The sequence below is a fragment of the Chlorocebus sabaeus genome, chromosome 17, assembly GCF_047675955.1.
Source record: "Chlorocebus sabaeus isolate Y175 chromosome 17, mChlSab1.0.hap1, whole genome shotgun sequence".
NCBI lineage: Eukaryota > Metazoa > Chordata > Mammalia > Primates > Cercopithecidae > Chlorocebus > Chlorocebus sabaeus.
In genome coordinates this window covers 44,751,181-45,824,495 of record NC_132920.1, presented here as the reverse complement: position 1 = coordinate 45,824,495, position 1,073,315 = coordinate 44,751,181, and the positions used below count along the sequence as shown (strand labels likewise).

General features: G+C 39.5%; 2 protein-coding genes, 1 non-coding gene and 1 pseudogene across 8 annotated transcripts; 1 reads left to right on the top strand and 3 right to left on the bottom strand.

Annotated features, from left to right (window-relative positions):
* Positions 1–2,380: 2,380 nt before the first annotated feature.
* On the bottom strand, positions 2,381–2,487 carry LOC119623272 (U6 spliceosomal RNA). Its single transcript, XR_005239616.1, has one exon. It is a non-coding gene; the product is annotated as a U6 spliceosomal RNA (small nuclear RNA).
* Positions 2,488–98,766: 96,279 nt separating this feature from the next.
* On the bottom strand, positions 98,767–320,242 carry RUNX2 (RUNX family transcription factor 2). Of its 2 annotated transcripts, XM_007972361.3 has the most exons (9): positions 319,784–320,242; positions 319,460–319,583; positions 226,837–227,204; positions 217,870–218,026; positions 211,811–211,915; positions 157,545–157,718; positions 137,021–137,182; positions 104,584–104,649; positions 98,767–103,041 (listed from the first exon to the last, which is right to left on the bottom strand). In XM_007972361.3, exons 1-9 carry the CDS (start codon positions 319,919–319,921, stop codon positions 102,563–102,565), a joined length of 1,773 nt encoding a protein of 590 aa, XP_007970552.2. In that variant the 5' UTR covers positions 319,922–320,242; the 3' UTR covers positions 98,767–102,562. The 2 variants fall into 2 exon arrangements, with proteins under 2 accessions (XP_007970552.2, XP_007970554.1); XM_007972363.3 differs by lacking the exons at positions 104,584–104,649; positions 319,460–319,583; positions 319,784–320,242 and having other exon boundaries at positions 226,837–227,692.
* Positions 269,743–822,414, top strand: SUPT3H (SPT3 homolog, SAGA and STAGA complex component). 5 transcript variants are annotated; one of them, XR_012089179.1, is made up of 12 exons: positions 269,743–269,912; positions 282,370–282,470; positions 526,000–526,084; positions 611,236–611,322; positions 614,771–614,861; positions 624,168–624,307; positions 673,425–673,500; positions 680,366–680,478; positions 681,555–681,662; positions 708,387–708,497; positions 787,497–787,590; positions 821,027–822,414. XR_012089179.1 is itself a non-coding variant. In XM_073006040.1 (12 exons), exons 3-12 carry the CDS (start codon positions 282,370–282,372, stop codon positions 787,536–787,538), a joined length of 954 nt encoding a protein of 317 aa, XP_072862141.1. In that variant the 5' UTR covers positions 271,176–271,581; positions 275,895–275,988; the 3' UTR covers positions 787,539–790,254. The 5 variants fall into 5 exon arrangements, 3 of the variants coding, with proteins under 3 accessions (XP_072862140.1, XP_072862141.1, XP_072862142.1); XR_012089180.1 differs by lacking the exon at positions 821,027–822,414 and adding an exon at positions 791,455–792,121; XM_073006040.1 differs by lacking the exons at positions 269,743–269,912; positions 821,027–822,414 and adding exons at positions 271,176–271,581; positions 275,895–275,988 and having other exon boundaries at positions 787,497–790,254.
* Positions 532,883–539,161, bottom strand: LOC119626732 (pre-mRNA-splicing factor RBM22 pseudogene; annotated as a pseudogene).
* Positions 822,415–1,073,315: the final 250,901 nt, after the last annotated feature.

Here is a 1,073,315-nt window from a genome sequence, read left to right as displayed (position 1 = left end):
GTTAAAAATGTTTATTACACATTATATTTTATTATATATTTTTATTATTTCTTTATTTGTGCATTTGCTTCTTTATTTGTTGTAAGCCAGCAGAGCCTTTCCTTTTCCGAGCCGACCATTTTCTACCATCTGCTGTCTGCCTATTGAGGTGCAAGCCGCTGGGAGAGGCTTCCCCGGAGCAGAAGCTCCCTGGATGCACGCAGTTGGCGCCCAGGCTTTCTGAGAGACCCAGACCCAGGCCACTTTCATTGGCGGGCTCTGGAAACATTTCCTTTCAAAAGCTCTGGGCTGTAGCTCACTTATACATAAAATGAGCAAAACAACACTCTTTCCCACAGCTATGCTATGAGGTTTAATTGTTGCAAATTTGTGAAGTGTTTTAAGATCCTTGGATTAAAGAAGTTATATGAGAAAAAATATTATTATAGAGTGGAATTCTGCTTAGTTGTCATATGTTTCCTGTAACTCTTCCCCTGTGTCTTATATAACTTGGAACAAGTACTATGAGCTATGAGGCCTTCAGAAAGCCTTTAAGTAATTTCTTGGCCTGCTTTCTTTACCGTTTAAAAAAAAATCCTTCTTCTACTTCTCCTTTTTTTTTCTTTCTAATGCAGCCAAAACTTGTTCTCCCCTAATCCGTATGATGAGAAAGGAAGTTGCTTGGTTGGGGTGGCCCCTTGTCCACCTGGGGTACTTCCTCGTCTCTCCTCCCTTCCTCTCCTTGCCTTTGCTCCCCACCTACACCTTTTCTTTTTACCCTCATATACACGTTCATAAATTGAAATAAATTTGACTTTGAGCCCCAGCTCTAAAATTTGCTCTACTTCTTGGACCAACTGCCAAAACGCATTACTGAGTGAGGCTCCCTGAAGCCGAACCTGATGTGGGTCGAGGCCTGGTGATGGTGACAGAACAGAGCCTGGCTGATCAAGGAGCACAGGAGGCCCTGAGTGGCTCTTCCCCACTAGGACCTCCCAACATCAGCGTCACACCCGAAATGCGGGAAAACAGCCAGGCAGCTGCTACTGTGGCCATGCAGCAGCAGCCAAGAATGCCCCTTGTCCTGGCTGCAGCTGTGTCCCTAAACAGGTGCTGCCTGGAGGCCGGGCATGCCTGCATGTGTCACATCCTTCCCTGGGCACACAGAAACGCATCCCAGATCAGGGATGCACACTGGCCCTCACACGTGGCACTCTCGGGCCCCAGGCCTGTCCTGAGGCCGTGGAGATCGTGAGCATAAGATAGGCCCCGGGTGATGAATTCTTTGTAACCCAGTATCTCAGCCTCAAGATGCATTTAAACATTTTTTTCCCTTCTTGCTTTCAGCCTTGAGGCAGACTTTGAAACTCTTAGCGTCTTCCTTTCCCACCAGGCACTTCCGTGAACCACGCACGCTTGTCTAAGTATGAGCTTGCTTAGAAATTCCAGGGACCGACTTTGAAACAAACCAGGCAGAAAGACCCAGCTGCAGGATCCTCCCACTCAAGAAGAGTTAGGAACAGTGAGGCCCCCACTGCCGGGCTGAAGTCAGTATGATGCAAATCAGACCTCCCCCCAAGTCATTACTGAGATGGTCACACAGCAGACACACGGACCTGCTTTCCACTACTCCTGCCTATTTCCCACACCTTTTTCTTCCTAAAACCCTTCCCTCAGCCTAAAAAGTTGGAATGATCTTCCAAAGGCATGAGTCTGGCCATACCCTAACCACCAGTATTTTAATAAAGTTGCTTTCCTTTCTCCACACCTCTCTTCTTCTGTTTTCTACCTCTGAGCGGTGAGCTGTCAGACTTCAGCCAGTTACAAAATGGGACCCAGAGTCGCATTCCCTCTGCCCTCTGCCCTCAGCTAATGGACCTGGACAGATTAGAGGAACCCCCTTCCACTGACCCTGCACCTCCCTGGCATCACTGCAAGGGAGGGAGTGCCCCCAGAGGAGGAAGGAGCACTGACTCTTGGCTGTCTGGCCCCTCACAGGGACCAGAGAGCTGCTGCCACCCCCACACCACCCTCACCCGATAATTGTCAGTCAGGGCCCTACTTCTCTGCTCCCCACAGACCAGAGGAACCCAGTGAGGGAGGGCTAAAGTGGGCCTGAGCCTGGGACAGGACAGAACCAGGCAGCCTTCTTCCTGCACCTGGGCTCTTTTTTTTTTTTTTAATTTGTAATATTTCATTTTTGTGTGCACATAGTAGGTAGATATATTTATGGGTTACATAAAATACTTTGGTAGAGGAATGTGATGCATAATAACCATATCATGGAAAAGGAGGTATCCCTCCCCTCAAGCATCAAATACTAGGTCTTGTTCACTTTTTCTATTTTTCCTTTTGGTACCCATTAACCATCCTCACTTTCCCCACCCCCCGCCTCTCCCTAAAAATTATGGAAGGCTTCACAAATTTGCATGTCATCCTCACACAGGGGCCATGCTAATCTTTTCTGTATCCTTCCAATGTTAGTATATGTGCTGCAGAAGCAAGCACCCTGGGCCCTCTTTGTCTCTCATTCCTTCCTTACTCTACCTCACCTGCTTCTCCCCAACCCCAACATTCACTCTTTTTCCCTCTTCTCCTACTGGTCTCCACTCCCACCCTCAGCCTGCCCTAGCTCCTTACCCCCAGCAACCTACTATCTTCTTTCTTAAATTTAATTCTATTTTTAATTGCTACATAATAATTACATATATTCATGGGATACATGATGATGTTTTGATAAGTATAATGTATATTGACCAGATCAGGGTAATTAGCATATCCACCTTCCCAAACATTTACCATTTCTGTGTGTTGGGAATATTCAATATCCTCCTCCTAGCTATTTGAAACTATATGATCGTTAACTACTGGTACAGAACACTAGAACTCATTTCTCTTATCTAGCTGTAATTTTGGATCCTTTAACAAATCTCTCCCCATACCTTCCTCTGAAGGCTGGTTGGTTATCTGGGGGTTTGAGGCGCTGTGTGTTGCCTCTTCAACAAAAGGAGAGTAGGGACTGTGTCTCATACAGTGATACAGTCCCCTCCCTAAGTGTTTTACTCACCCCTGTGGAAACAAAAACCAAACCAGAGAAGTATTTCACTTTTAAAAGGGGGTTTCCTGGGGGCTGTTTCCTAGGGTCTATGTAAATTCGGTCCCATGATAGACTAATGCTAGAACATGCTGAGCTGAACACAATTAAATGGTTTCCTTCCCCTAGGAATTCTGAGGACCTTAACATGATAAAGAGCATGACAAACATCCGAGAGAGAGGCAGAATGTAGAGTTTTCCAAATTTATTTGAAACTCCCCTTTCCTAAGGAATATTTTGAGAGGCAAGGCAAACATCCCCTTGACCAATGCTGCAGGAGATGCCAGCTCCTCCAGGCTGGCTCCACTCTGGAATTACGGACAGTGCCCAGCAGAGGATCCTGGATAGACCACCCCTTCACAGAGACCAGCACCTCTGCCCTCCTTCAAGCCAGAAAAGCAGAATTGGCCTCATCTTCCAGAATCTTCCACTGCCACTTTGACAAGTGGAGGACTTGCTTTACTCTGAGACTCTACTCTGGGGTGTTTCAGCCACGGACTAACGAAGAGATATCCAGAGCTACTCCTCTCACAATAAGGTCCCCCTCATAAAAAGCCACACCCCTCAGTTGTTCACCCCCAGCAGCACCTGCATTAGCACAACAGAAGTATTTCAAAGCCTAAAAACTACAGACTCAGCACCTTGGCTTGTGGTTACTTAATTACAGCCCTTCCCCTCCTGCTCCCTGCTTTCTTGGACCTGCTCTCACTTCTTTCAAGCCCCTCAGTAATTGACTCTCATCTCCTGGCTCCCTGGGGGTTCAGCTTGGTGGTCCATGTGACAGGGCCCTTATCAAGAAGTCTCCAAACTGCCATATGGCATGGACCAATTTTGTTTCCTTCAAATCAGGGGAAGGAAAGGGGAGTCTTCTCGCTTCCTGAGAGTGGTGGCGATGCCTGAGAGCATGAGGAGAGGAGAAGGGAGACTGTCCGGGTCAAGCCAAGGACAGGGTGGGGTATTCCCACAGGGCACCATCAGCATGGAAGCTTCCAGAAACAGAGCACACCCTGTGCAAAGGATGTTTAAGCCTACAGCCATTTGCAGAAGCCCTGCCGCGGCCAGAGTGTATACTCCCATCATTTCCTCCCATTTCCCATTGACATTGTCCCTACAAAGAGGAGTAAGAATTATGTGAGATTTGGGCAGGTGATATCCCCTAGGCAACCATCAGGGCTGCTAAGAATCACAACCAGCACTGCAGGCCCACCCACGTTTCTTCCTCTGCAAAGGCGTGAGTACCTGGGGTGGAAGAAGCAGCTGGGAAAGCACGGCTTGGGGGCCACCAACACTCTGAAGGTGCAAGTCATGCTGCAACTGGGAGCCTCAGTGTGTTCATCTGCAGCATGAGCACAAGGGCTCCCCATCCCACCCACAGCGTGTCTGCCAGGGGCCTCAGGGCGCTCTGGGGGCAGGAGTGTGAGAGAGCTGAGTACTAGTCCCTCTACCATTTCCTAAAACTTCCCATTCCTGCCACTCAGCATCTCTTCCCTATGAAGATCAAACCCACACTCTCCCTGTCTGCCAACATATGCAGGGACAGGAGACCCAAAGGTCCCACCTCATTCGATTCCAGCTGCAGATGTCGTGGTGAGAGCCCCGTGAGCTGCCTCACCTTGGACGATGAACAGTGTGAATCACAGCAAAGACAACCTAAGCCCCTCTCCTGCCACAAACCCTGTCCTGACTACGCCTGAGAGTCTCCTCACCACTCACCTCTGCAAAGAGTTTCTCGAGAAGCTCTGGAAGACTGTGGCAGAGCAAGTGTTACTTTTAACCCGTCAAGATTCTAGCCCAGGTGACCATACCTCTATCTTCCTTACAGGGTCTTCTAGAGTAAAACAGCAGAACAAGGGTCGGGGGACTGGGGAGCGGGGGGAAGGCGAGGAAGGAGGAGGGAACAGAATGGGGACACTCCTGCCTCTTCACCCCTTTCTGAGTCAATGGCCATGGCCAGTGCTGCTGCTTACAGGCACTCTGAAGCTGGTTCCCAGCATAATCAAATTGAAGCCAAAGGTGAGGAGATGCCTTTGCCAGGAAGGAGAGGCCTCCAGAGGACCCAGCACTGCCAAAATGCTCAGAATACACACTTCTGGTTACTATGCTGCTGCCCTTTGTCTTCCTGGCTGTCCCTCACGTCTTCACCAGCCTAATCTCGAGCTTCAGGAATCCTAGACAGAGTCCCAGCCCTTCACATGCCGCTCTGTCTGGAGGGACCTGACTGATCTCTACTCCCCAGCCTGATGCTGCCTGCTTCCTTTCCCTGAAGTCCCAGGAAAACTGTCATAGCTCAGTGCTTGAGGCAGCACAAGGAAGAAGACTCTGGGAGAACCCCAGTCTGTGATGTGGGAGAGAAAGGACACAATATCCAAGGACAACAGAGAAGGGCAGATACAGAGAAGGGGAGGGAAAGGAGGACAAGGGAAGAGAGGGAGGAGAGGAGGGGAGAGGAAAGGAGAGGAGAAGAGGGCAGAGTAGGGGAGAGGAGAGGAGAGGAAGGGAGGGGACAGGAGGGGAAGGGAGAGGAAGGGAGGGGAGGGGAGAGGAAGGGAGGGGAGGGGAGAGGAAGGGAGGGGAGAGGAGAGGAAGGGAGAGGAGAGGAAGGGAGAGGAGAGGAAGGGAGAGGAGAGGAAGGGAGGGGGGAGGGTAAAGAAGGGAAAAGGAGAGGAGGGAAGGGGAGAGGAGGAGAGGGGAGAGGAAGGGAGGGGAGAGGAGAGGAAGGGAGAGGGGGAGGGGAAAGAAGGGAAAAGGAGAGGAGGGGAGAGGGGGAGAGGAAGGGAGAGGAGAGGAGGGGAGGGAAGGGGAGAGAAAGGAAAGGGAGGGGAGGAAGGAGGGGAGAGAGGAAGGGAGGGGTGGGAGAAGGGGAGGGAAGGGGAGAGAGGAGTGGAAGGCAGAGGAGGAAAGAGAGGAGGGGAGGGGAGGGAGAAGGGGAGGGAAGGGAAGACAGGAGAGGAGAATGGAGGGGAGGGGAGGAGAAGGAAGAGAAAAGGGGAGGGGAGGAGAGAGGAAAGAAGAGGGGAGAGAGAAGGGAAGGGAAGGGAAGAGAGGAGAGGAGAATGGAGAGGAGGGGAGGAGAAGGAAGAGAAAAGGGGAGGGGAGGAGGGGAGAGAGAAGGGGAAGGGAGGGAAGGGGAGGGGGGAGAGGAAGGGGGAGGGGAGCAGAAGGGAGAGAGGAGGTGAGGGGAGAGAGGAGGTGAGGGGAGGAAGAAGGGGAGAGAAGGGGAGAGAGGAGGAGAAGGGGAGAGAGGAGGGGAAGGGGAGAGAGGAGGGGAAGGGGGGAGAGGAAGGGGGAGGGGAGCAGAGGGGAGAGAGGAGGGGAGGGGAGGGAGAAGGGGAGAGAAGGGGAAGGGAGGGGAGGAGAAGGGAGGAGAGGGGAGGGAAGGGGAATGGAGGGGAGGGAGGAGGGGAAAGGAAGGGAGAGGAGAGGAGGGGAGACAGAAGGGAAGGAGAGAGGAGAGGAGAGATGAGGGGATAGAAAGGAGAAGAGGAGGAGAGGGCAGGGGAGAGGAGAAGGGGAGGAGAGGGGAGATGAGAGAGGAAGGGAGGGAAGGGGAGAGAGGAGGGGAGACAGGAGAGAGAAAAGGGGAGGGGGGAGAGGAGAGGAGGAGAAACGAGCAGAGGGGAAAAAAAGAAAAGAAAGGGAAGAACGTGAGGTCATAAAATCTTTAAAAATGAACTTTCCCTTCCCAGAGGGATATGAATGGGAGAGAAATGCCACAAAAAAAGAGCCCATACAAGTCAATATAAATATGGTTATTTTAGGACTCGGTGGAGAATGGCTGCTGGTGGTCTCCCCCTTCTTCCTGGTGGGTCGGCGTTCATCCCAGGGAAGAAAACTGGGTCATCACAAGTCTGGCCCTGCGGCCCGACCAGGCGGCCAGCGTGGAAGCGAAGTGGGCGGCCACGCGGGCGGCGGCCCGGGCCGCACCTTGAGGCGGTCAATCTGTATGTGTGAGCAGCACTTTGATATCTGGCCACGAAAGGACAAGTTCTCAAAGCCCCCATTCATGGACCCTACACACAGGAGCAGCAAACAGAAAAAAAATTGTTTCCCCATCGGTCTAGAAAGGTGGGTTCCTGTTTATTAATCGAAGACCACATAAAGAATGCATGGTTACGAATGTTCCTTCTGAGGAGCACAGAAGCTGGTTTAAAAAAAAAAAAAAAAAAAAAAATATCCATCCGGTGATTACTTGGGACAAAAAGCTGCTGCTGCGGCCCCCATGTTAGTTTTAGAAGGAAAATTCTACAAAAGCACGGGGGACCTATTTTCACCAGGCATCACTGAGGGCTTTCCACGGTGCCTGCTGAGGCTGGCCCCCTGCTAGAAGCTCTCAGACGGTGGGTCACCAGTGCCGCGGCCGGCCGCAGCTCCTCCTCCCCACCACCCCTTCTTCCTGCACTGACAAACACCCAAGAGGATTATTTTTTTTAAAAAAAAGAAGGTCATTGGCAATTAGCTCCCTGTGGAAATCAGAGAACATTCGAAAAGAGTTCCCTTGGAGGAAGTTCAGAGAAACTCATTCTCAAGGCAAGGCTCACCCAGACCGTGAGGGTCCCACCCTCCATCTGACCACAGGCTCCATTTCCCACCTACAGCAGGGACCGTGGAAAAGGAATTAAGGAGCAAACAGGAGATAAGATGGAGGCTTGGGTTCTCTTTTGAAGCTTAATTAAAGCAAACTGATCAGCGGCGAACATAATCACTAACAGGGAGCCCTGTCCTCGGCAGCAGGCGGGTGGCAACGAAGCCGGTTCAGGCTCCCAGCGCAGGAGAGAAAGCCCAACTGTGATCATTCAGTACAAATCGCACCTGGAGGCCAAAAAAACGCTGATCTCTCCAGATAAAGGGGGGAAAGGGACGGGCAGAGGAAATGGATTCCGAGCCATCTTCATTTAATTTATTTCTGTGACAGATCCTAACCTATTTCTAGGTGAAGGGATCAAACAGGCCTGTCACCAAATCACAGTCATCTCAAATATGCACAGACTGTACCCCATCCAGCTCCCGGACCACCAGCACGTTTTATGATTTCTTTACACTACAAATATTTGGTCGTGCTGAAATCACCCAATAAAGTCAATCCGGGGCTTCATCTGCAGTTCTGAGGCGCTCTCCAAGTGCTTGCTGGAGACTGGCCCAAAATAACCACTGCTCATCTTATTCAATATCGCAGGAAAATGTGTCCTCCTTCCCGTATCTGCCTCCCACCACCTGGGAGCACAGGGACCGTCCCGTTTGGTGTGTGCTTGTTGTTTTTGCTGTTATAAAGCGACTGCTGTTGTTTTCCACACACAGTCGCAGACGCGGTCAGGATGAATTGCCTGTGGGTGACAGCCAGGTCCTATGAACAGACTACAGGGCCAGTCCTGACCCTCTGCCGACAAAGTGAGTCCAGGCCGGCCACTAAGGCGGAGGCCGCGCCTGTCACTTTGGGCAGCCACAGAGGTAGCCTCAGGGCCTGAGTCAGAAGACCAAGACTCAGAGACCTTCCATCCTGGGCCCTTCTGCCTCCTACCCTTCACCTTTCTCCTGGGAGAATGAGGCCAGGGCAAATTTAGGGGTAGATGCCACAGGAACAGGGAGAAAAAGAGGCGTGTCTGAGACAGGAGGAAGCCACAGTTCAGGGGTATCATCCTGAAGGGTTGTCATTCAGGGTAAGCAAAGGGAGGGAAGAAAAGTAAGCGGCAGCCACCATTGTAACTCCACAAGGACGTCAGGCAGGCAGGTGCCATCGTCAGTGCAGCCACTGTGTGTTTCTGTCCACGGAATAAGAGCTCACCCCACATTAAGACTCATACATTTCTGCATCCTCTTTCTCTTTGAACTCAGACGTTCTTGGAGAACATAATCTGGGTTGCCCCCGAAGCCATCCTGCCTTTACTTAGAGAAGTTGATATGATTTTCCTCTATTCATAGGAGAGAAAACAGAGATATAGAGAAAATGAAGTGAATCAGAGGAAGTCAGGCAGGTTTCCTGAGGAGTTTCCCAGCCTCTGTACAGCAGGGGTGGGGCTCGAACACCTATCAGGAGGCCTGGAGGCATCCTCAGTTGGTTTGATGGGCATCTGTCCCCAGAAACCTCTATGTCAGTGGGTACAGGACCTGCCCTGCAGAACCTGATGAGCAGTTTTCTCCTCACTCCACAGGCTTCCAATGCCTGACAACACCATGAAGGATGAAGTCCTGGGCAGCAGCCAAAGCTCCATGCATTCCACACTGACCCTTCCCAGCCAGGACTGTAGACGCCGCAGCCTCCATCACCCTCACCACCACTAACCACGTCTCCAGCAATGACAGCTAGCCCTGGGCCCCAGGGAGGAAAAACAAAAATCAGCCCGCTGGTCATCAGAAACATCCCTGAAAGACTTGACAGGGCCTGAGGCAAGGCCAACAAAAATCAGTGTTTCTCCCAAAGCCACACCATGCTGCAAAGTGACTAACAATTCTCCTTCTTTTTAGAGGTTGCCTTGCCCATGACTTCTCCAGCTTTGTCTCTTTCCTCCTGCCTCAGAAGTTGCTGAGATACCTTACCGTCATTCAGCATGAGTTCAAAACTTATAAAATGCCCCTCCCCATTCCATCCTCCTGAGATGGGTCCTTGGGGTATGTTCTCCCTTGCTGCAGGAAGTTAACAAGCCTAACTTTACTTGACAATAAGTACCCTCTTGGTAGTTATCCGTTGGAAAGCAAAAATATGAGCAATCCTTCTGATCACAGGGGCCTCTGCAAGCTTAGTTTCCACAAGGATAGTGCTAATGCTCTGAGATATCCACCTGGTAACCAACAACTGGGTTTCCAGAAAGACGTCACAACCCCAGCCGTGGCATCAGGGATCCATGTCTTACATCCTCTTGTATTTCTCCTGGAGGCCACATTTCCAGTATGCAGCCGGGCTTCATGGGGAGAGAGGAGGAGAGACACCCTGAGCTCTGAAATGCAGGGAGTTGTCTTTGTGGTATTTTGCTTTTTTTTATTTTTGCATTGAAAGTAGCTTCATTGTTTTCTGATTTTTAAAATAATAAACACTGTAAAAAATTCAAACTGCAGAAAATAGTTTTTAAAATGAAAGCTAACCTAAAGCCCACTAACCTGCTAATCATCACCAACATTTTGATAACCATCCTTTCATCCATCTCCTTATAGATGTGAACATAGATACATTTTCTATATCAATGGGATATCACACATATTGTCTTTTAATACAGTGCACACATTTCTCTCTTCCATGATCTTTTTTTCTCATATCCCACCTTCCCTTCTTCAACGCTCCTGCTCCAGGTAACCAGTGTTCCCTGAGGTGCTTCCTTCCACACTTAGCTCCTTTCTGCTCTCTCCGCATGCAGTAGAGCCCAGTGAAAGCCCTGCTCCCATTGAAGTCATTGATTTTAGACAACGGACCCTGGTAGAGACAAGGATGGAGATCCACACATGTAATGAAGGAGTCAGAAGACCTCTAACCCATAGACACTGATGTGCTGCTGTAATTATAAAGATTGTTGGTTGGTTGCTGGGCCATACCTGAGTTGCACTCAAAATATACTTGCGGGACAGAGTCTCCTCCTCCTCCTCCTGCTCCTCCTCCTCCCCAGACTAAGTTGGATAATAAGGTGGCAGGGGTCTGTGTGGATTTTGACACATCCCATTGCCCCATTGCCCTATTGTCTGTGTGTGGCAGTGATTTGGACAGGATGGTACAAAACCAGGTTTCCAGCCTTCTCGATGGCTTCTCCTCAACACTACTGAACAGAACTCTTCTCCGCTTCCACAGAGCGACTGTTTCCTTCCTAACTTTCTCTCATCAAATTATTTGAGATCTTGATCTTCCTGACCTTCACCTGAGTAGGTTTGCTGCGCTCTGCATTGAACTTTTCGTGCCCGTCCATGCATGCCAGTTGTTCACCATCCTGAATGACATCTTCAAGACACCAGATATGATAAATGTCCACTTTGTAATATGCTGCACTCTAGAGCATGTGATGAAAATGGATGTTATGTTAATCAAATCTATCTTTTGAAAATTCCAAAGAACACTAAAAATGAATTAGATGGTAATTTTTTGTTTCTACAGTTCCTAGCATAAGAAAGAAATAGCCTATTCATATTTGGGGCTACAAAAATACGTGATTTGTACTCAACATTTCAGGAACATATTTATTGTATTAAAGCGACAGGGGGCACATCTGGGTCCCTGTTTGCATGTGTATTTCTGCATCCAGGAGCCTGGGCCTCTGGTCTCTGGCCTTTTAAAATCTGTACCAGGTTGCCTGCCACATACGCCTCCCCTCCCTGTCACTCACCACGAGCAGCCCCTCACAGGCCAGAGCTCTGCTGTGCAAACAGGTGCCTCAGAGTTCACCCAAAAGATTTAAAAAAAAAAAAGACAAAAACTTTCCACTCAGAGCAGGCAAGCTTTACTTTTTTAAAGTAAGTGTTACTTAACAGAAGGCCTCGTAAAGCTCATAAAACACTGGAACATCTGGTAAACGGTGTCAACTTTACACGTTCTCCAGCACAGGGTACATGACTCTTGTTTCCACTGGCGTAACTCAGGGATGCAGAGCCCTGCGCTGGTGCGTCTCTGGGCTCCCTGCCTGTCCTGATTTTCATAGGATGGTCTCAAGCCAGCAGGTCTGTCTCTACTTTCAACCAGCCCAGCAACAGACAACCAACAACCTCAGAGTCCAGATACAAGAGGCAGCAAGGGAGGTGAGGAGAGCGAAACAACCTGAGGACCCAAGGACATGACCCTGCTGTGATTGGCATACACTGTGTTTGGCGTACACTGCGTGCTGGGAGCTGGGGGGAGCAGACTAGGATGTCACATGTGATTGGCAGCCTGCCTCTTTTGGGTGCCTTCAGAATAACACGAGAATCTGTGGTTGAAATGTTCATTCATTTATCCTAGATGTTAAACACACTGCTTTTTGCCCAGGTGGGGTGCCAGGGGATGGGGAGGGTTACTCAAAAACATTTAAAATCAACATTTCCAAAGGCCTCTGGAAATGAGGTCATCGTTCCATCAGCAGGCACGATTTTCTATACCTGTTTTTATATCCTGGCAAGTAAGGACCCCAAAGGCTCCACTGTGAGATTCTGACTTCACCATGAGAAGAAGGCTTCTTTCTTCCCAGCTGGTCTCCTTCTTACCATGTGACTTTGAATCCCAGGGAGAGCCACAGGAAAACATCAGAGAGACACTATCAACATTTCGAGACTCTAAGCAAACATCTCAGTGAGCAAACCCTCACGTCCCCTTAGGAATCTACAGCATTTAGGGCTCAGGATCATCCCACTCTCCCAAAGCCAGCAGAGACCTGGTGATGCAAGCACCCAAGGGTGAGACGAGGACCTCTAGCTGGAGGAGGACTGACCACGTGTTTCTGGGCAAGTCCCTTGACTGAGCTCCAATGCTTTCATCTGAAAAATTGCTCTGTCTCTCTCCCAGGATTGATGTAAGAATCAGCAGACTTAATATACACAAGTGTGGCTTATAAGGCCTTCCACAAATATTACTTGTCATTATACACATATCATCGCTGACTAGTTTGTCTTTTCTGTAGTATTCATTAAAAAAAAATACTCAGTTCTGGCTAACAAAATGTAGCAGAAAGTCTGCTGAAAGGTTTCTGGGAAAGAAATGTTGCTGCTGATGATACACCATTATGTTAGAGAAAAGAGTTCTCTAGTATACCTCCTTCCTTGTGCTTCCAGTCTTTGAAAGTGGAGCTGCTGCAGCTATTCTGTAACCATGAGGCTATACAAGCCTATGGGTGGAAATTCATTATGTTGAGGATGGCAGGGAAGAGGCAAGAAAGGACCTGGAGACTTGATATCACTGAACCAATGCCAGCAAATGCCTGCTTCTGGACTTCTTATTATGTGAAAAAAACAAACCCTACTTAGGCAAGCCACTATTGATTGCATTTTCTGTTATTTGCAGCTGAATGCATTGTAAAGGACTGAGTCCTTCCTTTATCTGTTCTCACAGGACCTTGTATTTTCCTCTAAAGAACTTATCGCAGTCATAATTATTTAAGTATCAGTGTGATTATCTGCTTAATGACTCTATCCTCAACTAGATTTTAAGTTCTGCGAGGGTAGAAACCACATCTGTCTGGTTCACCATTGAATCCCCAGCTCCTTATCTCAGTGCCCAGCATATAGTAGATGCTCAGTAAATACTGGTTGAATGAATGAATGACTGAATAAATGAATAGTACTTATTCTGAATAGACACTTGTCAGTTCACTTCCTGTTCTCAGTAGGGCTAGTGTGGTAATCTCTCAAATTAGTGTGGAAGTTTTGGCAGCATGGAGGGACCTCCCTCTACCATTTTCTCTCCAACACTAACTTGAGTCAGATTTTCCATGCCGGTCAAGCCACTTTCCCTTATGGAGAATAATGCCCAATACAGACCTCCCAGTAAATTCCAGCTGAACAGATTTTGCAGCCCCCAAGAGTCGTTTTCCATAAGGTAAGTGCATCCTTCCTTCTAAACGCAATTTGAGTCTCTCCCTCTAAACATTAAGCCCTGACCCCAGCTTCAACAGCAGGAAGATACCTCAGTAAGCAATATCCCCCATAGCGTTACCTGATTTTTCTTCAGGAAGAAGGAAGAAAAGTTTCTTAGTGAAAACCCTTCTTTCCTCTACTGCCGCTCCCTGGGCTGTGTGTTACCACTTCTAGTCTCAGCTGGAACTAGCAACCCAAAAGCAGCCCCAGAAAAGAGAAGGAAAAAGAATTAAATCGCACCACCCACGAGGGATCAGGAGTTTACAAAACACTTTCCCCATGGTTGGCTGCAAACGCCGTGCGGAGGGTGGTCTCTTCCCCTCCATTGCCTGTCCCTTGTCCTCCCTGTGCCAGAGGGGTATATATTACCTTTTGCCTTCTGCTAAATGCCAACACACAAACTCCTGGAAACAATCCATCAGCAATTCAGAGACAGGATCTCCCACGTAAAGCAGGAGGATCCTGAGTTTCAACTTCCTGTCTCCATTCACACTGTACCTTCCAAAAGGAGGGAGACTGGCTCCCTGGAAGCCATAAAGCATAATGGTCAAGAACCAAGATTCCAGACCTGGGAACCCTGCCACTTCCTCGTTATATAATCCTGGGCATTTTATCCAATCTCTATAAAAACTCATTCTCTGTTTTGGTAAAATGGGGAAATAAATGAGATAATACATGTAAAGTGTAAGCTTGCCACATAGCAAGCCTCCAAAAACTTCACATATTTTTATCCAGGTTTAACTCAAGTCACACTTACCTATGAAACCATACTCTGGGAGGTTGTTAAATGTCCTCCACGGCATTTTCTCCTGATTGGCCGGTTTCCACCAGCCTTCTGTGTCCTGCCTCTGTCTTCTCTGAGTCCATCCGCCTTTCCTACGCTCATTCCCTCTAAAAGAGCTGCTCCAATTTGAGAGATGCCTCCCAAAAGATTGTGGAGCCCATCGTGGGGCTATCTCAGTTATTGCCTTAGTTACCCGAATTTTGCTGTCCTGTTCTTTGCCAGGCAAGTTACCTCCCCTCGGTCTGTTTTCATCATCTAAAAATCAAGAATAACCATTTCTACTTTGCAGGATTGTTATAAGGTTTAAAAATTAAGTATTTGTAAAATGCCAGGCACATACCAGGCACTCAAATCAGGCTTAATGTTCCTATTCATATTATTATTATTCAAGATCCAAGTTAGCATATGCCTAAGTTACACAGAAAAAAGAAGAAAGAAAAAGCAAGAGCAAAAACATTTTTTTCTTTTCTTCAAGCTGAGATGCAAGTTGGCAATCAGCTGGGGTCTGGAAAGGGAGCTGGCCAACCACCCAGCGCGCTGCTGCTTCCCAGGAAGATCCTGCTTTAAAGCTGAAGCCCCACTGGTCAGGGTCCAGCGACACTTGGCACATGACTGGCACCACCACACAAATACAGAAAAATGTCTGGTTGCAAATGCATTTACAGATTTGGATTAAAAATAAAGTCCCTGGATGGACCCAGCAAGCTTATATTTTAGAAGGATTTCTTTCTCTCTCTCTGGAAATGTTCTGGACTCCTGAAAATAGAGGTTTATTATGGAAATGCTGACAGACCCTTAAATAGAGCACTGTGTTTGCAACACTGTAATTAGGCCTCCATTGAAAAGCTCCAAAGAAAACATGATTTCCCTGTGCAAATAAATCATGCATGGCTTTAAAGGCCCAGATTTGTATCATTCAAACCATAAGGAACCATCGTCTTCCATATGTAAATGAATTATAAATAATAATGGCTTTAAAAAAGGCCCATCCCAGGGAAATATGGACCCACTACTATGGCATTTATAAAACTGGACCCACATCTCACTATTGTCTTACTGCATGAGTAGGCACCAGATTAGCCTTATTACAGCATTGATTTGATTGACCTAAAAATTGTCCCTGAATAAATAAGACATTCATATCTTCTTCCATTTATGCCCTGCACAGAACTTTCTCCCACACTCTCTCTCTTTCTCTCTTCCACTCTAACATATTTGCTCTGTGCCATTCCTCAGCAAGATGATCTGAGGTTAGACCCTGCAAATAACCACTTCAAGGTGATGCAGTGGCTCAGATGTGTCCAGTGACTGCAGATCTGTTTGCACCCACCATGTAAGGTGCCACATGCACTTCTCTATGCTCTTGACACATCTCGTGGAGGGTGTGGGGCCACCAGTACTTTAGAACTGTATCTTGACAACCACTGTATGTTTGACATACAACATGTATCTGCAGCCTCTGCAAAATGTGCTCCAGATTTCATAGCCACTGCCCCGAGCACTGGAGAAGGGGCCATTATGTGAATCTGTAGCAGCTCCAAGCAGTAATCAGAGAAGCAGACCACGGTCCTGGAGGACAGGCTTTATTCTCCCATCCAGATTGTGGTTTGCTTATTTTCAAACAGTTATTGATACTTCCAAATTGCAGTCACTAAATGACAGGTTTCATTTAGATGATCATCAAAAATGAAACTAGCAGAGTTGAGGCTATAATTCTTTTTTTCTTAATAGCAAAAGAAAATCTGCATTATAACTATATAGAGCTACATGTGGTTATAGATACTTGATTATACCTACAAAAAATGTGTTACATGACGTTTGTGTTTTTCAACAACAAAACTGTAGCTGGATTTTTTTCATAGATATAATTTTCATATTTGGGGATGAGTAAACTCCTAAGAGGTCTTTTGAATTACAAATGAGAGATTAAATTAGGTTCCTTCTGAGTTCCTTATCAAGTCTACTTTATTACATTCTAATTAGTTGAAATTGGGTAACAGACAGTTGCCTGAATCTGCATGTAGCACATATAAACCCAGAGGCCTGTGACCAGGCTTGGTGAAGTGCTGTGTTAAAAGCAATTCAACAGAAAAGATAGATAAATGTAATTGAAAGCTATTTAAATCCTTTCTCGTTCTTTTTAGAAAACACCAAATCAGGGGAGGACATACGTTCCATATAATAAAATAGTTTTAAAACTCTTGTTATGGACTGAATTGTGTCCCCCTAAAATCCATTTGTTGAAGCCCTAATCCCCAATGTGACTGTATTTAGAACTACGACCTTTAAAGAGGTAATCAAGGTTAAATGAGGTCATTAGGGTCATTAGAGAGGGGGTCCTAATCCAATATGACTGTAGTCCTTGTAAGAAGAAGTGACATCAGGGAGGCATGCGTGAAGAGTGAAGGCCGTGTTGGGAGAGAGCCATCTGCAAGCCAAGGAGAGAGGCCTCAGGAGAAACCAGTCCTCTTGATCTTGGACTTCCAGCCTCCGGAAGTGTGAGAAAGTAAGTTTCTGCTGTTTAAGCTACCTGCTCTGCAGCATTTTGTTATGACAATCCCAGCAGACTAATCCAACTCTCTTTAGATATCCTTCGTGGTTATTCTCTTACACCTGTCAGTGGCTCCCCTAAAAACTACTTACTCCTTCCCTCTCCATGGCTCTCACACTCTCCTGAAAGCCCACTTCATGTCTGCTTTCATTTTTCTCTCCCTGCTCCCCTCTTTGGCTCAGCTCTTTATTACATGTGTCAACTGGGCCTTTCTAGTAATTTGAAATATTTTTCTTCCTCTTTTCTTCTTTTCATCTTATCTTAACCAATATAAGAGAGACTGAAAAATTAAAGGCCTTCCTCCAAAGGGGAAGTGGGGAGAGAGGCTATAAGTACGTATTACAACCTGTTGTCCTTATTACACACTTCAAAATTATAATACAGAAGCAACCGGGACAAGAAAGAAATGAATGAAGGTTCAGAAAGACATGAGATACAAAGCCAGGTGTGGTGGCTCACACCTGTAACCTCAGCACTTTGGGAGGCTGAGGCAGGGGGGTCACTTAAGGTCAGGAGCTTGAGACCAGCCTGGCCAACATGGTGAAACACCATCTCTACTAAAAAATAGAAAAATTAGCCATGCGTGGTGGTGCATGCCTGTAATCAGCTACTTGGGAGGCTGAGGCAGGAGAATCACTTGAACCCAGGAGGTGGAGATTGCAGTGAGCCAAGATGGTGCCACTGCACTCCAGCCTGGGCAAAAGAGTGAGACTCCATCTCAAAAAAGAGGACAGGGATACAAACAGCAGCGGCCCACATGATGCCAGAAGTGCAGTAGGAAAGGCCAATTCTCTAGTTATTTAAAAAAAAAAAAAAGGGAATCTAAATGTTTGACTACAGTAATGCATTGCTTAACAGGATAAGTTCTGAGAAATGTGTCCTTAGGCAATTTTGTCATTGTGTGAACATCGTAGAATATACTTACACAGCCTACATGGGCAAGCCTACTATATGCCTAAGCTATATGGTATAACCTATGTTCCCAGGCTACAGACCTGTGCAGCATGTTACTGTACTGAATACTGTAGGCAATTACAACACAATGGTAAGCACTTGTGCATCTAAACAAATCTAAACATAGAAAAGGCACAGTAGAAATATAGTATAATAGAGAAAAAAAAATAGTACACCTGTATAGAGCAGCTCTATTATAACCTTAGGGAACCACCACTATCTATGTGGTCCACCGCTGATGGTAATTTATAACAATGCATGTCTGTAATATGTTTGCCACCCTGAAAAGCTTTGACATCCTGTCCACCTGGTCAGAAATGAATGTGAAGGTAAACAAGAAATGGTGTGTTCAATTCTCAGCAGGCTTTCCTCTAGGGGAAAGTGGACAGCTAAGTAAACCTCATTTGGCCTAACAGAAAAGAAAGGAGGGAGAAAGAGGGAAACCGGAAATCCTCCACAGAACAAGTACAATTTTATAAGCATCAATAGAAGGTCTGATTTTTGTTTTGGAATGGGCTTGTTTATAGTTGACAAGCAAAATATTTAGATATGTAATGGGAAGAAAAGGTCACCACCAACTCCAACAAATTCTACCATTAGTCAGCAAAATGCCACCAGTCTGGATTCAGGCATCTGTGTACAATTATAACAGCATTCACAATGCACTCTTCACCTTCAAAGCCCTTTCCACAGCATTAACGAATGAATTCTCACAACAGCCTTCTCAAGGAGGTGTGATTATATCTGTGTGGGAGAGAGAAGCTGGGGTGGCCCAAAGAGGTTCTCCTTTCCCTAAGCCTGAGAGAGACACATCTTGGAGATGTCAATTCTTGGCAGTCTCTGGTCAGCTAGGGCCCTCCCAGGTCTCCAAGGACTATAGATCTCCTGGCTTCCCTTGAGTGCAGGAACCATCCAGAGAGGAGGCCACCAGCTTTACTGCTGCCAATCACCAAGAACTGAAAGACACAACTCCCTCTCTCAGGGGTGATGAAAGCTCATTTCTGTATCCAAACAGGCATCTCTCCTCCAATCATTAGTTTTCTGAGCTCTCTTGCAACATGTGCTGGCTTTGTCCTGGGTTGACTTAGCTAAACTGTAACTAGAATTCTCAGAATTCTCTTGCTTGTATAATTCTAAGTTAGGGTTGGCTACAAGAGACGTTAGAGTGGGATCTGGGAGGTGAAGGTGAAGTAGCCTCCATTATGCTGGTAAGGAGGTATGGGGCTCCAAGTATATTTTTAGCTTAAATTGCTGCTACTCGTCCACTGCCCATCTGTTGGAAGACAGCAGAGCTGGGCCTGTGGCTCTTTCAGATCTTACAAGATTTCTTCCTTCAGCTCCTCTGGGTCCTGAACCAGGCATGTGCTCAGTTCTATGGAGAAGGACACCTGCTTCTGCAAACCAATTGCTTTGTCAAGATGGTGAGTGCTATGGTCTGAATGTTGGTGTCTCCTGACAAATTTACAGGTTGAAAGTTAATCTTCGATGTGATGGTGGAAAGAGGAGAGGCCTGTGGGGAAGTCCTTATGTCCTCACAAATGTAATGAGTGCCCTTATTAAAAAGATTAAAAGGAGCACATGAGGACACAACTAGAAGGCACTACCCATGAAGCACAACACGAGCCCTCACCAGACACCAAACCTACTGGTGCCTTGAGTGTCCCAGCCTCCAGACCTGAAAGAAATACATTTCTATTGTTTATAAATTACCCAACATAAGATGTTTTGTTAGAGCAGCTTGAATGGACTAAGGCAATGAGTGACACACATGGGTTCCAGTTTGTCTTTAAGGCTTCGTGCTGGTGCATTCCAGTTTATCCTTGGCCATTCCCACTTCATATCCAAACTTTTCTTTCCAATTGATGATCCTAGGGACCTGCAATGGCCACAGGCCCATCACCAGATGAGGCAATAGCCTTCTATAGACTTCCTCACCAGCTTCTATAACTGTGTAAAACATAATCCCTGTAGAAAAGACCTCATTCACCTTGTGTCTCATAGTGGTTCAGCTTCCTTGATCAAACTCTAACATTTGACTACTTATGTGATCACAGGATCTCCAAACGGAATGGGTCCCCAACCAGGAGTCTACCCCCTGGAAGCCTAGAAGGCATGTAAAATGGCATCTGTGGTTTTGGTGGGCCTCTCAGTTTCCCCTATTTCTCTCTTGTAGATCTGCTTGGCTTCATTTCCTGTGAACTAGGACTTAGCAGACCTGTGAATCTGAATTCTAACCCAACAGCACATGTCCAGTCCTCTCTAATCCCTCCTGCTGACCTCCATTCCACTGGTGAGGGCAAATGAAGAAGCAAGGACTGGACAAACAAAGTGCACCCAGCCTGTCCCCTTACTGGTCAAGTGTTTATTTAATGAGGAGCTACCTAAAAGGTGTTCCATTCATGTACGTTTCAGTCTCAAGTGTGAGGCTAGTTTGGGGATTTAGTGGCTTCAGTAAGAAATCTAAATATTTTCCAAGAAAGGCCAAATATGGAAGAAAGAGGAGAATAGTTCAGAATAACCTTCCCAAGGGGCCACCATTTATCCAAGCAGAGTGCACCCATGTTCCCTCAAGTTCACACCATACAGGAGAGTCAGCAGGAGTGTTGGGGATGGATGGATGGATGCTGTGCTGGACATCTGCAAACAAGCTCTAAGATCCAGACTCTGCCATTTCCCAGCTCTTCTCTATATTCAAAGAAGGATGGCCTCTATAAACTACCAATGTTCCCCACTGCTTCCTGCTTGGTTTGGCCAATGAGAAACATGGGCAGCATATTTGAGAATGGGCAGAAAAGAGAAGCCAGGTTTTCACACCCCAGCCCTACTAGGGGCTGAGACTTCTCTATCCAAGACACCACCAGTCGGATTCCCCCCAGAACCAGCTTTCAGCAGGTAGCTCAGGCTCTTGGGCTTAGGTAATACCTTTGTTCCTCCAGCCCTAGGGAAAATAGGAGTTTTCAGCAATTGCTAATCTTGGGGTTGCCTTGCCTTACCCTGCTTGCTCTTTCAACTCTTCTAAAAACCTTTGTAACTAATTTCCCATATTAAATTTCCTCTATTAAATTATTCTGCATGGGTTTTGTTTTTTCTGGAGTGACACTGGCTGATACATATGCTTTCAACTCTAGGGATTAGAATTTGCCAAAACTGACGCCCTTCCAAGATTTTTAAGTTCCCTAGGCTAGCATCATTTTTTTCCATTTCTTGTAGACAACAATACAAAAAGTGTTGCCGAAGAGGAAAATTGAATGGTAACTCTGCACCCAGTCTTTATGTGGAGGGTGGGAGCAGAAGACAAGGAAAATTGACTCAGGTTTTCCCCCTAACTCAGTAAAAGTAGATATATACTAGAGTGGTCTCTCATGTCATAGTCATGGGTTTCTACTTATCCTTTCCACACTGTCTTACCCAAACTTCACTTCTTTTATGTATTCGCCAGCATATTTTGAGCATCTGCTAGGCCCTGGGGATACAAAATGGACAAGATGCTACTGACCTCAAGGAACTTCTAGTCTAGTGGACAAGTGTGATCATGTGCATGTCCTTTCTAGGATTAGCCCTTACCATTAGAACATGTAGTACTGATGTAGAATTATCCATTCCAATCAAAACAGCCAGATAAGTTCCTCATAGACCAGAGTCTTTCCAGCAACTTCAGTAGAGATGTTCACAAACAAAATCACATCCCTTCAAAGTCATCCTCACAGCAACCCTCATCACTAGGGTCCTTCATATAGGAAGGCAGCAACACGCACTCCCACAAAGGAGACCATATTCTCCCGGGACTTCAAGTTCAGATCCCAGACTCTTCCAGATTTGGACATTCTGATCATTCATGTCATTGCCGCATGTGCTCTGACCACATATTAGTTCAATCTGCTAAATCTTCAAGGGTTTTTTTGGCCTACATGTTCAGAAGATCTCCTTATCTTCCCTTTCCCTACTCCAAGCAAGACACTGACCCTACCAGTCTTCAAGATTTCTTCAGACCACGCTTCCACCTCTTCCTTCTTAATCAGTTTTATATCTTTCCTCAGCACTTGGTAGGTTCTGGCAAGTAGAAGGCATTCAGTGTTTGTTGAATGAATGAAAGTATAGATGCATGGATGATGAGTTTGGAGTGAGAAGCAATCAATGATGTGTTAACTAAGGGTTGTCTACAAAGTACTGGTTTGGAAATCTTGCTTTAAGTGCAATACCATGCTTATCCGTGATCATCATTGGAGTCATAAGCCAAAAATAAGACTTTCAAAGAATAATACTGAAGCTTCATCCCCAGGCACAGACCAGCACCCGTGTATACAGAGGAAGGCTGGCTGCTATACCTGGACCTGCAAGGGTAGTTTTGCCCCAAGATTCAGCCAGTATTAGAAAATCAAGATTTCTAAGGAAATGTTTGAGCCATCCATTTCCCAGAGTCCCCCCACGATGTTGGCTCAGTATGGATCCAATTTTTTAAAATCCTCCACTGGCATTTCCAGTTGCAGAAAATGTGGATCATAACAAACTGCAGCAGACAGCTTCTTAATTTTCCTTTGCAGGAGCGGCCTGCAAACCCAACACCCACAGGCAAAGCCCTATGCAGTGTCAGTTGGAGACCACAGGAGAGTGTCTGTTAGCAGCTGTAAGACTTTCCCTCTTCCCAGACCTCAAACCTTAGAATCTGGCTCATTAAAGATAGACAGTAGGCTTCCCTGAGAACCAGACCTTTCCCCAGCCTACTAGAAATAATCAAGAAGCCAGAGGTGACGCAGCTCCTACTTAGACCCAGACTGACTTTTCTACCAGCCAGTGCTGTTGTTTCAAGGTCCAGTCTTGACGGGAGCCACCCACACCCCAACCTGTGAGTAGCTCTTCCCCAGGAAAAAAAACAAAACAAAACATAAACCAATAGAAACCCTGAAGTTTAGGTAGCAGATTTGCAATGACTTGGGCACCATGTAGAATTAACACAGAATGCCTCATGCCATAAGATGAAATCACAGTACCCAAAGATGAGCCAAAGGATGGCCTCCATGTCTCCCTACATTGCTGAGGCGAGTGGCAAAGGCCTGCCCTCTCTCTGCCTTCTGGGCAGGAAGTCTTACATGGCTCTTGCATTCCATCCAAAAGACAAAAGAGGGGGTGGATTTCTCTGAACCCTCGCCAGGTCACACTGAGGTGGGTGTTGGGTCTTTTGAAACTGTCAGAATGAGTATGCTTCTGATTATGGGGTTCCCAAGACTCTGAGCCAGCTTTTTTTTTTTTTTTTTTTTTTTTTTTGTAAGCACATACATTTTCTTTCTGGACCACAGCCACGTTGCTCTGGCTATGTTAATCCCCACAAGTAGTCACAGTGCTTCCCAGGGCATCCAGGGAGTTGCTTGTTTTAGGGAAATCCTGTTAGTTTGAACTCTGTTCAAGAATGTGCCCAGTGTGCTTCAGCCCAGGAGCAAAGTAGATTCAGCCTAGAGAGTTAAAAGCACTTGGGTCCTTGGGGGTAGGGGACAGAAATGATCTGAGAGCATATAAGCCTGGAGGAAGAGTATGCAGATCGAAGGGTCACTTAACTCAGCCCTGCAATGTTCTGACCTACAAACTTGAAGATTAACTGGCTACTGGAAAATTCTCTGCATACCCCGATTAGTGAAGGGTCAGTTTACGTTGATGTGAGGAGGGCATTTGCAAAGTGGGATTGTCCTGGTCACTCCACCTCTTGTTTTAGGGCCTTCCTCTTCCAGTAGGTTCTCTGGGCTCTTATCTGTCTAAAAGACCCATGACTTTTCAACACAGTGCCTTTGCTGATAAGGAAATATGCTGCTCTTCCCAGACGTTTACCTCTACCTGCTCTTTCCAGACGCTTTCCCTACTCATCAAAGCTTGCCTATCCTGTGTGTCTGCACTGATAATAGGAGATGATAATTACTCTCTGTTAATGTGTTTTCCAGTATAATCCTTAAAAATAACTGGAGCAGGCCATTTTCTATATGCTGGGAATTTAAAAGAGTCTCTTACATCCCAAAAACTCTCCACCTCTGACTCAAGGCCACTTAGAGGTTTACCATCAAGAGTGACTCATTTGGCTTAAAGTTTTTGTTGTATGTCAAAAAGCAAATCAAAGAGGCAGTATAATCTAGAGGACAGAACATGAGACTGAGAATCAGGGGCCTCAGTCCTCCTATTGGCTCTATCATAGCTGGCTGTGTGACCTCAGGCAGTCACTTCACCTCTCTGGTCCCTAATGTGCTAGGCATCCCCAAAGGTCGGAGCAATGGCAATTTACTGAATCAATCAAGTTACACAGCCCCAAGGCCTGCCTGTAGGGGGTAGTTCTAAATAGTCAACGACCAGATATGTTCCCGCCATAGACTAGCCTGCTTGCGAGTTGCGACCTTATGATCACTCATATGTGTGCACTCATCAGATTCCCTGCTGAGATTGGGTTTTATTTTGTTGGCAGAAGAAGAGAGAAAAAAAGAGAAAGGGAGGGAGGGACAGAGAGAAAATGAGCCAGAACATAAAAGGTACCATCCAGAAAAGGGAAAGAAAGTAGAAAGGGAAGGCAAAGGCAGTGGCGCTGAGGAGAAAATGGGCGTCCTTGCTAAACATGCTTCCTTTCTTACAACCCAGCTAAGATCTACACAGCGCCCATGGCCCAGTGGTTAATCAAGCTAACGGAGAATGTTTTGAATTTAAATCCTGACTCTACCTCTCATTCTAAGAAAGTTATCTAGCCTTTCTAGACCTTGGTTTCCTACTCTATAAAAGGAAGTTAATATTAGAACCCACCTCAGTGGGTTACTTGGAGGACTAAAAGGAATAAAGCATGTTAAGCTCTGCCCTAATAATGCAGAACTTTTACCCACCAAAGACTCACTCTATGTAGGCTATTTTTATTATTAGGGAGGAACACAGATCACCTGAACTCCAGGAGGCATCTATAGGAGGAAGTATTCTTCAAATAGGAAGACAAGGATGGTGCGGGTTGCAAGGCTTCTGAAGTCACACCATGTAAAATGGGAAAATTAGCTCTGCTAAATGAGCTACACTAGGGAAATGCCTAAGACCTTCTTATGAACCTGAATAATCCATAAACACCAAGCTATTAGTGCTTGGGGTGCATCCCCCACTAAACGCCTGGTCAAACATCATATTTGGTTGGTGCAAAAATAATTGCGGTTGCCATTGGCAAAAACCGCAATTACTTTTGCACCAGCCTAATAGCATGGGACTGAACTTACATGTGTGATATGTTCCCTATGATGCATTTTAAAATTTGATGGTTCATGACCAATGAGTAATTTTTAGTTAAGAATGGATAGGCCAGGCATGGTGGCTTACGCCTATATTCCCAACACTTTGAGAGGCCAAGGTGGGTGCATCAGTTGAGGTCAGGAGTTCGAGATCAGCCTGGCCAACATGGTGAAACCCCATCTCTACTAAAAATACAAAAATTAGCCAGGTGACGTGGTGAGCACCTTTAATCCCAGCTACTGGGCAGGCTGAGGCAGGAGAACCGCTTGCACCAGGGAGGCGGAGGTTGCAGTGAGCCAGATGGCGCCACTGCACTCCAGCCTGAGTGACAGAGCAAGACCCCATCTCAAAAAAAGAACACGAACAGATAGATCAAAGATCAAAGTTAAAGTATCATCTACAATAAGGTCAGCTGTAGCCTGAGGATACAGCTATTCTCAGAGGGAATGAATGAAGATGGAGGATGGGTTGAGTGGGTGGGTTTTCTTAAGCCACAACTTGAGATTCTTATCACAATGATAATGATGGAGGCTCTCAGCTAGGGCAACTTACTAAACTACTAGGGCTTAAAGAAGTTTGTGTGAAAGAATAATGATCTAGCAAAACATGTTTTTTGAATTATTCCATAGAGTTCCTTTCTGAAGAACTAATTTTAAAAAAATCCGAAGTCCTTACAATGGCTTCAATGTTCTATATGATCTAACCCCTTTTGTGACCTCATCTCCCAACACTCTTCCCCTGCTCCTCCTCAATCACTGCCAAGCTCACTCTCTCTTTAACATGCCTTATCCTGTTTCCAGAAAATTCTCCCCAGATATCCACATGGCTTGCCCTTTCACTTCATTTAGGTCTCTGCCCAAATGTCACCTCATCTGAGAACCCTTCCTGACAAGAAAACCCTAAAAATACTTTCCTCTTACCCTGTTTTATTTTCTTTATAGCACACAGTACCATCTGAAACTCTAATAATAGCACTTACGTGCTAATAATGACACTTTAGTACCACCTTACATCCTGATGCACTTAGTACCACATAGCACTTAGTACCACCTTACATGTTAATAATAGCACTTAGTACCACCTTACTTGTTGATGCACCTGGTACCACATAGCATTTAGTACCACGTGCTGATTGGAGACATTTTAAATTTTCTTATGTCCATCTTAGTATCCATATACAGTGCCTGGTACATGGTAGACACCCAAAAACTATTTCTTGAATTAATGAATGAATGAAATTGTTGAGTGGATGCATGAATGAATGAGTGGGGATGCAGTTAAGTGGCACAACCATTAAGCTAATGTTGGCTCCGGAATGTGACTCTCTTAGAGAAAGCTGTGTGGTACTAATCTTATGTGTTTTGTTTTATGAAAGAAAGCATAAAATAGAAGATTTACCCATGACTTTAATCCTTTTTGAATTCTTATTTGGTCCTAAAAACATAAATTCCCCTTTCAACTCATTGTTTTGTGTAGAAGAGCTCTGGATCCAGTTGAGGGAAGCTGGATTCAATCCTGATTCAGTTATTTCCAGGTACACAATCTTGGATGAGACATGTGACTGGCCTGAATCTGAACTTCCTTACTGGTAAAATGAAGCTAGAATAACTTCTTTCTCAAAGGCTGTTGAGAATTAAATGAGACGCTATACACAAAGGCACTTGGAATTGTAAAATATTATGTAAATGGGGGTGGTAGATGGTAACGTTTTCTTATAAAGCATAGAAAGTGTTCTCCTTTTGAAAAGTAGATACTTGATGAATTAGAAGGAAGTAGAGACTGCAGTCAGGACTATCTCTAGAGCATTATTTTTTGAAACTGTGGGACTTTGCCTCCTAGTGGGTTATAAAATCAATTTGATTTAAAACCAATTATTTTTGGCTGGGTGCGGTGGCTCACGCCTGTAATCCCAGCACTTTGGGAGGCTGAGGCAGGTGGAACACAAGTTCAGGAGATCGAGACCATCCTGGCCAACATGGTGAAACCCCGTCTCTACGAAAATACAAAAAAACTAGCCAGGCATGATGACGGGCACCTGTAATCCCAGCTACTCGGGAGGCTGAGGCAGGGGAATTGCTTGAACCCAAGAGGTGGAGGTTTCAGTGAGCTGAGATCGCACCACTGCACTCCAGCCTGGGCAACAGAGCAAGACTCCATCTGAAAAAAATCAAAACAAAACAAAAACGAAAATCAAACAAAACAAAACAAAAAAAACTGTTTTTTGCAATAAGTGAGAAAATAATAGAAAACATCAAGATATTTCATAAAATCTTTAATTTTGTGTATGTGTTTCTAACGTCATAATTTAGTAATGAAGTAAATTTGTCACTGTGGGTCATGGTTGAAAGGATTGAAAACTGCTAGTTTAAAAGAATCTATTATTACAGTGTTAATTTGGGTCACCAAAGCCTGAACTAGATTGGAAGTATGAGTGAGTAGAAAATAAACCATTTTTCCACTGCTCTCACTCCACAGTGATCAACACAGAAGACTTCTGTGACCAAATGCATGAGAATTTTTCTTCACATACCAAGCAAGCAATCAGTTTTGCAGTGGACAGTGGCTGGGTGTCCTCTGATTTAATTCAATTCTGACACTATCTACCTGGAAATAGCATCAGATCCCATAGGTTGAGAACTCAGTCCCCTAAGATTTTCCACCTTTCAGATGCCAGTTGCAAATTCAGGCCTCTGGAACTTCTGATGGACTGACTTCAAGTTGGAGTTCCCATGACTCCCAGTTTAGCAAATTTGATTAATTTTGTAGAGTGGCTCACAGAACTCAGTGAAACACTTACATTTACTGGTTTATTATAAAAAATATTACAAAGGATACAGATGAAGAAATGTGTAGTGTAAGGTATAGGGGACATGGAGCTTCCATGCCCTCCCTGGGCACGTCACCCTTCAGGAACTTCCACATGTTTCAATATCCAGAAGCTCCCCAAACCTTGTCCTTTTGGGTTTTTATAAAGGCTTCATTGCACAGGCATGATTGATCAAACCATTGGCCATTCACCTTCAACCTCTCTCCCTGGAGGTGTGGGGGTGGGGCTCGTCACCAGAAAGACCAAGGGTCCCAACCCTCTAATCATGCCTTGGTCTTTCAGGTGACCAGCCCCATCTTGAAGCTACCTACGGGCTGCCAGTCATTGGTCAATCATTGATGTACAAAAATATATAGCTTTAGAGATTCTAAGGATTTTAGGAGTTTTATGCCAGGAAACAGTAGAAGACTAAATATATATTTCACAATATCACAATGAAAGAAAGAAGAACAATAATAACTATTATTATTACCTCATATCATTATTATTATATAATCATCATAATAAGTCTATGTGGTAAGTTGTGTCTTACCCTAATTTTTAAGAGGGTTAAAACAGGTCCAAGCTCACACAGCAAATAAGTAGCAGAGTCTGGTTCCAAGCCAATTTTATTTTTTGTTTCTCTCTCTACTTCAGATCCTAGTCCTATCACTAGACTATCTGCTTCACCTCTGAGAGAATTGAAGAAGATGGGAAACCAAGGAAAGAAAAGGTCAATATTGACATCAAGGCTTCAGTGATGAGTAACTGAAAGAATCCCTGTACAAATGTCCAAAATGGGCACATCAGCAGAGTGAGTTGGTATGAGCAGGGGAATGGGAAAAACCTAAATTTAAAATGATGGAATGACACCCAACTATCTAATTTTCAGGTCATAAGAGAACTTCAAGTCCTTGGTAGACATCACTGGAATTTCAGAAGACCGAAAACCCCTGTGGGTTTGTGTATCTTGGGATCAGAACCAGCACTTGTGTAAAGGAGCACTTCCTACACCCCAGAGTGGCTGCAAGTGCTTGTGAACTGTGGTGCCCACCTCATTATGGTGCCAACATCCTAGTAACACATTTGGTTTGTGAAGGCCATCAGCCTTTCCCTGTTTGCACACCTTCTCGCCGCCTCCAAATTTTAGTCCTCCACTCAGAGGTCAAAGAACATGCTAAAAAGTCATTTCCTGTTTTGCAGCTGCAGTCTCTGAAGGCCTCTCAAATCTCCTCCAACCCTGTCCCTTGCCAGGTTGAAAAGAATGCACTGAACCCATTGCTTGCCTTTATGATCAGATCTTCTACATAGCTCACCCAAATTTCTCTCGTGACAACGTGAGCCCCAGTGCTTTCAGAAGATGCGGGCACCAGATGGGCTGTGGCCTTCTGAGTAAACACTGACCAAGGACAACCACAGGCTAACCATCTGAACTGAAAGTTAATCTTTTGAGGACAGTGAACATTAAGGCTCATATGTCAATGAGGAGTTAACAACATGGCACAAACACGTTACAAATTATTACACCATCACTGGTGTGAAGTGACTTAAGCTGTGGGATCTGGAGTCAGAAAAATAAACAACAAGAACAAAATATGTAAATGGCTAAGCTGTCAACCTAGCCTGCTCTGTAACATTCATGATTAGTCTGTATGGTAGGTCGATTCACAGTGCCTGCAAAGATATCCATGCCCTGGTTCCAAGAATCTGTGGATGTTACCTTAAATGGTAAAAATATAACTGCAAATGTTAAGGATTCTTGAGATGGGGAGATTATCCTGTATTACCTGGGTGGGCCCTGCATGTATTCACAGATCCCTAAGTATAATCACACATGTCCCATAAGAGAGAGGCCGAAGAGATTTGACACACGAAGAAGAGGAGAAGGCGATGTGATCGCAGAGGCAGAGACTGGAGTGATGTGGTCAAAGCCAAAGAATGACAGCAGCCACCCGGAGTTGGAAGAGACAAGGAACAGATTCTCCCCGAGAGCCCGGAGAGTGTGTGGTTCTGCTGACACCTGGATTTCAGCACAGGGATGCTGATGTCAGACTTCTGGCCTCCAAAACTATGAGGAATACATTTCTACTGTTCAAGCCACTGTTTGTGTAATTTGTTATGGCAGCCATAGGAAACTAATACAGTCTGGAACATAGAGATGTGAAAATGCCAAGCACAATAATGGTATTAGCAGATACAAATAAACAAACGGTGCTGGTAATCAAGCCCAATGTTCTTCTCTGCAGGCATTTACCCCAGAGGGCATCTGAGATGAAGAAATGTTTGTTTCTTCCCTGCATGCCTTTCTTCATCTCTTTTCTCCTTCATATCCTTCTATTTTCTCATCCCCCTTTAAAAAAAAATCTAGTCTGTAAAGCATAGGAAAAGGAGCACCACTTTTGGAGCCTCACTTCAAATTCCACTACTGCCTATTCACTGAGAAAACTTAGGCTAGTCCTGTGACCTCTCTCAGTTTTCCCATCTGCAAATGGGGACAATACTACCTACTTTTTAGGGTTTTTGTGAAAAGCAAAGGAGATAAACCATGTAAATCTTGATATATTCGGTTTACATCATGCACTCATTTACCTTGCAAACTGAACTTTCCATATTTGGTGGGGGCATTGGAGAGAAAATTAGAGAAAAATAGAATTAGCAAAATAAATAAGCAGTGCTGGTAATTAAGTCCAGTGTTTGTCTCTATAGGCATTTACCCCAGAGGACATATGAGATGAAGAATATAATCTACTGTTTTGTCTGTGGCTTCAGGCTTCAGGTGCTTCTGCTGAGTGCAAGGCCAACATTCAAAGATGTATTTCTCATACAGCATCGTTTCTAAACACAGGACAACTTTTTCATCTGATACTTAACATGGTGCCTTCTACAGTATTTTGCCAATAATTTAAGCATACATGGTGTGCACTGTACAGCTGACTGCAGAATGTGGACCCAGGCACGATGCAGCTCCACAGTAGTGCCTGGTCATTATCCTTCTGCACAGGTATGCCCTGAGCTTACCCAAACCCTTCATTCCCCCACCGAGCCAGCTCTTATCAAGCTCCCACAAGCACCAAAGGCTACTGGCCTGCTGGTCTTTCAGCAGCCATGGAGTTCTGGAACAATTATCCTACTTGTATCTTATCTTCATTCCATAAATTTAATGCAAGCTGCAAAGGTGCCACCAAGGGTCCTAATGATCCCCAAAAGTTTGGGAAATGTAGAAAGCACTAAAAATTCATGAGATCCATCAAATACCAAGTTATCTGAATAACTTTCTTGCCCTCAGCAATTTCCTCAAAATAAAAATATATATATAATTGACCTACATATTTAGAGAACAGTGGTCTTCCTACAGTGTTCTCCCACCACTTCAAAAGTGATTTTAAAAATTGTGGCAGAACTTATGGCTAAACAGCCACATCCACATCCAACAGCTTTTGGGGAGGTTATAAAACAAATAGGCAGCTCTTTCGGAGTCATAACATAGCAAAAACCTAGTCATACCACTGAAAAGAGGAAACCTGAAATTTGCCCTACCCATCTTAAAATGGGAATCTCTCAGGGAAAAGAAAAAGGGGAGGGGGAAGCTTTCTGGCTTCTTTAAATATCTTCCTGTATTTAATTTCACTGAAAACCACACTTCTGGCCCTACCATGCCTTCAGCCTTCTCATTACCTCCAGCAATTTACATTGCATCTTTTTTGAACTCTGAGTTCCCGGACAGAGTTGAATGTGGTGTGGCAAATTAGTGAATCATAAAAATTAGAGCTGGAAAAGGCTTCTGGGGTCATAGGGTTATCCTCTGCCAATTCTAGATGGTTCTCTGTGGTTTATTCCTGAGTGCTTTGTTCAAACTGGTTTTAAGTCAACAATACATCTCATAGGGAGGGGAGAAAGAGAATAACAACAAAAAAGTCTTTTGCCTTCCGTTTCCCTAGCCAGCCCAATCCAGGAGAGGGAAGCCTAGGGCCGCTGACTGGAGAAACAGGGATGAATCATGGGATATGAGGGCTGGAAGGGACTTCAGAAGGTATCTAGTCCTACATTAAATTTTACAAAGAAGGAAGGGAGGTTCAGGGAGTTTAATGCACAGTCCCACAAGGATTACATGAGACCCGTGTCGATGAAAGCGGGGCCTGGAACATCAAAGAAACTTGACGAATATTGGTTCCATTTCCCTCATCAGATCATCTTCCGCCTTTGTATTGGAGTTTGTTGTTTACACACATGAAATGATACCTTGTGAATTCTTTGAGGGTGGGGACTCTATTTTATTTATGTCTCCCACAGCACCTAGATCTGGGCCTTGCATAGAAAGAATGGCTCAGGAGATGCTAGTTATGTTGAATTACATTTCAGCAAAAATGGTCTCTCTTCCTTATACAGATTTCACTAGCTTATATCCATGTTTGTGTTTGCCCTCATCTCCCAGATCTTGGAATAATGGCTGTACATTACAGGAAGTGGGGTTTAGGGTCAACGTGAGCAGGACTTTCTACGGACTATGCCTGAAAGGAATTGGGCTGCCACAGCATGTATCAGGCAGAGCTGAACACTTGGGCAGAGACAAAAAGGAGAGGACTCGGGCATCCAAATTAGGTTTAGAGTATTGACCTCTGAGGTCCCATTCCACCTTCAAGTTTTTAGACTTTTTGATATAAAAGAGCTTTATTTCCAAATGCACATAAGGTTTCAACTAGTTGAATCCTTTAAAAGTCAAAGCCCTCTCAAGACAGATCCCCATAGTCTCTCACCCTTATAAATCAAAGACTTCAAAATATGACTCTAACTGTGGGCAAGGGAAAGACGGGTCCCCAAAGTTTTCTCCCAAATGCACCTCTTGATCTAGCTTAGAGACTTCAAAAGTTATCCTCTTAATACACTTTTTAAAACCTCATTTAACATAGTCTAAAGTGGAATTAGTTCTGTGAGTAAGTCTGGCAGAAAGATGAAATCACATCAAATCCATATTCATTATAGACATCCCATATGTCATCTATGAGGATGGATGGGAGTTCTCGTGTAGGAGGAAGAGTAGCTCAAGAGAAACATTCCAGGGTTTACAGAGACCTGCCTTTTGCCTTCCTGTTTCACCTCCTTTTAATTGATTCATCCCCAAACACTGGGAGACTCATCCATTCCAGCTGAAACTCTTTCATTCTTAATACCTCTCTTCCTACTTTTAGCATTAGCTAGTTATGTCTAAATGGGCCCTTGAAGACATTTGAAAATTCTTACGTGTTGTTTTAAATTTTAACTTATTTAAAACTGGGAATGTTATTATAGAAAAAATAGAAAATGCAGGTAAGCAAAAGAAAACCCTCACTTCCTGGAGAGAATTCTATGAATATTTAACATGTAAGTTTTCAAGCCTTCTTTCTCCTCCTATCCTCTAGAACAATGGGAAAGAGGGTAGTTAGAGAAAAACTGTATAATCTAGACCAGTGGTCCCCAACCTTTTTGTCCCAGGGATCAGTTTCATGGACAACAATTTTTCCACAGACAGAGTTGGGTGGGGAGCATGAGATTATCATAAAGAGCACACAACCCACATCCCTCACATGGGCAGTTCACAATAGGGTTCAGGCTCCTGTGAGAATCTAATGCTGACAGTAATCCAACAGGAGGCGGAGCTCAGGCAGTGATGCTCACTCACCTCCTGCTGTGCAGCCTGTTTCCTAACAGGCCACGGACCAGTACTGGTCCGCAGCCCAGGGATTGGGGATCCATGACCTAGACCACACTGAGAGTTGGCCGTACCTGCTGGGTCTTGACTTCACTCTTGAACTCTGAACGTGGAAAAGTCCAGAGTAGAGGCGAATGGAAAAAATACCTACAGGAACAATGCAGGCTGTTTCACACAAAAGCATCCTCTTGTGAGTGGGGGAAGGGAAAAGGGACAGGGATGGGATTTATTCAGACTTTCAATCACTATAATCATAACAACCACTTATTCAACATTTATAATATGTCAGGCATCCCTCATCTCAATGAGTTCACACTTCCTGGAGCTCTCCCAGGGGTGTGCTGGTGAAGGATTAGCCTCTGGCAAATCTTGGAGGAAAGCCCTGGCTTGTAGCATTTGCCATTTCCTGTGGTGTAAATACTCCTACCAATTTCAAGCTATGACACCACGTCAGGAAGAGATACTCAGGAGTACGAAATCATATAGTATTTCCACCATTCAGATGGAATAGCCATCAATAACCTCAAAAGCATAGATAATAGTGAAATGCAGTAACAGAATTTTGATATAGTGAGTTTTGTATATTCTGTATGTTTTCAATATAATTTGTTCAGTGGAAAGTTTGTATAACTTAATTTTTATTAACAGCTGTATTTAACAACTTGCTTGCAAAATTCCTGAAAAGCGTAAGCTCTTGTGGGGCCAGCATCAGCCAGCTCCGTTGTACCACTGAGCCTTCCTCATCACCTCTTCTTCATCTTGCTGTGTAAATACAACCTGACTCATGAGCTTTTGTTTTACCTGGACTTAGGTTTTGTTTTTTTGTTTTTGTTTTGTTTTCCTTTTTGTGGAGAACAGGATCTCACTATATTGCCCAGGCAGGTCTCAAACTCCTGGGCTCAAGCTATCCTTCTGCCTCTGCCTCCCTAAGAGCTGGGATTATAGGCCTGAGCCACCATGCCCAGCAGATTTTGTTTTAATTTTTTCCATCTTCAAGATGTTTTGCTTCTCCTCCCCCTCCTCTGATTTTGGCTTTTTGCAACAGGAAAGGTTAGGGTGGAGAAGAAAAGCTGATGTCCAGAGGGAAGGACTTTCCCATTCAATAAAGATTTCAAGAAAGGGGAAGTGTTAAAGCAAGATTGTGATGCGTGATTAAAAGTGGTGCTCTCCAATATGGCAGCCACTAGCCACATGTTGTTGCTGAGCACTTAAAGTGTGGGTAGTTTCAACTGAGATGTGCTATAACTATAAACCACACACCAGATTTTTGAAGGCTTAGTTCTAAAATATATAAAATATCTAGGCCGGGTGCAGTGGCTCACGTCTATAATCCCAGCACTTTGGGAGGCCGAGGCAGACGGATCACGAGGTCATGAGATCGAGATAATCCCGGCTAACATGGTGAAACCCCATCTCTACTAAAAATACAAAAAATTAGCTGGGCATGGTGGCGGGCGCCTGTAGTCCCAGCTACTCGGGAGGCTGAAGCAGGAGAATGGCGTAAACCCAGGAGGCAGAGGTTGCAGTGAGCCAAGACTGTGCCACTGCACTCCAGCCTGGGCAACAGAGCAAGACTCGGTCTAAAAAAAATATATATATATATATATAATGAATAATTTTATATCAACTAATTATGAAGATGATAATATTTTATATATGATGTTTAAAAATATGTTATAAAATTAATTTCACCTGCTTATTTTTACTTTTTAAAATACATTGGCTGGGTGAGGTGGCTCACATCTGTAATCCCAGCACTTTGGGAGTCCAATGCAGAAGGATCATTTGAGCACAGGAGTTCAGCCTGGGCAACAGACAGAGACCCTGTCTCTAGAAAAAATAAAAAATTAGCCAGGCATGGTAGTGCACGCCTGTGGTCCCAGTTACTTGGGAGGCTGAGGTGGGAGGATCACTTGAGCCCAGGAGGTCAAGGCTACAGTGAACCATAATTATGCAGCTGCATTCCAGCCTAAGCAACAGAGTGAAACCCTGTCTCAAAAAACCAAGTAAATAAAAAATAAAATACATCTTCCAGAAAATTTTATATTATGTATATGGCTTACATTCGCTTTCTACTGAACAGCACTGCTATGGAGAGTTAACAGAGATCAAGGAACTTTTGCTAGGGATGGCATTTTGGATTATTTAATCCCAGGTTTCTCAAGCTAGAGGCATGGTTTCTGAAACTTGCTGGCTTGGTGGGAAGGTTTATTCCCATAGAGTCTTTCAGGAACTCAGGCTGACCCTGATTTATTTAGTGCTGACGATTGGGTGCACTGTGAACAAGAACCAGCATGTGCTGGCGCAGCATTAACAGAACACTGCTGCTCCTTCACGCCATCTGACTTCCTCACTGCATTACTGTCCCTAAAATCAGCAGCATTAAACTGCATTTAATGAGAAACTCCTGAAAACAGCTGGAGTCAAGCTATATCCCTGAGCTGTTATTAAACACATGCTATGTGCTAGCCCTGAGCTGGGGCTATGACAGAGTAGGGTTCAAGCTTACAGAAGAAATAGCCCCACAAATACATGGCCAATTGAATTCTGAAATAGGTACAAAAGCTTTTTAGAGGAGAAAGGAAATTCTTCCCAACAAATGTTGCTGGAATAATTAGATGCTCACATGCCAAAAAGTGGAATTCCATCCATTCTTCAAACCATACACAAAAATTAACTCAAAATGGCTCATAGACCTAAAACTATAAAACTTTTGAAGAAAAAAAATGGGAAAAATATTTGTGACTTTGTGGTTAGGCAAAGATTTCTTAGATATGATACCAAAAGCACATCCATACAAGAAGAAAAATTATAAATTGGACTTTATCAAAATTAAGAAATTTTGCTCTTCAAAAGATACCATTACAAAAATGGATAAAACAAGCCACAGACTAGACGGAAATATCTGTAAGTCACATAACTGATTTTGAAAAAAAGACTTGTTTCTAGGATATACAAAGAACTCTCAGAACTAAATGATAACAAAGCAAACAACCCAATATGAAATTGGGCAAATGATTTGAAAAGACATTTCACCAAAGAAGATACACAGAAGGAAAGGTGCCCGTCATTATTAGGAAAATGTACATTAAGGACACAATGCAAATTAAAATCACAATCAGATACCACTAACTATTAGATACTTATTTGCATGTCTAAAATTAAACAGACTGACCATAACAAGTGTTGGCAAGGATATGGAGCAACTGAAGCTCTCATACAATGCTGGGTGGGAAGGTACAATAGTACAACCACTTTGAAAAGTAGTTTGACACTTTCTTAAAAAGTTAAATACATGACTACCACATAATTCATTCCACTTGTAGGTATTTACCTAAGAAAGATGCAAGTGTATGTCCACAGAAAGACTTGTACATGAATGCTTACTGCAGCTTCATTTGTAATAGCCCAAAACTGAAAACAACCAAAATGTTCATCAATGGGTGAATGAATAAACAGGTGTCTAATATCTGTCCAGTGGAATAATACTCAGCAATAAAGAGGAATGAACTATATAGATGTAACAACATAGTTGAATCTCTGAATAATTACAGTGAGTGAAAGAAACCAGACCAAAAAATAATACATATTGTATGATTCCATTTATATAAAATCCTAGAAAAGGCAAACTAATCTATAGTGACAGAAAGCAGATCAGTGATTGTTCAGGGATGAAGGGGGAATCAGGGATATCCAGGAGGGAGAGATTATAAAAGGCCACAAGGAACCCTTTTGGGGTGACGTATACGTTCATTAGCTTGATTGTGGTGATGGTTTCAAGGGTAGATATACATGTCAAAACTTATTAAATTGTACACATTAAAAATGTGTAGTTTATTGTAAATTATACTTCAAAAAAACTATAAAGCATGGCCCCTCTCTTGGGCAGTTTTCAATAGACAGTGTATAATCAAGATTCACCATGGCTTCCCCTGTATTTATGGAGATTATGGGAGGGAGTCTCATGCATGCCTCTCCCCCACCACCCTCATTAAGCTCTGCTGCTGCAGTGAAGGCTCTGCTAAGAATCCTAACAAGTAAACAAGAGTGATTCCATTTAGAATCTGGTCCACAGATTCTAAATGTCAGGGCCAAGTCAGGGCTAGCCCCCAATAACCTTCCCACCTCTCATGGCCCATTCTCATATGGACTCCATCTTGCTTCCTTGTCCGAGTGCCCGGTGAGGAACTCTGTTCTCAGCTACTCACGTTGAAAAATTCGTGTTTGAAAAATACTTGTGCTATTTCTCTCAATGAGACCTGCATTTTTTAATAGACTGGCAGAATAAAAAAACTCAAAAGGCTTCATGTCTAGAAAGGACATTTCAGGCTCTGTTGAAGCTGGGGGGACCTTACCACCACATGGGCAATCTCCTGCAATCACTTACCTTCTGCGTGTGCATGGCACATGTTCAAAGTTGGAGACCTTTACCCTCTAGTTATTGGCCTGCTGGTAGAGGGAAGCCAAGCTAATCTCTCACCTCCCTTCCAATTCAACACTCAGAAAGAGCAGGTAGTAGAAGAGTCCTGGAGTCATTGCTGCCTGTTGAAAGCTCAGTCATGCTGGTCACCACTGAAATTGCACCTGCAATGGTGAGTTCCAGGCTGAGAAATGGGGGACAAACTCAGTGTCCTATGAAAACACATTTCAATGAGACTACACCTGCCAACAGGTGGCTTGAGGTCTCCTTGCCGCAGAGTCCCTCTTCCCTCCAGGTGATAATACCTGGACCAGGTTAGCGTTAGGTGGGGTTAGAGGACAACCTGGACCTTGTCTCAGAGCCGCCTGCTTTCTGAGATGGCACAGGTGGGCCCAGCAAGAAGGCCTCTTTAAAGTCCCCCTCACCCAGTGCTGGCTGAGCCCCAGGTCAGAATCCAGTCAGATAAACAAAGCAACAGTACTGTTTCTAGACAGGTTTTAATTCTTCTGTGATTCTTTGGAAAACTCAACATAGGATCAAGAAATCTCAGTTGGAGGAAAAGTAGAAATATTCTAGTCTGACTGCATCACTGACACATAAATCTCCACTCTGTCATACCTGAGAAGTGGCTATCTATTCCTCACCTGAATGCTTCCTCTGACAGAGTTTTATTTTAAAACAAGCTTTAATTGTTAGAAACTTCTTCCTTATATGTGCAGCTGTGAAAAAGAATGAGGAAGTTCTCTTTGTACTGATGTGGAAAAATCTCCAAGATATACTATCAAGTTAAAAAAGAAAAAAAAAAAGGCCAGGTGCTGAACAATATGTATAATATACTAGCTTTGGAACTCAAAATAAGAAAAATAACAATTTATGTTCACATTTGCATATATAATAAATGCATTTTAAAACTCTGAAAAAATATAGAGGAAACATAAAAATAATGGTTGAATACTGGAGAAAGGGGAGAACTAAGCAGAGAAAAATGAGAGCTAACACATTTGTGAAATTGACTACATGCCAGAAACTGTTCTAAGTACTCTATGTGGATGTACTCATTTAATTGTCACAACAACCCTATTAGATAAGTACCATTATTATCCCCATTTTTCAGATGAGGAAGATACGGTAAGTTGCTAAAGGCCACATAGCTAGGAAGTAGCAGGACTGGGACAAACTGAGGCAGCACAGCTTTCAGAGACTCCACTCTTAAGGACCATGGCAAACTGTCCCTACCAGAGTACAAGAGTGGGAGGGAGGCTTTTTCCTGTATTCGCCTTTATGCTTTTTGTTAGTGAAGTTGGTTGGTTGGTTAGTTAGTTGGTTCATTTATTTATTTGGTGGGTTAGTTGGTGGGTTGGTTTGGTTGGTTGGTTGGGTTTTGAACCACGTGAATGTATGATATATTTGATAAGAATTTCTCTGGCTGCTGTCAGGAGGCAAGGTTAAAAGCTGGGGGACCAGTCTGAACAACAACAAAAAACTGCTTTTCTGCTTTTTTGACGTAGGCTGGTTCTCTGGGCAGCGATCAGGTCCTGCTAAATGAACTCTTTCTAGGCATGAAAAGAACATTTTCAAGTCTGTCTGCTGATCCCCAGATGCCCCAGGCATTCACACTTGTCACCATGCTGGTTAGTCTTCCCCAGATACACCCAGGGACCTCACTGCCCTCTTAAGATGAGGCCCCAAACCCAGCCCAGTTCTTCAGCACTGGTCTGGCCAATGTGACTATTACCTCCTTGTTTTGAGAACTGCGTTTCTACTAATACAGCCTGTTTGCACTTGGAGTTTCCAGAGTCCTCATTTCTGTGTTGCCATTAACTGCAACGTCCAACACTCACCCTCATGTGCTCCTGCCTAGTCAGCTCTTCCCCATTCCTGACTGGTACAGTTGTTTCTCAGCCCATGACTGGGACATTAAATCTCTCCCCATTAAACTTTATCTTGTTAGCCCTTTTGATCTATTGTTCCAGCCTGGCCCGGTTGGATCCTGACTCCGTTTCCCAAAATAGTCAAGATCCTTCCCAGCCTCATGTAAGACAAGTATAATTATTCGCATTTGGCTGTTAAGGACACTTAGCCCCAGAGAGGTGACTTGCCTAACATCTCACAAATTGTGCCAGGGGAGGAACGGACCAAGGGCCCTTGACCTCCACTCAGTGCCTGTTCCAGGAAGTCCTGGTATTGTACTAGGTCCACAGCCTGGGCCTGCTGGAAGAATTCCATCCTGCAGGCCGTATGTAGGCCCAGGCTCAGGACTGCCTCCCAGGGTCCAGCCTTAGCACCTTCAATAGGAGCTGGACAAAGGGAGTGCACTAAGGCAGACTCACGCTCAAGCTTCACAGGCAAGAAGGAGGGCTGCCATGTGCATGGCACATGTTCAAATTTGGCTGGTGATTATAGCAGCTTAAAACATCATGTTCTAGATGAGTTGCTGGGGGTTTTCTGAAGCGTGTGCCGAAATCAGAGATGCCGTGGGGATGACATCTTCCTTATCTGTGAAGTGATGTGATGTGGAGTTACTCAACGAGCAATCCCCAGAGACCACAAACCAAGAAACTGATCCAGGAATTCCACTCTCGTCCGCCCGCCAGATGTGCAGGTTGAAGTGCGTTTCCACGCTCCACATGTCTTCTCTCCCAGAGACGAGATCAGACAGCTATTTCAAAGATGGGTAAAAATAAAAAAAAAAGCGAGGGTGTTGCCTACCTAATCCACAGGCTGGTCACATGTCTGATTTGGCAAAATGGGTGAACAAAGTGAAAACAGGGCAATTTCCCAGGACCCATTAATTTGTGGTCATGAAGACACCAGAAAACATGGCGGGGGAGACAGAGAACCACGACTGGGCTGACCCGCGTGCTCCGGGACCACCATCTATGGGAAAAGCCAGGAAAGCAAAGCACAAGGAGCAGCAGGCGCCTCCTGGAGAACTGAAAATGCCTTTGGGATGAGGTGATGCTGGGTTGAGGAGAAGTGAGCCAATCAGATTCGTTGAAAGCCAGCCCTCAGTAAAGGTCATGGCGGGACACGCCTCAACATCTCAAATTAAGTCTCAGATGCCATCAGGAACTCCGGCTTGACTAAATGGGAGTGGAATTTAAAATGAAAGCTTTCTAACCCGGAAACCAAAACGTGGTCTCTAATTCTGACCCTGCCTTATTGTAGTGGCTTTTGAACATCCTATGACCAATGGGTGCCTCAGTAACCCCGTTTTCAAGGTGACTTGTTGGGAGGGTAAGAGGCAGAATAAAAGAGATGATGAAATCCACCCTGCCAGCCTCACTGGTGTCCTATAAATTCAGAGACGATAACATCAGGACATTCTTCTGAATTACTTAAAGAATGACAGAGAATAAATAGGATTCTTTATTACTGCTATTATGATGAAATTCATAAAATTGCCTGTGGGGGTGTTTTCTGAAATCCTGAAACACAATTTCATTCTCAGCTATGTAACAGTTTTCACCTTGTCAAAGTTCTTAACAGAAAGTCCTCAGGACCCCGTCATGGGAAATTAAACCCCTGGCCAAGTAGAAAAGCTACTAGAATATGTCCTTCTGACCCCAAACCAGGAGTAGGTTAGTGCAGGAAGATGTTTCGAGTATGTTCAGTTGTGAACTGGGTGCAGCTGGCACCCCTTAACGGATAAAACTGGTTCCAAGAATGAGTCATACTGATTATACCCTTGGGACATCATTCATAAATATCATCTGTCCCCAAAGACTTCCAAAACACAGGAGTCATGGCAAAACACACACATATATACATATAAGCAAGACTTCTAACAATCAGGCCATTGTTCACAGCAGAAAAACCAGGCACACCCTTTATCTAAGATAAAAAAGAAAATGCAAAAAGCAATCAAATGAAACCTATCTTGCTTAACCTGAAAAACAACAGTTGGATTAAAACATGTCTATGATCCATTTTCAGCAAACCACTTTCCTGGGAGCATTTCAGTGAGCAGGAAGCTTTTTGGGGCCAGCCCTCCCCTAAACAATGAAGTGCTCCTTGCCACCTGTACTCGTGTCCCTTTTGTGGCCACCTTCCCAATCAGTCCCATCCTCACTCAAGGGGCACAGCATCTGGTTAATTAAACCTTCTTCTTTCCTGTAAAAATATGTTATCAGAAAATAGTTTTTGTTTTGTTTTATTTTATTAGGGAATACAACTTAAGAAACAAAAGTTAATTTCAACATTTCCGGCATCTACAGGCTCCTGGAGAGGGGGTGAGATAAGGTGAAGGGGTTATGTATAATTTTCTCCCTAATTCCACAAGGGAAAACCTGGATTCAGCACCTCACGGGATTCCCTCCCACCTTCCCCTTCATCCCTGCACAGAGCAGAAAGTCTCTAAAGGGCCAGCCATACACATGGCCATTTGGTTCGACTGTGGCATCTTACTCTAAACAAAACTCTCCCAAGTACGCCTTTCTACAGAAAATCACTGGCCTGAGAAAAGCTGGCCAGCCACATAGTGTGAGGCCAGGTGCAGAATATGTTCATCCTTGCTGAGCCTGCAACAGTGGGTAGAAGTTGAGAGGTTTCAGACTCTGTCCCCAACCTGTTGGTGTCTTTGCCTTCTTGTGCACACCTCAAAGGTACACATAAAACTCCATCCCACGGCCCCTCCCCACTGCTCTTCCCTCGACTACATTTCAGGAGCTAGGAACTAGCAGGAGCTCTGCCTGCCTCATATGAAAACTTCAGTGAGGCCATCACTCCCACACCCACACCCTTCAATAGCACCAGTCCTGAAAGAAACCCCCCCAACACCCAACCGCCTGCTCTTTCGAGGGCATTAGACGTAACACTTCCCACTGAACACACATCTCATTTGCCCACCCAGAGATAGTCACTCCAAGTAGAAACTATTCTAGCGTTGATTCTGTATGTTCAAAACACTCACTCAAAGAGAGAGGGAGACAAAGAGAGAGAGAGACAGAAGGAGGGAGACAGAGAGTCGGAGACAGGCAGAGAGGTGGAAGAAGGGAGGGACAGAGAAAGCAAGAGAGGAAAGGAAGTTTTCATAGACCACTAGGGCTAGAAGAGACCTCTTCTTAATTTTTTCAATAGTTACAGGTCAATTGGGGTTTTGTATTTTTTCTGAGTCAATTTTGGTAATATGCTGTAATAGGAAATTGTACACTTAAAATTTCAACTTTATGATATAAGGTTATTTACATTATCCCAATACTTTTAAACTCCTACGTTTATAGTTATGTCCTTTTTTTCATGGTTTGTTCATGCTTGATTTTTCTGCAGGTATCCAGTAGTCTTTAAAGAACAAGCTTTTGGCTTTCAACAGTCCTCAGTCAAATCCTTGTTTCTGTTTCATTAATCCCTTCTCATACTATTACTTCTCCCCTCTTTCTACTTTCTTTATCTTTACTCTTCTATTTCACCTACTTCCTAAGTTGGGGATTTAGCTCATTGATATAAATATTTAGTTTCCTTTCTAATTGTAATGACCACTCTCAGACAATTACACAATCACAGCAAACCTCCCTTGAATCTGCTTCACTTAGAAGAATATGAGCAAGAAACACAGCATGCCTGCAGGCCAGGATCACACACTGCTCTTCATAGCAGTCCTCATGGTAGTTCAAGGACTAGTGTCTTGTTTTTAAAATGAGGAAATTGAGACCTAGAGAAAGAAACAGTTTGATAAAAATCAACAGCAAGCTGGACCTAGACCCTAGGTCCTCTGTCTCTTCTCCATGTTGTACTAATTGGAAAACTAAGATAACCATTTAAGTAGTAGCTGTACCTCCCACAGTGTCATAATATCTTTGACTCTCTACTTCAGTTTCTTTATCTGTCAACTAGAAATATGATCCTTCTCGGCCGGTCACGGTGGCTCACACCTGTAATCCCAGCGCTTGGGAGGCCAAGGTGGGAGGATCACCTGAGGTTGGGAGTTCGAGACCAGACTGACCAACATGGAGAAACCCCATCTCTACTAAAAAAAAAAAAAAAAAAGTACAAAATTAGCCAGTCGTGGTGGTGCATGCCTGTAATCCCAGCTGCTCGGGAGGCTGAGGCAGGAGAATCGCTTGAAGCTGGGAGGCAGAGGTTGCGGTGAGCCGAGATCATGCCATTGCACTCCAGCCTGGGCAACAAGAGCGAAACTCTGTCGAGAGAGAGAGGGAGAGAGAGAGAGAGAGAAGGAAGGAAGGAGGAAGGAAGGAAGGAAGGAAGGAAGGAAGGAAGGAAGGAAGGAAGGAAGGAAGGAAGGAAGGAAGGAAGGAAAGACGATCCTTCTCTTGTCCCTCCCAGATCACAATCTTTGGGGGGAAAAGTCGCCCATGTTTAAGAGTTTCTGTTTGGTTGTTTGGTTGTGTTGTTGGGGGTGTGTGGGGCTGGATGTGTGTTGAGTCGGCTGGTGGGGGGTGCGGGGGTGGTGGTTATTGTGAGTAAGTATCATTAAAAACTCACCCTGCTCATGATGGAGTCTGGTTGAGGTCAAGATGTCTTGGTTTGTATGATCCATGATCTTAGCATTTATCATTTAAAATTAGCACCAAAGTGAGTTCCCTGCAGATAAGTAACTTTCAGTTCTTCAAATTACATCAGTGGGTACAGCAGGTCCCCACAGAATTCAACAGAGGAGAGATGTTTTACTCAGGGCTTTGATACCTCATTGTCTGGAAGGGCCAGAGGGAATGGACTCACATTTATTTGGAGCCAACCCTATGCCAAAGACTTTGATAGGCATCTTCCCTACCATATTTCTTTTTGGAAGAGTGTTAATTACAAATTTAATTTCTTGTTATAGATCTGTTCAGATTTTCTATTTCTTCTCTAAAGAGGTTGGTTTTGGCCCTGGCATGGTGGCTCACGCCTGTTCCTAGCAGTTTGGAAGGACTAAGAGGGTGGATCACCTGAGGCCAGGAGTTCAAGACCAGGCCTAGCCAACATGGTGAAACCCCATCTCTACTAAAAATACAAAATTAGTGCAAATGCACTCCAGCCTGGACAACAAGAGGGAAACTGCATCTCAAGAAAAAAAAAAAAAAAAAAAAAAAAAAAAAAAAAAAGTTGGTTTTGGTATCATTTCTCTCTAAGATTTTCTCCATTTCAACTAAATTGTCTAATTTGTTCACATAAAGTTGTTCATAGTATCTCCTTAATCCTTTTACTTTCTGTGGGGTCATTACTAAATTTGGTAATTTGCACTTTCTCTCTTCATTCTTCAGCCAGTCTAGCTACCGTTTTGTCAGTTTGGCTGATCTTTCCAAAGAATTAACTTTTGGTTTCCTTAAATTTCTCTGTTGTTTTTCTGTTTTCTGCTTCATTCATTTCCACTCGAATCTGCATTGTTTCCTTTCCTCTGCTTTGGGCTTAGTTTTCTCTTCTTTTCTCTAGTATCTTAAGATATGAAGTAAGATTATTAATCTGAGATCTTTCTTCTTCTCAAAGATAGATGCATAAAGTTATAAATTTCCCTCTTATGAAATGGACCCTCTTAAGAAAGGATGTTTGAAAGTCAATTCCTCTATAAAGCCAATAACATTGGCAAAAATGTCAAAATGAATTTTTTTCAGAACTCTAAATTAACTAAAGGCTTACAATAATCCAAGGAACACTTAAGGATCAGCTTTTCCATTTCTGCAAGAAAGGCAGTTGGAATTTTGATAGAGACAGCCTTGAATCTACAGATAAATTTGGGGAGTACAGCCATCTGATATGGTTTGGCTGGGTCCCCACCCAATTCTCATCTTGAGTTGTAGCTCCCATAATGCCTACATTCATGGGAGGGACCCAGTGGGAGATAATTGAATCATGGGGGTGGGTTTTTCCTGTGCTGTTCTCGTGATAGTAAATAAGTCTCACAAGATCTGATCTGCCTTTTATAAAGTGCAGTTCTCCTGCCACACACTCTCTTGCCTGCCGCCATGTAAGACATGCCTTTGCTCCCCCTTTGCCTTCCACCATGATTGTGAAGCCTCCCCAGCTATGTGGAATTGTGAGTCCATCAAATCTCTTTTTCTTTATAAATTACCCAGTTTGGGGTATGTCTTTATTAGCAGCATGAGAACAGACTAATACACCATCTTAGCAATATTAAGTTTTCTAATCCATGAACATGAAATGCCTTTCCATTTTTTTAGGTCTTCTTTAATTTCCTTCATTCATGTTTTGTAGTTTTTACTATATAAGTTTTATACTCTGTTGGTTAAATTTATTCCTAAGTACTTTCTTCTTTTTATTCTATTATAAATAGAATTATTTTCTTAATTTTATTTTGGATTACTCATGGCTAGTGTATAGAATTACAACTGATTTTTATACATTGATATTGTATCCTGCAAACTTACTGGACTAGTTCCATTGTTCTAAAAGTTCTTTTCTGTAGAATCCCGAGGATTTTCTATATACAACATAACTTCATCTGCAAGTGGAGATAGTTTTATTTCCTCCTTTCCAATCTGCTTGTTACCTTTTTATTTCTTGTTCTCATCTAATTTCCCTGGTTAAAACTTCCAGCACAATACTGAATAGAAGTGATGAGAACATCCTTCTCTTGTTTCTTACTTTAGGAAGTTTTTCACCATTAAGTCTGATTTTGGTTCTGGGATTTTCATAGATGTCCTTTATGGCTGGTGGGTATGTAAAATGGTACAGTCACTTTGGAAAACTTTTTGACAGTTCCTCAAAATGTTAAGCATAGAGCTCCCACATGACCTAGCAATTTCACTAGTAGGTTTATGCCCCAAATAATTGAAAACATATATCCACATAAAAACCTGTACATGAATGTGCTTGGCAGCATTATTCATAATAGCCAAAAAGCAGAAACATCGCAAATGTTAATCAGCTAAAGAATGGATAAACAAAATGTGGTGTATCTATACAATGCATTATTAAGCCATAAAAAGGATTGATACACTGATACATGCTACAACATGGATGAACTTTGAAAACATTATGCTAAGTGAAAGGAAGCAGACACAAAAAGGCCACACGTTGGATGATTCAATTTATATGAGATGTCCAAAATAAGCAATGCATAGCAATAAAAATTAGATTCATATTTGCAAAGGAATGGGGGAAGGAGGCAATAGGCAGTGACTCATAATGGGTATAGGGTTTCTTTTGAAATAATGAAAATGTTCTGAAATGACTGAGGATAGTTGCAAAACTTGGTGAATATAGTAAAAGCTGTTGAACTGTGCACTTTAAAAGAATGAATTATATGGTATGTGATGTATATATCAATAAAACTGTTATTTAAAAATTCATTCTAAGCACTTTAGCCGCATCATATATATTTTGATGATGTGTTTTTGTTTTCATTCAGTTAAAAATTTTTATTATTTGTGATGTGTTGTTCAATTTCCAAACACTTGGAGGTCTCCCACATTTACTTCTCTTGTTAATTTCTAATGTAATGCCATTGCGTTCAGTGAAATACCTTGTATTATTTAAATGATTTTAAATTTATTGACACTTTGCTTTATGACCTAGGATATAGTCTGTTCTGAAGAAGTTTCCATATATGCTTGAAGAAAATGTGTATTTTGCTGTTATTGGGTGAACTTCTATATATCTATAGAAACAGATGTCGGTTAGGTCAAGTTGGTTGATAGTGTATTCAAGTCTTCTTAAATTCTTACTGATTTTCTGTCTAGTTATTCTATCAGTTATTGAGAGTGGGATGTTAAATGCTCCAACCATTTTCAAATTATCTGTTTCTCCTTTCAATTCTTTCCATTTTTGCTTCATATATTTTGGGACTGTGTTCTTAAGTATACATAAGTTTATAACTTTTTTTATCTTGCTGGTGAATTGATCTAATTATCATTACAAAATGTCCTTCATTGTTTCTAATAATACTTTTTGTCTAAAAGTATATTTCACCTGACATTAATAGATCCAATTCTAGCTCTCTAATGGTTTCTGTTTATACAGTGTATCTTTTTCCATTTTAAAAAATCTATTTGTGTCTTTGAATCTAAATTGTGTCTCTTGAAGATAACACATAGCTACATCTTGTGTTTTTTTCCAGCCTAATAATCACTGCCTTTTGATTGAAGTGTTTAAACCATTTGCCTTGAATGCAACTACTGATATGCTTGGATTTGCATCTTCCATGTTCTATTTGTTTTCTATAAATCCCATTGCTTTTTAAATTCATCTGTTGCTTCTTTACTACATTCTTTTGTGTCAAATAGGTATTTTCTAATATGACATTTTGATTCCTTTATTGGCTTTCAAAACTATTTTTTAAATAATTTTCATATGGTTACTCTAGGAATTACAATATGTATCTTAATTTACCAAAATCCCCTTTAGATTAATACTAACTGAATTCCAGTACAATATTGAAAACTTGTTCCCATATAGCTCCATTTTATCTCATTTCCTTTGTCCTATTATTATATACATTAAATCTTTATATGTTATAAGCCCAACAATACAGTTTTATAAATATTGTTTTACACAATGATCTTTTAAATCTGACATGAGAAGAAAAGAGAAAAATATATAATACAGTTCTTATAGTACCTAGTTACCTTTTCCAGTGTCCTTTGTTACTTCACGTGGATTCAAGTTATTCTCTGGTGTCATTTCCTTTCAGCCTAAAGGATTTCTTTTAATATTTCCTGTAAGGCAGGTCTGTTAGCAATGAACTCTCTTAATATTTGTTTTTCTAGGTAAGTGTTTAATTAACCTTCATTTTTTAAGGACAATTTTGTGGATATAATAACCTCAGTTTACTTTTTTCTTTCAGGATTTGAATATGTTATCCATTGCCTTCTAACTTCCAATGTTTGTGGTAGAAATTCAACTTTAATCACATTGTTATTCTTGTGTACTTAATGTGTTGCTATTCTCTTGCTGCTTTCAAGTTTTTCTCTGTCTTTTAATAGTTTGACTGTGACGTGTTTAGCTATAGCACTTTTTTTTCTCATACTACTTGTTTGTTGAGCTTCTTTGATATTTCAATTCATTTTTAAAATCAAATTTTGGAGCTATAAAACTATTATTTCCTTAAATATTTTTTTTCTGCCTCTTCTGTCTTGCTTCTACTTCTGGAACACATATTACACATATGGCATAGCTTGATAAAGTCTCACAAATCTCTGAAACTCTGTTTACTTTTTGTCATGCTATTTTCTTTCTATTCTTCAGTTTAGATTATTCCTATTCATTTATCTTCATGTTTGCCAATTCTTTCTATTGCTATTTCAAATCTGCTGTTAAGGGATTCTAGAGAATTTTTCATCTCACTTACTGTTCTTTTCAACTCCAGAATTTCATTCTTTTATACGTTTCTCCCCTCATTTATATTCTCTATTTGATATGTCATCACCATACTTTCCTTTAATTCTTTAAATATGATTTTTTAAGTTCTTCGAGCATGTTTATTATATCTTCTTTGAGGTCTTTCTCTGCTAAGTCCAAAATCTGGGTTTTCTCAAAGACAGGTTTTTTTTTTTTTTTTCCTGCTTATGGATCATTCTTTTCTGTTTTTTTTTTTTTAATATGTCTTACAATTTTTTTGTTGCAAACTGAACATTTCAGTTAATGTATTGCAGCCACTCTCGATTCTGATTCTTCCTCCTCAAAAGTTGTTGCTACTGCACTGGTTGGTGGGTGACATTCTTGGACTAATTCTGTAGAGTTTAAAAAATTTTTCTTTTTTAATCCTAACTTCCTACACCTCATGTTTAGCCAGAGATGTGTGGATATTTAGGGTCCTCTCTGGACACTACTGAGTGTGTGCACAGCCTTGCATCTGTGTGCAGCCTTCCAGAATTCCAGAAATGTTACCAATGGCCACAGTGGCTATCTCACTCCTTAGATCTTCCTGTTCTTTTTGGGCAAGTTGCCTTTTCTGTTGCTTGCCTGAACCAGAATTACATACTCAGGATGGCTGCAGTACTGACCTTTCTTATTTATTTGCCACCAAGATGGTTACTGCTTTAACAGGGTTTTCCTGCACTTCACTCCAAAGCAAGTTAACCCCCTCCAGCAGCAAACCTGCTGGGTTTTATGGCTTATCCTGCCCTGTTAGGAACTATAGTGCTGATGGAGCTAGAGTGAGAGTTGGGGAGGTGGGAGCAGTCCCAGTTTACCTTGGCACAGACTCCCTTTGTTCTTAATTAAGGTTCAGCAGTTTGTAATAAGTAAATACTTCTCAATTTGTTGTATATATTTAGTTAATTTTTCATTGTTCCAAAATGGTTGTTTTTTACAATTTTGTCCAGTTTCATTGTTGTATTTGGGGAGTGTTGGACAGGCTTCTCATTCTACCATTCCAGAAGTGCCACAAGTCTCCATTCTGTATTTCATTTAATCTTCATAAATACTATGAGGTAATTTTATTATTACCAATATATGATGAGGAAACAAACTTCAGAGTGATTAAGTAATCTGCTGGAAGTCATGACTCATATTTCTCAAAGGTAGTACAGTGTTTTGTGGATTCTACACCAGGATCTGAATTGTTCCTGATTCTTTGAAGACACCCCCCATTATAGAGATGCCATCTTGAAGAATTTCGTATATCTTGACAAGGTTAGGAGTCAACACTATTGTCTTGATAGTTCCGGTAACTCTGTTTTGGTGTTGATGATGCAGATAAAAATTGTTTTTATGATGTACAACCCATGTTCCAGATGCCAAGCAATGTGCTACTGTATTTCAGATGTAGTCCTCATAGCAATGGTAGCAGGGAGTGAGACATAGTCATGCCCACTATGAAAATATGGAAGCTGAGACACAGGAACATCTTGTGTTTTAAGTACTAGAGATAGCATTCAAACACAGACTTCAGATTCTAAGGCCTAGTGTGGGACATGGTTCAATAGTCTCCCTCAATTGGAATGTCATCCTGCTAAAAATAAAGTGAGAAACATGGAAAGAGCCCTGAGAAAATTAATAAAAATAATGAAAGATTTAGAAATTTAAATCAGTGGAGAAAGCTAACATGAGGGACAATTTGGTCTAGAGAGGAGTTAAAAATAGCAATCTTTACATGAAGTGATACTAACACTTGCTGATAAGCACTAAATTTTTATTTCATTGAAGGAAAAAAAGCAAAGCAATAGAAGTATATTTCTATTTCATCAGGAAAATCTCGCTTCTTTCAAGGATTCAGGAGATGCTTTAAAGTTTGCTACTCAAAAGATTATGTAATCTTCTTTAACAACTAATTGTTCTTCAATTCTCCTTATAGTATGGCTTAGGTAAGAGCAGGGGGTGACTTATAAGACTCTTTCAGCCCTACCTCCCCTTCCCAAATTAGAAGAGCAGACTTCCCATCCAACCCCCCTGGTGCCTAAGCTCCTTCCATATTCTGCTTATCTCTGTGTTTCCATACCTCTCTCGCTGGTTCACGTAGCCAATTAAAAAAAAACTCTTGCAAGATACATCCCCTTCAGGCAGGCCAAATCTGCTTATCAGAAATCAACAACTACTATGCGAGTTCTAATACAGAGTGTGTAAAAGCCCCACTTGCTCGAGCACTTCTTCCTGACTACCAGTAAAATCCCCACTTAATACTTTGGGTTAAGGTATAGTCTCCAGAATGTGACTGGTAAAACACATGCATCATGGTGGCCACATCTATTTCAGTAGATGCACACATCAACTTGGCTAGGCATCCCTTTGGAAGAAGGAGTGGCTCTAAGATAACATCAATTTACATTCAGGGGAAATGTGATTTATGGACAAGAAAGGTAGAAAGGTTGAGATTTTGCCTTGGTGGATAAATGAGTCCATGGGTACTGAGACAAGAAAAGTGAATGAGAGGGCAAGCTCACTTTCAGAAAAGTGGCATGACACATTTGTTCTTCACAATTGTCCTTCAGTCTAGTCTTGACTCAGATCATCCAAAATTTATTCCTTGGGGCCAAAAGTCAGAAATGGGGACCTAAATCCTGTGCAAACTTGACTACATCTCTGCCAGCCAGCTGGAACTATAGCATATGTTTTTACATTCACTTTTATATGAACTTCATTTTGCTAGCGATTTCATTAAAACCCACTTCCAGAGCTGATATGTACAACTTGAAATCCTCCAGATGAACAAGTTCTGTAGATGGTGACAACACTCCTGCCACACTCCATGGATCAAATTGCTCTTTATCCACTTGACTTGGCTGGAATGTAAAGGCAAACGCTGAGCAAATGCTATGAAATCAATAGCTACAGAGTGTTGGTTTTGGGTTTTTTCCCCATGTAGACTCCAAAGGAGACTGACACGCAGATTAGACAAATCACTTTTCATAATCCTGAGGACTGCTGCATGAGGTATCCAGAGTATTAATCAAAGGCTGAGACTGAGTAAAATGTGAATTAAATTTCTTAATGGAGAGAGACATGAACTCTCTGTCCTTAGATCTCTGGCTGTGGACATCTGTAAGGCAATGAAAAATTCTGCTACCCAGTTTATAATATTCTGAGAGATATATCACCAAAGTGACATAGCTTATCATGGTTACAGTTTCCGTTTAGAGAGCTCAGTTTCTGATGCGGTCAAAGGGAACTTAGGGGCGGCTGGCAGAGAATTTAGGGTAGCCCATGAAAACCAGAGTCCTGTATGTTTGGAGTCATTTGAAGATCCTTTCCACCACTGGGGGCTGGCCTGAGTCTCAACCAAACACCAGCATCTTAACTTTTTTTATTTAGTCCATCAAATTGCAATGAAGTGAAATCGTTTGCTTTCTATGCCCGCAAAGCCAAGATGAGCCTAAAAGAAATTAGACTAAAAGCAAATAAGATTTCTTGCTAAAATTGAAAACAACCCTGTATCATGGCCACATGTGAAGATCAAACTCACATGACCTAAAGTCACTGCTGTGACACTGGTCAAGTTAGGGATGAATGGCAAGAAAAAAATGAAAAGTTAGTAAAAGTGTTTGTAAACAGAGCTTTTTCTTCTTGCTCTCTGCAAAGATCTTTTTGGGTGCCATGGCACTGCAGAGTCAAGCCAGTACAACTGTCTACCCCAGAAGGAATGAACCAAGCAGCAGCTGGAGATGATTTCACTTCATCTAAGACTGTCTCTGGTTCTTTGAGGATGGATGGGGCTATGAACCCACGTAGAAACATTATAGGATACAGTATTTGTATGTGGGCCACTTTTTCCTAAGGGGTTAAAAGCCTTTTATGGGCATTATCTGACTTATTCCTACAACCTTCAGGTAGATGGTAGGATGGGAGGGGAAGCCAGCAGTATAGATGGGAACACAAATCAGAAATCCGTAAAGCCTGTGTTAGGAGTTATCAATGACTTCCCTAGGATAAAGCAAGCTGGTGGAAAGGAATTTGAGGCATTCAGCTTTTCCAAGGAGTTGGAGGCTACAGGATTTCATGCCTCCTCCAACATACATACCCACATGCAAATACACAAGTCTGAACCTCTCTGCGACTCAGTTTTCTTCATTTCTAAAGTTGAGATTACAGTGTATACCTCACAGCATTTTGCTGAGGATCCAAGGAGATGAGCTAAGTAAAAAATAATAATAATGATCCACAATAAAAAGGCAGTTCCTTGTTAATCCCTTTCCTTTCTCCTCCTCACTGCCACCATCCATCCAGAAAACGGGCCAGCCACAGAAGGAGGCAGAACACACGAGTTGGGCAGCAGCAGGAGCAGTGCTTCTAACAGCCACTCAAACAATCTGAGTATACTACATATTCTAGAGTGTACATGGTATGGGTTAAAGCAACATGTTAAATGTATTTTGCATTTCATCAGGCTGTTAAGTGTGCACTGAATCACTGGCTGAAACTTCAGCCCCTTCCGCCATGCCCATCTGCTTCTCTGTACCTCTACTGGCATTCTTAGTAATTGGGAGGAGGCAAATTTCCCCCGAGTTGAGAGACCCCATGAGATTATCAGCAATTGTGCTGTAAATCTTAAAGATCTATCCCCCCTCGAATGCAGTATGCTGTGGCACACCAGGTTACAAGATGCATAATTAGAGCTCATTCGGCTGACAGATTAATGGGGTTGTAGCAAAGGCCAGATAGCAGTAAATTAGGCAGCTAAACACTGCAATCTCTGGCATAACATTGGTACTAAATAGCACATCTTTTGTAGCATGTTGGGCACTTCTCACAAATTCTTAGAAGTGTATCTGTTTTATGAAGTGTTTTCTTTTTAAGGAACCTCAGCATAAATACTTTTGTGGGCAACTTGGCCTACTGGTATCAGCACTTTCATTGCCCCAACTATTTCAGAATCACCTCCTTAATATCTATATAATATATTGTCACAGTCTATTATTGGAAGAACAGCTAAAAATAACAACAATGACTTCTTAGTAGCAGTTACACTCTTGCTAACTAGCTTAAAAAAAGACTAACAAGTTCATGATTACTGTACATATGTTTTTATGACGCTGGTAAAAAAAAGGAAAGTAAATTTCAGAGTGTTCGGATGGATGAAACAAATGAACCTGAGTGATTTGGGTATTTTCATTCCAGATAGGACAGCTCACCAAGATGACACAATGTCAGACAAATTCACGCCCATAGTGCTGACAGTGGGATCTTCCCTCTCAGGGTCTCTTAATTCCTTTCCACCTCTTTCAGATTTCTACAATTTTGAGAGCATTTTTCCAATCCCACAGCTCCTTTCTGCCTACTAATGAGTTTCCTCCTTGCCTATGTCTCTAACCCTTCTCTAAATGAGAGGTCTTTGAATGATTTGTTTGTGTACACTGTAAAATAATTTTTTAACTGCGTTTTTAAGATAACACCTAAATTTCATCAACATACGTTTAGGTTGTTATGAAGGATGTACCACCTGACAGCCTGTGCACTCTGCTTATGCATTAGCTATATTTTCATCAAAACTTTCTTGCAAAAGATTTAGGTGATTCTGTTTATGTCTGCCATATGACCTAAATGGTAAAGCAGTCCTCACTGTCAATCCAATTAGCCAAATCATACTCACTTTCTCATGGAGGAATTCTAACTTCATTTTCCAATTCAAATGAGTGTGTCAATACGTCTCCCCAGGGCAACTAATTCATTTCTGAAATGTCATCCTGATAGACAGATCGACGAGTGGGTAGGTGGATAGTTATGACGCTGCATACATGCATGGAGGCTTGCCAGGAGTTTGCCATGGTACAAAATGGTGCTCTGTCCCCTTTCAATATTTCCCCCAACACACTTTTCTTGCTTTTTTTTTGAGATGGAGTCTCACTCTGTCACCTGGGCTGGAGTGCAGTGGCGCAATCTCCGCTCACTGCAACCTCTGCCTCCCGGGTTCAAGTGATTCTCCTGCCTCAGTCTCCCAAGCAGCTGCGACTACAGGCGCCAGCCATGACATCCAGCTAATTTTTTTTTATTTTCAGTAGAGAGGGGGTTTCACCACGTTGGCCAGGCTGGTCTTGAACTCCTGACCTCATGATTCACCCGCCTCAGCCTCCCAAAGTGCTGGGATTACAGGTGTGAGCCACCATGCCAGGCCCGTGTCCCCATTGTTTAGAGAACCAGAGGATATTTAGACCCTGAGGAAATGCTCTATAGTGGGAGGGGGATGGGTGAAAGGATGCCTTTTATTTTAAAAGTGTTAGAAGGGCAACTATGAATGGATGGTGGGAAAGAGTGGTGAGAGGTGTGTTCTCAGGCTGGTGAGTTTCAGGAAAGGGTGCACATGAAAGTTGAGCATCTAAAAATCAACGGCATTAAAGCCACCAGCATCTGCATGACCCCTGAAAAATCTTCAGTCTCTCCCCAGAAGGATGCACACCACAGCGTGAAGGTGGTTGTTCTTGATCAAACACACAAGCTGGGGGTCATCTGGGGCAAGCAGTGATAAACACCTGCTATACCAATATCTGCCTCTGCTCCTCTAGCCGCTGCAAGCAAGAGGCCTCACCAAGGGTGCCTCACTCATTTATTCACTCAACAAACATCCTCTTTGTGTGAGGCTTAGTGCTATGTGTACTCCCTTGGCCTTGCATTCTAGGGGTCATCTTGGATAATCACTGCCATCAAAATATGGAGACTCCTATCAGCCCTCACTTGTGACAACTTCATATCATAGCAAAACCTGGGTGTGTACAGACAGCAACTGGTGACTTGGTTAGAAAAACCTATGTAGGGTATTTCCAGATGCTTGAGCCATCTAGATTCCAGAACCAAAATAAAAGAAAATAAAAAAGTTAGGAGGGGAGCCCGAGGGAAGAGGTCATATCCTAAACTCATCATTAAATTGCCGGGAAGTGTGAGTGATGAAAATGGCCAGGAAATATGATCCTTTGGTGAATTGGGATCTCGCTAATATTTAATTGGGTCTCCTGTGAGACATTTAAATCTATGGGCAGCTATCAAGGGTGAGAATTCTACTCTAGTGGCCCCCAAATGATTTCACCTTCACTTTCATTTTAGTGGTGGAGGAAAGCCAGGACATTTGCTAAAATATTTGAACTGTGGGTATGTGTTTTAAGGCTTGTACGTGTGTGGTAGTCACCATTGAGGAAATTCAGAGCTTGATGATCTCTTTCAGCACATCGGTTACTAAAAACCAGGGCAGCCACACTGGAGGTCTCGTCACCCTTGTACAAGCCCTGGATTAGTCAGTTTCCTAAAACAGATTTTTTTCCAAGAAGGATGGCTAGGGAATGACCATCTTCAATTTTTCTACAAGTATTTACAAACCTCCTTAAGGTTGAAATCTAGGTGCTTTCAAATAAACAAAAATAGTTTGCAAAGCACTCCATAGCCTCTGCACTCCATGCCCCTTCAAAATAAACGAAAAGGTAAAATGTTGTGTGTGTGTGGTGTTGTTGTTGTTGTTGTGCTAGTTGTTTTTCTAAATTCCACCACATCATCACAGGCTTGAGGACCAGAGACAGATAGGAAAATCACTGGACCAGGTGGAAGGAGACAAAAGTTTTAATCTCAGGTTTATGATAGGACCAAGAGAGTTCTGAAAAGAGTTGTGAACCTCAGCCCCACACTTCCTTGCTGTATAATCTTAGACAAGTTACTTAACTGCCCTTTGCCTCAGTTTTCTCATCTGTTGAAGAATGAGCCTACCTTTCAGTGAGTTGTGAAGAATTGAATGACATTAGGATTGGGAAGTGCTAAGCCTCACACCCAGCACACACGACAAGCCCAATCATATTTGCTATTACTGTTTGTGGCATGGGACAAGTAAGTCTGCTCCGTTTCTCCAGACCCCTATTTCTCCCTCTTCTCTGTCCATGTAGAAAAAACAAAGGCACATTTTATTGTTTTTAAAGTGTAGGTTTTACTAAAAGGCAAATGGATCAAAGTCCAATTTCCTCCTCCATTAAATTGCAAATATCTTGAAGTCTGGGACCAGAATCTTGCTTTTGTTTTCCACCCCCAGCCACCGACTCTGATCCCCTGCATTGCCTAACAATGCCTTACACATGGTAGGCATCAATAAATATTTATTGACTTGAATTACCTCTACATTTAACTTTGTGATAAGGGAGTAAATGAGTGAGACAGTTTTTGTGGGGGCGTTAGGTGAGTCTGGGAGTCTGTTTGAGTGAGAGTAGGTGTGTTTATTAGTGATTTAGTGAGGGGAAAGGGGATGACTGGGATATAAACATTTCTGTAATTACTGAGACTGCTTTAACTGACCCAAGACTTCACAGGAACATAAATCTCTGTCTAGCAGACAGAAATGCTGTTATTTAAAAAAAAAAAAAAAAGGCAAAAAAAAAATAATCTTATTCAACCCTCAAATGAATCAGATTTTGAAACTGATCTTCCGAAGATAAGTTTGTGTGAGGAGAAAATGAGTTGCATGTTTTCCATCTTTGCCCTTTCTTGCCTTTGTTTATCAAAAATATCACCTAGAAGAGGACTTTTTTCACTTCAGAAAACAGCTAAAATCAACCTCTTCTTTTCCGTGGGGGCTCCACTCATCTCCTCTGTGAATAACACCAAGTACAGATAAAGCCCTTTGAGACAAGCATGGATATCCGACACTGTACTTCAGAAACCTAAAATTAAAAACTAATTTAAACAGTGGATATTAATTGTTTTATATATATACATACATGTATATATTTTTAGATAAAGGAAAGAAAAAATAAAAACACCAAGTATTTTGCCTGGCCTGTGGATTTGTGATGACTCACTTCAAGAAAATTCTAGGGGAGAAAACTCACCTCACTTCTACCTCTAGGAAATTCCCTTTTCATGGGAATGAAAATCTCAACTTCCATGCTCTCAGATCTGGGGACCCATGGTGTGGGGAAGTGGGTCTGTCACCCCACCTTGAAGCTGCAAGCCCTAAGGCAGGCCAGTGCTTTCTTTCTAACCAGATCATATTTTTCGATCTGAACAATTTTATGGTGGGCGCTTAAGCAACTTCCTACATTCCTGTTGTTGCTCTTAATTTCTTCTACTTGGACTGAAACCCCTACAGGGAAGCTGTAAAGAAAATAGAATAAATAAAGAAGGAAGAAAATGTTTCTCTTCTCTTTCCTCCCTAAACCCCCCTCATAAACATCCCACCCCAGGTCACAAAATGTATGGCGAGCGTGAAGCCTTGGCAGTATTTTGACACGGTGCACAGTCCTTTTCTCCTCCCTTTTCCTTTGAGGTTCGTCTTGCAGCCCAGGGCTCTGTTCCGCTGCCAACTTGGTGGGAGTGTTTAGTGACTGGAAGGCTGTGGCCTGCTCTCCCCAGAACTTCACACTTCATTTTTCCATATCCCTAGGAGCAGCAGCAAATATTTCACCAGCCTGGTTTGCCGGCTACTGCCATAAATCAGACTTAGGCCTCAAAAAAATATCCAGGCCTGTCAAGGCATTAAGCTTTTATTTTCTGACTCGATCCAGTGGTAAATGAGAGCTTGTATTTTCCTTTAAAACTGTAAAGGGATTTTTAAGGATTGTCACTGGACGGCTGCCAGCTACGAAAGATACAATACAGAGTGTAACTGGTTAGGAGAGATTTGAAAAAGTCTTAAGTATGAAAAATGTCTTTTCTTAAAGGTTTTTCAATGAAATGGGAAACAGGGCTTAAATTTCATAAAGACTTTAAAAAAAAAAAAAAGACCCAAACTATTCATGAGAAAAGCATTAGGAAATGGAAGAGTGGCGCTCTTTGAGAAATATGAGTTATACTTGTTCTGCGTGCTCTCTGCCGCTGGCCCCCTTTCTTCCTCTCTCTTTCTCAGTGTACATAGATACTCAGGCCGGTTCATTAGTCAGTTCCTGCCATCATTACTGACGATATGACAGCAAGAACAAACAGACTGGACAGTTTTATGTGCTGTATATTAATTGCTTCATAATTTAGGCCTGCAAACAGGACAGTGAGGCAAGTCTACTTGGAAAACCCCTTGCTTAAAATTCTAAGCAAACTTGCAAGGTGCGAATCATGCCTATGAGATCACTTCTGAATATTTCCCCTGGATGAGTAATCAAATCTTAAACTCCAAATGCTGTAAGTCAAAGCCTTCTTGCAGTTGGAAGAGAGATGGAGTTAAAATAGGTAGGTATTGCACCAAAACACCATGTCCAGGAAATCTGGAAAAAGGTGCAAGAAACCAGGTTAAGATCAGGTACTAGGTGTAGAAAAACACTCTGCTTAGATTTTGTGATGTGTCATGTTTCACTGAGGTACACATCTAATTTCAGTAAAATGTAATTAAGTGAGAGTAAACATAATCTTTCCTCTGCCCAGTCCAGGTTGTTGCATACACTTGCAGCCTGGGGTCACAAGGAGGTGTGGGAAGTAGGGGACGAAATAACTAAGGAAATAGTGAACCTCTATTTACAAAGCTTTCAAGGTAGCATTTAAATCAGGATGAGACCCATCAAGACAGTAGCAGGCCCTTTAGACAAGGTGATCTGATCCTGCACTCAGGAGAGCTGGGGATGAGGTAAGTGGGAGTGATGGGAACACAGCACCAATGGGATATGGGAAGTGGAGAACAAAAATGAGTAGACAGGAATATCATTATAAGGAGGGTAGGGGGAGGAATAGGCTGCCACAGCTGACTTTGCAAGGACGCCATAGACCATCCACCCTATTGGTGAAGTTATTTCTGTAAACCTCTCACACTCCAACCTCAAGCTGGTTATTTGTGTTAAATCTTGGGTGTTCTCAAGGTGGGGCGTTGTTTTCCTGTGTGTTGCACTTTCTTGAAGGAGTTCAGAAGAACCTGAAACCAGAATTTCTGGCCTAACATAGTTTGAGCAGTGGTTTGAATGTTGGTACAATCCCAGAATGGATCCGCTTCTGAAGTCCATTCCAGCTGATCTCCCTCCACCACTTCCAACCTTTCAGTGGCACATGGAGCTGAGCTCTGGGTGTCTGAGGCCTCTCCAGGAGCATGCCTCACCTCCAGCCTCCCACTCAATGATCTAGTACACTTTCCATTAGCTCTTCAACTTGCCAAGATTTCTCTTGCCTCTGGCGTTTTCCTTCCTGTGACATTATCCCCAAAAGTCTGTAAATGGTGGTCCGTGGACCAAATCTAGCCTGCCACCTGTTTTTGTATGGTCCACATGCTAAGAACTTTATATATATATATATATATGTAAAATTGAAAGAAGACTACTTTGTGACATGTAAAAATTATAGGAAATTTAAATTTCAATGCCCATAAGTTTTATTGGAATACAGCCATGCTCACTCGTTTACGTATTGCCTCTGGTTGCTTTCACAGTATAACAGCACAGTAGAACAGTTGTAACAGAGATCACAGGACCTGCAAATATTAACTATCTGGCTATTTACAGAAAGTTTGCCAACATCCTGTTGTGCCTCCCCTGATCAACCACATCACATTGAGTCTGACTGACCCCTCTTCTTCCTGGACATCACCTTTCGGACTCCCTCCCAGGCTAGCTGCTCCTGCCTTGCACACACTACACTTCACGCATAGTGAATATTTTGTACACTGAATTCATTTCAAAATGGTTTGTATTCAAACTACAAACTGGCAAAACTGCTGGATGAAAACATAGTAAAAGTCATCAATCAATCATAAAAAATACCCTAATTGAAATCTGGAATAATAAATCTAGAAATGTTCATGGGGGTTATCCATAAGGAGTGGTATCATGGGTGAGTTTAACATACTTTTGATTATCAATGTTTTATAAATTTTCATAATGTGTATTTTCTAGATTTTCTCTATAGTGTACATGTTCTGAATTTTCTATAATATACATTCTATAATGTATAAATATTATATAAATATTATTTTTAATGGAACTTTTACAAAAATGTGTATTGAGCACCTTTTTCATGCAAGGCACTGAGCTAAGCACCATGGAAAATACACACATTTTGCCTATTTGGGTTGAGTATTCAAGAAAGCAACTATTATTTGCTGAGGAAATGTGTTTAGGTATCATTAGATAATATATATGTGTCTACGTGTATGAGCCCCTAGTTTATTCCCTCTTCCCAGAGTTATCCACTTACTTACTGTAAGTCCTTGAATATGTCTATATCCTTTTAAAAAATGGAGCATACATGTTTTACTTTACATTGAAGGTATTCTGCTATAATATCATCCTTTTATTTTTACACTCTTTAAAATAGTTTTTTTTGTTAATTTCCCAAAAACATGTTGGGGGATCTTCTGTGAGGTCAACTCCTGGGTATGTTGTGGGTTTAGTTGTCATTGTGAGTAGTATTTCATGTTCTATCATCATTTCTCAATGGTAGCTGCTGGTGGATAATGAATCTTGAACCAGGCAATCTTGTTGGGGAAGGGAAAATATAAATAACCCAATGAAGGAGCCTCTTACTGATTGGTGTTGCAAACTCTGGAGTTGGGTCTGCACCTGTGGTCTAAGAGGCTGGGGTAGGGTGCGGCAGGGTGAGAGTGGGAGGGAGGGGCGTCTCCATCTGTCGCTGATGGTGTGTTCCACGCTTTTCATAACTGAGACTTCTGCAGGCCTGCTACATGTGCACCTGGCATGTCCTGACACCACACCACTGCCCCACTGACTATCCAGCACACAGGCACTGCCCACCAAGTAAGCTATCGTTTCCTTAAAAATCCCCAAACTTCCTCATATCTTTCTACAGATCTTTCTTACAGCCTCACTGAGGCTCTAAGCCCATAATCTCTCCTGTAAATATATTGGCAAGAAGCAACCCTGGCTCTGTCCTCTCTCTCCTTAAGTGGCATTTGTGCCCTCCACGCTATCCTGGTAGGTTTAAGATGGCCTCCAGGATCTGGCAGATGGTATTGGATGGAATTCATTATTCTAGGGCACACTATTGGATCAATAGCCTCTGAAGAACTGTGGAATGATCTGAGCATCAAAGGTTTCAGGTCTTGACTGGTCCCTCTTACCACCACCACCATCATCTCCGCTAAGTCATTCCATTGTTGTCATAACTTCTGAGGTTCCCAGTGATTTGCTAAGTATGTCATTTTGGCAGGTATAAAATAAGCTAGACAATATATACTCTTTGTCCACATCCATGCAGTGTTGGGAATACGTTTTTGAGAGCCTTGTCAAAAGATTGTAGGTAGTCAAATCCTCCTTAGCCAATGTTTGTGCAGGAAGAAGAAATGCTAACTCTTACTAGCTTACTAGCTAACTTTTTCCCCATTGACTTGCCTTCTAAGTGCAGTGAGTTATCCAGTACCTTCAATAACTAGAGCAGTGGTTCTCGATCACCTGGGAGCTTAGAGCAAATACCTACACCTGGACCTCACCCCAGAGAAACCGAATCAGAATTTCCCTATCTACTGTGCCAAGACTGTCGTGTTCTGCTCTCTGAGACCAAGTAGAACACTTGGGTGGGGGGTGAAGGAGTGGGGTGGAGAACCTGTCCTCTGACCCCACCTTTCTCTAACCACATCTAAGTGAAAAACCACAAAACCAAGTAAACAGGCAACTGAGGGTTGATACAGTGATTGGAAGGGGGCGGGGGCGTGGGGTGGGGAGGATGGATGAGGACAAGATACCACATCTCATTAACAGAGGTTTTCTCAAATTCAGACCTCACACTCCACAGTGGAAGGGATCTTTGGGTGCCAGGGTCAAGGAGCTGACACTGCCCTGGGAAGGACTGTACCCTGCCAGTGTCCAGGCTGGAGGGCTGAGCTCAGCTAACTAGAGGCCTCAGCACCCTTTCCTCCCTGCAGCCTCCAGGTGGCCCTCCCGCCCCGCCCTGGTGCCCCCCACAGGCTCGCACACACACTTCATTATCACCGCTGCTGCCTGTGCTTCTTGGGTGTTCCACCCAGCTCTGGTCTCCGCCCCGAGTGAGGGGATTAACTTCCTGCAATGCCACAGCTGTAGCAGGCTGTTTCCACAACGGGCAGCAGGGGGGCCACGTGGCCCAGGAGGATGTGTATCCAACAACTAGGGGTGCTGAATACTCATTCTGGGGGAACTTGGGGTGGGAGAATTTGCTCTCTGGGGCATTTCTGAGAAAGGGGGAAATTGGTACTTGGAGGCCTTGTCTGACACCTTCACCAAAGTTACCAAGAAACAGAAAGAACGTTGCTTCCATCTCTAATTTCCTCCTGAAACGACTTCTCTTTCCCCATGCAGTTCCTTGTTGCTTCCTCCACATAATAAGAAATGCCTTTTATTGAATGCTGGCCATGTACCAAGTGCATTTCATATGCTCTCTTCTGGAATATTCTGTTTGTAGATGAAGAAACTGGGGCCGAGGGAAATGAGACTCAGCTTGTTAGTAAAGTCAGAGGTGGTGCTCAAAGGGCCTGACCATCATTAACCAAATCCGTCAGAACTCAGAGCCATGTCAGCAACTCTGATGGCAGCAGCATAAGCTAGAGTTCGGAGCACTCACAGGCTTTGGATCAAACAGTTACTTAGCTCTCCAGCCTCCAACCTCATCTGTAAAAGAGGACAACAGCACCTACTTCATAGGGTTGTTTGAGGAAATAACACAGGAGGGACATTTAAGACCAAGTCGGGTGTAGCATAGGAGCTTCATAAAGTAGCCATTTTATTATTAATCTCATTGTTAGTTTTAGAAATATAACTGCCAAACATTTACTCACTCATTCAGTGAATATTGATAGAGAGCCCTGTACCCGTCACTAAGGTACATCTGTAAACCAAAAATCAAGCTCTGCTATCAGTTGATGGGTTCATTCTCACCCCAGTTGGAAAGCCCACTGTGGAAAGCAGGTCACCATTGGAAGGTTGCCTGGAAATTGCAGGATTGTCAGAGGACAAGGATGAGTGTTTTGAGTTGAAGTGGCCACCTCTCTTCAAGCATCTTTGAATACTGAACCAAGGCTCAGGACGATCTGTCCCATGGACAGGAGGGTTGTGGGGAGGACAAGAGACCAATCCTTATTAAGCACCTTCAGGTAAGATTCCTGAAACTCATGATACAGAAAATCCTCGTAGGAGGCACTTGAGATGCTCTCAGGGGGCATGAAGTCAAAGCATTCAACAGCACAGACTGACATGTAAGAGAAGATAATAGTCCTGTGCTGAAGAACTCCATCTCTGGAGTCAAATTTCTTTGCTTCCCATTGTTTACACCCCTAACTAGCTGTGTGTTCTGAGCAAGTGGTTTATTCTCTCAGACTTGATGTCCCCAGCTAGAAAATGAATGGAAATGATAGGAGCACTGGTCTCATAAGATCTGGAGGTGTCAACGGGAGGATATGTAAAAAGAGACTCAACAAATTTTACCCATTACTATGATCTGTCAGTCTTTCTTACTGCTCCAAGAAGAAAGTCTGGGTGTGCTGGTGAGTCTAACACTTTCTAATCTTCCCTTTAACAGGAAAGGAGCAATTCTCAGGCCGACAGTCTTCTACAGGTAAGAGAACCTCGTTAGGACTTGACATTGCTTTATTTTCATGGTGTGCGGGGGAAGAGAGGATGATTGTCTCCTAATTATGGCAAGTGATACTGGTTTCTTTTTTCTGATAATGATAGAAAGCTTTCTTTTAAAATAAACATTTCAATAAAAAGAAATCAACTTCAAAACAAAAATTAAAGAAATAATAGGGCAGGTGGATATGGCAAACATCTTAACTGTGGCATCCAAATGACTGAAGTTTGGGAAACAATAGCAGAACAGCCCCCATGCTACTGCTTTTGGCCTCCTAGAGATGAGAGGCTCCAAAAGCCATGCTTTGAGCCTCATTCTAACTACCTTAACATCGCTGTCCTTTCTAGTATGTCCCATCAACAGAAATATGCCTTTGCTTCCAAGCCACTCCAAAGAGACCACTGCACATCAGCCATCTCCTCCTTCGTGTACCAATGCTGTACCTTTCACCCCTTGCACTCCAGGCTGAGGGATATGGCCCAGTCCCCTGACAGGATCAAGTCTTTTCTTGAGTCTTCTTAGAAACACAACTATACCCTGTTTCTAGGTGTGGTCTACATTTGCACATAGCTAACCCCACTCACAGGGTATCAATTCCAACTACTTCCTTCCTCAGGCAGAAATTTTGGCACCTTTTTGTACCCCCTCATGTCCCAACCACACGTCCGAGATGAATGAGCATCTCATCAAGCTGGGGAGGCCAAAGCCACTGAAGGATTCTGTTTCTATTGTGGCGCTTACTACTGTTTCTCACATTAGAGCACATGTCACTCTGGGCAGGCATCACTGGATTAAAGAGTATTCTTTCACAAACTCATAATTGTGGGTCCTAGAAGTCAGTGAACTAGGGAGTCCAGGGGATATGGATGAGAATAAAAGATAAGAATCATAGATTTTAGATGTACAAGTTCCCTAAAACTACACAGTCCTACTCTTCTGCTTTACCCGTGAGGGAAATGAAACTGGGAGAGGTTAGTTGACCTGCCCAAGGTCACATGCCTCCCAGTGAGAAAACTACCATGTTCCCCTTTGGGCTTCTGAACCCAATTTGACCCTGGACCTCACTAAAAATTCTTTCCATGTCTTCTTTCTTCAATGGATAATTTAAAATAGAAATAATAATAAATATAACACCTCGTTGTATATGTGTAGCACCTTTCTTCCAATAAATGGTGTTCTTTCAGCTTGCCCACCCATGCTGCACAGAACGAAAGTGTTTCCACTATGGACTCTGGTGTTGGTTACTGACTGGAGCCCAACTTCTAGCCCACACACATGCCACTATCAAAAGTATAGCTCAGAGGTATAACAGGCCCATGTCTGTTATTATTAACCACTCAAGGAGTAGTGTTTAAAAACAAAAGACCCTCCCCAACATAATACATATGAAGAATATGTTTGGAAAGTTTAAATCTTAACTATTTTTAAAATTAACTTTTTGTTTTAATTGGATAGTTATTTGATTCTCCATGGAAGAATAGACTCTTTTGTGTTGTTGGTAATAGGTTGTACTAATATTGATAGTATTAGTAGAATAGAAATGTCTACATGGAAGGCATTTATATCCAGTCTTTTAATCCTCACAAAAATCTTAATGATATGTGTTTTTTCACCTTACTGAGGAAATAAATGAAAGCTCAGAGACATAATTTGCCCAATATGCAAAAAAAGTGAGGTCTTACCTTTTTGACAATAGAGTAGACATGATTTTAAGAAAATCCCTCACTATACTAGGTAAAATATATAAAAAATAAATTTAAATGTATGACAGATCTAGCTAGAAAGTAATTCCTTGGGCCCCATGAATGATCAGAATGCTCAAATCCAGAGTCATCATCAAGTGATGGAATCAGCATTTCCTACACATAAGAGGCAAAATCTGAAACCCAAAGTGAGTGAAATATCAGAATGGAGACCCACAAATAAGCCAATATCATGGAAAGGCAACACTCCATTGAGGGAGCTAGAAAAACATCTATCCCACAGAACAAGATGGAGATACATGACTGGCTTAGTCTTGACTCTGAGTAGAGAAAAAAAAAAGAAAGAAAGAAAAAGAAAGTTCCCTCTCCCTATTTCTAACCCTATTTCTAATGACAGATGTGTAGGTTTATGACTTTGGGCCTGAATATATACAACAAATGTGGCTAAAATAAAACTCTAAAAAGTTAAATTGATTCCAAGTTGGTGATACCTTCAAGCACCTGGTGATACACTCTGGAAGAAAATACTTTTAAATGGAGCCTCAAAGAGTTACTACATATTATTAAGTTACAAAGAAAATGAGCTGTATAGAAAAAAAATCAGTAATAAAAAGTAAATGAACAACTCTGAGTGAAAGTCAGCAGAAACAATAAACTCTACAATCAGACCTTCAAATACCAGAGATACTGGAATTATTCAAATATAGAATATATAATTAGTATGTTTAATAGGTTTATAAATATGAGAGGAGATTGAAACTATGTCAAAGGCAAAAGAGACTATCATAATTAGCCACATTTGAAAAGTACCAAACAGAAATTTAGAAATTGAAAATGTAATAAATGAAATAATTTCAATAAATAGGGTAAACATTAAAATAAATGAACTGGAATACTGGAGAGATTACACAGAATCTAGCAGTAAAAAAGCAATGGGAAATGTGAAAAATGGTGAGAAAACATAAATAATAGTGTGAGAATGTTTTATAGGAAGCAATAAAGAGAATGGTGAGAAGAAATATTAAAAGAGATAATGGCTAAGAATTCTCCAGTTAATGAAAGATGCCAGTGCACAAATTGAGAAAGCCTAGAGAATCCTGAAGAGATCCCTTCCTAGATATACCACAGTGAAGCTGCAGAACAGCAAAGACAAAGAGATTTTAAAAGCAATCAGAGAGAACAGGCAGATTGTCTAAAAAAGAATGATAAGGTCATAGCTGAGCTCTCAAGACCAGCAGGGAAAATTGAATGAATTCAGATCAACCAACTAATGTCAAATAACTATCTAGAATTCTAAACAAAGAAAGATATCTTTCCTTAAAAAAAAAAAAAAAAAAGGAGGGGTGGTCAAAGAAACACAATTTCAAACTATCACAAATTGAGAGACTTTATTATCAGAATACTGTCATTGTAGAAACATCTAAAGGACATTCATTTTAGAAAGAAAGAAATCATCCCAGAAGGTAGATCTGCGTTGCAAGTGAGTCAATGACAAAGATAAAAGTAAACATGTGGATAAATCTAAACAAACACGTATATGTACCAAACAACAATGTCTAATTTATGAATCTTTAAAAACCAAGAGATAATTAAAATCTGGACAGCTTCATGTAAAATTTAGAGACGAATAATTAGATTTCAAGAGTTCTTTGTTTCTTGTATTGTTCAGAAAAAAGCTTACATTAATTAGCTTTCAACTAAATTATGTTAAATTAAAAATTTAACTGCATATTAAAAATTTTTAGGGTGGAATAGAGGGGAAAGATGGAATTCAGAGTTCAGTGAATAAAACCAATCAATCCAAAACAAGGAAACAAAGGAGAAAAAAGAAAAAAATATATAGAAACAGAAGGTAAATATTATTGTAAAGTACTAAATAAGATGGTAGAAATGAATCTTAGCAGTTTGGCTATTACAAGTGATATAAACGGGCTAAACTCTCCACTTAAAAGACAATGACAATCAGACAAGAGCCTGACCTGGAGAAAGTTGTTAGTTCAAGTTGAGAAGTGGGAAAAAGGTTCAAAAAGTAACCCAAGCAGCACCAATTCACATAGTGCTTTCAAAGTTTAGTTGAAGCCTTTGACTTCAAAGCTGTGCTATTGAAGCATGGAGCAGAAGATTGTTGCTTTTCATTATAAGACTTCTTATTATTGTTTGAATGAACTTTTATTTAGCATATTGATGAATTACAAGAATAAAATATTTAAAGTTAACAAAGAAGAAGAAACAGAGAACAATTCTTTGGTTTGAATATATATATGTTTATACATGCACACACACACGCACACACACACATACTGTTATGCATTATTTAACAATGTGGCTATGTTCTAAGAAATGCATCATTAGGTGATTTCCTCATTGTGTGAACATCATAGAGTGTACTCACACAAACCTAGATGGACTAGCCTACTACACATCTAAGCTACATGGCATAGCCTATTGCTCCTAGTCTACAGACATATATGGCATGTTATTGTACTAAATACTATGGGAAATTATAACATAAAGGTAAGTATTTGTGTGTCTAAACATAGAAAAGATAATGTGTTGCATTATGATGTTAGGATGGCTAGGATCTCACTAGGTGATAGAAATTCTTTAGCTCCATTGTAACCTTAGGCGACCACTGTTGTTCACGCAGTTCTTCACTGACTGAAACATCATTTTGCAGTGCATGACTCTGTGTGTGTGTGTGTGTGTGTGTGTGTTCATATGTCTGTATACGTATATATGAGATAGTTTCCTTTATATATTTATGTATTATTTGAATTGGGGACAATAAGTAAGTTTATTCTTTTACAATTAACAAAAAATAAAATAAAATAAATAAACTCAGGTTGGGCGTGGTAACTCATGCCTATAATCTCAACACTGGTGAGAGGATTGCTTGAAGCCAGGAGTTCAAAACCATCCTTGACAACATAGCAAAACCTATTGGTGTGGTAGTGCATCCCCATAATCTCAGCTTCTTAGGAGGCTAAGGCAGGAGGATCCCTTGAGCCCAGGAGTTTAAGTCTGCAGTGAGCTATAATCACACCAATGTACTGCAGCCTAAGACAGAGTGAGACCCTGTCCTTAAAAAAAAAAAAAAAAAATCTTAAACACAGGCAATGGGATACTGTAGATGTTTTTAGTCAGGAAGGGCTTGAGAATAAAATATTATGTGGAAAGTAGAGAACAAGATGGATTTAGAGATCAAGAGACAAAAACTGGAATCAGAGAAACAAATCAAAACAACTAAAATAATTGTCTGGGCCAGTGTGATAAATGCAAGATAGAAGGAATGGATAAATCTAAAAGAAGCAACATAACTTCTTCACTATTCTTGTTCTTGCAGGTCAGTGACAGGAAGAGCAATTGAGTGAAACTGAACGAAGAGGCAAAAATGACTTAATGATGATAACAATGCCTGCTCTACTCTGCTCCTGCAGAAGGCTCACTTACTGGACATTCTGGAGCATTCCTACAGAATAGTGAGCCCCTCCCCGATATCTTCCCTTGTTAGGCATAACAGAGGATGAAGCACCACTATGGTCTTGAGAGCCTCCTAAACCACAAGTAAATTTGATTGGAATGAAAAAAATAAATCCTCATTTGCATGTTCTCCAAGTACCCTCCCTAATTCCAGTCCATAGCATTAGAGGCTCTGGACATTCAGATAAATTGTTGGAAGGGATGGGGAAGTACCCCAACCATGCCATGGGTTCTTGAATGGGGCTGGTTAAGTGCACCGTCTGTGCCCTAGACCAGGAACTTCCTGGAGTCACATCGTCCAGTGGTTAGATACTAGATCTTAAGCAACCAAAAAGCAAGGAATCAGTTACCTGGAAATGGAGGCAACTTCATCATCATTTTCAAAGCCTCTAGAATGGTATCCAAACTGGCCATTCCCTAGGCCTTCTAGAGCTCCACCTGTGTGGCCTACATAAGTCACTTAGCCTCTCTGAGATTTAGTTTCCTCATCTGTAAAATGGGGATGGCAATAACAGACTTCTAAAGGTTTGTTGGGAGGCTTAAATGGGATGATAATATAGAAATTACCTGGCACAGTGATTGGCCAATCTAATAACTCAATACTTCTTTTTAAATATTAATATTGTAAAAAGTGAAGATAAGGAAAACCCTTCCATTTCTGTAGAAATGCTAGTGGAAATGTAAAGGAAAGAAGAAAGAGAAAAAATAGAGGAGAAGTAGAATCAATAGGACTGAAGAGGGGGGATGAAAGAAACGGAATCTTCATGAATTAGAATGTTAAAGCCTGGCCTATTATGGAAATTACTTTATCAGTGATCAAAATAAAGATGTCAACAAGGGAAAGATTTGTCTCTGAAGTGAAGCTGTAAGATCTTTAAGGCAAGAAGCTGGCTCCCTTGTGCTCATAGCATTGAGCATAGGTCAAACATTTTAGTTCTCAAAAACAAAATATTTGCTGCATAAATAATGAATAATGAATATGTGCTGCATAAATCATTGAAGAGTGAATGAACAAGTGGGAGAAATGGGAAAGGAGAAAGAAAAAGAGATGGGAGCGGAAGGGAAGGAAAGGAAGAGAAGAAACCATAATGTGAGCTGGGAAAGCAGCTCCTCCGTATGGAGGAGGCCGCCACTGTGGCGTCTTCAACCCATTTGGTCTCTTCTAAAGCATGATGGGATTCTGAGCCTTGAGGCCACCTGCATATTATCAACGAGAATCCTTTACAAGTAGCCAGCATTGTTCTTGAGCTGCTTCTGTGCTCCTTCATAGCATTTTCCAAGGTCTGAGCTCTGAGAGACAACCAAAGAGCTAGAAGTGTGCCTAAAGAAATGCGGCCTTCACTGGCTTTGCTGGTTACAGACACTCAGATGCAGCCAGCCCTGAAGCTTTTGTGCCTACGCTGCTCCAGACTCAGCTTTCACAAGAAGCCTGTCCACTCCCATGGCATTAGCTGACTTCCACCCGGCTCTCTCACTGGTAAGGACAGTGGTAGTTGAAAACCTTGTATACAGAGTCAGGAAATGGAAGGAGTTATTTGTTTTCCCTGAAGACAGCTTGTTCTTTTGATAAACTACAGTTTCATTTAATTTTATTAATGCCAATGGTAAATTGTGTTTTCTCATGACTAAGCTTCTTCCTCCCACCCTCCCAACCCCCTTTAGACTTTGGCTATAAATAGGAACCTCTTTGTTCTGTCTCCTCTGGGCAATAATTAAAAACATAAACTGGGGAGAAGCCCTCACATCTTTCCACGTCTCTTGGTTATTTCTCCACAAGTAGGCAGTCACACAGACAAACAGCCTGCTCTGTTTGTGTTTTCTCTGCAGTCACAATTCTTCCACTGAATGTTTATGCATTCCAGCATCTCGAGAACTTCAGGACCAAGAGAGATGGTATCTCAATATGCGTTTGAACATGTGCACTTAATGTACTTGGTTAATTGGAGTAATTAGTAGTCTTTTCATTCCAAGGCCGTTGCTGAAAATAAAACGGGGCTGTTAGTTCTTTTAATGGACTAACTGAAAGATTATTATTTTGGAAGTGAATCAAGACTGAAGGATGCGAAGTTCTGTGCTCCAAAAGAGGAGCAAGGGACAGGAATTCTAAGGATCTGAACATCTTTGGGGAAAGTTCCCAGCCTCATTTACTCCCTCCAGATATCACAATACCCAGGGTGATATAATTTATTACCTAACCCAGGACACTTTTGAGAATGAAATGGGGTCTGTTTACTGATTTCGTGGGGATAAGAGTCCTAAACAGAGTGTTCCAGCAAACCAGCGTATGAGCACTCTACCAACACTTCACGTGGGTATAGCTGTATACACAGGGGACTAGCCATTTGATACCATCTGTTTCTCACACACGTCCACGAGGGAGGAATCATTGCCATTTAACAGACAATGTAACTGGGGCTGAATATAGCTCAGCAACTTGCCCCAGGCCCACCAGGCAGTGGATACAGCCATGCTCAACCCAGCACCTCTCCAGAGCTTTATTCTTTGTCTGCCGCACTGACCCACACTGATTCCTTCTGGTCAGCCAGGAATGGCACAGGGGCAGGCTGGTAACATGTGAGCATGTGCAGCTGAACTGGAAGGTGGTCAGGAGCTGAAGTAGCAGAGGGCCGAGCTGCATTTCAAGAGGAGGCAGCAGAGCATCCTGGCCAGGAAGGCTCACAGGCAGGCAGGTGGGTTGCCAAAAGAGGCTGCTGCCTTGGTGTTCTGGACCGGCTTCTGTCCCTTAGGTGTGGAAGTGTCTCAAATGAGCTCCAGGGGTCCTGTGTGGCCAAAGGAGCTTAATTGCAAAGGCATCAGCTGTTGTGACAGAATTTTCCAGAAGATAACTTTCAACAAGTTCCTGGACTGAGAGGGCTGGCCATAAAGTGGCCGTGGTCTGTGGGCTGTCATGGTTACCCTCTTCTGTGACGTGTCCAAAGGGCATTTCTATCGGTTGCTTCTCCCCACCTTCCACCACTCCTGCCCTCTCATCTTCCCTCCTTGGTGAAGGCATGTGTACTCTGCTCTGCTTAACTAATTTCCCGCAGATATTGGCATTTCTATCTTTACAATTTGGCATCCCAGTGAGGTTTCCCTTTGTACATTTTCCGGTTCCTGTATTCCCATTATTCAGGTATCATCACTCAATAACCATTCGACAGCAGTAATGCTTTTCACATGGAAAGAATTGGGTTTTTATTGATGGCAAATGTTGTGATGAACTTTCATGCCCACTTGGAGCCAGAGCAACTTTTTTATAGGATGAACCACAATGAGAAGTGGTTCCAAGAAATGTCTTTGGAGTGTGGACTGAAATGTACTTTTAGGAACAGGTCCTGTGGTCAGAGTGGGGAGAGAATGGCCTTCCCATTGTCAAAATCTCATCAATCAAAATGTGTAATAGCAACATTATTAATAACCCTATAGTTGCACTGCACTTGGTACTCTTCCAGGCACTTCCCTAGAATCCTAAAATGAAGGCAGGGCAGATATTATACCATGTTACAGGTTAAACAACATTGTAACAGGACTGACTAACCCCATGAGTGAGAAGTCATTTGATCAATGGGTAAGTGTCCCATGAGAAGGAGACTTTTAGCAGGCCTGAAAGCTGTCTTTGGGGGTCATAGATGCTCTCTGTAAGAGTCCTTCCAAGGCTAAACCCTTATCAAGATCCCTTTTGTCCAGTCCAAATATAAAAGCATGGCCACCATGTCCAGGCATGGTGCTCTACCTGCAATGCAATTAAGCATCCTGACACCTAATCCAGATACAGTGGGGAACCAAGAATTATTTCACAGCATATGCCATTGGCACATGGTATGGCAAACACAGTGCTAATGCCATGTATCGACTTCCCAGGCTAGGCTGGAAACACTATGGACAAAAGATACAGGGCATACTGCACTGGATCTAACAGAAGAATGGCAAATGCTGGGTGATGGAGGTGGTGATGCTAATGAATCACATCCGCATTACCCAATAGGCTAGTTTGGGTCATAGGCCACCCCTGTACTCCTCATAAGCCAGTCTTGACACTTGCCTTGGTGAAAAACAGAATTAAGCAATTAGACAGGAACTTGAAAACCAGCTAGGGCTACCACCATCACCATTTTGTTAATATGGAAGATAAAGCGTCAAGACTGTGAAAAGACTTGCCCTAGTAGCAGGGTTAGCCAGGGCAGAGTGGTGCTAAGAATACAGGCCCCTAGCAGATAATTCCACCCAGCCTCCCACATTGAGTCAGGAGGTTTTCTAATTCATCATGATGTCTCTTCTTCATCCTTAACCTGGACTTACCCTTATTGGTGGTCTGCAGCTGATACTCAGGGACTCAGCAGTCTCAGTTAAGAAGAGGATGCCTTTCCTACATATTTGGCTTCTCCATGATCCCCCCACCCTCACTACTATTGCATAGTGCAGCAGGTGTCCATGTTCTTCATTGCAAGGACCCACCCACCTCTAGAGCAAAGCTCCCTGAACAGCAGGTTGTGCAAGGAGCACTGGGAGGCTGGTATGAACCCACAGGATGTTGTAACTCAATAGGGGAATGTACGTTCCATGTGTACCTGGCGCACCCCAGCTGGCTCACCATGGCCTATATTCTGATAGCTCAGTTTCAGGCTCATCCTAGTTCCAAACACACCAGATTACCCAGGAGTGTGCCTAGAGGAAAGGGTGTTTTTTTTTCTAAGCCACCTGCTTCCATTGTCCATGGATGTCCTTCCCTGGGTCCATAGCCTCATGACTTCTGTCAGGAATTGGTTCAGAATGTACTACTTGGACTCTCTGGAGCTCAGATCTTTTGTCATTTCAAACCTAACCCTCCCTGGCTCGTGTTTCAAGGGATGTTTTCCCTGTCCTGCTTGGTTTTCCTGTCTGCTTTTTGCATTTTGCTTGGCTTATGAAATGTCCTATTTCATTCTAAACCAACACGCTGCTCCCATATCAATTCAATTTCAGTCAAAGAATATTAAATAGAGGGCTCACCTAGACCATCATTAGCTTCTATCCATCCTAAGATTGTAGAAAATTCCATCCAATGGGTCTACAGCTAACAGCCCATGCTTCATGCAGCTTCTTAATTTATATTTTGCTTGGCAAACAAAATAACCCAGGGGACTTTCCTCTTCCTCCTTACTTCCCCTCAGAACTCAACCTGTTCAAGACTCCAACCTGTTCAAGACTCATGCTCCTACTACCATGGTTGACGAGGAAGCTGAAGCCACCAACCAGAGCAGCGGTGACCTCCAGAGCCCTGCTTTCATGACCATATGGCCTCTCAGCTGCGAGACTTGCCACACTGTCCCATCCAATCCTCTATCTTTTTAGTATCTGTCACTTCCAGGTCTTCTTCACACCAGCTTGTGAGAAAAAATTGTGTGTATCACTTCTAACCCTGGTTTTAGTGATATCATATTGATAGCTTGAACTTTGCCATATTTACATTGCAGAAATCAGTAAACAACATTAAAAAGTCATTTGTTTTCTTCCTTTTTTTTCCTCAGAGAGCCATTTATTAAACATTTACCAACATGTGCAAGAATGGGCTTCAAGGCCAAGGTGGGCAGATCACAAGGTCAGGACTTCGAGACCAGCCTGGCCAATATGGTGAAACCCCGTTTCTACTAAAAATATAAAAAAATTAGCCGGGCGTGGTGGTGCATTCAGGAGAATTGCTTGAACCCAGGAGGCGGAGGTTACAGTGAGCCAAGATTGCGCCACTGCACTCCAACCTGATGACAGAGTGAGACTCTTCTCAAACAAAACAAAACAAAACAAAAAAGAATGGGTTTCATAGTGAGAAACAGCAGAGGAGCCAGCTACCTGGTGGGCCTTGAGTGGCCCCTACAAAATCCAACCTGTTCAAGACTCATTTGCCATGTTGTCCCCTCCAGCCAGGGCAATCACCCCAGCCTGAGCTACTTCCCAGACCAGACCACAGAAGCAAGGCCATGCTCACCAAGAACCCCACTTGTGGACCAGACTTCGATCCTGCTCTGGCCTCAAAGGCAGTAGCCAGGGCCCCATAAGGAAACTGCCATCCGAAGCATGGGTGTGCCTGGCGGGGACACAGGACGACCACGGTCCTCCATGCTGATGAGAATGGCAGCTAAGTCTGAAGCTTTCTATGCTCTAGATTCCTGGTTGTGGGAGGGAGCCTATAGGAATGGCGAGAAGAGTGAGAACTTTGCAGAGGCAGCAAGGTGATTTTAAACTGGAAACTACAAAGTTCTGGGGTTGGGGCTTTCACTTTTTCCCCTCAAGGTTCCAGGATAGGACTGTTCTAACTCAAGAAAACCCAGGCCAGGTGGACTCCACTGTTTTTCCGTCAGTTCCCCTGACAAAGACCCCAACTTCTCTCTCACTCAGCTTCCCAATTTAGGTGAAGGATCTCAAAGGAAGAGTGGCGGGGGGCATGTCAGACAGAAAGAAGGAAGAGGATGAGAAACAGAGGATGGAGGACAACACAGCCAGAAGCAGAGGAGGAAGGCATTGGAAATAACACCTTTGCTCTGGTAACCAGAAGGAAGGAAGAGTTGGGTGGGGCTGGGGAGAGGACAAGGGCAGAGGCAAATGCCACCATGTCACACATTTCCACCATGAAGGCTTTCTTAGCTCGAATCCACTCTGCACCCGGCAGTCAGATGAATGCTGCTTTCCCTGGGCCACTGACAAAAACCTTCAGTGGCTTCCTAGGGCCCGGGTCATTCGCTTCATACCTAAAATCCCCCTTATCTGGCCCCAGTCTCCCTTCTCCAACCAGGCTCCTCTTCTCTTCTCTGGGCCTCTCCTAAAGGGGTCCTTTTCTCAGACATCCAAGCCTTTGCACTCACTGAGCCGGGTTTTCTTGAGTTAGAACAGTCCTTTCCTGGAATTTTGAGGGGAAAAAGTGAAATACATGAATGAATGAAGGAATGAATGAATGAATGACTTACTCTTTATATATTAATTTGACTGCAGAGGTCTATTACAAATTAAGAGATGAAAGAGACATGACAGCTAATGCAATATGGGATCCTTGATCAAATCATGGAATTTTTGTTAAAGAGCTATGAAGAATATTCTTGAACTAATTTGAAAAATTTAACATATTGCTATTTAGTATATTTAATATTATTTTATGTATCAACATATTTTAGTATTTAAATAATAGATAATATTAATAATAGATAATATTATTTTATTAAAGTTTCCTGGGTGTGATGTCATGTTTTGGAGATATATATATATGATATATATAACATATGTATTACATACATATTACACACACATATATATGTAATGAGTATTTATGCCTGAAGTGTCATGATATCTGCAACTTACTTTAAAGTGGTTGAGGGGGGAAAATAGGGAAAGAAAAGAGAGAGAGCTGCAGTGAGATATTAATTGGTGAATAATCTAGGTAGAGTATTTATTGTAAAATTCTTTCAACTTCTCTGAAAGCTTAAAAGTATTCTAAATAAAAATTTAGATTGAAGGTAATCTAACAGGCTGGGCTTGGTGATTCATGTCTATAATCCTAGCATTTTGGGAGGCCAGTGTGGGAGGATCACTTGAAGTTAGGAGTTTGAGATCAGCCTGGGCAACAAAGCAAGACCCTATCTGTACAAAAAATAATTTTAAATTATTTAAAATTAGCTGAGTGTTGTGGCGTGTACCTATCATCCTAGCTACTTGGGAGGTTGAAGAAAGAGGATCACTTGAACCCAGGAGTTAGAGGCCACAGTGAGCCAGCGTCCCGCCTCTGTGCTCACTCCAGCCTGGGCAACGAAGCGAGACCATGTCTCTAAATAAATAATAATAATAATAAAACAAATAAAGCCTAAGATAGCTCATGCCCTCCATCCACTACCACCACAGCTTCCCCAGTCATTTCAGAAGAAAGCCTGAAGTCCTTTGCAGCCTGCTGGTCCTTCATGTTTCGGCCCTGTCTCCTGACTTCTCCAACCGCTCCCCACTCTCTCACTACATTCCAGGCACATAAGCCTTCTGATTGTTTCTAGAGCCAAGTGTGGGCATTACACCCAGGGAAAGAGACAATAAATATATAATCAGATAAAGAACATAAGATTTGTTAGTGCAAGAAGAAAAACAGAGCATGTGCCTGCCCCAGGGCCCTCATGCTTATGGCTCCTGTGGCTTGGCCCTGTTTCCCCTAAAGTTATAGCTCACTCTCTCACTTTCTTCAGGTTCCCATTAAGTGTGCCCACTTCAGAAAGCTCTTTCCTAACAGCCCTATCTAAAACAACATCGCCACCCACTCCTTGCCCTTTCTTTGCTTTTTGTTTATGCAAAGCACTTATCACAAGTTGATGTGATGTTGTTTATTTCATTATGAATTTACTGTTTATCTGCCTTTGTTACTGTCTCTAGCGTCTAGAACAGTGGATGGGACATATTTCACATGAAATACAAGAATGAATGAATGACTTACTCTTTATATATTAATTTGACACATATTATGCCTGACTAGGTATTGTTGATTACGTTTCCATGTACTGGATATTTATCCTCCATCACACCTAGCTATGGTAAATTACTTTTGATTTAGGCCAGGTATGTTGGCTTACTGTCTGTAATCCTATTATTTTGGGAGGCTGAGGCGGGTGGATCATTTGAGGTCAGGAGTTTGAAACATGCCTGGCCAATGTGGTGAAACCCCATCTCTAACAAAAATACAAAAATTAGCTGGGCATGGTTGCACACGCCTGTAATCCCAGCTACTCAGAAGACTGAGGCATGAGACTCGCTTGATCCTGGGAGGCAGAGGTTGCAGTGAGCTGAGATCGCACCACTGCACTCCAGCCTGGGTGACAGAGTGACACTCCATCTCAAAAAAAAAAAAAAAATTACTTTTGATTTAATAATTTTGCCTGAGAATAGTTTCAGGCATCATATACACAAGTTCTCTTTCGGAGAGTACAGTGAGAGACTCTGCACTGAAACCCCAGTTCTACCGTTTACTGTTTGTAGAACCTTGGTCAAGCTGCTTAACCTCTTAGAACCTTTGTTACTTCACTCATAACCTCATCCCTACTCTACTTTGCAAGCCTATGGCATTAAATGAGATCAAGTCTGTGAATGAAGTTTGTAAACTATGGAGTAGTGTAAAAAAAAGTCTATTATTTTACCTCTAAGAAAGACTCGGAATAAATAAGAACTTCAAGTACCATTAAAAGTATTAATTAAACTAACAGTAGAACTAGTTATGAAAATGTAATTATTTCTCGACTTACTCTCTGAAGCAGCACTGTCCAATAATACATTGCATGTGGCTAAAGAGCCCTACTGTGACCAGGGAACTGCATTTTAAATTTAATTTTGTTTGTTTTATTTAGAGCTGTGCTGCCACATGTGGACAGAGGCTATCTCATTGGACAGCACAGCTCTAGGTCATCCTTTCTTCAAATATGTTTTTTGCAGAAAACTCCTTGACCCTCACTATGAAGGGATTAGGTTTTGCAGACATCAAGAAGTCTAGTGATGGAAATAGTATAGTTTAAGGAAAAAAGTGTGGAACAGAATGAAGACAGGAAAAGGAGAGCAGACGGTGGTGGTGTCCTTGTTCCGTGACAATGCTGAATTTGGAACGGCAAATGAAATCTGCCTCTCTGGAATTCCAGCCTCCCCTCTTACTGCTCTGTGGCCTTAAAAAAGATACTTAAGGTCTCTGAGCCTCAGTTTCTTAACTGTAAATCAGGAATCATAATGCCTGCCTCGTAGGATTACTGTGAGGATTCAATGAGACTGGCTAATGACACAGTGAGTAACGCAGTGTCCGACACAAAGCAAGCTCTCAGTCCTCAAATTCTCCTCTCCCCACACACTTTTGCTACTCTGGGAACACAGGGAGGTCGGGAGCGGCATGGTGACTTGTGTTTCTTGCCCTAGACCACTTGTTCTGGGGTTGCCTAGCTGTGAGGGGAGCATCCCTCAAGCCGCATGCAGCCTCGAAGCGGCCTGGGCTGGTGCACACCCAGTCTCCCTCCCTCCATCCAGGCCTCCTGAATGCCCTGACCTCACCCAGCACTTTGCTCTAAAGATCTCTGAGGGCTTCAAAGGCTCCTCTTTGGATTCAATACAAATGATGTTCCTTCTGGGTATGTACACAGGTGGGGGGACGGCTAGTGGGTGGGGCCCAACCACCTCCTCCTAATGAAGCCACTGCTCCCTCTTCTCGGCTCTTAGGGAGAGTTCCTTGCACTGCCATTTCCTTTGCTGTTGGTAGAAAAAAATTGCAAAGTCTAATTCATGCCCACACAGGCTTATGGGCGAAAGCTTCCCTTGGTGTCGCCCGGGCAGTCCTACTCCAGTTAAAAAGTAGATGGTGGTGGATCCACTTCTCAGATGTGGCAAATGAAAATCTTAAGCAAACTGCTTAAAACTCTTACCTCCCTCCCAGGATTATCCAGGATAGTCTCATTTTTAATTATTCTGTCTCTAAACCTTCAAAAATGCCCCAAAGATCCAATACACCAATGTCCAAGTCTCATCTCTTAGACTGTCTCTTTTCCCTGGAAGCAGCATCAATTCGGTCAGGCACTGGGTTCTCAGTGTTCAAACACTCGATGACCATGTGTGACCATTTAACATCATGACTGCAAATCTTTGGCACTCCCACCTTGAGAGATGGGGTCCCCTTTCCTTGAATGTGAGCAGGCTTGTGACTGCTTAGATCCGTGGAGTATGGCGAAAGTAACAGACACCATATGACCTCTGAGGCTATGTCATAAAAGGTCACACAGCTCCAGCCAAGTTGGCTGGGACATTTGTTCTCAGTGCCCAAGTTACCATGGAAGAAATCTAATTACCCTGAGACGGCTATCCTGGAGAGGCCACGGAGAGTGTCTCAGCTAACATCGTCCTTTGACCAGCCCAGTCAGGCACCCAGCGAGTGAGTGAAGAAGCCTCAGAAGATTCTAGGCCCCAGGCTTTCAGGTCACCCCCTGCCTTTCAAGGTGACCAGCTGAGACCACAACTATTTAGAGTGGAGATAAGCCATTCCTAGTGTGCCTGCTCCAATTCCTGATCCACAGAGTCTGTGAGCGTAATAAAATGTTGTTCTCTGATACCACTGAGTTTTGAGGTGATTTGTGGTGCAGTAAAGCATAACAGGACCCTGGTATAATGTCTCATGGAATCCAGGCCTCCTGACTCTCAACTCATCTGGAAAACTAATTTCCATCGACTGAAATGCCCTGCCTCCTTGTCAATGGACCACGAAGTTCCCAGTGCTACTTGTTGATAAGAGGGAGGCCAATTTGGACTTGCATAAAAGTTGTCTGGTATAGAAGTGGCAGGCAAGGGTGGAGTGGGGCACAGCCTGGAAGAAGACATATTCTTCTTTAAAAAATAATTCTGGCTGGGTGCAGTGGCTCATGCCTGCAATCTCAGAACTTGCCAAGGTGGGATGATTGCTTGAGGCTAGGAGTTAGAGACCAGCCTGGGCAACACAGTGAGACCCCATCTCTACAGAAATTTTTAGCCAGGTGTGATGGCACGCACTTGTAGTCCTAGCTACTCAGGAGGCTGAGGTAGGAGGATTGCTGGAACCTAGGAGGTCAAGGCTGCAGTGAGCCATGATCCTGCCACTGCACTCCACCTTGAGCAACAGAGCAAGAACCTGTCTCTTAAATAATAAGAATTCTGAACTCTGATCTTTAAAATAAGTTTTTTTTTAACTAAAATAGAAATGAATACAAAGAGAGGAGTAAGGACTTAACTAATGTGATTTAAGTAGATGGCGATGGCTTTATTCAAAAACTTTAATGTTGAAATTTGTTGGTGTTTTAATTGGTTTCATTTGGTTGTTTGTTTTTTAATGTTTTGCTTTGTTTTTTTAAGCTAGGATTTTCTCTTTTGGTCACCCCGTGTTCTTTGGGGGTCATATAAAATACTCTACTCAAGAACAGAGGCAAAAAGTGACCATTCTGAGTTGCAGTGTGGCTATGATGAAAATGCGTTGACAGAGGGGCTTCAGTGTCTATGGAACAGAAACAAGAGCCCTGGGCCAAGAGGAGAAAACGTGGATTCACCAACTTATTGAAAATCATTTTAACATCTCCAGGCCTCAGCGTGGTCATTCATAGACAGAATTCAACAATTTCTAAGGCAACTTTTCTAACACTTTGGAGATAAAAAATGTAATGTTTAGTAAGCACTTACCCTGTGGTAAGCACCATGCAAGACCCTTTAATTTGTTAATTCTTTAAAAAAAATCCTGAGAAGCACCACTGTGCATTTCTCATATCACCAATGTGCGTATGAGAAAACGGAGGCCCAGTGAGATAGAGAGTCTCATAGCTGGGAAGTAGAGGGGCAGAATTCTAGAATCAACATTGCCATCCCCAAGAAACGCTGGCTCCCCTCTGCCTCCGCAGTATTTCCCACACCTTGTGCCCAGAGGCTTCTGCAGTCTGGTTCTTCAGTCTCTTATCCTTCAGAGTTAGAAGGGAGGGTCCTAACTGCATTCCTTTGTACTGTCATCAGCTACTTAAAGTGGCAAGAAACAATAGCCTCTTTCTCTGGAGAGTCCCAGCTCTGCTTTCCTGGAAGGGTGGCTCTTTGGACCCTGCTGGATCTCTGAGTGATGGCCAGGGCATTCCCCAGGTGCACGGGGAAGTTCAGAGGACTCCTGCCACCCAGCACTTCCCTTCAGATCTTGAAACTGGTAAAGTGATGTGAGCCCCCATTTCCCCCTTACCAAGGCTCCCTCAACTGCCGGTTATTTGACATATACTCAGTCTATTACAGCACTCAAGAAAGCATATAATGACTCCTTTCACAAAACACTAGGGATTCATCTTTTCCTGCCAAACACTCACTTTCTTTATCACCATGATGCCTCTTATCCTTGTGTATTGATGAAGAGGTGTCTGCCTGTGCAGGGATGCCTCATGTCCGAAATCTCTTCTCCTTGTACACCTGTTACTGATGCTGGAACCCTGAAATAATCACCAGATGTTCACTAAGTCCCACTGCAGTCAGCACTGAGAGGGATCATTGAGAACCGTGATATCTAAGAGGAATCATTGCAAAGTGATTAAGATCATGGGCTTCCAAGTCAGTCACGATGGGTTTCAACTATTAATGCATGTAGTAGTTTAATGATAACTCTAAATTTGTTGCCTCTCCACTTATTCCTCTCTCCTTGATTCTGGGCAGGTCCCTGTAACTAGCTTTGACAAAGAGAACACAGTGGAAGTGACCCTGCCCACCCCTCTTCCAAGGTAGACCTTAAAAGACCTAGGCATTATTGTGCCTCCTAGAAGCCTGTGCCATGTAAGAATTCTAACTACCATGGGAACATCATGCTATGAGGAAGCCCAAGCTAGCCACTTGGGAGAGAGAAAGGCCACATAGAGAAGCACCAAGAAACTAGACACGTACATACGTGAAGCCTACTTGAACTTTCCAGCCCAACCCCAGTTGAATGCATCCAAGTGAATGGCCCCCGCTGATCCCCTGTGGAGCAGAACCACCCTGCTGACTCTTGCCTGAATCCCTGATCCACAGAATTGTGAGCAATAATATGACTGTTGCTCTAAATCACAAAATTGTGGCATAAATTGTTAATCAGCAATACATAAGTGAAACAGAGTGTGAGAGGATTAGAGGACCAAACTCACAGTGCGGGCTACATATACTATTACTGAGCAATTGGGTCAGAATGGCAAGGAGATCTTCATGGAGGAGGTGGGAAATGGCTTGCAGGAAGGGATGGAGTTGGATGGGTGAAAGGACAAGGTATGCAGGAGAAAATTCTACAAGAGCCAACCACTCCGTAGACCTCTGGGGACATGCTCTGAACACTGATAGGACTTCACAATTATTTCTATCACAGCCACCTAACTGCCTCAATACTGGGGAGTCTGCCTGGGTTTGGCCCAAAGTAGATTTCGCCGAAGTCCTGCTTTATCTTTAGAACTCCTGTGAATTTTATACTGCATTTCATAATTCAGTCATCTACATTTTAATTTTAAAAATGGTTGAAATTACTTACCAATTAAATTGCTTAACTTCACCCCACACATCCCAATCTGTTCAGTAAAATGGATGCCCCATGAAGAAGGGTCATCATGAGACCTGGACACTGTGTGCCCCAGAATATGTGACCTCAAGGGTGTCAGAGACTTGGGTTTTTCCTTTCAGGATCTACGTACACATCTTCAACAGCCAGAACTGGCCTCTGGGTTCCCCACTCCTGTCTCAGTCCCAACTTTAAGCTACCCTTAGATTCACAAGGAACCTGACTCAGGAGAGACCACCTGCTGACCCTGCCCAGAGGCAGCTTAAAAACAACCTAGTTCTTCAGTCTTTGGACCATGCTCCTGGCCTCCTCCCACAGAACATTTGGAAGGCAACCCGAGGCAATGTCAGTCTTCCCTGAACATACTTGAATCTCCCTCAAACTTCTTTTTTTCTTAAACATGCAACTCGCATATGCATCTATAACCTGTGTAGATATGTTGACACTTGGAAGCAAAATAGAGGAAAGCTTTCATTATCGTTTGCCATTTGAAAATGATTATATGGGAGGATGATGGGTATTGAAGGAGACAGCTTGCAGTTAGCATCCCCGGGAGACCTCCCTCTCAAGACCTGGGTGAGACTATACTACCTCCGGCTTCCAGAGTAGGGACTGCCTGGTGCCAGAACTGGATGCCTACCAACATAAATTAAAGGAATAAGACACCTCCTAGATGGGAAGGCAGGACACCCAAGAGTGAGAATGGTGAGAATTTTAAAGGGATCATCACCTCTGCAGGAGACCAAAAATCTGCCCCAGAAAAAGCAGCTACCCCAACAGATGGTTCCCTCGCATTCAGAAAGTCTTTGATTCTGTGTTACCATGAGATTCCAGACTCTGTCTCTCCTGCATCCCACCCCAATCGCAGCCCAGGACCTCTGCTGCTTCCTGTGAGAAATACTCCCTCTATCCGAGTCCCATCCAGAAATATAGCCATGCCTTATTTAAAGTTGTGAATCCCTAACTGGACACTCTGTGGAAAGCAAGCTAATCAGGTCAACTTGTACTCAAAAATGGATCTGGAGGTGAGAACAGGAAGCAACCACTTAATGGGCACAAGGTTTTCTTGTAGGGTGATAAAAATGTTTTGGAACTAGTCAGAGGTGGTGGTTGAACAACACTGAGAGTGTACTAAATGCCACTGAATCATGCACTTAAAAATGATTAATTTTATGTTATGTGAATTTCAACTCAATTTTTTTTTTAAATCTTCCAATAAAGAGTCAATCCTTCTAGAATCCTATAAACCAACACACATTTAGCTCTGGAGCTTCATCTCCTCATTCGTTAATGGGAGCTTGTGGGAGAAGAAAGAGTTCTGACCCCTACGATTGTTCTAATTCCTAGCAGGACAAGGACTCCAGATGATCCCAGGACAGGACAGAGAGAAAATAAGACCAGCAAGCTGCCAGTAGGCTAAAGTTAACTGACACTCCACGGTCTGGACTTGGCAAGTGACTGAACTTCTCTTATGTTCCTTCTCTGTGAGCTCAAACATAGCATATGAAACTCTTGAGAGCAGCCCATAAAAATGATTCTAAAACTCAGGCCAAATCTGGAGAGCTATATATTTGAATCCTATAACTTCATTTCTCTCTCAACCATGAGCTCGCAGTCTACAATAAGTCCCAACATTAGGCGACGCAGGATTTTTCTTAATACATGATCATAATCTTCAAAAGCCCTTGCCAATTCAAAATAAAGAGAAAAGAAGATGCCGCGAGCAGGCACCCTACACATTTTAAAAGAAAATGAAAGGGGTCCCATCTGGTACTTTAACAAGTTGATTTGATACTTAGAAAATGATCCTTTTGGCCAAAGAATATTTTTACTTCTTGTATCTATATAAATACACTTTTTTTATATATATATAGAAAGTACATCACTAGTCTCTAAAACCAAACGTGGTTTTGATTGAACCAGACTTACATTTATATCTGAAGCTCGTTTGCTAACAATAGAACTGGCTTTCCCATTTGCCAAGATCAATGTTGACCTGTTTTCACCTAAATTTTATAGATGTCAGAAAAAGAAACTGTTCACTATTCAGTGGCATACCCTGGCCTTTCTCAGCCACACTTGCTTGCATTTTTGCAGCTCCTTTAAATTCCCCTTGTCACAAAAACTAACAATAAGGTCAAGCATTTCAGTAAGAAATATTGAATTATTATCCAATGTTGTCAAGCAGCCAAGAAGCTACGAAAGCTAACCACGAACTGTAGAAGAGAGCAGCTTAACCTCAGGCCTCCCAGACCTGCCTCCATTGCACGGTGAAGGATTTTTGGCAGTGGGGGGCACCAGAAGGGTTGGGGAGGAAGGGGGGAGGGTGGATGGGTGGAATGAGAACTGGACGGCTCACAATCACGTCCAGGCTCTCGTCCCTCAGGAGTGTCTTGTTGCACTCATTTGCTGTTGCAAAGAGCCAGCTTTGATTTTTCTTGGAGAGGGCTCCAGGCACCCTAACATCTCAGCTATGCCAACACCATGAAGCTGCCGAGCTCTCCTGATTTCCTGGCCATATCCCTGTCCATCAAGGCTAATTTCTGTGACAACATAAACTTCACTGTGTAGCCAATAAACTCAAACCCGATGGAACTTGATGTGGCCAGGAAGGAGAATGACAAACGGGCAAGATGTCAGGGCTAGAAATATAACTCATTTCGCCAGTCAGTGGTTTGGGACGGGTAGAGATGAATTAATGTGTGTGTGCATGCGTGTGTTTCATTTGTTCTAATAACTCTAATAAAGATTCCATGAATCAATAAAATGACTCTCACAGAGACAGAAATCAATGCAAGCTCCCAAAATGGGCCTCTGATAGAATCAGAACTCTCTCTCATTTTCACCCTAACCCACAGTGGCTACGGGCTCAGATCCTCTCTTACTTCAAGGGATCTGGGCTGGATGCTTGGGCGAGAGAGAGAAGAATGGCTTTCAGCTGGGTGGGGAAGAGTAGCCCACAAGGAGGCAGTGGCTCCAGGATGGGAAGTAAGGATGCCAGAAAAGCATCCCTAGGAAGGTTCCTGCCTTTCCATGAGGCTATGGGGCTTTGAAGGTGAAGTTTTCATGGTTCCAGAAAACTTCCCTGGAAATGCAAATTCACTCCTCAAGGCTAAGATCCAGGACAGGTTCGTTTTATAAAAGGGGAGGTCCACAGGAAAGGATTAGTTGATGTGGGCTTAGAGAGAGGGGAGTCCATGTGAAGTCCTCTAGGGGCATGGCAGGCCTCCAAAGGAGAGCTTTGGAGGTGTGGGTAGAGAAGACCCCAAGATCCTGCTTTAAAATTTTACATAAGATCAGTCACAAGCATAGCTCTTGTCAAGCTCTTCGAATGTGTGACCATGCAGAGTGGTCTTACCCCAACCATTTATGCTTGCCAACCTCTCCTATTGAAGGCTGAAGGGTCCTTTGTGCCGAAATTATCCCTCACTGCTCCATCAAGACTCCAGTTCACTTGGTAGTAGGTACAGAGTTAGCAATCAGATAACATATATCCCTGTTCTGTACTGAAAATTTTACATTTTATGCTGTCATCTCAACATTTTTATATCTGTGCCCTCTTTTGTTAAACATTAAAATCTCACATTTTTTTCATGTTATCTATTTTAACAACAGAGGTGTTTCTCTCGGTGTTTAATTATTAAATTCTACTATTGAATATGGTTTTCCCAAGTATGACTCCTACCCCACAGAGATTCTGATACTGCCTACCCTACCCCACCACTCCACCCCCTTTGAGAATGCCCCGTGCTCATCCTATCTGTGGATGTGTAGTCTGGCATGCTAAAGAATGCCACAGAGCCTGGGGTCATTGTCTCTCTCTCTCTCTCTCTCTCTTTTTCTTTTTATCTTTCTGAAGAGCTACACATGGGAGCTCTATGCTGGCAGTATGTGTCCACTCCCAGGTGCTGCACTGCAGGGATGATGTGAGCTGACACTAGCTCAGCTTCAGACCCTGAGTGGCAAGGAATTCCTGAGGCTTCCAGACCCAGCCCAGATGTCATCTTCCTGCCTTTCCCAAGACTTGCTGCCTCCTTGGGGTCCCCTCTGCCCTTGGTTCATATGGCGCCTGCTGCACTGTACAAGTTTTCCTTCCTTCCTTCCTTCCTTCCTTCCTTCCTTCCTTCCTTCCTTCCTTCCTTCCTTCCTTCCTTCCTTCCTTCCTTCCTTTCTTTCTTTCTTTCTTTCTTTCTTTCTTTCTTTCTTTCTTTCTTTCTTTCTCTCTCTCTTTCTTTCTCTCTCTCTCTCTTTCTTTCTTTCCCTTCCTTCCTTCCTTCCTTCCTTCCTTCCTTCCTTCCTTGAGAAGGAGTCTCGCTCTGTCACCCAGGCTAGAGTGCAGTGGCACAATTTGGCTCACTGCAACCTCTGCCTTCCAGGTTCAACTGATTCTCCTGCCTCAGCCTCCTAAGTAGCTGGGACTACAGGTGTGCACCACCACACCCAGCTAATTTTTGTATTTTAGGTAGAGACAGGGTTTCACCATGTTGGCCAGGCTGGCCTTGAACTCCTGACCTCAGGTGATCCACCTGCCTCAGCTTCCCAAACTGCTGGAATTACAGGCGTGAGCCACAGCACCTGGCTCTGAAGTTTATATTTCTGTCTCTCTGAGCAGATGGTGAGCTTCATGAGGATGGAGATGTATCTCATTCATTTTCATTTTCATCATTTCTAGTAAGTGTTTAATCAATATTTTTGAATGAATACAAATGTAACCCCTCCCTTAAGATCAGACTAGAGTTGGGGACTGAAGCAAACCAATGACAATTATTTTCTCAAGCAAGGGATGGGGTGAAGCCACAAATTCCTCCTCCTCTCAGCTTTCCACCTTCCTCGGCCCTGTAAATGGCTTGGCACTTATGTCTGATAATCACTTGGCACAATAATGGCTGTGTCTGTCATTAAACAGGGATCAGATGAACTATAAGTCTTATAACACTATACTTAATATCTGTGTGCTCTATGGTTGCCCCATTAGAATGGTTTTCCCCTTCTACTTTTTAAATTGAAGGGTGAAATGGCTTGGCTGTATCTCCACCCAAATTGAATCTTGAATGCCCACATGTTGTGGGAGGGACCTGGTGGAAGGGAATTGAATCATGGGGGCAAATATTTCCCGTGCTGTGCTTATGATAGTAAATAAGTCTCATGAGATCTGATAGTTTTAAAAAGAGGAGTTTCCCTGCACAAGTTCTCTCTCTTTGCCTGCCGCCATCTGTGTGAGATGTGATTTGCTCCTCCTTGCCTTCCACCATGATTGTGAGGCCTCCCCAACCACGTGGAACTGTGAGTCCAATTAGACCTCTTTCTTTTGTAGACTGCCCAGTCTTGAGTATGTCTTTATCAGCAGTGTGAAAATGGACTAATACAAAGGGATATGGATTACAGGTAACTTAGATAGCAAGCAGATGAAAGGTACAATTGAGATGATAAGCCCTTTTTCAAGAATAGCTGTTATGCTTTGATTTGTTTGGGTGGCTAGGACATCATGTTAATGAAGTCAAGACTATAGCCCCATCTCTAGAGGCCAAAGCTTGAAACAGCAAATAGAAAGACCTTTCCATAGCAAGGCCATTGCATCTACCGTTAGCATTGATGGCAAGGGTCTGGGTGAGAAAATCCCTCTTGTGCACTAAAGGGAAATAAACTTGAAGCATGTTGCCAACAGATACATCAACTTTCTCCAGGAAGAAATGGCACTGATGCTCCTAGACTGGATTTCTCATCCACTAAATCAGGCCTGGTATGCTAACTTCATCTATGTTTTAAATAAAGTAACATAACAAGTCTTTAATTAATAAGGTTAGCTGGAGCATGGTATGGGATCAGCCTGTTGGAAATTAATTTATATAAGAAAGTTTAATAAATCAGTGTGCCTAAATTTATAACAAATGAAAATACGTTCATGAAAACTAGGAAATTAAATAAGTAGTTAATGAAAATATAATGCAGAAGGTGCTACTATTATGAAGAAAGGAAATATCTCTTATGGTGAGTGAGTATAGAAACTGCTTGAAACAGATGTCCTGACCCTTGACTTCCAATCATCTATCTTTGGGGTGATCTTACAAAAGTGATTTGACATCTCTGGGATTCCATCTTCCCATCCTCTACAAAATGAGCATTTTGCCGGTTCTGCAGTAAACAATGGACCCCATTCTCTTTCTTAATGTTAGACAGACTCTAGTCTTTTAAAACTCCCCATAATTTCTCCATTCTAAAAGCCATTCCAAATCTATAGGTAAGAGCCCCACAGTCCTTCAGCAGACCATCTGGCTGGCAATATATTATCGTTCAGATTTAAAGAGAAGGTCAAGAGAGGTTAAGTGACTTGTTCAAGGTCATGCATCTAGTTAGTAGGGGTTAAGGATCTGGAACCCAGAACTTTTTGCCACTTTCTGATGCCCCCCTTTTAATACACAGCTCAACCTCTTCATGGAGAGTTGGCTCCATGGCTGCTACAATAGGGTGGGGAAAATGGAAGAACAGATTCTCCCTCTTTGACTGTATGAAAATCACCCACTTTTAGAACACCAAACCACCCATATATGTGGTGGGAATGAAAGTCTTGTAGGACTAAATATAGATGCCAAGTACCTTACAAATATTTGAGTGTTTGCCTTAGGAAATGAGAAATGGAAAATGAAACTGGCTATAAACAGAAATCAAAACTGTCTAAATTCTCTCTACAAAATAATTACTAACTTTTAATCTCTGTTTTTTGCAACCTGAAGAATTCATGAATTTGCTTAAAATAAAGAATGGCATGACAAAAACCTCTTTTACTGAAATGGATTAAGTTGAACAGACATGCTTTCCAATATGCTTCTTAATGATGGCAAGCTTTCCAACATATTGGTCTGCCTATGGTACCTGTTCAATAAGTATTTTCAAAGAGAAGAAAGAAAAGAAGGTAGAGAGTGTGAGAGGGAGAGAGGTCATTTCTATTACCTGGACTTTCAGTAAAATATAATATTTTTTTCATATAGATTTAAGAAAATAGTCTGCAAGGTACTTTAAGATACTTGGAGACAAGCCTACCTATTCATTCAAAGTGATTTAAATAATTTAGGGCAAGAAACAGTCATGCCCCACCCCTGGGCTCCTCCAGGCTTCTGCACACCAACACAAAACCTTGTCCACATCAGGGGTTCCAATTCAGATATGAGAGAACTGGGTACTGCCCCTTTGTCAGTTTGCAAGGAAGACCCCAGAGCCATTCATAGAAAGGTAAGGGTTGAAGGTGACAGGAATTTCTTGGCTTGGGTCTCTTTCTAGTTAGATGAAGCCAATGCTGCCAAATTAAGTGCAATAATAACTTTTTCAGTGACAATGTTCACACAAAACTCAACATACCTACATGGAAAACCCTGGAAGAGACTACAGATTGAGGATTGGGATGGGGGTAAAGTCAACATTCTTGTTCTGAAGGTGTTGATGTATTCCATTCATGGTTTACGTGATATGAAGTCAATTGCCAAACTTAGCCGTAATATTCAGTAGAAAAGTAGTTTATAAAATATATAGAAAAAAAAAAACCTCTGTCAAAGAGCAACATTTTAAAAAATGTTAAAATAGTATTTTTTAAAGATCTTCCACTTCTGACTTCGGCTCTATTGTGATCCAAACTAATTGAAAATTTTATTTATGCTTTTTAAAACAACCTTAATTATTATCAACAATAATAATACGTGCCATCTAGTTTACATCTATTATGTGCCAGACACTGTGCTTGGCATTTTTAGATCTCATTAATTCATTTGCTTCTCATAACCTCCATTACACAGATGATAAAGAGATTGTGCCCAAAGTTTGAGCTTAGGAACATAGTCTGGTATCAAGGAGATCTAGACTTGAGTCTTAATAGCTGTATAACTTTGGACAAATCTGAACCTCAGTTTTCCTATCAGTAAAATGGGGATAAACACAGTACTAACTTCTTCATAGGTTGCTGGGAAGATTAAGATAAGGAACGTGAAACATTAAGAAAAGTGCCAGGTACGTATGTGATCATGCTACTGGTACCAAATTTGACTTTTCCTCAAAAGGAAATTAAAACAATGGGGTTCAGTGCCATCCTAAGTGGGAAAGGAGGAAAATCATCTTTGGCTCCCATTCCTTTCCCCCCAGGATGTTCATACTAGTGAGATCAGGGCCAAGCGAACTTCAAGGACAGCTAGGGAGGAAAAAATAGAAAGGATATTGTGCCCTTTCTGCATTTCGGGGAAGGATGTGGCAGTTGGAGACATAAAGTATGAGGGTTTAGGAGGAGGATGTGAAGAGCAAAGGTAATGAGAGGGGTCTTTGGGGAACTTATTTTTGGGGCGAGCCTCTCAACCTGCTCCTAACATCCCCTTCTTCTCTCGCTCACTTTCCTGCAGGCCTTGGAAGGAAAGCCCCCAGGAATGACTGGAAGACAATATTCTGCAGACCCCTCCCACAGGGCACCCCCAGGAAGGGCCTTCAGAGTAGCATTTGGAGGTGGTATGAGCTAGCAGCGGCGTGCAGCCCAGTCACTGTCTGATCTGCAGCGGCGTGCAGCCTGGTCACTGGCTGATCTGCAGCCGCGTGCAGCCCGGTCACTGGCTGATCTACAGCGGCGTGCAGCCTGGTCACTGTCTGATCTGGTCAGTCCAGCCGCACAGAGCCCCACACAGGCTCTGGCAGCTCCCTGGCAAAGAAGAAAGCAGCATCTTGCATGTGTGGCTTATTCCGAAAGGAATAATATCTGAGGGATTTGATGGACTCTGACAGGGGGAAGAAGGTAGTGAAAAAGATGGAACAAAGATGCCATTTAAAAATATTGGCTCGTGTTCAGGATTTCGCTATTTTTTACGGCAAGGAGCAAGTAAAAAGAAAATCCTCCTATTGATGAGTATTTTTCTACAGTCATTACAAGTCAAAGGGCTCAGGGCTTCCGACTTTCCCTCTTGGGAAACCTGTGAGCTCGTCTTCTGGATAGCTTAGAATAGGGCTGGATGGCGAAGGCGAGAGGCTCAAAGGCCCCCAGCAAGCAGCTCTGCCGAGGAACGGGTGCAGGGGACACACTGTGTTTTCGGTTCAGATTCTGTGATCTTTCTGCCAAACAGGGGTTTACAAAGCAAAAACCTCCAGAGAATTCTCATACTTTCTGGCTTATTCTCCTGGTGTTCGTCTTAACAGGAATCAGCTGTTTGCCTTCTCACTTATACAGCATGTTGCTGAGGAGAATTTAGCATCTGGCCTGGCTATTATTAAAAACAAGAACATCCTGCTCTGTTGGGAGAACAGCACCACTGGCAATAAAAGGACAGAGATCATTTGCATTCAGGATTCCAGAGATGTATTTCAGTTCAATATCTGTGCTCCCTCTTCCACCCCTGCTTTCATTTTAAAATTTCCTGATGCATCCATCGTTTGCAGCTTGGTCTACTTTTTTTTCTGAAACAGGCACACAGAGACAGAGCATGTTTTTTCCTTTCACTGGGAGGCAGGAATGACTAGAGTTGTTCAAACATGGTCCGTTCCTGCAGTTCCTATGATAAAGTTGAACTACCAGAGGAATTTTTTTTTTTTTTTTTTTTTTTACAACTGCGGAAATGAAAAAGTAAACAAGACTGGGACTGCCTTGGTATTTAGGCTCCAGCTTTTTGTTGTTGTTTTTGTCTTTCCCTTTTTTTAAGCCACTGGGCTAGGAGCCTGAAGGGACCATATAATATGAAAAACCCTGAGAGGTTTTATTAGCCAATAAAAAAAAAAAAAAAACTGAGCTCCTATTAACCACTTAACTCCTTGCTGAAGTTCAAACTTGCTTTCTCCTTGGATCCCTCTCTCCCTCTCATGCCCACGAGGAATGACGGTTGGTTCACCAGTCTTTCCCTGCACAACCTGAGCTCACAGTTTGTGCTCCAGAAGGTGTGGTTGAGAACCGTATGCAATAATAATCTCTGTATTTCTCAGCTGTGAAGCCATAAATAAGATTTCTGCAAGGAGCCAAACGTTCTATGCCCCCAAATCTACACACACAAAGGCTCTTTAAGTACTCTACTAAAAAAGAGTAAAGTCATTGTGATTTCTATGATTTAAATACTAAACGATGGTTAGGGAGAACAAAAGTATTTCTAAAATACTAAAGTATTTCTGGGATAAATAATGATCCCACGAAAGGCTCCTCTCATTTGGGGGCAGAAGAATGAAGGGAAACTCACAGAGAAACAGAAAGTGAAACTGGTCCAACTATTTCACTGCTGTAGATGGATGGAGTTAGGATACACAGGTGACTTGCTTTGGGAAAGAAAGAATGTCAAAGGACATTTAATTCCTAACGCTTTTATTAATTGTGCCACAATGCTATGTGTCATGTGGTTTTGTTGTCTGCTTTTTGCTGCTTTTAAATAAATTTGTACCTTTTTATCAATCCATCATCCAATTGTGTTTTGGGTGTTCTTGGTATTCCCATCTCTCAAAAACACCCTTAATTTCTGCCATTATATACTGTACCTCTAATTCCACGGAGCCTACTCTTTCCTATTTCCATTTTCCACATTCGGGTTAACTCTAGAACGTTTGGTCCTCCCAGAGAAATTTCCTAAGGCCACATGAGCCTGTGCGTTTTTGTGTTCTGGTCCCATTTAATGTTACTGCTGCAAGAGCTACTCCTTGAAGGGCTTATATGGAAGAATTTTGCCTTTTTGTTAAAAGCATTTTGCTCTATGTCCTTGATTTCTTTATACGAATAGCAGGTGGGGGAAATTCTTCCCTTTTTATTGGCTATGGAGTGGGACGGAATGACCTGGAAAGAACAGATAGCAATCAAGAACTGAGCTACGTTTGCAATGCTAAAACACGAAGCAAGTTTTGCAGAAAACCCCACTAAGTGGCCTGACATCAATGCAACAAGATAATACGAAATGAATTAAAATACATTTTGGTAAAAGTTAAATGTGTTTCCAGAGATTTGATCCCTCTGCTTCCCAAATGGCTGAGCATGTCTGAATAGCAGGGCTGGATTGAGTCACAAGCTTTTGAATAAAAGCTTTACAAAAATTACTAAAACCTCCTTAAATGTTAGCTTCTCCCTGCTCCCTTAACTGACATATCAAGGAGTATCCAGTGTCCGTTGTCCCAATAACCTATTTGAAGACAAGTAATTGTTTCTTCATCACTTGTGGGATAAAGGCAGTGCTTTTTTTTTTGAAGAATTTGCAGAAATAAACTGAGGCCAAGAAACACTGTGTCTCCTGAGCACGTGACTTTCCCTGAGTGGGTGGCTGTTCAGGTATCCATTCCAAACTTCACCCTCCTTCTTCCCTCCCTTCAGGCATGCACATACCTGTGTGCGCATACACATACACACACACACACCACACACATACACACACATAGACATACATACACATGCACACACCACACACACACCACACACACACACCACACACATATACACATACATACACATGCACATACACACCACACACCACACACACACATACACATATACACACATACACATACATACACATGCACACACCACACACACACCACACACATATACACATACATACACATGCACACACACACCACACACCACACACACACATACACATATACACACATACACATACACATGCACACACCACACACACACCACACACATATACCACACACATATACACATGCATACACATGCACATACACACCACACACACATCACATACACACATATACCACACACATATACACACATAAACATACATACACATGCACACACCACACACATATACACATACATACACATGCACACACACACCACACACACACATATACCACACACATATACACATACACACACACCACACACACATACACACACACCACACACGTATACATATGCCACACACGCATACACACCACACACATACACACATGCACCACACACATATGCACCACACACACAAATACACGTACACATATGCGCCACACATATACGCACACATACATACACAACACACACACATACACCACACACACACACACCACATACACACACATCCCTGGTGTATTACCCTTTGCATCTACAGTGGATCCTTTTCCTTGATAAGTTTTGATTCATAACTTTTTAAAATTTCATTTCCAAAGCCACCTGATTGAATAGCTACCACTGAGAAGCCCCTAGGAAGACACAAAGAGGCTTCTCAGGGTCCACAGCAATGGTGGTGAGGAAGAAAAGACTCCCTTGCCTTTGCTCAGAAGCCACAGTTTCAATCAAGAGTATCAGCTCTCCACATACTGGTTCCTACCTGGCCTTTCTTAAGCACCTTTTCTGGGCTGGAGGAGAGAGACAATGGAAGAGCCGAGATGGGTTGGGAGCAATTTGGAGTATACCTGGGGTACATCGGCCTAGGGTGCAAGCCTGATTCCCAGTACCAATATCTGGACAGCTCAGGTGTTACGAACTCTTGCATGAAGACGTCCTCTCCAGCCCCACAAAAACTGACTAAGGAGTGAATGCATGAGGGGTTGCTTGGGATTTCACAGGTGAGCTGGCCCACACTTGCTACAACTGGAGCATTCAGTTGAGTTGTCCTCTGCTTCCCCAGAAGAAGAGATGATGACAGTGTTATCATAAGCATCCTACCTTTTTAGATACCTTCAAATTGTTGCTTCCTAGGACTGGTCTCTAAAATAATTTTCAAATAGGACTGTGAGGCCAATTGATAGGATTGTTATTGTTAACCGGGTAATCTAGGTACAGGTGGTTGCTTATTAAATCAGGCAAGCCAGTACCTCCATTTCTGCAGTGGCTCTTGGCTAGGTCATTATTGTTTACCAACCATTTCCAGAGGGAATGAAAAATTAACTAATGAAGAGCTGTAGGACCTGCTCTCACTGACTGCCAGTGAGGGCTTCTGACATCCTCCCTTGCCTTTCAGACTGTTTTCAAGTCCCATAAATATAAACATGTGGCTCTTCCACTGCGTCTGTAGATAATAACTTCAGGGGGCTTCCTGTTTACATGGCAATACCCATTTCCCAGCCAAATAAACTCTGTGACAGAGACCTGAGGTGTTTATTGGGCCAGTCCCGGCTGGGATTGAGTTAACAGGAAACACCCACTCTTGCAGAAATGCCTGATGATTAAATATTTGGGGGATAGGGGACACCAGGGGTCAAAAACACTGCAGAAATTGCTTTCTTCTTCCGCCTGTCGTTTCAGTGAGAAACAGGCCATGATAAATCTGGCCAACCAATCCAGGCTTAACAAAGACCCACAGCTGGGCTGTTCACTGGCTGTACAGCCCATGTTGCAGAGAGCAGTGAAGAAGTGCAGACGAAAAAGCCAACAGCAGCCCTCACAATACATCCAAATCTTGGGGTGCCGTTAGGTGAAGGGATGGAAAAGGTTGATGTGTAGCAATCACTGGGAAGTCCCTCAGCCTCTGCCTGGCTACTCTAATTTAATAAACAATGTATTCTCACATCAGTTCTGTCAATAAAGCCTCTAGCTCAGTGGTTCTCAATCGCTGGTGAACTTGCCACCCAGGGAACATTTGGCAACATCTGGAGACATTTTTGATTGTCATAACTAGGGAAGTGCTACTAACATTTAGTGGGTAGAGGCTAGGAATACTGCTAACCATCCTACAATGCACGGGGCAGCATCCCTGACACACACACACAAAGAATTATCCAGTCTGAAATGTCAATAGTGCCAAGATCTAGCCCAACGCCTTTTCATAAACCAAGAAACTGAGACACAAAGGAGTAAAGGGATTTGCCCTAGACCATCCTGCTGGAGAAAACTGGAAACAGAAAGAACACCACTGTGACCACTTCCCTTGTGAATACCCTTTAAAGTCACACAGATGTTTAATTTTTTTTTTTAAATAAATAAATCTACATCCTCAGAGTTGCAGACAAGTTCCCTGGCTTAAGCTCACCCAAATGCTTTCAGGACATTTCCTATTCTTGCAATTTAACTATTTCCAAGATTTCTTAGAAAATAGTGCCAAAGGGTTAAGAATGAGCAGATCTTCAAGGTCTCTAACTCTCCCTATGATGTGGGTCAGCTTGGCCACTGGCTGACCTTCTCTGCACCATGATTTCCTGGGTCCTTATTTTAGAATTGTGGTGAGCCCAAGCATTCAGAAAGCACAGGACACAGAGAAAGCAACTTTTCTACCCGAGGCCTTCAACCTTATCGCAAGTGGGGGAACTTACCAAAAATAAACAATGGCCAAGGGGAGAAAAAATCTCCAAACTATAGTTTTGTTCACTAGGAGAATTCTTCTGAGGCTATAGCCCGCCAGGCCAAGGTCCATTTTTACTCATCCTTGGGCTTTGGGTGACTTTATTTTTAAGAACCCAAAAGAGATGTGGAAAAGAAAACAGACTAGCCTACGTCTGGGCTGCCTGAGATCTTCTGCTGAGAGCCAGAGGTTCACTTGTGGGGCCGTGTTCATGTTCCCAGAGATGAGAATCATGAAGCCATCAAGACTGCATCTATACCCCGATAGGTCCCACAGTTGGAATAAATGGCCTTACTCAAGGTGAGCACTCCTTCCTTCAGACACAAGCTGGTAAGGAAGTGAGTTCACTGCTAGATTCTTTGCCCACCCCTCTCTAGGAATAGGACAAAACAAGACACCGTTTACCAAGATTTTTTTCTTCTCCCCAGTAATATAGCATCTCTTCTCTTAACAAGCCCTGGCAAGTGCCCAGGTGTAAGCAGGAGTAGACATCAGACTAGGGAGAAACCGTGAACAAGAAAAGACCCAAGGTACACACATAACAAAACCAAAAAAGCCATTTTATTGAAAATTAAATTCAAACTTCAAATTAATATTACAATCATGAGAAAAATGCCAAATAATTCAATTTACAGTTGCAACATACAATACAAATAGTCCCTTTGAAGTTAAGAGTAAACTCATCCACAATCATGACCTGTGGCACAAAGCAGAATTTTTACAATATGTGCATGGAAAGCAATTCTTGGGCAATAGCAATTGGAAAAAATAAAAAGGAAAGCTTGTATTTACACAAAATGCTACAAATATTTTTGTTCCACAGAAACCTAAGAATGGTAAAGCATATCCAAAAGAAATGGAATTTTATTCAGAATACCTAAGAAATTATTGTAAGTTATGGTTTTGGCTGATATATTTCAAAGTACTGCATTAAAAAGCAAACAGTTATTTGTAAACATGAAGTAAACAAACATCTAAAAAATTCTCACACAGAAAATATTTTTAAAATGCATTCGTTTTCTAAAAACAACAAATTCAAGGTTTGGAAGAATTATCTTTTATTATTGTTCTTTCAAATACCATAGGTATAATGGTTACTTTTGCTAATGCTTCGTGTTTCCATGTATTAACCTGGAGTCTGGGCAAGTCCCTTTCCTTGGAATGGAGGGAATCCTTAAAGCCGTACACATATCTCCTCCCTTCTGAATTTATCACAGATGGTCCCTAATGGTGTGGACTTCTCTGCTCATTTTGAAAGGGCCCTGGCAGGGGAGAGGCGGTGAGACCATCTAAAGAGCAAACGATAGTTAATCTGTTGAGTTTCTCAGTTCCAGGCTGAATGTTATTCCACTAATCTAAAACCAAAGCTGTGGTACCTGTTCTGGAACTCTGACATGGGTTAAAATTTGTGAGACAACTGAAATGGATAAAAATGTGGCTGCGTTGATCACACTATACATTCCAGCAATGTTTGTGCTACATAGAGAAGCACGCTATTTTAATTCCCAGGCACTAGCACATGGTTCCACAGTAGTAGTAAGACTTTGCTTGGGTCTTGAAATCACAAATCAAACACATGACCCAGTGCAAATTAAGGGTTCAGTTAAAAAAAAAAAAAAAAAAAAAAAGAAGAAGAAGAAAAACAAAATTTTAATCCCTAGACCGAAAAAGGGCAGAATTTGTTCTAAGAAATGTGAATTACCCCCATTGGGGTGGTTGGAGTGAGGGTGGAGGGAAGAAGTGCTTGAATTTTTCCCAAGGAAAAAAAGCTTCTAAAGTGTTTCTGGGTTGCTGCCTGCAGCCACTATAGTAACATTTCAACACAAAAGCGTCCCTAAAGTCACTCGGTATGTGTACTGTAAACTTAAAAAAGCCCTTTTAACATTACAAAATAATGTACAAATATAGTACCTTTTTAATTAAATAGGATGCAGCTGGCACTGGTGGTAACATTTTTATGTCAATTAATTAAAATTGAAATGTGTAACCAGACACTGGCTTTTTTAAGTGCTGCTGAAACAAACACATATTTTACACTTACAAATAAATGGACAGTGGTGTGCTTCAAGCTACCACACACAAACAATAAATAGTATCAATTACTACTTCCATCTTACTTAAGTAATAGAAAAGTGGCTTATTTATCTAAGCATACTTGGTATACAGCCTTTAGAAGGCAAAGTGTTTTGTTTTCCCATCCATTTTTATTAGAAGGAGTCAGGATGAATTCCAAGGGAGACTCCCAGGCAGGAAGCACAGGTCCAGCTGCCCCACACGCTGTCCTGCAATGCTGGGTGGCCTAAAAAGGTGGGTTTGAGAAGGACCAGAGAACAAGGGGGCCGTTAGGGGTTGAACGCAAATCTCTGCTAAATTCTGCTTGGGTGGGTGGAGGATTCCAATGAAGGGACCCTGACTTTTCGGGGAGGACAGCAGGGATTGGCCTGGTGGTATCATTAGACGATCCTTGTTTGGATTAAGGATTTGCACTTGGAAATCTGCCATGTGACTGCCAGGAGTGGTCAAAGTGCATGCCACAGAAGGGCTCTAGCTCAAATTCGTACACAGTACTAGACACCAAACTCCACACACCCTTGCCCTCCTTGGCCCTCCATTGTAAGAAATACAAATGTCAAAGGCTGTCTGTAGGTCCCCACGGGCCATATGTCCTCTCAGCTCAGCTACCTGCTGGAACTGGCTGCCTCTTCAGAGGACCTCCTCCCAAAAGACAGTGATGTCATTCTGCTCCTCTAAATGCAAATTCTGTGGAAAGTTGCCAGTGGGGCCTTGGGTAAGGCAGATTGGGCTTCCCCTGATATGTTGTTTGGTAAGGCTGGTTAGTTAAGAGTCCCTGGTGCAATTTTGCTCTCCTGTACTAGGTGTCTCATACTTGATCTTCTATCCACATGTGTGGCTTTAAGCTGACTATGTCTTTGCTATGAAGCCTGGCGATTTAGAGTTTTGCTTAACTATGAAACCACAGAACATTTTTCTGTAGTTCAATGATTTACTTGTGCTTGTCTTTTTAATATGACAAGAGTCATAATTACCCCAAAGAAATTAGAAAACCACATCACTCCAGCATTTCATGCTGATAAAGGGCTAAAGGTTGTTTTATAAATCCCTAATTATTGCTTTAAAAGGCAAAGCTGTGTTAGAGGCATTCAAAGATCTGAAAGAACTAAACATAACATTTCCTTCATACATCACAAAAACAATCTATATCTAAAATGTTTGGAGATGGAAGTATTTTTTAAAATCACATTGTGTCTGGATGAACTGAAATTGCTTAGCAATATTTCAGATATGGCTCTAGACCACTGAAGAAATTTGTTATTTAATAAAGAGCACTTTTAGAGACCGAAGTCAACATATCAATACACTAAGAAATGTTTCAAGGGTCCAAATGTCATTAAATAATTATAAATATATCTTTAAAGTTATATGACCATTCACGTTAGCAAGTTACCTCAGATTTTACACATATTCATAATTTAAAAAAAAAAGAAAACAAATAACACATAGCCAAACGCAAACACTATCTATACCAGTATGGCTATAATAATGTATTGCCATTTTCAGTTTTGCATAAAAGGAAAAGGCAGGTTTTAGGGATGGGATTTATTTTTGGTTCAGCGGGGAAAGGGGAGGAGGAGTGTTAAAAAAAAAAAAGTAAAATAAAATAATCTATCCTGATCAGTTATTTTTGAAGTCACTTTCTTAGAGCATGGAAAAAAAAAAAACAAAAAAAAAACGAACCCAACAGTTCAGATGAGGACCTGCAGCATGTCTGAAAGCAGAATTGGAAGAGTTATTCTGAATGATGGTACTGTGATGGAAGCGTCCATTCTACCTCATGTCCCTTTAGTGCACCTCAACTGGTTTTGTAAGCTGTCTGCGGAGGGCACTGGTCCATACACAGCTGCCACTGTGAGGGTGTGAGGTTTCAGAGCACAGAGAGGAAGCGGCTTTGCTCTTCTCCCTCCTGAACCTGGAGTCCACCTCTCTGAATTGGCATATGAACAGGTTATTGATGATAACAGACCAAACAACAAAAACAAAAATACCTTTTCCCTTCTTTGTTCCTTTGTAAAAGTACATCTTAAATAGTAAACAATCTGAAGCTCAATTGCGATTGTCTCTCTTGAGCCTTCTGCTTCTCAATATCTACCCTCTTATGGCTGCAAGATCATGACTGAGTGAATGAAAAATCTTCTAAAAAATAGGCACTTTGTAGAGAGCTAATCGATATACATATATATGCACTCTCTCTATATATGTATATATTGATACGTGTGGGATGTGGCCCCCAGATACCACTGGGCCACTGCTGAGGAATTTCAATATGGTCGCCAAACAGATTCATCCATTCTGCCACTAGAATTCAAAACAGTTGGGGAACTGCTGTGGCTTCCATCAGCGTCAACACCATCATTCTGGTTAGGCAAATTTGGATTTAATAGCGTGCTGCCATTCGAGGTGGTGGTGCATGGCGGAAGCATTCTGGAAGGAGACCGGTCTCCCCCCGGCACCATGGGAAACTGATAGGATCCTGACGAAGTGCCATAGTAGAGATATGGAGTGCTGCTGGTCTGGAAGGGTCCGCTCTGGCTTTGGGAAGAGCCGGGGTAGGGTGGTGGCAGGTAGGTGTGGTAGTGGGTGGTGGCGGACATACCGAGGGACATGCCTGAGGTGACTGGCGGGGTGTAAGTAAAGGTGGCTGGATAGTGCATTCGTGGGTTGGAGAAGCGGCTCTCAGTGAGGGATGAAATGCTTGGGAACTGCCTGGGGTCTGAAAAAGGGCCCAGTTCTGAAGCACCTAAAAATTATAACAGAAGATGGAGGGAAAAATCTGTAAATATCAATTAAAATAATGATAGAATTGTTACAAGAAAAAAAAAAAAAGAAAACTTTAGCTTTCCCAAAAAGGAACAGCAAGTCACAAACAGACCTTCAAATGCACCAGTCACTTTACAGTCTTTTTTCCCCCACTTTGTAGTCTTAACAGCATTGATCCTTAAATTTTTCACCCCAGAGAATCCCAGAGGGCTTGAAAAACCCACATGTGTGCCAGGTCAGTGTGTAAACCAACCCAACACTCTGATCACGTAGGTTCACTCACCAGACTTTAAGACCAAATCCTCATGGATTTTTTTTCTCTTTTTGTTTCTCGTTGCACTTTAGATATTTGAAGTGAAATTTTTACTAAGTCAGACAAGTTTATTTTCCTCAACTCAATATAAAGAAATTCCAAAATAATGTCTTATTGTTATTTACTCTTGGCAGGCTCCTTCATCATGAAGGAACATCAAAAAGATAGCCTATCATGTTCCTATCATTTCCTTTAACGCCTTAAAGGAATTTAAAATCTTGTCAGAAGTCTCATCTTAGCAACAGTGAAATCAAACCAGAAACTCGTAACTTCTCTGGGGGTGGACAGGGAGGGTCATAAGCTACTAGATCAGTCGGTTTTGAAAGTGGGAGTTAGGAGGCACAAGGGGGCTTGGTACCTTAGGAATCACTGCATTTCAAGTCTTGATGGGAGACTTGTGACCTCATTTAGGCCAGGTGCTGACAGTAGTGGTTGTGAGAGGCTCGCTGCCTAGGGGAGATTAAGAGGAGGGCACTCCCCACCCGTCTCCCAGGCCTTAGCACCACATCCAACAGAACGAGCTTCAAGTCAACTTGAAGCAGTAACCTGAAGGCAAAGATGGTTTTCCCCTAAAATGTGAAGCCCTTCATGTCTAAAGCTAACGGTAGGCCTCCTTAATAGATGTTTCTGGTGCCGAACTTATGAAACCACCGTTATACACCATTTCATGTGGAAATCAGTTTTCTGAAATGCTACAATCTTGTAGTTGTGAGCTTTAAAGACTGGGTTTATTATTTTTCTAGAATTGACAGAATTGTGACAAGCCCTTTTCTAATACCAGTACTCTTGTTAAGATATTGATCCCTTCTAAAATATTTTGATTATTCGGATCTCATATATTTGTTTTCCCTACAGCTTTTAGCTATAAAGGAAAGCACTAAACAATTCTTGAGGACTTTAATGAATGGGTATTTCTTCACCTCATTTTTATTCAGACCTTGTTCTCGGATATTACAATGTTTATTAAGGGAATAATCCGAACACTTTTCTTTTAGGGTGCCGACTGAAGGTTGTTAATTTTTGTTAAAATGCACACTGCTTATAATCTTCATAAAATGCAAGGGTTAAGTGCCATGATGTGCATTTGTAATATAAAGTGACTCTTTAAAAGCAACATATAGTTAACAAAATTTACAAATCGGACAGTAACAACCAGACAGCCCAACCCAGCCCAGCCCTGCCCAGCCCAGCAATTGTTAAAAGTCTCACCTGCCTGGCTCTTCTTACTGAGAGTGGAAGGCCAGAGGCAGAAGTCAGAGGTGGCAGTGTCATCATCTGTAAAATGAGGGGGATGAGCTCTAAGTTCCCTTCCAGCTCTAATGTTCTATGACCATGAATTCCAAGAGAGAAGGAGAAGCAACAGCCTTAGGGGAGGGGTAGACAGAGAGGTTCCCATGCCTCATTAGTATTTTTCCAGAATCCGCAGGCCCATAAGCAGAGGGTAAAAGCTAGGGAGCAGCTTCTAAGGCCAGAAGCAAACACTTTCAAGATGAAGAACCAAAACTGACATAGCCCAGGCAGTCACTCTCTGCTTTTTTATAAATTCTTCCATCCTCAACTAGCCTCTACCTATTCCTCCCCAAAACGAAATTTTGACAAGCTTAAGTTTAAAAATGTGGAAGCAGTGATTACGACAGAATCAGAAATGGGAGCAGATGCACCATAGCTTCTCCCCCGCCCAATGTTTGTGCCCTGCCTCGTACAATACAGAGGCCAAATGGAGGCCACAGCTGTTCCTCAGGCAGCCTCTGCATTGCAGGGCATCCAGGTGACCTTGAGCCGGCAGAACTAATAGCGATGGGCAGGTCACTTCTGTATGCATTAAGTTCAATAGTTAGATCATATAAGAAAAACCAGAATAATGTGAACAGTGTGTATCAGAAAGAAGTCACACTTAAAACCCCAACGTGTGCCCCCTGCAGAAGCATGGAGTTCACACAGATAGATATGTTAATGTAAAAACTGCTTCTCAGGTGTATTTGTACTTAAAATACACTGTAGTAATAATTACAATTCCGTATGGTTTCACTTATTTTGATGCAGAAACCTCATTAAAACTCTTTATGTGGGGCCCTGGCAATAAACTCCAATATGGTTTTGAATTTACTCCTCCCCCCTCCTTCCTCTCAATTTTACCTGATACATTTTGCTGATGTTTTTATTGCCCATCACACGCCAGGATCACTGTACCTTTTTGGTTTATAGATGGTAGCTAACACAAATTGACATTCGTTTTTCAATTAATGAGCTCTGGTTATGGTTTATAGAAAACAATGCAACAAATTTCCGCTAGGTTTACAGTATTTTAACCAATCATTTCTAGGCATTTGAGTCTCAATGTCTTGAGAATGGACTCTTTCTTGACAAAGATCGCTAATGTTGACTTGAAAGGGATTATAGGATGATTTTTCAACTTACAAACAATAGAATTTTCTGGAATTTGTTTAGTCATTTTATGTTACCAAGAAATGTTCCTGAAACATGTTGCAACATGTTCTGTAGGAAGAAATAGCAGCAATTTGCTCTAGTACGACATGAGATCCCTTATAAAATAATCACAATAGGGTGGTGGCAGAAACATTAAACTTAAAGACTATAAACTCCTTCCTAATCTTCAATTTTTTAAATAATAATTGTTACAGAAGCAAATAATACCATTAAATTTTCTTCCATTGAATACAGTTGTATCTTTGCTTCTAATCTCTGTTTTGTACATGAACTCAGGTTTTCTTCTAGAACTCCTTCTTGGGCTCTTTTGACATTGTATCCTAAACTAGTCATATCTTGTGTCACCAACCACATTGAAGCCACAAACTTACAAACACAGAACTGGATATTACATCAACTAAAGTAAGCAAAATGTAAATTTGACTTATTAAGAGTCCACATTATGAAAGCCTAGAGTTCTAAAAGTAGTGCAACCCCGATCTGATTTTATAAATATAAAACCAAAGCTCAGCCACTCCCCCAGTGATACGCCTGGTACCCTCAGAGCTCCCAAGAGCCCGTTTAAAACTCCTGACTACAACTTACTGGATAAAGGTGGTTTGGAGACATTTTTAAAATAGCAAGGAATAACTTGCACAAATCCATTCTTTTTGCTGTTATCCATATTATCTCCTCCATATACAAAGTACATTCGGCTATGAGGCTTTGCTGAACAGTGGAGAAGTTGAGAGTGCTATAGCCAACACTAGATCACTTGGTGCTAAGAGTTTTAAAATGGTATGTGCCTACATCTGGGGGTTCCTGGGGGACTGCCAGGAGTTACTAGAAGCCCAAGATAATCATTGTGCATTTTCCCAATGGGCTGGCTTTACTCAACTTGGGGAAAACAATACACTATACAATAAACACGAATATGATGTGGAAGAGAATGCAACATTTACGTGAATTTTTAGTCAAAGTCAAATAAAAAATCACCTCAACAAAAATTTTGCACTCGTACAGCTTTAGGCTATGCTCCCAGATCCCCTAAGCTACTCAAATATTCCATTATGCTAGTTGAGGAACTCTGATGGAAAAGTCTAAACTCCTAATTTACTGCTTAGGTAATGCAAATCTAACCCCTGTTTGACAAATAGGAAGGGTGATACCTAGAGAAAGGAAGCCATTTACTCAATATCACAAAATCACAGCCACAGCTAGACAGCCTCTTTGACTTCTAACAAAGGATATGTGATCTAAGTTACCCTTAAGGAATCTGGTTAACATGATCACAGATCTATACACACACACACACACACACACACACACACACACACACACACCCCTCTGCTATCTTAGAGGTTGGTTTGCCTAAATGAAAAACACTTAAAATATCTCAAAATACTTACATTGACTCTTCTGCTGCCTAAGTGCTGCCCCAGTGAGAGTTCCTATCTTTGGGATATTATTAACAACTCTTTCAGGCCTTGTTGATCTAATCTGCTAAATAATGGGCGATTAGTTTAGTTGCTCAGGGCAACATGTGAATGAGACCAAGGTCAAGGGTATGATCCCCTTAGGACCTGCTGGCTTCCTACAGATGCATTTCATTCCAAAACTGCTGTCTACACCCCTAGCCAAAGCCAAACAGCTTGCAAACAAATGTAGCTGTCATAAAGAGAGCTGCAAGAACTTTGCTCATTAAAATAGTAACGGCAGTGGCAGCAGCAATTTTTCACAACCTAATATACACAGGGAAGAATATATTAATAAAATTTCCATGGAGTGCAAATAAAAATAAAATCACTAATAAAAGTAAAAACATCTTTCTCCTCCTCCCAAGGTCTATGAGGGAAAAGGAAATAGCCTCTCTTTACCCAACTAGGTTTCTTGGTCTTCAAGTGGAAAGTGTGTGAAACCAAGATAAGGGGGAATTCAAAGAGAATTTCTTGGTCTGATCTCCAATTTTCAGGGCCTGCAATCCTCCACGTGGCATCTTTCACACGCTGCTTTCCAATGCTGCTTATCCTGCGTCACGTTTGGCTCCCACTGAGAGTAGCTGTGGAGGGTAGAGATGTGTCTGATACTTTTTTGCCTCCCCTTCAGAACTTCGTAACAGTCACACCTGTGTTTGACATTTGTAGGCCTTTACCAAGGCCTTTACTTTAACATACATTTTCTCATTGACTAGGCCCCCAATAAATAATGGTTGGTTGATGGAAAATGGGTAAGGTGATCTCTAGAACAAAAAGAAATTGGAATTTGAGCAAAATAACATACTAGGTACTTGCCATTGGGGCTGTCAGCTGGGAAACCCCATGCCCCATGTCCTCTTGGCCTCTGTGCGGTACATTCACACATCCCTGTGGAGCAGGCAGGTCGGGGCAGAAAAAAGGAAGGGGAGCCTTGAGTCCAGACTGAACATATGTTGGCATATTCAGAGTCCTCTGCCCACTTTATGTGAGGGGATAAAGGTACAGAATGAAAAGCCATCATACTTCTCAGCAATGAGGTGTTAACTTCAAAGCTTCATTGGGGCCTTTTAAATGGTAGGAGTTATTGCTTCAACAAATCTCAAATAAATCCCAAGAACGTTTTATTAACCCCCTCTCAGAGTTCTTTCTACTGGAACATGTAATACACAAGACCTACGTGGTGAAGCTGCTCTCCCCTGGTAACCAAGAATCTTCTCCCACTTTTAAACGTTTTGGCTGCCCCCTTACCAACAGCTCTATTATTTAATTTCCTATTTTACTTCTGTTCCAATAGCATTTATTTTCTGTATCACTCTTTTGCACCCTTACTCACTCTCTTACTGAATTATTAGCTGTTTATTAGTCTGTTTTCTCCAACTATAAAGTCAGCTTTGGATGGCAAAGAACATGTTTTCCTCTCATAGCCCTCTCAGAACCTAGTACATTGTAAGAGGTTAAAATGAAAAAAAAAAAAAAATGTGGGTGCATGGTTGGATGGATAAATGAATACATAAATTAGTCTAAGGATTGGGAACTCCGTACAATAACTCTGTACAGTTTTAACACAAAAGAAAAAGATATGAAAAGCATTGAGCAATGCTGACATCAAACCTAAAATGTAACTCAAATACACTCCATACTTATAAAACCTCGTAAAACTCTCCTTAAAGAGCATTCAGAGCTATTCCCAAGCATTATTGCATCACTTGACCTCACATTGCAGACAGGAGCCCCCAAAACAGCAGTTGACACTAGTAAACGGATGCCTCTGGTTTGTTACCACTGTTATTTCCTCTTCAGTCCCAGCACCTGCCTTGCCTCCCAGCCAGTATCTGGGTGTAGATCCACACTAGGGAGCCCCGGGGAGACTAGATGAAGGGGAAAGAGGGCCAGGTCAGAAACGCATGGCCTGCTGTTAGGTAAGCATACTCGTCCTTCCTCATGATCCTGGGTTAATTGCTGCCACTAAGATCATAATCTTTGAGTGAGTAGCTTAAAGGAACAGAGAGTGAAACTAGCATCTTGTTTGAATCTTTAGACTAGTATGCAGAAGCAGAAGTCAGAGTCATCAAGAATCATAGATGAGTTCCATAGATGAATTTTATAGACACGGAAGCCTGCAGGCATGGTAGATCTGAGCGGCAACACGAGACTCCGACATGATTCTCTGTCCCAGCTCCAGCATTCTATTCTACCTCTGCACCCTGACAGAGCATGCAGGGTGCAGAGGAAAACACGGAGGGTCTGCCTTGAGCTTCTTGAGATCTGCATTCTATGAAAACACACACAAAAAGGGAAATTTTTCCACTTACTGCCTTTTTAAGTCACACAGGCAGTGGGGCCTTAAAACAAGAGTGTATTACCCCTTACTCAAGCATAGGCCAGCCACCTTTCAAAAGGCCTATCTGAGCAATTCTGTAATGAAGGAGTGAAAAGGAAGCTATGTGCATATTCAGAGTCCTCTACCCTATTTCAAAGTCATATCCCACTGCTCCTCAGCATGGCCCCTCTTTCTGGTGGAGTGATATATACTCAGGACACTCAAGGGAGCTTTGCCCATGCTCTCCACAGCACCCATGGCTTTCTCCCTTCTCTCTGTCAGACCAAGGTAAGCAAGCACTGTCTTCAAATCTCACCACTACACAAGGATTTCCTGGGCATACAAATTCTTACCATAATATTTCATTTATCAAACAAACCTTGGACATTTATGTAGAGAAATCTTACTGCTGCACACATTCCTAAGTATCATCATTGGTTTTAAATAAGAATTTTCATTTTCCAACTAAAGAGGAAGCAAATTAAGAGTAAGAATGACATATTCTTCCAGATCCCAGCTAATACATAGTATGGTGCTGAGAAGACAGATGCTTCAAAAAATTTTGCTAAGCAGATGAATTACTACCAAAGTCTCAAGCGGCAAGCATGACAGAGGTAGAAATGCTATATAAACATTATCCAAAAGTCAAATGTAGACTATATGCAAAATATTACTTTGCATTTTCCACACTGAGGTTCTAAGAGACCAATTTTCTAAATTTCCCGGAATTTCTCCCCTCACACTAAAAAATGATCAACTATCCATCACTAACTTAGTTTTACTTTTCATTTCATTAGATGATAATTAGGAAAATGTACCATATATGGAAGACATGCAATGGATCATCCTGATGGAGAAGAAAGCAGCAAAATGAGATTGTGAAATCATTTTAAGATAATGAAATGACCAGCAAACTCCATTCTTTTGCAAAAGAGAGGGAAAGTGCCTCAACTATCCAGTCTAAATATTTGTTTTCTGTGTTGTAATGAATTGTACTTTTCCACTGCACGCTCAGAAATTCTGAAAGAACTAGCTGATCCTAAGGCTAAGAAAGTATGTTATGCTGAAGGAAAAAGAGAGAGAGAGAAAAAAAAAAAACTGGCAATTTTCAGAAAATTCAGCCATTCCTTAAACCCACCCAAATTTTGAGGATATTGTTGGAAGAATATATTTCCTTTTGTAAAGGGAAAGGGGGCAGGCAGTAGAAGTGTGAGTGAGTGTGTATGCATACAGGGAGGGAGAGCAAGGGAAGGAAGGAGCCAAAGATGGAGGGGGAGAGAAAAGGGAGGAAAAATGAGAGAGATCTTCCTGCTAGGCCTTGATTAAGAACTTTTTAAATCCTAGGAAGGGTGGATAGTCTTTGAAACCAGATCCGCTGCAGGAAGGAGGCCAGCACCCAGGACACCGTGTCTTTCAGAAGGGGCCACCCACGGTGCCGTGGCAGTCATATGACTGCCCTGTCACATCCTGAAGCCATTTCCAGCCCATGCACACGTCTGTGCTCCCATTTAGAGAGGATGGGATATATTGGGAACACATATGGAAACACTTTTAGAGAATCAGTTTCCATGAAATTCATAATGAGCCAAGTGGCTTCAGATGTGGTTGCGTTCCTCCGATTAGCCAGCAAAAAAAAAAAAAAAAAAAAGGAAAAAAGGAGGAAAAAAAAGGGACAAATCCACCCTTTCAGACCTTATTTCAGTTTCAGAAAAATTAAAAACCACTAATGACTTATGGCTACCAAAACATGGAAAGAAGGAACTAGGAAAAACGAGGGAGAGAGGTTTAAAAGTGATAGCCTTTCCCTTCTAAAAACAACAGTTTCAATATCGGTAATCTTACCTTAAATCAGAGAGAGGCTTTCCTGCGATGATATCCGCCTAGAGTGGCATAATTAATTTTCTGACATCTTGGCAGGAGGTTGTGCGCATGTGCAAACGAAGGGGTGGGAGGTGGCGGGGAGATGGCGAGCGAGGCAGAGGCTGCAAGACCAACCCTTATTTGATAACATATGTGGTCAATTAAGATTATTTTAAAAATTGCAAACTAAATGATAAATTGTTCCTAAGTAAATCTTTCAAAAAAAAGCCAGAATTCAGACAGGACAGCCTGGTATTTTCCTGTGGCCTGCGCTAGTGGTAACTTGGGCTATATTAAAAGCAGAAATTTATGAACTGGTTGAGATGTTATATATTAGACACCAAAGCCTAACTGATAGGAAGGCATGAAATATAAGAAGTGGACAAATGGAGAAGGGTTTTTAAAGAGGGACGTTTAACTGATATTAGTAAGTTAAAACATTATTTTTGTATTAAAACAAAAACATACATATTCTAAAATAAAATTCACATACATTCTCAGATAAAACAAGAGACATGAAAATATTCTCCTTAGGGGACTTGGGGTTGTTTTGGGTTATGCCAGAAGATTGGGGAGAGCAGGGGTAGTGAAGGAGCCCTTGAGTTTCCTCTGCCCTTTGAGGCGCTCCCGTGGAAAAATCTGCGCGGCATTTCTTTCAGGCTTGGTAGCAAGCCTGAAGCCCTGGTGCAGGAATGTTCTGACTTGAAGCTGCTTGATGATGGGCTGGGAACCAGAACCGTCTATTGCTTAACAGACGAGTTAGTTGCTTAGTTCCCTAACCATATGAGTCCTATAAGTGATGGAACAGCCACAGCATCCCATCGTGTTAGCAAAAATTGACTAAAAGAGTGGCTAACCAAACAACTGGGATTCCTTGGCTCAGATCTGCAGAAGCACTCGATTGAAGCACTCCCACTGCCATTTTGTCATTAAATCCTCTGTGAGGTAGCAAAGTCACTGGCTGTACTTTATGAATGGCAAACTTAAACTCAAAAAACAGTGATTTCATCGAAGTTACAGATCAGTACATGGTGGCCCACGACCCGGCCCCAGACTTGTGGGGGCTTTGCTGCCACTGTCTCCCCTAGGATGCAGGAATTTGGAGTCATTTTCATGTGAACTCTAGCAGCCTGGCCATGGCTACCAGGAAGGCGATGATGAAAAGCGTTCTGACCAATTATCACTGACAGCCCTGCGGATGGAGGTGGAATGGGAGGCAGATGCATTCACTTATTTGCCATGCTTGACCCAGCCCCAGAATTCTGATATTGTCTTTACCACTGGCATTCTGAATGATATGAAGCAAATCACGTTTTATATTCCTTAGTGTCACTGCATGAGACACTTGTAAGCAGGAATTGGTAACAGTACACAGCAAATAGCCAACATTTCCGTCCTAAAAGGGCATTCCTCCCTACCCGTACTATTTGAACTAGTAGAGCCAGAGAAGAAGGAAACCGAAAAGATTGGGTCTCCAAGCTAGAAAATACATAAATTGAGAATCAAAATCCTGAAATTCGCGATCAACCCCACACACCTAACTGCAGATCCAGTCAAACTCTTCTGGGGGAAAAAAAAAAAAAAAAAAAAAAACCCATAAGTGAGAAGAGAGATGCTGGTTGAGGTAGGAAAAGACTATGAAATGAATAATCACCACAAAGTCCACTGTTTTCAGATAGAGTTTGAAGAGTTCTAGTCGGACTCTGCTTCTTAAAGTAGGACTCAAGCTGCTCCTTTAAATCTAAAACCTACCCAATCTAAGACTACACCTGTAACTGAGACTAGCACTGGTCCAGGAGAGACGCCAGGGAAAAGGAAGAGTCCACTGCAGGCAGCGGCTGCTTTCAAGTCCAAATCACACAAAACCTGACAAGCTGGGGGCGCTATTTAAAAAAAAAAAAAAAAAAAATACAATTTCCCAAAATAGATCTCAAAAGGCTTGGTGCCCAGGTGTGGTCCAACAGCCCTGAGGCCATCCTAGGCCTTAAAGCACGTGGCTCAAATTGCCTAATGCCCCTAGACCTAGGACTTGAACCAGATTACTAAGTGCTGTTCAATCTCTATAATTCAGCTCTAAAAGATACAGCTACCCCAGGCCTAACACAATCCATATTAATCTAGGATCAAAGCCACAGGCTTCAGTCTCAAACTGTACGGTGCAAGGACCTATGCTTATTTTTGCCCTTTCTCCCTCTACAGTCAGATGCAGCCACTTACCTGTGCCCCAGTGGAGGCCTGGGCTGACCATGCCCTGGGAGGGGTTCCTGCCCCAGGAGGAAATACATAAGGGGCTTCCAGGTTGTGACAGACGCTGCCTTTACATTCGAGGTTCACTTTGTGTGTTGCATCTTCTGCTTGGGTGGTTTATCTGGGTTCCTGAATCTTTATCTTGTTTGACTTTCTGGTTCCTTGGGATTTCCTTGTTCATGTCTGCCTACCTGTTCCGTGACTTCACGTCAGGTTTTTTCGCTCAGGTGTGTGTGTGTTTCTAGACTCTGTGTTAAGTGCACACAAACATTTGCAAGAGCAACAATCTTGTCCCAACTTACCTTTCCAGTCTTATGTCTCATTTTCCTCTCATGAACTCTACAATCCAGACATACCGGACCCTCTTCCATCTTCTGTGCTACCCTGCCTTTTCCCACCTTCCTGCCTGGGTTTACATTAGCCCCTTGGCCCTTAGTATCCCCCTAGCCCCCTACCCTATCTCAACTCCTTAAAATTCTAAACAGCCTTTAAAATTGACCTCACAGTCCCCAATTGCTGTGAAGCTTCTTCACATATTCTTGCTTTAGCCCACAGTAACCTCCCCTTTCTCTCTGCAGGCAATTAGTTCTTCATTTGTATCTTTCTTATAAGTTTGCTGGGGGAGCAACAATTGCATGGTCACCTCTACTAGCCTTTTTTTTTTTTTAATTTAACTTTTAAGTTTAAGGGTACATGTGCAGGTTTGTTACACAGATAAACTTGTGACTCGGGGGTTTGTCGTACAGATTATTTCATCATCCAGGTATTAAGCCTAGTACTCGTTAGTTATTTATCCTGATCCTCTCCATCCTCCCAGCCTCCACCGTCCATATGTGTCCCTGTGTTCTCAACATTCAAGCTCCCACATATATGTGAGAACATGCAGCAGTATTTGCTTTTCTGTTCCTGCATTAGTTTGCTAAGGATAATGGCCTCCAGCTCCATCTGTCTTCCTGCAAAGGACATGATCTCGTTCTTTTTTACGGCTGCATTCAACTAGCCTTTAAAAAATGGGAATGCTGTCCTATTTATCTTTAAACACACCATCGCCTCTCTCAGAGTTACATACAAAAAGTATTTAAATGTGTGTCTAAGGGAAAAATGATGGCAATAGCAGATTTGACCTAAACCTGCTAACTGCCTACTTACTCTACCTGTGTGTACCTGAAAGGGTTCAGGTTAGTTGTGGAGCCACAGCTCCGCCCTGACTACCAGTTAGTTCTGCAGCGAGTCTCTTGCTCACCTCTGTCCCCTGGCTTGCCCCCTTTACCCTATGAACAAAAACTGTTTGTGATGTTTTCAGTCCCAGCAAATCATCAGGTCCCACATCAACCTACCTCTCAAAACTCATCATGAAATGATAAGCTAACATCTCAGATTTTGCTTTTTAAGTTTTCACTGTTTTTACATACTTTTAGTTTTACCTTCACCAAGAGCCTGAGAGGTAGGCAGGATAGGCACCAAGTGATAAAGAGGCTTCATCAGAGAAAGAAGGCACCGTCTGGAGGACACAGCTCATTAGTGCAGAGCTGAAATGAACGCATTGGGTTTCCAATTTGTGTCCTTTTTTTCCCCCAGTAGAGGTGCCTCATTAGCATCTACTACTTTTCATCCAAAGTCTCGACAGGAGGGCTGGGTGTGGTGGCTCGGGCCTGTAATCCCAGTACTTTGGGAGGCCGACGCAGGGGATCACTTGAGGCCAGGAGTTTGAGACCAGCCTGACCAATATGGTGAAACCCCATCTCTACTAAAAATACAAAAATTAGCCAGGCGTGGTGGAATGCACCTGTAGTCCCAGCTAATCGCGAGGCTGAGGCATGAGAATCGCTTGAACCAGGGAGGTGGAGGTTGCAGTGAGCCGAGATTGAGCCACTATACTCTAGCCTGGATGACAGAGTGAGACTGTGTCTCAAAAAAAAAAAAAAAAAAAAAAAAAGATGGTATTTCTTTAAAAACAGGGCACATTTCAATTTATATTTTTAAAGTGATGACTGGTATGCCTTCTCGCATTGGATGTTTATATCCAGTGACATCAGGAACCAAACTACTACCTTTTATTTAACTGAAAAACTGACTTTGCAAAGAATTTCTTTCTCTTTGTTGCTAGGAATTAGCCTAAAACCATGTACAAGAGTCTTCCTGCTATCCTGAGACAATGCTCCTTATGTAACTTCCGAATCCAAATGCAGTGTTGTAGTAACTCGTTCCTCTGACAGTCGCAGCGTTTTTCCACTCAAGCCCTGCACACAGAATTAACTCAAAACTTCTGCAAGGAAAACGTCCCTTTTAGAGTTTGATTTGGCATCAGTTTCAAAGAGCTGTTTGTATATTTTAGAATATTTAGAATTTTCCTTTGATTGAAAACTCTCTTTTAACAATGGACAAGAGATGATTTCTCTTCTGAGTGATTTAAACAAAAACAAACACATCTTAGTTACATAGAGCCTTGTTCTCAAAGTGGTCTTTCTGAAAGAAATCAAACCCTACAGATTGTTAAGCATTTGGCAAAAGCCTTCAAAGAGCCAAAGCCAAATAGCGAAATTTTCCTTGTTGTAGGAGATAAACAAATACTAGAGCAAATTTTTTAAAAAATAGAACCTCCTTTCACTTTCTACTCTGCTCGATAACATTCCCCTCTCAACACACACACACACACACACACACACACACACACACACCCCTTCAGAGGGGTTTCATCTTCAATGTTTATTCCTGGTGCTATAGTAATAAACTTGCCACAAATGGACATTTTCAACATCTGTTTGTGGCTGTTCCCAGACGTCTTGTATTTCTTTGGGACATGAAGCCCTCTGTCTCCCAAGTGTAAACAGACACACCTAATTATGTATTAAGGTGTCTGAGAGGAGCTACTTGTTTTGATGACCGTAAAAAAAAAAAAAAAGAAGAAGAAGAAGAAGAAGAGCCCGGTCTGCTTAGCTCGCTGTGGGATGTGGGATAAACACACAGTAGTCCAGTAGTAGCTCCTCAAACAGTGGAAGTTCTCTGCCTGCCAAGGACAAAATCCAAGTCCTATTTTTCTCAGCCTGAGAATCATGTCCACTGAGTCCACTCCAGATGTGGACCAAAGGAGTCAATGACTGGGCAGGAGAGACAGTGCTGCCACAGATGCAGGGCCACATCTATTTACTCTTTTCATAAGGACTTAATTTTCGGGTGAAAAGAGGAAAGGTGCAGAGGAGGAAGAGGTCATTGGGGGTTCATTGTTTTTCTTCTTCTTCAGGTCACAGTGGCCATGGATAGCAATTTTAATACAATATCAGTAGCCTATGAGAAATGTAGCCGGGAGAAAATAATTCTAGAGTGTTGAACTAGCAACTGGAGATGTGGGTTCTGGTCACAGTGCTGTCCTTGCCTTGCAGGGTGATCACGGTGGAGTCCCTTTCCCTCCCTGACCCACACATTCTTCTTCAGTAAAATGAGGGGTGGGGACGAAATCATCTCTGTGGGTTTCCCGGCTCCAAAATTCTGATCCTGCTACATATTGGACAAGTCTGAGAATTCCAAAAATACCTTCAAAAATTCTACTAGAAATACTGTTTCTGTGAAGAATGGTTCCCATTCATTAAAAAGCAGTACTAGTTTTCAAAATGAGGTAATAAATCTATACATTCAATGTGAAAAAAAAATATCCAGGTTTGCTATGTACAAAATGTCAATTCAAAAATTTAGGATCTTTTCTAAAAATTAAAAAAATGTAATTGTTAACAACCGTTCCCAACACAGGCCAAAAGAAAATGGAAACATTACTAGCTTTTTAAGAAAGTCTTTCATCCTTAAATTTAGCAGTAAAGGAGGTTAAAACGAACACTTCAGGCTCACATATTCGATGGGAGATATCATGTGAGTTATTTCTCTTTCTTTTCTGTTCTAGATTATTTAAGCAAACTCTTTGATCTGAATTATCTCAAGTTAAAATTAATGATTTTTTGTATCAACCTTTCCAGCTCTCACAGGGTAGAATATATTGAGCATAATTTAAGTGGCTTTAAATTTCCTTGCCCCACATATAAAAGCATATATTTTGAGGCTTTTTTTTTTTTTTTTAAGACGGAATCGCACTCTGTTGCCAGACTGGAGTGCAATGGCACCATCTTGGCTCACCACAACCTCTGTCTCCTGGGTTCCAGCGATTCTCCTGCCTCAGCCTTCCGAGTAGCTGGGACTGCAGACGCGTACCACCACACCTGGCTAATTTTTGTATTTTTAGTAGAGACGCAGTTTCACCATGTTGGCCAGGATGGTCTCGATCTCTTGACCTCGTGATCTGCCTGCTTTGGCCTCCCAAAGTGCTGGGATTACAGGCATGAGCCACCGCACCCAGCCTCTTTTGAGGTTTTAAGATTTCATTAATGTGTACATTTTAAATTTCTAGAATAAAATTTATGTTTTTACAAAATTGGGAGGTAGATTTTTCCGCTATTATTTCTGGTTAGGGATTTGGTCCACTTTACTTTATTTTGGGTTCTCTGATCTGCATCAAACCATGAATTTTGGCTACTTAGTAAGGATTAATGGTGTTATCCAGGTGTGGGCTGGAAAGACTAGTGATACAAATATTCCTCTTAGGATGATATCCAACAAGCCTTTGTAGCAAAGTCTGATTCTGATATGGAGACTCCTACAGCAATGCAGAGTAGGGAAAAGCACATTATGTGGAGCTAAAAGACCTGGAATTGAGTTTTCACCCTCAATCCCTTTCAATTGATGACCCTGAACAAATCTCTGAATGTCTCTGAGCCCCAATTTCCTACTGGCAAACTACTGAGTGTAACAGTATTGATACTCCAATGCATTGTGACGATTAAATGAAATAATGTCTGTGAAAGTGCTTTCTATAGATGTAAAGCACTATCTAAGTATTATTAATACTAAGTCTTACTACGCATTTATTTTTACTCTCACCTTTGGACTTAGTTGTAAAATTCTTCCCATTTTCCCCTTCACTTAATTTGTCTTAGGTTCTAACATGATGTTCTTTATCTGTGAGCTTTAAGTACTTTCTGCCATCAGAAAAGCGCTATTACAGAGGACCCGATCATCCTGCTTATTTTTAATTCCCTAACTCTCTGGAATTCCTTAAGGAGAGCAGTGGAAGACTTCCAGGTGCCCTCCTAAGATGCCTCCTCCTTCCTGGGAGTCCTCAGTTTGTCTGTATATATTCTGTTGCACCTGCCCGAGTCTCCACTTCTCCTGGATGACCAGCAGCATCCTCTGGAGACAGCAGCTTGATAGGCTGCCAGAGTCCACTTGTCATCTAACTGCACTGGGCCATGGGCCTCTTCATATGCAATATGATACGATGGGGGAATGCAATCACCCTAACTCACAGATTGTACTTGTGCCTATCTCTTTGTTCTTCCTGTTTCTCTCAAGGTTAACCTGTTTGTTACACTTGTTGGAACTTACTTGCCACATTTTTAGATAACTGAAGGGATTTACCTCCAATTCGCCTTCTATATAACCTAAAGTGGTACTGCTTATTTGATTTTAATGAATTTTTACAAAGATTATTTTCAAACTTCTAACTAGACATTCTATAATTTGCAGTTTGAGATTTAACCTTTTCATTAAAATGGTGGTAGGAAGACCCCTGGGAGAGGTTCACTTTGGTGAAATAGTTTTTCTCTCTTAGGTACCAGGGAATGTGGTAAAGTGCAGGAGGAAGGCAACTTAGCCATCTGTAGAAGCCATGGCTTTGCAAGTCCGAAGCTGACACCTCAAATACTAGCTTGCAAAGTCTGCAAATGGGCTGAAAGATAACCACATCTCCAGTTCCCTCATTTTAAGGCACCTAAGTGTCTAGTTACCTATCTCCTAACCCACCTGTGCAGTGATTTTCACTATTATACCACAGTGGTGTTGTAGTGAAAAAAGATCAGTACCAACGCCTTGAGACTGGAGCGGGAGGGCATGAGTACAAGCAAGTCCAGCCACTCATCTGAAGAGGAGGGAAATTCATTATACACATGTGTATTGTCAGGACTCAGACCTCTTGGCTCAAGGGAAGAAAGCGCGCCTCTTTCCAATAAAGCACCCTACCAATTTTATTCCTTTTTAAAGTGACTGTTTTTTTTCCAGTGGCTGTTATCTGTTATCTGCTGCTTCTCACTCTAGTGAGAAAATTCACATTACATTTTTTCGCCTCCATTCTCTTTTACTATACCCTGCTAAATGAAAAGGCCATGGAGAAAGGTTAAAAACTAGGTTTGACAGCCAAAGAAACAGCCAACCCATGACCCGAAGCTCCAATCTATGAAGTTTTTGGAGCTCTGAGAATTATTCTGGATTCCCTATGATGACACTCTTTGAATTGTATCTTCTATTGAGTCCTTGAGCTTCCAAAACTCAAAATAAATCCATCAAATACATTTTAGGTAGGTTTGGTCACTGGGAAATGTGCTCTCCAGGTCCTGATTTTATGATTCTCCTTTCCTTTAAAACAAACTAACAAATGGCTTTAATGGTTTTCAGTACATACACTTCCTCACTTCGGGATTCCAGAAAGAAAAGAAAGCCATGTCCATGAAGAAATGGAATTTCATTACATTTTAAACAGGAAATATAAGAAAAGCTGTTCATATCTGCATAAGATCTTGAAGCTAACTTCCAGAGCCCCAAATTTAGAGTTTCTTGAGGAGGAATCTCCTTTTAGGGCACGGTTGAAGGATCTGAGAATGGAGCAATAGCTTACTACAACTGTTATGCCAACAGACTTACCTGTTTAAAGCCTTCTCCTTTAAGCTTGGCTTGTGGTTATGAGATTCTGCTTGGAACATTTTCCTCAACCCTTATCAATTCAAATTCCTTGCTATTTAAGATAAGCCCCAATTTCTCAGTCCTCTGAAGAAGCTGTTCTGGGTACTGATTCCACAGGGAGGACAAGTGCTTGTGTCTCACCTGGACTGATTTTTCTCAATTGCTGGATATTAGCTCACCAGCCTGAAGGAACTGCTAGCTCCTTGCCTAGGTGTTTCTTCACTTCAGAGTTGTTGCCACACACTGCCCAGTGTGATCATCAAATGACTGCCTGCAAAGCTGGCCTGGTCACACCTGCACGCACAATGGTTTCCATTGAAGTGCATCTTTTTTTTTTCCGAGACAGAAGTCTCCCTCTGTCACCCAGGCTGGAGTGCAGTGGCACGAGCTAGGCTCACTGCAACCTCTGCCTCCCAGGTTCACACAGTTCTCCTGCCTCAGCTTCCCCAGTAGCTGGGATTACAAGTGCGTGCCACCACACCTAATTTTTGTATTATTAGTAGAGATGGTGTTTTGCTATATTGGCTGGGCTAGTCTTGAACTCCTGACCTCAAATGATTCGCCTGCCTAGGTCTCCCAAAGTGCTGGGATTACAAGCTGGAGCCACCGTGCCCAACCTAAAGTGCATCTTAGAAGCAGAAGAAAGAACTGGTGTGTATGAAAGATACAGAAGATACATTTTGAGGATGAGAAGAACGTTGATATGGTTCGGCTGTGTCCCCATCCAAATTTCCTCTTGCATTATAGCTCTCATAATCCCCACGTGCCATAGGAGGGACCTGGTGGAAGGTAACTGAATCATGGGGGCAGGTCTTTTCCACACTGTTCTCAGGATAGTGAATAAGTCTCATGAGATCTGATGGTTTTATAAAGGAAAGTTCCCCTGCCCCTGTACACATTCTCTTGCCTGCCACCATATAAGATGTGACTTTCTCCTCTTTTGCCTTCTGCCATGATTGAGGCTTCCCCAGCTATGTGGAACTATGAATCCATTAAACCCATCTTTCTTTAAAAATTACCCAGTTCTTGGGTATATATTTATTAGCAGCATGAGAAGAGACTAATACAAACATATAATATTGTTTCAGTCCCCAAAATACATCTCATCATTGTACATCATTGTACTAAAATCTGGGTTTGCATGGTGCCAAGGAAGGAAAGCTACTGGAAATCAGAAGATTAACAAAATGTGATTACAGAAAATTAATAATTTTCAGTCAAACAAAACATTTCAGATCTCAAAAATGGATTTCTGGCCTGAAATTTCCAAGTTGGTCATTCTGTATTCATTTAATAAATCAAGTAACTCCTGAATTACCACTTCACTTAGGGTGTATGAATAGTGTCTAAACATTAATTAAACTTGTATAAGATGCAATATTATTCCTTTTAAAGTCAACTAACAATTGGGAGAAAACATTAGTAAAGCATTTTGATGATACCAGCAAAATTCTCTCTCTACTCCAGTGTCTCTATCTCCACCACTTGCAGGTAAGCCTAAGCCACCGTCCTCTCACTAGGGTGACTGCCACAGCCTGCTAACCACACTCCTTCCCTCCTCCCTACCCCTGTTACAATTCTCCACCCAACAGCCAGAGTGAGCTTTGAAAAATATAAATCAGTGTATATCAAGACCCTGCTTAAAATCTGCCAAATGGCTTAACACTGCACATAACAGCAAATTCAAACCTCTGATCTTGACCTGTAGTGGTCCTGCATGACTTGGACCCAGCCTATCTCTCTAACTTCATTCATCTACACACTCCAGCCACTGAGCACTCTGCTGAAACACCCCACAGTCTTCCCACCACTGGGCCCTTGCACTAGCTTTTCCCACTGCCTAGAATGTCCTCCCTTCCTCCTGATCTTGACAGGGCTAACTCTTTTTTGTTATTTATATCTCAGCTTAAATACTGACTCCTCATCATATCACCCTATTTTACTTTTTTCATCGTACATACCCCTAGATAATATTTTATTATTTTCAATTGCCCACCCTTTGGTAGTAACAGCTAACATTTCTTGAGTGTCAGGCATTATTCTAAGGACTTTACATATACTAAACTTTACATATATTAAACTATCCTTTAGTCCTTGTGACAACCTATTAAAGCAAGTATTATTATTATTATATGGTCATTTAACTGATGTGGAAATTGAGGTTCAAACAAGCTGAGTTACCTCCCCACAGGCACAAACCTAGTAAGTAAAGAAGCCTGAATTTAGACCGGACTCCAAAGACTGTTTAATCATTATGCCATATGCCAATAGAAAAGTTCCAAGAGCCTTTCTGTCTTGTTCATCAGAGTATCTCCAGTGGGTAGAACAGTGCTTAATAAATGAGTAAATTTAATGTTGGCAATAACTTGTGTTAATGAATATTTTTATCATGTGGTCATAAAACACTATGACGGCAATGTTTCATTAAGAGAAAGCTCATTATGATTCAGATCATATTTTCTTTAAATAGACCTAATTTCTTTAATATAGAAAGCCTGGTCCTGTGATTACATTTATTCTATTATTAACAGAATTCATCCGTTTTAGTAACCCTTAGCTTATAAGGTTCTCATTTCTCCAGTAAGATAAATTACCACTTATAATGTACCATTCTCATGTAAAGAGAGTTAACAAATAAATTACATAAAACCACGCAAGGGTATGAGAGATGTCAGTAACATTCCTTAATTTTACATTAAATCTGGGATTTCAAAAACTGTCTGTGGATTCTGACACACATGCACATATATAAGGCTTCACCTCAAAGACAGGTTCAGCTGTGGTCAGGTACCAAGATCTAAATGTACAGTTTTTTGGTATTAAATAACCTGATCTTACGTTGCTTCTCATCAGAATCTCTTAACTGAAATATAAAACAAAACTTTTCCTGACATCTATCAGAGTTGCCCCTGTTAATTTAGCTCTTCAATCAAATGCTATATTAGCCTTTAGTGTTATTATTGATGGTGGTATTTAGTTTTCCTTTTTTTGGAGACAGAGTCTCACTCTGTCACCCAGGCTAGGGTGCAGTGGTCACAGCTTACTGCAGGCTCAGCCTCCCTGGCTCAAGCAATCCTCCCACCTCAGTCTCCCAAGCAGCTGGGACTACAGACACGCACCACCGCCCTGGCTAATTTTTGAATTTTCTGTAGAGACGGGGTTTTGCCATGTTGCTGAGGCTGGTCTCCAACTCCTGGACTCAAGCAAACAGCCCGCCTCAGTGTCCCAAAGCTAGGATTACAAACATGAGCCACAGCACCCAGCCAGTATTTGGTTTTCTGATGTGATGATTACTAAATCTCTCCTGTAAGAAAACCTGCCCTTTCAGGCCTTAATTTAGAATCACAGATATCAAAAGCTTTATGATGTACCTTGGGGAAAAACTAGCCCAACTAACTCAGTTTACGCTTGAAGAAACTAAGACCTAAAGTTAGTGACCTGCTCAAGAACTCAAAGGCACATCCGAAATTCAAAAGACAGGCTCCTCAATTCCCAGCCAAGCCCTATTTCCAAAACACTGTCAACGATGCTATGAATGTTTAATCACCACTCTAGATGCTTGAGTCATTTTCTTCCCGATAAACCAAATCAATTCAACACAATTTTATTGAGCAACTGCTATTTTATTAGTGTTGAACTCAATTCTTCTTTGGGAGGCAAGACCCAATTCAAAAGTTTCAACCACCTGCTAGATTAAAGAGGTTGTGTGAGGTTTTATTAACCCTTCAAAGAGTATCTGTGGCACCTGCCAACTTTTAAGGTTAGAGAACAACTTTAACTTTCTTTGTTAACTGCCTTGGGGGCCAAACTCTTTCCTTTTAGGTCAGTTCCTTTTCTTTTCTTTTAGGTCAGTTCTCTACTATATCTTTTGAGACTGAGTTTCACTCTGTCACCCAGGCTGGAGTACAATTACACAATCTTGGCTCACTGTAACCTCCGCCTCCCAGGTTCAAGCAATTCTCCTGCCTCAGCTTCCCTACTAGCTGGGACTACAGGTGTGCACCACCACACCCAGCTAATTTTTGTATTTTTAGTAGAGACGGGGTTTCACCATTTTGGCCAGGATGGTCTCAATCTCTTGACCTCGTGATCCACCTACCTCGGCCTCTCAAAGTGCTGGAATTACAAATGTGAGCCACCATGCCCGGCCTCTACCATATCTTTAAGCCACACTGAGAATGTACTGTTTTCCTAAGGTGTAGTTTGGGAGCTTACAAGTTTGTTTTCTTTAATGATGATACCATAACGCTATTATCAGACTTTTTCCTCTTTTCCAAACCTGTTTTTATTTCCTTTGTAGTTTTTATTTAGAAAAGGTTCTTCTTAATTATGTATGGATTTATTGTGACCACATCAATGGGTTTATTTATTGATTTTTCATGAATCACTGCTCTCCTTGGCACAGGTCAGCGTGTGTTTGTAACCATCATTATATGTGTTATTTTTATTCCATCAACTATAGCATTGTTACTAATTACCACAGAGAACTGGAATGGTGACCATTTTGGATACAGCATGAAACAGCGATAAGCTTTAGATACAAAAGCACGGGGCTTCTCCTAGTCTCCCATGCTTGGCTGCATAGTTACGGGTTGATCACTTAAGGTCACAGTCTGCAAAATACATGACATGTTTCTACTTAAAAAAATCATTTGCGTTATTTAGGAACAATGTTGCCTGTGCAGCATTTTATTTTTATTTACATTACTTTCGTGGATTTGAAATTCATTAATTTATTGAGTCACATCAAAAAAAATTTAGACAGTATAGTCAAATGGGGTCCTAGATTTGCCTCAGACCAAGTTACTTAAATTCTGACCCAGTCCCATAAAATATGCCTTCCTGTTTGCATTTCAGGAAGACAAAAAAGAAATCTGAAAATGACTTTGAACTATCTGAAACAAAGTGTTGTCCACAAATGACTTTGAACAATTCAAATTAAAGTTCTGTCATTTGCATTTTATCATATATTTTAATTAGAAAAAAAGCTTTTTACTTGTTTAATTTTTTTTTTTTTTTTGATGGAGTCTTGCTCTGTTGCCCAGGCTGGAGTGCAGTGGCATGATCTCGGCTCACTGCAACCTCCGACTCCTGGGTTCAAGGGATTCCCATGCCTCAGCCTCCTGAGGAGCTGGGACTACAGGCGTGTGCTACCACGCCCAGCTAATTTTTGTAGTTTTAGTAGAGACGGAGTTTCACCATGTTGGCCAGGATGGTCTCGATCTCCTGACCTCATGATCCGCCTGCCTCGGCCTCCCAAAGTGCTGGGATTACAGGTATGAGCCACCATGCCCAGCCTAGTTATATCTTTTCTAAGATTCCCCTTATAACTATTTCTACATGTTAACAAACCTAAGAGCTAATTTAAAATAATCATGCAGGCCAGGCACAGTGGCTCACATCTGTAATCCCAGCACTTCGGGAGGCCGAGACAGGTAGATCACCTGAGGTCGAGTTTGGGACCAGCCTGGCCAACATGGTGAAACCCCGTCTCTATTAATAATACAACAATTAGCCAGGCGTTGTGGCAGGTGTCTATAATCCCAGCTACTAGGAAGGCTGAGTCAGGGGAATAACTTGAACTCAGGAGGCGGAGGTTGCAGTGAGCTGAGATCACACCACTACACTCCAGCCTGGGCAACAAGAGCAAAACTCTGTCTCAAAAAGATGATAAAATAATAATAATCATGCAGTTCCTCTGTCGCCTTTCTATCTTTTCTACCAACCATGATCAGTTAATGTTTCCTGAGAAATCAATGCTCAATGAAGTAACCAAACAATATTAAGACATAGGGATGTCAGTGATCCTATTTTTCCTGAAAAAAGTATTACCTTGGCTGATGTTTATTAATATCACAAATAATAGACCTGTCAAGACTATTTGTATATTCATTCTAAATGTAATCAGTTGGTGAATTCATGCATATGGGGATGTATATGCTAAAGCAGAGCTAACGAGGTTGTTTTATTTTATCAGAGTTGCTGGCGTATTACATAAGATATTGCATGGTGAGACCATATATGCATTTATGAAATACGAAATAAAGGTAAACGGAAATTGTCTTAGTCTCCTATAGAATCTTACTTCTAGATCTATTAGCCAATTTCTAATAATAGTCACATCATAAGAACCCTGAAGCATGCAGCACTGATTCCTGGGTAGACTTTTCTACTGAATGCTACTACTTCCCACGACATTATGCATGCAGAGCATTGGAGTATGAGTTAGAGATAGAAAGGGATTAGAAGGCCCGGCCCTGAGCCAATGGGAGCCTTCAATCTAGCAGGAGCTCTGCAGAGATAGCAAAGGATTAGAAGACTAGGCCCCTGACTTAGGGGAGCTTTCAGTCTAGCTGGGAAAAGACAAGATCCTCCACGTCCTTGTTACATCTTAAGGAACATGAAGCCACACACATCAAACATACATCATTTTTAAAAGTTGAAAATGTAATTTTTGAAGCAATTCAGAGTGAAAGTATAATCTGAGCTGAATGGGATTTTTTTTTTTTAATTTCCTAAAGGAGATGGCTTTAAGTTGGTTATGGATGTGAATTATTATAATAGAGCAAAGGAACAAAAGAGATCTCCTTTCCTAAAATCCTGAGCATTCTTTGCATATTTTTGGCATCTACATGGGCTAGTACCATAATGTAACCATCACATTTACTTTATGTTGTATCCTAAATGAGACTGAAAGCTTCTTGAAGGCAGAGACTATGTCTTCTATTTCTTTTTTTACTCCTCACCTGTGTAAGCACATTTTAAGTATTCGCCAAATATTTGTTGAGCTGACTTGAAATGACTGAAATGAATGAAAGAAAAGCATTCCAAACAGGAGGGAATGCCAGGGACTACTAATATATTGGATGACATTATTAAAATCTAAAATGTGCTAGACAGGCAGAAATTATTACCTGAATTAAATAAGGTAAAACCTAACAGGGATAACTATAAAGTATCATATTTGGATCTACAAAAAAAAAAAAGCTCTAAAAATAAATAATTGGAGAAATGCAGATTGACAAAAGTGGCAAATAGGAGAAAACAGTGTAATGTGGTCACCAAAAGAACAAAGGCCACTTGAGCCTGCACTACCAGAGGCTGAGAAGAGAAGAATAGTTTGGTTCTGGGTAGGAGGCATTAAGATGGACACTAATGAACGGTGCCCGAGACCGCTGACCAGATCAGTAGGATGACCTGCAATCATACTTTACAGAAAGGGTTAAAAAAATGGCAGAGATGGGGAACACAGGAAAAATTCAGCCTGAAGAAGATAAGACTATGAGAAATGATAGTTGTCAAAACCCTATCTTTTGCTTTGTTCTAGAGGAATAGCTGCGCTTCAGTTTACAGATTAGTGAATGTAATTTCTATCATTTTCTCAGAAAAGAGCTCTGACACTTTATTACATGATGGCTATAATTAATGTCAGACTCTAAAGTAGAAATCAAAAATTCTATTTGATCATTTGGTTTCAAGCTGGACCTAAAATATGTTTTGGCATTGTTACTAACTGTTAGCAGCAAGTTCTGGAAACAGATACAGTCTTGATATGTGTTCTAAATATGAAACACATTGCAAAAAGACTTGGAGATAAAAATATATACTGCTTATGCACACTCTTACTGTGCTGTTTCCTGTCCTTATCAGCAATGAAAGTTTCTCTTGTTTTGCCCTTTCTTTGTTGTTCCAGGTGAACAAAATCTTTTTTCTTCCTTTTTTTCTCCTACATATCTATCTTCCTCTTTTTTTTATCTTCTTTGCCACTAATACTTGTTTCATTAAACATTCCTAAGCACCTACCATGTGCCAAAAACTGTGCTAAGTTATAAGGATTCAAGAATATGCAAAACATAGCCACTATCCTTAAGAAGCTTATAAAAGGAGAATGGCTTGCAATTAAATTTTTATGCTAAAGGACAATGTGGGCCGGACATGTGGGCTCACACCTGTAATCCCAGCACTTTGGGAGGCCGAGGCGGGTAGATCACCTGAGGCCAGGAGTTCAAGATCAGCCTGGCCAACATAGAGAAATTCGTCTCTGCTAACACTACAAAAATTAGCTGAGTGTGGTGGTGCATGCCTGTAATCCCAGCTACTTGGGAGGCTAAGGCAGGAGAATCCTGTGAACCTGGGAGGCGGAGGCTGTAGTGAGCTGAGATCACACCACTGCACTCCAGCCTGGGCAACAGAGTGAGACTCTGTCTCACATAAAAAGAAAAAAAAAGATATGTACACATTAGAGGTGTGTCCAAAGTACAGAAATGACATACAAATGAGTGTAGATGAGACAGCGATTCACTTTGAAGAAAGTGGTGTTTGGGAAAGGGATGCCCAAGAGGGACCAACAGGGCCCTGCCCACCAGTGCAAAGAAATGGCTGACATGGAAGTGGGAAACGGTGCAGCACACTTAAGGAATGCCAGGCATTTTTAAGAGAAAAGGCCCCCCTTTACCTAGGAGAGTCAAATATTTTGGGAGGCAACTAAGCGGTCACATAACTGGATTGTTATTTTTAACTAGGTATGTTCTGTATTTGAACTGGTATGCATGACCACCAAAAAGTAGATGCTCAGGAATTTATCTATGGGCAAGATTAGGAAAAAAAGATTTAATTAAAAAATGCACCCAAGATATGGAAAACCATTTGGTGACAACTGCTGTAACAGAAACATGCTTCTCCAGCAAGAAATGTGTGAAATGCTTTCTAATAAGAAAGATCACTGACAGGCAGCAACAAAAGGAAAATGGAAGATAGGATAGTATCCTCAGGTTCAGGCAGAGAACCCTTGATGATTTTAAAAATATAATAGCATCCGGTCGGGTGCAGTGGCTCACATCTGTAATCCCAGCACTTTGGGAGGCCGAGGCAGGTGGATCGCCTGAGGTCAGGAGTTCAAGACCAGTCTGGCCAACATGGTGAAACCCCGTCACTACTAAAAATACAAAAAATTAGCTGGACATGGTGGTGGGTGCCTGTAATCCCAGCCTGTAATCAGGAGGGTGAGGCAAGAGAATCACTTGAATCCAGGAGGCGGAGGTTGCCATGAGCCGAGATCATGCCATTGCACTCCAGTCGGGGCAACAAGAGCAAAACTCCATCGCAAAACAAAAAAAAAAAACACACATATATATATAATGGCATTCTTCCAGTGGAATGCAATTCAGGGGTAGAATGAAATGCATTATTACTAAGCCATAAAAAGACATGGAGGAACCTTAAATGCATACTACCAAGTGAAAGAAGCCAGTCTATAAAAGCTACTTACTTATTGTATGATTTCAACTATATGACACTGGAAAAGGCAAAACTATAGAGATAGTAAAAAAAAAATCTGTGGTTGCCAGGTGCTAAGGAAAAGAGAAGGGAAAGAGAGGTGAACAGGTGGTGTACAGGGGATTTTTAGGGTAATGAAACTACTCCTTATGATTCTGTAATGGTGGATACATGGCATTATGATAAAACCCACAGAACTGCACAACACAAAGAGTGAGCCCTGTGTAAATTATGGATGTTATTTCATAGCAATGTATCAATATTGGTTTATCAATTACATCAAACATCACACAAATGCAAGACGTAAATAATAGGAGAAAGTGGGAGATGGTGGGAGGAGAATATAAGAAACTATATATTCTGCTCAATTTTTCTGTAAACTTAAAATCGCTCAAAATAATAAAGTATTAATTTTAAGACATACACATAAAAGTAATAATGTTGCATGCATTTCCACTCTTTTGAAGATAATTATGTGACCTTCTTTTCCACTAGCATTTATCTGGTAAGGCAAACTTTCTTTACTGAAAGTCCTAAGAACATCAAATCCCTAAACAGATAGCATCTTACTCCCTGCAGAGCCTCTGAGATGTGTGATTCAGCAATTTCTAGTAATTCATTAACAAAGGGCCACTGAGGCACAATAAATTAACTGTATCTGAGAATGATACAGACTCTTTAGTGACAATGAAATAAAAACTCAGGTGTCCTAAGTTAAACTGCACCCCACCTTCTCAGACCCCAGTGCACTACAGAAGCCATTGTATCTATCGTTAGAAAATTAATACTTTGGGTGAAATGAGGTTCATACACTCAAGTTTTCTTTGATTGAAAGGAGATTTCAGCAAATATTTCAATAAAATGTACAACCACATGTTTGCCATCCCTGCAAAAGCATGACTCCTTTCATTACTAAATCTTTTCCCTGTGTGTGGTTGGTTGTACGTGTGTCAGAAATAAATCCCCACAAAAACAACTGAGAAAAACCATGTATAAAATCAGAGTCAAACCATGTACACAGGTTTAATTCTGAGCTTTAGTATCTCAGATACTAAAATATCTGAGTGTAGCTACAAATAACAGTAATTAGTCATACAACCAAACTTAGTCAACTTTGTGAGTTGGACCAACTATTATCTCCAACTGATCCAGCAGGAATGAAAACCACTTCTTTGGGCCTCAGCAGCAGTAAATCAAAACTTAGAGTAAATGGAGGTCCAGGTAAGATTAGAACACCATCTGCTATGTCAAAAGATAGGCTATTTTTAGGGAAAGCAAGATGAATTTCAACTTATGGAATGCACAAGTAATCCATTCAATCAGTGGTGATATAATGAAGAATACTGAACATTCAATTGTTGACACAGGGCTTGCCTTTGTTTAGGGTCCATAAAATTTAATAACTTCCCCACTCTGTGGCTTTAAACAGAGAACTTCTTCAAAATAAGAGTTACTCCTATTAAACTTAATTATTTGCCCATGGCTGCTGTGGCAGAGTATGTCTATCAAACAGGTGGCTCTTAATAAAGGAATGGTTCCGTAGTAAAAAGTAGATGCTCTAGTGTTTTATTATGGTTGCTTTAACTTTCTGGTTTATTAGTATTAATTGCTGAAGTTTTCCTTTTAACCTTTCTTAAGGCATTCCTCCCTCCTGTGAGTTAAGAGCTGCTCTGCTAAAATAAATGTTCACATATAATTGGCACATTACGAAGCTGCTGGTTTCGAGAACTTGACTCGGGGAACTTGATAGAAACTTGGTTATAAGGGACATTTTAAAATGAACTACATCAAACTCTACTGGGTTTGAACCCTCCTGACAGACCTTGAGTAATCAAATGGGGTTTTTCCACTGGCAATTTCTAGATTTTGTAGTAGTGATAAAATAATTTTTAATAATTTTGTTATTAAACTAATGCTTATTCTCCTGACCTTGGAATATTATAGTTTAGCAACTGAAAGTCATAAAATTGGAGACATCTTCAATAGTCCTGTGCAGTTGAGTAAGTGGAAAGTGTTAATATTTACATATTTTGAAATAAGAGATTCAAGACTATTTTCCCAAGCAGAAGAAAAAAATAATCTTACAGAAAGATTAGCTCTGTCCTATCTTAACAACAACGACAAACAAAAACCCCATAAATGCGGAGAAAAGTCTTTCATACAATCTATAGTGGCAAGCAGGGAGAGGTGGCTCATGTCTGTAATCCCAGCACTTTGGGAGGCCAAGGCAAGAGGATCACTTGAGGCCAGGAGTTCAAGACTAGCCCGGGCAACATAGTGAGATCCTGTCCCTACAAAAAATATTGACCTGGCAAGGTGGTGCATGCCTTTAGTCCCAGCTACTCAGGAGGCTAAGATGGGGGAATTGTTTAGGCTCAGGAATTCAAGGCTGCAGTGAGCTATGATCATGCCTCTCCATCCCATCCTGGGCAATAGAGCAAGATCCTGTCTCTTAAAAAAAAAAATCTGTAGTGACCTCTTTCAGAGTAACTGAGGCAGCCAACATCTATGAATAAGATGCATCTTACCTGTGCATCTTTAACTAACATATCCTAAGTCTCTAAAACAACCTCCAGAAAGCATCAGAAAGCTATAAATCCCTTCTACCTCCTGCATGCCAAAGAGTGGTACAGACTTAGGTTAATCTAAGCTACTTCACTCAGATGAGTGGGATAGTGGAGGAGTTATTTGCAGTGAAGAAAAAAAGCCTGTGTAGGCTCTCTAGGAGACTCATACTCTGACCCACGAGTCCAACAATCAACCTCAATAAAGAGTTGTGCTTCTTTCCACAGCAGGATAATTGTATAAAATACATTTTGAAAGTCAGCAATTATTTATTTACATAGTGTTTTGTAATGACTTCCAGAAATGTAATTATAATCTTTGTGTCAAGCCTCATAAGTGCTTTGAAGATCAAAACTGCCATGGGTGATAAGACTGCAATTATAAAGACATGCGGTGGTTCAGGCCATGTAAGGCATGCTGGTCCCTGCCTTGTCACACCTTGCCCTGGACTAGAATCAATGAGAAATAACTTTGGCCACCTCTGTGTAGTGAATAATCTTTTAGAAACATGTAGGATACAGTGAGATAATGTATAAAATCACCTGGGGATAGAAGTGCCACTTAAATACAGATTATTATATGATGAGGCCATACTTATCAAAGTAAGTATGGTAGGGAAGGAGGTGGCTTCTGCACTGTAACATTACTAGACTGATTTCTGAGACTAGTGCTGACTTTTATAATTCAACTGAATATGATTCAAACTCATTACCATAATGTACACCTGTTAGTCGATTACATGGCAATAACTTCTCATTCAATTATAAACTTATACGTGCTCCTGTTGTTCCATTACAATATTTAAGGCTACCTAATGTTAAGGAAATATTTCCTGAATCATTGTATTGTACCTCTGAACTTGAAGGCATCTAGTATTATACCTCTCTCTGCAGTAAAGACTGTAGGTAACATACCTTTATCATTTTATCTAATTTTTTAATACCTTGCTTCCAAAAATGGTCTGAGGAAAACTAACGACTATCTAATATAATATCACTGTGATTATTGTCATTTATTAACTTCTAGAATTGTAGCCATGCTTGAAAATTACTCAGAAGAAAGGATACTAATAAAGAAAGGTGAAATATTGGATTCTCTGAGGGTCTTTAGGTAGATTAAATCATGGTCTTTCTTTAGAACGGTCTCTTAGGAGAAAATGGAATTTCTTTAGGAACAGTTCTTTCTGGCGGATCTTTCTGGTTGTTTTTATTCCTATGATCCCTTGGAACACAGCATTAGCATGCCTAGTTAATTTAGGTATAACTCAGCACTTTCTATTGTATGACATAATTGAATCGTCGTTTTCTCTTAATGCCTTATTGACTTTTTTGTGAACGGTTCCCAATTGCTTTTTGCTCTGTAAATGTTTATTTTAAATCTACAGAATAATAATAATAATAGGAAACATCTGAGTAGTTCTATGTGTTAGGTACTGCATTAAGTGCTTTGTGAATGCCACGTGAGTATTAACTTATTTAAATGTTTAGATAATCTAAGGGCTTTGTTTTAAATACGTTCTGTGGTGACCCATTTTGTGAAGGAAAAGTTCCCTTTAAAAGTTTAGATTTTTATCTAATCTAATTTGACTCACTTAACAAGACTTGCCTGCAAATTACATATGGATATACAATTTTTACAAAACAATTTTAGCTTCATAATATCAGCTACAATCTATTTGGCACATATCATGTGCCAGGCCAGTTCTAAACACTTTATATAAAGTATCTCACTTCATCTTCACACTGACCCTGAAGATGAGTATTGTATGCCTATTTTACAAATAATAAAACTAAGTTTCAGAAAAGTAAGAAGTTGCCTGATATATGTATGATCTGGGATTCAAACCTGGGTCCGAACATCCAATCCTACTGTGAAGTGAAGAATTTTATTCTTTCTCACCCAAAATCATATGAGAATATTTTGTGTATCCCTTTAGATATGGAGATGAAAATTGATCGATGCACACAAAAACATAAACTGTTCTGCAAAGCGTCTCAAAAAGAGACCACGGGACTGCCTGCAGACAGGAATAGAGGTTAATATTTTTAGCTGTCCGTGTTACGTGGAAACAGCATTATTTGGCACAGAGCATTATGAAGACTAAAGGCACAAGAATGGACTCAATCCAAAGGGCTTTATTTACTAAAGCACACACATACAAAAAAAAACCCCAAATTTAAAAAGCCCTCATGCTTAAGTCTCACATGTAGGAGCCTCTAGGTCATGGACTTAGACATTGGCTTTAGATGTCGAGAGGAATCATAAGCTATACATTGTCTAAGTTGGTACCTGGGACCCTATGAGACAGGCTTCCCCAAGAAGGCGCCCAGGACTAGTCCCCAGGGAATTAGAAATGGTGCACACTCCGATGACATGGTCCCTGAGTCCACCCGGCAGTGCTTGGGTGTGCAGGCACAGTCCCGCAGCCCAGGACAAGGTCAGGTAAGTCAGTGCTCCTCCAGTTCCCTGACAGTCCACACCTGGTTGTTTCTTCCTGTTTCCCTACCTACATGCTGACAAGAGGGATTTTCTGTTCTCTTTACTGTTTATACAGAACCTCCCACCCTGGCACCATGTTACTTTACCAGTAACAACTCCAGAAATGTTAAGGGTTGGAGGAAAAAACTGGACTAAACTCAGTATAAACCAGTTTAAACCAGAGGCTCACTCCTACCTTTGGCCTAAGATAGATATATGACTGGAAAATTAACAAGTTTCTGCTCCTGCCTCCTTCTCTGTGAAATGGGAAAGGTACTGTTTTGTGGAAATGTTTGAAGTAACCCTCAGTAAAGTAACTTGAAATAATCTGGCTGTTTTCCATTACACATGTACATGATAAACAATGATGACTACTCATTTATGCAGCATTTTTCCAATGTCATTTTCAATGGCTTTCCTGATGAACTCACAGGAATATACCTCAGTAGGAAACTGCTGTAGGTAAGTGTCTCTAATGCTAACGTTACTCCCTGAGGTTTTTTCCCTCTAGGTACTGCTAGAGAAAAAAATAGCAAAATCTGCTTCAGCCACAGTGGGTTGGGCAGATGGAAGCCCCAGGAGACCCCAAACAGAAGCAAGTTTGCATAAGTCTATTCTGTCAAAGTGTCCTTTTGGCCCTATGTAAAACAAAACAGACTCTCAGTATGAAATGTAGAAGGAATAACCAGAACTAACTTAACACCATCAACACTGTGCCTTTAATCTCGCATCAGCCTTCGTTATCCCCACTGTGCCTTACTCATCCTTTCCCGTTATCTTTAATTAATGTTTGCCTAAAGGCGACGGTGATTCCAGGCAAGGGAAATGATAACTAAAATTCTACACTCTATACAATTTCCCAATACATACTGTGTGATTCGTAAAAACGATAACAGCAGTCACAATGAAAAGTGGTAACATGGTTTCCCAAAACACCTTGCAGTTCTCCCTCCACCCCTCTTCTTTCCCTACTCACCCCCATGGGAGTCCATCTGCTGCAGAAAATGTGAGGCACTAGGACCAGAGAGCCCTTTCCTGCTATTTGCTTGAGAAACAAAGCCTTCCCTCCTCCCAAGTTGAAAGAAATAAAGGAGTCTGAACTAATCAAAACCCGCAAGCCTGCTGGTGGAGCTTCAGCTTGTCAGTGATGCAACTCAGCGGAGTGAGTAACGGCTTCGAGCTTTGCAGAAAATGAGAGAGGGAGAGAAACAGACAGAAACACAAAGAGAAAGAAAGAAAGGCATTAACCTGGCCAGGAGTCAAACAGGTGCAGGGGCCCGAACGCTGAGAAGAGTATCTGGCAAACGTGGGATCCAATGGGGTGTGTGCCTCTGTGGACGTTCGTCATTGAGTGGGGACAATGTTTGCAGCTCATATGTCAGGGTGGACCAAGAGGTTTCTTTTTCTTATTCACGGGACTCATACAGTCAGCTAAGGGCCTTTAACTTTTCTCTACTTGTCAGTTGGGAGTCTTCGTGAATACTTTCTGGCTCTCTGTGATGAATTCTCCAGGATAGAGGGGCAGCCAGGTCATTTGTCACACACACTCCCCCCATGGGCCACCCATTTCTGTAGTGCCTTTGGAACAGAGGAATTGTGAGCACTGGGCTGCCGGGCTGCAAGTGACAGCAGCATGCATTATGCTTCACAGAAAGGCTGCGTCCTTCTGGAGTTAGCCACTCAGAGGCCACGCATTGCCTTTTAAGACTCTTCAAGGCCTCACGGCACTTCAAATGACTAGTTTCTGACAAAGATCCTAGGTTTGCAGGTGCTCTCTCTTGGAGCTGACTAGCTTGGACTCTTGGGACTTACAAGCCTTTAGGAACGGAGGGCTGTGCCGTCAATCTGGTTTATAGGCAGATGTTAGGAAAAGAAAGGAACACAAGCAGAGGAAGGCCTGGCATAAGACCCTCAGGAAAAGGCCCTAGTTATGAGACAGTGCCCACCAAATGGGATACAATTCAGCAGGACACTAACTGGGCGGCATTAAATACCATCTTAAAAGTATGCCATCTCTGGCAGATTTTCAGTCTCTTGACTTAAAATGTTCGAGTGTTTGATAACCCCATAATTCAGAAGATTTAATTTGCCAGTTGTCATTCCCTTGCCCACATGTCTCTAATAGAGAGTCACTGTGAGCATGGATGACACAGGTTCAGCCCATCCCACTCCCCCCGACCCCTATGCGGGGATGGATTTTTAGTTAAAGCGCGGTCTTTACCTGAAATGCGCCTAGGCACATCGGTGATGGCAGGAAGCCCAGTGCCCCGTGTGGAAGACAGCGGGGTGGTAGAGTGGATGGACGGGGACGTCATCTGGCTCAGGTAGGAGGGGTAAGACTGGTCATAGGACCACGGCGGGGAAGACTGTGCCTGCCTGGGGTCTGGGAAAAAGAAGAAGAAAAATCTTTAGAATAGCAACCATTGCAGCCTCAGAAACATGCAACCCAAAACTTAGAAAGGAAAAAGCAGAAAAAGAGAGAGAGGAAAAATATGGCTTATACATACAAAATAAATAAGGAATGGCTATTTATCTCTTATAACCCCATCCTTTCAAGCCTCGAATAGCACAAAGCTTTCTAGACTTTGAGTCTCAATGAAAGCAACAAAACGGATGATGCATAAGGGACTATTTGTCTCTCTCTTCTAAATATTTCTATTTGGAAAGTCTAATAGTCACTTAGAAAACAATCTGCTTTGGTTTTCTTTACAAAGTGGAATTATATTTACTTTCTGTATTCTCTAAAATTCCTCCAGGGAACATGGATAACTTTTTTTTAAGTTAGAATATTTTCTGAACAATATACTTGGTTAAAAAATATGTAGACTGTGTCTTTCGCTGCTGCATATCCAGCGACTTACTATCTTTCAGACATGCTTTTTGGTTTTACAGTGAATGACTCCAAGATTTCATCTCAGGGCACTTTCTTTTCAGGCAGGTCAATGGAACGGCCCTTTCTAGCACGGGGTGAAGGGAATAAGGGCAGGAATGAGAATGGAGGGGCAGCATGTAAAATGAATAGGCAGGAGGGGAGCCAGTTACGTTACTCTCATGCTAAAGCTAAACCAGAAAATAAACCGGAAGAAAAAGACAAAATTTAATTTGAAAGTCAGCTACCATTAAGAGCTGAAAAGTCTCATTACCAGCCAGTTTCAATGCTAAGCACAATAGTTTCTGACAGTAAGAAAATGGCCCAAAACAGGAGAACGGGGAAACGTTTTTAATCCTATTGGAATCTGTTTAAAAGATGTCACATGTCTGGAATTTGGCCTAGTGTTACCTACAGTCACTGTAATAATAAAACTAACGGGCAGTCAGCTGGTTAGGGTTAATTGCTGAATATTAACAATATTTTTTGATGTAGCTCTAGGAGTTTCTTGGAGGTACAAACTCAAAGCCACATAGATTTATTAAAAGACCTTTTGTTTACATACAGAAAAAAAAGTAAATGTGCTGTATGTTTCCAAAGCAAAAAAAGTATGTATTTCAAACTCTTTTGCTCTTACTTGAGGGCTAATCAAATAAAATCATAAGCAAATTTCTCTTAACATGTTTTTATGCTAATTTTTAAATTACATTAATTTTTAAAATTCTAATAGACCAGGCTATTCACAAGATAGCTTGGTATCTTAGAATATGCATGGACTTTGGAATGTTCAGAATTAGGTCCGAGTTCTGAGACTTCTACTTTCTGTGTAACCTTGGCTTAATTAGTCACTCTGAGCCTCAGTTTCCTCATCTGTAAAAGGTGAGGAAGGAGAGACAGCAATAATACCTGAATCACAAGGATGTGAAAATTACATGAGAAAACTGAGAAAACTAGCACAAAAGACACTTAATAGGCATTAATTCTTATATATATATATATTAAAAAAAAACCTCTGGTTCCATGTTTCAAACATATCTGGACTGGAGTTAATACACTTGGATAGGTTTCAAACTATCCCCACACATCACCTATTATTCTTTGAAAATAAAAACTATTAATATACTTGAAGAGTTAATTCAGGTTTATCTCTAAAAGTAAAAATGAGTATAATAAGATGTGGATTTTTGAGATGATTCGTCTGTTAAAACCTCTCAGTTTTTCTATACAGTCAAAGCAGTTTAGTTCAGCTATTTCTTGTTTATTTGTTCAATTCAGAAATAATTTATTTAAAGACTGTTTAAATAGGACATACTTCTTTGAGTCAAAATAATTAAACACATCTGGATATTTACCTGCTGTTTACTGACATTGACAGAGATACAGAAAAATGTCATCCAATTCCATTTTAAGGAGCATTTACCTGAGTTTGCAATTTGAATAAAAGAGTAGTACTATAAACGGTTAACAAACTTCTCCTTCAGAAATCTAAAGGATAATTGATCATTAAAGTAATGGACTTCTGTGCCTTAAAATTCTCAAAGCTGAGATTGTAGAGATTGGCAACATTTCAAATCCGAGTGACTGGTCCTTGTTATATATCTGATATTGACATACTTCCTTGCCTTACACCATTAATGTAATTCACTATTCAGAGAAACGGTAAATGATCTTCAGATGGAAAAAGATTCATTCCTTACAGCACAGGAAAACAATCTCGCAAGGGCAAGTCCTTCTCTCAAGCAACATTTTCAAAAGACAAAAAGGTTGAGAACCACATAGCTAAGTAAGTTGGGCACGCAGGACTCAAATTTGGATTTGAGTTCTCATCTAACTTCCCCAGATGACTTCCTGAGCAAGCAGTTTAACCTATACCATTCCTCTTCTGTAACAAGTCATCCGTCTAGGGCCCCCTGCCTAAAAACGAGACCAAATGCAAAGAACTGTAAAAAATGACAAAAAGGAATTAGGGTACTCAACTTGGAGGTAAGATACAGTCTTACGGTTCTCCTTGTGCAGAAAGGCGGCTCAGCACAGTGGGAAACAAGATGGCTTTCTAGTGACAGGATCTGAGTTGGCGTGTCAGCTCCACTACTGATAAGCTGTATGACCTCATCTGGGTTAGCTAACTCTGAATCTCAGTTTCCTCATCTGGAAAATGAGGCAGCATAACACAGAACAGCGAATATAGCAAAGCGGTCATGCATCCTGGCTGTGCAGACAAGCCTAGGCTTCAGTCACACCTCCCTGCTGTGCTGAGCAAATCACTCAAACTTTTAGGCCTTAGTGGCTCATCTATAAAATGGGAATAATGATACTTACTAGGGTTTTTGCAAGCATTACATGAACTAGGCCATATCTAATATGGTACCTGGCACTCTTAGCACATATTAAGTATATAATAAATACAAGTGCTATCTATATAATGAGTACAAAAATAACTACTCTCATTTTTGGAAAATGAGATGAGATAATGCAAGTAAAAGCATTTTGATAACTATAAAGTACTACAGGGAAACTATTTTGACTCTCTTTAGGAGCTCACATGGTGAAGGCCCTGCCTGGGCCTTGTGACCTGGGCTGTGTTTCTCAACATTACTGAGCTTTAATTTCCTCGTCTGCAAAATGGAGATGATAATACTATCTCAAGAGTTGAATCCTCAGACTGAAGATTAAATAATACACGGTAAATGGAAAATCATCATCGTTATTAAAAATAAATATTAAAATATGACTCTGTGCTATCTAGGGTAGCTGGGTTTGTCTCATGTTGTTATTCTTAAAGACTTCTGAGATCAGATTCAGCATAATTAAGTATAATGCCTGGCACACAGTACTCAATAAACAACTACTGAATGAACTTTTCAGGGTTGCTTGAGTGAATAATAAAATATTAAAATTAAGTCATACTTAGTAATTCTCTAATTTCTCCTTAGGCTACCAAAGAGGTTTATATTGTTGAGGTTTTAGGTTTTACATCCTGACTGCCAGAATATATATTAGAAAAGTCTATTAAAGGATAGTTTTGCTTTTAGTGGAGGCCTTTCCAAATATCCAAGATTAAGAAAAATAACTTCTCACTATCCCTAAACAAGTGAGAAGTTCTATCTTTGCTTTTTTGTCTCTCAGAGGATAGGCTAGAGTCTCTTTCAAGGTCACTGTCCTAAGAGTCTATGATAACGACTTAAAGAAAGAGTTACTAAAGAAAAATAAAATAGGCTGGGTGCGGTGACTCACACCTGTAATCCCACCACTTTAGAAGGCCAAGGCAGGCGGATCACCTGAGGTTGGGAGTTCGAGACCAGCCTGACCAACATGGAAAAACCCCATCTCTACTAAAAATACAAAATTAGTTGGACGTGGTGATGCATGCCTGTAATCCCAGCTACTCGGGAGGCTGAGGCAGGAGAATCGCTTGAACCCAGGAGGTGGAGGTTGTGGTGAGCCAAAATCACACCATTGCACTCCAGCCTGGGCAACAAGGGCAAGACGCCATCTCAAAAAAAAAAAAAAAAAAAAGGAAATATAAGAACTGCCATATGCAGTTCACTAGATCTGGTATTAAAAAAACGTTTTAAAGAGGATAGCAACCTTTAAAAAAAAAAAGCAGGCCAGGCACGGTGGCTCACACCTGCAATCCCAGCACTTAGGCCGAGATGGGCAGATCACGAGGCCAGGAGGTCGAGACCATCCTGGCTAACACGGTGAAACCCCGTCTCTACTAAAAATACAAAAAATTAGCCAGGCGTGGTGGCGGGCACCTGTAGTCCCAGCTACTCGGGAGGCTGAGGCAGAAGAATGGCTTGAACCCGGGAGGCGGAGCTTGCAGTGAGCCGAGATCGTGCCACTGCACTCCAGTCTGGGCAACAGAGCGATACTCCGTCTCAAAAAAAAAAAAAAAAAAAAAAAAAAGCAATGGTCTCCAAACACCCCCATGCCTTCTCTAATACCTTGTGAATGAGTGATTACCAATCCAAGCTCCATCATTTCCAGACTGTGTGATTGGACAAATTACATATCTAAGATTAAAGTTTCCTCATCTATAAAATGGGGGTAAATAAGAATATCTCCTTCATAAAGTTGTCTGATGATTCAATGAGATAATATAATATAGAGTTTAGCATTTGGAAAGAACCTAATAAATGTTTCCCACCGTTAAAGACTCTACCTTTACTGAACCTTCATTTTGTATTTGTTTCTAGCCTTTGACCTCTTTTTCTGACAGAGTGCAATATTTAGGAGAGCTTCCTGTAGTGTGTAGTTCACAATTTGGAGCATATATGTCTGTGTTAGTCATGTTGATATCCTTTTACAATGACTTAACCTTAATCGTGTTCCTTCTTAAGTTTTGGTTTCTTCCCAGAGAAATCCTAATTTTTTAAGTGTATTTTCAAATACCATACACTTTAACCTTTTCAATCTTTTAGTGGGAAAAAATGGCTGTAAAATATCTTCACTTCCTAAATGCTCAATCACCAAGAAAATATAATCCTGTCATAAATACATGATTACAACATATTTGCTTTTTATGGACAATTATTAATGCTTATAGTAGAGGAAAGTCACCTTAACCTGATCTCATAAACAATTTCTGAACTCAACTTCCTGAAGAAACCTGAGACTTCTGAGATTTACTCTCAAATTGGATGAGTCAGAACAGGTGAGAGATGTTTTTCAGGCATCACCAGTCAATCCTAAAGTTACTAATAGGAAAGATACAAAGCCTAGCTCTGAGACAAACATACTAATTAATGGCAAACAAGAAACTGTCTTTATCTCAGCCTCAGGTCCCACAGAGCAAGGATAATCCATCCGTCACTCTGCCCCACCCAGAGTTATATTGGATGGTGTGTCTTTTCAAGTCTGCAGCAATATGAAGGGAAGAACCATGTCCTAACACTCCAGCATAAACACAAATATCCTCGACTTTTAATCATGGCCTTGACTGCAGTTATAGGTCAGCCACGGTGTCACCTCAAGGCCATAAACCACCTACAAGTTTTCAGGGACTAAATCAATGCTATCTCACAGAAAGTTTCAACAACAACAACAAACAAAAATGAAAGCTGTTGCCAGGCACGGTGGCTCAGGCCTGGAATCCCAGCACTTTGGAAGGCCAAGGTGGGTGGATCACTTGAGCCCACGAGCTGGAGACTGGCCTGGGTAACAGGCTTTTGTAGAGATGGTGAAACTCCGCCTCTACAAAAAAATACAAAAATGATCCGGGTGTGGTGACACACACCTGTGGTCCCAGCTACTCTGGAGGCTGAGAAGGGAGGATCACTTGAGCCTGGGAGGCACTGAGTCATGCCACTGTACTCCAGCCTGGGCGATAGAGCGAGACTTTGTCTCAACAACAACAAAACTGTTGTTGAACTTTAAATATTTTTATGTTTGTTAAAAACTGTAATTCATTCTTTTTATATGGCAACCTTCAGAAACAGTATCAGTATTATTTTAATTACTATATTAGAGAAATTCAACAAATTGACATACGTTTTTATATGGATATGATATATGAACAACCCTCTGGTGTTGGGTTTTTGTGCGCACACTCAAGGCATAAAATATCACTAAAGATAACTCCATTCCCATTTCTCCACCAACTTCTCTCCTGCCACCTAAAACAGGGAGTCTTAGAGGGAAGTGGTAATCAAATCTGACCTGTAACATAAACTTGAAAGAGAAAATCAGGTCTTTCCTATCTGTTGGGTCTGCTGTATTCGCAGGCAGGACGTGATTAATCAAAATGACTACATGCAAGAGAAGAGAATGAAGCAGAGGACCACGGCTGCTCCTGCAGACCCTGAGGATGAACCCAGGGAGAAAGGGGTCCCCAGGGCAGAGAAAGCACACTAAGAACCACCACCAGGAATAAGGGGAAGGCTATTTATTGGACCCCTCAGATCTCAACAACACACTTTCAGAAGCAATCATGGTTTCCTCCATGAGAGTAGACCAAATCTAGCTATTAAGAGTTCAGGCTAATTTCCCTTTTTCTGTCTCAGGTAGAAGCCATTGAAAGCCGTAAAAAGGAGCCAGTCATCTGACATAAGGAATCCCTTCAGCAAGTGTTTCAACCGAGGCAAAGTCTGTCACAAGCACGGAATGGTGTTTTTAAAAACGCTCTAAAGATGGAAAGGAACCGTGGAGCACCAATGTCAGAATCAATTTTATAAGTTCTCCTTCTAGGGTGGTGTTCCTTCAGCTTAGACTTCTCGGAGAGTGGTTGCATCTGCTTTCCATTCTATAAACCACAAAACATAAAAGTACAGAAGGCAACCATATCCAGGGGGTGCTCAGAAATGCTAATTGGGAGAGGGGTGGTTCATCTGTCTCAAGTTGTCTTTCATCAGGCAAAGATGGAGACAACCATTTATGTAAACCTGTGGAGATGAGGAAAGCAAGCTGTCTTCTTTGAGCAGGACCACAGCTTCTGAAGCACAATCACTGGTATGGGGAACAAAAAGGGGGTGGCCATGCACTTCCTACAGTGATAGCTAAAGAGTCATTGGCTCTAAGAGTCTCCATACTTTCAAATGACTAAAAAGCCAAATTTCACATCTGCATAATTGAACCCTAAACACTTGGAGTCATACTGAGAAGGCAGGAGGGCAGAGAAGAAAAAAAAATAAAAGCACCCCAGGAAAATGAACTGACTCCGGGAAAACATGTCCAATTTTCTTCTGAATGAGTAAGTTTGAGTGGGGGCAGCAGAGCAGGCAGAGAGCTTTCTGAAAGCCCAAAGGTAGGCTGGAAACAAGGCAGCTGCTATTAGCAGGGCTCCTTTTGTAAACACTTTGGTTAAACATGTGTGGGTGTGAAGGAGGATCTGCTTTCCTAGGAATTGCTCACAACAAGGCACACCAGGGACAGGGTGCTGAACTTCATGCAGACGGGAGGAAACAAGTCAAAGGCAGCAAAGCCTGAACTCGCACACAAAAGGCTATTTCCTGTTCCTGTGGCCAGCAGGCTTCTGTGTAACACCACACCACGACAGCCAGTGATTCTGCCAAAACTGTCTGCAGGGAATACCTGCCATATTGGGGCAGCCGGGTACAAAGATCCCCACAATCTCACCCCTTCTCCTCCACCCATTTCCCCCTAATCAGTACTCAAATCAGGCTGTGTAAACCTCAAATATTTGTTGAGAAAACTGGGGTGTCGAAAATGATGCACAGAGTCTACTAGCTTAGAACTATGCTTCTTAATTGCTACCAGGGTCAATCATCCTAACACAGAGGGGCAGATTTACCGTTTCCTATCTTAAACTATTTCTGTCATATTACTGTCATTCATAATACAGATATACTCACACTTCATACATACAGAGATTCCCGTTTCAAAACAATCTACACTAAATATGAAACGTTAACTTCTGTGTCTTTTCTAATAACCCTGTTAGCTAGACTGGAGTTTTAGAATGAGCTTTCTCCACTCATTTCTGGTTCTCTTGACTAATAGGAAACCGTTTGCAAACAAACGGCCTCCTCCAAGCATAGGAAGAGCCGTGGACTGGAGGCTCTGGCACTAACTGTGCAACCATGGGCCAATAATCTACAGCCTCTGGATCTCACTGTTTTCACCTGTAACATGAGAAGGGGTGGGTTATCTCTAAGATGTTTTCCAGCTACAAAATGCTATGATGCTAACCACTCAGAAGAGTGAGCGCCCAACCCTCAGTCCTTTCTGGAGACTGTAACTGCATCAGAAATGACTGAAGCCATGCAGATCCGACTTGGGGTGGCTATGAAAGGTAGCTGACAGTGCAGCACCTGCCGTCACAGAGCATCTGGCTCAAGTCCACTGAGAAGCCCCAAGAGTAAGCTGCGGACCCCCCCTTGTTGTCCCCACCAAGGGCCTTCTCCAACTCATCTGGTGGCTCCCAGAATCATCTGGCAGGAGACAGATCCGTGTGACAGAACCTAAAAAAGGAAATCTGAGGGAAAACAAAGCAGCAAACTGGTTAAAACTGGAGGCTACATAAGGTATACCAGGCATGACCATAGGTTAAATTACAACACACACAATGGGAGAAGAGAGAATTAGTAGACTTAGGAGACAATAAGCAGGGAAGAGAATGAAAAATGATATGTATAACCTAAGATATCATATCCTATAATAAAATGTTAAAGAAAAACCAGAAGGAAGTTGCATTGTTAAGACAAGGTGATGAGAAGCGCTCTTAGGTATCACCAACTTTTGCTGGATAGGGATCATAACTGTCTTACAGAAAAGGCTGGGCATTTCTTGTTTAAAAAAAAAAAAATCTAATAGAAGAAAAAAGGGGCTATACCACATGTCACACCTGTCCTGGCCTCTCAGCCTTGGCATATCCTGAATCTCAGTGGTAAAGCCAGAAGGGGGAAGGAAATGAGATACAAAAGGGTGGGACAAGAACTTGAAAGGTTACTGAGATGTGATGCTGCAAGGGAGAGTGGCCTTAGTTCGAATCATAGTATTGAACTGGGTGTGGTAAATTCAGGTTCAAATCAGGCTGATGTCAACATCCAGGGAATGAGATATGGCAGTTGGGGTATTATAGGAGGTCCCAGGCATGGTGATACCTGACATCACATGGATGATTATATCCATCGTTCTAGTAATTGTCTCCCAGTCATTCATTCATTCATTCACCAAAAAAAAAAAAAACCTATCAGGTATCTATCTACTCTGGTATTGTGCTAGGCACTTAGAATATTAATGTTGAATAAAAATAGACCTACCCCCTGGTCCTATGGAGTTTTATGACATCATTCCTGGTCCCATGGAGTTTTACAGTTGGGTAGGAGAGACAGACACTAATCAAATAATCATATAACTATGGTAAATGCTAAAAAAGAGATGTTCATGGTACCATAAAAATGTACGGTGGGGGAACTCCAACCACATTGAGCATCAGGAAAAGCTTCTCTAAGGTAGTAAATATTAAGCCAAGACATGAATGACAAGCAGAAGTCTAGAAGATGAGTAGGGGAGGTTAAGAGAGCTTTAGGCCTGTGTCCAGCTCCTGGGAAGAAGGCAGCATCATTTTTTTTTTTTATGGACTTGATAGAAGGCCTGTGTTTGGAGCACTGTGAAAAAGGTTCAAAATAGTGTGAGATGAGAATGGAGAGCAGGCAGGGAGAAGCCAGGCTGTGCTGACCCTGCTGGGCCATGCTAGACATTTTAATCTTTATTATAAGTGCAATAGGTCACCTTAGAAGGTGTTTAGGTATAGAGTGACATAATCAGACATGCATTTTTAAAATCTTCCTCGGGCAGCATCCTAACAGAAACAGGGCAGAAGTCCAGTCTAGGACCAGGCGTGCAGGAAAGGGTGTGGAGAGAAAACAGCAGCTGGAATGGACACAGGGGTGGAGTCCAGGGGCTGCACTCAGGCTTCGGGCTCTTAGCTGCCTCCACACAACCTCTGATCATGGGGGCGAGGCTCCTGAGATGACCTCAGGCTGGATCAGGATGAGTTCTGGATGGGTAAGGTGAGCCTTGAGTAATAGGCCTGGCTTGGGCCTACAGCTGGGAGTGATCTGAGCCAGCTCCACCTCACACCTTCTAATTCAGGGATAGAGCCTGGGCATCTGTATGTTTAACAAACTCCCCAGGTGATGTGATTATGTGCCAAATCAAGAACAATGGGCATAATTTTTATTAACGAAATTTAGAAAGGAAAATTACCGAACCCTATTTTGATTTAATCTTCTCTATCAAAAAGGATGATCTTACATAGAAAGAGCAGAACAAACATGCGTAAGAGGAAATTAGGGCCCAAGAGAGGTAAGGAGATAAGGGAGAGCAGTGTGCTGCTTTAGATGAATTCAAGTCTCTGCTCCAAGATAAATGATATCCCATAACACGGCAAAAATGCAGGTACCTAGTACTCAAGGGGCTGCTTCTTGATGGAGCAGGCTCTAAAGAGTTCTTCCTTAGATTAAAATATGCCTCCCTATAACTCCAATCACTACTAATCTTAGTTTTGCTCTCTGGGATTACTACTCCACATGACAGCTGTTAAATTACTTGAAGATAATGCCTTTAAAGTTTATGACACAAAATACACTAGGTTTTACATTCCCTTATTCCATTTATCTTATTCTGAAAACAGCATTGCTGTTGGTAAAATCTAAGTTGCTGAAACTGAGTTGTTTTGGAGCCACTGTTGGTGTTGACTTGCTTGCAGCCCACTAACAACACTTTCAATAGCCAGTGTGCAAAGAACTTTTCACACTTGATCCCACAGTGACTATCAGAAAGCAGAATGGGTTCACTAAAAAACTGTCTCCTAGAATTACTAAAGCAATAGATTAGAAGAAAGCTCATCTGTCTATTGCATATCTGGACCTCGGCAAGATATATGCCTTATCCCTAAGTAATTTATAGCTAGTTAAAAAGATTGCCAGAAAGTGGTCATTAATATATAGATCATGGTCAGTTTAGACAGAGGTATATGGTGGCATAATCCAGGGCACAACAGTCTTATTTCTGTCCAGCATCTTCACCAAAGTCTTGAAGGATTAGTAGTGACCTTTCCAAGCTTCAAGATGAGACAAAGTTGTGAGGAATAACCCAACACAACAGAAGAAGAATCAGAACTATAAAACGACCCTACAGGATGGAAAGAGGAGGTGAAAGCAACATGATGAAACGAAATAAGAGCAAAAGTACAGTGCTGCATTTTGTCAACTACAAGACAGGATCGGGGAGCCAGATCCAAGAGCAGAGTTTTTCATTGACAGCCACAATGTGATGGGATAACAAAAAGTTAACACATACTTGGGATATATTAACAGAACATTAGTAGACCCCTACTTGACCTGGTCAGGCATAGCTAGAGGATTGTGTTCTCAAGAGGCAGTGTCAGGCTGGAGCACTGGAGAAGACAGGGCAAGGTGTGGGACCTCCATCGGTCATATGAGGAATGGCTGAAGGATGGCTAAGAGTGCCCATCTACCTTCAACCTCTCCAGATGACACTCCTTCTCCTTCCCACCTGAACAAACACTCAGATTTCCCCAGATATTCCCTCTTAACCTTTCCACTCGGTTGATGCTCATTTTCCCAGTCAAAATGGGTCAAGTCCTCTTTGGAAGTTCTTTCATCTTTACTATAATCTACCAACCTGCAGGACATTCCCCCACATGGAAAAGTGGCTCAACGTCTTCCTTGTTCCCCTGTCTTGTACTGAGTCCTACCCAGTCCCAGGGGACAGACGGCCCACCACAGCCTAGCCCACTCCTAGTCACAAACTGCAACCACTGCGGGAGAGAATCACATAATTGTGCCAACTGGCTCTTCCCATAATCTCTACCCTCAGCTGGGTCCTCAAGGATGCTCGTCCAAAGTCATTTTCCATTCCCACCATTCACCCTGGCAATAGCTCCAAACATTTCTCATTCTAAATCTTTCCCCCTACACCCTCACCCACTCCCCACCTAAAACTATCTGTCGGGTTTCACCTTCCTAAGACACAGATTTCCAATTTCAGCTCTAAGGATTTCAGAAATCTCCTAGCACCTCAGTTTTCATATTCACTATATGGTTCACAATCTGACTCTTCTGTTAAATTTTGTCTTTTTAAGTCTATTAAAACCAATTGTTTTAAACCATTAAAAAGTAAGTCTTTATTACAATAAACAAAGCCCTAAAAAGAATCTGATGCCCCTAACTGGGAATAGTGCCATACAGTTCTATTCCTGGAATACTTTTGCATATAAAATGAAAACACTTTTTAGACTGATCATATCTATATTATTGTTGCTATTAATACTGCATAGTCAATGTACACCAATTCTCTGTGTGAACCCGCAAGTATATATCCATTATTTAATGTGAAAATACACCACCAGGGCATCTTTGTACAAAGTGCATGCCTAACTTGCCCCTCTGCTGGGTTATCCCTTAAGTTAATATTTCCTTCAACGTTATTCCCTTTTCTGATCCTTTTGCCCACAGTCCATCACAAAAGGTAAAATGGGGCAAAAAAAGCACCCTAAACAACTAATAAAGGGGATATGTATGCATACATGTGGGTATACACATATATGTATATATACTATACATATAAAACTAAAACTAAATATAAAACTAAAAGAGAACGATGATGTGTTAGAAAAGCACAGGAGAATGAAACCAAGACTTCCTCTGCATGGAGACCTGAAGACAGGCTAGAAATGGAACTGTTTTGGGGAAGAAGGATAAAATGAGGCATTATATAGGAGATGAACTCTTCTTATCACAACTAAGTGTTAACTATGCATCTTATATTCCTAGATAGAAGAAAATTACAAAGACAACTTTTTGAAACAAAAAGTTAATTTTTCCGGGAACATCACCCTCTCTACTTTTCTAAAAGCATAATAATGTTAGATCATCTTCAGTTAATAAGGGAATGCCAACAGACAGAAATCCAAACAGAGCACCTTTAAGAAGCTCATCTGTGGATACTGCTAACAGGCTAAGCAACAACATAACAGGTTGACCACCAGCCCTTCCCAGAATCCCAGGCAGCTTCATTCTTTAAAGCCAGCACAGCCTGCACCTAAAGTCTACTCTTCCTCATAAGGTGGCCGCCAGAGCAGAATCAATGTGAAACAGTGTCCACACACAGGATTTGAGCCCTTTTTAAAAATAAGGATTGTGACTAGCAACCTCCTGTACAGAGATTCCCTGTTCACACACGTGTGAGGCAGCAGCAAATTTACCCAACTGCCCCACCTGAAAGATCTCAAAGATGAGGATGGGACAAAACTTCCCAGGAACTTCAGAAATTACAACACTGCACCACCAAAGTAAAAGAGAACCACTTCCAACAACCTGTCTTTGAATGCAGTGACTTCAGTTCCTTGACACAAGTTGCCTACAAGTGAGCAGGACCACAGTGGCTGTGAAGCCTGAGAATTCACTAGACTCCCACTCTCCTCCACACCCACACTGATGGTACCCTGCTGTCATTCTTCCTGCTCACCAACAGTCACTGAGCTTCTTAGGGGTCCATTCGCCCTCACACTCACAGCCACCATCACCCCAGGCCCACTTCGTCTCCCAACTTGTTTCACATTAAAGAATCATGTGGTCACTCAGCACTTGAACACAACAGTAACTTAAGACACATGCAACTCAGCTGCGCTTTCTGATTTCTGAAAGGATTACACTAGTAAATGTTTTGGGACAAGCGCAGTGGAATCCTAGGACAGCCAAACATATACACAGCCTAATCCCAACTGGCCTAATTGGCTGAGGTCCCCTTAATTTTTAAAGGAGCTCTGTTTGCTGAGGGAATACAGAATCAGACTGAAGTTAGGTGGAAACCACTTCAGCCACAGTAACTGCTGATAAGATTATTACTAGACAGGATGTCTGGCAAGTGGTTTTTACCTTAAATACCTGCCTTACGTAACTGGAATCTAATCATTTAAATGATTATATTGCATTTTAAAGTACAATTCAGATATTCCTAATGCTAACTCCCTTTTATGAAAATATTCTAAGTATCCTAAATAATGTCTAACGGACAGAAGAAAAAGAAATTAGTCCTGCAGGACACATGTCACTTAGACTGTTGGCAACAAGCCCAACTTGATAGGGATGAAGGTGACTGTCTGCTAAGAATCCGGAACTCACAGTCAACTGTAATAGCTGAAGTGGCCTCCAGCAAGTCATTTCTCCAACAATCGATTTCTTTCATCTGTGAAATATATACTTTTAGAATTGTTTTAGGCCTCTGGTTTGTAAATGGTAAAGAACTGCATAAATGAAAGTGACGCACAGAAATGAGAGGAAGCTGAGCCATGATAAAGTACATTTCAGCTTCCCAAGAGTACTTGGTGGTAAGTACACAGGGCCATGGAGCTATGGAGAGCTGCCTTTAATTCCTGTATTTACCACTTACTAGTAGTAAGTGGGACCTTGCATGAGTTATTCCACCTCTCTACCATCAGTTTCCATAATAATGCCACCTATCTCATAGAGCTGTTGTGAGGAATGTACGAGTTAAACTCATTAGATCAATACCTGACACATGATAAGCATTTAATAAATGGTAACCAATAGTAATTCAATCAAACAGACACTAGAAAAATATTACGGCTACGATAATAATGGTGGGTGCCACTTCCTGAAGAGGTCAGTGACCCATTTATTCATTGCTCACCCAACCAAAGGTCAGGTAGTAAGCAGGTACTGTGTAAGACAATGGAGGACACAAAGATGAATAAAACATGGCTCTAGACTTGGAAAAGTTCAAATGGAATGAACTTTCAAGTTCAAATGGAATGATGGAGGAGACAGACGTGTGAACAGTAATCATCAGCATATGGAACAAGATATAATCAAGGGCTGTACAAAGTGGCTCAGGAGCCTGACTCGACTCTGCTTGGGTAGGTTGGAAGAGGCTTGACAGAGGTGGCAGCACTTGATCTGAGTTTTGAAGAAACAGTAAAAATGGGTTTGGAAAACCAGGACAAGGAAGAGTGTCTAGGCAAAGAAAAAAGCATGAAATACAATAACATATTAATTTAAAATTAAAAAAACAACAAGTGAAACTTCAAATGAATTGCTTGTACATTACAAAAGGAGAAAGCCACAATAAATAACATGATGTATCTAGCAGCCTGTGCAGAAGTGTCCAGAATCTCCTCCTGAGTGAAGGGCAAAGAGGGGTCTGAATCAAGGAAAAAACTGTCCTGTGCACTTCCTTCCAGCATTTACATGCAGGGAAAATCAACTTTCATTGACTGCTTAGAAAAACAACCAAGACTCAAAAGAACCAAGAGCTGCTTTTAAAGGAGAAAAGAAATCACGAAAGGGAACCCTGCAACCTAGCAAGAATCATGAGAAGGGAAGCCCCTTGGGTGTCTGCAAAGGCAGTTTTATGAGCCACTGTAGGAGTGAGAATGTCAAGTCTCTTCTTTCTTAGCATCTTCTTTTCTCCACCCAACTGCTTCTCTGAGCTCCCCAGCCCCACCCCGTCTTATCCTCCCTGAGTCTTCCACACATCAGTAAATGGCACCACCATCCTCCAATTGCCCAGGCCAAAACTCTGAAGTCCTATTTTCCCCTCACCATCAGCAAGAGTTGTGAGCTCTCTTAAAAAAAAAAAAAAGAGAGAGAGTATTCAGAATCCTTCAGTGTCCTTCCATCTCCATTGCTACCACCATTAACTCTCTCGGGCTACTGCAGCAGCTTCCTGAACATAATTCTGCTTCTTTCTTTAGCCCCTTATGGTCCCCTCAAACAACATCCAAACAGGTTTTATTATGCATGTAAATGACATAATGTCATTCCCTTGCTTCACATCCCCCACTACACTGGTACCCCACTGCGGTCAGAACTAAACTCAAACGACTATTGTGGCCCCCAAGACTCCCCATAATCTAGGCTTTGGATGAGTTTCCTACTGCCTGAAATGTCATTCCTCACAGATCTTCAAAGCTTTTCAAAGGAGCCTTTCTCAACTTTCCAATCAAAATTAGTTCCTTCCTTCCCCAAGTTGTTATCTATCAATTATCCTATTTCATTTTCTCACAGCATTTATTATTATCAGAGATTATCATGTACATATGCTTATTTACCTATTTATTGACTATATCTGACACTAAATATAAGCTCCGCGTGAGCAGAAGCTGCATTTCTGTCGCTCACTTGCATCAATGCCCAGCAGATAATAAGCACTCATGAAGTATTTTTTGAATGAGTGAATAACAGAATAGCAGCGCATCGCCCACCCTAAAACTGAGATGAATGTCCCAATCCACCAAACCAAAGGGCCTGGATCAGCATTATTTTTTAGGTGTAGCAGACCCATCTAGAGGATAATGACTTTAAAGATATCTTAAGCAGTATCTCCCAACATCATATCCTGACTCTACTGCTATCGCCACTTTCTGAATCAAAAGAAGTGAACATTTGTGACAGACTAGGAGTTTCCTGGCACCTAGAGACAAGCAGCAGATGTATGAATGATAAGAAGAGGTCTAGAGGAAGCAACTTCCCCAGGAAGCTGTGGGGAGGCCCTGGGCCTTCAGCTGAACGTCAGCCATTAAAGACTTCCACAAAGTATCACCATCAGACAGGCACTGCAAAGACACCAGGGAGGGAATACAGAATCAGACTGAAGTTAGGTGGAAACCACTTCAGTTAGGTTCTAGCCACCACATGGCTAGAACTTTTGGCCCTAGGAATTGCAAGAGACACTGGAAAAGGTTAACTATGAAACACTAAGTGCTTATGACTTCCTCAATTTATGGTTGCTAATTTCATTTCACTCTTCTGGGAGTTTAAAGGCATCTTCTGCCTTTTATGTTGGCAAGTGGGAGAACTAGAGGGGACTATATAGCCATGATCATTATCTACAGTTTTGGGGTAAGAGCTTGAGATATCAAGAGTAGCAAGCCAATCACAGAGAAGTAACTGGGCCCTTCCTGTTACAAATGTCTTGTCCAAAGGATTACACGAACTAAAATGCAGATATGGCATATTGCAAAGAAGTTACAAAATCCATTACAGGCAAGAATTTAAATTTAGTCATGCAATTACATTAACCCTAAACTGGAATAAAACCGGACGGTTTAACTATGTAAATGTTTTATTGAAATGTGATTTAAGCTGCTGCCCATCACTGGGGAGCAATGACATCCTGGGACAGGAAATTAGAAGAGTTAATGCTACTAAGATAGATATGATATCTTCTCAACCCTGACTGCACTGATTTCTTCTCACCTGAACTTTCAATAATTCACATTTAATGAGACACTGCCACTGGGCTAGTCACAAAAGAAAATAAATCCCTATAATAAATTCCTTAAAGAACGTACAATCTAGCAGGGTAGAAAAGGTGAATATACAGTGTCCTTAAAAGAAGGCAATCTTAACTAAAGCTTAGAGGGTGGATACACTGCCTTTGGATGAAGGTTCCAGAACTCTTTCCTGAAGAAGATAACATAGTAGCCTTGGAGGATGGGTGGAATCTTGTCAGCAGAGACTACTGTAGATGGGTGGCTGAGTAAAGGGGTACAGAGAGAAGCACGTGTACTCAGGAATGGTATTACAGTTGGGGCACAGGATGTGGTATGCCAGGGCTAGGGAACATAACTATCTCTTCAACTATAACTAAGAACAGCACTTTTCTTCTCTCTTCATATTACCTAATACCAAGTTTGCTACATGGGGTAGGTCCCAAATAATACTTATTGAATAAATAGAGAAGTCAATCCAGAGATTTAAAAATTAAATCTATTCAATTCATTTTCACGTTGCTGCTGCTCCAGATGTTCCTGGGCTTTCCTTTAAAAACTGGGTCACAGTAGAACACTGCATCTCCTTGGTTATGGACAGACACAGGCGTTCTCTCACTCACAATATGGGAACATTTAAAGAAAGCTCACATGGCCAAGAGTGGTTGGGGTGACAAGTATGTATATGGACATCTGGAAATTTGGAAAGTTTGAGAAAAGTTGTTGGGTCCAATACCTAGTGGATGTTGAAAAAAAAAGAAGACTGGTCTATAAATCAATTCTATTACTACTATAATCCCAAAATGAAGAGCACTAATACTCATAAAAATTCCAAGAAGCTATCAGTACCTAGAAATTAACTTGTTTTATATTTTCGTTTTCAGAAATATATCCAGTGAATGTGTTCCCTGCCCTGCCAGTAACTTGCTGTGCAACTGCAGACAAGAAGCTTAACTTCCTGAGCCTCCCAACAGGGAGGGTGAAGAGAAGCTGACAACTGGAGGAGGGCCAGGCCTGTGGAGGTGGCCACACTCCCAGTCTGCTCAGATGCATTTGTGGCACAGGCGAGCCCCACACCTCCTCCGAGCCTCACTCTCTGCATGCATATCTGCTAGGCAGGGATGCCGCTAAAACACAGATCCTCTTCACAATTTTTCCAGCCATTTGTTTCACGATATCTAAGGTACCTTTAGGTTCTAAAATGTCCTCTGGATCTATTTTATGATCTCATCTTTAGATTTAAGGACAAAGCCTTGAGAGAAACATCTTCTTAAGTGAATCTAGCAACATGCAGGCTCCAAAAGCCATTTCTAAAGCATTAGTCATTAACAGCATAAATAGCAAACAAATAATGATTAGAATACAGAAATTAAACATTTAAAAAGCCAGTGGTTGCCAAATCATAGAACATATATTTATATATATTTTTATTAGTCATCATAAATCCATTACAAATCATATATAAACTTATATATACACATATATATATCCACATTTGCTTCTACAAACACACATACACACACACATACACACACAGTCTAAGGATTACTATAAAGACAAAAGGAAAGCTATTATATGCCTCAACGAATAATCTAAAGCCTACTACTTTACTTTTTTTACATATGTTTAGGGGGTATAAGTATGAATTTCTTACATGCATATAGTGCACTGAGGTGAAGTCTGGGCTTTTAGTGAACCCATAACCCAAACAGCGATCATTGTACCTAATGGGTCATTTTTCAATCCTCACCCCCACCTCCCACTCTCCCACCTTTTGTAGTCTCCAAGTCCACTACTTTAAATGCAGTAGCACCCATAGCTACAAGCTTCAAATTCACAAGTCAGTGTGAATTTTACTCTTGTGTTTTTATCAAAGACATATGTCTAGTGAACACATTGACTTTCCAATCCCACATATCAATGTTTAAAGTTTTATATAGTCTAAAACATGGCCATTTTTCAAAGGACGATAATGTTCTTAATGCAGATATCTGGTTATCTTTAGTGTTTAGATGTTTGATTTTTATAATTCTATATTATTTTTTAAAATATACACTCATGCAAACTCATACATTCAGACTAAAATACATATACTCACAGAAAGTGAAACCTACTCTAAGTAACTATCCAAGAATACATTTACATAATATGGGCAGGAGAGAAGAAGAGATAAGTCATTCCTTTTATAAACAATTATGTTTTGAGACCATTAAGAACATTCGAGTCTAACTGCTATAAACAAAAATCCAACCATAAAAAAAGATCCATGTAGAGAGCTTATTACACATTTTGTTTTGACTTACTTTCCCTCTATTCTAGTCCACCTCTACCAATGATAGCAACTAGATGACATGTAAACTTCCTTTCAGCTCTCAATACTTTTATCTGCAAATTAAAGGTTTATAATAATTAATACACTCTCTTGTCATCACGACCTAAAAATTTTCAAACTAGTCTTTAAATAAATCTGTGTTTGCACAAGTGGGGCAAAAAGAAAAGAGTCGGGGATCTTAATGCACCAAATGTGAATGATTAGTCTGTAATGTAACGCCGATGTTAATTTCTCAGAAGAAAGGTAAAGTAAGTAGCTGACTAGAATTTATAAAGAGAAATGTCAAATGGAGAACCAGAGCTAAATGTAAATCAGAAGTGAATTCTGTGTGCCCGATGAGCCACTCATTGACCTTGCCTTATAACTACCAATCAAGGCTTCCTGTTCGCCCTGGGCAATTTTTAAGCAGACTTAATGAAACAGTTACACATGCAAGAAATGTAAGCCCAAATCTGAGACAGTAACACTAATTTTCTAATAGTAAGGGTGTGATGTTATCCCCTGCACCACCTGGATACAATATAGAAATGTATAATAAACATTCTCCCAAAGTGCATTATTACCATTCCATCTGGGTGTAGACTGAGATTGCTGCAGAGTAGAGCATTAGTAGAAATATTCCCCAAAATGTTATCCCCAAGTTTTTGAATGTTATAATTTTTTTAATAAAAAAGAAGAAATCAGTGTCTTCAAGTCTTGATTCTTTAATAATAAGCCGCTTCCCAGCTCCAGGAGTTTTGAAATGAACACATCTCCTATGGTAGCCCCTCACCCCCAGCCTGCCAGCGTCTATGCAAGTGAAACCTATGAGTCTGTCTTACCTGTAATCTGACTCTGTCCTTGTGGATTAAAAGGACTTGGTGCAGAGTTCAGGGAGGGCCGTGGGTTCTGAGGCGGGACACCTACTCTCATACTGGGATGAGGAATGCGCCCTAAATCACTGAGGCGGTCAGAGAACAAACTAGGTTTAGAGTCATCAAGCTTCTGTCTGTGCCCTGGAAATAGCAAATCATAAAATAAAAGCATATTAATTAGCTGAACAATTGACCATGCTAAATAGATATGTGAACATACAAACTGGGAGTTTAAGCCAAGGAATTATCAATATTAATACTTATAATGACGTGTCTACATAATGCCTTCCATTTCAAATTGCTTTATGAGCGGTATCTGGTGGCCAGCATTCCTAGCTGTGTTTTATAAATGGAGAGCTGAGGTCTCAGAGGGCAACTTGGAGTCAAGCATCAGTAGAGAGGCCGGATACTAGGCGCCTTCTCTGGTCCTCTCAGTGAGAAAAACAAACAAACAAACAAACAAACAGGAAAGGTGTGTATTGGGGGTGTTTGCTTGTTTCATGATGGAGGAAATCCCCTCTGAAAGTTCAGAGAGTCCATGCATGTTAGCCACAATGTCACAAAGCTGGAGCAGACACACAGACAAACACATTTGTCAAAGGGAAATTTCCACGAAGACCATGGTGACTTTTCTTTAACGTTACAACTACTCTTTACTAAGACTCTTTTCTGGAAAATTAAAACTCAAACCTAAAGCCCTCTAAGAAATAAAAAAACAGAAATGTAAGCAGGGAAACTCAAATTCTCAAGAGGAATCTGGATATTTTGTGATATGCCCAAGCTGGAAAGTGTAAAATAAACTCTGTTAAATCAGAGAGAATACTTTTTTATTTTAAATCCACTACTGTGGTTTTGGAAAAGAAGCTGAAATATACTCTTTAAGTAAACATGTGACTGTGACAATTCATTATCTGGGGGGGAAAAAACCTTTCTATCTCTCTTCCAGTTTATTCAAGTCTAAAACCTAAGGAAATTCTGAGTATTAGGGAAATACGCAAAATTAAAATAAACCAAGGTATTAAGACTTCTTAAAAATCATCAAATCATTCTTAACAAAAGACATACTAGTGTCTTGGTGCAAGTATAACAGAAAAGCATCTGCATATGGGTGTGCCATAGTAGAGTAAATCTATAGGGTGGTGCTATTGGGAACAGATGCAATGCCTAATAGAGAAACAGAAATGGACTGTGGATTCCTTCCTCCAGATTCTGTGCCAGTGAGGCCCTAGGGTGCTGCCCCAACATTTTAGTATAACTATTAAGTGACTGAAGCTGATTCAAGGAAGAGCCGCCAAGATGATGATGGGATTAAAAGTTTGCCCCTTGAAGAGAAACTAAGGGAATTAGAATGGTATCCATAAAAGAAAAAAACCTTGAAGAAGGTTTATGACAAGGCTTCAAGCATGGGAGTTTTTCACTACTCTACGGGTAACGCAAACGTCTGAGCTTCCACTTAATACAGAACAAGAGGAACGTATCAGGATAGGGTTAAATTGAATATTAGAATTTCCCAACTATAAGCTGTCTTCGTAAGACAAATTCCTTATTTTATTTGCCCCAAAATGTATTTTCCTGTCTCCTTTTTCATTGCCTACCCAGCCCAAAGAAAACAGATAGGAAGCCAAGGCTTGGTAATATGAGTGTAGCTGTCTCCACGGCCAAACGTGTTCCAACTAGACCCATTAACTGAAATGCACCCACCACCCTATTTCCTGCCAGTGCAAGATTTTGGGCATCTGCTATAACAGAGGGACCAGACCTAGGAGAAAAATGAACAGGGAAAATTAGAGAAATTCATTGTTAATGGTTGTTTTCTCCACCATTACTGTTTTGTATACAGACTACAAATAGATTTTAGATCCCTAGAGGACTTTTAGAGATGACCCAAAATAGCTCCTAGACCCTGAAGTAAAGTATTCACCTATGAAGTGACTGAGTTGTGCAGAGGTAGAACAACTAGCTTATGGTCCTCAGCTGCCGACTAGCTCAGCCTCAACGAGGATATAGCCCTGGTCCAAGGTGACTGAGCTTTCCATTCATCATGTGGCACCATCAATGCTGGTATTCTAGCTTTCTCTTCCCTTCCTCTTCCAGCTGCCATGGAGGACTGAAAATATCCAGATCATATAGAGTGAGACACCTAAGAACTAAGCCCAGTGAGGTGCCAAGGCTGGCTTTCAACATAAGCAGAAGTAGCAACAAGGATTCAATTACAAAGTTAATAATTCACTCATTACCCTAAACGAACGGCTGTAGCCTAACTCACCAAACTTCCATCGGTACATCTTGTTGGGTCTAACTAGTTTCACAATTAGGGAATTATATAGTACTTGTCACAGATCCATGGAGTCTGTGCCTCACACTCACACACACACAGACACACACACACACATAGTATTGGTGTGGTGTTGATACAGCTGTAAACATTAACAAGAAAGCTTACGGAATTGTCCCTGGAAGTTATTTTTCTTAATAGGCCATATTTTTGGAATGGCAGGTTCCCTGAGGGCTGAGGGGAGGGCTACATGATCTTGCATGGTTCCTTTATACACTAGGACTTTACGTGGGCTATGGGTCACAAGAAAATTTAATAAGCTTTGCCTCTGCTTTCTATAGCCTTTTCATTAGGTTTTCCTAGAGGCTGTATGAGATGTGAGCTCAGACTGTACATGTGTGAGTACATTTTTACTTTCTCTTAGCCCAGTGCTTTCAGGAGCAATAAGAGGTTGCAGGTAAAAATAAAGGACTTAGCCTAGGACTGGTAAGTGTGAAAAATTTTAAAGCAGGTGAAATTTTAAAACCCTCCATGACCTTTTGGAAATTGTCTTCAAAGAGTGCTTCCAAGTATCTACAGGCACCCTAGAATAATTCAGGAAACATTTATCTGCAGATGCACACATACAAAAACATATGCATTTTTCTTTGTAGATATCTGCCCCTTCACAGCCACCACTGCAACCACAACAAAATGTACTCTTCATAAAGTATGAAGTACATTGAAGAACAAAGTACATTGAAGAGCAAAAGCCAAACAAGTTCTTCACATTTCAACTATGACAAATACCTGTTACCACTAAACCACATCAGGGTAACACTCGAATGATGGTCTGAAAGAGGGTGTACTTAAATCTCCAGCACCCAATTCCTTCAGAAATCAAGAACATAGACGACCAAGGACACACTGACTAAGTCAAGGACAGGGTACTATGTCATAGAGCAGTGAGGACTAAACCTCATCCAAAGGGCCAATGAGTAGATCTTCCAAGCAGGAGAAGGGTATGAAGAATGGAAAACTCCTGTATTATACTTGAGACTCTATGTAAAAATGCTCAGTCCTGGATCCCTACTCTAGCTGAACTTTCTCCCAGAATCCTTCCATCCTTGCTGAATAAGAAAATTCCCTAGGGAGTTTTGAAACATATGGATGTCCAGGCCCCATATCAGATCAATTAAATCAGAATTTCTGATAGTGGGACCCAGGGAAAAGGTCTCTTTTTTTCAAGAGTTCACCACATGATCCAATGTGCAGCCAGGATTGAGAACCACTGCCCAAGGTGATCTCAATCTCATGCACTAAATACCACCTATTTATACCAATGACTCCCCCTTTTCTGGGTTGAGCCCTGACCTCTGTCTTGAGTCCCAGGTTTGTGTGTTCCACTGCCTACTTGACATCTTCCCTGGGATGTTCCAAAGGCATCTTAAATGCAGTATATTCAAAACAGAATTTTTTTATTCTCCCCTACAAAAAAAATCCTATTTGTCTCTAGTAGTCCCCCATCTCAGTAAATGGCACTAGCCACTCAGTTTCCTAAGTCAAAAGCCTAGACATTTTCCTGGATTTCTCCTTATCTCTCACTCTCCACATTCAATCCATTACCGAACCCTGTCATTTCTATCTCAACACTATATCTCAAATCAATTCAGTTCTCTCCATTTCTACTGACATAACCTTGGCCTAAGACTGTAGCGTTTCTCTCTGGGTAGCTGAAAACTTGTCTCCTTTTCAGTTTCCCATCTCAAGAGCTTTCCATATCCCTGAAGTGCTCCCCACTGATTCCTTGTAGGGCCCACTCTCTCTTACCGCTTAGACCTCGGAATGACCACCACCTCCTATGAGAGGCCTTGTCTGTCTTCCGTAACCAAAATAGGTTCCCACCCTTTTGAGCACACCCTCTCTTTATTTTCTTTATGGCAGTCACCACAATCTATAATTATCTTGTGTATTTATTTTTGTCTCTCCTGTAAGACTGAAGTCTCATGAGAATGAGCCCTCTGTCTTGTTTACAGCTGTAAACTCACGACCTAGTTCAGTGCCTGCTACACAGTGGGTGCTCAGTAAATATTTATGCAATAAGTGAATGAATGAATATTCTCCTCTTTTAGATAAATTCCTTGAGTGAAAGAAAATTTTCTGGTCCAGGATATCATATTATATATATCATATTCTTTCCCCAAAAGAGTTCTTGTTTGACGATCTAGTGAATCTAGTGGGCAAAACCCTTCCCTAGAGACAAGCCCTTATTCGTGCTTCCTATAAAATTTTACTGAGGGACATTCGTTTAAGTGAAAACTTGCTTTCTTTCTGGAAAATCCTATCTGCTTTCACTGTAATTCTTAAGCATTGTTGAAAGTCACTGGGAATCAGAGAGATGAAAAGGGCTATAGAAATCATTTAGACTCTAAAGTTTAGAGTAATATGCTTCTTTTATGGATGAGGACCCAGAGTGGGGACGTGCCTTACCCAAAGTCATACAGTTAGTGGCAGGACCAGACTCAGTTTTCCTCATTACTAGTCTGGGGCTGTTTTCTCTCCCGTTGCCAACCAGCTTATTTCAGCTCATAATAGTTCAGCAGCAGTCATTCAGGGGAAATCATGATCAAAAATCAATTTAAAATTAAAAACAAAAAAGTGGTTTCCAGAAAAGATTTCTTTCAAAAAGTTGAGTGTGTTTAGCTGAATATGACTTTTGTTGCAATAAATTCAGGGGCACAAGAAGGAAGCATAATCAAAAGGTCACAGCATTCACACATCCTTAGAGCAAAGACAAATGAGAAACAGTTAAGTCCCTAAGCCACAGTCTAGCGAATCACCCCATTGTGCCCTACCCATAATGAAAGTTAGTAATACTACCATTATAACTTCTGCTTTCAAAAATCAAACATCTGAAACTGACACACCAAGACTCTGAAAATGTGGTCTGTGCACTACGAAAGTAAACTTGACTCCGTGTGATGTGACGCATTTCGCCCATTTTTATGAAAGTTGATTGAGAAACATTTAACAACTTCGGAGAGCTACATGGCTCCCCAGCCAGAAACTTACATTCTCTGTACTATATCCACAACCTGATGCACTGCACCAGTCAGCGCACCCTGAAGAACGTCAAAACGCACTTACAAAAAACAAAACAAGGCACCTTTCATGAAGAGTGTGCCATGGGATGCCCAGTCTACCCTAATGCGGCACAGCAGAGTCATTCTGCTGATCACTAGAGCACGATGTTTGGAAGCTCATCTTTTTGGAGTAGTATTTTGACTTGATTTTAAAAATTCCTTACATATCTACTTGTATCCTAAGTATCATGAAAACATAATTTTTAAATAAAATAAAGTTTAAAAGAAGATCTGTAATAGAGCATCAATAAGGAATCAGTACCACGTCCATATTTGGGTCAGTTAGTGCAGCTAATGTGTACTGGTTATCTACTACACGCAAGCCTCACTAGGTATTGTGAGGAGGAGGGAATAGAAAAATATATAAGACAATATCCTTGCCCTCAAAGAATTCACAGTCTAGTGGGGAAGAAAGCAATTAAATATAACTGAAAGACTGTGGTGAGGGCAATCACTAAAATGCCATGATTGTAGATCAGTTGAGAAAATCTGAATATGAACTATTTTTACATATTAAGAAAGTGGTACTTCCTGTGATTATGTAGAAAAATGTCCTTCTTATTTAGAAGGGCTAACATATATTTAGGGATTAAATATCATGACATCCAGTATTTGCTTTAAAATATTTGGGCAAAATAGTAGGTGAGGAAATATGCCAAAAAATAAATAAAAGGTGATGGGTAGATAGCATTGTATTCAATATAATCTCTATTTTTATGTTTTAAATTTTTCATAACAAAAAAATTTAAAAGTATTTAAGTATTATAGGAAGTACAGGGGAGCAATTTATTTTGACTAAGGGGAAAGAGAAAACCGTCACTGACAAGATCATGATGCTTGTCCTTGAAGGCTGAGTAGGATTTTGATAAGCAGAGAACAAGGAAAGTTAGCTGGAAGAAAAATGATGAAAACCTGACAATAAATATCTTGTGAGACAAGATGATGCTAAATATATATACATATATATATGTACACACACACACACACATATGCACACACATATATACACATATCTATATATGTATGTGGTATCAGTCTAAACAGATACACACCGTTCTTCAAACCACTTTATACCTCTAGTCTTACTACTATACATTAATTCTTCTAAGCTATGCAGTACCTGTGGGAATCTGCCCTTTAAAGACAGTTCTTGGCTGGGCGCAGTGGCTCACACCTGTAATCCCAACACTTTGGGAGGCCGAGGCGAGTGGATCACCTGAGGTCAGGAGTTCAAGATCAGCCTGACCAACGTGGAGAAACCCCGTCTCTACTAAAACTACGAATATTAGCCAGGCGTGATGTTGGATGCCTGTAATCCCAGCTACTCAGGAGGCTGAGGCAGGAGAATCACTTGAACCCGGGAGGGAGATGTTGCGGTGAGCCGAGATCGCGCCATTGCACTCCAGCCTGGGCAACGAGAGCGAAACTCCATCTCAAAAAGAAAAAGAAAGAAAGGAAAAAGATAGCTCTCTTGATTAATAAAACCACACTTTGGCAGTCCAGGAGCCTCATCCACCATGCATTCAGACTTCTCTGGAGGAGAGGAGTGACTGGGGAGACATGAGCTAATTTTGCTGTCACCAAGTATACAATTGAATAAAGTCTGGTCCAATACTCTAGAGCTCAAGCCACAGGATATAACAGTTTCAGAATGTTGTGACAATGATCCCTGGAGTATAAAGGAAGAGAGGAGAGGACTTGTATCAGAATTACTATTTATCAGAGAAAATTGGTTATATGTCCACAGAGCTGCTATTCCACAGAAGTTTTGGAAAAAATAATGAGATCCTTCACTTCTAATCTATCCTAAAAGTGCTACATGAAGCAGTGGGTTCAGGTTGACTAATTTTAAAGTCATGATTGCATTCCACATGTAATTTCTACTGCTAAGGATGAGCTTTACTGTATCTTAGGGAGTTCAGTCGATGGTTTTCAGCAAAAGCAATAGTACAAAGATTACACAGACTCAAGTACGTTCTTAAGGAAGCCATGCAAAGTTCTCATCCACATACTTTATTATAACTATTGAGGCTTTAGATTAAAAAACTTTGATATTCTGCATTCCTACATCCATGTAAAAATGAAGATACTACAGAGAAAAGTGAAAGTCTGCTCCTCTGTTTACTTTCAGATGACTACATTTCACTGGTGGTTTGTGAATGTCTAGAAATCAAAGACCTATACTCTTGTAATGTTTAGTTAAGCCCTTTGCCCCTCCCTTCCTCCTCAAACCATCCCAACCAGCTTCTCCTCCGATTTCCTTATTTTCATCATCATAATTTTCTAGTCTCTCAGGCTCAAAATCCAGTGTAGGCGTATCTCTGTCACCTCCTTTCCTAGACCCCCATTATCCACTCCAGCCCATTTCTATAGTTTCTTCAGGAATGGGCCCCTACTAGAACCCTCCTAACCTCTGGCCTGTGGCTAATACAACAGAGGAGCAGTCTGGCATATTTGGAAGGGCACCAAAATGGAACCCTGTTGGTCTTAGTTTCCTCATCTACCAAAAAATGAAGAGTTAGTTTCCATGATTTCTGAAATTCTTTCTGCCCACAAATCCTAACATTCATGTCACTTACCTGCTCAAAACCTTTCAATTGTCTTCCATTGTCTACTGAATTAAATAGAGCCCCCTGAGCCCAGCAAACAAGGACCTGGAAAATATGGTCGCAAAATGCGTTGTCACTTTCATTTCCAATGGCTACAACTGTACTGCTCCCAGCCTGTGCTCTACTCACACTGGTCTATCGACAGTCCAAATACACCCTGTGCCTTTGCTCAAGTTGTCCCCTCCACTTGGAACACCCTCTCCCCAACAACTCCATTTGGCAAAATCCCTTCCAAGCTCAACTTGGTCATCACATTGTTCTGGTACTTCCTGTCTCAAAAGCCTTGATGATCCCCCTGATTTCTATCCCAGTAAGCTGAGAGCAGCTACAACTGTGTTTTGTCTAATACATGTGGTTGTGCTTAGGTGCGGTAGGCATCCAGTAAACATTCACTTACTATAAATTGACATAAAATATTTATACAACATTTCAAACCCTGTTATTTTAGATTTTCCTACACTTGACTGAGAACCCCTTAAAGATAGGTGTCACGTTTTACGTCTAGCACAAAGTTGGAGATTACATACAGAGATGTCACACAACAAATGACTGCTGAATTAATAAATAAGAACATGGATAAATTTAAAATTATCTGTACTTTTGCCCAGTAAAGACAAAGAGGACAGAAAAAAGAAAAAAAAAAAAAAAGAAGCTGGTTATTGGGAAACATTTCCCACAGTAAAATTGATGAGTCTATAATCTTTGCTGGGAAAGGCTGCTGAGTCATCTTTTTCCCTAAGAGTGCACTGTCTGATTCAGGTCAAAAACTATTTCTGGACTAGACTAATGAAATGGGCTAAGAAATTGTCTTCATGTTTAAGGCCTCTAGCCCTTTGAGCCGCTGGAAATTAATAGCCATGCAATATGACACAGGATAACTCGTGAGTAGAGACAGCCCTAGAGCAATGTTAGTGTGTGGCTTCAGACAGAGGACCACAGATCATAAACAAATCTGCTTGCAGAAGATTCCTCTCTGATGGCATTTCAAAAATGAGCTAACAAAGCTTCTCTCTAAGGGCCCCTCTTAATACATAAACCAATTTCTAAAGGAAAAAAATCGTAATCACTACCACATATCTTCAAGAGTCCCCTTTCAGCTCTTAAACAGAGTCAGGCATGTAGGATTCGGCGTTTATCAAGAGAGAAGAGAGGAAGAACAATTTCACCCAAGAGAGGTCTGAAGCCTTTCCAGTCTCTTGGGTGAAACATAATTATGGGAAGAAAAATATAATCTACTCAAGAGACATAATTACATGGTTAAGCCATAGACTCCATAGAAATATTCTAGGGACTCCAGCTCATAGAAAAAAATGTTAAAAGTTGAATTTGCTTTCTTTTAATACTAAAAGGCACCCATTTAGACCAGTGACATAAAGTTCACTATCTCAATCTCATATGTAGTCATTTTTAAATACAATTAGATGTGTGTGAGAGAAAAGTGAAGCCCTGTTTCTTTCAAAATTTAGGCTTCCAAGGGTTGAAGAATTCAAGATCTTTGAATAAATATGCTAGTAAATAAAAGAATTGTACGATGTTAATTTGAATGTCTATAAATGCCAGTTCCTTTATAACTTTTAGGTTTTAGGCTGTGGTGAATCACAACAATCAAAGCATACAGTGTCTGGGAGAAAGGACAGATACCAGGCTATGCCAATATCAGTCACACTTCGGGGAATAAATTATAATAAACACGTGCTTACAGTATAATCCCTTTTCTTGAGATAATGGACTAAAAAAACCTGAGACGTCTGAAGAAAAAGAAACTTTATAGGAGGTAAGAAGCAAAAAAGGATTAAAAAAAATTTTTTAAAGATCAGATGAAAGCATCATGGAAATATACAAAACGAGAATACTTCTTGCAGGCAGGAAAAAAGAGCTAACCGGGAACCTGGCTAACTTCGCCGTAGCTCCTCTCTCATGTCCTAATACACCTAACCTACTATGCTTCCTTATTACAAATCTACTGATATTTTCTCATTTCAGACCTACTACTCAAATTTGTCTGCCTGTTGTTTCCAAGGATGCTTCCATCCCCTCTTACTCCAATTCAAAGTACAATTATATGAATTAGGATTTTTCAGAGTTGTAAGAGAATATAGATTTCATCAGACCAGGTTCTTCCTTTTAGAAAAATAATTAATGCCCAGAAAAATACCGAGACTAGCTTTGAAGTCATGGAACTAGGCAGTGACACTGGGAGGCAGTCCCCTAAACTGCCTGAGCCTCCTTTTTCCTATACCAGGCTGCCACTGAGGGAAAGAAGAAGGAAACGTGGAGCAAAGAGACCAGAAGGACACATTAAGAAAAAGTGCAGAAGCTTACTTCAAAGATGTTATTACATTACGCCCAGTCTCTCCGACTCCATTTTATCACTTGTTCTCTTACTAATTACAACTCAACATCCACACCATCCTGGACCCTGTGAATCTTCATCTCTCCCTTGACGTTATGGGAAATGAACAAAAAAACCTCTTTCTCTATGTCTACACTTCACTTCCAAAACTTAGTAAAACTTGAGCATTTTAGTTCCAAAAACATTTTCTTTGCCTTCTTTTTCTATAATATGTTCACACATACCACAGTTCTTTGTGTTTCGAGCACTTATAGAGACCCCACTGAGATGTAAAGATTTTTTTAGCGGTAACATTTTCAGCAATGGAAATAGCAGTTTTCGTAGCTGAACAAAAAGCATCACTGTTTATTTGCCAATCCAGCTAAACATGGATGGCATTATTCTTCAAAGAGTGCAGTGACAACTAGTCTACAAACAGACTGTCACGCAATTCCTGGATCCTGGCTCAATTTCCTTAGCATGCGATCTTTTCTGTTTCTCTTTCATTATTATGGTTTTGTGCATATTTTATGTGAGACAGAGAGTGAGACAGAGAAACAGAGACAGAGTGTGTTTTAAGCAAAGAGAAACACTACACAGATGTAATTTAAAAGGCAAACGGCTCCTGTCTTGACATTCACTGCTGCAGCAGCAGAACATCATTCTCAATTTTCTCATTTCTGTAACAGGAAGAAAATGTTAAAAAGTAATAACCAAAGAAAAAGTCAGCCAACTCCCACAGCCTGGTCTTGCTGTGCTGAATGGTAGAGAAGATCACAGAGGAAGAAAAAAGAAAACGACAGAAGAAAGGAGGGGGAGAATTTCTTGCTTAAACTGGACCTAGTCCAGCTGGCAAGAAGAGGTGGTTTTCTTAACGCCTGCAAAACCTGATTACTTTTTTTTAAAGGAATGAAGAAGAAGGAGATGTAAACACAGCCATTAAAACAGATTTAAGGTACTTAATTTTAATCTAGTCTAAGACCTCTTCAATTGTACGCTGCTCTGCAATTCTCTGCTTGCTAGACATTAATACAGCGCATAGGCACATGTCAATGTCTTCTAACCAGTGAACGCTTTCCGCTGAGCTCTGTGGTTACCCTCTCAGGTCAGGCATGGAAGGAACAGCAGCTTAAGCAATAATGGATGCATGTCTGTTACGTGCTATGTCTGTTAGAAGTCTGTTTTACGACATTAAAGGACTATTGTGTTTATATCTACACAACAGGTCTTAAACAGATTGTTTAAACATGATTAAACAAGAGACGTCTTTGAAATAACCCCCCTAATAAAATTCAGATGGGTAAGGAACTGAAAAATGCAGTCAACAATATTTTGAAAAATCATTTCTCTCTAAGCTGCAAGGGTAACATGATATAAACTCCAAAATAAAACAGTTTTTACAAGTTAAACTCAAAGGATTACCTCATATATCAGTACCGCTTTCCAATGGAATAGCGTTTATCCACCTATCCATCCACCCTTTCTCAATGCTGTTGCACAAGTTGCTAGTCTTGATAGACAGATAATTGCTTTATTCTGCCAGGTGTAATGAAAGGGGGTCTATTGTGTTAATCCCAGTATTCTTATCTTCTGTGAACTCTGAATAAGGAACTGAAAACTCTACCTCTTCATTTCAGAACTACTGGAGTTTACTCACATTCAAATCTGTTAAAGTGTTCTTACATTCCACTCTGTCACTAAAAGTGCCAAGTATTTTGAGTAGGATCAAGTTATTGTTACATAAAAAGGAATCAAGAGTAGTGCTAGATGGAGTTAGAAGATAGCAAGTTTTACTCTTTTTTTCAAGGCACAACAGATTTTTTAAAGTGTATTATTCTTAAGAAAAGGAAGCAGGTTGGTGTGGGTTAATATTTAAAAACATCCTTCGAGTGATTACATGTAAAACCTTTTATTTGTTTTTCAAAAGCAAGTGTAGTGTTTAGTTTTGTGCATATCTGCCTGCTGGCTTCATGCTGAATTCATCAATAATGACAATTTGGTGAAATGTTTTTCTTTGGTCCATATGAAATATATTCCCTTTTCCATATATATGTACATATATGTGGTTATAAATTTATATTATCTCTTGTATGCATACATATGTGTACAGAGAGGAATAACCCAGCCAGAGGAACAGCGTTACTACTAACATTAGGTCCATGTCTCTATCCAGGTAATTAGGGATGCTGTCCTCTCAAGGCCCAACATGCTTTATAGTCTGTTTGCACCATGACATCACAAACACTTCTAATCACAAATACCTTTCTTTGCAATAGAAACATACCTTTCTTTGCAATAGGAAGTTCTCATCCTTCCGCCTAATTAGATGCCTTCATTTTAGTTCAAAATGACACATAATGAACAACCTATGAAGCTCACTGGAAAAGAAGTAATGCAATCTGGAAGAATGGGATAATCCCTGAAAGAACATCATCATTTAATTATTTCTCTTGTGGGTCCTATCTCCTTCATGGACCTTTCATTGAGAATGTTCTCAGGAATGGCATTCTTTCTGCTCAGAGGATGGGCTCTTCTCAAGATTTAACTTGCCTGATGTCTCAACAAATCCTACTAACAACCCTTGCAATTAAACACAGAAAGTCTGTCCTATGGCAGACACCTGTAATCTCAGCTACTCAGGAGGCTGAGGCAGGAGAATAGCTTAAACCCAGGAGGTGGAGGTTGCAGTGAGCTGAGATCGTGCCACTGCACTCCAGCCTGGGCGACAGAGAGAGACTCCATCTTAAAAAAAAGAAAAAGAAAACAAAAGAAAAAGAAAAAAGTATGTCCTGTGGAGTTGATGACTGCCCAAAATGCAGTACGAAAGAGAACATGTGACTGAAAGGAGACATGGGTTCTGCTACTAATACCAAGTTGTGAACTTCTCAGGTACAGAATTTTCTCATCTGTAAAATAACAGGTGACCCAATTTGCAATCCTAAGAACCAATAATGCTATGGATTCCTCACCTGTCACTATGAGTTCCACAAATACATACACATACACATTTACACACAATTAGTGAACTTAATGTAATAGTTAAAAGACCAAGGCAGTGTCTGACTAAAAAGGAGAATCTCATATCTAATTCTGGGCCTGAGTATACAAGGAGCAGGAAAACTTGGGAGTCTATTCCTAGCTCTGCTACTAAGTTAGTTGTGAGGCTGTAGGCAAATAATCTATCATCTCTATGACTCAATTTCCTCCTATGACTCAACTTCCTCATCCGTCAGAAAAAAAAAAAAGTATCTGCATCACAGGGATGTCATCAGAACAAAATGTAATAAGAGGTGAAAATGTCCTACACAGGTAAAACCACTATGCGAATACAATACTCACTTATCAATTAAAATGTCCTAAGCACTATTATGTTCCATGAACTATGCTAAACTGGGAGGCTCACGGTATACTGGAAGGCATCATAAAAACAAATAATTACAGCAGTGTGGAAAATAATATAATTAAAGTATGAAGAGGAAACCAAAGAGGAGTCAAAGATTAAATACTTGACTTTCAAGAGCAGTCAGGAAGGGCTCCCAGAGAAGACAGCATTTGAATAGACTTAAAGACTGAGTAGAATTCAGTCAAGCAAATGCAGAAGAAGATAACATTCCAACCAGAAGGAACAGCAGGTGCAGACACCGAGACGAGAAAGTATAGAGTGAAGCAATTTGGCATAGCTGGAGCTCAGCCACAGGTGTGTGGGTGGAAGGCAGTTGGGCAGAGCAGATGCTGAAGGGCCTTGTCAGTGTGCCACCAAGTCTGAACTTCATCCTGCAAATAACAGGGAGACACTGAAGTATTTTAAGCAAGGGTGTGCCATGAGTTGGTTTACAGTTTAGGAAGATTGCTTTACTTACAGGAGAAGATAGATTTAGAAGGGAGTGGAGTTAGAGACATAAAACCAGTTAGGAAATTGTTTCTACGCTACAGGTGAGAAGATAAATACTGAGAGAGTGAACTAAGCTAAACCAGCACTAACAGGTATGAGGGAATGAATGTGAGACATAGAATAGAGGTACAGACAACAGTACAGTGGAATAATTAGATGTCAGAAGTAAGGCAGAGAAGGTGAGTCTCAGGTTTCTGGTTTGGTCACCTGGGTGAACTGTAGGGCACTCAAAACTGGTAAAACTGGAGGAGATTCATGTTTGGGCAGAGCAGTTTGGTTGAAGTAGAGGTGGGGAATCCCCAGTGCTGTGTTGGCCATGAATTTGAAGTACCCATGGGACATATTCAGGTGCAGACACCCAGGAAGCATCCTAGAAATACATGTCTGAAGTTCAGAAGACATTGAAGATGCATTTTCAGTGGTCATGGGAACATGAAGTTAATGGTGTCAATGAGGATACTCAGGGAACGGGTACAGAATGAGTGGAGAAAAGTATCTAAAAGGGAATCCTGAGAAGCAAAAACACCTAGGATGGCTAGGCAAGGAAGAGGAGCCCAAAAAGTGATCTCGGAAAGAGAAGGATGAGGAGCCAGTGGTGGAGACAACCCATGCAGTAGACGCTGAAACAGTTCTGAATCTGCCCTTCTGCTGCTTCAGGGACCCAGGGGAGCTTAGCAAGAGAACCTTTCATTCCAGGCAAAGGACACAAAGTCAGGTCACAATGGCAAAAAGGATAACTCTCCTCCATTCATTCCATATCCGTTCCCCATGCAGCCTCATCAATCCCAATGGCTTCAAGTTCCTGTGACTACGGAAAATGTATTTCCAGTTTCTACCAAGCCTCAGATTCATATTTCTAAACGCTTCCTGTACACCTTTGCATAAGAATACCTCTAATGGTATTCGTTATTTAAAGGGAAAGATATATTTAGAAGGGAGAAACGTCTAAATACTATTACAGGTATTCTTATACAAAGATATACTTTTTCTAGTATTTCAAAATGGAGCCCTAGACTGGTCTATAATTTTACATACCAGGTCACAGTATAAACTTTTATTTCTTAACACTAATTTGAAAAGAAATGCATGCACAGTGTCTTCTGAGTTAAATCTTAGTCATGTTATTTTAAACAAATGGGAGAATTTTTTACCCAGTCTAAAAGCCCTCCCAACTGCATAACAATCAGTCCTTTCTGGGTCAAGTCACAAGTCAGACAATGGCTCTGTACCTGTCACTTGCACAGGCCAGACAGTAGGCAAAATTTGTTCTGGTCCAAATATTACATAGGGAATGCCAACATCAGAGTCAGCATCAAAGATAAGGGAAATCAAAAGAAAACATGAAGCAACAACAAAAATCTCCAAAATTAACCATCCTTCCCAGTCTACCTTCTGAGCAAGGTTCCTTCCTCCCCAAAGGCTCCTTGAATCTCATGGGGCAGTACAGCTGACCACTTATCCTACCATTTGCCACTCCAGTAAGCTTAGGAGAAACACGGAAACAAAATTAAATAGACTCACTCCCTCTTTTCCATCCTCTCTCTGCATTCTCATCAGAAAGTAACAAACCCTGAACAACGTATAGTGGAATGGAAGAAAAGAATCCATCTGTTATGGATGGAGAAATGGCAGTGATCCAATGCAAATAGTACAAGTGATATCATTTACAGAGCTGCAAACTTCACTAATAAACACATATAAAAGGGTTTGAGAAAGAAAGTCTGAGCCACCAAGTTGGCCTGAAGATTTTTGAACCTCTTACTTTTCCCTATAAAAAACTGTACACCAGAGGTTGCTAAAATCTAGAACAATTTAGAATGTCTCTTGAAAAAACATGATTATCATCATTTTGTAGTGGGCTTATTTTCTAGTATTTCAAAATCAGGCCCTAGGTCTATAATTTTATGTACCAGTTCACAGTATAAATTGTTATTCCTTAACACTAATCTGAAAACAAACTTCAATATGTAGTTAAAAAACTAATTCAGACACCTGATCTACTTTGTTCAACTGAATCATAGTCAACTGAAAAACTACAATGTGCAAAACATTATCACATTGTAGTGGTGCAGCTCTAGTAGGGAGATCAATAAATACAGAACTAAAAAATGACAGAATTGTTAAAGTACTAGAGAAAGGGGCCTTTAAAATTAGCTCTGAATGTTGACTAGGCCCTAGATTAATAGAGCAGATGACCACTGACGTGGAAGGAACCACCTAAGCTAAAGCACTAAGGCATGTGATATTATATCTCTATGCCATAACTTCCATCGGTATACCTGCAAGTGAAGCTGGAGACAAGACAGTGAAAGACATGTAGTGTTAGTCTCCTAAAAGTCATCATCTATCTACCTAGAATTTTATAACCAAGAATTTCTGCCAATAAGCCTAATTACTAATCTTCAAGACTCAGCTCAAATGCCTTGACTTCAACAAACCCTTCCCTTCACCCCTAAATAGAAGTAAAACTGTTTCTGAACTTCCATGTCACTCCAGTTGCTGGTTTCTTATGCCCTTTCTCATGTTCTATCACTTTCTGTCACATAATCACAGTCATTAATACTCATGTCTTATCTCCTAAAACAGATTAAGCTTCTTTTTTTTTTTTTTTTTTTTTTTAGATGGAGTCTTACCCTGTTGCCCAGGCTGGAGTGCAGTGGCGCAGTCTTGGCTCATTGCAGCCTCCGCCTCCCAGGTTCGAGCAACTCTCCTTCCTCAGCCTCCTGAGTAGCTGGGATTACAGGTGTGTGCCACCACACCCGGAGATTAAGCTTCTTTCTAGGCCATGTGTTGGGCCACAGATGGGTCAGAACTCAGTCATCATCGCTGAATTCCCAGAGCCCTTTCTTAAAGTGCCTATGGTAGGTGCCCAATAAGTGTTTGTTGAATAAATAAATTATTGAATTCAGAGTGTGATTCAGTGACCAAAGGATCTCTGTGCTAGCAACCATTCTACTTAAGAAAAAACAGTTATCACTACAAAAACAAATAAGGCAACAGAAAAAGCCTTCCCAACCATTCACAGTCATAGATTATTTTGCCTTCTTCCTCTAGGATAAGAAATGAAAAACTGGACTCAATGTCTATTAAGTACTCACCAAGAGTCCGATGCTCAAAGGCACATTTCAACTCCCCAGCATTACCAACAGCCAGACTAAGCTCTACAGACTCTGATAAGATCCCAGGCTTATTAACAGATGTGAACAAACATCGATGGTTTGTTTATATTCCTTCTACAGTGAACACTAACCAGGAAGACTGTCCACTCCTCTCAAAAAAAAAAAAAAAAAGATAAAATCCACAATGACTTATCACAATGTACACATTGTATTGTCTACTGAAATACATATATATATTTATATATGAGAGACATAAAAATATGGTGGGCATTATTTAATATATTTTCCTAACTTAGTTTATCCCCAAATATTCCCTAGCCATTATACAAACTCTTATTCACTTTACCTTTTACTACACAATAGCTATCTCTAGGGCATAATAGCACTGTGACAAATAATTAGTTCAGAGAAAGTTTTATAGCCCCTGATGCTGGGCAAAGGGAAAAAAAAAAAGAAAAGAAAACAGCAAAGCCAACTAAATCTGCACTAAGGGTTTGGACAGACAGAATGCAATTATCCTGACCTTAAGATGTGTTTTCACGTTTGACAAAGAACATTTCCCTGGATTAAGGGCAATTTTTCTTTTCTTTTAAGGACAAAATCATTTGGTGCAGATAATAATTCAGACATTTACACCTGAAGTGGCGGTGCGGCGGCAGCTCAGCCTGCTTCTTCCCAGGACCTGGTGACCATGGTGGCATTTGTGAAAAAGGAAAGAAAATATCTAACGTTCACAACTACAACCGAGGAAGAAAACTTGACATTCATTCCCACATATGTGACTCCTTTCAAGAACTCCTGACTCAAAATTTCAGAGGGAAGTGGCCCTGTAATAACATCTCTTCTGAGAATAGTGCCATATGGTTTTAACAGAGGTTTATTTCCTGAACCCAAAGAGGGCTGCTGATTCTCAATCCAACGAAAATAATTATGCAGACAATTTCACTCTATTACTTTCAGTGAAACCCATTCTGTGTGGTCCACACATGCCTGCTGACACCTTCAAAGAGACATTAAGCCATTTTTATGTACCATAGCCTTAATGGGTGGAATGCAAGGTAAATTTCCTTGAAGATTAGCACCTGTCGTCATGCATAAGGCATCACCGCCCCCCCCACCTTTCAGTACCATGTGTTAATTCTCAGCGTGGGTAAAGAAAAGGAGAGAGATGGACATGACTTCCAAGTTAAGTAACAACTTATTATCAGTTAGATATTAAGGCAAACATACACACAAACAACATACATGCGCGCACACACACACACACAAGAACTGGAAATACTACATCTCCCAAAGTCAACAGCACTGCTGGGAAATTACTTCAGACACAATTGGCAGGTGGGAGGAATGGGGGAGGGTGGAGCTGGGGGGAGTGGGGAAACACTCCCTTGTGTAAATTCTAGCAACATTCAACTGCTAACCTTAAAATAATCAAGAGAATAGGAAAATAAAATCCCTTCAGCGCAAAGGCTGAACAACACAAATGCTGTAAAAATAAAGATTTAACCAAGGAATACAACTATTAAATAGTTCTTTCAAAGAAGACCACCCTTTAAGCCTAAGAATATTCCCTTAAGAACAAAATATGCTAACTCACACCAGGTTGCCCCTGAATCTCTATTTTATTACACTAGTTGGGTATGAAATGAACTGGTTCTCCCTTTCAGACTACTAAAGATCATTGAGCTTGAAAATGAACTGGTGAAAACAGGCTTTTATTTTGCCAGCATAGTCGGCACACTGCAGAAAGATACCCTTTTCCTCCCATAAGTTCTTTGCTTTCTAATACCCACCCACCTCTCTTTGAATCAGTACAGAAACAACCAAAAAAATTACAGTTTCTCTAGATGTCCACCGGTGTTTCACTAAATCGAACCAAAATCACGAATATTCTTTAAAACAGAGACAGAGACAGAGACTATAAGGAAAGCAGTGTCCAGGCCACAAGGTCAGAGCAGGAACCAGATACAAGCCGGCACAGTATTAACCACAAGGCAGGCCCAAAGGCTGCTCCGGGACTGTTTTCTTTAGACTGCCTAAAAGTCCTGCCAAGAAACAGACGGATGCTGCTGAAAGAATATCTTCCACAGCTGGGCATCTGGGTTCAGTGACAGACAACCCTGCTCCTTTGTGTGTGGCCTGCAGAACGTATCGAAAGCCTAGGAGGGAATACTTGGCAGAATGGGAGAAAACCTAAGGATGTTCTTTCTGGGGGAGAGGGGAACGTAATTCCAACATCATATACATCTGACTGAAACTTTGCCTTTGTTCCTGACACCCAGGCTTAAATTTTGTTTCTCACTTTTGCTCTCCGTTTCTGATGTCTGCTTACTGATCGGGTAGAGAAAGCCCTCTGCTTACTTTCATTTCCAGTAATACTTTTACATCTAGTTTTTGCACCAGGCAGCACTAAGGCTATTTTGTTTTTAACAATCCAGAGGACTATTTAGAGAAAAAATAAACTAAAAATCTTGAAATATCTTAAAAACAGAAACAATTAAAAATTGTTAATTTTTAATTGCGCATGAGTACTACTATCAAACAAGCTTCAGTTGAATTTTCTTAAATTTAAAAAAAGAACCCACTTACCTTCGTTCATCAGATGTATTTTCTTAAACCATAAGCAGTATCAAAGTTTAACTTTAATAGTATACTGGCCAAAACAGTAAAACGAAAACAGGGCTCTATCAAAGAAAAAAGAAAAAAGACCAGTCTCTACTACATGCTCTTCAAAGGAAAAATTCAGAGCTCAATAGAGAAAAGGAAGGTAAGTCTGAAAAATTAACCATTAATAGAAAACACCTAACTTCCCATTGTAATGGAATAATAGGATACTGTCTTCTTGATCATCCTATTTAAATAGCTTTGAAAATGTCGGCTGTGGTTCACGCCTGTAATCCCTGCATTCTGGGAGGCCGAGGCGGACGGATCACAAGGTCAGGAGATTGAGACCATCCTGGCTAACACGGTGAAACCCCGTCTCTACTAAAAATACAAAAAAACTAGCCGGGCGAGGTGGCGGGCGCCTGTAGTCCCAGCTACTTGGAAGGCTGAGCCAGGAGAATGGCGTGAACCCGGAAGGCGGAGCTTGCAGTGAGCCGAGATCCGGCCACTGCACTGCGGCCTGGGCGACAGAGCGAGACTCCGTCTCAAAAAAAAAGAAAAAAGAAAAAAGAAAATGTCTGGGGCGAGGGGTGTAGGTACCGCTTGAGTTCTACAATGCACAGGAAAAAATATGCACAAAACACCCTGCTTTTCAGGAACTTAAAAAGAGGATGATTCTCTGACTTATATCCATAAATGTCACCCAAACTCTAGCACTTTGTTAGGAAGTCGTACGCACTCTTTACAACCAGGAACTTATTTGTTCTGGACCTACTTTTTGATGTAACAAATCTGGTGACGTCAATGAGTGGAAATCACTTTACCAAATTTAAAAGTTGAGGCACCTTTGCTAAAAAGAATGGGGAAAAAATGCAGTAGTAATTTCCACTCCCATTCCCAACCCCTAAGTGTCTACGTCCCAAGATGGTTCCTGTGGTGGCTTTCTGTCATCTGGGCTCTAACTAGCAAAACTGAAAAGCTATAACGTTATTATTCCCACAATGCCATTAGTAGGTAAGCTTTTGTCAAATTTCAAATTTGGGGCCTTGAATCCATAAAGTCTAAGTCAATTTCTCTGGGACAGAGTGGTAGAGGGAATGGGTTAAAAAGAATCAGTTTAATTTCTATGGAAACTTTTTTGCCCTCACAAAAGCCACAGGACTCGCCAGAGTCTTGAGCTAACAAACGTACGAGCTACAAGAGTTTGAGGCATGTCTTCAGAGAAATATATTACAAGGGGAAACAGGCCTGTTAGTGAGACATTTTAATGCCCAACCATGGTGCTACAAAAAGGCACAGTTTCTGAGTCCCAAGGGAAAAGCTCCTAGAGACCAGGAGAAGTATTTCGGGTACCAAAGAAAGGACAATCTGATCAAAAGACAATCTTGGACTCACAGGGAGGTCAGGTTGCTTTTTCTGAGTATCAGGGTCCACAGTGATCTCATCCCCCAAATCTGCAGTACTCTTGTCTGTATCACTCATGTGACATTTATCACACACTTCTTTGTAATCTCCTCTGGCAGATGCTTAACTTCCCAGTTCTATGTAAAATCCTTGAAGTACATCTTTATATTCCATTGTGTCTCTCAAACTACAAGAAGAACTGGTTTTTAATTGACTGATTCAACCCAAGTCTGGGCATTTTTCTATCAAGCTGGGGTCTGGGCAAGGCTCAAATGCATCTGAGGCAAGAGATGGAAAGAAAGTAATGAAAATTAATCATGTCATTTGGCCATATCATTTTCTTGGATCACTTTACATGGTCTCTGCATTGAAAGACAAATACTTCCTACTTCAGAAAAAATTATAAACAAAGAGCTGTTAAGTTTCTTATCGTAAATAGTAATGATACTTTTGTTGATTAGCGCCTATGGTTCGACTAATTATTTAATAAATGAAAACACAACCATGAAAACTACACATTGCCAGACTACTGCAGTTGGATTGGCAGAAAAAATACCTACTTCTCCAGTGGCAATAGTGTGTGCAGTAGCTTAAATGTGTTTTTCATTGTCGAAGGAGTCTGATTTCTTTCATATGGATATTGTTAGGAGGCTGAGGATTCATGATGGAGTTAAGATGACAGAAAATGAAGCCATGGCAGGAAAGACTGCACAAATGCTTGATGCTCCTCTAGTTAGAGATGAAAGGTGGGTGGAGTGAGCACTGGGCTTTCCTAGCTCATGTCATTGGAGAGGGATACTCAAAAAAGTTGAAAGCTTTCAGTTCTTGGAAATCTTGCTTACTCTTTAGACTCTATGTGTTAGAAGGAGATCTTGAGGGAATTACCTATAGTGGTTTTGAGGTTTTTGAATAAAGGGAGAAAACAGGGAAATTGTACGGGCATCCCAATTGACTTCAAAAGTTGATTTGATCTGTACATTTCAGAATTGAATGAAAAAGAAGCACTTTCTCCATATTTTCTCCACAGTGTTTGAATGCTGGTTTAATTTTGCTCTAACCTCCTGCTATGTGTAGAGAATGATCTTATCTTTAATAATAATTCCAATGGACACATATTCACAAGTATGTGTACAGACCAAACCATCGACCTATAGGCTATGTGCTTTTCTGGTATTATTTTGTACTATTAGAACTTTATGACATGAGGCTAAAATGTAAATGTTATAAAAACAAAAGTAAGTTTTAAATGTAAAAATAAAAACCAACCTTTTCTTTTTTCTTTACAAATATTCTTTTAAAATTAACCATTCATTTACCCGATAAACATTCACTGGGCACCTACTATGTGCAAGACACTTTGCTATTAATAGAAACACTGGGGAATATAACCTCTTATAACATGTATATAACATAAAGGGTCTACATCCTCAAGGACTTACAAGCTGGCAGGTAATAGCTGTACACAAATAACTAACATGAAGCAGTATGTTTTAAGAATTGTTAAGTGTTACAGTCTGGATGCTGCAAAATTTTAGACTGAAGGAAAATTTAATGGGGTGTACGCCATTTAAGCTAAAGAGATAAAATTTCAAAAGGCAGAAATGAAAGAAATATATTCAAATCAAAAGGTGCCACCTGAAAAGAGATGTGCAAGTAGGAAAAGGCAAGGCATGTTCACCAACAGTGAGAGCAGTTTGGCTAGCGCAGGGGTTCTCAGCTCAGGTAATACAAAATCCTCAGGAGTTTGGGAAATTTATGGAGGCAGTCTTGATTGTTACATGATTGGGGGTGCACAGCTATAATCTGGTGGGCAGAGGCTAAGTATGCCAATTGTCCTGCAATGGGACAGTCCTACAGAATGAAAAGTTTTTCCACATTCCTTATGACTTTTGGGACATTCACCAGAAATTCAAGTAGGTGAAAAAATATGGTTATAATTATCTGAGCCTAGAACCTAGTTCTACTTAAATATAAAGGGATTTTTTTTTCCCTGAAGTTTTAACACATTGGGTTTTCTAGGAATAAAACCATCTAGAAACCAAATACAAAGCATATTTTGTTTCATTAGGAGCTTCAACAAGAGTTGTTCTACATTTCAGAAAACCTTCACTAACAGTAACATTGTTCTTGGTGTTTGAGTTACTAATATGCACCTGCATCAATCTTGATTTGTAACTGTCATATTCAAGGTGGTTTTACATATGTTCAAGAAGCTGGCTAGTTCATTGTGTTTTCTAGCATGTTCTCTAAGTATTTAGATATTCAATTGTATGAATATAATTTTGTTTTAAATTAGGTTCCTTTATTTTTCTTTTATACTACGGTAATGGCATCACAGTGATCTTTTGGAAATTGTGTGGATGTATATAGAAAATCTACGGATTTCATTGAGGATAGTAAAGAGAGATTATTGAGTATTTGTTATAAAAAGGAGGTGTTGGCTTTAATACATTTGAGAAGTACGGGACTAAAATGTAAGAAAGTGATTGCAGTTGTAATGATAAGACTGTGCTAACTTATTTTGGGCACAGGGAAACAGCCTGAGAAGCTTGTAACTGGTTGAGTAACACGTGGGGCACCACAGAGGGTTTCACAACATGAAGGCCTCATGCTGACATGATCAAAGCTGAGATCGAGGAAAACTGAGTTGCAGCACTGCATGAAGAGAACTTTAAGGAGAAAGAGGCTGGTAGCTAGAAGAATAATTGGTAATCACTACAATTTCCTATATTAAGGTAAGGAAAGGTTAGCTTTTACAGACATATATTATATAAAGATCTAAAGGATTTTGTGGCATTAGTTTTAGGGATAAGGGAGATGGGACATTGAAGACAGTTAGAATGAAAGATAAAGATTTGGGAGTTGTTCATTAAGTCAAGGTGACTGCTCACGTGATAGTGTCTTTGATGAGCAAGCAAGGAAACAGGAAGAAAGGAAAGCCAAGTTCAGAACTTTTGGTGATGTCCACTTGTAGGAGGTAAGTGGGGGGGGGGGGGTCTAAAAGATAAAGCAGGTCTTTTGCGGTGGTTCACACCTATAATCCCAACACTTTGGGAGGCCGAGGTGGGTGGATCACTTGAGGTCAGGAGTTCGAGACCAGCCTGGCCAACACAGTGAAACCCCATCTCTACTAAAAATACAAAAATTAGCCAGGTGTGGTGGTGTGTGCCTTGGGAGGCTGAGGTAGGTGAATCACTTGAACCCGGGAGGCAGAGGTTGTAGCCAACTGAGATCATGCCACTGCCCTCTAGCCTGAGTGACAGAGTGAGACTTCGTCTCAAAAAATAAAAGTAAATAAATAAACAATAAAAGAGGACCAGTCATACAGGCAGGAGAAAATTAGAATATGATATGGAAGAGACCAAGGGTGGAGGCAGAAGGGGTCACCAACAGGATTATATCTGCAGAGAGGGGAAGGATCATGAGGATTGAAAATCTGTCAGAGTGAGGCATAGGCCATGGCTAGCAACTTTCAAGACAGCAGTCAAGTCGTGGGAGCAGAAGCCAGACTGCAGGAGGCTCAGCGTGAGTAGGCGATGAGGAAATGAAGGCGACAAGTCTAAGTGACTCTTTCCAGAAGTTTGGTGGTTAGAAGGAAGAAAAATAAAATATCATCTCAAAAGAGTAAGAAAGGAAAGGGATGTTTTAGCACAATCTGACCAAATAAATATTAAAGCATTGCAGGAATTGTTTGTCAGTTTCTTATCTGTCGAATAAATGAACTGAATCAAAGCGTCCTTTGTTACAGCTCTAAGGTTCTATGATGAGCTCCTCGGGCATACAAATTACACTAGTTAAGAAATGAAGCATTCCTAACAAAAATCTGTTTAGTGGAAATAGGATTTATCTCTCCAGGACACAGAAAGAGTACTCCTACTGGAATCCTACTAAAAACTACACAGCATTGGAATACTGGAGGAATTAGAATCACCAAGGCTACCTGTGAAAAGATGTCAGTGCCATCCTGGCCGCCCTTCTGGGAGACCTGAAAGATCATCACACAACCACACTGGGAGCTACACTGCAGCCTGGCAAGGGCTCAGGCTTTTATGCTGATGATTGATTCCAATCCTGGCTCTGCAGCTCACTGGGTTTGAGGATTTGAGTATGCTACCTAACTTCTCCAAGTTTTTTTCTTCACTTTTAAGTTGAAATCACACTAGTACCTACCTCATAGGGTTACCGTAAATACTATATAGCATTATTATTTTTAGGTTTTTTCTTTCTTTTCTTTTCTTTTTTTTTTTTTTTTTTTTTTTTTTTGACAGTTTTGCTCTTGTCACCCAGGCTGGAGTGCAATGGCACGATCTCGGCTCACTACAACCTTGGCCTCCCAAGTTCAAGAGATTCTCCTGCCTCAGCCTCCTGAGTAGCTGGGATTACAGGCGCCCGCCACCATACTTGGCTAATTTTTTTGTGTTTTTAGTAGGGATAGGATTTCACCATGTTGGCCAGGCTGGTCTGGAACTCCTGGCCTCAAGTGATCCACCGACCTCAGCCTCCCAAAGTGCTGGGATTACAGGTGTGAGCCACCACACCTGGCCTATTTTTAGTTTTCTTAACATCTCAAGATTAGAGCTACTGCTGCAATTTAGTAGGCATGGAACTAAGGCACAGAAAAAAGAAGTAGGACAGGGTACAGTGGCTCACGCCTATAATCCCAGAACTTCGGGAGGCCAAGTTGGGTATATTGCTTGAGTCCAGGAGTTCAAAACCGGCCTGGGCAACATGGTGAAACCCTGTCTCCACTAAAGATGCAAAAAAAAAAAAAATTAGCCAGGCGTGGTGGTGCATGCCTGTAGTCCCAGCTACTCAAGAGGCTGAGGTGGGAGAATCGCCTGAGCCCAGAATTCAGTGAGCCAAAATCGTACCTCTGAACTCCAGCCTAGGCAATTGCAGTGAGACCTTGTCTCAAAAAAAAAAAAAAAAGAAAAAAGAAAAATGAAGTCGTTTTCATAAGTTCCTACAGATAGAGACCAGAAGGCAAATTTCTAAACATCATATGACCATATCAACTAGACATGGCTGCTTTTTAATTAACTGAAAAGTTTATACTAGTTAAGATTAATTAAATATTAATATTTATTATATAAGATATGCATAGTACTAAAATTAGAGTCCTTTGAGAATAGGACTCTTGACCAATAATATTTATTATCCATTGCAGAACACCCTCAAAATATCACAAAATTAACCATGAAGGACTAATATTTCAGAAGGATGAAATAAGAGTTGTCATATTTCCATTTCACTGCCCTTAGATGATTTTGCTGAGCAATGTCTCTGAAAGATCCTCTAGGATTATAACAGAAACTGGGAGCTTTCAGAGTATCTATGGAATGCCTACAAGAAATGGATGGGTTGGCCAAGGCTTGTAAATACATCAAAAAGCAGGTAACCTTCTTTCAGAAGCATACTGCTCTCCCGAGCCACCAGGTGATTTATAAGGAACCATGGTAGAGACAAAAGAAAGAGTCACATATAAATTCTAAAGTATTTCCCCAGCTTATAAACATTTTCCTTACAAGGCTCAAAAGATAGCAAATCTTGAATATACTCAAGAATCAGCGCCACTCCCAGAGTTTTCTTGTGTTTGAAAGCAGTGAACTGGCCACGTGATAGATAAATGTTCCAGACACTTAAGGAGCTGCCACAGTCCCACTGTAAATCAAGAGATATTGTGATTCATTCACACCCATCAGAGGGTTTGTCCAGACAACTTAAAAAAGCATAAATCCTACTAAGGCACAGTTAAATACCTATGACTATCAAAATGACAACTTCTGATGTGACTGATAGGAAAATATTCATTAGGGTAAAATGAGAAAAGTAAATGAACAGGTTACCTAGCTGCTCAATCATATATAGATTCTGAAAGAGGAAATTCCTTCATTTTCTGTAAGAAAGTGAGTTTTGGATAATGCTGGGACATTGACCTAAGCTGGTTTTTCCAGCTCTCTAGAGAGCAAAGCAACAGACACAATAATCTGGTTTGAAGCAGTTCATGCAACCCAAGGGCCACTGTAGATAGAGTTTTAGAATGCTGACACTTATCAAAAAGAAGTAAAGGATTTGTATTTCACTTTACATTATTCTCATGTCATCATTCTAGCCCATCATCACCAAAAAGAAAAAAAAAACATTTATATTTAGGGTACAAACTTCTTGGGTTTAGCAATCAATTAACAGTTCACTTATTTATTTGAAAACTTTACTGTTAATTACTACCTAACAGGTACTGGGCTGGGACCTAGCACATTAGGGTGAAAAGACATAGTCCCTGATACACAGAGAACTGATAAAGGATCACTTAGGAGCCAAATTATCTCTGATGTTGTAAACAATTTTCTTTTTATTGAGATGGAGTCTCAATCTGTCGCCCAGGCTGGAGTGCAGTGGCGCGATCTCGGCTCACTGCAAGCTCCACCTCCCGGGTTCACACCATTCTCCTGCCTCAGCCTCCCGAGTAGCTGGGACTACAGGCGCCCGCCACCACGCCCGGCTAATTTTTTGTATTTTTAGTAGAGACGGGGGTTCACCGTGTTAGCCAGGATGGTCTCGATCTCCTGACCTCATGATCCGCCTGCCTCGGCCTCCCAAAGTGCTGTGATTACAGGAGCGAGCCACCGCGCCCCGGCTGATGTTGTAAACATTTTTCTAATTTCAAACACAGTCCACAATGAGTCCAACTCATTGTCAAATTAGTCTTATCCCACAAATTAAAGAAGATAGAAATATTTCCATTGATATGTGTATTTCCAAGATAAAGTAAAGATCTGGATGCAAATGCCTCACTGTACTGTCTCAAAGCTGACCCAGAATAATGAATAAACTGAGATACCCCATTCTTTCCAGGGAAAAGTAAACTGAAAGAAAAAAGGAACCAAAAAAAAAGGAGGTATAATTCATTTAAAAAAAAAAAAAAAAAGCATTTAAACAAATTTGAGTATTGCTGTATAGATTTCTTTGCTTTACATTATCATACTTAGACTGAGAAAATCCATCAGTTTTAATTCTACTGGCAAGACAAAAGGAAAAAAACCAGCATACACCAAATGAAATAAAGACTAAAGTTGGAAAGAATTTTTCTCCCCAGCTAGAAAGAAAATATCTCCTTGTTTTGGAATAATAAAGTCACCTAAAATGCCTTAATGGCAGTCTATTTAGCACATGGTCCACCTTATAACATTATTTTAATATTTGATGTCTTAGTCAATTCATTCTGTTTTTAATATGCCTGAGAATGATATAAATGCCTCCTTGTACAGACTTTTCCTCTTGTTTCTGTATGGAAAGATTTTATTTCTGTTGGAGAGTAATGGTATACATTTTATTTCCATTGGAAAGTATCAGCATGTATTTTATTTCCTGTGCTTACCCAAGACCAAAAAGAAAAGTGACCCGGGAACTAAACCATTTGATAAAAACTCCTTCTTTTTAAAAGTCATTGATCAATATTTGGTAGAAAGAGAAACTGCCTGCGATGTGCTCTTGTTTCAGGTCAGATACCCAAGTGGCTGCTACTCTGTAAAGGTGCCTGTACCACAGTATGCATCCCTCACATAGGGCCAGATGGCGACACCTTCAGCCTCAGGTTCTGCCCAGCCAGCAGAACTCTGGGGTTAGACAAGCAACTTGTTCCTTTACTCAAATGAGCACAGAGAGACAATTATTACGCTACAACTCACTGTGGTAATTGATGATGCCTTCCAGACATCTATGTCAAAATTAACTTGCAACTGATGCTCACTTGCTTAAGTTTCATTCAAGTTCAAATTATTTGCTCTGAAAGGGAAATGTTTACTTTTGTGCACACTTTGGTTTCAACTTCCAAAACCATTGCTAGAAATTAATCTTAACCACTGAACATCTGCTTTAAAACCCAAACCCAAGTCCATCATTTTAACAACATCAATTATAAATATACTGTTTTAAAAACTCTATTGTGAATAGTGGCATATTGTCACCACACAAATCATTAAAACCAGAGTCCTAGCTCTGACGAATTATTCAAAACTACAGTTCAGAAATTAGTAAGCACATTATTTCGTGCTTAAGGTCTGTTTTCAGCCAGTTTAAGAGCTCATTTAATCAGGTATCTGTATATTCTCACCTAAATCTCCAGGTACAATGTTCTTGGTCTGCTTGTACGTCCCTCCCACAGGTACACATGAGACCTATAAGACCTCAATGTCAAGGAGAAGCAGTGGCAGAACCGTCACACCCCATCAGCTTAATGTTGAGTAAATGGTGGAGTACCAATGCCGCCCCCTTCTTATTTCCCTGGAAAGGACCCAACCAGCACTTTCACTGAATTAGAGGTAGAAACATGGGTTGCTTAACATATGGATAATATGGATATAAATAACTGGAGTGCAACTCATTGATTCTAAATCCTTTCATGTATTTAAAGCAATTTCCTTAAAGCAGACTGTCAGGAATGGAACCTCTTTTTTCTCTCTTTATTTTTAATCAGTATTTCTCTGTACATTTTGTTTTATTTATCTTAATGTCTTTTTTATTATTTGTTTGTATGAGGGTCACATGAACGGCTGGGGGGCTTATATTTGACAGAATTCTTTAGCAGTTGGACAAGTCAAATCTGGTCATGTGTTCTAGCCACAGCTGCCCCGGGAACATTTTTAAAGCTAGTAATTTATATTGCCAAATCATATTTTTGTTAAAAAAAATTGCAACAACCAATTAATATTGACAATTTATTTAATAAAAATCACTAATTCACTTAGTAAATTATGTAGTAGGCACAGAAGAAATACAAAATCAAATGGACCTAATCCCTCAATAAAACAAAAAGAAAAAAATAGCCTCATTCTGTCACTGTTTGGCTTCCTCCCACACATTTCCTGCCCTTAAGCATGTTTGTAGTCCATGCTTAGAACAGAGCTTAGAAGAGTGCCCAGACAAGTGCCAAGAACAGTCGTGGTACGTAGTAGGTGCTTAATACTCTTGTCGATTGACTTCAGACTCATTTCATGAGTGTTTCCCCATCTTAAGACACTCCTTCCTTTTGCACTTTCCTTCTCCATGATGTTGATACTGACTTTAAATGACATACACATTTCCTAACAATGAGGTTCATTCCTGAGTCTCATCACACTGGGGTTGTGCGAGTACTTTTCCAGCTGGCTTCTTTGCCTCTATATATCCCTTACCTCCTATGTCTTCCTTATATTTGGTTCCTCTTGCTTTCCCCACCAAATCAAAATATCTCTCTTGCTTCACAACATGGAGCTCTTCTGTGGACAGAGGTAATATGGATCCAGTTCCTGTAATTCCCTATCAGGTGGCAATCCAAAGCCCTCCCTTCAACTATCTTGTTGGGGAGTTTATGAGGCCACCCTAGTGCCTGCTCCATTAACTCAAACTTTTCTGAGTAGCTTTTACAGTCCTGCATCATTAGCCTGATTCTACCTATTCAGTGTGGTTTTCCTCTTCTCCCCAGTGTTCATCCTCTGTTCCAAACTAGCTGTTCCTACTTCTTCACATTCCCTGGTCTTTTCCTTCCCTGTGCCTGTAACACATGCATTCAGTCCACCTAATCCATCATAACCATTTTCTTCAGGACCTAGTTTCCTCCAAGTGATCTTTTCTTTCTTTTAAAATTTCAATTACACGCTAAGGATAGTATGACTTTTACATTTATGTTGCACTTTACAAATGACAAATTTTACTATGCACTATCCTCTAAAATAACCATTATGGGTAGGTGTTATTATTTCCATTTTTCTGCTGAAGATGCTTTCTGAGAGAGAAAGTGGTTTGTCAAGGGTCACTCACTCTTTTTTTTTTTTTTTAATGAGATGGGGTCTTGCTGTATTGCCCAGGCTGGAGTGTAGTGGCTATTAACAAGTGCAATCATAGCACATGACAACCTCAAACTCCTGGCCTCAAGTGATCCTCCTGCCTCAGCCTCCCAAGTAGGTGGGACTACAGGTGCATGCCACCACACCCAACTCAAGGGTCACTCATTCTTGACAGTTCAGCACAAGAGCTCCAGTTTTGTAACTCTAAGTCCAAATGATCTTTCCATTACGCCATATCCCCTTCCAGTTACTGCCCCGTTTCTCTGCTCCCTTTAAACATCCTGAAAGCATGTTCACTTCCTAAATTCATTGTACTCACCTTCTAGCCTCCATTTCTCTTAATTTTCAGCAAATGATCTTTTGAATCTATCCTTGCACTGACATCTTTTTTGCCAAGATCACCAATGCCTTCCACACTGCCAAACTCAATGACAGTCCTTGGTCAGCAAAATTTGACACAGTTGGTGACATTCTTCTTGAACAGAGTCCTTTGCTGCCTGAATATCACATTCTTTGGGGCTCTTCCTATCTCACTGGTTGCACCTACTCAGAGTCCCAAATTGGCTTCTCTTCCTAATCCTTATTTCCAATGTTCAGAATTACCCCAGGGACCTGTCGTTGGCCCTGTTCTCTATCTAAAACTATTTATTCCACTCCTATGACTTTAAATACCACACCAGATTTGGCCTAGAGCCTGAAAGCTGACTCATGGTCTACCTCCTACTTGATCTGGGCCTCCCAAGGACCATTCTCTGCCCCCAGCTATCTCTGTGGCTTCATGTCCTATCACTTTCCCATTCACTCACTGTGCTGCAGCCACACTGGCCTGCTTGCTATCCCATAACCATGCCAAAGAGCTGGGCCTCAATGCCTTTGCTCTTGGCATTCTGCTACCTAGATATTAATAGGTGGCTCACTCCCTATTTAATTCAAGTCTCTCCTCAAATGTTGCCCCATCAGCAAGGCCTGCCTGACCTACGTGAAAAATCATCCATCTCCCTCCATTATCTCTGTTCCCTTACCCTGCTTTATTTTTCTTTAAAGCACTTATCACTACCTGCATATTTGCATTTTTATATATATATATATATATATATATTCATTTGTCTGCTTACTGTCTCCCTCTTTCAATAGAATGCAAGTTCCAAGAGGAAAAGAAATTTGTATATTTTGTTAAAGGTTATATTCCTAACACATAGAAGAATGCCTGACACATGGCAGGGCTCAATAAACACTTGTTGAAAGAATGAACATGTGATAGCTGAATTGAATACACAGTGCCATCTAATTGTTTATTAATTATAGTACTATCTCCGAGACAATATTTTAATTCCTCCAAAGTAGAACTCTGTGCCTTATATTCCAAACTTGCATGTAGTTGGCATATTTGTAGGCACACAGTAGGTGCTCAATAAGTACTGTGGCTGCCTGGTTGATTTGAGCAACGTAGAGAAAAGCAGGATCAAAATTTCAAGTATATTCAGCAATTCAAGTATAGTCAGTTATTTTCAGGTAACTCTATGATTTTTACAAAGAAAATTAACTGTTACAGTCTCTGCTCTGTGGGAATACGGTCTTTGATACTGAAAATGGAAGATCAGGATGGATGTGACCATAAGAATGTGTACAAATAACTATAAACATGTCAAGTTCTTGGGTTCTTTATGGCAAGAACCCAAGCTAAAGTAAATTCAACTGAAAGAAGAGTAAGGGTTGAGACTAAAGAGAGAATATGGAATGTCAAGAAATCTAGACAGAAATAAGGGCTGCATAATGTCACATACACACAGGGAAAAGGAAATTAATCAGGAGGGGGAAGGAAGGAGGCAAGTGGTTCAAAGCTGCAGGTTACTGTCAGGTTTTAGAAACAGAGAATACAGCTATGCATTTCTGCTGGCAAGTTTTTTCCAAGAGGACAGATTGTGGACCTCGAGGTTTTGCATCTATAGCACTTACCCTGTCAAACCAGAGACATTAACAAAAGAGCACCTCAGGAATTTGAAGGAGTCAGGAGGTTCTGTATGTTTCCAGATCATACTTAGAGCCACTTTTTCTCCCCGGCCACAGATGATTACATATGAGTTTTATGTATAATGAATATATGAACCTTGAAAGGTCCATTCAGCTAACTGGAAGATTCCGTTTAGTTTATTTTTCATATATTTTTACTGAAACGTCTTATACCAGAGAGGAAAAATAATCAACTTTTTTTGTTGATTTAATTTATTTACATGGCAAAAAGGATTAGAAACTGAAGGAGATCATAATGTATTTGCCAGTTAACACATTGGTGGCACAGAATAAATTTATAGTTTATCAAAGTTAACACAGCTGATTCCTTAGTAACCCAATATTTCTATCTGATTTCTCAATGTTACAAAAGTGAAACACAGCCTCTAGGTAGTTTCATCAAGAATGTAAGATACTTAACAAATACTCTTCATTGCCTACAAGTTGGCACTGTTTTTGTTCTTAATTTCCTACCCCAAGCCAGGCAGGGTGGCTCATGCCTGTAATCCCATCACTTCGGGAGGTCGAGGTTGGTGGATCACCTGAGGTCAGGAGTTTGAGACCAGCCTGACCAACATGGAAAACCCCATCTCTACTAAAAATACAAAAATTAGCCAGGCGTGGTGGCGGGCACCTGTATCCCAGCTATTCAGGAGGCTGAGGCAGGAGAATCTCTTGAACCCAGGAGGTGGAGGTTGCAGTGAGCCGAGATTGCGCCATTGCACTCCAGCCTCCAGACTGGGCAACAAGAGCGAAACTCTGTCAAAAAAAAAAAACAAACAAATAAACCAACAAATGAAAAAATTCCTACCCCAGAATTTATGATTGCATTTGAGTAGATCCCATATAGTCAGTCAGAAAGCCTTCATTGCCTGTGAAACCTTCATATGCCTGTGAACTTCCTTGTCATATTAACCAGGAAAATGCATTTTAGAACTACCTCTGCACACTTTTCACAAAGCTTTTAACCACAGTGTTTTTCCACTCAGTCCCAGGCTCTCATCAGCCAAGCTGCCACTACCCTGGCTTATTTCTTCTACTTTGTTCTATGGGCCAGCCTTCCCAACTTCGCCCCCTACTTTTCTCTACTTCGCTTAGCCTCCTTGATGTCAAAAGTCACACTAGAAAGGCTGCTTTAGTTTTTATAAGCGTGGAATAAAAAATAATAATAATTCAAATTACATTTCCAGGTAGACTTAGTAGCTTAAGGCAAAGCATTTGCCAAGCATAATGCTTCTTCTTTTCCAGATACACTTATGAACTGAAAATGTTACACTTTTCAGGATTTTTAGAGTCTTCAATCTACATCCTTTCATCTTTCATGTTTCTAGAATTCCAAAAATAGGAAAAGCATTATCTGACATGGGATCTTTCACCTTCCCTTCTCCAGTCACCCTATCTCCTATGGAGATGGTCCAGGCAAAAAAAAGAACTACCTTACCTGCTGATTCAGCCATCCCTGACCTGACTTGCAGCGTTCTTTTGTTTGGAAAGGCTAAACATTACCTTTCCATTCCATCCTTAGTAATGAGCAAGCTGCTACACTAAAAAGGCAATGTTTTTTATTCCTACATATATCTTTTTCTCCATTAATTCCACTTTTCTTTGATCCTCCACCAGAACAACTCAGAACAAAAACTACAAGTACATAACCCCCAAAATTGATTTGAATTGTTTTCTTCTTCACATGTATCTGATTCCTACTTACTTTTGCCCCCTCCTCTCAAAAAAGGTATATAAAAATTGGCTAGCTTCTAGTTAGAGTAATCTGAAATTATTTTGGATGTGGTAACATAGTGATATCTTACACATTTTTCTTCAAATTCACAGCAGGAACCTTTGTTCATCTTGAATTTGATTTGAATCATACTAACCAATTTTACATATGAAATGTTCAACACAGATGTGTGATCCCAGGCAAGTTCCTTAATTTCTCCAGCCTTCTTTCTCACTTGTAAAATGGCATCTTCTCTGTCTATTTTACAGGGTTGTTGTGAAGTCATCAGTGTTATTACAAACTTTGCATGCTATACAAATATAGAATATATTATTTTCTGAAAGCCCAGAAAAGCCTAGGGCAGGTCTGAACGTTCAATCCTTTGCTAAAGTACACATAAACCAGTCCAAAAGATGACATATGGAGATGGAGCCTTGAGGAAGTCTGAAGAGGAAACCCAAGAGACCCTCAAAACATGCTTAGAGTGCCCAACATAGCATATTCTTATTCGATTAGCATACCAAACATCTGTGAGCACCTATAAAACAGAACAGAGATAAAAGGAAAAAAGAGGCAAGAAGAAAAGCAAGAAGAATGTACATTCAATATGAGTTGTCTTCTAAGGCAGACAACTATATCAGAAAATAAATAATCCAGTGGGCTATAATGTTTTTAAAGGAAGCAATTTTATACCAACTTTTGTAAATTAATTTTCAAAATATTCATTGTTAATCAAACAGGATTTACCATTTTGAGATTAAGATTCAGGGTATAGATCAGTCAATTCCTTTGAATGATTAAAAAATAAAATCAGTTTAGAAGATGCAAAAATGTATAAAATAAAAAGTATATGTGAATATATAGTCATACATACAAATACATTTAGGAAAAAGTAGTAAAAGGAATTACGTCAAAATATTAACTGCGATTATCTTTGGTGTTGAGTTTCAAATGACTTTTACCTTTTTCTCAATGCTTTCTGGATTTTCTGAAATGTTTACAACAGATCTTCTTATATACTAATTAAATTAAGTAAATGTTATTTAAAATGTAAAAGGAAACAGTTGGCAGCACTGAGCATCATATATATGTTTTTGTTACTCATCTTAACAATGTTGTATTTTCACCAAAACAGAATTTTTTTCCACATAATCTAAACTATCAAAAACTAAAAGTATGATTACCTACAACGGCAGGGCATTTATCTACAATGGCATTAAAGACTAACAGGATCAACAAATCTTGTAAGGTACGTAAGAATATTAATTTCTTGTGACCAATAGTGATTGCAATTTCTCTAAGAAGAAAAGATGGCTTAGTAAAGATAAGCAAGGCCCAAGGAACTTAAAGGCGTATTGCTGATTGTCACAGGAGTCTCTCTTTACCTTGCTCCTTCACCTTCTACCCGCCTCACACTGTGCTAAAGACAAATAAAAGGACTACAAATTAAGCCCTTTATGGACCTTCATGGGTGCTAATCTTGGGTTTATATTCAATTCTGCTGGAGGCCCTTTCACGTTAGACTCTCAAAGTTATTTCATCAGCACTTAGCATTCTCAAAGGCCCTGGACAGAGCAGCCATGGTACAAAAGTTTGCTCAATTAATGTAGAAATAAACAATGTAGATATGTTATTAAAGCTGATTTTCTTTCCTAAAGTTACCTTATTTTAATTACCAAGCTCACCAAGAACAAAAGCATCTAAATATCAACATTGGAATTTTACTGGAATATAATTATTTGTCAATTAAAAATGAAATAAAACTTTAAAAAGAAGAATTTCCCTGAATTGCTACAGATACTTTGTAAGTTGTATAGAGGTCTTGGGATTTAAGATGCTATTTTGCAAATAATAATATTTTCTAACGCAGTTGCTTTAAATAATTTCTAAACCATTAGCTTTCCAACAGCCTGGCTAAATGTAGAGAAGAACAGTGAGGCTATATTTTCTTTTCCTTTTCTTTTTCTTTTTCTTTTTTCTTTCCCAGAGTCTCACTCTGTCACCCAGGCTAGAGTGCAATGGCATAATCTCGGCTCACTGCAGCCTCCGCCTCCCAGGTTCAAGCGATTCTCCTGCCTCAGTCTCCCAAGTAGCTGGGACTAGAGTCACCTGCCACCACGTCCAGCTAATTTTTATATTTTTAGTAGAGACGGGGTTTCACTATGTTGGCCAGGCTGGTCTCAAACTCCTGACCTCACATGATCCACCCACCTCGGCCTCCCAAAGTGCTGGGATTACAGGCATGAGCCAGCATGCCCGGCCTGAGACTGTGTTTTCCTGAAGTGAAAACTTTCAAAATCCATTCCAAGAACTGACCAAATAGCACCAGGAATAGAAGTAGGAATAGAACTCAGCTATGATTCAGCTGCAGGAGCTCATTGCAGTAACGAAAAAACATACATACACACATACATAAATAAATACATACATAGATACATAATCTTCTGATAGACTTTTTGGAGCAATTTGTTCCAATTTAGAAAGGAATGAAAGGAGACATTTATAAATTAGCCGGAAATGCCACCTATTCCTTCAAACACAAGGATTTCTCCCTTCCCCATAAAAGTTTTTGTTTACAGCTAAAAGATGACTCATCCTGTTGAGTTCTTAGCAGAGAGGCATTCAGTAAAAGTGGTAATAACCAAAGGCATCTATCTAGATCATCAGATTTCCTTCCTCTGGTCAGTTTGTGCCACAAATCTCATGCTATAAAAGCTACATGTCATCCTTCAGTATCAGATTTTTTCCAATTCAGTTGCAAAATTTTATTTATTTATATTTCAGTTCTCCTAACAAGAGAATAAAGAAATAGTGGCTCCATACCACAGAAGGGCTTCTTCAGCTATATCTGACAGTGGGTTGACCCTCAGTAAAAATGAGTCCTTGGGGCTGGTATGTCTAGCAAAGTCCTTTTCCATTAACTTAATTCCATTCAAATGCTACCAATGGGCTAGTAGGTGACAAATTAACTATAATCAGTTTCTCCATTCACCATCTTCGGCACAGCTCCAACACAATCTAGAATGAAAGCAAAGGAAGAGGCATCTCTCCTGCTTCTTATTCAGGCTATTTGACTCTACCAAGGAACTGCTGCACCAGGTCTCACAAAATACAGAACCAATATATAATATACAGAAAGGGGACAAAAATATATTCTGTAAAAAATCAAATGAATGTTCATCCTGCGTTTTGGACCATCAATGCTTTCCTAATTATAGAATCCAAAAATGCTTGGATCCCTGGCCCCAGCAAATTTCTTTGATATGTCAGATCTGTGCCAAGAATGTAGACTTTCATAAATACCCAAAGAGACTCAATGTGGGAACCTCCTGAGACATGATCAAAGCACAGGACCTTCGCTGACACACTCTCCAAATCATCCACTTTTGTTCTCTTTGAATCTCAGGACCTTCATAAAAGCCTCCATCCTTCTCGATTGTGCTTTAGGCATTATCATGGCCATGTGGCCAGCCTTCTATAAAGCCCTGACCACTGAAAGCTCTCACTCTGTCTCTATCACAGTAACTCTTAAGGAAAGGGAGACTGGTTTGTAAGTCTTAAGTAAAATCCTCAGGGGAGAACAGATAATCAAACACTTTTTGTGGGTATACCAATGGGTGTTCTGTTGCTTCAGATAACCCAATATATCCTCAGTTTCACAGCTTACTCTTCAGGAAAACAGAGCCAGCCTCAGTTATTGCAGAAAATATGGAACTGGCCCTCCACTGTCCCCCACATAGGTAAGGAAGAGACCTTTCCTATAGCAAAGCGTTCGAGAAGAGGGTTCTTTTTTTATAAAGATAAACAACAGGAGGAAACCAAACCTCTCTCCAGCTGATTTTCCTTCCCACCATCAATCCTCTGGCCTCACAGCAAAAGAGGAGGGCCACTAATCCCCTTTAGGTTGGCTTTTCCGGTGGAAGAGACAGCTGTAGCTTTTACGAATCTTTAGAAGAGGTTTGAAAATAAATCATCTGGGGGTGAGGGGTGGGGGAGATCCAAATGTAGAAATCATAAGAAGGACTAAATAAAGAGCCAAAGTGCCAAGACCACTAAGAAAATGTCATGGACAATGAAGAAAGGAGGGCAGTGGAAGAAAGCAAGTTGTGACTTCTGACCCACCTTGAGCTGTGGGTGGTTCTCCACCAGTGATGGTGCTTCGGAAAGGTAAAGTGTAGTGCTAAGGGTCTAAATGTTCTTAATGAGCCATGGAGCCCAAGTTATTTTGGGAGGAAAGAAAAATAGGCTTTCTGAGTATTTTTCCTTTCCCTAGCCTGGCACCACACCCACTCAGCCTTCTTCCTTGTTGTGTCACCTGTTTCAAAGTCTGTTTCTTTGGTCTCGATTATTTTTTTCCTTTAGAGAAAATTGTATGCACTTAGTTCAAAACAAGAACTCATCTAAAACACTGTGTCTGTGTGCATGTGTGTGTGTGCACATGCTTTGTTTCTCATCATTTCATCAGTGAGCTATCAGTGAATGCTTAAAGCAAACCATATGCAGGTGTGCTAATTTATGATTACAAAAGTTGCTCAGACAGGTATTTAATAAGCAAAAGCATGAATTAAAAAATAAATTTAAAAATACAAACCCTGATGCTTGGCTTCTCCAAGAAAAGTTAACCCTGAAAACAGGGCTCTTTCTTTCCTGCAGTTCCAACTCCAGAGCTGAAAGGAATGGTGTGTCCAGCCAGCCTTTCTCAGATTTGCTCTGCTCAACTTCTCTGCCAGCCTTTAAATGCATGAAGGTTTCTGTTTTCAGAAATAAATCCTACTTATTTCCTCTCTCTTTCCTTCTCTGTGACAATAAATTCCTTGAGGGTGATTTTTGGATTGCATCACTCAAGATCCAGGTTGTACGAACTTTGGTGTCACCTGGAAATGTTTTTGATTTCTCCCAGTAGGGAAGGAACAGACAAAAATGAATCAATTTCATAAAGCCCCCTACCTTTTCTATCTGGAATATACAAATCAAATGAACCTGGGTTTTTCTAATAATAAAACACTATCCCCCTCAGTCCAAAATTAATAATGCACCTATTCTGATTATCAATAACAATTTTTTGATCATATGGCAGATCTGTTCCTCTTTTTGGTCATATTTTTCTCAATTAAAGATTCTAATGACCACTGAATCAAGACAAATTACCCTCATTATTTATGTCCACAAATCTCTGTGAGTCTGAGCTTCAGAATTATAATGGAAAACAGAAATCATGCCTTTGATTTTGAAAGCAGAAAGGTGACACTTTGTTGCACTTTATAAACACACAGAGAATCACTAAAAGGGAAGGGATTTGAAAAGTCCTCCATTCAAGCCCTCATCCTTCAGCAACCTGAACTATTTAACAATTCTTATAGTCAAGAAGTTCTTCTTTAAATCTAACCTAATTCAGTTGAAACCTATTCTTTCTCTGACTTTGGCAGAAACAAAACAGCTGGTCACCATACATAGCTTAATAACTCTCATAATTTTGAAGTCTGTTATTAAGTCATTTTTCAGTCTCCTCTTCTTGAAGCTAAATGATCCCAAGTCTTTCAACTTATCCTCATAGGTTCAATTTTACAAGCCTTTAATCATCATCAATGCTCTTCGCTAAACATTCTGAAGTTTTCCATGTTGCTCTTATGTTTTGAAACCCAGATCACCTTTGGGATTGCTTCTCATTGTCCACAAAATCCAAGGCTTTACTGCATGACACATAGTCCTAAGAGAATCTACTCATATAGATAACCTACTGCTTTGTTTGGGTTATTTTTAGTAGAAGCCCACTCCTATGGCTCTTTTTCTAAGAACACATGTTCTTTGGGACCCAGAATTCTTATAGAGCCCCAGCTACAGACAAGCCATTCCCCCTCCATCTACTCCCACTCGATTTTTCTCACCAGAGCTCTTCAAGGTCTTTCTCAACCTGCTTTCCCTACCATTTTGGGTCTTGTGGTCCTCTGCTATAAAATAAGTATCTAGCTAATCTGATCTGATTCACTTATTTAAACCAAGTTGTTCACCAAAAATGGCTTAGAATGTGTTATCCTTTGCAGATAACATCTGTGAAAATCCTGTCCTCGAAGCCTTAACTCGAAGAAGAATCTCAGGCACCTGGTAAGAATGATACGAGAGTGGTTTGGGGCCAGGAGGGATGAACATGAAGAGCCCTTTTGTGCTCCTCTAATTATACCACACCAGCCTTGGGTACAATTATAAACAGCAACTTTTGGGTGTGTGAGTCTAGTCTACTCTTTTTGCAACCTCTTCCCAATGATGTAGGCATTGCTAATGCCCTGTCACCTAGCAAAGTTAGGTATTAGATTCTGATACTGACTGTGTTCAAGGTTTGCACACAATGTACCTTTTGCCTTGATGTCTCTTCCCCCAACTCTTCCTCAAACTGGCTTCTTCTCACCCCTTAGGTCTGTGCTCCGATGTCATCTCCCCAGACAGGCCTTCCTTGGACCACTCTTCAGTAGGTTCCATTCTGTTCCCTCCCACTCCATTACTCTTTACTATGATATCAGTTCCCTTTACAGCACTTATCACAATTTGCAATTAGATGTGATTATAGATAAATGTTTGTTTACTTGTTTCTTGCCCTTTCTCTACAGAATGTAGGATCGCGCCTGCCTGGCACCTGGCTAACAGTAAGCACTCAAAAGTAATTTTTTGAATGAAAAAATGCCGGAAATATTATGTTTTAAAACACACCTCTAATTGTCACAAAAAAGGCTCTGCTATTTTAAAGGGGGATGGTGTTTTCAGTGTTGGGACAGGGTCAGGGGAGGAATGGATCTTTCTCAGATCCATCTAGTCCCACATCATTCAGGTAACACAGGCCCTTCGCATCACAGAGGCAGTCGTTAACTGGAAACAGTTGTCGGTTCTATTGTCATGCTCCTTCTCCTTACAGCAATTATCCTCATTTCCAGTTATTCGCTCTCCTTTGAGCTTCAATGTGGTCATGCCATTCTGTAGCATTCCATCATTTTCCTGACGCTATTTCCCCAACTGCTGTTATCTTTCACAACAGTACCAGCATTACCTATCACAGAATATCTGGGAGGATACACATCATGATGTTAGTAGTGGTAATCTTGGGAGATGCAATTATGAGTGATCTCTATCTTCTTTTTTATTATTAGTTTTTATTTTCTAGCTTTTGTGCCATGTACTTGTATTTTCACTTGCACAATTTTTTAAAGTTAATTTTTTTTCAAGTACTAACTTTATTTCACTGGTATTCAAAGTAAGATTCTATTGAGGTTAAGTTATACAATGTACTATTTTCATCTCACAAAATTCAGTGTTTTCAGCTGTTAAACTAAAATGAATTCAATACTCATTCAACAAACATACCTATATCCGTGAAGTGCATGCCCACTCTGTGCCAGGCCTTATACCTTTGACTTCTGTACTATTCAGTGATGCTAGTGCAGCACCAAGCATGCTTCTTATGTAACACTGCTTCATCACACCAACCAAGAATGCCCTGGGCCCGACACTTACACAGGCTTGACAAACGGCAACAGGATAAACAGGAAAATATCTGGAATCCTTGCCTGTCTCTATAAATCATCTGCTGACTTGCAGAGTAACACAGGACAAATGAGTTCTCAGGTGTCCATGCCTCAGTTTACTTATGTGTAAAAAGGATAATGCCTCCCTCAGAGGGATGTACAGCGAATCACTGAGGTAATGTCTAAGCATTTGGAACTCCTTGGCAGAAAGGCGCTACATAATTACTATTTGGTATTTAAGCTGCCCTTCATGTGTGCCAAGTACTTTATGATCATTCCTTAGGAGTTACTCCCAGCTACTTTGTGAAGTTGTCTTCATGTCTATTTCCATTTGAAAGATGAAGAAATGGAAGTAGAGAGAAGTTTAGTGATTTGCTTAAGGTAACAAAGACGGCAATGAGGTCTCAAAAGAAGAATTCCTGAGTCCTCCAATTCCCTTAGCCATAAGGGAATCCACCTCTTAAACATAAGCTACCCTTACAGATTAATTCCCTGTTCAGCCACTCTGCAACAGCCCTCATGGTAGAAAACACATTGTCACTTGTTTTTGTAGGCTGGAGTAAACAGTGAGGGGGTGAAACAGAAACCAAAGCTCTAGAGTTAGTAACCCAGACTTCACACTCACCCTTTTTTTTACACATCTATATTTTTCCTCACTTCCTGTACAACAACCTGCATTTGGTACCTTCATCATCTCCTTGAAGGGCCCATCTTTGCCTACTAATAATTTCCTGTGCCAATCCTAAAGAGGCATAAAGCCCTGATTAATCATCCTGAGTATCCCCTGCAACCAAAATACATGCTAGCATTTTTACGCAGGTTGTAGCTCATAAAATTTAACTCCAAGGAGATAAATGAGAAGATGAGAATGCATGTTGTGGAGGGTGCATATGCAGTCTGAGAATTCACAGAAAAAAGCAGAAAGCCTGTAATCCCAGCACTTTGGGAGGCGGAGACGGGTGGATCACGAGGTCAGGAGATCGAGACCATCCTGGCTAACACGGTGAAACCCCGTCTCTACTAAAAAATTACAAAAAACTAGCCGGGCGAGGTGGCGGGCGCCTGTAGTCCCAGCTACTCTGGAGGCTGAGGCAGGAGAATGGCGTGAACCCGGGAGGCGGAGCTTGCAGTGAGCCGAGATCTGGCCACTGCACTCCAGCCTGGGCGACAGAGCAAGACTCCGTCTCAAAAAAAAAAAAAAAAAAAAAAAGCAGAAAGCACCAGCTTGCTTCAGTGTCGTCTGATGTCTTCCCCAACAGCCAACTACTGCACAACCCCAGGAAGATACATACCCAGCCAGCACTGGAGTCACCCCATCCACCTTGCCCAGAGCTAGTCCTACCCCAGTTCATGGTCTCCTGGCCCTCTTAAACCATGTCCCTCTAGTCCACACATTATTTTCTTCCCTCTTCTTAATTCATTGATTCATTTACCATACAAAAGACAGCTCTTATGGTTCTGAGTCCTGTACTCTTACCAAGATGACAGAAACATGTGGACACCAATATCTAAGGATTCCTGCTGTGGTTGTTCAAGGAGCAACAGCCACATGACCTCCGCAGAGCAAGTGTAATGATGGAGTTCTCTAGCATAAATTTGGATAAAAAGTTCCAAAGCAACTCAGTGCCTGCCCACGGCAAAAGTGTAAAAAAGGGTATTTAATTTCCTCCCCCTTTCTTTGCTTTCTCCTCTGCAGGAACATTCCCTCCCGCCTCCTCCCCACTAACTGACCCTAGACCTCTCCAGAGCTCTCCAGAGTGACAGGAGCTTAGAAACATTTCCCTTACACCATCTTTCATGAATATTATCTGTCCTGTGTTCCATTTCCTTAAATACTACTCCAGCTAACCTGATAATAATGACCTGAAAGTCTCAATACAAAGGAATGACTGGAAGTGTGGATCTCAGGCACTCAGAGCAGACAGGCTTTCAGCACAATGCCTCTCACATCACCACATGTTGGCAGCAGCTAACACACACGACTGCTAACATTTTCAGGAATAAAAACTCTCTGAGAGTTTCACACCAACAGTGTCTCGTTGAAGGAATTACTGAAGGATCTACATCAAGAAAAAAGCAAACTCAACTTAGAAGGAAGAACTAAGGTGAAAGAAGGAATGATGAGCAAATGAATCAATAAACATAATGGATAAATACAAGTATAAACATTTTTCAAACACCAATAATGACTAATCCAGGAAATATAAAACAAGAATATACTAAAATATCAGATAACGACATTAGAAGAGAGGGGGTGAGACCGCAGTTTAAAGAATGCTAAAGTTCTTGTATGGACAGAGATCATGATTAATTTTAATAAGACAAATTTACATATTAAAATGGTAAAGATAATACTAAAATAAAAGAAGCACATTCAATGGTAACTTGCAAACCAATAGAGTAGGAAAGCTAGCATGTATCGAGAACAACAAAAAAGGAATACTCTGAAAGGAAAACATTTACAAAAGAGAGAGAGATGGAAATACAGAAACCCAAAACTCTCACCTTTCAGTAACAAAATCTTGCACTCTTAAGAGTATATCAGAACCGAAAAGCATCAGGAATGCTCATTGCTACAGTCGACCTGCAGCAAAATTGTGATGCCTGAAATTGGCAACCGCTGGCCTCAAGGCCGGCAATGGTCCTGCCTGCTGCACACTGCCACTCACCGTTTACTTTCTCGTACCCAGGATTTCACTGACCACTCTCCCCCTATCTTCCAAAAGCTACTTCCCAAAAAAGGATTCTATATCACTTGTTTTTATCTTAATAAGAATTTAAATCCGAGTTACCTTTTCCAGGGGTGCGTGGGTTTAAGCCTTAATCCTAAATTTTAATGAAGGGTTTTGATCTTCCAACAAATAGATTTTCACCACCAGTGCACAGTAGAAGAGAAATTCTGAGAACTGGAGCCCTTCCTTTGCTACTTACAAATACAGTCTTTTATTTTAACGGTTACATATGATCTTGAGTTAATATTCTAGACCTAAATGGTTTTTATGCCTTTTCTTAATTTCCAAAAGTTACTTGAAAAAACAAGAGTAATTAATTATTTTTTACACCTGCCTAAATAAAAACTTTTGAGATTTTATATGAAGGCGAAAGATGTTCTTTAGTTGACATCATAAGTGGATCCTATAAAAATGCTAGGTAGGGACAGGTATGAATGGGAAAAGCAATACAACAAATCTTTTTTATTTTTTTTCCCTGCTATTTTTAAGTATATCCTATTCACTGGCCTAGTCTTCCTTGAAGAAATTGCCAGACACAAACAAAACAGAGGTGAACAGAGTATTTCAGTGATCTATCAGGAATTATTATCTTTCTTGAGAAGGAAAGTCATTTTTATTTAAAAAAAACAAAAAAGAGAGAGACCAAAAAAAGGGGGGGAACCCCTTTCTCTCAAGTCCCTGTCAAGTCCCTAACACTATTTTCAGAATGAATGATTCCTGACTTACACTAAGATACAAACTACTGACACATTTGGATCAAGCATGTATGTGTTTTTAGAACACATATCACTTGAAAACTTGCCATGCTATATTTAGTTAGAAGTAAATATATCAACTGGAACATATTCATGTGGAAACTGTGCTCTTGCTGTGAAAGCTGCAGTGCCTTGTTAACACAAGTCCAATACGATGAGAATGCACATTCAGAGCCGGGAAGCCAGGGAAGAGTGCAAAGGAGGGACACGAGCATGTTTTAACGGTGGTGATAATTTGCCATGAAAGGATGTTAATGCCATAGCTCCTTGCTGCAGCATGCCATGTGCTGCTGAATTAAATTACTGCCATGCAGTCTGCGAGCGAAGGAATGTGTAAACAGGCCATATATCCTTGCATCAGTTCCACAGAATGTTGCACAACACAAAATGCCTCTCGATGTGTCATTTCCTTCTTGGCTATCTTCCCAGCTCCTGACAGCCAGTCAACAAAAAAAAAGACTGAAAGATATTTAAAACTGGTCTTCTCAAGAGCACATTCCACCAACCACCAGACATAACCTCCACCAGCGCTTCTGACCCATCCCCCTGCCGCCCTCATCCTTCTTGAAGAAAGGGAAACACAGAACAGTGGGGTTTTTTTTACTGTTATTATTCTCTTAAGTTAAAGATTTTCAACGATGTTTTACGTACTGGTAGCCAAGTGATTAATATCTATGACAATCAAATTGCTGCTTGTATTTGCCAACTTGTAAATATCAAAACATGACATTTACCCATAAATTCTATTCCTTGGGCACTTCAGAGACAGTAAAGAACCCAGGGGAAGTCTGAAAGTCAGGAAGTTCAGGGCTTCTCTACTAACGCTTTGCACTAAGGACTAAAACCCAGGCCTGTGGCATCTGAGGCATGGCACAAAGCCTATCAAGGTTTTTTCAAATCATCTTCACAGACTGCAAGAATGTGAATGCAAGAACTGTGTCCAGAAAAATCAAATAACCTTAAAAAATACATCTGCTGTCCCTCTATCCAACACATTTTACATGTTCCCCCACCTTATTTCACATGTGACCAGTCTCTAAATAAACATCTTCCTGGGCTGGACGGTGGCTCACACCTGTAATCCCAACATTTTGGGAGACCGAGGTGGGTGAATCACGAGGTCAGGAGTTTGAGACCAGCCTGGCCAACATGGTGAAACCCCGTCTCTACTAAAAATACAAAAAATTAGCCAGGTGTGCTGGCACACACCTGTAATCCCAGCTACTCGGGAGTCTGAGGTAGGAGAATCGCTTCAATCCAAGAAGCAGAGGTTGCAGTGAGCCGAGATCCCACCACTCTACTGCAGCCTTGGCGACAGAGCAAGACTCCATTTGAAATAAAATAAAATAAAATAAAATAAAATAAAATAAAATAAAATAAGTATCCTCTTTTGGTAAATAAGCAAAGATCACAGGCCAGTCTTTGGCATAAAAAGCTCATTCCTTCACCCAACTAAGATGAAAAGTAATGGAGGATAAAAGTGAGCTGCTGCTGACATCAGCTGGAATGAGGAAGAGAAAATGTCAACCCATCCATTCTCTCCACCCTTCACCAGGCTGGAAAGCAGTCCCAGAACTAGGTGGAACAGCATGACAGAAAAATGAGATAATATCTTGCCTAGACCGCCTGGTTTGTTAAGTCTGTTAACTCAAGTTTTTTAAGGTAAAACTTCTGCAATTGGACATGCCTCAAGAATACGGAGAAATAAAACTTCTCTGAACAATTACAGATTTGTTGATGAATTGGGCACAACTGAGAATGAGCAAACAGGAAAAGAAAATAGTTTAGCTGCAGGACCTAAGCGTAACAAGCTGAATGAAGCATGATACTAAGGCAAGCCTAGAAATACCAACAGTACCCTGTACTTCCAGATAACCTCTCACTAACCTAAGTCCCAGACCCTTACTGAAGCCACACACAAAGCCAAGCAGAAAAATGTTGCAGCCATGTACTCTGAGCCAGAAAGAAAGGAGCTAGATCACGGGAGGAAAAAAGGCAGAGCTTCTCCTTTCTCCCACCAGCTCACGATAGGTGGCTGGCTGATCAGTGGTGAATGCCAGTGCCCTGGCAGGAAGTACACAATTCACAGCTTTGTTCTCTCCTTGAGAGTAAATACGGTTTACTTACCTGAGACCCGACACACAAAAATTTTTAGAAACCCACTCACATGATTCAGGCAAACCATGTGAAATTCTTGCTTGCAAACCAAGGGTACCAGCAAGCAAGGATTTCAAAGTTGGATGATATAAAGTATAAAACCTCTAATCTTGGCTGGGAGCACTGGCTCAAGCCTGTAATCCCAGCACTTTGGGAGGCCAAGGTGGGCAGATCACTTGAGGTCAGCAGGTCAATACCAGTCGGCCAACATGGCAAAATCCCATCTCTACTAAAAATACAAAAGTTAGCCAGGCGTGGTGGCACATGCCTGTAATCCTAGCTATTTGGGAGGTTGAGGCAGGAGAATTGCTTGAACCTGGGAGATGGAGGGTGCAGTGAGCCAGATCAAGATCATGCCATTCCATCTCAAAAAAATTTTAAAAATAAAAAAAAAAAAACCCTCTAATCTTAACCATCTGAGGATTCATAAGATATTTCTGCTACAGACTTGTCATGTTGCTGGGTAAGGCTCACACTTTTTTTTGTTCAAACATCTGATGTTCTTCTCACTTGAGTATTGATCTGCTAATACCAAGCACCACAAGCGAATACCCACCACTAATTCATCTGATGTTCACCAAATGTGTTCAATTCAGAATGACACTACCATTAGACTAGTAAATTTGGAGTCACTTTCTTTGAATGTCCCCTAGATTGAAAAAGCCAAGAGTCTTTTCAGAAGATGGTACCCTGAAAAAATTATTTCTTCTGTTGTGACAATGACAACTGCCAGCTAAGCACTTACGTAAGTTGATGACATTGGTGTCATGAACCACACCCCCCAACGTTCACACCATTGGTGGTTTTTTTCCCTTAAATCCAGGCTGCACCTGTGTCTTGCTTTAACCAATCAAATGGAGAGGAAGCAATTCCATGCCAGTTCTGAGCCTAATCCTTAAGAAGGTCCAACACCCTTGGGTGCAGTGGCTCGCACCTATAATTCCAGCTGCTCAGGAGGCCAAAGCAGGAGGATCACTTGAGGCCAGGAGTTCAAGACCAGCCTGGGCAACATAGTAAGACCCCATCTCTACAGAAAATGTAAAAATTAGCCAGGTATAGAGGCACATACCTATAGTCCCAGCTACGTTGGAGTCTGAGGTGGGAGGATCACTTGAGCCCATGAGTTTGAGGTTGGAGTAAGCTATGATCATGGCACTGTACTCCAGCCTGGATGACACAGCAAGACCTCATCTCAAAAAAAAAACAAAAAACAAAAACAAAAAAAACCAAGGCCTGAGACCTCTCACTTTTGTACCTTAGGGAGCCCTGAGCTGCCACCATGTGAGAAATCAGACTCAGCAGGAAAGACCACATGGAGAGGCCACATGGAGCGGAAGAGGATCCAGGATCATACAGACAGAGATGCGGTGGGGCCTGCTGTCCCATCATTCCAGCTGAGTCCAGCCATCCAGCCATCCCACCAAGGCATCAGACACATAAATGAAGCATGTGGGATGTTCCAGCACAAACCATTATCTGATTGCAGCTACATGATAGACTCCAAGCCTTACCAATAGAAAAACCATCCAAAGGAACCCCAATCAACCCAAAGAATCATAAGAAATAATAAACTGGATGTTATATTTGAGGGTAGTTTATTATTTAGCAATAGACAACTAAAAATGCAGCAAGAGAATTTATTCTATGTAAGGTTATTTACTTTTTCCATCCTCTGCACAACCAATAATACCTTTTTTCCATCAGTCCTCTTCCCTAACTCTGAACCACTTCTATAGAATATGATGTTGCTAACCAAGTTTTCACATTCCTGTAGAAATTATTTAAATCAGACTGGAAGTGGAACCAAGTCCACAGATGGAACAAGGGATTCTAATAGAAACTGATGTTTAAAAGAGCTAGATATCTAAATGCATTACTATTGCTGCTGCTGCTATACCACTTCTCTGGCTGACAGTTGTTCTTCAGAGCTAGCTTGCCAATAGAAGGTCAAAATGCCTTGCCTAGACACAAGACTTACAAATTTGGGATCTTAAGTATGATGTCATGTCTTAAAATGATAAGCTGGCAAAGAAAATAAATGGCATTTTGTAAAGATGTGCACCATTTTCATGTTTATGCTACTTAAGATGAAGGTTCTAATAAGTCATCGGCTATGTTCCTTTAAAGGGAAGTTTTATAACCGAGATGAATCACAACTGCAAAAGATCAAAGTTAAAAAACATCAGTGATGCCATAGGGTACTTTTTAATCTTGTAATGAGTGATGATCATGTGCTCTTATGAAGTCAGTCCAACTGCCAACGCCAGATGTGTATATTAAGAAAAGAAGTTGTTTGTGATGTGACAGCACTGGTTCAGCTGCCAGAGACAGAAAACATAGAAGGATGAAACCTTTTGGATTTTTGAGTGAAAAGCAAGTCTTGGCAGATGTGTTGATAGGCAAGGCCTCAGAGTGGAGTACTAGTGCCACAGCATCTGCTCTCGGACTTTGCTGCAAACAAATTAAATTTATCATCAATTCTGCACAGCTTTCCCTGGGCAGCATGAGTATCTGCTCAGGCATAATTTATAATATGAATTAGTGTCATTTACTAATGAGCAAAAGTTAGTAAAGCCATCTGCAGGGGGAAAAAAGTAATATACTAGAGAACAGAATCTATAGATGGTATCTGTTTCCTAGAAGCATACCATAAGAAAAACTCTACGGCAAACCTCTGACACTGAAGAAAATTGATGTAATAATACCTGACACTTAATGAACACTTACTACATGACAGTCACTGTGCTACCCATTTTACATACATTACATTTAACATTTTTGCGGCAACTGATGAGGAAAGTATTATCATTCTCACATAAAAGATGAGAAAACCAAGGCAAAGAGAAGTTAGATAACTTGCTTGCCTCCATACAGTTAATAAATGGTGGAGTTGGGATTTCGATCCAAGCAGTTTGACATAAAGACCCAACCAGTTAACCCAGAATTTGTCCTCGTTCAAACAGCTGAGCTACCAGAAGCAGGCTTTTCAATATATATTCAGATCTTTAGAGGAAGGAGTAAAATTCCATCAACAGGAACTGATAATACAAAATTCTCAACTCCCTCAAGCCACTATAAGTGATAAACAGAAGTATACTACTTTTATGACTAATAACCACTAATTAAGGAATTATAATTTGGGGCAGAGGAGGCTAAACAATTGCCTATAAATTGTTCCGTTCCCCTCTCCACCCGCCCCAGGAAAGCCTTTTACTAAAGCCCTTCTCTGTTAAGGATCAATAAAATTAGCCACTTTGAATAAGCAAGGGTTGACAAACTACAATCTGGCTCACCAACTATTTTCATAAGTAAAATTTTAGTGGAATACAGGTTGAGTGTCCTTAATCTGAAAATCCGAAATGCTCCAAAATCTGAAAGTTTTGAGCACCAACATGATGCCACAAGTGGAAAATTCCACACATAAGTACGCAACATAAACTTTGTTTCTTCCACAAAATTATTTAAATATTGTATAAAATTATCTTCAAGTTATGTGCATAAGGTGTATATGAAACATACATGAATTTCATGTATGGATTTGGGTCTCATCCCCAAGGTATCTCATTATATATGCAAATATTCCAAAAATTAAAAAAAATTGGAATCTAAAACACTTCTGGTCCCAAGCATTTTGGATAAGGGACACTCAACCTGTATAGCCATGACCATGAATGTATGTATTTGCTTATGCTGCTTTTGAGCTACAATGGCAGAGTTGAGTGGTTGTGACAGAGACCACCATATGGCCCACAGTGTCTAAAGAATTTTCTGTCTGGCACTCTACAAAAAATGTTTGCCAATCTGTGTTCTAGAGGATCTCCCATTTAACATTACATGCACCAACTAATCAAAATCCTATTATAGCCACTGTTTAAGAAAATTGGAAATCTTGTGCATTTCCCATACCTAGGAGTGTCAAAATTAAACAACAATATTGAGAAGAGGGCTATGCTACACATATTCAATGCCCAGGATGACCAAGAGCAGGGAGGAATCCAGCACAGAGTCCAGGTTATAGGATTCAGCAGTCGCTGAAAGCAGACCCATCCCTCTCTCCAGACACTGACTTCGTCAAGTCACCCCATAATATCAGGAAAATGACCTTGCATTTTCACTGATATTTTCAGTTAATAAGAAATGTTATTCAGGTTTATCTAGGGCAGGTGGTCTACCACTTGCAGATCTGTATCTGCTTCCACCGCCCACCCTGGGCACCACACAAAGCCTGAACTTAGGTCCCACGTATACCACCTGGCCCCTCTATTCCTAACTCTCACTGCTTTCAGAGTACTTCTCTGCCTTTACAAGGCAGTGAGTCTATTGACTAATTTGGCCAAAAACCTCTCTAAATAAGGTACTGCTATCCACACTTGAAACAGAAGTGACTTTTCCAAAGCTACCCTGCCTTCTCACTTATTGTCATATCGTTCAGAACAGGGAGCACCTATCCTTCCCTGTTTCCTCTCCCAACCATCAAATTTTGAGCATCAACTCTTGTGTATATGTACATATACACACACAAACATACACACACACACACACACACACACACACAAACACACACGAATGGTTTTTCCAAGAACTGAGAAAAGCAGCTGAGATCAGCAGGAAACATCTTTAAGAGATAAGTATTCATGGTGCTATGTGTTAAAAACCAACTATCCTGCTATATGCATCACTAAAATGGACGTCTTGCCTTTTCAGGAATTCCGGGGCTAGTCTGACAAAAAGTTAGAAGACATCTTCCATCATAAGGCATCATCCCCAACTTATGGCCATCCAGAAAAGGCAGGCAAAGCCCCAAACCAAGCAAAGCTCTGTTCTATTCACCTGCACTCCATAACCATTAGCCCTTAGGACTAGAGACTTGGGGCTTACACACATATGTACTGCAATCACCTAACAGGACATTCCCAAATTGAACAGACAGGGCCAGCACTGACTCAACATTATGAACCTGGAAGAATGCCATACACATGAAAGGAGAAGAAAACAAAAACCTCAAAGACTTGCTTTTGAGGCAGGAAACCTCCCTAGTTCAGGCAAGCAGTCAGTCTTTGTGAAAAGAGACAGCAGCAAAAGGGACAGGACCCATCATAAGCTCCCACTGCTAGGAAGGTTTGCTACTTGGGTGGAGGCAAAACGTTATGAGACCTTTTCTCTCATTTGAGGGGAAGAAGAGATATGCCACTCTCATGATCCAGGCAGGTTGATTGTTACAGAACAAGTACTTCTGCCAGCTATACCTCCACCACAAACCAAATTGAACTCCCTCAATGCAGTGATTAGGATTCCAATGTATTCACTCAGCAAAGGCAGAGTTCTATATGATGTTTCCATTGGCACACAATTGTTAACGGTTTATATATCAAATAATTTTTAATCTCTAAATATATTTAAATACCGCTATGCTGAGTTTGTTCAAAGCAGTTTTTTGGTGGCGGTGGGGCAAGCAAACCTCAGTCAATTTAGATTTAGAAGGAACGTACATATTGGCCCAAATAGATTATGTGCACTACCTGAAACTGATTGCCGGTGAAACCTTCTGGATGTCCAGACAGACAAATAAACCAAGATGGATTTAAAGGTGGTTTGACTCTATCTGTTAAAAGAAAACTACCTATAACAATTACTAGAGCATGACCAAACAACGGTGTTGTAACAATCAAGCAAGTTATCATTTGCAAATAAATTCTTTGTAATTAAGCAGTGTGCTCTTCATAAAGGGAATTGAGTGGGCGAGTTAAAAAGCTCAAACACATTCTTAGGCCATGGGAAACACATGCAAATGCTTTTTGACTAAGCTCAAGATTTTTAAGTTTACTCTTTTCTTCCTCAGCTCTCATGGGTCTATTCTGCCCCAGTATGTTCAGTACATGAGCAAAATTTCTTAGCAAATAGTTAACAGTGACTGAATAATTATTCACTCATTTCCCAAAGTTATGGAGGCCTTAGCAATTGTGTGGTAAAGCTTAAAACCGTAGTTTTATTTTCTAACTCTGAAGTTTGATTAACTGTCCCTCACTAAAAAATATATATATATATATGCAGATAGCAAAGTCTACAAAGACACTATGGACATGAAAGTGACCCTAACTCATTTGGAATAAATTCCTCATAGGGTCTCTGGAAACTCTATTACCATTTTCAATAAAAAGGAGAGTACTTACTTCTGGGTTCCCGAGGTCCATCCACTGTAACTTTAATTGCTCTGTGATAGGTAGCTACTTGGGGAGGATTTGTGAAGACGGTTATGGTCAAGGTGAAACTCTTGCCTGCAGATATAAAAGGGGAAAACATACAGTGAATATTAAAAAACAGTATTGATGATTACACAGCAGCATAGATTTCCAAATTGCATTTAAGCATCTCTAAGGAGGCAATGAAACAAAGACAAGAGGCAGGACTCCTTCTTCTAAATTGAAAACCCTCTGTTGACCACTGTTAGGACATTTCCAAATTTGCTTAGTGTCAAGATCATCGTCCTCATTGTAGTGCTACACAGGAAGACTCCAATTCCAAAAAAGCTCCTCAGTAGCAAGAGTTGTAATGAAAACAAAACCCTGGTCCACTTGAGGGAGGTTCTTTTTCTTTCAATTTTCTCCAACATCAGGAACACATCCAAGCACAGACAATTTTAGAAGTCTTTATTTAGGGTTAGGTCATGACCTCATGAGAGAACAATAGTAAATCATTGTTATGTTATTTACTTCACATGGCTTTAGCATTTCATTTGCTTAGCTGCACTACAGTAAGAAGATAAAAGAGGAAAGTTCTTATGGGAATCATTTTAACAGGAGCCAGTGTCTCCTGTCCTGGCCTTAATGTGCCTGTGGTATGATGATTTCATCATTACTGGAACAAAGTTTTTCTCCTCCCTGTCCACCCCTCCCCTAACATACATCCTTGCTGTTAAATCTTGAAATAACTCCCTGACAGTGACTTACTTTTTGCTAAATGAACATGACATCTCTCAATATAAACTCAGATTTTGCTTTTAGCAGAAGGTGTGCTTCATTGAAATATTGTCTCTGATGCTTCAAATTAATGAGCTAAAAGCAATGAATAAGAAGGGGAAAAGAGACAGGGAAAAGTTTGGTAGCATATTTGGATGTCTGTTTTCTCCAGAAGAAGATACCATTCTCTGTTGCACAGACTTACTAACAGTTGTAATCAGTTAGATTTGCAACGGTTAATCATGTCAGATAGTCAAAACTGCAAACTGTTACAAGACAGGAAGAGGTGGGCGTGAAACAGTGACTCAATAAAACATTCAGCAATCTCAGGCCAGAGTGCTCATTTAGTCTGCTCCTGTAACAGACCTTTAAAAAGCTCATTTTGTTTTGCTTTGTTTTTTTGGTCAGAGATTCTTTTTCCCTTTACTGAAAACTGAGAGTATTAAACCAAAACACAAATCTTTGACAATATGTACCAATGCAAAGTTTAATGCAGTCTTTTCAAAGCTTAATATGGAACAGGTTATATACAAGGCTTAATGGAGAACAGGTCTTTGGCTGTCAAGTCTAGTGAATGGGTTTTCTTTTCAACCTAGACCATGTAAGTTCCTAAAATCTGTTTAAGACACACATCATTTGTTGCTGAGTATAAATAGTTTTAAGTCTCCTTGGCTATACTTTTTCATAGCCAAGGGGAAAAAAACAGGAAAGAAAAGACAGGAATGGGGTGGGTGCAGTTTGAATAGGGAAAGGTGAATAACAATTAGAAACTTATTAAGTGCCACTTCATACACATTATTTCAATTAATCCTCCCCACTTAGATTTCTCACCCCCACTGCACAAATAAAGAGGCTGAAACCTTGAGAGACTTAGTAATTTACCCAAGTTCACACAACTAATACATGAAAAAATGAGGATTTGAACCTCATTTTTCAGACTCTAAAATTAATGCTCTTTTTTTTTTAATATTCTGTCACTTAGCCACTTCCTTAAGTGGCTTGATCACGTGCCAATTAAAAATTTAATAAGTAATTTATTTCTAGGTGCATCCCAATCAGCTCTATGTGCCCAAGAAACAGTAAATATAAATGGACTAATGCAATATCTCAGGATGATGAAAGCATCTATTTTTAAAGTGTCATTGACATATCATATTTTATCCACTATATTGGGCATTACATAGATTTAAATAATTTATAATTAGTTAGCAAAGAGAGGCTTTATTATAAACATGAAGACTAACCAGAAGAATAAACCAGCCAGGAGTCTAATAAACTAGTCACAGAAAACTAAAAGTCTACAGAACTGGAAACCAGAAACTTGAATAGGATGCCACTGGGTCCAAGTTAGAACCTCAAAACAATGGAAAGATCACAAAAAGTGAAACAGCTGATCTCTAAATTGAAAGTTAGTTTACACTAAAACATTTTAAAGTGCCATTTTGGGGTCAGATTAGTGGTCTATGGGCCCAAGATTGCCTTTCTAACAGTGGCTCCCATGGCTGTGTTTCAGAGTCAGTTTTCATCTATAGCACCCATCTTAATAAATCAAGGATATATAGAGATCTCAGTTATCCTTAATGTCTCTAAATAACCTGCTAGAAAGATTGTCAGCCTGGCACAGTGGCTCATGCCTGTAATCCCAACACTTTGGGAGGTGGAGGCAGGTGGATCACCTGAGGTCAGGAGTTCAAGACCAGCTTGGCCAACCTGGTGAAACCCTGTCTCTACTAAAAATACAAAAATAAGCTGGGCTGTGGTGGCACACGCCTGTAATCCCAGCTACTCGAGAGGCTGAGGTACGAGAATCGCTTGATCTCAGGAGGCAGAGGTTACAGTGAGCCAAGATGGTGCCACTGCACTCCAGCCTGGGTGGCAAGAGTGAGACTCTGTCTCAAAGAAGAAAAAAAAGAAAAAAGAAAAAAGAGATTGTCCATAAATTTATTTAAACCGGTTTTAGTAATAGTTCTACTTTAGACCTTTACAATTTACTTAGGATATTAAAAGTCATCTGTGATTCCCCTAAATTCAGGGCGATGCCTCATGTAGGAACAAAAGCCAAATATAAAATTCACCCTTCAAGTATAAAGCATTTAAATGTTCAGAGTAGAATCAGTTCTGTATTTAAAAAAAAAAAAAAAAAAAAAAAAAAAAAAAACTGCTTTTAAAAAGAGATGGGTTTGGGGGAGGAAACAAGTAGTTAAGTGTAACTATGATCTTCCAAAATCAAACCCTAAGGATCAAGATGTAATTAACAACTACAGCAAAAGTGAATGAGGCTCCTTCTACTTCTTATTGCCCCTTCAGAAGAAATATGTATGCAATGTTGAAGAAACTTTCAGAAATTACCAACCAATTTAGTAATTGGTTCTTCACCCTATAATAATAATGTACTTCTTAAGTCAAATGTTCATGTAGGCATTCATGATTTCCTTAAATTAATTTTTTTTCAAAATCTCCTTTTTTATCACTTTCCATAAGTGATAAAATGCAGGCTCTTGTTTTAAAATGCAGGCTCTCAAATAGGGAGCTAGCAGTCAGTAGATAACTAATTGTGTCATCCATGGCTTCCTCAGGAAAAAGAAAGCATACCAAAAAAATTTAAGAACCAAAATCATTTTAAACACTTCTCTTTAAAATATTAAGGATAAAATAAAGGAAAAACAATGAAAAACCATAAGCCACTCCTAATTTAATGCAAGTTCCACTGATGCTCTACTTTTATTCTAGCACTTTCAAAAGTTGTGGTCCTCAGATGACCCATAAAGTCAAAGTCAGTAGTGACATGACTCCTTTATAATCTAAGATAGTTTTTCAATTTCTGAGAGTTTATGTTTCTACCAGTGGAAAGAAAAAAAAAGTGTAATATTTGAGGAACTTGGTGTTTTTTTATAACACTACTGAAAATAGAAATATTTAAAGCCGGAAAAGAAAATACAATGGTAGCAGCATGTTGATCCAGACTTCATAACTTAAGAGAAATGTAGAAGTGTGAAAATCAAAGAGGAAGCTGGAAGAGTCTGTTATAAAGCAGGTCAGGTACAAAGGCAGGTTAAAGGGTTTCCTGCCACTGAAAAACTAACCCATTTTTTTTTTTCAGAGTGTGATCTGTTATCAGTGTCCTCTGTCCTTTTTTCCTCTTCATCTTAGCTTGATATTACTGTTTCCTTTCATATAATGTTAATGCAGTGATATAAAGATCTATTATTAGTGATAAATCAATTTTTCTTTCTCTCTCCACCCACTCCCCCTACCCCCCATCTAAGTCTTGAAGACAAGTCTGGACCAATTTCTCCATCCTGCCTCTGGCAGCAGACTGTAGCATTTCAGATCCTCCACCAAGTCCCGGCTGCTTCAAAGGAAAAATCCTACTTTCTTCAGTTAAGATCATAAGAAATATAGGGGGAGGGGGTCAGCTCTGTTTGGACATAATTACACTTCATCAAAAGAAGCTTTCTTCATCTTCCATGCGTGAAAAGTCTGCAAGCAGTTAAGTCTGTCTTTTTTTTTTAAATATAAAAATTGCTATTTGGGAAACCAGCCAAAACTCAGAAAGCCAATATAGTAAAACAGTGCACACCCTTTGTTTCCTTTGAAGTTTCTTAAATAAATATGTTGAGGGTTTACAAAGTACACTATCACTTTGCCATAGTTTCTACTTAAATTGATCAGAAAAAAGTTATGCAGCATCTATATAACACAAAAGTAAGATAAATGAAAACACTAACTTGAATCTGTAAGGTAAAATTAAGCATGGCACCCAATCCTTTAAAAACTAAAATTGATTACTCTAGTTAAAAACAAAGTATTATTACATAAGAAGAAAGATGCAATTCAGAGCATACAGGTAAATCATCATGTTCACATTTTTCTTGATTCTTACTAGAAAAAAAAAAGACAAACTTTAATTGCATAGTGGACCTGCATAAGTAAATGAGAAAAAGGAAGAATGAATACACACACACATGCTCCGAACCTAATCAGTCAGTAGTGATATAGGATGTGTCTTTTTTCCTCTTTTAATGAAAGTGAACTAAACGTGATGCAGAGATAACCCCCTTAGTTTTGATTCTACCAGAGGCTGTGAGCCTCATTTTATTTCAAACAACCTGTCAGTGACAGTATCTCATTAGCATGAATCATTTTTTTTAAGTTAAAAAGTACAACTTCTTGGCCCTGTTCCTAGAAAGTAAACTAAAACTACTCATCGGAAACAGCCTTGCTTGAATTTCCCTTATCAAGTTTTTACAATGGTAATAATTTGACATCTGATCCAAACTAAAGAGCAATTATTAGACATGGTTTAAAAAGTGGTGCTTCTCATTTCCTAGTCAAACCTGGGTTGCAACGATTCCATAAGGCTTTATTTCACCTCAGCCCTAAAGTGGTCTATTTTCTTTCTTCTTATCAAAATACTTAAAATGGAAATATTAGATTCAGTTAAGTAAATAAATAAGCATAATGCTTCTAATAGGTGAGTAACCAGTAAAAGTCTTTCTGTAGAATAAGTAAATAAAAGCCAAAATATTGGTCTCCTTAAAGACTTTTTTTAAAAAATTAACCTCATTTATCAAACAGTTACAAAAACCCTAAAAGGGATAATTTTCTATTTAAGGATTTCTAATTTTTGAATGTGGATTCAGATGGTGGGAATCCTTATGTAGTATGTAACTATTAATATTAGAGTACTAATCATTCATCTGTCTAGGCAACTTTACATAGTCATTCTAACATAAGTAATACATTATTCACTTATTCAAATGAAAAGCCTTATGTTAAAAAAAAAAGATTTTTAATAAATTCTTATTATGAAAGTAAATTAAATCATATAGAGGTAACTTGTGATAAGTGAAGAGCATTATGCCAGCTGTCCTTGCTACAACTTAGACCAGAATTGATATTATCAGGAAATTGATCCAACATATCCATTTTTCTTTCCCCTTTACCATTCAATTTACTCAGTTATTTGACTCCTCATAATTCAGAAGTTGATCCTCCAACTGTTCTTTTCTCTACCTTATATGCTCACACCCAGTGAAATTAGGAGCTGGTTTTTCTGAAAACATTGTTTGAATTTTCAATATCATAAAATAAATGAAAAAGGCCTGAGTACTCAGAAAAACACTCAGCTTCATCTGGATGTATTTAAATCAAATCTTCAGTAATTCTATTCAGACAAAGAAGGTGCTGATTTGTATACAGACTAGTATACATTTCATCAAAGGAGCCTAATGTGCTTATTCCATTATCAGTATCAAAAGTCAGAGACCTACCTCGTCCACTCCGGCCCACAAATCTCAGATCGTTGAACCTTGCTACTTGGTTTTTCATAACAGCAGAGGCATTCCGGAGCTCAGCAGAATAATTTTCATCGTTACCCGCCATGACAGTAACCACAGTCCCATCTGGTACCTCTCCAAGTGCTACCACCTACATAAAACAGGAAACACAGCAGCAATAATGGCACATCAGAAAGGCTTACAAACAGAATATATTCTCATTGCAAATGATGTGTCTTATCAGGACTTAGTGTTCTAGTCCAGTCCAGTAATGGCCGACAGGAATGAAGCATCTGTGTATGGGTCGTGATGCCACTTCAGACAGACCAATGTTTCAGGGCCCACCCATTTCAAAGGCAGGCAAAAACTTCCTTCATTTGTTGTTGGATTCTTCACAGGAAATATGTACATTTTTATTAAATCCCCATGTTAAGTTGTCCATAGGAATTATGCCACAGAAGGAAGGAGGATGCCCTGTCTGCAGATTGCATCATACAGATCCAGGCACCACCTGTCTGCAGGCTTCCTCTCAGGGAGAGCCCTGAGGTGTGGTCTTAGCCCATCACAGTCTAAAAAAATATCAAGTCTAGTCAACTCTATGGGAGAAGATTTTTAAGTGAAACCCTGGGGCTCCTGACTACATAGAGCCTAGATATGGTGTGGTCTATGTTTTATCTCCTTACTTTGGGCTAGCATTTCAGCTTTTAATAACAGTATAATTACTGAAAACCCACTCTACAGTGGGACCCAGTGGGATATCCAAAGTCATCAAGAAACTGAAGATGAAAATAACTGGTGATAAATAAAAAAATATATGTACACCCTTAGCCTCATTTCTATTATGTCTTGTCCCATCTGCCATCCTGGCATGACATACTTGACTACTTAATCGTCAACAGTCAATCTGAAGCAAATTAACTCAATCAAGAAAAGATCTAGATTAATCCATCTTTGGAAATAACCAACATTTTCTCTGCTCCAAGACTAGAGATCACACTTTAACCTGGGTCAGCTAACTTGCAAATGTGTGCCTCTATTAACACAGAGCCCGGTAAGGGGATGCTGGTGCAGATCCTTCACTGTCATATATGAAACATACTCCTCCTAACCCACTGCCAAGATCCTGCCCCTTGGTAACAATCCCTTGTCTCAATGAACTTCCAGGACTCTATATTCAGATTATTTCCATGTCTTCCTCATTCCATTTCCAGATGCCCTCATAGTAATTCAGCAATGACCCCAGCTAAAGTAGCCCACAACTCTCTGACAATAACACCCCTGTGTGCTTGCCTGTCTGATAAACATCCCACTTATCTCTCTCTACTTCTAGTGCTACTCCCTCCTTTGTCAAGATTTCCATAAAATAAACCTAAGCATTTAATTCCATTGTTCCCAATACAATTGGCATATTAAAGTAGATTTCTTATAGTGTGATAATATACACTATACCTACATCTTAGGGCTGAATTTCCTACAACACCCCTTCACTATGTCCTCTCCTCCAGCCAGGAAAACAATCAAACAAAAAACTTGTCAATATTTTTGTCACCCTTACTTTTCTCTTAGGCTGTTTCTCAGTTCCATTCCTTCCATTCAGTACTGTATTATTCAGCTCAAAATCAACAAAGCCTTCCTTAAATTACAGGCCACACTTTCCCCAGCATCCCACTGTACTCAAGTGATCCTCATTTCAATGTATATATATTAATATTAATGGTCTATGACTACTTTAAATACACCAGCCCAAAGCTGAGGGACTCACTCCTAGGAGTCCAGATTATGAGAGTTTGGAAACTACACAAGAGAAGGGCCTCTATCTCATCTGTCTTGTTCACCACTTATCTACCTGCTCCCAAAAGTGTCCAGCACATGGTAAATGTTTGATTAATTTTTTTTTTTTTTTTTTTGAGATGGAGTCTCACTCTATCACCCAGGTTAGAGTGCAGTGGCATGATCTCGGCTCACTGCAACCTCCACCTCCCAAGTTCAAGTGATTCTCCTGCCTCAGCCTCCTGAGTAGCTGGGATTACAGGCATGCACCACCACACCCGGCTAATTTTTGTATTTTTAGTAGAGAAGGGGTTTCACCATGTTGACCAGGCTGGTCTTGAACCCCTGACCTCAGGTGATCCGCCCGCCTCAGCCTCCCAAAGTACTGGGATTACAAGCGTGAGCCATTGAACCCAACCAGATAAATATTTTTGAAATAAATGAAAGAGCTCCATAAAGAGCCCCACTTCGCAGAGACAGAAGTCTGTGGGGCTACCCGCTAAAACTCTGAGAGGGTCAGTTAATGATGAGTCAGCATCCCTTGCTAACAGCAATGTGCCCTTGCTCCCAGCTCATTTTCTGATATTGTTTTCATCCCAGAGGAGAGGGAACCATGCTGCCTCCCCTTTCCCTGAAGTCTATAGTTATTCTCAATATGAGAAGTCTCCTGGGTCAAAAGTAAAATCCCCTGAAAACAAGACTTCCTCCCTGCATACTTCATCTCATACCTCAAGCGGTTACCGAATACAGGTAATGCTGTACTCCTGGTGGAGGCAATGTGCTTTTCAATTTTTCAAATTCACCATGCCAAAAATGTGAACATTTGAAAATACTGTAATAATTGACTACATTTGCCAGGATTCATCTGAATGTTTGACATTTTGTACACTCAGCATATTGTATTTTAACACCTGCTGTGTGCCTTTCAATGTCAAAGTAAATATGGACCCAGTAAGCATATTAATAAAGGCAGGAGAAAAGTTGTACTGTTTAGAAGAGAATGAATATACTAAAATCAAGAGGCTCCACTTTTTCCCCACTTCTGCTACATATCTGCTGTGACCTCACGCAAGTAACTTCATCTCCAGGAACCACAGTTTTCCAATATGAATTGGAAAGTCTGCAAAATGTAGAAGATACTATATAAGTATAGAGTGTAATTATAATGATGTGCTTTTTGTAAGATGAGGGTAACACAGTGTTCTGTTCCAAATCTGCTGTCTGTTAAACATAGGCTTTTACTTATAAGCATCCTTAAAGGGTTCAACTGAATATGTACTTCCTCTCTTCATGTTCTGAGATGTTCTTTGGTGTTGTTGAGAGACACAGGATGACTGCTGGTAGATTTCACTCAAGTCTGGCTACATTTCCGAAAAAAAATAAAGCAATCTGCCCCAATATAAAGGTTTTCGAGAGCTCTGGGACATTATTATTTTACTGCATATTTTTAACGTAATGGATTTTTTTTTAGTTAGAAGAAATGGAAAATTGATTCAATATGGGAAAATATGAAAGAAAAGATCCCTAAGAGTGAAATACATAAATCCATTTTACTGTGCTTAAGCAGCATAATAATGACCATATTCAATATTGATGTGTTTTACATATCACATTTTACAAAACAAATAAATAATCACAAGCTGTGTGAGCCTTCTATGAGGCTTAGAGCAAGGCCTGAAAAAAAATTGCTAATGCAATGTAGTGACAATCTTTCCTGTTAAGGCTGAACTCTAGTTTAATGGCTAAATATATTGAGTTTTTTCTGCTATTCACTCTACCAAATCAGATTGCCCAATGTTTTTCTGAGGGGGAAAAAAGGCTGGGAGTTGAGGGAAGTACTGTATTTGACTTTATATCAATCAGAAGTATAATTATATGTTTGAGAGGTTTTTTTTCTTTAAGTAGATCTCTGAAGCTAAAAAGTTTCCCTTGGAGATTCTCAACTGTGTTTATCTAAAAGAAAACCAAAAGAATCAAGAAATTTTTACACATTTCATCTGTACCAAAACCAAGCAATGGAAAAACATTTGAAGGGGTAAAGCGCAGTCAAAACTAAGTCAAAACTCGCTCTTTAACTAGTTAGGAATAAGCACAAATTAAAATTTGCTTCCATTCTACCCAACACAAAAGTACTGCTCTGCAAAGAATAATTTGTGATGAAATCTTAACAAGTACATTTCTAGGTGTTTTTAAAATATAAAATCTACAAATTCAAGAAACTTCATGAGAAAAAGAGAAGTAATTTTCTGTCCTGACATTTCAGAATAGAGAAAGACGTTCCTTTATTTAGCGCACCTTACCATAACTAGCATTTAAATCACATGGTATGTGGCTTGCACAAAATAAAGTAAAAGGATATTTAACTGTAGTAATGCTATTGAAATGTTGTATGAGACTGCTTATGACTAAATCTGTGAATCACTAAAAGAAGAGGAACGGATAATTAACTCAAACCCTTAAAACAGTTTCTCATCTTTTTATATAGAAATTAAAATTTCCCAGGACATTTTCATGGACAGAAGTCTAGTCCTAACTAATCCATTACTCTTATAGGCCAACATAATTTGGGACATTGTACTTGTGGTATAATAAATATAATTATTTTTCAAGATAAAATCTGATCAAATCTTTCTTTGCAATAAAAGAGGAGTCTAATTGCAAAAAGCAAAAATGTTATTCCTATCGTAATTATTTAAAGATAACTTCAAATACAGTATCAAAACATTTCAACAAATACTACAGTTAATTTTTTGAATTTATCCTAGAACTTAGGAAAAGCCCATTGAATTCTAGAGAAAAAACACAATATATCATTTCATAATTTTAAAAATATATATGTCAAAGAGAAATTTTGATTAAAATTATTTCAATTTAAAGCAGAAATTTGTGGGCCATGTATCATGGTGGTTTAGATCATTTAACAATAGATATTCTGGAATTTTGAAAGGATACAAGCAATACTGCCAAAGAGGAAAAAAGAATGAAAGATATCTACCATACCTATTTTCAATTATTTAATGGAAGTTTTCTAAAAACTTTTATAAGTATTTATTTTCCACCTGAAATTCTTTGTTCCAGCTGCCTTACTTGGAAGTTGTATATATTCAGTCCCAAAATATTTAAGTTTAAATAAGTTTTCTTGAATTCAAAGACATAACACAAAAATGTGTGTCTTCATACAACTTGAAATCTATTGTGATTTACATAATTTTGCATAATAATTTATATTAAGGTTAATAAGGATTTAACAGGCTTAATAACCTATTTCCCTTGTTTAGATACAATGAGATTCAAAAAATATAAACATAAAATCTGATCATTAAGTATGTAAGAAAAATACTACTCTCTGGTATCAAGTATTTATTAGTTGCATATTTGTTTTCGAAGAGAGAAAAATGGTTAGTGATGCCGAAAAATTATTTTCAAACAGAAATTGCTCCGTCATTTTGAAACCCCTCCTTTTGACAAGCACTGAAAGGTATTATTAAAGATACAGAATTAACTATGAGTGCTAGATTATGTATCTAAAAATGTGTCTTCTTTCTTTAACACTGCCAGAAAAACATATGATACTGATAAATATATGTAGTTCAGTGTTCTCTAACTTAAAACAGCAGAATAGGCTTGAACTACTTTTAGTTTTAAAATATACATCTGGACTTAAAATTTCTGCGTAGTGTTTCAGCTTGAAGCTATTTAAGGCAACTAAGTTATGAACCCTGAACACCAGGTTCACAGTGGAAATGCTGACGGACCCCTAACTAAAAGGGTGCTACTGGATGCCAGGTTGACATGCTCTCTCCACAATTACCTGACCATCAGCTAATAAGTTGAATTTGCAAATTACTTCTTTGTCACTAGAATTATCTAGGATAGAAAGGGTCTGGGATCCTCTAATAGTATGCCTTAACTATTTTAAGGTTTCAGTGAGATACACCTGAAAATGTTAAAAATATTTATTTCCGTTTCCTTGACACCTGGGGGGACCGAACATTTCAAAACTGCAGAACTTTGTTAAAAATACAATGTTAATAAACAACTTTATATAAAGTATACTAGTTGTTTTTGCATTTTTACATGTAAAACTAAATAAATTTTATATCATCTCGAAACACGAGTAGATGAACAACGCTAACACATTCTTAATGAAATAGATTGCCAATATCGTGTTTAAACACTAGTTTAAATTGACATTTCAAAACAGTCTATTGAATTCATTTCTGATTCTCTGCGGTGTCAAGCTCAGTGTGACAGATACAAAATATGGGCTCAATAAATATTGTATTGATTTGAATATCAGACTTCACAACAAATAAGTTGTGTGTGTGTGTGTGTGTGTTTAAACCCATTTACCTATCTGCTATCTACCTGACAACCACTATAATTTATTTTTTACATAGCTCTAAATACCATGGCCAAATTGCTGTCACCACTTTTAAAACGGAGACTTCTTCATATTATTTCTTCATTGCAGATGTATTTGATTATATTGTAAGAGTGTAGAAAGTCTAGTGTTCCAAACATCCATACATTTTTTTTCAACCGAGTATTTTCTATACTGCGTAGATCTTAGCTATCACCCACTTTTTGAATTCTGTTTAACACAGGTATGGTAACAGAAAGACATTGACAGTGAGGTTTTAGGTTAACTCAATTCATATTCAATTGATATCAATTAAAATATCTGTTTTAATATGGTCTTGTTACCTATGGTCTGTATCCTGCTTAAGATAACAAAAATGTACTCTGTAATTAACAAGTTGATTAATAACAAATAACAAAATTCATTTTCAAAATAATTTTTAAAGGGTGGTAGTGAAAAATCTTAGATGACAGCCAAAATATCTGAGACTAGCTCAAGCTAAAGTGCAAAAAACATCCTTTCCATCCAAAATGCTCATGTTCAAATCAATTCAGTAGCATAAATGCAACAGTTCAAGATAGACCTTAAATATGTTTAGCAGAATGGCATATGGAATATCAAGCATCTAAATGTCTTTAAAAACGTAAGCATCTGTTCTCATATTTTCACATATTCTGATCTACTAATTTGTATTTGTATTTTTTGCTGTTTTCATCCAGGTTTGGGGTTTTGTGGGGCTTTTGGTTTGGGGGATTGAAGGGGCATTGGTGGAAACAAATTTCCATTCTCATATAAGACTAATTTAAAAATTCTGTGCCCTTGGACGATGGACAATGTAAAAGACACATATTGTATGGAAATTTAAATTTATACAATTCACATGTATTCTGAGCTTTTCCTACTTCAAGGAAGCAAACATTAACCTACAAAATGGATGGTTTATAAAAGGAGAAATCTGACGGTTAAAAAAAAAAAATTTCTTGAGCCAACTGCAAAATGAAACTTGCCCCAGAAAGCAACATCCCCTTTCCATAACAATTCATTCTGATTTCTGTTCTGATATAAGACCTAGCGAGATTACCAGCTCTAATTGACCTGGACTGCTCTTTCTTTCCATCCCACCCACACACGGAATCTGAATTGGTGCGTGGGGTGGGAATTATCAACAACTGGGAACTGTCAGTGGCCCGTGGGAGTTTGGCCACCGGGTCCCCAGTGGAGAAACTGGCATGATTCCTCCCCCAACTTTTTTTTTTAACCTCCCCGGAGGCCTTGCTTGCCCTGCTCTCCACAGACCTCAGAACCCAGGGGACCCAGGCCCACCTACTCAAGTTCAGAGGTAGAAAGGGCCCAAAGCACCTTTGTGAGAGTGCTCATCTCCACATCTGGCTTACCACCCCCTGCATCCCTGGCGTCTTGCGAGTGTGGACAGCCCGGGAACCCATTTCCCCATCAACCCAGTATGCGTTGGGCCCTGGGGACTCCGCGTCTCCCCCACTGGAGAGGACTGCCCCGGGAAATCCGGATCGAGTTACGGAGACCCATCGGGCTACTGTGAGAGGCTCCAGATCCTAAACCCTCAACCTGTGGAGCACCTGCCTGCGACTCCCGCGGCTGCCACCCGCCCTCAAACTAACGGGCCGGGCAGGCACAAGAGTCCGCGGGGCGCGCAGAGGCCGCTCAAGCCTTCGAACTCACTCTGTGCTCAGACCACCGGCAGGAGCCTCTCACCACCTTTCAGAAGCAGGAGGGACCTTTTTTAGATTTAAGTCCTTTAAAAATAATACTAAAGCAAAAATACAAAATTTCACCTCCGTTTTCAAATTGGGCGAACTCAAGTTGTTTCACAGGTTTCCCTCATCCCTCCCTGGCGGGGCGAGGCGCAGAGCTCGGTCCCGGCTGGAAGAAGCGGCCCGAGCTCCCGCCCCCTCCCCTGGCCAGCACCTCCCAGCACTCGAGGGTTCAGCGCCCAGGCCCCCTGAACGCCCCCGCTTCGGGGCTAGCGGACGCCCAGGCGGCCCCGCCTTCCTCCCGGTAACGGGATCTGGCGCGGGTCAGCGAACAGAGCAAACGCCCCCGTCCTGACACCCCCTCCTCTGGAGACCCTAGTCTTGTCCGGGACCCTCCTGGGCACGGGTAGTGCAGCCCGCGCGCCTCAGTCAGCACCCCACGCCCAGCCCTGGGCACTAATGCCCGGCGCCGGCACCCAGCGAATCCCGACCCGGGAGCCCGAGAGGCACCAGGACCGCTGAACTCTGCGGGCCAGGGAAGGGGACGCCGAGACCTAAGGAGGGGCTTTTGGCTGGGAGGGAAGCGGGTGGGAGCGCGCGGAGCCCCAAAGAGAGGCGACGCGGGCAGCCTGCAATGCGGCCAGGCCGGGATGACCAGGGAGGAGGAAGCGGGAGCCCCGGGGGACAGTGTCGGGGATCCTCGCCCCCGGGAAAGGGGCGGGGTGGAGCAAGTCCGCTCGCAGTGCAAGAGTGGGCACCTTGGGGATCCTGGGGGAAAGGGAGACGGAGCGAAGGAGTGGGTGAGAACCGAGGCCGGGCAGGAGGCAAGAGGGGTGATGAACGGGTCAGGGGGACGAAGGCTGAAGTCGGGGTGGCAGCGGGCACAGGTGGGAGAAGGAGGGATTTGCGCGGAGGGACTGAGCCCCGAGCCCGCCAGGGCATCCGGAGAGAGAGGCCCAGCCGGGGGTTTCTGGAGTTAGAGCCGCCAAGGCAAGAGGTCTTGGAGAACGTCCGGGGCCCAGCCCCGTGGGCAGGAAGACACCGGCGGGCAGGTTCCGCGGCTCCCGGCCGGGGGCGGGGGGCGGTGTAGCCTCTTACCTTGAAGGCCACGGGCAGGGTCTTGTTGCAGCGCCAGTGCGAGGGCAGTACCGAGCACAGGAAGTTGGGGCTGTCGGTGCGGACGAGTTCGGCCGGGTGGTCGGCGATGATCTCCACCATGGTGCGGTTGTCGTGTGGCGGCCGCAACCGGGGCACTGCAGCTGCCGCCGCCGCCGCCGCCGCCGCCGCCGCTGCCGCCGCCGCCGCCTCCTGCTGCTGCTGCTGTTGCTGCTGCTGCTGCTGTTGCTGTTGCTGCTGCTGCTGCTGTTGCTGCTGCTGTTGCGCAGCCACCACCGGGCTCACGTCGCTCATTTTGCCGGGCTGCAGGCTGCTGGAGGGGGGGCTGAAGCGCCGGCTGGTGCTCGGATCTACGGGAATACGCATCACAACAGCCACAAGTTAGCGAAGTGGCCGGGGGAGGGGGAGGAGGGTGGAAATGAGGGGCAAGGAGGAAATTGGGGGGGTGAAGGCGAGACGGGGGGAAAGAGGATGGAGGTGATGGGGCTGAGGAGGTGAGAAATCAAGTTTGATGAGGCCGACTGCCGGGCGGAGTCTGATGGGCCAAGAGAGTCTGGCGATGCGGCGCAGTTGGGCTGGCGGGTAGGGAGACCCGGGAGGCGCAGATCTTTGCCGGAGCCTTTGGAACACCCGGGGTGGCAGCTGCGAACGGGCGCGGGAGTGTGTTTGGCCCGGGGAGGCGGGGGACTTGAGTTTGCAGCTTGGAGTGGGGGTCCCTTGGGGCACCGCGTCCTGGGTGCGCTGGCGCCCCCTCCCAGTTCGAGTCCGGTGGTGAAGCGGTGTGGGTTCAGCAGTCCAGCCCCGGGGCCGGCATTGCCGCGCGCTGCCCGCCACCGCCGTGCCGCGCCGCGCCGCGCGCTGCTACCCAGCTGCAGGCGGCCGCGCCTCCGCCCTCCCGCGCCGCCGCCTCCGCGGCGGCCGCCGCTCCCCCCGCGCCGGCTGCACGCTCAGATTCCTCCTGCGGCGGCTGCCTGCCCGGCTCCCCGGCTAGGCTCCTTCCTTTCCCTTCTTTTCTTCTCGCCCTCTCTCCGCCACCTCCTTGCATCTACTCCCTCCTACAATTTGCAAAGCTCCCCTGTCTCTCGCGCTTCAAGGTGCCAAGAGGTAAGTCGTGGGCAGCGGATCTCGGGGCAACGGATCTCGAGCCTGCGAATCGCAGCCGCTGCCGCCGCCAGCCGGCCGCGAGAAGGAGCCCCCAGCGCGCCGTGTGCAGCTTCCGAAGCCGAAAGGCGGCCCCAGTCTAGGGGCAATCTCGCCTGGTCGCGTCCTCTTGTTCTCCCCACCCCTAGGACAAGGAACCCCCTCTTTGTCGGAAGAGATTGAAGCCGAGGCACCAGAGAGCCCCCGGCTAATCTGACTGTCGCTATTTTTCGTTGTAACTTCAGGAGAGGAGGAAGGAAAATTCTTGAGTGTCTGTGCTGACTTCTCAGCACTCTTTACCCTCCCACCTCCACCCCCCACCTCTGTCTGAGCGACTCCCAGGGGAAAAAGATTTTGCAGGGTTTGGGTGTTTTTTGTTTTAATGACACAAAAAAATGAGGGGGGTGGGGGGAGAACTAGTCAAAATAGTTTTTAGGAACTCAAGTGCATAGCTGGACATTTCTTTTTTCTTATATATTCAATCTTGTCATTCCTAGAGAACAAGAATGAGGTTTTTTTGTTGTTGTTGGTTTGTTTTTGTTTTAAGGACTGAAAAACTGTCAGCTTGGTGATTAAAATAGTTGCAAAACCCTTGCTGGGGAAAAGCACCAGCCTTTTTCCATGAATTTAAATATTTTATTAAGTCTATCCTACATCTAAGACTAAGTTTCGTGTCTGTCTTCCCCACCGCTCACGGGAAAAAATTAAAAATACGAACTAAAAAATTCAAAATGCTTCCGTGGCTGTTTATTTATGTATTTATTTCCTAGTGTGGGTTTAAAAAGCGACTTTGGATCCCCCAAAAAGTTGCGGTCGAGAGGATGAAGGAGCGCGGAAAAAAAGCGGCACTTTTTACCTAAAATGTGGTTTTTGGAGGCTGGGATTTCTAATGATTAGGTTTTTGTGGTTTATATAGACACGACTTTGGCTAAGGCGATCATTACGCTGATGAGAGTCAGAGCACGTGGGTGTCTACGACCAGCCTCAAACTCTGAGCCTTCAAAACAAATAAAACAATGTGCTGCGCCCGCAGAAGCCGGGAAATCCGCTTGAGGCTATTACACCCCAAGAAGGGGGCACAGGGCCGTTTTACCCTCGGCGTTGTGTACTACTACGTTTCTTGCTTATTACCAAACTCTTTAAAGCCTTCCAAAGCTTGAAAACGTGTTTGCGAAAAAAATCTTCAGTTGCCAAAGTTTCAAAGATTCCTAGTGGAGTAGCTGACACAGTAACAAGTGAGTTTATGAAATAAATGAAGAATTAGAATGCCTCCTCCTCGAAGTATTAAGGAAGAAAGATGGTTGGGTCATCTCTCCCTCCCATCTTATTTAAAGCAATTCACATACCCATTACTGGGTGTTTTTATTGCTCAGTGCAAACGCCTCCCTCACCCTCGTAGCGACCTGCCACGACCCTCCCTGTCTGGTTTTAAAGCTTTGCTCCCACTCGCTGAGCCCACGCCCGGGTCTGCGCCCTCGAAGGGGCCTGGAAGGGCTCTGAGAGCATGAGGGGCACGGAAGATGGGGGCCTGGTGCCAATCGCGGACTCTGGAGCCCTTTCGAGTACCAGATGAGCTTGCGGGGCTGTGGTTATGTGACTCGGTGACCAGGATCGCCCCGCTGAAGAGATGCGCGGGGGACTGAAGGTCTACCAGACCGCAGGAGCAGAGGTGGGGGTGCGGGGTAGCCAGGTATGTGCTCTTGCGGGGGTAAGGATGGAGTTCAGGGGATACTGCTCTGTCCTTCCTGTTTGGGGCTTTGTTTTTACCTGCCCTTCCTCCATGCACTGCTCCACGCCTCCCTAGTCGGTCTTTCCCTTTCCCACGTTTCTCTCCACGTTCCTGCCTCTTCCCCCTATCCCTCCACAGGCACGAACCCGGCGCCGCTCCACTCCCGCCCCCACGGCCGCCTGCCACTGCCACCCTCGGTGACTCCGAGAAGCGATTCTGCGCCACCCGCTATGACACCTGGTCCCCAGCCTACTCTTCGCGCCCGGCCTACTGGCCTCCCAGCCCGGGCGCCGCCAGGATGCGAGAACCCATTTAGCCAGACCGGACCAACTGGAAGCGCAGCCAGGAGCTGAGCTGGCTCCCGCGCGTGCGATTTTTAATTATCTTTTCGGTCACAGGGGAGAGCTCTAACCCCGGGCACCGCCGCGTCCCCTGCGTGCACAGGTCTCTCGAGTCCCACAGGCGGCCGATCCGGGAAGGGAAGCCAGGCTTTCCCCTCAAAAGAGAGAGACAGCATCCATTGCTGTCTTACCTTACACATCCACTCACGTGCAGTCGGACACACATTCTTGCACGTCCACACGCAGACACACATAAATACACACGCACTCACACATAAATACACACGCACTCACACTCATAGCTTTTATTCCTGCCTTTTTTTTTCTTTTCAGGGGGCTAGTTATGCTTTGGGCATGTTGTCCGACTGTCTAACAGAGATCCCTGGCTCATTTTTTGTTTTTAAATCTGTGGGGGCTGCAAAGGGGGGGAAGCAGTTATGGGAATTGATTATTTCTGTGGTAAAAGTGAGATCAAAATTCCATAACTACCATGGTGGGTGATGTGCCACCTTTTCTGGGATTGTCCTCCTCCCAGGAAGTCCATAGAACAGAGAACTCCTGGAACTTTGAAGACAATAAGAAACAATTAATGTTTCAAATATGGACCACCAGAGGGGCTTTCCAAATAAAAAATTCTAGAATGAATTTAAGAAGTTACCTTGGGAACTTTTCCTACTTTTTTCTCCATCGCTGTTTTGTCCTTTGTTTTATTTGGTGGATAGCAAACTATGCAGGCCTCAGTGGTTGGGGATTTTAAGGGCAATTTAATTAATAGTGAGATTATTTATTTTAATTAATCATATCCAGTAACTCAGCTTTATAGCCTTTCTCGGTATCCTTCCTCCATTTCACATTTCAGTGGAACTAATATAAGCAGCTCTTGGAAGTTACTAGTCTTGGATCTCTTAAAATATCCTACAGTTATTTATAATGTGGAAATGTAATTTTCCACTGAATACCCTAACAACGTTTCAGGTATCTGGCACAGTGGGTTTTCAGTCTCCTTTCAAAAACATCCTTTTGCTGAACATTCACACTTTCGACTGGAACTGACTGAGCCTGAAGCTGATGATGTCTTGGCTCTGAGCATTATACTTAAAGAAAGAAAACATTTTTACAGACCCCTAAACCAAACCTCTCCTGTTAATAGTAGGCACATAGGAAAACCATGAGGTTTTACATATGTGTATTTTGTGCTATAGTTTGCTTGATGTCATCTTTGGGTTTAGATTTTCTACATCAAAATGTTCAGAACAAATCACCCGCCCTATTCCTTTTCAGAAATATTCATCTTTTCAGTTGCATGTGATGGCACTAAAAAGTAAACATTTTTTTTTCTGAAAATGTGGTAACTCTGGAAGATACAAACGTAATCACACCCACCACCACCTACTATGTACTTTAACATTTAACATAACTGTTTAGTAACAACACCTGACAATTCTGACTTTCCAGACAAAGAAAATGAGATGTGAAGCAGTCGGGTTATTTATCCAGTCAAAGAACTGACTGAGAACAGAACCGATACTCCTGTTATCCTAGTTTCCTGTTCTAACTCCCATACATTATTTTATATATACTTGTTATGATGAAAAGTAGAATAAGTCCCTGTAAATTTTAAAAATATTTTTTAACGGACCAGCTAATAAAGTGGGACAACCAATGGAAAATTATGGGCATATTGATGATCCCTAAAGTTTTGAATGTGTCATATGGGAAAACTGTACAAACAGAACCATCTTTAGAGAGTTTTCATTTGGACTGTGATTGAGAGAAGGTTACTCAGCCCTTGAAGAAGCAGCATTGCCACTAGACCAGGAGTCGTCATACTACAACCCATGGGACAAATTTGGCCTAATGCCTGCTTTTGTATAATTCTCAAAGATTTTTTTTGCATTTTTAAATAGTTGAAAAATTAAAAGAATAATATTCATAATACATGAAAATGATATGCAATGAAAATTTCAGTGTCTACAAATAAAGTTTTATTGGAATATACTTATGGTCAGTCATTTATGTATTATCTATAGCTACCTTCACCTAAAGCAGAAGAATTGGGTAGTTGTGACAAAGACTGTATGAGTCACAAGGCCTAAAACATCTACTGACTTTTTACAGAAAAGTTTGCCAATCCTTGCCCTAAAGTGAAAGGGATGCAAGACCCTGGAGGAGTGAGCTAGCAGAAAAGAGTAGATATTTTATAAAGATACTGGAGTGGGTGTGCATGAGGCTCAGATTAGTTTTCTAAAAGTGAGCAATGTAACATTTAACTTATTCTTTTCTGCATAAATTATTAGATTAATATTTTTCACTTGATAATTTTAGAGGTGCCAAAACAGAAAGAAAACAATGAGGAATGAGTACATTTGCACAGGCTCCTTAAGAACAATTTTCTTACACATCTCCATATGTCAGCATTTTCCATTGTCCTTAAAACATAGTGGGAACACATTAACTGCATAGATGAAGAAGAATGAAGAAACTCTCATGTAGTCTGAACATAAGAAGTAGGTAAGGCTTTAGTAGGTTTATTCCAATTGTGTTGCACATGGTTACACAAGAAACTCAATGAGCTTACCAAGAATTTTCTAGTATACAATATATTCATAAGACCTATATACACTTTTAAGACAGTTAGCTTAGTAACTTAAGTGATCCCAAAGCTTTTTGACATATTTTTTCCATTTTACTTTTTATACCGTTTAATACTGTCTGATTTGTTTTAAGCTCAATAAATTTTTCCCATTGTCAATGAACCTATAATAATTTGCATGGCTGTAACAAGAGATGAAATGTTTGTAGTGGAGGACTTAGCATCATAAACCTTTCCTTGTTGTTTTAGTTAGCATTCCCAAGGGCCATATTCAGGCACTTACAAGAGAGTACAGTGTTGTCATAAAAAGGCTGACACTTGCCATATGACCTTTCAGAACCACATTCATGGAGTATCTGTCTAATTACTCTTCAGGCATGGTACTGACTAAAGAGGTATATGTTTTGTTTGACTGAAGTACCAACTTACTAAACGACATCCTAGTTACCTGAAGAGACCAATGTAATTTCTTAAAAGGGTCTAATTCATTACCCAGGAGTCAGAGAAAACTAATTTTCTCAAATCGGCCCTCTGGTATTTTGGTGTTGACAATTGTCCTATGGCAGTAGCAGTGATCTCTGAGCAGCAGTGGAATGTTATATATAAAAGTTTACAGAGGTCTGTGATGAAACTTCTAAGAACACCCTAAAATTAAAGATTTCCTGTGGTAATTCAACCATTCGTTACCCAGCTGCTCACATATTGCCTTTAAGGCACCAAGAAAGGTGCTATCCTATTCTAATCCCACTGCCCAAGGTTCCAAAGTTTCACTTTAGGCATTAGGGCAATGATCTCAATTATTTGTCCCCTCCCTACACCCTGCCATCAAAGTGAAAAATGTAAATCATAGTACTCTCAGTTCATCTAGTAAAGTACCAAAAAATTCAACATTTGCACAGTGTAGGAAATTTGAATTACAAACTAGCAAAGTAAGAAAAAATAGAACAGAAAAAAAAAAAAAAAGAATAGTAAGAGTTCAATTTGGTTCTATTAGCTGCAATCTTAGGGGATGCCAGATATTATAAGTCACCATTCTAAGTTTTTTGCTACTCTGGATTTCATACTCAGAAACTCTTCCTTCAGTGCTTTATCCCATGCTTTTCTAAAGTAGACCTTTCTCAGAGAAAACAATTTCTTCTTCCCATCTAGTCATAATCAATTTCTAAAAGCAATGACTCATCTTTTCTGACTTTAGATGATTCTCCTGAATCATCTTAGTTATTGGCAGGATCTTTTCCTGACTCACATTCCTATTAGTGATTATCTTTCTTCCAAGTAATTTTTCTTCCCTAGGTGTGCCACTTATCAGTTTATTGTCTCGCAGCTCCAAATTCACCTTTTTTACCTGCTCTGTGAAAATAAATCTGGATCCATTAAATATTTCTCTTTATCAGTTGGCAATCATGTTTTGTCAGTGGGGGTGTTAGAAAGACATTGCAGGAGGAAAGTGTTTTGCTTCCTGGTTCCCTTGTGCTTACACAGCAGGTTTCTGCAATGCAGGACATACGGATTTCCCAGCTCCTGGCTCCTGAAGTACATACATACCCACATCTTCTCCAAGGCCCAGCTACTGCAGTAAAGCTGGCTTTTCCAGTGCCAGGCTCCTGAAGCACAGGTAGCCAGCAGTTTCCCCCAGCACGCTCCCCTCCTGGGCTGTTTGTAGAGGTATGGCTCTGGTGAGACAACTCCATGTGAGCAGTTTTCCTCGGCACCCTAGAGAGCAGATCTGCAGCAAGCTCTACTAGCACAACTTCTCTGCCACCCAGTAAGCCAAGGCTGTGCAGGGTCTGGATTCAGCCTTGGTTGAGAATAGGGGAGGACTCTTACTTGGTTGCTGTATTTCAGCTCTGAGGGTAGTAGATGCTGTTATTCCTGTATTCTTTAGAGTTATCTTTACTTATTCCTAGACAATTCCTTGTTTCTCCAATCCACTGGTATAGTCAATAATTTTTTACGTTAAACTTTTCTTATTCAAATTACTGTATGGTGTCTCTGTCCTCACTGGACTTAGACTGATATGCTAAGGTTTCCATTTTCTGATCCCCAAGACATGCTTATTCATAGTGGTTTCCATTTTGGATCACTCCACTGGGGTCATTATAAGATGAGAATTTCCAACATCACATCACATCTATTAAATGATTTTTCTCTTCCTAATTATAAGCCTACAATTAAAGGACATACATTTTAAAGAGAAAAACATGTAGACAGACATATGGATATTTTAAAGCACAGGCTAAAATTGGTCAATGTTTCTTCCCAGAGTTGTCCTGACATCTTCCATGAAATCCTATGACCCTATATCCATACTGCAATTAAAATACACATAAACAAAATCCTGTGCAAAAATTCCAGAGCTGCCTTATTACTAGATCTGATTGGGGGGGGGGGGGGGAAACCAGGATCAGGGAAGGTGGAGAGATACCTTACAAAAATCAGAAAAGCAAAATGCTACCACCAAGGAAAGAAAGGGAGCAGGGCTAGATGATTGCTGCCTTATTGCAGTTGAAGTTAGAGACTGGGTAGTGCTACAACTCTATGATAAAATAAAATTGGGAAAACGCTGTATTAAACAAAATAAACAGACTTCATATTGCCAATTTTATCCCAGCTTTTAATATGCTACATGCATTCTGAATCTCCACTAGAAGGACTTAAAATACAACATTTACAAACTTATTTAATGATTGCTTCTAAAAGGAATTTAAAGGCCTTTGAAGTATTTTTAGAAACTACTGAGCTAAATCAAAGTGGAAAAAAAAAAAAAACGTGTTGGAACATTAAAGGGACCATCCTGTCTAGAAGGGAATATTGTAATGTAGTGGAGAAGTGAAGTTGGCTTGGCTGCTTGTAGCCAAGCCAAAGAGGGCCTTGGTACCATGATTCTCACCTTTGGGCACATTTATAAGAGGGAGAATATTCATGTTGCTTCTAGAAGCCACAATCTTGATCTTTTCCTCGCTGTTACAACCCATTACCTTCCTTGATCTAAACAGGAGAGCTGAATGGAAGTTTCTCTGGGCATGACTCTTCACTCCTCTTGAGCCCTCATTAAGGCGAAGCAGAAGAGTTATGCAGGCGTGGGAGTGGATCCCCTCATTATTTAATACTTTGATATTTTGTGTATCAGGTATTTATTTGTATTCAATTTCATTTTTCAGAATATTCCATTAAAATCATATCTTGAATACTAGGATTTGTTTGGAACCCCTTTAAGTTTTGCCCCTAAGGCTAGCCAGGGTCTCCATCATTTTATCTCATCCTGGCCCAGCCCTAGGTCTGTGGGTGTTGAGAACTTACCAAGTGAGTTCAGGCCTCCTTGCTTCATTACGAGCATCTTTATTTTTTTTAATATGTTACTAAATATAAGTACGAATTGCAATCATTGCATATTCTTCTACAAAAGAATGTATCTTTTAGGCTGAGCTCGATGGCTCATGCCTGTAATCCCAGTATTCTGGGAGGCCGAGGCGGGTGGATCACAAGGTCAGAAATTTGAGACCAGCCTGACCAACATGGTGAAACCCCATCTCTACTAAAAATACAAAAAATTATCCAGGTGTGGTAGTGTGCACCTGTAATTCCAGCTACTCAGAAGGCTAAGGCAGGAGAATCACTTGAATCCGGGAGGCAAAGGTTGCAGTAAGCCAAGATCATGCCACTGCGCTCCAGCCTGGGCAATGGATTGAGACTCTGTCTCAAAAAATAAATAAATAAAAATGTATCTTTTAACTTTCTGTATCTACTTGAAGTATTGATAGCAGATATAACAGAATTTTGACCTTCACCATGTAAGGGTGATTACATGTGTGTGTGTGTCCTGTGCTTACCTGGTTATCACTCTTTAACAACAAAAATATGGATTGTCTGCTTACTACTATGTAATTCTAAAGAAGTAGACGTTCCTGTTTTGTTGTTTCTGTCTGTTTTAGGACTGGCTGTCTTTGATTTTATTTAAATACATTGCAAACACATTACACTTGGGGCTTATTATCTTTCATTCCCATAAGTGTGTCCTTGATGTTAAATTAATTAGATTCTCCTTTAGTAAATAAAATAGATTCCATTATCAAATCTTCACAAGAGTTTAAAAGAGGCAGTTCCCACCAGGCCTGGTGGCTCACGCCTATAATCCCAGAACTTTGGGAGGCCAAGGTGGGTGGATCACTTGAGGCCAGGAGTTTGAGACCAGCCTGGCCAACATGGTGAAAACCCGTCTCTACTTAAAATAAAATACAAAAATCAGCCGGGTGTGGTGGCACACACCTGTAGTCCCAGCTACTCAGGGAGGCTGAGGCAGGAGAATCACTTGAACCTGGGGGGCAGATGTTGCAGTAAGCCGAGATTGTGCCACTGCACTACAGCCTGGGTGACAGAGCGAGATGCCGTCTCAGAAATAAATAAATAAATAAATAAATAAATAAATAAATAACAATAAAAGGGGCAGTTCCCACCAGTGCCACTATGAAAGTAAACTTTTACCAGAGTGAAAAAAAAAAAGTAGGAAAAAACCCCAGTTTTTTAAAAAAAGTTTATTTGGCCAGTATTCTTTCCTTTGTCAATACAGTTCTTTTTCTCTGAATTCATATCTTTGCCCAGAGAATATATTTATTTCTGCTTCCTAAGTGAAACTTCTTTCTATAGTTTTTGATGACTAGGTTGGAGTCTTAATCATGACATGTTGATTATCTGGCTTTTTGAAGTAGGGATTTTTCACACGGCTCAAAATCAACACCCTTACTTCTCATATGCACAAAAGAATCTTAGCAAGTCTTTTTTGTGTGTGTGGTTTTGCTTCTTGTTTTTTATTTTTTATTTTTCGAGACAGGGTCCCTCTCTGTCACCCAGGCTGGAGTGTACCGGCATGATCATAACTCACTGTAGCCTCGAGCTCTCAGTCTCAGGTAATCCTCCTACCTCAGCCTCCCGAGTACCTGGACCTACAGGCATGAGCTACCATGCTCGGATAATTTTTTTGTTTTTGTTTTTGTATTGTATTTTTTGTAGATACTGGGCTTCAGCGTGAGGCCCAGGCTGGTCTCAAATTCCTGGCCTCAAGTAATTCTCTGGCCTTGGCCTCCCAAAGTGCTGGGATTTCAGGCGTGAGCCATTGTGCCCAGCCTCAGCAAGTTTTAATTTGGATTTTTACCTCAACATTTAGACCAGATTTATATGTACATAGATAATCAACAAATCTAAAATGCTATTGAGTGATGTTATTCTTATTATTTTCAAGTAAGATATCCTATAGTAAATCACACTGAATGAGATGCTCCAGATCTTAAGCTTAATGCTTACTATTCTCCAGGATTGACGGAAATGTGGGTTGCATCTAGTAGTTTCATTGAATATAGTTTTTTTATTTCTTCTGTTTTTAACTTGCTTCACTGGTGTTTATCCTTACTGAAGAGAATTATTATAGTGTGCCCATAACTATAAACGTGAAAACTGGTTGAAGTGTTACAACTTATTATAATATATATTGTCCTTCATAATTTAATTATGGCTTCTCTGATGTTGATGGTATTGGTTCATGCAAAAATAAATACCTTTTTTTCAAAGGCTTCTCTGATAAAATTTAAACTGCAAAAAATAAAAGAGAATTACCAGAAGTATGATGCATAAGAAGCATAACTCATCTTACATTAGCCTTGAAAATTGAAAGCTTTTCCATTTTCAACTTTGTTTTGCTAGCATTTACAAACTCAACCATAAAAATTCCCTCTAGGCAGAGATCTGGCAAAAATATTCCAGTTCAAAGTCAAACTTTCTATAGAATGTCTTTTACTGTCAGTGTTAAAATTACAAAATTGAAAAAAAAATTGCTGGCAAGTTGCTTTGCACTTGTCACTGAATAAAAGGAGGGAGACTCACATCTAAGGATGTTAAAGTCCAAACAATCCATCAGTCATTTTTATTAGACATATATGAAAAGAAAAATAAATTAGTTTGAATTCATTTACTTCACCCTCAGAATTGTTCTATTATGTGAAAAACCTTTGTGGCCTTGATAATTTTAACACGAGTTACTCAATTTTCTGAACTTCTCAATTGGAGAGTGTGCAATTTGGAGTCATGGAAAGAAAAAAACTTTCAGAAGATTTATATTGGAATGGAGACTTGGTCTCTTCCCTTTGAATTCCCTTCCAGGAACAGAGCAACAGGACCACATGTAAACTAAATTTCTTCTCTGCACATCCTAAAAGAGTGGGTAGACTGAAAAGTGGGAAGTGTACTGGGAGCCTTTTTAACTAACTATAAAACTTAAACAAGGGCTCTAGACTAACATGTCCAATGGTTTCATAGAAATGTCCATCTAAACATTCCATAAACCCTTCAAGGTCAGCATGTCCCATATGCCGAACTAATTGTTTCAGGTGAAAAGAAAGACAAGGGGCAACATGTAGGTTCCCAAGGCTTGGTGCACAGTCCTTCTTTTTTTTCCATCTTGGTTAACAGTATGACTGTACACAGAATTGTGTGCTCCTTAACCGTAGGAACTATGTCCTATCCACAGAAAATCTGGAACCACACTATTGAAGAAGTCTGGAAACACCGTCCCTACTATATTTCATGTATATACCATGTGAATAGTGTCTGTCCCCTGGAGTCATGTTAACATGGTATCCCTACATAGACCCCACAGTCAGCATAAGGTCTAGCATATAGCATGTGATCGATATATACTAGTTGGTGAGTGAATGAATATACTCCCTTAGGCAAAAACTTAGGTATCATGATAGACTAATCTTTTCCCATTATTTTCTACTTCTAGTCTATCACCTGATTCTATTAATGCTACTTCCCGAATATCATTCATACCTATTTTCTTTCCATCTCCATTGCCACTGCCTTAGGTTCAGGTTTTTATCATCATGAACCTCAACTACGATGGACCCCTAACGTGTCTTCCCTGCTGCATTGCATCAAGGTAGTTTTCCACAAGATGTACATGTACTCCTGCAGGACCTGAAAACTTTCCACAGATGTAGTTTTAAGAGAATCAATTCCCAAATTCTCAAAGTCATATATACTCCCTCCTAAAAGTGATATGCCTAGGAACTTGCCCATGGTTCCCATTTTCGCCCTTCATATTTCCCTTTTCCTACTTTGCAAAAGTAGGCCACCTTCCCTTACTGTTATGCATTGCCCTTGGGCATAAAAAAATCTCCTGGCCTCCGCGCCACTGCACTCCAGCCTGGGCGACAGAGCGAGACTCCACCTCAAAAAAAATAAAAAATAAAACAAAAATCTCCTGGCCTCCACACAGAGCCTCCATTAATCAAGGCACCAAAAGCACCATTTCTTTTAACTCCTGAAGGGATGCATTTCCCCCCCCCCCCCCCGCAAAAAGTTAACTTTCATGTTTAATAATGGTTTTTAAAAAAGTATAATGTAGTTATGTTCTTTCATCAATTATATACCATGACAATAATAATATCATAATAAGTCAAACCAGAAGAAGTATTTTAACAGTTATAAACTCATGGACCTAGGAAGCTTAACTACTTACTTGCAATTTCAATTTATGTACTTACTTTTCTGCTGAAAAAATAGTGAAGCATGACTAATTGAGACTCTAAAGCAAATATATATACATATATATATATATATGTATATACACCATTAAAATATTATTTTGGGCTGGACACAGTGGCCCATGCCTGTAATCCCAGTATTTTGGGAGGCCATGGCAGGAGAATTGCTTGAGGCCAGGAGTTCAAGACCAGCCTGGGCAACGTAGCGAGACTTCTGTCTCTACAAAAAGTCAAAAAAAAAAAAAAAATTAGCTGGGCTTGGTGGCATGTTCCTGTAGTCCCAGCTACTGGGGAGGCTGAGATGGGAGAATTTCTTGAGGCCAGGACTTAAGAGGTTGCAGTGAGTTATGACCACACTACTGCACTCCAGCCTGGTGGACAGAGGGGGGCCCTATCTCAAAAACAACAATAAAAACTATTTTGTGGAAGAAGAATAAGAGTGGGATAAAAATAAACAGTGTAAAATTTCTGACTGAGGAGGATCTTGTTCATGTATTTTTTTAAATGGATGAAGGTGTCTCACATCACTGTGGTATTTACCCTGCATTACATATATCTAAGGCTGCTTGTAGTGGCTTATCCCTGTATCCCAGCAGTTTGGGAGACCAAGGCAGGTGGATTACCTGAGCTCACGAGTTCGAGACCAGCCTGGGCAACATGGTGAAACCCTGTCTCTACCAAAAATACAAAAAATTAGCCAGGCATAGTGGTACATCCTGTGGTGCCAGCTACTTGGGAGGCTGAGATAGGAGGATCACTTGAGCCCAGGAGGCGGAGGTTGCAGTGAGCAGAGATTGCACCACTGCACTCCACAGTGAGACCCCATCTCAAAAAGCATTAATAGTAAATAAAAATCGAGGCAATTGTAACCCCTAAATTCAAGATTGTGTTTACCTCTGAATTGGATCAGAGATCAGATCAGGGTTTTACAGGTATCGATGTTTTATTTTATAAGTGGGGTGGTAGCTACACAGGTATTCGTTGTATTGCTATTTTTTAATCCCCAATAATATTATATTTTGATACTACTTAGTATTTAATAAAGCAATTTTTAAAAGTTCTGTGGTTCTGAATATCAAAGTCTGTAACTTAAAGCACATATATTTCCTAGTACTGGGTTGGGCTGGAGATTGGTTTGGAAAATTCATGTCATTATTTTTAGTATTTTGGGGGATTGGGAACAAATACATACTTTCCCACAAAATAATATAAAAACTGGTCAAATTCTTATCTGGCCCTGGAAAGCCTATTTAACGTGCAATAAAACTAAATGTAATGCTAATCCCAGCACTTTGGGAGGCCGAGGTGGGCGGATCACTTGAGGCCAGGAATTTGAGACCAACCTGACCAAAATGGCAAAACCCCATCTCTACCAAAAAATACAAAAATTAGCCAGGCGTTCCTGCAGTCCAGCTACTTGGGAGGCTGAGGCACAAGAATCGCTTGAACCTGGGAGGCAGAGGTTGCAGTGAGCCAAGATTGCACCATTGCACCCCCACCTGGGTGACAGAGTGAGACTCTGTCTTCAACAATAACAATAAGAATAATATTAAATATAACGCTAAGAGTCTTATTCTTCCATTGATTCTACGAAAAATGGGCCCAACCTTTACCTGAGAAGTCAGGATACCAGAACACACCACTTACTACTTCAGTCCCAGCCTCCCCATGATAATTTCTACTGTAGTAATCTGGAGAGAGGGATTCCTATCCTATGGTTAAGTTCCCTTATCATAGGTGTAGGTGAAGAGGAGGTTGTTGAGACAACAGAGGATGTTTACTGGGGAGTTGTGGGAAATAATGCTGCATAGATTATGATCATATCATATACTTCCTCAAAACGTTTACAGAGCAGTCGAGAATTTGTGAAATAGGTAGAGAGATTATTTAATAAAAATTAAGCTAACAGTTGTTGAATATATACTATGTACCAACGATTTTTCTAAGTGGTTTAGATGTATAAACTCTTATTCTCCTGACAACAACTGTATGAAATAGGTAATTCAATATCCCCATTTTCAGATGAAGAAAATGAAAGGCACAGAGTGGTATCTCATCAAATGTCACACAAGTAGTAAATCGTAATGCTAGATATGAACCCATTCTACTGATCTGTAGCACTTGCCAATTTCTATGGTCTAAATATTCCCATCATAGTTGATTTTTTTTTTTTTTTTTTTTGAGACAGAGTTTCACTCCTTTTGACCAGGCTGGAGTGCAGTGGCACAGTCTCAGCTCAGTGCAACCTCCCCCCCACCCCGGGTTCAAGTGATTCTCCTGCCTCAGCCTCCCAAGTAGCTGAGATTACAGGTGTCCACCACCACCTGGCTAATTTGTGTATTTTCAGTAGAGACAGAATTTCACCACATTGGCCAGGCTGGTCCTGAACTCCTGACCTCAGGTGATCCCCCTGCCTCAGCCTCCCAAAGTGCCGGGATTATAGGCATAAGCCACTGTGCCCAGCTTATCATAGTTGATTTTTAAGCCACCAGCATGATGTCACCAAACAATGGGTTGGAAAGAGATGTGCACAACCGGCTCTAGCAGCTGATATGAGCTAGCTGTAGTGCACCACTGAACAAAGATTTCTCAAATTATTATTGTATACAAGAAGCACTGTGTTAAGGCAAAAAATTGTTTAGCTCCAACTCTTGCCCTTATGGTAGTGATGGTCTAAATGAAGGGATGATATTTGCTTCAGTGAAGTATTAAATAATACATATGTATGTAACTTTATAAGAGGAATAACAGTTCACACTAAATTGCCAGATAAATGTTGTAGATATTGGCTTACAGGTGGAAAAATTGCAGTGTCCTCTATGGGCAAATAAGATTTAATGGAGAATTAACAAGTTATTAAATCATTGCAGAATTTGCATGGATGAAAAGGAAAACGTTCTAAATACTGGCAAGAACATGAACAAAAAGGGTTATTTACATGAGTTAATGCTTTCACCGAAGCAGACTGTGAAGAGAAACTGTAGAACTCCTCTCAATGAAAAATTTCCCGGCAACCTGGATAAGTTTCAACATTAATCTGCCAAGAGGCAAGGGGGTTAATCAGATGAACTTTTGAAATATTTTCCAAGTTTGCTGGTTTGTATAGTTATAATTCATTAGCCTACCTGACCGTATGGCTCTATCACTGCCTTTCCAGAAATACACTCATGAAGGGGGCATTGAAATCTAATCTTTCAAAATGTGATGTTCGGGTTCTGGAATGTTGAGGCTCTTCCTCTGGCTAAAATAAAATCTAATACACTGTTTTGGTAAATTGTGAAGTTTGGCATCTGGTCTATTTCTTAGTAATAATCAGGTCTGTCTGTTGATGTCTAATATGCTGTTGACAGGCACCTTGAGAATTGTAAATTCTGTTCAATTGCATAGATATTTTAAAGAATCAATTAATACATGTCAATCAACAACAACACTATCAAAAAGAATGGATGGGCTCTTAAAGGGAAAGGTGCAGAAAGCTATTTTCACATTGACTGTTTCAATAAGTGGGGAGAAGAAGAAGCACCATTGAAGGGCACAGAGGAGGAAGCAGTGAAGAGGCAGGGCCATGGGAATGGAGATATCCTAGAGCAGGAGAGAGTTTCAAGAAGGTGGGTCCTTTGCACTTGCAGGTTCTTATGCCTAGAATACTTTTCTCTATGATATCTACATGGTTTACTCCCTCAATCCCTTCTTTTTTTTTTTTTTTTTTTTTGAGACAGAGTCTTGCTCTGTCATCCAGGCTGGAGTACAGTGGCACGATCTCAGCTCACTGCAACCCCTGCCGCCTAGGTCCAGGCAATTCACCTGTCTCAGCCTCCCTAGTAACTGGGACTACTGGCACATGCCACCACGCCCGGCTAATTTTTGTATTTTTAGTAGAGGCAGGGTTTCACTATATTGGTCAGGCTGGTCTCGAACTTCTGACCTCAGGTGATCCACCCACCTTGGCCTCCTGAAGTGATGGGATTACAGGCATGACCACCACACCCAGGCTACTCCCTCATCTTTTTAAATGTCACCTCAGTGAGTTTCCCCAGATCAGGTATGTGAGACAGCGATTTTCTCTCCACACACCATCCGGCCCAAACGGGCTCCCTGTTCTTCCCCTGCTTTGTTTTTCTTCCTTTATCTGAGAGTTTACCATTTCATACATATTTACATGTCTGTTTGTTTATATTCTGTCTTCCCTCTTCCCCCAAGTCACACATACATTAGAATGTCAGCTCCATGAGAGCTTGTTTGTTTTGTTTACTATCGAATTCTTGGTACCCAAAACAGTGACTCACACATAGTGGGCATTCAATAAAGACTACTTAAAATACAAGTAAATGAAGATACGATCAAAAGTGGCAGAGGTGGTCCAGTTCCTTGAATAGACTACATCTCCAACACTGGTCAGCTAGATTAAACACATCTATATTAATTAAAAGGAAAATCAGGCCAGGCACACTGGCTTACGCCTGTAATCCCAGCACTTTGGGAGGCTGAGGCGGGTGGATCACCTGAGGTTGGGAGTTCGAGACCAGCCTGACCAACATGGAGAAACCTGGTCTCTACTAAAAATAGAAAATTAGCTGGGCATGGTGGCTCATGCCTGCAATCCCAGCTACTCGGGAGGCTGAGGCAGGAGAATTGCTTGAACCCAGGAGGCAGAGGTTGCAGTGAGCCGAGAATGCACCATTGCACTCCAGACTGGGCGACAAGAGCAACACTCGGTCTCAAAAAACAAACAAAAAAAGGAAAATTAAACAATTAAGTATGGAAGAAGAAACCTTAAACCCATTGCCAACTGCTAAAGATAAATAAAAGAAATCCTTAAATCCTATTTTTTGTGTAAATAACAAATTTAATGTAAGGAACTTGGATCTTTATTATAAGGTTGTTGTAATCACATCCTTGTGTTTTATAACCTTAAGAAGAAAAATTTCCATTGAGTATGGATTACTTTTTTAAACTGCATAGATCTGCCAAAATGTTTTGCTACATATGTGATAAAGGGTTTTTTTTCTTTTTTTTTTTTAAATCTACGTTTATGTTTTTCCAAAAAAGGACTATTAAATAGATATTTCAGTGTGTTTGTTTGCGGGGTAGGGGGGTGGGGGCTGTTGAGACAGAGTCTTGCTCTGTAGCTCAGGCTGGAATGCAGTGGCATGATCAATGGCTCACTGTAGTCTTAACTTCCCAGGTTCAAACAATCCTCCTACCTCAGCCTCCAAAGTCGCTGGGACCACAGGAGCATGCCGCCATGCCCGGCTTATTTTTTTGTCTTAGTTTTTGTAGAGACAGAGGCTCTCTATGTTGCTCAGGCTGGTCTTGAACTCCTAGCCTCAAGCAATCCGCCTGCCTCAGCCTCCCAAAGTGCTGGGATTACAGGTGTGAGCCACTGTGCCCAGCTGATATTTAAGTATTGATTTATCAAAGACAAGATTTTGTTAATGCTTTATAGAACTGATTATTATCTTTTGGCATTTTATAGGAAGCTCTATGAAAATTCCTAAAATATTTGTTGAGAGATAAATAAAATTAATATGTATTTACCCAACTTGGGTGAAAACATTTCGGGGCTCTTTAAAATAATTTGTATTCTTTTGTTTTAATGTTATTTCAAATGGCTTGCTTTGGAAGACATCCTGATATTAACTGATCTTTCATAATGCAACTTGTGGTATATGGTTTTTATAACTCTGAACGGCATGAGGCAATCTGCAAAATTTGCCAGTTGCTAAGGGAATCATTGTTTTAAAATTCCCACTTATATTAGCTTCAACTAAAGAAGCAGGTAAGTTAAAAGAGGTAAGAAATGTTTAAATTATTTTTAAGAAAGTGAAGTGGCAAACATACTCTTACATGGGCAAAGAAAATTTGTGGAGAGGTAAATGAACATTCACAGTGAAATACCCTTATGCACTCTAACAGCATAATTAACAAACACTTTCCTTGAATTATCTAATCCATTACAGTACAACACGATGTTGAATGGGACGTTTCTTGATATCCTAGTAGTAACTCTAGAACCCAAGACACTAGGAACCAAAGCTGAAGACAGAGAGTTTGGGTCTCAACATTACCACTGAGTGGTTGACAAGGATACATGAGTTTTGTTTGTGCCAAATGGGCACTGCAGAAAGTAGCAGTTCTAGAACCATCTGAACTGCCACTAGAGCTGCAGCTGGAGTAGGAGAAGAGAGGCCATTGGAAGAGATTGAACGTCTACATTAGGAAGATGTACTAGCATTTGTATGCCTGTTGTCCATTAGCCAGAAAGGCAGGGGCCCCAACAGTTAGTCACACAGTCCAATCACATAAACAATCTTTGCCCTCTGTTCATTATCCAATTATTCAATTACTAGTCGCAGTTTTAAAAGCCTGCATTATCCAATTTTATTCTCATGGCAGCCCTGTGAGGTAGGCATTGTTTTAAAATCATACCTCTTTTCTGGATTAGAAGACTTAGAAATGGACTCAAAGAAGTTATACAGCTAGTTCAAGGTCACAGTTAGTGACAGAGCCAGGACTTAAACCAACTTCTTTTGGCTTCATATCTCCTCGTTAATTCTACTGTGCAATATAGCCTTACATGTATGTTTAGTATCTCCTATGAACAAGGCATTGCTAAATGGATTAAAGAGTATATAAATATGTGTAAGATGTTCTTGCTCTTAAAGAATTCTCAAGGAAGTCTTTGTTTAGGAGGAGATCATAAGCAGCTTGGGTGAGAAGGCAATGAGGTTGTGGTTAGTAGAAGATAACAAAGAATGATAACATGCTTTCCATTAGAAATGAACAGAAATTTTGGCAGGGTTTACCAACTGGAAAATAATCCAGAATTTAAGAGAGAGGGTAGGATGGATGGCTGAATGACTTGACAGACAGGCTGAAGAAAATTTTGGTTTTGTTTTTTGTTTTTCTCAATATCTTATTATGAAAAATTTCCAATAAATAGCAAAGCTGAAAGCTTTTTTTTAACAGCAAACACCCATATACTTACCACCTAGATTCTACATTAATATTTTATTATACTTGCCTTATCATACATCTGTACATCTATCCACCTCTATCTATTCAGCAACTCATCTTTCTAAAAAAAAAAAAAATGAACTTCAAGGTAAAGTGCAAACAATATGGCTGGAGGCATTTTAAAAATAGGAATGTATTGTATTCAATTTTATGTTGTTTGTTTTGCTGCACTGTAATTCCTCTTCATTTCTCTTTACCTTAGGTAAAGTTCACCACACAGAGAGTTTTTGGGAAGACGGTGTCTTTCAGTAATAGAAATCAAGGGAAATGGCTGGGTTCCAAGTGTAAATAGATGCAGACAGACTGAAATAAAAGAATACATAAGACAATGGAAAGAACTCAAATTTACTGGAGTCAGGAAGTTAGAACTAGAGGTGATCACAAGACTATAAACTTTCAGGAATTTGGAGAAATCTTGGGGAGGGCATCAGATTTTGCACAAGGTGTGAATAGGGATTTAAGCCCATTTATGTAGATCATTTAAAGAACAGGCAGATACCAGTTGACAAGTAAATTACCACTTCGTTTCTCAGTTACCATTTACTGGAACTAGAGGTGTTCTATCACTAGAGGCAATATTTGCGGTGGGAAAAAGGCAGGAAGGAAGGAACAAGTAAGACAGGAAAGAAAACCTGAACTTGTCATAAAGGATCCAGCCACTGCCTATGGTTCTCCTCTCTTTTCTCCACCTTCCCCCACACCTCTCTAATTTCCCTTCCTCCCTCTATCTCCCCTTCCTTTCTTCCTTCCTTCCTTCCTTCCTTCCTCCTTCCCTCCCTCCCTCCCTCCTTCTTTCCTTCCTTCCTTTTTTCCTTCCTTCCTGTTTTCTTCCTTCCTTTTTTCCTTCCTTCCTTCCTTCTTTCCTTCCTTTCTTCTTTCCTCTCTTCCTTTCTCTCTTTCCCCACTTCTCTCCCTACCTCCCTCTCTTCTTCCTTTCTTTCTTTGGAGAGTGAAAGAAAGAAACAGGGAGAGAGAGAAATGAGAGAGAAGATGGCTCACACCTGTAGTCCCAGCACTTTGGGAGGCCAAGGTGTGCGGATCATGAGGTCAGGAGTTTGAGACTAGCCTGACCAACATGGTGAAACCCCGTCTCTACTAAAAATACAAAAATTAGCTGGGCATGGTGGTGCATGTCTGTAATCTCAGCTACTCAGGAGGCTGAGGCAGGAGAATCGCTTGAACTCAGAAGGTGGAGGTTGCAGTGAGCCAAGATCGCACCACTGCACTCCAGCCTGGGTGACAGAGCAAGACTCCACCTCAAAAAAAAAAAAAAAAAAAAAAAAAAGAAAAAGAAAAAAAAAGAAAGAGGAAAGAAAGAAAAGAAAAAAGAAAGAAAGAAAGAAATGAGAAAGAAGAGAGAAACAGGAAGATGAAAAAGGGAAAGGGGGAAGAGGAAAGGAAGCCACTTTGGGAGATGGGCAATTCTCTCTGCCTCCAATGCTGATCTTGCTCCATTTCTGCTCCTACCTTGACACTATTCATTAGTAAAAATACAGATGAAGAGAGAAGGAAACAAACTGGGGTCAGGGGGAGTAGAAAAATGGGAGAGAAGAGGAAAGAAACTTATGTGAATAATATCACTAATTTTTCGAATTCAGTCCCAGCAATTCAAACTCACTGTCACAGGTAGCTCAATGATTTTTTTATCCCTAATTAGAAATTTCTTTACCACTTGCTTTTGTAAACAAAAACTTCAAACACCTTTTCTGCAAGAGAACACAGTCCTCGAGAGTCACATAGATACTGTACTGAATATAGGCTCTTCATTTACCAGGTGTGTGACTTGGGAAAATTACATAGCCACAGTGTGTCTCAAAGTCCTCATGTCTAAAATGGGACAAATAATACCTACTTTCCTAGATTGTTGTAATAATTAGAGATGAGTTGTATTAGAGCACATGCCACATGGCACTTATTAAAAGATAGCTATTAATGTCACAAGGAGGAAAGCCCTAAATTGAAACTGTAGATAACAAACTAGTGTGAAGGTTAGAGGAACTGTTTTGAGGGACTGATTGACTTCAAGATAAAGATCTAAGGTGAGTCAGAAAAAAATGTTCTACATAAGTCAGGGGATGAATGATGCTAGACTGTGGTCAAGTAACATTTGTTAAAATTGAAGGATTAGTAATAAAGGTACCATATTGTATGTACTTGCCAATTTCTTTAAAATCTTCACATATCTTTTGAACATTTTAATGTTGTTATGTATATTGGTTTCAAAAGAAAGCCTATACGTATAAATCTATTTTAAGGAACAATTGAGGGGAGAAAATACAGCAAAACTGCCTCTTTCTTAATCAGACTTAAAGCTGAAGTCTCACTGTCCAGACTCTTAACAACTTCAATGATAACAGCTCATGCTTACTGAGCACTTATTGTAATCAGGCACTGTGCTAAGAGCTCTGCGTGAATCATCTCATCTACCTCCCACTGCAACTCTAGGCAGCAAGTACAGTTAATATAGGTGAGGAACCTGGGGCCTAATAAACAGGCTAAGAAACTTTACCAAGTGCACACTGAAAGCAGTGAAGCCAAGGCAATCTGCATCTATAGCTTACACCCTTAATTACTATGTTCTATGTCCATGTGTCCCAGAGCCAAAAAGGCAGGCCAACAAAACCACTGGCAAAGTTCTAAGGAGAAAATAACTTCACACAGACTGGATTTCCAAACCTGAGTATAAACCATTCACTGAACACACAAAATGATCTAGGCACAATGCTAGGTTCGATGTCACACGCAGGGAACACTAAAATGAGATAGGATCCTCCCTGCCTCGAAGACCTCAGTCGAAGACCTCAGGTCAATATTGATATTCTGTTGTGTTGTTGATATTTAATGTTATAAGTTTAAAAATGATTAATTGCACCAACTATATTAAGTATATATGCGTGATTCTTGCATAAAATATCAAATTCAATCGAAATAATTTATCAGTAATTCTTTAATTTTGGTCCCCTAAAATATTATGTGACTAGCAAAAGATTTGAATAGACGTTTTGCCAAAGAAGGTATAAAAATGGCTAATAGGCCGTTTTTGAAATACTCATAAGTATCACGAATCTGGCATCACTAGTCATTAGGAGAACACAAATTAAAACATTATGAGACATCATTTCACACCCACTGGGATGGCTGTAATCAGACAATAACAAATGTTAGCAAGGATGCTGTGACACGGAAACTCTGAAATATTATTGGTGGGAATGGTAAATGGTACCATTTCCAAACTGCTACTTTGGAAAACAGTTGGATCTTTTTAAAAGTTTTAAATATATGCTGGGCACGGTGGCTCACGCCTGTAATCCCAGCACTTTGTGAGGCAGAAGTGGGCGGACCACGAGGTCAGGAGATCAAGACCATCCTGGCCAACACGGCGAAACCCCATCTCTACTAAAAGTACAAAAAATTAGCTGGGTGTGGTGGTTCGCGCCTGTAGTCCCAGCTACTCAGGAGGCTGAGGCAGGAGAATGGCGTGAACCTGGGAGACGGAGCTTGCAGTGAGCCGAGATGGCACCACTGCACTCCAGCCTGGGCAACAGAGTGAGACTCCGTCTCAAAATAAAAGAAAGTTTTAAATATAAATTTACCATATGACCCAGAAATTCTACTCTTACTTAGGTTTATACCCAAGAGAAATGAAAACATATATACAACATATATCTACTACACACATATCTACACAAAAACTTGGACAAAGTGTGTATAAGCATTTTTTATAGCAGCATTATTCATAATAGCCAGAAAGTGGAAATGATCCAAATGTCCATCAACTAGTGAATGAATAAATAAAATATACTGTATCTGTTCAATGGATATTGCTATTCAGTGATATAAAGGAATTAAATACTGATTGATGCATATTACAAAACGGATGAAGGTTGAAAACACTGTAGTAAGTGAAAGATGCCAGATACAAATGGCCACATATTATATAATTCTATTTATATGAGATGTCCAAAGTCAGAAAGAAGATTAGTGGGATGGGTACAGTGGTTTACACCTGTAATCCCAGCACTTTGGGAGATCAAAGCAAGAGGATCGTTGGAGCCCAGGAATTTGAGAGCAGGCTGAGCAACATAGTGAGACCCTGTCTCTACAATAAATTTAAAAATCAGCTGGGCATGGTACCACATGCCTGTAGTCCCAGCTACTTGGGAGGCTGAGGCAGGAGGATGGTTTGGGTCCAGGAATTCAAGAATGAAGTGAGCTACAATAGTGCCACTGCACTCTAGAAAGTAGATTAGCGGTTGTCTAGGGCTGGCATGGGAGCAGAAATGAAATGAGTATTAACAATCCTTTTAGGATGATGCAAACCTTCTAAAACTGGATTATAGTGATGGTTACACATCTCAGTAAATGTACTAAAGCCATTGAATTATACGACAATTTCATGATAAGCAAATATGATATGTAATTATACCTCAATGATTGTTTTAAAATTATAAAATATTATTATATGACTAAAATTCTCAGATTTTTATGTAATATCTGAGAATTAGTATGGAATCTATTTCCACTTTATAGAATGCTTATTTTGACAGATGCATATTATGGTGTCTATTAGGAGACTTTTTTCATACTAAAGCTTTATAATTGCTTGTCACTAGGTGATATCACTTCAGATTTAAACTCTGTCTTCACTTTAAAGCAATTACCCAATTAAGAAATCTTTTCATAATCTTTTAGTAATTAATATAGTGGGTTGAAAATGTTTTGGGTTAAGGCTGGTGCAGTAGTTCATGCCTATAATCCCAGCACTTTGGGAAGCCAAGGCAGGTGGATCACTTGAGGCCAGGAGTTTGAGACCAGCCTGGCCAATATGGTGAAACTCCTCTCTACTAAAAATACAAAAAAAATAGCTGGGTGTGGTGGCACATGCCTGTAATCCCAGCTATTTGGGAGGTTGAGGCACTATTGCTTGAACCCAGGAAGTGGAGGTTGCAGTCAGCCAAGATGGTGCCACTTTACTCCAGCCTGGGCAACAGAGCAAGACCCTATCTCAAAAAAAAAAAAAAGTCTTGGGTTAGTGTATGACTCACTTGAAATGCTTACTTTTATAGGTTATAATGTAAGGTAAAGAACCATAGAAATTGCCTCTTCTTTTGCTAAATTTTTGTCACACATTTTCCCCTAAATTTTTTGTTATATGTTCTTATTTTACTCTTTCTTCTTATGTTTTAGGAAGAATTTGTATTGGTCTCATTTTATAGATGAGGATATATGAGCTCACATAGGTTCAGTAATTCAACTAAAATTACCCAACACCGAGGAGGTTTAAGAACCAGATTTGAGCATAAAACAGTGTGTCATTCTACCACTGACTACCAGCATGACTTCAACTGATAGATGTTAAGATTCTAATAGTCATCAATTATTTCTATGTATGAGATTGAAGTGGACTTCCAGTTTCCAATGTGACATGTAAAGAACTTGAAAATTGTCACTTCCATTCTCACAAGAAAAAAAAATGAGCAAACTGAAAACCAACCATTCTTCTTAGTTCCATCAGAGAGTGGAGGTCACAGGACACACCACTGCCCCAAACACTGGAGAAACAGACTGAATACAGACAATCACAGATTATCAGGAACAGAAGTGTAGCTGAAACCTAGTAGGAACGCTTAAAGGGTAAGTGTTAAATGGTAAGTATCATCAATTGCTGGAGACTAAGCTTGGGGACTAGCTTGAGATATTAAAAACAGCAACAGTAAAATTCCTGGAACCCTAGTCTTGCCTCCCTCCCACACACACCCATTCCTAAGTTTTACCTCCAGAAGTCCCACTAGGTTCTTGGGATAAAGATCAGGGAAAAATGCTCTCAAGCTTCCTGTGGAAAGAGGGGAAAGTAATCATTTGAAATATGCTCAGAGCACTTTGTTCTGCTTAACAAACGCCTGCCCTCAAGGCAAACTGTTTTACCTGGGTTTAGCTGACCTGGGGGAAATAAAATACCCAACTCCAACCTTCTCCAGCATTCCACATGGAGGAAGAGAAATACATAACCCCAGCCCCTACTAGCCTTCCTATCCAACTTGATGGCAGTGTCGGGAGGAGGAGAAGATGAGAAGCACTTGTGAAGTTCACAGCCCAGGGAGCCAGGGTCACTAAAAGACTGAAAGCTAACAATAAAATTATGGAACACTTCCTCTGCACCTGTACTTTACCACCACATCAGTCAGGGTCCTTTATACTCACCAAGGATCATAGCTAAAAGATCTGTAACCTTCAGATCCTACTTAAAAAGGAGTCTCTAGGGAAACCCAAAGACAACAGGCGAGGTTAAAACGAGGACCCTAGAGGACATTTGATATGGCTTGGATGTTCATCCCCTCCAAATTTCAATGTTAGAGGTGGGGCCTGGTGGGAGGTGTTTGGGTCATGGGGGCGGATCCCTCATGAATAGTTTGGTGCTTTCCTCATGACAATGAGTAAGTTCTCACTCTGAGTTCATGTGAGATCTGCTTGTTTAAGAGTGTGGTGGCTGGGCGCGGTGGCTCACACCTGTAATCCTAGCACTTTGGGAGGTCGAGGAGGTCGGATCACGAGGTCAAGAGTTCAAGACCAGCCTGAACAACATGGTGAAATCCCGTCTCTACTAAAAGTACAAAAATTAGCTGGGCATGGTGGTGCATGCCTGTAATCCCAGGTACTCAGGAGGCTGAGGCAGGAGAATTGCTTGAACTGGGACCCAGGAGGTGGAGGTTACAGTGAGCTGAGATTGTGCCACTGCACTCCAGCCTGGGCTACAGAGTAAGACTCCATCTCAAAAAAAAAAAAAAAAAAAAAAAAGACTGTGGCACCACCTACCCAACCCCAACCTTACTCCTGCTGTCTCCATGTTATGCACTGGTTTCCCTGTTCACTTTCTGCTATGGTTGTAATCTTCCTGAGGCCCTCACCAGAAGGGGATGCTGGCACTACACTTCCTATAGAGCCTGCAGAACTATGAGCCAATTAAACCTCTTTTCTTTATAAATATTCCTTTATGGCACTGCAAGAACATATCAATAGTACATTTTAGACACTGACACCGCAGCTACAGCAAACAATAAGCACAACTTAACTCCTAGCCAGAAAAACATAAAACCACACAGTGAAGGCCTATCTCCCTCAGTTCCTTTTACCCAATACACCATACCTGACTTTCCACAAAAAATTACAAGAAATACTAAGAAGCAAAAAATACAGTCTGAATAGACAAAGTAAGCATCAGAACCAGACTCAGATATAGCAGAGATTTTGAAATTATCAGACTAGAAATATAAAATAACTATGATTAATATGCTATGTGCTTTAGTTGAGAAAAAAAAGAATGCCATGTGAGAACAAATGGGTAATATTAACAGATAGAAACCCTAGGAAACAATCAAAAGGAAATACTAGAAGTCAAAAACACTGTAACAGAAATAAAGAATGCCTTTGATGGGCTCATCAAAAGATGTGACATGGACAAAGAATCTGTGAGCCTGAAGACAGGCCAGTAGAAACAAAAAAATCTGAACAGAATATCCAAGAACTGTGGGCCACTTACCAAAGGATAACATACTTGTAATGGGAATAACAGAAGGGAAAGAAAGAAAGAAATCAACAGAAGAAGTATTTACAGTAATAATGGCTGAGAATTTTCCAAAATGAATGAGAGACACTAAACCTTAAGCTAGGAAGCTCAGAGAACACCAAACAGAATAAATATGTATGTGTGTGTATATATGTGTGTGTCTGTGTGTGTGTGTGTATCTAGACATTTTCTAGGTAATTTTCACACCTAGAAATTAACATTACAATTTATTGGTCTCCCTTCTTTTTCTTCTGACCCTCCCCACCTAAAGTCTTTGCTGTCTAGGAAATGTGGCACAATTATGGGGATTATACAGCCTAACTGGTTTTCCCTTTAAGAAGTAAAAGTGTATTTATTTTTATTTATTTTATTTTATTAGCGACAGAATCTCATTCTGTTGTCCAGACTGGAGTACGGTGGTGTGATCACAGTTCTCTGTAACCTGGACTCATGCATTCCTCCTGCCTCAGCTTCCCAAGTAGCTAGGAATATAGGTGGATGCCACCACACCTGGCTAGTTTTTTAATTTTTTTTGTAGAGACAGAGTTGCACAAAATGTTGCCCAGGCTGGTCTCAAACTCCCAGCCTCAAGCAATCCTCCTGCCTTGGCCTCTCAAAGTGCTGGGATTACAGGCATGAGACACTATGCGCAGCCTGTATTTAAATATAAATAGTAAAAAAAAAAAATGTTCTATTAGCTTGCACACCTCAATTGGAGTGCAAATTTCTTGAAGGCAGGGATTATGTATTATGTAATTCTGAGTTCCCTAGACCCTCTAGTTCTATTATACTGTACAAGCAAATAAAATGTATGTTTGTTTAACCGATTAGAAACAAGTATAAAGGACTGACTACATATATGAGAGCCTGCAGATGAGGACTGGAAACTGGTGAAGACATGAGCCACCAGTGAAATGGATTAAATAGTTTTGAAGCATTATTTGAATATTTAAAAAGCAAAACTAATCTCCTCTATGCTTCCATGGTCTGTAATAGTTAGGCTTTGTGTCCCCACCCAAATCTCATCTTGAATTGCATCCCTATAATCCCCATAATCCCCACATGTCAAGTGAGAGACCGGGTAGAGGTAATTGAATTGTGGGGCGGTTTCCCCCATGCTGTTCTCATGATAGTGAGTGGGTTCTAACAAGATCTGATGGTTTTATCAGGGGTTCTTTCCCCTTTGCTTGGCACTTCTCTTTCCTGCTGCCTTGTGAAGAAGGTGCCTTGCTTCGCCTTCGCTTTCCACCATGACTGTAAGTTTCCTGAGGCCTCTCCAGCCATGCTGAACTGTGAGTCAATTAAACCTCTTTCCTTTATAAATTACCCAGTCTCAGGCAGTTCTTTACAGCAGTGTGAAAACAGACTAATACAATGTGTTAGGCCATTTTAGAATTGCTGTAAAGAAATACCTGAGGCTGGGTAATTTATAAAGAAAAAAAGTTTAATTGGTTCATGGTTCTTCAGGCTGTGCAAGTAATCATGGTACCAATATCTGCCTAGAAAGCTTATAATCATGATGAAGGGTAAAGCAGGTGCAGGCACATCACGGGGCGAGAGTGGGAGGAAGAGAGCAAGGGGAAGGTCTCAGACTCTTTTAAACAACAGAATCTCATGTAAACTAACAGCAAGAGCTCACTTTTACCAAGGGAATGGTGCTAAGCCATTCATGAGGGATCTGCCCCCATAATCTAGTCACCTTCAACCAGGTCCCACCTCCAACATTGGGAATCACATTTCAAAATGAGATTTGGAGTGGATAAACATCCAAACCATATCACATAGAATCTTGTACCTATACAAGACATGCAATGATTTGTTTAGAAGTCCATTTTTTCCTGTTAGACTATAAGCTTCTCTAGGACAAGGATCACATCTTTCTTCCTCTTTTAATTATGAGAGGCACTTCATTAATATTTTGTAAATAAATAAAATTTGAGAGATATTTGATCAGAGGGAAGAGAGTCTAAGGCCATTCTATAATAGTAAGTTATGTATTTAAAGGAAGTACTGTATTTCTGAGTAATTTTGAAGGAGTTTTCCTCGAAGGAAATGTACTCCCTTGCCCCGCAAACCCAATCTTTTTAGGGAGCCTATATTCCCAGCTATCCCACTTCTATCCTGTGATGTTCATATCTCTATGGCAATTCCATTGGCCTTTCTCTTTTTTTCTGACCTAGTTTCTTTCTCATGGGGGAAAATAACAACCAAAACTCTTTTCAATTACCCAATTGCCCTTTCACCTTCCATCTTGTTCCCTTCCTTCTTTTCACTGCTAATCTCAAATGAGTGATCTGTTCAATACATGCACATCATACCCTCACCACACCATCAATACCAGTTATGTCAACATTAAACTTCTGAAAACTCAAAAGTCACTTCTCAGTTTCTCATCTTATTTAAGTTCCCAATGTTTTAAAACATTTTCATAAAGCAAATGATCCTTTTATGAGGTGAAAAAGCACACGATAATTTATCTGTTTCCTGTAGTTGTTCAGAAGAAAGGCAGGTTTCCAGGTTGGGGTGCTGCCAAGGAGGACTGCCTGAACCTCTTAGAGTGGAGTTTGGGTTTGGGGTTTGACCCCCTTAACCCTCACCAGACAACATATTGCTGTTCCAAAGCTGACTCAACTTATAAGAGATCCAGCATAAAAAACAAAGTGCTGAGTTATTGACATTATCATTGACATTATTATCACATTACTGAGAAGCCAAATACTATTCATGGAAGCCAAAGAATCTGAAGGTTGCTTGGTCACAACAGAATCAGGATAAGGAGAGTTACCTATATAATTTGAATTTTTAAATAATACTAAGACCCTCATAGCCTGACCTATTTATCTTTTCCTCTTTTACCTCCACAGTATTGGAATGTGAAATAACTTTTTTGTTTTGTTTTGTTTTGTTTGGACAGAGTCTTCCTCTGTGGCCCAGGCTGGAGGGCAGTGGTGCAATCTCAGCTCACTGCAACACCCATCTCCTGGGTTCAAGCCATTCTCATGCTTCAACCTCCCAAGTAGCTGTAGCTGGGATTACAGGTGTGCGCCACCATACCTGACTAATTTTTGTATTTTTAGTAGAGACACGGTTTCACTGTGTTGGCCAGGCTGGTCTCTAATTCCTGGTCTTAAGTGATCTGCCCACCTCAGCCTCCCAAAGTGCCAGATTACAGGCATGAGCCACCATGCCCGGCCTGCCAATATATTCTAATTCTGCTCTTTCTATGCTTTCTGACTAACCTCTCTTCTCATTTATATCATATTTTAATCGGGTTATAATTAAGGCTTGCTGTCTTGTATTTGTATCTCTACAGTGATCCATTATTTACTTATCGTACAAATTAACGTTCAGAGCTTAGTCTTAATTGTAAGTAATTGGAGAATGTCCCACTGTCATCTGTATGTCCATCTATGGTTTACAAATACGGATTTCTACATATAATGCCATATTTCTTTAAGCAAGGCATACCTGGTTAAATCACCTTGATCACCCACACACATATTTAGCTGAAAAATAAGTCTTTATGATCTTTCTAGACCAGCAGTCTGTTAGCTGTTTCATTGTTTAGGATGTCCAAAAGGATATCTCCCAGATCGTGAAAGTAGTTCCCAGTTAGGTTCCAAATATTTGAACAATGGCAACATTATTGGGACAATAATAGTAGAAAATGACTTTATTATTGGTATGCAATATAAAAATCACAGTCATAAACATGTGTTCTATTAAAGAGGAACTATTGAACTAAGTATGTAACTGGCTAACTTCAAGTTTCATTAATATTCATTTACTATTTGTTCACTTACTTGGTCATCAATTAGCACTTGCTGCAAGAGAAGTAGTAGTAGAAGCCAACGGTTGAAGAAACATTTGTTGGAGGATAATTTAAAATTGAGAAATTCAGTTCATAAACTCCTTCCCCATGAACTGAAAAATGACTGCCATTATTTGGTTAGAATGGGATGACACCAGTGCTGGAGCATAATTTGAGAACTGCTATATAGGGGGAGTCACTGAATATTTCTGATGCTGTGAACAATTTTATTATTTCTCTATTATAAATGTAAAATGAGAGTAGAGAAGCAATTTTTTTTAATAGTATTTGCTTTGTAAAACTTGGAAGAAAGAAATCTCTTGGTTTAGATTTTTAAATCTTGTATGACACCCATTTCTAGAGAACAACCAGTAGAGTTTTAAAAGTCTTTAAGAATATTGTTCCAAATAAATATATTTGTAATATGAAAAATATTACCAAAAATGACTAGAATGTGGCTGAGTAGCGTAGTTTGTGCTTCATCATTGCTTGCTAGTTGGAGGAGTCACAAATTTTGTAGATGCTCTAGTGCAAGTGGTTCTCAAACATTAACTTACTTCAAAATCACCTGGGCAACTTGTTAAGGTAGATTGCTGAACTCTGCACCCCAGAGTATCTGATTCTGCAGGTTTGGGGTGGGGCCCAAATGTTCGTTTCTAACAAGAAGCAGATGCTGCGAGTACAGTTTTAGAGCCACTGCTCTATGCTCTGGGCTAGCTGCAATTTAACAAGCCTCTGATTATCTCTGTCCCATTCCTCACAGTGTAGCAACAAAACTGTATCATCCCATACAGGACTTACCCTGTCATCCTCACTTTTTCAGCAAAATAGTTGCTTTCATACATTACTGAAAAAGACTGGGATCATCAGGTATGGTCTGCTTCAAATTCTTATTTCTTTTTTCCGATCTGCCTCTTTTCTAATTTAAGACTCATCCCACTCTCTGGGCTCTTTTCTAGGGTTTAATTCCATCTGTGCATCATCGTGATTTTGTCGTTAGCCTTCTTCTATCCCAAGTGTTCAAACCTTCCCTCTTTACCAGCTTCATCTTGAAAGCCTGTAAACAACCTCAAGTCTTTTGATCTTGAAAATCTATCTCATGGCCCTGAATATTTCTCCAGCTACTCTTTCTCTTTCACAGGCCAAGTTCTTGGGAAGAATAAGGAACTTATAGGACTTTCCAAGTCACTATAACCAAGCTTCTATTCCTACCACTCTGTTTTGCCAAAGGTTACCTTCAACTGGCTAAGTCCAGTTAATCCTGATTCTCATTTTAGCATCATTAATATGCCTCTTTGAAACTCTGCTCTCCTGGTTTCTGTGACACCACTAACCAACCTCTTAGTGTTCCTTGTTGACTCTTCCTCTCCTCCTCCCATTGACTGTGTTTAAGGTAACAGTATAAAATCCCAGTGGCTATAACCAGTAGCACAACTGGAATATTCAGGCAGAGTGGTGCGGATAGAAGGTAGAATACAGTCTGGAGATCAGGAGAGTATGTGCATATTTAGATCTGGGAACTAGAAGCATTGAATGTGGGTATTTAGGATTTGATGTTTGACTCACTTCTCATTGTTTTATACACTGTCTTGGGCATTTCATTGTCTCCTTTGGCTTCCGCTGCACCCACACAGATTCTTGCAAGAATGTTTCTAGGCCGAATCTAGGAACAGAGCTGTGTGTTACATGTGACTTAGGTGTGTGGAATGATGAGTGCTGTGTACTTCTGGTTCCTAAACCTAAATGTCCATCCACTCTCTTGAACTACAGACTTTATTCTAGCTTCTATCTTGACTAGTCTGCCTGAATATTACAGTTTGCTGCTTGTCATAGCCACTGAGATTTGTACGGTCACCTCAAACATACATCCAAAACTGCCATTTTAGTATTCCTTGTCTTCATAAATGGTACTACCATCCACTCAGTAAGTCAAGAAACCTTGGAATGATACTTGAGTTCCTTCTTTGCCTTACTTCTATCCTGTCATACGAGTACCCAAGTCATATAAAATTCTACTTCTTTAGCATTTCTCCTGCTATCTTCTACTGTTTCCTACTCCATTGACTTAACTCTAGCCCATATCACCTCTTTCTGAACTGTTAGCTCCTTCCAATTTTTCACCCTTCCAACCTGTCTTACACATTACTGTCAACTAAAAGGCAAATTTAACCATGTCATTGCATTAAAAAAATTCTTCCAAGGCTTACCATCTTTTATTAGATAAAGCCCAAACATAATGCCTAAGACTTTATTTGATCTGGCTCCTATCAAATTTCTAGCTTTCCTTCTCATACCCTATGAACTCATCATGCTGGACAACTTGCAGTTTCCTCCAACACACTCTGACTTTGCTAATATGGCTGCCTCTGCCGAAATTATCCTTCCTCATTTTGTTAACCATCATTTACTTTTCAAGGCTAAGTGATGAGTCATCTTCTCAATAGTAATGACAATAATAACAAAAAAACCAACATTTATTAAGAGCTTATCATGTGCAAGGCACTTCACATACATTTCCATGTAATCCTCATCACAAGACCTTGAAGGCAACTGAGGTTCAGAGAGGTTGTCTTCCTTGACATCTTTCTCTGCTCCAGTCAACACTTAGTGGCCTCAAATGACTACTCCCTAATTGTGTCTCTGCTACAATCTATACATATGGAGGTAAGATAATTTGTATTAGAGCAGATAGTTTTGAAGGAAATGATCTCCGATTTCTTTGAGAAAATGCACTAATAGGCTGGGTGCGGTGGCTCACGCTTGTAATCACTTTGGGAGGCTGAGGCTGGCGGATCACCTGAGGTCGGCAGTTTGAGACCAGCCTGACCAATATGGAGAATCCCCATCTCTACTAAAAATACAAAATTAGCCGGGCGTGGTGGCACATGCCTATAATCCCAGCTACTCGGGAGGCTGAAGCAGGAGAATTGCTTGAACCTGGGAGGCAGAGGTTGTGGTGAGCCGATATCGTGCCATTGCACTCCAGCCTGGGCAACAAGAGTGAAACTCCGTCTCAAAAAAAAATAAAATAAAAAATAAAGAAAACACACTAATAAACTGCTGGGTGGCCAGTAAGCCCTCAAAGACTGGAGCCTGCTGGAATCTAAGAAAAAAAAAAACTACTTAATATTAAAAACAAATAAGAATTTGTGGGTGAGGAAGAGCAGAGGACTGAGTAGAAAGAAGAAAAAGGAGCATTGTGGAGAAGCACGACATTGCGGCAGGAGTGCTTTTTCACCAAGACTGGAGTGCACTGGTGCGATCTTCGCTCAATACAACCTCCGCCTCCCAGGTTCAAGTGATTCTCCTGCCTCAGCCTGCTGAGTAGCTGGGATTACAGGCATGCACCACCACGCCCAGCTGATTTCTGTATTTTTATTAGAGACAGGGTCGGGCCATATAGACCAGGTTGGTCTTGAACTTCTGACCTCAAGCGATCCACCCACCTTGGCCTCCCAAAGTGCTGGGATTACAGGTGTGAGCCACCACACCTGACCCACTTTTAAGAATAGAAATTTACAGTACTTTTAAGTTGTGTTTCTGTGATGTTAACTCCCTTTCATCATTTCATAACCTTAGTAAATCTGCTGTGCCCACACAGAGCTTTGTGAAAATGCTTTTGGGTGAAACCTAGGAACAGGGCTAAGTTCTACATCTGAGTAGATGTTTGTGGAATAAGGACAGATGGCAGCTCATCCATGAAACACACTAGTTTACCATAAGGGGAAGTTCAGAGCCAGAGCAGGTCAGTGAGAACATTAGCTCCCCAGAAATAAGAAGAAATCTTGGGTTGGGCATTGGACTTGCAAATGAGGTGGAATGGAGGTTCAAACCAATCCTAACTGAGGGCTTAAAATCCAGGGAGATCTCAGCTGATAACCAGGTTACATATTATCATCGTACCTTTGCTCTTCCTTGTTTATATACCTTTGCCTCTCCTAAATTCACCAGTAAGAAGTCTTTTTGAGGGCAGAGATTCTGTTATTTATCTTATATTCCCAATGTCTAACAATGACTAATAGTGTACTACTATATCCTCAGTAAATGTTTGTTAAAAGCATAATTGTCACATTTACGTAAGTTTACTGAATTAAGAAAAAATAGGCTGGGCATAGTGGTTCATGCCTGTAGTCCCAGCAATTTGGATGCTGAGGCTGGAAGATGACGTTTGAGATGCTGAGGCCAGGAGTTTGAGATCAGCTTGGGAAGCGTAGTGAGACCCTATCTCCATAAACATTAAAAAAAAAAATTACCTGGGTATGGTGGTGTGCATCTATAGCCTCAGGTGGAAGGACTGCTTGAGCCCCGAAGTTTGAAGTTACAGTAAGCTACGATAGTGCCACTGCACTCCAGTCTGGGAGACAGAGTGAGACCCTGTCCTTAAAAACAAAAGGAAAAAAAAAAAAAAGACACCCTAATATCTAATACTTGAGATAAGATTTTGTGTTTCATAGTCCCATGTCTAACACATTAAAAATATAAACATTATAAACTCACTCAATAACTAATTAAAATTAAAACCAGAAAACTGGCCAGGCACAGTGGCTCACACCTGTAATCCCAGCACTTTGGAAGGCCAAGGTGGGAGGATCACTTGAGGCCAGGAGTTCAAGACCAGCCTGGCCAACATAATGAAACACTGTATCTACAAAAAATACAAAAATTAGCCGGGTGTGGTGGTGCATGCCTGTAGTCCCAGCTATTCAGGAGGCCGAGACATGAGAATAGCTTGAACACAGGATACAGAGGTTGCAGTGAGCTGAGATCATGCCATTGCACTCAGCCTGGGCAATGGAGCGAAACTGTCTAAAAAAAAAAAACAAAACCAACCAACCACCCCCCTGCCGGAAAACAATAATAACTACAAATTCTTAAATATTTTCAATGTGTCGGGAACTTCCCATTTAAATCCTGATATCCACCTTCCTACATTAGGTATTCCTATCCTTATTTTACACTGGAGTACACTTATTTTCAGTTGAATAACTTGCCCGGCCTTATGGCTAAAGTGGCACCAAAGCCCTTATTTTTTACACTATACCTGACTGAGTTAAAGAAATGGTTTTAAATATATTCTGGTAAGAGGGAAATACAGCTTATGCTGCCTTGGTAAAAAGCTAAAAATAAAAACAAAGTAACTTGGTGAAACCTGTTGGTACAGTTCCCTGATTACTATTTAACAAATGATCTGAGCATTACTTAGTCAAAATAGGTTTGTTACATCCAACTTCAGAATGTGAAGTAGGACTAGCAAGTTGAGTTAGCCACACTGTCATTTATTTCATATGGCACCAAATAACTTTTGGTCCTGTTTCCATGAGTAATAGAAAAAGAAGGCAGTTATTTGAATAATTCACTGAAATAGATTCAGTTTCAGTGAAAATACTTTGGAGAACTGGATGTTTCTGTATACTCGTCTTAACTTCATTCCCTACTTTTGAGGACTGATAGACCAAAAAATTTTTTTTATTTTTATTTTTTAAAACAAGGGGATGTTTAGCTTTTCTCAAACTTTCTTAAAGGTATTCCTTGACATACATTAGATAGGTCTAAATGGAACTTTATTACATGAGCAAGATTAGAAATTAATTTAATCATTATAAAATGTTACAAATTCAAACTTCATTTCCTTAAGAACTTTCTCACTTTGTTGTCCAGGCTGGAGTGTGGTGGCACTATCTTGGCTCACTGCAACCTCTGCCTCCTGGGTTCAAGCGATTCTCCTGCCTCAGCCTCCCAGTAGCTGGAAGCTGGGATTACAGGCATGTGCCACCGCCACCCCACCTGGCTGATTTTTTATGTGTTTTTTTGTAGAGACGAGGTTTCATCATGTTGGCCAGGCTGGTCTCGAACTGGCCTCAAATGATCCACCTGCCTTGGCCTCCCAAAGTGCTGGAATTATAGGCGTAAGCCACTGTGCCCAGTCCAGAACTTATTTATTTTTGATGGCAAAACATTAAAGATAATACAAGCATCATGCTTAATTATGTACTTATTCCCCAAACTGCATTCCTGATCTCTTGCACCTACCCAGCATACTCCAACCCCAATCTTCCCCATCTCAGCGAATGTAGGCAAATCCATTTTTCCAGTTGCTCAGAACAAAGTTGTAACATCTTTGATTCCTCTCTTTCTCTAGAATCCTAAATCCAATGTGTCAACAAATCATATTGGTTTTCAAAATACACCCAGAACCCAACCATGTCTTAAGGCCTCTACTATAACAACCCTAGTACAAGATACCATCATCTTTTGCCTGGGTTACTGCAACAGGACCTGTCACTCTACAGACTATTTTCAACCTGGGAGCCAAGGTAACCAATATAAGGCCTAAACCTTACGAAGTCAATCTTCTGCCAATAGCCTCTCAGTGTCAGACACACACGGCCTTTCACCATCTGGCCTAGTGCTTCTCTGACCTCATATCACATGATTTTCTTTCTGGGTTACTCTTCTTTAGCTACAGTGGCCTCCTGACTGTTGCTTCAGATTACCAGACCTGTCCCCACCCTAGGGTTTGCAAATTGTTCTCATAGTCTGGAATGCTCTTTCTTCAGATATGTGCAGGTATCTCCTTCACTTTCAAGTCATTCTTCAAATACTACTTTCTCAGTGAGGCCTGCTTCAACTGCCCAATTTAAAAATTACATCTTCCCCATTCCTCCTGTGCTTGGTCTCATTCCACGTTCCTTCCCATATAAACTTTTCTGATAACACTCATGACCTTCTAACATACTATATAATTTAGGTATTTATTTTAGGTATTTATTTTTATTGTCTAACTCCTACTAGCATGTGAGTTTGATGATGGCATAGGTTTTTTCTGTTTTGTTCACTGCTATATCTGCAGCTTCGAGAACACTGTCAGGTACATAGTAGGCCCACAACAATCTGTTGAAATGTAAAAGTTGTCTGATTCCAGTACAAGAGTATTACATATTGGATTCCATGGGAATGGGAACAACTAAGTTTTCATGTGCCTGAAGAGCTCAAAGGTCTTTGCAATGCTGGTATTCCATGGTTCCCTTACCATTCTGACTCTCAAAAACATAATCATTTTTTCAGCAGCCAAGCACTAATTTTAAAAGACCCTGGACTGTGAAATCTACAATGATAGGTCCCTAAGGGGATGATCATGATTACAGTTCTACAAGCTACCTGGTACTGTATAATTTTTTTTTAATATTTCTTTTCAAATCATTGTACTGCTTTTCCTTATGAATGGAATTGGAAGGTAGGGGAAGCCAATTTGATTACACATCAATAATTTTGTGACACCCCCACCCCCTGCAGTGCATCAGCATATCTGATACATCTTTTCATGTTGGTTTCTCTTTTGAAATGTGTAACATCAAGCAGGGCATGGCAGCTCAATCCTGTAATCCCAGCACTTTGGGAGGCTGAGGCAGGAGGATCTCTTGAGCCTAGGAGTTTGAGACCAGCCTGGGCAACATAGGGAGATCCCCATCTATACACAAAATTTATAAATTAGCTGAGTGTAGTGGCACATGCCTGTAGTCCCAGCTACTGAGGAGGCTGAGGTGGAAGGATTGTTTGAGCCCAGAAGGTTGAGGCTACAGTGAGCTATGATTACATGACTGCACTCCAGTCTGGGCAACAGAGAGGGAAACCCCATTTCAAAAGAAAAAAAAAAAAGAAAGCCCTGAATACTTTTGTAATTTTTGTAGCACAAATGCTGAAATTATTCTGCACAACTTTAGGATCCATCCTTTGGCTATTCCCATTTTGAAGGAACATAGAATTTCAGGGCTGTAAGGTTTTAGTTTATTTGGTTCTATCATCTCATTCTACAGATAAAAAACTGGAGTCCAGTGATGTTAAGTGACTTGCTCAGGTACTACCGGGCTGAGTAATCTTTTTGGTCAGAATGACTTGCTCTAAACATAAAACAAGATACTTTTGAGAATGCAATTGGAAAACAGTTCTGAACATCAAAAAACGAATCTAGCAACAATTGCAATATACAGTTCTAAACAATATGCAGTCTACCCCAGTTTATTTTCATGGTGACAACTTAAGCATTAAAAATAGAAGGCAAATATAGCAAAGGATGAAATAATTGATAGAAATTAAAAAGGCCCCACAAGTATCCTAACAAGTAAGAGTTATGAATCTCAAAACGACAAAGAATTTCCAGGTCACCTGAACTGTTACTGTGGCATCCACATGAGAAGAAACCACTTCTAGCCAGGTGCAGTGGCTCATGCCTGTAATCCCAGCACTTTGGAAGGCCGAGGCAGGCAGATCACAAGGTCAGGAGTTTGAGACCAGCCTGACCAACATGGTGAAACCCCGTCTCCACTAAAAATACAAAAATTAACTGGGCATGGTGGCGCACATCTGTAATCCCAGCTACTCAGGAGGCTGAGGCAGGAGAATCGTTTGAATCGGGGAGGTGGAGGTTGTAGTGAGCCGAGATAGGGCCACTGCACTCCAGCTTGGGTGACAGAGTGAGACTCTGTCTCAAAAAATAATAATAAAAAGAAATCACTTCCATGGAATCAGAGAGATGGTTCCATATTAGCCATGACTTCTGCTGTTCTTTTGAGAATGTGGGCTTACTATCTAATCATTTTAAGATGCCCATGAGCACTTTCACTTAGATATATGCACTTTATCTTTGCACTAGTGAGTCTATGTGAATGTTACATGCCAGAGGAATGTAAAAGTCTACACTTACAATGCTTCATTTTTCTTTAAGAATTTTGTCCAGGTCATGGAGACATTTTTGTGGAGCGATAAATTAACTTCGTCTCCTGATGCGTTTTCCCCAGATGCCTTGGAAATCACTTGTTTTCCTGAGAGGTGTTAGTCATCAAAACCTTAACTTTAGCAACAGCTTTGCTGTTCTAGTTTTGTTATAATCAAGATACCCTAGTACCATTGATAGTTTAGGATACTTGATATGAATGTAATGGAAAAATATTTTTGGCCCTTTGTATATAGCAATGGTCTCAAACTATGAGCAAAATTATGGCTAAATCAGATTTTCAAAAATGGATTTTAAGACATTCCAGGAGCTAGGAACGTCGTTAACTCATGTGACTTTAAAACTCAGATCTCTGCCAACAGCACAATTCAGTTTCCTAAGAATAAAATTTTTAAACTTACTGTATCAATGCCTTAACTCAGTTTCCCTTCTCCATGTCTCACTCTCATTAACTTTTGTTGTCTGTGATTTTTTTTTTTTTTTTTTTTTTTTTTTTCTAGACAGAGTCTAGTTCTGTTGCCAGGCTGGAGTGCAGTGGCACGATCTCGGCTCACTGCAACCTCTGGCTCTCAGGTTCAAGCGATTCTCCTGCCTCAGCCTCCCGAGTAGCTGGGACTACAGGCGCGTGCCACCATGCCCGGATAATTTTTTGTATTTTTAGTAGAGACAGGGTTTCACCATGTTGGCCAGGATAGTTTCGATCTCCTGACCTTGTGATCCGCCCGCCTCGGACTTCCAAAGTGCCAGGATTACAGTCGTGAGCCACCGCACCCGGCCTGTGTGTGATTTTATGCAGGCTGGACACCAGTATCCTAGAGTAAGATGATCTGGATTCTATCCTGATAAACTGGGTCAAACAGGTACTCATCTGATGCAGGTGAAACTCCAGTGCAGGAACTTCTATGACAACTTTAAACATAATTTTAATTGAAATGATCTACTTTTACGTTTCTTTAGATATGAACACCAATTTTTCTCTTAATCTTCTGTTAACTAATTTCTTGGTAATGTACTCAAAATAGCTTTTCCACCAGTCTTACAATGTAAGAAGTTATTACGATGCTATTACTTTCCCTTATACTGCACACTTTGCTCAGCAATGAATTGATCCCTGATTTACACATTGTGCTGAACTCTCACATCCTAAATATATTTATTCTTTTGGAATTTTAGGTATTTGGAAAATATTGAAGCGTTGGGGAGATTAAAGAGAATAAACACAACATTAGCAGACTCAACTATAATCCACAGAGGAAATAACTAAATAAGTTGCTATTTTAAACAATTTAAGCAAATAGGAGGAAGGGATTATTTCAGAACTCACAGTATGTATAGGCAAGAAAATAACTGAAGCAGTGATGCTTAAAAAGACTTGGTGAGGGTTAATACTTGAATCCCTATAAAATACAGTATTTTATAGTATTTGACGTCACAGCTGTGCAGGTGAGCATGGATAACTAGTTTTCTTCTCTAAGCAACCAATAAGAATGTTAAAATAGAAATAAGACTTCATATAATATAAAGAGTGAAAGACTGAAAGCATTGTCTTACGACTACTGTAGTACTTAAAGAACTACATCTGTATCAATCAAATGTGGCAGGACAGGATGTACAGTTCAATACTGGGGGTGCAAGATTTTAAAATGAGGAACAGGCCAAAATCTAAACACAGAATCGTCCAAAAAAAAAAAAAAAAAAAGGCCTTCAGGTAGAACAAGTTTTCAATAACAAAACATGGTAGTTGAACGCCTGCGTCTAGTTACATGAGTTGGGGAAAAACATTCACTGCAGATTAATGAAACAGATTCTGTGCGAGGTCAGGGTAGGGAGTTATGGCGCGCGGGAGCATAGGAAGAGCGGCTTTCGCCGTCCCAGAAAGCGTACCACGTCCACACGCCCGCACTGCGGCCCTGCGGCGAGGGTTCAGACCTCTCCGTTTCCCTTCACCATTCTAAACGCGCAACCCCGCTAAAATCCCGTTCACTCCAATTCCTGGAAAGAAGCTTACAACGGTGAATCTCTTCCCTGGAGTTGAAAATCAACTTCCAGTGCCGGTCACCGAATCCGTCAAAAATCCTATCCCTCTCGGGCTCAATTCCTAAAGAATTCAAGCATGCACCCTGTAGACCCTGAGCGATCTCAGATCATCCCCACACCGCTCCCAGCGTCCCCAGCTCTAAGCGCCGCCGCGTGGCTCAGCGCTGCCCTCTCTGGGCTCTGAGGGCCGCGCACAACGCCCCGCCCCCGGCGAGCGTGGCGGAAGTAGCTCGCCCGGGCTGAGAGACCGCGCGCCACCTGGCCGAGCGCGCATGCGCCCGCACTGCCAGTGCTGGGGGCGTCCGTATCGCTAACTCCTCAGTCTCCGCAACCCCCGCCTCACCGAGAGTCGGGCTCACGCCATCTTGCACCCCCTTCACCCCCGTCACACAGCCGAGTCACCTTTTCCCTTTCTACACGCCACACTCTCGGCCCCCCCCACCCCGCCCCTTTCCAAGCGTGTCCCGGGCCGCAGCAGCAGAAATCGCACCATCTCCACCCCCCACATTCTCCTCGCAGGAAGCGCAGCCGTGCCTACAAGGGTTCTTAAAGCAGAGGTTGTGGGGCGTGCGGGGGGCGGTGCGGGGGTGCGGGCGGGGTAGACGTCCGAGAGCCTGGAGGGACGCAGCGCGGAGATCCCAGCGTCTCTGGGCCCCGCGCCGGCCACGCCCTGGTCCCGGCTCTAGGGCGGCCGCCTGGGTCTTCGGCGTCTACGCGGGAGTGTTGAAGGGAGGGCGGCTGTGGGAGGCGCTGACCGGGCGCAGCGCCCTGGTTCCGCTGCCGATTGTGGAGTTGCCTCTCGACTCCTCCCTGTTGGCGGGTGGGCGTGGGGTGAGGGGGATTGGGCTGTGCTAAGAAGCGGGGTGCGCGGGTTTCTAGGTAGTGTTGGGGGTTGCCGGGGGAATCATTAAAGAGGGAAATTGTTGCTTTATGGCACGGCGAGAGAAGAGTTAGGTAGTTAGTGGGAGTGTAGCATCCAGAAAGAGGAAAAGATCCGCTGTGTTCTCTGTGGGGTGAGCTCACGTCTGTGGCCCCTGGGGAAATTATGTAGCTTGTCTTTGCCTTGTTTTGGTCTGTGAAATGGCGATCTTATAGCCTAGTTCAGAGTTGTGAGGGTTATATGAGAAAATACACGTTAAACGCCTAGAACAACGCCAGGTGCTGCTCAGTACATTTTAGCTCTGCTTTTGCTCTCCATGTTTTAGGAGTTCAGAATGACTGTGACCTTATCTTCTCAGAGAATGAGGACATTTGGTCTCACAAGTGAGAGTGAAGTTATGAAGACAGTGATATGTAATACTTGACACTCAGACGATCCTGGACATGTTATTACTGAGTAACACGTGGATAAATTAGCATTTCTCCACGAGGTTAATAGAAATGTTAAATTATTTCGGTAGAAAGAAATGTGTGTGTGTATATATGTGTATATATGTATGTATAGTGTGTATATTTATATATGTATTTGGAAGGAGAGGACCTGGAGTCTTAATATATGTGAAGGGCAGACTTTGAAAGAGGAATTAAATTCGCCCTGCAAAGATTTACTTGAAGGACAGAACTTGGGGAATTTCTGGTGAATGTTTCACAGAGGCTGAATTTGACTATGAGGAACAGTTCGTGAGAGTACTTTTCTAGAATGGAATGCACTTCATTGTGCTATTGAAAGTTTCTTATCTCAGGATATTCGGGACATTGGAGCGAAGTGTGCCTAAGTCTAGGCTGCACTTTTCAGTAGCAGTTTCTGCCTTGATGGAGATGTTCCATAATCTGTGCCTTTAGGCACTAGTGGTAGCCTAGGCACAGTGGCTCTTCAGCACTTGAAATATGATAAGTGTCACTGAGGAAGTTAATTTTTAATTTGTTTCGTAAATTAATTAATACGTTGATTTACGTTTAAATACCAACATGTGGCTAGTGGTGGCTACTGCATTGGGCAGCACAGGTCTACAGTTTAGATGTTGAGAGTCCTTCCGAGTCTTGATATGGTTGAGTTTTAAATCAGAGAAGCCAGCTCTTTGGAACATTTATTGGCTTAGGGAATTGTAATTCTATTCAAATAATGCCTTTCATTCAAATACTGCAGTTCAGACCTTGGGTCTGTTAGTACTTATTTACATCTTGACAAATTAAAGCAAAACGTTCTTTTGTCTCCTAGGTTGTACGGGTAATGCCAGATTCAAAGAGCTATGACAGTATTAACTGGAGTTTTCTTTAAACATTATGGTACTATTTTGTGATTTTTGGTTTTTATCTTTTACTACTTTGGTTGGTTTTCAGTGAGAAGTTTCCAGCTCTTTTATTCAAGTTTTTTTTCTTTTTTAACCTTTCGTGTAATAAAGCTATTTGAAAAATTATAACTCTTGAGCATTAGGACATTTTAGAACTAGTTTTGTGGTTATCCAAGTCTTTTGGAGAGATAAGTGAAATTAGGTGATAGATGTTTCACAAAATTGCTTTCCTTGAAATATGTGCATCTTTTTTTTTAAGTAAGTCTATATAAAGTCAAATATGAAAATAAAACTAAAAGAACAAACAACCTTCATAGGTAGCGGTAGCACCCTTAACCCTGGCCTGATGTCTGTAAAATGGTGCCCTTGGGTCAGGCACATTGGCTCATGCTTATAATCACAGCACTTTGGGAGGCTGAGGCCACAGGATCTCTTGAACCCAGGAGTTCAAGGCTGCAGTGAATCATGGTCAGGCCAGGCCTTCCAGCCTGGGCTATAGAGGGAGACCCTGTCTCTTAAAAAAAAAAAAAAAAAAAGATGCTCTTGGTCTTAAGGCTGAAGATAATGGTTAGATCTGGAATAATAACTTAAAGCCCATGAATTAAAAGAGATGGAGAGAATAGCTCATAATATGCAAATCAGAATGGGGTGCTTTTATGGGTGACCATAATATCTTAATTTTTCTGAGACAGTCATGGTATAAAGCCTGATTGTTCCAGCACAATTATTTAATTTAATAGAACCCCTTTCACTATCAAAAATGTTCGAATTGGGACCACATAATAATGTCACCCTACTGTTAGCCTTCTTGGAACTTGTAATATATAGTTTTAAGACAATTAACCACATTGCAATATCAGAAATACTTTGTTATTATTTTTGAGACGGAGTTTCGCTCTTGTTGCCCAGGTTAGGGTGCAATGGTGTGATCTCAGCTCACTGCAACCTCCTCCTCCTGGGTTCAAGCGATTCTCCCGCCTCAGCCTCCTGAGTAGCTGGGATTACAGGCACGTGCCACCATGCCCAGCTAATTTTGTATTTTTTGTAGAGACAGAGTTTCACTGTGTTGGCCAGGCTGGTCTTGAACTTTTGACTTCAAGTGATCCACACGCCTCATCCTCCCAAAGTACTGGGATTACAGGTGTGACCCACTGTGCGCGGCCAGAAATACACTTTAAAACAGTGACAAAATTACTGTTGTTGTGTCTAAATAATAAATGAGATACCTGGAATAAGGCCAGCAAGTGACTTTCCCATGTAAGCCACTGATAATTTAAAATTTTGCTTTGGATAGAAATCTTTAGCAGCTTGAGTTTTGGTTCCCTCTGGAAGAAAATTATCTTTTGGTGGGGGTGACTGCAAAGCATTAGTCTGTGTCAGTCAAATCAGGAGATTGAGTATTTGTGTTGAAATAACACTGATTTTATTTTATGGTGAGGTTGAATAGTGAAATCCATCAGAAATCTGATTATGTATTAGAATGTTAAAGATGGGTTTTACTTACAATTTACTTAAATAATGAAAAATAACTCAGCTACATGCATTATTAAGTTTATACTGAAGTGGGTAAAATATTTTATTGAGGCTCTAACACTTGATTTGAGTTCTCACTCAGCTGCTTCCTAACCATGTGATTTGGGACAAATTATTTAATCTTCCTAAGAATACTCGGTTCCTCATTTATAAGATGAAGATGGCGATGGCTTCTGCTTCTAGGTTCATAAGAGGTTAATTTAAAAAACTCATGTGATGTGTTGGGTGCAGTTCAGTAACTATTAGCTGCTGTAGCCTTAAGTTTATTGGATAATCTAGAAGTGATAATAACGTTCTGAGATGTTCTGTGGGTTGGTGAACAGAGTACTAAGACGCAGTTCTGTAAACCTAGCTTTTGCCCTTTTCTGCCACATTTTGTCATTTCAGTTAAGGTATTTAACTTGTTAATATCGGTGCCTCAATTTCCTTATTAGTAAAATAGAATTAGTACCCAACCTCATCCCACCTTCTCATAAGACTGTTGGTGGCGTCAAATGAGAATTATGTTTAAAAATTGTCATCCTTACAAACATTTTTATATTGAATTGGTTTTGTCTCATCTACCTACAGCCTCCACTAAAGAGTGACCTGCAGAAGTTGTTCCGCAAATTTTGTGTAACAGCATAGATAGTGTATAATAGGCACTATTACTGAAGACAGTTCTCTTTTACAAATAATATTGTAAGTCACAGTCCGGGTGTGGTGGTTCACGCCTGTAATCCCAGCACTTTGGGAGGCTGAGGTGGGCGGATCACTTGAGGTCAGGAGTTGGAGACCAGCCTGACCAACATGGTGAAACCCCATCTCTACTAAAAATACAAAAAATTAGCTGGGTATGGTGGTGCATGCCTGTAGTCCCAGGTACTCAGGAGGCTGAGGCAGGAGAATCTCTTGAACCCCGGAAGGCGGAGGTTACTATGAGCCGAGAACGTGCACTGCACTCTAGCCTGAGTAACAGAGTGAGACTCTGTCTCAAAAACCAAACACAAAAAAACAAATAATATTTTAAGTCACAGTAATGGTGCTTTTTTGATCTGGTCACAATATATTTTCTACAGAAAACAACCCCATACTGCTAAGGAAGAACGAACATTTTCTTGGGCACTTGATGTGTTCTTTCCATTGTATCTCATTTATCCAAACATAGTCCCACCGAATAGGTTATACTAATGAGGCTCTTACTTTCTAGAATGGGTCTGTCAGGCTTTTTTGTACTGTAGTTCTCCCTTTGAAAATATCTGGCCCTTAGTTAATGGGTAGTGAAGGTTAAATAAGATCATGAACATGAAAATAGTGGCTGGCTCTGTGACTCATGCCTGTAATACCAGCACTTTGGGAGGCTAAGACACGTCCAGATTGCCTGAGCCTAAGAGTGAGAGCAATATAATGAGACCTGGTCTCTACAAAAAATTTAAAACAAAAATTAGCTGGGCTGGGTACAGTGACTCACACCTGTAATCCCAGCACTTTGGGAGGCCTAGGCGGGTGGATCACCTGAGATCAGGAGTTTGAGACCAGCCTGGCCAACATGGTGAAACCCTGTCTCTACTGAAAATACAAAAATTAGCTGCATGTCTTGGCATGTACCTGCTGCTTAGTAGGCTGAGGCACCAGAATTGCTTGAACCCTGGGGGCGGAGGTTGCAGTGAGCCAAGATTGTGCCGTTACACTCCAGCCTGGGTAACAGAGCAGAACTCCATCTCAAAAAAAATAAAATAAAATAAAAATAAAAATGTAGCCGAGCTTGGTGGTTGGTGCCTGTAGTACCAGCTGCTTGGGAGGCTGAGGTGGGAAGATTGCTTGAGCCCAGGAGGTGGAGACTGCAGTGAGCTGAGATTGTGCCACTGTACTCCATCCTGAGCAACAGAAAGAGACCCTGTTTCAAAATAAAAAGAAAATAGTACACTGTTTGGTGTATAGTAGGTAGGAGTTACTGAAAAGATGCTGTTGAATTCACAAGACAAGTAAATTGAAATAATTTGTGTGACTATATTAACTAAAATAACATACAAATATAAATCATTTAAAAAATCTTGAAATGTACTTTTGCGATTTAAATGCTATAGTGGTTTTATGACTGAATTCTATATATTTCACGGTATTCATGTTAGTCTTTATTAGTCATAACATTCTTTGAGGATATACATGTTTAACAATAATCTTTTGTGATATATTTTCAAGAAGCTTTGCTTTTGCTTGAGTTCGTCATCATTGTTGGCATGAACGAAATGCCTAATATGTACAAGGCACTTTCCTAAGGGCTTTACATATGTTATTTTATGTAACCTAGGAGAGAAGTAATTTTAATCTCCATTTTAGAGATGAGGAAACTGAGGCAGCGAGGTGGCATAACTTGCCCAAGGTCATGTGTAAGTGTTAGAGCCTATAATTTAACTCCAGAGCCTAGCTGTTTACTGCTCCCATTGTGGTTTGGCATAGGCAGATATTAATATTTCACAACACAGTTCAGTGTGACATACACATTGTGGAGGCCTTGTGGGTTAGTTATGATAAACTTTTATTTGTATATTCCTTGTTGTATAGTAGAAAGAACTCTGGACCAGGTGTCGGGGGACCTCAGATTTAGTCCCAGCTTGTATCACTAAATAGTAGTGTGTCCTTGGGCAGTTCAAGAAACCCCTCTGGACTTCAGTTCCTCACCTGAAAAATGAGGGATTTGGAGGAAATTAGTGATTTTCAAACTGTAGTTCTGAAGTCTGCTCAGATGTCTTTGGTTCCCTCCCACCAATTTGCATATATATTTGTCTGTTACAGTTGCTTATCCATCTACCTAAGATTTTCTTTTAAACGAAGAATTTCTTAACTGAGTGTTTAAAGTCATCAGTCTCCAAGAAAATTTAATGACTATGTAAGTCCCCTGACTGCTATGTTTACAACTTTTCAGTAATTTCACAATATTTTAGTGTTTTAGGAGATAGAGATCTTTTACTAATGAAAAAACTAAGGCACTAAAATGAGAGGATTTTTATTAAAACATAGTATATCTAAATGGCCTGAATATTTCAGGTTATCAGCTACCTGGGATCAAAGCCTGTTGTTTACTGAATTTGTGATCTTCAGCCTGTCTTAGCTGGTAGAGGCAGAATACTTGTCTTGTAGGGTAATTGTGGGGGGAAAAAAAAAAAAGTGAGCTAACACAGGTGAAACACCCTTTATAAACTCCAAATTCATCTGTTTTTTACATGCCTACAGTAAATCCCCCATTCCTTTTTCTTTTTGGTCACGTAAACTGTGTTTTTAAACACATCAGATATTTTGTAAATTGTTTAATGCAGAATTCTCGTAAGCTTTAATATTTCTAAAATGTGACTCTCGACTGGAAGAGAGTGTTGATTTTTAAGGGAGCTGCTTATTTTTTGACATCTTTGTCAAATACACTTACCTCTTACTGTTAGGAGTGTAATTGGTGCCAAAATCTTCCACATATCTCAAAAGTTAACCATTAAGCAACTCTATTATAAAGTTTGAGTAAAAACAACAGTGTTTTAGTGTTGGAAAAGTAAGTGTGCTATGTGCCCTTTGTCAGGGCTTAAGGATAATCTGATAGGCACATTTGCAGTGTACTTTAGGGACTGTTTTTGCAAAGAATTTTTTTTTTTAAACTCCATTTTTCTGTGAGAGTACTGGATATGAAAGCATATGGAATAGAAACTGAATATGAGACTAAAGAAGGAAGATATACTAGAAACTCCTGTGTCTTGTAGCAGTCTATCACTGGGCTCCGGTGTCTGTTAGTTCCAAAAGATGCTCATGTAGGATATGTAATGCTGCAGTTTTAGCTGTCTATCATCTAGAGAGAAAGGATGGGGGTAGTTTTCTCGTTTACAGGGTGTTTTGATATTTTCAGTTCAGATTTTTTTTAGTGCCCATTATATGCAATCCTGTGAGACAAATTATTCCTGACAGAGAAATTGAACTTATGAGATTAGTTGATCCTTATATCCTTATACAAAGTTCTATTATATTAATTATCCTTCTTAACAAAAATCTTGTGACCATGGCTTTTATTTCAGTTTTCTGCTTTACAACATCTCTCACAAAGCTTCTGCAGGTTTTTAAAATCTCCACTTGAATGTCTAATAGCTGTCTCAAACTTAACATAGCCCCAACTGAACTGTTTTTTTTTTTCCTTCCCAGTCTTCTGGATCTCAGTAAATGGCACCACCATTCAACCAGTTTCTGAGGCCCCAGAATTCAGTCATCCTTGACTGCGCTTCTCACACCCCACGTGTAATCCATCAGCAAATCAGTTCGGCTTTCAAAATATGTTCCAGAAACCTGACCATTTCTCATCATCTCCACTTGTTAAACTAAATCAAGCCACTGTCATCTCTTGTCTGCACACAAGCTCAGTAACTTCCTAACTGGTCTTGATTGCACTCTTGCTTCCGTATAGTATATTCTCCCCGCTGCTGGAGTTATCTTTTTAAAACCTAAAACATTTCAAGTAACTTCCCTTTTCAAAATTCTCTAATAGCTTCACATTACACTTAAGTGAAATGTAAACTCCTGTGGCCTAAAGGCTTTATAAGATCTGCCCTCTTGCTACCCCTGCGTTCATGTCTTTCTAGCCACACTGGCCACAGGATTTTGGTACTTTGCTGTTCTTTTTGTTGGGAAGTTCTCCAGAGCTCCCTTCCAGATCTTATATTAAATGCCACCTCCTAGTTGAAATCAACTTGTTTTTCTTATTTCATAGTATTTGTTATTTCCTCAAATTATATTTGTTTATGTGCTTGTCTCTTGCATTATAATGTATTTTTTTTGGTCTGACTTAGTCACTACTATATCCCTACCTTTTAGAACAGTGTTTGGCCTGTAGTAGGTGCCCAGTAAATACTTAGGTATGAAGAATCCAAAGCACTGGTGGTGTTAGCTTTAAATAAGAGGGTGTCTTTATTATAAGAGGAGGGAATTAAGGGAGGAGGATACACCGTCTTTGGTGGAGGAGAGTGGAGGGAATGACTAAATGATAGCTTTTTGTTTCTCTGGAAGTAGAAGATGATGTCAACTGTCCATAGCTGGGGTAGGGATTCACTGTGGGACAGAGGCTTATTCAACTAAAATAATTAGTATGCAGTAAAGTAGTTAATTTAATATTAAATTAATATAAACTAAAATAATTAGATGTCAGAGAAAGAATTTCTTTTGTTTACATATCTGGGAAGGTTTCTTGGAGATGGGCTTAGGCAATAGATTTTGGATAGGTTGACAGATACTGTATTGTTTCAAAAGGTATTGCAAGTAGAGAGAGCTATAGGGGTAAAGGTTCAAAAGAACATGGGATGGTTCTGGAGATGGGGAAAGTTTGATTTGACTGCTGTAGAAAAGGAGGCTGGCAAGGTCAGGTGGGACTGATTTGCGGTAAGTTTATAAACCAGGCTTTTTAATACCTTCCAAAGTCCACTTAAAATGGGGCATATATTACTATACTGAGATTACCATTGTATTATTCTAAACAGTAGGTCTAGACGTTTTTATAGATATTTTATGTATTTAATTTTTAATTTTTTGCATTCTCAGTGATTGACCATTTGGTATTATTTTTCACAACAGAAGAAATTTAGATCATGATGTAACCTGATTTTTTTAAAACAACAAAACTAAAACGCAGTGTATAATAGTGTTGGCTTAACCGTAATTGCTTCCTGCCTTTGGAATTTTATGAAAATAAAAATACTCTAATTATAAAAGTTTTCTATTAATTTATATTATGTGGGATGTTCAGGTTATCATTAGAATTGAGACTGTAGATGCTCAAAATCAGTACATAGGTCTGCTGAAATAGTTTTCTTCAGCAGTATAGAAGATAAGATTAAAACTTCTCTCTTTAATTAATGGGTTGACTGATAGTTTTCACAGCCCAGATTTTGATGATGTTTGGAGGGTGCAGAAACTAGTAGTAAGGTTCTCGACAATTTGAGGTCTTTTAAGCTTAAAGATGTTTCATGGTATTTCTTCTGTGGTTATTTAGTCCCCCAAAATATGAGATCTAACTAGAAACCCAGTAGCATATTAATTGCATTTTGTTTAGTTTACTTTTTGTGATTAACTTCACTATAATTAAAACTTTTTTTTTTTGATAGCAGTATTTTCTAAGGATAGGGGTGTATCCTTAAATTCCGTAATTTTAAATTAAAAGATAAATGCCAAATTTTCTTCTCCGGAACACAGTTTTACAGGTGTGTTATAGTATTAGCTATTAGCTTAATGATCAGGTTTAAATACTATTAATCAGATATGAACTTATTCCTTGGGTTCACATTTAAACTCTGGCATGTTGAAATAATCTAGGTCCCAATCTGCACATCTGAATTCATTTTGTAAAATATGGCAAACAGATGCATTTTCAATGGAAAGCTGAAACAACTGCAGGACATTAACCCATTGAGAAGATTACAGTAGGTTTTCAGTTCCACGGTAACTGTATTTATTAGTGAAAATTGACTTGAGTGCTTCTGCTTTTAACAGACTTTTCTTTTTTAATGTCTAGAAGAAAGGAAATAGAGCATTGGAATGATAGGACTTTGATGTGTAAAGAAGTTAATGTCAAAAGAAGTTAATTATCTAAATCAAACAATGTGGGTACGGGAAATAATTATTTTAAAGAGTCTAATGAGCTATCAGCTCATCATGTCAAGAAAAATGTTATTCACCTGTTTGATATAAAAATTGACTTGACTGTGAAAGGATGATCATGGTTATAGTAAACTAGGTTTGGGTGACTGGATTTGAAAATGAAAAAGGAGCAGATTGCTCCAGCAGTGTCTCAGGACATTTGACCATAGGATAATCCCATGGAATGGCATGTCTGTCAAATCTGATGAGTCAACTCAAATCATAACATTCTGGAGGCTGGGGTTACTACTTGCTTTTTGAGTTTAACATGTTGTCCCAGATAGCTCTGTCAGCCTTCTATTGGGACAACAAGGGAACATTTTCTGAGGTCTTTGAGAAATCCAGGCTCCCTTTTTTTGCATTTTGTCCCAGTTCTGCAGGACTGTTTATGGAAGTCCTTGGTTTCCTATTTTCTCCCAGTCTTGGACTTGTGATTTTTTTTTTTTAATCCAAGTCTCAAATGGTTATGTTTCTTTTCCTGTATTATTTGTAGAGAAAGTACTTACTCCAAAAGTCTTTTTAAACAATGGCACAAATTTAGGCTTAAAAAATGTGGTGGTGTTTCTTAGCATTAAGTTCTTCATATGTTTTAGAATTTTGGTTTTCAGGCTCAGTTTGAGTGGAACGTTTTTGTTTTCCTTCTCTTTTTGTGCTCTTGCATTCTTGGTATAGTGGTTTTGGCCTGGCTGTTAGGGCCCTCAGACTAGACCAGAGGGATATTGGTATATTTCAAACCTAGTCACCTAGCTAGTGTGCTGCTTGCCTTAGATCTTTGTCCTGTTGCCTTCTCAAAAGCTTCATATAAGGCCTATCTCCATCAGTGATTTGTAGTAGCTTTTTTCCCCGTCCTTCTTTTGTGGGGCCCAGCCCTTCCATCGCAGCCCTTGCTAAGTGACCCTGGTTTAGGTTCCCTTTATGAATTTTATCATTACCCACAGGAGTTGTTAGATTAGAAAGATGTATTAAGAAGATAAATTTGGCTGCAGTTTGGAGAATGAACTGAAATGGAGAGAGAAGATGTAGATTAAGAGTTTTTAGGGGGCCATAGCAGTAGGACAAGAGGGGAAGGATGTGAGAACATACAGAAAGTAGAATTTACTTGACTTTTTACAAATTGTAGGGTGCAGGAGAAGGAGTCCAAGGTAGTGACTGAGATTTTGAGCCCAAGTGAGTAGTAGTTGTAGTGATGTCGTCAGTGAAAACTAAACTTACAAAGACTCTGTTCAGCTTGATTTCTGGTTTCTTGCATTAAGTGAAACTAGAGGTCTTTTAGTAAAAATATTTAAGTTTTACAAACTTGTGTGATTGTGAAAAAAGGGTAATACATCTAAATTTATGTAAAAGCTTTTAGCAGATCAAGAAGGGGAATTCTTTTTTCTTCCTTAATTTTCCCCGTTCATGGAAGAGGGAGTTCTTAAGGTCTGTTTATTATAACAGTTAACATTTATTGTGTGTTCACTGTGTGCTGTCAGTGCTGTTCTAAATTTTTGTATGTGTTCATTTAATTCTCACAACAGCCCTAAGAAGGTGAGATTATCATTGCCCTTTACAGATGAGGAAACTGAAGCACAGAGAAGTTAGGTAACTTGCCCAAAGTCTTAGCAAAGGAGCAGAGGTGGGATTCAAATCTAGGCAGTCTGACTCCAGAACCTGCCCTCTTAGTTTACTAAAAGTCGTCTGCACTGTTTTACTTTTTCATATGTTGTTAAATATCTTACATTCTTCTTCAGAATCTGCAAAAAATATTTTAAGGAAAATTACAGCTTTGCAAAGTGTATACAAGCTTATGAAATAATAACTAACGTTTATTGAGCACTTCCAGTATAATAGTATAATAGTTGAGGCTTTACCTCCTTTCATGACATTATTTTAATGTTACTTTGACTAAATCTTGCTAATTTTTTTAGTGCATTAATAAAATGGCATACATTAGGATTGGCACCCAATTTATCATTATGCATCACCTTAATTTTATTGGGAAAATGTCACATTTTAAATTGAATAAGTTATTTACCCATAGGATTATAAAATATCACAATGCTTTTGATCTACTGATTGACAATATTATTTGTATTTTAGGCTTTTGTTCAAATGGGAATTAGATTATGCTGTAGTTTTCTAATTTTGTATCTTTCAGCTGTAGAATTGTTTCTTTAAATGAAATCTTACTTGGACCCTTCATATATCAACTAGAAAAGTCAGAGCTGTTCTGTTTGAAACTGGGGGTGTGTTGTGCTTGGGGTCCACCTGGAACTCCCTGAAGCATTGCTGATGAACCATAGGGCTCCCTGAAGCTCATTTTGAAAACCAATTAGCTCTAGTAAAATATGTTAATAAATACTGTGTTTACTTTACCTATCATAAAATAGGTGCTAAAGTATTTATCACTGAAGTGAGTAATTGGCCGACATCTTACTTAACTAGTTTTTTTCCACCTTGCTATTTCATTTTAATAAACAACATTAAGTATAAGTGAATCAGTTTTATGCAAAGCAAATCAGAAATTTAAATTTTCTCTAGTTTTTGAAATAATTTATATTTGCTTCCTTTTTTTTTGCATTTACTTATAGCTAGGTATATTTTGTAAGCTTTATTTCTCCTTTTTATTTAGATGAATAATACTGCAGCTAGTCCAATGTCTACTGCAACTTCAAGTAGTGGAAGGAATACAGGGAAGTCTATAAGCTTTGCAACAGAATTACAGAGTATGATGTAAGTATATCCTTGCATGCTATTGCTATTACTATTTTAAATTTATTCATGTTGAAAGGCAATAGACATAACATTTATAAAATGGGAATAATTTGTTATTAATCAAGTAAAAATGAAATACTGTGATAACATTTTAAATTGCTGTATGTAGAGGCAAAATTGGTTAAAAATGCTACAGTGGTACTATATTTGAAAAATGAGTATTGGTTCATCTTTATAAATGATAGAATGAATAATTATGTGGACATATTTGCTCTAATTATTATTTGTCTGAGTCTGTGTTATGTATTGTTTATTTCTATTCTAGTTTATAGATTTAGGAAGTTTTGAGACTGATTATATTCTTGGACGGTTGAAATGTTTTCACGTGGAAGGTCTTAGTTTTTCTCAACTGTCATAATAATTCAATAAGCCTAGTTTAAGTTAGTTTTTAGTTTTGATAATATTTGAAATCGCTGTTTCAGAACATTGGGGAAAACTTAGAGCATTTAAAAAACAGATGTATTCAATCTTTGGGAAGTTGCAGAGTCGTTAAGATTTCTTAAGACTCTGTTCAGCTTGATTTCTGGTTTCTTGCATTAAGTGAAACTACATCTCTTGATTTGTTAAGAGGTGGCACATTTATTAGAAATGTCTTTTGACACATGGTAGTTTTTCATTATTTTGGTTCAGGAGACAATTGTGTGTATAAGATGGGGGATCACATATTATAGTGCTCTTCTTATCCTGTGGATTCATGACTTATCCTGTGGATTCATATTCATACTCATGACGTATCAGGTAGTTTAAAAGAATATTTCTGTTGAAGGTTTAAGTGTCTTCCTCTTGTGGTTAAATTGATAGCCTTCATAGTTCAATTAATGTCACTATGTGATGATTACTGTTAAAAGGTAAAATGAGTTTGAGTATATGTCTTGTAATTGCATGATGAACTTACTTTATACAATATTGAAAACATTTAGTTCAGGAGCTCTCAAACTTTTTGGCCTCAGGATCCTTTTATACTTTTAATCATTGAAGATCCTGAAGAATATTTATTTATTACGGTTATAGTTATTAATATTTATTACTTAGAATTTATTATTAAAAATTTTTTTTTTTTTTGAGTCAGAGTCTCACTTTGTTGCCCAGGCTGGAGTGCAGTGGCACAATCTTGGCTCACTGCAACCTTCATTTCCTGGGTTCAGCGATTTTCCTGCCTCCGCCTCCCAAGTAGCTGGGATTACAGGGGCGTGCCACCACACCCGGCTAATTTTTGTATTTTTTTTTTTTTTTTTTTTTTTGAGACGGAGTCTCGCTCTGTCGCCCAGGCTGGAGTGCAGTGGCGCAATCTCGGCTCACTGCAAGCTCCGCCTCCCGGGTTCACGCCATTCTCCTGCCTCAGCCTCCCGAGTAGCTGGGACTACAGGCGCCCGCCACTGCGCCCGGTTAATTTTTTTCTATTTTTTAGTAGAGACGGTGTTTCACCATGGTCTCGATCTCCTGACCTTGTGATCCGCCCGCCTCGGCCTCCCAAAGTGCTGGGATTACAGGCGTGAGCCACCGCGCCCGGCCAATTTTTGTATTTTTAGTAGAGGCAGGGTTTTCCCATGTTGGTCAGAATTACTTAGAATTTAAAAAGAAAGACATTTATGTATTAATTTGAAAAGTAATAAACCTATTATATGTTAATATAAATAATATATTTCTTATAAAAATATTTTAAAGCCAAAAATTGATTGCACCTTTCAGATGAGATGCCAATAAATGTGACATATTTAGCAACTGTATGAAGTGAGCCTATATTTTAAATTATGGAGAATTTTAAGGGTTTATGCTTATGTACATTTTTGTGGATTAGTTTAAGTTTTTTCATTATAGTTTAGTGGCTTTATATTAAGAATCTTTTATGTTGTATTATGTTAATTATGTTTAAAAATACTAAGCATGTTTTAAAAGTTTTAGAGTAAGGTGAAAAAATTCATTTTCTGTAGAGCTGGTTCATTGATTTACCTTGTATTTTTAAAACTTTTAATTTGGGAATTTTCAAGCTTACAGTGTAATGAAACCCATATATCCATAATCGGGCTTTAACAATAATTGTGTTTTTCCAGTCTTATTTAACCTTTCTCCTTACCTTTCTCCCTTTAAAAAAAAAAAAAAGTATTTTAAAGCAAATCCCAGACATCTTATTTCGAAATTTATAGTATTTATTAAAACAATATACTTGTTAGTAAAGTTAAAAACAGATGTCCTATAGCAGAAGTCAACAAACTATGGCCATGGGCTTGCTGCCTATTTTTGTAAATATCATTTTCATTGTACCATAGCCAGGCTTATTCATCTATCTGTTGTCTATTGAAGCCTTCAGCTCTGTGCCAGAGTTGAGTATTTGCAACAGAGACTATATGACCTGTAAAACTGACAATATTTGCTATATGGTCTTTTACAGAAAAAGTTTGATAATCTCTGATCTGTAAAAGACAGTTGTCTTTGAGAAGAAGGCCACAAAAATTAAAAATAAAAATTAAAAAACCTATGTACCCACCAAAATTAGAAATAAAATATTAAAAAAACCAAACTCTGTTCCCACAAAAATTAAAAATTAAATTAAAAGCTTGTAGAGTATTCTTTTGTCATTTATACTTAGGAGAATTTCTGTTTAGTGCATTTGATGGACCTTGGGCCATTTTAAAAAAACTGAGAAAAAATAAAGGCTAAATTCAGCACTTTCTTATTAAATACTTTTGCAAACATCTTCCCAACCAATGTACCTAAGCTGGCTTCGGAATGCAAAAGTTATTGTTGGCTACAACTCTGGAAGAAATGTACATTTTCCTTCTATTTCAGACCTCATAGAGAGGCCATTCCTAATAGTTACATTCATCATTTATAGTTTGAAGCTTTCCCCCCCCTTATGAATTTCTTTATAGAACAGGGAAACAGGGCCAAAATTGGGAGAGTCTTTTTAAATTTACCAGTATTTCTATTGTTATCAAGATTTTTAGGCTTTTGATTGTATAAAATTAGACTCAATATATATTTAATTCTTATGTGTATTTCAAATGAGAAAGTGTGGACTTATGCTGCTATGTTTATTTTGTGTTACAGTAATTTCATTTTGGGAATCCCTACTTTACTGCTGCTGTTCATGGTTCTAAGCCTTTTACATTGCTCCTTTTCAATCCTCTGCTGCTGCCTTCCCCATCCATTCACTATTAATGAGTTGTTGTTCTTTTGGGTCCCTGGCCTCTAAATAAGTAACAATATTGTAGTGTCATTTCTGGGGAATGGTTTCACTGAAAGTTGTCTAGTTGTCAAGCACAAATGAAATGGTCATGATCTGCTATTAAATATAGAACTGGCAACCAATCTGTCCTAGTATTAGAGCCTTGGAGAACTTACTGTATTTTGAATTTGGGTGGTAAATTCCACCAGTGAAACATTCTTAACAGAAGTTTTTTTTGTTTGTTTGTTATTTTTTGTTTTTTTGTTTTTTGTTTTTTTGAGAGGAATCTAGTTTTGTTGCTGGGTTGGAGTGCAGTTGCCCGATCTCTGCTCACTACAACCTCTGCCTCCCGGCCTCAAGTGACTTTTCTGCCTCAGCCTTCCAAGTAGCTGGGAATACAGACATGTGCTACCACGCCAGGCTAATTTTTGTATTTTTAGTAGAGATGGGGTTTCACCATGTTGGCTAGGCTGGTCTCAAAGTCCTGACCTCAAGGGATGCACCTGCTTTGGCCTCCCAAAGTGCTGGGATTACAGGCGTGAGCCACCATGCCTGGCCTCTTCTTACAGATTTCAAACGAAAGGATTAGTAGTCTAACAAGTGTTAGTGGGTTGGGATGGATGATAGCAGTTGTGCCTTACCTAGTGCATATAACTGAGCATATTTGCTCTATGCTGTTTATCACCGCTCCTTTGAATAACCTGTACTGGAATGGTCCAGAGGTTTTTCATTTTTAGGTTATTGAACTCAAGCAGCCTGTAAATTTGAAAATGAAATCTTTTCATCGATATTACAGGTATTTTAACAAACTTCTTCAGAATTTTAAGTAATTTAAATGCATTTTGAGAGTCTTCATTGAGTTCTTCCTTACTTTACCCATTTATATATTTCCTGCCTTGTCATGTACATTTTTAGAGTTACAGGCCTGAGTATGATGATGCCAGCTTTCACAGCTCAGTAGTGCTTAGTAATTATGTCACCACGTTTTTAAAAATTGGGAGTTTTTGGGATAAATAGCAATAACATTGAAAAAATCTTGTTTACATGTTACTTTTATATTGTAAGAATTCTTCCAAATGAAAATTTCATCCTTATCTAACATCCAGAAATTTAAAAAAATTTAATCAGAATTTGCTTACATATAATAAAATACATTTTTAAATTGTACAGTTCTACAATTTTTGCATTTTAAAAAATTACCTTTGTATTTTTGAGATGGGGTCTCTATGTTGCCCAGGCTGATCTTGAACTCCTAGGCACAAGTGACCCTCCTGCCCCGTCTCCCAAATAGCTTGGACTACAGGATTGTGCCACTGTGCCCAGCTAAAAATCATTTACTGAGTCCTTCTTATATGGTAGGAACTGAATGCCTTCAAGAGGCATATAGTCTAGCAGTAGAGAAGGAGACAAATATTTGTAATGAAATAGGATGCGAAAAATTCCATGATAGTACAAAGGAGGGAATGAGGAACTCTTCTGAGGATAAGCTACCTACGTTTAGGTCTGTAGTTCTGCCCGCTTCCTGGAATGTCTGTTGAGTATTCTGTGAGCACCTCGAATTTAGAATGTCCAAAACTGAACTAATAATTTTCTCAGTAACATTTGCTGCTTCTCCTGAGTGTGTTTGGGATAAATAGCAATGACCATTTATTCACTGCTGCACTATACTAGACCTTTGTTTTATATGTGAAATGGTATCACTTGACTATTTTTTAAGTATTATGAAGATATGAGCTGTGAAAGAATGTGTGCCCTCTTCATCTAACTTTAGAGAGCCCTGATATGTATAGTCTCTGAATTTTTAGTAGACGGGTTTTTAAGCTAACACAGGCTTCCTTCAGATATTGTTTCCCTGGTTCATTTAAGTTTTTCAGGAAACTGGAAGAAATAAAAACTCCTGAAGATAAAAAGTACGAACCTACTATAATTCCAAAGGTGCTTTAATAGTATCAGTGATAATAATGAATGCTTGTATAGAGCATGCTGTGTACCAGACACTCTCTTGAGTACTTCCCATATGCCATTTCATTTCATCCTCACACAACTCTGTGAGGGTAGATGCTATTATTCCCCTTTTATAGATGAAAGAATAGAGACACAAAGGTGGAGTAACTCACCAAATATTATCCTATAGTCAGTGGCAAATTCTGGATTAAAGCCAGAAAGTCTGATTGCAGATTCCGTGCTCTTGACACTTACGCTAAACTACATTTCAGTTAATAAACTTTTTATTTTGATTTACAACATTTAGTTTATAAATTAACTTTTAACAGTTTATGTGTGACTACTGTGCTATAATGAAATAAAATGTGGAAGCTGAATGTTTTTTCAGTTGATTGCTTGGTTATTAGTAACGAGGTCCCAGGTGATCCTCCTGCCTCAGCAAGTAGCTGGAACTACAGGGGTAGGTCACCACACCTGGCTGATTTTTGTATTGTTTTGTAGAGGGAGGATTTTGCCATGTTGCTCAGGCTGATCTTTTTTTTTTTTTTTTTTATGGAGATGGAGTCTCGCTCTGTCGCCCAGGCTGGAGTGCAGTGGCCGGATCTCAGCTCACTGCAAGCTCCACCTCCCGGGTTCACGCCATTCTCCTGCCTCAGCCTCCCGAGTAGCTGGGACTACAGGAGCCCGCCACCTCGCCCGGCTAGTTTTTTGTATTTTTTAGTAGAAACGGGGTTTCACCGTATTAGCCAGCATAGTCTCGATCTCCTGACCTCGTGATTCACCCGTCTCGGCCTCCCAAGTGCTGTGATTACAGGCTTGAGCCACCGCGCCCGGCCGCTCAGGCTGATCTTGAACTCCTTGGCTCAAGTGATCCTCCCACTTTGACCTCCAAAGTGTTGGGATTAGAAGCATGAGCGTCTGTGCGCAGCCTGTCATTTTTATATTATCATGGCATTTGTTGTAGTTTCCTGTATCTTAACAAATTTTTTTCAGTAAGGGCATATCAGTAACTAAAAGAAAGGATAATTCTCATGGAAATTCTATACTTACCATATACTCCTTATTAGATGCTCATATTTGTGTTATTTCATAATTTTGGATATAAATATGGCCATGTTATTTGAATATTTAAATGTCTATCCTACTTTTATGTTTTATCACTGTTAAATAATCGTTGATCTTAATTCCTCATATTTAAATTACACTAAAATATGTGGTAAACTTACCCATTTACTTTTTGTGAAATGCATCTGTTTGGGATATTTTAAGATATGCTTTAGTTTATAACTATAATAGTAATCAGGAATGTTTTCAAATTGTAATGTGAGAATATGTATTAAGGCAGATTTCCTGAAAGTGAGAATATGTATAAAAGCAGATTGAGAACATAAAAACACTGTGTAATGGAAAGTCTTTTTTCCTTTCAGGAATGAAATAGGAAATCTTTAAGTTTCTAGATCCAGTTAAATTAAGTGCTTGTGTTAAAAAATGTCATTTTATAAATGTGGCTAAATAAAATAATTTATTTTTTTAAAATATTACTATCAGTTCTCTCACGAGAAGGTAATAATTAGAACTTTTAGTTTAGGATTATATGTGTAATTACCAGGGAAAAAAGTATCTTGCTTACTTATAGAAATGAATTCTTGAAATTCAGGCAGATGAAGTTATTTGAGTAATTCTGTGATGAAAATCCTTAGTTATGTGGGGAAAAATAGGTAAAAATTCACAGATCCATCAGCCTAAAATTGCAGTATAGTTGCTGATTATCACATTGGAGAGTGGCAATCCCTGTTCTGAACTAATTTGATGGTAGAGCCAGGCTGTACCATCATACATTTCACCATGTTCCTGAATACTTCTCTAGACTCTACTAAAGTGTTATGTGATTTATGTACAGTATTAACTTTCAAAAATCTGAAAACTTTGTATTCTGAAATGCATGTTTCAGATAAGAGATTGTGAACTTGTATCTACCTCACAGGGTTAGTACGAAGATTAAATGAGATGATTGAACTAAAACACTAGTATAGTTCCTGGCAGATGATAAACATTGTGCTATTGTTACCATCACCTTTTTAAAAAATAAATATCATCATCAACACACTGATTAAGGATTTTATAAAAAGTAATTCAAGTATAGGGGGAAATATTTGCAATTTAATGGGAAGAATTTCATAATTATAGAGAAGAAAGGATTTGTCTGCATTATAGCATGCTGTAGAACTTTCCACAGTGATAGAAATTTTATTTCTTTTTTGTCCAGTGTGATAGCCACTAGCCACGTGTGCCTATTGAGTATATTAAATAAGCCAGGCAGCTGAGCAACTGAATTGTAAATTTTGTTTAAGTTTAGCCCTAAACTTAGCAAATAGCTACTATATTGAGCAGCACAGAAGAAATATAGTAAATATAAATTATATATAGAATGCTGCTTTTCTGGGTTGCATGTATTATATTTTTATTGAGATTGGGAAAAATACATTTTACATGTTATAACCTGTTTTTATATTTGATTTTAACACAGTCGTTGATCTACTTTTTTGCCCTCTCTCTTTTTTAAGTTGTCATTGTCCCACAGTTCTTTATAGCTTTGAAGATGCTAATTTTTGGCTACTTTGGCAAGTCAGATTTGATTGAGAAGTTTAATATTACATTTATGTTCCATTTTTTAGAAAGTATGAATAATAAAGAAATGTGTTCAGTTTCTTAAAAATGATCTTTTGTGAATGTGTGTTCTCTCTCTCTCTCTATATATATATACACACACACACACTTAGTCTTTCTGAAAAATCCGCTGACTGTAGCTCTGAATGTATTGTATTACACTTGATTATCATGTCAGCATGTATAATTGAATATATAATGTCATCATGAGTTTTAGGTTCTCATTTTTATGTAGCTAGATTTGCAAAATTTCTGGTAGCTGTGAAATTAGCAATATGTTATGAAGTGTTCTATCAATTCATTATTTTTATTATGGTGATATTTTGAAAACCTGTTAATTTAAATGTACCAGCTTCAAAATTTATCTTTAGAAAAGTGGGGCGAGGTGTGGTGGCTCATGTCTGTAATCCCAGCACTTTGGAGGACTGAAGTCGGGGGATCTCTTGAGGCCAGGAGTTTTGAGACTAGCCTGGGCAACATACTTGAGATGCTGTCTCTACAGAAAATAAAATTAAAAGCAGTTATCTGGGCCCTGTAGTCCCAGCTACTTGGGAGGCTGAGGCAGGAGGATCACTTGCATCTAGGAGGTCAGGGCTGCAGTGAACCATGATCCTACCACTGTTCTCCAGCCTGGGTAACACAGTGAGACTGTCTCAAAAAATAAAAAATAAAAAAGGTGCTAGATAAAAATGGATTCTTCATTACTAAAAATGTATCAGAGAGTGGTTAATAATTTTAGATAGGAAATTAATATTTGATGCCTATGATTATATATTGATTTGCCTCTTTACAGTAAATTCTGTAAATTAAAAAGGTGAGTGTAATTTTAGAAAAGAATAGTAAATTCTTAATATAGAGGAATAAAACTTGCTGATTTTGACTTTTTGCTGGTTCTGAAGTCCCATGATAGTTAAGTTTGCCAAAGCACAGTTTTGATTATCTCTAGATGTGAGATTGGTGGGCACTTTTACATTACAGTCAAAGAAATGAGAATTGGGCCAGGTGAGGTGGCTCATGCCTATAATCCCAGCACTTTGGGAGGCTAAGGTGGGCAGATCACTTGAGGTCAGTCAGGAGTTCAAGACCAGCCTGACCACCATGGTGAAACCCTGTCTGTACTAAAAAAAAATAAACAGTAGCCAGGTATGCTGGCACATGCCTTTAATCACAGCTACTTAGGAGGCTGAGGCAGGAGAATCGCTTGATCCTAGGGGCTGGAGGTTACGGTGAGCTGAGATTGCGACACTACACTCCAGCCTGGGTGACAGAGCGAGACTCTTGTCTTGAAAAAAGAAAAAAAAAAAGAAATGAGAATTGATACATTATGATGTGTTTTAAGATGTTAACATGTATTAACATATATGTGTGTATATGTATGTGTGCTTTTAATATGCTAAAATATATCAAAAATATATATTCAAATGAGGATGCCATCTTTTGCAAATATATCTTTTTTGGACATCTGTGTAGACTTTAAAAAAAATCTTAACTGTGAAACACCATATGCCTTTGAAAAAAATGTTGTAGTCATTAGAAAGTTTTCTAATTGGCATAAAATTTTTTTTCCTATGACAGAAGAGAGTACACAACCACTTTTCTAGAGAAGAGGAGTGACAACTATTATCTTTGACTGCTTTCTTCTTCTTTACCTTTGATAGGTTTCTGTGTCTTAAAACAGCTACGTTACAACCAGTTTTTGCCATGGCTGGTAGAGTCCTATTAGCCTTTCATGACTTTCTCTCTCTTCCGGTATTACACTGGTCAGTAATGTGTGTTTAATGGGGAAAGGGGGGGGGAATTAAATTTTTGGGGTTGGCCTGGCAATCAATTAATATTTATTTATTCAACAAAAAAAACATTCTTTTTGGTTGGAATTACTTTCCAAACATTCAGACTTGGAATACAACCCATTTCTAAGTCAAGCACTGATAGTATTTTTTTATTCCGCCTCTTCCAGTTTAGAATCTGAGCGTATCAATGTCTTTTATATATCTCTAATCTTTTAGAAGTATGTGAACGTAGTTAATGTTTATTTTTAATAGAAATAAAACTTCACTTATCTGGAATTTGTAATTAAATACAAATATTTCAAAGGGCAAATTGGTACAAAGAAAAATAATGCTACATCTGAGTGATTAAGGTAGCATGATACAGTGGAGAAGACTAGTTTTGGAGCTACAGGATCTTGGTTCACTTCTTTCTGTATTGGTGGATTTTATATTTTAGGAACAGTTAACCCCCACCCCCAATAAAAAATCCTGGAAATTTTATGGGTAGGAGAGCTGTTATATCAACATTTTATTCTATAATAAATGAAGTATTTTTTTATATTTCCTCATAGAGACAGTTGTTTTCTGAAAAGAAAAAAATCAGAAAATACAGAAAGATAATAATTAACACCTTAATTATTAAATTAAAGTGCTTATTGGAACTGGGCATGGTGGCTCATGCCTGTAATCCCAGCACTTTGGGAGGCTGAGGCAGGAGAATTGCTTGAGCCCAGGAGTTTAAGACCACCCTGTACAACACAGTGGTACCCCATCTCCAAAAAAAAAAAAAAAAAAAAAAAGAGAACGAAAAGCCAGGCCTTTTGGTATGCTCCTGTGGCTCCTGATGCTTGGGAGGCTGAGGTGGAAGGATTGCTTAAGCCCAAGTGGTTGAGTCTGCAGTGATCTGTGATCGCACCACTGCACTTTAGCCTGGGTGACAGAGTGGGACCCTGTCTCCAAAAAAAAACTCAGAGTGCTATTAAGGTTTTGGTATTTATCTTTCCAGTTTCTTTCCAATGCATACAAAAAATTAAAAAATACCAAAAGCGTGTATTATAATTACTACTGTGTAACTTGGATTTTTACTTAATATCTATCTTTTCCATGTTGATAAATACACAGCATTATCTTTATAAGCTGTACTATAAACCCTAGCCTCAAGCGATCCTCCCGCCTCAGCCTCCCAAAGTGCTGGAAATACAGAGGTGACCTGCTACACCTGGCCTAAAACTGTTTTTTTTCTTTTTCTAAATATGTCTAGAGATATCTGCATAGCAACATATAAGAGACTGTGTGTGTGTGTGTGTGTATGTGTATGTGTGCATGCATGCATTTGTGTAGTTACTGTTTGAATAAATCAGGAAGCTTCAAACGCAGTGAAGCCCCTTATTATCCAAGGAAACAGACAAGCCCTAAATGAGTTAGCAGTGGCAGTAGAAGTAATGAGATCTTCACACAGATAAGCAAAAAAGAAGATCGTAAAAGTGTCTATGATTCCTGTCCAAGCGAGTCATACACTTTGGGGGTGTGTACGTTTGTGTGTGACTTAATGTTTTGTTAAGTTCTTAGTAATTTTTAGTCATTATTGTGCTTTTTTGGTACCTGTCCTTTTTTTCTTTCACCTACTATATTGTGAACAACTGTCTATGTTATCAGATCTTTTTATTTCATTGTTTGTATATCTATCATATTATTTTTAATCCCCTGCTGTTAAGTAATTAGGTTATGTCCAGTTTTTCCACTATTATTAAAAATGATATAATGGAAGCTTGATACCTACTATTTGAAAGTCATGGAGGAATTTTTGAGTCCAAAGACTTTTTTGATACTAACTTGCTAATTTTTCCCATAGGAAAGTTGAACTAACATGTATTTCTATCAAGTTATAAGAGTACCTCTCCATCTTCCCTCACAATTTTTAACAGTAAAAATATTGTGTTGATTTTCAGCATTTCTTTGACAACTGGGCTTGAAAATACTTTGGCCATATGTATTTCTTCTTTTGTGCTTGTCTATATTCTTAGTATAATTATACTTATTTTATTTTTTTCCTGTTAAGGACCTTTGATATACTAAAGGCACTAACCTTTTGTTGGTTATATTTGGCATTTTCCCTATTTTCCCCGCCAGCCCCTAAATCTTTCGGTTTCCTTAAGGTTCGTATATAGTGATTACAAAAAAAATAAGAGTTTTTGTTGCTCATGTAGTTTAATCAGTCTTATATATCTTATTGCTTCTGTCTTTGACAGAATGTCCTACCCTTGATTTTGATACATATCTTTATGCACTTTCTTACGTTTTGTATTTTTAGTTTCTATGGTTTTAATATTTAATCCATTGTTTTGTTGTATGATGTCAGGGAGGGTTCTAAGAATAATTTTTCTTCAAATTGATTTGTCAGTGGTCTTACCATCTCAAATTATATAAGCCTTCATTTCTCCTCAGAATTGAAATACTACCTTCATCAGATAATAAATTACTTTAAAATTTTCTGCTTTGTTCTATTGAGTAGTCTGTTTCTTTGCCAGTACTGCATTATTTTAGTTATTATAGCTTCTTAATGTGTTTTAATAGTTAGTATTATAGTTCAAGTCTATCCGCATAACTTTTCTTTTTTAAATATTTTTGACTCTTTTCCTATTTTTATTTTTCCAGATGAATTTTTAGGAATCATTTTATCAAGTTCCAAAACAAATTCTAAGTGCAAATTTTAAGTAGTTTCATTTTTCTTTTCTTTTTCTGCTTTTTGCTGTGTACTCAGATTTCAGACATTGGTCTGTGCAATTCATTTTACTTTTAAAGTTGATTAATGAAATCATTTTACATTTAGAAAGTTTATTTGAAACAACACTGGAGAGAAACAGTAAAAACAACTGACTAATGAGTGGGCTGGTTAACTACTGTACTATTAGAGACTGAAGAACTTCTCAGTTTTCTTTAATATTTGTTTTTCTTGCTAGAATGTAGAATTGTGCTGTGACTGCAGTATGTAAAAATCAGCCAAACTCTTCCCTCAATTTTAAATCATGCAGTTATTGTCTTAATTTTGAATGGTAGACATGGCTGGAAATAAATGACCAGTTTAATTTTTGAATAGATATATAAAACTGCATTCTGACTAATAGAATTATATATGTAGATATCTATGCAATATAAGTAATAAAGAATAAAGTTATTTAATATATTTTTATCTCATAAATACATGAAGATAATCTAAGTGACCAAATGATTCTATTTTAAATAAATTATTTCTACAGTAGATTATGAATATTAATGACTACTTATAAACAGAATACTAGGTACAGTTGCTTCATAGTACTCTGCTTGTAATACAGTGATGTCCTAGTGAATCATAGAAGCATAAAATGTACTTTGTGTCTAGGATAAATAGTCCTAATCTGTAATTTTGTTTGAATTTATAGATTTATTTTTATAGTTTTTGTTTTCTCTCCCTTTGGCAGCTGGTAATTTTGTTGCTGTCATGCCAGACTCCAGCAGTGTTTCACCTTCTTTCCTTTTGAATGTTGCTTCCAGTCTACAATAGTATAGTAATCAAATTTATTAGATTTGTATCTATAATAAGAGATCATCAACTAGGAAAAGTTGATACACTTTCTTTTCTGGAAAAAACTACTTGATCTTCGGTGCATAACCATAATACCAATTTTGAGAGGGGTTTGCTTACTCCTTGGTTCAGATTTTTTGTTGTATTTTCTAAGGCTGAAATTGTCAGGTAGATGATCAGAGGTTATTTGTAAGTCCTTTGGGAGTGACTCTTTTCTCAATGAAATACAGTTAGGATTTTTAGTTAGATTGCTAAATCTGTAGTTCAGTACACTTTCTTTGCTTATAAAAAACGTCAGGTAATATTTATTTTCAGCTATGCCTAATTACCATTCATATCATTTTAAAGAAGTCGGCAAGACAGCTGGTTGGGATGGCAAAGGTTTGAGGTAGGGGAGTTGGAAGAGAGTGGTAAAGGTTTGTCATGTCAGTGGTAGAGTTAGGGAGAGAAAGCTAATTAAGAATATGCTCATTGTTGCCTAAGTTGTCAAGGACTCAGCTGAGCTTAGTCAACATTTATAAGGCCTCTAACACGCTCTGTTCCAGTCTTTCGAAGTGCTCAGCAGCTGGGCATAGGGCTGAGAAAGAAAGATAATTGGGTTAATTTAGGTATTTGAAGGGCAGATGTGGCAGAAGGCTATTGAAATTTGAGATGTTGGAGGTTCTGATCACTAATTTTGGGCTGGTTGGGAAGGATAGAATAGAAAGTATGGAGTTGATCAATTTGGAGAAAAATGGGGAGGGAGAAGGGATTGGAGATTTTAGTGAAGTATAAAACTAGGTAGAGTAGAAGTAGTCATTAAGAGAGCTGGAGGAACAGAAAATGTAACAGAAAATACAAGTATCACCTTGGAAATCCCATCTTCCCGGAAGTCTTCTTTGACCTCTCTACTCAGTTCCCTTTCTGTGTGCTGTGGTAACTTGTAATACTCTTTTAAGTCCTCATTTTACTATGTTACAGTGATCTTTGTATTTTTCTACCTCTCTTCCTCACCGTAAGCTCCCTGATTATGGGGATTGTTTTAAACTTCATGTTTTACAGTGCCTGGTACCTAAGTATTCCTGGTAGGTGTTGAATTTCGTAGAATTCATAGGAAATTGTGATCTTGATGGGACAGTGTAGTGTAGGAGGGCAGTCTCTGTGAGTGTGACTGAAGTGATGAGTGAGTAGTATACTTGAAGTGTTTTCACTAATTTAGCACTTTTTATTTTTGTATGTATCTTAGTTTCTGTGACCAGCTGTTACAGCGGTCCTCAACCTTTTTGACACCAGGGACCAGTTTTATGGAAGACATTTTTTCCACAGACCTGGGTTGGTGGGCTGGGAACAAGGGGAGTATGATTTTGGGGTGAAAGTGTTACACCTCACATCATCAGGCATTAGATTCTCATAAGGAGCGCACAACTTAGATGCCTGGCATGTGCAGTTCACAATAGGGTTGGAGAATCTAATGCTGCAACTGATTTGACACGAGGCAGAGCTGAGGTGGTAATGTTCACTCACCTCTTGCTGTGCAGCCTGGTTCCCAACAGGCCACGAACTGGAACTGGGGGTTGGGGACCCCAAGCTATTATAAATCAGTCTGAAAATGTAAAGACTTCATTCATTTGGACACTACCGGGATATCTTAAATTTCCTGATTAGAACCTGGCATTTAGCTGACAAAAAGAGCTTATCCTTAAAATTTTTTGTTGTTTTCATGTGTTTTATAAGCTTCCTTTAAAAGGCACAGTAATATGATTATGACCACATTTTAGCAGCCAGACATTATTTTTACAAATTATTATTTGCTTTGAAGTTAGTTTTTATCCCATTTTTCCCTCTCATTTCTACTCTCAACATTTAGTCTGAAGCAGTGTTAATCAGCAAGTTTGTGGCTGTTACTGGTCTTCTGTGAGAAAGTAGCTTGAGCCAGAATGTAAACCAATTCCCTTCTTCCTTCGTTGAAATAGTTTTCTTGTGATAAAAGCAGAAATTAAACGGCGTGTATTACAAATTACCTAATGTAATTGATTTACATTCTGATGCTAATTCCTTGTATTTTATTGTGTGCTTGAAACAGTTCTTAGACTAGCACCTGTTGGCAGACCACATTTAATGTAGAAGATTATTATATACAAATGTTTTTGTTTATTCATTCATGAATACCAAGTGGATGCCTGCTGTGTACTATGCACTGTTCTAGGCTCTGGAGATGTAGCAGTGAATAAAACAAACACAAAATCCTTAATCTCATGGCTACATTCTAATTGTATTTAAAATATCAATATTATTTCTCATTTCTCAGAAATACTTTTGTTTTTGTGGTAAACTGTATCTTGCAGTTTACAGTTTTGTGCACTAAAAACTTTAGACTTAATTGTATGCATCTTTACATATAGTGGCAATACTACTATATAGTTTTGGCTCTGGTAATTTTTTTTCCTGTGACTAACAAAACCTTTGAAAAGAGTAATTGCTTATTTGAGTCACTTCCCAATTTTACTTGAAATTAGTTTTTCTGAAGCAAAGATCTTTTTATTTAAAAGGAATGTAAAAGGAATTACTTTTGAATAAAAGAGAACATTAACAACATGAACTGATTATGCAGTGGATGGAATTGTATGTTAAGCATTCATTGTTTGGTTGCCTTATATTCTGACAGATGACCTGTTTGTCAGACTTCAGAGTATTTTAGAGACTATAATGACATAATGTAATTTTAATGATGAAATATAAAGAGCAGCAAATTGATGAAAACCAGTGAAACAACCTATGATTTAAAAAAATGAATCTTCCAGTGCAATGGTTCCCAAACTTTAGTGTACATTAGAATCACCTGAGAGCCTTGCTGAACCATAAAACTGCTGGATCTCACCTCCAGCCTTTCTGATTGAGTAAATCAAGGGTGAACTCAACAATTTGCCTTTCAAATAAATTCCCAGGTGATATTGATGTTGGTGATCCAGAGACCATACTTGGAAAACCAGTGCTTTTATATAATGTTATCTTGTAGTGCCCCTGATTTATCAATAAGTGGCTAATTTAATCATAGGTGTAGCAGATGGTGATTTAAAGAAAACTCAGCAGGTAAACTGAAAGCCAAGAAATAACCAACATTTTTCTTAATCTGTATTTTAGTGGACTCATTAAATGGAAGATTGTGGTACAAAATATAGAGAATTATTGTGATTCCATAATTGTGACTTTAAATATGTAGAAGTAGACTGAAATACTAGTGATGTTCTTTTTTCCCCCTCTAGTGTAGTTGTCCCTAGAAGAACTAAATTGAAATTTAAATACCCTGTTTGTATTATAGGCAGTAACATTTATAATCAGGATCCCACTGATTATGTAGAGACAGAATTTAATGATACCAGTGGAAAGATTATAAACCTCTTTCTACTCATAAATTCATTTATTCAACATTTACTAAGTACATATGGTGTGCCATGAACTGTGTATACATTTGTGGAAATTAATAATTATAAATTGTGATAAGGACTCTGAAGGAAAATGTACAGGATACTATGAAATAGTAATGGGGGAACTAAAGCCTCCCAAAGAGAGTTCATTTAAACTGAAACATCGAGGATAGATAGGAATTTTGGTTACACAGAGTTGTGGGAAAAGGAAGTATCACTTCCATCACTAAATAGGTATTGTGCACTAACATCTTCCTATATATTATTTCATTTAACGCCCTGTTAGTTGAATGATTCTGCCTTTTTTTTTTTTTTTTTTTGAGGTGGAGTTTTACTTTGTCACCCAGGCTGGAGTGCAGTGGCAGGATCTTGGCTCACTGCAACCTCCACCTCTCGGATTCAAGTGATTCTCCTGCCTCAGCCTCCTGAGTAGCTGGGACTACAGGCATGTGCCACCATACCTGGCCGGGTTTTTTTTTTTTTTTTTTTGTATTTTTAGTAGAGACGAGGTTTCACCTTGTTGGTCGGGCTGGTCTCGAACTCTAGACCTCAACTGATCCTCCTAACTCAGCCTCCCAAAGTACTGGGATTACAGGTGTGAGCCACCGTGCCTGCCTATTGCCAAATTTTAGATTAAGAAAATGAGGAGACAATAGAACTAATGGTAGATAACTTTTTTTAGAATTTAGAATTTAATAGAAATTAAGTAACTTTCCAGAATCATCCACCTATTCTGTTGGTAGAACTGGGATTACATTAGGTCTTTCTGACTCCAGAGTCAGACTTTTAACTGCTATGTTATATTAGAGAGATTTAAACTTATTTTCTTAATTATTAAATAATGTAAGTATACCCCTTTTTTTTCTCATTTCTATGGAAATGAGAAAGGTGCTGCTTTTAATGTAAAAACAGCTAGACATAGCAGGCCATTTAGAAGGATACATACACAGACCACATATCCACACACGTGTTCACATGCATACATACCTATTTATATAACCTTAAACTTCCTCTGATTGTAAAAGTGATGCATTTATTTGAGATTTTGGAATCTCTAGAACTAAAGAAGGAAAGAATTTTTTCATTCACAGATAACCATATTGACATTCTGTTTCATTATTTCAGTAGGCATGTAGTATTTTTTAAAAATAGTAATTACACCGTGAATACAGAATTATTCTCTGATAAATAGACAGTGTTTTAATGAAATATACGTCTTTTTTTTAAAAAAAGAGAATTGTGAAGTTCTTTCTTGGATGTAGAAAAATAAAGTATTTGGATTTCACGCTTCTATTTAAAGGGAATAATCTCACAGGATTGTGTTTCTTTTATTTAAAACTTTTTTCTCTCTCATGTGCATACTCCCTTGCTTTTGCGGACAGACCCCAAGGATGCTGGGGAGTTTAAAAATATATGGAATGTAAGCCTTGCTGCATTTATGTTTATTAACCAGTTTAAAAAATATATTAAAGGTCAGATTTTGTTTTTGTCAAGCTTAACATCTTGCCTATAATGATACGTGGATATTCCTTTTGGGTTCATTATGTGCCATAGTGATTTATGTTGAGGTATTTCTTTTGTGCACATCTACCACCAAAAGATTTTAAATACAATTGCAGAACTTTACATTTGTAACTTGAGAAAGAAGGAAATACATCTTAAAAAGAAAATCAGAATACTCTTCCCTAACAGTCATATGTATATCAGTGAAATCGAATTCATTTTAAAGAAATATATCCACTGTAGTTTAATTTACGATATCTCTGAATTCTAAGCTGTTGAATATAAATTAAATTTAGATGTTAACCAGATGTCCCATTATTTCACTTATCTTAATATGATATATGTAAATAATTCTTTAGTCTTGGCTTCTTTCTTTGATAGTAAACTCACACATATTTGTGGGGTATTTTTATTGAAAATGTGTTCAGTTTTTAATTATATAAAGTACCACCTCTCTTTTCAGCCATAAAAGTTATTTTTAAGGCATTTTCTTTTCTTATATAGTATTTCTTTAGCTGTTACCATGTTCCTTTGCTAAGTCCTCCTACTTTTTGTTTAGGCAGTTATTTGTCCATCCACTTCCATCTAGTAGCTCATTAATTCATTTAAGAAATGTTCATTGAGGCTGGGTGCGGTGGCTCACGCCTATAATCCCAGCACTTTGGGAGACCAAGGTGGGCAAATCACCTGAGGTCAGGAGTTCGAGACCAGCCTGACTAACGTGGTGAAACCAGGTCTCTACTAAAAAAATACAAAAATTAGCCAGGCTTGGTGGCCTGTGCCTATAATCCCAGCTAGTCAGGCAGAGGGAAGAGAATCGCTTGAACCCGGCAGGTGGAGGTTGCAGTGAGCCGAGATTGCACCACTGCACTCTGGCCTGGGCAATAGAATGAGACCCTATCTCAAGAAAAAAAAAAAAAAATGTTTATTGAATTCCTATTATATGCCAGGCATTTGGCTAGATGATGTGAAAAGAAATTAAGAGTGGGAGAGAGGGGATTCTTGTGTATCTGTGCTACCAAGAGAGTGTGTAGTTTAGTGTACTGTATTGTATCTCTGTGCTTAATGAAGTTGCCTGTGGGGCTGCTTGGGAGGGCATGCGAGGTTCTAGCTACCCTCTCAACCCTTCTTTCTTTCAACCCTGTGGATTCCTTTAAAAATCTATTTTATTTATTGGGCTTTCTCACAGCATTTCCTATGAAAAATGGATTTTGCAATTAAAAAGCTTCAGTATCACCTGTCTAGTAGAATTATATATGTTTACATATATGTATAAGTAGAGTGAGAATCTTACACACATAGAAACTGAGAGAATGACAGGTGGTAGATGCAGATAAGTATGTGAAAAGAGTTACAGATGTACTACTGTAGGAATATGGAGGTAGATCAGAGAATTTTCAATTTGGAGGATGAAAGCTAGTGAAAATAGTGTAATTTGAGTTTTGTCTTCAAGAATAGGCAATATTTAGCCCTGTAGAGATTTGTAGGTAGGGTGACAGTGAGGATAGGTAGGGAATATTGCAAGTACAGGAGACAGCATGATCAAAGACACAGAGGCAGGGATAAGGCATCTGGGGCAAATAGCTTACTGTGTCTAGAGAGAAACTGGGTCATAGAAAATACAGATAAAACATGATTAGTATCAAAATGTGGCAAGCTTTGGCAGACTGAGGGGTTAAGTCTTTTTCAAAGACAATCGGAAACCTTTGAAAAATGTTTGAAAAGATAAAGGTATGGTGTGCATTGATACTCATTAAGAAGAATTGATAATGCAGCACGTAAAATGAGTTGGCTGTGGAAAGACCTGTTGTAGTAGTCCATGTAAGAGGGAATGGGAATGAAGAATAGCAATCTAGTGTAAGTGATATTGCGTAGGTTAGATTGTTAGGTCTTGGGGATTTATGAGATTAGAGAATTAGTTACCAAAAATGATTCCATGGTTTCTATCTTAGAGGACTAGCAAGCTGATCGTGCCATTAAGCTGCAGCATTAATTTATGAGCATTGGTTTATCATTTGTATCCTGATTGATTTTGAAAAGATTTGAGGAGTCTATCATAATTATTTATAATACCAAAGGATTAAAAACTGGAAATTGGGATGAAGCCTGAAAGGAGTAGAGATACAAAATTAATCTGGGAGGTAAAAGTCTGCGGAGATGCATGTAATAAAATCCCTCTGGTTGCTGAGATGGGCCAAAAGTTTTACTGTCAACTTCATAGCAAATAGGAAAACACGTCATTTGAGCATGACATTTTACAGTCTTTAACAATCAGGTGAACAAAAGTTTGATTTTCTTATAATACTGAATTGTAATAACTTATCTTTGATATTTTTATAGTGTCAAAGATTTTTATAAGTATCCCGACATCTTGTATTAATATCTCATTTAAATCTCAAAACATCCATGTGAGGCAGGGCAGATGGGTGGGTAGTTTTTCCTCTGTTTCATCCCATGAGGAACGTTTTAATATACAGCCTTTTTGTTACATAAATCAGTTTGCTAAATTCTGATTCAGCTAGGTGAAACAGATTTCTAAACTCACCAGAATGAAGCCTGGCTTAAGAGCGTAGTACATGGTAACTACTCAATTGTCCTGCTTATAAAGAGCCCCTTAAACTTCAGGGATTTAAAAATTCTGTACCATTAGTTTTATTGTCTCCCTTGTCATAGCTCTGAATCTTGGTTTATTGCATTTTTGATATCTGATCCTTTTTAGGTCCACCAAGTATATTTCTTTTTTGTCTTAAAGGCAGGCTCAGCTTTCATATTTAGCATTTTTTTCTCTAAGCTTTCCTAGCCAAGCATGAAGAGCTAGTTTATACACTTTACCCAAAAAGCCAACATGCTTTTGACATTCCTGATTTTTAATAGGTTTTAAATTTGTGGTAGGCATAGCTTTTTTGTGGCCTCTTAATAATTTTTGTTGTGCATATCGTAAAGCAGTTAAGTGCTTAATTGATTATGTTACCATTCTACATGTTCAAAGGAAAATGTATATATATGGGTTCTCCGCTAGATATTTAGAATCTAAGGCAGTGCTCATTTGGATATGAATGGAAAAAAAAAACGATCAGAGAATGAAAACAATAAACCACTGCATGAATGGGCAACAAAGTACATTAGTTATAGCTAAAGGCAAGTCAGTTTTAAGGGTGGAGAGCAAAAATAAGTATATAGACAAGGGGAAGTTTAGGTCAAGTATAAATGAAGGAGTTCCCAACTGTATAAGAAATAAGATTGAAAATTCTGGTTCAAGTAGTCTAAGAAACCCCTTCAGAGGAGCTAAACTTCTCGGAACTTTGTCATGGTCTAACTCTTTGTATACTACTAAGTATTTAGTGGATGTTCTTTCTCTTTGTCATATCTACTTCATATCAACTTATATCTCTCCGAATAAAAGGAATTTGAATTTCTCTTTAGTTTGACAATTTTTCATGCATACAATTGTCTCTCATATTTTCTGTTTTATTGAATTAGTAGTCATGGAGAGGAAAAAAGATAAGAATAGGAACCTGTTATTGTGAAATATTTTACCAGTAAACAACTAGTATAGAGTATCAAGGGCAATTGGTTATAAAATGAAAGCCTGTAGACCTGTCAGGTGGAGGTCTTTGGTGGCTAAGATTCTAATATGGGTTATTAAAAGTATGATTTTAAGCACCTAGAAGGTGAGTAGTTGGAGCCAAATGGTTTTCCTCAGCAGTAGTCATGCCTCACAAACTTCTGTATTACATCAGAGCTACTAGATAGCTGTCTCAGGAACATGGGATGGAGACACCATTTTTAAACTTCATCAAGGCTTTTCACAAGGTTGTGGTGAGACATCATTGAGAACATGAAGAAATATAGACTAGTAGCTAGTTTGTACCGTTATGCAACTTAATAATTTGCAGAATGTCTCAAATTATTGAAGACATTTTTTACAAGAGAAAGTTAAGCACATAGGACCTTCTGTCTTAATCAGTCATTGTGGATAAACTGAGGGGTATATGAATGTGAAAATTCTATTCAGGTTTGAGAAGTTGCCTTTTGGAGATGCAATTATTATAGATTAGATGATCTCTGTCAGTCTCTTGAGTCCTTCACAAGTAAGAATCAAGAGTAGACTACCAGGTGCTCTTCACTCTGTGTCAGAGCCCTGAAACAGATCAAGTGGACAACCTCAGGGACCTTTAGTAGAGAAGGGGTTTCACCATGTTGACCAGGATGGTCTTGATCTACTGACCTTGTGGTCCACCTGCCTCTGCCTCCCAAAGTCCTGGGATTACAGATGTGAACCACCATGCCCAGCTGAGATTCTGCATTTTTTTTTTTTTTTTTTGAGGCGGAGTTTCGCTCTGTCGCCCAGGATGGAGTGCAGTGGCCGGATCTCAGCTCACTGCAAGCTCCGCCTCCCGGGTTCACGCCATTCTACAGGCGCCCGCCACCTCGCCCGGCTAGATTTTTGTATTTTTTAGTAGAGACGGGGTTTCACCGGGTTAGCCAGGATGGTCTTGATCTCCTGACCTCGTGATCCGCCCGTCTCGGCCTCCCAAAGTGCTGGGATTACAGGCTTGAGCCACCGCGCCCGGCCTGAGATTCTGCATTTTTAACAAGCTTTCAGGTCATGCTGATTCTGCTGGTTTGTGAGCCACCCTATGAGTGGTTGAGTTTAGACTTAAGATGATTTAAGGTTTGGAAAGTTGATTATACTTAATATAATGCTTTTGTCAGATCAGTGTAGACATTTTACATTTTATTTGACTGAAACTTTCAAGGTAGGTGGTAATACTTTTACAGATGAGGAAATTGAGACACAGGGAGCTTAAATGTTGCTTGCTCAGTTATATACTAGGCGCTGTAACTGAAATTTAAACTTAACATCAAAACCGCTGCTGTCCCTGTGTTTCCATGACGTTCTATGGTGTTCGTGAGAATACTTTTTCGATTTACAAATGTCTTGTGATTGGAGGACTTTGCTCTGTTTCTTACAACTTGAGCATGAAAAATAAAAATCATTGTTCTTCATATGTATTATTTTTGGTATGGGTTCAGGAAAAGTTAAGCTTTTCAAACATTAACACAAACTGTTAACTAAATTTTTGAAATTTTATGTATTCATGGTTTTTAATAGAAAAATATTGGCAAATTAAAAAAAAGGCTTCCAAAATCCTACTACTGTCTAAACCTTATATTATCACTGTTTTGAGTTCCTCTGATACAGATGCACTCTCACATTATTTTTAAAAATTGAGATTGTGGTTTATGCCTGTAATCCCAGCATTTTGGGAGGCCAACGTGGGCGGATCATGAGGTCAAAAGATCGAGACCATCCTAGCCAACGTGGTGAAACTCCATCTCTACTAAAAATACAAAATTAGCTGGGCATGGTGGTGCGCACCTGTAGTCCTAGCTACTCAGGAGGCTGAGGCAGGAGAATCGCTTGAACCCAGGAGGTGGAGGTTGCAGTGAGCTGAGATCGCGCCACTGCACTCCAGCCTGGTGACAGTACGAGACACTGTCTCCAAAAAAAAAAAAAAAAAAAAAAAAAAATGAGATTGTGTTATATATAACTTAGTATTCTATTTTTTTCACTAGGCACAACCTGTATAGTGACAAAGATAGAACTCATTCTATTTATAATAAAAACCCTTTCCTATTTTTCTCATGGTCATTGGCACCATCAACCATTCTGTCCTAAGTGGCAGTCTCATTTTCCTTATTCTTTGCCCCTTCCATAGCTGCTGGCAAATTCTTCTGCTAGTTTCTTTGGAATATCTCTTTAACTTGCCCATATTTTTCAGTCCAGTCTCAATTTTTTTTGATGGTAGGTTAATGACTACTAAATCACCATGTTATTTGTGAATTTATTCTCTGCTGTTTTGGTTGACTGTTCTGGCTGTACACAGAACCTTTTGTCTATCTTCATACATCTTTTTAGTGGTTTCTGATGAAATAAGTGTGAATAATTGTAGGGTTTAAACTAAAAGTGATGAATTATCTTATTGTATCATTTTAAATTTGTAACCACATCTTTTTCTAACTTCTTGCCTTCATTGCCAGATAGGGTACTAGAATCTGAGAACTTGTAATAATATTGCTACTACTGAGGACTTTTAACTATCTGTTATTCGGTAGTCATTTTCATGTGTATACCACATTTTACCATTTCATTCCTTTCTTCTTGTTACCTGGAGTCCTATGCCATTGTACTCTTTATGAAGTTGCCAAGACAAACTCACTTTTAACCTTTTTCAGTGGATGTTTCTAATGAAAACTAATATGAAAATTTGTGTTTTCCTTTTAAAATGTAGTTATGACTTTATACTTGCATATGTATTTATTTAATATTAGTGTGATCCTACCTCATTTAGCTTAAAAGTTGTTAGTTTGCTCGTTAAAGTATTACATATCAAGTTAAATATAGGTGCAGAATAATTGGAGAAGTCTGTTGACATATATAGATACCCCCTTTTCTCTTTTCCTTAGTGCTTTATCTTTGCAAAAGTATCTCATGTATCATATCATAACCTGTGGTTTCTAATCAGAGCATTTTTTTTCAAAACCATATAGACTGAAAAATATAATTTCCTACCCTCTGCCAGAGAAAAACACAGAGTACTTTTGTGGCTTCTCTGAGAACTTTTTGTTTTGAGTAATAATGTAGATAATTGTGGTTAAAACTGGGATAAAATTGGGGTGAATAGAATATGTCAAGGATTTACTTCTTGGAATCTTGTGTAGTACCTTTTTGGTAGGCACAGGAAAAAGTACACTTACTAGTGGATTTTTGTGAGTATCAAATGAATTAGAATTTAAGAAATTATAATTAAAAGTTAAAGCTTAGAAATTAAGGTTGCCTGGGTCACTTAGCATATGTGTGGAGGTATGGGGCTTTGTAGATGGGGCTATGAGACCATAGTATAAGGAATACTACAGATAAATATAGGAAGTAGGATTTGATTCCAGCTGACACCAAAGCCTATGTTTATAATCATATTTATGATACATGATTATTTTAATTTTATAAATAAGGAGGATTATAGATTCTTGGTGTTTAAGTGTTTAATTTTTTACTCCTAAATTATATTTTTATATCGCATAAAGTATATATGTGTATTGTGGACATTGATTAAGACTGTTAATTATAATGATTAAGAATTATCTAGTTCCTTGAAACTTTTGTTTTCTGATCAGACTCAACCTAAAGGCCAGGTGCGGTGACTTATGCTTGTAATCTCAGCACTTTGGGAGACTGAGGTGGGAAGATTGCCTGAGCCCAGTAGTTCAAGACCAGCCTGGGCAACATGGCAAGAACCTGTCTCTACAAAAAATTACAAAATTATCTGGGCGTGGTGGTGTGTGCCTGTAGTCCAAGCTCCCCGGGACGCTGAGTCGAGAAGATCCTTGAACTCACGAGGTCAAAGTTGTAGTGAGCTGTGATCATGCCAGTGTACTCTAGCCTGGGTGACAGAGTGAGACCTTGTCTTGGAGGAGAAGGGGACTAAACAAACCTCACCTTAATCGTATTCCCTGATATACTTGTATTTTTTCTTAATCTCTTTGGTTCTGTCGGATTAGTATTTCGTAATGATACGTGGCAGGGTAGTTTGAAGACTCCAAGATTGTCTTCCTGTTTATATTTTATCAGTTTAATAACTTTAGAATAATTATGTTTCTGAGAACTAACACCTTTACAGATGAAATTGAGGACCAGGAAGTAACTTCATTTAGGTCATGTATAACACTGTAAAGTGATAATTAAGAGTTAAAAGGCTTGGGTTAGAATCCCACCTCTTCAACTTTGTAACCTTGAGCAAGTTCCTTTACCTCATTCTCAGCTTCCTCATCTGTAAATAATTACGATACATGTCTCTTATAAGGGAGTTGTGAGAATTAAAGGAAATCATGTTTATAAATGGTTTAGCATGGTACCTGGTACAGTAAATGCTCAACAACGAAAACTAACAGTACAGTTTCAATTAAGGTATACTCTATAAAAATTATAGACTACGTTAGGTACATTGATTTTTCAAAATATGTTAATATAAGTCTAATTAAATTAGAACTTTAATAAATTTTAAATAATTTAAAACAAATAACATTTAAAATAAAGTTTTGAAATAGATTAATTATGTACTTAGAATAGCTATTTTAACCTAATAGAAAAATAAGAATATTAATCTTTTTGGCTGTAGTCATCTTATGGAATCCTCTGTACTTCTTACTTTATTTTCCTTATTAATATTACTTGTTAAACACATAACCATTGACTAACATCTCTATTAGGAGAAAAGGAAAGAAAGGAACTAATTTTTTCTTGTGAACAAGCTTTACAAATGTTTAGTGGGGACACAATTTGGAATTAATGTATTTTGGATATGCATTTTGTCTTTAGCTTATTTCTAGGTATATTAAAAGTTGGTTATCTGTTGGCTCACAATCTTGGCTAATTTGCCTAGGGAGTGAAGGCTTTCTCTCCAGAAGCTGTTCTTCCCCAAGACTTACTACTCCCTAGGCAATTCTGTGAATCAGCCAGATTTGGATACCACTGTAACATAAGAAGTCTTGTATAGGCTAGTGAATTCTTTAATGGAATACTCTTTCAATCCTTTTTTTAAAAAAAATCTTATAGTCAACTAATAAGATTATTTAGCCTTATAGTCAAGCAATAAGGCCATAACTATCTTACTTTGCAAGATATTTATGGCAAATATGTCTTCTTTAATGTAAATATTCTATTTTTAATTTTTCTTCTTATATTACCTTTTTCTATGTTTTACGTCACCCTGCTTAGTACATGTCATTTTATACTCACGAGTATAAATAGCTTATACTTATGTGTCTCCAGCTCAGGACTCGAATTTGCATAAGGCAAGCAAAGTGCCTAGGGCACAAAATTTAAGGAGGCTATCTCTTTGAGGACTGTGCAAGGGTGAGTACCTCCTTAAATTTTGTGCCCTGGATGCCTCCCTTGTCTCATCCAGAGAAATTAGGCTGCGTATAAATTATTTTTATTTTAATTTAGCATAATCTCGTGCATACTTGGATGTTTTATTAAAAAATGGCAACGAAATAGTATAGCTGAACCCAAATTTATATCGTGCAGTATGAAAATAAATTAACTATTTGAGAAAGATAGCATTGTTATTTTTATCACATGCTCAGTAACCATCAGAGCTCCCTAAATTCCAGTTCAGCAGAATCTTGTCTGACACTGAAATACACTTGGTTGTTTTACCTACTGGCAGCTACCTGAAATCAGTGATCTTGTAGCTGTCATAAGCTTCTTAATTCAAAATATAGTAACATCAGCTTTTTATATACTTATATGTGATCACTGAAGTAATCAGAAATGATACCAGTTTTATTATATTTTATTACTAATTTTAGAATTTCTTGAGAATTTGCCTATAATTTTTTTTATGAGAGCTACATCTGGAAATGCTCAAAAGTTGTTGGCCTTTTTTAAGAGAACAATCTGCAGTGAAAGTATAACTCTTTAGAGGTGATGTTTAAGTTAGCAAATGATGAACCGTGATGTGAGGAAGCATAATATTGTGAATTATTTGGCAAACATACCTAGTACAGGCATTAGCTGTTGAAACCATTTGTAAAGTACCACTTACAGAAAGCTAGAAAGATAGGCTACACAGAACTTTATCTGTAAACTCTGAGGATGAAAACTAGAGTACAACTTAAGTTTATTCAATAAAGACTAAATTCTGTAAGTTTCAATTTGATTTGTATAGAGGTTCCATGATTAATGTGTAATTAGAATATGAAAGAAGCATTTAGAATCCGTTAAAATTTATAGGTGTAACATCATTGTCAAGTCAGGAGTTTTGTTTCTTAAAGTTAGAATTTACTTAAATACACGTTTTTTCTAAAAAAAAAATTTTTAATTTCTACTTAACAGTAGTACCAAAGTGAGTTTTCGCAAATAGAATTATTTAATATTTATTTAATGTTTGTTTCGAATAAACAAAAATAAACATATAACAACCAACGGTGGAGGGGCGTCTTAGATTTGTTTTTAGCTTTCTTTTTCATGGCTTCTAGAAGTGTATCATATTATAAATACATTCAAAATGTTTTGCTCTGAGGATATGTAGCATTCCTATAAAGGTTAAATCAATAAAAATGATTTGGACACATTCCTAAGCATGGCTAGAACAGGTAGTCCGTTGTTTTAGGTACCCTTGAGTTTCTGGAGCAGATCATTATGGCGTAGCAAAAGAACTTACTAAAAGTTGCTTTCTATGTGTAGATGCATCAGCTTAAAAAAATAAGATTTTCTGGCCTTCCAGAAATGAGTATTTTTAGAGTAGCCCTTGTATATATTGGTTTAATTATATATTTTAAATGCAGTTAAAGTTTTGGAGCTTTTTTTTCTTCGAATGCTGGAGATACACCATAATTGATAAGGAAGAGGTACGTACAGGAAAAATGCAATGCAAGCTTTTCCAGCAAATTTAGAATAAATGACAGTCTTAAAGTTAAAGAAAGTATCACACATTATAATTGCAAAATAGGAATTGGATGTGATTCTTTTTAGTCTTGCCAGTTTAGAAGAAAATTCTCTAAGTCATTGGCATGTTGTTCTGTTCATATGGGCAGTTCAAAAGGCAAGCTTTAATTTGAGCTTTTATTTAAAAAAGCATACGTATATCTCCTATGTTCGAGGTTGGCTTCTCAGTATATTATTGTTGCTAGGTAGTTTTATACATTTGCTTGCATGTTTTGTGTTCATGTCATAAGTTTTAAGTATGTAAGTTTTCAGATCACACTGTTTTCACGTTAAGTTTCAAACAGCCAGTTTATAATAATGAGTAAGGCCATTTTTATTAAAGTTTCCTTTAAAACAGCATTTAAGATGTTTCTGGATCCAAAAAAATTCAATGAATTGACCATTTATTTGAATGAAGTTTAAAACAGAGGTAGAAAACTTGAGTTACGTGTATTATTAATGAAGTTTCATGATAGAAAATCACTTCCTATCTTTTTGTACATCTAATATATATTTACTTTGTAAATAAATACTTTATTAAAATTACAGTGTTACATCATTTGTTGGAGCACAGGATTTAATTTTATAGTCAAGTAAATGGTTTGAATACATCTCAGTAAAATTTTTTTTTACATGTATTAGAGTGGTTTAACCATTTAATAATTAAATAATTTAGCAATTTAAGCCAAGTACTTTGATGTTTTAAAAAATATTTAGGTGTATCTTGATAGATTCTGATTTTAGTGTGTCTTGTGTCTTGATAGAACCAGAATATTTATGAAAATAAAAATAAGCCTAATAATCAGCACATGGCTCTGAATTTTCTTCCTGGGTACGTGTGAGTGATAATGTTAAAAACAGACCACTTCATGTGTTTTCTCTAGTCATATTGGTGTTCAAAAATATTCGGCAATATGCTTATGCATGTTATAAGGGAGGGATATTGTTAAATCTTTACTACAGAATCAAGAATAAAGCTTTCCTGACAGTACTCATCGTCCTTATCTAGCTAACACTTTTAAAATGAAGTGGTTACTAGTGGTAAAAAGTTTTTAAAATGTTAAGTTTTCCTTCTAAATTACAGAGAGAGAAAGACTATGTATATGTGTTTAGTTTTGAAAACTGGGAGAATATAAAGAATTCTGTGTGGACACTGCACTTTATAATGTGAAAAAAAAAGTTTGTGGAAAGTAGATTGGATTAATGATCAAAAGTTGGAGTACATTGACTTGTATATTTACATTTCTTTAGAAATACACTGTAGCACATTGTCTTTGTAAGTAGTATCTCCATATGTTTTAACTTTTAAAATATTTTATTTTTGCATTGACTCTTGTAAGAGCTTTTCTGCATTTTGTCAAAAGCTGAATTACCAAAATGCTTTACAGATTTCATGAGAGGTAAAAAATTAATCCTATTAGATTATCTTTTGTAACCATTTATCCTACATAATGTTAAGATGCTGTTGTCTTGATGGGAGTTTTCTCATAGATTACTTCATGATGTCTTAATATTTTTGAATGGGTGTTAGGTTCTTAGTATGAAATGCTTATGTACTTTCACAGGTATCAGCTTTATGGAAAACACAGTGATTGGTATAATATGGATTGTTAGCATAAAGAAGTTTCCTTTCTGTGATCCTATACAGTTGTTACAGATATCTGTAATCTGATCGTTTATGAAATAAAATGAGAATTTACTTTTATCTAAAAAAAATATTTTAATGAGCTGTATTTGCATTAAAGTATCTTATAATAAAATTGTAATTGACTAAAGAGAATCTGCACTGTATACCTTTTTGATATGCGTCGATTTTCTAGGATTAAGTTACAGTGATATAGCAGTAGGTTGACATGTTGTAAAGTAATACCTTATTACATAGTAAAATCAATGTGATGATCCTTTCTTTTAAGCTTCAAAGTAAATTCACATTGTTTAGATTCATTTAAATAATTTGTAATCATTTAGTAGAATTAAATCTTTTCACTTAAAGATTATATTGGGAATTTGAAGTCTTAAACTGGCAAGTTCAGTACAGAAATTTAAAAAGAAAGTTAATTCTAGCAATTATTATACAAAAGTTAGAAATTCAATGCTTCAATTGTTTACCCAGGTTACATGGTCGTTGAGAAAATATACCTGTTTAGCTTCAAGCCAGAGTTGTTCTTTGAGATAATATTTATAAGTAGGTATCTATTAGCAAATTAATTCCATTCATATTTGCCCTTATAAACTCTAATACTTGGTTTAACTGATATCAGTTTTTAATTATTGTTACTTAAGTTTATAACTGGAAAGTAACAATTTTGGATTTTACAAGATTGTTTTAGTCTTGAAATTCCTAGTAGACTCATAATCCCTGTTATTGGTTTTATAGATTGACATTTGTTAACATACATGCAAAAAAAATGTTGATTATATTTCATGACAAAACTATAGTACCTCAGTTATATAATTTACAATTTTTTTCCTGGCTTATAATCATTATTACAAGTTTTGTAGTCATTAGTGTGAATACATTCACACTCATTCGTGTGTATATGCCATGTATAAAAATGTTAAGAGAAACGTAGAAATTTAAGTTGAACATATATGACACGTATTTTGTTTCTGTATAAAAATACATCTGTGTTCATATGAAATTCCGTGGAATATCACATTATTGTGATGTTTCTAAAGAAAGACTGCATATATGTGTATTTAAAATCTTACTGATGATTGTTATTGTGATGTGGCTAGCATTTTCCTTTATTTGCCATTTTTTTTTTTTGCTTTTACTGAAGCATAAAGTAGATGTAGGTGTAAGATACATGACTATAAGGAATATATAAATAATGGTGTGGTTCATGTAATTTAGGGGAACCTACAAATGTGTATTTAAGTTCTTGAGTTGTAACTTAGTCTGTTATATAAATATATGTTTATAGTTTATGATATATAATGATTCTGGTAGACGCAATTGATGTAAAAAAAAGTCAATGCAACTGAAATATAAAATAAAATTACCTTATTTGACTTTGTGGTAAAAATTATTTGCCTTACATAGGGATATTTAGATATACCTTTTTAGAAATGTCACTAATCTGATGTAACTCTAATGTGTAATTAAGAGAATTGGCAGTAGGAATAGTGGAGATAAAAAAGTCTTTAAACTGTTTACCAAAATAATCTTAAATATAGTTCTGAGAATAATGTTAACTTGGTAAATTTTCTAACATCAGTATGATAGTTTTGAAACATCTCAAACAGTATCGAAAATTGCATATGTCTGTATGTCGGAGATTTCCTTGTTTTATGGGCAGTTGATTTAAAAGATGAAAATCATCTAATCAAGGTAAACATTTATCTTTTATTTAGATCTCAAGTCATCCTAGGTATGATTTTTGTTCCTTGGGTGTATATTGGATTTATGAGTATTAACAAGAATATAGAGTAGAGGAAGTGCATGAATAATAGTTTTTTTTTTCTCTGCATATATTAAGTACTTATGTAGCAACTAGCCTTTAAAGGCCTGTTTTAATTCTACAGCTTATCTATTTGGGCATTGTTTTTTGTATCAGGGTAAATTATATAAAAAATGATTGTTTTTATATCATGTTTTAAATGATGCAGTTTCTATTTATTAGTCTTTACGAAAAACTTTGCTTTAGTTAGGCTTCTCTCTATTCAGCAGTAACAACAAAGCCTAAAGTGTTTGATAACATGTTGCTTACTTCCACTCAACAATGTTCCAAATCTTGAGTTCTGTGCCCTTAATAAATAGCATAAAGGGGAGGAAATTCCTAAGAATTCTACATAAAGTGAAGATATTGTATACAATATAATAAAAGAGTACTTAATCTCAATTGCTATACGGGTCTTAAAACAGTTGTATGGGAATGTATGGTCTGCTTCATGTGTATGTGCTGTTGAATGGACAAAAGCTTGTGGTTGACTGTGGTTAAAAATGTAAGGAAACTCCCTTTTAATAAGGTATAGAATTTCCCTGTTATTTTTTGAATTGTAACACATGAATCAAAATATATATCCAGTGAATTTCATAATCTTTTTGAAATGGCAAGAGATTATATTAAGGTGTATAATTTCATTATGTGAGACTTCTTTTAAAGATTTGTTTTAAAATATTAAACATCTCAGTTTTGATGAAGAATTTTCACATACTGTAGACAGTTAGAATATTTTATTATTTAGAAAATACCAAGTATTGGAGTTCATTGTTCTCTTTATTATGGGAGTTTTCTGATTTTTGGGGGGGGGGGGTGGGGAGAGGCAGAATTTTATCTATCTTTAGTGGAAGTTGCAGAGTTCATTGGTGTAGGAGAAAAAAAATAGTACATTAAGTAACCTATTGAGAAGTCTCTGCTTAAATTACCATTGGATTTGCTAGCACCTGATTAATAATGTCTGGCATGTGAGTGACTAGAAAAAACAGTTTTGCTTTGCCATAATTACAATTTTAGTGTTTGCAGGAAGGATTTTTTTTTACACTGAGTTGATGGTATTTGTCTATTTGGTCACATGTTTTTATATATTTTTAATAGATGCTGTAGAGGTAGACTGTTTCAGTGAATCCTTCATATAAAAATGTCAAGATTTTTGTTAGGTAGTAGTATTTGCAATTTTAATGCATTTGATGAGCTTTTGCATGATTTCACTACTGACTAGAGTTGTCATATCTTAGTATCCTAGAACAAAGGTTAAAACAGTATGGAAGATGGGTATTTGTATGCTTTGGAGAGGGATTTGAGATGTTACCCTGTTTTGCCATCGATTTTCAAGTATGCACGGGTGCATCATTAATCATGAGAAATGCAAAAATAAATAATCTAGTCCCATTGGATTTTTTTCTATGAATACTTACCTTTTCCTTTTTTATATATATATACAGTTGAGGTATTTAGGTAACCCCTAACCTTTTGCTTCAACAAAGAAGTACAGTATAAAAATATTACCACAGTTTTCATGTGAGCAGTTCTTGGGTGGGGGAGGAGCCCTCTAGGTGAATATTTGTTGAAAAAAAAGTTGTGATGCAGAATGTCTTAACTCAGCCCCAATACAGTACTTGAGGACCACCAGTGTGTAAAATTGAAAGCACATGAATTTTGAAGCACTAGAAAAGGTTTGTAATTGATTAGCGCTGCTTTAAAGTATTGGAGTACAGTGAGTTTTGATTTGTGAATGGTTCTATTCAATAAAGATTAATTCTGTGTGTTTGATAAAATCTTAGCGCCTTCAATGAGTTAGCTCCCCTCGCCCCTGCAGTTTATTTAACCATCAAATATTTCAGTGTTCTTTTAACAAACTGGAACATTTCTATCTCACTGAATTTAACTTTAGCATGACTGATTTAAACAAGTCAAACTATCAGTTGTTAGCTGGAAGAGTGTAATTGGATAAATTAATATTTTGTTCTTTTAAAATAAATATATTATAATGCAATCATGTGTATTTCATGCCTTGTGATATAGAGACTGATTGATCAGCAGGGTCACACAGACCAGGCAGATCTTTTTCTACAGTTTCTTTTCAGTGTTTTCCATTTAAAAACATTTTTTAAAAATAAAATTTAAAATTTAAAATCTTTAACAGTTTGTAATGTAAAATTAGGATTATTATAATTTAAAATAATTTATATGAGTCTTTGGGAATTACTTTGACATTTTTAGCTTTTGATATGTGTTAGAGTGATTTTCTGTGTTTGTTCTTAACTTTGTAATTCTGCTCCCTAGATTTTGGAATTAAGCTCTGTATTTTAAAAAGAAGCTACAAAACTTTGTCACTACTAAATCTTGAAACTATGAAAATATTATTGATATGGACCACAACTGCTGTTTTGGAAATCAGTGTTCACACATCATGTTCTTGAAGTTATGAAGATTTTATGTAGATAATCAGTTAGCTGATATATTTTCATGAGTTATTAATTTTAAGATACTCTGAGTCACATCTGTGATTTTCAGCAAGCTATATTTATGACAAATGATGGACAGATTTTAAGTAGTACAGATTGAAAATTTTTGATTAACTCAAAGTGAAGTATGCTGAGAGATCAAGGACACTGAGACATATTCCTTAGCATGCATGCGTGCACGCGCGCGCACACACACACATGTGCTTCAGTCATTATATTTGAGGTGAGTCAGTTGTTAATGTGTGCTTTGTTCCTCACCTAGAAAAATTCTAAACTTCGTTTTTAACTATTTTACAAAATTGGGGCACATACTTAAGACATTTCATTAGGTGGTTGTGATAATCATTATATAAAAATCTAAAGCCTGAAGTGAGGTTTTAGACTTTGCATAGATTATAGAATGGGGAAATGTTTGCAATATGATGATAACATATACATGATGTCCACTACTCACCTGTAATTAGTCTGAGGTAGTGGGTTCACGTTAAGTTCTCTATTCAGGCTTTAAGATACTGTTTAGGGGCTGGCGGGGAGGGAAGGTGCAGCCCACTTTTCAAAAGAGGAAGAATTGGTTGTAATGTTGGGGAAAAAAAAAAGAGGTTCACTACCATGCCTTGCTTAGAATCCTGTCAAGTTTTGGAAATTTTAATGTAGAATAGTTACTAAGAATGTTACAGAAATATAAGATCCCTGTTATGATAGAATAAGAAGCAGTTTAATATATTCTTTGTGAGAGTTTTAGCATATTCTTCGTGATAGCTTTACTTCTAATACTGAAGAATTTTTTGAAACTTGTGTTGTTCCTGATCTGGTTTTTAAAATGTATTTAAAATAAATAGTTAAACAGAGTGATACTGTGAAAGAGTAACTTAACTGCCTCTGTTATACCTCCCTGATATCTCTGTTATCCCTGTTTCAAGTTATCCCTCTGTGTAACAGTAGTTTTAACCATTCTTTTTCCTTTTATCTCTTGGGTAGTAGTAACAAACTTTCGATGTATAAGCTATAGTTATGCTGTGTGTTGTAATGTAGTCTAGCTGTATTTATGTCCTGCTTCCTTAATATAGAAATTTTTAGAGTAAAACTTAGTACCTATCATTAAAATTTTAAATTAATCTGTAATTATTATATTGTGTATATTATAACTGAGGGGGCCCACTTACAGCTATTGAGGGAGTCACTACAGCAATTTTACATTTTTTTGTAAAATACAAAGTACATTTCCTCACTCTGTAAGAGAAACCTTTTTTCCCTCCCTTCAGGTTTAATTATTTCTGTTTGACCTAAACTAAGACTGATTATCTAGTAGTATCCAGTGAAAATGTGTGAAGTAGGAGGAGTAAAGGAAACTCCAGTCGTTAGTTGTAAGTTAAAAGCAAAGTTAATATAGATGTACACAGCAAAAAGATTTATTTTAAATGATACAAGAAAAATTTTTAAAAACTTGCCTTGTAGCTGGAACATGTTGGACATCATAAAGAGAATCTTGTAAGTGTGTTTAGATATTTTGCTGTAATAACACATCAGCTGATGAATGTTAAAGTCATTTACATATCTGTATCAACACTAACTTGAAATTAAATATTAAGGGACTAGATTATGCCTGCTTCTTTTAAAGTCCAGCGTGGTTTAATGGTTGTGGCTTTTAAAAATCATACGGAGTATCCTTATGGAGCTTTATTTTTCATGAGGCTAAACAGCAGTTACTCATTTTGGTAGTTACAAGAATGTGATTAAAAGAATCTTAGATGTTTCAGTGTTGGCTGTGTGTTTATAACAAGGTCTATGGATAACAGTGTGTAGATGTAAAATTAAAATTATATAGAAAAATGCAGTTGCATGTAAGTTTTAAATTACTTCCATGAACTTTTTAATATCCTGGGCAACTATGAAAATGGCTGTGATGTACTTTATCATAATTTTATTTCAGCTGAATGTCTATTTATATAAAGTTTAGAAACAAACTTATTTAGATAGGATACAGTTTAAATTTATAAGTAGATTTCTTTCAGTTGAGCTGGTTAAAATGTTAACTGTACTACAGGTTTATTTCTGTGTTATACATGGTAGACCATAATGTTGAGATAATTCTGTGGTCTGTTATTTTGTAAAATTGCTTCCTTTTTGAAGTTTGCTCAAATATTGGGAGCTGCCGGAGTCAATAATTTATAATGCTTTGATTAAATTTAGAATCTGACTTTTCTTCTGGTGAGGGTTAATGAGAGTATTAAACTGTTTGTTTTACTGTTTTCATATCCTCACTTCTATAACTCTAGAAAACATTTTGATCAATGTGAGATAATTTAGTTTTGTCTATTTCAAGTCATTACTTTGGAAATTAGATACGTTACAGATACCAAATGCAAATATATACAGAAATTTCATTTTTCAATTCTTAATGCAATAAGATAGCATTATTAGGATCTTTAATATACTATTTGGAAAAGCTAGCAGTTTATCAAAGAATCACACCTTTATGTTTAACAGGTTCATATCTTACAGGATTTTAAAAATGGTAACACTTACCCCAAAAGAAGTTTTGCTGACATGGTGTCACTGTGCTGAAGAGGCTGTTTGATGCCATAGTCCCTCCTTTTTTTTTCAGATAGAACTTGTACCCTCTGTTGTAAATACTGCTTGCAGCCTTAAACTGAAAATACAAACCATACCCAAACCTTGTTTTAGTTTTACAGTATGCCTGGAGTACATAGACTTTATATTTATTTTTTTCTGTCAAGAAATTATGTAGCTGGTAACATGTGAAAAGCAAAGAAACAAAACAAAAAGAGAATGAGCAAATATTTGAAGGACCTACTATTACTGCATAGACTGTGGTTAGAGAGCACTCACTGACTCTGTTGGTCTCGGTGGCTGGTAGTGACCTGCGGAGATTAACCATTTAAAAACCAGAGACTTCTTGCTGTCCTCCTGGAGAAAGTTTGCACCGCACTTGTGGTTCTGTGGTTGTTTGTGAGGCGAATGAAGCATTCACACAATCCAAAAAAGCAAAAGCTTTAAAACTCCTTTTTTTTGCAAGCACTATTACTGGAGAGGCAGAATCATGTGGTTTGTGACCTCACAGTACTCTAAGTAAAGTGGGACTGCCTACCACTGTGGCTTTTCCCCCTTGCTCTTTCTCTCTCTCTCTTTCTCTCACAAAAGGCTTGTGGTAAGGCCTTTCCTGGCATCCAGAAGGATATAGCTTTTTAATTTTTGTGACTCATGAGGATTTGGATAGAATACAAATGCTGAAGGAGCCCAAACTCCTGTAAGGTTAAGCATTTGTAGAGCAGAGCTCTGCAGCTAAGGGCTTTCCTTTCTACTCCCCCCTCAACCCCTGCCTTTTTGCCTCCTCTTTTTAGTTCATTATTGTGTCTGTGGAAAAATGAACAAAATTGGCTCAAGAGTCTGTGTGAAATTCTGAACAACAGTGATGATTTACAATAATTCACATCTTTGGACTGTATCACATTCTGGGGTCTGCTTCATATTTGCTGGGTGGCTGGATTCCTTCTGTTTTCCTTTTTCTTGTCTTCTTAAACTTGTGAATCTGTAACTCATTGTAAAAAAAAGTTTACCTTAAGGTCTGGTTGCAAACTGCTTGCTAGGCTTGACTATAATTGGCTGTCATGAAAGTGTTAGTCTGGGCATTCTTTTACAAATTTTAAATCACGTCTGTCTAGTTTATTATCAATATGTTAGGTGGTGGCCTTTACAATAAAGATTAAATGTAATGTTTCATGTGTACCATTATCTCATGCCTAGTTTGAAGATCTTAAAAAAATGAATGACAGGAATTGTAATATAGTTTATTGGATGAATCTTAGTTTTCTTTATGATTGTAATATTTTTTGTCTTTCATGGAAGTGTATTCAGTTTATATAGTTCTTTAAGTAGTTTAGACATTAACAGAGTTTCTGATAGCAGATCTTCTATAAAGTAAAATACTTATGTTATAATGTAGATTGTTCAGTATTAGATTCTATGAGCTTAGAATAGAGTGAGTTAACAGAAGCTTTTTTTTTTTGTTTCTAATGGAAGCTTTGAAATAAATTACAAAATGCTGTGTGTAGTAAGGAATAATGCCCACAGACAGAGTATGTTAGTCGTCTCGATTTGCTAATTCTGATTCAGAAGAAAATTGGAAACATCTTTGGGAAACTATCTCCTTTTTTGCCCCTTTGGACAAGTATGTATAGAACTCATTTTCTTATTAGGATGATTATATATCATAGGCAGTGAATTTTATATTTATGAATAGAGCTTCCTGTTTTCATCAGTTGGGAGCGATGGAGTATTTTTCAACAAAAATTATAAAGGCGAACAGACCAATTTTCTAGGCATTTTTTGCCATTTATCCACGCCACTCTAAATCTGCATGTTAGACTTCTTCCTAGTGTGACAGTAACTAGGAGTGGCATAAAGTAAATGGGGTGGGCGGAGACAGTGAATTACAAAAGATTATTTGGAATGTACAAGGAGGTAAGGGCTGGGGAGACAGGAGGGTGTCAGAACTAAAATATCTCTGTGTTCTTCCTAGTGCTATTCATTATCTGCTTTTGGTTCATATTAGATCACAATGACTGTACAAATATGTGCATAAGTTTCTTTACAGAAAATTTGATTTTCCCAAAATACACTGGTAGGATATGGGAATGATTCTAGTCCTTTATTTTTCAAATGTCCAGAACTTTTTCAGAATAAACTTTTAGTGATAAAAAACCAGAAATACATGTTGGTGTTTTGTTTTAGCTATGGATTTATCATGCCTAACTGCACGTGTAAACAGGTTTTACATTGAAAGGTAAAAGCTTTCATTTAACATGCAGTTAGTTATTCATGCGAAGGAGAGAAAAATTATTTTTTCGTTTATAAATAAGTTGTATCCATATTATCTGTATCTCTAATTAGTATCCAAAGTAAACAAAAGGAGGGTTTTGTCCATATAGCTTGTGGGATTTCCAAACAGTTTCATGTGTACATATAATAGAATCAGTTACTTGAAAATATGTAGGTAGCTGCTGTAGTATGATAAGCAAATGGTTTTCTTCTTTTCAAATAAGCTTATAATAGTTTCTACATTAGTTTTCACTGAAACATCTTATAAACCCAGCATTTTGCTGATTATTTTCTTCCTTAAAATCTTCTTTATGCAAACTTTGGCTCTTCAAATTGACCTGATAAGAAATTGAGTAATGTTTAATATCTATTTGTCATTTAATTACCTGTTCACTTTTTGCAGGTAATCCTCCTGCATGTTATTTTTGGGCCAGGATCGTTTTTCTTAATGCATGAGAGTTTAGTAGATATTGTTATATATGCACTTTTTGTCCTGTGTGAGGCCTATCAAATTCTAGCAGGAGAAAGTGAAATCCTGTGCTTTTTAGTTTGTGTATTCATTATCCACATGAATTTTTTTCCTAAAATGAAAATATATCCTCTTTGGAGCAAATATTACTTTGTTGGAAAAATTTAAAAAACAACAATGATAACTGATGCACATTTGATAATTGGTACACATTTGATAATTAATAGTGTTTTTCATTAGAAATAGCTTACTACGTGTGGTGAAGAGATGATGGTTTAGAAAAGTCAATGCAAATAAAGCTCTTGATTATAGATTTATACCATGCTTATAATCAGAAATTGAAAACCACAGATTTATTTTTATTTTTATTTTTTGCTTTTCAAAGACCTATAAAATTTTATCCTCTTTGGGGACATGTTAGTATTTGCTGTTTTGAAGTCAGCAACAAGTTTAGATATACTGTATAAATCACGTATTTTAATGCCACGGAAATGAAATATAGTTTTGATCTTGAAATCAATTTCAAAGAAATTGTTGGTATCTTGCTTCTCCATTACTTTGTAGTTAATAGAATGTGTCAGAATTGATTGAACTTTTTGAAATACCAAGGTATTTGTGTTTAAATGCTACTTATGTCTTCATTGTAACCATTTGAGTAATTTTTTATTATCTTAACTAATGATCATATTTTAATACATTAATTTTACTTTATTCACTTTATCAATATTGTGCTCATTTCTATGCATGTTTTTAAGGATTTAGACTTATTTGCTGCTAATTCTATTCTTTTATTCTATTCTTTTATTTGCTGCTAATTCTTTTAATTGAAAATCAAAGGAGAAAGTGGTTTGATGGAGGAATTTTTAAACTGCAGAGATCCAAATTTGGCTTAAAATGTTCTGATTATGAGGTTTTAGGAAGGAAATTCTTAATTTATTGTTTCGTCTTGGTGTGTGACTATCTTATTTTCCTTTTTTTGGACACTTTTTCTTTTTTTGGATTTGATGTATAGCTGTTTAAGCTTACATGACATCTATTTGGCCTTATATTGATTACTTCTGTTAGTAAAATATGTATAGTTTTATCTGTTAAATTATGGTGACTGTGCAATATTCCATTTCCTTGTTTGATGGGGTATATGTTTATGTACACAAATGCATGCACATTTGTCTGATTCTGTATGTATCCAAGGCATTGTTTTGTAGTACTTTTTGTAATGAGAGTATTTTTCTCAGTTTAATTAGATCATGTAAAAACCCAAACTAGCACCATTTCCCTGACTGTTTGAACAACTTCATTTGATTAGTTTTAGCAGCTGTGTAAATGTGAGATTATGTGGAAATTAGATGCCAGAAGAGAAAAGCTAAGTCAATCCCTCCCTCCCTCTCCCTATCTCTCGCCCTCTACCTGTCTCCCCCTTTCCTCCTCTTTCCCTTTCTTTCTCCTTCAGGCTTTTTTGGTTTCTCTTCCTTTTTTCCCTCATTTCTATACAGGCTCAAAGTAGATTCTTAAGTTATGGTAGGGGATATTAACATTAATCCTCACTAATGAGTACTTGGTAGATTTGGAGCTCTTAACATTCATTACAAATTGTTATATTCTAGTATGTGATACCTCAGTTGTTAGATAGTATTGGCATCTGATTATAGAGAATTTCTTTTAGCTGTTTTAATTGTTTCTTGAATCCTTTTATGCTAATTTACTTTAATACATTGTTCACATAGCATTAACACTAATTATGAGGATTACTTTGTTTTTTTCTTTGAGTATTCTTTGAAGTGCAGAGTGATCCATACTTGTTTAATGTAGCTGTATAAATAATTCATGTTTCTTGTAATTATTAGAACAATTCATCTTCGAATGCTGTCATTTTTGTAATAATAAAAAAAGGCGAGAACTTGCAGAAAATATGGGAAACATGCTCTTGTGACAGCTGAGGATGTGGCTAGACTAAAGCAGGAAACTACTACCCACAATGCAATGTTACATACACTACCACTTAATAAAATTTATATCAAACATGCTACTGACAAAACCAAAGAAAAATAATATTCCAGCTATGCTATTTAACGTATCTAGGGAGAAGTGAAAGTAATCTTTTTAGAACCTTTGTACTTAGAGAATATAGTAAATGAAACTGCAGGACATTATTGTGTATGTTGGAGCACTGCTGTAACTTTGTGCTATGGAACATGGCTGTAGGTAAAACTGTCTTATAATGAGAATCTTTTGTATATTAGCTTTCTTGGAAAAGGTGTACAAGGAAAATCTCCTCTCTTTCAATTGAACTGTTTTAGTACAAATAGGATCAGAGGATATTGTCACTTGGAAAAATAAGTTAAATTTTGAGATATTCATTGTCATTATCTAAACTTTTAATATAGTCATGTGTATTTTGTTACAATTTGTTTTAAGATGTCTTTTATTGCAAAGTTGGGGGTAGGACTTGAATTGTCCACTGAGGCATATGTCTTTTTCAAGTAATTGTTTTTCTTGCTCTTTATTTATGTTAATAGCTTGCTCCATCAGTCTACGTGCTTTACTGTAGGGAGGTTAGTCTAAAGCAAAAATGTGAACCGCGTTTATAATGTGGTTGAAAAACATGTTAAGGCATCTTCTAAAAAAATCGGGTTTTAATATATTTAAGGTTTCCGTTTGGACTTCAGCAATTTTGATGAATTTAATAACCTAATAATTTAGATGAATTTTGAGGTTTTATAAAGGAGGTTGTTTAAGGTTTAAATAAGGGAACGTAATAGAATTTTTGAAATGATAACTAATGTATACAAGTTCAGTTAGAGGAAGAATAGAAAAGATTATAAGTTAGTGTTACTTATGAAGGATTCCCCTCTGAGCATTCCAGTATATAAATTGTCAGTGTTTTGTTTCACAACCGACGTAGTAATTGTCATCTCATCATTTAAACATGAATATCATCATATGTCTGTGTGTATCTCTATTAAGGATGATTTGCTTAATTGTTTGAAGTTTTTTCTCCTTTCGAAACTGCTTATCAATAACAGCTGTAGCACTGTGGCTTTTCTCCATGGACTCATGGTGGTCTTTGGAACAACGTTCTTCAACTTTGACAGGTGAGACAGAGGCTCTCCAGTGCCACTGCTTTTGGATGAATCTAACTGTGGTTGGAGAAAGTGCATCTTGCCAAAATATATGGGCGAGACCACACACAGCCTTTAAAATAGTTATTGTAGGCTTATTTTTAGGAATACATGTCTTGACAGTTCTTTTATTTGCATGCCAGTTTCATTACTGTGTATAGATTTTTCATTGGTTTCAGTAAAGGCGATTGCAGATTTAGGTCTTTATTTGTTAGGCCTTGTGTATAACTTATGCTGGAAAATACCTTGAGTTCAAGCATAATTAACAATATAGAAAATATATTGAAAATGAAGTGCTAGAATACTGATCTTTTTGTTTTTATATATTTGACAGTATTCCCATTGGAAATCTCAATTTCTCAGAAAGCATAGCAGTGAAAACTTGCACTGATTTTCCTTTTAAGATTAAGGAAGTCAGGAGAGAAATGTTAAAATATTCATATATTTTAATTATATTAATATTAGAAAATTATAAAAGTATGTATTCTTATAATATTGGTATAATAAAGCGTTGTTTAAAATGTAAGTTTTACACTTTAGTAGAAACTTGAAAGCATTGAAACTAATTCCTGAAGAAGTCTCTTTCTTAATGCATAGGCATAATTTACATGTTATCCAGTCTTTTTATGGGATGATTAAAACTTTATTCAGCTTAATGAACTATAAAATTGTTTGAATACGTTTAAAAATAAGTATTTCTAGTTTTCTAAAACTAGCTTTTTTAGTGACCAGTAGAGATCACTCTAGACTTTACTAAAATGTTAATTGTTTCTTTTTATAAAATGCTGTATTTGGATAATTATTCATGATTCTTATTAAGTTATTAGTGGTAACACTATTAAAACTTCTTGGGAACTGGGAGGTCACAAGACTTTTTACTTGCTGATTAATGAATGTTTCTTAGGTATTTATTTATAATATGTTTTAACCATCTAAGGTGAGATTACAATTTTTTTTCTAGCGATTCTGTAGAAATAATTGGAAAATCAGTTTTTCTCTTTCGTTATCACAATATCCTTTCATTGCTGAATGATTCTGGCAGGTAAGTAGTAGGGAAATTTTATTCCTATTGCTTTTCAAGAGAACAAGTTTATGGATAGAAGAGAGAATGTATTATATACAAATAGATTGTTTAGAGAAAGGTCTGGTGCTTGCCTGTCAGAAATTAACATGGATGTGAAACTTGATTGGTTTCTAGATTGAAAGTAGAGCTACATAGGTCACTTTAAGATATTTGAGAAAACTTGGAATATGGACTGGATAGCGACAATACTATGTGATAATGTGATAGTGTAATCACTATGTGATTAGATGTGATAATGCTACTGTGTTTTTGTAGGACAATACCCATAGTCTTAAAAGAGATATGAGCTAAATTAATAAAATTTAATTAAATATATTCATAAAATAAATACATTTGTAAAATAAATGTGTCAAAATGTTAATTGGTGAATATAAGTAAAGAATATATAGGCATTTATTTCACTATTTTTCAGTTTAAACAGTGAATTCTGAAAGATAAACCATTTTATGTTTAAGGGGTACAGAAATTTGATTTCAAATGGAAATCAGATAGTTGAGGAAAATTCACTCACATATAAATAAATTTTAAAAAATGAGTGAATATGAATAGCTTGGGCTACACAGAGCAATTTTAGATTTTAGTTTATAGTTTTATTCTTTAAATTTTATCACAGTAAATAAAATGGCTAGTTTTCAGTTTGTATATGGCAAATATAAATTGAAGATGGTAAAATATTTTTGAAAATCCTAACTTTAAGAATTTTAAGTTTGTATTATGGTAACTCAAGGCTAGAAATTTTTAGAGGATCAAAACAAGCATCTGTTATTGGTATGTCATTTGTGTATTCTTAGCTATATGCTTCTGGAATATATGTACAAATGCCTTAAAAAGTTTATTTACATTAAATACTGTTATATTGTACTATTATTACTGAATTATTTATACTACTAAAACTGTACTAATACTACTAAATTGTTTATACTACTTCATTACACTTTATAAGCAATATTTTAATGATCAGAAGACTACATCTCTGTGTACAAAGTATTAATTTTGAATTTGTATAATACTAGTTGATGCCCTACCAGGAATTGACACACTTTTTCTAAAGGGCCAGGTAGTAAATATTTTGGCTTTGTGGGCCATAGGATTTTCTGTTAACTACCCAACTCTGCCATTGCAGTCTGAAAGCAGATGATAAGTAAACAAATGAGTATGGCTGAATTCCAGTAAAACTTTATTTACAAAAACAGGCAGTTGTGGCCTGGCATGGTGGTTCACACCTACATTCCCAGCATTTTGGGAGGCTAAGGTGGGAGGATCACTTACCCCCAGGAGTTCAAGACCAACCTGGGCAACATGGCAAGACCCCATGTCTACCAGAAGAAAAAAAAAGAAAAGAAAAATTAGCCAGGCATGGTGACATGCACTTGTGGTCCCAGCTATTAGGAAGGCTGAGGTGAGAGGATCACCTAGCCCAGGAGGTACAGATTGCAGTGAGCTGTGTTCTTGCCACTGCACTACAGCCTGGGTGACAGAGCAAAGCCCTGTCTCAAAAAACAAAAACAAAAAACCTGGGACGCTGCCATAGTGGTTTGCCCACTCCTCTTATAGAACAGGCAAGAATGACTTGTAATAATGAGGATCATGTTTCTTATTTGTATATTGTAATAGAATTCTTGAAGTATTTGGAAATTTTCTTATAATAGTTTATTATGTGAAAGATCGTGTCTATGGTATGTACTAACCATCTCTTGAATTGAGTCGTGCAAGTCATCTTGATTATATAATAATTATATTGTGTGTCACCCTAAAGTCCTTTTAGGATGAGGTTGGAATCCAAATAATCTTGATTAGAGTCCATCTATAAATTATCTTAAATCTCAACATTTAATTTATTTACTTTTCATTATTACTAATAAGATGTTAAGATTTATGTACTTGTTATTCACAGAAATGTTCTCTCTTTTAGAGTTCACTAGGTTTAGTGCCCAAGCATGAAATATTTTAGCGGAAATCTTAGTAAGGACTATGATCAGCTATTTTCCCTCTGTTTTATCCATATTTGAATTTCATTCTGAGTAGAAAAAGTAACTAGTTATATTTGATACTACTGTGTATCTCCAGAAACGGTCATTGCATCTACCATTGGACATAATATCCAAAGTAAATTCATTTTCTGAGGATTTACCTACATTAGGTAGACTTTGGGTATTATTTATTTGGTGATGGTAGTTACTACTGAGTAAGAAAAGTAACATTTTATGTGTATTGGTAAATAAAAATTGAACTTGTATTCTGATCTGAATTTCAGATCTTTATCATGTTAACACTTAAGGTTTTATATAAATGGGATAGCTTTAAGTAACAGCTTACAGTAAGTTCAGCTTACCGTATATTCTAATTATTAGATATATGGTAAGAATATGTCTCAAGTAATTTTATTTTGGAGGAGAAGTCTTTCTGCCTTCTTCCTCCTGCCTTACAAACTCTGGTGATTGCCTGTTTGCCCTCATTTATGATAAAGTTCCAAAGTGATTGTTTGTACCTCCCATATTTAATTATAAGACACATCATAAGACACATAATTATAAGATACATATTTAATTATAAAACACATAGATCATTGTAAGCAGTAAGAAAGATAACTTGTCTGGGAGGGAAACACACACGCATACAAACCCAGAAAGCATCATCAAGGGTCATTTAATGTGAGGACAGATTGCCGTGTCTGCCTCGGTACATTTTAAAATATATCAATGTAGGAATTTAATAAACTAATTGACAAGAGGAACATTTTTTTAAGCATACTTTTTAATGAAAGACTGGGAAATATTTAATATTTATGTAGGGAAGTTTTTCATCCAAAATTAATAAATTGAAAATAGTTTTGACATTTGAAGTTATATAATGATCATATAGTAGGAAAATCTCTGAGAAATAAAATCTTGCCTAATAATAAATGGTTAATATAGATTTATTTTATCTATTTCACTATCTCTTGGTACTATTTTAAATCTCTAGGACTCCTGTCATTTTTAGTTATAAATTCATGTTTTTTGAAAATTGAGAAATCCTAAAGACTGCATATTTTTCAAATAATTTATGGATTATTCAATACAATTGGTTGGTATATACTCTAGCATTGCTATTCAGTTATTTATTGCATGACATATTTATAAAGTTGATTAGTGATAATGTCTTAATAGACTTTATTTTTCAGTGCAGTTTTAAATTTACAGACGAATTGAACACAAAGTACGGAGAATTCCCATAATCTCCCACCTCCCTGACACTAGCAACAGCTCTCAGTTTATTCTTACTAATATCTTGCATTGGTGGTCTACATTTATTATAATTGATGAACCAATATTGATACATTATAGTTAACTAAAGTTCGTAGTTTACATTAGGATTTATTCTTTATGTTGTACAGTTTCATAGGTTTTGCCAAATGTATAATGTCATGTCTCCAAAATTACGGTGTCATCCAGATTAGTTTCACTGCCTGTATATCCCCTGTGCACCTCCTGTTCATCTCTCTCCACAATCCCTGTTAATAACTAATTTTTTTCTTCCCTTTCTTTTTACTGATACGTGTATGTAGTAGTGGTTAAATATATATAAATTTACTATCTTAACCATTCTGACAATGGAACTTTTTACTCTGTCTATAGTATTGCCTTTTCCAGTATGTCATGTAGTTGGAATTGACTCCCAATCCTGCAAGCCCTTTTCATAGTGGCGTTAATCTATTCCTGAGGGTGAGGCTCTCATGACCTGAAAACCTCCCATTGTAAAAATTGTGTTACTTGTTTTTTGAGTTCCTTGTATATTTTAGATATTAACCCCTTTGCAGATATATGGTTTGCAAATATATTTTCTCATTCTGTATACTTGTTTCTTTACTCTGTTGATTGTTTTCTTTGCTCTGTAGAAGTGTTTTAGTTTATTGTAATCCCATTTGTCTATTTTTGCTTTTGTTGCCAGTTCTTTTGGGGTCATATCCAAAACATTATTATCCAAACCAATTTTATAGAGCTTTCCCCTCTTCTCTTCTAGCAGTTTTGCAATTTTGTGTCTTATGTTTGTGTTTAATGCAGTTTGAGTTGATTTTTGTGTGTGTTTTTAGATGAGGATCTAATTTTATTCTTCTGCATGTAGGTAACCAGTTTCCCCAGCACCATTTATTGAAGAGACTATCCTTCCCTCATTTTGTGTTCTTGGCGTCTTTATTGAAAATCAGTTGACAGTAAATGTGTGGATTTACTTCTGGGTTCACTCTTCTGTTCCGTTTGTGTGTGTGCTTTTATGCCCGTACCATGCTGTTTTGATTGCTGTAACTTGATGGTGGATTTTCAAATTAGGTAATGTGAAGCCTCTGGATTTGTTCTTTTTGCTCAAGACTGCTTTGGCTATTTGGGGTTATTTGTGGTTCCATATGAATTTTAGGATTGTTTTTTCTGTTTCTGTGAAGAGTGTCATTAGATAAAGATTGCATTCAATGTGTAGGTCACTTTGGGTAGTCTGGAAATTTTGACAATATTCTTTTTTTTTTTTTTTTGAGACAGAGTCTTCCTCTGTTACCCAGGCTGAAGTGCAAGTGGTGTGATCTCAGCTCACTGCAACCTCTACCTTCCAGGCTCGAGTGATCCTTCCACCTCAGCCTCCTGAGTAGCTGGAACTATCTGTGCATGCCACCGCACCTGGCTAATTTTTGTATTTTTTGTAGAGATGGGGTGGCGCCATGTTGTCCAGGCTGGTCTCAAACTTCTGAGCTTAAGTGATCCGCCCACCTTGGCCTCCTAAAGTTCTGGGATTACAGATTCCATATGGCATGAACCACTGTGTCTGGCCATACCAATATTCTTTCAATCCATAAAGTTAAGGTATCTTTCCATTTAATTGTGTCTTCTTCCATTTATTTCCTCAGTGTTCATACAGGCATGAGCCACTGCACCTCGTCTTAACAATATTCTTTCAATCCATAAAGTTAGGATATCTTTCCATGTAATTGTATCTTCTTCCATTTCTTTCATCAGTGTTTTATAGTTTTCATAGTATGGTGTACAGGCTGTACTTCTTTGGTCAAATTTATTTGTAAGTATTTACCTTTTTTTGGTAGCTATTGTTAATGAGATTTTTTTAAATTTCTTTTTTGGATAGTGTGGAAGTGATACTGATTTTCACATGTTAATTTTGTATCCTGCAGAATTACTGAATTTGTTTGTTCATTCTAACAGCTTATGCCAGAGTCTTTAGGTTTTACTCCATGAAAGATTGCGTTGTCTGCAAGCAGAGAGATATAACTTTTTCCTTTGGATGCCTATGATTTCTTTCTCTTATTTAATTTTGCTTGATACAGTATTCTTTTTTTTTTTTTTTTGCTTTTCATAGGAGTTATTTAGTATTACAGCTTTCAACATAGACATCCCCCTGATTCATTTTTATTTATTATTATTATTTTTTTAGTTTTAATTTTCCATAAGTTATTGGGGTACAGGTGGTATTTGGTTACATGAGTAAGTTCGTCATTGGAGATTTGTGAGAACCTGGTGCACCCATCACCCGAGCAGTATACACTGCACCATATTTGTTGTCTTTTATCCCCCACTTCTCCCCAGATGTTCAAAGTCCATTGTATCATTGTTATGCCTTTGTGTCCTCATAGCTTAGCTCCCACATATCAGTGAGATCATGCAACATTTGGTTTTCCATTCCTGAGTTACTTCACTTTGAACAGTAGTCTCTAATCTCATCCAGGTCATTGCAAATGCTGTTAATTCACTCCTTTTTATGGTTGAGTAGTATTCCATCATATATATATATATATGTGTGTGTGTGTGTGTGTGTATATATATATATGTATAATCAGAGTTTCTTTATCCACTCATTGATAGGCATTTGGGTTGGTTCCATGATTTTGCTGTTGTGAATTGTGCTGCTATAAACGTGTGTGCAAGTATCTTTTTAGGATAATGACTTCTTTTCCTCAGGGTAGATACCCAGCAATGAGATTGCTGAATCAAATGGTAGTTCTACTTTTAGTTCTTTAAGGAGTCTCCACACTGTTTTCCATAGCAGCTGTACTAGTTTACATTCCTACCAGCAGTGTAGAAGTGTTCCCTGTTCACCGCATCTATGCCAACATCTACTGTGTTTTGATTCTTTGATTACGGCCATTCTTATAGGAGTAAGGTGGTATCGCATTGTGGTTTTGATTTGCATTTCCCTGATCATTAGTGATGTTGAGCATTTTTTCATATGTTTATTGGCCGTTTATCTTCTTTTGAGAGTTGTCTATTCATGTCCTTAGCCCACTTTTTGATGGTATTGATTGTTTTTTCTTGTTTTGTTTGAGTTTGTTGTAGATTCTGGATGTTAATCCTTTGTCAGATATATAGATTGTGAAGGTTTTCTCCAACTCTGCGGGTTGTCTGTTTACTTTGCTGACTATTCCTTTTGCTGTGCAAAAGCTCTTTAATTAGGTCACAGCTATTTATTTTTGTTTTTATTGCAATTGCTTTTGAGTTTTTGGTCATGAAATCCTTGTTTAAGGCAATGTCTAGAAGGGTTTTTCCAATGTTATCTTCTGGAACTTTTATAGTTTCAGGTCTTAGATTTAAGTCCTTAATCCATCTTGAGTTGATTTTTGTATAAGGTGAGAGATGAGGATCGAGTTTCGTTCTACGTGTGGCTAGCCTAGTATCTATTTGTTGAAAAGGGAGTCCTTTCCCCACTTTATGTTTTTGTTTGTTTTGTCAAAGATCAGTTGGCTATAAGTATTTGGATTTATTTCTGAGTTCTCTATTTTGTTCCATTGGTCTTCATGCCTATTTTTATACCAGTACCATGCTGTTTTGGTGACTATGGCGTCATAGTATATTTTGAAATCAGATAATGTGATGCCTCCATATTTGTTCTTTTTGCTTAGCCTTGCTTTGGCTATGAGGGCTCTTTTTTGGTTCCATATGCATTTTAGAATTGTTTTTTCTAACTCTGTGGAGAATGATGGTGGTATTTTGATGAGGTTTGCCTTGAATTTGTAGATTGCTTTTGGCAGTATGATGATTTCTAAGTATTGATTCTGGCCATCCATAAGCATGGGATGTGTTTCCATTTGTTTGGTTGTCTGTCATTTCTTTTAGCAGTGTTTTGTAGTTTTCCTTGTAGAGGTCTTTTGACTCCATTGTTAGGTATATTCCTAAGTATTTTATTTTTTTTTTGAAGCTATTGTAAAAGGGGTTGAGTTACTGATTTCTCAGCTTGATCGCTATTGGTATATAGAAGAGCTACTGATTTGTGTACTTTAATCTTGTATCCGGAAACTTTACTGAATTCTTTTATCAGTTCTAGGACCTTTCTGGAGAAGTAGTTAGGGTTTTCAAGGTAAATGATCATATTGTCAGCAATAGCAACGCTCTGACTTCCTCTTTACCTATGTGGATGCCCTTTATCTCTTTCTTTTGTCGGGTTGTTCTGGCTAAGACTTCCAGTACTGTGTTGAAGAGGAGTGTTGAGAATGGGCATCCTTGTTTTATTCCCATTCTCAGGGGGAATGCTTTCAACTTTTCCCCATTCAGTATTATGTTCGCTGTGGGTTTGTCATAGATGGCTTTTATTCCATTAAGGTATGTCCCTTGTATGCTGATTTTGCTGAGAGTTTTGATCATAAAGTGATGCTGGATTTTGTCGAATGTTTTTTCTGCATCTATTGAGATGATCATGTGATTTTTTTTTTTTTTGAGACAGAGTCTCGCTCTGTCACCCAGGCTGGAGTGGAGTGGCGGGATCTCAGCTCACTGCAAGCTCCGCCTCCCAGGTTTACGCCATTCTCCTGCCTCAGCCTCCCTAGTAGCTGGGACTACAGGCGCCCGCCACCTCGCCCGGCTAGTTTTTTTGTATTTTTAGTAGAGATGGGGGTTTCATCGTGTTAGCCAGGATGGTCTCGATCTCCTGACCTCGTGATCCACCCGTCTCAGCCTCCCAAAGTGCTGGGATTACAGGCTTGAGCCACTGTGCCCGGCCGATCATGTGATTTTTTTTTTTTTAATTCTGTTTATGTGGTGAATCATGTTTACTAACTTGCATATGTTAAACCATCCCTGCATCGCTGGTATGAAACCCACTTGATGATGGTGGATTATCTTTTTCGATGTGTTATTGGATTTGTTTAACTAATATTTTGTTAAGGATTTTATTATCTATGTTTATCAAGGATGTCGGTCTGTAGTATTCTTTTTTGGTTATGTCCTTTCTTGGTTTTGGTATTAGGGTGATGCTGGCTTCATAGAATGGATTAGGGAGGGTTCCCTCTTTCTCCATCTTGTGGAATAGTGTTGAAAGGATTCATACCAATTCCTCTTTGAATGTCTGGTAGAATTCTACTGTGAATCCATTTGGTCCTGGACTCTTTTTTTTTTTTTTGGATAATTTTTAAATTACAATTTCAATCTCGTTGCTTGTTATTGGTCTGTTCGAGGTATCTAATTCTTCCTTATTTAAGCTAGCAGAGTTGTATTTTCCTGGAATTGATCCATCTCTTTTAGGTTTTCTAGTTTATGTGCATAAAGGTGTTCATAGTAGTCTCAAATGATCTTTTGTGTTTCAGTAGTGTCAGTTGTAGTATCTCCTGTTTCGTTTCTCAGCGAAGTTATTTGGATTTTCTCTCTTTTCTTGGTTTATCATGCAAATGATCTGGTAATCTCATGTCTTTTTCAAATAACCAGCTTTTTGTTTCATGTATCTTTTGTACTGTATTTTTTGTTTGTTTCAATTTTGTTTAGTTCTGCTCTGCTCTTATTTTTTTTCTTCTACTGGGTTTGGTTTTGGTTTTTTCTTATTTCTCTATTTCCCTGAGGTGTGACTTTAGATTGTCTATTTGTGCTCTTTCAACCTTTTTGATGTAGGCATTTAGGGCTATGAACTTTCCTCTTAGCATTGCCTTTGCTGTGTCCCAGAGGTTTCGATAGGTTGTGTCATTATTATCATTCAGTTCAAAGAATTTTTTAATTTCCATTTTGATTTCAGTTTTGATCCAGTGCTCATTCAAGAGCAGGTTATTTAATTTCCATGTATTTGCATGGTTTTGATGGTTCCTTTTGGAGTTGATTTCCAGTTTTATTCCACTGTGGTCTGAGAAAGTGCTTTATATCATTTCAATTTTCTTAAATTTATTGAGGCTCTTTGTATGGCCTGTCATATGGTCTATCTTGGCGAAAGTTCCATGGCTGTTGAATAGAATGTATATTCTGCAGTCGTTGGATGAAATGTTCTGTATATATCTGCTAAGTCTGTTTGTTCCAAGGTATAGTTTACATTTATTGTTTCTTTGTTGTCTTGTTGACCTGTTTAGTGCTGTCAGTGGAGTATTGAAGTCCCCGCCCCCGCGCCTGCCCCCCTCCCCCCCATTATTGTGTTGCTATCTATCTCATTCTTAGGTCTGTTAGTAATTGTTTTATAAATTTGGGGGCTCCAGTGTTAGGTGCATATATGTTTAGTATTGTGATATTTTCCTGTTGGACAAGACCTTTTATCATTATATAATGTCCCTCTTTGTCTTTTTTAACTGCTGTTGCTTTAAGGTTTCTTTTGTCTGATATAAGAATTGCTACTCCTGCTTGCTTTTGGTGTCCATTTGCATGAAATGCTTTTTACCACCCCTTTACTTTAAGTTTATATGAGTCCTTATGTGTTAGGTGAATCTCTTGAAGGCAGCAGATAATTGGTTGGTGAGTTCTTACCCATTCTGCAATTCTGTATTTTTTAGGTGGAACATTTAGGCCATTTACATTCAATGTTAGCATTGAAATTGAGGTACCCTTGCATTCATCATGTTCTTTGTTACCTTCATACTTTGTTTTTTTGTTTTTGGTTTTTAACTTGTATTTTTGTTTTATAGGTCGTGTGTGCTTTATGCTTTAAAGAGATTCTGTTTTGATGTGTTTCCAGGATTTGTTTCAAGATTTAGAACTCCTTTTAGCAGTTCTTTTAGTGGTTGCTTGTTAATGGTGAATTCTCTCAACATTTGTCTGAAAATGACTGTATCTTTCCTTCATATATGATATTTAGTTTTGCTGTATACAAAATTCTTGTCTGAAGATTGTTTTGTTTGAGGAGGTTGAAGATAGGGCCCCAATCCTTTCTAGCTTGTATGGTTTCTGTTCAGAAATCTGCTGTTAATCTGATAGGTTTTCCTTTATAGGTTACCTGGTGCTTCTGTCTAACAGCTCTTAATGATACTTTCCTTCATCTTAACTTTGAATAACCTGATGACAGTGTACCTAGACGATGATCTTTTTGCAATGAATTTCCCAGGTGTTTTCTTTGTGCTTCTTGTATTTGGATGTCTAGGTTTCTAGCAAGGCCAGGGAAGTTTTCCTTGATTATTCCTCCAGATATGTTTTCCAAGCTTTTAGAATTGTCTTCTTCCTCAGGAACACTGATTATTCTTAGGTTTAGTTGTTTAACATAATCCCAAACTTCTTGGAGGGTTTGTTCATATTATTCTGTTTTCTTTTTCTTTGTTGGATTGAGTTAGTTCGAAGACCTTGACTTTGAGCTCTCAATTTCTTCTGCTTGTTCCGTTCTATTGCTGAGACTTTCCAGAGCATTTTGCATTTCTAAAAGTGGGTCCAAAGTTTCCTGAATTTTTGATTGTTTTTTCTTTATGCTATCTATTTTGTTGAATATTTATCCCTTCACTTCTTATATCATTTTTTGGATTCCCTTTCATTGGGCTTCACCTTTCTCTGGTCCCTCCCTGTTTAGCTTAATAACTAACCTCCTGAATTCTTTTTCAGGTAATTGAGGGATTTCTTCTTGGTTTGGATCCATTGCTGGTGAACTAGTGTGATTTTGTCGGGGTGTTGATGAGCCCTGTTTTGTCATATTACCAGGGTTGGTTTCCTGGTTCTTTCCTATTCGGGTAGGCTCTGTCAGAGGGAAGGTCTAGGGTTGAAGGCTGTTGTTCAGATTTTTTTGTCCCAGAGGGGGTTCCCTTGATGTAATACTCACCCCTTTTTCCTGTGGTTATGGCTTCCTGTGAGCCAAACTGCATGATTGTTTTCTCTCTTCTGGGTTTAGCCACCCAGCAAGTCTACCCAGCTCCTGGCTGGTGCTGAGGATTTCTGTGCAGAGTCCTGTGATATGAACCGTCTATGGGTCTCTCAGCGGTGGATGCCAGTGCCTGTTCTGGTGGAGGTGGTGGAGGTTGCAACCGACTCCGTGAGTGTTCTTAGCTTTGGTGGTTTAATGCTCTATTTTTGTGCTGGTTGACCTCCTGCCAGGAGGTGGCACTTTCTGCATCAGCTGTAGTAGTGTGGAGAGGGACCGGCAGTGGGTGGGGCCCTAGAACTCTCAGGATTGTATGTCCTTTGTCTTTGGCTACCAGGTTGCCTAGGGAAATCCCATCAGGTGGGGGTGGGGCTAGGTGTGTCTGAGTTCAGACTCTCCTTGGGCCAGTCTTGGTGTAGCTACATTGGGGGATGTGGTGAGATTCCCAGGTCACTGGAGTTGTGTACCTAGGAGGATTATGGCTGCCTCTGCCAAGTCATGCAGATAGTCAGGGATGTGAGGAAAACAGCAATCACAGGCATCACTCAGCTCCCAAGCAAACTGAAGGGCTGGTCTCATTCCCACCGTGCTGCCCAGCCCATGACAGCCCCAAGTCTGCTTCCAGGTGGAGGGCACGATGGAAAACTTTCCAGAGGCTTTCTGCTTCTCAGAGTATTTGAGGTCTCTCCCAGGTCCTGCAGGAGTAGTCTGCTTTCTTCAGAATGTCTGTGATTCCTTCTCAGGATTGCTGGTTTGTTCTTGCAGTCAATCTGGAGCTAAAATTCACAATGTGGTACAGTATTCTTGGTGGACATTTTTTCCCCTCCTTTTCATCACTTTGACTATATTATCCCATTTTCTCCTGGTCTGTAAGGTGTCTACTGAGAAAACTGCTGTTAGCCTTATTTGAACTCTGTTATATGTGATTTCTTTCTTTTCTCTTGTTGGTTTCAGAATCTTTTATGTTTGATTTCTAACAGTTTGATTATAATATACCTTCATCTATTCTTGTTTGAATTAACTCTGATGGGAGATTTTTTCCCCTTCCTATATGTTGATATTTATATCTTCTCCAGATTTGGGACATTTTCTGCTGTTTTTAAAAATAAGATTTCTATCACCTTTTCTCTTTCTTCTTCTTGAACTCCTATGACCCAAATATTTGCTGTTTTGATGCTGTCTCATATATTTTATAAACTTTCTTCAGTTTTCATAGTTTTTTTTTTCTCTTTTGACTATGTATTTTTAACTAACTTGTCTTTAAGATCATAGATCTGCTTGATCAGTTCTGATAGTGTTGATACTCTGTTAAGTTTTTAATTTCATTCATTGTGTTTTTTGGCTTTAGAATTTGTTTCTTTTTATAATTTCAATCTATTAGTTTTCCCATTTTGGTCATTTATTTTCTTGAAGTTCACTGAGCTCACTTAAAATGATTATTCTGATTTCCTTCTCAGGCAGTTTATCTCCATTTCTTTGGGGTCAGGCACTGGGAGATTGTATTCTTTTGGTGGTGTTTTCTCTCCTTGGTTTTTCATGATTCTTATTGCATTATGTTGATGTCTGAGCATCTGGTGGAGTAGTCACCCCATGCAGACTTTTTGGGCTAGTTTTGCTGTGGAAAGACCTTCACCTTATGAGGGCGCTTGTTGGTTAGGGTGTAACAGTTCTGGCACCAGTGAGGGTTCAAACTGGGTAATCTGTGTAGCTCTGTCAACTGAGGTTGATTTTAGACCAAGGTTGGAGGGATGCTCAGTGGCTAATAGTGTGAATCCTCAGTGGCTAATACTAATGTCTGCAAGCAAGGGTTGCAGACATTAGTCTGTAAGACTAGGCAGCAAGGGTTGTTGGGGTCTTTGATGGCAATGACTGTTAAGGTCCTTGTGATCTCTTTTACTCCTAACAGGGAAGTTGTGGCTGAGCGTAGATTTGTCTCGGTACTGGGTATGGCTTGTGGACTTGCTTGAAATAGCAGTGGTACCAGTTTGTGATGTGTGTTGCCTGTGGTGTGGCCTTGGAGTTGAGACCTGAAACCTGGGTACTTGTGGAGGGAGTATAGCTCTGGCATCTGGGTCCATAATGGCACTGATATGTGTGGTGTAGGCACCTCACCTGCCGTGTTGGCAACAGTATGTGAGGCCTGGAAGCTTGTGAACACATAAGTGAATATAAGAATTGGGAGTACAGGTATATGCAGAATTAGAGAGGCTTCTAGGTAGAGGTGGTACCTAGCTCTGTGTGATAGCTGGTTTGGTACCTGGAGTACAGGCATGAGCAGTGAGGACTTGGCTTTTAGCCCAAGAATATGAAGTTGCTCACTAAGGTGATAGCTCTGATACCTGAAATGTGGGCCCCAGTGCAGCCACATTGCCTGGGCTTGGAGTGGGTTATTTGTAGAATGACTGCAGTTCTGGGGTTGGAGCAGGTGTGGAGTTGGGAAAGATAGTGACTTCTACTCTGTTATGTTGGTGATGTCACTTCTATTATTGGATTTTTAAGGCAGGGAGTGACATGATGTATGGTTTTGAATCATCTGATAACAATGTGGTATATAGTATATATTAGAAGGGACCAGAAGGATTTTGTAGTGAAAAATGCTGAGGGCTTGAATGAACTAAAACCACATAAAGAAAGGGAACTCTGAAAACTGTGGTTAAAAATTAGTTTTGTGGCATGTAATTTAATTTATAAACAAACAAGTTGGCAGAAGGAACATTTTGTCAAATGTTATTAGAATAGTCTAGCTGAATTTATGTAGATGTATTTGTGAAAAGACTTTTGTAACTTCTTGAAAATTTCAAAATGTGACAAATCAGTCATTTTATATGTGTAATAGCCCTGAATCATAAAATGCAGTAGGTATAGCGGAAGCAATAAATATTGTAGTTATATTGGAGCTGGTATGAAAATACCATGATATTATGTAATATAGGTGGTGAGATAAAACGAGTTGTGTTCCAGTAATATGGAAACCATTCATTTAGATTTAGAACTAAAAGCTGATATTTTTCATTTGAGGTAGTTCAGGGAGACTAATAGCTTAGATTTAAAAGTTCTACAAAGTATAGTTAGCCATGTCATTTTCTGGAACTTATGCCTCATGAAAATAATACTTTTCTTTGAAAAGCAAACAAATAAGCAAATATAAAAGCATGAAGAAAATGCCTGTTCCTCTATGATTCCTATTGGATACATTATGTGTTCAATAAAGAAGATCAGGCCATGGTGTTCTTCAGTTGAGTTTCTGTAATCAACTGTTTCTAAAAATGAATATTTCAGACTATTGATTTCTTCTATTTGTGTTCTTTTAGTGCTCAAGTGGGTTTTCATTTTAAGTACATTATTGACTGATGATGACCATTGGTGCTTAAAAAGAATGTAGCTATAATGGCATTGTGCATTTTCTAAGATATTTGTGGCATTCTTACCCATTAAATTGGTTACGTCGCTAGGATAAGCAACTGGAAAAAAATCTTTGAAGCCATTCTTTTCTATTCGTATTTTTGGTTTTATTTTGGATACTACTTTTATTTTCTCACCCTGTATTCCTAATAAGTTCTTCCTCTTTGACCTTTCTTTTTAAGAAAAAAAATTTAACAGAAACTTTCTGAGGTCTGTTTGTGTAGCTTTGAAATAGCTTCTGCTAGGAGTCTGTTTAGTTTTAGAAAATGATACTAGCCTTGTAGCCAGTCGAATACTAAGTGGTATCATTAATGCCAAACATAATGATAAAATAGTGGAAAAATTTATTATGTACTTAGTTTTTGGATGGTTTTATTGAAATGTGTCTTTGAGCATAATTATCAAAGTGATTTTTCCTTTAAATTAAGTAACATTCCTCTGCTAAATTTTCAAAATTAGACCTCTTTAATTTGGATGGATGGGTAGAGATTAGTAACTTTTATCTGTAATATTTTCCTGTATAAAGCCGTTTTAAATGTCTTTTAATCTATTTTAAGTGAAATATAATTATTAGATGTTGCTATTTACACATTTAAATAGATAACAAATACGTTATTTTTCCATTTATAAAGCATCCACTTTGTGAGAGTGACTAACTCTTATTGATCCTGATCTGTAGTGTACTGGTACTTAGTTCTTATCTACCAACATATTTAGCCTTTCTACAGCATATAGTCTGTTACAAAGAGAAATACAACAAATTTAATTTAAAGATTTAATTGGCTTTTTTTTCTTTTTTTGAGATGCGAGCCTTGCTCTGTCACTCAGGCTAGAGTGCAGTGGCACAATCTTGGCTCACTGCAACCTCCCCCTCCTGGGTTCAAGCAGTTCTTCTGCCTCAGCTTCCCAAGTAGCTGGGACTACAGGCACGCACCACCACGCCTGGCTTATTTTTGTGTTTTTGTTAGAGATGAGGTTTCACCATATTGGCCAGGCTGGTCTCGAACTCCTGACCTCGTGATCCGCCCACCTCGGCCTCCCAAAGTGCTGGGATTACAGGCATGAGCCACTGTGCCCGGCCCAGCTTTTTTTTCTTTCTTTCTTTTTTTTTTTTTTTTTTTTAGTTCTAGAATCAGGCAACACCCCATTCTATAAAATAGAATGCACTGAGCAGAGATAGTTGGCTTTATAGGCCAAAAATGGCTGAAGAAAACAGAAACAAGAAACAAAAAGCAAATTGGTTGTTTCAAAGTTACTTTCCTTAGTGATGTTGAGCATTTTTTCATATGTTTGTTGGCCATTTGTATATCTTCTTTGGAAAATTGTTCATGTCCTTGGCCCACTTTTTGATGGGATTGTTTGCTTTTTTTCTTGCTAATTTGTTTGAGTTCCTTGTAGATTCTGGATATTAGTCCTTTGTCGGATGTATAGCTTGTGAAGATTTTCTCCCACTCTGTGGGTTGTCTGTTTACTCTGCTGTTTACATCCTTTTGGTTTACATCCTTTTGGTGTCCTTTTTTGCTCTTTAGTTTAATTAAGTCCCACCTATTTGTCTTTGTTTTTGTTACATTTGCTTTTGGGTTCTTGGTCATGAAGTCTTTGCCTAAGCCAATGTCTAGGAGGTTTTTTCTGATGTTATCTTCTAGTATTTTTATAGTTTCAGGTTTTATATTTAAGTCCTTGATCCATCTTGAGTTGATTTTTGTATAAGGTGAGAGATGACAATTCAGTTTCACTCTCCTTTATGTGGCTTGCCAGTTATCCCAGCGCCATTTGTTAAATAGGGTATCCTTTTCCCGCTTTATGTTTTTGTTTCCTTTGTTGAAGTTCAGTTGACTGTAAGTATTTGGGTTTATTTCTGGCTTCTCTATTCAGTTCCATTGGTCTTGTGCCTATTTAAACCAAAACTCAATACTATACCACTATACTCCTGCAAGAATGGCCATAATCAAAAAATAAAAAAACATAGATGGTGGCATGGATGTGGTGAAAAGGAAACACTTCTATACTGCTGTTGGGAATGTAAACTAGTACAACCACTTTGGAAAACAGCGTGGAGATTCCTTAAAGAACTAAAAATAGAACTACCATTTGCTCCAGCAATCCCAATCCTAGGTATCTACTCAGAGGAGAAGAAGCTATTATACAAAAATGATATTTGCATACACATATTTACAGCAGCACAATTTGCAGTTGTAAAAATGTGGAACCAGCCCAAATGCCCATCAATCAATGAGTAGATAAATTGTGGCATATATGTATATATAGATGGAATACTACTCAGCTGTAAAAAGGAACTAATGGCATTCACAGTACCTGGATGGAACTGGAGACTATTATTCTAAGTGAAGTAACTCAGGAATGGAAAACCAAACATTGTATATTCTCACTCATAAGAGGGAGCTAAGCTATGAGGATGCAAAGGTATAAGAATGATATAATGGACTTTGGGGACTTGGCGGAAAGGTTGGGAAGGGGGTGAGGGTTAAAAGACTACAAATTGGGTTCAGTGTATGCTGCTTGCATGATGGGAGCATCATAATCTTGCAAATCACCACTAAAAAACTAACTAAACTTACTCATGTGACCGAATACCACCTGTTCCCCCCAAAGCCTATGGAAATAAATTTATTTAAAAAGTTACTTTCCTCATACAGTTGAAACAGAGGGGACTTCCTTATCATGCTGGCTCCAGGTAAACTGGGCCTTATTGGTTGCTGTGGATCTCCTGTTTTTGGAAAACTGGCCCATCTCAAAGTTCAGTTCATTTACTTGGCACTTAAGAGGATTGATTCCATTTTGGTTTGGTCTGGTCTGCTAAAGTTTAGTGCAGGAGGCTAGTCTAAAACAGTGGCTTGCCGTAAACTTTATCAAATCCACTTGCTAAAGGACACTGAAAGATACAAAGCTAAAAAAATACTCTACCTTTGGCTCTTTTCTAGTTATATTAAAACAAAGTACAGTTTAATTCACCAAACTATTTTCAGATTCCCATTAGGTGCCACATACCGATAATATAAAGATTGACAAACTCAAATGATCCTTGCTTTCAAGTATTTGACAATGTTAAGAGTAAATAGTCTTGCACACATGGTACATATGAAACAATACAAATCGTAGCTATAAACAGGAATTTTAGGGACACAAATTAAAGCAACCACTTCTGTAAGGTGATGTAACGTTAACTAGGAGATTGCCAGGAGGTAGAACTGATGGCAAAGGTCTTTTCAAGCAGAAATGAAGCAATTATCCCCAACCCCTCCCTGCACCAAAAAGACCCAAAACAATAAAAGAAAAACCATAAAGTAAAAAGAATAAGGGGAAAAACTTAAAAGGGCTAATGAATAGAAAAAATAGGACTTCCCATTATGTTTTAATAGGCTGAAATTATGCAAAGCTGGAATGGAAAAGAGCATGAGTTACAAGGTAAAGAGAATAAGTTTCAAGTTCCAATTTTACCTGCTTTGTGTTCCCAGATAAGTCACTCAATTTTTGTAAGCTTCCTTTTCTTCGTTGCAATAGATGCTGTTAGTACCCCATCCAGTTCCTTTTTATCTGGATGGTTTATATACCTTCTCCTCACCTATAGTGTTGGTGACTCACAGCTCTCAGTTCTCACTAGCACCACAGAATTGCCAGGACCTGCCTGCCAAGAAATCCCAGAGATCTTAAGCTTCCCACTTTCCCAGGGGTAGGTAGGTGACCTGTAGCCAGTGACTGGTTGATATAAGGGTATAAGGCCTTGTCTTTGTCTCAATATGTGACATCTCCCTGGTGCCAGTTAGACTCCAGAGCTCACTCTGGGATCAGGTTGAGGCTGGACTTTAGCTGAACCCACAGTTTTGTTGCCTTATTCACTTCTTTAAATTTTTTACTAAGTGCAGTTCCTCAAACATGTGCATGGAGTTCTTGTCTTAGGTTTTGCCTCTCAGGGACTTGACCTAACCCCCACCCCCACCTTTCCCCAGCCCTTTAAAAAAAAACCTGTTATCAGGTATACATAATTTAAAATGTACAGTTTTCACCATTTTAAAGTGTACAATTCAGTGACATTAAGTATATTCCCAATGTTGTGCAACTGTCACCACTATCTCTTTTCATAACTTTTTCATCAACCCATAAGGTAACTCCAAATCCATTCAGCAGTCACTTCATATCTCCAGGCCCCTAAGCAGCCACTGGTAACACCAAGGAATAGAATTACCTCATCGTATGGTAATTCTGTGTTTAACTCATTGAGGTACTTGCCAGCTATTTTCCAAAAGGGCCTTGTAATTTTATATTCCTACCAGCAATTTTGAAATATTAGTGTTTTGATTCTCCACATGTTCACCAATGCTTGTATTTTCCAATTTTATTTTGACGGTCATCTTAGTGGGTGTGGATACTCCTCTTTCAAACTGAACTAACTCTTAACATTATTGTGAGAATCATATTGTGAGAGAAAACTTTTGACATATTGCAAAGCACTGTATAGATGCCTTTACTTGTGATGTACGATTCAAACTGAAATTGGATTTAAAAGATTTGTTCTATCTTTGGTTTTATAAGACTTGCATAGAAAGAAAATAAAATTTGGTTGTGATTAACTGTTGGGCAGTCTCATAGAAGTATACTTAAGCTTTTGGTTGTCCCTTTTTACATTTAAGAGATGTTATTCTTGACATAGTTTCAGTGTAAGAAAAGATAATTGGGGCTTGGTTTCATTTTCAATGCTTGCTATTAATTGAAGGGCCACTTATGCCAGAATTTGCCATTAATTAGTTTTGTGTGTGTGTGTGTGTGTGCGCGCGCACGCTCGCGGGCACATATATATATATTCACATATATAATACACATAAAAGTCATATTTATATACTTATTAAGAAAAGTGACAAAATGTTGAACAATAAGAAGAACATAAAAACATTTTTCCTGTAGATAAAAACTTTAAATCAGTTTATTTTTGTATGTATTTGAGATGTGTATATATATGTACATGATGTTGTTAATTAATTTTGTTGTTGTTGTTGGCAGAGCCGGGGTCTCACTGTGTTTGTCTTGTCTGGAACTCCTTTGCTTGTCTGGAACTCCTTTGCTTAAGTGATCTTTCTGCCTCAGCCTCCCCAAAGTGTTGGGATTACAGGCTTGTTAGTTAATTTTTTTAGTTACCATTAAAATTGTTTTCTAAATTGACTAAAACATCTCTATATTGTCATTTTTAGTGACTGTGTACAGTATTCTTCCTTGTGGATTTTACAGCATTTTAATAGAAAGATAAATAAAAGTGGACTTTTTTTATATGACACATTTTTGTATGTGCATATGAATAAAAATCTTTAATCTTCAATCTTCAGTTAAGATTTCTTTTGTTTCAGGGGACACATATCTTATATTACTGCTTTTGTTTTTAACATAGTTATCAGTTTAAGATCATTACTTCATATACTTCTTTTTTTTTGAGACAGAGTCTTGCTCTGTTGCGCAAGCTGGAGGGCAGTGGTGCAATCTCGGCTTACTGTAACCTCTGCCTCCTGGGTTCAAATGATTCTTGTGCCTCAGCCTCCCAAGTTGCTGGGACTACAGGCCCCTGCTATCACACCCAGCTAATTTTTTTTTTTTTTGTACTTTTAGTAGAGGTCGGGTTTCACCCCAAGTGATCCACCTGCCTTGGCCTCCCAAAATGTTAGGATTATAGGCGTGACCACTGCACCTGGGCACTTCATATAATTCTGCAAAACATTTTAATTTATTTTGATGTTTTTTAAACTTTGCACTTAAGTGGTTTTATGGTTTTTTTCCAAGGATAATTAATTGCCACAGGATTAAAATGGTCCATATTTTAGAAGCATTAGTTTTATTCTTTGATAAGTAATTTTAAAAGTTTAATATAAACAGACATAGGGATCATTGTGAGATCAAGGTAAAGTTGACAGGAATTTAAAAGATAAATTTGGTTATACCTTTAAAGGTTTCATATATTCTAGAGAGTACTTTAGTGGAGAGGTTTAGTTTGCAATATGGGATATTTTTGGATTTTACCATTCATTAAATAGAAAAGTAATGATTACATGGGCCAATTTTAGTCATTTTTCTGTCTCATTTGAGCAGATCTGATAGCTTTGTATGTTTTGCAAAGTGTTGTGGATGTTTGAGTTATTGGTCATTATGAGAGAACATTTTAGGGAGGCCGAGGTGGGCGAATCATGAGGTCAGGAGATCGAGACCATCTTGGCTAACACGGTGAAACCCCGTGTCTACTAAAAAATACAAAAAATTAGCCGGGCGTTTTGGCAGGCACCTGTAGTACCAGGTATTTGCGAGGCTGAGGCAGGAGAATGGCGTGAAGCCGGAGGCGGAGCTTGCAGTGAGCCGAGATTGTGCCACTGTACTCCAGCCTGGGCGACAGAGTGAGACTCCATCTCAAAAAAAAAGATAACATTTTAATGAATATTCTTCATATGTGTTAGGCCCATCTTGGAAGGCTCCTTTCTGATTTTTATAAATGACTTTTTTTGACATGTTACAGGTAGATCAAAGAACAGATATCTAGGAATTAACTGTGATATATCTCCCATTCTCCTCATGATAACCTGTTTTTTCTTTTAAGTGACGAAAAGAATTTTAGTTTTTCCTAGTTCTAAAACTTATTCATGCACATTGCTAAAATGTAGAAAACAAAATTTCTTAATGGCACTGTCATTCTTCCAGTCTGTCTTCTGTGTTTGTGTTCCTATTCATTCTTTGGTCTGTAATGATCTTCCTGTCTCCACTTTCTGAAGTCATGATCATTCATTAAATTATCTAAAGTCCTAACTCTTCATAAAACTTCTCAGTGTAGCCTTGTGGAAAAGAGATGAACTTCATTGTGAGAACTGCATGAAGTTGTAAAAAGTACCAGCTTTGGATTTTGTCAAATTGCATTCCACTCCTGGCTCTGCGGATTATCAGCTTGTGACCTGAAACTTGTTATTCAACTTCTGTCTTATTATGCTTGTTTATCTCTAAAGTAGGCATAATAATCTTTTTATGGGATATTGTGATCATTAAATGAAATAATGTGTGTAAAGTACCTAATACAAGGAGCTGATAAGCAATTCATATTGAATGGTTCATTCAGTAAATACAAACTGGATGTTTACTCTGTGCTGAGTTTTCTCTGGGTCATGGGCTGTGTAGGGAGACAAATACTAAAGTATTAAAATTTTATATACCATTAATAATGGGGAGAGGGTAAGTATCTTCCTGAACTTTAAGTTCATTATCAACATGTGCTTGTGTGTGTGTAATTTGTTAATTTGTTAAGTTTTAAAAAGCCCCCAACAATTTATTGGTTCCCTGAAGATAATAAAATGAGCTCAGGTTTAAAATAAATGTGTTAGCATATTTGTAGTAATCCTTCTAATACTTGCATTTCTGCCAACCTGTCCTGGAACTTCAGTGACAGAGGGACTCCTAGTGTTTAAAGTATTTTATATAATTTTTGTGTAACATGAACCTTTAAACACAAACCAGCTATTTTATCTAGAAGTACAGAAAAGACTGTGATCTGATGCACTGGTGAAGGAAAATCTAGGTTTGTTATGCCTATGAGACAGTACTATTCAGAACTTTATTAAAAACTTAAGGGACTTTGTATAGGATAACTCTGAATACAGTTGATTTCCTCTTTTCCTTATAAATCTGCTTCTAAGACACAAATCTACCATAGAGAATTTTAGCTAGCAATGACAGGTAGATAGATATCCCTTTTTCTAAAATTTTTGCTTGTATAATGGTTTAGTTAAACTTCATGATGTCTAAAACCTGGCTTTACTATTTGCTGTGTAGTTGGGGATGAAGCACATAAGTTTTCCCTTTTTAAAAAATGTATTTCCATAGGTTATTGGGGAACAGGTGGTGTTTGGTTACATGAATAAGTTCTTTAGTGGTGATTTGTGAGATTTTGGTGTACCCATTACCTGAGCAGAATATGCTGTACATTGGTAGTCTTTTTTTTTGTTTGTTTCTTGAGACAGAATCTCACTTTGTTGGCCAGGCTGGAATGCAGAGTGCAGTGGCACAATCTCCACAGGGAACAGGTGGTGTTTTGTTACATGAGTAATTTCTTCAGTGGTGATTTGTGAGATTTTGGTGCACCCATCACCTGAGCAGAATACACTGCACCCTATTTGTAGTCTTTTTTTTTTTTTTTTTTTTTTTTTGAGACAGAGTCTGGCTCTGTTGGCCAGGCTGGAATGCAGTGGCACGATTTCAGTTCACTGCAACCTCCATCTCCCGGGTTCAGATGCTTCTCCTGCCTCAGCCTCCTGAGTAGCTGGGATTACAGGCATGTGCCACAACACCTGGCTAATTGTGTTTTTGGTAGAGATGGGATTTCACCATGTTGACCAGGCTGGTCTCAAACTCCTGACCTCAGGTAATCTGCCTGCCTTGCCCTCCCAAAGTGCTGGGATTACAGGCATGAGCCATTGTGCCCGGCACTATTTGTAGTCTTTTATCCCTCACCTCCTTCCCACCCTTTCCCCCTGAGTCCCCAAAGTCCATTGTGTCATTCTTATGCCTTTGCATCCTCATAGCTTAGCTCCCACTTATGAGTGAGAAAATACGATGTTTGGTTTTCCATTCCTGCGTTACTTCACTTAGAATAATAGTTTCTAGTCTCATCCAGGTTGCTGTGAATGCCATTAGTTCATTCCTTTTTATGGCTGAGTAGTGTTCCATCGTGTGTGTGTGTGTGTGTGTATGTATGTGTGTATATATGTATATGTGTATGTATATGTATATGTGTGTTTATATACATATATATATAATCACAATTTCTTTATCCATTTGTTGATTGATGGGCATCTGGATCAATTCCATGTTTTTGCAGTTGTGAATTGTGCTGCTGTAAACGTGTGTGCAAGTATCTTTTCCTGTGACTTTTTTTTCCTCTGGGTAGATACTCAGGATTGGGATTGCTGGATCAAATGGTAGTTCTACTTATAGTTCTTTAAGGAATCTCTACACTGTTTTCCACAATGGTTTTACTAGTTTATATTCCCACCAACAGTGTAGAAGTGTTGCCTGTTTAGTGCATCCATAGCAGCATCTACCTAGTTTTTATTTTTTGATTATGGCCATTCTTGCAGGAGTTTGGTGATATTGATCATTAGTGATGTTGAGCATTTTTTCATACATTTGTTGGCCATTTGTATATCTTCTTTTGAGAGTTGTCTATTCGTGTCCTTAGCCCACTTTTTGATGGGATTTTTTTTTCTTGTTGATTTCTGTGAGTTCATTGTAGATTTTGGATATTAGTCCTTTGTCAGATGTATAGATTGTAAAGATTTTCTCTCACTTTGTAGGTTGTCTGTTTACTCTGCTGACTGTTTCTTTTGTTATGTGAAAGCTCTTTAGTTTAATTAAGCCCCAGCAATTTATCTTTTATTGCATTTGTTTTTGGGTTATTGGTCATGAAATCCTTGCCTAAACCAATGTCTAGAAGGGATTTTCCAATGTTATCTTCTGGAGCTTTTATAGTTTCAGGTCTTAGATTTAAGTCGTTAATCCATCTTGAGTTGATTTTTATATAAGGTGAGAGATGAGGATCGAGTTTCATTCTCCAACATGTGGCTGGCGTAGTATCTGAGCACCATTTGTTGAAAAGTGTTCTCCAATTTATGTTTTTGTTTGTTTTTTTCGAAGATCAGTTGGCTGTAAGTATTTGGGTTTATTTTTGGGTTCTCTATTCCATTGGTCTATGTGCCTATTTTTCTACCAGTACCACGCTATTTTGGTGACTATAGCCTAATAGTATAGTTTGAAATCAGGTGATGTGATGCCTCCAGCTTTGTTCTTTTTGCTTAGTCTTGCTTAGGCTATGTAGGCTTTTTTTTTTTTTTGGTGCCATATTAATTTTAGAATTTTTTTTTCTAATTCTGTAATGAATGATGGTGGTATTTTCATGGGAATTGCATTGAATTTGTAGATGGCTTTTGGCAGTATGATCATTTTCACCATATTGATTCTACCCATCCATGAAGGATGGGATGTGTTTCCATTTGTTTGTGTTGTCTGTGATTTCTTTTAGCAGTGTTTTGTAGTTTTCCTTGTAGAGGTCTTTCACCTCCTTTGTTAGGTATATTCCTAAGTATTTTTTTTTTTTTTTTTTTGGCAGCTATTGTAAAAGAGGTTGATTTTTTTTTTTTTTTTTTTTTTTTTTTTTTTGAGACAGAGTCTCGCTTTGTCGCCCAGGCTGGAGTGCAGTGGCCGGATCTCAGCTCACTGCAAGCTCCGCCTCCCGGGTTCACGCCATTCTCCTGCCTCAGCCTCCTGAGTAGCTGGGACTACAGGCGCCCGCCACCTCGCCTGGCTAGGTTTTTGTATTTTTTAGTAGAGATGGGGTTTCACCATGTTAGCCAGGATGGTCTCGATCTCCTGACCTCGTGATCCGCCCGTCTCGGCCTCCCAAAGTGCTGGGATTACAGGCTTGAGCCACCGCGCCCGGCCTTGATTCTTGATTTGATTCTCAGCTTGGTCACTGTTGGTGTATAGAAGAGGTGCTGATTAGTGTACATTAATTTTGTATCCGGGAACTATGCTGACTTCTTTTATCAGTTACAGGGGCTTTCTGGAGGAGGCTTTAGGGTTTTATAGGTAAATGATCATATCAGCAAATAGCAACAGTTTGACTTCCTCTTTACCGATGTGGATGCCCTTTATTTCTTTCTCTTGTCGGATTGCTCCAGCTAAGACTTCCAGTACTGTGTTGAAGGGGAATAGTGAAAGCTGGCATCCTTGTATTGTTCCTGTTCTCAGAGGAAATGCTTTCAAGTTTTCTCCATTCGGTATTATTTTGGCTGTGGGTTTGTAGTAGATGGCTTTTATTATATTGAGGTATATCCCTTGTATGCTGATTTTGCGAAGAGTTTTAATCATAAAGCAATTCTGGATTTTGTGAAATACTTTTTCTGCTTCTGTTGAGATGATCATGTGATTTTTAATTCTGTTTATGTGGTGTATCACATTTATTAACTTGCACATGTTAAACCATCCCTGTATCCCTGATATGAAACCCACTTGATCATGGTGAATTATCTTTTTGATATGTTGTGGATTTGGCTAGTGAGTATTTTGTTAAGGATTTTAGTATCTGTGTTCATCAGGGTTATTGGTCTGTAGTTTTCTTTTTTTTTTATGTCCTTTCCTGGTTTTGGTATTAGCATGATACTGGCTTCATAGAATGATTTAGGGAGGGTTCCCTCTTTCTCTATCTTGTAGAATAGTGTCAGTAGGATTGGTACCAATTCTTCTTTGACTGTCTGGTAGAATTCTGCTGTGAATTCATCTGGTCCTGGACTTTTTTTTGATAGTAATTTTTAAATTACCATTTCAATCTCACTACTTGTTATTGGTCTGTTCAGGGTATCTAATTCGTCCTGATTTAAGCTAGGAGGGTTGTATCTTTTCAAGAATTTATCTATTTCTTCTAGGTTTTCTAGTCTGTGGATGTAAAGGTCTTCATAGTAGCGTTGAATGGTCTTTTGTATTTCTTTGGTGTCAGTTGTAATTTTGCTCATATCGTTTCTTACTGAGCTTATGTCAATTTTCTCTCTTCTTAATCTTGTTATTGGTCTCTCAGGTTTATTGTTTCAAAGAACCAGCTTTTTGTTTCATTTATCTTTTGTATTTTTTTGTTTGGTTGTTTCAATTTTGTTTAGTTCTGCTCTAATCTTGGTTATTTACTTTCTTCTGCTAGGCTTGCGTTTGGTTTGTTCTTGTTTCTCTAGTTCCTTGAGGTGTGACCTTAGATTGTCTGTCTGTGCTCTTTCAGACTTTTTGATGTTGGTGTTTAGGGCTATGAACTTTCCTCTTAGTACTGCCTTTGCGGTGTCCCAGAGGTTTTGATAGGTTGTATCACTATTATCATTCAGTTCAAAGAATTTTTTAATTTCCATTTTGATTTCAGTTTTGACCCACTGACTATTCAGGAGCAGATTGTTTAATTTCCATGTATTTGCATGGCTCTCGAGGTTCCTTTTGGAGTTGATTTCCAGTTTTATTCCACTGTGGTTTGAAAGAGTGCTTGATATAGTTTCAGTTTTCTTAAATTTATTGAGACTCGTTTTGTGTCCTATAATGTGATCTGTCTTGGAGAAAGTTCCATGCCCTGTTGAACAGAATGTATATTCTGCAGTTTGTTGGATGAAATATTCTGTATATATCTGCTAAGTTCGTTTGTTCCAAGGTATAGTTTAAATTCATTGTGTCTTCGTTGACTTTCTGTCTTTATGACCTATCTACTGACCTATCTACTGCTGTCAATGGAGTATTGAAGTCCCCCACTATTATTGTGTTGCTGTCTATCTCATTTCTTAGGTCTGTTAGTAATTGTTTTATAAATTTGGGAGCTCCAGTGTCAGGTGCATGTATGTTTAGGATTGTGATATTTTCCTGTTGGACAAGGCCTTTTATCATTATATAATGTCCCTCTTTGTCTTTTTTAATTGCTATTGCTTTAAAGTTTCTTTTGTCTGATATAAGAATAGCGACTCCTGCTTGCTTTTGGTGTCCTTTTGCATAAAATGTCTTTTTCCACCCCTCCATCTTAAGTTTCTGTGAGTCCTTATGTGTTAGGTAGGTGAGTCTCTTGAAGGCAGCAGATAATTGGTTGGTGAATACGTATGCATTCTGTATTTCTGTATCTTCTAAGTGGAACATTTAGGCCATTTACATTCAATATTAGTATTGAGATGTGAGGTACCATTTTATTCATCGTGGTGTTTGTTGCCTGTATACCTTAGTTTTTTGTTTTTGTTTTTTAAATTGTATTTTTGTTTTATAGGTCCTGTGAGATTTATGCTTTAAAGTGGTTCTGTTTTGATGTGCTTCCAGGATTTGTTTCAAGATTTAGAGCTCCTTTTAGCAGCTCATGTAGTGGTGGCTTGGTAGTGGCGAATTCTCTTGGCATTTGTTTGTCTGAAAAAGACTGTATCTTTCTTTCATATATGAAGCTTAGTTTCACTGGATACAAAATTCTTGACAAAAATCATTTTGTTTGAGGAGACTGAAGATAGGGCCCCAATCCTTCCTAGCTGGTAGGGGTTTCTGCTTAGATACCTGCTGTTAATCTGATAGGTATTCCTTTATAGGTTACCTGGTGCTTTTTTCTCACAGGTCTTATGATTCTTTCCTTCAGCTTACTTTTAGATAACGTGATGTCAGTGTGCCTAGGTGATAATCTTTTTGCGATGAATTTACAGGTGTTCCTTTTGTTTCTTCTATTTGGAAGTCTAGGTCTCTAGCAAGGTCAGGGAAGTTTTCCTCGGTTATTCCCCCAAGTATGTTTTCCAAACTTTTTGATTTCTCTTCTTCCTCAGGGACACTGATTATTCTTAGATTTGGTTGTTTGGCATAAGCCCAGACTGTTTGGAGCCTTTGTTCATATTTTTTAATTTTTTTTTTGTCTTTGCTGGAGTTTGTTAATTAGAAGACCTTTTCTTCAAGCTCTGAATTTTTCTTCTACTTGTTCAGTTGTATTGCATTTCTATAAGTGTGTCCATTGTTTTCTGAAGTTTTGATTGTTTTTTATTTATACTGTTTCCCTGAATATTTCTTCCTTCACTTCGTGTGATATTTTTTTGATTTTCTTACATTGTGCCCATCTTTCTCTGGTGTCTCCCCTATTAGCTTAATAACTATCCTCCTGAATTCTTTTTCAGGTGCATCAGGGATTTCTTCTTGGTTTGGTTCCATTGCTGGTGAGCTAGTGTGTAATTTTTGGGGGGTGTTAAAGAACCTTCTTTTGTCATATTACCAGAGTTGGTTTTCTGGTTCCTTCTCATTTGGGTAGGCTTTATCAGAGGAAAAGTCTAGTGCTGAAGGCTGTTGTTCAGATTCTTTTGTCCCATAAGGTGTTCCCTTCGTGTAGTACTCTCTCCTTTTTCCTGTGGATGTGGCTTCCTGGGAGCCAAGCTGTAGCGATTATCTCTTTTCCGGATCTAGCCACCCAGCAAGTCTACCAGGCTCTGGGCTGGTATTGCAGGTTGTCTGCAGAGTCCTGTCATGTGAACCATCTATGGATCTCTCAGCCGTGTATACCAGCATAGTATTTGGGGTGTCTCCAGGGTCCTACAGGAACAATTTGCTTCCTTCAGGGGATCTGTGGGTGGTCTCAGGTTTCCTGATTTATTACTGCGGTAGTTCTGGAGCAAACATTCATGATGTGAGCCTCCACACACTGCTCTGTCCATCTGAGTTGGAGTGGCAGTCTAGTCCTGCCTCCTGTCTGCCATGATCCATCCATTTTCTTGGACCTCAGATTCCTCATTTGTAAAATGAGACTAGAAAAGCATCTGGGTCCATAGGCTTATGTGATACAATACTGTGGGATACTTAGTACACAGAGTAAGTCTTCAGTGTTAGCTACTGTTATCATGTGACATTAGAAACAATAGCTTAGAAATAATTTGTAATTGGATAGACCTGATATCTGGTCTCTCTGATTTAGCTTTGAATGAAAGTTTCAGCCACTTCTTTGGACTTAGTTTTGAGTTTTAAAAAAATATTTTTAAAAGAAGAGATCATAAGGCCCATCTTACGGGACTTTTGTTGATGTTTAAAGGAGTATATAGTTAAAACAGTGCCCAGAAGAGTAAATACAAAATAAATGCTAGATTTCTCTTCCATTCCACTCCCTACTCTCTGCTTTTTTAAATAAAATCATCCATGCCCTGATCTTTTTCCAGAAGAGATTCACTTAATCCTGTGACAGTGCAGTTCAGACCTGACTGGAGTACCTCAAATGTAGTTTGATTGGTGCCTGGTAGATAATTTAAATTGACCTCCTCCAAGGTAGTTATATGTTATGTTAAGTCTGTATTTGTCTTCGTTTTTGTTTACAGATAACAGCAAGAGCCTTTTTACTTTCCAAATGATTTTAAAATTTAGATTGAATTTGTCCGAAGGAAGAAAAATGTATTTAAATTTTTTTTTCTTTTTTTGAGGCAGAGTCTCACTCTCTTGCCCAGGCTGGAGTGCAGTGGCATGATCACAGCTCACTGCAGTCTTGAACTCCTGGACTTAAGTGATTCTCCCACCTCAGGCTTGCCAGTAGCTGGGACTACAGGTGTGTGTCACCATGCCCAGCTAACTTTTTAAAATTTTTGTAAAGATGGCATCTCTGTTGCCCATTCTGGTCCTGATCTCCTGGGCTCAAGCAGTCCTCCTGCCTCAGCCTCCAACATGCTAGGCGATTTTAGGTGTGAACCACTGCACCAGGACTTTAATATTTTTGTTAAGAAATTGTTGCTGTTAAAAACAATCATAATTCAGTCTTCTCTAACTAGTGTTACCAGCTGACATACCATTTTTTCTTTAAAATCTCAACAGCAAGCGTATTTAGTAAATATCTGATCTTTACTATGAAACTTACAGCATATAACATAATAGAAGTATGACTGATGGATGTTTTCTCATGTTTATTCCTTCTTGAGAAACTGAAAAGCAGTAATGGTTTATGCATAAATATTTTCTAAACTGCCTGTATGTTAATATATTATCTGACCTCTCAAATTATTCAGATCATGTCTTTTTAATATGCCACTAAGAATGGAAGGAGAGCGGCTCAGGGAAGATAAGACAAAAACTTTTCATGTTAATATTTTTTAAATTATGAATTACTTTAAAGATACAGTGAGTTACTGAGAAATGCTCAGATTCCCACTTTCTCAATTTTTTATTTGATAAAAGAAAGGTGGATGGTGGCTTTCTATTTCCTCAGTGATACTCTGTATCTTTATAGTAATTTATAATTTCAAAAATGAGCAAGAAGCAGTTTGTCATTAGAATTTATTAATATCTTATTTTGACTCTTCTTACGGTTATCTTTTATTTATAATACATGATTCTGGATTTTTTTTGGTAGGGATATAAAAACTACATTTGAAATTAAGTAACAGTTTAACAACAAAAAGGGTTGATAATTTGAAAAAATATTTGAAGAAACTATTAAGCAAATAGGAGTGCAATAGTATACTGATGGGTAGGATGGTTAAAGATAGAATATGAAAAACACATTAGAAAGAACCATGTTTTACGATACAGTTTTTTATTAAAAGAAATGTATTACTAATCCTGTCCTGATGCTGAGAGTAGAGAGAAATAGCTCCTATGGATCCTATATTAGAGGACATTGTATAAAGTTTACCACCTGTATCAAATATAGAATGTATATATAGGACCTCATCTCATGTAATTCTTTAAAATTGAGTCAGTGGAAGGGAGAGAAGATAAGGAAAGATGAATCAGTGGACAGAAGATGGGCAAAACGTTCTCTCTTTTTGTTTCTTTTAAATGTCTTTTGTAAAAACTGTCAGAAAAACTTGTGTTCTTTATAATGGTAATGGTTTGTCTTTATCAAATGGTGAATTTTTAGAATATATTAAAGTATCCCACAGTGTGATTATTGCAAGGAATTAATTAATTTATAAACAGTACTCAGAATATTGCATGTAGACTGAAAAATGCTTTGCTGTGTGTATATATATATACACATACTATGTCTCTTACAGTGTGTAAATATTGTGATTAATAAAGTACAAATACATTTTAAAACATTACTGAATTTATAATAATTTTGCTATCTATATTCTATATATTCTCTATATCTATATTCCAAAAACAACTGCAACTTCCCAACTGTAACAGATTTATCCTAAAAGTTACTTGTAGCAACTTACCACACTTAGTTCTTGGTGTATTTTGTAACTTTTTAAAAATGAGATCTGCTGCACATTCCTTTCCTAAAATTTTACTTCTATAGCTGAGAACAGCTAGTTGTTATATTTGCCTTTAAAGTTTCCAGGTTAACATGACAGCCATTCATGTATTTTATGAAATTATAAGGCTTGATGCAGTAACATTAGGAATGTTTAACCACTCTGTTGTCATAGAACATGTTACATTTTTAAATGGGAGAAATAAAGTTGATAAGGCATAAAGTATTTTTAATAATTTGCCCATATATTTTATCCCACGGTTACTACTCAAGGTAAAGCCATTAGGAGTTCTGTAGTTGGTTTCCTCTTATCCACAATAGACGTTTTATAACCCGTTCGTGTTATAAGGAGATTAATTAATAATATTCCTTCCTCTCACATGCTCTGAATATATTGAAAAGATACAGAAGATAGACAAATCATGATCAGTGTTTCAACCTTTTTTTTCTTTTTCTGTTTTTTAATGATAAGCTGATTGGAAAATGTGATTCTGTATCTATACCTAAAAGGTTTTTTTGTTGTTTTTTGGTTTTGTTTTGTTTTTGAGATTTTGCAGTGGCACAATCTTGGCTCACTACAACCTCAGCTTCCTGGGTTCAAGCAGTTCTCCTGTGTCAGCCCCCTGAGTAGCTGGGATTACAGGCGTGTGTTATGACGCCTGGCTAATTTTTTTTGGTATTATTAGTAGAGACAAGGTTTCACCACGTTGGCCAGGTTATTCTCAAACTCCTAACCTCAAGTGATCCACCCACCTCGGCCACCCAAAATGATGGGATTATAGGTGTGAGCCATGACACTAGGCCTATACCTAAAAGTTTTTGCTCACATTCTTGATGTACCCTCATTTAGTTCTTGGGAACTGTTTTTGATTGAGAAAAAATTTGGCTTCCTGTCATAGACATACTTATTTTTGCAGTAGAAGAGATGGTGAGACATGATTAGATTCTGGATGTATTTAAAAGAGTCAAGATAATTTGCCAAGAGATTGGATGTGGGGATTGAAAATAAAGCTGGAGTTAAAATGATTCAAAAGTTGTTGTTCTTGTCAACTAAATAGATAGAATGGTCATCAGCTATCATGGAGTGCAAGTAGAGCAGGTAAATTAGGAATTGAGTTTTGGTTATGTTAAGTTTGAGGTATCTGTTAGATAACCAAGTTGAAATATTAACTAGGCTATTGGATGTGAGTCTGGAGAGATTTCTGGACCAGAGATAACAGCCCTTTCAATATGATAGCTTTTATAGTTGTCTTTGTATAAATACATTGTATTAGACCATTTTTACATCACCATAAAGAAATACATGAACTCGGTAATTTATGAAGAAAAGAAGTTTAATTGGCTCATGGTTCTGCAGGCTGTACAGGCAGCGTGGTGGCAGCATCTGTGTGGCTTCTTATGATGCCTCAGAAAGCTTATAGTCGTGGTGGAAGGCAAAGGGTGAGCTGGCATCTCACATGGCAGGAGCAGGGGCAAGTAAGAAAGCGGGGAGTGCTACACATTTTTAAAAAATCAGATCTTGGCAGAACTCACTATCAGGAGGACAGCACCAAGCCAACTTGTGAGAGATCTGTCTCCATGACCCAAACGCTTCCTGCCAGGGCCTACCTCCAACATTAGGTATTGCATATCAACATGAGACTTGTAGGGGACACATATCCAAACCATATCATACATGCACACAAACGTACACATAACCTCTACTTAAATGGTTTCTCTCATTGTTTGCATTAAATATGTACGTTTTACATTGTCCCTAAATATTTTCTACAGTGTAATGCTTACTGGTCACATGGTATTTTATTTTGCAGATGTCATAATTTGGTTTAATTAATCCCATTTTGGGTCAAAAGATTTTAGATATTTGAAGACTTTTTAAACTTTTAAATAATAAAAGTAATTAACACTAAGAAACGTAAGTATCTTAATTGAGAATTAAATAAAAATTTTAATTAGGTGACAGTTTTTTCATTGTACTTGGGATCTGGAGTTTTAGTTTTCATGAATTACTTTAACTTTTTTCAGAAATATTATCCAAATGAATTTTTTTGAAATATGCTAGTTGTAAAAAATTCTACATTATATCTTCTCTTATCAATTAAATGATTTTTGTGTTGCTTAAAGGTCACGATTAGCACTTTTTGTGTTTATTGTCTTATTCACAAATAATTTGCAATGCTTCTAAATATGTCTGCTTGTTGCTCACAGTCCAGTGTTTTTTAAATGATTGTTCTGTCATTTTCTATAATCTGTAATGAACAAGTCATAGACTTCTTATTGTACTCTATGTAATTCTTGCTTATAAATTGTAGTGCTTTGAGGAAATCATTAATTCTTTTGAGATGACATTTAAAATGAAATCAACATTTAGTTGTTTGAAAAAGTAACAGCTGTGACTTTGTAAGCTACTGTTAGTGGCTTTGGAAGCTAGTTAGTTAGCTAGTTGTCATAATGAGGTCATTTTCCAAAAGAGGATGAAGTCATTTGCCATTTTGTTTTAGTCATAGTGGGCTTTTTCTTTGCCCAAATATTTTTGGATTACACATTCCCACCCACTTATTTTCATAGTTGCTAATACTTTTGTGGAATAGGATAATGATGGAATTTTGAAAGGCAACAGTTTATACTTAACATGTTCATTATAGGAATTTTGTTATATACCATAGTTGGAAAAAGGCCTGTGTAGACTTGAATATCATTAAAGTATATTTTCTTTTTTTTAAATTATACTTTTAATTCTGGGATACATGTGCAGAACATGCAGGTTTGTTACTTAGGTATACATGTGCCATCATGGTTTGCTGCACCCATGAACTCGTCATCGACATTACGTATTTCTTCTAATGCCTATCCGTCCCTTAGCCCCCTACCACCCCCCACAGGCCCCAGTGTGTGATGTTCCCCTCCCTGTGTCCATGTGTTCTCATTGTTCAACTTCCACTTATGAATGAGAACATGCAGTGTTTGGTTTTCTGTTCCTGTGTTAGTTTGCTGAGAATGATGGTTTCCAGCTTCATCCATGTCCCTGCAAAGGACATAAACTCATCCTTTTTTATGGCTGCATAGTATTCCATGCTGTATAAATTGTAGTGCTTTGAGGAAATCATTAATTCTTTTGAAATGACATTTAAAATGAAATCAACATTTAGTTGTTTGAAAAAGTAACAGCTGTGACTTTGTAAGCTACTGTTAGTGGCTTTGGAAGCTAGTTAATTAGGTAGTCATTAATTCTTTTGAAATGACATTTAAAATGAAATCAACATTTAGTTGTTTGAAAAAGTAACAGCTGTGACTTTGTAAGCTACTGTTAGTGGCTTTGGAAGCTAGTTAATTAGGTAGTTGTTATAAGGAGGTCATTTTCCTTCTGTGCCACATTTTCTTTATCCAGTTTGTCACTTCCAATGGGAGATCCAAGTCATGTTTGGAATTGTGTGTGTCTAAATCCCTACACAGAGAATACGGAGTTCTACCAAAAATTGTATTCTTCTGAGTTCCTATAGGGTAATGCTTTACTCAGAGTCATGTAATAATTCCCGCCTACTTGAATGCCTGCCTGTTGCTTCACCATATGTCTACAGTTTTGGAGGGTCTGTGGCCCTCCGGATCCATTTGTGGTGGAAAGTTTATGGATAGAGATGAGGATTGTATCCATCCCACTGACTGTCAATGATTTTCACTGGTACAAAAAAAAATTCTCTTTTCTTCTGGGATATGTTCCATATAAACCTGTATGTTTATTGTAGCCTGAGGATTCCATACACATTAGAAGTGCTAATTCTAGATAATAATTCTAATCCAAACCTCCTTTTCTTTGTAAAGGAAAAATAATTGTAATATTGTTATGTAGTTACATAAAAATAGCTATGTATAATTTGGACACTTCTAATAGAGAAAAGTGTTTCTATGAAGTATTGGAGTTTATCTTAAACTAATAATAATTTGACATTAGTGGAATAAAATGGAGAGTCCCAAAATGAATTCAGTTGCATTTAAGAATTTAGTATAAGCATCACAAAGCAAGAATAAGTGATTATTAAATAATGTTACATTAGATTAAATGATTTAATATAATGAGTTTACATTGGATAAAGAGTTTTATGTAATATAAATATAAAATCATAAGAAAAACTTATAGAAAATTGAAATGTGTTTTATCTTTGGAAGTACTGTAATTAAAAAGTAGTTTCTGATGACCAGGGTACTAAGTAGTATATAGTTAAGTATCTCGTATCAGTTATCTATTGCTACGGTAATGCAATATCACAAAGCAGTTCAAAGTCTCTGTGGCATGCAACAGTTAAGTCCTTATTGGTCATGTGTCTATGATGGTCGGCTAGGCAGTTCTGCTGATTTTGGATGGCCTTAATCAGAGTAACTGGTTGACCCGGTTTTACTCTCTCATCATGTAGTAGGTATGTTCTCCTGATAATGGGAGAGATGTAATAAAGACCAAAAAATGCAATACATTTTAAAGCCTAATCTTGTAGCTGGTGTGCCGTCACTTTAATCTGTTGGCCAGAGTAAATCAGAAAATCAGCTAAGGTTCAATGAGTGGGAAATATACGTTGACCCCTTAAATGAAAAGAATTGCAAAAATTGCAAAACCACATGGAAAAAGATACAGATATGGGGAGGGGTGAAGAATTGGGGCCATTATTGTAATCTGTCTCACAGACCCTAAAGCAACAAAAGCAAATGAACAATAACTTTCTTAGTGCAGAACTTTTTTCTTTATGTAGTATTTGATTATATTGTATAAGATTTTATAGGAGAGGTTTCTATTTTCATATTATAATTTTGAAAAGCTGTGTAGTTTTTTACATTAATTTTGAAATGTTAAATGGTACTAATATATGAACTCCATTTAGTTGCGCTATATTATTCTATTTATATGTCTGTAGAATGTGCTTATTCAAACACAGTTTTTAGTAAACTTTTAGTCTTTTATGTTTATGTTTGTTGACATTTTTGGTAAAATAAACAGTAATGCACTAAATATCCTTATAGCAGAATCTTTTAGTGCATTGTTAGCATAAATTCTGTGACTGGAATCGTTTTATGAAAAACTGTTTCTGGGGGAAAATAATAAACGTACCTGACAGGTATGTATTTTCTTATGGTACATTAGAAAAAATAGTCTCTGGAAGGGAATAGAAAAAAGATAATACTGGTGGTTCTTCATAAGGGAACCTAGATAGTTAGTAGACAGTAGTAGGAGGGAGACTTTCCAGTGTGTATTTCTTTTTAAATTTTTTAACCTATTGAATATTGAGCTATATAAATGTATTATTCAGTCACAAAGTAATATTTTTAAAACTTTTTTGTTTTTAAATAATTTATGTCGTTCTAAAAAGTTGCAACAATAGAATGAAGAATTTATGTATTCTCTTCACCCAACTTCCCCTAGTATTAACAACTTACCTAACCAAAGTATAAATATGAGAACTAGGAAATGCTATGTTTTATCATACTATTAACTAAATTACAGGCCTTATTTAAATTTCACCAGTTTTTCCCCCAGTGGAATTTTTCTGTTCCAGGAATCAGTCTGTCATTTCACATTGCTTTTAAATATACTATCTTCTTAGTCTCTTCGAATCTGTGACAGTTCTTCATTTTTTTCCTGTCTTTCAAGATGTGACACTTTAGATGAGTACTGACACTTATTTTACACAATGTGTAATAGATAATTTTAAAAGAACACTTTTAAGAACAAATTTAGAAATATGTCATAGTGATTTTTTCTTTTTCTAAAAAAAGGTAAAATAAAACATACATCTCAAAAATAACACAGATTATGAGAATATTATAGATCAGTGAATATTCAAAAACTGAACATAGTCATGAAACAAGTAAGCAGACCAAGAAACAGAAGATTGCCTTCATCTTAGAATCTTCCCTCGTGTTCCCAGTCACCAAGCCTGCTACTTTTTCATCTCCCAATTTATTTTGTGATGTTAATATTACTGTGATATAAAAATCAGAAATTGCAAGAAAATAAAGCTGTACACTAGTACCACTTATGAATATAGGTACAAAAATTCTCAACAAAATAATAGTAGCATATAAAAATATATACCAAGTTTCAGGGAAATTTATCTCAGGAGTGCAAAGTTGGTTCAGCATCCAAAAATCAATTAATGTAATATGCCTCATTAACAGAAGCAAAGACAAAAACCAAAGCATCATCTCAATAAATACATACAAAAGTTAATATTTAACAATGTCCAACGCCTTTTCTTTCTTTTTTTGAAACAGAGTTTTGCTCTGTCACCCAGGCTAGAGTGCATGATTGGCTCACTGCAGTCTCGACATCCTGAACTCTGGTCATCCTCCCACCTCAGCCCCCAAAGTAGCGGGGAATACAGGCATGCACCACCACACCTGGCAAATTTTAAAAATATTTTTAATAGAGACGGGGTTTCACCGTGTTGCCCAGACTGGTCTCAAACTCCTGGGCTCAAGCTATCCACCTGCCTCAACCTCCCAGAGTGCTGAGATTACAGGTGTGAACTACTGTGCCCAGCTAATCAATTGATTTTTGATAAAGGTTCTGAAATAATTCAAAAGGGAAAGAATAACTATTTCAAGAAATGGTGCTGGGACAACATGAAATAATTTGGACCTCTTCTTCATGCCGTACATAGATATTAAAGTGGATCATAGATCTAAATATAAGAGCTCAAACTATAAAATGTTTAGAAATATAGGAGTAAATGTTCATGACCTTCAGTTTGGCAAAGCACACTTAGATATAACACAGTGACCTTGAGTTTGGCAAAGGGTTGTTAGATATAACAAGCTACCAAAGGAAAAAAGGTAAATTGGACATCATCATAATTAAAAGTTTTTGTATTTTAAGGACAATTTCGGGACAGTGAAAGCACAGTTCACTCAATGGGAGAAAATTTTTGAAAATCATAAATTTGCAAGTTACTTGTATCTGTAAAGAACCTTTTACAAGTCAACAATTAAAAGACATTGCAATTAAAAAATGGGCAAAGGATCTGAATAGACTTTTCTCCAAAGAAGATTTACAAATGGCCAAATAAACACATGAAAAGATGCTCAATATCACTAGCTATTGGCAAATCAAAACAACAATGATGACTACTTCACACCCATTAGGATAACTATCATCAGAAAGATAAATATGATAATGTGGAGAGATTGAAACCTTCTTACAATGTTGATGGGAATGTAATACAGTGTGGCTACTTTGGAAAACATTTTTAGCAGTTTTTCTAAAGGTTAAATGAATACAGATTTCCCACATGATTGAGCAGTTTCACTACTGGTGAAGCAGAATGAAGAGAAATGAAAAGTCCACACAAAATTTGTACATGATGTTTGTAGCAGCATTATTTCTAATAGTCAAAAAATAAAAATGACCCAAATATTTGTTACCTGATGAATGGATAGCAGATGTGGAGGAGTCATACAATTAAATATTGTTATTTGATAATAAAAAGGAATTACTGATATACAAGGGATCTTTTAAAAGTTTGTGGAAAATGTGAATTATGAAATACTATGCCTGGATTTCACATTTTTTTTTAAAACAACAAAATAAACTCTAACTTGTTATAACATGTATGACAGGATCTAGTTTGAGTTACTAAGATGGATAAGACATCCATTTGAAAAGAGCAACATGAATTCTGCCCAAATTGAAGCAAGAACTAACATCAAATTTATGGTGAAGCTTGGGTGGTAGAATGGTGAAATCATTAATGCTTCACAAAAAGTGTATGAGGACAATGCCCCAAGATATCAGCAGTTAACAAATGAATGTCTCATTTCATGAAGGGATGAGGTGACGTTGTGAAGCCCACAGCAGTGGACCATCTACATCAATTTTCAAGGAAAAAATTTATCTTGTTTGTAGCCTTATCGAAGAGGATTGACAATAGCAGAAACTGGCCAATACCATAGATATCTCAATTGGTTCACCTTATACAATTTTGACTGAAAAATTAAAGTTGAACAAACTTTCCACCCCATGGGTGCCAAGTCTGCTGCACCCAGATCAGCTGCAGACAAGAGCAGAGCTTTCAGTGGAAATTTCAAACAAATGGGCTCAAGGTCTCAAAGCATTTTTTCAAAGAATTGTAACAGGAGTTGAAATGTGTATTTACTAGTATGATCCTAAAGACAAAGAACAATCAAAATCATGGCTACCAAGAGGTAAAAGTGGTCCAGGCAAAACAAAAGCAGACTGGTCAAGAGCAAGAGTCATGGCAACAGTTTTTTAGGGATGCTTGAGGCATTTTGCTTGTTGACTTTCTTGAGGGCCAAAGAATGATAACATCTACTTATTATTAGAGTGTTTTGAGAAAGTCAGCCAAAGCTTTAGCAGAAAAGAAAAAGTCTCGTAAAGCTAGAATCCTTCTCCACCAGGACAGTACTCCTGCTCATTCCTCCAATCAAGGGCAATTTTGTGCGAGTTTCCATGAGATACCATTAGGCATCCACCTTACAGTCCTGATTCAGCTCCTTGTGACTTCTTTTTCTTTACTAATCTTAAACTATCTTTAAAGTTCAATGTATTAGTTCGTTTTCATGCTATTGATAAAGACATATCCGAGACTGGGCAATTTACGAAAGACAGAGATTTAATTGGAGTTACAGTTCCCTATGGCTGGGGAAGCCTCACAATTATGGCAGCAGGCAGAGAGAGAATGAGAGCCAAGTTAAACGGGTTTCCTTTATCAAACCATCAGATCTCATGATGCTTACTCACTATCACAAGAACAGCATGGGAAAAACCTGCCCCCATGATTCAGTCACCTCCCCCTGGTCCCTCCCACAACACGTGGGAATTCAAGATGAGATCTGGGTGGGGACATAGCCAAACCATATCATTTCATCCCTAGCCCCTCCCAAATCTCATGTCCTCAATTTCAAAACCAAACATGCCTTCCCCCCCACAGTCTTAACTCACTTCAGCATTAACTCAAAAGTTCACAGTCCGAAGTCTCATCTGAGACAAAGCAAGTCCTTTCTGCCTGTGAGCCTGTAAAACCAAAAGCAAGTTTGTTGCTTCCTAGATACAATGGGGGTACATCAGTGGGTAAATGCAGCCATTCCAAATGGGAGAAATTTACCAAAACATAGGGGCTACAGGCCCTGTGCAAGTCTGAAATCCAGTGGGGCGGTCAAATCTTAATGCTCCAGTATGATTTCCTTTTGCCCCATGTCTCACATCGAGGTCACAATGATGCAAGAGGTGGGTTCCCATGGTCTTGGGCAGCTTCTCCCCTCTGTTTGCAGGGCACAGCCTCCCTCCCAGCTGCTTTCATGGGGTGAAATTTAGTGTCTGCAGGTTTTCCAGATGGACAGTGCACGGTGTCTGTGGATCTGTCATACTGGGGTTTGGAGGATGGTGGCCCTCTTCTCACAGCGCCACCAGGGAGTGCCCCAGTAGGTAACCTGTGTGGAGGCTCCAACCACACATTTCCCTTTCACATTGCCCTAGCAAAGGTTCTCCATGAGGGCCCTGCCCCTAAAGCAAACTTATGTCTGTGTATCCAGGCATTACCATGCATCCTCTGAAATCTGGGTGGAGGCTCACAGACTTCAATTCTTGACTTCTTTGCACCCATAGGCTCAACACCACGTGGAAGCTGCCAAGATTTGGGGCTTCCACCCTCTAAAGCCACAGCCTGAGCTGTACCTTGGCCTCTTTTAGTCATGTCTGGATCACCTGGCACGTAGAACACCAAGTCCCTAGACTACACACACCATGGGGACCCTAGGCTCAGTGCAGGAAACCATTTTTTCCTCCTAGGCCTCCCTGGAGACATTTTCTTCATTGTCTTGGGGATTAACATTCAGTTCCTTGTTACTTATGCAAATTTCTGCAGCTGGCTTGCATTTCTCCCTGGAAAATGGGATTTTCTTTTCAATTGCATTGTCAGGCTGCACACTTTCCAAACTTTTATGCTCTATTTCCCTTTTAAAACAGAATGCCTATAAAAGCACCCAGGTCACCTCTTGAACGCTTTGCTGCTTAGAAATATCTTCTGTCAGATACCCTAAATCATCTCTCTCAAGTTTAAAGTTCCACAAAGTTCTAGGGCAGGGGCAAAATGCCACCAATCTCTTTGCTGAAAGATAAGAGTCACCTTTGCTTCAGTTTCCATAAAGTGCCCCATCTCCATCTGAGACCACTTGAACCTGGAGTTCATTATCCATATCATTATCAGCATTTTGGTCAAAGCCATTCAACAAGTCTCTAGGGAGTTCCAAGCTTTCCCACATTTTTCTGTCTTTCTGAGCCCTCCAAATTGTTCCAACCTCTGCCCGTTACTTAATTCCAAAGTCACTTTCACATTTTCAGTTATCTTTTCAGCAGCGCCCCACTCTACTGGTACCAGTTTAGTGTTTTAGTCTGTTTTCACACTGCTGATAAGGACATACTTGAGACTGGGCAATTTACAAAAGAAAGAGGTTGAATTAGACTTACATTTCCTCGTGGCTGGGGAAACCTCACAATTATGATGGAAGGCAAGGAGGAGCAAGTTCCATGTTACATGGATGGCTGCAGGCAAAGAGAGAATGAGAGCTAAGCAAAACAGGTTTTCCCTTATCAAACCGTCAGATCTCTTGAGACTTATTTACTACCACTAGAACAGCATGGGAAAGGCCTCCCCTCATGATTCAGTCACCTCCTGCTGGATGCCTCCCACAACCCCTGGGAATTCAAGATGAGATTTGGGTGGGGACACAGCTGAACCATATCAGTCAGCCACTTTTTTTTTTTTTAATATAGTTAATAATGTATAAAAAAACACTGCACTGACATGGCTAAATTCCCAGGACTCTCAGTTCTTTAGGAATAGAGTAATAAATGGCTGGTATCATCATTTACAAGTGTCTTGACCTTGCTGGAGCTTATGTTAAAGTTTATAATTTTTTAGTTTTATCTTTTAATTACATTTTCCATTAACTTGTTGAAGTCCCTTCATATGAACTTGAAAACATTATATTGAAGAAGCCAGTCATAAAATACCACATATTGTATGATTTCACTTATTTGTAATTTCTAGAATAGGCAAATCTGTAGAAACAAGATAGATTTGTGGTTGCCTAGGGCTGGGAGCAGGGAGTAAGGTCAGGATAGAGGAATTACTGCTAAAAGACAGGGTTTGTTTTTGGAGTGATGAAAATGTTCTGAAATTAGATTGTGTTGATGGTTGCACAACTATGAATATAATAAAAACTATTGAATGGTATAATTTCAATGGATGGATTTTATGGTATGTGAGTTATATCTCAATAAAATTGTTAAGAAATGATCAATAACCCTTGCCCTTTAAACATCTGTCTTATTTGGGAGGCAAATGTAAAAAGCAAATGATTAAATTGATAATGTGATAAGTGCAATAGCTTAAAGATACTGTGAAGCTTGATGGTTGACTAGTTGTTTACCTGTCAGACCGTGGAAGGGATATCTGTAGCGGAAATTGTCTTTCCTAACTATTCAAATGTCGGTTGAGGGGATAATACTTTCAAAGATTTACAAGTGATTCTGTTTAAATAGAAATAAAGTATAGTAGACTCTCAAATTGTAGTTGTCATGGTGAGACAACAATACTAATAGTTTTGATGATTAAAATGGTGTATACAGTCTGAGGAAGTAATTGTTTCTTTAGCATTTTCTAAAATATGTTCTAAATAAGGCTTTCCTTCAGATGCTTCTTGATAAAATGGTGTGAAAGTTAAACAAATGAGGAATATGGTATTATTTGTACTTAACACTGTATGTACCATATTAAAGGCTCCAAATAGTCCTACAGTAAGAAAACTATTTGATTTTGTTCAACTCAGGGTTTCTTAAATTTAGTTCATCCGGTATCCATTTGATTTGACGATACCTGTTATCATGTTTTGCAGTTATCCTTCTCTGAAACATATTTTAGTATATGCTGCTTAGATTTCTTTTCACTAGCTGTGGTGATCGGAGTATGATATACCCAAACTTTACTTATTTGGCTTTCTAGATGATTGACTTTCCAGAACAACACCTTCAGTTATAATGTTCATGTCTCTCTTTCATAAAGCTCTGCATGACACCCATCTTTTTGAAGACAGGAAAAAAGTTACATTTTTCTGATGAATTGTTGTGCTTCGTTTATTTAGGTTAAACAATAGGAACCTTATAACCAATATATTCATTAAATATTTAATAATTTTGACTAGGATGAAGTTTAGAGTAAAAATCCATATTCAATTTGTCAGGTTAGCCGAAATAAGTTTCTTTCAGAAACATCACACATTCTTCTCAGTTATCTAACATTTTAATTTTGTTGAATAGTTATGGTTTTTGTTTTGTATGTGCCTCTGCCGTAGTTTACTTTAGGCCCTTTTTGCAAGTAGGTATACTACACACTTGTATAATTGCTTACAATGAGAATAAAAATTCATGTCAGTTGACATATATAAGAATGTCATGATTTTATGTTTTGGAGATTGTATTTTAAATGACCTCCAATTTACCCAAAATACTTTAAGGGGTTTCTGTTGTGCTTTTATGTCTTTTGTTGTTGTTGTTTTTACCCTATTTAGGCAGATCTGTAAATCATGTATTTAGATACCAAGCAGTGGAAAAATATTTGACATTCAAGTTTGATGGCGTTTTTACATTTTGTGGGATTTGCCATTAATTTCAGTGTTCCACACACACCCCATTTTATTTCTAAAAGTGTGAATTGTAGTTACAAGATATAAATTATTTGGGTCTCTAAGTCTGTCATGTGTCGTAGCAGCACGACTATGATTGCATATATGTATTCCAGATAAAGGAAAGAACTAATTTTTTCCAGTGATGTGTTTATCTTAATGATTTCATTTGTTTTTGATTATAAGTTTGAATATCAAGGCCTTTGATTCTATGGAAAGAGATCTAATTTTATATTGTTATATGCTGTTGATGTTTCAACCTTAATGTCAATGAGAATAATCCACCTGTAACTCTTTTTACTATTGTTGCATAGCAAATAATGGGTAGGTCAGTGGCAACAATTATTTGTATGTGAGTTGGCAGCTCTGCCTCGCATTGCAGTTGTTTGGGTAGGCTGGCTTGGTGCTATTCCATGTGACTTTCATCTTTATTTTTGGATTGGGGGCAACCTAGGTCATGCTTTTTTTTCTTTTTCTTTTGGTGATGGTGGTGTCTCCAAAGGGCCTCTTAAGTCCTTGTAAGGCCTAGGATTTTGACTGGCACGTTTTGTCGCTACTGCCTATTTATCATTGGCCAATTTAAAGTCAAGAGGCAGAGAAGTAACTCTGCCAAGTGGAGGTCATTGCAATATATTGGATGTAGTTGGTGCATATTTAATCTATTGCAGTGTGAGAGTTCAAAGGAGATAGGTATTAGGCACTGAAGAATAACACTAAGAAATTGAATATTAGCTAAGTTTTTAAAATAATTTCTTAATATCTCAACTATTTTCACCTATATTTTTAAATTCAATAACTTTCAGTTTACTGCCCTGGCAGACGACAAACAATGTTAGGATCATTTTAAAGCTTGCAACAAAAACGTTTTAAAGTGTGCAATAAAAACATTGCACTTGTATGCATCTGCAAGAATGTGTGCGTATTTTTATATGGGAGAGAGAATTAAATATTTTCCTTTTTACTCTATAAAAGGAATAGATTGAAGAAGTAAGGGATTTTAGATGTCCTTGTTAATTCCTTGGTAAGGGCATGAATTTTAGGTCTTAAAATGCATATTCTCCAAACCCGTTGTATAAATTAAAATCAGAGATATGTGTGGCACAGTCAGCCTTTTCAATAATACAGGTTAAGTATCTCATATCCAAAATACTTGGGACCAGAAGTATTTTGGATTTTGAATTTGTTTTTAATATTTTGGAATATTTGTGTATATAATGAGATATCTTGAGGATTGGACCCAAGTCTAAACATGAAATTCATTTATGTTTCATATATACCTTATACATATAGGTTGAAGGTAATTTTATACCGTAATTTTCATAATTTTGTTCACTGAGCAGTTTTGACTGTGTGTAAACTGTAACCTGTCACATGAGGTCAGTTGTGGATTCTTCCACTTGTAGAGATCGTATTGGTGCTCAAAAAGTTTTGGATTTTGGAGCATTCTGGATTTTCAGGTTAGGAATGCTTAAGCTGTACTTATTTATTGAATATGCCAACATAATTTGTAAAGAAGATGTTCCTTAATGGCTACCTCTGTAAATATGTGACAAAATATTTTTCATTTTATGCCTCAGAGTTTTTATATATGACTGAATATAGTATCTCTGAATGTAAGGCAGATTTTTATTTATCAGATGAGAAGATTTTAAAAAGTTGTTTACTTAGTTGAATGTGAAAATTATTAGGGGTGTAGATGTCATCAAATGTCTACTCATAACATTTAGTAATTTAATATATATTCAAATCATATAAATAATATTAATTTAAATATGCTATTTTTCTCTTTAAATTTTTTGAGTCTTTTCATATTGTTATATGCATTTGACTTAAGTGTCTTCATCAATCCTAGAAATATTTTTTAAAATATCAGCTGAGTTTTCCAGGGTATATGATTTTTATTTCTTGGTTGTTTGAGGTAAAGCTTCATTTTGATGAAATCATTAGAAATTTTTACCAAGTCCTAAGCACTCATTATTTATAATGTCCACATTGTAAGTATTTTATAAATTTCTTTTTAAGTTTCTAATTTTTTAATTTTTATTTTTACGGTAACATATAGCATTTGGAATTGTAAAGTAATTCTCCCAGGAGTAACTACTAAACCCATATTGAATTTCCTTGTGGCTTTTCTCTTTCTAAAAAATATTGTCAGGTTACATTTACAAGTTTCAAGCTATAACTGTAAGCTTCCAACTGATTGAGGTCAATTCAGGCTAGTGTATTTTTCTCAAATGTTACTTTTTGATTAAAAATACAAAATCGTGGTGGTACTGTGTAATATGAGAACCTTTGTTAGGATTCTAATGTGAGGCAACTCTTTCTGAACAATAATTCTGTGAAAGGTGACTTATATTTGTGCAAAAGATATGAATGAGTTTCTTTTTGATCACTTTTTGGTAGATACATTTTGGCATATTTTATCTTCTCAAATATTTATTTTATTGTTGTTGTGTGATCTTTTTAACTACTTTAAGGAGATTAATTGGTCAAACATAACATTCTTGCATGCATAATATATTCAGTACCTCTATCCAAATGGTATAATTTTTGTTGGAATGCTGCAGGGAACACACTAATTTTACATGATTTTTTTTCTTGGCCATGTTATACTGTTAGTACTTTTTCTGCAGATTTATTTCTAAAGGTAAAAGTAAAAACCCTACTTTGGTGTGCCTTATATATTTAAAGATTTTTCAAAAGCACTAGGTTTTAACCTTAATATATTTAAATGTATCATCAATATTGCTCAGTGTGCAGTCTTTTCTTGGCTTAGCTCAAGGTTGTGATTGCTAAGTTGTATATCCCAGGAAGTGTGAAGGTTAAAAAACATTTGAAAGTTATTTTAAGGCCTATCTGGACTAGAATCATGCTAAATATCATTAGCCAAAACAATTGGTAGTTGATTCTGTTTGACAGGACAAAGTTCAGTTAAACATTCTCCATCTGTAAACAACTTAGAAAAACTAACAATGATATATACAAGGTTTCTTTTGTGATATAACAATGTAGAATTCAAAGTATGTAGAAAGGACATAAGGTCTTACCTAAGAAAAATTTTCAATTATGTTTAGTATGATTTTATTAAAATTGAGGATCATTTAAAATACACTGATAATATTAGGTGTCCTGTTGTGAGGTCTTTTCTATTGTATGTATTTCATTCATTTCCAAAAATATTGCTTTAATCTGAATAATTAAGATTTTCTTGAGGAAATGCACTGGATTTGAAATAATTGTGTGTGTATGAAGGAAAATCCATTGTAACTAGAGCTGTTGATTTCTCACTCCAGTAATTCACAGGGGAAATTTCCATTCAAATTAATCTCATTATAATGACTTTTTTCCTTTAATAGATGTTTATCCTTTTTATATTTATTCTGATATGTTTTGCCTTGTCTCACTTAAAAATAGTTTCTCTTTTTTTTAAACTAGTTCTGTTTTCTAAATTTTGCTTGTCTCCCTCCTCGTCTTGTTTCTTTCCTCTCCTTCCTTCCTCTCTTCTTTCTTTTCTCTTTCTTTCCCTCCCTTCCTTTCTTGGTAGCAAATATTATAAGAGTTAGGCTCATATTAGACTTGTTGTAATGAAAACATAACAAATAGTGACTTAAGTAAGTGGTGTTTTATTTACTTTATCCTGCCTCATAAAAGAACTGCAGCACTAGACAGTTTAGGGTTGGTATAGCTGATAAACTATTTTGCTTTGTTTTATTAAGTTAAACAACAGGAACCTTATAACCAATGTTCATTAAATCTTATTAATGACTACAGGTGGGCACCACCATGCCTGGATAATTTTTATACTTTTAGTAGAGACACTGTTTCACCATGTTCGCCAGGCTGGTCTTGAACTCCTGATCTCAAGTGATCCGCATTCCTTAGCCTCCCAAAGTGCTAGGGTTACAGGTGTGAGTCACTGTGCCCAGGCAGTTTTCTTGAGGAAGTTAGAAAATGAAAGACAAATGACTGGCTGGTGAACTTTTACCCACAACAATTTATTGTACCACAACAATAAAAATGTATATAAAAAATTCTTCTTCTGAAATATAATCTTATTCTGGGTGTTTCTAAAAAATACAGATTTCAAGATCCAATTGGTGTTTTAAATGCGCTTTGTCATTTCTGTTTTATAATGCTTGTGTAAATTTTTTAAATAAAATTAGGTGTTTTCATTCTTTTTTCATTAATTAATTCATTGCTAATAGATTCCTACTTCTCTGGTGTACCACCACAATGTTTGACTTAATGAAATAAGTAATATTTTTTCTATAAATTGAATTTGCTTATTTAATTGGATCTGGTTTTCTTTGAATTTTATTTTATGTTGGAGAATCGATCCGTTGGAAAGTATTCAAATGATGTACGTAATAGATGTTTAAGTACAAGTTACTGATAAGTTAACATAATTTTCCTAAAAATTTACTTTATATCAAGTAGTATTTTTAATAGAAAATGGACTCTAATATACAATGTTATTAAATCACCAAGGTGCTTTTGTGTGATGGTTACCATTTCATGGCAAGAAAAAGCACATTTTTTGGGGGTGAGAAGGGACTATGTTTGTTTCTTGTATTGGATTTGAGACTGTAGGGATACAAGAATGGTATTCCCTTTATCATCATGCAGCAAGTCAGTTTTTTACATTTGTTCTTTTCTGTAGCTTTTCAAATGATAGCCTTTTTTTTCCCCCAGTTTTTATTTTAGATTCAGGGGTGCCTGTTCAGGTTTGTTACATAGGTAAATTGCGTGTTACTGAGGTTTGGTGTATGAATTATCTCATCACCCAGGTAGTAAACGTAGTACCCAGTATGTAGTTTTTCAACCTATGCCCCACTCCCTCACCCACCCTCTAGAAGTTTCCACCTTCTGTTGTTGCCGTCTTTATGTCCATGTCTGCCCAATGTTTAGCTCCCACTTTTAGGTGAGAACATATGGTATTTGGTTCACTGTTCCTGTATTAATTTGCTTAGGACAGTGGCCTTCAGCTACATCCATGTTGCTGCAAAGGACATGATTCATTCTTTTTATTGCTGTGTAGTATTCCATGGTGTGTATGTACCACATTTTCTTTATCCAGGCCACTCTTGATGGGCATCTAGGTTGATTCCATGTCTTCGCAGTTACGAACGCTGCTGTGCTGAACATATGTGTGCTGGTGTCTAGCTGGTGGAATGATTTATTTTCCCTTGGGTATGTATCCAGTAGTGGGATTGCTGGGTCAAATGGTAGTTTATTTTAACTTCTTCGGGAAATCTCCAAACTGCTTTCCACAGTGGCTGAACTAACTTACATTCCCACCAGGAGTGCATAAGCTTTCTTTTTTTCTGCAACCTCATCTGCATCTATTATTTTTTGGCTTTTTAATAACAACCATTCTGACTGTTGTGAGATGGTATCTTATTGTGGTTTTGATTTACATTTCTCTAATAATTAGTGATGTTGAACATTTTCTCATATATTTGTTCGCTGTTTTGTATGTTGTCTTTTAAGAAGCTCCTGTTCATGTCTTTTGCCCACTTTTTAATGGAGTTGGATTTTGCATATTAAGTTCCTCATAGATTCTGTGTATTAGACCTTTGTCAGATGCATAGTTTGCCAATATTTTCTCCCATTTTGTAGGAGACATTGTTTGCTCTACTGATAATTTCTTTTGCTGTGCAGAAGTTCTTTAGTGCAGAAGTTCTTTAGTTTAATTAGGTTCGACTTGCCAATTTTTGTTTTTGTTGCAGTCGCTTTAGGGGACTTGGCCATAAACTCGGCTAAGGTTGATGTCCAGAAAGGTACTTGGTAGGTTTTCTTCTAGAGTTTTTGTAGTTTTATGTCTTACATTTAAGTCTTTAATCCATCTTGAGTTGATTTTTGCATATGATGAAAGGAAGGGGTCCAGGTTTAATCTTCTGCATATGGCTAGCCAGTTGTCCTAGTACTATTCATTGAATGGGGAGTTCTTTCCCCCATTACTTGTTATTGTTGACTTTGTTGAAGATCAAGTGGTCGTAGGTGCTTGGGTTTGTTTTTGAGTTCTCTATTCTGTTCTGTTGGTCTGTGTATTTGTTTTTGTGCCAGTAATGTGCTTTGCTTTTTGCTTAGAATTGCTTTGGCTATCTAGGCTCTTTTTTGGTTCCATAAGAATTTTAGAATAATTTAAAACATTCTGTGAAGAGTGACATTGGTGGTTTGATAGGAATAGCATTGAATCTGTAAATTGCCTTGTGCAGTATGGCCTTTTTAACAATATTGATTCTTGCTATCCACAAGGATGGACTGTTTTTCCATTTGTTCATGTCATCGCTGATTTCTTTCAGCAGTGTTTTGTAATTCTTGTAGAGATCTTTTACCTCCTTGGTTTGCTGTATTCCTGAGTATCTGATGCTTTTTGGGGGTATTGTAAGTGGGGTTGCATTTTTTATTTGGCTCTCAGCTTGGGCATTATTGGTATATAGAAATGCTTCTGATTTTTTTATGTTGATTTTGTATTGTGAAACTTTACTGACCTTGTTTACCAGTTCTAGGAGCGTTCTAGCAGAATCTGAGCTTTTCTAGGTATAGAATCATTTCATTTTTGAAGAGAGAGAGGTTGACTTCCTTTCTTGTTATTTGAATGCCTTTTATTTCTTCTCTTGTCTGATTGCTCTGGCTAGGACTTTCACTACTATGTTGACTAGATGCAGTGAGAGTGGTGGCATCTTTGTCTTCTTCCAGTTCTCAAGGACAATGCTTCCAGCTTTTCCCTGTCCAGTATGATAATGGCTATGGGTTCGTCATAGATGGTTCTTACTATTTTGAAGTATGTTCCTTTGATGCCATTGATGAGTTTTTTTTTTTTTAACATGAAGGGATGTTGAATTTTATTGAAAGCCTTTTCTACATCTATTGAGATGATCATGTGGATTTTTTTCTGATTTTGTTAATTGTGTGGTGAATCACATTTATCGATTTGCATATGTTGACCCAACCTTGCATCACAAGAATAAAGCCTGCTTTCTCATTGTCAGTTAGCTTTTTCATGTGCCGCTGCATTCAGTTTGCTGGTATTTTGTTGACAATTTTTGCTTCTGTGTTCATCAGGGATATTGACCTGAAGTTTTCTTTTTTTTGTTGTGTCTCTAGCAGGTTTTGGTATCAGAATGATGCTGGAGTCGTGATATGATTAAAGGAGGAGTTCCTACTTGATTGTTTCTTTTTTTGGAATGATTTCACTGAGATTGGCACTAGCTCTTCTTTGTATGTCTAGTAGAATTTAGCTGTGAATTTGTCTGGTCCAGGGCTTTTGTTTTTGATTGGTAGGGTTTTAAAAAATATATATTAAAATATACTTCTAATTCTTGGCTTTATTTTCAGTTAAAAACATCAGCTGGCCTATCTAGTGATGTGCAGGTAGTATACTGTGGGCAGTTTCATCTGTTTAGATGAGGAATTTATTGCAAGGAATTGGACCAGGACACCTGACACAGCTGGGTCAAAAGTCTCTTTCAGTGATTTTCATCTTGGTGACTTCTAATATAGCTCAGGCTGTCACATATTTGTTTACCTTATTTTATTTGCCTTTCTTGTCAGCCTGGTAAGAAGTTCCTTCATTGTTCAGAGATGATCTTTCATATAGGCAATTCATTTAAGGATTTTCAGGAGCTTTTTATTTTTCATAAAGAGGATATTCTTCAAACATCTTTGTATAACTGTTTCTCAAGAAATTGTGGAAGATGTTAAATAATCTTGTGTAGTTAATGTTAATTCATTATTTTACTTGTTAAAATGTAGGGATTAAAAGATAATCTACATTATGAGAGACTACTAATAAAATGGACTTACTAATTTTAATATACCTGTTTTAAAAATGATTTATTATGATTATTCAATCAACAATGCTGCTAGATAGCTGTTATTTAGCCTGAATTTTAGAAAATGTGTTAATTTTTTTAAAGGTACATTGATTTTTTTGATAGGAATAAATTGAATGTGCAATGACCGTGGCAGCTTTGGCCGTGGTTATTAAGGTAAACCACAACTAATTCATAAAGTGCTGAGGACCCTTTAATACCTACCAAAAATGGGCAAGCTGTCAATTTGGAAGTTTCCATGTGAAACGTATTCTTTCACTTGGCCTCTGAAAAACTTGCCTGCAGTTCCCTGCGTAGAATTTAGTTTATTTACTGAAAAGAAGGAATGATTGAGTCAACTCACAGGAGATAAATCTGTGGTAGCTGTTACAGGGCTGATTTTTATACCACATAACATAAGTTTGTTTTACTTGGTAATATGTAAATTTTATTGATGAAAGCAGGAGTACCCATTCAGAGGTATTTTAGACTTCGATGAAGAACAGTGCTTTTTGTTAGGAATAACGTATTAGTTTTTTCCTTAGTAATGGAATTCAAAGCTTTTAGAAGGAGATTAAGTTCTTTATTTAATCTGTGTTAAGAGAAAAAGTACCATCTAATGATAATTTGTATGTTTAAAGGTTAATGTATAATTTCCCTGTAACCTCCATTGTTACCTTACATCAGATTAACTACAATTAACCTGTCATTTCCAACATCAGTTTTGAAGACCAACATTATGCTACCTTTAATGGAGGGGATCAGTGTAAACAACATCCACATTCCATCCAGGGCCCAGACTAGGCACCAGAGTTACTAGTTTTTACATGGCTTGATTAGAAAAGAGGTGGTTCCTATGCCCTGAAGTTTTCTGTATTAGAATGGGCACATTTCCCAGCACAAGTATGATACTTCTATACTAATCAGGATGGAGTCTTATCCTGCAATGAGACTTAAATTTTGGGCCTTTCACCACATCATTGCCGTTTTCTATGTGGTCAAAAATAGATATAGAGTAAACCAACGCCAAAAGTCAATTACAGGGTTTTATAGTGATGTACTGTGAAAAATTTGGTCATGTTTTTCATTATACAGAATGTTCTTTCCAAAGACATAAACAGAAAAAGCACATACGTTTGATTTTAAAAATAACTCTGCCTGGCCCTTTAAACTAGTGGAGACATTTTGGATCCTTTTAAATGATCATTATTATAATTACATGATAAACCTCTATCTAAAGGCAGCCTTTCTTTGTAATTACTCATTTACCCTCCCCCCATTGAAAAGAATTTTTTAAAAATGAAGTTGCAACATAGGTACTTTGAAAGTATTTCTGGTGCACAATTGGAGGATCTGATAAACGCATCTTATTTTCTCATCTCTTCCCAATAAGCAAATGCTAAAATGTACTGCATCATTTTTGGAGCATATACACTAATTTATAAGTATAAAATTATAAAAAGTATAGAAAAATGTGTCTTATGAATTAATACTGTGCTTAAAATGTGATTGATGGAATCTGGTTGCTAGTACAGTTGTCAGAGTAACATAGTACTTGAATTATTTTAAATTAAACTTTACATTTTTAAGGCAAGCTTATCTAAGCCTCAGAAGGCTTTAAAATGAACAAAAATTTTTGTTATATAAATGACATTTTATTGGAAGAGATACTTTGAAGCCTTGTAACTTAAAATCTTATTTTTTATTAATGATTAGTTGCTGTTTTTCAGCTTTAAATTCCACATAACTTAAATTTTCGAAGATTAGGAAATGTGCAAATAAATTTTTTTACTTAATGCTTTGCTCCTATAGTGAAGGCTTAGTTTTGCATAGACAGATTTCAACCATAGACAGATTTCAGCCTACTGCAAATTTTTGTTTGTTTGCTTTTTTGAAATGGTTGTTTCCTTTGTTGTGAAGTCTTTTACTGACTGACTTATAATTATCCATTTACTCATACTTATGCAAATAACACAAGCACAATGGAAGCTGAATGATAACTGTTTAAATCTGGTAATTTTCTTATTTCTGATATGGTGTAAAAAGTGAAAACAAAAGTTTTGTTTGTTTATACCTGTCACAGATGCTATTGATTTGACTGATCAAGACTTACCTTTCTCAAAGAGCCCTGAATTTGCTTGGAAATATTGAATAATCTAAGCCAGTTATGGTTGCTATGGTTTGAATGTTTGTCCCGTCTAAAACTCATGTCGAAATTTACTTGCCATTGTAGTAAAGAAAATGGACTTTTAACCCTTTTCCCATTTAGAAAAGTGCAGTTTGCTGACAATGCTCATTTCATTTTACATAAACATGTTCTTTGAGGCTGAAGAAAATCTGACTGATTTTCAATGTGAAAATAAAATGTAAAAACTCTTCTTGGAGTTATGTCTAAACAGAACTAATATCAGAATTGTCTCATTCATCAGAATCATCTATTTCAGAAAAATTAGATTCAAGAAATGAATCTTTGGCCAACAATTGTTCAAGAACGATGTTAACATCATGCCTAGGAATGCTACGTTTTCTGGGATTTGAGATTTTCCATGATTGAGAATTACTGTTTTGCAAATGGAAATATCACTGTTAAAAACAGAATGCTGTAAATAGAATGATGTTTTTTGTTTCCAAAGTCAATATATTAGAACAATGCAAAAATAATAAAAGTGAGATATTTTGTGGCAAAGTTAACTCAGGGTGAATCCTGCAGCCACAAGCACCCCCAGTGAGTATTCTCAGGGCACACGGGAAAAAGGTTAAGAGGTGATTAGGCCATGAGGGCTTCACATTCATGGGTAGGATTGTGACATTATAAAAGGGCGAGTTTGGCTCCCTCTTCTCTCTTACCCTTTCACCTTACACCTATGGGATGATGCAGCAAGAAGGCCCTCACCAGATCTTGGACTTCTTAGCTTCCAAAACTGTGAGACAATACATTTTTATTATAAATTACCCAGTCTGTGGTAATCTCTTATAGTAGCACAAAACAGACTGAAACAATGTTAACCCTATTCTTCTTATCAGTAATTGGTTTAAGAAGGGTCCTGTAACCCAAACCTAGTCTATGACATTTAAAAAGTTTGAATGGCTTCTGAGAATATTTTCTTACTGATAAAACAGACTCTCTGGAAATGTCTATCCTTCTTGTATTGAATGAAATGCCTAGAAATGCTGCTGGAGTATAATGTAAAATTCTGGGCATGGAGCCAGGCTGCCTGGGTTAAAAATCTCAGCATTTCCCTTAGTAGGTTTGTGACCTTGGATAATTTATTTAATATCTCTGTGCCTTAGTTTTTCTTATTATAAAAATGGAGCTAATATTCAAATGGAACATCAGTCATTTGGGAAAAGCCATTATAATCATTAATCATTAGGGGAGTGCAAATCAAAACCTTAATGAGATACCACTTCACACTCGCTAGGATAGTTAGGATCAAAAAGTCTGATAGCAACAAGTGTTGGTGAGGATGTAGAAAAATCAGAACCCTCATACACTGCTATTAAGAATGTAAAATGGTACAGCTGCTTTAGGAAACAGACTAACAGTTCCTCAAACCATTAAACAGATAATTACCACGTGACCTAGCAATCCTACATCTAGGTATGCACTCAAGAGAACTGAAGACATGTCAGCACAGAAACTTGTATTTCAATGTTTATAGCAACATTATGCGTAATAGCCAAAAGATAGAAACATCCCAAATGTTCATCAGTGCATGAGTGGATAAGCAAAATGTGGTATATCCACATAACAGATTATTATTCAGGCACAAAAAGACAGAAGTACTGACATAAGCCAAAACATGAATGAAGCTTGAAAACACTGTGGTAAATGAAAAAAGCCAGTCACTATATTATTTCACTACTACAAAAGTCTATAATTGGGAAATTTATACCGACAGAAAGCAGATTAGTGGTTCCTTAGAGTGGTGGTGGTGAAGGTTCAGGAAGACTAGTGGAGGGAGGGTCAGGGGTGGAGAGTGCTGTAGTCAGAATGTTTGTGTCCCTCCAGAATTCATGTTGAAATATCATTCCTGTTATGGTATTAAGAGATGGGGCTTTTGGGAGGTGATTAGGTAATGAGGGCTCTGCCCTCACGGATGAGATTAGTACCCTTATAAAAGAGGCTTGAGGGAGCCTTTACCCCTTCCTCCATGTGAGGAAACAGAGAAATAATCATTCATGGGGAATAGGCCCTCACCAGATCAATGAATGTGCTGGTGCTGTGGTTTAGGACTTCCCAGCCTCCAGAATGGTGAGAAATACATTTCTGTTTTTTATAAATTACTGTCTGTGGTATTTCGCTATAGCAGCCTGAACAGACCAAGACAGAATGACAGATAAAGGATACTAGTTTCATTTTTATTTATTTATTTTTTCGAGACAGAGTCTTGCTCTGTCACCCAGGCTGGAGTGCAGTGGCGTGATCTCAGCTCACTGTAAGCTCTGCCTCTCGGGTTCACACCGTTCTTTTGCCTCAGCCTCCTGCGTAGCTGGGACTACAGGTGCCTGTCACCTCGCCCGGCTAATTTTTTTGTATTTTTAGTAGAGAAGGGATTTCACCGTGTTAGCCAGAATGGTCTTGTTCTGCTGACCTCGTGATCCGCCTGCCTCGACCTCCCAAAGTGCTAGGATTACCGGCGTAAGCCACCGCACCCGGCCACTAGTTTTATTTTTTCTGTGTGATAAAAATGTTCTCAAATTATGGTGATAGTTGCACATATCTGTGAATATATTAAAAGCCATTGAATGAGTGAATTTATGGTTTGATTTATGTCTCAATAAAGCTGTTGAAACATGGTGCTAATAATAGTATCTACCTAGTCTGGGTGTGATGGGTCATGCTTTTAGTCCAGCCACTTTGGGAGGCTGATGTGGGAGGATCACCTGAGGCCAGGAGTTCAAGACTAATTGGGGCAACATAGTGAGACCCCATTTCTAAAAAAATAAAAAAACTTTGCTGGGCGTGGTGGTGCATGCCTGTAGTCCCAGGTACTTGGGAAACTGAGGTGGCAGGATTGCTTGAGCCCAGGAGTTCAAAGCTTCAGTGAGCTATGATTTCATCACTGCATTTCAGCCTGGGTGAGAGAGTGAGACCCTGACTCAAAAACAAAACAAAACAAAAAAACTATTATAGGTTGTTGTTCAGAATGAAGAAAATTAATGAACATAAAGTTCTTTAAACAATACTTGGTGCAGAGCAAACACTCAAATAATGATAAATATGGTAAAAATTAATTATAGCCCCCAGAGGAGCTAGTCAGGAAAGAAGACGATATAGTTTCCCATTATCCAGGGGATATATTCCAAGACCCTTAGTGCATGCCTGAAATCTCAAATACTACCAAACTCTCTCTATATAGTGCTTTTTTCTATACAGATATAACTTTGATAAAGTTTAATTAGGCATAGTATGAGATTAGCAACAACTAATAAAATAGAACAATTATGGCAATATGCCAGCATCACTACTCTTATACTTTGGGGCCATTATTAAGTAATATAAGGATTATTTGCACATAGGTGGTACAGTACAGCAAGTTAATCTGATAAACTAGGCAACTGCTAAGTGATTAATGGATAGGTAGCCTATGCAGTGTAGATCTGTTGGACAAATGGAGGATTCATTCCAGAGGGGAATGCAGCAGGTTGACATGAGATTTCATTATGCTGCTCCGAGTGGCACACAATTGAAAACTTACGAATTGTTTATTTCTGGAATTTTCCATTTAATATTTTGAGACTGTAGTTGACTGTAGGTAACTTAAACCATGCATAAGTGAAACTTGGATAATGGGGAGCAGAGGAAGGAATTTTTTAGAGTTGGAAAGGTCTTGGTTTGCTCTGCTTTGGGATTACATATGTGATAAAAATAAGGCATGTGATTCAGGGCTTTCTGTTTCTTGCAATGGAAGGCATTTTACCTGATATTACAGCTCGCTTCTGTAATCTTAGTTATTCCTTATCAGAGCAATAAAACTGTCACTTTTTCCTAACTTTTGCACTTAGAATCTTTGCCAGTCTTTGACCTTTCTATATACTAATGTGTGTGTGTTTATTTTTAGTTTTTATCTCATTACCGATTAACACTTCTTTGAGGACATAGACTGTGTGTTAAATTTTAGTGTCATTTGTATTAAATTGCTGAGCACAGATTTGAGCTTTCTAATAGTTGGTGGTTAATCATGTATTAGTACAAAAGAAAAGGAAATGCTTTTAAATTGTGTGCCTCCTCTAAAATTTACTAATTTCCACTGTTTCTGTACTGTGTTTGTCAATGCTTCATGGTTGAAGTCTCCGTTTGTTCGTTTAATACAACTTGGGTTCCGATTTCAGTACTGATTAAAGTAGAAATATATCTAAAATGCTAGTAACTGTCTGCCCCAGACTTTTATCCAGGTTGCCAAATAGAGTGGGTCTCATTGCTGATTATAAATGTAGTAATACTCATTTAAAGATGTAAAATATAAACATACGAGGTACAACATTTCAAAAGAATTTCTGTTTGTTATTCGGTGCCTATTGCTTCACATATCAATAATGATACAGGTATGGATATGAATGTGTGTGTGTGCATGTGTATGTGTGTATATATGTATGTATTTTTGTTATGTTTCTACATAACTTTTGGTTCTATATATGTACTCTATATATGTGTGTGTGTGTGTGTGTATGTGTGTGTATTTTTCCCCCAGTACTTAACATTTTATTTATTTATTTTAGAGACAGGGTCTTGGTCTGTTGCCTTGGGTATAGTAGCCCAGTCATAGCTCACTATAACCTGAAACTTCTGGACTCACGTGATTCTCCTGCCCCCGCCTCTCAAGTAGCTAGGACTCCAGGCATGTGTGACCACGCTCAGTTGATTTTTTAAGTTTTATGTAGAGACAAGGTTCTGCTTAGGTTGCTCAGGCTGGTCTTGAACTAGCTGGGATCAAGTGATCCTCCCATTTCAGCCTCCCAAAGTTCTTGGATTACAGCCGTGAGCTGCTGGGCCCAGCTTGTAATTTGTTTTGATTCTGAGCTAGAGATGGAATGGGGCAAATGTAGAAGTGGATTAATTACAGTTTAAAAATTGTGCTCAATTACACTGTTTTCTTTGGAGGGCACTTCAAAATGCCCAGTAGTGCTTGGTAATTAGGTAGTTGTCAGATCATTATTGTCTACAAAAATAGGTTTTTGATGCCTAGCTCTCTGCCCTTACTTCAGACCGACTAATTCTTTGTAAATTATCTGCTATTCTTTACCCATGTAAAAGTGTTGAGATATTTGTATTTCCTTACTGAGTTACAAGAACTCTTTGTATATTGAGAGAAGTTTTTTAATCCTTTGTTTTTTATAAGAAATTTTTAGTTTACTATTTGAAATAATCAACTTATATGTTTATAGTACTTATTTTTATTCAGGAGTTTAAAAATCTATGTCGTGTCACACATGAGTCTTTTTATATGTTTTTTCTAGCTTCGATGTCATGATAGGTAACTACTTTTTGGTAAGGTTAGTATTAAGTCATCCTCTTGTAGCCCCCTGTGAATAACTCAGTGAAGATGGTTAGGCTCACATGTTGTATTTTTAGTCTCCATTAATGCTTGTTAGCTTTTGAATCCAGTTCTCTCAGGAATAATCCATAGGAATGCTTTCTTTCTTGGTTTGTTTTCTTGTGTTCTGATACATTATTTCTAATTTCTTTTATTAATCACAGCCCTGACCCTACTCACTAACATTTGTCTTGTTGCTTTACCACTAAATATGACTGGTATATAACAGGGTTGTAGAAAATATTCTTTTAATGAATGAATAAACTTCAAGAATCTGCATATGAATCACCTCTTCTGATACATGTTTTCTGACAGCATCCTTTTTTTTTTCAGGTGCCTGTTTGTATTGTACCTTAGAACTCTTAGCCCTTTCAAATTTACATGTTTGGGTGTCTACTGTGCCATTCCTGGATGTGAAATTCTATTGGACAGAATTACAGCATCAGAACAGTGCTTGTTGCATCATAGGAAATGAGCTAAAGGGCAGCATACAGGCAATTGGCAAATATCTGTTTTCCCTGAATCTGTGTTGTTTCATCATATTATTTTATTATTGGAAATATCATTGGTTTCACAGCATCAGACACATATTGAAGCAAAAGTATAACATTTCATTTTTAAATTGTGCATTACTCATTTTTGGATTAGAATGACTTCAGCTGGAGAATTAAATCAGTTTACTTCTCTCTCATGAACTGTGACCTTAGACAAACTGCTTAACCATTTTTAGCACAGATCTCTTTCTATAAATGAGACTAATATGTTTGTTGTTGATGAGAGCTAAATGAGATGTCTATAATATTATATGTAGAACATAGTTGAGAATCAACAAACATTTGCAGTATTTTCTCATCCATTCTTGTTTTAATTTGACATAGAGCTAAGGTTGACCATATCTTCTTCTTCTGGTCAGCTGGTTATTTTCTTATTTCCCTTCCCTTACCCCATTTATAAGACTTTTTCTTTATTTAAACATAATTTATTGAAATTGAATGTTTGAGATAATGGTTTGGTTTTTTTTCTTATAGATGACCTTTATTATCTTGGGACCCTGTTCTTTTGTACTATGAACAGTTCATATCTAAACCTTTGGAGACTATCTAGCCAGTCAGTGGAAGAAACACTTGACATTTATCATCATGCAAGGAGTAATTCACTCTATTACTCTGGTTTTTGTTTATGGTAAAATGAAAACTAGCACTGGCCTTGTTTTACCAGTATGTGAAGGTACTTTGAATTTTTTTGAGAAATTATTCTGTTCTATAAATATCAGAGAGATGTTTTATTGCAGCATGTCCTTTTCTACTTGAAAATACTTTCTTTTTTTTCTGTTATACCTATCTTTTCATTTAAATTTTCCAATTTTTAGTTTACTCTTTATTAGGACTTAAGAATTCTATGACTAGATTGCTGTTCAGATGGAAATTGACAGCTGTAAATTTCTTAATACTCACCTGTGCCTGGGAATTACAGCAAATTTTCAGTCTTGCTTTGGCTTTCTGCTGGCATTGAACACTGTGTGTTTTTTTGTTTGTTTGTTTGTTTTTTGTTATAGCTTCTCTTCTTAGTCATTTAGAATAAGCTTGAAGAAGAGACTAATTAGTTTTAGAGAAACATAATTTAGATGTTACCTATTGTTGAAAGAATATACATAACATAAATTCTAAAGCCAAGAATAATGATTGGGAACACATACATCTCTGATCATTTGTATATAAACTTCATATTATTTGACAATGGGTTTTATATTGCAAGTGATTTTCCCTTAAAAATTTGAAGTCTTTGTTCTACTCTTTTCTAGCTTGTATTGTTGCTGTTGAGAAGTCCTGGCTGGGAACGGTGACTAACACCATAATCCCAGCACTTTGAGAGGCTGAGGAAGGAGGATTGCTTGGGCCCAGGAGTTTGAGACCGTTCTGAGCAACATAGCGAGAACCCTGTCTCCACTAAAAATAAAAAAATAAAAATAGCTGGTGTAGTAGTGCTCATCTGTAGTCCCAGCTACTTGCTTGAGCCCAAGAGTTCAAAGCTGCAGTGAACTATGATACTGCTACTGTATTCCAGCCTGGGTGACTGAGCAAGACTCTGTCTCAAAAGAAAAAAAAAAAAAAAAGTGGTCTTATGACCTTCTGATCCATGAGCCTTTCTATAAACCCTTTTTTCCCCTTACTTGATGCTTTTAGGATCTTTTTTTTCTGTTACGTTCCGAAATTTTGTGATACTGTGCTGTGAGATGGGTCTTTTTTCATTCAATTTGCTGGATATAGTTATCTTTCAGTTCTTGGAAATTTTTTTGAATTCTTTCTTTGATAATTTTTTTCTCTTGTTTCCTCTGTTTTTCCGTTTTTCAGCTTTCCTGAACTGCCGTTATTCAGCTATTGGTTTTCTTGAACTGGTCCTTCAACTTTCTTATCTTTTCTATCCTATTTTCCATTTGTTACCTTTTTGTTCTACTTTCTAGGAGATTATTCTCAACTTTATCTGGAAAATTTTAAGTTTTTTGTTCTTCTAGTCAAAATTTTAATTTCTAAGAGCTTTTTTTAATTGTTGGCTTAATGTTTCTTTTACATTTTTTTTCTTTGAAAGAAAAGCCTCTGGGTCTTTTCATAGATATAAGATTCTATCTCTCTTAGAGTATTTGTCATGATTGCATGAAGTTTTCTTTTACTCCCTTTATTTTTCTGCTTCTTTTGATTTCCTCTTTTATCCTTTTTGTTTTGCTCGCCATCTTTCATGGCAGAGGCATTTCCTTATTCTTTGGTGATTTTTGATGCCTGTTCATGGAGTTATACCTGATGTAAATGACGAGTTGATGGGTGCAGCACCCCAACATGGCACAAGTATACATATGTAACAAACCTGCACGTTATGCACATGTACCCTACAACTTAAAGTATAATAATAATAAATAAATAAATAAAAAAGAAAGAAAATGCAAAAAAAAAAAAAAGACTGAGTCATCAAAATGTATTTGAGGTGGACCTTTATTGTAGGATGACCAGGCAAAGATCTGGCTGTTTTTTTTGTGCAGGATTCCTCGGTGATATAATTAACTGTAGATTTTGTTTCTCTTAGACTGAACATTTCTCCAAACAGGAACCTTTTAGTCTTTTGTCTAGGGTTTATAAGCCTGGTTGTGAATACTTTTGTAGCTGAGCAGAATGGGTCTGGTATAAGGCTTGAAGATGTTTTCTCATGATTTGGTATGTAGACTTTTCTTCTTTTCAGTGGTGGCCCCCACCACCCACAGACGTGTTGTTCACAAACACAGCGTTTCTCTGGTGTAATCTCCCCAAAGATGAAAGCTTCAGTGTTTTGCAGGAGTGGTGAAGGAATAGTGGCATGGCTTAAGTGAGGTTGGAAAAGGAATTTGGAGTTCTGTTTCCTTTAACAATTTACAATGTGTTCTGGTTGTCAGTGCCACTGTGGATCCCTGCCTTCAGGTCCCGAACTTTGTCAGAGTTCTGTGGCATACAGCTTCTTGATTGTTGCTGAGTTAATCCCCCTGGACTTAGGTTTCTACATCATCGAGTGTGCTTTCTACCTTCCAAAATGCTATTAACATTTTTTGTCTGCTGTCTTCCTTTACCTTTTTTTGTGTCTGTTTTTTGAGTTCCTTTAGTATTTTTACTAAAATAAAAAGACTAGTAATTTTGCCTCTTTAGTACAGAACAGAGGTAAATGTCATTTGACTAGATATACTGTTTCTTTCTTAAGTTAGAGCATGTAATGTTTGCTTACAGTTTTATCTACATGATAGACAGTAAAATGCAATACAAAGAAACTATAAGCAAAATTAAAGAATAATACTAGGTAAATCTCTAAAGGATGAAATAGTAAATCAGAAAATGAGGGAAGATTAACATATGACTATTAATCAGCAAACTATTTAAATGAAATATTTTTGTATCTGGGAAAGAATAACTACTATTCTTCAACTCCTTTTTTTGTTGCTAAAAAAGTGTAGAAAGGATATTGCATAGTCTCTAAGTGGTAAATTCCTAGGAGTAGAATTCCCAGATTGCATGGTACGTGTATATTTAATTTTGTTAGAAACTGCCAAATTATTTTCCAGAGTGGCTTTTGTATTTTCATTGCCATCAGTAATGTATAAGAGTTTTTTTGTTTTTTTCCTTTTTTGAGACGGAGTCTTGCTGTGTCACCAGGCTGGAGTGCAGTGGCGTGATCTCTGCTCGCTGCAACCACAGTCTCTCAGGTTCAAGTGATTCACCTGCCTCAGCCTCCCGAGTAGCTGGGACTACAGGCGCGCTCCACCATGTCCAGCTAACTTTTTGTGTTTTAGTAGAGACTGGGTTTCACCATGTTGGCCAGCATGGTCTCGATCTCCTGACCTCGTGATCCATCCACCTCGGCCTCCCAAAGTGCTGGGATTACAGGTGAGAGCCGTGCCTGGCCAGTGTATGAGAGTTCTAATTCTTCCACATCCTCATTGGCACTTGGCATTGCCAGTTTTTTCTCTTTTTTTGATTTAGCCCTTCTAATAGGTGTGAAGATGTGTCATACTATGATTTTCTTTTGCATTTCCTAGTGACTAATGAGGTGGATGGCTTATTTGCTATCTATAAACCTTCCTTGGTGAAGTATCTGTTCAACATTTTCCTTTTTTTATTTACTGGATAATTCTTATTTTTTTATTTTGAGGGTTTTTAATATGTTCTGGATACCAGTCCTTTAGAAGTCCTTTGTCTCATATGTAATTTGAAATATTTTCTCCCATGCAAGTATGTAGCTTTTTTTTTTTTTTTTTTTTTGAGACAAGAGTCTCGCTCTGTCGCCCAGGCTGGAGTACAGTGTCACAATCTGGGCTCACTGCAAGCTGCGCCTCCCGGGTTCACACCGTTGTGCCTCAGCCTCTCAAGTAGCTAGGACTACAGGCGCCCGCCACCACGCCCTGCTAATTTTTTTGTATTTTTAGTAGAGATGGAGTTTCACCATGTTAGCCAGGATGGTCTCTATCTCCTGACCACGTGATCTGCCCACCTCAGCCTCCCAAAGTGCTGGGATTACAGGCGTGAGCCACCACGCTTGGCCGGAAGTATGTTGTTTTTCATTCTTCAAACAGCATCTTTTGCAGAGCAAAAGCTCTTAATTTTTATGAAATTCAATTGGTCATTTTTTTTCTTTTATATATCATGACTTTGCTATTATATCTAGGAACTCTATGCATTTAAATAAAGGTTGCAAAGATTTTCTTCAGTTTTTCTCTTAAGTGATTCATAGTTTTTTTATATAGTTTTTTTTCCTGTTTTATATTTAAGTCTGTGATTCATTTTGAATTAAATTTGTATAAGTTGTAAAATATGGGTCAATATTCATTTTTTTCTGCATATGGGTGTCCTGTTATTCTAGCACCGTTTGTTGACAAGTAAATCTGTCATTTCTCCATTGAATTACTTTGCATCCCTGTGAACAGTCAATTGACTATATTTCTTTCGGTTTATTTCTGCACCTTTTATTCTGTTCCATTGATTTTTGAGTCTAACTTTTCTCTATTACCACACTGTCTTGATGACTGTAGCTTTGTAATAAGTCAGAAAATGTCTTAGAGTGAGTTCTTTTTGTTCTTCTTTTTCAACATGTTTTTGGCTCTAGTTCTTGTTTCCTTACCTTTTTTGTATGAAAGTTAGAATTGGCTTTCTATGTCTACAAAAAAAAAAAAAAAAGAAAAGAAAAGAAAAAAGAAAATGGAAAAAGAATCCAGTAGAGTCTGGAGGCATCTAGATTTAAGCTTCCAAAGTTCTCCCTATTGAGAGTGGTAGGCACAAAGAACACACTTCTTCCAGCAATGAATTGCAGTAATGCATGTGCAGTGTTTCTATCTAGAAAGCCCCCTTAAGACTTAAGAGTTTTTTATTAAGGGCTAGTCATGTAGGCACATGGTACCTGCATGACTAGCCATAACTAGTAAAATTCTTGACTCCAAGAAAGAGAACAGGTGTTTATAATAAATCACAGTGTTTCTACAAAAGACCTAGATAAGCTGGTATATCAGGGTTTTGTGCCCAAAACAGGTGAAATAACCTTGTTACATGGGGAACACCCTAAAGGCCAAGTTTTTGCATGCCAGCTGAAGGCCAGCTCTGCAGTCAGGCTCCCCAAAAAATAGCAGAAGGGCTGCTCAACTCTTTCCTGAAAAATATAGGACTATTCCAGTTGTCTCTGTCTACTTCAGTGAATTTTGGTAGTTTGTAAGTTTCAAGGAAATCATCAATTTCTTCTAATTCGTCAAAGCTATTATCAGAGGTTTACTTATGGTATTCCTTTATTAGCCTTTTAGCATCTGTGGGGTCCATTGGGATAGCTCTTCTTGTACTTTGTGCTTGGATTGGCTGGAAGATTATCAATTTTAAAGTTTCTACTTTTATTGATTTTACTCTGTTTTCAATATCATTGATTTCTGTCTCAATTATATCTTTCCTTCTGCTTACTTTAGGTTGACTTCTTATCTTTTTAGTTTCTTAAGAGAGAAGGTTTGATTATTGATTTAAGACCTTTCTTCTTTTCTAATATGTGCAATTAATGCTATAAGTTTTCCTCTTAGCACTGCATTAGGTGTATCTTACAAATTTTGATATGTTGTATTTACATTTTCATTTAGTTAAAAATATTTTTAAATCCCCTTAAGACATCTGCCTTGACCCATTAATTGCTTAGATAAGTGTTTTTAAATTTCTGATTATTTGGGGGATTTCACAGGTACCTTCCTTTTGTTGATTTCTAGTTTATGGTCAGAGAACATACTTTGTAAGAAGTAATAGCATCTTATTTTCCTATTTTAAATATGCATTACTTTCTATTTTTTAACATGCTGGTAGGAGTTAAATATTGGTTCTTTATTCTTAAGAACAAATGCTTTTCATAATTTGGAGAAAACCAACCGTGGGACTGATGATTTTAACTTAGTTGCAAAGTTGAACTTCCTGTTCTGATAATGGTTAAAAATTCACCTGTATTGATAAAAGACCTGAATGTAAGAGCTCAATCTCTAAAACTCTTAAAATAAAACATAGTGAAGAAACTTCAAGACATTTAATTTGGCAGTGATTTTCTGGATATTATACCAAAAACACAGGTAACAAAAGAAAAATAAAAAATTAGACATCATTAAAATTTAAAAGTTTGTGCATCAAGGGACGCTATCAAGAGAGTGAAAAGGAAACCCACAGAATGGGAAAATATTTCTAAATCATTTGTCTGATAAGGGGTTAATATCCCGAATACATAAAGAACTCCCAAAACTCAACAAAAACACCCCCAAACAACCCAATTAAAAATGGGCAAGAATGTTGAATAAACATTCTCCAAAGAAAATATACGAGTGGCCAATTAGAATGTGAAAAGATGCTCTATATTACCAGTCCTTAGACAAATGCAAATCAAAACCACAATGAGTTACCGTTTCATACCCATTAGAAGGGCTATTAGAAAACAGTGTTGGCAAGGATATGGACAAATTAGAACACTTCTGCATGACTGCTAGGAATTTAAAATTGTTCACCTGCTGTGGAAAATGGTATAGTGGTTCTTCAGAAATTAAACAGAATTACCACATGATCCAGCTATTGTACTTCTAGGTATATACCCAAAAGAATTGAAAGCAGAGTATCAAACAGATATTGATACACCAGTGTTTATAGCAGCGTTATTCACCAAAAGGTGGAAACAACCAACACGTCTATCAGTGGATGAATGGATAAAAAGATGTGGTACATACATAAAGTGGAATATTATTTAGTTTTAAGAAGGAATTAAATTTTGAACTTCCTACGACCTGGATAATTTTAGAAAACATTAGGCTAAGTGGAATAAACCAGACCTAAAAGGACAAATATTATACGATTCCATGTATATGAGGTACCTAGAATAGTCAAATTCATAGTGACAGAAAGTAGATTACCAGGGGCTAGAAGAGGGGGTATCTGGAGCTTTTGATTAATAGGTGTAGAGTTTCAGCTTGCTATGATAGAAAATTTCTGGTTATGGATAGTGGTGATGTTTGCTTAATAATGTGAATGTACTTAATGTCACTGAATTTTAACCTTAAGAATGGCTACAATAGTACATTTGATGTTATGAATATTTTACCACACAAAGGCAAGTTCACTTGTATTTTAATTGTTTGGAACTCAGAATACACATTACCATGGTAATGGTATTATTTAGGGACTTAAATTGCCAGATTAACCAAAATAGATATTTTTTTTAAAAACATGTGAAATATCTGAAATACTACACATTTGCAATGAAAGACTTGTAGAAAATGTTTATGATCTTACCAATCGAAACATTACCAATCTTAAAAAATATTTTTTCCAATATCTTTAATGCTTGAAGGTAAAGCTAGTTTTACTGTGGAAGAATTTGTAAATAATGGGAATTTCAGGTGCATTCATGGATATTTAGTAACTGGTTGTATTTATTATGTCAAATTGCAGCTCAAATAATAAGATTTTTCATTTATTTAGTATAGATTTATAATACATCTATATTATAAGCACATAGAAAACTTTATTCTCAAGAAATTTAACACTGAGAATGAAAAGTGTTGAATATTGGAATGGAGAAGGAAATGAACGTGTATTTTAGAAGACAGGAAAGTAGGAATTAGGTTAATGTGAAAGAGAATGTTGGGTGTGGCAGAGAGAGAAGTTTACTGAGGTGTAATAGCAACAGATAAGGAGTTAGAAAATTACATACAGTTAAACTCTAAATAGTGTTAAACAGGTAGAGATGATAGGCGAGAAAACTGGGTAAAATTAGTGTAGAAGGTATTAACCAGGAAGAATTTAGTATTGTGTGGACAGCACCAGTTTTCAGGAAAAGGTAGTAGGGTTGTTTGTTTAAAATGTTTACTTATACAAGAGTACTGTTTTGTATAAGATTTGAATAATGAAGAAGAGCATAAGATTGGAAAAGTTTCGTAAAGCTATTTGGGAAAAATAATGATTTAAAAAAGAGTTGAATAATGAAATTATTATTAAGGATATAAATAAGGTGTGGCTAATAGGTTTTATCTTTATATGCAACTCCCCTTGGTTGCTTGAAATTTTTGAGAAGAATTGTGGAAGTGTTTCGGGACTTTAGTAGGAAAAAGATTTGTGATTGGTTGTAATGGCTCCTATAGGTGAATTACGGTGGCCATGCCATCTCTGATCTAAATGGTAATCAGTCAAAAGCGAAACAGCCAGATGCCATGGCTCATGCCTGTAATCCCAGCACTTTGGGAGGCCAAGGATCACCTGAGCCCAGGAGTTTGAGACAAGCCTAGGCAACATAGTGAGACCCTGTCTCTACAAAAAATAGAAAAAAATTAGCCAGGTGTGGTGGCACGTGTCTGTCTTCCCAGCTACCCAGGAGGGCAGAGGTGGGAGGAGGACTTGAGCCCAGATGTCGAGGCTGCAGTGAGCCATGATCACACCACTGCACTCCAACTTGGGCAGCAGAGTGAGAACCTGTCTCTAATAAAATAAAATGAATAAATAGTAAATTAAAAATATAGAACAGATTGGGGATATTGTAATCTGATACAGGGGAAATGCAGGCAACAATATTAGTGCAAAGAAGAAGAACTGCTCTTTGTAATTCAGAATGACATTTATTGGAAAGTTTTTACTTAGCAGTTTAATGTCTTTAATTTAGAATGCTGTTGAAATAACATAATAGATTGGTTTCTTATTAATCATGTTTTATTGGATAGAGTAAAACATAACCACTTTGTGTAGTCCTTCATGACTAGCAATTTGCTTTCTTGCCTTGTGTTCTTTCCTCAAAGGAGCCTATTCTTTGTTTTATTCTTCTGGACAAATTTACTTTGCTTTTTCGTAGTTATATTCCATTCTCTTTAGTCGTTTTTAGTCTAGTGACCTTTCTTTTTCCCCCTTCCATTTCTGTTAATTCTCTTTCATTGGTTATATACTTCCTTGCCCGCAAACCTATTTTCTCACTGATGACCTCTCACTCCTGCTGAGACCAGCTCGATCGTGGAGACCCTAACCCAGCAGCGCTAGAGGAATTAAAGACACATACACAAATATAGCATATAGAATAGGAAATCGGGGACTCACAGCCTTCAGAACTGACAGCCCCGAACAGAGATTTACCCACGTATTTATTGACAGCCAGCCAGTGATAAACATTGTTTCTGTAGATTATAGATTAACTAAAAGTATTCCTCACGGGAAACAAAGGGATGGGCTCTGGCTAGTTACCTGCAGCAGAAGCATGGCCTTAAGGTATAGATCACTCATGCCATTATTTGTGGTTTAGGAATGCTGTTAAGTGGTTTTCTGCCCTGGGTGGGCCGGGTGTTCCTTGCCCTCATTCTGGTAAACCCATAACCCTCAGCATGGGCATCATGGCCATCACGAACATGTCACAGTGCTGCAGAGATTTTGTTTATGGTCAGTTTTGGGGCCAGATTATGGCCAGATTTGGGGGCCTGTTCCCAACATGTCCACCTTTTTTGTTTTGCAAAGCGATAAAAGCAAAGGCATCTTTGTCACAGTGAGCTACTTCTCGCCGGAGTCAGGATCCGCATCTGCAGACTATACAAAGACAAACAACACAGATTAAAAGCGCAATCATCATTGAAATCACAGAACTTCCAAGTGTTTTTTATCCTTTTTAATGGGTTACTAGATTATAATCTGTCTGCTGCTCTTTCAAGCACTCTAGTTCCCAACATTAAGGTCATATGTGCCTGGAATGCTTTAAATATTTGTTCTTTTAATTTTGCAATATCCAAAGACAAGTTTGTAGAGTGTCCTTCTAGATGCTTTTTTATTCTTTCCATTAATAGTTTCCACAAATCCTTATGTTAAGCTCCTACAGCGGGCCATATCATTTGAGGTTGAGGTGCCACTATACTGCCATGTTTCCAGATAATAGGAACTCTTGCCATATTTCTTACTATTTCTACCATCTGATCATTTTGTTTGGACCAGCTGAACATAGTGTGGCTGTGGCACGCAGACTGAGAGGTTTAATTCAAACTAAACACCCCCTTAGGGGACCAATCAGTGATTACATAGGAATTGCTGTGCAGCACCTCTGCCTGTTCTGTAATGCAATCTTCCCGAACAAGTACGTTCATTATTTCTGGCGAGGTTTAATTCTGTTTACAAATAGGTTTTTGAGGGCAGTACACTTCATTTATAGGAGCAGATTTATTGTAAATACTGATACCAGAAAGCATGTGTAAATGTGTCATAGAGTGATTACATCTAGGCATTATTGCTAGCCAAGATTGATAAATATACCCAATAAGTATAATTGTTCTTTGTGTCAGCCCTTGTTGAAGGAATACTCACGCCAGTGGAGATCACCACTGTCATAGCCATCATTAAATTACTCATTGTGACTGGTTGTCCTGCTTTCCTCAAGTTTTCTTCCATCATCTATGACAGTTGGGGTCCTCCTCAGCATCAGTCTCAACATGGCTGCAACTGGGGGGTCCTCGGGATCCTCCTGGAATCTCTTCTTCAGCATCCAGATCATGATAAGGTTTCAGGTGTCTTGATGGTATCCAAATCGACTGCTGGTTTTGACCTGGAGAAACGCAAGCATAATCTCTACCGCAAGTTATTATATTATCTATTTCCCAACTTTTTGTTATCGGATCTCTCCACCAAACCAGTTGTTCTGCTTCTGTCTTTGCAGCTGGTTTCTGTAGATGCTGTTCAGCTGCTGATAGCACCTGGCCTTTAGGCAGGCTCAAAAAATTTAAAGTCAATAATGCTAGATTCAATTGCATATGGGGTGCCCCATAGTCCCTGTTTCCCCCTTTGTGCTTTTGCAGTTGTTGTTTTAGGGAGAGATTCATTCGTTCTACAATGGTTTGTCCTTGAGAATTATATGGGATGCCAGTAATTTGTTTAATATTCCATATAGAGAAAAATGTAGCTAGAGCTTGGCTAGCGTAGCCTGGGGCATTATCTGTTTTAATAGAAGCTGGAATGCCTGTCACTGTAAAACACTGCAAAAGGTGATGTTTAACACAGGCGGAAGACTCTGCTGATTAGCATGTAGCCCAGACAAAGTGAGAAAAGGTGTCCACACAAACATGTACATAAGCTAGTCTCCCAAAGGAGGGAACATGTGTGACATCCATTTACCAAAGAGTATTAGGTTCCAATCCTCAAGGATTAATGCCTCCTGTAAAAGATGAGGAATGCACTATGCGGCAAGTTGGGCATCGCTGGATAATAGCTTTAGCTTCTTTCCAGGTAATGCTGTATCTGCATTTGAGACCAGAGGCGTTAACATGGGTTAAATTGTGAAAGTGTCTAGTGTTAGATATTGCAGTAGCAACTAGGTGATCAGCCATTTGATTCCCTTCAGTTAAAGGTCCTGGAAGAGGTATATGAACTCTGAGTAATGTAAAAAGGGTGCATTCTACTCCTAATTACTGTTTGCATTTGGGTAAATAAAGTCAATCAGTTGTTCATCTGTATGAAATTGTAACTGAGCAATTTCAATTAATTGTGTAGAATGAACCACATATGAAGAATCAGAAATCACGTTAATAGACATATTAAAAGTAGTCAATACCTCAGTTACAGCTACAAGCTCCAATTTTTGAGCTGAAGTATAGGGCGTCTGAAAAACTTTACCTTTCGGTCCAGAATAAGAAGCTTTACCATTACTAGAGCCATCTGTAAAAACATTCTCAGAACTTTCAGTTGGTTTAAATTTAGTTATTTTAGGGAGAATCCAATGAGTTAATTTCAAAAATTGAAATAGTTTTGTTTTAGGAAAATGATTATCGAGAATACCCACAAAGTCAGCTAAATGGGTTTGCCAAGTAAGACTCTTTATAAAAGCTTGCTGTATTTGTGCCTTCGTGAGAGGGACAGTAATTTTTCCAGGATCATATCCATGTAATTTAACAATCTGACTTCTACCATTTCCTATCATAGTAGCAGTTTGATCCGAGTAAGGAGTTAGAGTCTGTGAATTAGCATGTGGAAGAAAAAGCCATTCTACCAAGTCCTGTTCTTGGACAATAACAAAATAACAACAGTAGGTGAATGTTGAGTTGGAAAAATTAGCAGATCTGGTCTTTTGGGACCTATTCTATTTATTTGAGCTTTGTGGACTGCTTTTCAATCACCAGTAACTCTGTCTCAGCCTCCTTTGTTAATTCCCAAGGGCTAGTGAGACTAGGATCTCCTCTAAGGATAGAAAATAGATTACTCATGGCATAGGTAGGAATGCCTAGAGCAGGTTGTATCCAATTAATGTCCCCTTGTAATTTTTGAAAGTCATTCAGTGTTTTAAATTGATCCCTATGTATGGTTACTTTCTGTGGCACAATTGTAGTGTCGTTTACTAAGGTCCCTAAGTAGGAGTAAGGAGTAGTAGTCTGAATTTTATCAGGAGCTATAATTAAACTAGTGCAAGAAATTTAATTTTGCAAGTGATCATAACATTGGAGTAATATTTCTCGAGTGGGGGCGGCACAAAGTATATCATCCATATAATGAATAATGTAACACTGAAAATTTTTTACGAGTAAGTTCAATTGCTTGCTTTACATAAATCTGGCAAATTGTTGGACTGTTTAACATGCCTGTGGCAACACTTTCCAGTGAAAACGTGTAGCAGGCTGCAGGTTGTTTACTGCAGGAATTGTAAGTGCAAACTGTTCAGTCTTGCTCAGCTAAGGGGATAGTAAAGAAACAGTCTTTTAAATCTATGACTATTAAAGGCCAATTTTTTGGAATCATAGCAGGAGAAGGCAATCCTGGTTGTAATGCTCCCATAGGTTGTATAACTGAATTAATGGCTCTTAAGTCAGTTAACATTCTCCATTTACCTGATTTTTTCTTAATTACGAAAACTGGAGAATTCCAAGGGGAATATGTTGGAGCTATGTGTCCTTTTTCTAATTGTTCAGTAACTAAGTCCTCTAAAGCCTCCAGTTTCTCTTTACTTAGCAGCCATTGTTCTATCCAAACTGGCTTATCTGTTAACCATTTTAAAGGTATAGGTTCTGGAGGCTTAACAATGGCTGCCATCAAAAATGATATCCTAAACCTTGGCAGGAACTTTGTCTTTCTGCTTGAAGTGGTTCCTTCAAACGCTGCAAATTTTGTCCTAGTCCCATACCAGGGACATACCCCGTTTCATGCCACATATTTGTACAACTTTGAGGGTTGTACAATTGCTCTGGAATTAGAACTTGTGTTCCCCATTGTTGTAATAAATCTCTTTCTCATAAATTTATAGGTACAGTAGTTATAATTGGTTGAATAGTCCCAGGTTGTCCATTGGGTCCTTCACAATGCAAAATATAACTGCTTTGATGTACTTCAGGGGCTTTACTAACTCCAACTATGTTAAATTGAGTGGGTTGAATTGGCTACACGGACAGCCAGTGCTGTAGAGAAATGATTGAAATGTCCACTCCTCTATCTACCAAACCTTTAGATTTCTTTCTCTGAATAGTTATTTCACAGGTAGGACACTTATCAGTAATTTGATTTACCCAATAAGCTGCTTTGCCTTGTTTATTTGTATTTCCAAATCCTCCTGTTTGTTTAGTTTCACTTTTTCCCATTTCCACATACGGCACAATCAGGAGTGCTATGCGCTTTCCTGGCTCTGCTTTCCAGGGAGCAGAAGTAGATATGACAGTTTGAATTTCCCCATTGTAATCTGAATCAGTGACTCCTGTTTGTACTTGCACTCCTTTAAAATTTAAACTAGACATACCTAGAAGTAATCCTACCGTCCCTGCTGGCAACATCTGACTGGAGACAGCAACATTCTTTAACAGTCCCATTACAAAAGGAGAATGTGGTCCATATTGATTAATAGCTTGTTTAAATTATTTGAGTAATTTAAAAGGAAAAGTCTCAAAGATAGCTATGATATTTCCCTGTTGATCTGGGGGCTGTATTCTAGCAGGGAACTGCCAAGCCTCTAAATCACCCTCTCTTCTCGCTTGCTGGATTCCTGCCTTAATAGAGCTGAGAGTGTTTGCTTGAGGTGCTGCTCGAACGGTCACTGGGGCAACTACTTTTTACCCAGTGTCCTCCGTAGAAGAAAGATCTGGAGAGTCAGGCCACTCTTTTTCTTCAAAATAATTTAGCTGGCAAACAAACCTGCTCTGTTACTTCGTTATACTCTCCTATCTCCTCATCATCGGTGTGAAAAGGTTCCAAGGTGGGACTAACCAGAGCCCACGCTTGTCCTATTGTTACCCTGATGCTTCCGAGCTAGCCTTCTTACTCACCACAGGGATTGCTTCAGAGTTCTCTGTGGTCCTCCAGCTTAGTTATACGTTCTCCACCCGTCGCTCTGGTGACCTTTCGACCTGGATTCGAGCCTCCACGTTGGGTGTCAGTTGCTGAGACCAGGTCAGTCGTGGAGACCCTAACCCAGCAGTGCTAGAGGATTTAAAGACACACACACAAATATAACATGTGGAGTGGGAAATCAGGGGACTCACAGCCTTCAGAACTGAGAGCCTCGGACAGAAATTTACCCACATATTTATTGACAGCAAGCCAGTGATAAACATTGTTTCTATAGATTATAGATTAACTAAAAATATTCCTCACGGGAAACAAAGGGATGGGCCGAAACAAAGGGATGGGTTCTGGCTAGTTACCTGCAGCAGAAACATGTCCTTAAGGCACAGATCACTCATGCCATTATTTGTGGTTTAGGAACGCCTTTAAGTGGTTTTCTGCCCTGGGGGGGGCCGGCGTTCCTTGCCCTCAAGCATGGGCATCATGGCCATCACCAACATGTCACAGTGCTGCACAGATTTTATTTATGGCCAGTTTTGGGGCCAGTTTATGGCCAGTTTTGAGGGCCTGTTCCCAACACACTCCTAATTTGCCTTCTTCTTTAAGATTAACTTTATTTTCTCTAGTTTCTTAGTTCTCTTGTCCAGTAGAAACCCAATTTTTCAACCTCTCACCATCTTGGTACCTGAGACCCTAAATTGATTTACTTAAAAATAAATGCGCATGTGTGTTTGTAAAGTAAATCAATTTAAGGTCTTAGGTACTACGTACAATTTAGGTTTCAGGTACACATACTCATGTGTATATATCCTGTAAAGTTATCAAATACATACATTACTTTTTTTATTTCTAAGGAGCTCTTTCCCTAATATTTGTATTAGAATCTACAAATTTAATGTCACTTGATCCTCCCAAATTTCAAAAGAGAATTAATGCTGACTTTTGATACTTTTGGGCAAAAATGAAGACATATTTGTGTGCAGTACAGAGTGGAGATTGTCCTTATCAGTAATTTAAACTTTTCAGGTTATTAGAATTATTCATAAGTGTTTATAAGATGGGCTATTTCATTTAAATTGTGGCCTTATAATAATGTCTATATTGACTCAGAAAAATTCAATGGAAACATATATATCATTTCCTTCCTTTAATTTGTAATTTCAAATGTTTTATCTATAGTTTTAGATAAAGTGTCACCTGTATCATGGACTTTCTTTGAAGTATTAATTTTAATTTCTTTTCATTCTCTTCTTCTCATCTAAAGTAATTTCTGTGTCTTTTTTTTTCTAAATTTGAAAATACTCTCAAGGGAGATATTTTCATATTAGGTTAAGTCAGAATTTGTAACACTACTGGTTCATTCAGCTCTTAAATTTTATTAAGAAGCATTTTGTATCTTGTCAAACTATTTCTAGGCATTTTAAGGACTTGGGAATGTTAAAATTCATAAAAATACATTGTACCACGGAAAAGTCTCTGATTAGCAGAGATCTCTAGAAAAGTTGCCACTTAAATGAAGAAAATTATCGGTTGGATATAAAAGTGGGTAACTTGATAGCTTTACGTTTTCAAAGTTTTTAAGTTTAATAATTTTAAGTTGGCATGCTATAAGGGTTGTGACTAGGTAAGGAAAAAATAAAATATATATTTTCACCAAAGGTTTTAAAAATTGTGGTAATTATTTTAAAATAAGCATTTGTTCAGCCCAATAACAATTTAGAACTTCAGGTCATATACATATATATACATCTATGTGTATGTATATATGTATGTATGTGTATATATGTATATGTGTGTGTGTGTGTGTGAATATATATATATATTTTTTTCTCTCTGTCTCCCAGGCTGGAGTGCAGTGGTGCAATCTCGGCTCACTGCAACCTCTGCCTCCTGGGTTCAAGAGATTCTCCTGCCTCAGCCTCCCAAGTAGCTGGGATTGCAGGCGCCCACCACTATGCCCGGCTAATTTTTGTAGTAGTAGTAGAGACAGGGTTTCACCATGTTGGCCAGGCTGGTCTCGAACTCCTGACCTGAGGCAATCTGACTTCTTCGGGCTCCCGAAGTGTATCTTTGGTTTTATTCAACAACATCAATGTGTCTTACCAAAAGATTAAAGAATTTTAAATAATTGAATATGATGTCAGTATTTACTCAGCAATATATTTTATGTAAGTCAATTATACGTAGGTAATATTTACAAAGGAAAAGGGGATTTTGCAGCTTTAAAAAGAGAGTATTTCTAATAACATTGTAGCTGATTTAGAATTTAGTACATATTCAAATAACTTGCAAGGACTAGGTGACTATTTTTTAGACAGCAAGAATTTGAGACTGTATCCATTTTAGTTGTTTTTAGTAATTTATTAGTGACAGCAAGGGTGTCTTTATTATCCCAATACAGGACATCTATTTTTAAAGTAATTTATAGTTTTAGTCATACTGTTATAAAAGAGTTAATAGAAAGGGAAAGATTTTTCTTTAGAGTAGTTGTAGGTGGCTTTATCATAGTGGTTAGGAATGTGGGTTTAGAGATCCCAGTTTAAATGGCTAAGACATCAGAAACACATCCTGTCCAGAAAGAAGAGCTAAAATTACAAATAGACAATCATACCTTGAATAGAATATATAGGAGAGAACACCGGAATCCAACAGAGAAGTCGCACGAAACATCTGCAGCGCAGAAGGAAGTGATTGGATACTTGGCTGAGATTGGCTGGGAGCCCATAGGGGCTTGATATTGTGGTGAAAGAGTGAGTGAGAGAACCTCAGCAGTTAACATTGCCACTGCACAGTACTGTGGTTGGAACCAGAGAGGGTTTCTCTACCTTCGCAAATTCTGACACTAGCATGGGTGGCAATTTAAAGACCTCACCAAGGCATTAGACTGGACAGGGTACTCACGCTGGCTCACTCACATACCTGAGACTTGAGTGACTGCTGCTGAGCACCATCGTGAGCGCACAGCTGTCATGGGACTGCATCCTGTCTTCGGGACTACAGCTCCCATATTTCCACATCCTGTAAGCCACCACTGATGTCTCCCAGAGTCCACTTGGAGCAGCACAGCACTGGCTGGACCCAGCCCAAAAATGCTGAAGGGCCCTCAGTCCTCTAACCCACAGGAAGTACTAATCCCTGGAGAAAGGACAGTGCAGCACGCCAAAGACAGCCTTTTGTACAAAGAAAACCAGAGTGCGTCGTTTGTAAAACCTGGGACACTCCTGTCTTGGGCTGTGAGCAGTGACCCTGCCCGCAGCTGAAATAAACTGTGTGCTCAGCCTAGCACACAGAGAGTATGATCTCTTCCCCTCTGTAAGAGTTATCACTGTGTTCAGGCTCTCACATGTAGAGAGGAACCCCTTGTCTCACTCCAGATGCTTCTGTAGGCCCAGCCACTGTTGCTCCTTCTGGAGGCTGGGGCAGGCGAACTGGAGGGTTAGCTTTCCAGGGCTGTGAGTGGTGACTGCACCCACACTGGCAGTCGGGTCTTCAGTTTGTGTGTGAAGGGCTGGGTGCTTCCCCCTAACCCTTATGCAGTGCTACAGTGCTCCTGTCACAGAGAGTGGAAGAACCTGAGAGTTGTATGTCTGGGACTCTGCCTGGTGACAGTGCATAGTAGCCAGTGTCAGCACCAGTGTGCTACACTTGGGCCCCAGAAGATCATCCCACCACTACTACCATCACCCACATCACGCAGGTTACCCAGTGACTCAAGAACTTTCTCATCTGCCCAGTCCACTAATTTCACTACCAGTATTTGAGTAGGCCACCTGGGTGCCCCTGAATTGGCCTGCCTGGTCCCATTAACCCTTGTACCAATGTACACTGCTCTGGAGCCCATGATCAGGCATGGTCAGCTCATCACTGCCATCACTGGGATCTGAAGACTAGCCCAGCTGGCATCTCAGTCTTCAACAAAACGTTACTATAGAATCTACTGATAACCATAACCTAGGCCACCAGGGAAAGCACAGATACCACTGATGCCATTTACAGCTGGAGAAACCATATAGTGATGACACTACTACACACACCCGTAATCAAAGTCAAAGGAACCTACTCAACTAGCACAATTGGTACATCTTCAGAGAAAGTTCTCCCCTAAGCAAATTCAGAAAACCAGAAGAAGCAACTGTTACACCAGATGTGCAGATATCAATGTTAGGACACAGGAAGTATGAAATAGAATGTGATAATCCCTCAGCAATAGATCACAATCAAAAATAAATTTACAAACTTCTGGAAAAAGAATGTAAAATTGAACTAAAAATGCTCACAGATACAAGAGAATTCTGAAAATACAAAAGATGAGAAAAACTATTCAGGATATTAATGAGAAATTTACCAAACAGATAATCGTAAATAAGAATCAAATAGCAATTCCGGAACTGGTGAATTCCTTTTAAGAAATACAAAATGCACTTGAAAGCTTCAATGATAGAACAACCAGAAGAATCTCAACTTGGAGACACGTCTTTTGTAATAATCAACTTAAGAAAAATAAAAGGAGTAAAGGATGAACAAAGTGTTCATGATATATGGACACCACATAGTGATCAAATGTTTGAGTTATCAGTATCCCTGAAGGTGAGGAGAGAATGAAGGGGTTCAGAAACTTATTACACAAATTAATAGATTAAAACTTCCCAAGTATAGCAAGAGATTTAGACATCCAGATACAGAAAGCCTAGTGACCCACAATCACATGCAATGTAAAAAGGTTTCTCCACCCCACATTATAGTGAAGTTGTCTAAAGTCAGTGACACATAGAAAATCCTAAAAATTGTAAGAGAAAAGCATTTAGTCACCTATAAAAGAGCCCCATCAGACTAACAGCAGCTTTCTCAATAGAAACCTTACAGGTCAGCAGAGAATGGGAGGATATTTTTAATGTGCTCAAAGACAAAAACCCTGCCAGCCAAGCATACTGTATCTAGCAAAATGATTCTTCATGAAGGAACAATAAATAAAGTCTTTTCCAGACAAGCAAATGCTGAGGGAATTCATCACTGCTAAACCTATCTTACAAGAAATATTCAAGGGAGTCCTAAACCTGGAAGCAAAAGGGTGACAGTTACCATTATGAAAACACTTGGAAGTATAAAACTCACTGGTAAAGCAACAAATGAGGAAGAAAAAAGACTCAAATGGTATCACCACAGAAAATCAGCAAACCACAAGGACAATCAATCAGAGAATAAGAAAGGAACAAAGAATATTCAAACCAACTGAACAACAGTTAACAATGTGACAGGAAAAAACCTTTCATATCCATAATAACCTGTGTGTAAATGATTTAAATTTTTAAAAGATATAGATTGCCCAGTGACTCACAGCTGTAATCCAAGCACCTGGGGAGGCTGAGGCAGGTGGATCACGAGGTCAGGAGATCTAGACCATCCTGGCCAACATGGTGAAACCCTGTCTCTACTAAAATACAAAAAATTAGCCAGGCATGCGCCTGTAGTCGCAGTTGCTCAGGAGGCTGAGGCAGGGGAATTGCTTGAACTCAGGAGGCAGAGGTTGCAATGAGCCGAGATCGCCCCACTGCATTCCAGCCTGGTGACAGAGTGAGACTCTACCTCAGGAAAAAAAAAAAAAAAAAAAAGGTAGATTGGCTGAATGTATTTAAAACGTGATTTCACTATATGTTTACCACAAGAAATGTACGTTACTTGTAAAGACACATACAGACTGAAAGTAAAGGGATGGAAAAGGATAGTCCATCTTAACAGAAAACAAAAGTGAGCAGAAATAGATATACTTAGATAACAAAAACCATAAAAAAAGACAGGTGGTCATTATATGATAATGATAAAGTAAAGAATTCATATAACAATTGTTACATAAGCCCGCCACACTGGGGCACGCAGGTTCATAAAGCAAAAATATTACTAGATGTAAAGAAAGAGAGAAACTCTAATACAATAATCGTGCAGGCCTGAACATCCCACTCTCACCATTAGGCAGGTCATCTAGACAGAAAATCTATAAAGAAACATTGGACTTAAACTAGACTTTAGAGCAAACGGACTTAACAGATATTGATAGAACATTTTATCCACCAACTGCAGAATCCTGTGAATGCAACTGGAAGTCATTTTATCCAACAGCTTTATCCAGTTTGTGGATGGAACTGGAGGTCATTGTGTTCAGTGAAATGAAAATTAGCCAGATATAGAAAGACAAATACCACATGTTATCACTCATATCTGGGACTAAAACACTAGATCTAATGGACATGGAGAATAGAAGAATAGATACCAGAGACAGGGTAGGGTGGGTGGGTGGGTGGGGGTAAGGGACCATGAATAGAGATTGGTTATGGGTACAAACATATAGGTAAGTACAATAAATAAATTCCAATGGTTAATAGCGGAATAGGGTGACTCTACTAGTAAGAATATTTTATATATTTCAAAGTAACTAGAGGACTTGATACTTGTACATAAAAATAATGAATAGTCAAGATGTTGAATTACCCCATTTACCTTGACTTGATCATTACACTTCTTTTTTGCGTGTAACAGAATTATATATCCCAAAAATATATAAATTATTATGTATTAATAAAAGAGAGAAACAAAATGTGGGCTTAGAGTTAGGCTGGGGTTTGAAGGAGGTTTAGCTACTTAGTCTTTAATGTGTTCTTGGAATAGTTGTTATTCTATAATTTTAGAATATTTTTTATATATATATATATAGAGAGAGAGAGAGAGAGAGAGAATACCATCTATGTTTGGAACGTAGTAAGTACTCAGTTCATGCCAGATATTGTTATTCTTATTTTAGTATTTTGCTATAGTAGATTGGCTCATACTCCTATTTCATCCTGTGTATTTCATGCAGTGGGGCAGTATCACCTTTCAGAATGCAAACTCCTCTCTCAGTGTAAGTTGATTTGTAATTCTCCTAGGAAAAAGAATGAGTTTAAAGACTTAACTCCTGCTGTGATACAATGAGTCCCAAGAAGTTAGTTAAATAATGGCTGTTTCAGTAAAAATGCTTGTGGCAATAATAAAAAATTAAAATTAAAAAATAAAATTAAAAAACCCCAACCGGTAAGTAATATTTAAAATAACTCAGTTTTTAACAAACTCATGACTTTTACAAAATAGGATTCCAGAATTTTGATTTGATATATGATTCTTAAAAATGTTAGGGTTTAATCTTAGCATATTTTGGAGTGCTTGTTAATTCATTCAATTAAAATGCTTTCATGCAAGATTATATCTTCTCATCATTGTAGCAAAAATTTGATAATCCTATTGGTAAATTGATTATTAAGAATTTATTTTTAGGCTGGGCACAGTGGCTCATGCCTATAATCCCAGCACTTTGAGAGGCCAAGGCAGGTGAATTGCCTGAGGTCAGGAGTTCGAGACCAGCCTACCAACATTGTGAAGCCACATCTCTACTAAAAATAGAAAAATTAGCCTGGTGTGATGGTGCACACCTGTAGTCCCAGCTTCTCTGGGAGGAGAATTGCTTGAACTCTGGGGGCAGAGGCTGTAGTGAGCTGAGATTGTGCGACTGCACTGCAGCCTCGGCAGCAGAATGAGACTCCATCTCAAATTTTTTTTTTTTTTTAATTTTTAGAAGGTGTATTCTTCAGAGAAAACCAATTGTGTGTGTGTGTGTCTGTGTGTATCTGTGTGCGTGTGTGTGTTGGCAGAGGAAGATATTTATTATAAAGAGTCAGCTCACATGATTCAAGTTTAAAATCTGCAGAGCCAACATACCAGTTTGGATCTGAAGGCTAGAAGTTCCTATATAACCGGGAAAAGGCAGTGTTTCAGGTTTAAGACAATAGCCAAGAAGAGCTCATGTTTCATTTCTAAGGCTGTAAAGCAGCAAAATTGTCTCTTACTTGGAGGAGGGTCAGCCTTTTGCTCTATTAAGGCCTTCAACTGATTGGATTAGAACCACTGCCATTATGGAGGGCTATCTGCTTTGCTTAGTGTGTTAATTTAAATGTTAATCTCATCCCAAAACATTCTCATAGAATAACTTAGAATAATGTTTCATGAGATATTGGGGTGCCCTTTGGCCCATTTAAGTTTACACATAAAATTTAACACTGTAAAAGGTAAGCAGAAAATAATAAAAGCAGACATTTTTGGCTTCACTTACTGATTTCACTTGAGCAGATAGAAAATGATTCACCTGTAGAAGTTACACCTTCACAATGTGATATTGCCATAGCGTTGCTCTGTATATTTTCTTTTATGTATGTATTTATTTATTTTGAGACGGAGTCTTGCTCTATCGCCCAACCTGAAGTGCAGTTGTGCCCTCTCGGCTCGCTGCAAGCTCTGCCTCCCGGGTTCTCGCCATTCTCCTGCCTCAGCCTCCCAAGTAGCTGGGATTACAGGTGCCCGCCACCATGCCTGGCTAATTTTTTGTATATTTTTAGTAGAGACGGGGTTTCACCATGTTAGCCAGGCTGGTCTTAATCTCCTGACCTCATGATCCGCCTGCCTTGGCCTCCCAAAGTGCTGGGATTACAGGTGTGAGCCACTGCACCCGGCCACTCTGTGTATTTTCATATTGGCAACAGATCATTATGTACTTTGAATGTAGTTTTTTTTTTTTTTGCTTGTTTTCCTCCCCATTCTTAATATTTTGATAAAAAATTAAAATATAAAAGTTTCATTTTGTTTTATTTTTAATATATTCCTCACTTCCAGCAAGCTTTACTTTATCATCTGAAAACATTAGCTATATTGCCTTAATGGGCTTAGTGTGTTTTTAGTCAGGCCAGACACAATGTTAAATTAAGTAATAATTTAATCAGTGAAGTGACTGGTACCCGTGTTTTGGACCTTCTCTTATTATTCCCTACCTTTGAATCTTATTGTTCATGGCATAAAGCTGCCTGGTGGGTTGGGTGTCTTGTCTCACTGGGAAACCGGTTGTGATCTAGGAATGCAACAGATGTGCAGGTAACCTTTTGTTTAATATTATGTGTTAGGTTCCTAATCTGAAACATAAAATGGAAAAGGAAATCCAAGTATAGTCTTTTTTTTGGAGGGAGCCTGGAAATAGTTTAAAAACTAGTGGGAAAAGCTAATAACTGAAATTGCACGAATTTTGTTTTGTATGAGCAGTGTCTAGTTTTATGATTAATTTTAAAGCTGAACTCTACCGTTGAGTTAAATAAGTTAAACACAATTGTGAAGGCATAAGCACATAGACGTCAGAGTTAAGGAATCATCAAACTAAGTAACATATTACTAATGTTGAAAATGTCTGAGGGAGAATATGTTTTTCAAAAGATATCTGATAGAAATTATTTTTTGTAACTATTTTAATTCCAGAAATTTTTCTCCTATAAACGTATTCTAGTTTCCTTCAATCATGGAATTTATTTACGGTGCAAACCTATTTTCCTGATACAAGAACTTTGACTTCTGGAAAAACTATGGAGAGAATGTTGAACTATCCTTGTTCCTCAGATGGCTCTAATTTTAATGGAAATTTTCTTTCATGATTTCTTTCTTGGTTAATTAAATAGGCTTGGTGGTAATCTAAATGAAAAGTCATTCATTTTTATTTCATATACTATCATTAAATAGGTTAAAAATTTGATAATTTTGGCTGGGCATGGTGGCTCATGCCTGTAATCCAGCATTTTGGGAGGCTGAAGCAGGATGATCTCTTGAGCTCAGGAGTTCAAGAATAGCAAAACCCTTTCTCTACTAAATGTATATATTTATATATAAATATTTCTAGATATATATAATATATATATATTTCTAGATATATATAATATATATATATTTCTAGATGGTCTCACTCTGTCATCTAGGCTGGAGTGCAGTAGCATGATCATAGCTCACTGTAACCTTGAACAGGGCTCAAGTCGTTCCCTGACCTCAGCCTTCCGAGTCATTTGGGACTACATGCACTTGCCACAGGATACATGTAGTTTTTAAAAAATATTTTTATTGGCCAGGCACGATGGCTCACACCTGTAATCCCAGTACTTTGGGAGACCAAAGCAGGTGGATCATGAGGTCAGGAGTTTGAGACCTGCCTGACTAACATGGTGAAACTCCGTCTCTACTAAAATATAAAAATTAGCTGGGCATGGTGTCATGTGCCTGTAATCCCAGCTACTCAAGGCAGGAGAATCGCTTGAACCCGGGATGCAGAGGTTGCAGTGAGCTGAGATGCCACCACTGCGCTGGGTGACAGGGCGAGACTCTGTTTCAAAAAAAATTTTTTGTTTTTGTATAGATGAGGGTCTTCCTGTGTTACTTCGGCTAGCCTGAAACTCTTGGCCTCAAGCAGTCCTCCCGCCTCGGCCTCCTGAAGAATGACAATTTAATAAGCCTGTTTTATCAGCACAGCACAATACCACATTCAGTTGTCATTCAGGCTTAAAATTTAATTTTTTTCTGTATTTGAGTAAACATTATACACACACACATTCAAACACACACATACAAATATATATTGTATGCTTAGAGTGATACTGTATAGTGTACATCCCCTGGTGGCAGAAAGCAAAACAATTTAGCTGCCTTAAAATAGGAATACTTTTTTGAAATAAAACTTACAGTTTTAATATACTCAACTGAAAAATATCAGCATTTTCTGGACTTCATATATCGGTTGTAAAATTATAGGATTATCGAGAGGATGAAATTCACTAATAAATGTAAAGGGCACACTACTTGGCATATTGTAAGTGCTCAATAAAATGTGTGACTTGTTCTGACATATCTGAAGATCTCATTGGTATATATGTCTTGTGAAGATGACAGTGTTTAGGTTAATTTTTTTTTCTCCTTAAAAAATTTATGCCCCCTTTTCCATTGTACTAAACAATTGGCTCCGTGTTTATTGCTTGTTATGTACAGTAGGGAATGTTTTGGTGGTGTATTTTAATTTCATTGATAAATTACCACAACCATGTGGAAGGCTGTTATTTCTTCAGGTCTTTTGGGATCGTGTTTGATCTGTGGGTATAAAAGAGATTTTTGTATGTATTTAATAATGTGATGAGACTGAAATATACTAAATTGTTTATTTTATTCTACAGCAGACTCTGTGAAAAAGTAGATTATTGTTTAATACACTTAATAATAGACTTGAAACAAACCTCCAAGATACTTGCAGGGTTGCTAAAAAACATACTAGCATACCATCTATTCAGTGATGAGGAAGAAGATAGTAGAAGAAAGTAGTAATCCAACCAGTTAACCTCTCTCCGTATGTAGAATGGACAGAAATATTAATTTTTATAAGAAATTTTGTATAGATCTAGCTGGGGCCAATACTGATTATGATACAGTAGCTGTCTGTAATGATTTGGCATTGATTCTTAATATTGAAAATTAAGGCATTTAAGATATTTCACAAAATGTAGATTAAATGAAGTAGCTCTATTTGCCTAAATGTTCTTTGGCCTTGTTAGTGAAAAACATAAAGATCTTATCTGACAGTATAGATTGTATATTTTTATTGTCCCTCCCTTCCTCCCTCCCTCCCTTCCTTCCTTCCTTCCCTCCTTCCCTCCTTTCCTCCCTTCTCTTTTCTTTGAGTTTCACTCTTGTTGTCCAGACTGGAGTGCAATGGCACGATCTTGGCTCATTGCAGCCTCCACCTTCCAGGTTCAAGCAATTCTCCTGCCTCAGCCTTCTGAGTAGCTGAGATTACAGATGCACGCCAGCACACCTGGCTAATTTTTGTATTTTTAGTAGAGATGGGGTTTTACCATGTTTGTCGGTCTTGTCTTGAACTCCTGTCCTCGGGTGATCCACCCATCTTGGCCTCCTAAAGTACTGGGATTACAGGCATGAGCCACCATGATTGGCAGATGGTATATTTTTAAAAGTTTAATAACTTAAATAGATGGAACCTTTTATGTGTTCAGAAATACACATGATGAGAACATTTTTTTTTTTCTGAGAACAAATGTTTTTCACAATTTATTATAGTGGCAATGATAGATGTTATAATAAATGAAAAATTATCTTACCTTGACTAATAGTTAATAAAATCTGTTTGTTGGGTGTAGTTTTTTTCTTTATTTTCTTTGCCTTTTTTTTTTTTTGAGACATAGTCTCACTCTGTTGCCTAGGCTGGAGTACAGTGGCGCGATCTCGGCTCACTGCAACCTCCGCCTCCCAGGTTCAAGCAGTTCTCCTACCTCAGTCTCCCGAGTAGCTGAAATTACAGGCTCATGCCACTACACCCGGCTAATTTTTGTATTTTTAGTAGAAACGGGCTTTCACCATCTTGGCCAGGCGGGTCTCGAACTCCTGACCTCGTGATCCAGTTGGGTGTGGTTTTGAATGAACTCTTGCTTGCCTATTCTTTTGTCAAATGATGGATATATGTAGAATTTTATTTTTTTGAAGATGTATTGATACTAAAATGCTATACACTGTGACGTGTCACTACCATTTTTTTTAAAACAGCAAACTCAGTATGTAGGTGGTGACAGAACCACACAGTGAGAAAGATTCTTTCAGCATGTCATAGTTTGTTCTGCTCAAACCATGAAGTACTGTAGATCTTTTAACAATCCCATTGAGAGCATTTTATGCCTTTTAGAGGGAGTGCTTACATATGGGTAATGAGAACATCTTTAAGTAGACTATACAATGGGAACAGAAAAACCTCAGATAGTGAATGGTAAGAATAATGTTAATTTTAATGACATTTACATTTATATGTATATATATTATATTTGCCTTTCAATCCTGTGAATGAATGCTAACTAAAAATATATTGCCTTTGGTTCTTTATGGAATTTTTTTCAAATGGTTTGTTATTGGTGCATTATGATATATTTTACATTTAATATGTATATATAATATATATTAAGATACTAGATATAGTTTATTAAGGCTTATTGGTGTAATTTACTCTTGTTGAGTATTTCTATCTTTTTTAGTATTCTGAGTTGTCATTTAGCATCGTTAGATTAAGATTATATTAATGTTTTAGGTTGAGGAATTTAAAATAAACTAGTAATTTAGTGCTTCATAGTAAATTCTTGAGTAGAGCTCTAGCTTTGACTATACTTATATGTGCAATAATTTACATCATGATGTGATAATTACAGTAAATCCTTGAAATTAAATATTTGGTAATTTTAGACTTATTCAGAATTTGCTAGAATTTGGTAGCGCTTGCAACTTGGCTTTAGTTTATCTGTTTTAAGAGGGTAAGATTAATTGAGAAGATATATATCAGATTAAGAAAAACTTTCATTATTAAATATAAAATTTAGGGGCTTTGTAGGGCATTATTTATATAGTTAGAAAAAACTGAGTTCTATAATTAATGTTTTAATTCTGGGAATCTGAAATTTTAGATTGGAATTGCTAGGTACATATAAATTTAGTAAGGCATACCTTACTGAACTTTTACAATAGTATATTGTATCATTTGTTTCTTCATTTTAGTTATTTAAAATTAAACTTTTTAATTTTGAGATAATTGTAGATTCAAAGGTAGTTGCAAGTAATAGTACAGACAGATCCTGTGTGTCCTTTAGCTAGTTACCCCCAGTGGTAAGAGGTTGTAAAACTATAGTACATTATTAAAATTAGAATATTAACATTGATAACATCCATTGATTTTGTTAAGATTTCTGCGGTTGAACGTGTGTGTTTGTTTAGTGTTTAGTTCTATTCTTTTTTCTCACATATTGTTTCATGTGTCTACTGCACCAGTCAAGATACATAACACTTCTATTACCATAAAATTCTTTGTGTTGCTTCCCCTTTTATAGCCTCAACCAACTCTCTCATATTCTCTGCCTCTTTCCCTATCCCATGGCAACCGCTGATTTGTTCTTTCTTCCTATTGTTTTGACATTTTAAGAATGTTAAATGGATGAATTACAATATGTAATCTTTTGTTACTGATTTTTTTACTCAAACATAATTCCATGAAGATTCATAGATGTTGTTGCATTCATTAGTAGTTATTAGCTCTTTATTGATAGGAATATTCCATGGTGTGGATGTATCAGCTTGTTTAATAGTCACCCATTGAAGGACATCTAAGTTGTCTCCAGTTTTGGGCTATTAAAAATAAAGCTTCTGTGAACATTTATATACAGGATTTTATGTGAACACATGTTTTCACTTCTCTGGAATAAATGTCCAAGAGCATAATTACTGTGTCATTATGGTAATTGTGTGTTTAATTTTTTAAAGAAACTGATAAGCTGTTTTCCAGAGTATCTGTACAATTTTACGTTATCATCAGTAATGTATGAATGATTCACTTTCTCCATATTCTTATCAGCCTTTGTTGTTGTCACTGGTTTTAAATTTTAGCCATTCTGATGGTCCTGTAGTGATAGGCCCCTGTGGTTTACTTTTGCATCTCCTTGTTGGCTAATATGTTGAACACCATTTCTTGTGCTTATTTGCCATCTGTATGTCGTCTTCCATGAAATGTCCATTCCTGCTTTCTGTCATTTTCTCATTGGATTGTTGTAGTTTTACTGTCAAGCATTGAGTGTTTTCCTTACGGTTTGTAGTTTATCTGTTCATCCTCTTAACAGGCTCTTTTGCATAGCAAAAGTTTTTAATTTTGATGAGGTTCAGTGTATCTAATGTTAGGGATCTTGCTTTTGGTGTCAATCCTAGTCTTAGGTTCTAAAGATTTTCTCCTACCTGTTTTTTTTTTTAAGTTTTAAGTTTTACATTTAGGCCTGTGATACCTTTTTTAGTTTTTATATATGCTGTGAGCTTTAAGTGGAAGTTTATTTTTTTGCTTATGAATGTCCAAATGCTCCATCACTATTTGTTGAAAAGGTTATATTTCTTATATTGAATTACACTTTTAAGCTTCTAAAAAATCTGTGAGCCGTTATTTGTTTGGTCTATTTCTGCATTCTTTATTCTGTTCTATTGATCTATGTTTTTGTCCATCTACAGTACCACACTGTGTTTATTATTGTAGCTGTATGTAGACCTTAATATTAAGTAGAGTGAGTCCTTTGATTTGTTCTTCTTTTATAAGATTGTTTCAGCTATTCTAGACATAGCTGTTCTACCAATTATTATTTTCTTAAATTATTGCGGTGATCATGAAGTGAGAAAAGCACTACAAATTAGAATAAGCTTCCCTATGTCTACAAAAAGAAAAAAACCTTGATGAGATTATGATAGGAATTACATTAAACATATGTCAATTTAGGGAAAATTAACATCTGCAGTTTGTTGAGTCTTCTAATCTGTGAACACAAAATGTGTCTCCATTTATTTAGGTTGTCTTTGATTTCTTTCATTAACATTTTATACTTTTGAGTATATAACTCTTGTTTACATTTTGTTAGGTAATTGTCTTAGGAGTAATTATTTCTTTGTAGTATTTTAATTTTTGTTTTCACATGTTAATTGTTAGCATTTATAAACAGCTTGGTTTTTGTGTGTCAGTCTTGTATCCTGTAATGATTTCACTCTGTTATTAATATATTTTATATTATACTTTTAAGTTCTAGGGTACATGTGCACAATATGCAGGTTTGTTACATATGTATACATGTGCAGTGTTGGTTTGCTGCACCCAATAACTCGTCATTTACATTAGTTTTCTCCTAATGCTATCCCTCCCCACACTCCCGCACCCCACGACAGGCCCTGGTATGTGATGTTTCCCGCCCTGTGTCCAAGTGTTCTCATTGTTCATTTCTTACCTATGAGTGAGAACATGTGGTGTTTGGTTTTCTGTCCTTATGATAGTTTGCTGAGAATGATGGTTTCCAGCTTCATCCATGTCCCTACAAAGGACATGAACTCATCCTTTTTTATGGCTGCATAGTTGTATATGTGCCACATTTTCTTAATCCAGTCTATCATTGATGGACATTTGGATTGGTTCCAAGTCTTTGCTATTGTGAATAGTGCTGCATTAAACATATGTGTGCATGTGTCTTTATAGTAACATGACTTATAATCCTTTGGGTATATACCCAGTAATGGGATTGCTCGGTCAAATGGTATTTCCTGTTCTAGATCCTTGAGGAATCACCACATTGTCTTCCACAATGGTTGAACTCCCACCAGCAGTGTTTACAGTTCCACCAACAGTGAAAAAGCGTTCGTATTTCTCCATATCCTCTCCAGCACCTGTTATTTCCTGACTTTTTAATGATTGCCATTCTAACTGGTGTGAGATGGTATCTCATTGTGGTTTTGATTTGCATTTCCCTGATGACCAGTGATGATGAGCATTTTTTTCTGTGTCTGTTGGCTGCATAAATGTCTTCTTTTGAGAAGTGTCTGATCACGTCCTTTGCCGACTTTTTGATGGGGTTGTTTGATTTTTTCTTGTAAATTTGTTTGAGTTCTTTGTACATTCTGGATATTAGCCCTTTGTCAGATGGGTAGATTGCAAAAATTTTCTCCAGTTTTGTAGATTGGCTGTTCACTCTGATGGTAGTTTCTTTTGCTGTGCAGAAGCTCTTTAGTTTGTTTAATAGATCCCATTTGTCAATTTTGGCTTTTGTTGCCATTGCTTTTGGTGTTTTAGTCATGAAGTCCTTGCCCATGCTTATGTCCTGATTGGTATTGCCTAGGTTTTCTTCTAGGGTTCACTCTGTTGTTTTTTCCAGGAGGCTTTTGTAGATGCCCTGTGATTTTCTATGCAGACAATAATGTCATTCACAAGTAGGAACAGTTATATTTTGTTTGTTTCCAATCTGTGTGCTTGTTATTTCTTTTTCTTATGGCGTTTTACTAGCTAGAACTTCCAGTAGTGTGTTGAGAAAGAGTGAGGAGACTGCATATCTTTGCCTTGTTACTAGTCTTAGGGATAAAGCATTTAGTCTTCTATCATTGTGCATAATTTCAGCTGTCATTTTTTGGTAGATATTCTTTATCATGTTGGGAAAGTTTCCCTTCATGAAATAATGTTGGATTTTGTCACATTTTTTTTCTGCCTCAATTGATATGTTCATATTATTTTTCTTCTTTAGCTTGTTGATATGATTGTTTGCATTGCTTTATTTTTGAATGTTGAACCATGTTGCACATGTGGAATAAGTCCCACTTTATTAGGATGTATAATTATTTTTATATATGGTTGAATTTGATATGCTAATTTTTGTGTAGGTATTTTATGTCTGTATTCGTGAGAGAAGACGGTCTGCAATAATCTTTCTCTGTCTGGTTTTAGTTTCAGTTTATATTTGCCTTATAAAATGGGAAGCATTTTCTCATCTTTTTTTTAATAGATTGTGAAAATGGGTGTAATTCTTTTTTTTTTTTTTTTTTTGGAGACAGAGTCTCTCTCGGTCACTCAGGCTGGAGTGCAATGGTGTGGTCTCGGCTCACTGAAACCTCCGCCTCCTAGGTTCAAGTGATTCTCCCGCATCACCCTCCCAAGTAGTTGGGACTACAGGCACCTGCCACCACACCTAGCTAATTTTTGTATTTTTAGTAGAGACAGGGTTTCACCGTGTTGGCCAGGCTTGTCTCAAACTCCTGACCTCGTGATCTGCCCGCCTCGGCCTCCCAAAGTGCTGGGATTACAGGTGTGAGCCACCATGCCTGGCAATTCATTTTTAAAAGTTTACTTGTATTCTCCACCTAACCAATTCGGCCTAGAGAATTTTGAATTCTCCACTTAAACCAATTAGGCCTAGATAATTCTTTTGGAATTGGGGGGAGCTTTAAAATTATGAATTCAATTTTTAACATTGTTATAGGACATTTTATATTATCCATTTCACATTGGTTGTATTTTGGTAGTGTGTGGTTTTCAAGGAATTGACTTGTTTCTTCTAACTTGTCAGATTCGTAAGTCTAAAGTTGTTTATTGTATTCCCTTTTTAATCTTTTAATAGATGCAGGATTTGTGGTGATGTCGTTTTTTTCATTCCTAGTGTTTGTGATTTGTGTATTTTCTCTATTTTTGTTAGTTTTTCATTCCTGGCATTTGTAATTTGTGTCTTTTCTCTATTTTTGTTATTCTTCCTATAGGTTTGTCAATTTTATTCATCTGTTTTCAAAGAACCAGTTCTTTCATTGATTTTCTCTACTATTTTCTTACTTTCAATTTTGTGTCTTTATGATTTCCTTCCATCTGCCTGCTTAGGTTTATTTGCTTTTTTCCTACTTTCTTGAGATAAGAACTTAGATCATTTATTTAAGACTTTTTTTGTTTCCTAATGTAAGCATGTAGTGATGTGTTTCTTTTTCCTCATGACTTTAGCTGCATCAAACATATTTTGATGTATTGTCTTTTTATTTTCATTCAGTTTTATGAGATTTATACTTTCTTTATAACAACTTCTTTGACGCATGGATTATTTAGAGGTGGGCTTAGAGATTTTCTCATTGTCTTTCTGTTATTGATTAATAGTTGGATTCAATTATGGTTAGATAACAAGTTCTGTATTGATTTAACTCTGAAATATGTTGAGATTTGTTTCATGGCTCTGGACGTGGTCCATCTTAGTGAATATTTCTGGTGGGGTATCTGTATGTTTTAATTTGATTTTGTTGAGTGTGTTGTGTAAATTTTCTATATTCTTGATGATTTTCTCACTAGTACTTTTTTTGAGATGGAGTTTCGCTCCTGTTGCCCAGGCTGGAGTGCAATGGCGTGATCTCGGCTCACCGCAACCTTCACCTCCTGGGTTCAAGTGATTCTCCTGTCTCAGCTTCTCAAGTAGATGGGATTACAGACATGCACCATCACGCCCAGCTAATTTTTAAAATATTTTTAGTAGAGGTGGGGTTTCTCCATGTTGGTCAGGCTGATCTCGAACTCCAGACTTCAAGTGATCCACCTGCCTCGGCCTCCCAAAGTGTTGGGATTACAAGCATGAGCCGCTGTGCCCGGCCACTAGTAATTTTATCAATTGTTGAGATAGGGCTTTTGAAATCCTCACATATAATTGTGGATATATCTATTTTTTTTCCAGCTCTATCAGTTTTGCTTTATATATTTGAGACTCTTTTTGTTTGTTTGTATTTACAGGATTCCTATGTCTTCCCAGTAGATTGCTCCTTTGATCATTATATAATATCTTTTCTCATGTTTAGTAATTTTCTTTGCTCTGAAATTCACCTTATCTGATATTAATACAGCTCCTTCTGCTTTTTATTAATATTCCATGTTATATATTTTTCATGCTTTTGCTTTCAAAGGATTACCTTCACATGTTTTTATGTACTCTGCCCAACTTTGCCCCTTTAAATGGTATATTTCAACAATTTTCACTTAATTATGAATATTTTATAGTTTTTCTTTCATTTTATTTATTGTTTTCTGTTTATTTTCCTCTATTTCTCATTTCTCTGATTTTTTCTTTTTGCCTTCCTATGTATACTAGAACATTTTTTCAGATCTCTGATTTTTTCTTTTTGCCTTCCTATGTATACTAGAACATTTTTTCAGATTCCACCTTGATTCGTATATATGTTTTGTTTTTTTTTCTTTCGAGACAGAGTCTTGCTCTGTCACTCAGGCTGGAGTGCAGCAGTGTAATCTTGGCCTACTGCAGCCTCTGCCTCCCAGATACAAGAGGTTCTCCTGCCTCAGCCTCCCTAGTAGCTAGGACTACAGGTGCACGTCACCATGCCTGGCTGATTTTTGTATTTTTGTAGAGACTGGATTTTGCTATGTTGACCAGACTGGTCTTGAACTCCTGACCTCAAGCGATCCACCTGCCTTGGCCTCCCAAAGTGTTGGAATTACAGTGTGAGCCACCACATTCAGCCAGATTAATATATATAGTATTTTTGACTATATTTTGTATAATTTTCCTAGTGGTTGCTTTGGGTATACATACATGTGACTTATTCTAGTCTACTGATATCATCATTTTATATTTTATTTTATTTTTTTTTTTTTTTGTCACAGAGTCTTGCTCTGTCGCCTAGGCTGGAGTGCAGTTGCGTGATCTTGGCTCACTGCAGCCTCTGCCTCCTGGGTTCAAGTGATTCTCCTGCCTCAGCCTCCTGAGTAGCTGGGATTACAGGCACGCACCACCACGCCTGACTAATTTTTGTAGTTTTAGTAGAGATGGGGTTTCACCATGTTGGTCACGTTGGTCTTGAATTCCTGACCTCATGATTCACCCGCCTTGGCCTGCCAAAGTGCTGGGATTACACAAATGAGCCACCATGCCTGGCTATCCTTTTATTTTTTTAAGGAAATATAGAAACTTTGTTTTTATTTAGGCCTCTTTACATTTTGGCTTTTTATTTTATTTTTCATTGACACATAATTGTATCTATGGGGCATTGAGCAACATTTAAATACACAATGTGTAATGATCAAATCAGAATAGTTTTGTATTCTTTAACCAAAGTTGTCCTACCTTGTAATCTCCCTGCCCTCCCTAGTCTCTAATACCTACTATTCCATGCCCTACTTCTGTGAGATCAAACTTTTTAGCTTCCACGTGTGAGTGAGAACATGTGGTACTTACTTTTCTTTGCCTATCTTATTTCCCTTAACATAATGTCCTCTGGGCTCATACATGTATTGGATTCTGTTTCTCTCGTTAGGTATAATAATTTTAAAATACGTATCAGGTGTTCCTATGTTAGGTACAAATATATTTACAACTGTTATATCCTCTTGGAGTATTGATCCATTTATCATTAAATAATGACCTTCTTTGTCTCTTTTTACTATTTTGACTTAAAGCTTGTCTTAGCTGATATAAATATAGCTACTGCTGCTCGTTTTGAATTTCTATTTGCATGGTATACCTTTGGTACCTTTTCACTTTGAGTCTATGTGTGTCTTCACAGCTGAAGTGAGCTTGTTATAGGTAGGATGTTTGCATCTTTTTCAAAATAATTTATTCAGTTTATTTATCCAGCCTATCTTTTAATTGGTGAATTAAAACTTTCTATTTAAAGTTATTATTTACAAGTAAGGGCTTACTCTTATCATTTTGTTAATTGTTTTCTGGTTTTATATATACTTTGTTCCTTTCTTAATATTTTTACAGTTTTGTGGGTTTCTTTTTGTAGTGATAAGCTTTGATTTATTTCCCTTTCTCATATGTACCTGCTGTATCAGTGAGTTTTATACTTTGTGTGTTTTCATGATGGTAGTTACCATCCTTTTACTTCCAGATGTGGTGCTTCCTTAAGCATTTCTTGTAAGTTCGGTCTAGTTTTGATGAATTTCCTGTTTTCTAATCTGGAAATGTCTATATTTCTGTTTCATCTGTGAAGGATAGCCTTGCTGAGTATAATATTCTTGGCTACCATTCCCCCCTACCCCCCACACCTTTCATCACTTTGAATATATCATCTTAGTCTCTCTGGACTGCATAATTTCTCCTGAGAAATGATTTCTCCTGTTAGTCTAGTGGGGATTCCCGTATATGTAACTTGACACTTGTCTTGCTTGGTTTTAGAATTCTCTCTGTCTTTGACTTTTGACAGTTTGACTATATTCTGCTTCAGAGAAGATATTTTTGGGTTTAGTCTGTTTGGCTTTTAAGCTTTATTAATCTGGATATCCATGTCTCTCCCCAGACTTTTCAGCTATTATTTCATTAAATATGTTTTCTGTGCCCTTTCCCATCTCTTCTTTTGGGACTTCTGTAATGTGGCTGTCATTTGCTTAATAATTTCCCATAATTTCTGTAGGCTTTCTTCATTCTTTTTCTTCCTTTCCTTTTTGTCTGACTAGGTTAATTCAAAAGATCTGTCTTCAAATGTAGGTTTTTTTCTTCTGCTTCATCTAGTTTATTGTTAATGCTCTCAATTGTACTACATTAAAAAAAATTTCATTCATTGAATTCTTCAACTCCAAGATTTTTTTCCCCTGATATCTGTCACTTCATACAATTTTTCTTGTAGATCACATATTGTTTTCTTGATTGGGTTGAATTGTCTGTGTATTCTCTTGTATCTCATTGAGTGTTGTAAGGATCATTATTTTGAATTGTTTTTCAGGCATGTCATAGTTATCTTTTTCATTAGGGTCTGTCATTGAGGATTGCTGTCTTCCTTTGATGGTTTCATGTTTTCTTGCTTTTTCATGTTTCTTGTGTCTACATTGATTTCTGTGAATCTAGTGGGACAATCAGCTCTTCAGATTTTATGTTAATTTTGTTAATTAGGGATAACATTTTTCCTGCTAGTTCTGTCCTATCATGTTGGTTGGGTAGGCTTTGATTTTTGGTTCTGATTTAATGCAGTAGTGGTAGTATATATTTCCAGTGATTTCTTCAGCTCTATTTGATATCAGTGGTGTCTGTGATCGGCTTTCTGGCCTAGGCTGTGGGTATTTGTTGTTGCTGTTGTGCAGCTTTCCTGGGAGTAGGAGCCACAGGGTAGGTTGATTCTCAGGTCTGGGATGGAATACACTGGGCATGACGGCTCCGCTGGTTGCAGAGGTAGTATCACTGGGAATGGGCATGGAGTGCCAATTCTCAGTCGTGAGGGAGTTACATGCAGCAGGTCTTGGCTCCAGTGTTAATGAAGTCTCTGTTACCTAGTTAGGAGTGCATTGCCATGATCATAGCTCACTGCAGCCTCAAACTCTTTGGCGCAAGTGATCTTCCTCCCTTCCCCTCCTCAGTTGCTGGGACTACCAGCATGCACCAACACACTCAGCTAACATGAAATAAAATAGTTTAGAGATGGGAGCTCACTATATTGCTCAGGCTGGTCTTCAACTCTTGGCCTCAAGTGATCCTCCCACATCAGCCTTCTGAGCAGCTGGGATTACAGGTGTGTGCCACCACACCTAGCTTTTCAGTCTTTATTTCAAAATTGTCTATACTCTATGATCCATCTTTAAATATTTTTTTTCAGTGTTTTACATGAAGAGTTTAATGTTAGATACAAGTTTTTGTATTTCTTTCCTTTCTGTATTTTTTCAATTTTTTGTATGTAGTTCTTTTCATTAACGCTGATTTCCTTTCTCCAAGTAATGCTGATTTTCTTGCCCCAGCTTTTACTATCATTAGTTTTTTGAATACTGTCAATCACATTACATTTCCATTTGGCAATTTCTACTTTTTCTTCATTTTCAGATTTTTTTTTTTCTGTGTTATTTTCACTCTACTCAGCATGGATTGAGAATGTGTGTGGTCACTTATTTAAATTTTTTTCATAAGGTGTTGTAGAAAACTGATTTTTTCCTTCTGAGCCGTTATGTACTTGGGTGGTCACTGAATAGTTAGATACTGTAGCTGTGAGCTATGTTTGCTCATTTATACATTGGTTTATTGTTTAAAATCTCTTCCTGGAGTTAATTGCTTTTAGTCTATTGACCTTTTTTTTTTTTTTTTTTTTTTTTTTTTTTTTTTTTTTTTTTTTGCATTTCAAAATCTCAAAAGGGTTTTGAGTGCTATTAACATTATGGACATGGCTGATTTCATTTAAGTAGTAAATTATGTAAATTTAAATGTATTTTAGAAATTTGAAATAACCCCTTTTTAGTACCAACTTTCAAATTGATTCCCAGATGAGAATGTTTATCTTCTGTTTAAAATGATATAGATTTGGTAATAAAGACTGTTGTCTTAATTCAAAATTTGGAATAATTTTTGTGTGACTTAGACTAAAAACTTATAGAAATTTAGATTTTTTTCTAGCTTTTAATATATAACCAACATTTAATGGGCTTCCTTGTTCTTAATAATTTGATTGATTAATTATCATAGGATATAATCCTTAAAAGTTTGCTTACTGTTTCAGCAGAGTTGATCACTTATGATTAACATTACCTAATTGATTTATGTATGTTTCGTTCATTCTCTTATTTACAGTGGCTATAAATATTTGTTTCTCCAACAAATTAGAACACAGTATTTATCTGTTTTATCTTTGCCAATGAAAAATGATAGGTTATTTAATTTACATTCCCTCAGTGATGTTAAATATTTAAAAGAATGTTTTGGCCATTTAAGTTTGTTCTTCTGTGAATTATAAAACAGTTCATTTTTCTTTTGGAGCATTCATTTATTTCATATTAAATTTACATGGCTTTTTCTATGTTAAAGACATTAACTCATTAAAAAATATATGTTTGTTATATGCTTTATTCAGTAGTTTTTTTATATTCAGTTCATCACCAGAATGCTTGCCTTTAGGGTCCTGTTGTTTGAACAATGCATACTGAAACTCTTCCAGGTACATTTCCTGTGGTGAGAGGCTCAAGCTAAATGAATCATGAGGGAACTTAGATTCATGTCACTCTTCAGAGTATCTGCTAATTGAATTGTGTGGCAAACACAGTTGTTTTGTCTTTTTGACTCATATTTTAGAGTATTGGTGGGGGCTTGGTGTCATTTGTTTGGCTAACCCAGTATATTTTTGCATTTACATTAGAAATTGGCATCCTTTCTTGTGCTGATTGTGGCATATTTTGATATTTGGGTTTTGTCATCCTTGGAAAATAAATTGGCCTTACCTGGAAACAACCTTGTATAATTTTCAATCATGTAAAAGCATCCACAGTTGGGGAAGGACACCTGTAAACAGAAGGATATTTAAGGTAAACAAGAATGCTATTTAATCAGGTATCAAGAGTAGTAGATCCTAAAAGACAACGAATGATGTCCTAAGAATTGTTAGGGAAGGTTATGTGTGTGTAGAATTCTATACCTAAGCAAATTGTCAGCCCTGAAGTCAGAAAAAGATTATTTTTAGGTATTCAAGTGATTAGTACTACATTCTATATACCCTTTGGAAGTTTCTTGAAGACTTTCTACAATAAATAAGGAAGAAAATCAAGAAAAACAAAGTCATAGGACCTAGTGAGTAGTAGAGTCAGTACACACACACACACACACACACACACACAGTGGAGGTGGAGGGAAGTTTCAGAACCCATGGCTGAGGAAGAGAGCATTTTCTAGGAAGAAAAGGAAACTCCTTTTAATAAAGCTGTGATGAAGTGAGTGGAAAACTTAAAGTCATTGAGATATATTTTTCATTTTAAACAAGAAGAATGAAAACAAGTAAAATTCCAACCCTAAAAGTGATATTAAAAGTTCAGGGAAGAATAACCAAGTATAATAAAATGAAGCATGATTTTAAGCAATTAATACAGTATAAGAAAAGTGCGTATATTTGATCTTGCTGCTAGAAAAATTTCCGTTTTCTTTTTCTTTTTGAGACAGAGTCTTGCTCTGTGGCTCGGGCTGCAGTGCAGTGGCGCAATCTTGGCTCACTGCAGCCTCTGCCTCCTGGGTTCAAGGAATTCTCTCGTCTCAGCTCCCGGAGTAGCTGGGTTTACAGGCGTGCACTGCCACGCCTGGCTAATCGTTCTGTATTTTTAGTAGAGACAGGTTTTCATTATGTTGGTCAGGCTGGTCTTGAACTCCTGGCCTTCTGTGATTCGCCCACCTCAACCTCCTAAAGTTCTGGGATTATACGTGTGAGCCACTGTTCCTGGCTGAAGAATTTTCTCTCTCTCTCTCTTTTTTTTTTTTTTTTGAGATGGAGTCTTGCTGTGTTGCTAGGCTGGAGTGCAGTGGCGCTATCTCAGCTCATGGCAACCTCAGCCTCTCGGGTTCAAGTGATTCTCCTGCTTCAGCCTCCTGTGTAGCTGGGATTACAGGCATGTGCCACCACGTCCCTCTGATTTTTGTATTTTTAGTAGAGATAGAATTTCACCATGTTGGCCAGGATAGTCTTGATCTCTTGATCTTGTGATCCACCCGCCTTAGTCTCCCAAAGTGCTGGGATTACTGAGCTGAGCCATCGCACCTGACCCAGAATTCTCTTTTAATTGGCCTAGGGATCATGTTATTGGACAAACACCGAAGGAGATGTATTTGTTGTCCTCTACTTGGATAAGCACAGAACATAATTATAAAAATAATAATTTTTATTGATTTTTAGATTTTAGAGTCATTCTGTGGTCAAAACACGTGACTTCTTTGTATTTAAGGGAGATTATATGAATCTTAATAACCTTTACAGTATAAAAATAAACATAGAGATAAATTATGAGGGTCATGAAAGGGCAGGGAAGATAGTAGGAGCCTTACTCTTATAACTTCACCTTACAGAGATGGTATCGAGATACTGTAGAACATTAAGAAATAAAATTTTACTTACATTTACAAAAATTAGAATTTTTAACTTTTATACTTGTTATCTTCAAAGACAGTTATGTTGGGAAATTTTGGTTCGTTAAATTTTTTTTCTTCTTCGTTTAAAAAAAATGGAAGTATAATAAAATGAGTCCGATTAAAAAACACCTTTTCCTATGTTCCTTTATAGAATGATCAGTTAAAGTGAAAGTCACTGGGTAGAAGAGTTTTGGGACTGGTGCTTGAAAGAGGCTTGCTCAACTGGAAGCTTACTTTACTTTTTGCTCCTTTTTCTTCTCTTTTCCATTCTTATACTTGGACTTGGTCTTGGATCTTTAAGGAAAAGACTGGAAGCACATGCATGCTTCTGAGATATTGCGGGTTTGGTTCCAGACCGCCGCAATGAAGTCAGTCTCATGAATTTTTTGATTGCCCAGTGCTTATAAAAGTTACATTTACCCTATACTGTAGTTTATTAAGTGTTCTGTGAATGCAAAAGTATCTGAGACAGATCTCAATCAGTTTAGAAAGTTTATTTTGCCAAGGTTAAGGATGCACCCATGAGACAGCCTCAGGAAGTCCTGATGACATGCGCTCAAGGTGGTCAGAGCACAGTTTGGTTTTGCGTATTTTAGGGAGACATGAGACATCAATCAACATGTGTAAGATATACATTAGTTCCATCTAGAAAGGCAGAACAAATTGAAGCGGGGGAGGGGGCTTCCAGGTTATATGTAGATAAGAAAAAAATGGTTGCATTCATTTGAGCTTCTTAGCCTTTTACTGAAGATACAATTTATATGTGAGAGGAGGGTAGAGGAATAGTCACTTATGCCTTTGTTGGGCTTAATGAAACAATAGGGCAGAGAAAGCAACCAGATATGCATTTGTCCCAGGTGAACAGAAGTTTGACTTTGAGTTCTGTCTGTCCTTTGTCCAAGAGCAACTTCCTTGTAGGCAAATTGTGAGGGGAATATGTAGCTTTGTAGCTTGTAGCTGTCTTATTTAGGAATAAAATGTATGGCAGATTTGCCTGATAGTCTCCAGCTTGTCTTTTCCCTTTGGCTTAGTGATTTTGGGGTCCCGAGATTTATTTTCCTTTCTAGTAGCCTTATGTCTTAAAAAAGCAGTATACATACCTTAATTGCAAAAATACTTTATTTTTACAAAATGCTATCATGGTCATCTGAGCCTTCAGTGTGTCATAGTCTTTTTGCTGGTAGAGGATCTTGCCTTGACGTTGACAGCTGCTGAGTTTGAGTGGCTGAGGCAGTTTCTTCAAATAAGACAAAATGAAGTTTGCTGCACCAGTTGGCTTTTGCTTTCACAAAAGATTTCTCTATAGCACATGATGCTTTTTAATAGAATTTTACCCACAGCAGAACTTCTCTCAAAATTGGATACAGTTCTCTCAAACCTTGTATCTGCTTTAGCAACTAAGTTTATGGAATATTCTAAAGTATTTGTAGTCATTTCAACAACGTTCACAACATCTTCACCAGGAATAGATTTCATCTCAAGAAACCACTTTCTTTGCTCATCCATAAGAAGCAACTCTTCATTGGTTCAAGTTTGATCATGAGATTGCAGCACTTTAGTCACATAACAGGCTCTACTTCTATTTCTAATTCTCTTGCAGTTTCTACCACATCAGCAGTTACTTCCTGCTGTGAATTTTTGAATCCCTAAAAGTTATCCGTAAGAGCTGAAATCAGCTTCTTCCAAACTCCTATTGATGCTGATATTTTGAACTTCTAAGTGGCATCTAGAATGGTGAATCCTTTCCAGAGGGTTTCAACTTACTTTGCCCACATCCGTCAGAGGAATCACTGTCTGTGGCAACTGTAGCCTCATGAAATGTATTTCTTAAATAATAAGCCTTGAGGGTTGAGATGACTCCTTGATCCATGGGCTGCAGAATGGATGTTGTGTTAGCAGGCATGAAAACAACGTTCATCTCCTTGTGTATCTCCACCAGACCTCTTGGGTGACCAGGTCCATTGTCAATGAGCAATAATATTTTGAAAGGAATCTTTTTTCTCAACAGTAGGCTTAAATTATTCAGTGAACCATCTGTAAGGAGGTATGCTGTCATCCAGGCTTTGTTATTTCATTTATCGAGCAAAGAAAGAGTACATTTAGCATAATTCTTAAGGGCCTGAGGATTTTCTGAATGGGAAATGAACACTGGCTTCAACTTAATGTCATCAGCCTCATGAGCCCCTAACCAGAGGGTCAGCCTGTCCTTTGAAGCTTTGAATTGACTCCTCCAGCTTTGAAAGTTTTAGATGGCATGGCATCGTATTCCAGTAGAAGGTTGTTTTGTTTCCGTTGAAAATCTTTTTTGTGATGGAGTCTTGCTGTGTTGCCCAGGCTGGAGTGCAGTGGCGTGATCTTCGCTCACTGCAACCTCCACCTCCTGGGTTCAGATGATTCTCCTGTCTCAGCCTCCTGAATAGCTGGAACTACATGCGCACGCCACCATGCCTGGCTAATTTTTGTATTTTTAGTAGAGACAGGGTTTCACCATGTTGGCCAGGATGGTCTCGATCTCCTGACCTTATGATCTGCCCGCCTTGGCCTCCCAAAGTTCTGGGATTACAGGTGTGGGCACCATGCCTGGTGGAGAATCTCTTTTTTTGTATAGCCATCTTCATCAGTGATCTTAGTTAGATCTTCTTGTTAAGTTGCTACAGCTTCTACATCATTGTTTGCTCCTTCATCTTGCACTTTTATGTTATGGAGATGGCTTCTTTCCTTAAGCCTCACGAACCAATATCTACTAGCTTCTAACTTTTCTTCTGAGTCCTTACCTTTCTCAGCCTTCATAGAATTGACAAGAATTAATGCCTTGGTCTAGATTAGACTTTGGCTTACGGGAATGTTTTAACTGGTATCATCTTCTACCCAGACCACTAAAACTTTCTCCATATCAGCGATGAGGTTGTTTTGCTTTCTTATCCTTCTTGTATTCACTGGAGCAGCACTTCTAATTTCCTCCAATAACTTTCCCTTTTCATACACAACTTGATTAACTGTTTGGCACAAGAGGCTTAGCTTTTGGACTGTATTGGCTTTTGGCATACCTTCTTAACTAAGCTAATTCTTTCTAGCTTTTTATTTAAAGTAGGAGAAGTAAAACTTCAACTTTCACTGGAACAGTTAGAGGCCATTGTAGGGTTATTGACTGGCCAAATTCCTGTTTTGTCGCATCTCGAGGAATAGGTAGGTTCCAGGAGAGGATGTGAGATGGGAGAATAGCCAGGTGGTAGAGTAGTCAGAATATACACAGTATGTATCAATTAAATTTGCTATTTTATATGGGCCTGGTTCTTGGTGCCCCCAAACAATTACAGTGGTAGTGTCAGATCAGTGATCACAGATCACTATAACAGTTGCGAAACTAGTGAAGAGTTTAAAATGTTGTGAGAATTATCAAAACATGGCACAGAGATACGAAATGAGCCCATGCTGTTGAAAAATGGCACCAGTAGACTTGCCACAAATGACATACAGACTTGCATGAATTTTACTCATCTTAGACAACAGACACAACATCTAGATCATACATTGGTCTCCATTTACCATCCCATTACTTTGCTTCCTTTTTAGCAGAATTTCTCAAAGGAATTGCTTTCTCCATATCTGCAGTTTTTGTCCTTCCATTCTTTCTAAAATTTACTTCAGTCAGACTTTTTCCTTTCATCACTCCACCAAAGCTGCTCTTCTCAGGTTCACCACTGAACTTTATATTGCTAAATCCAGTGGCTAGGTTTCAGTCCTTGTCTTCCTTGACCTATCAATAGCATTTGACACAGTTGGTCACCCTCCTCTTTAAAAGACTTCATTCACTTGGCTTCCAGAACACCTCAGTCTTCTGGTTTATTTTTATTTATTTGGGTTTAACTTCACTAGTCGTTTCTACTCATCTCCCAGATGTTGGTTGCTTTTCTTCTTCTGGATCTCTGAACAATGGATTGTGCTAGGTTTCAGCCTTTGTTTCTTATCTTCTCTATCTAAACTTAAGCCATAGTTGATCTCATCCAGTCCTATGGTTTTCAGTGTTAAATACCATGTACCCAACTGTTTCTGACTATTCCACATAGAGCTTTCCTCTGAACTTCTTGTTCACATATTGAAATCAGTACTATACCTCTCTCTCCACTTGAATGACTGGTAGATTTCTCAAATTTAGTGTAGCCAAAACCAGGTTCCGTATATTCCCTCAAACATGTTCCTGCTGCCATCTCCTCCTCATCTCAGCGATCTATTTGGCAATTCTTTACTTTCAGCAGATCAGAATCTTTGGAGTTACCTTTAACTCTCTCACAGCCCACATTTCTTTCCACTGCTACACGTTGCTGTTAGCCATCACTATCTTTTACTTGGATTTTATTCTTGTAATAGTCTGTCTTTCTGCAACTACTTTTGCTCCTGTCTTTCATTTCTACCCCCTGCCCCTTGCTCTATTCTTCCTGTGATATTAAGAGTGAAATTTAAAATATTTAAATCAGATTTTTTGTTGTTGTTTTTTTTTACTTTTGTAATTTGAAATTCCTCTAATGGCTTCTCGTTTTATTCAGAGTAAAAGTCACATATTTTATGGTGGGCTGTGTGTCCTCACTTTTCACTACTTTTCTGATCTCAGTTTCTTTTGCTCTTGCCCTCACCTTCTGCTAGAAGGTTATTCTTTCCTTAAATATCTTCTTACTCTCTTCCTCATGTTCCTGCTTAAAAGTCTCGTCATCGTTGAAGACCTCATTAATCGCTATATTTGAAATAACAGTCTTTCCCTTCTCTACTTACCATTTCTACCTAATTTTTCTTCATAGCCTTATCTCTGTGCGATACTGTAAATATCTAACTTACATATTCATTCATTCATATATTATCATTCTCCCTTACTAACACATAATCTTCATAAATGTATTTGAGTCAGTTTTGTTTAGTATTTTCTCTCTCACATATGGTAGGTGCTCGATAAATGTTTGTTAAATGAATGAGTCTTACTGCATAGATACATAGCTAAAAATTAATGGAATGTCAAATTTCGTTTTCAAGTAAGCGTTGTGACCTGTTTTCAAACTCCAGCACTGTGACATTTCTCATAATTGTTGAATGTTAAGGCCTTCTGTGAAAATAGTTGTAGTTGATCATAAGAAAAAGGCAGTGAGCCGATCTCAACTGCTAGTCTATTTTCAGCACTACCATTAACTTAGTGGTGTAACTTTGAACACATGGCTTACTGGTTTTTTTTTTTCTTTTTTGATTTGAAATCTTGCTCTTTCACCCAGGCTGGAGCAGAGTGGTGCAGTCTCGGCTCACGGTAACCTCCGCCTCCCAGGTTCAAGCAATTCTCCTGCCTCAGCCTCCCGAGTAGCTAGGATTACAGGCGCATGCCACCACGCCCAGCTCATTTTTGTATTTTTAGTAGAGATGGGGTTTCACCATGTTGGCTAGGCTGGTCTTAAACTCCTGACCTCAAGTGATCCGCCAGCCTCGGCCTCCCAGCGTGCTGAGATTACAGGCATCAGCTACCACACCTAACCATTGCTTACTTTTTTGAGCTTCCTTTTCTTATCTATAAATTGCATTTTGTAAGCTATACATTATATAAAGTTTTTCAGAATTTCAGGAATTTTATATTATGTAATTGTGGAATTGTATGCCATGACCTAATGGAGTTGAAAACTAGAGAAAATGTGGGAAGAAATAAAGATCATTCCAATAGTGTAAACTTGCAAAGCTGGCAACATGGAGTCCTACTATGTTATGTCTGATGGTCTTCAGTAACTTAGGGCATACTACTTTGCATCTCTAGATAGAGAGAAGTGTAAAATATCCTGTTTAAGTGATTACAGTGTACGTTTGAGAAAACTTAACCCATCTGATAGAAGGAAAAGGAAATCTAATAGGTTGAGTAGCTAGTTTAGGCAGGTTATAGAAAGAGGATTTCAAAAGTCAGAGATGGGAGTTTGGTTTTGCTTTTAGTATAGTATAAAACTGGAATATACCAGATGTTTTTACTATGGTTAAAATGAAAGTACTGTATGAGAAAGTTGAGTCCAACATGGGCATATTTAATGAAGGGGAGATTGGAGTTAAGCAAGCAACTTAGGAAGTAAAATTACTTGGTATAGTAGTTTTAGGAATAAGAAGGGTCTGAATCTGTTTTAAACTGACAATAGTAAGAATGAGAAAAATGGGATAATGTAAAAAAGGAATAATAGTAGGATCTGGTGATTGATTAGATGTGGAGGAGTCAAGGAATCAAAAATTAAGGTGATTTTGGGTTTCAGCCCGAGTTATTAGGGGTGGTTTCTGTCAATCAGTAGGCTGGGAGTGATTCCAGGAAAGGATGGTATTTGAATGGAAGGGCTGCATGAAGATTTGGAAATTTTTCAGCATAGAGTTTTACAAACTTTTCCCCCCCAATTGAAATGTTATGTGATGACTCGATATGTTAAAAACACATAAGAGTGAAGCATATTTATTTGATGCAGAGGTGGAGAATGTATGTGGAAAGAACGAGCATCTTCTTGACTTCTTGTCCTCCTTGAACCCAAAGGCTCTGATGAGTGTAGTCAGAAATCACCAAAGTAGATCATTTATAAGTGTTCCCGTAGATCCAGCATTTGGTGAACTGCTTGTCTGTGATAACCTGTATATCTTCTGCATGGCTATATCTTTTGTGTTTCTTCTCACTTCTCACCTTAGCAGTTATCAAATGTTTATTATTTTAGACTCTTATCTGACTCTGGGGATGTGTAGAATACAAAAGGGACATAGGTTCTTCTTTTTTTTTTAGGACGGAATCTCGCGTGTCACCCAGAGTGGAATGCAGTGACTCAATCTCGGCTCACTGCAACCTCTGCCTCCTGGGTTCAAGCTATTCTCCTGCCTCAGCCTCCTGAGTAGCTGGGATTATAGGCATGCACCACCACACCCAGCGAATTTTTGTACTTTTAGTAGAAATGGGGTTTCACAGTGTTGGCCAGGCTGGTCTTGAACTCTTGACCTCAAGTGATCTGCCAGCCTCGGCCTCCCAAAGTGCTGGGATTATAGGCATGAGCCACCATGTTTGGGTGATCCTTATTAATGAAACTAACAATTTATTACAGAAAGCTGCCATTTAAAAGCTGTGACAGAGAAGTGTTAGTTGTTCAGAGTTTAAGTAGACTTAGTGTAGTCTGTTGTGTTTCACAAAAGGTATGGTCAAGGGGGGCTTTCTTGGAAAAGTTATAATTGATCTTGCCTGGAGATGAGAGAGAGAGAGTGCACAAATAGGTTGTATGAAAAACTGAGAGAAGTCCTTCATGGCTGGGGCAGAAGGCTCTACGTGAGGCTGGAGAGGTAAAAAGTAAAACTGGTAAGATAGATTAGGACCAGAGCAACACATGTCATGTTAAAGATTTCGGTCATTATTTTGACAAGTATTGGTAATCCATTGAAAGGTTTTTTAGTGAGGGCATAAAGTGACCTGATTTGCATTTCTAACAGATCATCCTGGGCAGAAATATGCAGAAAAGGTTTCAAGTGAGGGCAAAGCGAAACTGAGGGCAAGGGAATGCAGTAAGACTACCTTGGAGGCTACAAAAGTAGTTCAGAGAGATAATCTGAATAATAGGTGATACTTTTGGGGAAATAAAGACAGAACTCAGGATATACTTAAGAGGTAGAATTAACAGGAATTGGTGATCATTTAGGTACAGAGTGTAGGGCAGAGGAAAGTATAATTGATGACAGCTTAGATTTTTACCTGAACAGTTCAGGAAATGTTCGTGCCGTTTAAACTTTATGGACTGCACCTCCTTTATTTTGGTGGTTTTGCATGTTGTCTTTACATGGTGTTTTCTGTCTCCTCAGTGCCTGTGTTCCTCACTGTTTACTCCATGCCCTGTGTTCTCTCTATCCACTTAAATGACTGCTTTATAAAACCTGTATTTTATTTTGTTTTGAGATCTTCCTCCAAACTGTGGTGCAAGACTTCCTTCATGGATTCTTTCATCAATATTCTCATCCTTGATTATATTATCTTTACCTTATAGTTTATCAGTATTTGTGTGTAATCTGTACCTTACTGTCTTGTATTTGATGCTGCTCTGTAATTGATCTCTAGTGATTTATATATATATATATATATATGCACATACATTTGTAGGATTTCTCCGATTTATATTGTAATTTATTTCTACATTATGAATATCTGCACCTGAAAGTCAGTGTAAAATGTGTAAGTACTACCCCTGTTAAATCAATTTGCTCTTCAGTTCATTAAATGGAATTGTATATTATTTATAAATGTCAGATTTATAATATTGATAAACATTTTTTGTCTGTTGCAGGTTAATGCTCCAAATGGAGTGATAAAGATATTTCAAAATAGAGATTTTGATAGTACGAGTGGTAATAATGTACAAGGTGTTTTTTGACGTTAATGACTAGGAAAGGTTTATGGATACAATTATTTAGACAAACTTCTAAATGGGGTATTTGACTACATTATACAAAAGATCATTGGGTAAAAGCAATCTGATTAAGTTTTAATTAACTTTGTAAATGCTTTTGAAGATACTGTTATATAAAAAGTAATCCTAAATTTTTGTTGCAGTAGTTTTGACTTTAACAAGTATATAAGGCCTTCGTTGTTTTCCTTTTTCTATTTTCTCTTTTCTTCTTTCTTTTATACTATTTTATTTTTATATTCTGGATGTGAAATTTTTTTAAAACCATTTCATAATTATCTGCAATTTTATAATTTTGTAAATGTTCCAAGGAAAGTATCATCATTGTTAAAAGATTCTTCTGATAGATAATGTCTAAATATTGCATGATTTATTTTTAATTCCCAATTATTGGGTATGTCAAAAGAGTGAAACACTGAAAATTAATAGTATTGCTTTTGATCCCTGATTTTGAGAGCTGGATTTCTTATTTTGGAAGATATTCAAAGTGAAAATAAAAATGAAGTCACCTTAACATTATGAATGGCAAAATATATGATTTGTACCATTTTAAGAAGTTGCTTGAGTCAGTGAAAAACAATTGAGGTTTCCTAACTTTGGAAGTCACAGATGTAAAATGTTGATTAGTCATGTATATTCTGCTATTTTTTAACATGTTAACATAATTTGAAAATGTACATTTTATGAGATTAACTGGTTGAAAATTAAAGCAAAACAATATAAAACTGTGATATTTTAAAAACTAAACATAAGGCAGTTTGGTAAATTTTAAGAACACGAATGTTTTAGTTGGAACAGATGTGAAAGACATATTATTTTAAAGGAAAATGAGGTCCACAGCTATCTCTTTGGAAATGTCTTTCAATTATAGTGGCGTCCATGACTGTTGGATTTGAATGAAGATTTGGCTGGAAGTTCTCTCTATCCTATTCTGTGTTTCCTTTTGAATAAGAAACAGCATGTGTGAAATACATTTACTATAATCCATTCCATACTGGGTAATAAAAATTCTGTGAAGAATGATTATGCATGTTATGAAATTATTCCGATTATGTTTTTTTCCACTTTCAGCTCGCTAGTATTTTTAAGTTTATATAAATTTTACAGAGTGTGTTGATATATTAATTTATTTTTTAAAATGGTAATATGGAATAACTAACTCTCATTATAGATAATCGCATTCCATTGGTGGTGTGACTTCCTGTGTTTTACCAAATGTGAAACAGTATTCACTGAAAAAGAAATAAAAATTTTCTGAGTGAGCAATAAACCAAGCAATTAGAAATGAATTCTTGCATTTTAAGTTGGCAAGTTGCAGTATGAGATTATTTGCGTTTACCAATTCATATGTTAAACTCTAGGACTACACTGAACTTCAAAAAGGAAGACAGTTTGAAAGGATAACTTTTAGTTCACATTACAAAGAAAATGAATGATTATGTTATCCGTATATTTCATTTAAACTTAAATATTAAAATTTTGGTTAATAAAATGCAAGTTAACATATATACTTAATTATTTTATTTAAGTTACTAATCATCAGAAAATATTTTTATGATTGATTTTAGTAAATTCATTTATATTGAAATGTTCGTATTGTTCCTATAAGGAAGTAATACATATGTGCTTATGTGTATATTTGTACACATGACTGTTTAATTCAGATTCATAAGAGATAAACCTTGATTTTGTTACTTCGAATGAAAATGATTACAAATAAGATACATTTATTACCAGTATGATAATTTATATAAAGTTTATGGTAACATCCTCAAATAAGAATATTTGACATATTTGTTCTAGGCATTATGTCAGTGAATGCCACCTTTTTTTTCTTTCAAATTAAAACAAATCTTATATTACAGTGATGCTTATCAGGGTAAGCCTAAAGAGAATGGACTTTGGAAACAAACTGTCACTTAATAACTGCGTGACTTCTGATAAGCTGCTTAACTCCTATGAGCTTCATTTTTTATTGTCTATAAAGTAAAAGGTGTTCTGAGCATTAAGAAGGTTCAAAAATGTGAAGTGCTTATAAACAGTACTTTGCACATCATAAGTACTATTAGCATATGATTTCTGTTAGTTTTTTTACCAGCTGCACCTAAAAGGTATGAGATTCTAAGATCTGGTTAAGTTTAATTTTTTTAAAACTGTGCATCAAAATGGGATATACTTTAGACATTTTGATCATGGGTTAATTTTTCATTAATGTAATAAGTCATATTTGTTTTCATTCAACATTGAACAATTTAACTTTCATTTAATGATAATTTATTAGAAATAGACAATAAAATATATATGGCAGTTATACAAACAGTATTTTGTATGATAATACAATTAGAGAACATATAAATACAGCACTCACTATGTTTACGTTTTAGGATTTTATTAAATATTTGTAGAATTGAACAAGAAATGTTAACATAAATATTTACACTGAGTATATATTGTTATTTATTAATTTTCAAAATTATAAATGTTTTATTTTCTTTCATTTTGCTTTTCATTTTTCTCTGTCACACAGAAGATTTTTATCTGTCACACAGAATAATGATTCTTACAGTCTCTGATTTGGTTGACGGGGTATATGACATTTGACTAAGTGAGTCTTTGCAGATGTTTATATGAATGGAAGCTAGATTATGGTATTTCAGATACAAATTGACTGACTTTCCCTGGAACAGAAAAATTCTTGTCAGTTAAGCCACAGACTCACATAAATAAGGCTCTAGTCTTAAAGAAACATAATGTTTAACTAATCTTTGAAAAACCTGAGTTCAAAGTCATGTCCTGCAATAAAGAAAAACATTTCTGAATTATGAATCGCTTTTTTTTTTACTGCTGTCAGATAAAAGATATTCTTTTTAGGGTTAAAGATAGAAAAAAAAAAAATACCCACAGAGAAACAGAAAATGTGTTACAGGTTTAACAGTGGTTTCAAGTAATGTGAAAAATTATGCTACTGTGAAACTACTGAAGAATTATCATCTGACTATTGAATTACCTACAAATGTCAATCTTCTATATTTAGTGGGGTTGGTTGCCTGACCATGATGTAGGAAAAATAGTCTATTGGATGACAAAGTATTTTTGCTGTATTCTTTATTCTAAAACAAATGACTTTTTTTTTTTTTCCACTATAAGAAGCCCAGGGAATGATCTTAATGGAGTTAAAGAAATATGCAAAAAATACCCTTTTTATAAAATTAGTTAAGGTGCTGCAGAGTTGTGGAGATTCATGCTTTAATTGTAATTCCTCAGATGACCAGAGTAGGTCTCAGATTATATTATTTGTATATAATTTAAGTTCTGAAGGGTGTAATAAAATAGTTAAAAATTAAGCTGAATTGTTTTTTTCTGGTAAGGAAAAATAGACTTAATTCTTTATATTGGAAGCATTAATCACTTATAGACATTTAATTCAATGCAACAACAGTATTTTAAAAACTGTTTTTAAGAAATAGGTGTATTTTTTACTGTCTTTGAGTTAATAAATTTTGAAATATAAAATTGTATGCATTTCTAATTTTAAAGATACTGTGTCTTTAAAGATGACAATAGCCCTTATAAGCACTAGTAAAAGATGTAATTATTTCTAGTCTGAAGATTTTAGAATGTTATAAAATAGCACAAATATTTGTAAAGTAACAGTATGGGAAATAAAGTGTTGTAATTAGTCTGTTATATAGCTATTCTGTTGTATTTTTCTATATCCTTAATTACATGATTTAGTTTCATGTTATTCAAAGCTTAAAATAACAGATACGATTAGAAGTTAGTACTTTTACTTAAAAATGATAGGTAGCTATTTCATGATAATATTTAAGATATTGGTGTTCCATGTTGTAACTTCAAGTAGTGTGACTTAACTTAGAGTAACTCAAGGACTATGTATATAGAATTAAAAATATATAGCAACTTAGTCAAAAACCACTCATGTTACCTGTTATAAATAACCCTGGATCAAACGAATTTTCTTAAAAATTAACTTATATCAAGAAATTATTTTAACTGTGTCACTGTTGCAGATGAGACATTGATTCATTGTTATATGGCTATTCCCAAGTTCTGAAACTTGATTTGTTTTCACAATTGAAATTTTCAGCAAATTAATGTATTGGGACTGATTCTTTTCTTTCTCTTCGTTTTTTCATGGTTAATTAAGAAAAAAAATATTTTAACCTAAAGATATTATAAAGTATTAGGAGGAAAGTTTCTAGTTTTAAATTGCAAAGCTTGTGTGTTCCATAAGCCACCAGTGTTTAATTCAGTATTTCCATCTTAGAACTTACATTATAGCAAATGAGGTAGACATTTATACCTTTTTTCTATTTTTTCTGCCACTGTTGAATACAAAATGACACTCAGTATTTGTAAAAGTGATCCTGTTTCAAATCAGAAAACTGCATCACTAGAATATGTATTCCTATTTTGAAAAGCTATTTTAAAAATATTATTTTGTTCCTGCCTCGCTTTCATATTGATTAGACCAGCTCTTAAGAAGATATGATTAAGTGTCATTTTAAAGTAAAAATGGGTATTCAAAACATATAACATTTCAGATAATATCTTGTTCAGCAGACCAAAAGGTAAGTTGAGAACTTTGAGGGATTTTTAGATCATTTCTAGAAATGCAGTGATGGAACATTATCAAGTTTGGGTTATTAAACAGTATTCAAAGTTAGAAGAAATCTGAATGCTTTTGTAAGTTTACAGTCTGAATAGATGCTAACTGCAGATGAGAAATACAGTTTTATATTTCTTAAGTTGTAATTTGGTTTTCTTTTTGTGATTAATGTGGCAGGTAGATTCACTTTACACTTTGTAAATTCAAAGAAAAGCAATTATCTAACAAAATCAAATGCTTATTAAAAGACATGGGGTAAAACCATTATGCATATTGTATTTTTAGGTCTCAATACGTGTGGACCCTAAAAATGCAATGCATAATGGTTTTATACTCTTTATCTTCTTATTTTACATAAACTAAAAATAGCACGAAGTCAATTTTTTTCTGCAGATACCCCCAATTTTTTATCTTTCTCATAGTTGACCTTAATTTTGTTACATTGAATATTTCAATTTGAATTCTTATTTTTAAAATTAGTTTTAAAAGGCATATATTATAAAGGACACATGAAGTCTTCCTCCAAGCAAATAAGCACATATGTAACTGATCTTTGAAAAATGTTTATTAGTTAAATGCATTTAGTAACAATGCATGTAAAGAAGAAACACCATGTAAAACAGGAGCCACTTAAAAATTCCTTGGTAGATTTATTTTTCTTTCAAATCATTTAAGTTATTAGATCATAGTATGAACTATTGTTCATCAGTTTTTGAGTCACTTACTTTAAAATTTTCATGAAAAACAAAAATTATCTGAAATGATCAAGTGCCATTTTCTCTCCGTTTACTTGATTATTTGTTCATTCAGTGTTAATTGAATAACAATTTTATTGGATGCATCAAAAGATTAAAAAATAATCTTTATTCCTATTACTGATACTTAAAAGCAATTTAAATATGTAGTAGTAGCAATTTTAATATTGAAATGAGAAATGAGTATTGAAGAATTACGTCTTATAACAAAACTTTTTCCTCCTCTGTTGAATTTAGCATAAAAATATTTTTTATGTTAAGCTTTTGTACCAGGGATTTTTTTTTTCTTCTCCTCAGAAGTGGAGGATGTGTTATTTTAGATGTAGCTTTACCAAGGAAGAGATGGTGAGTCTATGTTGTGGCTTTTTACGTATTTTATAAAGACAGGGTTTTAAAAAAATAATATAGCAACACTGTAAGTCAATCTTCTCCATGTTTTCTTGAATCATTTTTGTATTCTCATCTTCTATCAGTAGTTGTCACACTTTTTATGGAACCAAATGCCTAGTAATTCAAACACATACACATGATCTTTGAGAAGTCATGAAAATACAGTTCTTGTGCTTAATGATATCCAGAAAGCATAATATTCTGAAAAAAGTTATTCCCTTCAGTCAATTTAAAATTAAACACTCTAATGCAAAAGGATATCTAAGGTGAAAGATGTTTGTGTAATGCTAAACATAACCAAAGAAACTGTGGTTTTAGCAAAGGTACTATTGCTCTATTTTATCAAGTGCCAGAAGTTGCATAATGAAAGTCTTTCAGTTAGTGAAAATATAAGTATAAAAACACAAAAATACCACCCAGCTGGTAGAGATCTTCCTAATTTTTACCTGATTGTATTTCTGAAGAAATATGGCAGGGCTGTCGTAAATTTTCAACATGAACTGCATTTTTGTTGCCAATTTCCATATCCTTTAAAAAGTGCTGAAGCGTGCATTTGCTATTTATGTTTGCAGTAGACTGAGTACACTTTTACTATTTGTGGTTTTAGAAATTGGAAACAACCAAACAGTGGTGCTATGGTCTAAAAAAATAAATTTTAAACAGCTGCGGGACAGTATTTTTAGAATGGTAGGAGTACTTCTAAAGCAATATAACTGCCCCCTACCCCTTTTAAAATGATCAACTATTGTCACAGATATAAAGTCAGATTTATATTGTGTGTTATCTATGGTAGATTGGATAAATTAAACTAAAAGTATATTTTGATATATGTGAAATATGTTTTTAGCGTGCTAGTGTCAGCTCACTTTTCTAACCTGTGAATATTTGTTACTATATGCCAACTACTGGCATATACACTTTATAGGCATTGAATCTTCCCCTTCCTTGTATAAGAACTATCATTATTCCTGTCTTACAAATAAGAAAACTGACTGATGTAAGTAACTTGCCCAGGATCACAAAGTTTGTAACTACAGACCTCAGTGAGATTCAAACTTGTTTTCTCTAAGACTCATGAATCCAATTGTTTTTCACCTTGTATTTCGGGCAGATACTATTAAAAGAAGAAAAGAAATAGTATGTAACCTAGTTTTAACTTCAAGCATTTTTCTGCTGATGTTGCTGAAGTACGAACAAACATAAAAATCTAGATAGCAATTCCACATTGCATTTAAGTCTATTGAAACTACTGAGTCAAAAAAAAAATCAGAAATGAAAAATTGATCATATCACAATCAAAATAATATCCTTAATTTGATGTGACAGACTTTTAACTCCTGAAAATAAATTCCCTTTCTTAATGTGACTACTGTGGTCTAAGAGTTTGTTACATCTTCCCAGTGCTTTGCAATTCTTTTGACATTATGGCACAAGTGAAAAATGATAATATTCATAGGGCCACTGGATATGGAAGCACAAGGTTGCTCCTGACAGCAGACAATTTAGGGGTTCCTGAATGTCTCTGGCCCCACCAGCCAGGCATTCCATAGGCTGAGAGGTTTAAAACCTACACACCTGTACGCAGTTGGTGGCTTTTGTTCCTAAGGGCATGAATTGGAAAGCTCTGATCACTGCTTTCTTTTTCTGTAAGATAACACAATTTCCTGTGACTTTTCTCTGTTCCAGTTATTATGTAACCATTGTATAATATATCATAGCATCACTTGGCCATTATTTTATGTTAAGCTAGCCTCATTTCATGTCCCTTCTCTCTTTTTCATTATCCTGCCACAAAAAGCCTTTGGATGCCAATTCATTGTTTTTTATTGATATAAAAATTTAATTATACAAGAAATATTACAGAAAATTTGCAAACTTTCAAGTATTAGATTCACAGATTTCAATTGAAAAACATTACACTGCAATTTGTAGGTCTTTTCACAGTAGTTAAAGCATTTTAGTTTTGCCTTTTATGATTTGGTATCCTAGAAACAGATAAATTTGCCTATAGTAGTCAACTTCTTTTGGAATAAAATTACTAAGCATTCTGAGATTAGATGAATACTACTTAGGATGAGATTGAGTTTAAATTTTATTGATTTAAATGACTAATAAAAATATCACAGCAGGTTCAGTTTAATTTTCTTTCTATTGCAATGACATTCTTTTTGTTGCATATAATCATAGTGTATTTTTATTAGAATTAAAGTATTTTTATTAACCTTGATGCCACTTTAGAGAAGTTCTTTTGATTGTATACATATGTGAGTGTATTTCACTAAAATGTTTTGCAGCATGTGCTTATGAAGGCATTAGAAAATAAATCGTTTTTACTTCAACCAATCTAGTCATAGAAGTTTGAATGATAATTTTACTCTGCTCTTTTTTGGTGGAAAACAGTTATCACCAATACAACAAGCACTTGAATAGTATTCTCTATTTTGTTGTAAACAATAGGTTTAGTAAAACAAAATTTATATTTGTAGATGTGTAATAGAGGTGTTTTTTCTTCTTCCTCCACACCACAAACAACACTTTTAGGTATCATTCTGAGTTAATTTTTTTTCTTCTCAACCAGATTCTATATAGCATGATTCTTGTGAAACCAGGGATATGTGTGTTGTGTTTGAAATATAGTTAATAAAGGTAAGATGGTTTCTTATTTGGATGATGGAAACATGTAAATTTTATTTTTTAAATGCATACCATAAAATGTAAAGTTTGACAGAATCCTGTTGGTTGTAAAAGTATGTCAGTTGTGAAATAACCACATAGACCATGTAAAGACCTGCTAATGATCAACAAAAAGTTGTCTTTAATTTCTAATGAATGAACCCACTGGAAAAGGAAGCTGAAGACACAGGTGTATAACTGGATATTTTAAATTTCTAATATGGAACAGATATATACTCTGTTCAGTGTGTGTTTAAGACACATTTTATATAAATAGATAAAATAGTTAAAATTTCAAAAGCTATATGTTAGTTTGCAGAACTAATGTCAATTATCTGTATGAGGGCTCACAGTAAGAATGCTGTATTGTAGTCTTTGGGATTTAATCCCTAATATAAGGTACAACCTGGTGTGACACTACTGATTGAACTTTTCTAAGGAAGCTAACAAGAATACATTATTTTTATTTTTATTTTTATTATTTGAGATGGAGTTTTGCTCTTGTTGCCCAGGCCGGAGGGCAATGACACGATCTTGGCTCACTGCAGCCCCTGCCTTCCGGGTTCAAGCGGTTCTCCTGCCTCAGCCTCCCAAGTAGCTGGGATTGCAGGCACCCGTCACCATGCCCAGCTAAGTTTTTGAGGAATACATTATTTTACTCAACTTTGTTCAATGAAGGAGTATTTATTGAACACTGACTCTGCTTGGCCATGGAGATTTAAAAGTGAATTTGATACAGCATCTTAACATTTAATTTGACATTACAGAAGCTTTTTCTTGACATAATCTTGAAATATTAAAATATCTTTCATTTTAAAAAGTCAAAGATTCTTAATGAAAAACAATCCCTTTTAAAATTTGGAACTAAATTTTAAAGCTTATTTAGGACATTAAACTTTTCTGATTATGGCCTATTTATAAATCATAGATTTTACATTAGGGACCAATGTACACCAACTTATATATAAATGGATATAAGTGGGGTTTTTTTGGGCATATATATGTTATTCTGAATTGAGAGTTTCAAGGAACATTTATTCCTACTTTACATGCATACACTCTAATATTTTATTTCTTAAAACGTGGTGGTCATGGTCCCTTAACGAATCTTACTGAGTTTGAAAAACATTGTGAAAGAGAATTCTTTGGAACTCTATGGGTGCTGTTTCTGTTTTTGTCCTGGTTTCTACGGTAAGTACCCTCATCAAATGTAGAAAATTTGGGCGGGCTGGTCATAAAACCTTTTTATAAAATGGTTCAAAGAGCAAAAGAGTCAGATACATTTTCTTAAAATTTTGCATTTCTCACATCTATAATACTAGAAGTCAGAGTTATTTTTGTGTCTTAAACCTTATGGAATTTTATATTTCTGATTTTATTTATATGTTGTAGCTAAATTCTTTGCAGTGGGGATCTGCTTTAGTGTGGTGTGATGAGTCATAATCAGCGAGTTATTAAGTTCTCTGTGCCTTTTATTCTCAGAGTTAACCACTTTGCTTTGAATTGAAATATTAAGTCAGGAATCTGTGCTTTGTTATATGATAAAGGCTTGTAAAGTGTGCAAAGTTTTTCTTTCATTAGATCTAAGATTAAGAACACTTTAATAGTTTATTAATACAATTTAAAGAGAAACACCAAAAATTACCTAATTAGTCATCCTTGTTAGGCTGACTTATTTGGGTTATAAACATACACTTTAAAAACATAAAATTAAAGCTGAAATAAATTTAAATGTATTTTTTTGAAGTAATCAAGTTTCATCTGAACCCAAGTTAACCATTCTCATTTCAAAGAATATAATTCTTATGCTTAATCAGATTTTTGCTTTTTCAAATAGTTTTAATAAATCAAAATGTTATATAAACAGAAGGCATTGTATTTTCCTATAAACTCTGATTATTTTCCCCTTGCAAAATCTGTATTACAACAACCAGTTCCATAATGCCAGCATGGGAACCTTGGCTTCTCCTTTCATCGGATGACTAAGAGAATACAGATAACTGCCTGCAAAAGATATTAGAAGTATACTGGAAATACTAATTCCTACAAATCTAAATTGAAGGGATTTAGAGAATAGAAGCAGTGGACTAACAGGTAGGAAAACTTATTTCTGTGGCAGAGCTTTCAGTGAACTAATGTTGCCCTTTTCGACATAGCAGTTTCTCTGACATCGGTTTACTCAATAAAGTAAGTGAATATGAGGAGACTGAAGTAAAATGTTAAAGACTTGTATTGGGTATAAAATTTGATTATATACATTTAAGAAATGAGGTATATTAATATTTTTTAGTCTCATGACCTGAATTATTTAAGCCACAGACACTGGAAGTGCTGCGATAATAAATAATATCTTCTCTGCTTTTGCGAGGGGAGATGACATAAATACTTTGTTGTTGATCTTAATGTGGAATTGGTGATTTGATAAACGTATTTTTGCAAAATTTGAATGTAGCTAACTTTTTCTCTCTAAACGTGCCCACATTTATCTTATTTTTATAGACTGTATTTTTTTAGAGCAGTTAATATTTACAGAAGAATTGAGCTGAAAGTACAGAGTTCCTACTTGCCACCCCCCCTACAGTTTCAATTATATTGGTTGAGCCAATATTGATACATTATTATTAACTAAAGTTCATAGTTTAGGATTCACTCTTGATGTTTCACATTCTGTGTATTTGGACAGATGTATAATGACATTTATCCACCATTGTATTATTATACAGAATAGTTCTATTGCCTTAAAAATCCCCTGTGCTCCACCTATTCCTCCTTCCCGTCCTCTGAATTTCTGGCAAACACTGATCTTTTTATTGTCTCCATAGTTTTGCCTTTTTCAGAATGTCATATAGTTGGAATCATATAGTATGTAGCCTTTTCAGATTGACTTCTGTTACTTGGCAATACACATCTAAGGTTCTTCCATGTCTTTTCATGGCTTGGTAGCTCACATCTTTTTATTGCTGAATAATTTTTCATTATATAGATATACCACAGTTTATCCATTTGCCTATTGAAGGACGTCTTGGTTGCTTACAAGTTTTGGCAATTATAAATAAAGCCACTATAAACATTTGTGTGTAGGTTTATATATGGACATAAATTTTTTACTCAAATCTTTGAGTAAATAACAAGGAATTTGATTGCTGGATCATGTAGTAAGAATATGTTTAGTTTTATAAAAAACTGTCAAATTATCTTCCCAAGTGGCAAATCATTTTACATTCCCACCAGCAGTGTATGAGAGTTCCTGTTGTTCCACAGCGTATGGTATTGTGAGTGTTTTGGGTTTTAGCCATTCTAAAAGGTACATTAGCTCATTGTTGTCTTATTTGCAACATAATGACGTATGTTGAGCATCTTTTCGTGTGCTTATTTGCCATGTGCGTATGTTCTTGGGTGAGGTGTCTGTTCAGATCTTTGGGCCCAGGTTTGAGATTCTTATTTTCTTACTTTTGAATTTTAAGAGTTCTTTGTATATTTTGGATACCAGTCCTTGATCAGATAAGTGTTTTAAAAAGGTAGCCTATGGCTTGTCTTCTTATTCTCTTTGCATTGAAACCACTGATTTCTTTCTTTTTTTTTTTTTTTTTGAGACGGAGTCTTGCCCTGTTGCCCGGGCTGGAGTGCAGTGGCCGGATCTCAGCTCACTGCAAGCTCCGCCTCCCGGGTTCACGCCATTCTCCTGCCTCAGCCTCCGGAGTAGCTGGGACTACAGGCGCCCGCCACCTCGCCCGGCTAGTTTTTTGTATTTTTAGTAGAGACGGGGTTTCACTGTGTTAGCCAGGATGGTCTCGATCTCCTGACCTCGTGATCCGCCCGTCTCGGCCTTCCTAAGTGCTGGGATTACAGGCTTGAGCCACCGCGCCCGGCCGAAACCACTGATTTCTTTGAGACAATGAGAACTCCTCATCCATTTTAGTTTGCAGTTAAAATACTATTTCTCAAACTGTATTTCATGGAATTTGAATCTTTTTCAAGCTATGTATAGATTTTTTTTTTTACCATAAAATTATTATTTCTTAGTCACATTTTTTTGGGAAATGTTTCATACTATTTATTATCACTTGGAGAGTTACAATGCATATTAAAGCTTTAACAGGTTTTATAGTAGAGAAATCTAATTCATTAGTTTAATGCAAGAGTTGAAGTTTTGACAATGGAGTCTGTTCCATTGGAACATATATTAAAGCTTTCAGAATATTGTTGTGCAGAACATTCATGAAATAAATGATGCCCTAGATCTGCATGCAGTGGGACATTCCCTTGGCCTAGTTCCAAAGGGAAGATAAGTTAAAAAGTTTAGATTTTGCTGTGCTTTTAAAGGGATTTTTATGTGGTAAATTTTCAGAAACTGTTTCCAATCCTATGCTTATTAAAAGTGGCCAACTGTGTTACATATAACTTGGGACATCAAGGAACGTGGAGTTATTAATGACTTTCCAATAAAAATAAAATCAATTGTGCTATTCCTCTGTTTAAAAAGGGGTCTCAAAGGTAAGGCTCTTGGTTTGTTTCACAAATAAATTTTACTGGAAAGAGTGTTGTTTTCTTTGGTAGTGAGGACTTCCTCTTTGATTTTTCTAAGCTTTGACCAGTGAAAATGTCTTTGGGTGGTCTTTTGGCCTTGGGGATTGATACAGAAATCCTACTTTACCTTTTCAAATAAATAACTACTACAGTTCTCCTTATTCAGACCCCATCTTATGGTTTCCTCTATAGATTTGGTCAAATGAATAGGATTGGCTTGTGAACTTCCTTGAGGGTTGGTTTTTTAATAAGGGAACCATGTTTCTCTGAAATCTTGGATTGATGAGAACATTAACATTTTTTATTAGTTGAACTAAAATGAACCTGAAATATATTCACATCAAAAATTATATTTTTCATTTTAGAGACTATCTTAAAGGTTTTGTTTTATATTTAAAACTTTGAACTTTGTGATTTGTGAACATGGTAAGGAGAAAAATAACACTAAGTGATACATTAATTATCTGAAACATTTTATTTTACTTACTAGGGTTTCTCACTCATAAAAGTTGCTTTTGCCCGATATAATTTTATTTGTTTGGTAAATAAGACAAATGATCTCTCACATTTTATTTCATTTTTTTTAAGTTCTTTCTAAGAAAGGGCCAGTGGGCTAGATCTGGTGGCTCATGCCTGTAATCCCAGCACTTTGAGAGGCCAGTGCAGGAGGTTCACTTGAGCCCATGAGTTCAAGACCACCCTGGGCAACACAGACCTCATCTCTAGCAAACAAAACAAAACAAAACAAAAACAACAAAAATCCAGAAAGAAAAGTGCTAGTGATATTTCCACCTTAAAGGTTTATTATACAATCAATACTTTTTCTACCTATTTTAAAGAACAAAAAGTCTGCAATGATGTGAACTCAAATTACCTATAAAAAATGAATACCATCATTTAAGGGTGGTAAGTACTGAGGTACACAGTGAATACAGTAGAGGTAAGAACCAGCATTTGCTGAGAGTTTTTTTTTTTTAATCATGAAATGATGTTGAATTATGTTGAATGATTTTTCAGCATCAATTTATATGATCATATAAATATCTTTAGTCTGTAGACATGGTGGATTACACTGATTGATTTACAAACGTTGTAACAGGCTTGCATGCCTGAAATAAATTCCACTGGTTATTGTATATACAGTGGTCTCTCCTTATCTGTGCGGGATACATTCCAAGACCCCCAGTGGATGCATTAAACCCCAAATAGTACCAAACCTGATTGCTATAAATTAGAACACATTTCTGTTCATGTCTTCCACAAATTTAATGCCTTTTCCACCTTCACTAAGCACTTATCATGCATTGTGGCCAACTTTTGCAGTTTGAGGAGGAACAGTAAAACTAGCATGAAAATCTTTTTCCTTTTTCCCAATTTCATGAATTGAAGATTCGTTCTTACCATAGGTCTTAGCAATCTCAGCATAACATTTCTTTCCTTTCCTTGTTAAATCAAGAAGTTTTACCTTTCCAATTTAAGCAACCACTTTATGGCTTCTCTTTGGCAAGTTGGAATTGCCAGCATCACTGCTCTTGCCCTTTGGGGTCATTATTAAATAAAATAAGGATGACTTGAACACAACCACTGTGATGCTGTCACAGTTGAGCTGATAGAACTTAGAAGGCAGCAAAGTGACTAATGGGCAGGTAGCCTGTAGAAGTGTGTACATGCTTAACAAAGGGGTGATTCATGTCCTGGGTGGGCCAGAGTGAGATTTCATCATGCTACCCAGAATGGTGTGCAATTTAAAACTTACGAATTGTTTATTTCTAGAATTTTCCATGTAATATTTTCTGACCACAGTTGATAGTAGATAACTGAAACCTCAGAAAGTGAAACCATGGTAGGGGGATCTGCTGTAATTATTTTTCTATATTTCTGGACTTGATTTGCTAATATTTTGTTGATGATTTTGCATCTAAGTTCATGAGAAATAGTGGTCTGTCATTTTCTATTTTGTACTTTCCTTTGGTTTTGTTGTGCCTTGGTCTTTTTGTACTGTATTATTTTAGTATAAGAGTAATAATAGTCATAAAATCAAGTGTTTCCCCTCATCCTTTATTTTCTGGAACAGATTTTGTAAAATTGATGTGTTTGGGAGGAAAATTGTCTTTTCTTCACTCATCTTAGGTTCATGGCTGAGGCTGGTATAAAAAAAGAGATTGACAAGAGAAAAGATACATTTATATAATAGAAGTTTTACATGACACACAGCCCTCTTAAGGGAAAGGAACCTGAAGAAAGAGGTGAATGTGTGTGGGTTGTCTTTTTTTTTTTTTTTTTGAGACAGAGTTTTGCCCTTGTCGCCCAGGCTGGAGTGCAATGGCACAGTCTCGGCTCATTGCAACCTCCGCCTCCTGGGTTCAAGTGATTCAGATTCCTGCCTTAGCCTCCCGAGTAGCTGAGATTACAAGCACCCGCCACCTGGCCCAGCTAATTTTTGTATTTTTAGTAGAGACGGGGTTTCGCCATATTGACCAGGCTGGTCCCGAACTCCTGACCTCAGGTAATCCACCTGCCTCCGCCTCCCAAAGTGTTGGGATTATAGGCACGAGCCACTGCATCTGGCCGCCTTTTTTTTTTTTTTTTTTTTTTAGGAGAAAAAGTATCACCATGTTGCCCAGGCTGGACTCCTGGGCTCAAGGTATCTACTGGCCACAGCCTTCCAAGTAGTTGGAGCTACAGGGGTGCACACTGTGTGCCTGGCCTAAACTTGTGTACTTTTAGTGCTAGGTTTGATGAAGAAGTGGATAGTGTGTGTATGACTGGATTAAAAAGTATGACCTAATGGTAGTAAACCGGAGGGAACATAGCAAGGTGTTATTCTCTGTGACCCTAAATCATCAGAGATCAGGATGTTCCTTTCCTCTGAGTATGGGAAGGACACCTCTCAAACAAGGATCTTATGGCTTGCTTCGCGGGAATGTCAGAAAATCCTTTCTAGATTTTATGACCTGGGTCAGGGGAGAAGAGCTGGAGAAAGGTAAGAGTGATCTACCTGCTTCTGAGATTTTCTCAAATTTTTCCACCTTAAAATATTTTGGAGGAGTAAGTACTGAACCTTATTAGATGTTAATTCTACTTTAAATCTGGTAGAAATGTGGTAGAATTTTCCTGTGAAACCATCTGAGCCTGGAGATTTTCTCTCTCATCTCCACTCTAACATTGACCCAGAGAGTTCATTTGGGCTATTATATTTTTCAGTTGTATAATTTCTATTTGGTTATTTTTTTAATTGTGTTTCTTTGCTGAGATTTTCCATTTTTTGAGAGAATTTTGAAGGTTTTTTGAAACATGTCTTTGATGGTTACTTTAAAATCCTGTCATATAATTTAAACATTTGATTCATCTTAGTTTTGACATCTGTTGGTTGTTTTTTCTCATTCATATTATGATTTCCTGGTTCTTGGGATGACACTGATTTCTGGATATTATGAGGCTTTGGATGTGTTTTTTTTGTTGAAGTGTAACATGAGGGCTGGGTGAGTATATACTCACCTTCCCACTGCCTGCCCTTTCTGCCATTACCACTACAGCAAAATGGGACACTGACTTACATTGCCTTTGCAGATAGGATGTGGATGTTCACCTCCTCAGCCCACTGACGCCTTCTTGCTAAAGTGGTCTACCTCCCTTCCTGTTTACCTCTGGTTTCAGTTTAAGGTCGGTCCCCCGCTGAGCCCACTGCTACCAGGAGTAGGAGGGTGAAGTGGAGTGCCCACCAGCTCTGCATTCCTTCACCTTCTTCGGCTTCATTAGTGCAGAGTGGGTTGGGACTCTGCTTCCCTCTGGGTTCTGTTGATCCTGATGGGTGGAGTGGAGAATAGGAGTGCTGAGTAGCCCTGCTTGACATTGCTTCTTCAGTCTATAAGCATGAAATAAATACATAGAGACAAGTCTCCAAGCAAAGATTTTATTTGGAAATAATATAGAAGAATTGCAGTTCAGGACACACAAACTTTGGTACCCCCTAGGTGTGTCTGAAGAACAAAGGAAAAGTCTGGGACTTTATTGGGGTAACAGAGGAAGCTTATGTAATTTGTTTTGCAGGTTCATTGGTGTTGGCAGTGTCTTGCAGGGGCTGGTGAATTCTGATTGGCGAGTGGCAGTTTCTAGGTAAAACCTGTAAGCTTAAAGTCATGGCAGGCTATTGAGATTTTTGGATTGGGCTTGTGAGATAGTTGCTAGAATGTTTTTCCCTAGGACTGCTCTCACTCTATTTTTGTTGGGCATGAGAAAAAAATCTCCTTTGCATAATCAGTTTTCACAGGTCTCTTTGCTTCTGGGTAGGTATGGAGACCCAGCTTCCATTGGGCATCAGTGACACCAGGGGTAGGAGGAAAGTGGAATATGAATTAGCCCCCACTTGTACAGTCTCCTTGTTGTTATCTGGTAGTTCAGGCTCAACTCCTTCCTGCGTCCCACTAACAACAGACATAGTGGCAATTAACTGTGCTTTGGATTTCCTTCTTAATAAAGTCTCCTTGCTGCTGGGTCAGGATGGAGGCCTAGCTTGCTGCTACACCCTCTAGACACTAACCAGTTGGAGGAATGCGATCCACAGAGGGGAGTAAAGTCAGTTCCTCCTGCTTCTGCCCCAGTGAAAATACCCTCAATCTATCTGGTAGATGATGGAAAATTAGCCTGCCAAACTTCCTGATTGACTACTGTTGGGTAAGTTAGGCTGCCTGCAAGGATGGAATAGTTTAGAGGTTTTTGGAGTGGAAATTTTAACATACCATTTGGCCTGCTGAAAGTGGGTGGTAAAGCTGTTTTTCAATTGATGATTGGCTGAAGTCAGGCAGATACTGCCAAAAATGTTTTTTTGTTGTTTGCACACCCTTTTTCTGATCATTCCTTTGCTAGTTAGAAAAAAGCTTTCTTGGAGCTTTTTTTTTTTTTTTTCCTCCGCCTCTTGGTGGTTCTACATCGGAGTCTTCTGTATCACCCTGTTCGGGATATATGGGAGGCAATAAGGAGACTCAGGGGACTCACTGCCATGTTATTTATCAAATTGTGAGTTCCCTAGGCAGCCAGCCTTCTTTTTTCCTACCTTTCAGCAATGTCTTGTGTTTTTCTTGTGTTGTGTTTTGGGTTTTTTAGTTGTAAGAGGAACGACCTGGGAGCTCTGGGGCTTTCCATATTGATGCAACCAGAGAGCCTTCAAAATACTGTTTTTGTTCACATAGGAGCACTCAAAAATAAAATTAAATCTCATTATTACAGTGGAGTAATATTTGGTGAGAAATTTTTCCATGAAGATTTTCATCAATTTGTACATCGGGCTGTGATCCACTATTACCATTTCCCCTGTTAGAATAACAGGATTATTTTCCTATTAAAAAAAGGAGTGCTTTGTCTTTTAATGTGGTAAAATATATATACCACAAAATTTATAATTTAGCCATTTTTAAGCATACAATTTAGAGGCATTAATTACATTCATGATGTTGTGCAATCGTCACACTGTTTCTAAAACTTAAAAAAATTTATGGACTTTTTTTAAAAGAAGTTTTAAGTTTACAGAAAAATGTAAAGGAAGTATAGAGTGTTTCCATGTACTCTCTCCTTCCCCCACTTATTAACGTTTTGCATTAGTGTGATGTGTTTTTTAAAACTGATGAACCAAATACATCCTGTATGTTCTGACAAATATATGACATGTATCCACCATTACAGTACCATACAAAATAGTTTCACTGTGCTAAAAATTCTTTGCGTCTACCTGTTCATCCCTTCGTCTTTCGCTTCCTTATCCCCCACCAACCCCTAACAACCAATGATCTTTTTACCGTCTCCATCGTTTTGCTTTTTTCAGAATGTTGTATCAGAATCCTACAGTAGGTAGCCTTTTCAGATTGGCCTCTTTGACTGAGCAAGGTACATTTAAGGTTCCTCTGTGTCTTTGCGGCTTAATTGTTCATTGCTTTTTGTTACTGAATATTTTCCAAAGCACTTTCATTATACTTGGTATGATTTGAATGTGTGTCCTCTCCAAATCTTGTTGAAATGTGATCCCCAGTGTTGGAAATGGGGCCTAGCAGGAGTTGTTGATCATGGGATGGGATCCCTCATGAATGGCTTGGTACCATCCACTTGGTGATGAGTGAGTTCTTACTCTGAGTTCACGAAAGATCTGGTTGTTTAAAAGCTTGTGGGACCTTTTTCTTCTCTCTTTTGCTCCCTCTCTTGTGATGCACCTGCTCCCACTTTACCTTCTGCTATGAGGAAATTTGTTTGTATTTTCATTACAAATTATCTAGTCTCAGTTACTTATGCATGTTACTTTTGCAGTGTGAAGACGAGCTAACACAATACCTAACAGAAACTCTGTATACATTCCGCAGTTACTTTCCATTCCTCTCTCCCCCCAGCTTTTGATAACCGCTAACTTACTTTGTCTCTGTCAATTTGCCCATTCTAGACATTTTATGTAAGTGGAGTCATACAATATTTGTCCTTTTGTGTCTGGCTTATTTTACTCAGTACAGTGCCTTCAAGGTTCATTTGTGTTGCAGCATTTATCACTACTTCATTCTTTTTGTGGCTGAATAATATTGTATGCATATACCACCTTTCGTTTATCCATTCACCTTTCCACACTTGGGTTGTTGCCACCTTTTGGCTATTTATTGTGAATAATGCTGCAATGAACATTGATATACAAATACCTGTGTAAGTCTGTCTGCAGTTCTTTGCATATATAACTAGGAGTGGAATTGATGGATCTTATGGTAATTGCATGTTTAACTTTTTGAGGAACAACCCAGCTGTTTTTGACAGTGACTGGATCATTTTTTATTTCCACCAGCAATCTAAGAGGATTCAAGTTCCTCCACAACAGGCCGACACTTGTTATTTTCCTTTTGGTTTAAATAGACATCCTGGTAGGTATGTAGTTGTAGCTCATTGTGTTTCTGTGCCTATGACTTTTTATATTCAAAGTAACGATAAGTCATCCAAAAAAGAAATACAGCCTTCCATCCCTGTCCTGTGTAGATAAGAGACTTCATATTAAGCTTTCCTAGGTTAATACCATATAGGAATTACAACTTAAAAACTGAAACCTTTTGCAGTGAACCTAAAACTGCTCTAAAAAAGTGTATTTAAAATAGAAAGGCAGGCTGGGTGCGGTGGCTTACACCTGTAATCCCAGCCCTTTGGGAGGCTGAAGTGGGCAGATCACCTGAGGTCAGAAGTTTGTGATCAGCCTGGCCAGCGTGGCAAAACCCCATCTCTACTAAAAATACAAAAATTAGCCAGGTGTGGGGGCAGGTGCCTGTAATCCCAGCTACCCGAGGGCTTGAGGCATGAGAATCACTTGAACCTGGGAGGTGGAGGTTGCAGTGAGTCGAGATTGCGCCACTGCACTCCAGCCTGGGGTTTAGAGTGAGACTCTGTCTCTCAAAATAAATAAATAAATAATGAAAATAAAAAAGACACAAATGAGCTATTTCTCTATAAGCTCTATGGGACAGTAACAGCAGTTGTGGCTCCTTCAGAATACTCAACACTGAACACTGGGATTTTGTTACAGGCATCAGCTCCTTCTATTATGAATACCTTTTGAAGACATCAACTCCAGCACCTATAGTGCATAAAAATTTATTAAGGTAAAGTACAATTTAAAAAAAGGAAACGTATTATTATAATGTTCAGAGAAAAAGGATGGACTTAACCACTGTGCCTTGAGAATACAACTAGTATTTATTTTCAAAGCGTAAATTTACTTAGCACTTTCAAAAGCAGTTTTATTAGACAAGATATAGTTTTAAATACCTATCTTGGACCAAGGTGAACAATCAGATTGAGTCATTACTTGGGAGATACAAAATAAATTCAGTTATATTGGAGATACCTGCTAGGAAGAAATTCCCTTCACCTTCTTCCCAAAGATTCTAAAGTAATTCAAAGGAAATCAATCAGTTTAGCAATAAACTTGATGTTGTCACATGAGAATAACTGGTATCTATAAAGAGAATCTTTGAATTATAGAATTATCTGTTTCTTAATATAAGCTTATTTTTAGTATAGTTTATCCAAATTCTAAATATGTTTTCATAAAAGTTTAGGTTCCATAATAAATACATAGCCTAAAAATTACCATTTTTTTATATCACTTGAGTCTACCTAAGGGCCTAGCACTGTGGTGTGGTCTTCATGTAGGATGCCTTCAAAATCTGTTAGTTTATTTAATAAATTTATGAGTACTGCTGCTAGAGATAAGAAAGTCAAAACCAAAACCTCTGCCATTTAGGAGCTCCACACCCATATCTCATCTTGAATTGTTATCCCCATAATCCCCACCTGTGAAGGGAGAGACCAGGTGGAGGTAATTGAATCATGGAGGCAGTTTTCCCCATGCTGTTCTCATGATCCCCCTTTGCTCAGCACTTCTTCCTGCTGTCTTGTGAAGAAAGTGCCTTTCTTCCCCTTTGCCTTCCACCATGACTGTAAGTTTCCTGAGGCCTCCCCAGCCATGCTGAACTGTATCAATTGAACCTCTTTCCTCTATAAATTACCCAGTCTCAGCCAGTTTTTTATAGCAGTGTGAGAATGGACTAATACAGCAGTTCAATCTAGTAGTAGATTATATGTGCACACACACATCTACAAACATATATGGTATATATACCAATAAACAATTTTTATTAGATGTTAAGTGATATAGTAGGAAGTTCTATGTAAATAAATAACTCAATCTAGTATTCAGCAAAAATGTGGACAAGGAAGTGACATTTAATCTTTTTTTTTTTTTCCCCCAGTGATGAGGGCTCACTATGTTGCCCAGGTTGGATTTGAACTCCTGGGCTCAAGTGATCCTCTCATCTTGACCTCCCAAGTAGCTGGGACTCCAGGCGTGAGTTACTATGCCTGGTTTAGAAGACGTTTTAGACATTTTAGATGAATCGTGTGTAAGGAGAGATTAATGAAGATATTTCAGATAGGTATTTCAAAGAATGGCTATTTTTATTTTTATTCTGTACCTAATTCAGTCTAATAAAATTTCCATATATATGTGCAAAACATTTGGAGAATATAGTTTCAGAACATCAGGAAGATGAGATATAAAAACTTTTTTATAAATGTTCCGCTAAAATAGAGCATTATACTACAAACTAGATTAGTTTGTAAAGGTGCTGTTTTATAGCTTATAAAAGTGAAAGCCGTTTTAAGCAGTTAGCTTTATGCACCATTATGGCTGTTGATGTTCCTCTTGCCCAATTTTTCTCTTACTCATCTCACTTTATGCTCAATGATTCTTAACCTGCCTCATGGTCTGTATCTTAGATTTGGAGCATAGATTATAGATTTGAAAGAAAGAGGTCAGAATCTTTTATAATAATATACTTAAATACCCTTATGTCATAAGAGAGGTGTCAAACTCCAGAGATGTAAAAGATTGATTTCTTATTTATTTAGAGAAAGGCACTACACTCCTGCTTTATGACTAGAATGTGTCTTTATGCCTGTTAACAAACCTGAGGATCACATCAATGGGTAATCTTGCCTATGATCATGTAGAACGTTAATGGGACAACCCAGATTAAATCTGTTGACTCTTAACCCACTGTTCAGTACTTAGCCAAGAAAAGCTGCACATTGAAAGTCTTTTTCAGTTTTCTTCACTTTTTGATATTGAAGCCTAGTTGCTGAAGTGAGCTAGAATGAAAGATTAGAGTCAGGTGGATTCTATTTATCCCTGAATGAAAGAATTACTGGGTCAGATCCCCAAGCAAACCATTGTGGCCACAAATAGATGCACTATTTTCTAGTAACTCTGTGGGCAGCAGGGGCACAAAGGTAAAAAGGCAGAGGGCAGTGACGTGAGTAGAACAATAAAGTAGGTATTGATAGTGCAAAGTGAGCAGTACTGCAAAATTTTTTTGATTATACATGGTTGGGGCATCAGTGATGTCTTCCCCTGAAAGAGGACACTAAAATTCAATTTTGCTATTGGCATGACTTAAAGAAGTGTTGATGTCTCTGAAGCATCTATCTCTTAGACTTTTGAAGTATGTATGTGGCCTTTTCTGGCTCTATGCTGATAAGTTCTCCCCAACACCAAGATTCCAAGTCTCAGTTGACAGAGTATGGTTTACAGTTATTGTTAGACTTAGAACCACTGGAAATAATCAAACTTCTGCATGCACTACAGGTGACAGATGTCAGCGATAAAATCACTTAATGAAAAGTGACTGGCTTTCTTAGGAAAAAGAGATCAGCTCTGGAATTTGGTAAACCTGATACGTTTTAAATCCTGCTCCTATAGTGTGTGACCATGGATAAAGCAGATAATCTCTGTGAACACTAGTTTTTTCGTTTTGTTATGTTTTGTTTTGTTTTGTTTTGTTTTGTTTTGTTTTTGAGACGGAGTCTCGCTCTGTCACCCAGGCTGGAGTGCAGTGGCCGGATCTCAGCTCACTGCAAGCTCTGCCTCCCGGGTTTATGCCATTCTCCTGCCTCAGCCTCCCGAGTAGCTGGGACTACAGGCGCCCGCCACCTCGCCCGGCTAGTTTTTTTGTGTTTTTTAGTAGAGACGGGGTTTCACCGTATTAGCCAGGATAGTCTCGATCTCCTGACCTCGTGATCCGCCCATCTCGGCTTCCCAAAGTGCTGGGATTACAGGCTTGAGCCACCGTGCATGGCCGAACACTAGTTTTATAGGTTGAATGAGATTATGTTTATAAAGCTTGTAGCACAGTGCCTGATATATACTCAGTACCGTGTTAACTGTTTTTATTAATAAAATGAGCTTGTATTTGTAATTGCAAAAATGTAATGGTTACCACATGTTACCTTTGATACTAAGTTTGTGCCTAAAATAGTGGGGAAAATATTCTGTTCAGTTTATATGAGATTTATAATATTTCAAGTAGTAACCATAAATTTAAACCTGTGTGAAGAAATAAGAATTAACATTCTTATTTTGGTGATAGATATTAAAACAGTGTTTTTTGAAGAAATCCACAAAGAATTTACCAGTAGAGTTCTTAAGTGTGTGGTATCAGGATGTTTAGTGTCTGATTATTTGTATTTACCTTCTCCAGTATTGGAAATCTATATGCTTTGTTTACATCTTTATTTCATCACATATTGAAGCTGAGTTTTTGATAAAGGAATTTTTGTTTCATTGCTATTTTTTCAGATTTTTATCTGTTGAAGGATAGCCAATATAATTCCTCAACTACTAATTTTTAAAAATATCTGGGTCAGGCACGGTGGCTCACACCTGTAATCCCAGCACTTCGGGAGGCTGAGTTGGGCGGATCACGAGGTCAGGAGTTCATCATAATGGCCAGGAGAACAGCCTGGCCAATATGATGAAACCCCATCTCTACTAAAAATAGAAAAATTAGCTGGGCACAGTGGTGTGCACCTGTAGTCCCAGCTACTTGGGAGGCTGAGACAGGAGAATCGCTTGAACCTGGGAGGCAGAGGTTGTAGTGAGCTGAGATCACACCACTGCACTCCAGCCTGGTTGACAGAGCAGACTCCATCTCAAAAAAAAAAAAAAAATCTATCTATCTATCTATCTTTCTATCTATGTTTAAGGATTTATCTTCAGAATTTTTTTCCCCTTTTTTTCAGGCACATTACATTTCTATTTAATCATAAATCATCAATTATGTTCCTATTTAATCATAAATCAAGTTGCAATCCCTGGATTCAAAGAGTTTATGCTCTGAGATGGTCAGGATTGTTACAGATAAATAGAGGATAATGTAAGGATAATATTTTATAGACTATGAAGATAAAATAGGCCTGGGCATGGTGGCTCATGCCTGTAATCCCAGCACTTTGGGGGCCGAGGCGGGCAGATCGTGAGGTGAAGAGATCGAGACCATTCTAGCCAACATGGTGAAACCCTGTCTCTACTAAAAGTACAAAAATTAGCTGGGCATGGTGGCGCGTGCCTATAGTCCCAGCTACTCTGGAGGCTGAGGCAGGAGAATCGCTTGGACCCGGGAGATGAAGGTTGCAGTGAGCCAAGATCGCGCCACTGCACTCCAGCCTGGCGACAGAGCAAGATTCTGTCTCAATAAATAAATAAATGACCATATTTCACTGGAATCCCATCACTTTTTAAAAAGCAAGTGGAGGCTAGGCACAGTGGCTCACGCCTGTAATCCCAGCACTTTGGGAGGCTGAGGTGGCCTGATCACGAGGTCAAGAGTTCAAGACCATCCTGGCCACTATGGTGAAATGCCGTCTCTACTAAAAATACAAAAATTAGTTGGGTGTGTTGGTGCATGCCTTTAGTCCCAGCTACTCAGGAGGCTGAGGCAGGAGAATTGTTTGAACCTGGGCGGCTGAGGTTGCAGTGAGCCAAGATCGCACCACCGTACTCCAGTCTGGGCGACAGAGCAAGACTCTGTCTCAAAAAACAAACAAACAAAAAACAAGTGGAATTTTTCTCAATGCCTTACCAGAAGGGAATGATTTCAAATAGTTGTCTGCATTTTATGACAGCTAGGTGTTGGTATTACATAAGATCATAATTTTACTTTTATCAGTCTTAAAGTGACTCACTGTTCAATTTGGGGACACTGGTTTGAAAGGTCCTCTTCAGTTATAAAGCATAAAAATACCATGGTGGTTTTGGGTTTTGATTAAAAATAGCATGTACTGATTTCTGTGTAGGTGTACTTACCATATTTGTTTATATTTATTCAGTGTTGGTGTTGCCTTTATTTCTAGCAAATATTTCTGAAGAGTATTTTTGCCTTGTTTGTGTTGTAAAATACAGAAACAACAAAACTGAATGTATAAATTTATACACAATTTATAATGTTAAATAAGGTATTCATTTTAGAAAATAATATGACAGGTTGCTTTTTTTCTTTGATTTATGTATCTTCTGATAAATTAGTGCCCTGAGATTAAAATTTGTTTTCATCATCTTAATTCTCATACTTAAATCTAATATAGATACAAAAAATGAATACATTTCAGAAGTTTGGACAGTTAGTAGAAATTAAAATACACCAGTAGCTACCATGCATATAATATTTTACTATTTATACAACCAGGATGTCCTTTTGGTTCTACCGCCAATATGATAAGGGAATGTTACTGTCTCAGAGCGCTTACTTGACTTGCCTGTGTTATAGCACTTTGATACCACCAAGACATTTGACTCTAGATTCTATGTTCTTTCTGTATTCCTCAAGGAAGTGTCTTGATTTTAAAATTATTTTCATGAATATTGGACTTATGATATCACAGAATTAAGTTATATGACATTCCATTGCATTTTGGAAAAGAAAACAGAAGTTATGCTAGCATTCTTATGTTAATAGTTAGAAAGGACAGCTGTGGAGATGCTAGGGAACCGTTAGGCCCTATGGAAGTAAAAGTAATTGTAGGATCCAAGTTAAGTAAAAGCAAATTACCGTATTCACTTTCTGAACACAAATTCAAGGAACTATACCAGATTCAGAATTGTAAATAAAAAGAAAAAGAAAAAAAGGAAATGAACCTGAACACCTTTCCTTAGTAGTCATTTTTATTTCAGTAATGATAAACTAACACACCTTTTGAAGATTATGATAAAGTACACAGATGGGCTTTAGTACCCGTAAACAGAATTTCACTGAACTGATTTCACCTACAGGGGATTTGTGGCTGTAGTCAACAGTCAATGAACGTAAACATTTTATTTGGCTGGAGAGGGCAGAGAGGTTTTTCTGTAGAAAGGAGTGTGGGGATATGCACTTTATTTGTAGACTGAGGAAAATTTCATGTTACTGTTTTATTTTAATCCGAAAAAAATTGAGGACACACAAAGTACTGCTCAAAGTTTTTAACTGTCTTTAATTCAGCAAGACTCACATTTGCATCCAGTGTAGAATAATGCCTATAGAATTATTCAGAAATGATTTTTTCTTGTTCTGTCAGCCCTAGGAAGGATAATAACATCTCTGTAGCTATTACAAATATTAATAGTATGCCCTTTTAAGAGGTAAATTTTCTTACCTAGAAGTCTACCAAGAGTTGTTTTTTAAATCATACCCTGTCCTAAATCAAAGTGAGGCAACTATTAACTTTCTGTGTTGAAATGGAGAAGTGGGAAGTATGAAGGCAAGCTCCAGGAGTCTGACTTAATGTGTGACCATTCCCACCCCCTGGGGCTGTGCCCTGTGGATCTATTTTGAGCTTCCAGACTCGAAAGTAAATAATTGTATTTAGCATCTTCTTCATATACTGGTTTGAACCTTAACTTTGTAAGTTAAAAAAAAAATGACATTGCAAGCAGTATATCCTCTTAACTGATTTTATATTCATATACTTTGACTAAGTATTTGACCTTGAAATCATAGGATGAATCTTAGAGATTTTAAATGTATTACTGTTATGGCTAGAAAATAATAAAACTACATTTTACAGAAAGAAGCTCTTAGATTTATTAAGATTGCTCATCAAGGAGCTATCCGCAGAATAATCTGAAGAGCTTTTCCACAAATTTCTCCACATAATTTGATTGGATATTTTTATACAAAATGCTTTTAAAAGACTCTCAACTGATATTACATTGGAAGCAACTTTACAATAGGACCTGAACATATAAAACATTTTTTTTTATGTTCAAGCAATATTTTGGATAGTTCTTACAATAAACACAATAAATGCTTATTTAATGCATAATTCTGATTTGGAATAAAGTAGCATCTAGTGCTGCACACAGTTGGATGATAGTGAATGTTTATTTTGTCTGGGAGCCTCTTTTACAATTATAAATATAACTTTAATATTCCTCATAATTTAGAATAATTTTAATAATTTAGAATGATTATTTCCCCAGCATTATGTTACACATAATACAGTTATTCCCATTGCATTGTGTGTAACAGCAGCATAGTTGTTGATTCTGAAAATAAGAATGCATTTGAGTAGTAAAAAAATGAGCCATGGAGTTTTTATGAGACCAAATTATACCACTAATTTTGTCTTAATTTTTTTTCTCATCTGTAAATGAATGAGTTGGGCTAGATTTCAGCTCTAAAATTTTATGAATGTTTTTGTAGTTATAAAGAAAAATATATGGACTCTAATTGTATGCTCATTTATCACCCTTTTAAAATTCTCTGATCCATTTAACAATTAGACTTCATACTCATCACTACATTAAAATCAATCATTTATTCAAAGTTCAACAGTGCCACTGGAGTTAACAAGTACAATTGTGTTTCTTCAGCACCAGTTGAGCAGAATCTGATCAGTTTTTGACAACTTCCTGGCTGATTTTTTGAAAAAATTTAAGTCTCTTTATGACATTGAATGGCGTTGAAGGCCCTTTACAGTTTAAGCTAAGCTTTCTCTTTTGCTCTTAGCTCTGGTAGCAAAACCCTTTTCTTTTCCATACTATGCCAGGTACATGTATACTTAACCTCTCATTGCTCACAGTGTTCACTTTACCTGGAAACAACCAGAATCCAACTTTCTCAGGCCCAGATTTACCTGAGTTTCATGGAATCAGAGATTTAGGCTCAGGGTTTATAAGTAATTTGAAAACAGATGCAGCCAGGATTTTACCTCAGGTCTTAGTGATTTACTGTGTGATCCCCAAATATCTGAGACAGGTCTCAGTCATTTTAGAAAGTATATTTTGCCAAGGTTAAGGATGCACCTGTGACATAGCCTCAGGAGGTCCTGAGAACATGTGCCCCAGGTGGTCGGGATACAGCTTGCTTTTATACATTCTGGTGAGACATGAGTGCCAGTGTGACACTCAAGGAACTGCTCATTGGACCATTTTGGGTTTTGGATTTTTGGATTAGGGATACTGAACCAGTATAATGCAAATATTCCAAAAATCGAGAAAATTTGAAATCTGAAACACTTCTGATCCCAAGCATTTTGGATAACAGATACTCAACCTGTTACTGTATCCTAGCATAAATTGTGAGATTCGTAGAAAGCAGTAATGCCCTGAAGAACACAGGTAAACAATTTTCCAAACAAACTAAAAGCAAAAGAGCATAATTGATTCTCTAGTGAGAGGTACACTTTCATGTGATGTAAGAAGTGAACTTTGCCAGGCGCGGTGGCTCACACCTGTAATCTCAGCACTTTGTGAGGCCGAGGTGGGTGGATCACCTGAGGTCAGGAGTTCGAGACCAGCCTGACCAACATGGAGAAACCCCGTCTCTACTAAAAATACAAAAATTAACCAGGCATGGTAGCACATTGCTGTAATCCCAGCTACTCGGAAGGTTGAGGCAGGAGAATCGCTTGAACCCAGGAGGCGGAGGTTGCAGTGAGCCGAGATAGGGCCATTACACTCCAGCCTGGGCAGCAAGAGTGAAACTCTGTCTAAAAAAAAAAAAGAAGTGAACTTTATTTTGCCAGTGTCAGAGTCAAAACTTGAGTGAAGATATTGCTATGTTTCATCAAAGTTAAGTAAATATTTCTCTCAATGTTTTTTCATCCTCTAAATTTTCCTTATTCCAGCTAGAAAAAAAAAAAAAATTAGCCAAAATCACAAGTCTCTTGTGTCCTAGAAGTTTTCATTGAGTGCTACCATTCCTAAGGTAAAAAATGTTGAGTTTGACCAAAATATACAGATGATCAAAACATTAAAATTATGAAGCAGAAAATATGGCACATACGCAAAGACAGAAAAAAGGTAAGAAAAATTTACTCCCCACCCTCAGTTGGCCTTACTACCAAAAATTACTTCAAAAAGATTTCTTAGTATGACTTCATCTCAAATCTCACATAGGGATAAGAATTCTAGCAATTTCACAGGAAAGATAATCGCTTAGTTATCATTTAGTAAGCCCATTCAGAGCAGTGGACCCCGGTGTAAAGTTCCAAGAGGAATTCCAGGAGACCATCAGACTTTGGTAGACTTGAAAAGCATTATTCTGGTTGCTGTCACTTCTTTTCCTCTTTGTTCTTGCCACCCATTAGGTTAAAATGAGAAGAAACCAATGACTTTGGCTAGGTTTTATAGCACCTACACTTCTGTCCATTAAGACCTTAGCCCATTTGAGGAATTTTACCCAAGAGCACTCTTACACTACGAGGTTGTGTCTTTTCAGAGATCTTAATGTGCTCCTGGCAATTCAAATTTAAGGCTTTTTATTAAATAAAAAAATTATTTGCTTATTGGGTATGTATAAGAGTGGAATTGGAATTGCTTGGTCATGTAGTATATGTTTACTGTTTAAAACTCCGCCAAAGTATTTTCCGAAGTGGGGTACAACTTTACTTCCCTGCAAGCAGTACATGAGAGTTCTGGTTACTCATATCTTCGCCAACGCTTGCTCTTGTCAGTCTTTTAACTTTTAGCCATTCTAGTGGGTATGTAATGGTGTATAAGTGTCATTTTATTTTGCATTCCCTAATGACTAATCATGTTGGACATCTTTTCATGTCCCTCTTAGCCATTCAGATATCTTCGTTTGTGAAGTGTTTATTCAAATCCTAAACTCAATTTTTATTTTTGAGGATTTTGCTTTTTGTTTTGTCTTTTTAATGAGTTGTGAAATTTCTCTTCTCTTTTGTCTCCTTTTTCTACCTCCTCTTTTTTTTTTTTTTTTTTTTTTTTTTTTTTTTTTTTTTTTTTTTTTTTGAGATAGAGTCTCACACTGTCACCCAGGCTGGAGTGCAGTGGCCCAATCTCGGCTCACTGCAAGCTCTGCCTCCCAGGTTGATGCCATTCTCCTGCCTCAGCCTCCCGAGTAGCTGGGACTATAAGCGCCTGCCACCATGCCTAATTTTTTGCATATTTTAGTAGAGATGGGGTTTCACTGTGTTAGCCAGGATTGTCTCAAATCTCCTGACCTCGTGATCCTCCTGCCTTGGCCTCCCAAAATGCTGGGATTACAGGCATGAGCCACCGCTCCCAGCCCTCTCCCCTCTTTTTGAGACGGGGTCTCGCTCTGTCACCCAGGCTGAAGTGCAGCAGTGTAGTCATGCTCACTGCAGCCATAAGCTCCCAGACTCAAACGATCTTACCTCAGCCTCCTAAGTAGCTGGGATCACAAGGGCGTGCCACCACCTCCAGCTAATTTTTAAATTTTTTGGAGGGATGACATCTACCTGAGTTACCTTGACTGGTCTTGAATTCCTGAGCTCAAGTGATTCTCCCGCCTTGGCTTCCCAAAGTGCTAGGATTGCAGGCGTGAGCCACTGTGCCTGGCCTAGATTTCTTTATTTAGTCTAGATTTCTTTATTTAGTCTAGATACATGTCTTTTATCAGGTATGTGTTTTATGTATATTTTCCTCCAATTTGTGTCTTATTTCTTCTCTTTCTGGGATTACAATTTTACCTATGTTAGATCATTTAGTATTTTCTCACAGCTCTTGTGTTCTCTGTTCCCTTTCTTTCAGTCTTTTTTTTCCCCCTTTGTTTATCAGTTTAGATCACTTTTGTTCACTTGTCTTTATGTTTTTGGATTCTTTCTTTAGCTATGTCCTTACCATTAATAAGCTCATCTGATAAATTTATCTCTGATGTTCTGTTTTTTATTCTTAGCATTTTCATTTGATATTTTTTGTATGTTTTGTTTCTCTTTTGCAGTCCTTCTTTTCTGCATATTGGGCCCTTTTCCACTAGGACCTTTAACATATTAATACTAGCTAATTTAAAGCTTTTATACAATATTTCCAACATCTGGATTATCTCTGATACTAGATTTGTTGATAACTTTATCTTTTGGCAATGGTTTTATTTTTGTGTTTCATAATTTTTTATTTGGAATGCTGGATAATGCTTTTAAATGAACAGCATAGATTGTGTTAAAGAGTATTTACTCCTGGAAATAGGCTCATCTCTTCTTCTGTTAACTGTGAATGGTAGGGTCAATCAATAGTTGAGCTATTTTGGATTTTGGTGTTGCTACATTCATTTTTAGTACACCAGGCTTCAGTTTTCTCCAGTAGAAAATAATATTACCTTGTGCTTAGTATGGGCTCTCTGGTACTGGTGGTTTTTCTCAGTGTTCCAGCTCTTTTAGGATAGCTTTCATCAGTGCCTGTAGGGTTGCACCACAGACAGGGAATTTCTCTCTGTGCTCTTGCTCTTCCCCCAGCAGTAAACTGCTGTTCCGTGTTATTGGATGTGAGGCTTGTAGTGGGGACAGAATGGAAATTTATTAGTTCTCAACCTTAATCTTAGGTGGGCCCTGCATACATGTGCCTTGGGGGTGTGACCTTCTTTGTGTACATGCCTTACCTTTCTATGCAATCAAACTTTGCCTTGTGTCTTTGGAGTCTTGGGCTTTACATGACTTCTGCTAAAGTCTTGACCCAAAGTTTCCTGCTGCTTCTCTGGTGGCTTAAACTTTTGCTTGGTATGAGAGAGCAGTTATTGTGGATCTCTACATCCTAAAGTAGAAGCAGAACTTCCAAAAAATTTTAATATACTTTTTAAAATATGAAAAAAGTGGGATGAATTTTTATGGCAAAATATAAGTTCACAAAGAAATACCTATTTATGGCAAGCTGCTTTGTGAAACACTCCTCAGACTGTCTGGTATACATGTTTCTCTTCTCTGACCTTAGGGGAACTTTTGTGGAAACTTTGAGAAGTACCAAGTCTTAGGCCAAGCAAAAAACAAAGGCAGAAAATCCCACCTTAAAACACTGGTGAGTCATCAGTGAGGCAGACACTTGTAGGTTGACTAACGAAGCACTCATTCCCTAACTCCTCTCTTGTCTCCCTGTAGAAAAGAGACTGGAAAAGCTAAATATTTTTATTTTTAAAGAATTTTTGTAATTCTTGGTAGTTAGATTCTGTAAAGTCACCGTGAAGACTGAATAAGCAAATTCTGAACTATTGCTCCTAAGGAAAATATGAACAAAAACACACACACACACATTTCATATAGGCTATATAATCTTAATCCTGAAAACTACTCATCCTGGTAGAGTCTGTCTGTATTTAACAAGAGAAACTGAGATTCAGGCAGTAAACTGACTTTCTGATGCCCCATGAATAGGTCCCACATTTGGGATTCAAACTCATTCAACTGGTTCCAGAGCTGGAGCTACTTGCATTACACTGCACTGTCCCTCACAGTCTCTGTCCTCTGATGGTCATCTCTGTATGAGAGCTGAAACAAGAAGGCAGAGTGTCTCCTTGTTAGACCTTAGCTGGGAATATGTGCATCAGATACTCAGATTTTTCACTGCTCTGCATGTTTGCTAATGATCGTGAAAACACAGCAAGTACTGATTTTGGGGTTACAAGTAAATTTTGGTGAGTAGGCTGATTCACAAATATGGGATTGCAAATAATGAGGATCAAGTGTATTTACTTTTTAAATCTCCCTAATAGTCAGGGATGGGTATGTGACAGAGTTCTTCTGGTTAAAGGTAAGTAATTAAATGTGTGCTGAGGACCTGTTGCCTTTTTTTTTTTTTAATAAAGGTGACAAGTGAGTGGTGCTGCATCACCCTTTTCTTTCTGATTTAATGTTGATTTGAGTTGAAAAGTATGGCAGTGATCCTCTGACAACAAGGTAACAAGTATAAACATGAAAAGCAGGGCTGTAAGGTGAAAAGATAGTGCTCCTTGGTTATAGCAATGAGCAGCTAAACCCATCCTAGCAAACACCTATCAACAGTCATTTTAATTGAGAAAAGTAACTACCTACATATTTAAGCTGCTGTTGGTTAAGCTTTTTGTTATTTGGAAAAGAATGGTTTCCTAATTGACAGAGCCAATAATCCAGCTTTTACGTAAGTTTTTAAAAAAATAGTTAATATATTTACTGGCAGTTGATTATGCTCACTGCTTTACATATGTAATACTTATGTACTATATTAGATAGAAGATTATTTTAACTGACTCTATTCTTGACCAGATTTAGGTAACAGTAAATTACCTAAATGCTAAGTTAAGTGCAGTATTGTAGTGCATTTCTTTTGATAATCACAAACAACAATGCAATTAGCAGTGAAATGAATTGTACCAACTTGAACTTTGTCTGTCATGACATTATTACTTTGAGTCATTAGTAATGCAGTGCAAAGCTTTTTAAGTTATTTCCAGTTATCTGCAGTTCTCCTAGAAATATTGGAAATACAGAAACTAGTGCTCAAGAATTCCATATTGCTCACTAATGTTTTAGATATGTAATCTCCCTACTTCTCTTGCAATATATGTGTTGTTCTGTAATTTCATAGGCCAGCAAAAGATCTTTGCACATCAGTTGTTCTTGTGCTCTATCAAAACAAGAAAATAATTGTCACTTTACACTCTACAGATCTCCAGGGATGCTGACAGTCTTTGGAATACACTCTAGTCTTTAACTTCTTGAGTGATCAAATAATCTTATATTTAAGTGAAATTTCTCCTTTTATTTGAAGTCATTTTCCCCCATTTGATCTTCTTTGATTATAGACAGTTCATTATTCTTATGAAAATAATTTTTGTATTATCTATCCCTATGAATAAGCGTTGTTACTCTCAGAAAAGAATGAGCATTTTAAGGGACTTGAAGTCTCTTGTTGGCTGTCTCCCTTGAAGTACCTGGAGAAGACATCTCATAGAGTTGTAAACACTTTAAGGTTAGGTACCGCCTCTTATCTTTATATCCTCAGCTGTTAGCACATGGTCTTGAACAGGGAGTTTTATACCCATTTTTTGAGTATAATTATCTTTAATTTGGATATAATGTTTTGTTTTTTATTTTAGAGTTGGGGTTTTGCACTGTTGCCCAGGCTGAATGCAGTGGCATGATCTTGGCTCCAGTGGAGCCTCAAACCTCTGGGCTTAAGTGTTCCTCCTGCCTCAATCTCCTGAGTAGCTGGGACTATCTGGGACTATAGGTGCACACCGCCCCACCTGGCTAAGAGTTTTTATTTTTGTAGAGAAGGGGCCTTGCTGTGTCGCCCAGGCCTGCCTCAAAGGATTACTGCCCTCAAGTAATCCTCCCTGCCTTGTCCTACTGAATCACTGGGATTACAAGCACTACACCTGGCTACTGCTGTTGTTGTTGTTGTTGTTGTTGTTCTTCTTCTTCTTCTTTTTAATGGGTCTCATTAATTTGTAGCAAGTCATGTAACACTGAATTAATCTGGCAATTATATGATCATTGGTAAATCTATGGGGCAGAGACCTGCCTGTTAAGTTGGGGAATATGAAAAGTATCCATTCCCTTGAAAACAAACTGTGACAGTACCTTTGTCAGTTCCATGTTTTTGTTTTTGTTTTTTTTTTAAACATGTTCTGAAGATTTATACACATTCCTATGTATTTGATGGAATACTGTGGTTGTCATTAAATATTTAGTATGTGTTATATTTAAGACACTGCCTAAGATACAAAACAAGCAACAGACATCATCCTTCATCTCCTGGTTTTACTGTTTTGTTGAGTAATAAAGACATTTGGATTAAATAGTACAGAAATAGTATGTAAAATAGTGTTTAAATTAAGCCATGTAAAATGTCTACTTGTGTGATGCTGAAAAAATTAGAATAATAATGTAGTAGGTCTTTATTAATCAAATGTGTACTGGGTGTCAGTTGTGATTAAAGCACTAAGACAGGCTTTGTGTGTGTTGAGTGGTCAGCATCTTTGGGGTATGGAGGGAGGGTCGAAGTCAAATAATACTATTCATGCCTTCAAGGAGCTCTGACTTTATGTGCAGTGGCCTTTAGCAGTAATGGTACTTACGAAAGTGCTTTTGAAAAAATGTGGTTTATGAGAGTCTCACACAATTTGTTGTAGAAAAGAGAAAATGCAATAGGAGTTCAGAGAGTAGAGATATTTTTCTAGTATCCATACTCTTAGGAGACTTCTGTTATAGAAAAGTATTGCCCTACATAGAGATCAGATCTCCTGAAGTGGGTGCAGTCAATTGAAAGTTTATAATGTGGCTGTGAACTATTCTTTTGGGGCCCAGGAGTCACTTTTATAGTCAGGCCCAAGTATTGCTTCCTTCTGTACACAATAGTTCATCAGGTAAACATTACCGTATTAGTCTGTTCTTGTGTCGCTGTAAAGAAATACCTGAGACTGGGTAATTTATGGAAAAGAGGTTTAATGGACTTAACGGTTCTGCAGGCTGTACAGGAAGTATGGTGCTGGCATCTGCTTCTGGGGAAACCTCAGAATGCTTACAATCATGGCAGAAGGTAAAGGGGGAGCAGGCGTCTCATGGAATGAGTAGGAGCCAGAGAGAGTTGGGGGGGCGGGAAACACACACTTAAACAACCAGAGCTCCTAACAATGAACTCACTATTTCAAGGACAGCACCAAGCCAAGAGGGATCCGTCCCCATGACCCAAACACCTCCCACTAGGCCCACACTCCAACTCTGGGGATTTTATCTCAACATGAAATTTGGAGGCAATATTCAAACTATATCCATTACCCTATTTCAGAGGCAGGAAAATTTTGTGGCGTAAAGGATTTTATAGGGGGAGATTCATATCCAGACCTAGAATACAACCTTTGGGTATCCATATTTTTCCTTGTATAACAAATTTTTGTATTGCCTATATATTATACTTCTTTTGTGTCTATGAGTAGTTTTACTGCGTTCATTTTTTTTTCCTTTGTACTTTACTTTTTTATTCTACCTTCCTCACTTGAAGTTACAGATTTTATGGATCTTTTTTGTTTCAATTCAGTATGCATTTCAGGCCTTTTGGAAACTCACCATAATTCACTTATATATAAAAAAGGTTTTTCCCAGCTAAAACAATATTTTTAGTTTCAGGTTTTGCTATGCTTGCAGAATCTATGTGTGTCGCGCTCATTCATTTTGATGGAAAATCTCTTTACATCTTGACTGTAGATGTAGTACTTATGTCTTTGGTCATCTAATTTTAGACTGATTTTTAAGAAAACATTTGGTCGTGCATTTATTTTGTCCTCCACATTGAAGCACTGCTGTTACCCTACTACTGCGAATGCTTGCTGTAGATCTTTTTGTAAGTCCCTTTTAATATTCCAGAAGTTTTAACTGCCTTGTTTGAAGACCTGCCTCATATTAACAATTTTTCAAAATAAACAATATTTTAGTGAGTTTGTATTTATTTGACAAGAACATGAATGTGAGTCTTATCTCAGCCTGCCAAATGGCTATTTAAGAGAAACATTTTGGTATCCTTGTTAATGACCTTGGTTTTAACCATTTGAGAGGTCCATGCTATGCTTTCTATTAGTTCTTCTGGTACCTAGTTTTCAGTAGTATTTTAAAGTTCTATTTAATTTCTCTGATGACTGTACCATAAATTATTTGAACCCAGATTTCTTTTGTTAGTTTATAACTCACATTAATTTTTGGAATTGTGGACTATGTTGTGTTATCTGGGTTTATGTAGGTGTGGGTATGTTTTAACTGTGACTTGGTTTCTGCCTTCAAGAAAAAAGCTCAGACCAATAATTGTTTTTGAAAAATTCCTGACATAACTGAACTGGAATTTATTAATATTTTGCTTTTACATTTTGGAAACAAAGAGCACGAACAACCAACAAACAAAAAAGTAATAAGGAGAAGCTAACTAACTAAATGTGGATCTTATTGTAGTAGCTAAACAAAGAAGGGAATTTGAACACTTTAAACATGATAAAATTATCATAGAGTTATGCAGCAACTACACATTTGTGATTTATTTAAAACAGGATCTCTGACAGTTCAGAAACTATTGTAGATGAATTGTGAGTTGTGGGTGAATCTACATGGTTCTTGCTGGCCTCCATGACTGAAGAGAGCTTGATGTTTAGATACTGGGTGAGGCTAATGATGGCTCTAGATCCAAGGATGACAACCTGTCTCTCTGTAAACCCTTTCTCTGGGATTACTATTTTGATCTGTGCCTCAGATAACTGATAGTGCTAATTGATTTTGGAGACTAGATGCCTAATTAGGCAACCAATTAAGTCATTTCGAATAGTGACTTCATGATAAGTAATTTGAGCCAGTTACAATCAAGTGTGCCCAGTAACAATCTTTCACCTATGTAGAGGTGGAATCAATGTCACTGAGTCCCATATTGCATCATTGGAAAATGGGTCTGCTGCATTGACAGTAAGTTAACTACAGCTTGATCAAATCTGGTCAGTTCAATAGCATATTGTGCTTGAACAGCAGATGCTTGACAACATACAAAGAAAGGTGACTGGAGAACTGAACATCTTGGTCATCCCCTTCAGTTGGGAGGAGAGAGTGGGAATGTAGGGACTAGATTCTAACACAACTGCATGGGTCATCTGACATACTACATTATGGATTTTAGAATGCAGCAGTGATGAACAGTCAATCAAATTAAGATGTGTCTTCCTTGCCATTGGATTTGAGTCCATTTGCTCTGAGTTTTTTGATCTTGTAACCACACTTTCTGATGAGATAGTCCCACTGACCGACAAGGACCACCTACCTCAGGGTGACTAGTACTAGTGGAGTGTCTGTTGTTTTCCCATTACTTACATATTCTTGGTGACAGATGCTATAGAATGTGTTCATATCAGGATATGACCTCTGGTTCTGCACCGTCATAATATAAAATAGGTGAGGTGAGTGAGTAGGGTGGGCAATAGGAATATTTCTGGAAGCCATTCCTGTACTCTGACAGGTAGCTATACAAGAAAGTGGTTGGGTATGTCTCACCCCAAATCAAAGGTATCCCCAAGTCATCCCTTCCTTAGCAGGATTCCAAAAATGTCTGATCTAGAAAAGTATTATCCTGTATAGAGTTCAGATCTTCTGAGGTTGTTGGAGTCAACCCAGAACTTAGAACGTGACTGTGAACTAGTATTCCTTCTTCTAGGACCCAAGATTTACTTTTATAGCCAGACCTAGGTATGCGTCCTCTGGACACTGCAGTTTATCAAGTTGAACATTACCCTATTTCAGTTGCAGTGAGCCGAGATAGTGCCACTGCACTCCAACCTGGGTGACATAGTGAGACTCCATCTCAAAAAATATATATATATATATTTTTTTATATATGTACACATTTATATATTTATACACATAGTTATATATATAAAACATTGGCATATATGCGTGTGTGTATATATACACACACGTATAATTATATATATTATATATATTTATATAAACATGTATATATACATACATATATACACACACACATATATATATACACATACATATATATGGTTTTTACCCAGACCAATTAAATGATTATAGATGAGAGTCAGGAAAGAAGTGACTCTGTTAGGGGTTGACTTTGTAAAATAATTATATAATATTAATATATAAATACATTATTAATTATTATAATTTATAAATTACAAATGTGATTCTTTTTTAAATCCCCTAGAGCACGGATGGGTCATGTTCAGGAATTATAATTATGTATTGATAATTATTAAAATTTCAGAAATACTTTTATATATATAGTTTTTGGAATGCTGATCATGATCTAGAACAATGATTCTCATCCTTGGCTACACACTAAAATTACCTAAAAAGCTTTTTAAAAATGTAATGCTGGCCGGGCACGGTGGCTTATGCCTGTAATCCCAGCACTTTGGGAGACTGAGGCGGGTGGATCACTAGGTCATGAGTTCGAGACCAGCCTTACCTACATGGTGAAACCCCGTCTCTACTAAAAATACAAAAATTAGCCAGGCATGGTGGTGTGCGCGTGTAATCCCAGCTACTCAGGAGGCTGAGGCAGGAGAATAGCTTGAACCCGGGAGGCAGAGATTGTGGTGAGCCAAGATAGTGCCACTGCACTCCAGCCTGGGTGACATAGTGAGACTCCATCTCAAAAAAATGTATATTTATATATGTAAAACAGGGACATGGTATATATATATATATATATTTACATATGTATGTATATACATACACATTCCTATAAGTGTATACATACACATTCCTGTATGTGTATATACACATATGTATATATACAAACGTGTATATACATATGTGTATATATGTGTGTGTATATATGTGTGTATATACATACACGTGTGTGTGTGAGTGCGTGCGTGTGTGTGTGTATGGTTTCTACCCAGACCAATTACATCAGAATCTCTTGGGGTAAGTTCTTGGCATTGGTACATTTTTCAAATCTATAGGTGATTCTAATGTATAGCCAAGTTGAGAATGACTGGTCTTGTCATACATTATAAATGTATGATCTGATGATACATTATAAATGAATGTTAAATAATATATTGATTTTTGGAGGTTGGTCCTAAATATTTTTTAAAAAGAATGTTTCAAAATATAAAAATTGATAACCATTTTTCTTAATTATGTGTTGATTAAGCCTCTCCAATTATTATGACATTATTGTAACTCTTTTCTACAATGTTGTATAAAAACGTAGTCCATGAAGTTGAATAATAGTTTATGAAGTTGAAAAAAGGACAGGGGAAGGTTTCACCAGTGTTTTAACAGAAATAAATAATATTTTTGCCAGATGATTGCATTTTCATGGAAAATTATTGGAAGTTGCATTCCTTTAACTTACTAATGTTCTCTGATCAAATCAACAGATCAAGTATAGGCGGTAGTTTCTCTTAAGTTCTTTACACATGTATCTTGATTTCAACTAGATTATCCAAGTCTCACTTTTTTTTCTTTTTACTAAAACCATAAAAATTATGGTATTAAATCATGGAATTACTTCATTAAATGTCTGTGTGTCAACAAATATTTCACACTAGCTTTGGAACTTATTGTAAAAAGTGTTCTGATAAGAAACAATCAAAAACTTCATCATTCTAAAATATATATATATTAAGAGAAAACTAAGGGTCTTAAAAATATGTATTTCCTCACATTTATAATTACTATTATAGATTGGAACATTTTAAAAAGCTCGTTTCTTGTTATACCCATAAACTTACTTGTATTTCTTTGGGTTGACAGATGAACTCTGCAAAGCTGACACTGATTTAAGATTTTTATAAACAAAAATTCCAGAAATTTCTTGAAATTATATTAGTATCAGAACAGAAAATATATATTATTATATTAGTATCAGAACAGAAAAGGGAGCTAGCATTTTGAAATTTATGTTAGTCATTGAGCCTATGCCTTTAAATGTGACAGCAAAGGTTATCCTAAGAAGTGTTTGCATTGTATCTTTTGACCACTCTAGAACTCAGGAAGGATGCAACAGTTTTGTTAGTTAAAAAACACTATACAAATGTTGAGGATATCTGCATGACCTTAGGGGACTGAAAGCATTTTTGTCATCCTGTAAGAATAAAACCAGGTGGCTGTATTCTGTGGCTTAGGATGTGGGTTTCTTTGTTTCTGATAGTCTCAGACACTGAGAGAAACAACTTCCATATGCAAAATGAGCTGTGTTTTTAAGCATCATGTAGCTTGGTAGCATAATTATTGGCCATAGAATCTTCTATTGGCTGTTTTTTTTGTATGTGTGTGACAAGCTGTTTTCCTTTTTTTCTTCTTCTTTTTTAAATCCCCTAGAACATAGATGGGTCATGTTGAGAAATTATAAACGTATTATTTACTCGAAGATAGAGGTAATGAGTTTGGCTTTATTCTCCTGGAATCTGAACGTTACATGAATTATTTGCTGTAAGGTGTATTTCAAAAATAGAAATTTGCCCATTTTGGGGTAGATTGGTAGATATAAATATATCATTTATATATAAGTGAACTTTTACTGGTTTCTTCAATAGAATGCTTCACAGTAGCTTCAAGTTAGCTCCATTTCCCTAATATGTGGGGGTTTTCCTGAGTACAGTGACCCTGGAATCTCAGTCTTGCCCCTTGGTCCTTTTCCCCTTATTTATCTATAATTGTGTAACAGTGAAAAGGAGGCCTAGCATGACTAACTCCATTTTTGTTCCTAACTCCCTATCCTTCATGTCCTCTTTTAGGTTAGCTGCTTTTGCTTATCTTTGTACATAGGCCAAGCTAACTATGGGAGGAATTTAGCTTATAGTTTAAAGCAAGGATGATAGTAGTCCCTTCCTTGAAACGAACTCCTGAGGAGATAAGGAGGATTTACACAGAAGTAACAATGTAGTGTTAAAGATTTGTTGAAGCATTGTGAACTGACCAAGGACAAAGACGTTTCAGTCTTCTTTGACCCTCACTGCTGCCCACATCAGCCCCTTCCCTCATCTCCCTTTCCCCCGTATAAAAGGAGCCTAAAATTCATATTAACTTAAGGTGGTTCTTTAGGACACTAGTCCACCCTCTTCTTGGTTTGCTGGCTCTCCAAATAAAAGTTACTTTCCTTGCCCCTTGACATCTTGGCTGTCATGTGGCGAGTGGTAAAAGCTTTGAACTTCGTGACATTTCATTAGAAAACAACCTTCTCAATTAATTGCTTATGAAGCAAAGTCTACTTAATATGAGAATATTTATGGTTCAACATATATATTTGAAATAGGAAGTGAGAGCCATCTTAATCACATTCTGATGAGTCCGGTAAGATGCATTATTTGTTTCACACCAATTTTGTTGTGCTATTTTTTTCAAATCTAAGTTTTTTCTTTCTAAGATGACCAGAGTTTCACTCCAAATTGCAGATCAAACACTACCTTCTCAACGGAAGTCATGTACTGACTGTCCGTGTATCAGGCTCGTAGGTATAGAGGCCAAGGGAGAGCTTCCCGTTTGCCCTCTGAAGGTTCTCTGAAAATGAGCTGACAAAAGGTAGATTAATAGGGGAAAGGTCATACACATTTGTTTAACAGGTATTACACAGGGGAATCGCAGGAGAATGATTACCCAATAACCCAATGAGGTTTAGATGCTACCTATTCTTCCTCACTGGGGATAGGGTTGAGGGGTGCAGGGCGGTATGTAGGAGTAAATGATTTTTTAGGAGAAATGAAGGAGCCTAAAGAACAATGGCCTGGGACTAAGTTCCTCTGAACTGGAGTCTGGGAGCAGGAAGATGAGAAGCACAATTTCACTGTGAACAAAGTTTGTCCTATTATGCAGATAAATTCCCTCAGGTAATCTCTAGAAACTGTTCTCAGAAGAATAGATGAAAAGTCTGTTTGAGCATGGTGACTACTGGCTGAAGTCTCCTCTCTTCCCTAGTGGTTAATTGGTCCTGATTATTTGATGAGATTCTTAGGAGGAGGTCTGTTATTTTCTGAGCCACAACATTGGCATAAGATATCTTTCTTAGCCCTGATGCTATTCTTGGAAGTTTTCTTCTTCCCTTTTTTTTTTTAATTGTTCAGTCATTTCTTCATTGAACAGACATTGACTAAGCATCATCCTCCAATCATTTTGTTTCAAACACTTCCTAGAATCCTTCCTATATAGTAGGTGTGAAGTATATGTGAATGAATTGACTGTATGGATTTCAAGCTACTTGTGTTTTAAGCTAAGTAGGCAAAACCAAAAGTATTGATTGACCTTTGGGATTTTTTTTGTTTGAAATTAGTTCTAACATAGGAGGACTAAGCGCTGTTTTTTCTTTCTTTCTTTTTTTCTTTTGAGACAGAGTCTTGTTCTGTTGCCCAGGCTGGAGTGCAGTGGCGAGATCTCAGCTCACTGGAATCTCTGCCTCCCAGGTTCAAGCGATTCTCCTGCCTCAGCCTCCCGAGTAACTGGGTCTACAGACATGCACCAGCTCGCCTGGCTAATGTTTTTGTATTTTTAGTAGGGACGGGGTTTCACCATGTTGGTTAGGCTGGTTTCGAACTCCTGACATTAACTGATCCGCCCACCTCAGCCTCCCAAAGTGCTGGGATTATAGGCGTGAGCCACCGTGCCCAGCCTAAGCTCTGATTTTTTATCTTGCCCAAATTCCTACCTACAAGCTTGTGCCACCACTACTGGCTACTTTTGTATTTTTGGTAGAGATGGGGTTTCACCATGTTGACCAGGCTGGTCTCAAACTCCTGACCTCAAGTGATCCATCAGCCTTGGCCTCCCAAAGTGTTGGGATTACAGGTGTGGACCACCGTGCCCAGCCAACATTATCTTTTGACCTATCTTGGGTAGCACAAATATGCACAGTCATTTTTCATTTAATTTTTATTAATGTATTATAGTTCCTCTGCAGGTTGAGTCATCAGTTTCTTTTCATTGTTGCCTTATTAATTTTACTTTGTTGCTGAGAGTTGTTTCACAAACATGAGACATACATTCTGATGTCTATCTGTTGTTCCTGTTAAGTGATTAATTCGTATTGTCCCTATTAAGGGACTAATTCATTCATCAAATGTTATTGTGTGCCTATCATGCCTAAGGTATTGTTCGCTAGGACTACACTAGTGAAGAAGATGAAGGTTCTGTCTTCATGAAGCTTACATTCTATTGGCAGAAGTAGACAACGAACAGATACATGATATTATGTCTGATAGTGGTAAGTCCTTGGAAGAAAAATAAAGCAGGATAAGGGGATGGAATGTGATAGAAGCTGATATTTTCAATATGGTGACCAAAAAAGGCCAATCTGAAAGGTGATATTTGAGCTAAGATCTGAATGCCATTATGCCAGAATGCCCCAGATGTTGCTATATTGCTCTTCCTGTGTGAGAGAATAGCAAATGTAAAGACATTTAGGTAGGAATGTATTTGGTGTGTTTGAGGAACATCACAAAGGCTGTTTGGTAAGGGTAGAAGGTATATATAGATGAGGGCAAAGAAGCCAGACCTTGTGGGGCATGGTCAGGAGTTCTGATTTTATTTAAGTGTGTGTGTGTGTGTGTGTTGTTTTTGTTTTTGTTTTTTTTTTGTTTTTTGTTTTTGTTTTTGTTTTTGTTTTACTAAAAGGATTTTGAGTAGAGGAGCATATGATTAAATTTAAAAGGATTACTCTAGGAGCTGGGCATGGTGGCTCATGCCTGTAATCCCAGCACATTGGGAGGCTGAGGCGGGTGGATCACTTGAGGTCAGGAGTTTAAGACCAGCCTGGCCAACATGGTGAAAACCAGTCTCTCCTAAAAATACAAAAATTAGCTGGGCATGGTGGTGCACACCTGTAGTCCCAGCTACTCGGGAGGCTGAGGCATGAGAATCACTTGAATCCGGGAGGCAGAGGTTGCAGTGAGCTGAGATAGCACCACTGCACTCCAGCCTGGGCGAGAGAATGAGACTGTGTCTCAAAAATAAAAGGATTACTCTAGCTGCTTTGTGGAGAAAACACATCAGGTGGGACAGAGGTGAAAGCAGACAACCAGATAGACGTCTACTAGAATTGCCCAGTCTAGAGGTGGTAGTAGCTTAGCTTAAGGCATTAGCAGTTGGAGATGTGAAAATTGATTGCATTGTGGAAATAAATACTCTAAAGGTAGCTGGCAAGATTTGCTGCTAGACCTGATGTGGTGCACAAGAAAAAGCAAAATGTTGGAGATGATTTTAAGGCCTTTGGGCTGAAGAATTGGTAATGATGGTGCCAATGAGATAGTGAGGAACTACGTTTGGAGAAGAATATTAAGATTTTCAGTTTGGATGTGTTCTGTTTATGATACTAAGTTAGCAGTGGGATCAGAGAGTCTGGAATTCTGGGGAAAAGTTACCATAGAAGTTTGATAATCAGGTTATAGATGGTATTTAAAGATTTAGGACTAGATGAGATCACCTAGAAAGTATTTATAGATATAAAAGTGAAGTTGGTCTGAGAATTGAGCCCTCAGGCCCAAGTTAATGTTACAAGAACAGAAAGAGAACCAACCAAAGAAACTGAGAAGATGCGGCCATTGAGATAGAAGAAAACCAGTGGATCATGGTGTCCCAGCAACCAAATGAAGAAGGATTTCAGAAAGGAAAGAGTGAACTGTTCTAATGCTAAGGGCCTTTATCCCTGGGCTAACTAGCTAGCCTATTGGTAGACAAAACTTGCGTAGAGAAGAGAAACTTGATACAAATTGATGTTAATTTTAAAAATACTTTGATTTAGAAAACAGTTATAATTTTGAATTAGAATTACATTTTTAAGTCATAATTAATTACCTGTAAGATTTAATGCCCAGTGTTGGAGGAAGATTAAACACTTTTAACTTGTTTTAAAGTGAGTACAGTTAACTTTCTGTTTCTGAGGGCCTGATTTAAGCATTTCTTTGCCCAGCTTCGCTCCATTACAGTCTAGTCTCTGTGCGATAATCTTAAATGGCTAAACATTTCTAAGAATATCAATTTGATATGAGCAATCTTAATTACACATAATCTGAAATACTTTTGTCAATATGAATGCTATATGTGGTAGTATATGGGCTTTCAATCTTTTTGAAACTTGCTTTACAGAGGATTTAGAATAGTGTTTGTAGAAATTAGTAAATTAGAATAGTTAACACTGAATTAAAAATACTAGATTAAAAAACAAAGCTTTACTTATAAATACTAAAATTTATTTAAGGTTTAGTTTGAACTCATTTAGTTTAGTATCTGCATACCAACTTTTCTCTTTTCAAATTTTTTCAAAAATCCTTTGTCTTGTTAATAGCCGTAAAGGCTATAGTTGGAGAAATATGTATGAAACATCTTTTTCTTTGGATTTCAAGAAGTTAACTTTTTTGTTTTCTGGTTACTTCTCTCATTGAATTCTTTGAAACAGCAGAATAAAGATGGCCAGGTGCAGTGGCTCATGCCTGTAATCCCAGTACTTTGGGAGGCTGAGGAAGGTGGATCACGAGGTCAGGAGTTTGAGACCAGCCTGCCCAGGGTGGTGAATGCTGTCCCTACTAAAAATACAAAAAATTAGCCAGGCATGGTGGCGCACACCTGTAGTCCCAGCTACTTGGGAGGCTGAGGCAGGAGAATTGCTTGAACCTGGCAGGCGGAGGTTGCAGTGAGCCAAGATTGTGCCACTGCACTCCAGCCTGGGTGACAGAGCGAGACTCCATCTCAAAAAAAAAAAAAAAAAAAAAAGCAGAATACAGATGATAAGTAGAAGTGGAAGTTGGTCTGAGAATCGAGCCCTCAGGGACAAGTTAATGTTTCAAGAACAGAAAGAGAACCAAACAAACAAACTGAGAAAATGCTGCCATTGTGATAGAAGAAAACCAGTAGAGCATGGTATCCCATGCTGAATTTACTTTATATTCAATATTGGTTCTGAATATATTCCATATTGAATGTTTAGAGAAAAATGTCTCATTTTGTGTTTTGTCTTTCTACCCAGCTGAGTTTTAGTAGACTCTAAGTATTTATATATTTATCTGTTTCGTATGTTAGCTCTACAAGAACGGAAATTTCCAACAATGGTCATTTTTTCATCAGACATTTCCATGTATGTTTGACTGATGTTCAGTTAAGACTTGACAAAAATTTCCCAAGTAATATTTTTAGGGACCCATATGTTAAGCTATATCTGAATGCTACTGTTTTTCGTAAAAAAAGGAACAAATAAAACTTTGAACTTTTAGAATTGAAAATGTATAACTTTCATATATCCTAATTGGTTATTTTGATTTATGACTGGCTCCTGGAATCATGAGTAAAAAGTGTTAGCTTCATTAAAGAAATCATGAATATTTTAGAATAACAGTTCTCAACCTTAGTTGTACTTTTCTGTAACCATTCTGAGGAGCTCTTAAAAAAAAAAAAAAAAACATTGATGCTGGGGCCCTAGTTTCAAATATTCAGATTCATTTTACCTGATGTGTAGCCTGGACCTTTTTTAAAAAAGTTTTCCTATGACTTTAACATTCAGCCAGTGTCTGAAACCATCACTCACAGTATCACTGTCTGAATAAGGATGGAAAATTTTACTTAGATATGCTAATATTTTAGCTATATAATACTAAACATAGAGATATTTGGAATTATTTTAAAAGTTTTTTGTCCAGATTGTTAACATTTTTTAGACTTTACTTAGCACTGACCAGATAACAACTACCTTAGTATATTCTCACTTTGATTCCTGGTTTATACTACATTCAAAAACATTGATGTGAGTTCAAGTGTGTCTATCTAAACATGGATTTTACATGATTTCAGCTTTTCTTCTGCTCAAGCATTGGAGAGATAATTTTTAAATGGTTTTTGCAACTGACAAATTTATCTTCTCTCAAATGATTTGGCAGTGATGCTATTTTGTAAAGTAAATAAACTAATGGAAAAATTGTAAAGTCTTGAGGAGCCCCAGTAGGGGATTCCATTTCCATTATTAACTTGCTACTGTAGACTGTACATAGTGGAAACTGAATTTAAAAGTGTTATGCAGAGTTTTTGTTGTTGTTGTTTGTTTGTTTGTTTGTTTTTTGAGACGGAGTCTCGATCTGTCGCCCAGGCTGGAGTGCAGTGGCCGGATCTCAGCTCACTGCAAGCTCCGCCTCCCGGGTTTATGCCATTCTCCTGCCTCAGCCTCCCGAGTAGCTGGGACTACAGGTGCCCGCCACCTCGCCCGGCTACTTTTTTGTATTTTTTTTAGTAGATACGGGGTTTCACCATGTTAGCCAGGATGGTCTTGATCTCCTGACCTCGTGATCCAGCGGTCTCGGCCTCCCAAAGTGCTGGGATTACAGGCTTGAGCCACCGCGCCCGGCTTATGCAGAGTTTTTAACCTAAATCGTTAAACTTTATTTTGTCATGTTTTTTGGTTATGATTTTCCTTTCAACTGTAGTAGGTCATAGATAGCTACAAGTTGGCATTTATGGGCAATAATTGGAGTGAAAATTGACAGTGACACTTCATTTCCACTTTGGACAGTATTTGTAATTTGTGACTCATGACGGAGTTATTCTTATGTATAGGCAATGTTTGTTCATACCAATGCATATTTGTCACAGGTATGTGTTATAGTATTTTTCAAGTTACAACTACTATATACTAATATGTTTAGTAATCCCAATAGTTCACACAAAAGAGAACTGGAAATTTAAGATGTCCAAAAACATATTGGTACTAAAGGTTTGGGATGACTACATAAATAAAGATGGGAAAACACTATAACTTACAAGCCTGAGCACTGAAATCAGCAAACTTGAATATAACTCCACTACTTAGAGTCAGTCCTGCTAAAATGCAACATATTTGCTCCTAAAAGTCAGCATGCTTTTCAAAATTACACAGTGAAAACCACAGGACTTATGGGAAAATGGGATTATGGCACAATACTCAAAAACTCAGCCACACATTTAAAAAAGATCGTAAGTGTTAAATAGATAATAAATAAATTCTGCAATATATTTGGCACTTTATATTGAAAAATACCTGAATTCCCTTGTGGAAGCAGAAAAGGTTGCAGCTTATGAGTTGTGAAGTGATGGAAAGAGGATTATCTGAGGTCAGAAGGAAAGTTGTAGTACCAGATCTGAATAGGTATCAGTCAACTCACATCGTGAACTGAGATAGCTGGTTAATGTCTGAGTGTGTGCTTTTGGTGTACTCCTGTATGACTTAGTTCAGTTGGTTCAGTTTTCTGTATTCACCTTATGTTTCTTATGGATGAAGTCACTCATAAGCAAAATGAAATCTGAGTTATGCTCAAATTGTTCGTTGATGTATAAGTTGGATTGGGACAAATTTGCATTTTCAGAATAAGTATTATAGCAGAACTGATTATACCATCTAGTTAGCTTTGGCACATTACTTAACCTCTCTGAGCTTTGATTTTCTCATGTGTAACATAGGAATAGTAGTATTGACCTCACAGGAGTTTGAGGAGGATTAAATGAAAGTCTACATACAAGTTTAAAATAGAATATGGTATATGTTTGTTAAAAAGGAAGGAATTTTCTATAACTTCTATTTAGAAATTATCCCATCTGGAGAAATTAAAAATGTATGTTTTTGTAATTTTTACTTCTTCAGTTAGACATATATGTTTTATATGTAGATTTAGTGTTTTGTAGATAATTTAAGTCTATGTGTGTAATTCAGTTAGTTGCTACCAGCAGTGATGCTTTGCCTTACCCATGGGTACATGATAAAAATACATGATAGAAAGCATGTTCTTATTGCTTAATTTTTTCTATAATCATCAATTTATTTATTAAAATAGTACAGTTATTTAACAGCTAGCTAACTTGACACTATTTCATCATCTTTCTTCTTTCCCTTACATTCATTGTCTTAATCTTTCATCTTTAGTATTACCATAATATAATCAAATTCTTCTGTCCTCTGCCCCTTTCCTGTTTCTAGCACTAAGATTTGCCTTTATCTTCCCCCAATTCATTCCTCCTCCGTACCACTGCCAAAGTGACAGGGATCAGGCTATTTCCTTGCTAGAATTTTCTCCACACCTCCTAGCCACCTCTTCCTATGACACCAGGCACTGAAGCCATCCTAGATGATAATTCTTGTCTGTGCTGTTGGAGATGTCTGGATCATATCTGTCTGGTCAGGTCCCTTATATCCTTCCTTCATGTATCTCTCTCCCACAACAACAATTACACTGTATAATAATTTTCACACTTATGGCCTCACTGAAGTCTAAGTTCTTTGTGTTCAGAGATTTTGTATTACTGTCTCTTGGGTCTAGCATATACTAGATGTCCAATCAGTATTAGGGAAATGAATGAAGGAAGGAAGGAAGGAACAATGAAGAAAATATAGGTCAAAATGTTTAAAAATTGAACACCTAGGTTGAAGTTAATGAATTAGTTCAGCTTTTATCATTCATTGTTTAATTTCGTATTTCTTTTTCTTTTTTGCTGAAAAGAGGACAACGTATTTTAAGTATCTCAACAATATAATGTAGTGGTCAAGAGCACAGTCTGTGAAGCTAGACTGAAGACTCCTTGGTTAGATTTCTCGCTCACCTACTTATTCATTGATGAAGGTCAGCAATTTACTAAACCTCTCAGTGCCATAGTTTCTTTACCTGGTAAATGAGAATAATAATAGTATTTGTTTCATCAACTTACTATAATGAGTAAATAAACTGTTACTGATAAAGTGTCTAGAATTTTAGGTGGCATATGGTAAATAATAGATGTTACGTATTCTTGTTGTTCTTAATTTATTATGAACTAATGACCTGCCCTTAAGTTGCAAGGACTTTTTTCCTATAACTTGCATTAAGTTTCAAGGACTTTTTTCCTATCATTGCTCTAGAGCATCTTTGCTTATACCATTCTCTCCTACTTCTGATGTGATGTTTCTTCTCAATTGAATAAAGAAAATCTTACCAGATTCAGGTGTGAGTTAGTGACTAAAGGAAATTAAGGCTAATCTACTTCACCCAGTTTTGATGCTTTATAAGGCCAACCACCTTTTGTAGTGATTATTAGGCATTGATTGTATTTGTATTACTGCTACATATATTATGCACTTAATATGTTTAGCTATTAAAGATGAGTAAGAAAATATTTATTTTATTTTTATTTCAATAGTTTTTGGGGAACAGGTGCTTTTTGGTTACGTGGATAAGTTCTTTAGTGGTGATTTCTGAGATTTTGGTGCACCATCACCCATGCAGCATATACTGTACCCAGTGTATACTCTTTTATCCCTTACCCGCCTCCATCCCTTCTTCCTGAGTCCCCAAAGTCCATTATTGTGCCTTTGTGTCCTCATAGTACAGCTCCCACTTATAAGTGAGAACATATGATATTTAGGTTTCCATTTATATATTCCATTTAGTATATACATATATTTTCTTTATCCACTCATTGATTGATGGGCATTTAGGCTGGTTCCATATTTTTGCAACTGCAAATTGTGCTGCTGTAAACATATGTGTGCAAGTGTCTTTTTCATTTAATTACTTATTTTTCTCTGGGTAGATACCCAGGAGTGAGATTGCTGGATCAAATGATGGTGCTACTTGTAGTTCTTTAAGGAACCTCCACACTGTTTTCCATAGTGGTTGTACTAGTTTACATTCCCACCAGCAGTGTAAAAGTGTTCCCTTTGTACCACATCCACTCTAACATCTATTATTTTTTGATTTTTTGTATTATGACCATTCATACAGGAGTGAGGTGGTATCTTATTGTGGTTTTGATTTGCATTTCCCTGATCATTAGTGATGTTGAGCATTTTTTCGTATGTTTGTTGGTCATTTGCACATCTTCTTTTGGGAATTGTCTATTCATGTCCTTTGCCCACTTTTTGATGGGATTGTTTGTATTTTTTCTTGCCGATTTTTGTCAGTTCATTGTAGATTCTGGATATTAGTCTTTTGTTGGATGCATAGTTTGTGAATATTTTCTTCTACTCTGTGGGTTGTTTACTCTGCTGATTATTTCTTTTGCTGTATAGAAACTTTTTGGTTTAATTAAGTCCCATCTATTTATCTTTATTTTTATTGCATTTGCTTTCAGGTTTTTGGTCATTAACTCTTTGCCTAAGCCAATGTCTAGAAGAGTTTGTCTAATGTTGTTTTCTAGAATCCTTGTGTTTCCGGTCTTAGACTTAAGTCTTTGATCCATCTTGAGGCGATTTTTTGTATAAGGTGAAAGATGAAGATCCAGCTTCATTCTTCTACATGTAGCTTGCCAATTATCCCAGCATCATTTGTTGAATAAGGTGTCCTTTCTCCACTTTATGTTTTTGTTTGCGTTGTCGAAGATCAGTTGGCTCTAAATATTTGGCTTTATTTTTGAGTTCTCTATTCTGTTCTATTGTTCTGTATGCCTATTTTTATACCAGTACCATGCTGTTTTGGTAACTATAGCTTTGTAGTATAATTTGAGGTCAGGTAATATGCCTCCAGATTTGTTCTTTTTGCTTAGTCTTGTTTTGGCTATGTGGGATCTTTATTTGGTCCCCTATGAATTTTAGGACTTTTTTTCTAGATCTGTGAAAAATGATGATGGTAGTTTGATGAGAATTGCATTGAATTTGTAGATTGCTTTTGGCAGTATGCTCATGTTCACAATGTGAATTCTCCGCATCCATGAGCATGGGATGTATTTCTATTTGTTTGTGTCATTGGTGATTTATTTCAGCAGTGTTTTGTAGTTTTTCTTGTAGAGATCTTTCACCTCCTTTGTTAGGTATATTCCTAAGTATTTTATTTATTTTGCAGCTGTTGTCAGAGTGTTTGAGTTCTTGATTTGATTCTCAGCTTGGTTGTTGTTAGTGTATAGCAGTCCTACTGATTTGTGTACATTCATTTTTGTATCCTGAAACTACTGAATTCATTTATCAAATCTAGGAGCTTCTTGGATGAGTCTTTAGGGTTTTCTAGGTATATGATCATATTGTCAATGAACGGTGAGAGTTTGACTTCCTCTTTACCAATTCAGATGCCCCTTATTTCTTTCTGTTTTGTCTGATTGCTCTGGCTAGGACTTCCAGCACTATGTTGAATAGAAGTAATGAAAGTGGGCATCCTTGTCTTATTCCATTTCTCAGGGATAATTCTTTCCAATTTTCCCTGTTCAGTGTAATATTGGCTGGACATTTGTCATAGGTGGGTTTTATTTCTTTTAAGTGTATCCCCTCTATGTCGGTTTTGCTGAGGGTTTTAATCATAAAGGGATGCTGGACTTGTCAAATGTGTTTTCTGCATCTGTTGAGACAATTGTATGATTTTTGTTTTAAATTCTGTTTATGCGATGTATCACATTTATTGAAACCCACTTGATCATAATGTATTTTCTTTTTTATATGCTGTATATTCAGTTAGCTAGTATTTTGTTAAGGATCTTTGCATCTGTGTTCATCAGGAACATTGTTCTTTGGTTTCCTTTTTTTGTTATGTCCTGGTTTTGGTATTAGGGTGATACTGGCTTCAGAGAATTATTTAGGGAGAATTTCTTCTTTTTCTATCTTTTGGAATAGTTTCAGTAAGTGGTGTCAGTTCTTCTTTGAATGTCTGATAGAATTCAGCTGTGAATCCATCTGCTCCTGGACTTGTTTTTGTTGGCAATTTTTTTTTTAATTACTGTTTTAATCTCACTACTTGTTACTTGTCTGTTCAGAGTTTCTATAGTTGTATATTTCCAGGAATTTATCCGTCTCCTCTAGATTTTCTAGTTTTTGTGTATAAAGGTATTCATAGTAGCCTTGAATGATCTTTTGTATTTCTGTGGTATCAGTTGTAGTATCTCCCATGTTGTTTCTAATTGAGCTTATTTGGATCTTCTCTCTTCTTTTCTCAGTTAATCTTTTACTGGTGTATCTATTTTGTTTATCTTTTCAAAGAACCAGCTTTATATTTCACTTTATTTTGCATTTTTTTGTTTCAATTTCATTTAGTTCTGCTCTGATCTTTGTTATTTATTTTCTTCTGCTGGCTTTGGGTTTGGTTTGTTCTTGATTCCTCAGTTCCTTGAAGTGTGACCTTAGATTGTCTATTTGTGCTCTTTCAGATTATTTGATTTAGGCATTTAATGCTATGAACTTTCCTGTTAGCACTGCTTTTGCTGTATCCCAGATTTTGGTGAGTTTTGTCACTGTTATCATTCAGTTCAAAGAATTTTTAATTTTTTTATCTGGATTTCATTTTTGACCCAAAGATCATTCAAGAGCAGATGATTTAGTTACTATGTATTTGTATTGCTTCGAAGGTTCCTTTTGGAGTTAATTTCCAGTTTTATTCCACTGTAGTCTGAGAGGATACTTGACATACTTTTGATTTTGTTATATTTATTGAGACTTGTTTTGTGGCCTATCATATGGTCTCTCTTGCAGAACGTTCCATGTGCTGATGAAAATAATGTATATTCTGTAGTTGTTGGGTAGAATGTTCTGTAAATATGTTGGTTCCATTTGTTCTAGGGTATAGTTTAAGTTCGTTGTTTCTATGTTGACTTGCTGTCTTGATGACCTGTCTAGTGCTGTCAGTGGAATATTGGAGTCCCCCACTATTATTGTGTTGCTGTCTACCTCATTTCTTAGGTCTAGTAGTAATTGTTTTATACATTTGGTAACTCTAGTTTTAGGTCCATATATATTTAGAATTGTGATATTTTCTTGTTGGACTTATTCTTTTATTGTATAATGTCCCTCTTTGTCTTTATTATTATTATTATTGTTGTTGCTTTAAAGTCTGTTTTGTCTAACATAAGAATGGCTATTCCTGCTTGCTTTTAGTTTCCGTTTGCATGAAATATCATTTTCCACTCCTTTACCTTAAGTTTATGTGAGTCCATATGTGGTAGTGAGTCTCTTGAAAACAGTAGATACTTGGTGGATTTTTACGCATTCTGCCATTCTGTTTTTTTTTTTTTTGAGATGGAGTTTAGCTCTTGTTGCCCAGGCCGGAGTGCAATGACTCAATCTCTACTCACTGCAACTTTTGTCTTCTGGGTTCAAGCGATTCTCCTGCCTCAGCCTCCCAAGTAGCTGAGATTACAGGCATGCACCACCACGCCCGACTAATTTTGTATTTTTAGTGGAGACAGGATTTCTCCATGTTGGTCAGGCTGGTCTCAAACTCCTGACCTCAGGTGATCCGCCCATCTCAGCCTCCCAAAGTGCTGGAATTACAGGCATAAGCCACCGCTCCTGCCAATTCTGCATATTTTAATGGAGCATTTAGGCCCTTTATGTTCAATATCAGTATTGAGATGTAATGTGTACTGTTGCAGTTATCGTGCTGGTTGTTACCTAAATACCTTGTTTTTCTTTTCATTGTGTTATCGTTTTATAGGCTCTGTGAGATTTATCCTTTAAGGAGGTTCTATTTTGGTGTATTTCAAGGTTTTGTTTCAAGATTTAGAACTTCTTTCAGCATTTCTTGTAGTGCTGGCTTGGTAGTAATGATTCTTTCAGCATTTGTTTGGCTGAAAAAGGCTTTATCTTTCCCTCATTTATGAAGCTTAGTTTCCTGGATACAAAATGCTTGGCTGATAATTATTTTGTTTCAGGAGGCTAAAGATAGGACCCCAATCTTTTCTGGCTTGTAAGGTTTCTGGTGAGAAATCTGCTGTTAATCTTACAGGGAAAATTTCCCTTATAGGTTGCCTGATGCTTTTGTCTCACAGATCTTCAGATTCTTTCCTTCGTCTTGACTTTAGATAACCTGATGACTATATGCTTAGGCAATGATCTTCTTGTGATGAATTTCCCGTGTGTTCTTTGAGTTTATTCTATTTGAATGTCTAGATGTCTAGCTAGACTAAGGAAGTTTTCCTCAAATAAGTTTCCCACACTTTAGATTTCTCTTCTTCCTCAGGAATACCAATTCAGCTGTGAATCCATCTGCTCCTGGACTTGTTTTTGTTGGCAGTTTTTTTTAATTACTGTTTTAATCTCACAACTTGTTATTTTACGTAATCTCAAATTTCTTGGAGTCTGTCTGCACTTAAAATTTGTTTTTGTCTTTGTCTTTTGGATTAATTTAAAGCCTTGTCTTCGTGCTCTGAAGTTCTTTCCTCTACTTGTTCTAGTCTATTTTTGAAGCCTTCTAGTAGATTTTATGTTTCTCTAAGGGTGTCTTTCATTTCCAGAAGTCTTCGTTTTTTGTTTTTTTTTTTTTTTTTGGTACCTATTTCTCTGTAGCGGTTTTCATCGATATTCTGTACTTTTTTTAAAAAATTTAGGTTGCTTTTCACCTATGTTTGGTGTCTCCTTGAGTAGCTTAATAATCAATCTTCTGAATTCTTTTTTTTTTTTTTTTTTTTTGAGATGGAGTCTTGCTCTGTCTCCCAGGCTGGAGTGCAGTGGCACAACCCAGCTCACTGCAACCTTTGCCTCCCGGGTTCAAGCGATTCTCCTGTGTCAGCCTCCTGAGTAGCTGGGAATACAGGCGTGTGCCACAACACCTGGCTAACTTTTATAATTTTAGTAGAGATGGGGTTCTACCATGTTGGCCAGGCTGGTCTCAATCTCCTGACCTCAAGTGATCCACCCGCCTTGGCCTCCCAAAGTGCTGGGATTATAGGTGTGAGCCACTGCACCTGGCCTCTTCTGAATTATTTATGTGGCAATGCAGAGATTTCTTCTCGGTTTAGATCCATTGCTGGTGAACTATTGTGATCTTCTGGGGGTGTTATAGAACCCTGGTTTGTCATATTACCAGAATTACTTTTCTGGTGCCTTCTCATTTTGGTAGACTCTTTCAGTGAAAAGCCTGGAACTCAAGGCCTGCTGTTCACATTCTTTTGTCCCACGTGGTGACCCCTTGATGTTGTGCTCTCCCCTTTTTCCTAGGAATGGGGCTTCCCGAGAGCCAGACTGTAGCGATTGTTACTGCTTTTCTGGGTCTAGCCACCCCGTGGGGCTACCAGGCTCCCGGCTGGTGCTGGGGAATGTCTGCTGAGAGTACTGTGATGTTACCCATCTTCAGGTTTCCCAGCCATGGATACCAGCAATCTGCTGTGCTGGAGGTGGCAAGGGAGTGATTTACACTATGCAAGAGTCCTTGGTTATAGATATGTTTAGTGTGCTGGCTTTTTTGAATGCTGATTATGCTAGCAATGAAGTTGTTCTGTGCACAGACTCAGGACCTTTGGTTAGGCAGGGTATTGCAAGCAGTGAAATTAGCTGTTCTCTCATTCTTGGGAGCAGGGTTATTGTGTCATGAGTTGATGTAATTGTCTGAGTTGGGTGGTGCTTTGAAGAAAGTGCCAGCTGTAGCAGTAGTAGGGGGATCTAAGCTTACTCTAAGTTGGCCAAGGTAACTACGGTGAGTATTCTGGCTTCTCAGGTGATGGGGCCATAAAGCTCCCAAAAGTTATATCTCTTGTATTTGGCTATCAGTGCAGGTAAAGAAATACCATCAGGTAGGGGCATGCTGAGGTGGGTCTGGCCTCAGACTGTTGTTGTTTGGAGCTTGCCATGGCTGCTATGGAGGATGGGGAGGGGGTGGTTCGCAGGCCAACGGGGTTATTTTCCATAGGGGATTAGGGCTGATTCTGCTGTGTCATATAGTTCACCAGTGAAGTGAGGGATAGTCAGCAGTGAAAGGCCTCACCCAGCTCCCACGAAGTTCTGGAGGCTGGTCTTGTTCCCGTAGTACCCCACTCAGACCTTGCCCCAGGCTGATAAAGCAAGCATGGCTTTCAGGCCTCACCCCTCCCAGTCTGCCCACATTGTCGGCACGGGCTTCTGTACTTGTGTCTGCAGCAGTTCCCGTTTGCCCCCCTGAATTCTGCTGAGGTAAATTTGTGCCCAGTCAGAATTATTACAAATTTCAGTTGGGAGCTTCGTTCACCCTGCGACCCCCTCCCTAATACGTTGACTGCCTTCCCCAAGGGCCCCTGTGAGATACATGGAAGTTGGCTTCCCTGTGCTCATGTTATATAGACTGGGAGTGCCTGCAAGGCTCTTCCTGTTGCTGCTTCTGCTTTTGTGTTTCCTGTGGCTCCCTAATCCCTTTCAGCTTTATGTAAGGTAAATCCTTCTCCTGTTATCTGGAGCTTCACATTCTTCGTGGGGATGTGTGTTCAGATGCAGATTTTCCCCCTCTCACACTTTGGGAACTCACAGTTTTTCTCCTGTCTCATGGAATCTGCAGCAGTATGCCATTTGTTTCAAAGGATCTGTGAATGCTTTTGGTTTTTCTGGTATGTTGCTGCAGTGCTTCTTGGAGCAAAAGCTTGTGGTGTGAGTCTCCACATGCTGTTCTGTCCATCCAAATGGGAGCTGCTTGTTAGCCCTGTCTCCTCTCTGCCATCTTCCCCTACTTCTGTCAAGAAAATATATTTTTTAAACAGAATATGACCTGATGCTTCACCAAAATTTTTGGCATACAACAATTGTTTGTAAAATATAATAGAGGTTGTTTTATGAAATTAGAACAATTTTCATTTTGTGTTTTTATTGCCAGTTATATTTTTAAGTGTTATTTACCTGAATAGCTTTTTAAGTCATAAAACTTTAGCCTCGATTTTAATTTATGAAAATAAAATAATAAAAATAGTGACTTTCATAGGAAGGATAGGCTGCAGATTTAATGACAGTCTGACCTAAAAGGGGGATGGACTTTTAATAAGCACCGCGTTTATATACTTGAGGTAGCTAGGAATTTTTTTTCTTCTAAAATTTAAGATGATGGCAGTGCCACCAAACATGTCGATCGTTAGGGGATTGGATGCTATTCTCTGACACTAGACTTGAAGTCAGTATTGCAGTAATAACAAGTGCATTATTGACATTATGATTTACTTAGCTTTTTTCAGATTTATTGAGGTATAATTTAAGTAGTGTAAAATTCACTGTCGTAAGTGTTGAATGATTTTTAGTAAATTTATAGAGTTGTGTAATCGTAACTGTAATTCAGGTGTAAAACTTTACTCACCTCCCCCTAAAATTCTTTTGATCCTATTTGTACCCAGTCTCTATTCTTATAACTATTCCTCTTGATTGGCTTTCTGTCTTCATATATTTGCCTCTTCTGGGCATTTCATATAAATGAAATCACACACACACGCACACACAGTATTTTTTCATCTGGCCTCTCATATAGCATAAAGTTTTTGAGGGATGTTCATGATGTATCAATATTTCCTCGTGTTTTGCTGCTAAAAAGTATTCCATTGTATGGACATGCCATATTTTTTTTTATGCCATTTACCAATTGATGGACATTTGGGTATTATTTGCTTTTTTGCCTTATGAGTAATGTAGCTGTGAAAATCTGCATACAAATCTTTGGACATATGTTCCCTGTTCTTTTGGATGGATTGCTAGGAGTGGAATTGCTCGGAGTGGGTTATATGAGAAGTTCATGTTTAACATTTTAGGAAAATGTCCAAGTGTTCTCCAAAACGGCTGTATCATTTTACATTCTCAGTAGCAATATATGAGGATTTTGATTTTTCCACATCCTCCCTAGTACTTCTTATTATCTGTCTTTTTCATTATTGTTGTCCTAGTTGGTGGGAAATATATCTCATTGTGTGTTTGATTTGCATGTTCTTAATGACTAATACTGTTGAGCATCTTTTTATTATTTTATTGTCCATTTGTATATCTTCTTTGGAGAGACATGTATTCAAATCTTACAATTTAAAAATGGGATTATCTTCTTATTGAGCTTTAAGTGTTCTTTTTATATTCTGAGTACAAGTCCTCCAGATATATGATATGCAAGTAATTTCTCCCTATTTTTGGCGTGTCCTTTCATTAGCTTAATATTGTTTTTTTTGAAATGAAAAAGTTTTTCATTTTAATTAAGTTCAATTTGTCAATTTTGTCACTTAACTGCTGGTGCTTTATAAGTTGAGTGTTTTTGTCCTCAATCTTATATCTTTGTTTCTTGGTTTCTACTTTACTGTCTTTCTGTTAAATAAATATTTTTTAGTTTACCATTTATATTTCTCTGTTCACTTATTATTATTTCTTTGTGGTTGTAGGAATTACAATTTGCAAATTTATTATAATCTGCTGCAGAATAATAATTAATTGTGGTAAAATACTGAAATATTGTTCTAATATATATTCTCCTTCTCTTTTTTGTTCTGTTATTGTCATATAGATTACATTGGTATATGTTGGTATACATAGACATATGGTATGTGTAAACCTGATGTACATTGTTGTAATTGTTGCTTTTCATAATATGTCTTTAAAAGAAGCTAAGGGAAGAAATGTGAAAAAGTATCTTTAGAGAGTCTTTTATATTTACCCCCATATTTAACTTTTTGAGTGGTGTTCTTTTTTTTTTTTTTTTTTTTTTGCTTGATTGATTTGAGTTATCATGTAATGTAATTTCCTTTCAAACCGAAAGACTTGTCTTAGTATTTCTTACAAGGTAGGTCTTCTGGTAACACATTCTCTCAGGCTTTTTCTTTTCTTTTTTCAATCTATGAATGTCTTTGTTTCTCCTTTATTTTTAAAAAATAGTTTTGCTGGATTTAGAATTCTTAGTTGACATTTCTTTTTCTTTTGACCCTGCTAACATATTCCATTGCTTCTTGTCTTCACTTTTTAAAAAATGAGAAATCAGCTATTAATCCAATTGTAATTTCCTTTTATGGAATGCGTCATTTATCTTATGCTTCTGTTAATAATCTCTCTTTTGGCATGAGTCTCTTTGAATTTATCTTATCTAGAGTTTGCTGAGACTGGATGTATAGATTAATGTTTTTCATTACATTTGGAATATTTTTGGCCATATTTCTGTAAATATTTTTGTCCTCTTTATTTCTTTCTTCTCCTTCTGAGACTCTGTTATACACACATTGGTACACTTCTGTGTCCAGAACACTTATGATGTTCTGTGAGGGTCTGATATTTCTTTTTTATTCATTTTGTCCTCTTCAGAATTGATGTTTTCTATACATCTGTGTTCAAGTTCACTGATTCTTTGACAATTCAGTTCTGCTATTGAGCCCCTCTAGTGTTACTCATTTCAGTTACTGTACTTTTCAACTCCAAAATTTGTTTTTTAAAAAATAATCTCTGTTGATACTCTGTTTAGTGGATTATTGTTGTTACACTTTCCTTTAGTTTTTTTAAGCTTGAATTTCTTTAGCTCTTTGAAATATTTATAATGACTGCTTGACTTGTGTTTCGATTGACTCCCTTTTTCCCAGGTCAATAAGTTACTTTCTTGTTTTGTTGTATCTTATAATTTTTTGTTTGAATGCTGGACTAAGATAGTATTTTGTAGCAAGCAACTGTAGTTTTTTATTTTTTTTCTCCCCTTAGAGTTATTGTTATTGTTGTTGATTTTTGTTTGTGTGTTTGGTAATTGTCTAGACTAAGTCTGTCACCCAAATACATAGCCACTGATGTCTCTGTTTCATTTTTCAAATTGTTTTATTTTAGGCTTCACTTTTTGGGTTTTTCTTCTGTTTCTTACAGCCTTGTGTTTAGTCAGTTCAGAGATTGTGCTCAAATAGTTTGAATCAATGCTTCTTCTTTCTGTTTATGGATCTGTTTTTGATCATAGAGGGTACATTTAGTGTTCAGGCTGTTAAGTTTTTCATGGCTCTTATTTTCCAGTGGACTCACTGGTGTGTCTTCTGTGTGTGAGCTCACTTCTGTTGGCTAAGGAAGTATGGGTGGCTGATACTGACTTTGATCTCTGCTGTGCATATTATCAACCTCAGTCGATGCAGGATAATTAGCGATCACATCAATCCCCATGTGGATGAATCACCTCCCAGAATTACCTGCTAAATCTCTGGCTTGCCTGCCTGTCTCAGTTCAGGCCATTATATCAAAGTATCATGGACTGATTGGCTTATTAACAAAAGAATGCAATTTCTCATAGTTCTGGAAGTTAGAAGTATGCGATCAGGGTGCCAGCATTGTTGTTTCTGGTGAAAGCCCTCTTGGATTACAGACTGCCAACATTTGGTATAACCTCACATGGTAGAAGGGGCAAAAACTCTCTGTGGTTTCTTTTATAAGGGCACTGCTATGGTTTTAGTATGTATAAAGACTATTCTTGTTATAAATTAGCAAAGAACTTAGCTAAGTTGTGTCCATGCCCTAGGACTTCATAAGAGGTGGGATTTAAGAGTGATGAACTAGGTATGTGGTGGAAGAAATTTCTATACGAAATATTGAAGGAGCTACATGGCCTTTTAACCACATATAGTAAGATATGAGAAGAGAGAAATAATTTAATTTATAATCAAGAGAGAAATAGAACCTAAAAATCTGGAAAATTTGCAGCCTGGCCATGTAAAGAGTGAAAAAGGCATCTTTAGGAGAGTAAACCAATGTTGTGTCCAAGCAACTGTTTGCTAAAGAGATTAGTGTATATGGAAGGGAGCCAGTTACTATTCATTAAGACAATGGGAAGATGACCCCAAAGGCCTTTTAGAGACCTTTGAGGTAAGCTAAGACTCTGAGGGCAAAGTTTCTAGCAAGGTGCCAGGGAGACTTCAGTCTTCACTGCCCTGTGCTGCCTTGGCACTCTACTCTTCTATTTGTGGTTTAGTGTTTCTTGGCCACCTCAGCCATGGCTCAGGCAGGCTCAAGTGCTGATTATGCCACTACTCTAAAGGTACAACTTGCAAACTTTGGCAGTGTCCATATGGTGCTAATTCTCCAGGTGCACAGAATGCGAGACATTTGGTGCCAAGGTGATCCTTAACCCGATTACAGTGGATGTCGTGGACACCCTGGAGGTCCCAGAACAAAACCTGCTGTAGGGGTAGAGCTGCCACAGAGAATCTCCACCAAGGCAGTGCCTAGTGGAGCCATGGGAACAGGGCCACTGAAGATAGTCCCCACAGGGTAATTCCTGGTGAAGCCTTGGGAGTGGGGATGCCTTTAAGAATCCAGAGCTGTAGAGCTACCAGCCTGCAAATCCATCCTGGGAGAACTAAGACTTAATGTTGTTTTCCCTGTTGGCTTTTAGACCTACCTGGGACTGGAAATGGGAATGTCTATCCTATGCCTTCACCCTCATTTTATTTTTGCAGTACTTGTTATTTTCATAGACTCACAGCTGGAGAAGAATTTGCCTCAGTATATATCATGCTTTGAGTCTCACCCATATCTGACAGAGAGATGAGGCTTTGGACTTTTGAGTTGCTGCTGGAATGAGTTAAGACTTACGGGCTATTGGGATGGAATGAATGTGTTTTGCATTGTGAGAAGGACTTGCATTTTGAAGGCTAGTGGCAGAATGCTGTGATTTGAATGTATCCCTAAAAGTTCATGTGTTAGAGACTTCATTCCCAATGCAACAGTATTGGGAGGTTGAGCCTAATAAGAGGTGATTAGTTCATGAGGGCTTTGTTGCCCTGAATGGATTAATGTTGTTATTATAGGAGTGGATTAGTTGCCATGAGAGTGTTTGTTATAATAGTGAGTTCGGCCCTCCCTTTTTTCCTTGCACTCTCTTGCCCTTTCACCTTTTGCTATAGGATGATGCAGCAAGAAAACCCTTACCAGATGCCAATCACTTGACCTTGGGCTTCCCAACCTCCAAAACTATAAGAAAGAAATCTCTGTTCTTTATAAATTACTCATTCTCAGATATTCTGTTACACTAACATGAAATCAACAAAGACAGGAACAAACTTTATTAATGAGATTACCTCCCAAAGGCCCCACCTCCTAATACCATCACATTGGGGGTTTGTAATTCAACAAAAGAATTGTTCGGGGATCCAAATCTTCAGTTTATTGCACTGCTAATCTGTTTCTTGCCAAAAGAAAGCTCACTACTTCCGGCGAGTGGAGGTGCTGGCACTACCTGTTCATGTGCCACTAATATTGGCACTTTAACTGACAATACTAAATCAAGTTATCTCCTCTTTAGCAACATGAGCAGAATTTTTAGTTATCACCTCCTGCTTTCTCCTGATTGAGCTACCATATAAATAGATCTGGGGGTATTGTCAGATGTTCCAGAAAAAATATCCACAGACTCATGCTATTTTACCCAAAATTCAGTAGTTTCATGAATAATCACATCTCAGATTTTTGTAAGCCCGTGGTTTGTTTTCTCAGTGCTGAAATGGTTGGGTTTTTTTTTTGTTTTGTTTTTTGTTTTTTTTTTTCAGTTTTGTCAAGATTTACATTTTTGGGGAAATGGCAGAAGATTTGTTGTCCTCCCATCAGGGAGGACTGGATCAACCTTAGCATTTTAACTAAGTATCTGGTGTGGTTTATTTTCAGTTCTACAATGATTAAAATGTAAAAGATAATCAGAAGTTGAGTTTTGCTTGGCTGTCCTCTCCCACATCAGAATATTCTGTAGTTGAAAGAACAGTTCTGCTGGGGAAGGAAAGGGCTTCATTAATTCATATTTCAAAACACTTTTTGAACATAAGACTGCAGGAAACTAAATATCTTGGTTGGAGATCTGAACACGTAATATGGAGTATTAGCAAGAAGAAAAGAACTTTGTGTAGAGTCAGTTTTTTCCCACAAGTTTAGAACTTTGATACCGCCTTCTTAATTTGTGTGCTAAGCAGTCTAAGCAATTAAGTAGAATTGGGCAAGAAATAAGCATGTCAAGGTCATAACTGTTAATTTTGTCTGAATGTTTACTTTTAAAAGATTACTCTCCTTCTTTATCCCTTTATTATTCAAGTAGTGTCTATTCATGGGAGGCAATATTTGTACTGGTAAGAGCTCAGGATGTGTACTCAGACAGACCTAGATTCAAACACTTACTACTTTTGTCCTCTTGGATAAATCATGTGACCTCTGTCTTAGTTTCCTTTTTTGTAAAGGGGGGTGACAATAATAATACCATTTTATGTACTTGTATGAGGATTGAATTAGATCATTTCTATTATTGTTACTGTTCTATTTCTGGACCAACACTAATCTGGACAACAAGTGTTGAATCATTTTGCAAAGTAAGGAGATTTTTTGTAAGAACAGAATCACTTCCTAAATTTGCTTTAATAAATTGTTTTCCATTGAGTTCTTCTAAAGCATAGTGCACTGGCATATTGGAAGAATCATCAATAAAATATAGTGACATGATAATGTGCTAAGTCTTTTGTAGAAATATTACTAAAAATTGCTATCAAAATGTAACACACCGTAGGAGAATTTAATATTTAAAATGTGTTGGTTTCAGGAAAGGTCTAGTGGTCAAAGAGAAATGTAAGATAGCAGAAAGAGATTTGCTTTTCTATCCTGTCATTTATTTTGTTGGATAGACTTTGAATTAGGTTATCAAGCAGTAGGAAAAATATTTAAAAGTAGGTTTGAAGTAATCTTTTGTAGCAATTTTTAAAGGGAATAGGGAACTGAAAAAAGTCTTAGAAGTTAGCTTATTTTATGTATCAGGGTTGATGGGAAGTTTACAGACAGTCCAACAAAGCAGTACTTCCTCTCTCTGTTTGGACTGCTTCCAGAGAATGCAGAGATTTAATTTTATAGGAATTCTGGAATTGCCAGTACCAGGAGCAGGAAAATATAGTAGTCCTCCTCTTATTTGCAGTTTAGCTTTCTGCATTTTCAGTTACCTGCTATCAACTATGGTCCAAAAATATTAAATGGAAAATTCCAGAAGTAATTCTTAACTAATGTACTGTTCTGAATATTGTTATCATTGTTCTATTGTATTATTAGTTGTTAATATCTTACTGTGCTTAATGTATAAATTAAACTTTATCATTGGTATGTATTTATAGGAAAAACAGTGTATGTTTAGGATTCAGTACTACCCAGTTTCAGGTGTCCACAGAATGTGGGAGAATCTCAAAACATTTTCCCATGAATAATGGGGGACTGTTGTAAACCCACCATTGTTCCAACCAGCCTGAATATTTGGGGACTGTAGTTACAATGAAATAATACTTAAGCTATAATTTACCTGTTTTTCTCTATTCATGTTGCTTTTTGTGAATAATATTTATTTTTGATGGTTAGCTACAGTAGTTAAAAGTTAACAGTGTTAGATTTTCTTCTTTTTTCATATTTATATATTGAAATTTAGGTTTTCCATCAATCTGAATATCTTTTTATAGGTGATGCAAGGTAGAGAGCTTTGGCTTATATGGTAACAGTTTGACTTTAATGGCTTCCTTTATCAAAACTAATACATAAGCTGTTAATATGTATGTTAGAAACCCATGTATACTTGAGGTACAGTGGTTACATATAGGCTTGGAAATAAATATTAAGTTATGCTGTATCCTGGATAAGATGTGTTGAGAGCGAAAAGATTTTTAATTTATTGTAGACTGTGATTATGAATCATGCATGAATTAATTAGGCAGAACATTGAGGAAAAAACCCATGCGATTTTTCTTTCTGTTGCCTTATTTTGCCATATCTGGAAGGATGAGACAGTAGGTTTAAATTATCATACTTTAAAACATAAAGCAACCTGTAATTTAGCCCAGTACCTCATATTTACATCTGAGGAAACTGAGCTCCTTGCAGGGCAAGTAATCTAATCAGGATCATAGAGAGGATAGCAACAGCACTGGGAGAAGATACCTCAGATCCTTGAGTCCTAGTCCTCTGCTCCTGCTTGCTACTTAAAAGTGTTCTTGGCCGGGCGCTGTGGCTCACATCTGTAATCCCAGCACTTTGGGAGATGGAGGCTGGCAAATCACCTGAGGTCAGGAGTTCGAGACCAGCCTGACCAACATGGAGAAACCCTGTCTCTACTAAAAATACAAAATTAGCTGGGCGTGGCGACACATGCCTGTAATCCCAGCTACTTGGGAGGCTGAGGCAGGAGAATCGCTTGAACCTGGGAGGCGGAGGTTGCGGTGAGCCAAGATCGCGCCATCGCACTCCAGCCTGGGCAACAAGAGCGAAACTCCATCTCAAAAAAAAAAAAGTGGTTGTTTTGTTTTGTTTTGTTTTGTTTTTTAACTTTGTCTTTTTCCTGTAAGGTATGCTTTCACCAGTGTGACTCTTTAAAGTTCAAAAGATAAAGGATACCCTTAAATTACTTCATAAGAGAATTTACAGTAAAAATGTAGTAGGAAGTATACAGACACATGGACCTACCATCCCAGCAGCTACAGAGCTAGGCCTCAAAAATGATAGGAATAAACTTGTATACAAATATTCATAGCAGCATTATTCAGAATAACTGAAAAGAGGAAAACAATCCGGAGGTCCATCAGTTGAATTTTATTATAAGTAAAATGTGGTATGTTCATACAGTGGAGTATCATTCAGACATAAAAAGGGATGATGTAGTGATAACATGTTACAACATGGATGAGCCATGAAAATGTTGTGTTAAGTAAAAGAGACGAGATACAAAGGCCACATATTGTATAATTTAATTATTAAATATCCAGAATATGCAAATCCATAGAGACAGAAAGTTGCCTGAGGCAGGGAAGAAGATGGAAGAGGGGGTGAGAAAGGGGAATAATTGCTAATGGGTAGAGAGTTTCTTTTTGGGTTGATGAAATGTTTCAAAATTAGATTAATGTGATGGTTTCACAACTCTGTGAATATCCAGAAACCTACTAAACTGTACACTTTAAATGGGTGAATTTTATGGTATGTTTATTATATCTCAATAAAAGTGTTAAAAATAATCTTTAGAATATTTTGATCACTTAGCTGTCTTGTGCCAGTTTGCAAGTGGCTTTTACCAATCATTACGCCAGTCTTAACACTGCCTTTTTTTGTGTGTTTTGACTCATTTCTATTTATTTCTCCTTATTTTTCTCCTTCAGTCTTCCTCTCCATCCCTTCCTAAGTTCTTCATTCAGAATTCCCCCAGAAGAGAATATCCAATTGATTGATTGATGGATTTTTAAAAAATTCCATAAGTAGTAGACATCTTCTCTTTCTGGCATATGATATTGATTTTTTTGTAGATTTTCATGATAGAAAGTTTATTTTAAAATAAATTTATGAAAGTGGTAATAAATATTGACATACAAAAATCAGTAGCTGCCTAATTAGTACAAAAAACAGCACAAATTGTGAAGGTAGTAATTAAATGACTGACATTTAGTCCATACAGCTATCTAGGACAGGGTGAACTTTCAATAAATGATCTTTAGCAGTCCAGTTCTCCTTATCATAAACATGAAATTATTGCTTAAATATCTACACAAGGAAACCAAGAATTTGAAGTGTGAGGCCACATAACTAGAAATGTGTTGAATGAGGACTTGGTTCCAGATCTTCAGTATCCTATACTAAGCCTTTTACATTAATAGGCACCATTGTCCAGACTGCCAAATGAAAACTTTATCCACCAAAGAAAAAAAAAAGAAAAACATATTTTAATAGAAAAAAATACTTTTCATTCTATAGAATGGACTCTTGTGGATAATTATATTTTCTCTTTCTTTCTTTTCTTTTTTTGAGACAGAGTCTTGCTCTGTCGCCAGGCTGGAGTGCAGTGGTGCAGTCTCGGCTCACTGCTGCAACCTCTGCCTCCCGGGTTCAAGCGATTGCCCTGCCTCAGCCTCCTGAGTAGCTGGGACTACAGGCACATGCCACCACACCTGGCTAATTTTTTGTATTTTACTAGAGACGGGGCTTCACCATGTTGGCCAGGATGGTCTCAATCTCCTGACCTCATGATCCGCCCTCCTCTGCCTCCCAAAGTGCCGGGATTACAGGCGTGAGCCATGGCACCCGGCCAATAATTATATTTTCTAACACAGTTCACCTTAGCTTGTGAGCTATTTTTGTGACTTTTTCACTAAGAAAACTGCCTTGATTCTCTTGTATATGCAAAGCCCAGTCATAAGGATTGGGAAAGCCAATATGGCTGTATTAATATCAGACAAAGTAAACTTCAGAATAACAAGCAGTATCAGTAATAAAAACGGGTATAATGACAAAAGTCTGTCAAGAAGAAATAGTAGTCCTAAATATTTGTATGCCTAATAAGAGAGCTTCAAAGTACCTGAAGGAAAACTGACAAAATAGGAGAAATTTTGAAAATTCACACTATGATAGTAAACACAACCTATCAGAATTTATTAGATGAATCTGAAGCTATGCCTACAGAGAAGTTTATAGCTCTAAATGCTTATGTTAGAACAGAAAGAAAAAGGTTAAAAATCAATATTTCCCCTAAGAAGATAAAAAAAGTGAAAATTGAATCCAAAGTAAATAGAATATAGCAAACGTGAGAGTAGAAATCAGCGAGATAGGAAACAGACGAGAGAAAAGTCAATGAAAATAAAAGTCTCTGAGAACATAAAAAAATTGGTAAACTCCTAGCTATATGAAGGAAAAAACATAAATTACCAGTGTGTGTTTGAGAATACTAACTCTGGATTCAGAGTCTTTGTTTGAATCACGACAGGTAATTTTACCGTATTTGTGACCTTAGACAAATTATTTAATCTCTTAGTGCATCATTTTTCTTATCTGTGAAGAAGAGGTAATAGTACCTACCTCATAGTATTGTTGTGGAGTTTAAATGATTTAATGATGTCAGGTGCCTAGGAAGTGTATGATGACAGTGTTCATAGTTTGTTTTTATTTATTTATTTATTTATTTATTTATTTATTTATTTATTTATTTTGAGACGGATTCTCGCCCAGTCGCCTAGGCTGGAGTTTGGTGGCACGATCTCAGCTCACTGCAACTTCCATCTCCCAGGTTCAAGCAATTCTCCTGCCTCAGCCTCCTGAGTATCTGGGATTACAGGCACACGCCACCACACCCAGCTAATTTTTGTGTTTTTAGTAGAGACGGGGTTTCACCATGTTGGTCAGGCTGGTCTCAAACTCCTGACCTCGTGATCTGCCCACCTCGGCCTCACAAAGTGCTGGGATTACAGGCATGAGCCACTGTGCCTGTCCCATACTTGTTGTTTTTATTTTTAATAATATTGGCTTTGGAGGGAAAACAGCGTTATTCAAGTCAGGTACAGAGTGGAAGTCAGAATTTTCAGAACCCATGATCTCTTGTATCAGTGTAATATTTTTTTAGGCAAGCTTTTTCCAGATTTTCTCCTCACATCGTCTCTTCCTCCTTTTTAAAGAATGAACTAAATTACAGAGATATTTAAACTTTAGAAATTATTATGGAATCCTTCAAAACACTCTGAAGTCAGTACAGAAAAGATATACAGTACCTATTTTATCCTAATTTCCCTCAGTGGTTATTAGTGTGTATCTGTTATTCTAAATTCCAGGCTTCATGCTTAGAGGATAGGCATAGTCAGTGTCCTTAATCCTTACATCGCTAATACTGTTCTTCATATCTTTTGGAGGAACCCTTAATTATCAATCCCAGAACATTCTATAAATCTTCATTAGGAAATTCCTTCTGAACTTTTGCTGAAAAGTAGTTACTGTGCACTGTGTATATAGCAGCTGTTTGCCTAAGTTAAAAAAAATTGACCATTTTAATTTGTTTTAAAAATATCCACTGGCACTGGTTCTCATTACAGATGTGTGGTTGTAACATTTCATTTTTTAAATGTGTATCCATCTTTTTTCAGTTCTAAAGGAGTCCAAAGAAACCATCTAAAACCTTAAAAATAACCACTAAACCTACAATGTTTTCGGGTTTTAAAAATTCTCAGGGGAGGACATTTTTTATCTTGGACTTAAGCTTCATACAGGGTGGCCCATTTAAAAGAGGCCCTGTACACAGCCACATTATTAAATGGGAACTGTTTTAAATGGGCCACCCTGTAAATCAGAGGGTTTCTTTTCCAATGGATATTTACTTCTTTGCACACTTCTGAGTTTAGTGCAAGTTTTCAGTTACTGTGCTTGATAGGCAGCCCTGAAATTTAAATTTGGGCATCCAGGTGACATTGAAATGCCCAAATCTGAGTTCAGAGACATGCAGAAGCTTCATATTTTAAGAGATCATGTTTGGGTCTCAGAAAATTTGGGCAACATTCTGTGTGAATCTCCTTTTTCAAAACTTTTGAAAAAAAAATGGATGGAATACAAATAAACTGAAAATGGAAACTTTTAATGTAAAGAGTAATACAATTTTGGACTTTCTTTTATTGGAAATCTTTTAAAACCGGAAAGATTTTTTTTTTTTTTTGTAGTAGTTTAAGGTCAGTCATTCTTTATGTTTTTAATGCAGTATTTCAAACATATACTATTGTGTTCAGTTACCTGAAAAATAAATCAGTGCTGGAAATGAGAGTTTACTGGAGCCATAACCTGATCCAGGTTTTGCTGAAGCCCACCCTCAAAATTTGTAGGACACAGAACAAGAGTGTAAGTGGAGACCCATGTACCATATTATCATAACTATCCCTGCAATCACAAATCAAAACAGGAAGAGATGCAAGAAAATGGATACGTTGCACTATTGAAAATGGTACTTTATAATGCAAAAATTTGCATCCATACTCTCTGAGAGGAAGATTTGAGACCCCAAGCATTTCTACCACTTAATTTTCCCCACTCTCCACAGTAGCGTGCATTTGCCATCAATAGTAATACAACCCAAAAACCGAAGAAAATTTGGTTCAAAGTATTGTAGAAAAAAAAAGTTTAGTAGTCATATTATGTTTGGTAGTCATATCATGCATAAAAAATCGGTTGAATTTTAACATGACAATTTTAATTCATGGTTTATTTTAGACAATATTTTGTTTATTCATTAAATGATGACATGTTATTTGATTACTATAGTGATAGAATTACAAAGTGAGAAACACTCCTAATACGTTGATATGTTTGTGTATTTGTTTCCTAGGGCTTCTATAAAAAAGTACCAAAAACTGGGTGACTTAAAGCAGCAGAAACTTGCTGCCCACAGTTCAAGTTGTTAGACATCCACAATCAAGTGTCATGTTCTCTGAAGGCTGTAGAGGAGAATCCTTCCTTGTCTCTCCTAGCTTTTACGTGTTTGCCAGCAATCCTTGGTGTTTCGTGGCTTTTAGATTCATCACTCCAGTCACATACTGTCTTCTTCCTCTGTCTTCATATTGCCTTCCCTCTGTGTGTGTCTGTCTGTGCAAATTTCCACTTTTTATAAGGATACCAGTCCTATTCATCTACAGCCCACCCTAATGACCTTGTTTTAACTTCATTATCTCTGTAAAGACCCTGTTTCCAAATAAGGTCATATGCTGAGGTACTGGGGTTAGGATTTTTAGACATTGTTTTTGGAGGGACACAATTCAACCTATAACAGTTTTTTTATATTTTTTAAACATGAATATTCAATATTTTAAAAATTGGTAAACTGTGCAGTTTAAAAATAGTACAATTTTTCTTTTTTTTTTTCTTTCTTGAGATGGAGTCTCTGTCAGACAGGCTGGAGTGCAGTGGTGCAATCTCAGCTTGTTGCAACCTCCGCGTCCCGGGTTCAGGGGATTCTCCTGCCTCAGCCTTCCAAGTAGCTGGGATTACAGGCACGCACCACCATGCCCAGCTAATTTTTGCATTTTTAGTAGAGAGGGGATTTCATCATATTGGCCAGGCTGATCTTGAATGACTGACCTCAAGTAATCCACCTACCTCGGCCTCCCTGAAGTGCTGGGATTACAGGCCTGAGCCCACTGTGCCCAGCCAGTACAATTTTTCAATTGTACTCTTACAATTTAAATAAGAACATGAAGTTGATTGCTTGTTTTCTGTATATTTTGACAAATTAGTGTTTTATTTTAAAGAGTGGAACAGTTTTCTGGCAGTTACTAAATAATATAATAGCTACAGTAAGTGAGTTATCATCCTTAGATTAACTCAAGCTCTTACTCAAATACTTCTTTAAAAGAAGTTCTTGATTATTTGAATATGTTTTCCTTTCTCTCCTCTCTGAACAGTGGCAATTATGGTCAGCTACTAGTCACTCTTAATTCATATTATTTGATACTGATGTTTGATTATACCAGAGATTGGCAAACTGTGGCTTGAAGGCGAAATCCACATTGCTCCCTGTTTTTGTACAGCCTGTATAACCACGAATATTTTTTACATTTTTAAATGGTTGGGGAAAAAATCAAAAGATGAGTAATATTTTGTGAGATGTAGCACTTACATGAGATGAAATTATGTGAGATGCAGAACTCAGATTGCAGTGACCATTCATAAGTTTTACTGGAACATAGCTATACATATTCATTCATGTATGGACTGTCATTGACTGCTTTGGTACTGTGATGGCCATTGTGCAAAAGAGATCTTATACCCATAAAAGTGAAGATATTTACTGTTTGACCTTTTCCAGAAAATATTTGCTGACCCTTGGGTTACACCTATAGTTTTTTTCCCAGCCTGTTACACTTCACCACACAGGTTAAAAAAAAAGAAAAAAGATAGAAAATCTTCGTTTCATTTTTTGTACAGTACAAATTTTTAATTGTACTTTTAAAAATTATGCAATTTAGTGGCTGAGTGCAGTGGCTCACAGCTGTAATCCCAGCACTTTGGGAGGCCTAGGTGGGAGGATCACTTGAGACCAGAGGGTGGAGTCTTCAGGGAGCCGTGATCACACCACTGTACTCCAGTCTGGGTGACAAAGTGAGACCTTATCTGGACGAAAAAAAAAAAGAAAGAAATTGTGCAATTTAAAATTCACACTTAAAAAATTGATAATTTTTGTATTGTCATAGTACAATTTTAATTAAGTTAGACTGACTGAGTTTCATGTGTGCTTATTTGTATCTCATTCGCCAGTGTGCTATGTACTAATTTTGGAGTTCACAAGGACTTGGTGTTTACATTTGCATTCCTCGGCCTTTAGGAGAGGACTTTCATCTTGGTTGATATTCAGTGGTTGTTAAAGTGAATTAAGTTTATATGCAAATTAAGATGGTTATGTATATATGTGGTAGAATTTTGAATCAGAAAACCCAATAAAGAAAATAGGACTAAATTTATGTAGTATTCCACTTAAGTGTCAGCTTTTGGATCTAGCGTCCATTAACTAATAGAGTATTAGAATATTTACCTGTTGTAAAGAAATTTACCCCAGGTTCTCAAACATGTTAATGATGAAGCTGAAAACAGAACATATAGACTCTAAATGTCTACCCTTCATTTTCAGTGTAGAATCCAGAATGAAAGATTCTAGCAATTTATGGATGATTATTCTTGTTCATTGGGTCTGAAAGCACAGTATTCAGTATGATATAAACTTAGAAAATAGACATGAAGTTCCTCTCATTTAATTTGATATATCTTCTAATATGAATTCTGTTCAACAATACTCCCCAATTTTTTTTTTTTTAGTTAGAAACAAAATGTTATGGAGGTAGGAGCAATTCCGTCTTCTATTTTTGGTGTTTTAATGTTGTATATGGTGATTTATCCTTAAAGGTTAACTTTGTTATCAAGTCATAGGGATAAAGTTAGTTACCAAAATAAAATTAATGATGGTGGGTTTAGTATTCTTTCAAAGTCCGATATTTTGTTTTGTTAGCAAATAGCTTAAAGAGACATTTTAAATATCAATGTTTTATTTAAAAACATTTTTTTCTTGTTCCTTAGATACTGTGAAATTATTCCTAAGTTTTTGAGAGAGGAAGTGTATAGGGCTTTAACTCTATAAAGTATGTGTGATTTTAAGAAAATTGAAGTAGTTATACTGAATTGAATCCATGTTTTTTTGTTATGGATTATTCTTATAACATGTACTAAAAGTGCTACAGGCAGCCTTGTTGCTTTTCCACTCCCTTGCCAAACCCTTGCTCCCAACCCCAGCCCCATGTCTGGAATAGATTATTGTAGGCTCTAGCATTTAACAGCATAATAAAGATGACACGTGTGAAAATATAGTTATGGTAAGTAGATTAATTTTGCATTTTCTTTTTTAAAGTTAATATATGTAGAAAATACAATTCCTTCATTTTTAATTTTTCTTTCTTCTTTTTTTTAAAATAAAAGATCTCTTTCACTTAACTTTCTTGAGTTTTAAAGAACACGTCTGGCTAGGTGCGGTGGCTCACTCCTATAATCCCAGCACTTTGGGAGGCAGGGGCGGGTGGATCACGAGTTCAAGAGTTTGAGACCATCCTGGCCAACATGGTTAAACCCCGTCTCTACTAAAAAAATACAAAAATTAGCTGGGTGTGGTGGTGTGTGCCTGTAATCCCAACTACTTGGGAAGCTGAGGCAGGAGAACTGTTTGAAGCCAGGAGGCAGAGATTGCAGTGAACCAAGATTGTGCCACTGCCCTCCAGCCTAGGCAACAAGAGCAAAACTTCGTCTCAAAAAAAAAAAAAAAAAAAAAAAAATCTGTAAGTAGAAATGAGTTCTGTGAGTTTAGTGAAGAATTGAATATTGCATTATGGACAATTTAATTTGAAATGTTAAATATTGTTTTGAGTCATTTAACTGTGAAAGATATACTTGGATAATCACCCCATGGCATAATTTCATAGGTTTTTGAAATCTTTGGAATGAGGGGGAAAGGGAAGCTCCTGCAACTGAGAAAACCCAGATTTAGTAATCTGATATTCTAATTTCTTGTCAATACTCAGGAAGTCAAATTGTTTACATTTGTTTGAATCCTGGAAACCTCTGGTCCCCAGGACATACAGAGCATCGCAATTTCCCTCTTTCCTCTAGAGTTGTCCAAGCATTCTCTCTGTAGAGGAAAAGGGGACATTCTCCAAAGGCTTTGAGATAGGAAATTTGTTCACCATAAAAGAAGCTCGAATTTTTACTCTTATAGGATCTAGAGGTTATGGAAATTAGAGATCCTGGATGTGGAGAGTTACTGGGCTAAGATTTTTATGGAATTTTTCTGTTTATCAAACTCTATGGAAACATTATATGAATGGTATTGGTGTCTTTATGCTGCAAGGAATATTTCCCTCTGAATATAATAATAATACTTAACATACCTAGGTAATCAACCTGTTCCCAAGTATCAATTTTAATCTCTGTGTAATATTTGTATTGTAATGTATCTATTAATAGTATGATGAGGTTAACCCTATATTTATTATTGTTCTAATATTTCTGCAGTTTATATTTACCAAGTTTTAGCCTTGGGAAATTTTTGCATTGTTTAGTATAATTGTTCTTGAACTTTATCTCAGAACCTGAGAAATTTCTATGTGATTTATGCATAAAGACACTATGGAGTTCCCCAGGTTTATAGCTTTAATATTTACCCTTAATTATTGAGACCTAAAATCAAGGTAAATTTCATGTGGTAAACTCAGCTTTTTTCATGAATAGAGAGGAAGCCAGTTATTTGCTTTTGACTTGGAAGAATTTGTTCAGCCTTTTAATAGATTCGTTTTTTTGATTATTGATGTAGACATCATTTGTTGTTCAGCTTCTTTAGTTTTCCCCTTAATCTTACAAATTCAACTGTTGTGTCATTTATATATTGGTTTGCATTTCTGCATGTACCACACTGGTTGTCAAAAAGTTATTTCCAGTTTTATCAAAGTATCATCATCATCCTACTCCAGTCACCCTAAATTGGATGTGTGTTTATATAGTGCTTTTTTTCTTTTTTAAGACAAGATCTCACACTGTTACCCAGACTGGATTTAAACTCTTTTGCTCAAGTGATCCTCCTGCCTCGACCTCCCAAAATCCTGGGATTATAAACATGAGCCACCATGCCCAGCCTATATAGTCTTTTCACTTTTAAAATTTTCTTTATTTAGAGCAGTTAGAGGTTTTTGTTTTGTTTTGTTTTGTTTTTGTTTTTTTAGAGTTTGCAGTCAGACTGGTGGGAGTTGGAAACTCATTTCTGCCACTTATTAAATATGTTCCTTGGGTAATCTAGTTAACCTCTTCAAGTCTTGAAGTGGCAATAGTAATAGTACTTACCTTATAGAGCCATTTTGGCATTTGATTCAGTTCGGTGGTGTCTAGCAAACATTAAATCTTCAGTATGTACTATGGATATAATCGACTCATTGTCATTTTTGTCATAGCTATCATTATTAAATGGATTCTAAATCTATATATTTTCAGATTCATTTTTTTCCTTTTCTTTTTTAAAAGTATTTGCTGCCTTTAAAAAACTAAATCATTAATCTGGTTTCTTTTTGAATATTTTTTACTTGGCCCCAAATGCATATACCAAGTTTAATGAAATTTCAAACATTTTTCCTTCTACATGTGAAAATCTTAAGTTTTCTAGGAATACACTCTTTGATTCTCTGCCCTGGCATCTTTTACTGCATAACCTAATTCCACTCTATATTTGGTCCAAAGTGTTACAATTACTGACTCTTTCCTGTTATCATTATGCCCACAAATCACATGAATTTGTGGCCATTTCTGCTTATCCAACAGGCAGCTATATACATATATTAATAAGCATATATTAAAACCTATATGCTTAAAGTTTTAATCTGCTTTAGCAGTATTTAGTTTGTGTGCCCACTGAACTTTCACAACATGGGGAAGGCTCCTCGTGGTCTGAGATAATAGTGGAATCAGTTGGGAGGTGAATCAGTCCTCTTTCCTTCTCTTCCCCAGTCATACATTGAGTGCCCACATACAACTGGCATCTTGTTAGATGCTGAGAATACAAATTTAAATAACAGACGATTTTTTTTTTTCCTTTAAATGCATAGGGGAGAATAGAGATAAATTAGTTAATATAAAAGTATGGCTATGTAACTACATAACTATATAACTATGTAGCTATACTATGAGGAGGTTGTGAAGAGTGCAATGGAAGCATCTAGGAGTGGGATCCGTTGTTTATTGCCACAATAATGCTGTATAACAAAACATTGTGAAACCTCAGCATTTATGATTGTATGTCTAGGACAGTAGATTAGGCAACCCCACCAATCTCAACTGGGCTCTGTTATCTATCTGAGGGTCAGCTGACTGCCAGCTGATCTACAGTAACTCAACTGGGATGACTGGGGTGACTGAGCTCTGCTTCATATATCTCTAATTTTCCAGCAGATTAGCCTTGTCATACTTTCATGGCAGTGGCAGAGTGCAAGAGTGCTAGTTGAAATGCTTAAGCACTTCTTAGCCTCTGCTGCAAATAACATCCCATTGGCCAAATAACACAACAGGGTTGAGCGCAGGGTTATAGTGCAGGGCTACTTAAAGTTACTTGGCAATGGGAATGGATATAGTATGAGGTGAAAGGTGAGTTAGGGCAATCAGTGCAATATGCTGTAGAGGAGCAAATGAGTATTACGGAAAATTTCCCAAGGGTCGTACCCGTTGAACTAAGTTTGGAAGGCATTGGCTGAGTGGAAGAAGAAACAAAGACTTATTTGACTTAGAAAATACCATGTACAAAAGTGAGAAGACATGAAACCTATTGTGTGGTCAACTGTCCATAGGGAGTTTGGTATGTCAGGAACAAACGGTGCATGGCTAGAAATAAGGCTGGAACCAGAGAGAAGCCAGATTTCAAAGACTTTTATATAATAAACAGAGGAGTTTGAAAGTTGTAGGATTCTGTGAAGGCTTTAAACTAGTGTCTTAACTACTGTTTTATTGATACTAACTATTATAAATAATTTCCTGATATTGCCTGTTAATATTTTTATTTGCTACCAAGGAGCCTAGTACCTATGAAGATCTTAATCATGTACAGGCTGGTAGTTGGTAGGTACAGAGATGTATGTTTTCATTAATATTTTTAGTATACTTAAATATATGTTCATTATAAGCTTCTACAAGTACATACTGAACTTTTCATAGTAAGATTTAAAGATTAATATGAGTTTCAGTGCTAATAGTGTATATAAATATCAATAAAGGGTTATTATTTATGCATGCCAAATTTTTAAGTTATTGACTATATATTAAAGTAAAACTAAAAGATCATTTAATGTACGCTATGTGTTTATTCTCAGTAGCATTGTGTCTTAACATCTTTCTCATGTCATCACTTTTTTATCCATGTTCTAGAGAACAAACTGAAAACACATTTCTTCTGGGTATACTAAATTTCATTTTTATTTGAGGAATATAGTATTGTTGAGACTAGAGATAAGCTTTTTCTTAATGTTCTTAAAAGTGACTGATCACTGTAAGACAATTGTCTTATATATTTCCTGATTCAAACGAAAGCCCTTTGTGAAGGAACTAATGGAATATATTATGTAGTACAACTGGAATATATTATGTATTTTCCTCTTGGCAGTCACAGATATTTACACAATTAATTTTCAAGTTGCATTATTTACATAGTTTTTAATTTATAGTTTTATTTATTCAGTATTATATTCTATGAGACCAAAGCCATTGTTTTTGGTGACAAATTAGATTTTGCAAGTACAACTACATTAGGAAAAAGATTATGTACAACAGTGGTATTAATTATTGCCAACTGGTTTTTCTAGAATGCTATGTAAGGAAGTGTAATTCAGTTATAATTTTGGCATGAGTTTGCTTCATTTTTTAAAATGTTGGGTGAAGGAGATTATAGTCATTATACCCTGATGAACTTGACATCAATCTCAATAAAAATTTTGGAATCTGTAATTATTAGGAACTTGCATGCGCTCCCAATTCATATCAGAATAAAACAATTTTACTTTCATTAAGGTAATGCCACAGTTGTAGAGTAAAAATTTCAGTGAGATGTTTGATGTCATCTCTCCTGATGTTCTGCTGGATGAGATGGAGAGTTGTATTTCAGACAAGGACAGCTTGAAAGCTGAATCAACTCTTCCCAGCCCACAAAGTGTTCGTTATTGGATCTGTTGTTTCAAGGATATCTCTTTGCTACAGGGCTTTATAATTGGCCTAGGACTTGTTCAACACTTAGAGGTTTGCATTCCTTGGGTTTGTTTACTAAAAGTTTTATAACTCTTTTTTTTCCTGAAAACTTGGGTAGGACCTTAATATATAAATCAAATAAATGCCAAACTACTCTGATTCAAGTGAGAATTGAAAGTGGTAGTAGTTTTGGAAAGTCTTTTCAAAGATACGCCATTTACATTGAGACCAAAATGATAAGAAATAGGAAATCTTTAACCTTGAAGAAGACGAGAGAGGATGCATGGTTTCTTCAAGTAGATTAGTGGTTGCCTTTGGCTGAGGGTGGGAAGTAGGACTGACTATAAATGGACATGAGACATTGTTTTGGAATGATGGAAATGTTCTGAAACTAGATTGTGGTGATGATGGTAAAACCCTGTAAATTTACTAAAAGTCATTGAATTGTACACTTTAAACAACTGGATTTTATGGTATGTAAATGATATCTCAATAAAGCTGTTTAAAACAGATGCTGTTTAGCAAAAACAAATCGAAACCAGACCTTTAAAGTAAGCTTTCTTCATATTTTTGAAGACCTGTCATGTAAAAGGATTTGTTATTTCATCAGTTCCAGGGGACAAAGCTAATCCCGGCATATGGAAATTAATTTTTAAAAACCCAGAATTTCACTTACTAGAACAAATATCTCTCCAAGATGCAGAGGGACAGGCATAGTGATAGTGTGTTGCAGGGTCTTTAAGAGGTTTAAATGACATGATACATATAAGTATACCTGGCACTTAGTACATGCTTACCATTTAAAGAAAAATTAATGCAGATAAGAATCCAAGTGTATGTTTGTATAATTTTTAAGAAAGAGAGAGAGAAAGAAACATGCACGTAATTGTGCCAAAATGTTAACAGTTGGTGATTCTAGGTGAAGGATTTACAGGTGTTCATTTCACTTCCGCTTTTCTGTTGGTTAGGAATCTTTCAAACTAAAATGCAAAAAGAAGGAGAGGAAGGGAGGTTAGGCTGACAAGTTGTGAAGGCAAACTTCCTTCAATGCTGTGAAAAATAAAGAGCCTGTCATTCAGTATCTGAAATAAAAAGAGAAAACTTTATTTATTGCCTCTTATCATAAAGGAGAGATACATGCTGGTCAAGCACAGTTTGTTAGCAAGGAAGGCTGCTGATCTTTCGAGTTTCCAGGAAGCATTGAGTTCAGGGATTGGTCGTGTTCTGGAGTTGACATAATCTATAAAAAGAGAGATGAGAATGTTGTTGATAGGTTGGCACTCAAGGATGTGTTTACTGGAATGAGTCTGTTCCTGGTTCTGGTGGCTGTTTATTGCCATGGCTACAGAAAATCAGTCATGTCTTTAAGTTTGTGGGAACTTTGAAAATTCTCAGCTAGTATAATATTCAGTGCCTGGCATGATGTAAACCCAGGATTCAATAAATATTCATTGAATGTAAGTGAATTTTTTAAAAGCTCACAATATTTGCCATTATCACCACCATCATCATCTCATTGTTAGAAACTGAAGAACTTGACTTTGAAGTTCTAACATCTTAGGCTGTATTTTATTTGGAATCCTCTCACTAAAGTCCTTAAAGTTATTTTGGAGGTTGTTTTGTTTGTTTGTTTAAATCAGTGTTTCCTAAATTTTTTGCAATGCTGTGTAACTACAAGGGCTTAGAAAAACATTACATAGATAGTAAATACATTTAAAATCAAAAGTTTCTTTTCTTCTGAACCTCTCAGAGTGTCTAATATGGTAACATGCATTGCAAATCTAGTGAAGAATAAAATGTCATTTTCCAAGTTAATTTAATTACAAAATACTTCTTTTTCTGGACACTGTCAATCTGAAAAATGTTGCAGTATACCACATTTATATCCGTTTTATATTGATAATTTTCTAAAGATCTGCTAGTACAAAATTCTCTTATCTCTATGTGACTGTCTCATACCAAGTAATTCTGACTGTTACTGTTGCTGACTCCCCGGGTAAGTCTCTTAACTTTCTTGACTCTCTCTGATTCCAGATTTATGTAATATGGGAGAAACTTTCCGTTTTGCATGCTTAACAGTTTGTTTTAAATGATAGGTGAGAAAAGTCCTCTATGACTATAAGGTGTCATTGTGATTGTAGTGTATCTGTTTTCAGTGTTATAGGAAGTTAGTTTTTTGACTAAATTTCAGTCAAAATAAGGTAGTAAAGTCCATTAAATGTTTTGGAGGCCTAATGGACTTTGACTTAGCATGTTGTTGTACAATGAGTTCTGGATGAGGTAAAATTACTAGCTTTTGCTTCTAACTGTACTTACGACCTTGAGATGGCTATTTAACCTCTTGGACTTTAATTTTCCATCTGTTTAAAACAGAATCAATGGACTACATAATCTTTTAGATTCTTTTTTTAACTAACATTCAATGATTGCTATACATATCTTTCCTGTTCCTCAAATAGGGAGGGTTTATAATAATTTGCTTTATGCTGCTATCTATTAAGAGTTTGAAGATGGGAATATGTGCTTCTTAGAAGTGTAGGATATATGAGGAAAAATGTCCTGTAAATTATTAGAAGAAATTCATAAAGATATTCTGCTAGTTTTGTAAACTTTCTCAGATGCACATTTTCATGCACTGTAGATGAGTTTTATGAGTTTTCTTATAAATATTTATGGATGAGCTTTCTTATGTAAGTCTTGATTTTTAAAAAATTTTCTAATTTATGTATTTTTTTCATTTCTTTAAAGCTATTTCTTTCACACATCAGATCTTAATAAATACATGTTTTAATATTTCACACTGCCTATTGCATACTTTACATTTCGTGATTCTGTTCTACGTTTTTGTTCTGTCATCTTTCTAATATACAAATTATTTAGTAATTCATTAGTTATATTGTTTATTGTGTCCTTTCCTCATTGGAATGTAAACTCGACTCATTTTTTGTCTATTTTGTTCACTGATATATTCCAAGCAACCAGCACAGTTACTGGCACATACCAGGCAATCAGTTAATATTTGTTGATTGAGTGATTAATACCTATAGGTAATATGTGTTTATCTTTTCAAAATTTTACACTGTCTTACCTTTTATCTTAAACATATGTATATTAGTATATCTGTATTTTTTTACATCAACATTATTTATTTTACATCATAAATAATAATTTAATAATTTTGCTTTTTGTGTATCTTCACATATTTATATTTATTTCATGGTGTTATATAAAATTCTAAAAGTTTTCTCAAAGTTCTGTTAAATTATGTGAGTGCTTATCAGAAGGGAAATGGGGAAATGTATGTTGAGAAATCAAGTACGCAATGAGAAAAATCATCACTGCTAGGAAATCTGTTGTCTTAGATGTTTGATTTTTTGATGGAGTCTTGTTCTGTCACCCAGGCTGAAGTGCAATGGCGCAATCTCGGCTCACTGCAACCTCTGCCTCCTGGGCTCAGGTGACTCTCCTGCCTGAACCTCCAGAGTAGCTGGGGTTACAGGCATGCACCACCACGCCTGGCTAATTTTGTATTTTTAGTAGAGATGGGGTTTCACCATGTTGGCCAGGCTGGTCTCGAACTCATGACTTCAGGTGATCCACCTGCCTTGGCCTCCCAAAGTTCTAGGGATACAGACTTGAGCCACCATGCCCAGCCTTATTTGATATTTTGATTTACCTATCACTTGGGGTTTCTTAGCGCTATTGTTAATAGAATTCATTTCTTCCTTTGAAAACAGGTGGATGAAATCATAGATTTGTGAAAGTTAGAGCTGTTAAAATTTGAAGAGCAAGGCTAATTTGTAGTGTTTATAACTTTCCGATTGCGTTAAATGACTGATCATGGCCAAACTTCTGCACTTTTATTCCCCACTTTGGATAGTGGACAAATCAGTGTCAACAAATATTGGGTAAGAATGACGTAAACAATATTGATGTCTGTGTTTACATATATCGTCTAGTAGTAGGTTAGCTGACTAGAGTGTATGATAGGGCTGTAGCCTCCTATTCACTGTAATTCCATTAGGGAGAAATTTTGGGGTATTATAATAGTAATACTTAGTCTATAAAAGTGTTATCAAAAATTGCTTTGAAGGGGGGGAACCTTTCTTTTGGGGACAGCAACTTACCTAGAGCCTTCTTACACCAAGCAATAGTCACACAGCATCCATTCCAAAGTAATGTCAATTACCTGGGGTAGAAAAACGTCCAAAAAAGCCAGAGCTAATTAAAAAAAAAGAAAAAGAAAAAAGTAACTAGCTCCCAAGACCACAGCAATTACTTAACCACAGTATCCAGAATAATTTAACCCCATTAGAGTCTGTAGCCAGTGGTAAGTATTGAAAGCAATTCAGCATCCAAGAAGATGTACACATGGCAGTAAAGAAACATCTCTTTATCCTTTCTTTATGTTTGGTTTCTAGATGCTTTACGAGTAGATCTGCTTGTAGGTCTTGTGTACTTGGTGACTGGCCCAGCAGGCTGTCTCACAGATCATCACCAAACTTACCCCTTTGCTTCTTTTTCAGAATCTCTTTAATTAAAACTTTATCAGTCCTTCCCCTCTGTTAGAAACTTAGTCATTCTCCTCTATTCTTAATCAGGGCTTGGAAATTTAAAAACGAGTATTTTAGACTCAAAGTTAGACCTGTTAAATTCTTTTAATTGAAAAAGAATAATGTAGACTTCCGTGATAATATTTTCAACACCCCTCGCCTTTTTCTTTTTTAATTTAAGGGACAGTGACATGTTTCTTAGAAATTATTTCCACATGTAAGGCCAGGGATAAACTGTAGCCTTAGTTTCCTTCCTCCGTTTATTTTTATTTATTTATTTATTTACTTTACTCATTTTTAACATGTTTTTCTTTTTCTTAATTTCATGATTTTTTCCACAGTTTATTCTGTACAATTTGATTTTCTCATAACAGTGTTGCCCCATTCTTGAAGACACAGTCTTTAAGATTTACGAATTACAGTTGAATCAGATATATGTGATTCAAAATAAAGTTTCTGAAAAGGTTTCTTTAAAATTATCTAATCTAGTCCCTTCGTTTTACTTGAGAAACTGAGGTGCCAGGAGAAGTTACCTGCCCATTGCAGCAGTTCTTAATAGCAGAGTGGGAACTAGAACCAGATCATCTAACTTCCAGGATATTTTCATGGTTACTGACTTTTCCTACTTTGTAGCTGATGGCCAGAATATAGTGTGACTTCTAGCAACATTACTGTAATCTTTTTAGTTGGATACAAGCCCTGTGAACTTCATTGTTTTTTCTGGGCTCAAATCTCTGGCTGGTCATTTAGTTTGGTGCTACTTCTTTCCCTGAGGGGGGGCCATGACTACAGTGAGATGTCAGCTGGGCACCTACTCATTCACTGACTCTCATGAACTTCATCCTCAACATCAGAGAATGGAAAAACATTATCTTTAGATGAAGGAATTAATTTCCCATATACTATTTGTTTCTGTTTTGAGACTTTAGAACTGAAGTAATAATGGCAATTGTTTGAAAGCAAATATACAAGTTTTATTTATTGTTAATTCATTCCTTTAATAAATGAAACTGTTTTCTGGCTTGTCTTTTTTTTTTTTTTTTTTTTAGTGGAAAGTATGCTATGACCTTCTAATACTAATTAGGATGATTTATTTGGTAGAGAATAATTTGGAAAACCCCTCAATCCCAGGCAAACTAGGGTGATTGGTCATGCTGATAACAATAATGTATATATGTTAGTGAATGCTAAAAGATTTTCTAACACTAATAAATAAAATATATTTTTTAAAATACTGTTTTGGCCGGGGGCAGTGGCTCACGCCTATAATCCTAGCACTTTGGGAGGCTGAGGCGGGCGGATCACAAGGTCAGGAGTTCGAGACCAGCCTGGCCAACATGGTGAAACCCTGTCTCTACTAAAAATACAAAAACTAGCTGGGCATGGTGGCGGGTGCCTGTAATCCCAGCTACTCAGGAGGCTGAGGCAGGAGAATTGCTTGAAGCGGGGAGGCAGAGGCTGTGGTGAGCCAAGGTCGCACCACTGCACTCCAGCCTGGGCGACAGAGCGAGACTCTGCCTCAAAAAAAAAAAAAAAAAAAAAAAAAAATCGTTTGTTTTATTTTTACCTCCTTTGATATTTCTCTTTTGTGTTTGTTTTATGCTGTTTTTGTTATAATATTATATACATTTGTATAACTTGAAAATACACACACATATGTACACACACTGTATATACTTGCTCAAAAAGTATTTATTTTCCCCTTATAGTTGATGCCATGAAAAGAGTTTGGAGTTGACTGCTTTTTGCAGTTGGGGATATGTAGACATGAGGAGGATGGGTCAATGGACACAACATCAAATACATGCATTTACATAGGGTCCACAGGTTAGCAACAGATTTTGGCAAATGAAATGATGCTTTAGAATTTATAGAGAGATTAAAAGAGTATTGCTATATTTGGGTAGCATCTTGGCATAGATTACTAACCAAAGATGTCACATGTGGGCTTAACATAAGTAAGATAGTAAAGCTCCTTCATTTTTAAGAAATCTTTCTCTCTCTCTCTTTTTTTTTTTAAAAAGCTGATGTTAGAAACCACTGAAAAGGGGTTCCATTGTTTTTTGAAAGCAAAATGACTAGATGTTGATTGTGTATTTTAATAGATGTCTATTTGAAGGATCTCCCCTAATTTTAGATAGTATTGGGCATATACATAACACAAAAATGTTAAAAGGGTTAGTCATAAATTCTGCTGGCTTTTTAAAACAGTATCCAATGGTTTTGTTCAGGATTCATCCTTCTGGATCTCAGTATAAGTATACAGAATAAAAAGTTTAACTTCATCTCATGAATGTACTTGTTTGTTTCATACTTTCACTGTGTACCTATCAAGCGGATTGCGGAGTCAGTTGCCCTAGTTTGAACTGAGACATTTCATTCCAGGATTGAATAAAGCCAATGCTGTTTGCGTGAGAGGATAGAGTGTAAGTGGCTCCGCCCCCATCATTATGAAGTTGCTCTGGCCTTACTTGTAATCATGGCTGTCAGATTCATAGTGCTTCCTAAAATGGAGGATTGTGTGTTATAGCTACGAGACTACTGCAGGAGACCAGGAGAGGGGCAGCCTTTTCAGAAAGTTTCCTGATAGACCTTTAGTGGACTCTAGTCAGGCAGTACTGGTATTGTTACAGGCATTGAGACAGTATGTAAATGAACAGGGTATCAGATTCCATTGATTAGGACAAGAACCAGGGTAAGTCAGTCAAGACATCATAGTACTGGGAGATAGGTCTTTAAAGGAGGAAAAAAATCAAAATAGTTGTATAAGTATCAATTACTTGTCTGTCTTTAAGTGGCTTATAAGTAGTACATACATTGCTGAGCAAAAAAGGAAGTGACTGTGGCCAGGTATAACAGTTTTCATTTCTGTTTTCTGAAAACCACTGGAACAATGGCAGAAGTTATTTATAAAAGCTTTGGGAGAAAAACTGAAGTACCAATAACCCTGAAAATTAAAATAATATACTCATCAAATGATATACCTCATACCAGTCATTGTAGCTGATTTAGGTACTTAACTTTACGTGTGTATGCTAATGAAAACTGTTTTTAGTACAAAGGCCTAACTTTCTCATAAAAGCTTAGGCAATTTGTGTATTTTATTGATACAAGAAGTATTTCTAGTTATTTAGCTTTGAAAACTTTACACTTTTTTTTTTAACAGTGACATTTGAAGTAACTTAGAATAAGGGAAGGAAAACCTTGTTCAAGTATTCCAAAGAAATAATGCATATATCAGTGAATACAACAGAGGATTTTTGCCTTTGTGCAGTTTGCTTTTTATGGTGGACTTTCTATTCTCTTTTTGTTTTATTGGTTGTTTGCACCAAATAACATACTGTCTTAATGATTGTAGCTTTATATTAAGTCCTGTAGAAAATACTCTCCCATCTTGTACTTTAAAAGTGTTTTGACTATTCCTGTCTCTTTACCATCTCATATGATGTTTAGTACCAATTTATATTTCTTTTTAATTGCATCTTCTACCTTTATGTTAATGATGGCTTTTTGTAGATTGATCTCATAGCCAGAAAACTTGCTAACTTATTAATTCAAATAATTTTTTTCTTAATTTTTGGTTTTCTGTGTAGATACTCATATTATCTGCATATAGGGACAATGTAGTTTTCTCTTTTCCAATACTTTTATAGTTTTAGTCTTATTTTATTGTTCTGACTATAATCTTAAATATTGACTGAAAGTGGTGATAATAGCCATCCTTATATTGATCTAGTTCTTAAAGGCTTTAAATTCTTCTGTGTATTTGGTTTCCTGTCATGAGTGGTTGCTGGATTTTGTTGAGTGGTTTTCTTACAGCTATTGAAATGATTATGTAGGTTTTTTTTTTTCATTTTCGAAAGTGATAATAGTTATATTAATACGTTTATTCAATATTGAGCTCTTCATTTCCTGGCTATGTTAGTCAAAGTTCTCCAGAAAAAAAATACAATCAGTAGGATTTTATAAAGGAGATACACACATACATGTAAGATACACGCACATGCATGCACACATACACACACATATCAAAACAAGGAGGAACTAATGACAATTATAGTCCTTGACTACAGGTGCACTCCATCATGCCCGGCTAATTTCTTTTGTATTTTAGTAGAAACAGGGTTTCACTGTGTTGCCCAGGCTGGTCTTGAACTCCTGAATTCATGCAATCCACCAGCCTCGGCCTCCCAAAGTGCTAGGATTACAGGTGTGAGCCACTGCATCCGGCCTATTTCTTTTTCTTACCTAATTGCTGTCACTGGAATTTACAGTATTGTGTTGAATAGAAGTGACAAAATTGGACATTGTGTTAATGCTCATCGTAGGGGAAAAGTTTTTAGTGTTTCACCATTAAGTCGGATGGTAGCTGTGAGTTTTTCATGTATGGTCTTTATCAGATTGATAACTTTTCTGCATTAACTTTTTAAATGCTATTATTATGTTTTTCATTTCTATTTCTGTTTAGTACTTTTTCAAAAATGACTAAGCATTTGGTAAGGTTTTTGTTGTCCTACATATACTTCTCATTTCTCTTTTAAAAACATGAATTACTCTAGTTAATAGATATTTATTCAAGTAGGTGTAGGCTGTAGGTCTGATTCTGCGGTTTGTTGGTCCTGCTCCCTGTCATTCATGATGACTTGATTCCTGGTACACGTAGTGAATTTTGATTTTGAATTTATGGTCCTTGATATGTCATCCATGGGAATTCTTTCAGTTACTTGTTTGAAATACGTTCTTCAAGAAATGAGTTGCATTTGTTTCTACAAGGTACCTGTGGGCACCATCAATATAAATCACTTTAAATTAATGCTTAACCTTTTTTTAAGACTATATGGCCAGCAGATACTCTGGCACCATGGAAGTGAATTTATGGTTAACAATTCCTAGGGAATATTTTTTCCTCTGCCACTCAAAGCTTCGGGTGAGGTAGGCAAAGTGCATTCTCTGGAATGGGTATTTTCCTAGTTCACACATTGAAAGTGACACCATCACTGGATGTTAGGTTTCTCGATGTTATATTGGAGTCTCAAACTGATTTTCTGCCTTTCTTGTGGTCCCCACGTTCTTCCTATACCTTGAATTCTGTACTAGTTCAATATAGACTGTAGGTTACTGTGATTAGGTAGATACCTTCAGAATAAATTTTGAAGGTGCAGTGCTCTATTATAGAACTGTTTTTTCATCTTGTCTGACTTTGGTTTTGTCTTCCCTATTGCTGGTTAAAGCATACTCTAAATATAAATTTTTAATATATTATGGTGCATTTTGAAGTGTTCTTTACCAAGAAGGTATTCTTTGCACATCCAGTCTACTTTTAAGTTTTAAGAAGAGGACTTTTAAGGCCAGCCTTTTTAATGCATTCTTGAAAATCTGCTTTTATATAATTCCAAGTCATAGTCAATGGTATTTACATAAATTTTTCTTATCAATTTTCAAAGCTGATTACATCATACACTTTTATCCCTTTCTGTGTGGCTCTTACTAGCTCTTGTATTGGTAATTGGGATGTGATTACATGATTTACTGGTTGCCAGTGTTGTGAAGTAGTTGTTAGTATTTTGCATTTTGAAACAATAAATTCTCCTTAAAAAATACTGTACGAGCCGGGCACGGTGACTCACGCCTGTAATCCCAGGACTTTGGGAGGCCGAGGTGGGTGGATCACCTGAGGTCAGGAGTTCAAGACCAGCCTGGCCAACATGGTGAAACCCCGTATCTACTAAAAATAAAAAAGTAGCCAGGCGTGGTGGCACGAGTCTGTAGTCCCAGCTACTCAAAAGGCCGTGGTAGGAGAATTGCTTGAACCTGGGAGGCAAAGGTTGCAGTGAGCCGAGGTCATGCCACTGCACTCCAGCCTGGGCAACGGGGTGAGACTCTGTCTTAAAAAAAAAAAAACTGTACAAATCCAGAAATAGCATAGATAACACTGCACTTTTCTTTTGAAGTTGCAACTTGTGTAGGAAAGACTTTTTTTTCTTTTTTTTCTTTTTTTTTCTTTTTAAGCAGGGTCTGACTATGGCCCATGATGGAGTACAGTGGCATGACCTTGGCTTACTACAACTTCTGCAGCCTGGGCTCAAGCCATCCTCCCACCTCAACCTTCCAAGTAGCTGGGACTACAGGCACCTGCCACTGCTTCTGGCTAATTTTTGTATTTATTGTAGAGGCGGAGTTTCACCATGTTATGCAGGCTAGTAACCAACTCTTGGGCTCAAGTGATCCTCCCACTCTGGCCTACCAAAGTGCTGGGATTAAAGGTGTGAGCCACCACGTCTGGCCAAGGTTTCATATTCTTTGTCTAGAGAAAATTGCACACCCATTCAGACATTTGAGCAAACAGTTTATATTCTCCTTATTAAACTGATTCATGTAATAAATATCTTTCACTTTTTGCCATTCTTAGTTTTATAGTCCTTAATATTGGTGTGTTTAAAATTATTTTGCAGGTATTCTTTAGGTGATGCTAGAAGGCCTCTTCATGAAACAGCAGTTTTGGTAGAAGATGTGGTACACACTCAGTTAATTAATCTGGTAAGAACATATATAATTTGATTCGGTATCTCTTCTCTGCATTCTTTTAATAGGATTGTAACCCAACACTTTAAAAATATTTTATTTACAGCTGGAATTCTTTTTTGTTAGCATTATTGAAGTATAATTTATATATAACAAAATTTACTGGTTGAATGCATAATTTGCTGAGCCTCAACAATGGAATATTATAATATAAACTTATAACACAATCATGATATCGAAAATTTCCATCATCTAAAACAAACCCTTGTTCCCCTGGGCAGTCAGCAGCCGTCATCATGACAGCAAAAAGTTTTGACTCACTGAAGGCTCAGATGGTTGTTAGCATTTTGTAACAATAAATTATTTTTAAATTAAGGTATGTACATTATTTTTTAGACTATGCCATTTGACAATTCATAGACTATAGTATAGTGTAAACATAGTTTTTATATGCACTGAGTAACCTCATAATTTGACTGTATGCCTACTCTGTACTGACAAAAATTAAAAGTTAAAAAATTTAAGAAAAAATTTGACTCACTTTATTACAGTGGTCTGTAACTGAACTTACGGTATCTCTGAGGTATGCCTATACCATTAGAAGGCAGCATGAGGAATTCACTCATGTTGCCTTCTAATCCTTGCATGATTTTATTTTTACATTGAGCTCATTCATGTAGTTGTTGTTTATTCCTGTTATTTTGTGAGATGTGGATCTAGTTATATCCTTTTTCAAATGGGAACTCAGTTTTACCATCACTGTGTATTTAAAAATTTATCTTTTCCTTAGTGATTTGAAATGCCTTCTTTATGATATACTAAATTTATATATATATAGGTATCTGTTTCTCATTGTATATGCTATACTAATGGTTTAGTGTATGTATATCCTAGTATGGCATTGTTTATTACAGGTTTTATAGTGTATTTTAATGATTATTAGGGCTAAACTTGTAGTTTTTCTTTTTTTCCAGTATGTTCCCAGCTATTCATGTATATTTATTGCTCGTCATGAATATTAGTAGCAACTTGTCTAGCTAATAAAAATTTTCATTGGTATGTTTATTGAGATTACATTATTTTATAAGTTAAGGAGAACTGCATCTTTAAAATCTTGAATCATTCTATGAATAGGGGATATCTACATTTGTTTGAGACTACTTTTGTGTCTTTCAGTTGTGTTTTAATGTTTTTATTCTCTTAGCTTCACACATTTATTGTTAAGTTTGTTTTTTTAACTATTTCATCTTCATTGCTATTGTTAATGGATATTTTCTATAATTATATAATTTTATAATTATATAAAACATTCAAAAGTTTAAAGAAATGCATACATCTACAGATTCAAGATGAGCCAACTCCGTTTAGAACAAATTAAAAGAAATCCATGTTCAAACTGCTGGACAATAAGAACATAATACAAATCTTAAAGCCTAACAGGCTTATTATCATAGGGGAAGGATGATTTGAAAGACAGTGGAATTCTTATCAGAAAACAGGCAGGCTAGAATGAAATGGCACAACAGTTTTAAAGTACTGAATGTAGAATATTAGGTTGACTGTTCTTTTTCTCTATCTTTCTATAGCCTTCTCCCCTTCTGTACATGTCCTCCTGTCTTACAAGGACACCAGATATTTATTCTTTAGTGGTATTGTTATTCATATTAAATCTATGTATGTTACCATTTTTATATTACAATGTTATAACTTTTAAAGTCAAATGCTTTTAAGGAATGTAGACAAAAAGAGAAGCAGCATATGGCCTATTTTGTATTTACCCACATATCTACCATTTCCCATGCTCATTATTCCTTCTCACAGATTGTAGTTGCCATTTCAGTCTTTTCCTTCATCTTGAAGAAGCCTTGTAACTTTTTTTTTGGTACAGCTGTGCTGATGATGAAGTCTCTTACATTTCTTTCATCCGAACATATCTTTATCTTTATTCTTTAAGTATGTTCTTCCCTGCATGGAATTCTATGTTGATAATCTTTTCCTTTTAGCTCTTTGAATATTTCATTCTAATATTTTCTGACCTACATTAGTTTCTGACAAGTTAACTGTTATTCATTTGTTCCCCTGTATGTAACATGTTTTTTTCTGGCCGCTCTCAAGATTTTTTCCTTATCTTTTGCTTTGGGTAGTTTTATCTCTAGGACTGATTTTTTAAATCATTATTTTTTGTGTTGAACACTAGGTATCAATTTGTGGAAGTTTTCAGACATAAGTTTTACCATTTGACATTATTTCACAAGGCTCTCAGGGCCTTTAGTGTTTCTCTAAACTTTTTCTGCCCCTTTTTATTCTGTTGTTTTGTTTTATTTGACTTTTGTAATTCCTATTGCTTTACCTTTAAGTTTACTACTTTTTCTGCCATCTCTAATATGCTAGTCAGTGCTAGTGTTTTTTTCAGTGAAGTCCATAGTATTTTCTATTGCAGTATCTGTTTGAAAATGTATCTTAGTGGGTTATAAACCCCTTTTGAATTATGGGTACATACTTTTATATTATATTTTAAATATTTAAGTTGGAATATTATTTTATGACTGCTACACTAGTATAAACAAGAAATAGTATGTGCCTTTACTTATAATGAGAGATCCTCTTATTACAATATATGCTTACCTCTCCTTACCCATTTAATATTTGAATGATAGTTTTGATGCCTATATGTGAGATTCATCCTGTCCAGATTCCACTAAATATTCCATTGAATGATATACCTAACTAGAGGAAAACTTTGTTATGTTACCTCTACAATATCCAGGCATGTGTCAGAGTGAGTTCTTTAGAGGAAAGGAAGATTTATAGAGAACAGTTATTTTCAAAAAGTCAGTCCTTTTTTTACCGTGGAATATCATGTAGTCATGACAAATTATATGTGTGTGTTTTGTAGTCTTCATTTAAATCTGTTTGTAGTTCTTTATCCATTTTCCTATTAAGATCAGTTTTTTCCTGTAATTCTTTGAACATATTTTTTTTTTTTTTTTTTTTTTGAGACAGAATCTCACTCTGTCATCCAGGCTGGAGTGCAGAGGCATGATCTCGGCTCACTACAACCTCCACCTCCCAGGTTCAAGCAATTTCGTCAGTCTCTTGAGTAGCTGAGATTACAAGTGTGCTACCATGCCCAGCTAATTTTTTGTATTTTTAGTAGAGACAAGGTTTCACCATATTGGCCAGGCTGGCCTCGAACACCTGACCTCAGGTGATCTTTCCACCTCAGGTGATCTGTCCGCCTCAGCCTCCCAAAGTGCTGGTATTACAGGCGTAAGCCACCACGCCTGGTCAACATCTTTATAATAACTTTACTGAAGTATTTATAGTCTAAATTCAGTAACTGTACCACATTGGAAGCCATTTATTTTGACTCTGCTTTTTACTTACTAGGTGTCATTCTTTTGGTCTTTTTTTTTGCAGGTATAATAATTTTTTTTAAGTGGATATTTTATATAATACATTATTATTATTATTAATTTTTTTTTTTTTTTTTTTTGAGACGGAGTCTCGCTCTGTCGCCCAGGCTGGAGTGCAGTGGCCGGATCTCAGCTCACTGCAAGCTCCGCCTCCCGGGTTTACGCCATTCTCCTGCCTCAGCCTCCCGATTAGCTGGTACTACAGGCGCCCGCCACCACGCCCGGCTAGTTTTTTGTATTTTCTTTTTAGTAGAGACAGGGTTTCACTGTGTTAGCCAGGATGGTCTCAACCTCCTGACCTCGTGATCCGCCCGTCTCGGCCTACCAAAGTGCTGGGATTACAGGCTTGAGCCACCGCGACCGGCCTATAATACATTATTGTGACTCTTCTGAAGACTTTTTGTTGGTTTTGTTGTAGCTGGCAGGTAACATGCCTGGACATAAAATGTTCTCTCTCCCATATTGTAGACAGCGACTCACCTGTCTCCTTAATTCTTGTCGCTTTCTGCTGCTGTTTTTTATTTTTCCCCTTTTGTCTCCTTAAACTTGTACGTTTTCCTCTTTTGTCTCTCTCTTAAACTTGTACATTTGAACTCTTGAGAAGAAAGGGAAAAATAATAGGCAAATTGTTTTTTAAGTGTTGATACTCCCTTAGTGTAGAATATTATGTAACCAGTATACATTATATTTGTTAGTTTTTTATAATATTAAATTTTTTGTTGAAATTACATAGAACAAAATCTATGTTTTGTTTTCTTTTTTCAGTTCTTTATGTTTTGTCAAATATGCAGTCTTATAACCACAACTAAAATTGATTCAGAACAGTTCCAGCATTCCCCCCAAAATTCTCTCATTCTACCCATTGTCAAACTTTTCTACCCCAACCCTCTGCCACCATGAGGTCTCCATTGTTTGTCACGGAAGAAGACTTCTCTTTTAATTCTTTTTGTCTATGCTTGATAAGCAGTTCCTAGATTTATACTCCCTTTGAGTTCAGTACAGGGGATATGAGTAGAAAATAAAAACTCACTGCCAGGTTTATTTTTGCTTTTATTATCATTTTTAATAGACACATAATAATTGTACCTATTTATGGGGTACAGTGTGTTGTTTTGACACATGTATACAATGTGTAATGATCATATCAGGGTATTTAGCATATTTGTTTCCTTAAACATTTAGGATTTCTTTGTATTGGGAATATTCAAAATCCACTCCTAGCTATTTGGAAATACACAATAAATTGCTGCTATTATAGTCACTATATAATGCTATAGAACACTAGAACTTATTTCTCCTATCTGTTTATCTGTGAACAACTCTTTGGCTATACCTTGCTCGCCACCTCACCTCTAGAAACTACTATTCTACTCTCTACTATTATGAGATCAACTTTGTTCTTGTTGTTGTTGTTGTTGTTTTGGAGATGGAGTTTCGCTCTTGTTGCCCAGGCTGGAGTGCAATGGCACAATCTTGGCTCACTGCAACCTCCGCCTCCCGGATTCAAGTGATTCTGCTGCCTCAGCCTCCCAAGTATCTGGGATTATAGGAATGCGCCACCACGACCAGCTAATTTTGTATTTTTAGTAGAGACAGGGTTTCTCCATGTTGGTCAGGCGGGTCTCAAACTCCCGACCTCAGATGATTTGTCCACCTCGGCCTCCCAAAGTGCTGGGATTACAGGTGTGAGCCACCATGCCTGGCCAACTTTTTTACCTTTCATATATCAGTGAGAACATGTGATATTTATCTTTCTGTGCCTGGCTTATTTCTCTTAACATAATGTCATTTAAGCTCATTTATGTTGCCACAAATGACAGAATTTCCTTCTTTTTTATGGTGAAATAGTATTTCATTGTGAATATATACCACATTCTTGATATCCATTCATCTGTTGATGGACACTTCAGTTATTTCATGTCTTGGCTATTGTGAGTATTGCTGCAATAAACATGTGATCGCAGCTATATCTTCAGCATACTGTTTTCCTTTGTATATGGACCCAGTGGTGGGATTGCTGGATCATATGATAATTCTATTTTTAGTTTTTTATTGTTTTCCATAATATACTAATTTACATTTCAATCAAAAGTGTATAAGACATTCCCTTTCTCCTCCTCATTGCTAGCATTTGGTATTATTAATTATAACATTGTTTTTGATAATAACCATTCTAATAATTAGGGTAAGGTGATTATTTCATTGTTGTTTTCATTTACATTTCCCTGATGATTAGTGACGTTTAAAGTGTTTTCATGTACCTATGGGCTATTTATGTCTCTCTCTCTTTTTTTTTTTTTTTTAAGTACAGGGTCTTGCTATGATGCCTAGACTGGTCTCAAACTCCTGGGTGCAAGCCATTTTCCCCCCTCAGCCTCATGAGTAGCTTGTATTACAGGTGTGTGTCACTCCACCCAACTGGTCTTTTGAAAGATGTTGATTCAGACCTTTTGCCTATTTTTTAAATTGGATTTTTCATTTAATTTGCTTTTAAGTTCCTTGGATATTAGTCCCTTGTCGGAAGAAATTCAAGCATTTTCTCTCTTCTTGCAGGTTGTCTTGTAACTCTTGATTTTGTGTAGAAGATTTTTAGTTTAATATAATCCCATTTGTCTATTTTTTGTTTTGTTGCCTGTACTTTTGAGGTCGATTTCATAAAATATTTTCCCAGAACAATCTCTGAAGCGTTTTCCTCTATGCTTTCTTCTAGTAACTTAATAGTTTTGGGTCTCACATTTTAAGTCTTTAATCCATTTTGAGTTGATTTTTTGAGTATGGTGAGAGATAGGGGTCTAGTTTATTTTTCTGCATATAAGCATCCAGTTCTTCCAGCATCGTTTATTGAAAAGACTCACTATTCTCGGGAATATTCTTGTCTTTATTTGTTCTGATATGTGGGAATCCCTATCAGGCTAAGCCTTTAGCCACACAATCTCAAATGGTATGTAAATGGCCCTGAGGTGTTCTTTGCACATCAAAGTTAATTTTTTTTAATTATCCTGAAAACAAAAGTGTAAATGAGGTCATGATTTCGTTTTCAGATTGCCATTTACTGTTTTGAATGGTTTTCTGCTTTAATAAATTATTAGGTATTTTTTACTTTTTTATGTTCTATTCATTTATTTAGTACACTTATTTATTGACACTACTATAGCTCTGGTTATAGTGATACAAAGATGAATAAGAGTTTACAGGCCGGGCGCGGTGGCTCAAGCCTGTAATCCCAGCACTTTGGGAGGCCGAGACGGGCGGATCACGAGGTCAGGAGATCGAGACCATCCTGGCTAACACGGTGAAACCCCGTCTCCACTAAAAAATACAAAAAATTAGCCGGGCGAAGTGGTGGGCGCCTGTAGTCCCAGCTACTCGGGAGGCTGAGGCAGGAGAATGGCGTGAACCCGGGAGGCGGAGCTTGCAGTGAGCTGAGATCCGGCCACTGCACTCCAGCCTGGGCGACAGAGCGAGTCTCAGGGAAAAAAAAAAAAAAAAGAGTTTACAGTTTTGTCAGGTACATAAACACATAGAAGGTAATTTTAAAACATTATGGTAAGTGGTAATGCTGATATCCAGAGTGAGTTGAGGGTTTTAAGAAGAGTTACCTATCCTAGGTTGGAATTCTTCATGTATTTGTATATTCATGTCTCTAATAAATGATAAATCTTTCATAGGATTCAACATGTATTTATTGAGTTGAATTGAGGGAAGTAAGCATCGGAATAGAGGTTATAAACTGTTGACCCAAAATGTGACATAGAAAACATGTTTTATTCCATTTGCAGTATGAGGTTTTTTTGGAAGGAAAACATATTTATTCCAAGATTCATTGATTGGAATTTTTAAGTGTTCTTTCTTCCATAGAGCCCCAGAGTGTTGATAGTGTGCTAGGGTTTCCTATGTTTTCCCATCCTCTGAGGGTCATGAGATAGATAGTGGATTAATCCTGGAGTCCTCATGAAAGGAAGGGGTGGTCCCATTGGGGTGAATATATGTGGCCTAAATCCTAGGGTTGGGGGTGTAGAAGACTAGGGGCTGGTGGCTGGGCAGTGTTCACCACAGCTGGAGGACCATATTGGGGCAGGTTGAAGCAGTTGGCAGACGCATCTTCTGCTGCTGTAGGAAGAGGAAGAGCTCATGGCAGTGCTGGAATAGGCTGTAGCTGGATCCCAGAGTCTGCCATCTGTTCTGTTTTTCTTTTCCTCTGGATCCTTGGGATCTTCCCCATTTTATGTTGAGTCTACAACCATTGACAATCAACTTATTAAAGGACTTCTCAGCAGCCACTTCTGCAGACTGCCCTGTGGAAACTTGGATGAAAGCACACTGCTCTCTCTGAACAATAGTAATCATCTGCATCTCTCCAAACTGGTAGTGATGATGTCTTAGATCTGTCTCAGAAATGGTATTACCCAGACTACCAATATATAGTGAGGATATCCTTGTCCTCTGATGGGTCCAGATGGGGCATGGTTGAAGCCTACTTTAGATGCTTATCTGTTTCTGGATCATTGATTCCATAATATTTGTTTGTAATATTCTGATCGGCAAGGGGATCATCTGGATCTATAGGCTTCTTATGTCTGCATGGACATTCCTCTCCTCTCTTACACTCTTCTTTCACCCAGAAGGAGCAAAGGTGGGGCTTACTCCTTTGGTAGGAGGGTGTGGTCCAAGCTGGATTGAGTAGCATGTCACTGGTCAGTGTGGCTTTTTCCCCAGCAGGCAAACTGGCCATGTTCCATCAGAGCTAGAAATCCCTGTTTCTCATATTCTACATGTAGAACTCTTTTTTGACATCTGACTTTGGCAGCTCACCTTCAGAAGACAATTCTGCATCATTAACCTGGATGGGCAGTCTGTGCTTTAGGTCTTAAGATTTATGCCTAACAGACATGCTTCAGTTTATTGCAGGTTTGGCACACTTCTGCCTTCTTGAAATGCTGTGGACCCCAGGGCACAAGCAAAACACTGAATGACCTGGCACAAATTTTGCGTTCCTTCCTGCTTTTTTCTTTGGCTATTTAATATGTATAGATTTCTGCAAGACATTCCTGGCACAGAACAAGAAAGTCCGCCCCCTCCCAGTTCTGCTTGTTGTAAGCTTGGGAACCCAGAGAGATCACCATCTTTAGAGCATCTGGAGGCAGTGGTAGCTATTGAGGTGGAAGAGAGGACTGCCACAATCCTATCAGACCCAGCCCCAAATTTCATGATTTTTCTGCAAGAATAATAAAATGGATGACCTTGCAGTCCAGTTTTTTCATAAGTGTCTTTATCCAGTATGAAATTAATTTCCCTGTTAATGATAGGTCTTTCTAAGAAGGGAGTGAGTTTGGAGAGAAGAAGATACAAGGGGAGACTTTCATTTTATAAAAACCTGTATGTCTTTTTATACAGTATATATATTTTTATCATTAGAGATAGAAGAAACATGAGTGTTGGTACTATTGTGTAGAAGAACAGCAGTATTACCTTCATCAATATTTGCATTTGCATAGCAGGAACCTTTGGGGACCCATTGTGGCTATAGTCACTTGTAATTGTGACAGTGGATCTCTTTGAGACATCGGTGGCATGACTTTGTGTGGCCACAGTTGAATTTCTCACAAATCAGCAAGTGGCTGGGAGCCTCTCACAGCCTGCATAGGGCTCCCTTGTGCCGGCCCTTCTTAAGCTAGGTGGGATGCCCCCCTTTATCACACCTCTTTCTTCTGCTTTTGCTTCTGTGGCAGCTCAAGAAATTGTGAGCCATCATCACTTCTCCTGGAGGGCATGGACTTCTCTCTCTCAGAGTTTCTGGGAAGCCAGAAAACCTGCGGCTGGGCTTGACACTTGTGTCCTGTAGCAAACTTCCTGACTAAAGCGGTGGCTTTCAATTAGCATGGTCCATGAAACACCAGTATTCAAAAGAATGTTCAGGGATACCTCTTATTTGAGGAAGAGAAGAAAGTGGGGTTTTGAGATCCCGGCCCCAAATTCAACCTGAATAGTTCCTGTTTGATCATTTGTGTATTGTATATTTCTGTCAGTCAAAAATTTTTGAAGTCCATCTTTGATCAGTATTATCTTTTCATCATTTCACTATGTATAGGATAACAAGTTCCACAAGATTGATGCCGGATATATATTATACTACACTCTTTTTGTCCTACAGCATTTTTTTTCAGGATCAGTTATGTCAGTCCTTTTGGCTCCTCAAAATTTTGTTTTGAGACTATGGATAAATATATTTCTAGCTGTTATCTCCTGATATATATCAGAATAGAATATAGCGCCTCAAAGTAGGTACAGCTGTGTTTTTGACAAGGCTTATTATGATACACTTTCATTAAAAAAAAATACCTCCCTTAGTCAATACAGATTTTTATTGAATATCTAGTGTTGATATTTTGTTGAATATCAACTGCCAATGATAATGGACATGTTTTAGATCATTTTGGCAGTAGGTACATATTATTTCATTGGGGAATACTACAGTAAGACTGGCAAAAACTACATTTAGAAGTTTTTACTTAAATCATTTGTTTTGTCTCCTCTTTCTTTGACCTGTTGTTCCCATGTGGAATCTATATCCTCTCATCTGACCCGTAATTCTCATCCAGTGCTTCACCTAGGCCTGTGCTTCATTTTAAGTAATTTCACCTTCTTCCACTCTTTTCCACTTGTTAAGTTGTGGATGGCTTAGGCCTGAATTGACTGTTCTTCCCTGAAGTTTTGCACATAGATTATAAAGTATGTTAAATAATGAAAATATGTCATCTAAAATCTATATAATGCTTTCAGTTTTACTACAGAAACAAGTTAGAACAATAAAGTTATAGAATTTTAAAGTTGAATTACACTTGAGAAATTATTTAAACCAACCCTTGTATAAGTTTGAGCCAAATGAAATTGACATTTTTACAGGCTATAAATGATTGAATATTGGTGATTTGATATGATTCAATGCAATATAAATTAGAAATTTTCACTAGAGAAAGGTTTCAAACTCTTAGTTTTCTTATTTTGTTATGTTGCAATGCTAATTATTTTTTACTGTAGTTACAAAGCATCAGAAAGATTTTATATATATGTTTTTTATATATATATGTATATATTTGAAGGACTTAATGAGATTCCTGGAACATTAAGAGCATCCCTTCTCTAGGTTACTAGTAACAGTAGTAATAGTTGCTATTGTTATTAATAATGGGGCTATTTCATGGCATGATTGAGATGAGAAATTGATTAGAAAAATTTCCAAGAATTTCACATTTACCAGAGAGATGCAAACATTTTCATATCCTAAGCTTCCTTATCCCTCACTTTCCAGGTTGAGTTAAATCACATTTGAAGTAAATAGAGATTTCTGCCAAGTGCAAATTATGTTTGAGTTGGTATTATGATGCTGTCCATATCTCCTTCAAGTTCAAAAAGTAATGATTTCAGATGGCTGTATGGCTGCTTTCATTTCTCTGTTCATTCAAAGTTAAATATCGAAAGAATCGCTACATTTTATGCATAGAATATAATTATCTACCATTCCACTTAAAAGTCATATTAGAGTTTCACTATATGAATCTACCAGTCACTGGTAAGCTGTTCAGTTGATTACACTAGTTTTCACATCAGAACCAATTTCTCATGTTTAGCTAATTCTCCTTAATGATGAAAAGTAATAAAGAACAAATTTGTGTATGTGAAGAGTTATGGCTTAGTCTCCCATGTAGATTAAAATACACTGAATTCACCCCTCCCTCCTGTAATTTCCCTGGTAGAAGCAGTTGATGCAAAGCTCTGTTCTGTCCTCATCACCAGTTCTGTGAGGCTGTCACTTATGCCACCTCAGTAATGTTTTATGGGTGTGTTTTAAAATAGTAATAAAGTTTCCTATGTAGAACTTCAATTATGAGGGTTATCAAAATAGGACAAACTAATATAATTTGTGATTGCATAAAATAAAGGAAGCAGGGGTACCATGGGGACCTAATGAATCATAGGATGGAAACAGTTTCTTGCTAACTAAACATTCATACTTTGTACTAAGCCAGAGCATGTATATGTAGTTCAGCAAACCGGAACACACTCTGTGTTTACATGAATGGGATAGGAAGTAGTCCACAAATACCATCTGGGAAAAAATTCTTGGCCTTTCTATCTGGTACTGTGGAGTAAATTAAGCACATGTTTAGAATAAACAGACTAAAAACACACCTGCTTTGGGGAAAACACACACGTATGGTCACATCCGCGTACAGAGTGGTTCAAACTAGAACATTTTGTGTTGGTAAAATCTGATTACTTTTCTTCATTTTTACTTCTTATGAATAAGTATTATGGAAAATTTCCTGATTATTTCTGTATAGCACTACTTGTTTGTAATTGCTCCTAATATCTTCTACTTAAATTAGTCTTATTTTCTCTTATATGTTACTACCTTATACATCAATAAATACGCTTGTCTTTTTAAAAAAATAATAAGTAACTATTGAATGATAGTTTTTAAAATGGGCATATTCTGTGTAGAATGCCTCTTATGCTATGTTTTCCCTACCAGTTGCCATGGAGAGTTTGCTAAAGGCATGACACAGAAGACCAACCGGGAAGGAATTCCCAGTCTTTTCTCCCACTCTTAACATATTTTTTTCCCACGGTAGTGTATCCCACTAACCAATTCATTTTGAAAAGCAGTCTTTACTTCAGTGTCACAGAATTTCGGAGCATAAATTGTTTTCACTTCCAGTAAATTACAAGTATTGTCTTATGTTACTTGATTTTCTTAGCATAGATGTAAAATAGCATCTTCTCACCTTTCCATTTGTGTTTCTTTTCTTGCATCAGGCTTTCCTCCCTAAAGGTTCTTCCTTTTTTTTCCCCACTGGTCTGCTAGACTCCTATCCCTTGACTTAAGCTAAGTTCTAGCCACTTGTATCTTGTGCTGTGCTTGGATTTTTAATCTGTGCTGAATGTTTCAGTTCAGGCTAAAATTTCTCATAAATGCTTAGGTTCCAAGTATTTCAGATTTACCAGAGAGATGCAAACTTTTATAAAACTCCCACTCTCCAGATTGAATTGCATGTCTTAATTGTGATAGGCGGAGATTTGTGCCAACTTGAAATTGTGTGACTGAGTCTATATTATGCTCTTGATAGTATCCAATTTTAAATGAAGTTCAAAAACTGTCATGATTTCTGATGACTGTGTGGCTGCTTTCGCTACTCTATTAAATATGTGTAGAATATAATTTGTTTTATGCATAGAACATAATTATCTAACCTTCCATTTGAAAATCATATTAGATTTTTTTCTGTGTGAATCTACCCGACAACTAGTAAGCCATTCAGTCTGTTGAACTATGCTTTCATATGTGAATCTATTCTCTGGATTATTTTTGAGATTATTAATAATCTTGAATTACAAAAAGTAATGAAGAATAAACATATCTGAGGAGAGTAACTGTTCAGTCTCCCATCTTGATTAGCATGCATCAAGTTCTCTCTCTCTCTCTTTCTTTGTTCTTACTTTTTGTGCTTTTTGATTTGGCAGATGTTTTCCAAGTATTCTATTCTCATTTATCAGTTTTTCTTTTCTCCTCTGTATCTGAACTAAGAGATTGTTTAAAACTTCCACTTTCCAGTTCTTTTTCCAAGATCTTTGAATGTCTTTTCTTTATCCATAACTCCACATCTTCTTTCCCCATTGCTGCCGTTAGTCTTGATTAGTGTTAAGTTTCTGCCGAAAAGAAGAAAATAACAGTTAGTAAATATCTATGTGTGAGGCCATCTTCTAAAGAGTTTGCTTATATTATTTTATTGTATATATAGGCCATTTTCCAGGTTTTAAATAAAAACATTTCTATATAGCTTTTTAACTTATGAAATTTTAACCTAGCTTGGCTTATCCTATTTTTTATAAAAATATAATTAGCACTTTTATTTATTTCTCAGATCTCAGTATTATATATTTTTCTACCCTTGAAGAACATATAATTATTTTGTAAAATATATATTTTTATCCCTTTAGATTCTGATATGAACTCTTCACATCCATTGTGATGTTTTATTAGGGGTGTTATTTTACTACACTGTGTTAGGGAACAAATTATTTATGCTGATAATTTCAATTCTAGTCATTCTCACATCTCTGAGTGAATTTATAAATCACATTCTTAGTTTCCCAAGCATATGTTAACTGTCCTCAGAGACTTCTCTACTAGTTGTTATGAAACTCTAAATATATATATAAAATCTGAAATTCAAAAGGTATTTATATCTGAAGCACTAGAATAAAATTGACTTCAATTTTTTGTTTTGTTTTGTTTTGAGATGAAGTCTCACTCTTGTTCCCCAGGCTGGAGTGCAATGGCACGATCTCAGCTCAATGGAACCTCCACCTCCCAGTTTCACGTAATTCTCCTGCCTCGGCCCCCCGAGTAGCTGGGATTACAGGTATCTACCAGCACGCCTGGCTAGTTTTTGTGTTTTTAATAGAGACAGGGTTTCACCATGTTGGCCAGGCTGGTCTAGAGCTCCTGACCTCAGGTGATCCACCCGCCTCGGCTTCCCAAAGTGCTGGGATGACAGGCGTGAGCCACCGCACCTGGCCAACTTCAAATTTTGTAATCAAATGGAAAGAGAAAGTCTATTAAATAAATATGTCAATTAGAAAGGCTTAAGAAAACATCTTCAGGATGTTTTAAGACTAACTTTGAAAATGATGTTTATCAGTAAAATTTTTACTAACTTTGCACTTCTAATTCAACTAAGAATATGACATTAAGTAATAAACATCAGCACAAATACTGTAAAAATCATGCTCAGTATCCTGAATGTATTTAAGACTTTCTTTATGTGTTTTTTGGGTTTTTTTGCAGTAGAATAGGAGGAAAATGGAATGGGAAAGGCCAAGGCAATTAATCAGGCAGATGCTGATAAGAAACAGCAAGAAGTTGTGACAGTGTAGAGCCGAGATAAAATAATTGCTAAAAACACAAATACACACAATTATAGGTTATCTCATTGTTTTACAAGTAAAACATAATGTAAAGTATTGTAATGTAATGTAAAGTATTACAGAAAACATATATTAAAATATCAAAAGCCTCCTAACTTTTTGGTTGCCGAGAACGTCACTCTGTTTTATTTAGCCCAGTACGCTTACTGATATTTGTAGCCATATAAAACATAAAATGTTAAATTTATATTTTATTTATATAAAATGACCAAAAATTTTTTCTCACCAAAACTGTAATGACCAAATACTTTTAAATGACCAAAACCTTTTTCTCCCCAAAACTGTATATAAAGATTCCATAATTTAGCAAATATCCTTAAGGAATTAAGGGAAAAATGTTTTTAAACCTTTCTGTGTTTGTATCTCTTTGGCAGAGTGGCATCACTTATAAGAAACATTTCACTAACTACTTCCAGTAAACCTGGAGAGTTAGAAGATACTCTCTTCACTTTATAGGTTTAGAAACTGAAGAACAGAAAGATTAAGCAACTTGCCCGCAGTCACATAGCTTATAAGCAGTAGATATGGAATTCAAACCATTTCTTCTCTAGACAGTTTGGGGATTTCCTTAGTAGAGAAAATATGCTGGTTTTTTAGTGGATACTTACCTTACTGAATTTACTGTATGTCTGTAAGGTCCTTTCTAATTCTGAGTATTCTGTGGTTCTCTGCAGTAAAAAGAATATTGTTTTCAGAGTAGTATTTACATTTTGCAAAGAGTTAGTGAAGAGTGGTTGAAAAAGAAGTGATTGAAAACGAGAAGTGCCACGAAAGGTAAAGCACAGTCTTCTTTTGGTATGGAAAATACAAATTCAGTTTCAAGTATATGATAAATATTTATCATATTTGAAGTTTGCAGAGAAAAAGAATAGCATTCTTTAACATGAGAAATGGTGTTAATGGCCAACAAAACATAATGTAGGCATAAGTTATAATTTCATAACATTAAAATAGGAATCATTTGATAGACCACTGGACAAAGGTAATTCAATATATAAGAAAGAAGGAATTTAAACATACTTGAAAAGGATATTTAAAATATTGTGAACTTTCCAGAAATCAACCATATTATTGCTTGCTTTGGTATTAAACTTTAAGAAGAGGAATTTTAGTAGAATCTTTTTCCTTGAGCACTGAAGTTTCTCTTTATAGACTGTTTTTATTAAGAAGATCAATAGACTTAATGTAAGATTTGATGATAATACAAGAAGTAAAATAACTGTATTCCTAATAAAATGTTTATGGTTCACATATACTTAAAAGAATAATAGTTTTTTTCATTAGTTAACTTTTACTCCCATCATAAAAGTCTCAGCTTTATCCTTTTCAATTATTTTGTCTATGGCAGACTTTAAAAATCAAATACTGCCCTTTTTTCTAAATACGCAAGCAGTTTATTTCACTGATAAGAATAAAGTTTCAATGAGTACATTAAATTTAGTAGGAACTCAATATTTTTTAATTTGTTTTTTTCGTTAAAAGCAAAAGTATTAATACTCTTTTTCTAAATAACTTTGGTATTTTCTACTCATGGTGGATAAAAAAGTCCCTGCATTTTCATAAAAATCAGAGATCAGGTGGGGATATTTTCAAATGCCTCTTGTGAGAATAAAGAAAATACTGGAATTCAGTTTCCCATTTCTAACATATTTAATTTATTTGTCCTCTTTTATGTTAGTCAGGAAATGAAAGTTTTTTATAAGACAGGAAGGAAGTTATTTATCTATGTCAGTATTAAAGACCTAATGGCTGTTCTCCAAAAGAGAGAATGGTAATTAATAAATTATCCTTTTATTTACACTGAGTTTCAAAACCAATTGCTTCTTTGTTTTCGTAAGTATAATATTTTTGTGTGAATAATAAGTTACATAGTAATGATTAATGGCTAACCCCCTGTTTGGATTTCAGAATGGATGTGAATGATGTTGTCAGAAGTGGAATGCCTATTTTAAAATGTCAGCTATATTGCAGAGCTTTTGCATTTTATGCCAAGAACCAAATTCAGCTATTGGTTTATATGATATCACCTCTGATCAAGGCATATGGGTTTCCATTTGTAGTATGATCTATGTTTCTTAATTGTATGATGGAGAAAGGTGATGAAAAAGACACTTGGGACCAGATTTTCAAGGTCATTGAATTTCAAACTGAGTAATTTGTATGTAATTCTGTAGACAGCTGGGGACAATTAAAAATTTTAGCAAGTGGCATAGTAAGTAAAGTGGATAGAATAACCTGGCTATTTTATATCGAACTGTGAAAGACTCAAGATGCTGCTTCTGGAGAGGTCCGTTATAAGGAGGATATTGCAGTATTTAGGCAAAAGATGTTACTAGCTCTAAGTTGCACGGTTACAGATTCTGAACTAACACATCCTAGATTTAAAAAAAATGTAGAGCTGCAATATGCAAGATTTCATGGGTTCAGGAATTCAGAGCCAGGAAGGTTAAATAAAAGATAAGGGAGAGCAAGTCAGAGATATTTCCTAAGCAATTGGGAGAATGACAGATTTGTGAATTGAAATAGGTCAGAAAGGACAGATTTGGGAGAGAAATGATGGTTTTAGAAATGAATTTGAAAATCTGATGAGAGATGCAGAAGAAGGGTTTTAGAATAAGGGGAATGGCATTTCAGGGAGATACTGTGTTTGCCTGCAAAGAGGCCTGGTTACAAGTGAAATGGGTTACACCACCCAAGAGGATATTGAGGAATCCTGGGAAGAGAAAAATTGAGTCCTGATTATAAAAGGGAAGAACATCACTGAAATAAGAAATGTAGCATATAGATTGAAATTTAATTTTATTAGAATGATACAAAACTGCTGTTTTTGGAATTCTTACACATAATGCTTTGAAATTAATGGGATGTTTTTAAAAACCTATATATTTTTACTTTTGTTTTAAGGTGAACTAAAGGAAAATGTTATAGGCTACTCTTGGCAAGCATTTTGCCATAAAATCTTTCTGATATGGATAAACAACAAGCTAAATTGTGTCTACTTGCTACTATATTTTCCATTCATATGATATTTTGAGGTCCATGTCTCAATATACTCAATTCTACTTTCCTTTGGATGAATACAGCTTACTCTGGTAAAGAAAGAAACCAAATTTACAAAGTTAGTGTAATTGTTATATATTCTTTTGTTTTAGCTTCAACTCCTTATACTTATACCTGTAAACAATAGTTCAGTCTGGGTATAAATTAAATTCTGTATCACAGAGAATAAATGAATTTAAAATCATTTAACAATCAAATCCACCATGACAGCTGTCAGTATTTATCTGAGTGAGAAACTGATGGAGATACTGAGTTGTTAGTACATTTATTTGTACTAACTTGGTATATTCTCATTTGCTAATCACTGTTCTAGATGTGACTCCGCTGATTACTTTTGCAAAACCCACAGGATTTGTGAGCCATGAGTTGGTAAATGCTTGTAGACTGGAATCTTTTTGGAGACAAACATGGCTGGATTTGAATCTTGGCTTCATAACTTGCTAGTTATATAGTGTTGAGCATATTCCTTAATCCAAGTCCTCATTTAGTCATCTCTTGGAATTTACCTACATCATAGGCATTATATAAGATAATGTATGTAAATGACCTAACACTGGTCCACATTATTTGCCAGTGGGAACAGGATTAATGGCAGCCAAAAATTTTGTTGACATTTGGTATAACAAAGTGTCAAAGGCAAAGACACTAAGAGACAGAAAGAGAGCTTGAAGATTCATAGCATGCAGTGGTTTCTGAGGCCACTTTTCTGCTTTAGAATGTCACACCATACACAATTTTGTCACTATTTATCCTTCCTCTACTTTTTATTGCCAATCTTCTTAGATACCTTAACATTCTTAAAAACCAGTTGAGATAATTTATTATACATGAGTTTCCCTGTTCCTTCCTTGTCAGTTCCCACCTGATTTTATGTCCCTGAGAAGAAACCTGCAGACACAGAGTGATCTAAATTTAATTCATTTCAATCCTGGAGACTTAGGAAGCTTTTCCATGAATTTTATGCCTTCTCATTTTATCTCTGTAATTGGGTAGAACTTAACTATCATTGAAATAAGAGCATTGACTAAACGCACTTATTTTTATCTAGCAAATCCTTGAATATTCTCCTAAATGATCTTAAAGTCCTAAGACAGTGTATTTTAGTGGAAACTTCTATGTTTTGTTTTGTTCCTTTTTCAAACTTGATGGTTTTAAGAATATTGTATGAAGAAGTTTCCCAGCATTCTTGAAAATTACATGATTTCCTAAGTACATAGTAATGTGGAGTTTGAGGGAGGTGAAACAGATAAATGGATAAATACGTAGGTGAAAGAGAGAGCGCAAGCCCCCAAAATGGACCAATGTGCTAAAATGAGTATAGATTTTTAAAATTATTATTATTAGGTGTAAATTAAGTAATACTATGTATCTGTAAATTGTTTGTGAAGTGCCTCTTTGTAAAACTAGGGACACCGTTTTGATGTTGACATTTCCTTTTATTATTATTGCTAATAACAATCTTTTTAAAACTTGTGTTTTAAAAGCATTTACCCTCAAAATCTGTGGAGAAAACTCCTTATCTGAAATATTGGTAAAGTTATTAGATGTTATTTTTAATATAAATATTAGCATTTATATTTTAGAAAATTTCTAGGTACTAAAATTTTGAGAGGAGCAATTTTACTTCCCAAGTTCATGTGCCCTTTTCTTGTGAATTGACCCATTAAGCATCTTAACTTTTGATAACTTGAAATTTATGTGAGAAACTTCTGTTTAGTGTAAAGCTTCAAATTCAGTATCATTTATTAATCATCCACATTATTATTTTGAAAAATAACCAACAAAAATAATGCAGTATAATAGTTCTACACTTTAACATTTCAAAATTCCTAAAAGTAGAACTTTCTCCAAATATATATTCTTAAAAGTAAAAATTTGCTATGCTTTGTGTAACCGAGGTTACAAAGGACTTGTAACTTCTAATAATTAGCTCAATCTGACTTTAAATTCATGATGGTTTTGGAACAGGAATTTTTGTTTCAAAGAAAGATTGGCTTGTTAACTGAATTATGTAATTATAAGTAAACGTGGTCACAGCTGCTTTTGATTTTATTGTTATACACCTGATTGGAAACAACAGGTTTTTAAAAATATTTTTCCGTTTCTTACACTGACACCTAGTGTTCACTATTACTGATATATTAAATATTAAATTTTATTTATTAATAATTATGGAAATAGATTTACATTCAATGTATTTTAGCCATGTACCTATTCACAGATAAATAACTCTCATTTTCAATACCAGTGATGCACAGTTTTTCTGGTTACTTATGTGACGTCATTATGAACCAGTTGCTGAGGCCATTTTGAATGCAGCAGAACTCTTAAGAAGCCTAGAGTTGTAGAGATGGAAGAATTGCTGGAGGGAGATTTTAAAACCAAGATTCTTAAAATCCCAGTGCTTTGTTATGTACATAACTACTTCAAGCCATGAGTCCAAGTGGCTGATTTAGTTTATGTCTGCTTGGTCTGTGTGTCATAGAACAAAATCACATTTAGTCATGCAAGTATTATAAATTTAAAATTCTTGGTTGACCAGGAATGGAGCATGTTTGAATTATTTCTAATTTTCGAAAAGGGAGACTTGGCAATATTATATGTTTACCATTTCCTATGAGTTCCTAAGGATGATTTTAATGCCCCAGTTTTCCTAGTAATAAAGCTTAAAGGTATAGATTAATATCTGATTTTACAAATTAAATGAAACTGTATATATAATTCAGAGAAAATTTATTTGTGCAGTAAGCGTTTGGCACATCAGAAATAAAGTTGGCCAATAAAGATAATGAAATTGTTTCATTTTATTTTTTGTATCTCTCATTAAAATGGGGAATGATATTATTAATAAGATGAAAATCTGTAGCTAAGATTGAGCATTTAATTTATGCTTAACTTTACAAAGTCAGGAACAGAAACTATGTTTCAAGTAATTTCTAATAGAACTGCAACCTTCAGTGTTTGACTATCCAAATGTAATTTTCAGAGAAGTATGTTTCTCATACCTAAAGAGCAAACATTTTAAATATTGGAAAATCATAATTGACTTGTTTTCAATAATAGTTATGATGTTTTTAATGTCCTTTGGTTTTTTTATTTCTATCTAATAAGCTGTTGTTTTATAATTCATGTAATATCTTTTCCCCAGACAAGCAAAAATTATCATTCTTCTTTTGATCCATTCATCAACTATTTATTAATCATCTAGTATTCGACTGAATCTCATTCAGGAGATAAATTGCCAAATGAAGTTGTCATTCATGTTGTCTTAATTAACAGAAAAGATAAGAATATATGAATGTGGAAAAAATATAAAAGCAAGAGATAAGTAGAAAGGAATTTTGATTACAGTGTTAAATACTTTCTGCTACATTTCTCATAATCAGGTTTTTGGGTGGATTTCCATAATTTCTGAATAATTTTTTCCAGAATCATCAAGTTCATTCTAAAATTAACCAAGTTCTTAGAAATGAGGTACCAAATATGTTCAGTTATGTCTCTAGAACAGGTGATACGAAAGGTTTGAAAGGAACTTTGTCAGATGTAAAAAAAGGAGAAACGAAATAGGTAGTATGGAGTATGTAGTGTTTCCTTGGCTTTAAATGGGTTGAAACCTATCATTTGAGAATATCACACATGTTTATGTTGAATAAAAATTCCAGCAATAGCAAAAGCGTATATAAATACTTTGTTTCTGGGTGCATAGAGATGCTTCAGAATATTTAATTAAATATTTAAATCTTTGTGTTGGGAGACAGGACAGAATAAAATTTCAAATCACATTTTCCCCGTGGCACTTAGTGCAAATACAGAGATGTTTGCACTGTCTTTTTTACATTTTTATTTATTTTTAATTAAGTTTTCAAAAAATTTCAACTTTTATTTCAGATTAAGGGATTTATGTGCTGGTTTGTTACATGGGTATACTGAGGTTTGGGATCTGAAGGATCCCATCATCCAGGGAGTGAGCATAGGACCCAACAGGTAGTTTTAAACCCTTGACCCCCTCCCTCCCTCTTACCTCTTGTAGTTCCTAGTGTCTGTTGTTCCTATCTTACATCACTTGTACCCAGTGTTTAGCTCCCACTAACGGGTGAAAACATGCAGTATTTGGCTTTCTGTTCCTGCATTAACTCACAGGATAATGGCCTCCAGCTACATCCATGTTTCTGCAAAGGACATGATTTCATTCTTTTTTGTGGCTGCATAGGATTTCATGGTGTATATGTAACACACTTGCTTTATCCAATGTACTGTTGATGGACACCTAGATTGATTCCATGTCTTTGCTATTGTGAATAGGGCTGTGATGAACATATGAGTGCATGTGTGGTTTTTGGTAGAATGATTTATTTTCGTTTGAGTGTATACACATTAATAGGATCCTGGGTCAGATGGTACTTCTGTTTTAAGTTCTTTGTGAGATCTCCAAACTGCTTTCCACAGTGGTTGAACTACTTTACATTCCTACCAGCAGTGTATGAAAATTTCTTTTCGTTTGCAGCCTCGCCAACATGTTATTTTGATTGGCATGAGATGGTACCTCATTGTGGTTTTGATTTGTATCTCTGTGATGATGAATGATATGGGAATTTTTTTCATATGTTTGTTGGTAGTTTGTATGTTTTCTTTTGAGAAGTGTCTGTTCATGTCCTTTGCCCACTTTTTCATGGGATCATTTGTTGCTTGCTTGTTGAATTGTTTAAATTCCTTATAGATTCTAGACATAGACCTTCGTCGCATGGATTATTTGTGAATGTTTTCTCACATTCTGCAAGTTGTCTAATGTACTCTGTCCATAGTTTCTTTTGCTGTGCAGAAGCTGTTTGATTTAATTAAGTCCCACTTGTCAATGTTTTTGTGTGTTGCACTTGCTTTTGAGGATTTAGTCATGAATTCTTTGCCAAGGTCAATGTCCAAAGTGGTGTTTCATGGATATTCTTCTAGGATTCTTACAGTTTGAGGTCTTACATTTAAATCTTTAGTCTATCTTGAGTTAATTTCTGTATATGGTGAAAGGTAGGAGTCCAGTTTCATTCTGCTGCGTGGTGCTGGGATAACTGGCTAGCTAGCTAAAGGCATCCAACAAAGGTCTATAGTTAGCCAGTTATCCCAGCACCATTTATTGAATACGAAATCCTTTCTCCATTGCTTAGTTTTGTCAACTTTGTCAAAGATCAGATGGTTTTAGATGTGTGGCTCTATTTCTGGCTTCTCTATTCTGTTTCATTAGTCTACGTGTCTGTTTTATTACTAGACCTATGGTTTTGTTTTGTTTTGTTTTGTTTTTTACTGTACCCTTATGAAGTCAGGTAATATGATGCTTCTGACTATTCTTTTTACTTAGGATTGCTCTGGGTATTCAAGCTTTTTATTGGTTCTGTAAGAATTTTAGAAGAGTTTTTTCTAATTTGTGTAAAAACAGTGTTGGTAGTTAGATAGGAATGACATTGAATCTGTACCCTGCTTTAAGCTGTATGGCCTTTTTAAGGATAATGAATCTTGGTCAGGCACGGTGGCTTATGCCTGCAATCCCAGCACTTTGGGAGGCCGAGGCCGGTGGATCACGAGGTCAAGAGTTCAAGACCAGCCTGGCCAAGATGGTGAAACCCCATCTCTACTAAAAATACAAAAATTAGCCAGGCATGGTGGCAGACACCTGTAATCCCAACTACTCAGGAGGCTGAGGCAGAGAATTGCATGAACCCAGGAAGCAGAGGTTGCAATGAGCCAAGATCGTGCCCCTACACTCCAGCCTGGGCAACAGAGTAAGACTCTGTCTAAAAAAGAAAAAAAAAAAAAAAAAAAAAAAAAAAAAAAACCAGCCCTGGCCAACATGGTGAAACCCTGTCTCTATTAAAAATACAAAAAATAGCCAGGTGTGGTGGTGGATGCCTATAATCCCAGCTACTCAGGAGGCTGAAGCAGGAGAATTGCTTGAACCTGGGAGGTGGAAGTTGCAGCGAGCTGAGATAATGCTACTGCACTCCGGCCTGGCCTACGGATCAAGACTGTCTCAAATAAAAATAATAACAATAATAGTAATAATGATTCTTTAATGTCTATGAACATGGAATGTTTTTCCATTTGTGTCATTCTGTGATTTCTTATAGCAGGGTTTTATAGTTCTCCTTGTGGAGATTTTTTACCTCCTTTGTTAGATGTATTCCTAGATATTTGTGTGTCTGTGACTACTGTAAATGGGATTGTGTTCTTGATTTGGGTCTCAGCTAAAATGTTATAAATGTATGGAAGTGCTACTGATTTTTGTATGTTGATTTTATATCCTGAAACTTTACTAAAGTCATTTATCATTTCTAGGAACCTTCTGGTCAAGTCTTTAGGGTTTTCTAGGTGTGGAATCCTATTGTCCCTGAAGAGAGATAATTTAACTTATTATTTTTCTATTTGGGTGCCTTTTATTTCTCTCTCTCGCCTGATTGCTCCGTTAGAACTTCCAGTACTATGTTGCGTAGGAGTGGTCAAAGTGAGCCTCCATATTTTGTTCCTATTCTTAACAAGAATGCTTCTAAGCTTTCGCCTTTTTACTATGATGTTGGTAGTATGATATGATAGTATGTCCTTTGATGCCTAGTTTCTTGAGGATTTTTATCATGAAAGAATGTTGGATTTTACTGAGAGCTCTTTCTGTGTATATTGAGATGCTCATATTGTTTTTGTTTTTAATTCTGTTTATGTAGTGAATTACGTTTATTGACTTACAAATGTTGAACAAACCTTGTGTCTCAGGAATAAAGCCTAGTTGATCATGGTAAGTTAACTTTTTGATGTGCTGCTGGACTTGGTTTGCTAGTATTTTGTTAATGATTTTTGTGTCTACAATCATCAGAGATATTGGCCTGCAGTTTTCTTTTTGTTGTTGTGTCCTTGCCAGCTTTTGGTATCAAGAGTGATGCTAGTTTCTTAGAATGAGTTAGGGAGGAGTCCCTCTTCCTCATTTTTTTTTTTTTTGGAATAGTTTCAGTAGAATTGATATCAACTCTTTGTATGTCTGGTAGAGTTCAGCTGTTAATCCATCTGGTCTGGGGCTTTTTCTGGTTGGTAGGCTTTTCATTACTGATTTAATTTTGGAACTCAATATTGGTCTGTTCAGAGTTTCAATTTCTTCCTGATTTAATATTGCAAGGTTGTGTATTTCCAGGAATTTATCCATTTCCTCTGGATTTTCTAGTTTGTGTCAAATGCACAGATGTGGCACTTTCTTTATCTGCAAGTTGATTGGCTTTATTTAAATTGCTTATTTTATTTAGAAGCCCAAAAAAAATAAAACTAATGCATTACACTTTCATGTAACGAGTGAAAGTTCACTTGGTTTTTTTCCCCTATTTTTCCCAGGCTCAAAAATTGGCTGAAATTGCTGGGCAGGCAGTTATTTTAGAATTGTTTCTGCGTCAATGTTTTATCAGGCCCAAGAGTGAAATATTCTGCAACTACTGCAGTTTTTTTATTGCCACTCTTAAGGTAGAACCCTGTTAAAATGGCGTATAAGTATGTGGATTCAGATATGATAGCCCTGTTTCCTCAATTATAGTGTATATACAAGACGTAGAGTTAGATTGGATAGTGATTTCTAGCCACAGAGGAGTTCTGTCATTCATTCACTCATCAAAGATTTATTGGTAAATGTGGCAACCACTGTTTTAGGTACTGGGGATGTAATGGTATAAACAAGAAATTCTCTGCTCTAATGGAGCTTATATTTTGGTATGCAAGAAAGACAATAAGTTAATGAATAAATAATATCACATAGTGTTAACTACTATGAAGAAAATAATCCAGGACAAGGACTGGGAGTAATAATGTTAGATTACCTCAGAGAAGATGATATATGAGCAAAGAATTAAATAATGTGAAGGAGAATACCATGTGTTAACAGGGAGTATAAAGGTACTGAGATTGGAATGTACTCCAGAAACAGTGAGAAATATCAGTATGTCTGGAGTGAAGTGAGTTAGGGATCAAGTGGGAGGAGCCGAAGTGTAAAAGTTAAATAGGGGCCAGATTACGTAGGCATTGTTTTTCTCTGTCAATTTCACTCTCTTTGGCTTTGTTCAGGAGAGAAGGTTTTATTTATTTGTTCATTTAATTTCTTAATTTTTAATTTTTGTGGATACATAGTTGTATATATATATGTGGGATGTATGAGATTTTCTGATACAGGCATAAAGTGGATAATAATCTTACCAGGGTAAGTGAGGTATCCATCACCTCAAGCATTTGTGCTTTGTATTCCAATCCAGTTATACTCTTAGTTATTTTTACATCTATAGTTAAATTATTATTGATTGTAGTCACTCTGTTCTGCTGTCACATACTAGACCTTATTTATTCTTTCTGTTTTTTGTACCCATTAACCATCCCCATTTTACCTCCACTTCTTCATTTCCCTTCTCAGCCTCTGGTAACCATCTGTCTACTCTCTATGTCCATGAGTTCAATTGTTTTAATTTTTAGCCTCCATAAATAAGTGAGAACATGTGAAGTCAGTTTTTGTGTGCCTGGCTTATTTCACTTAATGACCTCCAGTTCCGTCTATGTTGTTGCAAATAACAGAATCTCATTTTTTTTTTTAATGGCTGATTAGTAGTACTTCATTGCGCATATACCACATTTTCTTTATTCATTCTTCTGTTGATGGACACTTATGTTGCTTCCAAGTCTTTACTATTGTGACTAGTAAACATGGGAATGCAGATATCTTTTCAATATATCGATTTCCTTTCTTCTGGGATATACCTAGCAGAGGGATTGCTGGATCATATGGAGCTCTATTTTTAGATTTTTGAGGAACCTCCAAACTGTTCTCCATAGTGGTTGTACTAATTTACATTCGAACCAACATGTATGAGGGTTCCCTTTTCTCCACATCCTCACCAGTATTTGTTGCCTTTTGGATAAAAAGCCATTTTAACTGGGGTGAGATAACTACCTCATTTTAATTTTGATTTGCATTTCTCTGATGATCAGTTATAAACTACTTTTTCAAATACTTGTGTACTGTTTGTCTTCTTTTGAGAAATGTGTCTTCAGATCTTTTGTCCATGTTTAAATCAGATTATTAGATTTTTTCCTATTGAATTGTTTGAGCTCCTTGTATGTTCTGGTTATCAAACCCTTGTGAGATGGATAGTTTACAAATATTTTCTCCCATTTTGTGGGTTGTCTCTTACTTTGTTGATTGTTTCCTTTGCTGTGCAGAAACTTTGCGATTTGATGTAATCTCATTTGTTCATTTTTACTTTGATTGCCTGTGCTTGTGGGGTATTACTCAAGAAATCTTTGTCCAGTCCAATGTCCTATAGAGTTTCCCTAGTGATTTCTTTGAATAGTTTCATAGTTTGAGGTCTTAGATTTAAGTCTGTAATCCATTTTGACTTGACTTTTGTATATGACAAGAGATGTGGGTCTAGTTTCATTCTTCTGCATATGGATATCCAGTTTTCCCAGAACTGTTTATTGAAGAGACTGTCCTTTGCCCAATGTATGTTCTTGGCATCTTTCTCGAAAATGAGTTCGCTGTAGATGTATGCATTAGTTCCTGGGTTCTCTTTTCTGTTCCACTGTTCTGTAAATCTGTTTTGATGCCAATACCATATAGTTTTGGTTACTGTAGCCCAGTAATATTATTTGAAGTGAGGTATCATGGTTCTTCTAGGTTTTTTTCCTTCCTTCTTTGTTTTCTTCCTCCTTCCTTCTTCCTGCTTCTCCTCCCTTCTTCTTCCTCCTCCTCCCCACTTCTTCTTCCTTCTTCCACTCCTCCTCCTCTTCTTCTTTCTTCTTTCTTTTTCTTCCTTTTTGCTCAGGATGGTTTGACTATTCTGGGTGTTTTGTGGTTCCTTACAAATTTTAGCATCTTAAAAAAATTTCTGTGGTTAATGTTATTGGTATTTTGATATGGATTGCATTGAATATGTAGATTGCTTCAGGTAACACAGACATTTTAACAATATTGATTTTTCCAATCCATGAACATGGAATATCTTTTCATTTTTTCGTGTGTCCTCTCCAGTTTCTTGCATCAGTGTTTTATAGTTTTTATTGGAGAGAGTCTTTACTTCTTTGGTTAATTTCTAGATATTTCATTTTATATGTAGCTAGTGTAAATGGGATTACTTTTTAGATTTTCAGACTGTTCAGTGTTGGCATACAGAAATGTTACTGATTTTTATATGTTGATTTTGTATCCTGCAGCTTCACTGAATTTGTTTATCAGGTTTAATAGTTTTTGCTGGAGTCTTTAGGTTTCACAAACATAAGATAATATCATCTGCAAACAAGGGTAATTTGACTTCTTCCTTTCCAATTTGGATGCCCTGTATTTCTTACTCTTGTCTAATTGCTCTAGCTAGAACCTTTGGTACTTTGTTGAATAACAGTGGTAAAAGTGGGTATCCTTGTCTCATTTCAGATCCTTGAGGACAGATTTTCAATTTTTCCCCATTCAGTATGATAATAGCTGTGTGTCTGTTGCATGTTGTATATGGCTTTTATTATATTGATGTATGTTCTTTCTATACTCAATGTTTTGAGGGTTTTTTTGTCATGAAGGGATGTTGAATTTTATCAAATGCTTTTTTTAGCATTAATTGAAATAACTGTATAGTTTTTATCCTCCATTCTGTTGATATGATGTATCACCTTGATTGATTTGCATATGTTCAATCATCCTGTCATCCCAGAGATAAATCCCACTTGAGCATAATGAGTGATCTTTTTAATGTGTTGTTGAATTTGGCTTGCTAGTATTTTGTTGAGGATTTTTGAATCAATATTCATCAGAGATATTGGCCTGTAGTGTTCTTTTATTGCTGTGTCTTTAGTGTTGGTATCAGGATAATACTGGCCTTGTAGAATGAGTTTGGAAGTAGTCCCTTCTCCTCTATTTTTTGGAATAGCTTGACTAGGATTGGTAGTAGTTCTTGTTTAAATGTTTGGTAAAATTCAGCAGCAAAGCCACTGGGAGACATTTTGTTATGGCTTTAAACTCATTACTTCTTATTGGCCAGTTCGGGTTTTGGATTTCTTCATGGTTCAATCTTGGTAGGTTGTATGCGTCTGGTAATTTATTTTTATTTGTTATGTTTATGTATTTTTTTGAGATGAAGTCTCACTGTGTTGCCCAGGCTGTAGTGCAGCGCATGATCTCGGCTCACTACAACCTCTGCCTCCCGGGTTCAAGTGACTCTCCTGCCTCAGCCTCCCAAGTAGATGGGATTACAGGCACGTGCCACCACGCCCAGCTAATTTTTGTATTTTTAGTAGAGACTGGGTTTCGCCAGGTTGGCCAGGCTTGTCTCAAACTCCTGACCTCAAGTGATCTGCCCTCCTTGGACTCCCAAAGTGCTGGGATTACAGGCGTGTGCCACCATGCCCAGCCATGTCTGGTAATTTATCTGTTTCCTCTGGGTTTTCCAGCTTATTGGCATGTAGTTGTTCATAGTAGCCTTTTATGATTGTTTTAATGTCTGTGATATTGGTTGTAATATCTCCTTATTTGTCTGTGATTTTATTTGGGTCTTTTTTTTCTTAATTGAGCTAAAAATTCATTGATTTTCTCTTTTCAAAAAATCAACTTTTTCTTTTATTGGTTTTTGTTTTCATTCTATTTCTTTTATTTCTACTCTGATCTTTATTATTTCTTTTCTTGAGTTTGCATTGCTCTTGTTTCTCTAGTTTGTTTGAGATAGGGTTTTACTCTATCTCATCTATCTAGGCTAGAGTGCAGTGGCATAAACATGGATCACTATAACCTCAGCTTCCTGGGCTCAGGCTGTCCACCTACTGCAGTATCTGGAGTAACTGGGACAACAGGCACAAGCCACCATTCCTGGCTAATTTTTTTATTCTTTATTTTATAGAGACAAGGTCTCATCATGTTACCCATGCTGGTCTCCGTCCGTCTCCTGGGCTCAAGTGATTCTCCTGCCTTAACCTTCCAAAATGTTGGGATTACAGGCATGAATTACCATGCCTGACCCTTATTTTACTAGTTCTTTAATATGCATTGTTAGGTTGTTTATTTGATGTTTTTCTACTGTTTTGACGCGGGCACTTATTGCTACAAACTTTTTTTTAATACCCCTTTCGCTATATCCCATAAGTTTTAGTATTTTGTGTTTCCATTATCATTTGTTTCAAGAAATTTTTAAATTTCTTTCCTAGTTTCTTCATTGATCCATTGGTCATTCAGAAGCATATTGTTCAATTTCCATGTGTTTTATGATTGGTAACAGTTCTGGTTATTGATTCCTAGTTTTATTCCATTGTGGCCAGCAAAGATACTCCGTATTATTTCAGTTTTTTAAAATGTCTTAAAATTTTTTTGTGGCTTAACTTGTGGTCAGTCTTTGAGACTGATCCATGTGCTATGGAGAAGAATGTATATTCTGCAGCCATTGAATGAAATATTCATTAAGTGTCTACCCTGTTCGTATGATCCTCAGTGCAGATTAAGTCCAGTGTTCCTTGGTTGAAGATCTGTCCAGTGCAGAAAGTGGGGTATTGAAGTCTTCAGCTGTTATTGTATTGGGACCTCTCTTTTCTTCTTAACTCTAATAATGTTTGCTTTATATATTTGGGTGCTCCCTTTGTAGGTGCATATATATTTACAATTGTTATATTTTCTTGATGAATTGACCCCTTCATCATTATATAATGACCTTCTTTGTCTCTTTTTATACTTTCTTGTCTTGAAATCTATTTTTCCTGCTGTAAGTGTAGCTAACTCCTGCCTTTTTTTGTTTTCCATTTGCATAGAATATTTTTTTTCATCCCTTTATTTTCAGTCTCTATAGGTGAAGTGTGTTGCTTGCAGACAAGAGATCGTCCAGTCTTTTTTTTTTTTAAACTATTTAGCCTCTCTCTTTCGATTGGAGAGTTTAGTCCATTTACAACCCATTATTTTAAACTGATGACAACTTGACACTGATTGCATAAACAAAGAAACAAAGAGAAAACTAATAAAAACTCTACACTTTAACTTTGCTCTGCCACTTTTAAAATTTCTGTTTGTCTTTTTGGATTATCTATATCTTGAAAAGTTGTTGTAGTTATTTTTTTTTAATGATGCTCCATAGACAGAACAGGGCTATCTGATAGGCAGAGTGGCCCAGAGTAACCAGTTATTATTTTTCTCATCCATTCTCTTTTAGTCTTTATACTTAAGATCTGAGTAGTTTATACAACACAATTATAGCATAATATTCTGTGTTTTTCTGTGTACTTACTATTACCAGTGTGTTTTGTACCTTCAGATGATTTCTTATTGCTCATTAACATGCTTTTCTTTCAGATTGGAAAAAAAAATCCTTTCATCTTTTTTTTTTTTTTTTTTTTTTTTTTTTTTTTTTTTTTTAAGATGGAGTCTTCCTTTGTCACCCAAGCTGGAGTGCAGTGGCACAATCTCGGCTCACTGCAACCTCCTCCTCTCCAGTTCAAGCGATTCTCCCACCTCAGCCTCCCAAGTAGCTGGGATTGCAGGTACCTGTCACCACAGCCAGCTAATTTTTGTGTGTTTTTAGTAGAGATAAGGTTTCACAATGTTGGTTAGGCTAGTCATGAACTCCTGACCTCAAATGATCCACCTGCCTTGGCCTGCCAAAGTGCTGGGATTATAGGTGTGAGCCACTGCTCCCGGCCTGTCATTTCTTGTAGGACATGCCTGCTGTTGATGAAATGTCTCAGCTTTTGTTTGTCTGAGAAACTTTATTTCTGCCTCATATTTGAAGGATATTTTTGCTGGATATATTATACTAGGATAAACATTTTTTTTTCTTTAGCACTTCAAATAACTCATGCTATTTTTTCCTAATCTATAAGATTTCCACTGAGAAGTCTGCTGACAGTTGTATTCAGGCTCTTTTATATGTTCTTTCTTCTCTTATGCCGATTGTAGGATTCCTTCTTTATCCTTGACCTTTTGGAGTTTGATCATTAAATACCTTGAGGTAGTTTTCTTTGAGTACATCTGATTAGTGTTCTGTAACCTTCTTGTACTTGAATATTGATATATTTTTCTGTGTTTGGGAAGTTTCCTGTTATTATTCCTTAGAATAAACTTCCCCGAACTCTCTTTCTGTCTCCCTCCTATTTAAGGCCGTTGGCTCTTAGATTTGCCCTGTTGAGGCTATTTTCTAGATCTTGTAGGCATTCTTCATTCCTTTTTGTCTCCTCTGACTGTATTTTCCAATAGCCTGTCTTCACTGAACTCACTAGTTCTTTCGTCTGCTTGATTGGTTCTGCTGTTAAGAGATGTGATGTGTTCTTCAGTATGTCAGTTGCATTTTTCAGCTCCAGAATTTCTGCTTAATTCTTTTAAAGTATTTCATTCTCTGTATTAATTTTATCTGATAGGATCCTGAATTCCTTCTCTGAGTTATTTTAAATTTCATTAAGTTTATTCAAAACAACTATTTTGAATTTTTTTTTTTTTTTTGGAGACGGAGTCTTGCTCTGTAGCCCGGGCTGGAGTGCAGTGGCCGGATCTCAGCTCACTGCAAGCTCCGCCTCCCAGGTTCACGCCATTCTCCTGCCTCAGCCTCCCGAGTAGCTGGGACTACAGGCGCCCGCCACCTCGCCCGGCTAGTTTTTTGTATTTTTAGTAGAGACGGGGTTTCACCGTGTTAGCCAGGATGGTCTCGATCTCCTGACCTCGTGATCCGCCCGTCTCGGCCTCCCTAAGTGCTGGGATTACAGGCTTGAGCCACCGCGCCCGGCCTATTTTGAATTCTTTATGTGCAATGTCACATATCTCTGTTTCCCTGGGATTGAGCTCTAGTGCCTTATTTAGTTTGTTTAGGGAGGTCATGTTTTCTTGAATGGTCTTGATGCTTGAGGATGTTCATCGGTGTCTGGGCATTGAAAAGTTAGTTGTTTCATCACAGTCTGGGTTTCTTTGTAATGTTATTCTTGGGAAAACAATTGTGTAGCAGTGTTGCAAGATACAAAGTGCTTTTGAAACCAAATCCACTGCTAGTGTTCATCCTTCCCTGGGGGCCAGTAGCCACTACCTTTATTTGTCCCCAAGAACATGCCATCATTCCACCTCATTCACATGGGAGCCTGTAGTACCACAACTCTGGCTGCCTCGCGCCTAGGCCCAATGGAACAACCAAGACCTCGATGTCTAAACCAATGTGATATTTCCCTCCCATCCCAAGGAAAAGGCAAACTGTTCAGTAGTGAAACTGCCAAAGAGATGGCAAGTTCACTTCTACCACACATGTCTGCACCCACTTCAATAGCTAGTTGAGCTATGGCCCACCTCCTCAGAGTGCCTGCCACACAACCTGCTGTTCCATCATACCACCATGCACCTAGCCCATCACCCCCACCCCCGGTAAAACCACACCACCACCATCACACACTTCCTTAGCCTAGGCTACAGAGGCAGTTACAAACATCAGTGACAAAGATAACAGCTGAAGAAGCTGTACAGAGACAACGATACTGAAAAGAGCCAAAGCCATCTTATTATATCCAACCAATACCCTAGGACCCATCTACAGGAAAAAGCCTCTTCCTATGAAAGCTATTCCATAAAATTGGAAAAATTGTCTGTTCTACTAGATGCACAGTTATGAACCAAAGCATACAAGAAACATGCAAAAGCAAGGAAACATGGAGCCACCAAAGGAACACAATTATTCTCCCGTTATAGACCTCAAAGGAAAGTGTATTAATGAAATGTCTGAAAAGAAATTCACAATGGTGATCTTAAAGAAATTTAGCAAGTTACAAGAGAACAAACACTTAATGAAATCAGGAAACAACTCATGATCAGAATGAGAAATTCAACAAAGAGATATTATTTAAAAAGAACCAACAAAACTCTTGGAACTGAATAGTTAAGTGAATGAAATATAAAGTACAACAGAGTTTCCACAAAAGACTAAATCAAGCAAAAGAAAGAATTTCTGAACTTGAAGACAGGTCTTTTGAAATAACTCAGTCAAAGGGAAAACAAGAATAAAGAAGGCCTATGAGATTATGGGACACAATTTAGCAAATAGTTGCATTATAGGGTGTCAGAGGGAGAAGAGTTGGAGAAACTCACAGATTATATATAATATATATAATTATATAATATATTATATAAACATATAATTATATAGATTTATTATTATATATCTATATTATATATAATATAACTCCATCTTTCTCTCGCTCTCTTTCTCTCTATATATATACACACACACATATATCTATATTATATATCTATAGAGAAAGAGAGCGAGAGAAAGATGGAGTCTCGCTCTGTCACCCATGCTGGAGTGCAGTGGCGTGATCTCGGCTCACTGCAACCTCTGCCTCCCAGGTTCAAGCAATTCTCCTGCCTCAGCCTCCCAAGTAGTTGGGACTACAGCATGTGCCACCACACCTGGCTAATTTTTTGTATTTTGTTGTAGAGACGGGGTTTAACCGTATTAGCCAGGATAGTCTCGATCGCCTGACCTCGTGATCCCCTCCCCCCGCCCCCGGCCTCCCAAAGTGCTGGGATTACAGGCATGAGCCACCACGCCCAGCAATATATTTAACAAAATAATAGCTGAAAACTTCCCAAGTCTTAGAAGAGATGTGGACACTGAGATCAAGAAAGCACTAATGTCCCCTGTTAGATTCAAGTCAAAAATACTCTCTGGAGCACATTATAGTTAAACTGTCAAGAGTCAAAGACAGAGAATTCTAAAAGCTGCAAAAGAAAAACACTGAGTCACATATAAGGAAATTTCCATTAGACTATCAGTATGTTTATCAACATAAACTTTGCAGGCCAGAAAAGAATGAGATGTTGTATTCAAAGTGCTGGAAAGAAAGGAAAGAAAACAAACAAACAAAAACCTGTCAGCCAAGTATACTGTATCCAGCAAAGCTCTCCATTCGAAATGAAGGAGAAAAAGAGACCTTCCCAGATAAGCAAAAGCTGAGGAAATTTATCACCACTTGAGCAGACTTACAAGAAATGCATAAAGGAGTGCTACAACAGGAAATAAAAAGGTGAGAATCATTGTAATGAAAACATGTGAAAGTATAAAACTCACCAATAGAGGTAAATTTATAATAAAACTAAGAACACCCCAAAGCTGTAATGATACTGTGTGAGTCAGTCCACTAATATGAAGGTTCAAGGTCAAAATTGTCAAAAACAACAACTACAATGTTGGCTAACAAACATATAGTAAATAAAAATGTAGATTAAGGCCACAGAAATATAAATTGTGTGGCAGAGTGGAAAAGTCGAGAGTATTTTGATGTGACCGAAATTTAATTACAGCAGATATACAAACAAAAAAGAGAACAAAACCAAAGCAGTGAACAGTAGAGCATGAAAGGAATAAAGGAAGTATAAAATGACCAGAGGACTGGGCGCAGTGGCTGACACCTGTAATCCCAGCACTTTGGGAGTCCAAGGCGGGCAGATCACTTGAGGTCAGGAGTTCAAGACCAGACAGGTCAACATGGCGAAACTCTGTCTCTACTGAAAATACTGAAATTAGTCAGATGTATTTACAGTCGTGTCTTTCTTACGTTTTAGACTGTGTGTGTGTGTGTGTGTGTGTGTTTCTTTTTTCCCCTGACCAGTCCTTCTATCCTTCTGATTTTAATTTCTGTTTTTAGGAATTCCTCAGTTTTGGTTCACTAATATAATTCTTTATTTTCCAAAATGGTTTTTGAGTTTTATTTTTTCCCCCAAAATACACCTTTTAAAAACTTCTTGAAATTTTAGGCAAAACAAAAAGTTCAGGTGTGGGCTATTTGTCATTTTGATCTATCTTTCTTTACTTTTGTGTTTATTGAGTTTTTCTACTGATAACGTGACACTGTCTGTAGAAATGCACTTGGCCCTGCAGAAATACAGATTTTTATTGATTTGTTTCATGAACATTCCTTTTTTTTTTTTTTTTTTTTTTTTTTTTTTTGAGACAAGGTCTCACTCTGTCACCTAGGCCGGAGTACAGTGGCACAATTATGGCTCACTGCAGCTTCAATCTCCTGGACTCAAGTGATCCTCCCACCAGAGCCTCCTGAGTAGCTGGGACTATAGGCACAGGCCACCACACCTGGCTAGTTTTTAAAGCTTTTGTAGAGACAGGGTTTCACTATGTTGCCCAGGCTGGTTTCAAACTCCTGGACTTAAGCAGTCCTCCCACTTCAGTCTCCCAAAGTGCTGGGATTATAGGCATGAGCCACCATGCCCAGCCTATGAACATTTCTTAAACACCTATCATAAGCAAAATCCTATGGTTAGTACTGTGGACAAGGCCATCTATCTCAATAGAGAGAATATAGTTTGTGTGGGATATGGTCTGTTTGGGAATGAATATACTACTAATGAAGATGTAATGTTTTATAAAATTTCACAGTGGTTCAAAGAGGGAGAAATTACTTCTTCCTTAAAAGAATGAGGGAAAACTTCATGGGGGAAATCATTTTTATGCTGGTATTGCAAGTGGTGGTATCTGACCACATAGAGATTAGAAAGAGGGTTGAAACAGTGGGAAGTACAGGTAGGAGAACAAGTCAAGAAAAGTGAATAGAACATTTTGAAGGGAACATAGCATACATGAAAAGGAACAAAGGGAGATTTAAAAACTGCCAGACCATATTTGGTAGAAATTGAGAGCCATTTAAAGTTTTGAGCTTAGTTTCAGCTGGTATTTTTAGCTGATAACCAAATATTGTACATGGAATAATACGGGGCAAGGAGGCCATTTCTGGGGGGGCCCTGCTAGGACACTGGTCATCTAGACTGCCAGGGCTTGACAATAGGTTGCATTTTCTTCAGAGCAGATTGTGAGAAATTATTAATGTTACTCAGTAGGCTACAACTTAATCATTTTGACAGCCAAAGGGGGCTAATGATTAAAGGTGTCAATTTAATTATTAAAAACACTTGACCGTATATGCTGAATATAACCTTATATCATTGTTTTACAAGTACAAAAGCATTTTTGAGTAAAAGAGTAACTTCATTGGCCAAAGTTTGGAAGAGCCTGTTTGTATCAGAGAATACATCAGAGTCTCTGCCCTAGTTTTTTTTTTTTTTTTTTTCTTCTTGTAGTGTATTCTTTATGATAATCAGACACGTAACAGGAAGAACATCTCCATCTGGTAATCATTACCTGTAGGATGTAGAGCTTGTATGTGTCTTCTGGAAGTTAACTTTTAATGTTAAACAAAGGAAGCTGATCAAAACCAGCTGTAAAACCTTTGCATAGTTCATATTTTATACAGTCAGCATTACATTACCATTCACATGACTGTATGTCTGAAGTTTTCTAAAAAAGTAAACCTTTCATTAAAATTATTGTAATCCTGATTTTATAGTTAACACAACTTAAATGTTTCCCTGTTTGGCAGGAACATTTAACGCAGTTGACATCACTGTGTATGTGGTTATACACCTTGGAGAAATAATGGCTCATTTATTAAACATATATGCCACTATTAATATATTTGGGATGCAGTCAAAATAAAAACAGTAGGTAGGTCAAAATATAATTTTCTAATTTAAAATTATGAGGTTAATAAATGTAGAAACTTGCCAGCTAAACATGTAACAGGCCATTAAATATATTATATGAACTAATTATATAGATATTGAAAATTACTCTGGTAATACCCCCTTTGACACATGGCATTTATTATAATCCTGGGTACACACAAGCATAGTAGTTTTAGATCATTATTATTTATGATAAGAAATGGCTCAGAATTGTAAATCAAGAAGAAGACTTCTTTTCTTTCCCTTAATTGAATTTAGAACAACTATGGAACTTGGAAAAATAAAAAATTCATCCTGGGCAGTGCTTTGCATTCTGCTAGTATATTGTGTATGTTAAATGGTAATAGTTTCTTCTGCCTGGAACTTGCAGTCATTATATAAATAGCAATTTTGAAATCACAAAGCACATGAATTTCTAACAACACATACTTGTGAAAGATCTGTAACAACAGTATTGAGGATTTGCTATCATGAGATGGAATTTTGTGACGAGAAAATGTACCAGATAATGTAATGACTCAGGCAGAAGAATCTAAGCAGAAGACAGTAAGCATTTCTCCCCCAAGGAAATATTTTGATATTCAGTGGTTGTTTTGTAAATGATTAATACTGTTGTGTTGGAAATATTCTAGTCTGGGGAAACCTAAGTATTGCTCACAAATACCAAGTAGTCAGAGAAGCCAAGGACATTTCTGGTAGTTTAACTATAGTGTAACTGCATCAAGTATGACCATATCTGGCATTAGGGTCACTGTTGTAAAGGCGCTTTTCTCAGGCCTTGGTTAACTGTCCAGCTTTAGGAAGGTATGTTAAAATGTACAACTATGTAAGTGGAAAGTAACTGATGGCAAACAAATAATTTTCAAAATATTGTAATTATAGTTTTCATTTCTGCTAATAGTAACATATTCCTGTTTTAAAAGATATGGAATGTATTTATTGTATGCTGAAAAGGCACTGAACCATATTAGTCTCTGAGAATTGACAAACTGTCATTCCTTAGGAGAGAGATTTAAAGAATGTTCTACTTCAATCATAGTATTTGTGTTAGAACACTTAAGTAAATTTAAGACATTCATTTTTAACACAAAAATAGTTTGTAGCGTGAAGCACATAGCAGAAACTCAGTATATGTATGTTTATTGAATTATTGTACCAAGAAGACTTAATTATATTTAACACCTTTCTTAAATTATATCTATGTGTGTATGTCTAATATATGTAAATACACATTCGTATACATAAGATTCACAGAAAAAGTGCAGATTGTAAGTGCTGAACTCAGGGAGTTTTGACAATTCCACACTCCCATGTAACCAGCACCCCAAGAGCAGCGAATAATATTTCCTGTACTTTAGAAGGTTCTCCTTTCCAGTCACAACCTTCTTACTTCCCCCAGTGGTTTCTATTACCATAGTTTAACTTGTCTATTCTTGGATGTCATGTAAGTGCAATTACATAAGTGTGCCCTTTTGTGTCTAGCTTTCCTTGGTTTTGTTAAGTCTTTTTTATTTTATGTATTCTAGTGGGTGTGCAGTATTATTTTATTGTGATTTTCATTTCTGTTTCCCTAAAGATGAATAAAATTGAGCACCTTTGACTTTGCTTACTGCCATTCATATATCTCACTTTGTGGTGTGTCTATTCAAACTTTTTGTTCCTTTTTATTGGGTTATTAATACTTTCTATGTTTTGTCCAAGAAATCTTTGCATACCCAAAGGTCAAGAAGACTTTCTGTTAGGTTTCTTTATGGTTATATGGTATCTATTATCTTCATGGTTATATGGTACCTATATGGTTATAGATTTTATGCTTAATTTTAAGGTCCGTATTGAATTATTTTTTAGGTATTGAATTAGACAGATAGTGGAGCTTTTTTTTTTTTTTTTTTTTTCCATTTTGCTGTTTCAGTAACATTTGTTACCCGTGTTTCAGCAACATTTTTGAACATAAATAAAGGACTATGTGACTACAATTATGCATAGAGTTAACATTTTTATTCACTTTCCTCCTTTGATTTGAATTGCTTTTCTGTTGGTTTAACCACTAGTGAACCACTAAGCTATGTCTTTCATAGCATTTCAACAAATTGGTGTCAGCACACATTGCAGTTTTCGGTTCTCTTCCATAGAAATACTCAAAGATCAATTAATTCTGTCAATATGAAGTGATCTGTAGAATTGGTATCTAACCTCTGTCCTGTATCCGTCCTCCTATTCTCACCCTATATAGCTCCTTTTTCTTGCCCTTTTCATAGCTGATAGTAAAGACACGAACTTCAGTACCTCACAAAACAACTCATAAGATCTTCAGTATTTTCTGAAACTATTTAGCTGTGGTTTTAGAACATGATGCCCCTAACACGTTAAGGTATTTGGTATAGTAGTATAAATCAAGGTATTTAGATATAGTAGTATAAATTAGTGACTCTTCTATATAAAATTTCCTAGTCATCTATGTTCATTTTGGGATGTATCCCAACAAAGGAGATGGGTTTGTGGTTTTTCACATTAAATATATCTTATCAGTTCGCCATAAACTGACTTACAAATTGGAAGACCCATGTTTGGATTTGAGTTTTGAATTATTTGTGATTTTTATCTTTATTAAGCTTTTTTTGTGTTTTTTGAGCTTTCCATGATAAACATGTATTGCTTTTATAACAAATCCGTGAGTAGATTATATTCTCTAAACTTTTGGTAATGTCTGATTAATTAACAAGGTATATGTAGATACCAGGGCACTTTGATTAATGAATTCTCAAGCTGATATAAATAGAAGACAGAGAGAATTGAGCTTCTAGAATGCTTTTAGTTGCTGTATTTCCTCATATTGTTTGAGTTATACAGACACATATGTTTGAATGACACTGCTCATGGAATACCTATGTATCTTCAGCGTGGATATTGAAGACTGTCTGTCAAAGTAGCAACCAGAATCTTGTCTATAACTATAGATAAGAGATGAGAAATAGACTTTAACAGAGAAAGTCATGCCTTCAAATTCATATTTAGGCAAATAAACATCAGAAAACATCAAGAAATCTTAGAAATGACAGACCAATACATGATACTATTGTTTCTTGGCTTCTAAGGTGTACTTTAAAAAAAAAAAAAAAAAAAACTTTTTAACTTTCTAATGTTTGGATGTGTAGTGACACAGCTGTTATAGCCTGAGTTCTGGTAAGATAGAGAGAGGGCCAGTATCCAAGTTCGAAGAAGGTATCAGTGCCTCAGATTAAAACCCAGGAGCTTTTAATCCTAGATTGTGGGGGCAGCCTTGGTAACACAGAGGAAGATGGGTACCAATGATTTTGCATCAAAGAGATTCAGAAGGGTCAGACTCTGAATGTGAAAACATTTATGAATACCTTAACCAATTTTTTTTTTTTTTTTTTGCTGCTGTTTTCCTCCTTTTCTATGCTGAAGTGAAACAATAATGCCCAAGTATGATCTATAATCTATGCCTTAAATTTAAAAAAACTTTAAAAATGAGAATAAAATAAAAAATTCTAAGTCAATGCTTCTTAGACTGTCTGAAGCCAAGGTCTAGTTTTTTGTTTTCTACCTCCACCACTTTTATAAAATATATTTGAAATTATCACTGTAATATTAAAATGTTAGAAAACTTTCTAAACACTTATTTTCTGACCTTATCTTGTAGACTGATAACAGTTTATGGTCTGGCACTGGTCAGGGTCCACATTTTGAGTGGCACTGATAAGAAAACATTTTATCAGTTTAATTTTCGTTGTATCTTTTTTTTCTTAACCTACCAAAATGATGGTGATCTTACACTTGGTGGTGTTAGAGGTTTGATGAAATAGTTGGTGTGTATTGCCTAATTTCTTTAAAAGCATTGTTTTAGGAGTCTGACTGCCTAGTTAATTTTGGAAGAAGTCCTGTATCATTTCTGAGCCTGAGTCTTTTGGTTGTAAAGTGGGGATAATATTAGCTCTGACTTCATAGCATTTTTGTAATCATTAAATAAGAAAATTTGTGGAAATCACTTGACTGGACGAAGTAGGAATGTCATATATATTAAAGCATATTGTCGTACTCACCCAGACTTTCACTCATAGGAACTCAATGACAGGGCACTGTAGAGAAATTATTAGCATGCCAGGAGATTACCCCTCCTTAAAGAGCTGGCTCTCAAGGACCTTTGAATTCAGGTATAATCCAGGTAATACCAACAGCCTTGCATTTCTTTGGTAGGTCTGGGCATCAGGGATCTGTGTCACATTGAAGGATGGATGTATGAATGAGCTGAAGCAGGTCTTTAGTCAGCAATTGATAGTAAGTCAAGATCCCCCTTCTCAGAGAGAGGAATCTGGTAAAGACTTAAGATGGTTTGTCAGAACCCAGTTTGGACAGATCAATGTTCTTGGTAGGACTCTAGTCCCAAAAGAAAACTGGAGTGCACCCTAATAACCGGGACAGATCCCCAGTCACAACGTACATGGGTCAGGGTTCTGGGAAAGCTGTTTCTTGGGTGACATGTGAACATACAATATCTTACCTGTCCTCTGCATTGGATATCAGGCTAAGACAACTGATTCTCTTCTACCCTTTTCCGGCTGCTGACTCTTTCTCCTTGACTCCAAGCATAGTAAGGACTAAGATTGCAGATCAGTGATCTAATTTAATGGATATCGTGGGGCAAAACAAAGACAGGAAAATAATAAAGAGTTTACTGGGTTTGGTTAGGTAGGTTCCTCATGTGTAACTTTTGCAGTTTTTTTTCCAATGTTTCTAACAGTTTTAAAATATAATTTAGATTTTCTTGATGTGGGTCTGAGGAATCCTTGGTTCACTGACCTATGGGATGCATAAAACTTTAGGTTTCCCAGGTGTGTCTGTTAACTATGTTTTCATTGTTCATATATCCCAATTAACTGGAAACTCTTGCCAAACAGAAACCTGCCTGAAATGAAGATACATTTTCTATTACTATGTCCATTTTTCTTCATTTTACATTCTCCAAAAAGGTAAACAGAGACAAAATACGAGAAACATCTTTTTCCGTATTGGTTTGATTACTTTTTATCGTATTTATTTTAATAGTATAGCAAACATACTGATTAATTAGGAATAAATGGCAAGAAAAGATTTACAAAGAATAGGGAATTTGTTTTGTGACTTGGATGTTTGTTGCTTATATATCTGCTTTGTTTCCTGTGAACTTAATGATGATTTTAAATTCAGTAATATAAACTCTCTGCTATACACTGGTAGTAACATTTCTTCCTTGTCATCACTCCAGTTTGTAAAAAGAAATTGCTTTCATGTTGAGATTAAATCATTTATGTTTTTATTTATTTATATTTATTTATTTGTTGAGACAGAGTTTCGCTGTTGTCACCCAGGCTGGAGTGCAATGGTGCAATCTCAGCTCACTGCAACCTCCACCTCCCAGGTTCAAGTGATTCTCCTGCCTCTGGGATTATAGGCATGTGCTGCCATACTCAGCCAATTTTTTCTATTTTTAGTAGAGATGGGGTTTCACCATGTTGGGCAGGCTGGTCTCGAACTCTTGACCTCAGATGATCCATCCATCTCTGCCTCCCAAAGTGCTGGGATTGCAGGCGTGAGCCACCATGCCCGGCCAAAGCATTTCATTTTACCAGCTGTTGTCCATACATGTGACCTCATCAACAACAAAAGTATATACCTCTGAATATCAAACAAGATTAGGTTGGATGTTGCTGTTTCCAAATTGGCTTTGGGTGGTCTTGAAAGATCAGACATCTTCTGTTGATCTGAAACCTCTATATAATTCTCATAAATTTCAATGTGCTATAACTTCAATCAAAATAGTGAATGTTTTTGGATAAAATGGGTTTATTGGATAACAATGGTCATTTTCCCCTTAAGTTTCCAGATTATGTGAAGTAAATGATGATATATCATTGGATTCATAGCCTATGAAAACGTGCAGATTTTCTTCTATGCTTTGAGTAGCTTCAAAGCAGACTCTGATAGATGTCCTCCTTGGGAATGACCATGATATATTCATACCTGGCATTGATCTGATGGCTCTGCCAAATATGCCCACTTTGTTGCACACCTTTGCTGAAGTGAGCAAAGATGTTTCCTTTTCTGGCAGTTAAAAATTCTGCTAACAGCAGCTGTTGGCAGGCTCTTCTCTAGGCATATTTAAATCAGTGGAATGGAGCTGATGTATTTCTCCTTTGTGTTGTGGAAGTTATCTGAGACCTGCAGAAAATTAAGTATTACCTTTCAAATACTTTTGAAAAAATAAGACCAATTCAGTGACTACTTTTAAAAATAAATAAATAAGAGTTCTCTGCGAAATATAATTTTGTCAAGTTAATCTATGGATTTTTTGGTGGTTTCCTCTCCCTCTACTCATATATTTCAGATTATTTTTAGTATAATGCTTAGGCAGTTAATCTTTTAAAACTCTTCGCAGGAACTTTCTAGGAAATAAGAAGGTGACTATGAGTGTACTGTTTCCTTCCATTAGTTTACATATACTTATACGGATCATACTTACATTTTTTCCCTCCAAACACTTTTTAAACCAAGCCAAATATGCCATGCCAATTTATAGGGGCCTATAAATCTAAGTAATATTAGGACCACAGATCCATCCTTTTTCCTTACTCTTCTCTTACAACTGTAAAATTAGACCCGGTGATGATATCCAGATTTCAGTGTTAGTTCCTCTTGTATCCTCCCCGTCTAACACATACTGTTCAGCCTAAACACAGCTTTTATCATGTCACTCTTCCCTGCTCAGAGCCCTAGAATGTTGTTTAACACCTTCTGCATGAAGTTTTTGGTTCCTCTAACACAATTGGTTTATACTGTTATTGTGGTATTTACAATGTGTTATCCTGTTTTACTGCCTTTATAATTTTCTTGGTTACAAGGCCACAGATAATCCCTCTTTATCCTTCACCTTCTAATTCAGTCTTTTACATTCACATGTTCCATATGGTACTTATTGATTCCCTATTGTGCTCTAAGCATTGTAAAATACACTGGGAATCACAGGTAGAAGCTATACAGTGAACTCTTTAGAAGGTTGATCTGCTTTGATGCTCCATTTAATGTGTCTTGCCTGTAATATTTGGTAGTATCTCAGAATTATAATTTTGTGATATTTATCATAATGCTCTGGATTTATGCCTTGAAAACTAGAATTTATTATGGTGTAGATTTATAATTTTTATTATTTCAACTTTTTCAAATGTTATTTATTTTGTAAATTACTTTCTAAGATGTATGTACTAACTTTTCCCAGCAGTATTACAACTTTGTTATGCACTGAATTGAAATAATTCACCTAAAAGAGGCATCTATATCCTTTGCCATATTCGACACCAGTGTAAATACTAGATAAGGTGTATATTTATATAAAAATTTGTTTACTTGGTGTTTAAAAGTGAATCGATACTGGATAATGTCTAATATCAAAAAAATTTGGATATTAAATAACACTCTAATTTTAATAGTGTGTGTTTTAGTGTGTAAATGTTCATATAACACATTATCACCCAACTGAATACCTTTCAATTCGAATTTGAGTCTTTGCCAAAAATGAAAAAAAACAAATAAAACACCTTGTGCATAAAAAACTGGCTGTACTACAATTGATTTTGGGGTGTAACTCTGAATTTACAGCTCAGAACAATGGTATCATTTTCAAAGATACCATGACTAGAATGATGCTATTCGTAAGTATCACATAAAATATTAGTCTGATATTGATGTATATAGTCATATAATGGATTTTAGAACTATACACATATTGCAAAAGCTTATAATAAAGATTATGAATCTGCATTGTAAGAAATGTTTTTAAAAGCATAAACAATCCCTAATTTCTTTTATTTTTTCTTCTTCACCTTTTATTTTAAGTTCCAGTGTACATGTGCAGGATGTGCAGGTTTTGTTACATAGGTAAATGTGTGCCATGGTGGTTTGCTGCACAGATCAACCCATCACCTACGCATTAAACCCAACATCCATTAGCTGTTCTTCCTGATGCTCTCCCTCTCCCTGCCCCATCCGAAAGGCACCAGTGTGTGTTGTTCCCCACCATGTTTCTATGTGTTCTCATTGTTCGGCTCCCACTTATAAGTGAAAACATGTAGTTTTTGGTTATCTCTTCCTGTATTACTTTGCTGAGGATAATGGCTTGCAGTTCCATCTGTGTCCCTGCAAAGGACATGATCTCATTCCTTTTTATAGCAGCATAGTATTCTGTGGTGTATATGTACCACATTTTCTTTATGCAGTGTATAATTGATGGACATTTGGGTTGATCCATATCTTTGCTATTGTGAGTAGTGTTGCAGTGAACATACACATGTATGTATCTTTATATTCCTTTGAGTGTATACCCAGTAATGACATTGCTGGGTCAAATGGTGTTTCTGCTTCTTGTTCTTTGAGGAATTGCCACACTGTCGTCCACTATGGTTGAACTAATTTACATCCCCACCAACAGTGTAAAAACGTTCCTATTTCTCCATAGCCTCGCCAGCATCTTGTTTCTTGACATTTTAATAATCACTACTCTGACTGGCATGAGATGGTATCTCATTGTGGTTTTGATTTGCATTTCTCTGATAATAAGTGATGTTGATACTTTTTCATATGTTTGTTGGTCCCGTGAATGTCTTCTTTTAATGGGGTTGTTTGTTTTTTTCTTGTAAATTTGTTCATGTTCCTTGTAGACTCTCGATATTAGACTTTTATCACATGGATAGATTGCAAAATTTTCTCCCATTCTGTAGGGTTAGGTTGTCTGTTCACGCTGATGATAGTTTCCTTTGCAGTACAGAAGCTCTTTAGTTTAATTAGATCCCATTTGTCAATTTTGGCTTTTGTTGAAACTGCTTTTGGTGTTTTTGTCACGAAATCTTTGCCCATGCCTGTGTCCAGAATGTTATTGCTTAGATTTTCTTCTAGGGTTTTTATAGTTTTGGGTCTTTAATCCATCTTGAATTAATTTTTGTATAAGGTATAAGGGAAGGGTCCATTGTCAATTTTCTGCATATGGCTAGCCAGTTCTCCCAGCATCATTTATTAAATACAGAATCTTTTCCCCATTGCTTGTTTTCGTCAGTTTTGTCAAAGCTCAGATGGTTGTAGGGTGTGTGGTCTTAATTCTGAGATCTCTATTCTGTTCCATTGGTCTTTGCATCTGTTTTTGTACCAGTACCATGCTGTTTTGGTTACCGTATCCTTGTAATATAGTTTGAAGTCAGGTAGCATGATGCCTTCAGCTTTGTTCTTTTTGCTTAGGATTGTCTTGGCTATATGGGCTCTTTTTTGGTTCCGTATGAATTTTAAAATAGTTTTTTTCCCCTAATTCTGGAAAGAATATCAATGGTTTAATAGGAATAGCATTGAATTCATAAGTTACTTGGGTACTATGGTCGTTTTCATGATATTGATTCTTCCTATCTATGAGCATGGAATGTTTTTCCATTTGTTTGTGTCCTCTCTAATTTCCTTGAGCAGTGGTTGGTAGTTCTCCTCAAAGAGATCCTTCACTTCCATTGTTAGCTATATTCCTAGGTATTTTATTCTTTTTGTGGCAATTGTGAATGCGTGTTCATTTGTGATTTGGCTCTCTGCTTGCCTGTTGTTGTATAGGAATGCTAGTGATTTTTGCATACTAATTTTGCTGAAGTTTGCATACTGAGAATTTGCTAAAGTTGCTTGTGAACTGAGACATGGGCTTTTGACGAAGCTTTTGAACTGAGACGATGGGCCTTTTTAGATACAGGATTATGTCATCTGCAAACAAAGAAAATTTGACTTCCTCTCTCCCTATGTGAATATGCTTTATTTCTTTCTCTTGCCTGATTGCCCTGACCAGAACTTCCAATACAATGTTGAATAGGAGTGGTGAGAGAGGGCATCCTTGTCTTGTGCTGGTTTTCCGGGGAATGCTTCCAGCTTTTACCCATTCAGTATGATATTGGCTGTGGGTTTGTTACATATGGCTCTTATTATTTTAAGGTATATTCCTTCAATGCCTAGTTTATTGAGAGTTTTTAACATGAAAGGATGTTAAATTTTATCAAAGGCCTTTTCTGCATCTATTGAAATAATCATAAGGTTTTTGTCTTTAGTTCTGTTTATATGATGAATTATATTTATTGATTTGGTATGTTGAGCCAACCTTGCATCCCAGGGATGAAGCTGACTTTATCATGGTGGATAAGCTTTCCAATGTGCTGCTGGATTCGGTTTGCCAGTACTTTATTGAGGATTTTTGCACTGATGTTCATCAGGGAATAGTCCCTAATTTCTGAATAGGGTGTATTCAGTGCTGTATATCAAAACTTGGTTCTGTGCTATGTAGAAAATACTATGAAGGAAAGGAAAGCAGAGATTAGTGAGATTCAGATCTTATCTTCCTGATGCTTCCTATCTTACACCTGTATTGTAAATGTAAGTGTCATAAAGAAAAAGGTACAAAGTGGTTAGTCAACCAAGAGAGCGATCAGACCTACTTAATTCATCAAAAACAGCCTTATAAAACACTTATAATTTTGGGTAGGTCTTGCTGGATGAATAAGATTTCACATGGAGAGATGGATAAGTGGAGAGGGAAAACATTCAAAGCCAAAAGGAGCAGAGATAGGTGTTCATATGAGCAACTTCATAGACTATTAAATAATGAATAGTGAGTTTGGCTAGAGCTAAAAATGATGGGGCAGGGGAAGAGATAATGAATCTGGAAAGGGAGCTGAAGTTATACTATAGTGCAGTGTTTCTCAACAATAGCTGAACACTCCTTTTAGTAGGAAGGGTTGCAATCTTAAAACCAGTATGTAAGATTTCAAAGAGCCCCACAGGTGCTTCTGATAAGAGCCTCTCCAGGGTGTATCCCCAAACTGAAAGTCATTCTGTATAATATAACAGTACGTTATGCCAGACACTGTACTAAGTACATTGCATCCATTATTCTAATCTTTACAACAATTGTATGCATAGCATATTCCTTAGAATATAGAAGGTGTTCAGTGTATATTTGTTGAATTAACAAATAAGAGTTTAAAAAGTGAATATAAATTATAGTTATTAGTGTTTCTGTTTTCCAGATGAGGAAACTAAGGTACAAAACCTTAAGTATAAGAAATCAGTTGCTAAACTGCCAAAAATGTGCATAATTTCTAGGACTAAGAGTCTGGTGTGAAGGTTTATTTTAGGTTTGGAGGCTCTGATCTCACATGGATTATTTTATTTTCATCTTTTTCATGTCTTATCTTACTCTTTCCAATAATATGGAGTTTAAAATGGAATCTATTTTCTATCAAAATAATCCACTAATGCACATTAAAGTTAAAAAATAAGCACCCCATAATTTTCTCACATTTGCGTGTCTAAAAAGATACTTTTAACTTAGATACCTAACTTACGTCACTCTCTAATTGGCATTGTTTCATGTGCATAACTAAAATTATCAACATTTTTGGGTAGTAACTGTCACATTGATATGTCACATCTCTCTGGAACTGCCTTTACTGTGTTTACTTAAGCAATTCTTTGTCCTAGATTTTTGTTTTTTCTTGTTTTGGATCCTACTGATTAGTTAAAGTGATATTTTTACCCACACACTGTGGCTTTTCCAGCAGTTTGTCTGCAGGAATGGTAGTCTTTCCCAAATCCAGGTTTTCAACGTAACTGTCTCTGTTCACAGACCCAATAATTAAACTTTGTATTCCAGGCCCTGCAAAATATGTGGTTATCATTTGTCCAAGCATTCTCTGTTTTTTCCCAAATAAGAGACACATGACTACTGAAAAACTATGAGTTATACTGAGCAGCAAAATAAACACTGCCATCCTCTCAACTCTGAGTCCTCCTCAAGGTAGAAGTCTAAAGCTTAGTTTAGCATTTCACTTTCTCAGGCTCTACTTTAGATTAGTTTTTGTATCATCACAATACCTTCTATGTTCTAATTCTTTTTTAAGAAAAAAGCTTGATTTTTCTAAGTGAACATTGCTGGAAACGTTGCTTTATTTAATTAAATGTACTTTTACATATGTCTGGAAATTAGATAAAAGACTAATATAAACTTTGTCTTCAAGTTATAAAATATGGTACCATTACCTGATATCTCTCTAGGAAGAATTGATAAAAGATTGGGTCCATAATAAGAAGGATTTTAAAGAGCAAAACGATTATCAAATAAATCATTTAAACAATTTAAATCAGTATCTTTTATTTTTAGGGTGAACTTCTATGTTTACCTAAGATATATCTCATATTATTAATATATTCTTCAGGTTTTAGAAAGATGATTATGTTTGTTTTAGGTCTTCATGAAATACACTCAAATACATCTTTTAATTCTGTGTTTATAATACCTTATTTAAAGCCTTTGTCTCCTAAGTCCAACATCTGAGCTCTCTCTGAGACACTTTTTATTGACTGCCTTTTTTCCTGTGTGTGGGCTGTAGTTTTTTCTCTTTCATTGCATATCTGGTAATTTTTTTGTTGTTTAAAACTGGAACTTTTTTTAATTTCAGTTGGTTTTGGGGAACCAGGTAATGTTTGCTTACATGGATAATTTATTTAGTGGTGATTTCTGATATTTTGGTGTACCCAATCACCCACGCAGCATACACTCTCCCCAGTGTATATACTCTTTTATCCCTCACCCGATCCCAACCTTCCCGCCAAGTCCCCAAAGTCCATTGTGTCCATCTTATGTCTTTGTGTCCTCATAGCTTAGCTCCCACTTGTAAGTGAAAACATACAATGTTTGGTTTTCCATTCCTGAGTTGCTTCACATAGAATAATGGTCTCCAGTTCCATCCAGGTTGCTGCAGATGCCATTATTTTGTTTACTTTTATAACTGAGTAGTATTCCATGATGTACATATACTTTTTCTTTATCTACTTATTGATTGATGAGCATTTGGACTGGTTTCATATTTTTGCAATTGTGAATTGTGCTGCTATAAACATGCATATACAAGTATCTTTTTCATGTAATGACTTATTTTCCTCTGGGTAGATACCCAGGAGTGGGATTGCTAGATCAAATGGTAGATCTAGTTTTAGTTCTTTGAGGAATCTCCACACTGTTTTCCATAGTGGTTGTACAATTTACATTCCCACCAGCATTGTAAAAGTGTTCCTTTTTCACCACATCCATGTCAGCATCTATTACTTTTTGATTTTTTGATTATGGCCATTCTAGAGGGAGTAAGGTGGTATGATATCTCATTGTGGTTTTGATTTGCATTCCCCTGATCATTCGTGAAGTTGAGCATTTTTTTCTTATGTTTGTTGACCATTTGTATATCTTCTTTTGAGAGTTGTCTATTCATGTTCTTAGCCCATTTTTTGATGGGATTATTTGTATTTTTCTTGCTGATATGTTTGAGTTCCTTGTAGATTCTGGATATTAGTCCTTTGTTGTAATATTTTCCCCCATTCTGTGTGTTGTCTGTTTGCTGATTATTTCTTTTGCTGTGCAGAAGTTTTCAGCTTAATTAAGTCCCATCTATTTATCTTTGTTTCTGTTGCATTTGCTTTTGGGTTTTTGGTCATGAAGTCTTTCCCTAAGTCAATGTCTAAGAAGGGTTTTTTCCAATGTTATCCTCTAGAATCTTTATGGTTTCGGGTTTTAGACTTAAGTCTTTGATCCATCTTGAGTTGATTTTTGTATAAGGGAAGAGATGAGGATCTAGTTTCATTCTTCTACATGTGACTTGCCAATTATCCCCACACCATTTGTTGAATAGGTTGTCCTTTCCCCACTTTATGGTTTTGTTTGTTTTGTCGAACATCAGTTGGCTGTATTTGACTTTATTTCTGGGCTCTCTATTCTGTTCCATTGGTCTCTGTGCCATTTTTATACCAATACCATGCTGTTTTGGTGAATACAGCCATGTATTAATAGTGTAATTTGAAGTTGGGTACTGTGTTGCCTCCGGATTTGTTCGTTTTACTTAGTCTCGCTTTGTCTGTGCAGGCTTCTTTTTGGTTCCATATGAAATTTAGGATTGTTTTTTCTAGTTCTTTGAAGAATGATGATGGTATTTTGATGGGAATTGCATTGAATTAGTAGATTGCTTTTGGCGGTGTGGTCATTTTCACAATATTGATTCTACTCTCCATGAGCATGGAACTTTTAGATAATATATTTTAGCAACTCTGAGAATCTCTGCCACCTCTAGAGTTGTTGTTTCTCATATTTTTGTTTGTTTAGTGACATTGCTAATTCCACAAAATCTGTCTTCCCTTCTGTATATAGCCACTGAAGTCTCTGCTCAGGCTTTGTTTTGTTTTTTTAATTTAATTAATAATTTTTAAATCTAATGTTATGGTTAAAGATGGCTTTTTAGTGATGACCCCCCCGGGCAGCAAGCTTTAATAGTCAGCCAGTGATTAAAAGTTTTCTTTAAACATTTTGAACCCATAAGGCTTCCACTTTTGCTGAGAAATCTATATGTATATTAGGGCACACATTTAAAGTTCAGGCAGTTTACAAGTCTGCCTATGCTTTCACTTCATAGTCTGCTCAGGATGTACAGGATCTCGTGGTCTACAATTGATAAGTAGGCAGCTGAGGTCTTTTCTGGTCTTTCCTAAGCCTGTATGTAACCTGGTGCATGTGTGATCTGTTCAGATTCCCAGGAATATATTGGAACTTTTCAAAGCCCCCAGTGGCTACGTAGTGGCAGAAAAGATGTATCTTTTCCTCACTTATTGCCAGGTTCATGGCTGAGACATTTATATTAAAAGATAGACTAACAAAATAAAAGCATACACATTTATTTCATATAAATTTTATGTGACACAGGAGCCTTCAGAAATTAAAACCTAAAGAAACCAGAAAAATTATTTTTATGCTACATTAAATGAAGAGTGGACATTTGTGCAGAAGTCTGATTGGATAAAGAGAGATATGATCTAATAGTAAGAAACTGGAGAGATTTCAGCAAGGCCTTTTTGTTCAGAGTCTTCTCTGTATCCCTGGGCAACATTCCTTCCCTGTGTGTGTGGAGTACATGAGGGCCTTAAGAACTACTTCAGAAAAAGACCAGAGAATTATTTTATGGCCTGCTTCAGATGGGAAGGGTAGTAGAAGGTAAGAGAGACCTTCCTACTACAGCTTACAGGGGGGGAAAGATTTCTCAGTCATTTCAAGGTTCATGACGAGACCCCTATAACAAAAGACAGACTAACAATAGAAAGGCATGCAAATTTATTTAATAAAAATTTTAAATGACATGTAAACTGGAGGGAACTTAGCAAGTCCTGTTTGTTCAGATTTTTCTTGGCATTTCAGCGCCTTCATTCCCACTCCCTGGGTATAGGCCAGGTCACCTGTCACCTGAGGGTCTTTAGGGGAGAAGGGAGGGAGAAAGTCAGAGTGACCTTTTTTTTTTTTTTTTTTTTTTTTTGAGATGGAGTCTTGCTCTGTTGCCCAGGCTGGAGTGCAATGGCACAATCTCAGCTCACTGTAAGCTCCGCCTCCCAGGTTCACGCGGTTCTACTGCCTCAAAGAGCTGGGACTACAGGCGCCAGCCACCTCACCCGGCTAATTTTTTTTTTTTTTTGTATTCTTAGTAGAGACGGAGTTTCACCATGTTTCACCAGGATGATCTTGATCTCCCGACCTCATGATCCACCCGCTTCGGCCTCCCAAAGTGCTGGGATTACAGGCGTGAGCCACCACACCTGGCTATCAGGGTGACCCTTTTAGGATTTATAGCCTGCTTCAGGGAAGAAAGGTGAGGGGAAAATGAGAGTGGCCTTCCTGCCTCTGCTATTTTCTCAGTTTTCAAGGTGCCTTATTTTGGAATAGTGTTTCTTGCACCTCATCATACTGTTCTAAAATGCTGAGATGCCATATTTTGGAATAGTAGTTCTTGAACCCCATCAAGGATTTTCTGCAGATTTCGATTTTAAATTTTTGGTTGCTTTTCTGTTAGGCACACTTGGTATTCCTGATTACTTGCCACCAATTGCTGTTGTTTTCAACAATGCCCTTGAGAACAGGCAGGAGGATCTCTTAAGGCCAGGAGTTGGAGACTAGCCTGGGCAACATTGCGAGACCCCATCTCTACCACAGGAAAAAAAAAATTAAAAAAGCAAAACAGACAAAAAAGCTGGGTACAGTGGCACATGCCTATAGTCCCAGCTACTAAGAAGGCCTAGGCAGGAGGATCACTTGAGTCTGGGTGTTTGTCGCTGCGGTGAGCTATGATTGTGCCACTGCACTCCAGCCTGGGCATCAGAGTAAGACTCTGTCTCAAAAAACAAAACCACCAAAAACAAGAAATTATTCTCAACTCTCCTCCCTCCCTTTTTACCTCCCTTCTCCTCCTCTTCCTTTTCTCCTTCCCCCTCCTCTTCCTCTCCTCCCTTCTCTCTGCCTTTCTCCCTCTCTCTTCCCCCTCTTCCTTTTTCCTCTCTCACATCACACATACCTTTTTTACCCGCTTCTGCATTGCCTATTCTATCTGAAATATCCTTATCCTCTTTCATACTCTTCTACTCACCCGTCCTTTTCTGGTCTGTCTTGCCCATTAAACTATGATCTACCTAAGGTAAGGACCACATTTTAGTCATCTTTGCATTCCCAGCCTCTGGTGTAGTGTCCAGTACGGGAGTTTAGGGTAAGGTATAGTCTATGGATTTATTTCTCATGACTTTAGGACTAAGGTAATGTCTGTTGGTAATAATGGGGCATATTCTAAGAACCGTATTTATGTAGAGGTTTTGTTTTGCTATTGCTTTAAATTTAGCTAAATAAGAGTGTCTGAGTCAAAGGTGTCTAATTACGTTGACGGTCATCCACTGAGAAACGCAGTCAATACAAAATGCTACTGTTTGTATGATTGGATTTTTTGCAAAGCTACTGAAAGGTAGTCATGCCGTAATCTGGAAATTGTATTCAGCACATTCCTATAAAACCTTTCAGTGTAACTTGGTATGGCTATGTATCTCCAACAGTCCTTCTTAGCTCTTGTCACCTGATAAACAAGTTTCGTGCTTTTCTTTAATTTTAATTTAAATTTCAGAATGTATAGCACAACATATTCATGCTTTTCTTTAATTTTAATTTAAATTTCAGAATGTATAGCACAACATAAATAAATTATAGCCATCTCATTTTTAAACGGGCTTTTTAAAAACTCATAGCTACTTAGCTTAATTATCCCATTTCAGAAAATATATTCCAAATCCTCTATCACCGACTCTCTTCAAAAGAGCTTTTTGTGCACCTCCTTGTGACTAAATATATCATTCTATCAGACAATACTGCCAAATACCTAGGTGATTCCCTCTGATTTCTCAAAAGATTTTATTGTCTGGCTCATTGTTCTTTTGTCTATAATACTCCTGTTAGAATTCTTGATCATTTCAGTAGCCACATGCATGATCCTTCCAATATCCTGGACTTGCAGTTTTTCATTTTCTCTCCAGTGGCACTGTCCTCCAATTTATTTCAGCCATTAATTCCATGATTGTACCCTAGACCTTGTTGTTTACAATAACTGCATCTCCTGTGTAACTTCAATTTAGAGTATTCTACTCTCCAGTCACCACTTCCCATTGTCCATCACCTAATTTAAAATTTTATGCTCAATAATTATAATTACTACTTTGCATATGTACTTAATACCCTTGGCCTCATTTCATTTGTCTTATTCACCTGGCAGTACTCTACACTGGTTAAATTCTGCTCTTTAGCAGCTTTTAACCTGTACCAATGCAGCTGAATATTGCTAGAGATAAACACAACATGGCTTACAGTAATTCTTGACCACTAACTTTAGAGTTTTAATGAGTTGTTAATACTGTCCTGTGATATATGTATAAATATATAAATACATATATTTAATAAATATATATAAATTTTTCCCTGTTTATTTCACTCTCCCAGTATCCTGGATGATGTGTTATACCTTTTTCTTTTCCTTTAAATTTCTAACAAGTTATTTCCTATCCTGATTCTCAGCTTATAGCTGTGCTTCCTACCTGTCTAAGGAAGTATGAGGAAATATTCATATGTTTCAACTTCATCTGCTCTTTTCCTGTACATATGCCCACATACCTGCCTTCCCTCCTCTTATTGTAGCTTAACTGCCTATTCCCCAACCTCTCCACTTGTGCTTAAACTCCCATACCCTCGGGCTGGGCGCGGTGGCTCATGCCTGTAATCCCAGCACTTTGGGCGGCCAAGGCAGGCGGATCATGAGGTCAGGAGTTCGAGACCATCCTATCCTGGTTAACACAGTGAAACTCCATCTCTACTAAAAATGCAAAAAATTAGCCAGGCGTGGTGGCGGGTGCCTGTAGTCCCAGCTACTCAGGAGGCTGAGGCAGGAGAATGGTGTGAACCTGGGAGGCGAAGCTTGCAGTGAGTCGAGATTGTGCCACTGCACTCCAGCCTGGGCAACAGAGTGAGACTGTCTCAAAAAAAAAAAAAAAGAAAAGAAAATCCCATACCCTCTTATACACACAAGGATATCAGCACTTTTCTCTCCTGCATCATTACGTTTCTACTCTTTACTAGATTATTCTGAGAATAATTAGCCAACATATAAAGGTTAACATCAAGTTTCTAAGTATTTGAACACTGGGGAATGTGAGAAAATAGCTTTTGAAATGTAACATGCCCACTCATTGAACTTGTATTATCAACATGCAAAATCAGAAAACTGTCTTCTATGAGACTTTAAAATAAAATTAATATGAAATATATGTGGCATGGTTTATTTTCTACTGAATACTGCAGTGGAGACCAAGAACATTTTAGTAATTGTATTTAATTTATAGGTTCAAATGATTATTGTGCCTCCCTCTCTTCCCCTACCCTCCCCCCCATGAAAATTTCCTAAACGGAAAACCAAACTATGGGTTTTTTTTTCTTTGCCTTTTAATGCTTCTGTATTAACTTCTTGTGTTATTTTGTGCTAATTGTGTTATGCAAATATTCTTGGAAAAATGTCCCATGATCCCAGATGATTTTGTGGTTTATAGATATTTCAAATGGAAGTGTTTTCTTTTTACACACACACACACACACACACACACACACACACTGCAGAAAAGGCAGTGTTTGCTAAACCATGTGTGTGGATGACTGGCAAAGTGGCTCTCAGTATCCTGTTTCTTAAGCTATAGCTTACCTAGATAATCTGCTGCAGTGGCTTTCAAACTGTCTTTTATAGAAGTATTTCAGGAGATTTTACTCAGGAGATGATGATGACCTTGTGGATGGAATCCTAGACTTCCCATACTTGGAGTACTTGAATTAAAGGAGCTCTGTTTTTACCTGTTCATGGTAAGGGAGTTTCATGTATGATTGCATTTTCCCCAGAACATTCTGCTGCTTAAAAAGGAGGTACTAAATATTTATCTTACTGTCAAGTAATTAGTATTATTTTGGTTATTCTTTTGGTTCTTATTTTATTGATGGATAAATAACATGAATTTTTCCATATTATTATGTAACTATTATGCAAATTGATGTGTATTTTAATTGTAAGGAATTGCTTTAAGAGTATGTTATCAATATTGTTCTTATTTTATAAGGATTAGAATTGGGTAGGAATAATTCCATCAGGAGGTAAATGTAGTAAAAAGTGAAGGGGTGTTTTGCTTGTTTGTTTTTGTTTTCTCATCTGAGTTAACCTATAAACAGTGAAGCTGCTTGTATATACTCAAAGACTGTTTTAACCAAGACCCTGCTCTTACAGTCACTTAAACTCTGAGTTGGCCAAGCTGTGGTAGGTTTGAGTTTGGTTGCCAGCTGGCAGGCAAGTCGTGAAATGTCATTATAGTTTCATTTGATACAAGAACTTAGGAAAATAAAAGGGGACCTAGAAGATTCATACCCCTTATTTTGTAAAGGTAAAAGTTGAATTTTGGAAAGGAGAAGTGACTGATGGTGTCACAGGTAGACCTAACTTACTGTTTTTATCCCTGTGAATGAGTGTAACTTGTGCTGACTGTTTGAGTAAGGCTGATTGTGTGGGACAGAGGCCCCTTGGGGCATCTCTGAATAATGGAGGTTATCTTTTAAAGGATCCACATAAATGAGTGTGATCCAACACCAGAAGGCTTAGGGTTGGAAGCAGGTCGGTAGCTGAACTCTTGGCATCCTTCTTTTCTTCTCATTTTCTTTCAAAGCTGATTTTTTAAAAAATTGTTTTAATTGACAAGTAACAATTGTATATGTTTGTTATGTACAACATGTTTGGAAACACGTGTACATTGTGGAAGAGCTAAATTGAGCTAATTAATATATGTATTACTTCATATATTAATTTTTTTGTAGTGAGAACACGTACGCACTCTTAGCATTTTGCAAGAATACAATACATTTGTTATTAACTATAGTCACTATGCTGTACAATTATCTTGTATGTTTTCCTGTGTAACTGAAATTTTGTATCCTTTGGCCAACACCTCCCCAACCCTTCTTTAACCCATCCCTCCCCCTCAGCTCCTGGTAACCACCGTTCTACTCTCCACTTTGGCAAGTTCAAACGTTTTAGATTTTACATATGAGATCATGTGACATTTGTCTTTCCATGCTTGGCTTATTTCACTTAACATAATATCCTCTAGATTCATCTATGTTGTCACAAATGACAGAATTTTCCTAGCTTTTTAAGGCTGAATAACACTCCATTGTATATAGTACATTTTCTTTATCCATTTACCCACTGATGGACTCCTAGGTTGATTCCATCTTGGCTATTGTGAATAATGCTGCAGTGAACATGAGTAACGCTACCTCTTAAACATGCTGAGTTTACTTCTTTTCAATATGTAGCCAATAATGAGATTGATGGATCATGTGGTAGTTCTGTTTTAAATGGTATTGAGACAACTGGATATTCACACATAGAAGAATGAAATTAGACTGTTATCTCATATGCAAAAATCAACTCAAAATGGATTAGAGAGTTAACTGTGAGACCTGAAACTATGAAACAACTAGAAGAAAACACAGGAGGAAAGCTCCATGACTTTGATCTGGGCAATGATTTTTTGGATATGAACCCGAAAGCATAGGCAACAGAAGTGAAAATAGACAAATGGGATTACATCAAACTAAAAAGACTCCACCAAAAAAAAAAAAACCAGAGAACAGAGTGGAGAGACAACTTACAGAATGAGAGAAAATATTCACAGGCCTATATCTGATAAGGGATTAATATTCAGAATCTAAAAGGAACTCAACTTAAGAAAATAATACAATTAAAAAATGGGCAAAGACTCTATATAGACATATCTCAAAAGAAGACGCAGAAATGGCCAACACGTATATGAAAAATTACTGAACATCACAAATCATCAGAGACATTCAAATTAAAACTACAATGAGATATGACTTTGCATATGTTAGAATGGCTGTCATCAAAAAGATGACAGATATGAAGTGTTTGAGAGGATGTGGAGAAAAGAGAACCTTTGCACACTCGTGGTGGGAATATAAATTAGTACAGCCATATGGAAAATAGTATGGATTTTCCTTAAAAAAATTAAAGATAGATTATTCTTATCAGAATAAAGACATGCTCTTATTTCTCCCATGTGAAAACTCCTTTTTTAAAAACCTCCTTTCTATAGCTGCTACCCTTAATAGCAAAATTCCTTAAAATAGTTGTTTGTATGGTCCATCTCTGTTTCCTATTTCCCCATCACTTTTCCTACAGTCCAATCCTTGCTTATTTTGTATGTTATTCTCCTTTCTTGAATACTAAGAACTTGATTACCAACAACCTTAATATACTTATTTATTTGTTCCGTGCTCTAATACCTAAGAAATGGTTGCAGGATTGCCATACCAGTACCTTTGCCGATACAAACCTACTTAGTAAAGCTCAAAACTGAAAGCCTTCACCTTAAGAATGAGAACAAGGCAAGGATACCCCTTTCACCAAGTATCTTGACTATCTTGTATCAGATGCCCTATGCATTGCATAAGGAACAATAAGAAAAAATAAAAGCCATAGCAAATAAAAAGAAAAAAGTAACACTGACTTTAGTTGCAGGAAACATAATCGTATACATAGAAAATCCTATACAATTTACCAAAGAAGTTTTTCTAGAATTAATAAGTGAATTTAGCAAGGTCAAAGATACAATGTTAATCTACAAATTCAATTGTAATTGTATTTTTATATACTAGCAGTGACATCAGAATTTAGTACCAAAAATATAAGGTATCTAGGGGTAAATTTAACAAATTGTATATAATACCTGTACACGAAAAACTGTAAAACATTGCTAAATGAACTTTAAGAAGCCTTAACTATATTGAGAGGAGTACTTTTTCAGGAATTAGAAAGCTCAATATTGTTGGGTGTCATTTTTCCCCAAATTGTTCTATAGATTCATGGCCTCTATTAAAAGGCCAGCAGGCTGTTTTCTAGATACTGACAGCTAATTCTAAAATTAATATGGAAATGCAAAGGACTTAGAAAGTCAAAACACTTTTAGAAAAGAACAGTTAGATGTTTGTTTTAAAACGCACTATAAACCTATAGTAAAGCAGTATGGGCTGGGCGCGGTGACTCAGGCCTGTAATCCCAGCACTTTGGGAAGCCAAGGCGGGTGGATTACCTGAGGTCAAGAGTTTGAGACCAGCCAGACCAACATGGTGAAACTTCCTCTCTACTAAAAATGCAAATATTAGCCTGGTGTGGTGGTGCACACCTGTGGTCCCAGCTGCTTGGAAGGCTGAGGTGAGATTATCACTTGAATCTGGCAGGCAAGCAGTGTGGTAATAACATAAAGATAGACATATATATACATCAATGGAACAGAATAAGAAATGCAGATATAAAGACAAGTATATGTTGAGTTGAATTTCTGCAGTTTGACAGGTTAGATAATTTAATGGGGAAAGGTTATTATTTATAACAAATGGTGCTGAAACAACTGGGTGTCCATGTCGAAAAACAGTCTCAACCCTTTTCTTGTGCCATGTGCAAATATTAAAATAGCTAAAATTATTAAACTTCTAGAAAAATGTGTAGGAGAAAACCTTCACCTTAAGACACCTTAAGAATGAGAACAAGGCAAAGATGCCTTTTTCACCAAGTACCATTACTTCAGTTGGGCAGACTTCTTAGATAGAACATAGAAAGCATGAAGAACAACAAAAGAAAAAGTGATACATTGAACTTCACCAACATTAAAAAACTTGCCCTCTGAAAGATACTGTCAAGAAAATGAGAAGGCAGATTACAGACAAAAAAATATTTGTGATGCATATGTCTGACAAAGAATTTGCCTTTAGAATATATGCAGTACTCTTTATTAATCAGTAATAATGTGACAAATAATCCAGTGATAAATGGGTAAAAAACTTGTATAGAAACTTTATAAAAGAATATAAGTGAATGACTAGTAAGCACATGTGGAAGTATTGGAAGCTCTGGCCAGGGCAATCAGGCAAGACAAAGAAAAAAGGATATTCAAATAGGAAGAGAGGAAATCAAATTGTCTCTGTTTGCAGATGACATGATTCTGTATTTAGAAAACCCCAGTGTCTTAGCCCCAAAACTCCTTAAGCTGATAAGCAACTTCCACAGTCTCAGGATAAAAAAATCAATGTGCAAAAATCACAAGCATTCCTATACACCAACAGTAGACAAGCAGATCTACATTTGCAACTACATGACTACATCCCATGAACAAGGTAGTTTGGGGTTACGACAGTATTTTAGAAGAATTTAGAGGTCTTTATACTTTGATGTTTTTGGCTCGAAGGACTGTGTGTTCCCCCAACAAAAAGATGAAGTTCCTGAGGAGGAGGGAGTTTCATTTCTTATAACAGTGGTTCTCAAAGTATGATCCCCGTAGACCACTGATGGTCTTCTAGGATTCTCTGGGTTGTCTGCCAGCCGCCTTCTTGAAATTCTAAGGTTTATAATATGACAATATCTGTAGTCTGTTTTATGGCATGGATTAATAATTTACTTGGGACGTTCTTAAGTATTTTCTCAGATGCCAGTCTTCCCATGAGTCATGATGAGGTTTCTTTTCAGTGGCATAGTGGGTATAGATGGAGTTGGTCACTCTTTTTTCCTCTCGTGAAATAATCCACAATATGAAATTGAGAACTGCTACCTTAGAGATGTCAAAGTATTTATATGATTAAAGCTTTCAGAAGTCCTTCACTGACAATTTGTAACACTAAAATTTAAATTTTTATTTTTTAACTGAAATCCCAGTTTGCATGCTTAAAATTGACTCCTCAGTTGGCCAGAGAAAAGTGGCTCTATTTTAAAACTGGGAATGATCCCATCCAAGAATCTAAGATAACACTTTGAGTTGAAAGCGTAGGGTCACATGGCCTGAAACCCGGCAGGCCTGGATTTATTTCTGATTCCATCACCCAGTAACCATGAGACCTTGATCATGTTATATTCCATCTCTGAAGCTATTCTTAGCAGTTAAAATTTTAAAGTATTTGTTTTACCATAATTAAATTCCTGGTATAGTGCCTGACTCATTCATTCAAAAAGTAATATACTGTCTCTTCTAAGGATAGCTGTTTGGATGCATAGTAAGGTAAGATGTGATTCCTTCCTTCAAGTAATTTATAGATAAGTAGTGGTGGTAGAAAAGGAGAGCTAGCCTAACAGTATAGTGCTGTCACCTTTTCCCCGGTGCTGTAGATATCCTGAGAACCAGGGGATTAGAGGTCTCCCCAAGGATATGAAACCTGAGTTCAGTTTCAAAGGTTGAATAGGAGTTAGCTAGACAAACCTGGAAAGATTATTCCAACCTGATAAAGGATTCAGAGGCACACAAAACAGGATTTGTGTAGAGAACTTTTAGCCTTGTAGTGAAAAGTGCATGGAGCGGGGTTGGAGATGATAATAGAGATTTGCACAGAGGCTTAAGAAATCAATGAATGGACGCTACCATTAACATTAACACTGCACTGCCTCTACTACTATTACTGCTATTTTATTAGCAGCATTAGCATTTTAGATGGTTAGATAAGTGGGAGGGAACTATAGTAGCTTAATTTGAATAAAATAATTCAGCATACTTTGTTACAAATAAAAGTATAGGAAAAATGTATTTTTCTTGACTTACATACCTGAAATTAATAAATTCTGTTAATATGGTATATATTTCTGAGTTTCTCATTTTTAGAAAGGCAGTAAGGGGTTCTTTAAAGCCCTGAGTTGTTTGTAGCTTCAGTTCATTTAGTTAAGTTTTATTCATAGTGAGTAAAAGCTGAATTTCAATGTCTACCATGCCCCAGTAATTATAAATTTGAAATTAGAGAAAGATGAATTAATATGATTTCATCAAACAGTAATGGTGCATAGCTATAATTAGATCATATTTATTTGTGAATTTCTCTCCTTTTTTTTTCAGCCTTTAATATGTGTGTAGTCTCCCACAGTTGAATAAGCTCCTTGAAGGCAAGCTGGGACATTTTTGCTTTCCAGGTTTTCAACTCTTTTTATTCTTCTTATTTTCCAATTCTAAATAGCATCTAATATTGTGTCTGAATGTAGAATAAATGTTTAGAATTTATGTCATGAAGGGATTTGTAACTTATGTGTAAGTCTCATCATTGCTCCCTGTGGGAATTTTGCCTTAGGAGGAAAAGGACTGTGCTAAAATTAACATTATCAGGTACTGTGCTCACTACTTGGGTAACTGGATCATTCATACACCAAACCTCAGCGACACGCAACTCACCCATGTAACAAACTTGTACATGTATCCCTGACACTAAAATAAAGGTTGAAAAAATAAATAAAACTGTTTATTTCTATTTGTATGCATTTGTCATTTCTCTCATTTTCATGGAGAACAAAACAAAATTAAATAGGCATTATTTAAGTTAAAGATTTTATACTCTTTTTGTAATTTGCCTTGGTTTTGGTGTTTGTGTGTGTGCATGCACGTGTGTGTGTGTGTGTGTGTCTGTGTGTGTAAGATGTAAGGCTCCCAGAAAAGTATACTTCTTATGGGATAGTTCAAATAACCAATTAAACAGAAAAGATCTTTTTTCATGATGCTATTTTACTTTAAATATTTAGTAAGGGAGGAAACTGCCCTTTTGTAAAAATCCTTCTTTGAACAAAATGTTGAGAAAGGGTAATTTTTTAATAAAATAATTATAGGTATACAACTTAGCTTCTAGCAGTTTTTTTAAGCATTAAAAACTGATTTTCCCTTATAATACTAAATATGAGTATCTGCTCTATTCCAGACATACAGTAAGCAGCCATATCATGTTCTAGGTATGCATTTACCACTATAAGGAGGGATTAGACTGAATGGCTTTTGTTTTGTTTTGTTTTGTTTTGAGATCAAGTCTCCCACTTGTGCCCCAGGCTGGTGTGCAATGGTGTGATCTTGGCTCACTGCAACCTCTGCCTCCCGGGCTCAAGCAATTCTCCTGCCTCAGCCTCCCAAGTAGCTGGGATTGCAGGCACCTGCCAAAATGCCCGGCTAATTTTTGTATTTTTAGTAGAGATGGGTTTTACCATGTTGGCCAGGCTAGTCTCAAATTCCTGACCTCAGGTGATCAGCCCACCTCAGCCTCCCAAAGTGCTGGGATTACAGGTGTGAGTCACCATGCCTGGCCAGACTGAATGGATTTTTAAACAAGTTTGATGTTTTTTAAAAAGCTTTCTTAATATTAAATTCAAATTTTTTATCCTGTGCCATAATGTATCTGTATTTAACATAAAAATAAATATTTACTCTCTCTAATATATTTGACACTTCTGGAAGACGTGCTGCACACTTACCCTTCACCTTGTTTTACCCTTGTGTGTAGGCCTGTGTACCATGATATCTTTATACCCTCGTAGGATAAGCCCATAATCATCTCATAACCCTAAGAAGGAGTAGCCATTATTATCCAGTATTTGAAATGAGGACATTGGAACCCAGAAAAATTACTGAGTCCTGAAAATATGCAGATATCTTTACAATGTCCTATTGGTAGGAGACACTTAATTTTACCTGTATTTAGGGCTACTGACTAATGAGGAAGAAATGTTTAGATGTTAAAGAAGAAAAAGAAGGTGGAAAGTGAGAATAAAGGCATGTGCTTGCTTTGCATTTTCAGCTTCTCCTGGAAGTTTCTGTTTTAAAAGCAGTTTTTCTGATTTGGAAAGTTTGACATTTATTATTCATTAATTTTGAAGGTTTGTAAGCAAATAGCCAACACTGCCCTGCATCAGTTGGCAACTGCCTTTTTCTGTGTCCTCACTCATTCATTCTTATTTCTCCTTCACCATTGTCATCTCTCTGTTTCTCATATAGACCAAGTTATTTGCTGTCCAGAGATCTTTAGACATGTTCTTCCCTCTACCTGGTATGCTACTCACCACCACTCTCTCCCCAGTGAATGCCCTTTGAATAACCAGAGCCCTGTAATCCTTTAGATTTTAAGTCTCAGCTAAAAGGTCACCCACTTAGAAAGGCATTCCTTGAAATCATTGTCTAATGTACATGTCTCCCCTGCCTTTAAGTGCTGCTTCGGTGAACTGAGTTTTTTATTTTACTTATTATGACTTGTAAATCTTTCATTTATTGATTTACTTATTCCCTAACATAATGGAAGCCCTTTGAAGGTAGGGATATTTCTCTGTTTTTATCACAATGGCACCCTAGTTCCTAGCACAGTGTTTAGTGTACAGTGGGCACTCAGTAAGTATGGTTAAGTAAATGAATGAAAATAAATTGAAAACTAAAGCTCACTTTAGTCTTGCTTCTCTAGGACAAGATAGAAAGTAGCCACCGGTTCTCTGGTGAGATGTGTTTGCTAAGATTTTGAAATGGAAAAAATAAATTGCTCGTTGAGAGCTTGGGGTCCAACTACTTGGCCTCACATATAAGGAAATGAAAAATCTCTCAAGAGAAGGAGACAGAGAATATTCAGTTTAAAACTAACAAGTTAAAAACTTGTGACATATTGTGGGTTTGTAGTGTGAATTTCCATATCATCCTCAATAGATTTAATTAATTACACATGTTAAAGTTGTGGGGCTTTTCTGTTATTCAACAGGATTATTGGTAATTAGTATTATTATTTGAGAGCAAATGAGAACAGTAAAAACAGTATTTATTGTGTTGTTCAAGACTATGAATTTCTCTTTGAGAAGTATTTTTTGTTTGTTTCTGTTTTTGAAAATCAACTCTGTGTTGGTAATGGTGAAAGCATTAGGAGAAAACAGGACTTTGCAAGTACATAATTTGTAATTAACTGTCAACATTTCCGAATGCTGTCTTAACAGTACTTCATACAGTTGTGTCAAAACTTTCGAACAACTAATCATTTCTTATTGTGACTATTCTTAATCTGCATGTACAAATACAGATTGCAATAAAGTCTAAGTTCATGTTCAGTACTGCTCGTTTTTGTTTTACATTATAGTATAGCATTTTTCCTCCCACTATATAATTTTCATATTTTCCCCATAATACAGTAGACCAGGGGTCAGCAAACTACAGCCCGTGGGCCAAATATGGCACCCTTTGCTTATTTTCGTAAATAGAGTTTTGTCAGAACACAGCCATGCTCATTCACTTATGTATTGTTTATGGCTGATTTCGTGCCACAACCTCAGGGTTGAATAGATGAAACAGCATATGGCCTAAAAAGCTGATGGTATTTATTATTTTGGCCCTATGTATTAAAAGTTTATCAAACCCTGCTGCAGATGGTATAAGGGCAGTGACTGTGTGATCACTATTCATCCCATAAGTCCCCTGACAGATTCTGACCAACTGCAAAATCCTGTTGCCAGTTTAAAAAGCTGAAAGCCTTTATTCTTATTTATATAACAGTTGTCTTAATCTGGAACATCTTGTGCATTTTATTGAAGCATAGCAAAGATAAACCCTATTTAGCAAAAATTTTTTTTGCTGTGATTAGGTCAGAGGGTTCTTTTTTTTTTTTTTTTTTTTTTTTTTTTGAGACAGTCTCGCTTGGTCGCCAAGGCTGGAGTGCAGTGGCGCAATCTTGGCTCATTGCAGTGGAACCTCCACCTCCCGGGTTCAAGCGATTCTCCTGCCTCAGCCTCCCGAGTAGCTGGGATTACAGGCACACGCCACCATGCCCAGCTAATTTTTTGTATTTTTAGTAGAGACAGATTTTCACCATGTTGGCCAGGCTAGTCTCGAACTCCTGACCTCAAGTGATCCACCAGCCTCAGCCTCTCAAATTGCTGGATTACACGGCTGGCCCACGAGTTGTATTTTTTTAAAGTTAGGTGATGGAAACAGATTACAGGGCAAAAATTAAATTCTTTAATAGTACAGAAATATTCAAATCAATCCTAGCAGTTTTTTTAATTCCTTCAATTTTGACATTTTGCTATTTTGTTTTGATTTTTTGTTTAAAACCTATCACACATACCACCTCAGCAAAGTAGATTTGAAATGTTTGGACAATACCCATCCACATATTAAAACACTTTTCTTCCCAGAGGAAGTATAGTAATTTATTCTTTTAGGAGTGTTGTGACTTAAATGCTTCTTTTTCTTCCTGTTTCTTGATCCAATGTAATTAAATAATAGATTTGATTTCATAACTTTTCAGAAGCAATAAAGAGGAAATTATGTTCAGCAGATTTGTTTATTTTTTTTTTTCTGTGCCCTTCCAAAGTTTAAATGGGATCCTTTTTCCTTGCACTAACGGGAAGCAAAATAGCTCTTTCAAATCAATGTCCTTGAGAAATGAATGTTAATTTAAAAATACACCTTAAAGAACAGAAACATAATTTTTCCCTGGAAATATCTGATGATGAAATCTAGTTAGATCCTACTTTGAAATAATACCAAGATTTTAATAACTATTCAATTATTTAAAAATCAGTGCCATGCAATATATACACCCAGTAAAGTATAATTTAATGAATTGCCAAATTAGTCCTTATCAAGTTTTAGTTTTTATACCAAGGTGTAATACACCTTTAAACTTTGTCAAAATCATTTCCTTCAAATTGTGTATGTGTATCTTATGTGCTGTATTCCCTTACCTTGTTTATGTTGAAAAATAGTTTTCTCCTAATGTTATGAAAAAAATAATTGCAGAATTAAAGAAGTCCTAATACCTCAAACAAGGTAACAACCAGAGGAGTCTTTCCTGTTTACATATGATGAGACAGCTATTTGTACATGTTTTAAAGCCAAAAGTGGACTCAGTCACTTACTAAGCAATATTATTCAATGTTTCTAGGTACGATGAAGTAAAAATCATTCATTTCTGATTATTATGACAAATGATGTAAAAACACAAAATATGAATAGCTCTCAGTATGAATAGCTACTCTAATCATTAGGCATTGTGAGCTGTTGGTGGGTGTTAGACACACAGCTCTTTTCATCCATTTTGATTTTACAACTTGTCATGTGTGTTTTAATGCTAGTAAAACCTATCTAAAGAAGAAAGTACTTTGATTTTTGGAGGACCTTGATGAATTAATTTGAGTACCCTCTGAGCTAGCCAGCTAGCAGTTTCTCTTTCAGGTCTAGGGAGATAAATTTGAGACTCCCTAAATTCATAGCATAAGTTCATAGCATAAGTAAAACTTCAGTAGTTTTTGTAAATGAATTGCATATTTTTAGGGTATATTTATTCTTTTTAATTTTATCTTTCATTGATTTGTCATGGATGTTGTTGAGACTCTAACAAGACTGTGGATTCCCTCCCATCTAATACAACATTTTTACGTATGATTTCAGAAAGTCCATGAGCCCCGGTTAAAATTTCCTCAGTGACAGTATTTACATGATTAAACTTATCCTTTAAACGTGAAGAGATCATTTAAAAGCATTAACTGTATAACTGTATTAGTGTAAAAGTAAGAAAAGTTAATTGTAGAGAATTTGAAAAATGCAGAAAGGCATAGAAAATAAAAATCACATGTGATCTCATTATCTAGATATAACTCCTTAGTTGTTGTTTTTTTTTTTTTTTTTTTTTTGTGAGGCTGAGTTTTGCTCTTGTTGCCCAGGCTGGTTAATTAATTCTGTTTTCCCACTGAAATAAACTACCTCTTTTAGTTTATCTTAAATTCTCATATATTTCTCTTATTTTTTATTTTATTTTATTTATTTATTTATTTTATTTATTTATTTATTTTGAGACAGAGTCTTGCTCTGTTGCCCAGGCTGGAGTGCTGTGGCATGATCTTGGCTCACTGCAACCTCTACCTCCCAGGTTCAAGTAATTCTCCTGCCTCAGCCTCCCGAGTAGCTGGGATTACAAGAATGCACCACAGTGCTCAGTTATTTTATTTTATTTTATTTTCTGTATTTTTAGTAGAAATGGGGTTTCACCATTGGCCAAGCTGGTCTTGAACTCCTGACCTTGTGATCCACCCACCTCGGCCTCCCAAAGTGCTGGGATTACAGGCATGAGCCACCATGCCCGGCCATATATTTTTATCTTACCATTATGTTCATCTACTTTTATAGTCTCTTCTTTTTTTTTTTTTTTCTGTATCTTTGCTTTTCTCCCTCCATTTCTTACCCCTCTTCCACTGCAGCCACTCCTACCAAAGCTTTCTAATACAATTATATCATAATTTTCAGTTAATTTATTGGTCATTGTTTTGGCTGTGAAATCACCTGAATTCACAGCTGAATTGTATATGGTACTATATTTGCATTTTCTTATAATTTTGCTTTGTTTTCCTCACAACAATTATTCATTTGTTTAGTTTTCCGTGTACCAGTAATTCATATCCAGCTCTCAGTGTGACTCTCTTGTCAATATAAATAAAACAAGTATTTCCCACAATATCATCTTTTTAGGGAATACCTCTCCTAGATTCTTCTGTCTGCTTGCTTTGGAAGTTGCTCTTTGAGCTTCCTGCACATCCATGCTGGGATCTACCCTTACATCTTGGGGTCTTCCTCTATTCCGTTTGGGCCCTTTACGTCCTATCTTACTTCTTAGGCATAAACCAATGAAAAGTCATCTTCTTACTTGGATTTATTCCCTGATTTTGCTGGAATACATCGTCTTCTTCCTGAGAAAGAGTCCATGAGTGATGAATTTTTACATATTTTGCATATCTTGAACTACCTTAATCTACCATCATAGGTTTTTGACAGTTTGACTGTGTGTGAAAACTTTTAGGTTTAAAATTTTTTTTCCTCAGTTTATGAAGGCGTTTTTTTCATTATTTTCTGGAGTTTAGGATTATTATAACTTAAACAGAATGAGATGGCAATGTAACTTTTTAAGCTTTACTTGTGACCTAATTTTTTCTTATCTCTGTTTTTGGTATTACTGTTCATCAGATTTTTGAAATTTCACAATAATATGTCTAGAATCTTTTACATGACATGTCCCCCACCCCACCTTGGCTGCTTTTCTGATGTCATCCCCAGCCACTCTCCTTACTCTCAGTATACTGTAGCCATGTTAACTCCTTCCCTTTCCTCCAACATGTTCAAGCAAAGTCTTGCCTCAGAACCTTTGCACTTCCTATTCCCTCTGCATGGGATGTTCGTGAGTACTGCCCTCATTACCCTGTATAAAGTAATCCACAAACTCCCCTCACCTGATCCTGCCTACTCTTCTTATTTGGCATAGCAGTTATTATGACATTGCAAGTTGTTCATTATTTGTCCTCCTGACCACTAAACTGTAAGCTTCATGACAACATGGGCGTTACCTGTTTTTATCCAATGCTGTGTCCCTGCCATCAAGAGTTCTGTTGGCTTTTCAATACGAATAAGTGAATGTGACTTGGTATGGTCTCTTTTCATCCATTGTGCCTAGGAATTGTAATAGTAGATTCAGTTTGAAAACTCCTATTCTTCATTTCTGGGAAATTTTCTTGTATTGATTCTTTAATAGTTTCTTCACTTCTTTTTTTTTTCTTTCTCTTCCAGAACATCCGTTTTGGGATATTGGAACTGTATTAATCCTCTAACTTATCTTTTTTATTTTTCGTTATTTGTCTTAGTTAATTACTAATATACCATATACTAGGTTCAAGTGTTTTAAGAGAAGCAAATTAAAATGGAAAGTGAGTTTTCTACATGCAGTTATTTCTCAATCTATAATATTTATCTTTATCATGTCACAATGTCACTAAAATGAATACAGTTTTGGATAATTTTTCCTTCCAATTCATACCTATGACTGTGGTAGTACAGTAAACAAAATGTTAAAATACATGATATAAATATTGATGGAGGTAAGGAAGTAATCAGAGTCTGTACATGAATGACATTGGCATCCAGTTAAGTTGGTAACAATTCCCAAGTAAGTACCAACTCCATCCTTACCTAGTAAGGAGTCAGAGTGCTATTATTTTTCACGTTACCTCTCCATACAACCTGTTAGACATAAAACAGTGAGGATACAAGTGAATATTTCTTGAGAGTCTGATAATAAACAGTACCAGACACTTTGTATATACAGCCTAATATGGTCCATCCACACTCCTGAAGTGCAGGTATCGTTACATCCATATTAAAAATTGGGAGATTGAAGGTAAGAGACATCAATTACCTAGCACAAAGTCACATAGCCAGTGTCAGATCTAATCCATCAACTGAAAACTTTGAATTTAGTGAGAGTCTCAGTAATGTGTTTTAAGAGTACATCTGTTATAAACCATGTGAAAAATTCTTACCTTACACCAAAAACAAAACATGTTTACATAGAAATATTTACAGAAATTTATCAGACTTTAAAAACTCCATAGAAATTATATTAAACTAATTCTGTGTAAGTCCTATAGCATGCTGGATGTTGATTGGTCAAATTACTGAATTTTACATATTTAAATATTTACATTTTAATATTTAATTTTACATATTAATATTTACATATGTTTAAATATTAGCTTCCATGAGCAAACTATTAAATATAGTTTCCTAGGGAAAATGGGAAAAGTTATCTACTAGCTGTGGACTACAGTGCAGACAGAGAATTATTGTCTGATAGATTTGTTCAAATCCCATTTTTGTCACTTAGATGTTCTCAACTACAGATTTCTTATCTGTAAAATACCTATTAAAAATAATAAAATACTGACATTACCTAACAAGGTCTTTGCAAGGGTTAGTAGAACTAACAATTTTGTGAGAATAATGTGAAGTGTCAGAAATTTCATGTTGTTTTCAACAAATGCTAATTTATGTTATTGTTATTATTGGTGTTGTCCTTTCTTGGAATCTGGAATTACAATTTTCATCACTGGACCGTAGTGTTTATCTGGTGCTGGACACCTCCCACCATTTACGTTTTTAAATAGTCTGAACAGAACTACTTTTAAAGAGGACTAAAAACATTCTACTTTAATGTTTTAAGTGGAAAGTGGCCCTGCTGAGGCTATTCTTGATAATTCTAAAGACTTATATGACACTGGATGTCTTCTCTTTCTCCCTCTAGATCCTTTTTTCACACTTTGTTCTTTTCTTTGTCCCAGGAGGCTAGTCTCTTTGGATCTCTCTTGCCCTCTGACTTCTGGTTGATTTTGGCCTGTGGGAGGGACTGGGGAGCTCTGAGAGTGGGATGAATGTACAGGGTTGGTTGTATCCCTGTCAGGTGGGCTTCTCTAGCCTCCAGCTTCAGGTAACAGCTGATTCCCCCTTAACCCTCTAGGCCTAGGTTTAGTAATGGTTTCATGCTGTTGTTGGAGAAGGAAGAGGTAGGATGGTGAGGAGGTACCACAATCTCCCTGGTCGTTTCCCTAACACCCTCCCCACATTTTTATAAACAGTTCCTGTATTAAGCTCTTCTTCAGTTATGCAGTTTAACTTGCTCTTTCCCTCCAAGCCCCTGACTAATATACATATATTCAACTCAATATTGATACTTCCATTGGGGTCATCCCCAAAGATGCCTCAGACACACATATATTAGCTGACATTCAGCCAGTTAAATGCTGAAAATTGAACTTTTTCCAAATCCTGATTAGAGACTTGGAGGCATAATCTGATTTGCCTTCAAGCTTAAAATTCATCATGGCTAGTATCTAACTGAACACTAACTCAAGATGGATAGGAATATTTTCTTTAGATATTTTAGATAATCTGTGGCAATCTCTTTGAGACACTTAAAATCCATAACCTTAATATAGTCTGGCTTCCTTGTGCAGCTTTTAGAAAGATGTTAACTTTACACACTCCTCAATATAGTATATAACTTATGATACCTATCTTGAAGTTCTCTGATTTCTAGCATAAACTTGTTGAAATTATTTTAGAATAAACTTTTCATAGTAATAGTCATAGTATCTGTACATTTACTGTACATCTTAACTTAAAAGTAATCAGTCTGTTTAGCCCTGTGAGGTGAAGGACCATGTTTTCATTTGTTTTCTTCTTCTTTTTGTTGTTTGTGGGCTTGCTTTGGTTTGCTTCTGGTTAGCATAATTTCCATTCTATGCCCCATGACTGGCCTATACTAGGTGCTCAATAAGTATATATTGAAGGAACAAAGAGGATACTAGTGTTTAACTAAAAATAATAGATTTTTTAAATCTCTATGCTTGCTTATTTTATTTTAGGTTCAACCACAATACTGTAGTTGGAAGATTTTTCCTTCTATGACTTCTCTTTTATGATGTTACTGCCCTAAGAATCACAAGATAGAAATAAAAGGTTAATGTATGTTGGACTGTTACTATACTTCAGACATTATCTTTTCAATGTTTTCTTCCCCTTACTTGTTCTTTTAACATATCTGCAGAGAAACTGGTATTACTCTTATATTTGCTTTTTTATTTTGGTGAGTTAGTACAATCTTCTCTATATTTAGTTATGACCACATTCACAAAGAGCCCACAGCAGGATCCAGCAGTGCTCAGTCTTCCTACTCTACTTCTGTGCCTGTTCCCCTACATCTGCCATACAACTCAGAGTCTTCAGAGGCTTTTACTGAATTGCTTAAATACTGTTTTAGCTCATTCTAACACACATTAATGGAGAGTTTGCATCCTATTAGAAAGGAAGCCACCTTCTTATAAAGAGAGCTTTGTAAAGTAGAGTGATAAGTGGTAAGTTGGCTGAAGTTATATGAGGACCTGGGCAGTACAATGGAAAGGGAGTGCTTAGGTCTATGCTTGTGCTAGAGAAGACCTCAAAGAGGCAGTGATATCTCACCTATATTTATGAAGGTTATGAGGTTCCATTTTCTCTATGCTGTTTGCTTCCTTAGAATGCAACTGTATGAGTGTTGGATAATTGTACCATTTTGTCCTGATGTGAATGAATCTCCCAGGAATATCCTGATTTTGATTTTAGTGACCAGAACTAAACACTTTCTCAGCCTACTAAGTTATTAGTGGAATCTCTTTTCCTTTTCTATATACATTGTTGTTTTACCTTCTCCCTAGCCAAAAATGAGCCATCCCTAAGCAATACTTATGCGGGTGTAGTGTTTTATAGTTCTCTATTTGTCTTTACTACATTATTTCATTTGATCTTTACAATGATCTGTGAGTGTAATAAAATCTGTACTTTGTCACTTTCTTGAGCCCTTTTTAATAACCTGATAGTGGAATATGGAACTGACATCTGAGCTTAGGGAAACCTGACTTTTCATTTCATTTTACATGTACTGCATCTAATTTGATAAATAATGTATACAACATGTATTGGTTTTCCTATGCAAGCAGTCTTTCGATACAGAATTTGAATAAGGGCTACTTTCTCTGACAAACTGAGGGAGAAGTATATACAAATTATCTCTGTTCATCATATGATGAAAGCATAGGGCAGATGAGAAATGGATAGAGACCAATCTCTTTTACATATTAATTAGCAATTGCATTGCTATAATCCCATTTTGCAACTGTCTTTGGCTTTCAAATATACCTGGAACTATTGAATAGGATACTAAAGTAATTATATCACCTGCTGATTTGTGTACCATGGTAAACATTATGGTAAGATAAGTCATTACTGCTAAATAAGAACCCAACCCCAGACTTCCTTTCATGCACATGCAGCTAGTTGAGCTGGTTGCTATTTTCACTGGTATGACTAAGTGAGTTTCCCTTAGAGCGTTGACTCCCATCTGCACCTTACGAAGTTGCACCATTCTTATGATTCTTCTTTATTTTTTCTATTATTGATGTAAGTGCTTCATTATGGAACCAAAACTATACCCAGGGTTAAACACTAGAATCAGAAAGGAAAAGTCAAAAGGATCTTTGGAGCTTATTTGATATTCACCTCTATTTATTTCTCACTTGAAGAACCTGAGGACCAGAAAGATCGGCTATTCTGTTAAAAACCATAACTACAAAACTGTGCACACTAATGTGTGCATTGTATTTCATTTTGAGGTAGTTTTATATGAGAAATTATTAGAGAAGCAGTTAGATCTCTAACCAAAAAAAGCCCACATTATTTTTCCTTTTAAGTTTGGGTGAAAGTTAGCTTACACCTTACAAGAAACTGATTCTAGTGATGTACAGACATGTGTGGTATCTATGTATACACACACAAATATGTATTATAATTAAGGATAAAAACATCACACATATACACAAATACATTTATCCACAAATTATTTACATCCTAAATTTTTTAATGGGAAATGTCATCAATGCATAACAATAATTTGATAATAACCTTTAATTTTTGTGAGTACTAAAAGGTATAAACTTTTTTATGAGTTCCTCACAATTTATCTTTTCTAAATAAATGTCAATAACATTTACATCGGGTTAACTGTATGCTGCATGATGTTACCTCACTAAAACATGAAATCATAGGCATTTAAAAAATGTTATGAGACGAAGAAAGTCAAGATGGTTTGGGAAACTTTTTCAAAGTAATGATTTTTAAAGCTTCTTAAAGTGCTTGTTAAATGAAATTTTATAGTGCAATAGCATGGAGATGATCTACTGTATTTGACTATAACTTGGAGGTAATAATCTAAATATTCTGGAACACTCTACAAGATATACCACACTAACAATTCTTAGCAGGTCCTTGCCCTCAGCATGGATCAGGTTCTTAGATCCAGCATCAGAAGCTGCAAATCTAAAATTGGCACTTTCTCTATATATTTTCTCAACAAAAAGACAAAATTACAAAGTTTCTTTTGCCAAAACAAGGGTAATTAGTAATAGAGATAAAATTAGATATCAATTTTCCTTACTCCCCGTAATTATTCTTCAGCAGTACTTTATTCTTTCCATTTGGTAACTTTTCTAATCATTACATTGGCCTGTGTGTGGTCTGGTGTAATTCAGTGCTTTTAATACCCTGATCTAGCCATGAAGACTTAGCACAAGAGCTGTGTTTATTCCTGAACATTCTAGGGTGAAATGAAATCAGGCTAACTTGTAAAAAAATCAGGAAGAGTTCTGGAAAAAAAAAAACCTAAAATTCATTCTCTTATATGTTATATTTTTGTCCTTTGAAGAAACAAGTAAGGGCTGCAACCCGTTCAGTGGATGCCTGTTTACAAATGTGAACAGAAGGGAATAGAGAGAGGGATATGGACATGCCAAGAAGTAAGCTGAGAAAGAAGAGGCATTATTAATGTAGTCAAGTAAAGCACATATTATGTAGGCTACCAAAATATCTTATGGTTCTGAATTTTAAGAAATGCAAATGAAACCTTTTCTTAGACTTCAAAAATATATCAATTTCCAGTTACTGAGTTACCAAAGGATAACTATATGTTATGTTGAACAAATTCAAGGTAGGCTTCTGTCGTTCTGCAATTTTAATTGTATTTTAGATTCAGTAAATAGTCAAATTGTATTTTCATTTTAATAGTTAAATGCTAAATAGTTAAATTTTAAAGGGACTGTGTGTAGTAGCTCACACCTGTAATCCCAGCATTCTGGGAGGCCAAGGCATGAGTATCGCTTGGACCAAGGAGATCAGAAACAGCCTGCAATAAAGTGAGATCCTGTCTCTACAAAAAGAATACAAAAATTAGCCAGGCATGGTGGCATGTGCCTGTAGTCCGAGCTCTTCAGGAGGCTGAGGTGGGAGGATCATTTGAGCCCAGGAGTTTGAGGCTGCAGTGAGCCAAGGTAGTGCCACAGCACTCCAGCCTGGTCGACAGAGCAAGACCCTGTCTCTTAAAAAAAAAGAAAAAGAAAAATTTTAAAACAGTTGTCAATTACAGTTAATTAATACTAAAATACTATATTATTTAAACTATGACTTTATTTAATTTCCACTTTTAAAAATTTCTAAAATGTGCCTTTGCTTACATTCAAAACTTAGATATATTTAGAGTTGAAAGTTGCTTATGAATAGCTTGTATGCAAAATAGGTTAAAAGAAAACGTTCAGATGATTATTGCTTCTTGTTCTCCTAATTTCACATTTAAATCACAGAGTTACCACAGAATTAGTTCCATGTTAAGGCTGCTATCTTCATACAGTAAATATATAGTTATTGTTTATTGGATTTTTTTAAGCTTTAGAGGCTCACATTGATTGCAACTGAGTAATTCATATATATACACATACAATATATATATACACACACATATATTTTAAAGAATATGTATATATACACACATATATTTTAAAGAATATGTATATATATACACATACATATATGTCATATATATACACACTCATAGTATATATGAATGAATTTTTTGAGCCATGAGATCCTGATGATTATAGCCTGATAGTATTTTTTAAAACCTGACTTAACTGTGCTTGACTTACTCTTCTAAAAAGAACAGTTAAAATGAAACTCTAAAAAGTTAGGCACATCTTTTATCAATTTATATACTCATTTATGTATCAAATGTCTAAGACAACAGAATACCAATCATCAAAAAAGAATAAGAATATTATATGGTAGGAAAATACTATGTCAAATATCTTAAATGCAGAGTATTCTGAATGTTAACTTTAGTTACAAATATATTTCCCTTCAAATACTTACTTAGCTCACAGTCCTAAGGCTGGGTCTGCATGGAGCCACTGGCCTGGATGTTTTGATCCAACCCTTTTTTCTTTTTTCTTTTTTTGGCAACTGTTTATTCACCAAGAAAGAAAATGTTTTGAAAGACAAACGTTTTTATGGATAGACTTTTCTATGCAATGTAAGGCTTGATTTAGTGAATGCATCTTCCTCTATTCTGAATAAGAAATCTAGGAGAGAAACATGAATGGCTTAATGTTAAACATGTATTAATTAGTAACAGTTTTGTGTGTTTGGACATCTCTCGTAAGTTTGTTGTGAAGGCTAAATGAGATAATATATGGAAGACGTGAAGCATAGGATAATACATTCTATAAATGTTAGCATAAAAAACGAGTGTCAACTTCTTGTTAAATATGGGTAGTACATATGCTTCAAACTCTGAAAACCCCACTAAGTAACAAAATAATTTTAAGCGTATAAACTTACAAGACATAGAAAATGGGAGAGGACTAAATAGCAGATGAGAGCTGTCAAAAAAAAAAAAAAAAAAATCTGAAAGCTTAAAGAGGATAGACAGGCTTAACAGGCCTGAGGAAAACAAAACTTTGGGACATGGAAAAGTTTGGGATTGAAGGTTCCTCTGAAGAAAGAAGTCTTGTGTAGACTAAAAACAGGAAGATTCATAAAAGGCGTAATTTTATCCCAATACCCTATCCAAACCATGGAGGCCATTAGCTACTCCTTTACCATTCTGGCAAAATAGTATAACTTTACTTTGTGGAAAGGTGAAATAAAATGATCTCTAGTATTAGAAATCCTAGACACAAGTCCACCAGCATTCAATTAATAGACATTTCAGGAAAACAAAACAAAAAACAGACAATAGAAATTTTCAAAGTAATCCCAGAACATTTTTCAAATGTAAAGGACAAGAACATACAGGTTGAAGTATTGTTATGAGTATTTAGTAAAATATTTCAAGATAGACCTTCATCAAAGAAGCATCATGAATTTTCAGAACTTGAAGTATAAAGAGAACAGCAGTAAAAGTTTCTCAGACTAGGGGAAAAGTCAGGTAAAGCCTTAGGAATCATAATGTAATCGACTTGTCAACAGTAACATTTTAAGCTAGAAGACAAGGTAGCAATGCCTTGAAAATTCTGAGGGAAAATTATTTTTAATCTAGAATTCTGTACTCAGCCAGATTATCAGTTGAATACAAGGATGACATAAATACATTTTGAGACATACAAGATTTTTAAAAATTTATTTCTCTTACACCCTTTCTCAGAAAACTGTAATATCAAGTATATTTCAACTGTAGCCCACCACAGGGGAGAAAAATATGTTGCAGTTTGAATCCATTCTAGTTAAGTGCCTATTTTTTAGTCTTCAAAGGAATACAACAAAATCCAGAGTTCTTACAGTATATTATTTACAATATCTCAGATAAAACACTAGATTACTTAAAATCTGAAATAACAGGAAAACATGATTCAAAGCCAAGAAAAAATAGTCAATAGAGACTGACTCCAAGATGACACAGAATTTAAAATTAATATACAGGGATCTTGAAGCAGCTATTATAACTATGCTCATGAACTAAAAAGGAAACTTTCAGATAACATGTTCTGCTGAAATAAGGAAGTAAATTATGAGAGTGGAAATTATGGGTCAAGAAAATAAGAATCCAGTCTGGGCACGGTAGCTCCTATGTGCCTGTAATCCCAGCACTTTGGGACACTGACCCAGCCTGGTCAACGTGGCAGAACCCTGTCTCTGCAAAAAAATACAAAAATTATCCAGATGTGATGATGCACACCTTAGTCCCAGCTACTCAGGAGGCTGAAGTGGAAGGATCTATAGCGTCTAGGAGGTTCAGGCTGCAGTGAGCTGTGATCACACTACTGCACTCCAACCTGAATGACAGAGTGAGACACTGTCTCATAAAAGAAAAAAACGGATCCAAAGCGAAAGAGTAGAAGGGAAGTCTGGAGGGTTCCAGATGAGATGTCTCATCAATAAACAAAAGACACAGTAAAACTGAAATAAATTCTGATACATTTCAAATTTTTCAAAAATAGTTTGGTATAATATAAACACTGTATATTAATTTAACCAAAAATTATATTTCATAGGTAAAGTCAAGAAGGGAGATGGTCAAATTTGGGGTGTCTAAGAACTAAATCTTTTTCACCTCTCATAATAAGAAGTCATCTGATAATTTTTAAAGCTGAAAAATAAAACAAGTATTATAAACTTATTTCAAATATGTTGGTAAATAACATAGAAACAAGCTTAAGAAGTTAAAGGTGATTGCCACTGGAAGCAGAATTACAGATTCAGAAGAAGTGTGGCAAGGTGTTCCTATCTGTCTTTATACAATTTATAGTATTATTTAACTTTTAATGTTTTATGTACTTTTTAACTTAGATATAAAATTTAAAAGTTAAAATTAAATATAAGACACATAGCACGGCACCTGGCACAAATTTAGGGACACAGTGTATGGCCACTATTATTACCACTAAGATTATAATTCTCCTACTAGTCATTAAAGTCTTGATTACCCATTTCAAATAAAAGAGAAACATAAACCCACAAATGTAGAGAAGTTATTTGATGTATCTAAGATTGTGCAATCACTTAGTGATGAAACTACACTGGAGTTTCCCAACTCCAACTTAGGAAATTTAACTCCAGGTTCTTTCAGTCTCATGGAGGATTTAGAGAAGACCTTTGAGGTTATCTCTGGCTAGCAAGTATCTGCTGACCATTCGTAGCCTAACCTAGAATCTGGCCTGATAGATAATGAGTACCTAATAGATAGACTGATAGAGGGAAAAATAAATAATTTTAGGCCAGGTGACAACCTTACCTAGGATTCTGCCTCTTCATGATACTAGCTCACCGCAGCTCCTGCCGTTTACCATTTATCTTCAAAAAGGACAAATCCAGGGTCTTAGGCAAAACCTAAAGGAAAGAGCTGCAATGGAAGTCTTATTAAAATACTTTCAGTAGCTTAGTAATTGTGGAACAATCAACTCAATTGTGTTGTACATTTCAAACCTTTTAGAACTTTAGAGAAATCTTTATGCTGAATTTAGGTGGGCCCCAGCCAAATGCAAAGTCATCGATTTTACGTAGCTTAACTCATTTCTGTTACATTTAAATGGAAAAACTGAAAATCATGGAGGGGAAGATGGATTGCCAACATTTAACAAACATTTACAAATTGCCTGTTCAGGGTCAATGGTTCTGGACCTACATGTAGAATTCAAAAGAAATTTGGGAGTCAGGAGTGTTATGAAACTTGATAACGAGTGCAATTAAGATATAAACTGTGCATTTAAGTTTTCTATCTATGTTAGATGAGAAACACTGTTGTGTGAAAATAATGATAGGTCTTATTTTTCTGACAAAATTATTTTAAAGCTTGTTTTTTTTTTGTTTTGTTTTTTGTTTTTTGTTTTTTTTTTGAGACGGAGTCTTGCTCTGTCACCCAGGCTGGAGTGCAGTGGCCGGATCTCAGCTCACTGCAAGCTCCGCCTCCCGGGTTTATGCCATTCTCCTGCCTCAGCCTCCCGAGTAGCTGGGACTACAGGCGCCCGCCACCTTGCCCGGCTAGTTTTTTTTGTATTTTTTAGTAGAGACGGGGTTTCACCGTGTTAGCCAGGATAGTCTCGATCTCCTGACCTCGTGATCCATCCGCCTTGGCCTCCCAAAGTGCTGGGATTACAGGCTTGAGCCACCACACCCGGCTAAAGCTTGTATTTTAAAGAAAAAGTGCCACATCTTATAAAGAATCAAGATTTTCTCATAATTTGAATATAGTACTATATTAGAGTTCAACAGTAAGTATGTGTGAGTGTGCATGCCTGTGTGTGTGAGAGAGATTTATGTATTATTATAAGGATAATAAATTATAATTATGCAGTTATGGAGTCTGAGGATTCCCAGAATCTTCATTTGGCAAGCTGGAGACCCAGGAAAGCCAATGTGTAGATGTGTATTTCCAGTATGAAAGCCAGCAGCCTCAGAACACAAGAAAAATTGATGTTTCAGTCTGAGACCAAAGGGCAGAAAAGGTGTCCCAGGTTATGCATTCAGACAGAAGTTGCTTCCTCTTACTCAGCCTTTTCTGTTCTATCCATGTCTTTAACTGATTGGATGGGGCCTACCCACATTAAGGAGGCCAGTCTGCTACTCAGTCTACTGATTGAAATGTTAATCTCATCCAGAAACACCCTCATAGTCACTCCCAGAATAATGCTTGACCAGATGTCTAGGTACCCCAGGGTCCAGTGAAACTGACACACAAAGTTAACCATCACAAGTACACAAAGGTAAAAAAGAACCAAAATTATTGGAGCCTAAATGTAGAATTATATGAGAGAGAAGCAAGAAATATAATTAGTGGAAAGGCAGGGAAAATATGTGCATCATTCAAGCTTTAAAGACCACATTGAATTTAGATAATAGGGAATTATCATAAATCTCAGAGCAAGAATTCAGACATTATATTTAAGGGAGATTATAGTATAACAAATATGGTGGAAATAGCACATTCAAGACCCTGAGAAGATAAAAAGAAACAACAAAATAAACAGAAATTGGTGAAAATATAATGCAGTGAGAAAAAAAAATGTCATGGATAGCAATGTGAAATTGAGAACAGATTTATTTATAGGGTCATAGATGTGATATTTGAGGTGACATGTAATAGTGTACCTTTTAATTCTCAACCTCTTGATAAAGTATTATACTTAAAATGTAAACATGAGTGTTAATATTTTAGGGAATGTTTTACTAACAAAGTTGTTACAAGTTAATATTATATTTTGTTTACTTTGACAAATAGAAGTAATATTAATCAGAAAAAAAGAGAAATGCTATAACTGAACTGCTGTTAATACTGAAGATTTGAGGAAAATTTGTGATATTGGTTTCCCAGTTCTACTATTGTTTTCACATTAAATGCATCTGTGGAATTGGACTGCCCAGTTGCTCACCTATTTTTTGTTTTGTTTTGTTTTTAACTTTTATTTTAGGTTCAGGGATATGTGTGAAGGTTTGTTACCTAGGTAAACTCATGTCACAGGGGTTTGTTACACAGATTATTTCATCACCCAGGAATTAAGCCCACTACCCAAGAGTTTTCTTTTCTGCTCCTCTCCTTCCTCCCTCCTTCCACCCTCAAGTAGGCCCCAGTGTCTGTTTCCTTTTTTGTGTTCATAAGTTCTCATCATTTAGCTCCCACTTATAAGTGAGAACATGCAGTATTTGGTTTTCTGTTTCCTCATTAGTTACCCTCCGACTCCATCCATGTTCCCAGAAAAGACATGATCTCATTCTTTTTTATGGTTGCATAATATTCCATGATGTATATCTACCACATTTTCTTTCATCTGTCATTGATGGGCATTTAAGTTGATTCCATGTCTTTGCTATTGTGAATAGTACTGCAGTGAACATTTGTGTCCATGTGTCTTTATGGTAGGATGATTTATAACCCCTGGGGTATATACCCAGTAATGGGATTGCTGGGTCCAATGGTAGTTCTACTTTTAGCTCTGAGGAATGGCCAGACTGCTTTCCACAATGGTTGAACTAATTTACACTCCCATTAACAGTGTATAAGTGTTCCCTTTTCTCCACAACCTTGCCAGCATCTGTTATTTTTTTGACTTTTTAATAATAGCCATTCTGACTGCTGTAAGATGGTATCTCATTGTGCTTTTGATTTGCATTTCTCTAATGATCAGTGTTACTGAGCTTTTTTTTTTGTACGCTTGTTGGCCACATCTATGTCGTCTTTGGAAAAGTATCTCTTCTTGTCCTTTACCCACTTTTTAATGCTCACCTGTTTTTAAAGTTTGTATTGTTAAAGAAAACTTTCTTTAGTCTTTCTGGTAGTAGGCAGAAATTTTCAGGAGAAGTAAACCAATGCATAAGAACACAGTTGACCCTTGACCAACTTGAACTTGAACTGCATGGGCCCACTTATATGCGGATTTTTTTCAACCAAACATGGATGGAAAATAGTATTCCTGAGATGTGAAACTCCTCTATAAGGAGGGCTGAATTTTCGGATACACAGGTTCCATAGGACTGAGTGCAGGACTTGAGTATTTTGGTATGGGGATAGTAGATGACTTGTGTATGAGTTACTTTAATTAGCTAATAAGATTGCTGTCTTCACTTGGTAGAGAAGAGGAGGTCAAAGTTTGGGAGAGGTAATTTTGGGATTTGGGACACATCCAGGATAGGCAGGCCTTGGTAAGGTAACGTAGTGATACTTTCAGTTCCAGAGACATACTAACTAGGCAGAGGTCCAAGGTAGACTAGGGAGTGGTAGCAACACTAGTCCTAGTAAGGATATTATGTTGGTTGAGATAAATTAGAAAATCAGGTAAATAAAAAACAAAGATAAACTTTTCCTGCTACATATGACAGCACAACCATGATATAAATTCCAGATCCTTACAGTGGTCGTGTATTGGTTCTGAAAAAAAAAACCAAAAAAACAAAAAAAAAACAGTGATTCCAAATGTCAAACTCTTCTGTGTCTTTATTTTCTATTTTCATACTTATCCTGGTTAATATGTTTGTAAACTGATACTTTGGGGAATATTATGAATAGAGATTATTTATATGTAGTGTGCATAAACTCTTGATTAATTGGGAAAACTATTTAGGGATACATATTTCTCCTGATCCTTTCTTAATGTGTATAAAATTACATATGTCTGTATAGTGTTTTTCAGATTTCAAATGATCAGCGTTCTTCATTTAAGAAAATAAATGTACTTTGTATGCTTCCAGACAAATGTATATATAGCCCATATTCTTCTCAACACTGATTACCTGTATTTTAGACTGTGATAGAAATGTTTTTATTTGAAAAGCATGTGTACATATATTTCCCTCACACTTCCAATTTTTAGGAAAAATATGTTCATGCTTGCTGAAAACTGTTAGTTTCTGAGTAGATAACATCATCTTTTTAAAAACCTTCCCCCCCCCCAACATTTCTTTTTGAATGGTTCACAGTTAAATTTAAATTTCTATATTTAGATAGGATTGTGTTTATATACCAACCACAGTATCCAGGAAATTCAGTGGTAAAGCTGACACATAGCAAGTTTATAGTCTATTTTGTAGTCTGTGTATTTAGAGAAGGTTTGAAGCTTACTTAGCAAAATGGATTAAACATTCAAGCAGAATTTCTTTAGCACAAATGTGCTATTCGATTTCATATATTTGTTGAGATAACAGTGTGTCCATTTTTAAAGATTAGTTCTCAAGAATATGTGTTAGGTTTATCCTTTAAAAGAAGTATGCATTCAGGAACAGCTTTTATATGTAAATATTTTTATAATATTTCATATTGTATAGACTTGGTTTGGTGCAATCAGTATGATTTGATCAAATTTGGAAGAAGTTACAGACACATTTTTGTAGTGTTTTCTGTAGCATCTTTATTTTTTTCAGATGGGCATATTTTATGTTACTTCCAACTAATCAAAATAAGAAATTGAGTTTGCCTGTGCCAAAAAATAGAACTATCATCTTTCACATTCTTTTATTTTCCAGGTCATTTTTAAGTAAGATTGTGTTTCTAGGACTTAAGAATTCCTGAAAATTCTTGACTTTGTAGATATAAGGGGCTAGATGAACATTTCAGGGGGAATCTAACTTTTCATGCAGTAATGTTTTGTGTTGTACATTCCAGATACAGTTAACTTTTTGTGTGCATGTGATTAGTATGGAAAGAAATTAATGCAGTCCAGTATTATGATTTATGGACTGAATCCTTTACCCACTGAAGACTTGCCAAAACTAAACGTATTTTTTTTTCCTTTGGATATTAGAAACAGCTACTGTTTTTGTTGATCTTTTAAAGTTCTGAATGGGCCTATTTCAAATCAGAGCAGCATGGGAGCTCAGATTAATAATATACTTATTCAACTAGTGATACTGAGTGGAACCATTGCTCACATGAGTATGAAGGATAAAATTTCATGAAATTATTTTCAGGTGCATTAATGCATTTCTGGAAGCTGTGTATGATTTTTCTCTTGCATGAAAGAAATAAAAGATTTCTGTTTATTGTATTGGTTACAGGTGGGCTCATAATTTAATTGCATGTTTTATATCTTAAAAACATAAGACATTTTGCTCTTAAAAGCAGTAATGTGATTGCTGGATTATTCCCAAAGGTTTTTAACTCAGTATATTTATCTCTCTAGAGACATCATGACTGTACTATATATAATTTATATTACTGAGAAAAATTTCTGAATTTTCATTATTGTTAGTTACAGCAAGCTGCTGAAGTTTCTCAACTGCGGGGAGCAAGGGTAATCACTCCTGAAGATCTTCTGTTTTTGATGCGCAAAGATAAGGTAATATAACATAATTTTATTGTATTAAAATCCAGATGTTGTGTTTAATTGAACTTGTATGTGGAAACTATATATCCTTGTTATATAACTTTCAAATTAAAATAATAACTATTGAACTGATGTTTTAGTCTTCATAGTTTGCACAACAAAATGAGTTTACAAAAGAATTGATATTATGTGGACAAAAGCACTTATATGAAAACTGTGTTAACAGCGAAACCTCACTTATCCTTATGTATCTGTATAGACACTTCCATTGCTACATGGCACTCACTAAATATTGACTCTATGTTCTGTTGTCATAAGTGGGATATAACTGAATGGCATATTTATTTTTCTCCTCTTCTTACAGATTAGCATTACCAGGATTATAGACTTTGCTAGAGTAAATTTTTAAGCCTGAAAAACAAAGTTTAGTCTGTAGCTCTACCTTATTGAAAAAAGCAAATTAATTAAGATTAATTTTCAATGGGATAAATATATACCATAATTTCTGTTTTTGAACAAAGACCTACCTTTCTTACTCTTTGAAATCTGGTATTAAAATATTTAAGCTGATATTTGTGTATCTAATTTTGTCATAATTATTTTTCATGAGTAGGTAGTCGAAAATATTCTCTAATATTTTACGTTTCAGTTAATCAACTCTTAGATGATATGAAGAATATTAAAAAATGGAAAATCTTCACTGTTAAGAAAATTATGATTTGGTATAGGGTATCTTTATGATTTAGTTGAAGAAGCATTTTAAGACTCATGAAATGTCAAGGTTGTATGATTAGATGGAGAGACTGTAGGATTTTTTGAAGTGCAAGTTTCTGCCTAGGGTGAGGCAGTCTTAGGTACAAGGCACCAGATGCAAAGAAAGTATTGAAGATATCAAATGATGTGCATGTAAAGAACTTTGTAAAATGCAGTATTTTTCAGCTATTAATAGAAATCTTGGACCTGAAGGTCAGGAACGAGTGATAATACATTCTAAGTGTAAGCGTACAACAAGCTACAAAGGATTATCAGTTACTTTTAAAATTAAGCAGTATTATGGTCTACTAAATCTAAAGAAGGCCACCATTAACACCTATCATTCATCAGCTTTGAATTTCATAGAACTACGTTTTTCGGGTTTACAGATTGTTTTCCATAAATATAATACATAAACCAAATCTTCTAACAAAAAGATAAGATTCTCAGAGAATAAAAAAAAAGTAAAAAGGAATTTATTGACTTTTAAACAGCTTTTATACACTCACTGTCTAGGTATTTATAAGTTAAATTTTTAAAATAAAATTTCATCTTGAGTATACACCAAATTCTATAGCATAAGTACAGTCAGCTTGGTATGAAGACTGATAATACAGTCTTCAAAAAAAATTAGAACTTCATTTATTTTATTTATTTATTTATTTTTTGAGACGGAGTCTTGCTCTGTCACCAGGCTAGAGTGCCGTGGAACCATCTCGGCTCACTGCAACCTCTGCCTCTCAGATTCAAGAGTTTCTCCTGCCTCAGCCTCCCGAGTAGCTGGGGCTACAGGCGCATGCCACTATGCAGCTAATTTTTGTATTTTCAGTAGAGACAGGGTTTCACCATGTTGGCCAAGATGGTCTGCATCTCCTGACCTCATGATTTACCTGCCTCAGCCTCCCAAAGTGCTGAAATTCAGGTGTGAGCCACCACACACAGCCTAAAACTTTTTATAAGATTTTAAAAAGCAAGTCGGGTTTGGTGGCTCACGCCTGTAATCCCAGCACTTTGGGAGGCTGACGTGGGCAGATCATGAGGTCAGGAGATCGAGACCATCCTGGCTAACATGGTGAAACCCTGTCTCTACTAAAAAAAAATACAAAAAATTAGCCGGGCATGGTGGCGGGTGCCTGTAGTCCCAGCTACTCGGGAGGGTGAGACAGGAGAATGGTGTGAACCCAGGAGGCCGAGCTTGCAGTGAGCCGAGATGGCGCCATCGCACTCCAGCCTGGGTGGCAGAGCAAGACTCCGTCTCAAAAAAAAAAAAAAAAAAAAAAAAAAGCAATTACAGTCAGGTACCACATGATGAACTTTTTTTCAACAATGTACTGCAAATACAGCAGTAGTGCCATAAGATTATAATGGAGCTGAACAATTCCAATTATCTAGTGATGTCATAGGTTTCATAATAACATTGTAGTGCAATTCATGACTCAACTTTGCGGTAGTGCTGGTGTATACCTGCTACACTACTGATCGTATAAAAGCCTAGCACATAAAATTATGTATAGTACATAATACTTGATAAAGATAATAAATGACTGTTACTTGTTTATGTATTTATAATACTCTTCATCATTATTTTAGAGTGTACTACTTGCAAAAAACACTTAACTGTAAACCACCTGAGGTTGTTCCTTCATGAGGTATTCCAATAAAAAAGCAGTTATCAAAGGAACTGACAGTTCCATGCATGCTACTGCCCTTGAAGACTTTTCAGTGGGACAAGATGTGGAGGTAGAAGACAGTGATATTGACAATCCTGACCCTGTGTAGGCCTAGGCTAGTGTGTGTGTGTGTGTGTGTGTGTGTGTGTGTACACACACATCTTAGTTTTTAACAAAGAAGTTTAAAAAGCTAAAAGAAATTTAAAAGTAAAAAAAAGTTTATAGAATAAGGATATAAAGGAAAAATGTTTTTGTACAATTGTAGAAGGTGTTTGTGTTTTAAGCTAAGTATTACTATAAGAGTCAAAATTTTTAAATTAAGTCTATAAAGGAAAATAGTTACAGTAAGGAAGCTAAGGCACATTTATTATTGAAGAAAGAAAAATTTTAAATATAGTGTAGCCTAAGTGTACAGCTTTTTTTAAAAATAAAGTCTGCAATAGCATGCAGTAATGTCCTAGGCCCTCAAATTCACTTGCCACTCATTCATGGACTCAACCAGAGCAACTTCAGATCCTGCAAGCTTCATTCATGGTATATGCACTCTACAGATGTATTGCTTTTTGTCATTTACATGGTATTTTAACTAATTTTTCTATATTTAGATATACAAATACTTACCATTTTCTTACCCTTGCATACAGGTTTGTAGCCCATGAACAATAGGCCGCACCATGTAGCCTAGGTGTACATTAGACTGTTCCATCTAGGTTTGTGTAAGTGTATTCTGTAATGTTCACAAAACGATGAAGTCTCGCGAGGATGCATTTCTTGATCCCCATCATTAAGCAGTGTGTGACTATTGTGATTCTGGAACATCCGGATATGTGTAAATGAAAAATGCTTTTGAAAAGACTTGTATTTTAGCCTTTGTGTTTGATGACCACCTTTTTATGTCATAGCAGTATGCTAAGGATTACTTTATTTTCTCTGATATCATGAGGTACAAGTTTATTAAATTTTGTTATAGTAGTCTTTAATCAGTAAATGAATATATGTATAGGTTTTCTTATTTATTTGTTTTATATTTTTAATAGAAAAAACTTAGAAGATTGCTAAAATACATGTTTATCCGAGACTACAAATCAAAGATTGTCAAAGGCATCGATGAGGATGATCTTCTCGAAGGTAACCAAATCAAAACACAAAACTAAAATTTTAGCTTATGACACGTGTGCTGGTAACACATTTATGCAATTCCAGTGTAGCTATTCTCAAGAACTAGTTAATTTTGTTTCCTGTCAGCAAATCAAGTGGAATGCCCTTGCAAAAGTATATATTTTTGATAAAATGTATTATACCGTGTTACCTATTTAATATTACTACATTTCTTATAGAATCTAATTCTTGAAAAATAGTTCTGCAGATGAATTGAAATGTTTCTTTTTATGGAGCGCTTAGTGAATACAGACTTAGAGTAAAACAGACCTGAATTCCAATCAATACCAGTTCTCTGCTTTCTGTGTGTGACCTTGAAGGATCAGTTTCCTCATGTATATGGAGGGAAATCATATAACATGTGTAACATGTGGAGTGCTTAGGAGAGTTTAGCATAATATATGAAAAGCACTTGATACATGCCTGCCACTGAATAAATGATAGCAGTTAACACCGTGCTTCAGATACCGCAAAGCTCAGGGTGGTCAGAGTAATACTCAGTTTTGCTAAGCCATCATATTAGTTTGATGTCCTCTCATTCATTTTAAATCTTCCCTCCTTATCTTCATTTGTATGTTCTAATTTTGTGTGTCTTATAAAAAGCACACTAAAACTTTAAAAAAAACAGTTGATAGAAATTATAAGATAAAATATTCAGGCCGGGTGTGGTGGCCCACACGTGTAATCCCAGCACTTTTGGAGGCCGAGGCAGGCGGATCACGAGGTCAGGAGATCGAGACCATCCTGGCTAACACGGTGAAACCTCATCTCTACTAAAAATACAAAAAATTAGCCGGGCATTGTGGCAGCCACCTGCAGTCCCAGCTACTTGGGAGGCTGAGGCAGGAGAATGGCATGAACCCAGGAGGCGGAGCTTGCAGTGAGCCGAGATTGCGCCACTGCACTCCAACCTGGGCGACAGAGCGAGACTCCTTCTCAAAAATAAATAAATTAATTAAGTAAAATATTCAGGTGGAACACATCTAATCTTGAGGTGGGACTTCTGAAATGGCTATGTAAGGAGCATGGCAGAGTCTCTCCCCAGTGAAACACATTTAACTGGTAAAATTTTTTTGAAATAATCATTTAAAGTCTCTAGAAATTGTCCTAAGCACATACAGCAAGCAGGGCAACACATATTCAAGATCAACTAAATCTTGTTAAGAACAGTATGAGAGTCTTTCATTTAAACCATGACCTGCTCACATGATCACTCTCCAGCATTCTGCCATCTTAACTCAGTGTGACAGAAGCTCTATTCTGAGTGAGTATAGCTGGCCCCTCCAGTTCTTATTCTAGGGCAACAGTTTTACCCCAGAAGGGGCAAGAGGTAGTCATCTCTCATCTCCCCCAGCCCCATGTTGCAAAAGCTTTTTTCTAGGCAGGCACAGCTAAGATGACTGGGGCTCCCTTTTCACACTTAACCTCAACTCATAGGATAAAAGCTTTACCTCAGACATGGTGGGCTGAGAATACTGGGCTCTCATTGCCACCACCCTACCTCTCATAGGGAGCAAAGCTACATACCAGAATAGACAAGCCTAGAAGACTAGGGGTTGCTTCCCTTTCCAGATCCCCATTCTCAGATACAGAGAAGCCTTTCCAGGAGAAGCTAATTTCAGGTCCACCCTCAGTTTCAGTACCGTGGTACAGAGGTTCAACTCAGACCTTTGGAGCAGAAAGCTCTGCAGCTCTTCCACATCACTGCTTGGAACAGAGTATGTAGAAGTTCATACCTAACTTCGTTGTAAAAACAACAGCAACAACAACAATGAAGATCCTGGTGATGAGTGATTAAGAGGGGACTGGTAGCTCTGTGATACTGGTAGCAAAAAGCAAAACAGTGGGTCACCTAGATGTTAAACAAAGAAAACAAGAGAAAGAGATAGTTAAAAAGAGACCTCCTGCAGTCAGAGCAAAACTTAAAGACTGACAATATTTCAAAGGGGACCAACATTATTTAGATCAATCCATTTCTGGAGCAATTTATGCCCAAGGGTATTATCAGAAACAGTGGAGCAAACAGCTGGCAATTAGTGGTGGCTAACAGCTGTATGTGATATCAGTAGAGGCAGAACAGCCAGAAACTTAATGGGGAGATCAGGGAAGGTAACAGCCAGAGACACCCTGACTAAAACTACAGTCATCTGTAGTTATGGAAGAGATTGTTTGCATACTCAAGGCTGCACCCTCTGAAGAACATCAGAGGCTGCATACTGCAAGGGAAGAGACTTCATTGTACTAGTTCAGTCAAGTCGTGAAATAAATAATGACAAGCCCCAGGAAGGGGAGGGAATTATCTAGATTTGCTACACTATATTATCTCAAGTGTCCATTTTCAACAACAGCAGCAAAATACTAGATATGCCAAGTAATAGATAAGTGTTATCCATAAAAAGGAGACCAAAAAAAAAGTAGACAATAGAAACTGCCTTTTGGGGTCCCAGATGTTGGACTTAGGAGACAAAAACATCAAAGCAGCTATTATGTATGTGTTCAAATAACTAAAGGAAATAAAATTTTTAAAAAGGAAGATCTGATATAATAGTGTCTCACAAAGTGAAGAATATCAATAAAAACAATTTATTTTAAAAAATAGAAATTATGGAGTTCAAGAATACAATTACTGAAATGAAAAAATTCAGAAGGGCTCAATAGTTGTTTTCAGCTGACAGAAGAAAGAATCTGAACTTAAAGGCATCATTAAAGAGTATACAATCTGAAGAAAAAGTGAAAAAATAACAAAGAAAAATTAACAGCTTCAGAGAAATGTAGGGTACCATTAAGTGTTCAAAATACACGTAATGAGAGTATCAGAAGATGAGAGAAAAAGGAGTAGAAAAATATTCAAAGAAATAATGACTGAAAACATCCCAAATTTGATGAAAACTACCAGTCTGCTAATTCAAGCATATGAACAAGCTCCAATTAAGATAAACATAAAGAAATCTATACTAAGACGCTTTTACCAAAAATGTGGTAAGACAAAAACAGACAAAAAATCATGAAAGTCACAAGAGAAAAGCATATACAAGGGGACCCTGACAATATTGATGGCTGACTTCTAATCAACAATAGAGATCAAAAGGCAGTGGGATGATATATTCAAAGTGCTGAAAGAAAAAAACTGTCCACCGAGAAACTTATATCCAGCAAAATTATCTTTCAAAAATGAATGCAAAATACATTCCCAGATAAACAAAAACCAGGCAAATTTCTTACTGTCAGACCCATATAAGACAAGTTTTTAAGGCTAAAAGCAAGCTGCACCAAATAATTTGAATCCACACATTTACAAAGATAATTAAGTACATAAATATAAGAGATAGTATAATTGTATATTTCCTTTCCTTTTTAAAACTGATTTATAAAGCAACTGTATAAAACAATATGTATATAAAAATTGTGATGTTGGGTCTGTAACATTTGGAAATATAATATATTTGACAGTAACAACACGAATTATGTAAGTGGTAATAATGCTGTACTGGGGTAAGGAAATGGCACCTCAAGTTATAGAAAGAAATGAAAAGAATCAGAAGTGGCAAATCAAATGGTTACTGTAACAAACTATATAAATATATAGTTGGTCTACTATAAAGACACAAACCACTGAAACTGAATCAAGAAGGAATGGAATATCTGAACAGGACAATAGCCAAAGGTTAAATTGGTAAGTTAAAAATTTCCACAGAGAAAAGCTCAGTCACAGGTTATTTCACTGTTGAATTCCACCAAATATTTAAAGAAGAATACCAATTATTTCCCAACTAATTCTATAAAGGTAATAAAGATTGAGCCTGATAAGAAAACCAGACAAAGATATCACAAGAAAAAAAAAACACGGATTGGTATCTTTTTAAATACAGATGCAAAAATCTTCAACAGAATGCCATTAAACTGAATTCAGCAAATATAGAAAGGATTAAAACCATGACCAAATGGGACTTATCACAGGGATATAGGTTGTTTTAAACGTAGAAAACAATTCAAGTAATGCATCAGATTAATAGAATAAAGGAGAAAAATCACATGATTACCTCAATAAATGTAAGAAAAGCATTTAACAAAATTCTAAAAGTTTTAAATGAAAGGAACATTCAACAAACTAGGAAGAAAAGGAAACCTCTTTAACTTGATAAAGGTGATTGCATGGACTAAATGTTTGTGTCCCTTCTTACCCTCTAAATATGTATGTTGAAGCCTAATTCCCAGTGTGGTAGTATTTGGAGGTGAGAATTGTGGGAAGTATTAATAATTAGGTCATAAGGATGGAACCTTTTTGATTAGGGCACTTTTGAGAAGCAACACAAGAAAGGTTGTTTCCTCTGTTTCTGCTGTCTGCCATATGTGGATACAACAAGGTCATGGTCATCTGTAAGTCATGAAGCAGGCCTTCACCAGACACTAAATCTACTGGCACCTCGATTTTAGATTTCCAAACCTCCAGAACTGTGAGAAATGTTTGTTGTTTAAGCCTCCCAGTTTATGATGTATTTGTTGTAGCAGCCTGAGCTAAGACAGACATATATGGAAAACCCACACCTGACATCATACTTAATGGTAAAAGACTGTATGCTTTCCCTTACAAAATCAGGAACAAGACAAAGATGTCCATTCATGCCCTTACATGTAATATTGTACTGAAGGTTTTAGCCCGGTGTTTAGTCAGAAAGAGAAGTGAAGGGCATCCAGATTAGAAAAAAAAAAAAGTTAAACTATCTCTGTTTATAGATGACATAATTTTGTGTATAGAAAATTCTAAGAAATCAATAAAAACTATTACAACTAATAGACTGGTTTGCTGTGTTTGCTGGATAGAAGAGAAATATACAAAAATCAAGCATATTTTAATATATCAGCAATGAACAGCTCAAAAATGAAATTAAGAAAACAATGCCATTTACAATAGCATCAAAAAGAAAATATTTTGGAATAAAATTACTAAAGACTTACAAGATTTATGTACTGAAAACTATAAAATATTGTTGAAATAAGGCCTAGATGGTAATGGAAAGACATCCTATGTTTATGGAATGGAACATTGAATATTATCAAAATGTTAATACTCTCCAACTTGGCCTACAGATTTCATCTGCTTTTCTGTAGAAATGAATACACTGATTCTACAAATCATGACTACGCTGATTCTACCAATCATATAGAAATGCCAGATTCTGACATGGAAATGACTCATCTAGATCATGAAGGAACTAGAATACCTAGAACAATCTTAACAAAGAATAAAGTCAGAGGACTCATGCTTACTGATTTCAAAACTTACCATAAAGCTACAATAATTATAATAGAGCAGTACTGGCATAAGGGTAGACATATTCGTCAATGAAATGGAGTGGAATGAGAGTTCAGTAATAAGCATTTAGGGTCAATCGATATTGACAAGACTTTCAAGAGAATTTGATAGGGAAAACATAGCCATTTTGACGAATACTGTTGGAGCAACTGGATATCCACATACAAAAGAAAGAATTTGGACACCTACAACAACACAGTACACAAAGTTAACCCAATATGGGTCATAGACCTAAATATAAGGGCTCAAACCTATAAAATTCTTAAAAAGAAATACAGGAATAAATGTTGATGACTTTGGATGAGGCAAAGCATTCTGAATGTATGACACCAAAAGCACAAACAGCAAAAGAAAAAAAATAGAAAAATTGGACTTGATCAATTGTTTCAGAGTCAAAACAATGACCAATAAATTAACTGATTAATTTTAAAACTTTTATGTTTCAAAGAGCAACATCAAGAAAGTGAAAAGACAAACCACAGAATAGGAGAAAATTTTTCTTATATATCTGATAGGGTACTTTTGTATAGAATATATCAAGAATAGGTACAACTCAACAATAAAAAGACAGATGACCCAATTTAAAAATGGGCAAAGGGTCTGAATAGACATTTCTACAAAGAAGATTGACTAATGGACAATAGACACTGGAAAAGATACTTAAATCATGCCTATAAGTAATCCCAGCACTTTAAGAGGCTGAAGCGGATGGATCACTTGAGATAGGGAAAATGAAAGTGTTCTGAAGGTCTCTTGATACTGGAAAGGGGGAAATATTAGAAGAAAAAGTTGATTTATTGGGAAAACGTTACCTCTTGGTAGGGGTATAATTGATACCTTGTTTTAAATAATAATGCAAACTGTCATTTAAAATATGTTCAAGCAATGTGTCCAACCAGAAAAGAGCGAGGTAAACATTAAAGAAAATGGAAAAAGGGATGGTAAACATTAACAGAATAGAAAAGTATATTACGATTTCAAATTAACAATGAGAAGACATGGAGGGACTGTCAACGTGGCCAAATCACTAAAAATGAAGAAAAGGAAAAAACAAGAATATGAAATAAATACCAAACATAAAGCAAGAGAAAATAATAAAAATGAAATATATTGGTCATTGCACTAATTATGAAATGGATTAAATTCTTACATTGAGACAGATTATAAACAACCACAAAAATAAAACTTGAAGATAAAGAAGGATTATAAATAATGGGATGAACAAATAAATGGTAGATAAATGCATACACAAATGCAAAGAAAGCAGAAGTGGCAATATTAGCATCATGCAAGCTATAATTTAACATTAAAAGCCCAAACAGGGTAAAGAGGAATGTTTTATAGAAGGATAATAATAATAATAAAACAGGATAAAGAGGAATAATTATAGAAGACACAATTTTTAACATAATAGACCCATAAGCACTAAATAGTAAATCAGCAAAATAGCAAGATATGCTTAGACCTGTATTTATCTGGAATAGAATGTCTATGAATTTTTTTTCAGTATATCTACAGAACATTTACAAAACTTAATTGTAAAATTGGCCACAAAGTGAACCTTTACAGATTTAAATAAGAATAGATATCTGATAGGATCCATTCCATCTGTGTGAGTGGAGAGAAGTCATCTCAAACAAAAGTTATAAGAAAAAAAGATGAACTTATTTGACAATATAGAAATTTTTTATTTATGTATTTATTTATTTTTTTGAGATGGAGTTTTGCTCTTGTTGCCCAGGCTGGAGTGCAATGGAGCGATCTCGGCTCACTGCTGCCTCCGTCTCCTGGGTTCAAGCAATTCTCCTGCCTCAGCCTCCCAAGTAGCTGGGATTACAGGCATGTGCCACCACGCCCGGCTAATTTTGTATTTTTAGTAGAGATGGGGTTTCTTCATGTTGGTCAGGCTGGTCTCAAACTCCTGACCTCAGGTGATCTGCCTGCCTCGGCCTCCCAAAGTGCTGGGATTACAGGCGTGAGCCACTATACCTGGCAAATTTTAAATTTTTTAATGGCAAAGGATGCTTTAAAATTCATAGGCAAGTGAAAGACTAGGATAAACATTTTTAACTCAGATAACAAAGGGGTAATATAAAAGAGCCCTTTAAATTGTTAAGAAAAAGACAACCCAGTTGAAAATGGGCAAAGGATAAAAATAGACAATTAACAGAAAGACTTATTCAGATAGCTGGCAAACATATGGGAAAAAATATTTAGATTCATTAGGGAAATTAAATATTTTAATCACAATGACATATCACTTTACATTTATTAGACTTTTCTCATGGAGAGGAAAAGCATTCCTCATTACTCTTGGAAACTTGAAGGGTTAATGCACTGGTAAACAATCTCTTAACCTCCATTAAAATGTTTGTACCTTTTAACTCAGTAGTTCCATCCTTGTGAATCTATGCCATAAACATTAAGCCAACCACACAAAATGCCATATGGATGGGATGTTTATTACAGCATTTCCCTGGGGTAGCAAAAACCTGAAACAAAGTTTATGCCCATCAATAGGGGATTGGCTGGAAAGCTGTGGTGCGTATATACTGTCAAATATTACACAACCATTAAAGAATCAGGGCTCTACCGTTGACTTGGAGGAATTTTTCTCCATAATTGACAAAGAAACATGAAGTGCAAGACAAGAAAGAAATAGAAGGAATATCATAAGAACCCTTTTCTAAAAAGCATAAATGAATAAAACAGCTCTATAAATGAATGTATTTTTATGGATATATGAGCATGGAGAATACATATTGGGTAGTAGTAATATGAGTTACAGGATCTTTAGTTGGAGTTTGATCATATAAAAGGGAAGGAAATGGGAAAGAGTAATCAAGCAAAAATGATATGTGGTATCATTTTAATATATTTTAATTTATAGATATTTACACAACTTTTTGATGTAGAAATTTAAAAGAAATGATAAAAATGAAGAAAAATGATCTATGGACCTAAGAGAATAATATAGATTCTTATATGTATATAGTTGTTAATGTGCTTAGAGATAAATATTTTTTAAGTCTTCTGTAACCTTAAGTTGTCAAATTTTGAAAACTATATTCGGATATCTCACAGTAATTGTGCTTTTTATTAAGATTTCCATTGTGTTATTCATTTTGCTATTATTTTGGTACATAAAAGTTTATGGCTATTTAAAATTCCTTTTATTATTAGATACTATTTCACCCTGCCTCCTTTAGTGTTTTTGGTCTTGAACTGTATTTTTGTATTTTCTTTTTTTTTTTTTTTTTTTTTTTTTTTGAGATGGAGTCTAGCTCTGTCGCCCAGGCTGGAGTGCAGTGGCCGGATCTCAGCTCACTGCAAGCTCCGCCTCCCGGGTTTACGCCATTCTCCTGCCTCAGCCTCCCGAGTAGCTGGGACTACAGGCGCCCGCCACCTCGCCCGGCTAGTTTTTTTTTTTTTTTTTTGTATTTTTTAGTAGAGACGGGGTTTCACCGTGTTAGCCAGGATGGTCTCGATCTCCTGACCTCGTGATCCGCCCGTCTCGGCCTCCCAAAGTGCTGGGATTACAGAACTGTATTTTCTAATGTTAATGTTACCAGTTCTGCTTTCTTAGCTTGTATTTGCCTAGCATATCCTTACTCATCATTTTTTGTATTGTCATTTCATTTCAGAGGTGTTTAACCGTAGAGCAATATTCTTTTTCCAAATCTGAGCACACCACTCTCTGCTTTTTATAAGGGATTTAATTAGCCCTTTCACACTTATTTTGGTAATTGATCATTTGGTTCTATCCTCTCAGTCCAATTTGTGACATGAATAAATGATTTAATTCTGTATGACTTTTATTTTAGATGCAAGAATTTTTTTTAAGATTATTTTCAGAGAATTCCAATTCTGAATTTGGTACTATATTTAATACATGTAATAATTAGTGCCAATGTAAACCTATTGAGAACATTTCTTTTTTTCTTTCCCTTGACTTCATGAAGACAAATTGAGTGGCAGCAATAATACGAACAAAAGACAAAAAATTGCTCAGGACTTCCTCAACTCTATTGACCAGACAGGAGAACTTTTAGCAATGTTTGAAGATGACGAAGTTGATGAAGTTAAACAAGAAAGAATGGAGGTATAGTACATTCTTCCCTTTTTACAGAAATAGAACAACCACTGTAGTGCCTATGCTATTTGGTTCTATTCTCATGTTCTTTAAATGTTGTCTGAAATCTCTAAGTCAGTGGTTTTATGTCTGACAGTAGTGATGTGCAGAGGATCATGATCATCCCTGAAGTGGGAGTCAGATCTACCTTCAGCATCAACTTTGGAAAATGACTTCTGTTTTCCTTTCCTTATTTCCTTTTTTTTGAAAATGAGTAGGTTTCCCTATTCTGGATCTGACATTTACTGATTTTATTTTATTAAGCTCGTTTCTAATTAAATATTTACCTTTTTTGTTTCAAATCATCCAGTTTTATTTGTAAACAAAACTAATTCATATTGCTTTTATGTTGGCATATATAGTGTGAAGAGCTATTCTTCTGGCTATAGTTGCAGACTGTGATTGGACTTACTAGCTAGGGTAGTACCCAGGCCAATTACATGCTTTATATCACTGCAAGACAAAGTTCGTGACATTTATTTGGATTCCCTGGATATGTCTTAACAATTAATTTGAAAATTATATGTCTTCTATTTACCTTAGCTATCTATACATAAAATTATTATTTCTTTAAACACTAAAGGAAAAAATTAAAGTAAAATGGTTTGTTTCATTTCAGTGCCTTCCAAATTACAAGACAGTATTTTCACAGTTCATATTGCTATTATCATACTTTCACATATAAGGAATCTCCATTTTCCCCTTCTCTTTCAGTTGGGCAAGAGAAGTAATTTCAGAATTACGAAAGATTGTGCTAAGTGCCAAGTTTATTATAGTTTCTATGCATGCTGAAAATATAATTATTTTATGTTAAACTTTGGAGGAGGTCCAGTAGATATATATATGCTTTATAAACTTCAACAACCTTTAAAGAATTAGCATGCTTAGATCATGCACTGTGATCTAAAGGCAGTGTTCTTTTAGGTATCAATTACTTTAGCAATGTGTGGTTATCTTGGTTTGGGACAACTGCAAATGGTTTTAGTTCAACTTTGCCTTGGGCCAAAAACATGCTAAGTTGTCCAAAGCAGATGATAAACATGTATTTCTGATGTCATCATTGCCCAAACAGGATATGGTTGTTTAGTGGCATGGTTTCACTTATGATGCATTACTTAAAGAGCAAATACTGTTTATGCTTTATTTTTTAAATATTTTTATATTATAAAAACGGCCACTGAGTAAGGTTCATTAAGGAATAAAGCATAATACATAAAGCATTAGTAAAATTGAGCAGCTAACTTTTCAGTTTTGATGGGAAAATCTTGGCTAGCCAAACCTGTTTCCTAAAAGGGCATTCCACAATCAAGAAGAGAAGAAACGGAACGTTTTGTAGCTCTATAATAGCAGGCTACTGTAGACCTAGAAAAATGGGGGTCAGCAGGGTTCTAAAGTCAATAAAATATCTGGAGATGCAGGGTAGAAAAAGCTTGGGTACTCATGCAGTCTGTACACTTCTTCTTTATAGTTATGTATTACATACTGGTAACCAGAATAATAAAATATCAGAAGTTGATAAAAATAGTTACAGTGAAAGTCTTCATATGTACAATAAACATAAGACTGGCAACTTCGTTAAGCTTTATATCATAACAAAAATCTTCTCTGGCCAACATAACAGAGTAGCTTTTATATTCTACTCATCCAAATAACAGTTTAACTGAAAAAAAATACACTGGGCTTGTAGACATAACTTAACTGGGACAGTAGAAAGTGGAACCGTTAAGAGCATAGGCCTTGCCTGCTTCTAATTTGATAGGTTATAGTTTCAAGAGTAAACCACAACTGTGGCAGTTCATCTGAAACCACTTTGGACTCAGAGACTGCAATCTCTTGCTTTTAAAGTTCAGTAGAATAATCAGTCCTGGCATCATTCAGTGACTTAATTTTCCTCTAAGCATCACTCATGGTTGCAGAAACTTTATTTACTACCTTCTCCCCTAGAATGTATGACAATGGTATGAACCTACCAACAGGCTTCATTTTAGTTTTCTTTCTTCTTTATAGATATAAAAACTCAGTTAGTATTCTAGCTTCTTCTCAAAACATTGAGCAAATATACAAAAAACAGTCTGAGTCCTTTCCTGTTGTTTTCAGCTGATGTATGTGTGCATGACTTTAGTTTCATCTATAATTTACTTAATTACTATTAATTTATGTGACTTGAAATACAAAAAAAGTCTGAATTTTTGCATCCATTTTGCCTTACTAGGTCATCATCGTGACAGTTAGCTCTTACACATTTATTTTTCTCTAGCACCAGATTCTGGGTATACCTATAGTAGCGATCCATGATCTCAGAACATCCTTTTAAATGATCAAATAAAGATTAAATAGTGCTCAGAGTTGTTTTAGTGTATTTGAGGGACTGAGAAAGAAAAGCAGGGAGATACATACAACAATAGCTTCCCTCCAACCCCACCCACCTCCATCCCAAAATAAGGCAGGTGTGTCTAATGTTACTTTCATTCTAATTTTTTCATCTAATCAAATAATTTGTGACTGTGTCAACCAAAGTCTCAAATAGCTTTGAGTTTTCTTGTCAGTGAGGAACTGTGGTCACCCACAGAAGAGTTGTGCCTAAGAACCTGCTTTGCTGCTTGTAGAGGAACCTGAGAAGCTCAGGTTTGTCATTAATCAAGTAAACTGTCTAGTCTTGTAAACCACTAAATTTGTAAAGAGATGTAAACAGTGGATGCTTAAAAAGTTGAGAGAACTCTACCTTCAGACTAATCCTCAAGCTGATAAAAGTAAACAAGAGAGCAAAGATTAGAGCTTACCAGAGAGAGAACTTTTAAACATTTTGGGGTACAGAAAATCCCTAGGGACTTTGTATCTCGTGTTTTCATATCAGAGGCTTAATGGAATCTAGAGAAAAGCAGAGTGATACATATAACATTTAAGGCAGCTTAAAATTTGTTGATAATCAGCTTTAAATTGAATAAGGTGCCAGGTGGTTGTCTGAATTTGCTTAACCTGAAAGGAACTGACCATAGATTTGAAAACATAGTTTCTTATACAGGCTGAATAATAAGAGAAATCAGGTGTATCATTCAGTTGTGCCCAAGTGTAGCATGGTTATGATTCCTGGGGATTTTGACTCCCAGGATGGTTTTTGGAGGTAAGTGGACTAGAAAACTCATTGAAGAAGAGATAGGTGGATGCCTGTAGAAGTTGTCCATCTTCTCCTGTTTTTGAAGTCTTTCTACCATTCCCATTTGTACCTATCATGATATCTTTTAATTATAAGGAAAAGGAAAATAAAATGCCTGTAAAGCTAATAGTCCAAAAATATCTTAGATAAGACTTAACATTAAAGAAAAAGGCTAATCCCAGTAAGATAAACATTCACAAATACCAGAAGAGTTTAAAAGGTTGAGTTAAAAACTGAGACTCTTAAAAATGTTAGAATATATAGGACTATGAAATGAAGATAGAATTATATACTACAAAGATATATGTAGTTTACATATGTACATAATAAATACATGTATGTATATATCTATGTATGTATATATATTTATATTTGCATATACATTTATATATGCCAATTCATTCACATACATTTATACACTATGCCCATATATACATATATAGAAAGAGAAATGAAATTTTTCTAGATTACTTAAAAGGTAAAAGTTAAAGAACAGTCAGAAGTATATCATACAAACCCTGTAATACTGGTGCTTACAATATCAATTTCAGAGAAAAGAGAATTTAAGGAGAGAAGCATTAAAATGGAATAAAGGCAATAATTTTATGTTACTAAAAAATATACCTATAGTGAAAATATAGTAGGTGCAACTGTCAATCATCAAATTCCAGAGCATTGAAAGCTTCTGGTAGTGTGGGGAGAGGTCTGAGAAATACATTTGTTATGGAGACTAGAACATACCATCCCAATCCTTAACTGATTAATTAAAGGGAAATAAAAAGACTTTAATAAATCCCAGCACTTTGGGAGGCTGAGGCTACACACGAAGGGTTACACACAAAGGGAAGCCAATCAGACTAACAGCAGATCTCTCGGCAGAAACTCTCCAAGTCAGAAGAGAGTGGGGGCCAATATTCAACATTCTTAAAGAAAAGAATTTTCAACCCAGAATTTCATATCCAGCCAAACTAAGTTTCACAAGTGAAGGAGAAATAAAATCCTTTACAGACAAGCAAATGCTTAGAGATTTTGTCACCACCAGGCCTGCGCTACAAGAGATCCTGAAGGAAGCACTAAACGTGGAAAGGAACAACAGGTACCAGCCATTGCAAAAACATGTCAAAATGTAAAGTCCATCAATGCTAGGAAGAAACTGCATCAAATAATGAGCAAAATAACCAGCTAACATCATAATGACAGGATCAAGTTCACACATAACAATATTAACCTTAAATGTAAATGGACTAAATGGTCCAATTAAAAGACACAGACTGGCAAATTGGATAAAGAGTCAAGACCCATCAGTTTGCTGTATTCAGGAGACCCATCTCACATGCAGAGACACATATAGGCTCAAAATAAAGGAATGGAGGAAGATCTACCAAGCAAATGGAAAACAAAGAAAAGCAGTGGTTGCAATCCTAGTCTCTGATAAAACAGACTTTAAACCATCAAAGATCAAAAGAGACAAAGAAGGCCATTACATAATGGTAAAGGGATCAATTCATCAGGAAGAGCTAACTATCCTAAATATATATGCACCCAATACAGGAGCACTCAGATTCATAAAGCAAGTCCTTAGAGACTTACAAAGAGACTTAGACTCCCATGCAATAATAATGGGAGACTTTAACACGCCACTGTCAACATTAGACAGATCAACGAGACAGAAAGTTAACAAGGATATCCAAGAATTGAACTCAACTCTGCACCAAGCAGACCTAATAGACATCTACAGAATTCTCTACCCCAAATCAACAGAATATACATTCTTCTCAGCACCACATCACACTTACTCCAAAATTGACCACATAGTTGGAAGTAAAGCACTCCTCAGCAAATGTACAAGAACAGAAATTATAAAAAACTGTCTTTCAGACCACAGTGCAATGAAACTAGAACTCAGGACTAAGAAACTCAATCAAAACCGCTCAACTACGTGGAAACTGAACAACCTGCTCCTGAATGACTACTGGGTACATAACGAAATGAAGGCAGAAATAAAGATGTTCTTTGAAACCAATGAGAACAAGATACAACATACCAGAATCTCTGGGACACATTTAAAGCAGTGTGTAGAGGGAAATTTATAGCACTAAATGCCCACAAGAGAAAGCAGGAAAGATCTAAAATTGACACCCTAACATCACAATGAAAAGAACTAGAGAAGCAAGAGCAAACACATTCAAAAGCTAGCAGAAGGCAAGAAATAACTAAGATCAGAGCAGAACTGAAAGAGATAGAGACACAAAAAACCCTTCAAAAAATCAATGAATCCAGGAGCTGGTTTTATGAAAAGTTCAACAAGATTGATAGACCGCTAGCAAGACTAAGAAGAAAAGAGAGAAGAATCAAATAGATGCAATAAAAAATGATAAAGGGGATATCACCACCGACCCCACAGAAATACAAACTACCATCAGAGAATACTGTAAACACCTCTACACAAATAAACTAGAAAACCTAGAAGAAATGGATAATTTCCTGGACACTCACACTCTCCCAAGACTAAACGAGGAAGAAGTTGAATCCCTGAATAGACCAATAGCAGGCTCTGAAATCGAGGCAATAATTAATAGCCTACGAACCAAAAAAAAGTCCAGGACCAGACGGATTCACAGCCTAATTCTACCGGAGGTACAAGGAGGAGTTGGTACCATTCCTTCTGAAACTAATCCAATCAATAGAAAAAGAGGGAATCCTCCCTAACTCATTTTATGAGGCCAACATCATCCTGATACCAAAGACTGACAGCGATACAGCAAAAAAAGAGAATTTTAGGCCAATATTCCTGATGAACATTGATGCAAAAATCCTCAATAAAATACTGGCAAACCGAATCCAGCAGCACATCAAAAAACTTATCCACCATGATCAAGTGGGCTTCATCGCTGGGATGCAAGGCTAGTTCAACATATGCAAATCAATAAACGTAATCCAGCATATAAACAGAGCCAAAGACAAAAACCACATGATTATCTCAATAGATGCAGAAAAGGCCTTTGACAAAATTCAACAGCCCTTCATGCTAAAAACTCTCAATAAATTTTGTATTGATGGAACATATCTCAAAATAATAAGAGCTATTTATGACAAACCCACAACCAATATTCATACTGAATGGGCAAAAACTGGAAGCATTCCCTTTGAAAACTGGCACAAGACAGGGATGCCCTCTCTCACCACTCCTATTCAACATAGTGTTGGAAGTTCTGGCTAGGACAATCAGGCAAGACAAAGAAATCAAGGGTATTCAATTAGGAAAAGATGAAGTCAAATAGTCCCTGTTTGCAGATGACATGATTGTATATTTAGAAAACCCCATTGTCTCAGCCCAAAGTCTCCTTAAGCTGGTAAGCAACTTCAGCAAAGTCTCAGGATACAAAATTAATGTGCAAAAATCACAAGCATTCTTATACACCAGTAACAGACAAACAGAGAGCCCAATCATGAATGAACTTCCATTCACAATAACTTCAAAGAGAGTAAAATACCTAGGAATCCAACTTACAAGGGATGTAAAAGACCTCTTCAAGGAAAACTAGAAACCACTGCTCAGTGAAATAAAAGAGGACATAAACAAATGGAAGAACATACCGTGCCCATGGATAGGAAGAATCAATATTGTGAAAATGGCCATACTGCCCAAGGTAATTTATAGATTCAATGTCATCCCCATTAAGCTACCAATGACTTTCTTCACAGAATTGGAAAAAACTGCTTTAAAGTTCATATGGAACCAAAAAAGACCCTGCATTGCCAAGGCAATCCTAAGCCAAAAGAACAAAACTGGAGGCATCACGCTACCTGACTTGAAACTATACTACAAGGCTACAGTAACCAAAACAGCATGGTACTGGTAACAAAACAGAGATATAGACCAATGGAACAGAACAGAGCCCTCAGAAATAGTACCACGCCTCTACAGCCATCTGGTCTTTGACAAACCTGACAAGGACAAGAAATGGGGAAAGGATTCCCTGTTTAATAAATGGTGCTGGGAAAATTGGCTAGCCGTAAGTAGAAAGCTGAAACTGGATCCTTTCCTTACTCCTTATACAAAAATTAATTCAAGATGGATTAGAGACTTAAATGTTAGACCTAAAACCATGAAAACCCTGGAAGAAAACCTAGGTAATACCATTCAGGACATAGGCATGGGCAAGGACTTCATGTCTAAAACACCAAAAGCAATGGCAACAAAAGCCAAAATTGACAAATGGGATCTAATTAAACAAGCAAAAGAAACTACCATCAGAGTGAACAGGCAACCTACAGAATGGGAGAAAATTTTTGCAATCTACGCATCTGACAAAGGGCTAATATCCAGAATCTACAAAGAACTCAAACAAATTTACAAGAAAAAAACAACCCCATCAAAAAGTGGGCAAAGGATATGAACAGACATTTCTCAAAAGAAGACATTCATACAGCCAACAGACACATGAAAAAATGCTCATCATCACTAGCCATCAGAGAAATGCAAATCAAAACCACAGTGAGATACCATCTCACACCAGTTAGAGTGGCAATCATTAAAAAATCAGGAAACAACAGGTGCTGGAGAGGATGTGGAGAAATGGGAATGCTTTTACACTGTTGGTGGGACTGTAAACTAGTTCAGCCATTGTGGAAAACAGTATGGCAATTCCTCAAGGATCTAGAACTAGAAATACCAGTTGACCCAGCCATCCCATTACTGGGTATATACCCAGAGGATTATAAGTCATGCTGCTATAAAGACACATGCACACGTATGTTTATTGCGGCACTATTCACAATAGCAAAGACTTGAAATCCACCCAAATGTCCATCAGTGAGAGACTGGATTAAGAAAATGTGGCACATATACACCATGGAATACTGTGCAGCCATAAAAATGGATGAGTTTGTGTCCTTTGTAAGGACATGGATGCAGCTGGAAACCATCATTCTCAGCAAACTATCGCAAGAACAGAAAACCAAATACCGCATGTTCTCACTCATAGGTGGGAACTGAACAATAAGATCACTTGGACACAGGAAGGGGATCATCACACACCGCGTCCTATTGTGGGGATGGTTGGGGGAGGGATAGCATTAGGATACACCTAATGTAAATGATGAGTTAATGGGTGCAGCACACCAACATGGCACATGTATACATATGTAACAAACTGGCACGTTGTGCACATGTACCCTAGAACTTAAACTATAATTTAAAAAAAAAAGAAAAACCATATGATAGTTTTAATCGGTATTAAAAAGAGATATGACAAAATTCACCTCCTAGTCTTTTTAGAAATTCTTAGTAAACTAGATATAGAAAAGCCCTTCTACTTTATGATAAAAAATCTCACTTAAATGAACAGACATCAGGATAGTTTTAAAAATATTAAGAGTTCTATTAAATTCTGAATATCCACTGTTACCACTTTAATTTGCTGAAGTTCAAGGAGCACTAGGCAGTGCAATAAAAGGCGTTGCTATTGGCAGGAGACCAAAATGTATCATTATGTACAGATAATGTAATTTATTAATTTTGGTAATCCTTGAGAATCAGTGTAAAAAGTACTGAAGCCAGTAGAAGTCTTCATTAAGTCAGAGAGACACTGACCAAAATTAGGAACTTCTTCCATAATTCCGTAATACTTGATGATAAATTCAGTAATAGTCAATAGTAAAATTGAGAAAAAAAGGCAATGTCGATCAGAATAGTACAAGAAAAAAATTATTTGGAGATAAACTTTATATTAACAGTAAATGTAAAAGAAATATGTAACTCATTTTTAATAATGTACTGAGACATGAGTATATAAATGAAAAAGCACTATGTTCCTAGATACAGACTAAATGTTGTAAATTTCAGTTATTTCCACATTAATGTATTGACTTAATGTTGTTGAACAGAAATCTCAGCAAGATTAAAAATAAAAACTTTTTTAAATGATATTAGACTTCACCTGAAGTTATAAAATTTAGGATAGCCAAGAAATTTTCATTAAAGAAGAGTAGGGGATTGAGTTTAATTTAATGGCAAAACTGCAATTACTTTTGCATCAACCTAATACCACCACATAATATAAGATTCCATGTAACTACAACAGTCAAAATAGTGTGGTACTGGCGTAAAACCCACAGGCACGCCTGTGACGAGAATAAATGATACAGTTAAATTTAAAGAAGAATTAGTCACAATAAAGATGGCATTAGACATCAGTGGGAGAAAGATGCCAAGACAACTAAAGAACTATCGGAAAAGAAAATATAATGATAACTCTTAACCTTATACATCCATCACAATACATTCCAGAATATTAAAAATTTGGTGTAAAAAGTAAAACCATTTTTAAAAATTACAAATAACCACAGGTAATATGGAAGGACTTTCTAGGCTTTCATTTCAGAGCTTTTGAGAAATACTACTCCTCAAGCTTTTGACACATACACTGTGGGAGTAGGGAATGGTCTGTTTTCAAATAAGTGTGTGAAATGCTAAGTTCAAATTTTTCAGAAGGTTCTTTTAGGAATTTTCAGAGGGTTTTGTATACTAAATTTTGTGAATTTTTCAAGAGAGGAAATAGACTCTCTTAAAATATTCTGAAAGGTCACTCAGAGCCCAGTTCGGGGGTGAAAAAATCACAAAGGAAGTGACTTTTAAATTCGATCTTATAAAAATTATGTCTGTGTTTCAGAAATGCAAAAAAATATTAAAGGCAAATGCATAAAAATATGACACAACTATCAGTATCATTTATATAGATCTTTTAAAATCAATAAAAAATAACATTCTAGCAGAAAAATTGGCAAAGGATATGAAAAAGAAGAAATAAAAATAAATATATAAAGTATCTACTTACTGGTATTGAAATAATGCCATTTTTGTATATAAAATGGTCAAGAGTAAGATGGGAGTGGTAACACATTAACTGTGGAAATGTAGATTAGTAAAACCAAGAAAGTATTTTAAAATATCAATTCAGTTAGAAGCATTAATACACTGTAACCTAGTAGACCTACATTTGGTAATTTCTCTTTAGATATCAGGAATTTTGTTCATATGCACAAAACTGTTCATCACAGTGTCTTACATAATATTGGAAATGGGGTGAGAACCCTATTTACCTGATGATAAGGGAATATTCATATTTCAAAAACACATTGAAATTAAGACTGCTAGGAGAAATATACCAACATGCTAATAGTGGCTGACAGTGGAGGATGAGATTTACAAGTTTATTGAATTTATAAATTTATGCTGTTTTGAATTTACATATTTACCATCTCTGTTATGTTTCTCTTAATCCTCATTTGATTTCCTTTGTTCTGCAGTTTTTCTTCTCATTTTATTTTATTTTTCCCATCAGAAGTATTTACTTTATAAGTGGTGCTGAAGGATATGCTTTATGAGGCAAATTAAATGGCTCTTTAGATGCTTGCAGTTAAGACTGAACAGATGAATGTATGAAGCAATATACACATATAATATGCATGTAAATACAAGTAAATGTGTGTTGTGGAAAAAGATGTACCATTGATTTTATCTCTTCCACAGAAGGCGCCTGTTGCCAGATTGAAACACTAGCAGTTAGAAACTCATAAAATGTTAGTTAAGTTTTAGACATAAGAAAGTATGGTAGTTTAATTGTGATTTGCTAAGTAGGCAGTTGTTTCTTATTCATGTTTTTCCTTTTAATTGTCCCTTGTTTCTATATGCAAGATAGTGTAAAGAGGTAGGGAATAAAATAGATCTTTAGGAAAAAAAAGTTGTCTATGAATTGTCATACTGGGAGTAATAAAGTTTATTTTGCATTTGATTTGAGGATTGATTATATCAGGAAGATTCTAGTTTCATGGGTATTTTTGTATAAATGCAGTAGCATCTATTAGATGCTCTCAATAAATAAATATCTCAATAGATATTAATATTGGTGTTGATTTTTAGTCCTTTAAATGTTTTATTCAGCTATAGTTTGAGTTTAGATTCTCAAATATTTCAGAAAGCTGCTATTCCAATTTGGAGGATGTATAGGTATAATATTGTCATGTAACTGAAGAGTAGGAGACTATAACCCTACATAGTATCATATAGACCGTCTTCAAAGCAGTAATAATGATGTAAAAGTTGAAAACAGTTACTATTTTTGCATGATGCTGTTGACTGCAGTTAATTAAAAAAAAAAAAGAAAAAGAAAAAACAATTCAAACAAAATTAGGCAGTTAGGGAAAGGTTTTGTTTCAGATAACAAAGCCCAGAGGTAGATTTGGCTTCAAGCGAGGCTTGATATTGAAGTTCACAATGTCCATTGGATTGAAGATCACAATGTCCACTGAATATTTATTTCTCACATAGGAGCACAAATGACTATGGAAGTTTTAGGTCCAGGTGGAGAGATAATGCCTTTGTCCCAAGATTTACGCTTAAAAAGATTTGGTCACAACATCTCCCCAATCCCTGCCAGTGACAGTAGCTAGTAGGATGAAATGTCCTGCCTGGCTTAGCCTAAGTTGTATGCTTCATCCCTGCAGTTGAGTATACAGTCAGACTCCAGCAGAACCCTGGATCTCTGGAACGTTAGGAAGAAGTAATGGGTGTGAAAAGATAGCCACAAAGGTCCTTAAGTGTAAAGGTTTTTAACATTGTGGCAGTGTGAATTGATAGAATGATGTCTTAGAATCTCGGCACTCTGTTCAACTCTCTAGGAAGTTTTCTCTAAGACACAACATGGTAAAAACGAATGCAAATCATTTTCTTTGGAGTCAAGCAAATCATCCATCCATCCTTTCACTCTTTTATTTATTGGACATTTATTTTTTGAGATTTTTTTAAGTCAATCACTGTTCTAGGTCCTGAGGTTGTGACTATTAAAAAAAGACAAAATATGGCCTTTGCCCTCACAGTCCTAGAGTAATAACTGACCAATCAAAAGTAAGTATCTAATAAAGGTAATACAGCCTCAATAAATGGGTTACTATTCTAATTATTACTCTATTTGTTTTTAATTTTGAACCTTCTTAATGGATTATTGGTTATTGAGCCATATATTTTCTACTTGCTATATAATTTGAAATTTAGTTTATTCTGACATAGGGCACATTACTTCTTTAAGACATTTAGGCAGGGTCATTGAATTAGCTTCAGTGTGTTTGCAAAATAAACTTGAAAAGGGCTAGGGTGCATTGAAAAACATGAAGCAATGTAATATGTCAAGGTTAGTTCCTGGAGGAATTTCATTAGGATAACTCATTGTTATGTTTATTAAAGGTTAATTTTTGTTTAAACAATTTCAAAATACTTACGAAATTATTCTCCAGGGAGTATTAGTAGAAATACCAACAAGATACCTGTGGTAAATCTAGCTGCACAGAGCAGAATTAATGTCATTCAATGTATGTTATTCTGGCATAGGAACTGCAGAACAGGTAGTATTACTTAATTTAGAAGAACCCAAAATCGATGTAATATGTAGCTCTGAAAGTGATTTCCATCTGTGACTTTATATACTATCAAATTGCATTTTACCCATAGCTATAGCTGTCCTTTTATGATATAATGATAAAGAATTGTGTATTTGTTGTCTTAAGTGCTTGTCTAAAATTGGGGAAAGTGTCTTCTGGAGAAGGCATTTTTCAGTTAATGAAATAAAAAGCAAGTTACAGATCTATAAAAATGGAACTCTAACCTAACTCTTACCTAGGTCCTTATTTTTCTGTAGCTTACTATATCCGATTTGAAGATGGCTCTCAAGGGATCTTTTTATGCTTTTCTTAACCTTGTGAAATGTGAGCTTCTGCTGAGGGTGGAGTCTGACTTCTGCTTTGATGGTTAGAGCACCTCACATACAGGTGTCAAACTAAAGTGGTTGTATTTGTTTTATTCTGTTTTTGTTTTGTTTTGTTTTGTTTTGTTTTGTTTTAAAGACAGTCTCCTTCTGTTCCCCAGACTGAAATGCAATAGCCCAGTCACAGCTCACTGCAGCCTCAACCTCCCAGGCTTGACCGATCCTCTAGCCTTAGCCTCCCAAGTAGTTGGGACTACAGGAATGTGCAACCACACCCACCAAATTTTCATATTTTTTGTAGAGACAGGGTCTCACTGTGTTGTCCAGGCTGGTCTCAAACTCCTGGGCTCAAGCAGTCCTCCCATCTTGGCCTCCCAAAATGCTGGAATCATAGGTGTGAAGCACCAAGCCTGGCACTGTTTTTTAATCATTCTCTAACATTTCTGGATATATAATCTCTTACAGTTGTTGCTTTGCTGTAGAGAAATTTAAAAGCAGGATTAATTAAATGACTGCCATCTTTTTGAAAATAATATTAGTACCATTCCCATTTGTCCTCCACCCTCGGACCTATTTAGATTCTTTACTGTTAGTTTTTGGATGCAGTTTAAAAGTTTTCTTCCCCCCTATTCCTTTTTTTAGTCTGCAGGAGAGCAAAATACATGGTGGCAGCATTGAAACCATACACATAATAATCCCATTTTTCCTAATCCAGATCAGAATATATGATCTGATATTCACAAGTGTCTTTTGTTATGGGGACAGGATATTTTCTGTCTGGATTTGGTAGGAAAGCATTGGAATAATGATTGCTATTTATTTCTACCTTTCCTACGTCAAGGGAAGTAAAACAGAGTCATTTCTATGGATAGAGATACACATCAGCACTGCACACTATAAACACTCGTGTCCACTGTTGGTGATGTGTGATGCAGGCCTTACTGGGCTGCTGTTTTCAGTCTTGCCTAAGTGGATATTTGACTGCCATGTGGTGATTATACTGTTCAATTAAGTTTTTTATAGAATCAATATTTTCTGTCTCAAGTAATTTCAATTTGTTCTTTTTAAAATGAGATCCTTCTCTTTTAAAAAATACATTTCAAGGGTTTTCTTAGAGATCAGTCTTCTAGCTTGTTTATAAAACACCTTGGCAAAGATGAATTTTAAAATATCATTGAATTTAAGAACACCACAAGATTTGCCACTAATTTACATTTAATGTTTATAGTTCTCAAATTGTGGTTGTTGTAATAACCAAAATATTTTTGCCTTGAATATTTTGTGGATTATATTTCCCTATTCTTTCTCCTTACCCACATTCCCCACAGTAGGTGGGCAGATTGTTGTTACATAGTTTGGCCTTTATTTATCTTTATTGGTTTAATCTCACCAAGTTCGTGTTTCTAAATATGAAAATACGTGTATTCTCTGGCAAGATTTTTGTCTTTTTAATGTTTCAGTTTATTTAGTGGAATTAGCAGATCATTACTTGTTTGGTGTAGATAATTATCCCCATATCTTTATGTGCATCCATGCTGAGCAGCTGCCTTTAGTTTAATACTTATTGTTGCCACTACTTTACAGGAAATGTGCAAGTCAAGCTGTTTAATGTAATTAGATTTTTTTCTATAGCATTGTGTTCCTCATTTAGAATTAATAATTTTGGATTCACGCTTGAACCCACAAGGCCTCGGAGATTGCAGTGAGCCGAGATCGTGTCACTGTACTCCAGTGTAAGCAACAGAGGGAGACTCCATCTCAAAAAAAATAGATAAATAAAAAGAATTTTGGATTAAGCCATAAATATTTAATAATTAGTATAATCTATTGTATTAGCATGTCTCTTTGGAACTTTTCCCAGCATCGGTCAAAAAGGCAGATCAGATCCTACCAGCCTTCTCCTTTTCATGATTCTCCATTTTCTAGAGACGAGTCTTAATTCCTTAGCATGGGATTAATATGATTTTTACTGTCACTACTATGGCACTTATATTCAGTTACAAAGGGCAGTGTTTTGCATTGCTATAGAAATTCTGAAAATTTTTGCTTTCACAATTAGTAGCCATGAAATAAACTTGTGGGTGTTTAATTCTCAGATAAATAATAAGTATTAATAATTTGGGCATTTCATCTCATTCTTTTAAAATATTTATTATATCTTACTTTTAAATGTCCTACCTTGAAGAAAGGACTTTTATTTCTTGTAGTTACTCTCACCTCAAATAGTAGAAGACAGTCATGACTAATGGATTCATTGAGGTGCTCTCAAATACAGAGGTTAAATTACAAAAATGACCACCTTTAGGACAACAAACTTAAGAAAAATCCAAAATCACTGGGTAATTATTTTTATTTTGCAAGAATACTTTTATTACATAAAAGTTTAATGATTACTATTTATTTTTAATAACATTGTTTATTAAAATAATAGATTTATTTTAAATCATTGTTCTTTTAAGTAATTTAAAATAGGACTTTGCCAAAATTTAATACATACACAAATATCTGCAAAGAATGCTACTGTATACCTTTACTGTAATTGTAGAAATTATTGAAGTGAGAGAGAGACAGAAATAAATGAGGTGGGGGAAGAAAAAAAAGAGATGATTGGATGAAGAAGTGAAGCCTTTTTTTCCTAGAGAGAAGTTCTGTGTAAAGTTCCATTACCTATTTGTGATGGACCTGCCCCCATGATTCAATCACCCCCAACCAGGCCCCATTTCCAACACTGGGAACCACATTTTAAAATGAGATTTAGAGGGGAAGAATATCCAAACCATATCAGCAACCTTGAGAAAGAACAAAGTTGGAGGCATCACACTTCCTGATTTCCAATTATGTTACCAAGCTATAGTAATCAAAACAGTACCCTACTGCCCCCATGATCCAGTCACCTCCTACCAGGCCCCACCTCCAACACTGGGAATCACATTTTAACATGAGATTTGCCATAAAAACAGACACAGAGACCAATGGAACAGAAAACCCAGAAATTAAACCTACACACATGTGGTCAACTAATCTTTGACAAAGGTGTCAAGAATGCACAATGGGGATAGGATAGTCTCTTCAATAAATGGTGTTGGTAAAAGTGGATGTCCACATGCGATAAAAAAATGAAATCGAATCCTTATCTCATACCATAATTAACTCAAATGGATTGAAGATAAACATAAAAGTTTAAAACTCCTAGGAGAAAACACAGGGCAAAGCTCCTTGACATTGGCCTTGGTAAGATTTTTTCGATATCACACCAAAAGCTCAGGAAGCAAAAACAAAGATAAACAATTGGGACTATATCACTCTAAAAAGCTTCTGCATGGCAAAGGAAAAAGTCAACAATATGAAAAGGAAACCTGTGGGTTGGGAGAAAATATTTGCAAATCATACATCTGATAAGGAGTTAACACCCAAAATATATAAGGAACTCGCACAACTTAATAGCAAAGTAACAACCCAATTAAAAAGGAACAAAGGACCTGAAGGTACATTTTTCCAAAGAAAACATAAAAATGGCTAACAAGTATATGAAAAGATGCTCAGCAGAACTAATCATCAAGAAAATGCAAATCAAAGCTGCAGTGAGATATATCACCTTACACCTATTAGGATGGCCTTTATTAAAAAGACAAGAGATAAGTGTTAGAGAAGGCGTGGAGGAATAGGAACCTTTGTACACTATTTGTGGGAAAGTAAATTTAGTACAATCATTATGGAAAACAGCATGGAAGTTCCTCAAAAAGTTAGATGATCCAGCAATGCTTCTTCTGGGTATATAGCCAAAAGAAATGATCTTGATACCTCAAAGAGATGCCTGCACTCCCATGTTCATTGCAGCATAATTCACAATAGCCAAGATGTGGAAACAACCTGCCTGACCTAACTGTCAGGTGAATGGATAAAGAAATTGTGAAACAGATATACACACATATGTAATAAAATATTACTCAGCCTTAAAAAAAAGTGGAGATTCTGCCATTTGTGACTACATGAATGAACCTAGAGTATATTATGCTAAGTGCAGTAAGCCAGACACAGAAAGAAAAATACTATATTATCTCACTTACACATGCAGTGTAACCAGAGTGATGGGTTATTTTGGTGGCCTGGATTTTATTTCCTTGGGATATCAGTCATCTCAAACTCATCAGATATTTTTAAATATTCTTTTAATGAATGTTATTATAAATCATTCCATCCACTTGTGTGGGACTTGGGTACTTTCACATACGACTACAGGCCAAATGTGTGTCATTCAGAGAATTGTGGGATCTCCGAGGCATGAGACATCTATAAGAAAATTTACAATTCATCCATAATACATTTTAATAATATCGAATCTCCCCACCCCCACCCCAGAAAACAAATCAAAACTAGGAAGAAAAGAAGCCACAATTTATTTAAGCTAGAAAATGTAATTTGTTTAATTTGTACCAATAATTATCCAGTGTTTGCTTGGGTGTGGAGAAATAGACAATCTCATATTAATGGAAGCATATGTTGATACAGCTTTCTGGAAATACATGTGGCAATATCTATCAAATACACGTTAAAAAACATTATATGTTATTTCATCTAGAATTGCATTATCCTAGGGAAATAATTTTACAAATATGTTTTAAAATCAAATATAATCATTGTTTTTTAAATAGGAAAATTTTTGTTTAACAATAGAAATATTAGTGTTGTAAACTTTCATCTTCATATTGCTTTTGGTGTAGCCTATACATTTTTTTAAAGTTTTTTTTTTTATTATTATTTAAGCCTTTCATACATAGTCTGTAATTTCCCTTTTGAATTGCCCTTTGGCCTAATTTACTTATAATATTTAAAATATATAGATATATATTTTCCAAATGTCTGGGTGTTTTATATGTTTCTTCCTTTATTAGGTATTTTAGTTGTTTTGTTGCATAGTAGTTAGATTGTTAGATATATTAGCATAAGGAATTTATTAGAATTTTCTTGGTGACATTAATATGTAGTGGCTTTTTACAGCTGTTCCATGGACAGGTTAGGAAGATTTTCAAGTATCTTTTAGATCATCAGTATTAGTAGTACTTAGTGCTTTTTCATCCCTAGCCTCCGAAATTTGTTTTGACCACAGACCCTCTTCATTAAAAATTTGAAAACTCACACTGCACCAATGCCTGCCCTAGTAAAACCCCAATCCTGGTTAGATCTAATTATTTGCTTATTTCAAAACTATATTATGTCTATTCCCCAGTAACAGAACACAACTGGAGAAAAAGGTAATCAAGTGGACTAATCTTACTTTCTGCAATAAGAATCTCAAATACCCTTGGCACTGCCAAGCAATCCTAAAACATTCCCTAGTGTACCCATTCTCCCATGATACTTAATGATTGTTTGAACCTTTTCCTGTCTTCAGACTTTTTGCACTTCTTCCTTTTTCCAGCTTCATTCCTAGTTCACTTGTTCTCCAGATTCACTTCATCTTGTTGCTCTGAGAAAAAAGTAATCAGAAGAGTACTTTCACAAGGTCCTACCACAGCACCAACATACATTATTGGTTAATTTTTATCACCACAGAACAATGTTATAATTTCCCCTATCTTAAACAAACGAACAAAGCTTACAGCTCTGTTTTTCTGCTCTCATTTAGCATAAAACTTCTCAAAAGAGGTTGCATTTACTCTCCTCCCATTCTCTTTAGAACCCACTTGAATCATGCTTTCATCCTCACCACTCTACAAGAAATTACCCTTGTTACGGTTGCTAATAACCTCCATTGTTACCAAATACATTGGTCAATTCTCCATCTCCATCTTTCTCTGGATATCAGCTCCAGTGGCCCTAAACTGAACCAGCACACTGCCACTTCCAGAATTTTGCATATACTGTTTTCTAGCTCTCTCATTTTCCTCGGATCTCTACTCACATATCACATTTTCAGAGAGATTTTCTCTGACCATCCCACGAAAAGGGGCTGTGGACTGAATTGCCCTCTTCCCATCCACCCCCCACCCAATTTATATGTTGAAGCCGTAACTCCCGGTGCCCAGTGTGATAGTATTTGGAGATGGGACCTTTGGGAGTTAATTAGATTTAGACGAAGTCATGAGAGTAGAGTTTCATGGTGGGATTAGGGTTTTGTAAGAACAGGAAGAACCTCTAGAGATCTCTGCCATATGAGGACATAGGGAGAAGGCAGCTATCTGTAAGCCAGGAGGAGAGCCCTCACCAGACCCAGAGTGTGCTGGCACCCTGTTGTTGAACCTCCAGCCTCCAGAACTGGGAGAAATAATTTCTGTTGTTTAAGCCACCTATTCTATGGTATTTTGTTATGGCAGCCCCAGCAGACTAAGACAAAAGGAACAGTGTACTTCCCATATATCAATCCTTTTCTAAATCCTTACTCTGCTATATTATTATTCATGGTACTTACCATCCGTGATCTTTTATATGTTGGTTTTCATCTGTCTTCCTCTACTTTAGGAGAAAGCTCCAGGAGACAAGAGCTTCATCTCTCATTTTCACTGCAGTATCTCCAGTACCCTGAACAGTGTAATAATAGTAGATGCTCAATAAAGGTATTTTATATAAACAAAATAATAATAATGAAAATATCTTCAAACATCTGTAGATCATAGTTGTGTCATCATTTGGAAAGCACTTATTTTCTTACTACTGTTAACTTGAAAGGATATATACATCGCATTTATTTTTTCAAAAATATCTGTTAGTAGTATCCAATGGTCATCACAAAAAAAGTTAAGCAAATTTGTAACACTTGTCTTTTTAACAGGAAAAACAGTCATTTGTCTTTAGATTCCAGGACACCTTTAATTACTTTGCTTAGAGAGAACCAGTGAACCTTTGGATAGGATAAAGGATTTTGACATTCATTCTACATCTCAACTCAAAGAATTATAAAGATTTCGACTACTGATGGTATAATTTTAGTTGACCATAGCAAAGACATTTCGCTATACCAAGTGCAATAAATTGTAGTGTCCTCAATAGTAGTAGTACCAGAGTCATTCATAGCACTTACTGCATGCCAGATACTGTTCTAAACCCTAATATATGTGTTATCTGATGTATTCCTTTCTTCACAGTCTACCCATGAGATGGTTTCTGTTACCCTATTCACTTTATAGTTGGGGACACTGAAGCACAGAGATTAGATAACTTGTCTAGAGTCACAGTTACAAAGTGAAAAGTACTAGAAAGCAATCTCCTCGGTGCATGCACTATCTGGAAAAGGAAAGTACTGGGAAAGTTCTATATTTCTTCCATTTTGACCTTTATCTGGAAGAAATTTCTTGAGTTTTGTTATGTATAGTTGCTAGGCTCCCTAATTTTAAGGTTGATAAAGATATTTTATTTTTGCTTTGCCATGTCAATTTCTGAACAGAATCACATATTAAAAGATAATGGACTTATCGTACTTGGTTTACAAACGTGAAACCTCATTATCTTAAGTCCACAATTTATAAAACCATAGTTGATAAAAGATTACTGTATCTTCTTTCAAAAATTTTAAAAACACATAAAGGGCCAAGGACACTCAGTTGTTTACATATTAGTGTGAATCAGATTGCTTACCTCTTGATCATTAGCTAAGAGGGACTTTAAAGAATTTTGGTTGGCAAAGAGTAGAGGTAAAGTCGTTTTGAACCTTAAAGAAATTTAAAGAGTAGGGAATATATTAAGTGAGCCGCTATAATCACTGGATTACCAATCTTAAGTCTCAGGAAATGGCCTCTGTTTGATTCAGCTTGTGTCCAGTGTTCAGGCCTGGACTTGGCACCATGGCTAGAAGGCAGGATCCTGTTATACCTCTCTCACATAGCAGCTTCTAGGCAACCTTGCAGAGATGAAGGAAAGAGGAGGCAGATAGTGCCTTAGCTCCTTACTAGATTAGACCATCTTTTCATTCATCCACTCAACATTTATATTCATAATATGCCATATATATACTAGGTTGATCTTGAGACTGTCAGTATTTTATTTCAAAAATAATTTTTGTAATCTAAATTTTCTTTAAAAAGCTACAGAGCATACTGTTTAGTTACCTTAGACTTAAAGGAAAATGCCTAATGAAAAAGTAAATAGAAAATCTCACTAAAGTTCACAGAATGACAGAGAGAAAGTAAAGTGTGCTTCCAGTCAAGCACTTTCACTTAAAAAACATCTTCACTAAACCTGTAAAACATTTCAATAAAAACATTTCTGTGAATGTTATTTTAAATACTATATTACTTAAGCAAATATTTAAATACTATATTAGTTTCTCTGCATTCTTTACTTGAATTTAATTCTACCTGTCTGCCAAGTGTGTCAAAACCCCAAGTCCATTTTCATTTGCCAGGTTAAATGTTTATTTTGTTTTCCCACATAATATGTTCTTTGAAGTGTCGTAAGCGTACCAAGCCTGATTTCTTTTTAATAGGGACATGGTAGGGGAATTTTTTTCTTTCTTTCTTTCTTCAGTTAATGGGATAGAATATGCTTTTCTCAAAGAGTATGTAAAGGTATGTTCACATTCCCTGTCTACTGAAGGTACACACTGCTTTCATTAGCTGTTAGAAAATAGACTTTCACTTTCTTAAAATGTGTCCAGTAAATTTAATGTAAATTTTTGAAGGCTCACTTTATTTCCTTATTATCAGAATACCAAGGACTTTCTGTAATCTAGAATGTCTACTTTTACCTCACAAGTCACCCTGTATAGACTAATACAGTGAAAAAGTATGAGGCTATGGTGATCTACAAATAACTGAACATTATTTGATTTGGGAGTTTCCATTTGCTTCTGCTCGTCTATGCTTATGTGAGTCAAACATCCATTTAGAATCTTTTACACTTATTTTCAAAGAGCATTGATATGCATTTGAATACCATAATCTCTTAGATATACTTCTCTCAAAAAACAACTACTGATGATAGCTTTCAACATATATTTTATCTTAAAAGGACAGATTTAATATTTAGCCTCTATATGAATCACATGGTGATTTGTAACTTTTGCAGAGTTCATTAGTACATCTTCTTAGATTTCTTGTGTTAGACCTATGTCACTATACGAGCGTCTCCAGGAGGAACTATTTGAAGCCAGAGTAGTGGTGATTTTCCTATCCTTTTATTTTCTTGACTTTATAAAGTACATGAATTCTTTTCCATCCTCTGTTATGAAAGTACAGATTGTTATGAATGCCATAGCCTCTCTTTCATTATCACTATCACAAAGACTCTTCATTCGCTAAATCAGGAAAAAATTCTTCAATGCAAGATAGAGGAGAGATAGCAGACTAGTACAAAATTGATACGGTAGAGTATGTAGCTGTATCTTTGATACAAGTGAAGTGATTCTAACACACTCATAGTTTTGAAGTATCTTGATGTTTACCAGAAGTTAAGACCCTGATAGTTTCTTCCAGTGACATTTCTTCTATATAAAGAATTGGGCTGGGCATGGTGGCTCATGCCTATAATCCCAGCACTTTGGGAGGCCAGGAGATCGAGACCTTCTTGGCTAACACTGTGAAACCCCGTCTCTACTAAAAATACAAAAAATTAGCCGGGTGTGGTGATGGGAGCCTGTAGTCCCAGCTACTTGGGAGACTGAGGCAGGAGAATGACGTGAACCTGGGAGGCGGAGCTTGCAGAGAGCCGAGATTGTGCCACTGCACTCCAGCCTGGGCGACAGAGCGAGACTCTATCTCAAAAAAAAAACAAAAAAAAAAACAAAAAAAAAACGAAACAACAAAGAATTATTGCAAACAGCCTGAAACTTGCTCGGTGTGGATTTGGCCAGGTTGTCTTATCTCTTAAATCTTAGAATTATGAAGTATTTCTTTGCTTTTTAAATGTCTTTTTCTTTTGTTTTGCTTTGGTTTGTTTTAGACATAGGGTCTCACTCTGTTTACCAGGCTGGAGCACAATAGTGAGATCATTGCTCACTGCAGTGTCAAATTCCTGGGCTCAAGCGATCTTCCCACTTTATTTAGCCTCCCCAGTAGCTGGGACTATAGGCATGCACCACGGTGCCTAGTTAGTTTTTTTCTTTTTTTTTTTTTTTCAGGTTATATAGACATGGGGTCTTACACTTGTACTATAGAATGTCCGCTCTCGAACTCCTGGCTTTAAGGGATCCTCCTAACTTGACCTCTCAAAGTGTTGAGATTACAGGCGTGAGCTACCATGCCCAGCCAATATTTCTAAGACTTTCAGGAGTTCCCTGAGATAAGAGAATACACATAGAACCACAGAATCTCAGAGCTATATTAAAGAAGAGAGAAGTCAGTCACAGTGAGATGAAGCAACTTAACCTAGAGAGTCCCATCTTGTGTTAGAGGTAAAACCGAGACCTAGAATCCAGATCTTCTGATTCCCAGGTAAACATTCCTGTCACCACTCATGCTAATCTTTTTCTAATGGCAAAGAATGTTTTTCAGTATTATAGAAGAATATTTCAAAATATTTAGGTTATGATTAAAACTCAGTTGCCACTGAGTTACAACACTTAAGCACTGTATAGAATGTATTGGGATTGGGTTGAAATTGTATTTACCCTATGGTGTGCCCAGTCCATTCCTTATCAAATGTATCTTAAATGTAATTTGCTTTATTCGTATCTCTCTCATCAAAATAAAACAACAAAAATGTAATTTCATGCTTTTTGTTAACAAGGAAGTAATATTTTCCAGGTATGTGGCTTCTTCATTAAAATCCATTCTTCATTTATGTATACCTAGCTCTGCAAATATTCTCTGTTACTTTCAAGTTCCTTGTTCTTGGAATCACTTTACCCCTCATATCCTGTAGTGTATTTCTCCCTTAGATGAAGTTTGAGATGGATAGCAGCTATAGCCGGGCTTCCAGTAAAGGGTTAGAATAGAACATGTCAATAGCAGTGATCCGTCCCACCTGCTGGCATTTATGCAAAATGGCAAAGCATTTAAGTATGCATTGGAGTGAATCATTTGTCAAACCCCTTTTCCTATCACTTGCCTTCCTTGAGGAGTTGTTATGCTAACTCTAAGGTATGAATAGATTAAATGCCACTAAATCTACTTTTTCAGACGTACGCTTCTTAATCTTTGTGGAATTAGGACAGCTATTAGGCATGGTTAATTGTTTGACTTAACTTTGCCCTCTTCTTATCCCCTGGAAGTACTCCAGTGAAGTTTAAAACTGCATAAATTGCATTTAAAAAAATGTAAGTGATGTGATGGAAGAGAATCCTCATTCTTAAACTTCTTAGAGGTCCTATGACTGCTAAAAATCAGTTCTGGAAATGATTATCATGGGTCACATAGATGTAATGAATTTTTAACCTCAGTCATATACCACCGTGTAGACACAACTACTTACTACTCAGTATCCATGCTCTCCTTCCTTTGTAACAAAACTGATTTGTAGCTGGGTATTTTGCCATCCAGACCAAACAAGAAGAAAGAAAGAAAATCCGCATTTCTCTTACCCTCAGCCACATTTGGTCACACGACTGAGTTGTGGCCAATGAAATGTAAGCATTCCACGGGAATTGCTAATACAGTAAGCCCTCACTTAACATCATTATACAACAGACCTTCAAATAACTTCATTTCCTTCACTGTCATTTTGTTAACGTTGATAAGGGGCAAAGAAAAAAAATGATTTTGTTATATGTTGTTTGACATAAATTTTCAGTTTCCAAGAACTTATCAATGAGATGAAGTGGTCATTTTTTTCTTTTTTTTTTTTTTCTTGAGAGAAAGGGTACACTCCCTACCCTTTCTGCATTTGAGTGTTTTGTGCAGATTCAAGGCTGGAGCTTTAGAAGCCAAGACATTCGGAATCACAAAATGTCAGAGCAGATACTGGAGGAGATTGAGGCCCTGGAGACTTCAGTTAGTGTTCCTGTGAGGCCTGAATACCTATCTCCAGAATTCATTTATGTGAGGAAAATAAACCTCTATCTTGCCTACACAACTATAATTTTGGCTTAGATATGTAGCCAGAAATAATCTTAACTAACAAAATGTGAATGAGCCCCTTGGATTGATAAGAATATACTTCAAGAAAGTAATTACTTACTTACTTCAAGTAAGTCTATCTTAAGATAGACCTGGTCTACTATAAAAATTGTTTTAGTTAACAGTTTGGTAAATGGAAATAACTTAATAATTCCAATCTGTTTGACAATAATTGCATTCTGTTTTGCCTGATGCTTTAAGAAATCCAGGTTATCATACAGTCTTATTTCTAATTTGTGCCAGTGAAATGAACTCTTAAGTTCATAAGATATAAAACGAACTTTTTTTGTGCCATGTCATGAGAGCAGATAATTCTTGGCTGTCACGTGAACTCATCACCTTTTAATGGGTCAAGGAGCCTATAGATATTACTCTTACTAGCTTTTTTATAGACTTTCACTGTCAATTCCAAAGCTCCACTTAACCTTTTACATAGAACATTGACCCCCCCCCAACTTTGTTAATTCTTTCACAGATAATTGATAAAAATTGAGTTTATTTTTTATATTGAAGGAGTATTTTGTCATGGTTTATGATTTTCAAAGAACAATCATAACCACAGGACAAGTGCTAATATCTTAACATGTTTCAGCCTAAGACTCATACGAATTTGCAGAATTTTGTTCATTGAAACCTATCAACATCAAATGGTTGAAGAAATCATTCAGTATTTATTAGTATGTTTCTTGTCTCTTAAATTCTGAAAGAAAATGGGGGGAGGATTTGATTTTAGGCTTTTTTGTTAATCAAAGTATTCATTCTGCGACTTGAGAAATTAAAATACCATGCTATAGAAAAATAAGTACCATCTGGGCTGTGTGTTTTTCTACCTCGTCTAAAGAACATTATGCAAAGGAGGGTATGCAAAGTAACAAGGCGTGTTCATTTAACTATATGGGATACCTGGTGTGGTACAATAGGAGTATTACTTAAGAGTTGTATAAAATCCAATTTAGTTTATCATGTTGTAAATGTACCTAAAAGGCACCAATAGAAAAGAGTATTAACAGGATTGCTTTTGTGCTTTGAAGAATGTTAATTTATTATTTTGGCAAGGACATATTTCCATCGTGTGGATTTCTGTTACTTATTTTAATGTTGTCCATGTTTTGTTTTATTTTTAATCTGCATACAACATTTAGTCAATCTGGTCATGAAACCTGTTGCCCCAGTGATTATAGGGTTTTTAGCCTGTTCTGACAGACTAAACTCTCTCCCTACTTTCACCCTCACCCTAGTCCTCCCATGTGGATCCTTCATGTTGCTTCTTACTCAATATAATAACTATTATTCTATTACTTAGAAGGAATAAAAAGGAAGGATGACCTTCCTAGACAGATAAGACCATGCTGTGTCAAAACAATGTGTTCCCACTTAAAGCCTACAAATTAATGAAACATACACAGTATTCCTATTCTCACTGTTTAGCACTTGTATCTCTTCCCTCGGCATCATTTTCCTAATCAAGAATCTGAATCATCACAAACAATTATGAAGTCTTTATTATAGAATGACAGTTTTTTATCTTTTACCAAACTGTTTGTAGTATACCTGTCTTTTTTCTGATACTCTCTTTAGATTGTATGGTATTATGACCAGAGCATGGGCTTTGGGTGTCAGATAGACCTGCATATTCAAATCACAGTTCCATTCTTTATCCAAGGTATGTTACTAACTTGGACAAATTACTTCATGTTTCTGAATCTCAGATTCCTTTATCTGGACCTGCATCTTAGAAGTGTTGGGAAGGATTTGTGATAACATATGTAATGTACCCAGCTCAATTCAGCACATGGGTGTTTAAGAAATGGTAGCTGTCATTGACAGAATCTTCTTTATTGAAATATATAATATAGCAATATTCCTATGGAATTTACTTTAGAAATAATATTCCCTTCATAGTGACTAGAGTCAGAATCAAAGAATTTACAGCATGCATAAGATCAAGTTACTGGAATATGTAATATTTACTACTATCCCTGAGTAAGATGACTCAGAAAAGGTAGTCTGAATATTCAGTAGGCACTTTGATAATTCCATGATATTCGTCCACTTGTATTTCATCAAACAATGTCTTCATTTTCGAATACATTTATAGATCTTATGAAAACTGCATGTAGCTCAATCTGAGGGTTTTCAATTCTATAAAAACAAAACCAGTTTCTTCTCAGGGCCACTACAGAGCATCTCATGTAGAATTTTTTAGATTATTGAAAATTTTATACATCTCTAAAGTTGTAACATGTAGTAGTAATGTCAAGTGTGCTCTGCATAATTTTACTTGATCAGATAAAAAAGTTTATGTCTGAATAAGGAATTTTGTTGTAGAAGTCAGTAGTATAGTAGAAAGAGCACTGATGGCCGGGCGCGGTGGCGCAAGCCTGTAATCGCAGCACTTTGGGAGGCCGAGACGGGCGGATCACGAGGTCAGGAGATCGAGACCATCCTGGCTAACTAACACGGTGAAACCCCGTCTCTACTAAAAAATACAAAAAACCAGCCGGGCGAGGTGGCGGCGCCTGTAGTTCCAGCTACTCGGGAGGCTGAGGCAGGAGAATGGCGTGAACCCAGGGGGCGGAGCTTGCAGTGAGCCGAGATCGCGCCACTGCACTCCAGCCTGGGCGACAGAGCGAGACTCCGTCTCCAAAAAAAAAAAAAAAAAAGAAAGAGCACTGATTTTGGAATAGGAATCTTAAACTCTTTCTAGCAATATATTTTGCTATTGATGAAAACCACAAAACTCTCATCCAAATACTAAACAAACCTGACCCAGTTTAGCTTGTGAGATCAGATAAGACGCATGTAGGGTGGCAGGGTGGGGTGAAGAGTATACAGGAACTCTCTGTACTATTTTTGAAGTTTTTCTGTAAATTTAGAATTACTTCAAAATCAAAAAAAAAAAATCTTAAAAAAATCCGGAGAGTCAGTAACTTTCAGTTTCTTCTTCTATAAATGGAAATGTAATAATAGCTTATCTTTCTACCTGACACAGTTGTTGAGTGGATAAACATGTAAATAAGGCCATACACATAAAATTTTAAAATACTGCTGTTCTATGCTGTGATTCTTCCTTACTTGACTTCACCCATTTTACTGATCTTCCCTTCCTCTTGCTGCCAATTAGTCCTTTGCTTCTTTAAAGCTTTTGTGGTTACTTTATTTAAGGTGAAACACTGCCTCACATGACCAAGTTGCAAAAACAATTCTCCTTTCATCATCTTTCTTTGTAATCCATTTCACACCCTCTGTGGCTTGCCTTCTCTAAGCTTCTTGCTTATGAACTAGGCCTAGTGGCCACTGACATTTAATCAAATAACAGTTATAATACATTTACTCATGAGTAAAGCCTGAATAAAATTTGGGCACTGACATCTAAGAGAATGGAAATTTCATCATCAAATATCTTAACAGAAACCATTTTGTTAAATAACCATAATTACAGGTTTTGCACTTATGATTGCAGAAGAGTTTGCTCTTCTGCATTCTTTGAGGCTCAAGGGACAGTCATTGTGTTCAGGCTACTTGAAATACCTATACTGAATCTAAGTATAGCTAGGGCTTCTTCAGTAGAAAAGTCCCTGCAAGACTTTATAATTCAAAGATTTTCACACCCACAATTATTTTAAAGATTATTTCTGTTTTTAAAAATATTTTTAATTTAGGTAAGTAGACTTTTCAGATAAAAATTCAAAATATGGCCGGGCACAGTGCCTCATGCCTGTAATCCTAGCATTTTGGGAGGCCGAAGCGGGCAGATCACTTGAGGTCAGGAGTTTGAAACCAGCCTGGCCAACATGGTGAAACCCCAGCTCTACTAAAAATACAAAAAATTAGCCAGGCATGGTGGCGGTCACCTGTATTCCCAGCTATTCGGGAGGCTGAGGCAGGAGAATCTCTTGAGCCCAGGAGGCAGAGATTGCAGTGAGCCAAGATTGCGCCTGTGCACTCCAGCCTGGCAACAGAGTGAGACTCTGTCTCAAGAAAAAAAAAAAAAAAAAAAAGACACTAATTTTCCAAATATGTAGATATTTCTGCTTTTTCTTAAGTATTTAGGAATTTTCATTTACTACATCTGAAGCAAAGCATTTTTGATTGCTGTAATTATTCTTGTATCCTCGTGATAGTCATACTTGGTAAAGACTATCATTTTCTCCTGTTTTTAGTGACTAAATCTTGGCATTCTCAATAAAAAATTTTCTTCCTTTTGTTTTATGTTAACTCATGCTTCTAGCTTAGATCAGTCTCTGTGACAGATTTCTATTGATGGACTTGCTCATTTCTGACTCGTGAAAACAACTCAGTCAATTAAAGGAAACTTTAGCATTAAGATGATTAAGAACATTCCATTTAGAGGAATAAATAATTCAATTTTATTTGTTTTGTTTCTAATCTTAAATGCTATCCAGTTATAAAAGCCTATTTTTCCTCTTTTTTTCCTTGAGAATTTTTCCCACACTGGTGGCATTGTTTCCTTACTGGAGCATGACGTACTCAACTTCAGTTTTTTGGGGTTTTTTTTCATATTTTCTTTTTTTTAACAATGAACTCATCATTTTACTTATTCTGCTTATCAAAAATCAGAATTAACTTGATGTTTATATTATTAATAGGACTCTTTCCAAGTATATTGATATTTCAATTTTTTTCCCAATAGTGTTTGGGAAACAGGTGGTTTTTGGTTATGTGGATAAGTTCTTTAGTGGTGATTTCTGAGATTTTGGTGCACCTGTCACCCAAGCAGTGTACACTGTACGTAAGTGTACTCTTTTATCCCTCACCCCTCTCCCACCCTTCCCACCAAGTCTCCAAAGTCCCTTATTGTCATTCTTATGCCTTTGCATCCTCATAGCTTAGTTCCTACTTGTGAGAACATTGGATAATTAGTTTTTTATTCCTGAGTTAATTGACTTGGAGTAATGATCTCCAACTCCATCCAGCTTGCTGCAAATGCCATTATTTCATTCATTTTTGTGGCTGAGTAGTATTCCATGGTGTATATATACCACATTTTCTTTATTCAGTGGTTGGTTGTTGGGCATTTAGGCCCAACTTAGTTCATTAGTTAGAATACTTATGGTTTTCTATATAAAGAGTCAACTTTTAAAATATTTTATAAACTGGGAGAGTGAAACTAAGAACATAAATTACAGATAGTAAAAGCTATAAACTGGTCATTTTGTTTGTTTGTTTGTTTGTTTGTGACAGAGTCTTGCTGTGTCGCCCAGGCTGGAGTGCAGTGGCCTGATCTCTGATCACTGCAGCCTCCACCTCCTGGGTTCAAGTGATTCCGCTGCCTCAGCCTCCTGAGTAGCTAGGATTACAGGCACCCACTACCATGCCCAGCTAATTTTTGTATATTTAGTAGAGATGGGGTTTCACCATGTTGATCAGGCTGGTCTCAAACTCCTGACTTCAGGTGATCCACCCGCCTCAGCCTCCGAATAAACTGGTCATCTTAATATATCATTGAGACAGTTATCTCCACTACTCATTAATATTTCTGGCAGCAATAGGGTAGCTTTCACATAGGGTATAGAATTTTTATCAGAGGTGAGGAGAGGTCTTATTGTATTGGCTCAGGAAAGTTAAATATAGCAACATTTGTTCTGGTCTGTTTTAGGAGCACTTTTTCCTAAGTGCTCTATAGATAGCCTGTCATTTTTGCAACAGACCATGATGTTAGGACCAAGGAGGGTTTTGATAGAAATGAGACAGCATGATTTGCATTTTTAAAAGGTCACTTTGTTGGTGTATGGGAGTTACTTTTTCCTTTGGTACCATGATCTTTCTGTGAAATGGACTCTGTTTTGAAACCAGAAGCACAGTGCTTACTCCTTGAAGGGAAGGCAATGTAGTATAGTACAGCAGTTTTCAAGCTGTGTCTTGCAGTTTTTAGTATTTCATTGAGAAGTACTTTGCAAAAGAGAAAGAATATTGGAGGATTCTAAGTCTTCTTTCCTGACCTCTATCAAAGCATGTCAGGTTTTAGCACCTTCATTTATGAGGGTTCCATAAGATATTTCTTAAATTATACACACACACACACATTTATATACACACATTATGCATATGTGTATATATATTTATACAGACATATGTATATTTATATATACAAACATATGTATATATGAACATATATACACAAATACATATTTTCAAATGTTCACATACACCTACCCTGCCCAGCATATACACACATAGCCAAACCCCTTCTGTAGTAAAAAGAGCATAAACTTTAGAGTAAGACAGACCTCATTTCAGATTGCAGCACACATTGCTTAGCAACCTTGGACAAGTTACCTAATATATGTGAGCCATAGCAGGAAGACTCATTAGGAGTCTTTTATAGTAATTGATACAGTTTGGCTGTGTCCCCACCCAAATCTAATCTTGAATTGTAGTTCCCATAATCCTCACATGTTGTGGGAGGGACCTGGTGGAAGGTAATTGAGTTATGGGGGCGGTTACCTCCATACTGTTTTCATGGTAGTGAGTGAGTTCTCAGGAAATCTGATGGTTTTATGAGGGGCTTCTCCTCTTTTGCTCAACTTTTCTCTTTGCTGCCACCATGTGAAGAAGGATGTATTTGCTTACCCTTCTGCCATAATTGTAAGTTTCCTGAGACCTCCCCAGCCCTGCAGAACTGTGAGTCAATTAAAACGTTTTCCTTTATAAATTACCCAGTCTCTGGTATGTCTTTATTAGTGGTGTGAAAACGGACTAATACAGGAAATTGGTACCAGGTAGTGGGGTGCTGCTGTAAAAATACCTGAAAATGTGGAAGTGACTTTGGAACTTGGTAACAGGCCAAGGCTGGAACAGGTTGGAGGCCTCAGAAGAAGACAGGAGGATGTGGGAAAGTCTGGAACTTCCTAGAGAGACTTGGAGGGATCAGAAGAAGACAGGAAGATGTGGGAAAGTTTGGAACTTCATACAGACTTGCTGAATGGCTTTGACCAAAATGCTGATAGTAATGTAAACAATGAAGTCCAGGCTAAGGTGGTCCCAGATGGAGATGAAGAAGTTGTTGGGAACTGAAATAATGGTGACTCTTGCTGTGTTTTAGCAAAGAGACTGGCAGCATTTTGCCCCCGCCCTAGAGGTCTGTGGAACTTTGAACTTGAGAGAAATGATTTAGGGTATATAGCAGAAGAAATTTTTAACCAAGTCATTCAGGAGGTGCCTTGGGTGCTGTAAAAAGTATTCAGTTTTATGTATTTACAAAGATACAGTTTGGAATTAGAACTTATGTTTAAAAGGGAACCAGAGCATAAAACTTTGGAAAATTTGCAGCCTCACGATGTGATACAAAAGGTAAACCCATTTTCTGAGAAAAAACTCAAGCCTGCTGCAGAAATTTGTATAAATAATGAGGAGTGAAATGTTAATTGCCAAGACAACAGGGGAAAATGTCTCCAGGGCATGTCAGAGATCTTCACAGCAACCCCTCCCATCACAGGCCCAGAGGCGTAGGAGGAAAAAATTGTTTCATGGGTCAGGCCCAGGGCCTTGCTGCTTTGTGCAGTTTTGGAACTTGGTGCCCTGTGTCCCAGCATGGCTAAAAGAGTTGTGGCTTCAGAGGGTGCAAGTCCCAAACCTTGGCAGTTTCCACATGGTGTTGAGTCTGTGGGAGCCAAGAAGTCTAGAATTAAGGTTTGGGAACCTCCATCTAGACTTCAGAGGATAAATGGAAATACCTGGATATCCAGGCAGGGGTGTGTTTCAGTGGCAGAGCCCTCCTGGAAAACCTCTGCTAGGGCAGTGCAGAAAGGAAATGTGGGGTTGGAGCCGCCACACAGAGTCCCCGCTGGGGCACTGCCTAGTAGAGCTGTAACAGGGCCACCATTCTCCAGATCCCAGAATGGTAGATCCACTGACAGCTTGCACTGTGTTCCTGGAAAAGCCACAGATACTCAACACCAGCCCACGAAAGCAGCTGGGAAGGGAGCTGTGCCCTACAAAACCACAGGGGTGTAACTGCCAAAGGCCCTGGGAGCCCACCTCTCTCGCATCAGTGCGACCAGGATATGAGACGTGGAGTCAAAGGAGATCATTTTGGAGTTTTAAGATTTGATCGCGGAGCAGTGGTTCTCCCAGCATGGAGTTTGAGATCTGAAAACAGACCGACTGCCTGCTCAAGTGGGTCCTTGACCCCCTAGTAGCCTAACTGGGAGACATCCCCAACTAGGGGCAGACTGACACCTCACACCTCACACGGCCGGGTACCGCTCTGAGACGAAGCTTCCAGAAGAATGACCAGGCAGGAACAATTCTGTCTCAGCAATATTCACTCTTCTGCAGCCTCCGCTGCTGATACCCAGGCAAACAGGGTCTGGAGTGGACCTTGAGCAAACTCCAACAGACCTGCAGCTGAGGATCCTGACTGTTAGAAGGAAAACTAACAAACAGAAAGGATATCCACACCAAAACCGCATCTGTACGTCACCATCATCAAAGACCAAAGGTAGATAAAACCACAAAGATGGGGAAAAAGCAGCGCAGAAAAGCTGAAAATTCTAAAAATCAGAGCACCTCTCCCCTTCCAAAGTAATGCAGCTCCTCGCCAGCAATGGAACACAGCTGGATGGAGAATGACTTTGATGAGTTGAGAGAAGAAGGCTTCAGATGATCAAACCTCTCTGAGCTAAAGGAGGAAGTTCAAACCCAACGGAAAGAAACTAAAAACCTTGAAAAAAGATTTGACGAATGGCTAACTAGAATAACCAATGTAGAGAAGTCCTTAAAGGACCTGATAGAGCTGAAAACCGTGACACAAGAACTACATGACAAATGCACAAGGTTCAGTAACCGACTGGATCAACTGGAGGAAAGGGTATCAGTGATTAAAGATGAAATGAAGGAAATGAAGTGAAAAGAGAAGTTTAGAGAAAAAACAGCAAAAAGAAATGAAGAAAGCCTCCAAGAAATATGGGACTATGAGAAAAGACCAAATCCATGTTTGATTGTTGTACCTGAAAGTGACGGGGAGAGTGGAACAAAGTTGGAAAACACACTTCAGGATATTATCCAGGAGAATTTCCCCAACCTAGCAAGGCAGGCCAACATTCAAATTTAGGAAATAAAGAGAACGCCACAAAGATACTCCTCGAGAAGAGCAACTCCAAAACACATAATTGTCAGATTCACCAAAGTTGAAATGAAGGAAAAAATGTTAAGGGCAGCCAGAGAGAAAGGTCAGGTTACTCACAAAGGGAAGCCCATCAGACTAACAGCGTATCTCTCAGTAGAAACTATACAAGCCAGAAGACAGTGGGGGCCGATATTCAACATTCTTAAAGAAAAGAATTTTCAACCCAGAATTTCATACCCAGCCAAACTAATTTTCACAAGTGAAGGAGAAATAGAATCCTTTACAGATAAGCAAATGCTGAGAGATTTTGTCACCACCAGGACTGCCTTACAAGAGCTCCTGAAGGAAGCAGTAAACACGGAAAGGAACAACTGGTACTAGCCACTGCAAAAACATGCCAAAATGTAAAGACCATCGATGCTGGGAAGAAATTGCATCAAATAATGAGCAAAATAACCAGCTAACATCATAATGACAGGATCAAGTTCACACATTACAATATTAAGCTTAAATATGAATGGGCTAAATGCTCCAATTAAAAGACACAGACTGGCAAATTGGATAAAGATTCAAGACCCATCAGTTTGCTATATTCAGGAGACCCATCTCACATGCAGAGACACACATAACCTCAAAATAAAGGAATGGAGGAAGATCTACTAAGCAAATGGAAAACAAACAAAGGCAGGGATTGCAATCCTAGTCTCTGATAAAATAGACTTTAAACCAACAAAGATCAAAACAGACAAAGAAGGCCATTACATAATGGTAAAGAGATCAATTCAACAAGAAGAGCTAACTATCCTAAATATATATGCACACAGTACAGGAGCACTCAGATTCATAAAGCAAGTCCTTAGAGACTTACAAAGAGACTTAGACTCCCATACAATAATAGTGGGAGACTTTAACACCCCACTGTTAACATTAGACAGATCAACAAGACAGAAAGTTAACAAGGATATCCAGGAATTGAGCCCAACTCTGCACCAAGTGGACCTAATAAACACCTACAGAACTCTCCACCCCAAATCAACAGAATATACATTCTTCTCAGCACCACATCACACTTATTCCAAAATTGACCACATAGTTGGAAGTAAAGCACTCCTCAGCAAATGTACAAGAACAGAAATTATAACAAACTATCTCCCAGACCACAGTGCAATCAAACTAGAACTCAGGATTAAGAAACTCACTCAAAACAGCTCAACTACATGGAAACTGAACAACCTGCTCCTGAATGACTACTGGGTACATAACGAAATGAAGGCAGAAATAAAGATGTTCTTTGAAACCAATGAGAACAAGATACAACATACCAGAATCTCTGGGACACATTTAAAGCAGTGTGTAGAGGGAAATTTATAGCACTAAATGCCCACAAGAGAAAGCAGGAAAGATCTAAAATTGACACCCTAACATCACAATGAAAAGAACTAGAGAAGCAAGAGCAAACACATTCAAAAGCTAGCAGAAGGCAAGAAATAACTAAGATCAGAGCAGAACTGAGATAGAGACACAAAAAACCCTTCAAAAAATCAATGAATCCAGGAGCTGATTTTTTTAAAAGATCAACAAAATTGATAGACCACTAGCAAGACTAATAAACAAGAAAAGAGAAGAGAATCAAATAGACGCAATAAAAAATGATAAACGGGATTTACCACCGACCCCACAGAAATACAAACTACCATCAGAGAATACTATAAACACCTCTCTGCAAATAAATTAGAAAAACCTGGAAGAAATGGATAAATGCCTGAACACATACACTCTCCCAAGTCTAAACCAGGAAAGAGTTGAATCCCTGAATAGACCAATAACAGGCTCTGAAATTGAAGCAATAATGAATAGCCTACGAACCAAGAAAAGTCCAGGACGAGACAGATTCACAGCCAAATTCTACCAGAGGTACAAGGAGGAGCTGGTACCATTCTTTCTGAAACTATTCCAATCAATAGAAAAAGAGGGAATCCTCCCTAACTCATTTTATGAGGCCAACATCATCCTGATACCAAAGCCTGGCAGAGACACAACAAAAAAAGAGAATTTTAGGCCAATATCCCTGATGAACATCAATGCAGAAATCCTCAATAAAATACTGGCAAACCGAATCCAACAGCACATCAAAAAGCTTATCCACCACGATCAAGTGGGCTTCATCCCTGGGATGGAAGGCTGGTTCAATACATGCAAATCAGTAAACATAATCCAGCATATAAACAGAGCCAAAGACAAAAACCACATAATTATCTCAATAGATGCAGAAAAAGCCTTTGAAATACTTCAACAGCCCTTCATGGTAAACTCTCTCAATAAATTTGGTATTGATGGAACGTATCTCAAAATAATAAGAGCTATTTATGACAAACCCACAGCCTATCATACTGAATGGGCAAAATCTGGAAGCATTCCCCTTGAAAACTGGCACAAGACAGGGATGTCCTCTCTCATCACTCCTATTCAAAATAGTGTTGGAAGTTCTGGCCAGGGCAATCAGGCAAGAGAAAGAAATAAAGGGTATTCAATTAGGAAAAGAGGAAGTCAAATTGTCCCTGTTTGCAGATGACATGATTGTGTTTTTAGAAAACCCCATCATCTCAGCCCAAAATCTCCTTAAGCTGATAAGCAACTTCAGCAACGTCTCAGGATACAAAATCAATGTGCAAAAATCAAAGCGTTCTTATACATCAGTAACAAACAGAGAGCCAAATCATGAGTGAACTCCCATTCACAATTGCTTCAAAGAGAATGAAATACCAAGGAATCCAACTTACAGGGGATGTAAAGGACTACTTCAAAGAGAACTACAAACCACTGCTTAATGAAATAAAAGAGGACACAAACAAATGGAAGAACATTCCATGCTCATGGATAGGAAGAATCAATATCGTGAAAATGGTCATACTGCCCAAGGTAATTTATAGATTCAATGACATCCCCATTAAACTACCAATGACTCTCTTCACAGAATTGGAAAAAACTCCTTTAAAGTTCATATGGAACCAAAAAAGAGCCCACATTGCCAAGACAATCCTTAGCCAAAAGAACAAAGCTGGAGGCATCATGTTACCTGACTTCAAACTATACTATAAGCCTACAGTAACCAAAACAGCATGGTACTGGTACCAAAACAGAGATGTGGACGAATGAAACAGAACAGAGCCCTCAGAAATAATACTACACATCTACAACCATCTGATCTTTGACAAACATGACAAAAACAAGAAATAGGGAAAGGATTCCCTATTTAATAAAGGTGCTGGGAAAACTGACTAGCCATAAGTAGAAAGCTGAAACTGGATCCCTTCCTTACACCTTATACAAAAAATAATTCAAGATGTATTAGAGATTAAATGTTAGACCTATAAACCATAAAAACCCTAGAAGAAAACTTAGGCAATACCATTCAGGACATAGTCACGGGCCAAGACTTCATGTCTAAAACACCAAAATCAATGGCAACAAAAGCCAAAATTGACAAATGGGATCTCATTAAACTAAAGAGCTTCTTCACAGCAAAAGAAACTACCATCAGAGTGAATAGGCAACCTACAGAATGGGAGAAAATTTTTGCAATCTACCCATCTGACAAAGGGCTAATATCCAGAACCTACAAATATGGTTCAATATACACAAATCAATAAACATAATCAAAGAAATTTACAAGAAAAAACAATCCCATCACAAAGTGAGCAAAAGATATGAACAGACACTTCTCAAAAGAAGACATTTATGCAGTCGACAGGCACATGAAAAAATGCTCGTCATCACTCGCCATCAGAGAAATGCAAATTAAAACCACAACGAGATACTATGTCACACCAGTTAGAATGGCGATCATTAAAAAGTCAGGAAACAACAGGTGCTGGAGAGGATGTGGAGAAATAGGAACACTTTTACACTGTTGGTGGAACTGTAAACTAGTTCAACCATTGTGGAAGACAGTGGGCGATTCCTCAAGGATCTAGAACTAGAAATATCATTTGACCCAGCCATCCCATTACTGAGTATATACCCAAAGGATTATAAATCATGCTGCTATAAAGTCACATGCACACGTATGTTTATTGTGGCACTATTCACAATAGCAAAGACTTGGAACCAACCTAAATGTCCATCAATGACAGACTGGATTAAGAAAATGTGGCACATATACACCATGGAATACTATGCAGTCATAAAAAAGGATGAGTTCGTGTCCTTTGTAGAGACATGGATGCAGCTGGAAACCATCATTCTCAGCAAACTATCACAATAACAGAAAACCAAACACCACATATTCTCACTCGTAGGTGGGAATTGAACAATGAGAACACTTGGACACAGGAAGGGGAACATCACACACTGGGGCCCGTTGTGAGGTGGGGGAAAGGGTGGGGGATAGCATTAGGAGGTATACCTAATGTAAATGACGAGTTAATAGGTGCAGCACACCAACATGGCACATGTATACATATGTAACAAACCTGCATGTTGTGTACACGTACCCTAGAACATAAAGTATAATTTTTTAAAAATGGGTTTTTATAATAAGAAGTACTCAATTTAAAAAATGTATGTTATTTAGAGTGGATAATTTAAAAATATATGTCCATAGGCAGAGGAAATAAGGCAATTTCTAACAACTAGGGAATTTAGGTAAAGGCACAAATTACCTTTGTACAATTCTTGCAAATTTTTAGAAAATCTAAAATGATTTTTAAATAAAATCATAAAAATACCCACACACACAAAAAAAGATTTGATTGCCCCACTGGATTTTGGACTTATGTGGGACATGTAACCCCTTCATTTTGGCCAGTTTCTCCCATTTCTAGTGGGTGTATTACCCAATGCCTGTACCACCACTGTATCTAGGAAGTAACTAACTTGTCTTTGATTTTACAGACTCATAGAGGGAAGGGACTTGCCTTGTCTCAGGTGAGACTTTGGACTTGGACTTTTGGGTTAATGCTGGAATGAGTTAAGACTTTGGGGGATGTTGGGAAGGCATGATTTGTTTTGAAATGTGAGGACATGACATCTGGGAGGAGCCGAGGTGGAAATATATGGTTTGGCTGTGTCCCTACTCAAATCTCATCTTGAATTGTAGTTGCCATAATCCCCATGTGTCATGGGAGGGACCCATTGGGAGGTAATTGAATCATGGGGGCAGTTATCCCCATGCTTCTGTTTTCATCATAATGAGTGAGTTCTCAGGAGATCTGATGTTTTTATAAGGGGCTTTTCCTCGTTTTGCTTGGCACTTCTCCTTCCTGCCATCGTGTGAAAAGGGATGTGTTTGCTTCCCCTTCCGCCATGATTGTAAGTTTCCTGAGACCTCCCCAGTTCTCTGGAAATGTGAGTCAGTCAAACTTCTTTCCTTTATAAATTACCCAGTCTCAGGCAGTCCTTTATAGCAGCATGAGAACAGACTAATTCAGTAATCCAGAGGAGAGTTGATGATGGTGGCTTGAACTAGAGTAGTATCAGTGACAGTAGAAGGTGATGAAAGTGGTTTATTTTAGTTACATTTTAAAGATAGAGCTGATGGAACTTGCTTAGAGGGAATTAACTGATGAATTAATCTGTGACAAAAATTTTTATTTTCACATGTTTAGAAAAAGTCCTTATTGAAAAAACTAAGATAAATCACATAGTAGCAACAAAGGGAGATTTCAAGCAGGGCTCCCTTGTTCTTTACAGAGTTCTGTGTATCCTTGGGGACCATGTGAAAGCCATGCTGCACTTACAGCCTTCCCCTTTCACAAGATTTTACCTTAAAGATACTATACTTTTATTCTATGTAAGTAAAGCCAGACTCCATGAAGTGTGCATATGTGACTACTTGAGAATTTGATCTTTCCTAAACCAAGATGGAAAGATCTGCAGTTCTAACTCAAGATTAAAGAGGAAGTATGAACTAAATTTTATGCATTAATGGCTTTATATATTTTTCAGGCAGTATTCTAAAGTTTTATCCAAAATGGCCAAAATATTTAACCATATCCCTGTATGTTTGCTCTACTATAAAGCCTATCAACTCATCTAGATATTATGTAAACCTCTGAGAACTTTTAGGAATGTGATTCAGAATGCCCAAAGATTTTACACATATTAAACTAGTATGTTCACTTTTTTATATACAGCCAAATAAAAACCACCAAAAAAAAAAAAAAAAAGAAAAGGTGAGGGGGGATTGTGACATCCTTAATCAGGAAAACAAAAAGTCAAAGTCAGTGTTCTATTACTTAAAAGAAATAGTTTGGGCAGAAACTCACATGGCTTTTTATGTTATTTGCCAACTGAGTTATTCCAGAGCATATTTACAACTTCGGGGAAGCACTAGCAAAAATTGGTACTAACACTAAACACTGGGATTTACAACTTGACAGGGAATTAGGTTGTATGGCACTAGGTTATTTTAAAAATGATACTTTTCTTAGCACACATTTTATCCCAAGACGGGAAATATTTTATTACGTATGGTTTTTCCCCATTACTGGCTTAATACATTTAGATTAAAAATTTTTAATGGGCATTAAAACATTTTTAAATCTATTACTTTGATTTTAATGACTATATTTTTCATTATATAACAAATTAATGCCCACTCTTGGTGGTTTAAAATGTATTAAAAAGGTAAAGGTCCTATGTTGACATTAATTAATATATTTAGACCCATAGAATATAGATCAAAAAAACTGAATTCAATATTTTGAAACAACTCTATTATGTCATAGTAGCACAAATATCTTTTTGTGTGTTTTTCAATCACTGATGCTTTGTACTGGCTGAGGATTACTCACTTTCAGCACAAAATTTCTTTTAAATACTTTGAATGTTCTAGGGTCTACAGCTCTTTAGGAAACTTCATATAATTACTGTAAGACATTCTTAGTACCTTGGACACATAAAATTGGTATATTATGCATGCCACTCTGGGGAAACAAATTAGCACCACTGGAAACCTATTTTTTAAGGCTGTCATATAGAAAATATACTGCATTTCTATTCAAGTCGATATAATTCAGTGAAAATTACAGGTCAAACCTAAGTGAACTTTTGGTTTCTACTGCATCAGTCAGTATTCTGAGTTGGTCCCTTAAATATTATTGCATGACATTCTCCTTTGTGTGTGTATGTGTGTTTCTATTTTTTGATTTTTTTTTTCTAAAAGCATATATTCAAGCCTTTGCTGTTTCTCTGTGATTTTCTCTGTATATATGTGTGTTTTTGTTTTTTGATTTTTCTTTTCTAAAAGCATATATTCAAGCCTTTGCTGTTTCTCTGTGATTTTCTGCCCCTTGGGTAAGTACTTTGATTATTTTTATGTGTGCAGAGTTAATGACTTCCTGTAAGTCAAGCAAAATTAGCTCAAGAGGAAAGAAGATTTCTTTACTTTTGAAACTCTTTTTCTGTTTGTAATTCACTGAAAAAAAAAAATTATTGAAATGTGTAACTGAAAAGTTAAAGTTACCTATAATTTCACCTCCAGAGATAAATACTATCAAAAGTATAATATATTTGCTTCCAGACTTTTTCCGTGTATTTGCAGGCATACACATGTGCATGTGTGTGTGTGTGTTCAAACATAAATGAAATTAAGGTACATACATTCTAGTATGAACTTGATTTTTCCATTAATACATTCCCGCAGCTACTCTTTGAGGAGAGACAAAAGTAGCTCACATAGAAAAGTTCAGGAAGGGGTACAATACTATCTAGAAGAACAAATAATTTTAGAAGAGAGAAATCACTGTAAACTGCACAAACTTCCCAGAGGAAGTGGGACCTATGCAAGACCTTGAAGAAAGGGAATGATTTAAATGACCATGGAGATGGGGAGGGGTGACCAGCACAGTAGTGGGGGAGTGGCAGGGTGGCAGCAGTACATGGCACATGTGACAAAGGGTGACTTAACTAAAAACAAAGAATAAATTTGGTTTTAGTGAGAACAATGTGTGCTGAGGTAGAATGGCCCAGATTATGTCTGTATTTAGAAGTCAGACAGTTGAGCTTAAATTTAATGCAGTGATTAGTTTAGAGCCATTTGTTTTTGAATCAGAGAAAAGAAAGTGGTGTGGGGATATAGGAGAGCCTACTACAGTGAGTCTTGCAATGTACAAGGGTCTTTTCTCCATGTTTTTATTGAAAATACTAGTATGCAGGATAGGTTGGGAGAGGAAAGGTCTGTGAAAGCTAGGAAGCTGTTGCAATACCCTAGGCCCAAAATGATGACTTTTGCAGTGGAGTAAAAAGAAAGGGTACTTTACCATGTGTTTTGAGGGAGGCTTACTTGGCTTTTGGGAAAGGAGTCTACCAAATTACAAACTTACCCAGCAAGCAGAATGAGCACTCACTGGGGTACTGGATTGCCCCTGCAACTGTCCCAGTAAATCCTTTAACCTTTCTGGACCGACCTCAGCTTCCTTACCTACAGTGAGTTGGAGATACGGTTTCTTCGGCATTCTGTGGTATTTACTGACTTGTTAATATTATCCTTCTGCAAGCGGAGCACATTATACATATATAAACATGCATATACATTTCATAATTTACACGTTGCCACATTGCTGAATGCTGCTGCCAACCACTCCATTTGAAGTTTTCAAGTTCAGCAACCAGTGCCTGTTGAACATGAGATTGTTGGTAGATTACCGTTTTGGTAAAAGCATTTTGCCTTTTCCATGCAAAAAGCACTCTGCATTTCAATTGTAAGACTTTGAAGAGTAATCAGAATAAGATTTAAAAACAATTTTTTTGGCCAGGTGCAGTGGCTCATGCCTGTAATCCCAGCACTTTGGGAGGCCGAGGCAGGAGGATCACTTGAGGCCAGGAATTCAAGACCAGCCTGGGCAATTTTATAGAGATCTCATCTCTGTAAAAATAAGAATAAAAAATTCGCCAGGCCTGATGGCACACACCTGTAATCCCAGCTACCCAGGAGGCTGAGGCAGGAGGCTCACTTAAACTGGGGAGGTGGAGGCTGAAGTCAGCCATGATGGTGTCACTGCACACCAGCCTGAGTGACAAAGCAATACCCTGTCTCAAAAAAGAAATTAAAAAAAAACTTGAAGTAGAAGTGAGAGCAGATACTCTCATCTTGGTTTGAAAGTTATGTTCTGTGTTTTTGTGTTGCTGAAGAAAGTTAAATGCCATGTGCCTTGAGAAGCTGCCAAGAGATATGTCAGCACATAGCTTCCATAACCTTTAAAAATGCTTCAGTGAAAGCACACAGAGTTTAAATGGAACAGTATGCTGCATAAGTAATCCAGCCTCACACCTCAAAGTGGTACAGATAGGGCAAATGATGATTGTCCGTACTGAAAGTATTTTTCAAAGACATAATCAACTTCACATCAGTTGAAGTAAAAACTTTTCACTGAAAATTCAGATTAACAAATATGTACCAAGAGTTTGTTGTATTCACAATATTGAACGAACAAATTATACTAGGCACTGTATCTGTAGGGATATTAGCATTTCTGTTTTCATTTAAGTAGGACGCAGAAAGTGAGTTCATCTAGCCTAAAAGTCTGCCTCCTCTGTATGTTTTACAATAACAAGAAAAAGCTGTAACTTTCTGGTAGTGAGAAGAGCAACTGGTCACCAGCTATTCTGTTTTACCTTTTTAAAAAGCTATTTCAATTAAATTTTAAAATACTGTTGAGTATTTGGGAAACTTTAGGAATAATTCTTTCACAAGTAGTTTCTCCATATTTGCTCCTGTGTTATAATACTTAGGTATATTGTAATACTAGTAAGATGTAATTTCTGAAAATCCTCTAAGTATGTTTGTTGCATATTTCATGAATGTTCAAGAATGCTCTTGTTGACACCTAAAGAAACCAGGGAGTGGGTAGAATTGACAGATTAAGCAGAAGACAAACTGGACTTGCAGATACAAGAGTATGACTAATCCAAAGATGACCTTACATTCATGTGGCAGTCTGAGATAGGAGAGCATTGTGTAATTTGAGAATGTTCAGTATGAATAAAAGCCATGATAAATCATCTGTGATTATTCAGTGACTTTTATTTCAGAGATTTGTGTTTTCAATGCCTTTGACAAATGATATGATGTATTTTTTATTCTAGTTTAATGACTATACGGACTAGCCAAAGTAACTCTTTTAAAATTAAGTTTGCATTGTAATATTTAGTTCAAAAGAAACTAGAGCCTAAAGGGAGTACAACCCTCATTACAATTAATATGATCTAGAATAGTGAGTCTTTTCTGAGAAACTTTGTTTACCTTAGAGTAGGTAGGACCCAAGTTTTACTTCTAGTTTTGCCTCTATTAGCTGTATACTTTTAAAGTTTTCCTTTAAGTTCTCTAAATCAGTGTCTTCATTTGTAAAATGAAACTAATAAAACTGCTTACTCTTTATTGAGATGGTTTTATTTTATAAATATTTTAAATATGTATATAAATATAAACATTTTATAAATTTTATTTTATAAAACCATCTCAAAGAGTAAACAGTTTTATTAGCTTCATTTTAAAAATAAAAATAAAAAATAATTATGTTCATTTTAGAAATAAAACCATCTCTAAGAGTGAGCATTATTCTGATCATGATGTTTTACTAGGCTTATGATATTGTCCTCTTGAATCTTTCTCCACAGATTTCTTCAAGGAGTAGAAAAGGACTGCCAATGTATACTTTAGTATGGATCAGAATGGGTGATCTGAATAGAGGCAGACAAGAAAGTAGAATTAGGGCATCACAGTAAATAAGAGCCACACTTATTTAATATTTGACCACTGTGTTGATTTTTTTAATGGATTTTTGTCTTAAAAACTGCCTCATCTCTCTGGGATTTGTAAAATTGGATTACAATTTGATCCTAATTCTTACCGTTTCTGGTCTTAGGCCGTTCAACACGTACTTAAATGCATTTCTTTTGTCTCAGTCCATCCATTTGTTGTCCCTTGTTTCAGCTAGTGAGGCCCAGGCAGATCCAAGCACAGCATTGCCTCAGCACTCTAGAAGAGCAGCACAGTTCCTGTATTTAGAGAACATACCGTTCATGAAAGTTAGATATTTACTCCCTTTCTCAGTATTTAAGATGATAGTGGAAGGACAGGAGAAAATATAATACTCAGATGTTGAATTATTTGGATCATATGGCCAAAATTTCTTCCTTTTTTTTTTTGTATTTTTGAAACAATTCAGGGGGAAGAGAGGAATAAACAAAAATTAGACGATAAGCATATCCAAATCATCTTCATCTTCAGCCAAAATTTGTTCCTTTTTTTGTTTTGTTTTTAAACAATTCGGGGGAAGAGAGAGGAATAAACAAAAATTAGGTGATAAGCATATCCAAATCATCTTCATCATCCTAAATCCAAGTCAGTGCATATATAGCTGAAAGATTCTCTGATTTCATGAACTTCCTTGACCATGCTGTGAATAGCATTCATGTGCTGTATCATGTAATATTCGAGAACATTAGTATTAGTACAGTGCTTCTAGTCTTTCTCACATCATAGCTCACATAGAAAATGATAATATTTTTATCACCCACCAAGGTAAATGGACAAGGCAGCTGGTAGCAGATACCAGCCTAGGAGTTCTGCCTCAGCCTTGTTCAGCATCCAGAGAGTGAATGGAAGCAGTATCTCTACAAACCTGTGACGTGCTTGCACTATCAGATACACTACAGTTTCTGCACTCTGCATTAGATTACCCCCAGGTTGTACATTATTTGCTGACCCAGGGTCTCGCTAATTTCTTTTTCTTATGAATAGTTTGAGCATGTTAATTGTAGGGGCTACATGACATGTTTTAGTAAGACAATATATGAAACTTAGAGCATCCCAAAGGAAAACATTGGAATAAAAAGTTACCATTAGTTGAAGACAGCTTTTTATAATGAAAATAGGCTGACTTAGGAATTGGGAGTCCTGGGCTTGAATTCTAACTTAGTCAACCTTTGACAAATCACTTCTCTGAGCCTCAATTTCCTTATCTTTGAATTGAAAAGGTTTGAACAAGATAAACTTTAAGCTGCCTTCTATCTCTAAGCCATGATTTTGTATTGTCTGTAAGTCTTTGCTGTTGAGTCAGCTGCTTTGCTTGGAGTGTTTCCTGTGTGCTAGGCACAGGATAAATGACTTCTTATATATACCCTAGGGTCAGATTTTTGGGGCTCCTCAGATCAAAGTTCACTGCTTCGATGCTGGAGGAATTAAAAAAGAACTAGGATGCTTAATGAAGAAAAGAGAATAGGCATTGGAGAGGGTATCTGAAAGGAATGAAGCTAGGCATAATAATTTAGTCTTTCAGATGTTTATGGTTATCTTTGAAATATTGTAGCTGGCGATTCTGGCAACCTTAACCTCTGACGATAAATTTTCCTAATTCTCATTTCTAGAAACACTTATTGCCAATACATCAGCTATGTAAGCATATATGCAGAGGCTGCCAAATCTTGGTTGTCCAACTTGGTGGAAGAAAAAGTTGGTGTTAAGAATCCCTTTAGGAACATTCTTTTTCCATGGTTATCCAGGTCCTTTCTGTCTAGCCATATATTGGGTGGAGGAGGCTACCAAGCTGGAGAGTAGCAGAGATGGTATGTAGGAATCATTAGATAATCATTCTCGATCTAGTTCCATTATGGGGATAGTCATTTGCCCTGTGGAATAAAACGGTAGCATTTTTTCATCCAACAAATGTTTATTGCTTATTTACCATGTGTCAGATATTTTCCTAGGATCTAGAAATTCAAACCTGAGTGGTTCCTGCTATAGTGAGATATAGACAAGCAGGTATATAATATACAAACATATGTACATAGATACAAATTTATGATAGTATTATCAGTCTTAGAGAGTTTATTTAAATAAACACATGAGCTTTTTTTTTTTTTTTTTTTGAAACAGAGTCTCCCTCTGTTGCCCAGGGTGGAGTGCAGTGGCGCGATCTCGGCTCTGCAACCTCTACCTCCCGAGTTCAAGCGATTCTCCTGCCTCAGCCTCCCAAGTAGCTGGGACTACAGCCACATGCAACTGTGCCCAGCTAATGTTTTATATTTTTAGTAGAGACGGGTTTCACCATGTTAGCCAGGATGGTCTCAATCTCCTGACCTCGTAATCCACCTGCCTCAGCCTCCCAAAGTGCTGGGATTATAGACATGAGCCACCACGCCCAGCTGCAACTTTTTTGTAACGTTCAAAGCACATAAATAAATTCTCCCTTTCTTGCTTCCTATTTTCATCAGGAAACATTTATTGAGTCATGTGTCAGATACATTAGAAAGAGGACTAAAACTAGATCATGCATTTATATATCAAAAAATACTTCCAAGTAAATAAAAATTAACCCAATAATATACTCTTAAGGAGACGTGGTTTTCTGTTTGTCTGTTTGTTTGTTTGTTTGTTTGTTTGTGACAGAGTCTCACTCTATCACCCAGGCTGGAGTGCAGTGGCGTGATCTCAACTCACTGCAACCTCTACCTCCCAGGTTCAAGCAATTCTCCTGCCTGCGCTTCCCAAGTAACTGGGATTACAGGCCCGTGCCACTACGTCCAGCTTATTTTTGTATTTTTAGTAGAGACAGGGTTTTGCCATGTTGGCCAGGCTGGTCTCAAACTGCTGCCTTCAAGTGATCCACCTGCCTGGGCCTCCCAAGTGCTGGGATTACAGGCGTGAGCGACCACACCCAGCCAAGACCGTGGTATTTCTGACACATGCACAAGAAGATATGTACATACATATATACATATATGTGTATTTGTGTATATATGAAAAAAGATAAATTTGTGTGTATATTTGTGTACATAATTTATATATTTATCTTTATGTGTGTGTATATATATACACATATATACCTTATGTGTATACACATACATATATACTTTTTATATATATTTTTTAAATGTTTGTACATGCCCAAAAAGGATACTTGAACCTAGTGGGTAAATAACCAAGAGAAACTTGCATTTGTGCCTGCATATATGTATGTTTGTGAGTATGTGGATGTGTGGGAGGTAAGGAATGAAGGAAGGGAGAGAGGGAGGGAAAGAAAAAAGGGAGGCGGAAAATGAGGAAGGGGAAAAGCAGTCAGTGGTCTTAGAAGGAACCACAGTAGTGACTAGTAATTTTTACCTTAACTCCCACTGCCCCGTCTGTATTCTCTATTAAGCTCCAGTTAGTACACCATTATTCATTCCATCAACTGACGTATCATTGGAATTGACTACTCACACAAATAAAAGAAAAAAGAATAATTTCTGTTTCAAAAATACAAAACATCCACAGACATTAGAAGAAATGGTACTTATGTGCTCCAACCACGATGGTAAAGACAACTTGCTGAAAGTTCTTCCACAACAGAAAAAAAAAAAAAAATTAAATCTGAGATTTTTTTTTTTCTTCGCTGGGCAGAAATTCATTCCAAGAAGTACCAGCCTGTCTCATTTCAAAATGCTCTCCTTACCAAGGAAGCGGAAGTGGTCATATTCCTTCCCACCAAACTATGGATGAATTATAATTATCCTACCTCTTGTGGGACAGTGAAGCAGTAAACATCTGCTATACTGAATCAAAAACTCCACAAATGAAACTATACCAAGTGAATCATACCTGGACTCAGATTAAAGGATCTGTATTGTGTTTACCTTTTTCTTTATTTTCTTGCAATCTAAAATATGGATTTGTCAACTGTGGCCCCAGATTCTAACTGAAAGGGAATAATATATGGATTCCATTTGCCGATTCTTGTTTAACATTGAAAATCACAGCTTTAAAGCACATTGACAGTAATATTTGTAACAATTTTTCTGCTTGGTTTATTTATTCCCTCATCATTTTCTTTTTCTTTAAAAAGATGATACAAGTTAGAAAATTTAGACATGAGGTCCTTTAGTTTTAGTTTCAATAACAAAGGAGCAGAAAGTAGTATTTAAACTTTATTTCCAAAAGACACCAGCTTCACAACTAGTGTTATCGTAATTTTATGTATCATGATCTATGTGGTAGTACTACCCTGTTCACCTGGAATAAGGAAAGGAAAATGGTCAATTCTAAGGTTAAGCTATGAAAACATATATAACAGTCTACTTGCTTTAAAAAATGTTGTGTCTTTTTATCTATTAGAGAGCAGAAAGACAAACTCGAATTATGGATTCAGCTCAATATGCAGAATTCTGTGAAAGTCGACAACTAAGTTTCTGTAAGTAACCATTTAACTTTGCTTAATTATATGCATAAGAGATTTGTCTTATAGATGTACTGAAGTATGACAGGATCTGTTTCTTAGAAATTGGTGGATTTAATATATGTGTATTTGTAACTGCTATAGAAACAACCTCTACATTGTGGGGAGCCTATAAAAGATTTTCCTACCTTCTTCTGCTTTGCAATTAATAACATTAAGAGGTCTTAAAGGGTGCTGGTAATATACAGAGTGCTATGTTAATTATTTACAGTACTTTTAATCATAAAAATTCAATTTTTCTTATTATTTCCATTTTAATTTCTAGTTTCCTAGTCATATTTACACTAGTATTTTTGATTGCATTTGATCCATAACAGACTCTGATAGTAGTCATGACATTTAAAGGCCCCCAATATTAATTATGGATACCAACCTTTTCCTTTATATATACTCATATTACCACAAAGGAACATATCAGTGGTCTCTTCCATTTTTGTCTAACCACCTACTGTGGTATGTATTCAGTGTTAGCCAGATTTATTAGTACATGCTCTAGTAACACTAGTAACCTTGTGGTAAAATTAGTACTTTCACATCACTGCACATCAGCTTATTAAAAGTGTATAATGACTCATAATAGTGAGCTCGATTGTGTAGCAAAACATCCTTACAGCAAAGTTTCAGTTATGACTAAGGCTCTCAGGGTAAAGGTCAAAGAAGAAAGTGTGATGAAAAGTCCAGTTAAAAATATGACAAAGTAGCACATGACCATGGTCTGAGGGATTATAGAAACAATGGTGTCTTCAAATGAAAAGCTATTATGTGGTCACAATAACAGCATATTTGATTTGGAAAAAGAAAGGGAGAGCTTCATTTATAGATTATAAAGTGCAAATAAATGACACATTTCATAGTATCCCATGTAAATGTCAGTAAAATATAGGAAAACATGTTTTGGAAGATTTTTTTTTTCTGACTAAATATACTTTCCAATTTGACTAACAACTTGGCATCATACATCTGTGAAGCATTAAGTAAATGGCACTTCAGATCATGGCAATTTCAGCAAATGAAAGGTTTTGTATTGTAATTTTTAGGTTTAAAAATGGCATTCAAGTCTTTATAAATATCAACCTCCAGTTTATAAAGTAACATTTAGTGCAATGGAACTATTTTTTTAAATTATATTTTAAATTTAATTCACTTAAAGGAACAGACATACTACTTTCACACTAAAACTCATAGTCTTAAAGTATCCTAGTTTGCCTTCTCTTTGAAAATCAGATTTTCAGTTACTTCATGTTTTTTTGTTTGTTTGTTTTTGTTTGTTTTGTTCTTGGTTTTTTTGTTTGTTTTTTGAGATGGAATCTCACTGTGTTGCCCAGTCTGGAGTGCGGTGGTGCGATCTCGGCTCACTGCAGCCTCCTCCTTCTGGGTTCAAGTGATTCTCCTTGCCTCAGTCTCCCAAGTAGCTGGGACTACAGACGTGCACCACCACGCCCATTTAATTTTTGTATTTTTAATAGAGACGGGATTTCACTATGTTGGCCAGGCTGGTCTTGAACTCCTGACCTCAGGTGAGCCACCATACCCGGCCCATGTTTTATTTTTAACTCAATAATAAACTATAGTAGATTAAAAATTAATATTTTCCCTTCCTATATAAAATAACTATAGTATAAACAGTATATTGTGTTTAATTTTCTTGTCTTTAGAGTGGAAGGATTTGGTCATTTAAAACTACTTATATATGGTACCCATAGCTGCTTTATTATGAAACCTTGGTGGGGAAATCTGTTTTATATGACAAAATACTGTGGTTGAGAATGCTTTAATCCATGTGGGTCAGCAAATTCGGAAGCTATTCCTGCACTCGTCAAAGTGTTATACTCTTTTCATTCTTCTCCTTCTAACAAATTACCAAGATACAGGAATTGTGGTCCTGCCATATGTATCTTCTTAAGTATTTGATCATAGCCATCCCTGGAATTACTGGTATATTTTAGAATAATGAGTCTGTAACTTTATAGGCTGAGAGTAATCTGTAGCATGAGCACACTAATCTAATTCACAATTCAGTCTTTTGTTTTTATATGTATATAAGTCAGAGAGTTATTTCTCTTAAAGTCTTTTAAAATCTGATATTAATATTGACACACAAAGCTCATAATTATAATTAAAGAATAATTATAATAATTTAAATTATAATTTATAATTTATAATTAAAATGTATAATTGGTAAATTATTTTCCAGTCCTTTACTTTCAACTTTTTATTTTATATTTGGTTTTCTCTCAATTTTCTTTGTAATCAGAGAGGCTCTGTGTATTTTAATTGATTAATTTATATGGATTTAATTACTGATACTATATATGCTGTCTTATCTTGTGTTTTAAATTTACTGTGCTTTTTAATTTGCTTTTTCTCCTCCTTTTTTATGTTGTATTAGATCGATTGGGTTTTCTTCATTTCTTTTTCCTCTACTAGTTTGTAAGTCCTATATTCTCTTTGTACTATTTCAGTTGCTATCTTTTTTTGATATACATCCATGACTTAAAGTTTTTAAAATTGGTAAGTATTTGGCTGGGCATGGTGGCTCACGCCTGTAATCCTAGCACTTTGGGAGGCCAAGGCAGGTGGATCACCTAAGGTCAGGAGTTTGAGACCAGCCTGACCAACATGGTGAAACCCTGTCTCTACTAAAAATACAAAAATACAAAAAAAAAAAAAAAAAAAAAAAAAAAAAAACTAGCCAGGTGTGGTGGTGGACGCCTATAATCCCAGCTACTTGGGAGGCTGAGGCAGGAGAGTCACTAGAACCTGGGAGGCAGAGGTTGCAGTGAGCCAAGATTGCGCCATTGCACTGTCAGCCTGGGGGACAGAGCGAGACTCTGTCTCAAAAAAAAAAAAAAAAAAAAAAAAAGCAGTTATAAGTATTTAAACTTTGCTTCTTGGCCTAATGTCATTTTTTTCCTACAGCTCTGTACATGCTTAAAACACCGTTTTTTATCTTAAATGGCTTTATTTTGCCCTCATACTTAAATGATTGTTTAGTTGGGTAGGAAATGGTAAGCTGATCGTTACTTGTTAAAACATGATTCCCTTGTCTTTTGGCCCCTGTTGTTGGTAGAAGTTTGCTGTCAGTCTGCTTGTTATGTATTTTTCCTGTGGAAGAAACTAAGAGAATGAAAACATTGACTCCAGGTCCCCCCTTATATGGGGAAATGAGCACACTGGCCAAAGTAGTTGCCCATAAATATGTATAAAGGAAAGGAATAAGGAACTCCTGCTAGGGAAGGTTCCAGGGAAAACCATGCCCTCTCAAGAAGGCTATTTTGAATTAGGTTGAAATTGCAGAGTAGCTTCTTCTGAGTGGACTAAGCATTCCAGAGGACCCTAAGGAAAGGACTGGGAATGGAAAGACTGTTGGGAAGGGATGGGATAGAAATCACCAAATAGTATGTAGGCATGAGAGAATGGAATATTGTGAGAAACTTAAATTTTATTAGTGCTCATTGACAAGAAAGATAAAAAGTATGTGAGATTAACCCTAAATTTCCACATGAAATTATCATGTAAAGTTGTTTTTTAAGTTCAGCACAGCACAGGCTGAAAATCCAGGTAGTATTACAAAGCTAATAATCCTAGGAACTTTTGACCGTTGCTCAGGATTCTATTTAAATTGTTAGTCAATTTCCAGGTTATCCTTTCTCTTGATACGTTGGGAAGAGGGGCGAAGGAGAAGGAACTTGTTTATTCTCAGGCCCCTCTCACCTCTTGATGAAAGCAAACTGTCTTAACTAGAGGTATCTGTGCCTCCAGCAATACCTTGGAAGCGTCAGGCTCTAAAGCCATGCTTCTCCAGGTGACAGGGAAGGAATTAGCTGTCAAGGAATCTCCACCTCTTGGTGGAATGGCAATAACCCAAGTGGTTTTTGGGACTTCTATGCATGTCTTTTGATGAACAGAAAAGTTTGGACCCTACTCTTTTGTTTAAAAAATACTTTATTCATTCATTAATTCATTTCTTCTGGAAATATTTCTTGTGAGTCTGCTAATGCCAGGCAGTATTCTAGGTGCTAGGGATACAGTTGGAGATATATGGTCCTTGTCCCTGCATTCTCAATGGTTACAATCTAGCAAGGAAGCTAATTCTGTTGCTTATGTGGATAGATCCAACTGAATATTAATAGTGATCCTTTCCTTCACTTTTAAAATCAAATGTTTAGAGCACAGTTCCAAAATATCTGTTTCTGTCCTAAAGATCTGTCAAGGACATAAGTGAATAATGTACATCTCATTGATCTTGCCAAATTGCTGCCTGTTAACTTTAACTTCAGAAGTATTCCACAGATGTTAAACAAGTGTTTGTGAGCTATTGCAGCATACTAGTTAGATGGAATGTTGCATGTCAGAAAGTATTTGGAAGATTTGTTACTTTGGGGAGATAGCTTTAAGGAGGATTATCATAATTCTGCCATATTTGACAGCTTTGGGTATATGCTTCGATAGCAGGACTTCATGTTTTCTATGATTTATTTAAAAGAGAACTCTTCTGTATGTGGAATCCTTGAAGATTCTATATAGAAGGATCAAAATATCGTGCTTTGAGTTACTGTTAAGTGTTTTATAGACCTGTGGGGCCAGATTAATCAAAAGAATAATCAGTGGATTATAAAGAAAATCTTATAGATTTCATAAAATCTTCACTATCAATCTTTCCCTCTAGGTTACTAGTTAAATGAATAATGTCTAATGAAGCGCCTATATCAAATTAGACTCTGCTTAGCACTGTGGCAGTGTAGAGATATTTAACTAAAGGTTACATACGTGCTTGGTTCTGTATATGCTTGGTACTATTACACATGCAGAGACATAAGGCATGGTCTTCTCCCACAAAAATTTGTAATATGGCTTAAGAAATAAGCATTTGTGAAAGAATGTCTGATGGTATCAGTGTTCAATAAATGGCTAGAGTGGGGAAGTATACCTTTGGCCTGTATGATCAAGATTCATGGGAATGAAGAAGAGTGATGGGAGAGCATCCCCTGGAAGGAAAAGAGTAGGAGTAGACACACAGAGAAGAAGACTCAAGGCCAGGTGATGGTTTAATAGGGAAATATTACAAAGGCTGCTTGGAATCAGTCTCGATGGTTTTGAAAGTCAGGATTAAGAATTTAGACATCTTCATAATCAGAAAAAATGTAACCACAGGCTTAGATTAGACCAGATGTCAGTTTATTTTATTTAACTTTAAATTTACAACACCTTTGAGCCATTCTAGTAATACACATTTTTTTGGGGGGGGCGGGGTGGGGACAGAGTTTCGCTCTTGGGCAGTGGCGCCATCTCGGCGCTCTGCAACCTCCGCCTTCCGGTTTCAAGCGATTCTCCTGACTCAGCCTCATGAGTAGCTGGGACTACAGACACCTGCCACCATGCCCAGCTAATTTTTTGTATTTTTAGTAGAGATGGGGTTTCACCATGTTGGCCAGGATGGTCTCGATCTCTTGACCTCGTGATCCGCCCGCCTCGGCCGCCCAAAGTGCTGGGATTACAGGCGTGAGCTACTGCACCCGGCCTAGACACTTTTTTTAAACAGATTTATTTCAGTAGGTTTTTTGGGGGGAACTGGTGGTGTTTAGTTACATGAATCTTTAGTAGTGATTTCTGAGATTTTGGTGCACCCATCACCCGAGCAGTGTGTACACTGTACCCAATGTGCAGTCTTTTATCCCTCACCCCCCCCCACCCCTTTCCCCTGAGTCCCCAAATACCATTGTATCATTCTTATGCCTTTGCGTTCTCATAGCTTAGCTCCCACTTGTGAGAACAGACGATGTTTGGGTTGCCATGTGGCGGAGGCAGGGTTAGGCATGTCTGAGCTCAGACTCTTCTTGGGCAGGACTTGCTGCGGCTGCTGTGGGGGATGAGGGTGTGGCTTCTAGACCAAGGGAGTTATGTCCCCAGGGGCATTATGGCTGCCTCTTTTGCCCCACGCAGGTCACCAGGGAAGTGGGGGAAAGCCAGCAGCCACAGGCCTCACCAAGCTCCCATGGAGCCCACAGAGTGAAAGCCTGGTCTCACTCCCACCATGCCCCCTTCCTGTAACAGCACCGAGTTTATTTCCAGGCAGCTGGTGAGCAAGGCTGAGAACTTTCCCCAGGCTACTGGCTTCCTAGGTGAGAAAGCAAGCCTACTCACAGTTCCTCTGCGTCCCACAGAGCCTGCAGTGGTGATCCACCTCCTTCAAGGGATCTGTGGCTCTAGCCTTTTCTGGTATATTCCTGCAGTAGTTCTTGGAGCAAAAGTTCACGGTGTGGGTCTCCATATGCTGCTCTATCCATCCAAGTGAGAGCTGCAAGTTAATCCTGCCTCCTATGTGCCATTTTCCTCTGAGACAATAGACAATATTTTTGAAAAGTATTAGCAATAATTTCTGTTTCTTTTTTCATCACAGGTTATTTATTGCAGGATTTTCTTTCTGTATGAGTAAATTAAGGTTACATCAGACAACATCTTCTGACTGTTGTAACATAAGCTGTAGCCAATGGTAAATCTGACAGTGTGAGAAGTATTAAACATTAAATGGTTTAATATACTATGTCATATAGCATAGGTATAAAATAAAAAATCCAAATACATAAGAGAGTTGTTGAAAACAACCATTGTGTTGCCTTATAATTGAAAGTTAAAACTTGAATTTCTTGGGGCCAGAATATCTAGATATTAATAAAAGCTGGAACACATTGCATTTTATGTGCATTATTTTTTGTGTACAATTCTGAGTATACATATTTTTCATTTTGTGATAGTAATGTGCAGTATTAAAACACTTTAAAAATTAAAATTTCTACACTTGTTTTTTTTACATGACCAGCCAAAAAAGCTTCCAAATTTCGAGACTGGTTGGACTGCAGCAGTATGGAGATAAAACCCAATGTTGTCGCAATGGAAATCTTAGCATATTTAGCGTATGAAACTGTGGCACAGGTAAGAATTCTAATCTGTCATATCAGGCCACACTGGCTGGTTTTTCCTTATCTCTGCCCATGATCAATTCTTCTTCTGCCTGCTGCTCTACCAGGAATAACAGCCATGAATTCTCTCCAGTGACATTTACATCATTTACTAAAATTTAGTTCAGTTATGTGTATCTGCATCCTCAATTCAAGTGGGTGTTAGGATAAGAAAGACAGTTTCTTGCACCTTTATCCTAATGAGAAATGGAATCCCTGCATACTTTTTCTTGACATTGAACTCTGAGTCCACATCTGCCTTGTTTAGAGTTTATTTTTGAACTTTGAAAAACTCCTTTCTACGTATGTGAGATCTTAAGAGTACTTACCAAATTCTGGGTCTGGAATCTCGCCCTCTAAAAGACTTTCTCAAGATGTGGTCTTTTGACCACAAGCATCAGCATCTCCTTGGTTCTTGTTTAAAATGCAAATTCTGGCCAGGCACGGTGGCTCATGCCTGTAATCCCAACACTTTGGGAGGCCGAGGCAGGTAGATCACCTGAGGTCAGGAGTTCAAGACCAGCCGGGCCAACATGGTGAAACCACATCCTGCTAATAACACACAAAAAAAGTTAGCCAGGCATGGTGGCAGGCGCCTATAGTCCCAGCTACTCAGGGAGGCTGAGGCAGGAGAATCATTTGAACCTAGGAGGCGGACGTTGCAGTGAGCTGAGGTCGTGCCATTGCACTCCAGCCTGGGCAACAAGAGCGAAACTCCATTTCAAAAATGAAATAAAATAAATAAAGCAAATTCCTAGACTGTATGCTTAAAACAGACCTACTGAATTAGAATCTCTGGACTTAAAGCCCAGAAATCTGCACTAGTGATTATGAAATAAATTTTGAGAACTACTCTCCTAAAAGGTCAGAATATATCATGACTAGGTCCATTCACCAGTTAAAGTGTGTGCTCATGTCTACAATATAGATTTTTAGGCAAACAGGATTATCAGTAACATTCACAATGTATTGCTTTTAGGTTTGCCACTTCAGTGGCATTCATGATTATTACTAGCTATGTGACTTTATTTCATTCTTCTGGTCTTCTAGTTAGTGGATCTGGCTCTGCTTGTGAGGCAAGACATGGTAACTAAGGCAGGGGACCCCTTCAGTCATGCCATTTCTGCAACCTTCATTCAGTATCACAACTCTGCTGAGGTAAGTACAAAAAAAAATCTGCCTTTAACACATTTGTGAATTTTGTCACATATCTGGTATTTACATTAGTGTTTCTTTTAAAAAGATTATGCAGGAATGTATAGCCTTCAGTCAAAGAATCTTAATACATTAGACATTCAAATAAGTATTTAATTGAGCACCTACTATGTGCCAGGCCCTGATAGTCCATGTAAGACAATGATTTTTTTCACCTGTTTCTTACTTCACTTAGCTTTCCTAGCCCTTCAATGAAAGGGATGGTTGCAAGGCATTTCTTATTTTTATGGGAGATGAAAAACTGGTTTAAGTAATGTTGGAAAAGTCATTTATTTCTTTGTGCCTCAAAAGATAAGAGTGTTATCATTAATATTCACATAATAATTCCTGGCATTTATTGATAACTTTCCATTTCAATTATTGATTCATCTCTAAACATGATTTAAAGAAGCTTGTCTTCATTCATCTTGAGTTTTTAGATTGCTCCTACTATGTGAAAATTATGTTCTTTTCTGATCTGCTTTTACTATGGGAACTAAAGTTTTCTTGCCAATTTTAAGGCTCTGTATAATAACTGTGCACCACTTTTAGTATATAGAATATCCTCTGTAAACAGCATCTACCTTAAAACCAGAAATGTATTGCAGTGTGTTGAATATATTTGCCAATATTTGACCCTTTTCACTAACAAAAATAGCAGTTTCACATAATTCAATCGAATATCCATAGATAAGACAGTGAGAAGGTTAAGTTCGTATCTACATGTAGAGTTGTGAAGTAAGTTTTGGATCAAGTTGGTTGAAATGTATAACCTGAAAATGGTTAAGCTCTGTATATACCTTAATTACACATTTCTACTCCTTGTTAATATCTGTAGGCAAGTATAGTGGTTCAGATCATCTCTAAGAAGTAGTTGTCATCTTTTTTAGGTCACAGACCCCTTTGAGAATCTGATGAAAACTATAAATCCTTTTTCTAAGCACATTCACAAATTTTGCCTACAGTTTCAGGCTGTTTAGAGACATTCTGAAGCCATTCTGTGGATCCAAGGAATCTGTGAACCCTATGGGCCATAGGTTTAAGTTTCTCTGCTCTAGGATACTTAGAAAATATGTTAAGATATATGCCTGTATAGCATCTTATTACAAACAAAAGGACAATTTAACATTTTCTTATGCTGCTTGGAAAATCAAATTGGCTTGGAAACTAAATAGAAATTAAAATGTTTATACCCATTAAAAATCCATTTTTTTCTTAGAAAAGGTCATACATCATTATCAGTCAACTTACAAAAGTCCCTAAAGCTTACTTAGTTGATTAATCACTATTTGTTTTCTTTATGTTACAAACCCAAATTATGATGTCAAAGAACACCCTTTAAAATGTCTTTGATGCATGTTCACTTTATGAATATGTGTATAAGTATGCTTTCCATTAACATCAGACAAATTTGTTATAACATTTCTAATTGAGGAAATTTACTGTGAACACAACAAGCCTAGTTTTCTTTTAACATTCAAGTGATTGCTTGCATGCCTAGGAAAACTCTTTATTTCCCCTTTTTTCTTGGTTCTCCAGGGTGGCCAAGCTGCCCTGGGCAACTGCTCAGCAACCACAGCCGCTGTTCCCAGCTACCCAGCAGTTGAGAGGAATATCCTATATGTACTGGATTTCCTGGGCTCTCTGGGAGGTGGGAGCATGAGTGTCAGAGAGCCTTCTGACAAAATATGTTAGTATAAGCCTCAAACTTTTTTCTGGCTGGCAGACACCCCCCTCCTCTCCTGTGACTGATACAATATGAATATTCAGAGACTGGAAGTCTTCCTTCCTGCCCTTTATCACCTGACAAAATCAGCAGGCAACATTAAGGGCCTGTACATCAAATACTATACCAAATTGAGTCCAAAGTGGGGCTCTGGAGACTGAGATGATCTGTGTTCAGGGAGACAGGACATTTTGTAAAACAAATAAGCAAATAATTGAACAAACAAACAGTTTAAGATGGCATATACTAGTCTCCAAATGAGTGACTCAGACAGAAAGTACAGAAGTTTAAAAGAAAACAAAACAAAAATCCTCTCGTTGCAGTCAAAGACTTTAGAGAGAAAGCTGAAGTTAAAGGAAAAATAGGACTTTGATAAGGTAGAAGTTAGGATAATACTCTAGAACTCAAAGAAAGCATAAGTACCATTTTACAAGGGGAAAAACCCAACACTGTTTAAAATATTCAAGAATTAAGGTTCATTAAAGAGGAATAGTAGGCATTTGGATTAGAAAATTAAGGCTCAGATTGTATAGAGTCTTAGACTGCTAGAGTTAACAAGGAATGGATGGTTGATGGTTTCTTGGCTGAAGGGTGAGGAGTTCAAACGGGTGTTTTAAGATCCAAATGGTAGTGCCATGTACAGTGGATTAGAATTAGAAATGCAAGATGTGGGGTTAATACACAGTGCATTTTATTTTAAGGGGTATCATTCTTGAGCACTAACCATATAAGGAACTGGGCTGATTAAGATTGGGTTCTTACTAGATTAGCAAGTTTAATATTAATTCAAGTTAACTTTCTAGAGTTTCTAGATTTTCTGTGTTGCCCAGGCTGGAGTGCAGCAGCTGTTCACAGGCATGATCATAGTGCACTGCGGCCTTGATCTCCTGACCTCAAGCCATCTCTCTGCCTCATCCTCCCAAGTAGCTGGGACTACAGGCACACCACTATGCTCAGCTGTTTTTCAAAATACATTATGAAGAATTGCAGGCCAGTAGTGCAGTTGGTATGATTGATAATGAGGAAAATATAGATTCATAATACAATACATTTAATCGGGCGGAGCAAGATGGCCGAATAGGAACAGCTCCAGTCTCCAACTCCCAGCGCCAGCGACACAGAAGACCGGTGATTTCTGCATTTTCAACTGAGGTACTGGGTTCATCTCACTGGGGAGTGCCAGAGGATCGGTGCTGGTCAGCTGCTGCAGCCCGACCAGCGACCAGCGAGAGCTGAAGCAGGGCGAGGCATTGCCTCACCTGGGAAGCGCAAGGGGGAAGGGAATCCCTTTTCCTAGCCAGGGGAACTGAGACACACAACACCTGGAAAATCGGGTAACTCCCACCCCAATACTGCGCTTTAAGCAAACAGGCACACCAGGAGATCATATCCCACACCTGGCCGGGAGGGTCCCACACCCACGGAGCCTCCCTCATTGCTAGCACAGCAGTCTGTGATCTACCAGCAAGGCAGCAGCGAGGCTGGGGGAGGGGCGCCCGCCATTGCTGAGGTTTAAGTAAGTAAACAAAGCTGCTGGGAAGCTCGAACTGGGTGGAGCTCACAGCAGCTCAAGGAAACCTGCCTGTCTCTGTAGACTCCACCTCTGGGGACAGGGCACAGTAAACAATAACAAACACAGCAGAAAGCTCTGCAGACGCAAATGACTCTGTCTGACAGCTTTGAAGAAAGCAGTGGATCTCCCAACACGGAGGTTGAGATCTGAGAAGGGACAGACTCCCTCCTCAAGTGGGTCCCTGACCCCTGAGTAGCCTAACTGGGAGACATCCCCCACTAGGGGCAGTCTGACACCCCACACCTCACAGGGTGGAGTACACCCCTGAGAGGAAGCTTCCAAAGCAAGAATCAGACAAGTACACTCGCTGTTCAGCAATATTCTACCTTCTGCAGCCTCTGCTGCTGATACCCAGGCAAACAGGGTCTGGAGTGGACCTCAAGCAATCTCCAACAGACCTACAGCTGAGGGTCCTGACTGTTAGAAGGAAAACTATCAAACAGGAAGGACACCTACACCAAAACCCCATCAGTACATCACCATCATCAAAGACCAGAGGCAGATAAAACCACAAAGATGGGGAAAAAGCAGGGCAGAAAAGCTGAAAATTCAAAAAATAAGAGCGCATCTCCCCCGGCAAAGGAGCGCAGCTCATTGCCAGCAATGGATCAAAGCTGGACGGAGAATGACTTCGACGAGATGAGAGAAGAAGGCTTCAGTCCATCAAATTTCTCAGAGCTAAAGGAGGAATTACGTACCCAGCGCAAAGAAACTAAAAATCTTGAAAAAAAAGTGGAAGAATTGATGGCTAGAGTAATTAATGCAGAGAAGGTCATAAACGAAATGAAAGAGACGAAAACCATGACACGAGAAATACGTGACAAATGCACAAGCTTCAGTAACCGACTCGATCAACTGGAAGAAAGAATGTCAGCGATTGAGGATCAAATGAATGAAATGAAGCGAGAAGAGAAACCAAAAGAAAAAAGAAGAAAAAGAAATGAACAAAGCCTGCAAGAAGTATGGGATTATGTAAAAAGACCAAATCTACGTCTGATTGGGGTGCCTGAAAGTGAGGGGGAAAATGGAACCAAGTTGGAAAACACTCTTCAGGATATCATCCAGGAGAACTTCCCCAACCTAGTAGGGCAGGCCAACATTCAAATCCAGGAAATACAGAGAACGCCACAAAGATACTCCTCGAGAAGAGCAACTCCAAGACACATAATTGCCAGATTCACCAAAGTTGAAATGAAGGAAAAAATCTTAAGGGCAGCCAGGGAGAAAGGTCGGGTTACCCACAAAGGGAAGCCCATCAGACTAACAGCAGATCTCTCGGCAGAAACTCTTCAAGCCAGAAGAGAGTGGGGGCCAATATTCAACATTCTTAAAGAAAAGAATTTTAAACCCAGAATTTTATATCCAGCCAAACTAAGTTTCATAAGTGAAGGAGAAATAAAATCCTTTACAGATAAGCAAATGCTTAGAGATTTTGTCACCACCAGGCCTGCCTTACAAGAGACCCTGAAGGAAGCACTAAACATGGAAAGGAACAACCGGTACCAGCCATTGCAAAAACATGCCAAAATGTAAAGACTATCAAGGCTAGGAAGAAACTGCATCAACTAATGAGCAAAATAACCAGTTAATATTCATAATGGCAGGATCAAGTTCACACATAACAATCTTAACCTTAAATGTAAATGGACTAAATGCTCCAATTAAAAGACACAGACTGGCAAACTGGATAAAGAGTCAAGACCCATCAGTCTGCTGTATTCAGGAGACCCATCTCACACGCAGAGACATACATAGGCTCAAAATAAAGGGATGGAGGAAGATTTACCAAGCAAATGGAGAACAAAAAAAAGCGGGGGTTGCAATACTAGTCTCTGATAAAACAGACTTTAAACCATCAAAGATCAAAAGAGACAAAGAAGGCCATTACATAATGGTAAAGGGATCAATTCAACAGGAAGAGCTAACTATCCTAAATATATATGCACCCAATACAGGAGCACCCAGATTCATAAAGCAAGTCCTTAGAGACTTACAAAAAGACTTAGACTCCCATACAATAATAATGGGAGACTTCAACACTCCACTGTCAACATTAGACAGATCAACGAGACAGGAAGTTAACAAGGATATCCAGGAATTGAACTCATCTCTGCAGCAAGCAGACCTAATAGACATCTATAGAACTCTCCACCCCAAATCAACAGAATATACATTCTTCTCAGCACCACATCATACTTACTCCAAAATTGACCACGTAATTGGAAGTAAAGCACTCCTCAGCAAATGTACAAGAACAGAAATTATAACAAACTGTCTCTCAGACCACAGTGCAATCAAACTAGAACTCAGGACTAAGAAACTCAATCAAAACTGCTCAACTACATGGAAACTGAATAACCTGCTCCTGAATGACTACTGGGTACATAACGAAATGAAGGCAGAAATAAAGATGTTGTTTGAAACCAATGAGAACAAAGATACAACATACCAGAATCTCTGGGACACATTTAAAGCAGTGTGTAGAGGGAAATTTATAGCACTAAATGCCCACAAGAGAAAGCAGGAAAGATCTAAAATTGACACTCTAACATCACAATTAAAAGAACTAGAGAAGCAAGAGCAAACACATTCGAAAGCTAGCAGAAGGCAAGAAATAACTAAGATCAGAGCAGAACTGAAGGAGATAGAGACACAAAAAACCCTCCAAAAAATCAATGAATCCAGGAGTTGGTTTTTTGAAAAGATCAACAAAATTGACAGACCACTAGCAAGACTAATAAAGAAGAAAAGAGAGAAGAATCAAATCGACGCCATTAAAAATGATAAAGGGGATATCACCACCGACCCCACAGAAATACAAACTACCATCAGAGAATACTATAAACACCTCTACGCAAATAAACTGGAAAATCTAGAAGAAATGGATAATTTCCTGGACACTTACACTCTTCCAAGACTAAACCAGGAAGAAGTTGAATCCCTGAATAGACCAATAGCAGGCTCTGAAATTGAGGCAATAATTAATAGCCTACCAACCAAAAAAAGTCCAGGACCAGATGGATTCACAGCTGAATTCTACCAGAGGTACAAGGAGGAGTTGGTACCATTCCTTCTGAAACTATTCCAATCAGTAGAAAAAGAGGGAATCCTCCCTAACTCATTTTATGAGGCCAACATCATCCTGATACCAAAGCCTGGCAGAGACACAACAAAAAAAGAGAATTTTAGACCAATATCCCTGATGAACATCGATGCAAAAATCCTCAATAAAATACTGGCAAACCGGATTCAGCAACACATCAAAAAGCTTATCCACCATGATCAAGTGGGCTTCATCCCTGGGATGCAAGGCTGGTTCAACATTCGCAAATCAATAAACATAATCCAGCATATAAACAGAACCAAAGACAAGAACCACATCATTATCTCAATAGATACAGAAAAGGCTTTTGACAAAATTCAACAGCCCTTCATGCTAAAAACGCTCAATAAATTCGGTATTGATGGAACGTACCTCAAAATAATAAGAGCTATTTATGACAAACCCACAGCCAATATCATACTGAATGGGCAAAAACTGGAAAAATTCCCTTTGAAAACTGGCACAAGACAGGGATGCCCTCTCTCACCACTCCTATTCAACATAGTGTTGGAAGTTCTGGCTAGGGCAATCAGGCAAGAGAAAGAAATCAAGGGGATTCAGTTAGGAAAAGAAGAAGTCAAATTGTCCCTGTTTGCAGATGACATGATTGTATATTTAGAAAACCCCATTGTCTCAGCCCAAAATCTCCTTAAGCTGATAAGCAACTTCAGCAAAGTCTCAGGATACAAAATTAATGTGCAAAAATCACAAGCATTCTTATACACCAGTAACAGACAAACAGAGAGCCAAATCAGGAATGAACTTCCATTCACAATTGCTTCAAAGAGAATAAAATACCTAGGAATCCAACTTACAAGGGATGTAAAGGACCTCTTCAAGGAGAACTACAAACCACTGCTCAGTGAAATCAAAGAGGACACAAACAAATGGAAGAACATACCATGCTCATGGATAGGAAGAATCAATATCGTGAAAATGGCCATACTGCCCAAGGTAATTTATAGATTCAATGCCATCCCCATCAAGCTACCAATGAGCTTCTTCACAGAATTGGAAAAAACTGCTTTAAAGTTCATATGGAACCAAAAAAGAGCCCGCATCTCCAAGACAATCCTAAGTCAAAAGAACAAAGCTGGAGGCATCACGCTACCTGACTTCAAACTATACTACAAGGCTACAGTAACCAAAACAGCATGGTACTGGTAACAAAACAGAGATATAGACCAATGGAACAGAACAGAGTCCTCAGAAATAATACCACACATCTACAGCCATCTGATCTTTGACAAACCTGAGAGAAACAAGAAATGGGGAAAGGATTCCCTATTTAATAAATGGTGCTGGGAAAATTGGCTAGCCATAAGTAGAAAGCTGAAACTGGATCCTTTCCTTACTCCTTATACGAAAATTAATTCAAGATGGATTAGAGACTTAAATGTTAGACCTAATACTATAAAAATCCTAGAGGGAAACCTAGGTAGTACCATTCAGGACATAGGCATGGGCAAAGACTTCATGTCTAAAACACCAAAAGCAACAGCAGCAAAAGCCAAAATTGACAAATGGGATCTCATTAAACTAAAGAGCTTCTGCACAGCAAAAGAAACTACCATCAGAGTGAACAGGCAACCTACAGAATGGGAGAAAATTTTTGCAATCTACTCATCTGACAAAGGGCTAATATCCAGAACCTACAAAGAACTCAAACAAATTTACAAGAAAAAATCAAACAACCCCATCAAAAAGTGGGCAAAGGATATGAACAGACATTTCTCAAAAGAAGACATTCATACAGCCAACAGACACATGAAAAAATGCTCATCATCACTGGCCATCAGAGAAATGCAAATCAAAACCACAATGAGATACCATCTCACACCAGTTAGAATGGCGATCATTCAAAAGTCAGGAAACAACAGGTGCTGGAGAGGATGTGGAGAAATAGGAACACTTTTACACTGTTGGTGGGATTGTAAACTAGTTCAACCATTATGGAAAACAGTATGGCGATTCCTCAAGGATCTAGAACTAGATGTACCATATGAGCCAGCCATCCCATTACTGGGTATATACCCAAAGGATTATAAATTATGCTGCTATAAAGACACATGCACACGTATGTTTATTGCAGCACTATTCACAATAGCAAAGACTTGGAATCAACCCAAATGTCCATCAGTGACAGATTGGATTAAGAAAATGTGGCACGTATGCACCATGGAATACTATGCAGCCATAAAAAAGGATGAGTTTGTGTCCTTTGTAGGGACATGGATGCAGCTGGAAACCATCATTCTTAGCAAACTATCACAAGAACAGAAAACCAAACACCGCATGTTCTCACTCATAGGTGGGAACTGAACAATGAGATCACTTGGACTCGGGAAGGGGAACATCACACACCGGGGCCTATCATGGGGAGGGGGGAGGGGGGAGGGATTGCTTTGGGAGTTATACCTGATGTAAATGACCAGTTGATGGGTGCAGCACACCAACATGGCACAAGTATACATATGTAACAAACCTGCACGTTATGCACATGTACCCTACAACTTAAAGTATAATAATAATAAATAAATTTAATAATAATAATAATAATAATACCATAGATTTAAATGATTTTCAGATTTTTATTTGCCTGTGAATTTCTTAGTAGCCAATATTATGATGTGACTGATAAAGAACTTCTTTTAGTATTGGGCATCATCCTGTAGAATGGACATTGACACAGTGGAGCATGTCTAAAGGAGAGTAATGGGAGAGGGGGCAGGTGTGTGAAGGAACTGAAAAACATGTCTTGTAATAACTGCTGGGATGAACTTGAGGTGTTTGACCATTAAAGAGAAGAGACTATGAAATATCAGTCTTCAACTATTTAAAAGTGCTTCTACATAAAGAAAGAACAGACTTGCATGAACATATCTGTTTATGCATTCTCATGTTGGTGAATATCTGGACTGTCACCAGTTTGTGAGGTATTGTGAATAAACCTGCTGTGAATATTATTGTACAAGTTTGTAAGGATAAATGCTTTCATTTTTCTTAGATAGATGGCAGTGAATGAAATTGTTCGGTCACAGAGTTAGGCACGTGTTTGGTTTTTAAAGACACAGTAAGACTTTTTTTCCAAAGAGGTTGTACCATTTTATACTTTCACCAACAGTGTATTAGAGTTTCAGTTGCTCCACAGCTTCATCAATATTTGGCATTGTCATTTTTACTTTTAGCCATTCTAGTGGATATTTTCTGGTAACAGTTTGAGTGTGTATTTCTCTGATGACTGATACTGTTGAGCACTTTTTAATGTACTGATTGTCCATTTATGTATCTTACTCTGAGAAGTATCTCTTCAAATCCTTTACCCATTTTTTTTTTTTTTTTTTTTTTGGCAGGCAAAGGGGCTGACTTTTATTACCAGTTTGTAATTCTTTACATATCTTGTGACAGCAGTCCTTTGTCAAACACATATTTTTCACATATTTTTCTCTCAGTTTGTGGCTTACCTGTTCATTGTCTTCATGGAGAAATTTTAACTTTCTGATGAAGCCTAATTTATCCAATTTTTTTCTTTTTTTTTTTTTTTTTTTTTTTTTTTGACAGTGTTCCACTTGCATTTATTTATTTATTTTTATTTTTTTAAATTATACTTTAAATTCTAGGGTACATGTGCACAACCTGCAGGTTTGTTACATATGTATACATGTGTCATGTCAGTGTGCTGCACCCAGTAATTAGTCATTTACATTAGGTATATCTCCTAATGCTCTCTCTCCCCGCTCTCCCCACCCCACGACAGGCCCTGGTGTGTGATGTTTCCCACCCTATGTCCAAGTGTTCTCATTGTTCAATTCCCATCTATGAGTGAGAAAATGCGGTGTTTGGTTTTCTGTCCTTGCGATAGTTTTCTGAGAATGATGGTTTCCAGCTTCATTCATGTCCCTACAAAGGACACGAACTCATCCTTTTTTATGGTTGCATAGTATTCCATGGTGTATATGTGCCACATTTTCTTAATCCAGTCTGTCATTGATGGACATTTGGATTGGTTCCAAGTCTTTGCTATTGTGAATAGTGCCACAATAAACATATGTGTGCATGGGATGGCTGGGTCAAATGGTATTTCTAGTTCTAGATCCTTGAGGAATCACTACACTGTCTTCCACAATGGTTGAACTAGTTTACAGTCCCACCAACAGTGTAAAAGCATTCGTATTTCTCCACATCCTCTCCAGCACCTGTTGGTTCCTGACTTTTTAATGATTGCCATACTAACAATGAGATGGCATCTCATTGTGGTTTTGATTTGCATTTCTCTGATGGCCAGTGATGATGAGCATTTTTTCATGTGTCTATTGGCTGCATAAATGTCTTCTTTTGAGAAGTGTCTGTTCATATCCTTTGCCCACTTTATGATGGGTTTGTTTGATTTTTTCTTGTAAATTTGTTTAAGTTCTTTGTAGATTCTGGATATTAGCCCTTTGTCAGATGGGTAGATTGTAAACATTTTCTCCCATTCTGTAGGTTGCCTGTTCACTTTGATGGTAGTTTCTTTTGCTGTGCAGAAGCTCTTTAGTTTAATTAGATCCCATTTGTCAATTTTGGCTTTTGTTGCCATTGCTTTTGGTGTTTTAGTCATGAAGTCCTTGCCCATACCTATGTCCTGAATGGTATTGCCTAGGTTTTCTTCTAGGGTTTTTATGATTTTAGGTCTAACATTTAAGTCTTTAATCCATCCTGAATTAATTTTTGTATAAGGTGTAAGGAAGGGATCCAGTTTCAGTAACCAAAACAGCATGGTACTGGTACCAAAACAGAGATATAGACCAATGGAACAGAACAGAGCCCTGAGAAGTAATACCTCATATCTACAACCATCTGATCTTTGACAAACCTGATAAAAACAAGAAATGGGGAAAGGATTCCCTATTTAATAAATGGTGCTGGGAAAACTGGCTAGCCATATGTAGAAAGCTGAAACTGGATCCCTTCCTTACACAGTTTTTTAATGTTTATTGTCTGTGTCTTAATAAACCTTTGGCTACTCCCATGTCATGATGATATTGTACTGTGTTTTCTTCTAGAAGCTTTATCCCTTTGGTTTTTGTATTTAGTTCTATTAATCTGGTTAAATTAAAATCCACTGTATGAGTTGAGGCCAAAATCAGTTTTTTACTTATGGATATCTAGTTATTGCAGAACTATTTCCTGAAAGACTCTCTTTTCTCCCACTGGATTGCTTGAACAATATATCTATATGGATTTATTTTTGGAGTTTCATTTGTGTTTATTTGATTATAATGTAAGTCTTCAAACTCTGTTATTTTTTAAGCTTAATATGGACATGGTGTGTTCTTTGCATTTCTATATAAATTTTAGAATCAACTTGTTAGTTACTACAAAAGAAAGAAAAAGAAAAAAGAAAAGCCTGGTGGGATTTTGAAAGGGATTAGGTTGAATGCTTATGTCAGTTTGGGATATGTTTTAGCAATACTAAATATCACAATCTGTGAACATGGATTTTCTGTTTTTTATATTTATGGAATATCTCTTTTTCTTACTGAAAATACTGTACATTATGAAGTCTGTTTATCTGATTGATTTAGCCATTCCAGCCATGTGATTACTGTTTACATAATATGTTTTTCTTTCCACTTCCTTTCAATATATTTGTATGTTTCTGCAGGCATACTTCAGAGATATTGCAGGTCTGTTTCCACACTGCCATATTGAAGTGAATATTGCAATAAAGCGAGTCACACAAATTTTCTGGTTTCCTGGTGCATATAAAAATTTTGTTTACACTATACTGTAGTCTATAAGTCTGCAATGGCATTATGTCTAAAACATGTACATACCTTAATTTTAAAATATTTTTTAAAATGCTAATTATCATCTGAGTCATTAGCACGTCGTAAATCTTTTTGCTGGTGGAGGGTTTTGCGTCAATGTTAATGGCTACTGATTGATCAGGGTGGTGGTTGCTGAAGGCTGGGGTAGCTGGGGTAATATCTTAAGATAAGACAACAGTGTGAAGTTTGCCACAATGATTGGCTCTTCCTTTCTTGAAAGATTTCTCTGTAGCATGTGATATTGTTTCATAGCATTTACCCATAGCAGTACTTTTTTCGTAACTGAAGTCAGTTCTCTCAAACCCTGACAGTGCTTTATCAGCTAAGTTTATGGAACTAAGTCTAAGTCTTTTGTAGGAGTTTTTGTAGTTATTTTTTAAAATGTTCACAGCATCTTTACCGATGTAGACATCTTCTCAAGAAATCACTTTCTTGGCTCATCCATAAGCAACAACTCTCACCCATTGAAGTTTTATCATGAGATTGAGCAGTTCAGTCACATCTTCAGGCTCCAGTTTTAGTTCTTCTGCTATTTATGCCACATCTGCAGTTACCTCCTCCACTGAAGTCTTGACCGCTCAAAGCCATTCATGAGAGTTGGAATCAACTTCTTCCAAATTCCTGTAAATGTTGATATTTTGACCTCTTCACATGAATCACAAATATTCTTAATGGCTTCTAGAATAATGAATCCTTTCCAGAAGATTTTCATTTACTTTCCTTAGATCCATCAGAGAAATCACCATGTGTGGGAGCAATAGTCTTATGAAACATATTTCTTAAGTAATAAAACTTGAAAGTTGAAATTACTCCTTGAATTGTGCTGCAGAATGGATTTTGTTAGCGGTCATGAAGTCAGTGTTCATCTTTTCATACTTCTCCATCAGAGCTCTTGGGTGACCAGATATATTGTCAATGAGCAGTAATTATTTTGAAGGGAATCTTTTTCTGAATAGTAGGTGCCAACACTGGGCTTAAAACATTCAATAAACCATGCTGTAAATGGCTGTGCTGTCATCTAGGCTTTGTTGTTCCATTTATAGAGTGTAAGCAAAATAGATTTAGCATAATTCTTCAGGATCCTGATTTTTAGAATGGTACATGAACACTAGCTAAAACTTAAAATCACCAGCTGCATGAACCCCTAATAAGAGAGTCAGATTTGAAGCTTTGAAGCCAGGCATTGGTTTCTCCTCTCTAGCTATGAATGTCCAAGATGGCATCTTCTCCTAATAGCCATTTCATCTACAATGAAAATCTGTTGTTACATGTAGCCATCTTCATCACTGACCTTAGCTAAACCTTCAGGATAACTTGCTACAGTTTCTACATCATCATTCGCTGCTTCACCTTGCACTTTTGTGTTATAGAGATGGCTTCTTTCCTAAATCTTATGAACCAGTCTCTGGTAGCCTCTAACCTCTCTTTTGTATGTTTCTCATCTCTCTCGGGCTTCACAGAATTAAAGAGTGTTAGCGCCTTGCTCTGGATTAGGCTTTGGCTTAAGGAAGTGTCGTGGCTAGTTTGATCTTCTATTCATCCCACTGAAACATTCTCCATATCAGCAATAAGGCTGTTTTACCTTCTTATCATTTGTGTGTTCCATAGACCAGCATTTTTTAATTTTCTTCAAGAACTTTGCCTTGGCACTCACAGCTTGGCTATTTGGGGCAAGAGGGCTAGCTTTCATCCTGTCTTGGCTTTCAACATGCCTCCTTCACTAAGCTTAATCATTTGTAGCTTTTGATTTAAAGTGAGAGACGTGTAACTCTTCCTTACATCGGAAATACTTAGAGGCCATTGTAGGGTTATTAATTGGCCTAATTTCAGTATCGTTGTGTCTCAGGGAATAGGGAGGCCTGAGGGAAGGGAGAAAGATGGAGGAACAGTTAGTCAGTGGAGTAGTCAGAACAGACACATATATTAAATTTGCTATCTCATATGAATACAGTTCGTGGCACCCCAAGACAATTATAATAGTACAACTAAAGATCACAGATCACCATAACAGATAAAATAATAATGAAAACATTTGAAATACTGTGAAAAGTACCAAAATATGACACAGAGACATAAAGTTGGACACATGCTTTTGGAAAAATGGCACTGACAGACTTGCTTGATTTAAGGTTACCACAAACCTTAAGTTTGCAAAACATATAACATATTTGAAGCACAATAAAACAAAGTGCAATAAAGTGAGGTATGCCTGTATTGAAAGATAAATGTAATGTATTTAAAGTCATCTCTTATAGTCAGCAAATAATTCGGTCATGCTTCTTTATTCTTCCTTTCTGTCTGTATCTTTTTTTTTCTTCTTTTTTTTGTTTTTTGTTTTGTTTTTTGTTTTTTGTTTTTTGTTTTTTGTTTGAGACAGAGTCTTGCTTTGTCTTCCAGGCTGGAATATAGTAGCATGATCATAGCTCACTGCAGCCTGAATCTCCCAGGCTCAAGCAATCCTCCCACCTCAGCCTCCTGAGTAGCTGGGACTACAGGCATGCACCACTACGCCTAGCTAATTATTGTATTTGTTTTGTAAAGACAGGGTTTCACTGTGTTGCCCAGGCTATTCTCAAACTCCTGGGCTCAAGCAGTCTACCCACCTCAGCCTCCCACAGTGCTGGGATTATAGGCATGAGCTGCCGTGCCCTCCCCCCATCTGTATCTTAATTGTAGTCCATAATTCTGTGATATTTGATGTATTAATTCACGTGGTTGGATATAGGGTAACTTTTCCTATTTGTTTGCTGCGTATTTCCTCTCTTATTGTTTATCTTCTTCTCTTTCCTGTCTTCTTTTGGGTTGTATTTTAGAAATTCCTTTGAATTTATATATTGATTTCTTTATGATATCTTTTTGCATCCTTTTTTCAGTAGTCATGTTAGGGATTACAATGTACATCCTTAAATCTTCAGTGTACTTGGGAGTTATACTACTTAACTCACATAGAATATAAGACTCTTGTATATATATAGGTCCATGTCCTTTATGCTATAATTGTCATGCATACATCTATATATATAAGCCATACCATAATTTTTATCTTAATCTAGTGTGTTTTAATGAAATTAAGAGAAAAAATAGAGCTTCACTTGATCTTAGCCAAAAGACTGAGAAGCAATTAAAAAAATAGAGCTTAATGTTTACCATTCCCATTGTTCTTTATTTCTCTTTATAATTGGAGTTTTCTTGTATCATTTTCTTTTCTATTCTGCTAAATTTTGTTTAACATTTGTTGTAGTACAAGTTAGCTAGTGATGGTTATCTTAGTTTTGATATTTCTGAAAAAGTCTTTACTTTTTCTTCATTCTTGGTTGATATTTCATTAGATATAGAATTCTGTCTCGAAAGTTTTATTTTTCAGTATTTTAATGATGTCATTCCACTCTTTTCTCTATCTGTTGTTTTCAATCGTAAGTCAGTAGATTTCTGTTACTGTTTCCCTGTATCTAATATGTTGTTTTCTCTGGATGCTTTCAGAATTGTATTTTTACTTCTGATGTTCAGCTGTTTGGCCATGATATCCATAGACATGGTTTTCTTTGTATTTATCCTGCTGAAAATTCACTGAGATTCTTGAATCTTGAATCTCTTGAATCAAAGACAGTGTATGTCTTTAACCAAATTAGGGGACTTTTTGTCAGTTATTTCTTTAGATTTTTTTCTGCCTTATTCCCTCTCCTTCACTTCTGAAACTCCAAGTACATTGTATTAGTTATTTTGATATTATTCCATAGGTAACTCAGGTGCTTTTTAATTCCTCTTTTAATATTTTCTCTCTCTTCTTCAGATTGGAGCAATTCTATTGAACTTTATCTTCTATACATTTCTTTCTGTCAACTACAATCTACTGTGACACCCACCTAGTAATATTTTATTTCTGATATTTTATTTTATACTTCTAGAATTTCTATTGGATTTTTTATAGTTTCCTTTTATCTATCATTATTTTTTATTTGTCCACTTGTTACAAATGTATTTTATTTTGTGCTTTTGAGCATGGTTAGAATTGCTGTTTTAAAATTCTTGGTTGCAAAATTAAATATGTGAATTTTCTTGTTCTCCATTGAATATGAGTCATGCTTTCTTGTGTTTTTGCATGTCTGGTAATTTTGAAATGTATAGTGGACATTGTGAGTCATATACATCATAGGCATTTTGGGATTCTGTTATATTCCTGTGAATATATTGTTATTATTGGTGGTGGTAGTAGTGGTGTTGGTATATGTGTTCAGCAGGGAAGTTACTTGTCTAGACTCACCTGTAAACTTTGAACTCCTCTTCAGTGGCAGCAACTAGAATGTCTTTTCATTTCTTTTTGCTTTAGTGGGATTGCATGCATTTCATACCATACAGAAAGAACTTACAGGTTAGTAAAAGATTTGAGGAAAGCCATACATGATGGCACTTGTTATTTCAGCTACTCAGGAGACTGAGATAGGAAGATCACTTTAGCCTAGGAGTTTGAGACTAGCCTGGGCATAGTGAGACTCCATCAGTCCCCATTCACAAAAAAAGATTTGGGTAAAATTTGTACACTGAATTTGGGGCTTCCCCTGTTTCTATTCTGTCCCTTTGGGGATTTCCTTTCTCATTCTGCACCTACTGTGATTGCCCGAACTCTGGCATCTCATTTATCAAGGATCTAAGATTATATGTTAGCCACTCCTCTACCCACTGGATCCTGCCCTTAGGCTAAAACTGTAAAGACAGGAAATCCACCCACTGACATTCCCTTCTAAAAGTACATACTACCGTTTCCAGTTTCAGTCTGGTTTTGATCAGTCTTCAGTGCTTTCATATACTTGTTTTTTTTTTTTAATTACCTATTCAAAGCTTATAAGAATTTCAGCTATTGTACTCTGCAGCTCATTCAGTAACTAAAACTGTGGTAACAAAATGTTACCTACAAGACCTCTTCAGTTAATTTGATTCACAAAGTATGTGAGAAGGAGTTGTAATTAACCTAGTGATATGTATACATAAATTAATTTTTTATAAGTTTTTAGAAATTCTTGACATTTTTCTCTGTATATTTAAACATTTATCCCCTGATCCTGCTGAAAACTATTAAATTGAAGTTATTTTACAACAAAGTTTTCCTGAGGAAAGTATTATGCCGGTCTATGTCTGTATTCTCTTGAATTTGAAATTAGTGGCATCAGAATTAATAATGTTCCACTTCAAAGGCTTTAATTATTTTTCTACTCATTTATACACTTCTTTCTATATTCAGACTTTTGCTGTATTTTGAGTTTAACTCACTGGAAACTTCAGCTGTGATGCTATAATGGTTCAAGTAATCCTGCATATAATAATAAAATTTCTACACTCACTATGTGTATTACAAGCCAACAGATTTGATGTATAGTTATATCTGTAATACATAGTTATATCTGTAATACTGTTGTTGTAGCATTGGACATGTTCCGTATTTTCACTCTTTCATCTATAAAATTGTGTAGGAGTCGGAAACATTTAGAATAGACCATTCTTATGTCCCATCCAGAGATAATAATGTATGAATCCTTGAATTTAGTAAACCTCTATTATTTTTTCCTTAAACACCTTTCTGGTTTTAATTAAAGAAAACCTTTTTTAGTCACCTATAAAGAAAACCCCATCAGACTAACAGCAGAATTCTCAGCAAAACCTTACAGGCAGGCTAGGAAATAATGAGATGGCATTTTCAAAGTACTGAAGAAGAAAAAACTGTAAGCCAAGAATTTTGTATACAGTAAGATTAAGCTTCATAAATGAAGGAGAAATAGCTTTTCCCAGTTAAGCAAACACTGAGGGACTTCATCACACTAGTCTGACCTTACACAAAATGCTCAAAGGAGTCCTAAACATGGAAACAAAAGGTTAATATTCACCATCATACAAAGACACAAAAGTATAATTCACAGGCCTTATAAAATATCACACAAGAATGAAGAGAAACAAATCAAATGGCAATTTGGCAGAATTCCACCAAACAACAAAGACAAAAAGAAACAAAGAATTTGTCAAACAACTAGAAAATAATTAACAATATCAGAGGAGCAAAACCTCACATATCAATCAATATTAATCTTGACATAAACGGATTAAATGCTCCACTTAAAAAATATAGATTGGCAGAATGGATAGGAAAAAAAAATGATTTGACTATATGTTGCTTACAAAAAATTCACTTTACCTGTAAAGACATATATGGACTGAAAGTGAAATGGAGGAAAACAATATTTCGTGCAGATAGAAAGCAAAAGTGAACTGCAGTAGTTATACTTAGATAACACAGATTTTATATCAAAAACAGAAAAAAAGACAAAGAAGGTCATTACATAATAATAAGGGAATCAATTTAGCAAGAGGCTGAAACAATTCTAAGTATATATGCACCCAACACCGGAAGGCTCAGATTCAAGAAACAAATATTACTAGACTTAAACAAATATAGACATATTACTAGACCTAAAGAGATAGACCGCAATACAGTAATAACAGGCAACTTCAACACCCCACTGACAGCATTAGTCAAATGATTGAAACAGAAAGTCAGCAAAGACATATTGGACTTAAATTGGACTTTAGACCAAACGGACTTCAACAATCATTTACAGAACATTCTACCCAACAACTACAGAATATGCATTCTTCTTATCAGCACATGGAACATTCACCAAGATGGATATCACATGTTAGGCCACTAAACAAGTCTTAAGAGATTTTTAAAATCAAGTATCTTCTCAGACCACATGGAATAAATCTGTAACCAGTAACAAGAGGCACTTCAGAAATCATAAAAATACATGGAAATTAAACAACAGGCTCTGGAATTATCATGGGATTAGTGAAGAAATTAAGACACATTAAAATATTTTTAAAAACAAATGAAAGTGGAAATACAACACACCAAAACCTGTAGTATACAGCAGAAGCAGTGCTACAGGGAAGTTTGTAGCATTAAATGCCTTTATATCAAAAAAGCAGAAAGATCCCAAATTGATGACCTATCATTCTGTCTCAAGGAATTAGAAAGCAAGAAAATACCAAACCCAGAATTATCAGAAGAAAAGAAATAACAAAGACCTGAACAGAACTAGATAAAAATAAAGACCAAAAAAATATAAAAGATTAAGGAAATTAAAAGTTGGTTCTTCAAAAAGATAAACAAAATTGGTAAATTGCTAGCAAGATTAACCAGGAAGAGAGAGGATCCAAATAAAACCAGAAATGAACAAGGAGATATTACAACTGATACCACAAACATACAAAAGATTGTCACAGACTATTATAGGCAACTATACACTCTCAAACTAGAAAACCTAGAACAAATGGATAAATTCCTGGAAACATACGACCTCCCAATATTGAACCCAGAAGAAACAGAAATCCTGAATAGACCAATAACAAGTAGCAAGACTGAATCAGTAATTTAAACATCTCCCAACAGAAAAGAGCTCAGGACCAGATGGATTCACAGCCAAATGTGTACAAAGAAGAGCTAATACCAGTCCTCCTGAACCTGCCCCAAAAAATTAAGGAGTAGGGAATTCTTCATAAATAATTATATGAGGTCATTACCATCCTGATACCAAAACCGGGCAAGGACACAACAAAAACAGAAAACTACAGACCAATATCCCTAATGAACACAGACTCCAAAATCCTCAACAAAATGCTAACAAACCAAATCTACTAGCATATCAAAAAGATAATTACCATGATCGAGTGAGTTTTATACCAGGGATGCAAGGAATGTTCAACATACCCAAATCAGTAAATACGATACATTACATAAACAGAATGAAAGACAAAAATCATGATTATCTCAATAGGTACAAAAAAGCACTTGATACAATTCAGCATCCCTGCATTATAAAAACCCTCAACAAACTAGGCATAAAAGGAATATACCTCACAATAATAAAGGCCATATACTACAAACCCACAGCCAACATCTTACTGAAGTGGAAAAGGTTGAAAGCATTACCTCAAAGAACTGTAACAAGACAATGATGCCCACTTTAACCACTCCTATTCAACATAGTACTGGAAGTCCTAACCAGAACAATAAAGCAGGAGACAGAAATAAAAGTTATCCAAATGGGAAAAGAGGAAGTAAAATTATTCCTGTTTGCTGATTATATGATCTTATATGTAGAAAAACCTGAAGATTCCACCAAAAATCTTTCAGCTTTGATAAATGAATTCAGTTTGAATATGCAAAATCATTGTACAAAAATCAGTAGTGTTTATGTTCACCAATAATCTAGCTGAGAAAGAAATCAAGAAGGCAATCCCATTTAAAGTACCATAAATAAAATAACAAAATAGCTAGTAATATTTAACCAATGAAATGAAAGATCTCTACAAAGAAAACTACAAACCAGCAACGACGGTAATTGTAGAGAATACTGACAAATGGAAAACCATCCCATGCTTATGGATCAGAAGAATTAATATCATTAAAATGATTATACTGTCCAAAGCATTGTACAGATCCAGTGTAATCTCTATCAAAATAGCAACCCCATCTTTTACAGAATTAGAAATTTAAAAATCCTAAAATTCATATAGAACCAAAAAAGTGCTCAAATAGGCAAAACAATCTTAAGCAAAAACAACAAAGCTGAAGACATGACATTTCCTGACTTCAGATTATACTATGAGGCCATAGTAACAAAATAGCATGGTACTGATATAAAAATAGACACATAGATCAATGGAGGAGAGTAGGTAACCCAGAAATAAAACTGTATTTTACAGCCAACTAAACTTTGCCTAAGTTAACAAGAACATACACTGGGGAAAGGACACCCTCTTCAGAAAAAGGAGCTGGGAAATTGGATCAGCATATGCAGAAGAATGAAACTGGTCCCCTATCTCTTACCATATACAAAAATCTACTCGAGATGGAATAAAGACTTAAAGGTAAGACCTGAAACTATTAAAAAATACTCAACGTAAACCTGGGGAAAACTCTTCTGGACATTGGTCTAGGTGAAGAATTCATGACTAAGACCTCAAAAGCACAGGTTAAGAAAAAAAAAAAAAAAGAAAAATAGACAACGGGACTTAAACTAAAAAGCTACTACCATGTGGTAAAAGAAATAAGATAGTGATAGGAGGCTGAGGCAGGAGAATCGCCTGAACCCAGGAGGCAGACGTTGCAGTAAGCTGAGATTACACCACTGCACTCCAGCGTGGGCTACAGAGTGAGACTCCGCCTCAAAAAAAATAAAAAAGATAGCAAAGAACCTGCAGAATGGGAGAAAACATTTGCAAATTATGCATCCAACAGGGGACTAACAGCCAGAATTTATAAGGAACTCAAACAGCTAAGCAGCAACAACAACAACAAAAAAAACACCAAGTAATCCCGTTAAAAACTAGTCAAAGGAGATGAATAGGCATTTTTTAAAATAAGACATACCGATGGCCAACAGGCATGTAAAGAAATGCTCAACATCACTAATCATAAGAGAAATGCAAATTAAAACCACAATGAGCTATTTTACACCAATCAGAATGGCTACTATTAAAGAGAAAATAACACGTTGGTGAGGATATGGAGAAAAGGGAACTCATGTACACTGTTGTTGGGAGTGTAAATTAGTACAACTTCTATTGAAAACAGTATGGAATTTTTGTTGTTGTTGTTGTTGTTGTTTTGTTTTTGAGATGGTGTCTTGCTCTGTTACCCAGGCTGGAGTGCAGTGGCGCGATCTCGGCTCACTGCAGCCTCCACCTCCCAGGTTCAAGCGATTCCCTTGCCTCAGTCTCCCGAGTAGCTGGGATTACAGGCAAGCGCCACCACACCTGGCTAATTTTTAAAATATTTTTAGTAGAGACGGGGTTTCACCACACTGTGCAGTCTGGTCTCAAACACTTGACTTCTCATGATCCACCCGCCTCGGCCTCCCAAAGTGCTGGGATTACAGGCATGAGCCACTGCGCTGGGCCAGTATAGCTATTTCTGAACTGAAGATAGAACTATCATTCAATCCAGCAATCTCATTGCCAGGTATCTAGTCAAAGGAAAAGAAATCATTACATAAAAAAGATACTTCCTCTCATATTTTTATTTGCACCCCTATTTACTTTAGCAAAGATGCAGTCAACCTAAGTTTCCATCAACAGATGAATAGGTAAAGAGAATGTGGCATGTATACACAATGGAGTAATATTCAGAAATGGAAAAGAATGGGTCAGGTGCAGTGGTTCATGCCTGTAATTCCAGAACTTTGGGAAGCCGAGGCAGGTGGATCACCTGAGGTGAGGAATTTGATACCATCCTGGCTAACGTGGCAAAACCCTGACTCTACTGATATAAAAATAGATACATAAATCAATGGAGGAGAGTAGGTAATCCAGAAGTAAAACCTTATTTTACAGCCAACTGTAAATTATGGGCCATTAGCCAGGCGCAGCAGGTGTGCCTGTAGTCCCAGCTATTTGGGTGGCTTAAGCATGACAGAGGTTGCAGTGAGTCGAGATCGCACCACTGCACTCCAGTCTGGGGGACAGAGCAAGATGCTGTCTCAAAAAAGAAATAAGGAATGAAATATTTTTTACAACAATATGGATGGAACTAGAGGCAATTATCTTATGTGAGACAGCTCAGAAACAAAGTCAAAATTGCATGTTCTTACTTATAAGTGAGAGCTAAATCGTGTACATATAGAGGTAGAGTGTGGAGTGATAGACAATGGAGATTTGGAACGTTGGGAGTAAGTAGGGGCAGATGATGAGAAATTACTTAATGGGTAACTATGTTACTCAGGAAATAGATATCCTAAAAGCCCTAACTTTACCACTCTGTAATCTATGCATGTAACTTAATCACACTTGTACTGTACACATTTATACAAATAAAAGAAAAGCTTTTTCTAGTTATATAAGAACTACATTTTAACAGTTACCATCTCAAACTTTTAAATGAGAAAATTACATATGTCGTACACTATATCCTTTGGCCAATGAATGGCCCACGTTCATGTGAAAAAAATTCTCCATAAGGATGAAACTTTGGAGGAGCTATACGTATAACAGGAGAAAGATGATACTTCCTTGGCCAGATCATATCAACTTTTGTGGTCCACAAAATGTGAGTGATAGTAGTACTAGCCTTTCAGTTGCTCTAGTCTGAGGTGAGTGTTACTTCTCTATAATTATTGAAGATTTTACATTTAGCAAAAGATCTAGTTTACCATTATAGATGTGGAAAGAATAAGATGCAATTGAATGAAATTCTAGATCCTTCTTAAACACTGACTCTGGTAAGGGGAAGGCTGAGAAAGGATAGGACACTTACCCTGCCAAGAACTTTTAAGTTGGGAGGAAAAGGCTCAGTGAGAGATCCAGGGGCAACCTAAGTTTCAGTATAACTTCCTGTACCACAGTTGAGAGTTTAAACTGCTAAGAGATTTTGTTCATTGTAAACCAGCAAAGAAAAACAGAGAGACAATAGTCAAATCCAGAAAATATGTAGAACTCTGTATGCTATTTCAACTTCTGATACCCAGCATCAGTTTCTAGTTGAAGAGCTATTAATACAAAAATGGAAAGATACAAGAATACAGTGTGAATGCAGCCAAGAGGAAGAGGACCTGACATATGGAGAACTTTTCCAAACAACTAGTGCTTTTCTTAAAGAAATACAGAGTTTAGTTCCCAGAGAGATTTCTGCAAACACTTTATAAACAGGACTCAGTATTTTGTCAAATATTTGGGTTTAGTTTTTGAAAATTTAGAGTATCCTAAAATTTGGGCCTAATCAGTATGTTAAAGATGAATTGATGTATAAGTATAATGCTCTTCACATGTGTTTATAGCTGATATAAGATTATTAATAACAAATATGTACATTTACAATTACAAATATGTAATTCTGAAACAGTTTTGAAGAATATTGTGCTAGAACCACTGCTATATTAAAAATTCTAAACTTAGGATACATTTTTAATTCAAACAGATTATTAGCACCTTGATAAAGGACTAGATGTTGACAGAGTGTGTGAAGATATTTGTTGAGGTGGAAAAAAAAAACTGGGATTATAACATTTAAAGGCTTGCTTCCAGAGAACTCAATGAGCAGATCAAGAAAGTATAAAAGTGCATCTAGTAGCTTCATTATGCTAATGTTAACAGTTGCTGAATTATGGCAGATAAACCTGAAATTGGCAAAATGGAAACTCTAATGACATTTTTCACAAAATTCAATGTTTTTATTTTAATATAAGTTATTGTCACCTTTTGGCAAAAATAGCATGATTCAACCAGGCTGGCTTATGTGTCTCTATATCTTACAAATGGCAGTCACAAAGTTTTTCTAACTTATGCTTCTGCCTTAGTCCATTTGGGCTGCTATAACAAAATCCTGTAAACTGGTTGGCTTATAAACAGTAGGAATGTATTTCTTACAGTTCTGGAGGCTAGGAAGTCCAAGATCAAGACATTGGCAAATTCAGTGTTTTGTGAAGGCCCACTTCCTTGTTCATAGGCAGTCATCTGTTCACCCAAACCTCACATGGCAGAAGGGGTGAGTGGTCTGTCCCTGGTCTCTTTTATAAGGGGACTAATTCCATTCATGAGAGCTCCACCCTCATGGATAAATCAATTCCCAGAGGCTTCTTATCCTAATACCATGACTTTGTGGGCTTGGATTTCAATGTACAAATTTTAGGGGAACACAAAGACTTACCATAGTAAACCTCCTACTTCAGTTTTTGATCAGTGTTTCATATAATATCTTAGAGATAACTCCATAGGAGTTTGTAGGGAATTGCCTCGTTCTTTCCAGTGGTTGCTTTGGTTTCTGTTTCTTTGAATGGATGTATCATAATTTATTTAACCAATCCCTCATTGATGGACATTTAGTACTACAGTAAGTATCCTTATGTATATATATTATTTTGTACCTGTGCAATATATCTGTAGGATAAATTCTTACAGGTGAATGTGCTGAGTCAAAGAGGTTGTTCTTTTTCATTTTGATAAGATTTTGCCAAATTGCTATCCATAGAGGTTGCTATCTATAGAGTTATATTCCCTACAAAGAATTGTGAGTGTAAAAAATGTATTAATTATCAAAAAATTATAGTAATGATCAGAAAAACAAATCATATTAATTGTGTGGCTACAAATGACTTCTAGACCCCAGTTATAGTAATATGCAAGTTGATTCTTTAATGTCGATGACCTACCATCTGCTACCCACTATACTTTGAAGAGTTCCCATTTTTAACACTTAATTTGAATAACCTAATACTATTACTAGCTAACATTACCCAGGAGGCTGAGTCAGGAGGATCACTTGAGCCCAGCAGTTCAAGACCACCCTGGGCATCATAACAAGACTATATCTATAAAGAAATTAATCTTTTTTTTTAGTAGCCAGATGTGGTGACACTTGCCTTTAGTGTCAGCTACTTCAGAGGCTAAGGCCAGAGATCACCTGAGCCCAGGAGTTTGAGGCTTCAGTGAGCTGTGATCACACCACTGCACTCCAGCCTAGGTGACAAAATGAAACATCATCTCTTTATAAAAATAAAACAATTTCCTAGCATGCGTCAGGCATTGTTCTAAGTGGTTTATGTATTTTAACTTATTTAATTTTCACAACAGTCCTACAAGCAATTATAATTGTTTTCCCAATTTACAAGTGAGGAAACTGAGACCTGAGATATTATGTATCTTGGCAGAGCTGATACATAATCAGCTCTGATACGTTATTCTGAAATTATATGTATCCAGCTCATAATAGGGCTAGGGTTTAGCCCTATAAGTTATTTTGAAAAATCATGCTGAACACACATATACACATCTATAATTTCTTAAGTTTGTATTTACACTCTCATCGCAAATAATCCTTTTCTTGTATTTTTTTGTGCTTGCAAACCTGCCTTTTACAGATGCGGAAAATTAAAACAGAAAGTTGTTGGTTTCATTTTTGTTTTGTCCTGAGATACCTAGAAAATTAGAAACCAAGTTGAAATGGTCTTATGACAATCCCAGGTATGACAAATAAATGTATAGCAATTTAATGTTTTTCATTTTAAGTTGATGACCCGCAAGTTATTTCAGAAATGTGCCAAAGAAGCTCCTAAGAAACATTTATAATAGTAAATGTTAACATTTTTTTTAAATAAATAAATAAATAACTTCCTGTGGTTCTTTCAGTAAGCTTTCATGACACTTTTTATCTGCAGGCAAGTGGCTGTATTCTCCTGTGTCTTGACATGCAGACTTAGGTGAAATATTGTGGGCATAAAAATTGCGTTTGGTAGGTCTGCTTGGAAGGGGTCATGTAAAAGTCATCTTTGATTTGTTAATGGAATTCTTTTTTAGATGTAGTATATGGCAGTAGTGATGTGCATCCTAAGGGAAAAACCGGTCTCTTTTGTAAAGGTTTATTTTCATATATATACACTGTAGTTCTGTTGTGTGTTTTTGATTTAGTAACAATTTATGTGTTTTTCTGTCGCAGAGCACTGCAGCCTGTGGTGTTGAGGCTCACAGCGATGCCATCCAGCCCTGCCACATCAGAGAGGCCATTCGACGCTACAGCCACAAGATTGGCCCGCTTTCCCCATTCACAGTACGTAATAACAGAGTTATAAAAAGTTATATTTATAATATGAAAGAATTTTGATTTTCAAGTGGTCAAATGAAGAAGCATTGGAATTGTTGAAAGCAATTTGTGGTGACTGTAATTTTGTTGTATAAAAGTGGCATAATTCTCTTGGGAAATGAAAGTCATTTTCGTCTCTTTTTGGAAGGACACTTTTTTCTACAAAATATTATTTTCTTTCAATTACAAATTAAGTTTTTTTGTTGGGGTTTATAGTTTCTATTTTTCAAAGCTTAAGTTTATAAAACGTTATTCTGAAATTATATGTATCCAAATATTGCTAGTAGCACTTTATATTTTAAAATTGGTTAGATTGGCATTACCACTTCTATCAGATATCCTTCTCCTAAACATGCTTTTAGTTGGAAGAAGAAGAGATATTTCTTTACTGGCTTTGAACTAAGCTGAAATGCAGACAGCGTTTTATATCTTCAAATGATTTGAAAACTTATAATCAGGGTTTTGTGTTGTTTTAATGGGGAATTAAAGACCTGATATTTCAGCAGCCTAAAGAAAGTGTGTGCAGATGTGTGTGTTTTAATTAAATGCTCATCTTATGGCCCTTAAAAAAAAAAAAATCTTACTTGTGTTAAGAGAAATTTCTTCAAGTCCTACTCTATAAGGAACTAGTTCAACAGAAAGTAGAGTTTGATGTACATAACTGAGGAACAGTCAGATTTACTTTTTTGGTATTCTGTTTTAACAAGCTAATGAAAATACGTATGTATAACATTATACATAAACAAATGAAAAAATAAATAATAAGTGCTACATAGTATACATTTTTACCTAAGAGTAGATTTTACTATTCATAAAAGTCATGATTTTGTCTCTATTATCTTTTTTCCTTATGTTTAAATAGAATGCTTTCTTTCCATCCTTTATTTTTGTTAGTTTTTGTTAATTATATAGATTCTCTGTGTAACAGGAAGAACATGCTTTATGTGTCTCCAGAAGCTCTCTGTAATGGTGATGCTTTGCACTTTTAATATTTGAAGTTTATCTTGCATAAGAACATGATTTTAATATTGCTGATTAAACCAATATATCCTTTTGCATGAATGGTTTTAGAGTCTTATAATTGAAAAGAAATAATTAAATCAAGTTTCTTTTACATGATGGGTGAAGCTGTTTTGAATGACAGGCCAAAAGGAAGAACAATATGAAAAATTACGAATGAGAAAAATAAGAAGTAATTGGAAGTAAGAATTTTAAAACCAACTGAGATTGAAAAAAAAAATTTATAATGAAAGATTAAAAATATCAAATCCATCGATAACAGTCAAATAATGATGAATAGGTTGAGACAATGGAGGGGAAAAAGAAGAAAAAAGAGGCAGTGTTTGATAATAATCTAGAAGCAATTAAAAGATAGCAAAGGGAAACATGATTTTTGAGAAATAACCTAAAATGGTAACTAAAAGTAATGAATAAAATTACATAAAGGAAAATGTATCCAATACAAAGAGAAAACTTCCTAATCATGAAGCCTGCATTATTTCCTCAAAAAGAAGTGGCAGCTGCTTCATTCTTCAAAGTTTTTGTTTTTAAAACAGACTGGACAGATCATTTGAGAGCCATCTTGGTTGATGACATTATTTATATACATGTGTGTATGTATATCTTTTCCCCCATGTCCAGCCTGGTGCTTATGTATTACTACTTTTACAATCTAAAACTGTAGTATTAGTATATGATAAAAATGTACTTTAAGCTAGGTTCAAATATTGCCTAAGCTAACTTTGATCTGATAAACATAAAGAATGGGCTTTTTAAAACTGATGACACAATTTTAAAATGCTTAATTTAAATACATCTGGAAAAAAAAACAAATGAGCCATGACCTGGAAGGTTGAGTTAGCCACTAGTAGAGCAATCAAACAAAATCAACAGCAGTTGGTGACAAACTCCACCCCAGAGGGGCATCCAGGGTGTTATTATTCCCCAGAAGGGTACCGCCACCTGGAAAGGTCTGCTCCATTATCTTCAGCTATGAGAATTTGCCCATACTACAGAGTGAATATGGCTGCACCTTTTTTTTTTTTTTTATAGACAGAGTCTTGCTCTGTTGCCCATTTTGGAGTGCGGTGGTGCAATCTCAGCTCACTGCAACTTCCGCCTCCCAGGTTCAAGCAGTTCTCCCTGCCTCAGTCTCCTGAGTAGCTGTGATTACAGGTGCCCGCCACCATGCCTGGCTACTTTTTGTAATTTTTAGTAGAATTTCACCATGTTGGCCAGGCTAGCCTTGAACTCCTGACCTCAGGTGATCCACCCACCTCGGCCTCCCAAAGTGCTGTGATTACAGGCATGAGCCACTGTGCCCAGGCTGCTTACGCTATTTTATACCATGAATTGCATGACCAGGGTGACATAGTTTCACAGTATATAATACATAAATCTTCCTTTTAAAGTTAAAAATTATCTCTTTAAACGGGATGGATTTGTAGACTGTGTGTGTCAATAATGCAGCCACCCTGTCTTGGCTCCCACATACCTCAAGCTGCTAAAAAAAAAGGAGCTTGTGGGAGAAACTTACCATGATTGGGGATGCTGATGTTCAGTTCCCTAAGGTCCACTCTGAGGACCTGACATGGTACTTTAAGCTGCAGTGGGGACACTTTGCCACCTAGGCTTTGAGCTGCAGCTCCTAACAAGAGAAAAGGTATGTGGGCTGCTTCTATAGTAATCATAGATTGACACCTATATTTTCATATAGAAAGGCTGAACTGACTTGCCTCCAATGTAAAATGTACTTCGTAAATTAAAATGCCAATGAACAACTAGTTTATATTTATGAAGCATAGAGATTTTGTCTTCATAGCATGTCATCCTGAATCTAGAGTTTTTGGTATATATTTCAATGTAACACCTGGTTTAGAATACCCATAACAATGTATATATATCCAGTTTCCAATAATTTGATATTGTTAATAGTTTACATGGGAACAATTCAGATAGTATATTTTAAAATCTCCTTTTAGCGAGTCATTTTTCTGTCTACTATATGACTCTGAAATAATTTTATACCAAATGACATGATCAACTTCAGGAATATAATTCATTATATGAAGAATTGTAAGTGAATATTTCACCTTAGGAATTATTTAAAATGATAAAGGAATACTTAAAGCCACATTAGCTTTAGGTATAAAGAGAAGAATACAAACAATGCTTTGAATTGTAGTAGCTCCTGGAGTAGGAAGTATACAGGGAGAATGGCATAAACATCAGTCACCTGCCACACACATGTGAACACCACAGTCACGAGTGCTGTGGAGACACATGCCATCTATCCCCACTCAGCAGTTAACAACAGTACTCTCTTTGGCATATTGGTTTTCATTGGTGACTTGTTTCCTTTCTGTATTCTCATTTATTCTCAATTCTACACAGAAGATAAGAGAAGAAGGTCTTACCTTCTTAAGTAATTTTCCTAAGTCAAGCTATTTATTAGATTAAATTAAACCAGAGCTAAGATTCAGGCCTTCTGACACCTAGCTTCAAACAGTTTCTCCTGAAATACACACTTTTGCAACTGTCCCCACCATACCTCACTTTCTGTATACACACTCTAAAGAACCTTTAGAGAAACTAATTTTACTTTTTTGCTTCTTGTTTATCTTTCTTAATTCTAAAAATCACTTTAGATTCTCTGATCTGCAGTATTCTAGAGTGCTTTTGCAACCTAGCATGTCCTGAGTGATTTTGATGTTTGCCATCTTATATTGTGTTTTTATTCATAGTAGTTGATAATATGTGAAGTTATATTGTGTGGTGATTAAGAACTTTGATCCTGGAGCTAAATGGCCAGGGTCCAAATCCCAGCCCTGCCACCTACAAGCTGAGTAGCCTTACACAGGTTTCTTCACCACTTTATGGCTGTTTCCTCTAAAGTAAAATCTCTAAAGTAAGGATATTAGATTATACTTCATAATAGGAGTTAAGAAGTACTAAGTACTGTGAACTTAATTAACATGTAGTAAGCTCTTAATAAATAATATTAGTAATAGTGGTAGTAGTAGTAGCTATGGTATATTTTTTAAAAGAGATAATACAAAGTAAGCGGAAACCATCCCACTCAACCACACTCAAATGTGTGTGCACAGTACACACAGAAGGTATCCGGCTTTACTCTATAAGCCCAGGAAAAACTAAAAATTTAAATAATAATGTGGTTTGTTTATGGACTAATAGTTTATACCATTAAAATTTAAATACTATTTAAAGGTTATTGTTCCTGAAAATAAATGTTCATTTTTACTTTTTGTATTAATAACGGTTAAAGAGCATGATTTTTTTTAATCACTGATCATCATAAATAAGTCTTAGCAACTGAGTGTACATACTTACCACCCAATTTTTTGCATACCAGCTAGATTTTGCATACTAGCTCTGTGGAACAGAAATCTAAAGAACAAATGGGTGACCTCATTTATGAAGTTTCTTCAATTTCAGTGTTTGTGATTTTACATATTTTCATAAGTTATTGAAAAGGTTTTCAGAAATTGATGATCATATATCAGAGTTGATACATTTTTTGATTACTGGGCTTATTTTTCTCAACTTTTAAAGTTTCTTCAGTTTACTCATTATGAAAGAAATGCTACTATGTTAGAAAATTATGAAAATATAGAAAAATAAAGAATAGAATAAAACTTATGTCCTAGAGATAACTACTGTTAATATATCACTACCTTTTCATCCTGCCCCTTTTCTTTGTATATTCATATTAATAATTTAGCAAAATTGAGATTATTCTAATATTGTTACTCATTTTATAGTATATTATGTAGTCCTTAAAAACATGATTTGTAATAGCTTCATAGTACACCTTATACATCTAACTGTACCTTTATTCACTTAACCATTCCATTTTGTTCTATATTTAGGTTATAAATAGTGATAGTGGATATTCTTGTATGTAAATATTTACCCATCTATCTGGTCGTTTCCTCATGATAGATTACTAGAAGTGAAATTCCTGCATCAAAGAGTCGGTCCTTTTAAGTTTCCTGATAATCTTGCAAAAATAATTCTTAGAAAACATGAGTGACTTCATAATTGTATAAGTGGTATATGAGAGTATTAACTCAAATCAGCATTGAATATTATCAGTTTTATTTTTGTCGTTTTCCAGGCAAAAATAAAGTAGCAATTATAGCAGCTAATACTTATTGAGCACTCGTGCATCATGGACTGCACTGTACTATCTCACACAGGCCTCACGACACCTTAACAAATAGAAACCATTGTTATTTTATGAATGAGAAAACTTAACAGACTGTAACTAGCCTTCCCAAGTTCACATACAGCTAGTGAGTGGTAGGATACTTTTGTTTTAATTTGTATTTGATAACTAATGATATTGAACATTTTTATATATTTGCTAATAATTTGTATTTCTTTGAATTGTGATTATGTCTTTGCCATTTTTTGTAGGGCATTAGATTTACTTGTATGAATCTAACAACTTATGTGAATAAATTTTTGTAATTAAAAAACTTTTTAAGACATTTATCAATTATGAACAGTAAAACTTTTTGTCAGGGTTGTTGCAGGTATTTTTCCCAGTTCTCCCTTTATCTTAATTTTTTTCTAATTTGATATTTTTTCAATAATAGGATTTTATGTAGTTAGATCTAGTGATATTTTCCTCTATAATTTTCCATTGTCTTATGATTTTAAAAATTATATCACCTAAGATTAAATATACATCTGTATTTTTATTTTTTATTCAACTATAATTCTACATTTTTATCTAATATATGGTATGAGAGTTTCTGTAATATAAAAACTAAATATCAAAATATGTCAATCAATTAAATGCATAATCTATCCAGTTCCTATTTATTAGGATTGCTTTATTTATCATGTATTAAATTACTACAAGCATATCTCAGGTCTTTCTGTTTTCTATTTTGTATTTTCCAAAATTATTGGTAATATTTTGTATGTACTACCTGAATATATAAAGAATACAATATTTAGGAAGGGCATCAGGGTCTAAAAATGGGTGTAACAAAGGTTTAAATGAATTGTCCCATCAGAAAATTCATTGGCATTTGTTTGAAGAGTATTTTTTTCACAACCTAAAAATTTAAATGCTTTTGAATGGTAATAGTAATAGTTTTAACAAAAACATTCTTAGAATTTACTTGTTCAGGTTTAGAAGTAAAGAGCATTTAGAAATTTTATGATTAGAGCATTTGGTTTTTTCTCTCAGAGAAAATACTCTGAAGGGTAGTCTAGTGTTCTCTTATGTCACAGGGAAGGTGGTCAGACATGTTTTATCTAGATCTTCACTATTTACAAGCAGTGGGTGGTACCCATGGTTACCTACTCAAGCCTAGGTTTCAATGGGAAGTGCTGTAAATTGCTGATATAAACCCAGGTCTGTAATTTTGAAAGCCAGAGAAAGGAAACTGTGTTCGCTGAGTGTGATGACATAATCCCATCTGTAATGCCTAAATCTATTTTAGTTTCTCCTGATATTCACAGTAGAAAAATGTTAACCCTCTGAACTCGCATGTTATCAGGTAACTTTCTATTGAACTAGAATAGTGAGACAATAAAATTGCTCATTTAAGCATGGTCATTAACCTGAATAATACCTTAAGTACATCTGTAGAAACAAGTCGCTTTAGTCTTTACTCAGCTGCCTTAAATTGAGACAGAATCATAGCATTAAAACTGGCAAGGACTTGAGCTAGCCAGTTAGTCTGGACCTCCAAGAAGCTTTGTGATGTACCCAAAGACATGTTGCAAGAGCATGACAGAACCAACCCTAGAATCCAGCCTCCTGACACTCGGATTACTGTGGCCATTTACCTTGATGTAAATGTATTAGAGCGTACTAGAGATGTTTTCATATCATTAGTTTAGGGATGTTCATAATGGACTAATAGGGATCAAAAATATAAAAATTTTTAAAGAATTCTCCACATTGAACTTTTAAAAACAAAAGTGGCATAGCAGATTGTTAAGACTATTTTGATTGAGAATTTCATATTTGTGAATATTTATATCATGAGCACATTAGATTTGTCTGCATCTTATGTGTTCAACCTGGAAAATTAAATGTCACAAAATATTAGAATAATTTTCAAATGTAAATACCAAGTAGAAATTGGGTGGAATTAAATTATATGTGTTTTTACTGGAAGTAAAAATTTTCTTAATAAATTTTTTGGGAGTACTAAATCTGTTATTACAGATTAGAGCCCAAACACATGTTTAAAACTATAGGCCACTGATCCTAAGGAAAAAAAAATTAACATGTAGCATATTTATCATGTAAGAATAACCTGAAAGTGAGTATTTTCCAGAAAAATATGAAACATTTAATATAATCACTTTTAATTTTAATCACCAGAGCCTTTTCTGTGTATAGCAGCTAAATATTCTGTGGCTCACTGGTACCATAGGCTGCAATAAATTCTTATTAATCCTACCCATTAAACTTTTTCTTTACAGGTTGGCCTGTATTCTTAACTCTTTAAGTGGTTTTATTCTAAAAATACAGCATTTCCTAAACTAAATTCTGTAGAAGACAAGTATTCCAAGAGGTATTAAGTCTGTATTTGTATAAGGAAGATCTACTCTTAAAATTTCATTCAGTAAGTATAGGTGTATTTTGAAGTCAAAGTTATGGATGACAGTTGGAATATTATATCCATTAATGTCTACTTTATTTCTGTATACTTTTTAGTTGCACAGCATTGAAAAGAGTTTGATTCAAAATACATCCATTTTTAATAATGTGCTGCACAGGCCTGCAGTAGTCTTGGTGCAAAAGAAATAGTAAAAATTATTTGTTTGAAAGTTGTTTCACTAACAATATCTGACATGTGCTTATATTTCTAAACTGGAAAGTGTTTAGAGGAAATGAATGTATGGATTTCTTATCCAGCATAATTCTTCATGGTTTTCTGGAAAATATTTTTTAATGAGTCTTAAAACACTAGAAGCTACTCAAAGGTGTCACAAAGAAAATCTCTGTCATCTGAGGACTCTTCTCTGACAAATATTTATTGAAGTTTGAGAGTTAAATTTATTTTGCTTCGTCTATTGAAACCATATTTGGTGAACTTCATTTTCCACTATTCTAAGCATAACATCATGATTCTAGGTTGCCAAATGGAATTGGTACGATCATGTTATATTATAAAATCGGTCAGTTAATTTTTTTTTTAAATCGGCAGGCAGATGTGGGGAAGAGAGATCTTATCTCATTTAAACTCTCTGCAGCAATATCTTACCTTGGAGTAGCCAGTACATTTGTTTATAAGAAGTTACTCAGTTCTGTTTTGAAAAATCCTGGTATTGCCAACAACTAATGTTTTCTCTGTGGTATACAGTGACTATGCAAACACATTTTGCTCTTTCCTGCTTTCATTTTGTATTACTAGTAAACACCTCAAATTTAGTTCAGCACAGGACATACATCCTAAGGTGATAGACTTACTTGCACAATTTTATATAGAGTATATTTGGGCTGCTTTAAATATCAAAAACAAAACAAATCTAAATTCCAAGACACAACTTACTAATCAACCGAACAATTATAGGAAGTTCAAATATAAAACAGTAGATGACATAACCTGTATTTGGAGTAGCACAAAAGTTGTGATAGACTTTCAAACCAAACATCTAAGAAGACCCTAGAATACTCCAAAGAATTCTAGAATTTTCAGGAACATAGTCTGAAAAACCAAATAATTCATCTCTAATGGGGGGCGTAAAGTAGTAATGAAACATGACAGTCTTAATCATCCCTCTGTAGTTTCTCCAAGTTTATATATTTCGAAGTCTTTTTAAATTGGTAGTACTTCAAGAAATTAATCTCTTTTTGTTATAACAGGTATACTATATCTTGAGGAATAGAGGAAGAATTTATCATGGGTGCAAGGAAAGGGGTAACTTACACCAAAGAGAAACCTTTTGAGTGGAATATTCTAAAAGGACTAAATCTTGAGGTTTAAATGTTATAGTTTCTAGGTCTTTGCAATCTTCTGGAAGAATGGAAATCAAATGAAGAAAATCCTTGGAGTGACTCTGAAAAGGAAAATATGTCTTTAAAAAAAATTACAGGATTCTTTTAAGTCATAAATTTATGAAAGCAGCACAAGGATTAGCCAGGAAGAACTAAACTAAGTTGAGCTATTTCTAAATTTTAAAATTGTGCTCTAAAAGCGGCAAGAAACTTCTTTTAAGTCTATGAAGAAACAAGAAGATTATAAATACTCAGAAGGATAACTTTCAGTACGTTAAGTTGCTCATGTTGACCTCGTAAAAATACTATTTTCATTTTTTAAGCATTTTATATACAAATTAGTTGAATATTAGAAAAATAACGTATCAGTTTTATTTAAATAGATTATTTATTTACTATTGCCAGAAACATCTAACATTCATAAGTGTGTTTTGTTTAAGTGAAACATTTGTATACTCTTTTATTGATAATGTGACAAAAAAAAAATCACCAAATACCTGTGATGAGAGCCTGTTGAACTGTAGGTGATTTACTTTTTGGTGATTTCTTAAATAGTGTTACATAACTTTAGTCAACAAATGTAATCATTGAAATGTCATTTAATTTACTGACGTAGTTGCAAAGTTAATCCCAGAACATAATAAGTGGATTGTTTTAAATAGGAAATTTGCACCTTTCAAAAATGAAACTGATACCTTACTCTTATTGTGCCCAACATATATTTAAGACTATATGCAAGTTAGTTAAAATGTGCAGGAAAAAAATAATTATGCCTTGTTTTCCTAACCAATGTTTTAATTATGATTTGATTTAAACCAAATCCCCTAGGCTATGTATGCACAGATCAAATATCCCACCCCCACATACTGCCTCTGCATAACTCTAGGCTGCGAGAAGAGAAAATTCATAGTCCATATGTCAGTCAGATGTTAATTCTTGCCCTGGCACCTGGATAGGTTCTCCCACCTGATTAGAGTGCACTCACAGTTCTGGGCATATGCCCAATATGTGGAGTATGCTCTCTAGATCAGGAAATACTTTGACTGATTAGTTGGCAGAGGTCATGAGGACAGAGCCCAGTGTCAGGCTCTGAGTTTGCCCAGGTGCATTCAAGGTGACAGTTGGGCTGCTGTGCCTCTTTGGTGGAAATAGCAGGGAGGGAGTATTTGAGTTGATTTTCTGGCTGCAGAAGTTCACAGCCTGGCCTACAGATTTCTGTCAATCCAATTCAAACACTTGTGTAGATTTTACAGTTTCCAGTAGAGACATTAGAGACTACATTTCTGGCTCTGATCTTACTCTGTATTACTGATCTAACCCAAAAACCATACCGGTATTCAAGACCTAATTAAGGTAAGATCCTAATGAGTAAATGAGTTATAGTTGACAAATATTTCTCATCCAAGCAGGGTTTTGGTGTTCAAAAGAGAAAGAGAAAAAAGAAAAGAGAGCTAGCTTGGTTTCTACAGTATGGTTTTCTCTGAAGCCACTGTCTAAAGAATAAAGTATTAGGGGTTGATCTTCATGTTGGTGACCTAACTTTACCTTAATTTTTGATGGCAAGCAATGTCTATCGCTCACACAACCAGCTTGCAAATGGTTAAAATAAAAAGTTAATAAGGAGGCAAGGCAAGACTGTGTACTGCTATGAGTCAATCTGTCACCCACCACTGCTAGAAAAACAATCCAAAGTACATGCCTTCCTGATAGAATGAAAGCACACTTCACGTACAAAGGACAGCACTTGATTTTTGAGTATGGACAAGAATCCATATCTGTACAACTGAACTACATGTGACCATTAACAACATCCACATGTGTCCTGAGATCCTTATAGCTTCGATATCTGCATTTATTCAATAAGCATGTGCCAAACATTGTGTTAGAAATGTATTGGGAGGGACGTATGGTGTATGGAGATAAGAAACCAGTTATTCAAATACAGCAAAGGAGGTGAATAAATAAGCAGTGCCATGTGATTGATGTTGTAACTAAAAGATGGACAGTGCCTCAGATACAGTGAAAGGATGGCACAATCTGCGTGAGGAAGTGAAGGAAAACTTTTAGGGTGTTTAATATTTGACTTTATAAAACAGAGGTGAAGGGAATGAGTAGTAATTTTGAAAAGACAATACAGGCACACAGAGGGGCAGGAATAAAATGAAAAATAAAATAGATGTATGAAAGTAGCATGGCTGTTCAGGCAGAGATGAGGAACTGAATCTGGAGTACGTTGAGATGAGATGAAGTATCAAAGATAGAGTGATGCCATTTTGAGAAGGACTTTTAATTGCAAGCCAGTTTACCCAGACTTTATGATTTAGGCCGGCAGTTATCAAACTGTTCTGCCAAAATACATTATGAATTTTCCACAAATAATAGTTTTACAAAATTTTGTTTTCTCTAGTTATACAAATTTTTGTCTCTTAAATATATTGGGGTTCTCCGGTTCTGTTTGGAAATTTTTTTTCCTTTTCTGTCTTCTCCTTTTTTTTTTTTTTTTTTTTTTAAAGAAACAAAGTCCCACTCTATCACCCACCCAGGCTGTGATGCAGTAGTGCAGTAATAGCTTACTGCAGCCTCCATCTCCCAGGCTCAAGTGATCCTCGTACCTCAGGCTCCCAAGTAGCTATGCACCACCATGCTGGCTAATTTTTTAAAACTTTTTGGAGAGATGGGGTCTCACTCTATTGCCCAGACTGGTCTCTAACTCCTGGCCTCAAGTGATCCTCCTGCCTTGGCCTCCCAAAGTGCTGGGATTACAGATGTGAGCCACTGCCCACAGTGGGAAATTTTCTTTTAAACAACAGATATAGTCATTAAGGAGCTATTTCAGATTTTTTTAAGCAAAGTATTAATATGAACACCTCTGAATTGTAGAAAAATAAGTGATTGTAGGTTGGGCACGGTGACTCACGCCTGCAATCCCAGCACTTTGGGAGGCCGAGGTGGGTGGATAACGAGGTCAGGAGATAGAGACCATCCTGTCTAACACAGTGAAACCCCATCTTTACTAAAAATACAAAAAATTAGCCAGGTGTGGTGGCACGCACGTGTAGTCCCAGCTACTCGGGAGGCTGAGGCAGGAGAATCGCCTGAACCTGGGAGGCAGAGGTTGCAGTGAGCTGAGATCACGCCACTGCACTCCAGCCAGGGCAACAGAGCAAGACTGCATTAAAAAAAAAAAGAAGAAGAGAGAGAGAAGTGATTGTGTTGAGAAGAGACTGGTGTGAGGAGATATAATAGACAAAGAAACAAATTAGGTGGCACTGCAATATTGCAGGCAAGAGGCTAAAAGAGCATCTTCTGAGGCAATGGCATGAGACCAGAGAAGACAAAATGTATTCAAGATCTACTTACCATATAGAAAAAGTAGAATAAGACCCTGAGTGAGAGAATAAAAAATACCAAGTTTACAATTTGGCTGAATGCATAGAACAGATAATTAGAAATGTTCTCAAGACTAAATTCAGTGCTCAGATACTTAACAAAGAACTGGCATTAAATTAAAGATTCACCAGAGAAACTAATTTCAGGGGGATTTCCTGGTTAAGGGTGGAGGTAGCTCAAAGCAGAAGTCATCTAAACTTAAAAAAAACACATAGCTTTCTGTTTGAACTTCTGGGAGTATTTGTATATATGACCAGAAAGTCCCACATACTATGCTGTTTTGATGAACAAATTGACTTTCTAAACCGGTAATGAATTTGGTCATGCATTCTTAAAAGATGCCTAATCTAACCAGGTTTTGACTTTTTTTTTCTTCATTAAAGCCATGCCTGCAGTAGCTTTGGGTAAGATCCAAAGCATTATTTTCCTAAACTTTGATTAGCAGCTTTTATCTCTGTGAGAACCCATCATCTCTATCATTGCTCTTCCACGCCCCCTCAAAAACAAACTGTAAGGAATGTAATGAGAGCAGCACTAACTTACACACCAGATTTTATAGGATTTATGAAATGATTAATTAACACTTTTTCTACAATTTAACAGAAATCCAGTCTTATTGATTGTAGTGATGCTTCTAAAGGAGACTCGCTATGTAGTTGATCATCACCCATACAATCATTCCACCTCAACAAACACTTCCAGTCTGTAAGAAGTTCAGGCTCAATTTCAGGCATTTTTGCCCTTCCCTGCTAAGTGTCCCTCCTTCAGATTTATGAAAGAAAACATTTCATTCTGTGAAAGGTTTTTGTACACCCGCATCTGGAAGTGTTTATTTCAGTGGCATGTAAGCTATCTGTGGATTTAGTTAGCACCAGACCCCCTTTTGTGTACTTCTGCCTTAAAAATTTTATAAATGATCTTATTGAATTTGTGCCAGTGTGCACATGGTTTGGCTGATTGCAGCATATATCCTTTACCTGCCAGTCACCTTTGATTTATGTTCCTTCTGCTAAGCTTTTGCCTTCCCAAAATGGTGCCACTGAACTGTCCTCTAAATCATCTTATTGGTTAAATTACTCCAAGATGAGTTGGTATGTTTTTGGTTGCCTACAGTCAGATGAATTTATATTTTTATGCCCTTACCCACTTCTAGTAGAGCCACTTATGAAGGAGAATTGGACAAGTTATATCATCGATCTCTTTATTCCAAATGAATACCATCTGAAACACTGTGCCAAGTCAAGACTAAAGTGATAAAGAAGGGTTCTTTGGCATCTACTTACAAGTCCTTCTTTTGCAAATAAGTCTGTGCCTTGAACTATAAATCTGATGTGGAGAATTTTTAATTCTCAGAAAAGGGGAAATAAAGTCACTGAAACAAAATATGTAAACTTAGAAAGATAGGGATTTTGTAGGCTTTCCAAAACTTTACTAACTTGTGCGTTTCATGATGTTTCTTGGAGAAAAGCAGGTGGCTTGGCAGTTACTTAAAATGTTGGCTATTTGTGGGAGTGGTTTCAAGGGGATTCATATTTCTAACGAGAGATCTTAGCTAATTCCTAAGAACGTTTGATAAAATGATGCGTCATTTTGAACTAATTTTCTAGAGATATGTTGGTCATTGAACATACTATTTAACTTAATGTCGTAGGTTACCAGCTATATCACTAGATTACCCTCAGTGAATTTACTTAGAGTGAATTTGCTAATGAGGAAGCCAATATTCTGCTGATAGAGCATGGCATTACTGATAGAAATTCTAAAGTAGGTTTTAAGTACTCAAATATCTCACTTAAGCAAACTTTGCAAATAACTAGGTTTTTTTCTATATAATACATGATGATAGAGGAGTATTTTTAAATTTCCATGATTGTACTTGAAATGGTGTGGAAGTATTTAAAATACTTGGATTACATAGCTCTCAGTATCACAGTTTACAAACTATTGTAAGCAAGGATAGAACTTCTAGGCTGCTTGGCTGTGGTCCCACCTAGCCTGGAGGTATTTATTCTAAAAGACTCATGAGGCTTCATTTATACTCCTGAAAATTTATGTGGTGCTCCCTGTGCTCTACCAAGGTGAAAACTGTCTCAAGAGTGTGTCAGTCACATTTGCATGTTTACACAGTCATGGCACTGACATGCTGTTCAGAGACGTACCATGTGTAGGGCTGCTGCTAATAGAAAATCAGTACCAGAGATGTAAGGACTGTGTTTCCATTAATATGTCAGTTTGACTTTTAAAAACATGTATGTACACACATATATGATATTTTAGATAGAATGTACATATATTGTACATATATGTGTGTAAACATGTATATGTGTGTATACAGTCTCAAATATAGTCTCATTTAAAGTGATTATTCTAAATGAACCAAAAATTTCATGACAACTATTTTACGTAAATGACCAGTTAACATTCTACTGTCTTTGATGGTTTTTCAAGGGCTTTTCAGTCAGACAGCTTGCCTGAGCCAGTTTTATGATTTGTTAAAATTAGCAATTTCTTGTATTTTATTTTTGAGACAGGGTCTCACTCTGTTACCCAGGCTGGAGTGCAGTGGCGCAACCCCAGCTCACTGCAGCCTCCAGGCTTAAACAATCTTCCTACCTCAGCCTCCCAAGTAGCTGGGACTGCAGACATATACTGTCATGCTCAGGTAGTTTTTTTTGTTTGTTTGTTTTTTGTAGAGACGAGGTCTCACCATGTTACCCATGGCCTTGAACTTCTGAACTCAAGCGATCCACCTGCCTCAGCCTCCCAAAGTACTGGGAAATTACAGACATGAGCCTCTGTGCCTAGCCCCCAAATTAGCAATTTTTAATAAGTGTCAGTAATAATACTTCAAAGCTTCTAGCACTATGCGTAACATAGAATGTGCTTAAAGAAATGCAGTATTTTAAAATCATTATTATCATATTAGAATTTAAATGTAGATTATAATGCTAGTTTGTCAATAGTACCCTTCAGAGAATCACAAAGGGAAGCCCAGCCTGACATTTGAGTGTGAGACAAAGACCCAGACCCATAACTGGCTTTCTTTATAGCCTTCAAAAAAATTCCCTAATGTTTCTATGTCCATTTTCAGTTAGTAACAGTATGTTCTCTATACCAAAACCTTTCAGAGTATCTTGAGATCCACGAATGCTGGACTTCTTTCCTGCCCTGCATGTTTGCCCTTGTGTGGGCAAGCAGACCCATGCTGAGTACCATTTTACTTCCCAGTGCCCGTCGCATTACTGACCACATATGGGGATTGAGACTTAGAGGCAGTAAGGGAATGGTAAAAAGATGAGGATCTACAGAAATTGCAGGTTCCAAAAAGTAACTACCAAAATCATTTCCAGGAATGAGAGCTTACTGAAGTTGGAAGTTTTAGATTGAAAGGAAAAAATGAAAGATGCAGTGTATTGTGAATTGGCTTTAATGATAAGTTTCCAGCCTGAGTATCAGGAAGGATCCTTACCCAGAAATAGTTCCTACTTCTGCTTTTACTGATTCCTAAACTTCTACTAGTGTGGAGTCATTGTCATCTCTTAAAATATGTTTTTGTACACCTGTGAAAATGTAATGTTTCAAACATCTAGATGAGAGAATCTATAATTCAACAAAATTGTTCAGCAATAACACTTTAAGTTGATAATGTCGATGAAAAGGGTCAAACTCTGTAAAATATTTGAAAAAATTTATTCTGAGCCAAATATGAGTAACCATGGCCCATGATGCAGCCCTTGGGAGGTCCTGAGAACATATGCCCAAGGTGGTTGGGTTGCGGCTTGGTTTTATACATTTTAGGGAGACATGAGACATCAATCAAATACATTTGTTGGTCCGGTCCAGAAAGGCAGGAAACCTTGAAGTGGGGAGGGGTCAGGAGCTTCCAGGTTATAGGTAGATTTAAAATTTTTCTGATTGGCAATTGGTTATTATCAATAGAAATGAATGTCTGAGTTACAATAAGAGGTTGTGGAGACCAAAAATTTTTATCATGCAGATAAAGCCTCCAGGTAGCAGACTTCAGAGGGAATAGACTGTAAATGTTTCTTACCGACTTAAGGTCTGCGTTGATGTTAATGCTGGAGGGTATAATGTGGCGTGTCCAACCCCCACTTCCCATTGTGGCCTGAACTAGTCTTTCAGGTGAAATTTTAGAGTGCACTGGCCAAGGAGAAAGTCTATTCAGATGGTTGGGGGGCCTTAGAACTTTATTTTTGGTTTTTGATAACTAGTATGATCTTTGGTTTATTCTCTTAGTCTATTTCAACAGAACCATAAATTATTCAAGTTAGATGAGAATGTATACAGTTTCCAGAAATATAATTGTGAAATCTTGGTTGCCAGGTTATTTCAGCATCTGAGAGTTACATACTTTTCTTCAAACCTAAGTCGAAAGTGTTTCTTTCTCCCCAGTGGAAAGAAAAATGTGTAATGTCATATGAACAAACTCTGAGGCCCTTCCAAATTTTGGTAGCAGTATTTCTGAGGTACTCGGTTGGGAGAATTTTCCACTGTCTTTACTTTTATCCTGAGACAGCTTCTTAGCACTCATACTTTCTTTAGAGGTAAGGTAAAGAGAAAGAATTGGATGTTCAGATTTAGATAGATATGGGCCCAGGGAATTCCTGGTGATACAGGGCATGGTAGTAAGAGTCCAGATGCCATCTCTTTCTTATTTCCTTGACTTTGTTTGAACTGTTTTCTCCTTTTGGATCTAGTCCTAAGCTTTGACCCACTTGCTCCAAGATACATCATATTTCCTGATCTGATCCACACCTGGTGAGGACCTGTATCCTCAGGTAGACCAAGGGACTGCATCTTAATCATCTTGGTTCCTCTCTCAGCAAGGGATAATACTTTTTGTTTATTTGCAGCTCAACATAAAAGATGGATGAATGGATGGACAGGTATACAGAATGATGGTCTGAAGAGACAACAGTCACCTAATAGAGTCCAATTTTAATCTCCCTAATCAGTTTTAGACCCCTCAAACTTGGTGTGCCTTATATAAATGTACACTTCATTACCTGTGATTAATTAGTATATGGATAACCGCAGGGCAGCCAAAAGAAATCATAAGATTGTTTGATTATTACTACCCAGGATTGATCCTTGATTCCTCAGGAATCCAAGGCAAAATAATGTCCAAGCTACCTCATGAGTAGTATCTGTTTTAAAGTAATATGCTCAGTGGGTAGTTATGTACTAAACATATTGAATAATCCTAACTATACTGGGAAAACTATGAAGCTGAGCTCCTGGCACCATGCTGGAACTATAATTGGAGCTAATAAATGCCTGTTTAATTGATTGACCTTTGCACTCTGCACCTCATTCAGCACTGATGAGCAAAGCTCCACATAACCAACAAGAAAGAACTTTGCTGTCAATTTTAAGCTTCTGAGGATTATCTTTTAACTTCACTGATAAAACTCTTTAATCATTTTGCAAAAGTGGCTTTTAGGTAACTAGGTGATATGTATAAAACATTTAATCTTCATGGTTACTTTTATCACAGAAATTCATTCTGTCTACCTAATTGTTCTTGACAGCAATTTTTTAAAAAAGTATTCAAAGGAGCAATGCCCAACTATTAGGCTCTGGATAGAATATTATTATAATAGAATATTATTCTTTGTAATGGTACTTGATGAAGGCAGATTTTACTCGTGGCTATTTTGTGAGCTGTTAAATGGAAAATAATGAGGACTCAAGTTGATAGTTGATAAACATTTGATATGAAAATCACAAGTTACACATGAAACTATATGGTAGGGGTGGCACCAAATCATCACTATCCATCTAGGAAGCTTTTGTCTAAAAAGTTTTAGATACCAAAAATAACCACTTGGAAGACAAGATTTGAAGAACCCCAAGTAGCAGAATAATATGGACATTAAGACTCATCTGTTTGGTAGATGAATGTGTGTTCTCATAGACACAACCTAATTTTTCCGATAAAAGTGCTTTTGTTAGTAGTATGCTTCTGTACAGTTTCAGACACATTTTTATGATACATTTTTATGTGTAGTCATCAATTAAGAAAAGAGTCTAGACGTCTTGTTTTCAAATTTGGAAGTTATGTTCTCTTCTTGGATAACAAATTCACATGCAGCCATGAAATACATCAGGTTCCCATGCAGACTGTAGTTGTCTACATTCTTAGTAAGGAGCCCTTCTCTCATTCTGTTAAGAAATTCCCAACATAAAATATTTTGTGTTATATGACTAAATAAAAAAGCTAGACAGCTGCAAGTTGAAGATGGGGCTTCACATGTTTCCTGAGTAGAAGAGAATTCATCTTTTTTTGTTTTAATTATGCCAAATAAAAGCCGATAAACACAGGCATGCTGTGATTCTACTTTCCTCAGGAAAAAGAGAATTCTCAGCATTGTAGCAAAGAAAAATATAGTGCAAAGATATGTGCCAGTATTACTGTGTTTTAAACTTCATTTAAAGTTTGAAAATTCGACAGCCTGCCAACATTTCTAAAATGGTAGCATTCTCTATTTTGCAAATGTGTCCTGAAAACTTATAGTGCCCTCAGCCTTTGGTATAATGGGAAGAGTCCTGGGTCTGGGCCAGGTGTCAGAGCCCTTACCTACAGGCCTTGAGGACAAGTCCATGCGCCTCTCTCCATCTGTAATGTAAGAGTCAAAAGATAGGCCCCTGCATGGTGCCATAGTGTTTTAAAAGGTTAAAGGAGATAATAAAAGTGAACAATCTTCGTACATAGGAAAATTCTAGATAACTACAAAATTCAAGATAATTTTTATATATTAGTGTGCCACATGGTTAAGCCTTAATCTGAGTATTTTATAGGGTAAGTGTGAGCTTAAAGATGCAGCACGTCTGATCCCAATTTTTAAAAATCAAAATCATAGATTGGGGAAGGGACTAAATAGGTGATCCAGAATTTCACATAGAAAATGAAACATACAAGAAGAGCCAGGAAATTTCTCGAAAAGCAGAATTAGGGAGGGGGTTATTAATTAACTAGGCCCAATATCAAAATATTACAAAGCTACAGTAATTCAGTTTGATGTTAATACATAGATTAATTGAGCAGCCTAGAAAGATCAGAAATACACCCAAATATGGATAGCAAGTTTAGCATATGATATAGAAAATAATTCCCAAAATATGTTAGTAACCACACACAAACACACCTCTTAGGAATAGAGCAGCAGAAAGATATATAGTGTTATTTATATTAAGGGGATAATTAAAGATATATTTTTATAGCTATATGTTTATACATATATATGCTAGTATATACATAGAATTCTCTGGAAGGACATATGAAAATGATAAAAGCAGTGGTTGCTGAGGAGATAGATTAAAGTTTATTATTTAATATTTCTCCATGCTATAATTTGGAGTTTCTAAACCAATTTTCCAGTATTACCTAATTATTAAAATTTTAGAGAAAATATTAGCTCAGAGTAAGACTGAACCAGTGAGTACTTCTATAAACCAAATATTTCCTTTTTTTTTTTTTTTTACTTTGTACTCAGATATTTTAGTGGCCTGGATGTCTGATATGTCAGGAATTAATATATACCTACCTTTCCACAGTTCTTTGAATAGTGCTGGGCACAAAGTTGGCTTGCAGTGAAGACTTTCTGGAGTGTAAAGGTGACTTTCCTTTACACATGGAATGGGTCTAATTTAGGAAGCTAGGTTATGTAGTTGGCAGTTCTCTTAAATACTTTCCCCATAGTACCAGTGTGAAATAGCAAATTTTTGGCAGCCAGGCAAGTTCCATGAATTCGTGTGTAGTATGTCTTTTCTGTTTAGAATTGAGATTTAGTGCCCAGTGTCTAGCTTTTAAAAATGGTATTTCTGGCCAGGTGTGATAGCTCATGCCTGTAATCCCAACACTTTGGGAGTCCAAGATGGGCGGATCATGAGGTCAGGAGATCGAGACCATCCCAGGTAACATGGTGAAACCCCGTCTCTACTAAAAATACAAAAAATTAGCCGGGCGTGGTGGCGGGCACCTGTAGTCCCAGCTACTCGGGAGGCTGAGGCAGGAGAATGGCGTGAACCTGGGAGGCAGAGCTTGCAGTGAGCTGAGATAGCGCCACTGCACTGCAGTCTAGGTGACAGAGCGAGACTCCATCTCAAAAAAAAAGAGAGAAAAAAAAGATATTTCTAAAAATCTTATTACATTTTTGCACTGGTTGAAATTAAATTGTTTGGACACATGGGGAATTGTTAAAATTTCTTCCTTGGGAAGGTCAATGAAATGGATTTCAGCAGATTTATTTATTTCTTGCTGCTCTTCCAAGTTCTCCTGGCTCTTTGGTCGTCCACACTTCCTTACTTTACCATAGTCAGAACCACATCATCAAAACTTATCTTCAGAAAGTAACTAAGCAAGTTTTGTTTTTCTTTTTCTTTAACTTAACACTGAGGAAAATATAAACATTCATTACTAATATTTTTAGCAAATCAGGAATTTTGAAAGCCTGTGAAGTTAGCATCTCACAAAATGGAGACAACCACGTTGTATACATGATGAAAAATATCACCTTCCAAAACAATAATGTCTGTAACAACTATATACAAATTAGAGTATAATAATTTTACTGTTGGCCTTTTGGCCAACTGTGATCATTAGTACTAGTTGTCTGTGATAACTGATAGAATTATAATGGTTTATTAATTGTTAAGAGAATCATAGTAAGCTGTTGCATGCTCTCAAGGTTGGTATTAGTGTTCACTATGTTCACTTCTTTTGTTTTTCTGATTCATCGCTGCTTTTTTTTTTTTTTTTTTTTTTTTTGAGACAGAGTCTCACTGTGTTGCCCAGGCTGGAGTGCAGTGTCATGATCTGGGCTCACTGCAACCTCTGCCTCCCAGGTTCAGACAACTCTCCTGCCTCAGCCTCCCAAGTAGCTGGGATTACAGGTGTGTACCACCATGCCTGGTTAACTTTTTGTACTTTTAGTAGAGATAGGGTCTCACCATGTTGGCCAGCCTAGTCTTGAACTCCCCACCTCAGCCTCCCAAAGTGTTGGGATTACAGGCATGAGCCACTGCGCCCGGCCACTGCTTTTATTTTATAGGTAAGAAAATTGAGACATTACACATAAAATGAAATCCATTGTACAATGCTAATACAGTCAAATATCATGAAATAGATTTGGTGGCTTAACCATCATTTCCCACCTTTAACAATAAACATTCCTCTGTAAAGGAGGTGAAAATTTATTCATATTAAATATAGTGAAAATAAACCTCATTAATTAAATACTACTGTCTCATCTATTTGCATTCATTAACACTCTAGAGTAAAAAACATAATGGTTTTTGTTATGGCTTTATATTTCCTTAAAATAACTAAAATAGTTTTCTAATTTGAGAAACATAACTAGTGCCATTTGGTTTTTAAAAGAATTGTATCTTAATCGTCAAGGTAATGACACAGCAAGAAAACAATGACATTGTCACTTGAAGGTTGTCTCCATCTACATTCCACCATCTAATCAGACACCCTTAAATTCAAGCAGAAAGTCTATGAAGTTCATGGATCAACCTCCAAAGTACATCAGGAAAAGTACTAATACATTTGAGAGTAAGAATAACAATGGCCAATGGCAGTAGAACCTCTTATTTAAACTTTTGAAATAGTAAAACAGTACAGAGTGGGAACCCTTGTGAATTTTTTTTTTTTTTTTTTTGAGACGGAGTCTTACTCTGTTGCCCAGGTTGGAGTGCAGTGGCACAGTCTCCACTCACTGCAACCTCCGCCTCCCAGGTCCAAGCGATTCTCCTGCCTCAGCCTCCCAAGTAACTGGGATTATAGGTGGCTGCCACCATGCCTGGCTAATTTTTTGTATTTTTATTAGAGACAGCGTTTCACCATGCTGGCCAGGCTGCTCTTGAACTCCTGACCTCGTGATCCGCCCACCTCAGCCTCCCAAAGCGCTGGGATTACAGGCATGAGCCACCGCACCCGACCACTGCTTTTATTTTATATGTAAGAAAACTGACATATTACATGAAAAATGAAATCCATTGTACAATGCATAATACAGTCAAATATCGTGAAATAAATGTGGTGGCTTAACCATCATTTCCCACCTTTAAACAATAAACATTATTCCTCTGTAAAGGAGGTGAAAAAAATACTCATATTAAATATAGTGAAAATAAACATCATTAAATACTACTATCTAATCTCTTTGCATGTATTAACTAACACTGGACTAAAAAACATAATGGTTTTTGTTATGGCTTTATATTTTTTTAAAATAACTGAAATAGCTTTCTAATTTGAGAAACATAACTAGTGCCATTTGGTTTTAAAAAGAATTGTATCTTAATCATCAAGGTAATGACACAGCAAGAAAACAATGACATTGTCACTTGAAGGTTGTCTCCATCTACATTCCATCATCTAATCAGACACTATTAAATTCCAGCAGAAAGTCTATGGAATTCAAGAATCAACCTTCAAGTACATCAGGAAAAGTACTAATACATTTGAGAGTAAGAATAACAATGACCAATGGCAGAACATCTTATTTAAACTTTGAGATAATAAAACAATGCAGAGTGGGAACCCTTGTAAAATTTTTTGTTTTGTTTTTTCGTGTTTTTTTTTTTTTTTTTTTTTTTTTTTTTTTTTTTTTGAGACAGAATCCCACTCTGTTGCCCAGGTTGGAGTGCAGTAGCACAGTCTCGGCTCACTGCAGCCTCCGCCTCCCGGGTTCAAATGATTCTCCTGCTTCAGCCTCCCAAGTAACTGGGATTACAGGCGCCTGCCACCATGCCTGGCTAATTTTTTGTATTTTTATTAGAGACGGGGTTTCACCATGTTGGCCAGGCTGGTCTCAAACTCCTGACCTCGTGATCTGCCCACCTCAGCCTCCCAAAGCGTTGGGATTACAGGCATGAGCCACCACACCTGGCCACATTATAACTTTTATAGGCACAAATTTCCTTAAGTTTCAAGCAGGTTTAGTCAACCCTCATTATTCATCAGGACTACAAATAGACCGGCTTACAACCAGGCAGCACCCTACAAGTGGCTCTTACTTACTATATAGTTCTTAAGATAAATGTGTTTCTACTTTGAATAGTCACATGGATATTGTAAAGATGGCAATTGTACATCACTACTCAGTGACATTTCTTGCCTTCATGATTCTGTCAGTCTTTTTTTCAGTAGACAAAAGATTTTCTAAAAAGTGTGAATCTTCTAGGTAAGAAAAGCCAGCTCATACCCTGGTAAAAGCTGGGCATCCCATCAGCAGTTAATAAGGTGATCCCAGCCATCTTTCCACCCTTTATAATGCATGATCCAAACAAAATTTTTGCAAATCAGGGAGGGGACAGAGTTTTCAAGTCTTCTTATTTCGTAGAACTGTGGGGGCAACACCAGATTTCTGTTGATACAAAAAGTGTCAGTTGTCTCTGATGTAAATGACCACTGGCAGCCCACCACCTTGGCCAAGTCGGGGTAGTCATGCAGCAGCTCATGCAGGCAGCACAGGAAAAGACCCTGTTGAAGCAGTGACTGCCACTGCGCATGAAAGGCGTGAGCCAGCTGCTCCTGTCATGCAGTGCCCAGGTGTCACGCTGTGCAGTCCGAGTGTGCACAGGCACACCAGGCGGCCAGGCCCTGTGGCAGTGCAAGAGCGCAGGTACCTCAGGTGTAGGGGGCTGGCTGGGAGGCCTGGTTTCTATTGTATCTATTATAGCAATAACCCTAGAATTTACTGTTAAAACAGTAACCACTTACATGGTGATTTCTGTGGGCAGGAATTTCGGAGTAGCTTGACTGGGCAGTTCTGGCTTGGAATTTCCTGTGAGGTTGCAGTCAGATGTCAGCCAGCTGTTCACTGATTTGTTATGTAGCTGATAGAGTAACACTGGCAGTTGGCTGGAGGCCTCAGTTTTCCATGGGAGGGCTGAAGCGTTCTCATTGGATGGCAGCTGGCTTACTCCAGAGCAAGCAATTCAGGAGACCAAGGTGTGAACCACAGTGCCTTCTGCAACCTAACCCTGAAGGTCACGTACTGTTCCTTTCACCATTGTTACATTCAGTATGGGAAGGAACTACATAAGGGCATGAATACCTGGAGGCAAGAAGTAGCACGGACCGTCTGGAAGCTGGCTACCACCACACCTCAAGAAGGATGTAGTTTTTAGGATAAGAGATCATTTCTACTTCAAGTTAACAAAAGGCCTGAAAGGATCATAAGATGCAAATTCTTAGTCACTTATTTCTTAAAATCGGATAAGCAATTATGTTATGTAATAGTAATTTGTGTATGTGTCAAATGGTTATAAGTTTTTTTGGATGGAATGGTTCTGAGATCTTGGCATTTTCTCTAATGTCTTATATAATTGTATAACAAGAAAATACAGTATGATTTGGTGACTGAAAAAATTAAATGTCAACCTTTGTTGACAGGACGATAGTAGATGAGGCCTAGGGCTCAGTGTAGAAGGAGTTTGGAGGAGCCAGAGAAAGAAGAGCATAGCGAAGATTCCCTTAACTAGGGGATATGAGAAATAAGCTGAACTTGAGCTCCCTCCAGGAGCAGGGTCTGGGTCACCTTTGCTCACTTTTGTATCCCCAGGAACCAGCATACTGCATAATACAAGTAGATGTCCAGTAATTAATTTCTGACTAACAGTGGGATTGGAAACTGGAGTTCCTAGGATGTGGAGAATATTGTACAGGGAGCTAAAAATTGAAGCATGGCCTTTGCATAGGGCATTATGATTTTGCTTAAAATGATGTTCCAGTACATCACATTATCAGTAAAAACATGATGCAAAGTCAGGAACTTTAATCTCTTCTCCCTAAGCACACATGCTGAAGATTAGGCTATATTACACAAAGTAACTGGTCATTTCAAAAGAGGAAATTTCTGTTGAACAAAAGACCACAGCCAAGAACGACTGAACATAGTTCAGAGAGTTTTTCTCACTATATTTTAAGTGAATATTTTTCTAACATTAGATTTCTATAGGATGACTAATGGACTGTAGGGCAGTTCAACCATTGTTTTTAAAAATCCATTTTGGCAAATAAACATGATATTCTGTCGAAAGAGTTGAGGTTAACCCCAGCTTTTTCAAAAAGCACCAAGTGTGTATCCTCACTGTAGAGAAAAGGTCTTCATTCTCAACGTCTAGCCCAAAGCTCACACTAACTAATCTGCTTGGCCTTCAGTTTATTCTCTGTAGTAGGACCTTGGGCTGAATCGACACAACTGGGATTTGCAATCCTGACTCCAGAAAGTCTGCATTTTGTATACCTCAGGCTTAGCCATTCTGTGATTTTAAAACTAACAGCATTTTAAGTCATATACTCAGAAATAGATTTAGCATTAAATGAGATAATTTGCATAAGGAGCTTTGGCACAGTGCCCTAAAGAGAATCTGGATCTGATAAATGAGATGGTATTGCAGCCGTCTTCATTGTCATCATTGTCGCTATCATTCAGTTGACCTTGACCCTCTGTCTAGCTGTGCTACATGCTGACTTCAGGGTATCCTGCATTTTCTCATCTGTTTTTTTTTTTTTTTTTTTTTTTAAATAGAAATTACAACTCTCCCACTTTTCTAGAGGAATTTTATACATATAAGTGAAATATATGAAAATTACTTACAGAAAAGCAAAATAGGAAGGAGATGTGTTTAAAAAGCACAGGAATAAGAACCAGAAGATCTGGTTTGATGTCTGCAGCTAACCAATTTTTTTGTGAACCTTAGATGCTTCTTAGTTACTGTTAGAGCCTAGACACGATGATCTCAGAATCTGTTCCATCACTAACTAGATTATTGATTTTGTGTTTCACCTCACAACACCTCTGTGGAATAAGTGTTACTGTCTTTAAGCAAGTTACTTAACCTCTCTGTAACTCAGTTTCTTCATGTAGAAAATGTGCCTTCTCTTGGGGATATTAAGAATTAAATAATAAAATATGTGAAGTCCTTAGAACATTACTTGGGATGTATTTAGTACCCTAAGTGTTAACAATGATGATGATGATTTTACAGATGAGGAAGCTGAAATTCATGACAGTTACTTAAGTTTTCTGAGGTTACTTACAGCTTTTACAGCTGGAACTTGAATTCAAGGCTTATGAATTCCATCAAACCACATTATTTGCACATATTTCTTTCAAACCTTGTTACCTGGTTTTGAAATACTAATTGACTAGCACAGCATCTACACAGCTGGACCCCAATCACACTCTCCCAGCATTTTTTATAGGTTGTGTTACAGAAAAAAGCATGGAATGAGAAGTTGGAATGTTGCTTGTCCCCAGGCCTCTGAATGCCCATGGGACATATACAATCCCTCCTTCAAAATTAAGAAGTCTTACAGGGCATCACTACCTAGGAAGGTAGAAGAGAATTCTGCTTTTTTCCCCAAGCACTATTTGTGACCACTTCACTTTTTTTACCCTACTTATGTCTACACGTTTCTCACTTATTTGGATAAAGAGAATGAATTTCATTTTACATTATACAGCCTATTAAAGCAGTAAAATAATTGTTTGCTTTTGAAATTGGCTCTTTGTTCTCCAATTTTCCAATCTTTTCCACTAATTGTGGTTCTGCCCTGGGTAAGTGCATAAAAAGTAAAATCCCGTTCCCTTCACTGCAGTTATTCCATCAGGCTGAACCACAGCCCCAGACAACACAAGCATTGTTTCAGCCATGTTAAAAAGACACGTGATAGGAGAAGGTAATTTCACTAGTTTTGTTACTGCTTGTTTTGTTTTCACATATAACCAGAGCATTATTTCTCAGAGACTGTCTCTCAAAACAAAATGTCCTTGAATATATCTACAGTTCCAAACAGTGCTGCCTTTGGTCAAAATATTTTTAAAATCAGTTTTAATAATTATCTTCAGAGCTTTCAGCACGTCCTTTTGAAAAGACTAAATGGTTGAGCCAGGTATGGTAATGTGTGCCTGTAATCCCAGCGAGAAGCTGAAATAGGAAGATCCCTTGAGCCTAGAAGTTCGAGACCAGCCTGGGCAACAGAGTGAAACTGTGTCTCTTAAAAAAAAAAAAAAAAAAAAGACTAAGTGATGACAAATAAATCACATTATTATTATACCATATAGTCAGAGATTAAGACCACTTCTGATACTTCTGACTTTAATATGAAAAAATTATGGAATGGACTTTCATATGGCTCAATTCATTGTCTGTGTATAATGAATCTAAATTGAGGAAAAAAATAAATGTTAAAATGTTTAAGTATTGAATGGTAATAATGGGTTGTTACCATTTCTGGATACCATTGGCACATTCCCATTGTATCAACATCACTAAAAGTATTCCTCTTCATATACTCTTAAGTTTACCTAGTGGAAAAGTGAAATTAAAAGTTCTATAAGAACTCTTTTAAACAAAATGATGCTCAATTATTAGATTATTCCATTTTTATATTTTATATTATTTTAAAATGTTATAAAATATATTATTGCCCTGTGAAACACTCAGGCTTATTAACATGGTTTTCCTGGCCTATAAGGACGTTTTATCAAAATACGTATTTTAAATATAATAAATATGTAATACTTTGCTAAACTAGACTATAAATAATTTGAAAAACAAATACATTTTTATTATTTTTCCAGAATGCCTTTATATATTATAAATAGGCAACTAGAAGGAAGTGAGATGCCTTCTCTGTGTACATATGCAATCTTTAGGCACACAAGCCTCTGCTGTAAATGAACAATTGAGTCAACATTTGTCCAAATTTAAATTGTGTGTGTGTTTGTATATAATCTTTTGTATTTTTGTATTCCTACATACATTTTGTATTTGTTCAAAAGACTTCTTTAGTTTTTATCCTGTTTGGATAGTTGGTTTGTGGGTTTAAAAAAAAGAGAGAGAAAAGTACAAAATCAGAAAAATTCAGCTGAATTTTTGAAAGAGATTTTAGTGGAAGGAAAGTAATTATAATTTTGGCTGCTAACACTTGGCTCAGGGTTTTGATTTGATGAAGCCATGTGCTGTGGTGAAAAGAGCAGAAGTCAAGAGGCCTAGACTTCAGTCCTGGGCTCTACCACTAATCTGTCTGAAGGACCTCAGATAAATCACTTGACCTCTGTGGGCTTCTGTTTCCCTATGTGTAAAATGAGAGGTTTGACAGTAGTATGGTTGCTGGAACATCTTCCAGCTTTAACATTCCATCATTCAAATTCTGCATGTACTGTTTCAGATCCTTTTTCCCTGTGTATTATTTGCATGCAGACTATCTAAATATCCATAGATGTTTAACTCCAGACTTTGTCTTAGTTAGCTAGGGCTGCCGTAACAAATACCACAGACTGTATGGCTTAAACAACAGAAATCTATTTTCCCACAGTTCTAGAGGCCGAAAAGTCCAAGATCAAGCTGCTGGGTGACTCGGTTCCTGGTATGGGCCCTTTTCCTAGCTGTAGATGACCACCTACCTTCTCACTGTGTTTTCACATGGCCTTTCCTTGGTACTTGTGTGTGGAGAGAGAAATCCCTCTCTCCCTGTCTTCCTCATCTTATAAAGCTGCGAATCCTGTGAAGTCAGAGCCCTACCCATATGACCTCATTTAACTTTAACTATCTCCTTAGAGCGCTGTCTCCAAATACAGTCACATTGGGGGTTTGGGCTTCAACATATGAATTTTGGAAGGATACAGTTCAGTCCATAGCAGTTCTCCCAGATGTTCATTTCACTCTAGACACTCTTCATTCCAGATGGTTTGTACTTGCTATCCTCCTTTTTAGATTAAAAGGGAAGAAAACACTAACATTTCATGAGCTTTCTAAATTAATAAGATAAATAATAAATATATAAAAGAAATAGAAGTGACTATAATATTTTGATGGAATTTCTTCCAATATTTTATTATGGACACTTAGTAATATACAGAGAAATTGATAAAAGTTTACAGTGAACACTTATATACCTACCACCTGTATTGACAGTTAATATTTTACTTGTCTTGTTTTGTCACTAATCTGTCCATTCTCCATCAGCCATGTTTTTTTCCTGGAATGAATCTTTTATTTTTTATTATAAAATATACATAATAAAAAATTTACCAGTGTAACCACTTTTAAGTGTACATTCAGTGGCATTCAGTACATTCACAGCATTGTACAACCACCACCACTGTCATTTTCAGAAACATTTTATCATCCCAAACAAAAACTCTGTACCCATTAAGCAATAGCAACCCATTCTTTCCTCCTCAACCCCAGTCCCTAGTAGCCTCTGTCAACTTTCTATCTCTAAGAATTTGCCTATTCTAGATACATCATATAATGTATGAAATTATATAATATGTGGTCTTTTGTGTCTGGCTTATTTCACTGATAATATTTTCAAAGTTTATGCTTATTATAATGTGTATCAGAATTTTGTTCCCTTTTATGGTTGAATAATCTTCCATTGTATGTATATACCACATTTATTTTAGCCGTTTGACTCAATTGATGCTTGGGTTATTTTCATCTGTTGGCTGTTGTGAATAATGTGGCAATGAATATTGGTGTAGTACCAGTTTCTGAGTTCCTGCTTTCAGTTATTTTGATTAGACACCTAGAAATATAATTGCTGAATCAGATGGTCATTTTATGTTTAACTTTCTGAAGAACCACTAAACTGTTTTCCACAGCAGCTGTACCATTTTATTTTATTTTATTTTATTTTATTTTTTACTTCTTGAGAGGTCTTCTTTTTTTTATTATTATACTTTAAGTTCTGGGATACATATGCAGAACGTGCGGGTTTGTTACATAGGTATACATGTGCCATGGTTGTTTGCTGCACCCATCAACCTGTCATCTACATTAGGTATTTCTCCTAATGTTAACCCTCCCACCCTGACAGGCCCCAGTGTGTGATGTTCCCCTTCCTGTGTCCTTGTGTTCTTATTGTTCAACTCCCACTTATGAATGAGAACACGCAGTATTTGGTTTTCTGTCCCTGTGTCGGTTTGCTGAGAATGATAGTTTCTAGCTTCATCCATGTCCCTGCAAAGGACATGAACTTATCCTTTTTTGTGGCTGCACAGTATTCCATGTGTGCCACATTTTCTTTATCCAGTCTATCATTGATGGACTTTTGAGTTGGTTCCAAGTCTTTGCTATTGTGAGTAGTGCTGCAATAAACATATGTGTGCATGTGTCTTTATAGTAGAATGATTTATAATCCTTTGGATATATACCTAGTAATGGGATGGCTGGATCAAATGGTATTTCTGGTTCTAGATCCTTGAGGAATCGCCACACTATCTTCCACAATGGTTGAACCAATTTACACTCCTACCAACAGTGTAAAAGCGTTCCTATTTCTTCACATCCTCTCCAGCATCTGTTGTTTCCTGACTTTTTAATGATCGCCATTCTGACTGGCGTGAGATGGTATCTCATTGTGATTTGATTTGCATTTCTCTAATGACCAGTGATGATGAGCTTTGTTTCATATGTTTTTTGGCTGCATAAATGTCGTCTTTTCAGAAGTATCTGTTCATATCCCTCGCCCACTTTTTGATGGGGTTGTTTGATTTTTTTCTTGTAAATTTGTTTAAGTTCCTTGTAGATTCTGGATATGAGCACTTTGTCAGATGGATAGATTGCAAAAATTTTCCTCCGTTCTGTAGGTTGCCTGTTCACTCTGATGGTAGTTTCTTTTGCTGTGCAGAAGCACTTTAGTTTAATTAGATCCCATTTGTCAATTTTGGCTTTTGCTGCCATTGCTTTTGGTGTTTTAGTCATGAAGTCTTTGCCCATGCCTATGTCCTGAATGGTATTGTCTAGGTTTTCGTCTAGGGTTTTTATGGTTTTAGGTCTTATGTTTAAGTGTTTAATCCATCTTGAGTTAATTTTTGTATAAGGTGTAAGGAAGGGGTCGAGTTTCATTTTTCTGCATGTGGCTAGCTAGTTTTCCCAACACCATTTATTAAATGGGGAATCCTTTCCCCATTGCTTGTTTTTGTCAAGTTTGTCAAAGATCAGATAGTTGTAGATGTGTGGTGTTATTTCTGAGGCCTCTGTTCTGTTCCATTCGTGTGTATATCTGTTTTGGTACCAGTACCATGTTGTTTGGTTACTGTAGCCTTATAGTATAGTTACAAGTCAGGTAATGTGATGCCTCCAGCTTTGTTCTTTTTGCTTAGGATTGTCTTAGCTATGTGAGCTCTTTTTTGGTTACATATGAAATTTAAAGTAATTTTTTCTAATTGTGTGAAGAAAGTCAGTGGTAACTTGATTGGGGATAGCATCAAATCTATAAATTACTTTGGGAAGTATGGCTATGTTCATAATATTGATTCTTCCCATCCATAAGCATGCAATGTTTTTCCATTTGTTTATATCCTCTCTTATTTCCTTGAGCAGTGGTTTGTAGTGCTCCTTTAGGAGATCCTTCACATCCCTTGTAAGTTGTATTCCTAGGTATTTTATTCTCTTTGTAGCAATTGTGAATGGAGTTCACTCATGATTTGGCTCTGTGTTTGCCTATTATTGGTGTATAGGAATGCTTGTGATTTTTGCACATTGATTTTGTATCCTGAGACTTTGCCGAAGTTGCTTATCAGCATAAGGAGATTTGGGGCTGAGACGATGGAGTTTTCTAAATATACAATCATGTGTCACCTGCAAACAGAGACAATTTGACTTCCTCTTTTCCTATTTGAATGCCATTTATTTCTTTCTCTTGCCTGATTGCCCTGGCCAGAACTTCAATACTATATTGAATAGGAGTGGTGAGAGAGGTCATCCTTGTCTTGTGCTGGTTTTCAGAAGGAATGCTTCCAGGTTTTGCACATTCAGTATGATATTGGCTGTGGGTTTATCATAAACAGCTTTTATTATTTTGAGATACGTTCCATCAATACCTAGTTTATTGAGAGTTTCTAGCATGAAGGAGTGTTGAATTTTATCAAAGGCCTTTTCTACATCTATTAAGATAATCATTTGGTTTTTGTCATTGGTTCTGTTTATGTGATGGATTACGTTTATTGATTTGCATAAGTTGAATCACCCTTGCATCCCAGGGATGAATCCAACTTGATTGTGGCTGATAAGCTTTTTAACATGCTGCTAGATTTGGTCTGCCAGTATTTTATTGAGGATTTTTGCATGGATGTCCATCAGGTTTATTGGCCTGAAATTTTATTTGTTGTGTCTCTGCCAGGTTTTGGTATCAGGATGATGCTGGCCTCATGAAATGATTTAGGAAGGAGTCCCTCTTTTTCTGTCGTTTGGAATAGTTTCAGAAGGAATGGTACTAGCTCTTCTTTGTACCTTTGGTAGAATTCGCCTGTGAGCTCGTCTTAGCCTGGGCTTTTTTTGGTTGGTAGGCTATTAATTACTGCCTTACTTTCAGAACTTGTTATTGGTCTATTCAGGGATTCTACTTCTTTCTGGTTTAGTCGTGGGAGGGTATATGTGTCCAGTAATTTATCCATTTCTTCTAGATTTTCTAGTTTATTTGCATAGAGGTGTTTATAGTATTATCAGATGGTAGTTTGTATTTCTCTGCGATCCGTGGTAATATCACCTTTATCATTTTTTATTGTATCTATTTGATTCTTCTCTCTTTTCTTCTTTATTAGTCTTGCTGGAGGTCTATTTTGTTAATCTTTTCAAAAAAACCAGCTCCTGGGTTCATTGATTTTTTGAAGGGTTTTTCATGTCTCTGTCTCCTTCACTTCTGCTCTGATCTTAGTTATGTCTTGGCTTCTGCTAGCTTTTGAATATATTTGCTCTTGCTTCTCTAGTTCTTTTAATTGTGATGTTAGGGTGTCAATTTTGGATCTTTCCCACCTTCCCCTGTGGGCATTTAGTGCTATAAATTTCCCTCTAATCACTGCTTTAGCTGTGTCCCAGAGATTCTTGTATGTCGTCTCCTAGTTCTCATTGGTTTCAAAGAACTTATTTACTTTTGCCTTAATTTCGTTATTTACCCAGTAGTGATTCAGGAGCACGTTGTTCAGTTTCCATGCAGCTGTGCGGTTTTGAGTGAGTTTCTTAATCCTGATTTCTAATTTGATTGCACTGTGGTCTGAGAGGCTGTTTTATGATTTCTGTTCTTTTGCATTTGCTGAGGAGTGTTTGACTTCCAATTATGTGGTCAGTTTTAGAATAAGTGCGATGTGGTGCTGAGAAGAATGTATATTCTGTTGATTTGGGGTGGAGAGTTCTGTAAATATCTATTAAGTCTGCTTGGTCCAGAGCTGAGTTCAAGTCCTGAATATCCTTGTTAATTTTCTGTCTTGTTGATCTGTCTAATATTGACAGTGTTAAAGTCTCCCACTATTATTGTATAGGAATCTAAGTCTCTTTGTAGATCTCTAAGAACTTGCTTTATGAATCTGGGTGCTCCTGTATTGGGTGCATATATATTTAGGATAGTTAGCTCTTCTTGTTGCATTGATCCCTTTACCATTATGTAATGCCCTTCTTTGTCTCTGTTGATCTTTGTTACTTTAAAGTCTGTTCTATCAGAGACTAGGATTGCAACCCCTGGTGTTTTGTTTTGTTTTGTTTTGCTTTCCATTTGCTTGGTAAATATTCCTCCATCCCTTTATTTTGAGCCTTTGTATGTCTTTGCATGTGAGATGGGTCTCTTGAATACAGCACACCAATGGGTCTTATCCAATTTGCCAGTCTGTGTCTTTTAATTGGGGCATTTAGCCCATTTACATTTGACGTTAATATTTTTGTGTGTGAATTTGATCCTGTCATTATGATGCCAGCTGGTTATTTTGCCCGTTAGTTGATGCGGTTTCTTCATAGTGTCGATCGTCTTTACAATTTGGTATGTTTTTGCAGTGGCTGGTACCGGTTGTTCCTTTCCATTTAGTGCTTCCTTCAGGAGCTCTTGTAACATAGAGCTGTGGTGACAAAATCTCTCAGCATTTGCTTGTTTGTAAAGGATTTTATTTCTCCTTCACTTATGAAGCTTAGTTTGGCTGGATATGAAATTCTGGGTTAAAATTCTTTTCTTTAAGGATGTTGAATATTGGCCCCCACTCTATTCTGGCTTATGGGGTTTCTGCAGAGAGATCCACTGTTAGTCTGATGGCCTTCCCTTTGTGTGTGTCCCGTTCTTACTCTTTGGCTGCCCTCAATATTTTTTCCTTCATTTCAACTTTGGTGAATCTGATGATTATGTGTCTTGGAGTTGCTCTTCTCAAGGAGTATCTTTGTGGTGTTCTCTTTATTTCCTGAATTTGAATGTTGCCCTGCCTTGCTAGGCTGGGGAAGTTCTCCTGGATATATCCTGAAGAGTGTTTTCCAACTTCATTCCATTCTCCCCGTCACTTTCAGGTACACCAATCAAATGTAGATTTGGTCTTTTCACATAGTCCCATATTTCTTGGAGGCTTTGTTCATTCCTTTTCATTCTTTTTTCTCTAATCTTGTTTTCACACTTTATTTCATCAAGTTGATCTTCAATCTCTGATATCCTTTCTTCCACTTTATCGATTTGGCTACTGATACTTGTGAATGCTTCACGAAGTTCTCGTACTGTGTTTTTCAGCTCCATCAGGTCATTTATGTTTTTCTCTAAACTGGTTATTCTAGTTAGCAATTCCTCTAACCTTTTTTCAACGTTCTCAGTTTTCTTGCATTGGGTTAGAACACACGCCTTTAGCTCGGAGTTCGTTATTACCTACCTACTGTCAATTCGTCAGACTCATTCTCCATCCAGTTTTTCTCCCTTGCTGGCAAGGAGTTGTGATCTTTTGGAGAAAAGGCATTCTGGTTTTTGGAATTTTTGGCCTTTTTGCGCTGGTTTTTTCTCATCTTCATGGATTTATCTATCTTTGGTCTTTGATGTTGGTGACCTTCGGATGGGGTTTTTGAGTGGATGTCCTTTTTGTTGATGTTGTTGCTATTCCTTTCTGTTAGATCATTTTCCTTCTAACAGTCAGGCGCCTCTGCTGCAGGTCTGCTGGAGTATGCTGGAGGTCCACTCCAGACTCTGTTTGCCTGGGTATCACCAGCAGAGGCTGCAGAACAGCAAAGATTGCTGCCTGTTCCTTCCTCTGGAAGCTTCATCCCAGAGGGGCACCCGCCACATGCCAGCCAGAGCTCTCCTGTCTGTCAGCCCGTACTGGGAATTGTCTCCCAGTCAGGAGGCACACGGGTCAGGGACCCACTTGAGGAGGCAGTCTGTCCCTTAGCAGAGCTTGAGCGCTGTGCTGGGAGATCCACTGCTCTCTTCAGAACCGGCAGGCAGAAACGTTTATGTCTGCTGAAGCTGCGCCCACAGCCGCCCCCTCCCCCAGATGCTCTGTCCCAGGGAGATGGGAGTTTTATCTGTAAGTCCCTGACTGGGGCTGCTGCCTTTCTTTCAGAGATACCCTGACCAGAGAGGAGGAATGTAGAGAGGCAGTCTGGCTACAGCGGCTTTGCCAAGCTTCGGTGGGCTCTGCCCAGTTCGAAGTTCCAGGCAGCTTTGTTTACACTGTGAGGGGAACATCGCCTACTCAAGCCTCAGTAATGGTAGATGCCCCTCCCCACACCAATCTCCAATGTCCCAGGTCAACTTCAGACTTCTGTACTGGCAGCAAGAATTTCAAGCCAGTGGATCTTAGCTTGCTGGGCTCTGTGGGGGTGAGATTTGCTGAGCTAGCCCACTTGGCTCCCTGGCTTCAGCCCCCTTTCCAGGGGAGTGAACGGTTCTGTCTCGCTGGCATTTCAGGCACCACTGGGGTATAAAAAAACTCCTGGAGCTAGCTTGGTGTCTGCCCAAACAACTGCCCAGTTTTGTGCTTGAAACCCAGGGCCCTGGTGATATAGGTACCCGAGAGAATCTCTTGGTCTGAGGGTTGCAAAGACCCTAGGAAAAGCATAGTATCTGGGCTGGAATGCACCATTCCTCACAGCATGGTCCCTCACAGCTTCTCTTGGCTAGGGGAGGGAGTTCCCTGATCCCTTGCTATTCCCGGTGAGGCAGCACCCCACACTGCTTCGGCTTGCCCTCTGTGGGCTGCGCCCACTCTCTAACCAGTCCCAATAAGGTAAACTGGGTACCTCACTTGGAAATGCAGAAATCACCCGCCTTCTGCGTTAATCTCACTAGGAGCTGTAGACCGGAGCTGTTCCTATTCAGCCATCTTGCCACCTACACCTGAGAGCAGATGTACTATTTTATATTACTACGAGCAATGCGTAAGTGTTCCAGTTTCTCCACAACCTAACCAATGGACTGAAATATTTTTAAGCAAGGGATTCATACACATACACAGTAACTTCAACATGATCTTCTATTTCTCAAAACTCTCATTAGTTTAAAAAAAAAAAAGGCTTTAGTATAAGCCCAAATGTCTCCAAAAAAAGGCCTATCTCACAATTTATGATAGGAGATTAGAAACATACCAACAAATGGCACGTTGTTTTTAAGAGTTTAGATTCCATTAAATGTTACAAATACATGTATAAGCATCACATTCGATGATCATCTTTGCTTCAAACAGTGTCAAAATCAGTAATACATCACGTTTTATAAAACAATTTCTAGTAAAACCTTGTTACAACACTGCTACTGTATTACTTTATCACTAGGATCACATCTAATTGTTTACAACAACATATGAATTATTTAGGATTTGTTAGACTTAAAAGCAAAATGTTGGCAGCTAGGGTTCAGTGTTTGGCCCATGTTAGCATTCTGTCCTGGAAGGACTCCTTTAGTTGGGTGTCAAAATAGCTTTACTGCTTCCCCAAATGAAGAAACAGCATATCATACATTTTATATTCAATTCCTTTTAGACATACTAAGGAATTTACAAACAAGATCAGGTTCCAGGATAAAAAGCACATCAGGCTTATTCAAAGAACCTTTGGAAGTCAATAAGGAAAAAAATACCAATATCACAGTGCAGAACTGGAGAACAAACACAGACAATTCATCTAAAAGTATGAATGGCAGACTTCACTGATAATGGAATGCTATGAAAACAATGATAAACCAATGTCTACATCACTGACAAAAAAAATAATTGAACATAATGTTTGATGCAGGAGAGGTTTGCATGAGAAATGCAATCTTAGGTCAGTTTAAAAATACATAGATACATAGATACACACGCACACATAAACTGTTCCTGTCCTTTAGCCATCCTGAAGAAGTAAATGGGAGTGAACAATTTTCATTTCAGGGTTTTCTCTGTAGTACACTTATGTTAGTGAAAATGTAGAAATAATCTGCTTACCCATAAGGAAACACCTGAATAATTTGTGTTACAAACTGGGAATTTTTTTTTTTTTTTGAGACAGAGTCTTACTCTGTCACCAAGGCTGGAATGCAGTGGCACTATCACAGCATACTGCAACCTCTGCCTCTGGGGTTCAAGCGATTCTGCTGCCTCAGCCTCTCAAGTAGCTGGGACTACAGGCATGCACCACCACACCCAGCTAATTTTTTTATATTTTTAGTAGAGACAGGGTTTTCACCATGTTGACCAGACTGGTCTCAAACTCCTGACCTCAGGTGATCTGCCTGCCTCGACCTCCCAAAATGCTGGGATTATAGGTGTGATCCACCGTGCCCAGCCCACGCACTGGGATATTAAGTAGTCATTAAAATAACATTTTTTAAAATGTTGAATGGCTTGGGAAAATGCTCAGCATATTGTAAGGAGTAAACAAGGCTCCATTATTTGACATAGGATAAGATATTTAAAAACAAATTTATAGAACTACACTAGACATAACTGCCTCTTCTAAATTAGTTGTAGATTTTCAAATCCTTTCTGTCAAATCCGTTTTCCAGCTTCCTTGAGGTATAACCTACCCCATCTTTTTAATGCATTTCAAAGTAGGTTACAAACATCAGCATTTAAGGATGCATGTTATTAACTAATGTTCAGGTTTTTTTCTCTTAAGATAAAATTTTCATACAATGACATACACAATTTTTTTTTTCTTTTTTTTTTTTTTTTTTTTTTTTTGAGACAGAGTCTCTGTTACCCAGGCTGAAGTATAGTAGCATGATCACGGCTCGCTGAAGCATCAACGTCCCAGGCTCAAGTGATCATCTCATCTTAGCCTCCCAAGTAGCTGGGACTACAGGTGTGCACCACCACACCTGGCTAATTTTTGTATTTTTCGTAGAGATGGAGTTTCACCATGTTGCCCAGGCTGGTCTTGAACTCCTGGCCTCAAGAGATCCTCCTGCCTTGGTCTCCCAAAGTGCTGGGATTACAGGCATGAACCACTGTGCCTGGCAGACATACACAAATCCTAAGCATACTATTCTGATGAAAGTCTTTTTGATCATCATTTTAAATCTTGCTGTGCTCTGTATACATGTTAATTGAAAGAGCTGTTTTATGAGGAAAGAGGCACTGTTCCATTGGTAGAAGTTGTTTGTAACTTAAGCTAGTTGTTGAAAGCACCATTATTTGCCAGATGAAAGTTAAATCACTGAAAAAGACAAGGTTGGGAAGTGGATGTATGAAGAAAAATGTTGAAATTCTTTGGGGGGAAAAAAAACAAAATTGGCTGATAATAAAAGACTAGTTATAGGTGTTTGGGTACCTCATACACACTTGCTTGTATAATTTGCTTTCTACTTTTGCTTTGTAAATTTAGAGGCAGGGAAATGAAAAGAGATATTGTTTATCATCTCCACTATTCTCCCTAGAAATTTTTTCTTATCTAATACAGAGAGCCTCACATTGTCCTGACACATGTTTGACACCTTGTTAAAGATTGATAGGTGAGTGAATAAGTGAAAATAAATGAATAACCATTTTAGCAGTCAGAAGGTACTTCCTAGGGATTTCTTAACTAGTGGTTATGAGATAATTATGCTGTATCTTCCAGTGGACTGTGGCACAATGCTTTCAAGAAGTCTTAGAGCAAGGGATTCGGGGCAGGTTAGAAAAGAGCTTTCTGATTCATGGGTGTACTTGGTTTACATTGCTTTTGCATTTAGGTAGGTAGGTAGAATTGGTTTAGATTTTTTTGCATTTAGACACACAGATACACACATTGAAGTTGTCTGGGCATGTTAGGGGTAATTACCTACATATATGCCTCTTCTAAATTAGTTGTAGATTTTCAGAACAGTTGCAATATCATCTGTTTCAACCTACCGGGTTTTCTTAATGGTTTATATCTCAGCCCTTGGTTCACTGCTCAGAGGTTCACCTCTGCCTCAGTGAGTCATCCAGCATTTAGCAGAATGCATGGCTGTTTTTCTCGAGTCCCTTGAAATGAACTCCTGAGCAGCAGAAGGAGTTGTTTGTGTAGAAGACAGTTGGTAAAGAAGGGCCTTTTCAGTATTGTCACAGCCTTTGGGGTGTGATATGCTATTTGTCTTTCCAAGGAGGTAGCCTTCAAAGAGGAAAAAAAAACAAGACAAACCAGCCTATTCTCAGTATTAAGAATTGCTGCTTACTTTTGATGTTTGGACAAGAGCTGGCACTGCTGGAGATGTTCTGCCTTTTGAGGCACAGCTCATGCCATCTATGTGGGCACAGAGTCTCATCAGCACTCACATCTTACCTGCTACTGGCCTCACACTGTGGAAATGGGTAATAGAAGCAGAAACATCAGTGACATTTGGCCCTTTTATTCAGAGGAATCCAAAGTGACAAAGAGAAGCCAGGGTCAGCAGTAGGCAATAGGTCCACCCATTGGGATAGCATAGCTATTGGGGAAATTGTCAGCACAGAGGCGAAACCATGGTGTTCCATGATTGCAGCAGTAGGTCTGCAGTTGTGACTTTAGCCAAGAAGCATTGAGAATCCAAGATGAGTTAACAAGGCATCTATCCTGATGTTTGTCTTTGGGACAAACATCAGGAAACACAGGAAGTAGTTGCTGCGATGAAGTCCAAGAAAACAGGCAGAGCTAAGGAGCTCCAAAGAGGGGAAGACAGGCAGGAATTGATAGGTGTGGGGACCCCCACAGCAGAAATGGCACCTTCAAGACTCCCAGCAGCAGAGTCTTAGAGGGAATGGCGCACAGCGCTGGTTTGGCTAGCAGCTGAACAGAGTCCATCGTATGACAAAATGGACAAGACAGGACCTAAGGAGAGAAAGCCATACACTCACAGATGACTACCTTGTCATTATGTGAGACAGCCTTATCCAGGCAGGTAGATGGTGACATCATCCTTAAAAGGCTGAAATGGATGGTTCCATCCTTGGAGATTTTTCTTTAAAAAGTATAATTATTGGGGCAAGAAAAACATGAACTTGGTTTTTAAATTTTACGTTACATTTTCCTGGGGTTTTATTCTGTTTGCTTCCAGCATGGTCCAAATACCTACTTCAAAGCAAACATTCTAACAAGAACTTGTTAAGAGGAAGGGAAACCAGCTCCTGTGGCTTCTTGTACACCAGCTATGGGGGCACTCACAGAACCACGTTTGTGAGTTGAGTGTAAATGAATCCGAAACCTACAAATTAGATTTCCTTTGAAATACACATGGGTTTAAAACTTCAACGGGAAAAGAACTTGGCAAATCAAATCTGAGCATATTCAGTAAAACCTCACTAATTTGCACTAATGACCAAGAGATCCATTGAGAATTACTGGATTTTTGTGAGTGTGTTAGCATGGGGAAAAAAATACCAAAATGGTTGAGAAGGTAGGGATGGGGGGTAGAAAAAGAGAAGGAGGAGGAAAATCAAAGTTCTAGCATCAAACAAACATACTTTATGGTACAATGAAGAATGTATTTGAACGGTTACTGGAATGAAACTCAATAGCTTAATGAGTGCCTTGCCGTGGTACGCCTGCCCACTGGGGAGGCAGCCATGTCATAAGGCCTGCCTAAGCCAGCAGCTAATGTGCACTTAGGTAAAGAGGCCTTTGCTTTTTTGAAAGTCGGGTTGTGGTTTTTGCAAGGGTGTGAACCAATGAGATTCTACTGTGTGTCATGCAGGTTTGTTATAGACTTGCACATGTAGACTGTGATTCTAAGTCCGCATTGGGAATGGAATTGCTTATTACTGCTTAAAAAAAGTGAAAACTTGCTAGAAAGAGACAGCAGTTCTGACTAGCTGAATCTTTTTTAGATGTTAGTGAATCAATCATATCTGTAGTAGAAGATGAAATTTAAAGCATTCTGAATTGAAGATTGAATATTTGGTAGCCCTTTATTATGACATGAATTTTATTAAAAATAAAAGGTGGGAGGCTGAGGCGGGAGGATCACTTGAGGTCAGGAATTCGAAACCAGCCCAGCCAACATGGTGAAACCCCGTATCTACTAAAAACACAAAAATTAACTGCGTGTGGTGATGCCTGCCTGTAATCCCAGTGACTCAGGAGACTGAGGCAGGAGAATCACTTGAGCCCAGGAGGCAGAGGTTGCAGTGAACTGAGACCACACCACTGCACTCCAACCTGGGTGATAGGGTGAGACTCCATCTCAAAAAAAAAAAAAAAAAAAAAAAGGTGTATCTTCCTTTATAAGTAACTGTCTAAAAAGTTCTTTTAAGATTTAATTATTCATGGCCCAAATTTCAGCAATCATAGTGGCTGTTTTTAATCCATTTATTTAAGGAATAGTTTTCTTCAGTTGTTAGTATTTTTACATGTGCAGTTAAAGGACAGTGATGTTTCCTTTCACTCTCCTTTCCGTAATATCTGAGAATATCTAAGGCTGTATAGTCTTTATTACTGTGGAATATGTCTTAACTAAATGTGCTATTCTTCTGACTTAAGAGCAACCCTTGGTAATGATTTGTGTTTACACTGATTTAAGTCACTCGTTAGACTTCCCTTACTGTGAGCTAATGTTTTACCAACTGAAGAATAATTTAGAACTTCAACTCAAGCAGCCATTGAAGGCTGTGGGGGATAATAAATATGAATAGTCACAGCTTTCTCTAGGATCTAAGCTGAGGCAATGATTTCAGGTCTTTAACTGCTGCCCCTGGACCAGAAAAGGAGTTGTCACACCAGCTGCTGCAGAAAAAGACCAAACCTAGTTTGACACACAGTAAAGCCTAAAAGGAGTTGGGCACTAGAAGGAGTTGTTTGTATAGAAGACAGTTGTAAAGCTTTCATGTTTTTTTTTTTTTTAATTTTCCTAAGAGATGGATATATATAAGAGATGGATATATATATATATATATATATATATATATCTCCAGATAGATAGACAGACAGACAGACAGATAGATAGATATAGATACATATCTCCTAAGAGATGGCTCTCAACATATTACCTAGGCTGTCCTCAAATTCCTAGCCTCAAGTGATCCTCCTGCCTGAACTTCCCAAGTAACTGGGACTACAGGCGTACACTGCTAAGCTGGGTTTGCTTGTGTAATTTTTAATCTTTTCTTTCTTTTTCCCCAGTTAAAAATAAAACATAATTCATGTGCCACCTCCCCTTCAAGTCAGGGAGTAGAGAAGTAATGTATTTGGAGGATTCATTTGTTTAGCATCCCCATAGGAATCATACAAAAGTTATTTACTATTTTCAAGCCCCCAGTTTTGCCCCTATGACTCTTAGGCAGGCAATCTACTTGGCTTTAAAAAAAAAGAAAAAGAAAAGAAAAAGGCTGATGTAGGCTTTCTAAATTATTTTCTTCCTCACCTCAACATTTCTTTAATTTAATTCCTGTTATCTCTCTTAGACCTGTTTCTGAGGAGAAGATACTGATTAGTTTGTCAAGCAGAGCTCTTAAACTCCCCTCCCTCACTGCAAGTTCTCTCACTTGGCTTTCTCCCTCCTGTCTGCATTTTAGCAGACTCAGGTCTCCCCCATCTTGAGTCCTCTCCTTGGCAGTGTGGATGACTATTATTGTTACTGCCCTTTTACAGCAGAACTCTTTAGAAGATTGTAGAACATTCTACTTAATATATGTGATGTACCTCAAGTCCCTGCCTCTAAGGCTCCTGATATGGTTTGGCTCTGTTTCCCCACTCAAATCTTATCTTGAATTGTACTCCCATAATTCCCACATATTGTAGGAGGGACCCAATGGGAGATAATTGAATTATGGGGGCGGTTTCTCCCATACTGTTCTTGTGGTAGTGAATATGTTTCACAAGTTCTGATGGTTTGATAAGGGGAAACCCGTTTCATTTGGCGCTCATTCTGTCTCTCACCTGTGATGTAAGACATGCCTTTCACCTTTTGCCATGATTGTGAGGCCTCCCCAGCCACGTGGAACTGTGAGTCCATTAAATCTCTTTTTCTTTGTAAATTACCCAGTCTTGGGTATGTCTTTATCAGCAGCATAAAAATGAATTAATACAGTAAATGGGTACCAGGAGTGGGGCGCTGCTGAAAAGATACCGGAAAATGTGGAAGTGACTTTGGAACCTGGATAACAGGCAGAAGTTGGAACAGTTTGGAGGACTCAGAAGACCTCAGACCCTAGGAAAATGTGGGAAAGTTTGGAACTCCCTAGAGACTTGCTGAATGGCCAAAATGGTGATAATGATATAGAATAGACAGTGAAATCCACGCTGAGGTGGTCTCAGATGGACTTGAGGAACTTGTTGAGAATTGGAGCAAAAGTGACTCATTACATTTTAGCAAAGAGACTGGCAGCATTTTGCCCCTGCCCTAGAGATCTGTGGAACTTTGAACTTGAGAGAGATGATTTAAGGTATCTGGCAGAAGAAATTTCTAACTAGCAAAGTATTCAAGAAGTGACTTGGGTGTGTTAAAGGTATTCAGTTTATAAGGGAAGCAAACATAAAAGTTTGGAAAATTTGCAGCCTGACAATGTGATATAAAAGAAAATCCCATTTTCAGAGGAAAAATTCAAGCCAGCTTTAGAAATTTTCATAAGTAATGCAGAGCCAAATGTTAAGCCCCAAGACAATGGGGAAAATGTCTCCAGGGCATGTCAGAGGTCTTCATGGCAGCCCTTCCCATCACGGCCCAGAGGCCTAGGAGAAAAGAATGGTTTTTTCGTGGGCTAGGCCCAGGGTCCCCATGCTGTGTGCAGCATAGGGACTTGGTGCCCTGTGTCCCAGCCACTCCAGCCATGGCTGAAAGGGGCCAACACAGAGCTCAGGACATGGCTTCAGAGGATGAAAGCCTCAAGCCTTGGCAGCTGCCATGTGGTGTTGAGCCTGCCAGTGCACAGAAGTCAAGAATTGGGGTTTGAGAACCTCTACTTAGATTTCAGAGGATGTAGGGAAATACTTGGATGTCCAGGCAGAAGTTTGCTGCAGGAGCAGGGCTCTCATGGAGAACCTCTGCTAGGGCAGTGCAGAAGGGAAATGTGGGGTTGGAGTCCCCACACAGAGTCCCTACCGGGGCACTGCCTAGTGGATCTGTGAGAAGAGGGTCACCGTCCTCCAGACCCCAGAATGGTAGATCCACTGACAGCTTGCACCATGGGGCCAGTAGCCCCTTTGTTTTGGCCAATTTCACCCATTTGGAATGGCTGTAGTTACCCAATGCCTGTACCTTCATTATATCTAGGAAGTAACTCACTCGCTTTTGATTTTACAGGCTCATAGGCGGAAGAGACTTGCCTTGTCTCAGATAAGACTTTGGACTATGGACTTTTGAGTTAATGTTTAAATGAGTTAAGACTTTGGGGGACCTTTGGGAAGGCATGATTGATTTTTAAATGTGAGGACATGAGATTTGGCAGGGGATAGGAGCCAAATAATATGCTTTCGTTCTGTGTCCCCACCCAAATCTCATCTTGAATTATACTCCCATAATTCCCACGTATTGTGGGAGGGACTCGGTGGAAGATAATTGAGTCATGGGGGCAGTTTCTCCCATACTGTTCTTGTGGTAGTGAATAAGTGTCACGAGATCTGATGTTTCATAAGGGGAAACCTTTTCCACTTGGCTCTTATTCTCTCTTGCTTGCTGCTATGTAAGACATGACTCTCGCCTTCCACCATGATTTTGAGGTCTCCTCAGCCACGTGGAACTGTGAGTCCATTAAATCTCTTTTTCTTTGTAAATTATGCAGTATTGCGTATGTCTTTATCAGAAGGATGAACATACAGCCCCACATGATCTGGCCCCTGACAATCTCTTAATTCATCTCTTACTACCTGCCCTCCTGCTCATTCTGCTGCAGCCACCCTGACCTCTATCCCGTTTCTCAAAGACTCCACTTATGTTCCTACCCCAACGTCTTTCCACTTTCACTTCTCTCTACCTGGAGTGCTTTTTTGTCATATACTGTACTATATGGCTTAGTCTGTCAATTACTGTAGAGCTCCCTGATCTAATGATACCGTCATGAACAGGACCTCCTGACCCCTCACATGAAATAGCAACACCATCTCCTCTCTAGAACTCACCATTGCTTTTTCCCAGGATATCTTTTCCCCATAGCACATTACCCCTTTTCATCCCATAGCATGTGTCACCCACAAATACTGTGTGTGTGTTTGTTGCATATTTCTTCCACTGTAATATTTTGTGTGAGAGCATGGACTTCACCTGTTTGGCTCACAGGTGCATTCCCAAACCTAGAAGAGTGACTGCTAAGTAATCAGTGCATGACTGGATTAAAGATATTCTAGAGATACATACATTCTACAAATATACTAGCACTTTCTTTGGTGAACTTTGTTATTTTATTTTGTTTTTAATTAGTAATTTTTAAATTTGTTCTTTGAGGGGAGTTTTTATAACAGTTTTTAGGTGGAGTGTTGCTCTCTTGCTTCCTAACAAGTAGATGTCAGATGCAGTCGAACCTTGTTGAGACTCCTTTCTTAACTAAAATGCTTACTTAAGAGAATATGCCTTCAAAGAGAGAAACTGTACGCCATCAGGGGATTTTTTAGTTTTTGAAATTAAATTGTTTCATCAAGTTCAAGGTGTTTTTTAAATTTTATTAATGCCTTCCTTCAATACTTCTTTATTGAACTTTTAGACACTAATATTTTAACAAATACAAAAGAGAAAGGCCTTGCCCATAAGACAATTACAGCCCAATGAAAGAGACAGTATAGAATTCTATCAATTTTTTATTTTAATTTTCTTTTTTTTTTTTTTGAGACAGTCTCACTCTGTTGCCCAGGCTGGAGTGCAGTGGCGCAGTCTTGGCTGACTGCAACCTCCGCCTGCTGTGTTCAAGCAATTCTCCCTGCCTCAGCCTCCCAAGTAGCTGGGATTGCAGGCGCCCGCCACCATGCCCGGCTAATTTTTGTATATTTAGTAGAGGCGGGATTTCACCATGTTGGCCAGGCTGGTCTCGAACTCCTGACCTCAGGTGTTCCACTCACCTCGACCTCTGAAAGTGCTGGAATTACAAGTGTGAGTCACTGTGCCTGGCCCTATATCATTTCTTTATAACGTGTAATTACTGTGCTAATCCTTCACAGGCTGTAGTAAGAGCAAGTAGAGGGCTCTGGTTTTGGGGTTCCAAAAAGGCTTTATGAAGAAAGGATTGCCTGAGCTGAATTTTGAAGGATAAGAAGAGTTTAGCCAAGCAGAGAAGGGGGGAGATGCAGAAGGAGCATGAGCAAAAGTGCGTTCCAAGGAGGTGTGAAACAGCACTGCATTGTCAGGTTATTACGAACATTTTGAAATGCTTAAAGCATGAAGTACATGGTGAGAAATGGCTGGACATGAGAAGAAAGGAGAAGTGTAGGGGCTGAGGCATGGAGAATGCTGTATTTAGGAGCTTGGGTTTAATCCTTAAGGTAGTGTCCTTGCAGGGCTTTTAAGCGAACATCAGAGTTACAAGGTGTATTATAGGTACTGTCAACTTTTCAGTGGCTTTGAAACTTCAGCCACATAACTTGTTCTTCAAACAAGATCTTACATTTTAACTTAATATTAAAATCAGATCAAAGCAGAACTGCCCAGTTGAGGTTGGGGTGGAAAACACAGAACTTCCAAGCTTGGTCTCTCCCTTATTCTTCTCCTAGCCCCTCTTGTCAACTCCTAGGACAACTCTGGGAAACTTCCAGGGCCCTTCTTAGCTCACTATTAAAAATTAACCCTTTCAATTTTTTTATTAGAAAACTGTGGCTGGGGCCAGGCATGGTGGTGGCTCATACCTGTAATCCCAGCACTTTGGAAGGCCAAAGCAGGTGAATCACCTGAGGTCGGGAGTTCAAGACCAGTCTGGCCAACATGGCGAAACCTGTCTCTACTAAAAATACAAAAATTAGCTGGGCATGATGGCGGACACCTACAATCCCAGCTACTCAGGAAGCTGAGGCGGGAGAATCGCTTGAATCCGGGAGGTGGAGGTTGTAGTGAGACAAGATTGTGCCACTGCACTCCATCCTGAGCAACAGAGCGAGAATCCCTCTCAAAAAAAGGAAAAAAAAAAAAAAACTGTGGCTGAGCATCATGGCCCATGCCTTTAATCCCTTTGGGAAGCTGAGGTGAGAGGATCACTTGAGCCCAGGAGTTTAGGATTAGCCTGGGCAATATAGGGAGACCCCATCTCTACAAAAATAAAACAACTAGCCAGGTGTGGTGGTACTTGCCTGTAGTTCTAGCTACTCAGGAGACTGAGGCAGGAGGATCGCCAGGAGGTTGAGGCTGCAGTGAGCTGTGATTGTGCTACTACACTCCAGCCTGAATGACAGAGTGACACCCTGTATCCAAAAAATAAAAAAAAAATAAAAAAATAAAAAAACAAAAGAAAGCTATGACTGAGAAAATAAGAAAATTAGGGTATCTCGGTGAATTAATAGCAGAACCCAGGACTCTTAATTCTCATTCTAGTTCTTTTCTTCAGTATAATGTACTATCATTGGCAAAAGAAAACTTTTACTGTTGAATACAGAAATTCATCATGCTTATGCAGGTGCAATAGATGAGATTAAAAATATATATATATCACCCAAGTAGAATAAATGTTCTACATTGAGTATATCCCTATTAATCTTATTAATGCACACTTTTTAAAAATATATTCTTTTAGAACTGGTTTCTAGTCCATATAGTTTCTTTGCCTTTTTATGTTAGTGGATAGAATACCAAGTTACCATCCCTCAACTTGAATTTTTTAGGAATTAGATACAGGGAGTTTTTTGTTACAGCCTTTTGTTATTAATGGAATCACTTGCCATTAAGTCCTAGTAGTGTCTGTTTACTGACCTTATTTAAATAGTATGTCATGGCTAAATCCTGTTATAATGGCAAAAGCAGTTGAATAAGAGTCAGGAGACCTGGTTCTACTCCCAGTCCAGCCATTAACTGGTTGAATAACATTTGGAAAAGTCACTCAAGCTCAACTGTACAATGAGAAGGTTGAACTAAATTACTTCTAAGGCCCATTCCAGCTCCTACAGTCTGTGATTCTAATTATAGGGTATGTTGTGTTTTATCTGTGAGAGTGGTGATGTTATAGACTGCTGTAAGCTCTCATTTTTGGTGGTCTGAATGACTCAAGATAATTGGGAACGTGAAGCAGTTGATTGTGAATATCTCTGAAGAGATGCAGAAGTGGGCATTTACTCATCAGGGCAGAAGATATGTATTAATGAAAGGAGTTCATTTATCGCAACTATATTCACAGTCTGGGAATTTGAATGGCTTCACTGAAATTCTAGTAATAAATTCCCCACGACCTTATCAGTGGACAGTTCTGCCTTGGGACAGCCCACTTAGCAGATGTTTATTAAGAGTGTTTATGAAGAGCTGTGCTTATCTCAGTGGGAGTCATGATATATAAACTCTTTTAGGATTCCCAGAATTATAGAAGTCCTTCATAGTCCATTTCTGAATTCCCCATTCTGTGTTTGATTCCCCAATCTCATTTTTCTGCAGAAGCCCTTCCTCAATGTGCTATTTAAAGTCCTTTAAATCAAGCCCTATTACTTTGAGAATAAGTGTGATATAACCAACAATGACATTATTATATTGTAAGGACAAGAAATGGGGTTAAGTTATAAAGCAGAACATTTTTATTTACACAGCAGTGTTTTAATAACCAGCAAAATTTTGGAAGAGAACTAGAAAAATAGTTAAAAGATAAATGGACTTATGTTTCAATGTTATGATTTTTCACATACACTAAAGTTCATTTTTACTTTTTTAAGTCCTTGAATTTCGGACAGGACCCTAGGAGAGTTGTTGGCATCCTTTGGTCAACACATTTGTCAGGGTATTTTCTTTTTTCAATGTCCTTCTATGGTTCTATTAAGCAATAACCTCATTAGCACCACATTCAGAGTGGTATAGTATGATAGCTTTACTACAAAGGAGTTCTGTATTTCACTTGCCAGGATATAACACTCTTATGACAGGAGAGAAAAGGAAAACTTGCTATGAAGGGGAAGCTTAGACATTATTTACTCTAAATATTGGAGCTTTCCATTTGAAAGTTTACAGAGGCTGAAGAATTGTTGAATTTGGAGATTTTGAAATGAAAATCTCCATCAAACTCTAAAAATGTTTCCACCTTAAAAAACAAGTTCTGTTTCCTTCTGTGAGCATTTGCCTTACATAGCTTTGGATTAGTCTATAAGTTATTTTCATCACAAATACCTTTCACTAAGAGACACAGTATCACCCTCTTCTGGAGTGAAACAAATAAAACATTCTGGTTCAGGGCTAGGCAACCTGAGAACAGACTGTCAGTTGTGTTGAGTTAGATGGACTCTTTTTACCTCTTTATATCCAGTCTGTTTTTTAGGCTACATCAAGTTAAAGTAATGCAAACTCTGAAAGGCCCAATCCAAATTAACCCTGGCAGTATTCCAGAAGTGCTGGGAACTGGCAAATTTAAATCATTTTCAATTCCAGATTCTTTTTTTCTTTTACCTTTGGCTTTATGTCATCCTGGATGAGTTAGAACTATGGAAAAACAGTCATTACTGATTTTACCTCTTTTGAGTCCCTTGACTTTGTCTACACAGGCAAAATGTATTATAGTGAATATATCGCAAAAATATCATTAAGTCCTAGACAGCCATAGGAAAAAGGCTCTGTTGACACAGTTAAGAAGAATTATGTGCATAAATACCTTCTCAGGTCCCTCTCCAGGTGCCTGTCACTCTAGCATGGCAATATGTAGGTGCATGCTACCCAGTGGTGGGTAGATGTACAGATAACGCACAGGGATAAAGATGAAATTGCCATTTATGTAGGTCAAACCCAATTGAATGCCAACAGTTTTATATGGTTCAACCTAGTAATTATTTTGATCTGTTATCAATGAGCAGTTACTCTTCACTTCACCTTTGCTCTGAGCATATAATCTGAATTCATCAAAATTGACAAGCCACTACCAAAACAAAGCAGGGCAACAAAATACAGAAGGCTCTCTGTATCTCAGCTTCTTCATCCACAAAATGGAGGTGGTAATGGCACAAATGCACCTTCCTTGTAGGGTTGTGAAGATTAAATGTAAAAGGCCTAGAATAGCACTTGACATGTAACAAGCACTCAGTAAATTTAGCCATTAGTAACATTGTCATCATTATCAGCATGTTACTAATTTGTTTGTTCAATGAATATTTATTGGCTTCTGACTATTTGGCAAGCTGCCTAGTGCCGGGGCCACATTTCTGAACAGGCTATATTCCCTACCCTCAAGGTTCAATTACAATGTAGTAGTATAGTGTAGTAGTAATGTGGTATAAGTGCTGCTTAGGGCTAGCAGGTGCTGTGGACTTAGTGCACTTAGGTGAGGCCTAATTTTGTCTTAATGATCAGGGAAGGCTTCCTGCAGGGAATATCAGCTAAGCTGAAATCTAAAGGACTAATCAAGTTATCTGAGCAAAAGTAATGAGGAAGAACAGACTCATCAGCATGAATATAAAGTATAGAGGCCAGCGGGAGAGAGAGAGCATTATGTGTTCTGAGAACAAGTCTTTACTTCCCTCCTGTTTTGCACTTGTTACCCCATATATCAACAGGTTTCATCTGTTGACACCATGGCAAAAATGTATATGATTTCTACTAGTGTGATCTAGAACTTATTGCTAGTTGCCTATTTGAATAGTTCGAGAGTTGCTTACCAAAGGATTCCAACTGTAATGTTTTTGTTCTGTAGAGAAGTGTTCTGTAGAGAATACTCTAAAGGTATTTTTATGTAATCCTAGGTAAGAAAAATTGATAGAAAGTAAAAGTGGGCCTCCAGAATAGAAAAGAACTTTTAAAGAAAATCTGTTAATAATGCTACATAATAATAGCAATAGTAAAATGATTGTAGAAGAGGTGGATTACTTGTTTATCTGAATAACCAAAGGGTGCATTTTTCAAAAACAAAGCCAGTTAACATTGAGCTAAACATACACATTAAACATCAATCCAATTGATACAGATTTTTTTATAGAGCAAAGTAAACCAGTTAAAGCAAATGATTGTAGCAGTCACATCTCTCCCAATGAGACTGCTCTCCCCAGTAGAACATCCCTTTCTTTCACAAACCCATACGAGCTTAGAGGATGTGTTTCTCTTCCGCTTTTGTCCTTTTACTAAGATAAAACTTATGTGTCCATTTTGGCACTTTGTGTTTTATAAGGGTATTATAAGTGATGCTTTAGTTACTTTGTATTTTCAGAACAGCTGGATAAAAAGATTAAAAAGGTAAACAGTGTGGAAGAAGCAAAATGCAGACAGTAACAATAAAAAAGAAAATTTACCAATTAATATACTATTGAAAATCTGAATTTTTAATAAAGGGATGAATTTCTTTGCATCTCAAAAGACTGCTTACTGTTGAGCCTATGTTTTGGGTTAGTTTATGATATACAAAATTGATTGAATTGAAATGTTATCTTTCCCCCATATAATAACATACCTAATTCTATACTCATGAATACTGAAGTCCTCATGATTTATTACAGATTTTATTCTCATTTATGAGTTCCATGTCAAACTGTTAAATCAATGGAATCATTGCCTTTGCTTAAATTAGCATAGCACATCATTAGGGAAAGCAATGCTATACATTTAATTGCTGTTTTTTAAAGTTATGTTGCCATGCCCTACATTTGTGTTCATGTGTTACCATGTTTAATTTATAAGGCGTTTGTTTAATTTACAACAAGCTTCTGGGCTGCTTCCTGTTGTTCATTAGCTCCCTCAAAGCCCAACTATTTGGTAATAGCTGTGGCTATTGCTATGTGAGTATTTGAAATATAGTGAAACTGAAATGATATAGGATAAGAGGGCAAATGTTAGAGAATTGGAAAAACAGAAAAAACCAGTGCAGCATGAAATGTCAAACCACATTTTAGGGCACTTTTACTGTATTTCCATAAATGCATGAGGGAATTATGTTGCAAATACTTGAAACTGTTTATTTTCATTTTTGGCCTGATTTTCTAGCATTGAAGAAACCATGTCTAATGATCTTGAGTATTCCTAAAGAAAAAGAAATTATATTTTACATAATGGTTTGCATGTGTGAGTTCCCTCTGGCAGAAGCACTATAATTAGTGTGTCGTCTCTGAGGGAAGAGACTAGCTGTCTTAAAGATGCAGTGGCCACATTTGACTGCAGGAGCAGAGTGCAGAACATTATGATTTTGTTGAAAGATAAACACCATCCCTTTTCACTTATTCATTCGCTCTCCTTCCTGCTTCTTTGGCAAGGGAAGCAAAGGACAACTGAGTACAAGCAGTTTTCTTCCTTTCTTATTCAGCAAACCATGGAGAAATATCTTGGCTTCCTGACATTAATAACTGCTTCAACTATATTTGGAACCATTTGGGCAGCTTTTCAAAAATGAAAAGGTACAATAAAAGAGGACCGAACTTCCTGTTTTACTCATAAAGTAGCAAATTCAGCAAAGGCTCACTCTTCTCTGGGAACAGTCATATTCTTCTCTGGAGACTGGAGATCGTAGAATATTATTTCCTTGCACAGCTTTCATTGAAACTATCAAAAGACAGTCAGCTTGAGGAGGCATAATGGCAGATAGTATGAAGCTTTTCCGTATTGTTATTAAATGAGAATAATGGTAGTGTAAATGCTTGACTGCCTCTGAAGTAGTCAAAAGTGTCTCTGATCATCAGGATGGTGGGGTGGGACCTAAAGGCTGTCTAGAACCAAAACAGAAAAAGAATGTGAGCGCATATATAATGGTTTTGTGTAAGATGTATGGATGTATCTGTTGTCTATCTGCATTATCGTCCACACACCATCTTTGTGTAGTCTTTGCTGTGTATTCTTGATTCCCTGCAATATTTGAAGAAACTAGAATTGACCAAGAGTCAAATACGGCACATTTCAGATCAGTACCTGTGGCTGCACACAGGTAGTGGAAAGATATGAAGAAACCATTCTGTGAATAAAGATGACAGTTTCATTAGGAGAGCAAATAAGAAAAACTGTGCCTTCTGATTCTGTTTTGCATTAGTTTGTATTCGTTTCTGAGCACACTAGAGCCAGGATGTCTGCTACCCCTTATCTGTTACAGTGTGGGCCATAAAGCCAGGGAGATGAAAAACTGCTGCTTCAGTAGAAGCATCTGCCAGTCAAAACTGGCCAGCCCAAGAGATGGGACTCAAGCCCGTCAGCACCTCCCTGATCCACAGCAAAGCAGTTTGGGAGGAGAGAGGCAAAGTTAAGTGTGTGGTATTATATGCCCCTCTCTAGAAAGTGCAAGATGTTTATGTACAAATTCATGTGATAGAAAAAACTTTGAAACCAGAAAACATGAGTTTCTTAATATAATCTGACTATTCTTTGATGACCCAAGAATGGCAAGTTGCACAACTGAGTGGTGAAAAATGAACTCTCTGATTGTTTTCATTCTAAGGTGAAAACATCAAGGACACATTTTGTGCTTCCTCTTTGTGCTTATCTTTTAGATAAGGAAATACTATGTTTTATCTCTGGAGGTTTCTTGGAACTTAAGTAATAGAACAAATCCTGTCTCATAAGATAGTCCTTCAGGTATTTGAAGATAGCTATCATGTTTCCAGATTCTGTAAGAAAGTCTTTAGTTTAAAAGAATTAACCAGATGGAAATAAGTTTCTTCTTATCTTTCATATGAATAATATTTTGAAATCACATTTCAGATACATTTAAATGCTGGCATTTTTACTTTAATGTGTTTGTGGTCATAAGCAGAGATGGATCATAAGGGGGTGCTCACTGAGTGCAGAAGCTGAATGGAGTTGGATCTGCAAGAAGCATAAAGAAAAGAGAGGAGAATTCTGGCTGCAAGGGGTTGAGGGTGTATAGAATGGGAAAAGGAGAGGAATCTCAGCAGAGAGAAGCTGTTGAGGGAAATTGACACCACTAAGCTCTCCTGTTCCGGAACCAAGTTCAACAGAAGAGCAGAATGACTCCTAATATCTACTGTTCAGTATTAGTTTATACTGATTGATAGATAGCTTCTTTTCAAAATAAGTGGTAAAGGATCACTCAGGCTGCTATGAGGAGAGTGTCCTACAGACCAGAGGAGAAGCAGGGAGACCAGTTAGGGTGTTATTAGAAGAGTCCATAGAAGGATGATGGTACAGTGCATTTTGCTTTCGGAAAGCTGATTTCAGCCTATTTTTTTCTTGCCTGTTATCAAGACAAAAAGAATCATTCCTGCATTCATTTTGATTCCCCTGTTTGGGGGAATAAATTTTATAATTTGTTCTATGTGCATTTTCAGGCCCCAAGCATGGATTAACTTTTCATTTGTTTAAATGACTGAATGTCATGGCAGTGATATCTGTGTCTTGTTTATTCTTCTGTCTCCACTGCAGACCCCAAGAGCTCTCTGCATATATTTATTACAAGTGAAGGGGTTCAAAATATACCACTTTGACATTTTTTTTTTTTTTTAGCTAAAGGCAATTGAGAACCAGCTAATGCAGGAAAAGCTCTTTACCTCCCCCTCAACTATCTAAAATAAAGTATAAATCTACTTTTGTAAATGAAATTTCCACTAGCAAAGGTATTTTTATCAGGAAGGGAACTACTCTCAGTAGTTCTTATCACTCTTTCCTGCATAATAAGGCAATCTTTATTTGCTACACATTTTTCCCCTCACCTTCCTTTAATTTGCCTCCCACTCCCCCCACTAGAAGCCCCTAAACCACTACTCCTGTTTATAGCTCAGGCATGTAAGTCTCAATTATCTGCCCATCTCCTTGAGCCTCATTTTTGTAAAACACTCATGCATATGTATGTAATTAAATTTTTTTCTCCTGTTAATCTGTCTTACACTGATTTCTTAGACCAGTCAGAGAACCTAGAAAGAGTAGAAGGAAGCATTGTTTCCTCCTGTATACATGCACTTATTTAATTTTTATTTTTCTATTTTTGATAGAGATGCTTTCCCACTATGTTGCCCAGACTGGTCTGGAACTTCTGGGCTCAAGCAGTCCTTCTGCATAGACCTCCCAAAGTGCTAGGATTATAGGCGTGAGCCACCTCATGCACCGCTTGCTTTTATTGAATGCATGTTTCCTATGACGATTTTAGAGCTTCTCGAGGTTATCAGTGATTCGAAGGGCGATACAATATAGAAGTTGAGAACATGCCTAGGTTCCCAACATGACTGTGCCACCTAGTAACTGTGTGACCTTGGGCAAGTTATGTAACCTTACTGAAAGCACCTGCCTAATAGCGTTGTTATAAGGACTAAATAAGTTATACATGTTAAATACTTAGAATAATCCCAGGCACAGAGTAAACACAGTTTGTTAGACTTTGTTATTATAATTAAAAAACAAAAGCTTATTTATCTTTAATCTCTAGAAGAACAAGGCAGCCATTAGGTAACATGCTCTCTACAGCCACTAGGACATTATTTAGAAATGTTAAAAATATCGATGTAAAACTCTGTTTAGAATTTTTTTGAGCCAGGTGGTAGACTGGAACCTCCTACAAGACAAAGTGCAAAACAAGTTGCTGCATAGTTAGCTAATACTGTGTATACGCCTTTCCTCTCCCCTTGCCCTAAGGTCAACTCACAGAACAGAGACAACTGTGGAAGAAGTAGCATTTTTTATACAAATGACTTGTTTGCTGATATGAGTTTTTGTTTAATAAAACACTTAAAGGTTAAAATATGGATAATTTACCATAGCTGTTCTTCTATGAAAAGATGTTCTCCAAATTAGAAGAATGAGTATATACAGCATAAATTTTTAAGATGTTTTCATTTTCTTCTAATGTTCATGAATACTATTTCTTTTGTGGGAGGTTGGGAAGAGGGTAAGGAAAGTAACAGAAAACTTGGGAGAAGAGGTTGTTCCTTCTCCACTTAATTTTTCAAAGGATGAAATCCTTCAATAGCCTTAGAACCAGAAGAGGTTAAGTAAAAATGTAAAAGTAGAACCCTGCTGAAACTTGACCTCCAAAGCCTTTTTTGAGGTAGGTACCATATTATGTGTTCACAGCTCTATAATATGGCTTTCAGTATAGTAAATGAAGCTGAGCAAGGTCTGAGCATGCCTCAGCCAAGCATAATGCATAATTAGGGAAAAAATAGTAGAGTAGAATTAGTTGAAAGGTAAAAGAAAGCAAACTGGAAAAGGTGACTAGTGCCACCCATAATTACTTTTCCTCAGGTGCCCATTTGTCTAATTCTGGCTTAAATACTTTAAATAATTGATTCTCAGCCTCTTCCCTCCTCACTAGAATATAGGGAATATTAAAAGCAAAAGTTTTTGAGTTTCCCCAAGGCTGGAAAATAGAAGATATGGTATTATTACCATGAATTGGTCCTCTAATGTGTGAGGATGATGGATTTTCCATTTCATTTGGCACCCAAATTTGTAGGAAATGCCAGTGGGGCCCCTCTTATTTAAATAAGGAGTCAATCTTTGTCTCTTTGGCAGATTAAGTTCCTGGAAAAGGCCTGACAAGTCAAAATGATGTAAGTCAGTTTTAGATTTTCCCATAGAAACTGTTCAGTAGGAGTTTATAATCTTGATCAGGGGCTCAATGACCAGCTTTTTATAGAAATCACTCACACACCAGATTTCATCAACTGAATCAATTTTAAAAGGCACTGTAGTATTTCATAACCTAAGATATTTATGTATTTTTACTATAAGGTCATAGTCATATGGAATCCTTTTTAAAAATTATCCTATCACATTTTTATTTTAAGGAACTAGGAGGCAACAATATGTCTGCATTGGTATGGAAATTCAAGAGGCTAACCGGGGATCATTTTGACCAGTTTCTCCAAGGAGACCTAGGATAACTCAGTGATGGCTCTTCAATAAAGAAATCACACTTTTTCTCATCACTAGTTCCACTATATCTAGCACAAGTGTTAGAGATTGGGTATTTTGGTAGATCAGTCTGAAGTTGGATTTATTCCCTTCTGATTGCCTGATAAGTCTGTCTGTCCTGCCAGCCATAATCGTGGTGAATATGAACACGAGTGTGAGTCACATCAGTGTCTCTCCAAGACTGCCTGTTTACCAATGAAGGAGAATGTCTTACATCCCCACCTTCTGCTCATCCTAGCCAGTTTAGAAAACTCTTTTTATTCCTTAGATATTGGTATTATTTGATTCTGCTCCTGTATTGAAGTACATCTTTATACGTAAATATTTCAAAAATATATATTTATAAAGGGCCATGGAAAGGTATTCAAATTTATTGAAACCATTCCTATGAGGGCTAAAGGCTGATCCCTTCCTGTGGTCTCTACACATAGAAAAATCTCCAAGTCCTTGATGCTTATTTCCAGAATTCCATAACATGAACTAAATTCAGTGTCCATGTACACCTTCTGTCAGAGGTCACAGCCATGTCATTAGACCTGGAGCTCCCAAAAGAGAGAAAACTTGGTCTATGGGTGGGTTCCTACTAGTAAATCTTCAACAAACCAGAAGCTGTACCTCTAGATAAATCAGTAGCTTATTATGAATGCTAATATGACTATAACTGAGATAACTGAAAGCTATACATGGTGGCTTCATAGCACCTATATATGTTTGTACATACAAGGTACATTTATAGATAGACAGATGTATATAAAACCAAAAGCAAAATAATAATTCTGACTGACAACAAACAAAATAATTGAAAAAAGATAGTTCAGTATTTCAGTCATAAACTTCCAAGACTCCTTTCTATTTGAGAATGTTTTTGTCTTGCTAACCACGGAGAACTGTTGGAGTGAGTGGATCATTTTATTTTGATTGCTTCTCCTACACTGGCCCTGAGGGACAGACTTGATGATCTAATAAGTCTTTTCCATCTCTAATATCTATAATTTTGGCTATTCTGTGGCAGCTTCTTATTGCTTTAAATAAGCCATCTTAATTCAAAAAACATACATCTGGATTTGACCTGCCTAATATATGTCAAGAAGAGTGTGTCCCTTTAAAGCCCCACCAGGGAATTTCTGAGAGACTAAAGAAACTGAAAGGAAGCAGGAAAAAAAAGGTTGGGGGGAAGCGGAGGGGGACTGTGAGTCAGACAATTTTCTGTTTATTTTATTTAAGTTTTTATTTTTCAATAATGAGATTGTCCCTTAGGCCTCCTTAAATCATTTATTGGTTAAAATTTAATCTGATCATTAGTGCATTCTTACATTAGTAACATTTTTAAATTGTTGATTCTTTTTCTTGGAAGTTATTCTACCATTAACTAGCATTTTGTTTCACAGATTTTAGTCATCATCTCTGACAATTCTTGGCCTCATATCCACTCTGCAACTTCTCAGACTTGAATGTCTGAAGAGGAAGTGGTATCTATGTGTCGCTCCAAATGTCAGCCAGTGGTGGTCCTCAGGCCAGGTGTGCTGGGGGCATTATTACAAATACATAGTAACTGTCTTCTCCCCAGCTAAATACATTGCCAACACTATGAATTCGCTTTTATAAATGTATAAATATATCGCCTCTACAGTTGTACTCAGGCCATACATCTAGTTGATCTGCTGGAATCGCTATCCTTTATTTTTCCTGCCCAGTGATTTTAATTTAATGTGTAGGTCTTGTAAGCTGTTTTTGGTTAATATTTTCTCCTGCACATATTTAGTTATTTCCTGAGATTATTATTCCAGACAAAAGAATAGAGGACTATGTCTGTGTGACTTTTTGTCCATCAGTCTGTCCTTGTCTTCCTGCAAGACTAATTCAGCCTAAATGCTTAGTTGCTTTTTCTGACCCTTCCTCCAGATCCTTACGATTATAGGCAGATCAAACTAGAATAAAAAGTTAGTATTCATTTGTAGTGCTTATATATACAGCTGTGTCCTGTAGAAAAGCAAGAAACAACTGGAAGTTGGTAAATTTATTCAACAAATATTTGTTGGCCGTTATGTTATAGTCTAGGCATCTCATGAAATTACATTAAACTGCTCCCATGTATGGTATCCAGTGCTTCAGCTATGACTTAGCCTGTAATGTCACATTGGAGTGGAAATTAAAGTTATAAGGTAGTGTTTTTATCAGTAGTTTATTTAGACTAAAATGCCTTTAAGAAGAAAGTCGTCTGGCTGGGCGTGGTGGCTCATGCCTGTAATCCCAGCACTTTGGGAGGTCGAGGCAGGCAGAGCACAAGGTCAGGAGATCGAGACCATCCTGGCTAACACGGTGAAACCCCGTCTCTACTAAAAGTACAAAAAATATAGCCGGGCATGGTGGCGGGCGCCTGTGGTCCCAGCTACTCGGGAGGCTGAGGCAGGAGAATGGCATGAACCTGGGAGGCGGAGCTTGCAGTGAGCCGAGATCGTGCCACTGCACGCCAGCCTGGGTGACAGAGTGAGACTCTGTCTCAAAAAAAGAAAAAAGAAAGTCGTCTCTTATTCACCTCTGATTTCCTTCAAAGGAATGTTGGGTGGAATGAAGTAGTAGGAAGTGTAATAGGTTAGATGTTAGATGTCATTGTTTCGAGTCCTGAGTCTGTCATTGAACCACGAGATTTTAAAAAATCATTTAACCTTTTTGAGCCACAGTTTCTCATCTAAAGTGGGCATAGTAATCCCACCTGCTTTCCAGAATTACAGTTAGTTCAATGAGAGAATACTTGTAGAAGTACCTTGTCTACCTCCATAATATCTATTGGTCTGTAATAGAAAAGACTCTCTTATAATATTAAGTCAGCTCACAGGAAAACCTTTATTAGAAAAGGCCGGTTGCAGAGATCCACACAACAAATGTACACAGACTATTACTCTAATACTGTTCTTATCACAAGAATAAAGACAACAGAGAATTAAAACTAGGAATGAACCTGACAAACAAATAAGGTTTTGATTTTTCCCCCTAGCCTAGTTGTTCTCTGCCCTGGCTGAACTTTGGAATTGATGGAATTAACCAGAAATTAATTGGTGTCAGTGGGTCTCAGGATATTTAAAAGTTCCCCAAGTGGTTCTAATGTACAACCAGCCAGTGTTGAGAAAAGTCCCTGTGCTAGAGAAATCAATAAAAGACCTCCAAAAGTCTTAGTTGTAAAGACACAGGCTGGGTGCAGTGGCTCACCCCTGTAATCCTAGCACTTTGGGAGGCTGAGATGGGTTGATCACTTGACGACAGGAGTTCGAGACCAGTCTGGCCAACATTGTGAAACCATATCTCTACTAAAAATCCAAAAAAAAAAAAAAAAATTAGCTGAGTGTGGTGGCACACACCTGTAATTCCAGCTACTCAGGAGGCTGAGACAGGCAAATCACTTGAACCCGGAAGACAGAGGTTGCAGTGAGTCGAGATCGTGCCACTGCACTCCAGCCTGGGCAACAGAGCAAGACTCCATCTCAAAAAAAAAACAAAAAGAGACACAGAGATAACTGTCAACACTAGAAGAAAATATTTCTGTAATGAATGGTAAAGAAAATTAGTGGAATCCATACATCTCCAACAGTAGTCTATAGTAACTTAGGTTGACATCTCACCAGTGACAACAGCAGGAGAAGAAAAGATAGAGCATTTTAAAAATCTTCCCATAGGCTGGGCGCGGTGGCTCATGCCTGTAATCCCAACACTTTGGGAGGCCAAGGCAGGCGAATCACCCAAGGTCAGGAGTTCAAGACCAGCCTGGCCAACATAGTGAAACCCCATCTCTACTAAAAATACAAAAATTAGCTAGGCATGGTGGCGCACACCTGTAGTCCCAGCTACTCAGGAGCTGAGGCAGGAGAATCACTTGAACCTGGGAGGCGGAGGTTGTAGTGAGCCAAGATTCTGCCACTGCACTCCAGCCTGGGCGACAGAACAAGACTCCATCTCAAAAAAAAAAAAAATTCTTCCCATAACTGTTAAAGTTTCCATTTAAAAATTAGTATTCAACCAGTAATATGATAGCTATAGAATGAGTCAAGTGGCAATAGGTATATGTAAACACAAGTGTAAGTGCTGTTTTCACAATTCTTGTTCCCTGTAGTAAATATTTAAGTGACGGCTAATCTGTGTTATAACCCATCATGGCTGATTCCCTTAAATGTGTAGACACTTTGATTGTGACCAGACTTGTAGTCTCAGGTCATTTACAGAAATGCCCAAAAAAAAAAAAAAAAAAAAAAAAAAAGAACTTTCCGCAAGAAAAACAGTGGCATTTTATGCCTAACAAAATAACTGTATCAGCAATTGGAAAAGTATGTAGTAGCTAGCACAGTCCCAAAATAAAATACAAGAAACAAAATATTAGTCTTTCATTGTGATGCTAAGGGTCCAGTTCTCAGAGCATTGTCCTGATTTGTGCCCAAGGATTCGATCTCATCCTTAATATCAATTACTAAAAACAGAAACAAACAAAAAAAGTCACATTTATGTGTTTTCCAGTTAAACACAGAAAAAGCCAAGAAAGTCAAACCATAAGCCTTAAAAACTCCATCCCTGATGTGCAAAGTTGTTTTAGTCTTCAAAAAAACTTTTCAATTGGGGCTGGGTGTGGTGGCCCATGCCTGTAATCCCAGCACTTTGGGAGGCTAAGGCGGGGAGATCACCTGAGGTCAAGAGTTTGAGACCAGCTGTCCAACATGGTGAAACCCCATCTCTACCAAAAATACAAAAATTAGCCAGGCGTGGTGGCAGATGCCTGTAATCCCAGCTACTTAGAAAGCAGAGGCGGGAGAATTGCTTGAACCCAGGAGGCAGAGGTTGCAGTGAGCTAATACTGTGCCACTGCACTCCAGCCTGGGTGACAGAGGGAGGCTCCGTCTCAAAAAGAAAAAAAAAAAAAAAAAGAAAATCAACTGGGAGACAAAAATGTTCAGAAAGTTCAGGCCTCCCCTGTTCTCTGCAAAGACCGTTGTCAGTTTCCCTGCAATACAGACATCTATCCTGGTCTTACCTCCTTTTTCCCACTCCTTCTCTTCTAAAACCTCCCTTGTTTCTTCTGTAGTCTGCTCCACATGCTTTATCAAAGGGCTCTGAGGTTCCTCCCTTCAACTATAAGGTTGTCTGGTGTCTGAACTACCTTTGAGCCTCTTGCCACTATCTGTGTGGTTAGCTTGTTGGAATATGCCTAAGTGTAACTCTTGAAGAGATTAGTAAATTGAACTGTTGGTATCCTTAAGTAGCATTTTGCATTAAGTTGAGGAAAAGTTTGTGATTGACAAGCCTAAAGTTACAGAGCAGAGTGAGTGCAAAGTCAGAACGCAAAGTGATGAAAAGGACAAAGGATCAGGGATGGTACTGAAAAGGGAAAAGTTCCCTTGTCCCCCTCACAGGGAATGCAGTGGGGGTGTGGCTCGCTTGTTCAGTGCCCCAAATGCCCATACCTCTAGGGGAGCATAAAGACGGGCAGACTGTGGGCTCTGACCCCATGGCAGTGTCTCGGGGTGAACGTTTACAGCTGAAGCCCCAGTGGGCGTGTGTTACAGGTGCTCTTTTAGTTTAGCCGTCGATAGGCAGCTTGTGTTAGTCAGCTCAGTGAGACCCCTGCCTTATCACAAGGACAGAGGGCTTTCTGTATCCCGGGTTCTTTCCTTGGTGTACTGGAAAAATCGGATCACACGTGGGCTTGAAGAATGAGCACAAGGTTTTATTGAGTGGAAGTAGCTCTCAGCAGATGGGGGAGCCAGAAGGGACATATTTTCCCCTGAAATCAGGTTGCTCGGTGGCCTGGGCTCATGCCGGCGAGCTCCCCTCGACGTCCTCTTGACATCCAACCTCTTGTGTCTTCTTCTGCCAATGTGTTCCTCTTGATGTCCAGCTGCTTGTGTGTGTGCCTACTAGGGTCTCAGGTTTTTATAGGCACAGGATGGGGGCATGGTGGACCAGGGTGGTCTTGGGAAATGCAACATTTGGGCACGAGTGCCTCTCCTCACCTAGGTCTGTGGGTACAGGCCCTAGGGTGGAGCCCTTACCAGGGACCCGCCCTTCTCTTCCCAGCACTTCCCTGCCCCCCTTCCATATCAGTACCAAAACAGTTTTTCAAAGCCTGCTACTTCATATACCTTTATCAAGGAGCACTTCTTCAGAATTAGAATTCAAGCCCTCCATAGAGAAATGCCATTTCAGAGCTGTGTAGTGATTGCTATATCACTTCACAACAATAGCTTGTGAATGGATGGCTTAGATGTACTCCTGTGAGTCCCAGGACACCCTGTTTTATGCCTCACGTATCTATTTTCCTCCCACTCAGTTTCTACCCAAGTGCCTGGTACTAGTAAGCATTCAATAAATGTTTGCCAAAATGAATGGAATTTATTGTATAATTATATACACAGTTTACCTTGGTCTTAAGTAATTCTAGCCTTATAATTTTTCTCTTCAACTGGGACTTTCTAGTGAACATGTAGTGTGCTGACATGTAGAAAACCAACAACTTGGAAACTTATACTTCTAATACTGTTCAAGTCCAAACAAGTACATCCTGCCTGTGATGAACAACTCCTGACTATCTCCAACAAAAGCATTATTGTGGGGTGGGGGGTGGGGTTTGTTGTTTTATTTTACTGAGTTATAATTTACATACAATAAAATCCATTCTTTTAAAATATATAGATTGTTTGACAAATGTATATAGTCATATAACCACCATCACAATTAAAATATTAGAGCATTTCCATTGCTGCAAAATGGAAATTTATAGTCAGTCTTCTACGCCTACCATCCATAGCTCTGTCAACCACTGATGTGTTTTCTGACCCTATAATTTTCCCATTTGTAATATGTCATATAAATGCAAATTGTATATATGTACCCCTTTGAGTCTGACCTCTTTGGTTTAGCATAATGCATTTGAAGTTCATCTGTGTTACTGCATGTATCAATAATGCATTCCTTTTTTATTTTCAGAGTGTTCCATTCTACGGGTGTACCACATTTGTTTTCTTTGTAGTGGACATTTGGGATATTTCCAGTTTTGAGCAATTAGGAATAAAGTTTACATAAAAACATATAAATGTTCACCTATAAAATATGGACATGTTTTCATTTCTCTTGAGTTTGTAATTTTGACATAGTCTGATTTATCTTTTTTTACAGATAAGTGTGTTAACTAAAAAAGCTTTGCTTATCATAAGGTCACAAAAATTTTATCCTATATTCTTCTAGAATTTTTATGGTTACTTAAGTTTCTGTCTATGATTCATTTTCAGTTAATATTTGTACTGCATGGGGTAAGTACATTTGTACATGGTATGGGGTAAGAATCAAGGTTCACTTTTTTGCATATTAATGTCCTTTCCCTATGGAATTATCTTGGCACGTATGCTGAAAATAAATACTCTAAAAACGTGTAGGTCTATTTGGACTCTCTCATCTGTTTCACTGATCTGCATTTCTATCTGTAGAAATACCATACTGACTTGATTACTTTAGCTTTAAAATCAGGTAGTCTGCATCCTCCCAACTTTGTTCTTTTTCTGTGCGTGCGCGTGTGTGTGTTTCTGGCTCTTCAAGGTGCTTTGAGTTTTTATTTGGAATCAGTTTACCACTTTCTACAGAAAAGCCTGGTAGGATTTAGAAAAGAATTACACTGACTATAGATAAGTCTATGGAAAAGTATCTTTACAATATTGTCTTCTGATCGATTAACACAGTATCTCTCTCCATTTATATATTAATATTTAAAATTTTTCCTCTGTCGTGTTTTGTAGTTTTCATTGTACAGGTCTTACAAGTATTTTAAAAGTCCCCTGATTAATATTATGTTTTTGTGCCGTTTTAATTTCTTAATTTTTTCTTCTTATTCATTGCTAGATATAGAAATAAAGGTTTTTTTCTTTTCTAATGTTGATTTTGTATCCTATAACCTTACTAACTCCTTAGTTCTAGTAAGTTTTCTGTAGATTCTTTGGTATTTTCTATGTAAACAATTGTATTATTGTCTGTGAATACAGGCAGTTTATTTCAACACTTCCAATGTGTATGCCTTTTGCTTTCTTTCCTTATTTCATCTGGTATTAATGGTGGAATAGGTGCAGTGGGAGTAGATATCTTAGCTTTATCCCTGATCTTATGGAAAAATTGTTTAGACTTTCACCATTAAGACTGATGCTGGCTGTGGGGTTTTTATGTATGTCTTTTATCAGATTGTACAGCACCATTGTTTTTGCCTATTTTTGTGTATTATACATAACTCATTTTGAAATTTCTAATGCTTCTTCATGTATATCACTTAAAGCACTGATACAAAACAATTTATAATAATTTACTGCTACCAAAAAGGTTTTTTTGTTAGCATGCTGAATTGCATGTGTCCTGAAACTAGGTTTTAATGTTTTACTATTTATAAAATTTCTAGCAATATTGGATATTTTTTATCCAATCTCCCTTCAGTGGATGGACATTTGGGAAGCCACAGTGCCCAGGTGATAATTCCCTTCCGCCTAACAACATGTTTATTTTCAAAAGTCAGTAGACATGGGTCTTTTTCATTGAGCAATGTCTTTTTGCTCCCACCAAAAACAAGTGACATCATTAACATTCATTATGATTCATTCCGATGTGATCATGTATTCATAGTCACCACCATAACCTTGTGCTGATGTACAGTACTGTGATAAACGGCCCCTTCTGTCTCACAGGAGACTGGATAAATAGGCCTGGCTGTCATCGTGTTCCCCTTGTGTCAAAGCACAGACCATGAAACTGCTCTGATATCACTGGTATTTGTAAAACTAATCTTTCTTATCTTTATGTATCATGTAAGTATTTTTTTAAAAAAAATAGGTATATGACACCATGAAAAGCCTTTAAATGATTTATGGTTGGTAATGTCTTACTGTCTTTCCATTCATTTCTTTATATTGAAATAATCCCAAGAAAATTGGACAGCACTGACTAGCCTCATGATCTCATGTCCTGACACTGATACCTCTTACCTATTTTTGTAGAGGAAACATTTATTTCTAAATAAATGTTAATAAACAGTAATTATTAATGAATAATAAAGATTTATATTTCTAAATCCAATATACATGTATGCATATACATGATACACACATACATCTAGGTAATTTCCTTCCTCTGCCCACCCCCAGCCCAAAGTGGGACTCCTATATAATAAGAACCATGACTGATTCCTCAGAGCCTACCATGTGCATTTCACCGAGAATATACACACAAAAAAATGTTGGAAAGACAAGTCATTCTCAACGTTCCCGGCATCCTATCAAAGCCTTCCTTTTAAACATGATTTCAGCACCCACACTCTGCTGTCCATTAATAGGCCATCTGCACTCTGGTGTCTGCATGGCTTTCTACATTCAGGCCTCTAAATGTCACTTTGAGGTAACACTTTCACGCCGTCTCTGTCACCTCATCCTGCCCTATTTGCCTTTATAGCACTTACCACTGTCATTGTGTGTACACCCCCCCCACCCACACACACACAGAGACAGACTAAGATTTAGTGGATTCACATGTATTCACGATACATCTCCAGCACTAAGAACTGTGCCTGACATGTCATAGGCACTTAATAAATACTTGTGAATGAGTGAATGAACAAATGAATAAGCAAATGTAGACCAGAGATGCATTTCCAAACCTGAGTTCCCCAAGAGCCTTATACTTACAATGGGACATCCGCACACCCAAAGGTGCATTAAGCATTGTCTAATAGGGAGAATAACTGATTTTTCTTGATGTTTTTCAGTGGTATGTAGATACCATTGTGATTAATCAGATTTATTTAAATACATTACGGAAGGCTTTTAATCATTGCATATTAGATACCATTGTGATTAATAAAATTTATTTAAACACATGATTGAAGGCTTCCAATCATTACATATTTTGTTGGTCAGTGGCTACGAGAAGCACAGCACCTCCCATGTGTTTGTCTTTAAACACCTCCCAACACTTCCACATTGAGGACCAAGCCTTACCATTACTTTTGGTGAGGCTTTAAAAAAAATAGTTTTGGTGGGGAAAAACCATATTCACAGCATAGCAGGGACTACCTTAACTTGAATAGTATTTAAATAAATTCTATTCACCGCATATGTATTGAGCATCTAAATGTCAGACATTATAGGAGATATAATAATGGCTAAAACAGGGTTTAAAAGGTGGAACTTATTAATTCATATAATTAATAATATCTGTTAGGACATTCTTGCTTGCTATAACAGAATACCTGAGACTAGGAAATTTATAAAGAAAAGAGGTTTTATTGGCTCATGGTTCTCCAGGCTGTACAGGAAGCATGCCAGCATCTACTTCAGGAAGCTTCCAATAATGGCAGAAGGCAAAGGAGGAGCAGACACATCACAGAGAAAGACAGAGAGATAATACTGGCATTATCATAGCCAAACTCTCAAATTTCTCTTCTCCAAAGTTAGTTAGATGACATCATCATGTTTTAAGGTATTGCAACCTTATTTGACTTCTTCATTGGAAGTTTGACTCTTTAATATCACCATATAATTATGTTTACACAAAGAATTGGAAAAAAGGCATAGAGTCTCCATATGTTCATTTCAGTCTGGGTGGCTAAAGGGCTTCTAAGAGTCAATGCATGAAAATGGCCTAGATTGAATAAATTAGAAAAATCACAAAAGGAAACCACTATAGGAAATAGTTTTACACATGTAATTGCTGAAATCCTATAGTGAATGTGTCAATCTGTACTAACTAAATAAATTTGTTTATAGACATGTTCTGTATTAGCTTCCACTCTTTCACAGACCTTTGCCAAACAAAATCCCACTAGAAGTAGGATGTTCACACCCGAGTAGGAGTTTCTTGGATAAATATTTTTACTATATGGAGACCAAAACCACTTTTACAAATTTTAGACTTTGATTGAAATACTATATTTCTTTTGCTTTTTTCTCCCATCTTTTCTCCTGGCAGCTACTTGTGCAATAGCTTACCTCCTCGCACCTCCCACGGGTCTGCTGAACAAGAGACTGGCTGCATGCACAGGAGGCCAGGCAGTCCTGAAAGTAGTGAGACCAGCTTACCCAGTCACTTCCACCACCAATTGGACTGGAGAGACAGAGGAAGGTCCATTTGCCCTTCTCCTAAAACCTAGTTGAAATTATTCCTTAATTTAAGCATAGAGATTATACATTGTGAAGCTATATTTTATAGAATGCCTGTTTACATTTCATTTGACTGCTATATAAATAGAATACACAAAGGTAGAATTTATGCAGCCAGTCCTCAAGAAATCACAGTAAAAGTTATTGAAATATAACAGCCACATTGTTTTGTAAGGATGACTCTGATCTCAACTTTTGCTAACCAGTTTGGAACAAGAATTTCAACTGACTTCTTAATTCTGTAGTCAAAAACTGGTGCTGAATTTTTCATAGGCCCTTTTGAAGATCCATTTTGTTAATTTGGCTGTTGAGTAATAACATATTTTTAGTAAGTATTTTTAACTCTAGTAACTTCTGTTAAAAGTGAAACAAGGGGCCAGGCATGATGGGTAGCTAAGGCAAGAAGATCATTTGAGCCCAGGAGTTCAAGACCAGCCTGGGCAACAAAGTGAGACCCCCACCTCTAAAAACAATTTTTTTAATTAGCAGAGCGTGGTGGTGCACACCTGCAGTCCCAGCTACTCAGGAGGCTGAGGAGGGAGAATTGCTTAAGTCTGGGAGATTGGGGCTGCACTGAGCCGTGATCACACCACATCACTCTAGCCTGGGCGAGACCCTGTCTCAAAAAAAAAAAAAAAAAAAAAAAAAAAGTGAAACAAACAACATTATTTTTGATGTGCTAAACTGAAACCTTTCCACTGTGTTTGTGAGACAGTGTACCCAGTAGGCAGCTGACTTGGACAATAGTGTGATAAGGGTGATCTGGGCCAGTGCAGGATCCTAGTTACTATGAACCCAAAAGCTCACCTTTTAGAATTAATTAGAATAATATCCAGTAAAATGAGTACTGTCACTACCACATAAATAATATATCTGACTTAGGATGGCTCCACAACTCAGATCTTGTCATTTAATATGATAGCTATGTTCAAATTAATCTTTTACATCAGAGGAGACACTTTGGTTATTTATGATATGTTGGAGATAAATTTTCAGAATGGTTAAGGCATATTATTGTAAATGTCCATGGCAAATTTAATTAACACAACTCTGTTTTAGAAATACAGATGTGTAGTATGTACAAGGTAAACATATGTTCACAATGTCTCCAGAACACCTAACTTTAAGGAAAGAGACACAAAGGTATGGAAGAGGCATGCCCCCCTATTGTCAGTCCACAGCAGTTCACCTGGGAAATAAATGCCAACAGAGAGTACTCTCATTTAATATAAAGAGTTTATGCCAGGCCCTAAAGCAGTGATTCAAAAGAATCACTTGGTTGAATGCTTATGAGTATCTCTGACCTGAATTTGGATAAGCCCTTTAGTGGTAGGTAGTTTGGGTTGGTGTCTCAGATTTAACATTTATTGTCTAAGCCTATAGCTTGGCGTTTGGAAACAAGATAAGTCAAGGTCTCTCTTCTCTTGGCCTTACTTGGAATACTTCTTTGTCCCCCGAACCCATCCCCTTCCCGTCCCCAACTCAGATCTCAGCTGTGTGACTTCTTCAAGAAGCCTCCTTGATCACCCCATCTACCTCTACTGCCCTCTTATATAGCCCTTTACAGTCTATTCTCATTTTGTAACTTCCATCACTTGGGGCATGTCTTATTCAATACGTGTCTTTCCCCTCAGCCTGTTCACCACAGAGGGCAGGAACATCTGTGATCCTGCTGTATCCACTGTACCTTGTACTCTGCATTTTTTGAATGAATAAGTGAATGAATGACAGTAGGTTCATACAGACATACACCTTTTCTATCATTTCTCAGCCTTTTGGCTAAAATCAAGTGTAAAAATATATCTTCTCAGGTGGCTACCGAATGTAATTGATATTATTAACTACCATCTTCTGATTTTTGTCATAATTTTTTATTCATTGTCTTTAAATCTTAAAGACCTTAACTGTAATTTATTTACTGTCCAATCGAATTGACCATTGGCAAACAGCTATTGCTCTGTATTCTTACTCCTTGTGTTGTGTTTTAATGTGGCAAAGGCCATTGAGAAGAGGGGGGGAAGACCATCGCAACAGTATTTTCTTTTTGTTTTTGTCTTGCATCAGTATTGTCTAAGACCTTGAAAATGCAACTGAGTAACATGACTACAAAACCAAGATTGTAAAAAAAAATTATATTATCTACTGCAAACTTACCGTTGATTATAATTTTTGATAACAGAGTATTTGAACCTAAAATGTTTATAGACTCAACAAAATAATTTCACAGTGTTGTTTTAGATGAGTTGAATACTTTTTTCTGGCAAACAAAGCAATTGGCTTGATTGATGCATAAGTTTTCACTGTTGACTGATAATTAGTAAGGAGAAGCCCAGAAATGCTCCCATTGGGACCTGAGACCTAATATCAGAATAACTGCTTTGCAACTCTTGCCAGCAGTTGAGCTATCAAGGTCACTTAGTTTTCTTAATAACTGGCACTGATGGTTCTCTTGCAAAATGGTAAGTGTGTGGTCTGAGTCCAATTTTGGGCACTGAGACTATCCAGCCCCTGCTCTAATGATGAGCACATCAGTATTTCCCAGTATTGCCCAGAGGAAAAGAAGCCACCTGCTAGTCAAATTCATTCATTCATTAGATGACTCTTTATTAAGCATTTAACTTATTTCATGCATTGGGTTATGCCTTAGACATACAGAAATAAATAGAACATTAAGTTCCCTTCCTTCTGAAGGTTATAGGTTACTCAAGTGAAATGAGAATTAACTGTTGTTAGAGCTTAGCCCCCAAACAATTGTTATTTGGGTTACTAACTCCTGCCAATTTGGCACTTTTTGGCTGTTCTTTTTGTTTTCATCTTGTATCAGTATTGTCTAAGACCTTGATAATCCAATTGAGTAACATGGCTATAAAACCAAGATTGTAAAAAAGAGTATATTATGTTATCTATTACAAACCTACTATTGATTCTAATTTTTGGTAACAGTATGTGAACCGAAAATGCTTACTTATATGTGTTTGCAGCTTGGAATAATTTGAGACATTTGTTTTGATTGTCATTAATATAAAAGTAGCTGAAGACAAGTTTAATATGATTGGCATTAAATTATTATTAAACATAGATGTATATAAGTGCATACAGTGTCATGGAAAGAATAATTTATACATAGTCTCATAAAATTGCTAAAGATAATATTTACAAAAACCCTTTTTTTCCTAAAATACAATGTTGTATTAACCACTTAATTATTTTGCTCAACAACAAAAAAGTCTTAATATATCTCATAATTTGCAATGACGGGCAATTATGAATGGTAATTTTTAATGACTAAATTTAATCTAGAGATTTTTGTATTCAGACTGCTGAAACAACTTGGTAATAACTCAAGAATTTATAAAAGCCCAATGTTAGTATTTTTAATAAGAAGAGACTGACATAGATTTAGAGAAAAATCAAGCATAAAATGACAAGTTCCTGAAGATTTTTGGGCTTTGGGTTACTTGGACTACAATGAGAGTTAATACTATGTTTTTTTCCCATTCTGCCAGCCAGAGAAGACCTCTTATTTAAAGGGCAGGGCTCCCTCCACTGTTGTTAAATCAAGGCTCTGCTTCTGACAGGATATTTATAACATAGGGCAAGTATACAAAAGAAAAATGTTTAATGATGAGTTTTGCATGTTATACAGTGTTATACATCATATGGTTTAATTTAGATCCCCTGAAATATCAGAGTTAGAATGAAATTATCAAAAGGAGAAAAGTCACATGGCATGGTGCAAACAAGATGTGCCTATTTTATTTATGTTTGCTAATGAAATTCAGCCATGATTCCCACTTTGATTTTAAGAGTCTTAGACCACCATTCGGCTTTATTCATTATAATTAAATATCTTGCCCACACGCAGACACAAGGCCAGCAAAGAAAGGGGCATATTTTATCTTTTAAAAAGCGATTGCGGCCGGGCGCGGTGGCTCAAGCCTGTAATCCCAGCACTTTGGGAGGCCGAGATGGGTGGATCACGAGGTCAGGAGATCGAGACCATCCTGGCTAACACGGTGAAACCCCATCTCTACTAAAAATACAAAAAAATTAGCCGGGCGTGGTGGCAGGCGCCTGTAGTCCCAGCTACTCGGGAGGCTGAGGCAGGAGAATGGCGTGAACCCAGGAGGCAGAGCTTGCAGTGAGCCGAGATAGTGCCACTGCACTCCAGCCTGGGCGACAGAGCAAGACTCCGCCTCAAAAAAAAAAAAAAAAAAAAAAAAAAAAGCGATTGCATAGCTTTCATATGAAACTCCTGAGCTTCCAAGATTTATAGTATTAAAGCAAAACAATATGTCTTTCAGGGCACGGTCATCTTTTTAGGCAAATGGAGGGCTTAGACTCAGAATCTAATGACCTCACAGAGACCAGGGCTGGATCTTAGGCAAAAAAGAGGGCTTAGACTCGGAATTTAATGACCTCACAGAGGCCAGGGCTGAATTTGGACATGTGGAAGCAGTAGAATATGAAACAACCTAAGTTTGAGACAATTTGGCATAGTCTCTTCTACCAGAAGAGAGATTGAAAAAGGCCTGTTACAAGCACGACTGATTGATTTTTACTATAAAGCTTGGGAGTGGGGTGGGACAGAGAGGGGGACAATTTAGTTGACCAAAACATCATTTATACATGAAATTCAGAAATGTACCTACCTTCCCAACTGTGGCTCAACTGAGTATTCCAATAAACCAGACATTTAGGTTAAGTTAATAAGTAAGAGTTAGTGAAAGCCTATTCCTTCTAGTTTATTCCACTACCTCCCTACATTTTTCTCCCAGCAAAGCAAAGCCAGTATAGAACCTCAACCCTCTGTGCTCATCTTCATCCCCTTCAGCCTCAACCCTCTGTGCCCTCACATCCCAGGATGTGAAGAATTTGGAAAATCCCCAGGCTCTTGGTAACAGGGCAGCTCCTGTGGCCCACAAATCATCCTAGAGACAAAGTATCTATAATCTATACTTAGTTCATCAGGAGTTAACAGTAGTTTGGGAAAGGGTGAATGTATGCTCCAAATCTTTTTATTGTCCCTTTTACTGCTGGATTTAACCCAAACTTGCCAACTCCAAATAGCTCCACGCAGGCCATATTATTTGCTCAGCCCAAAATCAGACACCGAGCATAGCCATAGTAAGACTTCCATGAAAACACATGGTGTATCACCCCCTTGAAAGTCCTAAAGATGCATACATTTGCCACAGAACCTTTCAACTATATTTATCTTATTTTGATGCTTTGTTCATTTATCAGAATTATTATTTTGGGCACTCAGGAAAATTAAGTGAGTCTCCAGGGGAGGGCTAATCATAAAGCAGAAAAGCCCAAAGTAGAACTCAAAGCTTATAATGGCTTGACCTCTACCTGCTCAGCTATATTGTTTCGGACATAATTGTGTTCCTTCCTTCCCCCTCCCCTAACCCTCTCCCACCACCACCACCAGTTTCTTCACTTTTGTTCTGCTCCCAAGGGCTGTTCTTTATCCAGAAAAACTGTTTCTTTCCCTGCATCTGTTTTCCCTATTAAGGCTGGGGAAGCTAAACACATAGCTTTGGGCAGAATCAGAACCATCTGCAACAAGCCCTAAACTGAGTCAGGAATCCTGGGCTTTTCCCCATGTGACTGCGGACGGGTCACTCTCTCTGGGCATTAGTTTTTTCATGTTAAATTAAGAATGGGGCCAGAGGAATTCACAAAGATACTTTCCAAAGTTCTATTGTTGATTTAGATGTTAGTAAAGGGTTTGTTCAGCTTGCTTTAGCAGGCTTAGTTCCAAATTCCTTTTTCACTATAGTATTAAACATAATAGTGGCATCTCAGCATCTGCGGGGGGGAAAGCAATGCATAGTCTATAGATAACCTAAAAGTGTGGAGATATAGGTAACCCATCTGCTATGGGTAAAAGCCACAGTCTGAAAACTTCAATTTCTGCCTCTTCCATGTTAAATTTACTAAATGCCAAAATTAGAATTTCCATTAGGAAATATTTACTCCCTAGTCACGACAGATTCTGAAAATGTTCCATTTATTGACAAAACCATTACTGGGTCCTGTTAATGGTCTCCTCATCCATTTTACCACTGTTCTCAACTCTCACTATGCACCTGGGATACTTCTAAAATGTTCCACAGCCTAAACTCCACTCAGACCCACTGGCTCTGAAGAACTGGAGCTACAGCATCTGCATCTTTTAAAGCTCCCCAAGTGATTGGGGTGCAATGTTCTACACTATACACTATTCTTAAAGTTAGTTTGGAAAATAAGCAGCAGTTGAGAAAACCTCCAGAGTGAAGATGATTTAGATTCAAGGTCCATGTCTGTACTCTGAAGTATTGTACCTGGCTGATTTAGCTTAAATTTGAAATAAAATTGTAATTTACTCTTTAAGTGATGTTTAGCAAGAACTGAGTTTGTTGGGACTAAGAGAATATGTGTATCTACAGTGCTGTGGGTGGAACTGGGGCAGGAGACTGGTTTGTTTGTTTTGTTTATTGTAAGACAATGTAGTATAATGAAAAGAACACAGGCCCTGGGTTTTAAATCCAAAATCTACTCTTTTACTAATTGTGGTAAGGCTCAAATTAGATACAGACATGAAAATATTTCATAAACCATAAAACCATGTATCTCAGCATTTTTTAATCTTTGCCCCTCCCTACTTTGAGAAATAGACAAATCTCGTGCCTTTCTAAAGTGTAAGTTCAAATTAAATATTGTGATTAGAAGCAAAAAAACAAAAGCTTTGTTTTCTCCCTCCTTTCTCACGTTGAGAATGACCTCTCAGTGCATTTTACTTGTGGCGGTTAAAACTTGAATGTGAAACTAGAAGTTTAGTGAAGCCAGGGACTGTCTATTTATCTTTGTGTCCTGTTGTACCACCAAGCACACAGTGATTTACAGAGTAAGAACTCAGTAAAGATTTGCCAAAATCATATTAAGCAAATTTATAGGAATTCAGACAATAGAACCAAAACCTCTTTCTTATGCCTTTGAGAAATAAAGTATTCATAAGAGAGTTTGGGACTTACTACAGTGAAATTCTTATGCTAGTTTATTTAAGATTTGAGAAAGCAGAAGAGAATCAGGAAAAGTAATAGAATAAAACAAGTCTGTACTGGAAGAAAGACTGGTGTTTATAGTAAATATTTTAATAATTAGGCTAATGGCAAAAATAATACACAGTAACATTTAAGTTGGAACTATAAAATAAGTTTTGTAGCATGTGTCCTTTTGCTTAAGAAAAATATTAATCTTTTTAATATTCATAGATGTACCAATTTATGGTAACCCATAAAAAACAGAAGTAAACCACGATGGGATTTAAATGTTTTCTCTAGCTTGTCCATATGAAGTTAAAAAAAAAAAAGTCATTTTAAAAAGTGCACACTTAGAAATTAATTACCCCACCAGTGCCCAGTGCAGTAGGTAAAATCTGTATCTGCTTATCCAGGTAGATTGACATAATGGCACCGGTCATAATTTGGTGCTATAAATGAATGTCCAAAATTGGGTCCTCAATTTTAAAAAAACTGGGAACTATGAATTTCTAATTTTAAAACCAATTGGGCCTTAAAAACATTAAGTATTGTCTTTGCTGTGAACTTTAAGAGATGCTAAAATGTCTGACCTTTTCAGCAAATTCACAAAGGAGCAACTGATGTGGAGAATAGAACTTTATTAAATCAGAAATGAACCTTAAGTAGTATATAGGCATGTAGAATCCAGTTTGTTGGGGAGGTCTGATTGTGTTATTGATTAATCTATAACTTTCAGTAGTGGGTGGAAGTCCTGTTTCTGGTCAAAGCCTGGATTTTACTAACTAGGGGTGTCTATAAAGATACAGAACTGGGAATCATTCATAGGGTCTGACAGAAGAAAGTAAGTGGGACACAAAGTATTCCATGAGAATGTGGCCTCTGGAAGGCCCTCACACCAAGCACTGTTTAAATTTAGTTTCAACATTTGCAACACAAATAGAGAGAAATTTACAGTTGACGTGAAGATGAGCTGTCTTCATCCATCTTCCTGTAAAGTTGCTTACTCTGGAAAGCATGCCAAAGTTGGGACGTTCCCATAATTGCCTTACATAGACAACGTACATCCTTTGTACATCAAAAGGAAAAAGCAGTGACTCAAAATAGAGCACCCTAGGGAATATGTTTACTGAAATTGCTCTTCACTAATTACACATGCTTGTTTGTTCCTTCTTTATTTTAGAATTAAAATAGGAAGAACTCATCACAGAAATCTGGGTCAACTCTAAACTTTGATTTTCTCATAGGATCTGTGTTATGAAATACGCCTGTAATCTTTTAATTGTTTGCAAAGCAGTGATAAATCACCTGTGAAGGTGAATTGATCTTTCAAAAGTGACCTTTTCCATGGTAATAAGAACTATTTCTTATTGCCCCATCTGAAAACATTAAAACCTAGTTATTTCTCAGGTGAACCCAGCTAAGACTCAGTCTCCCTCTAAGCCAAAACCTCCTTTCTCAAGCAAGGCTCACTTCAACACTCTACCTTTAGAAGGAATGCAGCCTTACTCCTAGGTCCATTTAACTCCATATAAAACCATCCCTGTGCTTTAAATAGTACATTATGTTAAAGATTGTCACTGTGGTTGTAAAATTTAAAATACCAGGGTGAGGAAGCTAAGAGTATTACCTTGGCATAAGCCTCTGTAAGGCAGCCATGGTGGTAGGAGCTGTTTCATAGGTGAGGCTCCCCTGCCTGTGGTTGTGGGAAGACACCCTGTGCATTCCTACAAGTTATTTGTGGCTCTCTGAGGCATTCATTTAACACTGTTCTATAGCGCACAATTTTAGGAAGTAGAGTTGGAATTTTCTAGTCCTTGTTAGAATGTTTTCTTCAATCCAGAAGTGTTGTACAACACAAAAAGCCCCATGGTAAAGAACAAGCTCACAGAAAGAATACTGAGGAATGACACTTGGAATGTGCCACTGTTTTGTCATCCCTGCTACACTGATCTGGAGTGAACTGCGTAGCAGCATAACTAACCGAAGAAATTTCAGCCAGGGCGCCAAAGCCTGACAAGCATAGTAAATCTTCTTAAGCAGGATATTTGGAGAGAAGGTTTTCAAGTTAATTGAATTTTATGATTAACAGAAGGTTATCTAGAAAACTGTATTTGTTTCACTTCATGTTGATGGAAGTCTTTCTAAAAGGGTTAAGTCTACTTTCCGTTTATAGTATAATTATTAATGTGGTTTAATTATTTTTTTAAGATGAAGATTTCACTGCCTCCACAGCATTATCTTGATTGTAAAAGGTTATTCTATATTTCTTAAAATATGGCTGTGGCTGTTCAAGATTAATTCATTGGGCTGGAAGTATACAGACTCCAGAACTGCTTCAGAGTTATAAGCCTAAGGGGGAAAAATCCCTAACATGAAATTTTATGATTTTCTTTGTTTTTCTGAAAACAGATTGTAGGAAAATTCCATCCAGTTGAAGGTTATGAGTTCTCTGGATGTGACTGTTACTAGTTTAAATGATGAAAAATGTGCCAGTGAAAGGGAAATTTTATTCCCAAGTCCTGAATTTTAGTTCTTCTCCACTCTGGGTCTTACAGTGAGATTCAGGATGTTACAGAGACCCTGTGCGGTCCAGGTCTCCCAACACTGAAATGCAAAATATATCTCTTGGAATGAAAAGCATGCAATTTTTCTTTCCTTACTGGAATGTATTATATTTTTGCACTTAGAATCCATTTTCCCACTTTCTTTTATGGGAGTATTTTATTTCAGCATGCATATACATGTGTACATCTGTATGTACAGGTATGTATATAAAATTATATAAGATTTGCCTTTTTGATACTGTCTACAATATGCAGAGTAATACAGAACTCCTTTGAGATAATCATATTTTACTGGGGAGGAGAGGCCTCTATTAGTGTCCGTTCCGATAGCTTTTCACTCAGACTATAAATTAGGCCTGGGAAGGGCCAGTAATGAGTCAGTAATTTATAGACTATTAAGATACTTAGTTAGAAGTGATCCTGAGCATGTCGAATAGAGAACACATGTTTATAAAAGACAAACAGATTCAATACATCTCTTTGGCCTAACCAAGCCCAATCAGTTAACAAAATGGGATGTCTTATTTTGTGTATCTCCTACTTCCCAAAAATAGAATCACTAACCACTCGCTAACCACACCGACTTTTTAACGGACAGAATGGTTGCTATAGTTTTGCCACCAGAAATATTCAGATTAAGCATTCTATTAGATTGTAGCCAGCAGAGTCTACAAAACAGGAAGAAGGCTCTGCTTGCTTTTTGCCTCCTTTCCTTGTTTGACTTGATGTGATAATTCATTGCAGATTTCTTTTTCTTTGACAGAATGCCTACCGCAGGAGTGGGATGGCTTTTCTAGCCTGCTGATGTGACAACTGTGATGTGCCCGCAACAACAGGAAAGGCAGTGTTATATTAAGGTGATTTCTTGTGAACAAAATAAAATGCAAATTTACCTTTCTTTTATCTGAGGGAGTGGGCTGGTTTGTTGTGACTACCAACTTGCTGACTCCTGCTCTTTTCCAGCCCCACAACCATCAGTCTTGTTTACTAGATGGGCTGTTCAGCTAATTAATGGCAGGATGTTTAGGATAGTGTGTAGGTGGACAAGAATGCAGATCACACAATTTTGAAATTTTAATTTGAGTAGATTTACTGCCCTCAGTTCACATATCTTAAAAGCAGTGGTTGCCCCATCTAGTCTTTTGTCAGTGTTTTATTTGATACATTTTATAATCCAGGTTTGGAATAAGGAAACAAAATTAAAAGGACAGTGAGTTTTCGCCTTCCCTTATACCATCAACTTTACTTTCCAACATTTGTTGACTACATATTTTATTGACAGCTATCCACTTTATAAACTTACAGTAATCAAAGATTTAACAGACCTGATAAATCACCTGTTCCCACCTCCTTTCCCCTTCACTCCACTTACAGTATGTGTCATTTTCAATGCCTTCTTCCCAACTTCCTGCCATCTGCCTTTCATGTGTGTTTTTCCTCACACAGAACCTCTTCCTCCATCTTCATTCCCCTCCTTTTCCTGTTCCTCCAATCCCCAGACCCACCACTCCTGCACATGCCATACACATTTAGAAGCCAAGTATTCAGAATTAGTAGAAGGGGAGCAGAGTGATTTCTTGCTTCCTCCCTTCAAAGCACTACCACACCTAGACTGGAAATGTGGGCTGGGTAATTTCTTGCTGTTAGCAGCCGAGCTACCCTTCTGGCATCTATACTTTCTCCAGTAAATGAGGAACCGTAACTCCTCGGAACAAACCAAAATATAGCAGATGTAAGTGTATAGTTCCTGATTAAACTTCAGTTGCAAAAACAGAAAGTTATTTCTTTAATTCTGTGGGAGTTTTGTATAATTTTACTTTTGAAACACTCTCTCTAAAGAATAAAAACAGAAATGAGAAATATGAAAGATCTTTTTCTTGTGGCCAAAGTATTATGAGTCTCTGTTAATATGATTATGCCACATTATTTACATTTGTTAACTGTCATTTACCTGCTCTATGTTAATCTTTTTAGAAAAAATTTGAATTTCAGAAACAAAATCACAGATATATAATATTAAAATATTCCCAAAGGGTTTTGATGTTCCATCTATGCTTGTTAAAATGTATGATCAAACTTTTATTTTTATCATCATTCTTATTTTCCCTGTCATCCATAATCATGGGAAATTATAAGCTTGAAGTAAACATGCTAACTTTTAAACGATAGCATTTATTGTATTTGGTTTTGATATGCCATGCTTATAGATGGTATAAAATTTTCGGGGGCTAATTTATCACATCAAAATTCCTTCTCTCCCACATTATACATTTTAAAGTACACACAAAGCAGAAAATACAGGGTTTGGGTTTTTTTTCCTTCATTTTATTCTACCTGATCTCCTTATAGTCCCAGAGAAGGAAGACTCAACGTACATTTCTCTCAGAAATATGACAGGTCTGTGTTTTTGTTGGTCTGGCATATGTTTGTCTATCTTGAACAGTCTGACAGGTAATTATTTATAAAATCTGGTTTTGCCAAGTTCATATAATAACCTTTCATTTTTCATCATAAGCCAGTAAGCTGAATTTAGAATAAAGCAAGGTCATTTATGTCTGTCCTAAACCAGCCTACATGTCCCCATAATTACTCAATATTTTTCATTCCTTTTTCTATTTTTTATACTTAGGTTCTTTCTGTGACTCTTTGCACAATATTAAATTTGAAGTGAAATAAAATTTCCTTCAGCAGTGACTATAGAAATAAAAGAAAATTCACAGAAGAAACATTTAAGAAAACTTGACTTCAATAAATTATTTTCCCAATAATTGTAATATTAGAGCAGAAGACAGTCTTAGAGATCATTGAGAACAGCTGCTTATCTTACAGATGGAAAAACTAAGGCCTAGAGAGGAAAAGTGACTTTCCTAAGATCACTCAATAATGGTAGTGACAGAACAGAGAAAAGAATCGATGGTCCCTAATTTTCAGTCTGGTATTATAAAGTATTTTCTGCCATACTGGGTTAGTAAGAATATTACTAAGACATGTTGGGGTTTTATGGTATATTTATCCTTGACAACAATGTAAATTTATTTAAAAACTATACTAATTATGGATACATCCTAAAGCATACGTTTATACAGTAAAATCTTCAATGTGACTGTGGTATTAAGTAAACAGTCTGTTATCTTACACATCAGGCTTAACCCTAAGTCAATAGGGAATATACAAAGCTAATTTCTATTTTTTGTCCCTTGTATTTTAGAGACTGAATTTGAAAATAAATAAGCCAATAAATAAATAGCCTCTCTTGATACTGCTTCTTAGATTTAAGGGTAAAGAAAGTAGAAATATTTCTCCCTTCACCTAAATTTGGAAGTATGACTTTCTGAATGTGCCATTTAGAGGTTATGTCATTAGCTTTCCTGCCTTCTTATATTGTAATAGTTGTGACTCAAAAATACTGTTTCAATTTTAAAACCAAGACTTTTTATTTGCACACCATCAGAAGCACAAATATTTTTAAATGGTGTATATAATTCCTGTATCTGGGGAGAACCCTTCATTTATTGCTGTTCTTTATTTTTTAAAAATAATAAGCCATGTCTAATGCTTTTACCATGTAGAAGACAAATAAACATAACTGGTGATTCTTGGTCTGAAAGAAAGCACGTTTACTTGTTTAGAATTATAAAATTTAATTTTATGAATTTTTTGACATAGTTCTTAAATCAAGCAATGCTTTCCAGTTCATATAACCTCTTGTGTAAAACGGAATCACTAAAGAGAACATTTTCTCTCATCTGCCCCCCTGGAATTTGGATAGAACCTTTCCAGGCTACATTTAAAATTCTACCATCAACCATGTATACATCTCATAAAATATTTTACAGTTTCCTGTATGCTCTGGCCGAACATTTCATAGTACATAAACACTTCTGCAAATAATCTAAGGGCATCAAGCTGAATATGTCATAGCAATGGCCACTACATAAAGCTAATTCTCCAGCAACATAGTTTCTTATTATTTTACCTTCTTATTTGAAATTCAAGATGAAACTTTACATGCTATTGTTGTACAGTGGCAGGGGTGAGAAGAGAGCAGGGAACTCTAGCAGTTTTTGTGGAATTGTATGCATTAAAGCAAAGGCTTTCTGCAGAGGGCATCTAGCCAAGCTTAAACAACAAAACTATGCCTGCAGGAATTGGATGTAAATGTGATGGTTAAATAAGGGCCAGATGTCGTTAAAAACTCAAATATTAGAAAGTCGTGTCTCTTAAAGTAAGTCTCAAGTGTTGTAAGTTGGATACTGATACCATGGTACCTAAAGAAAGAGACTTGCGTTTGTTTTCCGCAACAAGATAGTAGGTATTCAAGTTGTCATAAGTCATGGAAGTTTCGGCAACTGAAGCATATTTTAAAGCAATCAATTCCTGCAAAGTCACAAGAACGCCGCATACATATTTCATTGTTGGGAGCCACTGTAATTACCTGTACAGCATTGTGTTCATAATCCCTTTTCTGCTCATCATCACCCAATATTGACTACGCTCATTTTTTTCAAAGGAGGGTAAAGATAGAAAAAAAAAAAAGACGGCAAGCCTCAAGATGATCAAAATATAGTTTTACTTATACCAGGTAACACTCTACTTGCTATCAAAAATGATGATATATTGTGTCAGTATGTTAATAAGTTATGACATAATAATTATAGCACACCATGTGCTACCTTGTGTACTAAGCAGTTTGTGTGATTTATCTCATTTACTACTCACAGCCCCACTACCAGATATGCCCTGTTGCCCACAGGCAGGAGAGAGGAAACTGAGGAACAGCAGCTTAAATGTCTTATGCAGAATTACCCCAGGTGTAGCTGGCATTTGTACCCAGCACTTTGATCCCAAAGCTCATGCTGTTAACCACTGTTACACAACGTGGACTGTACTGGAGTAGAGATTTCTGAGAACATATGAAAGAGAATTGCTGCCTGACCTTGAACCTAGAAGCACTTCTCAGAACCAGAAAATCTGATTGCAAGAAAATTGTATTTTAACTTAACATTCCTTCTCTAATGCCAAGTATTACGTATATAATAGAATATCATATCATGTATAATAGAATATAATTATATAGGATCATGCCAAGTTTTTAATAATGTCTTAAGCCTTAAGAGAAATGTATATAATCAATGAATAGACTAAAATTCCCTATACAAATTATGGGAAAAACTTCCTCAGAGATCCATGCATACAAAGCTTCTCTCCTTTCTGAAAACCAGATTTCCCCAGAAGGCTCTATTTACACAGGCTGCTGTTTCATGCTTTCATACAAGGTATTTATCCATGTTGTAAAATAATTCCCATCTTGTTTACATGTGTTTGCAGTGGCAGATACAGAAGTACATATGGCAATGTGCTGAAACTTTAAATAAATGACCCTTTTAAAGACCTGCTCATTAATTCATTAATTATATAGTAGTCATAGTTTTTCCCAGCCTGACATGTTTGTGTGTGAGGCAGGTCCGGGGGAGGTGATGTATGGAGATAAATAGGAAAGTGGAAAAAAGCTACCGTGCACAATTTGAATTACAAAGGATAGTTTTCCATTCGACTCAGTAGTTAGCAACAGTTTTTTTATAGAGAGAGAGTCAGGTCTCTCTCTGTTGCCCAGGCTGATCTCAAACTCTTAGTCTCAAGTGATCCTCCCACCTTGGCCTCCCAAAATGCTGGGATTACAGGCATGAGCCACCACACCCAGCCAGAGCTTCTTTAATTCAACCCTATGTTTGTTCTGCCTCAGGACAAGCCACCTTCTGAATTATGTCCTAAAGGATTCCAAATAACTGCACCAGCCTGTGCTACAACTTTTCTGAATTTTTTTTTTTTAAGATGGGGTCTCCCTATATCACTCAGGCTGGTCTCCAGCTCCTAGGTGCAAGCAGTCCTCCCACCTCAGCCTCCTGATTAGCTGGGACTACAGGCACAAGCCACCGCACCCAGCTTTTTCTGAATGGTTTTAATTGCATCTTCCAGCTGCTTCACTTGGGAAAAGTTAGTTCACCTGCCAATGCATTGGCCACTTCTTGTCAACCCTCCCTGACCTAAACATATCAGTCAGTCAAGCAAGCAGACACTAAGCAGCAGCAACTACTACAGCTGATGGATTGGCTTGCCACACTTCCATAGGTTTGGCCTGTAAGGAGACAGTGAGCCCAAATGGCTTTAGACAGTTTGTTACACAGCTACATAAGCAAGATTGGCACAGTGTCAACTTCCCATGTTCCTAATCCCACAGGAAGATACCAAGCCAGAGGGGCCAGTTGACAGAAGACGTGAGTGAGTGGAGGGTTACCATGTCATGGAGGAGCCAACTCTAAACCACAGCCAAGCAGTTTTTTGGGGTTTTTTTTGTGTGTGTTTTGTTTGTTTTTGAGACAGAGTTTCACTCTTATTGCCCAGGCTGGAGTGCAATGGTGCGGTCTTGGCTCACTGCAACCTCCACCTCCCGGGTTCAAGTGATCCTCCTGCCTCAGCCTCCCGAGTAGCTGGGACTATAGGCACATGCCACCACACTCAGCTAATTTTTTGTGTTTTTAGTAGAGATGGGGTTTTACTATGTTGGTCAAGTTGGTCTCGAACTCCTGACCTCAGGCAATCCACCCGCCTCGGCCTCCCAAAGTGCTGGGATTACAGGCGTGAGCCACCGTGCCTGGCCAGCCAAGCAGTTTTATAGCTTGCATTCACATCCCAAAGGGGGTTGAGGTGGAAAGACCTTTGCCTTACCAGAACTAGGGAGGCAGATAAGCGAAACTACCTGTGGCAGCTCCTCACAAGAGTGGCTGTCTGGCTGTGTTCCTGTGACGATCACAGGCAAAGGTCCCTATGGCCTAGGTATGGCTGTGTGGCCTATGTGAAGATGAGGTCTCCTGGGAGCCCTTCCACGGCAATGCGTAGAAGGTCATGTGTTTCTGTTAGCAGTATGCAAAATCAATCTGCCATTTCTTTCCTAGGTTTTTATGGTGGTCTCTTTCCCTAGCTCTTTCCCATAAAGTTTCCTGCCTGTCTCAGCACACAGCACCCTTTGCTTCCTCTGAACTCTTTAAGCCCTTCTTGTTCTCTGTGCTTCCTATTTAGTGTCCTGATCATCTGTCCATGTGCCTTTAGACTGCGCCAGATTAAGAATTTCTTGAGGGCAAGTCTTGAATTAACACCTCTTTGTCATTCTCACATACACAAATACTCATAAACATTTGTGGTTTGGTTGATAGAAAAAAAAATGCTTTTTTTTTTTTAAATGGAGTCTCACTCTGTTGCCCAGGCTGAAGTGGCTCACTGCAACCTCTGCTTCCCGGGTTCAAGCGATTCTCCTGTCTCAGCCTCCAGAGTAGCTGGGATTACAGGCATGCACCACCACATCCAGCTAATTTTTGTATTTTTAGTAGAGAAAGGGTTTCACCATGTTGGTCAGGCTGGTCTTGAACTCCTCACCACAAGTAATCCACCTGCCTCGGCCTCCCAAAGTGCTAGAATTACAGGTGTGAGCCACTGCACCCAGCCAAAAAAATGCATTTAAACGTGAGCTCAGAAAACTTTTTAAAAAATCTTTCTTTAATCTCATCAATTCTTATTTCACTTATTTGACTACACAGCTCATGAACTTTAGATGACCACAACTTTTTTCTTAAAGACAATGTCTCGGGGGTGGTTCCAAGATGGCCAAATAGGAACAGCTCCAGCCTCCAGCTCCCGACGTGAGCGACACAGAAGATGGGTGATTTCTGCATTTCCAACTGAGGCACCAGGTTCATCTCACTGGGGCATGTCAGACAGTGGGTGCAGCCCATCGAGTGAGAGCTGAAGCAGGGAGAGGCATCGCCTCACCCGGGAAGCACAAGGGGGAAGGGAATTCCCTTTCCTAGCCAAGGGAAACCATGACACACAACACCTGGAAAATCAGGTCACTCCCACCCTAGTACTGCGCTTTACCAAGGGTCTTAGCAAACAACACACCAGGAGATTATATCCCGTGCCTAACTCAGAGGGTCCCATGGCCACGGAGCCTCCCTCACTGCTAGCACAGCAGTCTGAGATCTAACTGCAAGGCGGCAGCGAGACTGGGGTAGGGCGCCCGCCATTGCTGAGGCTTGAGTAGGTAAACAAAGCAGCCGGGAAGCTCGAACGGGGTGGAGCCCACCACAGCTCAAGGAGGCCTGCCTGCCTCTGTAGACTCCACCTCTGGGGACAGGGTGTAGCCAAACAAAAGGCAGCAGAAACCTTTGTAGATTCAAATATCCCTATCTGACAGCTTTGAAGAGAATAGTGGTTCTCCCAGCAAGGAGTTTGAGATCTGAGAATGGACAGACTGTCTGCTCAAGTGGGTCCCTGACCCCCGAGTAGCCTAACTGGGAGACACCCCCAACTAGAGGCAGACTGATACATCACACCTCATACAGCTGGGTACCCCTCTGAGACAAAGCTTCCAGAGGAACAATCAGGCAGCAATATCTGCTATTCAGCACTATTCACTCTTCTGCAGCCTCTGCTGCTGATACCCAGGCAAACAGGGTCTGGAGTGGACCTCGAGCAAACTCCAGCAGACCTGCAGCTGAGGGTCCTGACTGTTAGAAGGAAAACTAACAAACAAAAAGGACATCCACACCAAAACCCCATCTGTACGTCACCAGAGGTAGATAAAACCAAAAAGATAGGGAAAAAGCAATGCAGAAAAGCTGAAAATTCTAAAAATCAGAGCGCCTCTCCCCCTCCAAAGTAACGCAGCTCCTTGCCAGCAACAGAACAGAGCTGGACAGAGAATGACTTTGATGAGTTGAGAGAAGAAGGCTTCAGACGATCAAACTTCTCCGAGCTAAAGGAGGAAGTTCAAACTCATTGCAAAGAAGCTAAAAACCTTGAAAAAAGATTTGACGAATGGCTAACTAGAATAACCAATGTAGAGAAGTCCTTAAATGACCTGATAGAGCTGAAAATTGTGACATGAGAACTACGTGACAGATGCACAAGCTTCAGTAACCTACTCGATCAACTGGAAGAAACGGTATCAGTGATTGAAGATCAAATGAATGAAATGAAGCGAGAAAAGAAGTTTAGAGAAAAAAGAGTAAAAAGAAATGAACAAAGCCTCCAAGAAATATGGGACTATGTGAAAAGATCAAATCTGCGTCTGATTGGTGTACCTGAAAGTGACAGGGAGAATGGAACCAACTTGGAAAACACTCTGCAGGATATTATCCAGGAGAACTTCCCCAACCTACCAAGGCAGGCCAACATTCAAATTCTGGAAATACAAAGAACGCCACAAAGATACTCCTCGAGAAGAGCAACTCCAAGACACATAATTGTCAGATTCACCAAAGTTGAAATGTAGGAAAAAATGTTAAGGGCAGCCAGAGAGAAAGGTTGGGTTACCCACAAAGGGAAGCCCATCAGACTAACAGCAGATCGCTCGGCAGAAACTACAGGCCAGAAGAGAGTGGGGGCCAATATTCAACATTCTTAAAGAAAAGAATTTTCAACCCAGAATTTCATACCCAGCCAAGCTAAGTTTCATAAGTGAAGGAGAAATAAAATCCTTTACAAACAAGCAAATATTGAGAGATTTTGTCAACACCAGGCCTGCCCTACAAGAGTTCCTGAAGGAAGCACTAAACATGGAAAGGAACAACCAGTACCAGCCACTGCAAAAACATGCCAAAATGTAAAGACCATCGATGCTAGGAAGAAATTGCATCATCTAACAAGCAAAATAACCAGCTAACATCATAATGACAGGATCAATTTCACACAAAACAATATTAACTTTAAATATAAATGGGCCAAATGCTCCAATTAAAAGACACAGACTGGCAAATTGGATAAAGAGTCAAGACCCATCAGTTTACTGGAGTCAGGAGACCCATCTCACGTGCAGAGACACACATAGGCTCAAAATAAAGGGATGGAGGAAGATCTACCAAGCAAATGGAAAACAAAAAAAGGCAAGGGTTGCAATCCTAGTCTCTGATAAAACAGACTTTAAACCAACCAAGATCAAAAAAGACAAAGAAGGCCATTACATAATGGTAAAGGGATCAATACAACAAGAAGAGCTAACTATCCTAAATATATATGCACCCAATACAGGAGCACTCAGATTCATAAAGCAAGTCCTTAGAGACTCACAAAGAGACTTAGACTCCCACACAGTAATAATGGGAGAGTTTAACACCCCACTGTCAACATTAGACAGATCAACGAGACAGAAAGTTAACAAGGATATCCAGGAATTGAACTCAACTCTGCACCAAGCGGACCTAATAGACGTTTACAGAACTCTCCACCCCAAATCAACAAAGTATACATTCTTCTCAGCACCACATCGCATTTATTCCAAAATTGACCAGATAGTTGGAAGTAAAGCACTCCTCAGCAAATGTAAAAGAACAGAAACTATAACAAACTCTCAGACCACAGTGCAGTCAAACTAGAACCCAGGATTAAGAAACTCACTCAAAACCGCTCAACTACACAGAAACTGAACAGCCTGCTCCTGAATGACTACTGGGTACATAACGAAATGAAGGCAGAAATAAAGATGTTCTTTGAAACCAATGAGAACAAAGATGCAACATACCAGAATCTCTGGGACACATTTAAAGCAGTGTGTAGAGGGAAATTTATAGCACCAAATGTCCACAAGAAAAAGCAAGAAAGATCTAAAATTGACACCCTAACATCCCAATTAAAAGAACTAGAGAAGCAAGACCAAACACTTTCAAAAGCTAGCAGAAGGCAAGAAATAACGAAGATTAGAACAGAACTGAAGGAGATAGAGACACAAAAAACCCTTCAAAAAATCAGTGAATCCAGGAACTGGTTTTTTGAAAAGATCAACAAAACTGATGGACCGCTAGCAAGACTAATAAAGAAGAAAAGAGAGAAGAATCAAATAGATGCAATAAAAAATGATAAAGGGGATATCACCACCGACCCCACAGAAATACAAACTACCATCAGAGAATACTATAAACACCTCTATGCAAATAAACTGGAAAACCTAGAAGAAATGGATAAATTCCTGGACACATACACCCTCCCAAGACTAAACGAGGAAGAAGTTGAATCCCTGAATAGACCAATAATAGGCTCTGAAATTGAGGCAATAATTAATAGCAGGACCAGATGGATTCACAGCCAAATTCCACCAGAGGTACAAAGAGGAGATGGTGCCATTCCTTCTGAAACTATTCCAATCAATAGAAAAAGAGGGAATCCTCCCTAACTCATTTTATGAGCCCACATCATCCTGATACCAAAGCCTGGCAGAGACACAACAAAAAAAAGAGAATTTTGGACCAATATTCCTGATGAACATTGATGCAAAAATCCTCAATAAAATACTGACAAACCAAATCTAGCAGCACATCAAAAAGCTTATCCACCACCATCAAGTGGGCTTCATCCCTGGGATACAAGGCTGGTTCAATATACACAAATCAATAAACATAATCCAGCATATAAACAGAATCAAAGACAAAAACCACATGATTATCTCAATAGATGCAGAAAAAGCCTTTGAAAAAATTCAACAGCCCTTCATGCTACACTCTCAATAAATTTGGTATTGATGGAACATATCTCAAAATAATAAGAGCTATTTATGACAAACCCACAGCCAGTATCATACTGAATGGGCAAAATCTGGAAGCATTCCCCTTGAAAACTGGCACAAGACAGGGATGCCCTCTCTCACCACTCCTATTCAACAGTGTTGGAAGTTCTGGCCAGGGCAATCAGGCAAGAGAAAGAAATAAAGGGTATTCAGTTAGGAAAAGAGGAAGTCAAATTGTCCCTGTTTGCAGATGACATAATTGTATAAAACCATAAAAACCCTAGAAGAAAACCTAGGCCATACCATTCAGGAAATAGGCATGGGCAAGGACTTCATGTATAAAACACCAAAAGCAATGGCAACAGAAGCCAAAATTGACAAATGGAATCTAATTAAACTAAAGAGCTTCTGCACAGCAAAAGAAACTACCATCAGATTGAACAGGCAACCTACAGAATGGGAGAAAATTTTTGCAGTCTACTCATCTGACAGAGGGCTAATATCCAGAACCTACAAAGAACTCAAACAAATTTACAGGAAAAAAACAAGCCCATCAAAAAGTGGGCAAAGGATATGAACAGACACTTCTCAAAAGAAGACATTTATGCAGCCAACAGACACTTGAAAAAATGCTCATCATCACTGGTCATCAGGGAAATGCAAATCAAAACCAGAATGAGATACCATCTCACACCAGTTAGAATGGCAATCATTAAAAAGTCAGGAAACAACAGGTGCTGGAGAGGATGTGGAGAAATAGGAACACTTCTACACTGTTGGTGGGACTGTAAACTAGTTCAACCATTGTGGAAGACACTGTGGCGATTCCTCAAGGATCTAGAACTAGAAATACCATTTGACCCAGCCATCCCATTACTGGGTATATACCCAAAGGATTATAAATCTTGCTGCTATAAACACACATACACATGTATGTTTATTGTGGCACTATTCACAATAGCAAAGACTTGGAACCAACCCAAATGTCCATCAGTGACAGACTAGATTAAGAAAATGTGGCACCTGTACACCATGGAATACTCTGCAGCCATAAAAAAGGATGAGTTCATGTCCCTTGTAGGGATGTGGATGCAGCTGGAAACCATCATTCTCAGCAAACTATCGCAATAACAGAAAACCAAACACCACATGTTCTCACTCATAGGTGGGAACTGAACAATGAGAACACTTGGACACAGGAAGGGGAACATCACACACTGGGGCCTGTTGTGGGGTGGGAGGAGGGGGGAGGGATAGCATTAGGAGATATACCTAATGTAATGACGAGTTAATGGGTACAGCACACCAACATGGCACATGTATACATATATAACAAACCTGCACGTTGTGCACATGTACCCTAGAACATAAAGTATAATAATAAAAAAAAAAAAAGACAATGTCTCAGAGAAACCAATTTAAAGCACCTCATGCATCAGCTTTCTTGTGGCCTTTGTGAGTAGGTCACTGTGACATCAGTCTTGCGTGAAGGGGTTGAGGACCTCATAAACAGATGACCTTAATCATATTTGCATACTTTGCACTACTAAGACCTAAGAACCTTTGAGTTCCATCTGAATCTATACAATCTTGAAAAAGAATTACAAACTAGTAGGACTATTTTTGTATATAGTCCATCTTTGAAAACCTACCAGTTCTTCTACTGGTTCACTGTAAAGACAATGAGCCTTTTAGGATCAAATTCCCTAAAGGTAATGGAATAACATGTCCACTGAACTTAAAGCAAATATAAAGATCTATTTAGACAAAAAATAACATTTTGTGAACTGAAAGCTACTCCAAAGAGTAGCTTGAAATTAAAATGTCTGTTCTCTTTATAGCCAGTCCTTCAGAAATCTTACTTGGCACCTGTGAAAATCAAGCAGTCAACATGTAGTCTGCAGGCCCCAAACAGTGAGCCTGAGGGGAACTGTGGAATTACAGAAAGGGGTTCATGAGCCCACCTAAATTATCTGTAGTTTCAATAAAGCATATTTTGCCCATATAAGCGCTACTCTTTTATTAATAAATATATATACGTATGTCCCATTGTAATTATAAAATGTAAAATCACTTTAAAGTGATACTGAAATCCTGCTAGCTTTTTGACATTACCTTTTTTAAAACTTAATAGATAGCAAAAGCCAAAATGCAGGGATCTGTGAATTTATGTTAAAAAGTGATTCTCAAGCTCAAAAACAAGGTAATTGTTGCTTTCTGTACTTTATCGTAATTGCCATTGTCTCCTCAGTTCTCCAATGGTGAATAGATTGTGCCTTCTGAAGATTTCAGGCAGCTTTAATGTAGATTTAAGGGTTTTTTTCTTCCTTTGACATAAAGTATCACTGGAACTTTTTTCATATACCTTATTTTGGGAAAAATTTATGATATTTTTAACATTAGGAAGTTTTGCTTTTCCTGACATTTTATTGCTTTGCCTATTTGAAACATTTCAATCCCAGACAATAAATATTATGTGATTATTGTTTTCATATGGATAGGCTATTTCCTCCTGCTCTTTCTAACCCCCTTTCCCAGCTAATGATACTAAAATAGTAAATTCAGCATTCCCAAAATCACATATAATGAAAATTGAAAGAGAGGCAGGTTTCGGAGAGAGGGGTAGTAGTAGTTAAAATAAAAGTGAGGTATGTGGTTTTCTTTCAGTTGGATCTCAATTTTTTCTTGCTCAGTTGAAATGAAGATTATATTTATTCTATAAATCATTTTTATCAGCAGTCATAACCAATTATCACATTAATGGTATATTTGAATATCATTTCAATGGAAGCAAAATGGGTCTCAACGAAGTAGATGGATGTTAGCTGCACACACCGTGAGTACTCAGTGTTTAGAAGCATCCACCATAAAATGCTGCCCTCATGGCTACCTTACCTTCTTCAAGTCATACATGAAATATCATGTTACTTTCTCAGACTGGGCACAGTGGCTCACGCCTGTAATCCCAGAACTTTAGAAGGCCAAAGTGAGAGGATTGCTTGAGGCAAAGAATTGGAGACCAGCCTGGGCAACAGAGCAAGACCCAGTCTCTACAAAAAATTTAAAAACTAGCCAGGCACAGTGGCACACTCCTGTAGTCCCAGCTAATGCGAAGGCTGAGGCAGGAGAATCACCTGAGCCCAGGAGTTCAAGGCAGCAGTGAGCTAGGATCGTGCCATTGCAGTCCAGCCTGGGCAACACAGCCAGACCCTGTCTCAAGAAAACATAAACCACTATCTCTATAAGACCTTCTCTGACCACCCTTTTAAATATTGAGACCCCAACCCCTGACCTAGCACATCATATCCCTTTCCTTGCTTTCTTCTTCACTCTAACACTTACTGTCTTCTAAAATACCATTTCATAGATCTGTTTATTTTGTTACTGTGTTCTCCCTCTAGAATACAGACTCTGCAATTAAGGATCATGGTCTGTTTTGTCTACTGCTATATCCCAGCACTTAGAACAGTGCCTGACACATAATATGTGTTGAGTCAGTATTGCATGAAAGAATGATTGATCAGTACTTAATTCTGGAAATGCTTGCAATGCTATACCCATGTTATTATACTCTCTGGTTCTTCTCCAGCCTTTAGCTTTTCCTTTTCACATCTGTCCTGGCTCGTCATCTTCGTATCTCAACATTCAGCTTCCCCTTGACTTTCCAAAGACTTCTGAACTTCTTCAACTGTGTTTTTCAACATACTCTTTTAAAAAACATTTTTTCATTTTAATACTTTCTAAATCACAGTGCATCTCCAACAAAATAAGAAATTTGACCACTACAAGCAGAAATTAGTTGTGATGTCATTAGGTTTCAGTAATATTACGTCAAATTTTATTTGATGTATCTTTTTTTCTTTTTGAGATAAGGTCTCACTCTGTTACCTAGACTGGAGTACAGTGGCCTGATCCTGGCTCACCACAACCTCTGCCTCCTGGGCTCAAATGATCCTCCCACCTCAGCCTCCTGAATAGCTGGGGCCACAGACGCATGCCACCATGCCCGGCTAATATTTTTTTGGTAGAGACAGGGTTTCACCATGTTGCCCAGGCTGGTCTTGAACTCCTGAGCTCAAGTGATCTGCCCACCTTGGCTTCCCAAAGTGTTGGGATTACAGGTGTGAGCCACTGCGCCCAGCCTATTTTGATATATCTGTTTCACCACTGCTCAAATGTTCTTTTTACCACAGCTCCAGGTAGCATTTTTATTAAAAAATCATGTGTTATTTATGACTTCATATGTTGCAGAAGTTCTTTAGATAGGGCACATAGAAACAATATATTTCCTTTTTTCTTTTTTTTTTTTTTTTTTTTTTAAAGGGTCTTGCTGTGTCACCCAGGCTGAAGTGCACTGGCATGATCACAGCTCCTGGGCTCAAGCAATCCTCCCACCTCAGCCTCCTGAGTACCATGCCGCCATGTGCCTCCAAAGCACATGCCACCATGCCCAGCATTGTTTTTTTCTTTCTGTAGAGACAAAGTCTCACTATGTTACTCAGGCCTATCTCAAACTCCTGGATTCAAACCGTCCTCCTGCCTCAGCCTCCCAAATTACTGGGATTATAGGCATGAATCACCACCCTTATTTCTTTTCAAAATAAAATGCTTAGTCTGATCTAGTTTGCATATAGTAATAAACCCTTTTTATATGTACAGCATAATGTAGTGACTTTTGACAAATGAACAGCTGTGTAATCACCATCACAATAAACATAAAAGAACCCAAAACAGTTTTTTCATGTTCCTTTGTAAGTGATTCCCCCACCTCATCACTAACCCCTGGCAGCCTATTTCTGTCACTATCATTTATTAAATGGAATAATTCCATATCAAGTTGAATTTCAAGATTTTTGCATGTCTTTTTTACTTAGCATAATGCTTTTGAGATTCATCTATCTTGTTTTGTTAGTTCATTGTACATTATTACTGAGTAATATTCCATTATATGGATTCTCTACAATTTGTTCATCCATTCGCTATTGAGTGGACATTTGCATTGTGTCCATTTCCTTGCTATTAAAAATAAAAGTGCTATGAACACAAATGGACAGATCTTTGTGTGGATTCATGTGTTCATATGTATTGGGTAAATACCTACAAGTGGGATTACTGACTCATATGGTAAGTGAATATTTATTTTTGTAAAAAGCTGCCAAAATGTTTTCCAATGTAGCTGTACCATATGGCACTCCCACCAGAAATACAAGATTTCTAGTTTCTCCATATCTTCACTAGCTTTTGGTATGATCCAGCATTTGGCATTTATTTTAATTTTAGCTATTCTAGTAGGTGCATAGTGATATCTCATTGTGGCTTTACCTGCATTTCCCTGATGACCGACGATATTAAGCATTTTCCATGTGTTCGTTTGCCATCTGTATTTTTTCTTTGTTGAAGTGTTTATTCACATCTTTTGCCCCTTAAAAACATGGTTGCTTGTCTTATTACAATATTAAGAGTTATGTCTTTTAGATACAGATCTATTATCAGAAATGTGCTTTTCAAAACTTTCAAGTCTGGAGCTTGTTCTTTCCTAAAGTGCCTTTGGAAAAGCTGATATTTTTAATTTTGAATAAGTCAAAGTTATCAATTTTTATTCTTTTATGGCTTATACTGTATGTCTTATGTAAGAAACCTTCATCTAACCCAAGCTCACAAAGGCTTTCTCCTATGTTTTCTTTTAGATATTTAAGTTTTTAACTTTTACTTTTAGGTTTTGTATTTATTTTGACTTTGTATATGGTATTAATACAAGATAAGAGTTGAGGTCCAAATTTTTTTTTTGCATATGGATGTCAGGTAGTTTCAATACCACTCGTTGAGAAAACTATCCTTTCTGCATTGAATTACCTTGGCACCCTTGTCTAAAATTAATTGACCAAATAATATTGCTCTGCTTTGCATCCTGTTTTGTTCCATTGGTCTATTTGTTTATCCTGATACTAATGCCTGGTTGTCTTGATTACTGTGACTTTTATACTAAGTCATGAAATCAAGTCTTATGAGTTTCTCAGCTCTTCTTTTTCAAAATAGCTTTGCGTATTTTAGGTTCTTTGCTTTTTCATATTTCTACAAAACATTTTCTGAAATTTTGACTGGGATTGCTTATAATATATAGCTTAATTTGGAAAGAACTGACACCTTAGCAACATTAATCCTTCTCATTAATGAACATGACATAGCTCTCCATTTAGAAAGGTCTTTTTAAATTTTTCTCCTCAATGTTTTATAGCTTTCAGAATATAAACCCAGTACATAGTTTGTTAGGTTCATGCATGGGTATTTCATGGTTGATGTTATAAGAAATATTTAAATTTTTTTCAATTTCCAGTTACTCATTATTCATTTTACTTCATAGAGAAATAAAATTGATTTTTGTATATTAACCTTTTATGCTAAAACTGTGATGAACTCACTAGCTCTAATAGATTGCTGAGGTGGTGGGGGCAGTTATAGATTCTTTGGGATTTTCTACATAGATGATCATTTGGTTTGCAAATACAATTTTATTTTTTTCTTTCTAATCAGTATGGTTTTTATTTCTTCTTCATGTCTTATTGCAGTGACTAGGATCTCCAGTACACTATTGAATAGGAGTGGTAAAAATGGACAACGTTTCTTTTTCCCTGATTTTATGGGGAAAGCATTCAGCCTTTACCCCATTAAATTAGCTAAGATTTTCTTTGATGCTTTTTATCACATTAAGGAAGTTCCCTTTTATTCCTTTTTTGCTGAGTGTTTTTTGGATGATGAATTTTATCAAATGGATTTCTGCATTCTTGAAGACAATGAGTTTTTTTTTTCCCAGTGATAAACTATGTTGATTTTTTTGCTTGTTGAACTAACCTTTCATTACTGGGATAAATGTGATTCAGTCATGATGTATTAACCTCTGCATGTGTGTATATGTATGTGTGTATTTATATATATTTGTGTGTTTGAGTTTTTAAAGAGACAGGGTCACTCTGTTGCCCAGGCTGGAGTGCAGTGGCATGATCATAGCTCACTACAGCCTGGAACTCCTGGGCTCAAGCCATCTTCTCACCTCAGCCTCCCAAACAGCTGGAAGTATAAGCACACATCACCATGCATGCCTGGCTTTTTTTTTTTTTTTAATGTTTTATTTTGTAGTGACATAGTCTTGCTTGTTGCCCAGGCTGGTCTTGATCTCCTGGCCTCAAGTGATCCTCCCACCTTGGCCTCCCAAAGTACTGGGATTATAGGCCTGAGCTAGTGCAGCCGGCGACATTTTGATGGATCTGATTTGCTAACATTTTGCTAGGTATTTTTGTATCTGTACTCATGAAAAGTATTGATCTGGAGTTTTTGTAATGTCTCATTTCTGGTTTTTGTATCAGATAATGCTAGGCTCATAAAATGAGTTTGGACCTGCTGCTTCCTTTTCTATGTTCTGGAAGTTTCTGTAGAATTGGTGGTGATGGTGGTGGTGGTGGTGGCGGCGGTGGCTGTTGTTGTTGTTGTTAAAATTCAGTAGAATTCACCAGGGAGGCTATCAGGGTATGAAGTGTTTTTTTGTAGGAAAGCTTTTAGCTAAGAATAATATTAGATATAAGGCTATTTCTTAGATAGATATAAGGTTATCTATTAGATATAAGGTTATTTCTTCTTGAGAGAGTTTTGGTACTTTGTCTCTCAAGTTATGTGTCCCTCATCTAAGTTAACAATAAAGTTTTGGCATAAAGTTGTTCATTATCTTATAATCTTTTAAATGTCTGCAGGATCTGTAGATTGGCGATTTGTTTATTCTTCCTTTTCAGTTTCCCTCTAAACACTACTTTAGCTATATCCCACAACCTTTAATGTGTTTTGTTTTCATTTTCATCCAATTCAGAACATTTTCTAATTTCCTTTCTGATTTTCTCTTTGACTCATGGCTTATTTAGAAATGTGTTGATTAGTTTCCAAATGTTTGAGAATGTCCTAGATATCTTCCTGTTACTGAGTTTTAGTTTAATTTTATAATAGAGACATACTTTGTATGATTTCGGTTCCTTTAGGTTTTCTAAGGTTTGCTTATGACCCAGAATATGTACATATGCACTTGAAAATGTGTATTCTGCTCTTTGACGTAGTGCTCTATAAATATTAGGTCAAGTTGGTTGATAGGTTGGTGCAAAAGTAATCGCGGTTTTTGCCTTTGAAATAGTAATGGCAAAAACCATGATTACTTTGGCATCAACCTAATAGTATTATTCAGTTCTTCCATATACTTACTGATTTTCTGCTTTTTACAATCAAGTACTAAGAAAGGAGGGTTAACGTCTTCAATTAATATTGTAGACTTGTCTGTTTATCCTTTGAGTTTTATTAGGTTTTGCTTAGTATATTTTGAAGTTCTGTTCTGTTACATACACACATTTAGGAATGGCATGTCTTCTTGATTAATTGTCCCTTTAGCATTCCGTAATTTTCCTCTTTATCCCTGAAAATATGTCATGTTCTGTACTGGGTCTGATATTAATAAATCTACTTCATCTTTCTTCAGTACTTAAATTATACATATTTTTTCATCCTTTACTTTTATCTATTTCTTTAAAGTATCTTTTTCATTGATAGCCTATAGTTAGGTCTTGCTTTTTGACCCAGTTTATAATCTCTGCCTTTTAATCCCACTCTTTAGACTATATCTAATGTAATTATTGATGTGGTTACATTTAAATCTGCAATCTTATCCTCATCATAACTCCTTAACATGCTAACTTGTATTTCTTGGTTTTAACTTATTTTTGTCATTTTAACTCTTTAATTTGTTCTTTACCACCCTTTTTATTATTTTTAAAATATTCATTCATTGCAAACTAGCAAAAAACTCAGAAGACTCAGAAAAGCACAAAGAATGCAATTAGAATTAGCCATAGTCCTTTAACTTTGAGACTACATGTGACTGACATTTTAATACACACATGCATACACACACACACACACACACAATATGTTCATAAAGTACATACTTCTTTGTAGCCTGTAGTAACACTTTCTCATAACTTTTTTTTTTAAGACTGCAGAGTATTTCTGTTATGAAAAAAATTTGAGGCCGGGCGTGGTGGCTCACAACTATAATCTCAGCACTTTGGGAGGCCAAGGCAGGTGTATTACTTGAAGCCAAGAGTTTGAAACCAGCCTGGCAAACATGGTGAAACCCCATCTCTACTAAAAATACAAAAATTAGCCAGGTGTGGTGGCGCACAGTTGTAATCCCAGCTATTCAGGAGGCTGAGGCAGGAGAATTGCTTGAACCCGGGAGGTGGAGGTTGCGGTGACCTGAGATCATACCACTGCACTCCAGCCTGGGCAACAAAGCGAGACTGTCTAAAAAAAAAATAACAATAAAAATAAAATTTTGAGACTGTAACGCTGCTCCCACCCCCAAACTGGGAAGATGCCAAGAGACCAAAGAACAATTCGGACAAGTCCAGCTTGGTGAGCAGATGAGTTTATTAAGACTTACAGACGGGGCACTCCTGGGCAGCAGCAGAACAGCTCTAGAGATCCGCGCTGCTTCCCATCTCTAAGGCTGCTTTTAAGCTAATTTTCTGGCTCTTTGCCTACTGTGTGTGTGATGGGACTGTTTTCCTTGGTATGTTCCCAGATACTCACCGGGAAGTTTGGATTCTCAGGGACACCTGCTCCTCTGCTGGGCACCCTGGACTTGGATCACTGCCTGGCCTTCAGGGTTCAAGCAATGAACATATACCCTTAAATAACCTGGTGGGAGACCTGTCATGCTACATTTCTTCATACTATGATGGCTGGTTCGTTTTCAATTGTATCCTATTTTTAGGTATTTCTCTTTTCCTAAAGTTTTGCCATTATTATAAAATGTGCATTATTTTTCACACATCAGACTTCCTTCTCTTTTGGCCTCTGTCATTTTGGTTGTCAGCCTCGTTGTTGGTAATGTGCCTGCTTTTCTCTGGCTGCTTTTGAGGTTTTTTCCTTTTATTCTTTAACAGTTGTAGTATGACATGCCCACATGTAGTTTTGTTTTTCTCTTTCTTGGAATTTGTAGAACTACTTGAATCTGTGGCTGGATATTTTTCATCGATTTTTTTAATCCTATCCACTTTTCTTCAAATATTTCTTTAGGTCTTCTAGGATTTCAATTAGATGTATGCCAGACTTTTTTTTTTAACCATACATTATATGTCTTCTGTATCCTTTTCTATATTTCTCATTTCCTTTTCTGTCTGCTTCAATATGAATATTTTCTACTGACCTATCTTGTATTTATTGAACTTCCCTTCTAAAATTCTATTAAGCTTATCTACTGAATTCTTTTTTTTTATTTTTTAATTATACCATCACCATTTGATTCTTTTTTGAAAAAAAAAAGTTCCAGTTCCAGTCCCTTCCTTATTACCTCAATATTTGGGTTTCTTGGGGATGTTTCTGTTGTCTGTTTTTTTGTTTTTTGTTTTTTTCTCTCTCTCTCTTAGTTTTCAGTGCCTCCTGCTTTGCCTGTGAGTTTTTTATTGAATGTCAGACATCGTATATGCAAAATATATAGACACTCTGGGCTGGGTGCGCTGGCTCACCCCTGTAATCTCACCGCTTTGGGAGGCCAAGGTAGGAGGGATGATCGCTTCAACCCAGGAGTTGAAGACCACCCTGGGCAACAAAGCAAGACCCTGTCTCTACAAAAATAAAAATTAACTGGGCATGGTGGCGTGTGCCTGTAGTAGTCCCAGCCACTCAGAAGGCTGAGGCAGGAGGATCCCTTAAGCCCAGGAATTTGAGGCTGCAGTGAGTTAACGATTGTGCCACTGCACTCCAGCCTGGGTGGCAGATCGAGACCCTGTCTTAAAGAAGCTCTGGAGGTGATTTCTTCTAGAGAAGATATAATTTTCTGGCAGGCAGCTGGGGTACAGTTGGATCAAGGTTGATCTATTTCTGCTTTGCCTTTATTCCTAGAAAACATCCCCAGGGTCTCAGCTGAGTGCCTGTGGTGTTCACCAGACCCCTTCAACCTTGGTGAGCTCTGAAATCTAACCCCTAACCCAACAAGATTGATGGAATTTTTGCTCACCTTTTTAGCCTTCCATCTGCTGCTCTCACCCCCCACCCCACCACATGTGTAGCTTTGGAGTTGACATATGCTTCAAGGGGAAATTGCATGCAGAATTATAGACTTATTTCTCTGCAGTTTCCTCTCGTCAGGAAATCTTGGTTCCTCAACTGCCTTGGCAGCCCCAAACTCCAACCTCTGCTTCCCCAGCCCAGTGATACTGCCACAATTCCCAGATGGTTTGGCCTCACTTCCTCTCACAGTTAATTGGCAAATTTCATAAGAAAAAAGAGAACCTGACTTTTCTCTAGTATCTTATTTTCTCAAGTCCTGGCTACACTGGCTGTTTCCTGATGCTTCAAATAATTTGTACCCCTACCCCAAGATGTCTATATCCAAATCTCAGAACCTGTGAATATATTACATCACATAGCAAAAGGGAAATAAGGGTGCAGATGGCATGAAGGTTGCTAATCAAAGGAAATTAAGATGGAGAGGTTTTCCTAGATTATCCACATGGGTCCAGTCTAATCACCTGAGCTCTTAAAAGCAGAAGAATGGGTAAGAGAGATGCAACATGAAAATGACTTGACGTTCTAGCTCTGAAGACTGAGTAAAGGAGCCACAAGCCAAGGAATGTGGTGGCCTCCTAAATGGCCCCAGCTTACAGATCATTCGAAAATGGATGATCTGAAGAAACAGAAACTTAGTTCTCCCAACAGTCTGAATGAACAGGAAACAGATTCTTCCCTATAGCCTCCAGAAAAAGTATAGCCTGACAACACTGACTTTAGTCTAATGAGACTTACACAGGACTTCTGGCCTATAGAACTGTAAGATAATAAATGTGTGGTATTTATGCTACTAAGTTTGTAGTAATTTGTTATGGCATCATAGAAAACTATTATACAACTGCATTTGTGTTTGTTTTCCAGTTTCTGTAGTTGTTTGCAGTTTGAAAATCAGTCTCTCATACCTTGAGGTGTCAGTCAGGGCACAGCCACAGAATCAGCACCACTGTGTACTATGGGAGGAGGACTACAGGAATCAGACCTTATACAGTTGTCAGAAGAACTGGGAAAGTGAAAGCATAGGAAGGAAGTTGGAGGATCAGAGGGAAAACAATGACCAACCCATCAATGTGAGAAACAAAGAACAACCAGGTGCCAAAAGTGGCTGCAAAGTGATAGCTCGTGAGAAGGTGTGTAGGAAGCCATGCTTCTGTATAACTGCCACCTTGGCAGGCCCACCACTGAGTGTCTGGCATAAGCTGGGAGCCACTGTTGGTCAACAGGCTCTTCAGTCAGAACTGAATGTAGAGTAGAAGAAAGTGAAGACAAGCTAGAACCTGTCAGCACTTCTGTGCCTTCTCTGTACCTGCAAGACTTTCAAAGATCAATAGCTGCTTCATTTCCACCCTCCACATCTACATACATTTCCCTTTTGGCCAACTCTAACTCAGAACCCTGTAGGGAAGGGGACTATGGGAAAGTAGTTTAAGTTTCACCAAGTTGGCACACTATCAATGACTGCAGTCTGTCTACCCTTTGTCTCCTTGGTACCCATACATACATCTTTTAACAATGTTTAACCTTCAAATAAAGTCAACAGCAAAATGCTTCCACCTAACATGATGTATGCTAACCATGCCCTCCAAAAAGGATATAAGCACCTTTGTGGTCTTCTTCTCAGTAACCCATAACCCCATCTAATCTTAAGCATCATACAAATCTCACTTGAGGGGCATTACAGAGTACCTGACCGCACTCCTCAAAACTGTCAAGGAAAGCCTGAGAAACTATCATAGCCAAGAGGAGCCTAAGAAGACATGATATAAATGTCATGTGGCATCCTGGATGCAATTCTGGAGCAGAAACGAGACAACGGATGAAAACTAAGGAAATCTGAATTAAGTATGGGCTTTAAGTGATAGCATACCAATATCTGTTCATTAATTGTGACAAAAGCATCATAATGTAAAATACTAATAATAGAGGAAAGTAGGTGTTGGGTATATGGGAACTTTGTACTGTCTTCACAATTTGGTAAATGTAAAACTGTTCTAATATAAAACGTTGGGGGGTTTTTTTGTTTGTTTTTTGTTTTGTTTTCTGTTTTTTGAGATGGAGTCTCTCGCTCTGTCACCCAGGCTGGAGTGCAATGGCACGATCTCAGCTTACTGCAGCCTCCGTCTCCCTGGTTCAAGTGATCATCTTGCCTCATCCTCCCAAGTAGCTGGGACTACAGGTGCATGCCACCACGCCTGGCTAATTTTTGTATTTTTAGTAGCGATGGGGTTCCACCATGTTGGCCAGGATGGTCTCAATCTCCTGAGCTCATGACCCACCCGCCTTGGCCTCCCAAAGTGCTGGGATTACAGGCATGAGCCACCGCACCTGACCAAAAGTATATATTTTTTTTAAATAAAAGGCTAGTAAGTCCTTTATGACACATCCATTTGGGGTGATGTTTGTTCCTCTTTTCTCTGAGTCACACTCTCCCTTTAATATCCTGTAACCTAAATACTGAGCTATATGGCTAGCCACTATAAACACATCTTCTATATGGATAGTGAGGGAATGGAAGTGGGGGAGTAAAGAAAATTAATACCAAAAAAATGCTGTATTCACATTAAGAAAGAAATGCTTACAACCACTACTGTCATCATTTCTGTAACTGGTCCAATGGTCCCTGCTAGTATTTATAACTTCCATCTTCTGTTAGCCAGTCCATATCGCCTTTACCCTTAGTAAACAACTCAGCCGATGTGCTTCCTTGCCTCATGGGGTGATCCTGCCTATTTCTGTTTCAGTTATATTTTGCTGTGTAACAAACCACCCCAAAACTTAGTTGCTTTAAGACAACATGATTTTTTTATTTCTCATGATTCTGGAGTCAGGCATTTAGATAGTATTTAGCTCTTGTCCAGAACTGCTAAAGGAGAGAAATACACTCAGTTTGGACCCACAGGCCCAGTCTTGGTTTCTGGTCAAAACTACACCAACAATACATTTGGCCTCTTCGCCACAAGGTTTGTTTCCTCAGTGGATCTGGCACTAAGAAATTAAATCTATTCATAACTCTTGCCTGATGAGTAACTTGGATCCTAAATTCTCCCTGCCCTTAATAGCTGTGTGGTGTTTGAGAAATTGCTTTAACTTGGGGTCTTGGATTCCTCATCTATTAAGTGGGAGCATTGAACTTCTGCTAGATGACTTTAAGACATATTTTTTTACTCCTGAAATCTGTTACTTAAGAGGGGCATTTATGGAGTGTGGATTATGGAAAAACCAGCATAGGTGGGAGTCAAAACTTTAAGAATTTATTTCAGCCTAAAATGCCTATTTTTGAAGGCAACCTAATCAAAGCTTTTTAAAAATAGTTTTTAATTATAGGTTTGAAACTTTGTGTTATTTGTAATACCTTTTTAGAAGCCTGAAAATAACATTTCTCTCTGTACCAACTTTGTGCTTTTCCATTTGGTAAACACTGATTTTATTTCTCTCTGTCCCTGTAGGAGTAAACCAAGCCAATTCAGCACTTCCTGTTTACTTCCTTGTCATATGTATCATAGATGGTGACAGACCTCCTCTCAAAACAAGCTTCCTTAGTTTAATTCTGCATTTTCTGCTTAGGCAACCACCCTATCAATATACTTGAACAGTTAAACAATTTGGCTACTGAAGCACTGTCTCTGAATTCCCCCTTCAACTTGTCAGTGGAAAGGAAAGTTCCTTGGTGGAATGGTAGGAATAGTTTTAAGTGGGGTATCTTACAGTGCCTTATGATTGAGAGTATCAAAGCATTTTCAGCTCTTAATCTTGGTATGTATGACATGGGTGAACACAAAGCTAGTAAACAACTTTATTTCCTTAGGAGATTCTCAGTGCTCTATCTGTTTTTTAAGTAAGAAGATTGAGTTTCATGTATATTGAGTGACTAAAGTGTAAGCTTAGAAATATTTTATGTTTCCATCTTAGTTTATTCTGTTCAGCATAAATCATCAGAGCCAACCATAACTTAACCATTTACTAGAGCTTTCTCAGAGTCAGTTGTATTACAAGCATGTCAGACACACCTTCCTACAAGTCCCTCAAGGTCAATAGTTCAGAAATTCTGCGTTTTCCTTCCCTTCCCCACTCAACACTTATGGAAATATATGCTAATTGGAACAGAAGCTGCCTACCAAACTAACAGGGTTAGACCACTCTTAACACAAGATTAATGAGAAAGAAGTTTAAGGAAAAAATAACATTTCTCAAGCAGTAAGAAAGTACATGCCAAGTAAAAGCCAACAGTCTGCATCAGTCGGATACCAAACTCTGCTTTCCCTTGACTTTACTTAAAGGAGTTAAAGACAGGGAATCCTGTATGTCCAGCCTTGCCCCAGTCACTGTTGCCAGCCCTTCTGCTCAGTGTGGCTGGCTTCTCACCTTCCTTCCGGCATCAGCTCAGCAGCCACCATTGTGGAAAACAAGACCACAGACTCAAGGGTTAGAACGAGACTCTACACATTGTTTACTAAGGTGACATGCCAGAAGGAATGATGAGGCGCAAACATACTGCATGTGGCCAGCTGCATTCATGACTGCCCTTTGTAGGTGTGTGATTTATATTCATAAAGGGGGATTCGGAGACAGTGAATGTTTAAAGTCACTGATATTGGCAAAAAATTAAGTTCGTGAATCACTCTGTGCTGTTGATGAATGACTGAACTGTGAGTACATCAAGAGCTGTCAATTAGGAGCGATGCTAACGTTCTTTTGGAATAGGTTTAGACAACAGTATTTGCTTAGAAGGAGAAAAGCCTAAAGATCTTATCAATTTGCAGAAACTGTAATTGGCATACCACATGACATACTTACATTATTTGGCAAGAGCAAGGGGTGCCGATTTCTCTTAGAATTCCAACCTTTTCAGGATCCAAAGGCAGCCTTCACCTGTGGCACATGCTTAGCTCTTTATAAGCACCCTCAATTTTTCCTAATAAATTTTACACATTTAAAAAGTGATGATCTTTCACACCTAGTACCCAGATCTTCGTTTCTAAATATCATTCCCCACTGGTATTCAGGGTTCCTTGGAGAAATGCCTGATTCCAGAACCAGGGCAGGGAAAGATGCCTGGAAAAATGAGCCTTGAATATTTTATTGCATAAGAAAATAAGGAATTGGTCACAGAACCATGGGGACATGTCAAAAATGGAGCTGGAAGGCTCTTACTGGCCAAATCTGGGACAATTTGAGCATCAAAATAAATAATGATAGTAGTAGTTTGTCACCCATAGAATAAAATAGATATTCATGAGTCCATGCGGTATAAATAAGTAAACAGAGGAGAAAGTGAAAGGTCTTTTTTGCAGAAGAATGCCAACTAATAAATATAGAAAAAATCGTAGCATTAAAAGATCATCAATGGTGGAGGAAGACTGGTAAGAAGTGATTTATGTAGTCTCAAATTGTCTCCCCACGAATTACTGATTAGTTGAAAAGGAAAAAATAGGAAAAAAGAAACCTGATGTTCTTTATTTATTTAAGTATTGTTAATTTAAATGTTTTTATTGTTTGTGTTCAAAAATAGATAAGTACTCTTGCTTAAATTTTGTGTTTCTGCAGGCTATGCCACTAAATAAGAAATGCAAACAGGGAGAAATTCATTTGTAATAGTTGAAAGAATATCTCCAATGATGGCAAATCCTCTGATAAAATATATTTTGGTCAAATGCCTAAGACAGCTCCTTTTGTTCAGCCTCAATCTGGAAATTGTTCTCTCCAAAAGCCAGAACAGGCTGACACTGTAGCATATCAGAGGCATATGGGAGCTCTCTGCTCCAAGCACTACGGTTTAAGGGAGATGGGGAGCTACAGCATCATGTGGGCAAAGAGGTGGCCATTCCAGGATGGCACTGGAACTCCGTCTGTCCCTTTCCCAGTGAGGACCCTGGCCACCTTTATTTCCCCCTTTTGTTGTCTATATAAAACCAGAAACACGGTTTTCAGTTCCTGTGATGGTTAGGTATCTGAAGCAGGCAGGACACCAGTGTCCAGACAGGGCTGACTGGGTAAACAGGACTCATAGATAATGCTGGCTCAGCTGGGCACCCAACCACCTGGTTATGTGATGAACTGCACTAGCACTCCAGGGAGACCGGACAGGCACCTCGAAGACTACATTCAGACGCTAAAATGCACACCCACAAAACAGCCATCTCAGACTTCTAATCTTGCTTTATGACCAAACTGTAATTACATTACACCAATTACTTGAATATTACATTTTTATTACTGTTATGTCATTATGTCTACTAGGAAAAAAATATGCCTACTTTAACCAATAAAATTCTTAATGACTCATTTAAGCTGTGTCTACATGAAACCCCTGACTTAAACATTTTGGTCAAAATAATTTTTAGGGCCTGGGAGAAAAAGAGGGTTAATCTCCATCTATATGATTATCCCCAAAGCAAGAAAACTTCCATTCGTAGATGTACAGCTAGAAGTTACAAAGTTCCAGCCAAGGCTAATCAGAAAGTTATGATGACTATATATAAGAGCTATATTTATACAGCCATCAATTCTTTATCTTCTGTTGATCAGTTAATAAAAAAGGAGAGCTGGGAACTCAGGAAACATCCATGTAGCCATCCTCCAAATGCATAGAGGCACGCTTACATTATTCCAGAATGTCAAGTAGGCCCAGCTGTATAAAGATTCTTTAAAGGCCATCTAAGTCAGTTTTTTGGGAGCCAGTGATTTAATTGGGACTCACTAGGGACAGTCCCCCAAATAAAGTTACTAATGTGTAGAACTTCTGTTTTAAAATCATTATAATTACATTTTACTTCATTTACCTCTTTTAAGGTAGCATCTCATTTTCTGTAGGCCAGCGACCTGCAGAGCTTATCTGAGAAATTCCAGGCAATCAGACTCGGTGCATTTTCTCAGCAGAGGGGCCTGTGACCTTAACCATCTCTCAGCTTGCCCCGAATCTATGTATCCCTTTCCCAAGCCATGCAGACTCAGACAAGCATAGGATGCTACCTGTCTCCAAAATAATTCTCTACTTTGGGAGCCAGAATTCAGACACTTGAATTTTGAGAATTTATCATATGCACTTAACTGAGTCAAAATATCCAAATTTAATCACTATTGAAAATTTCTTTCACATACATTTTACATATGCCTTTTCCTCCCAATTTTTATGCATTACACACTTTCCTACAAGAAGATGAAGTGGGTAACAGGTTTTTCTTCCCCTAGGCTTGGTATTTACTTTATTTAAAAAAAAATCCTTTTGACAATATATGTACTCTGTATTACTGTGTAAAATGTAATGCCTAATTCTAAAGTTATGTGCATCTGCTGGACATATACACTGTTAAACATTCATGACTGCCTACAAATGTGAAAAATATTACCAGGTCTATTTTTAACATTACTTTGGCAAGACTGTTGCTGTGGAGAAAAAAATCCTATAGCATCTTAATGAGAAAACTGAATGATTCTTTGAAATGTGGTTGTGATTCCCTAACTTATTAAGTGATGATGTCACTGGTGCCGAGAAGCAAGCAACAGTGGACTCACTCATTTGCCAGCACGCTCTGGAGATACACCAGAAGGGAAATTAAACTCATCTTGAGTGCGGTTTGCGCTGAGCGGCACCCTCCCCCACAGCTCGGAAGGTCACACATGTCCCTGCTCAGGACATGTCTCACACACACACTTGGTCTGTTATCTCTGTAAACCTACATCATGGAAGGGTACACTGATTGCATGTGTTTTTACGGAACTTGATCTGCTTGCTGGCCTTTTTTCTGTTTATTACCCACATTTGTCTTACAGAAAAGAACCACCTTATTTCACCTGTTGGAGAAAGAAGGGGTGTCCTCCAGCTCACCTGAGTTCCCTCAGTCACTTAATTAGCAAGTGGCAGGAAGTTCAAAGAAGTCTGTCAGGACAGGAGCACAGGTCCAGTGAAGGAGGTCGTTCCTCATACCTTCTTACTCCCCAACTGTCTTCAGACTTCCTGGTCACTCGATTTGAATCCCACTTGTCCTGTCCTAAGTGGGCACAGGCCCTATAAGAGCAAGGTGTGAGGCTGTTTGGTCCTAGGCAGCAGCAGACAGGAGCCGGCAGAGTTGTACAGACTGTGCCCTACACAAAGAAACCAGGGCAGGAAGGCACTGGAGGGGGGCCTAACTTTTATTTTGGCCTTCACTTGCCAAGCCTTGCGTCCTGGCACAGGAGTTGTGTCAGCCAAGAGCAAGATCCACTCAGAGGAAGCGTTGTTTTATCATTCCCTACCTAGAGGAGGCACTTTTTCAAATTCTTCTGCCCTCCAAGGATCCATCTGGCTTGTTTGTACAAAGTCACTGTGTGTGCTTGCAGAAGCCCTGGGGCTGGCCCTGGAGGAATCAGGATTTGTCATACTGAAGGAGCAGATTCTGCAGCTTAAATGCTGGCTGGGTCAGCAGTGAATGAATATAAATGCGGTCATTGCTTCTATGGAAAAAGTGCTACAGAATAAGGTCTTTCATCCTAGATAGCAAGTCTGGAACCTTTCAGAGTTCCAAAATCAGCCACAGCTGATTGAAAATTGAGGAACCATTTTCAGCCAGAAGCCTGCAGAACCCGTATTTAAAGAGAGAGCTATGTGTTCCATCCAAAGTAGGGGCCGTTTTAGTTCTGCACTGGGGAAAATGCAGCCTGAGGGTGGCCTAGCTGGTCTTAAATCTGCATAAAATCATGGAATCACTGAAGTTTAGAGCAGAAAGAAGCATTGGGCCCTCTAAGATCCATTCACAACTTTCCGAGATGAGCACAGGAACATGAAGTGCTGGTCCCCATCACCCGCAAAGGTGGTATCTTCTCAGCCATGGGAGCCTGCCACTCCCTCCACACCCATTCTTCTCCCATCCTGATGGCTCTAGATATTTTGTGGTGAGGATTCTGATTTCTGGGCATGGACCCACTGGGTGCTTCACTTCCTTCCACAAGTTATTTGTGAAATATCTACCTGCCACTAATCACTCAGTGATGTCTACCATTTGCACAGAACGACCAGTGGCTCAAATGCTCTTCAGTGGTCATCCATGATTGCCACAGACTTCCAGAGGAACTCAGGGCCATCAACCTGCAGTCTTAGTCCAGTCCCTGCCCCAGTCCACTGGAATGATGCAAGGACCCATCCTGTCAATCCCCTCCACTCCTGCCAGGACACTCCTGTTTCCTACCCTTTTATCCTCTGGCTATGATGTAGTTTCAGCTTGTTGGGGGAGGTCCCCAGGAGCCAGCCTCCTCACCACTGCCTCTGCAGAGACTCCTGCCATGCCCCGCTCAGCAGTGCAGACTTGTGCATGGACATCTCACACCAGAGCCCTGTTCATCACACACTCGGGACAGCGATTTGGACTAGAGCTCATCTTCAATGGAGATAGCCCTACACTTCCCTTTATCTACCCTAACTCCAGAAGCATACATTTTTTGACTACTTCCTGCCACCCAACAGCCTCCACTGAAGTCCCAGCATGTCTCAGAGCTGAGGCTATGCTGGAGATGACACATGACATTTCAGTCCATTCTTGGAAGTTTCTTTGTCTTTGCAAGAAGGATGTTAATTTTGCAGGTTCATTTGGTAAACCTGTAAGTCAAGAAGTGGGACTTTGACTTCAAATTATTACATTTATAATGCTGCATATTATTTTAGCAGGTTCCACAGAAACAATTCATTCCCTACCTAGAGGAGGCACTTTTTCAAATTCTTCTGCCCTCCAAGGATCCATCTGGCTTGTTTGTACAAAGTCACTGTGTGTGCTTGCAGAAGCCCTGGGGCTTCTTCACTGTTACAATTGTGTTTTTATGAACTTCAAAGAAACATGGACTTTCCTTTCAGAAACCGCCTCACACACACTCATATTACATTGTTCTGAACCCCAAGTCTACCTAAGACATGACCAAGACATCGTTTGAGGTACCATCCCATCCTTCCGCCGGAGAGTGTGACCCAAGGAAGAGATCCTTAGGGCTGGTGACCATATTGCCCCTCTCTGTGATGGATTGCCTGTGCCACTGCCATTACCTATACTGACTTTGCCCTTAATGATTAGTTCTGATAGGTTAATTCTTGGCAAAATACTCCACAAGGTCCATATCAGTTAGCTACTGCCAGCTAACAAACATCCTAGAACTCAGTAGCTTAAACCAATATGCATTTATTATTGTGGATAAGTCCAGAGATCTGATCTCAGCTGACTTACTGATGCATCTGCATCTGCATTCTATGTGTTGGTAGGCAGCTCTGCTGATCCTGGCTGGACACTATCATCTGTTTAGGGGTCAGGTGACTGTGTATGGTATAGGATGGCTATGGCTAAGACAACTGGGCTCTTCTCCATGTAGTCTTACCCTCTGGCCCTGGGTGGTTCATACAGAGGCAGCAGGACTCCATAAGAGGGGAAACACACCAGGTCTCTTGAGCCCTAGGCTCAGAACTGGTACAATGTCAGTGTCACTCCTGCCACATTCAAGGCCAAAATAAACCACAAGCCCTGCCTAGATTCATGGGGTGGGAAAGTAGGCTCTACGTCTTTCTGAGAGGAACTGCAAAGTGGCACTGCAAAGGCCATGGCAGTAGGGAAGGGTGGTGAAGTGTGGATATTTTTGCAATCAATCTACCAACTCTCTATTAATAGCTTTTATTGGCCAGGTACAGTGGCTCACACCTATAATCTCAGCACTCTGGGAGGCCGAGCTGGGAGGATCACTTGAGGCCAGAAGTTCAAGACCAGCTTGGGCAACATAGCAAGACCCTGTCTCTATTAAAAAAAAAAAAAATCTAAAAATTAGCTGGGTGCAGTGGTGTGCACCTCTGGTCCCAGCTACTTGGCAGGCTGAGGCGGGAGGATCAATTGAGCTCAGGAGTTGGAGGTTGCACTTAGCCATGATCACAGCACGGCACTCCAGCCTGGGTGACAGAGCAATACCCTGTCTCTATTAAAAAGAAAAAAAGCTTTTATTTTTCTCATTCTAGATGTAAGTAGTTAAATGTCTTTATAATTATAAAGCACTTTCTCATGTGATCTTGCATAATATATCCAACTCATGCACTTCGTAGACGAGGAAACTAGAGACTCTAAGAGGTTAAGCTGCTTGCCAAGAGCTAGTAAGTGGCAGTGTCAGGACTACAATCCTGATAGAATCCTAGGACTAGAAGACTAGAATCCAGGTCTCCTGATACAAAGTTCAGAATCATTTCCAAAATTTCACACTCATGATCCCCTTTGGGCTAATGATGTTCCCTTAAAATAGCTTCCTCCAGAGGAAAGAGTAATTTGTGGCCATAGGATGGGAGCAGAGGTGGGGCTATACAATCCATATGGAGCCTGACCCCATCTTCTTGGTCTCCTTGCTCCCTAGCACGGTGTTCTAATCCTCCAAGCCAAATAATCCCAGGAAGATGTTGTACCCTACACACCCTCAGACACTTCATTCCAGGCTATGGTTTTGTGAGACTTCATGCTACTTTATTATCTTATTTCTTGTTAACTCTGGCTCTCCCTACCAGCCTACCTTAGAACTTTCGTCTCTTTCCACTGTCACCCTTTGTCTCTAGCTACATATCCCAACCTCAGACCTACTGCCTGAACTTTCCATCTGCTTTATCCCTTCTCCTGATGTCTTCTTGAGATCTCGCGATTGTTGCCTTTTTTCCCCAGGACTACAGCTTTCAACCAGTTTTTACAGGACCAGCTGGTGACCTCACTCGCTCCTTGACGGCTGCAGCTCATTTAAATGCAACCAACGGCCTTGGAATTTTAATAAGAAACTTGGAGCTCCTAGTTCTGTTGCGACTTGGTGGCAGCTCAGTACCTGCTAAAGTGTTGCTTCCCCGCTGGCCTCACAGAGGGGCTGTAAAAGGTTCGAGTTCTGAAAGCTTGAGTGGAAGCTGTTGCATGCAGGCTCCTGGGCCCAGAGAGGACTGCTTTTCTTTTCTGAGCCAGCCTCCTTTTTATTTCCTCCTGGCACGTGTCTGCTCTACTGAGGTCTCCACTAACGGCTCTATGCTCAAGACAAGCAGCGACACAAGGGAGGCCAGGTCTGGTGCGAAGAGAAGAAGTGATGAGTCACTCAGATGTTACCCTGGACACAGTCCTGCACCTCAGGCAGACACTACCCCACTGCCCCACAGAGTGGGCCCCACAGCGCTCCACTCTGAAGTGATGGGGCAGCCATGGACAGACTAAGGCAAACTCAGACACTTTGCACTTCTTTTGCCAAAAGCAGATTTTAGGTAACAGAACTTCATCTTTCATTTGGAAACCCCTTTTCTTCTTCTAACAGCTATGTGTGTCCCCCTTACAAAAAAGGAAAATGAATCTTCAAAATTCACTAAGTGATGACACTTGGCAAGTCTGAAAGGGAGAATTCTTAGCTCCTGCTCACTGCTCTCAGATTTCCTGATAGTTAAGTAATGATGAAGACAAGGCAGGGAGTGAGAACTGCGTGTTCAGTTGGGGTCTCCTTGGGGATTATAAAAAACAAACAAACAGAAAAGCCTGACACTCAAAAAATAAACCATTTATAGAAGCTAAGATAAGGAGTTCCCGTGAGCTTCGGAGCCCTTCTGTTTGCTGCTGTTCTCCAATTAGCCGAGAATGCCGGCAGATTGTGCGAACGCAGCACTAAGCCCCGTGCCAAACACCTTCTCAGGTTTTTTCCCCTCTGCATTTTGCTAATCCCTGGATGAAACATAATCGCAGAGAAATGTTCAAGGTTGGACACAACAGGGAGGAACTCAATGTTGGCTCCCACCCAGTGGAAATAACATGCCACTGGACTCAGCAAGGCAGGAATAAGGATGTTAAACAAATACACTTCTCTCCAGCCTCCCTAGCAACGGCTTGTTGCTTTCTGCAGAAGCCCTGAGTTTCCTCAAGCTGTTCATTCCGCTCCAAGGTTTCATCACCTGAGATATGTTTTATAAGAGAGAAACAGGGAAGTCAACGAGCAAAAATTCCAATCAGGAAAAGAATGGAAAGAGAATTAAGTCATTTATTCCCCTCTAGGGAAAAATAAAAGTAGCAAAAGTATTTATATAGAATAAGTATATAATTATGTATAATAATTAAACTCCAGCAACTTGCAGTCATCATTCTTTGTCACTTTCTTTCAAACCAGAGGAAAACATTTCTCCTTATTGTGCTTTCGAGTTAAGATTTCTGAATTAGAAGTTCCAGGTTCCAACTGACTCCTGTCATCTGTGTTCTGAGGATGAAATGGGAAAAGAAATCAGAGAATGGGACAGAACTTTCTGTAATAAAAATAAAAAGGGGGGAAAAAATCCTGTCTAAAAGTACTTAAAATATAACACCTATCTCAAATATGCACACATATATATTTATATCTCATTTAATCTTTACAACATTCCTGAGATTGATGTTATTATTCCTATTTACAGATGAAAGTCTAAGGTGAAGAGGGGTTTAAGGCCACACAGATTGAACCGTGGAGAACTGGAGATGCCTATGCAGTCCTCCTGAACAGAACACGGGGCTCAGAACGGTTTAGGAGAGGTACCACTGGAGATTAAAAACAATCACAAGAGCAAATACTTGCGCATGCTAAAAAACAAATAAATAATAGAACACGGCCAAAGTTCTAGACCTCTTCCTGAGGAGTCAGAAAGTGCTCAGTGGTGATTTTGGCATCTCTGTCCAGTTATAGTCCAGAAAGCTGAAGCTTTGTAATGTAGGTTTTCCTGCAGGCATGCCATAAATTTGTGCTGAAACCCAGTCTGAAACAGGTCTCCCCATTCCTGTTGATCTCACTTTCATGAAACCAAATGTGATGGAATCAGGAGGGGCATTAGCATTTTTACTGGCTCTGAAATGGAGAAGATAAAATGGCAGCCTCTCTGATTGCACTTCCTAGAGTGAATCCATGTGGCTTTTGGTTAACTTGCTTGGGGCCTCTTTTTTTTTTTTTTTTTTTTTGAGACACAGTCTCACTCTGTCAGCCAGGCTGGAGTGCAGTAGTGCAACCTCAGCTCACTGCAACCTCTGCCTCCTGGGTTCAAGCAATTCTCCTGCCTCAGCCTCCCAAGTAGCTGGGGCTACAGGCGCCTGCCAGCACGCCCAGCTAATCTTTGTGTTTTTAGTATAGACGGGGTTTCACCATATTGACCAGGTTAGTCTCGAACTCCTGACCTCAAATGATCCACCCACCTTGGCCTGGCCCTGAGGCCATGAAGCCAAATATGGCCACTAGCCGAGCACTGGCTTCTATGGCTCTTAAAAGTGTCTGCAAGCATGATAGTCACTCCATTGTCCTGTGGATCATCCAAAACTCTCTCTGCAACAGTCTTTCCTCTTTTATTCATTGAGCCCTCTATGTTCCAAGCACTGTACCACACAGCAACAACACAGGGAGAATGGAGGTTTCCTTAACCAAGTAAAGTGAAGCCCTACTCCACCTAGGTTCACATTAAATGTGTAATTCTCTCACCCTTACAACTTAATAGAGTTTGCTAAACTTCCTTGGACTTGGAGATGATACACAGGAGTGAGAACTACATAGGCTTTGAGTTCTGGTTCTGGTCAGCTGTCTACTCTTGGGCATGTCACTTGACCTCTTTGAGCTTCAATTTCCTCATCTATAAAATGGAGGTGATAATTCCTATCTTGCAGGATTTGGGATAGTGCTGGTTATGCAACTGGCACAAAACATGTGGTCAGTGAGGGGGACCCAGTATTTTGCTACATTCAGTTTTCATCTGCATAAATTTCTAACTCCACTGTTTATTCTGAAGATTTACTCTTTTTTTCCCTTCCACAGTAAGTAATCACTAAAAGCCAGATATTCCATCCACTCTCTGGTTTGGGGGTGTTTTTTGTTCTTCATTTGATAATTTCCTCCAAAAAAGTATCTGCCTGCCTCCTGGGTAAGAATATTCCTGGCCAACTTCTTTGAAAGCCTTCGGCAGAAGCGAACACATTTCTAATAAAACGCCACTAGAAAAGAGAGTAGAGGGAGAGACAATCATACCCCTTCTGTCTAGAAAGTCTTTTACAAGCACAAAGAGCTTTCTCATCCACTGCCTCCCTTCATTCCACAATACTGAGAAGTAATCAGGGCTGAAACTGTCAGTCCATTTTACAAATGAGGAAATTGAGGTTCGCACAGATTGTGTGTCTTGCCTGGGGGCACACAGACAAAATGCAATGAAGCCCGCTCTCTAAAGCAAGTCTCTGACTTTCCATCGATGCTCCTTCTACCACAGGGAACCGCTTCTGCGGTAAGTCCTTTTTCTTGTTGCAAATTAAAAGTAGGGAGGATTTTTTAATATGGCTTAAGTGCAAGGGGGTGAAGTCGCTGGGAGACCCAGGCCTGCCTTGCTTCCTGCATCTGTGAAGTTCTCCTTACAGTTTCCTTTTCCAGGAACCAAGGGCATTAGGGCCTCTGTTTCTCTACTCAGGAACTGAATTTATCCAAATCTAGAATTATTCGAAGCCCAGAATCTTATCCACCAGCCCAGCCTCCCTCAAGTTTCCACTTGTGACTACATGTGAAACTCTGCATGAGTAATTATCCTGCCTGAGCCTGAGGCTCCTCATCTGTTAATTGGGGATAATAATGCTACCTCTCACCATTGGGATAATGTATGAGAAAGCAGCTTCCATCTTATGGGCATCTTATGGTGTATTACATGTCAGGAATTATTCCAGGTACTGGGGATAAATGGGGTACAAGACAGAAGGGGACCCTCCTCTTATGGAGCTTACCTGCTAAAGGGGGAGGTAGATAAGAAACAAACAAACAATGAATAAGGTAAGTTCCCAGTAGTAACCACTGCTATGGGGATATATAATGTAATATATAAATGAATGAATATTCATTTAGATGAATATTTAAAAATTATTCAAACAAACTGAAATAAATAATCTTAACTTGATATCAAATTGGTGATACAGCCACACAGAGTGAAGAATTACTTCAGGTCACTTTAAAATACAGTATTTTGATTATACATCGCTGGTAAGATATATTATCAGGACAAAAAGAACTGTACAGAGATCTCATACTGCATTCAGTTGTCTTACTGTAATTTTAAATTCACATTGGAAAATCCTTTGTTCTCTTAACAAAGCATATTTCCTACCTCTATCCATTAAAAAGGCTTAGAAACGGACAACCCAGTAGCAGTAACCTCCTAGATCATGGCCTCTAAATGTGATTTCCTTCAGAAAGAAACCAACATTCTTGGAGAAATGTTTGACTTCAGGTCTAGTGCAATAAGTATAAAAGATGAGCCTGATATCTTGAACCAGAAAGCAGGGAAACTATCAAAGACTAATTTTAATGAGTCTGCTCATTAAAACAGGACATCGGAGTCTATTTGAAGGGGCTCCTATTGGTCTACAATAGGATAACGTGAACATCAAAAAGATTAAAACACATCCAATTATATATATATATATATTTGATATATTATACACCCATGGACTCAGAACAATTGCACAATGAAAATTCACAGTACCTTTTTTCAAGTTACTGAACCACCAACTCATTATTCTGAAAACTTGCTTTTAAAAATTGGGAGGAGGCCGGGCGCGGTGGCTCAAGCCTGTAATCCCAGCACTTTGGGAGGCCGAGACGGGCGGATCACGAGGTCAGGAGATCGAGACCATCCTGGCTAACATGGTGAAACCCCGTCTCTACTAAAAAAAATATAAAAAACTAGCCGGGCGAGGTGGTGGGCGCCTGTAGTCCCAGCTACTCGAGAGGCTGAGGCAGGAGAATGGCGTGAACACGGGAGGCAGAGTTTGCAGTGAGCTGAGATCCGGCCACTGCACTCCAGCCTGGGCAACAGAGCGAGACTCTGTCTCAAAAAAAAATTGGGAGGAGCCGGGCGCGGTGGCTCAAGCCTGTAATCCCAGCACTTTGGGAGGCCGAGACGGGCGGATCACGAGGTCAGGAGATCGAGACCATCCTGGCTAACACGGTGAAACCCTGTCTCTACTAAAAAATACAAAAAACTAGCTGGGCGAGGTGGCGGGCGCCTATAGTCCCAGCTACTCGGGAGGCTGAGGCAGGAGAATGGCGTGAACCCGGGAGGCGGAGCTTGCAGTGAGCTGAGATCCCGCCACTGCACTCCAGCCTGGGCAACAAAGCGAGACTCCGTCTCCAAAAAAATAAATAAATAAATAAAAATTGGGAGGAATTAAGCATTTATCCTGTCTTTCCTCCTCGAACTGGATTTTGGAGAAACTAAACTGTTATTAGGGAAAAATTTTTAGAAGAATTCCAAATAATAAATGCAAAAAAATAAATAAATAAATATAAAAAATCACCATTTTGCAAGTCCTAATGAAATAATGTATCAAGCAACAATCATTGAAGGTCCCAAAATCATCAGATGAAAGGTTGATGGAGAGCTTTCCAGTGGGGGCTGAATCAGTTTTGGCATCAGTAAAGTGGGGACAGCTGAACACTGTGTTTCATAATGTGATGTACTCCCCATGAAGTATAGGCAAACAAACTTGAATCTGATCCTAACTGAGCCTATAGATCTCAGTAGCAGTGTAGAGGAAATCCAGGGGACAGAACAACAAACCAAACAATAACATGAGGAATCAATCAACCAAATCAAAAATACAGAACCTCCTTCAGGTCACATAACCTGATATCTCTGCCAAATCAATGGTATTAAAAAGAGGTGGTAGATAAGGGAGTTTTTAAAGAATAAAAAAGACTTAGGAGATAAAACGACCAAATACAATGTGTGGACCTTGCTTGGATCCTGATTTGAACAAACCAACTGCAAGAAGGCTATAACAAATCAGGAAATGGAAGATGGACTGGCTATTACTATTTATTTTTAAACTTTTAAGGTATGATAATGGCATGGAGATATACCTTAACGGTTGGAGATCCACACTGAATTATTTAGGGTGAATTACATAATGTCTAGTGTGGCGGGCTGAGTAATGACTCCTAATGATGTCTGTGTTCTAATCCCTGGAACCTGTGAATGTGTTACTTTGCACAGCAAAAGGAACCTTGCAGGCATGATTAAATTAAAGATCTTCAGATAGATCAGCCTGGGTTATCCAGGTAGGCCCGATCTAATCACATAAGTGATAGAGAAGAGAGGCTATAACACAAAGGATGCTGGATGCGGGATGGGGCTGCCTCCTGAAGATGGAAAAAGCAAGGAAACAGATTTTCCCCAGAGCCTGGAGAAAGCACTCAGCACCAAGCAGGGGAGCTTTGTGTTGTTTTCAGTCACTGAGGTAATCTTGTCAGCACTAATAGAAAATGAATACCTGTGGGATCTGTTTTTAAATGCTTCAGAAATAAAAGTGGAGAATAAATGAAAGATTGGAAAAATAGCAACGATAACTGTTGAAATGGGGGATGAGTGCTCAGAGTTTCATTATACTATTCTGTCTACTTATATATTTGAAATTTTCCACAATAAATGGGTTTTTAAAAACTACTACAGGATAGGTAGTGGGCAAAGGAAGAAGAGGGGCTTGTGGGAGACAATAGGAGACTGGTTTTGTGGTGTGGCATGAGATTGGAGGTCTCAGACCTGCGACCACCAAAAGTGACACGTCTTGGGTTAGGGAGATGACTCCCAGGCTCCGTGCTTGGTGCTGAGTGTTTTCCGGGTGCACTGAACTAGAAGTAAAGGGCTCTATCTAGAAAAAACTAATCAATAATTTACTAAACATTTCTTTTTTTTTTTTTTTTTTTTTTTTTTTGAGACGGAGTCTGGCTCTGTCGCCCAGGCGGAGTGCTGTGGCCGGATCTCAGCTCACTGCAAGCTCCGCCTCCCGGGTTCACGCCATTCTCCTGCCTCAGCCTCCCGAGTAGCTGGGACTACGGGCGCCCGCCACGGCGCCCGGCTAGTTTTTTGTATTTTTTTAGGAGAGACGGGGTTTCACCATGCTAGCCAGGATGGTCTCGATCTCCTGACCTTGTGATCCACCCGTCTCGGCCTCCCAAAAACATTTCTTGAGCATCTACTGTGGCTGTGATCACTAGATATAGCCTCCATGCTCTAAGAACTTGACCTCTACGAAAGCAACGACAGCAAACCCAAATTAAAACCCAACTCATTGAACTCACACACTCCTTTGGCAGTGGAAGTGACTGTGAGCTCTGACTTGTCTCTGAGAGTGAGGATTAAATGTCTATAAAGCATTTGCCACACCCTGCCCCATGAAAAATATCTGTGTGGTCACCAGCTTCACTGGCACCCACATCAGCCAAATGAGCTCCCTGGGTCATTCACACTGCCTCAGTGAGCAAGAAAGAAAGGTCTTCTCACACTGGCTTAAGGAAAAGTGAGTTTGGTATAAGAAGTCACGGCAGTAAATAAGGCAGATCTAATAAGGGGCTGAGCTGGAACCAGCTAGCTATAGGAAACACAGCAGCATCTTTCTCCCTCTCATTCCCCACGCAGCCTCTCAGAGCCTCCCCTTCCTCTTTAACCTTGCACCTCTTTTACTCTCTCTGTCAATTCTGCCCACCAGCATCCTCTCTCTTATGAGATCAGATCACATCTTGAATAATTAGCTTTCTTTAGACCTGATCCTATTCAGACAGTGGCATCCACTGTTCAGGGAATGTTGGGGCTGTCAATCTAAAAGGACGGGAAACAAAGAAGCCCTCCTCCACGCCCACCTTTGGAGAAGAGACTTCTGACACTGATGGCGAAAACATTAGTCTTGAAAGCCAGGGCTTTTGACTGGCAAGAACCAAGCGAATGTGGAAGCAAAAGAGTCTGTTGGGCCTTCAATCAGTTTTGTGGTATGGAAACACAAAAGGCAAAATCCTGAACAGGACTGATGCCATAATCCACAGACTGATGGCACAGATGGAAAGAGACCAGCAGACCTCAGAGGTGAATGGTTCCACAGGCTGCAAAACGCATGGCACCACAGGAACCTGATAAGGCACTGACAGGAGCCAGAGTGGGAAAGTGGAAGTAGAGTCTCGTCCAGAAACTGTCAGGTCAACACCCACAGGCTTCTGGTCACCATTCGTTGCCTACCCAGAAGCTCAGTGGGTAGCCTCATTGGTCAGCAAGACTCTCTCCCATTGACGGCAGCCTGCACATGGCCTGGCGATTGTTCCAGCAGGAGTAATGTTCTAACACACTGTTCACCCTATCCTAATTCACATCTACTGTAATGGCACAGGACACTCATGAGCTCCCCAAAGAGAAATGACACCCAGAAGGAGGCAGAGTGTGGAAGTAAAGGCCCCAGCACTGTCTCTGGCATGGAACTGAATCTTAGGATCTTTACCTAAGCAAAGATATTGGTGAACCACTGCCCTCTTATGTTTAGCACAAAAACAGCCACTCCAGGCCCAGAGGCACTGATCAATCAACTGGAGTCACTGCATCTTGAGGCCTCTGTCCTGGAACAGACAATCCAACTGGCTCTGCTTGGGTAAAGTCTATTCTTGTGCCTCTCAGCTGTGGCCAGGCATGGAGTCACATGGCCTGCTGCCTCCTCCCTAAGAAGTATGGGAGCACGTGCTCCAACTCCTCCCTACTCCAAAACCCATCTTCCAAGTCTTCCTCATCTCCTGTTGAGGTCTTCAGGGACTCCACACCGCCAATCCAGTCATCATTTCTCCTTTTCTTTCCTGGCCTCTCAGCAGCATTTGGCACAGTTGATTGCCCCCTCCTTTTTCATCCTCAATACTCTTGACATCGGTGACACCATTCCTGCCTGGTTTTCTCCCACCTCAGTTGCTATTCGTCCTCAGTCTCCTTTGTGGTTTTTCCTCCTCTGATCAAACATTTAACATTGAGATTCCCAGTGCTTGGCCCCACAGTATCTTCCTAAAAGATCACATCTAGGCTTATGGCTTTAAACACCATCGCTTTCCCAGTGATTCCCACATATCCCTAGCTCCGACATCGCCAATGAGCATCAAACTGATACATCCAACCACTTATATGATGTCTTCATTTAGAGATCTCATTTAAACTCCACATGGCCAAAAGATAACTTTTTATCTTCTGCCACAAATTTGTTCTTCCCAGTTTCAGTAAATGGCCCCAACATTCACCCAGGTGCTGGAACTTGAAATGTAAGGAGTCACCCTCAATCATCCTCTTCCCCCAAACCCCACATCCAATACATCAAGCCAAAATATCACCCTTATTCATCTATCTCTCTCCATCTCCACAGCAACAGCCCTGATCCAAGACCTCGTTACATCTGACCTGAGCTCCTGGAATCCATCATCATCTTACTAACTTCTTGCTGCCATGTTTACCTTCCTACAGAGCAGCATGGCTGACTCCCTCTTGATTTTATACCTCAGCTCAATGTCACCTCCTCACAGAGGCTTCCCTGACCTCAACTAGCTCCCCTCCACTGGCCCACTCTGCCATGTCACATTCTTTCACTTTCTTTATATCATTTAGTGTCATCTTAATTTACCTCGTGCTTTTCTGTCTCCCCTTACCGAATATAAGTTCTATGAGAGCAGAAACCTTGTGTTCCAAACACCTAGCACAGTACCAGCATTCAATAAATATTTACTGAATGAATGAATGAATCCACAAACTCCTGTGTAGCTGGGGACAGTCTTTCTGTTCCAAAAGTAAGCCCAGGTTAGCAGCGGAAGAGAAGAGTGGGTAGAGCAGGGAGGGAACTCTTTGTCCAGGCTAGGTAAGAAAAACTGTTATATTAATAGAAGAAAATCCAGATTTGAGAATTTGGGAGAGGACAAAGATAGCCGTGCCTTCCATTCTACAGTATTTTCATAGGGTTCGATTGTCACAACGCCCCTCCTTGTGGGAGGGGGGGACATGGAGGAGTACCATTCTTACTTTTTTCACTAATGAAGCAAAGAATGAAGTAATTTCCCAAGGTCACACAGTCAGTTAATAGGATTTGCATCTGGAGTCCTGATCGCCAGACGCCCAGTTCAGCAATCCTGCAGGTCTGCCCTTGGGCCACTAGGAAAGCTGAGCAGTGAACTGTGTGAGTGGTGAGAGTTCTGCCCTCCACACTCTGGGAAGCTCCCCAGTTTGAGGACATGAGCAGGCTCAGGAAGATACCAGATGAGCCCCCTTCCTGAGGGGGGCATTCTCTACTGACTTGCCTTTCTCCAAAGCTCATGACGTAAGCACCCCTAAGCTTCCTTTCAATTCTTTGAGTCACAAAAGGGACACTGGATGATGTGGTCCAAACCTCTCATTCTACAGATGAGGAAACTGAGACCTACAGAGAGATATGACTTGCCCAAAGTCACATAGTGAATTAGTGGCAGATCTGGGGTGCAACCAGACCTCCTGCATGCAGAAAAGTATAGTAACATACCCACCTCCCAGCTCTGTTCAATTTTTATATTTTGCAAAAATTGCCTACATTTTTTGTTTTGTTTTTTTTTTTTTTGAAACAGGGTCTCATTCTGTTGCCCAGGCTGGATTACAGTGATGCAATCGTAGCTCACTGCAACCTCGAACTCCTGAGCTTCTCCCATCTAAGCCTCCTGAGTAGCTGCGACTGCCAAACCCAGCTAATTTTTAAATTTTTTGTAGAGATGAGTCTCACTACACTGCCCAGGCTGATCTTGAACTCTTAGCCTGAAGCCATCCTCCCATCTCAGGCCCTTCCAAAGTATACAGCTTTGATTTTCAAATGAAGCATTATAACACAATCGAGGTTCCCTGTGTACCCTCCCCTAAATCCATTCCCCGCTCCTCTTCCGCAGAGGTTACCTGAATTTGGTTCTATTTATCATTTCCAACTGTTTTTATACTTTTACAACATATGTATGTATACATAAACAGTACATAGAATTATCTTGTATGTTTTAACACTTCATATAAACATCACTATACTGTACAAGTCCTCCAACTGGCCATTATGTTCTTGAGATTTAACCATGTTGGGTAAATGCAGGGCTGGTTCATTTGTTCAAACTACTCAGGTACCGTAATTTATTGATCTCTTTATTGATGAGTATTTATGTTCTATTTCTTTCACTGTTACAAATAATGTTGTAATAAGTATTTGGGGGACACAGTTTTCCATTTTCCTGTTGATGGACTCATTTTTTTCCCAGTGTGTAGCTATCTCTGTCAATGCTGCAATGCCCCTAGACACGTGGCCCAGAGTTTCTCTAGGGAATTCGCCTGAGAGAAGAACTGGGCTTCAGCTTTACTAGATATTGCCAATTTGCTCTCCAAAAGTGGTTGTACCAATTTACACTCCCACCCAGTTCAGTAATCTTTCCATTATGCCAAGCTGCTGCCTTATTCTGCTTTCAATTCTTTATAATTTATGAAAGGAAAATATAAAAGAGGTGCTATTACCTTATTAAAAAATCCAGCTTCCTTTCCCTGCAGAAAGGAGAGAAGAAAAGAAGGGCAATTGCATATTGGATTAGGGCCTGGCATGCATTCATCAACTTTATAGTAGCGCCGGCTTGGAATTTGGGTCTCCTGAGGGGGAGAGTGGGGCCACTGGAAACAAGAGACACTTTCACCACGGCCTTCTCCAGGAACGCAGATATAATTTACTCTAAGGTACAAAAACGTTTGCACTTACAGCCTCCCTGGTTCCAATCAGGACATGAAGGGAAAGTGCCAAGACACCAGAGAATAAGCCAGTTCTCATAAACTTTCCAGCCAACTGCTGCAAACTCTGGAAGGTAGAATCAGGACTGGTAATGAACTTGAGTGCTCAGGCCAGGTCAGCTCTGAGCTCTTCTGAGCAATGCCTGGCAGCCCCCTCACGACTGCAGAGGGCCCTCACTCCCTCCAGGCCCTCACCACTCTGATGCCTTGTAGCAACCTCACACACCTGTGTCATGTGTCTGCCCAGGTGGGGTACCTTCTTCCCCTGGGGTTTTAAGAGAAGGGGTTCTTCTGGCCTCCTGTGAATCCCTTCTTCTTCCCCATTCTCAAATCATCTCTCCCTCTCCTTAGAATCTCATGGCACTGTGCCCACCACTGTGTCATACAACTTACTTAGGACTTAGTCTGCCTGCCTTGATCTAGACTTGTGAGTGGATCCCCCAAAGACTATCGTCCCCTTACAGCAGCGATTATGTCTTTGTCACCTTGGTACCCTGCCTAGTATGCACCCACTGTTTTGCTCTGGGAGGAAAAAAGAAAAAGAAAGACAAACAAAAACACCATACAACAGTTCATCAGACCCATCTCTGCGCTCCCCACTCCTTCCCATCAATGATTCCATTCTCCTCACTCCGTGCTGGGTGTATTCACCTCCCTGCCTATCTTCCCTACCAGGCTGTATAATCCCCGCTCGCGCCCTGAGCGCGGGGCCGTGCTGTGGGCAAGTGCTCAGCAGTCACTGCATGGCACATTGTAGGTGTGCACTGAACTGAATGGCATTGGGACTTCATTTTCAACTTTAGATTCAACCCAGTTCCTCTCATCAGTTGCGGGTATCTCTTTATTGGTGAAAAGAAAATATCAGAATTCACTCATGAGAGTTTGGGGTGGACGGAAAAAATAAGAGTCCTGCTGACTCCCCAGGGTGAAGCCTGAAGACGGGAGAAAGCCTGAGGGGAGGAGGAAAGAGGCCCATTTTAATTGGACAGCTTTTTTTTCCCTCTTTTATTCTTCATGTTTTTAAGTTCCAGTCTTGGATCCTAGAAATTACAGGCTCCTTCAGCATCGCCTCTGCGGTTGGAAAAAATGCTTATTTCACTTTTAAAACAAACAATGGAAAGTTCCTTTTAAAGGAAAAATCTTATTAGCCCAAGTCCAAGGATATCTGCCGACAGTCAGATCTGCTGGGATTGCCCATTGGGCAAACTGGGCCTCACAGTGGGCAGCCCCAAGACCAGGTCTGGCCGACCCCCACCCAAGGGCTCCCCTTCTCAGAAGAACCCACCCCTCCCCGCAGAGCAGCGTGCACAAGACCTCCCAGTGAACGCTCACAGGAGGAAACCGCTCAGACATGAAAGGGAGGAGAATATCCTTTACCCAAATAAACAGCCAGAGGAAGATGCAGAGGGAAGCGAGTCCATCAGACAAAGCCACAAATTAAGATCACAAGAGGGCTTGGGATTCGGGCTCTGTCTTTAAAACATCTTCCAGGAAGCTGCCCCTGGGGCAACCCTGTCATCATGCTGGGCTCAAGTGGCCCTTCCAGTGGGCATCTGCACATGTGCTGAGTCAGTGGGACACAGAGTTGGCGGGAGCCTGAGAAGATGGGAACAGAGGTGAAATAGGCCATGGGTTAGGGTCAAGGATGTGGAATGGGGCCTGTGGAAAGAGCAGATGGAGCCCTTCACAAAATCCTGGGTGGCACCAGACGACAGAAAAGAGCCTGGGGCTGGAGCTAGCTCTCTGTCCTTGGCAGAGCCTTCCCCACCCACAAGCAAGGCCTCAGGCCCTCCACAAAAAGGCTACACCCCTGGGACTCAAAGAGTTTCAGCTGGTACAGCAGACCACTCAAGCTGTTCTCCCCGTTCCACACTGCGCCCTTTGACGTGGGTCAGCAGTCGCTGGTGTGGCACGTCTCGGGATTAGACAGCCTCCCCAACCCTACTCTACTTGGGTAGTAGAGGTAGTGTGAAGGCATTCTGATGCCACCTGAAGGCCCACCTGGCCTTGTTTAAATGTCTCAGTGCCTGGATGTGAGGACACAGGAACCGCTGCTGTGAATGGGCATAGGCACAGTCGCACTGCAAAGAAATCTGGCAATATTTAAAGAAAACCAAGTATGTGTTTCCCCAAGCTCAAGCAATCATTTTTACATAGCTTGGTAAGGGGATATGTACAGAAATGTTTGTGTGGTATTACTTTGGTGATGGAGAGTTAAGAGAATCCCACATGTTAACCTCTAGGGGAGTGGATAAGAAAAATGAGGGGCACGCATACCATATCAGAACTCGAGACTGCAGTTAAGAGCAATGTGCGGGCCAGGACACTGTACATGCTTACCTCAGAGAGTAAGGAAGGACTGGGATGAGTGACAGGCTTGCCACTTAAGAAGTCAGAAAAAGAACCACTCAGCCTACAGAAAGAAGAAAGCAGGAAATAAAACTTAAGGCAGAAGTTAAGGAGTCAGAAAATAGATAACAAAATCAACAAAGTCAAAAGCGGGTTCTTAGAAAAGGTAAACCTTGGCAAGATGAATCAAGAAAAAAAGACAGGATGCTAAAGCACTCCATTTGAGGAATGAAAAATGGAGCATGACCTACACGTACTATAGAGATTAAACAGATAATAAGAGGATACTATGAACAACTTTATGTCTGTAAATTTAAAAATATTCAGATAAAATGAAATAGATAAATTCTTAGAAAAATACAAGTTGCCAAAAGTGACTCAATCAAAAATAAAGAACCAGGGTAATCCTATAAGTACTAAAGAAATTAAATTACTAGTTTAAAATAGCAGTAAAAAGATAACCACAGTCCAAAAGGCTTTACAGTAAGTTCTACAAATCATTTAAAGAATTGATCATTCCAACACAAATAAAATAATGGAATAAGAGCAATTTATTCCCCCTCCCCAATTTACTGAGGAGACTAAAAAGAGATCAATGCAAATGACAGCATACTACAAGAAAAAATATTACAGGACAATCTCACTCCAAACATCCTGAAGATTAGCAAACAAATATTTTATTACACATAAATTTTAAAACAATACATCCTGACCAAGTTAGAATCCATTAATTATATAATTATATTAACAATTAATAATAAATCATTACATTAATGTTATATTAAAGGAGGAAAACCCTTATGATCATCTCATTGCTTTTTAAAGCAATGAATTCCTTATAAAGCATTAGGTAAAATTCAAAAATTTACAATGGGAAAACAAAAGCTTTTTGCAAACTAGGATTCGAAGACCTGTTCTTGAATCTGATCAAGAATGTCCATAAAGAACCTGCAGCAAACGCCATTCCCTGAAATCCCAGAAGCCCTCCCTTTGTGATCGCAGAAACACGGGACTGTCCCTTCCTACTCCTGTTCAATGCTGTCCAGCTATCTCCACAGGACACACAAAGAAATATCAGCATTGGAAAGAAACAAAATTACCATTATTTGCAGATGATTTGGTTTTCCACTTAGAAAACTCAAAATAATCTTGAGATAAATATTAGAGTTAATAAAATGGACTTTAAAAGTGATATTATGGCAAAAACCACAACTACTTTTGCACCAACCTAATATGTAAGCTGATTCCCTTTCTATATTCCAGTAAAAAACAGCTAGGCAATGTAATAAAACACTACACTTACAATAGCAACAAAAATATATCCAGAAATAAATCTACCAAAGATGTGAAAGTCCTCTACAGATAAAGTTATAAACATGTATTAAGAGATACAAAAAAGACCTAGTTAAGATTACCGTACTTAGATAGGAAGATTCTAGATCCTGAAGTTGTCAATATTCTCCTCAGTTGATGTACAGTCAATGCACGCACAAGCAAAATCTCATTACGTGTGTGTATATGATGGTGGTGGCAGGGGGGACAGCAACTAAACAAGGTGGTTCTAAAAATTTATATGGAAGAACAAAAGGTCAAAAATAACTTAAAGAAGAAAAACAAAATGGAGGGACTTGTCCTACCAAACATCAAAACTTTCAATAAAGCTATAAAAATGAAGACAGTGCAGTATTAGCACAAGAAGAGACGAAGAGACCTGTGGAAGAGAATAATCAACCCAGGACCAAACCCAATACAAAACAGGCATTGCAGGGTGGACTGATCAATATAACTAAGACAATGTGTTATCTATGTGAGATAAAAATAAACTTAGAGCCTTACCTCACACTCTACATTTAAAAACCACCAACTTTGGGTGGGTTAAAAACTTGTGAAAGGCAAAAGTTTACATCTTTCAGAAGACAATGGGAGAGGCTACCTCTATCATCTCAGAGCCAGGAAGGAATTACTTAACAAGACAGGTAAATGCAAACCATATAGGATCATACTGACAAACCTGACTATATTAAAATTAAGTTTAACATAAAGAGCTGATATCATGCAACAGTAAGAAGCAGTGAGCTAAATGAACATATAATCACATGTATAGTCCTCAAAACATAGTGCCAAGTAAAAAAATATGAAGCAGAACAAAAATTATAGTATATTTCCATTTATGCAAATTTAAAACATATATACACAAAACAGCAAATATTTTACAAAGATACAAACAAATTTAAGGATATTCAAATCATTCCAACACAGTAGGGTGAGTATTCAGAATAAATGAGAACGTGAGTCAGAGAGAAGGGGGAAATGGAATAAAATGCAATGAGAGAAGGGCTTGCCCAGCCTAGTGGAGACAGTGTACTACCAACTAGAGAGTACAATTACCTCTACTCTGCTGCTCAAGTTCAACAGAAAAAACAAAACAAGCAAATAAAACAAAGGTTCCCAATGTTACCTCAACCATGAATCTCTCAACTTTGTATTTAAGGCTGTTTCATTCTTTTTTTTCCTGGTATCCATGACGATTTCACAAAATGCCCCAAAATTCCATTAGGAAATAAACATGTCTTGAACGAGCACCACTTCATAATTATTAGGTGTTTTAGGTTGAGTTTCTTAGAAGCAGAACCTGAGGCAAGAATTCTGTGTGTAAATGTTTTATTGAGGGAGTGAAGAAAGCAGGACAGGACAAGGGAAGAAGCTAGGCAAAGAAATGGGTTCAGAGGAAGTCTAGTCTGTCTGATCCCGTGGGGAGCTCTGAAGTATGAATTACCACCCAAAATGTATGCCACTTACACAAAAGGATACTAGCCTCTTATATCCCAGTATCAGTCAAGGGTACTCCAGGTCACACTAAGGGGCACTTGTAAGAGACATGACTCTGAGTAGGAGGACATCTTTGAGGCAGGCTATCCCAGTCTACCCTCTAGCCTTCCAAAATACACTTCCCTCCCACATGCAAAATACACTCTCCCCTTCCCAAGTTTCCCAAGAGTCTCATACCATTATGGCATCAGATCAAAGTTCAGAGTCTCTTCATCTAAATGAGGTCTAGGTGCTCATGGGGTTCCTTGAGGGTAGTTCCTTAAGTGAGCTCCTTGAATACACTACTTTTGATTTTAAAACCTTCAAACTAGACAGATAAGTTATCCCTTCCTCCCACAACACTTGATGTTGGAACATGGATAGGATCATTTCTACAGGAATTCCTGTTCAAAAGCAGGGGAAATGGGAGGTACAAAGGAGTCACTGGCCCATAGCAATTCTGAAATCTCATGGGGCAAATTCCCTGATTAGGAATCAGTCTTATTTCTGATTGAGTCAGAAGCCAGAGAACAATTCTCCATGGCTTTTGACTCTAACATCTAGGCTCTTAGTTCCAGCCTCTGGGCTCTTGATTTCCCCCTGTGAGTCATTCTTTCTTTCTTTTTGTTTTTTGTTTTGTTTTGTTTTGTTTTGTCTCACCCTGATTCCTGCCAGAATTCTGCGGTCCAAAGACCTTTATTTATTTTGTACTAATTCTGTCCCTTTCAGTACAAGCTGGATATATTTTTGTGATTATCATCTTTAAAAACTTGTAGCTTTCCTATGAATGTCATTGGGGGTTTTCTCCATTTGACAAAAGCCACCTACTTACAAATCTCTTTGAGATAAGCCTTTCTCTACCTTGGGCTTCTACTGCAATCAGTTAGCTTTACTCTTAAGCTTCTTAGAAACCTTAGCAAAAGGTGCTAAAACACTTTAGCACCTTTTGTCTATCTGAATGGTACTCTAAAGCATCCCTTAGATCTTTCTGAAATCTTAAAGAATTTTACAGCCACAGCCTCAGCTTTATTGTTGGACCATGTTTTCCCAGCAGTGCCCTTGATTTGATCTTTAGTTGAAAGACATTTCTTAATTTTTAGCATCATTTGGCATCCAGAGATGATAGGAAGTGTCTAAATCACAAGTCCTTGCTTCTTTTAGTTTAATGTTCTTTTAGCTTATCTCCCTCCTGTTGCATTTTAGTAGAAGCATCATGAACCAGGTGAAACTTCTAACACTCTGGCTGGAAATATCCTTACTAGATCACACAGTTCATTAGGTGCATTTTCTATTTCCACATGACTATAGGTGACACTTTTGCTACCCTTTCTGCCACTAGTTATTCAGGATTTCCCTTTATCCAGCTTCCAGTAACATGTTGCTTTGTTCCTGTTAGGGCCTATCAGCAGCCTTCTCATCCAGACTGTTCAAGGCACTTCAGGCTTTCAGCAGCACTCTCTTCAATGTCCTTCCAGCTTCCATTTACCTCCTCGTTCCAAAGCCACTTCTACCTCTGTAGGTATTTGTTATGGCAAACTCCTCTTGCAGATACTAAAAACCTGTATTTTTGATTGTCATGTAACAAATTAACCCCAAAACATTTATTATGACAGTTTCTGTGGTTCAGAAATTCAGGAGCAGTTTAGCTGAGAGGTTCTTACTTGGGGCGCCTCACGTAGCTATAGTCAGAATGTTGGCAGGAGTTGAAGTCACTAAAAGGCTTGACTGAAGTTGGATGGCTCCCACACATGGGAGTTAGCAGGAGGCTCAGTTCCTCACCAAATGGCCCTCTCTACAGGCTATTTGAATGTCATGACAATATGACATCTAACTTCCCCAAGAGCAAGTGATTCAAGAGAAAGACTAACTTTATGTTTTAACAAGAATCACTCTGGTTGCTGTGTGGAGAATAGACTGCAGGAGGGCAAGGGTAGAAATGGAGAACTTATTAAGAAGCTAATAAAATTATGTAGGCAAGAAATGATGGTGGCTTGAACAAGAGAGGAGCAATGGAGATGGTAAGATCCTGGATATATGTTGATATTTTGAAGGCAGAGCTGGTAAGATGCACTGCTAGATTGGAGATGGAATCTGAGAGAAGCACCACGGAGATCAACCAGGTTTTGACCTGAGCAAACTGGAGGAATGAGATCACCATTCACTGAGACAGCCACCCTCCATATGATTTAGGAACCCTTATTATCTATATTTTAGAAGTGAGGAAAGTGAAATTTTGAGTGCTTAAGTAACTTGCCGAAGGTATCCCACTTATGGCTAAGTGACATAGCTGGTTCTTAGTGATGTGGTATACTGGTTATTAACTACTGTACGCTACGGTCTACTGAGCCAGGAATATTACTAGATGGATCACTTGCCAACATACTTTGCTAAAAGCAACTGGCAGATGTCTGTGTGCTTCCAGATGACTTGCTCAGCAGTAGGGGCAGGGCATCAAGGGAATACACATCCCTACATTCACATGTGTGTGGCCATAGTGCTCACTGCCCATGCCACTCTGGCCAGGGTCTGGTGCTGAATATGAGCCATGCTAATGTGGAAGCTTCCAAACATGCACTCCGCACTCCAGAGAGAAGGCAAAGTCAGGGGAATCTTGTCCCCCACATGCCACCAGACTGCCTGCTTTCCAGCCAGTAACTGTTAGTACTTTAGGAAATCACTGCTAGGGCCATCTCTTTACTGCAAACCTGCTATGGGCTCTTTGCTACATTATGCCAAGGGCAGGAGCCTGAAACATTAAGCCAGGGCCCTGGGACATTCATTTCTACAGTTATCCATATGTGAACTGACAAGGGAGGCAGCATTTAGCATTGTCTACTGTCTGGATTCCTTCATGAGCAATTGGATTTTCTGTTCCTTCTCTAACTCAGTTTCTACCCTCACTGCCTAAGCTACATCCCAATTCCTGATAAGGACTAGGAATTCCAAGTGGCTGCCCTGGGACAGAAGGAATCCTGTTTCCAGGCTGGTCCCCGTTAGCCCTGCCCTTGCTTGAAAAACCCTTTACAGTCTTGTGGAGTGAGAATCTTTTCCTTTTTCCCTTTCTTTTCCTTTTCCCTCTCTATAGGAGAGTATATAATGGCTGCTTTATATACCTAGCAAAATTTGTGGATAAGTCCTCCCAAAAACAATGTTTCTTTGATGTTGTATTGAAGAAAAAAAATACTTTAAGCGGGGAAAGCAAAGCACATTTCAGTGTTTTCATGCAGGGCCTAATTGGGGAGAATTTCTGGGAGGTGAACCTGGAAATAGGGGGCCTCAGTGTCTCCTGCTGATCTCAGAAGGGGTCTGGGGCGTCACCACTTTCTAATTTTAATAGAGAAAACACAGACAGAGACCAAATCTCCAAAGGGAATAGATTCTAAGTGGGGACCACACATCTTTGGGTTACTGAGACACCAAGAGTTTGAGGGAAAATGTCCAGCCTCACTTAGAAGAAATGCAAACCAAAACAAGTCACCATTTGTCACCTATCAAATCAGCAAGTAGGTTTTAAATGATACATCTGACACCAGTGAGACTGTAGAATGACAGCTATTATTCCCATGCAGGTGAAAGAATAAATTGTTATAAATTCTTGGTAGGCAGTTTGGCAGTTTGTATCAAAAGCCTTTCAATCAGACCAACCCTTTGAACCACCAATCCCTAAACTACAGGTTTGCCATAAAGAAATATTGCTAGATGTGCACAGGGCTTTGGGTAAAACAATGCTTGCAGCAGCTTTTCTTATTTGAGAAAAAACTTAGAAACAATGATAGGAAAGGGGTTAATAAATCATTATGCCTCCAAATGCTGACATTAAAATGTGTTGTAGGAGAATATGTTGTGATGTAGGAAAATAAGTATCTTATATGGTCAAGTGAGAAAGAAAGATATGAAAAAGGGAGATATATAAGAAATATTTTTTATATATATATATATATGTATAAAATCAACAGCAGCATAGCAAAATGACTAACAGCTCAAACTCAATATTCGGATAAAACCTGGGCAACTTAACTAATTCTCTCAAAGTCTTAGCTCTTCGGCTATGAAATGGGAACAAAAGGCCCTTCTTTCTTCACAGAGTTATGAGGGCTCAATGTGAAGCCCATGGCACAGTATCTCCACCTGGTGAGAACTTAACAAACAGTAGCAGAGATGTCTCGCTACCAAAAAGTAACAAGTGGAATCTCTGGGGTATCAGCTGATAGGTTACTTCTCTCGGTTGTCTTATTTGTGATTTTCTGTGTTTTCTATTATTTTGTGCAGTTTTCTATTATTTTGTGCAGGAAATATGTTGTACTTCTGCAACCTGAAAATCAAGTAAACCCTTATAAATAAAAATGAACTCTAGGCTCAGAGCGGCAGCAGGAGGTGAATCCTGCAAATGCCTGGGTGTCTGGCCACAGAGGCCATGAGGGTGCCGGGAGCCCCTGGTGGGTCAGAGGTATGCCCCCAGCAGGCCTCAGGTCTGTCCTGCCCCTGGCCCAACTGGGGCCATGGCTTTAGTCAGCACTGGGAAGGGAGGGCACCTCCTCTCGGGTGCTGTTCTTATCCCAGAGGGCCCGGCCCAGGCCCCTCCATGCTGCATTCAGTCAGTGAGTGCAGGAACTCTTTCCGTGGGCCTGTCACAATGAGGTGGAGACAGTATGTGCCTGCCTGAGCCAGAAGGTCCCCACCGTGCAAGGACCTCCACATTCCTTCACCCTGGTGGGCTCACCTGCCTGGAATGCTACTCTCCCTCATCTTCTCTCCCCACTTCCCTGATCCTTCTCAACCTTCTGGGCCCAGCTCGAGCCTCACTTCCATCAAGAAGGCCTCTTGGGCTGCCTTAGCCTCCACAGTCTCTTCCTTCCCTGAATGCTTTTCACCCCTGCTGGGCTCACCAAGCACAACCCCATGCATTCCTTGGGAGATGAGACACTCTCTAACTCTTCAACTCTCATCCCAATCAATCAGACTCGCTCCAGGCTGACCACACGTATGCCCTGCACGTTACCTGACCTCTCTGGGCCTCCATTTCTCATCTATAAAATGGGGATAATTGCGCTGTTTTGCCAGCTTGTTGTAGACACTAGAAATAAAACATGAAAGGCAGGTACCACTCAATAGCCATCATTCAATAAATGGTAACTATTATTAAAAGCTAAACATCGCTTTTCTTTTGCAAATCACCCTCCCTGTCAATAGAAGAACTAGCAGGCTGTGCACAGAGGCCAGAGGAGCTCAGCATGAGTGAAGCATGTGATCTCAGGCACACTGACCTCTGGGAAGTTGGAGAACTTTTCTGCTTCCTTCTGAGAGGAGAGGAGATTTTCCCCAAAGTGTTCTATGATGTAATCATGTATCTGGGTTTCTATTCCTTTTTTGGAAAGTGTGTTTTATATACCATGTCACACATCCTGAATTTGTCTATAACTCTCCAGTACTTTCCAGGTTTTGCAAACACTGCCCTGTGACAGAATGTCCTACCTTGAATGAGCTATTTGGGGAAGTGGCGACGGCAGAGACTACCTTTATTTCAAGCACAAATAAGGATCCAGCATGTCTCTTGAAGGGCTCACCAAGGAGACTACAGGTATGGAAATAACAATCGAAGCCAGAGTGGAGGCAGCCAGAAGGCCACCCCAAGGGGAGGCAGGCATGGGTGGTTTCCAAGGCCAGGGCCTGAGCTACACAAGGAGTTTAGGCTTGAGCTAAGAGTGTGTGCTGTGAAGGTCACAGGTGGCCTAATGATCTCCCAAGCTAGGCATTGCCATGTCTAAGACTCCCAGTGGAGTCTTTATTCCTCTGAGTTGAGCTCTGCTGCCTCTTTAAGCATGGCCATACTCTGGATAGGGTTAATTACTTAGCTTACTTGTGCCTATTTGCACTACGATGTTGCTGAAAAAGCCAACAACCCAAATGAAAAATAGCCAATGGATACAGTGAGTTAACAGAAAATGTATATAAATTGCCCTAAAACATATAAAGAAATTGGCCAATCTCACTCATAATAAAAATGCATGTTAAAACTCCATTGAGATACCATTTCTCATCTATTAGGTTGGCAAAAATCCAAATGTTTGACAAATACACCTGGAGATGTGCTAGTTTTTGTTACTGACCCTCAGCTCCAAACCCACCCCTCTTGCTTCTGCTTTGCAATGCTGGGGCTGGACTTCTGCAAATCCCTTCTCTGGTTTGACAGCTATTGATGTCTTAGGCTCTGCCAAGAGGGGGCACTAGACAGAGACTGCAAGGTTGGAGGGGGCAGAGAAGTTAACTCCTTCCTTCCTATTTTGCTACCTGTCTGCCTCTTGTTTGGTTACTGTTCTTGAGAAGATTGCCCAGCCCCTTCACTGACAAAATTGGTAAAACTGGTGAAAGCACAAAATAGTATAACTTTTATGTAGAGAAATTTCACAATATCTAATAAATTACAAATTCAATCACCATCTAGCTCAGTAACCAATCCCTCTTCATTCTAAATGGCACATGTTCAAGATCACCTATTGCAGCATTATTTGAAATAGCAAAAGGTGTCCATATATAGGGGACTGGCTAAATAAACTATGGTATGTCCATACAATGGGTACTCTACAGCAGAATAAAAGAGAAAAACTTACATTGTTAACTAGAAAAACCAAAGTAAATAACCATGAATGTAGTGTTCAGCTTTCATATAACAAACAGCATAAAATTAGAAAATATATTTGCTTATAGTTACATATAGAAATGTTGGAAGGATACACAAGAAACTAATCAGAGCAGACATCTAGATGGCTAGGTGTGGGGTGCTGGGAGACAATTTTCTGCATGTCTTCTGAGCAGAGACCCTGACAGCATATGTTGTAGATTATCTTTCCAATAATGTATGTATAGAAACAGGCTTAGAAGATATAGTGTCTCTCTCCAGAGCAGAAAAGAGGTTTGTTTGCTGTCTGGTACAGTAAAATAATGTCTTCCTCCAGGGCAAATATTGAGCAGGTAGGTTCTCAGCCCAATATAAAAGATTGGGGTTTCCTAATCTTGGGATTCCTGAGTTATGATGCAAACTTACTGCATGCATGGCACCCACCCTGGCCACTCCACATGCCCACCCTGGGGGACACAAGGAACTGGTATGAATATCAAATGCATGCTGCCTGCTGTCCCATGAGTAATGAAGTCCTTTGTTTCTTACCTAATTCTTACATTTTCTGCCTGTTTAACAGTGGTGCCTTATATGTTAGCTTGCAAGCAGGGTAAAATCAAACTGTTCACAGTTCTGGATGGGGGGAGGAGGGAATTAGGTGGCTAGAGATGGAGCAGGACAAGACTTCTTACGTGTATCTTTTCATATTATTATGAGTTTTGAAGTACACAATCGTATTACCTCTTTAATCATAAATAACATTTAGTTTGAAATTAAAATGTTACTCTTATAAGTGGGCCACAAAATTTTAGAGTGCTGGGCCTGGCAAGAACATAGGAGGATGCTGAGTATGACCTTGGACTCTTACAGAGGAGAGGGCCAAGACTGAGGGACATGGCATGACCTACCCAGCTACCTACTGGAGGATCCTGGATGAACCCTGACCTCCTGACTGCCAGTTCTTTACAGTGCCCAGGCTGGATCAGGGAGATATAGGTGAGACAAGGACGTTGAAAACAGAGGTAAAGATCATGATTTTAACCTCACAATTTAGCCTAGAACCAGCTGTGCCTGAAATTAAGTAATCAGGCTGTCCCAGGGAACTCTTAACCTTCATGTCTTATAGTAACATCTACTGCAGTATATGTGATTTAGTAAACTGCCTCAAATTATGTTTGGGAGCAAACATTTTAAAAGGCATGCTGATACGCTAATTCAACCTAAAACACTCTCCCTATTACAAGCAACTATGGAGAGAAGGCAGGTTTGAGGCTCCCTTAGAATCACTCAACATTCCTAATAAGTCAGTGGCAGCATAAGTAGACAAGAGAAATGTGGTGTACAGGAGTTTTGGTGGGCTTTTGTAGAAAGATGATCAGAGGCCAAATATCTGGAACATCTATTCAGGAATCATATCTGACCCTTCAAAAGTAAGGCAGCTATAGAAGGTTTTTAATAAAGGTTTCCCAAATGAATAAGGGAGAGAAGTATGTATTGCCGTCACTCAGGCAAATTTCTAGAATCAATATTATCAGGCTGCTAATACTTGAGAACCAGAGAAGGATCACATGATTGTTCCTACTGCTGTGGAGCTTGATATGGCATGGAGAAAGGCTGGAGGATGGGCCCTGAGAAAGTGCCTCTTCAATCAGACCAGCTCCACCTGATTCCTTCCTTTCATCCATCTGTCCCCCTGTCCATCCATCCATTCATTTATCCATCCATCCACCCATTCAACCATCCATCCACTCACCCAGCCAAACAATTATCCATCAATCCATCCATCCATGCATCCATCCACCCACTCACTCACTCAGCCACACAACTATCCATACATCCATACATCCATCCACCGCCCCCCTAAACAATCCCTTGTCCTATAAGATCTTTGAGAGTATTGGGCTTTTAGGGGAGATATACAGAGATTATTGGAATATAGTTAGAAAAGTGCCAGAGTGCTAATATCTATCGCAGATATGCATGAGGTGGAAGGGTAATGTTGCTTGTCTGTTGGCCTGGTCTGTCTCCCTTAAACAGTGAGCACCTTAAAGGCAGTGAACTGCACTTTATTTATTTCTGTATTTGGGGGCTCAAGACAGCACACAGTAAGTCAACGTATGTTGAATGAAAGAATTAATGTGTGTTAGAGAGTATCAGTAAGAATGAACTAGATTATGCTCTGGTTACCAAAACCTCAGTGACTTAGAATGATTAACAAAAGGTTGATTTCTTGCTCTTTCAATTGGCTGGGAGCTCTAAATTATCACCACACTGGAATTGGTCTGACAGAGTAGTCACCATCTGAAACAGTGTCTATCATCATGGCAGAGGGAGAGACAGAATGGGAAATTGTTCGCTGCTCGGAAGTGACCCATATCAACTCCATTCATGTTTCGTTGACCAAAGCAAGTGCTTCCTGCCTTAGGAAGACAATCTGTATGCCTGTGCAGACCCCTGGTGGAGGTCCCAAATCCCTGGGCAACGCACAATATTCTCATCATTAGGTCTACATTGGATGTGTGTTTTTTCCTGATATTAATGCCTATGACAAGTTATCTGCCCCATACCCCCAATGTACAAATGTGGTGTAGGGGCAGAATGAAACTCCAGTCCTAAAAGGGGAATGAAGAATTTAGCAGACAATAAACACCCCCCGTGCCCACCTTGAGGGCACCTATCATTGGATGGGGATTGTTTCCTGATTAGGCCTTCATTTACAGCTCTAGGAGAAGCTCCCATTGTCCACTGCCCTCTGAGATCTCTGGATCAGCCCTCTGGAATATTCTTTATTTGGCCAAGTCAGGAGTGGGCTCTGGAGACTGTGTCCCCCTTGGAGGCTAAGCAGCTTTCTCAGAGAAGCCACTGTCTGATACAGTGGTGGTTCCCACAGCAGAAGGAAACCCCCACCATGGAAAATCACACACTAGTTCTGAATGCTTCCACCCAGAAGTGACACATATCACTGTGGTTCACACAGCATGTCACATGACCAAGCTTGGCTCCAAGGGCAGGGAAATGTAATACTTCCATGTGCCTGGAAGGAGAATTGGAAGTACTAGGTAAATGACATTTGCAGTGAGTGAATTTCCTCTGGCACTGGAAGTCAGACTGTCATAGCCCAATGGGTTCTTTCTTCCTGCTGCCCAGAAAAGACCATGCACTAGGAACAGCAGGTACTGCAGCAAAGAAAGAGTTTAATAATTGCAGGACCAGTCAAGTGAAAGGATGAGAGAGAGGATGATATTTCTCAAATCTGCCTCCCTGACAATTCAGAAGCTAGACCTCAAACTATGAAACTATTATAAGAAAACATTGGGGAAAATCTTCAGGACATTAGTTTGAGCAAGAAGTTCTTGAGCAACACCCCACAAGCATAGGCAACTAAAGCAAAAATGGACAAATGTGACCATATCAAGTTAAAAAGCTGCTACACAGCAAATGATACAATCAGCAAAGTGAAGAGACAACCCATAGAGTAGGAGAAAATATGTGCAAACTACCCATCTCACAAGGGATTAATAACCAGAATATATAAGGCACTCAAACAACTCTACAGGGAAAAAAAAAAAAAAAAAAACTAATCATCCGATCAAAAAAATGGGCGAAAGATTTGAACAGACTTTTCTCAAAAGAAGACATACAAATGGCAAACAGGCATATCATATTAGTCCATTTTCACACTGCCATAAAGAAATACCCAAGACTGGGTTATTTATAAAGGAAAGAAGTTTAATTGACTCACAATTGCACATGGCTGAGGAGGCCTCAGGAAACTTACAATCATGGCATAAGGTGAAGGGGAAGCAAGCGCCTTCTTCACAAGGCAGCAGGAGAGAGAACATGTGAAGGAAGAACTGTGAAACATTTATAAAACCATCAGGTTTCATGAGAACTCATTATCATGAGAACAGCATGGGGGGAACCACTCCCATGATCCAATCACCTCCCTCCCTCAACACGTGGGGATTACAGGTGCCTCCCTCAACACATGAGGATTACACTTCGAGATGAGATTTGGGTGGAGATACAGAGCCAAACCATGTCACATATGAAGATGTGCTTGACTGCATTGATCATCAGAGAAATACAAATCAAAACTACAATGATATCTCATTTCACTCCAGTTAAAATGGCATATACATAAAAGATAGGCAATAACAAATGTTGATGAGGATATAGAGAAAAGGGAACCTTTGTACACTTTTGGTGGGAATGTAAATTAGTACAACCACTATGGAGAACAATTTGGAGGTTCCTCAAAAAACTAAAAATTGAGCTACCATATGATCCAGCAATCCCACAGCTGGGTATATACCAAAAAGAAAAGAAATCAGTATATCAAAGAGATATCTGCACTTCTATGTTTACTGCAGCACTGTTTATGATAGCTAACATCTGGAAGCAACCTAAGTGTCCATCAACAGATGAATGGATAAAGAAAATGTGGAACAGATACACAATGGAGTACAATACAGTCATAAGAATGAGATCCTGTCATTTGCAACAACATGGATAGAACTGGAGATCATTACGTTAAGCGAAATAAGCCAGGTATAGAAAGATAAACATCGCGTGTTCTCACTTATTTGTGGGATCTAAAAATTAAAACAATTGAACTCATGGACAGAGAGAGTAGAAGGTTAGTTACCAGAGGCTGGGAAGGGTAGTGTGGAACTGGGGAGGAGGGAGGATGGTTAATAGGTATAAAAAAAATGGAAAGGATGAATAAGATCTACTTTGTACTATTTGATAGCATACCAGGGTGACTATAGTCAATAATAACTTAATTATGAATTTTAAAATAATTTAAAGCGTGCAATTGGATTGTTTGTAACTGAAAGGATAAATGCTGGAGGGAATGAATCCCCCATTCTCCATGACATGCCTGTTTCACACTGCATGCCTGTAGCAAAACATCTCATGTAGCCCTTAAATATAGAGACCTACTATGTACCACTAAATTGTTCAATGAAAAAATATAAATAAATAAAACAATCCAGAGGCTAGGGTTTTTAAGAGTACTTTGGTGAGCAGGGGACAGGAGAACTGAAACAATTGATTGGCTTAGGATGAAATCACAGGGGTGTCTAAACTGTCTTCATGCAGTTGAGTTAGTTCTCAGTGGCAGGGTGTGGGGAGGAGGGTCTCAGGACCGGGTGGCATCTTTTTGGTTTACCAAAATGCTAAATCTGAAAAACATCTCAAAGATCAGTTCTTTAGGTTTCACAATAGTGATGTCATGTATAAGAGTAGTTGGGGAAGTTATAAATCTTGCAATCTTTGATTATGTGACAGTGGGGTAGTAACCAATTTACAGAAAAGCAAGCTAAGCAATAGCAGGTTACTATTTATGCCAATTCCTTAACAAAGTTCAAGCTTCCGCCGCAGTTTTAGCCTTGTCTTATGAATGTGGCTTCAATGTCTGGACAAAGAGAGGATCAGATTTCCTTGCTTCAGACTGTACCTATGAACTAAAGTCCTCTCATACTTATCTTGGCCTCAACACTAGAATAAGCAAAAAACAAAAAACAAAACAAAACAAAACAAAAAAACACAATAATTTAGCCTGTGAGGTTAGAAGTAAGATGGAGTCAGTCATGTTAGATTTCCCTCATTACTTATAATTTTGCAAAGGCAGTTTCAAGACCGGCTTCCGAAAAACGGCATTTGCTTAACTTAAAGGTGGTGCAGAAAAGGGTACCTTTGGTCAACATGAAGCAGAGAAGGCAAAAGGAAGCCTGAATATGAGGCTGTTCCCTCAGGCTGCAAGATGAGGCTGTGAAGGAAAGGGGCTGAGGCTTAAAACTGGGAAGGGTGCCCCCAAGAAGAGAACACCCAGGTCTTGTGTCCCCACCACCTGACCCCCAGATCTGGGTTGAGGCTGCAGAGTTGTTCTGGCAAATAAAGGAAGGCTGATCTCCCAGGTGGGAAAGTGTGGAGCGTGTACTGCCAGCTGGGGAGCTCATGGCTGACCTGCATGGTTTCTTTTTTTTTTTTTTTTTTTTTTTTTGAGACGGAGTCTCGCTCTGTCGCCCAGGCTGGAGTGCAGTGGCGCAATCTCGGCTCACTGCAAGCTCCGCCTCCCGGGTTCACACCATTCTCCTACCTCAGCCTCCCGAGTAGCTGGGACTACAGGCGCCCGGCACTGCGCCCGGCTAATTTTTTTTCTATTTTTTAGTAGAGACGGGGTTTCACCATGGTCTCGATCTCCTGACCTTGTGATCCGCCCGCCTCGGCCTCCCAAAGTGCTGGGATTACAGGCGTGAGCCACCGCGCATGGTTTCTTTAGTAACACAAAGGAGGCCCGTGAATCGGGAAGCTACAGATGTTTCGAAATGTCCCTAACCTCTTGAGGGTGATGTCACCACAGCTCCCAGACATGTTTCTCCTTACTCAGGCCCTGGCCCTGGCAGAGGGGGACCCGGGGCTGACCTGGATGGCAATCGTTATGGGCCGTGTGAACTAACGGAAATAAATGGAATTTATTAAAACTCTCTATTATAGGCTGTTCTTAAAGAAATCAAACACTAGCTTTAAAGAAATATAGTTTTTTTTTTTTTTTTCTATGGACAAACAGTATAACCTGAAACAAGCTATTGGCAAGTAGGGGCTTTAGAGCTTCCTTTGGTGCCACAAAGAATGAAGTGGAATTAGCACATCAATTGGTTACAGGTAAAAAATGGGTCTGAAATATTTAAAAGCTATTTGTTCTCCTAAGGCTTGGTTAAGCATTCCCCTCCTCCCTGCCTTCCTCTTTTTTTCCCTTCCGAGCTCTTCCTGCAGTTAGTAAAGAGGGCAAGCTCTGACCTGGCCCCTGGCCCAGTGATTGCCAATTCCCAGCCTGTGGATTCTCCTCAGCAGAGGTTTTGCCTGCTAATAAGTATCATTTTCTCTAGGCTGGCTTTTACACTTGCCCAGAACTGTCTGAAATTGTAGGCTGTTTCTGTAATCAGCAGCAAAGACAGATATCTGAGGCTTTTGGGCTTGATTTTTTTTTTTTTTAATTTAAGTTTTCCTACTTATTTGTAAAATTTTATTATATATTAAGGATATTAAATGTACAGGTTTATTACAGAGGTATACACGTGCCATGGTGGTTGGCTGCACCCATCAACCCATCTTCTGCATTAGGTATTTCTCCTAATGCTATCCCTCCCCTAGCCCCCCACCCTTGACAGGCCCCAGTATGTGATATTCCCTTCCTTGTGTCCATGTGTTCTCATTGTTCAACTCCCACTTATGAGTGAGAACACGCAGTGTTTGGTTTTCTGTTCTTGTGTTAGTTTGCTCAGAATGATGGTTTCCAGTTTCATCCTGCAAAGACATGAACTCATCCTTTTTTATGGCTGCATAGTATTTCATGGTGTAGATGTGCCACGTTTTCTTTATCCAGCCTATCACTAATGGGTATTTGGGTTGGTTCTAAGTCTTTGCTACTGTGAACAGTGCTGCAATAAACATACATGTGCATGTGTCTTTATAGTAGAACAATTTGTAATTCTTTGGGTATATACTCAGTAATGGGATTGCTGGGTCAAATGGCATTTCTGGTTCTGGATCCTTGAGGAATCGCCACACCGTCTTCCACAATGGTTGAACTAATTTATACTCCCACCAACATTGGAAAAGCATTCCTATTTCTCCACATACTCTACAGCATCTGTTGTTTCCTGACTTTTTAATGATCACCATTCTAACTGGCATGAGATGGTATCTCATTGTGGTTTTGATTTGCATTTCTCTAATGAACAGTGATGATGAGCTTTTTTTCATAAGTTTGTTGGTCACATAAATTTCTTTTGAGAAATGTCTGTTCATATCCTTTGCCCACTTTTTGATGGGGTTTTTTCTTGTAAATTTAAGTTCTTTGTATATTCTGGATATTAGCCCTTTGTCAGATGGACAGATTGCAAAAATGTTCACCTATTCTGTAGGTTGCCTGTTCACTCTGATGGTAGTTTTTTTGCTGTGCAGAAGCTCTTTAGTTTAGTTAGATCCCATTTGCCTATTTTGGCTTTTGTTGCCATTGCTTTTGGTGTTTTAGTCATGAAATCTTTGCCCATGCCTATGTCCTGAATGGCATTGCCTAGGTTTTCTTCTAGAGTTTTTATGGTTTGGGGTCTTACATTTAAGTCTTCAATCCATCTTCAGTTTTGTTGTTTTTTTTTTAGCATTTGTATATTTTAATTTGCAGTTCGGAATAAGGCAATGGATTGGACATGAGGGAATTCAGCTTTAGACTCAGTCCATGCCTGCTTTGGAAGCAACTCTATGGCTTTGGAGTTGTCATGCATGATCATATGGAGGTGCCAGAAGGACACTAGCTTGACATTGTTTTCACGAAAGGTGAGATAAGTTTACATCATCTAGTCCTTCCGATCTGATCACTTTTCTAAGACCCAGGGAAGTGAAATATTACAGACAGGAATTTTGGAGGCAATTGAACCTTTTGAGCCAGACAGGTAGCATTACCTAAAAAGAATAAAATCTCAGTCAACCATAGATCCCCACACATTAAGCCAGGTTCTACTCTTTCCTCTGAAGAGACAGGGTAAAACAATTTGCCAAAACCAGATCCAACATGTTCTCTGTTCATTTTCTAAGATCACTAGTTTAGCAAGAAAATGTCCATATATTTCATAAGAAGTACTGACATTTCCATTAAAATGTTCTCACAGAAGAAAAGGACAGACTTGAATTCCCCCACAGATTTTCTACAGGTCTTGTTCAGACACACATCTATTTTAACTCAAGCACCTCACAAACTGGATGTAAGTGGGGGTGGCTTCTATGTGGTGCATTTCTGTCCTTCCTCTTCCTCTACCCACAACCAACTTTGCTACTATGCACCTGTTCTCAAAGTCCTTTTCTCTTTTTCTTTTTTTTCCATTATTATTATACTTTAAGTTCTGGGATACATGTGTAGAACATGCAGGTTTGTTACATAGGTATACATGTGCCATGGTGGGTTGGCTGCACCTATCAACCCATCATCTACATTAGGTATTTCTCCTAATGCTATCCCTCCCCTAGCCCCCCAACCCCCAACAGGCCCCGGTGTGTGATATTCCCCTCCCTGTGTCTATGTGTTCTTGTTGTTCAGCTCCCACTTATGAGTGAGAACATGTGGTGTTAGATTTTCTGTTCTTGTGTTAGTTTGCTGAGAATGATGGTTTCCAGTTTCATCCATGTCCCTGCAAAGGACATGAACTCATCCCTTTTTATGACTGCATAGTATTCCATCTACACATGGTGTAGATGTGCCACGTTTTCTTTATCCAGCCTATCACTGATGGGTATTTGGGTTGATTCTAAGTCTTTGCTACTGTGAACAGTGCTGCAATAAACATACGTGTGCATGTGTCTTTACAGTAGAATAATTTATAATCCTTTGGGTATATACCCAGCAATGGAACTGCTGGGTCAAATGGTATTTCTGGTTCTAGATACTTGAGAAATTGCCACACTGTCTTCCACAATGGTTGAACTAATTTATACTCCTACCAACACTGGAAAAGCATTCCTATTTCTCCACTTCCTCTCCAGCATCTGTTGTTTCCTGACTTTTTAATGATCGCCATTCTAACTGGCATGAGATGGTATCTCATTGTGGCTTTGATTTGCATATCTGAACAGAGATGGTGAGCTTTTTTTCATAAGTTTGTTGGCCACACAAATGTCTTCTTCTAAGAAGTGTCTGTTCATATCCTTCACCTACTTTTTGATGGTTTTTTTTTTTTTTTTTTTTTTTTTTGTAGATTCTGGATATTAGCCCTTTGTCAGATGGATACATTGCAAAAATTTTCTCCCATTCTGTAGGTTGCCTGTTCACTCTGATGGTAGTTTCTTTTGCTGTGCTGAAGCTCTTTAGTTTAATTAGATCCTATTTGCCTATTTTGGGTTTTGTTGCCATTGCTTTTGGTGTTTTAGTCATGAAATCTTTGCCCATGCCTATGTCCTGAATGGCATTGCCTAGGTTTTCTTCTAGAGTTTTTATGTTTTTAGGTCTTACGTTTAAGTTTTTAATCCATCTTGAGTTAATTTTTGTATAAGGCATAAGGAAGGGATCCAGTTTCAGCTTTCTGCATATGGCTAGCCAGTTTTCCCAGCACCATTTCCCCAATGCTTGTTTTTGTCGTGTTTGTCAAAGATCAGATGGTAGTAGATGTGTGGTGTTATTTCTGAGGCCTCTGTTCCCCATTGGTCTATATATCTGTTTTGGTACTAGTACCATGCTGTTTTGGTTACTGTAGCCTTGTAGTATAGTTTGAAGTCAGGTAGCGTGATGCCTCCAGCTTTGTTACCAATATCGTGAAAATGGCCATACTGCCCAAAGTAATTTATAGATTCAACACTATCTCCATCAAGCTACCATTGACTTTCTTTACAGAATTAGAAAAAACTACTTTAAATTTCATACGGAACCAAAAAAAGAGCCCATATAGCCAAGACAATCCTAAGCAAAACAAACAAAGCTGGTCTTGATTTTTCAGAAAATTTAAGCATCACATCCATATGGAGGAAACCCTTCCTGTCTGAAAGATGTGAGGAAGAAAAAGAACTTTTATCTGGGGAATGTGAGTCCTTTTAAACTATTAGACCCAGAGAGGCATTAAAATGAGGCAGTAATCACGTCCTACTCCCTCCCTTTTGAGACTTGTATTTATCTCTTGAAACTGCTTGTTACTGCCACAAACAGCTATAAACTAACCTAATAATGCTGCTCCAGGCACTATAACCCACACCCTATAGCTTAACAATGTATAGTCAATCTACAGGTTATGTTATTTTAATGTACAGTCTTGGTAAACAACTTGTTACAGTAGGTAGTCAGGCAGATATGAGCAGGGCAGGAGAGCCTGCCCCTCACAACAACGAATGTCAGGTGACCATCAGGTGACGGCCAGGCGGTTGTTAACTGTCTCTCTAAAATAATAATTGGTCGCAGCCAGTGCCAGGGAAAAGCAGTCTCCCTACAGATTTAAAAAAAAAAAACAAAAAAACAAAAAACAAAAAAAACAGAAAAACAAAACAAAACAAAAAACCAGAAACTGATGATCAGCAGCTTCCTGATAAGATTTCAGGAGTTGGATGAGTGGGCTCACACATGTGCACTAAGAGGCAAAATGGTGGAGTTTAACTGGTATATGACCTTCTGTGGACATTCCACCAGTAAGGGAAAAAAATGCCTTAAGTGAGCATGTGTACAACTCCAGTACACACACTGTGCACGCTCACCTCCCAAGTGCTAGCAGGCCACTGTGTGTGCAGACAACAGACCCCAAGGGAACAATCAGAGGAGAAGGGATGCAAGACCCCAGAAGTAGGCCAACGTATAAAACCCCAAGGCAAAGGTCAAGCTGACTACTTGTCCTTCGAGTCGCCCACCTGGACCTCTTCCAAGTATACTTTCCTACCTTTCATTCCCGTTCTAAAGCTTTTTAATAAACTTTCACTCCTGCTCTAAAACTTGCCTCGGTCTCTTCTTCTGCCTTATGCCTCTCAGTTGAATTCTTTCTTCTGAGGAGGCAAAAATTGAGGTTGCTGCAGACCCATATGGATTCACTGCCAGTAACTCAGATGCCTGCCACTGGCAACAAACTCAGAAATGGACTCTTCTTTCCCTTTAACCGTGTACTTGTAACTGCTGCCAACTGGAGAGTATATTCAGGACAACTCGAATCAATGTTCCTGGGTTGTAATCTTCAAGCTGGGCCCAAATAAACTTTCCACTTTTATTAATTTTTGCCTCAGCTTCTTCCTTTTAGGTTAACATGTCTGGCATAAATCAACAAAACTCAGAGTGACTCCCCCAGACCCCAACCACCTGGTGTTTCTCTCAAAAAGCAGCGCTTGGTACCAGCATAAACACTCTGTCTTCAGAAGTCCCATTGGGTGTTTCAGATGAGTTTTCCTGAATTCAGACCTCTCACTCTTTGGTTAAAGGTCTAAACTTTCTTTGCACCATTTTTCAAACCCTCTCTTGAAGAGTGAGGGCTTCAGTCTCTGGAGAGGAGATTCTGGTGGAGAGCTCTGTGGGGAACTGCCTTTGTTTTCCACTTCTGTCTCACAGCAGAATTTCGGGTCAAGGTTTTTCCACCTCTGCCTCAGGACCAGAGGTTCGGGTCAAAGTTTTCTCATCTCTGTCTCAGGACTAGAGGTTTGAGTCAAGGTTTTTCTGCCTGTCTCATAGCAGAGATTTAGGTCAAAGGACTGGCCATTAGGCACTGGTGGTTTCATTTTACATAGTATGCTTTTAAGATTGTGGCTGTTTTCTATCTCTTGAAAATTCAGGTTTAGCCTTTCATTTGTGACTGGTTCCTGTTAGTTCCTAAGTGAAAAGTGTACCCCCGTTTTGCTCTTTCACACTGTTATAAGATAAGGGTCTGGCCCGACACACCTTTGGCATTCTGCTGCCACTTGGCACTTAGACACACTGAGAGACTCATCACACTTTGAGCCTAAACACATTCCCAGCCTCACTTTTGAAAAGTTCCTAAATGATGGGAAATCAAGCTTCAAAATCTCAATTCTCCTTTTAGAAACACCAGCTGGATTTATGTAGACCACTTATGGGGTGCCCTCTTGTAGATATCCAGGAATGTGCACCCACCTAACCTGGGATGGTCATAAGCAGCAATGACCAAAAATGAAGGCCTTTAAAAACACTAAAAATAGGGAGGGGGCGGAGCAAGATGGCCGAATAGGAACAGCTCCAGTCTCCAACTCCCAGCGCCAGCGACACAGAAGACCGGTGATTTCTGCATTTTCAACTGAGGTACTGGGTTCATCTCACTGGGGAGTGCCGGACGATCAGTGCTGGTCAGCTGCTGCAGCCCGACCAGCGAGAGCTGAAGCAGGGCGAGGCATTGCCTCACCTGGGAAGCGCAAGGGGGAAGGGAATCCCTTTTCCTAGCCAGGGGAACTGAGACACACAACACCTGGAAAATCGGGTAACTCCCACCCCAATACTGCGCTTTAAGCAAACAGGCACACCAGGAGATCATATCCCACACCTGGCCGGGAGGGTCCCACACCCACGGAGCCTCCCTCATTGCTAGCACAGCAGTCTGTGATCTACCCGCAAGGCAGCAGCGAGGCTAGGGGAGGGGCACCCACCATTGCTGAGGCTTAAGTAGGTAAACAAAGCTGCTGGGAAGCTCGAACTGGGTGGAGCTCACAGCAGCTCAAGGAAACCTGCCTGTCTCTGTAGACTCCACCTCTGGGGACAGGGCACAGTAAACAATAACAAATGCAGCAGAAAGCTCTGCAGACGCAAACGACTCTGTCTGACAGCTTTGAAGAGAGCAGTGGATCTCCCAACACGGAGGTTGAGATCTGAGAAGGGACAGACTCCCTGCTCAAGTGGGTCCCTGACCCCTGAGTAGCCTAACTGGGAGACATCCCCCACTAGGGGCAGTCTGACACCCCACACCTCACAGGGTGGAGTACACCCCTGAGAGGAAGCTTCCAAAGCAAGAATCAGACAGGTACACTCGCTGTTCAGAAATATTCTATCTTCTGCAGCCTCTGCTGCTGATACCCAGGCAAACAGGGTCTGGAGTGGACCTCAAGCAATCTCCAACAGACCTACAGCTGAGGGTCCTGACTGTTAGAAGGAAAACTATCAAACAGGAAGGACACCTACACCAAAACCCCATCAGTACATCACCATCATCAAAGACCAGAGGCAGATAAAACCACAAAGATGGGGAAAAAGCAGGGCAGAAAAACTGGAAATTCAAAAAATGAGAGCGCATCTCCCCCGGCAAAGGAGCACAGCTCATCGCCAGCAACGGATCAAAGCTGGACGGAGAATGACTTCGACGAGATGAGAGAAGAAGGCTTCAGTCCATCAAATTTCTCAGAGCTAAAGGAGGAATTACGTACCCAGCGCAAAGGAACTAAAAATCTTGAAAAAAAAGTGGAAGAATTGATGGCTAGAGTAATTAATGCAGAGAAGGTCATAAATGAAATGAAAGAGACGAAAACCATGGCACGAGAAATACGTGACAAATGCACAAGCTTCAGTAACCGACTCGATCAACTGGAAGAAAGAATGTCAGCGATTGAGGATCAAATGAATGAAATGAAGCGAGAAGAGAAACCAAAAGAAAAACGAAGAAAAAGAAATGAACAAAGCCTGCAAGAAGTATGGGATTATGTAAAAAGACCAAATCTACGTCTGATTGGGGTGCCTGAAAGTGAGGGGGAAAATGGAACCAAGTTGGAAAACACTCTTCAGGATATCATCCAGGAGAACTTCCCCAACCTAGTAGGGCAGGCCAACATTCAAATCCAGGAAATACAGAGAACGCCACAAAGATACTCCTCAAGAAGAGCAACTCCAAGACACATAATTGCCAGATTCACCAAAGTTGAAATGAAGGAAAAAATCTTAAGGGCAGCCAGAGAGAAAGGTCGGGTTACACACAAAGGGAAGCCCATCAGACTAACAGCAGATCTCTCGGCAGAAACTCTTCAAGCCAGAAGAGAGTGGGGGCCAATATTCAACATTCTTAAAGAAAAGAATTTTAAACCCAGAATTTTATATCCAGCCAAACTAAGTTTCATAAGTGAAGGAGAAATAAAATCCTTTACAGATAAGCAAATGCTTAGAGATTTTGTCACCACTAGGCCTGCCTTACAAGAGACCCTGAAGGAAGCACTAAACATGGAAAGGAACAACTGGTACCAGCCATTGCAAAAACATGCCAAAATGTAAAGACCATCAAGGCTAGGAAGAAACTGCATCAACTAACGAGCAAAATAACCAGTTAATATCATAATGGCAGGATCAAGTTCACACATAACAATCTTAACCTTAAATGTAAATGGACTAAATGCTCCAATTAAAAGACACAGACTGGCAAACTGGATAAAGAGTCAAGACCCATCAGTCTGCAGTATTCAGGAGACCCATCTCACACGCAGAGACATACATAGGCTCAAAATAAAGGGATGGAGGAAGATTTACCAAGCAAATGGAGAACAAAAAAAAGCAGGGGTTGCAATACTAGTCTCTGATAAAACAGACTTTAAACCATCAAAGATCAAAAGAGACAAAGAAGGCCATTACATAATGGTAAAGGGATCAATTCAACAGGAAGAGCTAACTATCCTAAATATATATGCACCCAATACAGGAGCACCCAGATTTATAAAGCAAGTCCTTAGAGACTTACAGAGACTTAGACTCCCATACAATAATAATGGGAGACTTCAACACTCCACTGTCAACATTAGACAGATCAACGAGACAGAAAGTTAACAAGGATATCCAGGAATTGAACTCATCTCTGCAGCAAGCAGACCTAATAGACATCTATAGAACTCTCCACCCCAAATCAACAGAATATACATTCTTCTCAGCACCACATCGTACTTACTCCAAAATTGACCACGTAATTGGAAGTAAAGCACTCCTCAGCAAATGTACAAGAACAGAAATTATAACAAACTGTCTCTCAGACCACAGTGCAATCAAACTAGAACTCAGGACTAAGAAACTCAATCAAAACCGCTCAACTACATGGAAACTGAACAACCTGCTCCTGAATGACTACTGGGTACATAACGAAATGAAGGCAGAAATAAAGATGTTGTTTGAAACCAATGAGAACAAAGATACAACATACCAGAATCTCTGGGACACATTTAAAGCAGTGTGTAGAGGGAAATTTATAGCACTAAATGCCCACAAGAGAAAGCAGGAAAGATCTAAAATTGACACTCTAACATCACAATTAAAAGAACCAGAGAAGCAAGAGCAAACACATTCGAAAGCTAGCAGAAGGCAAGAAATAACTAAGATCAGAGCAGAACTGAAGGAGATAGAGACACAAAAAACCCTCCAAAAAATCAATGAATCCAGGAGTTGGTTTTTTGAAAAGATCAACAAAATTGACAGACCACTAGCAAGACTAAAAAAGAAGAAAAGAGAGAAGAATCAAATCGACACCATTAAAAATGATAAAGGGGATATCACCACTGACCCCACAGAAATACAAACTACCATCAGAGAATACTATAAACACCTCTACGCAAATAAACTGGAAAATCTAGAAGAAATGGATAATTTCCTGGACACTTACACTCTTCCAAGACTAAACCAGGAAGAAGTTGAATCCCTGAATAGACCAATAGCAGGCTCTGAAATTGAGGCAATAATTAATAGCCTACCAACCAAAAAAAGTCCAGGACCAGATGGATTCACAGCTGAATTCTACCAGAGGTACAAGGAGGAGTTGGTACCATTCCTTCTGAAACTATTCCAATCAATAGGAAAAGAGGGAATCCTCCCTAACTCATTTTATGAGGCCAACATCATCCTGATACCAAAGCCTGGCAGAGACACAACAAAAAAAGAGAATGTTAGACCAATATCCCTGATGAACATCAATGCAAAAATCCTCAATAAAATACTGGCAAACCGGATTCAGCAACACATCAAAAAGCTTATCCACCATGATCAAGTGGGCTTCATCCCTGGGATGCAAGGCTGGTTCAACATTCGCAAATCAATAAACATAATCCAGCATATAAACAGAACCAAAGACAAGAACCACATCATTATCTCAATAGATGCAGAAAAGGCTTTTGACAAAATTCAACAGCCCTTCATGCTAAAAACGCTCAATAAATTCGGTATTGATGGAACGTACCTCAAAATAATAAGAGCTATTTATGACAAACCCACAGCCAATATCATACTGAATGGGCAAAAACTGGAAAAATTCCCTTTGAAAACTGGCACAAGACAGGGATGCCCTCTCTCACCACTTCTATTCAACATAGTGTTGGAAGTTCTGGCTAGGGCAATCAGGCAAGAGAAAGAAATCAAGGGTATTCAGTTAGGAAAAGAAGAAGTTAAATTGTCCCTCTTTGCAGATGACATGATTGTATATTTAGAAAACCCCATTGTCTCAGCCCAAAATCTCCTTAAGCTGATAAGCAACTTCAGCAAAGTCTCAGGATACAAAATTAATGTGCAAAAATCACAAGCATTCTTATACACCAGTAACAGACAAACAGAGAGCCAAATCAGGAATGAACTTCCATTCACAATTGCTTCAAAGAGAATAAAATACCTAGGAATCCAACTTACAAGGGATGTAAAGGACCTCTTCAAGGAGAACTACAAACCACTGCTCAGTGAAATCAAAGAGGACACAAACAAATGGAAGAACATACCATGCTCATGGATAGGAAGAATCAATATTGTGAAAATGGCCATACTGCCCAAGGTAATTTATAGATTCAATGCCATCCCCATCAAGCTACCAATGAGCTTCTTCACAGAATTGGAAAAAACTGCTTTAAAGTTCATATGGAACCAAAAAAGAGCCCGCATCTCCAAGACAATCCTAAGTCAAAAGAACAAAGCTGGAGGCATCACGCTACCTGACTTCAAACTATACTACAAGGCTACAGTAACCAAAACAGCATGGTACTGGTAACAAAACAGAGATATAGACCAATGGAACAGAACAGAGTCCTCAGAAATAATACCACACATCTACAGCCATCTGATCTTTGACAAACCTGAGAGAAACAAGAAATGGGGAAAGGATTCCCTATTTAATAAATGGTGCTGGGAAAATTGGCTAGCCATAAGTAGAAAGCTGAAACTGGATCCTTTCCTTACTCCTTATACGAAAATTAATTCAAGATGGATTAGAGACTTAAATGTTAGACCTAATACCATAAAAATCCTAGAGGAAAACCTAGGTAGTACCATTCAGGACATAGGCATGGGCAAAGACTTCATGTCTAAAACACCAAAAGCAACGGCAGCAAAAGCCAAAATTGACAAATGGGATCTCATTAAACTAAAGAGCTTCTGCACAGCAAAAGAAACTACCATCAGAGTGAACAGGCAACCTACAGAATGGGATTTTTGCAATCTACTCATCTGACAAAGGGCTAATATCCAGAACCTACAAAGAACTCAAACAAATTTACAAGAAAAAAACAAACAACCCCATCAAAAAGTGGGCAAAGGATATGAACAGACATTTCTCAAAAGAAGACATTCATACAGCCAACAGACACATGAAAAAATGCTCATCATCACTGGCCATCAGAGAAATGCAAATCAAAACCACAATGAGATACCATCTCACACCAGTTAGAATGGCGATCATTAAAAAGTCAGGAAACAACAGGTGCTGGAGAGGATGTGGAGAAATAGGAACACTTTTACACTGTTGGTGGGATTGTAAACTAGTTCAACCATTATGGAAAACAGTATGGCGATTCCTCAAGGATCTAGAACTAGATGTACCATATGACCCAGCCATCCCATTACTGGGTATATACCCAAAGGATTATAAATTATGCTGCTATAAAGACACATGCACACGTATGTTTATTGCAGCACTATTCACAATAGCAAAGACTTGGAATCAACCCAAATGTCCATCAGTGATAGATTGGATTAAGAAAATGTGGCACATATACACCATGGAATACTATGAAGCCATAAAAAAGGATGAGTTTGTGTCCTTTGTAGGGACATGGATGCAGCTGGAAACCATCATTCTTAGCAAACTATCACAAGAACAGAAAACCAAACACCGCATGTTCTCACTCATAGGTGGGAACTGAACAATGAGATCACTTGGACTCGAGAAGGGGAACATCACACACCGGGGCCTATCATGGGGAGGGGGGAGGGGGGAGGGATTGCATTGGGAGTTATACCTGATGTAAATGACGAGTTGATGGGTGCAGCACACCAACATGGCACAAGTATACATATGTAACAAACCTGCACGTTATGCACATGTACCCTACAACTTAAAGTATAATAATAATAAATGAATTTAAAAAAAAAAAAAAACACTAAAAATAGGCCAGGCACAGTGGCTCACGCCTGTAATCCCAGCACTTTGGGAGGCCAAGGCAAGTGGATCACGAGGTCAAGAGATCAAGACCATCCTGGCCAATATGGTGAGACCCTGTCTCTGACTAAAATACAAAAATTAGCCAGGTGTGGCGGCACGCACCTGTAGTCCCAGCTACTCAGGAGGCTGAGGCAGGAGAATTGCTTGAACCCAGGAGGCAGAGGTTTCAGTGAGCTGAGATTGTGTCACTGCACTCCAGCCTAGGCGACAGAGTGAGACTCTGTCTTAAAAAAAAAAAAAAAAATTATTTCTGTGAATAATTAGAAAGAGCTGGTTTTAGAACCAGACAAATTGAATAGGAGACTTATTTCCAATACACCTTAAAACCTCTAAAAGAAACTCTAACAGAAAAAAACATTGCCTACTCCATTCAACAGGTAAACAAAGGGATATTTGAAACTATTAAAGTAGACTTCACAGGCTTTTTTCCTTTTGCCTCTCACTGCTTCTTCAGATAAGCCCTGTGATCTGAACTCAGGCTTTCTCCCGTTCACCTCTCACTGCTCCTTCAGGTAAGTCCTGTGATCTACTCATCCCTTTCTGCTTGTTCCCTCAACTCCCATACACCTCTTAGCCAGAGATGTTCTGGAATTTTACAGTGTACACATTTCCTTCTCTCAGAAGGGGGAAATGAATTTAAATTTAGAACAGAAGGAACAACTGCAGAGTGGAAATAAATCTACTGTGATTATAAAAATGCAGATCGAACAACTTTCCTAAACCAAGACTAATAAATACACTGATTTACTGACCCAATATCCAACAACACCTTTTAAACTTTATCGTCTTTGAAATGCTAACATCCAGAAAATTAGCTAAGCAGCAGTTCAATTCAGATCAGATCAGAAATAAAAATAAAAAATAAAAATAAAATCCTTTAAACACTCAAACGTCCTGCTTTGGATCCCCTGCAGGATTGACACACAAAAAAGCACTCCACCCTGTAGTCTAGTGGCCAGTGTGGTCCAGGTTCAATCCCTGGTCAGGGAACTAGTCCCATTTGTTTAAAATTATTCACAGGATTCATGAACTTCTGGGATACTCATTTGTCACTGGTCCTTTTGCCTTCTGTGGAGAGCTATTGGGCTCCTGTCTTTCTCCATTTGTGGGGCATATGGGGCTCTTGGGTCTTTGTGCAGAGGTGCTAGGCTGAAAGGCTGAGATCCCAGAAAACATGGCCAGACAGAAATGTGAGTTTACTGCATGTGCAGCTAGCAAAACTTTCCTTTCTTTGAGCTGTCTATGGGGTAGTTCTGGATCTTGTGAGGGCTGCTTTGAACTTCTTTGGAGATATTTCATGAAACCAATGAAGATCAAAAGGGACAAAGAAGGCCATTACATAATGGTAAAGGGATCAATTCAACAAGAAGGGCTAACTATCCTAAATATATATACAGCCAATACAGGAGCACCCAGATTCATAAAGCAAGTCCTTAGAAACTTACAAAGAGACTTAGACTCCCATACAATAATAATAGGAGACTTTAACACTCCACTATCAATATTAGACAGATCAATGAGACAGAAAGTTAACAAGGATATCCAGGACCTGAACTCAACTCTGCAACAAGCAGACCTAATAGACATCTACAGAACTCTCCACCCCAAATCAACAGAGTATACATTCTTCTCAGCACCACATCACACTTATTCTAAAATTGACCACATAATTGGAAGTAAAGCACTCCTCGGCAAGTGTAAAAGAACAGAAATCACAACAAACTGTCTCTCAGACCACAGTGCAATCAACTTAGAACTCAGGATTAAGAAACTCACTCAAAACCACACAACTACATAGAAACTGAACAATGTGCTCCTGAATGACTACTGGGTAAATAACGAAACGAAGTCAGAAAGAAAGATGTTCTTTGAAACCAATGAGGACAAAGACACAACATACCAGAATCTCTGGGACACATTTAAAGCAGTGCGTAAAGGGAAATTTACAGCACTGAATGCCCACAAGAGAAAGCAGGAAATATCTCAAATCGACACCCTAACATCACAATTAAAAGAACTAGAGAAGCAAGAGCAAAGACATTCAAAAGCTAGCAGAAGGCAAGAAATAACTAAGATCAGAGCAGAACTGAAAGAGAAACAGACACAAAAAACCCTTCAAAAAATCAATGAATCTAGGAGCTGGTTTTTTGAAAAGATCAACAAAATTGATAGACCGCTAGCAAGACTAATAAAAAAGAAAAGAGAGAAGAATCAAATAGATGCAATCAAAAATGATAAAGGGGATATCACCACCAATCCCACAGAAATACAAACTACCATCAGAGAATACTATAAACACCTCTATGCAAATAAACTAGAAAATCTAGAAGAAATAGATAAATTCCTGGACACATACACCCTCCCAAGACTAAACCAGGAAGAAGCTGAATCTCTGAATACACCAATAACGGGCTCTGAAATTGAGGCAATAATGAATAGCAGGACCAGATGGATTCACAGCCAAATTCCACCAGACGTACAAAGAGGAGCTGGTGCCATTCCTTCTGAAACTATTCCAATCAATAGGAAAAGAGGGAATCCTCCCTAACTCATTTTATGAGGCCAACATCATCCTGATACCAAAGCCTTGCAGAGACACAACAAAAAAAGAGAATTTTTGGACCAATATCCCTGATGAACATTGATGCAAAAATCCTCAGTAAAATACTGGCACACCGAATTCAGCAGCACATCAAAAAGCTTATCCACCATGATCAAGTCAGCTTCATCATTGGGATACAAGGCTGGTTCAACATACGCAAATCAATAGATATAATCCATCACATAAACAGAACCAATGACAAAAACCACGATTATCTCAATAGATGCAGAAAAGGCCTTTGACAAATTCAACAGCCCCTCATGCAAAAAACTCTCAATAAACTAGATATTGATGGAACATATCTCAAAATAATAAGCACTATTTATGACAAACCCAAAGTCAATATCATACTGAAAGGGCAAAAACTGGAAGCTCTCCCTTTGAAAACTGGCACAAGACAGGGATGCCCTCTCTCACCACTCCTGTTCAACATAGTGTTGGCAGTTCTGGTTAGGGCAATCAGGCAAGAGAAATAAATAAAGGGTATCCAATTAGGAAATGAACATTCAGTTAGGAAATGAGGAAGTCAAACTGTTCCTGTTTGCAGATGACATGATTGCATATTTAGAAAATCCCATCGTCTCAGCCCAAAATCTCCTTAAGCTGATAAGCAACTTCAGCAAAGTCTCAAGATACAAAGTCAATGTGCAAAAATCAAAAGCATTCCTACACACCATTAACAGACAAACAGAGAGTCAAATCATGAGTGAATGCCCATTCACAATTGCTACAAAGAGAATAAAATGCCTAGGAATACAACTTACAAGGGATGTGAAGGACCTCTTCAAGGAGAACTAGAAACCACTGCTCAACAAAATTAATGAGGTCACAAACAAATGGAAGAATATTCCATGCTCATGGATAGGAAGAATCAATATCGTGAAAATGGCCATACCGCCCAAAGTAATTTATAGATTCAATGCCATCCCCATTAAGCTACCAATGACTTTCTTCACAGAACTGGAAAAAACTACTTTAAAGTTCTTATGGAACCAAAACAAGAGCCTGCATTGCCAAGACAATCCTAAGCCAAAAGAACAAAGCTGGAGGCATCACGCTACCTGACTTCAAACTATATTACAAGGCTACAGTAACCAAAACAGCATAGTACTGGTACCAAAACAGATGTATAGACCAATAGAATAGAACAGAGGCCTCAGAAATAACACCACACTTCTACAACCATCTGATCTTTGAGAAACATGACAAAAACAAGAAATGGGGAAAGGATTCCCTATTTAATAAATGGTGCTGGGAAAATTGCTAGCCATATGTAGAAAGCTGAAACTGGATCCCTTCCTTACACTTTATACAAAAATTAATTCAAGATGGCTTAAAAGAATTAAATGTTAGACCATAAAAACCCTAGAAGAAAACCTAGGCAATACCATTGAGGACATAGGCATGGGCAAGAACTTCATGACTAAAACACCAAATCAATGGCAACAAAAGCCAAAATAGATTAATGGGATCTAATTAAACTAAAGAGCTTCTGCACAGCAAAAGAAACTACCATCAGAGAGAACAGGCAACATACAGAATGGGAGAAAATTTTTGCAATCTATCCATCTGACAAAGGGCTAATATCCAGAATCTAGAAAGAACTCAAATTTACAAGAAAAAAACAATCCCATCAAAAAGTGGGCAAAGGATGTAAACAGATACTTCTCAAAAGAAGACATCTATGCAGCCAAAAGACACATGAAAAAATGTTCATCATCACTGGTCATCAGACACATGCAAATCAAAACCACAATGAGATACCATCTCACAACAGTTAGAATGGCAATCATTAAAAAGTCAGGAAACAACAGATGCTGTACAGTATGTGGAGAAATAGGAATGCTTTTACACTGTCGGTGGGAGTGTAAATTACTTCAACCATTGTGGAAGACAGTGTGGCAATTCTCAAGGATCTAGAACTAGAATTACCATTTGACCCAGCAATCCCATTACTGGGTATATACCCAAAGAATTATAAATCATACTTCTATAAAGACACATGTACATGTATGATTGTTGCAGTACTATTCACAATAGTAAATACTTGGAACCAACCCAAATGTCCATCAGTGATAGACTGGATTAAGGAAATGTGGCACATCTACACCATGGAATACTATGCAGCCATAAAAAAGGATGAGTTCATTTCCTTTGCAGGGAGATGGGTGAAGCTAGAAACCATCATTCTCATCAAACTATCACAAGGACAGAAAACCAAACACTGCACGTTCTCACTCATAGGTGGGAACTGAACAATGAGATCACTTGGACACAGGGTGGGGAACGTCACACACCAGGGACTGTTGGGGGGTGGGGGCTGGGGGAGGGATAGCATTAGGAGAAATACCTAATGTAAATGATGAGTTGATAGGTGCAGCAAACCAACATGGCACATGTATACATATGTATCAAACCTGCATGTTGTGCACGTGTACCCTAGAACTTAAAGTATAATAATGATAATAATAATAAAGTCATACCTTGGTTAAGCCTTATTGGTTTTGGTGAGTCACTTGGGAGGTTGCCTTTGGTTAAAACAAAAGTTCAAATGCCAGAACTATCAGCTATTTTTCCTGGCTAAAATCTGATAATAAGAGATATGCAAAGACTTTTTTTTAAAGCTCTATGGTCAAAAGTCAGCTTAATTAAAAGCTGATATTCAAGTTCCTCCTTCCTCTTTGTCGTCTTTGGTCACACATGAAAGAATCTAGAAGAGACTTCTAATGACTCAAATTCCCTTAAGGAACACAGAAAAGAGTACCACTAACCCTCTTTTTGGGGTATTCTGTCTTCCTGTGGAGTCTGAAGAGTCATGGACGAGCTCCTCTCAGGTCTAAAACTCTGCTTTCTTTCGTATTGTGTTACCTGATCTCTTTGGCTTTGAGGGATACCAGAGATTTCTCTGTACTGTGAGAGACTGCTTGACCTTTGTATGTGTGATGGCTGCTGAGTCAATGGCAAGAGCTGCAGTTCTGGAGGTAGCTGATAGCAGCTGTTTAAAATGAATGGTTATTTTCTAAAAAGTTTTAAATTTTTATTTTTGCTTTCTTTTTCCTCTTTCTTACTTTAGGGAGTAGAATTAATGGTTATTATTACAGAGGGCTACTCATTTCTTTGCATGTTGAGATTTAAAGGGCATGATTTAAACACTTAAAGAAATGTGTTTATAGTGAAGTGCACTGTGAAAGCATTCTGTGTGGCACAGTCCCATGGCATTCTCCTCTTTTTGGGGACTCAGGATAAAGTGTAAAAGGGGAGTCCTTGATTTTTAAATATCTACATGTTCTGCCTCCCAATTGCACCTGCTTTTCACATAAATTATTAGGCCATTAAAAATTACAAATGCTTTGTTGGCCATGTTTCTTAATGGGCTCTGCCCTGAACATAGCAGTCCAGTTGGAAAACAGGCTAAATTAAAAGCTATTTATCTAAATAAAATTGGTCTCCTTATGAAATGCTATGGCATTTTCCTATCGTTTGTGTTACCTTGGCATCCATTTTAAATCTTTCTCTAACACACCCAAACTCCTTCTTGGAAAAAAGCCAAATTCTTTCTTTCTCTCTCTCTCTCTCTCTCTCTCTCTCTCTCTGATGTGAGAAGTAAATTTGCTACCCTGTTTCCCTAAAACTCAGTAAGGGCTTCAGCCCTGTGGGAGAGAGAAACTTTAACCTTTTCCATTCACAAAGGCACAGTTTGAATCCCACCATCCTTTTAAACTAGTGACTTTTACAGGTCTTACTCTCCTCGCTCCAGGCCCATAACTTGTGGGGGTAGCTACAAATGAACTGTATCCGGCATCAGTTAAGAGTTTTAAATCAAAGCTATAATGTCTTTATTTGTGCCTCTCTGTATTATGTGTACATGTATACATGACTGTTTGTATATTGGCTGTGATACCATTGACTTATAAATAAATGAGGGCTCATACATTAAATAACCCAAATGCTTTTCAGGTTCCTGTCACTTTAGTAATCTTTGGTAAATAAAGATAGTTTTTAAATTATTGATAAAATAATAGAAATGTCTTCAGGATTTTAGACAGTTTTGCTTGGGTCTACTGGTCAGATATGTTTATAATGTCTCTACTAGATATTTTGAAGTCATAAAGCTGTTGCTTTTATGATATTTTTGACGCTTGCTTAATTTATCTGTGAGCTTATGTCTTTGGATTTGGCCTTTAAATTATGTGGTATAGACAGTGGCCACAGTGAGGCCTGGGGACAGTGCCTGGGCTGCATCATCCCTGGATCAGCTATGCCTCTTGGCCATGCTGGGAAGGGTTGGATCCACCAGGTAGTATCTCCACAGCTCTATCCTTTGTCCTGGGATCTGCATCTGACACATAAGTAAAATCAGTTCCTAGGTTTTTCACTGAAAATCAGAGTTACTAAGAGTTAACACTGGAATTAATATATGCAATTAAAACTACTAGGTACAAGACAAACAATTTTATATACAGAGTATATAATGAAAATAAGATGCAAAAATAGTTTTTAAAAGAGAGTAACTTTTTTCCTTTTACATGAGAGAACTTCATGTGGTCAAAATAAGAGGGCAAGGAAAGTAAATGTTCACCTAAGGTAGAATGCCAATATAAAAAAAGGATATATAGCACAAAACTGAAGGTTTAAGCAAGTTGTGGAAGGCCTGTAGAAGATTAATCTCATGAAAAGAATTTTACGTGTGATCAAGTTGGCTAAAATTAGAAGGGGATTATTTTTTCTAAAAATGGAGCATATTAGGCCCCTGTGTCAAAATAACAGGTTTTTCTTGGAGCATCGATCTGTTCTTTAATAGAAAATTGTAAAGGTTATAAAAGGTTTACAGAAATCTTGTGTAGTCAAAACTGAGATTGGATAGATTTGTTTATAAGATTTAATTAAAATTAGCTTTAACATTAATAATATACTGATGTAAAGGTAAGATTTGTTTTTCTCTTTTGAACAATATTGTTGCAAAGTACTAACAAGGATTAATTTTTTGTTCACCTTCTGAGTAAAAAAAGAGGGAAGGACATTTTTTCATCCAATGCTGTCTTTATTAGGTCTTTTGATTGCTTGGAAAACTGAGTTTCCTCTCTATCAAAGAGTAAAGGTGTTTTTGTTTTTTTGTGGTTTTTTGGTCCTATTTATATGCAAAGAAGGTTTTTGCTTTCTGAAATACTTGAATTATCACTTTGGTTAAATGAATGACTATTATTAGTGACCTGTAATCCTATTTTGATCTAGTATTTAAGCCTTTAGTATTTGACATACTCCCAAAATCAAATTTCAAATTCTAAAATTAAGTATTTTCCAGAAGAAAACCCTGAAGTCCAAGAGAGATATATTAGGCATATTTGGTATATTAAAATCATATGGGAAGCACTGTCAAATAAGAAATAGTATTTAAACTTTGAGTTATATTTGTATAGATATGTTAATATGTTCCAAAATTATATGAGATTCCAAAATTTCAGATAGGTCTTGGTATATGTAATCAGTCATGATTATGATTACTTTAAACTGCTGTATGCCACAGGATAACCAAATTTCCTTGTCAATTGTGTCTTTAATCATAGCCATTCTAAGTGTTTTGTTATTCACAGACAATTAGTATTCTACTTTGACTCTTCTGAAAAAAAAAAAAAACAGAAAACAAAAAATGGTTTAAAGCAATGGCAATGAAAGCCAAAATTGACAAATGGGATCTAATTAAACTAAAGAGCTTCTGCACAGCAAAATAAACTATCATCAGAGTGAACAGGCAACCTACAGAATAGGTGAACATTTTTGCAATCTATCCATCTGACAAAGGACTAATATCCAGAATCAAAAAGAACTTAAACAAATTTACAAGAACAAAACAATCCCATCAAAAAGTGATGAAGGATATGAACAGACACGTCTCAAAGGAAGACGTTTATGCAGCCAACAAACATACGAAAAAGAGCTCATCATCACTGGTCATCAGAGAAATGCAAATCAAAACCACAATGAGATACCATCTTACACCAGTTAGAATGGCAATCATTAAGAAGTCAGGAAACAACAGATGCTGGAGAGGATGTCGAGAAATAGGAACACTTTTACAGTGTTGGTGGGAGTGTAAACAAGTTTAACCATTGTGTAAGACAGTGTGGTGATTCCTGAAGGATCTAGAACCAGAAATACCATTTGACCCAGCGAAGGATTATGAATCATTCTGCTACAAAAACACATGCAACCAGGTGCAGTGGCTCATGCTTGTAATTCCCGCACTTTGGGAGGCCAAGGCGGGGGGATCACAAGGTCGGGAGATCGAGACCATCCTGGCTAACATAGTGAGATCCTGTATCTACTAAAAAATACAAAAAAATTAGCCGGGCATGGTGGCGGGTGCCTGTAGTCCCAGCTACTCAGGAGGCTGAGGCAGGAGAATGGTGTGAACACAGGAGGTGGAGTTTGCCGTGAGCTGAGATTGCGCCCCTGCACTCCAACCTGGGTGACAGAGTGAGACTCCATCTCAAAACAAAACAAAACAAAAAACACAACACAAGGATACATATGTTTATTACAGCACTGTTCACAAAATAGCAAAGACTTGGAACCAACACAAATGCCCATTAATAATAGACTGGATAAAGAAAATGTGGTATATCTACACCACAGAATACTATGCAGTTGTAAAAAATGATGAGTTCATGTCCTTTGCAGGGACATGGATGAAACTGGAAACCATCATTCTCAGCAAACTAACACAAGAACAGAAAACCAAACACCACATGATCTCACTCATAAGTGGGAGTTGAACAATGAGAACACATGGACACAGGGAGGAGAACATCACACACTGGGGCCTGTCAGGGGTTGGGGGGCTAGGGGAGGGATAGCATTAGGAGAAATACCTAATGTAGATGAAGGGTTGATGTGTGCAGCAAACTACTATGGCACACGTATACCTATGTAACAAACCTGAACGTTCTGCACATGTATCCCAGAACTTAAAGTACAATAATAAAAATGTTTTAAAAATTTGCTACAATCCAAAATTTGCCTTTTCTTCAACAAAATTCATGAAAAGGGGCCCTGACAAGTACTCTTAAGTACAGATATCTGATAACTTCAGAGATCATACCATTGGACTAAGTAAAAATCTTCAGAACTCAATAAACTAATGTGTTCATGAAGATTGCTAACCCAACATCAAGCAGAACAAGAATTAATTATGTGTCGCTAAACTGATAGAGAACTGAAATGATTTTTAAGACTTTTTTATTTCAAACATTGCTGATTTAATATTTTGTTTTCCAGAGTCAAAAACACATTTTTCTTTCGGGCTATTTCTAGCTTATAGCAATTGGGCAATATATCTTTATAAGCAAAATCGAAACATTTGCCTTTCTCTCTACTTGACTTTCCCCAAATTTGGAAACTATTCATGGGTATTCTTATTTCATGGCAATCTAGTAATCTGCACTAGTCCCATAAAAATCTGTTTTCTGTAACAGGACACAACTGAAGACATTGTTTGTTGGTGGTGGTGTTTTTAACCAGACTTTGACTGGAATGGTATATTTTCAGAGATGATCAGACTGCTTTGAGGAACTGAGGTTGACTTTATAGAGCTGATAAAAAGCCTCTTGGAAAGACTGGCCTGAAACTTTATCTTACATGGTTCCCTTGCAAGATTTCTGTCCTTGTGGTAAGTGAAGAATGTCACTTTTAGACAGGTTTGGGAACCTCAAGATATTTTGGGGACCTTGTGAAGAGAGGAATTTACCAATTCCTACAGGTATTGCAATGGCAGTCTAGTGGTGAATCCTTGGTTTGATTCCTAACCTCAAAACTTTTAACAGTGTAATCCAAAATTCCTTATGAAAGTTCCAGCGAAGTCAACCTAAAAGAGGCTATTTGGCCAATCATCATTTTCCTTGCACTTTATGCAAGTAATCAGACCAAGTATAACATTAAAATTTATTTTGCAAATAAATTGGTCCTACTAAGATTTATCTTTGGTAAAAATGGGGGCTGAAAACAGAAAAATTATGTTTCAGAAGAAAACTACAGTACACTTGTTATTAGATTCTAGCCTTGTCCATTGTTCTGAGTTTTTATTATCTTCCTACAATTTGGATTACATCCTGAACTACTTCCTGGATACAAGTCTGTAAAAAAGGACCAGGCTTTAATTTTCTTCATGATGTTTTTAACTGACTTCCCCAATGGAATAGGTTTATTAAAAATTTTGGCATACACATTTTGTTCTTTATTATAATCCTTATGCATATTATATTTCTACTATATATCTCTCATTATTTTACTACTTCTAAGAAAACTAGATTCATGGTACTCTACAGACTAGAGATGATTTAACAAGTGACAGCAACTGTAGATCAATGACTTTGACAGGACTACCCTAAGAACCAGACCTTCCAGCAATGAGGGACACCTTGACACTCAGATTTTGATCATCAATGCTTTCAAGAAGAAACATTTTTGATCAAAAGGGGGAAATGAGAAAAGAAAAGAAAATTTATCTGAGAAATGCAAATCCTTTTAAATTATCAGACCCAGTGAGGCATGAAAATATAACGGCAATCACATCCTACTCCCCCACCCTATTTTTAAGCTATGTATTCATCTCTTAAAACTGCTTGCTATTGCCACTAGTAGCTACAAAGTAACCTAATAATGCTCTACCAGAAACTACAACCCAGTCTATAGCTTAACAATGTATACTCGATAGCTTATGTTATATTAAGGTAAAGTCTTGGTAAACAACTCAGGAATGGCCTCTTCCTTCGCATTTGTAACTGCTGCTAATTAGATAGTACACTCAGGGCAATTTGAATCTATACTGCTGGGTTGTAATCCTCAGACCTGGCCCAAATAAACTTTCTACTTACACTAATTTTGCCTCAGCTTCTTTACCTTTTAGGTCAACAGACAACAGGGACTAGAAGCCTTTTTGGAGTAAGGAAGTGGCATTCACAGGTGACAGTGCTGAGGAAGGAGCCTGGGGTCTCCAGGGATATAGCTTACAATTCCTCTCTAAATCCTGGGTTCAAAGAGCTGGGCTCCCAAATGTCCCAGGAAAGCTTTCTTGTGGCAACACAAACTTGCACCAGCCCCCTACATCTGAGCCATCTGAGGTGATTTATATGAAGATGATTGCAGGATAATTCATTGAGACACAAATTCAGGCTGTATTTCTCCCTCTGTTCCAAGTGGGAAGCTTCTCTGTGCTCCTGCACCTCTGGGGAGCCTGTGGCATGGGCTGGGGGTAAAGGCTGGTTAGAGACAATCAATTTCCTGGCCTTTGCCTTCCAGGAGCCAGAGCAGCTTAATAGGATCATGCAGTAGACGAGAGGGCAGAGAAAGGAAAGAGCCGCATCCAAAGGAGCTTGCGGAGTTCCCCTCATGAGTAGAACCAGCAGCCCTGCTAGGGAGGTGGAGGACCTCCAAGAGTACTGGTTACCAGGATGGCCAAGGACAGGCCCGAGTATCTGGCTTCCCTCTAAGCCCAAGCCTAGAACCTGGACTTCTGTGTCAAAGATGCACCACTCTTCCACCAACACTCTCCTGCATCCTTGCAGCTATTAAGGGGAAGGGGACTCGGCTCACTCTTGGAAGCTGGCTGCATCACTCCAACCACTTGGACAGGATGGAATTCCTGAGCAGCTCTTCACTCATTCGCTGGCTCACTCAAATAACCAGTGGGTCTGGAGAGCAGACCAGCACTCAAAGCAGATATTGCTTCAGTGCATGTGGACTTTCTGAGGCTTGGTCCAACACCTAGGGGCTGCACGGGGGACACTGAGGCATCAGAAGGCATTAAGGAACCAGCTAGGCACCCCCATGCTTTGAGGAAGCAAATCACCTAAACCCTATCCTCTGACCCAAGCCAGGTGAGAGAGACCACCAGGGGGCTAAGTCTCCCAGCTAAGGCAATGTCTGTCAATGTCAAGCTCTTTGAATACAAATGCCCACAGAAGCTGCTGACTCTCCCCCAATGCCTTACAAAGTGGTCCAATCCTGGTGTCAGCTGCGGTCATCTGTCCCTTAAGATCCAGACCTGATTGTCTTGAACTCCCTCCACCTCCGCCCCCCGCCCCTGGCATGTCCAGTGCCCTCACCAAGACTTCTGGGAATTCTCAGAGACTGGCGCTTCTTCTATACTCTTCTGGCTCTGATTTCAGAATTCTGCTGAATTATCCTTCTTCTTTATTTCTGTCTCTTCCTCCCAGCACAGACCAGGAACCTTTCCCTGATCCCCAAGCCTCTGAGTACAAGCAGGCATGGAAGCTGGATGTAGAGATTTTTCTGAAGATTTAGGGGCAATAGCTGGAAACGTACATCTCACTCCAAGATGCAGGGAAAATTAAAAGTGGACTTAAGTTCTTAGGTAGCCCCTGGGCATTTCCTCCCCTTCTGCCTCAGTTTCCGGTTGCTGCAGCCCTGTCTTCTCTAATCCCCTCCCTGAGCCCACCACCACCAATTCTGGTCCTTTCTCATGCAGACTAGGATGGTTCTCTATTCCTCTTCGTACTCCAGCCTCCCCTAAGGGCCTCTCCCACTCCCATGTCCTACTGTGCATTTTACTAAACTAAGATCATTCCTTTCCTGTGTAAAACTGGTACTGGTTGTGGTAAAATAGTAATTTCCTACCTCTGAAAGTAACATTATTTTACAGATGAGGCCAACTGAACTCAGTAGGTTAAATAAATCCGTCAAGATCACATAGCAAGAAGAGTTGGGATGGCACTGGGATCTGTCTTCACAGAAAGTTGCCTTTCCTTTTGGGCTGGCTCTGGTTTGGCTGAGGTCTTGGCCTGCAGGAGGGGTCTGCTGCAAGAGGGACAGGTAGTTCTGAGAGGGGATCTTCATGACCCAGGCAGGAAGCGAGAGTGCCACTGCCTTGTCAGAGTTCCAGAAGCAGTGGTGTTTGGAGTCCTGAGAACAGGCAATCCTGAGTTCTAGGGAGCCTATATTAGGTGGTTGGACCAAGACCACCAGGCCTGACTGTGGGGTTAGGGGCTGGCACAGAAGGCTGGGCTTTTGCTCCCAGGCAATGAAGAATGAGAAACCAGGCAGAGCTGGGGAGGGCTAGAAGGAGCCTTTAGCCATAAAGCAGTTACTAATCTTGGGTGCCAGAAGCAATGCTAAAGCCTTTGCATTACATCATTTCTAATACACACAGTGAGCCCCAGAGACAGTCATCCTTCCACTTCACAGACAAGGAAGCTGAGGGTCTCAGTGGTTGAGTGACTTGCTCAGAGCCCCACAGCTAGTAAGTAAACAGGCAGCCAGAATGCAAACTCCATATGTCTGCTTCCTAGTCTCACACACGCCATGTGGGTTCTGGGAGAATATTCAGCTGCTGGGGGTTGGTAAATTGCATGTCTATTCCCACCTCAGGGACTCTGCTGCTGTTCTGGAATACTCTCCTGTCAGGTTTCAGTACAGCAGGCCCCATCTTGTCTTTGGGACTAAGTTTAGGGGACTTCTCCTTGCAAAAGCCTTGCTGACCTCCCAATCCAAAGAAGCCCCCAGGCCCTCTCCCTCTCCTCACTCTCTCATATTTTCTTCTTGGAACTTACTTGAAATTTTCTCATTTATTTATTTATTACTTATTGTCTCCCCCATGCCCTAAACGTGAAAGTGGGCTGTGTCTGTCCTGTGTTCCCGAATCCCCAGCACCTAGGTCAGCCAGCACTCACATACAAATATCTGGGAAGAAGTGAAGGAGGCGGCAGAGTCTGAACACCAGCAAAAGCCATCTCTTGCTCGTATCACTAACCCTCTCTCCACAGCCCAACCACCTCAGTGGCAGCTTCTCTACTCCATCTCCCCATGAAGAATTGCTGCGGGAGGAATGACAACTGGACCAGATGTCACCTGACAGGAGTCCAAGGCAGCTCCTGCTACCCTAGCTGGTGGGTCTCCAGACTGGCAGATCAATCTGCCCTGGTCCTTGGGAGGTCCTCTACCCCAAGTCTGCCCAGGAATTCCCTTCCGCCTTTCTACAACCTCTCATGCTCACTGACCTCTAGGCTTTAGGGAAACAAAAACAGTTGTGCCCTATAAAGATGTCAGGACCCTGGCTCCAGGTGGCCAAACCCTTGTTGTGAAATGGAAGGAACGCAGGGCCTGGAGGTGGGCCACTGGCTGGAGGCTTGGGGATGAGGCCCAGACCCTGAGCTAGGGACTCGAGGCTCCCGGTTCCATGTGCAACATGCTCAGGATCACTGGCTGTGGCTGAACTCCACCTCTCTCAAACACATTCAGTGATGGATTCCCTTTGTCTACCCTGTGGGGAGGCCAGAACACCAGTGAAATATGAAATCGAAAGCACATTGTACATCTCAGATGAAAAGTGCCACAGTCAGAGAGATTCACAGCCGTACTGTTCACTCGTGCTGGTCAAATGGCTTTGGCTGGGAGATTGTTTTATGGGTATGAGTTTTAGGGTTTAAAGAAAAAAATATGGCTTGTTTCATAGAGCCATTATGGGATTTTGCTGTTGAGGCACACAGTCTCTGCACAGCCCTGAAATGTTTTGACAGCTCAGGCAAATTCTCAGGAAAACCTGAGACCAGAGCGTGCCAACCAGCCGCTTATCACTCGGCTCCCACAGCCCGGACGCTCGGCCGGAGCTTCCCCTGCTGGCTCCTCAGCAGGTCCGGCCGCCACCCTGCCCGCGGGACCAGCCGCACGCGGCCCAGCTATGAATCAACCTTGTCCTCCCATTCCAGTGCGGGAAATGGGATGATGAATTCGTTTCCATCACCACACTGCCCATAAGTCACGGCTTGAAGGGCATTTTTTTTCTTTTAAAGTTTCCAATGACAAAGATTTCATTATCCAAAGCAATAATTTTTACCCGGAGCAATGCAAGATTTCACTCTACCTGAATTAGGCCCATATGTGAAAGGGCAGCCTGAGAACGTCAGTGTCTGGGGGCGGAGAGGAGGGTGGGAAAGGGGGAGGCTGGTCTCTGTGTTCTCGCCCTGCCCCCACGTGTTCCCTTTCTCTCTCTGTGTGGATGTTCACTTTCTTTGTTCTCAGTCTCCTTCCTCCTGAGCCAACCTCTCTCCTTGTCACGGAGCACCCCCATGATCCTCTCCCCAGGGCATAACCCTTCCTCCAGTGACAGCCCCAGGCCTGGGCTCACACTCTCTGTTTATTCTGCCTGCCTGTTCTCCCCACTGCTTCACATCCACACCGCCCTCCCAGCCCCCGCCCCCCCCCCCACCCCATATCAGAGCCAAAGAAGGGCAGAGAATCACCAGCACTGCTCTCAAATGGAGGCCAAAGGGCATTCCTTCGAATCAGAAAGGCAATTTCAAAACTGCACTACAGAAGTGCACTGCACTACAGAAGATCCCCGGGGGGCTGGCTCATTCTGAGGCTCTGGATGTGCCACCTCCTGCCAGGTCCCATCTTTTTCCCCTGTTAGTTTTCACACTGAGGCCTCATTGCTCCAAAGCTAAAGCCTAAAGTCACAGGAAGCATAAATAAGAATCTAAAGAAGGAAATATGGGACCTTCTACAGCAGCGCAGGAGGAGCCAAGACAGGGCCCTCCGCTCTCAGCCCTCCTGGAAAGCAGCATTTGAGGGGTAGGGGGTTCTTTCAGGGACTGGCTGCTATCGTTTGAGGGCTGGCCTGGCCAAGGAAGGCCAGGAGCACTGCTGAGAAGGGCTTACCCTTCTCAGGGTAAGGCTGGGGTGCCCCTGGCATCTCCCAGTGTCCACATCCCAATCCCACAGAGCCTCCTTCTCCACCTGCTTTCCCGCTAACAGGGCCACTGTCAGTCCAGGGACAGGCCCAGGTCAGATCACCTGTGACAAGCCCAAGAGGAAATGCTGGTATCAGATTTGAGGGAGCCACGTGCAGCCAGTCTACATTTAAACAGCAACAATTAATTATAGACTCCTACCCAAGTACAAAAGATAAAATAAATGCATGAATGTATTTCACTTCCTCATAAAGCAAATACAAACTAGGGCTGATATTAACTACCAAAATGACAAACTTTCATATGACTGACCTACACCCACACACAGGTAGATTAAACACCAGGGAAGAGGCCCAGACAGTGACCTCAGGAGTTTCGGCAAGCAAAGGAAAACTGGAGGCTGGGTCAGAGTCTTCACAGGAGAGTGGTGCTCTGGTGTGGAGGAAGTAATAGTCCCAGAGCCTTCAAGAGAGTGTCAGAGGAGTGAGGTGTCCTCCCGGAGGGGCAGAATGATGCTAGGAGTTAACTGAGCCCATCCATGAAGTTTGGAAGCCCAAGCTAAAGATCTAGACTTCTCATTACTTCCCAATCAGTGACAAAGGAAGTGTTTTGAAGCCATGTTAGCCCCCACAGTTCTCAGCTACCACTATTATATATTGTTAACTCCTCCCACCAGGTACAGCAAAGCATATTATGAATGTTACGGTGAGCACGGGGGCCAGGAGAGAGGACAAAATTGAAGATCTGTGGTGATGCCTGTGCTGGGGGGCCTCTAGTGCACTCACTGGCTAAGAGAGGCCCCCATGCCAACCCCCTGACCCGCAGCCCAACTGCAGGCCAGTCTTCAAATTCCTGCCTCAATAATCTCATCAACCACTTCATGCAGGAATCTGGAGCTTTGGGTTAACAGGTGGAGTTGTGGCTGATATACGTGACACTAGGGTGCTGTGAGATTTGCAGGCAGTGACAAGTTTTAATTAAAAATTTTTCTTAGGCCAGGCACGGTGGCTCATACCTGTAATCCCAGCACTTTGGGAGGCTGAGGTGAGCAGATCACTTGAGGTCAGGAGTTCAAGACCAGCCTGGACAACATGGCAAAACCCCATCTCTACTAAAAATACAAAAATTAGCCAGGTGTGGTGTTGGGCACCTGTAGTCCCAGCTACTTGGGAGGCTGAGGCAGGAGAATTGCTTGAACCTGGGAGGCGGAGGTTGCAGTGAGCCAAGATTGCCCCACTGTCCTACAGCCTGGGTGACAGAGTGAGATTTGGTCTCAAAAAAAAAAAAAAAAAATTCTTAGAGGTGAAATTCACATAACATAAAATTAACCATTTTAAAGTACACAATTCAGTAGCTGTTAGTACATTCACAGTGTTGTGCATCTACTACCTCTATTTAGTTGCAGAACATTTTCATCACTCCCAAGGAAAAACTCATACCCATGAAGCAATCACTCCCCAGTTCTCCTCCTCCCAGGCCCTGGCAGTCACTGATCTGCTTTCTGTCTCCTTCCAGATGTTTCATATAAGCAGAATCATACAATATGTGACCTTCGGTGTCTGGCTTCTTAGCATGTTAGCTTGGCTTAGAAACTTAGCATGTTTCTGAAGTCCATTCATGTTGTAGAATGTATCAGAATTCCATCCTTTTTACAGCTGAATAGTATTTCACTGGATGTATATACTATACTTGTGTAGCCATTCATCTGCTGATGGACAACTGTTTCCACCTTTGGCTAGTGTGAATAATGCTCCTATAAGCTTGTATGCCCAAGTATTTGTTTGAGTCCTTGCTTTCAATTCTTTTGGGCATATGCCTAGGAGGGGAGTTGCTGGGTCATATAGTAATTCTATATAATATACTTTTGAGGAATGGCCAAAGTTCTTTCCACAGGGCGGCATCACTTTGCATTCCCACCAGTGGAAAGGTTCTGAGAATTCTCAGACAGATGGATAGTGGTAGGGGATGCATCTGATAGTTTTGTTTGAGTCAGGGTTAGGGGAGGCTGAGCTGGAGCTACTACCTGGTGCTCTCATGGCACCCAAATCCTCTGCCACTCCTAGAGCCCAGAACCATGTGTGGCTCAGAGCAGGTCCTCAGACATGAGGTGTAAAGGAAGCAGTGAAGACTAGGAAGGTGGTCACAATGGTGGTCCTGGGTCGCAGAGTCCTGAGACACCACAGCCACACCATAAAAATCAAGGCTGAGGACCTGAGACTACACAGGCTTCCCCACTCCGGCTCCTGCAAATAGCAGGCTGGGGAGCTGCACTCCTCTGCAGATCCCATTACTGGAGATAGGACTGCAACATGAAATGATGAAAACGTAAAGCATCAGGGAACATGCTGTAAATCACTTATTGGCAACCTGCTGCCTCCCAGACATGCCCGATCGGAGTGAGATGCTGCAGCAGCTCGGGATTTCCACATGGCCTAGACCAGGCTTTCCTTCAGGCGCCAAGACCCTGACCTAAGAACTGAAACCATGTGGGGAAAACACCTTGGGGGCCTGACTCATCCTGTCCTCCAGCCTAGAGCATCGCCCCCGAGTCTTCTCCTGGCATCGAGCCCACCAGCTCCAGACCTTGGGAAAGCCCCTTTGCCCCTCCATGCCTGTGTTTTCCCAATTTGAGAAATGATGATGCCTTGACTTGAACAGCCTCCCAGGCTCCCCAGCAGATTCCAGATGTATCTGTGATTCGTGGAATTTACCCATAGTCTTGGCTGTCCTCATCTGGTCTCAGTGAAAAAAATCAAGAAACAAAGAAAAGAAGTGGCCAGTTCCACAAGGCCCTATGAACAGGCTTCTCAGGGCCAGTGTCAGCAGCAGTGCTCCTGAGACCGAAGCTCCTGCCATCCACCTGCACTGGCCCAGATGGGAAATGGGGCTGCTCAGGAATGCGTAGGGTTTCATTCCTTCAAGTGTGCAGTGTGAGGTATGGCCCCTTAGAAGCAAAACCCACATTAAAAATCAAACTAAGAAAGAAAGTGAAATGATAGGCTGTTTGCCTGCTTTCCCAAGGACTCCCCTCAGGACAAAGCTTTAAATGCTTTAAGTGGAACTGCTTCTGCCCACTTTTGCAGTTTCATGTATACTGTCTGAAGCAGAGGTTAATGTATATAACCTTTTTGCAACGGGGTGGACTTTCTCAGTTCCCTGGTTGCTTGGCCACGGAAGCAAGCCCTGAGCAGGAGGGTGGAGGGCAGGACGAGAAACAGCATGGGAGCTGGGGGCTCAGAGGATCTGTGAACCACAGCTGAGCTCTGGCTAATACCGAGGCCAGTGACGGAGGAGCTATAAACCTAGTGTGCCCTCCAGCGAGTCCTTCTCACCTCTGGGCCTCGGTTTCCTCCTTTCAACAGTGAGAACATCAGACCAGACGACCTCTGGATTGCTCCAGCTCCAATATTCTAGGCAGTAGGCCTTCATGGAGCAGCAGAATATTCATTCATGAAGGTGTGAGCAGGTCAGTCCTCGCCAGAGCCAAGCAGATGCACTAGCAAGACCCCCTCCCACCCACTAAAGAGCAATGATGGTGTGTCACAGTCCATTGGCTGAGTAGGCCACTCAATTCTCCATCTCATCTACCTTCTTTGATCTGAAGGTCACACAAATGGTTCCCTTTTAAGCACATGGGGAATACTGTCCTGCCACAGGAACAGCATTTATCAAAGCAGGGGGCCCGAGGTGCCCAAAACCATCATTATAATAAAGTAAAATATCAATGTATCCAACAATGCCACCCTGTTTGCCAAATTTATCAGCCACAACAGCTTTGCTGTGAGGTGAAATGTTGGGGGCTGGGTTGGGGAAATCAGTCGCTTTTCCTTACTATGCAGCAGTGTAACCATAATTCTTCTTTATACTTACTGCCTGTAGCAATCTTATCTCCTCAGATTCTCATTTCTTAGTCAGAATCCTTTCATGATTATCCCATAGTGCCTAAAACAGGGCTGGGCACACAGTGGGTACTTAATAAATGTATGTGGATCTGTTTTCAGGAGTGTCCAGGGAAAGAAGACCAGTATTTCAGTTACCTGTGGCTGCAGAACAAGCTACCAATTTAGTGGCTTATAACAATGAGTTATGATTTCTCATGAATCTGTGTGTTGACTGGATTCAGCTGGGTGGTTTGGCAGGGCTCCTTTCGCAGCTGTATTCATCTGGGAGCTTGTCTGAAGCTGGAATGTCCAAGATGGCCTCTTATCCTCCAGAGCTTCTCTCCCATGTCCCTGCATTATCCACTGGTCTAGTCTGGACTTCCTTTCAGCAGCAGGGTGGCTGGGTTCCAAGAGGAACTGTTCTAAGAAGACAAGCCCATTGCACAGGCACTTATAAAGTCTCTGCTTGGATCATACTTGTTAATATCCCATTGGCCAAAGAAAGCCACATGGCTAACTCCAGAGTCAATGCAGGAGAGACCACACAAACGTGTGACTTCTAAGAGATACAGTTCATTGAATGCCACAAAGCAATGATCTACCACAGCTGGTGAATCCCCCCTGATGGGGGATAGAGCCATGATACCCTGAGCCATCCTCTACTCTCCCAGGAAGGTGGAAGACAGGACAGGTTTCTCAGCAGAAAACCATCCTCCAGAGCAGGTGAGGAAGTCAAGTCACCCACTGTCAAGGTAGGGAGGGAAGGTTCCTTGAGTCCCATCATGGTCATGCTCAAAATCTAGCAAAAGCTGGACTATCTTTTCAGATCCTGGAGGACAAGTGGGACCTGTCACTTGCATTCGTTCACTGAATATAGCACCTGAGCACTACCAGCATGGAGCACTTGGGATCAAGGTATATCAAGGGAACCCCTGCTACCAATAGTAGGAGAGGAACATGTGCATTTCCTCACATGTCCTTGTCGGCCATGGGGATTGGTTTTTTCCACTGGGGAGTAATAGTGTGGTGCAGTGGTTAACTGCATGGACCCTGTTGGCAGATGGCTTGGCTTCAGATTCTAGCTCTGCCATGATTCTAGCTCTGCCATATACCAACTCTGCTGACCTGGGCAACCTGCCCAGCCCTCCTGAGCCATGGTTCCCGCGTCTAAATTCTCATGAGGGTTAAATCACTTAATCCATGAAAAGCACTCAGAACAGAGGTTGGCATAAAATAAGCACCAAGCAAGCATTTGCTAATATTATTCATGAGTAATCCTTACATAAAGAATTATTTTTTCAAATTACAAACCTAATATATACTCGATGCAAAAACAAACCAACCTTGCAATATCTGAAAAAAAAAAAAAAAGAAAAAAGTGGGAAAACCCACTCACACAATTCCTCAACCCGAAAAGAATCCTATTAACCTCCTGGCATGCATACTTAGTGTTTTCCTATGAAATATGTACACATAGCCATTCTTTACATTACAAAAAAAAAATTGTCATACTGTTTGTAGCCTGCCAGTTAAAATGTAATAATATGTCAAAAATGTTGGCCATAAATATTATTCTACAATTTGATTTTACTGTCAGCATGTATTTAATGATGTAATCTATCCTTTCCTGTGGGATATTTATATGATCTGTGATTTTCCACAAACAGAAGTAATGCTGTGATACATATCCTCATACACATCCCTCATTATGTCTTCAGAATAAGTTCCTAGAAGAGGAAAATACTGGGTTCAAAGGGAATCCTACCTGTAGGGTTGATTCAGATGCTGCTGTCCTGGCCTGGAGAGAATGAGTGTGCCTGGAAGGCATAGTAGGAGAGGAACATGTACCTGTCCTCCATGTCCTTGTCAGCCATGGGGACTGTTTTTTCTCACTGGGAAGCTATAGTATCAGCCTCTAGGCTAGAAACAGTCTGCTGGGGTGTGGCTTCACCTCTGCATCAAGCAAAGCGAGAGCCACCTTTAGAGCCTGTGGAGGCCAAAGCAACTCCATCTTGGATGCTACTCACCATGTTGACTTCCGATTATCACCAGTTCTGGGAAGGCCTCTAAGATTTCCAGCACATCCATTGTTCCTTGTGTAAGAGCAAGTACTTGCTGTAAATCCTGGGTCAACCTTGATGTTATCATATTTCAACTGTCCTACACTTCCCTTCTGAACCACCCCTCCCTGTGGTATATAAGCCATGGGTCTCGGGGGTAACGGCACATGGATCCACCATCTTCTCTCACTGCCACCTGAGACATAAACACGGCTTCTTTTCTTAAGTTTCTATTAAATGTTTCTAAGAAACTGGATTTGTCAGCCTCTTTCTTCAGCCTCTCAGCTTCTTCAGACTTTGGAGGTGGGATTGCATATACCTGCCCATTGTAAACAGAGCCCCAGGTGCCTTCTGCCTGCCTGTAACCACTAACCTCCCCAGGTTTCCACCTGGTCCTCCTGCACCCCTCTCCACACATAGAGTTTCAGTGTCCCAGAGAGAGACTTTGGCAGGAAACAGACCTGGCTTCAATATCCCTTTAGCGGGTGACCCCAATCCACGTATCCCTCTCTGATGCCCATCTCTAACCTGGACCTGTATTTCTGCCTAACTGTTCCATGGGATCCTCGAATTTAGCCCCACCTAACCCACTCTTCTTGTCTGCTTTCCCATCACCTGTTCCAGCAAGCTGTTAGAGCAAGTGTCCAAGCTTCAGGGGTCAGGCAGCATGGGTTTAACTCTGGCTCTGCATTTACCAGCTGGGTGATTGTGGGCAAATGACTCAACCCCCTTGAGCTGCAGTTTTTCTTAACTGCAAATTGAGGACTTTCATATGAGCTTCTCAAGGTTCTGAGGATTCAGTGGGGTAACAACAGGTCCTACAGAGTAAATGTTTAATAAATGATAACAAGAGCAATATTGATATTATTTTTATTCTTACTACCCACTGCTCCAACTGAAAACCTCATAGTCATTCTTCCTTCTTCAAGGGTCTCTTCTCTTCCACAAACCCAGGAAGTAAACCTCAGAAATGGCCCCTGAACCCCTGCTGCTGCCCTGCTGCTTGCACACATGCATTAAGTGGTCTCCTTACCCCCTCGCCATCCTGTGGACAGCACATAGCAGATGCCTGGAAAGTTGCTTGTGTGAAAAGTACAGTGGTTCCCAGCAGATCACTTCCTTTCTCTGGACCCTGCTTCCTCATCTGTAAAACCATCTCCAAGGGCCCTTGCAGCTGGGAAACACTGTGATTCCCTATCCCTCTACTGGTTCCTTGCCCCAGGGAACAAGGGAACCTGGCTGCATCACTCAGGCAGGCAGATTCTTAGTGGGACGGAGCGAGATAACAGCTACACAGATGACTTCGCTTTTTATTGCCTGAACCATCAAACCCTCCCCAAGATTTCTGGACTACTGTCCCTTGGCTGGCTCAGAAATTTCTTAGCTCTACCAATATTTTCTTTCGTAGTTCTGTAAAGCAAGCTCAAACTCAGCGAGCACTGCCTATGCAAAGACCTTAAACCACATGTTTATTTTCCTAAGCTATAAAAAGTTTATGAGGGGAGCTGGACTTCTTGTCCAGCACCATGCTCAGAACTGCTACTGCATTCCACAGGAAGACAGAGGGCTCTGTGTCAGTCCAGGGGGGGCTGGAGGGAAGTAGGTGGAGTATAGCTATCCAGCCTCCAATGGAAGGGGCATAGGGCATGGGAAGGAACAACTGAGTGGCAAATTCATGGGGTAGAGAGAGCAGTGGAGAAGAAAGATAGGGGAAAGATTTGAGCATGGTTGCAGGTGGTTTAATCCAGCATTCTGCCTCTCAGGTCCATCTCCTCTCAAGGCAGCTTTGGGACACTGAGTCAGCAAAGTCACTGGGGTTCACCCTGGCTGAAGCTCACTAAGCCAGCCCTTCTGACATGACACAGCCCCTTCATCCAAGAATATGAAGTCATTGAAGCTTGATCCTGGAATAAACTGCCAAGAGGAGACACCTTCACTTAGTTTCCTCTAGTTTCCTAATGATCCCAGCCCATCAATTTACTTCATTCCACCTAGCCCAGTGCTTCTTGAGGACCAGATGCCATGGAGTCATTCAGAACTCCAGCACCAGGGTATGTTCTGAGATACAGTGTGTTTGTCCACCAGCTTGGCATTTCTGGGGTCCCTGATATTGACTGAGCCTCTAAGGGTAGAGTATTTTCTCTTGCAATGCAGGTCTAGGTTTTCCACTGAGCTGATGCCAACCTCTTCAAGTGGATGAGATCTTGAATGGCTCTTGGATCCCGATATCTATAATACCACCTGCCAACATCTGGTGAAGCTCACTCACTGCACCTGGGCCCTTGGTCATTTGGGCTGATTTCCCACTTGGTTCCATCCTGGGAACTCCAAAGAGTCACATCACAGGAGTAAGAGGTGTGTGAAGGTCCTTGGTCCTCCAACTGCAGGGATCTGAGTACTAGATGGAGTGGGGAAAGGACTGAGTGACACTCAAGATCTCCTCTAACCCTGAAATCCTGTGTTTTCTAGGAAAAAAAGGAAACTGCCATTTGCTCAGAGCAGTGATTCTCAAACTCAATGCCTCTATTCTCTTACAAATATATCATAATACTCCCTTATTATCCTGAAATAAAAGTAAAGGTAATATATTTATACTCATAATTTTAAAAGGTCAAACATCTTAACTGTCAAAAGGGTAATTTATGATAAATTAATGTGTATTGCCATACATAAATGTATGGGCATGACTACTTTGGAAGCCCTGATGAAGCACAGCACCACACCGCTAAACAGACTCCTGGTGCCAGCAACATCAGCAATGCAGAGTGACGAGGTGGGTCAAACTGGGCTTCCAAAACTACATGCAGCACTGCTGTCAGATACAATGCTTTCCTATATTGTGAACACTGTTAAGTACAATCTTAATGTACATACTGGTTGCATGCATTCAATGTTTTCTAAAACCATGCAAACCTGTATTGAGTCCTGGTATAAGATGATAAAGCCAGGTTTTTCACCTCCAGAATTGTCCAACTAGTCATTTGACAGTTGTGTAGGGCACAGGACAATTCTTCATTTTGTAGGACAGTCTCAGGAATGGCAGGGTATTGGGCATCCTTTGCCCAGTGTGCAAAATGCTAGTTGCCCCTCGGCTGGTAGTATCACTTTGTTCAAAATGGTTGAATTGAAGCCTCCTCTCTGCCTGGAGACACAGGAGCTGGGGACACTAGTCATCACAGTATTAAGGACCTGTGGAGGTATCACTACGGTTTGATGAAGGAGCCATGGTAATAACCCGTGTTGCTGAGGACTTGCGGTGATCAGTGCCCAGCTTTGTCTCTCACGTTGTCCTTGGCCTCCACCCCAGCCTCAATATCTCAGTTCTCATTTAGCATACAATCAATTTATAAACCAGGTTGGTGGCAGCCCTCAGGGCTCAGGAGTGACCTTCTCTTGTCTGAGATGCTTTCAAAAGAACCTGCAGACCCTCACTTTTGGACCAGACACTGCCCAGGTACCATTTTGCAGTGGTTATTCTTTTACCCTCTACCCCAATTTAACATAGAGGCACTTACAAATCAGAAAGGTTAAAAAAAAAAAAAAGAGGTTCAGTGACCTGAGAAAGTTGCATAACTTTTCTGTGACTCAGTTTCCTCATCTGTAAAATGGGAATAATAAGATGGATGGATACCATTAACCTTACAAGGTTGCGAGAATTACACTTCGATAATATTAATGAAAAGGCTTTTCAAACTTGAAAGCAACAATATAAGGTATTACTACTTTTTCATTTTGTAGTACTATTATTATCGCCAGTTCACTAAGCCTCTATGAGGCATATCCAACATGTGCTGACCACAGCCCATCTTTGGCCTCAAAGGAAAAGGAGGCCTGCAGAGCCTGAGTCTCCCACTGCCTGGCCTGGCCAGTTGTGCACCCGCTCCGCACCTGCAGGAGACTAGGTGGTCTCCCAACAGAAGGCCCAGGGTCAGTAAGGCCACTGTGGGAGAGCTGGCTGTTCTTTCCAGAGGGCAGGGCTAGGCTTGAGACATTCATTCCGGGGTACAGTCCAGGAGGTGTCTGCCCCAATGCAGGGGACATGACCAGAGCTGCGAGTGTGAGGATGAAAGTAGTGAGAAAGAGAATGAAGAGGCAACCTAGGACCAGATGATGCAAGGCCTAACCAGAAAAGGAGAGAGGGGCACCTGGTTGTTTAATTGGCTTTACTGCCCTTAAGTATTCAAACCTGGCTCTCATTTCCACAGGCCTGACGCCATCATTGCCCCAGGCAGCAGGAAGCTGGCTCAAGACCTGCTCAGGCTGTTTTCCCTTGCACTCACCTTGCACTTCTGGATCCTGGCCTTCCTCCTGAGGTCCAGTCTCAGGTCCGAGCCTCCTGCTTCTCGCGGACCCGTGATCATCCTTCTGGCTGCCAACTGCAGACACTATTGGGCAAACCACCAGGGGAGCAGCAAGGGTACAAGTACACCTAACACAGGCATGCCCACCTGCGTACCTCGTGCGTAGGCGTTCGTGCTCATGCGCGAGCATCGTGCGGGCTCGCCTCCGTGCGTACGCGTGCGTGCTCGCCTCCAAGCTTCCAGCCAGCCTCCGTGCGTGCGCGTGCGTGCGTTGTGCGGGCTCGCCTTCGGGCTTCAGGTTCGCCTTCCCTGTGCGTGCTCAGCAGGTGCGGGCCCTCCCAATGTTCTGCGCTGCCCCCACTCCTCTGGACCCAGCTTCTCTAGCGGTGATTGGGGTTGTGGTGCTCAACGCCGATCTTGTGCGTGGATGAAAGCTGCGAGGATTGTCGAGGTCTTCCTAGGGCAGTGAAAGGGAGGCCCCAGCTTCAGCTCCAGCGAGTTTTCCACCAGCCTGGCTGCAGCTGTTACCAGCCCGTTCAGATTCATCGTCAAATTGGAAGCCCCCAAAAGGAGACAGCCAAAATACTGAGGATCCCCAAATGCAGACTCGGAGAGACGGAAAGGGAGATCCCATCTCACTGGAGTAAGGTGGAGGAGCTGAAACAAAAATTGCTACCCAGGCCATGACAGCCCTGGATACAGCGTATCCACAGATAAGAAAGAGCTTGGCCTTCTTGTTTTGAAGTAAATTGTCTTGGGCCCCTTCTAGGAACTAGAAGTTTTGTATACTTTCTGAGGTAGATATGCCATCTACCTCTATTTTACAGATGGGAAGACAGAGGCCCTGGGCAGGTAGGGAACTGGCCCACAGCCACACAGCTATAACTGGTAGAGCTCAGATTTGAACGCAGGTTTTTCTTTTGCGAAAACTTTTCCTTTCAGTCACCCCACGCAGCCTCCCTAATTTGAAGGGCCATGAAGCTAAAGAGGAAACTGACATCTCAGATTTTCAAGGGCCATACTTATCCTTAACACAGAGAAGACTGTAAACCCCTGAGATTTTGGAGATATATCCCAACAACCAGCCACACGCACAAAATGCATTTAACATTTCTTGTTTTTTCCTGAAAGTTCATGTAAAGTTTGCTTTCTACTCCATGATACATCCAGGTCTTCTTAAATATGTTCAAAAGGTGTAATACTTGAGTAAAACAGATTTTCCAGGGACCGTTCTTCTTTATTCAGGCACCAATTCTGTGTCTCCAGGCAGTTTGAGGAGCAGAGCCTTGGATCAGAGGATCTCAAGCCTGTGTGCTGCAGACCCTTCTGGCTGCCTGAAGAAGTCCAGGACTCCTCCCCAGAACAGTGTTTTAAATGCATAAAATAAAACACTTGAGATTATAAAGGAATCAAGCCATATCAAAATATAATTAACAATATTTCTTTAAATTGAATTTGTGATACAGTTGTTTTGGGGGTTCTTTTTTTTAGGACAGCTTTTTAAAAAGTTATCAACCATTTTTAAGTGTACCGTTCCAGTGGTATTAATGCATTCACGTTGCTGTGCTACTACCACTGCCATCCATCTACAGAGCTCTTCATCTTGCAAACTGAAACTCTACCCATTAAATGCTAACTCCACATTCCCCTCTACTCCCATCGCCCTGGAAACCACCATTCTACGTTTCTTCTCTATGATTTTGAATACTCTTAACTACCTCACATAAGTGGAATCAAACAGTCAGTTTGTGACTGGCCGATTTCACTTAGCTTAATGGCTTCAGGGTTCATCCATGTGTCAGAATTCCTTCCTTTTTAAGGCTGAATAATATTCCATTGAATGTGCATACTACATATTTTTCATTCATCAATCAGTATATACTTGGGTTGCTTCCAGCTCTGGGCTATTGTGAATAATGCTGCTATAAACATGGGTGTACAAATATCTCTGTGAGACCCTGCTTTCAATTCACTCAGGTATACAGCCAGAATTAGACTTGCTGGATCCTATGGCAATTCTATTTTTTTGTTTTTGAGAAACCACTATACTGCTCTCCATACAACTGCACCATTTTACATTCCCGCAAGGAGTGCACAAGTTTTCTACTTTCTTCAGATCTTCAGCAATATCCATTATTTTCTATTTTTTTGATAGTAGCCATCCTAATGGGTGTGAGGTATGTGATAAAATTTTATATACGCTTTATTATTAAGACCTTAAATAACAAGCTCTTGTGGTGGGACCGTAATATAAAAAATATTTCTTGATATGTTTAACTGTAATATGAAAATATCTGTGATTGCCAGTGAAAAAGACTGCATTTGAAAGGAATGCTAAATTTCAACTTTAGGGGAATAAAAATAAAGTTGTTTTTTTTTTCTCCTTCGAATTCAGAGAACCCCTGAAAAATTTAACCTCAGGTTAAGAAACTCTGCTGGAAAGACAGCTCCAGAAGAAAAGCTAAAGGAAAAGGCCTGACATATTTGTAGGTAGGGAAGTGGGGTTACTGCAGGCTGACTTCCTTCCACCTTGCAGCCGTGAGATGGCAGAATGACCATGGGTAAATGTCCTCTCCTTTACCCTGTGTCCCCCTTAGTCATTGGATTAGCTGCAACCATGACAGGAGTCACTGAAGAGGATTTGTAAACCCACTGTGTCCACACATTCTGCCTTCTACAGCCCCTCACTGCCCATCCCCACCTCTCTGAAACTTGACCTTCAAGTGCTCTGGAGAAAGTCACCTTCCCAGGTCACATCGACCCTTTTAAGACTCCTCCAGTGCAGAGGAGGTGAGGAGTCACTGCTGTCGGGAGGGCCCACTGTAGCTACCACTCCACTGTGAGAAATGAGGCTGAGACCCGGAAGTGCCTTTCAAAGCCTCAGAAGTCAGGTACCCAATTCTCCCAGCCACATCTTGAAGCATTTTTACTATCAAGAAGGATCTGCATGCAAATTTCAGAATCTGTCTGTCAGTTCATTTTGCAAAGAGTGTTGAAACAGTGGCATAAAAGGAAATCCAGTGAGACAAGGTAATGGGTGTGGATGACTGCTAATGGAACCTTCAAGTCCCTAGACTGTCCGCCCTGTCTCCCTTAAGCACACATTTGGAGTTCAAGTTCAGTGAGGTGGAGTTGTGTTCTCATTTGCTGATTTTCGGAAAACACACACACACACACATCGGAAAAAGCCAAAATCAGTTTTCTTTCAGGTGCTTTGTTTTTAAAGAGAATCAAGATGTTAACCATTCAAATATTCAATGAGGGCAAAGCCTTCTTTTCATACACGAGGTGTGGGAATGTTATGAACAATTTTCCTCACAGGCTAAAAATTATTTCTTTGTGTTCTGCTACACACAGTATGCATTTGGAAAGGCAGAGTGACACTGCTTATGAACAGGATATTTCTTTACAATTCCTGTTACTGTTTAATTTTTCAAAAATGTTTTCCTGCTCAAGATTGAGTACCTACTTTTTAAGAGAAAATTAAACTGAAAATTATAACAGTAATGCAGCTGGGATGTCTGACTTTACAGTTTAGCAGTCGAAATACAACACCCTAGTACTGTCTCAAAGGGCAGTGTTTGAGGTCCCAGTATACTTTATTAACCCTGCTTCTCTCTTCACCTCCCCTTCTTCATATGTCAAGGAAACTCCAGTATGTCCACCTGGCTCTTCTTAACAGAACCGAGCTAGGTAGGGAAGTAGAGGGTCCCTCTGCCTGTGGTCACTGCCTTAGTACAGGAATCACGGTGGTCATTAATGTGGGTCCTAAGCACTGATCACTGCCACTCCACTGGTTTTATTTCAGGAGACTTATTGTACTTTCACGTCCCTAGACGATAGCCTGGGCTTTGGATTTATCCTGACTAATGTTCACAATATGGAATCTCTGTGGAGAGAATTCTGCGTTCTCCCAGAAGGCTCCTGAGTTCCTTATGCAAATTTGCTCACATTTCGCCAGTAAGTTTCAAGTTAATCACATGCAAGCTGCCAGAGTAATCAACCTGCTACAGATGGTGTATCAATTATCTACTGCTGCATAACAAAACCACCCCAAAACATAGTGGCTTAAAACAAGAACCATGTATTCGCTCATGATTCTATAGGCTGGAGGCTGGACTGAGGCTGAATAAATCAAGAAAGACTCATATGCCTGGCCCTTCAGCTGCTGTGGCTGCAATAGCTGAGAGCTGGTAGGACCTTTGTCTCTAGCAGGGTAGCCTGACTTACAAGGGGTAGCTCAGAGCTCCAGGATAACTGAAGCTACCAGGCCTCTTATAGCCTGGGCGCAGAAGTCCCAGAAGGTCACATTCCACAAAGTCAGCCCAGATTCAAGGGGGAGGGAGAATAGACTTCTTGATTCCCATAAGGGATGGGAAGAATTGTTATTAGCTGTATTTGCAGACAATCTAGTCTTACCTCTGGACAATTTGCCAGAAATGACAATTGCATCCCAAACTGGCAGGTTTTATTGAAGAGGTGGGGTGTCAAGGGCTTGCTCCCAGGTGTTTATGAGGGCAGGACTCAGTGGAATTGTGGAGTACGTTGTGGGGAAAGGAAGGACACCACTGTTGCTCCAAAAGATAGGGTCTCTGGAGCTCCCTCCCACAAGCCAGCTTCAGGGATTGGCTTTAGAAAGCCTTAGCAAAACTAGAACTGAAAATAAGGAAAAACCCCCAAAGGCTGTGGAAACCATTTCATGCAGTGTGAGTTGGTAAATAGTTACTAGAAACATGGTTTTGATCAGGTTAATTCAACCCAATTAAAGGCAGGAAAGGACCTTACATCCCCCTGACCCCGCCCCTAATAAGGGATGTAGTGAAATGGGAAACACCAGCAGGCAGATGAGGTGGCAGGCTGATTTTTGGCAAATTGGTCTATTATCTGCAGAGCACTTTGTAATTCACAATATGCTTTCTCATTGCTCATTTCTTATTGCTTATTTAATGGGACTTATTACTTATTTCATGTGTTGATATTTAAGTATCTTTTTAAGATAGCTCAAGCCCTGCGTTCCTGATATTTTCATCTACCCACAGGCACTATATACCCTGAGAAAAATAGAGAAGGCCTAAATTGGAATTAGGAGTTATCTGAGTGTGTCTGGGGAGCTTATGGGGAGGGTCACCAGAGGCATATGTGACTGAGGAAACAGGGCAGCTGGAAGAATGCAGCCCAACAGGGGAGGCAGTCAGATGGGGCCAACTTGAGCAAGTTAAAACAAAACGAAAACACCCATAGGGATCAGTGAGTAGCCACAGTTCAGAATAGAGCTTGAGCTTGAAATCTGTCATTCTGTTGTGTCCCCTCTGAAATGCCCATGGATTCATTTCTGGGGCCAAGGAGATAGAAGGCTGAAGGAAAACAGAGGAGATCTGGCAGGGGCCAAGGTCCTCCCTAAGCACATGGATGTGAGATCCAGCAAAATGTGGATTCTTACCATTCATGGGGATTTAATCTGTGCTGATTTGCTGGAGTGGTCTGGGAACTAGGATAAGTAAATAAAATCATAGCACATGTACTTACTGATTGTTCTTCAGTGTTATGGACCTAATTCTCTATTCAGTATTTGAGATGCCAAAAAAGAAAGTGAGAAAACAGCCTGTTCACTTGCATGATGGATCACCATGGACTTACCAGGGAATTAAGGGATACCATTAAGTAACATATCCACCCTCCTAAAGATGAGGAAATACTGGAGGTTAGAGCAGGACATGAGATGTCAGGAGTCCTGGGATGTTTCTGGTGTCCTCATGTGTCATTACATGACTTGGAAATTTACTTAACCTCTCTGGTTCAAAGTAGTCGGGGGAAATAAATCTAAAAGTAACATTTTGGTGGGCGACTCCAACATTTTCTACAAATTCAGTGGTTCTGAAATAGTGTAAGGCAGAAAGTTAAAATTCATCAATGGACATAAATTTAGAACAAATACACACTGAACTTTCAGGATGAGACCTGGTTCTGCTACAGGCTTTTCTGAGTGCCTATGGGCTTTTTGTTTTGTTTTGTTTTTTGGTAGAAACTCTTATGTTACATTAAAAAAAAGCCAAAAGTGAACAATAACAAAAACTTTCTGCCATTGCCCTCCAATGTGAGCTATGTGGTTCTAAGACCTCTAACACTATTATATTGCAATATTGCAAGATGCTTGCAGGCCATAGTTTGCAAATAACTTTTTGATACAGAGCCTAAAGCTTTTAGGCTAAAAGTAACTTTTAGTATTTGCAGCTGCACTGACATCTAGGGTGTTGCTGTTCTCTCGTGCCCTGCACACCCTGGACATTCTTTTTGAAAAAAAGAATCAAATTCTCATGGGCAGACTTTGAACTGAACCCCAAACCAGTCCAAACTACTCTCTTCAACTGAAAGCCAAACCAAACCCAAATGATACTTTTCAAATTTTGCCATTAACCAAACCAAAGATTTTCCAAAAGCCCAGCAAACCTACTTGGAAAAAAATAATTGAACCTGTATAAAAATTTTTTAATGAAAATAAAAACTTGAACTGGAACAAAAACAAAACATAAAAGTGTTCTCCAAATTGGATAGCTATTTTACTTGGTTCAAGTGTCTAGTAAATATAAGATCATAATCTGTGTCTAAGTTGTAGAATTCAGCCAGAGAAGCCTGTTTCTTGTAATCATATAGATTGAGCCTCCCAAATAGGAAAATCTAAAATCTGAAATGCTCCAAAATCTGAAACTTTTTGAGTGCTGACATGCTCAAACAAAATGCTCATTGGAGCATTTCAGGTCTATGCAAATATTCCAAAATATGAAAAAGTATGAAATCAGAAACAGTTCTGGTTCCCAAGCATTTTGGATGAGGGATATTCAACCGGTAGCTATCTTCCAGGTAGTTGTATGATTTTTCATGCTTTTATTCATTCACTCTTTTTGATGCCTCTGCAACAGTTTCCACCTTTGTCCCCATCTTTCAGAGGGAGAAACTAGGGCAAAGAGAGGTTAGAAACTTGCCCTTGTCTAGTAGAGCCACTGGAGCTGGGATATGATGTCCACACTGTACCTTGTTACAGAGGCAGACTGTGAAACTGAATGAGTGGAACCATGATGGGGCAAGAGGCTCCTCAGTGGAAACGTTGGCACTCGGGAAGCTTTCATAATATATGGGAAACGAAATGGTATTTTTATTGCCAAGTCACTGATGTGGGGGCTTTTAAATTAGGCAGTTCAGGAAATAGGACCTTATGATTTTGTAGCACATGTTTAAATGGATTTGGCACCCTTGGGAGACCCATTAGCTCCCATAAGCAAGGACACGGGCCCCACTCTGGAGCACCTGGGACTCACCAGGGTGTGTTGCCCCACCTCTGCTCCATCTACCCTGCACCCCCACCCTGTTTCTGGGTGCCCACCACCCTGCCTGTTGGGAAGGAGGCTTCAGAAGGACTATGATTTGGTTATCCTTGCCTTTGCCTTAGGCGATGCTATTCAGATCTGCCTGGCTCTATCTAGTAGCTTATGAGTCCTCTCCAGGTCCAGAGATCCCTTCACAGGGGACAGTTCAGGAGAGGTTCCTGAACCCTTTGGCCAGGTAGAGACTCTGTTAGTACCTATCCCTGAGGAATTCAAAGCATGTCTCTGACTGTCTACTCCAAAGCCACATCCTGGGAGATTGAAAACACCTGTGCTTTACTCACTTTTGAGAAGGAAACAGGATTTCATGGTGAGGCAGATGGATGAGGATGAGGAGAACTGTTTCTGTGCCCAGGACCTCCAGGAATACCAGGGTGAGGAGACAAAATCCTGCCCTCATACTGATAGGGGCTAAGAGCCATCCAAAGCTTGGGACTGATGTTAGTGCAGCTTTATTTGTACTCTGTATTTGTGCATGTGGGCTAAACTGTTGTAACAAATAGTACCAAGCTGTAATATGTCAACACAAGTTTATTTCTTTCTCATGTAATAGTTCTGGACAGCTGTTCAGAAAGGTGGGGTGATGCTCTTCCATGTCGTTCAGGGATCCAGGCTCCTTCTATCTCATGGCTCTGTCATTCTCCATGGCATCGTGCACCCAGTTAATAGGAGAAAACTATGGAGGATCATAAGTGGGTGACTTCTGGCTCAGTCTGGAAGTGGGGCGCATTACGTCCTTTTACATTCCAATGGCCAAAGTCAATGACATGACATGCCCAATTGCAAGGAAAACTGGAAGTGGATCTAGTTGTGTGCGTGGAAGAAGGGGAGAACGGATTTTCCTGAGCAGTCATCCGTCTCTGCCACACACCTACATAGACATTGGTGAGACCTGCAAACATTTGGAAGTTACTTCAGAAAGAATCTAAATGGAAAACAAAAACATGAAGAGAGAAAGTAGAGACGTAAAAGTCATTACTGACTACGGTGAACTAAATAAATGTAATTTGAAGTCACAGATTAAAATGACTAGCTTAATGACTCTTAACTTAAAGAGTCCATCTAATCTATCCTGAGAAAGTTGTCCTAAATCTTTCGTGCAAAAAATGTTAACCACCACTTTATATATAATAATTGACTATTCAAGATAAAGCAAATTCCTATACATAGGGGAAAGATAAACTGAATATTGAGTACGTCCATGCCTTTAATAATAATATTCCCAGTGACTAAGTAATATTCTGAAAATGCTTAGGTTACAAGGTTATGTGGAAAACACAGGACAGAAAGTTGTATGTACAATATGATGGCTGCTTGGTAACACTAAAAAAAAATCACACAAAGAAAAGGCAGAAATAAACTCATCAAAATCATAGCAGTAGTTTTCTTTGGATAAGGGCACCCTTGGAGATTTGCTCCCCCAGATCTTAATTTTCTGTAGTGTTTAAAAGATTACAAGAGAGCATGTATTGTTCCATTTCTCCTGTCTGTCCTAAATCAGGCCTTCCTCCTACTCTCTTTCTACCCTTTCATGCTCCAGAGTGTTGGTAAAAATTAGGTATCACTGTCCTGCCCCCGATGCAATGGAATGCTCCTCCTTACCAACTCACTCACCACAGACCCAGCAGCCATTCTAGGATCCTCATCTTTCACTGCCAGGGAAGAGGAGACCCTTGCTCACAGGACCTTCATGGGATTTCCTGGGCTGGGAGGATCCAAGATTACAATTATTTTTTATTGTGGGAATTTGCTTATGGGCCTCCCAGCTCTGCTACCATCATCACCCTCCTCACCAGTATACTCCACGCCAATGTCAGGTGAATGCATGTTAATATGTGTGTTGTGTATACCCATACATGTATGCAAACGTGCCTTCTCATGCCTAACAAGTGTCAAAGACTCAACAGAAATTAAGATCTGCAGCCAGGGCAAGGCACAGTGGCTCATACCTGTAATCCCAACACTTTGGGAGGCCAAGGCAGGCAGATCATGAGGTCAGGAGTTCAAGACCAGCCTGGCCAACATAGTGATACCCCATCTCTACTAAAAATACAAAAAAAAAAAAAAATTAGCCAGGCATGGTGATGGGCACCTGTAATCCTAGTTACACAGGAGGCTGAGGCAGGAGAATCACTTGAACCTTGGAGGCAGAGATTGCAGTGAGCCGAGATCGTGCCACTGCACTCCAGCCCAAGCAACAGTGTGAGACTCCATCTCAAAAAAAAAAAAAAAAAAAAAAAAAATCTGCAGCCAGAAAACTATCTAATCAATGGCCAATTTACATTAAGATCTTAGGGCACTGAGATTATTTTTATCATCTATGAACAAATAAGAGGAGACCTTCAAGCTGAGACTCAAAGAATGAGAAGGAACCAGTGACAAAAAGAGCTTCAGAATGAGATCTCAGTAATGTGCATGTGTAAAGAGCTTGAGATGGGTATGAGTGTCTGGGAGTTGGCAGGGGGTGCTGGGGGGCAGGTATCTGTAGCCCAGGGAAGACAGAATGGGGTGCAGAGTGGGAATGGGGTGAGAATTAATGGAAGTAAGGATTGGATCATGCAAGGCCTTGCAGGTCACAGTGAGATGTTTGAATTTAATTCTAACTACAATGGAAAGCCACTGTACATTTTTATGCAGAGAAATTACATGATCTGAATTATGCTTTGAGAAGTGACATGGTCTCTGGGACGGCTGTCTGGGAGAGGTGCTGGTGGAAAGGCAGGAAGAGCAGTGAGTAGAGATGATGGAGGCTACCTGGGAGGTGACGGAGGTTGTCCAGCCAGAAGATGCTGGTGCCTGGAGGAGGCGATGGCAGTATATAGAGATTCAAGACACATTTTTGGGCCTGGGAGTCATACTTCCAGGATTTTCTCAGGTACTGAATCTAAGGAATGAGCAAGAGGGAGTGATTGAGGTGGAATCTGAGATTTCTAACTTGAGTATATGCCACTGCCCCTGCCTGACATGAGAATACTAAGGCAGTAACAGAAGCAAATAATCCCACTTTGGACGCGTTAACTATGAATTAGTAGATTTTATAATGCCTTTTATTTTCTAGGAAGGACCACAGTTGGGCCTGTGATGGAATGTCTAAAAAAATTCCATAGAACATTAAATTCAGGACAAATTCTGAAGATCCCCAATCATTTTTCCTTTTGGCATCATTTTCAGAATATCGTGTCTCAACAGGAACAACTCCTTTGAACAACAAAGATAGCTGCATGGTGGTGATAGACAGATGCCATTCAGCTTTGGAGGATAGACTAATATCACAGCGCCGACTGGAGAACCACAGAGGCAGCAACTTCCCTTGAGAACTCTGCAAAGCCACACTACAGATGTGCAGCTAGCATAGGCAGCGGGTGGGCTGGACAGGTGAGGACTGGCCAAGAGGCCACTGCTGGGACCAGCCATTATCGCCAACTCTGTTCCTGTGTTTTGAGCTTAACAAAACTCCAAATGCATTTCAGCTCCAAATTCCCTTTCTTCTGCATGGAAGTCCCTGCATATTTCAGGGAAATCTGTAACCGATTTGTGAGCAATCTGCCTACCCTGGAGCAACTTTGTCACAAAATATAGTATTTTCACATTCTTGTAGAAACCACTGATGTGTCCGCCTCCACCACCCAGCATACTCCTACCCCACCAATCAGGGCCTCTATGCACACATCTAACTGTTGCAGAATGGATGGCAAACCCAGCAACTGGTTACCTCCAAAATAATTTTCATCTTCCATGGAAATGCTCCAGGGGAGTGGTTTAGGGAAGGTATACTGTAAATTAGAACAGCTTATTTTCAGAAGCCATGTTTTAGAAACTTGATAGCAGCCCCATGTTCTTGATAACTGTGCCTCTTGGAGGCTGCACAGACATTTCTGTTGACGCTGGACTGGGTGCTCCCACATGAGCTGGTTGGATCAGTCAAGTGCCTCGAGCCCTTTTCCTTGTATTTTGGGCTCATGGAAACCCCAAATGCTTTTTGCCTCTGCCCTTGCCTCTAGGTTGAAAATCTGTGTATTTCAGAGAAATTTAATCCATCTGTTTCTGATTCGTTTACCCCAGCTCATCATGATATTTGTTTTGCAAGAGATATTCAATAGCTAACAAGTTATTTTCAAGTTCTTCATAGAGAAAGGCTTATGTCTTCTCATGTACAAAAAGAACATCTAGTCCCATAAAAGCACCTGATTTCCTAAAATAGTCAATAGAGAAGCCAAGATGGTGAGAATAGAGGCTCAAAACCTGGCTACACATCCAACCCTCATTTCTGCTAAATCTCAGTTGCTGAGGGATCAAGAGGGGACATACTCATGTGGTATCTCAGGTTTCATTCTGAGGAGTTGGGGCGGGGGAGAAGGAGACAGAAGATGCTTCCCAAGTGATCAGTGCAGTCATGTGCTCTGCCAGTGCGGCCTCCTGAGGTTTATGGAGGCAGACAAGCAGCAGAGGCGCTGGGGGTGGCAACATGGGTTGCGGAGACTCCTGGCAGATGGGACAGCTATGCCAACTGAGGGCAGTCCCTGGGAACGCCCAGCCTCAATAGCCCAGGGGCAAAGATGATATAAGATGGTGACTTTCATTCTGATGGACACTCTGCCTCATTTCAGAAAGGGTTTGGATTGCTTATAATATTTGGTCCAGATACTCCAATATAAGCAGTGCATCAGAAGGGCAGAATCCTTCTCCTGGGTTAGGTGCCCCTCCCTCAGAGGTGGAACTCAGCAGAGCCCAGGAGCATGGCAGTGAGCACCCTTGAGGAAGGGTTCCAAGGAGGAAGGAAACACATAGGCTCCTTGGTGGCCCCCATGGCCCAGTCGTGCCCTGAACAGGGAGGGTGCTGGCTCGGGTGGCTCATTTCCACTGTGCTGATGGGTCTGTTGTGGCTATCTACCCATCCCTCCAGCGGCCCCAACCTTCCGCTGCCTCTTCGCATCTGGGCTGTGGCCACAGCCAAGGGGGCGAGAGTCCGGCTCCTGTCACCATCAGTGTGTCTGGCAGGCCGGGCGGAGGCACGTGGGGAAACGCTGAAGCAGGGGCAGAGGCAGGCGCCATCTGGGAATGATTAGAGCTGACTTTTATCCCGAGGCCTCTATAAACCATCCATCAGGGAGGCAAGGAGAAAAAACACAACCTTCTTTCCCTTTTTATTTATTTATTCTCTGCTTTGTTTATAGTGACAGTGGTCACAGTTTCCCTGAAAGGAAATCACTGAAAATTACAGGGTGTTTGGTTGGGCTTTTTAAAAATTAATTTCCTCTATTTTTGCATGAATTTGATTTGCTCTCATTCCCATCCACTAACTCACGCTTAGTGAAAAATCTCTTTTGATTTGTTCTTAATGTGGAAAATGTTGGCAGTTCCACATGGCGATTGGAAAAACTCCGAGGAGCGCACACCAGGTAGAGCTTTCCAAGGCTTTCCAGAGCTGGGGAGAAGCCCTGTATGAAGCGAGGCCACGGGCAGAGCCCCTCGCCCGGCCTTTGCCCAAACGCCCGGGCTCCTGAGGCTCATCTTCCGGTTCCCCTCAAGTCAAGCTCACTGCCCAAATGCTTGTTTTCTTTCTTTCCCATCTTCAAGGCTCCCTTCTCTATTTCTAGTCAAATTCTCTCACCAAAAGAATATCCCCAGTAAAGACCCCTTTCTCCTGCAAAGTGTCTATCATTGTCCCCAAACCGGAAACTTTCACTTCTGAAATTAATTCAAGATGCTGCCTACTGAGCTGGGATGGCAACGAGCAAAACAGGAACCGTCCTTTCCTCTCTTGGGAGAACCACACTTTCCCCTGGAGGAGGGAAACCCTACCTGGCAACTGTGGGCTGCCTCATGCAGCATGTCCTCTGGGCCAGTGATAGAGATACACAAACGGCTTCCTCCGGAGAGGCCAAGGACATTGAGTGACGGGTGAGCACGTTATCCTGCATGTCCAATCTATTCTACAGAAAGAGAAGGACCACAATTGGAAGGCTTTATTTTCACTTCAGGAGGATATTTAATCTCTTGGGGAAAAAATAATGTGTTTTCCTCCTGAATGTCTCTGCTGCCTTTATGTCCCACGCCTTCCCAGGATTAGGTCCCACTGGCCCTGTGGAGATCACCTCTCTCCTTGAGACAGGAGATCTATCTCAAGAGACAGGAGGCACTTAGCTAGCTGGAGGGAGCTGCTGCGTGAAAATCAACATCCAATGCATCTCCCAGGTGGAGAATCTGGAGAGTAGCTCTCAGCAAAAGGATCCGCATATCATCATTACGATAGTAACAGGGACACTGCAGTGGGCTGAGTGTTTATGCACCCCCATCAAAATTAATATCTTGAAATCCTAATCCCCAAAGTGATGGTGTTAGCAGGTGGGGCCTTTGAGAGGTGATTAGGTAATGAAGCAGAGTCTTTGTGAATGGGATTAGCACTTTTATAAGAGAGGGCCCAGAGAGCTCCTTCTCCTCTCCCAACATGTGAGGAGGACACAGAGAGAAGGCGCTGACTGTGAACCAGGAAGGGGGCCCTCACCAGACACCAGATCTGCTGCTGACTTGATCTCGGACATTCCAGCCTCCAGAACTGTGAGTAATAAATTTCTGTTACTTATAAGCTACCCAATTTATGGTATTTTGTTATAGCAGCCTGAACAGACTAAGGCATACACCAAACACTGTCAAGAGGCCATTTACTAAATGTCAGGCATTGGGCTGAGAGCTTTAAGTCATGATCTTGCTTAATTACTTGGCCAACCTGATAGGCAGGTATTATTATCACCATTTTATAGACGAAGCAACTGTAGCTCAGCCAGGTTAAATAATTCACTCACAATCATACCACTGCGTATGTGGGAACCTGGATTTAAACCTGGCTTTCGTCCTGTTTTACTGCCCCCCTTATGCTGTTAAGCAACACGATCGAGTTGTGCAGGCATCTCCTGAGAGCGCGCAGCAGAAAGACAGTCAGGAAGCGTGGAGCTTCACGCCACTTCAGGAGTGGTGAAAGGCTTTTTGAGCCTGGTTTCTCGATTCAGTAAAGCAGGCAGAGTAGATCATTTTTAAAGGCCCTTCTAGCCACGCTTCTAGAGCCAAGAAACCATCACACACTATTTCTCACTAAGTTCCACCAAATTCCTCATGCCCAGAACCACGTGGGCCACATGGAAGAGCCCCCGTTAACAACTTTAAGGACCAAGGGTGTGGACTTCACAGGCAAAGGAGCCAAAACCATCCCCAGAGGCAAAGACCACAGCTTGCACTCCAAACCTGTGTTCTGAGTGGCTGGCCATGATGGAAATCTGCAATTAGCTGTTTTAATCCTTAAAATAGCTTTGCTACTATTGTATATAGTCACGTAGGAAAAGAGAAAACCAGGGACCACCACAGCAAGGTTCGGGGGAAGTTGGAGATTCAGGCCTCTGAGCGCCAGCCTCTTATTTGAATTGTGTGTGGTTGCAGATAATGTTCTGATTTCCAGAGAGCTGACAGCTAGGATGAACTGCCGCTTAACCTGATTAGATATGCCTCAGCCACAGACTCTGGGGCCACAGACAACTGCTCATTTGAGATGCATGCCACTGGCACCCGTCTGAAAGAATAAAGGCCAGCCTCAAACAGACAACACATTCTTGGATGGAAACCTTATGGTTTCTACACAGCAAAAAAGGTTTCTAACTGCCTGGGGTTCCTTTTCACTGAATATTCTTTGTTGAAGAGTGTTTAGAACAAACTTGTAACTTTAGCACTTTGCTGTAATTGCAGCTTGTCATTTAGGACCCAGTGGTATGTGGGGGAACCCCGGGGGGGAAAAGGAGGGACCAAAGAGCTACTGATTTCCTGCATTGAATCTATTCTGTCTTCCCTGACACCCTGGGCAGTAGCTGCTGACCTTTCTCCTCAGGACCCGAGTGTGGTCAGGAGGCCCTGCTCCTCCTTGCTCCTCCCTACTTCTCCCTGCTGGGTGTTAGGACTGCAGAGCGTCTCTTTTCCCAGCAGCTCAGTCGCTGCCCAGAGGATGCTTCCTTGCTGAGGTGCCAAGCCTCCTGCTCTGCCATGGTTTTCAGTTGTGGTTCTTAGTACCATGAGGCCTCCCGTGCATCTCTAGGAGGCTGGTCAGCACCCTGTAGGAGGATGGTGGAAGGGCCAGAGGGGGTTCTTCCAAACACCCCCACCCCTCACCACCCATCATCTGAAATGCTGGCAATCCTCAGCCTCAGTGAGCCTCCAGTTAAATCACTAACCTTGAGGTACTTTTAAATGTAAAGCACAAACTATTATTGTGTAAGAACATACTTTTGAGAACGACACCTTTAGAGTTCTCTCCTAGAAGGGGAGAGGAGCACATTGCTCCCAAAGGAGCAGCAGGGAATCCATTCCTTCACAACCCACACATTGGAACCAAGTGCTGAGCCATCAGTCATCCTTGTACATTACCCCCCCCCCCCGCCCAACCCCCGCTTTTTTTTTCAAAAATTGGAACCTACTCAAATACTAACTATAAACTACGAATCCTAAATCCTCCTGTTCATTTTTCTCCAAATGGTAAGACTTCTGCAGAAGTCTTCCAATAGGTCTCTCCCTGCTGCCCCTCTCACCTTAGTGGTGAAGAGCATGGAGGAAGTATCTAACTAGGATGCATGGAGTATGGGAGTGTCTAACTAGGATGCATGGAGTATGGGAGTGTCTAACTAGGATGCATGGAGTATGGGAGTGTCTAACTAGGATGCATGGAGTATGGGAGTGTCTAACTAGGATGCATGGAGTATGGGAGTGTCTAACTAGGATGCATGGAGTATGGGAGTGTCTAACTAGGATGCATGGAGTATGGGAGTGTCTAACTAGGATGCATGGAGTATGGGAGTGTCTAACTAGGATGCATGAAGTATGGGAGTGTCTAACTAGGATGCATGGAGTATGGAAGTATCTAACTAGGATGCATGGAGTATGGGAGTGTCTAACTAGGATGCATGGAGTATGGGAGTGACTAACTAGGATACATGAAGTATGGGCATGTCTAACGAGGATGCATGGAGTATGGGAGTGTCTAATTTGGATGTATGGAGTATAGATGTATCTAACTTGGGTTCAAATCCCAGCTTAGTCTGAATTTCCTCATCAGTTAAATAGGAATAATAGTCAACTGGGTCATCTGAGTTAACTGAGTTACCTCATCAGTTAATTGGGAATAATATGAGTATCTCCTTACAAGGTTATTATGACATTAATTGAGATGTGGTATGTAAAGCACTTAGCAGAGGACCTGGTTCATACCACAGGTCCAGTTAATCTTTTTTCTTTTCTTTTTTTGAGATGGAGTCTCACTCTGTCGCCCAGGCTGGAGTGTAGTGGCATAATCTCGGCTCACGGCAACCTCTGCCTCCCAGGCTCAAGCAATTCTCCCACCTCAGCCTCCCAAGTAGCTGGGATTACAGGCACACACCACCATGCCCGGCTAATTTTTGTATTTTTAGTAGAGACATGGTTTCACAATGTTGGCCAGGCTGGTCTTGACCTCCTGGTCTCAAGTGATCCGCCCACCTCAGCTTCCCAAAGTGCTGGGATTACAGGCGTGAGCCACTGTGCCCAGCCCAGTGAATCTTAACTATCATCATTATTGTCATTAATAATACATTCTCTACCTGATTATCAGTTTTTACTGTGCTTGAGCCCCTCTTTGATTACTTTCCAGGCTTAGGTTTCCCTATAGAGGCATTGTTCTGCCCTGTACTATAATTGTTTGGGCATTTGCCATATTCCCATTATTAGAATTATAAGCTCCTTGATAGCAGGAATCAGGTCTAATTCATCTATGTATTTCATGCAGTGCCTCATCTGTGCTAATTATAGGTCAACCCCTGCTTCAAAACCCTCCAAGATACTCCACAGCCCACTGATGGAGATCCAGGCTCCTATCTTTACTTTGGCCCCAAATATGCATCAGATTTCTGTGGCCTCACACATTGGTCCGTGCTGTTCATGTTGTTAGAATCCTGTTCCCACCTTCGCTTCTTGAACTCTTATTAATCCTTCAAAGCCTAGCTGAAACTATACTTCCTCAGGGACATATTCCCAGGTGCAGCAGTCAAATGGGATTCATCCTACCTGTCATCTGTAAAATCTGACTTTAGTGCAAGAGTCAGCAAACTTTTTTCTGTAAAGAGCCAGAAAGTAAATATTTTTGGCTTTGCAGGCCATATAGTCTTTGTCACAATTACACAACTCTGCAAAATAAGGCATACAAAAATGGGCGTGACTGTGTTTCAATAAAACTTTATTTATAGAAACAGGTGGTGGGCCAGATTTGGCCTGTGGCCCGTAGTTTGCCAGCCTCTGTTCTAGTCTCTCTCTCTTTTTTTTTTTTTTTTTTGAGACAGTATCTCACTCTATTGCCAGGCTGGAGTACAGTGGTGCGATCTTGGCTCATTGCAACCTCTGACTCCCAGGTTCAAGCAATTCTTCTGCCTCAGCCTCCCAAGTAGCTGGGACTACAGGTGAGTGCCACCATACCCAGCTAGTTTTTGTATTTTTAGTAGAGATGAGGTTTCACCATGTTGGCCAGGATGGTCACAATCTGTTGACCTTGTGATCCACCTGCCTCGGCCTCCCAAAGTGCGGATTACAGGCATGAGCCAACCCGCCCGGCCAACCTCTGCTCTAGTCTATTACGGTGCTAATCACATGCCTATGTATTATGGTTATCCAAGGTCAAGTCTCCTCTCCACTTCAGAATAAAAGCTTCTTGGGGGCAGGGACAACATTTTTCTGTTGCCACGTGATGTGGTTTGGCTGTGTCCCCACCTAAATCTGACTTTGAATTGTAATAATCCCCACGTGTCAAGGGCAGGGCCAGGTGGAGATGATTGAATCATGGGGGTGGTTCCCCCACACTGTTCTCATGGTAGTGAAAAAGTCTTACGAGGCCTGATTGTTTTAGAAGTGGGAGTTCCCCTGCACAAGTTCTCTTGCCTGCCACCATGTAAGATGTCACTTTGGTCCTCCTTTGCCTTCTGCCATGATTTCGAAGCCTCCCCAGCCATGTGGAACTGTGACTCCATTAAATCTCTTTACTTTATGAATCACCCAGTCTGGGGCATCTCTTTATTAGCGGCATGAGAACAGACTAATATACTATCACTTACAACAGGTACATAGAAATGGACAGATATTTGAAGAAAAACAGGAAGAATGAAGGTAAGAGGGCGGAGGGTGTGGGTGGAAGAGACATGCACAGAGGAACTGAGACCGCCAAGTCAGAAAGATGGAGACGTTCAGAGATGGAAGAGAAAAGCAGAAAAGAGAGCCTACAGCAGAATCTCCCCAGTGCAGAGATGTAGGGAAATTAAAAACAGAGCATTATGGGCTAATTGTGCCCCCTCCTCCCTACCACCAATTCCTGTGTTGAGATCCTAACTCCCAGTACCTCAGAATGGGGCTGTATTTGCAGATAGGATCTTAAAATAGGTGATTAAGTTAAAATGAGACTATTAGGGGTGGGCCTCAATCTGATCTGACTGGTGTCCTTATAAGAAGAGGGAATTTGGCCACACAGACAGACACAGGGATATGTGTTAACACAGAGATGACCATGTACAGACACAGCATGAGGGTGGCCATCTGCAAGCCAGAGACAGAGGCCTCAGGAGAAACCAGACCTGCTGACACCTTGATTTTGAACTTCTAGCCTCCAGAACTGTGAGAAAATAAATTTCTGTTTAAACCACCCAGTGTGTGGCATTTTTGTTATGGCAGCCTGAGCTGGCCAACACACAGGGGAAGGCCAATTAGAAAAACAGAAGGAAGGCCCCAGCAAATGCTCATGATTTCAAATACTTTGCCTGTGATTTCTCAAACATTCTAGCTTTCTGAAGACTTTCAAGTCTTGATCTCCTGGGAGATGAAGGTAGGGGGGAGTTAAGGATGGATTCAGTTTCCAAGTCCTGGGATACAAGTGTGTAGCTGCAGGCTTGCATTTCTAACACCATCCAGTCCTGGTGATTCTGCTGAGTGCCGTCCTGTCCAATTGCTCCACGGTGTTCCAGAAACATTTCTTACATGTCCACTCAAACTTAATCACCTAAATACCTGCCATTTCTCATGGACTTTTGAACGGTTCTGTTTGCCTTATAGTTTAAGGAAAGCATTTGATTTTTCTGCCCTTGTAAAAACTGCAGTTGGGAGAAATAATTTTACTTTCCCTTCTAGGTTTATTTTGTTTAACTAAAGCCACTAGAAATAGCTTCAGTTTTTCATTTTTCTTCAGTCTGCTTGCAAAGTGTGTTAACATGGTGGTTGAATTTCAATGGTTTGGATTGCTTTGAATGACTTCTGTTTTCGTTCCCAATTCCTCACATATTGATTGCTATCTACGTGACCAGAGGAAAGAGTTAATTATTTTATTTTTTTATTGATGTGTAATAGATGTACATATTTTGGGGATGCATGTGACAATTTGATACCCTCATATAATAAAATCAAAATCTTAATTATTAAGAAAGTATTTTCACTAAGACTTAAATGTGCATATCAAAGTTGAAAAGCTGATGTCCCCATAGATACAAGTTCAACTTGTATACCAAAAGACCCAGCAGCCAGATTTTCTCTTTGCAGCAAGTGACTTAAGACCTCACAGAGTGAAGTCCTTGGGACACATGCCGTGGCCCTGGGGGGCACAGCCTCCATTAGGCCAGGAAGTGTCTAGCAGAGTTGCACTACCCTGGAGCCTGTCTTGTGGCAAACGATGCCATAGGAAGTTTCCACTTGACTAGTATAATTTTGAGATGCTCATACTAGATTTCCAGACTCATTATATTTTCCTAACCATCTGGTGGAGCCAGGTGCTATTTTATGTTATCATCATCCCCATTATACGCATGAAGAAACAGGACAAGAGAGGTTGTCGAAAGCTGCCTTCTATGTCAGTTCTCTTTTTTGACTGTTGCTTGCCAACCAGCAGTTTGCTGGTGGGGTCACTGGTAGGCAGGAGCTGGGTTCTTTCACTCCTTTATAACCCCTCTTGGCACCTTGTAATATTAGGAACAGCATCATGGGCTATGATTCTCAATGGTATTTGCAATTTAACAAGATGCCCTCCTATGCCTGCTGGAGATGCTCCCCTGTGGCGAAAGCAGGGACCTTTTGTGTGCTGGTGCTGGTAGGATCACATGTTGTGCTCCAGCTGCCAAAGAAGGCTCTTTCCTGAAGTTGATGTGCAGAAAATAGTAGTTAGGATTGACCTCTAAGAGGAGGGTGACTCTTGAGAGACAAGAGTCAAGAACCAAAAGATTCTTCCCCTCTTACCAGTTTTGGAGTATCTGGGGCTCGATTTTATTGAAGAAACCAAGCTTTATATGAACATACATCAAACGAACAGAAAAACCTCTGACTTTTTGCTGCAAAAAGACTTCTGCCCTAAGCATTCATTCTGAACTGGAACTGTTCCCCGGCCAGGCTATCCCCTTGTCAGCTTGGAATCTGACCTCTCCTGCCTCACAGAGAATCAAGGGACAGAGTTCCAGTCCTCTGGCTTGGAACTGACACTGCCCACCCGGGTTACAGCCCCACTCCCAGCAGCCTTCGCACCTGCAGTGCCATGATTTAATGAGGGCTGTCAGGGATTATCGAGTCGTGAACTCTCTTGCATCCGCCAGGCTCTCATGAATGAGGCATTTTGTTCAGCTCCTTCTCACTTCGTGTTTCTTGGAGCTAGCACAAAGAGAAAACGCAGCAAGTGAACGGCTATTTTGGGCCAGGGTCTTATATTTGAATATTACATGATGAAATAGTGCACCTATCAAGTCTGTTGTTTTTGTAGCTTTTCTCTGCGTCTTCCTCCCACCTCAAGTCACCCCACTGCCACCCCACGCTGGCCTTCTGAGCCCTGAGGCACCCTTGCTGGTGGGCTGGCTAGGTAGTTCTGCAGTTGGTGCAGAACACAGCTCAGTAACTGAGACAGAAAATACTTGCTGCTGCAGATCCCCTGATGAATGGTCACCGGAAGCTGGGCCTGCAAAAGAGGGGCTGTAGGCCAACATTTGAGCTCCCTGAGCTGGGCAGATTTAGAGACCAACTCACACTGAATCCCTCTTGATCCAAGTTAATTTTCTGAGGGAAATCCAAGGGTCTTATGATTTAGTAGTGTTTTGAGGCTCAAAAAAAATTGTCAATAAAAGATAAAGAAAATGGTGGCTTGGATATTCAGTTGCTTTCAGTGGACAACGTTTTGGTCACCAGGAGGCAGAAACATCCACTGTGAGTGAGGGTCTCCTCTCCAGGAAGATGGTGGCAGAGCAACTGGGCCAGCCTTTGGCCTGCAGCCGGGACTGTCTTTATATAATACGCAATAACTGCCATTTAAACAACAATTATAAACAAGTATTCTTTGACTCTTCTAGCTCTCACTTCAAAGAAAACCAAAGCCATTGGGTGCCATTGGAGAAAAGAATACTGTGATCATTTTCATTCTCCCCAAACGCCCTCCTTCCAGCAGCCTGGAAAAGCCTTGAGTGGGACCTTACAGGTCACAGGATTCTTCTCCATATATTCTAGGTAGAAAAAAATCTATTTAGGACTCACATTTTTTTGACATTGACATTATTTATCTAACCACACTATGAGGGAGTATTTCCTTTTCAAAATATACCGGCCTGTAGAATCTCTGAAAGAAGTCTGTTGACTGAGAGGCAGATGGAAGGTGGAAAACAAAAGGCAAGTCAGCTGGAGGTTCACAGGTGAGAGAATTAAAAAAGGAAAGAAACCATTGTCGAGTTGGTAACCATTAACACAGGGTCGGGCGAGACAGGCTTCAACAAAGTAGCTCTTTGTGGCTGTAAAATACTATTCTGGACCAAGTCCACCACAAACCACAGGAACATCTAACTTAGAGGCCCTTGGAAGGATTGAAACACAAACCCTGAACTTTAGTGTCCTCCGACAGGCAGTGGCTGTGGGCTACTATGAACATCTGTCTGACCCTTGGAAAGCCTGAAGGAGGTGCCTCCTTGCTCTCCAGCTTGGGCCTTGGCACTTGACTCTGTAGTCAGGGCCCCGGGTGTCCAGGATAAGGGTGAGTGTGGCCTTGTACAGCTGCACATTGTGGCTTAGGTTTCTTGTGATTACTACGGATGGAGTTGAGTTGACCGTGGTGTCATGTAACCAGGATTGGTTGGCAGTTCCGGAAATCTAAGGGTAAAAATAGCTGCAGACCCGCCAACCCTTGGCCAGTGCCACCACGGTGGACAGGAATGGTGGGCTGGAAAGTGCTGAGTTTTGTGATGTTTTCTTCCTTCCGGTGGTGGGAGGTTCTCAGAATAAGAAGGTCTGGGCTTTGGATTTCCCCCAAAGGTTTCTCGGTGCTTCCCGGGCCTGCTGAGTCAGTGTAGTTGGGTTTGAGTGAGCACTCAAGAAGGGATGTTGGTTTTTGAGAGAGGGGGCTTGGAGCGTAAGCCGACTCAGACTCAACAGCCAGGGGAGGTAACCGCAGAGAGCACCCACTGGTTCCCAGCCTCCCATGGCCCCAACATCCTGTCACCAAGGGTTTACAGCCTCCCAACCACCCTCCAAAATAGACCCCTCAGAGCCAAAGCCTCTACCCTACTCCATCTTTCTTGCTTCTTGCCAATTCTGTGTCTGAATTTTGCCATTTCCTGACTACCATCTTCACCCCACAACTGCTTCTCCTGTCTCTGTAGGAGAACTGGTTAAATCCAAGCCCATAGTCCAGTTCCCCTCTCTATGTTACCATCCCATGTACTCTCTGTTTGATCTTAACTCTGAATTCCTCTGTACCATATTTTTACATTTTTCCTGTAAATGTTCATTCACTGCAAAATGCTCCAGGGCCCCCTAAGAAATGGAAAACATAACTTTTCTACTCATGACCTACAGAGAAGCTGCATTAGCTTGGACTGACAGAAAGATGCACTTGAACCAAATGTACATCTAAATTCTAGAATGTCTCTAGAAGGGGAAAAGTCATATTATTTTAATGTTCACATGATAGTTTCAACTGGGCTGACAAGTTGGTATCAGCCCTTTGATATCCTGCTTTAATAATTTGATAGGGATAATTTTCATCACTAGGTTAATCTTTCAAATATAAGGGACCTCTGGAAGGAACGCATTTATGAAAATTGTTAGTTAAGTCTTAAGTTTTCTCGGACCTTGACAAACCTAATTTATCCCTCTTTTCATGTTATTCATGCAGAACTTAATTTTTAAAATACATTGTGTGTGTGTGTTTGTGTCTGTGTGTGCATGTGTGTGTGTGCGCTTGTGTGTGCGTGTGTGTGCATGTGTGCACTCAGATTGCTTACTTCTAGGCTGGGCTGTGAACTCCCTTTGAAAGGACAAATTCACTGGGTTCTTCAATTCAGCACCCAGTAAGTGCTTACGAAATGTTTATTGAATTGGGCAGGATTATATGGATTAAAGATTCTTGTGGGAAATCTTGTTTACGTTATTAATTTGCTTGGCACATTCTTTCTTTCTAGATAGCAATAAGGCACACTTTATTTCCAGCTCTTGTCCAAATTTAAAATTCCACCTTAGTGAAGTTCTGCCATCTCTCAGTAAGCTTGCGGGTCTTTATTCTCCAACCAGGTCTTTACTTCTTCCTACAGTGTCCCAAGGAGGACCCCAGCCAGCAGCTGGCTTCATTGCCTGGAGTTTGCTGCCAATGTGGCCAGAATCATGCATTTGGCCTGCTGTGGTCCACCAAAGCCCACAGGCCCCATCCTGTGTACCTGGCCCCAGGCAGGCGCTCTGGTGCACTTGGTCTCAGAAGGTAGGGCAAAGTTTGAAAGGCTCACTGCAGAGCCAGTGTTTCTACATCGTGGGCTTTGGCTCTACACCTCACCTGATTCAAATCCTGGCTCTAGCCCTTTCTGAGTGTGTGGCCTTGGTCAATTCAGTTAGTCTCTGATACCATCTCCTTTCCTGTAAAATGAAGAAAATAATACCTTACCTGTGAAAGTGCTGAAAAAAGTGGAAATACAGTATGCAAAATGGTTACCATGGTACCTAGTAGCTGTTTCTTTCTTTCTAGATAGTAATAAAGCACACTTTATTTCTAGCCCTTGTTCAAATTTAAAATTCCACCTTACTAAGGTTCTGTCATCCCTCCATAAGCCTGTGGGTCTTTATTCTCCAACCAGGTCCTTATTTCTTCCCACAGTATCCTAAGGAGGACCCCAGTCAGCAGCTGGATGAAAAGCTTTTCTCACCATAAGTGAGTCGCATCATCTTAACAAAAGATGAAACTTTGTTCCAGAGTCCTAGGCCAAGGAGAAACTGAAGAATCAGAGGCCAGGTCTCGCGTGCCACAGGGAGTGGCCTGAGAAGTTGGAGAAGAACGGTAGTAATGGTAGACATGAACTGAGCACTCACTAAGGACAAGCACTGTGCTCAGCACTTTATGTGGGACATTTTATTTCCTCCTCACAACTTCGATGTTACAGATAAGAAAAGTAAGGCTCAGAGAGGCTAAGTCCCACGTCCAAGTTCAGGCAGCTAGCCCAAGTCAGGTCAGTTCCAGGAAAGAACCGAGCATCACACCAAGGTCAGGTTCCTGCAACATGAGGTCCCACTGCCTCAGTGGGATCCTCTTGCCTCCTGAAGTTGCCCCTCCCTGGGAACCACAGTTGGAGTCCAGCATAGAGGGGCAGACACACAGGGCAACTTTACGTGTGCCACACAGCACAGATGGTGAGAAGTGACTGGGTCCACACTACTAATGAGACCGAGGCCTGTGGAGGTGAAAGGAAAGCTTTGTCTCTTCCTGTGACTGCTTAGGGCAGAGCTGGGACCAACTCAGCCCTCCCAAACAAAGGGAAGCAGCCGCCTACTTCCCTAAGTCCTCAGCATCCTTCGCCTGACTCATGCTAAGGAGCTTTGGGGCGGGGGCGGGAGGAAGAAAACTGACAAAACCAGTGATCGAAAAAACCTGGATTGGAACATTTAGCTTCCTTCAAGACCAAGTATAAACCGCACCTCTGCCTGCCAAGCCCTAATCATCATCCCATGGCAGAGTCCCTTCTTAGTCACTGTCTGCCCCTCCAGAGGGGCTTGTAAGACAATTACAAGAATTCAGCGATAATCTCTCCCTATTTTACATCTTTCACTTTTTATTTCCCGAGTTTTCCTGAATTTGCCCTCATTAAGCATCCCAGCCCATGCTTCACTTAGCCCTGAGTCCAAGCCAGCCAAAAAGCCTTTCAGCATATGTTAGTGTCTCCCTCTGCCTGATTCTATTATGCAGATCAAAGTCCCCTAGCAGAGTCCTGGGGCTTCCTGTCAGCGTCAGCAAGATCAAACAGGAGAAAGTCAAGAGCCTTAGAAGTGGGAGGATGACTGGCTCCATGATATTTACATGTTGGAGGCAGAGACGGAAGACCTAGTCCGAGAAGGGGCTGCTTGCCTGAGCAGAGGGTTCCACACCCCAGGTGACATAACCCAGTGAAGGATGCAACCTGGGGCCCCGGGAAAGCCAGGTCTGGTGTGAGTGTCAGAGTCCATCACAGCCGGACGACTGTCACAGCATCTAGAATGAAAGGTAGAGCCTGCCATCCAGATGGGAGCCCCATTTAAACCCTCAACCTCAGCCCTCTCCATCCAGCCCCCACAGTGCGCGCACGCACACACACACACACACACACACACACACACACACACACACACAGGATGAAGAGGGAAGACTTGGAAGTTCTTGGTGAGAAAGGAATCCTTGGACATGAGAACTAAGGGTGCTGCTGCTTTGAAACATGGCTCCTTTCGAGTTCAGAACGTGGTTGGGCCAAGGATGAGAGGTCAGAGCTATGGGTTATGAAAGGCCAGTGAGCCCCGCTGGGTGTCTTTCCTCAGCCTCCCTGAGAACCACTCCTTCTCCCGCTGGTGTCTTTCCATATCGGTCCCTTCTATACCTGATCCCAGACTCCTGAAAGGTTGGCTCCCAGGCAAGAGGGCTCTACGTTTCCCTCTTGGGTTCCACATACCATTCTCTGACCTTGACCTTTTGTAATTTCAGCAAGATGTGTGTTTTACCCTCTGCAAAGGTGACTGTGACTGAGCAGTAAGCCCCAGACAGGTTTAGTATTTAGGATGTAGCGCTTTATGAAAGGCTGGACACGCTGCTATAATAGAGACCTCAGTCGCACTTAAGCATGGTTCTCTTCCATGTGGCAGTCTGGAGATGGGTGGTTCAGGCCAGCTATGCTCCATATAGTCCCTCGGCACCCAGGCCTCTTCCACCCTGTTACTCTGCCATCCTCTAGAGAGTTGTCCTCATCTGCAGGATCAAAGCAGGGTCACCACCACGTCAGCATCCCTGTTCATAGGGAGCAAGGTAGAGCAGAAATGAAGGGCAATCTACTTTCATTTAAGCAGGTGATGCAGAAGCTACACATCTCAGTTCTGCTCATATTCCATCAGTGAGAACTGAGTCACATGACTACCAGCCCAGCTGCAAGAGAGGCTTGCTCTATCTATTTCTATACCTACATACCTATAATCTGTCTATTTTCACTGAGAATATGGTAGAAAGTTTTTCAGGAAGATATCTTCAAGATTAAAATATCAAGTAAACTGGCCTTTTTTTTTTTTATTCAGTCAACAAACATTTATCAAGTTCCTAACATTATCTAGGTGCTATGCTAGGCACCAGACAGACACAGATGGGGAATGCATGCTCCATGACTGAGTAATCTAGTCTGTGGTGGTTTATAAATTTGCCAATCTACCCTTACTCCCAGAAACAGAGAGAGAGAAAGAGAGAGAGAAGGTAAACTTGTTTTTAAGCAGATCACAAAGGATGCTTCTTAACCACCTCTGTGTAATTGAAGGGTATCCTCAGATTCCAAGCTAACTAAAAACTTGCCATTGGAGCTCCTTATCTTCTTCATGATCTGCACAACAACAACAAATGCAAAAATAAATGGAAGCTGATATTGATATGATTACAACTGTAATCCCTAATTCCGAATTTGCCATTTAGGGTCCATTAAAACAGCATTACTATGCTCATGTGTTGACTTTATAGTAAGCCTTTATACAAAATTCCACTTTTGATGATTTCATATTCTTTAATAAAACTACTGGAAAGATGTGAAGACTGTGGAATCAAGCTTCTCTCAATTATTCCAACACAGAAGCTGTGTGGCTCCCTGATTCTCCATGAAGCCCTGTGAGGCTGGAGTGTGATGTGGGACCAGTGAGGAGCCAAACAGCACTAAACAGGGGAAGAGGTTGAAGGGGAATCAGAGTTCCCCCACTGCAACTTTGGTGCAGAAGCACATTGGGTAAGAGTCAAAAATCTGACAGGGCTTGGAAAACCTCAGAACCAGGGTTCCACATCTCCTGCAGCTGCCAGATTTTTGTTCAAGGAAAATTATTTCCCTCTCAAATATGTGCTTGCAATCCCACAAGCTGCCTTGCACATGGGCTGTAGCAATGGCCCAAGCAGCCTCTGGCTCAACCCCCACCCGCCTGAGCACCCCCTGGGTAAACTGCCAAGAGTCTGGCCTAAAGGAGCCAGCTAGTTCATTGTCAACAGATTGTCACTCTCCAAAGCATCTAGGGCTGGAGCGAATTTGCTGAGTTTCAATGCCACGAATGTCTGCTCACAGGCACGAGAGTCTGTTCAGAGTCATCGGCCTTCCAATCCTGGAAGGCAATGATATATTACCTCGCACAACCTCTGGATGTACACAGTGGGCAAGGAGATGCTCAGGATCTCACAGGTTAGTAGCTGTGTCCAGATTTAAACCTAAGAGTCCAACATCCCATGCCTTATTCTTTCCAACAGAACATTTAACACAAATGTGCACGTGGTTTAATGAGAAACAAAAGTAACAGCTGACAGCCCCAGTTGCCAAAGCACTGTGAACTCTCCAGATCATTTTCATGGAGCCTATATGGTGGCCCGGTTCTTGCTAACAACCTTACAGAGTAGATGGGGCAGGGATGAGCCACACTTCAGAAGAGGCAGATGTGGACTGCCGGGAATATCAAAGCCTTAGCCCCAGCACACATGCTGTTCATAGCATGTCCATGATTTGAACCAGGTCTCCTGGCCTCGCCCAGCCTGCTCCCCACTCCGCAGCTCAACCTCCCTATTGGCAAATTGCAGTCCCCCAGGTCTTTGCTCTTTTGCTAACAAAAGAGAGAGAAGATAAAAGGAAAGAGTGACAGTGTCTCCAAAAGCAGCCATAAAGCTCCTAACCAGGGCTAGAAGGCACAGTGAGATTCCCCCAGCACAAGGCATGTGATTCTTGTGTCCCATCTCTTCACCAGGAAATATCTAGAGTCCCTTACCCAACCTTTGTGGCGTGCTCCCTGTGCTAGGTGCTGCAGGGTGTTTGGAGAAGCACAAGGCAAAGGCTCTATCCTACAGGAAGGGAAAGAGAACCGAGGAAGAGGTGTTAGAGTTGTTGCCCATGATGTTAAGCACCTTGTATTATCTCATTTAACTGTTACAACTGCATTCTAAGGTATGTATTTTTGTCCCCCTTTTAAGACATCTGACACTTAGGGAGATTAGACAACACCTGAAGTCATAAAACTATTAAAAGGCCAGACTAGAATTCCAGTCTGGGTCTGTCTGAATTCACGACCTTTCCAGCACTGGGTCTGGTACACAGTAGATGCTCAATAAATGTGTTGAGTAAATGAATGGGCAGGGTGAGGTTTGACCAGGCAGAGGAGAGAACCATAAACTGGTACAGAACCAGGGTACAGTGATCTGCACAAGGTACAGTGGATAAGCCACCTTATCTTAGTGACAAGCCACATCACTAAGATAGTGGCTTACACTGTAGAAAAAGATGCTGAGGTCCCAGGAAGAATGTGCTGGTGATTTATCACAGCTACCCAGAGAAGACCAGCCTTCCTAGCCAGGTAGGACGCTGCTGGGGAAGGTGCTTGTTTTTCTCTGCTCCAGGTCTGTCCTCTCCATCCACCAAGCAAGGCACCGTACTCATTTTCACGCTCATCACCCATATGGGGAGGCGGCTGCCTGTCCTGTCCACACCTCCTTCCATCCCCCGAGGTGAAAATCACACTCAGGCCCCAGCGGTTCCCACCTCCAAGGGGCAGGCCCTGTCCTTGCTGCCCATGCCTGTCTTTACGTCCACAGATGGCATCAGAATCAGCAACCTGAGAGGAGGAGCCCAAGAGGCCCTGGTCCCACCCTCCGAGGTGGATTGACGCTCTGAGTTGGGCGCCGACAGCTGGTTTAGCTGAGACACATCTCCAAACCACGGGCTACAGCTGCCGCGGTGTGAACTGTCTCTGAGCCTCCTCTTGGGGCAGCCACGGCCTGACACTGTGGTTCCTAAATGGCTGACAGATTATCCTGTGTGCTTGGAGGAGTCACAGGAGGATTATAACTGTCTGCCCCATCCTATTACCCCTCCAGCTGCCTCTCCCCCTGGAGTCCCTCTAGTGTGTAAGAATGTCATCAGCACAGCCACATTAAAAAATTTGTAAATGACATTTTTCAAAGCTGGAGCATGACTGGTGTGTATGTGTGTGTGTGTGTGTGTGCGTGTGTGTGTGTGAGTGTGACTCTAAGCCATGAATGTATCAAAGGTACCTCTGCTGCCTCCCTGGATGGGTTTTTGGGGGCGAGAGAGAGGGCTGAAGGAATGAATGAAAGTCCCTTAGAGTCCTGTCCACCTCTTGATCTTGGCCATTGTGAACATTTTATTTCTCAAAATCACCTATCCCCAATTCCCCAGCATGGAGGGAATGTGTGGTCCGAGAGCCCGCACTGGGAAAGCACATCTGGAGGCCAGCCCTTCCCCGGCAGCTTTGCCCATTCTGCTACTGGCAGGCAGCACAGCTGGGCTGGCTGGCAGCGGTGCACGCACCTCCTGTCCTGCACACACCACATGCTGCTCGTCCTGCCCTCGCACCTCCCTCCTCAGCCCATGCTTCCCTGCGCTGGATGTGTCAGGAATATCCAAGTAGCAGAAGCCTTCTCTGGCTCAAGAGCACCATTAGACCTGCCAGGTCTGGCTAAGCCTCATGTGTGTTCACTACAGACTTCCCTCTGGGTGCCACTGTCTCCAGCAAGGGTTTCGGCCAGTTGATTTCCAGGTTGGTCTCACTTGGGGATTACAACCAGCTGGGCTGCCAACCAGAGCCCTGACAGCTGGAGCAGGACTCCTGTCTACAAGGAGTGGGGCCACACCCCTCGAGGTTGATGATACCCTCCCTCCACCCTTGCACACATCCCTGCATCATTAGAGCTGAACTCCTTCGGAAGGGCCTGGACCCTCCCAGAGTTGTAACCTGGGTCTCTCAGGAGAAATGAGACAGTGAAGCAGATTGTCACCATTTGGGAGCCATTTTCCTTTCAGAGACAAGGGAGCCCGCTAGGAGCATTGTCCCAGGCCTCCCCCTGCCATTCCGTGTCGCCTGTCATCCTACAGCAGGGCACAGCACTCTGAGTTTGGAGGCAGGAATCTGTCTTCACTCACAACTGTGAGATGTGAAATCAGTTTGTACCTCCTCTGGCCTCTGCTGAGGGAAGGTAATAGACTGGAAAAAAATCACAGACCCTGTTCCTCCAACCATTTGCTAAGTTTTATGAAAAACTGTGGTTATGATTCAACCCCAGACAATGACAAAGAAATTGGAATGCTGATTTGCGAAAGAAAGAAAAAAAGCTGGATTGCATTATTTGTATTTACATTTTCCCTTACTTAAAGTGGTTTCTACCGTCTATTGATCATAATTCATATTAGGAGAACCCGCTGTTATACTACATGACATGACCACTATTAAAAAATACAACCACTCATGCGGTAACAAATTGAAATGTAAATCAATGTATAAACCACACATTTAAAAACATATTGTCTTTTATTCCCAAATAAACTATACTATAAATAACAGAACTATTTACCAAGTTATAGAAGTTGTGCTGTAAATCAATCATCAAAGCAAACCAATTGATAACTTCCAAATCATTGGTAGAGTTTTAGAAGTTGTCTTTTCTTACTTTCCTCAGCTGTCACTACCCAAATGGTAAACATATCTAATAATTTTTGATGTATAGAATGAGATCAAACCGTTCCACCGACTCCCTTATAAATTAATAGTCACCGGGTGGCTTTCAGTTTCAGTAGACAGAGAATTTCTCTTAAGGTCATTGACACTCTTCATAGTACTGAGCCCCCACTCAGTTCCTGCCAAACCCATGGCAACACAGTAAAGTTTTTCGCAACCCTTGTCATACTGTTTATGATGTTTTTGTATTCTACGTCTCTATTTTTGAAGGAGTCACACAACATAATTTATTGGAATGTCGTACTTAATTGGCCTAAATGGATTAAGTTTGTTCACCTACAAATCCAAATGTCATTTAGCCATGCTTCAAGATTTCACAAATTGAAAGAACATAAACATTCATTATATTTTTAATTTCTGTGTTATCTAACAATGGAACACATTTTCTTTCTTCTAAAAATAATCTCCTGCTTTTGTTGTTGGTGGTGGTGTTTGTTTTCGGGTTTGTCTGTTTGTTTTTGAGATGGAGTCTCGCTCTGTCACCCAGTCTGGAGTGCAGTGGCATGATCTTGGCTCACTGCAACCTCTACCTCCCAGATTCAAGTGATTCTCCAGCCTCAGCCTTCCAAGTAGCTGGGACTACAGGCGTGCGCTACTGCATCTGGCTAATTATTTTCTGTATTTTTAGTACAGATGGGGTTTCACTTTGTTGGCCAGGCTGGTCTTGAACTCCTGACCTCAGGTGATCCGCCCGCCTCGGCCTCCCAAAGTGCTGGGATTATAGGCATGAGCCACTATGCCTGGCCATTGTTTTGTTTTGTTTTGTTTTGTTTTCTTAGAACATATACTTTTTTGTTGTTTCAAATGACTTAAATCAGTCAGCATCCCAGTAGGAAAGAGATGAACACTCAAATTGAGTAATTTGAAGAGTTTCATAAAGAGACTGTTTACTAAGGGGTGGGCCCAGCACAGGGAAAAGACAAAGGTCAGTGCAGTACCTCACGGCCAGTCATTGCTAAGGCCAGGCCTGAGCTGTTACTAACATTTGGAGAGAGAACTGGGTGCACAGTGTGAGGAGGGCAGTGGCTATCAGCAGGGAGGGAGCCTCACAGTGATCACTTTGACCTCAGACTCCTCCCTCTTTCAGACATTCTGTTGCTGCTCCAATTGGCCAAAGTCAGTTGGTAGGCAGAGCTCACAGGAGCCCATTGGTAAGTCTTGATGGGCCATACAGGTGAGAGAACAGAGCAGAGAAGCAAGGAGAGAGGGCTAGGGGCAGGAGGAAACAGACAGAAGATGTACTGCTTTGTCTCTGTAACATCTTGTGTGTCTTTTTCATGGTTTCCCATATTTCGTTTTTTATGCTCAGATACCATAATTGCCCTCAAATTAATTATCAAAGAAACTTTTCTTTCTTAGAAGGCTGAAGAAAGAATTGATGAATGCCATTGATTAAAGTCACATCTCTTAAGATAAATTTTCGAAATGTTCAACTATAGCCATTTTATAATTTCTGTTAAAATAAATATCTCAACCTTGACACAATGTCCAATCTACCTTTGCAGCTCTTATGCTGTAGGCTGGCTCTTGAAGACTGAATATTTGTCCAATTATTGTCATTTAAATTCTAAGCCCTTCAAGTATATTATTTAATCTTTAATATATTATTTGGAGAAAGGTGATATATATAAAGTTAATGGAGGACAGATTTAAAATGATTTACTTATTCACATTTTTCATTGAATATTTCAAAGAGAACTGAATACAGTAACTTAGATGATATTAAAATAAAACACGTGGAAATTTTTTCTAAAATTTGTGCCAAAACCTCATATTTTATTCATCTCATTACATTTATACACTCTATAAAATTGAACGAGATTTTCATGTAACTATTTCTCAGTGAAAAATTATTTTTCCCAAGCATTGATAAACTTAGCAATATCGTTTCAGATGTTACTACTTCCAGTTCCATATGATCAACAAAATCCATTAAACTACCTTCAAAGTCTTAAATTTCACTGTTAACAACACTTTAATGTGAAACAGTTGAGACTTTATCAATAATGGTTGACATTTTATTGGTTAATGTGTATGTTTTCCAAAAAGCAATTTTTTATCCTAATAGATGTTTTGTAACAAACAAGATCATAAATAATAATATACCCATATTGAAATTAATATTGTTGAAGTTTGTTAAATATTTTCTATCCGTAAATACTCACTTATTTGTTACTAATCACCTTATAGTGTTACAAAGTCTAATAGTACTTTCAAAATGCTTATCTCTTTATTAATAGTCATTGATAAACTTTCTGTCAGAAATATTGATGATTACAAATGCTGTTTTATGGAAAATTGATTCATAATCAACTTCTGCTTTTTTCCTCACTGATGACTACAAACTTAAAATCTGGACTACGAGCTTTATCAGAATGTGACTGCGATTCTGATAAAATATTTAAATGTTTAGTACTTTCCACTTTTAATGATACAATTTTAGCACTCTTTGCATCCCATATTTACATTACTAGCAAAATAAACCAGCTATGTTTTTGTTGAAAAAATAAAATTATGAATTGTTTTTTATGCCAGAAATGCAAATTATTTGGTTTATTTTGTACCAGCACTTCCATAGTCACAAGACATTCTGTTTGGGTTTGTTGCCTGGTGTTGGGAGATGTTCCAGCTTACAGTTGATTATTAGTATGATATGTTGTTTCCTACAGAGTCAGAAGATGAATATTTATGACATGTCAAAAGGAACATTAATAAATATCTCAGCTTTCATGTTTCTTCATTCTGTGTGTTCAGGTTTCTGTTTTTTTCTAAGCAAGTATGTATTCTTAATGGAACAAGTAAGATGGTAGACTGATAGGAGGGAGCAAATTATTCATAGTGACTGGAAGAAAGAATGCCTAAATATGATTGCTAATTTAGACACAAAACTGGCTAATATGCCACGGAGCAATAACACTATAACCTTTGGTGTCATCTTTTCTACCAGACAGAAATACTTGTGTCTCCACTGAACAAAATTCATTTACATTACTATTGGACAAAAGTCAATTGCATCACTTTCAGTTTTCTGCAAGTTAATACCTATCTTTATAGATTCATAAAGTAGCCTAAATCAGTAGTAAATAGCAAATCAAAGGAACACATTCCTAGAGAACTGGGTAATTTCCAGTGGGCCTGCTCAGCAGTGCTTAGTACTGAAAGAATGTGTAATAATCTCTTTGTCTATTTCTAACTTTTGGATAATTCTCTTGAATTATCTTCTTTGTGATTATAAATAATGTTCAGATATTATTTTTAACAACACTATGTTTTGGCCTGATTAATTTATATATATATAGCAAAAAGTAGATTAACATATGTAAACTTCCTTGTAGTCTGGTCAGCAAATCTAGAGCCATATGGTGTGAGGCATTGCTATGGCCAGAAAATTAACTTCTGTCTGAAAACTGTGTAAGAAATTGCATTTTCAATAATATCTATTATCCCAGTATTTTAAAATTGCTCTTCTATTCCAAAGTTAAAAAACCAGACCCAAGATAATAATTATCTCCATCAATTTTGCTTACATCTATAAATAAGAGTGAATTTCTTCTTGAGGTCCCTCAAACCTGCAGAGATTCCTGACTGCCAAGAAGTGATTTTTCTATAAGCCATAGAACAGATATCAGATTAATTTTCCTTTCTTTCTCTCCTTCCTTCCTTCCTTCCCTCTTTTCCTCCCTCCCTCCATTCCTTCTTCGCTCCCTCCCTCCCTTCCTCCCTCCCTCCTTTTTTTTTTTTTTTTTTTTGAGACAGTTGCCCTGGAATGCAGTATTGTGATCTCGCCTTACTGCAACCTCCACCTCCCAGCTTCAAGTGATTCTCCTGCCTCAGCCTCCTGAGTAGCTGAGATTATAGGTGCCCACCACCATGGCCAGCTAATTTTTATAATTTTAGTAGAGATGGGGTTTCACCATGTTGGCCAGGCCGGTCTTGAACTCCTGACCTCAAGTGATCTACCCGCCACAGCCTCCCAGGGTGTTGGGATTACAGACATGAGTCACCATGCCCAGCCTTCAGATCAATTTTCTAGGAGGGCTGTGAACATTGGTTTCACATATGAAATGCAACTCTTGTTCTTTAACAGTGGGATTGTCACACCTGACAAAATGAAATTCTCAAATATGGCACCTGAATTTGTCTTTGGTTGTACAATCAAATTGTCCAATTATATCCTGCTAAAAAACAAAAAGAGGACAAATTCTTACTGAATCTACAAATAAACTATACTTCCATTACAGAGATTCAGTAAATTATATTTGTTCCTAAATTTTGAGGTGTCAGTAAAAACAAATTATTTAAATAATTCTTTCTCTCTCTCTCTCTCTCTCTCTCTCTCTCTTTCTTTCGACAGGGTCTCACTCTGTCATCCAGGCTGGAGGGCAGTGGTACAATCATGTCTCACTGCAGCCTCAAACTTCTGGCCTCAAGAAATCCTGTCACCTAAGATTCCCAAAGTGCTGGGATTACAGGCATGAGATACTGTACCCATCCAGAATGTTTTATTTCTATATACAAAAGCATAGGCTACGAACTTAAAGGTTAGCAATAGATCAAGAAAAGGAAGGGCTTCATCACATACCCATAATAAGATAGAACATTGAACATGAAAATGAAAACAAATAACCACAATTAGATCACCCTTACCAGTTAACTCAGTCCTGTGTAAGGTTCTGCTGGATCTTTGTTAGCAGTGGTTTACAAAAAGTCACTTGTTTCTGGAATAAAACATGTCCTAGAAATCTTTTCTCTTAAGCTCGTCTAAAAGTTATCACCTCAGAAGCTTGTATCTGTAAGTCCATTCCTTGAAGTAGTAATCATTAAAGAGGATCTGTTGTAGTCATTTCCGCTGGGCTTCTGAGACTGTTCTTTGTTGAAGACCCAATGTCTAGGCTATAGTTTATTTTAAAAAGTCCTTCAGGTAAGCATGAGAAGAAATCAGAAATTACTTGCTAATAAGAATGAAGAAGAGTGAAACCTATTAGGTTATAATATAAAACTATCACATATGGGTTAGATCAGTGTTTCTAATAAGAGTATTCATAAGCCTCCTAAACCTTCTTGTAATGTTTACAAATCTCTGAAAATCTACGAAACGTTACTGCTTTGATTTGTCAGCACTTCACATACAGCTTTCATGATAGTATTGGACTATCTAAGAAATATGGAGCATATGGCAGGGTGGGATGGCTCACGCCTATAATCCCAGCAGTTTAGGAGGTCGAGACGTTCAGATCACCTGAGGCCGGGAGTTCAAGACCAGCCTGATCAACATGGAGAAACCCTGTCTCTACTAAAAATACAAAATTAGCTGCGCATGGTGGTTCATGCCTGTTATCCCAGCTACACGGGAGGCTGAGGCAGGAGAATTGTTTGAACCTGGGAGGCAGAGGCTGCGGTAAGCCAAAATCATGCCATTGCACTCCAGCCTGGGCAATGAGAGTGAAACTCTGTCTCAAAAAAACAAACAAACAAAGAAATATGGAACATACAAGATGAACAATCATTTTAGCATCCCTCTTTTTATGGTATAAAAATAAAAACTGACAATCTTCTTCAGAAAATCTCAGTGATCATTATAGATGTAAAAGAAACCCTGAAAAGTTTACTTTACTTTTTTGATTTTAGAATGTGATCTTGGGAAGGCAAAATCCAATGAATTAACTGAGGAGATTTGGTCACTTGATTAAGAAGCATCATAGGTGTCTGAGAACGATAAATGTCTGTAGCTAGACTACCTACTAATCAAAATGACAATACCATATTTTCATATTTTAAATAACATAGAAAACTATAACACCTTTGTGAGGAAAGAGTTAATTCAGCAGGTTTGATTGCTCTTTCTTTGCATGTCCATCTACAGGAAACTCAAACATGATTGACCCTTGGCTAGTCCCTGGGAATGTGGTTCCCTGGAAGCTTCTTTATGTTAATAATTGATCATTTTGTTCTACACACCTAAAACAATTGATAGTGATTGTTTGCACAATTGCAAATTGATAGGATTGCTTTGCACAAACATCAAGATGCATGATAGGCATCTGGTTTCACTGGAGCTCCAAGTTCAGGTTGTCATGGCAGGTTGCATAGCAGAATGTATCGATGTGATCAGCCCTGCATGAAAGCCTTGGGCCTTGGAATTTGAAAGGGCTTTTTTGAGGCAGAAACTCTTCACACATGTCCCTGCAATTCATAGCCAGAGAGAAGGCATGTTCTGTGCAACTCCAGATGGGACAGGACTCAGAAGCCTGTGCTCAACCTCTCTGGACTCTGTGCAATGCATCTTCCTTCTGTTGCTCTTACTTTATATCCCTTTTTCTGTAATGAACCTTAGCTGTGATTATAACTAGCTGTTAGGGTTGTGAGTCACTCTAGCACATCAGCAAATGTGAAGATGGTCTTCAGACCCTGGAAACAACCCTTTTAAAAAGCCTCAGCTTTTTCACATGTAAGAATGTTTTATAGTTTTGTTAAAAATAATCAAAAGCATGATGAAATTACCACAAAACGCAGAAAGATGTTTTTAAATATGGAATATGGGCTATCTATGTAAAGGGAACTCTTTTACTACCACTTGTTAAGAGCAGATTAAATACTTCAAGACCGATTTATCATGTTAGCAGGGAGAAAACAAAATTCTAATTTTTGCACTAATATAATATTTGATAATAAATGCTTATAAAATTGTATGAATAAGAAGATGGCAGATAGAAGACTGGGCTGATGTGCAGTTCCCACTTGGACAGACAGAACAACCTGTGGAGACTCACACCATGGAATTTTGCTCTGGGAACCACCACAGAAGCATACCAGGAAAACACAGAATGCACAGATCCTTTGGTATAAATTCCATGAGACAGGCAAAAAACTAGCAGGTGCTGATATCCATGGCTGGGAGACCTAAAGATGGATCGCATCACAGGACTCCTTACAGACATTCCCCGACACTAGCTTAGAGCCCGGTAGCCCCACTGGGTGGCTAGACCCAGAAAAGTAACAACAATCACTGCAATCTGGCTTGTAGGAAGCCCCATTCCTAGGGGATGGGGAAGTGCACCACATCAAAAGACCACCCCGTGGGACAAAAAAGTCTGAACAGCAGCCCTTGAGTTCCAGATATTTCCACTGAAATAGTCTACCCAAATTAAAAGGAAACAGAAAAGTAATTCTGCTAATATGACAAAACAAGGTTCTATAACACCTCCAAAAGACCCAACAACGGATCCAAACCAAGAAGAAATCTCTTCCCCAACAATGGATCCAAACCAAGAAGAAATCTCTAAATTGCCAGATAAAGAATTCAGAGGTTGATTATTAAGCTACTCAAGGAGATACCAAAGACAGGTGAAAACCAACTTGAAATTAAAAAAAAATACAGAATATGAATGAGAAATGCTTCAGAGAAATAGATATAATAAAAAACAATCACAGATTCTGGAAATGAAAGACATACTTAGAGATACAAAATGCACTGGAAAATTTCAACAATAGACTCGAACAAGTAAAAGAACAAACTTCAGAGCACAAAGGCTTTCAAATTACCCCAATCAGACAAAGAAAAAGAAAAAAATTAAAAAATGAACAAAGCCTCCATGAAATTTTGGATTATGTTAAATGACCAAACCTAAGAATAATTGATTTTCCTGAGAAAGAAGAGAAATCTAAAAGTTCAGAAAACATATCTGAGGGAAAAATCGAGGAAACCTTCCCTGGCCTCACTAGAGATCTAGACATCCAAATACAAGAAGCTCAAAAGAACACCAGGGAAATTCATCACAAAAAGATCATCACCTGGGCACGTAGTCATCAGGTTATCTAAAGTCAAGACAAGGAAAGAAGCTTAAGAGCTATGAGGCAAAAGCATCAGGGAACCTATAAAGGAAAACCTAGCAGATTAACAGCAGATTTCTCAACAGAAACCCAAGCCAGAGAGATTGGTGTCCTATCTTCAGCCTCCTCAAACAAAAGAATTGCCAGCCAAGAATTTTGTATCCAGCAAAACTAAACTTCATAAATGAAGGAGAAATAAAGTGTTTTTCAGACAAACAAATGTTGAGAGAATTTGCCAATACCAAGGCCAGTACTACAAGAAATGCTAAAAGGAATTCTAAAGGAAACATAACCCTGAAATACACTAAAATGGAACCTCCTTAAAGCGTAAATCTCACAGGGCCTGTAAAACAATAACACAAAGACAGAAAAAAAAAAAAAAAAACCCACCACAGTATTCAAGCAACAACTAGCACAATAAATAAAAGAGTACCTCACATCTCAATACTAACATTGAATGTAAATGGCCTATATGCTCCACTTAAAAGATACAGAATGGCGGAATGGATAAAAATCTTCCAACCCAAGTATCTGCTGTCTTCAAGAGACTCATCTAATGCATAAGAAGTCACATAAAATTAAGGTAAAGGGTTGGCAAAAGATATGCCACGCACATGGAAACCAAAAGTGAGCAGAAACAGTTATTCTCATATCAGACTAAACAGACTTTAAAACAACAACAGTTTAAAAAGACAAAGAGGGACATTATGTTAAAAAGACAAAGAGGGACATTATATTAAAAGGTCAATCCAACAGGAAAATATCACAATCCTAAATGTATATGCACCTAACATGGTAACTCCCAAATATGTAAAAAAATTATTACTAGACCTAAGAAATGAGATAGCAACACAATAATAGTAGGGGACTTCAATACTCCACTGACAGCACTAGATAGGTCATCAAGACAGAAAGTCAACAAAGAACAGTGGGCTTAAACTATACCTAGAACAAATGGACTTAACAGATATTTAACCAACAACTGCAGAATATACATTCTTTTCATCAGTACATGGAATGTTCTCCAAGATAGACCATATGATAGCCCACAAAACAAGTCTCAATAAATTTAAGAAAATCGAAATTACATCAAGTCCCTTCTCAGACCACAGTGGAATAAAATTGGAAATTAACTCCAAAAGGAAGCCTCAAAACTCTACAAATACATGGAAATTAAATAATCTACTCCTGAGTGATCTTTGGGTCAACAATGAAATCAATATGGAAATTAAAAAATTATTGGAACTGAATGATAATAGTGACACAACTTAAAACCTCTGAGACATAGCAAAAGCAGTGCTAACAGGAACGTTCATAGCATTAAATGCCTACATCAAAAAGTCTCAAAGGGCACAAATAGACAATCTAGGGTTATACCTCAAAAAACTAGAGAAACAAGAATAAACCAAACCCAACCCACTAGAAGAAAAGAAATAACAAAGATTAGAACAGAATTAAATGATATTGAAACAAAAAAATGCAAAAGATAAATGAAACAAAAAGTTGGTTATTTGAAAAGATAAACAAAATTGACAGACCATTAGCAAGATTAACCAAGAAAAGGAGAGAATATCTAAATAAGCTCAATTAGAAGTGAAACGGCAGATATTACAACCAGTACCACAGAAATACAAAAGATCATTCAAGGCTACTATGAATATCTTGATATACACAAACTAGAAAATCTAGAGGTGATAGATAAATTCCTGGAAATATGCAATCCTCCTAGATTAAATCAGGAAGAAACAGAAACTCTGAACAGACAAATAACAAGTAGCGAGATTGAAACAGTAATTTAAAAACAGCCAATGAAAAAGCTCCAGGACCAGATGAATTTATAGCTCAATTTTATCAAGTATTCAAGTAATTGGTACCAATCTTACTGAAACTATTCCAAAAGATGGAGAAAGAGGGAATTCTCCCTAAATCATTCTATGAAGCCAGTATCACTCTAATTCCAAAACCAAGAAAGGACATAACAAAAAAAGAAAACTACGACCAATATTCTTGATGAACATAGATGCAAAGGTCCTCAACAAAATACCGGCTAAATGAATTCAACACCATATCAAAAAGATAATCCACCATGATCAACTGGGTTTTATACCAGGAATGCAGGGATAGTTTAACATATGTAAGTCAATAAATCTGATATACCACATAAACAGAATTAGAAACAAAACCCATATGATCATCTCAATAGATGCAGAAAAAGCATTTGACAAAATCTAGCATCACTTTATGCATAAAATCCTCAGCAAAATTGGCATAGAAAGGACATACTTCAAGGAAATAAAAGCCATCAATGACAAACCTATAGCCAACATTATACTGAATGGGGAAAAGTTGAAAGTATTCCCCCCGACAACTGGAACAAGACAAGGATTCCCACTTTCACCACTTCTATTCAACATAGTACTGGAAGTCCTAGCCAGAGCAATCAGACAAGAGAAAAAAATAAAGAGCATTCAAATCAGTAAAGAGGAAGTCAAACTGTTGCTGATTGCTGATGATATGATCATATACCTAGAAAACTCTAAAGGCTCATTCAAAAAGCTGCTAGATCTGATAAATGAACTGAGTAAAGTTTCAGGATACAAAAATCAGTGTACCTGAATCAGTAGCACTGCTATACACCAGCAATGACCAAGCTGAGAATCAAATCAAGAACTCAACCCCTTTTACAACAGCTGCAAAATAAATAAAATACTTAGGAATATACCTAACCAAGGAAGTGAAAAATATCTCTACAAGGAAAACTAGAAAACACTGCTAAAAGAAATAATGGATGACACAAATAGAAACACATCCCATGCTCATGGATGGGTAAAATCAATATTATGAAAATGACCATACCGTCAAATGCAATCTACAAATTCAATGAAATTCTCATCAAAATATTTTTGCTATTCTTCACAGAACTAGGAAAAACAATCCTAAAATTCATATGGAACCAAATAAAGACCCTGCATAGCCAAAATAGGACTAAGCAAAAAGAACAAATCTAGAGGCATCACATTACCTGACTTCAAACTATACTACATAGTTACCAAAACAGCATGGTACTGGTATAAAAATAGGCACATACACCAATAGAATAGAATCGGGAACTCAGACATAAAGCCAAATATTCATAGCCAACTGATCTTTGACAAAGCAAACAAAAATATAAAGTGGGAAAAGGACACCCTATTCAACAAGTGCTGATGGGATAATTGGCAAGCAACATGTAGAAGAATGAAGCTGGATCTTCATCTTTCATATTATACAAAAATCAACTCAAGATGGATCAAAGACTTAAATCTAAGACCCGAAATCATAAAAATTTTAGAAGATAAAATTGAAAAAACTCCTAGACATTGGTTTAGGCAGAGTTCATGACCAAGAATCCAAAAGCAAATGCAACAAAAACAAAGATAAATAGATGGAACTTAATTAAACCAAAAATCTTCTGCACAGCAAAAGAAATAGTCAGCAGAGTAAACAGAGAAATCAGAGAATGAGAGAAAATTTTTGCAACTATGCATCTGACAAAGGATAATATCCAGAATCTACAAGGAATTCAAACAAATCAGTAAGAAAAAAAAACTATCAAAAAGTGGGCAAAGGACATGAATAGACAGTTCTCAAAAGAAGATATACAAATGGCCAATAAACATATGAAAAAACATCCAACACCACTAATTATCAGGGAAATGCAAATCAAAACCACCATGAGACACCACCTCACTCCTGCAAGAATGGCCATAATTTAAAAATTAAAAAAAACAAACAAACAGATGTTGATGTGGATATGATGAAAAGGGAACACTTTTACACAGCTGGTGGGAATGTAAACTAGTACAACCACTATGAAAAACAGTATAGAGATTCCGTAAAGAACTAAAAGCAATCCCACTATTGGGTATCTACCAAGAGAAAAAGAAATCATTATATGAAAAAGACACTTACACACACATTTTTATAGCAGCATAATTCGCAATTGCAAAAATACGGAACAAGCCTAAATCCCCATTAACCAGGTGGATAAAGAAAATGTGGTGTATATATACCATAGAATACTACTCAGCCATAAAAAGGAACAAAATAATGGAATTTGCAGCAACCTTGATGGAGTTTGAGACCATTATTCTAAGTGAGGTAATGCAGGAATAGAAAACCAAACATCCTATGTTCTCACTTATAAGCAGGAGCTAAGCTATGAGGATGCAGAGGCATAAGAATGATATAATGGACTTTGAGGACCCAGTGGAAAGGGAGGGAAGGGGGTAAGGGACAAAAGACTATACACTGGGTACAGAGTCACCACTAAAGAACTTTTCCATGCAACCAAATACCACCTGTTCACCCAAAACTAGTGAAATAAAAATATAAACTATGTATGTATGTATGTATGTATGTATGCATGTATAATTGACACTACAGATTTAGAAAAACAAATAATACAGTTTAAGTATATTTTATAATTTTTAAAAATAACATAAAAATTATATGAATAAACCCATAAAAACTTAGGCAGCTTTGGCAAAATTTTAATAAATGTCAATGACTTCTTTATCAAGCTCAATTATCTGCAGGTATTATAGTTCCAGGCAAATAAAAATCTCTTTTCATAAACCTTTTACTACCTCCTATATCAGTTGGGGTTTTGTCCTTCACCATCCTCTTTCATGTTCAGGATCAAATTCTTTATTTCAATATAAAAATAATTTTCTCTCTTTTTTTTTTTTTTTGAGACAGAGTCTTGTTCTGTCACCCAGGCTGGAGTGCAGTGGTGCAATCTCAACTCACTGCAACCTTTCCCATCTGGGTTCAAGTGATTCTCCGACCTCAGCCTTCCGAGTAGCTGGGATTACAGGCATGTACCACCATGCCCAGCTAATTTTTTGTATTTTTAGTAGATACAGGGTTTCCCAATGTTGGACACGCTGGGCTCGAACTCCTGACCTCAAATAATCCGCCCACTTTGGCCTCCCAAAGTGCTGGGATTACAGGTGTGAGCCCCGGCACCTGGCCCGATTTTCTCTTAATAAGCAGAAACACCTCCCACTGCGTTGCAGAAACAGATGTACTTTTTCTATACCCACTATTATTCCTACTGTAGTATAGTCTTGAGAACCCATGTTAAATATAACTTTTTCCAAAGCAGGCCTGTTTTGTTCCACAGTGAAACCTGAATATATCTTTTAAAAAAACTATTTGAATGAATTTGTGATCCCAGTTTATGTGTAGCAGATTATTGTGAGTATCAGGAAGGCCTTATAGAAATGAGACACTTTGTATTTTAGAGCTGAATTTAAGAGGTTCTAGATAAAACCTATGCATACTTTGATGCAGGAAGGCTGACCGAAGATGTCTCTACCCAGTGGATGCAGACGTGCGTGGACATGTTTGGGAACGTGGAAGCAGCAAGGTAGGACTGATTCACATACATCCTGGAAAGCCCAGGGAGCTTCTAGAAAGAATTCTCCATTCAGAAGAGGTTTGCAACTGCTTTTATATCTCAACACAACTCGATTTGTGTAGCTCATATGACAGTGCTCTCCAAAGAGGTAATGGAGATGAACACCTCTACTAAGTCAACTAGGACCACTCTTGGCTATAAGTAATAGAAAAGATGACTACACAGAAGCTGATATAATTTTTTTTTTTTTGAGACAGAGTTTCACTCCGTCACCCAGGCTGGAGTGCAATGGCACAATTTCAGCTCACTGCAACCTCTGCCTCCCAGGTTCAAGCAATTCTTCTACCTCAGCCTCCCGAGTAGCTGAGATTCAGGCACCTGCCCTCATGCCCAGCTAATTTTTGTATTTTTAGTAGAGACGGGGTTTTACCATGTTGGCCAGGCTGGTCTTGAACTACTGACCACAGGTGATCTGCCAGCCTCAGCTCCCAAAGTGGCATGAGCCACCACGCCTGGCAAGCTCACATAATTTAAGGAAGATTTTTTCCCCTCACAAAGTAAGAAGTTCAGAAGAGGTAGTTCCTGGTATTAGTTTAGGGGTTTGCAGCCTTCAGGGCTGAGGTCTCTACAATTCCCTTGGCCTTTTCCTCATGGTCAAAATATGGCTGCTGAACTTCCAGTCACTAAGTCCAAATTCCAGCCAGAAAGTAGAAAACAGGAATAGAGGAGAGAAAATGAGAACAAAGGGGCAATATTGTCATCAGAAGAGCAAAATGTTTCCCCCAAATGCCCAGTAGAATTTTGCTGATGGCACATCAGTCAGGATGGTAACATTTGGACACTGTAGCTGAACAAATGCCCTGCTAAAATCAGGATTCTGTTCATAAGGAAGAAGATATGAATAAATATTGGAGATGTGTATCAGTCAGAAAACACCGCATTTCACATAATTCAAAGAGAAAGAGAGTTGATACAAAGAATCAAGTGCTTGAAAGATGGTTTAAAGGGCTGAAGGAAGGAAGAGAAGGGAAGGTTGGGGCAGGCTCTCAGGTTCACTGCCAGATTTCAGACACTGGAATGCTGCCACCACAGAAAACCACCACCAATGACGAGAACTACCTGCAACACCAAGATAGGTGATTCACAGGGGAAAAATCAGAGGTGGCTGCAAAACCCCATGTCTGCAAAACCCATTGTGTCTGCCCCCCACTGCTGGAGGAAACCTATGGCCTCTATTTCCCTTCTGTCTTCCAACTCTCAGTAAGTGCCTCTTGTTGGGAAATTTAAACCAGAAGCCTGCTGGCAATAGATTCTGGGAAATATAGTTCCCAGTCTTCCAGCCCCCGCATTACAGAGGAGTTGGTGAGTACCACAAACTTGTTTGGCACAGTGGGTAACTAGCAGTGTACTACATCAATGCAGAGTAGAGGCATCAAAATCTGTGTGTGTGTGTGTCGGGTGGGGGGGAAGGCTGTACCCCCCAGGTGCTCCCACTATGGGCCATCTTTGAGAGTCACTTCTTTAAGGAAAGAGAGGTACAAATGCATATGCTCAACACAAGGACAATAGGTTATCTCCAGAGAGGTGTGGACATTCTGAAAATATTTTGCATGTGTGCAATTTAGATCATTCTGTCCTTCTGCATGCTCCTTTACCCCATGCTCTCCAATACAAGTTACCTGTACCTGTGCCAGAGTTCCCAAGAAAGGAGGCTGGGAGAGGAAAAGAATTGTGTTGCTAGGGCCAAAGCGGATCCTCCTGCACTGTTGATGGGGAGAAGGATGCTTTGCTCACTTTAGGCCATCTGCACTCAGAACCAAGACAGGGCTGTGAGAAGCCTGTGAGCAGCTTGTGAGCTATTTGGCCAATGTTAGAAGCAGAAGGCCTCCACAAAAGAACCACTGAGTCACCACAGCCTCCATCTGGAGTGATAGCCTTGGAGCCAGAGACCTATGTGTGCATGACACTAGAAGATGTCACAGAGTGGTCAGATGACTGACTGAGGAGCCTGGGGAGGGATCTGGGGCACAGTTGTTAAAATTCTGTGCTACGGAAATACTCTTCTATTATATTATTATGTATTATTACTGTGGCCCACTCTCCAAAGATAAGGATCAAACCTCACCTTCCAGGAACCTGTCCGTATGAAACTTACTATGCAAACTGTGACAAGCTGCTCCTGGCAGAAAATTAGATTTTGTGGGAGGGTGAGGATGAGAGACAGAGGAGAGATAGAAGTGGCGAGGGGTGAGTCCCTGTTCCTCTCTTTCTGGTATAGCCTGAGAGTAGCTGAGCCTCACCATTGCTTTCTGTGTTTTGAAAACACGAACTTATTTAAAGGGGATTTGAAAAATACTTGGTTAGTGGTTGCAGGGATTTCCGCAGAAGTGCTTCGAGGAGCCAAAAGCATCACGGGCTTCAGAACGTTGGAATGGTCGGTACATGCGCTGCCGTTGACCTCAGAGGCTGCGGAGGTTTGCAGAACATAAGTAGCTCTTTTTAGGTAATATGGAGCAAGTAAGACCAGTGGCTTTGGAGCCAAACCCGAAAGTGGATGTGAATTCGTCAGCAGAGCCAAAGCAGAGGTTTTTAGAATGAGGGTGATGTCATGACTGAGAAGAGTTCAATTCAGTTACATGGTCATCTGGTCACAATTCTGAGTTATGGCTGGAGTACAGCCTTGGCTTCATGAGCCAGAAAGAGGAAGGGAGGGAGGGAAGGAGCAGCAAGGAAGAAAAGGAGGAAGTGGCACACAGGAGCCTGGACAGAGCCTGGGATTGGCATCCTGGCTTCCATCGCTGGAGAGGACTGTTGAGGGGCCTAGGGGTGCAGCAGCTGCCTTGTGGGAAGGGAGCCCAGAGCCACAGGGAATGCTACGCTGTAGGTTAGGGGCTCAGGCTTCTGGTTGAGGAAGTCAGCTCCCCAAAGTGGACAGAGCTGGCAGTAGCTGCCAAGGACGTCACCGTGGAGTGTATGAGGATAGGGCCCGCCTCTGCCGATGGCTCCCCTTTTCTTTCTAGGAAACCAGGGGGTGTCGAGCCTCCTGTGACCCTTCCTGGAAAGGACTGGGAACCTCAAGTGGAGCCCAACCTGCTGGCCCAGAAGGCCTCTCTCAAGTCAAGATGTTGGCTAATAAATAGCTGAGTTGAAGCAGAAAAAATGAAAGGAGAAGGGGCCCCTTCGATGCTAGATGCCTTTTAGGTATTTGGGGGTGGGGGCAGGTCCCGTTTAGAGGAAGAAGCCAGAACTCTGGGCAGGACCTACTACCCGGCATTCTCCACTGAGCCCCTCCGAAGGCCGGATTTAGATTCCACTTGAGAAAATTTGGAGTCCTCCAGAGTTGACCTTCAGCAAACCACAGGGTGACCCAGCAACCGCAAGACTAAGATTGGAGGGCAGGGACACGTTAGGTCAGAGAATTTGCACAGACTTAAAAGAGCAGCTGTCACAGCAGGGACGACGTGCAAGGGGTCAGGCTGGGGCACGATAGATGGGGGCGTCCATCGCAGCTGAGGATGCCATAGGCTGCCTGGGTAGCCAGGAGGCAAAGCAAAAGCCAGAGGCTGAATAATGGGACCCAGATGAATGCGCTACTGTAGGCGGAGGCAGGGAGATGGGGAAACGCTGCTGGAAAAACCTCACCGTTCATGTAAAAATAAATGACCGCTCTCAGACGACCGGATATTCCACAATTGGTCTCTCCATTCAACAAATAGTAAGCACACCTACTATGTGCAGAGGCTGGTGGGGAAACGAGGGTGAATAAAACAGATGAATCCAGAGAGGGAGGGATGGTGCACACAAGGACAAACAATTCTCGCAGCGTCCTGTGGGGACAGGAGCCAGACCTTCTTCTTTCCCCTCTGGGAAATGGGTTCTCGAGTCGCAGTCTCAGTGCTGCGGTGTGCCCTGCTACACGCCACTCACGTGCACTGTTCTTCACCCGCCACGCTTCACCCCTGAGCTGGGTTTTACTGTCCTACTGAGGGGATGAGAAAACAGAGGCCTAGAGAAAGAGAGAGAGAGAAATGCCCAAGGTCCCACGGCTGGTCATTGGAGAGGGGGTAGGAGGTCCATGCTTGACCTTGGCTGAACAACTCCATCCCCAGGGCCTTGTCTCCCTTTGGACAAAGAGGTGAAAAACAGCCTCATGTTCTTCCCCCTCTGCCCACACTCCTTCTTTCCAGAACTCACTGTTACAACTTTACAACAGTTGACTACCCTTTTGGGTCATGTCTCCAAGTGCCCACCTCATTTTTGCCTTTTTTTTAGGAGTTATAAATAATAATAATAGTAATATTGAGATGAACTTTCTGACCTTAATGAGCATATACTCTAAGGGAAAGTCTGACTGCACATCTGCGAATTAACTTGAAAATAGTTTCAAAGCCACTAGCCCCCATGGGGAAAATGAAAAGCACCTCTGCTAAGAGACACCAAATAAAATGAGGCATCAAGGTGGAGTTGGGGTAATCAGGGAAGGCTTCCTGAAGGAGGTGGGTTTAAAAGGGAAATGTAGAGGATGCAGTGTACCCAGTTATGGGAGACTACCTTCTGAGAAGGTGTGAGCTGGTCACAAAAGAAGGATGGATCTGGGGAAGAGAGTGATCCGGAAGCCACAAGTCAAGGAGGGAAGAAATTAGATTTGCTTGAATTTGAGCAGATGGTCTGCAGAGGAGAGTAACCAAGGATGGGCTTGGACAGACTGTGTGATTGCACTTGAAGGAGAGCTGGGGACACCAGGGAAACCTAGAATACTCTGTGGGTTAGAACAATAGACGAAAAACCCTTCCGATGGTTTGTTGCCATGGTCACACCTATCAGGATGAAATGCTGGCTCACTCTTTCTCGTCGGACCTTAATGCTCTCAGCCCCACAGCCCTAAGCATGGGGAGATTCAGAACTGTTGTTTAATGATGCATCTGACAGGTGAGAATCTGTACCTTGTCTGCCCAAGCCTGCAGAACTTTGTAGAGAAATGACTTTAAATAATGACTGTGGGCATCCAGCTTTGCACATGCTCAGAAGTCACCCCTTGTCTCAGTGGCAGGCTGGTAAATGTTCCTGGCTCTCCAGGAAAGAAAGCCCTGATTTGTAGTGGTTACCAATTTCTGTAGTATAAATACACCCTCTGTGGCTTATTTCAAGCCACCAACACAAATCTGCTGATAGCAGAGCTGGAATGTGTTGTGCACAGTCAGCTCTGGAAAGCTGGTACCTCCCAGCTGCAGCCCACCACTGCCTGTGTTCATCTCACATTGGCCTGGCTAACCCCCACCCGCTCTTGATTCTGGCTTTTCCTTACTCTGCACACCCTGACCCAGACCCCATCAGAGGCTCTCAGAGCCCACACCACCTCCGTGTGTCCTTCAAAGCGTTTATCACAAAGCGTGACAATGCACTTATTTTTGTGATTCTCTGATGTTGTCCCTCTCCCCACTAGATTATGAGTTTCAGGAAGACAGGGCCATGGGTCTTTGTTCCCATGCGCAGTGCCTGGTATTCATACAAGATGAGTGTGAAATTGTCAAACGAAGGGAGGGAAGGAATCACAAACATTCTTTCCAGATTTAGTGGAAACGTCATTTGACAGAGTCACTTTGACCCCCACCTCTGGGACTGCAGATCCATTACGTGACATTATTTCACTCTCAGGAGTGCCACATAGAGATATGGGTAGAAAGAGATCACGAATAAAGGAATAGGACAGGCAGAGGGCATGGGTGTGGCTGGTAGAACTCACAGGAAGAGAACACTGAGCCTCCTCCGCAAATGAGCTGGGCTTGTCAAATCTTGGCTCTGAGCTTCTTTCCATGGGAACGAAGGAGACTACGGAAAGAAAACGTTAAGCTGTGAACGGTCACAATTACTCCTGACTGTCTTGGCTTGACAGGGGCTCTGAAACCGCCTCATACTTGGAACAGAAGCCATGTGAAAACAAAGCCCCTGCATCGCTCCTATCTGCCTGGAGTGCTATTGTATGAAGGTGTAATGTTTGAAGCTGTGGCTTCATCTTGTGACAATGGGGCACTCCGTGCTGTCAGGACGAGGATGGCAGAGGAAGATGCTGGGGAAAGCCTGGACCTGCAGACATCCCTGAACCACTACGCCCTGGGACCAGCTATGTGGGCTTCTTGTTTTGTGAGATAATTTCACGTATTTATGATAAAATTATTAAAATTTGGGTATCCTGTTATGCACAGCCAGAACTGTTCCTAACTGACACATCCTATTAAGTGGAATCAAATGCCTGTGTCACAATTGGGAACCTCCCTTATGATGCCTGCATTGCATCATGGGGCCACTCTGGACAGGCAGGGTCTGGAGTTAGATGGAGCCTCCACCTCTGGATAAGATAGAGAGCCAAGAGGAGAATTAAGGGGGAGGCCGGACGGGGCAGCTCCCCCAGCTCACAGGAGGCTTCTCTCACCCCTTCTCTCTGAAGCAGTGGAGTCATGTGGGTGCCAAACAGGTGTGCCTAGCCCTCCAAGGCCCTCCGTGGCCCAGCAAGTGATGGACAAAAGAGGAGATAGAGAGGAGGGAAGGGATCTTGGCACTAAGCCCTGGAGTGTGTGTGCACACGTGCATGCATGAGTGTGTGTGTGTGACTCTAGAATAGATTACACACAGACACACTGAGACACCAACCCTGGAGCAAGGACAGCCAGCTGACAGGCAGGAGTGCCCCTGAGCAGCTCTGACATGCCAGCCCTGGGTTTCTTGCAGGGGTGATGTGTCATTCGTCCCCTGTTTGGAAGTGGAGTCCTGGGGGCAGGGAGATCATGCCTCCAGATAAGGGTCCAGGCTGGTGGATACCTTCACTCCAGGGGAATGAAGCCAGGGAAAAGTGTTTGTGGAGAGGAAACTGGGATGGATGTTCCCTCAGCTCTTCGGACTGGGGCTTGTACACTTCCTTTTGACTCCTATCCTGCCCCTCCTGACACTATGTTCCCCTAGAGGTAACTCATCCTTCTCTACAGCTAAACTGTGAGGCAGGGACAGAGACAAGGCCTAGCACTCCTGGCAGTGGTGAACACAGTTGATGCACAAGTGAAGAAATACTATTTTGTCACTGTTATGGGGGTGCTGTTATACCCCTAGTCTGGGGTGGCTTGTGATGGTACTCATGACATCTACTCAGTGTGTGTGATATTCCAGGAAGAGTTCAATGCAGGCACCCAGCATGTGTGTATGTGCGGGTCTGTGTGTGTGTGCATGTATGTGTGTGCACTTGTGCATGTGTGTGTGTAGGGTAGGGAATGATGCTGTCACCAGTTACCACCCCTTCTCTATCCTTTGTCTTTTGAGATCTTTTTTTTTTAAGCCCATACATGGAATTACAGCTGTAGGTCAACAAATGCTACAAAAAAAATTTTTTTAATAAAAGCTTGCCACAAGTTACATGCAAATATGGCCCATTCTAATCACAGGGGGCCTTAAAAGCAGAGAACTTTCTCTGGCTGGAGTCAGAGACATGAGGCAGGGGAGAAAGGCAGAAGAGATATGGCGAGGGAAGTCAGAGAGATTCGAAGTGTGAGAAGAACTTGATCCGCTATTGCTGTTTGAAGACAGAGGGAGTAGTGGCGAGGGTGGCTTTACAGAGCAGAGAGAGGCTCTTGGATGACATCAGAAAGCCGCTGGATCCTGAATTCTCTTCCACAGCCTCTGGATCAGGGCCCAGGCTGGTGGATACCTTGATTTTGGACCGTGAGACCCTAAGCTGAGCCATGCTGTACTAGACTTCTGACCTATAGAACTGTGATATAATAAGTGGGTGTTGTTTTAAGCTACAGAGTTGGTGGTCGTTTGTTAGGAAACTAACAGCAATGGGAGATAATCCATCCTCCCACCTGACTTTGCAGTGGCCCCTGGGTGCCACTCTGTCTTGGGTGGTTCCTTAGCCCCTCTTGGGTGCTTCTTAGTCCTTGGCCTGGGAACCAAGAAACTAATTCTTGCTAATACGTAAGTAGTAGTGACATGGATGTCTTTTAGCTAAGGCTTTGGAGTGGCTTTCATAGGAGACTCACAGGCATTCACATGGGTTCAAGGTCACAGTGCAAACCAAGCCAACAGAGCCGACTCTTGTCCCAGCTCAGCCTCTGCTCACAAATCTCATTTCTGATATTACTTCTGAGGGATCTAATCACAGGAAGCAGCCTACAGGCTAAGCAGCTCTTTGAGGCTGACTCAGCCAGGGGCCTTATGGGATTTAAAGCCCAGGCTCCAGAGTGTCTAGGACTGGGACAGGAGACCACAAAACCAGCATCCCTACTGCATCCAGCCAGGTTCCACCTGCTGATAAATGCCTCCTTCTACTAAGCGATGACTGCTTTTGTTTGCCAGAAGTCATCTCTGAAGCTTGTAATCGTCTTCTCTTCTCCTCCAGGGAGACAACCAGCTTGGGATATGGCGGTCTACATGGCCTATACCAGCTCTCCCTCCTGCCTCTGCAGACTCAGTAGGCACAGCCTCTCCCCTGTGTATCTGAGTCACTGATGAACATGCTCAGTAGGCCGAGGCTGATGGCATTTTCGTTGGAATGTTTGGTTCCAGTATTCTAGGTGGCAAACTCCATGCCCTGTGGCCCTCCTCAAGGACGTGCCCCTCCAGGGTAACACCAGCCCAGTCACTGCTTCCCCTTGAAGACAGTTGTTCAACCAGTCACTGTCCCAATCACACAGTGTAGTTCTCTGGTCTTGTCCAAAACCCCATATCTGTCTTTTACAGATGTGCTAATCCTGGCACCCTGCCAGGAGGGCAACATGGATGTGTGGACACACCCTCTCCCAGTGCATTCATGCTTCTCTCCAGGGGGCACTCCCAGGAGAGGCAGTGTGGCGCAGCAGCTAGGGCACAGCCCTGGAGCCAGGTGCCTCAGTGTGGGTCCTGGCTCTGCCACTTGCTACCTGCACGGCACTGGGTAAGCTGTTAACCACGTTCTCTGTCTCAATATCCTCATCTGCAGAGTCAAAGTAATCATCATACCCATTTAAATACCATTTGGCCATAAAAACGAATGAGATCCTGTCATTTGCTGAGCATACATGGATGGAACTGGAGGTCATTATGGTAAGTGAAATGAGCCAGATATGGAAAGACAAACATCGCATGTTCTCACTCATGTGTGGGAGCTTTTTAAAAAGTTGATCTCGTGGAGGTGAAGAGTAGAACGAGAGAATACCAGAGGCTAGGAAGGTTGTGGGTATGGGGTGTGGAGGACGAAGAGAGGTTGGTTAATGAATACAAACATACAGTTAGAAGGAATAAGTTCTAATGCTCAGTAGTAGAGTAGGGTGACTGTAGTTAACAACAATGTATTGTACATTTCAAAATAGCTGAAAGTGAGGACTTGAAATGTTCTCAACCATACAATACATACAATACTCCAGTCAGTAGTTACCCTAAATATGCTGACTCAATAATTATACATTCCATGCATGTAACAAAGTATCATTTGTACAAATGTTATTTATCAATAAAAATCATCATACCAATTTCGTAAGGTGGTTATGAGCACGGAATTAGTAATAGCACATTGTTAATTAAGCTCAAATGTTAGCTATTTTTATTACTATTTACTTCTCTAGGTATTGGCAAGCCCTACTTGATCATCTGTTCTACATTCTGTCCACAAGGGCTTGAGCTCATGGTTGTTATCTGCTTTGGCTGAATACTCCAGGAGTATCCTGGCTCCTGCTGGGCAGGTCTCGTTACAATCAGGGGGTGTACTGGTGAATTCTTTTAATGCACCTCCTCTGAGCGTTGAGAAGAATGAAAGGGACACACCTAGACAATGAGCAGAAGCTTTCAGACCTCAGGCAAAGAGACTGTTAGAACACACTAGAAGGCAAACTCCCGACAGGTGGCAACCCTGCCCCTCTCAGTGTCTGAATTCTTCCTAGGATCTAGCACGTTGCCAGACACAAAGTGCTCCATTCACATTTTATGAATGAATGAATGAATGAATGAATGAATGAATGAATGAACGAATGAACGAACAGAGGGATAGCACACCCTATAAGACAATGTGCTTTGGACTTTTTTGATGGAAAGCCTACATCTCACAGACTCTTTGAAAGATTGAATTTTTGGTAAAGCTTGACCCTAACCTGCTTCACAAGCCATTTTGTAACTATCCACTGGGTTATCTGGCACCCTGCTGGTCCCTCACCATGTGACCAGCTCTGAGGCTTGGGTCTGCAGCTGAGCTTTGGAGAGAAAAGTACTCAGAGGTCCAGCTGTCCTCCAGGGAGGAGGTGGCCTGTTTGCCAGGGCAGTAGCCCGTTGGGTCCAAGGCACTGGCCCATTGTCACCCTTTGTGGTGGAGAATCAGGGCAGTTGATCTTTGTGGGACCTTTGCCCTCAGAGGCACCAACTCCGCCCTAGGTAATTTCTCCAGAGCAGAACTAGATTTGGAAGCTGGGGAGACACTGGTGACTAATGAATGACTTAAGGGTGGAAAAGGGATTTGCATACAGGTAGGATGTGCCTCTGTGGGCTAGACTGAGGCAGTTTAGAAGTCTAATAATAGGCTTTCCAACAGGTAGACTTCTGAGGTCTCGCAGGCTTCTGGTGCCTGGGGTTGACTCATCTTTCCAGTGCCTCAGGCAGGTTTCCATAAAGGTGCCTTCCTGTAGGGAATTCAAACACTGGATTTGCTGTCACCTATGGGTGAGGATTGCAGCTCTGTGTTGAGGCTTTCAGCACAGCTCCTGACTTAGACATGACCTGGACCTGGTTGAGATTATAGCATCTTCCTGAGCCAAGGCTTTGAGCTGGAGTTCTCTCCCTGAGCCTGCCCCACCACCCACCTCCCTGCTTGCCCTTTATAGCTTGACTCTTGCAGCTGCTGAGGAAATGTTAAGTGTCTCAAGGCACGGAAACAGAAGGTGCACCATAAGGCCCTTCACAGAAGATTTTGTTAGGAAGTCTGAAGAAAACCTGGTCTTCCTTCTGGCTCCCTTCTCAGAAAAAATGCCCAACCTCCATCTACTCCTTCTTCTCCCCACCCCCAGCCCATATAAACCTTTGAATTTCTTCCTTTTTTCATTTTTTCCTGCCATCCAGTCCAAGATATGACCATTTTTCTCCTGGAAAAGCCTCGTGGAGGACACCTTGCTTTCCACACTTGTCCCTGTAATCCATTCTCTACATAGCAGCCAGAGGATATTTTAAAAATGCAAATCAGATTGTGTTGCTCCCCTTTAGAAATCCTCCAATGGCTTCCCATTGCTCCAAGGATAAAAATCCAAGTCTTTAACCCAGCCAATGAGGTTCTACATGGTTTGGACCTCACTCCAGCCCTCCTTTGCCTTTTCCTCATTACACACATCTGAGTTTTGAATTATACTTTGGTGGAATTATTTGAGTAGAGAGTAGGCAGGGTACCTCGTATGTCCAGACAGGTTGTGCACTGCACAGTTCCAGGGCATGGAGGGCATTTACACAGATTAGGATGTGACTAGGCACATGAAATTGTGCAGTGCACAACCTGCATGACCATACCTGGCAGCCCAGTTGTGTTTTCAGCTCCTGGCAGAGTACCTGGCACTTGGCAGGTGCTCAGTAAATATCAGTTGAATGAATAGACGTTGATGTAATTTGAACTGGCATGATAATATGAGCATCCTGTAAATCTTCTTGAACCCAGATATAATCAACAAATCCTAGAATGTTACAGATGCAATGCAGAGAGATTCTTGAAATATTTTTATTGGCAGTTGATCATGATAGCATTAACCTTTATCAATCAGTAATTCCTGACATAGTCCTAGGTTCCTTGTATGGTTTATTGCACTCAGTCCTCAAAACAAACCCATGAAATGAGCCTGATTATATTTTCTTATTACAAAGGAGGAAATCATTTCCCAAGGGGCGAACTACACCGTTCCCAAGTGGCAACACCAGGACTGGAACCAATGCTGTCCGACTCCAAAGCCCACACTTCTGCCTTGAAGCCTGACACCAATGTTCAGGATCAAGACTATTCCTTTATTTCCTCCCAGAATCTTGCTTAGTACTTTGTAAGCAAACGAAAAGCTTTTCATAGCCCTGTGCCTGACAGTTCTCAGTGCGTTACCTGAAACTAGCGCTCCTAGGATGCCTGGGGGCGCATGAGGGGACCAGCCACATGTCCATGGGCCCTGAGTCACCAGCAAGCTGGGGGAAGGAGAAGCAGCTCAGCAGGTCACCTGAGGCCGTTGTGCCAGCCTCTGGCTCAAATGCAACACAAAGGGCTTTTTGCTTCTAGCAGAGGGCAGTCATAGGGTGGTTGGGGAACAGACAGAGCCCACTCCTGAGTTCTGTGGCTTAAAAATTCTCGTAACTATTGTTACCACATATCAGTTGTCCAGGCATCTGGACAGATGTGGGGTCCAGGCACCATGCAGACTCTCCTGCATATATTAATTTCCTGAAAGGCAGGAAGAATTATGCCTAGTTTACAGCTGGGAAAACTGAGGCTTGTTGAGATTAAGCAACTTGTTAAAACTTCCTTAAGCTGACAGTGGCAGATCTGATATCCAAATAGGGTCTGTCAGTATCTAAAGGCCATGCTTTCACTAGGATGTCCTGAGGCTCAGATTGTATCTAAGACCAAAGACCAGCTCACTGGGAGGTGGACAATGTGATGGCTCCCAGCCCACCCCTACCCCATCCCCTATTCTCTCCCACAGTGGGGCAGCATGCTGCTTTGGTGGAAATCATCCCTCTCCCAGCTCCATAAGCCAATCCATGGAGTTTCATCCCCCTTGCCACAGAGATTTCTTTGTTCGGAGATGGGAAGGAACTTAGGCTCAAGCCCATCAGTGCTTGACATTCTCCTGGCCATAATGTCTGTCTGAGGTTGGCTAAATCAGAGTGAAGCACAGGATTCATGTTAAATATCTGGGGGTAGGGTGGGAGAGCTCTCTCCCCTCACTCTCCACAGTGTGGTATGTGGACGTGAAGCCTGGAACAATTGCAGCTGTTTTGTCACCATCTGAGAAATCAGGTTGAAATGAAGCCAAATCACCAAAAAGGACAGAGCTGGGCAGATCACAGAGAAATGGAGACACAGCCCTGATCAAACCATTCCTGCAGGTCGAACCACTCCTGGCCTTTCCATTGCATTTTCTAATATGTTATTCCCTTACTGTTCAAGTCAGTTTTTGAGCTAGGTTTTCTATTCATTGCAATAGAAATGATCACATCCAGAATCTACAGAAAATTGGCCTGGGTTGGTTTTCACCAGACCAGCCTCTATTAGAAGGAGCTGGTTGCAGATGAGGTGGAGAAGCAGCTGTGTGGAGAGCCCAAGGTGCAGGCATGCAAAGGGAGCAGGGTATGGCGGGGAAGTGTAAGAGAGGGGAGAAGTGAGGGGCTGAGAGAAGGAGAGGAGGAGGAGAGAAGAATTGAGGGGCTGGGAATTGAGGGGGTAAGAGACGTTAGAGGAATTGGGGGTGTAAGGGGGCTAGGAGAATTTGGGAGGAGTGGAGGGTGGGGCAGAGAGATGAGGAAGGTGAGGGATGAGAGAGCAAGGGGGTGAAGGAGGCAAGGATGCTGAAGGAGATGAGGGGGTAAGGGAGTGAAGGCAGTGAGGAAATTAAGGAGGGGAGGGCTTGGGCGGGGGCCTCCTAGGGACTGTCCCAGGCCAGGGCTGCCAGAAGCGCTCTTCTGGCTGCTGAGGACCCTGCTCCCACTGGGCAGGTGAGGCGTCCTGCCTCGAGCCATGGGGGGAACCAGAAGTCATGGAGGGAACCTGAAGTGGGGAGGCTGAGCCCACTGATGTTAGTCATTGCCCTCCATGTTTTCAGTTCCTTGTTGCTGAGAAATGGAGACATAGCCCTGATCAAACCATTTCTCTGCAACAAGGAAAGATTGAGTCCTGGGCTTTCAACCCTTATTCTGAAGAACTAAGCATAGAAAGAATTCACCTGCTTCAAAGAGAGGGGATATTTTTGGAACTAAAACACTCCCCCTCCTGTTGCCTTAGCCTTTTGTCTGGAGAGCATGGGGAAGCCTTGGTGAGGCTGCAGAGAAGGAAGGTGGACCCCACGGTGCATTGATTCCATCTGTGAAAATCTTGAATTACAAAGGAAAGCAGAGGGGACAGTATGATCAAAAGGCTTCTTCCCGTGATAAAAGGAGGTTCTGCAGTAGTCTTGTGAATAGTGAGCTGTCGAAGTGTCTTTAAAATCATATCCCAAGTTACAGGAATCTGGCCTCATTTTACAGAATCTATCACCATTAGTAAGCAAGGCACACCCAAAGATAGGGTGCACCTAATGAGGACAACGGCCCAAATTAGCCTTCTCTCTGGTCCTTGCCTCAGTTTCTCATCATCAAATCCATCCTGAGGTTGTGCAATCAGGGCCTCTCAAAATGCTCTGGCCCGCTGGACCTCCTATCTCTAAAAAGACACACCCACCTTTGTTCCTTCACCAGTGCATCCTTTTCTCAGACCTTTAGGTCATTGGAAAGTGGTGGGCAACTTGAAAATCTGCCCATATCTAACTCTGCGGCTTGAGTTATGTTTCTTAACCTCTCTGAGCTTCAGTGTATTCCTCTCTTAGTGGGTATTATGTCACAAGGCAGTTGTTGTTGTATTAAACAAGAAAAATGCACATCAAAACACAAATCTTGATACTAGTAGATGTTGAATAAATTGTTCAAAGTATACATCTGTGCAGTGTACAGAAGGATGGATAGAACAAAGTGCTTAATTGCAGACAACAGAGTCTACTCTAGCTATCGAACATGAAAATGAGTTTATTATAGAGTATGTGGGAGTTGGCAAAGTGTCTTGGGAGGCCCAGGAACCAAGCCAGGATGCTGCCCAACCAGAAACAATGCAGACTAGACAAATACCCAACCACACCACAGGACAATTTCAGCAGAAACTCTACACCCATGATGTTGGGAACCAGTCAGGATGGTTCCAGAAAAAACAAACATGTCCCCAGGGGATCCAATGTACCCACACTTGGCCACCACTCACATTGCTCACTGCCACATGTGAGACTGCCATTTGGTATACCTGGGCCATCAGCAGAACTCTGGCTGCAGAGAGTCAACTCTTCATATTCGGGAAAGTCAGAGAGGCTGGTTTAGGCAGATGTATAGTGAAGCAGCCTGCAGTGTTCACCATGTTGGGGCATCTCAGAACCTCTCGGTGTCCAGGTCTCAAAAGAGCCAACCATGTTGGGGGGGTCCCATGCTGTCCCCACCACTGCTCTGTGCCCAGGAGCTACAGCATTCAATCTCTGCCATGCTGTTTAACCTGGCACCAACAGCTTCCCAGAATCCAGCCCAACCTACCACCTTGGCCTTGCCTTCCTCCTCTTGTTTACAGGACTCCTCTCTTTCAGGCAGCCCAGCCTACTCATTGGCTTCTGCCTCCTGAGATCCTGCAGGACATTGGGGGAAGGTGGACACTGTGCACACAGGCACACAAAGCCTTGATTTCAAGTTCCAGCTCTGTTATTTGTTTTCTAGCTATGGGACTGGGATGAATGATTTCCCTCTGGGCTTTACATTCCTCACCTACCATCGCGTGATCATCACACCACCTCCCACTGCTGCGAGACTCCAAAGAAGGGCTAGGTGGAAAAAGTACTTGGTACATTGTAGAGCACTTATATGGTCACTCAGAGCTTTCTCATCCTTCAAGGTTCAACTCAAAACTGACCTCGCCGCCAATGCTGCCTGGATCCTGACTCTGTTGGGATTGTTTTCAGAGCCTACTCAGTGTACTTGGAAATGTCCTTCAAAGCCTGCTAATTTGCATCATTTTGGAGTTGATCTGATATTTAGAAGCAACTGAAAATTATTTGAAGCCAATCCCAGTGAATTAGGTGAGTAATTGAACTGGGTAATGAAATTTTTTGGTCAATAACAAGGTGGGACGAAGTGGTTTATTTTTTTTTTCCATGTGGCCCACACAAATGGACTCTGAAGGCAATTCCAAAAGAGATGCCACAAGGAACTTGAGTGATGGCAACTCCACTGGAATTGGATGGAGCTTTCCAGTGGAATGTCTTTGGAGTCCTACTCTGTTTGCTGAAAAAACACAGTCATTATTTTATAATCACATCTTACATAAACATCAGCTTTTCTCTACTGGCTTTGAAACTGGCATATATAAACATCGTTCCCTCAATTTATTTTGAGTAAATGACCACACTCAACAAGCAAGAATCTATAACGATGGAATATATGTATTTGGAATTTTAGTGTTGTAATTAAATCAAATGTGCAGTGAAGGTTATCTGATGCATAATTGATCATTTGTATAGTTGTTGCTATGTGGCTTGGTAATAAGGCATAAATGTTCTTTGCCTAATTTTGGCACGACATACTCAGGCATTTTGGACATTGGCTGGGATGGGGAGAGAGGGGGAAATGTGGGTTGGGTGGGGGTGGGCTTAGCTCTCCAGCCCTCTCTGCCACTCCCTCCCCAGCAGGTCTCATCTGGGCACAGAAGACTGCTTGGCCTCAAGCTAAGATGTACTTTCAAGACTGAGCCCATGGGCCAGGTCTCTGAGAGCGGTGGGCTGTGGAGGCTGCCAGTTCTGTCTTCCGGAAGAAGAAAAATGACTTAGAGGTTGGGAAGATGTTTCTGGAGCCCAGGAGGCAGTCAGCTCCTGCTTGGAAGGTTGATGAATCCAGAAGTGAATCTGGCTTCCCCCATCTCTGGGTAGGAGACCTCGGGCTGCTTGGTAACCTCCCTGAACCTCAACCGTTTCCTGATTCAATGGCAGGGTTCCTGGGGCATAATGAAAAACCCTAGGTGCCTAGTAGGCGCTTCAGGAAAGAAGTCTTGGTCTTTTTCCCCAGGGACACTGGAGGCGGGGTGAGGGTGGTGGTGGCGCAGCAAGTCAAGGATGTCACTTAGCCATCTGTCGGCAGGGGTAGGAACTGCAAAGGGCTTTGGGAAGGCTCGCCGAGCTCTTCAAATGAGATGCTCCCTCTTCTCCTCTTTCTCCTCCCTGACTTTTATCACAGTAATTCCTAATGCCAGCATTTAGGAACAGCTGGTTTTATGGAGGCAGAGGTAAGAAGGACTCCCTCAAGAGATAAATATGGGGCATGGCCGGCTTGTGAAAGTCCCAGGGGCTCAGTGCTGTGTGGGGCCAGAGCAGGCTTAGCAGTGCAGGACCAAGGAGGCTGGACAGTGGGCCCTGGAGGAGCAGTCTTTGAAGTGCAAGAGAAGGGAGGGGCCCACCTGCAGGGAGAAAAGAGGAAAGGCACCTCTGCAAAATGGGGCTCTGCTGTACCTTGTTCTTTAACCCTGTGATGGTTGACAAGCTATTTCTGTACACTCTGAAGGGGTGCCCTTGGTGTGGGGAACTGACCAAAGGCAGACACTGGGGGATGAATCAAAGGTATGTGGGGCAAAGCAAGGGCTTCAACTAGATGGGAACTGGCCTCCCAGCTTCCGCACCGTGCAGAGATCTAGGGCAACCTGGCCTGCAAATCCTGTAACTTGGCTGGGTTTTATTCAAGGTGGGCGGTCTAGACCTGGTGGTGGGAGGAGGGAGGAGAAACACATTGGAGTTGTGCTGCTTGTTAACGGGAAAGATCCTTTCTCTGGAGACACATAGAAAGAGAAAAGGGAAAACAGCCACAGGTCTGAACAGTCCAAAAAGCCGGAGCAAATGCGGCTGTCAGATCCCAGCTCCCCCCACACCCCCTGTGGAGGCATTTCACAGGACTAAAGACGACCGTGACTCATTCATTAATTTGAAGAGAAAACAGAGGACGAAAACAACAGAATAGTCCAGACACAAGCATTCTTCTAATGCTTTCCATTCCCCAAACACACATTTTAAACCAGATTCCCTTGGCTTCCCAGAATGTCTTAATTTTATGCTTTCATGAGTCATTACAGACAATGCTGAACCCTATAGAGGGGGCAGCTGTCAATGAAGTTATTGATGCTTAAGGACAGAGGCGCTGAGACAGCTTGGGGCCCCCAAGCTCTGCCGGCCTCGCGCCTCGTACAGGTGAGGGGCCTGAGACCCCATAGTTAGAAACTTGTGCTCACACCTGCTTTCCTTCATCCTCTCCCTCTTCTCCTTCTCTTCCCTTCTTCTCTGCTTTCTCTCCTTCCTCCCTTCCTTCCAATACTTCCCTCACACCTTTTCTTGCCATTCCCTCCTTCTCCTCCTCTGAGTTTCCCTTAAGAAGTGGGTCATCTTAGGTCACCAGGACACAGCCCCTGCCCTTGTCTTCTAAAGCTCTGGTTTACAAAAATCCCACCTGTGCCGGGAAGACCAGGCTCTGCCCAGGCTTCTTTGCAATGCAGAATAGACTTACCTGGTTTTATGCACAGCTTAACCAATTATTTAAAAAGAAATACCCAACCTGGAACACTATGTGCAGGAACATTTCTCTTTCCCATTTTAAAAACTAGCATATTCTCCTACCATCCCCAGCCCCTTCTGTGCCTCTCCTTCCCCAAATGCTTGCTTTGGCTTGGAGGATAGGTTTTCGATATCTGACACCTCTTGAAAGTGTAGTTTGGCAAATGAGAATTGAAATCCACTCCAGACAGCCAGGCCTGCTCTGGGGGCTGCCTAAAAACACCTGGGTCCCTCCTCACACCCGACGAAAGCCAGGCCTCCTGTCTGAAAAAAACAACACCTTGGTCTTTCCACCGTTCCCTGCCCTGCTCCATACTCAGCTGCCCCTGCTCTTTGAACACTGAACTGAATTTAAAACCTTGGTACTAAAACAGGTGGTAGAAGCAGGCAGGAGGGGGCCTGGCTGGATTGGGGGCGTCTTCCAAGAGTTAAGACAGAGGACTTTTAAGGCTGGACATCTGGGCTTCTTCCCTCCTCCAGCCTCTCCGCCAGGCCCTGACTTGACCATCCTCAAAGCCTTGCAGATGTTCAAACTGATTTAAGATGCTCCTGGAAATGACAAGGGACAGCGTCAAGGTGTCTTTAGCAGGCCTCACCTGAAAAGCCCCCTCTCCCCACCACCTCTGGGAAAGCTGCCTCAGTTGGTACACTTCCCTCTCCCTGAGAATCAAAACTATTTTCCAAGGCCTACATGTGGGCTGCTTTCAATAGTCCCATAAAAAACAGCAAACACCCTGTCTAAAGAAAACAGTTTTTAAGGTACAGCAGAACACATCATAATGCAGAAAACTGTAGCCCAGCAGGCACATAGTGGAATGGAGAAATGGGTACACTGTTAAGCCAGCACGATGGTTCAGAGGTCATAGTGCTGGGCCTGCTATGGGACAGCCACTCACACAGACACACACAGACCCACACACAGAGCCGTCCCCGATTGTGCTCCTGTTTGTACTCAAGCAAACGCACCCCCATGGCAACGAAGAGATTTTGCATCATGCAACGCACACTTTGTTGTGCGCATTACATAATTCGTATTTGTAAAAGTTTCCTCTGGGGTACATTATTAGGGAGACAAAGGGAAAAAAAGAAAACAAATTCCAGCTTCTTCTAGATTGTGCTCTCAGAGAAGAGTTGTGCTGCCCAGAACAGTTTTCCACTCCCCAGCTGTGTTCTTCCTTGGAGGGTGGTGCTGGCCCCAAAAAGAGTCCTGTGATGTGGATGGACACCTGGGTTCTTTCTGCCTTGGCTTCCTCATGGGCTAGAACATGAGGCTCCCCTCTGCACCTCAGTATCCGGCTCTGCTGTGCAGCGAAAGTGTGGGGGCTGAGGAGCACCAGAGTTCTTTGAGCATTGGTTGATGGCTTCGAATCCTAAAATGCACAAAGCTTCCATTGCTTTTGTCCCCACTTGCCCTTAGCCCAGCCCATGGCCTTTGTGAATTAGGCTTGCAGCAATTTCTTTTGGGCTGGCCTGTGAGCATTTTTCTAGGTGGTGTCCCCTTGCTGTCTGGGAAGGAAGGGGAGGAGGGTGGCCAGGCAGTCCCCCAGAGACCAGTCTGTGTGTGAGGGCCACTCTGGGCCAACCCAGCGAAGCCCTCAGCGTCCCCCGGGTCACTGGGCAGGCACAGACCGCAGATGGCAACGGTCTGGGAGCACAGTCTCTTCCTCCTTGTGTCAAACTGTTCATCTGGATGTAGCCAGTACCTGGGATTTCTTATTTATCTAAGTCAAGTATCTCCACATGCAGGTCTGAGGGGGGAAAACCGTGAGCTCAGTCACTCTCTGGCTAAGCACTTAACTTTTCTTTGGCTCCAGACGCATGTTCCAAATATGAGGGTTTACATATAGACATATCTATTTGCAGATAATTTGTCTGAGCCCTTATTATCCTGTAATTGGGTTAAATGCTGCTGTGTAGGCAGCAGCATACCAAAGCCATTGCCGAATCCTTGCAAGGCCTCAGGCTTCTCTCCCTCCCTTTTTCCTCCTGCAGGCTTATTGGAAGAAAAAGGTAGAAACATAAATTAAGGCAGGGAGAACATATTTCTTTCTTGGAATGAGCTATTTAAAGAACAAGCCAGATGTGCAAATAGACATTTTCCCCTTGCTCTTTACATTTAAAAAGAGTGTGTGTGTGTGTGTGTGTGTGTGTGTGTATGAAAGAGAGGGAGAGAAAGCAAGCCTGAATTATACCATTCTCCTCTTTTGTGGAGATCACCGCACTTTTCAATAAGAGCCGTTGGCGGTGGTTCCGATGTCACTGTGTAAACACAGCAAGCCCCTTCCCATGGCAGCAGGGCCCGGCTCTGCCCTCTCTAAAAAGCTGCCCACACTGTCCTTCTCTCTCAAAGCCTTTCATCTCCCCCATTGGTCTCTAGGTCAGACACAGCCCTTCTAAAGGACCACCACCCTGTCCTGGCACCCCCTAGACCTTGAATGACGGGGCCTCTCCTGGAGCCCATGTTCCCAGTGGCTGGAACGCACACTTTTACAGTCTCCACCTGGCACCGGGACACCAGCTTCATGACTTACCAGGTTCTCTCCAGCTAATGCACTCTTTGATATTTTAATTGTTTTATAGAAATCTTCCTAAAGCATATTATGTTTTCCTGCCTTACAAAAATTACATATCCCATTGGGCATAATTTCATCGAAGGCGTAAAATGCAGGACAGCCCTGCCAGCCTCAAACTGGCTTGGCGTTGGGAGTCAGAGTTGGGTTGGGATCCAGAGAGCATTGCTCCCTATCTGTGACCTTAATAGCACCAGGAGTCTGTCTCCTCCTGGAGAGATGGCTTTGACCCTGTAGGGGATGGCACTCTGGGGGATGAATTATGATAATCCCGTCATCCCTTGCTCCTTCCTCTTTTCCTCCATTGCCTTCACACCCCTCCCTTGTTTGCCTGGGTTACTGTCAACCACTAAGGGAGCCCTGCTTTTGCTCCCCCTCCTGTCCTGATCCTTTCAGCCAGAACAACCTTTTCCAAAATGTAAATCACACTATGTCCCTCCCCTACTTAAAACCTTCAGAACTCCCTACAGTTCAGAGAACAAACAAAAAGCTCAGAGCGCTTGGTTTGCTGCACAGAGCATTCTCAGAGACCCTGTCTCCTGCCCCACCTGTCGGCCAGGCCACGCCCTGCCCCTTGCAGGTCTGAACTGTGGAGTCCTGTTGTCACCCTTCTACCTGGCTAATTTCTGTTCCTCTTGGGCTCAACCCAGCTGTCGGCTTCTCCTAGAAGTTTTCTCAAGCTGCATTAGGTCTACCTTACTGTGCTCCCTCATTTATGGAATTTCACCCCACTGAAATCCTTCCTGTTCACCCACATAAACTTCTTAAAGGCTGGGCCTATGTCTTTTCTCCTTGTACTCCCAGCGCCCAGAACAGTGGGTAGTAAACAGTTCTCCCTCCATCATTTCAGCACCAGCTTTCCTCCTGTCTTGCCCTTGATGACTTAGACACGTGTCCTGGACACTGATGATTGTGATTATAATTACAGCCCTAGGGACTATAGAGCTGAGTAGGCTATTTATCTCTGCCCTAAATAGGCACAGACCACTGGGGCTTTGAAATGGTCCCTCTTCTCTTTCTGCTGTGAATTCTCACCTCTTGCTGCTGACTGTGTGTCTTACTTTATACTCAATTATTGGGTGAGGGCCTTGCCTGTCTTAAAAATTAAATTGCAGGGCTCTGAGCTGTTTTCCTTGACAAGCATGAGTCTTGTTCTCTACCTTTGTCTCTGTGGTTTTTGTCCTCAACTGTTGGAATGGCAGGAATCTGGCTTTTGGACAAGCCGTGGGGGCCGCTGCAAGGGCTGTGTGTGAATTGCCGCCTGTCGATCTGGGGGGTGTGGATGGACGGGATGCCAGCTGCAGACACGAGAGCTTCCGGATTGTTTCAAGGGCTAATTTGATTAAGAATAACTTTAATTTCTGGAACCTGCTTTGAAAACTTGCATCTGTGTAAATGTCAAGTTTCTTAGTGTCAAATTGAAAAACCACAAAAGGACAGATGTTTTGCTTAAGCTGGAGGACGACTAGCCCAGTTGGAAGGACACACAGGGAAGCCAAATGGGGCCACCAGGACAGAGCCCGGGCCCCGGGAAGTGCTTCTCCTCTGATGCATGACGTTTCCCGCAGGCGTGCCCTTTCTACAAGGCAGGTCAACAGGAGGACCCAGCTCAAGGCAGTGCTGCACCCACTAGGAAAATGCCTGTGTCTGTGAGCGGCACGGGCCCAGGAGCCACCTTGAGAAAAATGTGAGCAATCTAGTCACCCAGTTGCAGGAAATACAGAGTTCACAGGAACATGTTAGATTGCACCATTGGCACACAAGGAGCAAATCCAGCATAGGGGAACTCTGTGGGCCTGCACAAACTCTATTTTCCTCAACTAATAAATTGCAAGGAAAAGAGAGAGGGGGTGGAACCTCTAGGTCAGGGTTCTCAATCTCAACACCTTTGTCATTGGGCTGGATTTTTTGTTGTTGGGGTGTCAGGGGCTGTCCTGAGCATGATAGGATGCTTAACAGCATCCCTGGCTTCTCCCCACTAGATACACTCCCCACCAACCCAGTTTGACAACCAAAATTGTCCCCAGACATTGTCAAGTTACCCTTTTAGGAGCAAAACTGCCCCTAGTTAAAAGCTTCTGCTATAAATTGAAAGAGGCTTAGGAAACATACTGACCAGTCACAATTATGGACCTTATCTGGATACTGAAACAAACAGATAAACTGTTTAAAAATTTAAAAAGAAATATTTATGGGACAATTACAGAACTGTATACTTGATGCTATTAAATGGTTCATTGTTAATATTTTAGATACACAGTGGCATCATGAATATCTTTTTAAAATTCCCTTTTAGAGACACGTATTGAAACATATGAGCGAAATGATATCTGACATATCTGACATCTGCGCTTTGCTTCAAAATAGCCCAGGGTGGGGGCAGAGAGTAAAACAAAGAAGAAACAAGATTGGTTGTGAGTTAAAGATAATTGATGGGTCATGGAGCTTGTTATACTAGTTTCTCTACTTCTGTATATATTTTTTTCACAAAAAAATATGTTAAATGAAAGAAAAAGAAAAGAAGGGAAAAACTAGTTAGGACTCTGAAGCTGAAGACATTGTTTCTCCTCAAAGAATCGCTGTCACCTTCTCATCAGCTTTTCCAAATCTTCCCTTTAATCAGATCCCTCTGGAAGCCTGTGTCAGCGGTGCTCACCACTCTAAAAAGGTCAAGCTGCACAAAGGAAAGTCACATTGGGCTGAATCCTTGTTGCATGAGAATTTTAATAGTTGGTGTTATCTACATGACCCATCTTGCCCGAGCAGTTCTCTCCCTAATGAGTTCTGGCAGTACAAGGTAGGCATTCCACAAACGGCGTTCGCATGCAGCCGTCTGTGAGTGAATGAACTGGTGAATGGGCAGAGTTCAAGGTAGTCTGCTGGGCTGTGGGAGAGATGAGACTTAATAAGTAAGTCCCGGTCCCTGCCCTAGAGGAGTTCACTGTCTACGGGGGGCTAGTTTAAACAATCAATGTGAAAATAATTCAGAACGAAGGAAACGCTAAGTAGACTCTAAGCAATGTGACATGGTGTGGCCAGTTCCAAGCAACAAGGAGAGCCAAGTCTCAGCTCAAACCTCTGGGCCTGATCTCAGAAAGAGCAGCACCAATTCTTACGACATCCAGTTGCTTTTTTCGATTCTTTCAGTTGTGAAGTCATCAAAGTTGCCCTACTCTAACAAATTCACCGGGGAGACTTGGCTGGCTGCAAAGAAGAAAGTCTGTTTACATTAAAAAGGGGGGGGGGGGGGAAAAGCAAAACAGATGAACTACTGCAAGAAAACCAAAAATCAGAAAAAGCTGTCGGCGGCTTAATATGCTCTTTAGCGGCTTCAGAAGATCTGACTCATGCCTTTTCCTAATATGTCTTCCCATGTCAAAATCCACCACCTCAAAGGGAAGCAGAAGATGGTCTTACGGAGACCATGCTCTAGGCAGCTGCTTGTGGATGGTGCCAATGTGTTAGCTCACCACCTGGAGTGCAAAGTCCTTTTAGGAAATTGATTTTCCTTGGATAAAGTCACTTCCCTCTCTGCACCTCAGTCTCTTCCACTGTAAGATGAAGCAGTTGGATGAGATCAAGCATGGCAAATTTGTGGCACACTTGCCATTCCTTACCACTCCGTGCTCACGACAGGCACTGCTAATTGAGCTAAGCACCTTTCCACACCAAGCCCAGACATACCAGGCCTACTCAACAGAGGATTCCAGTCACACGCAATCCATCAGATGCTTACCTCAAACCTACTTATCATCTCTGGCCTTCAATGTCCCAGAATTTTAAGTGAGCTAAAAAAAAATCCCTGACCAAGAACACATCCACAGGGAGAAAACACAAGCACGCAATTACTTCACATCCAAAGGTTATGGAGAACTGCTACTTGCTGAGTGTCATGATGGGATTCAGGCAGAAGACAAGGCCCACTCACCCAGCTTCTTCCACAACTTAAGGGGCTTATGATTTGATTAGGGAGAGGAGAATTACAGAGAAAACACAAGCCACAGCATGACACCAGGGCCAGATCACGGACAGTCGGACCACAGGAAATGGAGGTGGAGGTGGCATGGAGTGGGCAGAGAATAGAAGACTTGGGTTGAGCCTTGACGGATGAGCAGAGTAGACAAAACAGCCAGAAAAGCCAAGGTCATCCAGAGCCGAGCCCCTGCTCTGAGCTCTCCCCCTGCTCTCCTGAGTGATAAGCAAGCTCCTTCTCCTTCTGGGCTGTGTTTTCTTTGCACTGGGCTCCATTCCTAACCCATTTTGCCGATGATGCAATATCCATGGGGATGTTGGGTGGTGAGGCCGTCCTAACAGCATCCAATAATAGGAAAGGAAATTAAGCTTGAGAAATCCACACTCAAAGGCATCTTTTCTCCCCACAAAGGAAGTATCTGGAAGAAGTTTGCTGGTGTGTGAGCATTTTATCCATTTCCCCACACAGACTGAATTTAGCACAGAGGGCGGAAATGAGAGGATCGGGGAGCCCCTGATCTTAGCTGCATAAACTGTAAGAATTCTGGGTGTCTGCATACGTATTTCTTTTACCTGAATATTTTGTTTGTTTTCAAAGTGGCTACCCCAAACCTTTATGCCAGAAATAGGGCTGACCAAGGCAGAATCTGCAGGTGAAAAAGTCTGCTTTAGCTGTGTGTGTAGTGAGACAATGTAAGACTGCATAATGGTTCAATATGTGTACAGGGAAATATACTTTTATCTGTTACTGATTTCTCAAGAGGAGTATTTGAGAATGTGCCTCAGCCAAACTGTAGAGGGATGGATTGGAGGCCTCTTTCATGTCTCTCCTGGGTCTGACCACAGGTCAGTTGGACAACAGACTAAAGGCATGTCCTCTCGCCACAGTGGCCAGGCTTTGGCTCAAGCCAGAATACAGTCCCCAGACTGGGAGCCCAAGACCACCAATTACCCAATCGGTCAGACCTTGCCCCCACTGTGTGCCCTTTGCATGATACAGATTACAAAGGATGGCAGTCAGGTGGGCTTTGAGGTGTGCCCTTATGGCAGAGGAAACAGCTATTTGTCTGTTTAGGGCCCAAAATGGGGACTGGGGGCGATGGGGGGGGTAGATGACTCTGAAGCTTAGAAACTCATCTGGTCTTTTCTGACTGTTACTTTTTATCCATAAATGTCCCCAGAGAGAACACAGAAAGGAGATTTGCTTCTATTCTGCTTGCCCTCACCATGCTTCAAACCGTAGTAGTCTGAACCAATGAAACTCCCAGAACACATCTAGCCCAACCCCACCCCATGTCCCCATTCCTTCTATTTTGATGTTTTTAATCAGCAATTGTCTAAGAAGTCTACTCAACAGGTTTGTTGGAATTGTGTCCATTAAAAATAGATAGCTTGGAAGCAGAAACTACCTAAAATATCTATGAACAGTCCAATGGATATATAAATTGTGGTGTCATCAGATGTTGGAATACTATACAGCAATGAAAAATGAGCAAACTGAATCAGACATAGTGGTAGGGAAAGAGGTAAAAGTAATCCATGATACAGAAGTTAGGAGAGTGGTTCTCTGTGGGGAATAGGGCTGGGAGTTGGTATGGTGGAGTTTCTGGGTGCACGTAATGCTCTATTTTTTAATTTAGGCAGTAGTTACTTGGATGTGGTCTGTTTACAAAAATTTGTTCAACTGTAGTTAGTGTTTGTGTACTTTATACATATTATACACCAATAAAAGATTTAAAAATCTATATTTTACGTATATCTTGTATGATTCCATTTGTATGAAATATCCAGAAGAGGTTAATTCATACAGACAGAAACAGACTGGCAGTTGCCAGGAGCTGGGTGGACAGGAGAAAGGAGAGTGACTGCTTAAGGAATACAAGGTTTCCTTTTGGGTTGAACTAGGTAGAGGTGCTGGTTACATGACATCATGAGTGCACTAAATGCCATTGAATTGTTCACTTTAAATTAGTTAATGGTCAATGTTATGCTATGTGAATTGTACCTCAAAAAAAAAAATTCTATCTAGGATGGTCACCTTTTAAGGGCCATATTTTATTTTTTTCTTTTTGAGACAGGATCTCACTCTGTCACCCAGGCTGGAGTGTAGTGGCACAATCTCAGCTCACTGCAACCTCCACCTCCCAGGCTCAAGTGATCTTCCCACCTAAATCTCCCGAGTAGCTGGGACTACAGGCACACACCACCATGTCCAGCTAATTTTTGTATTTTTTTGTAGAGATGGGGTTTTGCTGTGTTGCCCAGGCTGGTCTCAAACCCCTGAGCTCAAGCAGTCACCCTCCTCGGCCTCCCGAAGTGCCAGGATTACCGGCATGAGCCACTGTGCCCAGCCTAAGAGCCATCTTTGTTGCTGTGATTCCTGTAGCTCAACAGCTTTGCCTTCCCTCACTTTTGCCATGGTTGCAGACAGCTGAGGTTGAGGGGCTCTGGTCTGAGTCCAGATAACTGAGGAGTTCCAGGATAATGCCCAGGGAGCTGTTACGAGGAAGTGGACTCAGACTTTTAAACAGCCCACAACACCTCCTAGGGGTCCTTGGGCAATGGAGCCTGGGCTTGCGGAGTGCCAAGCTTTATCCAACTGCCATGTCAACACCACTCCAGAGTCAAAGACTTCCCAGGTCTTCAGCCCCATCCTCATCCCTGCCCTAGGCAGAATTGGGTCTGGAACATTTCCCCTCAGCCTTGGGAGGAAACTCACATACGAAGCAGTATGTGAGCCCTGGCTGGCGAGCGATGGCCACTCACACTGTTATCCCTTTCTTAGCAATAATGTTTAGATTCAGGAAAGAGTTCCAAGATATATATAATTCCTCATGCTGAGTAAGGGCTTCAGCCTGACTCCACAGCTGCCCCGGCTACTGCTCTCTCCAGGAATGTTATTACACCAGCACTAGCCCAGCGCTAGAGATGGGGTCTCTCAATGTTCTCATTATGTGCTCCGTATTTTTCAGGTCATGTAATTCAGCTGTAAAAATTTGCCCCTGGCTGCACCTGGCATAGGAGTGGCACAGAGGGGTGAGTTTATTTTTTTAAGGTACTGTTAAAAATAAATTTAATAAGAGAAAGAGAGAGGAAAAGAGAGAGCAAGAGACTAAGACTGTGTTTAATTTGAACTATGAAGGAGAAGATATGAACCAAAGGTCTGAGATCCTGGTGCTTTGGCTGTGTGTGTGTGTGTGTGTGTGTGTGTGTGTACGCACAGGAGAATACATGTTTCTCCTGTGTAACTTAAAGCCAGCTTTGTTTATTTAACTGAGATTTTCCAGATCGTTAGTTTGTGATGTGGCTTAGTTTATACTGTGCAATATCCCATTTTAAACACACTCAGGTACATAAGTGAAATCCAACGGAGCTACTTCAATTAGTAAGAGCATGGGCAGCAATTAAGTTTAAATGAACATTTTCATGAGTCTTTTCTTCCCCTTCCTTCCCTTAGCCATGTAATTAATGAGCCTCTGAATGTCCATGGGCATAGAAGATTTGGGCTCTGGAATCCAGGACATATAAATGGAGAGGAACGCAAGGGCCTCCAGGCTGCAAGCTGAGGCGCAGGTGGCTGCCTTTCCATGTTGCTCTGCATAGGTAGAAAGAGCCTCTCCCCTTCCAACAGCCTCACCTTAGGAATAGAGGATAGGCCATGGGTGACCTTAGTATGTAAACCAAACCCCAGCACTTTTACAGTTCTGTCCCACTTCTGACGGAGAGAAGCTGTCTGGGAGATGCCACATCGAATATTGGGCTTTCCAGATTATTTTCAATGATTTATAAGAAAAATTGGGATGTATGAAATTGGCATGTCCTGGAAAGACTGAGATGGTCCCGGTAATTAGGAGGTGGGACAGACAAGGGTAGGAGACTGATATATCAAGTTGTCCCTTTTTCTGCTTGAGCTGTGTCACCAGGGTTTTGGGCATGTCTATGTCACCCGGAATCCAAGTGTCCTTGTTTTCGTCCAGACATTCTCCCAAGTGGAAACCAAGAGTGGAGGCTCAGTCCACAGGAAGAGAAGATACAGGGCCCTAGACAGAAGGGCCTGGCTTCCGGGGGGGATCCCCAACGTCGGAGACTCCTTCCCGCTGTGACCAGAAGCTGGGTCTAAGGACTCCTGAACAACCACATCCACTGGCCGGGGTCCACCCAGGCCAAGCGCAGAGCTGCGGAGGGGCTGAGGGGGCCTCACCCGGGAAATGGAAAGCAGCTGTCTTGGAGGAACTGAAGGAGCCCCCACTTCCATCTTGTGTCCCTGGCGCCTGCATGGCAGGACCCTGGGACCATGAGCCCACAACTCCTCCCCGGGTCACTGGTGGACATCACGAGCGCCCCACGGAGCTCAGTGTTTGGATAGGGCACCCTCACGTAGCATCTCACCCACAAGCCACCCGACCATAGCTAGGACACCTGTCTTTGGCTGGCCATCGCCTTCACCCACTCTATTTGACAGTCGGTGGACGCTGTGTCCCCTCAGAAATCAGACCGAGGGGGGCTCAGCGTTCGGCCAGACTCGGGCGCCACCTGGTGTCTGCGGGCGTCCCTGCGGGTGGACTCGAGCCCCAGGTGTCTGCTTCTGTCTTTTGTTGTTCCTGCTACTTTGAGAGCCAGAAAGGCTCCGTGGAGAGAGGTGGGGTCTGTCTCAATTACAGCGGCTGAGCAGGCATGAGTTGCCTGGGGACATTCCTTGATATTCATGTCACAGGACATGCTGTGCTCTGCACGGGTTTTCACACCTCACCATGAGGCTCTCAGGCCCTCAGTCAGTATTTCAGGGGATTTTTTGTTTTGGTTTTTAGGTAGGTAGATGGTTAGGTAAGTAGGTGGATAAGATAGATAAGAGTTTTGGGGGAAATGGACTGTTTAGGAGTGAAGCTGGGTTTCTGTCGTATCTCAGCCACTTACCAGCCGTGTGATCATGGGAAAATTACTTTAATCTCTCTGAATTTCAGTTTCTTTATCTGCAAAATAGGAACAATACCCACTTTAGAGGGTTATATGAGACTTAAAATAAGTCCTGCGAAGTTCTTGACAACGAAAGGTGTTCAATAAATGTTAGTTCCTTCTTTCCTTAGCAAAGACAGTCATAGATAATAATATAGGTAATAATTAAAGTTAGTGACACAATAAGAGTAATACTAGTTTTTTCTTCCTTCCTTCCTCTTCCTTTTCCTTTCCTTTTGTTTCTTTTTCTTTCTTTCTTTTCTTTCTTTCTTTCCCTTTTCTTTCTTTCTTTTTTTCTTCTTTTTCTTTCCTTTTTTTTTTTTTTTTTTTTTAAGACATGGTCTCACTGTGTCACCCAGGCTGGAGTGCAGTGGTGCAATCTCAACTCATGGCAACCTCTGCCTCCCAGGCTCAAGTGCTTCTCCTGCTTCATCCTCCCACAGGTGCATGCCACCAGGGGTTCACCATGTTGCCCAGGCTGGTCTCAAACTCCTGAGCTCAAGTAATCCTGTCCACCTCGGCCTCTGAAAGTGCTAGGATTACAGGTGTGAGCCACCGCACCTGGCCAGAGTGATACCAGTTTTCTCAGTGTGTGCAGTGACAGGCAGAGCAACGGCAGGGAGGAGCTCTTCATTCACACTTTCCTCCAGGCCCCTCCAGCGTTTTTCATGGCTGAGAAGGGGAGTCTGGGCTCTGTGTGGGGAGCCTGACTATACCCTCATTGAAGAGGCTAGTGGCATATTTCCATTCCAAACTGTATACAAAACTGGCTAATAAATAATCACTGTTGATCAAGCTTTGGAAAGTCCTCATCATCATTTACTGAGCACCTACTATGGGGAAGCCACATTTAAGTATTTTACCAATAGTGCCCCCATTAACTCCTGTAGCCGCCACTCGGGGTCAATTTTATTATCCCCATTACCTAGATAAGAAAACTGGGGCTCAGGGTATCTCAAGTCACATATCTAGGAAGCAGTGAGGTTCACACAGTTCCAAATCCAATTTGCCCTCTTCCTCCTCCTTGCAACTGCCCCTCAGAGCTGAGGCATTCTCTTAGGGGTCTTCTTCTGAAAGAACAGCCTGTCCCCGAACCACCAGAAACAGCTTTCTCCACCAGCCGCAGCCCCGGCATAAATCAAGTCTAGGTTCCTGCCCATGGGTCATTGGTCGGGCTCCCAGCTGTCTTCCGGATAGTTCCTGGCGTGTGGCTATATTAAGAATGTGAACCGTAACATTAACACTTAAAAAAAAATTCAAAGAAAGAAAGAAAGGAAGAAATACCCCTAAAGAGACTCACATCAGGTCTAGCCAAGGGTCATAAATCAATGTCGGTAAATTTATAAACAGTTCATAAATGTAAGTGCTTTTCACAGGGCTGTTTGTTATTGTGTCGGGCTGAGCTGGGGGTGGGGCTGGGGGCGCAGAGAGGCACTGCATCCATTCTGTCTCCGGGTGAGGAGCAGCTCAGATGGCCCCGGCAGCAGAAGGGACAGGGATGGGACCCGTCCTGGTTGAATACTCACATCCAGGTGGCCACAGCATGACGTAGGCTTGAGTGAGCTGAGAGAACCAGCCTGGATGGCAGGTGACCTGAGCCCTGAACCTGAACTGAGATTTTGAAGACATTTACAAAAAAAAAAAAACCCATCATAACAACTGCGTGGGTTTTTTTTCCCCCAGATTCCCTTTTTGCTTTTCTAAGTATTCTGCTCTTTGAAACTCTACAGGGTGCAGGGCTGAGATGAGCAGCCAAAGCAGAATCCTACAGAGTAGAGAAAAGAATTTTACACACACAGCCCCCACCCCACCCACGCACTTGATGGCACCCCCACCTCATCTCCACTCGGCCAGTTCCAGGACCCAAAGTCCAGTAACACCAACACCCAGTGACACATACTCTAAAACTGAGGACGTTGACAAGCCAGAGAGCCTGGGTTTTGTGAAAAGAAGGGAAAATATCTGGCTCCCACTGCCATCCTCTGTCACTGGGTTGCAAAGCAGCAGTATTTGGGCCCTGGAAGCTCAGAGGGCAGCTCGTGAAAAGAACTTCTTTCTGTTTCTCCATGGAGACTAGGAAACACACACTATCCTCTGCATTATCTTTGTTTCTCTCTTCTGTAGGTACCCCTTGACTCACACACATACCACTTCTCCATCAGCCCCAAACCTAGAGACCCTGTGCATAGAAACTCTTCAAATGGATCCTTAGGGTAGCAGACAGGGTGTGGGGTTGCCCCACGCTTCACCCCAGAAGCTCCAGCTTCTAGAGTTCCAGCTCTGGCCCAGTTCAGATGCCCTGTGGCATGTTCATCTCAACACGTCCCACCAGGTAGCTGGCTGGTAAGGGTGGAATGAGAGTAGGTATTGCCCCCTAGCCTTGGCTGCCCCCTTCCAAGCCCCAGCCCCCTCCACTGTTGTTTGAGAGGATTTGGAGGCTAAGTCAAAGCTAGGCCAAGTTGTGACTTTGCTATTTATTATACTTTACAGAGTCAAGGCCCATCCATCCTTCTGGAATAGCACATAATGAAAGTAGATTCTTAGAACTGATGCCTTCTGAGAGGTTCTCCTTCCCCGATTCTGAGACACACACATTTCTATGTGTGAGTGATTATAATTCTGCACACAAAGAGGCTCTTCTTTAAGACTGTTTTTTAAAAAATGCATTTGCCCATTTATTATAACAGCTGTTCCATTATTCTATAACCTTGTCCCCCCATTTCTGAGAGACCCCAGTCACTGCACCCTCTTCAAGAGGCTGCCAGGTTTGACAGAGTCGCCTTGCGCGGGCCCGTGAAAAATTCCTTAACTAACTGCACCTTTCCAGGCCAGCACTAAACAGGGATTTCATTTATTTGAAAAGTAGGTATTAAATATGTCAGATATAGGAAGTTAAATGTAATGGGCCCAATTCCACACTCGGTTCCATATGCGTAAATCCCACTGATGGAGAACAGAGTGTGGCTCGAGCAGCAAAAATGAGGTCTCAAGTCTGTGGGAGGAAATTGCGCCCTTGATGGATCTTAGCTGACATTCTAATGGACATCAAACCAAGACTGTTAAAACTGGAAGGTGCCCTGAAATTCTGGGGGTTTATTTTTTTGTTTCTAAGCTTTAGGAGTTGTTCCATTCCTCTGCTTCATTCCTTGTTTTGTTTGTTTGCTTTTTCCTAACTCCTAGTAAACATTTGCCATTTCTCTTCAGAGCGTTTGTTTCAGCTCACCTGCACTAGAGCTGTTTCCCAAGAGGATGACCCTGACCCGGTACCTGGCTAAGGAATAAGCAAACAGTTCAGAGCCTAAGTTTGGGAAAAAGCCTGAAGGTCCCTACACCCTGAGGCAACATTCCAAGGCTTGCTGCTCACAATACAGTCCCTGGATCAGCAGCAGCAGCAGCCCAGGATGCTTGTTAGAAACGCAGCACCTCGGGCCCCACTTCAGACATTCTGAATCCAAATCTGCATTTTATCACGATCTCAGGTGATTCATGTGCCCCTTAGAGTGTGTGAAGCCCTGGATTAGAGAACAGAAATTAGACGTGACCCTTTCTTTAACAGGAATTTATCACCAGGCACTATCTCAAGAACTGTGAGAACTCAGTTCAGATGTTTGTGATAACTCTGCAGCAGAAACTGACTAGCGTGGTGGTTCTCTTCCCTGACTGGGCATTGGAATCAGCGAGGGAAGTTTTAAAAGACGTTGATGTGCAGAATTTACCCAAGAAGTTGTGATTCAATGGGTGTCTGGGAAGGGGCTGGGACATTTGTGTTTACTTAGAGTTCCCCAGGTGATTCTACTATGCAGCCAGGGCTAAGAGGCCCTGGGGTAAAAAATACCATCTTGAATGGTTAGACTTCTTTCTGAATGGGAGTGATGTGATTTCCGATTCACCCACCAAGCACAGCATGCTGGGCCCTGAGGATGTCACAGAAGTGGATGTCATTATTGCTCTCCAGGGACAATTCACTGAGGAACAATAGGGCATCTGCAAGGTGAAAAAAGAGCTATAACAGGAGATGCCGCAAAGTGTGGCTTCCAGACACAAGAGTGTTCTGGGAGGAGAGCTGGGGAGGGAAGTGCATGGCAGGAAGGTATGAAAATGGACTGAACATAGAGAGCTGGGAGGGAAGGGCATGGCAGGAAGGTATGAAAATGGACTGAACATAGAAAGCTGGGAGGGAGAGGGAAAGGCCCTGCATGACACATCCTTCTGGCATGTGAGAACTAGAAGGCACTTAGGAATCTTCTAGTTTTGCCACAGGATACCATGCTGCACTACTGACATTTTGAATCTGATCATTCTTTGTTGGGGGCTGCCCTGTGCGTTGTAGGATGTTTAACAGCATCCCTGACCCTTACCCACCAGATGCCAGTAGCATCTCCTGCCCCATCTGTGACAAACAAAAATGCCTCCAGACTTTATCAGCTGTTCCCTGGGGTCAAAAGCACCCCTGGCTGAGATGCACTGGCATAGAACATTTAAGAACAATGGTGGTAGGCCCTAGATACTGACCTGAAAGGTGCACTGAGATGTGTTAAGAATTAAAAGTTGTACAACAAAACGGATGTTAGTCCTAATGAAACGGGTGTGTGTGTGTGTGTGTACAAGGATTGTGCCCAAACAGTGGAAGTGGTGCCTCCTCTCTTGGTGGTTAAAGCATGAATACTGGCGCTCACTAACCTGGGCTTTTTTTTTTTGACACCGAGTCTTGCTTGCCCTGTTGCCCAGGCTGGAGTACAATAGTGCAATCTTGGCTCACTACAACCTCCGCCTCCCGGGTTCAATCGCATCTCCTGCCTCAGCTTCCCGAGTAGCTGGGATTACAGGCATATGCCACCATGCGTGGCTAATTTTTGTATTTTCAGTAGAGACAAGGTGTCACCATCAGGCTGGTCTCGGACTCCTGACCTCAAGTGATCCACCTGCCTCGGCCTCCCAAAATGCTGGGATTACTGTGCCCGGCCTGCCCTGGACTTTTTATCCCAGCTCTGCCACCTACTACCTTCCCTGGCCAGTATCTGTAATCTCCATGTGCCTCAGTTTCTCCATCTGTAAAATGAGTCTAGCAGTGTCTATCCCAACAGGTTGTTACAAAGATTAAGTTCAGTCACTCAGTTTTGGCAAAGCATTTCTAGCAAAACCTGGCACATAGTAAGCAGTTTCCCAGTTTGAGCCATAATGAACATTATTAGCTCTGAGGAGGTAAACGGAAGGCAGGGGTAGAGGAGAGATGGAGACTTCCGGGTTTTGTTCTGTAAACATCTGTTTGTCTGAATCCTGCACAAGGTACCTATATGTTAATTGTGTAATAACACATGCACACAAAAGAAAGAAATATTCTAGTTTAGCCTACCTCATCTTTTAAAATGAACTCTTTATGTTGGAACAATTTTAGATTCACCAAAAGTCTGCAAAGATGTGCAGAGTGTTCCTGTGTGCCTGTCACCCAGTTTCAGTTTCCCCTGGTGTTATCATTTTACATTTCCCCAGTACAATTGTCAAAACTAAGAAACATGGGTCCATTACGATTAACTAAACTCTAGACTCCATTTGGATTTCATGTGATTTTTTTTTTAACTAATATCCTTTTTCTGTTCCAGGATCCCATCCAGAATATCACGTTACATTTAGTCATCATGTCTCCCTGAGCTCTTCTTGGCTGACTGTTTCTCAGTCTTTGCTTTTCATGACCTTGAAGAGTACTGGCCAGGTGTTTTGCAATATTGCCCTCAATTTTGGTGTGACGTATTCTCTTAATTAGACTAGAGTTATGGGTTTAGGTGAAAACCATAGAGGTGAAGCACCCTTCTCTTTGTACCATACCAGGGAGTACATGCTATGAACAGGACTTATCATTGCTGATGTCACTTGATCACCCGGTCAAGGTAGTGTTTGCCAGGTGATTTGTAATTTCTCTACTGTAAAGGAGCTCCCCCCACCCCCTACCCTCACCACACTCTATTCTTTGGAAGCGAGTGGCTATGTGCAGTCCACACTCAAGGAAGGGGGAGATGAAGCTCCTTGTCCTCGTGGAGGAAGTATCTACACAGGATTCGGAATTCCTCTGCAGAAGATGGGTCTCTTCTCCCAGTTATTTGTTTCTTCTGTCATGTATTTATATCAGTGTGGACTCGTGGATATTTATGTTAGACTTTGGCTTATAATCCAATACTGTGCTATTTATTTTGTTGTTCAAATACTTATCTCCTTTTAGATTTTCACTTTCATCAGTGGGAGGGCCCTGGATTGGGAGGGTGGAAGGCTCATTTGTGGAGCAGGGACTCCAACCCCGAGACAGATTGTGACTGGGGGTCTTTTGGTTTTTCTTGGCCTCTGTAGAAGGCTGTGGCCAGTGGGAAGCAGGAAGAACAGAGGCTGTGTGACTCGTGGTAAAGGTGCAGAGAAGAGGAATGTGTGTGAGTGGGGTCCAGGCACAAGGCAGGGTGAAACTCAAGTTGTAAGAATCACGGTATATCAGTCAGGAGTTTCCAAAGTAATAGAACCAACAGTGTGTGCACGTGCATGTGTAAAGGAGCAGGGGAGAGGGAGAGAGAGAGTATAAGGAATTGCTCATATGATTATGGAGGCTAAGTCCCAAGATCCACAGTGAGCACTCTGGAGACTCGGGAGAGCTGATGGTATAAGTTCCAATCCAAAAGCCAGCAGGCTTGAGACTCAAGAAGGTTCGATGTTTCGGTTCAAGTCCAAGGGCCAAAAGAGACTAACTTCCCAGCTCAAAGCTATCAGGCAGGAGGAGTTCCCTCTCAGCCTTTTTGTTCTATTCAGGTCTTTAGCTGATTGGATGAGGCCCACGGACATTAGGCAGGGCCATCTGCTTTACTCAGTCTACTGATTCAAAAGATAATCTTATGCAGAAATGCCCTCACAGACACACTCAGAATAATATTTGACTAAATATGTCTGGCACTCCATGGCCCAGGAAAATTGACACATAAAATTCACCATCGCACACAGGGTTAGTACCTTCTCCAGCAGCGAGCCCACTTAGAGCCTGGGGGCCACAGAGCTGGGGTTCCTTGGAAGGCCATTGCCAATGTTGTGGAAGGGAGAGCGTCACGAGTGAGAGATGTGGGCAGGAGGATCTAGATGTGCTTCTCAGCTGTACAATTCTGGGGAAATCAAGGCCATGATGTGGTTGAGCAGTTGACATTGGAAATGTAGGACTTTCTCAAGGATCATAGAACAAAGACCGTCAGAGTTGCTGGATTTTGTGTGATTCGGGGGGAGGGAGGAACAGGCATGTTGAAACCCCCAGTATTTGGGATGGGGAATAAAACATGGTGTGAAAAACATGTAATCATAGGCTATGACATTATGAGGGGTATATCAGCCTTGCTATGATTACTCAGTCAGTCTTATACAGGGAGTCTTAAACCAAATGCACCAGTTTTCACTTCAAAGTGTGTCTTAGCATCTGTCCTGAATAGAGTCCACAGGAGTGTGGAAGACACTCACCCTCCCTCCTTGGCTTCATGGTGCCTTTGGCTCTTCGCTTCTTCCCCCACGGTCCAGCCTCTTCCTTTTCTTGACCTCCCATGAGGAGTCTCAGGCTCCCTCTGCTCCTTCTGCCCCCCCGGGGAAGGAAGGAGTGGGGAGAAGAGGTGCGTAGGCCTTGGATTCTGTGAGCAGACCTGTTTTGAGAGGGTCAGGCCTTTCCCTGGCCAAGCTGGCTGTGCCCAGCACAGCTCCTGGGGTAATAAGAGCTCTTGGGCTCTTCTTGGCCTGAGTCACATGACCCAGGGCCTCCTCCTTCCTCTGGCCTCCTTACGTGTATTTCTCTAGGAAGATGGGGACACAGGGTGAGGGAAGAGCACCTGTCCTTTCCACTAACACTTGTTAAACATCCTAATATTACTTCCTATTGGAAAATGAAAGGGTTCCTATTAGTTTTATAAATTAAGAGGCAGAAAGGACAGCTCTACAAAATCTTCTTGGCTAGGGGTCATGTGCCTAGAGTCTGTCTATAGGGTTAAATGAGGCCAGGTAGGCCGGGAGCAGTGACTCATGCCCATAATCCCAGCACTTTAGGAGACCGAGGCAGGCAGATAGCTTAAGCCCAGGAGTTCAAGCCTGGGCAACATGGTGAAACCCCGTGTCTGCCCCAAGAAAATACAAAAATTAGCCAGGTGTGGTGGCATAAGCCTGGAGTCCCAGCTACTCAGGAGGCTAAGGTGGGAGGATTGCTTGAGTCTGGGAGGCAGAGGTTGCAGTAGGCCAAGATCACGCCACTGCACTCCAGCCTGGGGAACAGAGTGAGACCCTGTCTTTAAAAAAAAAAAGGAAAAGGAAAAATGAGGCCAGGTATGTTAATAATCGTAATTCTTCATTGGAGTTGTTCAGATTATCTTTGGGTGGCAGAAGAAGGAGTTGTGGAATTTTTATATTTATCAGTAGGTGAAATGGTTTACAAATCAGTGTGAAAGCTGAGACTCAGCTCAACCTTTGGGTTTGGGCAGGTGCAGGAACAGGCCTGGTATTGAGGGGATCTTGGTCAAGGTCACACCTAAAGGTCTTCTTGAGGTGTCCTTCCAGCTAACTTGAAGCTGTGGGCTTCTCCAAGACTTCTCCGCACGTGGTCTGGCTGGTCAAGGCAAGAATAACTCATAGTGGAAGAAGAGGTGAGTCAAAGACAAATAGTGTCCAGGAGTGGAGAGAGCAGACAGCCTGACCACAAGCAGGCCCCCCGGGGCAACTTCAGACTCCCACACGCTGCTGGGAGAGCCTTCCTGGAAGCTGAAATCCTCTGGCCAGGAAATTTTTTGAAAAATAACGAAATGAACCACATGTGGATCTGGGACTCAGACTATCAAAGAGGAAGAGGAGGAGGGGTGAGAAAGGCCAAGAAGAGGCTGGGATGCACATGCACTATCCACAGAGCAGCTCCTGGAAACCACAGTGGAGGACATGTCAATGGGAGCACACTCTCGAGCACAGGAGGGAACCCAGCGTGGCTACCTCCAGCTAAGGGGGGCTTCCTCTGCCCAGCAGTCCTGTTGGGAGAAGGAGCAGGGAGATCCTTGGGTTTCTATGCCAGGCAAGAGAGGCTGAAGCCACCAGGAACAGGCACAAGGGAAATCCTCATGGGCTGACTCTGTTTCCAACAGTAGGCTGTGCCAGGGGCTACAGGGGACACGGCAGACACAGTTCCTGCCCTCAAGGAGCAACTGTCTTTTTGAGGAGACAAGCCTGGTTTCAGAAGTAGCACAGTCTGGTGACCCAAAGCATGGACTGAAGCTCAGCTCAGCCATTTATGGGTTGTGTTAAGCACCTGCAGAGGTGTTATTATCATTATCCTCACACTGCATATGAAGAAAAAGACGAGGAGAGATCCAAGAAACATTTCAAAAGAATAACTGGGGGTCATGAAGAGTTGTCAGGACACAAGGAATGGAAAGAGGACAAAGACGACTCTATGAGTAACCTAAATGGACTGCAGAGAGCCCTGTCACCACTGACACAAATCTGGCTGTGAAGGGAAAGATTCCTCTGCAAAACAAGCAGATCTCAGTCTCTTGGGACACTCTGAATGTCCTATCAGGCATTTACCCTCACCTTTACTTTTCAGGCCAAGACCACCCAGAGGACACCCCCTGTTGGCGCCTGGGTGGGATGCTTGAGTGTCTGGGAAACCCGCCTGCTACCCCTATACCATCATTCCTTGGGAAGTTGTCCCAAGGCTGAATCTGTTGTGGAACCTGCAGCTTCAGCAGGGCTGTGTCCCCTTCCTCTGCTCCTGTCTCAGGAAGGAGGACCCAGATCTGTTCAGGATCTGAAGATTGTGCCATCTTCTCATCCATCCTCTTCATCCCAGGAAGGCTAGCTTTGAAGACCCAAGATGACCCCAGGCTACCACAGCCCCCAGGCTCAGGCTAGAAAAGAAAATAACCCTCCACGTCTGTCAATCAGAAACACGCAGGAAGCCCTGGAGGCCCCAGGACGTGCCAGGAGCAGCAGGTCTTGACAGAAATATCTGCACATATAGCTCCCAGTGGGTTTGATCTGATGCTGCTACTACAATTCCAGATCCTACAAAGGCCCTAAAGAGAAAGGCAAGGTACAATGTCTCTCATGGTACAATTTTTTAATTGGCAGAGCTGAGGGGAACTATTCCTTGTGTCTTTGCCCAACTCCATCTTTTTCTCTTTTGTTCTTAATTTTTTAACTCTAGCCCTGGTGAACGTTTGTGGTAGAATTTTCTAACAATAGCAACCACATCAGTGATCATGGCTACCAGTTATTAAACACCTCCCTCTACAAACCACCTTCTGGGCTGGGTGCTTTACGGGTATTATTTCTAATCCAGACAATAACCATGCCCAGTAGGTGATATTCTTCCCATTTTACAGACGTGGAAATTAAGCAGAAACAACAGAATTCACATACAAAGACTTCTGATTCTGGAATTATCAAACATGGAATATTACTGTTTTCAATAAATAGAAGAGCGTCTTTAAAATATGAGTAAAGGGTAAGCCTATTTGTGAAAGAACAGAATGGAACTTCTAGAAAGTGAAAGTCTAGACATAAAATAAAATAGAAATTTAAAACTCAGGAGAGACGACCAGGCGCAGTGGCTCATGTCTGTAATCCCAGCACTTTGGGAGCCCAAGGCAGGCGTATCACCTGAGGTCAGAAGTTCGAGACCAGCCTCGCTAACATGGTAAAACCCATTTCTACTAAAAATACAAAAAATTAGCCAGGTGTGGTGGTGGGCTCCTGTAATCCCAGCTATTTGGGAGGCTGAGGCAGGAGAATGGCATGAACCTGGGAGGCGGAGGTTGCAGTGAGCAGAGATTGCACTACTACACTCCAGCCTGGGCAACAAGAACGAAACTGCATCTCAAAAACAACAACAACAACGACAACTCAGGAGAGACTTTGTGAACTGGAGGATAGAACTGGAGAAATGATCTAGAACGTAGCCCAGAGAGATAAAGAGATGGAAAACGTAAAAGAGATTAAAAGCCATGGAGAATAAAGTAAGATGGTCTAGTGTGTAATCAGAGTTTCAAACAGTGAGGGAAGAGGGAAGGGGCCTGAGGCAGTTTGAAGGCCTAATGGCTGAGAATTTCCTGGAACTGATGACGACTACCAGTCCACAGATTAAGAATTTGAGCTGAGTCCTGAAGATGGAAAGCGTGGACTTTGGACGCTCACAATGCATTGTGTGAGAAACAGTTTGTCTGCAGAGGGTGTTGGGAGGGCGGCACCCTAGGAACTGGCCTTCTGGGACAGAGAGCAGATCCAGAGCCTTGAGGGGACTTTGGGGGAATGTGCACAGCACAAAGCTGAGCCCTGCCTCCCGGGGGAGGAATATCAGGAAAATTTGCCCTACCCCTGGATGACACGGCAAGAAGAGCAGGGTGGTTCTGTGCTGTCATTTGGAGGCATTTCTGGGGAAGGGAGAGAAGGGACGTTAATATACCCATTGTATGGATTAGGGAATCGAAGCATAAACAACAGAGTTTCATCAAGAAAGTGAGCAGCAGCCGTGGGATCAGAGCTCTTTCCTCTGGTCCCCAGGGCAGGCCCCTCAGGGTAACTAACAGATTCTCCGTTCACCTGTTTGGCAGTCAGCCAAAGCAATGGATGGAGCCACTGGCATCGTTTCCAGCCCTGATGGGATTTTCAGAAGCAAAAGCAAACAAAGGACACTGCTGTGCCACACTGGCTCCCAGACCCAGGTCTGCATCCCTTCCCCACAGGCAAAGTCCTAATTACCTCTGGCTGCCTCAACCTGATGACTTAGACCCCACTGGGGCAGTGTTGTCACATCTGTGTGACGTGCACATGAGTCAATTTAGGAGCAGCAGAGCTATCACTGGAAACTGAAAACAAGTCTGACACATACTGTCCTAAGCGCGATGTGGTGAAACAGCAGAGCCCCACGGCGCCAAACTGTCTGCCTGGTCCCCACCTCCGCCTCCCCTCTACCTTTGCCTTGGTCGTTCCAGGAGAGCAGGAGACAGTGTTGGTTGTGGTTCAGCTTTCCAGCTCATCCAAACTCAAATTCCAGGCCTCTGACTTTCACAAGGTATTTAATACCGCTAAGCCTCAGTGTTCTCACCTGTACAATGGAGTCTCTACTACCTCTTGGAATTAAACAAGACTACGTGTTTTGGTACATTTATCAATAAGTGACAAATATAGTTATCAGACTTATTTCTAATAATCTCATATTATGATTGAGTTAAATAGCCAAAGCATTAAAGTTGTTTGTAATTATACGTGTTTCTTTTGGCTTAAGGTTTTAAAAGAGGACTTAGAGAATTGTTATAGCATTTCAAAATGAAGTAGCAAGAACAATGAAAGAAGAATAAAAATGCCAAACTGGGTGGGGAGTGGGGAGTAAATTAGTGGTTTCACTTCCTTTAGATCCATATATGACAGTGATTCTCAACTGGGGGCAGCCCACCCTTTTTCTGAGTCCCAAAGACTTTGTTTTTTTCTTTTCTTTTTTTTTTTTTTTTGAGACAGAATCTCACTCTGTCCCTCAGGCTGGAGCACAGTGACATGATCTTGGCTCACTGCAACCTCCATCTCCTGGGTTTAAGCAATTCTCCTGCCTCAGCCTCCAGAGTAGCTGGGATGACAGGGTCCCGCCACCACACCTGGCTCATTTTTTGTATTTTTAGTAGAGACAGGGTTTCACCATGTTGGCCAGGCTAGTCTTGAACTCCTGACCTCAGGTGATCCACCTACTTTGGCCTCCCAAAGTGCTGGGATTACAGGCGTGAGCCACTGTACCCGGCCCCAAAGATTTTCTTACTATTTTGCCACATTCTGGATTTCCTTATTCTGCTGTGCTAAATTTGGCTTAGAGCATTGAGAGTAGAGATGGCAGGACCCTGGCAGGAGATATGATGGTGTTTGGATGTATAATAGAGAACAAAGGTGTGGTTAGACAGATGGCCCAACCCAGAGTCTGTCTGAATCTAAGGGATGAGACCCCACTGTGCCCTGTGCCACCTTCTGCACCACCACAGCTGTGACTGCTGAAATTCAAAAGTGTATCACAGACCAAATAAGGCTGGGAAATCCTGGTCTACATGTTTGAAGAGCAGGCACCGTGGGTGGTCCAAAGGGATCTAGCAGGAACATGACAATGGGAAAAGAAGGAAAGGGAAAATTAGATTCAATCAAAGGCCTATAACTGCAAATGGTGAGTTCGTTCTATTTGGCTGCAGTATAACCCCTCTAGGGAAGACGGTGGAGCTTGAGTCATTTAAACTCTGGCTGGGAAAAGTCGTGGAGGATGTACAATAGACAAAGCTGGAGTTTGGATCAGTCTGGTGGTAGGACCAGAAGACCCAATAGACGACTTGACTCGACATGGCTCTGCTTCGCCAGACATTCCCCCCTGCCGTCAGATTCTACTGAGGGGCTGACTCAGGCCCAGCTGATGAACAGAGCCTGGACACATGTGCATGGATGTGTGTGTAAAGCGAAGTGTTTTCCAAGTCGTCATCGCCTCGTTTCCTCAGACTGGGATGTTTGAAAAGTTAGCATGTTCCGTCTCATAAGAAATTTCACATTTCTTGCAAAGAGTTTGTTTTATGGGGGAAAAAAATAGAAGCAGGGGAAGAATATTCCATTTGGGTTTGCAGGAAATGATCTTTTTAATTAGAAGGCTGCCGCACATTTCAGATTTTCCAACAGTGCTTAAGTTCACTGCCGTCATATGTATGTGTGTGTTTTTATAAAAGCACACTGCTATTAATCATTTGTTTTTCCTAGAAAGTACTGGTTAAGGTGTGATTTCTGTGAAATTAGGTTATTTTGTGTCATCCATGTGATCAAGATTTGGTTAAATGTTATATTCTGTGTGGTTCGGTTCATAAAGGTACTTGAAGCCAGGAACCATCATATAAACTTGGTATAAACTCAGTTTTTACATTCAATATCATCCATACCTAGCACCATGCTGGGTAAATAGAGAGTGCTCAATAATTGCATGTTGATTGATTGATTTGGTAAGTTGCCCAAAGTAATAATCTTTCCAGGGTCTATGCAGGGAGCAATGGGTGGTTACATTCAAGCCATTTTTTCAAAACCAGTTTGCTTTACATTTCAAAAAACACAGGAATCCAACGTGAAGAGAAGAAACAAACTAGATTTTACATAAAAAGACCTTGATTCAAAGACCACCCTTCTCATGGCTCATCAAAGGACCTATGCAACATCCTGCCAGACTGCCCTGCCTTGGTTTCTAGATCTATGAAATGGGGGAGCTGCACCCGATGACTCCTATGGCTCCTCCTAACCGTACAAAACATTGCCATGCCCAGCAAGAGCCAGAGCCAAGTTGCCTGGTTATATTGTCCTGCCACTGCCCAGGAGTAATAATGGGTAACACCACTGCTTTTTGAAAGATGAAACTATTCTCATAAAGAAGCAGACAAGTTATCCAGGGAGGTGTGCCAGCACAGCAGAGCAAAGATGAGTCAGGAATAAGGACACCTGGGGTCTGGTTCTAATTCTGTTTCTGACCTGATTTTCGATATGATCTTTGACAAGTTGTTCAATGTGTGTCTGGACCAAATGTTATACAAACATAAAGGGACATTCTGACCATTATTATCAGCAGTAATTCATTGAGGTTACATTTATCTGTCTGCTTCTTTTTGTTTGTTTAGCTATCCTCAGCCATCTTGTTCCCCTAAGGATTTAGGACAGCTTAAAAATGAGGTAACTCTCTAGAGAAAATCCCCCAAATCAGACCTCCTTATCTGACTCCCTCAGTATTTTGATGCTGGCCATTAAGATGACAATGAGCCTGGAGTCTCCTTTTCCAGTCCTGGTTCTGCTAACCCATTAGCCATGTAACTTGGGGAAAATCACTTCACTCCTCTGGAACTTGGGGGCTGTGGTTTAAAAACGTGTCCACAGGCTGGATGTGTTGGCTCACGACTGTAATCCCAGCACTTTGGGAGGCCGAGGTAGGTGGATCACTTGAGGTCTGGAGTTGAAGACCAGTCTGGCCAACATGGTGAAACCTTGTCTCTACTAAAAAAATACAAATATTAGCCAGGTGTGGTGGCAGACACCTGTAATCCCAGATACTCAGGAGGCTGAGGCAGGGAGGATTGCTTGAACCCGGGAGGTGGATGTTGCAGTGAGCCGAGATCACGCCACTGCACTCCAGCCTGGGCAACACAGTGCGACTCCATCTTGGGAAAAAAAAAAAAAAAGTCCACAAATTCTTTACATTCTTCTCATAAAGAGAGGACGCCTAATTCCCTCTCTCTTTGAACACAGCTTCCTCAAGGACTCACTTCTAACTAATTGAAATACAGTTTGGCAGAAGTGACCTTGCATGATGTCTAAGGCTAGGCCTGGTGCCCTTTCTCGGAACACACACCTTTGGAGTCCCCAGCCATGTGGAGGAGTCAGGCGACTCTGAAGCCACCCTGCTGGAGAGACCACTTAGAGATAGAGCGAGATACCCGAGGGGCCCCAGCCATTCAAGTTTCCCTTCCTGGCTGCCAGACATGTCAGTGAAGCAGCCTTCAGGATGACCCTGGCCACAGGCATCGTCTGGCTGTAAGTTATGAAGAGGTGCCGACCAGCTAAGCTGCTCCCAAATTCCTGGCACACAGAAACTGTGAGAGATGACAAATGATTGGTGTAGTTTTAAGCCACTGAGTCTTGGGATAATTTGTTGAGCAGCAATAGATACCTGAAATGGATATTTTCCATCATCTCCTCTAGAAGGAACCCCTGAACTCAGTGTTAGGAGGCCTCGGGCAGCCCCACATGCATCCTGGGAGGTGTTTCTATTACCAGAACTCACATCCCATTATCTTCCTGAAACAGACACGGAAGTGCAAGGAGCTGGAGATTCCTAACTTTGACACTGTAAATAGACGAACCTTTCTCCTATCCTTGTACTTCCCAAGAGTGTAAATTACACAACCTGGAACCCTCAAGTTGACGAAGCATTTTGAATTCCTCGGAAGGCCCTGTTTAAATTCAAGTCATATCACGATGCATCTTCCATACAAAAGCCCTATATGGCTTCAGCACTCTCCCAGGAGGCAACAGTCAGAAAAGGCCAGGTTCCTGTTCTCCAGCTCATGTTCCCCTTCCTCCTGCTTAGACCAGTCACCTCACTGGCCACTGCTCCGAGCCCCACCTTGCCTATAAAATTGGTAGGTTGGTCAGCATACTCTCAGTCCCATTCCAACTGTAGGATGCTGCAAACTTATGAGGCTAGGGTGTGAAAAAGACAAAAAGAAGAAAAGATAGAATCTCTGCCTTCAGAGTTTCTAACCCAGTGAAGAGGCAGCCCCAAGCACTACAGAAATTAGAAGACAACAGGCAATTTAATTTTTAATTGGCTGGGGTGGGGCAGATTTTAAGACAGGCATAGCTGTAGAATCTGAAGGCCTCAGAGAGAGTAGCAGAAAATTCACTTTCTCCAGCTACTCTTTTTTTTTTTTTCAAAGTTTACTTTAGAATCAGGAGGTACATGTGCGGGTTTGTTACAAAGGTATATTATGTGATGCTGAGGTCTGTAGTACGAATGAATCCATCACCCAAGCAGTAAGCATAGTAACCAGCAGGTAGTTTTTCAGCTCTTCCCCCATCCCTTTCTCCCCACAGTAGTCCCCAGTGTCTGTTGTTCCCATCCTTATGTCCATGTGTAGCCAGTGTTCAGCTCCCCCTTATAAATGAGAATGTGTGGTATTTGGTTTTCTGTTTCTGTGTTAGTTTGCTTAGGAAAATGGCCTCCAACTGCATCCATGTTGCTGCAAAGGACAAGATTTTGTTCTTTTTTATGGCTGTGTAGTATTCTATGATGTATACATACTACATTTTCTTTATCTAGTCCATCATTGGAGAGAATCTGGGTTGATTCCATGTCTTTTCTATCATAAATAGCATCTTCAGCTACTCTTGAAGGATGGTGCTATTGGTTGGATGTTTGTGAACCCTTAAAATTTACATGCTGATGCCTAATTTCCAATGTGGTAGCCTTTGGGAGGTAATTAGATCATGAGGATGGAGCCCTACTAATGAGATTAGTGCCCTTATAAGCAGAGATACAAGAAAGATAATACCTTTCTTCACCATATGAAGATAGAATGAAAAGTCAGCTGTCTGTAAACTGGGACAATAACTCTCACTAGACACTGACTCTGTCAGCACCCAGGTATGGACTTCCCAGCCTCCAAACTATGAGAAATAAATATTTGTTGTTTAAACCGCCCCAGTCAATGGTACCTGTTATAGCAGGATGAACTAAGACAAATGGTGTAATAGTAAAATGCTTAGTTGCAAACAACAGAATCCATTGAGTTCATTAAGGGAAAATATAAGACTCCTGGAGAGCTCACAAAATGTCCAGGAGAACCAGATGTTGAAGCTATTAGCCATAAGCAGCGTCCAACCAAACAAAGGAGTTTCTTAAAGATCTCCCCGTCCCCCACCACTGCCACTTGGCAGCTAGGAACCCCTGCACTGCAAACCAGAAGCTGGATCCCTTCTATGTCCTCAGGAACCAAATATCTCTGCTAGCCCCTTGCCACCCAAACTGAATTCTGTTGTGGACATGTCACAATGTAATACATGACAAAGGGGTCTAGAGATGTGAGTCTTCTAGCTTCTCCCTTCATAATGTGGGGTTTGTATGTGGGGGATATCTGAAATGCAGGGAGGGTATGCAGAGATGGGTCCCTGCAGGTGACAAATGTCCCCCAAAGATGGGTAGAGTTAGAATAAGCACAGGATGGAGGCGAAGCTGAGGGGTAAGGGGGCAGATGTGAAGGAGGGTCTGGGGCAAGGAGTCTGGGACAGGAGATTTACTCCCCTAAGTGGTGCAGAGAGGCAGGCAGAGTGACTGCGGGCACAGAGAGAAGGGCAGGCAGACTAAGGGACCACGAGCCCCCATCTCAAGATGCCTGTCGCCTGGTTGTCTGCGCCCCTTCCTCCTGGCTCACACCAGCCCCGCTCAGTCGTTTGGAAGCAGCCTTCCTTCACAGAGCTGGCGGTTCGCAGTTGGCAGGGAGCACCCTGCCTTCTCTCAACAGCCGTCCGTCTTCTTGTCTTCCCCTTTCCAACAGGGTGAATACATTTCTCTTCTGCTGTGCATGCCAACATACCTCGAATTTGCTGGCAGCAGCCACTTCTCATGTGTTGGTTTTGGAACCCTTTAGGAGTTTGTCCTATTTCTCTTCCATCTGGGCTAGAAACATGCCAACCAGGATTTCTCTAGATTTTTTTTTCTTAACCCTGGGCTGTAACCCAAGGGAGCATGCATCTAGACCCCTTAGGTCTCAAGCTCCATCTCTGCCTCTGGCGCCCCTCCCCCTCCACACCCCTCTCTAGGCAGCCAGGCAGTCAGGCCTTGTAGGTGGAGCCTCGACTTGTGACCCCCTCGAACTTAGTGCTCAGAGACCCGGTGATTACAAATGGACATTTGAGCTTCCACTGGAAATTGGTAATATATATTCTTGGCAGCAATAAGGACAGGCTGTGAAAATTCTTTTCGTGTTGGACTTCTTTTAAGGAGTGGAGTTTTGTTTTAGCCTATTCACAGGCAGTGGAAGTTGGTGGGGGTTGTGTAATGGGAAAACCAGGCTAGAACTGGAGATGTTCAAGGATGGCAGGTGGAACGCATGGCCATGTGTCCCATGGACATCAGTGCCTGCCACCTTGGAGGTGACCAACAATTATTTGCTGCATAGAAGGCTGGATAACGTAGAGGAGAAAGCAATGCATGGTAGCACTTCAACCTCGCTGTATTAGACCCACTCCTCAGCAACTGAAAAGAAACACCCTGGGGACACAGAGACAGTTGCTCATGCTGAACCCTCAAATGGCTCCTCATCAAGTGAGTATAAAGTCCAGATTTCTTGGGCTGGCTGAATAAGCTCTTCCATGGTCTACGCCCAGCCTGTGCCTCTAGCCACAGAGCTCTGCCATCCCCCCACACCTCACCAACTACCTTGGGCTCTGCTGAGCCCCCTCCAGTCTGCGCCTTCACTCACGTTGTTTCTCTGCCTGGAGAGTCTTCTCTGTCCTCTCGTCCCCCCAGTCAATAAACACAGAGTTCCTGTTTTAAGGGCAACTCAGGTTTTATCTTCTCTGCAAAACGTTTCTCTATGCCAGTGAGCTGAAAACTTATTTCCACACATACATAAAAACCTGCATACTGATGTTGATAGCAACTTAATTCATAATTGCCCAAACTTGGAAGCCACAAGATGTTCCAAGCAGTGAATGGATAAATAAACTATGGTGCATCCAGACAATGGAATATTATTCAGCACTAACAAAAAATGAGCTATCAAGCCATGAAAGGCGTGGAGGAACCTTGAATGCACGTTACTAAGAGAAAGACGCCAATCTGAAAAAGCTATAAACTGTATGATTTCAACTAGATGACATTCTGGAAAAGGCAAAACTGCAGAGACAGTAAAAAGATCAGTGTTTGCCAGGGGTTAAGGGGATGGGCGGTGGGGGGAATTGGTAGAACACTGAGGATTTTTAGGGAAGTGAGAATACTCTGTATGATACTATAATGATGGCTATGTGTCATTGTACATTTGTTAAAGACCATTAAATGTACAACACCAGGAGTGAATCTTAATATAAACTATGGACTTTGGGTGATAGTGATGTATCCATGTAGGTTCATCCATTGTAACGAATGTAGCACTCCAGTGGGGGCTGTGGACAGTGAGGGAGGCTATGTGTGTGAGGGGGTAGGGGGTGTATGGGAACTTTGTACCTTCAGCTCAGGATCTATGTGAATTTAGAACTCTAAAAAACAAAGCCTATATAAAACAAACACACACACATCAAAAAACCTGTCTTTCTCTAGGCAGTTGCCCTAGTCCCCTCCCTGCAACTGGCCTTCCCTTTTTTGGTTCCTCCACCCCTGCACTGTTATGGTCAGAGTCTTTGTAGCAATGCATTAAGCCTCTCGGTGTCTGGGCCTGTTTGCTTCCACTCCACCGGGAGCCAGAGAGCGGGAGCACGACATATTCATTCCTGCATCCCCAGAGCCTGGACTGCTTTTTGGCCCCTGGTAGTTTAATGTTTGTTGAACGAATAATCCATGTTGTTGATAATCTACTAGGTGCCAAACATCCCTTCCCCTCGCTCCTGACGGTTCATGTTCCCCTTCTCTGCTGGTTTGCTTCCTTCCGCCTGCACAGGAGTTAACAGAAATCTTCTCTTGCCCTGCTGTCCTATGTAGTTCTTGCCATATTTTTGCCCTAACACAGGTGAATTTCTCATAAGAAAGCCCTGTCCACACCGTTGACATGTCCTGACGGCCCGCTCATGATTCCCTGCCACCTGGCTTGAGTTCAGCTGCAGCCCTGCTGGGCATGGCTTATGCTGCTCGCCTGGGTTCACAGCCTCCGTCCTGAATCCCTGAATCACTCATCCCAACCCCCAACTTTACTCCCCATCTGCCTCTGCCTCACTCGCCCAGCTGTCTTCCCGTTTGTGGCCTCACCTTATCCTTGGTCCAATAGCTGGGCATGAATTCGTAGTCTTTCACTTTGCTCCTTGTGCTTCCCCGGGGCAAATATCCCACCCATAGGAGGCCAGTCTGTTTGGTGTGACCCCATAAACAGGCTCCTCTAAGCTGCCCAACCCTGAAAACAGGACACTGGAGCTCTGCCCTAAGGCTGTGCTCCCCGAGAGCTCCTCTGATTCCTACTTCAACAAAGTAAGACCCATTTCCAGGACACTCGTACTCACATCTCTGCAGGATTGGGTGCTATTAGCCTCTCTCTCCTGACCAACCCTATGATAAGGGTAGCCATGGAGCAATAAGCGAGAGGTACTGATATGAGTTTATTTTATTTTATTTTATTTTATTTTATTTTATTTATTTTTGAGATGGAGTCTTGTTCTGTCACCTACGCTGGAGTAGAGTGGCGTGATCTTGGCTCACTGCAACCTCCGTCTCCCAGGTTCAAGCGATTCTCCTGCCTCAGCCTCCCAAATAGCTGGGACTACAGGAGTGCACCACCACACCCAGCTAAGTTTTTTGGTATTTGTTTTAGTAGAGATGGGGTTTCACCATCTTGGCCAGGCTGGTCTCGAACTCCTGACCTCAAGTGATCTGCCCGCCTCAGCCTCCCAAAGTGCTGGGATTACAGGCATGAACCACAGCGCCCCCGTGACATGAGTTTATTTAGGTGTGTCTTAGGTGCAGTACTCCGTTCTGGGACACAGCAAGAGAGTATGGACCACTTACTTCTCACAAGAAACCCAGCTCTATGGACAGATAATAAATCCAGAAAAAAAAAAAAGCCCTGGCCTACTCCAGAATGTATTCATTCTGTCTTCACAGAATGTATCGACTTTCAAAGTGTACATACCTTTTAACCCTTTCACCCAGCAGTTCTAACTCTAGAATTCTACTCCATAGAAATACACAAATCCATAAAGGTATGCGCACAAAGATATTCTGTTACAGTGAAATGTTTGGAATAACCTACTTGTCTATTGGGTTATATAAATTGAGCTAAATGCATGCAGTGGAATACTGGGCAGCCATTAAAACAATGAGGTAGATCTACATGTCATAATGGGAAGAGATTTCCAAGATACAGTGTAAATCAGGGGTTATCAAACTAAGCACCATAAGCTGAATCCAGCCTGCCACCTGTTTTTAAATAGCCTATAAGCTAAGAATGGTTTCCCCATTTCAAATGGTTGAAATAAAAAGAAGAACAATATTTCATGACCCATGAAAATTACATGAAATCTAAATTTCAATGCCCACAAATAAAGTTTTATTGGAACACAGCCATGTCCATTCATTCCCATATGGTCTACAGCTGCTTTTACACTGCAACAGCAGAGTTCAATGCATGTGACAGAGACCATGGGGTTCACAAATGCAGAAATATTCGCTTTCCAGCCCTTCACAGAAAGAGTTTGCCAGTCTCTCTGCTCTCCAGTCTTGATGAGAAGATACAACAAGAAGTTGGCCATCTGCAACCAGTAAGAAGACCTTCACCAGAACCCAACCACGCTGGCACCTGACCTCAGCCTTCCAGCCTCCAGAGCTGGGAGAGATACCTTTCTGTTGTTTATAAGCCAAAAAAAATACAGAAAGAAAAAAAAAAGAGGCCTCACCCTAAACTGTTAACAATGTTTCCCTATGAAAGAGGAGCAGAACTGGAGAGGGGTAGATAGGAGATGTTTTATTATTTATGCCTACATTTGTTTCATTTGGATACTGAATACATATATATTTATATTCTTATTTGTAGTAGCTATATTCTATAAAATTAGCACAAGCACTGGAATAGCAAATACTGAACCATTGCTTCCAGGGGAGATACAAGGGTAGGCTCCTGTGAGCCTCTGGTCACAACATTTTGTCAACGGATCAATACATAACCTTGTTTCAGTGTGTTTCTGTTTAAACACATCTTACTTTCTGTAAGACACATCACAGCCTTCTTTGGCGCAGGAACACAGACAGCTCGTCAGTGCTATGTTTAGGGGCCATTTTAAACAGTGAAGTCACCAACGAACAGCACAAAAATGTGAAAAATGTGGCACTTGAATAGACCACAGAAAGAACTTTTATTTACCGTTTGAGAGCTGGAACAGAAAGCAGAGCTTCACCTTGTTTGTCCCCAGCTGGAAATGCACCCACCGGTTGGGTGACTCAAATTTTTCATTCCTCTGCCCATGTCCGAGAATGACTGCAAAAGCACCACGTGTGCTGATTTGAGGGTTACAAATACATTTCTGTGAGTAGCCAAATTTGCCAGTATGGAATTATCAAATAATGAGGATGAATTGTACATTTGTATATGATACACACACACACACATTGTTTTTATACTTAATAAATAAAAATATGTATAACGTTTGCCCTTGACCATGCACAGAGCTGCCTCCAAAGTTGTCTTTTGGGCAGCATGCAGAGGGTCTCTAACCAACGCCTCTGACAGGCAGACATGGTCGAAATGTTCATTTTTACATGAGTGAGTCAACCTTTCAACAGGACCTCCATAGGGCAGAGACAGCAGCAAAGCACAGAACATGTTAAGCCTTCACACAGCTTCCTATCATCCAACCGTTGACTTCTTGGGTGTCTATGAACACTTTCTGCAAAGCCACGTGGCCATCTGTGGGGCACGAGAATGCTGGCCACACACACAGGCCAGCCAGAGGCATGTGATGAAGAGCTTGCCTGTCCTCACTACAGTGTCCATTTCTTCAATCCTACCACTCATTAATTCATACCATTCATTCGCACAGCCAATGCATTCCTTCTCCTCCTGCATTCTCTCCATCAACCCTTTACCAGGGCATGTTTGAGAGGCATAGTGGCTTCTCTGCTTTGTTCTTCCCTCCCCTGACACCACAGCCTTCCAAGGCTGAGTTGGAGCCATGACCATTATTTAATCAGCGTGACAGGAATGAGTTCCTGAATGGACACCCAACTGGCCACGTCACGAGAGTCTGCTGGCATAAAATGAGCAGTTCCAGTGGGATCCTGGCCAGTGGATGATGTGAACCCCCCACTCTCCACTCAGCTTCCCAACCTTCTCCCAGAGCTGCCAGCCCCACCAAGGGGACAGGCACGGCTGGATGGGAAGCAGCACCAGACAGCGCGGGGTGAAGGGAGCCTGCAAGGCTGCCGGAGAGAGGGTTTCGCGCTCCAGACAATATTGTTTCCAGGTTGAGATGCCACTTTTAGCTCTTCTTCTAAAATGAAAAATATAAATTCAGCACCACACATAGCACCAAATTATATAATTCGTCTATACTGCCTAACAGGTTTTTAATATCTTAGGCTTGTCTCCACCTGGCTTTTCAAGAGTCCTGTGAGTTGAACGGCAGCTTCCTGCCACCTCCACCCTCCCGTGGAGCTTACAGAATAGGTAAAAGGGACAGAGGAAAAATCAGAACCACTCATCAGGTACAGTTGGAACTGAGCTCAAGGCAATAAAAACATGAAAAGAGACACACTCAGACCCAAATTAAATTAACTCTCATCCTGATCTGAAGGCATCAGAAGAATACTCAGACCATGGAGGTAAGGATGTGGGCCGGGTCCTCCCAGTGAACTGGACCCGCCCCGGCCCCCGCCCGAGCTTGGGGCTCATACAAAGCTCTGTTGCCATCTTGTGGTCAGCAGGGGTGAGCTTCTGAGCTCTGCAACTTCAGGCTTTTCTCAGCAGGCTCCTCAGGGCTCAGGGAAACACGGCCCTTCCCTAGGCTGCTAGACATGTCTCCTGGGAGGCTGGGCCCTGTGTAGCTAGAGCAGAGTCTTCTCTGGGCCCCTATTCCTCTGTCAAACTTCAGGTTTGTCCTGGCTTCACCTCTCAACCCTCTACGATCCCTTCCAGCTCTTACATGCTATGTATGTAGTCACTATTTTGTTTAAGGCACTGTGGGGAACCAGGAGCAGCTTCTCCCTGCAGGGCACTGGGCATGGGATGTGTTCTGAACCGGCCTGAGTGGTGAGGAACCCCGTCACCCTTCCTCAGGGCATTTCCCAGTTCCTCCGTTTTAGTGAGCAAGGGGGCCTGCAGAGGAAAACAGTTTTTCGTGCCTTGCCTCCATACTTTAAGATAGAATACATCCTTTCCACATGTGGCCAGAGGGCCCAGGCACAGAAGGCCTGGGGTGGGGAGGGGGGGAACAAGAGAGAGAGAGAGAGAGAAAGAGAGAGAGGGAGGGAGGGAGGGGGGGAGAGAGGGAGGGATGTGCTGCACGTGTGTTTCTGGGCATGCATGTTTCTGTGTCTTTTTTCCATGCTAAAAGAGACAGGCTACAGACAAGACCTGAAGAAGGAGGGAGGTGGACAGAGGAGTTCCTAGGCTGCTGGCCTCGGGGGAAGCTGAAGTACTGCCTTATCTTCATGAAAAGTGAGGCCAGGCCTTGGGAAATGATCAGTTCCACTTCCCAAGGGCTCCCTCAGGACTGAAATCTGCAGCCTCAAGGCCACGGTTTCAGCTCCAGGTGAAACTTGTATTGTCTGTGACAGCAGAGTACAGAAGCCCACTGTGTCTCCCCGGCACCCCAGCAGACCCTGTTCCTTCTAGAATACCCCTGCTCACCCACCCCTCTGGTCTGCCCCGGGCCTGGCGGACAGGCTGCAACCCCATCCTCAACCTTCCTGTCTCAGGCTCCAGCCAGGCAGGCTTCACCCCTCTAACTGTCCCTGACCAACCACCCTGGGGCTCCTGGAGAGACCTGGCACACAAGCTCAGATGGGCTTTGATATGTGCCACCTTTCAGATCCAGGAAGTCCAGCCCCGATGTGTCAAGCAGGGCAGTGACTGATAACCCTGGGAAAATCTGTTTTTCATATTTTCCAGAGGAAATGTGGCCAAGACCAACCTGGAACAGGGTGAGATGGGAGGAGAGGGAGAGGGTACCTAGGGGCTGGAGTTGTCACCATTCCTCTCTGGGGGAAAACAAGCCCAATCTGGCTAGCCTAGCAGGTCTCTAGGAGCACTGAAAATAGTGCATGAAATTTCTCCTTGTGAAGGATAAGGCGGGATTACTATGTCCATTTTACAGGAGAGAAAACTGAGGCATGAGGTATTCATAGGCATGTATTTTATATATACATATATATATATGTCTATTTTGCCTTTTTACCATTCCATCACCTTCCATGATCACCAACAGCTCTGTGAGACAGAAAGGCCAGGCTGAGAGTCTCCCAGTCCGTGAAAGAGGCTCTGCTACAACAGGGCTCTCTTGTCTCTGGATGGAAAAACTGTTAGTTGCTTGACTGCTTTCATTTCCAACCCACCTTCCCCCACTTTCCTAGCAGAGTCCAGTCTGGGCCCGACCCTCCTATGTGACACCTGTGCCTCAGGGGAATCCAGTCCCAGCAGTTAGAGTGACTCAAACCTCCTTGCTTGGGTTAGGTTCAGAACTCCGGGCAAGCCAAACAGTAGAAGATATTAGCCTAGCGGCTCCAACGGTCCAGTTCGTGGCTTAAGTGGACCCATTCAGACCAAAAGGAAAAAGGTTTCCTCTCTTTCTCCCTGGACATGACCAAAGAAGCAACTGCCTGAGTTGCTGCCAGCAGCTATCTTGCAGCCACGAGGGAAGTCAGCCTAAGGATAAAGAACTAAAAGGGGGCAGAGCAAACAAGGTCACAAGAAAACAGAATTGGCACCCAGATCAAACCCTACCTGAAACCCTAACTCTGGGCTACTTTGAGATGATATCATGCACTCTTTACGATTTTAGTCAGTTTGCATTGACTTTTCTCTTTCTTGTATCTAAAAGCATCCTAATGGGCACATTTGGATGGATGCACCTTTCCCCACTTCTGCTGTAATAATTCCCTTTGCCTTCCTCTAGTCACTGTCAGAGCCAAGTCAGCACACATTAAATGGGCCAGGGCAGACTAAATGTGTCCTCTGGACACTGCAAATGTCTCTTGTGGTATCTTAAGACTTTAAAAACTGTGCAGGGAGCTGTGGCTTAGCTCAGTCCTGCTTCCCATTAGGATAAACACACCCCTCAGTGTAGGGACCCATGTACAGCTCCAGAAATAGCCTGCCCACCAGAGAAAATGCACTTTATTTGACAGGCTCCCCACAGCCATGTCATTATCATATAATCTCTTTTATCCACCCCTTTCCCCTGCCTGGAACTCAAATTGCATCTTTAAAATGTCTAAGTAGCAGTTTGGTGATCTTCAGCGATGCTATACTTGATTCTGAGCTGGGAAAATCAACGTCAAAGGAGAAGTCTGGGTGAGGGGCGAGAGGAGCGTTTTACATCCAATTATTTTTCTGTGAAGAAAGATGAGTTGAAAATATATCACAATGTATGTTTCAATGTCCATGGTTCCACTTTCAACCTTGAAATCCACCCCCACAGACCTGGCCTGAGCACCTACTGTGTGCGATGTTTTGCCCTTAGCACTAGGTGGTGATTCTCACTTCTGGCTTCCTTCTCACAGGGCTGGCACAGCCCTGCAGAAGCATAGATCCCCCAGGGCTCCAGGAGAAATCAGGCAAGAGGCAAAGAGGCAGACCCAGGAAAGAAGGAGTGAAGGAATCTGAAAAAGCTACCTGCTAAGGGACAGCATCAGAACCATTGGGGAGGGGGCGGGAGAGCTGCTCAGGGCAGTCAGAGACAGTGTCAGAGTGAAACAAGGAAAGCACTTTAGAGGAAACAGGAAGTACACCCCCCACACACACACACACGCACACACACACACGCATGAGGGCACACACGCACATGCACACACGCACATGCACACGGGCACACACGTACATGGACACGCACACACACACGCAACACGGGGATGCTGAGGGCTGAAGACTTCTGGGCTCACTATGTGGGAGGCTGGTGAGCTCCACTTTAACCAGGGCTAACTCTTGGAGCAGAACTGGGAAGCAGGCGGGGTTTGTCTCCTGTGCCCAGCCCACCACCTCCCGCCTCACGCCCTGCTTGGGTGGAGCCTCCCCGCAAGGGGAGGTCTTCCTCTTTCCAGTTCTGAAGACCTGCTCCAGATCCCTTCTAGGCTGAGTGACAGGCCCCAGCTCCACGTGCTGAGGGGAGGATCGGAGAGGCAGCCTGGGAGTGGGGGACTGGGGTGGCTTTCTAAAAGGAAACAAAGCCTTGCTTGTGCCAAGTCCATTTCCAACAGCACACAGGAGGCGACTTTGGTGGGAGGCCAGAGCACAGGGCCCTCTCCTACCCTGAGCACCCGCCCGTACCAGCCTCTGTGCTCACACTGCCTCCTTGCAGCCTCACGAGGACTGCACATCAAGGAGGTCATTGGCCCCGATTTAAAGATGAGAAAACTGAGACTGAGAGAGGTCAGCAGGATTCTACTTCAGGCCTTTCTCCCCCTCAAGGCCTGCTTTATTCCTCTACCTGGCCTGCTGAGGTGAGGTGGAGTGGACTCTGACCTCACGCAGGCTTTGCTTTCCTTACCACCTCTTAAACCAAACCAATAAAGCAAATAACAGCGTAAATCTCACAATAGGCGAAATTGGGCAGAGGTGGGTATTTGCAGGCCTAAAAATCAACCTTTTCTCTTCCTGCAAGTTGCTCCTGATCAATGCTGGTCAGCATTGGCCATCCCAGGAGAAAAAGCAATATGGAACTTTCTGGAAACTCACTAAATTCCTGAGTTCACAGGGGATTGTTGGAGTACCCCAAACTTCCACACTTCATCACCTGTCATTGTTTCTCTTCTAGGGTGGCAACTACTGTATCCTCCTGCCTGCTCTCAGACCCACTGCGTTTCTCCTCATCTCATTGGAGCCTCCTTGTTCTTTCCTTCCCAGAATCCCCACCCTCATGCACACACATGCACACACAAGCACACTGACACACCCACAGCACATGCATGCACACACAAGCACGCTTACACACCAACACACGAACACACTTGAGCACACTCACATGCACACATGGACACACAAGCACACTCACCCACACGCACACACAAGCACACTCACACACCCACATGCACACACATGTACACACACGCACATGCATACACATGCACACACATGTACACACACCCACATGCACACATGCACACACATGCACACATGCACCTACAAGCACACTCACGCACACACAAGCACACACCCACATGCACACACATACACACACGGACACACAAGCACACACACGCACACATGTACACACAAGCACACTCGCACACATGCACACACACCCACATACAAGCACACTCACCCACAAATGCGCACACACACAGAGCAATCAGTTCCTTTCAAAACCAAAACATACGAATTTATATAATCATATTTTCTTCTAGAATTCTGAAGCATTAAGACAAAGGTCATTATGCCTACACTTTTGGTTGAGGAAAATTTCAATCATCAAAATAAAGTAACAGAGAAGCAGAGCAGATCTGTTTCTAATGAAGAAAGTTTGGGGAAAGGCAGCTTGCACAGGCACGTGTGTGTCCTGGGTGGTTTACGTTGGTGTGCGTGTGGCGGTGGGTTGTTCCTCCCACCCAAGTGCGTGTCCTCATGCAGCTTGGTGTGTCTGAGCTTGTGTGCCGGGGGATCTAGCAGCACTGAAGCCCCTTGTCCAGTCAGAATCTGGCAGCAGAAAATCTGCATTTAATTGCAAATGTTGTAAAAATAATCACACAGAAGACCAAGCTAGCGTTGAAACTATGCGTCCTTGACTTAGTGCCTGAGTGTGGGACATCCTTCTACTGAAATGCTTATAAAGCTGCAAGCCATAAGTCAAAATTTCTTCAAGAACATGTCTTCTCTTGTTAGGATGATTTTACTTCTCAGGGTGTTCCCAGCCTTTTCTGGGAAAAGGAGATGGGGGGAGGCCATGGATATGGGGGATTTATAGGGTGAAGGCACAGGATGGGAGGCCTCCTTAGATCTGTCTTAAAGATGTCTTTGTTTTTAATTATCCATGTCTTGAACTACAGTGAAATCGGCCTCACTCTTGCGTTTTAAACTCAGATAAAATGCTCTGCGTTGCAGCCTTCTCTCTACCTCCCAGACAGTGGCCTTTCCCCCATCTGAAGATTATTTATTGCTTCTCAACCACCTTTCATCCTGCTAAATTATTCTCCGTGCTTAGTGCACAAAACAGCCCAGCGGGATTTTATTTCTCTGAGTGCTGGGATCTGTCCTCTCACCTCTTCCCAGGGAACACTCTGGGCTCAAAAACCCGTGTTGCATTCACCCTCCCAGGCCAGCTCCGTGTGTCATTGGCTTCTCCCGACACAGGCCCAGAGAGTCCCCTGGTCGTAGGGCTGCCTCTGGGCCTGCATGACTATACTTTCAAAAGGGGGAAAAAATAAACTGCTTTTAGAAGCTTGCTGAGAAGGAGCTCAGTCTGCAATACCTCCCTTCCCAACTCCCCACCCTCCAGGGCATCCAGTCGGTGGTCACCCTTGTGGACTTTAAAATGCAGATTTAGCCTAAGTGGGCTGATGCCAACCTCTCTTGGCTCCCCACCCAGGTCCAAAATAAATTCACACCTCCTCATTTCTGTCCTATTAATCAGTCCCTCCCAGGGAAAAACAAGTCCGTCAATGCTGGCCAGTTGGATGGAACCACAGAGTACATGTTTTCAGACATTTTAAAATTAATTTTATTTCCTGCTCATATTTTTAATTTTGCTTCCGTTACCAGAATGCAACTGCGCTGTACCTCTTGTTAAGGAAAACTGTAAATTCTATAGTTAGACTTTCTTTTTCCGCTCAGGAACTGAAGGTTCTATTTGCGGACTCCATGGCCCTACCTCTGAGGCTGGGATCTCAGGAGAGAGGTGGCCCCACCCCTCGCCAGCCCCCTCCTCCTTCAGGTTCTCATTTGCAGCTCCACACCACCCCCACTGTGGACTTTCTCTCTAATTTCCTGTCCCACTCCTGGCCCAGCTTGGCTGTGCCTGGGGGGCCCTGCCGGCTCTCCCTGGCCTTGGGGGTGGAAGCAGTGCCTGGGCACCTGGTGTCAGCCTTGCTCTCAGCTGTGCCACTCCCTTGCTCTCCCTTCCAGTCCTAGCCCTCTCCTTCTGCTCCTGAGCCTCTGTAAAAGACAAAAATGCCAAAAGAGTAGGTCAAAAATGTTTCAAAGAAACTTTAAAATGCCCTCATAACATAATTAGAACCTAAAAATAGCAAATACTCACAAGAGCTTACCGAGGGCCAGGCACAGTCCTGAGTGTTTTCCAGACATTCATGCATTTCCCACTCACGGCTGTCTTGTGAGGTGGACACTATGATTCCATTTTGCAAGGGGACTGAGGCACCGAGACTGAAGCTTGCCTGACGGCATCCAGCTAAAAAGGGGGAGAACTGGGATTTGAACGCAGGCAGCTCCGAACATTGACACCATTCGACCTTGCTGATAGAAAAGCAGATTTTATCATTGTACTAGTGCAGTCGTATTTCACTTATCAAGAAGTCCACGAGTTGACAATCTCAACTATTCAGACCTCGATCAAGAACTGAAAACACGAGTAAGAGGATCCTTTGAGAGACTAAAGTATAAGAGGTGTCAAAAAATTCATATCCAAAGGCTCCTGAGGAAAACCTCTCCAGCCTTCCCACAAGATTCTGAGACTGGTTCTTCCTGAGGACATACAGTTCTAACACACTTGGTAAGTGGGCTCCCTGCCACAGCCTCTTAGAAACAACAAACTGGAAAGAAGTTCTTATCAACCTTTTCATATCAATCTTAAAGAAATGCATAAGTTAAACCACGGGACCATGCCCAGCCATATTTGCAGCCAATACAGATGTTGTTGGTGATTAATTTAAAATTAGGATGGGGAAGTCTTATGTTATCATTATAACTAAAAAGAAGCAGGGTGCAAAATTATATCTACGGTGTAACTTCAACATGTACAATAAACACACAACACTCAAAACTGAAAAATGAGATAAAATGGAAATATATCAAAATGTAGTTTTCTCAAAGTGTCATGGGTGATTTTTTTTTCTATTTTTTTTGTTTGTTTTCTTTTTTCAAATTTTCTGTAATGAGCATTTTATAGAGAAAAGTTCCCAATAAACTTTAAAAAGAGAAATAAGGAAAGAGGAAGAGAGAAAGAATAAAAAGGAGGAAGGGAGGGAGAAAAGGAGGGAGGGTCACTAAGTCAGGTGCAAGCCAGCCATGCAACTGGTGACAAGGGAGAGGAAGAGAAACTATTTAATTCATGCCCAAGAAATCAAAATGCCTAACAGTCCAGGGGCCATTTCCTGGAAGGGCAAATTGCTCTTCATAAATCAATCTCTGAATATATCACCATGTAATCAACTGACGATTAAAATAATAATCTCTATTAACTAACCATGTCCCTCTTTCCAGGCCAGCCCTTTGTTTACGTAATCACAGGGACCTTGTGAGGGAGATATGCTTTTCCTCAGTTTACCCATGAAAACCTGAGGCAGGACAATTGATATTAGTTAAGATGAAGGTTTGACTCTGTTCATGATACCCAGCTAAGAGGGCTGAGAAGCAAGAAACAAAAAGTGTCTCTATTCACATCTAAAATGGTTAAAATGGGCCAGGTGCAGTGGCTCACACCTGTAATCCCAGCACTATGGGAGGTCAAAGCAGGCGAATCACTTGAGGTCAGGAGTTCAAGATAGCCTGGACAGGATGGGGAAATCCTGGCTATACTAAAAATACAAAAATTAGCTAGTCATGGTGTCAAATGCCTGTAACCTCAGCTACTTGGGAGGCTGAGGCATGAGAATCACTTGAACCCAGGAGGCAGAGGTTGCAGTGAGCTAAGATCACGCCACTGCACTCCAGCCTAGGTGACAGAGTGAGACTTTGTCTCAAAAATAAATAAATAAATAAATAAAATTGTTCAAATGATTAAAAATATTTTAATATTTAAAGGGTAAAATTCAGGTGTGTGGAAAAACTACTTAGCTAGCACACCTTTTGGGGGTAGGTGGTGAATAAGTGAGGAAAGTCCGTGTTACGTTCCTTAGAATCTCAGCAGACACACCCCACGGAGATCCTGAGGGGCTGGGATGGCCTCTGCCTTACCCTGCTGGCTGAATAGGCCCTGCCTGCAGGCATCTTAAAGAGGTACATTCCCTTCTGGAGCCTAAAGTCTTAGAAGTGTGGATTTGGTCTAATATTGTCCTCTTTTGTCCCCTTCCTTCCCTCTAAGGAAAAAAGGAGGGAAGGAAGGGGAGAGAAGGTTATGTGACCCTGTGGGCCCACCATGCTACTACGCAGCCTGATTGCTGAGGGAGCCCCAGGCAGGCAGCCAAAGCCTCCACTGAAGTATATATGTTCTCCAGGAGGGCTGGATGCTCTCCTGTTAGCTCTTGAGCAATGACCAGGGAGTGGAACGTGGGAGAGATACAGTTCAATGAATGAAAGAGCCTTTGAATCCTTTCCTTAGAGGCATAGTTAATTTAAAATAAAGTTGTTGTGTTCACAGCATCATAACATTTAAGCTCTGAAAGGCACCTTCGCCATCACCTAGTTTCTGGTCCAATTTCCTTTGTTTACACATAAGGAAACTGAGTCCCAGAGAGGGGAACTGATTTACCCAGGGTCACATTGCAAGTCTGTGACTGAGCCTGAACCACTCATCCCTTTGCTAAATTCTTGCTGGATGAAGCTCATTTTGGCAGTGGGAACCTACAGCCATACAGTGTAGAACCACACAGTGTGTCTTCCAGAGACTGCTCGCTGCTGCTGCCAGGGAGAGAACACTGTTCTTCTCAGATCATTTACTGAAACTTCTTCATGATGTGGATTCCCAGGCCACATCTCCCTGCCCCTTCCACCTGGGATGGGTTGAGATAGTGTTTACGAAATGACCACCATGCAAAACCCAAACCAGAGCAGATCTCAACCCTCGGCTAAACCTAATCTGTACCCAACCCCAAATATCAAACTTTTCACTGAAACACAAAAGGAACTGAAGTCTTTCAGAAAAAATTGATAATGAAGAATGATGAACCAGAACCAAATGGATATGCATTCAACACAGCTGAAGCAGAATAGGACCCAGCAGATCACAACGTTGTCTGACCCTGGGAAGGTTGAGCTCTTGGCTATTCGTGATGTGGATAGAGGGGAGTGGAGTGAAGAAGCATCTCCCCTGGAAGAAAGAAACTAGAAGATAGTGGTTAACTACTCCCAGATGAGCACCTCCCATCCCAGCCTCCACAGCTGGGTGGAGGCTGGGATCCCTAGAGGGTCAGAGACACCAAAGAGTCCTTCATAATGAAGGTAAGGACTGAAGACAGGCAGATTGTCAATGTCTTCCGTGTTTTATATAAATGAATGAACTGTGCTTTGTGTTATAGAAGTGATACTGAATTGGAGGCCCATATTTGAAGAACAGAACATGAACTGGATTTTTATCAGAGGTGCAGCATTTTAGGAATCTAGCAGCTAAGTTACATTCAGGCGAAGGCAAACACCAGCAGACAGATATTCGTGCACTTGTGTCAACTGTCGGGATGGGTACCCTGGGAATACCAGTATGTCCTATAAGAATAAAATTTAACTCACCTTTTATTTTCTAACTCAAATATCCTTCCTTTCACTGAACCTACCTGATTATTTCATACCCCCATGGTGGAAATAATGTCCTCCTCTGAACTGGGACAAAACAAAAAACATAGCCATATGTCTGCTATAACATTGAATCATTTCTACTTTTCATTATGGTTTTTGATGCCTGTGAGCAGTTTGGGGAAAGTTCTCCTATCTGACTTTTCCTTGACATCCTGGCCCCCCACAAAGCACCCGGCATGTGACAGTCACACAAGAAATGTTTACTGGGTGAGCAAATGAATTTCTCAGGTTGTTGTCTCTGAAGTGAGCAACGTTAGCCTCCATGGATGGTCTCAAGAGGAGACGCAAACCCGCCACAATCACGTGCAAGCTTGCAAGGACACTCCATGCACAGGTGCTCTTTGGGGAGGAGTCCACAGATTGTATCAGATTTCCGGAGGGATCCAGTTCCCCAAAAGGTTAAGAACCACAGCTCTGGAACTAAGGAGACAGTCCAGATGAGGCAGTCTCTGTGACAGCTTTGGACTTCCACCCCCAGGGATGCCTGGTGGTGAGCTCCTGGAAGCTGGAAGATAGGCCATGCCTCCACTCTGTCCCTCTTTCCTTGGCTCACTCAACAATCATAGTGTCAATAAATGCAACCATTTTTCAGGACCTATAGGGTCTGCTACTATTTGCTGTATTGCAAATGAAGAACCAAGCCTCAAAGAGGAAGGTGTCACTGATGTTACAGAGCCGGTAAGTACAGGGCTGGATGCTGAACCCAGGCCTTACTTCAGAGTCCTTATAGCTCTTCTTCTGAGGCAGCTCATCAAACCCATGCAAGTAAGACTCCAAGTAGTGTCCCTGGATGACAGGGGCTTCCAGTGAAGAACCCCTAGAGTCCCACCTATATAAAGTGTGTGTGTGTGTCTGTGTGTGCACGTAATAACGGATGGACAGATGGATGGATCACTGGGTGGAAAAGAAGAAAAGGGATTCCTGCCTTTAGCTTCTTCTAGATGTTTATTATCCAATTCACAGATTGAATTCTATTGATAAACCCTGATTTGGGAAGCAATAAATTCAAATAAGAAGGCTGTTGCACTCTGTTAAATATGCCCACCCACCACCACTAAATTAATGTTGAAATCCTAACCCCTAGTACCTCCAGAATATGACCTTACTTGGAAATAGGGTCATTGCACATGTGATCAGTTAAGATGAAGCCATACTACAGAGTATGATGATCCCATAATCCAATATGACCAATATCCTTATAAAAGAGGAAATTTAGACACAGACAGACACACAGACACACACAGGGAGATGACCATGTGAAGATGAAGGCAGAAGTCCGCAAGCCAAGGGATACCAAAGGTTGTAGCAAGCCACCAGAAGCAAAGAACAGGCTTCCCTCACAGCCCTCAGAAGGAGCCAAGCCTGCCCACACCTTGATCTTAGCCATGTGGCCTCCAGAACTGTGAGAGAATCAACTTCTGTTGTTGAAGCCACCCAGTTTGTGGTACCTTGCTATGGCAGCCCAACCAAACGAATACACTGTTTCTCCAAAAGTGTGAAGGTGTGAAAAGGTGCATGTGATCTGAACTCTAGTTCTATCTCATGTGCCAAATTCTAACCTTTGACTCTTTTAGCCTCCCACAAACTGTAGACAAACAATTCAGGCAGTATTGGCATGGCAGGAGTGACAGAAAGCTATTATGGATTGATTCGATTTTGCCCAGCACATGGCTTTGTCTTCATCAGACTTTTCTTAAATTTTGTAAACTCCTTAACTCAAACCACTGTTCTTCAGATGTTTGCATTGCTTATTTGTTTATTTCCAAGGAATACTTAACCAAATCAGAAGCCAAGGCTCTGGAAATCTGGTTGGAACATAACCTCCTCCGGTTCCTAGCTTTATGACACAGTAACCCTCAGTCCTTAACTGTGACCCATGAGTATTGGACCCTGGGCAAGTCTCACGGAGGGGAAAGGAAAGAGGCCTAAGGACAGCCCCTGCCCAGAAGGCATCTCCAGCCCAGCCCAAGAGACAAGACTGAAGGGCAGAGTATAAGGTCTGTGTGATGATAACAGAAAACAACGCAAGAGAAGTCACGGCAACAGCCACGTGAGAAACACAACCAGAGTGATGAGTTCCAAAAATGGAGAGTGAAATGTGGGGGAAGTTAAAAAGATGAGAACGGACAAATTAAAATGTGCAGTAGATTGAAATTCAGGCTTTGCCCAAGTCAAGAGGAACTTGAAACTCAAGTTCCCAGATCACATCTAAATTTGGAGCTGTAGTTTTAAGTGGGTTTGAAACACTGCCAAATTGCCCATCTTTTGGGTTCAAATCTCTTGATTTATTTGAAGCCACAAACATGGCATTTCTAAACAGAGGAACCAAAAACCAGAGAACTCAGCTGGGTTGGAACCCTTCATTATCGTTAATGTCGCTGAGTCCTCAAGGAGCAAGTCCTTACCCCATTGTGGGTGAAAGACAGGGCCTGTTGTGCTTCAGGTGGGTTTTCCATTCTGTTTTCACTCACATTAAGAAGCATGCCCCTGAGCTGGAATTACAGAGCACTTACTGTGTGCCAGGCACTGGGCTGCATTTGTGAGAGCTGCCTGTGGGGCCTGCACCACAACCTGCCCTTAGGACTTAGCCCAGGGACTAAATCACATATAAGTGCAAAGTAACAAGCCCATACCTGCAGGATGGAGCCACAGACTGGGTCAACACAGATCCAGAAACAGAAGGCACCAGAGGTAACAACTTCCATACACTGTCTTCACTCACAGCTGCCATAATTTACCGACAGAATGATTCAATCTTTAGCAGTGAACAGTCAAATCTGGCAACTGAGGACATCCTCTTCTAAGGGTTCAGTGACCTCTGATTTTCTAATTCTCAGTCCTGGTGAGGTTGACTTGTCCATGAGGAACCTGCAGACAAAATGACTATATGGAGGTGCTAGTGTGGAAGGGGAGGGCTGCGAGTCCATCCAGCACTGGCCGGAGGGAGATTTCCGAGGGTGACTGCCTGTGTGTGAATGTGTGATATGAACATTCACCAGGCCCTCCTTGACCCACAGAAGCAATGTCTGTAACGTGAGACCTAGGTGTCCTCCAGAGGGTCCCCCTAGGCTCACCTGGACATCAGCTGTGCCTCTCCCACTTCAGCATCCTGTGGAAACACACCAGACAGTCAAGGGAAATGAAATATAGAAGCTGGAAGATCAGACATAACAGAGCCAAGTGGATGAAGAGCTTAGAGATGGGTGAAGGCATGTGACCCATTTCTGCTTCAGTGAGGAGAACCCAGGACACTGCTTCCTAGGCAAGCCCACGAGTTCAGGGTGCAGTCAGGCTCACACTTTGATTCTGTCAGTGCACCAAAGGTTCAGGGGCCCTGGGAATCAGGTCGGGATGGGAGGGACAAAAGTGAATGCCAATGTGCCCTATATGGCAGGGTAGCTGGCTTGGCCCTTTCTTCCTAGGGGATAGATCTGCTCTGGAAATCAAAACCCTAAGATGTTGAATGAGCAGGGTTAAGAAAAGTAACTCTACTCTGAGGATCCTAATTTCCTCACTGGTAAAATAAAGGGGTTTATTCTACAGCATCTAGTCTTTTCCATTCTTATTGTTTTAACTCATAAACAACAGAAATTTCTGATCATTCTGGAGTCTGGGAAGTCCAAGATCAAGGCGCTGGCTGATTCAGTGTCTGGTGAGGGCCCATTTTCTCATAGACAACAGCTTCTCACTGCATCCTCACATGATGGAGGGGCCTTTTTCTAGACCAAGGCACCTATTTGTAGGGCACTACAGCTGCGCCAACAGCTCTCCATAAGGAGGCAAATACATAGCAAATCATGTAGCAAATGAAATGAGCCAACTTTGGCACCATCAGGAAAGAGCTCCATTTCCCTCATTGCTATTGCCTTTAGTCACAGTCTCTCAGCTCTAAGTTCTCCAACCCTAGATGACAGCTCTTGTTGTCCCCTTTAGAAAGTATACCAATCTCTTAGGTGTGGTGATTCGTGCCTATAGTTCCATCTACCTGGGAGGCTGAGGGGGGAGGATCATTTGAGGCTGGGAGCTAGAGACCAGCCTGGGCAACATAGCAAGACCCAGTCTCTAAAAATATAAAATAAAATATATTAGCCAGGCAAAATGGTGCACGCCAATTTCCCATCTACTCGGGTGGCTGAAGTGGGAGAATTGTGTGTGGCCAGGAGTATGAGACCAGCCTGAGCAACAGAGAGAGACCCTGCCTCCTAAAAAAAAAAAAATAAAGTAGCCAGGTATGGTGGTGCATACCTGTGATCCCATCTACTTGGGAGGCTGAGGCGGATGGCTTGCTTGAGCCCAAGAGTTCGAGACAGCAGTGAACTATGATCATGCCACTGCACTTCAGACTGGGCGAGAGTGAGACCCCATCCCTTAAATAAAAAAATAATTAGAAAGCATAACAGTCTCATTTTTGATTGTTAAAAAATCCCATACAACCTAAGCCAAAAAGTTAATTTCTCATCAATTCAAACTTCTGCCTTCCTTCCTCTCTGCTCCAGTGCATCTGCAGGAACTCAAAGATAAGAGAGACACCATCAACAAGCACTCTCTGATGGATACAGAGAGCACAATTGACTCAGCGTTGTGTTCTGTCACCTTTTACTAAGTTTTGTGCGGGAATAAACAACCCAAAATCTCATTGGCTTAAAGCAAGGAGATTTACTTTTCACTCACATTTCATGTACCTGCAGGTGTGGCCCTGCTCCACATGTCTTTATTCCAGGGCCCAGGTTGAAGGAGAAGCCCCCATCTGGAATATGCCATTCTTGTGTTAGAGGGAAAATCACAGTGACCAAACCAGGCAATGCCTTTTAAGGCTTCCATTCAGACATAGTATACACCACTTCCTACTCACATTCCATTGGCTAAAGCAAGTCACATGGCCAGGCCCAACAATGAAGCCAGGAATTATATTTCTCTCAAAGGGGATACCATGTGCCACCTGGCAACAGGTATAGATTTATAGACCTCGTATAGGCAAGTGGCAAATAACTGGAAACGATAAGATCAATTACCACAAATAATCTTTACCACAAATGATCAAAATCTATAACTTCATATAAACCTATTTAATTAATATGAGGTAAACCACAGTTTATCTTAAAATAATCACATTTTAATTTGTGGCTTCCTTTAATGTTCTAAAGTGGTCTCAATTCCTGATTTATATCTTAAGGTGGGCTGTTCCTGAGAACATTTTCTCAAGATGAACTGTCACATACAAAGAATTATAGTTTCCAAAAGATACATTTCTCACCTTGTCCCCAAGTTCTTAGATCTATATGCTCCTCAACTCTGTCTGACATTCAGTTTAGGAAAGAGAGGGTAGGAAAAAAGGATTTAAGATTGGTGCCTTACTCACAGCCTGGCACACGGTAAGTGTTAAACTGATCACTGGTGAGCAAATGAACAAGTGAATGGGCCATGGTAACTACTGACCTTGTCCCTGGAGGGCCTGATGATGAGAAGAATCAGGCTTTGATTTCATCAGGAAGAAATGGTGTTCGGTGTTTGAACACACTTCCTGGCTTGGAGAGGATTAGGGGCTATGGAGGACAGACTCATAAGGTGGTCCACATGCCTGCTGCCTCCTGGTATCCATATCCTTGGGTGACCTCCACCCCTTCAGTGTGGGACCTGTGACTTGCTTTTTTTTTTTTTTTTTTTTTTTTTTTTGAGATGGAGTTTTGCTCTTGTTGCCCAGGCTGGAGTGCAATGGCGTGATCTCGGCTCACGGCAATCTCCACCTCCTAGGTTCAGGAGGTTCTTCTCAGCCTCCCGAGTAGCTGGGATTACAGGCGTGCGTCACCAAGCCCAGCGAATTTTGTACTTTCAGTAGAGATGGGGTTTCCCCATATTGGTCAGGTTGGTCTCGAATTCCCTACCTCAGGTGATCCACCTCCCTCAGGCTCCCAAAGTGCTGGGATTACAGCTGTGAGCCACCGCACCTGGCTGACTTGCTTCTAACTAGTAGAATACGGTAAACATGAGAGCTTGTTGTGGTTACATGTATGTGATTACGAGAGTTACATTACATAAAACTGTAACACCTGTCTTGCTGGAGTCTCTCACTTCCTTGCCAGCTTTGAAGAAGCAAGCTGACATGTTGTAGGCGGCCTATGTTGGAAGGCCCATGTGGCAGGGAACTGAGAGTGACCTCTAGGAACTGAGGATAGATTCCAGCTAACAGACAGCAAGAAGCTGAAGACTTCACTCCTACAGCTGCAAGGAGCTGAATTCTGCTAATGAAAGTGATCCTTCCCCAAACAAGCCTCAGGTGAGACTGAGTCCCACCAACATCCTGATTGTAGCCTTTTGAAATTTTGCAGAGGGCTTAGCCATGTCATATCCAGACTCCTGACCCATAAAAACTGATATTATAAATGTGTTTTGTAATCCACTAAGTGGGGTCTTGTTATGCAGTAATAGAGAACTAATATGGGCACATTAGGTCTACGAATCCTCCCTACAGTTTCTCCACATTGCACACCAGAAGACTAAGCTCATGGGGTAGAATGACTTGCCTGAAGCCACACAAATATGTGGTGTCAAAGCCAGGATGAGAATTCACTCTTCCTGTCTTCCTCCTCTGTAAATTTGTAAACACTGGAAGCAGCTCCCATCCTCAGTTCCTTGGGTTGGTGGAAGTCTATTTCTCTGCTAAGAATTCTGGGATTTTCTGATCAAAGACTGACCACCCAGCAGCAGGAAAATCTTACCCTAGTGTTTAGCCTGACCTGCCTTGGAAACAGAAGACTCCACCTACGCTACCTCTGACCCAAAACCTTCCCCTACCTCAGGCCCAGGAGAATTAGCTGGAAACCAACAATTAACCATTATCCAGAGTGCCAATTAATTGCCTAATGGAGCTTGACAACCAGGAGCCCAGCAGGTTTGCTCTACCACATACTTTATAATTAGCCCAACAGGTGAACCACAAATCACTCAGGATGGCCCAACAACTTCATTCAAACCTCCCTTCTAGAAGACTGTGAGATGCTGTTGGTATCAGAAGGGCCTGTAGAAGCAGCCTGCAAAGAGAAAAGGCATATGCCACAGAAAGAAGAACCCAGGATGGTCAGAACATCTGTACTTTCCTGAACCGCAACAGGCTATGGGAACAGAGGTGAACTTAGAGCACCCCTGGAGGAGTCGAGGCTCCCAGCTTTCAACTACCAGGATCCCTTTTCAATGCAAAAGTTGTTAATAGTAGTTATATTTTTTGCATCTGGGGTAGACAAAATTCCTAAAGATGAAAAACTACTAAAAGTTCAGTAACACTTTTCAAGTGATTAATGGTTGCTTCCTTTCAACAGGACCCACGTTTTTCATGTGCACAACTGCAATATCAGTATTTCTCTAGTCTCCATCAAAACATGGGCTTGCTTACGCTGAAGTCATTTAGTGAACCCATTGCTGCTGCTTTGTAGCTGTCATGAATTTGAAGTTTGGTTGAAACGATGAACATTTCTAACCTTAAGTCTGATCACACACCCAGCTTGTTTCAGAATTTAAGTTTTGGTGCCATGGCATTAAAAAACACAGCATCACTTTACAATGGAAAGCACAGAAGTTGTTCATAAATGCCAAGAATTAGCACCCCAAATGGTACAGAACAGGCGAGGTGTCTTGTCACAGATAAAAGTCATAATTTCATCTCCTAATGCCAGGAAGAAAAAAAACTTTCTATCAGGCACAAATGGAGTACTCACAATAAAAAATAACATCAAATGTATTATGCATGCTTGTCAGTTGGGAAGCAGTAGAGTGTAATGGTTAAAAATGCAGATTTGGAAGTAGACTTTAATTGAAATCCCAGCTCTGCCATTTATTAGCTCTCTGACTTTGGCAGTTTTCTTAAATTCTCTGAGCTCCAATTCTCTCAAATAGAGATGTACTTGTTTTCCATTGCTGCCTAACAAATTGCCACAAGCAGCAGCCTTAAAAAAGTCCATTTATTATCTCACAGTTTCTGTAGGTCAGAGTCCAGGCAGAGTCCTCTGCTCATGGATTTATAAGACTAGAATCAAGGTATTGGCCAGTCTGAGGAGGAATCTGCTTCCAAGCTCCATTCGGGTATTGGCAGAATTCAGCGTGTAGCAGCTGTGTGATTGAGGTCCTCATTTTCTTGCTGGCTGTTGGACTGGACTGCCCTCAGCTCCTTGCCATGTGGTCCCCTCCACAGGTAGTTTACAACACAATGGTTTACTTCTTCAAGCCAGCAGTGGAATCTCTCTCCCAGTCAGCTAAGATGAAGTCTTACATAACTTAACTGTGGATGCAACTATCCCATCTTGGTTTTTTTCTTTTTTTTTCTTTTTTTTTTTTTTTTGAGATGGAGTTTCACTCTTTTGCCCAGGTTGGAGTGCAGTGGCGCGATCTTGGCTCTCTGCAACCTCCACCTTCTGGTTTCAAGCGATTCTCCTGCCTCAGCCTCCTGAGTAGCTGGGATTAAAGGCATCCGCCACCATGCCCAGCTAATTTTTGTATTTTTAGTAGAGACGGGGTTTCACCATGTTGGCCAGGCTGATCTCGAACTCCTGACCTCATGATCTGCCGCCTCAGCCTCCTAAAGTGCTGGGATTACAGGCATGAGCCACCGCGCCCAGTCTATCCCATCACTTTTGCCTTCTTGCCATGTTAATTAATGACTGGAGTGAAATTCCCTCCTATTCACAGGTCCTGCCCACACATTTGAGAGGAGTGCATTGATTATATAGGGTATGCATACCGGGGGCAGAACTCTTGGGGCCATCTTAAAATTCTGCTTATCATAAGAGATAATATTATCTATACCTTAGGGCTGCTATGGGGTTAAATAAGACACTGCATATAAAGTTCTTAGCTCAGTGCATGGCCTTCAGAAAGCCTCAATAAATAATACTCATTGTCCCCACCATCAATGTCTGTGTCAGTGTGGTTAGTTCATTCTTACATTGCTATAAAGGATTACCTGAGACTGGGTAATTTATAAAGAAAAGAGGTTTAATTGGCTCAGGCTTCTGCAGGCTGAGCCTGGTGTTCTACAAGCACAGCACCAATATCCGCTCGGCCTCTGGTGAGGCCTCAGGGGGCTTTTACTCATGGTGGAAGGCCAAGTGGGAACAGGTACGTCACATGGCGAGATGGAGCAAGAAAGAGAGAAGGAGGAGGTCCTAGACTCTTGTAAACAACTGATTTCTCATGAACTGAGTAGGAACTCACTCATCACCAAGGGAATGAGGCAAAGCCACTCATAAGGAATCCAGGGATCTGCCCCCACAATCCAACACCTCCCACAGGACCCACCTCCAATATTGGATGTCACATTTCTAAATGAGATTTGGAGAGGACAAACATCTAAACCATATCCGTCAGGAAGAATAAAGGCCTCCCAAAGATGTCTACAGAACCCATGGATACGTCCTGCTGCATGGCAAAAGAGAATGAGGATTGCGAATGGAATGAAAGTTGCTAATCAGCTGACCTTAAAATATGGGTGCCCTCTGGATTAGCTCCTTGTGTTATCACAAGGGCCCTTCAAGGTAGAAGAGGGAGGCAGAAGAGGATTCAGAACCAGAGAGATGGCGGCATGAAAAGACTTGGCCCACTATGGCCGGTTTCGAAGATGTTAGAAGACCATGAGCCAAGGAATGCGAGTGCCTCTAGAAGCTGGAAAGGGCAAGGAATAGATTCCTCCCTAGAGCCTCTGGAAAGGAGCTAAGCCCTGCTGTCACTTTGATTTTAGCCCAGTGAGACCCATTTCTGGTCTATATGACCTCCAGAACTATAATGCAATAAAATGGTGGTGTTTTAAGCCATTGCGTTTGTAGCAATTTGTTACAGCATCTTTAGAAAATGAATACAATATGTTATATATTTTATTGGGGCTGAAGAAAAGATGAAAATGACAGCATTCAGGGCTGACCCGAAAGTGATTCACTGACCACTTATAAAAGCTGGTTGCAAAAGTTTGAAGTGAAAAATCTGAAATAGAGTAAATGACAGTCTTCCTGTGTCCAATCTGCTTGGTCTGAGTGTACATGGTGTGAGGCCTCAAAGGAGGAAAACGGATGGAACACAGGTGTCATAGGGAGCGGCAGGTCCCACAGAGTGCAGTGGAGAATCAGGAGCTGAAAGACAACGTGCTGTGGGCATATGGCTTGGGGAGATGCCATGCTTGTTGGGAAATCACCGATGGACTGTCTTTGGAAGAGGATTTAGAAATGTTGTGTACAGGCACAAGGGGGATCTACTTGGGTGGGGAGCTGTTGGTGCTCACACTCAGCTCAGTGGAAGTAATTGCTTTCTGCATTGTATCATTCAGGAATAGATTCAACCGTGGATAACAGAGACCAGAGTCAACAGTGGCTTTGACAGAAGTGTCTTTCTGTCATGGTAAATGGCTTCTGCAGCAGAGCAGGCCGGGGCTGGTTTGATGACTCCATGATGTCACAGACCCAGGCTCCTCCTCCCTGATGCTGTGCCTCCCCAAGGTTGCTGCTGTGTCCCGCATGTTCCAAGATGAAGCAACATTGCATCCACATTCCAGGCTGCCGCAAAAGGGAAGGGAACAGCCTTTAAATTTACATCCCAGATGATGCATATACCACTTTTGCTCTCATCCCAATGACAAGAACTTCATCAGATGCCCTCACCAGGCTGCAAGGGAAACTGGGAAACTCACCCTTATTCTGGGTGGCCATGCAACCTGCTAAAACCTGAAGTTACCTGGGGAGAGGAGGGGAGAACTGATTGGGAGGCAACCAGCAGGCTTTGCACAGTGCTGCCTAGGTTACTTTGGAGACAGGTATTTTCCTCTCTGTAATAAACCTGCATGGTTTCAGCACTCCAGTAGCACCTGATGTCCTTTTGGGGACTGAACTTTTCTCCCATGGAATTGTTGGATGGGACTATTTATGGAGGTGCTGCTCTCCCGTAGCCAAGAGCCCTGTGATTCATTCCACCTCTAGCCTCAGGGAGAGACTGGTTTCTGTTATCCCCTCAAGCTGCCTAGTTCTTGTCCTTTCCCAGACCAGTTTTCAAACCTTTCCTTGTCTGTCCAAAAAACTTTCTTTCTGCTTAGATCAGTTAGCATAGGTTTCTGTTGCTTGCAACCTATAACCCTTCACCAGTAATACCCTCTCCCCTGAATCTTTAAGCAGAAGCTTGCAGTCTCAGGGCAGAACCAGAAGCAATCCTTGTAGGGCAGTGCACATTTTAGTATTACAATGGAGAATCAGAAAGCAAAACACTAAGTTAAATACCTTAAGCAAGATTGAGATTTTATCACTAAGACACTTAGGATAAGTAATTCCGAGTTGGTACAGGACACAATAATCCCATTAAGTGGGAGTCAGCAACTTTTTCTGAAAAGGCCAGATGGTAAATAGTTTAGGCTTTGGGAAGTTCCCATTCTCTTTGCAATTACTCCATTCTGACACTGTAGTGCAAAAGTAACCACAGATAATACATTAAGGAATGGGCATGGCTGTGTTCCAATAAAGCTTTATTGACAAATCAGATGACAAGCAAAATCTGACCTATGAGTCCTACTTTGCTGATGCCTGCCATTAAGGACTCCTCTCTCTTGCTGCTGTGCCTTAGCATAAGGCTTTTGTTATCATGTTTGTCTTGTCATTGTCACAGGTGAATACTCTACCTCTAGCATCATCTCCTTTTGAATAGTCTTGTTAGATTCCACCCAGTGACTTCCACCTACATCTTATTGGCCCAAACTGTATTGTATGGCCTCCTCTATAAGTCAAAAAAAGGAGGATATGTAGTTTTTAGAAGATACTGAATAAACCCATGGTTCATCATGGAAAGAAGAAAGAACAGGAAGGAAAAAGGGAGGGAGGGAGATGGACTGGATAAAGCGTAGGCAATGAGCAGTGTGTACTACAGGCTGGGACTGTGTCTTGTTCTGTCTGGTGTCCCCACACCCAGCACAGTGCCAGGTACATGGGGAGGAGGAGGGGGAGGAGGATGGTCACCATTATTGAAGGCTTCACCATGAGCCAGGTGCTGGGCTAATTAGTTTCCATTCACTTTCTTATTTAACCTTAAAAACAACCCTCTGGCATTGGTACCATTATTTTTCCAGGTTTACAAATTGTGGAGATTGAAGTTAAGCAACTTGCCCAAGGTCACTGTTAGGAAGTGGATGGCCAGGATTCAAATCTGCGTCTGTCTGACTTTGAGCCAGCCCGAAAAGCTGTGGGATGGCGAGGACATGGTTATGGAAAGACTGAGGCTGAACCAGATGACCCTGACAGCCTTCCACCCTGATCGGCTATGATAGCTACTGTTGCTTAAGCAAACTGAAATGAAGCCTCTCTGTGGTCTCCTTCTCATACTCAGGACTGGGCTCCAATTACTGTCCTTTCCAATTTCTCTCTCCCCAGTTATGCTGACCATATTTTCTGAAACAAAAGTCAGAACACATTTGTCTGGCACTATCCTGACACGTGGTCTCCCAACACAGCTGGCTGTTTGAAATCAAGACTTTCTTGGAAACTGGGACACGGAGGCACCACCCAGGATGCCTGTGCCCCAGGGATGTGGGTCCCACCCAGCCCAGATAAAGGGATCAGGGACACTGTTTCTGACTCTTGTGTTCATTCAAGACTGAGCAAGATGCGGGGTGGCTGTGGACATTTTGGAAGCTGCAGAACCTACAGTTTTTTCTGCCTCAAAGCAGAGGAATGGCAACCAGAAATCTGGAAAATTTGGATCTAGGGACCTCAGCTGTAGGGTGTGAGACCCTGTTTCACTGAGGCCAAGATTCTCAGAGAAATCGGAAGGTGAGAGCACCGTCATTCCATGCAGGTTCATGTTTGCCATCTAGGCCAGAGTTCTCTCTGGGGAGCCAGGAAGGAAACCCACAGAGACCAGTTTCAACAGGAGCTGGCCGGAATGGACTGGGTGGTTTAAACTCACTCAGCTTGCTGACCCCAGGAGTCGGAGTGAGGAGGGAGCCATGACTGCCTCTTTTCCTCTGTCAGAGTCCTCCTCTCCTTTCGAGACAAGCCCTCTTTGGCCCCAGCATGTCTCCAGGTTACTTCCATGTTGCCCCTGGTAAGCCCACCTCCTCCTAGAAGTCAACTGGACACAATGCCTCTCGCCCAGGAAACCTCTGCCATGATCTCAGCTGCCCTCCTCAGTAAGCACCTACCCTCACACTTACATTTATTCCATTCCAGGGAAACAGAGTCACAGGAGACTGAGTGGTCCCCTATTGTCACCCAGAGGAGGGGCTGGAAAATAAGGCCTGGTCTCCCTGACCCCACTCGAAAAGCAGGCCCACAGGTAGAGGAGGCTTTCTAACCAGGGCACAAGAGATGCTCTTGTGAGGGTGGTGTGAGGACTAACGGGATCACCATAGCCCCAAAGGGCCATGATGCCTCAGAGCTTCTACTCATATGGCTCCTTTACATGGAACAATCTCCCCTAGAATAAAGGACCCTTGAGGAAGGGAAGCCATGTTGGGTGATTCAAAGACAGCTGCCCGGAGGATTTGCTAAGAAGATGCAATCAGGGGGCCTCAATGCACACGAGGCATGCAGGAGCCAAGGGGCACCACGGTAGAGAAGTTGAAGGATTCCGGGTATCTAGACCATCACACATACAGAAAAGCGGCCAGCCCAGGAGAGAGGACCAGGTCTCCATGGCAAACTGTCAATGTGACAATTTTACAGGGCAAGGAGGGATAGGGTTTACTTCTAGCCTTGATATAAATTTTATCTGTGGAAAGAGGTTATATAGCAAGCATGGGGTCTTTAGCTGCCCACTTGGGTTCAGATCCCAGCTCTGCCACACACTGGCAAGATACAGAGCCTCTCTGTACTCCAGTGGGCTACTCTATATGGCAGTTTCCTCATCTGTGAAATGGGCTGATGGGACAATGGACTGCGGTGTGGATGTTGCTCTACAGGACTCCTGATGCCTGGTGAGCACTGAGGCAGCGCTTCCTATTATTACTCAGGCCAATATTCACAGCCACCAGCTTGGAGGACTCCAAGCCTGACGACATCACTGGCTCAGAGCCAGGTACACACATTGTCTTCACGCTTCACACAGCCCTGCCGTCCACTGCTGAGAAGATCAAGGCTCAGAGGTGGGAAGACTTGCCCAAGGCCATCCAGATAGACGCGACTGAGCAGGGATTGGACACCTGATTGTATGACTCAAGAACAAAAGCCAGCATACAAGATTTGATGGTAACTTTTAGGAGCAGGTTAGGGGGAACCAAAATCCCTCAATCCAAATTCATCTGCTTTTACCATCTGTTTCTTGCTTCCCACCAGTGAAATGATACAGTGTAGAGAGAAGCAGCTCCCTGGGTACTTTGGGAATTAGAGCAATAAATTTTTATAAGCCAATCAAAACACTGGGACAGGTTCTCAGATTTTCCTTCTGGCCCCACCACATCATTGCCTTGCTGGGCCTATCTGGAAGCCTCATTCTCATGGCTGGGGAGAGGAACTATTGAGGCCCAGACACACCCCTCTCTCAGGCGGGAGCCTGGGCCTGCCATGCAGTGCCTCATGCCATCTAAAGGGTGCCCTGCACCTCCTCTGCCTGCTGTCTGTCTGCTCTACTCCTCCCCTATGGATTTTGTCACTCATCTTGTGCAAAAGGCTTTATCAAATTCCACTTGTCTTCATATGAGAAACCTCCCTTTATTAGTATCCCTAAGATCTCTCCTGGAATCAGATGTGCTCTTGTTTGTCTCCACTTCTTCCTTTTTTCACCAGCCCTGCTCTCTTTCTCAACTGATTCATGATCCTTGCTAGTCCCAAGGTTCATCTCTGTGCAACCAGTCCTCAGAAGGCCTAAGTGTGAGGCCAAGTCTGAGACCCACACTCCCTGACAGCTCCCCTCTGGCCTGCCCTTGGCCCTGCTGGAGAGGCCCAAGATGGAAACATTTTAATCAGGTGATGGTGATCTTCAGTGAGGGCTTTGAAGGGGATGATACAGCTACATCCCATTCCCTTCCTGCTGTCAACCACATCTTCTCCCAAAGAGAGGCCCCTCCCCTCTTATTAGCAACTCTCAGTATTGCAACCTACCGCCAGCAGAGGCCCTATAGCCTGAATTTGTTCTCTATAGCCAGAGTAAGCACCTCTGAAGCGAACCCAACAAATAGAAGTCATCAAACCCCAGGCCGTGAGAGCCACCCAACATGGAACCAGCCTGCAAGGAGGTTCTGACCTCCCCATCACCATAGAGTCTACAGGTCCATGAGAGAAAAGACCAGAGGTTTCAACTCCAGCCCACATATTAGAATCCCCACTCATGCCCAGGCTCCACCACAAGGATACTGATGCCAATACTCAGGAGGGGCTCACGCACATGAATCCTCTTAAATGCCTCTCCAGCCACAGTTGAGAACCACCCGGTCAGACTGTCTTCATTAAAGGTCTCTGAGGGGCTCACATTAGGAGATCATTAAATGTGTCTTGGTTCAAGCCACATTTATGAAGGACTGCTCTGTGGCATAAACCTGTTCCAAGGCACATGAGGGTAAACAAGGCATGTCCGTCAACCTCAGCAGCCACCTGCCAGCTCCCACCTGAGAGTGAACAACTGGAATAAGACAATGGCCTCAGCCCCTTCCAAACTCAAGACCCAGGGTGCTGCACTGTACCACTCTGGGGGCATCTTTCCTACCGTAGACCTTAGGGGTGTCTCCAGAGGGTGTCACCAATGTACACCAACAGGATGGAGTGTGTGATGCCTCACAGCTGTGCCATCTGGATCTACTGCTGAGCGCGCCCACTTCATACTGAAGGCACCTAAAGAGCAAAGGAGAAAAGAATATTTGTTCAGTCTTCGGAAACCCGTGGATATCAATATGCCACTCCCTAACTGCAGTCCAGCTTTCTCTCACCTCACTCATTCCAAAAACATGAGTTGCTTGTTTTTTCCAACTAGATTGTGAGCTCTCCAATAGTATATATATATTTTTTTATTTGAGACGGAGTCTCACTGTTACCCAGGCTGGAGTGAGTACAGGGGCACAATCTTAGCTTGCTACCACCTCCGCTGCCTGGGTTCAAACAATTCTCGTGCCTCAGCCCCCCAGGTAGCTGGGACTACAGGCACTCACCACTATGCCCAGCTAAATTTTTTTGTATTTTTAGTACAGATGGGGTTTTGCCATGCTGGCCAGGCTGGTCTTGAACTCTCGACCTCAGGTGATCCGCCTGCCTCAGCCTCCCAAAGTGCTGGGATTGCAGGCGTGAGCCACCTTGCCCATCCTTTAACAGCATTTTTATATTGAGGGTGAACATATGACTTATTGTCTGAGCCAGGGTGCTCCTAAGACTAAAAGGAGGAGGCAGTAAGAATTACACCAGTACAACAGGTGCAAGCCAGGACTGCACCAGACAAGTAGGGCATGTGTTTCCCCAGTTTATGCTCCTTCTGCTTCCCCGCCATACATAGCACAAAGTTTTGCACATACGAAATATTGAGAACCATAAATATTTTTATTGCTTGATGAATTTACTTTCCTCTTATCAACTGATCCAAGTGCAGAAACAACCGTTGTCTTGAGAGTGTTGTACTTTACAGCACCAGAGAAGGACGTAGCCTCGTTAGGCTGTCCGCATTGAATTAATGTCCATGGTGAACAGAGCAAAACCATGTTCCTGGGTCCTTCGTCAACTGGAGAGCATAAGAAAATGGCATGCGTCGGACTCGCCCCAGCCCCTAATGAATGTTCAAGTGAGCAAAGTGACTGCCCTGCCCTCCAACTTGGAGCATTTCCAGAGGATTATTAGGCCTTGTTCCTGATGTGTGGGCTGTGTTGGGGGAGGTAGAAGCACAATTTCCACTTCCGCTGGAGAACATTGAATAATAGGAGAGCACTGGCGGAATGACAAATGAATTATTCGTGCCAGGAATTTTTGGACCAATGTGTACCTACCCTTGAACCCACTCTCAGTTGACCAAGACTGTGAACTCAGTGAGATTAAGGTCTTATCGCCTCTCTGAATTTCTCACTCCAGCTTCCACAGACTACTCTACCCACTAGAAACTTCCTCCCCTGGGCCATCTCTCCCAGGCAGAGCCACAGATCTTTCCTGTACCTGCCTCCATATGGAAGGCAGCTGTCCTGGGTAACATGCGCTTTACCATGCCTGCCTTCTCCCCAAGAAAGCCTGCTTGGGTATGGTTGCCTGGTAGTGGGTAGGGTAGGCTGCCCTACCTAGTGAGCTATTGCTTTTTGACAGGAGCCTTCTTGAGCCGAAGGCCCGTCTCCTACAAGAGAATTTCTATTTTAGGCCAAAGGGTAGTTGGGCCTTTTGGAGCTCTTAAAATTATATCCTACATAAGTGGACACTTCTCTGCTGACCCACAAAAACAGTGAGGATAGAGGCCAAACCCATCAGTAGGTGAAAAGTGGTACTCTGGGGCACTGGGTCGTGTACTTTGGTTTTGTTTGTGACTTGCTCACAGCCCAGTCTCTTGAAAACAGACCCGCTGTCATCCCTGCGGCTGGCATCTGTGTGATCGGTCCTGCCACAGACTCCGTCTGAAATGAAAGACACCAGCATAGAGCCATGGAAGAGAATGGGCATCAGTCAGGGGTTTGCTCCCGGGGTGAAGGGATTTGAGCACAGGCCTGTGGGCAGGTATCATGTTCCCCGGCAAGTCTAAAAAGGAAGGGAGGAAAGGAAATGCAACGGAAATGGCCAAGCATCTCTGGAAGCTGGAGGGTTGAAAGGCAAGGACAGGGACGCAGCCCTTGTCTTTTCTGTTGGCTCTCTTCACAGCTGTTTTTATTTTGCCAAATGTACTGGAATTAGAATGCTGATTAGAATTAGAATCTCAGTTTGAGCCTTCAAACAGGACTTTCTCTCATTAGGGGACTGCATCTCATCAGCTACTCAATAACAAACACATGGTTACCACTTGCCCGGAGAGCAGTACCCCTTGCGCATCGCAAATGTGTCCAGGGACTACATCTTTCTGCCTGAAGTTGATTCTTCAGAAACCAGGAAAGCATTGGTCCTCAGCACCTCCCCAGAGCCCTAATTCCCTGAACCACCAACGATCACCTGCCACTCCTGGAACAGGACACCCTCAGCCCAACTTTCAGCTGTTCCTCTTTCCTGTTTCAGTGCCTTCCCCAGGTGCCGGACCTTCCTGGACACTGCCCTGTCCCTCAGACTTTTCTGGGGAGAGGTAACATTTGTTGAGCAGCTAGATGCCCCAGATACTCTGCTAAGCACCTCGCATTCACCATCACATTCAATCTCTATGACCCAAATGCAGAGAGAGAGGTAACTTCCTGGTCACCTAGATGGCTCTTGTAAGAATGAAAATTTTAAATAATCTCTGTTAGCGCGAAAGCCCATGCTCATCTTAAATCCCTTCTCTCCTACTTTCCCCAACTCAAAACATAACTGTCAACCTTTCTAATCCTTTGAGTCTAGCTCTCTAATTTAAAAAGCCAATAAATTGGCCAGGCGCATGGCTCATACCTGTAATCCCAACATTTTGGGGAGCCAAGGCGGGCAGATCATGAGGTCAGGAGATTGAGACCATCCTGGCTAACAAGGTGAAACCCCATCTCTACTAAAAAATACAAAAAATTAGCTGGGCGTGGTGGCAGATGCCTGTAGTCCCAGCTACTCCGGAGGATGAGGCAGGAGAATGGTGTGAACTCGGGAGGTGGAGCTTGCAGTGAGCCGAGATCACACCACTGCATCTCTAGCCTGGGCGGCAAAGCGAGACTCCGTCTCAAAAAAAAAAAAAAAAAGTAAATAAATAAATAATAAATAAAAGATATATATATATATACACACACACACTTTTTTTTTTTATCAGAAGCAATTTTCTTCTGATCAGAACAATGGTTACCTGTGGGAGATACCTGAGGGAAGCTTCAGGGGTACTGGCAAATGTTTCACCTTTCTTTTTTTCTCTCTCTTCCTTTCTTTCCTTCTCTTTCTCCCTTTCTTTTAAGAGACAAGGTCTCACTCTATCACCCAGGCTGAAGTGCAGTGGCACAATTATAGCACACTGCAGCCTAGAACTCCTGGGCTCAAGAGATCCTCCTGCCTTAGCCTCCCCAGGAGCTGGAAATACAGATGTGCACCACCACATCTAGCTAAACTTTTTAAAAATTTTTTTAAAGATGGGATCTTGCTATGCTGCCCAGGTTGGTCTTGAACTGGTGGCTTCAAGGGGTCTTCTCATCTTCGCCTCCCAAAGTACTCAGGTTTGTCTTGAACTCCTGGCCTCAAGTGATCCTCCCACCTCAGCCTCCCAAAGTGCTGGGTTTACAGGCGTGAACCACTATGCCTGGCCAATGTTCCGTTTCTTGGACTTGGTGGTGGTAACAAAGGAGTTGACTTTGTAACCATTCAGTAAGCTGCGCTTATATGTTTATGCATTTCTAGATGTATATTATTTCTTACAAAAAAAGAAAAAATTTGAAAGTGAAGACATTTCCCTAGCCTTTGAAGAGGTTGCAGTCTCCTTAGGGAGGGGGAGCTGAAGTGAGAGGGAAGAGAAGTGTTGAGAAGCCTGTCCATCCTCCCTTCTCCTCTGTCCCTTCTGACCAACAGTCTCATCTGTCCCCACTGCACCTGCTTCCTGGACCTTGCTGGACTACTGTCCTTCTCAGAGGCCTCCTCCTCCCCCACACCTTGCTTTTGCCCTCCCCTCTTGGTTTCTCTTCCTCCCCTCCTTCCCGCAGGCCTCCCTGGTAACCCACAGCCTCCGCGCCTGCCTCTGTCTTTCTATCTTTGTCCCAGATTGCCGACTTTCAGTTCTGGATACACAGATGGTGTTCTCTCCCCACCTCCAAGGTCCCCTCCCCTCGTCTCTTTTTCAGTGTCTTGGCGACAGACCCTACCCTCTCCCCACAAACCCCAATCCAAACATCACCTGAGGTCAAAGCAAGTGAGCTTTGGCTCAGAGAGAAATGAGTGGGAACCAAGCAGGGCCCTTAGTTATTGCTGTTAATGTGAATGGCTAAAAATCAATGCAGATCTGGGAATGTTTCCATGTCCTGAAGGCCTTCCATCTGGAATAGAACTAGAACTGATGGAGAGGCAAAAAAGAAGTCTCAAACAAATGGAAAGTCAAGTTTTATAGGTCTTGGATAGGAAGACTCAATGTAAAAGAAAAAAAACGAAAAAAAAGTCAGTATTTCCTCAATGTTTTAATTTAATGAAATTCCAATAAAATACCAATGTATTTTTTTGAACTAGATTATCTGATTCTAAATTTCATATGGAAAAATAAGCAAATAAGAATAGCCTAGTCACCTTGAAAAAGAAGACAAATGGGGGAGTCCTGCACTACTAGACATGAAAACATATTCAGTGTTCTGAAACAACTCTGACACTGGCGTATAGATTAACAGATGGCACAGAACAGAAATACCAGAAATACCAGAAATGTGCCCGAATAATACAAGATGGTGTTATGATAAAAGTGGCACTTCAAATTATTGGTTAAAAAAAAATAGTCAATTATTCAATAGATGAGATCAGAATATCTTGGTAGCAAGCTAGACAAAAATAAGCTTGGACTCAATTAGAAACTTCAAAATTAATCAAAGACTTAAAAGATAATAAAACTATAAAAGTACTAGAAGACATGGGAGAATTCTTTTAAAACCTTGGCATAAAGAGGGTCTTTCTAACGACAGCCTATCCATATTATAAAAAGAAAGGCTGATTCAACTATAGGAAAATCAAAAACTTCTATGTGGCAAACAGATAACAAAAAACACCCAAGGACAATGTTTTTAAAAAAGCAAACAAACGTGTCAAAATAGGAAGAAGCATTTGCAACTTATCTCATTGACAACGATCTGGTCTCTATAATAACTAAAAAGCTCCTAAAAAGTAATAGAAAAATGACTAACAACACAGTACAAAAATGGGCAAACATAGAAACAGGTAATTTATATGTATATAAAAAGAATAACATAATCTCCTTTAAACATTTGAAAATTTCTCCAACCTCACCCAAGATATTAAAAATGTAAGATAAATCTTTTTCACTTTTCTCCTATCAATGATAAACGTCAGAAAGTTTGAACACCAACACATTCTATTGGTGAAACTGCAGAACACTGCACTCTCTGCCAGGCGCAGTGCTCATGCCTGTAGTCCCAGCCGTTTGGGTGGCTTATACAGGAGAGTTGCTTGAGCCTGGGAGTTGGAGACCAGCCTACACAACACGGTCTCTACAAAATAAAAATTTTAAAAATTAGCCGTGCAAGGCAGCACACTCCTGTAGTCTTAGCTAGTAGGGAGACTGATGTGGGAGGATTGTTTGAGAACAAGAGGTTGAGGCGGCCGTGAGTTGTGATCACACCACTACACTCCACCTGGGCAACAGGCTGTCTCAAAAAAAGAAAAAGAAAATTGCACCCTCATACACTGCTGGTAGGGGGAAGAAATTGCCACAACACACCCTGACAGAGGGCACTTTTGTATCATCAAAATGTAAAATGCATATACTCTTTGACCTAGCAATTCCACTTTTGGGAATTTATCTTTCGAGTATATTTGAAAATATGCAAAGTGGCATATGTAGAGGATGTTCATTGCATTGTTATTTATAGTAGCAAAATGTTGGAGACAACCAAAATGTCTATCAATGAGAAACTGGTTAAATAAATTACAGTACATCCTTACAGTACCATACATCTACTGAAATGACAGAGAATGATCTTGATATTCTTTAGTATTGTATAAAATACTTCCAAGTTGTATTAAGTGAAAAAAGCAAGATACAGTATAGTGTGTCAGTATTCATGAGAAAAACAAGGATAAAAATAATGCATATCTCTATTATCTTACCTAGTCACAAAATAAAATCTGAAAGGAAATAATGAACTAGTCACAGTGGGTGCCTATGAGGTGAAATGGGAACTGGACAGACAGAGGGCATGTGTGGGAGAGCATCCTCTTACTGTATATACCTTTAGATATTTTTTAATACTTTAACTATATATGTAATCTGTTCAAAAATAAAAAACAATACAGAAAGAGAAAAACGGAACCAGCATTTAAGTGGCATAAAGGATGTGGCTGGTAAATGCTCACATTTCAAAGAGGAGCTCAAAACCAGGTTGAGCAATGCCAGTCTGGGTGAATGAGGGCAGCTTTGGGGCACAGCATTTGTTTGACCATTTCCCTTCAACCATGTTTTATGCAGTCTCAGTGGTTTCATTACCACTTGCCTGCCTATCCAAAGCACCAGGTACATGAATCCCCAAAGACATTTGCATGGTTCTACCTTCCTGGTGTTGTGGGCCTCACACAAGGGCACTCCCTCAACTCCAAAGGGTCCCAAGTCTGCCTTGAGGCTAAGGATATGGAGGGAGAAGGAGTCAAGATTCTCCTTAAAGCACTCCCTCCTTTCCTTTCTTCTCTCCCCACCTCAACCTGACCTCCTGCCTGGCTCTCTACACCAAGTGGGGGGCCCTCTTCATTTCACCCTTATTGCCACCTCTCCACTTGCACTTTACCTTCCACAGTGTCATCTGCTTCCTCTCTATCTAGTTACGTGACCTGGGGCAAGCCACTGCTACAGTTTGCCCACCTGTAAAATGGGAAAAATGGAAATGATCTCCTGGGGTTGTTAGGAAAAGCAAGTGATATTGGATAACTCCAGGAGCTGCATTGACATAAGCAATTGCATTAATCTAAGTAATTAGTCCTAGCAGCCACAAACATCCAAATCTCAGTGGCTTGGCACAATAAAGGTGGATTTCACCCTCAGGAAAATTCCAGTGCAGGTTAGGCAGCCTTTCTCCATCTTGCAGTCCAGCTGTCTGGACCACATGGTCCCCAGGGTTCCTGCAACAGAGGAAGAGCGGTATGGAAAAGGCACACTGGTTTTTACCTGCCTCAACCCAGAAGCAACACACATCACTCAGCTCATGGTCCATTGGCCAGCACTAGCCCCCTGACTGACCTGAACGCCACAGGAGGCTGGGGAGTCCAAGGGGCACCTGGAATATTTGGAGAGCTCTATCTCTGCCCCAGGTTTCTGCCACCACCCTCATCGTATCACCCCCAACAGGCTGTGTACTTTGCCACCCACAAAAATGTCTACTTAATTTTTCTCTCCTGAGGCCTGGGCAGCAGTCATGGAAAATGAAATGCTTCCAGTGGAGAAGTTCCAAGAGATCTCTTCACCCCACCAGCCCCATTTGCTAGCCTTCAGGATGTCAGCTTGTCACCTGCTGTCCCCTCCTCTCCAGCCCTTGGTTTAACTGGGGTAAGGCACAGCCAGGAGTAGGTATGAGTGACCAGGTTTCACCAAGAACCAGGTCAGCAGGACAATGGTGTAGGGACCAGAGTGAGAGAGTGACTGGGTCTCTTTGACCCTCAACTCCCTTGATGCAGTGGCCATAGTCGCTTAGCATTTGTGTAGGACTGTGAGGTCCTGCAGGGCTTAAGATACCTTGTTTCATTTTCTCTTCCCCACAAAACTCCAAGTGAATCCCATTAGGTGCAGGCTTTAGTCAGAACCCAGCCAGAGCAGCCAGGACAGGGTGGGGACAGGGCAGGCCCTTTCTTAGGCTGTCCCTGTCTCTGCCAAGGGCACTTTCCCATTTGGAGGCCAACAGTGTGGGTGAGAAACAAGAACCCAATATGTCAGATACAGCAGAGAAAGTCTGGGCAAATTCTGTCCCTCACGCGCCCCCAGCTTCAGTCCTCACAGCCCCTCCTTCCCAGAATAGCCTTGGGAGGAGGAAAGAGATGGGTGGGGAAGGCAGCTTTCCCTCCTCCCCGGGCTGCAACTGCTGGCTGGCGCCAGGACGGCAGCTGCTAGGGGCTGCTTCCTCTCCTGTGGACGGGGCGGTTTCTGTCAGCGAGTATGGGAAGACTGCCCTCCCTCCACATCTCAGGTGACCTCTCCGACCTCCTGTGGCCCAGACCACCTGGGCCCTGCAGCCCTCTGCAGACCCTTTTCCTCTAACAGCAGAATGAATGAAATGGCTCCAGTCTCATCCCAGAGGAATGTGGAAAATGTTGCTTTGTTCCTAAGTTCCAGAGACTCCCGGGAGGTGTCCATCCTCAGGGCCTCCCTCCCAGGGCTACCCTCCTGGGGCTGTGGTCTTCTTTTAGGACCCCTCATGTGACTCCCCCAGCTCCTCCTCCCTTCCTCAGCCTACCTTGAATCCCTGCCTGCTGTGGGTGGCAGATGAAGGTGAGATAATACCAGCCCAGGATGCAACAGGAACCGACACCACATCCAGTATGAGCCCTCGCTGCTCCAGAGGTGCTGAATGCCAACACACACACACTCAGTCACACAACACTCAAAGGAGTTATTTATTTATTTATTTATTTATTTATTTATTTATTTAAAGATGGGGTCTTGCTCTGTCACCCAGGCTGCAGTACAGTGGCATGATCATAGCTCTTTGCAGCCTTGAACTCCCAATCTCAAGCGATCTTCCTGCCTCAGCCTCTTGAGTCACTGGGACTACAGGCGCTCACCACCACACCTGGCTGATTTTTTATTTTTTGTAGAGACAGGGTTTCGATATGTTGCCCAGGCTAGTCTTGAACTCTTGGCCTCAAGCAATCCCTCCAGCTCAGTCTCCCAAGTAGCTGGGATTCAGAGGAGTCTCTTGTGAGCTGTCCTTCCCCTTAGGCCAGGCTGCATCTGTTTTTTCTATCAGAGCTGCATCTCCATGACCACATCTTCTGTCCTTTCTAAGATTCCTTGCCCCCATCCTCTTATATGCCAAGGGAAGATTCCAAATTCCTGGGTTTGGGGGAGAGTTTTTGTTTGTTTTTTTAATTACGCAGAATGATAGCTCTCGTGAGAGAGGCATCACAAAGAGGCAGACTAGCATGATGGTTACGAGTACACAGACCCCTGAGCCAGACTGCAGGGCTTCATATCTCAGCTCTGCCACCTGCTGGCCATATGACTTTGAGCAGGTTACTTAACCTCTGAGTCTCAGTTTCCTCATCTATAAAACCAAGGTAATGATATTTCCTGCCCCACAGGGCAACCACCCTTTGAGGATTAAATTATATAATGCACATAAGCCACCATAATAGGTTGGACAGCAGTCCCCCCCAAAAGATATGTCCACATACTAATCCCTAGGACCTGTGAACGTGAACTTATTTGGAAAATGGGTCTTTGCAGATGAAGTTAAGGATATTGAAATGAGATCATCTTGGACTGTCTGAGTGGTCCCTAAATCCAGTGACAAGTGTCCTTATGACAGACACAGAGAAAGCCATGTGAAGGCAGAGGCAGAAGGCGGGGGGGCAGTGGCTCACACCTATATCCCAGCACTTTGGCAGGAGGGTCACTTGAGGCCAGGAGTTTGAGACCAGCCTGGCTAACAAGCCAAAACCCCATCTCTACTAAAAATACAAAAATTTAGCCAGGCGTGGTGGCGTTCACCTGTAGCATCAGTTACTTGGGAGGCTGAGGCAGGAGAATCACTTGAACTCGGGAGGTGGAGGTTGCAGCGAGCCGGGATCGAGACACTGCATTCCAGCCTGGGTGACGGAGTGATGCTCTGTCTCAGAAAAAAAAAAAAACAGAGGCAGAGATTGGAGTGATGCAGCCATGAGACAAGGAACGCCTGGAGCCAAGCTGAGAGAAACCTTCTGCTTTTCCCTTAGAGCTCCAGTGGGAGAATGGCCTTCAGGTCGGACAGTGGCCTGCCCACTCTTGAGTTTGGGCTTCCGGCCTCCAGAAATGTGAAGAATAAATGTCTGTTGTTTTAAGCCACCCAATGTGTGGTAATTTACTGTGGTAGCCCCAGGAAACTAACACTCCAACAGTGCTTGGCACACAGTAAATGTTCAATAAATGTTAGCAACCTTTATTATTGGCCCTGTTATTGGACCTAATTGTTATCTGAACCTAACTTTTCATTAAAAGTAATAATGATGGGGAAAAAAAAAAAACCCCACCAACTGTTTTGCTAAACTGAAGGGACATCTTCCCAGGTCTCACCCTTAGCAATATCAAGATACCTCCTAAAGCTTTGAAATTACATAGTTTTCAGAACAAATCCTTAGATTGGGCTCCCTCCCTTGCTCCCCAGGGGTTGGGCAGGATCTTCCTTCCTGTCACATGCCCAGGACCCTCCAGTCCATTTTTTGGTCTTGTATTTTTACTAATATAGAGCACATTCTTTGTGACAAGTGTTGAACCCAGCACAATCACATTAGGTTTTCTCAGGAGCTCTTTGAGTTAGGTAGTTAAAAGTATCAGAATCTAGAACACTAAATCCACTGTGAGTGTAGAACAAAAGTCACAAAACCCAGGTTTGGAAATGATCCCTTGTGGGTATTGTTTTTCATGGGTGATGATACCGTAACTGCCCCCGCCACTGCCCCTGCCCCTGCCCCTGGGAGAAGAGACAGAAACCTGAACTGTCATTCCATCTCAGCCACTTGTGAGCTATGTGACTCTGAGCAACTCTCAGTTTTCTCATCTATGAAATGGGAATTCAGTCTCTCCTGTTCAGCACACAGGTCATTGGTGGTTGAGAATAAGAAATGATCTCATGTCTGTAACAATGCCTTATTTTAAAAAGACAAAAAGTCTGTACTAGGTGGCTCATACCTGTAATCCCAGCACTTTGGGAGGCAGAGACGGGCGGATCACTTGAGGTCGGGAGTTTGAGACCAGCCTGGCCAACATGGTGAAACCCCGTCTCTACTAAAAATACAAAAATTAGCCAGGCATGGTGGTACATGCCTGTAATCCCAGCTACTCAGGAGGCTGAGGCATGAGAATTGCTTGAACTCAGAAGATGGAGGTTGCAGTAAGCCGAGATTGCACCACTGCACTCCAGCCTGGGCAACAGAACAAGATTCCATCTCAAAAATAAATAAGTAAATAAATAAAATAATAAAAGAAAAAAGAAAAAAAGAGCAAGAGACACCCATTGCATCCATTTTAATGATATCACTTGCTCTATCTCTGCTGCCATAAGAGTGTCCAAGGATGAAATTGCTCCTTGGAAAGGCTTAGAGATGCCAGGGTCCTCAGACCCCACAAGGAGCAGGAAATGGCACACAGAGCTGAAGGCAGGTCATGGGGTGGAGCAATGAGCCTTGAACACGGCTTTAATTTCCAACAGTTTGCAACAGAGATGATCCTTGTGAATGCAGTTGCCTCACCAAAAGCTTAAGGGGCAGGATGCTGGGACTTGACATGGAATTCAGCATTCTGGAAGTTCTGAAGCTGATACTTTTTATGTTTCAAATCCTCTCCCTTATTTCCTATTACCCTATTCTTCTTTGATATAATCTTACCTATTAACTCAGAAGCAACAAAATTTAAAAGGGACACAGAGTTTCAAATAGTTCCAAGGTGGTCAGAGTTTTAAATAAACCACTCAATTTCCCCTTTAAAAATTTTTGTTTCACATCCCAAAACCTGGGTCATTTACAAACCTGGGTTTTGTGACTTTGTTCTACACTCACAGTGGATTTAGTGTTCTAGATTCTGATACTTTTAACTACCTAACTTAAAGAACTCCTGAGAAAACATAATGTGATTGTGCTGGGTTCAACACCTGTCACAAAGAATGTGCTCTGTATTAGTAAAAATACCAAAAAAAAAAAATTTTTTTTTTTCTTTCAGGACTTTTTAAGTCAGATTGACAGAAGTTTTAAAAAATAACCCATTAAAAGATAAGCAGAATAATATAGTTTTGACTTTACTTTTCCAAAGATGTTATATACGACTATTTTCTGTTTCCTGTGTCTATGGCCATTATTTAATGTTTTTGCAGACAACCACCATATCCAACATTTGTTAAGCACTTTAATGTTCATTATCTCTATTATTTTTCACAACTCTATCATTTCCATTTTACGGATACAGAAACTAAGACTCAGAGCCCAGGCCCATAGAACCAGCAGAGGCAGAGCTCAAACCCTAAATTGCTGTTCAGAGGCAGCACTCATTCCCACATAGTTCCAAGGTTGGCCTTTGGAATTATATTTCTGGGCTGGAGGTGGCAGCCAAACAGGGCTGACTTGAAAAGCCCAGATAGAAAAGACAAGGGGTGAGTTTCAATAATGCAGGAAAGCCTTCTATATTGAAAGGATCATGAGAATAAAAGGTACAATCCAGGGAAGTCAGCTGAGGCAAGTTGTACAAAGCACTATAAGCTCTCAGGGCTTATAGAGAGACAACAGATATGTCCTGGCCCAAAACATACATTTGGCTTCTAAGAAGTCATGTGTGTAAGTCTCAAGTTTAGGGACAATTTGGGAACATGAAATAATGGGCCTCAATCAATAAGGTGTTCACTGAGTACTCATCATATCAGGAATTGAGCCAAGTGCCATGATAATACAAATGGCACAAAAGACAGGGGTGCTGTACTCAAGGAGCTTCTAGTTTAGTTAGGGAGACCAGACTGAAACATGACATAACAGAAGAAATCGTGTCTATATTCAACTTTAATGGCATAAACTAGAAATTGTATGAGTCTAAAGCAGAAGACTAGCGGGGACCAGAGGCAGTTAAGAGACATGGGAGATAGAATGGGGAGGCTGCCAACTCTAAGCAGAATTCCAGAAGGAAGATAAGATGGAGAAGAGGCAATTGTCAAGGAGACAATGGCCTCACTTTCTTTAGAACTGATGAAAGATCTGAATCCACAGATACAAGAAGCACAAACTACATTAAGCAGGATTACACACATACACACACACATGCACACAATCTGAACATAAGATAATGAACTATAGAACACCAACAATAAAGATAAGATGTAAAGGCAACCAGAGAGAGAGAAGACAGACAATCCAAAAAAAAGCATAGCAACTAGAGAGCAAAATTCTCAGCAGCAAATATTAAAGCTATCTTCAAAACTCTTGGAGAAAATTATTATCTACCTATATTTGTGTGTCTGGAAAAATTTACCTTTTAGAACTATGTTGAAATCAAGACATTTCCTGATATGCAAAAGTTAAGAATAAACCCAATAAGCAATTAGTAGGGAAAAAAAAACCCTTCTAAATAATATACTTTAGGAAGAAGTAAAATCATCCCAGATAGGAGCTCTAAGATGCAAGAGGATTGGTAAACAAAGAGATGAATAAACCTGTATGCAAATCCAAACAAACAATTTCTGTATAAAACTTATAACAATATCTATTTTGTAGGAGTTTAAAAATGCATAAATACTGAATATAAAAGAATGTATGTCTGGAAAGTGTGCACAAAGAGTTAATATCTTACAAGGTTCTTGTATTATTTGCAAAGAGGGTTCAGATAATAAGTTGGAGTTTGTCTAGTATGCCTCACAAAATTTCTATGAAAAAATAACATCCAAATCAGTGGAAGAATGGGAGGAATTGAATTCAAACAAACAATTCAACAAGAGTAAGAAGAGAAAAAATAATAGAAAAAGCAGAGACAAATAGAAAGCATGAAGTAAAACAATAGGTATGTCCAAATATGTCTGTAATCATAATAAGTATAAAAAGACTAAAATTATCACATAAAAGACAAGAATTGTCAGATTGCAATTTTTTAAAAAATCAACTATATACTGCTTATAAAAGACACACCTAAAACATAAGGACACAGAAAAGCTGAAAGTAAAAAAGGATGAAAAAAAGATACATCAGTCAAGTACTAACCAAAAGGAAGCTGGGAAGGCAAATTTAATACTAGACAAAATAGACTTGAGGACCTGAGGAGTCCAGGACGGCTCCACAGAGGAGCTGTTACAGTTCCCTCAGGACAGTGGGTGGGGAAATTGATCTCTCAGGTCACCTTGACCCTCTGTGGCCTGACCCCTGCTACCTTTCCAGTCTTGTCCTATATCACTCTCTCCCTCATTTTTATTGCTTCTTACACTGGACTTCTTTCATTTCCTAGAACATTCCAGACTGTTTCCTGTCTATTGGCTCAGTGTTTTATCTCCACGGCCAGCACTGAAACTAGCACTTAGTAAGTGCTCAATAAATATTTATTGAATGAATAAATAATGGGTGATTCTTCTGAGGGGGTTGCTGTGTTGAATCTTATAAAACAGCAGAGGGATTCTGGGAGAGCTCAAGTTTTACTTCCCAGAGCTCCAAGGCTGAAGTGCTGTGAGGTACAGGACCCGGGCCATTTTTCTTTCGTGTGAGGGGAAAAGATGAAGGGATGTAAAAAGAAAAGACCCTTCAGGACTTTTCCAAAGGATCTCAATGCTCACGTCCATTGGGTTAATTGCTTTCCACTCTCCGGTGACCTTGAGCTGGGAGGATGGTTCGAGAGGTAAGAGTTGATGGGGAAGAGTCCCAGGACATCCTCATTGGAGAAGTTCATGAGAACACCACCCAATTCTAGCCAACAATTGTATGTATATATGTGTATGTGTAAATATGTGTAGGTATACACTTTGAGTAGTTGATCCACAAATGTCATGGGTATATGACAGCCCTTCAGGAAACAGGGAACAGAGATGAACAGGTGGAGAACTTGACGGCTGGAAAGATGAGTGAAAACTGACTTCGATGGGATGGGGTCCTAGACCAGCAAAGCATGTCTGCTTCCAGCGACCTGGTTTGGGTATCCTAGGGATGGTCTCTCTGGATCCAGCCTCACTCCTTTTCACTCCCATACTTTCCAGTGTTGTGATGTGAAGTGAGCATCACCAAAATTGTATAACCCATCTTGATTCTTCTGTGATCATTTCGTCTAAAATTCACAGATTCTTTGGAGGTAAATGGATAATTCATCTGCTTTCTTCTTAATAGAATAAATCAGTCTAAAGCTCACAAAACACCTTAGAGACTGCCTAATGTGACCTGTCCTTATGTTAAAGGATGAGGATACTGTATCTCAGAGAAGGTAAATAGTTTGCCCTGAGTCACGTTCTGGCAGAAGCAAGCGTGGAACCCAGGCCTCCCAATGTCCAGGCTAGGTCTCTTGTCACAGCACCACACGTTCAGCCACCCAGGACCACAGGCTTAATTTACACCACAACCTGTGAGCTTTTACAGTCTCCAACCTGGGCTTCCCACCACAGGGGTCTGGATGTGCCCCTTACCTCACACGTTGACTTCAGCAACACCAGCCCATTTTGCTCTGCCATAGGGCCTGAGTCTCCCATTGTTAATCATCTTTTAAAACAGTTTAACATCTGCTGCAGGGAAATTTACTGGCCTCAAGTTACCGGCTATAATTTTGGTCATTTGGGGGAAATAATGATGCTATAGTCGTCACTTTCCAAATGTTGCAGGAACCTGACCCAAATCAAGAAACCTCTCAATAAATCAGCTCAGAAATGGCATCAATTTCTAGCCTCACTGTTTAGAATGTTGCAGCTCTGAATCAGTGTCTGGGCTGGAGAAAGAATCCAACTCAAAGTCTCTAGATTTTAATAATAACTGCCATTGTTCAAAGAGGGATTCATAACTCTCAATGGACTCTGGCCAAAAAGCTTGAGCCAGACTCTGTATTTATGTATGTTTGGATGTACTAAGCGCCCTAAGTTTTCTTGAGTGGTTCTTTCAATGTGGAAGCTACCCAGATCTCCAGGCCGTGATCCTGCTTGTGGACATCACCCTGGACCAAGCCCTCCCTGCTGACAAGATTTTATAAGTCTTCTTTGGCCCTTGATTTATGGGCATGTGGCCAGGATTATTGTACCTCATGACATTCGTCATTAACAGTAAATGCAGTAGGTAACTCTTATGGAGTGTTTGCTTTGGGCCAGGAGCCATTCCATTAACTCATGCAATCCTCACAACAACCACATAAGGCAGGTACTACTATCATCTTCATTTTACACATGAGGAGACTGAGGCACAGAGTGGGCAAGTGACTAGGCCAAGATCACACACATATCAACAAAAAGTACTGGGGTTTGAACTCAAGCAGTCTGGCTCTAGAGAACCCTTTTTTTGTAAACAGATGTATTGATATGTAATTCAAATACCATACAATTAACCCCCTTAAAGTGTACAAGTCCGTGGTTTCTTTAAGGGATATTCACAGAGTTGTGCAATTATCATCACTATCTAATCCAAGAATGTTTTCATTACTCCTCAAAAGAAACCTTATGCACATTTGCAGACATGCCCAACTTCCTCGTTCTCCCAGCCCCTGGCAATCACTAATCTAATTTCTATCTCTATGAATTTGCCCATTCTGTATATTACATGTAAATGGAAGCATGCAGTATGTGACTTTTTGTGTCTGGCTTTTTTCTCTTAGCATGTTTTTCAGGTTCACCTACATTGTAGCATGTATTTCATTTATTTCTATTTATTATTATGGCTAGATAATATTCCATTGTACAGATGTACTGTATTTTGTTTATCCATTGATCAATTGATAGGCATTTGGATTATTTCCACTTCACTTTGGGGACATTACAAATAATGCTGCCCTGAACATTTCTATACAGGTTTTTCTTTCTCTTGGTTATGTACTTCAGAGTGGAATTACTAAATCTCATGGTAACTCTGTGTTGAACTTTTTAAGGAACCACCACACTGTTTTTCAAAGTAGCTGCACCATGTTACATCCCCACATCAATGCATAAGGGGTCTGATTTCTCCACATCCTTACCAACACTTATTATTTGCCATTGTTTTGATTATGGTGGATGTGAAGTGGATGTGATCATAGAAGATGTGAAGTGGTATCTCATTGTGGTTTTCATTTGCGTTTTCTTATTAACTAATGATGTCGAACATCTTTTCATGTGCTTTTTGGCCATTTGTATACATATTTCCTTTCTAGAAATGTCTATTCAAATCATCTGCCCATTAAAAATGGTTATTTTTCTTGTTATTGTTAAGTTGTAAGGGGTTTTAATATTAATATATTCTATATGTTTCTTATCAGATAATCTGCAAATTTTTCCCCCATTCTGTTGATTATCTTTTCAGTTTCTGGATGATATCCTTTGAAGCACTAACATTTTACTTTTTGTGTAGTCAAGTTTATTTTTTTCTTTTGTTGCTGTATGTTTGACGTCATATCTGAGAAGGCTTTGCCTAACTCAAGGCCATGAAGATTTGCTCCTATGTTTTGCTCTAAGAATTTTAAGATTTTAGGTTTTATATTTAGGTCTACAATCCACTTTAATTTTTTATGTAGTGGGAGCTAGTGGTCCAACTTTATTCTTCTGCATGTGAATATCCAGTGTTCACAGCACCATTTGTTGAAAAAGACTATTCCTTCCCCACTGAATGGTCTTGGCATCCCAAAGGCCTCTCTTGACTACTATACTCAACTGTCTTTCTTGAAGCTTTTGGGGTATGAATATGTGTGTGTGTGTGTGCACGCGCATGTGTGTGTCACAAAAAGTAGCAGAAACTAACCAAAGCTGTGACCTAGAATGCTCATCTCACCTGAAGTTAAATCACCAGATGTCTAAAAGTCTAAAGAGTAAAGATGATGAAATAAGACCATGGCCAGATTATCCATATGACCGCCGAAGCCTGAAACATACCATTAGAAAGAAGATGGGGTCTTTGTAAAGATTTTTAAAAGGAAAGTCTCCCAAGGAAGAAGGAAGACAGCTGCATGAAGAGCACATGCTGTTAAACTAACAGATGTCCTATGGTCACTCATAGATGGGATCTAACATTCTCTGCTCAAGACACATATGAATGAACACATAAAGTCAATGGAGTCAGCCAACGGTGAGATTGGAGTTTCAGATCTGGGATGATTTCTATCAGCCCTTACTCTGAGACCTTAGGGTTATCATTTTCTTTGTCGCAACTGTTAATACAATAACTTTCTGCCCATCAGGCCAGACTCTGCCCCATCGGTAATTCAGGGATTCCCGAGCCACTTCTAGAGTGGACAGGCCGTGATTTTACTGCCCTGCTCCTTCCACAGACAATTTCTTCAGCCTCAAAAGGACCCCTGGCATTATTCAGTTAGTGATTTATTTCTTTTTCTCCAAAGACAGTACCCCCAACATGAGGAGTGCTCAGGTAATCAGAAGTCATGACCTTCAGAAATGATTCATTGAGGTAATTAGAAGTGGTCAAGCCCCAATTACTGTGCCTTGAAGAAACCTGGTAGAGTTTGCTTTCCTTTGCTCTAGTTTCACCATGAGCCACTTTCTCACTCCTCAAAGGGCTTGTATAAGTGAGAGTAAGTGATGTCAATTACTATAACAAGCAATCCTTAAATTACAATAGTTTCACTCAAAAAAATCATTTCTCTCTCTCACAAAGTCCAGTGCAACAGAGCAGGCTTCCATATGATCATTCAGTGACCCAGGGTCCTTTCATCTTCTGTCTCTGTCATACTCTTAGAACTCTACGTCCTCTGCTAGATCCTTCCATGCAGCTAAAAGATGGGAAAGGAGGAACTGGGAATCCCTTTGTTGGTGTTCATGCACCAGACCTGAGTAATATACTTTAGCCACAATCCATTGGCCAGAACTGAGTCACACGGACACATCTAATTCAAAAGATCCTGGGGGGAAAAGCCTCCCATGCCCAGGAGATAAGGGAAATGCATTTTGGTGAACATATATCAAGATGCAGAACTGTCAAGATGCAGAATTCAGCTGCCATAATGACAAAATCTTTATGATACTTCCAAGCCATCCTAGTGTGTTCTTTCCCCTGAGCTCAGAAAGGTCTCTCTCTGGTCACGTGCTTTCACCAATTGTGACCAGATCCACTATGGAGAAGGCCTCAAGAGAGGTCTGTGAGCCAGGCAGTGAGGTGAATCTGGCAGGATCTTTCCTTTCCGTAATAGTTCATGGCTGTCAAACAAGAATTCTACAAATACCAGCCAGGTGTGATGGCTCACACCTGTAATCCTAGCACTTTGGGAGGCATGGTGGCACATGCCTGTAGTCCCAGCAACTTGGGAGGCTAAGGTGAAAGGATCACCTGAACCCTGGAGGTTGATGCTGCCACCATGCTCGGCTAATTTTTGTATTTTTTGTAGAGATGAGGTTTCGCCATGTTGCCCAGGCTGGTCTTGAACCCCTGACCTCAAGCAACCTGCCCACCTTGGCCTCCCAAAGTGCTAGGATTACAGGTGTGATCATGCTACTACACTCAAGTCTGGGCAACAGAGTGAGACCCTGTCTCAAAATAAATAAATAAATAAATAAATAAATAAATAAATAAAAGAATTCTACAAACACTTAATTACCTAATCTGGGTCAAAAATCAGAACAGATTCTGAGAGCATGGCCTGGGGGCAGGAGACTGGGGTTGGATGTGTATACTGAGAGGGTGGGGCCCAGGGATACCAGAAAAACAGAGTCTATTTCTTTTCATGGCCAAATAATATTCCATTATACAGATATATCATATTTTGAATAATTCTCATTCCAGAGGGCTGAGCACAGAGGCAAAACTAGATGCAACGCCATGGAGCAGAGCCTAGAGACATCAAAACAAAGCATGAATTAATAACAACAGCTACTGACATCATAAAGAGAAACAGTTAGAAAATATGTGGCTCCTGATGGAAGAGCACCACTACCTATCATCTAGGAGAAAAACTCAAACCTGAATGTGATCAAGCCTCTAGGTCCAACTACTAACTTAGCAGAAATTCACAGGGTAGAGGAACATGCTAACCAACACCAAGAGGATGCAATCAGTGACATTTAGGCTGCAGGAAGCTCTGCAGGCTAAATGACCCTGGTTCTTCAACAAATCCATCACAGGAAATAAAGAGAGAATGCGGGAAGCATGTTTAGATTAGAGAGGCTTAAAAATACATGTGGAAGAAATGGGCAAAAGAGAACAGCAGAACTTAAGGAACCATACTTGTGTGATAAACTACAAAGAAATGTTCACCACCAAAGTCAACCACCTTGGCATAGGAGGATAGCCTTGGGGTCCCAGAGCAGTTGAGGAAGAGATGTAAGCTCAGGAGAGTTGAGCTCAGTTCCTGGTCCTGTTCCTGGTTATCAAGATGAATTCAGGGCTGAGAAGTGTACCTCATTTTCTTCAGTAGCAAAAAATGAGGTCAATTATACCAATTCTGCCAAGCTGTTAAGATTGTCTTGAGAACCAAATGAGCCTATGCCACCCACCTTTCTCTTATTCCCCTGGTGAGCTGGTCATCCTTCAACTTCTGCGATCAACCTTACCTCCTCCAGAAGATGCAAATCCTCACTTCCTGCTGATCCCACAGCCATCAGCACATCCCTCTGATGTTACAGCTAGTTTGTGGCTCTGTCTTAAGCTATTGCATTAGTAGTACCCAGGAAGAAGCATGGTTGCTGTAGATAAAGTTGGTTGTAGACAAAGTCAATAAAGTCCATTGAATGAATAATATGCAGGAAAGTCTCTGTAATGATTAAGGAACAGTTACAAATGTAAATTATTATGGTTATTTGTTATCACCACTGAGCTATGGGATTAGGACACTAGGGGGAAACTGTCATATTATTCAGACTGAATGATTTGACAACTGTTGCCTTTTGGGTAAAAGAGACAGTGTGATGGATAAAGAGGAAAAAAAGACCTTAATCTGGGCTGCTGCTTTGCCTTGGTAGGGTAAGCAGATGGCAGCACCAGAGAGTGTGGCCAGAGGAGATGCTGAAAGGAGGGAAGTGGGAGTAGGGTCCTAAAGCCAAACCTACATACAACTTTAACTTTGCTAGGACCTAGGCTCATCTGTGCTGACATAGTGGACAGTGAAAACACCCTACCACATGAAAACAGCTTGGGGAAAAGGCTTGGTGGTCTAGACAACAAGGTTCTGTTCCTGGCTCTTATTAGTGAGCTTGAACTGTCTGATGCTCCCTACCAAGCAGGTGGGCTTCAGTGGAAGGCTGTGCAGCCATGAATGAAGATCACATGGAGTCGAGGACTAAAGATGCCAAGTGGGCCAAACCAATCATCAGTATTTCTAGAAGCTTATCCTCAGGACCTGTGCTTCCCAGTGGGCTCTATGGGAAATCCCAATACAAGAGATATTAGAAGGTGACGAAAGAGTTTGAGTGTGGGAAATACTGAATGAAATGGAATGAAACAAATTTCTTCATTGCAGAACTTCTCAGAGCCTTTCATAGGTGCTGTGAATCTCTAAGATGGCAGACAGTGTTTCCCAAATTATTTGGATCTAGGAACCCTTTTTCATAAAGCATCTTGTAGGCCTCATGTGCCAGGGTGTGGTTTCAAGAAAGGCTGGTCTAAATAGATGTCATAGTTGGGGGTTGAAACATTATTTAGCTTTAAATATGGCCTTGGAGGGTCAGAGGGCATGCCATTACATGACTAATAATTCACATGAGCTATCTGCTTTGATTTTGGGGGACCTGTGTCCATCTACTTTTGCCTCCCTACCCAGTCCCTCAGATGGACACTTTGGTTGGAGAATCTTCTGGGCTCTCAATTCCGATTTCACCTTCAGGTACCACAGGGCAGCTCTTTGACAAGATAGCTTTTAGGACATCAATTATCTTTTCTTCCTAAGTAAGGAACAGGGATATACCACAATGGCTGAGCCATCCCCAGACAGCCACGTAGTGTAAGAGGCCTCCCCGCTCCAGGGCCAGAGCCCAGGGATGTCTCAGACCAGGGTTGGTGCAAAGGCTCATTGTCCCACAAATGTAGGGGTGCTTCATAGGCCAGGGGTGGTGAGAATTGTCCTGGGGTAACTTATCAATATGGTGGCACCTCTTTGTGGAGGTCTGGGAGACACGTCTAACAGAAGGAACATTTTGAATACATCTCCAAGCAGCAATTCCTCTGGCCTATGATGCAGGCTGTCTGCGGTGGGATCTACATGGTGATATCAAAATTTTCTGAGAATTCTGTATCGCTAAGACTTAAGAATAACATCCCAGCCCTCTTTCTGTGACAAGCTTTGGAAAAACTGAACAGAGGCTGGGCTGGAGGAAGCTCCATGAGCCACGTCCCAAGGCCAGGTCTGTGAGGAAGTTAGAGGGAGAACAGCCAGTACCAGCTCTTCCTCCTCCTGCTGCTGCTGGGGCTCCTGTTTGCTCAGCCACCTCTAGCAGTTCCTCTTTTCAGCTGTGGCTCGGGTGAGAATTATGGAATTACTAATATTACCCCAGCGCAGCCAGGGCTTGATGGCTGCTGCCCGGCAGCTCCAGCCCAGAGGGAAGCCAACTGCAATGACAATAAAACAAAGTCCTTGGCAACTGATGGCCTCTCGTCTGCATGCTGGGACTGACAAACGGGATGTGGAGCCAGCCCTGACTCCAGCTCCTTGGGAAGTCTTGGAGCTGGCCCATTGCCTCCCCAGCATCGGATTCCAAAGGCATTTTTCAGCCCAGCTGGGAAGGCTGTGACAGTCTCAACAAGGCTCACTCTATTAACCTTGAGAAATAAGTCTCCAAGCCTCAGTCCAGGGCATCTTCTGGAAGAGAAGTGGATGAGCCTGCCCTGATTTGGCTGGCTTTGTCAATCAACCGACCAACCAAATAGCATTTAGAGAACACTGTTGCATGTGAAGGCATTGCTCAAGACTTACGCATTCAACGCATCTTTGTGAAGGCCTACTGTGTGTTAGTCAGTGTGCTGGGTCCTGGGGACGTGTCCATGAACAGAGAAGACAGCCCTGCCTTCTTGGGAGCTCATACTGTGTTGTCAGGAGAGATGAGAAACAGAAGAAATCAGTAAGTGATACAGTGAATTAGAAAGTAATAAAGTACTCTGGAGGATATTTGAGCAGTCAGGTGATGAGGCATGTAGGAGGCAGGAGCGCATCTGAAATGGGTAGTCAGAGAAGCACTCACTAAGAAGGCGACATCTGAATCAAGACTGGAAGCAGGTAAAGGGTCAAAACGTAAACTCCAAAATGACCTACTCTCTAGAGTTTACCAGCTCTGTTCACAGGAAAACGCACGCAAAGCATCAGACTGATTGGCAGGGCATCCCAAGAAGGAAATGACCACAACCCTCTGTGACCTAGGGAGGGGAGTAACTGCAGCCTGGGAACTGCTCCCTGAAAGCACTTCATTGTTTGAAATGTGGGTGAGATGCCTAAGACAGGTAGGAGTTAGTTGGGACCAACAATATGAGGAGAAGTCATGACTCAGACACACAAGAACAGAGTAGGGGACATCTGTAGGCGACAGCAGGACCAGGGGCCACTCTAATAGGTGCAGTCCACAGAAGAGAAATGCCTGTTGAGCTTTAGCAGGCTGAGCCCATGAGAAGTCTCCCTTCTTCCCACTGAGAAACTTTCAGATCAGTTGATTGTTCTCCAAAGACCAAAAAACCCTGTAAATCAGAGGGTTTACATGGCCACCCATCAATATCACCTGGTTTTTATTCTGGCCCCATCAATCAGAATCCGTGCTTTCAAAAGCCTGCCAGATGGCTCCAAACACCAGTTAGATTTGGGGGCCATTGTTCTGGCCCTACCCTGTCCTGCTTTTATTGCCTAAATCATTTCAGAGGCAATTCCAGTGGTCAGAGAAAAAGATCAGGGGCTTTTCCCACTGAGTGGGAGGGATCTGTTCATATGTCGGTCTCCACTAGGAGACTGTGAACCCCTTGAGGGAAGGAACTGTATCTTACTTTTCTATATGAAAAGTAGGCCCTGAAACATAAGAGGCATTGATACATATGTTCTGAACTGAACTGAGCCTGGTTCTACCAGGGGCTAGCCATCTGCCTGTGGTCCTGACATTTAACCTCCCCAGACCTCAGCCTGCATCTATAAAATGGGCACAGGCCAGGCATGGTGGCAGGTGCCTGTAATCTCAGTTACTCGGGAGGCTGAGGCAGGAGAATCCCTTGAACCCGGGAGGCGGAGGTTGCAGTGATCTGAGATCAGGCCACTGCACTCCAGCCTGGGCGACAGAGTGAAACTCTGTCTCAAAATAAATAAATAAAAATAAAAAACAAAATGGGTACAATGATTCCTGCCCTTCCTACCTCACAGGATTTCTGAGAGGCCCAAAGTGTGGTGACTTGTATACTTGCAGAAGCAGTTGAACAGTTTCTTTAGCAGTTTCCAGTGGAGAGGAAGCTTGGCACAGATGACCCAAAATAAATCATCTTAAGGCCTTGTTTGACTTTAGAATCTGCCCAATGAGTAGGTTTACCTTCCTGAATTTTTTCTTTTGCTCTAATTAAAACTCATTCATACTGAGCAGAGTCAAATAACAATCTACTTTGTGCCAGACACCGTATTTGACAATGGGAACCCACAAACAAGTAAGTTATAGTCTGGACAGTCACTGAGCACAAATTCTAACTGGGAAGAGCAAACACACGGACCAAGAGCGCCGACGGAAGCAAGCGGAGTGAGAATTGTGGCCAAATACTTCACTTCCAGGCCTGAGGTAATGAGCAGAAGAAAATCTCCAAGGTGGAAAGTGTACAGAAAACAGAAAACAGATAGCTCTTTCAGGATCGGCAAGTGACATGACCAGGGTGAGGAATTGGAGCAGAAGATGCAGGAAAGAGGTGAGACAGTATCTGCCTTGAAGATGGCACCCAGTGAGCCCTCTCTCCTGGTATTCATGCCTTTGCATAATCCCCTTCCATGAGAGTGGACTGGACCTAGTACCTCACTTCTAACAAAGAGACTATGGCAAAAGTGATGAGGTTGCAAAAATGCTGTGGCTTCCTTCTTGGGTGTTCTCTCTTGCTCTCTCATTAGCTCACTCTGACGGAAACCAGTGCCGGACTGCAAGCTGCTCTGTGGAAAGACTTATGTGTCAAGGAGTTGATATCTCTGGCCCACAGCAAGTGAGGACATGAGGTGCTCAGTCCAACAGCCAGCAAGGAATGGAATCCTGCCAGCTATCCCGTGAGTGAGCTCAGGCTGGGTCCTGCCTGGACTGAGACTTCAGATGAGCCCCAACCTAGCTGCCCCCTCAATTGCAGCCTTGTGTGACCCTGAGCTAGGGGACCCAGCTAAGATATCCCCAGATTCACGATTCATAGAAAGTGTGAAATAAATGTTTGTGGGTTTTAGCTTTTATTTATTTAGCAAAACTAATATAGGTGGCCATCAGAGTTTTCAAACATGAGGGGGAAATAAAACCTATTCTTTGACAATGGGTTGATTGGCAATAAATGCAGGAATCCCAGGAGGAGTGATGGGAACTTGAACAAGGCAGTGGCAGAAGGAACAGACAGGAATGAACAGAGAGATATTACAAGGTACATTGGCAAGACTTGGGTTCCAGGAGGCCAGATTGTCCATTCATCTGGTTACTTAAGCCAAAAATCAGTTATCACTGATTATTATTATACTCAGATCTCCACATTCAATACACTAGCAAATTCCATCTTCAGCTTCTCCTCCCTCTCCCACAGTTCTGTTCTCCACCTGACAGCCAGATTGTGCCACCTTCCCACTGATAACCCACTGATGAATTTTAACTGCTCCTAGAATAAAATCCAAAGTCCTCCCCATGTCCCACAGTCCCTATGTGATGTGACTTCTGGCCACTTTCTGAGCTTACGTCTTCCCATTCTTCCCACTCTGTCAGTCCCAGCCAAATAGACTCTTGCTAGACCCTCTGTTTCGAATTCTCTTCCTGCAGATGCTGCGTTTGCTCAGCTCACTCCTTTGGTCCTTTTAGAAATTGCTTCCTGATGGGGGAGCATTTAAGCTGAGATCCTGAAGAAAAATCATAGAACTTGCCATCTTAGATGGCTTAGGAAAATTGGCTGCATTCATTCAAAGTCACATCTCCCACTGCAGGACTGGTAGTATTAGGCATAGCAAAAGCTTTCTTGAATGATGCCAGAACTTCAGGGCCTGGGGCCTGATAACCAGACAGGATGGGGCACATTCTCCTCCTTGAAGGTCTTTGCAGAAGTAGAGCATCTTAGGAGTAGCCCATCACACCTGTCACTGACTTTTTTTTTTTTTTTTTTTTTTGAGATGGAATCTGGCTCTGTTGTCCAGGCTGGAGTGCAGTGGCACCATCTCAGCTCACTGCAACCTCCACCTTCCAGGTTCAAGCAATTCTCCTGCCTTGGCCTCCCAAGTAACTGGGATTATAGGCATGCAACACCATGCCTGGCCAATTTTTGTATTTTTGGTAGAGACGGGGTTGCACCATGTTGGCCAGGCTGGTCTCGAACTCCTGGCCTCAAGTGATCCACCCGCCTTGGCCTCCCCAAGGGCTGGGATTATAGGTGTGAGCCACCATGCCCAGCTGTGTCACTGCCTCTTTAACTGCCCCAGACACTGCACATCCACCAATGGGCTTGATCCTCCCTGCAAGGTTGCAGAGAAATATGTTCAGATGTTATTTTCACCACTGCCTGGACAGTTGAGGCAACAGAGGCACAGGGAGGTGAAGTGCCTTTTCCTAGGGTTTCTTTTTAATTTTTTGAGACAGGGTCTTGCTTTCTTACCCAAGCTGGAGAGCAGTGGCACAATAATGGCTGACTGCAGCCTTGACCTCCCGGGCTTAGCAATCCTCCCACCTCAGCCTCCGGAGTAGCTGGGACTACAATTGTGTGCCACTACACCGAACTAATTATTATTATTTTTTTTTTAGAGATCAGGTCTTACTGGTTGGTCTCAAACTTCCAGCCTCAAGGAATCCTCCCACTTTGGCCTCCCAAAGCGCTCAGATTACAAGACTGAGCCATCTGTTCCCAGCCCCTAGGGTTCCTTGATTGCCAGTTAAGTGTACCTCATTATCCTTGGGTCTTCAAAACAATGAGAGCTAGACAGGAAAAGATAAATAAATCATAATAAGAAAATAAGAGACATGTAAAAGTGCTGTGTCAATTGCTATTCATTTAATAACTATTTTAGCTTAATATGTTGTGGCTTTGAAGCAGTCATTCATTAAGCTGAATTTCTCTGGCCACCTACACACCATGTGGTCAGGCGCTGTGCTAAGCAGCAGCTATTCACCCTGAGTGCCCAGTATAGGCCAGGGTGTGGCCCGTGTGGCTCCGGGTGGGGCCACTCAGTCTGCAGGGTGGAGGGAGTGGACTTGGAGAGAAGAGGGCATTTGGAGTCAGTTGCCTGGAGTTGGCAAGAACCACAGCCCCCATGGGGCTCTCTGTTGTCTGCACCATGAAGGGTCTGAGTGCTCTGCAGAGTCACCGTCCCTCCTTACGCTCACACAGCCAGTATTGCTCTGGGTTCCCGGGAGGCCTCCTGCAGGGCATAGGACAGTGCCTGCCAACAGAGTCACAGCGAGTCCAGTGATCATCTCTTGGTGATGTAAAATGGCTCCAGGGGTGACCCGGTGAGTCAACAGTGTGTCCCTCCCCACCAGTCTTCTAACCCATCATCTCCCCTACAGGCCACCCACAGTGTGCTAGAAATGTCTGTTCTTTTTCACTTTTTCCCTAAAGACAGAAAGAAAAAAAGACAAAGAGCTGAAAAAGCACAGGAGCCAGGTAGTACAGCAGGGCGGTACCAATGTGAGAAGCCAGCCAGGGTAGAGGTTCGGCTGGGAGCAGAGGGCTGCAGGGACAAGGGACATTCAGACTCAAGGGCAGTGAGCTCCTCTCCTGTGCTGACGTGAGTCTCTCAGACCCCCTCGGCTAGAACTGGAAGGGCCTTTAAACACCATTTCATCGAACCTTGGTTTCAAGTCAACTGATGTTCAAAGAGGCCATGTCATAATTAAGCTAGATTTGTTCTGGCCTTAGAGAATGGAAGAGAAAGTTGAAAAAATAGTTACCTTGGACAGAAAGCCTGAGTTTTACAGCACTCAACCATATAGTGACACCTAATCATTTACCTGTGACTGGTCTATGCCTGGTTTCCTCTAGGCCAGTCTAAGTTCCTTCAGGGTGGGGGCCTTTCCCAAGATTCCTCTTGTGTCATGGATACCCAGGAAATGTTGGCCCACATTAGGTAAACAGAAGGAAAAAAAGAATAGCAGATGAAATCCAGGCAGTGAACAGAATAAATGATGAGCAAACAGACACCTCCTAAGTCAGCTACAGCTCACTCCTGCTGAGAAGTCAACCAAAATTACAAAGCAGCGTGAGCTAGTAGAAAATCACAGAATCGCAAATAATTACAGCAACATTAGTAACAACATCAAGACACGCACATTGTGTAGCATACTATTTTGTCACAGAGCCTCTCCATTGTGGCCAAGTACTGCTGGCAGGGCAGGTCTGGACCATCTTTACACCACCCAAGCCTGAAAGTCTCGCGGTGAGAGGAGTCGTCCCCAGGAAAGGCCCATTTGTTCTTTCCTGCCTGAAGCCCAGGCAATGTCTAACAAACTCAATTTTCACACGTTCCTGGAATGAAAATAGCATTTGTCAGTGCCTGCCCTGTGTTTATCAGGCTCTCCGGGAGGAAGTGAGACATTTGGAAAAAGCCCGATCTAAAATTACCATTGATTTTTTGAAGTCACTGTTTCATCCATTTTGAAATTTCAAAAAGCATCCAGAGGGTGCGAGATTTTTTAACACTTCTCGAAGAGGGGCCCAAGTTTGAGTCCGCTCTGCTCAGGGCATGCTCCCCACTCCCGTGTGTCCTTGTAAAGAACGCAGGAGGGCGTGACCTGGGGTTTCCTTCCTTGGCTATTCTCCTGGCATGGGTAATGTGAATCCTCCAGCTGTATTAGGGAATACTTTCATCTTCCTTCTGCTGTCCCCTGCCCTAGAGAGGAAAGAAAGAAGGGGAGGGACTAACATGACTGAGCAAATAGATCTACCAGCAACATGTTAGACCTTGGCTCACGCTCACATACACGCATGTATTGGGACAGTTTGTAACTAAGGTCTTCTATATTTACACAGCACTTATCTGTGAGTCGTTTCACACCCACCCACAGAGCACAATGAACCTTGTAATCCCTCGATGCCTCAGTCTCTTCATCTGTAAAACGGCAATAATGACACGTGCTGCCCAGGGTTGCTGCGAGGACTGGCAAGGTCAGGGTCTTACAATGCCTGCACCAGGTCAGGCCCAGCCACCCCTTACGGGCTGTAAGGTCTTCTTGCCCTTATTTCATACCCGAATCATGGAGATGTGATGTGCCACTGCTGGTTGGTGCATTTGAGGTCCCTGACTCCCAGTTGAGGACCCTTCCCCAGCTCTGCCATGGGACTAGTCTGCAATGAGCCAGGTTTGCCCATCCCGAGAACACAGGAGAATTCTAAGAAGGACCCCAATGTCCCAGTGCCCCCACACAAACCAACCGAGAAAGCAGTCACCATCGAATTAGGCCAGGCATTTTATTTTCAAACTCCAGATTTTATTTGTGAGGTTTGCTTTTCCACGAGGAAGTCTGTTGCAGACACTTGCAATTGCTTTTAGGGTTTGGGAATTCTGGCTGGGGCACCAGAATAACTTCATGATCAAGCACTCTGTGCAGAGCCGCTTGGGCTCTGACACCCAGCAAGTGTTCCCCTGCCATTTCTCATGGGTGCTACTGAGCATCTTCTCGTTCCTGATGTTCACACTGGGTGTTCTGTTCTAGGCTGTCATGCCATGGGCTGCAAGTCCAGGTGGAGAATGGAGGTCTCTGCTCACCAGTGATTCCACGCTAACTGATGCGTATGGCAATGACCCACAGCCACAAAACCTTACTCAGTTTTCAGCATTGTTCATTATCACATGTAGTCATCTTGATCATTTTCTGATTACTTGAAAATGGGTAAAACTCCATTCGATAGACATGGGAAATTTCTGGTTACTAAAATATAAATTTTTAACTTAAAGTAACTCCTTCCCAATGCCACTGATACCGAAATGTCCCCCAGCTCTCTGATTTGCACTTCATTTTGTTTCTTTCCTTAAATCACTCTCTCATGGTTCCTTTAAGGTCTGTTGGGTGGTCCTCACAAACAGGAAGTTTCCAGATGCCAGAAAGTGGTTCTCACTTCATGCCTTGGAATATGTGTGAGGGGCATCCACACAGCTAAAGAAGGCAGCTGGATGTTTCAGTGGGGGTGTTGGCTGGGATCTAGTTCCAGCCTTGCCACTTTTCTGTGTGGCGTTGGGCAAGTCACTTCTCTTCTTTGAGCCTCAGTTTCCTTGTGTGTGGAGTAAGCTGCTTGTTGGAGAGAAGTCTGGGTAGCCTGCCTGTTTTGAGTCCCTGCGACCTGAGAGATCTTTGAGAACCTGGACTCAGGAACCAGAGGGATCCTGGGCAAGTCACTTACCGTCTCAGTGCTCGATTAACAGTGAGATAGCAAAACGCCTGCTTCTTCAGGTTTTGTGAAGAGTAAATGGATGAGTACGTGTAAAGTGTCTGGAACAGCGTCTGGCCCGTGGTAAGCAGTCAGTTAGTGTCAGCTTGCACTCTGGGTGCTTTGACAGCAAAGAACGGGGCCTCCCTGAGGCGAGTGGTGTGTCTTACTCATCTGTGTCCTCAGCACCCGGTGTGGGACCTGGCAGGCGCTGGCTGATATGAGAGTTGAATTAAAATTCCGTGAAGAAACATCCAGCTTCGAAGCAGATCTATGAAGAGGAAGGGAGCATTAAGGTGGGGGGGGGGGGGGGCAACTATTCTGCAGAGTGACAAATGTATTCCCTGTCCCCAGCCCTTTGAAGTATGTGTGGCATGGGGGTGGAGGTGGGGGGAGAGAGAAAAAATCTTCAGCTCCTCCCGTCCCCTTCCCCCCGCCAGCCACTCCTGCGGTGGCCCCGCACAACCCAACCCATCCCGGTTGCCCCTCTGTCTTCTTTCATCCCCTAGTCCAGCCTCAAACTTCAGGAAAACAGTAGTCAGAAAAGAAACAGCCCTCGCCGCCCCTCAGCCCCAGGCCAGCAACCTGAGCTGCAGAAGGAAAGCGGCAATTATGGTTTGGGGTTTCTCCCCCTCCTCTCCAGCTTCTGGACTCACTTTTCATCTTCCTCCTGCCTTTTGAGAGCTCCGCATTGAGCTCCACGGGGCTGCGCTCCTGGCGTGACTGGGGTGGGGGCGCGGCAAAGCCCCCCACCTCCTCCGAGAGCCCGGGGTGGAGCGACAGCCCCCGGGGGACAGGCTGGTGCCCCCTCTGCTAATCCGCAGCCCGCAACTCTGGCCCAGCGCCTGGCAGCTCACCCCTCGCCCAAGGAAATTTATTAGCAGAGGCCGCGGGGAGGGCCGGGTTCCTGAGACTTCATTACTCTTACAAAATATACTATGGGACGTTTACTAGTGTCCCATGAAGTGTGGCCATAAATCAGGGGCTCCGAGGCGCTTGTCAGAAGAAATGAGGAAAATGCGTTTGCTCGCGCCCCGTGGCCTTGCCGGCACCGGTAGCATCCCTGTCCCTGATCAAGGACACCTCGGCCACACGCCTGGCCCAGGGGCTGGGCACAGGGCTGTCCCAGATTCGCAACGAAAATGTCATCCAACTTCGAATGCACACATGTCACACACTGAATCTCTCCTGGAAATATTTCCTCTGCCAATTTTATTCTCCCGGCCCCAGGGACCTACAAAACTTCTGTGCAGCACGATCCTGTTTCTAATATATACACATGAAGGAAATACCCCCGAAGGTTAGCAGTGATTCTCGCTTGGTAGAACAATCACAGGTGACTTTTATTAACTTCTTTATACTTTCCCAGATTTTCCACACTCTAAAAAAAAAAAAGTGTGACTTTTTTTAAAAAAGCTTTAAAAACATTTTTAAAATGTTACTTTTTTAAAATTTAAAAGGCAATCATGGGAAAATATATTTTCTGTTATATGTAAAAATGTAAAACTATAAACAACCTACATGTGTAACAATTAGTCCATTTCCAGGACAGAATATCACATACCCACTTAAAATATCGGTCATGAAGAGGTAGGAAATGCTTATGATTTAATGCTTAGCAAAAAAAAAAAAAAGCAGGCCATTTTTGTATACATATGCTGATTAGTAGTATATAAAAAATATGCATAAAGGAATATTGTTGTATTAGGGTGTGGGTTTCTGGAATCTTTTATTTTTTCTCTTGTTTTCCAATGTTGTACAGTGTGGTTAGTCTTTTTGTAATTTTTAAGTGTTTGAAAAGAGAAAAGAAAATGCAGACTGGGTCTTGGCCTCCTGTACCCCCCCTCCCCCATCCCAGCTCAGTACCACACACGTGCTGTCGCCCCACATTAAAACATGAGGCCCGGGGTGCCGTGGTGGGCTCAGTTCCGTTAGGACAATCTGGAACAATCAGCTCCACCAATGAACTTTTTATGGAGTTTTTGACTTTGAAGCTAAGTAATGAGACTTGGCCCCTGACCAGGCCTTGAAATGTTCAAAGTGGCCTCCCCACGTCAATTAGCTAATCTGAGGCATCTGAGGTAGGCCAGCGGGCAGGCGGGCAGTGAGGCCCTGGTTGATGGAGGAGGATGGGAGAAGTAGGTGTCCCTGCCCAAAGCCAGATGAAGAGTTTGAGGGTCCTGTCCCAGTCCATGGCCAGACCAGGGGATGTGGGGGGAGTCTTTCTGAGACCCTCCCCCAACCTCTTCCTTCTGTCTTACATCTGGGGACAAGTTCAGAGAGGGAGGCAGGTGAAAAATATGGAATTTTCAGGGCTCTGAGTTGGTCTCCACCTAATCAAAGGAGTGCTTCTTTCAGAAACGAGATTTCTCCTGTTTAAGGGAAACAGGCTGGTCTCGAGCACCCTCTAGCCGGCCAAGATGTCCACTACTAGGAAGAGTCACCCCACGCCTTAGCACAAGCAAGAGGTGCTGCCGCTTGTCTCTGTTCAAAGAAAGTCCCCAGGAGTCTTCTAGATGCTGGCTACAAATAAACTATTCCTCTCCCCCACCCGCGAGAATTTTAAAGTAAATTGACCGTGCTTGGTAAAGGGATTCCTCAATCCCAGAAGAGGGGCATGTTTTGCTAGGTTTGGCTTTTAGGGGTTTGGTGGGCTTCTCCCCCACCCTTTTTTTTTTTTTGATAAAAAGTCACTCTGTCCTGACCTGGTGGAGTGGGTGCAGGTGAGCCTGTGGCCTACCCCAGATGATCACCCCAGATAATCACTCCACATTCTGAATGGATCTCACAGCATTTGGAATTTCAGTGACTTTTGGTTTTGATTTTTAAAAAGGGAAGGGGAAAAAAAACCTTTTGCCTTGAAGCAATGTGTTATCTTGGCAGCTATAAGGAGCCTGGCAATGTTGAGACCTTTACTGGCAGGGCTGAGAAGATGAGCTGGTTGGTTGTGGTGTGTTTAGAAGTTTAAAACAGCAAAAAGACATAGTGAGGGTTTGCAGGAGGAGGGCCTGGGCCTGGGGTGGGGGTAGCAAGACCTCCAGATCTGCTCTCCTCTCTACTGTAAATTACAAGCCTGCTTTTTTTAATTTCCTTTCCCAGAACAATGTTATTCATTCAATTCCAAAGTAAACATTGGGCTTAGATACTCAACAGTTTGGGAGAACAAACTGTCCTCGTTGTCAGGGTCTTTACCTGTCAGGGGCCTGATTAAACCCATATATCTCATGGCAGCCATCAGCAGCCACAGTGGGCTGAGGAGGGACCCCGCACCAGCCCCCCGTTCTAGCAGCAGGGCAGCCCCTCGGTGCCAGTCCTGGCCATGCAGGGCTTTCTCTTTCACTGGATGGGTGACAGCAGGGTGTCTATTCAGGGCTCCAGCCTGATCCTGGACCTCTGGGGCAAGGAGGCAGATCTGAGGAAATGCTGAGGGCCTGGAGGGCACCAGGGACAGGGGAAGAGGAGAGGAAGGTGGTGTTTGAACCGCCTTCAAAGTGATAGATGTTTGCACTAGAGGGGAGTTGATACGGGGAGAAATGCAGGCCTCGGGTAGTAAATCATGCAATCCAATGTCAGTGCTAAGAATATGGAAGGCCATTTCCTTTCTCCTAGGGGAAGGCTGCTTAATTAAGAGATCTCCGGGTACTTGACTTTGCTCATAAATTTTAGAGAGCTGTGAAACTCAGTGTGTGTCTGTCTGCGTGTCTGTAAGTGCACATGAGATGAGGGGAGCAGAGAAGAGTACATCCAGAGCTCTGTTCAGAGTGGCATTCCCGTGACCCCTCGCCTCAGCCCTTTTGTGACTCAGTTCCCCCATGTTGGGAATGGCAGAAGGAAGCTCTCACATCCCTGCTTGCAGATACATATCAGGACACTGAGTTGGAAAGCACATGCGCCCTGATTGCTGAATGAATAGAAGGGCGCTGGGGCCCCCACAGGGGGAGAAGGGGAAGGATGACTTTGATCAGGTTGCCAGTGTTGGGGTGGGGGTGGGGGGACACAGAGCCCAGACCCAGGCTCCAAATGACAGTTGCAGATGTCAGGAGTAACCGCTTCCATCCTTCCCAGCCCACGCCCCAGGGATGCCCCAGTTTCCCTGGTGAGCCTTCCTCAGAAACCCGTGACTGGGATCTAAAGTTTCCTGCTCTCCTCTAAGGAATATTTAATTTCCATAGTACAGCCTGTTTCCCTTCCAGAAGAACTCGTTTCCCCTCCTGGCTTATCTGATCGTGGGCATCTCCGAGAGCAACTTGTCACCTATCATTTTCCACAGAAGTGAACATTAGCAGTTGGGGAGCTGTGAGGGGGGCTCCTGAGGAGCCCATGGTGCTGAGACAAGGGGCTGGGGAGAGAAAGGCAAACTTAGTGCAGGAGGCTAAGGAAAGGAAAAGCAGTCTATCCTAGAACAGCACCAGCCAAGTCAAGGTTTTGCTAGTGGAAAGAAGGTACTCTTGTGTGGCACTTTCCATCCATAATGCACCTTAACTCTCCATAAGGCTTGGTTTCCGCAAGGTCACAGTGAATGGGTAGGCTGTGATTATGACTTCATGTTGCAGAAAGGACAGCTCGGCCGAGAAAGTGAACATGGCCTGTCGGTAGGTCACACTGCCAGAGATCTGTAAGTCCAGTCCTCAAACCCACGCCTTCCAGGTTCTCACCATGCTGGGCCAGCCAGTTGAGGCACAGCACACAGAGCGCTGCAGACCAGAGGGGCTAGGGAGACGCCTGGCATCTTGTCAGGATCGCTCACTGATGGCATGAGACGTTATGTGACAGATGTGTGGAAGGTGCTCCGACTTCTGTGGTTCCAATCAATGCCCTTGACATAGGCACTATCCATGGTGATGGTGTCCAGTGTCTGGGATGGTTTGGGGGCATTCTTGGCCTGCTTTGTTCTTGTAAGCTCTAGATTTCATTTGATAGTGAGCACTGGTGAGGATCAAATTAGACAATGTCTATGAACATATAGGCATGAAATGAGCTCTCAAGACACGTTGGTTCCATTCTTCCAGAAAATTGGAATATGCATTTGAGCACGTTCAACTGGCAGGCCGGACACGTTGGCTCACGCCTGTAATCCCAGCACTTTGGGAGGCTGAGGTGGGTGGATCACCTGAGGTCAGGAGTTCAAGACCAGCATTGCCAACATGGTGAAACTCTGTCTCTACTAAAAATACAAAACTTAGCTGGCCATGGTGGCACATGCCTGTAATCCCAGCTACTTGGGAGGCTGAGGCAGGAGAATCACTCGAACCCAGGACGGGGAGGTTGCAGTGAGCCGAGATCACACTACTGCACTCCAGCCTGGACAACAGAGAGAGAGACTATCTCAAAAAAAAAAAAAAAAAAAAAAAGCAACTGGCATGCTGCAGCTCTACCTCAAGTTGAACCTGTTGAGAACCTGTTGAATGCTAGAGCCAGGTTTGTTTATGGGGCTCCTTCCCTCCAAGATCACGACGTCAAGGATATGGAGAGTGGAGATAAGGAAGCAGGGGAGAAGTCTGGCGCTGCAGGAAGTGCACTGAATGCTGCAGGAAGTGCACTGAGGGCTCCAAGGTATTCCAGCCCCTAAGCACATTCCCCCTGGGTCCATGGTTCCATCAGATCATTGTGGAGATGTTAAATGTTTTCTATTTTTTTCATAATAAATATGCACTGCTTATATAATGCCTGAAATAATAAAATGTTAAGAGAAGATTTACATTACATGCCCTAGCATATAAGACCCCTATTTCTTTTCCTTGCCACAGTTACTGAGGTGCATTATAAGGTAAATTAACTTTACGAAAACTCCTTTTAAGAGACAAGCCCTTCTGAAGGATTGCTGTTACATGGTTCAGTGAACAAACATATACTGACCATCTCACATGTGTCAGGCACTGTGCGAAGCGCTGGTGATACAGGCATAAGGAAGTCACTCTCCCTGACAGCACCACACAGTTGCGCATGTTCCTTGCACCTTCTGCCTCTAAAATGTGTGGGAGACCCAAGACCCACACCAAATTCCTGCCTGGTCAACAAAATGTGGCGGAAAGAGCCCCGGACCAAGGAGTCAGACAAGGGATGTTGTAGACCTCACTCTGTGTGACTTTGGGAAAACCTCTACCCCTCTCTGGGTCTCAGTTTTCCCCTCTGCACAACAAGGATTTGGCCTATAGAATTTCCAAGTTTCCCTCCAGCTGTGTGGTCTTGTGCTCCTTACCCCCTCTTGCCCAGATCTGGTCCTGGAAAGGCCTCACCTCCATGGAGTGCTGACCAGGTCTAGGGTTCCCCTGAGCATCCCTCACTCAGCTTGTCTGTGCCAATGACTTGGGTAGTGTGTCTGGCTTTCCTGGCATGGGCTGGGTCTGGGTCTAGAACAAACAGCCTTTCCAGAAGGCAAGGGGTGGGCTTGTAGTTGCCCCCCTGCCCCCGGGCCCTCCTTTCTCTCTCCACTCCACCATGCCAAATGAAGGAAGAACCCAGGTGAAAAGCAATATAAAGAAGACCCGAAGCACTCCCAACTTTAAAGGAAATATGAATCAAAAAGGCAGAGGAGGAGAGGAGTCCAAAGGCAACACACAGGTCTTTGCCAAGTGTGGAAAAATAGGCCACAAAGTTTCAACCAGACATCATGCCCAGTCTTCTGTATCTGGATGAGAGATGCCTGCTCTGAGCTAATATTCTACCCCTAATATTTAGCGCAGTGTCCCTTTTAATTTACAGCCAAATTCAATGTATCTAGAGATCAGTGTGTGTGAAAAGGTCTCTGCCCTGGAACTCGTGGTTCAGGTCCCTCTACTACCATCAGGGTGACGTAGAGCACATCCCGCCTCTCCAATTCACCTTTTGCACATGGAGGGAGGCCTCCACATCTGCCCTGCATGGACCTCCCAAATTCTTCCAGCCCTGACTGCTGGGGGATGCAGGACAGGACCCTGCAGGTGAAGCTGGCTTTGGTGGCACAGCTTCCCCAGGGAGTGGGGCAGCCATCCCAGCTGGCCTGCAACATGCTGACCAGCCACCACGGGGCACAGCGGGGGTGTGGTTCATGGCTCTGCTGGCTTCTACGCTGCATATTTTAGAGGCCGCCCTGAAAACTTTTGCAGCAGCCAGCATCCCAACTCCCTCTCTTCCTCTGATCTCAGTGAAAACAAGTTGGCCACATCAAAATGCTTGTGAAGGAGATTTAAGGCGCTGTGTGGGCCCGGCTACTTCCCGGAATCCTGGCTGCCGGGTTGACTTCCTATGGCTCAATTTGCCATGGACAGCCCAGCTTGCGCCTTCTGTCCCCACAGTTATTAGCACTGCCTCCCTTCACACTCAAGTGTGACTGAATTTGGAAGATAAATGTATGGTGACCTGCCCATGGGGCAGAGTGGCCTTCCCAGGAACAGGAGGTTGTACCAAGTTCAGGGACACTGACCCACCATAGGCCAAAATATGAGTAAAAGTTGGGGCCTTTGGGATACACCCACCTGATTTACAGCCACCCAATCAGAGGCAGTGTTTCACCTCCTTCCCCGTGATAGGTATCTCTCAATTTACTCATCCCCACCTCCTAGACCAGCAGTTCTCAGTGTGGTCCCAGCAGCAGCATCACCTGGAAATCTGTTAGAAATGCACATTCTCAGACCCCACTGCAGCCCTACTAGACTGGGAACTCAGGGGTGGGGCCCAGCAACGTGGATTCTCACAAACCCTCCAGGGTGTGCTGACGCTGCTCGATACTGAGAACCACTGCCCTAGACTGTCCCCAGTGCTAGAGCTGACCCAGAAACTCTCCAGGCCTGTGCCTCCTCCACCTCCTATTAGAGATGGAGAGGCTAAGGGCCATCGGAGGGCACACCATACCCTGAATTCACACAGAAGTGATGCCTGCCCCCAACCTATACTGCATCCAGTGATCTACTTCCTGGCCCTCAGGAATAAGGTACTGGTCAGTTAATCTTAGCAAGGCACCTTCTCCTCTGGGCTTCTGTTTCTTCATCCGTATAACTGAGGGATTTGCTTAGATGGCCTTTCAGGTCTGGCATTCTCACATGCTAAGCCAAATGATATGTCCATAAATCATCCTCCAGACAACATCCACCTTTCTGTGGGAGCCTTGGTGACAGCGAAGAGAAGCCTCAGGCCATGACCAGAAAAGGGTCTTCTGGTGACCCCTCAAATCCATCTTAGAATCAGACTATTAAAATTAAAAGAGATGGCCAGGTGCGTTGGCTCACACCTATAGACCCAGCTACTCAGGAGGCTGAGGTCAGAGGAGCGCTTGAGCCCAGGAGTCCAAGGCTGCAGTAAGCCATGATTGTGTCACTGCACTCCAGACAGGGTGATAGAGGAAGACCCTGTCTAGGAAAAAAAAAAAAAAGGCTTTAAGGTGGTTTGTCAGCCTCAGGACCACTGACCTCTTGTGCTCTATGTTGTTGGCTGTCCTGTGCATTGTAGGAATGTTTATCAGTGTCCCTGGCCTCTACCCATAAGATACCAGTAGCACTCCCACATGCTTCCCTTGAATTTCCCCTCTTCTCCCCAGGACAGGAATCTCCTGCACTGCTAGCACCGTTTACAGGCATTAGCAGGATCGCTCATTGCCTCAGGAGTTCCACCAGGGTGGCCTTCACCCCGGCCCACTCTGCAAGAACTTTCACCCAATCCAGTTCACAATCAAGGGTGGGGTTAGCCTGCCTTTGCCACTTCCTATTTATGTGATGTTATACAAGTTTACTCAACCTCTCTGAGCCTCACTTTTCTCATCTATAAAGCAGGAACCATGACACCCACCTCACTGGGATAATTGTGTGGCATAGATGGGACACACGTGAGGCACCTGTCCAGTTGGCACTCAACAGTGTCAGTATTCAGAGAAAATGGGAATCGTGATGCCGTTTATTTTTTCTTTTCTCCTGGCTCCAAATTACAATTCCATTTTCAACCCACTAGGGTAGATTTGCCTCAGGAGAGGTTCTGATTGTCTTGTTCAGATTTTCTTTCCCAGTGAGCACAGCCGCCTGTTACCATTGGTGCAGGTAACGCTGGAAGGACATTTCTGAGCAGCTTCGGGGGTGGAAGAGAATTGAGTTTTGTGGATACAGCCGGCTTAGCCTAAGGAAACAGGGGAACCCAGACCACAGACTCAGGGCCTCAGGGTCAACCAGGACATGAAGAAAGGCCCTGCCTCTGAGTGGAATGGAGGACCAGGACCTGGACAGACATGAGATGTCCTTTTCAGCAGGAGCCTCCTCTACTCGGCTCCAGCTGGTTGTGTGGACATAGGGTCAGGGTGGCTCCCTGTCATTCACGAGAAGCTGAAAACCTGGATTTTTAGAAAGTGAAATTCTCAGATTTTTTAAAACAGTGTGTCAATTTGAAGTTTCTGGTAGAGAGAGAGACCCTAAAATAACTCAGTAATTCAGTATTTACTCAAAACAATTCTATGAAATAGGTACTATGATTATTCCAGTTGAGGAAACGGAGGCACAGAGAGGTTAAATAGCGTCCCAAAGACAAACAAGTAGAAGTGGATTGGAGGAGAGCCTGGCACAGGAGGGGTTAAAGGGGAAACTATAGGCCCTTGTAATGAATAAGAGGAGACAGAGCCAATTTTCCTATCGTAACAGTAAATTGGCCCCAAATTAAGCCAATACCCAGTTCTTATTGCTTCTGCAGAGAATTAATAAACCATGGCATCTTCTGAAAGTGGGGAAGCCAGCAGCTCAGAGAGGTGTCAGAAAGCTTTTTACGGGGCTGGAGATGTTCTGCCTTAGCAAGTAAAATGGTTTGATGGTTATGCCACAAACATGCAGAGAGGGGGAAATGGCACGGGCTGCCCTGCCTGCGCCCACTCCTGGCTCAGCTCAGAAGCGTGCCCACTATGAGAAGTACCTGCAGTAGCTGGCTCTTGGGGCGTTAATGGCTATGGCCTCCCAGAGAATACTACGGAATATTTTAGGTTTACATTTTGCAGATGGTGTGCCAAGTCATTCCCTCATTCGGCCTATTAGGTGGTTAGTTTCCTTTTTCTAGTTAAAGGATTAACTAGAATTATCAGTCATCATGAGCTTCCCCCCAAGGACAGGTCAAAGGAAATTAATGGAAACTGCAGCAATAGAGACATGGGTTAGTTCCACAGAAGGAATTCCTGACTGGGAGAATTAGCCCTGGCACAGCTTCCACGGGGGTGGAATTAGAACCTATCATGGAACCTAGGCAGAGCTGGAAACCCCTGCAGGCTCTGGCTCAGAATGGAGGTTACAGGCAAAACAGCAGAGTTAGGAGGGGAGGCGGGTTAAATACTTCACCATAAAACGTTCCAGAAACTTGGATCTGAATGGGGGCCTTTGAAATATTTCAGCCTGACCTTTTCACACGCAGATGTGAAAACTGTGATCCAGACCTGGCCAGTGACTTGCTAAGGGCCATGCAGCTAAGTAACAGCAAAGGTAGAACGCAGGGCTGCAGTCCCTGCCGTAATTCCCCAACTTGAATCTAGTAATTCTCACTATAGATGAGAGGACAGCCTTCTCAGGTTCTCGGTCCATGGGACTATAAAATGGAATGTTGGGCTTGGCACATCACAACACAATTGTCTATTTACAAGTTTATTCCCAATCTCCAATGGAAGTGAATGCCCCAAGGATGGGGACCATGGCTTCCTCATCTTTGTCACTGGGTGCCTTCCACAAGTCCTGACACATAGCAGGTCTTCAGTAAGTATAGAGGGATTGGGTGAAGACAACTTTGAAGGTCCTGAGACATAGCTCCTCTGTGCATACTATCCCCATGATGTGCTTGACAAGATGTCCCTGTACCACAAGATGGTATCATTATTGTAATCAGAGTAGATAAGAAACCTGGGTTCTGGGAGCTACATCAGATATGGCAAATACTATTTGCTAAGTCTAGGTGATGGGTATATGGGCATTCACTAGGCTATTCATTATATTAAAAAGTATTTATTATACTTCTCTGTTAGTTTAAATATTTTCATAACAATAGTCAAAACAACGTAATAGCAACCTAAAGTTTATTCCTAAAAATGCTCATGCTCATGAAGCTTGGTTCTAGAACATAGCCACATCATTAGATGTCATTATTTATAGTTGTATCATTCAGCAGATGTCTATTGTTGCTAATAGAATGTTCCGGATTCTTCCATGGCACAGCACTGAAGAAGATTCAGCCAGTGCCCTTAAGAAGCTTGAAGAGAAATGAGACTCAAGCCAACATTGCTTGAGTTGTTGAGATGAGACAACAAAACAAGGCAGATGTGGCTGCAGGGGAGATGTGGGGAGAGCTGGGGTGGCTGAGGCTCAGCCGCACTCTGCGGGTTCTTCCACTGACCCCACCCCCTGACCAGCTCAGCCAACATTAACCCACTGCACACACACGGTCACACCACAGGCATGTTTAGAGGCACCAAAGGCTTGCTAATCACTAGGGTCCCCCCACCTGAGGAGAGCTTGGGGCCCCTTGCCTCCAGCCTTCTTCATTTCCTGCTATGGAATATTTGCACATGTGACCTATAAGGTTTAAGTGAAACAAAAAGGAAAATGAGCCACAAAAGGGCAGCCTGGGGCATGTGTGTGTGAAAGGAGATGTGCAAGATCATTGCCGTGGGGACTTGTTTTGGGAGAAGGAAGACAGCGCATTTATGGACTGCTGATGTGGTTACAAATGCCACTGCCAGCAGCATGGCATCACAAGTCCAGGGTCATGGCTGATGCACATATTTGTAAGCTCTGGGGTGCAGCATGAGAGCACAGAAAAGCACCAGATTTGGCATCAGACAGCACTGGATTCAAATCTGGGCTCTACCACTTACTGGCAATGTTCAGCAACTTGCTTAGCCTCACTTCTCCCATTTGTAAAATGGGGGCTAACAATGAGTATTTCACAAGGCTCATCTACGAACTTAATAAGATTCTACTGCACATGGAGTATGCAGCACAGCCTGGCATGGAGTAGGTGCTCAGTAAACGCTTCCTTACCCACCTATTCTTGCCCCTTTGCAAGGACAACTGCTTGAGGTTATAAATACATGGAAGAGTGTGGGTGCCTGCACAGTTTTTGTTTTGGCTCAAAATAGACACCCAAACCATCTTCTGTAGGTTTTCACATTGAGTCGTGCGTGCTAACAACCATCTCTCTGTGAAGGCACAGTCTTGGGCAAATGCTCAAATAGGTCAATGGGTGGTGATACCTCCTGAGTTAGAGTTCCTGCAAAGACTAACCTGGAGCAAGGATTCAAGTAGGCATCATTTATTTGGGAGGCAACCCCAGTAAACACTAACAAGGTAGTGAGCAAGTGAGACATCAAAGGAAATGAAGCCAATGAACTAAGTGTCAATATACAGGTTACCACTGGGGGCAGCTGAGTAACAACTAGGGGCTCAACCTTACAGGGGAATTCTGGGAGAAAAAGTAGACCATACCTCAGAATTACCTACCTTATGGGCAAAGGAGCTGGGGTATTTATCCTCCAACTCCCATCTATCAATGGCTGAGGGCTGCTCCTGGACATGAACTGGGAATTTTCAATTCACTATGCAGGCATGCTAAGAAAGAGCCTTCAGGCCCTCAGTTGTCAGTGCTTTCAGTACAAAGTGGTAAAATGCTCTTAGCACATATTGAAATAAGGACCAAGGAGTATTAACAGGCACCAACAGCACCTGCTATATTCCCTTACATGGAATTCTTTCTTAACACAGCCATTTTAGCTTGGGTTTTGGTAGCTTTAGGTCTCTATTTACATGCATTTCCAGCCTGAGTTTTCTCATAATCTTCTAAAATCTTTCAGCTCCAAATGAGTAGGTAGTATGATCTACCAAGATGTGCACGATATGCATTGAGACTGTAAAATCCTTTAGAGGAGCATCTTTTTTATATTTCTCTTTTGCTGTGACTTTGGGTTAGTGGCATGCCCTCTCTAGCCTTTTCTTCTTCACCTGTAAAATCAGGAGGTTTGCTATGATGGCCTCAAGGCTCCCCAGTCTGTGATTTTTATGCTGTCAGCTACCACCCAAGATCCCTGGTGCTGAGTGGAGTACATGTGAGGTATTCATAAAGGTTCATGGAATAAACAGACACCCATACTGCTCCAAGTCAGAGGTTTTATACTCCTTCAACTGGTGGAGTAATAGACCCAGGCCTCCTCCAGGAGAGATGGCAGGGACTAGACGACTGGCAGGCAAGATGGTGGCCATCAGAAGCTGAACAGAGGAGCACTGAATTCTGGGAAAGGAAGCTGAGGGCAGAAATAGCAAAGTCAAATCTGTGTGGAGAGAACCCCTAGAGGCCACAAACCCACCCCACTGCCTTTCAGCAAGACCATACTTAAGCCCTTCAGATGAAAACTCCATGAGCTACTTTTAAAGACCTACAGATAACTAGGTAACTCTTGACCCTCCCACTGTAAACCACCAAGCAAGCTCTCCTGAAAAGTCAGAAAGAATGGAACTTGTTGCGTAGTTTCAAGCCAAAATATCCCAGTCTCAGCTAAATGGACAGTCCAAGTGACGTGGGGCATGGGTTTCACCTAGAACCCTCCAGGAACTGTTTGCCCTCCTTGTTTAGGGCCAGGAGTTGCCCAGAGCCCCAGTCACTTAGTCCCTTTCTTTGGCTCCAGGCTCACTGGAGATGGTGAACAGCTGTTTGCTATTCTGAGAGGAGGAGCCTTTCATATACTTGAAGACATTTTAAATCATCTCTCTTAATGATGGCTGGGAAGACTTCTTGTTACAGCTACCACATGGATAAAAAGCATGGGCCATCCAGTACTAATGTTAAATTCATCTGAGCCCTGGATGTGCAGGCATAGGGTAGAAATTGAACGAGTAGAATGGTCTTGTTTTTAACGCTTTGGCTTCAGGCAGGGAGACTGTTAAAAAGCATACGTTTCTTTAAAAAACTAAATTACTAGCAGCAGTCTAGTTGTGGGTGATAAAAAGATAGACGACTTTATTTCTGTGTATTTGGCCATGAATAATTTTTATAACCAGGAAAAAAAACCCAGACTAGAGTGCAGTAGCTTGATCATAGCTCAGTGCAGCCTCGAACCCCTGGGCTGAAGCAATCCTCCCACCTCAATCTCCTGACTATCCAGGATTATAGGCACACACCATCACATCCAGGTAATTAAAGCAAATATTTTTACAGAGATAGGTACTCACTATGTTACTTTAGGCTACTCTCCAAACTCCTGACCTCAAGTGATCTTCCTGCCTTGGCCTCCCAAAATACTGGGATTACAGGCGTGAGCCACTACGCCCAGCCTGGGCTGCTTTTTGAGACAGTGGTGAGATACAGTAATAAGAGGGAGACTGAAGGAGAAAAGTCAAGGAGGAGATTACCCCGGCGTTGCTTGACAGAGCTGTCCCCAGTCTTTTTGGCAGCACGGACTGGTTTCGTGGAAGACAGTTTTTCCACTGCTGGGGAAGATGAGGGGTGGTTTGGGGATGAAGCTGTTCTACCTCAGATCACCAGGCATTAGATTCTCATAAGGAGTGTGCAACCTAGATCCCTCACACACACAGTTCACAATAAGGTTCACGGTCCTGTGAGACTCTAATGCCACCGCTGATCTCACAGGAGGGGGAGCTCAGGCAGTAATGTACCACCTGCTGTGAGGCCTGGTTCCTAACAGGCCATGGTGGGGGTGGGGGTGGGGTGATGGGGTTGGGGACCCCCGGCCTAACACATAACAGGCATGCCACCATGACGTGGAGAATGCTATTACTTGCCCAGTTTGTCTTAAAGAGCTTCCCTTCCCTTTATCTCAAGGAAACAGTAGTTGGCAGACAGACACAGCATCTCCTACAAAACCTTCAGAAGGAACAGTGTGTGTTAGAGCTTTGTGGAATCTTACACCAAGTTAAAAGTATCTTTGGCTTTTGGAGTATGACTGAGGTTGGAAGGGGATGCCCTCACTTGCCTGGGATGGAAGTAATTCCCAAACATGAATGCACTCACCAAAAAAAGCACAAATATTGGGGAAGAGTTGATGATAAAATGTTAAGTGAAAAAAACAAGCCATAAAATACTATATATACTGTGAGCACATGTATGAAAAATCTGTATTTATAGAGATAAGGGCTCAAAAGATCAAAAATAGTTGCTGTGTTGAGTTAATGAATTATAGGCAAGTTTTTTCAAAAAGTTCTTAATGTAACTGTGGTCCATTCAGGGTTTTTTAATCCAACATTTTATTATGAATATTACCAAACCTACAGCAAAATTGAATTTTACACTGAGCATCCATTTACCTGACACATAGACTCTGCCTTTAATGCTGTTCAGTTTTTAAACTATTTTAAAGTGTTTTAAGCTTTTGTTTTCCATAATATTTGGCATTTACATTAAGTATAAACTATATAGGCTTAATTACACAATGAACACTTCAAGAATCAGAACATCATCTATAATACCAGCAATTTGCGAGGCCAAGGCAGGAGAATTACTTTAGCCCAGGAGCTTGAGACCAGCCTGGGCAATATAGTGAGACCCTGTCTCTAAAAATAAATAAGAATCAGAGCATACCTTTGCTCTTGCAGCTCCCCGTGTGCTCTTTCCTATTCCCAACCCATCTGCCTTCCTCCAGGATAGTCACAACCTGAGCTGTGGGTTTATTATTCTCTTTCTCACCTTTCTGGTAACTTTTATATATGTATCTGTGTTGGCCAGGGCAGACTAGGTCATGCTGTGGAAACAAAACACTCTAAAATCTTGACTGCTTAACAGAACAGCAAAATTTTTTTTCTTGCTCAAGAAAAAACCTACCTACTGCAGGTCCAGCTGACTTTCATATCCTTCATGCAGCAACTCCACAATCCAGGCTGCTTTGACCTTAATGTGCCGTCACCTAAATATGAGGCATTCCGCAAGATCACTTCAGCCACAATGAGCTGCTTCAGCCCAGGGGTGACGCGTGCCCCTTACAGTCATAGCCCGTTGGCCAGGAGAGCTACCTGACCTCACTTGGCTGCCAGGGAAGAGAAATGTGATCCTTCCATGTGCCCAGGAGAAGAGCACAGAAATGCAGATACGGGTAAGCCCTGGAAAGCTCCTCCATATTAGCCCTGAGCAACATATTATTTACTATTTGCTTGGGTTGGTTTTTGAGCTTTACCAAGAAAAATAATCATCATCATGCTCTACACAGCCCTCTGCAAGCTGCTTTTCCTCATCCATGGGAGATGTCTCTAACATTTACCCATGTTATTGTAGGTAGCTGTATTCTCATTCATGTTCACTCTTGTATAGAACTCCATTGCATGAATGATATGCCTCCATGTTTTGTCCACTCTCCCATTGAGAGATATTGGAGGTTCCTGTCTTTTGCTGTTTTAAACAATATGCTGCCAAATATAGGTCTCTCGGTGCAGATGCATAGCAGATTCTCTAGAGCACAGGTTGCTCAGGTTTTTAAAACTAAAATTTTTAATGAGAGGGGAAAGACACAGCAACAGCAAAAGGCGGGAGGTGTTAGCACTTTTCCTTTTTGCAAATGGCAGGGTACAAGAGATTCAGACTCTGTGCTCTCCTTCAGCAAGGCACAGGTTGAACTCAGAACAAATAAGTCAGAGATTAAATAAATGTCTTCGTATAAAGCTGCAAGTTTACAAAGAGGGATCAAATGAGGAACCCAAGCAACTGTTGCTTTCACATAACTTGGAGGTTTCTAAGGCAGTGTTTCTCAATGTCAAGATGTCACCGTTTCAAAAGAGAACCTGAATTCTCAGAAGATTTCAATGCAAGATTTTCACTTGCCTCCATTTTGCAAATAAATAAATGCCGTACTGTGATCTTGTTCTCTTTTTTCACTGGAGGGAGACATGTCTTGGAATCAAAGAAATAATGACAAGGTATTTCCACTCTCCCTAAGACTGGCAACACCAGTGTGCAGCCCTGGAAGGAAAGATATAAAGCAGGAGAAATAAGGCTACCGGGAACAGATTTCAACATCAGCAAACCAAGGAATAACATTAATCATGTAATTTATCCTACTAGGTTCCTGGTGGGATCCTTCTTGTTAGCTTTGACCACAAGCAAGAAATTGTGGCCTTGATGAAATCTGTTTTATTTTCAATTTATCAGCGGTAATAGAGGGAATCTGGTAACCCATCTCTTGACAGGTTAAGAAAGAAATGGAGAGATAGTCCTGAACAGCTTTGGAGTAGTTGGCTCATAGGCAAATCGGATGAAGCACTGGGAGAAGTCTGGGGGCCAGTCAGCCTTGGTTTTGCAGGCAGAAAAGAGTGGGATGGATCTTAGTGCTGTCCTTAGAGGGCCAGGACAACAACTGGCCTCTGACCAAGAGCAAAGGAAGCACATCCAGGTGGCTGAGCTCCTCGCCTTGAGAACGTAAAGATGACCAGCTGCTCAGGAGTTACTGGAAGTCACAACTTGTAATTCAGTGGTGAAAGAACGAGGCTTTATCAAGTTAAAACAAAAGTGGATGCATTGTTCACTTTTGCTGCTACTAATGGGGCATTTCCAGGTGCCATCCACTGTGCCACGGCTTGGCATGCATTGCCTCCTTATTCCTTAGGGCAAGCCAGTAAGGTGGGTGGAGTTACCACTCAGGCTTCTTGGTAGTGACAGAAACCAACCCTGAGTGGTTTCAGCAGAAAAGCAATTTACTAAGAGGATACTGGGCATCTCAGAGAATTACAGGGAATGTTCAGAAAATGAGCAGGAGACAGGGGAAGCCAAGACCTGGTTTTAAACGGTAACCACCACCAGTGCCACTGCCCCCACTGCTGCTGCTAAACAAATTCTCCACCATCCTCATGTCTCTGTATCGTGTGTCTCAGGTTCAGAGTCCTGGGAGGAAGAGTAGGCTTAGTTGAGCCTGTGTTGTGTGCCCATGCCCTGGGCCAGCAAGGCAAATGTCCCCTAACGCAGGAATTATGGTTATGTGAACCCCAAATATCTGAGACAGGTCTCAGTTAATTTAGAAAGCTTATTTTGCCAAGGTTGAGGACGTGCACCCGTGACACAGCCTCAGGCGGTCCTGATGACATGTGTCCAAGGTGGTAGGGGCACAGCTTGGTTTTATACATTTAGAGAGATAGAAGACATCAGTCAATATGTGTAAGATGTACATTGGTTCCGTCTGCAAAGGTGGAACAACTCGAGGCGAAGATGGGACAACTCCAAGCGGGGAGGGGGCTTCCAGGTCAAAGGTAGACAAGAGACAAATGGTTGCATTCTTCTGAGTTTGTCACCCTCTCCAAATGAGGCAGTCAGATATGTGTTTATCTCAGTGAGCAGTGAGGTGACTTTGAATAGAGTGGGAGGCAGGTCTGCCCTAAGCGGTTTCCAGCTTGATTTTTCCCTTTAGCTTAGTGATTTGGGGGCCCCAAGATTGATTATCCTTTCACAGTTATCCCCCTTTACAGCTGAGGTCTTCTGACATGTCCTATCCCTGATGCACCATGACTGCTGTATCTTCTCACAATTAATATCTGCATTTGGCTAGCTCTGGCAAGGAAGAACTAGAATGCCCCCAAATTAGAATAAAGCAGTGTGTAAACTATAATAGCTAACATTTTATGGTGCTTCACAGAATGCATTAACCCATTTGTTTTACTTAACCACTACCAAAAATTCTTACATCGACCCTGGTAGGTGAAGAGGGAGGCATTTTTGTCATCCCAAAACTGAGTCCAAGTGAACTCAATGACTTACCTGTAAGTAGAGGCACAATCTAGATATTTTGACCACAGTTTTCATGCTAGACCAGGTGATTAAGTACTTGGCCGATTTTCTCTTGGTATAATGCTTCATTAAATGTTTTTAAAGGTTATGAAAGTGAGACTTCTCAAACTTTAATGTTCACATTAATTACCTGGGGATCTTTATAAAATGCAAGTTCTAAATCAGTTGATCTGGGGTGGGGCCTGAATCTGCATTTTTTTTTTTTTTTTTTTTTTTTTTTTTTTCCTGAAACAGAGTCTCACTCTGGTGCCCAGGCTGGAGTGCAATGGTGTGATCATGGTTCACTGCAGCCTTGACCTCTCAGGCTCAAGCAATCCTCCCATCTAAGCCTCCTGAGTATCTAGGACTACAGGCGTGCGCCACCACACCTGGCTAATTTTTTTTTTCTTTTTGTAGAGACAGGGTCTTGCTATGTTGCCCAAGCTGATCTCAAACTTCTGGACTCAAGCAATCCTTTTACCTTGGCCTCCCAAAGTGCTATCATTACAAATGTGAGTCACCACGCCCAGCCCAAATGTGCATTTCTGAACAGTTCCCAGAAAATGCTGATGCTGCTGTCCTGGAACTACACTTTGAGTAGCAAAAATTTAGAGGATTGGTAATAAGGATTAAGAGCGATCAATGTTTCATTGTTGTTTTGAGACAGAATGTCTGTCACCCAGGTTGGAATGCAGTGGCATGATGTCAATCAACTCACTGCAACCTCTGCCTCCAAGGTTCAAGTGATTCTCCTGCCTCAGCCTCCTGAGTAGCTGGGTTTACAGGCGTGTGCCACATGCCCGACTAATCTTTGTATCTTTAGTAGAGACGAAATTTCACCATGTTGGCCAGGCTGGTCTTGAAATCCTGACCTCAAGTGATCCACCCGCTTTGGCCTCCCAAAATATTGGGATTACAGACGTGAGCCACTGCATCCAGCCAGCAATCAATATTCTTAATCGTATCACACAACTGCAATATTTTAATAACTTGGTAAAGAACTGTAGAGAATTTTTATTTTTTCCATGCTTTGAACTTTTGTGTTATTTCTTTATTAGGTTTAAAGGACAAGGTTTGAGAGAGAAAGGTGGTGAACAGATGAAGTGGTTTGGGCTCAATTTGGGTTCTGCTCACACACAGAGGGGGGTACACAGCTTGAAGAGCAGACCAGGCTGGAAACAGCACCACTGCTCAGAAACCTGCCAGTCATTCAAACAGGAATTCCACAGATAATACATCTCAGCATGCAGCCCAGGAAATTCAATTCTCTCCTTTCAAAAGTAAGCTCTCCTGAAGTTTATAAACAACCCTTATCCCTGCATGGAGAAACACAAAGAAGAAAAGACCTTCACAATGAGAACTTGGAAGCCACACAGCGCTGAGGGCCGCAGCCGAGTTTGCAGCAGCAGCCAAGACAATCAACAAGACCACTAGACCCAACTGGCAAGAAACAAGACCCAAGTGCCAGGTCACAGAGAGCCCAGTGGAGTGGAAGGTGAGGGAGCAGATTGGGATAGTTGATGCGGAGATTAAAACAACTGAAAACCCTAAAGAAAACAAAGCAGGGAGTTAATAAAGCAACCGTCTGTCTCCTCATGAAAGTAAACAAAGGCGAAAAGAAGCAAAGAGAAACCAGATGCAAGGTTTGCCTTAAACCCCAGCGGTGGTGGCCGAGACGGGCAGAGCAGGGCGCTGGAGCAGATGAAAGCTTCGGAAAGCAATTGGGAGTGAGAAGGAGAGTAAATACAGTAACTGGAGGGACATCAAATGGCAGCGGGGGGAGCTGGCGCCTCCGCCTCGAGTTTTGATTAGCAAAGGGGAGTTGGCACTAACCAGCCCTTGACAGACATATTTGGGGACAATTATTAGAAAGCTATTTTTGTGGTTTCTTTTGTCTCTCTGACCCACAAGCTGAAGCTGCCCATATGTTAATCTGTTTTGGAGCCTGAGAAAACAACACTGATTTCACCAAAACCCTTGAGCTTTTAAAAATAAGAAAACACCCTTCCAAAGCTTCCACAAGTTGTTTCGGTCCTTTTTGAAAGTATGTATTTCTTTTCAAAAGGGTATTACTCAGCAGTTTGGTTTATTTTTCTTCTCTCTCCAAAGTATGCCTGTGTTTATACATGGAAGTAAGAAAACATGAATGGAAATGTTTAAGCCCCTAAATGGTAGCCTTTAGGGGGGCAGGGGTGAGGGGCTTGCCAGTTCTCACCATTGGGTGCAATTTTGTCCATTTCAGAAATGCTAGTCCTTCCCCTGCAAACCTTGGCCTCCTGGAAGCTCTCCTTCTCTCCATGTGACCCTCACCCTGCCCCACTCCTTGAAATGTGAAAGGGTCCTCCCTCTCTCGGCTTTGCTCTTCCCTCCCACTCACTGCCTCTCTCCCCTGGTTACTGCTAACCAGTGTTTTCATCATAATTCTTGCTCCATATTTAGGAAAGGTAGATTTGTGCAGTCACCCTCCTCATCCAAGCCCTGTAAACTATATCAATGTCATTGTTTAATAGCTCCCAGACCCTACGCCTGTAGGTCAATACAGATGGGTATTATTGTCCTAGATACTTCCTCAAATTAAACTTCAGGCTCTTGTCTCAAGATGTCAAGGGAGAACAGGCCACCAGCATAGCCTGTGAGGGTATCATCCATCAGACTTCCCCTCATGCACTTTGCTGGGTCCCCATCCAAGCCTCTGCTTATAACATTTGCTATGGCCAGAATGTGTCCCCCAAAATTCATGTGTTGGAAACTTAATCCCTACTGCAACAGTGTTGAGAGGTGTTGAGGTCAGAATGGATTAATTCCTTTGTAAAAGAGCTTGACAGAAGGAGCTAGGTCCTCTTTCCCTTCTGCGTTCCGCCACATAAGGAAACCATGTTCCTTCACTCTCGAATATGCATTCATAGTACCATCTTGAGACAGCAGCCCTCACCAGATGCCAGAGCCTTGATCTTGGACTTCCCAGCCTCTAGAACTGTGAGAAATAAACTCTGTTCTTTTTAAGTCATGCAGTCTGTGGTATTCTGTTACAGTGGCACAAATGGGGTAAGACAGCATTGCTCTAACCCATCTGTGCTCACCTGTCTCTTAGTCAAATACTCAAGGTCGCCCTTAAGAACCAGCTCTCCCAGCCACTGTGGCCCAAGCTCCCCAAGACATGGCCCACTGGAGGCAAGCCCCAAGAGACCTTCCGGCTTTTGAAAAATCCAGAACTTAATGCAAGATTCACAAGTGTACCTGGACACTTTGGTCTCAATGCTCCAATATAAACAGCCTGATGTATATACCCTTGGGCTGCCTGCTACTTACCTTTGGCCCATCAGGTAGGAGGCAGACTTGGCAGGGAGTCGTTCTGCATGTGACCTACTGATATATGATCTTTTCACGGTTGATCACTGGGAAATGGGGTAAGAAGTTCTGCAGAATTAGCTTACCTCTGGGGAGACTGTCAGGTATGATTATGATATGCACCCTGGCTTTTTTTTTCCTGCAATCACATCAGAGAGTGAAATAGCATAGGCTTTTAAGGCACACATGTAGAAGTGCAGCCAATTCATTTCCATTCTGTCTGTCCAGCACATCCTCCAGGAATTCTCCCATGACTCCAATCCCTATAGATGGCTCCTTTCTATAGATGTCTCCTTTCTATAGCTGTCTTCTAGATGTCTGTAGGATAGTCCTATAGATGTCTCCTAGAGCAGGCTTTGGCAAACTATTGTCCACATGCCAAACTTGGCCAAGCATCTGTTTTTCTAAATAAAGTTTTATTGAAACACACCCATGCTTATTCATTTACGTCGTCTATGACTGCTTTTGTGCTATAACAGGTGAGCTGAGCAGTCACAACAAAGACTATCTGGCCCTTTAATGACAAGAGTTCTCCAACCCTCCCGTATTTGTGCTTCGTGTAGTTATCTCACCTTTCCAATAAACATCTGAGAACTCTGAAGAGCCGGGACTGTCTATGTGTTCTATTGTTCATCTCCCCTTAGCATTTACAATAGTGCTAGTAATGACGAATGCTTATCCATTATTAAATAGCTGTGTCAGGATGGTTCCCCTTTAGGTAACAGAAACCCTCTTCCAGACTTGCTTAAACTATTATGACATTTATTGTTTCACAGAACAGAAAGTCCGTAAGTAGGGAAGGGATCAAAATTGGTAGATTCAGCCGCTCAACCCAGGTTCTTTTCATTTCTCTGCTCTGTCAGCAGCAGTGCAGGGTTCATTCTAATGCTGTTTCCCCTCATGGCCCCAACATGGCTGCCAACAGTACCTCAAACCACAGCTTTCGTGTTGACATCCAGCATGATGGGAGAAGGGCAGGTGGGATGGGCTTCTCTTACTCAGAAGCTCTGAGCAAGCCTCTCCTTGACTTTCATTGACCCAGATTGGCTTATACCTGCCTGGCATTGAGCCAATCTCTGGCAAGAGGGATGGAATTAGCATGACTGCCTTAGGCTGGTTAATCATTTGGGGTGTAATGGTATACCTCCCAGTATACTATATTTTAAAATAGTTCAAAACAAAAGTCAGATTACAATTTAATCACTAGAAATGTTGTGTATTTTGTACATCGCCTGTTCTTCATGGCATTGAAACTGTTGTGAGCATTCCCTTAGTGCTGTAGTCCCAAACATACACAGGCTCTGCCCTCCCAAATTATACCCAAAGTGACCCAAAACATATTCTCCATATATTATACATTTATATTCCAAACCAAAAATATCTGATTCTAATATATTCCAGAGCTTTTAATTTACAAAACCAGAGATTTTTCCTAATACTTTCATTTCTAGACATCTTAACAAGACCCTTCTCCCCCACACCCCCAACTAATTGGAATTCCAAAGGGCCAGACACTAGTGAAGATCATGAAAAAATATCTGATACATCTACAAATGCAATGCCTACTTTAATACACTGCTAACTAACTCAAACTTTTCCAGGAAGGCAGGGAAGGGGAGGGGAGGGGATCCTCCCAGAAAAGAAAAAGGGCAACCCTAGTATCACTTTGCCCCATTGCATAACAACATAAAGAAACACAGGGAGATGGCTTTAATTAAACTGCTGCCATGAATTCAGATTTGTGCTAAGAAAGTTGTGGCCAGTTGTGAAAGCTCTATCCATACAAAGGATGGCAAGGCCCGGACCAAGCATTCTGCTCACGGAACAAGGACCCACAAACAGCAAGCCTGAGATGAGGAAATGGCAACCCTTGCCAGAATGTGTTACACAAGATGCTAAAAATCTACCCAAAGGCAGCCATCACCTGTCTCACCACCTTCAGGGGACCAGGGGCCACCCTGGCGCAGGCCCAGGCTAAGCCGTGCTGAAGAGAAGGAGCTTGTATTTCCTGCATGTGCAGGAGGAGGGGAGCAAGGCTGTGCTGGTGTACACAGTACCATGTCAGCGGCAGCGCCGGGGTGAATTACAGGCTGGAGACCTGACAGTGGTCTTCTCACAGGAAAAGGGCACGAGCCTCCTCTGAGAATCATCCCCCTCTCCCAGAGAAGCCATATGTCTGCCGCCCCCATTGAGGCCCACTCCAGTGAGGGTGAAGAGTGCTATTAAATTATGTCACTTTGATATAAGGGCCTCTGTCTAAAAATTCAGTGTTGAATCATGGCATGCTTGGCTTGAACAATATTGAGGTGAGCGGCCCACGTCCCCTGGGTAAGTCAGTCCAGGTCTGGACTCCTGTGCAATGATGACATTGTTGCTGACGTGAATAATAAGTGTGATTTATTTGTTCAAGCCCCATTTCCCAGTCAGGAGTGGTTTATGGGGCTGACTACCTGCAAATTGCAAAGTGGAAAGGTTATGGGACTGATTTATGGGGAAAGTGAAGGGCTACCTTTCTACACAGAAGACAACTAAATGCCTCCTAAGGCAAGGTCTCGTTCTTCTCAGGCTGGTTTTCACCTCCCAGAGCCTGTCCTGCCTGTGAAAATAGGGAGTCACTGTGGAATCTTATTGGTGCCCAGTGCTCACCATGATTCCCCATTGTGGTTGCCAGTAGCTCAACTTGGGACATCCCCATCACTGCCACATCACCTATTGCACATCTGCCACCATTGTGCTGTCACCCCCGTTACAAACCCTTGTCACCATGAGCATTGTCCTAGCCTTCACTATAATCTGCCACCACCATTATCATCCTTGCTGTCAGCCCCTGTCAGCAACAAGACGGAGTAACAAAAACACAGATTTATTGAAGACAATTCACAGAGTGGGAGCGGGCTCAATAGCCTCTTCAATTAGGGTTTTTATTAAGCTAAAAAGAATCCACCAACACCCTTTGGTGCTCCCCAAAGGCCTCCAACTGGCCACGCCCCATGAAGGATTGGCCTGTGACCAATCAGTAGCTGATGTGGCTTGTTATCATGGGAGCAAGGATGTGGCCTATATGCTGCACCTGCTGCTCTCCTGCCTATATGAACTGGCTGCACCTGCTGTTCCCTTGCTCATGCCTCAACCCCTGGTCACCTCAATTCCCTGTTCTCCTACCTCAGTACCATTCCTCCACCACCAAAACCTCTACCAGCTTCTTTACTGCAGCCTTCACAATTCTCCGAGTCACTTTGGGGGTTAGTAAATTGTATTAGTCTGTTTTCATGCCTCTATCGTGAACTGATCAAGACTGGGTAATTTATAAAGGAAAGAGGTTTAATTGACTCACAGTTCAGCATTGCTGTGGAGGCCTCAGGAAACTTACAATCGTGGTGGAAGGTGAAGAGGAAGCAAGATACCTTCTTCACGAGGCAGCAGGCAGGAGACATGCTGAGCAAAGGGGTAAAGAGCCCTTTATAAAACCATCAGATCTCGTGAGAACTCACTCCCTATCGCGGGAACAGCATGGGGCAAACTGCTTCCATGATTCAATTACCTCCACCTGGTCTCTCCCTTGACACGTGGGGATTATGGTGATTACAATTCAAGATGAGATTTGGGTTGGGACACAAAGCCTAACCATATTGTAAATCATCTGGCTTTCTCCAGCATGACTGAGCTGAGAATGGAGGGGACACGTGCTCAGAAGCAGCCACACGTGTTTCAGCCTCATTTCTGAGTGAATCCACCAACCTTCAACCTTCACAACACTACCCACCCACTCACCATTCCTGGAATCCTGGGGACGAAAATCGTATGTTTTTTATTGCATTTGTGTCCACAGAGGCTGCAGGATACAAAGGTGCACACTCCCAGTGGGTTTCCCATTTTGCTAAGGTCTTTATTAGTCCTGAGCCTACAGACCTCCCTAAGTGGTACCTTCCTGACTTTTTAGGCACCATCTCTTTGCTGCCAGCCCAGGTCATTAACTCTCTAAAACCTAATAATGTCATGGATATACCGAACGCCTGAGTAGGGAGCTCTTTCTTCTTGGGGATTACTAAAGTTAAAACAAGCTACCCACCGTCACTACCAATGTTCTCATCACTAGTGTCACCACCATAATCATGACCTCATCCTACCATCGTCACCGTCAACTCTGACATCATTCTGCATTCGGCAAGAAAGGTTAAGTATGAAGTTGCATAGGGTACTAGGTACTGCCTAGAAAACTTCAGAACCCCAGTTTCTTTTTTTTTTTTCTTTTTTTTAAGTACGGAGTCTCACTCTGTCGCCCAAGCTGGAGAGTACTGCGTGATCTCGGCACACTGCAACCTCCACCTCCCAGGTTCAAGCGATTCTCCTGCCTCAGCCTCCCGAGTAGCTGGGACTACAGGCATGTGACACAAAGCCAGGCTAACTTTTTTATATTTTTAGTAGAGACAGGGTTTCACCGTGTTAGCCAGGATGGTCTCGATCTCCTGACCTCATGATCCGCCTGCCTCAGCCTCCCAAAGTGCTGGGATTACAGGAGCCACCGCACCCAGCCAGAACCCTAGTTTCTAGAAGAATGGTCTCCAAAGAATAATCTCCAGAAAGTAATCCCAGGAGATATGTCATATTTAAGAGAAAAAAAATTCCATTGTCAATTGAATTTTAGAAAGACTGCATTCTGACAATGCATCTTAGCATATTAAAGGCTCTGAGAAGTCCTGCAGGAGAGAAATCTGTTAATGGCTATTTGACCCAATCTTTCTCCGGTATAATTTACCACTAAATCATGTTTCCACCTAACTTCCATTAACATCACAATGAACACATGTCCCATAGAAGATACATTGAGAAGGTAGCTCTAAAAGCTGAAAACTCCACAGGCAACAGTACCATGGATCCAGGCATACTCACGGGCCACCAGTATGGATGCTCTTCAGGTGCGTATCCTAGCACTCAATCACAAAACCCATTCTTACATCCTAGTCCAAAGTGGTCATTCTCTCCTAGGCCCTGGAAGATGGGGATCATCATCATCTCTGCCTCCCCAGTGCTCATTGAGTGCCGTCTGAGCGTCTTATGGATGCAAGCATTATTCACACTGCCCTCAATATGGCCAATTTCCCCTTCTCAAATTTGTGGACATCCCACAGCTCTGGATGTGCATTTTCCGGGGCAAGAAGTAACTAAGGAATGCTTCACTGGCACCTGAGCCCTCACCCAGCTTTTCCACCTACAGATCCCCCTGCCTCAGATGAGAGAGGGGGCGAAGAAATTTCATGGTCCAACCCCCAAGGACACGAAGGCCCAGGAAGGGCAAGAACCCATGAGGACCACAGTGGCTGATGCCTTCCGCCATTTCCTTCAGCTACAGCAGTGTGGGAATGGGGGCTGGTCTGAGATGGCATTTTCATTGGTCCAAGTTGAGTGGAAAGAAACAGGTCCCCAGAGTAGATTTTCATAAAGTGAAATGCTTTCAACTCGAAGGGTGTCCTGAAATTGTCATCCTTACCTTGGGAGTTAGAATATCCTTAAGTAAGGGTGACATTGATGGCAAGTATATTAGCTTCCTGTGGCTGCAATAACAAAGTACCCCAAACTGGCTTAAAACAACCGACATTTATTGTCTCACAGTTCAGGAAACCAGAAGTCCAAGATCAGGATGTGGGTAGGGCCATGCTCCTGCTAATCCTTCCTGTCTCTTCCTAGTTTCTGATGGGAGCAAGAAATTCTTGGCATTCTTTGGCTTACAGCTGCAGCATGCCAGCCTCTGCCTGTATCTTCACACAGCCTTCTCCCCGGTGTCTGTGTCTTCACCTCATCTTTCCTCTGTGCCCAAACGTTCCCTTTTCATAAGGACACCAGTCATATTGGATCAGGGAGTCCACGCTGCTCCAGCATGGCCTCATCTTAACCAATTACATCTGCAACAACCCTGTTTCCAAGGAAGGTCACATTCACAGGCACCAGGATTTAAGACTTTGACATATCTTTTTAGGGGGATATAATTCAACCCGTAACAGTGTGGGGGGGTGGTTTCTAATGTTTTTACCAGGCAGCTTTTAGGCCAAATCAAGATGTGCATTTGCTTCTCGTTTATTTTTGTTGTTTTACAAGTGTGTAACATCCCACCACCTGGAAGCTGCCAGAGGGAGCATTGTCCCCAGCACGTACTCTCCCGCCTCCTCACCCCCAAGTTGACTGGTCCCCCAGGCCTCACCCTGAGGGCTCCTAGGATGTTTGAGGACTGGTTTCAGCCTCAGTCTGTCCTCCCCAGGGACACAAAGGGCGACATTAGCAGCCTTCCCTTCACCACGGCAGGTAGAGAAGCTAAGTGGCCCTCCTCCTACATCCCTAGCAGGGCCCCTCCTTGACTCATCCCAATCCCAGGAGGGTTTAAGATTCAGGCAGGGCTGACCTCAGCATTTCTTCTGCAGTGGCCCCTGCAGGCGGGGGCACATCCCTACGACTGGCTTGGACTTTCTAGCTCCAGTTACAAAGCCTAGAGGACAGAGTGATGATTGAGGCCTTCTCAGCACGGGGATGAAGAGCACTCTCTGGCCCACTGTGTGCATGCTC

Bases quoted from the DNA above. Each gene is read 5' to 3' on its own strand.
- SUPT3H (XM_073006039.1), top strand. From the start codon at position 282,370: ATGAATAATACTGCAGCTAGTCCAATGTCTACTGCAACTTCAAGTAGT. The intron at 282,471-525,999 runs GTAAGTATATCC...ATTATTTTGCAG, and splicing joins ACAGAATTACAGAGTATGAT to GTATTCTTTAGGTGATGCTA. The intron at 614,862-624,167 runs GTAACCAAATCA...GACTTCATGAAG, and splicing joins TGAGGATGATCTTCTCGAAG to ACAAATTGAGTGGCAGCAAT.
- RUNX2 (XM_007972361.3), bottom strand. From the start codon at position 319,921: ATGCTTCATTCGCCTCACAAACAACCACAGAACCACAAGTGCGGTGCA. The intron at 227,205-319,459 runs GTAAGTGTTACC...GTATTCCCGTAG, and splicing joins TCAGCAAAACTTCTTTTGGG to ATCCGAGCACCAGCCGGCGC. The intron at 211,916-217,869 runs GTAGGTCTCTGA...TTATATCTGCAG, and splicing joins TGTGGGCCGGAGTGGACGAG to GCAAGAGTTTCACCTTGACC.